The sequence below is a fragment of the Dendrobates tinctorius genome, unplaced genomic scaffold (assembly GCF_039654945.1).
Source record: "Dendrobates tinctorius isolate UK_male_01 unplaced genomic scaffold, ASM3965494v1 ptg000034l, whole genome shotgun sequence".
Taxonomy (NCBI): Eukaryota; Metazoa; Chordata; class Amphibia; order Anura; family Dendrobatidae; genus Dendrobates; species Dendrobates tinctorius.
This window is the reverse complement of record NW_027361702.1, coordinates 17,265,001-18,097,500: the sequence shown is the minus strand read 5'-3', so window position 1 is coordinate 18,097,500 and position 832,500 is coordinate 17,265,001. Positions and strand designations below refer to the sequence as shown.

Sequence of the window (832,500 nt, the reverse complement as noted above, 5' to 3'; positions counted from 1 at the left end):
TATGTCCTTAGTCACAGATGCTCTCCCAGTATGTATTTGACCGTAATCCAACCAGCAGATATATGGTACTGTATCAGAAGCGGACAGCTCTATACGTTGTATGTATGGAAAAATGAAAATCTCCGTCTATTTTTTACGGAGTCAACAGCAGATATATGATACTGTTAGAGAAGCGGACAGCTCTATTCGGTGTATGGAAAAATGGAAATGTCCGTCTATGTATTTACAGACTCACACACACACACACACACTGTAACGATGTATAGTAGGTTTCTATGAAGACAGTGGCTAGATGATAGAGTCACAGACACAGGTATACGTGAAAGTAGTTTGTATTAAACAAGCAGCACAGAACAGCACAGGTGCTGGCGGAGCCAGATAATGACAGGAGTGGTAACAGCAGCAGAACTCAGTCCAGTAGATAGCAAGTTGTACACCAGCACTATGTAGATGTAAGCAGACACAGTCTTAAGAATGCAGGCAAGGACAGTCACTTAGCCCTCTCCCTTGCGGGAGGGGAATCTTCGGGCACAGTGCAGTGGCAGAGAAAGTCACTAGGTAATAGATACTGGATGTGCAAAGGTAGCAGGGATAGTCTCTCAGGTGGAACGCACACAGCAGTCAAGATCTTCAGCGCATACCGTGAGTGCTGTAGTAGCGGTGAGCGGTGGAGGCAGGGCTGGAAGGAGCCTTCAGGCCGACACCGTCAGAAGGTCCAGGCAGCGGCAGTTAGGCAGCAGGTAATCCAGGTGGATTCAGCAGGAAGGAAGGAGGTAGCACAGCGTGCAACTCCCAGCTAGCAGATCAGGTACAGAACGAGATATACAAGCAAGGTAGTAACGTCCAGGAAAGCTATTTAAACCCGGCGGGCGGGACCAACAGGCGGTGATGTCACAGGAACCAGTATGGCCGAACGAAGCCAGGCTTAAGGGCAACAGTAAGGGCAAAGTCCGGAACACAGCAGAATAGGAACGATGCTTACATTATTCCCCCCTTAAAGAATGTCCTCCGGACAATCTTCGACCAGGCTTGTCCGGGTACCTTAGATGAAACTGCTCCAGCAGCCGCGGAGCACAGATATTCTCCACCGGTTCCCAGGAATTCTCCTCGACAGAGTATCCTTGCCACTTGACCAGGTATTGCAACTTCCTTCTGAAGATCCGTGAATCCAGAATCTTCTCCACGACATATTGTTCATGTCCATCAACGAGCACTGGAGCTGGAGGAGAGGAAGTACGCCCTGGGAAAGAATTTGGTACAACTGGCTTTAGTAGTGAAACATGGAACACCGGGTGAACCTTCCAGGCAGGGGGTAATTTCAGACGCACCGCTACCGAATTCACTAGAGCCACGATCTTGTATGGCCCTACAAACTTCTGCCCCAGCTTGACAGTCGGTGCCCTCACCCTCAGATTCTTGGTAGACAACCAGACCGTATCTCCCACCCTATACACCGGAGCCGGCCTCCTGGTACGATCTGCTGCTCTCTTATACCTTTCCTGCGCAGTCGTCAAGGTGGTCTTCAGAGCTTCCAAATTCTGCTGTAAGAAAGAAAGATGGTCAGACACAGCAGGCACTGCAGCCTCCTTGGGGAACTGCGGCAAGATGCTTGGGTGGTAACCCTGATTAGCAAAGAACGGTGACTGCTTAGTCGAGGAGTGCTGCGAGTTGTTATATGTGAACTCTGCCAGGGGAAGCAGATCTACCCAATCGTCCTGCAGATGACTTAAGTAGCAACGGAGGTACTGCTCCAGGGTCTGATTCGTACGTTCCGTCTGTCCATTAGTCTGTGGATGGTAAGCCGAAGACAGACTTACTCTAATATCCAGAGCCGCGCAGAAACACCTCCAGAACCTAGACGTGAACTGCACCCCACGATCCGAGATCACCTCATCCGGGACTCCGTGCAGACGGACCACCTCTTGAATCAACAAGTCTGCAGTCTGTTTTGCTGTGGGTAATCCAGCGCAAGGGATAAAGTGTGCTGCCTTAGTGAGGCGGTCCACGACCACTAGAATGGTGTTCTTACCCTTGGAGACCGGTAGTTCAACAATAAAGTCCATTGAGATGGATCTCCAGGGACGAGATGGTATAGGCAAGGGTTGTAACAACCCGGAAGGCGACGCACGAGGCGTCTTGAACCGAGCACATACCTCGCAGGATGACACGTATCCCTCCACATCCTTCCAGTACGAAGGCCACCAGAAGTACCGAGCCAGGAACTCTTGGGTCTTCGTTATTCCACGATGTCCCCCAATCTTAGAATCATGGATCAGTCGGAGGACTTCAATTCTTGTCACCTCTGGTACATACAGCCGATTCTCCTGTAACCACACTCCTCCATTGTAATTTAGGCTTACTTCGGGGGTAGGTTGCCTTAGCAACGGATCTGCTACGTATGCTGCTTTGATCTCAGACAGAAGATCCTGATGATGGATTGCAGAGATGAAATGAGCGGGAGACACAACAGTACTAGGAGACGACTTAATCACTTCCTCAGGAGCAGCAATCCTAGATAGCGCATCTGCCTTACCATTCCGTGCCCCCGACCTGTAGGAGATGATGAAGTTGAATTGGTTTAGAAACAAGCTCCAACGTGCCTGACGTGGGTTCAAACATCTTAGGGACTGCATGAATTCCAAGTTTCGGTGGTCGGTAAGAACTGTAATCGGAGTTGAGGACCCCAGCAGCAAGTGTCTCCACTCCTTGAATGCCGTCACAATCGCCAGTAACTCCTTGTTCCCTACGTCATAGTTCTTCTGCGCCGGGGATAGCTTCTGAGAAAGAAAGGCACAAGGATGAAGAACTGCCTTCTCACCTCCTCTCTGTGACAACACTGCGCCGATGGCGACATCCGATGCGTCCACCTCAAGAGTAAAGCTCAGGTCTGGGTCTGGATGTCTTAAGATGGGAGCCGACACAAATTTGTCCTTCAGCCGTGTGAACGCCTCCTGGGCTTGCGGAGTCCACCGGAACGGTACCCCCTTCTTGGTCAGTTGGGTGATGGGAGCCACAATCTCAGAGAAGTTACGGATGAAGCGCCTATAGAAGTTGGCGAATCCCACAAACCTCTGAACTTCTTTCACCGATCCTGGCGCTGGCCACTCCTGGATCGCTCTGGTCTTTTGATCGTCCATCTGGAGACCCTGTGGAGAGATGACATAACCGAGGAACTGCACTGTTGCCCTGTGGAACTCGCATTTCTCCAACTTGATGTAAAGATGGTTATGCAGCAGGCGTTGCAGCACTGTCCTCACGTGGAGCCGATGTTCCTCGAGATCACTGGAAAAGATTAAAATGTCATCGAGATACACAACCATAAATACATCAAGCACATCTCGGAAAATGTCATTAACAAAATGCTGAAAGGTTGCAGGAGCATTTCGTAGTCCGAACGGCATGACCCGTGATTCGAAGTGTCCATAACGGCAGCGGAAGGCCGTCTTCCACTCATCTCCAGACCGAATTCTCATGAGATTGTAGGCTCCCCGAAGATCCAGTTTGGTGAATATCTTAGCCTGCTTCACCCTCTCCAGTAGTTCAGAGATTAAGGGTAGCGGGTGCCGATTCATGACCGTTACCTTGTTTAAATCACGGTAGTCCATGCAAGGACGCAGACCCCCGTCCTTTTTCTTCACGAAGAAGATTGGTGCACCCGCAGGAGAAGTAGACGGTCGGATGAAGCCCTTGGCGAGATTCTCGTCGATGAAATCCTTCAAGGCCTTTAATTCAGGACCAGACAAAGGGTAAATACGCCCGAATGGGATCTCCGCCCCAGATATCAGTTCTATCGGGCAATCATAAGGCCGGTGGGGAGGTAACATATCTGCCCTCTTCTTATCACATACCTCTGCCAGATCCTGATACTCCATTGGTAATTGTCCCTCAGTCGTAGCTACTACCTTGGGGATAGCAGCGACCTTAGGAATAGCGGGGTTGCTGTTAGAACTTGGAGGGAACTGCACTTCCCTGGTCTCCCAGTTGATGCGAGGATTCTGAACCTGGAGCCAAGGTAACCCCAGGATAATAGGAAAGTGAGGAGAAGATATTAGTAAAAAGGACAAATGTTCCACATGGTCCTCTCCAATGCATACCTTCACCGACTCAGTCTCCATGGTTACCGGTCCCGATGTAAGTGGTGACCCGTCTACTGTCTCCATCAAGACTGACGACTCCCTCTTCACTGCCCTGATTCCATGCTTCCTAGCAAACGCGATATCCATGAAGTTTCCACTGGCCCCGGAGTCCAACATGGCGGCGCTCTCGACACACCGACCCTGGAAGCAGACCCTCAAGGATAGGTAATAGTGGGAATTCTTCTTAGTAGCGAAGGAGGAAACGACGGATGTCATCGAGATCACCACTGCGTTCAATGGAAGAGATGCCAGCGAATTCATATCGGCAAAGTCCAGGTCTCTCTGATTGTCTCTGCCCCCCGAATTGTTCAGATCTAGGACGCAGGACTCCCCCGCCTCGGAGTTACAATCAATGATAGCTGCAGCCGTCTTACGTCTCCTGACTGGACACTCGGAGATGAAGTGACCGGTCCCCCCGCAGTAGAAGCACAGGTTTTCCTTAAAGCGATGCTCCTTGCGGGCATCAGGAGGATTTCTACGTACGGCATCCACCTGCATCGGTTCGGGCTCGGGCTCGGGATTCCTCCTGCTGGTGACATCTCTGGAGGGAGAAGAGAACGGAACAGTGTTATTAAACCGTAGATCAGACCAGCGCTCCTGTCTGCGCTCAGAGAGTCGATTGTCAATGCGGATGCAGTGGTTGATGAAGTCCCCAAGAAGCACGGGCGAGTCCCCGCGTGCCAGTTCATCCTTAACTGCCGTGGACAATCCCCTGCGGAAGATGGCCTGCTTGGCTGCCCCGTTCCAGGTGGTGTCTAAAGCCCATCTACGGAAGTCCAATGCATACTCCAGCACCGAACGCTTCCCCTGCCGAAGGGTCAGCAGCGTCGTCTCAGCAGTATTAGCTCGGTTCGGGTCATCAAACATCTGCGTCATTGCGGCAATGAAATTGTCCATAGAGTTAAGCAGAGGGTCGTCGGTCTCAATCAAAGGGTTGGCCCACGCGAGCGCCTTACCAGACAGCAGCATGACTATGGTCAGAACTTTGGAGCGTTCCATAGTGAACTGTGGGGCATGAGCAGCAAAGAAGATCCGGCACTGGTTCAAAAATCCTCGGAATTTATCCCTCTCGCCAGCGAACCGGAAGGGTGGAAGCTTCGGGAAGGTCGGTGTAGTATCCCGGGCAACACCTGCTACCTGCGCGGCTGGGGCCTGTTCCAGAGCAGCAATCCGATCAAGCTGCATAGGAATCGCTTGCTCCAACGCCAGAACACGATCACCCTGAAGAGGAGCTGCTTGTTCCAGCGCCGTAATCCGATTTGCCAGTCGTTGCAACTGTGCCTCTGCTGCCCCGGCGTTGTGTTCGATACGTTGCTCCAGCGTGTCCAGCTGGGTCCTAATGCCTGCCACATCCTGCCGTATCAAAGCAAGCTGCTTGCTTACACGTTTCTCCAGGGACTCTACACCTGCGGTCTCCATATTGGTGGCTTGTATATCCTGTAACGATGTATAGTAGGTTTCTATGAAGACAGTGGCTAGATGATAGAGTCACAGACACAGGTATACGTGAAAGTAGTTTGTATTAAACAAGCAGCACAGAACAGCACAGGTGCTGGCGGAGCCAGATAATGACAGGAGTGGTAACAGCAGCAGAACTCAGTCCAGTAGATAGCAAGTTGTACACCAGCACTATGTAGATGTAAGCAGACACAGTCTTAAGAATGCAGGCAAGGACAGTCACTTAGCCCTCTCCCTTGCGGGAGGGGAATCTTCGGGCACAGTGCAGTGGCAGAGAAAGTCACTAGGTAATAGATACTGGATGTGCAAAGGTAGCAGGGATAGTCTCTCAGGTGGAACGCACACAGCAGTCAAGATCTTCAGCGCATACCGTGAGTGCTGTAGTAGCGGTGAGCGGTGGAGGCAGGGCTGGAAGGAGCCTTCAGGCCGACACCGTCAGAAGGTCCAGGCAGCGGCAGTTAGGCAGCAGGTAATCCAGGTGGATTCAGCAGGAAGGAAGGAGGTTGCACAGCGTGCAACTCCCAGCTAGCAGATCAGGTACAGAACGAGATATACAAGCAAGGTAGTAACGTCCAGGAAAGCTATTTAAACCCGGCGGGCGGGACCAACAGGCGGTGATGTCACAGGAACCAGTATGGCCGAACGAAGCCAGGCTTAAGGGCAACAGTAAGGGCAAAGTCCGGAACACAGCAGAATAGGAACGATGCTTAAACACACGCTGTCTCTGTATAGATTGCACCGTAATCCAAACAGCAGATATACAATACTGTTTGAGAAGCGGACAGCTGTATATGGTGTATGCATGGAAAATTTTAAATCTCTGTCTATTTTTTTACGGAGTCAAACACAGATAGCATGTATTTGTCCATGATACCAGCCAGTACACGGTAGTGTGTGAGGAGCATACAGCTCTATACGTTGTATGTATGGAAAAATGAAAATCTACGTCTATTTTTTTCCGTAGTCACACACAGACGCTGTCTCAGTATGGATTTTACCATAATCTAAAAAGCAGATATACGGTACTGTATCAGAAGCGAACTGCTCTATACAGTGTATGTATGGAAAAATGAAAATATCATCTATCTTTTTACGGAGTCACACACAGATGGCATGTATTTGTCCGTGATACCAGCTGGTACGCGGTAGTGTATGAGGAGCGTACAGCTCTACGGTGTATGTATGTAAATTTTTAAATCTCCGTCTAATTTTTTCTGGAGTCACACACACACACGCTGTCTCTGTATAGATTGGACTATAATCCAAACAGCAGATATACAATACTGTTTGAGAAGCGGACAGCTCTATACGGTGTATGTATGGAAAATTTTAAATCTCCGTCTAATTTTTTCTGGAGTCACACACACACACACACGCTGTCTCTGTATAGATTTGACTGTAATCAAACAGCAGATATACGATACTGTTTGACAAGTGGACAGCTCTATATGGTGTATGTAAAAACTGAAATGTCCGTATATGTATTTACGGAGTCTCACACACACACGCTGTCTCTGTATAGATTTGACCGCTATACAAACAGCAGATATACGATACTGTTTGAGAAGCCGACAGCTCTATACGGTGTATGTATGGAAAATCTATTTTTTTACGGAGTCACACACAGATAGCATGTATATGTCCATGATACCAGCCGGTACACGGTAGTGTGTGAGGAGCGCACACCTCTATACGGTTTGTGAAAAAATGAACGCTCTGTAACTGTGCAGAAAATCAGAATAAAAGTTTTTTTGCTTTGAAAAGAGCAGTCTGCACAGTAGTGTGCACACAGCAATGCAGCTATCAGGTAGCCTTATAAGGCAGCCTAATAACCACCAGCGCAGCTGCACACACAAAAATCCTCCCCTGTCACTGCACACTAACTTTACAGTTGAAATCGCTATCAGAACAAGCACAGATTTTTTTTTCTTTGTTGCCTAACGCTCTCCCTATTGAGAATCATCGGCAGCAACCTCTCCCTATGCTAAGATCGGCAGAAGTAAAATGGCGGTCGGCGGTCAGGGCTTTTGAAGCCACTGTGACGCCACACAAAGCAAGCCAATCACACGAATGCCCTTCTCTAAGATGGTGGTGGTCGCTGCCCATGTCATCGCGTTGCCTCACGCTATGGTCGGGTTTCGATTCGCAAAACCCGACTTTAGCGAAAGTCGGCGACTTATGAATTTGACTGACACGTTTCACTCAACTCTACTGTAGATAAGTCCCAAGTCCAACAGGAAAGATAACAAAACTAATTATGGGCCAACTTACCTGCAGGGGCCGGTCCAGTCAGATGGGTTTTGCAGGTCATTGTCCAGCGCCTCACCAACGCCCTCCTGCTATCTTCATCGCTCTACTGTGCAGCCGTACTTGTCTTCCTTGTTAAAGGCAGAGCAAATTCATGCATGGCGCAGGCGCTGTGAAACGTCAGAGAGTACAAGCACATGCGCACCTCAGTACTTTGCTCTATCATCAGCTGGGCAGAAAACTACGCATGCACATTAGAACAATGAAGCAAGCAGGAGGGTGTCGTCACAAGAACATAGGAGGCGCCGGACTCAGACCTGCGACACCCACCAGAGCGTACGGCCACACAGGTAAATATGATAAAAGTAATTTATCTTGGCTTGCTTGTTGGAATTGGGGGGTTAAAGAATTTATTTATACAATGCAGTAGATATGCCCGGTGTCCACATGCTATAGCGGCCTAAAAGGCTGACAGGTTGGTTTTGCACGTCATGATAATAACGGTAAAGGAAAAAACCTTACCAGAGATATCTGTGTACGTGTGTAAAACATGCCACAGACATTTAGCAACTGTGTGCCGCACATGTGATGCATTATGAACACATAGCTGGCCACTGTGGAAGAAGCGCTACAAGCGCTGTTCCGGCAGCAGGTGCAAAAGATGGCTTTCATTATATCCTGTTTGCGCCAATCGCCAGCTGAGCCGGGGAGAATAATGAGAGCATCTTCAGCACCTGCCATCGAGGAAGAGCGTAACAGGGAGGACATCCATGTGTGTTCTACGTGTGCACGTGTGTGTGACGGTTTGTGGACCGTGCTACCGCTAAAAAAAATGGACACACGTATGGTCCATGAAACCACGCTGACATGTGCATAGACCCAATCATTTGAATGGGTCTATGTGTGTCAATGTATCCAGGACATGTGAAAACTGTCACTAGACATACCGGAGACACTGACGTGTGAAAGAGGCCTTATGACATACAAACCAAAAATTAAAAAAATACCACAAGGTGATGAGCAGCCTTTCCTCAGCAGAGATGGCCTTCCTCATCACTGTGTCCACATACGTAAGCTCTGCTCCCAGTATGGTCAGAAGCCGGTCAAATGCCGGGATGGTGAGCCGGCAAAAGGACACAAATTTCTCGGGAAATCTGCCAAAAAATCAGTATGTTAGTTTGACGTCCGTCTGCGAGTCTGGGCTGCAGTAAGACAACACCCCGAGCAACCCTGATACCCTTTACCCCATACAGGGATCTGGATTTATAGCAGAGCCCAGGAGGTAGCTGTCTGAATAAGAGCAGTGCACCAGAGGAGGGCGGTCGCCAGAGAGGTGTTCCAATACGGGACCAAAAACGTAATGGGATCCGAGTCTAAACCTGTCGGGCAGCAACGGTACAAAAACAGCAGACAGTAGCAGAGTCAGAATCGGGCCAAGGTCAGAGTCATAAACCAGGAGGGCGGCAGAGGTACAAAATCGTTAGGCAGAAGCAGAGTCAGAAATCCAGGCCAAGGTCAGAGTCAAAAACCAGGAGGGCGGCAGAAGTACAAAAACGGCAGGCAATAGAAAGGTCAGAAATCCAGGCTGAGGTGAAAGTTAACTATAGCAATTCACACAGTAGAACGCAGGGGAACCAAGAATATATCCGGCGGCTTTCAAGAGCAGTCCCAAGGTATTTGAGGGATCAGGTCATCCCTCACAGGTTCCTGGACTGATGATGTCATTAGGACCGCCCCCAGGACCAGGCAAGATGGTGATGCAGTAACCACCTGAAGACTGACAGAGGGGCGGAGCCTGCGCCCACCAGATGCCTGCGCAGGAGCCCCTTCTCTGTCACCACCATAACTCACGGGCGAACCACGGCGCCTCCCAGTGACCGAGGCAGGAACAGCCGTCCCCGAGTCTGACGGTGAAGTGGCGGTCCGGTGCCTCCTAGCGGCCGTGACCGGAACAGCAGGCCCCGAATCTAAAGGCGACGTGACAGACCGGCGCCTCCTAGTGGCTTCCGGACCTTCAAAACCCAGTTTGTCAGGGTGAAGGAGGTGAAACCTTCTAATCAACCCCTTGGCATGGATGTCACTAGCAGGGACCCAGGACCTCTCCTCTGGACCGTAGCACTTCCAGTGCACCAAATATTGCACGGACCTTCCCACCAAACGGGAGTCAAGGATAAACTGGACTTCGTACTCCATGGCACCCTTGACCAAAACTGGAGGAGGAGGGGACTGGACGGGATGAATTGGGGAGCGGTACATCTTGAGGAGGGATTTGTGGAAAACACTGGGTATTTTAAAAGACTGAGGGAGCTTTAAACGAAAGGCTACTGGGTTAATTACCTCTAATATCTCATAGGGACCAATAAACCTGGGACCCAGTTTGGCAGATGGCACCTTAAGCTTAATGTTCTTGGTAGACAGCTAAACTTTGTCCCCAAATCCTAGGTGTGGCCCTGTGGACCGCCGTTTATTTGCGGCTGAAGCCTGCCTGACCTGGGACCCTTTCAAGTTTGTGTTCACCTTCAACCAGATTGTCCCCCGGGAGTTCCGACATCTTGGCCGAAAATGAACCAAAACGTGGGTGCAAACCGTGATTGCAGAAGAACGGCGTGTGTTGTGAGTTCATTTTCTGGTCCACCAGTTGTGAGTTTTCATGCCAGGCTCCCTCTGGTGGCAACAGGATGTAGTGAGGCTGATTTAATCAGTAGAGATCTGCCACCTGATAATGAGGATGACGATTGGACCTCAGGAATCTCAGACTGGATTTAAGACAGCAGACTCCCTATTCTGGTGCTGGTGATTCCTTCTGGCTTGTCAGGTCTTGGTTTTCAGCTCTATTCCAGTCATCTAAAGCTAAGTTTTTCTGCTAATGTTCACACTTGATTTTGTTGGTCTATTCAGTTTTTTGTGTGGTCAGCCAGCCCCGGCTGGGGTTGTGCTGAATTTCCACTCTTATTTACCTGTATTTGCCAATTTGCTTTTTGTCCCTTATTAGATTGGCCTCTTTTTTCTCTGTCTCAGAATATTTCAGAGTGCTGATATAGTGGGAGAAGTCTAGTGACTTCAGGGTTGATTTTGCTATCGGAAGTGTTGGACATTATTTTTGTAGGGTTTTTTGCAGATTGCAGACAGTGTCTTTCCTTTCCTATCCTTTCTAGTTAGTTTGGGCCCCATCGTTTGCTCAGCCTATTTTCCTGCCTGTGTTTGTGCTTTCATCTTGTTTCACCGTCAATACATGTGTGGGGCCTGTCTTTCCTTTGGGGTCTGCTCTGGGGGAGTTAGTTTACCCCTTTTCTTGCTTCAGGCTTGAAACGTGATCACAAAGTTAAACCTTGAGAAGAATAAAGCCCACGTAGCCTGCCTAGGATTCAGTCGTTTAGCTGACTCCAAGTAGGTCAGGTTCTTGTGATCTGTGATTACTGTAGTCTTGTGTTTAGCACCATCGAGGAAGTGGCGCCATTCCTCAAAGGCCCATTTTATGGCCAATAATTCCTGATTCCCTATATCATAATTTTTTTAAGTAGAAGGGAACTTTCGGGAAAAGAAGGCGCATGGACGGAGTTGAGTGAGGGAAGCAGTGACTTGGGAAAGCATTGCCCCTACTCCAACTTCAGAGGCATTGACCTCTACCACAAAGGGGCGGTGTGGATCAGGCTGGATTAATATCGGGTTGGCAGAAAAACAATCCTTTAAAACAGAAAATGCCTGAAGTGCTTCAGGCTTCCAATTAACCACGTCTGCCCCCTTCCTGCCTGTGTTTGTGCTTTCATCTTGTTTCACTGTTAATACATGTGTGGGGGCTGTCTTTCCTTTGGGGTCTGCTCTGGGGCAGTTAGTTTTCCCCTTTTCTTGCTTCAGGCTTATGTAGTTCTCCGGCTGTGACGAAGCGTCTAGGATCATTGTAGGTACGCTCCACGGCTGCTGCTAGTTGTGTGGTTAGGATCAGGAATCTGCAATCTGCATAGTTACGAAACTCTCTGGTTTTCTGTGACTTAGCTTGTTTTTTTCTCCTCTGTGACCCATTCATAACAGAATCACCAGCCATACCGCAGATTCTAGGGTACTCAAAAGCAGGAAAAAGTTGTTAGAAAAAAAAAAGTGTCAGAATTTTTTTTTTAATATTTTTTAATATTTTTTCCTCTTTTTCTCTGGGGCCGTAGGAGGATTTTTTTTTCCTAATGGAGATTAAGCAATTGTCTAATCGTGTGGAGCAACTTGCTGCTGAAATACAGGGAATTTCCACCTACCTCATTCAGTCACATGCTGCTGAACCTAAGATCCCTACTCCTGATGTGTTTTCTGGGGATCGGTCTAAATTTCTGAATTTTAAGAATAATTGTAAATTATTTCTTGCCTTGAAACCTAACTCATCGGGGAGCTCTGTGCAGCAGGTTAAAATTGTCATCTCCTTGCTGCGTGGCGATCCCCAGGATTGGGCTTTTTCTCTGACACCTGAAAATCCTATTCTGACTAATGTGGATGCATTTTTTCAAGCCTTGGGGTTGTTGTATGATGAACCTAATGCTGTTGATCAAGCTGAGAGAACCCTGTTGGCATTAAACCAGGGTCAGGATTCTGCAGAGTTATACTGTCAAAAATTCTGAAAGTGGGCGGTCCTAACTACATGGAATGATAGTGCATTGGCAGCTCTCTTTCGGAAGGGTTTATCAGAGACCGTAAAAGATGCTATGGTGGGATTTCCTGTTCCCTCTGGTCTGGATGATTCTATGTCATTAGCCATTCAAGTTGATCGGCGTTTACGTGAACGTAAAACTACACGGGAGGCGCTGCCACCTTTTGAACAAAGGCCTGAACCTATACAATGTGATGGGGTTTTGTCTAGGGCGCAACGTCAGGAGTTTAGAAGGCGTAATAAGCTGTGTTTTTTCTGTGGAGACGTCTCTCATACTATTTCTGTCTGCCCTAAATGAGAGAAACGTTTTGCACACACATTTGCTGTGGGCAGTGTACAACCTAAGTTTCTTTTGGCAATTACACTGATCTGCTCCTTATCCACGCTTTTGTGGATTCAGGAGCAGCGTTGAATCTGATGGATTTGGACTTTGCTAAACGTTGTGGTTTTTCCATGACGCCTCTGCGGACGCCTATTCCTTTGAGGGGTATTGATGCTACTCCTTTGGTGGAGAATAAACCTCAGTTTTGGACCCAGGTGACAATGCGAGCTGCCCCAGACCACCAAGAAAATTGTAAATTTTTGGTGCTGCATAATTTGCATGATACTATTGTTCTGGGTTTTCCTTGGTTGCAAACTCATAATCCAGTTTTGGATTGGAAATCTGTCTCTGTGGTGAGTTGGGGTTGTCAGTGTGTTCTTAGGGACGCTCCTGTTTTCTTCACCTCTCCTCAGTCTCATGATATTCCTGATTATCTGGCTGATTTCTCTGATGTATTTAGTGAGAGTAAGTCTGCTTCTTTGCCTCCTCATAGGAGTTATGAATGTGCAATTGAGTTGATGCCTGGGTGTAAATTTCCCAAGAGTCGGCTTTTCAACTTATCAGTAACCGAACATGATGCTATGCGATCCTATATTAAGGAGTCGATGGAGAAGGGTCATATTAGACCATCCTCGTCACCTTTAGGTGCTGGGGGTTTTTTTGTGGCCAAGAAAGATGGTTCATTAAGACCGAGTATTGATTATCATTCCCTTAACAAGATGACGGTTAAATATCAGTACCCGTTACCTCTGATGTCTGATTTATTCTCCAGAGTTAAGAGTGCCTACTGGTTTACTAAGCTTGACCTCAGGGGGCATATAATCTTATTCGCAACAAGCACGGGGATGAAAGGAAGACGGCGTTTAATACTCCGGAGGGACATTTTGAGTACCCGGTGATGCCTTTTGGGCTCACAAATGCCCCTTCTGTCTTCTAATCCTTTATGAAAGATATTTTCCGTGACTTTTTGGATACGTTTTTGATCATCTATCTGGATGATATTTTGTTCTTTTCTAGTGATTGGGATACTCATGTGGAACACGTCCGGACTGTGTTCCGGATTTTGAGGGAGAATTCCCTGTTTGTTAAGGGATCGAAATGCCTCTTTGGTGTACAGAGGATTTCAATTTTGGGATTTATCTTGTCTCCATCGACTATTGAAATGGACCTGGCCAAGGTACAGGCTATTTATGATTGGGTTTAGCCTACTTCTTAGAAGGCCCTCCAGAAGTTTTTGGGTTTTGCTAATTTCTATTGTAAATTTATAGGTAATTTTTCTGGTATTGTCAAACCACTAACTGATCTGGCCAAGAAGGGCGCTGATGTGCTGAATTGGTCTCCTGAGGCTGTCTCAGCATTTCAGGAGCTTAAGCAGAGATTTACTCCAGCTCCAGTTTTACGGCAACCTGATGTCTCACTTTCATTTCAGGTGGAGGTAGATGCTTCTGAGATTGGTGCAGGAGCTATTTTGTCTCAAAAAGACCCTGTGACTTCTAAGATGAATCCCTGTGCCTTCTTTTCTCGAAAGTTCTCCCCATCTCAATGCAATTATGACGTGGGGAATCAGGAATTGTTGGCCATGAAATGGGCATTTGAGGAGTATAGACATTGGTTGGAGGGAGCTAGACATCAAGTTGTGGTCCTCACCGATCAAGGGGCGGGCAAGGACTGGAGCCAGCCGGCAGGCTGATTATGGGGGGACTTGGCGCGAGCACAGATTTCGCAAGCTAGTACGTAATCCTTACAGTCCTTAACTACTGTCGGCCACCAAAAATTCCTAGTCACTAGCCTGGCGGTATTATTGACACCAGGATGGCCTGCCAGGACAGAGTCATGAGACTCCTTCAGAACTTGTTGACGAAACAGGGCTGGAATGAACAATTTCTGGGGGGGCGTTGACTCAGGGGCTGGTTCTGAGGACCTACGGATCTCCTCCAGAAGGTCCAGAGACACTGCCGACACAACGATCCCATTGGCCAGTATTTGAACTTGTTCCGAGTCCTCAGCCTATGAGGGGCAGAAACTTCGAGAGAGGGCATCAGCCCTTACATTTTTAGTCCCTGGACGAAACGTGATCACAAAGTTAAACCTTGAGAAGAATAAAGCCCACCTAGCCTGCCTAGGATTCAGTCGTTTAGCTGACTCCAAGTAGGTCAGGTTCTTGTGATCTGTGATTACTGTAGTCTTGTGTTTAGCACCATCGAGGAAGTGGCGCCATTCCTCGAAGGCCCATTTTATGGCCAATAATTCACAATTCCCTGTATCATAATTTTTTTCAGTAGAAGAGAACTTTCGGGAAAAGAAGGCGCATGGACGGAGTTGAGTGAGGGAAGCAGTGCCTTGGAAAAGCATTGCCCCTACTCCAACTTCAGAGGCATTGACCTCTACCACAAAGGGGCAGTCTAGATCAGGCTGGATTAATATCGGGTTGGCAGAAAAACAATCCTTTAAAACAGAAAATGCCTGAAGTGCTTCAGGCTTCCAATTAACCACGTCTGCCCCCTTCCGGGTCAGGTCCGTCAGCGGTTTGGCGATCTCTGAGAAGCCTTTGATAAATTTTCGGTAGTAATTTGTAAAGCCCAAAAACCGCTGCAGCGCTTTTAGAGTTTTGGGTTGCACCCATTCACTAATGGGTCGGATCTTGGCAGGATCCATGCGGAACTTCTTAGCAGAAATCATGTACCCCAAAAATTGTACCTCCTCAGCCATAAAAACACACTTTTCCAGCTTGGCAAATAGAGAATGTTCTCGAAATCTCTGGGGCACAGTACGAACATGTTGCGTGTGTGTAAGAGCATCAGCGGAGTAGATCAAGATATCATCTAAATAAACCACTACATATACCCCACAGATATCCCTGAAGATATCATTCACAAAGTTTTGGAACACGACAGGTGCGTTACTTAGCCCGAACGGCATAACCAGGTGCTCAAAATGACCAAGGGGCGTGTTAAACACGGTTTTCCACTCATCTCCTTTTCTTATGCGGACAAGATTGTAAGCTCCCCGGAGATCAAGCTTAGTAAACCAACGGGCTCCCAGTAGCTGATTAAAAAGATCAGGGATGAGTGGAAGCGGATACTGATTCTTTACAGTAATAGCGTTCAGGTCCCGATAATCAATGCAAGGTCTGAGTCCACCATCTTCTTTTTCTACAAAGAAAAACCCAGCCCCTACAGGTGAGGTGGAGGATCTAATAAAGCCTTTTCATAGGCTGTCTGCTATGTAGTCATTCATCGCTACACGCTCTTGACCAGAGAGGTTAAATATTCTCCCCTTAGGGAGACGGGAACCTGGGACCAAATCTATAGGACAATCGTACTCTCTATGAGGAGGTAATTTCTCAGACTCCACTATGGAAAAGACATCCTCATAGTCTCTGAATCAATATGGTATAAAGGGTGTTTTAATTTTAATTTGGTTTACTGACAGTGACATACAATTACTCTGACACTGTGGACTCCAGTGCACGATATCACCTAGATGCCAATCAATAATAGGATTATGCTGGTGCAACCATGGCATGCCTAACACAACTGGATGTGATAAATTGTGAATAACAAAAAATGACTTCTGTTCGGTGTGCAATGTCCCTACTGACATAGTAATTTCTGCAGTGACAAATTACACCCCACCCTGGACAATAGATGTACCATTAATCGCAATGGTTTGAATAGGGGCCTTAAGCCTTAGCAGAGGTACACCAAGACTCCTTGCAAACAAAAAATCCATAAGGTTGCCTGCACGACCTCCAGCCTTTACACACAGACGTTTCTTAGCAAACGAGAGAGAAATGGGTAACAAAAGTTTAGCCGCATTTACGGGCAATACCTGAGCCCCTGGGCAGTTTTGACAAGAGCTGCCCAGGGGCCGATGTCCAAGGAATGAGGATTTCCGACACCCAGCATTTTCCTTGAAGTCTCCAGGCTGCAGCATGCTGGTATAGGAAGATGGGAGTGTTCCTTCAGGTTGTGCACTGCAGCAGGTTTTAGGGTAGGAGATTAGCTCAGGCAGGAGAAGAAGGGAAAAAAGAAGTTCAGGAGAGTGCTTTTATATATGATAGACATATACACAAAAGCAGCTTATGTTGTGGCTGGATATAATGTGACGTCCGTCTGCGAGTCTGGGCTGCAGTAAGACAACACCCCGAGCAACCCTGATACCCTTTACCCCTATACAGGGATCTGGATTTATAGCAGAGCCCAGGAGGTAGCTGTCTGAATAAGAGCAGTGCACCAGAGCAGGGCGGTCACCAGAGAGGTGTTCCAATACGGGACCAAAAACGTAATGGGATCCGAGTCTAAACCAGTCGGGCAGCAACGGTACAAAAACAGCAGACAGTAGCAGAGTCAGATTCGGGCCAAGGTCAGAGTCATAAACCAGGAGGGCGGCAGAGGTACAAAATCGTTAGGCAGAAGCAGAATCAGAAATCCAGGCCAAGGTCAGAGTCAAAAACCAGGAGGGCAGCAGAAGTACAAAAACGGCAGACAATAGAAAGGTCAGAAATCCAGGCTGAGGTCAAAGTTAACTGTAGCAATTCACACAGTAGCACTCAGGCGAACCAAGAATATATCCGGCGGCTTTCAAGAGCAGTCCCAAGGTATTTGAGGGATCAGGTCATCCCTCACAGGTTCCTGGACTGATAATGTCATTAGGACTGCCCCCAGGACCAGGCCAGATGGTGATGCAGTAACCCCCTGATGACTGACAGAGGGGCGGAGCCTGTTCCCACCAGATGCCTGCGCAGGAGCCCCTTCTCTGTCACCACCATAACTCACGGGTGAACCATGGCGCCTCCCAGTGGCCGAGGCAGGAACAGCCGTCCCCGAGTCTGACGGTGAAGTGGCGATCCGATGCCTCCTAGTGGACGCGACCGGAACAGCAGCCCAGAATCTAACGGCGACGTGACAGACCGGCGCCTCCTAGTGGCTAAAGCCGGGACAATAGGCCCTAAGTCTGACGGCGACCTAACAGAACCACGGTGCCTCCCAGTGGCCGAGGCAGGAACAGCCGTCCCTGAGTCTGACAGCGAAGTGGCGGTCCGGCGCCTCCTAGTGGCCGCGACCGGAACAGCAGGCCCCAAGTCTGACGGCGACGAGACAGTTAGTTCATATATGGAATATTTTACAGGAACACATTTTACATAAGAAATTCTCTTTATATATGGTTAACTTACCTCCTCAAATCTTGGTATAGCATGCGAAAGTGACCCTTTCCAGTCCGTTCGGCAACAATGAGGTGGACCCACATTCTTCTTATTCCCTTTCTGGGCTGCGACTAAGATAAAAATATGGGTTAGTGCACAACACATTGAAAAAACAAAGACAAGTAAATATTATTTTACACATAGTGTAGCTTACCTGCACTCTTTGCTGATTCAGATAATCAAGCAATACTCCCAACTAGAGATGAGCGACTTTGCCTTTTTTCGGGTCAAGTCAGGTTTCATGAAATCCGACTTTCTAAAAATTCGGGTAGAACGAAAACGGCCGATCATAGGGAAAAGTCGGGGTCCGACTGAAACACGAAACCCAGTGCAAGTCAATGAGGAAGCAAAGTCGGCAGGGAGTGGAGGACAGTAAACACACCTACAGTGCCCATTTCAATGCCAACAACATCAATTCTTATTACTGAAGCTTGTCAACCTTAATTTACTTTATAATAATAGTTACGCATTGAAAACTGGGGGTTATTTGGCTAAAGTTGTGGGGGGGTAGGGCTGGCCCCAGGTTTTCGTGTGCCCAGGGTCAAACAGTGTCAGTGCGTCCTTTTAACACATACCACAATTCATAATGCTCCAATACGGCACAGTAATATAGGTATAGTACAATGAAAAATACTTCACTGCTTACATGACATGGCTGATATCTATTTTAAATTCTACAATAGCTCAAAAAACGGAGAGTATATTACTCCATACAGTATTATGGCCACCACATGGTGCGCCATACAGAATAATGAGCCCCATATATTTCTCCATACAGAATAATTGGTCCCATATAATGTTCCAAACAGTATATGATGAGCTCCACATAATGCTACAGTATATGTTGGTCCCCATGGTAGATGCTCCACTGTCTTATGGGCCCAAATAATGCTCCATAGAGTCCATATGTAATGGGCCCCATTTCTAATGCTCCAGTGTATAATGGGCCCCGTAAATGCTGCTCCAGTGTCTGATGTCCCCCATTTGGAATGCTCCAGTATATGATGGGCCAAATGGATGATGCTCCAGTGTATGATGGACCCCATATATCATTCTCCAGTGTATATTGCTCCCCCAAAAATGCTCCCAACATTTAAAAAAATTAAATTCCTCTCCTCGCTGGGCACTGCTCTACTCTGGACTCCTCAGCATTGCCATTTTAAAGATCTCTGCACTTGTACTGTTTCGGGAGAGGGCATACAAATGTGATGTCATCGCGCTCTGTAACCTGAATGTCACTGTCAGGAAAGGTGGAAGACGTCATGGCTTTGAGCAGGGAGAGGTAAGTATTGCAAGTGATGTGGCCCTGAGCAAGCATGGGGGGCCCACTCGTGGGCGACAGCACTGGCACAGGGCCCCTCATAGTACGACGGTATGTCTGACTGCGAGTGGGCCCTCCCACCAGCAGAGACACTTTTGCGTACTATGAGGGGCCCTGTGTCACTGCCTTTGCCCACGAGTAGGATCCCCCCACCTGCTCAAGGAACCGGCACTTTCATCTGCACCTTCCTCTGTGTCACCGTGTAAGGAAGTATAGTATGCGGGAAGGGGCACCTGAATTTCATCAGTGTCACATTCTGGCTCTGTAGCGTGAGAGGGGAATGTAGTGCTGTGGGTCAATGTACCAGCAGAATCATCTAGCAGTGGCTGTGCATCAGTGCACTCCATCTCCGATTCATGTTGGACTGGGGAATTCAGAATTTCACTTGGCAACACAGGCATGGCAAGTGAAAAGAGCTCCATGGAGTAATCTGAAGTGTGGGCTGCCACATCCTTCACTTTTAGCTGGGGTGAAGGAGACAAGGAATGGGGTGGTTCCTGACCAGAAGCCTGCACTGATGCTCCAGTTTTAAAAGCGGTTTACCTACTCCCAGAAAAGGGAACCTTAAAGGCCTTGTTGCACCAGATGATGACGTAGGCTCAACACCTCCTGCCTTAGCTGCTATTGTGCTTTTGGCAATACCAGCAGATGTACCACCAACACCATCAGTACCAGCTGCGCCCCACGCCCACGTCCGCAGCCTCTTCCACCAGACTTCCTCATGTTTGGGAAAATGTACCAAAAATACCAGCAGAGAAATGGTACTGTATGAGGAACGTACGGCTGTGTATAAGGTGTATGTAAAAACTGAAATCTCCGTATATATTTTGGGAGTCACAGACGCTCACCCAGTATGTATTTGACCGTAATCCAACAAGCATATATACGGTACTGTATCAGAAGTGTACAGCTGTATACATTGTTGGTGAAAATGTCAATCTCCGTATATGTCTTTACAGAGTGTCACACACATGCTGACTCTGTGTAGATGTTGCGCTGACCGTAATAAGAACACCAGATATCCAATACTGTTTGATAATCGGACAGCAGTCAATACGGTGTATGGAGAAATGGAAATGTCCGTATATGTATTTACGTAGTGTCACACACACACGCTGACTCTGTGGAGATGTGACCGTAATAACTAAGAACACCAGATATCCGATACTGTTTTTTGAATTGGACAGCAGTCAATACGGTGTATGGAGAAATGGATATGTCCGTGTATGTATTTACGGAGTGTCACACACACACGCTAACTCTGTGGAGATGTGACCGTAATAACTAAGAACACCAGATATCCGATACTGTTTTTTGAATCGGACAGCAGTCAATACGATGTATGGAGAAATGGAAATGTCCGTATATGTATTTATGGAGTGTCACACACACGCTGACTCTGTGGAGATGTGACCATAATAAAAACACCAGATATCCGAAACTGTTTGATAATCGGACACCTCTATATGGTGTATGTATGGAAAAATGTTAATCTCCATGTATTTTTTTACAGAGTCACACACATATAGCATGTATTTGTCCGTGATACCAGCCGGTACACGGTAGTGTGTGAGGAGCGTACACCTCTATACGGTGTGTGAAAAAATGTACGCTCTGTATCTACTGTGCAGAAAAAAGGAATAAAAGGATTTTTGCTTTTAAAAAAAGCAGTCTGCACAGCAGTGTGCAAACAGCAATGCAGCTACCAGGGAGCCTTATAAGGCAGCCTAATCACCAACATAGCTGCTGCACAAAAAAGTGTGAAAAAATCAACACTTGCTAACTGTGCAGAGAAAAGGGAAAAAAAAAATTTTTGCTTTTAAAAAAGCACTCTACACAGCAGTGTGCAAACAGCAATGCAGCTATCAGGGAGCCTTATAAAGCAGCCTAACAACCCACAGAGCTGCTGCACACAAATATATCCTCCCCTGTCACTGCACACTATACAGTTGTGTTTTACAGTGACATTCGCTATCAGCACAAGCAATTTTTTTTACTTTTTCCCTGCCTAAACACTCTCCCTATTGAGAATGATTAGCAGCAACCTCTCCCTATGCTAAGATCAGCAGAAGTAAGATGGCGGTTGGCGGTTACGGCCTTTTATAGGCACTGTGACGCCACACAAAGCCAGCCAATCACTTGCATGCCCTTCTCTAACATGATGGGGGCCACTGCCGACGTAACCGCGTTGCCCACAGTGTGTGTTCTTCATGATTGGCTGAAAATAGGTGCTGGAAGGATTGTGGGAAACGCGACTTTGTTGCTCATGGTCGACCTCATGCTATGGTCGGGTTTCGATCGGCGAAACCCGACTTTAGCAAAAGTGGGCGAATTCAGAATTTGGCAGACCCGTTTTGCTCAACTCTACTCCCAACATCTGGAGGCATTGTGGCCTGCATAGCCATAAATTAATTTCACCGAGCTCTTCGCCATGCTGTGGGCTCCGTTGTTCGCTCCGCTCTACATTCGCACGGTTACCACTCATGATGATGAACAAAGTGTGCTATGAGGCTCTCCAAAATGGAGATTGAGAAGAGGTTGGACTAGGAAATGACATCACCTTTCTTTTTTTCTTTTTTGAAGTTTCTTCTCTTTATCTAGCTTTACAAAAGTGCAGACAAATCTGCATGAAAAACCGCACAAAAAACGCAGTATAAACTGCAATGAAAAAACACACTAAAAATGCATAGAATCCACACAAAAAACACGACAAAACCGCACTAAAGTTTGGCAAATCCGCAGCTGCATTTTCTGCCAGGAGATGCAGATTTTGTGCAGAAAATTTTGCACACAAATCTGCAACGTGTGTACATACCCTAAGGGTCTGTTCACATGCGCATTTTTGCCATTAAAAATTCAACATTTTACTGTCCCGGAAAAAGTGAATGAGATTTCTGAAATCTTACTCACATGTTGGTTATTTTACCCTTGTAGATTTGGAGCAGTTTCGAATTTGTAGCATATTAATTCTTTCAGCGTTTTTTACAGCATTTTTGATCAATTCTTACAAATGGAAAAAACACATAAAAATCATATAAAAACACTTACAAGAGACATGTTTTTAGTGTAGAAATGTTTGCAGTAAATATTTAAAGTGTGAACATACTCTTAGACTCAGTAGCATAGCTCCCGGGGGGGGCAGATGGGATGGTGGCCCCGGGTCCCGCGCTCTGAGTGGGCCCACCCGGGCTACTCTGCTGTAACTATCTGCGGCCGAGCAAGGAGAATCAATCATCTCCCTGCTCTGCCACTATGTTCTCTTCTCTGCAATAGGACCTGTGATGAGGTCACAGGAGGGGAGGAGTCGAAGGTCACATGATCAGGGGCCTCAGTGTGTGCAGGACTCTGCCATGCTGGTTGTCATGCTACTGGATGAGGGGAAGTTTATGTGTGGGGTCAGGAGGGGTTTACAGGGTGCATGTAGCAGAGCTGTGTGTGTACGAGGTGTACGGAGCGCAGCCGCATGTGTACAAGGTGTACGGAGTAGAGATGTGTGTGTGTGTACGAGGTGTACAGAGTGGAGCCGCATGTGTACGGGGTGTATGGAGCCGTGTGTGTACGAGGTGTACGGAACCGTGTGTGCACGAGGGGTAAGGAGCGGAGCCGTGTGTGTACGAGGTGTACAGAGCGGAGCCGTGTGCGTACGAGGTGTATGGAGCAGAGCCGCATGTGTATGAGGTTTACGGAGTGAAGCCATGTGTGTACTGAATGGAGCTGTGTGTGTGCGAGGTGTACGGAGCGGAGCCATGTGTGTACGAGGCATAGAAAGCGGAACCGTGTGTGCATGAGGTGTGCAGAGCTATGCGTGTACAAGGTGTATGGTGGGGAGCATTAATACCTCCCAACCGTCTCGATTTTGAGAGAGAGTCTGCCTCGGTTGGGAGCTTACATTTCCCGAGGACACAGGAGTACACGGCAGAGCTCTGTGGAGCCCTTTAAAATTCGCAAGTAACGTTCTAGAAGCTGACCGGAAATGAGATAATTTCGGGAGGAGATTGTGGCAGAACCGTGGAAGCACTTCAGGGAATTCTTCAGATCCATTATCGTGTCTCCTCCGACAGCACAGACAGCGGGATCGCCTTGGACTCAGGGATGTTCACCATGTGAGCGGATCATGATGTGTCCTGCATCGGGAGGCTCAGGTGGACACTACAGTGGGAGTCGGGCTGCTATAGTTTCTTTATAGAATCTTTCTTGCTTTCTCTCTCTGCTTCTTTCTCTCTCTCTGTTCTTTCTTTCTCTCTCTGTTCTTTCTTTCGCTCTCTGTTCTTTCTTCCTCTCTCTAATCTTTTTTTCTTTCTCTCTCTCTGTTCTTTCTCTCTTTTTTCTTACTTTCTTTCTCCTTTCTTTCTTTCCCCTGTTCCTATCTCTCTCTCTGTTCTTTCTTTCGCTCTGTTCTTTCTTTCCCCTCTTTCTCTCTAATCTTTCTTTCTTTCTCTCTCTAATCTTTCTTTTTCTAATCTTTCTTTCTCTGTTCTTTCTTTCTCTCTCTCTGTTCTTTCTCTCTCTGTTCTTCCTTTCTCTCTCTGTTCTTTCTTTCCTTCTCTCTGTTCTTTCTTCCTTTCTCTCTGTTCTTTCTTTCCTCTCTTTCTTTCTCTCTGTTCTTTATTTCTCTCTCTGTTCTTCCTTTCTCTCTCTCTGTTCTTTCTTTCTTTCTCTATAATACAGCCCCCCAAATACTATAATGTAGCCCCTTCAGAATCTAATGCAGCCCCCCTCATAGGGTATCATGCTTCCCCCTCATGGGGTATCATGCTGCCCTCCCTTATATGGGGTATCATGCTGACCCCCCTCATGTGGGGATATCATGCTGCCCCCCATCATAGGGGGTATCATGCTGCCCCTCCTCATATGGGGTAACATGCTGCCCCCTCCTCATATGGGGTATCATACTACCCCCTCATATTGGGTATCATGCTGCCCCCTCATACAGGGTATCATGCTGCCCCCTCCTCATACGGGGTATCATACTACCCCCCTCATACGGGGTATCATGCTGCCCCCTCCTCATACGGGGTATCATACTGCCCTCCTCATACGGGGTATCATGCTGCCCCCCAACATATGGGGTATCATGCTGCCCCCTCCTCATACGGGGTATCATGCTGCCCCCTCTTCATACGAGGTATCATACTACCCCCTCACACGGGGTATCATGCTGCCCCTCCATCATACGGGGTATCATGCTGCCCCCTCCCCTTGCGGGGTATATCATGCTGCCCCCTCATACGGGTATCATGCTGCCATCCCCCCTATACGGGGTATCATAATAATGCAACCAGGACTCACTATATAAATTTAAAAAAAAACTATACTCACCTCACCTTCTCGCTCCCACGCTGATTTCGGCGGCGGCTCTGCTCTGATGTCAGGAGCTGCGCTGCAGTCAGACCGGCACACAGCAGGGACGCGATGAAGTGACGTCATCGCGCACCCGCTGTGTGTCAGAGGAAGAGGGTAATGATGGGAGAAGGAGCGACATGTGACGCTCTCTCTTCCATTATTGCGGCGTGCACTGGGGGACCACACTGACAACGCAATAATTGAATATATATATAGATTATATAGATTATTTTTGGCAAAAGAGTGGTCATCTGCTGAGGTTCTCTGGTTAGGGGCCCACTCAGAAGTTTCGCCCCCCCGAACCAAAACCCTAGCTATGCCTCTGCTTAGACTGCAAAAATCTTACCAGCGAAATCTGCTTCTTAAAAGGAAGGTTGTACCGTCATCACCAGCCACATATTTCCTGGGTTCTCGCATTATAGACTTCAGTTTATTACGTTTGTACTATATTCTATGTATATCTAGAAAATAGTTCTTTGCTTTCTATGTCATGTGTGTATAGTAAAATTCATAATTTAGTGCAACCTGGAAATGAGTAAAACACATGTCAACAAAGAAATACAGTTCTTGAAAGAGTTCTGGCTTCGAGGATTCAGTATATGATGATTAACGTATGTATGATTTCATTATAATATACTCAGTCTGTTTGTTTACCCTGATTCATGACCTAATTTGTATAATTTACCATTTGTGATGATGCAATTTGATGTAATCTATTCCAAAGCATCCACGGCTATATGTAATCTGCAGTGACATAACATGACATACACTATACTACGCAATTTCAGTAATTGTTTATTAAAATGTACATGCATATTTGTTCTTAGTTTTGGATAAATCTTAACGATTCAGTATCGTAGTATCAAGGGCAGGCAGTGAAAGAGGAAACCACAGAATATGAAACCACTTGAATATGATGCTTATTCAAGTCTGCACCGACCAGACAGAGAGCACCAGCTCAGAATAATGTGCAAATGTGGGTGACGTGATGTAAAATGTTATATAAATTAGTTAAAAATATCGTATAGGGGCTCATGCACATGGCTGTATAAAAGGTCTGCATTTTATATATTTATAATAGGATAATCATCAACAAAATGTACTTGACCCCCACTTGGAGGGCTGCCACTAGGAATTTCGGGGCCCCATACTGGAAAAATTTTGGGGGCCCCCTTGAGACTCCGCCCAGGCTCCACCCCAGCCCTGCCTCCACAGTCCCACAGGCCTCTCTTGGAAAAACTCCACTTCTGCACCACATCCTCACCAATCACACATTTACAGTTCCCATCACCACATACATAACCAGCAGCTTTTGTTTTGGCCAAAAGATTTTTTAATCCGTCACTATGACAAGGTAGACACTTTTGGCTGGACTCTAATGTAACTTGCTAAATATTTGTTAAAATAGCCAATACAATTTAGTTATATTTTTAATTATTTTTCAATTTTTAAAATGACCAAAAAAGTGGTTTGGTACCGTGTTAGCCAGTAGAAAAAAATATATAAAGTGCTCTCAGTGAGAGAAACAAAATAGGAATCTTGTGGGTATGATACCATGTAGTGGTAATATGTGGTCTAGTCATGGTGTGGTGTGGTTCCTTGTATGTGGTATTATTGGTCATTTTAAAAATATAAAGTGCTCTCAGTGAGAGAAACAAAATAGGAATCTTGTGGGTATGATACCTTTTAATGGCTAACAAATAATAGTGAATGTTGTTACAAAGCAAGCTTTCGGGACTGCTTATGTCCCTTCATCAGGCTAATAACAAAATATTTGAAGAAACCTTATTTATATTCAGTTTAAAGCAAAACATTTCAATAAACAAACAATGAGCTTGGAGAGAGAATCCTTAATTAGGTAAGATTAGATAGGTAGTGTGAAAAGTTCTGTGAGATCAAAGGGCTACTTGGAGGAGATAGCTCACAGAAATGTTTAGCCACAGGTAAATGTTTTTTTTTGTCTGTGATTGTATGATGATGAGACCTCATCCTTGCTCTCAGTCTCTGTCCTGTTTCTCCATCATAGAGGCCACCCACAGGACATATATTGCACAGAATTACATGTGAATGTCCCTGGGATCTTATAGTCCTGCTGTGTGTTGGGGATTTGGATTTTGTCTTTGGTCTCTATATGAATGCAGGTTTTGCATCTTCTCCCATTGCAAGGATATGTTCCTCTTGGTGAACACACAGCAGGACTATAAGATCCCAGGTACATTCACATGTTCCTCTTCCAATGTGGTGTATTTAATTCTGTGCAATATATGTCCTGTGGGTGGCCTCTATGATGGAGAAACAGGACAGAGACTGAGAGCAAGGATGAGGTCTCATCGTCATACAATCACAGACAAAAAAAAACATTTACCTGTGGCTAAACATTTCAGTGATCCAGGACACAACATAGGCAATATGAAAGTTGTCATTTTAAAAGACAATTTTAAATCACAGACACATCGGAGAGTGTGGGAGCACAAATTCATTACAATCTTTGATTCTGTTCACTCAGGACTCAATTTGTCAGAAGGTTTTTTGACCCATTACCATATCTGAGCTATCTCCTCCAAGTAGCCCTTTGATTTCACAGAACTTTCACACTACCTATCTAATCTTAACTAATTATGGATTCTCTCTTCAAGCTCAATGTTTGTTTATTGAAATGTTGTGCTTTAAACTGTATATAAATAAGGTTTCTTCAAATATTTTGTCATATCAGCCTGATGAAGGGACGTAAGCAGTCCCGAAAGCTTGCTTTGTAACAACATTCACTATTATTTGTTAGCCATTAAAAGGTATCATACCCACAAGATTCCTATTTTGTTTCTCTCACTGAGAGCACTTTATATTTTTAAAATGACCAATAATACCACATACAAGGAACCAATACTGACACACCATTACTAGACCACATATTACCACTACATGGTGACCAAAAAAAATCTACATACAAGGAACAAATACTGCCACACCATGCCCAGACCACATATTACCACCACATAGTGACTGAATGCTACAATACTGATCATTAATAAAACAAAACAGTACTAATATCACCATAAGTGCCATTATACACAGGAGATCTGTGCTTCGTATATGTATATAGTGTCAGTGTACAGGTAATACAGTGATCTCCAGTGACATTATACACAGGAGCTCTGTATATAGTGTCAGTGTACAGGTAATACAGTGATCACCAGTGACATTACACACAGTAGATCTGTATATAATGTCAGTGTTCAAATAATACAGTGATCACCTGTGATATTATACCCAGGAGCTCTGTATATAGTGTCAGTGTACAGCTAATACAGTGAACACCAGTGACATTATACACATGAGCTCTGTATATAGTATACAGTGTATAGTGTCAGTACAGATAACACACTGACTCACTGGTGACGTCACTAGTTGAAGTCCTTCATCTTCGCTTTTTATCTTCATCCAGCACACACTGCCATCACTTCTTCCAGCCAGGACTCATCTCTGCTGAATATAGCCATTATCTAGAGCACATTTACCAATTTTTCCCCAACCTCTACACTATGCAGGATGAAGAAAAAAAAAACAATAGTGTTGCCCAGCACAGTATCAGGACACCTCCTCCCCCACACTGAAAATAGTATCCTCAAAAATAATATCCTTTAAAGGGAACCTGTCACCTGTTTTTGCCGCTATAAGATGCAGCCACCGCCTTTCAGGGCTTATCTACAGGATTCTATAATGCTTGCTTCCTCGCTCCCAGCATCGCTAATCTGCGCAGGGGTACTTCTCTGCCCTGTTGAAGGCAGAGCAAAGTATAGCAGTGCGCAGGTGACGGGAAAGGTCAAAGAGGCCCAGTGCCTGCACACTGCAGTACTTTGTTCTGCCCTCAACAGGGCAGATAAGTATGCCTGTGCAGAAGTAAGATGCCGTGAGTGATGAAGCAAGCTGGAGGACAGCGTTGCAAGAAGATGGGAGGCGCTGGACCTGGACCTGCAACACTCATCAGACCGGACCGCATCGGACCGCCCCCGGGTGAGTAAAATAATACTTATTTTTCTTATCTTGCAGGTCAGACCGGGGGCTTATCTACAGCATTATAGAATTCTGTAGATAAGCCCTGAAAGTCAGCGGCCATATCTTATAGCAGCCAAAACAGGTGCACTTTAATTAACCACTACAGTAATAATATCCCACATCCTGGACCCCACGTGTCCTCCCGCTTGGCCTCATGTCTCTCCATACTTCCCCCATGTCTCTCCATATTGCCACCATAGTCATCCATAACAGTATAATGCACCCCCATAGCAGTATAATGCACCCCCATAGCAGTATAATGCACCCTAGAGTACTATAATGCAGCAGCCCCATAAGAGTATAATGCAGCAACCCCATAGGAGTATAATACAGCAGCCCCAGAGCAGTATAATGCAGCAGTCCCATAGGAGTATAATGCAGCAGCTCCATAGGAGTATAATGCAGCAGCCCCATAGGGGTATAATGCAGCAGCCCCATAGGAATATAATACACCAGCCCCATAGGAGTATAATGCAGCAGCCCCAGAGCAGAATAATGCAGCAGCCCCATAAGAATATAATGCAGCAGCTTCATAGGAGTATAAGGTAGCAGCCCCAGAGGAGTATAATTCAGAAGCCCCATAGTATAATACAGCAGCCCCATAGGAGTATAATGCAGCAGCCCTATAGCAGTAAAATGCAGCCCATAGTATAATGCAGCAGCCCCATAGCAGTATAATGAAGCAGCTCCATAGCAGTATAATGCATCCCATAGTATAATGCAGCAGCAGCATAGCAGTATAATGCACCCTTGAGTATACTGCAGCAGCCCCATATAAGTATAATTATCCCATAGTATAATGCAGCAGCCCCATAGCAGTATATTGCAGCAGCCCCACAGCAATATAGTGCAGCAGCCCCATAGTATAGTGCACCCCATAGAGTAATGCATCCTTTTTCTCTCCCCCCATAGTAGTATAATGCACCCGCATACTGGTATAATATGCCCCATACTGCAGATTCACAAAAAAAAAGTTTTTCCTTACCCGGCCGAGCTCCAGCGATGTCCTCACCTATGATTCGGCTGAGGCACGCAGCGTCGTTCCAGCCTATGACAGTGACGTCATACGTCGGCGACGTACGCATTGACATCAGCTGCCGGCCTGTGATTGGCTGATGGTTGTTAAATATTGTCATGCGGGAGGATGCGCGGTTAGTTACTGAAATGGCAGAATCTTGCCACTGCGGGCCGTTGCGGGCCCCCTCTGCTCATTGGGCACCATACGCCACGCCAGTAAGGGCAGTAATGCCCTGATGGCGGCCCTGCCCATGTGCCTCCAATATTTAACAAAAGCATGTTGCATTTTTTTTCTCATGGATACAATTGCAACAAAGCAGTTACAAAGCTGTAAGAGGAGAAACCAATGTCTTAAATAGAGATCTGCAGACTGATCCACACAGAATTGAATTTGAGTGGAATTTCCTGAAATTCGCAGTTTCACGCAAATTTGAACACTTTTAGATTTGATCCACAGTTCGCAAAAAGAAATTAAATTTGCCAGCAACAGTTCCTAACGCTGCTGAAGAATGAAAAGTATGAGCTTATGCTTTTGCATGGAAGTGACAGCTACCTCGTAATGCCCTGCAGCTACGACATTTTACTGCTTATCAAACATTATACAGTTGTCAGTACGGGGGCCATCACTGATTAGTGATTCTCAGTGGAGCACAGTTTGTACAGCAGAGTTGCTTTCAATCTCTAGTGTCATGTGCAAATCTATCACTACTATAGTGTGTAAGTTCGTATAGTCAACGGGGTCATCTATCTATCTAGAAAATTAATTAGGCCGGGGTCACACATGTGAGAAGCTTGGACGAGTCTCGCATGTCAATACCCGGCACTGCCGCCGGCACTCGGGAGTGTAGCGTGCGGCTGCATGTATTTCTATGCAGCTGCACGCTCTGCTCCCGAGTGCCGGCAGCAGTGCCCGGTATTGACATGCAAGACTCGTCCGGGTTTTCGTATGTGTGACCACGGCCTATCGTTAATTATCTTTCTATCTATCCGTTATATATCTATTATACATCTATCTATCTATTATTTATCTATCAATCTATCTATCTTTTATTTATCTATTATCTATCTATTACATATCTATTATCTATCTATCTATCTATCTATCTATCGTATCTACTGTATCTATCTGTCTCTCCTGTAAAGAGTAAGCTCTTATGATCAGCGGGGTCGTTTCTCTCTCCTGTAGTGTGAGCTCTTATGGTCAGCGAGGTCCTCTCTCTCCTATAGAGTGTGAGCTCTTATGATAAGCGGGGTCCTCTCTCTCCTGTAGAGTGTAAGCTCTTATGGCCAGTGGGGTCCGCTCTCTCTCCTATAGAGTGTAATCATTTATGGTCATTAGGGCTCTTCTCTCTCTCCTGTAAATTGTAAGCTCTTATGATCAGCAAGGTTCTCCCTCTCTCCTGTAGAGTGTAAGCTCTTATGGTCAGTGGGGACCTCTATCTCTCCTGTAGAGTGTAAGCAATTATGGTCAGTGGGGTCCTCTCTCTCCAGTAGAGTTTAAACTCTTATGGTTTGTGGGGTCCTCTCTCTCTCCTGTGGAGTGTAATCTTTTATGGTCATCAGGGCTCTTCTCTCTCTCCTATAGATTGTAAGCTCTTATTATCAGCGAGGTTCTCAATCTCTTCTGTAGACTGTAAGTTCTTATGGTTAGAGATTAAGCTCTTATGGTTAGCAGGGTCCTCTCTCTCCCTCTCCTGTAGAGTGTAAGCTCTTATGGTCAGTGGGGTCCTCTCTCTCCAGTAGAGTTTAAGCTCTTATGGTTAGCAGGGTCCTCTATCTCTCCTGTAGAGTGTAAGCTCTTATGTTCATCAGGGCTGTTCTCTGTCCCCTGTAGATTGTAAGCTCTTACGATCAGCGAGTTTCTCCCTCTCTCCAATAGAGTGTAAACTCTTATGGTCAGTGGGGACCTCTATCTCTCCTGTAGAGTGTAAGCTCTTATGGTCAGTGGGGCCCTCTCTTTCCAGTAGAGTTTAAACTCTTATGGTTTGTGGGGTCCTCTCTCTCCTGTAGAGTGTAATCGGGGGTGCATCTCTTGCGCCCAGAATAGATCCTCTCGGCAGCGGCCCGCTGGGCTACTTTACCCCCTGCCGGCAGCGAACCGGCCCTGGGAGATGGTCGGTATGGACTTTGTGGTGAGGCTGCCCAAGTCCAGTGGCAGCTCGGTCATTTGGGTTGTCACCGACCATTTCTCCAAGATGGTGCACCTGGTACCTCTCTCCCGGTTACCTTCTGCACGGGCCTGGGAGCGTTGTTTATTAAGCACGTTTTCCGCCTGCACAGCATGCCGGACAAGATTGTCAGTGACCGGGGTCCCCAGTTTGCGTCTCGATTCTGGAGCGAGCTCTGTAACCTGCTCAGCATTGACCTAAATCTCTCCTCGGCCTATCATCCCGAGACAAACGGGTTGGTAGAGAGAGCCAACCAGACCCTGGTCACATATCTATGACATTTTGTCTCGGCCAGGCAAGATGACTGGGCATCCTTGCTGCAGTGGGCGGAATTCGCTTTGAACAACGCTGTAGCCGACTCCACCGGTCAGACCCCATTCCTACTAAATTAAGGCCAGCATCCACGCATCCCTGTGCCCATGCCCGTGTCATCCACCGACTCTAGGGTGGCAGACTGCGTGGTGGAGGCACGTGACATTTGGGATCGCACTCAGGATGCTATCCGGGCCTCCAAGGAGAGAATGAGTGTTTCCGCTGATGCACACCGGCACCCTGCTACGACCTTTGCCCCTGGCAAATTAGTGTGGCTCTCCGCCCGTAACATCAGGTTGCGGGTTGAGCCCACTAAGTTCGCACCTCGCTACATTGGCCCCTTCAAGGTCCTTGAGCAGATCAACCCTGTGGTCTGCCGTCTGGCCCTTCCACCACACTTCGCTATCACTGACACCTTCCATGTGTCCCTCCTTAAGCCTGTCCACATGTCCCGGTTCTCCGAGTCATCTGCCGAGACATCAGACCTGTCCTCGGACGAGTTTGAGGTTAACGTCCTCGTGGGATGCAGGGTGGTACATGGAAAAAAGTTTTATTTGGTGGACTGGAAGGGTCATGGTCCAGAGGCTTGGACCTGGGAGCCAGTGGAGAACATCCACGCTTGGCTTCGCTTTGCAGCATTTGAGTGTAGCGAGACTCAGAGAGGAGGGGGGGTAATGTTAGGCATTGGGTTCCTGTTGCTGAACAGCAGGAATCCCAAGCCTTGCTTTCGGCGGTCTCCCATTCTTCTCCGGCCGCAGAGGAGGCTGCTCAGCAGACTTGTCGTTCCTGGTGCCCTGCCCAGACTAGCACTGTGGGTTTGGTTGCTGCTGCCACCTCTGGTCCAGCTATAGCAACGCATGCTGGTCAGCAGCGAGTTACTCCTGGGACTAAGTCCTCCTTTCGGTCCACTGAGCATGCCCGTGGAACGATCTCTCATTGGAGATTGGAAGTCACATGCTCAGGTCCTTCTCCAGCTCGGATTGGACCATCTAGAAGGTCCCGGAAGGATATTGCTATAAAAGGTTCGCATGGCTGCACGTCCATGCGCTAGTATACACAATAATTGGTAGAGATGTGTGTGATGATAGATGTTTGTGAACCACTGAATGACTCATTATGAAACCCCATCCCTTTGATACGCATGTTGTTAGGGTTTAGAGTTCCGTCTCAGTGCCTACAGTGCCTTGCAAAAGTATTTGGCCCCCTGGAACTTTTCAACCTTTTCCCACATATCATGCTTCAAACATAAAGATACCAAATGTAAATTTTTGGTGAAGAATCAACAACAAGTGGGACACAATTGTGAAGTTGAACGAAATGTGTTGGCTATTTTACATTTTTGTGGAAATTCAAAAACTGAAAAGTGGGGCATGCAATATTATCCGGTCTCTTTAACCTAATACTTTCTTGCACCACCTTTTGCTGCGATTACAGCTGAAAGTCACTTGGGGTTTGTCTCTATCAGTTTTGTACATCCAGTGACTGAAATTCTTGCCCATTCTTCCTTGGCAAACAGCTCGAGCTCAGTGAGGTTTGATAGAGATTGTTTGTGAACAGCAATTTTCAGCTCTTTCCACAGATTCTCAATTGGATTCTGGTCTGGACTTTGACTTGGCCATTCTAACACCTGGATATGTTTATTTTTGATCCATTCCATTGTAGATTTTGCTTTATGTTTGGGATCATTGTCTTGTTGGAAGATAAATCCCTGTCCCAGTCTCAGGTCTTTTGCAGACTCCAAAAGGTTTTCTTCAAGAATGGTCCTGTATTTGGCTCCATTCATCTTCCCATCAATTTTAACCATCTTCCCTGTCCCTACTGAAGAAAATCAGGCCCAAACCATTATGCTGGCACCATCATGTTTAACAGTGGGGATGGTGAGTTCAGGGTGATGAGCTGTGTTGCCTTTATGCCAAACATATCGTTTGGCATTGTTGCCAAAAAGTTCGATTTTGGTTTCATCTGACCAGAGCACCTTCTTCCACATGTTTGGTGTGTCTCCCAGGTGGCTTGTTGCAAACTTTAAACAACACTTTTTATGGATATCTTTGAGAAAGACTTTCTTCTTGCCACTCTTCCATAAAGGCCAGATTTGTGAAGTGTATGACTGATTGTTGTTCTATGGACAGACTGTCCCACCTCAGCTGTAGATCTCTGCAGTTCATCCAGAGTGTTCATGGGCCTCTTGGCTGCATCTCTGATCAGTCTTCTCCTTGTTTGAGATGAAAGTTTAGAGGGATGACCGGGTCTTGGTAGAATTTGCAGTGGTATGATACTCCTTCCATTTCAATACGATCGCTTGCACAGTGCTCCTTGGGATGTTTAAAGTTTTGGAAATCATTTTGTATCCAAATCAAGCTTTAAACTTCTCCACAACAGTATCACGGACCTGCCTGTTGTGTTCCTTGGTCTTCATGATGCTCTCTGTGCTTCAAACAGAACCCTGAGACTATCAAAGAGCAGGTGCATTTATACGGAGACTTGATTACACACAGGTGGATTATATTTATCATCATTAGTCATTTAGGACAACATTGGATCATTCAGAGATCCACAATGAACTTCTGGAGTGAGTTTGCTGCACTGAAAGGGTCCGAATAATATTGCACGCCCCACTTTTCAGTTTTTTTAATTTCCACAAAAATTTAAAATAAGCAATACATTTCGTTCAACTTCACAACTGTGTCCCACTTGTTGTTGATTCTTCACCAAAAATTTACAGTTTGATATCTTTATGTTTGAAGCATCATATGTGAGAAAAGGTTGAAAAGTTCCAGGGGGCTGAATACTTTCGCAAGACACTTGTGGTTGTGGAACTGCCTAGCACCTCAGTGCTCCCAGCACCTCTCACATGCTAGCGCCAGAGTGCGTCACTCTACCTTAGGCACTATACTACTGCAGGTACTGCAGCATCTCTTAGAGCAACGTCGTGCGCGTCCTATGCGCTTTCCAGTCCTGAGCTTAGGCTGATTAGTGGCATCTGCCAGAGCTGCTCAGTACACATATAGCTAAGTGCAGCTGCACCCTGTGACTGCTAACAGGGCACAGCATTCTATTAGTGTCTGTTCATGCATTGCTGCTGCGATGCTGAGCGCTAGTGGGACTAGAGGGGCTCTATACCATCTTATATTACTTGGTGCATTCCGCATCTCCTGTAGAGTGTAAGCTCTTATGGTCATCAGGGCACTTCTCTCTCTCCTGTAGATTGTAAGCTCTTATGATCAGCGAGGTTATCCCTCTCTTCTGTAGACTGTAAGTTCTTATGGTCAGTGGGGTCCTCTCTCTCCTGTAGAGTGTAAGCTCTTATGGTCAGTGGGGTACTCTCTCTCCTGTAGAGTGTAAGCTCTTATGGTCAGCGCGGTCTTCTCTCTCCTGTAGAATGTAAGCTCTTATGGTCAGTGGGGTCCGCTCTCTCTCCTGTAGAGTGTAAGCTCTTATGGTTAGCAGGGTCATCTCTCTCTACTGTAGAGTGTAAGCTCTTATGGTCATCAGGGATCTTCTCTGTCTCCTGTAGATTGTAAGCTCTTACGATCAGCAAGGTTCTCCCTTTCCCCTGTAGAATGTAAGTTCTTATGGTCACTGGGGTCCTGTCTCCTATAGAGCAGTAGAGTGTAAGTTCTTATGGTCAGTGGGGTCCTCTCTCTTCTGTAGAGTGCAAGCTCTTATGGTTAGTGGGGTCCTCTCTCTCCTGTAGATTGTAATCTTTTATGGTCATCAGGGCTGTTCTCTCTCTCCTGTAGCTTGTAAGCTCTTATGATCAGTGAGGTTCTCCCTCTCTTCTGTAGACTGTAAGTTCTTATGGTCAGTGGGGTCAGGTCTCCTGTAGAGCTGTAGAGTGTAAGCTCTTATGGTCAGTGGGGTCCTCTCTCTCCTGTAGAGTGTAAGCTCTCATGGTCAGTGGGGTCCTCTCTCTCCAGTAGAGTTTAAGCTCTTATGACCAGAGGGTCCTCTCTCTTTCCTGTAGAGTTTAAGCTACTATGGTCAGTGGGGTCCTCTGCTTCCTGTAGAGTGTAAGCTCTTATGGTCAGTCGGTCATCTCTCTTCTGTAGAATGTAAGCTCTTATGGTCAGTGGGGTCCTCACTCTCTTGTACAGCGTAAGCTTTTATGGTCAGTTGTGTCTTCTCTCTCTCCTGTTGAGTGTAAGCTCTTATGGTCAGTGGGGTCCTCTCTCTCCTGTAGAGTGTAACTTATGATCAGCAGGGTCCTCTCTCCTTTAGAGTGTAAGCTCTTATGGTCAGTGAGGTCCTCTCTCACCTGTAGAGTGTAAGCTCTTATGGTCAGTGGGGTCCTCGCTCTTCTGCAGAGTATAAACTCTTATGGTCAGTGGGGTCCTCACTCTCCAGTAGAGTTTAAGCTCTTATGGTTAACTGGGTCCTCTCTCTCTCTCTCCTGTAGAGTGTAAGCTCATATGGTCATCAGGGCTTTTCTCTCTCTCCTGTAGATTGTAAGCTCTTATGATCAGCGAGGTTCTCACTCTCTCCAGTGGGTTCCTCTCTTTCCTGTAGATTGTAAGCTCTTACAGTCAGTTGGGTCCTCTCTCTCCTCTAGAGTGCAAGCTCTTATGGTCAGTCAGTCCTCTCTCTCCTGTAGAGTATAAGCTGTTTGGTCACTAGTAGTGTTGAGCATTCCGATACCGCAAGTATCGGGTATCGGCCGATATTAGCGGTATCGGAATTCCGATACTGACTTCCGATACTTTTGTCATATCGGATTCCGGAATCGGAATCGGAAGTTCCCATCATGCTATGAGCCTGCTTGCTTTGATTCAGCCAATGGGAATCCTCCGAAGTGTGGGCACATCCTGTTAGGCATGTAGGCATGTTAACTATTGGCATGGCTGTGATTGGCTGCCGAAATGATGTCATGATGCACTATAAAAGCCACCGCAGCCGCCATTTCTGGTCACTCTGCTGTGAATTCAGTTAGGGACAGGCTGCTGTAGAAGACTGTGAGGGACAGTTAGAAATAGCGATTCCACCAAACATCTAGTGCTTTACCCAGGCCACATAAACCACCACTGTAGCCTTCTTTGCCCTAGCAGCAGTGTTCACAGCTGTCTGCAAGGGCTGTGTGAGTGCAGCTCACGCTGTGGAGTGGGTCCTGCAGCCACGTCAGGCTGTAGGCCACCCAGTGTGATCACTGCTGCCTCATACATCTTTTATTTTTTGAGCTGCATTTTTTTCATAATTTCAATCTAGTGTGCTTCCATCCGTATCCATATACGTTGGTTGCAAACACTAGTAGTAGACAGCGGAGCCTTTCTGCAGCCTTTCAGTGCTAGTGTCCACTTTGCTGCACTGTTCACGGCTGTCAGAGAGGTCTCTGACTGTGTGTGAGTGCAGCTCACGCTGAGTAGTGTGTCCTGCAGCTACGTCTGGCTGTAGGACGCTCAGCGTGCGTCAGTGCCTCACACATATTTTTATTTGAGTGCAGCTCATTTTTTCTTCTATTAGTGTGCATCCATCAGTCTCCATCTACGGTGGTTGCAAACACTATATAGGAGTACACAGCGGAGCCTTTCTGCAGCCTGTCAGTGCCAGTGCCCACTTAGCTGCACTGTTGACGGCTGTCTGAGAGGTCTCTGACTGTGTGTGAGTGCAGCTCACGCTGAGTAGAGTGTCCTGCAGCTACGTCTGGTTGTAGGACGCTCAACGTGCGTCACTGCCTCACACATATTTGTCTTTGAGTGCAGCTCATTTTTTCTTCTCCTATTAGTGTGCATCCATCCGTATCCATCAACATTGGTTGGTTGCAAACACTATATAGGAGTAGATAGAGGAGCCTTTTTTTCTGGCTTGTGCCCTGCCGGCGCAGCCAGATTAGTATTACCCAATTTTTTTGGAGCCTCATCTTTTGCATTGTAGGTTACCTGCCTGCATTGTAATAGCTCCAAAAAGTTGGTGATACTATCAGTTTCAATTCTTTGTTCACATACTTTGAGTTTGTTTCCAACAAAGAAACCACAAAAAAAGTTCACCAAACACTACATTTGGAACTTGTGTAGGCCACATCAGCTCCTATTAAAGTGTAGTCCACACACACACACACTTCATAAAATTAGTGTTTCTTGTACCTGTAACCAGCTGTTCAGGAATAAGCACACTAAGGCCCCCCTTTGTACTTTTCTGCCTATCTTAAGCAGTCTGGCAAGATGAAGAAGGCAGGGAGTAAGGCGCGTGGGCGTGGGCGTGGGCGTGGAGTTTCAGCAGGGAGAGGACGTGGGGATTCTGCAGGGAGAGGACGTGGGGATTCTGCAGGTAGAGGACGTGGGGATTCTGGGCCTGCTGCGGGCACCAGTGGATCAGCATCCCCCAGTTTTAGCAGGCAACAGTCCTTTATGCGCAGCTTTGTAGGACCTCAACGTACCCCACTGCTGCGGGAGGAACAAATTGAAGCCGTTGTCGGATGGATGGCAGCTAACGCATCGACTTCAATTACTTCCGCATCCTCTCAGGATCAGAGCACCGAAGAGCAACCATCTGTCTCTTCACCACCTGCCAAAGTGCCCAGGCAGTCAGAGAGACATGGACAGGAGCCATCACAGTCTCTACTTCTGTTCTCGGAATCTGTTGGCTTGGAAAGAGGGGGCCAGCCAAGCAGCATTCCTGAATGTGAAGAAGAGGGAGTATGCAGTGATGCGCAACTTCTTTGTCCCTCTGAATCTGAAGAGGCGAGTGGGCCAGTGCCTATGGTCAGCACACCTCAGTATGCATCAGATGATGACGAGACTCAGTTGCCACTTTCTGGTGCGTACGGTGCTGGCGAGACAACCCCGGAGAAGCAGCTGTTTGAAGAGGGGAGGGAAGATGATGAGGTCCTTGACCCATCATGGCGTGAGGAACAGAAAGGTGGTGGGAGCAGCTCGGAGGAAGAGATTCCCCTACCGGCCAAAACAGGAGGCAGAGGGAGGGGGAAGACTTGGTTGCCTGTACCCTCCACTTCGGCACCCGTTAGGAGCATTCCTCATTCCAAAGGCAAACCGGGCGCTCCCAAGAGTTGCAGTGCGTGGTCCTTTTTTGACACAGTTGCAGATGACATTTGCTTTGTCAAATGCAAGCTGTGTCATCAGATAGTCAAAAGAGGGAGAAATGTCAGCAACCTCAATACCACAAATATGTGGAAACATGTGCGCACCAAGCACGAGTTGGAGTTGCAGAGACACCCTGAAGACGTAGGCCAACGTACAGCACCACCTACCACCTCTTCAGTTCGTGTTGGGGCCTCTTCCTCCAGCTCACACACTGCTGGTTCGGCTTCCTCACAGGATCGCCAAGGAAGAACCTCTGCCACTGTTGTCCGGAGACCCTGTCAGATTCCACCCATAGCAGCACGTTCCCATCCATCACAGCCATCGGTAGCACAGGCATGGGATAAAAGGCGCCCTTACTCGGCAAACCATCCCCGAGCACAGTCTCTGAATGCTGGCATTGCCAAACTTCTGGCAGTTGAAATGCTGTCATTCAGGCTGGTGGACACTGACACCTTCCGGGACTTAATGGCATTGGCAGTCCCCCAATACAACGTGCCCAGCCGCTTTTATTTCAGCAGGCGAGCCGTCCCTGCCCTGCAGAAACATGTTGAGGGCAAAATAAAACATGCGCTACTAAACGCCGTTAGTAGCAAGGTCCACCTGACCACCGATGCGTGGACCAGTAACCATGGACAGGGACGATACCTTTCCCTCACTGCCCACTGGGTCAATGTTGTGGAGCCGGGTACAGATCTGGAGAGTGGCGCTGTACGTGTTCTTCCAACGCCACGGATTGCAGGACTCCAGTCTGTACACATAGACTCCTCCTCCTACTCAAGTTCCTCAGAAACAGCAGAGCAGGAGCCTGTTACGACCGATATGAGCACAGCCGTGGCCAAACGTCAACAGGCTGTACTCAAATTAATTTCTTTGGGGAATCGAAGCCACACAGCACAGGAGCTCTGGAATGCTATCAAGCTGGAGAGCGATGTGTGGTTTGGGCCAGCGAATCTCCAGCCGGGCTTGGTAGTGTGTGACAATGGCCGAAATCTGGTGGCAGCTCTTGGCCTAGGCAACCTCACACACATCCCATGTCTGGCACATGTGCTTAACTTGGTCGTGCCGAGCTTTCTGAGGGACTATCCGGATCTTGATGCACTGTTGCACAAGGTCCGCATAGAGTGCGCTCACTTGCGACGTTCCAGCACGGCAAGATCGCGCCTCGCTGCTCTGCAGCGACGATTTGGCCTTCCGGAACATCGCATCATATGTGACCTACCCACCCGGTGGAATTCAACGTTACATATGTTGGAGCGGTTGTGTGAGCAGCAGGCAGCAGTCATGGAGTACCAGCTGCATCAGGCGCAAACAAGTCGCACTGTGCGCCGTTCACACTTCAGCACCATTGAGTGGGCCTCTATGAAGGACATCTGCCTCGTTTTGCGTGCCTTCGATGAATCCACGCGGATGGCGAGTGCAGATGATGCACTAGTCAGCATGACTGTCCCCCTTATCTGCCTGCTTCAACAAACACTGCAAGCACTAAGGGATGAGGTTTCGGAAGAGGTGGAGGATGAGGAGTCCCAAATGCCATCTGCTTCTGGACAGTCTGCGCTACGTGTTTCCTCACAAAGGCCTAGGCAGGGGACACTTTGTGAGGAGGATGAGGAGGAGTCGATGGAGGAGGAAGACATCTCTCCAGAGGAGGGAGGTACACAAACCTCTACTCAGTATGTTCAGCGAGGGTGGGGTGATGCAGAGCAGGCCGAGGTCACACCTCAAACAGGGGACAGCGGTTCTTTGGCAGTTGGGAGTCTGCAGCACATGGTTGATTTCATGCTGCAGTGCCTGAGAAACGACCGCCGCATCGCCCACATTCTCGTCTCGGCTGATTATTGGGTGTACACCCTCCTAGATCCTCGCTACCGGGACAGCGTACAAAGGCTCATACCAACGTTGAACCGGGAGCGTAAACTGCAGGAGTACGAAGAGTCACTGGTGCAGTCCATAATGTTTTCCATTCCACCCGACAGCATTGTTGCTAGTGCTTTACAAAGCAGCTCTGTGCGTCGAGGCAGTGGAGGAAACTCTGCACAAAGAGGGAGCAGAGGCAGCGCCGCAGCACAAGGCAAGACCACTATGGCCCAAATGTGGCAAAGTTTTGTGTGTCCACCACAATTGTCTACACCATCAGCGACGCCTCGAGTCAGCAGGAGGCAACGCTTCCGTCAGATGGTGTCAGACTACATGTCTTGCCCTGTCGCTGTACTCCCAGATGGCTCTTCCCCCTTCAAGTTTTGGGTCTCTAAGCTGGATACATGGCCAGAGCTTAGCCAGTATGCATTGGAGGTGCTGGCTTGCCCTGCTGCCAGTGTATTATCGGAACGTGTCTTTAGTGCCGCAGGTGGTGTACTAACAGACTGTCGCATGCGACTATCTTCCGATAATGTTGACCGGCTGACTTTTCTGAAAATGAACAAGGCCTGGATCTCCAAAGACTTTGCCATTCCTCTTACAGACTAAATTAGTGGTTGGCAACTGTATCCAGGTCTGCTGGTGTGTTCATTTTTCTACCACCTGAACTATAATCCCTGTGCTTCAACACAGCCAGTTGTCGCTCAGATGTGTCGTCTGCACAGAGAAACACACTAGCTCCTGTGTTAGTGGGGTTCAGTAACACCAGCTGATCCCCTGCTGTGTGGACGGCAAAGTCACCAGCTCCATCAACATTCAAACCACTACTGATTTTTAACCGTGCCAAACTTAGGTCTCTGGCTCCACTGTCTCTACTATTTCCCCTGACCTCCAACCCCGCCATCTACATCTCTGAAGTGGCGTCAGCACAATCTACACTTGTTCCTGTGGCTCAGTCCCATCAGTTTATCCCCTGATGTGTGTCCGGCAAGCTCTCCTGCTCTGTCCACATTCCCATAACCAGTAGTGGGAATGAGGACAGAGCTGGCGAACTTGCCGGACAAACATTAGGGGATCAACTGACGGGACTGAGCACCAGTAACACAGGAACAAGTGTAGATTGTGCTGACGCCACTTCAGAGATGTAGCTGGTGGGGTTGGAGGCCAGGGTAAATAGTAGAGACAGTGGAGCCAGAGGCCTAAGTGGAGCATGGTTAGAATCAGTAGTAGTCAACAACCTCCATAAAAACCGCTGCCCATTGGCCTCTGCATGCGGCATGCGTAATCCTGGGCTCCAACAGTGTCAGTTGGTGTTCAGAAGTGTCGTCTCCACAGAGCCAAACACATTCGTTCAAATGTTAGTGGGGTTCAGCACTGCCAGCTGTTCCCCTGCTGTGGAGATGGCAAGTCTCCTGCTGCCTTCAGCTGCCAAAAGCAACAGGCCCCAGCCTGCTCCTCGCCTAATCCTGGGCTCCAACAGCGTCAGTTGGTGTTCAGAAGTGTCGTCTCCACAGAGCCAAACACATTCGTTCGAGTGTTAGTGGGGTTCAGCACTGCCAGCTGTTTCCCTGCTGTGGAGATGGCAAGTCTCCTGCTGCCTTCACCTGCCAAAAGCAACAGGCCCCAGCCTGCTCCTCGCCTAATCCTGGGCTCCAACAGCGTCAGTTGGTGTTCAGAAGTGTCGTCTCCACAGAGCCAAACACATTCGTTCGAGTGTTAGTGGGTTTCAGCACTGCCAGCTGTTCCCCTGCTGTGGAGATGGCAAGTCTCCTGCTGCCTACACCTGCCAAAATCCAGTAGGCCCCAGCCTGCTCTACGCCTAATCCTGGGCTCCAACAGCGTCAGTTGGTGTTCAGAAGTGACATCTCCACAGAGCCAAACACATTCGTTCGAGTGTTAGTGGGTTTCAGCACTGCCAGCTGTTCCCCTGCTGTGGAGATGGCAAGTCTCCTGCTGCCTTCACCTGCCAAAAGCAACAGGCCCCAGCCTGCTCCTCGCCTAATCCTGGGCTCCAACAGCGTCAGTTGGTGTTCAGAAGTGTCGTCTCCACAGAGCCAAACACATTCGTTCGAGTGTTAGTGGGTTTCAGCACTGCCAGCTGTTCCCCTGCTGTGGAGATGGCAAGTCTCCTGCTGCCTACACCTGCCAAAATCCAGTAGGCCCCAGCCTGCTCCACGCCTAATCCTGGGCTCCAACAGCGTCAGTTGGTGTTCAGAAGTGACATCTCCACAGAGCCAAACACATTCGTTCGAGTGTTAGTGGGTTTCAGCACTGCCAGCTGTTCCCCTGCTGTGGAGATAGCAAGTCTCCTGCTGCCTTCACCTGCCAAAAGCAACAGGCCCCAGCCTGCTCCTCGCCTAATCCTGGGCTCCAACAGCGTCAGTTGGTGTTCAGAAGTGTCGTCTCCACAGAGCCAAACACATTCGTTCGAGTGTTAGTGGGTTTCAGCACTGCCAGCTGTTCCCCTGCTGTGGAGATGGCAAGTCTCCTGCTGCCTACACCTGCCAAAATCCAGTAGGCCCCAGCCTGCTCCATGCCTAATCCTGGGCTCCAACAGCGTCAGTTGGTGTTCAGAAGTGACATCTCCACAGAGCCAAACACATTCGTTCGAGTGTTAGTGGGTTTCAGCACTGCCATCTGTTCCCCTGCTGTGGAGATGGCAAGTCTCCTGCTGCCTTCACCTGCCAAAAGCAACAGGCCCCAGCCTGCTCCTCGCCTAATCCTGGGCTCCAACAGCATCAGTTGGTGTTCAGAAGTGTCATCTCCACAGAGCCAAACACATTCGTTCAAGTGTTAGTGGGTTTCAGCACTGCCAGCTGTTCCCCTGCTGTGGAGATGGCAGTCTCTCCTGCTGTCACCTCATTCCAAATACAGTAGGCCTCTGCCTACACCCTCCTATTTCCTGGGCTTCAACACAGCCAGTTGTAGCTCGGAAGTGCCGTCCACACGGAAAGAGACACTTGCTCCCGTGTCTCAGTGGGGTTCAGTAACGTCAGCTGATCCCCTGCTGTGTGGATGGCAGTCTCTCCTGCTGTCACCTCATTCCAAATACAGTAGGCCTGTGCCTACACCCTCCTATTTCCTGGGCTTCAACACAGCCAGTTGTAGCTCGGAAGTGCCGTCCACACGGAAATAGACACTTGCTCCCGTGTCTCAGTGGGGTTCAGTAACGTCAGCTGATCCCCTGCTGTGTGGATGGCAGTCTCTCCTGCTGTCACCTCATTCCAAATACAGTAGGCCTGTGCCTACACCCTCCTATTTCCTGGGCTTCAACACAGCCAGTTGTAGCTTGGAAGTGCCGTCCACACGGAAAGAGACACTTGCTCCCGTGTCTCAGTGGGGTTCAGTAACGTCAGCTGATCCCCTGCTGTGTGGATGGCAGTCTCTCCTCTCCTGCTGTCACCACATTCCAAATACAGTAGGCCTCTGCCTACACCCTCCTATTTCCTGGGCTTCAACACAGCCAGTTGTAGCTCGGAAGTGCCGTCCACACGGAAAGAGATACTTGCTCCCGTGTCTCAGTGGGGTTCAGTAACGTCAGCTGATCCCCTGCTGTGTGGATGGCAAAGTCTCCTGCTGCCTACACAGTCGTACCACTACTGATTTTTAACCATGCTCCAATTAGGCCTGTGGCTCCACTGTCTCTCGTATTTCCCCTGTCCTCCAACCCCGCCAGTTACAGCTCCGAAGTGGCGTCTGCACAATCCACACTTGTTCCTGTGTTACAGGTGTTCAGTCCGGTCAGTTAATCCCCTGATGTGTGTCCGGCAATGTCGCCTGCTCTGTCCACATTCCCATAACTAGTTATGGGAATGTGGACAGAGCAGGCGACATTGCCGGACACACATCAGGGGATTAACTGACCGGACTGAACACCTGTTACACAGGAACAAGTGTGGATTTTGCAGACGCCACTTCGGAGCTGTAACTGGCGGGGTTGGAGGACAGGGGAAATACGAAAATCAGTGAAGCCACAGGCCTAAGTGGAGCTTGGTTAAAATTAGTAGAAGTCTACAACCGATCTTAAAATTTCTTCAATGCAGCCTCAGCCTGCTCCGTGCTTGTCCCTGGGCTTCAACACAGCCAGTTGTTGCTCGGAAGTGCCGTCTTCACAGAGTAAAACACTAGCTCCTGTGTTTGTGGGGTTCAGTAACGTCAGCTGTTCCCCTGCTGTTTTGATGGCAATCTGTCCTGCTGCCTCCCAATTGACAGCACATCAGGCCTCAGCCTGCTAAGTGCTTGTCCTGGGCTCCAACATCGCCAGTTGCTGCTCATAACTGACTTTGGCACGGGTACTCCCTCCTGCCCAGCTTGGTTCCAGCCCTGCCTGCTGTTTCCGGGAAGTGTCAATGTCAGTTTGCCACCCCAAGTTGCCATGTCGTGTTGCGGTTGGGTTAGCCGAGGCTAGGGTGCCAGCAGTTTAGGTGCTTCCTATGTGGACTGCGGGTTCTGGTAAGAAAGGCTTGTTCCGTAGTGCCAGTAGGACAAGCACCCCCTGTAGGACTGTGTGATTCGGTAACTGCGGCCAGCTTGCGGCATGCCAACTTTGCTTTTCAGGGGTAACTTCTGCTACCCCTCCGGGTTCCAGCACCGTCAGCTGGTTCTCGTCAGAGCCTTTGGCCTAGGTGCCTCCATCTCGGTATCCGAGTTCCGGCAACGTCTGCTGGTCCTTGGTAGTGCTTTGTAGCACAGGTACCTCCTGCTTAGTAACCGGGTTCCAGCACCGTCAGCTGGTCCTCGGTTGTGCCATTGGCTCTTATTCCTTCTGCTGCCCCTCCGGGTGCCAGCACTGTCAGCTGGTCCTCGCTATTTCCATTTGCTCTTGCAGCTTATGCTACCCCTCCGGGTTCCAGCACCGTCAGCTGGTTCTCGTCAGAGCCTTTGGCCTAGGTGCCTCCATCTCGGTATCCGAGTTCCGGCAACGTCTGCTGGTCCTTGGTAGTGCTTTGTAGCACAGGTACCTCCTGCTTAGTAACCGGGTTCCAGCACCGTCAGCTGGTCCTCGGTTGTGCCATTGGCTCTTATTCCTTCTGCTGCCCCTCCGGGTGCCAGCACTGTCAGCTGGTCCTCGCTATTTCCATTTGCTCTTGCAGCTTATGCTACCCCTCCGGGTTCCAGCACCGTCAGCTGGTTCTCGTCAGAGCCTTTGGCCTAGGTGCCTCCATCTCGGTATCCGAGTTCCGGCAACGTCTGCTGGTCCTTGGTAGTGCTTTGTAGCACAGGTACCTCCTGCTTAGTAACCGGGTTCCAGCACCGTCAGCTGGTCCTCGGTTGTGCCATTGGCTCTTATTCCTTCTGCTGCCCCTCCGGGTGCCAGCACTGTCAGCTGGTCCTCGCTATTTCCATTTGCTCTTGCAGCTTATGCTACCCCTCCGGGTTCCAGCACCGTCAGCTGGTTCTCGTCAGAGCCTTTGGCCTAGGTGCCTCCATCTCGGTATCCGAGTTCCGGCAACGTCTGCTGGTCCTTGGTAGTGCTTTGTAGCACAGGTACCTCCTGCTTAGTAACCGGGTTCCAGCACCGTCAGCTGGTCCTCGGTAGTGCCATTGGCTCTTGTTCCTTCTGCTGCCCCTCCGGGTGCCAGTACAGTCAGCTGGTTCAAGAGGACAAAGAACAGGAAGACAACCACCAAGATGCAGAACAACAAGAGAGAGAAGACAAAGAAGCATAAAAAAACAAAGCAGAAGAACATTAAGCATAAGACTAATACTCTGAGCTAATGATATTATCTTATTTATAAGCAGAAGAAGACTAAGCAGTGTATGGGGGTGAGTCCGTTCCTCCTCGTGGTGCCCCTGGAAAAGGCCTGCTGCTGCAGGCCAAACTGAACGCGGACAAATCCTGTTGTAAATCTTTTGTGACAGGCAGAACGGAAGGTGTAAACTTCTAACTTTTCTAGATAACAACTACAGGAATGCCTGACACAATCAAGAATATAATGAAGAAGAATAGGAAGAAGATGAAGAAGTTGAATATGTAGAATAATAATTGTTGAATAAGAAGAATATGAAGAATGTAAGAAAAGGAAGAAGAAGAAGAATGTAAAAAAGGAAGTAGAAGAATGTAAAAAAAGGAATAAGAAGAAGAATGTAAAAAAAGGAATAAGAAGAAGAATGTAAAAAAAGGAAGTAGAAGAATGTAAAAAAAGGAAGAAGAAGAAGAAGAATGTAAAAAAAGGAATAATAAGAAGAAGAAGGTAAAAAAAGGAAGAAGAATAAGAAAGAAGAAGAAAGAAGAAAGAAGAAGAAGACATACATGTCTGGCAAAATATAAATGAGGCTAACATAGTCAATATCTTTGTAACTCCTAACGTCTTTAAAAAAAAAGTTTAATTCCTGCTATTCCATTTGATTGGGCTAAACCTCTATGGCTTTAATGTCTCCTCCACCTCCCACAATACATTCTACATTATTCTTAGTTGTTTTTCTTCATGAGGAAATTAACCTACAAGGAAAGAAAGGGTTTTTTTTAATTCCGATATTTTGGCCCCATTGACTTGCATTGGTTCCCGGTATCGGAATCGGCGATACCGATACTTTTTTTTAAGATCGGCCGATCCATTCCGATCCGATATTTTCAAGTATCGGCTGGTATCGCTCAACTCTAGTCACTAGGGCTCTTCTCTCTCTCTTGTAGACTGTAAGCTCCATTGGTTAGTGGGATCCTTTCCCTCTCCTTTAGGGTGTAAGTTCTTATGATCAGTGGGATCCTCTCTCTTCTTGAGAGTGTAAGCTACTATGGTCAGTGTGGTCCTCTCTCTCTCTTGTATAGTGTAAGCTCTTATGGTCAGCTGAGTCCTCTCTCTCTTGTATAGTGTAAGCTCTTATGGTCATCTGGGTCATCTCTATCCTGTAGAGTGTAAGCTCTTATGGTCAGCAAGGTCCTCTCTCTGCTATAGAGTGTAAGCTCTTATGGTAATTAGGGTCCTCTCTTTCTCCTGTAGAGTGTAAGTGGGTCGCCCTCCCAGGGCTGTGGGGTACTCGGTACCGGGCCGGTGTCAGGGGGATGTGTCACAGCAGCGGTGACCTGGTCTATGGCCCTGGGCTCCCAAGCAATGGTGAGATGTAGTTAATGGTAGAATAGTTTGTGACGCCACCCATGGTGTTTGGCAAATGTGGTGTTAGGCCAACGCTGCATACAGATCCGCTGGGACTGATGGTATGTGCAGCTTAGATGGTAAAGCTCCCCACAGGTGGAGCTGTAGTCCCAGGGCAGTGTAGATGTAGCTGGCACGGGGATGTAGCAGTGCCAAAAGCGTAGGGAACAGACAAGACACAGCGGTTGTAGTTTCTGTACCTTTACTGAGTATATGCAGTCCAGAGTCCTGATTACAGATGGTATTGGAGCAAGTTAGCCTGGAAGCAGATCAGGATTCTCTCTCAGCAGAAGGGCTGTGCAGTCTCCTTCCTAGTGTCTTGTGGCGTGAAGCACCCCAGTACTTAGTTACTCTGAAATGCCTCTCTTCATATGTTCTTAGAACTATACTTGTATGACAGACAGCTGTAGCCTCTCTCAGGGACTCCTCTCTTCAGTCCTGGCTCTCTATTCAATTGCTGTTGTGTCCCAAGTCTTTGCTGGGAGCAGGGCATTTACAGCCTCCTACTCCTCTGGTATCTGTGGCAGGACCGTCAGCATCCGTACCACCGTGGAGACCAGGCTCCAGTTCTGTGTGCTCTCAAGCTGAGGGAGCTCGCCTTCTGCAGCTCAACCTCTCAGCTTCGTTCCTCCCGTCTGCACACTTCATCCTCTGCAGACTATCTGCCCCTTCTTCCTCCTGGCCCTCAGAGGACACTCCTCTCCAGAATCCTGGTTCAGAGTTCCCCCTGCTGGCCCGGAGTGGAACTGTGCTCCATGCATTAAGTTAACTGCTGGAGAGACCCATCACTGCTTCCAAGCCTGGCATTTACCCTCCCCTGGAGGAAGGCAAAGCCAGTGTGGTGACCATACCCCTGGGGGCGCCACATTAGCTCTTATGGTCAGCGGGGTCCTCTCTCTCTTGTAGACTGTAAGCTCTTATGGTCAGCAAGGTCCTCTCTCTCCTATAGAGTGTAAGCTCTTATGGTCAGTAGAGTCCTCTCCCTCTCCTGTAGCGTGTTAGCTCTTATGGTCAACGGGGTCCTCTCTCTCTTGTATAGTGTAAGCTCTTATGGTCAGCGAGGTCCTCTCTCTCCTGTAGAGTGTAAGCTCTTATGATCAGTGGGATCCTCTCTCTCGCGTAGAGTGTAAGCTCTCATGGTCAGCAGGGTCCTCTCTCTCCTGTAGAGCGCAAGCTCTTGTGGTCAGTGGGGTTCTCTCTCCAGTAGAGTGTAAGCTACTATGGTCAGTGGGATCCTCTCTCTCCTGTAGGGTGTAAGCTCTTATGATCAGCGGGGTCCTCTCTCTCCTGTACAATGTAAGCTTTTATGGTCCTATCTATTCTCTCCTCTCTCCTCACTCACATGTATTTTCTGAGCAATTGTAGCCTTATCAGTATGGAGAATTGAACATATTTTTGTAGCAGATCAAACTCTCGGAGAAAATCATGCAGTGCTGTTGAATTAGAATTTCAAAAGATCTTCTAATCTCTACTCTCATGAAAGTTTTATACTGTTATTCACCTGTGCTTTTCTATGTTTCAGTCTTTTGGTGGTGTGAACACTGTCCTACAGACTTGTTCACTGTGTGCATTTGCCATTTGTTTGTATTTAACTGGTTTCTTGTTTTTGCAAGATTAGGGCCCTCCCTTGTGGGCCATGCACATAAAGGCTGTCTTCTGCAGCGTGTCCATATCGGACATTACCTGTCTGTATCCTGCTGATATATAGTCATGGCCAAAAGTATTGACACTCCTGCAATTCTGTCAGATAATACTCAGTTTCTTCCTGAAAATGATTGCAAACACAAATTCTTTGGTATTATTATCTTCATTTAATTTGTCTTAAATGAAAAAAAACAAAAAGAATTGTCCTAAAGCCAAATTGGATATAATTCCACACCAAACATAACAAAGAGGGTGGACAAAAGGATTGGCACTGTTCGAAAAATCATGTGATGCTTCTCTAATTTGTGTAATTAACAGCACTTATAACTTACCTGTGGCACCTAACAGGTGTTGGCAATAACTAAATCACACTTGCAGCCAGTTGACATGGATTAAAGTTGACTCAACCTCTGTCCTGTGTCCTTGTGTGTACCACATTGAGCATGGAGAAAAGAAAGAAGACCAAAGAACTGTCTGAGGACTTGAGAAACCAAATTGTGAGGAAGCATGAGCAATATCAAGGCTACAAGTCCATCTCCAAAGACCTGAATGTTCCTGTGTCTACCGTGCGCAGTGTCATCAAGAAGTTTAAAGCCCATGGCACTGTGGCTAACCTCTCTAGATGTGGCCAAAAAAGAAAAAATTGACAAGAGATTTCAATGCAAGATTGTGCGGATGTTGGATAAAGAACCTCCACTAACATCCAAACAAGTTCAAGCTGCCCTGCAGTCCGAGGGTACAACGGTGTCAACCCGTACTATCCGTCGGCATCTGAATGAAAAGGGACTGTATGGTAGGAGACCCAGGAAGACTCCACTTCTTACCCTGAGACATAAAAAAGCCAGGCTGGAGTTTGCCAAAACTTACCTGAAAAAGCCTAAAACATTTTGGAAGAATGTTCTCTGGTCAGATGAGACAAAAGTAGAGCTTTTAGGGCAAAAGCATCAACAATAGAGTTTACAGGAGAAAAAAGAGGCATTCAAAGAAAAGTACACGGTCCCTACAGTCAAACATGGCGGAGGTTCCCTGATGTTTTGGGGTTGCTTTGCTGCCTCTGGCACTGGACTGCTTGACCGTGTGCATGGCATTATGAAGTCAGAAGACTACCAACAAATTTTGCAGCATAATTTAGGGCCCAGTGTGAGAAAGCTGGGTCTACCTCAGAGGTCATGGGTCTTCCAGCAGGACAATAACCCAAAACACACTTCAGAAAGCACTAGAAAATGGTTTGAGAGAAAGCACTGGAGACTTCTAAGGTGGCCAGCAATGAGACCAGACCTGAATCCCATAGAACACCTGTGGAGAGATCTAAAAATGGCAGTTTGGAGAAGGCACCCTTCAAATATCAGGGACCTGGAGTAGCTTGCCAAAGAAAAATGGTCTAAAATTCCAGCAGAGCATTGTAAGAAACTCATTGATGGTTACCGGAAGCAGTTGGTCGCAGTTATTTTGGCTAAAGGTTGTGCAACCAAGTATTGGGCTGAGGGTGCCAATACTTTTGTCCGGCCTATTTTTGGAGTTTTGTGTGAAATGATCAATGTTTTGCGTTTTGCTTCATTCTCTTTTGTGTTTTTTCATTTAAGACAAATTAAATGAAGATAATAATACCAAAGAATTTGTGTTTGCAATCATTTTCAGGAAGAAACTGAATATTATCTGACAGAATTGCAGGGGTGTCAATACTTTTGGCCATGACTGTAGGTACTATACACATGACCAAGTTTTTAAATACATCAGTTAAGGACTGCTCTGATATATGTTACCTTGACGTTTGGTAGAGCGGCTTAGTATACATTTTTTGCAAAAAATGTATCAACCAAATACCGTTTTTTATCATCTTTTTACTAGCACTTGCTGTTTACTGTTACTTCTTTTTACTAGCACTTGCTGTTTACTGTTACTTCTTTACAACAGAGTATTTTTTATACGTTTGTTTAACTGTGCTATGTTTCAGTCTTTTGGTGGTGTGAACACTGTCCTACAGACCTGTTCACTGTGTGCATGGCCCATGTGTTTGTATTTAACTGTTATTCACCTGTGCCCATTCCAGTGCCGAGTGCTGCCAGCCAATAAGTTTTTTCTTCCTTGTATTAGTGTTGTCATGCACTCTAATGATGTCATCAATCCAGGTCATCTCAACTTGATGCAGGAGACAGGGGATCACCTGAGTATTCAGGTAGCTGGAAGTTTACAGCTATACTTTGCTGGAGTTCTACTGTTCCAAGTGTTCTTAGATTAAACGAAAATACATTTAATGGTTTGGGCTGCACTACCCAAAATGAAGATACTTGATCCAATAATATAAAAATGCATTTTTTATTCTACATTGTGTTTCCATGCCAGATTGGCATCTTTCTCATCTGTAAAAAACTGTTTGTTTTTACACTTGAGAAATGCGCCAGTCCAGTAGAGAAATGCGGTGTGGAATATAAAATGCATTTTATATTATTGGATCGAGGATCTTCATTTCAGCTAGTGCAGCCCAAACCATGAAATGTCTTATTCTGGAACACGAACAACTACCAAATTGATTTTGAATGCTGACAATATTTAAAATACAAGGTGCTGAAACCACTTTAAAGTGGTCTCCAGTATCTTTCACATCATCCTAACTTGTCAGCAAAGACTGATCTGTGGTATTTGTTTCATTCCAGCTCAGTTGCCTCCTTACGTTTTAACCCCCTTTCGTTATGGACACCAAGTTATGAGCTCCATACCGAGTACCAATTCTGCACATGCTCTCCTATTTAGGCACAGGTCAGCATCTGACTACCTGTGAACTACAGGATGATGTCCTCCTCCTGCAAGAACTACTTGCAGCTCTGAGACTACTTCTAACAAAACTCTGCCCTTTTTTCACCTCTCTGTTTGTTTCTGCATGCAGCAGTAGGTATAATTTCTGATTTATTTATGGGCAGCAATAAAGGACATACTTTATCAATATCTATCTGTAACAACCCTACCGGCATCACTGCATGGCCTCCCATCCCCCATCTGCCCTACGCACCTACTTATTCACTACTTCGGGCCATGCTGTGAGTTCTGACTTCTGCCGGCTCCATGCTGTATGCCTCTTGCCTGCTCTCTGCATACTCTTTGGCTGTGTGCATAGGGAGATGGCGCCAGCATGCTCTGGCTCTTATTGAGTCAGTGTGCACCTTCCTAAGGTGTCCCCAGACAATTGTCAAGAGGCCTCAAGTACTTAAGGCATCCCTGCCCATAGGAAGATGCCTGAGCAACTATTTCCCTCAGTCAGTGTCTTGTTGCTGAGGTGCCAGGTCCTGTCCTGTTTACGCCTTCCCTGGGGGCTGCATACCCAGTCCTGTCTCTGTGCTTTATTGTGCCTTGTTTCCTGCCTGAGGGCTTCATACTCAGGCCTGTGTTCTTGTCTAGTATTTGTTCCCGTGTCTGTCCTTGTCTGTACTGTGACCTATTCTTTAATTATATAAACAGTAAAATGATTAATATTGATGGTGTCGGCCCTTTAAGGAACAATGAGGGTGAAATCATAGAGAGCGATGTGGGAAAAGCAAATGTTTTAAATATTTTTTTCTCAACAATGTTCACACAGTAAAAGGATTTGCCAAGGGAAATGCAGAGTGATAATGTAAACTCCCCATTAAGTATTACCTGCCTAACCCAGGAAGAAGGCAGAACCGCCTTAGTAAGATTAAAATTGACAAATCACCAGGCCCTGATGGCATTCACCCTCGGGTATTAAGGGAGTTAAGTAATGTGATAGACAGGCCTCTATTCCTTATATTTAAAGACTCTATAGAAGCAGGGTCTGTTCCTTTTCATTGGCGGCAAGCAAATGTGGTACCAATATTCAAAAAGGGGTGTAAAAGGGAACCTGGAAACTAGAGGCCGGTAAGCTTAAAATCTGTTGTGGGTAAAATTTTTGAAGGGTTTCTGAGGGATACCATAATGGAATATCTCAATGTTAATAAATGTTTAACTCCATATCAACATGGATTTATGAAGGATCGCTCCTGTCAAACTAACCTGATCAGCTTCTATGAGGATGTAAGCTCTCAAATGGACCAAGGAGAACCATTGGATGTCATTTATCTCGACTTCTCTAAAGCATTTGACACTGTCCCACATAAAAGATTGGTAAGTAAGATGAGAAAGCTTGGGCTACGGGAAAATGTGTGTAGATGGGTAGGTAGCTGGCTTAGTGATAGAAAACAAAGAGTGGTTATTAATGGTGCATACTCAGATTGGGCCAGGGTTACTAGTGGGGTACCACAGGGTTCTGTATTGGGCCCCCTTCTATTTAATATATTTATTAATGATCTAGTGGATGGCTTGTACAGTAAAATATCAGTATTTGCAGATGATACAAAACTATGTAAGGTAGTTAACACAAAGGAGGACAGTTTGCAACTACAGACAGATTTGAGTAAATTGGAGAATTGGGCTGAAAAATGGCAAAAGAGGTTTAACACAGATAAGTGTAAGGTTATGCACATGGGAAGGAGAAACAGATGCTACAATTACTTGCTAAATGGGAAACTGCTGGGGAAATCAGACATGGAAAAAGACTTAGGCATCTTAGTCAATAAGAAGCTAAATTGGAGTGCCCAGTGTCAGGCAGCTGCCACCAAAGCAAATAGGGTCATGGGATGCATTAGAAGAGGTCTGGGGACACGAGATGAAAACATAATTCTCCCTCTGTACAAATCACTCGTCAGACCACACTTGGAGTATTGTGTGCAATTTTGGACGCCGGTGCTCAAGAAAGACATTACTGAACTTGAAAGGGTTCAAAGGCGGGCTACGAAAATGATAAATGGAGTTGGTTCACTACAATACCCAGAAAGGATATCAAAATTAGGTCTATTTACGCTAGAAAAGAGAAGACTTAGGGGAGACCTAATATATATGTACAAGTATATCAGAGGGCAATACAGAGATCTCTCCAATGAACTGTTTGTACCAAGGACTGTGACAAGAACAAGGGGACATTCTCTTCGTATGGAGAAAAGACAATTTCTGCACCAGCATAGAAGAGGGTTCTTCACGGTAAGAGCAGTGAGGCTCTGGCATTCTCTTCCTGAGGAAGTGGTGATGGCCAACTCACTGAATGAATGTAAGAAAGGAATGGATGCTTTTCTTGTGAGTAACAGTATAGAAGGTTGCGAATAACAGAATATTATAGGTAGATGGTTGACCAAGCTTAGGGGAAGGAATTTTTTTCCCTATGGAGAAAATTGGCTTCTACTCTGTGGGTTTTTTGCCTTCCACCGGATCAACAATGCAGAACAGCTGCACTAAAAATAGGCTGAACTAGATGGACATAAGGTCTTGCTTCAGCCTTCAAAACTATGTTACTATGTTACTATGTCTTATCCCTTACCTGACCTTGTCTGAACTCAGTCCTAACCTATATCCCTTTGTCTCCTTTTCTGTGGCTTCCTTTCCCCTGCTGTGTGTATCCTTGTGTCCTCTCTGCCCTGCTCTCATCCCTCGCTCTGCGGTTCCGCTCTGCTCTACCTCTGCGGTCCTGCTCTGCTCTCTGCTCTGCATCCTGCGACTTTGCTCTGGACTCTGCTTTGCATCCTGCGACTTGGCTCTGCACTCTGCTCTGCATCCTGAGACTTTGCTCTGCATGCCGCACCTTGCAGTTCCGCTCCTGTTCCGCACCTTGCGGTTCTGCTCCTGTTCCGCACCTTGGTGACAGGCCAGAGCCCCTGAGTGTGGCAGAGAGACTTTTCAGTGTGTGCAGCATTGTTCCTGCGGAGGGACTGTTAGCATAACATACAGAGACTTAGAGCAGGGGAGACTCAGGTTCACAGCGTCTCCCTGCTTCCTGCTTTAACCCCGGAGTTCCCAGTTCCAAAGAGAGGAGAGACTACAGAGATTTCAAGTGCCGCTGTTGACGGTGCCAACATTGGAGTAAGAGACCCTGCAATCAAGACTTCACCGGACTGATAAGTTACAAGAATTCCTGTTTAACCATTTCTACTTTGCTTAACAGTTCTATAGCTTTACCCAGCCTTTTGTGTATTGTTTTACTGTTTTCCCTGTCACTTTTAACCCCCACTGCTTCTCCCTGCAAGGAGAGTCTATCCCCTGTAAATAAACCCTTTAACTCTTGATCTCTTTCTGATCTGTGGTGACATCATCAGTACCTGCAGATTATTACAGAGGCATCCAGAGGTATAAATTATGGGGTTGTGTTCTGGTAATCTTCTGAGTATTTTCTTCACTAATTGAGTATGTAAAACATAATGATTTTTGTATGACAGAAAAGCAAAAACTGTCCCCTCTACCAATGTGTGAATTTTCCAGAAACTTCTATCAGCGAAACACTGAATTATTGGCATCATTATATAATCCATAATTCTTAACCTAGTACTTTGTGATGGTTTATCCCTCTATACTGCTTGAGACCTCATGCTGCCAAGATGTGTTTTCAGGGACAGAACTACTAAAAAACATACATTTTATGACATAAACATTTTAGATATCTGTATTGTATCTGTGTAACTCTTAAAGAGGACCTGACACTTGTAATAAATGTTTATTTTTTTACCTGGTGTAAATGTCGCTGTTCTCCTGAATCCGGCGTTTTTTCTTTTGTCCCTGCTCCTTTCCATTCCTGAGATATGGTCCCCTCTTTCCTGTATAGAAATCCATCCTTGTTAGCCAAAGGGGTGTGATCCTCAATTCTTCTCTGTGGGCGTCTTCTAGAGGATCATACTCCCTTGACCACCAGATATGGAAGAGGGGGACCATATTTCAGGAATCGAGAAGCACAGGAACAAAAGAAGACCATCAGATTCTGGAGAAGTTGGACATTTCAGCACCTACAAAATTACATATTTATGGCAAGCGGAAGGTCCCCTTTAAAGGGTGTAAGGTGTGGCACTCACTCAGCTGTGGTTGAGGCCCAAGAAGTGGTATTGCTGAAATGTCCAGGCAGGTTTATTTAAAACTTCATAAACCACTCAGGATAGCAAACAAACAAACTAACTTTTCCGGGATAAAGTGGAAACACAAAGTAAAATGTCCATACAATTTAGCGGGTCTGCCCGCTCAGGATAGTGTCCAGTTCTTTAAGTCTTAGCACTGACCAACACACAGGAGATCCACACATCTCCAGACCCTGATTGAGACACTCGGTCTCTATTTTATCAGCCAAACCACTGAGGTTGGGATATGTGAGCAGTCATTCCCACCCATGTCTTATGACTAGAGTTGAGCGACTTTTGTTTTTTTATGGTCGAGTTTCGTTTCGTGAAACCCGAGTTTTCCAAAAGTCGGGTCGAGCAAGATCGGCCGATTATAGGGAAAAGTCGGGGTCGTCCCGAAACACGAAACCCAATGTAAGTCAATGGGGAATAAAAGTTGGCAGTGAGAGGAGGACAGGAAACACACCTACAGTGCTCATTTGAATGCCAAAAGCATCAATTCTTCTTACTTAAGCTGGTCAACCTTAATTAACTTCATAATACAAGTTACGCACTGAAAAATGGGGGTTATTTGGCTAAAGTTGTGGGGGGGTAGGGCTGGCTCCAGGTTTTCATGTGCCCTGGGCGAAAGAGCGCCCCTTTAACACATAATACCACAACTCATCATGCTCCGATACGGCAGAGAAATAGCGGTATAGTACAATGAAAAATACTTCACTTTTTACATCTCATGACGAGGCCCATCTATTTCTCCATACAGAATCATTGGTCCCATATAATGTTTGAAACAGTATATGATGAGCTCCACATAATGCTACAGTATATGTTGGTCCCCATGGATGAAGCTCCACTGTCTTATGGGCCCAAATAATGCTCCAAACATAATGGGCCCCATTTCTAATGCTCTAGTGTATAATGGGCCCTGTAAATGCTGCTCCAGTGTCTGATGTCCACCTTTGGAATGTTCCAGTGTATGGTGGGCCCCATCTATCATTCTCCAGAGTATAGTGCTCCCCAAAAATTGCTGTCCCAACATTGAAAACAATGAAATAAGTCTCCTCGCTAGGGAATCCCTGTACTAGTCTGGACTCCTCGTCGTCCCCATCTTCCATCTCACTGCACAGTATTTCAACCTTGCAAGTGCTGTGATCCTGAGCAAGCAGGGGGGGCCCACTCGTTGGCGACGGCACTGGCACAGGGCCCCTGATAGTACGGTGGTGTGTCTGATGGCGGGTGGGCCGAACCTACACTTTCATCTGCAGCTTCCTCTTTGTCACCGTGTAAGATGGAACTGTATATGGGAAGGGTAACCTGAGTTTCATCAGGGTCAGATTCAAGCCGGGTAGCGTGCAAGGGGAATGTAGTGGTCTGGGTCAATGTAACAGCAGATTCATCGAGTAGTGGCTGGGCATCAGTGCACTTGTGTCGCCCCCAGGAGTACGGTCGCCACAGTGGCATTACCTTCCTCCTAGGGAGTGTGATGTCATGCTTGGGAGCAACGAAGGATCTCTCTAGCAGGTTAACTGATTGGGCGGCATTATTCCCACGAGTCATGACCCTCCAAACAGCGTTCATGAAGGCAAAGTGTTTGTTTTACGTTGGCAGTATGGTTGCAAAGCTGAACCTTAAAGGAATGTCCAGAAGGGCACCACCAGGAGTGGAGCCTACGGCGTAATTTGACTCAACACGGGCAACCTCAACCATGCCAGCTACAGAACAGATGCACACATTGCAAGCTTAATTCCGTTAACGAACGAGACTCCGTCATGCCCCGCGGTCCGAGTCCGGCTTACTAGAGGGACACGTGAGGCTCTGGCACATGAGATTGGCCAATAACTGGTGTGTCATGCCCTTACATGTCCGTGGCTGCATGTGCGCTACACTGAAAAGGCCAGCATTTGTCGCTTACAGGTGCAGATAACCCGCTGAACAACGTTAGTGATGGGGATCACTGATTACAATTATTACTCGCGAACGATGATTTCCCAGTAAGTGCAGGTCAACCGCAGTTCCGGAATTAGGCCTAACCGTCATTCCTGAAAAAAATGAAAAACTTACGTGTGCAAACCACAGGTGCTGTAGCTTGCTTAACAGCTCGCCAGCCGTTCTCACGCCCAGTATGGGTTACACGTGATTGCACAAAGGTGAGAAAGGGTACCGTATCCCCGGATAACATGTATGGATAGCGTACACATTCAAAAGATATGTCTATACATCAGGAGGCAGGCTCAGATGGTGTTAGGCCCAGTATGGCTTGCACGTGATTGCACAAAGGTGAGAAAGGGTACCGTATCCCCGGATAACATGTATGGATAGCGTACACATTCAAAAGATATGTCTATACATCAGGAGGCAGGCTCAGACGGTGTAAGGCCCAGTATGGCTTGCAAGTGATTGCACAAAGGTGAGAAAGGGTACCGTATCCCCGGATAACATGTATAGATAGCGTACACATTCAAAAGATATGTCTATACATCAGGAGGCAGGCTCAGACGGTGTAAGGCCCAGTATGGCTTGCAAGTGATTGCACAAAGGTGAGAAAGGGTACCGTATCCCCGGATAATATGTATGGATAGCGTACACATTCAAAAGATATGTCTATACATCAGGAGGCAGGCTCAGACGGTGTTAGGCCCAGTATGGCTTGCAAGTGATTGCACAAAGGTGAGAAAGGGTACCGTATCCCCGGATAACATGTATGGATAGCGTACACATTCAAAAGATATGTCTATACATCAGGAGGCAGGCTCAGACGGTGTCAGGCACAGTATGGATTTGACGGCCCAGACTACACAGCGGAGGAGCAGGGAGAGATAAAGATTGCAAATGCTGGGGCCCTGCCCAAGCAAGGGGGGCCCACTCGTGGGCGTCGGTACTGGCACTGGGCCCCTCATAGTACGGCGGTGTGTCTGACGGCGGGTGTGCACCACCACCGTCAGAGACACTTGATTGCACTATGAGGGACCCTGTGCCAGTGCCCGCGCCCAAGAGTCGGCCTACCCACCTGTCCAGGGCAACGGCACTCGCACGGTGTCATGCGCTAGGTGGTGACCCCGGCCATGGGGGGGGGGGGCAGCACAGTTAGGGAGTTTTAGAAAGTGGCATATGTTGATGTTGGACATTCAGCTGATGCAAAAGGCGAAATAGGTCAAGTTCCAGGAAGAGGTGGACCAAAGCAAGCCATTTTTCTGTCACCCTATGTGTCATCAGGGGAAGGTGGGACAAAATCCTTGGAAACCCATGCATGGTTCATTTTAATGAAGGTTAGATCATCCACATTTTGGGTTGACAGACGGGTCCTTTTTTCTGTCAGGATTGATCCAGCTGCACTGAAGACTCTTTCCGATAGCACACTTGCAGCTGGGCAAGCGAGCTCCTGTAAGGCATATTGTGCCAATTCAGGCCAGGTGTCCAGTTTAGCAGCCCAATAGTCAAAGGGGAATGACCTGTGTGGGAGAACATCGATATGGGAGGAAAAGTAGTTTGTAACCATAGTTGACAACTGCTGTCTCCTGTCACTTTCCATCGATGCTGTATTACCAGTTGTGTGAGCGGTACTTGAAAAATCAGTCCACAACATTGTCATGAAACCCCTGTCTCCAACGCCACTTCTGCTGTGTGCACCATGAACACCTCTGCCAAGCTGCCTCCGGCCCGTACAGCTCGTGTGAGAACCATCACCGCTGCTGTGTGCTGGGAATGCCTCAAGCAACCGATTTACCAGAGTTGCTTGTTTATTAGCCAATATTAGGTCAAGGTTCTCCTGTGGCATGATATTTTGTAATTTGCCTTTATAGCGTGGATCCAGTATGCTGGCCAACCAGTAGTCGTCATCGTTCATCATTTTGGCAATGCGGGGGTCCCTTTTTAGGATCCGCAAGGCATAATCTGACATGTGGGCCAATGTTCCCGGTGTCAATGATGCACTGCGAGTGCTGGTTGGAGGAGCACTTTCTGGCAAATCCACATCCCTCCAGTCACGCACAAACCCTGTACCAGACCTTGCCACGCCAACATTTTCACTTGCCCCACGAGATGCATCCTCCTCCCCTAAGTAATCATCCCCATCATCATCCTCCTCCTCTTCTTCCTCCAACTCGTCCAGGAGAGGTCCCTGAGCAGACAATGGCTGAGTGTCATCAAGGATTCCCTCCACCTCTTCCTCCTCGTCAACATTGGCTGCAGACGCCTGCTCCTTAAGGTGCGTCAAAGTTTGCATGAGCAGACGCATAAGTGGGATGCTCATGCTTAGGATGGCGTCGTCTGCGCTTACCAGCCATGTGCATTCCTCAAAACACTGAAGGACTTTACAGAGGTCTTTCAGCTTCGACCACTGCACACCTGTCAACTCCATGTCTGCTCTCAAAGTGCCTGGCCGTGTATCCTCCCACAAATGCATTATGGCCTGCCTCTGCTCGCACAGCCGCTCCACCATGTGCAGGGTGGAGTTCCACCTTGTTGCAATGTCGATAATGAGGCGGTGGTTGGGAAGGTGGAGCAATCGCTGCAGCTTCTGCATACGAACGGAGTGTACAGGCGACCGGCGGATGTGCGCGCACAGTCTTCGCACCTTATGGAGCAGGGCTGTTAACTCCGGATAATTTTTGAGGAAGCACTGCACCACCAGGTTCAAGGTGTGAGCCAAGCAAGGTATGTGGCTGAGTTTTGAAAGGGCTATGGCTGCCACAAGATTACGGCCGTTATCACTAACTACCTTGCCTGCCTCAAGATGTACACTGCCCAGCCATGACTCAGTTTGTCGCTTCAAGTACTCGGCCAGCACCTCGGCGGTGTGTCTGTCGCCCAAACACATCATCTGCAACACAGCCTGCTGACGCTTTCCACTAGCTGCTCGATAGGGGGACACCTCGTGTGCAACAGTGGCAGCTGCAGATGGAGTGCTCGTACGACTGCGCTCTGTGGACGAGCTTTCGCTTCTGGAGGAGGAGGAGGGTGGAACGCCTGCAGCCAACTGTTTCCCATACCGTGGGCTAGGCAGCACTGTCCCACCACCGCTGTCCCCTGTGGACCCTGCATCCACCATATTAATCCAGTGCGCAGTGATGGACACGTAACGGCCCTGGCCATGCCGACTGGACCATGCATCAGTTGTGAGGTGCACCTTTACACTCACTGACTGCTTGAGTGCATGGACAATGCAGTCTTTCACATGATGGTGGAGGGCTGGGATGGCTTTGCGAGAGAAGAAGTGGCGACTGGGTAGGTCATAGCGTGGTACTGCATAGGCCATGAGTTCGCGGAAAGCTGCGCTTTCCACCAACCGATAGGGCATCATCTCAAACGAGATTAGTTTGGCAATGTGGGCGTTCAAACCCAGTGTACGCGGATGAGAGACTGAGTACTTTCTTGACCTACTCATAGTGTCTGGGAGGGTGAGCTGGACTTGAGAGCTGCATATGGTGGAAGTAGCGGTGGACAGGGCGGACTGAGAGAGGGTTGATGATGGTGATGGAGTTGGTGTTCTTTGTGATGGCCTAGATTCAGTATTTCGTTGATATAACAGTGGGATTCCCTGACTGCTGTGGCCTTGCAACGACACCTCAACATTTGCTGCTGTGCTAACCGGTGGGCTTACAGTGGGGGAAACAATGTAGCGTTGCTGACTACCTTCTTTGTGATCAGTTGCACATGTGGCACTTGAGGTTTGGTGCTGTGTCCACACTTGCAAGTGCATGCTGGTTGAATGTCTAAGCATGCAACTGGTATTCAAATTTTTCAGATTTTTCCCTCAGCTAAAGGTCTTTGCGCACTTCTTACAGATAACCTTGGCCTGATCATGAGGATTTTGTTCAAAAAAGTGCCACACTGCACTCTTCCTACTTTGGCAGACATTTTGCGGCCTAGCACGCTGTGATGTTTTGACCCTCTGGACAAGCTGTCCAGCAACTCTTTTGATTTTTGGAACCTGTCTTTGGAGTGCTCCGGGCCTGCCAGATAACAGCTGTTGCGATGTTGATGTCTGCTGTGGATGCTCCTCATTTGAGCTATTGGAAGCAGCACCCTCTTCCCCCAATGGATGCCAATCTGGGTCAACAACTGGGTCATCCATCACCTCCTCTTCAATGTCATGTGCACCTTCCTCTGTGTCACCGTGTATGGTGGTATAGTGTGCGGGAAGGGGCACCTGAGTCTCATCAGGGTCAGAATCTGGCTCTGTACACTGCGAGGACAATGTAGTGCTCTGAGTGAATGTAGCAGCAGAATCATCTATCAGCGGCTGTGCATCAGTGCACTCCATATCAGATTCATCTTGGCCTGGGTAATTCACCATTTCACTTGATAATCCAGGCATGGTATGTGAAAACAGCTCTATGGAGTAATCAGTAGTATGGCCTGCGTCATCCTTCAATCTTGGTTGTGGTGAAGGACACAAGGAAAGGTGTGGTTCATGAACATGAGCCTCCAATGACGACTCAGTGCTTTTACTTTTTACAACTTCAGAAGAGGAGGCGATAGAGCTGGAGGCTGAGTCAGCAATGTAAGACAAAACTTTTTCCTGATGCTCTGGCGTTAAAAGCGGTTTGCCAACTCCTAGAAAACTAAGCCTTCGAAGCCTTATGGAGCCAGACGATGACGCAGGCTCAACACCTCCTGCATTCGGTCCTATTTTGCTTTTGCGACTACCATCAGATCCACCACCAACACCATCATTACCAGCTGCCAACCCCCGCCCAATTCCATGGCCTCTTCCACCAGAATTCCTCATTTTTGGTAGAAATGTAGACAAAATCCTACAAACTATATAGTAATGTAAAACAAGGTACAAGGTGTCTATAGGACAGGGGAGATTTAGATTTTCTGCAGACACTTGTGGACACTGGACACTTGGATTGTGTGAGGCCCACTGAATATCACAGTGCTATGTCACAGGCTCGATGGCACAGGTGTGAAAAAAGTGACTACAGGATAAGGGAGATTTTGAATTTCTGGGAGATTTTGAATTTCTGCAGACACTTGTGGACACTGGACACTTGGATTGTGTGAGGCCCACTGAATATCACAGCGCTATGTCACAGGCTCGATGGCACAGGTGTGAAAAAAGTGACTACAGGATAAGGTAGATTTTGAATTTCTGCAGACACTTGTGGACACTGGACACTTGGATTTTGTGAGGCCCACTGAATATCACAGTGCTATGTCACAGGCTTGATGGCACAGGTGTGAAAAAAGTGACTACAGGATAAGGGAGATTTTGAATTTCTGGGAGATTTTGAATTTCTGCAGACACTTGTGGACACTGGACACTTGGATTGTGTGAGGACCACTGAATATCACAGCGCTATGTCACAGGCTCGATGGCACAGGTGTGGAAAAAGTGACTACAGGATAAGGGAGATTTTGAATTTCTGGAAGATTTTGAATTTCTGCAGACACTTGTGGACACTGGACACTTGGATTGTGTGAGGCCCACTGAATATCACAGTGCTATGTCACAGGCTCGATGGCACAGGTGTGAAAAAAGTGACTACAGGATAAGGGAGATTTTGAATTTCTGGGAGATTTTGAATTTCTGCAGACACTTGTGGACACTGGACACTTGGATTGTGTGAGGCCCACTGAATATCACAGCGCTATGTCACAGGCTCGATGGCACAGGTGTGAAAAAAGTGACTACAGGATAAGGGAGATTTTAAATTTCTGCAGACACTTGTGGACACTGGACACTTGGATTGTGTGAGGCCCACTGAATATCACAGCGCTATGTCACAGGCTCGATGGCACAGGTGTGAAAAAAGTGACTAAAGGATAAGGGAGATTTTGAATTTCTGCAGACACTTGTGGACACTGGACACTTTTGGATTGTGTGAGGCCCAATGAATATCATAGCGCTATGTCACAGGCTCGATGCAGCAGGTGTGAAAAAAGTGACTACAGGATAAGGGAGATTTTGAATTTCTGCAGACACTGGACACTTTTGGATTGTGTGAGGCCCAATGAATATCAGAGCGCTATGTCACAGGCTCGATGCAGCAGGTGTGAAAAAAGTGACTACAGGATAAGGGAGATTTTGAATTTCTGCAGACACTTGTGGACACTGGACACTTTTGGATTGTGTGAGGCCCACTGAATATCAGAGCGCTATGTCACAGGCTCGATGGCACAGGTGTGAAAAAAGTGAATTGTAGAATTGGGCAGAATAGGAATCTCCCTAGAGTGTAGGTCTGTAAGAACGGAACAAGTCCTCCACTTATCCTTCCACAGTGACACACAGATAGCTTCACTGTGGCTGTGATAACAGCCGTTACACGGTACTGTGTGAGGAGCGTACACCGCTGTATGGTGTGAATAAATGCACGCTCAGTACCTTAGCAGGACAAAAAAAAAATTGGGATTGCTTTTAAAAAAGCAGTTTGCAGAGCAGTGGGGAAACAGCAATGCAGCTGTCAGGAAGCCTTAGAAGGCAGCCTAACAACCAACACCGCTGATCCACCACAATATAGCCTCCCCTTGCACTGCACACACAGTGACTGGTGTGTTGCACAGGCAAAATCGCTAGCAGCAGAAGCAGTTTTTTTGTCTTCTTCCCTGCCTAACGCTCTCCCTACAGAATCAGCAACCTCTCCCTATGCTAAGATCGGCAGAAATAAGATGGCAGTCGGCGTGCACGCCCTTTTATAACCCCTGTGACGCCCACCAAAGCAAGCCAATCACTTGCATGCCCTTCTGAAAGATGGTGGCGACCCCTGCCTATGTCATCACGTTGCCCACAGTGTCCGTGTATCCTGATTGGCTGAAAAAGAGCGCTAAACAAACTTTTGAAACGCGACTTTGGTGCGTAAGTCGCCGACCTCGTGGCCGACCTCATCCTAGGGTCGGGTTTCGTTTCATGAAACCCGACTTTGCCAAAAGTCGGCGACTTTTGAAATTGTTCGACCCGTTTCGCTCAACTCTACTTATGACTGCTCGTAAAACCCGGTCCTGGAATGGCCTAATAAGGCTGTGTGCACACGCTGCGGAATCTGCTGCGGATTGATCCACGCGGATTTTCAAAATCTGCAGATAAATCCGCAGGTCAAAAGACCTGCAGTTTATCTGCGGATTAGCCTGCGGTTTTGCCCTGCGGTTTCACCATCTCCACAATGGAGGAGATAGGAAACCGCTGCTGAATCCGCAGAAAGAATTGACATGTCAATTCTTTCTGCGGTTTAGAAACCGCAGAAAATCCGCGCAGAAAATTCCGCAGCATCTGCACTGCGGTTTCCATTTCCCATAGGGAATAATGGTACTGTACACCGCAGCAAAAACTGCTGCGGATCCGCAGGGCCAAATCCGCTGCGGATCCGTGGCAGAATCCACAGCATGTGCACACACCCTAACTCTCTCAGCATTATATGTGCTGGAGCATGCTTCCGAGCTCCCATCATCGAAGCTACCAACCTCGATGATACTTTTCTCCCCTCAAGGACCCGTCCGGCGGCCATCTTATAAGGGTTTGTCACGTCTCGAAAACTGGATCTGTCACACACTACAGGAATAAAGATGTGGCCGCTCATGCCTGGTTGCCACTCTAAATTTCTAAGAATAGTGCAAAATTGGGGCCACAAAGTTGTGACCCAAAATTATCCAGCATTTATGGCCCATTCTATCAATATGCCCTCAATATCCCATATGGGAACATCCCTGTATGGTTTATACGTCAATGTCACAAGCTACAATCTGTGGTCAAATAAAGGAGACAGAAAAGGTGAGTGGCAAAACGTGACTGTATCGTACGTTCCAGCCATAAATATAATAAAAAGCGCGTTCATTGTCGCATTCAATGACTGCAAGCATAGTTCTTGAAAACATTGAGAAATTGACACAGACAGTACGTTACTGAATTGCATTATATAAAAATATTTCCCGCAACCTTGATACCTCTTCAAGGTCGTTCAGCAATGAATATGGAGGCATTGAGTGACCAGAGGTGATACGAATGCCCTAGAGGGGTTCTTTTGTGTACTAATGATCTGTCCTTTAATTTTAATACGTTATTTAATAAATATTATTTTTTATATTTGACATTTGGTTTTCTTCATTTTTGCCTGTTGCTAAAAGGGGTGCTTCTCCTCAATACTGAGCAAAGGGTCTGAATATTTATGACCAGGTGATATTTCAGTTTTTCATTTTTAATAATTTGCAAAAATTTCAACATTTCTGTTTTTTTCAGTCAAGATGGGGTGAAGAGTGTACATTAACGAGAAAAAAAGGAACTTTTTTGAATTTACCAAATGGCTGCAATGAAACAGTGAAAAATTTAAAGGGGTCTGAATACTTTCCGTACCCAGTGTATCGTTATCTCCTCCTAGGGCTCCTGCACTACACTGATTTTCTTGCACTAGTGTTACCCGTGGTTTTCACTCGTACCTATGACATTCTATGGGGCTGTGTGTTTTCTTTCCTCAGGCCGAGTGCTCCACATAACATTTCGAAAACACGTTGGAGGATCGGTGGTATCTTATGAACCGATGAGGGTCTGACCGCTAGGACCTGCAACGATATGCAAAATAAGGAACTTTTATCAGTGGACAAACCCCACCGTGACTCCATTCATTCTCTACGGACAATAAGTTATCACATATACTCTGGATAGTTCATAAAAATGTATGAACTGGACAACCCCTTTAATCTAATGTGAATGGGGTCTTCTGTTCACATCTGTGTTGTGACTCTATTCCAGTGGTTCCCAAACTCCAGTCCTTGCGGACCTCAACAGGTCATGTTTTCAGGATTTCCTTAGTATTTCACAGGTGATGGATGTATCATCAAAGCTTCAGGAGTTCTCTCACAAGTGTAACACTATGGAAATCCTGAAAACATGACCTGTTGGGGTCCGCGAGGACTGGAGTTGGGGAACCACTGCTCTATTCTGTGCGGGACCAGTGTCATTTGGACGTCACTGTCATCACGTGGACTCCATTGAAATTAATGAAACGTTGCCCAAGTTTGCGCTGGTTTACTAGGAAAAATAGCAACGCACGGAACATCAAGAAAGATGATGGGACCGACTGCGGAGTCTCCGGCAAAAATGTGAACGGACTTTTAAACCAACAGCGCCATAATTCTACAAAACAGTTTTCAAAGATGAACCGGACTTTAATCTTGTTCAATGTAACAAATCCCGATGTGAACGTAAATTTGTCCTTCCATTTTACGAAGAAGTCATGTGAAGTTTTACTGATCGCATTCGACAAGGCTAGGCATCCTGGCAGTCAGTTCCACGTTTGGCCATTAGGGGGAGCTGCGGAGATCACTTTAGGAGTGAAATCAGAATGCAAGCCATGACTTAAAAAGGGAGAAAAAAAAAAAGGTCCCACTCTACTTAAAAAAAAAAAAAAAAAAAGAAGAAAAAGATTTACAAAATGGCAAGCGAGGGAGATTATTACCTGTGCTGCAAACATTGGAGAGACACAGAGAGAACACGTCTCACACAGACTCAACATTATTTTTTTTTGGGGGGGTGGGGGGGGGTTAATATACTTTTTTTTTCTACCAAAACATGAAATAAAATATTTGACATATAATCACCCTGAGCCCTGATCTGCTCCAGCCAGCAGCTCTTTGGAAAAAAGGTAATCACTTTCTTCATCCCCTTTTTTTTTGGTGCAAACTCTGCCAACTGGAAGAAGAGGGGTAAAGTCAGTGAGAGGTGGTGGTGGTGGCAGTGGTGGTGGTGGTGGTGGGGGGGTTCATGGAAGTTTAAAGAACCTAAAAAAAAAGTAAAGGGGGGGAAGGAAGGATAAAGGATGTTATTTGCAGAAAAGAATCAAGTTTCAGGACTCTGGGAGAGGGCATGAGGAGTGTGCACGCATCTCCAGCAGTAGTAGTAGCTTTTCCTCCCTGCCAGGAGAAGGAAAGAGGGGGGAAGCAGAAGAACCTGGAATGTGTGCTGTGGACAGGGATGAGCATGGAAAGTGGGGAGGCAGCAGCCAAAGAGGGGACACTGCCTGCTCTCATCTCTGCTACCTGAAGGGATGTGATGTGTGAGAAGCAGGAGAAGAGGAAGAGAGCAAGAGAAGTCCTCCTCCTCCTCCTCATCAGCCTGGCACTGGATCCTCATTGATCACACATGATCCCTGCAGTTTAAGAGGAATCATTCAGTGGGGAATGGGAAGGTGGAGCACCCTTGGGTAGATTAGCATATTCTTGTTTACTCATCCTAGGAGGGGGCTTCTCTTTCATTTTGTTAGGAAGGAGAGAGGAGGGGGCTAAGGGGACAGTGTGGGCTTAAAGCTTATAAAAAATGTTCAGCTGAAGCATCCTTTTCAAGGTGGGGGGGGAAGGACTCAGCATCTCATTGTGGGATATTGGGAGGGGGGGTTGCTCTTTAATTCTATGTCTAAAGATAATAAACTGGGGTGGGGGGAAAAATAGTGGAATCTACTGGATGAGGAGGAGATCAGGACACCTTGTTTGGTGAGTCCCTGTGCAAACCAGGACAAGTGGCCAAGGCACCCAAAGCTGGCAGATCGGGAGAGAGGAGTGGGGTGCAGGGGGGGGAACAGTTGGAGATGCTGCTCGGGACTTTCCTGTTGCCTCTCGGGCTCCTCTATGCCGCCTTGGCAAGTGGCTCACACTGTGGGATGGAGGAGCGGGCGCAGCGGGCACGGAGGACAGTGCGGAAGAGCCGCAGCCTGCGCAGCGCTCAGGAGGGTTCCTGCGCTACCAGCCTGGCCCGGGGCCGCCGGTCCCTCACTAGCCTAGAACACCTGAGACTACATCACCATCGCCCTCATCATCAGCAGCAGCAGCCAGAGGGGCACCAAGGTGCTGCTGAGCCCATGCCCCCCGGGAGAGCTCTGTATTTCACCGGGCATGGGGACCAGCTGCGCCTGAAGGCGGGTAATGAGCTGCCGGGGGACTCCTTCACCCTACAAGTTTGGCTGAAAGCCGAGGGAGGGCAGAGGTCCCCAGCAATTATCGCAGGTAAGTGCCCAGTACTACTAAATCATGTCTGTGAGTGCCAGAGGGTGAAGCTTACTGTTATTTACAAATATTGTGACTCCTAACGTAAATATTATTGTTATCTGGGACTAAGAACTGTCCCACAGCCAAACATCTCACAACAAGTCCCCCTTATTAATAATCAGATAGCAAAATCTAATTGCGACCGTGCGCTCAGTTTCGGGCACCCCAACCGGATTGTTTATAACATTTACAATCAGCAGGAGATGATGTCATTGATGGAACAATCACCTTCAACCGTGACCTCAAAAACTAACATTTATCCGCATGTGCTAGGTAAAAACGATAAAAATAAAAAAAAATGTTCTCCAGTTCATTTCAATTTAGGCTAATGGTGAGGCTTTTGATGTTGTACATTTTCTGCACTCATTGAGTAAGATTGGCAAATAGGAATACGCAGCTCTCAGAAACTCGCCAAAAATGCCCCCAAAAGTATAGTAGACGTAGCAATCCTGCAGTTTATCCGATGTTTGCCTCTATCTTAGCCCCTGCAGAGAGCTGCTGCATCCTAATGTTTGTGAGAATGACAGGCTGACGTCATCCGTACACATCGGGATTCGAGCGATACGTTAAGTCAGTTGCCAATGTCCGTCCATCTCGTTGCACGTGCGACCATCTTTAGTTTACAAGGGCGAGAGAATGATGTATTGTGAAAAAAGTTTCATCCAAACCGCAAGGCAGGTGTAGGACGCTTCGTGTCAAAGCCGGAGAAAGTAACGTTCTCAAAGACATTAGTAGGGTTCACATTAGGGATGCAGGACAAAGCATCACAGACGGGCAACTTTCTAACTTGGAAACTTGATAAGACTACCTTTGCTGTAATTTGGGGGAATGTCTGGAATGCTGAACTTTTGCAGAGGGTCTGTTTTGTTGCTGTCTCCCCAGCCTGTGTGGTAATGTAGTTTGTAGTTCCGAAATAACTACAGCGCTCTTAACAAACGCAGGTGGATAAAGCGTAAAAACACCCATGCCGTGAGCCTGTGGGGACTCCAAAACTTGGCCGCGATAACCCTCTAATTTTTGATTGGCGCACAAAATTAACTAAGTGTCTCGTAAATGTGAAATATTCCAAATGATGCACGCAGCCAAGTATGTTCAGCGAGCCTTGCGACGCGCTGCCAAGTACAAGTTATCATTACGGATCACAATCTATCATTACGATTCTATAGAATCTGGAATATTGGTGCCATGGATGTATCCTTCTAATTGATATTGATCACGATCGGCACGAGTGAAGAAGCTGCAGTGAACTTTAAGCCAAACGCGCTCGACCTCCATACGAGACCCAACGGAAGACAACCGGTTATGTCGTTGATTAGTCAAACCAAAACACGATTACTTCATCTTTGATGTTCTCGGCGTTTCATGTGACCGTCAAAGAATGTGCGCAGATGATAGCGATGGGGCTGTTATTCTATTTACAGTATAAACATACAGGCGTCATGTGTACACTAGCAAACACACACCTCGGAGCGGGTTCTTGCTTAGTAGGAGGTAAGAGGAGGGAAATCCTGGACTTTACGCAAAAAAAAAAAAAATCAGCCAACATATAGCTTCCTTTGATGAGGATGGAGTTTCCAATTCGTACTCTCTCGGCGTTTCCATTGCGTTGAAGTGTTTGCCACTAAGTCAGGCAGACATAAACAATATGATTGTTTTTAGTCCTTGCCGGACTGTGACAGACGAGTGAAAGTGAATGTTATCTGCAGGGCTAGAAGACATGGATGTCATTTAGATATTATTCCTCCCATCTGGCTGAGTCAAGAGTTAAACATCAGTTGTACCATAGTACTACATACTACGTAGAACATTAGATCTGATTTCTACTACGACTACCATCACGAATAATAACAAGAGTACTAATGACCATGAATGATGCCAACCGTTCCACCAAAGCCATTATTACATTTCTGCTATTTTACTATGAGAAATAAAGTTTCATTCTTAAAACACCAAAGTTACATTTTTACAAAATATCCTAGATGTGTAAGGAGACTTTATAGTAAGACGTAGATGAATATTATTACAGTTGGGTGGCAGCTATGGGTGGTGCCCCTGTGTGGGTGGGAAAGTTATAATGTAGGGGTGGGGGACGTCTTACCTCATGAGGGTATGATGACCCACGAGTGTAATCATAGCCAGGTTTAGGAGCATGAATAAACACATGGTTTTCTTCCTAGTCTCACTTTTCAGCACTGACGATTTGCCATACCAGTGTAAATAGGGCCATGCATCTTGCTTTGGGGCACCACAATAAATATGTTGATTCTTTGCTTCTGACCATTATTATTATTATTTTCGGATAATTTGGACCATACTTAACAACGACTAAGTTACTGTGTCGAGCATGGGTTTTGTTTGGTGAAGCTGAATTCGGTAGTTGCGATAATCATAATTGTTGTCAGCTGTACTTTGGCACGGATTTGATCGGAGTGTACAAGTTGAACTCGAATGATCTCAAGTGTCTGCTATGTATTATCTGAGAAAGATTCATAATGCGAGCGTGCCTTGGGTGAAAAAGTGATTAGTCTATGGGTAATGTGCTAATTTTGTACCGCTGACAGTATACACGAAGCGCGTGGAGCTGACACCGCGTCATGGAACACTGTCAGTGCCTGTGGGACTTGGTTCCTTAAAGGGAACATGTCAGGTCCTCATTTCCTATGTAGAAAAATCAGAGCATACTAAAGGTGATAATTAGCCTCTAGATTATGTTCCTGTCGCAGGTAATCGTCATCAGTGATTGGAGAAAACAGCGTTGTAATCGCCCAGCATCCTTCTACTTTACAGTCATTGGGGCAGAGCGCAGCACGATTGGAGAAGAGCGCTGTGCTACACCCTGCCCCAAAGACTGGAAAGGAGAAGAGCGCAGCACCTGAGGCGGACATACCAATAGTGCAACCTATGCAACCGCACAGGACCTCAAGAGGTAAGCGAGTCCACTTTCACCTCCAAATTATGAGCTTTTGGGTTGCAAAGGGCCCATATATTGTTCTTGCCTGTTTTGTCTTTGTCCGCTCCTGCGCATCACAGAATAATCACGGCTGTTCTCCAATTATGCAGACTGTTGAATCCGACTGCATGTGGATAATATGGGCAGGATGCTGATAAATGGGCATGATTAGAGAGTAGCCATGATTACTTATGCTGTACAGGAGCGGACACAGACAGAAGAAGACACAGACTGCAATGATGACTGGCACGAAGCACAGACCAGTCACGGCTGTTCTTTCTTCAGTCATGCCCTCTGTTCTGTTGATTGATGTCCTACTCAGCCTGAGAATGTGCTGAGCGGGATGCCAGTCAGTTGAACAGTGGTCCTGATTGGAAAAGAACTGTAACTTTTCCGTGCTGTGCCCTGACCTGATGACTGGAAAGGAGCTGGGCACAGTATGGAGTGTCATGGGTCTTCTCCAATCATGCCCATTGTTCAATTGATTGACATCCCGCTTAGTTTATTCACAGCCTGAGCAGGACGTTAATGAGTAGGCATGATTGGAGAACAGCCATGACTGTTCTGTGCTGAACCCTGCCCAAGAAGACTGGAATGGAGTAGGGCGCAGCACAGACCAGTCAGAGTTCTTCTTTCTCCAGTCAAGCCCACTGTTCTGTTGATTGATGTCCCGCTCAATCTGTGAATACACTGAGCGGGATGTCAATCAGTTGAACAGTGGTTCATGGTTGAAGATGAACTGTAACTGCTCCGTGCTGTGCCCTGACGTGAGCACTGAAAAGGAGCTGCGCACAGCACAGAGTAGTCACAGCTCTTCTCCTATCATGCCCATTGTTCAATTGATTGACCTCCTGCTCAACTTATTCACAAGCTGATCAGAAAGTGAATGAGTGGGCATGATTGGAGAACAGCCATGACTGCTCTGTGCTGCACAATGCCCCGATGACTGGCAAGAAGAATAGCGCAGCACAGAGCAGTCACAGCTGTTCTTTCTTCAGTCATGCCCTCTGTTCTGTTGATTGACGTCCCACTAAGCCTGTGAATACACTGAGCAGGATGCCAATCAACTGAACAGCGGCCATGATTGGAGAAGAACTGTAACTGCTCCATGCTGTGCCCTGACCCAACTGACCAAATGACTGGGACGGAGCTGGGCCTAGCACAGTAAAACCTTGTGTTCTCCTTCCACCTTTCTACCTGTCACAGACATGTTCTGGAAGCTAATTATCACGTCTAAGAAACTGCTTTTTCTTAAGCCCCCGTTACACACTGCGATATCGCTAGCAATATCGCTGTAAAGTCACCGATTTTGTGACGTTGCAGCGAGATTGCTAGCGATATCGCTGCATGTGATACTTACCTCCGACCGGCTCCCCCGCCGGTTATCGCTGATCGCGCGAGAAGCTCCTGGACAGGCGGGAGGACGCAGGATCGCCGCGTCTGACAGTTAAGTAGCGATCCCCGACCACCGCTATGTCGCTGGTGAGATCTGCCTGTGTGGCAGCTCACTAGCGTCCACCTAGCGATGCACCAGCGATCCTGACCGCGTCATATCGCTAGTCGGGATCGCTGGTGCATCGCTAGGTGTAACGGTACCCTTACATAGGGAATCTGGTCCTGACATGTTGCCTTTGAGCCACATACTGAGTGTAGCCTTGCCATCCAATAAGATAAGGATTGTTGATATCTGGGATAAAATTAGGACTGTGGAAGTAGAGCAAATATTATTTTGGTTTCCCATCTGTACAAAGCTTCATTTCGGCACACATCACCACTGCCATGAGTGAAAGTTGTAGTGGTCAGATTAGTCAGTGGATATCCCTCAAGTGACTTCAATTTTGTTGGTATCGGTGTGAGCATGTTGATGGGTGGTTATTACTCCAATAAAAGAGAAGGGCTGAGGCAGTTTACAGTATCATATATTTTCAGGTTTCAACCACCACTTATTTATGTTGCCTCACATACTTGCAGTAGGATAAAAAGACACAAGTCAATCAAGTTTAACATTTCTAGATCAGTTATTCATTATATATTGCCAGATTTATTATAACTCTCAAAACTACTTGATTGGGATCAACCCTTTTTTTAAAGCACCACTCCAGCGGGATTTTTTTATTCCTTACACTTGTAATCTAAGGTCTCTTCTCCTAGTCTGATGCTTAAGTCTATGAGGGCCTTTTTCTGGCTCTCATAGACTTGCAATGAGAACTTGTGATGCAAATTATGACTTCTCGACAGTCAGACATTGTGGTCAAAAGACGTCATCATGGGACCGGTGTGGTTCCAGAAAAAGGTCAAGTGTAAGATTTAGTGCAGGGACCTTACAATAGAAGCACTACTCCAATGCTGAAATATAACAAAACACTGGAGTGGTTTTTTACAGTGGCTTGTGAAAGTATTCGCCCCTCTTGGCATTTTTTGTGTTTTGCTATCTTACAACCTGGAATTTCCCTGTTCTTTTTTTTGAGGGTTTGCATCAGTTCATGTAAAGAACATGCCTACAAATGTGAACATTTGCTTTCTTTTTATTGTGAAGCAAGTCTCAAATCTCTGACAGACTGAAACAGGTTTTGCTCAAGAATATCCCTGTATTTCGCACCATCCATCTTTCCCTTGACTCGGACCATTTTTCTTGTCCGTGCGGCTGAAAAACATCCTCAAAGTATGATGCTATCACCGCCATGTTTCACTGTTGGGATTGTGTTTTTTGTGGTAATAATGACCTGTGTTAGTTTAGCACCAGATACAGCGTTTAGCTTGGCAGCCAAAAAGTTACATTTTGGTCTCATCTGACCACAGCACCTTTCATTTGGGGAGTCTGCCACGTCTTTTGGCAAACTCAAAACAAGCCTTACAATTTTTGTGTGTAAGTAAAGGCTTTTTTCTGCCCACTCTTCCATAAAGGCCACCTCTATGGAGTGTACAGCTTATTGTGGTTGTATGAACAGATAATCCAGTCCCTGCTTGGGAACTCTGCAGCTTCTTTATGGTTACCTTTGGTCTCTGTGCTGCCTCTCTGATTAATGCCCTCCTTATCCAGGCTGAGAACTCTTGACAGGTTTTTTATGGTACCATGCTTTTTCCATTTGATGAGAATGTATTTGATGGTGCTCCAGAGAATCATCAGAGATTGGGATAGTTTTTTCATAACCCAACCTTGACTTATACTTGTACTTCTCAACAACTTTGTCTTTGACTTGTTTGGAGATCTCCTTGGCCTTCATGGTGTTGTTTGGTTAGTGGAGCCTCTTGTTAATGGTGTTTCAGCCTCTGTGGCTTTTCAGAGAAGGTAAAGTGTACATACTGACTGACACTTAGATTGCACATAGTGGGACACCCTTTTACTAAGCATGGGACTTATGAAGGTAATTGCTTGCACCAGAATTTTTTTAGACCTTTCTATCTCTCTTAATAACCATGTTGCCGCCCTTGAATCGACTTTTTGTTTCCCATATACTTTCTCAAATGTAGAACACAAAACTGAATCCCATGTCCAATATGTGCTCATACAAGTGATTTATAAAGGATTAGTAATAAATATAATACATTACGATCAGAGGTTCTTATTTATCTCTTTTACACTATAAAGTCTTGTTTGCTTTTGTTGCTTCTCCCTGACATTGAGTGATGCTGATTAGTTTACTAGTAACCAAACTACCCAAGTCCTTCTCCTGCTCTATTGCCCCCAATTTTAGATGGAAAGTGAATGGCAATGAACCAAACTAAATTTTTTTAATGTAGGGGAAAAAGCCAGAGAAAACCTACCCATAAACAAATACAGTAAAGTACAATTGTCTCATTGATTTCCCCTTGACTGAATTCTAAAAGCCAAAATACATATTAGAATAAATGGGACAAACCTGCTGATTTTATCAGGATCAACCAACCGACCATGTGTGGGAGCCTAACAACTGTCCCCTGGCAAATTATTGCCATAGTCATAAGGATTGGGCATCTGGAATTCAATCGCTCAACCTGCTGTTCGGCAAGGAGATAAGCTGGTACCAGATTATTCTGGCAGCGAATCCCTCATTGAGAGCACAGGGATCCTCGGTTTATGGAGGAGTTGGGAGAGATCGCTGTCTGATGAACTATAGTTTGACCAATAGCTATTTAATGTGTATGGTTAGGTTAACGCAGAGACCTATGTGCCAAATGGTGGCCAACATGTTTAGCAATATACCCTAGAATTTGCAAATGGCCACATTTGAATTTCTTGTCCTCTTGAATCATGGAGGATTTCAAAACAAAAGCAAATGAGCCATGGCATTTTTTTTCTCTATATAAGCACTAAATGAGGTTATCCAGGATTTTGGTATTGATGGTCCATCCTTATCGAATCGGTGTTGGTCCAACACCTGGAATCAGCTGTTAGCAGATTCCACCGCAGAAGACCACAGCTCTGTACATCGTGCAATGGCCATTCTTGGCCGTTCTGCAGCTCAGATTCTATAGAAATGAAAGGGAATGGATATTGATAATCTTTTCTTGGTTACAGCTGTAATCCTGGATTATTGCTATGTATTCACCGGCAACTGTTCTATTATCACCCCAGAATAGATTGTGTTCAGTGTAACGAGATAGTGACTATTTTAATGAATTAGAGTGATTAGCTCCTTATATAAAACATGCATGATTTGCCAACTAAAGATAATGTTTAATTAATTTGTTACAACTTTCTTTTATGTACCATTTTTTTCTATACCTGGAAAACACCTTTAAGGAGGACCTATCACCTCTCCTGACATGTCTGTTGAAGGAAACAGTTAAATTCCTCAACACAATCTTGAACTATATTTTCATATAACTCTGGACTGTGTCATCCTTTCGTTACAAATTTTGAACAAGTTGATAATTGGGTGTTGCCATAATCCTTGGAGAATGACAGATTGTGTAAATAGAGACACCTCCCACCCAATAGGAAACACCCAGTTGTCAATTTATTCATACATTTCTAATGGGGATAAAAGTGTAGTGACACAAATCAGAGTTCTAAAAAGAAATGCTCTTTAATTGTTATATTATAAGGAATGCAATTATTTACTTAACAGACATGTCCTCCATCAAGTAGAACCCTGCTAGGGCTGGCGGAACGCACCAAATAATAGGAAGGTAGTAATAAGGTGCGTTCGCAGCACGGGATCAACCGTGCAGAGATGTTACCTGCTGCCTGGTAATGGCGGACTCTATATGGTGGTATAATAGAAGAACACACGCAGGTTAACGTCACCCGGTGTACAGAGGCAGACTCTGTTGCTTCACAGAACCACACTACTGCAGAGTATAAATGCCATAGCCTGTTAAAGCTCACAGAGCCCAGCAAAGTGAGTGCTAGTGTACAGTCACAGAACTCTGCCCCAAAGACACAGGGTTAGAGTCCATCTAGACCCACTAAGCACATGGCGTCGCACCTGCGAACACCACTAATAGACGCTGGCTACCGTGGAGTGCAGACCAAGTGCACAATGGCGTACAGGCAAAGCCACTACTTGGCGCCGATGCTAGTCCCTGACTCTGCCTTCTACCTGCACTATCAGCCTAGGCAATAACTGGCAAGGCTGAACAACACATGCGTACCAAGGGTAGGGGTTTCTTAATGAGTCAGTCACCAGAGACATTTATATATGCATACAACACTCAATTCACATTGTCTATACTAGTGCACGGCTGTGCGGCCATGCGATCCTTTTATAACCGCAGCCTTCCAGGACCTTGCTGATGGCCCAATCTGAGCAGCTTGAGGACCTGAGCATGTGACCTCCGACCACCAATGAGCGGTTGTCTCATAGGCATGCTCAAATGGAGAAAAGCAGGACTTAGTCCCAGGGGCATCTGCTCGCCACTGACTAATGGTGAATGCTATAGCTGAACCTGGGGCAGCAATGGCAAACACATAGCATTAGCCTGAGCAAGATGCTGGGCCTGATGTCTCTGCTGAGCAGGAACCTCTGTGGCTGAAGAAGAATGAGAGACCGCTTAAAACATGGCTTGAGACTCCCCCTGTGCAGTGGCAGGACCTCGATGCCTAACAAACCCCTGCATATTTGTTTGCACATATAATGAATGCTACTTACCATTGGTATTATATTTTGTTAAAAATTCATTGTGGTAATGTCTTGAACCAAAATTAGAAAAATGTTGTCTCTGACCAAATATAAATGGACCTAACTGTATGTAAGTCTCAGGTGAATGACTCATTATTAAACCCCTACCCTTGGGGTGCATGTGTTGTGTAGCCTAGCCTGTTAAGCGCCCAGACTGAGGTGCAGGTAGGAGGCAGAGTCGGAGACTGGCATCAGCCCCCACTGGTGGCTTTGTCTGTACGCCACGGTGCTCGTGCTCGGCACTCCATAGTAGCTAGCGTCTATTAGAGGCGTCCGCAGGTGCGACGCCGCAAGCTTAGTAGGTCTAGAGGGACTCTGACCCCGTGTCCTTTGGGCTGAATTCTGTGACCACTTACTGAGCACTCCCTTTGCTGCGCTCTGTGAGCTTAAACAGGCTCCGGCATTTATGTTCTGCGGCAGTGCGGCTCTGTGAGGTAACAGAGTTCACCCTGTACACACCGGGTGACGTTAACCCGCGTTTGTTCTTCCTTTATACCGCCATATAGTGTCCGCCATTACCGGGCAGCAGTTTACCATCTCTGCACAGTGGACCCCGAGCTGTGAACCCACCTTATTACCATCTTTTTATTATTTGGTGCGTTCCGCCAGCCCAGGGTCTGGCTAGTAATGGCGGACAAAAAGTTGTTGCAGCGGTACATCCAGCAGCTGGAGGGCAGGTTGGCGGCTCTTGAGCGCACAACCTCAGATGTGGATGTTACCGCAGTAGCTGTTCAGGCTGCTAGCATAGCTGCAGCTACTTTGTCCACTGCCATCCCTGTTCCCGCTGCCAGATAAATTTTCTTTTGATAGCAAGTCTTGTAGGGGATTTGTGAGCCAGTGTACTATACACCTTGAGCTCCTGGCTGCATGTTTCCCCTCAGAGCAGGCCAAGGTGGGATTTATAATATCCCTCCTCTCGGACAGGGTATTGGAGTGGACCATGCTCCTGTGGGAGCGCGACGATCATGTGGTGCAGAGTGCCCCGTGGTTCCTGAGCACTCTGAAACAGGTCCTCTTGGGGCCTCGTGTCACCCATGATACGGCGCTCCAACTGCTGGCATTGACACAGGGTTCATCCATGGTCAGCCACTTCCGAACTCTAGCTTCCGAGCTGGAGTGGCCGGATAAAGTCCTCATTCCCGTGTTTTGGAGGGGGCTGGCTGACCATGTGAAGGACGCCCTGGCCACTAGGGAGATTCCCGCCACACTGGAGGAGCTAATAGCGGTGTCTACTCGCATCGACCTTCATTTTAACAAGCGAAGGTTGGAGCGAGTCCAGTGTAGGCAGAGGTTTCGGCTGGCTCCCACCTTCGCCACACCTCTGGAATCTCCGGTCCAGACGTCCGAGCCACATGAGGCCATGGAGGTGTCTCAAGCGGGATCTAACTCCCAGACCGCTCGTGCACGCCTGGTCTGTCATGTCTGCCGGCAGTCAGGACATCTTGCCTCTAGATGTCCTCAGCGAGCAAGAGAACATCTGCGCTTAGTGACCTTAGGAGCGGGTTCACTAGACGCAGCGACGCCGTTCTCTAAGCTTACCTTTAAGGGGACAATCAGTATTGGTCCATCCACTCATGTGGTAGAGCTTTGCATGGATTCCGGGGCCATCCTATTTACTCCATCCCATCAGGAGATCATCTCCCTCCTAGTCATTCCTGAGGGAATTGATGAGGTTCTCTTAGGGATGCCGTGGCTACGCTATCACTCCCCTCATATAGAGTGGTCCTCAGGGAGAATTCTGGGATGGAGTAAGTCCTGTGAGGGTAGATGTCACCGGGAGTACATTCAGGTTGCTACTACAGAGGTACCCGCAGATCTTTCCTCTCTCCCCAAACACTATTGGCCTTATGCGGACATGTTCTAGAAGAAGGCTGCAGAGACCCTTCTGCCTCACCGCCCCTATGATTGCCCTATTGACCTCTTGCCTGGTGCTGAGCCTCCCCGGGGTTCGAGTTTATCCTCTCTCTCTCCCAGAGATGGACGCAATGTCTCAATACATCCAGGAGAATCTGGCAAGAGGATTCATTAGGAAGTCGGTGTCACCTGCAGGGGCGGGGTTCTTCTTCGTACAGAAGAAAAACAGAGAGCTTCGTCCATGCATAGACTACAGGGGTCTTAGCGCTATTACCGTTAAGAACAAGTACCCTCTGCCCCTGATATCGGAGCTTTTCGATAAATTGCGGGGAGCAAGGGTATTTACTAAGTTTGATCTGCTGGGGGCCTGCAACCTGATTTGCGTCCGTGAGGGGGACGAATGGAACATGGCATTTAACACCTGGGATGGGCACTATCAATACCTGGTGATGCCCTTCAGGCTCTGTAATGCTCCTGCTGTCTCCCAAGACTTTGTGAACGACATCTTCTGGGATATGCTCATGGTTATAGTCTACCTGGATGATATTCTCATCTACTTTCCAGATATAGACTCCCATGGGAGAGATGTTTGCAAAGTCTTCGACCTCCTACAGGCAAACTCCCTCTACGCCAAGTTGAAGAAGTATGTGTTTGAGCAGGAGTCCTTGCCTTTCCTGGGCTATATCATGTCTGCCCAGGGATTGGCCATGGACTGTGAGCACAACCCCCATCTGTGGATGTCGGGTTCTCAGACCAACCTCATGGAGTCGGTTTCTAACCGTTTGTGCAGACACATGCACATTTGTGGCCTGCTGGAGGTCATTTTGCAGGGCTCTGGCAGTGCTCCTCTTGTTCCTCCTTGCACAAAGACTGAGGTAGTGGTCCTGCTGCTGGGTTGTTGCTCTCCTACGGCCCCCTCCACGTCTCCTGGTGTACTGGCCTGTCTTCTGGTAGCGCCTCCAGCCTCTGGACACTACGCTGAGATACACAGCTAACCTTCTTGCCACTGTTCACATTGATGTGTCATCCTGGATGAGCTGCACTAGATGAGCCACTTGTGTGGGTTGTAGAGTCCGTTTTATGCTACCGCGAGTGTGAAAGCACAACTAACATTCAAAAGTGACCAAAACGTCAGCCAGAAAGCATTGGTACTGAGATGTGGTCTGTGGTCCCCATCTGCATAGCCACTCCCTTATTGAGGGTGTCTTGATAATTGCCAATAATTTCCATATTTTGTCTATTCCATTTGCACAACAGCATGTGAAATTGATTGTCAATCAGTGTTGCTTCCTAAGTGGACAGTTTGATTTCGCAGAAGTTTGATGTACTTGGAGTTATATTCTGTTGTTTAAGTGTTCCATTTATTTTTTTGAGCAGTGTATATATATAAATATATATATATATATATATCCAAATTTTTTTAATAAGAAACCATAACAGGAAATAAAAAAACATGACAGGGTATTTGGATCTTCTTGAATCCTAGTATAGAACCTTGTATAAATATTATAATCGGAAGTGCTGTTTAAACACCGAAATGGATATTTTTGGATGAAAGACAATAACCTAGGACTATTGCCCATTGTACATTTTCGCTGGATAGAAATACAGGCATGTATTTTCTCATAGTAAAATCAGGAATTTCCTAACAAAACATATATTAATCTAGAAAGTATGTTATTGGCCTCGGTTTTCTATGATTTAACCTATTTCTGTGCTTAATAAATGGACATGGAGCCTCCTGGGTATAAACTATGAGCAAGATGTGCAGGGCAATTAAGCTGCAGCTGAGGGTTATCCGCAATTGTACCAAAAGGAGACATTTTATTTGTCCAGGATTTACTAAGGGTTATTAATCAAAGTCAATATAACTAGTCTAAATGTGCTTGTTTTGCAGCTGTCTTGTCTACGTTTGTCATTAACATGGCTATAATTTAATCTGAGCATGAATAGAATGAAAAAAATTGATCATGTTCATTGATTTTCTAAAAGCAAACAATTTTATTTAAAAATTCCTTTTTATTTTTTCACCATTACAGGTGGAACATTTTTTTGGGGATTTCAGAATTATGTTTTTTTATCTACTGAATGGCACTGTGTCTCCTTGACATTCAGCTGACATAGGAAGTTTGCGTACGAACAAGTTCTCCTCTATAAAGAAGAAAACCTGTAGGTACCTCAATTACGAGTTTATGTCCGACCCATAAAAGAGCTTCGAAACGTGGCTAAGGATTTTAGCCAGACCAGAATCCTATCTGTAGACACTAGTTTAAGGGTTCTTGACCCTCATCAGTAGGGAGTTGCCTTTCACTTAATTCTCAAATATTCAGCTGACACAGGAAATCTTACATGCAGTTTATTTTAGAATATGTTATGAGTCCTATTGGCATTTCCCCATGGAAAAAAAATAATGCAAATGAGCTCTCTAGAGTAAAGAAATCTCACAAGGAAACTCCCTACAAGTCAATATCTTACTCTTTGAAAAGGACCTTTCACCAGTCTTCTGAGCATGATAAACTAGTCATATCATGGAATAGTGACTGTGGAGCCGAGTAAAATGTACTTTTTATTTTTTAATATCTTGTTTCCTTTGGATAGAGTAAACTTTAAGTTATAATTTATGTTAAGTGTTAGGGGCATTACCAGAGACATTTCACTAGAGGTGTGTACTTCTTCCTCTGTATGACATTCTCTATTCCTAAGCAGGCAACAATACACAGGAGAAAACAACAAACCCTCAAAATAGCTTTGACCAGGCTTTCTCCTGTGTGAGATACTCCCTATTCTCACTGCAAAGCCATGCATGATTAGAAGTTCCCAGACTAAGCAGAGATGAGTGTGATAAACACTTTTCAGCATTCAACTCCTGGAAGTCAGTGTGGGAAGAGGAGAGGTACAGCAGATCTAAGAAATGTCACAATGTAAATACTGCAGCTCTCCTCTCACAGTCCTGTCAGCTTATTTGTAGTCCCCCACTGATTGCTGTGGGATGAAAGCTGTAAGGTGATCATAATCTCTGCTTCATTCCCGTCACTTCTAATCACTCTAAGGCAAGACCAGTGAGAAGACTAAATTGTCTGTTATTGAGTGTCTCATCCAGGAGAAAGCAAGTTCTAAGCTGTTGTGGGGCATGTTCTTTTTACCATTTTACCATGCTACCTACTTATGATTGGTCAGTGTCATACAAGGGTAAAAGTACACGCCCCCAGTGAAAATTCTTTAGTAATGCATCTTTGGACTTAACCTAGATTCTATCCTTTACAAGTTAGTATCTGCATCAGAGAGGAGAAAGTAAAAATATGAAAACTACAAACATAGCTCCATGATGTGCAAACATACCTCCATGATGTGTCCAGTTTAACATGCTCAAACCTGTGAGAGGTGAACGTTAATGAATTTTGCAACATGACTAGGAATTTTAGTTAAGCTTTAAAAATAAAAGAAATCGGCCATAATATTTTATTTTAATGAAAAATGTATTTGTATTTTTGTATTGCCTTATTTATTTTATGATTGCAATATTTGAGAACTAGACAGCGTAGAGTTCATCATTTCCATAGAAGGAAAGGTAAAATAACATTTATATGGTACCAAAGGTAAAACAAATTCTTCCTACATGGCTGAATATGATAATCGGTGGGAAGCCTGGAACAAGTATAGACATGTTCATGAGTCTGACTTATGCGCTCGCTTGCTGAACAGGCAGAAAATGTACTGCTTATGGAAAATAATGTACTTCAATGATGGAGTAGTGATCTGTGTGATGAAACACACTGGTCATAAAACCCAAACAGTTTACACTGAAAAATCTCGGCAGTTTTCATGTAAATCCAGAATGTGCAGCCAGGACACCAGACAAGGAAAGTCATGCTGATTTTACAAATACTATATTAAAGGGGATTTCCCTATCTGAACAACCCCTTTTTTAAATGAAGTAGTCCCCCCCTGCAAAATAAAATAAATCACCTCCTGAACTGGCATCATTACATTACCGGGTCTTCGCGGGTTTGCGTTGCATTGTTTTGACTTCCGCTTGACCAAAATTTGTCCAAGGGATGTAAGAGCGCAGCAGCTCAATAGTGGCTGTTGATTGGCCGCAGAGCTCACATCGTATAACAAGGCCACAAGAGCTTTGAAAGACCAGCCACGTACATTTCAGGAACCGTGGTGGCGCTGAAGGTATCTGTTAATTTTTGTTTTACAAAGGGGACTGCTTAATTTAAAAAGGGGTTGTCCAGGTAGTGTTTCATACATGTGCCAAGTCTCCAACTAGGACCCTCATGGAAAAAGGAGGACCACATGATTTTTTGGAAAAGTTGCCTTATCTCCCAGGCACCTCAGAAACCCTATGCAAGGCAGAGCTCACTGGAAGTTTTCTGTGAAAGTTGCCAGGATTGTCCATTATGAGACTCAATTTTGGCATTCAGGTGTCTATTTAGGGGATGAGGACGAGGTGTGACAAAAAGCATAGCCTGCATGTGCAAATTTATCAGTTGGGAACATGATGTGGTCTACAAAAAGGGTTCTTTTTCCCTTAAAAACTTTGGCAAAACACTTTGTGCACTACATTCCCCAGAGGACAGTTTGTTAAATTGACAAGTATGATTTTAATAAATAGATACTTTTAGAATTTGAAATGTGTACATCCTTACTAGTACCAGTTTTCACTTTTCATCCAATGTAGTTATCAGGGATCTGAGATATGTAGACCACATCTGGGAATGTGTGGTTATTATTTGGTTGCTGGAGCTATCTAATGTCCTGACTCTAGCTGTTGCTGTTGCTTGTGCTATAGTATCACCTTCTGAGTGTGGGTTCAGAAAGCATTGAAGGGAATCAGTAAACTACAGATAGTGTGAGGTTGGTGCCATTATACTGATTAAAATGATACTTTGGGTGATGAAATCTGTCTTGTGGTTGTTCTTTAATCTTTATTTTCAATTTTTTGTAATTGATATTCTTGTCCTCCGGAACGGGCATGTGGGCGCGGCTGTGTGTGACTGTAGGTGGGGCTTTATGTGGTGCTCTGCTTACATATTCATCTGGGAAATCACAAAAATACCCACTAAAATATACAGTGAGGTAAATAAATATTTGATCCCTTGCTGATTTTGTAAGTTTGCCCACTGACAGAGACATGAACAGTCTATAATTTAAAGAGCAGGTTAATTTTAACTTTGAGAGATAGAATATCAAAAATAAAATCCAGGAAATCACATTGTATAAATTATGTACATTTATTTGCATTTTGCAGTGAGAAATAAGTATTTGATTCCTCTGGCAAGCAAAACTTAATACTTGGTGGCAAATCCCTTGATATCAAGCGTATCAAGCGCAGCAGTCAGACTTTTTTGTAGTTGATGATGAGGTTTGCGCACGTCAGGAGGAATTTTGGTCTACTCTGTCACTTGGTAACTTGGAACTTCAACTCCCTCCATAAATTTTCTATGGGATTAAGGTCTGGAGACTGGCTGGGCCACTCCATGACCTTAATGTGCTTCTTTTTGAGACACTTCTTTGTTGGCCTTGGCTGTATATTTTGGATCATTGTCCTGCTGGAAGACCCAGCCATGGCCCATTTTTAATGTTCTGGCGGAGGGAAGTAGGTTGTCACTCAGGATTTTAGGGTACATGGCTCCATCCATTCTCCCATTGATGTGGTGAAGTAGTTATGTGCCCTTAGCAGAGTAAGACCCCCAAAACATAATGTTTCCACCTCCATGCTTGACAGTGTGGATGGTGTTCTTTGGATCATAGGCAGCATTTCTCTTCCTCCAAACATGGCGAGTTGAGTTAATGCCAAAGAGCTCAAATTTTGTCTCATCTAACCACAGCATCTTCTCCCAATCACTCAGAGAATCATCCAGGTATTCTTTGGCAAACTTCAGACGGGTCTGCATATGTGCCTTCTTGAGCGGGGGGACCTTGCGGGCACTGTAGGATTTTAAACCTTTACGGTGTAATGTGTTACCAATTATTTTCTTGGTGACTGTGGTCCCAGCTGCTTTGAGATCACTAACAAGTGTAGTTTTTGGGTGATCGCTCACCTTCCTCATGATCAAGGATACCTCACAAGGTGAGATTTTGCATGGTGCCTCAGGTTGATGTTGATTGACAGTCATTTTGTATTTCTTCCATTTTCTTACTATTGCACAAACAGTTGTCTCCTTCTTCAAGTAAACCAAGTAATTCTCCCAACTACACATTTTAATACAACTGCAAAAAGCAAGTTTGTGACTTGACTCATAGCTATGTACGAGGTTAGTTTAGCTTGATGGCGGATACAGGTTAGTGGAGAATCCTGCCTGTGGAGGACAGTGGGCTATAATGTTCTATGCTGCAGTAGTACATAAGTCTAGTTATATTCTATTTTTTCTTTCTAGAAGCGCACTTGTTTGATTAGAATTTGGAACATAGTAATTAAGAAAAATTTTATGTGCAGAAATGTTGAAAACCCACAAGTGTGTCTAATCCTGTATCTTATGGCTGGTTGTATGTTAGTGTTATTTGATTTTTGGAACAAATCCTTCATTAACACTTTCTAGATTTTCTGAACTTTGCATTGACCCTCAATTAGACATCCATTCTTCATGTGCAACTTTTTTCCGTGTTTTTCACGGATAGCACTTGTACCTATGACTGTCTGTAACACATCAGATTAGTTTTCCGGACCAAGTGGCCTGTAAAAAATCACAGAGACGTGTCTATTGGTCCATGAAAAAAGTTGGGCAGCATTCGGGTACCATCTGTGTGATGTCTGTTTTTCACTGACTGTTTGGAGAAGGTGAAGAAATCTTTTTTTCTCATAAGTAGAAAAAAAAAACTCATGAAACTGTGACCAAACTGACAAGAAACTCTGATGAAACTCGGATCATAATCACTGATGAAAATCAGTCTGTTTTACTCGAACGTCAAAAAAATGATACCTGAATGAGGTCTAATAGGAGAAGCTGGATAAACTTTTATTATTATTATTATTATTATTATTATTATTATTATTATTATTTTATTATCATTATTATTATTATTATCTTCTCATCCAAGACGAAATGATGATACTTGGAACAAACTCAGATGATAGTCTTTTGAAACTCGGATCAAAATCCCTAATGGGGAACTTGGTCTGCTTTTCTTGTTCATATAAAAATGAATGTCTGAATAATGCCTTACTATACTTATTGTCTTTTGTTACTTAGTATCGTCAGATTGTCCTCAACAATTGCAGCTTACAAATGCAACTTGAAAACACATCTCTGAAGAAAGCCTATGGGTCTTCTCATCCTGCGTGGGCAGTATCCTCTCAGCCCATGTGGGCAGGATCCACTCAACCTGCATGGGCAGGGTCATCTCAGCCCGTGTGGACAGGATCCTCTCTTACTTTGTGGACAGGATCCTCTCAGACCATGTGGTCAGGGTCCTCTCAGCCCACATGGGCAGAATCCTCTCATCCTGCTTGGGAAGAATCCTCTCAGCCCACGTGGGCAGGAACTTCTCATCCTGCGTGGACAGGATCTTCTCATCCTTCTAGGTCAGGATCCTCTCAATCCACGTGGGAAGAACTTCTCATCCTGTGTAGGCAGGATCTTCTCTTCCTACTTGGTCAAGATCCTCTTAGCCCATGTGGGCAGGATCCTCACATCCTCCGTCAGCAGGATCTTGACAGCCTGCATTGGGCAGGATCATCCCAGCCCACGTGGGCAGGATCCTCATCCTGCTTGGACAGAGTTCTCTCAGACCAAATGGGCAGGATCCTCTCATCCTTCTTGAGCAGGGTCCTCACAGCCCACGTGAGCATAATAATCTCATCCTGCTTGGGCAGGGTCATTTCATCTGGCTTAGGCAGGATCCTCTCAGCCTGCATGGGCAGGATCCCCTCATTCAGCATGAACAGGATCCTCTCATCTAGCATGAGCAGGATCCTCTAAGCCTGTATCGGCAGGATCCTCTCAACCTGCATGGGCAGGATCTTCTCATTCTTCTTACTCAGGATCCTCTCAGCCAGCATGGGCAGTATCCTCTCATCCTGTGTGAGCAGGATCCTCTCCCCATCTGTACCGTCTGTCACTGTTGGCTTATATTTATTATATTTATTTTTGTTTTTTATTTTATGCTATGTATGGAAAGATGTACCGAACCCTGGAGCTAATGATGATTTAATTTAAACAATATTAACAATAATTTCTTACTATTTCAAGATTCATCAAGACATCCTATAGCTAGTATTTTCCGAATGTTTACTCTACTCACACCTGTACCATTAGTATATTTTACCAATCCTTTACTGCTCCAAATTACTCCCAGTTTATGAGCAGACAAGAACTTTCAACTACCCACCAATCATAAAACTGGAGCTGAAGGGCTTTCAGTTATTCTTACTTCTTTAAAACTTTACCACAATCATAAGATTGTTCCCTCCCGAGGTTTTAGTAAGAGCTGCTAGGACAACACACATTGACCTAAGGTGACAGACGAGACAGACTAGGAGTAGCCTTAGTGCGCCCTTGAGGCAGCGGGAATGGCACGGTATGAGCCTTATTTCTAAAACTGTGACAATATCTAAGTTGTACAGAAGAGATTTCATCAGCGCTAACAGCATTCGGCTGCAAATTGAGGCTTAGTTCCCTAAGGGTATGTTCACACCATGCGATCATGCTGCAGTAAAATCATTGCAAAAATCTCAGTGCACGCGTAATGTGTGAACAGAACCTTAAATGTTATTTAATTCATATTTTATACTTTAAAAGTCAAGAGATGCACAATGCATGTTGGTAAATCCGTATAGCTTCTATAGTAAATCCCCATGTTCCTAATTATTTTCGAAGCATAAATTTGATTTAAAAACTGTTAAAAGCAAAAAACTGCCTTTTGTACGCAAACCAATCTAATATGTCAAGGAAATGTCTCCGTAAATTTCTATCAACAATTTTTAAGTGGTTTGTTCCCCTTCAGCATTCTGTCAGCACTATAGGTGTTAGAACTTTCTTTAGTTAGCAGAAATTCAACCTATGCACCTCTTAGCTGCTGTTGTGACTGCTACGGCTGCAGTTATTTACATGTTTTATATATATATATATATATATATATATATATATATATATATTGTCATAGAACTATCACATTGATGAGTAAGCTTGCACAGTTATTGTTGGAGCAAAGGAAATTAGGCTGCCAATATGCAATGTAGTAAATTCTGCCAGTTACAGTGGGGAAAAAAAGTATTTAGTCAGTCAGCAATAGTGCAAGTTCCACCACTTAAAAAGATGAGAGGCGTCTGTAATTTACATCATAGGTAGACCTCAACTATGGGAGACAAACTGAGAAAAAAAAATCCAGAAAATCACATTGTCTGGTTTTTTTTCATTTTATTTGCATATTATGGTGGAAAATAAGTATTTGGTCAGAAACAAGCAATCAAGATTTCTGGCTCTCACAGACCTGTAACTTCTTCTTTAAGAGTCTCCTCTTTCCTCCACTCATTACCTGTAGTAATGGCACCTGTTTAAACTTGTTATCAGTATAAAAAGACACCTGTGCACACCCTCAAAACAGTCTGACTCCAAACTCCACTATGGTGAAGACCAAAGAGCTGTCAAAGGACACCAGAAACAAAATTGTAGCCCTGCACCAGGCTGGGAAGACTGAATCTGCAATAGCCAACCAGCTTGGAGTGAAGAAATCAACTGTGGGAGCAATAATTAGAAAATGGAAGACATACAAGACCACTGATAATCTCCCTCGATCTGGTGCTCCACGCAAAATCCCACCCCGTGGGGTCAGAATGATCACAAGAACGGTGAGCAAAAATCCCAGAACCACGCGGGGGGACCTAGTGAATGAACTGCAGAGAGCTGTGACCAATGTAACAAGGCCTACCATAAGTAACACACTACGCCACCATGGACTCAGATCCTGCAGTGCCAGATGTGTCCCACTGCTTAAGCCTGTACATGTCCGGGCCCGTCTGAAGTTTGCTAGAGAGCATTTGGATGATCCAGAGGAGTTTTGGGAGAATGTCCTATGGTCTGATGAAACCAAACTGAAACTGTTTGGTAGAAACACAACTTGTCGTGTTTGGAGGAAAAAGAATACTGAGTTGCATCCATCAAACACCATACCTACTGTAAAGCATGGTGGTGGAAACATCATGCTTTGGGGCTGTTGCTCTGCAAAGGGGCCAGGACGACTGATCCGGGTACATGAAAGAATGAATGGGGCCATGTATCGTGAGATTTTGAGTGCAAACCTCCTTCCATCAGCAAGGGCATTGAAGATGAAACGTGGCTGGGTCTTTCAACATGACAATGATCCAAAGCACACCACCAGGGCAACGAAGGAGTGGCTTCGTAAGAAGCATTTCAAGGTCCTGGAGTGGCCTAGCCAGTCTCCAGATCTCAACCCTATAGAAAACCTTTGGAGGGAGTTGAAAGTCCATGTTGCCAAGCCAAAAGCCAAAAACATCACTGCTCTAGAGGAGATCTGCATGGAGGAATGGGCCAACATACCAACAACAGTGTGTGGCAACCTTGTGAAGACTTACAGAAAACGTTTGACCTCTGTCATTGCCAACAAAGGATATATCACAAAGTATTGAGATGAAATTTTGTTTCTGACCAAATACTTATTTTCCACCATAATATGCAAACAAAATGAAAAAAAAACAGACAATGTGATTTTCTGGATTTTTTTTTCTCAGTTTGTCTCCCATAGTTGAGGTCTACCTATGATGTAAATTACAGACGCCTCTCATCTTTTTAAGTGGTGGAACTTGCACTATTGCTGACTGACTAAATACTTTTTTGCCCCACTGTAGAAGGAATCTGTAACCAGATTTTTGCCACTCCATCTGTGAGAAATATGATGTAGGGGCAGAGAACCTGATTTTAGCACTGTATCACTTACTAGGTTGCTTGCTGCACTTTTGAAAAAAATCACAGATTTAGCTGCTGCAGATCTAGCAAAGTTCTCTAATACTGTGCCCTGTATAACTCCACCCACACCACTGATTGACAGCTTTATGTGTACACTGTGCATAGGCAGAAAGCGGCGAATCAGTGGTGGGGCCGGGGTTATGCAGGGTTCATAAATATGGAGGACTACATGGCAGCAGGTTTACTAGTCCTCTAGTAATAATCTCCACTGATATTATCAAAGCTACATCAATGAGCCCAGTAAGTGACACATCACTGGAATTAGGGTCTCTGCCCCAACATTATGCTGTTTTCAGATTGGGTGTCAAAAACCTGGTGACAGATTCCTTTTATAAGAAAAGCTTAACCGTAAGTGATGCTTATTTATTAAATCCAGCAAATAATCACAATTATTATCTGACATTTCTGCCATTCATAATCTTTATCAAAGACATCTATAGAAAAGTGTCTGATAAAGGCTGAGATGAGCCGAAATATTGGATACTTTCTGTGATTCAATGCCAGATGTAATAAATACTATAATTTAGGCACCACTCACCAGAATATAATACACGATCATGATAACAGTCTTACCATTGAAATAACAGTGAATAATGTGTAAGGATAAAGGCTCAGAAAAAGTAATATCTAGGGGTGAGCAAATCTCTTCTTAGGCTAGGGTCATATCACTGATCTTCTCATCCCAGGAAATCGGTCTGATTATTCTAATCACACTATGATCAGACTATGTGTGCGATCATAGTGTGATCTAATTTTCTTAGATGTGAAGAATGAAAAGAAAACATTCTGGATGTTCACTGATGTCATCCGGAGTGTGGTTCAATGTTTTCCACGGATCCATAGACATGAAAGGTCAAGTATCTTACAATTATCGGAGGAAAATCGTACATGTTGCCGAGCTGGTCCGAAGAAAAAATCAGGCATGTGCACGGCCCCATAGAATAACATAGGGACAAGTGGTTTCTATCAAAACGATAGATAGCATTCACTGGAGTTAAAGGGTGGTGTACGTGAGCCCTAAATCAAATTTAGAATTTCCAATATTTGTGAATTTTAGTGACTTTGAATTTTTGGAAATTTAATTAGTGCTGCAAATCCAGCAAAATGGCAGCTAATTTACTGAATTTATATTGGTCTCAACGGGGTTAAAAAATCTCTCGAACCCAAAGTTAAAATTGATTGGCCAGGAAGAGTTTAAATAAAAGCAAAATTCATAATCAACTAGCCCTTCACTTGGCTTCTTAACATTGGTGCTTCCTGTCTTCTTCACTCTTCCGCCAGCTAAGCCTTGATATGCGCATGCTGACGTCACCATGTCATAATATTTGTTGACCCACGTGGCATACATCGTGACGTTAACATGTGCTTTGAGGTTCAGCCAGCTGCAGAGGCCGATCAGAGACCAGAACACAAGCGGGAGGGAGTGCCTTACAAAGTCAGCAGAGGACCAGAGTTGAGCTGAAGTGGCAGGTTCCAGTGAGACTCGAGGTTTAGTATGATATTTTATCATTTTTTTCACCCCTTCTCAACTCATCCTTTATTATGCTTTTCAGTCGGGAAGCCTCAGAACTAGTGATGAGCGAGTATACTCGTTGCTCGGGTTTTCCCCAGCATGCTCAGATGGTCTCCAAGTATTTTGGCATGCTCTGAGATTTAGTTTTCGTTGCCTCAGCTTGATTTGCGACTGCTAGACAGCTTGAATACATGTGAGGAATGCCTGTTTGTTAGGGAATTCCCTCATGTATTCAGCCTGTCTACAAGGCGATGAGACGACGAAAAGTAAATCTCCGAGCACGCCAAAATACTCGGGAGATCACCCGAGCATGCTCGGGGAGATCCGAGCAATGATGCTACTCGCCCATCACTACTCAGAACGTAAAGAACAGCTTTTTATAGAAACAATTAGGGCTCGTTGGACATCAAATTTGTCTGCCAATATCTCACAATTCTGCCAAATTGTGAGTATTTAGTCTTCTGTATTTTTAAAGTCCGCAGTATGGTTCCAGAGTTATGGGCCTTTTGATTTACTGTTGATTCTTATGGTCTTTAACAAGAAGCATGGCACAAAGGATCCTCTGGGGTGTGTCTTTAGATTTATTTGCATAATTTCCCTCTGAGCCACACCCCCTTAATAAGGACCATAAAAATCAGCACTAAATAGAAAGGCCCATAGCTCTCGAACCGTTTGACAGTTGAAGAAACAAACCTACTCAGGGGAGCATCGAGAATAAAATGATAGTGAAAACTGGCAAATTTTGACTTGGTGACAGGTCCCCTTTTAGCACAGTATTTTTTCTTTATTATAACTGTTCTGCTATTAAAAAGCAGAGCAAGATTGAAAGAGATGAAGATCTTTGGGTAAAAAAAAAAAAATCCAGGATTTTTTTTTTCATTTTTTTTGTATGTAAAATTACTTTAAAGAATTTGTTTTCTTGGAACATAAGGACGTCATAGAGGAGAGGCCCACTATCTTACCCAAAGCTCAGAGCAGCTGCAGAGAGTGTCTTACACTCTCGAGGCCTCAGCACATCGGAGAACTCTGCACCAGTTCAGTGGAAACATAGATGAAGTAACCCCAGGAGAACTGCTAATCACCCTGGGGCTTCACTAGTTTGACCCAGATGATCAGGATGTTGCCTCTTGGGAAGAAGGTTGTCCAGATGAACAACCCCTTTGTGCCATTCAAACATTTAAAAGGTTGAATTCCAGCGTGTTCTTACTTATTTTGCTTCGACTCTTGCAGCTGTTATTACGAAACTATAAAAATGTGTATTTCTTCTTTTAGAATATTTAGACCTTAGTATTATTTTATGGCCCCAGTCGTAAATTACAGCTATTATTAGCATCTTTATCAGAAATTACAAACCCTAAAACAAGAGTTCAGAAGTGCAATTCATGCACAATTTTTGCCACCGCCTGTAACTGATGAGGATCTTTTTTTATTTCCAGTGATACATAATGTAGCTTATGATGGACTGAGCTGCAAAGATGAGATGAGTATTGGTGAAGCTAATGCGTCTCTCCGATTATGCTGTCATGGTCATATACAGTAGGCTTTTTGGTGCTTGACTACATAGCCATAATTAAGTGGATAATTGAAACAATGGCATTTTGAATGGACTTTGTCTTTAACTTCCCAGTGCATTGGGAGAATTCAGTTCTAGAGAAGTAGAATCAATCATAATGTCAAGTAATCTGCGAAAGCCATGTGTATAAATGGCAGCTATTGGGCTCTTGTCCAATAACAGCACAGCAGTCATGGCTCTTGTGGTCTGCTATGCTGTAGGATGCCTGCTGTCGTACCCTATTCCTCTTGCACAACACTGTTTTACCGTTAACACTTTAGCATTCACTTAGAACTTGATTGCATTTCTTAGATATTTTCAAAAAGTCTTTTTTCAAGTATAAATTATTTTTGGTACTTGAAGTAATTTCGAAATGGTCCATGTCAATTGGAGTAAATCCCACGATCAACGTCCCATCTTCAGAATCTAATAATGTTATTCAGCTCTGGCAAAAATTAAGAGACCACTTTCAGATGTTCAGTTTGTCTGATTTTCTCTTTATAGGTATATTTTTGAGTAAAATGTAAATTGTTCTTTTAGTCTATAAACTTCTGACAACATCTCCGAATTTCCAAGCAATAAATTTTGTATTTTTTTCCTGACAAAGAAAATTGGTCAAAATTAAAACAAACAGTGCTTTCACACCTCAAATAATGCAAAGAAAACAAGTTCATAATCATTTAGAAACAAAAATACTAATGTTTTAACTCAGGAAGAGTTCAATATTTTGTGGAATAACCATGATTTTTAAAAACAGCTTTTGTGCATCTTGGCATGCTTCCCACCAGTCTTTCACACTGCTTCTGGCGCAAAAATGTAAGGTGTTCTTCTTTGTTTGATGGCTTGTGACTATCCATCATCCTCTTGATTACATTCCAGAGGTTTTCAGTGAGGTTCAGGTCTGGAGAATGGGCTGCCCATGACAGGGTTTTGAAGTGGTGGTGGTCTCTTAATTTTTGCCAGAGCTGTAGATCTCTGTCTTTATAACCTATCTTGGGACTTTGGTCTACCCATTTCCGTAAGAACTTGGGCTACCCTTCTTTGCATTTGCTTTACCCTAGCTCTATCCTTCTGATATATTGCTGACTGCAACTGCTCTGACTAATATTTTGTATAAAAGCAAAACTATGTCCATGTCCTGAGTATCTCTACCTCTTATGTTACGTCCTATGATTGTACATGCCTTGGCGGCAGCTTCTTAGCACTGGACAAATACCCAACTACCTACTTATTACAAAACCAGTTATAAGCACCACTGATGTACAGTAGAGCAGAGATTTTTATCACCAAGTTGGGGTCACATTTTGCTTATACAGACCAGTGTTTGTATGTAGCCAAAGAGTCTCTGTTTGGTTTTGCTTTGGTTTCCAATAGAGACTCTTATGTTTTGGGGTTTATATTTGGACCTACTCTAAAATAATGAAAATTGAATTTGAACCTCATCAAGGACTGATTTGAGCCCTTACAATCATTTGAACAGTTCTGTGGAATGTATTTTGTTCCAACTAACGGAAACACTTTGAGCTTATAAATGCAGTGCAATCTATTCTCTACATAAGTGTGCTTACAGAAATAGCTGATGTCATGTCCCACGACTTAAATCATACGGTATTTTATGGTGGTATTGCTATTGCATTGCTATGCAATAAGGATTGCCTTTTAGAAGTTTCTCCTCCCTCTCTCCATGTAATCTTTCTTAGCTCTGATGTCAGTGACTCCTCCCTTTTTCCTCATTCTGAGTATATCAGTCACCTTAAGAAGCTCATATCTTCTGGTCTGGTTCTGAATAGTCTTTTTTACCTGCTGCAATTGTGCATAACTACAAGAATTCAGCTTAAAATTAAACTCTGCAGTTGAGTCAAGCTATCTAATTAAATCTCTTTGTGTGAGTACTGGTACATAGAGATAGCCAAGGAACAGTGTCCGAAGAGTCCCACACTTGCAGCCTAGTTATGGAGCCAGAATACCTGTCAGCCATGGAATATGACCATCACCCTTGATTGCTAAGCTCAATTTGAGGGGGATTTTAATAATTGAAACACTATATATATATATATATATATATATATATATATATACATTCAGCTTCTCCTGCTCTATAACATGCTTCCAATAGATTGCAATGCATCTTTACTTCTTATGTTGCTTTGTACGTTCAATTCTTACACATTATGAACAAACAAAAAACACAAAGATTGAGCTTGATTTAGGTTGCTATACATGCAGTACATAAATGCATGTTCACAGTGGCCATAATGCATATAAAACCTACAAAAAACAAAATGATCAAAAACCGTGCTGTAACTAAATAAGTCAAAAGCAAAAGTACATCTAAATAACACATCATTCTTAGTAAGGCCTGTATCACACTTCCGTTTTTTAAAATCCGTCCAAATCCGTCATTTTCCGTTAAAAAACGGATCCGCCATTTTTTGGAGGATCCGTTTTTTGGTCCCACAGACTTCCATTAACGGTTACCGCGGATCCGTCAAAAAGACTGATCCGTTTGCGGTAAAACGGAAACAGATCCGTTTTTTCACACAAAAACAGATGCAAAAAACGGATGGCGGATGCCAAAAAACGGATGTGTGAAACAGGCCTAATACTGTTTTTGATCAAAAATAGCATAAAAGCCGTCCCACCGTCGACAAGGTGACCCTGATCGGGATGGTCCTACGCTGTCTAATATTAAAAACCTTACCATGTATCAGAGTTGACCACAGTGTGTTTATGAAAGTCAGACAAAAGGACCGGTGGGACGGCTTTTATGCTCTTTTTGATCAAAAACAGTATTACTAAGAACTCTGTATTATTTAGATGCACTTTTGCTTTTTGCTTATTTTGTTACAGCAGGGTTTTTGCTCATTTTGTTTTCTGCAGGTTTTATTATGAACAAACAGTGTTCTATAAAAGTTTTCAGCATGTTAAAAATATGTGCTAAAATATAATTAAATAGTTACTAAACTTTCATGATTTTTTTCCATATTAAGCAGGCCCTCTAAGTCCAGCAGAGCAGTGGGGTCTGGGTCCTGAGCCCCTTCATCTCCCCACACCAAGTGCTTAATAAACACCCGAAGAGTACCTATGCTTTCCACTGAATCTGTATAACTAACAGTTTGCACGCTCAGATTTATGCTATGCTCCTGAATTTCCTGAGCTGCGCACTGTTCAATGGTCTTTTAAGTGATTAGTGGGTGGTCTCAGGACCTGGACCCCCACTTATATGCAGCGACTGCCAAATATGAAAAAACTTTGCGAAAGTTTACTTACTTTTTAACTCTTATCTTCAAACACTTCCAAGGTATCAGTAAGTAACTATTCGCACAGCTGTGCAATATATGGCACAGAAACTAGAGGATTGCAGAACAGGCAAAGGTATCACTTTTTAGAGTGGGGAATGTATGAAAAGGTCATTTTATTCACAGTAGTGAATAAGTTGCTCTCCTGTTTCATTTCTGCTACTGAAACCGAGATCGCTGTGTATGACATCTATCAGTGACCGGCCCCCCTGCCGGGTATCGCTGATCGTTCTTGAAAGCGCTGGACTTTTTTTGGGTCGTTGGTCTCCCGCTGGCCAGCACACATCGCTGCATGTGGCAGGCGGGAGAGCAGCGATCAGTGAGCTGGAGCTCGTATCCAAGGTAAACAGCAGGTTTCTAAGCGCCGACGGCGCTTAGAAACCCTCTGTGTACCTTAGTTACCAGCGCGCTGGTGCAGGGAGCTGGTAACCAAGGTAAACAGCAGGTTTCTAAGTGCTGCGCGGCCCTTAGAAACCCACTGTTTACCTTGGTTACCAGCTTCCTGCACAAGCGCTGGTAACTAAGGTACACAGCGACGCGCACACTCGTCATCGCTGGTGCTGATCGCTGGTGAAGCTGCCTGTTTGGCAGCTCACCAGCGATCATGTAGCGACACACCAGCGATCCTGACAAGTTCATATCATTGTCGGGATCGCTGGTGAGTCGCTATGTGTGACGGGGCCCTTAGTGTGTAGAGGGTTGTCCTTGAAAGCAGTCGCATCAGTGATTGCTCCTCAAAGTCATCAGGATCATTGTGGAACATTATAAATTATCTCTTCACTTTGTACAGGTGAGGAATATGGTTGTTTCAATATTTTAACTAATTTACATGGAAACATTGGCTTCCATGGACTGGGCAATGATGTGAGTATGGTTTAATTTAGAGTCAATAAAGGAGTCTGTATCATTTGTTAAAATAAAGGACTTTATTCTGAGAGTGTGTTTTTTTACACAATATCACTACGGTGTTAGTAATGGGGGTGTCTAATAGACCCTGCGCCATTACTAACCTCTAAGCTTGATGTCACCTAGCAATACAAAGATGACATCAGCCCCTACAGCTATCACCTCTTTTGTCACTGCACCAGGCAAATGGGAAAGAGCAAGGCTAAATGCCAGATTTGGTGCATCTTATGGATGCACCAATTCTGGGGCAACTGAGAGCTGATGTTTTTAGTGTGAGATGGGGCAAATATGCATGGTATCTTCCCAGGCTATTAATATCAACCCACCGCTATCTGCCTAGACTTTGCTGGTTATTAATTATAGGTTGAACCCTATGTCATTTTTTGGGGGGCCATTTTAATAACCAGGAAAGGCTAAGTATAAAGCTGTGAGCTGATAATAACAGCCTGGTAAGCTCCATGGGTATGACCCCCTCCCCAGGCTGTAAACATCTGCCCCCAGCTTTCCCTCTGCTGGTTAATAAAATTTCTGGGGCGCCCACGCCATTTTTTTCAGAAAATTATTTAGTAAAAAAATACATGTACAGTAAGCTACACAAGGATTGTACTAATTATATATGTGGCTGACGTCTTTATATCTATCTATCTATTCTATGTCTATATATGTATTCTATCTATTCTATTCTGTTGGGACACCCTGTGATTTTACTGTACACAGCAGATGAAATGTCTGGTTTTCAATGACATTGGTGTGTAGAAATCGGACGGCACTCGCATGGTCCCTACTTTTCCTGCTGTCTGTCCCTAATTTGAGCTGTTTTGGCAGCTTTTGAGCCCCCCGGAAAGTATTGTCCATGTGTTTAGTTTTGCTTCCCATTGAATTGAATGGGGTTTGGATAAGTTCGGTGAATGGTTCGGCGAACAATGGGAAGTTCGCAATCTTAGCTGAACCGAACCTTAAAAAATTCGCTCATCTCTAGTAATATACAATAACAAAGATACATTATACTCATCATTCTCTGCTCCGACACTAACTCGCTGATGCTGCTCTTTTCTCTATGTTTTGACTGCAGCGGTCAACAGCTCACATCACTGCTGCAGCTAATCACTGAGCTCAGTGACTCATGTCTACATCAACAGACTGGCTGAGCTCAGTGATTGCCTGCAGAGCTGATGTGAGCTGTCAATATGATGTCACCGCTTCAGCCAAAGCACAGGCATACTGTGCAAAAGTTTTAGGCAGGTGTGTAAAAAATGCTGCAAAGTAAAAATGCTTAAGAAATAGAAGAGTGAAAAGTTCACTTTTTATCAATGAAAAAAATGAAATATTTCTATAAATATACACAATTTGATTGATACAGTAGATAGATAATAGACAATAGATAGATAGATAGATAGATAGATAGATAGAAGAGATAATGTATATGTATCAATCATATTTGTATGATTTTTTGGAGCTTTGACCAGTAATCTTGAGAATAGGGATAAATGGTAAAGTACCATTCCCTTCTCACACGTCTTGAATTGGTGTCTTTTGTGTGTGATCTGAATGGTCATACGCTAGTCCGACTATTCATAAAAATGCAACAACCTCCTTCTCAGATACCAAATTTTTATCACATTTATTACTAGAAAACGTTTTCTGTATTTTTTTATTTTGGCAACTTCTTTGCAGATGATGGGTCACCGGGCCATAAAATCCCACCTCTGAAATCCCTTGTGATCAAATATCACTTTTGATGGAACTGCTGCCAGGAGTGTATGGTATCTTCCAGCAATTTATTGTCAAAGTGTATTTTTTCATAAAAAATGTATAAATATTCACTTTTGTGGTTAAGAGGGTGACAAAAAATAGATGCACATCTCCTCCTTAAAATAATTCATCAAAGGGAACCTGTCACCAGGTTTTTCCCATATAAAGTATGGCCACCATGAACCCTATTACTTCCACAGACATCATCACTATCCCCATTGAGGTCAAAAACAGTCTAGAGGGTGGATGGAAACACACCCAAACTCAGGAGGACATAAATGCTCCTTGCAGACATTGCCGTCAGTGTGATTTGAACCCAGGACCCTAGCGTTACAAAGCAACAGGGTTAACCACTGAGCCTTCCAATGGAGGTCGAGACAAGAAAACAAAAAAAGACACAAAAACCTGTGATTTGAGCGCAGCATTTCTACTGCCAAGAGAGCAGGTAGTGCAGAAAAAAAGGTGCAAAAAATGCTTGATGTGAACATAGGCTAAGGGAGTGAGAAAAGAGTAAAAGTAAGTCCAGATTACTTGTAAGGTTTTCCAAGTTTTTGTAGTGTCACCCATTATGTTTCTTTATTTAAAAGGACAATTATTTGCATTCGAGCTCTGTGTCTGCCACTGTAGCATGGCATTACAGCCGGCTTGTCAGCCTTGAAAAGGATAGACATGGTTTAAAATTGCATTTTAATTGAAACTAGCTAGATCTGCCAATTGAGAGTAGGGGAAAACTCTTCATGGCCTGGCATGATTTTCTGCACAAGGGAAAAAATATTTATTTTGGAGGAAAGTCCAAGCTTGAACATTCATGCCATGAGTTTCTTCTCAGTTTATGATAAACAAAACATTAAAATGTTACACATTTCGTAGAATCTTTGCCAGTTTTTGCTCATGCTTTCACCTCGGTACAATAACTATGTTATATGCTTAAGATAATGAAGCGGGGAGCACGTTGCATCCAGCCAAAAGAGATTGGCATGGTTTACCGAGAGGAATTGACCCAAGATCTTCTGTGTCTTGTTAAATAAGGATTTCTTTAAGATTGATATTACTTGCGGAATAAGACTTTTGTTATTTCTTATTTTCTAGGTTAGAATGATAGCGTGTCCTCCAGCCCTTGATAACAATTTTTCATCTAGGAACGAAGACTCTGTTACACTATTTCCCCCTTGACATGGCCTGTGCCACGTTGAGACCAGAGCAGCCCCAATGTGTCTAAGCGCATTACTTTCCACCTGACAGATAAAAGCTTTTCATATGGATTCTTGGAGAATATCTGCTCTCTGGAGCATTTGTCTACTGCTTTGATACTTGACAATTAAAGCCAGGAATGGCAAGGCATGCCCCTCCCGGAGCTCTGTGTGCTGTGGCTAGGGATTGACCTTGAATTCCCTCTTCTGTACGAAATCACCTCACCTGCCCCCGATTTCTGCTGTGTGCGGGAAGCACAGAGCACATACTGTATGTAGAGCTACAACCAAATCCAGGCCCTGTGGAATACAATCTGCACGGCGCGTGACGTAGAGAGTTAATTGGCATCATGCAGAATGGCACTGCTGTATGTCATATCGCTGCAGTTACAGGCTGGCGTGGGTCCCTCCTGCATTCCACTCACCCTGCACTTCCATTAATCATCTGCCAAGCTGCTTTTCAGAATTCCTCTTGGATAATAGGGATATTCTACAAGTTGGAAGGATTTTGCACAACAACGTTTTGTTTTTTCTTCTTTTGTTTGAAATGAACAGCAGATATTTTGATCTGAAATGCCAATTTTATTATTATTTTCTTTGCTATGAATTAAAACCCAGAAGATTGTGTCACTATTAGCGATGGGCGAGCGTGCTCGGCAGTGCTTGATAGTTGACCGAGCATCGGGGCGCTCGATTATCCAACAGTGCCGAGTATCGCATGGTGCTCGAGTGCTTGGGTCCCCATAAGAAGCTCATTTGAGTCATCTGAGCTGGGAGAAGAGAGAGGAGAGAGATCCATAAAAATGCTCGAATTTGCCATTCACTTCCATATTGCTCGTTGCTCGAGTAGAGCACATCGGAGCGTCCAACGTGCTGGTTTCGAGTAATCAAGCATTTCAGTGCTCGATAAATACTAATCATAATGTATCTTTGGCTTTGTAATAATGGATTTGGCTCTGATTCTAAAAATATTGCTGCTTTATTCGAATAAACTGACAAAAGCTGTTCGCAGGTCGGGTATGGTAAGGCAGCTCAGCCCTGTTCATTTATAATGGAGCTGATTAACAATGCTACATAGAAATTGGAGACTTGATTTGTAGGGCTTTGGTCCAGGGGCCATGTAAGTAATCTGTGAACATTAGCTGAGAGCTTTGAATCTCCTCATCTCCCGGCATCCCGGCCCTTCTTTTGATTAGCCAGGGTGGCACGATGTGTGTGTGATGCCGCAATGATGAAATTGATCCAAAAGAAGATCCCGCAGTGCTATTATGTGAGGAAAGTTGCAGGTCACAGGTTACAAATTCACCAGCCACTATGACCCATGATCCTAATTTTTCCCTGTGCCCCGCACTTGTTTAATGTCCGTGTTATCTCTATATGCAAATCTAGTGATAGCAATGTAGACACAACAAAGCAATGACATACCATTATTTATGTGTCACAGTAGCAGGATGAGCTCAGTCAAAGGACAACTCTATGGAATCAGAACCAGAACTGTCACTCAAGGAAGAATGCCCACCTAACACAACAACAGGGAAGTAAGGAGACCGCAAACCTGTGATCTGCTTAAGATATAACTTGATAACAGCGCTTTCAAAAATTATAAAATGTCCACAGGGATGAGCGAGCATACTCGTGAGGATTCGGTACTCGGTGAGTAATGTGGTACTCGCGGTACTCGAATCCTCGCGAGTAATTCACTACTCGCCTCGCAATATTCGCAACAGCCCGCACAGTCCCCGCACACTCCCCGCACTACCCTGCATAGTCCCGCACAGCACGACACAGTCCCCGCACAGTCACCGAATAGCCCAGCATGGCCCACCACAGTCCAGTCCCACACAGCCCAGCACAGTCCCGCACAGTCCCCGCACAGCCCTGCACAGTCCCGCACAGCACGGCACAGTCCCCGCACAGTCCCCGCACAGCCCAGCACGGCCCACCACAGTCCCACACAGCCCAGCACCGTCCCGCACAGTACCTGCAAAGCCCTGCACAGTCCCGCACAGCATGGCACAGTCTTCGCACAAGCCAGCACAGTCCCGCACAGTCTTCGCACAGGCCAGCACAGTCCCGCACAGCCTGGCACAGTCCCCGCACAGTCCAGCACAGTCCCGCATAGCCTGGCACAGTCCCTGCACAGGCTAGCACAGTCCCGCATAGCGTGGCACAGTCTTTGCACAGTCCCCGCCCAGTCCATCACAGTCCCCGCCCATTAATCGCATTTCATATAGACTTACATTGGACTCGGTACTCGTTACGAGTACCCGAGTATTAGGAGGTACTCGTAATGAGTACAGCAAGTCCGAATACTACAGTACTAGCTCATCCCTAAGTGTCCAGCTAAAAGTGCATTGACAAACCAATCAAGGTGATGTTCCCTCATTTCTTGTGGTTTCTGAACTGCTCCAAAAGCTGGGTGGACAGCTTTTATGGCCTGCCAGGTTGCACCCATACACATCAGAGAAAGTCCCATCATGAAAGGGATTTTGTAGGGCCTTATGGACTCTTCTTAGGTAGATGATTCTGAGGGAGAGAAGGGTCAGGAAACTTTAAATTCAACCTCAGATCCTTCTGTCCTCACAGAAGATAAGACCCAAGAGAGGTGGTTAGAAGGGAAAATAGCCCTATAGCAATCATTTAGTCAATATCTACCAGAGTAAGAAGATTAAGACAAATAAAGCACCAAGAATGTTGTCCCATCAGCATCGCTGCACGCCTCCCATCCTCCCTTCCCCAACAGGTATGGATCATTGTCCCGGTCCTTGTCTCGCACGTCCTCCTCCACCTGCTGCTTCCTGGGGTCTGCACACACCTGGCAGATTCCCGGGCACTGCATTTAGGGTGCACACAGGCACTGCATTTAGGGTGCGCCCATGCCCCCCTGTCTCTTAAAGAGGCAGTACTCACAGTCTAAAAGTGGGAGACACTTATTTTTTAAGTTACCTCCACGTATTGGAAGGTGCCTGAGCAACGTGTTAAGTCAGTTAGTCTGCACTCTTGCTAGTTCTCAGGTCCCCTGTCTTTTAGTACCTTCCAGTACTTGTTTGTTCCTGCTCGTTCCTCCCTGTTCCTGCTTGTGCCTTTCAGCATCTGTCTGTCTGCACACCAATCACACCTGCCTGCACATGCCGTTGCCAGTCTTTATACTAGCCATACTTGCCTACACCTGCCATGCTAGTCTGTATATCAGCTGTACCTGTCTGCACCTGCCATGCCTGACTGTACTTGTCAAGGTCCATACATTCCTACCTGCCCCTTTGAAGGTCAGCTGCCATGTGTCCGAGGTCTGTCCTGGAGTATCACCTGGCATCCTTCTGGAGCCAAGTTTAACTACACCTTCAGTGGCTCTAGCAAAGAGTCCGTTGTTTGCCTAGTAATGTCCCTCCATGCTTTTCTCAGTCCACGTCACAGTCGTTCCAATACTATACCCATTACAAATGTGTTGATTAATAAAAGTATTCAGCTCAACATTCAACATTTAACCATTTACATAAGGATTAGAAAGGGTGCCCAGTATTAGTTTACTGTTGCTGCCCCTTCAAGGTCTTTCTCTGCACATTGTCCCTCCTGGGCACTGGCGGTGCAGGTAATTGCAACACAACTCCAACTACTTGAATGTGACTTTAGCTGAGATTTCCAACTTAGCAGGAAGTAAAGGCGCAATGTTGTATATGGAAAAGCCATGGAGGATTCCCAACACTAAACTTCATTACCAGGATTGACACCTGTAGCCAGCCCCCCATCCACAACATTTAGAAAGAGATGGTATACTCTAGAAACATGCTATCGTGTTCTGAGATGGGGAAAATCTCCTTAGGCAATGGGAGCATAAAATCTGTTTGTTGAGTTTTTGGAGTGAAAACTAAGCAGAAGCGCAAAAGTTTTTGAGGTGTTTTACGATTTGTAAAAGGCATGACTAGATTCCACTCAATTACCATTCAAGTTTCTGCTCAAAAAAATCCTCGGCAAACTCTGTGTGCACAAAGCCTTAAATCTCTCAGTTTAAGAAATACATAAAAATAGCTAAAAAAACCCACTAATTTGAAGAGATCCAACTGTTTTGTGTCTACAGCTCTTATGCAAACTTATATGTTTCCATGGTTAGAGACTGCCAAATAATCATTTGTGTAGCCAATGCAAAACTACCTGCAAAGTTATTTCATTTTATATAATTTCATAATAAATTGTCAGATGTCTACCAATGGTCCCTCACCTCACAGCCCTAATCAAAATTAAATGGGTTTTGAACAAAGTACATTTTACCGTAATCAATAGATCTTTGAATAATATTAAGTTCCATAATTGGATGAAAAAAATATTCCTGTGCTGAGATAATCTTATAAATATGCCCCTGTTGTGTACTGTGTAATGGATGTGTCTTACCATACAGGAACATGGTCTGATCATACCACTGCTACAGGGCAGGGGAGACCACAAAAGAGAGTATACAGGCAGAACAGCATGGGATCACAGCTGATTTTTCTCAAGAGGTTAAGGTTTTGCTGCTTGTATTTAAACATGTTTTATCTATCAGAAAGAATCAGCTGAGATCCCGTGCTGTCCTGCCTGTATACTCTTGTTTGCTTCCTCTCCTGGTCATCTGATCAGGAGATATGGTATGATCAGACCATGTTCCTGTGTGGTGAGACACAGCCATTACACAGTACACAGCAGGTGCACATTTATAAGATTATCTCAGCACAGGAACATTTTTTTAAACACATCCAATTGTGGAACTTTTTTTATTCCAAGAACTATTGATTAAAATGTACTTTATTCAAGGGAAAAACCCACTTTAAATCAAACAGTTGGTCACCCTAACCATGCATGTTCATGTGGAATTTGGAGAATCGAACCGACAGCTATAGTATGTGTGGGGCACAGAGACATCCCTACTGACATACTTATAGGATTTCACTGCCTGTTTTTGTTACAGGAGGTCCTGAATATCAGATTAATGGGGCCATTGAGTTTTGGGCCCTCAAATGATCTCCTATTGATGACCTGTCCTAAGAATAGGTCATCAATGTCTATCTATGTATTATCAATGTGAAGAGTAGACTGGTTATCCTCTAAGTGGCCAGTATAATGTATATACCATGCATCCTGCAATTCTCCATTATTAGCCTGTAACTAAATGAATGTTTATTAACCAGTGTTACGAAGTCTGCTAATGAAATTGTGACATGTTTATTGGTCAGATCGCAGTGTACCATCAGCAGTATAATGTGTTTATAGGTCAGTTCTCCATAGACCACACTGTTCTAATGGCAGAATGACACGATTAAAGAATTGTGAGAAGTAGCTTTTGTTCTTTCTTTTTTGTTTTTGTGTTTTTCTCTTTGTTTGATTAAAACAAAACTTAGAATGGATAATATTTTCTTAAAACTAAAATAAAGTTCTGCATCTGGCCTCTGCTCCAGTATTTGGAGTCTGCAGAATACAATAATAAAATACATGAAATACTAAACATTTTAAAAGATATTATAAAATTTGGATGTTGCCTATTAACCTGTGGATAACTTCCCATTTTATGAGGTTCCGACCAATGGATCTCCCACCGATCCTGAGAACAATGGTTTTTCAAAGCCCAGTGTGTTTGGAGTGGAGATCAATCATACTTACTGCCGCTTCATTCATTTTTGTGGGCATGTCAAACAAAGACCAGCCGAGTGCAGCTCTCGGCCATCTCCAGCAGTCCTGCTAAGTATGAATGGAGTGGCAGTGCGTATGATTGACCTCTACTTCATTCACATAGGGCTATTCAGAGTCTCGATTCTAGGGATCGGTGAGTTTCCCAATAGTTGGAACACCAGCAATTGAGAAATTGTCCTCTTTCCTGTGGATAACTTCCTATTTTCTGGGAATTCAACAACAGGGACTACCACTGATCCCCAGAACCAGGACAGTGTGAATGGAGTGGAGATCAATAATGTGCACTACTGCTCCTTTAATTTTTATGGGAGTGCCAAAGAAGCAGATCTTGGCTAAGTCTGACAGTCATATTTTGAATGAATGGAGTGGGAGTATGTCTGATTGACCTCCACTGCATTCATCCATGGCTCTTCAGAGCCTAAGTTCGTGGGATTGGTGGGTGTCCCAATGGCCAGAACCACAGCAATTGGGAAGCTGTCCCCTATCCTGTGGATAACTTCCTGATTTCTGTGAATCCGACCACTGGACCCCCACCGATCTCGAGAACCAAGGTTCTTCTGAGCCTGGTGCTATTGGTGTGGAAGTCAATCATGATGTCACGTGCCCCGTCCTGTGTGACACGGCCAGGTGGCCGGTACTGATACAACAGGACACAGCACGTGTAATTGTCCAGTGTGACGCGGCCCGCAGGCCGGTAACTAATACAACCAGACATGGGGAATAGGGAAAACCTGGGTAACAATAACAATGGTGGCCCTGCGATAGGGAACAGGGATGTGGAGACCTCATGCACTCCCCTGAGTCAGTGTCTCTACACTCCTAACGTTCCCTAGACCGGTTCCGTATCGGGCGACGATCAGGAACCTAAAAACCCTGACTCGCCCTGCACCTAAAGCCTCACTAGGGAAATGGTCGGTGCGGAAACTAATCCCACCACTGCACTAAACACACATAAGGAAAAGTGACAAAACAGGGGAAACACCACTTAGCTTTGCTCTGTTGCTTACGCTCCCAGCAACAGAGCCCAACACCTGCGTGCATCTTTTCCTCCGACCGGATCCAACACCATTGTGCAGCCTTGGAGCAAACAGAGTCCACCACCTGCGTGCAGCTGTCCAGAAACAGAGTCCAGCAAATGAGTCCAGCTTTTCTGCCAAAGAGTCCAACATTTTGAGTCCAGCTTTCCAGCAACCGAATCCAGCATCCTGAGTGCAGCTCTACACCATAGCTGCCACTCCACCAAGCCATGCAAGAACTCCTTGCTGATAACATAGCTGCGACTCCACCAAGCCATGCCAGCCCTTCTTGCAGACACCATAGCTGCTACTCCAGCACTCTAACTGGGCTGCCCGTGACTCTCCTTCAGCTCCATCCTTCACCCAGGCTTGCTTGCAAATGAGGAACTATCACCAACCGTGACACCTGACACTCTTTCATAGAGAAATCACACCTGTTACATAATCACGTGCACAAACTAAGGTAACCAGAGTGCAATGACCCTAATGGCCACTGGGGGGAAAACTACAACTGAAACCACCACAGTGCAATGACTCTAATGGCCACCGGGGGCAAAACCACCTTTGGCACGCAGCCAAAGGAAAAAAAAAGGTTACTTTCTGCATTTAATCTGTTAGGTCCAACCTGGATCATGACACATGCGCACTGCTGCTCCATTCATTTTCATGGGAGTGCCAAAATGAGACCAGCTGAATACAGCACTTGGCTAACTCCAGCAGTCCCATTAAGAATGAATGGATCAGGAGTGCGCATGATTGACTTTGACTTCAATCACACAAAGCTCTTCAGGTCCCTATTCTCAGGATCGAAGTCCATTATCCTGAGGATAACTTCTTGGTTTCTGGGAATGTGACCACTGGGGACCCCTACTGATCCTGAGATCCAAGGCTCTTCAAATCCTGGCATGAATGGATTGGAGATTGACCATTCGCACTGTTGCTCCTTTAATTTTTATGGAAGCGCCAAAGAAAGACCAGCTGAGTGCAGCTCTTGACAATCTCTGGCAGTCCCGAGAATGAATGGAGTGACAATGCTCATGATTTACCTCCACTACATTCACAACAGATCATTGGGTGTCCTATCTATCGGAATCCCAGTGATTGGGAAGTCATACCCTATCACTGCATTCGCTCTCTTCTAGTAATTGGGCTGAGGTGAAGCACTGACCAGTCACAACTGTTTTCCAATCTTGCCCACTGTTTAATGTGTTGATGTCCTTTCGGCCTATGTTGGTGCATGGTTGGACATCAATCCACTGAAATGTGGACGTGAATGAAGAATAGTCATTACAGATCACTGCTGTACCCTGTCCCAATGATGGGAACGGAGTGTTGAACAGTGCCTTTATGTTGGTTCCTCCTTTTGCCAGTGACTGCTACCTATGACACGGACATGTACTGAATGCTAATTGTAAACCTTAACCTGTTCCTTCTTTCCTTAGATAGGGAATCCTGACCTGAAAGGCACAATCAACATAACTTTTTTCCCATGGCAGCTCATGAGTTAAGCAGATGTAAGAATTGAGAAAATAAGGCACAATTATGCATTATCAACTGATTGAATAATTATTACAATGACGCAATGCACATTATTTTGAGAAAACAATAACCTTGACCCTGACGTTTGCTTGTCAATGGATTGTTGTGTGATTTCTAGAATGCCCTGTTTGGACTGAGGTAATCATATGACTTAGTGTTCTAGCTAATTTATTTGAAACTCTAAAAATGATAGTATGCCAGCTGCAGTCTATATGTCCAGGGCAAGTAACTACTACAGCATGTTTAGGCTCCATTCCGTGTAGCGCTGGAACGCTTGCGATGCACAGTATGTAAAATGTTTCCATAGGGCTCCATTCAACTCTTTTTGGCATATGTTGAGCTGGGTGTACTATTTTTTTTTCTTTTTATAGAAAAGCATATTAGACTGTATGCCCTTACAGTAGCGTTGGATCCTACAGTCAGGGCTATACATCAGCAAATGCCTGTCAACATACCGTATTGCGCAAAAGTGCTAGACAGGTGTGGGAAAAATGCTGCAGAGTGACAATGCTTTAAAAAATAAAAGTTAATAGCTAATTTTTAGGAATTTGCAAAATGAATGAACGAAAGAGAAATCTAATTCACATCAATATTTGGTGTGACCGCTCTTTGCCTGCATCACTTGCACACAGTTTTTGAAGGACCTCAGCAGGGAGGTTGCACCAAACATCTTGGAGAACTGACCACAGATCTTCTGTAGATGTCGCTTGGGACATGACAAATTAAAAATGTGTTTTCACGGTCATTCTTCTGCATCCACCTACTTATGTCTGAACTAAATTTTTGGACAGTTATCTAGTGCTGGAGGTAGTGACTGCTTCCATAGCTGCCTAATCACTCCTCCCATTAATCTAAGGCAGTTTTGTAATTAGAGCTGAATCTTTCCTGCCTTTTAAAGGGAACCTGACATGTGAAAAAAGCCATTAACCTGTAGATATTGGGTTAATCTGCAGGTTAATAGTGTTCTTAACCTGCCTGGTGCCGGCACTTGGATCCCACTGCTGGGAGGAAATGAACTTTATTCTTCTTGGTAGTGTTCGGGTTTCAGTCCCGGGGGCGGTGATGACATTGTTTCAGTCACGGGGGTGGCGCCAGCACAAGTTCAGTCACCGCTCAGTGTGTAGAGAGCGGCAGCTGTAACTGAGCCCCGGTTCTGACTGACAGCCATCTCTAATGCTAAGTTGCTGTTAGTCAGTGCTGGGGGTGCAGTCACAGATGCCTCTTTGTTGCACAGAGCTGTGACTGATCCCTCACCGACGTCACCCCTTGACTGAAACCGTAGCGCTACCAGGAGGAATAAAATTAATTTCCTCTCACTAGGTGGCTCAAAGTGCAGGTGTCGGGCAGGTTCAGAGCGCTATTAACCTGCAGATTAACCCCATGAATACAGGCTGATAAAGTTTTTTCATGCGACAGGTTTCCTTTAAATTTTGGAGGCTTTTAGTCTTGGCGAGGTATATATGAAAAAAAAAAGTTAAGGACCCATCAAAGAAAGTATGCCTTCATGTGGCTAATGGGCACACCTGAATTGGTCTTGAAAGGGAATCTGTCAGAAGGCTTTTGCTATGTAATCTAGGGACAGCATAACATAGGGGCTGAGACACAGATCTTAGGGCTGTGTAACTTTTCTGGCTGTGTGCTCTAGTTTCCATACAATGAATGCTTTATCACCAGAAGATTATCACTGCCAGGACTGCTGCTAACATGAGCCATGGTCTGACCACGACCCCACGATTAGTAGCTTACTGTCAACGTACAATGTACACAGAAAGTTGTGACTCGGTGCAAGATCAGCTTTCTCAGCCCTGCTAAAAACTTTGATTGTATCACAACTGCAACACCTAGTAAACTAAGTGACACATCACTGGAATCAGGGTTTATTTCCTTACATTAGGCTGCTCTCAGATGAGGCAGTAATATCCAAGAGACAGATTTCATTTAATTAGTATTAATCTTATAAATATAGTCTATATAGCAGTAGTGTAGTGTACATTTCATATATTCAATATTTGTTTATGTTTGGGCACACCGTCTTTGGACTTTTACATAAATCTTTGGAGCTTTGAGGGGTCATGGTAAGTGTTGACTTAGCACTGAAATGCTCGAGTGCAAGGTACCCAAATTGAGCACGTGGGACACTCGGACATGCTCAAGTCATGTAGCGCATAATGGAAGTGAATGGCAAAGTCAAGCATTTTTCCGGAGGTCTCTCGTGGTTGGCTCAGATGATTCGAATGAGCATCTTACAGGGACTCGAGCACTTGAGCACCACGTGATAAACGGCACTAAGCGATACTCAACCCGATGCTCGATATACTGTCAAGCAGTGCCGATCACGCTCACCCATCACTAGTCATGGATACTGATGGATTCTCTTACCTGTTGCTCAATACAGCTGGGCATTGCGTGTTATTTAGCTAGAACATATGAATTGTGAAATGTCGATATCGTGTGTTTTATTTTTGTCACATATGTGTCATGTACGTTCATCAAAATGTGAATCAAATGTTCACAACAGCTTGCCCTTAGTAAACTCGCACGCTTTGCATATTTAGTACACAATATTACTAACATACATGCGAAAATGCAATAGGAGGCTTTGGAAGAACAAAGCTTATCTCGCCTACTTGACATCTGGCTGTTACTAGGTTGCAGTGAAACCCCATGTGTGTAGTGTAATAGCAGCTATTTGAGGCACATTCCTTCCCCACATATTTTACTAGTTTACGTTTTCTACGAGCGCCAAATATTTTGTTTATTCAATTAAACATTTTGACATCATCACCTTTCCACTCCGGTAGTAATGAGGTTTATGCCGATTGATTCTGATTGGTAAACAAGTCCACATTCATCTACATACGTTGGGGCAACTACGGGGGTGATCTGTAAATTCCGAGGTGCACCGTCAACTTGCTTTTTATTCGCATGGTCCAGAATGAGGCCAACGAGGCAGAGACACCTGGCGCAATTAAAGTGGGGAAGATATGAGAAACTTTATGTTGCCTAAAAAAATGGGGATCAATTGATAATTTGTTTGTAGATTACTTATTATATTTACTCAGTTACACTGTGAATAGGCTGGAAAGACAATACTGCAAATTGGGTCTTATACAATTAAAAATTGGGATAGGAATTAGAAAACCTACTCACCTCTCCAGGTTGTGCAACCACCACCATAGATAGCACTTGGATTCGGCTACGGCAGACCCGTGGTGATGGAGGATAGTGATTGTTGGAAAAATGGGTTTAATTCTGCCCTGCCGAACTGGAGGATTGTAAACAAATGAAGCCAAGGATCCAGGAAAATAAAGACTGTTGATCTATGGTTTGTCATGTAGAAGAAGTGTTGCTACTTCGAAACGCATAGACAATTAAACCATATCTTCATTTTCCTGGATCATTGACTTCATTTATCTATAATCCTACAATCCTCCATTCCATCAGCGCAGAATTTAACCCAGAGGAGGATTGCAGACAAATGAAGCCAAGGATCCAGGAAAATTAAGACGTTGATCTATGGTTTGTCATGAAGAAGAAGTGTTGCTACTTCGAAACACGTAGATAATTAAATGGCATCTTAATTTTCCTGGATCCTTGGCTTCATTTATCTGCAAATCTCTATTCCAGCAGTGCAGACAGTGCAGAATTTAACCCATTTTTCCAACAATCACTACTCATTTACACTGTTACAGACCTTATGAGTTGCTTGCTTGGATTTTGTGAGAAGCGTACTGACCAACTCTTCTGGAGACTCCTAAATATAGCAGAAGGTTCCCAAACTACTAGAACAGTTGGTAAATCTTCCCGGTGCCAATAACATCTCCCATATACTCCAAAAAGATGTAATTCTTGAAGGTTCCTTTTGCATACAGTCGGGATGCTCCATTATAAGATAGAGTCCTGGTATCCAAACGCACATTCAGGGATGAAAAATCAGCACAGAGAGCCCCCAAAAGTTGCAATGTCTGAACTAAAGTCCAAGCAAATCTGTATTACACACTTGTAGGCACTTTTTGCTCTATGGTATGACATCTTTGTATGGCCCAATTTTACAGCTATGTCCAAAATACCGTGCCCAATGGAGAATTATTTTTCTATCTGATTTATGCAGTAAGTGACCTTGGAGACTAGAGTCGTACGGAATTACTGTGGTATAACATAGATAGCTGTGGGCACCATATAAATATTTTGTAAAACTTATAGTTTACCATGAAGACACAATATGTCCATGTGCATCATGCCTTAGGTTGATTTTTCACAGCCGTAAAGCAGGTGTATTTTAGCATCTAAGTAATGGCGGCAACAAATTAACCTTTTACAGCTCTATGTAAGTAAACAAAGGGTTTTATACTAATATCAGGTACAGTAGGATCGGAAGGAGGTTTCCATATTGTGCCCATAACATAGAAGCTGAAATAGACAGTAGAATTTGAATGGATCAATCAAATTGTCATACAATGGGAGGAGATCTATAAATTATATTAAAAGGACTCTGTCAGCAGCATTTCATACCCTAAACTTTATATGTGCATGTAGCTCTTTCAAAGACAAGTCAAGCAATATCTTGACATGGCCGGTCCATTCCTCTATTACTGAGAAATCAGCGTCTGAATTATTATGCAAATGAGGCTATAGATCTGAAGCCTCTGTTACTCCAACTCTATTCCCTGCCAATCAGACAAAAGAGCAGTGAGTCAAGCAGGAGGAGGCAGCGTTGGGTGGGGAATAGAGCTGGAGTGACTTAAGCTTCAAATCTACAAATAGTTTTTCAGCCTCATTTACATATCAATTAAATCTCTGATTTCTCAGTAATGGAGAAATGTGCTACTGACCATGCAAGGTATTTTTGGACTTTTCTTTGAAAGAGCTACATGTTACGTATAGATACATAGGTTGAAAAAAGACCTAGGTCCATCAAGTTCAACCTATCTCCACCAATGTGCAAATAAAAAGCTTGGGGTGTGAAGTTCTGCTGACAGATTTTTTATTTAAATGCTTATATGTAGATTTTTCTGATAAGTTTTGTGGTATTTGTTTAGTGATATATGTTTCTCCTAAAGTTTGTACTACTCTTATTTATATATTTTTCTTTTCTGGGGACACTTAGGACTTTATGACAAATGTACTTATACTTCTCATGACCGTGGATGGGTACTCGGAATTGAGGCCATGAGTGACCAGGGTACAAGAGATCCACGCTATTTCTTCTCCTTAAAGACAGATCGTGCTCGCAAAATGACGACCATCACTGCTCATCGCAACTACCTCCCGAATCAGTGGATTCATCTATCTGTAACTTACAATGGTCGCATATTGAAACTCTATGTCAACGGGGCACAAGTGGCAACAAGTAGTGAACAAGTTGGCCCAGTCTTCAGCACTTTTGCTCGGAAATGTAAAACTCTAATGATTGGAGGAAATGCTCTAAATCAAAATTACAGAGGCTACATGGAACAATTTAATCTTTGGAAAATAGCTCGAACTCAGAAGGAAATATTGTTGGATATGGGCCAGGCATTTAATGGACTGAGCACTTCTCTACCTCAACTTGTTCTTCAGGATAGCTTTGAGAATGTGAACAGCAAATGGTTTCTCATAGATGGTAAATATGGTAAAATGCCACAAACGGAAAACATCTATCTCCATGTTTCATCCTTGGACACAAATTTAGATCTTCCCCAATGTGGGCAAACTCTTTGTGACAATTTGGAGGTGATATCTAGTTACAACAAAGTTGGAGGTTTCCAGCGACCCAGAGTTGTACGTTATACAGTGGTCAACGTGTTTGATGACAACCATGAAAACCCAACAGTAACCAAAGAACAAATCGAGCTTCAGCATAAGAAGCTCAATGAAGCTTTTAACCCCTACAACATCACATGGGAATTAAATGTGTTAGAAAGAAATGACTCCTTTCTACGATACCGACTCATCCTTACTAACTGTGACATTACAAAGATAGGCAGCACTGAGTGTGATCCAGAATGCAATCATAAACTTACTGGATATGATGGTGGTGATTGTCGTGGGCGCAACACTTGTTATTACTCAAGCCGGAAGGAAAACAGTGTTTGTGATATGGATTGCAACATTGAAGAATTGGATTATGATGGTGGAGCTTGTTGTAATCCCAATGTTACAGATGTCACGAAGACTTGCTTTGATCCGAAGTCACCTTACAGGTAAGCATTGGCTTTGTCATATAATATTGAATTTAGGTTGGCTAATTTATGTTCGTGTGTGTTTTGTGACTTAGTGAGGGGATACAAAATAATTTGTTCATTTTTGAATCATATTAATTATTGGAAACCTTAAGTGGGTTGTCTACTACTTGAACAACCCCTTTTCCTCCCCAATGTTGGAACCTGTTGGAACACCTATACTCACTTCCTGTGCCGGCGCCATTCCAGCAGTGTTGGTACTCTCTTTCCCCAGTGTTACGTGAGGTTGCTATGACAAGTGAGCCCTGTCCTCTCCTTCAGATGTATAAGTAATCAAGAGGAAGTGATCGGCCAGCCGCAACCCTCACTTCCCCTTGATGACTTATACATCTGTAGGCAGTGACAGTGACACCAGTGCAGGGCACCTGGGCTCTCTTGTCATAAAAACCATACCTGAGCCCCGGAACGCAAGTACCGACACCGCTGAAATGGCACCACTTTTCAAGTAATTGATGGTGGTGCCAGTAGTGGGATCCCCAAACCGTCATACATTCATGACCTATTCTCTGTAAATGTGATAAATGTTTTTGGTTGTTAAACATCTTTAATATATTAAAAACATATGTAACATGCACAAGTGTGAACAAGTCTGTAAGACAATGCTCCCACCACCCAATGGCTGAGACACAACAAGAAAATCATCTTTAATATATTAAAACGTAATTGTCAATAGAAAAAGATAAGCAAAAATTCCCCGAAAGCAGCTGGGAATGTGCAGTGCAGCCAGAAACATGCCTTACCTATATTTGAGGAAAAACCAACTGAAAGACGCCTTGTTTCTGTGTGATGCCGAGTTCAAGAGAGACAAAGTAACCAGACGATTAGAAAACGGTGACTTTACTGACAATGAGTTGCAGAGTTATTGACCTGATAGGTAACTGATGAAAAAGTAGGAACAACTCCGCAACACATTGTCAGTAAAGTCTCCGTTTTCTAATGCTCTCATTAACTTATCTCCCTTGGACTCGGCAGCATCTAGGAACAACTTCACAATGCATTGTCAGTAAAGTCTCCGTTTTCTAATGCTCTCGTTAACTTGTCTCCCTTGGACTCGGCAGAATCCAGAAACACAACTTCCTTTCGCTGTTTTTTTCTCAAGCTCTGTGCTTGACTTGGTCAGGTTCAGCAGGTGAAGCAGCAGCCAAATCCAACCAGCTCCCATACCCTATGCATTCTTGTGCTTGCATATCTGCACAACCTTGCCAGGTGCGTGCTCCTTTGAGTTTTAATTCCTCAGCCTAATCCCACCGATTTTCCACATGGAGCACCCTCACTTCTTATTCTTTCATTACCTATACTTTGTGATTTCCTTATTAACTTTAGTGCCTGTTAATTCATATTTTTTCATGTTGTGGCCAGCACTCAGATATCCCCCATTTCTGCTCCACCTTCTTAGTCTCATAAGCACACAGAGGATCTGCAGCTGCATCCCCTTCCTTCCTGAGATCTAAAAACTTTATAATTCTAGAATGATGTTTTGATGACTGAAAAGATTTATGAGCGTTTACTGAGATCTTGCAGGGTAGGGGGTGTAGTGTATAGAGAGTTGTGATGCCCTATTTTCTCCAATAACATATATTGCAATGTTTAATGTATTCATATATAGTGCTAATACTGATTTCAAGAGGTTGCCCACTAATTCATCATTGATGACTTATCCTTAGAATAGGTCATCAAAATCAGATTGGTCGGGATCCAACACCCCAGCTGATCAGCTGTGAACGGTGTTGGCTGCCGGACGGAACTACTCGATTGAGGAGCTGGTCCTTCTTCTGGTAGTGGCCGTGGCTAGGTACTGCATATCCGCCTCCTATTCAAATGAATGAAATGAATAGGAGGCAAATAATGAATAGGAGGCGGATATGCCATACACTACACTGCCGCAGCCATATCAGAAGAAGGAGGAGCTCCCCAATTGAGCAGTGCCAGCTGGTGGCTGCCGCCGACACTGAGAACATCTGATTGGCTGGGGTTCCGTGTCATCAATGAAAAAGTAGTGGCAACCTCTTTAATGATAATTCTAAAAAAATCTCAATTTATGCTAAACTGTGATGGATTTGTGCTAAAGAATTCCAATTATAAGGATGTTTTAAAGTATCGCTTACAGAATCATCCTTCTCTTTTGTTACTACTTTTTTGGCTTGTTCATTAGCGCATTGGTCCAAAATGAAAAGCCATCTTCTGGCACTGATACCTCCTGCTTGTACATGAATGGGCTTATTCTTTGACAGAACATGATATCAGTAATTTATTGCATGAATCCTGCCAACAGTCATATTAATTTTGGGATGGTGCATTTTTCAGAATTGAAGAAGAACGTATCTTTAATAAAACTGGCTTAAGTCTCATGTATGAGGGAGGTAGGGAGGTAGCATTGTGGGTCATAGTTACATTCGATTAGAACAATAATGTTATTGCTGCTTTTTCATGTGTCAAATACTGTATGCATTTACCTACTAGAGACTACTGAATAGAAGCCACCCACCATGTTTTTCACATATGAATTGCATGTTACGCAAATGCTCAATCAACTTCATAAAGTTTACTTGTTTTTTTCTAGATCTTATCTTTTATTTATGCTTCACTTTAGAGTTAGTGTGTATCATTTATTATATAGCACCATCATATTCAGCAGAGCTTCACAGACATTATCATCACTGTCCCCATTGGGGCTCACAATATAAATTCCTATCAGTATGTCTTTGGCGTATGGGTGGAAACCCGAGAACCCGGAGGAAACCTGCGCAAACACGGGGAGAACATACAAACTCCTTCAAGATGTTGTCCTTGGTGGGCTTCAAACCCAGGACCCCAGCTCTGCAAAGCAACAGTGGTATCCAATGAGCCACCGTTCTGTCACCTGGTATTTGCTATGGAAACTTGATATAGGGTCAGAAAGCCTGATTCTACTGATTTGTCACTTACTGGGATGCTCAGAGCTTTTTTCTCTGCTGTAGATGTGGCAGTGCTCAGATTTCTGAGCTGGGTATAACCACGCCCACACCACTGATTGTCAACTTCTTGTGTACACTGATAGCTAGCTGCCAATCAGTGAAGGGGGAGGGGTTACATTGATTAGCTGGACTGCCTGGCATGAGGCACCTAGTCCTGCAGTGGTAATTTCCTGCTGATAAAACACTTATTGTATTGAATCTACACCAATCTGCTGAGCAAGTGACTCATCTCTGGACTCAGACTCTCTGGCCTACATTATATGCTGTTCTCAGATTAAGTACCCAAAATCCGCTGACAGATTCCCCTTCAGGGGAATACAGATGAAAAAGTGGGAGGAGACACAGATTAGATGTTGGAAAAAACTTTTTGACAGTGAAGGTGATCAATGAGTGAAACAGGTTGCCACGAGAGGTGGTGAGTTCTCCTTCAATGGAAGTATTCAAACAGAGGCTGGACAGACATCTGTCTGGGATGATTTAGTGAATCCTGCTTTGAGCAAGGGGTTAGACCAGATGACCCAGGAGGTCCCTTCCAACTCTACCATTCTATGACTCTATAAGTCAATTACCAATAAATCCATTCCTATTGACGTGTACACAATTTCCTGCTCTTGAGGTAGAACACTCTATTTAATAGAATTGAAAATTGTTCTGGGCAATCTAGACCATGTAGTTCTATTGCACCAAGTAAGGAGACAAGCTATCATGGCCCCTTTGCCCTATAGGCATACTGCTTTTTTAAGAGACTTCCAAGCTGGATAAGGCAGACTTACAGAGCCAGCAATGCCCCAGGGTAAAAGATATGCAAAATAGCCTTTCTCCAAGAGGCACTAATTGGAAGTCTACTATGCACTCATGAGGGAATAACCCTAAAACAGCTGTCTGTAAACAAATCCTTGGGTTTGGCCATCAATATCAAATTTCAATCAATTCTTAAGCCCACCATACACATTGGTTGGCAGCCAGATGAATGATAGTTGGCCAATCGTTTGATTGGCTCTACCATACACAGGAGCGCTAGTTCTGCCAAGTACTCCTGTGTTCTCTATTAAAGAGCGTCGTCAGACATGTTTGGCGGTGGCTTATCTCAGAGAAACAATACACTCAGTAGTCTGAAATCAAACATGTTGGTTCGTTATTTCACCCAACCATAATTTGTCGAGGGCTCCCACGCACATTAGATTAGTGTGTATGTATATGGAGGGCTTTAGCACTCCTGATGGTCAACTGTTTAAAGGAGGCCCTTGCAGCCTTTATTACAATGCTCAGTCTACTTGCACAACATCCACTTAGTAGCAGCTATGGTGGTAATTGTCCTGTTCTGTTTAGACAACTGATTGATGAGAGTCAGATAGCTTATTGCAAAAAAGGCCATCAATATTATGATCCTGGTAAGCTTCATTGGGTTTTTTAGTTGCTGAAACAAATTGTATACATTAGGAGAGATGAAACCGAAAAACAAGGCAAGGCGCTCATTGGGTTAGCAAGTCATCACAAGGAAGAGCTAAATGAAAAAAGTTATACCAGGCTCACCTTGGCAGGTCGTGCAATGGATGGCCTCAGCTCTACTAAGGGGCTTATTGGATGTCACAATGACGCTGCCAGGGTCCTTCACTTCTACCTCAAATTGTCAAGCTTGATGCAGATGCGGAAAACGTGACTTAATTTGAGGTTCTAGTACCCACGTGGAATAGGGGGATCACTACATCTTATCGTCCATAAAGGCTTTTTTTTTTTACATTAGAACTGTCTGGTGTCGTCACTGCACCTGGTTTGGCCATCTAGTGGGACATATTTAGTTAATTGACTAAGTGCAGTCGGTATGATGGGAATTAATTACTAGCATCTTTGGGTGACAGACAATCATTAGGTTCTGTCATTTGCTTGGACACATAGTAACCCAGATTTCCAATTCGTTTATCCAAGCTCATTTATGAAATATGTTGTGGCTAAGAAAATTAATTTGTGGACCCATTTTTAGCAATTACATTTACACAGAACAGTTTCCTTTGCAGATGGGAGGTCCGCACAGTACATAACCTACATGATACTTCTATATTAAAATTATACTCATTGTTTAAAGGTTCCCAGTGTTAAGAAATAAAAAAAAAACAGATGTTATTTATGACTCCGTAAAGTTGTTGACTGTGAAAACGAAGTCCAGACTCAATGGCTGAAGAGCAAACCAGCCTCAATCTATTCCTTGGCACTGGATGAAACTACTGATATTGTACATCAACACTTGCAACTAAATTCTCTGCACAATACTCTAAGGTTTACAGAGACATGATCGACCAGTGGTGCTCAATGGTGAAGTTTCCATCAAAATTTTCCTTTGTTCCTGTATGATCTGGTGTATTCCGGAACTTTTCATTTGCATGGCTGTATTTATTGCAACATTTTTATGTATTGGCCACTGAGGATGAAATGTAGGTACTTTTTACATAGACAAAATTTCTTCCCAAAATATTGCAAGTCAACACAATATAGAACAACCATTAGCACTCGTTAAGCTCTTTTTTACATGGAGCTATCAGCAGCACTGGATGTAATCAGATGATCGCTAATGTGATTGTTCATCCACATACAGTTTTATTATTGTCAACAGCAGATTGCGCCGCCCAACTGATTATTTATTAAAGCTGTGATCAAATGACAAAGAAGCATCCTCTAGTTCTCTCTGGCAGATTTGTTTACATGGACCATTGGTCAGGAAGGAAAAGTTGAATGACCGTTTGTCCACAAAATCATCTGCCCATGCAAAAGAATTGTCCACTTCTGGCTAACCTCTGTGTGGAGAAACGGGGTCATTGGGTGCTCTTGTCCGCTGGCCTGGCCGCCTTTAGAAAGACTGCATGGACCAGGTCTCGTACCACTGAACGCCTGCTCTATCTCCCCGTGGGCAGCATACTACACAGACAACACATGGTTAGGATAAAACAGTGTGGCAATACTTTATTGAATTAGCAGCAATTACCCCCAACATGGTGCACATTACAGGGCCCAACCCTTCCGCTGACTCTCCTGGATAACGGTAGATGTTACGTCAGAGCTCTCAGGGTCGATATTCCACCTGTGATATACACATGGAGAAGAGATATTGACAAGCATAGGGAGATGACCGAGAACAGATCATAGAGTCCGTAGAAGGTCCAAAGCCAGTTGACACAACATCACAGCTCCCAGGGTCGCTATTCCACCTGTGATATACACACAGAGAAGAGATAACAACAAGCGTAGGGAGGTGACAGTCCATACTGTCCTTACAAGGTCCAAAGCCAGTTGACACGAGAGTCACCACCTGGCGTATCCGACCATCTCCATTGAACCAGGCAACCAGCGGGTCCCCAAACCTGGATTTCTCAAAACATATCCATGGTTGAGAGATGGTCACTGGATCAGATCTGTGTCCTTCCAGCCGGGGCTGACAACCCCTAAGTTGATTCCTATAGAATCATAGATCTGTGTACCTCATGATGGTGCCATGATGAATTGTCTGCAGTCCTCTCGTCCGTTGAGTGTTTAGCGGAAGTTACGGCTAATAGCTCTTTCTGATGAGATGAGACCTGCTCTCTCTGACTCTTGAGTCTTTTTATACCCAAGGCATGTAAGATATTTTTAGAATTACCCAGTGTCCTTCAGACAACCATTGCATTCTTTTCCCTCTTTACTTTAGAAGTCAACAAACTAGTTTCATAATACAATGCACAATTAGCATATCAGTGCACATCAATAGACAAAGATAAACACACACTATGTACAGTCACTATTACAGACTTACACAGTATGTTAAATAGCATATCAGCTTGCAAGACTTCTTGACCTACCACAATCCACACTTAAATCCCCAAGTCAAATATATAGACAAAAAGTCAATTCCTCCAGGCCTGCAAAAACATTGCCGTCTGGGCAATTAAGATATACTCTGGTTTCTTCACACCATGCTTAATCAATTCAATGTCCCAAAAAAATAGAAGTAAAGAATACTCTTCTCTCGCAAGCTGCACCATTCCAGTGATGTCAGCATTGCTGTTTTCAGCGGGTGATGTGACATTGTTGTGTTAAGTAACGGCTACAACCAATTAGTAGTTGCTAATCGGTTGCAGCCTTTACTATTTTGACGTTTGCTCTAAGGGAATATTGATGAGTTGCAGCCGATTAGCAACTTCTGATTGGGTGCAGTGTTCATGCAACAGAATAATGTCACATCACCCATAGGAAATAGCAGCGCTGACGTTACAGGAATAGCGCAGTGGCAAGAGGTGAGTATTTATAGTTTTTACTTTCTATGGGGCACTGAATTGCTTAAGCAGGGGTTGTCTAGCAGTGGACAACCCCTTCAAAACAGAAGACTTGGGTGCCAGATCTGTGTGATCATTGGCGAATTGCCAAAGTGGCTCTAATACCAAGGGGATTTTCTCATTACATTAAGACATCAATTGGTCATGACAAACAATGTTGCAGGAGAAGAGGCATCATCTAAGTGTAGTATTCAAGAAAGCAAGAATAAAGGCGATGAGGACCATGTCTCACCTTGTATCGTTGTGCAACAATTGTGTACAACTCCACTGGCAGCAGCAGAAAAACTTAAGGGCTCATACTCACATGCGAGAAACTCGTGCAAGTTTCTCGCAAATGTGACCCCAGTCTAAATGCTTCAAGCCGCCTTAATCCGACAGAAGGATGTGCCCAGCTCCAACCTCCAGACTGGATAAAATTCAATGTTTGATGATGGACTTGTGGCAATGCCCTAAGGAGACAAACTGAGGGTTCCGAAGGTGTGAAATATGCTTACTTTTTAACCAATGAAAATTCAGCGCATTTCAGATCGGCTTTGATTAGCCGAACTGCATATTTTGTGCTTTTGATCAAGCTTGGACTGGCCCACAGGAGAAGAGGAGAATCCTCCGGTGTGCCCCTGTGCAAGATTAAGCCACCACCCTTTTATATACACAGTCTTGCACTGACCCACAGGAGAACAGAAGAATTATCCGATGGGCCCTGTGCAAGCCACCACCCTCATATATGCACAGTCTTGGACTGCCCAGAGAAGAACAGAAGAATTATCCAGAGGGACCCTGTGCAAGAGTAAAAAAACAAAAGAGAAAAAAGTGGCATTCACCGTTCTTAAAATCCAGTCTTTTTAGTACAACCTTAAAAATCACACAGGCAGGGTGAGAACAAGTGGATAAGAATCAGACGACGGCCGTTTTGTGCACATGCGCTTCTATGGGTCCTCGGGCCGTCGTCCAATTCTTAATAAAAGACTGGATTTTAAGAACGACGAGTGCCACCTTTTTTCTTTTTTGTTTTGTATGGATTTCCTGGACTTTTCGCATTGGGTTGGCACCCGTAGGTTCATGTGGTAATGCTCGGAGTGAGGTGATTCAATGTTGTGGACACGGGGCTCTGGCGAGATAGCAGTGCTGATTTTTTTCTCTGTGATATACACATTTTTAAGACCCTGTACAAGAGTAAGCCACCACCCTCTTACATACACAGGCCTGGACTGACCCACAGGAGAACAGAAGAATTCTCCGGTGGGCCCCTGTGCAAGAGTGGTCCACCAGCCTCTTATATCAGCAGTACTTACACACTTGAATCACTATGTACAGACAAAGACGGCATCTTTTTAAATTACGGTGGTAACAATCTACCCAGCTCATTGTTACATAAATTTGTGATTGAGGATAATGTCACATGTGCATGGAAGTGAAAAGTGGGGCCCTGGAGTTGGTTACTAGTGGGCTTCTGGTATGGCCGTCCGACACTGCTGTTGATCACTGAATGACTAAACCACTATGTATTGGAAAAGTTTTTTTCCAACTCTTTGTATATGTTCTTCCATTTTTCTGCGAACTCTATCATTAAATCATCTGCACTACAGATGGATTACCAATAACCGGTCTCAACTCTTATGTTATTCTTTTTGCCTTTCTTGGAAGCACATTTTCTCTTAGGCTGGGGTCACACATGCGAGAAACACGGCCGAGTCTCATGTCTTAATACCCGGTACTGCCACCACCACTCGGGAGCGGAGCGTGCAGCTCCATGTATTGCTATGCGGTTGCACGCTCCGCTCCTGAGTGGTGGCAGCCGGGTATTAACATGCGAGACTCGGTCGTATTCCTCGCATGTGTGATCCCAGCCTTAGTTTCTAAATTAGCTACCTGTTAGCTATTCGGGACCATGAAGAACTTATTATTATGTTTTTTTTTAGAAACTATCTTTACACTTTTTTTACTTTATTGCCTTGTGAAATTTTGGAGTCCCATTTTAAGTATAGTGTTAGATCTTTTAATTAGAACATACAGAGGTTTAGCTAAAAGCTTATTGATCAAGTCAGAAAAAAAATATTACAGTTGTATAAAAAAATCAAGATAAAGATGTGTTGCGGAATCTGTTTGCCGTTCCTGCAAAACTCTGCTCCTTCGATTTGAGCTTTTGAGTTTTTCTTTTAGTGACAGAGCTAGCGTAAATGGAAATACCCTTTGCTTTACACTGCTCTAAGCATTTCTTTCTCCTGTCTCCAGTTACAGGGGGCCTCCTTTTTCCATTTCTTGAAACTGGCAACAGTCTTATTTAATCAGTGTGCTCAGACAGACTTCCAATAGGGGCTCTGCTGTGTGATGTCGGCTCCCGTATGGGTTCAGTGGTCCGCAGCTGTTAGCATGGTTGATTTCTAAGGACTCTTCAGCAATAAAGATAATAGTAAAATAAAATAAAAAAACATCAAATATCCTGTGAAATGATTTAAAGGAAAAAAGAAAAACAAAAAATTAAGGGAAAATCTGAGTATGAAAAAATAGAAAATGATATTGAAAATAGTTATAATAGTTATGAATTTACTTTATGTTAAGTTAGGCTGGTTTCACATTTGCGTCTGTTTGCGCAGCGTTTCATCCGGAGCAATCAGCATGCATCATGTTTCCCTATCTTTAACATGGTGTACGCTGGTGCATGCGTCAGCATACGCTTGCGTTGTTTTTCGGTGTGTGGCGGGGTCCGGCGAACGCATCAAGGACATGCATACGCACATGCTTTCTATACGCATGCGTTTCTTTAATGAGTTGGTCCAGGAAGTGATTCATCTACCTGATAATTGATAGCTCTATAAAAGGAAGTATGGACTCAGCAAGGCCATAACTCTCTGGACTCTGGATGATACCACAACCCTGGCTATGTAAGGATACAAGCTTAGAAAATGTCTGTCTCTCTCACTGCTTGTTTTACTTTCTATCAATTTTTTTTTTCTGTTTAATTTTAAACGTGCTGGTTGGCTCCAGTATGGCTCCTGTTTGGCTCCTGTGTGGCTCCTGGTACTGCTTTCTGTCGTGTTGAGGACAAGACTGCCTATGTAAGTATAGACGCTTTGGAAATGTCTGTCTCTCTGAATGCTTTTTCTGTTCCTTGTAGACTGGCCGATTCTCTGTGGCGCAGTGGGTGTCTCTCCTGGTGCAGCGATTTTCCTGTGGTCGTCTCCTGGTGCTGTGGTTGGCTTCTGTTGCTGCTGTCTGTCCCTGGCCTGTGCTGACTGCTGTGGTGTCGGACTACTGCCTGTAATGTAAGTATTGTTGTCCTTTTTTTTGGTGTAAATTGTTTTTTGATCTTTACAAGTTTATTTTTTCTTCTGTTTTTTTTTCTGTAGTGTTTCACTTGGCTGCTGCCTGCTCTTTAACCATGTCCTCCACTGAAGACCAGACTTCTTCCCAGGGTGGACTGGACAAAGATTATGTAATCACATTCGCTTTACTGATTGGTATGTATTGACTGGCAATACTCCACATGTGTTAAATCATGTAATTTCTTTACAGGTACATGGCAGTGATGAAGAACAGGAGCAGTCCAGTGGAGAGGAATCATCCCAGTGTCGTCGGGCTCATGTGTCTCAGGAGGAGAGACGGGGTGTAAGTATTTGTTTCATCAGAGTTTGAATGCAATTTTTTCAGTTTTACTTAAAAAAATTTGTTTCTCTTTTATCTATAGGTTTTACAACAGGAACCAGCCACACTGGATATAGATAACTAACAACTCATCCACCTAGTGCATGAGCGAGTACCGTTGTGGGACACCCGTGACCGTCAGCACTCCAACAATGTGGTGATTCGACGGCTCTGGGAAGAAGTGGCAACATCCCTGCTGCCTGGTTGGGACCGTGCCACGCCGAAAGCAAGAAGTGATTTTGGTAAGTATTGCAATGTGGTCTGAAACAGCAGTGAACCTGTGAATGAATGTGCATTGTTTACTAATAATTTTTTACCCCCTTCACAGTAAAGCGAATCAAAATCTGTTGGCGCTCGATGAAGGACAGCTTCAACAAGGACATGAGAGAGGAGCTTCGGGTTAAAAGTGGTTCTGGTGCAAGGTTCTGAAAATACAAGTACCACTGGGACCTTGACTTTCTGAGGCCTGCGCTTGCTCAGCGAAAGTAAGTATAGAATTTTTTTTCTTTTGACTAATGTTTAATTTTTCCCCCACACAGAACCTGGAGCAGCACAACACAAACTTTATTTTTTCACTAACATTTTTCTCTTTTTTTTTATAGAACCTGGTGCAGCACCACACAACCCAGAGCCTCCTCGGTTGAAGCGGCCCCTCATCTACCAGCCACTGAACAGACACAGTCCCAGTCATCCACCAGCGATGGAGCAACCTTGTAGGCTTCACAGACTGGGAAAGAGGCAGCCGGACCTTCAGGTTTTCCCCTCTCCCAGCTCTCTGCCTCTGCTTTTGCTGGGTCTTCTCTTCAGCGACAGAGGGCGTGAGAGAGGTCAGGCATGCCTGAGTTTCTTCAATTAAGCTTGGTCTTCCAGGATGGAGTTAGGTTGATTGCTGACAGAGTGAAGAGTGGGTTCATGGAAGTCTGCAATCGCCTAGACCACCTGGAAGCCGACCTTAATAGACCGGCTCAATATTTGTTTCCGCAATTCAGTGGAACGTGTCGCAAAACCTTACACCTCAATTCCAGCTGTCCATCATGCAGGTTGCTTACATCCATGCATTACAGCAGCAGCAGTCATAATCCTACACTCAACAGGCCGGAGGATACTACTAGCAGCAAATGTACTATCCAGCTCCCACAGCACTGAACTATCCGCCACCACCACTGCCTCCAGTTCACTGAGCGACCACGCTGCCAAGTTCTTCAACCCTGCAGCCGGCACCATCCACCATGCTCCAGAGTACAGCACCCCTGCAGCAATCAGGATCTACTATGCCGCCAAGTCCACCACCCCAGCCCAGTCCACCGCCCCTGCCCAGTCCACTGCCCCTGCCCAGTCCACCACCCCTGCCCACTACAGCACCCCTGTCCATTCCAGCACCCCTGCCCATGCCCAGTCCAGCACCCCTGCCCAGTCCAGCACCCCTTCCCAGTACAGCACCCCTGCCCATTCCAGCACCCCTGCCCACTACTGCACCCCTAATGCGGCCCACTTTAGCACACTGCCAGAGTACAACTACAGAGCCCAGCACTCCAACTAGGCCAAGAAAAGCCAAGTGCAAAAAAAAATCTCGGCCTCAGGACCATAAGGAGGAACCAAAAAATACTTCCCACCTTGAACCCACCACCTCCACTCTCACCTACCAATTTGTCAGTACCTTCCCTTTTGTCTCTGTTCCTTCTGATTCCACTTTGTCATCTGTAGACCCTTCCCCTGTAACCCCATTCCCCCAGCTCCACACCTCCAATGTCCTACCCATTACACCCTCATGTAAACCCCGTAGAAAAAATAAATCACCCCAGCCTTATCCCTTTTATTTTTGTTTAAATGTTGTAAATAAAACTTGTTGTATTTTGCTACCACTATACCTTGTTTTTTTTATCTTTCTGCGCCGACGCTGACACAAACACACTTGTTTTTTGATGTAAAATACAACACACACACATTTTTGGGGAGGGAAGGTAGTTTATATTTAAATCAGGAAACATTAGGGGTAAATTATTACATGTACATGTTAACATCACAGGTAAATTTAAACATAAAAGGTATGTAATATTTGACCTTACAGGTACATAACAGGCACAAAACATAACAAGTACATTTAACTTAAATCATTTCGTCTTGCCAGAAAACACGTCCATTATCTGAAACAAAGTAAGCTGCAAACTTATCCCTCTTCTGGGCAACTTCAACAGTGGTTCTCAGAGGATGAAATTGGTAGTCATGCAATGTAACAGGTTCCACAGGTTGTAAGCTTGGTCGCTTTTTTACCATTATGTAGTTGTGCAGAAGAAAAGAAGCTTTCACAACCTCATCAATAGTGTCAATTTTTAGGTTAATGGATGAGCACAAAATGCGCCATTTCCAACCAGCAATCCAAATGCACACTCCATGGTTCTTCGTGTCCTTGTCAGTCTGTTGTCGAAAATATTTTTGGTGTGATTTAAGTTTCTACTAGAGTATAGTTTAATGAGGTTGGCACACATTTGGAAGGCCTCATCACCACCAACAACAAAAGGCATTGGCAGTCCATCACTGTTGGGCAGAGGTTGTGACGGCGGAGAAATAAAATCATTCCCATACAGACGTTGGCCCATGTCTGAGTTTTTGAATGTCTGCGAGTCATTGCCTCGTCTGAAAAAGCCAACGTCCACGGCAACGAATTTACAATCGGCATCCGCAATAGCCATTAGAACTATGGAAAAATATTTATTATAATTGAAGTACTCTGTTCCACTTCCAGCTGGTTTCATAATCCTAATGGGTTTGCCTTCCACAGCCCCCACACAATTAGGAAAATTGCAAATTTCCTGGAATTTGGAAGCATTTTCAATCCAGACTTCACTTGTGGGTTGGGGGAGGAATTCTTGCTGCAGAATGCCAACTAAAGAACGACAAGTGTCTACAATAATCCCCAAAAGGGTGGATACCCCAATCCGGAATTGGAACTGTAACGAGGACAATGTCTCTCCATTAGCGAGCAATCTGCGGAAAAGAAAATGAAAAACAAAAATCAGTACACTGGTTAGGGATAGGGATAGGGTTAGGAATAGTGTAGGGTTAGGGTTTCACAGAGCTCAAATGTTCGCCAGAGCTGTGTGTCCTGCCTGGCAATGGATCCTTGGACATGTAGCAGCAACTCATGGAAGCTCTGTTGCAACATCCTCATGTAGTCAAAAAACTTCTCTGGGTTTTGCTGCAGCTCAGTGTATAAGGAGTGGTAGACTCCACTGCTCTATCGGAGTTCAAGGATGGGTGTTGTCAATAGCAACGACAACGTCTTCTCAGTCTTTCTCTTCTTCTGTGTTCTTGACAAACAAAAGCAAAGGCAGCAGCCAACTTCAATTGTAAATCCAGATCTTCTAGGAAGCTGCCCAGGTCAAGATCTATCTTGCAGGTAGATGCAGCAGCCAAGGATGAGGATTTCCTCAGTACAGTGTGTGTGTGTGTATATATATATATATATATATGTGTATATATATATATATATATATATATATTGTGGCAGGGCTAAGGGTCGTGTAATCGATGGGAGATATGTGTCTCATAAATGGCTTGTCTCTATAATGTAAGGCAGAAGTAAAGCATAACAGATATTGTTATTGTTTTTGTTTGAAGGACCTGTGGTGAGGTCACAGTCAGGTGACCAGTCAGCTGCTGGGAACGTGGGTGTGGCTACAGCCTTATAATGTGGCCTGCTCCTGAACCAAGGAGCTGTATGTGGGGAGGACTACACCTCCCATGTGTGCTGAGACTCCTGCTCTGAGTCTACAACTACGGACATTGTGTTATTTTGCCTGAGCTAAAAGGCTATTTGTTTGCTGTTACGTTGCCTTGTGCGTTTATGCCGTGAATAAACTGCAAGCACTGTGGAAGAACCTGTCTCACATTTGTCTCCCGCTGCACCTGAGCGAGTCACATCCCCACAATTGGTGGGACACGTGCGGGCAGCGGTCCCAGCAGAGACTTGAGACAGTTGCTGCATGTCCTGGGTGAAGTTTGCAGCGGGGCAACAAGCATTGCCTGGAATCATGGAGGACCTCATGAAACACCTGGTCCAGTCCCAGGCACTGCAGCAGGAAACCAACAAGCTGTTGTTACAGCAGATCCAGCAAAGCCAGCAGGAGCAGCGGCAGCAGTTCCAGCAAAGCCAGCAGGAACAACGGCAGCAGATGCAGCTCCTGGCAACCGCCATCCAGGAGGGCAGGACGAGCGCCCCAACCCCAGGTCGGGCTGATGCCACCGACGTCGAGAAGGCGGTAAGACGCGCATTACAAAAAATGACCCCTGAGGATGATGTCGAGGCCTTCCGGACGGTGTTTGAGAGGGTGGCTGAGAGGGAAAAACTTCAGCCAGAGCGGTGGGCGGAGGTACTGGCCCCTTACCTAACGGGGGAGCCCCAGAAGGCGTACTTTGACCTGACGGTACAAGATGCCAGAGAGTATCCCAAATTAAAAGCGGAAATTCTCGCCCGCTTGGGGGTAACAATGACTACCAGGGCACAGAGAGTGCATCGTTGGGCCTATCACCGGGACAAACCCCCGCGCTCCCAAATGTTTGACTTGTTGCACCTGGTCCAGAAATGGCTGCAGCCAGAGTCGGCTTCCCCTGCACAGATGGTAGAGCGAGTTGTGATGGATCGGTTTGTGCATTCTCTGCCGAGACCTCTACAGACTTGGGTTGCCCAGGGTGATCCCCAAAATGCTGATGAACTGGTTGGGCTGGTCGAGAGATACCAGGGGATGGAAGGTTCCTTGGGGAAGCAGCCCATTCCATATTGGGGGTCCCAGCAGGGGGCGGAGTCACAAAAAGGGGTGGTGCGTCCAAGGTCAAAAGGGGCGGGGGGAGGCGGTGCCCAAGGTCCCCTCGGGTGTTATTTGCTGGAAGTGTCATGGGCCAGGACATATAGCGGCCCGTTGTCCCCAGACCACCGAGCAGATGGACTGCAGCATGGGACGCCGTAGTTCATACTACGCATATCCAGCTTGCAGTGTGAACTCGCTACCTAACAAGGGGCCACAAGCGTGTCCCGTGAAGGTGAACGGTCGAACAGTAATGGCGCTTCTGGACTCCGGGAGCTTGGTGACACTTGTGAGGGCCAGTTTTCCTCTAAACATACTCCCGGGTAAAAAGATTGGTGTTCGGTGCATACATGGCGATGCAAAGGACTACCCTATGGCTAGGGTGAAGATTGAAACGGCGCATGGCACCGAGTCGCATGAAGTTGGCGTTGTTCGAGACTTGTTGCATCCCATAATTATTGGCCGGGATTTCTGTCTGTTTTGGGATCTGTGGGGGATGGGTTCTGAGTGTGCTAGCAAGAGCAGGGAACCAATCCACCCCACTGAGGTATCGCCACCACCAGAGGCAGACGAGTTCCCTTTATGTGTCCTTGTTGGGGATGAAGAGGAAGGGTCCCCTGTACCTGACATCCCGGAGTTAGGGGTGGCCGGGGAGAATTTTGGGACTGCCCAACATAGGGACCCCACACTAAGGGAAGCCTTTAACAATGTCACCGTCATTAATGGGGTTGCACAAGAGCCGGGAGCAGACACAAGGTTTCCCCATTTTATGTTGAGTGGGGAATTGTTGTACCGGGTCACGAAAATAAGGGAGGAGGTGGCAGAGCAGTTAATAGTACCAGGCCCCTATAGACGAAAAGTGTTGGACATGGCCCATTCACATATCTTGGGGGGACACCTGGGGGTGGAAAAAAACCAGGAACGGATTGTACAGAGGTTCTATTGGCCTGGGTGTCACCGGGAAATAGTAAACTATTGCAGGTCCTGCCCGACATGTCAGTTAACTGCCCCCACATCTCATTTTCGGAACCCTCTTGTGCCACTGCCCATTATTGAGGTGCCATTTGAGAGAATTGCCATGGACTTGGTCGGTCCCTTAGTTAAATCAGCTCGGGGCCATCAGTATATATTAGTCATCCTGGACTATGCCACACGCTATCCTGAGGCCATTCCCCTGAGAAACTCCTCTGCGAAGAGTATAGCCCGTGAGCTGGTCCATGTGTTTTCCCGGACGGGTTTGCCGAAGGAGATCCTGACCGACCAGGGGACACCTTTTATGAGCAAGGTGATGAGAGAATTGTGCAGAGTCTTGCAAATTTCCCAGCTGAGGACTTCAGTGTACCATCCACAGTCAGATGGCCTTGTTGAGAGGTTTAACAAGACCCTGAAGAGCATGCTGAGAAAAGTCATAGAGGAAGATGGTAGAGACTGGGATTGTCTCTTACCGTATTTACTGTTTTCTATCCGTGAAGTTCCCCAGGCCTCCACGGGGTTCTCCCCCTTCGAGCTTCTGTACGGCCGGCATCCGCGAGGTCTCCTAGATATAGCCAAGGAAACCTGGGAAGCCGAAGTCACGCCCCACAGAAGCGTCATTGAGCATGTGGCACTGATGCAGCAGAGGGTTGCAAAGGTGATGCCCATTGTTAAAGAACATCTCCGCCAGGCACAAGAGGCTCAGTCCAGGGTCTACAACCGGTCAGCCAGAGTGAGGCAGTTCAATCCGGGAGACCGAGTTCTCGTGCTAATCCCGACGGTGGAAAGTAAGTTCTTGGCCAAGTGGCAAGGGCCATATGAGGTGGTGGAGAAACTGGGAGACGTAAACTACAAGATCCACCAACCCGGAAGACGGAAGCCATACCAGGTTTACCATGTTAACCTTATCAAGCCGTGGCAAGATAGAGAGCCAGCGGTAACTCCGTGCTTGCTGGGCAACCTAGAAGGGGAGGTTGGAGCCGTTACCATAGCGGAGACTCTATCGAAGGCCCAGAAGCAGCAGTGCCGGGAGTTACTCCAGAAAAACCGGGACCTGTTCTCAGAGTTGCCGGGGTGCACGAAGGTGGTGGAGCACGAAATTCTGACCGAGCCACATGTGCGGGTGAACGTGAAACCATATCGTATTCCTGAGGCCCGGCGAGAGGTAATCTCCAAGGAGGTGCAGCGTATGTTGAAGCTCGGGGTCATTGAGGAATCCAAGAGCGGCTGGTCGAGCCCGATTGTCCTGGTCCCAAAACCTGATGGTGAATGGAGGTTCTGCAACGATTACCGGAAGCTGAATGAGGTCTCCAAGTTCGACGCTTATCCCATGCCACGCGTTGATGAGCTCATCGAGAGACTTGGACCTGCCAGGTACATAACCACTTTGGATTTGACCAAGGGATATTGGCAGATCCCCATGGCACAGGAAGCCAAGGAGAAGACGGCATTCTCCACACCAGACGGGTGCTTCCAGTATGTCCGGATGCCGTTTGGCCTACAGGGAGCTCCAGCAACCTTCCAGAGGGCGATGGATAGAATCCTTGCACCTCATAAGCTATACGCTGCTGCATACCTGGATGATGTCGTCATCTTTACCCCGGACTGGGAGACTCACCTGGAAAAGGTCCAAGCAGTGTTTGACGCTCTAAGAGAGGCAGGGTTTACAATAAACCCGAAGAAGTGTGCCTTGGGGAGAGAAGAAGCCAAGTACCTCGGATATGTAGTGGGGCGTGGCGAGATCAAACCCCAAATCAATAAAGTGGAGGCAATTCAAACATGGCCGAGACCTTTGTCAAAGAAGCAAGTTAAAGCCTTCCTGGGGATTGTGGGATATTACAGGAGGTTTATCCCAAACTTCGCCACAATGGCTGCACCTCTAACTGATCTGCTTAAAGGGACAAAGTCAGTGATGGTCAGCTGGTCCGAAGAAGCAGAGTCAGCCTTCCAAGAAATGAAGGGAGCGCTTTGTAAGCAACCCGTTTTGGTGGCCCCAGACTTTAAACGTGAATTTGTCCTCCAGACAGATGCCTCAGATGTCGGGGTAGGAGCTGTCCTTTCCCAAGAGATACGTGGGGAGGAGCATCCTGTTCTCTACTTGAGTAGGAAGTTGACTTCTTGTGAGAGAAATTACTCAGTTGTAGAGAAGGAGTGTTTGGCCATAAAATGGGCAGTGGACACATTACGGTACTACCTGGTGGGACGGAAGTTTAGGTTAATATCCGACCATGCCCCACTCAGGTGGATGAGGGAAACCAAGGGCAAGAATGCTAGGGTCACTCGCTGGTTCTTAGCCCTACAAGACTTCAGCTTCCATGTAGAGCATAGGGCCGGGAAGCTACATGGGAATGCCGATGCCCTCTCCAGAATCCCTTGCCTGGTAGGTGAAAGTGCCAAGCCCCACGGCTTTAGGCAGAGGGGGGAGGTATGTGGCAGGGCTAAGGGTCGTGTAATCGATGGGAGATATGTGTCTCATAAATGGCTTGTCTCTATAATGTAAGGCAGAAGTAAAGCATAACAGATATTGTTATTGTTTTTGTTTGAAGGACCTGTGGTGAGGTCACAGTCAGGTGACCAGTCAGCTGCTGGGAACGTGGGTGTGGCTACAGCCTTATAATGTGGCCTGCTCCTGAGCCAAGGAGCTGTATGTGGGGAGGACTACACCTCCCATGTGTGCTGAGACTCCTGCTCTGAGTCTACAACTACGGACATTGTGTTATTTTGCCTGAGCTAAAAGGCTATTTGTTTGCTGTTACGTTGCCTTGTGCGTTTATGCCGTGAATAAACTGCAAGCACTGTGGAAGAACCTGTCTCACATTTGTCTCCCGCTGCACCTGAGCGAGTCACATCCCCACAATATATATAAATCCCATGAGACACGCCTACCGGGTGTCTGATGTCAACGGAAAGCTACTGGAAAAAATTGGAGATTTCTAATGCATGCGCATAAAAACACAAACGCTTGCAAAAACGCATACACACGCATGTAAATGCTGCATTTTTTCCCAATCATGCGTAAGATGATTGGGAAAAAATGCATAAACATGCGTTTGCATGCGTTTTTCCATGCGTTTGGGAATGCGGATGATACACTGCGGACTCAACCGCAAATGTGAACCTAGCCTTATAAATTTATATTTTAGAAAAATACGTAACATATAAAGATGAATTGATCGATTCATGATGGATCTAGTTTGAGTCAAATTTTTAGAAATTTGTGGTTCCAAGTAGAGATGAGCGAATATGTTAGAAAAACGATCGCTGAATCCGAATGTGCCGTGATCGTGCCATTTTCGTACCATATTAAGCTAGTTTCAGACTAGCGTTCGGAGGCGCAGCCGAGGGGCCCCCGCTAAGCTCCGCCCTCGGCTGTGCCTCCTCCGGTCAGCTCCTCCTCTGATCGCATGACACTGCATGCGATCAGCGTACCCTTTAGTTAGCAATGGGTACGCTGGCCGTGCGCTGGGCTGATTTTGCCGGCGCTTGCGTCCTTTTGGCGCTGTGCCGAGCGCATAAAAATGCACTGTGTTGCATTTTTGTACGCGTTTCGACCGCTGCCGCGGTCTTTATCAAGGCGACAGCAGTCGAAACGCGTCGCTTGTCCTCCAGGGCAATATTGTGATGTCCGATGAGCCATCTATGTTTTTAATTTATACGGAATAAAGGACTAATTTTATATCTAGTGGAGCTAATGTTATTTTGCGCTGGGTTTCCCATAATACCCTGCAGTTGTGACATCTTTTGTACCATATTATAATACCTTGTAAAGTATCATCAGAGATCAGCGGTTCCCAATAGGGCACAGGACTGGCAGTTTCTCAATCGCCATTTCTGTCTCTCGATGATAGACACCAAGTATTGGAGGTGCGGACAGGAGAATAGTGAGGTGAGTATACATTGTTGTTCTGTTTTTCAGATCTTATTTTTATGCTTTGGGGTCTGGTGAGAGCTGAGAGCATAATAAAGAACATTCAATTCACTGAGAATAACTTTCTGCGAATTGAACGTTCTGGAAAAATCCACACAGTTTGGCAAATTCCAATTTTTCAGATCAGCTCATCTCTATTGACCATACAAGATAAGATTTATTTTATTTATATATTTTCCTCACTTCTATGGCTCCATTAGTTCTACAGAGCCTTCCAGACAGCATCATCACTGTCAATCTACATCCCCTATCAGTATGTCTTTGGCATGTGGGAGGAAACTCACACAAACATGGTGAGAACATACAAACTCCTCACAGATGTTGCCTTGGTGGGATTTGAACCCAAGACCCCAGCACTGTAAGACTGCAGTGCTAACCACTGATCCACCATGTTGCCTTTGTATTGTCTTTAGTCAAACAAGAGCCTAGGGAGAAATTGTGTAGGATGCGTTTAGTGACATCAATATTGAGAAAATTGATATACGACAACCAAGGTAAAATCTTTTGTGGACTGAGTAGTAGGTGTCGCTGCTCTACCCTATAATACCACTTCTCTGCAAATTAGCTTTTCAGTAGGAAGATGACTTGCTAGGGCCATCTTTTGGAATAATGTCTGACTCTCAGAAAAGGTATTCCCATCATAACCATTCATAACTGAGGTGGAAATACCTTTGTACATGTGGCACTAGTGATGAAAAGGAAAAAGCTGAGTGCTATTCTGTTTCCCTAACACTCATGGAAGTGAGTGGGAATTACAGAACCAGTGAAGCGTAGCAAGCCACACTAGTTCTTTAACATCCACATTACAGAAAAAGCATAGTTTCTTATAATTCATTGTTTCGGTGACTCCCATTTATGTCCATGGGAAATAAGGAAATCACATAGCACTCAGCTTTTCCAGATATCCTCTCCACCACATATGGACAGATATTCTGATCTCAGTCATGAATGCCCCATGACTTAGTTATCTAAACCAGAGTCCCTTTCAAAATAAAAAATTGGATAAATATCCCAAGTCATTGGGCAAGGCAAGGATCAGTAAAGGATCAGACATTAATTTATTGGGTAGTCTCATCTGATATATGGAACTTGAAAATAAGCCTTCTTTATCCTGGAGGAGACCAATTTTTTCTGTGAAACATTGCCCGATCTATAAGTATTCGTATGCCAGCTAATTATAAATGTCTACCTGTAAATACTGGAAAATGCCTGCAGAGCACATCTAGTCCAGTAGGTCGTTTGCCATTTTTTCCCCTGATGAAGCCAATGTACCTGGTGGAACATGTTGTGGTGTCTTTGTGTCTTCTTTTAAATCACTGAATCACAGTCCTTTTCTGACTTACAGTGGCTATACTAGAAGCTCAATGCAGGCATTTTCTAGTATTTATAGCTTTTTATTTAGTCTAGTCTGGTAGGTCATTATCCACTTTACCCCTGACTAAGCCAATGTATCTGGTGAAACATTTTGGGTGGGCTTTGTGTCTTCTTTTAAATAATTGAACCACAGTCCATTTCTCATACAGTAGCTATACTTGATGTGCACTGCAGGCATTTTCTAGGATTTATAAGTATAGATGAGAAAAATAGGAAAAAAACTTTTTTTTAATAAAATGGTGGTGCCTCTTATAATCCATGCGTCTTATTGCTTACTCGAGGGTGGTGGCTGCGGTGAAGTGGGACTGGAGGAGGCAAGAGTGGCACGTTGTTGCAGGCCGCAGGGTAGGCTAAGGGGGTGTTCCAATGTGTGCTGCTGCGGGTGAAAATGGCTATGATATTCTGTGGTGGTGGGGGGTTCCACCGGCATTTTGTGAAAGCCCAGAGCCCCCCACACACATCACTTACTGCGATGCAGTGGTGTCGCCAAGTTCTCAATGTGAGCATGCACCGCCCCCGGCGGCCATTTCCCCTGCTGCCATCGCATTGCAGTAATGGACATGTGGGGGGCTCCAGGTTTTCACAAAATGCCGGCAGAACCCCCCTCCCGGCACCACAGAGCACCGCAGCCGTTTTCACCTGCAGCGGCGCACATCGGAGCACCCCCTCATCCCAGCCTGCGGCCTGCAGCAACGCGCCACTCTTGCCTCCTCCAGCAGCGACCCTGGGACCCTGCTCCTCTGCGGCCAGTAAGGTAAATCCACATTATAAGACTCACCCCCATTTTCCCTCCAAATTTGGGGGAAAAAAATGCATCTTATAATCCAAAAAATACGGTAATTATTTTGTATTTCAACTTGCAAGCTCACAATGCTATAAAAGCCACTTTTTGAAGCCAGAGTTCTGCTGTAATTAATTAATTAACTATTAACTATCTCAGAAACTAGAGCCAATCTGGCAAAACCGAAGTCATATTCTTAATCAGCACTAGAGATGGGCAAACCCGAACAGTAAAGTTTGGGCTTCTTACCGAACACCTACTGTTCGGGCACGGACCTGTAACATGGACTTCACCAATAAGTCTGTGTTACTGTTTGGGTTCGGCACCCCGAACACTGGGGGAACAGTGTGGGAACTGTGGCTCTTTAATGATTTTACTGCCGATCAGAGCGCTGTCATGCACATGACAAGATGGATGTTCAGGTCCCCATTCAATTGGTTTGGGTCCAGTTGCTGTTCTGGCGCCTGAACCAAACTTTTCTTTTACAGTAAACAGTTTCGCAGAACCCACCGAACCCGAACATCCAGGGGTCTGCCCAACACTAATCAGCATCATAAACTTAATATAAAACTGTTCAGACATCGTTGGCACCGAAATCACTGTCTACCAGTGTAATTGATGGACTAGATCCAATCAATGGAATTTTAACCAGTCTTTGCTTTTTTTGTTCTGGATATACAATTATTCTAATTTTCCTTTATTCACTAGTGTGAGGCGTACATAATACTTCTGCAACAGCTGAGCAATAAATTAGGTAGCCAACTTGAATAATCCAATTTTCTAAGCAAATATTCTCATCCCGTACAAAAGTGTCCTCTATTCTGTAGCTGGTTAAGACCTTTAACGATTGGTTTCTATTGACCAAAAAGTTCATAAATTATTTAATTTATTGTTTTTGTTTCCTTTTGTAAATGGCTGACCTAATTATTGTGTCCTTTTAGTCCATTTTGAGAAGAGGCTGCTTGTTAAATAATTGAAGCAAGTGTTTTAATACCTCAAATTTTAAGTGTCGTTGCATGGTAATGAGTAACAAGCATCTTTCAAAATATTCTGTGGAGATGCAACGCACTTTGCTAATGACTCAGAGACCTTTGATATCCTTCCAGCTCGCTCCTTTGAAATGTGATTTGGCACTGCACTCTTAGACTGGAGGTCTTTCTGGGGTATTTTTTATGCGTTGGACTTTACCGCCTTAGCATTTTTTTTTCTTTTTATCTAAAGGTTTATTGAAGGTTTCAAATATTGTAGATTTATATGCAGTATAACAAACAAATAGTACAAATTAAGTTTCAAAAATGGACCCAAAAAATAAAGATCTGTCTTGTTATTTCTTCATTTTCAAAGTTTTTAGTGATTGTTGATGGCAAGAATATTAAAGTCTAGTAAAAGAAATGTAACAGACGCGTAGGTCAACGCGGTAATGCCTTTAAAGAAAACATTCCAGTATTGTTTTTCCTCTAAACACTGATAATGTTGTAATTTGCTGGGATATCGCTTTTAACCCCTTCACAACGCGGCCAATTTCCGTTTGTGCATTTTCGTTTTTTCCTCCCCTTCATCCCAGTGTTATTTTTTTTACTTTTCTCTCCACATAGACATATGAGGGCTTGTTTTTTTTTTTTTTTTTTTTGCGAGACGAGATCTACATTTGAATGACGAATGTGTACTGCAAATAGAAAAAAACATTCTGAGTGGGGAGAGATTGTAAAAAAAAAACCCGCAATTTTGACATTGTTTTTTTGGGAATTGTTTTTACTGTGTTTATTGTGTGGTTAAAACTTACTCGACAATTTGATTCTCCTAGTAAGTATAATTTGGCGATACCCAACAAGTCCAGTTTTTATATTATTGTAGTGGTGAAAAAAAACCCAGAAATTTGAAAAAAAAAAAAATTCTGGGTTGTGTCATTTTCCAAGTCTGGTAACATTTTTAATTTGAATTCGTGTGACAGTTTATTTTTTGCAGGGAGAAAACTTTTTTTTTATACCACTTTGGATTACCTATGCCATTTTGATCGCTTGATACAGCATCTTTGTGGTATTGCAGCAACCACAATTTACAGTTTTTAATTTTTTTCAATTTACAGTGTTTAATGATAGAGTTAATTATTTTTAGACTTTGATAGAGCAGACTTTTCTGTACGCAGATATACAAAATGTTCATTTTTTATGATTATTATTATTATTATATTTAGTTTTACCTTTTAACTGTAGTATTGTCTTGATTTCCTTTACTTTCTATTGTATTTGTTAATCCCCTTAGGGGGCATTAAACTTTGATCGTCCTTTTGCTTGTACTATATATAACAATACTGAAGTATTGCTGCATAAAGTAAAAATCAACAGTCTCTCTTGAATTCCGGCCACAGGCTGGGTTTCAAGGGTTTCACATTGACAATTATGACATGCGTCGGTCAAGGTATTAACTAAGGGTCTAGTGATGCATGAGGCCTATTTGGCACCAGAAGCACAGATTTGAGTGGTGTTCATAGTAGATGATGCAAAGACACTGAGTGAAGATCACAAACAGGATGTGCGGGGCATCGTACAGTGGGTGCAGCAGCAGGCCAGGCGAGTAGTGAGGTGAGGTTTTTTTTTCCATCCAATGTTTTTTATGCTCTGGGATCTGTAGAGACTTTAACTTTGCATTGAGCATTTTTTACTTGAATTTCACGGCAAAATTTAAGTGAACTGCCGAATTCAAATTTTGGCAAATTCGCTCATCGCTGTGGTGACAAGAATTAGAGGTGAAACTCTTAGATTTTAGCAGTTTAACTAACATTGCATTATCCTCTGTGCTACCATATTGCTATCGACTCGTTTTTTATTACTGCATAGTGGTAACTGGTAAGTCATTATATGAAAGTATTTTGTTACTGCTCATTTGGCACATAATAAATGCTTTGCAATGAAAACTTGGTGAATTAGGGATGTATGCAACATTAACAGCTCAATTTCCTGAACTTGTTTGTTTTCAGATTGAACCTTAAGTGTATTTGGAGAATATTAGATTAGCATTGATAGCCATCAGTAATTTGCTTTAAGTATATATTCTAATAGAAGACGGTATTTCCAGGGTCTTGTAAACTGTGGTAATTGGAACAGTATGGAAAAATGGTGTTTGGAAACACAGTCTGTCTTTGGAAGTCAAAATTTCAAGACTAGGGCCACATGGATTAAGTCTGGGGAAATATTTACTCGGTCATTGCCTTTTAGTAAAGGCTTTTACCCATCTGTATGTACAAGTTTTGCACACATCATTCAGACGTATTTTTCCTTGTACAGTTCCTTGTACACCTGATTAAGCAAGATGTTGTTACGTTATAGGTAGAGGACTAAACATGTACTGAATAGTGGGAGTAAAGCAGAGAAAGAAAAGCTTAAATTACAAATGGTTTACTTGAAGTAAAAAAATTATGCTCACCTATAAAGAGTTTTCATGGCTTTTCAAGAGTTAAGGGTCAATCTAAAATATAGAAATAAGTATTACCAGTGAAATCCCTCACCGATCTATAATCGCTTCTCAAGTGGTTTCTTATTGACGACGTCTTTTGACTTCCATTGAGCATTCACCTGACGGATGAAATCACAATCACACTGGTCACAACATCTAGGTGATGGCATCAGTTGCGGGGAATTTGAGATGTAAGTTAAAACTTTTTTCTTGTTTTGTAACAATCTCTATGCTTAACTAAAGTCCTCGAAAACTTAAAGAGAATCGATCACTAGATCTCACAATGCAAACTGTAGGCACTATTACATGGATCTCTCAGACCTGATGAGACAACTGAACTTACTTTTAAAATCCATGTTCGAATGATTATATACAACAAGCATTTTATGAGTCTATTATTAGGCCAGAAAACTTTCAAAAAGGATTATAAAGCCATCATATGGATATTTAAAGTAGTTGTACCAGTCTCATTAGGTCTAAGAGATATATTAGTTCTGTAATGTGTGGTAGCAGAGCAAATAGAAAATAAGTATTTAAAATCAACTGGTCAGTTAAAGAGGACCTGTCACCAAATTTTTCATGTAGAGCTGGAAACATGTTGTAATACAGGCTGCAGAGCAAACTAATCTCTCTTTTATTTTTAGTTACACCTCTCCGTTGCGAGGAATCTAGCAGTCAAATATTTGGCACCTAATGAGTTGACTTTAGTTACGTCAAAGTGGGTGTTTTCAGATAGTTTTGACTATGGGTGCGTACTTCTGACTCAGGTATGAAGCTGACCAATTATAAGCAAGCAGCAAAATAGAAATGCAAAAGGGACTGTGATGATGTCATCAGGGTCACATGACCAGAGTCCACAGCTCCTGCCAGCCAGAATGTGCAGCCTAAAAAAGCACTGAAGATATGTCAAACAGCACAAAAGTGTGTCACATAGTGATTAGGGACGGTGGGTACCTACTTCATCCCTCGAATTAACAGTGCACCTTATTCTGTCCCTGTTGCCAGGAAGATGAAGACACCGGGATCTAGTACCTTGCAATCCTCCTATCCTAAATGTTATCTGTTCCCTCCCCCACTAAGGGAGGTTTAAGGCTGAAGTTTATAGGATTACACAAACCAGGCATACAAGGATAGACATACAGGGATGAAAGAAAACTACAATCATACAAATATAGTAACCAACAGAGTGGAACACATGGGAGAGATAGGTAGGAGAAACCAAATTGGAGAGGATGAGGAGAAGCACGCAAACCAACTCCAAGCAGAAATCTCTTGAGCAACTCTCCAACATCTGACCAGGAAGGAGAACTATCACTGACATGTGCCAGTGGTGAGCATATATACCAGAGTAAAGTGGTTAAAACAGGACAGCTGAGGCAATTCAGGATGGAGAGCTCCAGGAGATCAACTAAACTGATTAATCCTTGCAATGACAGAGCAAGGGAAAAACTTGCACTGTTTAATAGGATGGTGAAGCAGTTCTAATCAGTGAAGGATTTCATTTGACCAGACGTTGTTATCTTCTGGCCCCTTTCTGTTAGGGTATCCCAATGATAGTGAAGCTACTGACTCCAGTTAATATTTCCATAACTTTGGTGCTCTGTAAAATATCTTCAGTGTTTATTTAGGCTGCACATTCCAGTTGGCAGAACCTGTGGACTTAGGTCATGTGAGTTTAGTAACATCATCACAGGTGCTTCTACATTTCTATGTTGCTGCTTGCTTATGATTGGTCAGTGTCATACAGGAAGCAGAAGTGCACACTCCCAGTGAAAACTTTCTAAAAACACCCACTTGGACTTAACTAAAGTCAACTCATTATGTGCCAAATATTTGATTGCTAAATTCAATGGAGAGGCGAAATAAAAAAGAAAACTAAAATGTTGTATACATTTTATTCCACTCCTCAGTGACATATACTGTACATGGTGCATCCGGTTCAACATGAAAAAAATTTGGTTCAAGGAAAGATCCTATCTAACGTGAGCGAAAAAAATACTGAAAAATACAAAAAGTAGAAAGTGAAATATGACTTGAGACTCCATGCAATACATCATGTGTGAGCAAATCTATCATATAGGCACCTGACATACAGCCGTGAAAGAAAAATATCCTTACCATTTTTACTTTATCCGTGTCAACCTAACCTATTCCTTGCTCAAAAAACACCACAGCATTAGCACACAAGAAGTAGGGATAACTTTTGCCTCCTGTAAATCAAGAGAAACGTGGGTTAGGCAATCCAGGGAGGTGGGGTTGTGACACCAGCACCAGAGGGGCAGCCTAATTTAGATATATAATATGTTGCCTATTTGGCCAATATACACTACGCTCAAGCAAGCTAGGAGGGAAGTGAGAGAATAAAACTGCTGATTTTATGATTAAAAGGTAAATGCTGAAAAATGATAAATCGATATTAAATATTTTTAAATAATTCTACATAATCATTATAGGTAGGGCTCTCATAACTGCATGCATGTTTTTTGATGATGATGATCGATCAGTCATCAAATTTTACTCCCAAGTTCACATGTGCAACAGTCTTCATCTGTTACATCATTATGTCCAACATGCTTAGCTTTGGCCTCATGTACAAGGCAAAGATGTGGACACAGAGACTGATTTGTGGCACTTAGGTGCATTACGTTGTGTGTCACCATACAGTGAGATGCCAACTTCTTCCCTACAGTAGGAGCATTGTCTCAAAGGAAGAAAAACTCTGTCATACCTTATTCATAGACATAAGTTACATATAGAGGCACACATGGTATGGATAAGGTCTAAAGATGCTGTATCTTAAATGTGACTTCATTAAAGATAATATACAAAAAAAAGTTGCAGTCTATCGTGCTAAATCATGCCAATGTAAAATATGAAATATGAATAGCAATATGGCTTTTGAATATTAGGAAAAAATGAATGAGATGCTTTGCATAAAATTTGGCCAAATAATGTCTGCCCATCAACCAACATCAAGGTGGTCTCAAAAACTGGGTCCCTTACCAATGTGAACACCTCCCTAAAGGCCCTTTTACATTTAGCGATGCACCAGCGATCCGACCCGGTCAGGATCGCTGGTGCATCGCTAAATGATCGCTAGTGAGCTTTCATACAGAAAGATCTCACAGCGATGCAGCAGCGACGCAGCGCACGATACTCACCTTTCACACACAGCGATCCTGCCGTCCTCCCGCCCGCCTCCACGCGTCGCTCGTCGTCACAGCAGGAAGTCTCAGCAGGAAGCGCCCGGCGAGAAATGGAGCCGGACATTCTCGCGCGATCAGCGATGGACAGCGGGGGAGCCGGTCGGAGGTTAGTATCACACATAGCGATATCGCTAGCAATATCGCTATAACGTCACAAAACCAGTGACGTTTTAGCGATATTGCTAGCGATATCGCTTAGTGTAAAACCCCCTTTAGGCTGATGTCTGAATTCCTGGGTGAATGTTTACATCTCGCACAGTAAAGCCTGCATTTATGGGTAGGTAGGAAACTGCTGTAATTAAAATCACCACATGGTGAGTGGCACAACCTTTTATTGTATATTGTAGATGGAGGTAGCTGCTCCTGGTTTGCCCCTATTCAGAGTAGTTTGGATGTGCCCGTCAGTTTTTTGTTGTTTCTATGTTAGCTTACTGATCGAGCACTCTGCTCTTCACATACCTACCTATAAATGCAGGCTTTACTGAGAGAAGTGTCCACATTCACCCAGGAATTCAGACATCAGCCTATGGGAAGTATTCACATTGGTTAGGGACTAGTGATGAGCGAGTATACTCGTCGCTCAGGTTTTCCCGAGCATGCTCGGGTGTCCTCCGAGTAATTTGGCGTGCTCGGAGATTTAGTTTGTGTCGACGTAGCTGCATGATTTGCGGTTGCTGGACAGCCTGAATACATGTGGGAGTTGCCTGTTTGTTAGGGAATTCCCACATGTATTCAGGCTGTCTAGCAGCTGCTAATCATGCAGCTGCGTTGACAAAAAGTAAATCTCCGAGCACGCCAAAATACTCGGAGGACACCCGAACATGCTGGGGAAAACCCGAGTAACGAGTATACTCGCTCATCACTATTAGGGACCCATCAGTTTTATGAGACCACCTTGACGATGGTTGATGGGCAGATATTATTTGGTCAAATTTTGTGCAAAGCGTCTCATTCATCTTTTCCTAATAATCAAAAGCCATATTGCTTTTCATATTTCACACATTTCACATTGACATGCTTTAACATGATAGAGTGGAACCTTTTTTTGTATATTGTATATGGATGTAACTGCTCCTAAGTTAGCACCTATTCAGACTAGTTTGGATGTGCCAGTCAGTTTTTTGCTGCTCATAAAAGATAAGCCATCAAATAGAGAAGAGCGAATCTGCCCAAATTCGAAATCAGCAGCTTGTTTGAAATTGCTTTGAGATCTATCCGTAATAAACATACCTAAAGAAAAATCCAACATTATACTCACCTGACTCTCATCTGTCCCACCACGCCTCGCTGTGGTCTGATTGTCTTCTTCTGACCGGTCTTCATCTTTTGCGTCTTCCGAATCCTTGATGTCTCCTGAGCTATCTAGGCTGCGATAATATGACATTGCATGACATTGAGACATCACAGTCTAGGAGATGTCTAAAATGCTGAGCACCAGAAGACTTTGAATATGGTCCAATGGAGACCGCAGCGGTGACTGAGACAGATGAGGGCCAGAGGAAAATTATTTTTTAACCTACTTCTGGACTTTTTGCATCCAACAAATTTATGGCCGGTTTCTGTTGAATCTGATTATTTTCTGAAATTATAGGCGAATTCAGATTGCCTCAAAGCGATTTGTTCATCTAATATCCATCACTTGTCAAGAGGATTTTAACCAGCAAAAATACTTGACTGTCACTTGAGATGTAGAGATATACTTGTTTTTTAACTTGTAAGACCAAATCATGTAAAAACGCATCATATGGTAGCGCCGAGCATAAGGAGCAGGCTCAGGAACTGAATCCGTGCCATGCTTAGAGAATGACAGCTGTGCTACACAACCAGCAACTGCCTGTAACAGCAGCGGCTGAATTACCCTTTGATTGCTGCTGATTAACAGCCTAAATGCCACTATCAATCACTGAAAGCTCCTTTTAAATGATGAAACAGCCTCTACATGTGTGCACCAACTCGCACCAGCCCCTTGCGTGACAATGGTGGGGTACCGATGGGATACTAGTGCAGGCAGGGGACTGATGGAGACCTCCATGGCTGCCATGTACCAACCTCTGAAGTTTTTCATGTGACATCAAATGAAAAAAAAACACAATTTTGTTATGTTCTGAAATGCTTTCATATTGCAGTAAGTATATAGTACAATCACGTGATTGTGAGTGCAAGTTGCCTAAACATACTAAAAAAAATTAAGTAAAAAAATGGGAAAAAAAACATACTTTATATTGCCATATCCAAACATAGGGAGGTAGAACATTTTTAACCATATGTTAACCACTTCACGACCTAAGATATATCCATACGCCCAGGTTGAGAAGGACTTCTCGACCTTGGACAGATGGATATGTCCAGGCGATTTTTGCACAAACTGGATATGTGCGCAAGTGATTGGTTGTTCACAGAAATAAGCTCTCACATGACTGTCAGCTGAAATATGGAAAAATTGTAGCTCTCAAAATATGGCAATTGAAAAATTTGTTATTGACAAAAAAAGCGTCTTTTAGTGTGTGACATATTTTTATATGGCAAATGTTATTACAGGGTTACTGGCACAGACAGTGTATAAGGGGAGATATGTGTCACTGCGTATATTGGCATCAGTGATGTGAAACCAGAATATTTGTCCTCCAGCACACTATGTGTGGACAGGGTTAATTTAAAGTTGCATACATGGGCTGGTTTTATGTGGGCACCCCTAGAGTGGGTGGGAAGGTCCTCACCATATCTCCAGCTGCAGAGCCAACACCGGCATGTGTACTGATAGGACCTTGGATGATGTCACAGTCAGGTGATCATCCCTTGGTCTGGCTTAAAAAGCTGGTCTAGGGCGTGGGTGTTGTGTCTTGGGAGAGGAGGAACTCCCACTTGGCTCCAGGAGGAGTTGAGGATGTTGTGTGCTACCTGTGAGTAAATCCTGCAGGGAAAGGACTCTTTTGGACTTTATCTTTGTTTTGTTTTACCATTACGCCAGAAAGGCTCTGTTTATTTTGCTGAACCCTGCTAAGGTTTTATGCTGTCCATAATAAACCAGCTGGTGATCTACTACCAGAACCGTTCCTGTGTCTACCTTGTAAAGCAGCTGAGCGTGCCAGTGTGTAAAATAAAAATCCATAATTTGCTTGTGTGCATCCAGTATTTAATCATAGATATCAAAAATATATATAAACTTGACATATTTTTAGTTGGCTGGAGCAGTTTTTATAATCTTTATTTTTTATATTTTATCCTTATTTTAGGTTTTATCCTTAGATTAAATTTCTTACAGTTACAACTTTTGGGAAAATTAAACATTACAAGTGCAAATGACGAAAAAAGCACAAAAAACTGTTACTTCTTAAAATACAAGAAAATAAATGAACTGCAAATCTATAAAATGAAGAAATTTAATAAGAGGTAAGATAGCAAACTTCAAAAAACTCAAAAGATATGTGTCCTGCTGCTTTAGTTTATGACGATAGATCATTATTTGAAAGCTACAGGCAATTCCTTTAAAGTGCAATGAGAAATATACTGTTTGCATACAGTTCTTCCCCAGTAAGTAGAATAATAAGGAGACCCAATAATTTTTTGACAACTTAATTGTTCCAAACTCCTAGAGGAATGTGGAAAGTGATACATTGACAGATAAGTATGTGAAAGATAGGAAAAGTCCTAGGTGGAGATGTCCTACTGACGTCAAGTAAGGCTAATTGATAACAGGCACAAACAAGAAAGAAAATAAATCTGACATTAACGTAAATGAAATGTAGCTAGTCAGATGTTGTTGAATACAAAAGGAAGCATGAACCAGTCAAGCAATATTCTGTATGTATGCTGATGACATAAACATGATGCTTACTGAACGGGAAAAATCCAGATCAGCAGAATAGGTCACCACAGACAATGAAAGCACAATGTGATGTCAAGAATTGTACAAATGTATTATATAATGGATAACTGATTATATTTCATGTGATCCATCATTATGTAATTAGTAGTGATGGATTAACACAAACTTCGAAGTTCAGGGTCCGTGCACGATCGCCGAATACTGACTTCTCGAGGAAGTCATTGTTACTGTTCGGGTTTGGCTGCCTGAGCAAACTTTGCTGAAAGGCTGATTTGACTGTGTGGGCACTTCCAGCCCCATCACAGCCATGTCAAGTATTGGCATAGCTGTGATTGGTTGGTGGTGCACTGTATTAAAAATATATACGGTAAATTAAAAAGTCGTGCTGTCCCCTTTACTCTTGATAACCAGTGCAGTTAAAGTTGACAGCTGCAGGCAAAAGACCTCAGCTGCCAGCTTTATCTTGGCTGGCTATAAAAATAGAGTCCTCATGCCTTTTTTTAATTATTTAAATAAATAATTTAAAAAAAAGGTGTGGGTTTCCCTCCAGTTTTGTTAACCAGCCAAGCTAAAGCAGACAGCTGGGGGCTAGTATTCTCAGACTGGGGAGAAGAAGTACAGGTATAAAAATATCATAAAATGTAACTTTTAAACTATCAAATGAAAATCTAGGTATGGTAAACACTCAATACATAACACATATATGTGTAGACTAAAGCAAAGTGGATTTTTCACTTAAACATTGTAACACCTTTTAGCCTGAGTGATCAGCTCACCTTCAGTTGTTTCATATAGACTATTTATCCTGCTAACTAACTGATTAATCCTATGCCCTGATATATGGAACACCATATCTTAATAAATACTGATGGTATCATACACCTGTACATTTATATTAAACCCCTATGCAACAATCTTCGTTACTAGCCATTCCATCTGAATTCCGGCTGATAAAATAACCACTTCGTTAAAAATAGGAAATGCTAGATTCTAACCACAATGGATTATCTATATTCTTCTAATAACTAAATGATCAGCAGTGCCTGCCTACAATGTATCAGTAGAGCAAGGAACTCGGTAAAAGTCACTCCCAAAATGGCCAATATCCATGGTCGTCCTTTCCTAGGCTAATAAAATCAGTCCACAGCTGTTTGTTTAGGCTTTGCTGGTTAGTAAATATAGGGGAACATCACATTATTTTCCCTATAATAGCCAGTAAAGGTTAAGCAAACAGCTGTGAGCTGATATTAATAACCTTGGAACCTATATGGCTATTGGCCCCTTCCTAAGCCCCCAGCAGTAAGCCTTCCCTCAGCTGGTTATGAAAATTAAGAGGGACCCCCACACCCTTTTTTAATCTATTTATTTATTCAAGAAATACATATAGAGTAAAATACTCATGCACTGCCCTAATTATATATCACTCTGACATCTTTATTACACTTCACAGGCACCGCTCGAGGAGAGTACTCTCATCTGCGTCGCCTGCCCTCGCTCATGTCAGCAAGACTAGGCATATACACTAATGAGAGTAGTAGTACTCTCATCAGGTGACCCCTGACCGGAGGTAATCTTTATTACCACCGATCACAGCTGCTTGCTCACACACTGTCATCTGTGTGAATATTTTGGTTAGTGTGCTGCCTAGATGGAAAACGGACTGCACACAGATTCAATCTTAAGTTATACCATATACCACTTGGGCTATTTTTCAAATTGTCCTCAAGACTGTGTGGCATGAGCTAATTTGGTTTGATTTGTGAACCAGACAATTAAATGTAAATAGCAGGCAGCTGTTAAGTCATATTTTTGTTGGTCTGATATAGCTGTAGTGGACTTTAGGATTTTTAGGGAATATCTTTAATTTACATAGGTGGCATTTCATGGAGCTGAGCCTGACCCATATGTGACAGAGGCTGGCTGTGTTACACAGTCAGTATCTGCCTGTAATTTTATCAACCAGAGCTAGCTCTTATTGCTGCTATTCGACCATTTAGAACCTGCTGTCAATTACTGACAGCAATATTTAAATTGTTTGATGGCCGGTGTGTACATGCACTTGCTCCCATTGCCTCCTTAAAATGCCTTCATAGGGTGCCGATGGGATTCTATGGTAGCCAGGGACCCTGTGAACAAGAATCTGTCAGTAGGATCATTCCTCCTGAGCAGTCTATATGGGCACACAGGTCATAGGAAGTTGAACAAAATAATACCTTGATATCTGTAATCCAATGTCTTATTCCAGAGAAATCCACATTTGTCTTAATATGTAAAAAAGCTGTTAAGATCTATAGGACGGACATAACTCTCCCTGATAATCTGCATCTAGACCTTATTTTAAATTAAAGCATGAGACATGTGGATCAGGAGAGCAGACATGTCAGTCATTACACGTCTCACTCTGGTAACGCCACCTGTCATTTACAATAATCTCTGGATCCAGATTCTCATGGAGATCTATGTCGAGCCCATAGATCTTAACACCTCTTTTACATTTTAAGAAAAATGTAGATTTCTCAGCAATAAGAAATCCGATCGCAGATATCAAGGTGTCATTTTATTCAGCCTCCTATGACCTATATGCCCATATTAGACAGCTTAGGAGTGTTAATCGTTCTGAAAAATTCTGTTAACGGTCCCATGTGGGTGAACTTTTTAGGCTAATATCATATTGACTATATACTGCAGTACTCACATATTGCAGTATATACTGAAATATTGCTCTCATTCCCGGTGAAAACCAAAAATAGTTGATATAAGTTTTATTAAAAATGTTAAAAGAGGAAAAAAATTCCAATTGCCCCTTCTTCATCAGTTAAACTTATTGAAATTAAAAATATATTCATATTTGGTATTGATAGTACATCTTTAGGATTCCTATCTATCAAAATATAAAATTGTTTAACTCGTGTAGTAATGCTGTAAAGCAAAAATATATGTAATCTAAAAATTAAAATTTCTGTTTTTCTGTCATCTTAAGAAATGCAATTAAAAGCAATGAAAACATCATATGTACCCTAAAATAATACCTATAAAACTATAGCTCGATATGCAAAAAAAGCCCCACATAGCTCCATCGATGGAAAAATTAAACAAGTTAGGGTTTTAGAAAATGGCAAAATGAACCACTTTTATGTTACAATTTTTTGCTATCTTTGTAATCAAAGTGACCTGGAGAATCACGTTCCTAGTTAATTTTTACTGCACATCAAACGCCGTAAAAAAGCACAAAAAACAGTGCTTTTTTCACAATTCTACCACACTTGGAATTTCACCCCTTTTTTTCTGTGTATAATCTGGTACGAGTAAAATGAACTTACAACTTGTCCTGTTAAGAAAAACAAGTCCTACATGTTTGTGTCAATGGACAGATTAAAAAAAGTTATGACTCTTGGAAGAAGAGGAGGAAAAAAGAAAAGCACAAAACCAAAAATTGTGGAGGTGGTAAGATATTATTTGTATAGATACGGTACATATAGCATATATAACACATATAGTACATATAGTACATATAGTATATATATACATATATATAATACAGTATATATATGATACACCTTCCCAGCATTGAAATTTTAACATTGAAGTGTTTCGAAAATTGTGTGTATCATTACCATCCTGTGATTTACATAATTCAGTAACTTTTCCTTGGTGTTGCAATTTCAAAGTTGAGGAGTGTATATATACTATATAATATATATATATACTGTATATATATATATATATATATACACTGCTCAAAAAAATAAAGGGAATACAACCCCCATCTGTGGATGTCGGACCCTCGGACCATCCTCATGGAGTCGGTTTCTAACGGTTTGTGCAGACACATGTACATTTATGGCCTGCTGGAGGTCATTTTGCAGGGCTCTGGAAGTGCTATTCCTGTTCCTCCTTGCACAAAGGCAGAGGTGTAGCGGTCCTGCTTCTGGGTTGTTGTCTTCCTACGGTCCCCTCCACCTCTCCTGGTGTACTGGCCCGTCTCCTGGTAGCACTTCCAGCCTTTGGACACTACGTTGACAGACACAGAAAACCTTCTGGCCACAGCTCACATTGATGTGCCATCCTGGATGAGCTGCACTACCTGAGCCACTTGTGTGGGTTGTAGAGTCTGTCTCATGCTACCACGAGAGAGAAAGCACAACCAACATTCAAAAGTGACCAAAACATCAGCCAGAAGCATTAGTACTGAGATGTGGTCTGTGGTGCCCACCTGCAGAACCATTCCTTTATAGAGGGTGTTTTGATAATTGCCAATAATTTCCATCTGTTGTCTATTCCATTTGCACAACAGCATGTGAAATTGATTGTCAATCAGTGTTGCTTCCTAAGTGGACAGTTTGATTTCACAGAAGTTTGATTTACCTGTAGTTATATTCTGTTGTTTAAGTGTTCCCTTTATTTTTAGAGCAATATATGTATATATACGTATATATATATATATATGTGTATATATATATATATATATACAGTGTATATATATATATATATATATATATATATATATACACACACACACTCTGGCTGTAAAATTTATTTTTATCAACTTTCAGAAAAGACAAACACATCATTTTTTATATAATCAAAGAAAAAAAATATTTCAGGTTTACCTTCGAGGTACGAAAGCCCCACATCTTCACCTCCTAATTAGGCACAAGTCATGCCCATAGGGCATCTTCCTGCATGATTCACTGTCATTTATCCAAAAGAATCAGTTCATGTGCACCCTCGATATTGTCACCAGTCGTGGACGTGGATGGCTGTCCAGCTCCTTCATGGCTGACCCTTGAGCTTCTCTAACCATTCCTACATACTTCTTCACAATAAACACTTTCTCCATACAGTGCACAAAGCTTTCAATAAATATCAACATCAGACAAAACCTTCAGACCAGAAAAAAATAACCTAATCACTGCTCGTTGCTCTTCTTTCACGCAAATCACAAGTGTTTCTCACGCTTTTACACAAAAGAACTGACATATCACAATCACACCTGCACAACAGAAGACACAGAAGTTTTAACCATAGTGCGTCAAATTTTTGGCTCACCTTGAAAAATTGAGAAGTGTTATTCTGTTGGAGTGAAGGCGATCTCCCAAAATTGATAGTAAAATCTGAATTTTGGTCTGGATAGGGGGATCTTATAGAATCATAGAATGGTAGAGTTGGAAGGGACCTCCTGGGTTATCTTCTATAGTAGTGTTACTGTATATACAGTATATATTTGTGTGAAGCCTGAGATGACTGAATAATGTTGAAGGTTCACAGAGATCGGAGTTATGAATGAATGTCAGATCCTTAGCAGACAGTAGATGGATAGCATCAGTCGCCAGAAACTACAGTTCTAGCCACCATAATGACTTTAGCCTACCTTATTTAATTAGGGTGTGTGATAATAAAGAACTCTTCTTGAAATTTCCTTTCCTGAAGTTAGTTGGAAAGTTCCAGTACTTCAGTTTCATGGAACTGTACTTCTGATGAATGGAACTGAAGCAAAAATAATGTAACGCTCAATAGCTACATCATTACAATGGACGATCATTTTATGTACTACCGTAAAATGCATTTAGGAAATACAGAAAACATCTGTTCGAAGAGGACCTGCTAGCTCTCCTGATGTCCCTGCTTTAGAAAATTCTCGAGAATGCTATTCTAATCATTTTTTTTTTCTTAGAACTGTGGTCTGTGTTCCTCTTTTATTCTTCTTGGAAATGTATGAATAGATTAAAAACTAGTTGTTATTCTCCCCCCTCTGTTGGAGGAGTTTGCCTAAATATAGTCTGACACTGTCTGGTTAGTGCTGAAAGTGTAGAAGCATTTACAGTAGGAACGCTCACAGTTTAGAGGACAGCAGCATGTCTCCGCCAGATTGGAAGGAGACTTCTGGTAGGATGGTGATGATGAAAGAAGAGATGGACGGTAGAAGAGCAGCAGCCTACTGGAAAGTTGACTGGAGAACTTTGTAAATGAGAACCAGAAGGCTGAATTGTATTCTGGAAATAGTTATCCAGCGCGATGAATAGCAGAGAACAGCAGCACTATTAAATCAGTTTGATGAAAAGATTACACCACATTCCATATATATTTTGGAGGAGCCAGTTGTCCTTAAGAATGATAATAATATACATCATTACTTTAAAAAATGATGAGAGCAGGTAGGATAGCAGAATAATGTGGTAAACATGTCTATAATGGAGGCACATTGGGTGTACAAGGAGTTGTGTTACGGTTCTCACACACATTACATAGTTTGGCCAACTACAAGACAGGAATCATCCATTCATGGATTTATTTAGGCTTCTTTTCTTTTTTGTAAAGAATTTAATCACAGAACGAAGCTCACTTTCTGTGTAGAGCCGCACTGTACTGCACTTGCCATCCTATCACTTCCGGTGCTTTCATCAGACAGAACTTCTACTGTGTCAGTTGCACATCCAATGAAGTCTTAACATGCACAGAAAAGCTCAGCTCTCAAACCTTGTACTATCACTTCTAGCTACATGCAGAAAAAAAGAATTTAATCTATGAATTCAGATGTGCTCGATCCTTCTCTTCCCCCATATCATCTATGAAGAAGGAATCAGTAGACCCCCATGCACATTGGTTAGTCATCCGATGAAATCGGTGGCTTCGGCTGGCTTTAACATAATATGTATTTGGCCTTTAGGCGTGAAAGATCTGTCAGAATTAAAGCGCAGGTGCACGTTGTAGTGCGGCCATTATGGAGAATATATAGGCATTTGGAGTCCCTGTATTCATTAAGTTTGGAGCTTCAGACATTAAATGTGACAATGTGCTGTACTCCATACTATGTGGTGGAGATATCGCATTATAATGAATCACAGAAGTGTCACGTGGACCTGTCCTGTGTGACACGGCTCGCAGGCCGGTAACTAAAACAACAGGACGCGGCACGTGATACTGTCCTGTGTGACACGGCTCACAGGCCGGTAACTAAAACAACAAGACAAGGGGTAGGGAAAACAGTTACAACGGTGGGCCCTGCTCTAACTAATCAGAGAGCAGCATAATGTAGAAATACAGACTCTGATTCCAACAATGTGTCACTTACTGGGCTGCTTGCTATAGTTTTGATAAAATCGGTGTTTTATCAGCAGGGAATTAGCAGTAAACTTCCTGCCATCTAGTCCAACCACGCCCCCACCACTGAATGGCAGCTTTCTGCCTATGCACAGTGTGCACAGAAAGCAGCCAATCAGTGGCGTGGGCGGGGTCATACAGGGCTTAGCATGTATGGAACTGCTAGATCTGCAGCTGAGGAAACAGGGATTTTATCAAAATTACAAGCAGCCCAATAAGTGATACATTACTGGAATCAGTCTGCCCCTACATCATGCTGCTCTCAAATGTGGTAGCAAAATCCTGCTTTAAAACGATATTCTATCACTATAATGTTCTACATCAGTTAGAGCCTCCATTTATGACGTTATCATGTTTATACTCAGTTATGTTTATTTATTTTGTATTTTCCCTTGCGTCTACCTACGAGCAATATGATACTTAACTGCCCCGAAGCTGATATGACAATAAAAGTTCTTGCTTTACAGCATTTCATTACAATGTAGGTCAAGGGGCCTGACTTCAGACCCTCTGCCACAATAAGAGAGGTATTTTCCTTCCCTGAGGCCATTGTCAAACGTAAGCACAGAGCAGCAATCGTCTATTATACAACACCGCTATAATCTAAAGAAAACAAAAGGGCGGTCATCTCGTAATTGTTTTACAGAAACCATGAAGCAGGACTCTGCTTCTGAAACCTCACAGGGGAAAATGTGGGTGGCGACCTGAACAGCAAAAGCAACATATCGCGTAACATATAAATATGGATACATCACCGTAGTAATAAATACTTGAATTAAAACAGTGCGATTCCATTTTTCCATTTGATTTTCTACATTTTTTCTTTTTAACAATAACAAAGTGAAAATAGTTCCCTCTTCTAATGGTGTTGTCCCAACTTAATAAGGAACATCAACCAATCTCAAGATCGGGGCTTTGAAGTCCTCCTTTTGAATGGCACAAAGACCACACAAGTGTCCAACTTCTCTATGAGACTGCTAAAGACAGTTCTGTAGATATGTGATAACTTGTTGGGACAATCACTTTAGGTGGCCGTAAAGAACCTTTTTATTCTCAAGGATGAAAGACAAGCAGACATAGTTGTGTTTTCCACCAACTTCACGATAAATATGCACACTCTGTAGATCTGTTTCGATAGGGAAAGGAAATAACAAATGATATTGTGGTAACTAGTGATGAGCGAGTATACTCGTTGCTCGGGTTTTTCCGAGCGTGCTCGGGTGTCCTCCTAGTATTTTGGCGTGCTCGGAGATTTAGTTCCTGTCACCGCAGCTGCATGATTTGCAGCTACTTGACAGCCTGCATACATGTGGAGATTGCCTGTTTGTTAGGGATTTCTCACATGTATTCAGCCTGTCTAGCAGCCGCAAATCCTGCAGCTGCATCGAGAGAAACTAAATCTCCGAGCATGCCAAAATACTCAGAGGACACCAAAGCATGCTGTGAAAAACCCAAGCAACGAGTATACTCGCTCACCACTAGTGGTAACTTGTTAGCCAAAAAAAATCGATGCAAACACTTTTGTGCCTGATGATGGCAAAAGTATTCTTGGAAGAATGGATTTTTTTCCAAGAATACTTTTGTCATCGTTGGGCACAAACGTATTTACATCAATAGGGAAAGGGATAAAGTCATTGCAAGAAATCTTTAGAAGTGGTTTCTCTCCCTTAGGAATAAATCGTTTGACATGTTAAAATCTAACATCTGCTACCCTTTTTACCCTCGACATCTGTCATTAAGGGAAGGTCAGAGAGCTCCCAAACACGTGAAATAGTCAAACTCATCCCATTGAGCTTGGTATAGTGGGATACTTCATGTGAATGCTTAAGTCTACAGCTAAGTTGAGCTGCTAAGTTGCCATCATGCGCACTATACTCCATTCTGGACCTTACAGTGTCAGGTGTAGAGAACTTTTCCTAAAATAAAAATTTCTCCAAACGTTTTTTAAAACTATAATCAGGACAAAATATTTCTATATTTTTTTATGGTATGTATGGAAGGATTTGTTCTCTGCTTCAGATTCCATTGTATTAAACAATTAGTAAAATATCTTCAAAGCATGGCTCTTGCTATGGAGAACTGTGTGTCACATGTTCCCATTAAAATAGACACTATATACTAAATCACTATATTAAAGGGAATTTGTCATTAGAAAGCAACTTGTTTAAATCCTGATGTGCTAAATGAATAAAAAACAAATGGAAATTTTTCCATATCATAAACTTTATGAAAATTAAAAATTAGTAATCTTGCAGTTTTCAGACTGGCCACTGGGACATTTTTAAACCCCATTCACGATATATGATGTATATACAGTGGGGCAAAAAAGTATTTAGTCAGTCAGCAATAGTGCAAGTTCCACCACTTAAAAAGATGAGAGGCGTCTGTAATTTACATCATAGGTAGACCTCAACTATGGGAGACAAACTGAGAAAAAAAAATCCAGAAAATCACATTGTCTGTTTTTTTTTCATTTTATTTGCATATTATGGTGGAAAATAAGTATTTGGTCACAAACAAAATTTCATCTCAATACTTTGTGATATATCCTTTGTTGGCAATGACAGAGGTTTTCTGTAAGTCTTCACAAGGTTGCCACACACTGTTGTTGGTATGTTGGCCCATTCCTCCATGCAGATCTCCTCTAGAGCAGTGATGTTTTTGGCTTTTCGCTTGGCAACACGGACTTTCAACTCCCTCCAAAGGTTTGCTATAGGGTTGAGATCTGGAGACTGGCTAGGCCACTCCAGGACCTTGAAATGCTTCTTACGAAGCCACTCCTTCGTTGCCCTGGCGGTGTGCTTTGGATCATTGTCATGTTGAAAGACCCAGCCACGTTTCATCATCAATGCCCTTGCTGATGGAAGGAGGTTTGCACTCAAAATCTCACGATACATGGCCCCATTCATTCTTTCATGTACCCGGATCAGTCGTCCTGGCCCCTTTGCAGAGAAACAGCCCCAAAGCATGATGTTTCCACCACCATGCTTTACAGTAGGTATGGTGTTTGATAGATGCAACTCAGTATTCTTTTTCCTCCAAACACGACAAGTTGTGTTTCTACCAAACAGTTCCAGTTTGGTTTCATCAGACCATAGGACATTCTCCCAAAACTCCTCTGGATCATCCAAATGCTCTCTAGCAAACTTCAGACGGGCCCGGACATATACAGGCTTAAGCAGTGGGACACGTCTGGCACTGCAGTATCTGAGTCCATGGTGGCGTAGTGTGTTACTTATGGTAGGCCTTGTTACATTGGTCCCAGCTCTCTGCAGTTCATTCACTAGGTCCCCCCGCGTGGTTCTGGGATTTGTGCTCACCGTTCTTGTGATCATTCTGACCCCACGGGGTGGGATTTTGCGTGGAGCACCAGATCGAGGGAGATTATCAGTGGTCTTGTATGTCTTCCATTTTCTAATTATTGCTCCCACAGTTGATTTCTTCACTCCAAGCTGGTTGGCTATTGCAGATTCAGTCTTCCCAGCCTGGTGCAGGGTTACAATTTTGTTTCTGGTGTCCTTTGACAGCTCTTTGGTCTTCACCATAGAGGAGTTTGGAGTCAGACTGTTTGAGGGTGTGCACAGGTGTCTTTTTATACTGATAACAAGTTTAAACAGGTGCCATTACTACAGGTAATGAGTGGAGGAAAGAGGAGACTATTAAAGAAGAAGTTACAGGTCTGTGAGAGCCAGAAATCTTGATTGCTTGTTTCTGACCAAATACTTATTTTCCACCATAATATGCAAATAAAATGAAAAAAAAACAGACAATGTGATTTTCTGGATTTTTTTTTCTCAGTTTGTCTCCCATAGTTGAGGTCTACCTATGATGTAAATTACAGACGCCTCTCATCTTTTTAAGTGGTGGAACTTGCACTATTGCTGACTGACTAAATACTTTTTTGCCCCACTGTATACACCAAAGGTTGTGAATCCCCAGTTGAAGCGGGCTGGGGCGCTGAGCCCGCATCTTTTCCGGCACAAGTCCACTGATGGTCATGCGGCCCTAACAGCCATAGGAGGAATCGCGATCTATTCACGGCTGTTAACTAATTAAATAGACAGCGGCATTTAACTTGGGCTTACCGGAATCACACCATTAATTTTGCACATCAGCGCCCCGTCACATAATTGCAAGGTGCCAATGACAATCGGGGGTCTGCAGAAGACCACCCTGTTTGTCATTTCTGATCTGCTATGTACGCTGGCCCATGGCTGAAGCCCTGGGCCAGCTTCAAGTCTCCTAAGAAGACTATTGAAGCCAGTAAAAAGTGTAAAAAATGTTTTTAAAAATATTCAAAAAATATAAAAGTTCAATGGTATTGCTGCATATTCAGAAACACCTATCAGAATCTATCAAAATATAAAAGCAAATTATCCGATTGGTAAACGGCATAAGGAGAAAAAAAAAATCTAAAGAATTACATTTCTTCAGTCCCCCCAACATTGCAATAAAATGCAATAACAGGGATCAAACATCCTATCTACCCCAAAATGGTATCAATAAAAATGTCAGCTCAGTGCGCAAAAAATAAGCCCTACAGATCTCGAAAAATGGCACCATTTTTTTTTTTTTTATAAATTTTGGAATTTTATTTTACCACATAAATAAAAAAGAATCTATAAATATAATGACCCTCAGAATCATAATGGCAGTTCTGTTGTAGCATTTATTGAACATAGTAACAAAAACACAACAAAACAATTGTGAGATTGCACTTTTTTTGCAATTTCACGTCACTTGGAATTTTTTCCTATTTCCCAGTACACTATATGGTAAAATCAATGGTGTCATTCAAAAGCACAACTCGTCCTGCTAAAAACAAGACCTCACATGGCCATATTGAAACATAAATAAAAAAGTTATGGCTCTGGGAAGAATTAAATCTTTACTTACTTTTTTTACAGGAAACAATACATGTACACAGCCGCATTAAACAGACTATTACCTTATCTTTTGTATTGAAACTGTTTCTAAAGGATTTCTTAAAAAGCCCCAGTAACAAACAAGTGTGACAATTTCAAGGTATATATATATATATATATATATATATATACTGTACATAGTGATTTATTTTTTAAATGAGAGTGGTATTAAAGACGAAAATCTTAAAAATATTTTTAAAGATACATGTAGCACAAACACCTGGTTTAAATAATCATTTACTGATAATACATTCCCTTTAAATGGTTGCTCTTTACTATTCAAGATATTATTTATCTGTAGAGGTAACTTCTAGAATCCCCACCAATCCCAAAAACTAGACTCTCAAGTGCATATGGAGGCACGCATTTGCGGTCACTGCTACATCCCAATGGAGAATTACTAAGTTCAGTACACTGGATCAATCAGGGCTCCATCCATCAGACCTCCACCTATTAGTGTCATTTGTTCCTTTGTACAACAAATACTGTCTTTCTTCTGGATAAATTCATGTATCTTCCCAAATGTTCTGGAATATTGTAAAGTTCCTATCTTGTATTAGAGAAAATTAGGCATGAATGGACCAGTGGAAGTTCGGGTTCGTGAGGTTCAGTCAAACTTTAGTCCAAAGTTCATTTTGGGTACCAGAACTGTACTCGTTCTTGAACCTGAACCCGAACGCCATAGAAATGTGGAACTGAACTTTGGTGCTGGAAAATCTCTCTCTTCCAAACTGTAAAACGGACTTCCAGGAGAAGTACGAGTTTGGCATTTAGCACCAGACACTAGCTGTTCAGTACGAACCCCGAGCTTTACAGATGGGTTTACCCATCTGTAGTGAAAATCTCATGCAGTAAATTTCAAGCGGCCCCCAACTCTGTGACTGAAAAGTAACAAAATATTCCCCACATATAGACACCCTATCTGGTGTCCTCCATTTGCCTCCCACTGCCTTCTCCATGCAGATTAGCATTCCTCTCCTGCTGTATCCAAGATGGCCAGAACAGTGGCAAAGGTAGATCAGTGGCAAGTCTTAACCATGCCTCTCCTGACTTTCCTACACCACAGCACAGGAAAAGCAAGGGAGGTATAGTTCAGGCTTGACATTGCATTCCACTGCTTTGGCCTTCTTGGAAGTAGGAAGAATGTAGCAACTAGCTGAGCAGAGGGATGTAAATGAAGGACATCAGGTAGGGTGACTACACATGAGAAGTGTATAGTCATGTAGTTAGTTGCTAATTAGTTCCAAGGAGGAGGGTCACCAAATTTTTCATGTTGAGTTGGACACACATTTTTCGAGTTGTATTATTTTATCTTTCTATTGCAGAGATGTTAGCAATCAAAGTATTTGTCACCTAATGAGTTAACGTTAGTAGGTGTTATCAGATTGATTTCACTGGGGTGTGTACTTCATCTCCCTGTATGAGGTGCTTTTTGATGACACCCACCAAAGTTAGCTCATTATATGCAAATACATGATTGCTACTACAGTATCTCCACATCGGAGAGGCAAAATACAAAAGTTTTATTCCGCTCTGCAGCCATTATTACATCACTAGATTATGGCCCGATGCTATCGCATCGGGAGGATGCGATAGCATCACACCTCTTGCCATGTTATCCCTCAACACACACACTCCTCTCACCTTTCACCATCTCCACTCACTCTTTCACTCCACATACGACCCCTTCTCTCACTCCGTCTCTCATACTCATGCCGTCATCGCCGCTGCTCCACGATCCCCGACATCTTCTTCTGCCGGCGCCATCCTGGATCCAGACGTCCTCCAGGCCGGCGACATGTTCTTGCGGCGACGCCATTTTGGATCGGCGAAATCCCGCGATAGTCAAGATGGCGTCGCTGCAAGAACATGTCGCCGACGCCTTTTTTATATCCTGACGTCCTCCACGCCGGCGACATGTTCTTGCGGCGACGCCATCTTGACTATCGCGGGATTTCGCCGATCCAAAATGGCGTCGCCGCAAGAACATGTCGCCGGCCTGGAGGACGTCTGGATCCAGGATGGCGCCGGCGGAAGAAGATGTCGGGGATCGTGGATCAGCGGCGATGACGGCGTGAGTATGAGAGACGGAGTGAGAGAAAGGGTCGTATGTGGAGTGAAAGAGTGAGTGGAGATGGTGAAAGGTGAGAGGAGTGTGTGTGTTGAGGGTTAACATGGAAAGAGGTGTGCAGTGACGTCACCGGTTACAACTGGACGGAAGTTGTTACAACCGGAAGCTGCTTAGGGCATTTATTATTATAGATGTGTCCAGTTCAACATAAAAAATTTGGGGAAAATACATTAAACTATTTGCTGCACTTTGCTGTTTTTCTACATTTAAGACTTGCACAATATTACACCAAGGAGCAAATTGAAATATTGGAGTGCAAATAGTGTTTGCACTCCCAACTCACTTCTCACAGTTCTTCATCATAAGTTTTGCCAGTGGGGAACCTTCAAAGTCCGAATTGTAGGGCCTCCCAGTATTAAAACAACATATATCAAGACAGGCTTGTGTTTTCCTTGAAATGCACAGAATAATGATAATCAGGCGGCATTTCCTGGCCATTTCCCGGATTTGAGAGGTAAGTAAAAGAAAACATTTTATCATGGAAAGCTGAATTGTATTGAGGAAGATGCATTTTATGAGCAATCAATCACTGCTCTTGATTTGTCCTAGGAAAATTCTGCTTTTCACTTTTTATTGAAATTATGCCAAATTACATTTGCAAAATACAAAAAAGTATCTATTTTTTTACTCAAATATTTGGATTATTTTCCAGTAGAACGTGCGTGTGGCATCAGGGGAATAACATTTATTTTAAGGCACACTATTCTTAGAAATGAACGCTAAAATTTAAAAGGAAATATAGTTTCCCTTATTTTTTTGTAAAGGGCTCACTGGGATGTCCGATTTTCTCGTTCTCTGAGTGCTATGTGTGATATTCTATGGAGTTGTGCACATGTTCAATTTTTTTCCTCGGATTGAGTCATCCGCAGAGTACATTAGACATGTCCGATTTTGAGCCAAGAGTTGGATCAAAATTGGCCATTCAAGTCTATGGATCTGTGAAAAAATTCGTACAGCTCTCTGATGACATCTCAGATGAAATCCTGCAGAGAACGCAGTTGTTAAAGGGAATCTGTCACCCCATTTTTGCTCTATGAGCTGCGGCCACCACCATCAGGGGCTTATCTGCAGCGTTTTGTAATGCTGTAGATAAGCCCCTGATGTAACCTCAAAGACAAGAAAAACGAGTTAGATTATACTCATCCGGGGGTCCAGTCCCATAGATGTCATTGTCCGGTCCGGTGCCTCCCATCTTCTAGCGATGACGTGCTCCTCCTTACTTCTGCAGCGGCTCCTGCACAGGCGTACTATATCTGCCCTTTTGAGGGCAGAGCAAAGTACTGCAGTGCGCAGGCGCCGGACCCGTCTGACCTTTCCTGGCGCCTGTGTAGGATAGGGGAAAGTTTAACCAACAGGGATGGGGGGGTGACCTGCTTCTTGCCACAGACAGACACGAGACTGAGACAGGGGTTGTATTCAACAGATCCGTTTTTATTTGCCGCTTCTCTGACGACCCCTGCATTCACCACAGGACTTTCACACTTCTTTTGTTAACAGACCCGGGTACCTTACTTCTTATTTTTATCGTCGTGGCGTCCTTTGTGGCTCTTCTCACTGTGGCTGCCCTAGGCCCATCCACCACAGCGCTTTACCATTCCAAGTATGCCGTGCGCTTGGTACCCCCAGACCGTCTACGTCTGCGGCTACTGTCCTCTGGGCCACCCCCCGTGACCACCTCAACTGTCAGTCCTCTCTGGAGCCTTTCTACCGTCTCTCTCTCTACAGCAGAACCTCCTTACTAGTGAGCTTCCCTGGGTGACTGGACTTTCCAGAACCTTCCCTCAGCCTCTTATACTCCCAGTCCTGGTAGCTCCACCCACTGTCACCTGACAGTTTCTTTGACCAATGGCAGTTACACAGTCCCACGCGTACACTCCCCACTGCCCTCTAATGGTCAAACTACTACACGGAACCCTTTCTCTTTATCTCAGCGCTTTTGTACCTACACTGCGCCACCCCTCTGCCTCTTACTACAGGCAGATCTGTCTGTCAGTTCAACCTCCCTACACCTGCGCACTGCAGTACTCTGCTCTGCCCTCAATAGGGCAAATATAGTATTCCTGCGCAGGAGCCGTGGCAAAAGTAAGAAGGAGGACGTCATCGCTAGAAGATGGGAGGTACCAGATTGCAACACCCACCGCACCCGACCGCGCCCCCCGGGGAGTATAATGTAACTTGTTTTTCTTATATTTCAGGTTACATCGAGGTCTTATCTACAGCATTACAGAAATGCTGTAGATAAGCCCCTGATGGCGGTGGCTGCAGCTCATAGAGCAAAAATGGGGTGATAGGTTCCCTTTAATTTCCTGCTGATCATTTCCATCTGTGTGTGGCCGGCTGCAGCCTTGCCCCATAATCAAGGTGTGGGGCACTTTAGTGAGGTTGCTGCTATGGCCAGTACAGTCTGACACAGGTCAACGAAGAGGAAGGGAACAGGGCTGGAGCTCCTGAGAAACTCAGGAAAGGCTTTTGTACATTTTTCAGTTTTTGGTTGTAATGTGAAGCAAAATAGTAACAAACAAAAGGTTGAAATTAGGGAGGAATTGCTAAGATTTTCTTCTCTTTATTTCATAATCTCTGTTTTGTTTTTTGTTTTTTTAAAGAGGACTTGTAACCAGGTCAAAAGTAGGCAATTTTTGATCTTACGTCATTCCAGCTTCTCCCCTAAATAAGTTATTTTTATCATTTTTATGGTCCTTACCAAAGAGGTGTGGTTCACAGGATTTCATGGGGGTGTATCTTTAGGCTAGTATTCTTTCTACCCTGTAGGAAACACCCCCTTAATAAAGAATGTAAAAATTAGCAATAAATAGAAGCCCACATCTGTGAGAACCATAAGGTTGATTTTAAAATAGTAAAAAATTATAGTTATGATTAAAAAAGGAGCAGAAACCAAGGCTTGTGACCTGGTACTCTAAGACCTCTTTATCCCACATACTCAGCAAGTGATGGCTGTGTGTTAGTCAGGACCTGCCTCCAAATATCGCGAGCAGAGCCAAGTACCGCCCATGATTGCTAACCTCTTAAGTGCCGTTGGTAGACTCTGACAGTGGTCCATAACATGGAGTTGCGACATTTTATGCAACCATGATGTAATCATGGGTCGCCATTGGGTTGCTATGACCGCCAGGGGTCTGTTGAAGACCCCCGTAATTGTCAATTATGGAACTCCTTTAATACTCAGCCTGTGGCTGAGCTTCAAAGAGTCTGTAATTTTTACAATATGCAGCGATGCTATGGTATTGTTATTCATAGCACAAGCAATCAGCCAATCGCAGCTTCAAGTCCCCTAAGGGGGACTAACAAAATAGTGAAAAGTAAAGAAATATGTGTTAAAAAATATGAAAAAAACCCACAATAGTTCAAATCACTTCCAGTTTACCCCATTAAAATAAAGATAATAAAAACAAACAAAAAAAAACACATACGGTGATTGGTATTGCCACATTCAAAAAAGTCTGATCTATCAAAACATAAATTAACCAAATCAGTAAACACCGCAAACAGAAGAAATTCAAGAACGCCAAAATTAAATTTTTTTGATCACTGCAATACCACAAAAAAGGCTGTAATAAGCAATCAAAACGTCACGTCAGTCCCAAAATGTTATCAATAAAAACGTCATCTAACCCCACAAAAAAAGTTGTCACTACTCCTTCGACTGAAAAATGAAAATTTTACTGATCTCGGAAAATAGTGACACAACCCCCAATTTTGTTTTCATCACTAAAATAGTAAAAATTTGGACATGTTTGGTATCGTCGTAATTTTATTGATGACCACATTCATACAGCAAGGTCAAGATGTTCACTTTGAAAACTATTCTTAAAAAACAATATAGAATTGCATTTTTTCCACAATTACTCTCCCCTTTTTTCTTATTTTCCAGTACATTATGTGGTAAAATGAATGGTGTCATTCAAAAGTACAACTCTTCCCCCAAAAAAACACAAGCCCTCATATTTCATATGTGGACAGAAAATGTTTAAAAATAATAGCTGTGGGAAGAAGGGGAAATGGAAAAGGTCCGCGTTGTGTAGGGGATAAATGGGTTATCCCATCAGGTTAACCCCTTATATACTTTCCTATTTCCGAAAGATCCTGTAGCTGTTGCCCCTCTCAATCAATTACTAGGGATATAGAGTACCATCAGTTAAGAAAACAGCACTGTAACTTTGATTATTTATTCTTTGCTTCGGTAGAGCCATCTGCAAGGAGTCAGTGTTTGGAGCTACCAGTAATATGGAGCTTAGGCAATCCATGTGCAGCCAAATTGTGTCACTGTCTGGCACTGGTTTATGGAGATTGTCTTCTAAAAGCTTCTGGGAGAAATTACCTCCATAAGGCAGCATTCTATAGAGCATGAAATCTGAGACATATGGGGAGACAATAGGACCCAGTATCGGACTGTCCTACAGCAGATTCCTCCGGTGGACCTTTGTGCAAGAGTAAGCCTCTTTACCCCAACATGAGCAATACGTGGCCAAAGCATTAATTGGCCCTTGTCACCCCAGTCCAACAATGATAGGACCCCATGCATCTATATGGGTTCTGAAAAAAGGCTCTGTCAACTGAAGGCTATGCTGGGTTACATCATGGTTGTGTGCATGTACTTAGTGGCAGATAATGGCTGGTTGGGATAGTTAAAAATGAAGTAACTGTATATTGTTGACCAGTCCACCAGGCTAGTAGAGATGACTTTGTGGACAATGCATTGTGATAGTGATTGATTATATTTGGTTTTCCAAGGTCTTCATAGAAATCTATGTAGTTATCTCAATACACAAAAGAAACGGTTAAATGATACATTCATCCCTGCTACATCTGTACAAGTATAATGGGTCGTGGAGATAAGATTGTCAGTGATTTGTCAGCCAAGGATGAAGAATGTGACAATGGACGTAGTCTTTGTTGTAGGTTAGGGGCCAATGTGCAGCATATTGTTTTTATAGCAAGCAAAGCTTCACTGGAGAAAGTCACTGGGGACTTTACGCTCAAAAATATTTGTAGGAAACTGACTAAACCAGGCAGCAGAAACACAACCAGAGAAATACAAGTATGTTTTCCATTGGGGTGTACTCAAGGGAAGGCGAGAATGATCTGGTACACGTCCAGCTCAACTCCAGCCCCCTTCTGGGAAATAAGGCCCCACAAAGTATGAAAAGGAGCATTTAGAAATGGAAATGTAACTGAATGTTAGTGAATGTAGTGTGTGAAACATACCATGGTATCGGCGAGGCAGACTATTAGCTTCAGGAGTGTCATTCCCAGCTATTCTCTCTTGGAACAGGATTTTTTTTCGGACCCCCTAGCCTGTTTGGGTCCGTGTACACGTTAAGTATTTTGTGCAAACATTTCTGCGCTATTTCTGCATCACTTGGAAGTAAAAACACAGCGGCAAAACCGTGGGGTTTTGCTGCGTTTTTTTATGCAGATTTTTAATACACAAGAAAACTGCAGCAATAACTGAAAGAACTGACATGCGGTAGATTTACATCCGCAAGTCAAAAAATAAGAAACATGTACGTGAGAAGCACACATCAGGAATCTCATTCACAGAACCTTCGGGTTTTGTTACAAATCTGCACTAAAAAAAAGCTGCAAAAATGAAACATGTGCTCGCAGTCTTGCTCTCTGTCTTTTAGGCATCTTTGAGACATCCGTGATATTTCTTGAACGTAAAAATATGGACGGTTTTTCATCAGTGTTTTTTTTTTCTAAGTTTCCTTAGTATTTGGTCAGTTTTTACAATCAATGTTTCATCAGTTATTTGCATTTAACAAAAGAAAAACATTTTGTAGCTTCTCCTATCTCCAATATTAATCACGGACAGAACACAGATTGCATGCTGATGGAATCCGTGGGCATCATAGACTTGCATCAGTGATTTTGATCCATGACCTGTGACTTTTTTGCGAATACACGGTCTGCAAAAAACTCTGACATGTGAACATCACAGATTACTACAACTACATGTGTTCTATCCATGGAGAAGGCAGATAGTACACATATGTGAAAAATGGACGTCTGAATGAGACCTTAGCCGACGAGTCAAAGGGGAGTTCCTACGTTAGCGCTAATTTTGTAAAAATATGTCAGATTATAAAACATGAGTCTTATGTTCGTATTTCCAAAAGGGAAATGTCAGCTTATTATTCTGGGTGGCATTATGCGGCTCGCTTGGCTTTAATTCCTATGAAAATCAGTAAATGCTCGTTAAGATAAGAAACAATGGCGTACGATGAGAAACAAATCCTGGCACACCCAGGGGATTACACCGGAGCTTTTCTGTTTCATCTTTAAAAGATGCTAAGAGTAAGTCAGGTTTACAATGATCATAAAACAAGATAGGAGTGGCTGGAGATTCATTATAACATTTTGAGTATGGGAATGAAAAAGTCGAGGTGTTCAGGAACTTATGGGGATACAGGCTGATAAGCCATAGTTGCAGTGTTGGACCATTGTGCCAGGAGCCCACTGGTAACATCGGTACCGGTGGCCCACTGTTCAGCTACACGCAATATTACCTGACCTTATCACATCACCTATGGTTCTAGATAATAAACTGGGTCATTTGTTAAATGAATGACGAGATGCTAGTTTCATCCTTAACCCCTTAAGCCCCAAGGGTGGTTTGCACGTTCATGACCGGGCCAATTTTTACAATTCTGACCACAGTCCCTTTATGAGGTAATAACTCTGAAATGCTTCCATGGATCCCGGTGATTCTGACATTGTTTTCTCATGACATATTGTACTTCATGTTAGTGGTAAAATTTCATTTAAATAACTTGCATTTATTTGTGAAAAAAACAGAAATTTGGCGAAAATTTTGAAAATTTTGCAATTTTCCAACTTTTAATTTTTATGCCCTTAAATCACAGAGATACGGCACACAAAAAACTTGATAATTAACATTTCCCACATGTTTACTTTACATCAGCACAATTTTGGAACCAAAATAGTTTTTTTAGGAAGTTATAAGGGTTAAAAATTGACCAGCGATTTCTCATTTTTGCAACACCATTTTATTTTTACGGACCACATCACCTTTGAAGCCACTTTGAGGGGTCTATATGATAGAAAATACCAAAAAGTGACACCATTCTAAAAACTGCACCCCTTAAGGTGCTCAAAACCACCTTCAAGAAGTTTATTAACCCTTTATGTGCGTTACAGGAATTTTTTGAATATTTAAAAAAAAATGAACATTTAACTTTTTTTCACAAAAAAAATCTTCAGGGTCATTTTTTTTATTTTACCAAGGGTAACAGGAGAAATTGGACTGCAAAATTTATTGTGCAATTTGTCCTGAGTACGCTGATACCTGATATGTGGGGGCAACCACTGTTTCGGCGCATGGCTGAGCTCAGAAGGGAAAGAGCGCCGTTTGACTTTGTCAATGCAAAATTGGCTGGAATTCAGATCGGATGCCATGTCACGTTTGGAGAGCCCCTGATGTACCTAAACAGTGGAAATCCCCCACAATTGACCCCATTTTGTAAACTAGACCTCCCAACGAACTTATCTAGATATGTGGTGAGAACTTTGAACCCACAATGGCTTCACAAAAGTTTATAACGTAGAGCAGTGCAATTAAAAAATCATATTTTTTCCAAAAAATGATCTTTTCACCCTCAATTCTTATTTTTCCAAGAGTAACAGGACCCTAAAAGTTATTGTGCAGTTTGTCCTGAGTACGCTGATACCCCATATGTGGAGGTAGACCACTATTTGGGCGCATGGCAGAGCTCGGAAGGGAAGCAGCACCATTTGATGTTTTTTGCTGGAATTGAGATCGGACACCATGTCGCGTTTGGAGAGCCCCTGATGTACCTAAACAGTGGAAACCCCCCCACAAATGACACCATTTTAGAAACTAAACCCCCCCAAGGAACTTATCTAGATGTGTGGTGAGCACTTTGACCCCTCCAGTGCTTCACAGAAGTTTATAACGCCCGGGCGTGAAAATAAAAAAATCGTATTTTTTCCACAAACATGATCTTTTAGTCACCAATTTTTTTATTTTACCAAGGGTACCAGGAGAAATTAGACCCCAAAAGTTGTTGTCCAATTTGTCCTGAGTACGCTGATACCCCATATGTGGGAGAAAACTACTGTATGGGCACACGTCGGGTCTCGGAAGGGAAGTAGTGACGTTTTTGAATGCAGACTTTGATGGAATGGTCTGCGGGTGTCATGTTGCTTTTGGAGAGCCCCTGATGTACCTAAACAGTGGAAAACCCCCACAAATGACCCCATTTTGGAAACTAGACCCCCTAAGGAACTTATCTAGATGTGTGGTGAGCACTTTGAACCCCCAAGGGCTTCACAGAAGTTTATAATGCCCGGGCATGAAAATAAAAAAAACGTATTTTTTCCACAAACATGATCAATTAGTCCCCAATTTTTTTATTTTCCCAAGGGTAACAGGAGAAATTGGACCCCAAAAGTTGTTGTCCAATTTGTCCTGAGTACGCTGATACCCCATATGTGGGAGAAAACTACTGTATGGGCACACGTCGGGTCTCGGAAGGGAAGTAGTGACGTTTTGGAATGCAGACTTTGATGGAATGGTCTGCGGGTGTCATGTGCGTTTGGAGAGCCCCTGATGTACCTAAACTATTGAAACCCCCCACAAGTGACCTCATGTTGGAAACTAGACCCCCCACGGAACTTATCTAGATGTGTGGTGAGCACTTTGAACCTCCAAGTGCTTCACAGAAGTTTGTAACGCCCGGGAGTGAAAATAAAAAAATCATTTTTTTCCACAAGAATGATATTTTTGCCCCCAATTTTTTATTTTCCTAAGGGTAACAGGAGAAATTGGCCCCAAAAGTTGTTTTGCAATGTCCTGAGTAGGCTGATACCCCATATGTGGGGGTAAAACACTGTTTGGATGCATGGCAGAGCTTGGAAGGGAAGGACCACCATTTGACTTTTTCAACTCAGAACTGGCTGGAATTGAGATCAGACGCCATGTTGCATTTGGAGAGCACCTGATGTGCCCAAACAGTGGAAACCCCCAATTCTTACTCCAACCCTAACCCCAACACACCCCTAACCCTAATCTTAGCCCTAGCCCTAGCCCTAACCCTAGCCCTGGCCCTAACCCTAGCCCTAACCCTAACCCTAATGGGAAAATGGAAATAAATACATTTTCTTTTAATTTTATTATTTTTTCCTAACTAAGGGGGTGATAACGGGGGGTTTGATTTACTATTTATGGCGGGTTTTTATCTTTGGCAGTTGTCACACGCTAAAAGACGCTTTTTATTGTAAAAATAGTTTTTGCATCATCACATATTGAGAGCTATAATTTTTCCGTAGTTTGACCCACCAAGTCATGTGAGGACTTATTTTTTGCGGGACGAGTTGATGTTTTTATTGGTACCTTTTTCGGGCACGTGACATTTTTTGATCGCTTTTTATTCCGATTTTTTGGACGCAGAATGAACAAAAACCAGCGTTTCATGAATTTCTTTTGGGGGGTGCGTTTACACCGTTCCGCGTGCTGTAAAATTGATAAAGCGGTTTTATTCTTCGGGTCAGTACGGTTACAGCGATACCTCATTTAGGGCGTTTTTTATGTTTTGTCGGTTTTATGCAATGAAAACTATTTTATATAAAAAATAATTATTTTTGCATCGCTTTATTCTGCGAGCTATAACTTTTTTATTTTTTCGCTGATGATGCTGTATGGTGGCTTGTTTTTGCAGGACAAGATGATGTTTTCAGCGGTACCATGGATATTTATATGCATCTTTTTGATCGCGTGTTATTGCACTTTTTGTTCGGCGGTATGATAATAACTCATTATTTTTTGCTTCGTTTTTTATTTTTATTTTTTAAGGGGTTCGCTAAAGGGGTTAACTAATGGGACAGTTTTATAGGGCAGGTCGTTACGGACGCGGCGATACCAAATATGTGTACTTTTATTGTTTGTTTTTTCTTATTTCCAAAAAATGAATTTATTGGGGGAATATTTTTTTTTTTTCTAATTTATTTGGCCACTTTTTTTAAAAATTATTTTAACACTTTTTTTTAACTTTATTACATTGTCCTAGGTGGGACATCACTGTCCTGTGACAGATCACTGATCTGTCACATCACAGATCACTGTGACAGATCAGCGATCTGTCACAGGCAGTGCAGCAGGCTTCCTCGTGCCTGCGCTTTGCAGGCACTGAGGAAGCCGGCTCCTTGCAGGTCCCCGAAGGTCCCCGTCACCATCTTGGATTCGGGGGCCTGCAGGGAAGGAGCCCCCCGCAGCAGCGCTGCACATTGCGCTGCCGTGGGGGGCTCAGGGAAGCACGGAGGGAGCCCCCTCCCTGCCGATGCTTCCCTTTAACCCCCGGTACACCGCGATCGTGTTTGATTGCGGTGTGCAAGGGGTTAACGTGTCGGGGGCGGTCCGTGACCGCCCCTGACACATTGTGCCGGGTGTCAGCTGTGATAATCAGCTGACACCCGGCTGCGATGAGCTGATCGCTATGACGTACTATCCCGTCCTTTGGAATTAAGTCCCAGGGCACATGGACGGGATAGTACGTTATATGGGATTAAGGGGTTAAATAATACATTAAAGGGGTATTCCCATCTCCAAGATCCTATCCCAATATGTAGTAGTTGTAATAAAAATAATATTAGCAAATACCTCCAATGAGAAATGTAGTATAGTTTTTTGATTCTCTGTCTCTGTGCAGGCATTGCAGGACCTTAGGTATTCATCTGTGATTATTCAGGTGCTGACCACCAATGTGCAGTAAAATTATATGATATTGGCCCTGGTCTATGGTACTGTATGTTACTGCTGTAGGGCATTATGGGGAAGCCAGCATGGCCACTCATAACATTAGCCCCTTCACTGATGCTTCAGAAGTGTGGAAAATGTTTGAGGGCAAGGTTTTTTTTTTGCAAATCTCAAATTAAAATGGTTGAATTCATATAGAGCCACAAATTACAGGAAATTGTACTCGTACTTGATCCGTTCATCTTTAGTTCTGATTGTAATATTGCTATTCAGTCTTGATAAACATGGTCATAGGAGCATCTACTGTAACTCCATATGCCTTTAGCTATGACATGATTCTAGGGAAGATCATCCCCCAAACAGTGCATAACGGAGTCTGTACAACATTGCATGGCTGTCTGTAGGGCTCTATAGCAAAAAGCTGTGCTGTGTGCATGAGCTCTAAACTAACCATTTTTACGGTATAAATGGTAATATCTATTAGGGCGCTGTCAGACAACGGTATAAATCAGACTGAGATTGGAATGCAGTGCATGGACTGGCCAGTTGCTTTCCCATCCCGAGCTCTTACACCTTCATGTATTTCTATGCAGCTATCAAGCTTGGTTTAGGAGAGCCGTCGGCCAGTCCGTGAACTGTGTTCCGATCTCGGTCCGATTTACATGGCCGTCTGACTGCACCCTTAGAAAAATTTGACATGTAGAGTGCTGAGTTGTAACTCCTCTTCTGTTTGTACAAATTTGCATTCCAAGGGTGTACAATCCCATAGGCCTTTTATTCTGCCTGTGCACCACTGTGCATGCACTGTTAGGCATCGAGTTCGCACCACTGCACAGGGGGAATCTCAAGCCATGTCCTCTGTCGTCTCCCATTCTTCTTTAGCCGCAGAGGTTCCTGCTCAGCTGAGACATCAATCCCAGTATCTTGCTCAGGCTAATGATATGTGTCTGGTTGCTGCTGCTACACCAGGCTCAGCTATAACACCATGCATTAGTCAGCAGCCAGCAGACGCTCCTGGGACGAAGTCCTGCTTTTCTCCATCTGAGCATGCCCGTGAGATGACCGCTCATTGGTGGTCAGAGGTCACATGCTCAGGTCATAAAGGAGCTCGGATTGGGCCATCAGCAAGGTCCTGGAAGGAAGTGGTTATTAAAGGATCGTATGGCCGTGCTCTAGTATAGACCATGTGGAGTGAGTGTTGTATGCACGTATGAATGTCTCTGGTGACTGACTCATTATGAAACCCCTACCCTTGGTACACATGTGTTGATCAGCCTTGCCAGATAGTGCCTAGGCTAATAGTGCAGGTAGTAGGCAGAGTCAGGGCCTAGCCTCAGCGCCTAGTGGCTTGCCAATACGCCACTGTGCACTTTGCACTTCACAGTAGCCAGTGTCTATCAGTGGCATTTGCAGGTGCGTCACCATGCGCTTAGTGGGTCCATAGAGGCTCCTACCCCGCGTCTTTGGGGCAGAGTCTTGTGACCGTACACTAGCGCTGACCCAGCTGTGCCCTGTGACAGTCAACAGGGTACGGCATCTGTGTTATGCGGTTCCATGGCTCTGTGAAGCAAAATAGCCCATTGCTACTACATACTGGGTGGCATTTAACCCACGTGTGTCCAGTGCGATACTGCCATTTAGTGTCCGCCATTACCAAACAGCAATTAACATCTCTGCACGGTGGACCCCGGGCTGCGAACGCACCTTATTACCGTCTTTATATTATTTTATGCATTCCGCCAGCCCTAACATGAACTCAAACATATGCCTCATTCAGGCGTCCCATTTTTCTTGTATGTGAAAATAAAAAAATAATTTAAAAAATTATATACACTCACTGGCCACTTTATTAGGTACACCATGCTAGTAACGGGTTGGACCCCCTTTTGCCTTCAGAACTGCCTCAATTCTTCGTGGCAGAGATTCAACAAGGTGCTGGAAGCATTCCTCAGAGATTTTGGACCATATTGACATGATGGCATCACACAGTTGGCGCAGATTTGTCGGCTGCACATCCCTGATGCGAATCTCCCGTTCCACCACATCCCAAAGATGCTCTATTGGATTGAGATCTGGTGACTGAGGAGGCCATTTGAGTACAGTGAACTCATTGTCATGTTCAAGAAACCAATCTGAGATGATTCGAGCTTTATGACATGGCGCATTATCCTGCTGAAAGTAGCCATCAGATGCCTGTTCTTAGCTGAGAGGAGTGGTACCCAGTGTGGTCTTCTGCTGCTGTAGCCCATCTGCCTCAAAGTTCGACGCACTGTGCGTTCAGAGATGCTCTTCTGCCTACCTTGGTTGTAACGGGTGGCAATTTGAGTCACTGTTGCCTTTCTATCAGCTCGAACCAGTATGCCCATTCTCCTCTGACCTCTGGCATCAACAAGGCATTTCCGGCCACAGAACTGCCGCTCACTGGATTTTTTTTCTTTTTCGGACCATTCTCTGTAAACCCTAGAGATGGTTGTGCGTGAAAATCCCAGTAGATCAGCAGTTTCTGAAATACTCAGACCAGCCCTTCTGGCACCAACAATCATGCCACGTTCAAAGGCACTCAAATCACCTTTCTTCCCCATACTGATGCTCGGTTTGAACTGCAGGAGATTGTCTTGACCATGTCTACATGCCTAAATGCACTGAGTTGCCGCCATGTGATTGGCTGATTAGAAATTAAGTCTTAACACACAGTTGGACAGGTGTACCTAATAAAGTGGCCAGTGAGTGTATATGTGTATATATATATATATATATATATATATATATATGTGTGTGATTTTTATCTAGGTTATTTTTTATCTGTGGCTGAGATCAAAGAAGAAGATCTCTCCATGATTTTATTTTGCAGATGCACAATCCACAAAAAACAATAGACATGTGAGCAGCTCCATAGATTATAATTGGTATATTTTCTATCTGTGAAAAAACATGGATAGAACACAGACGTGATAAGTGGATGTCTGAATAAGGCCGCAAGCTGCGGGCTTCTCCATTGATTTTAGGATTTGGTGGCGGTCTCACGACTTGATCTCGACTACTTAATGGAAGCTACAAAAGTTTACAAATTCTTTAAAGACATTTTTGTGTTATCTGAAAACTACTTCGGGTTACTTATTTCAATGGATATTTTATAGCTTGAATCCAGTAAATGTATGAATTTAATTGCATATATTTCAAATTTATTTGTTAACATATGAATAGACTTCCTATTATTATACAGTTAGGTCCAAAATATTTAGACAGTGACAAGAGTTTTAACATTTTAGTGATTTACCAAAACATATTCAAGATACAGTTATATGATTAATATGGGCTTAAAGTGCAGAGACTCAGCTTTAATTTGAGAGTTTTCACATCCTAATTGGAGTAAGGGTTTGGGAGTTTCAGCTGTTTAATATGCAGCTGCCTCTTTTTCAAGGCACCAAAAGTAATTGGACAATTATCTCACAAGCTCTTTAATGGGCTACATGAGCTTTCCCCTTGTTAATCCATTACAAATTAAGCATTTAAAATATGTGGATCTGATTCCAGGTGAGGCATTTGCATTTGGAAGCTGTTGCTGTGAACCCACAACAAGAAGTCAAAAGAGCTCTCAATGGAAGATGTGACGGCCGTCTGCGAATCTGGGCTGCAGTAGGAACAGCACCCTGAGTAACCCCGAGACCCTTAACCCCTATACAGGGATCTGGAATTGTAGCAAGGCCCAGGGGGTAGCTGTCTGGTGGAGCAGTGGACCAGAGCAGGATGGCTGCCAAGGGGTTAAAACTAAAACCCGTAATCGTTGTCAGGAGGCAGGAATCGGAGGCCGGAGGGCAGCAGAGGTGCAAAATCAGCAGGCAGAAGAAGAGTCAAAGTCTGGGCCAAGGTCAGTAAAACTAGAAGGGCAGCAAAGGTACAGAATAAGCAGGCAGCAGAAGGGACAAGAATCCAAGCGAAGGTCAGCGTCAAAAAATCGGAAGAGAGGCAGAGGTACAAATATGGCAGGCAATAGAATGGTCAGAACTCCAGGCTGAGGTCAGAGTTAACTGTAGCAATTCACACAGTAGCACACGGGAACCAAGAATATATCCGGCGGCTTCCAAGACCAGTCCCAAGGTATTTGAGGGATCAGGTCATCACTCACAGGTTCCCGGACTGATGATGTAATTCGGACCGCCTCCAGGACCAGGCCAGATGGTGATGCAGTAAGCCCTACATGACTGACAGAGGGGCAGAGCCTGTGCCCACCAGATGCCTGCGCAGGAGCCTCTTCTCTGTCACCACCCTCACACAGGGGCGAACCACAGTGCCTCCCAGTGGCCGAGGCAGGAACAGCCGTCCCCGAGTCTGACGGCGACGCGAAGGTCCGGCGCCTCCTAGTGGCCGAGACCGGAACAGCAGGCCCCGAGTCTGGCGGCAACGTGTCAGTCCGGAGCCTCCTAGTGGCCGAAGCCGGACCAGCAGGCCCCGAGTCTGGCGGCGACATGCCAGTCCGGCCCCTCCTAGTGGCCGAAGCCAGAACATCAGGCCCTGAGTCTGACAGCGACGTGACAGAAGAGAAATAGGCAAGCATTAGGCTGACAAAAAAGAAGAAATCCATTACAGAGATAGCAGAAATGTTAGAAATGGCCAAATCAACAGTTTGGTATCTTCTGCAAAAGAAAGAGCACACTGGTGAACTTGGGGACTCAAAAAGGCCTGGACGTCCACAGAAGACAACAGTTATGAATGATTGCAGAATCCTTTCCATGTTGAAGAAAAACTCATTCACAACATCCACCCAAGTGATGAACACTGCAGAAAGTAGGTGTCTCAGTATCTACCATAAAGAGAAGACTTCATGATAGCAAATACAAAGGGTTCACCACCAGGGACAAACCATTAATTAGTCCTAAAAATAGTTCTGGAAAAGTGTTCTTTGAACAGAAGAAACTAAGGCTAAGATCAACCTCTGTCAGAATGATGGGAAGAAGAATGTATGGAGAAGGCTTGAAACAGACCATGATCCAAGGCACATCCTCTGTAACATGTGGTGGCGGCAGTGTGATGGTGTGGGCATGAATGCTTCCAATAGCACCAGATCATTAGTGTTTATTGATGATGTGAATGAAGAAAGAAGCAGGCAGATGAATCCTGTGTGTACAGGACAATACTTTCTGCTCAGATGCAACCAAATGCCGCGGAGTTGATTCTACGACACTTCACAGTACAGATGGACAATGACTAAAAACATCCTGCAAAAGCAAAGAAGTGGAATATTCTGTCTAGGCAAGTCATCACCAGATCTCAGCCCCATCGAGCAGCATTTCTCAGGTTGAAGACAAAACTTAAGGCCAAAGACACACAAACAACAACTGAAGTCAATGCAGTAAAGGCAGCAAAGCATCACAAAGGAAGAGACCAAGGGTTTGGTGACAACCATGGATTCCAGATTTCAGGCCATCATTGCTTGCAAAGGATTCTCTACAAAGTATTAAAAAGTATCATTTTATTTATGGTAAAATTGATTTGTCCAATTATGTTTGAGCCCCTACACTGAGTAGAAAAATGGTTCCAAAATGGTTCACAAGAGATTTTTTCAACCCCTTTATTAAACCTGAAAGTCTACGCTTCAATTGCATCTCAGTTGTTTTATTTTAAATCCAAAATAGTGACCTGCAGAGCTGAAATCACAAAGAGACCAAATCATGGGTCATGGTATAAGAAAAATGTCAAATGACATACTATATACATATTGGCAGCCTCCATACATAATGCACTTTGGGATCTGTAGTAATAAAATTAAAATAAAACATAAAAATAAGAGAAATACTAGCTTGGCCCATGCAAAATCTTCGCACATTGGTCGTCGAGGGCGCAGGCAATTTCAGAATAAGCAAGCTGGTCAAATGTAAATGAATTTCATGAGCTGATGAACACAGACAGGTATTTATATATGTAGGTTGGTAATACAATAAATTGTTTTGATAAGTAGAGGCCAAAAAATGTTTTCTGGTTGAGGTGCCACCTGCAGGTCATTGTGTCTTTCTGCAGGTTTATGAAAATGAATGTTTAAACTGTATTTAGTGATAAAATCGTGAATGTGTGGTTTGTTTGGCTGTTTTCTTGCTGAAGGGAGCAAGTTTACCTTTCAAATGGTGTATCATGTGTGTGGGGCGAAGTAATCCCCGAAAAAGCAGTGCATGTATACAAATGTATTGATAGTGTGCTTTGGGGTACTGTGGTGCCACCTGCAGGTCATTTTGTCTTTCTGCAGGTTTATGAAAATGAATGTTTACCTTTCAAATGGTGTATCATGTGTGTGTGTGGGTGCAGTATGAACGGAGATACAAAGGAATCACCGAAAAACAGTGTTTAGAAATAATAGAATAGATGTTAACAATTTATATGAGTTGCATAATCAACAAGACAAAAAAAAAGTTTTGCACCAGAATATATCAGATGATCGAGGAGCTACAAAAGGTAGAACACTATGTCTAACGAAGGAGACACCTATGACGCCATTCGCTCTCCAGAGTGCCATATAAATGCTTGTTGTAAAAATAAAGAATCTCGGGAAGTGTTCTGCTCTCGCACAAATGTGACAAACATTTTTTTAAAAAACTACATTTATAGTTAACTGATTTATAATCTTGACACATTTTTGTTTATTGGAAAAACGTAAATCAGGACCACTTATCTCCACTGCTGCAATGAGCTGTTTTATAAGCAGCATATTGTTAACATGTGGTTCCTACTGCTGATAAATATCACCCGCTTCTACAATTTTTCCCAAATGTAAAAAGTAGCTTCCCATTCCTGTCCTTTTTTTTAACTTTATTAGTAAAACGTAGTAATATGTTTAAACTGAGCCCTGGATTTCACATATTTACAGTGTTCGTAAACTAGAATTTCAGTCACCCATACCCAGTGTTTACAGCAATGACTAGACAGGAGGAACTGAAATATTGGTACCAAGGTCACTTTAAGGGACAACTAAGCACATATTGTAAAATGCACCAATAAAAAACCTTCTTTTAAATGAGATCTGCTATGGCTGCATTTATACTGGCTGACCACTGGTATTAAACAACCACCAATCAACTACTTGCAAGTCAATCGGCTGTCATTTCAAAGCCTGTTTAGACAAGCCAACCATTCTTTCCTGCTCTTAGACTGATCATTAATGTGACTGTTTTGTGAAAATAAAATATGGATGTTCTCTCCATACACATTAGACTAAAGTCAGCTGAACCCTCTGGTATTGACGGGTTCAACCAATGGCCTAAAGTTTATGGTGGCACCAGTCAAATGATGGCCGGAAGAGATGTCAAAAGCACATGTGCAATTTAGGAAATTTAGGATCGCCGATCACATTGTTCTGCTGGAGATAAGCTGCCTGCCATCGTGTCAGTCAGCAGATTTCTCATAGAGTACACGAGCGCTCAGCCAAATAAGCGTGCCTGTGTATGGCAGAGTCGGCTGATATGGCCAAAGCAACGGCTAATAGACATCTAATATGAATGGCCAGCTTTAAACAAGCCAATTATAGGGAAACAAAAGTCCTAGAAATGTTTGTTGCTTCTTGGCCAGTGCAAATGCATCTCCATGGATGGACTGTTTGACCGGCAATGAGACAGAGAAAGCAACATTATTGTATTTGTTGTTTAAAATGGACTTATTTTTGACTTATAAATTATATATGGCTACATGAGTTAGACAAAGTCTCCTGCAAGCCTCTATCTGTCTCATATGACACCAACCTCCCATGCTCCAGCTACTATTGCCCCCCCCCCTGCAATATGGAGCACCAATGGGTTACCAAAGGCTCCCATGGCTGATATCTTTGTACTCTATTGATTAAAGGGTTAAGATGCAGTATTAACTCATAAAATATGTGTCAAAGGTCTAGTTTGTCAAAATGGAGATTTTCATGATCTGCGGGCTGTTCTCACCGGAAAAATGAGATCTAGAGGGCATAAACAAGATTTTTTATTCAGCAAAGCATTTTGGCGCCTGACCAGCACCTATCTCAAATTTTAAAATTAAGTGTCGCTTTATTTTTTACCTTGAGAAAGGCGCCGATTCAACTTCGAAACGAGTTGGTGAATAAAAAACCTTATTTACATTTTCTTGCTCTCGTCCTTCCCGTGAGTGCAGCCCACAGATCATGATAATCTTCGTCTTGCACTTGTGCGCATTTGTCCTGAAAAATTAAATTTGTAATTATACTCAAGGTATCCTAATCATTAGAAGCTGATGTAAATAAACTGTTTATACTAAATTAACAACCCTGGAAACTTGAGATTAGATGTAAATGCCTCTAAGCACATGAAAAATGTCTAGTCTGCTAATAAGTGTTTGGTAGAAGCTTGGTTGAAAAGTCCTACTTAGGTGGCAATTGGTTCCCACAACAATATTACACATGAATCCATCTTTGTCTCCATTATGTTTTTGTAAGTGTGGTCACGAGGGGACCATGTACCATGTCTAATAGAAATGCCCAAATATTCGCAGATTCGGAGTTCATTTTTGTTAGCTAATATTGTCACTTGGGGTTAACCCCATTAAAAACCTAAGCAAACTTTTTTAAAGCTTAAAATGCTAACATTGCTAAGGGTACATTCACGCAACCACATTTTCAGTTTGAGTGTTGTTTGTTGAAAAAATTGACCTCATGCGGACAGCACAGAGACCAGTCTTCTTGGTCTGTTGAGATGACAGTTTTTTTACACGTGCTGAATGAGATCGAAAAATCGCAACATGAATTACTCGTATTTCAGATGAGAATCGCCAATTCATGTTTATGGATCTGAAAAAAAAATAAGATCAAGTGTGTAGCATCTGATTAATTTTTTTTACATAACCGGTATATATATATATATATATATATATATATGCAAATATATGCAAAAAAAAGAAAAATTAGAGCAGCAGAATGCAAAAATAGAGAGTCCGGGTGCAAAAAAGCTCCCACATGCGAATACCAAACCTTGAGATGCAGGCATCCAAAGAACAGGAACAGCACACCGTTTTTAGAGTGAATAAGAGCTACTTTATTTAGCCCACGAATGCAACGTTTCGGTTCAATATATATAACGCTTGTGTGAACTTAACTAAAGCAACACATTTTTGAGGGGAGCAGCTAATAATAAAGATGTGGTGAAGAGCTGGAAACTCCCTTAGATATTGTAAAGAATAAATTGGATTGATAATGTTCAATGATGGATTGACTACTAATAGTCTTACTGATTTGATGTAGATTGACAACCATATATCAATTGTTTAAGTGGATTGTATTTATAATTATTCTGTTCCTTATCCATCTTAGGCTACTTTCACATTTCCGGATTTTAAATCCGGCAGGCTGCAGCAAAAAGTTGTCAAACCTGATCCGGTAGGAGCCGCAGTCCGCCGGATCATCTGTTTTTGCCGGATACGGTGCAGGAGAGGGAGCGGGAAAGAGAGTCTTCGCGCATGCGCTCTGCAAAAAAGCGGTCCGGTGCTGTCAAAAAAAGTTGCATGGCACTTTTTTTTGCAGACGCCAAACAGGCATTTTTTGCCGTTTCCGGCTAAAGCCAGACACGCCGCATGGCCATCAGGCGCAATGCGGCGATAATGTAAGTCTATGGGAAAAAAGCCGGATCCGGTGGCAGCAGGCGCCAGATCCGGTTTTTCCATTTTTCGCCGCATCGCGTCTGATGCTTCAAAACGGAAATGTGAAAGTAGCCTTATAAAGCTTCAAGGATCACCTTCGTTCTTTTCTTTTGTCCGTCATGATGTTTTCACATTTGGGTTTTTTGTGTTTAACCCCGGATTACAGACAGAGGTCTGGTTGTTTTTGGTTAGCCACACCACTGACATTGACCTTAGCCTTAGTCTTAAATGTAGCTGCTATTGTGGCTATAAAAGAAAAGTTGAAAATCTGCACTAGCAAGTAATATGTGAAAGTCGGGTGGTCAGCCCTCCAGGAAAAGACCAATCCTCAAAATCATGCAAAAACATGAAGATAGCACTCCTTTTAGAAAAAAGGAGTGCTATCTTCATTGTTTTACATTCTTTTGTGGCTAGTCGTTTGTTGGCTAAACATATATATTTTCATATTTGAATATGATCTGAAACATTTAATCATTATAATGTAATGCATCATTTATTTTTCACTATTTTATGCATTTTTTTTTAAAATAAGACCAAAATTTGACTGTGTTGTGCACTTAAAATAGAACGTGTATATATTGTCACAAGTATGATTGATAAAAGTAGGTCATGTCCTTCTGGGAGATCTGGGGTTACAAAATCACTACGCATTGTGAATCACAAATCTTTCATTTAGCCTGGGTGTTTGTGTTTCATATTAAATGGATTTTGTTTTCTTTGGTGCTAAAGAGGTTAACAACCCTTTCTATGCTGATTAGAAACTTGCAGCTCCATCTCACAGCTGTTCCTGACCTGGTCATTTCCTCTCCCTATAAAATCTGGCCAGACCTTCTCTTCCTCACCAGTGAAAGTTTTGCTTCCTAGTTCCATGGAGTCGCTGTTCTAAATTGGAGATTGTTGTTGCTACTGGAGATTGTTGCGTGCTGTTTTGGGGTGTATGCTTTCCTCATTGTCCTACTTCCATTTGGTTTGTACATTCCTACCCTTCCCTATATACCTCTCTACCTTTGGTGAGTATTTTGTATGTTAGTTGCTTTTTGTTATCCCTGTTTGTCTTATGTGTTTATACACTATCATTTCTATCCCGATTCTTCCTTAAGAAGGGGGAGGGGACAGCTTACGGTCTAACAGGAGAACAGTAAGGCAGGCGACTATTTAGAGGTACCTTTGGGGGCAGGGATAGTTAGGGTCCCAGCCCTAGTAGGGATAGGGCAGGGCCCCTTTTTCCTATTTACATGCAGTCAAAGCATGACATATATACAGTATATACTGAAATTTATTTAATATTTTGTACAAAAGCCTTTGTTAATGATGACAGCTTCAATATGCCTCATGGATTGAGGAACTAGTTGCAGGCATTGCTCACTTACTATTTTGACAAAACTAGAAATGGGCTTTCACTGTACTATGAATAAATATCATGGAATTATTTTGTTGGATACAAGTAGTTAATGGAGTAATGCACACCATGAAGTTTTAGTACAACTGTAATATACACTACTAAGAAACAGCATAGATATATCATTGTTTCTTAAAGTAACAGTGCAGGGATATTATAGTTAATGAAATTACAGCACAGCAATACAGCAATCATGTCTACAGTGATGTCATTGTACAAAATTAATCCACTCATAGAGATGATTCACACAGTGATGTCACAAAATAAGCATAATTAGTAACAGCACTGGAGTTATTCAAGCCGGGCTTAAAGAACACAATGTCATCACAGCACAGGAAAACACATACCATTACAGGATATAATTATAATGTACAATTACATGAAAGTGGAAAAAAGATGTATCGCAAAAGTAATAATGCTGGAAAAGAGGGTTAATGCTCACAGCAGAAGCACGACATTTAATCCGGAGCTCCAGTCAGTTTTTCAGTTCACCCCTTCATCATCTTATGTCTCCTACCTTGATGAAATGAGATGCACACTCCAATATTTGATTGGCCCCAAAAGCAGCTGTAATTCCTACTACTCTGCAGTTACATGATTGGTTAATTCTATTTAGGCTTGTTTTCCTTCATTTATATGATGTCATTGTGTTTCCTTTACTTTTTTGTTTGCTTGTTAGTTTTCTTTTATTTCTGAAAAACATGTTTTATATAAGACGTTGTAATTGGTAATGGCTTCTGTGAGTTTATTTTTGTATTCTTTATGTGTGGTTTTTGTTTGCTAGTTTACTCCAACAAAAGAGCAGCAAACTATGAAGACTCTAGAATAAATAAAGTGTATTGTCGTAGAGATGATTAATCAAATTACGATTATTATCGGGAATGGTTCTGATCTGTGTAAGATGGGTTGCATTGCCACAATGTCTACAGAACATGACTTTTGTAAACATTGTGTAATAAAGTTTATTAAAGCCAGAAAGCACAACAACAAAAGCAAAACCTCAATTCTCAGTGCAGATGTTGCATTTGCTTAACACTGTGTCTGGACACAATGATCAGCATGAGTACTGTAAGTGCCTGAAAAAGCAGGTATGGGGTTCAGTGGTTTTCCATGGTTCCAGTTTCTCTAACTCCAGGTGATCAGCTGCTATTTTGAGATGTATCTTTCTTGTCATCTGCACCTCAAAAACATTTCTAGAATTCGACCTTTTCTTACTTTTGACTCTGCAAAAACTCTTACTGTTTCTCTTATTCATTCTCGTCTCGACTATTGTAACTCTCTTCTAATCGGTCTCCCTCTTACCAAACTCTCCCCTCTCCAATCTGTCTTGAATGCTGCAGCCAGGATCATATTCCTCACCAATCGTTACACCGATGCCTCTACCTTGTGCCAGTCATTACACTGGCTACCCATCCACTCCAGAATTCAGTATAAACTTATTACCCTCACCCACAAAGCCCTCCATGGCTCAGCACCACCCTACATCTCCTCCCTTGTTTCAGTATACCACCCTACCCGCGCCCTCCGTTCTGCTGATGACCTGAGGTTAGTATCCTCAATAGTCAGAACCTCCCACTCCCGTCTCCAAGACTTTACACGTGCCGCGCCAATTCTTTGGAATGCACTTCCCAGGTCAATACGATTAGTCCCCAATCCCCACAATTTTAAGCGTGTCCTGAAAACGCATTTATTCAGACTGGCCTATCGCCTCAACACATTAACCTAACCTATCCCTGTGTGGCAGAGTCAAAAGTTTTACCATAACCAGGTTCCCAGCATCATGTTCCCACATGCTTTATGCATCCATTAGCCCTCTGTGTCTGTACTGTTACACACTTAACATTATGGCTGGTCCATACAATCAGGGCAACTGTTACCACCCACCTTTCGTGTCTACCTCTTTCCTCATAGACTGTAAGCTTGCGAGCAGGGCCCTCACTCCTCTTGGTATTTGTTATAATCTACTGTATGTGATTATTGTTATGCTGTAATGTCTATTGTCTGTACAAATCCCCTCTGAAATGTAAAGTGCTGCGGAATATGTCGGCGCTATAAAAATAAAATTTATTATTATTATTATTATTATTATTATTATGTGAATGGCTCACCATATAATTTATTTTTGCACTGGGTTCATCAAATCTGTTGGTTATTCCGGTTCACACAGGGAAGTCCCAAACTGGAGACACCCTTTAATGACATCAATATTCCTTGAGAGGACACATGGACACACATGATCTTGAGGTAGTCCCTTCAAAAGAGAAGAAGCTCGCCTGCTCCACAGCTTTGTTCATGAAAAAAAGTTTCCCACTTATCACTGCCACTTGTAGCTTCCAGAAAAAAATATTTTTTAAGACTGTGGTTTAAAACAAACTCATTTCTAACCATACTGTATGGTTTATCTGAAAATATATACAGACCACAGTGTTAGACTGGGTTGGCAAAGGCCCACCAGTAACATTGATTCTTGAGGGCACTGTTCAGCTGCGTGCAAAAATATCCTGACCCTAGTACACAAATTTACCTCTGCTTTTATGTAATATTAATTTAGGTATCTTGTTTAATGAATAATTAGAGTAATTATTGATTAACCCCTTTCTGACTGCTGACGGGATAGTACATCAGCAGGCAGACTCCCCTGCTTTGAGGTGGGCTCTGGCGGTGAGCCCACCTTAAAGCCGCAACATGTCAGCTGTTATTAACAGCTGACATGTGCCTGCAATAGGTGCGGGCGGAACCGTCATCCGCCCACGCCTATTAACTAGTTAAATCCCACTGTCAAGCACTGACAACGGGCATGTAACTAGAGCTTCCGGCCGCCGGGCCGAAGTGAGCTCATCGCCAACCCCGTCACGTGATTGGGGGTCGGAGATGCATTGCCTGTACAACCAGAGGTCTCATAGAGATCTCTATGGTTGTTGCAGGCAGATCGCTTTGAGCGCCGCCCGATGACCGGCGCTCAAAGCACTGCAGAAAATCTGCTACATATGGGCGATCTGCTCATCGCCCATATGTAGCAGAGCCGATTGGGTTGTGCACGCTTCAAGCCTCCTATGGAGGCTATTGAAACATGCCTAAATGTAAAAATAAAAAATATTTAAAAATAAAAAAACCTAAAAGTTCAGATCACCCCCCTTTCACCCCAATCAAAATAAAACTATTAAAAAAAATCACACATACACATATTAGGTATCGCCACGTTCATAATCGCCCGATCTATCAATAAAAACATCATAAACCCGATCGCTAAACGGCGTAAAAAAATTCAAAACGCCAGAATTACGTTTTTTTTGGTCACTGCGACATTGCATTAAAATGGAATAACGGGCGATCAAAAGAATGTATCTGCACAAAAGTGGTATCATTAAAAACTTCACATCGGACTGCAAAAAATAAGCCATCACTCAACCCCAGATCACGAAAAATGAAGATGCTACGGGTCCTGAAAAATTGCGCATGTTTTTTTTTTTTTTTTAGCAAACTTTGGAATTTTTTTCACCACTTAGATTAGGCTACTTTCACACATCAGGTTTTCGGCGTCAGGCGCGATCCGGCGTCGTGCCGGAACGCCGGATCCGGCAAATGTTTTGTAAAACCGGATGTGACGGATCCGGTTTTCTGCCGGATCCGTCTTGTTCTTGACAGACAAAACCGGATCCGTCTCATCCGGTTCATCCGTTTTTCTATCCGTTTTTCGACGGATTACGCCGGATCCGGTTTTTAAAAACACCCCTTGTGGCCTTCCGAACGGGATTGGCTACTGGAAAACTATATATAGCGTGTTCCTACAGCCTTCTTTGACAGGTTGTAGAGGAGAAAGTGCAGGTTGGAGAGAAGAGCAAGTTACTGGCGAAGATGGATGTTGTGATTGGAAATATTTTGAAGAATTTGGCGGATTTTATAGCGGAGGCGAATCATTTGAGGGTGATTGTTCTGGAGAAGGAGAGAGCGAGACAGCAGCGCATCAGGCATCGTAGACGACGTTTGTGGATCCACCCCATCACAGCCAAGAGAATGACGCGTGGGGTCTATTCTACACTCTGCATGGACCTTCGACGAAACCCGGATACATTTTTTGGATATGTTCGGATGAAAATGGAGAATTTTGATTACTTGGTGGAGCGCATTGCACACCTCATAAGAAAAGCGGACAATTATTGCCGCTTCTCTGTTTCACCCGCAGAGCGTCTGATGGTGACTTTAAGGTAAGCCACATTTAATGGATGTGCTCGCATCAGAGCACACTTTCACTGCAATCTTGTTGGTGGTAGTTTGTATCTCCAAGTGTTATAGCTGAGTTTTGGTATGTAATGCTGTGATTTAAAACTAATTGATTGTTTTTTAATTCCCCACAGATTTGTTGCAACTGGAGAATCCCTTTTGTCACTGCATTTCCAGTACAGACTCGGGATTTCCACCATATCTGGAATAGTGAAGTACACATGCCGTGCACTGTGGGACTCCTTAGCTGAAGAGTTTTTACCAGAGCCCACAACAGAGAGGTGGATTGAAATTGCTGACAAGTTTCAACAGATATGTCAGTTTCCCAACTGCTTGGGCGCTGTGGACGGGAAACATATCCGCATTGTAAAGCCAGCCAGATCGGGATCGGAATATTTCAATTACAAGAAATATTTTTCAATTGTCCTCATGGCCATCGCTGACGCGGAATACAAATTTATTGCTGTTGATATTGGGGCCTATGGCCGCTCCAATGACTCTCAAGTTTTCAAACTGTCTGCCATGGGGCGTAAACTGTATGGAAACACCTTCCAGTTCCCACCACCTAGACCGCTGCCGCAAACATCTGGTCCACCTATGCCATTTGTCTGTGTAGGGGATGAAGCCTTCCAGCTGTCAGAACACCTTTTGAAACCATACTCTAGCAGAGGATTGACAAGAACAAAACACATTTTTAATTACCGCCTCACAAGAGCAAGAAGAATGGTTGAATGTACCTTTGGTATTCTGACAGCCAAATGGCGGGTCCTATTGACTGCGATCAACCTCAAGACAGAAACTGTGGACGAGGTGATCAAAGCTTGCGTGGTACTCCACAATTTTGTTATCTGCAAGGAACCCATTTCTATTGAGGACACCTCTGAAGAAACCACCTTGCAAGATTACCATGACATTACCACTAGAAGTTCTGTGACGGTTTCAGTAATGAGGGACAATTTTGCACTATACTTTATGTCACCTCACGGCAGAGTACACTGGCAGGATGACAGAGTGTGAAAGATTTGTGCCCTTAACCAAACTTGTGTACCTTCTGGACCAACAGTATATACCTTTGCCAACCAAAGTTGGCTATCTTGTCATGGTCTCTATTTTTAGCTTTAGGCCACAGGTGTGTACCTGGTTGTGTTTTATGCAAAGTATTTCACCTTTTTACAAAAGTTGTGTACATTGTTAGGAAATCACCAACAATAAACACAACTTTTTAGGTGAAATACTTTGCTTCAAACACAACCAGGAACACAACTGTGGCAAAAAGCTAAATTTTACCCACAGTTATATACCTGGTTTTGAATACCTTTTTACCTTTTAAATACCCTGTATTTAACCTTTTTTTTTAAACATATTTCGCCGCAGAAAGAAATGACAGACAACCAGTGTAAACAATAATTTAACTTTTATTTAAAATATTTTTTTTTTGTAAACTGTTTTTAAAGTTCAAAAAACTTTTTTAATAAAGGGCATTTTTATTACAAAACACATCATAAATCTGTGTAGTGTGGGGTGGAAATACTGCTGGAGGGGCTGCGGGACACTTCGACACTGGGAGTGTGGAGAGAGGATTGGGATCGTGGTGGGGAAGGAACAGTTAGAGGTGAAGGTGTGGAAAAAGCTACAGAATGGGTGGACATGTGGGAGGCAGAAGAGGTGGTGGGCGGTGGAGTGGAGGGTTGGGCAGGGACTGTAGGAGCAGATGATGTTGATGGCAAGTTGTATGGGGAAGGAGTTTGGTACGGGGAAGGAGTTTGGTACAGGGAAGGAGTTTGGTACGGGGAAGGAGTTTGGTATGGGGCAGGTTGCTGGAAGTGGGGAGATGTCTGGTACTGGGGAGGTTGCTGGTACTGGGGAGGTTGCTGGTACTGGGGAGGTGGATGGTATGTAATAGGAGGGGGAGGATGGAAAGTGGCTGGAGGGGGTGCAGATGTAATAGGAGGGGGAGGATGGAAAGTGGCTGGAGGGGGTGCAGGTGGAGGAACTACTGTGGTGGGAGAAGGAGGTTGGGAGGTAACGTGCTGGAGAGCACCGTGGCATGAATGCATTACATGCATCTGCTGGGTAGGAGAGAGCGTTTCCATGCGCTCCACAACAGACCTGAAAAAGGTGTGGTTTGGCGAAGATCTTGCTTCTGAATGCATGGTTTGCAGAAGTGTCTTCACCTCCAGAATGCTGGAGTTGATCTGCTGAAAGCCTGCGGAGATTTGCTCTGACAAGACTTTTAGACAGTTCTGGAAAGATGCATTCAGATGCAAGAACTCTGGCGCATAGCTCTTTTCCTGACCCCTCTGCCGCTGCCGCCCAGTACCCGCAGGTGTACTAGAGGTGGCAGGGGCAGAAGGGTGGGGTAAAGGGAAAGCGATCTCCTCACCAGCAGCTTCATGTAATGTAGGCGGCCACGATGCTCCTGTGCTGGTGGATGGGACAGATGGGTCGAATGTGTGGGAAGGCTGGTAAGGTGCAGATGTACCGGGGCGGTCGAAGTGTCCCTCGGTGCCGGTCTCCTCAGGGATCGCCTCAGAAGGGTCCAATCGTGCAGGCTCCCGAGTGCTGCTCACCGTGCTGTGGAATAAAGAGAAAAAAAAACAATTAAAATAGTGACATGGTATGGCCCTGGCTGAAAAATAAAAGTTACATCTAAACATTTTTTTGTCACATGTGGTGTGTAATATTTACCTTCTGGTGACCATTGTATCCCGGAGGAACTCCTCCTTGAAACGATCCCTCACAGACCGCCACTGCTTCACAATTCTCTCCCCTGAAACGAGAAAGGACAAAGTGGTTAGTATACAACATCAGTGTTTTCCAAACTCCAGTCCTCATGGTCCCCAGGGGTCATGTTTTCAGGATTTCCAAAGTAAATAGAAATCCTGAACACATGATCCGTGGGTACCACGAGGACTGGAGTTCGGGAAACACTGGTTTAAATCAAGCAACCGGTACTGTATATACTTACGCTCTTTAATCTGGGCCCGAGCTTCGAGGTCCTCCCAGCGGTCCACAAGGAGCGAACAGATTTCCTCCCAGAGTCGTCGGGTAATGATAAGGTCAGCGTGGCGGCGGTCAGCCATATTCCAGAGCGGCTCCCTTTCTCTGACGAGATCGATGAGGTGGTCCACATCGATTCCTCCATCCTCACCGTCAGAGTCGGGAGCACGCTGTGAAGGCTGTTAAAGAAAAAGACAAAAATAACATAATTAGCCTCCACAAAAGAAATGAAATAAAAAGTGCAAAAAAACAAAGCAAAAATATTTATGCTTACACGCTGGTGACCGCCGCGTTGCTGTCGCCGACGACCCTGGGAGGCACTGCAAGGACCTCTTGGCCGAGCACCAGATTGGGAAGACTAGAGAAGAAAACAAAAAATGTTATGTCTTTGGATGTAGGCATTTGATTGCTGTGTGTGGTCTGCAGAACATTGTTTTCTATGTGTTGTGTGTAGTGTGATGTTGTGTTTCTGCGTTTGATGCCAAAATCTTACCAATTGTGAGCCCACTCCATGTGTCTGTCCACCCCTTCCTTCTTCTTCTGGGAGCTCCTCTTCATCTTGTGATTCCTGTTTTGAAATAAAAGGCAATGAATAGACATATATTACAGAGATGATGGATTTTGGAAATAAAAACTTACCGTCAAACGCTGACGATGCGAGGGAGGGCTCCCAGAAGAAGATGTGCTGTCTTCCTGCTGGCCAGACTCCATGGCTGTGGGTGGTGTTCCTGCTGCTGCCATTGCTGCTGCTGCTGCTGCTGCATCTCTTGGGCGGCTGTTGAATAAAGAGAAACAACGGGCCAATGAATATCTTGATATTACATAGCCCTAGTTTGGAGGAATGGGGGATTTGATAATTACCGTCTCTCATCTGCTGCTGGACTCCCCTCCCGTTGTTCAGCATGCTGCTCCATTTGGGGTGGTGCTGATGGTGCTGCTGCAGATGTCTCCTGCCTTCTCCTGCTCCTGGTTCTTGGCTTGGGTGGCATGTTGGGTGTGGCTGAGGGTCCCACTGTCTTGCTTTTATATATGTCTTGTGGGCAGAGCTACTGAGCATGCTCAGACCAAAAAAACCGGATCCGGCCACCGGATCCGGCTGTCGCCAGATCAGGCGCATTGCGGCGCTCATAGGCTTTCATTGTGTGAAAAAGCCAGACACGCCAGATCCGGCGTGTCCGGCTTTTTCGCCGGAGACAAAAAACGTTACAGTAGCCGTTTTTTCCAGACGCCGGATCGCGACACATTGCCGGATCCGGCAAAAATCGGATGAAACGCATGGCCATCCGGCTCGATCTGGCTCTAATGCAAGTCAATGGGGGGGAAACCGGATGCGGCATTGCATTTCGCCGGATCCGGTTTTTGTCAAAAGCGCCGGATCGCACCTGACGGCGAAAACCTGATGTGTGAAAGAGGCCTAACAGAGAACCTAGTCATATTTGGTGTTTATGAACTCGTAATGACCTGGAGAATCATAATGGTAGCTACGTTTTTGCCTTTATTGAACCTAGCAAAAAAGCGAAACAAAAAACTGTGCTCACCACCAGAGCCCACCTCGAAGCGGGGGATACTGCCAGCTAACGTACTATTCCATCAGCTGGCAGTAAGGGGTTAAGAAACAACAGTTTATAGTCTACATTATGACATCCGAGACACTACATAAATGTGCATCAATGTCAGTAGCAAAAGCAATTGTTCAAAAGTGTTTTTCAGAGAACTTTCGTTTATAATACATATAGATATATATCTCGAATAAGATTCCAGCAATAGTCAGCCAGCATTGACGTACTCCACTTTCCATGGTACCATCAGCACAATATCTTGGTGAAATCTATCACCATGTTCATCGCTAACGGCACCAAGATTGGCTGGGAAAAAGTCCAAGTGAGAATGTAGAAAATGCATTTTTAGTGACATATTGCATTTCAGCAAATGATATGCTGTGTCCATGAGTTGTTCAAAGTTCGGTGCCCTGCTGTTGCCAAGGAAGTTGAAGGTCACATCTTTAAAGGCTCTCCATGCCACTTGTTCAGCACCTTGCAAAAGACCATCAAATATACTGCCATTCATTATATCTCTGATCTGTGGGCCAATAAAAATAACTTCTTTAATCTTTGCATAACTTATTCTTGGAAATTTCTGTCGCAAGTAAGAAAAGGCTTCCGATTCTTTGATCATTGCTTTGACAAAATTCTTCATAAGCCCAAGTTTAATATGCAAAGGAGGGAGAAATATCTTTGCTGGATCAACAAGAGGATTATGTTTAACATTCTTCTGTCCAGCAACCAGGTTTTCGCGGAGTGGCCAGTCCTTTCTGAAATAGTGCATTTCTCGTACACGTGTCTTGCCCAGAGCGGGACACTCAGGTCGCCGGGCAGCGTTAGATTCAGGAGGTCTCAGGGGTGGTGTCCGTGCCCGGTGCCTGTGCTCCAGGGACAGTGAAATGGGGGCTGAAAAAGAAAGTAAAAATAAAAGAAAGTTGAAAAAGAGCACGTGACGCCAGTTGGAGTGTTCGACTGTAGGATAGCCGGCACTGCAGATGATCCCGGGGGGGAAGATGGTGATGGCAGTGCAGATGTTTAACCCCCTCCAACCAGGGTTGACTCCCAGAGATTGTGATGGAAGTAAATGGCACGGAGTAATAAGGCAGGAGACAAGGAAAGTCGCTTTATCATTTACTGTACTTCATTTGCAGTCCAGAGGAGATATTACAACTCTCACCAGGTTTACAGTCTGCTCTGAAAGATGGGAGTTATCCTTCTCTCTGCTAAGACTCGGTGTAACCTTCCTGCTATTCTATCCCTTCAGGGACCAAGGCATCCCGGACTTTGAAACTTCCAGTACAGCAACTACTCACTGTGTTTTCTTCCCTTGGCAACTTACAGCTTGGATCCTGTGTGAGGCACAAGTTTCTTCTTGCACAATCCTTCACTGATCCTAGTTTTCTGTAGTCTTCCTGGGGGAAAACACTCTGCTGTTCGTTGTATAAACCCACACAGTCTCTTAGCTTACCACCCTGCTCTAAAAGCATGGATGGCCTAGGGACTGATTTTTTGATTCATTTAAACTTTGCTCCTGGAGGGAGCACATGTTATGGCTTCCAGGAGCATTCTCCATTTTCTCCACCATCTTCTTCACAGAAACAACATCTCAACTCCTCCCCCTCCCAGTTAGGGTACATCTCCAAAGCTCTAAGCTTCAGGGAAGTAAGGGAGTGAGGTAAAATTGTGTGTATAGTGGTCTCTGGCAGAGAAAGCATAACTCCTATTGCTTACAAAACACATACAAAACAGTACATATTTAATCATTTTGTGGCAGCAAAGACACAGGGCGCCACACATGACTGTCACACTCACAAATAAAACAACAATACTTGGTATATCCAAGCTGCAGTCCAAGAAGAAGTGCAACAACTTTCAGATCACCACATATGTTCCAGTTATAATTTCTATAATTAATGTGGGTCAACAGTAACTCCATATTCTCGTACGTTTCTTTCATGTGTATGGATTTTCTAATAGGTATAGAAGGATAGATATTTCCGTTATGTAGTAAAACAGCCTTCTGACTTAAAACTGATGAGTCAATGAACAGTCGCCATTCCCTCGGGTCATGTTCGCATGCAAGACCACCAAACAACCCCAAGACGTCATTGCAAAAGGTTAAACTGTTGACATGGTTGAAAAATTGATTAAGGTCTTCTTGACTGCGAAAAACAGAAACTCTTGTTCCTGGTAATAAGAGATTCCTGTTGTGAACTCTCTTGATCTGACTTCTGAGTCGGGGCTCCCTCTGGTGATTGATGCGGGTAGTGGAGCTGGTCGTGTTGACAGAAGTCTATCACCTGAAGACGATGATTGGAAGTCAGGGGTTACAGACTGGGAGGATTTAAGTGAGCAAACTTCCTTCAGTTGCTGCTGGTGATTTGGTTTCTCTTCCTGTGCATTGTGAAGTCTGCCTTTTCCCTTCCTTGGTCTTGCATCATTCTGATAAGTTATTTTGCTGTAATCTTTTGCATTTGATATAGTTTTTGCCTATCTCTGCTTTCTGCTTTGCTGTGTGGGTTCAGCATTATTCCCTGCGGGGATTTGTGCTGGACCCCGCTCATATGTCACAGCTTATGTCATTCTGTTCATTATTGCTAATTCCCTGTTATATTAGTATCTTTTGCTTTGCTTCCAGTTCACACCAGAATGCTGATCTAGTGGGGGAGAGGTCGTGTGGCCTCAGTGTTTTTGTATATCAGACGTGTTAGATTTTTTAGGGTTTTTTCGTGATTGCAGACAGTATCTTTTCTGTCCTGTCCTATCTAGACAGTTTGGGCCCCATCGTTTGCTCACTCTATTTTCTGCCTGCGTTTGTGCCTCATCTTTTCTCACTGACAAATGTTTGGGGTCTATCTATTCCTTTGGGGTTCTACTCCAGGGCAGTTTAGCTTTCCCCTTTCTTGCTTTAGGCCTAGTTAACTCTTTGGCTGTGCCGAGGCTTCTAAGGCATCGTAAGCACGTCCAACGGCTAATGCTAGTTGTGTTGTTAGGTTTAGGGGTCTGCAATCTGCTAAGTTGCCAACCTTTCTGGTTTCCTGGTTGCTTAGCTAATTCCATGGTAATCCTGCTCGGTGACCGTATCATAACATATTCCATTCTTGTAGCCTTGATCCTAATAATTCTGCCTGCCTCTTTGACAATTTCAAATCTCTGACCAAGTCATCAGATCAGCTTGACTAAACAGATATGGATTAGATGTAGAAGGCTCAAAATATAGGTCTGCAGCAGTTTAGTTTTCCACTGACATTGTTAGTGTCATGATCCAGCCGGAGTTTATTTTCTGCTGTCTTCATTCTGGACTGGACATGCGGGGGTTAATCTCCTCAGCCTCGTTCTGGAGCTAGCTGGGCTATTTCAGTCTGTCACAGCCTGCTGACCAGTGTTATTGATAGCTCAAGCTTCCAGCTTAGAGCCTCTGACCCTTGTACCTTGGTGCTCCTGCCTTTGACTTTTATCCACGTGTATGACCCGGACTGATCTCTGACCCCATCTCTTGGTATTCATCTCTGCTGCTACGGTCCCTCTCTGGCATTTGATTCCCCGGCTTGTACCCCGACCACGTATTTCACCTCACGTTTTTGGACCCTATTCTCATGTTTTGGCTTTCTGATCCTCGGCATTTTGACTACGTGTATTGCTGCTGCTTTTGGTACGTCTGCTCCTGATAGTTTCTGACTCGGTTCGTCTGACCATTCTCTCTCATTACCTGTGACACGTGTGCGGTTGTTCAGTGTTGTTACCAGTAGTGTGTAACCTCTCTTCCCTCACCAGCTCCACCTGGTGGAAGTTTCACTACAGTTAGTTCATCTTCGTCATCCTCCATTGTCCATACTTTGGGCGGCTTTGGAACACGAAGACTTTCATCGTGTGGCACTGGTCTTATGGGTGATGGAAGATTAGGATATTCTATTGATTTATTGTTCTTTGCTGAATATCCTGTTACATTTGTAAGACAGAAGTAGCAATCAGTTACATGATCTCTCTGCTCTCTCCATATCGTTGGGAAAGCGAACGGCATTAAAGGTCGTGATCCACTCAGCCATGCTCTAAGTATGTCAGTATTGTCTTTTGATTCCTTCCCTGCCCAGGAGATGTGGTATGCTCCGTACACGGTCAGCCGAATGATTCACTGCGCCTGCGCGGAATTTGCATAATAAGTGCTTGCATCTGTGTAGATCAGCAATTCATGTTATTTCAGTGGAAAATTCAAAATATACTGTTTCAGAAAAAGTTCATACACGAGTTTTTAGAATTATAACAGAATATTATAATGTTTCGTATCATTTCTCAAAAACTTTACGTGATAGGAAAAATCTAAAGTCATTGCTGAAATCAAAAGTCATTTCTGAAATCAGCATGAAAAAAATCTTTCAGGAACACTCAAAATTGTCCGAGGGGCAAAACTTTGATAACACAGTGTTATCTTTTCTATTATTTCTAAACACTGTTTTTCGGTGATTCCTTTGTATCACCATTCATACTGCACCCACACACACAAATGATACACCATTTGAAAGGTAAACTTGCCCCCTTCAGCAAGAAAATAGCCAAACAAACCACACATCCACGATTTGATCACAAAATACAGTTTAAACATTAATTTTCATAAACCTGCTGTATGGAAAAATGAACAGCAGGTGGCACCACAGTACCCCAAAGCACACTACCAATACATTTGTAAACATGCACTGCTTTTTCGCTGATTACTTTGCCCCACACACACAATACACCATTTGAAAGGTAAACTTGCTCCCTTCAGCAATAAAACAGCCTAACAAACCACACATTCATGATTTTATCACTAAATACAGTTTAAACATTCATTTTCATAAACCTGCAGAAAGACACAATGACCTTCAGGTGGCACCTCAACCGGAAAATATTTTATGGCCTCTACTTATCAAAACAATTTATTGTATTACCAATCTACATATATAAATACCTGTCTGTGTTCACCAGTTCATGAAATACATTTATATTTGACCAGCTTGCTTATTCTGAAATTGCCTGTGCCCCTGACGACCAATGTGCAAAAATTTCGCATGGGCCAAGCTAGTATATAATATTATAAATTATTCTTTTTGAATAATTACCACTGATTCTTGGAGCAATCATTTTGATCTGTGTAATACGGTTTGTGTTGGCACAATGATTAGATAACTAGTTTTTGGCCACATTTGTAGCATGGGAAAAAAGTTAATTAAAGCCAGAATAGTTAGAAAACCACAGCAACATCTCACTTCCTAGGGATGATTTTGTATTACTTTTACACTGCTTAAAAGATATTGAGGGCAAAGTTTGGCAATAGTACAGTAGGTGCTTTAAAGTACATCCATTTGCCCTCAATGGGAAAATCAACAAGGTTGTCAATCCTGATACTTAGTCTTTAAGACAGAGGAGCATCTAGCTTTCTCTTCTTACTTTCTGACAGTGAATTCCAAACTTGTATCAACAATGGTATGTACTAAAGAATTAATGGAGCTATGATAAATTATCAGCCACAGGGCTGGGCTACGAAAAGTGCTGTATCAGAGTAAGCTCATGGTTTAAAAAAAAATCAATTAACAAATCAGAGGAAAAACAGTCACTTAATATTTTATGTTACCTTCCTTTGTAGACGTCAATATAACCTATTTGTTGTAAGGAATAAATAGTAACCATAGTAAGACCTCCAGGACATGGACATAGCGTACAAATCCCATACCGTAGCTAACAGGCTAACAGGATAGTTAAAAGGGTTTATCACAATAGTCCAAGGATTTAGGTGTATTTGTCATCTTGTCTCCATAATGCCTCTACCTGATAGCCAGTCATGCACAATAGGCTATGTGCACACGGTGCGGATTTTGCTGTGGATCCGCAGCATTTCAGGCTCTGTGGGTCCGCAGCAGATTTAGGTGCATTGTACAGTAACATTGTTTTCAATGGTAAACTGAAAAATGCTGTGCACATGCTGTGGATTTTTCCGTGCGGATTTGCTGCGGGTTCAGATCCGCAGCATGTCAATGCTTTGTGTGAATTCAGCTGCAGTTTCACACCTTCTCCATTGTAGAGGTGTGAAACCGCAGGGCTAAACTGCAGGCTAATCCGCAGGTAAACCGCAGGACTTTTGACCTGAGAATTTACCTGCGGATTTTTCCAAATCTGCCCAGCAAAAATCCGCAGGACATCAGACTACGTGTGCACATAGCCTTAGACAGGTGTCAGCCAAATGATTCTTCGTCCGATCGTTTGGCCGGCAGCCATCTCAGACATTTCTCAAACACACAGGAGCACTCACTGCTCTGAGTGCTCATCTGTACTTTCTGAGAAAGCCGTCAACAAACATCTCTGCTGACGGTTTATCACCGGGAGAACGAATCAATCAGCAGTCCAAAATCGGACATGCCTGATCAACATCATCAGTTGGTTGATGCCCCCATACACATTAGAGTGTTGGCCAAACCCGTTGACATCAACATTAGTCTAATGCAGTGTTCCCCACCTCAAGAGCTATATCATTTTTAGAACCGCCTTAGTGTAGCCTGTCTGATAATTCCATCATCTGTGAAAAACTAAGGATATCCTAAAAACATGATCTGATGGTGGCTCTTGAGTATTGGATTTGGAGAACACTGGTCTATAATATGTATGTGGGACTTTAGCTGGATAAATAATGTGTTTTAAAAAATTTTTCTTAGAGTGCCAAGAATGGCAACATATATTTCAGCTGAAATGTCGACTTACTTAAATCTACATTATTTTGATCTTGTTTTTTAACATTACTGAGTGTTAGGAACCTCTCTAGATTTGGGTCCGATGGAAGATATTTCATGTTAGCATTTGACAGTAATCCCTTTGATGCAAATGTTTGAGTAATGATAATGATGGCCTTCCTCAAGGTCAATGAGCAAGCTTTCTTAAAAGAGATTATTTATTTGATTATCATTATCACTGTCACATTGAAAAATTATTTCTATAGAGAAGGTCATAAAATCATAATAATGTTTATGTTGCAGGGCTTACTTGGATTTAAATGAGTTGAAGCATCGGCTCAATGTGACTGGATCAACTCAGCTAAACATTTTCTTTGCAAACTCATCAGATGAGGAGCTGGCTGGGGTCGCCACATGGCCTTGGGAGAAAGAGGTTCTTACTCATCTTGGTACGTGGTACTTTTTGTCCATTTCTATATTCTAAAGTCAAAATCTGGTTTTATAATATTTAATTTGGTTGTCTCACAAAATAGCTCTAATTGAGGTTCTCATTCTGGTGAAAAGTGGAGACATATAAATTGTTCTGCCGCAAGTGGCTAACAACCCATCCAAAACTGATAAGAACAATGATCATGGTGAAGAGAAGAATTGGACAATTTTATTTTAAACACTCAATTTTTGTTGTTGTTTTTTACGCCCCAGAGATAGGTAGGAACTTATTCTTATTGATAACACTTTAACTTATTTGTATGGTGTAGTCGGGAGAGGTAGCTGTTGAGCAAATGCTCGTTCTCTGGTCTAAGGGTACATTTAGTATTGGAATGTTCAAATTGACAATAGATAGCAAACTGAGTTGGAGAAGGAGTAAAAGAAATTGTACTGAATATTTTTCATTTTTGACTCTAGTAATTATCCATATATCCCCAAATTAAAGGTGATTTTGGCTTTCTATTGGCCAAACTGGTGGTTGGCTTACAGCCATCTCTCCCAACCAACTCATACATATCCATTTTTGACTTGTCCAAGTGTTCTCTTTGAGCCCAAATACCTTCGATAGCTGTCGGCCAAATATGTGTTTGGCTGACAGCCATCTCACCCAACCCCCCAAATGGACGTGAACATATGGCTTCGCCAAGCGTTCAGTGTTTTTAATTGGAAGAGGGAAGAACAAAAGGATCAAGTGTATAAATTCAAACAGTCCATTCCTTCTCTCCCCCAGTATTACCTCCTTGTTGAGAATCCGGAAGCCCCAATACATAATAGATGAATCCACCGAAATCGGTGCGTCCGGCTGAATTTAATGTAATGTGTTTGGGGGAAAGTACCGGTTTTGTATTCCAAAGTATATAAAATATATAGAAAGGTGATTTTGCTTCTTTTTCGTACCAGTCGCTAACATTTTCATATTAGTTGGGAAAAATTGTCCACCACAGCTATAAATTGTCCATGTTGTTGTTAGATAAATGTTCTATAAATTAGCAGTCAGTTTAATGTAGTATCATTAATACTTCTTTTCTAGATGTGACATTATTTCACAGCGTTTCAATTTTTTGAGCTCTGACTGCAACATTATCTCATAGGTGTTTTAAAATGGACTACATTATCAAGTAGCCGGAAATAACTGTACATAGCCATTTAGACAAAGGAATTTCTTTACTCTACTTTCCAAAAATGTTCTCATTTGTTTCAGTAAATCTAAGATGATTCATTTAAAAAATATATAATGTTTTTGTTACAGGGGGTATTGTTATGAATCCATCATTCTTTGGAGTTCCTGGCCACACACATACCATGATCCATGAAATCGGTCATAGCTTGGGACTGTACCATGTCTTCCGTGGTATTTCAGAGATTCTCTCTTGTAGTGACCCCTGTATGGAAACAGATCCCTCCTATGAAACAGGAGATCTCTGCCATGATACCAACCCATCCCCAAAGCATAAAACATGTGGAGACCCTGGACCGGGACCAGGAAATGACACTTGTGGCTTTCAAACTTTTCTCAACACGCCTTATAATAACTACATGAGTTACGCAGGTAGGTTACGTCATCCAGGTATATACATATATGTGTATACAAATATATTGTGATCATGAAATGAACATCCCAATTCTAGAGATGAGCAAATTAATTTGAGCTGAATTGAACTCTACTAGAATTTTACAGAAATCCACATTCGGCAAAATGTGGATTTTTTTGTAATTCGCTTTCTTGCGGATTCAGCAGAATGGCGGCGGCCACTGGCTGACATTTTTCTGAAAGCCATCAAAATGTTGAAAAATAAAAAAAATCCTTATACTCATCTTACCTCTCACCTCTCCGGCTCTTCTGCATCACCCATCCGCTCTTCGCCTCATCTTCAGATCACCACCATTCACGCTGATATCCATAGGCCTCTCACATTGGGCCAGGACTTAAAACTTTGAGGCCTGGGAGGATTCTGCACAAGCACACAAAGGGTCACGTAGTAATGACATCGCGGTGTGCGCCATGACCTTGTGCATGCAAGCACATAACCCTACTGAGTCTCATCCAAGCCTGAAGTCCCAGTCTAGTGTGAGAGATCTGGAGAGTTAAGCACTAGTGACAGGCATGTGAAGACCGGACGGGTGACTATGAAGAGTGGAGTAGACGGAGAGGGGAGTGGTGAGGTGAGTGTAAGGATTTTTTTCATTTTTTTCCATCATACTTTTATTATGTTTTGGGGTCTGGAGAGACCTCAGAGTACAGAAAAGGACATTGCATTTGTGGAGAATAAATTCTCTGTGAATCAAATAACTCATGAACAGGCAAATTCGAATTTTGCTAGATTCACTCATCTCTACACAGCTCCCATTTATAATATTGAAAATCAAAAGTTAACTTCAGCAAAGATTTAGATTTGAAAATAAGCCTGTTAATAGTTTGTAAATGATGCCTCAAAGTGAATATCCACCCTTGAATATTATTGTGTTTTTTTCTTTAATCTATTCTTATTCTATATTTATAGTGCTTGACGCTCCATTTTTCCAACACCGTTCTATTAAAATATTGTTTCTACATTAAACGCAATATGCTTTCAGAATTCACTTTACCACTCAGACGTCTATGTTGAGAAGCTGTAAACTGATCCTTCAGTGAAGCTGAAAATCCTTCTTATCTCTTCCCTTTTCATAACACAATTTGAGAATTAAAATATTGGTAAATGAATGTACCCAGCTGCAGGTTAAAATAAAGAAATAAGCCTCAGCAGTTTTTGTTGTCTTCATTACTGTGGCAATGATCATGGGCTCTACCCATTTAGACGGAACACCCATTTCTGAGCCGCTGAGGTCACTGATTGATAGCTGCACTGTTGATGTGACTGCAGCATCACAGCCCCTACTAGACATCAGGATCAGCTGCAGCTTGTTTTTTTTATAAGAACCTGCATCGGGGCCCTATTTTTACTAAAATAAAACAATCTCTTTTAATAATCAGTTCAAAAGATAGGGCTAATGTCTGATACAGATAAAGGAATTTTGTCTGGCATGTTGCGGTAGTGAAGGTGTAGGTCCAAAAGTTCAGGACGTGGTTGAAATTTCAATTTTGTTAATGCACTGTTTTTAATGTGAGCAAAGTGTCATAAAATATACATTAGGTTCTCAAAATAAAATATCCAAGAATGCTGAACACCTGTCCACATAGGGCCATGAATTAAATTCTTTCCAATATTACGATGGTTCTCCCAGTTTTATGTAGCAAGGACGTACCTAGTTTATATTTCTCACAGTAAATAAGCATTTGCAAGCCTAAAGTATCCAAGACTGAAATAATTGATTCAATCTCATGAGCAGTAAAATATTTTGAATATTGTCCTTGACTCTCCGAAACATGTCCACAACACCTGTAAAGCATGATGGAAGACCAGTGCAAATGCAAATATCTCGAGCTGGACTGATGGCATCGTAAATGGCCACCAGGAGAAACACACTTTAATACATCATAAAATATAATTTGGGTAAATTTAGATTGTTAAATAAAATCATTTCACAGCAAGATAATGCTTCAGTGTTGTGCAGATTAGGACTTGGCTAGAATGGAATAACCGCTGTGGTCGACGAGAAAAATCCAGCCTGTAGGTGCTCAGTGGAATGCAATAAGGAGCACAGGGCAAGTTCTCAATGTGGCACAATACCAGGTGCAATAACTAAAAAGTCTGGCACAAGCGTCAGGATGGCACTTGGATTGTTTACTCAGGCAACCTCTCTTTGATCAAAGACTTTGAGGGTTGTAGAACACTACGAACATTAAGAGGTGGGGGCCCTTCCTCTTCCATTTGTGCTCTCCCAGACATGGAACATACTTAAATTGAAGGCTCTCTTAGGTAATCATACACTGGTGGAACCCCCACAAAGAATTCCATGTAATGTCTGCTGGCACCATCACTACTACTCAGCTGTGTCATGAAAACAGACTTCCTTGGCATGTGGCCTTTGCTGGCCCTACCCTCAGCCGACTGCGATGACCAGACAAAATTCTCCTAGCCCACCATATCGTTCAAGCAGCCAGATCTGAAAACAACTCCTGGACTAAAATGCTATTACACAGTATTCATACTAAGTGCAATAGAACAGAAGGTATAGATTACTAAAGCAAAGCTTCCACTTCTACTCCTTACAACCCCAGACAATCTTTCAGTATGTTCCCACTGCATTTTTTTCAGTGGGAGGTCCTTCAGAAATCATTCTGTTTTCTGGTGTTTTCTTGGTATTTTGTAAGCCTGGCCATTTTTTGCTAGCGTTTTTTGGTAGTTTCATAAAGTGCTTTTTGATGTTTTAGCCCAGCATCTTCCAGGCATTGTTTAGCCTTCGTGTTGACCTCAATTGTAAAGTATGGATCGTCTTCCTAAAGGAAAATGCCTGAGGAATAGACATGTTACTTCTTTTAAATACTTGGCGTCTTTGAAAGCCTGAAGTGTTTAAGAGATGCTAAAAAGCCTGAAGATTTGAGGAACAAGTTATTTACCATTAATAAAACTGGACAACTTTGGAAATTTTTTAGCACTTTTTCCAATGTTTTAGGGGTGGAGCAAGTCAAGGAATGAAGTTAGAACCGACTAAACTTTGACAAGACCCTGTAAGAAACCTGAACAGGTAACAAAGGGACCAAAGATACCCAAGTACCAATGGTTTCCAAAACCCAAGCTGACATAGTGACAAGGTGTGAGGGGCTGCCAAAAAAAACCAGACAGCCTGTTGGCAAAATGTTATGTTGCTCATGAGATTGAATCTCCAGAGGATTTTTACAGAAGTGTTTACCGAACCTTAAAAATATCTCCATATTCCTTTGATAAACAGAAATTCTCCTGAAAAGAATAGAAGGCATAACATATGCAAGGAGCTGGCAGACTACTCAAAATGTGATGGGTTTAATTATTATTAATTTTGCTTAATTTGACTAATAAATAAATTAAAGTATAAAATAAAGCATTATTGTGCCATTACGCACAAGTTATTTCACAATAGTTGAGCAACATTTATTAGAAAATGGCCATCCTATTTAAACTACAGTTGAAAATTTAGTTTTGACTGGAATTAAAGGGGTTATGCTTTGCAAAAATAATGTTCCATGTAAATGTGTCATACATAAACTTAAAGGGGTTGTCTAGTGAAAGTAAGCTATCACCTGTCCTCAAGATATATGATAACTTGTTGATTGGTGAGGGTCCAATTGCTGGAATTTTCATTCCTGTTAGAAAGGAGCGGCAATGTGAGTGCTCAACCGCTGCTCTATTGATTTCCTATGTGACTGCAGAGTTCTTGGCTGATTTAAGCAGCCCTACAAAGAATAAATAGAGCTGCGGTTGGGTGTCCAACTGTCACAATGTGACGGTCTGAAGTAAGGAACACGGGCCTAAAACTGAAGCCCCAACTATACCTGTCCAATGAATACTCTTGATGGTAGAGAGGCCTGGGTCTCCAAACTTATTTTGCTCTTGTTAAACCCTAATCTGAGGCATGGGACAGAAATGTAAGGGAAAAAAGACACAGAGACAGACAGGGGTAACTGAAACCTACTGTCATATATACTCTTCCCCCGCTCACAATCAACAGGGCCACCTGCCTCCCCACAAAGAGAGGATGTGACACTGCCACCATCACTAGTGTCAAGAAGCCTCTCCACACTGTCCCATGGAACTGTTCATCTCTCCATCCATCAAACATTTTAGAGAAAAACTAAATTTGCCCCTAACCACCCATGCTCATCAATTTCAGCATTTCAAAATTACTCTCCATCTAAATGCTTCCATTCCGTCTGGTGGAAACGAACAGTTTAAAAAATCTGATGGCAGTGGCTGTTACACTATATGTTGTTCCCAGCCACTACTACTTCTCCTGGCGAGCCATCGCTGCCCTGCACACACATGTTCCAGATAAAATCAGGTGTGCACTGCTCAAGAGCAGTGGACTGGGATGAAAGAGCAGTCAGATGAGTGCCTGGTGGTGTGCGACAGCAAAACCTGCTAGCAGCACTTGGCCTAGCCAAAAAAAATTCCATGGAGTCTCCCCTATGTGCAAGAACCAACAAAGGCTAAACAGACATCTGTGGGCTGATATTAATAGCCTAGGAAAGGGTTATGGATATTGGTCCCCTCCCAGATTAAGAACATCAGCTCTCAGCAGCCCCAGAAATGGCGCATTCATAAGATGCACCAATTCTGGCACATAGCCTCCACTCTTCCCACTTGTACTGGTGTGATGGCAAGTGGGGTAATATTTTTGAGGTCAATGTCAGATTTTTTTTATTGTCAGATTGTAAGCTTGCGAGCAGGGCCCTCATTTCGCTTGGTATCTGTTTTGATCTATGTGTTTAATGTTATGCTGTAATGTTTATTGTCTTTACAAGTCCCCTCTAAAATGTAAAGTGCTGAGGAATATGTTGATACTATAGAAATAAAATTATTATTATTATTATTATTGTTATTATTATTATTATTATTATTATTATTATTATTAATGTCAGATGACATCAAGCCCCGAGGTTAGTAATGGAGAAGCGTCTGTAAGACACCCCCATTACTAACGCCATAGTCTTATTGTAATAAAGAAGACACATCCAGAATAAAGTCCTTTATTTGAAATTAAACTCTCCACCCTCTTTTATCCATTTATTTAAAAAAATGAAAAATAAAAAACATATTCCTCAACTGTCCGACAAGAAGATAATCCATACATGCCCTACGATGAGCTTCAACTCTGCTACATCTGGATTTCATGGCTGAGAGCTGGCATGATGTGAGTTCTTAGCCTTGAATATAGATCAGAAACACTGAGCAGAGACTGACGATGTTACTGCAGCACCGAGCAGTGACGTCAGTAAGTTGAGCAGAGTTCATAGTCGATGAACTCCGGAGACCTCACTGACATCAGTGTTAGTGAGAAAGTTCTTTTCACCACTGCTCACAGCTGCTGGCTCAGACGTTGTCATTTGTATGACAGCATGGGATCTGCAGCTCTCTGACCGGCGGTAACTTGAAAGGTTACCGCCAATTAAAGCTGATGTTTCTCATTTTGTCACATAGATGACAGCATGGGAAACACTGGATGTTGGGCCCCCCCATTCATTTGAATGGGGTCCAAATTCGGGTACAGTTCTTGTACACAAAACAAACTATTTTAAAATGCTCGGCCCAACCTGCTGAACCTGAACATCCATGGATTCACCCATCACTAGTCTTGGGTAATTTAGCTCCAGGGAGCAAGTTTACAGGGCAATCATACACACAGTGTGGAAGCAGTTCCTGGCACTCTTTTTCTGAGAGCACATCCACAAATACAGGCATTAAAAAGGGTATAGTTTTAGTGGAAACAGTACAAAAGATTGTACTCAGACAATTGTTTTTGCAGAAATCACTCCACTTGACTCTTTCTCTGGAAAGCCAGTCAATAACTAGATTATGCACAGTTAGACAGGGAAGGCCTTACAGTTGGCGACCTTACAAGATATAGCAAGAAAGGAGCACGCTGTGAAGAGCACCTATGCACAGGTTGACATTATGCACTACTTGCATAACATTTCCCTGACCGAGAGGTGCAGAGTCAATTGGAAATATGGGGATGGACTTCACCAGCATACTACAGGAAAAAAACAAGGTCCTGTGGGAACCAAGCATTCACCATATTGACTTCTGCCCCACTCTCCAAGAGGATAGATATTATCTCAGTTTTCATACCTATAACCACTAAAGCAGGTAAGATAATCTGAGGTACACATGTGGAGGTGATATAATGTGTATTGCTCCACAAAACCTGGGGTTAAAACTTTTCCAACAACTTTTTGTGCTTTTGGTAAAGAAGAAAAGAGCCCAATGAAATTACCCTTTTGACCACAGAAAACACACAAGCCCATTTTGCAACAAACCACTAGAGACCCATACAGAAGATAGGCCCACCTAACTGCATCGGTTCTACAGAGTGCACAGGTAGAACTTCAGCTTTAGGTAGTACCATAGGGGATGGAGTCTGTTGTGAGTTCATTCTCTGGTTCACCAGTTGTGAGTTCTCCTTCCAGACTCCCTCTGGTGGTAACAGGAGGTAGTGAGGCTGATTTGATCGGTGGAGATCTACCACCTGAGAATGAGGATGACGATTGGACCTCAGGAGTCTCAGATTGGATTTAAGACAGACAACGCCCTATTCTGTTGCTGGTGATTCCTTCTGGCTGGTCAGCTCTTGGTTTTCAGCTCTGTTCCAGTCATCTAAAGCTAAGTTTTTCTGCTAATGTTCACACTTGATTTTGTTGGTCTATTCAGTTTCTTGTGTGGTCAGCCAGCCCCGGCTGGGGGCTGTGCTGAATTTCCGCTCTTATTTATCTGTATTTGCCAATTTGCTTTTTGTCCCTTACTAGTTTGGCCTCTTTTTGCTCTGTCTCAGAATATTTCAGAGTGCTGATATAATGGGAGAAGTCTAGTGACTTCAGGGTTATTTTTGCTATCAGAAGTGTTGGACATTATTTTTGTAGGGTTTTTTGCAGGTTGCAGACAGTGTCTTTCCTTTCCTTTCCTCTCTGGTTAGTTTGGGCCCCATCGTTTGCTCAGCCTATTTTCCTGCCTGTGTTTGTGCTTTCATCTTGTTTCACCGTCAATACATGTGTGGGGGCTGTCTTTCCTTTAGGGTCTGCTCCGGGGCAGTTAGTTTTCCCCTTTTCTTGCTTTAGACTTATTTAGTCCTCCGGCCGTGATGAGGCGTCTAGGATCATCGTAGGTACGCTCCACGGCTGCTGCTAGTTGTGTAGTAGGATCAGGGATCTGCAATCTGCATAGTTACCAACCTCTCTGGTTTTCTGTGACTTAGCTTGTTTTGCTTTATCCTCCTCTGTGACCCATTCATAACAGGAGTCACAACAGATCTATCCCTGGGGAATCTATCTATACATATGGCCAGAGCCATGGTGGCCTTCAACGCTTCATAAGCACTAATGCGTCTTTTAATCTTTCAGATAGGCGCCGACAAATGTGGACAGTTAGGTGCATTTTCGTTGCATAACTGGGGAAAAGAAGACACCAGGATAATAGGCCAGACTTTCATGGCAATATCACTCTCTAATGTCCATGTCTTCTTCTAGCAGGATAGCATGCCCTGCAACACATTGTTTAGGAATAATTTAAGGAACATGAAAATTAAAAATCAATATTCTTAATTTTTTCAAATGCTCCATTTGCCCTGGGTGGCTAGTATCTTCTGCTGCACACCAGGTTAGTTGACAGTGGGCGATTCCCAGTTGCAGCATTTCCTGACTGAAAACTACATTTCCCAGATGTCTTTATACCGTAGTCTTCTCAGCCTGTTATCTCCCCTTGTGTCCAGACATTATACCTGGCAAGACCTGTCTCACTGCGCCATTCTCTAATGAACCTTCTTCACCTCCCTCGATCCTGTTGTGCCATCCATTATGCTGCTATTCCCACCACTATACAACCCTCTGTACAAGCAATTAGACTTTGGCATTAGGCTGGAATCACACATGCATGTCTCATGGTCCAAGTATTGTCCGCAATGCAAGGATGGGCAGCGAGATTCCTGATCTGAACTCAGCAGCCTCTTAGTCATAAATGAGACTGTTGAGTTTGGGTCAGGTAATCCGCGACTCGTCCATGCTTTGCGGTCTGTACTTGGCCTGCCACACGGATGTGTGAATCCAGCCAAAGCAGCATGCAAGCACAGTGCTGCAGGTGGCACGTACAATAACTCTTTCAGCTTTGATGGTTTGTATCAATTCCAGCCAACTCTGCTGGAGCAACATCGCTTGTGAAGTCTCATTCTCGGATGAGCAGGATCGTCTGCACATCTAACCATGCATTCTGTCAGCTTTTTAAGATCAATCTATCAAGTCAGTCTAGCATGTGACTGGTGATATGCTGATCCCACCTCTGGCCGCAGGTATTGGGCACGATGTAGGAATGTCAAATCATAGGAAATGCTGAGGACTGCATTAATGTAGCAATCGAATTGAGCTGTTTACGTGGTTAAACAGTGATAGGGACCCACTAAGAGGTTAGGACTATAGGGATCCACTAAGACGTTCGCAATGACGTGGCAGTGGGCTTCATACAGTGTGATCCGAATGTTAAACTAAGAACCTCATGTTCAGTTATATGTATTTTTGCCTAGTGGCAATAGATCAATGTATGATTTACGGAGGTGCTGTCCACTATCTTTTTCAGCATATTGAAGTGAGCTGTTTAGTTGCAAGAAGTAAATTAGAAATATATGTGACTGAGAGTACACTTAAGGTCCCCATACACATTAGACTAATGTCAGCTGAACCCGTCCTTATGATGACCATGAGACATATTGATGGCTTGTGTCTGATTTTGGACAGCTGATCGCATTGTTCTCCCAGAGATAAGCCACCGGCCAACATGTTAATCAGTGGCTTTCTCATAGAGAACACAGGAGCTCCAGGCCGAATCTCCAGTGTATGGGAGAGTCAGCTAAGATGACTGTCAGCTGAGTGATCAGCTGAAGCACCATGCAGTTGACAGCCATCTAATGTGTATGGCCAATTTTTTTTAGTGATAAAACACCCGGTCCTGGAAAACCACTGTAAAGAGCCTGCTTCTGATATCTTGGCGCCCGATACCTCAGGACACCTTCAGAGATCTTTTTGAGCCAACGACTCGACAGAGATGTTTTGAAGGCACAAGAAGGACACAATATTGTTGTTCTTCTTGTACTCCAATGTTCTATAATGCCCTAAACATTTTACTTGTGTTCATTTTAAGCTTCTCTTTCCTCTTTGAAAAAAAAGTTCTGTATGGTAACTCATTAACTTAAACACTTTTTCTCCAGTGCAGGGAGCTTTATGTCTTATTTCTGGTTTATGATGTCTATTAAAGGTTTTTAAGTGGTGCTTTTCTTGGCAAATACTTATGGCTTTTTACAGGACACTCACATAAAGCGCATCAATTATTGAGGAAATCCTGGAATGTAGTCTTAAAGCTAATGACAAAAATGTTTAACATCAATGACAGAACCTTGCAAGTAGAGTCGCTAGATGCGTCCTCACTCTACTTGTATATTTGCTTCACTATTAGTAGGCTAAAGCCATTTTACTATGTGCACTGGGAATTTATAGCTAATGAAATTAACTTTTAATGCCATGTTCTTCAGAAGATGCTTCGTATTGTACAATAGCATTAACTGGAGATTTCCACGACAGCGCAAAACACTGGGCTAGGCCAACTGCGCACATTTACAGACCTACGTAAAGTTGGAAGCTACCCTTTTCTGGGTTGACAGGAAGATCAGAGATTTAAATGTCTCTTCTGAGAAAAGCTTTGTGAATTATCACGAACCTTGATGTGACCTCTAATTTTTCAGGTTGGTTTTCTGCACTTGGAGAGGAGGGAGTAAAAGCTTTTGTTCGACTTATCCTGCAAAAGTGATGACTGAACAAACTCATTCACAGATCATTAACTTTCAACTATTTCAAAATCTGCAGGTTCTGTTTGCATTCAGGTGTTTAAGGTGGACCGTGCCACAACAGCACTTATATCTATTTCTTGGTTTTCATTTCAGATGATGACTGCACGGACTCCTTCACTCCCAACCAAGTTGCCCGAATGCACTGCTATCTAGACTTGGTATATCCGGGCTGGCAGCCATCCTTCAAACCGTCACCGGTAGCGATTGCGCCACAGATTGTGCAGCACACCTTTACCTCAGTCACCCTGGAGTGGTTTCCACCCATTGATGGATACATTTTTGAAAGGTGAACATTTATAGGAGGTTATGTAATTTAGTTTAGACTAAATTTCTTAAACTTACCCCAAATCCCTCCTCCAATTAGTACTGCTCCACTTAGTTTTTCTTTTTCTCCAGTCTCCTCCATTCCAAAGTTATGCCTCCTAGTAATGAAAGTGCACATTTTCCCACCTTCAACTAACTGAGAGAAAACCACGGTAACTTCTACGTGCATAGATGTTTTGATTGGCCATCAGCTGAGGACAAAAAGCAAATGCCCTTAAGGAATTTCTGCGGAATACGTCCAGTTGGTTGAAGGGAAAATTTGGACCTTTATCACCATGAACCATAACTGTGGAATTGAGGAACACAGAAGAAAAAGAAAAACTGTTCCAGAATCGGTGGATCAGCACAATTTGGAAGAGATTCTCAGTTTAAAGGGAACCTGTCACCAGGCTATTTCATACGAATTATGGTCACCACCACAGGGGCCTTTTTACAGCATACTATAAGACTGTAACAAAAGTCCCCAATCCTGTCAGCAGATCCAAAAAAGTGCTTATATAATAATCACAGACAGGGCTCTCAAATCCAATGGGCGTCTTTGGTCTTGATCCAGTGCGTCCTCTCTTCTTGCGATCACTGACGGTAGAGCAAAATATTATAATGCGCACACGCCGGGAATGGCCAAAGATTGCTGATGACCCAAAAGTAAAGCTTTCCTCTGCCCTCGGCAGGGCAGAGAGACGTATGCCTGTGCAGACGATGTAGGATGCGTCAGCCACACTAAGCAGGGAGGAAGGATAACAATGGCAAGAAGAAAGGAAAGCGCCAGCTCAAAACAAGAGACGCTCATCCGACTGATTCATGACATCTTTTAGTATAATAAAAGATCTGGTGGTGGCCCTACTTTATATGGGAAAACCATGTGACAAAATCTCTGTAAATTACAAACTCCAGTGAAAGGTCCTTCTTGACTCTACTGTCATCCCTATTACAAAGAGCCCTGGGAATAATTGCGTACTACACTTTGGGAAGAAGAACTTTTGAGCCACCTTTGTCTTTGTGTGTGTGCATAGTGTTTTGTTGAGTGGAGAATTTTTCGAAGAGATGTAATTTCTTACATCATGTTTATCATTTCATTTTTTTCTTTATAAGATACTGCTGAAACATTTACTGTTGGCCCACTATGCTTAATAAAAGTAGTGTGCTTTGAGCTTAGAGGCAAAATTTAAAATGGCACCCTCGTTTGGCGATGGTTAACACTGCCACACTCCTAAGCACTTGAAGGACAGGAGGACTTTATACTTGTTTGCACCCTTGTTGGTGGGAACTGTGGGGAGAGAATTCTGAACAGGATCTCAAATAAAATAACGGATGCAACCAATCAGATCTGGGGCCCCTCACGCTCGGGGCCCAATTGTAGACTTTTGGTCTATGTTAGTATGTCCTGGGTTAATATTTTGCCATGATCAGTATACCCAGTAATGTATACATATAGCCATCAGAAATTAATGTCAGTTGCGCTGTGAACATTTGTTTGGCACGGAAAAACTATGTAGAATAAATATCAATTGCACACTCCTTTTGAATGCAAGCAAGATTTCCTTTATTAAAGTTCAAGACAAAAGAGCAACCTTTGAGTGTCAACGCATTTCGGCCAAATAGGCCTTTTTCACGACACTTGCATTCAGGAGGTATTCTCTTCTAGACATGGATTTTCTCTTCCCTGGAGGTGCAGTTTTTTGAGTCTGGAGGGTATTGTTCAAGAGATATCCTTGAGTAGGTTGATGAATATGAAAAGCCTGTATTTGACATGTTCCAGACCGGGTGTGAAATACAGGCTTTTCATATTCATCAACCTACTCAAGGATATCTCTTGAACAATACCCTCCAGACTTAACAAATCACACCACCAGGGAAGTTAAAATCCCTGTCTAGAAGAGAATACCTACTGAACGTGTAGGATGTAGGAAAAGTCTAACCAACAAGGATGGGGGGGGTGACCCACTTCTTGCCGCAGACAGACACGAGACTGAGACAGAGTTTGTATTCAACAGGTCCGTTTTTATTAGCCGCCCTTCTGACGACCACCACAGCTCATCACAGCAGTTTCAGATTTCTCTGTGTGCAGGCCCGGGTACCTTCACTTCCTTTGTCTCTATAATCGTGGTGTCCTCTGTGGCTATTTTCACTGTAGTTGCCCTAGGCACATCCACCACAGCGCTTCACCAATCTGAGTACACCGTCCGTCCAATACCCACAGACGTCTTCGTCTGCGGCTACCGTCCTCTGGGTCACCCCCCGTGACTGCCTCAACTGTCAGTCCTCTCTGGAGCCTTTCTACTGTCTCAATCTCCGCAGCAGAACCTCCTCTCATGTGTGCTCCCCTCACTGACAGGACCTTCCAGAACCTTCCCTCAGTCTTTTATACTCCCAGTCCTGATAGCTCCGCCCACTATCACCTGACAGTTTCTCTGACCAATGGCAGTTATTCAGCCCCACTCGTACACTCTCCACTGCCCTCTAATGGTTAAACTAAAATACGGCACCCTTTCTTTTTATCTCGGCGCTTTCACACCTACACTGCTCTATCCCTCTGCCTCTCACTACAGGCAGATCTGTCCATCAGTCCAACTTCCCTACAAATGCAACTGTCGTGAAAAAGGCCTATTTGTCTGAAATACGTTGGCACCCAAAGGTTGCTCTTATGTCTTGAACTTTAATAAAGGAAATCTTGCTTACATTCAAAAGGAGTGTGAAGTTGATATTTATTCTATATAATCTATGAGGGATCTCACCAATCCCCTCAATTGACAGCTCCGTTAGTGAAATACCTCAGTGTGCTCGCCAAAATTTACTTTTCATGCCATGGAAAAACGTTCATACGAAAATTGCATAAGGTGGCCATTCTCTTACAAAGTTGTCCTCCTGGGTAAACTGGGTAGATAACATCACAGTATGCTATGCAGGTTTGCATAACACCTGCAAAATTTGTGTATTAAAAGATTAAATTATATAAAAATCCAATTGGAACTGTTCCAAATCATGTTGCGGCATTATTATTATTATTATTATTTATTGTTATAGCGCCATTTATTCCATGGCGCTTTACATGTGAGGAGGGGGTATACATAATAAAAACAAGTACAATAATGTTAAACAATACAAGTCATAACTGGTACAGGAGGAGAGAGGACCCTTGCCCGCGAAGGCTCACAATCTACAAGGGATGGGTGAGAATACAGTAGGCGAGGGTAGAGCTGGTCGTGCAGCGGTTTGGTGAATCGGTGGTTACTGCAGGTTATAGGCTAGCATTGACCTCGTATGCTCCAGGTAAAGGCAATCTTTCAGTATGATTTTCTAGGTGAATGGTTTTTCATCTCCTCAGTACTAAAGGATGATGTGAGTTGTAGATTTGACATTTCAACACCTTATTTAGAGGTTTTATGGAGAAAAGAGCAAAGTTGTATTTTGCTTTGACTTTGGCTCAAATGATATGCCAGAGGAAATTATTCCAAAAAAGTCATTTTGTTCTCGCTCAGCTTATAGTGCGTTTTGGGCTTGGACTGGATCCTTCTACAGTGTGTTTTTTTTATCTGAAGAAGAACCCTGTCCTGTTCCAAAATGTGTTATAAGCTGAACATGATTAAATTTAGCGTTATGGAATTATTTCCTTTGGCACATCTTTTGAAGCAGAGGCGCTGAAGCAAGATTCGACTTTACTCGCTTCTCCATTGGTTTTACCAGTATCGTTCTGGTTCATCTGGAGCCTTCCTTCATAGTGTAATAACACTAGTCTTGTCAATCTATGAGAGCAGAAAGATGAGAAACCAGGACGTTAAGCGGGAGGAGAGAGTTGAGAGGGGGTGTGGATGCTTAGTGCTGCCTGCTAATATAGTGACATGTCCCTTCCCTGCTCTATTAGAATGCAAACAAGCAGAGCTGAAGGTTGGAATTTCAAAAGACATACAGTTTATTGTATGAAAGCTTTAGGCTATGTGCCCACGTTAGCGTTTTTAAATGCTCAGGAAACTGATCCCCTTCCCAGAAAACGCGCGTTTTTGATGCACAAAAGACACGCGTTTTTGATGCACGTTTTCTGGGAACATTGGGGAAGGCTAAAAGCGCTCAGCAATGCGGGAATTAATGAGCATGCTGCGTTTTTAGCCACTAAGCGATTCCTGAGCGTTTAAAAACGCATGCATTGGCACAAAAAGCCAAAATCGCATGCAAATTAATTTGAAGCTTCTTTTAAGCGTTTCTGCAGCGTCTGAGCCGGCACAAACGCTTCGGAAACACTTAAAAAAACGCAACGTGGGCACACAGCCTAAAGCTACATGGGTAATATAAAAAAAAATTGCGTTTGGTCTGATTTTTGTTTTGTGTCGCCAGCAAGAATTGAAGTTTCTGATCACTAAATGAAACATACAAGAATTCTGTGCCTATTACTTTTATTATCTAATGGTTGAGGGTTCAAGTGCAAGTTACAGGCACATTTTGGTAAACCACTAAATGCTAAAAAGTATGTATACAAGCTCAGCTGTGGAAGTGGACAGCTTAAAGAATATCAATCAAACAAGGTCCAAATCTACTGAAAAGGGTACTTCACTCAAGTATTTTGAGCTAATCCCATAACAATTCGTATTGAACAAAGAAGAGATCCCAGATAGCATTAAAAACAATATTTATTGCAAAAATCCTTTAAAATTACAAAAGCACAATGCCGTATAGGGGACATCAGGACATCACAAACATAAAAATCAAGAAGGAGGGGCCAGACAACAGTCCATGGAAACAAAATACATGAATCTTAACGTCTCATAACCATGTGAGATGTGCCCAAATATATTACCAACAATCATTAATCAATACTCATAAAGAGTTATTGCATACAAATAGACACATCATCACATATTCTATCACAATCTGTTAACCCGCACGCCCCCGGAAGAAGCAGGCGGCGAAAGGCGCATCGGGGTGAGGGGACGCCAGGCACACTTTCATTACGCTAAGGTAATTATACCAATTAAATGGTCTTTTGGGTTGCATTTTCCATTCAACTATGACACAATATTGTTTTAATGCTATCTGGGATCTCTTCTTTGTTCCATACGAATTGTTATGGGATTAGTTTAAAAAGCTTAAAGAATATGACAAAAAAAGCATCATCAGAGTATATATATATTATATATTAAAACACATGAGCACAGTGTGACACTAGTCACTACTCACGGACAAGCTGTGAGTTGAGGAAGTCAAAGAGTCTGACATTGAAAGCTAGGAGAGTACACCATAACAGAGAGGTGAGGCAAAGGCATAGTCAGGTCACAGTCTGAGGGCAGAAATCCAAGAAGGTAGCTGATCAAGACAAAGGGGCAAGGCAAACGGATGATTACAGGTAAATTCAAGGTTAGGCAACAAAGATCAGAAAACAAGAAATTACAGCACAGAGCAGACACACACACACCACTTGAACAGAGTTACAACTGGCAGAAATTAGAGGCAGAAAGCCAGCTAAATAGCATGGGAATCACTCCTAGCAGGAGACACCTGTTGGAAACCCAGCACACAAAGGACTGTCATTCACCGCACTGATAGTTCAGAAAGCTCAAACCTCAGATTGGACTGCTGAGCTGTCTATCACGATTCGGAAAGCTCAGCATGCCCGTATCCCAGATTGGATGGATGAGCCACCACTCACCACATTAAGTGCAGGAATTGTGACACAAAGTTATTCATTAGGATCATTATTGTTTTCTGGATGTGATAGAGTAGCTGCCAGAGCACACCGCTGTTTGATTACTATGTGGTTTTTACTTCACTGATGTTACTTGCATAGTTATCTGACTTGGGATAAAACTTTTGGGATTTTACAAGACCTACATTACAATACAACTACATGTATAATAATACATAATATATACTAGTATCCTTTGTAATACTAGTTATTAAGTATATACTGTGAAGACACAGCATTGTATCTTAATAAACCAGATGGCTATTTTTAGGAAGCCAGAAAGGATAGACTGTTATTTAGACTATTGTTTGTGTAAGCCTGTAATATTGATTTGTAAGCTAATATTTCATATAACAGATTGTTCTCTTATCCTTGATAGCTAGTCATGTATATTTATATGCTAATTATGCATTGTGTTAGCCAGATAGTTTGGTGACTTCGAAAACAGACGAGGAAAAACTATGCAAATTAAATAATCAAGTAATGCTACTTGATCTCATCTCCATTCTTACCCTTTTTGTTAATACTAAATGAAGGCCACTTGTTATCTACAAAAATAGGTTACATGCCTCTGTATAGAGACAGAGAAACAGAGAGCGAGACAGCCAGAGATTCAGCAAAGACATCAAAACATCCAAAGGACCAGAGACAGGACCGCATCCAATTATATCATTGCCCCATCACAAGGGAAACAGATCTATAATTCTACAGGAAACAACCTAGGGTACCTTGGTCCTGGTTGGAAGAATGCAGATCTGCTCCATTGACCATCGCTGAACCATGGATATGTTTAGAGAAATCCAGGCTTGGGACTCGTCAGTCACCTAGCTCCGTGGATGTGTTTGGAGAAGCCAGGTTGTGACCCTCGGGTCAACTGACCTTGTATCTGAATGGACTGTCATCTTCCTTAGCTTGTCATTACTCTCTCTCTGTGTGCGTGTCACAGGTGGGATAGTTGACTCTGGGAGCTCAGAAGTAACAGCTGACATTAACCCGGGGAGTCAGCGGAAGGGTGAGACTCTGTAATGAGCACCATTTTTGTGGTATTTTGCTGGGACTGTTCTACGTGTTATCTGCCTGTTTTGTGGTTCAATAAAATATTACCACTCTGTTTTACCCTCACCCTGTTTTGTCTGAGTAGCGTTATGCCCATGTTAAAAGGAGCGCGGGCGTTCGGCCGGACAGTCCCTGGTCCATGCGGTTTCGGCTAACGGACTGAGGCCCCTGCTGACCCCCGTGTCTTCTCACATACCATAGCCAAACAAATTTATGGAGTCCTTAACATGCAATACCGATCTCAATGAGCAAAAGATTCAAATTTAATATCTTTAATCACTGACTGCTGTCTTCCAAATCATGCCAAAAATTCAAGTTAAGAATTAAATTTACAGGTAGATCCGATTTGCTTGGATTTCATCATGACAATAGTGTTCTGCACTGTCTTGCTGTATATCTCATTCCTTATTTCTGCAAATGACCTAAGACTAATCCTCCATAATCAGAACCTCGTACCTGTAACCAAGACTTCTCTTGTGCTGCACCAGTTTTCTGGAATGCACAACTCCAAATGATACAACTAATATTTAGCTCCATGTTTCTAAGCGTGCTTTAAAAAGACACCTCTTTGGAAAGACCTCATCTCACTAACCAACACTGTCCTGTTCCCTCCTACTGTAAATGTTAATCATAATCTGCTCCCTCTTATTCATCTGTCTCTAGTCCCTCCATGCACCCAATAGTTCACAGGAACTGCACTTAGATTCTGGCAGATGACCGGATCATGCAGCTTAATATGAAAACCCTTGTTTATTATAATGATGGCCGTACCGTACATAGCAGTACTTTCATAATGGAGGCTGTTTGGCACATGGTCTGTGGCTGGAGATGTGGAGACCTCCATGGTCTGTGTGCAGAGAGGGAGAAGTCTTCCTGTGTATGTGGCTCCAGACCGAGCCTGAGTGCTGGACATTACCCCAGCCTGTGTGCCCACAGGCCTGAGGGAGAAGAATCCTGCCAGGACCTGTGTGAGGTCAGGGTCATGTTACCTTACCATGTGAGTTAACGGTGGCGGGTATCTTGGGAGAGCAGTAACTCTCATAGCTCTCGGAGGAGCTAGAAATCTGTGCTATGAACGCTGATGCTTTGATTTGCCTGCTCTAAAGGCTGTTTTTCTTTTTGTTGGTGCACCCGGGTTTATGAAGCAAATAAACCGATATAGACTTTGAAAGGAACATGCCTCCTGTCTTCCTCCTGTCGCACCTGAGTGAGTACAATCCCTACACCGCTTAATTGTAAAGTGACGCGCAATATGTTGGCGCTATATAAATGAAATTATTATATTACAGAATGTTTAGCCTCCACATGCCTGAATGCATTCCAGACAATTTTTGGGCATGCTACTAATGAGATAATGGATGGTGTCTGAAGGGATCTCCTCCGAGGCCTGGATTAGGGCATCAATGAACTCCCGGGCAACCTGTGATGGTATTTGTGGTCTGTGAATGCGCTAAGATATAAGGTTCTCAATTAGTTCAGGTCTGGAGAATGTAAGGGCCAGTCACTAGCATCCATGCTTCCATCATCCAGACACTGGTTCTGCCAACATGAGGCCTAGCATTGCCCTGAACCAAGAAGAAGCCATGGCTCATAGCACCAGCATAAGTTCTAACAATGACTCTGAGTTTTTTATCCTAATAACTAGGAGCATTCAGGGTAACATCTGTTAACACTTTTTGTGTGACCCCCCCAATGATATATCTCACAAGACCATTACTAATCCACTGCCAAACCAGTCATGCTGTATCATGTTGCCGGCAGCATATTGTTCACCATGGTGTCTCCAGTTTCTTTCATTCCTGTCATGTTCAGTTTGAATCTGCTCTCTTCTGTGAAGAGAGTAGGGCATCAGTGGCGGACCTGCCAGTTCTAATGTTCTCTGGCAAATACCAATCAAGCTGCATGGTGCTGGTCTATGAGTACTGGTCCCATTGCAGAGCATTGGGTCCTTATGCCACTCTATCATGCACTCCAGGTGCCACTGGAGGTCAATTTATAGGATTTTCCTCACACAAAGGAGCAGATACTGGTCCTGCTGCTGACCTATTGCCCTTCTATGACCCTTTCCAGCTTTCCTTTTATAACAGCTTGTGGCTTGGTATCTTTGGCATGCTCTGCAGATCTTCTTGTGATGGCATGTATTGAAATACCATCTTGAAGGAGCTGAACTAGCTGTGAATTGGCTGCAGGAACCAACTCATGCTACTATTAGTGATAACATTAGTAAGAAGGACATTAGCAAAGAATAAAGCTACAGAAGACTTGGGAAAGATAAGGAAAGAATAAATGTCTGTAGACACCAGTGGCCAAAGTTTTACATGTTGTCACTCCCATTTGCACGAAAGAAATGTATTCACAATCACTTCTCCTATTGCTGATATCATTGACTTGGGGTTATACAATGGGGTGCAAGTGTTCTCTTAAACCTGTAAAAATGATTCAGGAGTGAGTGTATGGAGTTGAGCTCAAAGGCTGAGCCTGCAACATTATCCCAACAGATAATGGCTGTGTTATTCAGCTAGGAACTTCCTCTAGCACAAGCAGGTGGAGCTGTGTTTCATCCTTTGCTGTGTGAACTACAGCTGTAAATCTATGAAAGTGGCATTTATGGGAAGTGACTTGGAGGTGTGCTGTTTCACAAGCCCATTGGCTCCCTGCAACGCGTTCACAGGGTGCTTAAGACTTGCTTAGGAGAGCAGTTGAAATTAAACAAGAGCAAAAACTGGCCACTTTTCACCTGATGACAGGTCCTCTTTAAGTGAAAAAATGCCTCTCAAGGCTTCCCCATCCTTTATCTGTGCAGTCTACAGTATGTGCCTCTGTTACTCAGCAGGATGCTTACTTTACATAGCAGTGCCACCGGGAGTGTACTGGCAGACAAGGTAGAGGCTTTTCTTCAGTCCCAAAGAGGTTGTATAACTAAAAAAAAGCTCAAATGTGTTGGAAATAATAATTCATGAAAGTTAGAAATATACTAACTGCTCTGATATCGAAATATTAGCACTAGAGATGAGCGAATATGTTCGGAAACTAATGTCGAATTTGCCATATTTGAGTCATATTTGTGATGGTTACGTGTGACTGGACACACCGCCTCCAGCAGGGCAAATTTCTCTGACACACGTGACCCTGGATACACCGCGTCCAGTAGGGCGAATTTAAATAATATAACGTGCAGCCGGATACACCGCCTCCAGCAGGCGAATTACAAAATTACACGTGTATCTGGATACACCGCCTCCAGCAGGGCGAATTTAAATAACAAAGGGAAACACCAGGGAAACCGATACATGCAGGGCCCTGCGATAGGGAATGGGGACGTGGAGACCTCCTGCACTCCCCTGAGTCAGTGTCTACACTCCTAACAGTCCCTATACAGGCTTCGCACCTGTCGCCGCGCTGGAACCTAAGAACCCTAGCTCGCCCTGCACCTAGCCCTTTCTAATGAATTGGACGGTGCAGAAACTAATCCCACCACTGCACTGAAACACACAAAAGGGAAGTCACAAACAGGGATAACACCACTTAGCTTTGCTCTGTTGCTCTTGCTCCCAGCAACAGAGTCCACCACCAGAATGCAACTTTCCTCCAGAATTGCTGCTACTTCTCCAAGCTTTGTCAGAGCTGCAAGGAACACCTCTCTGTAATTCCTTCCTTCACCAGACTTTACACCAGATCTCTCCTGAGCTGCAAGGAACTCCTCTCTGTAGTTCCTTCCTCCACCAGACTTGGTTGGAAATGAGCAATATTGCCAACAGTTAGTGAGAGAACAAGACACTCCTATATAGTTAAACCAGAGCAATCACACCTGTTAATAATAATCACGTGCACTAAACCAAAGTAACCAGAGTGTAATGACCCTAACGGCCACCGGGGACAAAACTAGAACTGAAATCACCACAGTGCAATGACCCTAATGGCCACCGGGGGCAAAACTACCTTTAAGCACACAGCTTAAAGAAAAAAAAAGGTTACTTGTGCATTTATCTGTCATAATCCAACCTGGATCATGACAATATTAGGGCCGATTTTATCGTTTACGAACATATTTGCTCGTTTCCACTTCCTTTGACCCCAATGGCATTCGGCTATATTCGGCAAATATTTCAAATACGGTGATCGTAATCCGAACTGAATACTGAAAATTTCGCTCAACTCTAGTTGGCACCAGCCACGGGTCTCCGACATCTCCGATACTCACTTGCTTTTGACACAAGATGGCTTTCTCCCCTTCCCTCAGGTGGTAGCGTGTATGTAAAGGGGCCACAATACAATGTTTATATTATTTACATTACAAGACCAATAGTAGCCAAAAAGTTGCATCACATGACTGCGAACAAGTAAAATACAATATGGCTGCAAACCTTCAACAATATGCGGCACTGTTACCCTGCTTCACAGGTAAGCAGGTTGGATCCATGATGATATCTACGTTGACCAAGCCTAAATACTAGAACGGCATCATGGGCATTCATTGTCTACTTTGTGCCTCCTCTATTCTTTATGGTTGACTTTATAGAAATTATAATGGCTTCAACTGCGAGTTCTAATGAAGCTGCACTTAATATTAAGCAATAGCGTTTTGAGTTATTCTGTAATAAACATCTGTTCTCTCTAAGTGGAAGCAATTCAAGGAGATCAGCAGCGTGGTATTCCGATTCCCCATAGTGGCCCTCCTGGCACCATCAGCAGGATACAGGAGCTGTTTACATCAGTGCATTGCGTAAGCGCATTTCTTCAACCCTTCCACTTACAGAATACAGGTGCTGTCAACTTATTTCAATTACCTGCTGCTTGCTTCAAGTGCATGAATCAATTATGACTACTGTATATAGAGAGAGTGATTACACTGATATAGAGATTTCAATAATATATTAGATACTTAAAATCACCAAAAAAAGACAAGAAACTATATGAAGGGCTAGCGGTAAGAAAGGGTGTCCTGGGTGCAAAGCCCTTACATACCTGCCTGCACATCTGTTCTACCCAATTGGTGCACAGTGCAATAACTTGGTGCCACCTGCTGGGGGATAATGCATTGACATACGGCCACGTGATTGTAACTCACTTCAGATTTTCTCTATCATGCATCAACAGAAAGATGATTATTATTTTTTGTATGTTGTTTGATGGTTAATTATATGTCTTCTTAATTTCGTAGAAATTTGGGATCTGCGTGTCACTTGTGTGTGGAGAAAAGGATCCTGGTTCAGTATGGTTCAAATGCATCTTCTCCAGTTCCCTGTAACCCATCTGGTCATTGGAGCCCAAGAGAGGCTGAAGGTAAGATTAGTTTAATTAATACGTAATTATTGCTAATGTTTCATCTTACTAATATTCAGAAGAACAACTCCAAAGAAGCTAGATGGGGGAGGTGGATTTTCTAGTTCAAGTGAATTGAAACGAGACTCTAAAAGTGGAGACAGTTACTATCAATTTTATCATAGCTAAGTGTTATACAGTTGTTTCAAATATTATTACTAAAATATTAGCTGAACATTATAAAGTTATTAGCTTACATCCAAAAACCATGAAAAAAGGTCACATCCTAGGAGTCAACCTTTCTGCTTGGTTTACAGAATGGCTTGGTTGGTCTGGTCTACATTTTCTTATGGCTTAAATGAACAGTACTTTCAAGAAGCATTGCACAAATCAATAGTACAAGAGATTATAAGAAACTTTAGAATGTATCATATCAGGCAAATCTGCTTCTTTCTCCACTTATGAACCACTTCTCATTGCCTCCTGAACTTATCACCCACTCTGCGCAACTTTTTTTTTTGCCTTAGGGCTAGCAAGATCGCTGCTGAGTCACTAGTTTAGTGACGCAACAGCGATCTCACCAGCGAGATCGCTGTGTGTGACAGCGATCAGCGGCCGCCCCCCTGCCGGTATCGCTGATCGTTGATAGAAAGCCCTGGACATTTTTGAGGTCGCTGGTCTCCCGCTGTTCAGCACGCATAACTGTGTGTGACAGGCGGGAGACCAGCGACCAGCGAGCAGGAGCTGGTAACTAAGGTATACATCGGGTTTCTAAGGGGGCGCGCTGTGCCTAGAAACCCGATATGTACCTTAGTTACCAGCGCGCTGATGCAGGGAGCTGGTAACCAAGGTACACATCGGGTTTCTAAGTGATGGACGCCCCTTAGAAACCCGATGTGTACCTTAGTTACCAGCTCCCTGCATCAGCGCGCTGGTAACTAAAGTACACAGCGACGCCGCGCACTCGGCTTCGCTGGCGCTGATCGCTGGTGAAGCTGTCTGTTTGACAGCTCACCAGCGATCATGTAGCGACTCACCAGCGATCCTGACACGTTGATATCATTGTCGGGATCGCTGGTGAGTCGCTATGTGTGACGCCGAGTGAAAAAAAGTAATGTCAGCACTCACTGCTCACATTGCAATCTCTCCACTGATGAAATATATGGGTGCCACTCCGCTGCTGGCATTCTGTACATCAGAAGAAAGTGAAGAAAAGGAGCTGGTACTTCCAATCACACTCTTAATCTCCATAATTAAGTGTGTGATTACGCTGGACACGTCAGAGGTTAAAATGGAACCATACATGTAAGTTTTTACAAGTGCACCAATAAAGAAAAGTTTTTAATCTTCCTTGGAAGTGCCAGCAACTTTCCTTCAAGTTTATTAACTTATGTTTGCTTAGACAAGATGATCTGACTTCATTGTGAGGTGTTAGGTTACACTTCTTATTTTACTCTATGGAAAGGGGAGGAGGAGTGAGTTGCAAAGTGAGGAAACAGGCAAAAGAAAACATATACAGATTATGCTGAGCTTTCTCACAAGTCTTTTCCTTCATATCAGATCTTGATTCACATCCAGACAGCTCCATACTTCTGTATAATGTTCTCATGTTAATTTACAGGACAGCTTAATCTCAAAATAAGATTCCCTCTAAAATGTAAATTGCTGCGAAATATGTTGGCGCCATAGAATTATTATTATAATTATTATTATTAATACTATTATTATTATTATAAGGTTATCTTTAATATATCTAATGATGAGTGGTGCAAAACGACCAGCTTTTAAAAAAACATGATTTCGCAATACTCTGTCGGGAGTTGTGTATGTTAAATTGGTCCATGTGTGGCCAATAAGTGGTTGTGATGTAAGTTGCTATTGCTCCAGATATTTGGCATTGACCACAGTGCTGATGTCACGTTGACAGCTCGGCCGCCAATCTGTTAGGAAGGGTGAGTACAATGTAGTTTATTATGTTTTAACAAACTGATGAAAGTGGCAGAACATTGTCGGAAAGGGAACAACCTCCTTAAATTTCTGTCTTCAGATATTGGAGTCCTTCATAAAATTTGTATTTTCAAAATTCATCTTTTCTGTCATTCTTTGTAACTATTTGGAACCTTCAAGCAATAGTGTACCAACTCAGCAAATATGATAAAAGTCTATAAAATCCTAAAAGTTGATTATGAGTCAGATCTTTTTATTATATATTATAAATTATAATCTTTAGGTTACTGTCACAGATATTCACAATCCTAATTAAGAGGATTTTATTTTTTTATTTTTAAAACTCTGCCACAGCATTCTTTATGTTAAGCCATGCTGCTAAGATCACCCAAACACTAGCCATGCATTTTTGTTTTAGTTATTATTAAAATAATAAAAAAAAATGGCGTAAGAATCCCTCTATTATTGATAACCAGCCTTGCTGAAGCTGACAGCGGAGGGTTGCAGCCCCCCGCTGTGAGTTTTGTCTGGCTGGTTATCAAAAATACAGGGGAACCCATGACGATTTTTTTTAAATTATTTATGTACCGCACAGGAGCCAGCTAATGAATACACCCATAAGTCACTCCTGCTCTCGCTGTTATTAGCGGCAGCAGGTGTCGGATGATGGGAACTGTAGTCCCTTCAGCTGACACCATTGACCAGAGGTAAACTTTATACCTCCGATCACAGCTCAACGCTCACGCTCTCTTTTGACAGCGTGGGAACTGCAGCTCTCTGACCGGCGGGGATGATTACACTGCCGGTCAGAAGCAGTGTTTGCCGCGCTGCCATGCACATGACAGTGCGACTAACACCCGGTGTTCAGGCAGACGAACCTGAACAGTAGCATGGACTTCCTGGTGAAGTCCGTGTTCGGTGTCCATGCTCGAACAGTAGGTTTTCAGTACAGACGTAGAACTTTACTGTTCGGGTTTGCCTATCTGTATTAATGATGATTTCTTTGAAATATTAAATCCTATCCTTGAAAACCTTTTAATATTAAACAGCTATAAATGATACTATGGAGGACTGGATGACACCCAGCAGCACTTTAGCGTCACATATAGACTTGTTTCCATGCTGTATATTGTAGATATCTGCTTCTGTAAGACTTTTACATTTTTATATATGACACTTAAATGTTCCTTTAAATCATTTCCATCTCTTGATCTGATTAATGGTAGTCACCCCTGTGGTCAGTTTGCCTTATGTACCAGCTTTTGTACAGACATGACAACTCACTTACTGTAAAATAAAACTTTTAAATCTGCTTCTCTTTTCATCTATGAATAAAGGCTGCCATAAATTGCAGCGCATGAACAGCATGCTGCTTACAGAAATACGACTTCTCTGTATTGTTTCCCACATAGCCATTGCATATGTATAACAGTACCATAGTCTTTATACTGCTGTTTAAAAAGTGCCAGAATGACAGCACCATACATGATTAACCTAATAATGTCAACAATGGCAAAAAAATACTCCTTTACAGTGCCTTTAAAATTGTGCTCAATTTCTATAACCATAGAGTGCTCAAGAAATACTCATACATCAAACGAAAATATAATTTCTTAACTGAACCATCATGTAGTGCCCATGAAATGTGTCATGCAGTTTTTCCACTAGGCTCACTGGTAATGACTGTGCAGAGCACAAAACCATTCCCAGTCTCATCTTGGTACTATTTGGTAAATGTTAAGCTAAAATCCCAAGCATACAACTTTGTGCTGTAAATGATCATCTGGATAGCATTTTTACAAAATACAAATAGAAGAGATCATGTTGGGGCTGCCCGTATACTTACCATTAGTAATAAGAGATAAGGAATGGAAGCAGCTGTGAGCAGTGGCAGTGCCGGAGAGGCAAAGGAGGTCCATTACAATGAATGTTCTTCATGTTCTGCACACAGTGGCATTAATATCAATTTGAAAGCTAACCTATGGCATAATGTGCATAAGCTGTGTATGACACGATTGTCATATGATGTGACACTTTGCATGGCTCACTTTGGGGGGTGTTGTCTTTTGAATCATCTGTCATGATTCCATCCCTCAGTGTGTCTGGGATGCAGTTAATGATGACTCTGTTGCAGGGTCATCCTGAAGCTGTGAGTACTTTACTTGACAGCTTAGTCATCCAGTCTGATCCAGAGGTGTGCTGAGCTGTCACTGTTTTGCTTGACAGCTCGTCCGTCCAATCCGAGACTTGGAGGTGCTGGGCTGTCGACAAGTGTTCCCTGTCCCAGGTGGTTGCCCATCTGCTTAGCTGGGATATCAGTCTTAAACCTCTGCCAGACGGATATTCTTCCCTGTGTGGTTTGTCTCTCTGTGTCTTGTGTTCTGCTCATGGATCTTTGTGCTGGCCCTTGTATCTCATTCTAACTATCCGTTTTGACTGCTCCCTTTGCTCTGATCCACTTTTCTCATGGTATTCTGACCTTGTACCGTTACCTGCCAATGCCTTTGTCTCTTCCCTCTGTTTATGATGTACCCTCCTGGTTTTTGACCCCGGACTCCTTGACTGCTCTCACTCTCGGCTTGCCCGCGAGCAGTTTCTGCAATCTTCAGGGCTAATGAATAGTAGAAGATAGAAGATGATACTTCCACTCATTGACTGGCAATGACTTCAAATGCTCCTGCTACTCAGCAGTCACAGCACTGATTGCAGGCTATACATTGGAAAAAGCAGTAGGCTTGAGGTTCATGACAGTATAACAAAGCTTAAAAGTCCAGAACTGTCCTGCTGAATCTCGGATGACTAGGAGGCTTGCTCTGACTGGCACACTGGAGAACAAGAGAATCACTGGCTCCATGATCAGGAATGGGTTTAGCACAGTACAATTAACAGGTATAGACAAGAACAGCATCTCATCGTTCATTTACAAAGCTACCTATTTTATTATTTTTTTGGAATCATAGACAAATTTGTGAAGGAGGATAATGTAATGCATGCATGTATCTAAACAGTGGACCCTCAGAGTTAATATTTCTGGTGATCCCATGGCATCCCAGGCTGACATTTTAGGAGGTTTAGATAGATAAAAGACTCTTCTGGTGCTCGTAGGATGAACATCAATAGATTTTTCTGTGTGAATAAATCATTATTGTTCTCGGCAGCACAAGTCTTGTTTACATGGGATAATGTGCTGCCAAGTATGATTATTTTGAAGCAAGCTAAACAATTATTTCATCTGACAAATGAGTGTTTTGAGTTTTGCTTGTTTTTCTCGATTATTGAGTAATCTTCAGCCTGTTTGCGCTGCCCGATTATTCCCAGGAATGTTTGTTTCCCAAAAATTGGACAGTGTAAATGTAACCTTCCCCTGAAAGAAAACTGAGCTCACAAACAAATGGCAATTAGTGGGGGAAAATTGCTAAAAAACAAAAAAATATATATTTTTTCTCCAGCACTGTAATTCCTAAGTAAATTTTTTTTAGTTTAGAGGACAGTGAAGTTGTGAATGAATTAGGCTGGTTTCACATTTGCGTTTTTTAGCGCTGGAAAAAAACGCTAACCTGCACATGCGTTTTTTCCCCTATATTTAACATGGGTGCGCATACCTGCGCGCTTGTAAGCGCATGTATGCGATTTTCATGCGCTGCGTTTTTTTGGGGTGTGCGATTGGATTTTCCAGACGCATCATGTTGCATTTTTTGGCCCTGCAAAAAAGCGCATGCGCACATATGCGCACGTTTTGCGCTAAAAATGGCCATTATAGCCTATGGATGCGCATATGTGCGCACTGGCATGCTCATGTAAGCGTTTTTTTGCATATGCGTTTTTTTTTTTAACTATGGAATTTAGGGGTTTGGGTTAGAGTTAGGGTTAGTTAAGGGGGTTTAGGGTTAGGGTTAGGGTCAGGGTCAGGGTTAGGGTTGGGTTTTGGGTCAGGGTTAGGGTTAAGTATGGTTTGGTTAAGGGTTAGGGTCAGGGTTAGGGTCAGGATTAGGGTTAAGTATGGTTTTTTTAAGGGTTAGGGTCAGGGTTAGGGTTAGGGTTAGGGTTAGGGTCAGGGTTAGGGTTAGGGTTAGGGTCAGGGTTAGGGTTAGGGTCAGGGTTAGGGTTAGGGTTAGGGTCAGGGTTAGGGTTAGGGTCAGGGTTAGGGTTAAGTATGGTTTTGTTAAGGGTTAGGGTCAGGGTTAGGGTCAGGATTAGGGTTAAGTATGGTTTTGTTAAGGGTTAGGGTCAGGGTTAGGGTTAGGGTTAGGGTTAGGGTCAGGGTTAGGGTCAGGATTAGGGTTAAGTATGGTTTGGTTAAGGGTTAGGGTCAGGGTTAGGGTTAGGGTTAGGGTTAGGGTCAGGGTTAGGGTTAAGTATGGTTTTGTTAAGGGTTAGGGTCAGGGTTAGGGTTAGGGTTAGGGTCAGGGTTAGGGTTAGGGTTAGGGTCAGGGTTAGGGTTAGGGTTAGGGTTAGTTAGGGTTTAGGGTTTGGGTTAGGGTTAAGTATGATTTGGTTAAGGGTTAGGGTCAGGGTTAGGGTTAGGGTTAGGGTCAGGGTTAGGGTTAGGGTCAGGGTTAGGGTTAGTAAAGTCATGGTTTGGGTAGTGTGAGGGGCCACCTAAAAATGTTGGAAAAAAACGCAAACGCGGTAAAAACGCACTAAAAACGCATACAAACGCTTAAAAACGCTGCGTTTTTTTCATGCATGCTCATAAAAATGCTTGAAAAAATCGCAGCAGTTGTATGCTTTTGTATGCGTTTTTTCAATGCGTTTTTTTGCGGGAAAAACGCGCTGCAAAAAAAAGCAAGTGTGAAACTAGCCTTAGACACATAAATAATCTGCCACAAAATACTTTACAGAAAAATTCCTTTAGTCGGCTTCTTGATAGCTTGGTTTCAACAAAAAATAATCCAAAAGTCTGTTTTAATCTGAAATTGTATACTTATCTGGAATTTTACAGATCCAAAAAATGAAACCCAAGTGGCCAAATGTCAGGCAGAAAATCTCATGGGTTGATTGATGTCAATAATTTGAAAAATAATAATCTGGCAAATGATGGATTACTGGAATGTTCCATGTGTTTTACAGTTAGAGCTGATGACATTGTTACCAAGGTTAGAGATGTGTATTCTCAGTTCCTGGAATAAATACAGTATGGAAGCAAATATGATATCATGTTAGATCTGTAGTCTGTGGGGGGAGAGACGCATTGTATTGACTCAGACATCGGTGTTTATTGCATTGAACATATTCTGTGTGTCAGAGTTTAAATGGTCTGATGGCAAAGTCATGAACCTTTGGTTAAAATACGCATTTTCTGTCCTATGTAAAAGCCTCCATGCCGCAGCACAATGTTATCTTTAGCCTTCTCAGACGTATTGATCCATTTTATTACTCCATTGGCTGAAATCCATAAAGCAGTTCCTTGGAATTCCAAGACTCTTGTTAACAATAACTAAAGAATTTTCAGAAACAATAATATTTTGATCAAAGAAAAAGCAGCGCCCGTCATCATGCGTATGACCTAAACACACAGACCTCCCCGTAATGAGATGGGCACCATTCCAATTACACTTAATAAACACTGTATTTTGTAGATTCTTATCTTTAGTTGTAGACTCCTTGAAATTTTCCAGATTTCATATTGTGATATCACGCACTTTTAGCCGGCACTGTTTACAGATCCTCTTTTCTACCTAATGCTCCATTGTAACCTTCTAAGTTCAAGTTATTAAGAACATTTTTCTTAAAGGGATTGTCCAGGTCTGCAACACAGATATATAAATTTGGAGGGGATCGACTAGGAGGACCAAGTCAAGCAACCACGACTATGATCTCTGGCCGCTGGACAGGACCCTTGAGAACCACCTCTTCTGGATAGGAGCCTTGAGAACCACCTATTCTGTTGATTGGCCAGACTGGTTCAACATCTCATGTGTGTCACACGGGATCAATAACATCACACCAGGCCGGCTAATCAAAAGAAGAGACAAGGATGCAACAAGGTAGGAGTCAGTTCTCTGGGCTCCCATCCTGCAACCACAGATTTCTGACGTGTCCTAATCACGCTTACTCTACTGATGACTCACCCTTGGGTTATCAATATTAGATCGATGGAGGTCTGATATCTGACACTCCTACTGGTCAGATGATGTACAATATGTACATAGCAGAAGCACCACATCTCCATTCATAGTGTAGAGGCTTTTCTTGAGGACCGCAGCTCAGTTCCAATGGACATGAATTGGAGCTGAGCTGCTGTGCTCGATAATGGTCACTACACAGTGTACAGAACTGTGCAATGCATGCTCCATAACCTGTGCATCTTTGGTGACAGCGGGACCTGCTAACACCACTGATCTGATATTGATGAGTAATTTCAGGGGCATGGCATCAGTATCGTAATTCTGGCCAATTTCTGTATTAATAGGATATGCTATCGTCTAATGATTGCTGGGTGTCTATCTTCTGGAAGCCCCACCAATCTTGAGAATAAAGGGGTCAGGCAAAGTTTTTCACCTGTAGGGGTGTTCCCAACCATCCAGTACAGTGCTAAAGTGCCAACACACAGTTTTTCCTCTGTAGGGCTGTTCCCTGCTTTCCTCTATAGTGAGACTCCATTGAAGGGAATTGGGCAGACTGTAGTTCCCTCACAGCTGGTGTCTAAGAGCGCTGATGTACAGGCAAAAACTCTAAAACAGTGTTGTGGCCTCTTTATTCTCAGTATTATTGGGGTCCCAGATGTTTGAATCCCAGGGGTCATTAACTAATGGCATATCCCTAGTGATTTGCTATCTCTTACCGAAATAGGAATACCCCTTTACAATCAATTCTGGAAATGCTGAAAGAATAAGAGCAATGTCTATTTTGTCATATGCACTTTCAGGGCTGATGCATACGACCACATTAGCATGCCATACAGTCTCTTAGTATTGTATTGCTGTAAGAGAGTGCCCATAAAGATATATGGAGTCCCATTGTAGCTGGAAACCTCCTTGCTTTTTTGGGAGATATCTATTTATAACATACTCACTGCACAACATATGATGGCTGCACTAAAGTTTATCTATTGGTGATTAGATAAAATCACATCATTTGGGAACCTGGACAGACCCCAGGACTTTAACTGATTGCAGGAGGTCCTTGATGAATCTATGTAAAAATATTCACCAGGAATTCCTACAGTACAGATGAGATGTTTCAAACAAGACATTAATGTTTTTGAGTAACTTGAATCCTAAACTTTATCATAAGTAAAAAAGAACTAAAGATGACCTGGTCTTTATGAATGGGGTGTTGCTCATGGGATAATAATTGTAAGCAGCCTCAGAGAATCCTGTGAGCAACACCTCCTTGGGAAAGCCACAAAAATTAGCACCAGCTATGAAGGCCAAAATCATGGAGTTAAAAAAAAGCCAAAAATCCCTGCAATACTCAGGATTGCAACAGGAATAAAATAAGAGCAAAACGTCAACTTTAGACCCAATGACAGGACCTATTTAAATGGTGCTGAAAACGTAGAGCTCATTTACACGTCACTTTTTTGCGTATGAGTGCTATCTGTATTTTTGCACAGTGGCTGGCGTAAGATCAAGGAGACATGACTAATGTTGATCCAAGAGTCAGGTCAAACTCGGCAATGAAAGTGTATGGGTCTGTGAAAAAATAGGACCACATTCGGAGGTGGAGAAACTTTAGTTTTGTCATCAGAGAATAACTCATGAAAATCAAACTAAACTTTGATGACACTCTTTTGAAAATCTGATGAAACTCCCATCATTTTTCTCATATGCACATCTGAATGAGCCCTTATTCAGGGTTGTCCTCGCTTGACTGCAACCTCAATAACGATAGGATGTGTGAAGAGACTATAGAGTTACTTTTTCTGAGGATTCCCTATATATTGAAAACATGGAAGAAGCCAATGGACAAGGTTTGTGTCATTTTTTAAACATTTTCTAACCATTTCTGCAGTGGATTATATGGAATAATGTAGTGAATCTTTAGTCTTCTTAAGAATCATAGCTTTTAGAGCTCCTGACTTGATCCTGAGTTACTTTTTAGATAAAGACCCTAGAAACTGGCAGTAGCCACCATTACACCATTTTGTTGACACCTATTCATTCGTGATCCAGTTATTGGGCCACCTAAATGGACCACCTGGAGTCACACACCATACATGTATTTATAACATTAAGCTTTCTTAAGATTTTCTTGGCCCAATAATTTTGCTCATGATTCCTGTTAAATGAAGCAGGTGTTTCAGACTTCCTGACCTGCTGTGTAAGCACTTGACACCTTTTATATACGGAGATCATGGAAAGGTCCCAGAAAATTCCAGCACTGGAAGATGAAGAATTCTTCATGAAGTCAGGTGTAATTTGTATATATTGGAAATAGTATTTTTCTGGTATTTTACACATTTGGGGCCCAATTCATTATTGAATTTTGACATTTTTCTGGCATGAATTCCTCCTAATCAGCTACTTTTTAATGTTCGAAATTCACCAAACAATTAGCATTTTTATTAAGCTGTATTTTGTAATTAAGTTATGTGTGGTAGCGCTGTGATCTACTTAGGGGATTCTCGCTTGCAGCGAACAAAAAACAGTTCCGGCACGGATTTTCCATCAAATCATTCCGCACACGTTCATTTCCTCCAGGGAACTCTCAGGCACACATCGCCATTGCTCACAGCCCCTTCACACGTGCTGTCAGGCAGGAAGTTCCATCTCTGCAGGACCTTCCACACTGGACCAACCAGGTCCCAGCATTCACCCCATGTGACCTACCCTGGCCACATTATATGGTCTATAGCCACACCCACCAGGTCACGTGACTATGACCTCATCACAGGTCCTTCACACCCTCACATAGTCTTTTACTGCAGGCGTTTTCAGACACACCCCTGGGTGGGTTTGTAGGTAACTGGCCTGCCCAACTCCCAAGTTACCTAGAGACTTCTCCCTTATACCTTGAAATAACACCTCAGCAATACCATTGCTGATCAATACGCATAACTAAGTCTCCATCTCAAAGCCACCCCCTTTGAGATACACAACCATCCTTCAGGATTCTGCCACTCATCCTCTCCCTTGGAACCTCCACACAGCTCCCCCAAGCGGACATAGTGTTTACTAAACCACAGTTAGTATTCTCTATTTTACGTCAATGTAATATCCTTACTTTTGATGTGGGCTCACACACTGAGCCCGCATCTTTTCTGGCAGATAATGGCTGATTTAGTCAGCCATCATGTACCTTTAACAGCTTCACCCGCGGCTGTTAACCAGTTAAATCCCTCAACCTATCTTTGACAGTGGCATTTAAGAGCTGCCAGGGGGGCACGTCATTCCAAGTGACCATCAGGGGGTCCGTAATGTGATCACAAGGCACCAATGGGTTGTAACGACAGTGGTCTGCAGATGACTCCCGCACCTGACATTATGATACCCTTGTGAAAGCCAGCTTTTAACTGACATTCATAGGAGATTGTGATTTTCTATATACATAGCAGTGATGAAGCCCTGCTGTGTATGCCACAAGTGATCAGACGATTGCAGCTTCAAGTCCCCTAAGGGGACTATTAAATACAGTGAAAAGAATTTAAAAAAAAATAAAAAAATTTGAAAAAATAAAAAAACACAAATGTTCAACTCACCCCATTTTTGCTCCATTAAAAATAAAACAAAGAAAATTAAAAATACACACGTTTGGTATCACTGCCAAAATTATGGTGTATTTCCCTCTGCAACATTGCAATAAAATGCAATAAGAGGCGATCAAAACATCATATACCCCAAAATACTATCAGTAAAACATCAAATCAGGTTAAAAAAATAAGACCTTTCCTAGCCTCATATCACGAAAAATTATAATGTTACACGTCTTGGAAAATGTCGACAAAATCAAATTTTTTTTTTAGCAAATTTTTTAAAAAAAATTTCACAACTTAAAAAAAAAACACTTTAGTGCTTGCACTATTCATATCTGTTTTTTAAATTTGGTGTAACATAGTCTGAAATGCCGTCAAGTCACAGAGCGGCACACGGATGTAGAAACTTCTGGAAAATGGCCTGAAGCTTAAACTGTTTAAATATTACAAAGAAATAATCATCCTCCTCTACTCCAGCGCCTGCTTTCTTTTGATGGTATTATTCATCTAAAAATTTCTGGGGCTTGTCAAAGTCCTCTTCTGGATGTCCAGAACAACGATGGGTGTCCCAACACATAGTTTTTCAATGTTTTTTCAGCATAGGCCACGGATCCTGAATTAGACCACTTCTGCTTTGTGTTACCCCATCTATTCTACTTTTTGCTAGATAAAGAAACTTGGAGGCCAGCAAAACAGTCCTGCATTTCAACAAATTGCGTGTATGTAAACCATAGGCCACACTCTTACACAACCCTACTTCCCTCCATACTGTGGTCTCAGCCTCTTCTTGCATTGCTCTGTTAAAATGTTGAGTTTGATTGGTTGCTATGGGCAACAGAGACATTTTAACTATAAGATGGTTCTGATGAATGAGGCCCGATAAGTGTGATCCTGTACAGATCACAGGGAGGGGCCTGGTTTTGTGGCCCACCTTATGTGATTATAATTTCTTTCTCCTTACGACATTATGAGTCAAAAATTATCCAAACTCTGGCTGGCAAATTTATTTTGGACAATTTTCGGAAAAGACAAATTCATCATTTTTCGACACAATCTCCTTGCGTTTTAATATGCTTTGTCCATCTGTGTAAAAGCTTTCGACATTCCATCTTTTCAAAAATAGTTTAGACTGAGCTGCGAGCCACGAATGCACCGCTGTCTTCACCTCTTCATCAGACATGAATCTTCGTCCTTTTATGGCTTATATTCAGAAAGGTCAAGATCAGGACTACAAGGAGGATGCTCAATATTGTCATCAGTCGCGGATGTGGTCAGGCGTCCGGCTCCTTCTTCATGGCTGACAGTTGTACGACCTTCTTTGAATATTTCTATCCATTCCGAAACACTTCTTTGTGGCAAAACACTTTCTCTGTACCATGCACAGAGTCTTATATCATCACCGGACGCACCTCAGACCCCCAGAAAAAAATAAATTGCTTCTCTTCTTTCATGCAAGTCACACATAGGACAGCCATTATTTCTGGCAGTGCACTGACTTAACACAATCACACCTGCACAGCAGTGACCGGGGAGACGACGATCTCGACCGGAAAGCTCTGATAGCACATTGCGGCCAAATAAAGTTTTAATGTAATTGAATTGCAGATAATTTTTTGACTCATATATCTATCAATCAGTTTTTGTACTTTTTTTCTATTAATAGAATAATTTTATGTACAAACTCCACTACAATTTCCATGTACAGATTATCGTGTAATTTAGGAAAAATGTCTGCTATATTAAAATTTTCTGTTTGATGAAGGGAAGCAGTCAATGTCTGAGACACTTTTTCCCCATATTTATACAGCTGATATTTTGCTTGTCTGAAATATGTGCTGCGGAGGAATGAATGAGAGTAGTGTATATCGATGAAGACAAGTAAGTTGCCTAATAACAAGATTCTTGTGTTCTAGCCGCTAAATAGTGGAAATGAATAAAAAGCATGGATGTTGAAAGATTTGAACCTTGTCTTCAAATGACAAACTATAGGGAAATCTATTTCACACTGTTTCATGTCAGAATAGTCTAGTTTATAAATAATGCGAGTGATAATGGCAAGAAAAAAATGTTATGATATAGACACATATTTGTTTGTCTGTCCCAGCTTTGAAATGTAAGGGGTGTTTCACTACATGGACAACTCCTCTTGAAATTAAGTAGTCCCCCTTGCAAAATAAAAATAACCAACACCTCCCACCCTGCGTTGAACGAACAAGGCTCTCCTGATATTGTTACACCACGTCAGCCCTGCAGTCAATCAGCAACCACTAATAAGATTATATGCTCTCATTCAACCTTTTTCAATATTGGCATGTACTAATTATCCATACAAATGGCGCTCAGCCATAGCGCCCTCTCCGCGTTGATGTAGTTGGGCTCAATTTTCCTTTTCTCGTTGTTTCTTTTGGGCAATGATGTCCGCTATCCAGGAGTGGCCAGGAGTGTGGGATGAGCCCTGTGTTGCCTGCTGAACATGGGTGAGACTCGTTGCTGAAACTGCGCCCAGCGTAGGCCTAGCCTTCCACTCCTGGAGGCTGCAGGACAAATCAAGCGGCTTGCCCCTCACAACAGGGAGCCATGGGGTCGACCGACCTGACGGGGTAGTAGGTTGGGACAGAGGCCAACTCTCAGGAATCAAGGGTTGGGGAGCACTCACCGGCCCTGGTGGCGCTCTTGGTCGCATAGCACCACCCGCACCTGTTCGGCTCAGGTTGCGTCCTTCCTGTATCGACAGTCGCTGCTTGCTCAGCTGCACACTCTGGCTGGGCCTTCTCTTCCGGTCCAGGCTTCTCCAGGGTTGTCTTTACTTCCGTTCTCTGTTGCGCCTGCGAAACTGGCTCCGGGCACAATGGTTCCGCCTCCCAATGATGCTCCGGCTCCCATTCCAGTCATCACGGAAGCTGCGGCTTAGCGTCCCGTGGCTCTGGTGTGGCATGTTTCTCCAGCAGGAGTTCTGACGGGGCGATTGCTGGTTCTGGCTCCAGTGGATGTTGTTCCTGCTTTGCAAGACGTGATGGCTCAGTCTCTGACACCCGCCAGGGATCCTTCTTCGCAGGTAACAAATCTTGTTCAGCTAATTCATCCCATATTCGTGCAGGCCATGTTCTTTCCTCCTCCTGCTGCAACTTCCATTCTACTCGCCCGATGCCCTTACAGTGGAGGGTGCAGGGATGATGCATCGCTGCCGATGTCACGTTTTGTACTGGCATCAGGCAGCTGCAGACAGGACTTTCTTCTGGGCCCCACCCATTCCAGGGCAGGGTTGCTTCTGGCCCCTCCACCCATTTTCTGGTGATCTGCAAGGGGCGAGTTCTCCTTTTTCTTCGGTGCACCCACCAGGGGCGGGCACCCTGATTAGGCCACAGCCTCTGCCAGTCAGCTTCCCACGCCGACTCTCCTTTATAACACCCACGAAGGGAGAATTCAAGGTAGTTGTCCTCCATTTGCGCACCAATATCCGCCATCTTTAATGCCATCTTAGTAATCATAGTCTCAATCTCTTACGTTCTCAGTCCAATCCAGTAGTTTGGTCACATAAGGTATGTCAACGATATTCACAAAATCTTCAACCCTTTCCTTGCGGGTCACAACTGTTACGCCTAAAACATCTTCCTTTGCGGTTCCTCTGCAATGCGAGGTAGCGGCATCCTGCCGACTAACCCAAGTGTGAGGGAGGCCCAGAGCCTTAGTCATGGCTGTGCACTCTGGTACGGTTGTGCCGAGGCCTCCCATCACATAAAAGGAATGCTTCTTATTTTGCATGGCGCAATCTGTACTCACAGTGCTGGCCGAGTCCTCTCCGTCTCGCTAGTGTCCTGTAGCCACAGGTTTCGGTTGAATAAACATACAGTCCAGCGCAAATCTTAACTGAACAACTTTTATTGCTTCAGGACAGAGCACATCCAGTTCTGGCACAGTATTTCGTTCATAGTTCATGCAGCACATCCCTTCATTTTTCCCTTCTCTCTTTCCTAAGTCACTTAGCAGTTGCACAGGATGGTACGTCCCAGACGGCCACTCAGCATCCTCCCCATTCAGTGTCACCTCAGTAAAGCGCTTCCCTGGCCATTTTGCCCTGACCAGGAGAGATTCAGCCCAGGAAGTAATTTGCCACATTAGGAGCAACCTGCCCGGTCACTTTAGCTTTGACCTCTCTGTGTTTCTCTGCTTCCTCCCTTTATGATGCTGCTCTGTCTGTGGGAGCTGCTGCCATGGATCTTCTCCCTTAGCCCTGGATAGCTGGGCATGTGCTTCAATGTTGCGGGGTATCTGCACTGCTCGGGCCATAAGGCCACCCGAGCTCTCTGGGCATTCCTTCCCTTCTCCTTTCTGCCCCTGTTCAGTAAGCTCCCTTTCTCTACCCAAAGTGACCCCTCCTATCGTTAACTATTTATACTATCCTAAGCTTCTATCCTGTCTATGCTCCCTTTCTCCATCTAGTGATCTAATTACTAACTGCACTCTCCCTATTATATACATGGCATAATAAAGCTAATAAAGCACACATTACATCATAAACTATTTAAATCACGATAACACGTAACAATGACATATATACAGTTAGGTCCATATATATTTGGACAGAGACAACATTTTTCTAATTTTTGTTCTAGATATTACCACAATGAATTTTAAACAAAACAATTCAGATGCAGTTGAAGTTCAGACTTTCAGCTTTCATTTGAGGGTATCCACATTAAAATTCGATGAAGTGTTTAGGAGTTTCAGCTCCTTAACATGTGCCACCCTGTTTTTAAAGGGACTAAAAGTAATTGGACAGATTAAATAATTGTAAATAAAATGTTAATTTCTAGTACGTGGTTGAAAACCCTTTTTTCAATGACTGCCTGAAGTCTTGAACTCATGGACATCACCAGATGCTGTGTTTCCTCCTTTTTGATGCTCTGCCAGGCCTTCACTGTGGTGGTTTTCAGTTGCTGTTTGCTTGTGGGCCTTTCTGTCTGAAGTTAAGTCTTTAACAAGTGAAATGCATGCTCAATTGGGTTGAGATCAGGTGACTGACTTGGCCATTCAAGAATATTCCACTTCTTTGCGTTAATAAACTCCTGGGTTGCTTTGGCATTCTGTTTTGGGTCATTGTCCATCTGTATTATGAAACTACGACCAATCAGATTGGCTGCATTTGGCTGGATCTGAGCACACAGTATGGCTCTGAATACCTCAGGATTCTTTCGGCTGCTTCTGTCCTGTGTCACATCATCAATAAACACTAGTGACTAGAGTTGAGCGAAACGGGTCGGTCAAATTCAAAAGTCGCCGACTTTCGCTAGAGTCGAGTTTCACCGATCGAAACCTGACCATAGCGTGAGGTCGGCCATGAGGTCGCCGACTCGAGCGCCAAAGTCGCATTTCAAATAATGCTTCCAGCGACTTTTCCCAGCCAATGATCAAGGACGCACACTGTGGGCAACGCGATGACATGGGGAGCGGCCACCACCATCTTAGAGAAGGGCATTGCAGTGATTGGCTGGCTTTGTGTGGTGTCGCAGTGGCTATAAAAGCCCTGAATGCCGACCGCCATCTTACTTCTGCCGATCTTAGCCTAGGTAGAGGTTGCTGCTGCTCGTTCTCAATAGAGAGAGTGTTTAGGCAGGAAAAAACCTGTGCTTCTGCTGATAGCGATTTTCACTGTACAACACAACAGTTAGTGTGCAGTGACAGGGGAGGATATTTTTGTGTGCAGCAGCTCTGGTGGTTATTAGGCTGCCTTATAAGGCTACCTGATAGCTGCATTGCTGTTTGCACACTGCTGTGCAGACTGCTTTTATTCAAAGCAAAAATACTTTAATTATTTTTGTCTGCACAGTTACCGAGCGTTCATTTTTTCAAACTTTTGTGTGCAGCAGCGCTGGTGGTTATTAGGCTGTCTTATAAGGATACCTGATAGCTGCACTGCTGTGTGCCCACTTCTGTGCAGACTGCTTTTTTCAAAACAAAAATACTTGTATTCCTTTTGTCTGCACAGTTAGCGAGCGTTCATTTTTTCACACAACGTATAGAGGTGTACGCTCCTCACACAATACCGTGTACCGGCTGGTATCACGGACAAATATATGCAATCTGTGTGTGACTCCATAAAAAGATAGATGGAGATTTTCATTTTTCCATACATACACCGTATAGAGCTGTCCGCTTATCAAACAGTATTGTATATCTGCTGTTTGTATTGCGGTCAAATCTATACAGAGACAGCGTGTGTGAGACTCCGTAAATACATATACGGAAATTTCTATTTTTCCATACACCATATAGAGATGTCCGCTTGTCAAACAGTATACTATATCTGCTATTTGATGACGGTCAAATCTATACAGAGACAGTGTGTGTGTGACTCCGTTAAAAAATAGACGGAGATTTAAAATTTTTCCATACATACACCGTATCGAGCTGTCCGCTTATCAAACAGTATCCTATATCTGCTGTTCATCACGGTCAAATCTATACAGAGACAGCGTCTGTGTGTGACTATGGAAAAAAATAGACGTAGATTTTCATCTTTCCATACATACAACGTATAGAGCTGTATGCTCCTCACACACTACCGTGTACCAACTGGTATCATGGACAAATATATGCTATCTGTGTTTGACTCCTTTAAAAATTAGATGGAGATTTAAAATTTTTCTTACATACACCATATACAGCTGTCTGCTTCTCAAACAGTATCGTATATCTGATGTTTGGATTACGGTCCAATCTATACAGAGACAGTGCGTGTGTGTGTGAGTCCGTAAATACATAGGCGGACATTTCCATTTTTGCATACATTATATAGAGCTGTCCGCTTCTCTAACAGTATCGTATATCTGCTGTCCGCTTTACGGTCACATCTATACAGAGTCATCGTGTGTGTGTGAGACTCCGTAAATACATGTATGGACATTTCCATTTCTCCATATACCGTATTGAGCTGTCCGCTTCTCAGACAGTATCGTATATCTGCTGTTCGCTTTACGGTCACATCTATATAGAGTCATTGTGTGTGTGAGACTCCGTAAATACATATACGGACATTTCCATTTCTCCATACACCGTATTGAGCTGTCCGCTTCTCAAACATTATTGTATATCTGCTGTTCGCTTTACGGTCACATCTATACAGACACAGCGTGTGTGTGAGACTCCAGAAATACATATACGGACATTTCCATTTTTCAATACACCGTATAGAGCTGTCTGCTTCTCATACAGTACCGTATATATGCTGGTTGTATTACTGTCAAATACATACTGCCAGAGCATCTGTCTGTGACTCCGGAAACAAATATACGGAGATTAACAGTTTCACCAAAAATGTATACAGCTGTACACTTCTGATACAGTTCCTTATAACTGCTGGTTGGATTACGGTCAAATACATACTGGGAGAGCGTCTGTGAGTAATGAAATATATAGGGAGATTTAAATTTTTCCATACACCTTACAAAGCTGTACGCTCCTCATACAGTACCATATCTCTGCTGGTATTTTTGGTACATTTTCCCAAAAATGAGGAAGTTTGGTGGAAGAGGCTGCACACGTGGGCGTAGGGGCTCAGCTGGTACTGATGGTGGTGGTGCATCTGCTGCTAATGGCAAAAGCACAATAGCAGCTAAGGCAGGAGTTGTTGAGCCTGCGTAATTGTCTGGCACAAGAAGGCTTTTAAGATTCCCTTTTCTGGGAGTAGGTAAACCCGCTTTTAAAGCCAGAGCATCAGGAACAGGTTTTGGCTTACATTGCCGAAACAGCCTCCAGCTCTATTGCCTCCTCTTCTGAAGTTACAAATACTGCAAGCACAGAGTCATCAGTGCAGGCTTCTGGTCAGGAACAACACCTTTCCTTGTGTCCTTCACCCACAGCAAAAGTGAAGGATGCGGCAGCACACACTTCAGATTACTCCATGGAGCTGTTTTCACAGACCATGCCAGGGTTATCAAGTCAAATCCTGAATTCCCCAGTCCAAGATGAATCTGACATGGAGTGCACTGATGCACAGCCACTGCTAGATGATTCTGCTGGTACATTCACCCAGAGCAATACATTTGCCTCGCAGTCTAGTGAGCCTGAATCAGACCCTGATGAAACTCAGGTGCCCCTTCCCTCATACTATACCACCTTACACGGTGACACAGAGGAAGGTGCAGATGAAATTGAAGAGGAGGTGATGGATGACCCAGTTGTTGACCTTGATTGGCATCCTGTTGTGAACTCATTTTCTGGTTTAACTCTGGCTTCTGGTGAGGGTGGTGGAGATGGCTGAGTTGACAGAGGAGTCGTGAGTTCTCCATCCAGGCGCCCTCTAGTGGTGACAGTAGGTAATGAAGCTGATCTAAATGGCAGAGACCTGCCACCTGAGGAGGAGGACTGTGTGTGGACATCAGGAGTCTCTGACTGGATTTAAGACAGCCGACTCCCTAATTTTGTGCTGGTGATTTTTTCCTGCCGTGAGGTTCTGGTTTCCAGTTCTGTTCCTGCCTTCTCAAGCTAAGTGTGCTCTGCTATTTTTTCACATGAGATTTGGTCTGGTTTACTCAGTTTTTGTGGTCAGCCAGCCCCTGCTGGGGCTGTGCTGAATTTCCATTCTTATGTCTCTGTTTATGCCAGTTTGCTTTTTGTCCCTGATCAGATTGGTCTCTTTTTGCTCTGTCTTCAGAATATACCAGAGTGCTGATATAGGGAATTGAAGTCTAGCGACTTCAGGGTTTTTGTTATCAGAAAGTGGTTTTTTTTGGCAGGGTTTTGTGCGTGATTGCAGACATCATCTTTCCTTTCCTGTCCTTTCTAGTTAGTTTGGGCCCCATCGTTTGCTCAGCCTGTTTTTCTATCTGTGTTTGTGTTTTCATCTTGTCTCACCGACAATACATGTTTGGGGGCTGTCTATTGCTTTGGGGTCTGCTCTGGGGCAGTTTAGATTTCCCCTTTTCTTGCTTTAGGCTTATTTAGTTCTCCGGCTGTGACGAGGCGTCTAGGATCATCGTAGGTACGCTCCACGGCTACTGCTAGTTGTGTGGATAGGATCAGGGGTCTGCAATCCACTTAGTTACTAACCTCTCTGGTTTTCTGTGGCTTAGCTTGTTTTTTGCTTTTCCTCCTCGGTGACTCCTTCATAACAGCATCCACTGGGAGAAGAGGGTGCCACTGGCAATAGCTCAGAAGAGGAGAAGGATCCGCAGCAGGCATCAACATCGCAGCAGCGGTTATCTGGCAGGCCCGTAGCTGTACCAAAACTAGTTAAAAAACAAAAAGTGTTGCAGGACAGCTTGGCCAGACGGTCAAATTGGCACACCGTGCAAGCCCTGAAAATTTATACCATAGTAGGAAGAGTGCAGTGTGGCACTTTTTTGACTAAAATCCTATTGATGAGGCAAAAGTTATCTGTGAGAAGTGCGGAAGGACCTTCAGCCGAGGTAAAAATCTCAGGCACTTGGACTTGCACTTGGTCGTCGCAAGGCCAAAGCAGTCAGGGAATCACAATGTTTTTGCAAAAAAAGACAGAATCTAGGCCATCACCGACACCACCATCACCAACCCCCTCTCAGTCCTTAATGTCCACCGCTAGTTCCCCCCTATGCAGCTCTCAAGTACAGCTCACCCTAGTATATCGATGTTCTCCATCACAGGTCATTCCCCTTTGACTATTGGGCCTGTAAACTGGACACATGGCCTGAATTGACACAATATGCCTTACAGGAGCTCGCTTGCCCTGCTGCTAGTGTGTTATCCTAAAGAGGCTTCAGTGCTGCTGGATCAATCCTCACAGAAAAAAGGACCCGTTTGTCAACCCAAAATGTTGATGATCTAACCTTCATTAAATGAACAATGCATGGGTTTCAAAGGATTTTGTCCCACCTTCCCCTGATGACACATAGGTGGCAATAAAAATGTTTCGCTTTTGTCCTCCTCTTCCTCGTACTTCTCCACTTCCTCCATTTGCATTGGCTGAATGTACAGCCTACACATCAACATATGCCATTTTTCAACCACCTGGTGCACTTGGGTAAGTGCCGTTGCCCTGAACAGGTGGGTGGGCCCACTCTTGGGTGACAGCACTGGCACGGGGCCCCTCGTAGTACAATAAAGTGTCTCTGATGGTGGGGGGGCCCACTCGCCATCAGACACACTGGCATACTATGAGGGACCCTGTGCTAGTACCGCCGCCCACGAGTGTGCCCCTCCTGCTTGCTCAGGGCCCAAGCACTTGCAAGACTTACCTCTCCCTGCTCCACGGCTGTGTAGTCTGGCCAGTTAAATCCTTGACAGGGACGGGCACTACAACTTTGCTGAATTGATCGATGATGGTTAAAACATATCTATGGCCAGTCCTGCTGGGCTCTACCTTCAGATGATCAATGGCTACCATTTGTAGTGGATGTTGACTCACAATCGGATGCAGGGGTGCTTTATGATCAGCTTTCACAGTTTTCCTAGTCACAGACGTGTCACATTCCTGCCACCATTTTTCAATGTCTCCTCTCATGGCAATCCAATAGAATCGCCTAAGGCCTGTGGCTTCTGTCTTTTGTACTCCAAAGTAAACAGACAGATCATGATAGGCAGTGAGGACCATGTCTACATCTCTCCCTGTGATCACAATTTGATGGAGAAGAGTTACAGTGATGGGATCCATGCTACTGCGATACAGCAAACCTTTCTTCACAAAGAACCGTTTTCGCAGTCCACAGACAAATTCATTGAGGGTCACCATCGCCTCTGCGAATTCTCCCAAGAGGTGTTCCCGTGATTAGTAATTTCAAAAAATTTCTGCAATCACTCGACTTTCCTTCTGGACTTGTATCCATCTAGTTTCCTGTAGCAGAGAGTCTGGACTGGCTTACTGACACTGAAATATATACGGATATTTAAAAGTACCACAACACTGAATACTGTTGTACGCTTCTAATACATTTCCCTTTTTCTAATTTTTATATTCTGGTGTAATCCGTACTGAGCCTGTGAGAGTTTGTGTCAGACTGCAAAACTATAAGGAGATTTAAAATGACACCAACACTTTATGCAGCTGTACGCTTGTAATATATTACCCTTTTTGGACTTTTTATATTCTTGTCTAATCCATACTGAGCCTGGGAGTGTATTTTTCTGACTCCGGAAATATATTGATGGATATTTCCAATTACCCATGGACTGGATACACCTTGTAGCTGCTGATACAGTCCCTTTTTTCAACTTGTTTGAGTATGGTTAAATCCATACTGACTCTGGTTGACTCATGAAATCCGGTGGTTGGAAAAAATAATGGAGACACATGGAAACATCAGCAAAACTTGGGTTAATATGGTGTAGTTCCGCCTTTTGCGGCAATTACAGCCTCAATTATCCGAGGTATGGATTCATACAAAGTGTGAATTGTTTCCAAAGGAATTGTAGCCCATTCTTCAGTTAAAACACCATTCAGTTCTTTGAGCGACAATGGTGGCGGAAATCGACGTCTAACTCGAATCTAGAAAATCTGTCATAAATAATCAATAATGTGGAGGTCTGGGGATTGTGGGGGACAGATGAGATGCTCAACTTCATTACAGTGTTACTCGTGCCACGATTCGAGCTGAATGAATTGGTGCATTATCATCCTGAAAGATGGCGTTCCCCTCCGGGAACAGTGCTTGATCCACAGGATGCACTTGGTTGCCCAAAATGCCTAAATAATCGCGGCTGTTACTTCTTCAATTCAGGGATATCATTGGCCCGGCGTATCTCCATGAAATATCCACGCCATGTTTTACGGTTGGGAGAAGGCAGTCTGGATTGAATGCTTCTTTAGGCTATCTCCAAATGTACACTTGGCCGGAGGTCGTAAATAGGGTAAACGATGATTCGTCTGAGAATATAAAATGTTTTCACAGCTCGACAGACCTATTATGGAGGTTTCCACACCACTCTGAACGCATGGAAACATTTGTCATTGAGAGAAGCGTTTTTACAATTGCAGCGATTCCGTGGAATCCAGATTTGTGCAGCTCGCGACAAACTTTTTTCTCGGAAACTGTGTTCTGTAGGTGTTCATTGAGCTCTGCATTGTTTTTCCGAGCAGTGGTCTTGTGATCCTCTCTCCAAATTTGCTTTACAGTCTGACAGTAACTCTCTCAGTCAACTTCGACTTTCGGCCGGACCTATGCTTTGCTACGGACGTTTTTCCTTCCCTTTCAAACGCAGTCATTACTTTGGAGATGGTACCGCTTGACACGCCAAGCATCCGGTCACTTTCTGTTACACTGGCGCCTGCCATACCAGCATCAACAATTTGGGCTCTTTGAAAATCAGAGAGGTCTGCCATTGGTATAAGTTTTTCCTCAATGTTCTTAGAATTATGCAAAACAAACATTTAATTTACATACACATATCACATGACACAAATAATCAGCTACAAAACATTAACATATGTCACGGTTTGCATGTTTAGAACATGTTTGAAGATTATGATGACAACCCGTTAGGTGTTTGGTTGCATTATTTTGTCCAACCCCTGTATATACGGAGTGTGTATAAAAGCCCTTCCCGCTGACCGCCATTTTTCTTCTGCCCATCTTTACAGTAGGGAGAGGTTGCTGATGCTGTTTATGATTTGAGAGAAACTTAGGCCTGTAAACAGAAGCTGCTATGTGCTTGCTCTGAACGCAATTGTTGTGTTTTGTTAGTGTGCAGTGACAGGGGAGGATTTCTTGTGTGCAGCAGGGCTAGTTATTAGGCTGCCTGCCAGTGACAGGGACCATTTTCTTGTGTGCAGCAGTGCTGATTATTAGCCTGCCTTTTTGCTGTATTGCTGTGTGGACACGGCTGTGCAGACTGCTTTTACACAGCACTCCTACTTTTATTCTGTTTTCCTGCAATGAACGAACGTTCATTATTTCACACACCATATAGAGCTGTACGCTCCTCACACACTACCGTGTACCAGATGGTATCACGGAGAAATACATGCTGACTATCTGTATGAGACTACGGAAATATATAGGTAGATTAACATTTTCTATTACACTATATACACCTGGTATTTGATGATGCAGTACCTTTGTTTGACATTTTGTATTACAGTCAAATCCATACTGGGTGAGTGTCTGAGGGTGACTATGGAAATATACACATAGATTTAAATTTAGCCCAACACTGTATCCAGCTGTACGCTTTTGATACAGTACCCTTTTTTGCTATTTGCTTTCTGTTGTAATCCATACGCAGCCTGTGATTGTCTGTCTATTACTCCGTAAATATATTTGGAGATTTACGATTAACACAACACTTTATACAGCTTTACTGCTGTTTGTATTCCGGTCTAATGCATACAGTGCCAGTGAGAGGCTGTTTCTGACTATGGAAATATATATGGAGATTTACAATGACCCCTACACTGTATACAGCTGTTTGCTTCTGATCCATTACCCTTTATTGCTTTTAACATTGTGGTGTAATCCATAATGAGCCTGAGAGTGTCTGTGTCTGCCTCCTGAAATATACACGTAGATTTAGAATGTTAAAACTATACCATATATACCTGGTATCTGTTGTTACTGTACCCTTTCTAAACTTTCTATATTCTTGTCGAATCCATACTGGGCCTGAGAGCGTCTGTGTCTGCCTCCTGAAATGTATAGGGAGATTTAGAATGTTTTATACTCTACTATATATACCTCGGATATGTTTATACTGTGCCCTTTTTTCAACTTTGTATATTATTGCCTAATCCATACTGAGCCTGAGAGCATCTGTGTCTGCCTCCTGAAATATATACGTACATTTAGAATGTTTAAACTGTACCATATATATACCTGGTATCTGGTGTTACTGTACCCTTTCTCAACTATTTATATTACTGTCTAATCCATAATGAGGCTGTGAGCGTCTGTGTCTGACTCATGAAATATATATGTAGATTTACAATTATCCCTACACTGTATACAGCTGTACGCTTCTCATACAGTACCATATATGTGGTGGTATTTTGGTTTTTTATTTTAAACAAAAATTTGGAACTATGGTGGAAGAGACCATGGACGTGGTCGTGGGGGGCCAGCTGGTACTGATGGTGGTGGTGGTGCATCTGCTGGTATGGCCAAAAGCGCAATAGCAGCTAAGGCAGGAGGTGTTGAGACTGCGCCATGGTCTGGCTCAGGAAGGCCTGGAAGACTACCTTTTCAAGGATTCAGTAAACCGCTTTTATTTCAAAAATTTTGTATTACATTAAAAAATTTAAGAGGAAAGAAAAGAAAGGGAAGGGTTAAGATTAGGAATGAAAACCCCCTGTGAAGACAGGGAGCCCCCCAGATGGTGGATAGACAGGTAGACATACAAAGGAATGACATAATTACATAAACGCTAATGTTACACTTTTTAAATTCAGTACATTAAGTTCCCTAAGATTGTTTTTGTCCACTGCTTAGTACCTGTCATGATCTCAGGGCGGGTTTGACTCGCACATGTGGGGTTAATGTCTGGAACCAGTGCTGATGTCTGGCATTTCTGGGGTTAAAGGTTGTGATTTCGGTGCAGGCTTACCTGCACACCTGGGGCTTATGATTGTGGCCTCTCCCTGGTTCTGGGAAAGCTTCTTATAGCCTCAGGACGCTCCCATCCCCGTCAGTTATACTTTCGCCCTTGGCATAGTGTGGTGACCCCTGAGTGTGTTTGTGCTGTATTCTGGTTTACCTGATACTCTGTGTATGACTCGGTCTGTTCTCTGGATACTGCTTGTTGGATTCTGCTTGGTACCTTCTATGTCTGTTTGGCTTTGACCACTGCCTGTGCCCGTCTATCCGTTCTGTCTCATCCCTGGTACTTTATTGTTATCTCTGTGTATGACCCGGTTTGTCTGACTGAGTATTCATGTATAGTATTTTGCCTATCTCTGACAGCAGGACGCTAAGCCCCGCCCCCTTGCGGTCACATGACTGTAGCTCCTCCACCGCTCACTGACTTTAGCTTCCCTAGGTCCTGTTTGCTTGAACTATCCAGCCGTGTCTGACCCCGGGCCCCTCTGCAGTGTGGGTGAGTCCTTGCTCCGCGGTGACTGCACGCCGGGGCTGACAGGACTATGACAGTACCATCTTCTATAAATAAACAACCTGTCTCATGAGCGTGTTTGACATCCGAATACAAAGGTCACAAAGCATAAAATTTCCGCTGCTTAATACCATCAGCTATAAGTAAACAAACTGTCACCTAAGCTTTATATAGTATATACAGTTGTGGCCAAAAGTATTGAAACCCCTGCATTTCTGTCAGATAATACTCAGTTTCTTCCTGAAAATGATTGCAAACACAAATTCTTTGGTATTATTATCTTCATTTAATTTGTCTTAAATGAAAAAACACAAAAGAGAATGAAGCAAAAAAGCAAAACATTGATCATTTCACACAAAACTCCAAAAATGGGCCAGACAAAAGAATTGGCACCCTCAGCCTAATACTTGGTTGCACAACCTTTAGCCAAAATAACTGCGACCAACCGCTTCCGGTAACCATCAATGAGTTTCTTACAATGCTTTGCTGGAATTTTAGACCATTCTTCTTTGGCAAACTGCTCCAGGTCCCTGATATTTGAAGGGTGCCTTCTCCAAAGATCTCTCCACGGGTCTTCTATGGGATTCAGGTCTGGACTCATTGCTGGCCACCTTAGAAGTCTCCAGTGCTTTCTCTCAAACAATTTTCTAGTGCTTTTTGAAGTGTGTTTTGGGTCATTGTCCTGCTGGAAGACCCATGACCTCTGAGGGAGACCCAGCTTTCTCACACTGGGCCCTACATTATGCTGCAAAATTTGTTGGTAGTCTTCAGACTTCATAATGCCATGCACACGGTCAAGCAGTCCAGTGCCAGAGGCAGCAAAGCAACCCCAAAACATCAGGAAACCTCCGCCATATTTGACTGTAGGGACCATGTTCTTTTCTTTGAATGCCTCTTTTTTTCTCCTGTAAACCCTATGTTGATGCCTTTGCCCAAGAAGCTCTACTTTTGTCTCATCTGACCAGAGAACATTCTTCCAAAACATTTTAGGCTTTTTCAGGTAAACTCCAGCCTGGCTTTTTTATGTCTCGGGGTAAGAAGTGGGGTCTTCCTGGGTCTCCTACCATACAGTCCCTTTTCATTCAGACCCCGACGGATAGTACGGGTTGACACTGTTGTACCCTCGGACTGCAGGGCAGCTTGAACTTGTTTGGATGTTAGTCAAGGTTCTTTATCCAACATCCGCACAATCTTGCGTTTAAATCTCTTGTCAATTTTTCTTTTCGTCCACATCTAGGGAGGTTAGCCACAGTGCCATGGGCTTTAAACTTCTTGATGACACTGCGCACGGTAGACACAGGAACATTCAGGTCTTTGGAGATGGACTTGTAGCCTTGAGATTGCTCATGCTTCCTCACAATTTGGTTTCTCAAGTCCTCAGACAGTTCTTTGGTCTTCTTTCTTTTCTCCATGCTCAATGTGGTACACACAAGGACACAGGACAGAGGTTGAGTCAACGTTAAACCATGTCAACTGGCTGCAAGTGTGATTTAGTTATTGCCAACACCTGTTAGGTGCCACAGGTAAGTTACAGGTGCTGTTAATTACACAAATTAGAGAAGCATCACATGATTTTTCAAACAGTGCCAATACTTTTGTCCACCCTCTTTGTTATGTTTGGTGTGGAATTATATCCAATTTGGCTTTAGGACAATTCTTTTTGTGTTTTTTCATTTAAGACAAATTAAATGAAGATAATAATACCAAAGAATTTGTGTTTGCAATCATTTTCAGGAAGAAACTGAGTATTATCTGACAGAATTGCAGGGGTGTCAATACTTTTGGCCACAACTGTAAGTGGCTATATGGAGATGAAAGAAATGTTGGTTCCTTGGAGATTTTTAGAAGCGTGTTCCTGACCCAGTTGGGGTAGAATGAGACGCTAACGTCCCTGGCTACATCAGATGGAAGACAAGGGTGTCTACGAATTCTAAAAGCTTGCTCGATTAGATTTCTCTCTTCAATGTTTGGAATAGTGGGGTGAATCATAGAAGAAATGGAGCTTTTCAAGTGGAAGGACGGGACTTTTTCATGGACCATCCATAATCTTGATATTGTTTCTCCTTTTAAAATCTTCATATGCAGCCAAACTGTTTGTAAAGGAATCTATGTCCTTTTGAATTTTCCACACGGAGTCTGTAACTGAAGCTAAAATCTTAATTACCCCAGCACATAGAGACGCATATTCTGAATAAGGAGATTTAACCCTATTGTAGTCATGAGGACTGTCTGAAATTTCGATAGCATTCAAATGACAATCTTCTACAAATAGCAATAGTGTCTTTTGGAATAGCTTTTCTATTAAAGCTTTGGAGGCCTTAGCTTGCATAGAGCCTGTGTTTTTTGCTTTTAAATCAATCAGTGTTTCGGAAACATTATCTCTAATGGTTTTATTCCAAAAAAATAAACATGGATTTTAGCAAAGCTTTGAGCATTCTAGCCCTAAACCCCTCTGTAGGGTATTCATCTGAAGCAGGTATTTCATCAATTAATGATGTCTTAGAAGTATTATGCCTTCCATTGTTGTATGGCTTCTCATGATCCCAATAATCTATATCGATTTGGGTGGTATAATTTTCTCCGGACTCATAATCACATTTAGAGTTGTCATGTTTGACAATATCATCAGAGATTGAGCCTGAGGAATTAGATTCCTCATAATCTGTGTCAGCAGATATATCACTTCCCCCAGAATCAGGTGACCCCATACCCTCCATAAATTCCGCCGAATGTACAGTATGCAAATCTTCAAGTGAATTGTAGGACTTATATGAGTTATATGAGTGGTCTGATAAATTATCTGTGTTATTACGCCCTTTTAGAAGTTGAAGATTACAGCCTTCTTCTTTCTCCCCTTCCCATATCCTATTATTATTCTCCCCATTCTTCCCCGGGACAAACACTGGCGCATTGTACATGAGCCTGCCATCAGCAATCAATTTGGGTGAAAGGGATCTGCCAGGGTTTTGCCATACAGAAATTGCGTTACGATCATAATGATTTTCCTCTTTAAGCACTGCTAAGTCCAATATGTGACAATTCTCCCCTAAGCCACCAAATCTTGCCCAGTATGGAGGATCAGAACCAAGAAAAAGATGATCAAACGGCTATGTTTTTTATCAAAACACCATACAAAGTTTAATTATAGAAAATATAGAACAGTACGCCTTTAAAGTGCATATAATGACGCGCTCATCCAGCAGCAGCACAACTTCCCCCTGCATCAGCCATCACAGGTAGAGTCCGTGGTTTCTTTTGGAGCTATGTCTCCCTGCAATTTTGATGCTCACTTGAGCTGACAAGAGTGGCTGATAGGAAATTGACTTATATTCATGGGCCGCTTATACTAGGGAATTATGGAGAATATTCAAAGGGTGATAGCGGTTAAATAGGGTATATGTGCTAGAATGCTAGCCATCCATATGAATATAAGAGGTCACAAGTGAGGGAATATGTGTTTTAATATCTTTATGTAATTGTACATGCAAGCTGTATATTTGGATGAATGCGTCGTTATATGCACTTTAAAGACGTACTGTTCTATCCTTCTATTCCCCCTATTACTGTTATGTAATTTTTAAAAAAAATATATATATTCTATAAATAAACTTTGTATGGTGTTTTGTTAAAAAACATAGCCGTTTGATCATCTTTTTCTTGGTTCTGGTTTCATGTGATAATGATGATAGGCGTGGTAATCCTAATGAACACATGGAAAATATGTAATATGGAGGAATAATTTTAAAAACCATGTGTCCTTGTCATACTTGGTGTGTGTATCCAGTATGGAGGATGCAGTTTCTCCCTCCTCTGATCCACAGTGTCTCCGCCACCTTGTCTCATCTGCTGCTACGCGCTGCCTTCACTCCCCATCTCCACCGCAAACCTCAAGCCTTCTCCCTTCAGCTGTCAACGATTATTCATGCACCCCTGATGAATTTACCGCCACTTCTCCACGATTCCCAGCCGCTCCTGCAGCCGCTGATGAGTCCACCGCCGCTTCTCCTGGGCTCCTGGCTGCTCCTGCATCCTCTGAGGAGATCACCGCTGCGTCTCCTGGGTTTCCGCCTGCACCTGCTGTCACTGGCTATGGCTTTGAAGTGTATACCGCCGCCTTCCCCGGGCTACCGCCTGCTTCCTACCCCGCCATTGCAGATAACACCGCTCTTCCTGACCTGCGGCTCCATGTGTCCTGCCCAGCAGCAGGCTCACCGCCGCTCAGGACCAGCATCGACAACGATGACGTTACAGCTTTAACCAGCTGTATTCCTGGCTCGCGCCTTCCCATGGTCTCCCGACTCTGCTGCCAGCATGTCTCCTCCAGCACATTTGCTGTGGCCTGTAGACACCTCTTCGCGCCCGCAGCCCGGGGATTTCCCAGAGCCTCCTGAGCCATCGGCTTCCATCTCGCTTGTCAGATGCTGCAGCTCCAGATGGCTGGTTAAGTTGTTTTGCTCTGGGGGGGAGGAGGACTACCTTGGATCTTCTCAGTGAGCTTCTTTGGCCATCAATAAAGTTTTTCTTCATCGGATCCTGAATTTTTTCCTTCTTTCTTACTCCAGGCTTGTTCCAACAAGATTTTAAGTCCGAAATTCCTTTTTTAGTATGCTTTTGCAGGTTTAAATAGGGGAAAACCAGAAGCTCCTGATAAACAGTTCTGCTCCCTTCCCCTGCAAACCAAGCCGCATAAAACACATTTAAAGCCGGAGCATCAGGAACTGGCTTTGGTTTACATTGCCGAAGCAGCATCCAGCTCTATCGCTTCCTCTTCTGAAGTTTCAAAAACTGCAAGCACTGAGTCGTCAGTGCAGGCTTCTGGTCAGGAACAACCCCTTTCCTTGTGTCCTTCACCCCCACCAAAAGTGAAGGATGCAGCAGGCCACACTTCAGATAACTCCATGGTGCTCTTTTCACATACCATGCCGGGGTTATCAAGTCAAATCCTGAATTCCCCAGTCCAACATGAAACTGACATGGAGTGCACTGATGCACAGCCACTGCTAGATGATTCTGCTAGTACATTGACCCAGAGCAATACATTTCCCTCGATGAAACTCAGGTGCCCCTTCCCGCATACTATACCACCTTACACGGTGACACAGAGGAAGGTGCAGATGAAATTGAAGAGGAGGTGATGGATGATCCAGTTGTTGACCCTGATTGCCATCAATTGGGGGAAGAGGGTAGCGCTGGCAATAGCTCATAAGAGAAGAAGGTTCCGCAGCAGGCATCGACATTGCAGCAGCGGTTATCTGGCAGGACCGTAGCTGTACAAAAACTTGTTTACAAAAAAACAAAAATAGTTGCAGGGCAGCTTGGCCAGATGGTCAAATTAGCACAGTGTGCAAGGCCTGCAAATTTATACCATAGTACGAAGAGTGCAGTGTGGCACTTTTTTAACTATAATCCTACTGATGAGGCAAAGGTTATCTGTAAGAAGTGCGGAGGGAACTTTAGCCGAGGTAAAAATCTCAGAAATTTGAATACCAGTTGCATGCTTACACATTTAACTACCATGCACTTGCAAGCATGGACGGACTACAAAACCTCAGGTAGCACATGTGCACCTGCTCCATCTGAAAGTATCCAGCAACGCTCCATCACTTCCCCCACTGAAAGCCCACCGGTAAGCACACCACCAGCAAGAAATGTTGAGGTGTCGTCGCAATGGCAAAGCAGTCAGGGAATCAGTATGTTTTGACTGCGAAAGACTGAATCTAGACCACCACCACCATCACCATCACAAACCCCCTCTCAGTCCATTAGGCCCACCACTAGTTCCCCCATATGCAGCTCTCAAGTCCAGCTCACCCTACCAGAGACTCTGAGTAGGACAAGAAAGTACTCATCCTCTCGTCCGCGTACACTGTGTTTGAACGCCCACATTGCCAAACTAATCTCGTTGGAGATGATGCCCTACCGAAGCTTTCCGCGAGCTCATGGCCTGCGCAGTACCACGCTATGACCTACCCAGTCGGCACTTCTTTTCGCGAAAAGCCATCCCAGCGCTCCACGTGCATGTGAAAGACCGCATTGTCCATGCACTCAAGCAATCAGTGAGTGGAAAGGTGCACCTCACAACAGATGCATGGTCCAGTAGGCATGTCCAGGGCCGTTACGTGTCTATCACTGCGCACTGGGTTAATGTGGTGGATGCAGGCTCCACAGGGGACAGTGGTAGTGGAACAGTGCTGCCTAGCCCACGGTCTAGGAAACAGTTGGCTGTAGGCGTTCGACCTTCCTCCTCCTCCAGAAGTGAAAGCTCGTCGACAGAGCACAGTCACACGAGCACTCCATCCGCGGCTGCCAGTATTGCACATGAGGTGTCCCACTATCGAACAGCTAGTGGTAAGTGGCAGCAGGCTGTTTTAAAGATGATGTCTTTGGGCAACAACAGACACACCGCGGAGGTACTGGCCGACTACTTGCAGCGACAAACTGAGTCATGGCTGGGCAGTCTACATCTTGAGCCAGGCAAGGTAGCCAGTGATAACGGACGGAATTTTGTGGCAGCCATAGCACTTGCAATACCTACCTCTCCCTGCTCCACTGCTGTGTAGTCTGGGCAGTGAAATCCTTCACAGGGACGGCCTCTACAAATTTGGTGAGCTGATCGATGATGGTTAATACGTAGCTATGGCCTGTCCTTCTGGCCTCTACCTTCAAATGATCAATGGCTACCATTCGTAATGGACGTCGACTCACAATCGGATGCTGTGGTGCTTTATGATCAGCTTTCACAGTTTTCCTAGTCACAGACGTGTGACACACCATTTTACAATGTCTCCTCTCATGCCAATCCAATAGAATCGCCTAAGGCCTGTGGCTTCTGTCTTTTGCACTCCAAAGTGACCAGACAGATCATGATAGGCAGTGAAGACCATATCTACAACTCTCCCTGTGATCACAATTTGATGGAGAAGAGTTACGGTGATGGGATCCACGCTACTACGATACAGCAAGCCTTTCTTCACAAAGAACCGTTTTCACTGTCTCCACAGACAAAGTAATTGAGGGTCAGCATCGCCTCTGTGAAATCTCCCGGGAGGTTTTCCCGTGATTAGTAATTCCCAAATTTCACCAATCACTCGACTTTCCTTCTGTACTTGTAACCATCTAGTTTCCTGTAGCGGAGAGTCTGGACTGGCTTACTGATACTTGAAATATATACGAACATTTAAAAGTACCCCAACACTGTATACTGGTGTATACTTCGAATACATTTCCCTTTTTCTTCTTTTTTATATTCTGGTGTAATCCATACTGAGCCTGTGAGTGTCTGTCTCCAGAAATATAGACGGAGATTTACAATTAGCCATAGACTGGATACACCTGGTATCTGCTGATACAGTACCTTTTTTCAACATTTTGGATTACGTTTAAAAAATTTTTTATTTATTTTTTATTCATTTTATTGTGCATTCTGCGCATATATGGGTGTGACCTCCCTCTTTCTGAGCTGGGAAAACCATCCTGTCTGGCCTAAGCTTTTACTAGTGGTTCAGTCGCTCGATCCTTGTTCACATTCACTTCACTTGGCAAGTGAAAAGGTTTTAAATACTAGAGTAGGGACTGTCCCACAAGGGTTGCCGTGACGTGGTGGGATGGCTTGTACATTATTTTGATCAAAATTATGTTTACTAAAAACCCTTATTATTATTATTACCTTTATGCATTATTTGCAGTTTATTATTTACTTTTTAGTTTAGGATATTTGTGTTTTTTGCTTTTTGTTTTCTCTGGTTAATGGTCATGTGTTAATATGCACTTACATTGTGTATACAGATTAACTTACTTCCTCAGTTCAGTCTCCATTTTATTCTTTTATTTATTTATTTATTTAATTTTTAGCGCTAGTTATTAGTCTGCCTGCCAGTGACAGGGAAGATGTTCTTGTGTGCAGCAGCGGTGATTATTAGTCTGCCTTATAGCACTATTGCTGTGTGTACACTGCTGTGCAAACTGCTTTTTACACAGCACTCCTACTTTTATTCTTTTTTTCGGCACAGTGAACGAACGTTCATTATTTCCCACACCGTATAGGGCTGTACACAGTACCGTGTCCCGGCTGGTATCACGGAGAAATACATGCTGACTATCTGTATGTGACTCAGGAAATTTATAGAGAGAATTACATTTTCACTTATACTATATACACCTGCTATCTGCTGATACAGTACCTTAGTTCAAATTTTTTTCTTACGGTATAATCCATACTGGGTGAGCGTGTGTAGTTCACTCCTTCAATATATACGGAGATAAACATTTTACCCTATACTATATACACCTCCTATCTTGTGATACAGTACCTTTGTTAGACATTTTGTATTACGGTGAAATCCATACTGAGTGAGCGTCTGAGGGTGACTACGGAAATCTATAAGGAGATTTACAATGTTGAAACTGTGCTATATATACCTGGTATCTGGTGATACAGTACCCTTTCTCAACTTTCTACATTCTTGTCTAATCCATACTAGGCCTGAGACTGTCTGTGCCTGCCTCCTGAAATACATACGTAAATTTTTTTCTATTTTCACTATACTATATATCCCTGGTATCTGTTCATATAGTACCCTTTGTGCCAGAAAGTCCACCTCCACCCACCACTCTAAGTGCATCATTGACACCTTGAACATTGGCCCACATGTGTGATTATTTCTTGCAGATCTTCTTTTTATATTATGGTGTGATCTATACTGAGCCTGTGAGAATCTGTGTGTTACTCCTCAAATATATTTGCAGATTTAAAAATTACACCAACACTGTATACAGCTCTACGCTTGTGATACATTACCCATTTACTGCTTTTTATATTCTGATCTAATCCATACTGAGGCAGTGAGAATCTGTTTCTGACTCTGGAAACATATACAGATATACCTGGTATCAGGTGATACTGTACCCTTTCTCAACTTTCTATTTTCTTGTTGAATCCATACTGGGCCTGAGAGTGTCTGTGTCTGCCTCCTGAAATATATACGGATATTTAGAATGTTTAAACTAGAATATATATACCTTGTATCTGGTGTTACTGTACCCTTTTTTAACCTTTTATAATATTGTCCAATTCATACTGAGCCTGTGAGTGTCTGTGTCTGACTCATGAAATATATACGGAGACAAGCTGAAGAGCCCGGCGCTGCCCGGGCATAGTAACTAAGTGTGGTTAGTTATAGCAAATGATAATTATCCTCCATCCCATAGTCTCGTGCCCATATACCAATCATACATATCCACGATCCCATAGGCCCGTACCCATATACGCATCATACATATCCTCCATCCCATAGTCGAGTGCCCATTTACCCATCACACATCCTCCATCCCATAGTCCCATGGCCATATATCCATCATACATATTCTCCATCCCATAGTCCCATGCCCATATACCCATCATACATATTTGCCATCCCATAGTCGAGTGCCCACATGCCTATCACACATCCTTCATCTCATAGTCCCGTGCCCATATACCCATCATACATATCCGCCGTCCTATAGTCCCATGCCCATATACCCGTCATACATATCCTCCATCCCATAGTCCAGTGCCCATATACCCATAACACATTCTCCATCCCATAGTCCCGTGCCCATATACCAGTCATACATATCCTCCATCCCATAGTCCAGTGCCCATATACCCATCACACATCCTCCATCCCATAGTCAACCATTATGACATCATAATGAGCGGCAGGGCTTGCAACCTATGATGACATCAGCGTCGCCATGGCAACCATTATGACATCATAATGAGGGGCGGGGCTTGATACACACACTTTTTCCCCATTATGTAGATAAAGGCAAAATTGTTTGGTGAATTGGAATGCGCAGAGTTAAAATTTCGCCTCACAACATAGCTTAGGACACTCTCGGGGTCCAGAAGGGTAACTGTACCAAATTTTGTGGCTGTAGCTGCGACGGGGCAGATGCCAATCCCGGACATACACACATACATACATACATACATACATACATACACACACTTGAGCTTTATATATTAGATTTTCAATGACCCCTACACTGTATAAAGCTGTACGCTTCTAATACAGTACCATATATCTGCTGGTATTTTGGGTCCATTTTCACAAAAATTAGAAAGTATGGTTTAAGAGGCCGCGGACGTGGGCATGGGTGGCGAGCTGTTACGGATGGTGGTGGTGGTGCATCTGCTGGAAGTGCCCAAAGTACAATACCAGCTAAGGCAGGAGGTGTTGAGACTGCGGCATGGTCTGGCTCTGGAAGGCCTGGAAGGCTCCCTTTTCTGGGAGTAGGTAAACCGCTTTTAAAGCCGGAGCATCATGAACTGGTTTTGGCTTACATTGCTGAAACAGACTCCAGCTCTATCGCCTCCTCTTCTGAAGTTTCAAAAAATGAAAGCACTGAGTCGTCAGTGCAGGCTTCTGGTCAGGGACAACCCCTTTCCTTGTGTCCTTCACCCCCACCAAAAAGTGAAGGATGCGGCAGCCCACACTTGAGATTACTCCATGGAGCTCTTTTCACATACCATGCCTGGGTTATCAAGTCAAATCCTGAATTCCCCAGTCCAAGATGAATCTGACATGGAGTGCACTGATGCACAGCCACTGCTAGATGATTCTGCTGGTACATTCACCCACAGCACTACATTCCCCTCGCACTCTACAGAGCCAGAATCTGACTCTGATGAAACTCAGGTGCCCCTTCCCGCATACTATACCACCTTACACAGTGACACAGAGGAAGGTGCAGATGAAAGTGTCGGTTCCCTGAGCAGGTAGAGGGGGCATACTCCTGGGCGACGGCCCTGGCACCGGGCCCCTCATAGTACGCAAAAGTGTATCTGCCGGTGGGAGGGCCCACTCGCCGTCAGACACACCGGCGTACTATGAGGGGCCCTGTGCCAGTGCCGTCACCCACGAGTGGCCCCCCCGCTTGTTCATGGCCACAGCACTTGCAATACTTACCTCTCCCTGCTCCACCGCCGTGACGTCTTCCGCGTTTCCTGATAGTGACATTCAGGTCAGAGAGCGCGATAACATCACGTCTGTATGCCCTCTGCCTAAACAGTCCAAGTGCAGAGAGCTGGAAGATGTTGATGCTGATGAGTCCAGAGTAGAGCAGTGCCCAGCGAGGAGAGGTATTTAACTTTTTTAAAGGTTTGGAGCAATTTTTGGGGAGCACTATACACTGGAGAATGAGACATGGGGCCCATCATACACAGGAGCATCATCCATTTGGCCCATCATATACTGGAGCATTCCAAATGGGGACATCAGACACTGGAGCAGCATTTACGGGGCCCATTATACACTGGAGCATTAGAAATGGGGCCCATTGTATATGGAGCATTATTTGGGCCCATAAGACACTGGAGCATCATCCATGGGGCCCATCATATACTGGAGCATTTTAAATGGGGCAAATTATATATGGAGCATTATTTGGGCCCATCATATCCTGGAGCATTATCCATGAGGCCCATCATATACTGGAGCATTCCAAATGGGGGACATCAGACACTGGAGCAGCATTTACGGGGCACATTATACACTGGAGCATTAGAAATGGGGCCCATTAGATATGGAGCATTATTTGGGCCCATAAGACACTGGAGCATCATCCATGGGGCCCATCATATACTGGAACATTCTAAATGGGGCAGATTATATATGGAGCATTATTTGGACCCATCATATCCTGGAGCATTATCCATGAGGCCCATCATATACTGGAGCATTCCAAATGGGGGACATCAGACACTGGAGCAGCATTTACAGGGCACATTATACACTGGAGCATTAGAAATGTGGCCCATTAGATATGGAGCATTATTTGGGCCCATCATACACTGGAGCATCATCCATGAGACCCATCATATACTGGAGCATTCCAAATGGGGGACATCAGACACTGGAGCAGCATTTACGGGGCACATTATACACTGGATCATTAGAAATGGGACCCATTAGATATGGAGCATTATTTGGGCCCATAAGACACTGGAGCATCATCCATGGGGCCCATCATATACTGGAACATTCTAAATGGGACAGATTATAGATGGAGCATTATTTGGGCCCATCATACACTGGAGCATCATCTATGAGGCCCATCATATACTGGAACATTCCAAATGGGGCAGATCAGACACTGGAGCAGCATCTATGAGGCACATTATACACTGGAGCATTAGAAATGAGGCACATTATATATGGAGCATTATTTGGGCCCATAAGACAGTGGAGCATCATCCATGGGGACCAACATATACTGTAGCATTATGTGGAGCTTGTCATATACTGTATGGAACATTATATGGGACCAATTATTCTGTATGGAGAAATATATGGGGCTCATTATTCTGTATAGCGCACTATGTGGTGGCCTTAATACTGTATGGAGTAATATACTGTCCGTTTTTTTGAGCTATTGGAGAATTTAAAATAGATATCAGTCATGTCATGTAAGAAGTGAAGTATTTTTCATTGTACTATACCAATATTTCTCTGCCGTATCGGAGCATCATGAATTGTGGTATATGTTAAAGGGACCCACTGACACTCTTTGGCCCGGGCCACACGAAAACCTGGAGCCAGCCCTACCCCCCTACAACTTTAGCCAAATAACCCCCAGTTTTCAATGCGTAACTATTATTATAAAGTAAATTAAGGTTGACAAGCTTAAGTAATAAGAATTGATGTTGTTGGCATTGAAATGGGTACTGTAGGTGTGTTTACTGTCCTCCACTCCCTGACAACTTTGCTTCCCCATTGACTTGCATTGGGTTTCGTGTTTCAGTCGGGGCCCGTCTTTTCCCTATAGTCGGCCGATTTCTTTCGACTCGACTTTTGAGAAAGTCGGGTTTCATGAAACCCGACTCGACCCTAAAAAAGGCAAAGTCGCTCATCTCTACTAGTGATCCAGTGCCACTGGCAGCCATGCATGCCCAAGCCATCACACTGCCTCTGCCGTGTTTTACAGAAAATGTGGTATGCTTTGGATCATGAGCTGTACCACGCCTTTGCCATACTTTTCTCTTTCCTTCATTCTGGTAGAGGTTGATCTTGGTTTCATCTGTCCAAACAATGTTCTTCCAGAACTGTGCTGGCTTTTTTAGATGTTTTTTAGCAAAGTCTAGTCTAGCCCTTTTATTCTTGATGCTTATGAGTGGCTTGCACCGTGCAGTGAATCCTCTGTAATTACTTTCATGCAGTCTTCTCTTTATGGTAGATTTTGATATTGATACGCCTACCTCCTGGAGAGTGTTAGTCACTTGGTTGGCTGTTGTGAAGGGGTTTCTCTTCACCATGGAGACTATTCGGCGATCATCCACCACTGTTGTCTTCCGTGGGCGCCCAGGTCTTTTTGCATTGATGAGTTCACCAGTGCTTTCTTTCTTTCTTTCTCAGGATGTACCAAACTGTAGATTTTGACACTCCTAGTGTTGTAGCAATTTCTCGGATGGGTTTTTTCTGTTTTTGCAGCTTAAGGATGGCTTGTTTCACCTGCATGGAGAGCTCCTTTGGCCCCATGTTTCCTTCACAGCAAAACCTTCCAAATGCAAGCATCACACCTCAAATCAACTCCAGGCCTTTTATCTGCTTAATTGAGAATGACATAACGAAGGGATTGCCCACACCTGTCCATGAAATAGCCTTGGAGTCAATTGTCCAATTACTTTTGGTCCCTTTAAAAACAGGGTGGCACATGTTAAGGAGCTGAAACTCCTAAACCCTTCATCCAATTTTAATGTAGATACCCTCAAATGAAAGCTGAAAGTCTGAACTTCAACTGCATCTGAATTGTTTTGTTTAAAATTCATTGTGGTAATGTCTAAAACCAAAATTAGAAAAATGTCTCTGTCCAAATATATATGGACCTAACTGGATATGTACATTCACAGAATGGGGACTTAAAGGAGCAGGCTCTACACCCCCTACACAAACACGCCCCCAGCACTGATTAGCAGCTCTCAGGCACACCGCACTGCACTTGCTCACTGAGCCAGTGCGCGTGTCCTGAGTAAAGCGAACTGTGCTCAAAGATACCTATGGAGCAGGCAGCAGCCGAGTAGGTGTGTACTTCAGAACAACAGGACCTGAAGCACGTGGCTGCTGGGGGCGTGGCCTAAACTCCAGAGAGCTAGGAGCTGCAAGAGTACTCCTAGCAGGGTAACTGCGAGACAAAGTTACCAAGGGGCATAGACAGGGAGGATTGTCAGGACATAGCCAATGAGTCATACACAGAGATAGCTGCAAGGTACAAGAGGGGCGAGCAGAGAGTAGTCAGATCACAGGCAACGAGTCATACACAGGAAGGGTAGCAAAGTACAGAATCAACAGGCAAACTCACAACAGGGAACAGAACCGGGTCAGAACCATATAAACAAGCTATAACAACGATCAGGCACAGGCACACAGAGGTCACCACACTCGGCCAAAGGCAAAAGTATAACTGACAGGGATTGGAGCTTCCCAGGGGTTTAAAAAGCTCTCCCAGAACCAAAAAGAGGCCACAATCATTAACCCCAGCTGTGCGGGTCAAAACCTGCACTCAGCTCCAGACATTAACCCCTGACGTGCAGCTCAAAAACCTGCACTGGGATCATGACAGCAGCTTTCTGTCAATATTGAATGTATGCAGAATGCTGTCAATCAGTGGTGTGGACGGGGTTCTACAGAACACAGCATTTGAGCTCTGCTAGATCTACAGCCGATAAAAGTCTGTTTTTACTTCAAATCTTGCACCCAGTAAACTAAGTCACACATCACTGAAATCAGGGTCTCAGCCTCTACATAATGCTGCTCTCAGATTACATAGCAAAATGCTGCTGAAAGATTCACTTTAAATAATCAATTACCGACCATTTAAAACCATATCAATGTAATTATAAATGTTAATTTTGTGTTTTGAAGCAATTTAAAACATTTTGTGTTTTTCAGGGCACCCCGACGTTGAGCAACCATGTGAAACAAGCGTAAGGACATGGAGTCCTGGAGCCAACGACAACTCTGTGCCTCCAGCTTGCACTGAGCCACATGGATGCTATCTGCAGCTGGAGTTTACATACCCAGTGATTCCGCAAACGCTAACTATTTGGGTGACATATGTATCCACAGACTTAGATACAAAAGGAGCTGAGGTGGAAGTCAAAGTCCTTTACGTCAATGGGGAGAACTCATCACTAGGCATTCAAAGTATTTTTTGTGATGTCCCGCTGACCATCAAGTTAGACAATGTTAAAGTTGAGGTTTATGCCATTCAGATCTACACCAAGGACAACCAAATGGAGATTGATTCTGCTATGATCACCTCAGTGCCTAACTGTCCCTTGTGTGAAGACTGCAAACCAATCCACTACAACATTCTTCGAGACCCAACTTTTCCACCCGGTACGTCTTCTTTGACCTCCAGCCTTCAGAAAAGGTTCATAGACAGGTAGGTGATAATATCCATCGAAGTTGAATGTGATAAATATGATAAACCTTACACATGCTAACAAGAGACAAAGTGTAAATTTATACTAAATTCAAATAAATGGGAAACTCAAGAGAAATAAAAAAGTCTTAGTGTTTTTTTCCCCTAAGCCCTCCTAATTATGCAAGTAGTCTACTGCAAGTTTATTAAAATACTTATTAATCATTGTCTTTCCGAAAGAGATAGGCAAGTATTTGAATACACTTAATCTACATTACATGAATAATTAGGAAGCTTTAAGGGAAAAAATACTTTACTACTTTAAAAGAAGACATATTTATGTCAACCCAAGCTTGCTTTAATCCCCCTACACGCTTGAGAATCAGATGGCTGTAGACATGAGTTGAAGAGTCTTTAATTATTTGGTGGTTTTCATTCTGTCTTAAGTTGAAATGTTTCTATTTGAACCCATTTGACATTTTAGATTCTGTTTAGTTGATGATCTATCAGCAAAAATGTGAAATACTTTGATTTTCCAGTATTAAAAAGTACAGTATACTTATACCTTTACAATGGTGTTTTAGTTAAGTAGATCTTGAATAACTATCAGGACCCAAGGACTGTAAGGGCCCCGTCACACATAGCGATCTCACTGCTGAGTCACTAGTTTTGTGACCAAACAGCGATCTCACCAACGAGATCGCTGTGTGTGACAGCGATCAGCGACCGGCCCCCCTGCCAGTATCGCTGATCGTTGATGGTAAGCCCTGGACATATTTGGGGTCGCTGGACTCCCGCTGGTCAGCATGCATTGCTGCATGTGACAGGCGGGAGACCAGCGAGCAGGAGCTGGTAACTAAGGTATACATCTGGTTTCTAAGGGGGTGCGCTGTGCCTAGAAACCCGATGTGTACCTTAGTTACCAGTGCGTTACAGAATTCTGGAAGCACACCGTGAAGCCGTTTCCCGAGAAGTGAAGGCAATGTTAGAGTTAGGTGTCATTGAGGAATCGCACAGTGCTTGGTCCGATTGTGTTAATTCCTAAACCGGACGGCACCATCCGGTTCTGCAATGACTTCACGAAACTGTATGCGGTCTCAAAATTTGATGCCTACCCTATGCCCCAGCTCGACGAGTTAATAGATCGGTTAGGAAAAGCCCGGTATATTACGACCCTAGACCTAACAAAGGGGTATTGGCAGATCCCTCTGGCGGAGGCGGCCAGAGAAAAGACGGCATTTGCTACGCCAGAAGGTTTATTTCAGTATGTGTATATGCCGTTTGGACTGCACGGAGCACCGGCGACCTTCCAGAGACTGATGGATCGAGTCCTGAGGCCACATAGGCAGTACGCTTTGGCCTATTTGGATGACATTGTCATTTACAGCTTGGACTGGGAGACTCATCTCCAGAAAGTACAAGCTGTGATTGACGACCTGTAGGAGGCAGGTCTAACCGCGAACCCCAAGAAATGTCACATTGGGCTAGAAGAAGCCCGGTATTTGGGGTATGTAATTGGGAGAGGTGTTGTTAAACCCCAGGTCGATAAGATTCAAGCGGTTCAGGACTGGCCGCAACCTGTCAACAAGAAGCAGGTGCAAGCCTTTCTGGGGATCGCCGGCTATTATCGCCGGTTCATACCCAATTTTGCAGCCATCGCTATCCCCCTGACGGATCTTACCAAAGGGAAAGACTCCGTCATGATTAAATGGAATTTAGCGGCTGAAGAAGCCTTCCATAGCCTAAAACAGGCACTTTGCTCTCAACCCGTACTGGTGACTCCGGACTTCTGCAGTTAGTTTGTGGTACAAACGGATGCCTCAGATACCGGTATCGGGGCCGTACTGTCACAAGTGAGGGACGGAGTGAAACACCCAGTCCTCTATCTCAGCAGGAAGCTGAATAAACAAGAGCAAAAGTATGCAGTCGTAGAGAAAGAGCGCCTCAAATATTACCTGGTGGGCCGAAAGTTCAGGCTGATCACTAACCATGCCCCTCTCAAGTGGATGCACTTGCACAAGGAATGGAATAGCCGGGTGACCCGGTGGTTCCTTGCCCTGCAGGCCTACACTTTTACGGTGGAGCACCGCCCCGGGGTACAGATGGGGAATGCAGATGCCCTGTCCCGAGTGCACTGTTTGGCGGGTGTCATTGCTTGACCGGAGTGGTCTGAGCAGAGGGGGGGATATGTGAGAATCATGTGGGAATAGTGGATGAGGGCAGGTATATCTCGCCCTGATACCTTTCCTATGTGGCCTAGTCTGGTCAGTATATCACCTGGTTACTAATGAATAATGGGAGGCAGATATAAAAGGATACCAGGTGGTTGTGTGAGTGTCTCAGCCTGGGGACACAGAAAGCCTGTCTGTGTGAGAGACACATGTGAATGAAAGCAGTGCCCATGGTAACTGTGGTTTGGCTGGACGGGAGAAGTCCGCCAGTTGGTAGTTAGGTTGTACCTTGTTTAGTTAGTGCTGGACAGGCAAGGATTTGTTTTATGTTTTTATTTCCTTTATGCATTGCTTTCACCTTTAATAAACCTGACCCAATGTCAGTTATACCCGGACCCCGGCTGTGTGCCTGAGTTTCATGCTGAACGCACGTGACCTTTGACCCCAGCAAAGGCGATCCCGGAGTGTTTTATCACAGAGCATTGAAGATGGGTGGTGATTGAGTCTTCCAGCATGGCTATGACCCAAAACACACAGTCAAGGCAACCAAGAAGTGGCACTGTAAGAAGTATTTCAAGGTGCCAGTGTGGCCTAGCCAATCTCCAGAATTGAACCCAATAGAAAATATTTGGAGGGAGCTGAAATTCATTGTTTGCTCAGCTACAGCCCCGAAATCTGAAAGATCTGGAGAACATCTGTATGGTAAAGTGGGCCAAAATCCCTGCTGCAGTGTGTGCAAACTTGTTAAAAAACTACAGGGAACGTCTGACCCCATAATTGCAAACTAATGTTTCTGTATCAAATATAACGGTAAGTTTTGCTTTTCTGTTGTAACAAATACTTATTTCATGCAATAAAATGCAAAGTAATTCTGTAAAAATCACACAATTTGATTTTTCTGGATTTTTATTTAGGTTCTCTCTTTCACAGGTGAAGTGTACCTACCATAAAAATTACAGACCTCTCAATTCTCTGTAGATGGGAAAACTTGCAAAATCATCAGTGTATCTGGGTCGTCCTCCCACCCAGGGCTGTGGGGTACTCAGTAACGGGCCGGTGTCAGCGGGATTTGTCACAGCAGCAGTGACCCGGTCCATGGCCCTGGGCGCCCAAATAATTAGGGAATCGAATGGTGGAATGTAGTTAATGGAATAGTTTGTGACGCCACCTTTGGTGTTCGGCAAGTGAGATGTTGAGCCGACGCTGCATGCAGATCCACTGGGACTGACGGTGTGTTGCAGCGAAGGTGTTGAAGCTCCCCACAGGCGGAGCTGTAGTCCCAGGGCAGTGTAGATGTAGGGGCAGAGGACAGGTGCAGGCGGTGTAGAAGCTGGTACCCAGATGTAATGGCACAGGGTGTGTTGGTGCAGGAATAATTGGAGGACACCAGGGCCTGTAGTTCCAAAGCTTTACTCACAGTCTGTAGCACACACAGATGCCTGCCTCTGTGATGTGTCCTCCGGGTCAGGGACTCAGTCAACCTCCAGATCAGATGGAATGCTCCCTTCCAACACTCCGCCAACCTGTACCTTCCTGAACGTCTCCTCTTATAGCGCCTTTAAGTGAAGTACTCCTAGTACTGAGTTACACTGGAGTTCCTCCTGACAGATGTTCCCAAGAACCTTACTTGCACGGCAGACAGCTGTAGCCTGCTTCGGGGACTCCTCTCTCCTGAGTCTCGGCTCACTATCCAAGTTGCTGTTATGCCCTCAAGTCTTAGATGGGAGTAGTGCATTTACAGCCCACTACTCCACCGGTGTCTGCTGCAGGACCATTAGTATCCATACAACCTCGGGGACCAGGCCCCAGCCTTGCGCTTAGAACTCGGCAGGGTTCTCTCCTAACCCATGTCCTCTGTTCCCTTTACTCCTACGTTCCATACTTGTCTTTCCTTCTTATGGAAGATCAGGTTTCTGTTCAAAGTCTTTCTCCTTCTTTCCCTTCCCGTGCTAGCAGACTCAGATCACTGAGATCTGCTGCAGCACCTCCTTCCTCCATCCCTCTCTCTAGGGATCTTCTCACTCTCCTGACTCTGACTACTGACTCCCAAAATCCTACACCTTCCCGCTCTTTATGCATGCTAACTCCACCCACCTCCCAGCACGTTTCGTGTTCCAAGCAGGGAGCCACCAAAGGTGCTCTACTACACTCCAAGCAGGGAGCCGCAATGTGGTTTTGCTGAACTACTGTGTTGTGTGGGATGCAAGTGTTGGAGCGTGGTCAGGAGCCTCCAACCCACCTGGATGGTGGGGTACCACACCTCAGAAGAAGGTGCAGTGCCTCTATGGCAACTGAATCCGCAGGGGCGCTACATTCCCCCCCGTTAAACACAGCACGTCCGCGGGCTGCAAGTCAAACAGAGTCAACAATACAGGAACATACAAAAGTTTTATAATGCTGAATAAACATTTCTTATACTAAACTTCTCAATGTGAGAGGCACTTTCCTTGAATGTTACAAACAGTTTTAACTGGCTATCTAAATTCAAAGTTATGCTACCTAATTTAAAGTGCTATGGAAGCAACTCAATATCAATTCACATTTTCTAGCAACACAGTTTCTTTTCTGTTACATTCTTATATGACAACCGCTAGTGTCTGGTTCATCACCAGTAAACTCAATTCTTTTTCACATTCAAGACACTTGTACTTCAAAATTTCCTTAGTTTACCTTTTCTCAATTATATTCTATAAAATCTAGCATTAAAACATTATCATTTTCTAACTTTCTGTTTCAAAAATATATTAACCATTATCAATAAGTGCAAAGAGTAGACACGGATCCGACCAACATGTCTGGAAATGTCCCTATGATGAGGTAATTCTAAGTGCTGGACACCGCTCCCAGCCGGGATCTCTTGCAGTGTCCTTTAGTTGGAGCCATGCCCCAGATGAGGTAGTCCTTATCTTCAAAAGAAGGCCTATGTAAAACCAAGAGAGAGCACCTAAAGAGGTGCAAACTATTTACAATTATAGTTCTGGACCATTCAGCGTTCATGATCTCTGCAGTTCAATGTGGAAGCTGCCAATCAAAAACTGGGCAACAAAAGTAAACAGGCAAACATGATGAACAAAAACTGAAAAAAACAGGCACTACTGTGCAAATACCCTCCTAGGTAACGAGAGTTAGTTATTTTTGCTAGTGGTGGTCTCCTCCTGGGATTTCTGGAGACTAGTTTCCAGAACTGTTTCCAGGGGAGAAAAATGCATTGGCAGTCCTCAGGAGCCTCTTCCATCAGAGTCAATTTTGTAGTTGTCGGTCTTCTTGGCTGCAGGACTGGTGCTGATCCAGCTTGGAACATGGGGGTAAGCACAAACATGGTGTTGGTAATCACTGGGGACGCAGGGGTTGCGGGCGGTTTCTGCCTGCAGGACTTGATGAGATTCTCTGGGACCCTTCCAATATTCATCATCGCATACCAGCCTCTCAATCCTTCATGTCTGGTAAATGTCACATGATCTCCCGGGTGTAGGTTCCTGGCAGGGTGCCCCTTTCTCAAGTGTGACTCCACATCCCTCCAATTGAAAAACAGGTCTGAGATTCGGCTGGGGTCATGGAAGAAGCCGAACCCCCTCTCATGGTTAACATTAAAGACGTGTCCCCAACATGCTGAGTCCCGGGACCGTAACGACCGGCACGGACCTGCTCTTTCCGGTCCAAGTCAGGGCCCAGCACAGCCGACTTGCGCTGTTCCCTCGCCCGCTGCTCGGCTGCCAGCTGGCGTATGGTCACTTGGCAGTTAGCCCAATTTTCCTCCTCCTCCCGTTCTTCCCGAGACCTATCCCGGCTCATCGGGTACCGCTGCACCACCATTAGGGGTTCCGGTGTTTTCCCCGGGGGACTGGTATCCCGGTCCCAGACCAGATCTAACACAACCTGGCCATCCGTTGCGACCGCGGTACACCCAAAGGCCTTCCCAGGTGCAGGGGCATCAGACGTACCTGGAGCCTCCCGGCGGTGTGATCTCTGCTCCGGTGCAGGCATGGTGGCAGAGGGTGCTGTTTGGCGGGATGCCAGGGATGCGGTGGAGCTAATGGCGGCTTTGGGTCCGTGGAGATCTCTGGAGGGACCTGCGCAGCTGCGTCAGGTCCGGGCGGGAGCTCTTCTTCCTCCGCTTCGGCTCCCAGGGCCTGGTACAACTCCTGCAGTGGTGGCGGCAGAGAGGGAACGATATGCGCTGCCGGTGGTATGGCAGCGGTCGCAGGCTCCACTGAGTCTGCCTGGAAAGGATCTGGTGCAGGAGCGGCGGGTACCAGTGTTGCGGGTACCGCAAGTGTAGGCCCCTCCTGGGCGCGCTGCAGATTCAAAGTCCATAGCGCTTCCTGCCTCAGTTGCAGGCAGCGCGCCAGCTGGGCTATTTCATCCTCCAGCTGCTGGCGGTTCATTTCTGACACTGGGTCGGAGCCTTCAGCCATGGCGCCAGGGAGATCCAGCATAACCTCCTTGCGCTCCGCAGGCCTCCTCCCGTCCCCTTCCAAGATGGCGTTCTGGCGTTCTTCCTGCATCAGCCCCTTTCCTGCCACTGGCTTCCGCTCCTCCTTCTTGGGGCGGCGTCTTCTTCCAGCTCCTCCATACCAAGCCAGTATACGAACCCCTCGGGGGGTGGGCCATGTCACCGTTGCATAGTAATTCAGGCAGGGGAGGCCCAGGACAGTTTGCGTTCTTTTCTTAGGACCTCCCATGTTGTCACGCCCTTCTTCACTGTGCCAGAAGCCATTTTTAGCATTCATTTTACAGTCTATTAACCCCTTTCTGACATCAGACGTACTATCTCGTCCATGGGACCTGGGCCCCATGCCCATGGACGGGATAGTACGTCTAGCACGATCAGCGGCGCCCACGTGGTGAGCGCCGCTGATCGCGGCCGAGTGTCAGCTGATTATCACAGCTGACACCCGGCACAATGTGTCAGGGGAGGTCACGGACCGCCCCCGACATGTTAACCCCTTGCACACCGCGATCAAACATGATTGCGGTGTACCGGGGGTTAAAGGGGAGCATCGGCAGGGAGGGCACTCCCTCCGTGCTTCCTTGAGCCCCCCACGGCAGCGCATTGTGCAGCGCTGCTGCGGGGGAGCTCCTTCCCCGCAGGCCCCCGAATCCAAGATGGCGACAGGGGCCTGCAGGGAGCTGACTTCCTCAGTGCCTGCAAAGCGCAGGCATGAGGAAGTCTGCAGCAGTCCCTGTGACAAATCGCTGATCTGTGATGTGACAGATCAGCGATCTGTCACAGGACAGTGATGTCCCACCTGGGACAATGTAATAAAGTAAAAAAAAAAAAAAAAGTGTTAAAATAATTTTAAAAAAATCGCCAAATAAATTAGAAAAAAAAAAAATTCCCCCAATAAATCAATTTTTTGGAAATAAAAAAAAAAACAATAAAAGTACACATATTAGGTATCGCCGCGTCCGTAACGACCTGGCCTATAAAACTGTCCCATTAGTTAACCCCTTTATCGAACCCCATAAAAAATAAAAAACGAAGCAAAAAATAATGATTTATTATCATACCGCCAAACAAAAAGTGCAATAACGCGCGATCAAAAAGACGCATATAAATATCCATGATACCGCTGAAAACGTCATCTTGTCCCGCAAAAAACGAGCTGCCATACAGCATCAGCAGCGAAAAAATAAAAAAGTTATAGCTCGCTGAATAAAGTGATGCAAAAATAATTATTTTTTATATAAAATAGTTTTCATTGCATAAAACCGACAAAACATAAAAAACGACCTAAATGAGGTATCGCTGTAACCGTACTGATCAGAAGAATAAAACCGCTTTATCAATTTTACCGCACGCGGAACAGTGTAAACGCACCCCCCCAAAAGAAATTCATGAAAAGCTGGTTTTTGTTCATTTTGCGTCCCAAAAATCGGAATAAAATGCGATGAAAAAATTTCACGTGCCCGAAAGTGGTACCAATAAAAAAGTCACCTCGTCCCGCAAAAAATAAGACCTCACATGACTCGGTGGGTCAAAATACGCAAAAATTATAGCTCTCAATATGTGGTGATGCAAAAACTATTTTTACATTAAAAAGCATCTTTTAGCGTATGACAGCTGCCAAACATAAAAACCCACTATGAATAGTATATCAAACCCCCGTTATCACCTCCTTAGTTAGGGAAAAATAATAAAATTAAAAGAAAATGTATTTATGTCCATTTTCCCATTAGGGTTAGGGCTAGGGTTAGGGCTAGGACTAGGGCTAGGGCTAGGGTTAGGGCTAGGGTTAGGGCTAGGGTTAGGGTTAGGGCTAGGGTTATGGCTGAGATTAGGGTTAGGGGTGTGTTGGGGTTAGGGTTGGAGTTAGAATTGGGGGTTTCCACTGTTTGGGCACATCAGGTGCTCTCCAAATGCAACATGGCGTCTGATCTCAATTCCAGCCAATTCTGAGTTGAAAAATTCAAATGGTGTTCCTTCCCTTCCGAGCCCCGACGTGTGCCCATACAATAGTTTTCTCCCACATATGGGGTATCAGTGTACTCAGGACAAATTGGACAACAAGTTTTGGGGTCCAATTTCTCCTGTTACCCTTGGGAAAATAAAAAAATTGGGGACTAATTGATCATGTTCGTGAAAAAAATACGATTTTTTTATCTTCATGCCCGAGCATTATAAACTTCTGTGAAGCCCTTGAGGGTTCAAAGTGCTCACCACACATCTAGATAAGTTCCTTAGGGGGTCTAGTTTCCAAAATGGGGTCATATGTGGGGGGTTTCCACTGTTTAGGTACATTAGGGGCTCTCCAAAGGCAACATGACACCCGCAGACCATTCCATAAAAGTCTGCATTCCAAAACGTCACTACTTCCCTTCCGAGCCCCGACATGTGCCCATACAGTAGTTTTCTCCCACATATGGGGTATCAGCGTACTCAGGAAAAATTGGACAACAACTTTAGGGGTCCAATTTCTCCTGGTACCCTTGGGAAAATAAAAAAAATTGGTGACTAAAAGATCATGTTTGTGGAAAAAATACGAACTTTTTATTTTCACGCCCGGGCGTTGTAAACTTCTGTGAAGCACTGGGTGTTCAAAGTGCTCACCACACTTCTAGATAAGTTCCTTGGGGGGTCTAGTTTCCAAAATGGTGTCATTTGTGAGGGGTTTCCATTGTTTTGGTACATCAGGGGTTTTCCAATCGCGACCTGGTGTCTAATCTCAATTCCAGCCAAAAACGTCAAATGGCGCTGCTTCCCTTCCGAGCTCTGCCATGCGCCCAAATAGTGGTTTACCCCCACATGTGGGGTATCAGCGTACTCAGGACAAATTGCACAATAACTTTTAGGGTCCTGTTACCCTTGGAAAAATAAGAATTGAGGGTGAAAAGATCATTTTTGTGGAAAAAATATGATTTTTTAATTGTAAGGCTGTATGTTATAATCTTCTGTGAAGCCCTTGGGGGTTCAAAGTTCTCACCACACATCTAGATAAGTTCCTTGGGGGGTCTAGTTTCCAAAATGGTGTCATTTGTCGGGGGTTTCCACTGTTTTGGTACATCAGGGGTTTTCCAATCGCGACATGGTGTCCGATCTCAATTCCAGCCAAAACATCAAATGGCACTGCTTCCCTTCCGAGCTCTGCCATGCGCCCAAATAGTGGTTTACCCCCACATGTGGGGTATCAGCGTACTCAGGACAAATTGCACAATAACTTTTAGGGTCCTGTTACCCTTGGGAAAATAAAAATTGGGGGTGAAAAGATCATTTTTGTGGAAAAAATATGATTTTTTAATTGTACTGCTGTACGTTATAAACTTCTGTGAAGCCCTTGTTGGTTCAAAGTTCTCACCACATATCTAGATAAGTTCCTTAGGGGGTCTAGTTTCCAAAATGGTGTCATTTGTGGGGGGTTTCCACTGTTTTGGTACATCGGGGTTTTCCAATCGCGACATGGTGTCCGATCTCAATTCCAGCCAAAAACGTCAAATGGCGCTGCTTCCCTTCCGAGCTCTGCCATGCGCCCAAATAGTGGTTTACCCCCACATGTGGGGTATCAGCGTACTCAGGACAAATTGCACAATAACTTTTAGGGTCCTGTTACCCTTGGTAAAATAAAAATTGGGGGTGAAAAGATTTTTGTGGAAACAATATGATTTTTTAATTGTACTGCTGTACATTATAAACTTCTGTGAAGCCCTTGTGGGTTCAAAGTTCTCACCATGTATCTAGATAAGTTCCTTGGGGGGTCTAGTTTCCAAAATGGGGTCACTTGTGTGGGATTTCCACTGTTTAGGTACATCAGGGGCTCTCCAAACGTGACATGGCGTCCGATCTTAATTCCAGCCAATTTTGCATTGAAAAAGTCAAACGGCGCTCATTCCCTTCTGAGCTCTTCCATGCACCGAAAAAGTGGTTCCCCCCCCATATCAGGTATCAGCGTACTCAGGAAAAATTGCGCAATAACTTTTGCAGTCCAATTTCTCCTGTTACCCTTGGTAAAATAAAAAAAATTGAACCTGAAGTATTTTTTTGTGAAAAAAAGATGTTCATTTTTTTTAAAATGTTCAAAAAATTCCTGTGACGCACCTAAAGGGTTAATAAACTTCTTGAATGTGGTTTTGAGCACTTTAAGGGGTGCAGTTTTTAGAATGGTGTCACTTTTGGGTATTTTCTATCATATAGACCCCTCAAAGTGGCTTCAAATGTGATGTGGTCCGTAAAAATAAAATGGTGTTGCAAAAATGAGAAATCGCTGGTCAATTTTTAACCCTTATAACTTCCTAACAAAAAACAATTTTGGTTCCAAAATTGTGCTGATGTAAAGTAAACATGTGGGAAATGTTACTTATCAAGTTTTTTGTGTGCCGTATCTCTGTGATTAAAGGCATAAAAATTCAAAGTTGGAAAATTGCGAAATTTTCGCCAAATTTCCATTTTTTTCACAAATAAACCCAAGTTATTTGAATGAAATTTTACCAACATCATGAAGTACAACATGTCACAAGAAATTAGTGTCAGAATCACCGGGATCCATGGAAGCGTTCCAGAGTTATGACCTCATAAAGGGACAGTGGTCAGAATTGTAAAAATTGGCCCGGTCATGAACATGCAAACCACCCTTGGGGTGAAGGGGTTAAATTGTGTCTTCTGCACATTTTCAAAAACTTTCAGTCTTAGGCACACAGAACCCGATGGCATCGGGTCTCGTCATCCTGTTCGTGATGCCAAAATTGGGTCGCCCTCCCACCCAGGGCTGCAGGGTACTCGGTACCGGGCCGGTGTCAGCGAGATGTGTCACAGCAGCAGTGACGCGGTCCGTGGCCCTGGGCGCCCAAATAATAAGGGAATCCAATGGTGGAATGTAGTTAATGGAATAGTTCGTGACGCCACCTGTGGTGTTCGGCAAGTGAGATGTTGAGCCGACGCTGCATGCAGATCCACTGGGACTGATGGTGTGTTGCAGCCAAGATGGTGAAGCTCCCCACAGGTGGAGCTGTAGTCCCCGGGCAGTGTAAATGTAGGGGCAGAGGACAGGTGCAGGAGGTGTGGAAGCTGGTACCCAGATGTAATGGCACAGGGTGTGTTGGTGCAGGAATAATTGGAGGACACCAGGGCCTGTAGTTCCAAAGCTTTACTCACAGTCTGTAGCACACACAGATTCCTGCCTCCATGCCGTGTCCTCCGGGTCAGGGACTCAGTCAACCTCCAGATCAGATGGAATGCTCCCTTCCAGCACTCCGCCAACCTGTACCTTCCTGAACGTCTCCTCTTATAGCGCCTTTAAGTGAAGTACTCCTAGTACTGAGTTACACTGGAGTTCCTCCTGACAGATGTTCCCAAGAACCTTACTTGCACAGCAGACAGCTGTAGCCTGCTTCGGGGACTCCTTTCTCCTGAGTCCCGGCTCACTATCCAAGTTGCTGTTGTGTCCTCAAGTCTTAGATGTGAGTAGTGAATTTACAGCCCTCTACTCCACCGGTGTCTGCTGCATGACCATTAGTATCCATACAACCTCGGGGACCGGGCCCCGGCCTTGCGCTTAGAACTTCTCGGCAGGGTTCTCTCCTAACCCATGTCCTCTGTTCCCTTTTACTCCTACGTTCCGTACTTGTCTTTCCTTCTTATGGAAGATCAGGTTTCTGTTCAAAGTCTTTCTCCTTCTTTCCTTTCCCATGCCAGCAGACTCAGATCACTGAGATCTGCTGCAGCACCTCCTTCCTCCATCCCTCTCTCTAGGGATCTTCTCTCCTCACTCTCCTGACTCTAACTGACTACTGACTCCCGAAATCCTACACCTTCCCGCTCTTTATGCATTCTAACTCCACCCGCCTCCCAGTATGTTTCTTGTTCCAAGCAGGGAGCCACCAAAGGTGCTCTGCTACACTCCAAGCAGGGAGCCACAATGTGGCTTTGCTGAATTACTGTGTTGTGTGGTATGCAAGTGTTGGAGCGTGGTCAGGAGCCCCCAACCTACCTGGATGGTGGGGTACCACACCTCAGAAGAAGGTGCAGTACCTCTGTGGCAACTGAATCCGCAGGGGCGCCACATATCAAATACTGTATATTTGGGGTGGTTCTCCTACTGCAGAATAAATTATGAGTTAATTGGATGCCTCCCAGATGGTATTGCATGTTGGGTAGATATCTGCCTATATTTCTCAGTATTAAGGATACCAAGAAATGCGAATCATTGATGATTGTAGATGCAGTGGTTGGCCAAGGAAATTTAGTGCAGCAAATGAAAGACACATCATGCTTACTACCCTTCAAAATTGGGAAATGTCCAGCAGTGCCATCGGATCAAAACTGGCAGCAAATAGTAGGACCCAGTTGCATCCATCTACTGTTCAGAGAAATCTGACTAGCACTGATCTTCATTGAAGAACTTTGATCAAAAAGCCATGCTTTTAACATAGAAACAAGACCCAGTGACTCAACTATGCAAGAAAACCTTGGAACTGGAGAGCAAATAAATGGCAGTAACAGAAGGCAGTTTGTTTATTGAAGAGAGCGGTACAATAATGAGTGTCTGCAGGCAGCAGTGAAGCATGGTGGAGGTTCTTTGCCAGTTTGGGGCTGCAATTTAATTTTTGAATTTGGTCAAAATTAATGGTGTTCTCAATGCTGATAAATACAGGCAGATACTTATCCATTATGCAGTGCCATCAGGGAGGAGTCCGATTGACCCCAAATGTATTCTGCAGCAGGACAACAACCCAAAACTTACAGCCAATATCATTAAGAACTATCTTCAGAGTAAAGAAGAACAAAGAGTTCAGGAAGTGATTAGATACTTATCCATCGTGCAATGCCATCAGGGAAGAGTTCGATTGACCTGAAATATGTTCTGCAGCAGGACAACAACCCAAAACTTACAGCCAATGTCATAAAGAACTATTTTCAGGGTAAAGAAGAACACAGAGTTCTGGAAGTGATGATCTGGTCCCTGAAAACCCTCAACATCATCCAGTCTGTCTGTAACTACATGAAAAGACAAACGGATTTTTGCAAGCGACATATAGAGACTTGTGGTTAGTTCTCCAAAATGTTTGGAACAATCTCCCGCCATGTTCTTCCAAGAACTGTGTGAAAGTTTATCTAGAAAAATGATGCTTTGATGCTCTTTTAAAGCTAAAGGATATTGATTTAGATTTCTCTTTTGTTCATTTTGTTAATTGGTAAAAAAAAATAACACTTCTGTTTTTGAAAGTATTTTTACCTTGCAGCATTTTTTCCACTTTTATGGAGCTGTGCCGCAGTGTGCTGGCCTGTAGTGTCCCACTACTGAGAAAAAACTGTGCAACGCTGAATTAGTACTATAGCCCCATCATTCATAAAAAATCTATGACTTGTCCCACAAAGATCAAGGCAACATACAGATATACAGACCAAAAATAAGCTACGATCAAAGTTATGACCATCTAGATAGGAAAAATAAAAAAGAAATCTGCATGACCTCAAAGCTCAGATTATCCGGATCCCCAAGGTATTAGTTAGAAAAAAAATAAAATAAATTTACTCAAGAAATATGGGATTTAAATTATTTTTCGACAGAGATATTGCATGGAATCTCAATATTTTATACAGCAAATACATTTAAAATAATGTAGATACATTCCATATACCTGCCTGGGCAGTGAAATCTAAAAAAGGCAATAAAAAATTTCCATTCCTTATCATGTTCCAGCCAGTGATTGATTTATTATAGAGCCTCCTAGAAGATATGTCAGATCTTAGTACAGAACATTTCTAACAGTAATTGAATGATATTAAATATGTGGAGACAAGACGAGTCTCTCTGCAGGAGGCCGAATGATCGGCTTTATGTAGAGACTCTATGTGAATGTAGACGAAGGCGGAAACCTTTAGTTTGTCTGGTATGGAGTTGACTCCAGTCAATGTTATAGGAGAATGATTTTTCTGTCGTTCATATTTCCCACCGTGTTTGGCAGGATATTTTTCTCCTTCAAATTCTTTGAGGCCTCATGCAAATGGTCGAACGGTACTGAGGCACACGGAGTCCCTGTGGCTCTATACTATGGAGCTGCAGGTACTCGTGTAACAGGGATATTCTCCCTTGCAAAATATTTCAGCTTAGCGAAAGTACCTTCATAGTATCGCATTCAAAATAATGTGCTACAGCAAGAAAAAAAAGCTTAACAAGGAATCGGAAGCCTGGAGGGATGTAGTAGGGCCCCATAGAAGTCTATGTGTGCCATCATACAACTCAGATCTGGTATGGAGCATATGCTTGTGTGTATGATTAACTCTTCTCCATTCCTATCGCTGCTTCAACGTCTTCAAATATCCATGTTTTTGCAAGTTTATATCATTTAGAAAGTGATCTAGTGTGAAAAAGAGACCGGCACCCTGTCTTCCGTAAAAAAAAATAATGCTGCTTATTTCATGAATGAGTGATATAAGACAACATATGGACACAAATGTGCAGAGAACTGGCGCGTTTCACAGATTACATCTCCTTATACAAAGCTTCATAAAATGATCTAGTAAGTACATTCGAGGCACAGGTTATGATTTTATGGAATTTTTCCAGAAAGATTATGATACTTTTAAAAAGGGTATACCTGATACACGTAATTGATATATCAGTTAAGACCCTCACCAACCACCAGAAATCTCCTTTTTTCCCTAGCCACACGGCCGTATCTAACGTGAAATGAAATGAGTGGCAGATCATGTATTCGCCATGCTGTTTCCATTCAATGACACTAATGAAAGTGGCTCAAGGGTATAGAACTCTTGGGTATATTTAGTGTCATAATCTTAAAGGGAACCTGTCACCAGGTTTGGCCGATATAAGATACGGCCACCACCTTTCAGGGATTATATACAGCATTTCATAATGCTGTAGGTTAGCCCCCGATCCAACCTGCAAGAGAAGAAAAATAAGTTTTATTTTATTCACCGGTGGGGCGGTCCGGTCTGATGGGTGTCGCAGGTCCTGGTCTGGCGCCTCCCATCTTCTTGCAATGCCGCCCTCCTGCTTGCTCCATGTCTCCCTGACATTGTGCTCCTGTGCAGGCTTACTTATCTGCTCTGTTGAGGGCAGAGCAAAGCACTGCAGTGCACAGGTGCTGGGCCTCTCTGAACTTTCCTGGCAACTGCGCACTGTAGTACATTGGTCTGCCCTCTACAGGGCAGATAAGTAGGCCTGCGCAGGAGCGTGATGCCGGGGAGCCATGAAGAAACAGGAGGGTGGCATCACAAGAAAATGAGATGCGCCAGACCCGGACTTACGACACCCATCGGACCAGACCGCCCCCAAGTGATTATAATAAAACTTGTTCTTCTTCTCTTGCAGGTTGGGGCTTATCTACAGCATTATACAATGCTGTAGGTAAGCCCTGGAAGGCGGTGGTCGTAACTCATATAGGCCAAACCTGATGACAGGTTTGCTTTAAATAACCTGCACCATTCAATACCTTCTCGCAGTAGTCTTGTATGGGAACACACCAATCTATCTCCTATCCACTGGTAGGCTAGAATAATCTTCTTCAAGAAATACACACAAGGTCAAAAGCCATTTACAGTTGTGGCCAAAAGTATTGACACCCCTGCAATTTTGTCAGATAATACTCAGTTTCTTCCTGAAAATGATTGCAAACACAAATTCTTTGGTATTATTATCTTCATTTAATTTGTCTTAAATGAAAAAACACAAAAAGAATTGTCCTAAAGCCAAATTGGATATAATTCCACACCAAACATAAAAAAGAGGCCACAACTGTACATGCATGTGCCTCACCGTTATTACAGTAATGTCTAAACGTTGATATTGACGGGTTCAGCCAACAGTCAATTAATTGTCCTATGAGTTAAGGATATGGCATGTCCAATTTTGAACTACCAATCTTTTTTCTCTCATGGAGATAAGTCACCCCCAGACATGGCTCTATCAAAGAGAATACAAGAGTGCTCTAACAAGCAAGTGCTGCTGTTTATTGGAAAGGTACCCAAGATGGTTGTCAGTCAAAAAATCGGCCAAGCCATAATTCGTCTAAGGAGTTATGGATCTGGCATATTTGATTTCAGGCTGCCAATTTGTTTTTTTTCTCATGGAGATAAGCCACCACCAGACATGGCTCTATCATAGTGAATTCATGGGTTCTCTAAAAAGAGAGTGTTGCTGTTTATGGGAAATAGCTGCTGGTCAAACAATTGACCAAGCCATAATTTGACTGACAGCCTCCTAATGTGTATAACATGTTCTACCCTATTGTCTTCTTAAGTAACATATGAAATTAAGGAAAGAGAGTGCACCTAGGGTGATAAAAGTGATTTTTTTTGGTGACAAACACGGTTAGTGCACTCACCTTTAAAGGTTGTGAACAGTCGCAACCACTTGCAGAATGTGAAAGGAACCATTGGTCGCTGCAGACTCCCGTAGATACCAATGTCACAAAGGAGGAAGAAAAAGACCGGGTTTTTCAGTGTATCCGCGCTGACCAAAGAATTCTTTGGCCCCGAGGAAGTGGCAGCTCTGCCACGAAACGCGTCGGCACAATAAAGTTATGAAGAATATTTCTGTCCTTGTGTGGTCAGCGCGGATACATTGAAAAACCCGGTCTTTTTCTTCCTCCTTTGTGACATAAGTAACACATGGTAAGCACTATCCCATGACTGATATGGTTCCCTGCATACTATTGCTAATCATTGGTTTTTAGGAGATTCTTGGCTGGCAAAAGAGTTAAAGCACAGAATCCTCTTGTGAGGTTTGAATTATGAAGAATTCCTAAGAGATGACTTTACCCAAAGAAAAAAAATACAGACTGCCCCCAATATTCTCTGACATTCTTTCGCCAGGCTTCAATACATACAAACATTTTTTTTTATTGTAAATGAGTTTCAGACTTGGACTGAAGTTGAAGTAACAAAATTACATTCCTTACAAATCAAACTCTGCAGCCCCCTTTATCTTTCTGACATTTGAGTTGCAAGACCTAACCCAAATACTTGTGACTCACATTGTGCACTTTTTTCTCATAAATATTGTTGCAGTGAAATAGCACAGTTTCTTCTCATTAATGGAGGTTCTTGATGCTCATGGGCCCCAATGCAAAATCTCCAACAGGACCCCCAAGTCTTTATTAGTAATAGTCTTTTCGTATGGGTTAAAGTGACCTTTTGGGAACACTAGACTCCTGGGCTCAGGGGCAATTGCAACTCCTTCACCCAATATAGTTACACTACTGGCAGAGGGGTAGAGTTAATCTCCTGATGCTAACAAAATGTTTAAAGGTGGACGCTTCAAATGTCAGATACTGTTGCTCTCTTACATACGAAAAAGCACATCCCCATCATCTACACTCTTTGTATCTCTACAGTCTATGCTATTAGATCTTTGTTACAAGGTCAAAAGTGGACAGTTTTTGATGATAGTTTGTTTGAGCTGATCCCGATTATGATTCCAGATATGAGTCTCTTTATGTAGTACTTTATTCGTAAAATAAAGACATGGCACAAGATAATCCTACCTGTGAGCCTCACCCCCTTAGTAAAGACCCTAAAAATTACCACTTAATAAAACTGCCCAGATCTCTGGGAACATATGGCAGATTTTATAAAAGAAAATGGAATACTTGGGGGCAGCTATAATAAAAGAGATGTTAAAACTGATCCGATGACAGGTCCTCATTAATGAATTCCCATTTGTTATCCCAAACCTGACACATCGTCACTGATGTGGAAAATTTCAAGGGGTATTCCAGTTGTCATCATTTATCACCTGCCATGGGTCTCAGCTTGGATGTTGACCAATTATCAAAGTAATGAAACTCGGGTCACCTTTTTTTCCTCAGCCATAAGACCAGAATAAATTGAATGAAATGGAAGATCGCACATAGCTAAATTGTTATTGCTATATTCTATATCTTTGGGTTTAAAGATACATAGATATACACTACCATTCAAAAGTTTAGGGTCACTTAGAAATTTCCTTATTTTTGAAAGAAAAGCACAGTTTTTTTCCAATGAAGCTAACATTAAATAATTCAGAAATACACTCTATACATTGTTAATGTGGTAAATGACTATTCTAGCTGCAAATGTCTTGTTTGTAATGCAATATCTTCATAGGTGGATAGAGGCCCATTTCCAACAACCATCACTCCAGCGTTCTTATGGTACTTTGTGTTTGTTAACTGTGTAAGAAGGCTAATGGATGGTTAGTATACCCTTGAAAACCCTTGTGCAAGTATGTTAGCACAGCTGAAAACAGTTTGGCTGATTAGAGAAGCTAGAAACCTGACCTTCCTTTGAGTTAATTGAGAATCTGGAGCATTACATTTGTTGGTTCCATTAAACTCTCAAAATGGCCATAAAAAAAACTTTCATGTGAAACTCGACAGTCTATTCTTGTCCTTAGAAATGAAGGCTATTCCATGCGAGAAATTGCCAAGAAACTGAAGATTTCCTACAACGATGTGTACTACTCCCTTCAGAAGAGAGCACAAACAGGCTCTAACCAGAGTAGAAAGAGAAGTGGGAGGCCCTGCTGCACAACTGAGCAACAAGACAAGTACATTAGAGTCTGTAGTTTGAGAAATTGATGCCTCACAGGTACTCAACTGGCAGCTTAATTAAATAGTACACACAAAACACCAGTGTCAACGTCTACATTGAAGAAGCAGCTCCGGGATGCTGGCCTTCAGGGCAGAGTGGCAAAGAAAAAGCCATATGTGAGACTGGCTTATAATAGGAAAAGATTAATATGGGCAAAAGAACACAGACATTGGACAGAGCAAGATTGGTAAAAAGTGTTATGGACCGACGAATCCAAGTTTAAGGTGTTTGGATCACACAGAAGAACATTTGTGAGATGCAGAACAACTGAGAAGATGCTGGAAGAGTGCCTGACACCATCTGTCAAGCATGGTGGAGGTAATGTGATGGTCTGGGGTTGCTTTGGTGCTGGTGAAGTGGAAGATTTGTACAAGGTAAAAGGGATTTTGAATAAGGAAGGCTATCATTCCATTTTGCAGTGCCATGCCATACCCTGTGGACAGCGCTTGATTGGAGCCAATTTCATCCTGCAACAGAACAATGACCCAAAGCACACCTCCAAATTGTGCAAGAACTATTTAGGGAAGAAGCAGGCAGCTGGTATTCTATCCGTAATGGAGTGGCCAGCGCAGTCACCAGATCTCAACCCCATTGAGCTGTTGTGGGAGCAGCTTGACCGTATGGTACGCAAAAAGTGCCCATCGTGCCAAATCAACTTGTGGGAGGGGCTTCTGGAAGCATGGGGTGAAATTTCTCCAGATTACCTCAGCAAATTAACTGCTAGAATGCCAAAGGTCTACAATGCTGTAATTGCTGCAAAGGGATCATTCTTTGACGAAAGCAATGTTTGAAGGGGAAAATTATTATTTCAAATAAAAATCTTTTTTTCGAACCTTGTCAATGTCTGGACTAGATTTTAAATTCATTTAGCAACTCATTTGATTAATAAAAGTATGAGTTTTCATGGAAAACACAAAATTGTCTGAGTGACCCCAAACTTTTGAATGGCAGTGTATAAGAGCCCAGCTCTCTTCGACAGGGTGGTAGACTTATGTTGCAGTGGGAGGGTGCATTCAGGACCTGCTGCTGTTTTTAACTTCCATGGTAACGTTTTTGCATCTAATGTAGAGCTAGTCGATCAGTGACAGTCCAACACCTCTAACAATTATCACCTATAGATTAGAATACTCCTTTAATGGGTTTATGACAATTGGGAAAAGATGTGTTTTTCCAGACTTTGTGCATCACTTGTCCATGGGTTGTATTTGCTGTTGCAGCCCAGACTTACTGATTTCAATGCAGAAAAGTTGTCATTCCAGACACCACCTGTTGAAAACAAGAGGTTCTATTTCTATAAAAAATAAGAAAACTAACAATATAATTATTTTTAAGAGGCTGGGTACTAACTTTATTATACCATGTCTTGTTTGCGGGTTTATGTATCATCTATGTAAAGAATATGTTAAAAACTGTAGACTTTCATGGGCAGCTAAAGCAAGATGAAATATAAATAATGACTGAGGAAAAGCTTTATTGTGGACTTAGCATTACAGTATATGTGGAAGACACAGGCCAATAGCGCTTGTTCCATAGCAAAGATTTTCTTTACCATCTTTGACTTTTTTTATTGGTTTGGCAATAGGAGTTTGCCAGCCATCTATAGTCTATCTGTCCTCTCCAATGTCATAACAGCCAACTGGAGAAGCCACTGAGACCTCTAGAAAATCCAAAAGCGTAGTTAGGTTGCAGCCAGTTCCTTCAATGCACATTGAGAGTTTTCCACCTAACAGAAGCACAGCATCACCTTGATACCTATTACAAGTTATTAGAGATTGATTCAGTGCAAATTAAATTTGAATAAAATATTTAAGAATTAGCTGATCTTGGAAACTTTTAACAGTTTGCAATTCAATTTATCCAAATTGCATAAAATTGACGCCATTATTTTTCACATTGCAAAAGATTGTATCACCACAAATGGCACACATGACTTTGGGTGAGGCTGAACAGGCATCTCCTTAATCCTTCAGGGAGCTCTTAAATCACATGGTATAGCAAAGCCAGTTAGGGACAATCATGGCTTGGTAAAAGCAGAAGCAGGAAATGAAGCAGCCATTTTGTGGTGAATCTGTATAGTGAGATGACATCACAGCTAATAAGCTTAGCCATGGAAATAGAAAGAGACAACCATAAAACACTGAATAAACTGTACAGATAGAGTAGAACAGCAAGCAGCGAACAGCAGTTACCATCCATTTACCCATAGTCATCAGTTAAGATCACACTGACTTTACTGAGGCAGTTAAAGAGTTTGAAAGGAGTTTGAAACTGTCCTAGGAAACCGTGCTAATCACATCTTTTAGATACCGTCTTGTCCAAATGGTTTTTAACAAAGAAGATGCGTCAGGAAAATGCTAGTGGTGCCTTTGCTCATCCTAAATCATCTTTTCGGTGGGTTTGCAGCTTTTTTGGTAGGTTTGCAGCTGTTGTGATTTTTTTAAATTCTGTTTATAACTTAGTGGTGGTTTCCAAGCCACCAGAAGAGTGGCCAGGTGAATTCTTTAGCTGTGCCACGACATCGAAGCCTGACGAAGTTAAAGATGGTGGAAAATAAGTACAGCAAGTCATTTTGACTTTGCTTTGCATGTTCTTTGTGCCATTTTTAGCACTTTTTCAGGCATGTCCCAGGTGGAATCTCTTATACTCATAAGACATACTCTTATCAACATCTTTTCAGCGTAATTGGAGGTTTTTCAGTACTTTCACTTCACCACAAATTGATTTGCTGCTAATTCAATTTTTCAAAAAATGTCAGAGAAGTTGGCAAATTCAAGTTTCAAAAATTCGCTCACGTCTACATGGCAGCAATGTGTTTTTTAAATCTAAACCCTTTTAGGAACGGGATGATTTAAAAAAATTAAACATTCCATTCTATTAATTCACGGTTGGTTGGAAGATGAGTTCCACGTATGTTGCGGCGAATGTCTATAGTGACACTCGTGGCTCTGTACCATGGAGTTGTAAGAAATTTATTTAGCGTTATTCTCTTATAGGACAAACATTTCTTGAGAAGAAAAGCTCCAATATCTGGCATTCAATGGAGTGTGCATAATTTTTCTTTCAATAAGCTTGGTATGAAATTATTACCATGTTCTTCAAGGACATTTTTTTTTACTGTTTGATCAGTGCCAAGGGACTCTAAAATCGAAGGGGAACTTCTTTAGACTTCAGGTGCACTTACAAAATAAAGTGTATTAATGCCATTAATTTGTCAAAATAAAAGAAGACTGGAAAGATACAAAGTGTAAATTGGGTCTTATTTGGATAAAAAGCCAACAGAATAGTCTAATGGTGCTCACCTGGTCGGGTTGTGTGGACACAACCACTGATAACGCTTAGGCTGCTGCAGACGCACCAAAAGATGAAAGTGCAGGTAATGGGGAAATGAATGGTTTAAATCTGTGCCGCCATATGGAAAAGATAAAGGATGCCAATCCGAGTGTAAGTGGTTTATTTCTAAATGCGTTTCGAAGCATACATACTTCTTCAGGACAGCCATAGTCATGGTTGTCCTGGAAGAAGCATGTATACTTCGAAATGCATTGACAAATAAACCACTTATACTCAGATTGGCATCCTTCATCTTTTCCACATGTCAGCACAGATTTAACCCATCCATTTCTCCATTAATGTGTCAAAGGCTTGTAGCAATGCAACGTTTTGGACCAACAGATCATTCTTCAGCCTCTGTTGACATTTATATGCACATCAAAAACTCATGAAACTCATCTATTCCATGTAACTGTCTATATAAACTGAAGAATGACTCTATTACACAATGTAATGAAAAGTAAAAAGAACATCTGTATTCCTCCATGTGAAATCTGACCATAAAGATACAATAAGGGTCCCGTCACATTTAGCAATGCACCAGCGATCCCGACCACGATACGACCCGGTCAGAATCACTGGTGCATCGCTAAATGGTCGCTAGTGAGCTGCCACACAGGCAGATCTCACCAGCGACGTAGCAGTGGTCGGCGGTCGTTACCTGTCAGATGCGGCGTTGAAGACGTCCTCCCACCCGCGTCCATGAGTCGCTCGTCGGCACCAGCAGGAAGCCGCTGACAAGAAACGGCCCAGGACGTTCTCGCACGATCAGCGATAGACAGCGGGGGAGCAGGTCGGAGGTAAGTATCAGACATAGCGATATCACTAGCAATATCGCTGCTGCGTCAAAAAAATCGGTGACGCTTAAGCGATATCGCTAGCGATCTCGCTTAGTGTGATGGGGCCTTAAGGGTTCAACAATTGTGTTAAGGCTCTTTAATTAGTAGACTAGTGAAGATATACTGTAGCATAAACCTGATGATTACAGAGTTTTTCAAATAATGCCTTTTAGAATATGAAATAACAATATCAAATGTCAATATAAATTCTTTATATATTGGATTAATAGACTCGATAGTACTGAATACATCCGCATTATTAGCAGCTTCGCTTCTGTATTTTCCTTTTCCAGCACTTCAAGAATCACATTTCTGACATGCTTTACAGCACTGCTCAATATAATCCACCAAATTGCATCATCCTATAGGTTTTATTGGTTGCAGGAATGCATGATGGATGGCCAACACCATCCTCTCCCATGAATATGTCAAATAACTTGCAAGATTGGGCTGCTGAGCAGTAAAAATAAAGTATGATGTCACCACTACGTCTGGATAGGTGCCCATTGTCATTAGAATACAAGTAGAAATATTCAGTAATGATTCTGCTGAGAGTGCAGAGCCCGCGAACATTCCAGGAGTTAAGTTACAATGCAGCACTTCTTCCAGTCAGTAAATCTAAGTGCAGATATTTTTATGGACACTTTCACAAGACTCACACCATCCTGTTCGGTTTACAGTGCATCCGTTTTTAGTTTTTATTTCTGCAGAATTTTTATATGTAAAAAAATATAACAATAGAGACATATGCAAGATATGCAAGCAGTTTGTATGTTCTCCCCATGTTTGCTTGGGTTTCCTCCGGGTTCTTCGGTTTCCTCCCACACTCCAAAGACATACTGAGAGGGAATTTAGATTGTCCGCTCAGTTGGGGACAGTGATGATAATGTCTGTAAAGCTATGTGGACTATGATGGCCCTATATAAGTAAAATAAGCAGACTTTACAGAATACCAATCATAATATATTCACATTAAAGCAACTTGACTAGAAAACAATCTATGATCAGTATAGTCTTTAGCTCAAGTCCTCTGTAAGTCAAGTTTCTTAGCGCCAATGATGTGGTATCGCACTGCTACTGCCACCTAGAAATTATTCACCAGGCAGCAGCTCTTCCCTTTGAGCTATTTCAGCTCGCTGGACAGTTCCTGTTAACCCAGATACCCAGATGCTAGTACCTGTGTAATTCTTGATTGGCTTCACCCTGTAAGCTCTCGATTGGCTCCACCTTGTAAATCTCATGATTGAATATCCTATTTAAACCTGGCATTGCACTTCCTTCCTTTCAAGATTATTGAGTTCCCAGCCTTTAGTCAAACTTTCCTTTCACCTGCTGCTTCATCCAAGACTGCTGCTACCATGTACTTACCTCTGGCTATTCCTGACTACACATCCTGCTGATCTTTCAACTATACTGCTGCTCTCATGTGCAGACCTTTGGCTATTCCTGACTACACAACTTGCTGATGATCCTTCAACTATACTGCTGCTCCTGTGTAACAACCTCTGGCTATTCCTGACTACAGTAGCTGCCCTTACTGCCTCTAGTAGTTGCAATACCACTACTCCAACCCAGGTCAGTCCATAACATCTGTGTTGACCACTGTATGGTAGATATGCTCACCACTGGCACTTGGGAGTTGCCAGTGATAGTTGTTCTACTTCCTGGTTTGGAGTTGAAGTAGAAGTTCAGTGTTTGGAGTAGGTGGTTGGAGAGTTTTTCAAGAGATTTCTGCATGGAGTTGGTTTGCGTGTTTATCCTTTTCCTCTCCCATTTGATTTGTGCCTCCTATTCCTCCCTTGTTTTTGTATGGTGAGTGTATTTGTATGATTGTAATTTTCTTTTATCCCTGTATATTAACCCCTGTTTGTCTGGTTAGTGATTTCCAATACACTTCAGCCTCACACCTCCCTAGGTGGGGGAAGGAACAGATAAGGGTTAAGATAGGAACATAGCATGGTACAAGACCCTGGCGTCTCCTTGATCTGGGGTAATCCAGAGGACAGGGATAGCCTAAGGTACCCCTAGTTCAAGGGTTCGGGTAGCTGCCCACAGTCCCTTGTCACTATGTAACAGGTGTGTAACAGAATGTATAAGAGATTATTTCTTACCATAATGAGCACTGATCAACCAAATAGCGAGCCAATCGGCAGTGTTCCTTTAGCATGGGTATATGAAGGCTGTTTGGGGAAGAATGACCATTAATACAATTATTTGGCCCCAATACAGTTTTCATATTGTTGTCAGCACACCATATGTTTACACAGGGAGATATGTTGCCAAAAATTATATTTTTTAAGCTAAATAAAACATGCAACCAGACAACAATCTAGTTTGCTTGTAGACTAATTACTGCCATGTGTACCCAGGCCGATGAACGTAAATGATTTGTTTTTACAAATGCTCATCATCGGCATGATTAAAAGGGCCTTGAAGAGGTTTTCCAGTGAAAACAAGTTATCAACTATCAATGGAATAGATGAAAACTTGCCAATTGATGGGTGTCCAATTGCTGGGACCCAAAGTGATTAGCAGACTGGGGTTATTTTGTCTCCATTAGAATGGAGTGGCCATTCTCATGTTGGAACACTGCACCATTACTTCTCTATAGAGCTACCCAGTGCTGCACTCAGCTTTTACTTGTAGCCCCAGGAGGAAATGAATGAAGCAGTGGCAGGGCGTTGAACTTGCTGCGCCATCTTGATAAGGGGATGCAAGTTCCAGATCTGCCTATGAGGGTGGGTCACAGTGGTTGGAGCCCCACCAATCAGCAAGTTTTCACCTATCCTATATATCCTATAACATGTTTTAACCAGACAACTTTTTTAAGAACAGTTATGAGGGCCCTATGTTCTCCAGATAGAGATCACTTTAGTGAAAGCCTCATTGTAGCACTAAGTACAATTGGTGTTGAGGTTAAGCCTCCTTTGTGTTTGTAATCTTGGTTTCACATCTCTGTTTACGAAATTCCATTTTTCTGCTTGATTCTAAGATGAGAAAAACTGAATTAAGGCAGAAGATTGATCTGTCAAGTGAAGGACTCGTATCGGGAACGCCCGATTAACTATCAGTTCCGTCATGGTGTCGTAGAATGCAATAGATAAATTGAATGCGCTTACAAGGAGTAAAGCCCAAGCTAAAGCTCTGCTGACATTCTATCAAATTTGATAGTTTGGTTCATCGAGTGCTGTGTTTATATGTCATGTAGTGGATCCAACGGAGTATTGTGGCTCCCATTACAAATGGAGGCCACGATGAGATGTGCAAAATGCCTTAATGTAGCACTCAACACTTCACTATGAAGGCTTCCGAATGATATCTATACTAAGGAACTATTTACTGCTGTGTGAAGAGAAAGATGGAATTTCTCTCTTAACCCACAGATTCCCATTGAGTGGGGTTGTTTTGGACCATGCCATCTTTTTTTAGGTTGATCTGTGAAAACATTTCTTCTAGTGTAGTTTGTTTGTATGGAAGTGAAGGGAAATTAAATAAATTATAATAAAAAGAGTTTAACAAAACTAAGAAAAATAAAAATTAAAAATGTTAAAAAGAAAATAAGAATACACTTAAGAACCTCAAAATAGGTCCTTCAGACCAAAGTCTTAATACCACCCTTGAGGATGAGCTAGATTGGAGTGGCATTCTAAAGAAAAGACTAGAGGGATTTTCTAGTAAATATAATGACTCCTGAGATCCAGGAAAGGAGAAACCCCACTAGTAGATCACCTACTGCTCGGGTTAATTGATAGAAACTTTATAATGCATTTGAAGGACTCATATTGGAACAGATCTACCAAGCAAAACAAATCTGATTTCTCACCTTGAATGACAAATGACATAAATGCTAGATTTATAATGTGTTTTAAACAATTTTTCACATTTACCAGAAAGTTTGAAAAAGTATTGGGATTAGAAAGCTTGGCTGTGGAGTCATAAGATTTACCAAATTTAAAGGTAACCTATCTGAAACTTAAACCCACTAAACCATTAATATGGCCCTTTAAAAGACAAACCCCAAAAGTTCATTGAGGTGTGGATAGAAACTTATAGCTCCTTAACCCCCAATGTATTCCCAAACTAACAGCACACTACCATGGCTGATTGACAGGTCACTGACCATTGTACCAGAGCAAACAAACTATTAATCAGTCAGTAAACCCTGAAGAAGACAGAAGTAGCACTGGAAACTAGGGATTATTATAGGGTGGGCTATTTATATGGATATACCTGGGTGATCCATGGATATGGATACACCTAAATAAAATGGGAATGGTTGGTGATATCAACTTCCTGTTTGTGGCACATTAGTATATGGGAGGGGGAAAACTTTTCAAGATGGGTGGTCACCATGACGGCCATTTTGAAGTCGGTCATTTTGAATCCAACTTTATAAATGGCCCACCCAGGTGTATCCATATAAATGGCACACCCTGTACAATCGATCAACATTATAGGTATATTTAGAAAGGTTTAGGGGATAACAATTTTGTTGGGACTTGGGAGTGCAGGTTTAATAATTTCATATCTTTTCTAGGTCCTTTTGCCTTGGTGATCTTTGGTTTTTGTTTGTTTTTCTGGCTGCCTTCACTGGCTTGAGAAGCCTCAGAACATAATAATCAATAATTGATGGGTTTACATTGTTTTTGGAGCAGCTTCTATTTCAGCTGCCATCTGCCAGAAGATCTATGTTGGAGATCATCAGATTGCTGCCAGATAGTCTGCAGATGATTGATCAGTTTATATTTGCATATTTTGAAAATATATTTTGTACTTTTTAGAAATCTTTAAAACACATTCTTTTGATTTCTCCAGTCTTTCGATAGTTACCCTTCAATTTTTAAAGAGAATTTGTCCCCAGGATTTCTTACCCCCAAGCTCTTTATATGTGCATGTAGCTCTTTTATAGACAAGTCCAGAAATACCTTTACATGGCTAGTCTGTTCCTCCGCTACTGAGAAATCAGTGTTTGAATCGATATGCAAATGAGCCTGAAGGACTATGGTAGATCTGAAGCCTCTGTCACACCAGCTCTACTCCTAACCCAACACCACCTCTTCCCGCTTCACTGACGGCCTATGTTGGGTAACTTCAGGCCAAGGAGACTCCAGATCTACCACAATCTTTCAGCTTCATTTGAATATTAATCCAAACGATGATTTTTCGGTAATGCAGGAATGGACCGGCCATGTAAAGGTATTGCTGGACTTGTCTTTAAGAGAGCTACATGCTCATATAAATAGTTTGAGGTCTAAAATCCTCCCTACAGATTTTCTATACAAATCTTCTTACATGTTATATGTGTGGGCCCCCAATGGCCACAAAACCCATATAGATTTCTTGGAAGGTCACCCTAATGTTCTTGCTGGTCTTGATGAGGGGGTCTGTTGAAGTCAGGCACATGCCTGTTAATGAATTAGAAGCTTCTGACAAGTGCAAATCTCACTCCAGTTGGGAACTGGAGTAAGATTTCTGACATGAGGTACACCACAGCTGGTCATGAATTAGATGTGCTACAGTGTTACTCCCCATCACACCCCAATCCTGCTCCAGCTTCACCCATATTGGTAGAGCTATGAGAAACTAGCGTGAAAACGTCAAAATGTGCCATTTTTTTCCCAACTGTGCAATTTAAGCCAGAATTAGTATAATCCCCTTCATGAATCTGGGCCTATAACTGTAACTATGAGCTAATACTAACAATGGAGCTTACAAAGTATGTAAGATACCTGTGTGTATATGTGAATAAGGCCACCATAATCTATTATTTATCTATAATAATAAATTTAATAATAAATTTTATTTCTATAGCGCCGACATATTCCGCAGCACTTTACATTTCAGAGGGGACTTGTACAGACGATAGACATTACAGCATAACAATAATCACATAGATCAAAACAGATACCAAGAGGAATGAGGGCCCTGCTCACAAGCTTACAATCTATGAGGAAAAATGGGAGACACGAAAGGTGGGTGGTAACAATTGCCCTGATTGTATGGACCAGCCATAATGTTAAGTGTGTAACAGTACAGACACAGAGGGCTGATAGACGCATAAAGCATGTGGGAACATGATGCGGAGAACCTGGTTTTGGTAAAACTTTTGACTGTGCCACACAGGGATAGATTAGGTTAATGTGTTGAGGTGGTAGACCAGTCTGATCAAATGCGTTTACAATAATCGTATTGACCTGGGAAGTGCATTCCAAAGAATTGGCACAGCACGTGTATAGTCTTGGAGAAGGGAGTGGGAGGTTCTGATTATTGAGGATGCTAACCTCAGGTCATCAGCAGAACGGAGGGCGCGGGTAGGGTGGTATACTGAAACAAGGGAGTAGATGTAGGGTGGTGCTGAGCCATGGAGGGCTTTGTGGGTGAGGGTGATAAGTTTGTACTGAATTCTGGAGTGGATGGGTAGCCAGTGTAATGACTGGCACAAGGTAGAGGCATCAGTGTAACGATTGGCGAGGAATATGATCCTGGCTGCAGCATTCAAGACAGATTGGAGGGGGGAGAGTTTGGTAAGAGGGAGACCGATTAGAAGAGAGTTACAAAAGTTGAGACGATAATGAATAAGAGAAACATTAACAATTTTTGCGGAGTCAAAAGTAAGAAGAGGTCGAATTCTAGAAATGCTTTTGAGATGCAGATAACAAGAGCGAGCCAGTGATCGGATGTGGGGGGCAAAGGAAAGCTCGGAGTCAAGTATGACCCCAAGACAGCGGGCATGTTGCTGGGGAGTAGTAGTGGAACCACACACGGAAATGGCAATGTCGGGTATAGGTGCATTAGTAGAGGGAGGAAACACAAGGAGTTCAGTCTTTGACAGGTTCAGTTTCAGATATAGTGAGGACATGATGTTAGACACAGCGTTTAGACAATCGATGGTGTTTTCTATCTATCTATTATCTATCTGTCTATTATCTATCTATCTATCTATCTATCTATTATCTATCTATCTGTTGCCTATGTGTCTATTATCTATCTATTATCTATCTATTTATCTGTCTGTCTATCTATTTATCTATTATCTATCTATCATCTATCTATCTCTCTATTATCTATCTATTATCTATCCATATATCTATTATATATCTGTTATGCATCTATTATCTGTCTATATAAAATATATATATTATCTATCTATCATCTATCTATCATCTATCTATCTCTCTATCTATTACCTATATATTATCTATCCATATATCTATTATATATCTGTTAAGCATCTATTATCTGTCTATATATATTATCTATCATATATCTATCTATCTATCTATCTATCCATCTATCTATTTATTATCTATCTAGCTATCATCTATTATCTATCTATCTATCTATTATCCATCTATATGTTATCTATCTATCTATCTGTCTATCTATCTATCTATTAAAAAAATTCCCAGCAAAAAAATGGGGTATAAAATATATTATATAAATCCAATTTATTTATGGACAATAATATTAACCCCACAGTGTATCAACAGAACTACAATTGTATACTCCAGATAATACTACAATTTAACAAGAATTGGAGTTCCATACAAAAAATAATAATAATAAAAATATTTTTATTATATGCAATATTTAACACATGTAATAAATAGACAAGTAAAAAACCCTAAAAAGATCCTTTTTAAAATTACATAATTCCAGGGCATATAAGAGTAATTAGTTATATCAAAGCATATAAGTCACCAATACAAAAGATATATAAAATATCCAAAAAAGTGCGTCTTTAGTAAAGCCTCAGGCATATAGTTAAATACACAGGGAATCCACCCTCACTTATGTGAACTGCCCAGCGCTATCCGCAAAGAAAACATACATTATCATCAAAGGTGCTTATTAATGCCTACCCATAAGTAATGTTGCTGTAGTGCCCGGGAGTCAAGTAACATCCCTTGACGCGTGTTTTGCGTTAGCTTTATCAAAAAGAGATCTTATATGCCCTGGAATTATGTAATTTTAAAAAGGATCGTTTTAGGTTTTTTTTACTTGTCTATTACATGTGTTAAATATTGCATATAATAAAAATATTTTTATTATTATTATTTTTTGTATGGAACTCCAGTTCTTGTTAAATTGTAGTATTATCTGGAGTATACAATTGTAGTTCTGTTTTATTATTATTTTTTGTATGGAACTCCAATTCTATCTATCTATCTATCTATCTATCTATCTATCTATCTATCTATCATCTATTATCCATCTATTATCTATCTATCTATCTATCTATCTATCTATCTTATCTATCTATTATCCATCTATATATTATCTATCTATTATCTATCTAGCTATCATTTATTATCCAAGTATTATCTATTTTCTATCTATTACGTATCTATCTACAGTCCAATAGCTGTGCGAGATGTGAGGATCCAGAGGTTCACAGACACATAGATTGACTGCAGAAATGAGACCCAAGCCTGGACAACCCCTTTAACACTGGCCTTGCAGCACTAAGGTCCCTGGGCTCATTTCTAACCAAGGCAAAGCTACATGGAATCTGTATGGTTTTCCAAAAACATACAAATATTGTCCCTGGAGTGTGTGTCTAAGGGCTCGTTCAGACAAGTGTATATGGAAATGTCCTGACGATGCTACAATCGGACGGCACCCTCCCAACGTGATGGAATAGGGCTGTTTAGATTACAAATTATTCACTCGGAACAAGTGCCCATGTGAAAATATTGCAGCATTCGCCATTCTCTTACATATTTCAGATGAGACTTCCCTGTACAAGTCTATGATTGCGCAAAAATTTGGATCCCTTATGAAGTATCTGATTTTTACGGATACATTACTGTTCATAACGTAGGGAACTGTATTTTTGTACTTTTTTTTAAATGTTGATGTAAAATTCGGATATAGGGATGACACACTGATGGTATAAGGATGGAGTACGGAGGGCAGTACGGATAAAAATTATCCCATTTTTCTTGACTATTCTTCATACACTCATCTGACCTTGGCCTAGAAAGTAGATTGTTGAGCCCCATTGGCGCTGGGAAGGATGTAAATGGTGACAATATTTGTACAACACTGTGGAATATGTTGGTGCTATGTATGGATGCATGACAGCAAATAGAGATTTTTAGAAAATAATGAAAAGGTGTAGCGGCTCTGTTTACAAAAAAGACGAAACATCCATGAATTATTTTCCTCCGGTCTCTGTGCTCCTCGCGTTCCAGCTGTGATATTCAGATTTTTGTTTTTATTTGTAGGTGAAGATTGAATATTGCACACCATCTACAATAGGCAAATTTTCAGAAGATTTCCCTTATCTTTTTTTTCAGGGACATCGAGGAGATAGACAAACATCATATCTTGCACCTGTTCTGTAAACAGCGTAGAATAAACATCTCATCAGCTAATTATTATTTGGTCTCGTTATGAAAGCAAGAGACAAAAAAAAAAAAAGTAATGAAAACCATTCTGATGGGAAGGCAGAGCTCGAAGGGGAGGGGAGAAAATGTTGGACCGTGTCCTAAACTGACCTCAGCAGAGCTGTAATAAGAGATTCTGGTAAACGTAGAATGAAAAATCCCAGGGGAGCCCAAGAGTAAGAGAGGGAAAGAAAAGGAGGAAAGAGAAGCAGATAGATCTTCAGGAGTATAATATCCTGTGAAATTGAAAGCAGCCGCTATTATCACTTCAGAGTAGAAAGAAAGCGGGAACGTGATGTTGTAACACAATGCTTTTATCAATCAGCTCTGCTGTGCAAATAGATATGACATTTTCAATGAGAACATTCTATTTCAGTCCGATGGAAATCTCTACTACAGAACCAAAATACTGGATTCGATTACCGCGCCTACAGTGTAGTAATACTGGAAGCTGTTGTTTACAACAGGAACAGAGCACACGACAAAGGAATCGAAAAATTGCAAATGATCCGCAATGACAGACTCGGACCGTGGACAAGGGCGGCGCTGTTTGTGGAAACAGCTAGAATTATAATATAAAGAAGAAAAATCCTTTTTAATTTAAATAGTATACTCGATTACCGCAGCTAAAGTATAGCAGATACGGGAAGTAATTGTTTACACCAGGAAGTGAACATAAGAAAAAAGGAATTGAATGGCACTGTAAAAATTGCAAATTATCAGCAGGGACAGACTCAGACTACGGACATGGGTGGCGCTGTTTGTGGAAATGGCTAGAATTATAATCTACAGAAGAAAAATCCTTTTTTTTTTTAAATAGTGTATTCGATTACCACAGCTAAAATATAGCAGAAACGGGAAGTTATTGTTTACAAAAGGAAAGTGAACACTAGAAAAAAGGAATTGTTAAAAATTGCAAATTATCTCTGTGGACAAGGGTGACGCTGTTCCTGGAAACCATTATAGTTCTGATTTTAAAGATAAATTTACTTTTTAAAGACAAAAAATACTGCGTTCGAATAAAACTAAAGTATAGTAGATACGGGAAGTTATTGTTTATAGCACGAGCATAAGAAAAATTAATTGCATGGGATTAGAAAAATTGAAAATTATCTGTAATGGTAGACTCAGGCTACGGGCAAGGGTGACGCTGTTTCTTGATAAACTTCTAGCTTAAAGAAAAATATATATTTTTTTAAATAAAAAAAATGCTGCATTCGTTTACCTCAGCTAAAGTATAGTAGATACGGGAAGTTACTGTTTACAGCTGGAAGTGAACACAAGAAAAGAAGAATTGAATGGCATTAGAAAAAATGCAAATTTTCATCAATGGTGGACTCAGACTATGGACAAGGGTGACACTGTTTAAATGTCCATTTTAAAAAAAAAATTAAAAATAAAAAAAAAATACAACAGCTTAAGTATAGTAGATACCAGAAGTGAATTGTTTATTTATAGTAGGAACTGAATAGGGTATGTGTACACGTAGTTTTAGGAGCTGCGGATTTTTCGGCTCGGATTTGGAAAAATCCGCAGGTAAATTCTCAGTTCAAAAGACCTTCGGTTTACCTATGGATTAGCCTGCGGTTTCACACCTCTACAATGGAGAAGGTGTGAACCACAGCGGATTCCGCACAAAGAACTGACATGCTGCGGATTTGAACCCGCAGCAAATCCGCGTGGAAAAATCAGCAGCATGTGCACAGCGTTTTTCAGTTTACCATTGAAAACAATGGTACTGTACAATGCACCTAAATCTGCTGCGGACCCGCAGAGCCTGAAATGCTGCGGATCCGCAGCAGAATCCGCACCGTGTGCACATAGCCTAAGGATACAGATATCCTTGACCCTTCATTAATCTATACTGTAATTTGTTATACTTTTAAGGGTTAAAAAGTGAGAAATTAGTGACTACAACTAAATATCTGATTATCACGTTCATATGTGCTGGGTGAATGTCTCACGCTGGAGTAGTTTGTTGTTTTTTACAACCTGTAGTCGTGTAGAGGTAGTAAAATGTGACTGCTGGGACCCTCCTATTTAGTCACTGGACTATTCGAGAGGTGGTTGAGCGCCATTTGCATTCCAATTCGCTCCACAGTTGTATGATTTTATGTCCAGACATTTTCTACAGCAACCTCAGCAAAGCCCTTTTTATGGATCTTCTTTTGTTAACAAGTTCATTGTCGTTGCTCAATGAGGAAATTGTCTACTTCGAGTTGTTGCCAGACAATTGGGTTGTCACTGCATGTATCCCAACACCATGAATGACTGCCCAGACCATGACACCCATTAAATTCTGGCTTCTCACCGTCACATGATGTTCCACTGATGCAAAGAACCTTAGGCCATTCCAGATGCTTGACATTGCCCATGGTGATCATAAGCCTACGTAAATTTACTCGGCTAACAAAAACTAATCTAGGATGTTCCGTAAATAACGGTGGTGGACAAGAGGAGATTTGAACCTGAATCTAGGGTGTGGTGCCAGGCAGGGTCATAGACACCACTATTATATAATATATACTATTTCTTGGAGGTTCCGAGAAGCCTTTGCAGTGGCTAACAGATTTTCTATATCTTCTAGGAGTCCTGGAGGCTCTCCTTTTTCTGGGAGTTTCCAGGACTTTCTGGGAGAATTGGAAAGTATGGGTTATGCCTCTGCCTACAAATATATCTTTTCATGGTTTCTTTAGTTGTAAAGGCTGTACTGATTGTTGTACTGAAGGGCTGTTGTTACACGCTGTGCTCTTCAGCACCGGGTGGTCCTATTCTGTCAGCTTATGTTGCCGACCACTTTGCAGCTGTAGTGTTGTTGCTCCTCGATGTCTCTTCCTCGTAGAATTTGATGAATGGGCCTCATTAAAATGAAGGCATCCTGTGACAATCCATTACACATCTATAGAAGTTGTACAGCTACACAGCTGTTTGCTTTATTTTATGCAGCTGTTGGCTGCAGTGGTTGAACCCATGAGTTAGATGGGGTGCCAAAACTTTGTGGACTCGTAATATGGCTGCTCTCCTTCTGGGGTATCTTCTTGTGTTTTGCTGGATATTCGACGTTCACAAGGTTGTGAACATAACGCGATCAATAATAAAACATGATCTGTATACCTAAACATTTACAAAGGCTGTAAAATGGACAATATATATGGTCTAAATAAGTAATTTAGGGCTTTTCACTGTGAATTTGGTTGGATCGGCACATGTCAAATTACCGTATATCACATTTATGTTTTGCAGAGATCTGAAACATGGACGAGTCTACAAATACCAAATTGTGACTGTGACTGACAATGGAGAGAGCAAGCCGTCACCAGAGCTGGTTTATCATCATGGCGATGGATACTGCGGAGATGGAATAATCCAAAAGTAAGAGGCCCTTAAAGGATGGGACATGTTTCAGAGGTAGCCATTTATCTTGTCTGATAGCCAATGGATAGAGGACCTCTTTGAACAGGAATGTTCTTCTCAAAACCTTCTTTATTAACCAAAAGCATGGTCCAATGCTTCTCACAGACAGTGACACTTCTAGATCATAAGCTTGCTTTACACTTTTTGTAAAAGTTTTGTGAAATGGAACCACCACCAGAGTCACATGGACACACGGACAACACCTCAACAGAACATGATACACCTAGCAGCTGAAAAATCCTAAAATACCAGTTGATTCTCCATAGTTTGCATATTCAGACCCATCTGTGCACAAGGGGAAAAATGTAATGTTATATTACATGGCACGTAATCAATATAGAAATGGTCTCTTCAGAGAGGAAGAGGACTAGAATGCTAACACCACCTATTGAAAGTAGCAATCCTAAATGTCAATATCTACTCTATAACGAGCCTTGCCACATGACTTAGGATAAAAGCCAAACTAGAATCTCAATTTGCAGACATAGTTGACTTTTCTGATCACTGCTTCAAATAGTGTTCTAGGCCTCTTCCCCTCTGAAGAGATAATTTTGCATACTCAATTTCCCAAAGGAGCTTGCATGGCTTATAAGTCTACTCACTCTGACATAAAAGGCTTAGCTCATCACTATAAACAAAAAGGCACGTTATCACTTAGGTCCCAATCCAGTGCCTCTCACCTAACCAAATGAGATCTCATATTTTGCATTGATGAGGGGCATCTCCCTCAAAACACTGTGTCTGCAAATTCTTAGGCTTTTATCCTAAGTCATATTGCAAGACTCGATAAATAATCAACGCTTCTAATAGGTGGAACTAGAGATCTAGTCCTCTTCTTCTCTGAAGAGACAATTTGCATATTTAATTTCCCATACAAGCATGTAAGTCTCCTCACGCTTACATGCCAGGACTGGCTTTTCACTCTCCTCAAGAACAAACATTACCCCTTAATCCTCATGATGCAAATTCGAAAGAATGGCAGAGTTCTCGAATGTGAAGCAAATATTTTCTTTCGCTCTCCACACCAGATAATAAAAGGGGTTTTCTTAGGTTCTTCCGGTGAGGTGGATCTTCCAAGCCTCAGGTCCTGGTGGGAACACGGAGCCCCAGGCGTTGATGCAGCAAGAAGGATGGAAAGCAGACAGTGAGAACTTGGCAAACTCAGGAATCACAGGCGCCACCGGGTGGATGAAGTGGAATCCAGCAGGGATGAATCCAAATTAAAGTACAGTGTGGACAGAAGATGGATCTCACCAAGCATAGTCTAAAGTCTCAATGCCAAGACGCAGATATGTGTCTTGGTTTACTTTAAACAGGCAAAGGCAGATGATGTCATGGAGCCAGTCCAGGCTACTTGTATAACCTGACGTGGAGCACAACAGAGGGCAACAGCCATAGAGAAAGGTGTTGGAGTCCTGCCAAGCCAAGGAGTCAAGTAACAAGACTTGAGCAAAGAACCTCCTTCTATGATGCCTATATACCCTAAGAATGCATAAGGACAGGAGCGGCCTAATGGACTACCCCTTTAAATAAAGCAATTTAAAGAGTATCTGTCATTTTATTTTTTCATAAATCAATAGAACTCATATAGTAATATATCTTTTTAGAGGAATCTGCTTCTTTCTCTTCCTGGACTGATTATTCAATCTCAAAATTCTCAGTTCATGGATAAAATGTGTCTTTAATGAATACAGATTTTCCCATGACAGTGATACGAGATGACAGTTGGTGCTTATAAAGTTCTATGGAGAACTGTAACTCATTTCAGGTAAACTTGCTGCAGAATGTCTGTGTCCACATCAAGCACCTCCCACCTCAATAGAGCTTGCTGCAGAATGTCTGCGTCTGCCTCTTGCTCCTCCCACCTCAAGATAACTTGCTGCAGAATGTCTGCGTCTGCCTCTAGCTCCCCCCACTTCAGGAGAACATACAGCAGAATGTCTGTGTCTGCCTCTAGCTCCTCCCACCTCAGGAGAACATGCAGCAGAATGTCTGCATCTGCCTCTAGCTCCTTCCACCTCAGGAGAACATGCAGCAGAATGTCTGCGTCTGCCTCTAGCTCCTCCCACCTCAAGATAACTTGCTGCAGAATGTCTGCGTCTGCCTCTAGCTCTTCCCACTTCAGGAGAACATACAGCAGAATGTCTGTGTCTGCCTCTAGGTCCTCCCACCTCAGGAGAACATGCAGAAGAATGTCTGCATCTGCCTCTAGCTCCTTCCACCTCAGGAGAACATGTAGCAGAATGTCTGTGTCTGCCTCTAGCTCCTCCCATCTCAGGATGACTTGCTGCAAAATGTCTGTGTCTGCCTTCTAGCTCCTCCCACCTCAGAAGAACTTGCTACAGAATGTCTGTCTGCCTCTAGCTCCTCCCACCTCAGGATAACTTGCTGCAGAATGTTCGTGTTTGACTAACTCCTCCCAGTTCCTCCATAGAATTTAAAAAAACAACAATTGTCTCCTCCTATCTCAGTCATGTGAGCATCTATCTTCACTGAATACAGATTTTATCTGTAAAGTAAGAGTGATGATCAGTCCAAGAGTAGAAAGAAGCGGATTTCTCCGATAAGATATATTACAAAGTTTCTTATTTTTATGTGCACTATTGATTTATGAAACAAAAATTTTACATAATAGTCACTCGTTAAGTATGTGAAAAACAACTAGACCTTGTGTAGACAGTGATTAACCAGTGCTCTGGATCTGAATTGCTTCTTTAAATCCTGACGAAAGAGAAAAAGTACATTAAGCTTCTATAAAGTGATGATTTACAGAAAGGTTGTCACATTGAAGTCAGGGGAATGCGGAGTCGGGAGAATCTACCAAGTGTGAAAAAATTAATGTTACAAGGAAAAATATTGCTGGAGTTAGATGTACTTACTTTACTGAACAAATACTGCCGGATCAAAGTGCTGCACATAAATATATTAATGGACCTCGAAGAAGGAAAAGTAAACGAATACTTTGCAGAATGTGACTAATGTCGTATCAGCAAAACTGTATGTAGAGAATTGCTTGTGTCGATGATGATGATGACAATACACAACGTTCATAAACTCCTCCATTGCCTCTAAGTGGCGCTACTCTCATAAGATCTCGGTTTAGATCGCATTGGTCCTCCTTGCTGAAAATGAGTTTTACACTGTATCGCTTCATGGAACAAATAAGTAAATAGAAAGAAATCGGAAAAGTTAATAACAATATTCAATAATTGCAAAATTCAGTATGTCCTCATCCTAGTCACCTAAGAAGGGGATTGTGTAACTTTTGGGACTTTTTTCTCTTTACTTAAAAATATGTATTTTCTGCAAAAATCCTTTATGTAATTGGGTTTCATTAAAAATTTTGCATCGATCCCATCTACAAACTCCATATTGCTCTATTGATGGCTGAGGATGAGTTAACTGAGAATCAATCAGCGAGCTCATTCTGATGGACTAATGAGAGAGCTTCTGTCTTGTTATTAGCTCCGCTCAGCTGACATATGACTACAGATCAGATGAAAATTGAATGTGTAGGGAAAAAAAGAAGCCTATAAAGCAAAACAATGCAACATTTTTAATGAAACTAAATTGCAAAATTGATTATGAGGCCCTAATACATATTTTCAAGTAAGAAAAAAACCTGTCCCCAGAGATGGACTCCTTTAAGGTGATGTAACTGATCTGTTTTTATTATTAGATATGTGATTGGTTGCTATAGGTCTCTCCTCCAATAGTTTCTAACATAAGTCTCATTGAGGCATCATGTTCATTTTTTTGCTTCTTTGACCTTGTTCATACTGTGCAGTTTTTATGTTAGCTTTGCTCACACATACATTATTTAGTGAAAAGTAGGAATGCAATTGATTATTATTTATCTGTTTATTATCTATCTATCTATCATCTATCTACTGTATTTTTCGGACTATAAGACGCACCGGACCATAAGACGCACCCCAAATTTTCAGAAGGAAAATGGGTACAAAAATTAATGCGTCAAAAGGGGGTCCATGTTACAGTCCTGTATTCAGCTTACCCAGAGGGGGATTGGCAGCACTGGTGGCAGTAGGAGTCGGGCAAATCTTCCAGTGGTCCGACGCTGCAGGGCCATAATCTCTCTTCCATCCCTGACTGGTGCAGCTGGTTTGGCGGTGCTCAGTGGTGTGGGGGGCTCCGGTGACATTTTCTGAAAGCCTGGAGCCCTCAGACTTCTTTTGCCTTGATGCTGTGGCCTCCAGGAAAATGGGCGCCGGAGGCGGTGCATGTGCAGATTGAGATCTCGGGAGACGAGATCTCGGAGCCAAGATCTCAGTCCGTGAATGCGCCGCCTCCAGCGGCCATTTTCCCGGAGGCCACAGCATCAAGGCAAAAGAAGTCTGAGGGCTCCAGGCTTTCAGAAAATGTCACCGGAGCCCTCGGCACCAATGAGCACTACCACACCATCATCGCCCTGGAGCGTCGGACCAGGACCACCGAATGAATCGCCCGACTCCTGTTGCCACCACGCTAAGTGTAAGTACGTACATTCTGACTATAAGACGTACTCCCGTTTTCCCAATTTTGGTGGAAAAAAAGTGCGTCTTATAGTCTATATACATATATATATATATATATATAATCTATCTATCTATTATCTATCTATCTACTATCTATCTATCTATTATCTACCATCTATCTATTATCTATTTATTATCTATATATCTATTGTCTAGCTATCCATCTATTTATCTATCATGTGTATATTATCTATCTAATATCTATCTATCTATTATCTATCTATTATCTATCATCTATCTATTTTGAATCTATTATCATTCTCTTATCTATCCACCATATTTTTCAGACTATAAGACGCACCTAGGTTTTAGATGTTGAAAAGAGCAAAAAATGTTTTGAAGCAAATAATGGGGTAAAATATTTAATATCATAAATAACATAATTTTTCACCAATGCAAATGTAAACAGAACTCAGCAGCAGCATTAACAACCATTATTGATTTAAGTACGGAAACTCCACAGTCATCATGGAACCCCCCAAGAACTCCTCGTCACTACTGTCCATATTTATGAAGCTCGGTTCCTCGGAATCACTAGCATTGCTGTCTAGTGAGTAGTGCTGACATCCAACCATCAAAGCGAACCAACCAAGACACCGGCATGATACCGTAGTTGCCAGTCATGCATCTGTCCATGTGTGAATGGCGCTTACCTCCCAATGCGGAAGTACCGTGAACACTATGAAGGGGACCTGACAGCTGATAAATGCTACCGTAATCCACGGACAGCATGTATCAGACACTGGCTGTATGATCTAAGCCAGGTACGGTAGGCTTCACTCTGAAATGCTACGGTGTTTCAGAGAAAACACACCGTACCTTGGCTTTTCCCCTCCTGCTGCCCATCACTGACAGGTCTCTTCCTGTACGCGCACGCAGAAAGAAAACTGTCACGCAATAGGAGCGGATGGGGAGAAGCTGCTGGGGACCCACATGTCTGACTAGTCTCCAGGTGGCTTTTAAAGTACGGACTGTCCAGTGCATAGGCAGCGTGTATTAGTGTAACAATGGGCTGTATGACTTTAGCCACTTTTTTTTTCTCTGAACTGCTGTGGCATTTCAGAGAAAAAAAGTGGCTAAAGTCATACAGCTTGTTCCTATGCTAATACACGCTGCCGGTGCATTGGACAGCCTGTATCAGCACACAGGTCACCTTTAAGGTGCCATTTATGGTATGTCAAGCGCTTTGGAGAACTATAACTCCCAACATATCCTGCAGCTCCCGTAGCATGCAGGGAGTTATAGTTCATCACACTTTTTTTTTTTCGCTTTTAATATAAATTACCGTACACCATTTCTGTGGCCACGCTAGACAGGAAGTAGGCATTCTCCCATCCAGATCACGAGCCGCAGTGACTACAGTAAAATGTGTCCCTCAGTATATGAGATTACTATTGATTTGGAAAATGATTAAGTTGTTGTCAATAATTTTTTTCTATGATATTTTTGAGAAGTTTGTGTGGAATCTGTCCATTTCCCTCATGTGAAAATTTAGTGGTACGGACAGATTTTCATGTTAACTAAGTGACACAACAGTACTTTTTGGGATAACTTTTTGGCTTGACATAATAGTAAATGAAGAGGCAGGGCCAATGGAACTGCACTGTGTACAGTTCTGTGCTTCTCCGGGCCTCTGTAGTATGTCACTGCAGTGCGTGACCGGATGGGAGAGCTCCTACTTCCTGTCTAGCATGGCCGCAGTATATTCATAGCAGCGGCGTTGACAGACCTGCTGCGATGCAACTCCGTGACTCCACTACTGGCGGCTCCCGCAGTGCCGTTCAACCACTGGCGGCACCAGCAGTGCCACTCCATCACCAGCGGCTCCCGCAGTGTTACTCGACCGCCGGCAGCTCTCGCAGTGCCATTCCACCGCCGGCGGCTCCCAGCTCCTCCATTGCTGCCCGGCTCCCAGCTCCTGCGATGCTGCTTAACCTAATCTACAGGTACATTCCGACTATAAGACGCACCCTCATTTTCCTCCCAAATTTTTGGGGAAAAAAATTCGTCTTACAGTCCGAAAAATATGGTATCTATTATAATTTATCTATCGATCTATTATCTATCTATTATCTATCTTCTGTCTATCATCTATCCATCTATTATATATCTATCTATGATTTATCTATCTATTATCTGTTACCTATCTTACAATACATACATGAAGCTCATACACAGTTTGAAGATACATGGGCATACTGTAGTTGGGTTTCATAGCAATCACAAAACATCCTTTCAGCTGACAGGTTCCTATACTGTATGAGGTGTAGCATCATTACTTTTATATAAACGCTTCTTCTATTTCAGAAACTTGGGTGAAAGTTGTGATGATATGAATAAGATGAACGGTGACGGCTGCTCTCTCTTCTGTCGTGAGGAGGCCTCTTTCCACTGCCTGGGTGAGTAACTATAGCACAATCCTTACCTGCGATAGGGAGTTAGGAGTTTTCAACTAATATTAAATCCACAAAGATTTAAGTTAATATTTCATTTAGGGTTTTGTATAGTAAATAAGTAAATTAGTAATAATATTATTTGGCGCCTAGAATTCGGGACGCTTGCTCCACTCCCTAAAGATTTCTAATAATTTAGACATTAAGTGGACTTTCCTCAGTAGTTGACCTTCTTCACCCTCACTTAATCCTACTGTTATTCTGCCACGCTGTCCTCTGTGTACGGTGTTGGTTAGGAACAGCAGAGTGGTACATGTGGCAGTAAAGTTGGTGTCACTTTTTGTGAAACTTTTTCCTGATAGGGCATCACATAATGGACCACATATGAGGAACATTTACTTTCACTCTTCCTTTGTGTCAGCTGTTGGACCCAGTATCACTTAAGTTGTCTCATTAATGTCCTCCTCACCTTAGATACCATTTTCCAGATTAGTCAGCACATAACTTAATCTTTGAGAAGTAATTTCTTAAGCCCTCTCCTTCCCATTTTAAATAGATTGTTCCATCTGGGATATACAGTCATGGCCAAAAGTATTGACACCCCTGCAATTCTGTCAGATAATACTCAGTTTCTTCCTGAAAATGATTGCAAACACAAATTCTTTGGTATTATTATCTTCATTTAATTTGTCTTAAATGAAAAAACACAAAAACAATTGTCCTAAAGCCAAATTGGATATAATTCCACACCAAACATAACAAAGAGGGTGGACAAAAGTATTGGCACTGTTCGAAAAATCATGTGATGCTTCTCTAATTTGTGTAATTAACAGCACCTATAACTTACCTGTGGCACCTAACAGGTGTTGGCAATAACTAAATCACACTTGCAGCCAGTTGACATGGATTACAGTTTACTCAACCTCTGTCTTGTGTCCTTGTGTGTACCACATTGAGCATGGAGAAAAGAAAGAAGACCAAAGAACTGTCTGAGGACTTGAGAAACCAAATTGTGAGGAAGCATGAGCAATCTCAAGGCTACAAGTCCATCTCAAAGACCTGAATGTTCTTGTGTCTACCGTGTGCAGTGTCATCAAGAAGTTTAAAGCCCATGGCACTGTGGCTAACCTCCCTAGATGTGGCCGGAAAAGAAAAGTTGACAAGAGATTTCAACGCAAGATTGTGCGGATGTTTGATAAAGAACCTCCACTAACATCCAAACAAGTTCAAGCTGCCCTGCAGTCCGAGGGTACAATGGTGTCAACCCGTACTATCCGTCGGCATCTGAATGAAAAGGGACTGTATGGTAGGAGACCCAGGAAGACTCCACTTCTTACCCCGAGACATAAAAAAGCCAGGCTGGAGTTTGCCAAAACTTACCTGAAAAAGCCTAAAACATTTTGGAAGAATGTTCTTTAGTCAGATGAGACAAAAGTAGAGCTTTTAGGGCAAAAGCATCAACATAGAGTTTACAGGAGAAAAAAAGAGGCATTCAAAGAAAAGTACATGGTCCCTACAGTCAAACATGGCGGAGGTTCCCTGATGTTTTGGGGTTGCTTTGCTGCCTCTGGCACTGGACTGCTTGACCGTATGCATGGCATTATGAACAAGAAGAACAAATTTTGCAGCATAATTTAGGGCCCAGTGTGAGAAAGCTGGGTCTACCTCAGAGGTCATGGGTCTTCCAGCAGGACAATAACCCAAAACACATTTCAAAAAGCACTAGAAAATGGTTTGAGAGAAAGCACTGGAGACTTCTAAGGTGGCCAGCAATGAGTCCAGACCTGAATCCCATAGAACACCTGTGGAGAGATCTAAAAATGGCAGTTTGGAGAAGGCACCCTTCAAATATCAGGGACCTGGAGTAGTTTGCCAAAGAAGAATGGTCTAAAATTCCAGCAGAGCATTGTAAGAAACTCATTGATGGTTACCGGAAGCGGTTGGTCGCAGTTATTTTGGCTAAAGGTTGTACAACCAAGTATTAGGCTGAGGGTGCCAATACTTTTGTCCGGCCCATTTTTGGAGTTTTGTGTGAAATGATCAATGTTTTGCTTTTTGCTTCATTCTCTTTTGTGTTTTTTCATTTAAGACAAATTAAATGAAGATAATAATACCAAAGAATTTGTGTTTACAATCATTTTCAGGAAGAAACTGAATATTATCTGACAGAATTGCAGGGGTGTCAATACTTTTGGCCATGACTGTATGTCCGATAGCTGAGATCTCACGAATATCTCGAGAATGGGGTCCTCTTTTAAATGGAGGACTGGTCACACATGTGTGGCTCTCATTATAAATTTCTATGGGGCTCTAAAAAATTCCAGTTGAGCACAGGAGTCACATCTACGGGAAGTTAGTTGGTGTGATTTGTACGTTCCATTGCATAACTCACAACAGTGTGACCGCTGGACAAGAAAAGGAGGAACGACCCTTGTGTAGTGACGGCAGCTCTTATTTTCAATAGTGTTCTTGCGTGACATCATAGTCATGGCATGACACACATGTGACGTTGTGCTAGGGCATCTAATCAAAAGTTGAGCCATGGATACTGCCAGGTAAGAGTCAGTATTCCCTCTCCTGCCGGCGGGCACACTGTTGTTACCGATGGGATAGGACTTGGGAATAAATTCGCACCAACAGAAATTGATAGCACAGGTTATCGATTTACTAAAATTGTCCTGAAGAAGGAGACCACCTCTTCCAGGCTACGTTCCCAACACCATATTCTTGGTCTGTGGAAAAAGCTGAAAAATGATATTCAATAGGGCTGTTCAGATGACTGTTTTTTCTTTCACAATTTTACGGAATGTTCACATGAAAAAAAAATCACAGCAAAAAAAAAAAATCTCTCCATATTTCGACTGTCTGCTCATACTTAGAAATTAAAGTCTGTGGGTGCACCCAAAAAAAGAATCAAATCTCATGCGGATCAACTGAATAGCATTTGAAGATTAAGGATACATTGCAGTTCTTAACATAGGAAACTGTATTTGGCCTTGGAATTTTTTTTCACGGCGAATGTATAAAAACAGACAGCAGATGGATGACAATACAGTCGAAAAATCATCCATATAGGCTCGTGTGAACTTAACCAAAGGTCGGGATCACTTGAGCGTATGGTCTCTAATGCGAGAGAATCGGATCGATTTATTTAAATGACACTCGGATCAAACTCTGATCCTGGTGTCATCTTACTGTGATCTCATTCTCTCGGATGTGAAAATCGTAGCATGGGTGCTGGGAAGATGGAGAACAAGATTTCTTCATGTTTTCCATCCAATGAGTCCACGGAAATCAGACTGTTATCCAAGTGGAGTCCAATATTTTCTACACACCCTAAAACTCGAATGGGTGCGTGCCGTCCAATTTGTGCAGCTGGCTGAAATTTTTTTCTCATGCTGGATCAGCATGGAAATAAAAACTCTCATCAGCACCGCCCCACAGAATAACACTGGGTCGAGTGCTATCCGATAAAACATCCGATGATCGCACTCGTCCAATGTATGCGCTCGTGTGATCCAGCCCCTAATATGTATTCACAGTGTTTTACAGCTTTCTTGTAGTATTTTCATTGGCATCATCGCCAACATTTCTCTGCCAAAATCGCTTCAGCCAGATGTTAATTTAACGCCTATATCAAATTATTGTGGCGGTTTTAGGTCTGCAGAATATTTTCGTAACCTCGAGTGCTTTGGGTATGCTATTTTTTCCAATGTTCTTCCCATTAAAAAAAAGGCAAATTACAAGAGTGACAATAAAAATGGCACGAAAAATTGTTGAAAATGGTTTGGAAAAATTCTTGAAATTCATGGAATTTTTTTTTTCTGTACAAATGTTTAAAAACTGAATAAGTTGTGTACGTTAAGGAGGTGGGGTTTTTTTTGCTGTCCGAAACATTAGCAAAGCGAGTAAAGTGTGTAGACGAGGAAGACTACGCTTGACAGAATGAGTGAGCTGCCATTTGCTTTAACGAAGGCGGACAGATAGCAGGAGGGGGATTGCATTGGTGGTCTTTTTAATTGTGGGAAATCCTGAGGAAAAGAGAAAAGAGGAGCAATAAATTCCAGGCACTTACACTGTGCATAGCTCCCGAGTGATGCAACTGCTGAAGTGAGAATGACAAGGTGAATTAGCAAAATAATAGGTTCATGAACTGTACTTAGTTTAACAACACTATTTGTACATTATTTTGTTCCAATTTTTGCATTTGTTTTTGCACATTTGCAATCCCGCAGGTCGCTACTATAAATCATTCACCAACATATAGTGCTTCCTAGCAGCATCTACAATTCAGGGCAGAAAAAAAAATAGAAAATCATGGGAAACCACTGGATATTTTATGATTGTAAAAAAAAAAAATAGATTTTTTTGGGGATTGCACACTTGAAGGATTGATGGAGCTTATGTGATCTGCTCATCCATATGAGTGAAAATAAGACGATAATCCCGCCATGTGATCTAAAGTTCAAGAGGGAAAATTGTCTCATGTTTGCTTAGCTGCAGATTTGATTATCAGTCCAAATACCCAGAACTGAAACAATCATCCAAAACAAGCACCTTCAATTGTTCCTCAAGCCTGAGGCCTGGTGCATCAAGCAGAGACATGGGAACCGATGCCGTGCAGAATCACCAGAAGTTTCCGCCGCTCCCGGGTAGTTGCGCTTTCATATGGTGCCTCCAAAGGATGCAATACAGTAGCCAATGGAAGAGAGGACAACTACAATCTAAACATGTATGATGGCTTCAGTGTACTCCGAAGTTACACAGTGTGGTAATGTGATTCTGCGCATCATGGGGTATTTGTTCCATCCAATGTCTTTGCAGCTCCACTTTCATTCCCGAGCTCAAGTTTCGTATGTCAGCGTGTGGCCTGAGCAGTTTGTGTGAATGGGCCTGCTTGCTGCTTACTTCATCAGCTAAGCCAGCTAATCCATGGCACAGCAAATGCCGAAATAGAAAAAGGTTGACTTAGCTACTCTTAAGTGCTTGGAACAAAAATCCGTAGTTGTATAAAGTGCAAGCGGGAGGTCAAGTGACCGCTTGTATTCAAGTTGAATACTTGTGGTCACATGCCAACTAGACTTGTCTGGCTTCGCTTCTTCATCATTGCATTTGTGCCTTCTTTTTGTAGTGTTTTTGATGCTTTTGTGCCTTTTTCTGGTTGCACCAAATTCAGTTTTCCGTTAGCGCCTTCCTTATTGCTTGCACCAAATTCTTTTGATTTGCACCTTTTTTTAAATTTATTTTATGAGTTCGCCTGTTCTGTTTTATTGTACACCCCTTTAAGTCGACTCCTTTGCAGGGTGTCTGGTGGCTCTGACCTCAATATGGCGCAGTGCCTACACCCAAATCTACAATATGGGTGCATGAGGTCTTTGCAGTAGTCCTGAATGTTTATGATTACACTTTCCCTTTAAATGACAGTAGACACAATTCTAACTAATCACACATAACCTGCAAATGGCTGCAGCAATGCAAATAATATACTCCAACATTGGGGCCCAGTTGCCGGGCTTACAAGATCCGTTGGTGCACTGAATTATACAATTAGGACAAAATCCCCTTCCCTGATGATTCTATTATAAACTCTTCATGTATGGAACCACCAGTCCCAGCAATTCTCCAGTACAAATAGGTGTGGTATAATTCCCCAATAGTGGAACCATGATTCCCAGCAGTATCTACCCATTCCTTGATGTAGCAGATCTGTAGTCACATGGGGTTACAGATTGGGGCTGCAGAATCCATGTGCTTGATAATACACCGAGTGGATGGCAAGATTATTTTATGAAATAAGCTGGACGACAGTGGACAGTTCCTGGTAACCTGGCTCATCTGTAGTTGTGGTGCAGTTTAGAGTTCACTCTCCTCTCACATTGGACTGCAGAACTTTCAGTACTCACCATGGGCTCCTGTCCTGGGTCATTATCCACCCTCTCCAGCAATGAATAACAGCCCATTCTTGCTCCAGTGCAATTAGCTCCTCCCTTCTTCTCGAGCTTGCTCAGAACATCAGTCCTTTACTCTGCTGCTCCTCCTCTTCCAGATTTGAAAGAAGAGCCAAGGTTTCTGAGAGCTGTGGTCCAAGGCAATGCAGCAAAATAGGCATTAATATCTGTAATAGTGAAGCACTGTCTGCTCCTAGCTGCAGCAGTTTCTGTACACCATTCTGCCCCTACAGGGATTACATTATGTTTACCAGTGTGGGCTGAGTTTAGTTTAGGGTACCCAGATGTTTTCACTTATTTCATCTTCTGTGGCTTTTCAAAAAGTGATTTTATGTACACCAGAAATTTTTGAGCAATTGTTGCAACTATGGATGAGCAAGTAGTGAAATACTCGGACTCGCTGTACTCATTACGAGTAGCTCCTAATACTTGGGTATTCGTAACAAGTAGCGAGTCCAATGTAAGTCTATGGGAAATGCGAGTAATGGGCAGAGAATGTGTATAAGAGGAGAATGTGTGTGGGCAGAAAATGTGTGTGGGCGGAGACTATGTGTGCACTGAAAATATGTGTGGGAGTCTGTGGGGCTGTGTGTGTGTGCAGGGCCTGTGCGGGGCTCTTCCTGGCTCTGTGGGCTCTGTCGGGCCTGTGTGGGGCTGTGCCAGCCTGTGCTGGGCTCTGCAGGCTGTGCCGACCTCTGCCGGGGCTGTGCCAGGCCTGTGCGGGGCTGTGCCGTGCTCTGTCGGTGCTGTGCGGGGCTGTGCCAGCCTCTGCTGTGGCTGTGCGGGGCTCTGCCGGGCTCAGGCTCTGCTGGCTGTGCGGGCATTGTCCAATGGGACTACTTGTCTCATCCGGCTATGCCTGCTACAGTGACAGCATTAACGGATGATGGGAAAGTAGTATTCCCATTATCCGGCTAATGTGAATGTAAAAAAAAAAGACATACAGAACATACAACATATAACATACAGTACATACACATAAAATACAACACATAACATAGAGTACATACTCACCGCACACACCTAATTCCCCGAAGCCCTCGTCTCCTGCAAATATTATTTTTGTATTTTAATTTTTTTATTTTTTATATACGGTATATACAATGGGCAAAAAAAGTATTTGATACACTGCCGATTTTGCAAGTTTCCCTTGCTAAAAAGAATGGAGAGGTCTGTAATTTTTATTATACATACACTTCAACTGTGAGAGACAGAATCTAAAAATAATCCAGAAAATCACACTGTATGATTTTTACATAATTAATTTGCATTTTATTGCTTGAAATAAGTATTTGATACAGTAGAAAAACAGAACTTAATAATTGGTCCAGAAACCTTTGTTTTCAATTTCAGAGGTTAAACGTTTCCTGTAGTTTTTGACCAAGTTTGCACACACTGCAGCAGAGATTTTTGTCCCACTCCTCCATACAGATCTTCTCCACAGCTTTCAGATTTCAGGGCTGTCACTGGGCAACACTGAGTTTCATCTTCTTCCAAAGATTTTCTCTTGTGTTCAGATATGGAGACTGTCTGAGTCAATCCATGACCTAATTTAAATGCTTCTTACAGAGCCACTTCTTAGCTACACTGGCTGTGTTTTTGGGTTATTGTCTTGCTGGAAGGCTCAGGCATGACCTATCTTCAATGCTCTTGAGTGAAGGACTTTTTTTTGGCCAAAATCTCTTGATACATCCATCCTCCCTTCAATACGGTGCATTCGTCCTGTCCACCTTGCAGAAAAGAACCCCTAAAGTATGATATTTCCCCCACTATGCTTCACGGTTGGAACGGTATTTTCAGATTGTCATTGTCGAACTTCAAATGGGCCTAGACTTGTGCTGGTGTGAGCCAGGGGACCTTGCGTTTTCTGCAGAATTTTAATTCATGACAGCATAGTGTGTTACTTATGGTAATGTTTGAGACTGTTGTCCCAGCTCTCTTTAGGTCATTGACCTGGTCATCCTGTGTAGTTCTGGGCTAATTTCTGACCTTTCTCAGAATCATCCTTACCTCACGAGGTGAGATTTTGCATGGAGCCCCAGACCGAGGAAGATAGACAGTCATCTTGTGTTTCTTCCATTTTCTAATAACTACAATATGTAGTTATCTTGACTAAAAAAAAAACAGAATCATGAAAATCATGAGGTCAAAGTAACTGGTCAAGGAGCTCAGAGACAGAATTGTGGCAAGGCTCACATCTGGCCAAGGTTGCAAAAGAATTTCTGCAGTACTCAAGGTTCCTAGGAGCACAGTGGCCTCCATAATCCTTAAATGGAAGAAGTTTGGGACCACCAGAAGTCTTTCTAGACCGTCCAACCAAACTGAGCAATCATGGGAGAAGAGCCTTGGTGAGAGACGTAAAGAAGAACCCCAAGATCACTGTAGTTGAGATCAACAGATGCAGTAGGGCGATGGAAGAAAGTTCCACAAAGTCTACTATCACTGCAGCCCTCCACCAGTCAGACCTTTATGGCAGAGTGGCCCGACGGAAGCCTCTCCTCAGTGCAAGACATATGAAAGCCCACATAGAGTTTGCTAAAAACACATGAAGGACTCCCAGACTATGAGAAATAAGATTCTCTGGTCTGATGAGATGAAGATAGAACTTTTTGGTGATAATTCTAAGCGGTATGTGGGGAGAAAACCATGCACCTACCTAATACAATCCCAACAGTGAAATATGGTGGCAGCATCATGCTGTTTTTCAGCTGGAGGGAGACATTGCAATTGAAGGAAACATGAATGCGGCCAAGTACAGAGATATCCCGGATAAAAACCGCTTCCAGATTGCTCTGGACCTCAGACTTGGCCGAAGATTCACCTTCCAACAAGATAATGACCCTAAGCACACAGCTAAAATAACAAAGGAGTGGATTCGGAACAACTCTGTGACCATTCTTGACTGGCCCAGCCAGAGCCCTGACCTAAACCTAATTGAGCATCTCTGTAGAGAATGGCTGTCCACCAACATTCACCATCCAACCTGACAGAACTGGAGAGGATCTGAAAGGAAGACTGGCAGAGGATCCCCAAATCCAGGTGTGAAAAACTTGTTGCATCTTTCCCAAGAAGACTCATGGCTGTACTAGCTCAAAAGGGTGCTTCTACACAATACTGAGCAAAGGGTCTGAATACTTATGACCATATGGTATTTCAGATTTAATTTTTGTAATAAATTTGCAAAAATTTCCACATTTCTGTTTTTTTCAGTCAAGATGGGTTGCAGAGTGTACATTAATGAGAAAAAAAATAACTTTTTTGAATTTACCAAATGACTGCAATGAAACAAAGAGTGAAAAATTTAAAGGGGGCTGAATACTTTCCATACCCACTTTATGACAACAGTTTTTGTCTTCTCACCAAGCTACTTGCCTGTTGTTTACCCTCAAGAAGGCTCACACATAGAGCCAAAACATCGCATGATAGGCTGTTAAAACTACATCTATTTGCACCATGATGGTATGCTGCTTCCATTTTTTCTTTATATTAGGACTGGTATGTATTATATGTATATATATATATATATATATTTGTTATTCCCTGTGACCTCCACGTAATGTCCTCTTTTACCACTCACTCTGCACAGTCAGACCGCACTGTAAGAGTAAAATTCACATGTCTGGACTTTTCTTCCTGTCTTTTTCCGAAATCTGCTATTGAACCTTAGTAGTTTTAACCTGTATCAATTGTTTTAATGTTATGTTTAAATTTTATGAAATAGTCACTTTTTAAGGCCAAAATACCTCTTTCCTTTACTGGATGCTGGCATTGATGATGGACTGGAGGGCCCATTACCAGTAGCCAATTTTCTCACATTCTTTTAACTCAAATATTCATTTTTTTTGCAACGGTAAAAGGAGATAAAACAGGATACATGTCTCAACAGGTTCATATTTTTCAGCAGAAAATTTGTCTACTTTTTCCTTTCAGTAACTAGTATAGTGACTCCATCAGATTTACTATTGTCTTTCCACACATATCTTGCTGAATTCTCTATCATCGACCAGCATCACTTAACATAAGATCGTGGATGACTTTCCATGATTAGTTCTTGTATGTCACCAATGTCTTACCTACAGCATATCTACCGAAAAAGACGTGCCCATACTACATTAAGATGCACAAGATTTAGTTGTGTATTTAAGGACCACTAAACACAAAGAATGCACAAGAAATAAAAAAAATCCCATAATCTCTTCTCTAAATAGTCCTACCTGATCTTTGATCCTGAGAAATAAATATTTTCTGTATATCAGGAGGTTAGTCCTGTCCCATCCTCCTCCTCCTCCCTCTCCTTTGTCTGGTTGTAAGATGATTGGCTGCAGCACAAGCCTCCCCCCACTGCTCTATTTCTAGTAGGATAAAAGACGGTTAAGCACTACCCCTTTTTCTTGGGGGGGGGACAGGGCTTTAGTTGGCCGTCAAACAAAGATGGAACTGACCAGCTGGAAATTTGCATCTTTATTCTCTGCACGATTTCCTGAAGATTGACCCTCTTCACTATCACTCATAAAATGCTGTAGACTTGTAAGCAGCAAGAGCAATGGATTTCGTGTTTAATTTAAAGAAGACCTGTTATTTAGTCCAAATCATTGGGTTAATACCTTCTAAAACTCCCTGAGTTCCACTGATTCTGCAGCTTTTTTACGCTTTGAGTTGTGTCGTTCCATTGCAGAAATATTCACATTTATTGTTTTTTTGAGCATAGTATGTGAAATCTCTGCTTGTAGTGCAGCAGGGTGTTACTTCACAGATTTCTGTGATGGGTGTGTGATTTCACTCGTCCATCCCAGAAGCTGTCAGTCACAGCTTGGTAACTTCTGAGATTGATAGCTTGCCATATCATCTGATGAACTGTGATTAGCACCTGGAAGGGAGGAGTGAAAGCAAACGCCCCCAGAAAAAACTAAATAAATGACCATTTGCAGTACAAGCAGAGATTTCACATACGGCGCTCCAAAAGTAACAAATATGAATATCTCTGCAATCGAGTGCAATAGCACAAAATGGAAAAAAGCTTCAGAATCAGTAGAGCTCAGAAATTTGTACAAGGTATTTAACTCAATTTTTTGGTCAAGTTATCTTTAAACTTACATTTCTGGGTTAAGTGATCCTTTAAACTAAAGCAAATTTCAAGTAGATATATTATAATTAAGTTCCAAATCTGCATTTTTTTCTCCATGGAGTGAGGTATTATAGACACAACCTCGCTTTATCATTGTTTTTTCTCCAGTTTTCTGTAGTAGTTTGCTCTGCATTAGTGGATTTAGTATCTTATTATCTATAAGTTTTATGTCAAGTTTTTCTTAATTGGTTATGCAAATGTTTTCAGATTCATGAAATAGGACTTTTCCAACCGTTGCTTTTGTTTGTTTTTTTACATATCTCACTCCATTTCTTCTTGGGATAAGGTTTTCAGTGGATTTTTTATTTTGGCGCAGGTGTACAATATTTTTTAAAGGGATTTTACAACTTTTTGTAATAAGAAGTCGCAGAAATGTGTAAAGACAAAAATAAAGAGCATTTTTGATTTTTCGCCAAATTCATGAACTGAGTGTGCCATCCTGATGAATTTGACTCAACTAATAATAGCAAATTCCACAACACATGTGGATTACAGATAGGATGATCTATTCATAAGACTCTGGTTCATCGGCCTGTCAGTAATTTGGGACCACCAGATGGGACACTTGAAATCTCCTTAGCTCTTGGCATTCTCTTCTTTTGAAACATCCAGGTTTTTGACTGCTGTTTTGCAGACAACTTTTAACTCCCTTCAAAAATGAAGAAACGGTCTTTGACGCAAAACAACTGAGAGAACACTCAAAAAAGTGTCTTCCAGGCATCTTTTTGAGCCTTTCCATTGACTTGTCTTGTAAAGTATAGAGCATTGTCAAAACATAAGATACCTGAAGCAGTGTCAGGTCACTTTTTTAACCAGTTGATGTCTTTGGAAACCAGAAGTGGTTAAAAGGCACTCAAGAGCCTGAACAGCAAGTTGTTCTTACATAAAAATTAAAATGTTCATCCTTTTGAGTGTTTTCAGAGCATTTTTTCAGGCAGAAAGATGTGTGAATGAAAAGTGTCAAAATATTATGCTTAAAGGGTTGTCACTCCTAGGACAACTTCTTCTCAAACTGAATGTTTGCCCCTGTTAATTAACATCACATATACTCACCTCCTGTCCAGCGGTATAGGCACTCACGCTTCTGGGGCTCACTCTAGCATCATTGTTTGAGCGTTCGGACATATAAGCAATGATGATGAAGATATCGACCAGTAGAGATGAGCGAATTTGTTCGGATTCAGTTCTGAATACGATTGGAATCGAATATTGTTTTTGCAATATTCGTTGAACACAGCTGATCGTCACTAAAGTAAGTGGGAGTAGAAATTACCGAATATGTTTGAAACCGAACATAAGACATACATTCAGCACGAATATTGTTCGAATATGGCACAAATATGTCAAAATCAGATTCGGAGCCAAATTCCGAACAAATTTGCTCATCTCTACCAACCAGCTGCAGTTCTAAATTCCTCTTGATTACTTATATGTTCTAAGGCAGGACAGAGAAGCCAGCTCTGATGGAGCACAGTGCTCGAGTGACATGTGACCCTTGGGAACACGATTGTCTTCACCGTTTGAACGGCACCGGTACCAGAGGTGAATATAGGTCTTCTCATTCAGATTATGAAGGGGTTGTACTAACAGTGGACAACTCCTCGAACTCTTGTTTGTGTCTAACATAAAGGCTGTATGGGCAAAACTAAAATCTACACAACTCTTCTTCTTACTTGAAATAATCCATATTCCATACAGTATACAGTGACGAACAAAAAGGTAGAAATGTTTTGAACTTTTGAATTTCTGGCTCCATATTTCACCATCCGCTACTGCTTCTGCTTCTAACGTGAGACTACCATCATTTTATAAACAATCATCTTGGCTATCTCATAAAAAAATTTGACTTGAAACTTTTTGGCATATGATTAGTTATGCAGTTTCTTGCCATGTCAACATATTGTTACCCTTTTTTCTCATCACTATATGTCCATGGAAAAGGATCACATGAGCTCAGATAAATGTAGAGATCAGTTTATTCAATTTTGTTGAGGTCATCAACTCAGAATCAGATGATGGCTGAGTTAAGAGTCACCCAGCGCGGTCTTCCCCCACTATTACCCCTCCCAGTACTTCCCTGTCTCTATTGTTGACAGGTACATTTCGTCTTATGCCTTGGCTGTATTCTGTGGATAGTTTGCAGACCTTAGTGACTGTAAATTAATTAGGGCCTTTTGTGTTTTCTCTCAGTCCTACTTTAATCAGATAATGCTGCTACAAACTATCCAAGAAGAAGTATATTGACTCAGTCAGGCTGCCCTGGCCTTTTGAGAACATGGAGCTAAGGAAGAGGAAATAAAAGAACTGAGATTGATCATCTTTATTTTAATTCCACTTAAGTAAACTAGCGGTAAAACATTGCATAGTAATTATAAGAATTGATGCCATGGGTCGGTAAATGGATGAAATTAAATTAATGTAATAGTCATAATCAGTAAATAGTATCTCAAGCCTGAGGATCAATATGGAGTAATGTTCTTTATATTGGCATTAGTTTTTTTTTTCTATGTCCACTTTTCAAACCAATTGCAATTTGCAATGTTTTTACTGACTGTACGTTATCAAGAAAAGTAGGTAGAGGGAGAAGATTAACTCATGACTGCAGGATCGGACTAGTGATCAGAATAGTAGAAATGTGCACACGCCCTTCAAAGGCAAATTGTTTGTAACTTATCACAAACTATCTTTGCCTCGCTCCAGCACCGATCCTCTCTGCTAGACATGACCCAACTCTCGACTTTTCTGCAAAATCATAAACCATATGTTCCTGCTTTTGTCCTCACCATTCTCCTGATTAATGAATGGATACAAACTTTACTAACACATTTCGAGTCAATCGGACACTTAGCCATAGATAAATTAAACATACAAAGTGTAACACACTATTTAAAAGCGTTATGTCTAACAGTCAAACTAACATCACATGTTAAACACACGATTGTCCTGATTAATGAATAGATACTTTTACTGGTTCACTGCTTGGACAATCACTTTCTGTTCTCTTTGGAGTCTTCACAATTAAGCTTAGGATCCAACACCAGATTAACAAATTTACAAAAAAGTCTTTATTAAAGCTTCTTTAAAAATATATTATGGACGATCCATTTAGACCCCCACCGATTCAGAGAACTGGGACTCGTGTGAATGGTGCTGTGGTTAATCATGTGACAGCCTGTACCTTAATTCTTCATGGGAACTCTCAAGATAGCCAAGCACTGCTCTTGGCCTGTCTTTGGAACTGCCATAAGAATGAATGGAGCGGCAGTGCGCATGATTGACGAACGTTGCAATGGCCTTCACGATTGGCTAACACACTACAGCTTCTTTCTTTGGATTGACATCATGGCTGGAGGGGCAGATACACTGATAATCTGAATAACCTGAGACAGCGCATTACTGAAACAATGGAGTCCAAATTTTAGGATATGTTGGCACACATTTGGATAGAACTAGACTACCGCCTGGTTATCTGCCGTTTCTCCCAATGGACATCACTGAACATTTATAGTGAACAGGATGGGTCATTTATATGGATACACCTAAATAAAATGGGAATGGTTGGTGATATCATCTTCCTGTTTGTGGCACATTAGTATTTTGGAGGGGGGAAACTTTTCAAGATGGGTGGTGACCATGGTGGCCATTTTGAAGGTGGCCATTTTGGATCCAACTTTATTTTTTTCAATGGGAAGAGGGTCATGTGACACATCAAACTTCTTGAGTATTTCACAAGAAAAACAATGGTGTGCTTGGTTTTAGCATAACTTTATTCTTTTATGAGTTATTTACAAGTTTATAAAATGTGTTAAAAGTGCTGCCCATTGTGTTGGATTGTCAATGTAACCCTCTTCTCCCACTCTTGACACACTGATATCAACACTGCAGTAGAAATGCTAGCACAGGCTTCCAGTATCCGTTGTTTCAGATGCTGCACATCTCGTATTTTCACTACATAGGCAATTGTCTTCAGATGACCCCAAAGATAAAAGTCTAAGGGGGTCAGATCGGGAGACCTTGGTGGCCATTCAACTGGCCCATGATGACCAATCCACTTTCCAGGAAACTGTTCATGTAGGAATGCTTGGACCTGACTCATAATTGATGGTATGGTGTGGTATATGGAGTACAAAGATAGTGGGGCCATTCTTCATCAATGGAAGCCTCAATGCCACTGGATATCTGAAATTGCTACATGATGATGTGTTGCCCTTTTTATGCACTGAAGATGGCATGTTCCCTGAGTTTCTCCAGTAAGATGGTGCACCACCACCACTTTATGGGTGTCAGGTCCGAGCATTCCTACAAGAAATTTGACCCCCTTAGACTAGCATTTCTTCTGCGTTGTTGCTATCAGTATGTCAAGAGTGAGAGAAGAGGGTTGCATTGACAATCCAACACAATGGGCAGCACTTTGTAAAATAAATTGGATTGCTCCTGATTAGGCTAGGTTCACATTGCGTTAGGGGCATACATTTAACGGATCCGTTAAATGGATGCTCTAACGCAGATGTCATTTTTTACATAATTTGTGACCTAGCGCTATTGCATGGTAGCAGCTCATTACCATGCACTACCATGCGTTAACCCATACAGGTCTATGCACAGCGAACACGTTCGTTCCCTGTGCGCTAGACCAGATGCACCCTTGAACGCTGCAGACCGCATCCTAGGGTGCGTCATGAAATAACGCATCCTTGCTAATGCATGCCGATTTTGACATGCGTTAGGATGTGCTACTGTTATTGCGGGCAATGACGGCATTAACGCATCCATTACATAGTGCTAGTGCCGCTATGTAACGGATGCCGTCATCGCATTGCCCGCAACGCCATATGAACCCAGCCTTAGGTATAATCTGAGTAGATGTTTGGACTCCAGAGGACCAGTAAAGTAGTGAGCGATGCTGTTTATCTTGATGTGAAGTCAGATAAATTGATATTTGCCAGATAAACGTGGGTTAATACCACGGCTCTTCAGGAGTGCTGTCCCAGCCGGTGACACGCTCCAGGCCTGATGAAGGAAACTGTTTTTTCCGAAACTAGTCGGAGAGAAATTGTTCCACTGCGCTCCCTGTAATCTATCACATGACCGGTGACATCATGAAGGTCCTGTTGGCTCATCCCATGCCACAGCTTCACATCGTGCACACTGTACGCCGGTATGCCGCTGGAAGAGGGGAGCGTGGAGTGTCTGTCACCGGCCGGAAGGAGCACTCCTGAAGAGCTGTGGTATTAACCCACGTTTATCTGGCAAATATCAATTTATCTGACTTCACATAAAGATATACAGCATCGCTCACTACTTTACTGGTCCTCTGGAGTCCAGACATCTACTCAGATTACACCTTAAGGTAATAACTACTTAATCAGGAGCAATCCAATTTACTTGTGTGTATTTTATAGTTCACTACAAGCTAAAGGGGTTCATTATTAAGCACAAATTTTAATTATTTATTTATATTTTATTGATCACATTGGTGGTGTGTTCCTAATTTGCAGCAAGTGTTCCTCTCATTTTCTACAGCTACTAGCGCCACCTACAGTTCATACTAGATTTCTATATTATTTTTGAACTAAGATTTTTTTTTTTAAAAATGGTGAATTTTTTTATAACCTGGCACTGGATTCAAAACTTATTTCCTATGGTTCTCCAAAGTACAGCTTGAAGCCCCACAACCATGCACCGGAGTGTGAATCGCCTAAAGACTTGATGGCAAATACACATCAAAGACGTTTGAGTGGTTTCATAAAAGTATTTTCTCCTTTATTTATGCTGTCTGATCTGGACTCTTACACAACCATCCCTTACTACCAATTGGCTCTCATTCAGCCCCTTTTTTTTGCTTTTCTGGCATTAACTTATTTAGATATTCTCTCAGATCTTCCCAATGAAGAGCAGCTACTCTACGGTTGCAACCTACAGCCCCAGCAGGGAAGGACAGATCACTGTTATAGGGGTTAAAAGGTGAAAGCTATGGACCCCACAAAGAATTATGCTAAGTCTTACTAGGAAAAACCCTTATGACTTGCTTCCATTTTCGAGTTTCGACATTATATATTTTTAGGGAGATTCATCACCACAAGATACAATCCTGATAAAGAACTGGCTGTTGGGGTTTGAGCTTTGCTGAATGTTGAGGTTTATTATATTCTAAACCTGTAAATGTTTTTTTTATTTAATATTTTTAGTTTATTTAAATATCAAAGAGCCCCAGAAAACTTGCTAGTAATACAACAACAAGTCTGTAGATGGTTGTTTGTGTACATAAGAAGGAAAATGATGCCGGTAGGCTGGGTAGGAATGTAAAGTATGCACCAGTAGAAATGAAACAGATTAAGAAGACCCTTTTGGAAGAAAGTTCCTCTGGGGTACATTGTAGAGTCTGTAATTCTCTAGAGCACATTTTTTGAATAGAGAAAAAGACTTTGTCAAGAACTTGTCCAAATAATTCTGCCAAAAACTTAGCATGAAAACAATATCACAAATTGCCATCTGGATATATGCAAGTGTTATTCTTTGAGGTTTAGGTATGCTCTAAGAATTCAAATACCTAAAACAATGTTTATACATATTTGTCCTGTCTTTTTAGTGGATGCTAGTGATGCGGCATGAAAATTGTTGCCAGATTCCTTGCTTCAAAAACAGACATGCTCAACAATAATGTGTTTTTTCCATGCCGCACAGTACTTTGATTCTGCATGCTCATATCTTCTACTTATTTCCATATTTAATAAAAGATAACAGGAACTGGTTTTCATCACAATGCCGGGGCAAACAGTTGTAATTGATATCTGGTCCACGTATGTCAGCCTTGTGTTCTGTATGGAAATATGCCCATTTCTCCTAGGTTGATATCCTCAATATCTGGTTCTTGTAGCTTAATCTTTCTTTTGGTAACTATGTATTTTTAAAGCTGTACTTATTAATATAGGCTGAATGTGTGTTCGTAGTGAAATGGCAGGTAAAAAAATATTTATTGAAAATATTTCTTAGAAATACTGTATAACACTAGTTACAAATGGTTTAGAGTTAAACTAGTTAGATAAAGTCTAAGGCATGTTGTGATTTTTAACTCAAAATGCTTTCACATAGGCTTGACTTTTGCACAATGAATGCCCTGGCTGCATCACATAGCAGTCCAGACAGGGAATCTGTCACCACATTTGACCTATGTAAACTATTAATATGGGCATACTGTTCATAGACTGCTGAAAAAGCTGTGCCTGTGTGCCTCATATTAGATTTCTTTTTGTTAAGAAATCATCTTTTATCACTTTATGTAAATGACCTCTTCCATGCTATGGGTCGGACTCTGCCCGAAACATAACTGCTTCCAGAGCTTATTTTACGTGAAGGTGGAGTTACCAGTGTGAGACATGTAACAGTAGCACAGCCAATCAACAAACTTTTAGGCTGTGGGCACTTCTTGAGCCACCACAGCCATGCAAAGTATTAGCATGGATTTGATTGACCAGCACAACATGTGACCTGGCTTGTATAAATGCCAGATCATGGATGGCACCGCCATTGCACTCTGGTTAGCATAGGGACAGTGTAAAATAATTAATTTTAAAAAACAACGTGGGGTTCAGTTGCATTTTTAATAACCAGCCAAGGGAAAGAAGACAGCTATGAGCTGGCCTTATTTTGCTGGGAAAGCTGTCTGCTTTTCCTTTGCTGTTTATTAAAAATGGGGGGCCAAAAAAATGATGTGGTGTCACCCTATTTTTAATAACCAGCTAAGGCAAATCAGACAGCTGGGGGCTGATATAAATAGGTTTGGACTGTCCATGGTTGTTGGAACCTTGCCAGCCTAATAAAACCAGGCCTCTGCAACCCCAGAAATGGTGTATCCATTAAATGCACCAATTCTGGTGCTTAGCCTCTGCTCTTCCCGATTCCCCTGGTGCCGTGGCAATCTGGTTAATAGTTTTATTGGGTTGATGTCAGTTGCGTAATGCCAGCTGGCATCAAGTCCAGGGTTGATAATGGATAGACAACACCATACTAACCAAGTTAAAAGAAAAAAAAACACACAGGAAAAAAAAGTTTCTTTGATTTGAAAAAAGACTCCCTCACATATTCTCGTTTACCCATTCATTATTAAAAAATAAACCCAGCAGTTCTGACATAACCCTTAGTGTTCCCACAACATCCAGTGATTCTTTCCTGCAAAGTATGGAGTATCATTCTGAGACCGACACTTCATAGGTTACTCACGGTTATGTCTCACGAGTGATGATGTCACTGCGTGTAACCTATGGAGCCTTGTTACTGACATCATCATTCGTGACACATGACTGCAAGTAGCCCATGGAGCATCGTTCTTAGAACAATGCTCCATACGTTGCAAGAGAGAATCGCTGAACGGTGTGGGATCTCGATAGATTACGTCAGAATGGGGTTACTTTTTGAAACTAAATTGGTAAAGCAGGGAGTGTGTGTGTGGGGTCTTTATTCAAATAAACTTTTTTTCCTGTATGTGTTTTTCAATATGGGTTTAGTAGTGGGGGTGTCTGATAGATTCTTCTCCATTACTAACCCATTGCCTTGATTCCATCTGACATTACAAAGATGACATCAACCTTACAAACCATGGACCTTCCCAGTTTATTAATATCAGCCTCCTAGCTGTCTGCTTTGCCTTAGCTGGTTATTAAAAAGGGGGGACCTCTCATCATTATTTGGGGGGTCTCCCCATTTTTAATAAGCAGCAAAGGCAAAGAAGACAGCTAGGGGATTATATTAATAGGCTGGGAAGATCCTTGGATGTTGGCCTTTCCAGCTTTCCCTTGTCTGCTTATTAAAAATAGGGGGCACCCCCCATTTTTATTTATTTATTAACAAGTAATGTAAACTACACATGCAACCCACTGCTCCACTCCTCCAATTGGATTATTTTTTATATTTTTTACTCTATATTTTTTACTTTGTTTTTAAATAATTTCCCTATCTACATTTGTTTACAGGGCAGTTGTCGTGCTCTTACCCCCATTTTGCTTCCTTTTGCAGCCCCATAACCCTTATTACAACCATTTTATAGACATTTTACAGCACCAAAGTTCGGGTCCCCATTGACTTATATGAGGTTCCGGTCCGGGGTTAAGTTCGGGTCAATTTCTGGTACCCGAACCAAATTTTGGACTAAAGTTCGAAATACTACCCTGCTGCATAGCTAGGCACAGTGGGGTTCACCCCATGATCTAGCAAACAGTGATTCATACCAATCCTATTGTAATGATCCCAGTGCAGGTTTTGACCTGCACGTCAGGGGTTAATGTCTGGAGCCCAGTGCAGGCTTTGACCTGCACGCCTGGGATTAATTATTGTGGCCTCTCTTTGATTCAGGGAGAGCTTCTTATACCCCTGAGAAACTCCCATCCCCGTCAGTTATACTTTTGCCTTTGGCCGAGTGTGTTGACCCCTGTGTGCCTGTGCCTGTTCGTTGTCTTATAGCTTGCTTATATGGTTCTGACCCGGTTCTGTTCCCCGTTGTGAGTTTGCCTGTTGATTCAGTACTGCGCTACCCTCTCTGTGTATGATTCATTGCCTGTGACCTGACTACTCTCTGCTCGCCCCTCTGGTACTTTGCAGCTATCTCTGTGTATGACTCATTGGCTCCGTCCTGACTATCCTTCCTGTCTAATCCTCTGGTTTTGTCATGCTATCTCATGCTTTGACCCCGGCTTGATCTGTTTTCTCCCCTGTCTATGCCACTTGGTAACTTTGTCCCGTAGTTACCCTGCTAAGAGTTTTCCTGCAGCTCCTAGCTCTCTGAGGTTTAGGCCATGCCCCCAGCAGTCATGTGCTTCAGGTCCTGCTGTTCTGAAGTACGCACCTTTTCTGCTGCTGCCCGCTTCACAGGTATCTCTGAGCACAGTTTGTTTTACTCAGGACACGCGCACTGGCTCAGTGAGCAAGTTCAGTGCGGTGTTCCTGACACCTATTAGGAGACTTGCTGTAAAAGTAAGGATTTTTTTTACACAGACTAAATAATTTTGAGGATGGAAACTACACTTTGACTGTATCATAGACTAAAGATTCAGGTTGTCCACACTTTACTCTGCACTGACATTCTAAAACATCAATGCAGAGTGAGCAATTTGCAGGAGATTGTGCATTTGTGAGTCTGGGAAGCCACCTTTCAGACACAAACAGACTACCCACAGAGAGAGCAAACATGATTTATGGTTGTTTTCTTGATTACTGTAAACATAATGCATAACCACTGTTTGTATATTCAGATTATGAAGTACTGACAGTGCTTCCTCCTCCGGACCCAGTGATCATGTGTTCACTGGTTGTAGAACAGGAGCTGGATCTACTAGGTCTAAGGAAAGCCAGTCAGCTCTGCTATACAGGCAGAAGGCTGAATTTCCCCAATAACTGGGGCTTAGGTACCATCCAGGTTACAGAGAAATCAGCAATGAAAAGAATATATTAATATATTGAATTGCTCTTAAAAGATTTTAAGACCTTATGGGGGGCAATATGTGTGAAATAAATGAAAAAAGTGAATAAATTAACAAATTAAAAATATAATATGGCAGAATAAAAAAGATAGACACTGCCAGTCGGTATTTCTTTTTCCATCCCCACCCCTTCAAAAAATAATGTATTTATTTCTGTCATATATAAAATAACTTCAAAGGAAAGGGAAAAGCAATTTAAAATGTTTTTAGTAGTCCTTTGTGGTTGTGAAAAAAATGTAGAACAAAAGAATATGTAAAAAATAGACACGTATTTCCTATTTTATTCTTTTATTTTCCATTGATATTAAAGTATCTGGATGAGAACATTTTTAGAGTCACAAAAAGCACATGTATGATAAAATCTGAAAATTTAGCTGGTCGAGAGCGGGGGAGAATGTCCACATTTCGGTTGTGAGCTGACTACTTATATATTTTTGCTATTTCATTTTTCTCTGTGTATGAGCTCCTCTGAAGCATCCTGTTCTTAGAATATTAAGTACACTAATCTATTCCTAAAGAGGAAACCCAAAAACATAATGCAGTAAGCCAAGTACTTGGATGATCTCTGTCTGTATTTATCCTCCCTAACACTTTACGAATCTTGGCAGGCATGTTTATTGGGGTCTTAGGCAAAATTAGGAACAAATTAGCCTCCGTAGAGATCAAATTGTAGTTTACACTGTACTATTTTGTTAGTTTGAAAAAAATATATATAAACGAATTGATGTTTTTCTAGGTCAGCATTAAAAAAAATTAAATTATGTTTTTACCATTTTATTTTAATGTTAATTCTTTTTTCTGAAGTTTTTCTGTTATTATGTATGAAATAGGTAAAAGACAGTAGGACTGAATCTTAGGCAAAGTGTTTTTTTACTAAATATTTTTATTGGGTTTTAACAACATTGATATGAAAAACAGAACGTTTCAATTATGGTCAACAATAACAATGAAAACGTTGATGGTTATTGATAATAAGTTATCGTTAAACATTAGGCTATAAGTATAATCATCTTTATGAGATATTAATATACAGTAAGCTCTTGTATGATCCAAATAATTATGAGTGTGTTAGAGAAATATGAAGAAGATCCTTTCTTCTTTATATTCCTCTAGCACACTCATGAAGAAGAAAGGAAGGTGGAAAGAGAGAGAATGGGAAGGAAAAAGATGTGGGAGAGGAAAGAACAAATAAAACCATGATTTGTTGAAACCAGGACTTCAGAGGAGACCACATCTACCACTACATTCTATATTAAGAATTACCGTATATACTCGAGTATAAGCCAACCCGAGTATAAGCCGAAACCCCTAATTTTGCCACAGAAAACTGGGTAAGCTTATTGACTCGAGTATAAGCCGGGCCTGAATTGTCCCCTCATCTCTGTCCTGGTTTGTGTGGCTCTCTCCCCTCCCAGTATGTATGGCGTGGCTCCCTGTCCTCCTCTGTGCATCTCCGTCCTGCTCTGTGCACCCCCGTCCTCAGTGCACCCCCTGTCCTCCTCAGTGCACCCCCATCCTCCTCAGTGCACCCCGTCCTCCTCTGTACTCCCCCATCCTGCTCCATCATACTCACCCTCCTGTGCAATCGCTGAATGTCCCCTGCATCCTCTGTTGTCCCATGGCTGGCAGCTTCTTCCTGCATTGAGTGGTCAGGTGGTACTGCACATGGTACCATGTGGCCGCTCAATGCAAGAAGAAGCTGTCAGCCCTGGGACAACAGAGGATGCAGGGGACGTTCAGTGATTGCACAGGAGGGTGAGTATGACATCCTAGCCACCTACTCCTGCCGCTGCTCCCCTCCCCTGCTTTTTTCTGCACAATGACTCTTGTATAAGCCGAGGGAGCATTTTCAGCACAAAAAAGTTTGCTGAAAATCTCGGCTTATACACGAGTATATACAGTATTTTCTGACAACCAGATTGCCAGGTCATTCCACTCACTGAATAATATTCAACATGTCCATTGGTGATTAAAAGCTTGGAGATGATTGTTATCATGTGAAATCATATTTTCCATATCTTTGATAAAGTTAATTATATTTATTAGTCAGGTTAACTAATTGGAAAGTGTCACAATAGCAATTCCATAGTCATACCTAAGGCTAATACAAATAGTCAACTATTGGACTCTGTTTTCACTTAGGTCTTTATGCCAGGAGTTCTGATTTCAGGTTCTCTTTACATCCCTATGAGTGTTAGAGAGAACCTTTCACTTAATCAAAAAATTGTAAATTCTTAGTAAAAATCTCTGAGTTCCCCTGATTCTGCTACTTTTTAATTTACTTTTACTCTGCAGAGATAGTCAAATTGATTTCTAGATCAGCTGCTGAGCTGTGATTGGCAGCATCTAGGATAGAGGGGTGAATGCACACGCCCCCAGAGAAAACTCTGGAGAAGCACTTGGTTGGACTGCAAAGTAGAGATTTTTCACACTGCGCTCCAAAAGTAACAAATGTGAATATCTCTGCAATGGAGTGAGTGATACAGCTTAAAATGTAAAAGAGTGGCATAATCAGGGGAGCTCAGTGATTTTTACAAAGTATTTGACTAAAATTTTGAGATTGTGACAGGTTCTCTTTAAATTGCAGCTTTTACAGGAGTGCATAAACAGACTCAGGGTAAGTTCACAAGAGAGTATAAAAAATGATTCAGAGTTTCATCCAGGAAAAACTGACAATTTTTTTCTCACTTGTAAATCCATGTGCAAATTGTTTTTTTTTTTTTTTTTTATAGCAGTAGCTGTTAATAATTTACTATCTGATATGGATTAATAATTCTGCAATCTTTGAAGAATATACTTACATCCTGCAGCTTTGCATATGCTAATAAGGGAGTACTTCTCCATGGTGGCAGCATCTCTCTCACTCCAGACTAGTCTTGCCTCAGTATCACCTTGCTGGGCGTGATTGACAAATACTCGATATGGTATTATGCAGATGTCATGTGTCTGAGTTTGAACCCTTGAGCCTGTACTTTGTCCTCGGCTTCTCTGTCCGCCGAGTCATAACAGATTCACCTTTTTGCCGGGTTTTTAGTTTCTGTTATCCTTGCTTCAGTTTTTTACATCTCTCTGCTGTTTATGTTGTTTACCCTGCACCTATCTTCTTTTTAGGAAGTAGGTGACACATTTTCTAATAGTATGTACTTAATCTTTTATTTTCTATTTCATGGTTTGTTTAACTCACTCTAGAATCTCTTTCTGTTTCAGCACATTTAGCCTTCTGCAAGTAATTTGCACTCTGTTCTGCCCTCCAGTTCTTTAGGAGGAATGTGAAGCGCTCGATGGCCTTTCAGGCAGCATAGGTTTGAGTTGCCATCACCTAGTCTGTGGTAGGGCTATCTCAGCTCACGCAGGAACCAGTAGGGAGTGCGGGGTCAGAATAACTACACTGTACAGGAACTGGCAGAGTCAGTTGCAGTTTTTCTTTTTAGTGTGTTACCAATTTTCCCAAGTTAGCTGCCACACTATCATAACAAAAAACTGGAGTCTGAACTGAGAAAGTAACTTAACGTGTATGCGCAATGTAAGTGCATATTAACACATGACCATTAACCAGAGAAAACAAAAAGCACAAATATCCTGAAATAAAAAGTAAAAAATATACTGCAAATAATGCATAAAAGTAATAATAATAATAATAAGGCTATTTAGTAAACAGAATTTTGATCAAAACACTATCATAACAGCAGGATATTAATGATGACCAGGGAGGCATGATGGAAAATCCCAGACAAGACTAGTCCACAGGAAGAGACACCCCCACCGGACTAGTCCTGTCTTGTTAGAATATGCAAAGCCGCAGAAAAAGAGTGCATTACTTAAAGATTGCAGCATGAGCGACTACATCAATTGCCCTACCAAATTATAGAAATCTAGATGAATATCATTATAAGAGCTTATCGGACAGTCCGGGGACCTGACTGCTTCATTTTAAAGCAGATTTTGAATGTTTTGTTAATAAGGAGTCAAAACTGAATTCAAGTCAGTTTATAGTTTTTGCAGGCATTAAAATACCATCTTACGTTATTCTGAAACTTTCACCCTTCAAAAATGTTTGCAGATCTGTGTTTACACCACTGATGGAGGGTCCTGTTATCCAAAGTGGAGAGCTACTAAGAGCAGTTCCCACATTGGAAGCTCAATGTGACATTTATTACTTGTTTTTACATTCAATTACAGTACAAATAATCAACCACTATCAGTCGCCACATCTTTTAAATGCAGAGCATATGATGATCAACTGATCGCCAGCAGGTTCTCATAAAGAAAATGTAATTCTTTCTAAAAAAAATTTTTTCCCCAGTGATGCTATTTTATTTGTTACCTTTTTCTCTGTCACACAGATGAACCCAGCCGCTGTTATTTCCATGATGGTGATGGTGTCTGTGAGGATTTTGAAAAGATGACAAGTATTAAAGATTGTGGGGTATACACTCCTAACGGATTCCAAGATCAATGGGCCTCAAATGTCACCGTGTCACATCATAGCGATCAAGAGTGTCCAGGATGGGTAGTTATTGGACAGCCTGCAGCTACTCAGGTAAGCAATTAAAAATCGCTGTCCCCATTGGGGCTCACAATGTAGATTCCCTATCAGTTTGTCTTTGGAGTCTGGGAGGAAACCGGAAAACCTGGAGGAAACCCACGCAAACAGGGAGAACATACAGACTCTTAGCAGATGTCTTTGGTGGGATCTGAACCCAAGACCCCGGCGCTATAGTGTTCCCTACTGAGCCACTCTGCTGCCCAAACACCACAGATTAATTATATATACCAAATAGATTAATTATGGTATACTTGAAAACCTGTAGAACTTTGAATTTTTTTCAGAATTTTTTTAAATTATTTTTTGGTACAAAAATATTATCAATAAATGTAAACACATTATACTTTGTAGCGTGTCTTGGACCCTTGATTTTTATGATCTGAAGAGTTGTGTATTGGGACAGATAGTATTATACTCTCTGTATATACTGTACTGTATTTTGCCAAATATTTTTTATGCCCCTAACTGATTCCTTTTCTAATGAGTAAACTTTAATTAATAAGATTTTTCCGATTTTAAAAACATTGCACAATCAGTCCATGAATTGTCAGGTGATGGCACGGTAAGAACGTGAGCTAGGAGAGGGTATCCTACCAGCAAGGTAACAGAGCAAAATGTATGCAAATCAGCTTTCCTCCAAAGGAAAGAGATTGTCCTCTTTAGTTTCACCTTCCCTGTAAGTCAATGTCCTAAAATTACAACCGGATCAAAATACAATCTCCTCTTAAAAGCTGCTCTTGCAGTACATAGAAGGGTGTTGATTGGCTGAATGAGAAGTTTTGTAAAAGGGAGTATGTCATCAATTTTCTAAACCCCCACCACCCAACAGGATACAAGGCTGTGTAGTAGAGACCAGTGTATCGATCCTCGGCGGATTGAGTTTGAGTCAAATTTTGTGAAATTTGTCATTTCATGTGCGTTTGAACACTTTAAGATTCCATCCAAAGTTCATAAGAAAACTTGCCCCACACCATTTCCCACACTGCTAAAGCATCAGAGAGCAGGCTAACATGATTTTGCGCTTCGCGGGCTATGACACCTTATGGATTTTCACACCTTGTACAGTGGTGGTCTCCTGTAGAGTGTAAGCTTTTATGGTCAGCAGGATCCTCTCTCTCCTGTAGAGTTTAAGCTCTTATGGTCAGCGAGGTCCTCTCCTGTAGAGTGTAAGCTTTTATGGTCAGTAGGGTCCTCTCTCTTGTAGAGTGTAAGCTCTTATGGTCAGCGGTGTTCTCTTTCTCCTGTAGAATGTAAGCTCTTATGGTCAAGGGGGTCCTCTCTCCTGTAGAGTATAAACTCTTATGGTTAGTGGGGTTCTCTCTCTTGTAGATTGTAAGCTCTTATGGTCAGTGGGGTCCTCTCTCCCATAGAGCGTAAGCTCTTATGGTCACCGGGGTTCTCTCTATCCTGTAGAGTGTAAGCTCTTATGGTCACCGGGGTTCTCTCTATCCTGTAGAGTGTAAGCTCTTATGGTCAGTGGGGTCATCTCTCACCTGTAGAGTGTAAGCACTCATAGTCAGTGGGGTCCTCTGTCTTTCACTCCTCTAGAGTGTAAGCACTCATGGTGAGTGGGGTCCTCTCTCTCTCTTGTAGAGTGTCAGCTTTTATGATCAGTGGAATCCTCTCTATCTCTCCTGTTTAGTGTAAGCTCTTATGGTCAGCAGGATGCTCTCTATCTCTCCTCTAGAGTGTAAGCTCTTATGGTCAGTGGGGTCCTCTCCTATAGAGTGTAAGCTCTTATGGTCAGCAGGGTCCTCTCTATCCTTTAGAGTGTAACCTCTTATGGTCAGCGGGGTCCTCTCTCTCCTGTAGAGTGTAAGCTCTTATGGTCACCGGGGTTCTCTCTCTCCTGTGGAGTGTAGCTCTTGTGGTCAGTGGGGTCCTCTCACTCTCGTAGAGTGTAAGCTCTCATGGTTAGCAGGGTCCTCTCTATCTCTCCTGTAGAGTGTAAGTTCTTATGGTCAGCAGAGTCCTCTCTATCTCCTGTAGACTGTAAGCACTCATGGTCAGTGGAGTGCTCTTTCTCTCTCTTCTGTGGAGTGTAAGCACTCATGGTCAGTGGAGTTCTGTATCTCTTCTCCCCCACATGTAGTTTCTGAGTAATTACAAGCTTTCCTGTACTGAAATAACATACAAATCTGTACACTGCCAATCTAATTTTTTGACAAAATTTGGCAAAGTCTGTAAACTAAAATATCAAAAGATCCGCTCATCTCTACTAATGGGATTTTGAAAATACAAGGTAATGGATAACTGTTTGGCTGTATATTTATTCTTGATAGGGTATTCAATTATTTTGGTGTTAGATTTGTGTATAACCCCGGCACCACCTTGCATTCTTTGATTGACCGTCAAACACCTACGGCAGCAGATGGTGGAGCTGTCAATCAAGGAGAGGGAGGGTGTGACTCTTAAGACTGTACTTTTTCATCAGTGGAGCAGCACTTCAGGACAACACAGAAATCCATCACCCTGTATTTCCGAGACCAACACGACTATATATTCAGTTGGGGGGTTTAGAGTAGATGACAGATTCCCGTTAGTAGGTAGACGTTCACTCAAGATGATCCATGTTCCTGCCAGTAACCAGTTGCATGTGAATATTCAATCCCGTGTCCTTATTTATAAGGCTTCATGCTTTCCCGCTTTCTTTGCTTTGTTTTAGTGCATTGTCAATAATGAATAAATCTTAGTAGTGTTTTATTCAATTTTCTGTCCTGACTGGCACCTTCATCCTATCGTAATACACGCTTATTCTTTGGACCTTGTGTTCTGGAATGACTGTCTCCTAGACTAAACATTAAATTGACGGCTCACCTTTACTTTCAGATTGGGATTTGCATTTACAACCTCTCTCCAATATGTAGCTATTATCTGAATTGCTTCCTTTAAAAGTGGCAACAGTTCCAGTAAGAAAATAGGTGTAGGTAAATCAAATTCTCTGAGGCTACGCTCCCCGGTGCCGCCTTATGGCACTCGCATTTGGCCAATGAGGAATCAAAGGGACTTCATGATGACAACATTCTGTTGATAATGTTCTGGGAAGTAGCTGTGGAATATTTGATTTACCTAATTGTTTGCGGAAATTTAATGAAATGTATCAAAGTTCTAAAAACAACCAATTGGACAGTAGATACTTTCTAATATAGAAGCTCCGTGAACTTTCCCTTTTAATATTCATCTTGTTCTTCTTCCAATAATAATTTCACATTTCTGGAATGATCCAGCACTTCCACTTACCCCTCCCCAGATTAATCTCTGAACTATTGCAGTGCTGTACATGGCTACATTTCTTGTTAAGAGATTCTCGTCATGGAATAAACACCTTCGAGGCCAGATGGTTGTGTTGTTAGTTTCTCTCCACTGGTGACCTCACAAGCAGTAGAGAAGGCTCCAAAATGGTTGAAGACAATGGAAATGACATCTGTCGTCCAGCTGCGAATTTGTGTATTTGCAACACGGACATATGTTTCTTGAGATTTCTAGTATGGAACAAACAAGGTATTAAATATTGCAAGGGTTTAAACTCTACAAATATCATTTTTGAAAACTTTTATCATTTTACGCCTACTAGAAAAGCAAATGGTACCAACAAAAATGCTAACCTTAAAAGCGTGGAATACAATCAAGTAGATGTTTCATGTAATGGGTTGTCTACTTCAAGATTTCTTAATGGTTAAGAATAGGTTAAAGAGAATCCGTCAACAGATATTTGTTCTGAAAGTAACATGATGTAGGGGCAGAGATGCTGATTCCAGTGATGTATCACTTACTGGGTTGCTTGTTGTTCCAATAAAAATATACTGTATTTTTCAGGAGACCATCACTAGAAAACAAATTGCCTCGTGCCATGTAGTCCTCCTTCTCTGTATACCCCACTCCCACCACTGAATCATAACTTTCTGCCTATGCACAGAATACACATAAAGCCAATCAGTCACGTGGGCACGGTTATTCAGAGAACTGGAAGATCTGCAGCAGATTAAACTGTGATATTATTAAAATTGCTCCAAGCTGTCCAGTAGGTGACACATCACTGCATTCAGGATCTCTAATACTACATTTTGCTGTTGCTACATAACATTGCAAAAACCTGAGACACCTTCCCTTTATTAAAATGAAAAGGAACCGTACTTTTTGTTTGCTAAACCGGATTCCACCTACTGCTGCAGTGATTATGTCCAAAAAAATGGTCATGTGACCTACACAACCAATCAATGGCTGAGCCGGGTCTTTGACAATAATTAGCAGAGCAGTTATTCTTGAGTCCTAAAGGGACTAGAAAGCATAGACCAGTAGTGGATCTGGAAAGCTCTGAATTGAGATCAGTCGTGATCAGTGAGGTAAGCATTTCTTCTTTTTTTTTGTTTTTTTAAGCCTTTCTAGACCTTAAACATATTTATTAAAATGGATAACCCCTCTAAGGCCGGGGTCACACAGCCGTAGAGAATCAGGCCGATTATGCAAATGACACTCTGATCTATCTCTAATTAGAGTGTCAGATGAGAGAATCGCAGCATTAGTGAGAAGATGGAGAAAAAAGTTCTCCATCTTTTCCATTGTGTCAGTCCACCGAAATCAGACTGCAATCAGATGTCATCCAAGTGCCGTCCTATGATTTCCATGCACTCATTGACTTGCATGGCAGAGCACAATCCGAACTGAACATCAACAGATCTTTAAAAGGGGTTACCTTATTGGCAAATCCTTTTTTTATACTTAAACTTGCCTGGAGATCAAGAGATTGTCATGGTTCCTGCAGTAAGAGCTGTTACCACTGGAGGAAGCTCCAGCCGGCCATAGGTTTTATAATGGCTGAGTGAGTGACACACTAATAGGTCAAATGGGCAGGGATTGTCATGATGAGACCATCCCCTTTCGTCCATTTTATTGACATTTTCAGGGAGAGCAGTCATAGGGACATTTATTTTTCTTGTAGACAAATCTAACAGTTGTTTTACTACAGAATAGTAGTTTGTGCAGTTTCATGTCACATACGCAACATTTCACCATCCATAATCATTCGTTTCAATACTCTACCAAAGAAATAGTTAATTCAGCTCTCTTTCATTGCTCTTAGAAATACGACAAATGATTGACTGAATGTAAATAAATGAAATGTTCCCTTCCTGCATCGGAGACCTCCTTCTATACATGCATACCCTTTCCCCTTGTTCATTTTGATTATTTTTTTTCTCTCTTCTGTCTATCTTTAGCAGCTAGGGAGGCAAAAATCAATGTTTTCATTTTCGCAAGACAATCAAGTGTTGTGAGATGAAACAGAAGTGTCCTAAGATAACCCTGGATGGAGACAATGCATACCATAAGTTTTTCCCATGTAATTAAAAAAACGATGCTGTTTCCCCACTGAGAAGACAGGAATCGTTGTCATTGTTTAAACTATGGCTCCATACAACTTCACTACTTATTTGATCCTGTTTATTTGGTCCTCTTTCATTTAACTCTATGGAATGTGATATCTTATCCATATAGAGATTTGGCTCCTGAATATTATACTTTTATAAAGAAATGAATACTCTACCAGTATTTTTTGTTGCATCAATATCAGACTAAACGAAGAATCACTAATAAAGAAATCCATACTGTATGCTCAACCTCTGGTTGGTTCATGTAAAGCAACACTCTTTGAAATTAAGTGAGATTAAGAAGAGCAAACATTGTGTCTAAATATTGATATTAGAGATAAGCAGATCGTTTGAGATTTGAATTTGCCAGGTTTGCCAAATTTTTCCCAAAAATTCACGAAGCGTCAATTCACGGCAAAGTTCTCCAGTTGCAGAGAAAAGACATATATAATACTCTAATATCTTCTAGGAGTGTATACAATAAATTTGAAGCTCATTAAAGGGAAGCTGTCACCCTATTTTTCGCCTATCAGCTGCTGGCATCTCCATCAGGTGCTTATCTGCAGCATTCTTTTCTCAGCTGAAATCGGACTGAGAAAAAAAATTGCAGCATGCTGCGATTTGCTGCGTATCTCGGACGAGACTCGCCAATGCAAGTCAATGGGTGTGAGAAAAAAAAAATTGCACGGCATACTGTCCATCTGTATGCCATCCGTTTTTTTTACAGATGCCTTACCATTCTGTGGCATAGAGCACTGTAAATGGTCCTGTAAATGATTGTAGAAAAATAGTTGCAGAGAAAAAAAACGCATTGCATACGCATGTCATACAGATGCTATGTGAGAAAAATCGTATTGTACTCGCATGACACTCATCCGTCTTTTCGGTCCTGATATTGGAACTTTTTTTTCTCACATATGGGTATGTACCCTATCAATCAGTTTCCGTTATCGTGACTCGATTGTCCATTTCTCTCTCAGAGTCTGATGGCTATCTGGCTGCCGGCTGAGGCCAGTGCTGAGTCTTCCAGCTTCCCCGCCTAACAAATGGTCCTACTTCTGGTGGCAGCAGGCGGTCACCAGTTTTTCCTGCTGAGCCCCTAGTCCTAGTCCATTCAGCTGCCATACAATAGAGTGTAGTCCTCCACAACCCTCCACTCGACGTGCGTTTCTTGAGAGGTCTCGCCGCACTTGTCCAGGATCTCTACTCTGCGGTCTATCTCTCCCCACAGTCCAGTCTCTGGCAGGAAGCCCCTCTCTTTTCCCACTCAAACCCCCTTATATTCCCCTGGCCCACCACGCCCCTTCTCTGCAGGTCATGGGTCCCCTCCATCCTCAATTTCCTTCCCTTCTGCAACAAGAGGCGCGGTCCCAGCAATTTCGGACCCGGCGCTCTGTCAGCACCCACAGGTCTTCTTTCTTACAAAGGTACCGGCCTTGCATGAACAGACTGAAAGATGTAGCTCACAAAAGGGAATAGAAGAAAGAATTCTGAGAACCAGATGGTGGGAAGCAGACAACGATCAGATAGCTAGCTAGCTAGCAGTTGGCTGAATCAACACAAAGCAACATTTCCAAGACCGGTTTTGTCAAAAATGCTGATTTTTTTTGCATATTTCAGTAAAATTCAATTCCATTGGAGGAATAAGTTTGCACTTTTGTAATCATCTCTAATCTATCTCAATACAACATGAGGATGAAAATGACAATTTATAAACCTATTTTCTTGCCTACAAAAGAGGTGTCTGTGTCCTGGCGACATTTGAAGGCATCACTGTCACCAGAACTGACTGCTTACGGCTTATGGACCCATTCATTCCTACATATCTGTCTCAGACTTAGACAGAAAGAATTTCAATGTATGATGTATGATTTAGAAATCTCATTCTCTGGATGGTTGAGAATCTAAAAATTCCATTTGATGTGCTGTTTGCTTGTAAAACAAGATCTCCAGAGATTCACGTCCACCTAAGTCTAATATTTTATTATAACGTGAAGCAACCTTGATTTTAAAAGCTACGCTTGATCTCTTCTGTCTTATTTTCCCTGGATAAATCATAGATAATATTCTTCTATTAACGGTTGCGCATTCCTTAATAAATATTAACTCCAGGAAAAATATATCTTTGTACCGTTTTAACCAGTAGATTAAAATAATGTTGAAAATCGAGGATACTCAGTGATTGATACCTATTAATGGCTAAATAATAAGATAACTAGTGATGAGCAAACGTGCTCTGATAAGGCGTTATTGGCGCATGCGCGTGTGCTAACCGAGTGTCTTCGACCTGCTCAAAAAGCATGTTCGAATCCACGCAGATGCATGTTTCACGACTGTTAGACAGCTGTAACACATGCAGGGATTGCCTGCTTGTAGCCGCGTTGTCTCGAACATATTTTTCGAGTAAGACAGCCTGTTAGCACACAAGCATGCTTGAATAACGCCTTATCCAAGCACGTTCGCTCATCACTAATGATAACAAATAGCATTCTTACGAGACTGCCCAGGTTTCTTCATCAGTCATAATATACAACTCAATACCTCAAATATTTGACTCTTTGGATATTGGGTTATACCATAGCTGATAAAGAGATCTAAGTAGTAATGAAAGCTTGCTATTTGTCATACCTTTTCAATTAGCCTCTAAAAGGTATCTATCGCTTAGAATTATCAATTTTTATTCTTTCTTAAAGAGTCACCGTCATTTTAATTTTTATTCCATAATTCAATAATACACGTGAAAATAAAATAAAACCTTTGCAATATATGTTCTTAGGCTGGTTTCACACTTGAGTTTTTTTGCGCTGTATTTTAGCGCTAAAAAACGCATGCGCTTTTTTCCCTATATTTTGCATGGGATGCACTTATGTGCGCATACACATGCGTTTGTATGCGTTTTTACGTGCATGCGTCTTTTGTGGTGTGCGCTCGGGCGCACAAAATGCATCCTGTTGCATTTTTTGGGCGTCCGACTTGCCTCAAAAAAATGCATGCGCGCGCAAAGCGTTTTTTTTTACAGCAACACACCCATTGTAAGTCTATGGGGGCGCATACGTGCGCATTGGCATGCTCATGTATGCGTTTTTTTGCGCATGCGTTTTTTTGTTGACCATTGGTTAGACAATGGAAATTAGGGGTTTGGGTTAGAGTTAGGGTTAGTTAAGGGGGTTTAGGGTTAGGGTTAGTATGGTTTGGTTAAAGGTTAGGGTTAGGGTTAGTAAAGTCAAGGTTTGGGTTAGTGTTAATCCTAATCCTATCTTGATTTTTTTGGTGAGGCCAACTAATGTTGGAAAAAACCGCAAACGCGGTAAAATCGCACTAAAAACGCATACAAACGCATAAAAACGCTGCGTTTTTTTCATACATGTGCATAAAAATGCTTGAAAAAAAACGCAGCATTTGTATGCGTTTTTTCCATGCGTTTTTTTGTGGGAAAAACGCGCTGAAAAAAAAAGCAAGTGTTAAAGTAGCCTTAGAGAAATCAGAAGTGATCATTCATTTCCAAAGTTCTCACTTGCTGGGTAAAATCTGTATTCAGTGTCATTACTGAGATAGATGATGGCGGTTAGTACTGATAAGATTCTATGAAGAGGAGGGAGGACCTACAGGCTGAACTCCTCCCCTTCCTTTCTACATACAGTCTTATAAAAATCAACTGTCATCTCCCATGTCAGTAATGTAAAAATCGGTGTTCACTGAATAGATTTTACCCTGGAATTCAGAATTTTGAAAATGAATAATAAATTCAGATGGAGAAAGAGGCTGATTTCTCAGACAAGATATATTACAAAGTCTCTAATTTCCACTTGTATTATTGATTAATGGGGAAAAAAAAATTAAAGCAACAATTACTCTTTAAATACCTACTGATGAATTCTCAGGATTTTATGAATTTTTATAAATGTCAAATCTCTTCTCTTCAGAGGTGTCAACACTGGTAATTAAATATATAATATATGCCAACATAGCAATTAACCTAATTAGTTTAAGTAGAGAAAACCTGATTTTCCAGATGTCATAGGGTTGAGAAGAGACATTCATATGTTATGATGCAGAATAGTTTATTACTATGATACTTCATTACCTAATTAAAACAAAGTACGATAATTACGAGTTATCACATCTATCACAAATACCCAAACCAATATTTCATCTAAGGATAGTTGGGGAGACATGTAAATTTTTCTGTTTTGTGATTTGCTATGCATCCAGAACCAGTCGTGTATAGAAAAGATACAAAATATAACAATACAAACAACAATACAGATACAAAAAACATAACAACGGAGACAACTGAAAAAATATAGATTAAAAATAAACTTCCATATACTTTACAGACTTAAACTTGCTCACATACGAATTTACATAAATGTACGAATTCCAATGGTTGCGGTAAAGGGCGACACAACAACAGGCAAAAGTCAAATTTGTGAAACAATGACCAAAGGAAGAAGGGCACGAAGCAAAATCACTGCTGTAAAGCTTTACATTGTCCAAAATGGGAAAAAGTGGGAATTTAGTCTAAATATATTAATGAAACCTCAGAATTGTATTTTTTTAGGCATCTCATATCCTATTGTACTAAGTGTTTTTTATTATTTATTTTATTAATTTTTTGAGTCTTTCTCTATATAAGACCTTAAACTTTTCAAACCAGCCACTGATCCTCGAAATAGGCTGAAAATCTCTATACTATAGAGACTTTTCACTTGTCATCTCATCATAATCCCAAGAATGATTACAATAAAGGTAAATACAGTACCTGCAATATATATGGACTATTCACAATAGGCAATGGTCACAGCTCACCTCCTCCCCCTCCCTTCAAAATGTTCTTTGTACAGGTCACAGTATATGCCTAGACGATTTTCTCATAGAAGTCAATGAATATCTTTGTCTTGAGTTTTCTACAGTCCATGTGGCTGCTTTAAATCATATTTCGAAATGCTGATAAGAGCAGCTCAGGCTAGATGTAATAATCATGTACAGAAAAGAAAGACATCAAAGAAACAGAAAATATTTCAGTATCTGATTTTAGTATAATATAATATAGGTGATGAATTCCTTTTAAGTAGTAAAGCACATTGTAAAGAATGCCTATCCTACAGGCTATTTCTATGAAGATTGGAAACATCAGTTGTTTTAAAGTACTAAAGGGCTTCTCCGGGAACAAAAAAAAACCCTAAATAACTAAAGAAAATGTCATTATATATAAGTTCCTAAATACATTTAATTATGAAATCACTTTTTTTGTTTAGAAAGGTCATCACTATAGAATTAAAATGGTTCTCACCTTGTAACATTGACAGAAACCTATCCTAGAATGTTAGGATAGGAGCCTGTGAGCATGTGCAGTGGAAGCTCTGCCCTTCTTCATATGTAGGAAGATGTGCTCCAGAATACTACTGGAGATACCAAGGGTGCTGAGGTAAGAAAAGGCTGCTCACACTGCTGCCCACCCTGTGGATCTTAGTTTAGTGCTGGAGATACAAGAAGTACTGTGGTAAGAAGAGGCTGCTCACACTACTGTCCACCGAGACTATACGATCTAATACTGTAGATAACAGGAATGCTGAGGTAAGGAGAGGCTGCTCACACTGCTGTCCACCCTGTCTATCTAATCTAATACTGGAAATAACAGGTGCTAAGGTAAGAAGATGCTACTCACACTGCTGTCCACTCCGTCTATCTGATCTAATACTGGAGAGACCAGGAGTGCTGAAGTAAGAAGAGGCTGCTCACACTGCTGTCCACCCTTTCTATCTGATCTAATACTGGAGATAACAGGGGTGCTGAGGTGAGAAGAGGCTGCCCAAACTGCTGTCTACCCTATCTGATCTAATACTGGAGATACCAGAACTGCTGAGTTAAGAAGAGATCACTTACACTGCTGTCCACACTGTCTATCTGATCTAATAATGGAGATGCCAGGGGTGCTGAAATAAGAAAACGTTGCTCAGGCTTCTGAACACCCTGTCTACCTGATCTAACACTAGAGACACCATGGTTGCTTAGATAAGAAGAGGATTCTCACACTGCTGTCCAAACTGTCTACCTGATCTAATACTGGAGATACCAGGGGTGCTAAGGTAAGAAGAGGCTGCTCACACTGCCGTGTGCCTTGTCTTTATGAAAAACAATGCAAGTACTGTATCTCAGGTTTCTGTCAGTTTTATAAGGTGACTGTCAATATAATTCTAAAGTGATTACATCTCAATACAAAACAATTTTAATTTGAAAAATTAAACCCTTCATCCCCCCGGGTGATTGTCCTTTTTTTTTTTTTTTTTTTTCGTTTTTTCCTCCTCGTCTTCTCAGAGCCATATTATTTTATTATTATTATTATTATTATTATTATTATTATTTTTATTTTTTATTTTTATTATTATTTTTATTTTTGTTATACAGAACAAAGCAGTGTGGGAACATTGCTAAGTATAGTGAAAATCATGATCTGCTATGAATGCTGGCCACGGGCTAGCTTTCACAGGATGATTGTAATGACTGCTATGGCACCTGGCTGTCATGGCAACCCATTTGAGCTATGTGATCACATCACGGGTTTGTCGATGGGAGCATGGAGTCCCCCTTTGGGGATGTGTTACCTGCCACTATCAGAGATTGACAGTGGCATTTGACTGGTTAACAGCTGTGGGTGAATCTCCACTCCACTCGACACTTTTAAAGGCACATGATAGCTAATTAAATGAGCCATCATCTTCCGGGAAAGATGTGGACTCGTCATGCAAGCTAGCGTGAAAGGCAGGGACATGACTTTTGACATACACATACGTGTTAAATGTCAAGAAGTAGTTAAATATATACTGCTAAGAAAAATAAAGGGAACACTATATCAGGATCCTATGTTATAGTGTTTCCTTTATTTTTTTGAACAGTATATTTAGTCATTTGTTTATATGACATTTCCTTCCATTATTTTTTTTCTATTCCCGGAGAACACCTTCAAGGCCATTCATTGGTGAAACTGGCTCATGTTTCAAGCATATTTTCTGTTGAAATATTGTTGCAAAGAACTGCACCCTAGCTCGCAACAAAATAAGGGCTCCCAACAAACTTTCCTCAACTCCCTGGTCCAGAAGGTCCCAGCAAGAGTCAGAGATTGATGGTCTCTTGTGCATAAAGCTTAGACCCTTCTTGCTTCCGATTTCCACCCGAGCTCTTACCCCAGTGTTCTTCAATATTAAAAAAGTCTAGGTTTAGTTCTCCCCTATAAGGGTAAACAAAGTTTTATAAAAAAAGAAATTCTCATATCACCCAGATAGAAGGGCTAAGCAAATAGAGGTTAATGTACTTTCCTCAACCCTCCCGTCCAGAAGGTCCCAACAAGGGTCAGAGATTGATGGCCTCTCATGCATAGTGCATAAAGCTTAGACACTTCTTGCTTCAGACTTCCACCAAAGCTGTCACCCCAGTGTCCCTCAGGATTGAAAAAGTCTAGGTATAATTCTCCTCTGAAAGGGCAACCCAAGGTTTCTAAAAAGAAATGTAAAAAATTCTCATATCACCCAGACAGAAGGGCTAGGCAAATAGAGGTGAATGTTCTTTCCTCAACCCTCCAGAAAGTCCCAGCAATTGTCAGTGATTGATTATCTCTCTTGGATGCAGCTTAGACACATCTGGCTTCCAACTTCCATCCGAACTGTCACCCCAGTGTCCCTCAGGATTGAAAAAGTCTAGGTTTATTTCTCCTCTGAAAGGGCAATCCAAAGTTTATAAAAAAAATTAAAAAATTCTCATATCACCCAGACAGAAAGACATAGCTGAAATGGAGCAGGTGCAGAGAAGAGCGACCAAGGTTATTAGAGAACTAGGGGGTCTGCAATACCAAGACAGGTTATTACACTTGGGGTTATTTAGTTTGGAGAATCGAAGGCTTAGTGGTGATCTTATTACAATGTATAAATATATGTGGGGACAATACAAAGACCTTTCTAATGATCTTTTTACTCTTAGACCTGTGACGGGGACAAGGGGGCATCCTCTATGTCTGGAGGAAAGAAGGTTTAAGCATACTCACAGACGCGGATTCTTTACTGTACGAGCAGTGAGACTATGGAACTCTCTGCCATATGATGTTGTAATGAGTGATTCCCTACTAAAATTTAAGAAGGGACTGGATGCCCTATCTTGAAAAGTATAATATTACAGGGTACATACACTAGTTTCCTTAATATTGCGTTGATCCAGGGAGCTAGTCTGATTGCCGTATGTGGAGTCGGGAAGGAATTTTTTTCCCCAATGTGAAGCTTACTGTTTGCCACATGGGTTTTTTTGCCTTCCTCTGGATCAACATGTTAGGGCAAGTTAGGATAGGATATGGGTTGAACTAGATGGACTTAAAGTCTCCCTTCAACCTTAATAACTATGTTACTATGTTACTCCAATGAGTGAAAGTGATGTAATGCCATTTGACATCATTCAGTGACGTTCCCACACCCAGTGAGATGATGAGTAGTTGTAGTAGATACATTTTAATACCATTTTACTTTATGGTATAGAAAAACCCAGATGTTCCCTCCTGAAACCCATCGTTTCCCTTTAGATCAGATGTGACATGTTTTTGTTCATATTTGTGTATCTTTCAGTCCTTTACCAGTGGGATCTTTAAAAAACCTTGACGAAAATATTAGCTCTGACCTTTTCCGAACGTATTATGTTAAATGAGAGTAAAACATTAACACAGAATAAGCCCCTACATACTTCAGTAGCTTTATTGTAAATGTCATCCATTTATTCGACAGGTGTGCCAAACTAAAGTGATGAAATTAGATCCTAGAGTGTCCCAATACGCTTGGCATCCATGCAAAGCAGCCCAAGATGTTGTGAACTTCTGGTTGAAGGTTAGTCATTTTACTCAAACTCATGATATAATAAATTCTGCATGTAATGTATTTTATGAGAAATTTTTTACTTTGATGAGTGTAGTAAGAGAAAAAATAAAAGAAGCTTTCTCATGTCAAGCATTATTTACCCCCATATTTATTGACTTCATAGAAGCAAGGTTTGTAAGTCTTAATGGCAATTAGAAAACAGTTGTATTCGATCAGACAACCCTTTTAAATACATTGTGCCTTTTCCTTGATGTTTACTCCCTCTCTGCGGTTACCGAAAAGAAAAGCCGTTGACAGTTTTGTACTTAGATGAGAGAAAACCCTTAGAGGAAATGAAAATAGGACCTCTTTTGGGTGTGATTAAAGAAGAACTCTGATTGCTGCTCTTTTTCGTTTTGCACTGCGTCGCTCCATTACAGAAATATCCACATTTGTTTCTTTTGGAGCACAATATGTGAAATCGCTGCTTGCATTTAAACTGGGGATTTCTTCTGAGTTTTCTCCAAGGCCATGGGCTGTCATACCTTTTAGATGCTGACAATCAAGGCTTGGTAGGGTCTGACACTGATAGATCAGCTGCTGAGATATGGCAGCTTCCGGAGGGGTAAGTTCACACATTCCAGAAAAGACTTGGAAGAAACACCCCGTTGATTTGCAAGCAGAGATTTCACATACAGTACTCCGAATGTAAAAAATGTGAATATTTTTGCAGTGGAGCGATACAAAGGGAAATGAAAAAGAGAGGCAAAATCGGGGGAGCTCATGGATATTTACAAGATATTTAGCTAATTTTAAAAAAAAATTAATGATATGCCTTCTTTAAGTTTTCTTAGTTTCCTAACACCTTGTGTAACTGTCAAAAATTCTGAATTTGCTGGGAGAGACCTAACTGCCTGATGAAAGAGGGGTGAAGGTTTACGCAAACTTCACCTGTTAGTGGGCATTCCTTGTAGGGGATGTAAATGTCCCGGTCTGAGCATTTCAATGTTGGTCAGTTGGTATTGGTTTGTTTGTAATTATGGTCTTGTTCAATAATGTCTATGAAAAGGGAACTTGATGCAAGCTTAAGAGCATTCTTAATTTACCTGAATTATTCTGTCATCTGATAATGGCAGATTAATGAATAATATGATACTAGCAAAAGTATGACCACCAGAGCTAAATCTATGATATTGTTAGTTTGGGTGAACCGGTCCACAGTCCGGCTGGGATTTGTGACCTGAGCAGAAAAGTTCCAAGGATGTTAATTCATTCAAATGTTTATAATAAAGATTCACTACCAACCAATTCAACAAATATGTGAATGAAATCTAAAGTTTTCTTATGGAAGACATCTGAGATTACTCACTCTAAGGGCTCATGAACGTGACCAATTTTTTCACACTAGTGCTATCTGTGGCTTTCACAAATAGCACCCAGACCCATGATATTCTATGGGGCTTTACAAATGTCCGATTTTTTCCTCGGGCCGACCGAGTGTCGGATCAAAATCAGTAATGCAAGTCTATGGGTCCGTAAAAAAAATCTGGCTGTGTTTGGGTGACAGTTGAGTGTGGTCCGATTTTCCCTGACTGTCAGAAAGAAGTCTGATAAGAATAATCAGACCATTTTTCTCAGATGTGGAGAAATCAGTCTTGTGACTCAACCCCAAATATAACAGAAAAATCCCTTCAAGCTATGAACTTCAAACTTTAAATTCTTAAAATCATTTAACTAGTGGCTCAACTTGATAAGGGGTCTCTAGAATGTAGAGAACTCTAGGAGTCTCTCTCATTGCATATTTAACAAAATTATCCTTTGCATGCAAAGTAGCATGACCTTCTCAATGTTGGCCCACACTGACAGGTCACTTAGTCCCGTTAAGACACTGTGACTGGCTTAACTAACCTAGCACTAGACTCAGTCCTAAAAGGGGTTTTCTGCTTTGGACCATCACTACTTATTAGTAGAGTTGAGCGACTTTTGGTTTTTTAGGGTCGCGTTTCGTTTCGTGAAACCCGACTTTTCCAAAAGTCGGGTCGAGCAAGATCGTCCGATTATAGGGAAAAGTCGGGGTCGTCCCGAAACACGAAACCCAATGTAAGTCAATGGGGAATAAAAGTCGGCAGTGAGAGGAGGACAGAAAACACACCTACAGTGCCCATTTGAATGCCAAAAGCATCAATTCTTCTTTCTTAAGCTTGTCAACCTTAATTAACTTCATAATACAAGTTACGCACTGAAAAATGGGGGTTATTTGGCTACAAACTGTGGGGGGGGAGGGCTGGCTCCAGGTTTTCATGTGCCCTGGGCGAAAGAGCGCCCCTTTAACACATACCACAACTCATCATGCTCCGATACGGCAGAGAAATAGCGGTATAGTACAATGAAAAATACCTCACTTTTTACATCTCATGACGAGGCCCATCTATTTCTCCATACAGAATCATTGGTCCCATATAATGTTTGAAACAGTATATGATGAGCTCCACATAATGCTACAGTATATGTTGGTCCCCATGGATGAAGCTCCACTGTCTTATGGGCCCAAATAATGCTCCAAACATAATGGGCCCCATTTCTAATGCTCTAGTGTATAATGGGCCCTGTAAATGCTGCTCCAGTGTCTGATGTCCACCTTTGGAATGTTCCAGTGTATGGTGGGCCCCATCTATCATTCTCCAGAGTATAGTGCCCCCCAAAAATTGCTGTCCCAACATTGAAAACAATCAAATAAGTCTCCTCGCTAGGGAATCCCTGTACTTGTCTGGACAGGTGCTGTAGCTTGCTTAACAGCTCGCCAGCCGTTCTCACGCCCAGTATGGATTACACGTGATTGCACAAAGGTGAGAAAGGGTACCGTATCCCTGGATAACATGTATGGACAGCGTACACATTCAAAATATATGTCTCAGGAGGCAGGCTCAGACGGTGTTAGGCCCAGTATGGATTGCACGTGATTGCACAAAGGTTAGAAAGGGTACCGTATCCCCGGATAACATGTATGGATAGCGTACACATTCAAAATATATGTCTATACAGCATGAGGCAGGCTCAGACGGTGTTAGGCCCAGTATGGATTGCACGTGATTGCACAAAGGTTAGAAAGGGTACCGTATCCCTGGATAACATGTATGAATAGCGTACACATTCAAAATATATGTCTATACAGCATGAGGCAGGCTCAGACGGTGTTAGGCCCAGTATGGATTGCACGTGATTGCACAAAGGTTCGAAAGGGTACCGTATCCCTGGATAACATGTATGGATAGCGTACACATTCAAAACATATGTCTATACAGCATGAGGCAGGCTCAGACGGTGTTAGGCCCAGTATGGATTGCACGTGATTGCACAAAGGTTATAAAGGGTACCGTATCCCTGGATAACATGTATGGATAGCGTACACATTCAAAATATATGTCTCAGGAGGCAGGCTCAGACGGTGTTAGGCCCAGTATGGATTGCACGTGATTGCACAACGGTTAGAAAGGGTACCGTATCCCTGGATAACATGTATGGATAGCGTACACATTCAAAATATATGTCTCAGGAGGCAGGCTCAGACGGTGTCAGGCACAGTATGGATTTGACGGCCCAGATTACACAGCGGAGGAGCAGGGAGAAGTAAAGATTGCAAATGCTGGGGCCCTGCCCAAGCAAGGGGGGCCCACTCATGGGCGTCGGTACTGGCACTGGGCCCCTCATAGTACAGCGGTGTGTCTGACGGCGGGTGTGCACCACCACCGTCAGAGACACTTGATTGCACTATGAGGGACCCTGTGCCAGTGCCCGCGCCCAAGAGTCGGCCTACCCACCTGTCCAGGGCAACGGCACTCGCATGGTGTCGTGCGGTAGGTGGTGACCCCGGCCATGGGGGGGAGGCAGCACAGTTAGGGAGTTTTAGAAAGTGGCATATGTTGATGTTGGACATTCAGCTGATGCAAAAGGCGAAATAGGTGAAGTACCAGGAAGAGGTGGACCAAAGCAAGCCATTTTTCTGTCACCCTATGTGTCATCAGGGGAAGGTGGGACAAAATCCTTGGAAACCCATGCGTGGTTCATTTTAATGAAGGTTAGATCATCCACATTTTGGGTTGACAGACGGGTCTTGTTTTCTGTCAGGATTGATCCAGCTGCACTGAAGACTCTTTCCGATAGCACACTTGCAGCTGGGCAAGTGAGCTCCTGTAAGGCATATTGGGCCAATTCAGGCCAGGTGTCCAGTTTAGCGGCCCAATAGTCAAAGGGGAATGACCTGTGTGGGAGAACATCGATATGGGAGGAAAAGTAGTTTGTTACCATAGTTGACAACTGCTGTCTCCTGTCACTTTCCATCGATGCAGTATTACCAGTTGTGTGAGCGGTATTTGAAAAATCAGTCCACAACATTGTCATGAAACCCCTGTCTCCAACGCCACTTCTGCTGTGTGCACCACGAACACCTCTGCCAAGCTGCCCCCGGCCCGTACGGCTCGTGTGAGAACCATCACCGCTGCTGTGTGCTGGGAATGCCTCAAGCAACCGATTTACCAGAGTTGCTTGTTTATTAGCCAATATTAGGTCAAGGTTCTCCTGTGGCATGATGTTTTGTAATTTGCCTTTATAGCGTGGATCCAGGATGCTGGCCAACCAGTAGTCGTCATCGTTCATCATTTTGGCAATGCGGGGGTCCCTTTTTAGGATCCGCAAGGCATAATCTGACATGTGGGCCAATGTTCCCGGTGTCAATGATGCACTGCGAGTGCTGGGTGGAGGAGCACTTTCTGGCAAATCCACATCCCTCCAGTCACGCACAAACCCTGTACCAGACCTTGCCACGCCAACATTTTCACTTGCCCCACGAGATGCATCCTCCTCCCCTAAGTAATCATCCCCATCATCCTCCTCCTCCTCCTCTTCTTCCTCCACCTCGTCCAGGAGAGGTCCCTGAGCAGACAATGGCTGAATGTCATCAAGGATTCCCTCCTCCTCTTCCTCCTCATCAACATTGGCTGCAGACGCCTGCTCCTTAAGGTGCGTCAAAGTTTGCATGAGCAGACGCATAAGTGGGATGCTCATGCTTATGATGGCGTCGTCTGCGCTTACCAGCCGTGTGCATTCCTCAAAACACTGAAGGACTTTACAAAGGTCTTTCAGCTTCGACCACTGCACACCTGTCAACTCCATGTCTGCTCTCAAAGTGCCTGGCCGTGTATCCTCCCACAAATGCATTATGGCCTGCCTCTGCTCGCACAGCCGCTCCACCATGTGCAGGGTGGAGTTCCACCTTGTTGCAATGTCGATAATGAGGCGGTGGTTGGGAAGGTGGAGCAATCGCTGCAGCTTCTGCATACGAACGGAGTGTACAGGCGACCGGCGGATGTGCGCGCACAGTCTTCGCACCTTCTGGAGCAGGGCTGTTAACTCCGGATAATTTTTGAGGAAGCACTGCACCACCAGGTTCAAGATGTGAGCCAAGCAAGGTATGTGGCTGAGTTTTGAAAGGGCTATGGCTGCCACAAAATTACGGCCGTTATCACTAACTACCTTGCCTGCCTCAAGATGTACACTGCCCAGCCATGACTCAGTTTGTCGCTTCAAGTACTCGGCCAGCACCTCGGCGGTGTGTCTGTCGCCCAAACACATCATCTGCAACACAGCCTGCTGACGCTTTCCACTAGCTGCTCGATAGGGGGACACATCGTGTGCAACAGTGGCAGCTGCAGATGGAGTGCTCGTACGACTGCGCTCTGTGGACGAGCTTTCGCTTCTGGAGGAGGTGGAGGAGGAGGAGGGTCGAACGCCTACAGCCAACTGTTTCCTATACCGTGGGCTAGGCAGCACTGTCCCACCACCGCTGTCCCCTGTGGACCCTGCATCCACCACATTAACCCAGTGCGCAGTGATGGACACGTAACGGCCCTGGCCATGCCGACTGGACCATGCATCAGTTGTGAGGTGCACCTTTCCGCTCACTGACTGCTTGAGTGCATGGACAATGCGGTCTTTCACATGATGGTGGAGGGCTGGGATGGCTTTGCGAGAGAAGAAGTGGCGACTGGGTAGGTCATAGCGTGGTACTGCATAGGCCATGAGTTCGCGGAAAGCTGTTCTTTCCACCAACCGAAAGGGCATCATCTCAAACGAGATTAGTTTGGCAATGTGGGCGTTCAAACCCAGTGTACGCGGATGAGAGACTGAGTACTTTCTTGACCTACTCATAGTGTCTGGGAGGGTGAGCTGGACTTGAGAGCTGCATATGGTGGAAGTAGCGGTGGACAGGGCGGACTGAGAGAGGGTTGATGATGGTGATGGAGTTGGTGTTCTTTCTGATGGCCTAGAATCAGTATTTCGTTGATATAACAGTGGGATTCCCTGACTGCTGTGGTCTTGCAACGACACCTCAACATTTGCTGCTGTGCTAACCGGTGGGCTTACAGTGGGGGAAACAATGTAGCGTTGCTGACTACCTTCGTTGTGATCAGTTGCACATGTGGCACTTGAGGTTTGGTGTTGTGTCCACGCTTGCAAGTGCATGCTGGTTAAATGTCTAAGCATGCAACTGGTATTCAAATTTTTCAGTTTTTTCCCTCGGCTAAAGGTCTTTGCGCACTTCTTACAGATAACCTTGGCCTGATCATGAGGATTTTGTTCAAAAAAGTGCCACACTGCACTCTTCCTACTTTGGCAGACATTTTGCGGCCTAGCACGCTGTGATCTTTTGACCCTCTGGACAAGCTGTCCAGCAACTCTTTTGATGTTTGGAACCTGTCTTTGGAGTGCTCCGGGCCTGCCAGATAACAGCTGTTGCGATGTCGATGTCTGCTGTGGATGCTCCTCATCTGAGCTATTGGAAGCAGCACCCTCTTCCCCCAATGGATGCCAATCTGGGTCAACAACTGGGTCATCCATCACCTCCTCTTCTATGTCATGTGCACCTTCCTCTGTGTCACCGTGTATGGTGGTATAGTGTGCGGGAAGGGGCACCTGAGTCTCATCAGGGTCAGAATCTGGCTCTGTACACTGCGAGGACAATGTAGTGCTCTGAGTGAATGTACCAGCAGAATCATCCATCAGCGGCTGTGCATCAGTGCACTCCATGTCAGATTCATCTTGGCCTGGGTAATTCACCATTTGACTTGATAATCCAGGCATGGTATGTGAAAACAGCTCCATGGAGTAATCAGTAGTATGGCCTGCGTCATCCTTCAATCTTGGTTGGGGTGAAGGACACAAGGAAAGGTGTGATTCATGAACATGAGCCTCCAATGACGACTCAGTGCTTTTACTTTTTACAACTGAAGAAGAGGAGGCGATAGAGCTGGAGGCTGAGTCAGCAATGTAAGACAAAACTTTTTCCTGATGCTCTGGCTTTAAAAGCGGTTTGCTAACTCCTAGAAAACTAAGCGTTCGAGGCCTTATGTAGCCAGACGATGACGCAGGGTCAGCACCTCCTGCATTCGGCCCTATTTTGCTCTTGCCACTACCATCAGATCCACCACCAACACCATCATTACCAGCTGCCAACCCCCGCCCAATTCCACGGCCTCTTCCACGACCCTTCCTCATTTTTGGTAGAAATGTAGACAAAATCCAACAAACTATAGAGTAATGTAAAACAAGGTACAAGGTGTCTATAGGGCAGGGGAGATTTTGAATTTCTGCACACACTTGTGGACAGTGGACACTTTTGGATTGTGTGAGGCCCACTGATATCTGAGCGCTATGTGACAGGCTCGATGGCACTGCTGTGACAAAAGTGACTAGAGGATAAGGGAGATTTTGAATATCTGCACACACTTTTGGACACTGGACACTTTTGGATTGTGTGAGGCCCACTGATATCTGAGCGCTATGTGACAGGCTCGATGGCACTGCTGTGACAAAAGTGACTAGAGGATAAGGGAGATTTTGAATATCTGCACACACTTTTGGACACTGGACACTTTTGGATTGTGTGAGGCCCACTGATATCTGAGCGCTATGTGACAGGCTCGATGGCACAGCTGTGACAAAAGTGACTAGAGGATAAGGGAGATTTTGAATTTCTGCACACACTTGTGGACAGTGGACACTTTTGGATTGTGTGAGGCCCACTGATATCTGAGCGCTATGTGACAGGCTCGATGGCACTGCTGTGACAAAAGTGACTAGAGGATAAGGGAGATTTTGAATATCTGCACACACTTTTGGACACTGGACACTTTTGGATTGTGTGAGGCCCACTGATATCTGAGCGCTATGTGACAGGCTCGATGGCACTGCTGTGACAAAAGTGACTAGAGGATAAGGGAGATTTTGAATATCTGCACACACTTTTGGACACTGGACACTTTTGGATTGTGTGAGGCCCACTGATATCTGAGCGCTATGTGACAGGCTCGATGGCACTGCTGTGACAAAAGTGACTAGAGGATAAGGGAGATTTTGAATATCTGCACACACTTTTGGACACTGGACACTTTTGGATTGTGTGAGGCCCACTGATATCTGAGCGCTATGTGACAGGCTCGATGGCACAGCTGTGACAAAAGTGACTAGAGGATAAGGGAGATTTTGAATTTCTGCACACACTTGTGGACAGTGGACACTTTTGGATTGTGTGAGGCCCACTGATATCTGAGCGCTATGTGACAGGCTCGATGGCACTGCTGTGACCAAAGTGACTAGAGGATAAGGGAGATTTTGAATATCTGCACACACTTTTGGACACTGGACACTTTTGGATTGTGTGAGGCCCACTGATATCTGAGCGCTATGTGACAGGCTCGATGGCACTGCTGTGACAAAAGTGACTAGAGGATAAGAGAGATTTTGAATATCTGCACACACTTTTGGACACTGGACACTTTTGGATTGTGTGAGGCCCACTGATATCTGAGCGCTATGTGACAGGCTCGATGGCACTGCTGTGACAAAAGTGACTAGAGGATAAGGGAGATTTTGAATCTCTGCACACACTTTTGGACACTGGACACTTTTGGATTGTGTGAGGCCCAATGAATATCTGAGCGCTATGTGACAGGCTCGATGGCACAGCTGTGACAAAAGTGACTAAAGGATAAGGGAGATTGGATTGCTTTTAAAAAAGCAGTTTGCGGAGCAGTGGGTAAACAGCAATGCCAGCCTGTCAGGAAGCCTTAGAAGGCAGCCCAACAACCAACACCACTGATACACCACTATATAGCCTCCCCTTGCACTGCACACACAGTGACTGGTGTGTTGTGCAGGCCAAATTGCTAGCAGCAGAAGCAGTTTTTTTTTCTTCTCAGCAGGACAAAAAAAAAAAATTGGGATTGCTTTTAAAAAAGCAGTTTGCGGAGCAGTGGGTAAACAGCAATGCCAGCCTGTCAGGAAGCCTTAAAAGGCAGCCCAACAACCAACACCACTGATACACCACTATATAGCCTCCCCTTGCACTGCACACACAGTGACTGGTGTTTTGTGCAGGCCAAAGCGCTAGCAGCAGAAGCAGTTTTTTTGTCTTCTTCCCTGCCTAACGCTCTCCCTACAGAATCAGCAGCAACCTCTCCCTATACTAAGATCGGCAGAAGTAAGATGGCGGTCGGCGTGCACGCCCTTTTATACCCCCTGTGACGCCCACCAAAGCAAGCCAATCACTTGCATGCCCTTCTGAAAGATGGTGGTGACCCGTGCCTATTTCATCACGTTGCCCACAGTGTCCGTGGATCCTGATTGGCTGAAAAAGAGCGCAAAACAAACTTTTGAAACGCGACTTTGGCGCGTAAGTCGCCGACCTCGTGGCCGACCTCATCCTAGGGTCGGGTTTCGTTTCATGAAACCCGCCTTTGGCTAAAGTCGGCGACTTTTGAATTTTTTCGACCCGTTTCGCTCAACTCTACTTATTAGAATTAAGGTACATTAGAATAAGCGTCCATTGATGAAAACATTATTATACCTTTTATTGCTCTCATTGTTTCAATTTCTGAGCCTTTTCACTCTTTTAATTTTAATGGCCTCCTGCTCAATCTCAAGCTATAGCAAATTGATGAATGAATGATCTGTAGGAAGTTCGATCTTGTGCAAGCCTAGATAGGTCCATCAGGCCTTCTCCACCATTATCTTGATAGTATCAAGTCATCGGGTTATTGGTCTTCCTCTTTGCCTTGTTCCTTCTAATCTTCTGACCAAAATGTCCTTCTCCAATGATAGCTCTATTTGTATGATGTGTCCAAACTAGGCAAGTCGTAGCTTTGTGATCCTTGCTTCAAGTGACATGTCAAGCATGATTTGTTCCAAAATTGATTTGTTTGCTCTTCTTGCCATCCATGGTATTGATAACATCCTTCTCCAGCACCACATTTTGAAAATGTCAATTCTTCTTCTGTCTTGAAAAATATTCAGGATTGAGAGTCCTCAGTAGTTGATACCTTTTAATGGCTAACTGAAAAGATGGTAATACATTGCAAGCTTTCGAGACTACTCAGGTCTCTTCATCAGGCTAGACTAATACAAAATCTGAAGTCACATATTTATGCACAATACAGCCTAGAAAAAATGCAATAGATAAGACAAGTGACGTGAAGCAGAACTATCAATATGGGAGAGGGAGAAACATAAATATAAACATTGGACCAGTTCATAGATAAGGAGTCTGGATGTTTTATGGTCCTCTGATTGGGGTCTAGCTCTGTGTTGCCCCGCAAGGTTTTAAAAGGAAATTCCTTAATTGATGTAAAAAGACATAAATCCATGGATTTATGTCTTTTTACATCAATTAAGGAATTTCCTTTTAAAACCTTGCGGGGCAACACAGAGCTAGACCCCAATCAGAGGACCATAAAACATCCAGACTCCTTATCTATGAACTGGTCCAATGTTTATATTTATGTTTCTCCCTCTCCCATATTGATAGTTCTGCTTCACGTCACTTGTCTTATCTATTGCATTTTTTCTAGGCTGTATTGTGCATAAATATGTGACTTCAGATTTTGTATTAGTCTAGCCTGATGAAGAGACCTGAGTAGTCTCGAAAGCTTGCAATGTATTACCATCTTTTCAGTTAGCCATTAAAAGGTATCAACTACTGAGGACTCTCAATCCTGAATATTTTTCTATCTACTGGCTAACACGGTACAAAGATATACATCTTTCCTGTATCTTCTGTCTTGTTCATTTATCATCTAGATTTGGCATACTGTAGATGTTACCACAGAAAAGACCAAACAAACTTATATTGATAAACCCAATACCAATGAGTATGGTGGAAGATGATGCAGACAGAGTGCCAAATGAAAATAATATATACAGCAACACGTAAAAATAAAAACACCTTTATTGAAATATAAATGGGTGTACACTTAAAATAAATAAAAGGGCATCCCAAATAAATACGTAATGTTGAATTATAATAAACTTCAACATAGGGTAAAATATATACCCATAGAAAACAGGCTCAATGCTATACAGTAGAAGAAATGACTGTACACTTATTAAAGCCCCCCAAAAAATATGCATGCAATGCACAATATAATAATAAATGAACAAAAAGTATATGTATACAGTGTGCAAATAATAACAACTGCCGTGCATACAAAGTGCAATGGAATAAGAAGTGCAATGAAAAATAGATGAATGATATGCAGTGCACGAATAGAAGGGTGACACTGCTAAGGCACCATCCACTGGCTCATTAGGTATTACTCTGACAATTCCTAGCTCCCATTTCTTCTTTTCTCACATTGTGTGGCACCTTAGCAGTGTCACCCTTCTATTCGTGCACTGCATATCATTCATCTATTTTTCATTGCACTTCTTATTCCATTGCACTTTGTATGCACGGCAGTTGTTATTATTTGCACACTGTATACATATACTTTTTGGTCATTTATTATTATATTGTGCATTGCATGCATATTTTTTGGGGGGCTTTAATAAGTGTACAGTCATTTCTTCTACTGTATAGCATTGAGCCTGTTTTCTATGGGTATATATTTTACCCTATGTTGAAGTTTATTATAATTCAACATTACGTATTTATTTGGGATGCCCTTTTATTTATTTTAATTGTACACCCATTTATATTTCAATAAAGGTGTTTTTATTTTTACGTGTTGCTGTATATATTATTTTCATTTGGCACTCTGTCTGCATCATCTTCCACCATACTCATTGGTATTGGGTTCTTCTACCGGATGGTCTGCCATCCACATTTCTAGAGGGGTTGTGGACTTTTATTATTATTTTATTATCAGTATTAGCATATTACCCTCATTGTTCTAAGTAAAACTTATATTGATGAATAATTAAGCCAAATGATGTATAATAATATTATCTAAAAGGATTAGTCTAAACATGACTAATGGTTTGAATAGCAAAGTGCATGTAAAAGCAGTCAGCTTTGCAATTTCCTTGTTACTGAAAATCTTCTCTGTTTGTAAGAATGAAGGAACTTTTATTTCCATTGCGAATACTCAGTGCCTAGGTTCGTGGCCATCGATACAGTCTAGTATCAGTGATTGCCTCTGCAATCAAATTTTATTTTTACATTAGCATTGTTCTCTTCCCTTCTTCTAAGATAAGGGATTGTTTATTGCAGGAAAGGTAGTAGAATTCAATGACACCATCCATTTTACCATATTATGTGCCAAAAAAAATTAAAAATAAAAATGGAGTGAAGTGGTCTAAAAAATGTAATTCTGCCATTGTATTTTGGGTTTTGTTTGTACATCATTCATCATATAGTAAACATGTTGCAAGGCTTATTAAAGGGCCGATATTGACTTTTAGGATCGTTGCTTCCAATAGGTGGCAGTAGAGTTCAAGTCCTCTTCTTCTCTTAACAGAAAATGTGCATATTTAATTTCCCAAAGGAGCATGCATGACATTTAACTCTCTTCATACTGGCGTGCCACTCTCCACAAGGAGAAGCCTTACTCCTAAGATCACTTTCTTAGCCTCTCACCTAGCCAAATTAGATCTCATACTTTGCACTGATGAGGGGCAATACCCAGAAACACCGTGCCTGAAAATTTGAATTCTGGTTTGTCTTTTATCCTAAGTTATATTGCAAGGCTCGTTAAAGGGTCGATATTGACTTGTAGGATCACTGCCTCCAATAGGTGGCACTAGAGTTTAAGTCCTCATTCTCTCTGATGAGACAATTTGCATATTATGTGGTAAAATGACTTGGAAGTATAATTCTCCATGTCAGTAGGATTATGATACTGATCTTGCATTAAAAAAATGTTCACTTAAGTAATGAAAAAAAAATTCTAACGTTTAACCCCTTCACGACCAATGATGCCACATAGGTGTCATGAAAACTGGTGCCAATCTGACCAGTGACGCCTATGTGGCGTCATGACTTTAAAGCCCCCCTGCAGGTCGGGTGACCTAGGTCACTGAAAGGTCACCTGACCCGCAGATACAGGGGGCTTTGTTCTTCACCATAGGGGGCGTGGCTTCACCCCCACGTGACTACGATCACTCTGATTGGCTGTTTAAAGTGAAACAGCCAATCAGAGCGATAGTAATATTTCATCAATGAAAATTGATGAAATATTACAATCCAGCCATGTCCGACGCTGCTGTAGCATCAGACATGGCTGGTGACAGCGATCCGACCCCCCCACCTGTTAACGGGGGCAATCTGCCCCCCGCTACTGAATGACAGCGGCGATGTGCCGCCGCTGTCATCATCCCCCCGCCTTCCCTCCGCTCCCCCGGCTTCCGATCGCCCCACATCCCACCACCCGGTACTCACCGAGTGCCGTTATGGCTCCCGGTGTCCCGCGGTCCCGGACCATGGGTGCCGCCATATTGGAAAATGGCGGGCGCATGCGCAGTGCGCCCGCCGGCTGCAATTTCCATTCATTCATTTTGATCACTGTGATAAACTCTCACAGTGATCAAAATAGAATGAAAAGTAAATAAACCCCCCGTTTATCACCCCCATAGGCAGTATCAACTAATAAAATAAAGAAATTATTTTTATTTTTCCATTAGGGCTAGGGATAGGGTTGGAAAGAGGGTTAGGGTTAGGGTTGGAACGAGGGTTAGGGTTGGAAAGAGGGTTAGGGTTGGAAAGGGGTTTAGGGTTAGGGTTGGAAAGAGGGTTAGGGTTGGAAAGAGGGTTAGGGTTAGGGTTGGAATTAGGGTTAGGGTTGGAAATAGGGTTAGAATTAGGGTTAGGGTTGGAATTAGGGTTAGGCTTGTTGTTAGGGTTGAGATTAGGGTTAGGGGTGTATTGGGGTTAGGGTTATGGTTAGGGTTGAGATTAGGGTTAGGGATGTGTTGGGGTTAGGGCTGTGGTTAGGGGTGTGTTGGGGTTAGGGTTGAAGTTAGAATTGTGGGGTTTCCACTGTTTAGGCACATCAGGGGTTCTCCAAACGCGACATGGTGCAACCATTGATTCCAGCCAATTTTGTGTTCAAAAAGTTAAAAGGTGCTCCCTCCCTTCCAAGCCCCGACGTGTGCCCAAACAGTGGTTTACCCCAACATATGGGGTATCAGCGTACTCAGGAAAAATTGCACAACAACTGTGGGGGTCTAATTTCTCCTGGTACCCTTGGGAAAATAAAAAATTGAAGGCTAAAAAAATAATTTTGTGGAATTTTTTTTTTTTATTTTCACGTCTCTGCGTTATAAACTTCTGTGAAGCATTTGGGGGTTGAAAGTGCTCACCAGGCATCTAGATAAGTTCCTTGGAAGGTCTAGTTTCCAAAACGGGGTCACTTGTGGGGGGTTTCCACTGTTTAGGCACATCAGGGGCTCTGCAAACGTAACGACGACCGCAGACTATTCCATCAAAGTCTGCATTTCAAAACGTCACTACTTCCATTCCGAGCCCTTAAGTGTGCCCAAACAATGGTTCCCCCCCATATATGGGGCACGAGCATACTCAGGAAAAACTGTACAACAACTTTTGGGGTCAAATTTATCCTGCTACCCTTGTGAAAATAAAAAATTGCTGGCTGAAAATCATTTTTTTGAGGAAAAAAAATTATTTTTTATTTTCACGGCTCTGCGTTAACTTCTGTGACGCGCTTGATGGTTCAAGGTGCTCACCACACATCTAGATAAGTTCCTTGGGGGGGTCTAGTTTCCAAAATGAGGACACTTGTGGGGGGTTCCACAGTTTAGGTACATCAGGGGCTCTGCAAATGTAACATGATGCCCGCAGACCATTCCATCAAAGTCAGCATTTCATAATGTCACTACTTCCCTTCCGAGCCCCGACATGTGCCCAAACAGTGGTTCCCCCCCACACATGGGGTACCAGCGTACTCAGGACAAACTGGACAACAACTTTTGGGGTCTAATTTATCCTGGTATCCATTGGAAAATAAAAAATTGCGCACTAAAAAATAATTTTTTGAGGAAAAAAAATATTTTTTTATTTTCATGGCTCTGCGTTATAAACTTTTGTGATGCACTTGGGGGTCCAAAGTGCTCACTATGCATCTAGATAAGTTCCTTAGGGGGTCTAGTCTCCAAAATAGGGTCAATTGTGGGGGAGCTCCAATGTTTAGGCACACAGGGGCTCTCCAAACACGACATGGTGTCCGCTAACGATTAGAAGTAATTTGCATTTCAAAAAGTCAAATGGCTCTCCTTCCCTTCTGAGCCCTGCCGTGTGCCCAAACAGTGGTTCCCCCCCACATATGGGGTACCAGCGTACTCAGGACAAACTGGACAACAACTTTTGTTGTCCAATTTCTCCTGTTAGCCTTGTGAAAATTAAAAATAGTGTGCTAAAAATCATTTTTGAGGAAAAAAAATTATTTTTTATTTTCACTGATCTGTGTTATAAACTTTTGTGAGGCACTTGGGGGTTCAAAGTGCTCACTACACATCTAGATAAGTTCCTTAGGGGGTCTAGTTTCCAAGATGGGGTCACTTGTGGGGGAACTCCAATGTTTAGGTGCACAGGGGCTCTCCAAACGCGACATGGTGTCCGCTAACGATTGGAGCTAATTTTCCATTCAAAAAGTCAAATGGTGCTCCTTCCCTTCCGGACCCTGCCGTGCGCACAAACAGTGGTTTATGACCACATATGAGGTATCGGTGTACTCAGGAGAAATTGCTCAACAAATTTTAGGATCCATTTTATCCTGTTGCCGATGTGAAAATGCAAAAACTGAGGCTAAAATAAAATTTTTGTGAAAAAAAAGTACTTTTTTTTTTTACAGATCAATTTGTGAAGTACCTGGGGGTTCAAAGTGATTACTATGCATCTAGATAAGTTCCTTGGGGGGTCTAGTTTCCAAAATGGGGTCACTTGTGGGGTGCGCAATGTTTATGCACACAGGGGCTCTCCAAACGTGACATGGCAACTGCTAAATATTCCAGCATATTTTCCATTCAAAAAGTCAAATGGTGCTCCTTCCCTTCTGAGCCCTGCCATGCGCCCAAACAGTGGTTTATGACCACATATGAGGTATTGGTGTACTCAGGAAAAATTGCCCAACAAATTTTATGATCCATTTTATCCTGTTGCCCATGTGAAAATGAAAAAATTGATGCTAAAAGAAAATTTTTGTTGGAAAAATTAAAATGTCCATTTTTTCTTTCCACGTTGCTTTAGTTCCTATGAAACACCTGAAGGGTTAATAATCTTCTTGAATGTAGTTTTGAGTAGCTTGAGGGGTGCAGTTTTTAGAATGGTGTCACTTTTGGGTATTTTCTGCCATATAGACCCCTCAAAGTGACTTCAAATGTGAGGTGGTCCCTAAAAAAAAATGGTTTTGTAAATTATATTGTAAAAATGAGAAATCGCTGGTGAATTTTAACCCTTATAACTTCCTAACAAAAAAATATTTTGTTTCAAAAATTGTGCTGATGTAAAGTAGACATGTGGGAAATATTATTTAGTAACTATTTTGTGTCACATAACTCTCTGGTTTAACAGAATAAAAATTCAAAATTTGAAAATTGCGAAATTTTCTAAATTTTCGCCAAATTTCTGATTTTTTCACAAATAAATGCAAAAATTATCGACCTAAATTAGCTACTATCATGAAGCCCAATATGTCACGAAAAAATAGTCTCAGAATCGCTAGGATCCGTTGAAGCATTTCTGAGTTATTACCTCATAAAGGGACACTGGTCAGAATTGCAAAAAACGGCCTGGTCATTAAGGTCAAAATAGGCTTGGTCATGAAGGGGTTTAAAAAAAAAAGATTTGTGTCATGATCCAGGTTGGATATGACAGAGAAAATGCACAAGTAACCTTTTTTATTACTTTAGCTGTGTGCGAAAGTTTGGTTTTTGCCCCCGGAGGCCATTAGGGTCATTGCACTGTGGTGGTTTCACTTCTAGTTTCCCCCGGTGGCCATTAGGGTCATTGCACTTTGGTTACTTTAGTTTTGTGCACATAATTATAAAACAGGTGTGATTGCCCTATTAAAGAGTGTCAGGTGTGGTAATCACTGTTGGTGATAGTCCTCAGTTACAAGCAAGCCTGGGTGAAGGATGGAGCTGAAGGAGAGTCCCAGGCAGCTCAGTGAGAGTCCTGGAGTGGCAGCTATGGTGTCTGCGAGGAGGGCTGGCATGGCTTGGTAGAGTGGCAGCTATGGTGTAGAGCTGCACTCATGATGCTGGACTTGGTTGCTGGAAAGCTGGACTCAAGATGCTGGACTCTTTTGCTGGAAAGCTGGACTCATATTCTGGACTCTGTTTCTGGACAGCTGCATGCAGGTGGTGGACTCTTTTTGCTACAAGGCTGCACTATGGTGTTGGATCCGGTTGGAAGAAAAGATGCACGCAGGTGGTGGGCTCTGTTGCTGAGAGCGTAAGCAACGGAGCAAAGCTAAGTGGTGTTTCCCTGTTTTGTCTCTTTTCCTTATGTGTGTTTTAGTGCAGTGGTGGGATTAGTTTCTGCACTGGGCATTACACTAGAAAGGGGTAGGTGGAGGGCGAGCTAGGGTTTAAAGGTATCCTGAGTGGCGCCCAGTGCGGAACTGGCCTAGGGAACGCTAGGAGTGTAGAGACACTGACTCAGGGGAGTGCAGGAGGTCTCCACTTCCCCGTTCCCTATCGCAGGGCCACCATTGTTATTGTTACCCAGGTTTTCCCTTTTATTGTTTAAATTCGCCTTACTGGAGGCGGGGTTTCCAGACATACGTGTATTTCCGAAATTCGCCTGTTGGAGGCGGCGTATCCAGCTGCACGTTTTATTATTTAAATTCGCCCAACTGGAGGCGGTGTATCCAGGGTCATCCGTGTCATCTAAATCCGCCCTGCTGGAGGCGCTGTGTCCAGCCACGCGTGACCGTGACAATTTGTCACCATTTTCCAGCAAAAGAGCTGTATACGAGATTGTTTTTGCGTTGTGAGCTGACAGTTTTAATTTGACCAATTTTGAGTACATACAGTTCTTTGATCGCTTTTATTACATTTTTTCAGGGAGATGTGTTGATAAAAAAACATTATAACATCTGGGTTAATTAGTTTTATATTTGGAAAGACTGGACTTTTTCAGATGTGGTGATGTTACAGTTCTGTGATTCTTAATTGAGGAAAGAGGGAACAATTCAATTTTTTGTATATTTTCTAAAAAACTTTTTTTGCCATTTTTACTGCCCCTAGAGGACTTGAACCTGCGATAATCTGATACTGTAATCCTGCTGTATTACAGTATATGGTGTAAATTCTAAATTCTGGTCTCCAATAAAGCTCAGCCTGTTTCTGAGCTTCACATGAGTACCAAGATTGTAGCCACATGGTCCTTCAGGAGCATTATAACACATGGCTCTTCGATCATGTTGCGACTGGGCGATGGTAGCCAGTACATTTACATCTGTCCCATTTCAATGCTGATGTCAGACATTGACAGTGTCATCTAAATGGTTAACAGCTGCCATCTGAGCTTAGCTTCCTCCCTATCCCCCGCATACAGGAAGTTGGAAGTTGGGAGGCAGGGGAACGGTGAGCTCCTGAAGAGGAAACATGAGAACAATCCTTAAAGTAACAGTTATATTGTTACATAAAAGTAATTCTGCATTTTTTTTACAGGCACATTTTTCTCAATACGTGGTGGTTGCTGCAGTTGTTGTGCACCTGGTGACAGATGGGACATCCTACAGTTATCAAAAGCCGGAGACGATCAGTGTTCACCTGATCGATGTCAAGGAGCAAATGCATGATCTTGGTAAAATCTTTGTTTTGTTAGTGAAATTTCAAAGAGTTAAGGATTGCGGTACATATTATTATTATTCTTTTACCCAATATCTAATCTGTTTGGTATTTTTGCAACCTTTAGATGACATATAGTGGTCTTTTCAGTGTTATTGAGACAAAGGCAGTGCAGACTCTACGTTTTGTAGACCTTTCAATGTTCTACATCTTCAGCAATGTCAATGGTATGGTATACATCCTGATAATACTGGAAGGCAGGAGGGTAGATGCCTACAACTTCACCATAGAATTGACTGAGATAGAAGACAGTGAAATCTGCACAAAAAGAGAGAATATGACAACATAAGTCATAACACTGGATTTTCTACAATATAAGGGTTTGGAGACTTTTTGCTAAGAATGCTTAGGAATAGGATATGACCTGTGATGATGGTTAAGCCTATGTTCACGTTACATTATATCATTATATTTATTCCTAAGTGTCTATATCAGGGCGTATATCTAAAGCCAAGAAAATCTGGATTTGGATCTTTCCAAACAAAGATAAGAAGTATGCAAATACAGGGATCATATAATAAATTGATTTTTATTTAATATATAGCAATATATATATATATAGCATCTTGTTCAGACAAGATGAAAACCAGTTGAAAAGTCCATGACTATAAGACCAAACCAAGCCATCCATAATGGGGTTGTGTTAATCCATCGTTAACCAAAAATATGTATAATATATTTAAACACAGAGGTAAAGTATTTAATTACCATTCAAGAAGTCCCTCTATTTATGCATAGAACTAATAGCATCTATAATACCATGTAAGATTTAAGTAGAGACCACCATATTTCAGAAAATGTTGTCCAAGCATGTTCGCTCATCACTAGTGGGGACCAGTTAGAACTTCTGCTATGGTGCCCAATAATTTCTATGTCCACCCCTGGGCTTCACACTTATCCACAATGGAGCCACTGACAACTGAATAAAATGTGATGTGACTATAGGTTAATGGTGCAATGATGACAACAAACTGTACAATGAAAGTGAATTAATGGTAATTTTTGCCTTTCACCCTACGGCAGGTGTTCATATTATTAGCTGTCGTAACAATCCTTTGGTGGTTCCTGTGAGGCATGATCTCAGTCAGCCCTTTTACCACAGTAAGGCTGTTCTTATTAGCTTTTCTTCCAATTTGGTGGCAATATCGGGAGTGGCTTTGAGGTCTTTTCACGATTTTGACCCAATCAAAATTAGCAGCTGCCAAAGAGGAGAGATTTACAGTGCCTCTGAGCAGAGGTGAGTGGGCTATCAACTTTAATGTATCTATATCAATGAAATTTACTAAGGAGTTAATGTAAAATGACAAGATTTGTGACCTATTTAATTACATTACTAATGTCATATTTTAATTTATGCTATAGCATAAAAGCCTCCATAAACATTAGATGGCTGTCAGCTGAACATTGCTTTGGCCAATCGTTTGGCTGATGGACATTTTGGTCGGCTCTCTCATACACATGAGTCATTGTTCAGCTGAGCACTCCTGTGTTATCTATGAGAAAGCTGTCAACAGACATCTCTGCCAATGACTTATCTCAAGAGACTGGCAGTTTGAGATCGGGAATGCCTGATCAATATCTCCCTCGACAATCAGTTGGTCGGTGCCCCCATAGACATTAAAGTATTGGCTGGACCTGTTGATATCAGCCACTGCAGCTGTCATTAGTCTAGTGGGTATAGGGTGCTTTACTCCACTCAAAATCTGGAAAATACACAAGGAACTGCAGTTAAATCTAATATTACACCCCACACATGTCACATAGATTCCCACAAATTGAAATATGTAGTTTCGGGGTGTTGTCCTCTTTAGAGCTTTCTTGCATGAAAAAATTAAATTTCAGCTTCCTGGACCCATAGAGTAGGAGGTGAGTGAAGAAAAATATTGGTGTTAATTGTAACCTGACCTAAATTTTCAGTGAACTCTTTACGTTACACATATTGATGTTTCCTCCAGGTATTCATTTACTGTAAGATACTCTTTTCACACTTTTCCATGTGGTTTCTCACTACGAAGTCCTCCTTGTGGTAAACCTCTCATTAGCCTTAAAGGGGGTCTCTCACTAGATTTCACAATGCAAAAAAAATATCATTAGACCTCTTGAGGCTGATGTGTTGATTTTTGAAATTTCTGGCTTGATTTAAAATTTGCCATTGGCTTTAGGATTTAGCTAGATTTATGTAATACTTATTTCAATATCAGTATTGAAGCAGTACATCAGCCTCATCAGGTGTAAGAAATCTCTTTAAAATATAGCAAAACACACAATAGAATATCAATGACCATAAGTCCTGAATGAGTAGCAAGGTCTCCCTGTCAACCCACTTATTCATACTGTCAAGCAGCCTTCTGATTAAATTAAAACTTAACCTATATTATCTATTTAAAATATGTACAATATCATATGCTTAAAATGAACACCTCTGTATTCACATATTGACTAAAAAGCCTCAGAGGTAGGCAGCACATCAATGAAGAAATCCAGACTCATTAAACTCCACACACAGCTCAAATGATAGTGGTCATAAATTAAAATGTATGAGAGGTTTTCTTTTGATGACTCTTCCATGAAGGTCATATTTGTGCAGGTTTTTCTGAACAGTAGAACAATGTACCACAACTCCAGAGTCTTCTAAATCTTCCTGAAGGTCTTTTGCAGCCAAATAGGTGTTCTGATTTGCCTCTATAGCAATCCTATGAGCAGCTCTCATTGAAATTTTGCTTGGTCTTCCAGAGCTTATCTTGACCTCCACTGTTTCTGTTAACTGCCGTTTCTTAATTATATATTGAACGGAGGAAAGGGCAACTTCAAAAGCTTTGCTATCTTCTTATAGCCATCTCCTGCTTTGTGGGCCTCCACAATTTTCATTTTCAGAGTGCTAGGCAGCTGCTTAGAAGAACCCATGGCTGCTGGTTTTTGGCACAAGGTTAGAGGAGGCTGAGATTTTATAAAGCTGGGAAATTTGCATCACCTGGCCTTTCCTAACGATGGTAGAGAACAAGCCATAACCCTAACCGGCTACTTAAGGTTTGAAACCTTGGTCAGAGTTATCTGAGCAGACAAATCTCCAAGGATTCCCAAACTTCTGCATTGGCCCATTTTACCTTTTGTAATTTTTAAAATGTAAAAAATAGCAATATATCCTTTTTTGCCTATACAAAGGAAATGTGTAATCTTTAGCGTTAGTCCTTTTAGAGATCACTTTGTTGTCAACTTGCTTAACTGCTCACAATAACAGTAATTTTCACCAGGCGTGCCCAATCTTTTATATGCAACTGTAAACATGTGTGTGTATATATATATATATATATATATATATATATATATATACAAGAGCCAATTACTTTACAAAGAAAGTAAGGTTTAGTAATAACCCCTACAGGACATGGAGACTTTCCATTTATTCGCTTTTGTTGTTTCTTTCCCTTATTCTAAGAACCATAACCTATTTATATTTTTATCCACACAGCCATGGGAGGTTTTGTTTTATGCGGGACGATTTGTACTTTTGAATTATATCATTCATTTTATCATGTGATTCACTGGAAAAGAGGGAAAAAAAAGTGCATTGAAATTGTAAAACAATTGCAATCCCCAAATTGTTTTTTGTTTTTTTTTTAGGGGGAGAAATTTGTAAAAAAAAATTAAAAAAAATGTTGCTAATGTCTCCATCTTTTTAGATCCATAGCGTTTTCATTTTTCAGGATATAGTGCTAAATAATAGCTTATTTTTTTGCACCCTAAGATGATGTTTTTACTGTTACCATTTTCCGGTAGATACGATGTTTTGATCGCCTCTTATTGCATTTTATTACAATACTAGCTGAAGAGCTCGGCGTTGCCTGGGCATAGTAACCAACTGTGATTAGTTATAAAAAATTATAATGATTGTATTGCACATAAAAACCTTGTATCTAATCCTATCCTGTGTGATACTGACTGCTGGGCTGTGTATCTAATCCTATCCTGTGTGATACTGCCTGCTGAGCCATGTGTCTAATCCTCTCCTGTATGATACTGACTGCTGAGCTGTGTATCTAATCCTATCCTGTGTGATACTGACTGCTGAGCTGTATATCTAATCCTATTCTGTGTGATACTGACTGCTGAGCTGTGTATCTAATCCTATCATGTGTGATACTGACTGCTGAGCCATGTATCTAATCCTATCCAGTGTGATACTGACTGCTGAGCTGTGTATCTATTCCTATCCTGTGTGATACTGACTGCTGAGCTGTGTATCTAATCCTATCCTGTGTGACACTGTCTGCTGAGCCATGTGTCTAATCCTCTCCTGTGTGATACTGACTGCTGAGCTGTGTATCTAATCCTATCCTGTGTGATACTGACTGCTGAGCCATGTTTCTAATCCTATCCTGTGTGATACTGGGCTCCCCCTGCAGTCTGTGTCAGAGGGTGGTCTGTGTTGGCACTGTAATAAATTGTGTTATTTCCAGCTTTACAGAAGGATGATAACACCATAGAAATGATAAGAATATTAGGCCTCAGTTACCACAACTGTCTACAAAGAAAACTGTTGCTGATAGCAACCAATCACAGCTCATTTTTCATCTTTTAAACAGCTCTGGGACAGCGTGGCGAGTTTTGAGTGGCGACTTTTGTGTTTCGACTTTTATGTGGCCAGGTTGGTGTATGTGTGGTGAAATGTGTGCAGAGGGTGGTATATGTGTTGAAGCACGTGGTAGTGTGTGGCGCATTTTGTGTGTTCATATCCCTGTGTGTGGTGAGTATCCCCTGTCAGGGCCCCACCTTAGCAACTGTATGGTATATACTGTTTGGCGCCGTCGCTCTCATTCTTTAAGTCCCCCTTGTTCACATCTGACAGCTGTCAATTTGCCTCCAACACTTTTCCTTTCACTTTTTCCCCATTATGTAGATAGGGGCAAAATTGTTTGGTGAATTGGAACACGTGGGGTTAAACTTTCACCGCACAACATAGCCTATGACGCTCTCGGGGTCCAGACGTGTGACTGTGCAAAATTTTGTGGCTGTAGCTACGACGGTGCAGATGCCAATACATACATACACTTTTTCCCCATTATGTAGATAGGGGCAAAATTGTTTGGTGAATTGGAATGCTTGGGGTTAAAATTTTGCCTCACAACATAGCCTATGACGCTCTCGGGGTCCAGACGTGTGACTGTGCAAAATTTTGTGGCTGTAGCTGCGACGGTGCAGATGCCAATCCCGGACATACATACATACACACACACCCACATTGAGCTTTATATATTAGATTGCAGCAGACTAAATTTTGGCCTTTTCATTTTTTTTTTCGTTACGCCATTTACCAATTGGATTAATTTATTTTATAGTTTTATAGATCAGAGTTTTTTGAACACAGTTATACCAAATATGTGTGTTTTTAATTTTTTTTTAATTGTTTAATTTTTAATAGGGCAAAAGGGGGGTGATTTGTACTTTAATGTTCTTTTTATTTTTTTCATATTTTATAAAACTTTTTTATTTCACTTTTTACTGTATTTAATAGTCCTCTTAGGAGACTTACAAGCTGGCACTCACAGGAGAATCATAATGACAGGCACAGGGGTTATCAGCAGACCTCCGGCTGATATGACAACACATGGGTGCCGCATGATCACTCCGATGAGAGCATGGAACAACATACTTTCCTGCCAGTGCATGTTAAATGCCACTGTCAGAAATTGACAGCAGGATTTATAATGCTAACAACCACAGAGCTAGATCTGCGTCTGTATAATGCACATGATGGCTGCTGAGAAAGATGCGGACTCGGCATGCAAGCTTGCATGAAAGGCAGGGACATATCATATGACATGAGTCATATGTCGTTAAGGAGTTAAAAGTCAAAACCTTCCCATCTCTAGGTAGGCAAATTAGGCACATGGACTCTCACCTTTTTACTGGCACAGGCCCTGCTCCTTTCTCCATTGGATCAGCAACCAGACTGACTACCTCTCCAACACCACACACTGCTGAGCCAATTTAGCAGTCTTTTATAGGAGCTGCAAAAGCTGGATTGGAGGTATGCGTGCAACCATTCCCACCCAGGCTCTTTGGCTGTTCCTAAATCCTGGACCCAAAATCCTGTCCAATAAAAAAAACTCTCAGTAACTTGCTGATAGTGGAGCCTTCATTTTGGGACCTACATCACCTTAGCCAGCCACCTCAGAGTAACATAGCTTCCCAGCTTTTACCAGCTGCCTTCCAGCAATATTTTAATATTAGAAAGGCAAGAGCTTTATTGAGGGTATCTTGCGGATAAGAAGTAACAGTATATATGGACACTGGTATACCTGGTGTACGAAGGTGAGGAGACATTAAAAAAATTATGTTTTTTTACTGTGCAGCAATAAAATATAACTTTTGATATATTTTATTGTAAAATATTATTTTAACATGTTATCTAGAATGATCAGTGTTGCTAGATGTGGGAATTCCATTCACGAGGATATGACTTTCATAATGAATTACAGGATTTTTTGTTAGTGGTTTGCCATATTTTTCAGTTGTAGACCCTTTTTAATAAGTTTATTAGCATGCATATCCATGTTGACGCTGTGTTCTGTACTTTGTGTCTTAAAAAATGTACATATGGCCTGTCCTTTGAAAACAATTTCCTCAATGAAAATTCATCCAAGTCCTTGGCAGGTTTTCAGAGAATGAGTTCAATTCTTACCGTCACTATTGCGCCCTTCCATACCAGACAGGAATATTATCATGTCAGGAATTTCACGATTTCAAGGTTTGAATTTGGATATCAGCTAGTTCTAAATATTAAATGTATTCTCATTATAAAATCAGTTTAAGTTGCTTAAGGGAGAGGATACATCCATAACTCTCATATCTGTGCGAACCTAAGTTCCACGCAACTCATTGCTATAAAGCCTGTCTATTTGGACATTTCATGTAGAAACCTACTCCCCTCAACTTCCCGTTAAAGGGGTTTCAGACTATAAACAAATATAGGTAAATAGGCTTTGAATATTAAGTTATGTAATTTACTAATATCGTTGAGTTAGATCAGGTGTCTTGATAGCTTGCGGCATAACCGGAAGCAGTTTGTGAAAGTGGGTCAGTCAATTGCTTATGCCAATAGTTAAGCTAGCCCCTTCTCTGTCACAGTCGATACAGACACAGAGAAATTGCATTTAAATTAACCTGTTCAGCACTGTGCCATTTTTACATCTTCTGGACAAGGCATTTTTTCAAATTTTATCACACATTCGCTTTTAACAGCAATAAAAAAAATTCTTCTTCAGCTATTCTAATAATTATTTACTCTATTTTTCACAATACATGGGGCTTAATTTTTACATCATGTTTCTATTGCTGAAAAAGGGGGAAAGGTATGTAAAAATAGGAAATACATTATGTGTGCATTTTTACATTTTTTAATTTTTTTTTCTGACCACAAAGAACTGCTAAGAAAATTTAATTATGTTCCCCTTTCCATAGAAATTATTTTTTATCTATTGGACTTTCTTTATGGGGATGGGGCTTTGAAGCAATTCAAATTGGCAGTGTTTTGTTTTTGTTTTGTTTTTTTAGCTTTTTTTTATCTATTACACGCATTATGTGTGTCCCCTATAAGATCTTGAAAGACCTTTAGTGGGCATTTTAGTACATTCCTTTTATTGCTGATATTCTCTGTATCTCTGGCTGGTATGTTAGTCACAGTTAAACTGTAAATTCAGCCTCCTGACTCTAAGGCAGAGCTGACAGGGTCTCCTAGGAGTCAGCAGTTTTTGCTCCCTTCCTACACCCAGCCATTACATGATCACTGGGTCCAGAGGAGGACGCACTATCAGTATTTACTAATCTGTATACACAATGCTTGTTCAGAGATATGTATTTTATAATTAGGAAAGCATAGAAGGTAATAAACCATCTTTACCTTCACTATGAAGAGTCTGAATATTTTTGATAGCTAGCTCTCTACCTCTACAGTTGCATGATTTTGTGCAGAGGCATTGACATTTTAGAATATCAGGACTTTCTTCAATTAAACATATTAAGTTAAAATGTCTAAGCCTTAATTGTAATTTGTCATTTAAAAACTCATAACCTATATTTTATTGTCGACTAATTAGTCCAGTATGGGGAGGGGATATAGGACTTATACTATGGCCTTGGGCCATGCTTTCATCATGGCAGACACAATCTGCCGCAAAGTATTTTTCTAGAACCTCCTCCTGTGTTGAGAAGCCTCTAGTTGACCAGTCGCCGTAACCTCCTTCCACAGATAACCACTAAAACATGTGGTGCTTAACCACCACCATAATAGAGGCACTATATCTTGACTATATCTTGAACGTCTGTTAGAGAACTATGACTGTCTTATGCAATATTTTACCTTAAAAATACTCGTTCTTTCACATATAATTTGGAGAAAAACATAGTCTTGTTGCCAACAGGATAGATGATAAATGTATGATTGATGGGAACACAGCTGCTGAACACCCCACTGATCCAAAGAACATTCCCTTGAGTGAAGAGAGTTGAGGTGAGTATGTGTGACCACTGTTCTATTCACACCAGAATATAGGTGTGGTGGTCAAACATGGTTACTACTGCTTCAATTACACTTGGGACTAGTGATGGGCAAGCACTAAAATGCTCGGGTGCTTGTTGCTTGGGTTGAGCATATTGAAATGCTTGGGTGCTCAATCCGATCAACGAGCCGAATGTAAGTCCATGGGAAACTTGAGCATTGGTGCCGCGCCACCCCGGGGGTCTTTTTAGGGTCAAATGACATGGGAACATCATGGGGAAGACCCCTGGAAGCATTTCTGACTCCAAGGTCACTGCTGTGAACAATTTTGTCAGAGTCTTACGACACTTTTACAGGCGCACAATAAAGCATACAAAAACAAAACCAAAATGCATTTTCCTGGGAAATATGTTAAGCAACATCCTTTCCAGGGTAATGATTTGTATATAAGGCAAAATAAATAACCCAACACAAAAATGCTCCTCCATCACTTGGGCTATGTTCACACGTAGTGGTTTTGATGAGTTTTTCAACTTCAGCCTTCAGCATTGCTTTCAACCAATACAAATGCATTCACTGGGAAATGTCATTTTAACATTTTACAACCTTATCTGGCCATGTGGTGTGTGACACATCATCTGACACATCCTGTTTAATTTATGAAGGAGGGACTCTGAAAGTCACAAAGCCTATTTTTATATGGTCATCAGGCAGCCTTTACTATTCTTAAAGGTACAGCAGTCGGTCCTCACTATTCTTATAGAGCCATTAGCCAGCTATGCTTTGTTATTCCCATTATTAAACAGTGGGTCTCCTATACTGTTATTGCCTGTGCATTGAATGCAAGGCCTGCCCCAAATTTGGATGCACCCCAATAACCCTTTGACGAGACTTACAGGAGGGCCACCTGAAAGCAATGTTCTCATTATTAGGTAGTTGGTACTCCCATACTGTTTGCCTATGCATTGCATGTAAGGCATGCCCTGCTTCAAATTTAGATGCACCCCAATACCCCTTTAAAATGTACGTACAGGATGGCCATCTAAAAGCAATGTTCCCATTATTAGGAAGTTGGTACTCCCACACTGTTTGCCTATGCATTGAATGCAAAGCTTTCCCTGGCACAAAGTTACATGCACCCCAATAACTCATTTGAACAGACGTCCTGGATGTCAACATGAAAACAAAGTACCCATTATTATTAATTTGGTACTCTCATACTGTTTGCCCATGAAGTGAATGCAAGGCCTGCTCCAAATTTGGACGCACCCCAATAACCCTTTGAACAGACGTCCTGGATGGCCACATGAAGCCAAAGTTTCCATTATTACTCATTTGGTACTCCCATACTGTTTGCCTATGCATTGAATGCAAGGCCTGCCTTGGCCCAACGTTACATGGACCCCAATAACCCATTTGAAAAAATGTCCTGGATGTCCACATGAAACCAAAGTTTCCATTATTATTAATTTGGTACTACCATACTGTTTGCCTATGCAATGAATGCAAGGCCTGCCCTGGCCCAAAGTAGTTACATGCACCCCAGTAACCCATTTGAACCAACGTTCTGAATGTCCAAATGAAGCCAAAGTTCCCATTATTATCAGTACAGCCTGTTGCTACTTGGCTGAGGCAGTGCTGCAGTGCTTCCAGCTTGTGACTGATGTGGTCATTTCGGAGATGGAGGCTGAAGAGGATGAGGGGGTGGAGGAGGTACAGGAGCTGTGGACTGTGGGGGCAACCCTGACTGACGTATGGCCCGCAATCCTCGGTGTTGGGAGGACGTGTTCCATCCCAAGGTCCTGACTGGATCCGGCTTCCACTATGTTAACTCAGTGTGCCGTCAGCGATATGTACCATCCCTGCCCACAAGCACTTGTCCACATGTCCGTAGTTAGTTGGACTTTCTTAGTAACTGCATTGTTGAGGGCACGGCTAATGTTGTGGGACACGTGCTTGTGTAATGCCGGGACAGCACACCTTGAGAAATAGTGGCGGCTATAGACTGAGTACCGAGGGACAGCTGCCTCCATCAGGTCGTGGAAAGCTACCGTCTCCATGAGCCTAAAAGGCAACATTTCGAGCGCAAGCAGTCAAGAAATTTGTGAATTTAGTAGTGTGGCCTGTGGGGCGTTGGCTGCGTATTTGCGCTTGTGTTCCAAGTACTGGGGTATGGACAACTGAACGCTGCGCTGGGACAAGGATGTGGACGTGCTTGATGATGGTGCTAGTTGAGTTTGTGCAGCGACAGGTGCAGGGCAGGAGGCATCTTCGCATGCACCATGATCAGGGGATTGGCTTTCATGTACAACAGTGGAGGAAGCAGTGGTGTCACCCGCAGACACTGTTCGTGGACCCTGGGGTTCAGCCCACAAAGTTGGATGCTTTGCTGCCATGTGCCTGATCATGCTGGTGGTGGTGAAGCTGGTAGTTTTGCTACCCCTGCTGATGCTGGCATGGCAGGTGGTGCAAATTGTCTTTTTGGGGTTATTGGCAGAGTCTTTAAAAAACAACCAGACTTGAGAAGACCTAACAGTTGGACTGGCAACTTCCGTGGCACAGTTTTGAGTGCCCTGATATGTGAGGCCTGTGATGGAGATACCCCACTTTCAAATATCTGGCCTGTAGTTTTTTTTGCAGCAAACAGGTGTCAATAACTAGTCTAAGACTCAGTAAAAAAATGCAGTGGAGACCTGAAATGGCACAATTTTGAGCGCACTGTTCTGTGAGGCCTCTGATGGAGATACTCCACTTTCAAATATCTGGCCTATATTTTTTGCGCAGAAACTGGGTGTCAATAACTAGTCTAAGACTCAGCAAAAAAAATGCTATGGAGACCTGAAATGGCACAATTTTGAGTGCACTGATATACGACCCATGTGGCGGACAAAACCAAGTGTAAAATATCTGCCCTATAGGCAACTATTTTTTTCTGCAAACTGGTGTCAATAACTTGGATAAGATGCTCCAACAAAATTTTGCAGTAGCGCAGATAAGGCAGAATTTTCTGCGTACTCAGATGTGATCGCTGTGATGGCCAAACCCGTTTCAAATAAATGCCTGTAGGTAACTATTTTTTTTCAGCAATCTGTTGTCAATAAATTGTATCACACACTCCAACAAAATTTTACAGTAGCCCAGAAATGGCAGAATTTTCTGCGCACTCAAATGTCCGGCGCACTACAGAGCATGCTCGCTCATCACTACTTGGGACGTAAAACCCTTTGTTCTCGGAATCAGTGGCTATATCAGCAGTTGCGCTCCCAATGATAAAACATTTATCATCTACCCTTTGTATAGGTGATAAATGTTGTTCATGAAAAAGCCCATTAAAAATGACTATTTCTGCACTTACCAGGTTGTTCCAACATGTTCCTTCTATCATGGTTAAAAATGAGTTTATAACTCAAGGGCAGATGCTACATTATCTGCCTGTCCAGCAACTTTAGCATGTCTGGAGGGCAGAAGCCTGCCACTGAAGCATTCACATGAAACTGGCAAGGCGTTTACTCATGGACGTTCAGCTGCCACAGCTAGTTTTTTTTTATGTACCGTATTTCCCATTTATTTGGCTGCGCTTTGCTAATGCTGTATTTTTCCTACAAATATTATTTTTGTTGGAAATTATTCTTTCATACACCAGTAAATAAGGACAGAAATGGCTTGATTTGGAGTCAGTTAGCACAAGATTGTGTATTTTAAACCTGCCTGTAGTTTGTTTTGTAAAGGTTGTGCTATAATTTCCTTTCTAGATTAACAACTACTAAATGCTTCTAAAAAAATTAAATTAAATAAAGAACCAAATAAATACAAAACATATACCCTATAATAGATTCTAGAAAAGTGAGGGTAAAAAATAAATTGGCCACAATTACACATGGTTTGTCACCAACTTCCAGAGTCTTCAATAGAGATTAGCGGATCAATTCGCGCAGGATCGAGTTTGAGTCAAATTTCCTGAAATTCTCAGTTTCACGCAAATTCGAACATCTTGAGATTCGATTCATGGTTCACAAAAAAAAGCCTTGTCTGCCACCAGTCGCCACTATGCTGGAACATCAGAGACAAGACAAACATCACTTTGCACTGTCACACAGGCCTCCCCGCAATGCCCTGCAGCTATGACATCTTATGGATTATCATACTTTGTACAGTGGTGGTCAGTACCGGGGCCATCACAGATCAATGATTCCCAGTAGGGCACAGTTTGTATGGCAAAATCATTTTCCATCTACAGAGTCACTGGATAAGTCTTTTCTCTTCTATAGAGTATAAGCTCTTATGGTCAGTGGGATCCTCTCTCATCAGTGGAGTGTAAGCTCTTATGATCAGTGGGATCCTCTCTCTCTCTCATCTGTAGAGTGTAAGCTGTTATGGTCAGTGGGATCCTCTCTCTCTTCTGTAGAGTGTAAGCTCTTAAGGTCAGCAGGGTCCTATTTCTCCTGTGGAGTGTAAGCTCTTATGGTCAGTAGGGTCCTCTCTCTCTTCTGTAGAGTGTAAGCTCTTAAGGTCAGCAAGGTCCTCTCTCTCCTGTAGAGTGTAAGGTCTTATGGTCAGTGGGGTCCTCTCTCTCCTATAGAGTGTAAGCTCTTATGGTCAGAGGATCCTCTCTCTCCTGTAGAGTGTAAGCTCTTATGGTGAGGGGGGTCATCTCTCTCTCACATGTTGAGTGTAAGCTCTTATGGTCAGCAGGGTCCTCTCTGCTATAGAGTGTAAACTCTTATGGTCAGCGGGGTTCTGTTGCTCACCTGTAGAGTGTAAGGTCTTATGGTCAGCGGATCCTCTCTCTCCTCTAGAGTGTAAGCTCTTATAGTCAGCAGGGTCCTCTCTGCTGTAGAGTGTAAGCTCTTATGATCAGTGGGGTCCTCACTCTCTCCTATAGAGTGTAAGCTCTTATGGTGAGCAGGGTCATCTCTCTCACACATGTTGAGTGTAAGCCCTTATGGTCAGCAGGGTCCTCTACTGTAGAGTGTAAGCTCTTATGGTCAGCAGGGTCCTCTCTCGCTCTCCTGTAGAGTGTAAGCTCATATGGTCAGCGGGGTCCTCTCTCTCCTGTAGGCTGTAAGCTCTTATGGTCAGTGGGGTCCTCTCTCTCTCCTATAGAGTGTAAGCTCTTATGGTGAGCAGGGTCATCTCTCTCTCACATGTTGAGTGTAAGCTCTTACGGTCAGCGGGGTCCTCTCTCTTCTGTAGAGTGTAAGCTCTTATGGTCAGCAGGGTCCTCTCTCTACTGTAGAGTGTAAGCTCTTATGGTCAGAGGGGTCCTCTCTCTCTCCTGTAGGGAGTAAGCTCTTATGGTCAGCGGGGTCCTCTCTCTCTCCTGTAGAGTGTAAGCTCTTATGGTCAGCGGCGTCCTCGCTTTCTTCCTCACCTTTGAAGTGTAAGCTCTTAGGGTATGCTTCCACGGTCAGGATTGCATCAGGATTTGCTCAGGATTTGACGCATGCATTTTTGATACGTTTTTGGTGCATTTTTTTCATGCAGATTTGTATGCGTTTTTTTGTAAGCTAAATAAAGATATATTATTTAATAAAAAAAAGATTTGTGATGTTTGGTCAAACCTCCTCTTTAAGATTTGTCCAACCCACACACCATTACACACATAGATAGATAGATAGATAGATAGATTTATAGATAGATTTATAGATAGATCTATAGATAGATAAATAGATCTATCTATATCTATAGATATCTCTGTGTATCTATAGCTATATCTATAGATAGTTATATCTATAGATACATAGATATATCTATAGATATGTAGATATATCTATAGATAGATACATAGACATAGCTATAGATATATCTATGTATCTATCTATAAATATATCTATATATCTATCTATAGATAAATCTATGTATCTATAGATATATCTATCTATCTGGCTATTAAAATAGGGTGGCCCCCCCAAAAAATGACATGGGCTCTCGCGCAATTTTCTGCACCAGAGAGGGAAAGCCGACGGCTGGGGGCAAATATTTGTAGCCTGGGAAGGAGGTAATACCCATGGATCTTCCCAGGCTATGAATATCAGCCAGCAGCTGTCTGCATAGCCTTTGAAAATAAAATAGGGGGGCCCAAAAAAAATGACATGGGGTCCCCCTATATTTTATAGCCAGAAAGGCTCTGCAGACAGCTGCGGGCTGATATTTATAGCCTAGAGAGGGTCCATGCATATTGGGCCCCCCCTGGCTACAAACACCAGCCCACAGTCACCCTCTGTACGATGCCCCAATTCTGGCACTTAGCCTCTCTCTTCCCACTGCCGTGTAGCAGTGGCATATGGAGTAATAATGTCACATTTGATTGTAAGGTGAAATTAAGCCTGGTTAATAATGGAGAGGTGTCAATAAGACACCTATCCATTATTAATCCAATAGTTAAAGGGTTAAAAAAATGACACAGCCAGAAAAAAGTATTTTAATGAAATAAAACACTACACAGTTTTCCATATTTTTATTATATGCCCAAATCCAAGTGAAGCCATCGATCACCTGAAAAAAAAATAAAATAACAAACCAACCGTATACTCCCTGTTCTGACGTAGTCCTGATAACGATTGTCATCCAGACAATTGCATGACATCCAGATATATCAGAGCTTGTAGATGCCTGCCGGAGATCCCACCTGGTCACACAGAACCTGCCTAACTCCCACATATTTGGGAGCGCCAGTGTGTGGATTGTATGCACCTGTTCACACCTGTTTTCTGTTTGGCTGTTCCAGTCAGTCTTTTGATATTTGCCCCACGTTTATGTCATAAAATTTTTTTAAGAATAGGGGGCCATCATTTCCTATCTTCTTTACTCACCATTTATGGAGAGCAAATGCTTTGCCCATTGTAATAAATGGCCAACCATGCGTTGTCTGGAAAGACTCAAGCAGAGCCATGACTAGTTGAAGGGCACAATGCTTTTCTTTTGTAGAGGTCACTTCTTTCTATCCATCAGTGGTCAGAACCTCATTGATCCATGAGATAGCCCCTTTAAACGGTCGGCTTGCCACCAAATAAGAAGGTCAAAATGAAATGGCGATAACAGCCTTATATCTTATAAGATTCTAGACTATTCTACTTAGTCAAAGTCTTGCATATCGTAGACTGGGTTATGTCTGTATAATGTACTGTTTCCTTAGTTCACCAAAGCTCTAATCAGGATTGTGATTACCTTTTGTCTTGTACATTATGTCTGTGATCCAGGTGGTGTCAGTAACATTTTTCTTACATCATCTGAAGACATCTGTGTGTGCTTTGTAGGAGTCTGAGGACAGCACAAATTGTCTCCTTATGTAGTCTTTTTCCCCAAAGTATTCGTGTTCTTCTCAAGATCATTATTACTTCTAGTCTTCTTTCATTCACATTCAGCTTTTTTAAACTATGTCTTATCCTGTGATCAGCCTTGATCTCTGTCCTAAAGGAATGAATTAATGAAAAGATGAAATGGAGTCAAATCGTATTTCTGCTCTCACCAACATCAATGTTCATGTCCTTAAAATACATATTTGTATAATGGTTTTCCATTTTTCTCTGTTTTTCTCTATTGCTATTGCGTTTTGCTGTCACATATCTTGTATTGTTGTGGGTTACGTACTGTAGCATGGCTGAATGCTACACTTGCAGATGGTAAGACTTCAGAGCTCAAATCGCCCTGGGTTCCTTGGTAGCCCAATCTCTGCACAATGCTTGCTTAACCTTCCATGGCTGCTATGCGGTGGGGCATTCTTTCGGTCATATGAGCAAGAGCCAATTCCTGGTCCTAGTTGTGACTTCCCAAATGTCAACACAGATGCAGCCAGAGATCGGGAAAAGTGAATGTGATTGAGAGACATGATGCTAAAGTAACTACGAGCTCATAGTAGACTTTAAATGGCCACAGGGGCGGGTGGAAATTTTAAAGGTGAACATAGTGTAGACACCCCAGTGGCTGAGTGGGTTAGCACTGTTGCTTTCCTCACTGAGAACCTGGGTTCAAATCCCAGTCCTTTCACACAGTCTCATTGTGCGTCTGTTTTCATAGTGACTACTGTTACTCTCCCAGTGCATGTAACTAATGCGGGAAGCCATGTCAACCAGTGCCAAACATGCATACGTCACTTCCAATACGTTTACCGGAAGTGACGCAACGTCACTATCAGTGAGGCCATTTAAATGGACTATGTCAGTACAGAATGACTGTTCAACCTAAGTCCAGCCGCTCGGTGCTTCACAGCGAAGCCAATCATTTAAATACACCTTCCCGCCTGCTTGTTTTGCCTCTATCTCCACCACCTACTTATTGGATTGACAGATCTGACTTCATAAAGCCAGAAAAGGTTGGAGATAGGGGAAAACAAGCAGGTGGCAAGGTGTATATAAATGATTGACCCCGCCTTGAAGCACCGAGCGCCTGTACTTGGTTTGCACAGTGACTGTGTGCTGACAGAGTCCCTTTAAGCGAACGCCATACTATCGGACATTGTAGTCACTTCACATAGTGACGGGAGTAGGCCTCTCTCCTTCCGCTATTTTCCTTACAGGCACCTAGAGTGAATTTTGACATTTTTCATATGACTCAAGAAAGCTCCCTATTCAGGTTTCATGTCCTACATAGAATTTCTTATTGTGTTTGGAGTTGATATATGAATTGGCACCTGGGGATATAATTTGATACATTTTGTCTATGTATTTTATCTGGTGTCCTTCAAGATATTATCCATTTTGCACATTGCATCTAGACATTTTATACGTGTCATATCACATGCCCAATTGTCCACTGTTTATTACCTATTCTTTCTTCATTGTATACCTTTTGGATTGTTCCCTTGCTTATGATATGATTTAGTTTATGGCTGTATATTTAATTTCAAACTCTATCATATTTTGATGTGCATATTTCAACATTGACTTACGGAACATTGTTATCATTCACATCCGGTGTTTGATAGAGGTCATTCTGACCGAAATGTCACGTTAACACACCAAGATGGACCATATGTAATCAAATTAATGTTCATTCACTTTATTCTGGAGTGCTGTATTTCTATATATTTTACAAATCCCATGAAGAACGACATATTTAAGGGTTTTATATGTTCTCCCCGTGTTTGCGTGGGTTTCCACCAGGTTCTAGTGATAGGAGATTTAGATTGTGAGCCCCAATGGGGACAGTGATGAAAATATCTGTAAAGTGCTGTGGAATATGATGGCGCTATATAAGCAAGCATAAAAATACCCTTTGCTATTTTAAAGAGGTTTGACACCCTTGAGAAATTTTCTGACCAAAAAACACTTAAAATGCTTAAAAATACGCTCTACTAATGCTGCCCAGAAATGTCTAGCAATTTGCTGCATTGGTCACATGCTGGCGGGGAACCAGTGCAGCATACAATGAGGAGCAGTGGGGGATCGGTAAGCTAAGTATACTTTTTTTAAAGCACAACTCCAGCATTATTTTTATTGAAGTGGTGCTACTGACATAAGATCCCTGCAACTAATGGTATACTTACCAGCCACTGTCTTCAGCTGTTCGCAGTGTCACTCCAGTCCCTAGCTGACATATTGCGACCGCAACTTCTGACTGACCGGAAGTCAGAGGTAATGGTCTCAAGCCCTCAGTTCAAGTTTATGAGAGCCAGAATCAGGGTTTCATAGACTTGCATTGAAAAATGACCTCCAACTCATGACTTATGGATATGGGATGGACCCCTACTACTCCATCTTAAAACCACCATAACTACAGTAAACCTAGGCACTAGAATAAATACACAACATATTATTTTGGTTGTCAAACTGGCCACAGCTTTATTTAAATCACAGGATTAAAACAATCACAGTAGGAGTCAGGTGAAGTGCTAGTACATTGGGATTCACAAGTACTGTCTGACATACAGAACCAGGACAGACAGCCATAAAGGGGCGGCACGCACTGGCTTGCCATTCAAGCAGAGCCAGTAAACTTTCAGGGCACCAATGACCCTATTATCCTCACTTCTGTGCTTAACCACTGTGTCCGCCTCTGATTGTCATTACCATTACAACGTCCTTGAGGCTGGCCACCAAAGCCGAGCCTGTTCACCACCATGAGGTTTTACATCCTCTATTAGTTAAAATGAGTCCACCTTAACTTGTCTGCAACTTCCACCTGACTCCTAAACCGTCACCAGAGAGGCCATTTGACACCTTAAATGGACTCAACCCCCATCAACCATGCCTAATAAAGCCATCAACCATTTCTACATGCTATGGAAAGACTGTGCATCCAAGTAAAGAAATAAAATTAGAGCTCCGACAGATTAATTTTATCAATGCCATGCTACCAAGTTATGATCGATAATACTGTAACTACAGCAAAATAGCTGTTGCTAAACATCCTGCAATGAGGATCCCATAATGGGGAATGTGGAAAGTAAGCCATAATTAAGGTCATAGCTACAATCTGAATACCTGTATAATGACATCTGCCATGCCTCAAAAACTATTATACCGCATGTATTGTAGCCAGCTCTAATTCACCAATTCACAAATTTTAGTTCTAGAAACCACCATTATTTACAGTAGCTGTGCAGTAAAATTTCTTAAACCCACTTACTATCACTACCTGAAAAGTGATGAACATATCAATAGAAAGATATTATAAATAGGGAGTAATAAAAACTATACACAATATAACATCAACATTATAACCGACAATAAAATAACATTCAGAGTATCTGGAAGTAGTAATTTAAATAAACCTATAGCAGAAAAAGTCTACAAAGGCATTATATTAACCCTGCCACGCCATGGTTAATTGTTTTTCATGCACTTGATAACATTTACTGTTGACCTCACCAACTGGGTCAAAGGCATTGGGAATAGGCATATTGCCCTTCGTGTTAACGCAATTGATTACTTTACCCTTAGCCGCTCCCATTGGCTCAAGGGCATCAGGAATAGGCATACTGCCCTTTGTGTTAATGCACTAGATTATACCCTTAGCCGCTCCCACCAGCTCAAGGGTATCGGGAATAGGCATATTGCCCTTCATGTCAATGCATTTGATTACTTTACCCTTAGTCACTCCCACTGACTCAAGGGCACACAGATTAGGTACATTGCTCTTCAGTTTTATGCACTAGATCACTGCATTGTCCAGACGACAACCTTGAAAGAAACATGGTTTGGTCAATATAAAGTCAAAAACCGTGCCTTAAGTCACATGAAAAAAGAGAGGGTCCTTGAAGCTATAGATTGTATTGAAAAGCATGTCTACCTTCTTCTCTTCTCCCCTCCAGCCGCTGTTCCCGGCTCAGAGGAGCCAATTTATTCTGTAGGCATGCAAAATATGATTGCCATGACCCCAGGGACTTTACCATAACAGGGTCCTATAAAATATAAATGCTTCTGGAGACCAGGGTGAATCCAAAGGGAGTTTGTAGCTATATTCCGCGCTGCCGCTTTAGACAAATTCCAGGAGAATGCTGTATGATTGCAGTGGTTTTATTCTACGCGTTTCAGGGGTCTCATGCCCCCTTCATCAGGAAATACCACAAATACATACAGGTATCACAGACATAAATAGGTTTGAAAGGACTCTGGATTTCAAAAAAATGAGTGCCAGCAAGTCAGATGGTGCAGTGTCAAAGTTCAATGACACCACATGATTAACAGTTAACCTAAGATATATTACAAAAGAATACGTGTTTTAAAAGATTTTTTGATTAAATTTTCGTTTACAAAACAGATGATAAAGTCAAATTTACGATTTAAACAAAAAAAAAAAGGAAGGGGGGAGTTTATTCCTGTTTAGAGGTGGATACCTTACAAGTGGACTATCGTATGGAAACAGCAGACCGCTTTTTTTTATTGAAAGCATTGCAATATTTATACAAAAAGGGGAAAAAAGTAAAAACATAATTTTAATTCTTTACCAATAAAAAATATATAATTTTAGTTAAATTCTAAAAAATTAAATATAAAATTATTTTTTAGTATAGAGGAAATGGGTTAAAAAATAATAAAGGATGCTAAAAGCAGCAACACACGAGAAGCTGCACAGCAGTCAGCGCTGCTCAGAATGAGAACGCAAACAGCATGGATTCATTACTTCACTGATACAAAGATCATGGGCAAATTTTAGATTTAACATGAAGCACATAAAAAAAGGGGGTTAATATCAGATGCAGCAACACACAGGACGCTGTGCAGGAGCCAACTACTGCTCAAAGAAAAAACGCAGGATAAAGTGGCAGAGTGAATGGGTGGCTTCATTAATAGATAAGATCGCAGGCAGTTTTTGTGTTCAACACGTGACACATAAGTCTTTACACTGTGAAGGAGTGGCACTAACATTCTTGCACTGTTCACTAATCTCTATGACTAGGCAATATATGCATGGAAGCTGAGTTAAAGGAGAAATAAGATACTATTATCAGCCGGGGTCATTCTTTCATGTATATTAGTCCTGTGTCCTGTGTGTTGCTGCATCTGATATTAACCCCCTTTTTTTATGTGCTTCATGTTAAATCTAAAATTTGCCCATGATCTTTGTATCAGTGAAGTAATGAATCCATGCTGTTTGCGTTCTCATTCTGAGCAGCGCTGACTGCTGTGCAGCTTCTCGTGTGTTGCTGCTTTTAGCATCCTTTATTATTTTTTAACCCATTTCCTCTATACTAAAAAATAATTTTATATTTAATTTTTTAGAATTTAACTAAAATTATATATTTTTTATTGGTAAAGAATTAAAATTATGTTTTTACTTTTTTCCCCTTTTTGTATAAATATTGCAATGCTTTCAATGAAAAAAAAGCGGTCTGCTGTTTCCATACGATAGTCCACTTGTAAGGTATCCACCTCTAAACAGGAATAAACTCCCCCCTCCCTTTTTTTTTTTTTTTTTTTGTTTAAATCGTAAATTTGACTTTATCATCTGTTTTGTAAACGAAAATTTAATCAAAAAATCTTTTAAAACACGTATTCTTTTGTAATATATCTTAGGTTAACTGTTAATCATGTGGTGTCATTGAACTTTGACACTGCACCATCTGACTTGCTGGCACTCATTTTTTTGAAATCCAGAGTCCTTTCAAACCTATTTATGTCTGTGATACCTGTATGTATTTGTGGTATTTCCTGATGAAGGGGGCATGAGACCCCTGAAACGCGTAGAATAAAACCACTGCAATCATACAGCATTCTCCTGGAATTTGTCTAAAGCGGCAGCGCGGAATATAGCTACAAACTCCCTTTGGATTCATCATTTCTTTGGTCACTGAAGACCTGTGGATCTGCAGCAGCCGCTACCTACACGCTCTTATCTCATCCTAACCAGGTGAGCATATTTCATGATATACTGTCTTTTGTAACGTGGATAAGACCCTATTGCGCTTTTTTGTCTCCCCCCTTTTTTTGCAATAGTCTGGAGACCAGGGGGCATACCGTGATGGTCACCCCTCCATACCAGGGGGCCATACCCGAGATGGTTACCCCCTCAACACCAGAGGGCCATACACGAGATGGTTACCCTCCACACCAGGGGGCCATACCTGAGATGATTACCCCTCAAATCCAGGGTGCCATACCTGAAATGGTTACCCTTCCAAACCCAGGGGGGGTCATACTGTGATGAACACCCCCCAAACCAGAGGTCCATACTTGATATGGTTACCCCTACTGACCAATTTATAAATAACTTCAAGGACCGACTAAAAGGAAAACAAATAACTGTTTTTTTTGTTTGTTTTTTACTTTTTTAATTCATGTTCTTATTAAAAAAAATTAAAATAAACATCAAAGCATAAATAACATTAACACGCTGGGGGAGTCCTTGAAGTTCCCAAATCTGGTGATTACCAAACATAAAATGTACCAACAATTACTCCCAGCCATTACCCCACTGGCTCGGGAGCACCATAACCACAAGGGTTCCAATGTTCACTTGAATTTCCTGGGGATCCGACAAACTCTTGCCGAAACTCCCCTCCACATTTCACCAGGTCCAGAACCATATTAACTTCCAAAAAGAGGAATCCATATCCCAATGGATCCCCCAGACCAATTTCTAACCAACTTCAAGGACCCCCCCAACCACCAGGCTCCAGGTAATCCACTCAGGCCTGTGCTATCCGCCATCTTAAGTAATATAAAATAAGCACTTGGTGGGTATACACCGATCCCTTTTTTTTATTATTATTCACGCCTTTATTACAACAAACATACAATAAAACATCAAAGCATAAATAATATTAACACGTTGGTAGGAGTCCTTGAAGCTCCCAAAATCTGGTGATTACCAAACATAAAGTGAACATAAAATGTACCAACAATTACTCCCAGCCGTTACCCCACTGGCTCAGGAGCACCATAACCACAAGGGTTCCAATGTTCACTTGAATTTCCTGGGGATCCGACAAACCCTTGCCGAAATTCCCCTCCATCTTTCACCAGATCCAGAACCATATTAAATTCCAAAAGGAGGAAAACAAATCCCAATGGATCCCCCAGACCATATTTAATCAACTTCAAGGACCCCTCCAACCGCACAAGATATGGGATAAGTGAGGGTGAAAACCATGCAGATTTACAACCAAGGTATACAACAGGTTAATAATGGAAAATATCCCATCGTAAGGTCCAGAAATAGACCGAGATGGGCAATGCTGTGTTATATGCTGTCACAATAAATGAGAAGCCGCCTGCTCCTCTACAGCAGTTAGACTCTAATCACCAGCTGCGCATAAATGGTAAGAAATATGTAGGTCTAATATAAGCTGCCTGCAGCCATAGGTGTGTGAGCAGAAAACTGCAAGTTCTGTATCCCAGTCAGTCACTCTACTACATACAATAGATGAGAGACAGGGCTGAAAACTGGGCCCATGAGGTGTTTTCCAGAGCAATGTGCAGCATCACACTAGGAGTGCCCCCTCACCGCCTGCCATGTGCTGAGTTATTAGTGCCCACTCACTGCCCGCCATGTGCTGAGTTATTAGTGCCCACTCACTGCCCGCCATGTGCTGAGTTATTAGAGCCCACTCAAATGTGCCGAGTTACTCACCGATTATTTATTTTACACATGATAAAACATAATCAATTCAGGCCTGTGCTATCCACCATCTTAGGTAATATACAATAAGCTCTTGGTAGGTATACTCTGATCATGCAACATACGAGGGAGACAATATACACAGGATGGATATATCCGGCAGGCCAGCATGTAACATAAGAGGACTAAAGGCAGCAATAGCTACAGAAATTAAGCACTAAGCTGGAAGTCATGTCCAGTTTATATGTACAGCCAGGAAAATGACCTGGAGACACTGGATGTCTATACCCAGCGTGATCCGTATATAGCAGAGTGAGGCGTGATATCAGGTATACAGAACTGTGGTACAGGTTAAGTATACAGCACAGGAATAGAGCCTTTACACATATACCACATATAGTGAGTAACCTGGTTACACTGGATCTGCACACCCAGCCTCACAGTATGTAACAGAGATGAGGTCACATACAGATCATCAGACTCCATAACTGGGAAGGGGGGATAATCAGCACACAGCAAGGTCTTACAGTGCACTGACACGAAGTGCAGCCTTTCATCATCATACATATACCATCCCCCGACTGCTCCTCTCACCAGTGTCTCTAATACATGTGACTGCCCAGCTCCACCATAGTAATGGCAAACACTGTATATGTCCCAGCTCTAGAATCATAGAATCATAGAATCGTAGAGTTGGAAGGGACCTCCTGGGCCATCTGGTCCAACCCCCTGCTCAAAGCAGGATTCGCTAAATCATCCCAGTCAGATGTCTGTCCAGCCTCTGTTTGAAGACTTCCATTGAAGGAGAACTCACCACTTCTCATGGCAGCTTGTTCCACTCATTGATCACTCTAACTGTCAAAAAGTTTTTTCTAATATCTAATCTGTGTCTCCTCCCATTCAGTTTCATCCCATTGCTTCTAGTCTTTCCTTGTGCAAATGAGAATAAAGTTGATCCTTCTACAATGTGACAGCCCTTTAGATATTTGTAGACAGCTATTAAGTCTCCTCTCAGTCTTCTCTTTTGCAAACTAAACATTCCCAAATCCTGCAACCTTTCCTCATAAGACAGGGTTTGCAGACCGGTCACCATTCTGGTCGCTCTTTTCTGAACTTGCTCCAGTTTGTTGATGTCTTTTTTAAAATGTGGTGCCCAAAACTGGACACAATATTCCACATGAGGTCTGACCAAAGAGGAGTAGAGGGAAATAATAACTTCACGTGATCTAGACTGTATGCTTCTGTTAATACATCCTAGAATTGCATTTGCCTTTTTTGCTGCTGCATCACACTGTTGACTCATATTCAGTCTGTGATCTATTAGTATACCCAAGTCTTTTTCACATGTGCTGTTGCTTAGCCCTATTCCTCCCATTCTGTATATGCTTTTTTCATTTTTATTGCCCAGATGTAGTACTTTGCATTTTTCCCTGTTAAAAACCAGTCTGTTAGTTGCTGCCCACTTCTCCAGTTTATTTATATCTTTTTGAATCCTCTCTCTCTCTTCTCTAGTATTAGCTATCCCTCCTAGCTTTGTGTCATCAGCAAATGTAATCAGTTTACCCTCAATTCCTTCATCTAAATCATTGATAGAGATGTTGAACAATACAGGGCCCAGGACAGAGCCCTGTGGTACCCCACTTGAGACATTCTTCCAACTGGATGTGCAGCCATTTACGACCACTCTTTGGGTCCGATCACTAAGCCAGTTATGAATCCACCTAACAGTTGCCTTGTCCATTCCATACTTAGTCTTTTTTTCAATAAGGATTGTATGAGATTCTTTGTCAAATGCTTTGCTGAAGTCAAGATATACGATATCTACAGCATTTCCTTGATCCAGCCAATCAGTGATTCCATCATAGAAGGAAATTAAGTTAGTCTGACATGACTTATTAGTTACAAACCCATGCTGACTCTGTTTAATCACTTCATTCTTATCCAGGTACTGACATACATGTTGTTTAATAATTTGTTCAAAGATCTTTCCTGGTATAGAAGTCAGACTCACCGGCCTATAGTTGCCTGGGTCCACCTTCTTCCCCTTTTTGAAGATAGGAACAACATTTGCTCTTCTCCAGTCTTCTGGGACTTCTCCTGTTCTCCAAGAATTTTCAATGATTATGGAGAGGGGTTCAAAAATTTCATTTGCTATCTCCTTCAGTACTCTGGGTTGTAATTCATCTGGACCTGGAGACTTGAATTAATTTAGGTTAGCTAAGTGTTTCCTCACTATCTTTCTGTTTATAGATATCCTGGATTCTTCTATTCCCTTAATAGGACAGTGAAGAACAGTTGATGTTACATTTCCTTTCTGAGAGAAAACAGATGCAAAATAGGAATTTAAAAGTTCGGCCTTCTCAACATCCTGTCTTACCATTTCATCATTTTCATCCTGTAAAAATCCTATAGCATCTTTGACTTTTCTTTTACTTTTGACATATCCCCAAAATCCTTTATTATTGCTTTTGACATCTCTTGCAAGCCTCAATTCATTTTCAGCTTTAGATAATCTGATTTGTGCCCTGCAGGTTCTGCAGACAGCATTATATTCTTCTTAAGATATGCCTCCCTCTTTCCATTTTATAAACATTTTTTTCTTCCTTTTTAGCATGTGCTTAAGTTCTGTGTTCATCCATCCTGGTTTCCTTAAATGCTTCCTATTCTTCCCTCTTTTCGGAATTGTTAACAATTGTGCTTTGAGATTTTCATTTTTCAAGATTTCCCATCCTTCCTGGACATTTTTTCTTTAAGGATATCCAGCCATTGGATCCCTCCAATTCTCTTTCTGAATCCCTTAAAATCTGCCTTTCTGAAATCTAACCTTGACATCTGAGTCTTCACAGGTCTTCCGCCTCTAGTTATCCAAAATTCTAAAATAGCATAGTCGCTACCTCCTAGGGTCCCAGCCACTTTTACCTCCTCAACCATTTCCTCCCTGTTTATAAGGATTAGATCCAAGGTAGCAGTTCCCCTTGTTTTCTCCCTTACCTTTTGGAAGATAAAGTTGTCAGCAAGAGAGGATAAGAATTTCCTTGACCTGTTAGTTTTGCCTGAGAGAGATTCCCAACAAATGTCTGGATAGTTGAAATCTCCTATGACAACTATGTAATATTTTTTGGAAAACTTGGCCATTTGATGCATGAAGAGTTCATCCATATCTTCAGCTTGCACAGGCGGCCTGTAGTAAATGCCGCCTGTGCAAGCTGTCCTATCATACATAAACTCAGAACTCATGAAGACTCTGTATAATACAGCAGTAATGTGGTATATCAGAAATGTCTGCAGGGAGGTCACACAAAAGCTGCCTCTGCAATAAGTGAGGGAACATGGCAGCTACATGAATTTCTGAGGTAATCTTGTTCCCATATATGACGTAGGAGCTGATACTACCCTAGTACACACTACACAATGTCTGAGGTGAATGCAGAGTAGTATATCAAACATGTCTGCAGGGAGGTCACACAGAAGTTGTCTCACAGTCTGTGAGGAAAATGTAGCATGCACATGAGGGATATGGCAGCTGCATGAATTGCTGAGGTAATAATGATCCCATACATAATGTAGGAGCTAATACTACACTAGTACATGATGTCTGAGGTGAATGTGCTCCTATCATCTGTCATGTGAGGTGATAACCCCAGTATTATACTCCCTGAAACTGCAGACATGCTTCCTCCTGTTGATCCTGTGTAAGAAAGAGGGAGAGACACAGATTTCCTGCTCTATATAATCCCCACCCTCCTCACAGTAACCCCCAGGCACAGACATACTGTGCTTCTTACTCTGAAAGCAACATCACGCTTGCTTAAAATCTATACCACTATACCAAAAAGCTGCAGGAGTAAAGGTCCACCCATCCCCAAGTAATGTCCTCCTCCGCCTATGGCTCCAGTGGTTTCTGCAAGCAAACATTGGAGTCATCCAGCATGTCACAAACTGCTGGAGACCAACCTGAGCGACGCAGATAACAGCAGAAGATGGCAAATGGTAAGTATAAGACTAAGCACAGGGGCCTTACATTGGAAACACCACTCCAGTGCTGCAATAAAAAAGTTGAAGTGGTGCTTTAAAGTGAACCTGTCTTCAGGATTTTGCTCAGTAAAGACACTGCAAGTTTGGTGCCGTTATACTGATTAAAATGATACCTGGGGTGAAGAAATCCATCTTGTGATTGATGTTTAACCTTTGTTTTCAGTTACGGAGCTTCTTGTTCTTCAGGGCGAGGTTATAGGTGGGGCTTTATTTGATGCTCTCTGGCTTCATTTCATTATTGTGGCTTAAATGACAGGTCACTGATCCTTCAGTGACCTGCCTCCTATTTTAAATATTGCAGTTTATATTGGGGGCTTTGAAAAAAAATTACCTCCAGCAAAATGGCGCCGGCAGCAGCACATGCTCAGTAACATTTATCTGCAAGCAATGCTCAAAATCTGTGCAAGCCCTTGAGCAGATTTCTTTAACTGAAAACTGAAAACAAAGATTAAACAACAACCAAAAGATGGATTTCTTCAGGTGTCATTATAATCAGTATAATGGTGCCGACCTGACACTGTCTGTAGTTTACCTGATAACAGGTTTGCTTTAAGTAAAAAATTCAGGGGTGGACAACCCTTTTGTTATAAATGACATAAAAAAGATTAAACTATGACTATTTCATACTAAGCTAAATATTTTTAGGTGACTTAGATTTCAACTAAATTGTTTTCTGTTCCTTATCTAGATGAACCATTTTGCTATAACTCGAAATTACTCTGAAGCTTCTATCATAGTTGGACATAAATGAAAAGCATTTGCTTTCTCAGGCTCTCATTAGCCTGATTTTATAACCTCGTTGTAAACAGCAAGGGAGAAAATTTGCTGGAGTTGTGTTGTTTCTTGCGGATCTATGTGTACATATCCATTACTCTTCACATGCTGATGTCTGTTAAACGAGGGTACAAAGTTTTCATGCAAAGTTCCTATTTCGAACAGTTTAGAACAGATGTGAACTTTAAGCAAATTCATTACATTCTGTGCAAGAACGCGCTGAGATCCCATGAAGCATGATAACTGCAAGCACCTTCCTGCTCATTTAACTTCTGTGCTTCTTCCAACAATGTCTGTGAGCCAGAATCAACACAATTCTGCTTTTTTTCCTACTTTGTATGGTCTGTTCTGGTTACAGCAATATGGATTTGTTTAGCTAAATCTGTCCAGTATGCTGCCGCTTCTTTCATTTGCAAAAAAAAAGGACATTTAAAGAAAGTTGGGTAGCGGCATGGTACAATTTTCACATTTTAAAGCCAAGTCTTATGAAATTGGTTGATTGACTCTTAAGATGACTATTTTTTTGGTGTATATACAGTGGGGCAAAAAAGTATTTAGTCAGTCAGCAATAGTGCAAGTTCCACCACTTAAAAAGATGAGAGGCGTCTGTAATTTACATCATAGGTAGACCTCAACTATGGGAGACAAACTGAGAAAAAAAAATCCAGAAAATCACATTGTCTGTTTTTTTTCATTTTATTTGCATATTATGGTGGAAAATAAGTATTTGGTCAGAAACAAAATTTCATCTCAATACTTTGTGATATATCCTTTGTTGGCAATGACAGAGGTCAAACGTTTTCTGTAAGTCTTCACAAGGTTGCCACACACTGTTGTTGGTATGTTGGCCCATTCCTCCATGCAGATCTCCTCTAGAGCAGTGATGTTTTTGGCTTTTTGCTTGGCAACACAGACTTTCAACTCCCTCCAAAGGTTTTCTATAGGGTTGAGATCTGGAGACTGGCTAGGCCACTCCAGGACCTTGAAATGCTTCTTACGAAGCCACTCCTTCGTTGCCCTGGCGGTGTGCTTTGGATCATTGTCATGTTGAAAGACCCAGCCACGTTTCATCATCAATGCCCTTGCTGATGGAAGGAGGTTTGCACTCAAAATCTCACGATACATGGCCCCATTCATTCTTTCATGTACCCGGATCAGTCGTCCTGGCCCCTTTGCAGAGAAACAGCCCCAAAGCATGATGTTTCCACCACCATGCTTTACAGTAGTTATGGTGTTTGATGGATGCAACTCAGTATTCTTTTTCCTCCAAACACGACAAGTTGTGTTTCTACCAAACAGTTCCAGTTTGGTTTCATCAGACCATAGGACATTCTCCCAAAACTCCTCTGGATCATCCAAATGCTCTCTAGCAAACTTCAGACGGGCCCGGACATGTACAGGCTTAAGCAGTGGGACACGTCTGGCACTGCAGGATCTGAGTCCATGGTGGCGTAGTGTGTTACTTATGGTAGGCCTTGTTACATTGGTCCGAGCTCTCTGCAGTTCATTCACTAGGTCCCCCCGCGTGGTTCTGGGATTTTTGCTCACCGTTCTTGTGATCATTCTGACCCCACGGGGTGGGATTTTGCATGGAGCACCAGATCGAGGGAGATTATCAGTGGTATTGTATGTCTTCCGTTTTCTAATTATTGCTCCCACAGTTGATTTCTTCACTCCAAGCTGGTTGGCTATTGCAGATTCACTCTTCCCAGCCTGGTGCAGGGCTACAATTTTGTTTCTGGTGTCCTTTGACAGCTCTTTGGTCTTCACCATAGTGGAGTTTGGAGTCAGACTGTTTGAGGGTGTGCACAGGTGTCTTTTTATACTGATAACACGTTTAAACAGGTGCCATTACTACAGGTAATGAGTGGAGGAAAGAGGAGACTCTTAAAGAAGAAGTTACAGGTCTGTGAGAGCCAGAAATCTTGATTGCTTGTTTCTGACCAAATACTTATTTTCCACCATAATATGCAAATAAAATGAAAAAAAAACAGACAATGTGATTTTCTGGATTTTTTTTTCTCAGTTTGTCTCCCATAGTTGAGGTCTACCTATGATGTAAATTACAGACGCCTCTCATCTTTTTAAGTGGTGGAACTTGCACTATTGCTGACTGACTAAATACTTTTTTGCCCCACTGTATAAGCAGTTAGGTATAGGACAAGATCAATTAGAGGAATAAGTTGAAACTGCTGATGCCAATACACTAATGGAAATGGAGGCCACACACCTACCAAATGCCGCTTTTAATACTGGTCTTATTTTTATTGTCTTTTGGCTACCTAAGGCACCAGGGTCAGAGTAATACTGCTGTGTCTACACTCCTTATAACTGCAAAATTATGTAACCGCCATTGCAAATTACATTGGCATGCAAAAGTTTAGGCACCCCTGGTCAAAATTACTGTTATTGTGAACAGTTAAGCAAGTTGAAGATAAAATGATCTCTAAAAGGCCTAAAGATGACACATTTGTTTTGTATTTTAGGCTAAAAAGTAATACACATTGTCATTTTTTCACATTTTAAAAATTACAAAAAGAAAAATGGTCCGATGCTAAAGTTTGGGTACCTTTGGAGATTTGTGTGCTCAGATAACTTTGACCAAGGTTTCAGACCTTAATTAGCCTGTAAGGGATATGGCTTGTTCACCCTCAATGTTAGGAAAGGCCAGCTGATGCAGATTCCACAGGTTTAGAAACACATAGCCTCCTCTAACCTTGTGCGAAAAAACAGCCACCATGGGTTATTTTAAGCAGCTGCCTAGCACACTGAAAATGAAAATGGTGGAGGCCCACAAAGCAGGAGAAGGCTATAAGAAGATAGCAAAGCGTTTTCAAGTTGTCCTTTCCTCAGTTCAATATGTAATTCAGAAATAGCAGTTTACAGGAACAGTGGAGGTCAAGATAAGGTCTGGAAGGCCAAGCAAAATTTCAGAGAGAGCTGCTTGTAGGATTGCTAGAAAGGCATATCAGAACCCCCACTTGACTGCAAAAGACCTTCAGAAAGATTTAGCATATTCTGGAGTTGTGGTAATTGTTCTACTGTTCAGAGACACCTTATCAAATATGGCCTTCATGGAAGAGTCATCAGAAGAAAACCTCTACTGCACCCTCACCATAAAATTCAGCATCAGAGGTATGCAAAAGAACATGTAAACAAGCCCAATGCATTTTAGAAACAAGTCCTGTGAATCGTTGAAGTTAAAATAAAACTCTTTCGTCACAATGATCAAAAGTATGTGCAGAGAAAAAATTGCATAGAATTTCAGGAAAAGAACATCTCTCCAACCATTAAGCATGGGGATGGATCAATCATGCTTTGGAGTTGTGTTGCATACAATGGCACAGGGAACATTTCACAGGTAGAGGGAAGAATGGAGTCAATGAAATTTCAACAAATTCTGGATGCAAACATAACACCATGTGTAAAAAAGCTGAATTTGAAAACAGGATGGCTTCTACAAATGGATAATGATCACACACACATCAAAATCCACAATAGACCTCAAAAGGCAATAGCTAGAGGTTTTTCAATGGCCCTCACAGTCCCCCGTTTCGATCATCATTGAAAATCTGTGGCTAGCCCTCAAAATAGCAGGCATGCAAGACGACCCAGGAATCTCACAGAAATGGAAGAATTTTCCAAGGAAGAATGGATGAAAATCCATCAAACAAGAATTGAAAGACATAAATATCACCGCAATACACCGGCGCTCCCAGCAGTGACTGCCCCTCACAGCTACCGTCTTTTCATCCTGAGTTTCCCGGTCTAGGTGACGTCACCCAGTCGACGCCCCCTCCATTCTCCGACACTGTAAGCGGCGTTCTTCGGCCGGCACAAGCCGCGTGTACTCAGATTTTGGGGAGGGTAGGTGGGTGCCAGCCAGGGGAGGACGCTCTCCGGTCTCCAGCCTCCTTCCATCTGGTACACTTTACTCTTTCCACGTGTCGACACGATCCTGTGTGATCACCGGTGTCCAGTTAGGTCACGTCTTCCTGCTCCTGCGCTCAAGACTCCCTGTTATCAAAGCACCGCTCTGACTGAAGGTAGGCAGGGCATCATTTGTAAGCCGCTCTTTTTCTATTTCCAATCATTGACATTCATTTATCTATACAGCAGCAGCTTTAGCACAGTGCACTATTTGTTATAGTTAAGAATTGAAAGACTCTTGGCTGGCTACTAAAAGCGTTTACAAGCTGTGATATTTTTAAAAGGGAGTGCTACTAGGTACTAAATATGCAGGGTGCCCAAACTTTTGCATTGGCCTATTTTCCTTATTGTAATTTTTAAAATGACAATATATAATTTTTTTGGCCTAAAATACAGAGAAAATGTGTCATCTTTAACTTTATCCCTTTTAGAGATCATTCCATCTTCTTCTTGCTCAACTGGTCACAATAACAGTAATTTTTACCAGGGGTGCCCAAACTTTTCTATGCCACTGTAGGTATATTAACAAATAGTAAAGTAACTAGAGTCCAATGGGCCCCATTGGAAAATTTGGACATACCCCCTTCCTCCGCATGTTGGTCAGATTTATGGGCCCTTGAAGTGTTCTAAATTCTATAAGGACATACATGTTTGCCCACCCTTCTCCATTATGTAGTAATGTCCCCCTCTTGAGCCCATCTTGGGATATAAACTGAAGAGCAAAAGGGTAATATAACATTGAACTTTTGATTTTCAGGCTCCATATCTCACCACCACCAGAGTATGTCCCTTATCCTGGTATGTATGTCCCTCATCCAGGTATAAACGTCCTCCCTCCTGGGCCCCTTCCTGGTATATATGTCTCCAGTCATGGACCCATCCTGGTATATATATTCCTCATCCTGGCCCCATCCTGGTATACAAGTCCCCCATCCTGGGCTGCTACCTGGTATATATGTCTCCAATCCTGAGCCCATTCTGGCATACATGTCCTTCATCCTGGGTTCCTTCCTGGCATATATGCCCCCAGTGCCATTATATATGTCCCTCATACTGCCATTGTTCTTTAACCCTTTAAAAAATAAGCAATTCTACTCATCTTGCCTCCGCTCCCATGCAGCATGGTGTCCTCTTCTGTAGCCGACAGCTAACTTCAGCGTGCAAGCGATGGACAGCATATGACGTCACTGCTATGTGCCCCCAGTCATGGACAGCCGACGTCAGCTGCAGGTCTGTTTAGCTGGCTACATGTATTGCAGTGCAGGGACTTGGTAGATCTCTGTGCCACAATGCATTTCAGCTAAATGTGATCTATCGGAGGCGCACCAAGCTAAAATAGGTGCTGGCGTGGTGGGCCCCCCTCCAGAATGTGCCCGACTGCACCCTCTGCGACCACAATTGTTACACCTCTGTAAAGTTTAGAAAGTTCCCAGTCTAGAATTTTTCAACCCCTTCATGATAAGAGTCTTTAATACTTAGTAGAACACTTGAGGCTGTTGTGACCTGCTCCAGACTTGATGTGTGGCCAGATACCAGCCTCTAGCAGAGATACTGTGGCATCTTATCCCATTTATCATGGGTTGTGGCCTCTCTTTCATTAATATGCTTGGGTTTCTGTGCTGAACCCACCTACTTTAAAGTCCACTAAAGATTTTTTTATGGTGTTCACTGTCCTGTCGGAAGGTCCTATGATGCCCAAAATTCATCTTCCTCAGAAAAACCATGATGTTTTATTTTATGATTTTCTGATATTTACGGTAATTGATCCGTAAATCCCCTCCTCATCCTGAAGGTTTCTATTGCCTGAGGATCACCAAGCCACTACCATGTTTAGTTCTAAGCATTGCTTTCAAGGGATGCTTGAAGGAGCATTCTGGTGATTATTCCCCCTTTTTAGCAATTGTGTGTGTATGTGTAATAAGTGCAGTCACATAATTACCATCTTCTGCCTTTTTCAGCTTCATTTCAGGTGACTGCATTTCTGACCTGCCGAATCATACATTGTCTTCTTTGTGGAGCAAAGGACAATTACTCAATTTCAGTCTTTGAGACTCAGAACCAGAACAAGACAAGAGAACCTCATTCTGAGCATCAAAGAATACCTTGAGAAGATTCAAAAAGTGACATCTGCTCCACCCAGAAGAAAGCAGAAATCTGCAAATACAGTCATGGCCAAATGTATTGACACCCCTGCAATTCTGTCAGATAATACTCAGTTTCTTCCTGAAAATGATTGCAAACACAAATTCTTTGGTATTATTATCTTCATTTAATTTGTCTTAAATGAAAAAACACAAAAAGAATTGTCCTAAAGCCAAATTGGACATAATTCCACACCAAACATAAAAAAGAGGGTGGACAAAAGTATTGGCACTGTTCGAAAAATCATGTGATGCTTCTCTAATTTGTGTAATTAACAGCACCTATAACTTATCTGTGGTACCTAACAGGTGTTGGCAATAACTAAATCACACTTGCAGCCAGTTGACATGGATTAAAGTTGACTCAACCTCTGTCCTGTGTCCTTGTGCGTACCACATTGAGCATGGAGAAAAGAAAGAAGACCAAAGAACTGTCTGAGGACTTGAGAAACCAAATTGTGAGGAAGCATGAGCAATCTCAAGGCTACAAGTCCATCTCCAAAGACCAGAATGTTCCTGTGTCTACCGTGCGCAGTGTCATCAAGAAGTTTAAAGCCCATGGCACTGTGGCTAACCTCCCTAGATGTGGACGGAAAAGAAAAATTGACAAGAGATTTCAACACAAGATTGTGCGGATGTTGGATAAAGAACCTCCACTAACATCCAAACAAGTTCAAGCTGCCCTGCAGTCCGAGAGTACAATGGTGTCAACCCGTACTATCCGTCGGCATCTGAATGAAAAGGGACTGTATGGTAGGAGACCCAGGAAGACTTCACTTCTTACCCCGAGACATAAAAAAGCCAGGCTGGAGTTTGCCAAAACTTACCTGAAAAAGCCTAAAACATTTTGAAAGAATCAAAATCATGGTCAGATGAGACAAAAGTAGAGCTTTTAGGGCAAAAGCATCAACATAGAGTTTACAGGAGAAAAAAGAGGCATTCAAAGAAAAGTACACGGTCCCTACAGTCAAACATGGCGGAGGTTCCCTGATGTTTTGGGGTTGCTTTGCTGCCTCTGGCACTGGACTGCTTGACCGTGTGCATGGCATTATGAAGTCAGAAGACTACCAACAAATTTTGCAGAATAATTTAAGGCCCAGTGTGAGAAAGCTGGGTCTACCTCAGAGGTCATGGGTCTTCCAGCAGGACAATAACCCAAAACACACTTCAAAAAGCAAAAATGGTTTGAGAGAAAGCACTGGAGACTTCTAAGGTGGCCAGCAATGAGTCCAGACCTGAATCCTATAGAACACCTGTGGAGAGATCTAAAAATGGCAGTTTGGAGAAGGCACCCTTCAAATATCAGGGACCTGGAGTAGTTTGCCAAAGAAGAATGGTCTAAAATTCCAGCAGAGCATTGTAAGAAACTCATTGATGGTTACCGGAAGCAGTTGGTCGCAGTTATTTTGGCTAAAGGTTGTGCAACCAAGTATTAGGCTGAGGGTGCCAATACTTTTGTCCGGCCCATTTTTGGAGTTTTGTGTGAAATGATCAATGTTTTGCTTTTTGCTTCATTCTCTTTTGTGTTTTTTCATTTAAGACAAATTAATTGAAGATAATAATACCAAAGAATTTGTGTTTGCAATCATTTTCAGGAAGAAACTGAATATTATCTGACAGAATTGCAGGGGTGTCAATACTTTTGGCCATGACTGTATATTTAAGTGCCATGCACATCGACACTCCCATAGACATTGAATTGAGTGTCAGCAAACGTGCACCTAACCAGTCCATTCAGACCCTTTTGGCTTTGTCCAGAAGTGGGTCACCGACAGGATGAATGTTAACTGATGGAGGCATGTTGGCAATTTATATCATTTACTATTCTATGGGAATATATTTTCTTTAAGGGTACATATTCCTCAGCGCCACTTTTTAACGGCGCTGAGAAATAAGTGTAGAGCACCCCCAGTGTCGTAAAATCTGACCCCGGAGAACATGATTTGGGTCAGTTTTTACCGTCCCCAGTGTTGTGATCACCGCTATTCACAGAATACCGGCGACCACAAAAAAAGTCAGATTTCCCATTTATTTTTCTCTCCTCTGATATGATCTAGCATACCAGAGAAGAGACAAATGGGGTCTCTTGAGACCCTCCCACTACCTCCGTTTTACCTGTCCACCGGCCCTCAGCATCTTCTTCTGGGAAGAAAATGGCGGGCACATGCACTGTGCACCCGCCGAGATCTGCTGGCCGGCACAGGGCAACAATAGGAAATTTTTCCTATTGGTTCATTTTGATCACTGAGATAGACCCTATCACAGTGATAAAGATTAAAAAAAAAAGTAAATCAACCCCCCTTTATCATGCCCTTAGTTAGGTAAAAATAATAAAATAAAAAATGTATTTTTTTCCATTTTTCCATTAGGGTTAGGGTGGGGGCTAGGGTTAGAGTTGGGGTTAGAGCTAGGGTTAATGTTGGGCTAGGGTTAGAGCTAGGGTTAGGGTTGGGGTTAGGGTTGTGTTGGGGTTCAGGTTGTGGTGTTGGAGTTAGGGTTGTGGTTGTACTTATGGTTGGGATTACGGTTGGGGTTGGGTTTAGGGTTAGGAGTGTGTTGAGGTTAGGGTTGTGGTTAGGGTTATTGTTAGGGTTGGGATTAGGGGTGTGTTGGGGTTATGGTGGGGTTAGGGCTGTGTTAGGGTTGAAGTTAGAATTGGGGGGTTTCCACTGTTTAGGTACATCGGGGGCTCTCCAAATGCTACATGGTGCCCACCATTGTTTCCAGACAATTTTGTGTTCAAAAAGTCAAACGATGCTCCCTCCCTTTTGAGCCCTGCCATGCGCCCAAGTAGTGGCTTTCCCCCACATGTGGGGTATCAGCGCACTCAGGAGAAATTGCACAACAATTTTTTTCATCCATTTTCTCCCGTCACCCTTGTGAAAATAAAAAAGTTTGGGTCTAAAGAAATTTTTTTGGGAAAAAAGTAAAATGTTCATTTTTTCCTTTCACATTGCTTTAGTTTTCATGAAGCACCTGAAGGGTTAATAAACTTCTTGAGTGTGGTTTTGAGCACCTTGAGGGGCGCAGTTTTCAGAATGGTGTCAATTTGGGGTATTTTCTGTCATATTCACCCCCCAAACTCACTTAAAATGTGATTTGTTCCCTAAAAAATGGTTTTGTAAATTTTATTGGAAAAATTTGAAACTTTTAACCCTTATAACGTCCTAGCAAAAAAAAAAATGAATATCTTTCCAAAACTGTGCTTATGTAAAGTAGACATGTGGGAAATGTTATTTATTAACTATTTTGTGTGACACCATTCTCTGATTTAAGGGTACAGAAATTAAAAGTCTTTTTTTAATGTTTGCCAAATTTCCATTTCTTCATAAATAAACACAAGTCATATCAAAGAAATTTTACCACTGTCATGAAGTACAATATGTCATGAAAAAACATTCTCAGAATCAGTGGGATCCGTTGAAGCATTCCAGAGCTATAACCTCATAAAGTGATAGTGGTCAGAATTGTAAAAATTGGCTTGGGCAATAAGTACAAAATTGGCTCGGTCACTAAGGGGCTAACTAAACAGCCCTTTATAATAATAATAATAATAATAATAATGATTTCATAGCAATATTATTATTATTACTGTTATTATTACCTACAGTATTTGGCGTTCAGCTATTTCTTATCCTTATCAATATTTAATAGTATAGAATTAAAGACGATGTTTGGCGAAAAGTTATCGCCTGTTCATTCATATTAACGTATTGATCACTGGAGGAGGAGCACCTTTCACCGATCAAAAAAATTGGGATTTCTGACCCCCGACAAGGCACTTTTTAGAAGGAAGCATTGCGCATGCCTGACTGCGGCTCCATTCCTTCTCTATGGGTCGACCAGAAATAGTTGAGCGCAGCTCCGGGGAATTAATGGAGTAGAGGTCGAGCATACACACTGCTCCATTCTAAGTCGTGCAAAAGTTCCCAATTCTCCTGATCGATGCAGGTCCCAGCAGTTGAACATCCAGCAAATCCACAATTCATCACATACACTGTGCATAGGTGATACTTTTTTTCACCGGAGAAGGATTTTAAGTCTAAAATGTAAGAAATGGCTAATAATGTTCTGTGTGTGGTTGGACGTCATTCTGCTCTGGCACACTGTCATTAGCAAGGTACACGCTGCCGCCATAAGCAGGAACATTTTGCAGCTCTGCATATCCAGACAGTATATAAAAAAGCAGGTGGAGTGAAGCCTTGTAAAAGTCTTTTCTTGGGAGCACTGGAGGGTTAAAGTAAAAAAATGATTTTTTTTAAATAGTAAAGATTTCTGGGTACCCCACAGAGGAAAAACTAACAGTGCTTACACCCCACTTTAAAAAATGCAATTATATTACAGCACAAGGGTGCATGTTGTGAAACTGAGAGTCTGCATTTGCTTAAAGGGAATCTGTCACCAGGTTTATGACACCTAATCTGAGAGCAGTATGATTTAGGGGCTGATTCCAGTGATGTGTCACCTATCAGGCTGCTTACTGTAGTTTTGATAAAATCAGTGTTTTATCAGAAGGGGATTATTACTAGAGGACTAGTAAACTTACTGCCATATAATCCAGCCATGCCCCCACCACTGATTGGCACCTTTTGTGCCCATGTATAGTCTACACATAAAGCAGCCAATCAGTGGTGTGGGGTGGGGTTATACACAGCTCAGCATTCACAGAACTAGTAGATTTACAGCAAATAAAACTATGATTATATTAAAACTACAGCAAGAAGCCCAGTAAGTGATACATCTCTGGAATCAAGATCTCATCCTCAGCATCATGCTGCTCTCAGATGGAACAGCAAAAATGTGGTGACAAATTCCCTTTAAATAGTAGAAAAACTGTCTGGAAACAAAATCACACAAGTCCATAGGGTCATACTCTTTTATCTGCAAAGGAAAGTAAAAGGAAGGTGCTCACCTGAGCTGGTTGTGTGCATCACTAGTCCTATGAACACCTGATGATATCAGCTGCTGCCACCTTGTGGCTGGGGATGATCTCAGGATAGTTGACCAGTTTGGACATGATAACCAACTGCACTGTTGTATTGAAGAATCCTTGGGACCAAGATCAGTTGACCGGTTTTTATCTCCACAACGTGTTTCAAGGGAAAAAAACAATTGCATGCAACTGTTCAACTCATCTTAGTCCTAAGATTTCAGTATATTGTATGAGGGTTTTTTATGACAAATTATGTCAATATATAAAATAAGCATATAAATGATGTAACTGGCAAATGTACAACAAAAGGGACCGAATGGGGTCTTTACTTTCAAGCATTTGTTCGTTGTTGGCAGCTAGAAAATAACATGACAGAGATGCAAGAAATTCCATCCTTTTTGATCTGCATCCCGTTGTTCCCTTGTTTTCTTTTTGATTTAATTTCTAGCAGCCAAAGAGATGGGGGATCTTGGCAGGAGGCGTGGGGATGCAAGTGCCAGCCAGACTACATGTGCTGCCAGCCCTTACTTTCACCCCCTAGTTTCTCCCTCCTCGTCCCTGGCACTGTGCTATGGCCAGATCTCCTACAACTGTAGTCTGTCCATGAGCTGCAAAAAAAAGAAACTGACCTGTTATCTTCAGATATCATCTCTTAATCAGAGCAGACGATAGCGGAGGACAGAACAGAAGAAAAAAATTGTTTCCATATTTGTTATCTATTCTTCAGTTATTATGTCCATTTTAAGTCATATCTGCCCGGCATTAAAAAAACCCCTTAAATCTGAAACTGTGCTAGAATGCTTCACAGCCTTGCCATGCTAACCTCTGCAAAAAAAAACTGGCACATGAAAGAGAAAGCTTTTATGTTGTCTTTACAAAAGCTGCAATGTTCATGGTCCCCGGATGCAGAGCATAATTGATGATGATGACTCATGCAATCGTACTACCTCATATGTGACCTTCATAGTAACGTATGGCAGTACCGAGGTAAACAACTAAATAGCCGGTAAACAAGCCTTCTTTGTATGGGAACGTTCTCTTCAAAGGTTCAGCACAGGAATGAATATGGCTCATTCTTTTATGAAAAACAATGCAAAGCAGATGTCCGTCTCTACACTGTCAAATAATTTATCAGCCACATAGATGAAAGTGTACGCCAGTCCCTCATACCGAGAATGGAGAACCTCAGCAGTTCGTACCAGGTGAAAGCTGATTGAAATATTCCCTTGAAATGCAGCCCGGGTGTGGAACCACATTAAATCCCAAATAAATATATTTCCTAATTTTATGTCATCAGAAGTGTGATAGGTACAAGCTGTATTGTTGATTTAGAATCATACAGCAACTATAAGGGTTAAAATGATTATAGCAGACAGGGAGTTGTTAGCGAGATCCTAGAGTAAGGTGTTTGCTAGATAGTCTCCTGTCAGACTGAAATCAGACATACTGTATAGACCAGTTCTTCCTAGGAAGCGATTGCTGTTATCATAGAAGCAGTCAGGACAGCCAGAAGCATCTCTATTACCTCAAGATAGAAGTGAGAGAGCTACAGCACCGGACTCATCCCCTTACCCCCGCCTCACTGCATGAGGAAGGTACAGTTCTGCTTAGGTTAAGACACTGTGTGTTATCTGTGAAGAGAATCATAGAATCATAGAATGGTAGAGTTGGAAGGGACCTCCTGGGCCATCTGGTCCAACCCCCTGCTCAAAGCAGGATTCGCTAAATCATCCCAGTCAGATGTCTGTCCAGCCTCTGTTTGAAGACTTCCATTGAAGGAGAACTCACCACTTCTCGTGGCAGCTTGTTCCACTCATTGATCACTCTAACTGTCAAAAAGTTTTTTCTAATATCTAATCTGTGTCTCCTCCCATTCAGTTTCATCCCATTGCTTCTAGTCTTTCCTTGTGCAAATGAGAATAAAGTTGATCCTTCTACAATGTGACAGCCCTTTAGATATTTGTAGACAGCTATTAAGTCTCCTCTCAGTCTTCTCTTTTGCAAACTAAACATTCCCAAATCCTGCAACCTTTCCTCATAAGACAGGGTTTGCAGACCGGTCACCATTCTGGTCGCTCTTTTCTGAACTTGCTCCAGTTTGTTGATGTCTTTTTTAAAATGTGGTGCCCAAAACTGGACACAATATTCCAGATGAGGTCTGACCAAAGAGGAGTAGAGGGAAATAATGACTTCACGTGATCTAGACTGTATGCTTCTGTTAATACATCCTAGAATTGCATTTGCCTTTTTTGCTGCTGCATCACACTGTTGACTCATATTCAGTCTGTGATCTATTAGTATACCCAAGTCTTTTTCACATGTGCTGTCACTTAGCCCTATTCCTCCCATTCTATAAATGCTTTTTTCATTTTTATTGCCCAGATGTAGTACTTTGCATTTCTCCCTGTTAAAAACCATTCTGTTAGTTGCTGCCCACTTCTCCAGTTTATTTATATCTTTTTGAATCCTCTCTCTCTCTTCTCTAGTATTAGCTATCCCTCCTAGCTTTGTGTCATCAGCAAATTTAATCAGTTTACCCTCAATTCCTTCATCTAAATCGTTGATAAAGATGTTGAACAATACAGGGCCCAGGACAGAGCCCTGTGGTACCCCACTTGAGACATTCTTCCAACTGGATTTGCAGCCATTTACGACCACTCTTTGGGTCCGATCACTAAGCCAGTTATGAATCCACCTAACAGTTGCCTTGTCCATTCCAGAAGAAGTGAAAAGTTTTCATATATGTTGATGAAGCATTGCATGAAGATGAGTGATTCTGTGTGATGAAAAAAGCTTGAATAAAACTCATCTAATCAACCCCAGCTCAGAACTGCGTCACAGCTGTGTGCCTCTAAACCTTTACCTTCCCTCTACTTGAAAAATTATAAGTAATGGTGGCCCTGAGTAAGATTTCACCAGGATTTAAAAAATAACTCATGTTTCCTTTGTATTGCCCCCTTATCCCAAATGGCGTGCATGCAACATAAGCATATACAATCTCAGTCTGTCATACATGCGTCCGACGTACACATTTTCTGACATCACTGAATTCGGCTGGGCAACAAAAAACGACTGGGCACGAATGTAAATCTGAAACATGACCCCCAAGCATTACTGGTTAATTCAATGGTTTCTTTCTAATATCAGGCCCAGCATGGTCTGAAAATATTGAAAAAAAGACAATTTACTCTCATTTACCAATCCCCTGCCTCCACCCAGTAGACCTCCTCGGCCAGAGGGACAAACGTGCACATAGCATCCAATCACTGGCGATAGCGGTGAAGATTTCGACTTGATGGGAGTCTGTCAACCTCAAAACTGAAATTAAACCATTTTTATATTCCTATAGGGGACTTAGCCCCTGTAAATATCATAATGGTGGTACAGATTTTACTTATTTTGTTTTATGTAAATGAGGGGGCTTTGGTGTGCCCTTGGCATGCACCATTCAGCCCACTCAATTACCAATAGTCACGCCTCTCCTCATGATTGACAGTTTTCTAAGCAGTGCTGGCTGTATTGAATCCTCAGCTGGAGGATTTCATTTTCCTTTTCAGAATAAATAATATGCCACTATCTCCCATTCATGTCGTCATTTGCTGCAAGTCAGATTTATTCTTTTAGACTGTAGATCGTAACACTTTTTGTGTAAAGCGTACATATTGTAATGATCCGCCAGATGAAACAGGTTTTTGTGGTCAGGATTGGGAATGTCCACTATGTTGGGTAAAGCCTACTGCCCGCCATACACATTACATGATTGACAGGCCAAATTACATGGGCATTTACGCGTTTCAACTCAACAGAGTCTTACTCATTATGACTAAGACTCTGTTGAGTTGAAACGCGTAAATGCCTGTCTTTACCATGGTTTTTTAACTTGTATCCTGCTTTTGGATTTTTAATGAAGATTTCTCAGTAAAGATTCTATTTTTAAGTAAGAAGATGTGCTGGAATATTTGGATCTTTGCATTTATGTCAGCTTGTGACATTTCCTAGCACCTTCATCAAAGAACTGCCTCCAACGTGACAAGTAAAAAAAGGTGAGCTGAATATATTCATCTTTGGCCACTGACGAGAGGAGTGAGCTGAGGGGAAAAAAACAGAGGGGGAATAGCAATGACAGAACCAGATACGCAAACATAGTCAGGGATAACCATCTCGGATTCCAGGAGGATAGACAGAAGTGATGGGCATAGAGTAGTCAGGGGGGCCTAAGTTAGGTCAGAGTGGGAATCCAGTGCTTAAAGATTGCTAATACTGTAATACTTTCTCATCTAACCATCCAGCAGCGACCCTTCAGCAGAGCTCCCGGTCTCTGTTTCCATGAGAACTAAACATGACCAATGCAAAAACTTAGTGGTGACAGTAATCATGTGCCATACTATTCACATCAAGGGTGCCATTATTAAGCAGTGATGCCAGTAGTATGGCTCATGACCACTTTGCTGACTGATTGGATCCAGTTGGATGAACACATACAGTAGGTGGGATTCTCTTCTGGAGTAAATCAATTCTTCAGAAATGATGATGAGAATAAAGTTTTTCATTCACAACGCGTTTCAACATCTTTAGCAAGTGAAAAAAATATTGACTGATTGTCTGCAGCAGTCACAAGATGTCTGCATGAAAACAAATATAGAGAGCTCTGCAGGGGAATCCACACTGAATCACTGCCAAAGAGAGAAAGTATTGATAAGTTCCTTAATTTACAGTATTGGAAATTTATTTTTCATGGTTTGTACTAGTTGGATAAGGCCTTGAATCCAGAACAATGGTTAAGGGACAAGCCATGTCAGAACCCAAGTGGACATGTTAGTATAAGTCCATGAGCCGGGCCAGATATCGGTACTACCCGGAGTGACTAATTCTCTTTGGTGTTTTTAGGTAGATGCATGTCTGTAGTTTATGTTTTGATATGATAGCCCTTGCACATCAGTAGCTTAACCCCTTCAGGCCTATTTGTACCCAAATGCCTAGGCCATTTTTTGTAAATCTGACCTGTCACTTCATGCGGTAATAACTTTGGGACGCTATCACCTACCCACGCCATTCTGAGACTGTTTTCTCGTGACATATTGTACTTCATGGTAGTGCTAATTGTGAGTCAATAGATTTTACCTTTCTGCATAAAAAATTACAAAATACACGAAAATTTGGGAAAAATTCGCTATTTTTGAACTTTGAAATTCTCTACTTTTTACAAAAATGCTGATACCCCCCATAACAGCTATTAGTTTACATTCTCCACTTGTCTACTTCACATTGGCATCATTGTGGAAATGAAATTTTATATTTTTCGGATGTGATAAGGCTCATAGTTTTATACGCAATTTTTAAAGTTTACGACTAAATTTCCCAAACCCATTTTTCCAAGGACCAAGTCAGTTCGGACGTCACTTTATGGGTCTTGTATAACAGAACCCACCCATACATTACCCCATTTTGCAAACTACACCCCTCAAGGTGTCCAAAACGGATTTTCAAAACTTTGTTAACCCCTTAGGTGTTGCACAGGAATTCAAGCAAAATGACAGTGAAATATCAAAATTTCAATTTTTTGGCAGATATTCCATTGTAATCCAATTTTACCTGCAACCCAGCAAGGGTTAACAGCAAACCCAAACCCAAAATTGGTTACCCCAATTCCGCAGTTTATAAAAACACCCCACATGTACACGTAAACTAAATTATGGGCGCGCAAGAGGGCTCAGCACAGAAGGAGAGCTAGGCGGTTTTTGGGATAATAGATTACACTGGAAGAAATCCAGTGGGCCATGTCGTATTGGAGAGACCCTGAGGTACCCCCAGAGTGGAAACCCCCAAAAGGTTACCGCATTTTGGAAACTACACCCCCTAAGGAATGTTTTAGGGGGTATAGTAACCACTTTGACCCAACAAGCGCTCCATTGGAGTTTCATGCACTTGGTTGAGGAAATTGAAAAGTACGTTTTTTACAGAAAAATGTCGCTTTAGGCCCACATTTTTCATTTTGAAAAGGGGGACCAGGAAAAAGTACACCCCACTTTTTATTCCCCATTGTCTCCCGAACACGGCAATACCACAAGTGTTGTCTAAAACCACAGTATTGGCGCACGGCAGGCTTTGTAAGCGAAGCTGCGGCAAAATTCACTGTAAGAAATCTATGGGGCCATGTCACATTAGGAGACACCCTGAGGTCCCGCTCAGTGGTCGATTTAGGGGAAATGCCAAAATGTCAATACAATGCATGTAGTATTTGTAAAAAAATTTAATCCAAGTTATGTAAATACACACTGAACATGTCATGGGCTTGTCCATACTAATGTGTGTGTGTGTGTGTGTGTGTGTGTGTGTGTGTGTGTGTGTGTGTGTGTAGGTGTGTGTGTGTGTGTGTGCCAAGGGTTTTAATGTTTTTCTTTGTGTTTGCAGGTGTTTACTGACATATCTAATGGCATGATGGAAGTACCAGCGAGGAAGAAATCACGGATCGACTGTATCATACACTGCTCTAATGATGACAGTGATGATCTGGCGTCCCTACAGGATTTGGACTCCTGGAAAACATTGCTTAGGGCTGCAGAGATCAGACAGCATGAATCCGTCCTGGAAGCAGCTAAGGGCCTTGAAGAACGAGAAATACCACACATACAATATCACCGTAAATGTCGTAGTCTCTTTACAATGAAGAAGTCACTGGATTCTATCCTTGCCAAGGGTGTCAATGTCAAAACAGCAAGCGAAATCCCCAGGAGGAGGCTACCGAGGTGTACCCCCAGTGATAGCAGGGTGTATGCCAAAGTATGTATGTTCTGCGAGAAGTCAAGCAAGTATCTCAAAGGAGAAAAAACAAGGGAGCCAATCGTCCAGTGTGTTGCGCTACGAGCAGATGAGACGATCCGCAGAGCAGCGATAAGGAAAGGCACACAGAGAATCCTTGGTTTACTTAGCAGAGACCTTGTTGCTTCAGAGGGGAACTACCACAAGTCGTGCTACAAACTATTCACAAAAGATGATTCCCAAGTGGCCTGCAGGTCTGGTGCAGCAGAAAATCAGGAAGAAATCAAGGAAGTACGCTACGGAGAGGCAGAGAGAGAAGCCCTTGAGGAACTCTTCTTGTATATAAGGACTGAATTGTTCCCAAACCCAGAAGTACTGCCTATGATAAACCTCACATCTAGGCTTCAGAGATGCATGATGTCCCGTGGTATCATCAAACTGAAACCATCGACAAAGAAACATGTTCGCCGAAAACTTGAAACAGAGTTTGGTGAATCACTCCGCTTTCTCTCCGATGAGAAAGGTAAGCTTCTAGTCTATCCATATAGCCTATCAATGGACGACCTTGCCCAGCAAGCACACAGCATGACAAAAGATCTGCAAGAAGCAAGAGCCGCTAACTCTGGAGATGTCGTAACCAAAGCAGCAATGCAGCTGAGGAATGAGATCAAGAAGCAAGATGTGAGTCAGCCATGGCCTCCCGATACAAATCAGAATGTCGTTCCTGCATTAGTCACTCAATTCCTGCAAACCCTGCTTACAGGAGATTGTGAGTGCCAAACTCCCTCTGAAAGAGCTCAACGTCTTGCCACATCCTTCAGCAGTGACTTGGTTTTTGCTGTTACCAATGGAAAGACAAAGCCACCCAAGCACGTACTGCTGTCCTTTGCAATTAAGTCTTTGACCGGCAATACAGAACTGGTTCGAACTCTGAATCGTCTTGGCCACTGTGTGTCATATTCAACAGCTGAGGAGATCGATACAGCCCTTTGTATCCAGAAGTTGGAATGTTCAACGGATGACAACCCAATGCCAGCAAATATCTACCCTGGTGTGTTCACAACCTTGGCCTGGGATATCATTGACAGACTTGAGCAGACACTAAGTGGAGCAGGTACATCTCATAGAGTCAATGGCATCGCTGTTCAGTCCAATGTTGCATGCTCTGTGACAAAAGTCCTGCCAGATGTAACCAAGTTGAAGAAAAGAAGCATAATTCCGACAGAATTAATGCTACCAATATACAATGTTGGGCGGCGGGGAGGGCCACCCAGGATTGAGACTGCGAATGTTAACACTACCGAGGAGGTCCAGGATTCAAAAACCAAGAACCATATCTGGCTTCTGGCTAGAATGTCAGACCATGAGGATCAGACCATTAGCAGTTGGACTGGGTTCAACATCCAAATCCGCAGCGACATTGTAGTGGCCCAGGACACTGTAAGCTACCTGCCCACTATCAATGCTCCTGCAACAGCCATGTCCACTGTGAATGAAGTCTTGGAGCAAACACATGCCATCATGCAGACCCTGAAGCTTAACAGAATTGTGTGCGTGTTTGATCAAGCACTCTATGCCAAAGCTGCCGAGGTTATCTGGAAACAGGAGAAGTTCAAGAACATTATAATTAGAATGGGTGTCTTCCACACAATCTGTAATCTCCTCTCCATCATAGGTAAGAGATTTCAGGATGCAGGCCTTAGAGATCTGTGTGTTGAATCCGGTGTCATCGCTGAAGTATCAGTGTCTGGAGTGATGGACGGCCGGAGGTACAGCAGAGCAGTGAGACTACACAAGCTGGTCTATGAAGCACTTATGAGGCTTGCATGGAAAAACTTCCTTCCATGGCTAGAAGAAAACCATGCAAGGGACCTTCACCATCTGGATGAAACACTGAAGAACATCACAAACTTTCGCATCAGTGTGTCGCAGGGATCCTTCGAAAAGTTCTTGGATAATGAATCTTGCACGCTTACCCTGAAGCTCTTTCAAGTTTATCTTGAGACCTTCAGAAATGAACAACTCTCAGCATTCTGGATGTCATACTTGGACATGGTTGAGACCATGCTAGCCCTGGTTCGAGCTTCAAGAGAAGGCAACTGGATGCTTCACCTAGGAGCAATCCGACAGATGATACCGTGGTGTTTTGCCTATGACAAGGTCAACTATGCCCGATACCTAACCTATTACTATGCTACGATGTCTCGGCTGCCCATAGACCACCCAGAGGTCCATGAATACTTCATGAAAGGTGGCTTTTCGGTCCAGATCGGTAGCAAGAATCCTTTTGGACGGATTCCTGTGGACCAGACCATCGAAGAAACAATCAACAAAGACACCCAGACACCAGGGGGCACAAAAGGCTTCAGCCTCAAAGTTGGAGCTGTCGCCAGATTCTACCTGACATCGGAGTACCACAGCATGTACTTGAGGCAGCTGAGGGCCCTAGTAGGCCAACAATATACTGACTTCAGTCATTCAGACCTACAGGTGTCCAGGATTAGAAGAGATGAAGCCGATGTCTGATCTTTTGTTGAACTGCTGGAGACTGGTTGGTTGAACCCCTTCAACAAAGAGCATAATGGTGAACTTATCAGTTTATCAACAGCGACTGCAGCACCACCAGATGTAGCCAAAGACCTTCTAGGGGCATACAGTATAGGAGAGGATGCATATCACACATTCAAGGATGAGCGTTTGGGTACCGATACGCCAACTACACTGTTTCATGACAAGATGACGAAGAACAATCTTAAAACGTTCTCTAACAACAGAATGAAGACACACAGACAAGGCCTTGGCAAGGAGGTAATTTTGAAGGCTGACAGGAACCTATTTGGCCAGATGATACTTGTAGCTGAGAACAGAAAGCTACAAATGAGTGATGTCTTGACTCATCCCCTGGGGCCATTGCCATGGGCACTTGCCAACGGTGATGGGTCTATCCGCAAGACCAACAAGGCTGCCCTAGCAAGGGAGTTGGAGAGGAATGCTCCTCCTGCAGAGGTGATCCCTGAGCCCTCTGCAACCATTATTGATGGGATGAGCCTGGTTCAGAAACTGAAGGGAAACGATGCAACATTTGCCCAGCTAGCAGGCACAGCAATGAGTCGCGCTATCCATGAGGGTGCTAAGAGCAAGCGCATTGATATTGTCTTTGACGTCTACAAGGAGACATCCATCAAAGATACAGAAAGAGTCAACAGATATGAAGGCACAGGGATCCATTTCAAGAACATTCAACATGGGCACAACATCCAGCAGTGGAGAAAGCTACTAAGTAATTCCTCCAACAAGGCAAGTCTCATAAAGTTTCTGGTAGAAGAATGGAAGGCGAAACACCACAGGGAGAAGCTTGAGGAGAAGGAGATGTATGTCACATGTGAGCAGCTCTGCTTTAAGATCACCAAAGAACAGTGGGAAGAGGCTGCTGACCTTAAGTCAAGTCAAGTCAAGAAGAAGCAGACACACGCCTCCTTCTCCATGCTCTTCATGCAGCAGAATCTGGTTACAAGTCTGTCATCATCACTTCAGAGGATACTGATGTCATGGTCCTGTGTCTGGGCATGTGCCACAAAATCCTATCCCACCTGTTCCAGAAATGCGGTACACAGAACCGGACAAGATTCCTGGATATCACCACTCTGAGCAGAACATTGGGAGGCAGCGTGTGTGATTCATTGATTGGTATGCATGCATTTACAGGCTGTGACACAGTCAGTGCATTCGCTGGCCGTGGGAAGATGACGACACTCAAGCAGTTGAAGATGAACAAGACATACCAGGATGCCTTTCAGGAAGTTGGTCGTTCATGGGAAGTGTCTCCCGAACTCTTTGAGAAGTTACAGGAAATCACCTGCCACATGTACCTGCCAACTACCCAAACAACTGAGGTAAACAGGCTCCGGTATCAGCTGTTCTGTGCCAGATGTGGAGTGGTAGAGTCAAGTCAACTCCCTCCTTGCCAAGACTGCCTTTTCATGCATGCACTGCGTGCAAACTACCAGGCTGCGATCTGGAGGAGAAGTCTGCAGAGCCAGCCATTTGTTGCAAACCCAACAGACTGCGGTTGGATGATAGATAATGACGGAAAGCTTGTTGTCAAGTGGATGCGAGGGGCACCAGCACCAGAACTATTATCCAGCTACTGTCCTGCAAGTGTGTGCGGTCATGCGAACTTCCTCAGTGTACTTGCCTCAGCAATGGCCTGAAGTGCACAGACATGTGCAGGTTACAGACATGCCAGAACAAGGGTATTGAAGACGAGCCAGTAGAACAACAGTCAGATTCAGAGTCTGATGTTGAAGATATTATGGAGTAACGTTATATAATTATACATACACACACAATATATATATATATACACACACACACACCTACACACACACACATTAGTATGGACAAGCCCATGACATGTTCAGTGTGTATTTACATAACTTGGATTAAATTTTGTTACAAATACTACATGCATTGTATTGACATTTTGGCATTTCCCCTAAATCGACCTTTAATCATTATTTTTTGGAAATATAGGTAGGATCTATTCAAAAGGTGAAAAATACCACTAACCCCTTCGCGCCGGCCGCCGTAGCGGTACGGCGAATCGTACCCGGATCATATGCCGGGCGATCGCCGCGGGTCGGGAGCCGGTTCCCGGTGCAAAGTGGTTATTGTACCTCCTAAAACATTCCTTAGGGGGTGTAGTTTCAAAAATGGGGTCACTTTTTTGGGATTTCCACTGTGCGGGACCTCAGGGTGTCTCCAAATGTGACATGGCCCCATAGATTTCTTACAGTGAATTTTGCCGCAGCTTCGCTTACGAAGCCTGCCGTGCGCCAATACTGTGGTTTTAGACAACACTTGTGGTATTTCCGTGTTCGGGAGACAATGGGGAATAAAAAGTGGGGTGTACTTTTTCCTGGTCCCCCTTTTCAAAATGAAAAATGTGGGCCTAAAGCGACATTTTTCTGTAAAAAACGTACTTTTCAATTTCCTCAACCAAGTGCATGAAACTCCAATGGAGCGCTTGTTGGGTCAAAGTGGTTACTATACTCCCTAAAACATTCCTTAGGGGGTGTAGTTTCCAAAATGCGGTAACCTTTTGGGGGTTTCCATTCTGGGGGTACCTCAGGGTCTCTCCAATACGACATGGCCCACTGGATTTCTTCCAGTGTAATCTATTATCCCAAAAACCGCCTAGCTCTCCTTCTGTGCTGAGCCCTCTTGCGCGCCCATAATTTAGTTTACGTGTACATGTGGGGTGTTTCTATAAACTGCGGAATTGGGGTAACCAATTTTGGGTTTGGGTTTGCTGTTAACCCTTGCTGGGTTGCAGGTAAAATTGGATTACAATGGAATATCTGCCAAAAAATTTAAATTTTGATATTTCACTGTCATTTTGCTTGAATTCCTGTGCAACACCTAAGGGGTTAACAAAGTTTTGAAAATCCGTTTTGGACACCTTGAGGGGTGTAGTTTGCAAAATGGGGTAATGTATGGGTGGGTTCTGTTATACAAGACCCATAAAGTGACGTCCGAACTGACTTGGTCCTTGGAAAAATGGGTTTGGGAAATTTAGTCGTAAACTTTAAAAATTGCGTGTAAAACTATGAGCCTTATCACATCCGAAAAATATAAAATTTCATTTCCAAAATGATGCCAATGTGAAGTAGACATGTGGAGAATGTAAACTAATAACTGTTATGGGGGGTATCAGCATTTTTGTAAAAAGTAGAGAATTTCAAAGTTCAAAAATAGCGAATTTTTCCCAAATTTTCGTGTATTTTGTAATTTTTTATGCAGAAAGGTAAAATCTATTGACTCACAATTAGCACTACCATGAAGTACAATATGTCATGAGAAAACAATCTCAGAATGGCGTGGGTAGGTGATAGCGTCCCAAAGTTATTACCGCATGAAGTGACAGGTCAGATTTACAAAAAATGGCCTAGGCATTTGGGTACAAATAGGCCTGAAGGGGTTAAGCTACTGATGTGCAAGGGCTATCATATCAAAACATAAACTACAGACATGCATCTACCTAAAAACACCAAAGAGAATTAGTCACTCCGGGTGGTACCGATATCATCAAAATTGGCTCTTGGCTCATGGACTATATGGATCAAACAGCTGAGAACCTAGAACCAAAACATTTTTCAAGATATTAAAAGTAGGATTTTTTTGTCATTCTATTTTCTTTTACAATTTAATTATTTTAATATTTTCAATGAGAGCTCTACTTTCTTTTCTTAGTCAAAAGATTGTCCAAATTTAGAAACGGATTTGCCCAAGACTTACGGTATATATTTATTGAAATAGGAATGAGTTGTCCCCACCCAAGGGCAAGAATGCTGCTATGTTTGTGTAGGGAAGGTGACCTGACGGACGGACAGACTTGTCAGAATAGAGAAAGGAAGGTTTGCACAGTTTAGACAGGTGTCAGTTACTACAGTAGGGAAACAGCTGAGAAAGTGTAGTGGACGTGCAGTACCTTGGGTTGACCATTAGAGGGCAGGGAGGAGTGTGAGCAAAGGACTAGCCATCAGCTTAGGGCTTAGGAAACCGTTGGTCATGGGGGCGGAGTTACAGGGAACCGGGAATGATATAAATTTGACAGGAGGGTTCCAGAAAGTTCCAGTCCTCAGGGGGAGCTCCAGTGACAGGAGGACTACGACAGTTTGTGCACTGTGAGGAAAACCAGACCAGGGGGACTGAGGTGAAAGGAAGTCAGGGGGGTGGTCCTGACAGGAAGAACCGCAGTATAGACGAGGCTCTGGGTGTAGGACACCGTATTTGGAACAACAAAACTGACCAGTAAAGTGCTGATGGTGTACGGGCCCAAGACGGCCACAGTGACTGAGCTGACAGGATCGTCACAGAGTGAAAAAGGGGCGGTACGTATAAATACGTCCCTGGTGTAAAGTACGGTGTGTGAAGTGGCCCTGGACACGGAGGGCCGTGAGAAAGATATTGCGGTGTGCTGTCAGGGCCGTCAGACGGATGGTGGAAAATAAACTTGGACCTGTTGCACCCAAAACTTGCCTCTATCTTGTGTCTGTACGTCACTGCGCGGTATATAGAGGGACCACCCCCCAGCCCGGCCCACGACTCTACATTTGAACAAGAGCAAACTCATTTTTTAATCATAAACTACCACTTTAAAATTTCAGATAAAACCCAATAAACTAGCATAAATGCAAAATTATTGTAGAAAGAAGGAATGAAATTGCCTCACTCATAAAAGTTGCGAAGACTTTATTCCAAATTAGTAGTCTAAGGGGTAACGTTTCTTCTTGTGGAGAGCAACAAGCCAAGCCTGGCGTGTCAGGGTGAGGCGACTTAAAAGCCATGCATGCTCCTCTGACAAATTAATTATGCAAATTGTCCCTTCAGAGAGAAAGCAGACAATAACTCTAGCACTACCTTTTGAAAACAGAAATTCTAAAGGCCAATATTGATTCTCTAAAGAGCCTTGCAATATGACTTATAAAAGCCTAACCAGAATCTCAATTTGAAGACGTGCTTCAGGGTTTTCCCCCCTCATCAGTGCAAAGTATGAGATTCTAGCTTGGTTTTTGTCCTAAGTCACATTGCAAGACTCGTTAAAGAGTCTATATTGGCTTTTAGGATCACTGCTTCCAATAGTTGATGCTTAAGTTCTAGATCTTTTCCTCTCTGAAGAGACAATTTGTATATTCCAAATTAGTAAAATGACAGTGGGGTAGCATATGGCATGCTTCAGTGTGTGGACAACAGACATTTCAACCTAAGCTGGTGCTTCTTCCTGGTCCCAACAGGACCAGGTTGGGACCAGGAAGAAACGACACATGGTCCAAAATGGCTGTTGTCCACACATTTAAGCATGCCATATTCTACCCCACTGTCATTTTACTAATTTGGAATAAAGTCTTCTGAACTTATTTACACTGGTTCATGACTTCATTCTACAATAATTCTAAACTCTGCATAAATTGGCTGAGCCCCATCCTTATGTATGCAGAATAATGTTTCTGTTGAGTGCCGGTATTAACCCTTCAACTTGAACTAATATAAATGCAACAAACTATTTAAAGCTTAACATTAAATATGATGTAAATATTATTTTGAATATCAAGTTCTCTTTTAGGAAGATCTTAGATAAAGAAAAAGATGTTTTCTAGGAAAGGAAATCTTATGTTCACAGTGGACGTACAAGAATGTTTCATCCTTAGAAATGAGAGGAACATACCTGAGAAACATCTGGATGCGTTCTGAGGGCATCTGAGAAAGCTAATTGGCAATGGTTTTCTTTCAGCCTTGAACTTCCACCTGTACTACACTTTCTTATGAGGAAGACTGCAACTGGGAATTCAGTGAAATCACCTAGAACCACTAGCTTAAGCAAAATTCAGTTCCTTCTTTGGCCAAATAGGTTTTCCTTTATTAGACAGTGTTCTTCATATTCCTCATAGATGTGCTCTGACCCAGGGAGCATTTCAGCTTAGTCAGCATTACCGTCTGTACAGCTGACATTCCAGATGTAGAAACAGTTCCAGGATAGCAAAAACACAAAGTAATAACAAAGGAAAAATGCAATGTGCTCAAATGACAGATATTATAGTGATCGACCCTGGAGAATCTTTACGTCTGTTGCCTTAAAGTAAATCAAGTAGGAAACGCAAAGAAACATATGGTGCACATGAGATATTATATTTATTTATTTTACTCACTTAAATATCACCAACATATTCCACAGCCTTTTACAGATATTATTATCACTGTCCCCATTGGGGCTCACAATATAAGTTCCCTATCAGTAGGTTTTCGGACTGTGGGAGGAAACTGGAGAACCCAGAGGAAACTCACGCAAACACCGGGAGAACATACAATGTTATACAATGCTGACCTTGGGGTTGGATTTGAACACAGGACCTTAGGGCAGTATATAGACATATATATATATACATACACAGTGAGCGAAATAAGTATTGAACACGTCACCATTTCTAAGTAAATATATTTCTAAAGCTGCTATTCCCATGAAATTCTCTCCAGATGTTGGTAACAACCCATCCAATCCACATAGGGAAAGAAATCAAACCATAGCTGTCCATAAATTAAGTTATGTGTAATAATGAGAAGGTATTGAACACATGAAAAAGGGAGGTGATAAAAGCCATGCAAAGTCTTGACAACAGCCGAAATTCATCAGTAATTAGAAAGCAATCCTGACACTTAGTGAAAAATAATATCAGCTGGTTCAAATGATGGTTTATAAAAAAGTGTCTCAATACCAAGGAGCCATCCAACATCTCATGATGAGTAAAACCAGTGAACTGTTTCAAGACGTTTGCAACCTTATTGTTGCAAAACATACTGGAGTCATTGGTTACAGAAAGATAACAATGTCCCTGCATGGATTGGATGGGTTGTTGCAGACATTTGGTGAGAATTTCATGTCAATAGCACCATTGGAAATGTGTTACTTAGAAAATTGGTGACGTATTCAATACGTATTTCACCCACTGTTTATGTATATGTGCATTGTCATGAACATCTCTGCCGGTTTTAATGCATCCCATGATTTTATTTACTTTGGCAGCAGTTGCCTGTCACTGGTCACTAAAGTTGAGTTAGTTGTCCACCCGTACTCCCAAGTCTTTTTTAGCTACAGTTTTACATAGTGTTTTGCCATTTAGTTCATAATTATACATTTTATTTCTTCAGTTCCAGTGCATAACCTAACATTTATCTACACCCAACTTCAATTGCCATTTCTCAGTCCAAGCCTCCAGATTCCAAAAATCTTTGTGTAGCATTAAATTATCCTCCACTGCATTTATTACCTTGGAAAGTTTAGTATCATCTGCAAATATTGAAATTCTACTATATATGAATTCTACAAGTTCATTAATAAATACAGTGGGGAAAAAAAGTATTTAGTCAGTCAGCAATAGTGCAAGTTCCACCACTTAAAAAGATGAGAGGCGTCTGTAATTTACATCATAGGTAGACCTCAACTATGGGAGACAAACTGAGAAAAAAAAATCCAGAAAATCACATTGTCTGTTTTTTTTTCATTTTATTTGCATATTATGGTGGAAAATAAGTATTTGGTCAGAAACAAGCAATCAAGATTTCTGGCTCTCACAGACCTGTAACTTCTTCTTTAAGAGTCTCCTCTTTCCTCCACTCATTACCAGTAGTAATGGCACCTGTTTAAACTTGTTATCAGTATAAAAAGACACCTGTGCACACCCTCAAACAGTCTGACTCCAAACTCCACTATGGTGAAGACCAAAGAGCTGTCAAAGGACACCAGAAACAAAATTGTAGCCCTGCACCAGGCTGGGAAGACTGAATCTGCAATAGCCAACCAGCTTGGAGTGAAGAAATCAACTGTGGGAGCAATAATTAGAAAATGGAAGACATACAAGACCACTGATAATCTCCCTCGATCTGGTGCTCCACGCAAAATCCCACCCCGTGGGGTCAGAATGATCACAAGAACGGTGAGCAAAAATCCCAGAACCACACGGGGGGACCTAGTGAATGAACTGCAGAGAGCTGGGACCAATGTAACAAGGCCTACCATAAGTAACACACTACGCCACCATGGACTCAGATCCTGCAGTGCCAGACGTGTCCCACTGCTTAAGCCTGTACATGTCCGGGCCCGTCTGAAGTTTGCTAGAGAGCATTTGGATGATCCAGAGGAGTTTTGGGAGAATGTCCTATGGTCTGATGAAACCAAACTGGAACTGTTTGGTAGAAACACAACTTGTCGTGTTTGGAGGAAAAAGAATACTGAGTTGCATCCATCAAACACCATACCTACTGTAAAGCATGGTGGTGGAAACATCATGCTTTGGGGCTGTTTCTCTGCAAAGGGGCCAGGACGACTGATCCAGGTACATGAAAGAATGAATGGGGCCATGTATCGTGAGATTTTGAGTGCAAACCTCCTTCCATCAGCAAGGGCATTGAAGATGAAACGTGGCTGGGTCTTTCAACATGACAATGATCCAAAGCACACCGCCAGGGCAACGAAGGAGTGGCTTCGTAAGAAGCATTTCAAGGTCCTGGAGTGGCCTAGCCAGTCTCCAGATCTCAACCCTATAGAAAACCTTTGGAGGGAGTTGAAAGTCCGTGTTGCCAAGCGAAAAGCCAAAAACATCACTGCTCTAGAGGAGATCTGCATGGAGGAATGGGCCAACATACCAACAACAGTGTGTGGCAACCTTGTGAAGACTTACAGAAAACGTTTGACCTCTGTCATTGCCAACAAAGGATATATCACAAAGTATTGAGATGAAATTTTGTTTCTGACCAAATACTTATTTTCCACCATAATATGCAAATAAAATGAAAAAAAAACAGACAATGTGATTTTCTGGATTTTTTTTTCTCAGTTTGTCTCCCATAGTTGAGGTCTACCTATGATGTAAATTACAGACGCCTCTCATCTTTTTAAGTGGTGGAACTTGCACTATTGCTGACTGACTAAATACTTTTTTTCCCCACTGTATGTTAAAAAAAAAGAAAGACCAATATTGACCCCTGTGTTACCCCATTGTTAACTGTGACCCAATCTTTGTGTTGTGTTCCATTAATAACCACCTTCTGTTTCCTATCACTGAGCCGATTCCCCTAGTCCCGTTGCTCTAATTTTATGTAATAATAAACTTCTATGTGGCCCAGTATTATTATGGTCTAGTCTGGAACTTACCTACCTCCTCATAAAAACTGATCAGATTAATTTGACAGGACAAGTCATTTTTTCATCCTCTTCTTCCAAGATCTATAACTTTCTTATCTTTTGACTTCTATAGATATCCAAAGGTTTGTTTTTTGGTGAGATGAGTTGTAACTTTAAAGGGCCTCAGCTGGCCCTTTACTGCCATTGGTAACCCATTGGTGCCTCACATACTAGGTGTCTGGTGGAAGCTGGTGCTCACTTCTACCATCAATGATGTCATGAAGTGCCACCCCCAGAAATTGACAGCTTCATCTAATTTGTTAATAGCAGTGATCATAGCTTCATATACTGTTGCTAGACACAAATGTAACATATCTGGTATCTGTCACATATGGAGGGGAATGAGCTCCTGACCTACCTAAAAAATTGTGGACCCCAGTGCAGGGCATAACGTTATGCTGATATGCTCAAAGGCATTATTAAAGAAATACACAGATAACTGTTGGATAACAGCTATCTCTTCCATCTCCTCCATATACACATAGGCGCAGCTGAGCAGTGCTGTGTTCCATATTGGAAGAGTGGAGCAAGCCATTTCCAGAATCCTGTGGCAGTGGCTTATCTGCCAGCAGAAAAAAAGGATTGGGCAATTAATTTCCAATGCCCGATCCTTATATCCCCGATTTATTCTGTAACACAGCTATCTTGGGAACAAGGACTCTTGTAAATGGAGATGCAGCTGTTAATGCACAAGTCTTTACGTTCACTTGAATGGCATTTCTGAAAATGGACGAACAAGTATTCTTAGCTATTTATGGGGCTCCCTGTTTTGTAACGGATTCAAATGGATTGTAATGAATAAGAAAATGCTCACACAAGAATTGAATTTACTTAAATTGATTTACTTATTAAATGATAAGATTAAATAATAGACAGTATAAACAATAAATATGCACGTGAATTTAACATACATTACATTATTCAGGTAGAATTCAATCTGTGTCCTTCTCTCATCTCTGTGTCCTCTCTCGTCTGTCACATCTCTCCTCTGCCCTCTGTGTGTCCCCTCCCTGTATATCTGTGTGCTCTTTTATGTGTATAAACGTCTTTGATGTATGTGTACTGGACAAGACTGCCTCCAATTAGGATAAACATCTACTGGGCAAAGGTCCTTTTGTTAAGGCCCCGTCACACACAGCAGTATCGCCAGCGAGATCGCTGATTTTGTGACGCCACAGCGATCTCGCCAGCGATATCGCTGTGTGTGACATGGATCAGCGACCGGCCCCCCTGCCGGGTATTGCTGATCGTGCAGGATCGTTCTTGGCCGTTTTTTGATCGTTGGTCTCCCGCTGGCCAGCACGCATCACTGCATGTGGCAGCGGGAGAGCAACGACCAGCAATGCTGCACGCTGGTTTCCAATGTAAACAGCGGATATCTGGAAGCCGCGCGGCTATTAAGGCCCTGTTACACACAGCGATCTCGCTGGCGAGATCGCTGATTTTGTGACACATCAGCGATCTCTCCAGCGATATCGCTGTGTGTGACATCCAGCAGCGACCGCCCCCCCCACCAGGTATCGCTGATCGTGCTGGATCGTCCTGGGCCATTTTTCATCGCTGGTCTCCCGCTGGCCAGCACGCATCGCTGCATGTGGCAGCGGGAGCCAGCGATCAGCGACGCTGCACGCTGGTATCCAACGTAAACATCGGGTTTCTAAGAGCCGCGCGGCTCTTAGAAACCCGATGTTTACCTTGGAAACCAGCATCATGCTGGTATCCAACGTAAACAGCGGGTTTCTAAGAGCCGCGCGGCTCTTAGAAATCCACTGTTTATGTTGGATACCAGCGTGACGCCATGCGGCTCTTAGAAACCCGATGTTTACGTTGGATACCAGCTTGCTCGCTGGTCCTGATCGCTGGAGAAGCTGTCTATGTGACAGGCTGATTGCTGGTGAGCTAACGATGTCCCAGCGATCCCATCATGTCGGATCGTTGGTGGGATCGCTGGGACATCGTTATGTGTAACGGGGCCCTAAGAAGATGAATATAAATGACCTGATAATTTGCATTCCTTTGGAAGATAAGTGTTAAGGTAATAAAAACAGTTATTTGCCTTCTTTGGACTGTTTGACCATATGTTTGAACAAGTTTCAATGAACCTCTGGGAACTTCCATGGAAGTGAGAATATATATATATGTTCAGTATAACTGATTGAAACCATATCAAAAATTAGTAAAATAATTAATTGGAGTGTTGAAACCATTAAAATTAACTCGTACTATACACTACCATGGAAGCAAACACATAGAAATGTGCATGTGTAGGCTCCTCTCCATTTATGTGGATGCCGGATGAACATCATTCTCAAAATCTATTGGGCATCCATTGGACATTTTTAAAATATCCATGTAATATCTTGTAGGTATGCAATAAATTTTCATGATGAGAATCCCCCTTTAACTTTATGCAAGCCTCGTCATAGCCATTAATAAGTACATTTCCTACTTTCAAGTGTCTCACCACAGTATTTGCAGTACAGGCTTCAACTGCTGCATAGTCCAACTTTAAGAATTTGTATCTAAGACGTTGGCCAAGGACTTAATTTCTAAAATGTTGCCCAGAGTCACCCTTTAAATTTGTCAGGGAGTCAATGTATTTCTTGATTGTTCTCTAGGATCACTTTGTCTTCTGCTAAATTCAAGAGATATCCTTCTTGAGCATTATTAGCACCTGTCACCACCAGTTGTACCACTTTTTTCTTTTTAACCAATTACCCCTACATTGATTTCCTTTGATGTCTTTGCCGCCTAATATAGCGCTATATGCCGTTGTATTTGTGGAAAAGTTCTGTTGCACAATCCATCTTATGTGATATTTCATTACTAAGGTCACTATCTTCTACGCAATCAGATTGATGGTTGGAGATACATTGGAATAATTTTCTGCTTCCTCTTCTTGGCAGTTGCGTTCATTATTCTTGCGAGGATACTGACTGTCAAGAGTTAAAGATCGAAAATGCCATGCTGAACTATACAAATGGACTCTACAATGGGGCACAGTGTGAGGTGACCTGTCACATTGGTCATAGGCTGAAAATACACCGGAATCACCGGCAAGACGCCATCCTAAAATCTCAGGTTCGTAGAGAAGCTTTTTTTATGTGCATATTAGATAGATTTTATGTTTTTATCAATTGTGGTGCTGTAATTTGCTCAAAACATTTTTTCGGCTTCAGAGTGGCATAACATGGGTGCATTTTTGGTGCGTATATTCTGGCCATAAATTTCAGTTCAACCTCACGTCTATTGACTGAAACCAAGAGCACCACCATCATAGGTCAATATCGAGCTGCTAGTTCGATTAATAGGCTTCATGTAATACTGCATGTACAGTATGATGTTAATGAATATCTCTACTTTGTTGTAGAAGGGTCATGTAGTCATGTATGGCTCTATAGTCAGGAGGACACAAGAGAGCTGACATAATTCTAGGAAGACAACACATGCATGCTATGGTCTGCTGCCTTGTATGCTATGACCAGTTTAAACAAACACACGACATCAGGCTTGTAGACCATAACCTTGTCAGCTACTGCCTGTGGTAGAGAATTTGTATTCCAATTGAAACACCAGAAGTTGACCTGAAATATTCTGGGCTTCTGAGAGCCTTAACCTTCCTCAGTATCTACATATACTTTGGTAATTTCTGCCACCCCATCCCTAATTTAAGTTTGACTTACCGTAGTGAAGTCTTGTTGACTCATTTATTTTACAACCTGTCTCTTGTCAGTCCATTTTTTTGTGGCATCCAGATATTATATGCTGCCCTGGTCCACCATATACTCCGATCCCCCTCAGCAGCCAGTCTTCATTTCTGTTCTTGGCAATCTTGGCAAAGGCATTCTGGCTGCCCCTGGCACTTTACAAGGTGACGTTGTGGCACCACACGTCATGACACCTCATGAGTCCTAGTGACTAACGCTCGCGGGATGTTGGTGAGACTCGTATGTGGCTTTGTAGACACTACTATTGCTACAGTATCCATCTATGCTAAAGTAAAAATTCACTTATACCCATTGTAGTGCAGTAACACCACCTCTAGTAGGTCAATGATTTAACCATTTTTAATAGTCTAAAAATCCAAAACGAAATAAGCCTGTGAACCAAGCTTGTGAAATCCATGGCTAAGGGGTGAAGCACACATGTTCTCCAAATCATTCTAATAAAAGCACTGCTAGTCACATACAGTTTAGCTTATTACAGTTTTGAACAAAAATCTTGGAACAAACTTTTTAAAATTTTGCTAAAGAGAACCTCTTATCATGATGTTACACCCCCAAACTATTGGCATGTGTACAAAGGAGCTTTAAATCCTTAAATTTCTTGTAGAAATCTGTTTTTATATTTTAGAGAAATCCTTTGTTGAAACTACAATGAGCTGCAAGTGCAGTGGGCGGGCACAATGCACTGGCAGCTCTTTTGCCTTACTCCCACTTTCCCACACACTGACTTTCTCCTTTCTCTGACTGACAGGTCGCTAAAACCATGCCATAAGTTTGGGGTATAAAATTCTGATGACAGGTTCCCCTTTAAGGAAATCTATCATCAGATTTTGTTATGTAATCGGAAAGTGGCATGATTTAGTGGTTGAGATCCTGATTCCAGCGATGTATCACTTAGTTGGTAGGTGCAGCAGTTGTGATACAGTCACAGTTTTCTCTGCTGCAAATCTAGCTGAGCTCAGAATACTGAGCTATGTATAACCCCGCCCACATCACTGATTGGCAGATTTCTGTACACATTGACAGAAAACTGCTAATCAGTGCTGGGGGCTTGGTTGGACCAGGAGGCACATGACACTTAGTCCTGTAGTGATAATCTCCTGCTGCTAAAACACTGATTTTATTGAAACAGCAAAACACAGCCTAGTAAGTGACACATTGCTGGAACCAGGGTCTTTGCCCCTTCATTATGGAGGCTCTCAGATTACATATAAAAAAAGCTGATGAGAGATTCCCTTTAAACATGCTATCACCTATGATTTTAACATGGAGCTTTATCTATAATATTCCCTCTGACCAGAAAGCACTATTGTATTTGGCAAGGATTATTCTGAAAACAGTGCTTAGTAAATTAGGTACTGTGTGGTTATACATATTTTTTATTCCATTCACTTGTGATCAAGGTTTATCTGTATATATTAATCATGTAACCAAAATTTGTTGTTCCTTGGGGTTTTTTTCTTCCCACAATTCAGAGAAACCTGTTTCCAATGGCCAAAAAACTTATTTTCTAGTCAGTCTTTGTAGAACAACCTATACTGTTCTTAGTTTGTCACAGTTGTCGACCCATGTACCTATTCTGCTCTCTACTCTTGAGCCATGAAAACAAATGTTGTCAGTGGTGTTGTCCGGACGCTTATTTTATTTTTTTTAAACACTCCACATCGCATAGTGTAAAATAGTAAAAAAAAAATTCATGCTACCGATTCTTTACTGCTCCTGTCCACTTCCATGGTCTTCGTCAGATTTTTTTGTACTTCCTGCTCCATCTATACAGTCATGTGACAACAGAGAGGTTAGAGATTGGTCGCTAAAATGGACAGCAATTGACTGCTGTGATCACATGTCATTCCAATAGCAGAAGGAAGTACCGAGACCGGCAGAGAAGTCAAAAAGTGTTGGACCTGGAGCACCTGGGAACTCTTAGGCTAAGTTCACACGTAGCGAAACTCTCGCGGAAATTACCGCGAGAGTTCCGGAATTCCATTCCGCGGGAAAATCGCATTTTAAATTCACGCGGAAAAACTAGCATTTTGCAAGCGTAATTAGCTTGCAAAATGCTAGCGTTTTCCAAGCGATCTGTAGCATCGCTTGGAGAACTGATTGACAGGTTGGTCACACTCGTCAAACATAGTGTTTGACAAGTGTGACCAACTTTTTACTACTGAGGCCGCCTATGCAGCATCAGTAGTAAAAGATAAAATGTAAAAAATAATAAAAAAATAAAAAAAATGGTGTTATTCTTACCTTCCAACGTCCCGCACAGCCTTCCCGCCTCTCTCCACGCTCTCGTTCCCAGTAATCCTTTGCGAAAATGCCCGCGATGACGTCCGTTCTCGCGGGATCACGATGTCTCGCGGTAATTCGCGATGACGTTGCGTGAATGACCGCGAGACTTCGCGATCCCGCGAGAACGGACGTCATCGCGGGCATTTTCGCAAAGGATTACTGGGAACGAGAGCGAGGAGAGAGGCGGGAAGGCTGCGCGGGACGTCGGAAGGTAAGAATAACACCATTTTTTATTTTAAATTCTATTTTTTACAGGGATATGGTACCCAAAGCCCGGAGGACAGTCTCCTCTCCTCCGGACCGTGGGTACCATCCGCAATTGTTCTGCTTACTTTTCGCATGGTGTGCACAGCCACATGCGGGAAGTAAGTGGAACAATGCATTCCTATGGGTGCGGGATCGCCGCGATTCCGCAAAATTAATGAGCATGCTGCGTTTCTTACCACGAAGCAATTCCGCCGCGGAAAAAACCGCAGCATTAGCACAGCATTGCGGAATCCCATAGGAATGCATGAGATGCTTATTTTTTGCGTTTTCGTGGCAAAATCGCACGGTTAAAACCGCCGCGGAAACGTGAAAAAAACGCCACGTGTGTGAACTCAGCCTTAAGGAGGGAAGCAGGGCAATCTATTTATTTTATCATTTTACACATCTTTGACGGTTGCTATTTTTTTTAAGTGATTTCCTTTCAAAATCATGTTTGGGACTAAGTGCCTAAAGTACCTGCCAGACCATCAGGATTTCCAGACAACTGTATTCTGGACTAGAGGAATTTGGCAGATTTTACAGAAAATAAAAATTCTAATATCATTTGGAAAAATAAATCGAATAAAGTATTTGATCACTTGGAAAGGCCTTATAGGCTAAATTAAATTTGGCTTAATGAAATCATGAGAGTAATGATCTGCACAAGCTAAAAATATTTTTTTTTCCTATCTTACGATAGACATTTCTGTAGGTTACGCTATATAATAAATAATTTTCTTGTAACAGATGATTAATAGAAAGTCTTTCTTTTTTTTTTTTATAATTTATGACGCAGTCATAGTGTTCCAAACGAAATCTCGAATTTAATAAAATTACAAAAGATTTCTGTTAATTTAAAGATTAAAAATATTATATATAATAAAAATGGAAAGTCATGTATAATATTCCATGTCTAAGGTAAAGGTAAAGGAGTAGTCCCACCAGGACATTAGGTCATATGGATGTAAGAGCAAGGATACCCTTGTAAAGATCCCAGTTAAAGGGAATCTATCACTAGGGTTTTGCTTTCTCATTTTAGAGCAGTATAATATAGGGGCAGAGACACTGATTCCAGAGATGTATCTCTTAGTTTACTGAGTGCAGTAGTTGTGACACAATCAGAGTTCTTAGGTGTAGCATGTAGCAGAGTTCATAAAGCTAACTCCACCCACAACCAGGCTTTCTATGTACATTGTATATTGACAGTGAGCTGCTAATCAGTGATCGGATCAGGAGGCATGAGGGCAGCTAGTTCATCAGTGATAATCTCCTGCTGCTAAAACACTGATTGTGTTGAAACTAAAGCACCAAGCCTAATAAGTGACACATCGCTCAAATCAGTGTCTCGGCCCCTACCTCATTCTGCCCTCAGATTACATAGCAAAAACCTGCTGACAGATTCCTTTTAATAAAACCCCACAAACTTTCACACCCTCGCAGGAATCTTAAACACCTTGACCTACACTCATTCTCCGAATCCCTCCTCCCTCTTACAGATATAAGTTCCTTACACAATGCGGATGACGCTGCCGCTCTATATAACACCACAATAGCTGTAGCTTTGGAATCCGCTGCCCCACTTACACATACCAAAACTCGCAAAATCAACAGACAGCCCTGGCACACCAGCCTGACCTAAGAGCTGAGGCGAGCTTCCAGGGCTGCTGAGCACAGATGGAAAAGATCCCACTCCAACGAGCATTTCATCGCATTCAAACAGTCCCTCACTACTTTCAAGACCACACTCGCCACAGCTAAACAAACCTACTTCTCATCTCTCATATCCTCCCTGTCTCACAACCCTAAACAGTTATTCAACACCTTCAATTCTCTCCTCCGCCCCCCAGCACCTCCTCCCTCCCCACTCATCTCAGCTGAAGACTTTGCCTCATTTTTCAAGCAGAAAATTGATAACATCAGGGACAGTTTTGGTCAACAACCCCCAGAGCCCTTCCTCCCGACTTCCCAGCCCTCCACCTTCAAAACCAACTTCTCCACCATTACAGAAGATCGACTCTCCACTCTACTCTCAAGATCACATCTCACCACCTGTGCACTCGACCCGATCCCATCCCACTTCATCCCAAACCTCACCACAGTCTTCATCCCAACCCTAACCCATCTCTTCAACCTATCACTAACAACTGGTGTTTTCCCCTCAAGCTTTAAACATGCCTCCATCACACCTATCCTCAAAAAGCCCTCTCTTGACCCATCCTCTGTATCTAGCTATCGCCCTATATCACTTCTCCCATACGCCTCCAAGCTACTGGAACAACACGTCTACCTTGAACTGTCCTCCCATCTCTCTTCTTGCTCCCTCTTCGACCGCTTACAATCTGGCTTCCGGTCACACCACTCCACTGAAACTGCCCTTACTAAGGTCACCAATGACCTCTTAACTGCCAAGAGCAAGCGACACTACTCTGTCCTCCTCCTCCTGGACCTGTCGGCTGCCTTTGACACAGTGGACCATTCCCTATTATTACAGACCCTCTCATCCCTCGGCATCACAGACTTGGCCCTCTCCTGGATCTCATCATACCTAACAGACCGGACATTCAGCGTCTCCCACTCACACACCACCTCCTCACCTCGCCCCCTATCTGTCGGAGTCCCACAAGGTTCAGTCCTAGGGCCCCTGCTGTTCTCTATTTACACCTTTGGCCTGGGACAGCTCATAGAATCTCATGGCTTTCAGTATCATCTTTATGCTGATGACACACAGATCTACATCTCTGGACCAGATATCACCTCCCTACTAACCAGAATCCCTCAATGTCTGTCCACTATTTCATCCTTCTTCTCCACTAGATATCTGAAACTCAACATGGACAAAACAGAATTCATCATCTTTCCCCCATCTCACGTGACCCCCCCTACGAACCTATCAATTACAGTAAATGACTGCCCACTCTCCCCAGTCCCACAAGCTCGCTGCCTCGGAGTAATCCTTGATGCTGATCTCTCCTTCAAACCACATATCCAAACCCTTTCCACTTCCTGCCGACTTCAACTCAAAAATATTTCACGCATCCGTTCATTCCTCACCCAAGAATCTGCAAAAACCCTAGTCCATGCCCTCATCATCTCTCGCCTTGACTACTGCAACCTCATGCTCTGCGGCCTCCCCTCAAACACTCTCGCACCCCTCCAATCTATTCTAAACTCTGCTGCCCGACTAATCCACCTGTCCCCCCGCTATTCCCCAGCTTCTCCCCTCTGTCAATCCCTTCACTGGCTCCCAATTGCCCAGAGACTCCATTACAAAACCCTAACCATGACATACAAAGCCATCCACAACTTGTCTCCTCCATACATCTGTGACTTCGTCTCCCGGTACTTTCCTGCACGCAACCTCCGATCCTCACAAGATCTCCTTCTCTACTCCCCTCTTATCTCCTCTTCCCACAATCGCATACAAGATTTCTCTCGCGCATCACCCCTACTCTGGAACTCTCTACCACAACATATCAGACTCTCACCTACCATCGAAACCTTCAAAAAGAGCCTGAAGACCCACCTCTTCCGACAAGCCTATAACCTGCAGTAACCACCGATCGACCAAACCGCTGCACGACCAGCTCTACCCTCGCCTACTGTATTATCACCCATCCCTTGAAGATTGTGAGCCCTCGCGGGCAGGGTCCTCTCTCCTCCTGTACCAGTTATGACTTGTATTGTTTAAGATTATTGTACTTGTTTTTATGTATACCCCCCTCACATGTAAAGCGCCATGGAATAAATGGCGCTATAACAATAAATAATAATAATAATAATAATAATCTTCTGCAAAGCATCTATGTATTTTATGGGCATTTAGATGTTTTAGTTGTAGATGGAGTGTAAAAGTTTAACTTTAAGTTTTCTTTTAAAAACATTGTAAATACTCTTCCTCTGTACAGTATGTGTAATCCTCCTCCCTGAGGATTAGGTGACTCATACATATGCAGAACATTCAAAGAATGCTGTTTGGATCGATGAAATTCTTCTTGTTCAGCCATAATTGCCTTTAAACACAATGTGACTTTTGACAGCTATTGTTTGGAAATGTTGTGCTTGACACAGTTTGTAATAAGCGGCAACTGTCCCTTTCACCCTATTCCTGGTATGTCTGTATTTTCAAAACGGTTAGTGTGGAAATACTCTTTCAGGCGTGGAATGTTGGTTAGGACTGAAAGACATTTCAATTATATTTCATTTGATGCCTGTTTATCTGCATTTCGGTTAAAATCCAAAAACTTTCCATATGTTGAATAAGTGTATGGAATTCCCAGTCATCATAGAAATAAAGATTGTATGTCTCAAAAAAATAACTTACTCTTTTCAGTTTTATTATCTCTGGAAAACTAAAGTTATGGAGGCAATAACAAAAAAGTGAAAGCGTAGTAGATATTCCACCCTTTGTTCCTAGTCGATAAAAAATGACTAATTTACTTGGTAGCAAACTCCTCCAAAGTATATGTATAAGTGACAGGGCTGCCCAACATTTGGACGCATCCAATACCCCTTTGAAGATACGTACAGGAGGGCCTCCTGAAAAAAATGTTCCCATTATTAGGAAGTTGGTATTCCCATACTGACTGCCTATGCAGTGAATGCAAGGCTTGCCCAAAATTTAGACACACCCCAATACCCCTTTGAAGAAACGATCAGGAGGGCCTCCTGAAAACAAAGTTCCCATTTGTCACGGAGTGACTGACCAGTACAACACGACCCAACGAGTGGTCGGTCACCAAACAGTTAAAACAAAAAACACACTAGGAAACACCAGGGGAAACTTTAACAATGGTGGGCCCTGTCGGCAGGGAACAGAGAAAATGGACACCTCCTGTACTCACCTGAGGAAGTGCCCTGATCTTACTAGTATCCCTACACAGGTTCTTTCAACCTGTCGCCGAGCAGGATACCTTAGCCCTCGCTTGCCCTGCACCTATCCCTAAGTAGGGAATTGGCAAGTGAGGACACTGGTCCCACCGCTGCACTAAGACAACACAAGGTAAGGTTAGACAGACAGCAAAAGGAACAGGATGACAAAAATACAACATTTAGCTCTCTGCTGTAAAGCACCACACAGCAGGATCACGACACCAGATACACCATAAACAACTGAGGCACCACTGCTCCCAGCAAGCTTTTTCCTCCATCTAGGTCGCTGTAGCATGAACTCTAACACCGACAGTCAGCTGGTGCATCAGGTGACCTCTTGAAGGATGGTGGGAGTGGTCATCACCCACATAAGCTAACCCAGCAGAAATGCAGTTACACCAGCAGACCAGCGGGGGAAAACTGCATTAACCCCCGATGGCCTGAAAGAAAAAAAGTTTATTTGTGAGAATCCAGATCTGCCACAGATCCAAAAATGGATTGTGACACCATTATTAGGAAGTGGGTCTCCAATACTGTTTGCCTATGCAGTGAATGCAAGAACTGCCAAAAAATTTAGATGTTCCCCAATACCCCTTAGAAGAGACATATAGAGGGCCTCTTGAAAACAGTGTTTCCATTATTAGGAAATGGGTCTCCCATACTGTTTACCTATGCAGTGAATGCAAGGCCTGCCCAAAATTTAGATGCACCCCAATACCCCTTTGAAGAGACATACAGGAGGGCCTCCTGAAAACAATGTTCCCATTATTAGGAAGTGGGTCTCCCATACTGTTTGCCTATGCAGTGAATGCAAGAGCTGACAAAAATTTGGAGTCACTACAGTGCCCCATGGAAGAGACATGGAGGAGGGCCTCATAAAAGAATGTTCCCATTTGAATGGTTCGGGTCTCCCATAGTGTATGCCTATGCAGTGAATGCAAGGGCTGCCAAAAATTTTAAGTCACTACAATGCCCCTTGGAGGAGATATGGAGAAGGGCCTCATAAAAGAATGTTCCCATTAGAAAGGAGCTGGTCTCCCATAGTGTTTGCCTATGCAGTGAATGCAAGGGCTGCCAACAATTTTGAGTCACTACAGTGCACCTTGGTGGAGACGTGGAGGAGGGCCTCATAAAAGAATGTTCCCATTAGAAAGGAGTGGGTCTCCTATAGTGTTTGCCTATGCACTGAATGCAAGGGCTGCCAAAAATTTTGAGTCAATACATGCCCCTTGGAAGAGACGTAGAGGAGGGCCTCATAAAAGAATGTTCCCATTAGAAAAGAGTGTGTCTCCCATAGTGTTTGCCTATGCAGTGAATGCAAGGGCTACCAAAAATTTGGAGGAACTACAATGCTCCTTGGAAGAAAACGTGGATGAGGGCCTCATAAGAAATGTTCCCAATAGAAAGGAGCAGGTTTCCCATAGTGTTTGCTTATGCAGTGAATACAAGGACTGCCAAAAATTTTGAGTCACTACAGTGCCCCTTGGAGGAGACGTGGAGGAGGGCCTCATAAAAGAATGTTCCCATTAGGAAGAAGCTGGTCTCCCATAGTGTTTGCCTATGCAGTGAATGCAAGGGCTGAAAACAAATTGGAGGCACTACAATGCCCCTTGGAAGAGACGTGGAGGAGGGCCTCATAAAAAAATGTTCCCATTGGAAAGGAGTGGGTTTCCCATAGTGTTTGCCTATGCAGTGAATACAAGGGCTGGCAAAAATATTGAGTCAATACAATGCTGCTTGGAGGAGACGTGGAGGAGGGCCTCATAAAAGAATGTTCCCATTAGAAAGTGGGTTTCCAATAGTGATTGCCTATGCAGTGAATGCAAGGACTGCCAACAATTTTGAGACACTACAATGCACCTTGGAGAAGACTTTTTGTGAACATGTATTCCCATAAAAATTTAAATTTTAATGATAAAATTAAAAACACCTATTGCCGTGGACAATAGATAAAAAAGACAAAAAATTGAAGACAAAAAAAGCCCTATTAAAAGCTACAGTAAACTATCTGTACCCTACCTTGCCATGGAGGTTGGCACCCTAATAGATACGATTGTTTGGCGCCCCCACTCAACGTTGACTGACCCTGTCTCCCCTAACTCACCCTATAAAAACAGGTGGGAAAACAATGTTCAATAGATAAGAAATGAAGGAAGGGAAAAAAGGGAAGCCGGCAGCTCCGGGTAGATTTTGAGAAACCGCTGAACCATGAGGTTAAACTCATGGGCCAGACAAAAGGTTCCGGCCATTGTCACACGACCATGCCTGGTTGTAGGTTCAGCCATGTCAGTCACAGATATGCCTGCTCTTTCAGAGCTGTCCACAACTCTTCACCATTGTGAGGTTTGTCAGAAAAAATAGTAAATTGTTCAGCTCACCCCTTGTTGTTCTCAGTGGAACGTGGAAAACTCAAGCAAGGACACGTCTCTGCCAAACGTCATATAGATGCTTTAGAAGGAAAGGAAGTCCAGCTCCGAGAGTAAAATCGACAAATCTTTATTATTTTCAATAAAGCAGTGACATAGCTGCTATATTCATCATGACGGTATACCCAACCGGGATTACCAAACAGAAATTGCCCAAGGAGGACACACTCAACATGGACCAGAGGAAGTGAAGGAAAGAGTTGTGTCAGGAAAATTGTAGACAAACATGTTAAAGGTAAAAGTTATAAGACCATCTCCAAGCAGCTTGATGTTCCTGTGAATACAGTTGCACATATTATTCAGAAATGTAAGCTCCATGGGACTGTAGCCAACCTCCCTGGATGTGATAAAAGAAATAATAAATAAAAAAAACTATGAAAATGAACAAATGAAAGTCAGACATTGCTTTTCAACCATGCTTCCACAGAATCCAATAGCATGATTTTGTTGTATTCTTCAACAACAAGATTGACAAAATCAGGCAAGTCTTTACTACTCAACCACAATAACCACTATGTATATCAGACCACTGCATTCCTTCACTAACCTTCTTCCCCACAATCACTGAAGGAGAGCTTACTCATCTCCTCTCCAAATCACACCTCACCACGTGTGCACCTGACCACATCCCATCCCAACCTCACTACCATGCTTATCCTAGCCCTAACTCATCTCTTCAACTTATCATTAACTACTGGCACCTTTCCTTCTGCTTTTAAACATGTCACAATTACACCTATCCTGAAGACACCATCCCTAGACCCGACTAATACATCCAGCTATCAGCCCATATCATTGCTCCCATTCGCCTCTAAACTCCTCAAAAAGCATGCCCACACTGTACTTTCCTCCCACCTCTCATCTAGCTTACTCTTTGACAACCTTCAATCTGGCTTCCACCCCCATCGTTCCACCAACACTGCCCTAACCAAAATCACAAATCACTTACTGCCAAAGCAAGCAGACATTTCTCTATACTCCTCCTTCTAGATCTGTCCTCTGCCTTTGTCACAGTTGACCATTCCCTTCTACTACAGATCCTTTCTCCCCTTGGTATCACAGACCTTGCCATCTCCTGGATCTCCTCATACCTTTATAACATCACATTTAGTGTTTCCCACTCCTACACTACCTCTTCATCTTGTCCTCTCTCTGTCTAAGTCCCTCAAGTCTCAGTCTTGTGAACCTTTCTCTTCTCCATCTATACATTTGGATTGGGACAACACATAAGTTCCATGACTTCAGTTACCACGTATACGCTGATGACACTCAGATCTACCTCTCTTGCCCAAACGTCACTTCTCTGCTGGCCAGAATCCCAGAATGTCTATCAACTATATCCTCTTTCTTCTCATCTGGCTTCCTAAGGCTATGTGCCCACGTAGCGTTTAAAACCTGACACCTGAAACCGGACTCCTTCTCAGAAAATGCACATTTTTTTCTGCGTGTTTTCTGCGCGATTTTTGCGCAATTTTTTTCGTGTTTATTATCGAGTTTTTCCCACGATTTTCGCGTGCGGAATTCAAGCACTTTCCTAGCGATTTGAAGCATCGTCCCGCGCAGCCTTCCTGGGCTTCCGCGATGCTCCTGTTCCCAGTAATGCCTTGCGAGACCATTGAGGTCTCGCGTTACTGTAGCGGTCTCACAAGGAATAGGGACCGCTACAGTATCGCGGGACCGTGACATCATCAAAGGACTCGCAAGGCATTACGGGGAAACGCGAGCATCGCTGAGGCCCGGGAAGGCTGCGCGGGACGCCGGAAGGTGAATATAAAACGATTTTTTATTTTTAATTCTTTTTTTTACAGGGATATGGTACCCAGGGCCTGGAGGACAGTTTCCTCTCCTCCCGGCCGTGGGTACCATCCGCACATGAGCCGCTCACTTTGCGCATGGTGGGCATAGCCACATGCGGGAAGTAAGCGGATCTCATGCATTCCTATGGGTGCGGAATCGCGGCAATTCTTTGCAGAATCGCGGCGATTCCGCAAAAAGAATGAGCATGCTGCGTTTTTTTCCTCAATGCGATTCCGCCGCGGGAAAAAAACACATCATTAGCACAGCATGTGCGGAATGCCATAGGAATGCATGGGGTGCATTCGGTATGAGTTTTTTAAGCGTTTTCACAGCGTTTTCGCGCTGAAAATCGCGGCAAAAATGCTTAAAAAACGCAACGTGGGCACACAGCCTCAAGCTAAATATCGCCATAACTGAACTCATCATCATTCCTCCATCTCACCTACCTTCCCTACCTTATCTATCTGTCACAATAAATTACATCCAAATCCCTGTACCTGAAGTTCGTTGCTTTGGAGAAACCCTCGACTCTGCCTTGTCCTTCAAACCACATATTCATCCTCTCACCACCTCCTACCACCTCCAACTCAAAAATATTTCCAGAATCAGTTCTTTCCCCAACTCTCAATCTACTAATATAATAGTGTATGCCCTCAGCATTTTCCACCTTGACTACTGCAATATCCTTCTCTGTGGCTTTCCTGCTAACACTGATGCACTTCACCAGTCTGTCCTTAACTCTACTGCATGACTTTATCCATCTCTATCCTCATTATTCCTCTGCTTCTTCCTTTTGCAAATCCCTTTACTGGCTTCCAATCCAATTCCCCAACTTAGCCACTTCAAACTGCTAACGCTGACCTACAAAGCCATCCATAATCTGTCTCCTCCATATATCTCTGAACTAATATGCCGATATCTTCCTAAACTTAATCTCCACTCCTTCCATGACTTTCTTCTCTCTTCCACAATCATATGTTTATCACCCAATTGCCTGCAAGACTTCTTGGTAGTATCGCTCATCCTCTGGAATTCTGCGCCCAAACATGCCCGACTATCACCTACATTTGGAATTTTCAAGAGGAACTTGAAAACCCATGTCTTCAGAACATCTTACAGCCTACAGTGACCCTTCTGCCACCTCGCCTTTACCAGAGCCACCACTTCAATAACACTGGAGCTGTCGAAAACCCCCGATCTTATCCTGAAGATTGTAAACCCAGAAGTGCAGGATCCTCTTCCCTCTGTATCTGTCACTATTAGTTTGTTCATTGTTCACCTTGTGTTTTGCATATATCCCCTCCTCATGTAAAGCACCATGGAATAAATAGTGCTATAAAACTAAACAATAATAATAATCTAGATGGGGACTTTGGCTTGACCTTTCAAGAATCTTCATTTCTTTTTTCTTCGACCATTCCTTTGTAATATGCTCCTACACTTAAAATTATTAGTGTTACAAAATTCACAAAAATAATCATTCTCCCTGATCTGATCCACCTACAACTAATTTAAGTCATTAACATAGTGATAAATGTAGAAATGTATTTAATATGTGAATATGCTCAACCTAATTAAATCTGTCATTTGCCTGAGATCTACCATTTAAACATTGCTAACTTGAGTCTGACACCTAAGTATTATTTAATGTGTGGAATATGTAGTAACATATGGTTCACAGTGTAAAACAAATGAGCATTCAGGATTTTGGTATAGATACAACTGTTGTCCTCTTATGGGGCTGTTAATCAAATAGACACTATGCGTTAAACGATCAAAAATGTAACTGGTACATGATACAGTACCACACATCCAGGAAAGAGCATACATATGCAATTCAACTGCACAGCCATAGAAAGCAACACGCAGAATCAATCATTAGTGAGAACGTTCTCCGACATAAAAATTGGAGATAAGAGAAAACATGGAGACACAATGTGCTGTGCTGCTTGATACTTGTGGGCCATCGTGTGCGGAATGTGTGGCATATGTAGTGAAATTTATGAATAATTACAAACATTTAGAACACCAACGTTGTAACACTTAAAGGATTACTGGGCTTAAAAGAATGAGCTGTTGTATGATTGTGGAAATTCATAAATCTATGACAGCAATATCACAGACAAAGAAGAGATCTATGAGTTCACATTTTTATTTAGATTACATTAAAAAAATTACAGCAAAAAATAATGATACCTCATGAAATGTACAAACCATTTGATGTGAACTGTAATATATTTAAGTATGTATGTGGATGGAATAAATTATAAAGCATTCTAAATAATAATGTTAGTGCAATCAATTATTCCTATGTATCCATCATTTGACTGCAATTAGTATGTCACATAAAATTCTCTATTGATCCACTCCACCTGTAATGTCATAGTTAATGCACCTCATACAGTACTAATCAAGTAAACCTATTTCTGTTGAATAAATTTAAGGAATAGTGAGTCTTTATGCTATTTTTTAACCTGGATGTATAGAAAATAGTGCTTAATATGTAGTTGATGTGGTCTGGTCTGTCGCTGTGTTACCTCGACGCGCGTTTCACTGCTGTAGCTTCTTCCTTGGGGTGTATATGGTTGTATATGTAATGAATAGCAACTGCATGAAAGATATTCCACAGTAGTACTGAACTGTACTGATGTACTTGCCACACCATTAGAGCACCTTGTTGCAGTTGCTTGGTTTTTTTATGTGTAGCTATCTAGCATTTTTTTTAATCATTAATTGAGGTTGAAAATATGGTCAAAAGTCAATTGTAATATTGTACAAAATGTTTGTTAAAAGAAAAAGTGGAAGCCGCAATAGACGGGTCAGTGGAGAGGGAAAAAAAACCACCATGGTTAAGAATGTGGTAACTGCTAGCAGCAATAGATGCGCCACCTCTAATACTGGTGCCATCTGTCCAGCAGTAATACTAGCAAATGCGGGTAATAACTGGCCTCATTAGCCTCTGTCAAGTGTATTAGTGGGGAGGAGTCAGAATGGAATACATGGCATATCACAAGTCTTTATCACAGCAGGATTAAATTACCTCTGACAGCGATGCCATCAGTTTGAATTAGTTTTGTGCAAAGAAGGTTTCTTATTGATCACAAATAACTAAGCAGGATAATTTTTGACTCAATTTTTTATTATTTAAAAAAAAAGAAAAGTCATTCATTGCACTGTGTTTTTAAATAGGCTGGTGGTTACTGTCAAGTTACCATCCATTTCTACTGTGAAATCATTTTGACAGAGTTTGTAAGAGTTTGGGAGATTTCTCAGTGTTACACCTACTTTTCAAGGCAATTTGAGGTTTTGCAGTATTGTGATTAACTGCAAGCAGATTTTTTTTGTAAAAATTCATCTAACCTGGCAAATTCAAATTTTAACAGATTTTCTCATCTGTAATACTGACATATAATAAGCTAATGAGTTGTTACAACAGCTACAATTGATTTTCAGTTGTTGTATCACCCATCCAACAGTAATACTACCAAATGCAGATCACAGCTGGCCTTATTTTGTCTCTGTTAAATGTTTTAGTGGGGAGTAGTGATGAGCGAGTATGCTTGTTGCTCGACATTTCCGAGCATGCTCGGGTGATCTCCGAGTATTTTGTGCGTGCTCAGAGATTTAGTTTGTGTCTCCACAGCTGCATGATTTGATTAGGAAATCCCCACATGTATTCAGGCTGTCTAGCAGCCACAAATCTTGCAGCTATGGCGACACAAACTAATTCTCCGAGCACGCACAAAATACTTGGAGATCACCCGAGCATGCTCAGAAATCTCGAGTAACAAGCATGCTCGCTAATCACTAGTGGGGAGGTGTCAGAATAGAATATATGGCGCATCACACGTCTTAATAACTGAAGGATGAAATTGACTCAAACTGATAGTGTCGCTGTTAGAGGCAGTGTTCTGCAAATAAGGATTCTTCTTGATAACAAATGACCAAGAAGGATAATTTTTGGACTGTTTTTTATTATTGTTAAAAAACATGAGAAGTCTGTCAGTGTTGTCTGTTTTTAAATGGGCTGGTGGTTGCTGCTCGATTAAAATTTTTACACATTTACACATTTTACTCAATTTTCTCAGGGTAATACAAGGCTTTGCAGTATTATGATTCACTGCAAGCAAATTGAAATGAGAAGATAATCCAGCTTCATGATAAAGTGAAAAGACAGTTCTTTATTGCTCAAAAATTTACATAATAGAGGATAAAATATCAGCATAGCTAGCACCAGGTATTGCGTTATCAATGCTTTTTAGGTGTCCCACCACCCTTAGTCATAACTAAGTCATAACTAAGGTTGCTGCGACACCTGAAACGCGTTGATAACGCAATACCTAGTGCTAGCTATGCTGATATTTTATCCTCTATTATGTAAATTTTTGAGTGAACAAAGAACTGTTTTTTCACTTTATCGTGGAGCTGGATTATCCTCTCATTTGAAACTTCCTACGCCTTGAGAGGAAGGTTCCGTGCTCCAAATTCAATGATGTCTTAACCGGTGAGCTGGACTTTATTTTATTTTAAGCAGATTTAACCCCTTTCCAACATCGGACGTAATGGTACGCCGTTGTCGAACACCCTCCCTATGAATGCTGACAGCAGCATTTAACATACGTTTGTGGTAATCGTGCCGGAAATCCGCCCATCTGTGACCTCTGTCATGCGATCGCAGGTCACCGATAGGTTGGCATAACAACTAGAGGTCTCCTGGAGACCTCTATGGTTGTTACTGCTGACTTACTATGAGCGCCACCCAGTGGTCGGCGCTCATAGCAAGTGAGTAGAGTTGAGCGACTTTTGGTTTTTTAGGGTCGCGTTTCGTTTCGTGAAACCCGACTTTTCCAAAAGTCGGGTCGAGCAAGATCGTCCGATTATAGGGAAAAGTCGGGGTCGTACTGAAACACGAAACCCAATGTAAATCAATGGGGAATAAAAGTCGGCAGTGAGAGGAGGACAGGAAACACACCAACAGTGCCCATTTGAATGCCAAAAGCATCAATTCTTCTTACTTAAGCTTGTCAACCTTAATTAACTTCATAATACAAGTTACGCACTGAAAAATGGGGGTTATTTGGCTACAGATGTGGGGGGGGAGGGCTGGCTTCAGGTTTTCATGTGCCCTGGGCGAAAGAGCGCCCCTTTAACACATACCACAATTCATCATGCTCCGATACGGCAGAGAAATAGCGGTATAGTACAATGAAAAATACTTCACTTTTTACATCTCATGACGAGGCCCATCTATTTCTCCATACAGAATCATTGGTCCCATATAATGTTTGAAACAGTATATGATGAGCTCCAAATAATGCTACAGTATATGTTGGTCCCCATGGATGAAGCTCCACTGTCTTATGGGCCCAAATAATGCTCCAAACATAATGGGCCCCATTTCTAATGCTCTAGTGTATAATGGGCCCTGTAAATGCTGCTCCAGTGTCTGATGTCCACCTTTGGAATGTTCCAGTGTATAGTGGGCCCCATCTATCATTCTCCAGAGTATAGTGCTTCCCAAAAATTGCTGTCCCAACATTGAAAACAATCAAATAAGTCTCCTCACTAGGGAATCCCTGTACTTGTCTGGACTCCTCGTCGTCCCCATCTTCCATCTCACTACACAGTATTTCAACTTTGCAAGTGCTGTGATTCTGAGCAAGCAGGGGGGGCCCACTCGTTGGCGACGGCACTGGCACAGGGCCCCTGATAGTACGGTGGTGTGTCTGATGGCGGGTGGGCCGAACCTGCACTTTCATCTGCAGCTTCCTCTTTGTCACCGTGTAAGATGGAACTGTATATGGGAAGGGTAACCTGAGTTTCATCAGGGTCAGATTCAGGCCGTGTAGCGTGCGAGGGGAATGTAGTGGTCTGGGTCAATGTACCAGCAGATTCATCGAGCAGTGGCTGGGCATCAGTGCACTTGTGTCGCCCCCAGGAGTACGGTCGCCACAGTGGCATTACCTTCTTCCTAGGGAGTGTGATGTCATGCTTGGGAGCAACGAACGATCTCTCTAGCAGGTTAACTGATTGGGCGGCGTTATTCCCACGAGTCATGACCCTCCAAACAGTGTTCATGAAGGCAAAGTGTTTGTTTTACGTGGGCAGTATGGTTGCAAAGCTGAACCTTAAAGGAATGTCCAGAAGGGCACCACCAGGAGTGGAGCCTACGGTTAAATTCGACTCCACCTGGGAAACCTCAACCATGCCAGCTACAGAACAGATGCACACATTGCAAGCTTAATTCCGTTAACGAACGAGACTCCGTCATGCCCCGCGGTCCGAGTCCGGCTTACTAGAAGGACACGTGAGGCTCTGGCACATGAGATTGGCCAATAACTGGTGTGTCATGCCCTTACATGTCCGTGGCTGCATGTGCGCTACACTGAAAAGGCCAGCGTTTGTCGCTTACAGGTGCAGATAACCCGCTGAACAACGTTAGTGATGGGGATCACTGATTACAATTATTACCCGCGAACAATGATTTCCCAGTAAGTGCAGGTCAACCGCAGTTCCGGAATTAGGCCTAACCGTCATTCCTGAAAAAATGAAAAACTTACGTATGCAAACCACAGGTGCTGTAGCTTGCTTAACAGCTCGCCAGCCGTTCTCACGCCCAGTATGGATTACACGTGATTGCACAAAGGTGAGAAAGGGTACCGTATCCCCAGATAACATGTATGGATAGCGTACACATTCAAAATATATGTCTATGCATCAGGAGGCAGGCTCAGACGGTGTTAGGCCCAGTATGGATTGCACGTGATTGCACAAAGGTTAGAAAGGGTACCGTATCCCCAGATAACATGTATGGATAGCGTACACATTCAAAATATATGTCTATACATCAGGAGGCAGGCTCAGACGGTGTTAGGCCCAGTATGGATTGCACGTGATTGCACAAAGGTTAGAAAGGGTACCGTATCCCCAGATAACATGTATGGATAGCGTACACATTCAAAATATATGTCTATACATCAGGAGGCAGGCTCAGACGGTGTTAGGCCCAGTATGGATTGCACGTGATTGCACAAAGGTTAGAAAGGGTACCGTATCCCCAGATAACATGTATGGATAGCGTACACATTCAAAATATATGTCTATACATCAGGAGGCAGGCTCAGACGGTGTTAGGCCCAGTACGGATTGCACGTGATTGCACAAAGGTGAGAAAGGGTACCGTATCCCCAGATAACATGTATGGATAGTGTACACATTCAAAATATATGTCTATACATCAGGAGGCAGGCTCAGATGGTGTTAGGCCCAGTATGGATTGCACATGATTGCACAAAGGTGAGAAAGGGTACCGTATCCCCAGATAACATGTATGGATAGCGTACACATTCAAAATATATGTCTATACATCAGGAGGCAGGCTCAAACGGTGTCAAGCACAGTGTGGATTTGACGGCCCAGACTACACAACGGAGGAGCAGGGAGAGGTAAAGATTGCAAATGCTGGGGCCCTGCCCAAGCAAGGGGGGCCCACTCGTGGGCGTTGGTACTGGCACTGGGCCCCTCATAGTACGGCGGTGTGTCTGACGGCGGGTGTGCACCACCACCGTCAGAGACACTTGATTGCACTATGAGGGACCCTGTGCCAGTGCCCGCGCCCAAGAGTCGGCCTACCCACCTGTCCAGGGCAACGGCAGTCGCACGGTGTTGTGCGCTAGGTGGTGACCCCGGCCATGGGGGGGGGAGGCAGCACAGTTAGGGAGTTTTAGAAAGTGGCATATGTTGATGTTGGACATTCAGCTGATGCAAAAGGTGAAATAGGTCAAGTCCCAGGAAGAGGTGGACCAAATCAAGCCATTTTTCTGTCACCCTATGTGTCATCAGGGGAAGGTGGGACAACATCCTTGGAAACGCATGCGTGGTTCATTTTAATGAAGGTTAGATCATCCACATTTCGGGTTGACAGACGGGTCCTTTTTTCTGTCAGGTTTGATCCAGCTGCACTGAAGACTCTTTCCGATAGCACACTTGCAGCTGGGCAAGCGAGCTCCTGTAAGGCACATTGTGCCAATTCAGGCCAGGTGTCCAGTTTAGCGGCCCAATAGTCAAAGGGGAATGACCTGTGTGGGAGAACATCGATATGGGAGGAAAAGTAGTTTGTAACCATAGTTGACAACTGCTGTCTCCTGTCACTTTCCATCGATGCAGTATTACCAGTTGTGTGAGCGGTACTTGAAAAATCAGTCCACAACATTGTCATGAAACCCCTGTCTCCAACGCCACTTCTGCTGTGTGCACCACGAACACCTCTGCCAAGCTGACCCCGGCCCGTACGGCTCGTGTGAGAACCATCACCGCTGCTGTCTGCTGGGAATGCCTCAAGCAACCGATTTACCAGAGTTGCTTGTTTATTAGCCAATATTAGGTCAAGGTTCTCCTGTGGCATGATGTTTTGTAATTTGCCTTTATAGCGTGGATCCAGGATGCTGGCCAACCAGTAGTCGTCATCGTTCATCATTTTGGCAATGCGGGGGTCCCTTTTTAGGATCCGCAAGGCATAATCTGACATGTGGGCCAATGTTCCCGGTGTCAATGATGCACTGCGAGTGCTGGTTGGAGGAGCACTTTCTGGCAAATCCACATCCCTCCAGTCATGCACAAACCCTGTACCAGACCTTGCCACGCCAACATTTTCACTTGCCCCACGAGATGCATCCTCCTCCCCTAAGTAATCATCCCCATCATCCTCCTCCTCCTCTTCTTCCTCCACCTCGTCCAGGAGAGGTCCCTGAGCAGACAATGGCTGCATGTCATCAAGGATTCCCTCCTCCTCTTCCTCCTCATCAACATTGGCTGCAGAAGCCTGCTCCTTAAGGTGCGTCAAAGTTTGCATGAGCAGACGCATAAGTGGGATGCTCATGCTTAGGATGGCGTCGTCTGCGCTTACCAGCCGTGTGCATTCCTCAAAACACTGAAGGACTTTACAGAGGTTTTTCAGCTTCGACCACTGCACACCTGTCAACTCCATGTCTGCTCTCAAAGTGCCTGGCCGTGTATCCTCCCACAAATGCATTATGGGCTGCCTCTGCTCGCACAGCCGCTCCACCATGTGCAGGGTGGAGTTCCACCTTGTTGCAATGTCGATAATGAGGCGGTGGTTGGGAAGGTGGAGCAATCGCTGCAGCTTCTGCATACGAACGGAGTGTACAGGCGACCGGCGGATGTGCGCGCACAGTCTTCTCACCTTCTGGAGCAGGGCTGTTAACTCCGGATAATTTTTGAGGAAGCACTGCACCACCAGGTTCAAGGTGTGAGCCAAGCAAGTTATGTGGCTGAGTTTTGAAAGGGCTATGGCTGCCACAAAATTACGGCCGTTATCACTAACTACCTTGCCTGCCTCAAGATGTACACTGCCCAGCCATGACTCAGTTTGTCGCTTCAAGTACTCGGCCAGCACCTCGGCGGTGTGTCTGTCGCCCAAACACATCATCTGCAACACAGCCTGCTGACGCTTTCCACTAGCTGCTCGATAGGGGGACACCTCGTGTGCAACAGTGTCAGCTGCAGATGGAGTGCTCGTACGACTGCGCTCTGTGGACGAGCTTTCGCTTCTGGAGGAGGAGGAGGAGGAGGAGGGTCGAACGCCTACAGCCAACTGTTTCCTATACCGTGGGCTAGGCAGCACTGTCCCACCACCGCTGTCCCCTGTGGACCCTGCATCCACCACATTAACCCAGTGCGCAGTGATGGACACGTAACGGCCCTGGCCATGCCGACTGGACCATGCATCAGTTGTGAGGTGCACCTTTCCGCTCACTGACTGCTTGAGTGCATGGACAATGCGGTCTTTCACATGATGGTGGAGGGCTGGGATGGCTTTGCGAGAGAAGAAGTGGCGACTGGGTAGGTCATAGCGTGGTACTGCATAGGCCATGAGTTCGCAGAAAGCTGCGCTTTCCACCAACCGAAAGGGCATCATCTCAAACGAGATTAGTTTAGCAATGTGGGCGTTCAAACCCAGTGTACGCGGATGAGAGACTGAGTACTTTCTTGACCTACTCATAGTGTCTGGGAGGGTGAGCTGGACTTGAGAGCTGCATATGGTGGAAGTAGCGGTGGACAGGGCGGACTGAGAGAGGGTTGATGATGGTGATGGAGTTGGTGTTCTTTCTGATGGCCTAGAATCAGTCTTTCGTTGATATAACAGTGGGATTCCCTGACTGCTGTGGCCTTGCAACGACACCTCAACATTTGCTGCTGTGCTAACCGGTGGGCTTACAGTGGGGGAAACAATGTAGCTTTGCTGACTACCTTCGTTGTGATCAGTTGCACATGTGGCACTTGAGGTTTGGTGTTGTGTCCACCCTTTCAAGTGCATGGTGTTTAAATGTCTAAGCATGCAACTGGTATTCAAATTTTTCAGATTTTTCCCTCGGCTAAAGGTCTTTGCGCACTTCTTACAGATAACCTTGGCCTGATCATGAGGATTTTGTTCAAAAAAGTGCCACACTGCACTCTTCCTACTTGGGCAGACATTTTGCGGCCTAGCACGCTGTGATGTTTTGACCCTCTGGACAAGCTGTCCAGCAACTCTTTTGATTTTTGGAACCTGTCTTTGGAGTGCTCCGGGCCTGCCAGATAACAGCTGTTGCGATGTCGATGTCTGCTGTGGATGCTCCTCATCTGAGCTATTGGAAGCAGCACCCTCTTCCCCCAATGGATGCCAATCTGGGTCAACAAATGGGTAATCCATCACCTCCTCTTCAATGTCATGTGCACCTTCCTCTGTGTCACCGTGTATGGTGGTATAGTGTGCGGGAAGGGGCACCTGAGTCTCATCAGGGTCAGAATCTGGCTCTGTACACTGCGAGGACAATGTAGTGCTCTGAGTGAATGTACCAGCAGAATCATCCATCAGCGGCTGTGCATCAGTGCACTCCATGTCAGATTCATCTTGGCCTGGGTAATTCACCATTTGACTTGATAATCCAGGCATGGTATGTGAAAACAGCTCCATGGAGTAATCAGTAGTATGGCCTGCGTCATCCTTCAATCTTGGTTGGGGTGAAGGACACAAGGAAAGGTGTGGTTCATGAACATGAGCCTCCAATGACGACTCAGTGCTTTTACTTTTTACAACTGAAGAAGAGGAGGCGATAGAGCTGGAGGCTGAGTCAGCAATGTAAGACAAAACTTTTTCCTGATGCTCTGGCTTTAAAAGCGGTTTGCCAACTCCTAGAAAACTAAGCCTTCGAAGCCTTATGGAGCCAGACGATGACGCAGGCTCAACACCTCCTGCATTCGGTCCTATTTTGCTCTTGCCACTACCATCAGATCCACCACCAACAACATCATTACCAGCTGCCAACCCCCGCCCAATTCCACGGCCTCTTCCACCAGCCTTCCTCATTTTTGGTAGAAATGTAGACAAAATCCAACAAACTATATAGTAATGTAAAACAAGGTACAAGGTGTCTAAAGGAAAGGGGAGATTTTGAATTTCTGCTCACACTAGTGGACACTGGACACTTTTGGATTGTGTGAGGCCCACTGAATATCTGAGCGCTATGTCACAGGCTCGATGGCACAGCTGTGACCAAAGTGACTAGAGGATAAGTGAGATTTTGAATTTCTGCAGACACTTGTGGACACTGGACACTTTTGGATTGTGTGAGGCCCACTGAATATCTGAGCGCTATGTCACAGGCTCGATGGCACAGCTGTGACCAAAGTGACTAGAGGATAAGTGAGATTTTGAATTTCTGCTCACACTAGTGGACACTGGACACTTTTGGATTGTGTGAGGCCCACTGAATATCTGAGCGCTATGTCACTGGCTCGATGGCACAGCTGTGACCAAAGTGACTAGAGGATAAGTGAGATTTTGAATTTCTGCAGACACTTGTGGACACTGGACACTTTTGGATTGTGTGAGGCCCACTGAATATCTGAGCGCTATGTCACAGGCTCGATGGCACAGCTGTGACCAAAGTGACTAGAGGATAAGTGAGATTTTGAATTTCTGCAGATGCTTGTGGACACTGGACACTTTTGGATTGTTTGAGGCCCATTGAATATCTGAGCGCTATGTCAAAGGCTCGATGGCACAGCTGTGACCAAAGTGACTAGAGAATAAGTGAGATTTTGAATTTCTGCAGACACTTGTGGACACTGGACACTTTTGGATTGTGTGAGGCCCACTGAATATCTGAGCGCTATGTCACAGGCTCGATGGCACAGCTGTGACCAAAGTGACTAGAGGATAAGTGAGATTTTGAATTTCTGCTCACACTAGTGGACACTGGACACTTTTGGATTGTGTGAGGCCCACTGAATATCTGAGCGCTATGTCACAGGCTCGATGGCACAGCTGTGACCAAAGTGACTACAGGATAAGTGAGATTTTGAATTTCTGCAGACACTGGACTCTTTTGGATTGTGTGAGGCCCACTGAATATCTGAGCGCTATGTCACAGGCTCGATGGCACAGAGTGACACAGATAGCTTCACTGTGGCTGTGATAACAGCTGTTACACGGTACTGTGTGAGGAGCGTACACCGCTGTATGGTGTGAAAAAATGCACGCTCAGTACCTCAGCAGGACAAAAAAAAAAAATTGGGATTGCTTTTAAAAAAGCAGTTTGCAGCTCAGTACCTCAGCAGGACAAAAAAAAAAATTGGGATTGCTTTTAAAAAAGCAGTTTGCAGAGCAGTGGGTAAACAGCAATGCAGCTGTCAGGAAGCCTTAGAAGGCAGCCCAACAACCAACACCACTGATACACCACAATATAGCCTCCCCTTGCACTGCACACACAGTGACTGGTGTGTTGTACAGGCACAATCGCTAGCAGCAGAAGCAGTTTTTTATCTTCTTCCCTGCCTAACACTCTCCCTACAGAATCAGCAGCAACATCTCCCTATGCTAAGATCGGCAGAAGTAAGATGGCGGTCGGCGTGCACGCCCTTTTATACCCCCTGTGACGCCCACCAAAGCAAGCCAATCACTTGCATGCCCTTCTGAAAGATGGTAGTGACCCGTGCCTATGTCATCACGTTGCCCACAGTGTCCGTGGATCCTGATTGGCTGAAAAAGAGCACAAAACAAACTTTTCAAACGCGACTTTGGCGCGTAAGTCGCCGACCTCGTGGCCGACCTCATCCTAGGGTCGGGTTTCGTTTCATGAAACCCGACTTTGCCAAAAGTCGGCGACCTTTGAAATTTTTCGACCCGTTTCGCTCAACTCTACAAGTGAGTAATTGAGCTACATACAGGCGAACTGATCATCTCCTGTATGTAGTGGCGCCGATCAGGTTATCGCAGCTTCTAGTCTCCCATGGAGACTATAGAAGAATGACTAAAGAAAAAAAAGTTTTAAAAATATAAAAAAATTAAAAAAAATATAAAAAAGTTCAAATCACCCCCCTTTCGACCCATTCAAAACAAAACAATAAAAAAATCAAACCCACACATATTTGGTATCGCCGTTTTCAGAGTCGCCCATTCTATCAATAAAAAATGGATTAGCCTGATCGCTAAACGGCGTAGCGAGAAAAAGAGTAAAAATGCCAGAATTACGTTTTTTTGGTCACAGCAACATTGAAGTAAAATGCAATAACGGGCGAACAAAAGATCATATCTTTACTGAAATGGTATCATTAAAAACATTAACCCTGCGCGCAAGAAATGAGACCTCACCGAACCTGAAATCATGAAAAATGGAGATGCTACGGGTCTTGGAAAATGGCGCAATTTTTTTTTAACATAGTTTGGATTTTTTTTTTCACCACTTAGATAAAAAAGAACCTAGACATGTTTGGTGTCTATGATCTCGTACAGGAAAGATGTATATCTTTGTACCGTGTTAGCCAGTAGATAGAAAAATATTCAGGATTGAGAGTCCTCAGTAGTTGATACCTTTTAATGGCTAACTGAAAAGATGGTAATACATTGCAAGCTTTCGAGACTACTCAGGTCTCTTCATCAGGCTAGACTAATACAAAATCTGAAGTCACATATTTATGCACAATACAGCCTAGAAAAAATGCAATAGATAAGACAAGTGACGTGAAGCAGAACTATCAATATGGGAGAGGGAGAAACATAAATATAAACATTGGACCAGTTCATAGATAAGGAGTCTGGATGTTTTATGGTCCTCTGATTGGGGTCTAGCTCTGTGTTGCCCCGCAAGGTTTTAAAAGGAAATTCCTTAATTGATGTAAAAAGACATAAATCCATGCGACACATTCATTCCAGCACTGAGAGTGTCAAAGTTCGTCATAAACTTGTACTCCCAAACTCGTCTCTCTCTCTGAGATGTGAAGTTACCTTTCAATACCAGTAATTTCATATCCATGCTGCTGTGATCAGGGATACAGAAATGTTTTGCCACAGGTAGATCCATTCTTTTTTCTCTTATTGTGTGACGATGAGCATTCATCCTTGTTCTAAGCTTTTGCCCTGTCTCCCCCACATACAGACCTCCAGTTGGACATTTAGTACAAATAATTAAGTACACCACATTAGATGTAATGCAGGTGAAAGTACCTGGGATCTTGTAGTCCTGATGCTAAAGACGTTCCACGAACAGTTTAATCAATTTCATCCCACCATCAATTTAACACTCAACTACTCCAGTACCGAGATTAATTTTTTGGACACCATCATTAAGCTAAAAAACAATGAAATAGAGACATCCCTGTATCAGAAGCCAATCGACCGTCCAACATACCTTAAATGGGACAGTTTCCATCCAAAACACATAAAGAACTCTATTATCTATAGCCAAGCCATCAGATACAATCGTATATGTTCCAACCCCATGGATAGAGACAAACACCTTGGTCGCCTCAAAAAAACCTTTTTGAATCAGGGTTACCATCCAAGAACAATTGAAAACCAAATTACAAGAGCCACCAGATTGTCAAGGAATCACCTGCTACATTACAAAGCTAAAGAAGAAAATAACCGAGTGCCTCTAGTAGTCACATACAACCCAAATCTGGAGGTGCTAAGGGGAGCTGCACGGAAATTACAACCTTTACTACAAAAAGATGCCCGATTAAAATCCATTTTTCCAGACCCCCCACTGCTGTGTTTTAGGCAGCCCCCAAATTTAAGAAGCATCATTGTCAGAAGCTCCCTGTCCTCTCCAACAGCTGCAGGAACCTTTCCTTGCAACCAGAAAAAATGTAAAACCTGTCCATTTATAATGACCACGGACAAGATAAAGATCCCCAACTCACATCAGGACTACAAGATCCCAGGTACTTTCACCTGCATTACATCTAATGTGGTGTACTTAATTATTTGTACTAAATGTCCAACTGGAGGTCTGTATGTGGGGGAGACAGGGCAAAAGCTTAGAACAAGGATGAATGCTCATCGTCACACAATAAGAGAAAAAAGAATGGATCTACCTGTGGCAAAACATTTCTGTATCCCTGATCACAGCAGCATGGATATGAAATTACTGGTATTGAAAGGTAACTTCACATCTCAGAGAGAGAGACGAGTTTGGGAGTACAAGTTTATGACGAACTTTGACACTCTCAGTGCTGGAATGAATGTGTCGCATGGATTTATGTCTTTTTACATCAATTAAGGAATTTCCTTTTAAAACCTTGCGGGGCAACACAGAGGTAGACCCCAATCAGAGGACCATAAAACATCCAGACTCCTTATCTATGAACTGGTCCAATGTTTATATTTATGTTTCTCCCTCTCCCATATTGATAGTTCTGCTTCACGTCACTTGTCTTATCTATTGCATTTTTTCTAGGCTGTATTGTGCATAAATATGTGACTTCAGATTTTGTATTAGTCTAGCCTGATGAAGAGACCTGAGTAGTCTCGAAAGCTTGCAATGTATTACCATCTTTTCAGTTAGCCATTAAAAGGTATCAACTACTGAGGACTCTCAATCCTGAATATTTTTCTATGATCTCGTAATGACCTGGAGAATCATAATAGCAGGTTAGTTTTAGCATTTAGTGAACCTAGTAAAAAAGCAAAACAAAAACAAGTGTGGGATTGCACTTTTTTGCAATTTCATCACACTTGGATTTTTTTTCCCATTTTCTTGTACACAACATGGTAAAACCAATGGTGTCGCTCAAAAGTACAGCTCATCCCGCAAAAAACAAGCCCTCACAGGGCCATTTTGACCAAAAAAAAAAAGTTATAGCTCTGGGAAGAAGGGGAGCAAGAAATAAAAATGTAAAACCAAAAATAGCTCTGGTTGTTAAGGGGCTAAAAAATCATGAAACCTGACAAATTCAAATTTTAAAAGAAATTGATCATTTCTAATACTGACCTATAACAAGCTAACAAGTTGCTATTCACAACAGTTACAATTGATTCTCAATTGACTGATTTTTTTAAATTATAGATATGAATAGACAATTGAAGAAGAACTCATGGTATACTGTTTACAGCACTATTAGTGCCTCTATATGCTCAGTTAGGCATGTAATCAACAATGAGGTGTAAACTTGTGCACTTATTTCGTTTTCAGCATCTTTGGAAGCTATGGCATTTCTAAGAACCCATAGATCATCTTACAACATTTTAGTAATACTACATTAAAATCATCTAAAGGAAAGATTGACAGTGGAATAGGGGAATGGGAAATATAGCTAGATATATAAACTATGTTTGGGACATAGTAGCAAAACATGACCAAGCATACCAGAACTGTTAGAGATCTGAAACATAAATCATTATAAACTATTATTAATACCTATGAAATTTACTGATTTAAAAGGGTATTTTCTAGTCTTCCCAGGCTATTATTTTCAGCCCACATCTGTCTGTTTAGCCTTTGCTGGTTAGAATTTATAGGGTGAACCTAACCTTTTTTCTTCACCCCCCTCCCATAAATTCACCAGAAAAGACAAAGACAAAGCTGTTATTAATAGCCTGGGAACCTTATGCGGTATTATCCCTTGTCCCAGGTTATTAACATGAGCCCCCAGCTGTGGGCTTTTCCTCTGCTGGTTATGAAACTATTTTATTTAATTATTTTACACAGGAGGGACACAATGGGGGCTGAATACAACTCCCATCATTGTTTCCTGGTCACGCTGATCAGGAGACAATGATGAGAACTGCCTTCAGCAGCCATCGGCACCTGGAATCAGTGTTAACTCTACCGCTTCTCCCCAGGCACCAGCGGCTGAAGACAACTCCTATTACTGTTTCTTTGTCGTGCTGTTCTCAGAACAAGCAGGAGACAATGATGAGAGCTGCCTTCAGCACCCAACCGTACTGCTTGTTGCCACACATTTTGTCCGGACTGCACAAAAAAACTGACGTGTCTGTGGGTTTTTTCACACGGACACGTGGAAAAACCTTACATGTGTGCCCCACTATTGAATACAACGGGCGTGCGTATGTCCGTATTTGTGGTCCTTAAAAAACTAACCGCATGCGGACTTGCAAAACGGACATGTGAAGAAGGCCTTGTACTATAAAATATCACTGCAGTTAGAGTTCTTAGGAAACTCACTTTATTATAATGAGTGCTTGCAGATAATAATATAAGAGGAAACATGAGTTTATTTGCTTTGCCGACTTTTGTATTTTAGTCGCGTGTCTGTGTTGCTCTGCAGCAGTGTGTCAGTGGTATTACTCTGATGTCATATGCCTAATTATGCACAATGTGATACAATATTATGAGCCTCTTCAGTACCTTATAGAGTACTAGTGTCAACCCGTTTTAGTATAGTTTGTTTTTTTCTTAAGTGCACCATTTCAAGACTGCCATCTGCTGCACTTTACAGTTCCTGCAACTGTAATTGTTAGTGTACTTCTCAGAAAGATGGAGAATATTCTCTCTCAGTGAGGAAAGTGAGATACAGTTATATGTTCACATATTAGACTAAAATAATGTGGCGCCTCGGTCTGCTGTAGCTAAAACTCCAACATGAACAGTACCTTATTTATTCGGAACCATTGGATGCAATAGCGATTCCATTATTAGGTTTGACTATTTAAAATTAAATGTCAATTTTCAGATTTTAGATTAGAGGGATTTTATTGGCTCCCTTTTATTGAAAAATAAAATTACTTTTCAATTGCATGTTTTAAAAAATTCACTATGCAACTCCCTCCTTATGGCACCCGCTGACATGTGAACATCCATCATAGTTTGTGACCCAAGAGCAGTGGGGGTGCACTCTCCCTGCAATGTAATGGACACCCGTAAATTTTCATACATGCTGTGAGAGAAGCCCAATTGTGGACATCAGTGTGGGTTTTATAAAAAAATGAATATTTTTTTTACAGGTATTTCAAAATGTTTTTATTTTATGTCACTAATCGACCACTCAAGGGACACATGACTCAAATGTAGAGGGTCACTTCACTTCTCATGCTCACCCTTCTATTCTATCACAAAGGCTAAAAATGAGCTAAGATGACAGTTCCCACTCACACCAATCCTACTTTCACCACTTGCCATTTTGTTAGGAAAGTGAGATATATACATTGGCTAACATGCCAGTAAACATTCACAGGGTAACACAGCTAGGAGATACTTTCCTTCTTTGAGATTGTGGGTACGTTTAGAGCAGCAAGGAAAAAATGTAGTGATTCTTAGATTTATTATATAAAGGTCAAAACAGTACTAGGGTTAAATAAAGAAACCTCTTACTAATGAGATTGGTGAGTGCTGAAATTCAGGCAGATCTACAGTCCTTGTTGCATCACCTGAGTCTAACCCTCTTGATGAGAGATTTTAAAGGGTCCGAACTCCCAATTGGACTGCTCAATCTTCCTTGTGGTCAACTGAGAGGAGGATGGCTGATTATATGCAAGGAAAGAAGGTGGTAGGACTTGTATAATTGTAACATATGTCATATTTTCCATTAGTATCCTAGTGGAATATTATAACTGTTCCATGCATTTTTTAGCTACCTAAACATACCAAACTTGAGTGTGAATTCAGGTCGATATTACATTTCTACAGGTTTTCCAAGGCCAAAAATCCCAACACTTGACACCTAAGAAGCAATTATATTCCTTAGTCACAGATGTCTTGGTAGATTGTTTTGATCATGGATTATGACAGAGATACTTTTGAAATTACGTTTTCATTGTAAAAATTGTGATATATACCTGGTGTGGCCTGGAACAGCCATTCTGCATAGGTACAGTCAACTCTACCTCCTCGTTAGCATTTCTTTGATAAAGATGAAGCACACAAAGAGGACAACTGGTTTTCTGTAGACTGTTGACTGCCAGACAAATATAGTTATTTTAATGCTATTGATTATGCAAAAAGGACTCCATACATAATAGATACCTGTCAGCCAAACAATGGTTCAGCTGATTGTTTCGTCTAGTAACAAGTTCTTCTGACTCATCTATACACAAGAATACTCCATGCTCTCTACGAAAGAACCGCTCTGAGAATCCTCCTCAGGAAGAAATGGATTGGCAGATCCTTACTGCCCCTGACATCATCTGCTGGAGAAGAGTGGGGACAAAGATTAGAATGCCGTCCAAGCCCACCAACAGGCTAATGTTTGGGGGGGTCTTCACAGTTGTTAAGTGATATATCATTAAGATTTTAATTCTTATAACTCAACATTCCAGACAACCCCATATACCCCAATAGCTGTATATCTACAGTATTTTGTTTAGTAAATCATGCACAGGAACGCACTGGTAACTGATGTCGATTAGATTGGGTTTGTGCACGAGACATAGCGGGACACCTATGGAGAAGGTGTGGGTAGTGAAGCCCTTGTACCTATACCATTGTTACTGTTAGGCGTCAAGTTTCTGCATCTGCTCTGCAGGAATCCAGAGCCTCACATTCTGTGGTCTCCTGCTGTCTATCTACCGCAGAGGAGATTACTTTGCAGCAGATCGCTCCAGAGACTAAGTCCCTCTGTTCTCCTACTGGGCATGCTCACAAGACGATCTCCCATTGGAGATCGGGAGTCATGTGCCCAGGTCCTGCTCCAGATCTCATTGGTCCATCTCGGAGATCTGGAAGCTTCCAGAAGGTCCCGGCTATAAAAAGCGCGCATGACCGTTCGGCCATGCGCTAGTATAGTCTCTAGTTGCTACTTTGTGAATGATGATGGATGTATGAACCTGCGAATGACTCATTAAGATCCCCTCCCTCTGATATTACGAATGTGTACAGGGACTTAGATTAGAGTCAGCGCCAGCACGTGGCAAGCCTCTTGCCACGACAGCATCATCCACAGTGCTAGTGACTCGCCCCCAGAGGCCGTGGGGTACTCGGTGCCGGGCCCGTTGATTACAATTGGAGATATCACAGTGGCAATGACCCGGTCCGTGGCCTCAGGCGGTAAATGTAAAAAAAGGGATTAAGTGGTGGAATAAAGTTTATGAATGAATGATTTGTGACGCCACCTGTGGTGTTCGGCAATGGAGATGTTAAGCCGACGCTGCAAGCAGATCCTCTGGGACAGATGATGTAGTGCAGCAAAGATGGTGTGGCCCTCCACAGGTAGGGCTGTAGTCCCAGGGCAGAGTAGATAAAGTGGCAGCGAGGGGAGAGACTTGAATGGTACAGGGTTGGGCACAAAGATGTAGCAGTGCTGAGTGGATTGGCGCAGGAATAAGCAGAGGACACCAGGGCATGTAGTTCAAAAGCTTTACTCACAGTCTGTGTGGTGCATACAGGTGCCCGCATCCATGCTGTGTCCTCCAGGTATGGGGCTCAGCCAACTTCCAGGCAAGATGAAGTACTCCCTTCCAACACTCCGCCAACATATGTGCCTTTTCTAAACGTCTCCCTTTTGCGCTTATAATGAAGTACTCTCAGTACTGAATTACACTGGATTCCTCCTGTCAGATGTTCCTATGAACTCTACTTGTATGGCAGACAGCTGTAGCCTGCTTCGGGGACACCTTGCTATTAAGTCCCGGCTCTCTCTCGTTGCTGTTGTGCCCCCAAGTCTGGTGTGGGAATAAAGTGGTGACAACTTCTATTCCTCCGGTGTCTGCTGCAGGATCATTAGTATCCATTCAACCTCGGGGACCGGACCCCGGCCTTGCGATGTGAACTTGGGAAGGGTTCTGCTCTAACCCTAATCCTAAGTCCTCCTCTCCTCACATTCCGTACTAATCCTTCCTTCTTATGGAGAGAGTCAGGCTTTCCATCAATGTTTCTCTCCTGTGCCAGCGGACCCAGGTCACTGAGGTCGGCTGCAGCACTTCCCTCATCCATCCCACTCAGGGGATCTTCACTTTTCCACTGACTCTGTCAGACTGACTAAATCCTAAACTCTTCCAGCTCTTTTGGTGCCAACTAAACTCCACCCACCTCCCAGCACTCTTCGTGTTCCAAGCAGGGAGCCACCAAAGGGTGCTTTGCTACACTACTGTGTTGTGTGGGATGTAGGTGTTGGAGTGTGGTCAGGTGTCTCCACCTTACCTGAATGGTGGGGCACCACATCTCAGGAGGAGGTGCAGTACCTCTGTGGCGACTGAACCATCAGGGGTGCCACACTAGTGTCCGACATTATGTCTGCTTCCTTGCTTTGTCGACTAGTGGCAGTGTCCTATGCCGCGCTGCAGTTGCAGCCCTCTTTGGCGTCTGCAGTAGCGACGCCGCACGCACGGTAGGTCAAGACGGACGCAGCTCCTCTGTCTTGGGTCCTGCTCCTGTGACCAGATACCGTGTGTGCATTTACCTGAGACCTGTGACATTAACAGGTTCAGCCTTTTGTGTTTACCTCTGCTGACATCTCTGTGAGCAAACAGATTGCTTACCACACTTGGGTGACGTTCAACCCGCGTGTGCATTTCCGCCATATTGCTCGTCTGTCACTACTTAGCAGCAGTGTTCACATTTACTGCACGGTGGACCCCGAGCGGCAAACACACTTTTATTATTTATTTTCATTAAGTGCGTTCCGCCATTCCTAACAGTTACTGGGTGGAAAGCTCCTGTGTAGTACTCCGAACTCCCCTCTCTAACAGAACTGTACTATTCCTAAGTAATGAAGTAAAGAATTGGTGAAAGGGTCATAGAGGGAAATCGGTAAAAGTGTCAAGTGGTGGAGATGGCAATTTGTTCCAGGCTTGTAGATACGACATGAACCTAACAATGGTCCTTAAGTCGTATGATCATCTGGTTTTCAAAAAGAACAATTTATTGTTGCATAAATTATCTCACAAACCCAATGGAAATAAGAAAAGCATAGCCATAGGAATTCTCAAAAGCAACAAAATAAGAAACACTAAAAATGAATCTTACATTTGCATTGTGGTTCCTATCCTAAAGGGCAAGCCATTACATTGTGCCAAGTCTGATGAACCACAGATATCACTGATGACGTCTAATTCGTTGTAGTGCCGGACTATATTTTCTATAAAAATGAAGAATTTCCAATGGAGCTTCCAGCTTAAATAGAAAATAAACACAAATTTTTATTGAAAAATGTAATGTGATATTCCCACGTTGTGTTTTTGCCGTGATTGTTTTTCTGCAGGCAAAATCTGCTCTATTAGCAGTAAAAAAAAAAGCTGCTTACAAAAAGGTTTTGCTGTGTTTTGGTGCATTTTATGCTGCCTTTTTATGTGCCATTTTTCTACAGTTCATGTTTACTAAAGGACGTTTTAGTCACCAAAAATGCAGCAGACGTGAATGGTTGTGTTTTTTGCAGTTTTTGCACTTACATAAACGTCGCAAGACAGCTGAAAGAATTGACATGTTGCAATTTTTTTTAAAAAAACCTGCAATTTTCCAAGCATGTACAGGAGATTTCTGCAACCTCATAGTTTTTGTTGGCACTTTAAAGAGCAGGTTTTAATTTCCATAGAAAATACTAGACAAAAATGCTGCAAAAACCCAACTTGTGAACATAGCCTTACACTTTTCAAAAGCTGCTTTTTAATGTACAATATTAGCTTATAGAGATATGGAGATCTCTAATTCTAGACGTTGAAGTAACTGATGGGCTCTCTCTGTGATCTTTACTGAATTAGGAAAAAAATCCCAATTCATAAATAGTGTTTATACATTACAAGTAAGAAAATATTTATTCAAAACAAAAAGAAATTCAGTCATAAACCTTCTAACCTGCCAGATATGGATTATTGGACCTGGAAACATGGCATAAAACCCTATAATAAGGTCAACCTCAAACCTTCTCAGGACCCCCCCATAAGCCCAACACAACAACAATATAGTATACAAAAAGCAGGAGCAGTATATTAACTTTTTAGGTAGGTCTTTCTGCCCTTAGCTAGGACTAGGATGCCTCCTTAGCCGGCAGGGATGCCTTAACACAGGAAAAAAGCTGTTGTAATGAAGCAATGAAAGAAGCACTCCTACTCCTCTTCCTCCTACTTCTCTTCCTCCTCCTCCTCCTCCATTTCCACCACCTTCTCCTCCTTTCAAAATTGCTAACCTCAATATATTGCAGTCATCGTATTATATAGCACTGTGCACTTACAATTGCTCATTTTGTCTTTTCACCCAGCTGATTCTTCTCGTTTCCTTTAGGTCTATGACCTCACGTGATTAAAAACTGATGACTTGAATCTTTCTAAGCTCTATGTAGAAACAGGAAACAATTTTCACTTCAGAAGTCATCAGTCGCTATAAAAGTCACTGGGAGAGGGCGGAGGAGCAGCTGGGTCAGGAGTTGAGGGGAATGATAAATTCAGGGACAAGAGACTTCCTGTTTCTACGTAGAGCTGAGAAAAGAGTAGAATTATCTGGGTAGAAAGGCAAAATGAACAATTGTAAGTACACAGCGCTATATAATATGATTACAATGTATCCAGGGGATAAAAACTTTAATGGGAGGAGGAGGAAGAGGAGGAGGGGGAAGAGGAGGAGCTCTTCTTTAAGAAGGAGGAAGAAGATATGTTGTGAGATTGAGACATGCTGGTCAAGATAAAAAGGGCTGGTGTTTCCAGTACTTAATCGGGCACAGTGTGCTTTGGATCTGGGTGGCTATGCCAGGTGCTGCAGCCAGTCCTGGAGAGTTGCATGATGGCATTTTCATATTGAGTAACTACTTTAGGAAGGGGTGGAGGTTGCCTACCTTTAATAAACATCACAGTTATTGTTACCATTTTTTAAGTGAGAAAATTAAAATTGACTTTGGCCATGTTGTGCAGACCCCATCAAACAGCTTCTCATATCTTTGCTTAAAAGATCCCTTTAAAATGATATTGCGGAATTTTAGCTTTATTGCAATGGAGAATGGCTTTATAAAGTAACCGTCATTTAAAATGTATTTTATAAGTCTATGCCACATCAAAATAAATAACTTTGCAATATATATCAGGGAAATCTGCTTCTCTTCCCCCCTGGATTGATATTTCCCTCTCAATTCAGGGGTAAAATCTGTATTCTGTGAAGTTTGAAATAGGAGGTGACAGTTGGTGCTTTTCAAATTGTATGGGTTGGGGGAGGAGCTAAAGGCAGACATAAACATTCTGCTGCAAATTCCATAGAACTTTATGAGCACCAGCTGTCATCTATCTCAGTAATGGGAACATTTATGTTCACAGAATACAATTTTTGATTGTATTCTGTGTATAATTGAGAGTTCTGAGAATGTAAGATCAGTCCAGGAGGAAAAAGAAGCGGATTCCTGTGATAAGATATATTACAAAGTTTCTTATTTTCATGTGCACTATTGATTTAAGGAATATAAATAATAAAACAATGATGCAGGGTGAAACTGTATATTATGTCCATCTTTTTGGATGCAGTAGCAGCCTGACTGTAGATCAGTGATATAAGTCTTGTTATGTTCCCTCATAAACATTTTCACACTTGTCACAAACGCAACTTCGCTACTTGTGAAACTTCTTTTATAATAAACCCCAGAGTTCATTTGTTCCATAAACATAGTGGCCTCCATGTGTAAGTGATCAGTGCGTTGTGTTTGTGTGTGGCACATCTTACAGCTAAGGACGGCCATTACTCTTCCTAAAATAATCCTTTATCAAAGCCAGACAGGTCAGAACTTCCGTGGTGGAAGCCATTGAGGTGTTCTGGCAGTGAAGCTACCAAGGCCTTTGATCTGAGCTGAGAAAAACTCTCTGAAGCCTTGAAGACACATATGGTAGAAGAGGGAAATGTTGTGCCACATTGTCACTTCCCTAGAATACTCCTCGGGGAATTAAACCCTGGTGACAGCTCGGAGAGCACAGCTCCGTCCTGCACTTATTACATCTCTGTTCTTCATGAGTTCAATCATGAAAACGTTCTGCTTTCTGTTTTTCTCAGGCCACCAGCGTGACACATAACTGAAAATGACTATTTGTACCTACGACTGGACATACAAACGGGGGAAGGCAATTTAAAAATGAGTGCAAGAAAAAAATAGAATAGTTGCCCTTAGCAATCAAATACATTCCACTGTTCATTTTGGAGGCACATGGATTCTCCTTGCATTTAGGGGGCACAACTATAGTAGGAACGCAGCTTTACCTGGTTTCTATATTGGAAGAGTTCCCAACAGTCCCAAAATACCAGTGCGGAATCTCAATATTGTAACATCACTGTGTGCAGTAATCAGTCAATGTGAAATCGCTGTCTTCATTATCTTTTAGGTGTATCATGTGTGCGTTCCTGCTTTTTTCCACTTTTTTTCCTCCAGTGTGACATAAGTTATTCTTTATTCTAAAGTGTCTATTGCACATGTGCTATGACATCACTGTTTTTATTATTCTTGTTTTTTATATTACTTTGTGTATTAGGCCTGTACAGTGATATAACTTGATATGGTCACTGTGAGGATCATCCCTGCTCTGTGCCATCATTGGGATTATTTTTCTTATGTTATTATGTCACATTGTTCATTATTCATGTGCAGACAGGGAGATTTCTTCATTATTACTGTGAGACGTCAAATTGTATATTATCTCTGTGTTGTGAAATCACTGTTTATTATCCCTGTACTGTGACATCACTGTGTTTATTATCCCTGTACTGTGACATCACAGTGTTTATTATTCCTGCAATGTGACATCACAGTGTTTATTATCCCTGAACTGTGACATCACTATCTGTATTACCTGTACTGTGACATCACTGTGTTTATTATCCCTGTACTGTGACATCGCTGTGTTTATTATCCCTGTACTGTGACATCACAGTGTGTATTATCCCAGTACTTTGACATCACAGTGTTTATTCTGTTCTGTGACATCACTGTGTGTATTATCTCTGTACTGTGACATCCCTGTGTGTATTATCCCTGTACTGTGACATCACTGTGTTTATTATCCCTGTCCTGTGACATCACAGTGTGTATTATCCCTTTACTGTGACATCACTGTCTTTATTATCCTTGTACTGTGGCATCACTGTGTGTATTATCCCTGTACTGTGACATTACAGTGTGTTCCCTGTACTGTGACATCACTGTGTGTATCCCTGTACTGTGACATCACTGTGTATTATTCCTGTACTGTGACATCACAATGTGTTCCCTGTACTGTGACATCACTGTGTGTATCCCTGTACTGTGACATCACTGTATATTATTCCTGTACTGTGACATCACAGTGTGTTCCCTGTACTGTGACATCACTGTGTGTATCCCTGTACTGTGACATCACTGTGTATTGTCCCTGTACTGTGACATCACTGTCTTTATTATCCTCATATTGTGACATAATGTGACATCACTGTACTGTGACATCACTATGTGTATTATCCTGTACTGTGACATCACAGAAGTGGAGAATTGCCTGGCCTCCTAAAAATGTTTTCCCTGTTTAAAGGAGTGGGTCTCCTATACTTAAACATGCCAAACATTTCCCAATGGAGGGGTACACATGAACCTAATGTGTAAAAAAAATTTTCTGGGCATCAAAAACACCCTTTAACACAATATCTTGGCTGTTGCCTCACGGATCACGATCACAATGGTGATCTAGTGGTGGTGGCTGATGATGATATGGAGGAGGATAACAGCAAATAGGCAAAATCAGGAAGCGTATACCCATGTGTGAGTGAAAAAGAGGTGCATGGGACTATACCTCCCAAAAAATGACACTGGATTTGAGGTTATGTTTCACTGTTATCATTCGGTGGTGTAGAGAAGTCTGGCCCAATCTGGCCCATGTTCATTTTTATAAGAGTCAGCCTGTGAGCATTTTCAGTTGACAGGCGGATGCGCTTATCAGGTATAATTCCACCAGTGGCACTAAAAACCCGCTCTGACAAAACGCTAGAGGCAGGGCAGGCCAGGACTTCCAAGGCATAGAGAACCAGTTCATGCCACATGTCCAGCTTGGATGCTCAATAATTAAAAGGCACAGAGGAATCACGGTGGACGTTGGTACGGTCAGCAAGGTACTCCCTCAGCATTTTCCAAAACTTTTCACTGGCAGGGCCAGTGCCATGGGAGGGTCTGGGTAAACTCTCCCAGAACTTTGGCTGTGTTCCCCTGCCTCTGCTGGATTAGAGTTGTGTCTCTCTTGCCTGTATTCCTTGGTTGTCCAACGAACTGTGACCTCTACTGCCAGCGTTTTCAGATGGGAATTTTTTAATTCTTCTGCAACAATGGCCTTCTGGTACTGCACCATTTTATTACACCTGTCTGCCTCTGGAAGAAGAGATTGAAAGTTCTCCTTGTAGCATCAGTCTAGAAGGGTCACCAAGCAGTAATGACTGTCACCCAAAAATTGGAGAATACAAGGGTCACGGGAAAGGCAGTGCAACATAAAGTCAGCCATGCGTGCCAGACTGCTAACAGGCAAGACTTCCGTGTCGTCACCAAGAGGATGACTGACCATGCTCGCCTTCTCCTCCTCCCTGTCCTCAGGCCATCCATGCCGAACAGATGGTATGACAGTTGTGCTTGTAGTCCCGTTGCATCATGGATAGGATGACATGAGGCTGGGCTGAATGTAATCACCCTATATGGTTCCTTGCTCCATCTAATCGTACTCCGCCTGCATTGCATCCTCTATGATTGTGAGCAGAGAGCTTTTCAGAATACAGAGAAGTGGGATGGTGACGCTAATTATGGTGTTATCACCGCTCACCATCTTGATGGACTCCTCAAAGTTTTGTAGGATGGTACATAAGTCTGACATCCATGTCCACTCTTGAGGTCTTATGTGTGGAGTCTGAACTGAATACTGATGGCCTTTTTGATGCTGGTAGTCAACAACTGCCCTCTTCTGCTCACAAATCCTTTGCAACATATGCAGTGTAGAGTTCCAATGCGTGGGGACATCACACACCAGTCGATGAGACGGAAGCTGAAAATGCTGCTGAAGCAATGCAAGGGTGACGGAAGCTGTACCTGACTTTCTAAAATGGGCACACAGGCGGCGTCCTTTCACAAGCAGATCTGACACCTCCGGGTAGCTTTTGAGAAACCGTTGAACAACGAGGTTAAGCACATAGACCAGGCATGGTACGTATGCGAGCTTGCCTTTCCTCAGAGCCACCACCAGGTTCCGACCATTGTCATACCTGCCCATGAATGGCTGTAGGTTCAGCGGTGTCAGCCACAGATCTGCCTGCTCTTTCAGAGCTGTCCATAACTCTTCAGCATTGTACGGCTTGTCGCCTAAGCAATATTAGCTTCAGCCCAGCCTGTTGCCACTTGGCTGAGGCAGTGCTGCAGTGCTTCCAGCTTGTGATTGATGTGATCATTTTGAAGATGGAGGCAGAAGAGGAGGAGGATGAGATGCAGGAGCTGTAGACTGTGGGGGCAACCATGATAGACATAGGGTTCGCAATCCTCGGCGTCGGGATGACATGTTCCATCCCAAGGTCCGACTTGGTCCTGGCTTCCACTATGTTAACCCAGTGTGCCGTCAGCGAGATGTACCGTTCCTGCCCACAGGCACTTGTCCATGTGTCCGTGGTTAGATGGACTTTCCCAGTCACAGCATTGCTGAAAGCACGGGTAATGTTGTGGGACACGTGCTTGTGTAATGCCGGGACAGCACACCAGGAGAAATAGTGACGGCTGGGGACCAAGTACCTTGGGATGGCCGCCGCCATCAGGTTGCGGAACCTAAAAGGCAACATTTCGAGCACAAGCAGACAATAAATGTGTTAATTTTGTACTGTGGCCTGTGGGACGTTGAGTGCATATTTACGCTTGCATTCCAAGGACTGGGGTATGTTCAACTGAATGCTGCGCTGGGACAAGGATGTGGATGTGCTTGATGATGGTGGCAGTTGAGTGTGTGCAACGACAGGTGCAGGGCAGGAGGCATCTTCGCAGGCACCATGGACAGGAGATTGGCTTCCATGCACAGCAGAAGAAGCAGTGGTGTCTCTCGCAGACAGTGCTCCTGGACCGTGGGGTTCAGCCCACAAAATCGGGTGCTTTTCTGCCCTGTGCCTGATCATGCCGGTGGTGGTCAGGCTGGTAGTTTTGCTACCCATGCTGATGCGGGCATGGCAGGTGGTGCAAATGGCATGTTTGGGGTTATCAGCAGAGTCTTTTAACAGCTAGACTCGGGAAGACCTAACAGTTGTACTGCCAACTTCCGTCGTGTTGGTGTTACGAGGAAGTCCTGTCTGCGGCCACCACACTGCTTCTTCCTGCCTGTTGGGGTGCTACTCCTCCCTCCCCCTGTGTGCTGCTGTCCTTGCTCTGCGTGTCCTCCTGCCAGGTTAGGTCAGTTACTATATCATCCACCACCTCGGATTCCACTTCTGCACCCTGGCCCTCCTTCTGACTTTCTGGCAATTGTGTCTCATCATCGTCCACCTCTTGTGACATGTTCCCACCTTTGCCTTCATGTTACTGTGGCTGCTCAGATATTTGGACATCGCTACATGCAATCTCATCTTGCACCGCTTCAAGTGGATCGGGCGAGAGGCCCAAATCTATAAATCGTAAAGTGAACAGCTCTTCGGAGTGTCCAAGTTTTGGATCAGTTGTCTCCAGGCACTCGGCATGGCGGGAGAATGGAAGATTAGGGTGAGAAATACACGGTCCAGACTCACGGCTACTCAGACTTGACCATGCGGAAGGCAGGGTGGTGGTGGTGGTGACAAAGCGACTGGAAGCATTATCCGCTATCCAACCAACAACCTTTTGACACTGCTCTTGGTTCAATAGTGATGTTCTGCGGTCACCTAGTAACTTGGACAAGAAAGTCGGGTGAGAAGGTGTGGGTGTTTGCTGCGGCACAATTTCAGCTTGCCCATGGCCTCGGCCTCTGCATGCGCCATCACCATCACGTCCACTTCCCCATCCCTTGCTGCACGCCTTGCCCATTTTAAATGGACTACAATATTTTCCATGTTCACTACAAATGGCTGAATTTGGAGCGAACTTATATGTGATCCATGTGTGGGAAAACCACGGTTTAAAATATCTGGCCTGTAGGTAACAATATTTTTTCAGCAAACTGGTGTCAATAACTAGGCTAAATATTTAAAGATAAACGGGGTGCTCACTGTAATATTAGGTGCCCAGAGGTAAAATCCAATGCTGAGTTTAATATCAAAAAACCTCAGCACTCACACTTCAAAAAACTCAAATAAGTATGAATAAAGAGTTTATTATTATTGTTTCCAAAGTATCATCAAAATCAATATTAATATTCCACAGAAAAAAATTCGACGTTTCGGCTAAAGTGCCTTTTTCAAGAATTTATCTGCAGAGTAAACAATATATGCACTCATTATACATGAAAAATTCACATAAAAATAAAAATAAAAAACCAATACGTAGAGCATCATATTCATTTAAATGATCAACATAGACCCAGAGTAATACCTGTGGAAATAATAATCATCCATGGACATCAGAGTAAGATTCATCATACATGTCACATAGGTGTAGAATGCCTTATGAAGAGAAAGCCAAAAAATTCTTTAGTACAAAAAAGAATAATGCGTCACCAAAAGAAATTGCCCAGATATACAACATATGAACATAATATGCTCCACCTAAATAATTACAGAGGATTACAATAGAGCCAAGAGCATCCTAATGAAAATGCATAGTGCGTTCTATGAATATATGATATATAGAAATTCATAGTGCGTTCTATGAATATATGATATATAGAAAAATACTTGGCTCCATAAGAATAATAACAAATGAAGAAAAAGTGGAAAAACAAGATCCAGGTACATGGTGCGCTCACTACCCATATCCAGACATAACTCGGTCTAGAAATACCTAATAAAGTCCGTGGATTGCATACATGTGCTCCCGGGTGACCTGTGCGAATCCGTGCAGTGTGGCCCATCTCTGCCATGAGAGAACGCGGCTCTCATATACTGGAAAAGCTGAAAACTTCCGGGGTAAGAGTCAGCGTCCCACAGGGTGGACTGCGCATGCGTCATCCGCATATGCCGGAAAAAGCCGAAGTGAAAGGCCAAATGGCTGTAAAAATCCGAATGCCTGTGAGATGACGTAAGCAGGCTTACAGGAAAATGCCGAACTAGAACCGGAGACCAATACTGAAGAGAGGGAGAGTTTAAAGCCACCACCACCGTCCGACATATCAGGATAAGGGATCATTTCCCACGTGTACTATCAAACTAAGAAAAAGAAAAATAAGAAAAACAAGAAAAATTAGAATAAATCAGGTCATATGAAAATGTACAAATATATAATAATTATTTCCACCAATGTTTAATTACAAGAAAAATAAGCAAAAAAGCATGCTATACATGGCAAACACTGGAGAAGAACCACAGGTTACAAAAACCTCCATATAATGTGATATAAAACAATACATGAAAGTAATTTATATACATAAAAATATTTATATATAACTAAATAATAGACAGAGCAGAGTGGTCATGGGTGATCTAAAATATGGCCAAGATAAAAGTAACCAGACTAACACCCGATTTCATAATCTCTATTTAACCCCAACGGTGTTAGGGTCTGCAAAGTATGAATCCAAAAGGATTCTCGCTCCTTCAATCTTTTAATCCTATTGCCACCTCTACTAATTTTTGGCACCCAGTCTATGACTTGGTACCTTAATTGTGCCACCGAATGCCCACATGATACAAAGTGGGCCGGAATAGGTAACAATATTTTTCCACATCTAATGGTGGATTTATGTTGAGAAATGCGGTCGCAGATATGTTGGGTAGTCTCCCCAACATATCCGAGACCGCATGGACACTTGATCAAGTATACGACAAAGGAAGAATCACATGTGAAGTATCCGTTAATGGAAAAACGTTGTCCAGTACGGGGATGAGTAAAAGTATCACCTTTCATTATGTTTGAGCACTGTAGACATCCCAAACAGGGAAAAGTCCCATTACGTGATGTAATCAAAGTTTTCTGGACCATCTCCTTCTTACCAGAGCCAACGTCAGCCCTCACCAAAAGATTCCTAATATTATTGGACCTTTTATAACACATAAGGGGTCTAGACATAAACTCAGGGATACTGGGATATGAATTTTTCAATACATCCCAATGGCGTAATATGCAGCCTTTGATAAGAGTACTGTAGGGATGAAAAGTGCTGACAAATGCTAATTTAGAGGTCTTCTTTCTTTGAGGAGAAGATAACCTCGATTGTTCTAAAATCCGAATCGGAAAACCCCTTTTTTGAAAACGTGTCTCCATCTCTTGATGTCTCAATATTCTAGTGAATGGATCAGAAACGATCCTATCAATCCATACATGTTGTGATTTTGGTAACGCATGCTTCACATGTGGTGGATGACTGCTATCAAAATGAAGTAAGCTATTCTTATCAGTGGGTTTTCTGTACAAATCCGTTCCGATTGAACCATCAGAATTAATGAATACAAGAGTATCTAGGAAATTAATCGAATGGTAATCATGGTAAAGAGAAAAAGTGAGACCCTTAATGTGTGAATTGAGTTTATTAAAAAACTCCAATAGAGTATCTTCACCTCCCATCCAAATCATGAAAACGTCATCGATATAATGTTTCCAATATGAAGCATAAGCTATAAACAGAGGATCTCCGTATACGAAGAATTCCTCAAATGCGACATAAAGATGTTGGCATAGGGGGGTGCCACATTTGACCCCATGGCCGTTCCTCTGCTCTGAATATAGAATTGATCCTCAAAAAGAAAATAATTTTTTGTCAAAATCAAAGTAAGGAGATCCTTGCAGAATTCAATCTGATCAACTGAAAAAGTTGTTTTAACAGACAGGAATGAAACCACAGCTGCAATGCCTTCATTATGTGTAATGCTAGTATACAAACTATTCACGTCAAGTGTGACCAAAATAGTATTGGAGGTCAGAAGACCCACAGATTGAATACTCAGAAGAAATTCTGAAGTATCCTTAATATAAGATTTAATAGAGGGTACAAAAGGTGTAAGAATTTTTTCTAAAACAATAGACAAAGGTGAAAGCACTGAATCAGTAGAGGCGACTATAGGTCGTCCTGGTGGTTTCATTAGATTCTTATGAACCTTAGGTAAGGTATAGAAAACCGGTATAGTGGGATTGTGATTCACCAAAAATTCTCCCAATTTTAAATCTATAGTTCCCACTTGACAATAAAAGTCAACAAGATTTTTGATCATTTTTGCAATCTCAAAGGAAGGATTATGAGAAATGGGAGTATACATCTCAGAATCACTCAACTGAGGTAAAATCTCCTTAATATAATATGAACGATCCATTATCACAATCGCACCACCTTTATCAGCAGGCTTTATTATTAAACTCTTATTGTCTTTTAAGTTATTAATCGCTCTCTTCTCCTCAAGTGTAAGATTATGTTTAACATGCACAGTGCCTCTATTAACCATTTTAACCACTTCATTAATATCCCTCTGTACTAAGTCAATATATGTTTCTATCGGATGATAAGTCCGTGGAGGTATAAAATTACTAGTGAGTCGTAAATCTAATGACCGTAACGAGAATTTATTAGAAGGGCAATCAGCACTTATTTTCGTCTCTGTGATATTACTAGAAAAATGGGCCTTGAGTCGTAATAATCTATAGAACCTATGAAGCTCCTGCTCTAAGCGAAATGAGTTAAATGTAGGAGTAGGACAAAACGACAACCCTTTTTGTAAGAGAGTCATTTCAGCGGGGGAGAGTCATACGGATGAAATATTGTATACTATACTCTCTTCAGGGTCCGTACCTGAGATCTCGTGGTCATTCTCTGTTGATCTGTTGCTCCGCCGTTTCCCCCTCCGCGTCTTACTCTGAAAGTCCGTTCTTGTCGCCTTCCTAAAAAAGTTGAAGTATGGGGGCGTGTAGCTCCATCGCTGTCTGAATTCAAGAGTTTCGTACCAATCTACAGACAAGGAAAAAGAGTAAATTTCTTCGTGATACTGACGATTACCACAATAATAAGGTCTATAAATGGCGTTTTACTAACATCTACAGAACACCTCGATCATCTGGACGAGGATACAGCTCATTTTCTACTAGTTCAGACAGCGATGGAGCTACACGCCCCCATACTTCAACTTTTTTAGGAAGGCGACAAGAACGGACTTTCAGAGGAAGACGCGGAGGGGGAAACGGCGGAGCAACAGATCAACAGAGAATGACCACGAGATCTCAGGTACGGACCCTGAAGAGAGTATAGTATACAATATTTCATCCGTATGCCTCTCCCCGCTGAAATGACTCTCTTACAAAAAGGGTTGTCGTTTTGTCCTACTCCTACATTTAACTCATTTCGCTTAGAGCAGGAGCTTCATAGGTTCTATAGATTATTACGACTCAAGGCCCATTTTTCTAGTAATATCACAGAGACGAAAATAAGTGCTGATTGCCCTTCTAATAAATTCTCATTACGGTCATTAGATTTACGACTCACTAGTAATTTTATACCTCCACGGACTTATCATCCGATAGAAACATATATTGACTTAGTACAGAGGGATATTAATGAAGTGGTTAAAATGGTTAATAGAGGCACTGTGCATGTTAAACATAATCTTACACTTGAGGAGAAGAGAGCGATTAATAACTTAAAAGACAATAAGAGTTTAATAATAAAGCCTGCTGATAAAGGTGGTGCGATTGTGATAATGGATCGTTCATATTATATTAAGGAGATTTTATCTCAGTTGAGTGATTCTGAGACGTATACTCCCATTTCTCATAATCCTTCCTTTGAGATTGCAAAAATGATCAAAAATCTTGTTGACTTTTATTGTCAAGTGGGAACTATAGATTTAAAATTGGGAGAATTTTTGGTGAATCACAATCCCACTATACCGGTTTTCTATACCTTACCTAAGGTTCATAAGAATCTAGTGAAACCACCAGGACGACCTATAGTCGCCTCTACTGATTCAGTGCTTTCACCTTTGTCTATTGTTTTAGAAAAAATTCTTACACCTTTTGTACCCTCTATTAAATCTTATATTAAGGATACTTCAGAATTTCTTCTGAGTATTCAATCTGTGGGTCTTCTGACCTCCAATACTATTTTGGTCACACTTGACGTGAATAGTTTGTATACTAGCATTACACATAATGAAGGCATTGCAGCTGTGGTTTCATTCCTGTCTGTTAAAACAACTTTTTCAGTTGATCAGATTGAATTCTGCAAGGATCTCCTTACTTTGATTTTGACAAAAAATTATTTTCTTTTTGAGGATCAATTCTATATTCAGAGCAGAGGAACGGCCATGGGGTCAAATGTGGCACCCCCTATGCCAACATCTTTATGTCGCATTTCGAGGAATTCTTCGTATATGGAGATCCTCTGTTTATAGCTTATGCTTCATATTGGAAACGTTATATCGATGATGTTTTCATGATTTGGATGGGAGGTGAAGATACTCTATTGGAGTTTTTTAATAAACGCAATTCACACATTAAGCGTCTCACTTTTTCTCTTCACCATGATTACCATTCGATTAATTTCCTAGATACTCTTGTATTCATTAATTCTGATGGTTCAATCGGAACGGATTTGTACAGAATACCCACTGATAAGAATAGCTTACTTCATTTTGATAGCAGTCATCCACCACATGTGAAGCATGCGTTACCAAAATCACAACATGTAAGGATTGATAGGATCGTTTCTGATCCAATCACTAGAATATTGAGACATCAAGAGATGGAGACACGTTTTCAAAAAAGGGGTTTTCCGATTCGGATTTTAGAACAATCGAGGTTATCTTCTCCTCAAAGAAAGAAGACCTCTAAATTAGCATTTGTCAGCACTTTTCATCCCTACAGTACTCTTATCAAAGGCTGCATATTACGCCATTGGGATGTATTGAAAAATTCATATCCCAGTATCCCTGAGTTTATGTCTAGACCCCTTATGTGTTATAAAAGGTCCAAAAATATTAGGAATCTTTTGGTGAGGGCTGACGTTGGCTCTGGTAAGAAGGAGATGGTCCAGAAAACTTTGATTACATCACGTAATGGGACTTTTCCCTGTTTGGGATGTCTACAGTGCTCAAACATAATGAAAGGTGATACTTTTACTCATCCCCGTACTGGACAACGTTTTTCCATTAACGGATACTTCACATGTGATTCTTCCTTTGTCGTATACTTGATCAAGTGTCCATGCGGTCTCGGATATGTTGGGGAGACTACCCAACATATCTGCGACCGCATTTCTCAACATAAATCCACCATTAGATGTGGAAAAATATTGTTACCTATTCCGGCCCACTTTGTATCATGTGGGCATTCGGTGGCACAATTAAGGTACCAAGTCATAGACTGGGTGCCAAAAATTAGAAGAGGTGGCAATAGGATTAAAAGATTGAAGGAGCGAGAATCCTTTTGGCTTCATACTTTGCAGACCCTAACACCGTTGGGGTTAAATAGAGAATATGAAATCGGGTGTTAGTCTGGTTACTTTTATCTTGGCCATATTTTAGATCACCCATGACCACTCTGCTCTGTCTATTATTTATTTATATATAAATATTTTTATGTATATAAATTACTTTCATGTATTGTTTTATATCACATTATATGGAGGTTTTTGTAACCTGTGGTTCTTCTCCAGTGTTTGCCATGTATAGCATGCTTTTTTGCTTATTTTTCTTGTAATTAAACATTGTTGGAAATAATTATTATATATTTGTACATTTTCATATGACCTGATTTATTCTAATTTTTCTTGTTTTTTCTTATTTTTCTTTTTCTTTCTTATTTTTCTTTTTCTTAGTTTGATAGTACACGTGGGAAATGATCCCTTATCCTGATATGTCGGACGGTGGTGGTGGCTTTAAACTCTCCCTCTCTTCAGTATTGGTCTCCGGTTCTAGTTCGGCATTTTCCTGTAAGCCTGCTTACGTCATCTCACAGGCATTCGGATTTTCACAGCCATTTGGCCTTTCACTTCGGCTTTTTCCGGCATATGCGGATGACGCATGCGCAGTCCACCCTGTGGGACGCTGACTCTTACCCCGGAAGTTTTCAGCTTTTCCGGTATATGAGAGCCGCGTTCTCTCATGGCAGAGATGGGCCACACTGCACGGATTCGCACAGGTCACCCGGGAGCACATGTATGCAATCCACGGACTTTATTAGGTATTTCTAGACCGAGTTATGTCTGGATATGGGTAGTGAGCGCACCATGTACCTGGATCTTGTTTTTCCACTTTTTCTTCATTTGTTATTATTCTTATGGAGCCAAGTATTTTTCTATATATCATATATTCATAGAACGCACTATGAATTTCTATATATCATATATTCATAGAACGCACTATGCATTTTCATTAGGATGCTCTTGGCTCTATTGTAATCCTCTGTAATTATTTAGGTGGAGCATATTATGTTCATATGTTGTATATCTGGGCAATTTCTTTTGGTGACGCATTATTCTTTTTTGTACTAAATAATTTTTTGTCTTTCTCTTCATAAGGCATTCTACACCTATGTGACATGTATGATGAATTTGACTCTGATGTCCATGGATGATTATTATTTCCACAGGTATTACTCTGGGTCTATGTTGATAATTTAAATGAATATGATGCCCTACGTATTGGTTTTTTATTTTTATTTTTATTTTTATGTGAATTTTTCATGTATAATGAGTGCATATATTGTTTACTCTGCAGATAAATTCTTGAAAAAGGCACTTTAGCCGAAACGTCGAATTTTTTTCTGTGGAATATTGATATTGATTTTGATGATACTTTGAAAACAATAATAATAGACTCTTTATTCATACTTATTTGAGTTTCTTGAAGTGTAATAACTAGGCTAAGACACAGGAAAAAAAATGGAATGGAGGCCTCAAATTCCTCAATTTGTAGCCCACATGTAGATGAGGCATGTGAAAGAGATACCTTACTATGTGGCCTGTATTTTAATTTTTTTACAGAAAAATAGTTTCAAGAACTAGGCTAACACACAGCAAAAAACAGTTGATTGGAGGCCTCAAATGCCACAATTTGTAGCCTACAGATATAGGAGGTGTGTGACAGAGATACCATACTGTAAAATATGTAGCCTGTATTTTTATTTTTTTTACAGGAAAATAGTTTCAAGAGCTAGGGTAACACACAGCAAAAAACAGTTGAATGGAGGCCTGAAATGCCACAATTTATGGCCCACAGATAGATGAGGCGTGTGATGGAGATACCACACTGCAAGATATGTGGCCTGTATTTTCATTTTTATTACAGCAAAACAGTGTCACTAACTAGGGTAGCACACAGCAAAAACAGTTCAATGCAGGACTAAAATACTACAATTTGTTGCCCACAGATAGATAAGGCATGTGACGGAGATATCACACTTTCAAATATCTGGCCTGTATTTCTTGGCCAGTAAAATTGTGTCAATAAGTAGGCTAAACACAACAAAAACAATTCTATGGAGGCCTGAAAAGGCACAATTTTAAACGCAATGATCTGGAATCCGTGTGGCGGACAAAACCCCATGGAAAATATCTGCCCTGTAGCTAAATATTTTTTGGCAGCAAAATGATGTCAATAAATTGTATAAGACACTCCAAAAAATTTTTACAGTACCACAAAAATGGCAGAATTTTCTATGCACTTAGATGTAATTGCTGGGACGGGCAAACCCTTCTAAAATAGCTGGATTTTCACGCTGTACTATGAAAAGGATCTGGCTGTATTCTGCAGTGTCAACAATCAAATGCAGAAAAAAAATGTGTGCTCTGGATTGCTTTTCAATAAAATAATCAGGAGTAAGATGCCAAAAAAATTATTCCTGGCCAATGATACCTGGGACTATGTATATATGGTCAATATCTGTAATAGGCAGCAGCAGCAGACAGTAATGGAATGGACCCTCTTGCTGTAAGCAATAAAGTATGCCACATACAATGCCTGCCTGCATAGATAGCACTGATATATATATATATACATACATATATATAGCCAAATACACTGCCTGCCTACCTATCACTGATATCTATATACCCAGCCATAATTATTGCTTAGAAGGACTGTTGGTTTAGCTGGATTTGTGGATTCAACAAAGGTATACCCATAGTAACCGATTCCCCATCTATTCTGTCCCTATCGCTGCAGCAAGGCTCCCTACACTGGTGATTCCAGAGCTGACTGGGACGAGCAGGGCGGTGACAGATCTGATATAGACCTGATGATGCCGTGCGACCAGCCAATCACTGTAATACCACAACAAGATGGCTGCGGCATTACAGTACATGGCAGAAAATCCCTGCATGTTTGGTGCTCTTTAGAGCTCCCGCCGAATAATCCCGGAAATGCTCGGTGCTCGCTGAGTACCGTGATTACAGCGATGCTTGGGCGAGTACCGAGCATTACCGTGTATGCTCGCTCATCACTATTTATTAAGTGTAGACACATCACGTGTCCATCCATATTAATTGATATGTAGACAGCTGCATAGAAATTGCATGAATATTTGGGGGACCCGGTAATATATTTTACATCAGGTCTGTTCTCTTTATTCATATTTGTTGTTTTTTTGGAGCTCAGTATGTGACATCTCTGCTTGCACTTAAACAGGGTGTTTCTTTAGTGTCTTCTCTGGGAGAGCGTGTTCACCCCTGCCAATCATGGCAAAGCAGCCTCTGATACTTCTAGACTCTTTGATCAGCTGCCAAGCCATTATTGGCAGCACCTGGGAGTGGTGAAAAAGGGTAAAAGTAAGAAAAAATGCCCAGTTGGACTGTAGACAGAGATTTCACATAATGTGCACCAGAAGAAAGAAATATGAATATCTCTGCTATGGAGTAATCCAGCACAAAATGGAAAAGAAAGGCAGAATCAGGAGAACACAGGTAGTTTTACAAGTTATTTATCTTAATTGAGCAAGTGACAGGTCCTCTTTAAAAATTGGATTTAAACAAGTGAAAGCAAGCCTCTTCATTACTTGTGGTGTAAGGGCTCATACTCACTTGCGAGAGACTCGCATGATTCTCGTGTGAATCTCTCGCATGAAAACCTGGCACTGCCGCCGGCACTGAGACTGGAGCGTGCAGCTACATGTGTTTCTATGCAGCCGCGTGCACCGTCCCAGTGCCGGTGGCAGTGTCGGGTTTTCATGCGAGAGACTCGAACAAGAATCATGCGAGTCTCTCGAAATTAAGTATGAGCCCTAATGAGTTTAAACAAAAAATAAAGAGGATGTCCTCGACGTGAAACTGTACCTTAAATCCTGCTTTCAATTCACAGAGATTTAGTGTGGAGAGCCGGGGAAGTAAATGCTCAGAATTGAAGGGGAAAACTCTATAATACTAAAATATATTCTGTAAACAGCTTTCTTTGCTATTGCAATATATTTACTCATTTTTTCCTCTTTTTGCTTCTTTAGATTGATTCTCAAATTGTTATAACATGCAGAGATGGAAAATGGAGCAAACAAGTGACCTGTGAACCAGTTGACTGTGGCCTACCTGATAAGAATCACATCTACCATGCGTCATTTTATTGTCCGTTTGGTACCAGCTATACAAAACAATGTACCTTTCAGTGCTATCATCCTGCTCAAATGAGAGGTAGTGTTCATTATTAAACATAGGGAATAAAGTTCAGCTTGAATTTCTAGAGATTCAAAGTATTATGCCCTTTTGACTTTAAAAGGACTATTTTGTTTTATGTTTTTTTTATATACAGTAAATGCATGTATTTTGGCCTAAAATTCGTTTTTGCAACTGAGTTGTATTAAACATTTTGCAGCATTTGGCTTTTACAGCCTCTTTGTTTCCCTGTACATTTAACTTTAATGTGGTCTGTTGACATAAATCAGCTAAAAGAAGCTTAAAAAAGACATAAAAGAGTTACAGGAAAGATGTACAGTATATCTTTGTACCGTGTTAGCCAGTAGATAGAAAAATATTCAGAATTGAGAGTCCCTCAGTGGTTGATACCCTTTAATGGCTAACTGAAAAGATGGTAATACATTGCAAGCTTTCGAGACTACTCAGGTCTCTTCATCAGGCATAGACTAATACAAAATCTGAAGAGTCACATATTTATGCACAATACAGCACAGAAAAAATGCAATAGATGAGACTAGTGACGTGAAGCAGAATTATGATTATGGGAGAGGGAGAAACATAAATATTGGACCAGTTCATAGATAAGGATTCCGGATGTTTTATTGTCCTCTGATTGGGGTCTCCTAATGTGTTCTGATGCCCCCACAAGGACTTAGGAGCAAATTCCTTAATTGATGTAAAAAGACATAAATCCATGCGACACATTCATTCCAGCATTGAGAGTGTCAAAGGTCATCATAAATTTATACTCACGGACTCTTCTCTCTCTCTGAGATGTGGTTACCTTTCAATACCAGTAATTTCATATCCCTGGTGTTGTGGTCCATCATACAAAAATGTTTTGCCACAGGTAGATCCATTCTTTTTTCTCTTATTGTGTGACGATGAGCATTCATCCTTGTTCTAAGCTTTTGCGCTGTCTCCCCCACATACAGACCCCCAGTTGGACATTTAGTACAAATAATTAAGTACACCACATTAGATGTAATGCAGCTGAAAGTACCTGGGATCTTGTAGTCCTGATGTGAATTGGGGATCTTTATCTTGTCCGTGGTCATTATAGATGGACAGGTTTTACATTTTTTTTGGTTGCAAGGAAAGGTTCCTCCAGCTGTTGGAGAGGACAGGGAGCTTCTGACAATGATGCTTCTTAGATTTGGGGGCTGCCTAAAGCACAGTAGTGGGACGTCTGGAAAAATGGATTGTAATCGGGCATCTTTTTGTAGTAAAGGTTGTAATTTCCATGCAGCTCCCCTTAGCACTTCCAGATATGGGTTGTAGGTGACTACTAGAGGCACCCATTTATTTTCTCCTTTAGTTTTGTAATGTAGCAGGTGATTCCTTGACATTCTGGTGGCTCTTGTAATTTGGTTTTCAATTGTTCTTGGATGGTAGCCCTGATTCAAAAAGGTCTTTTTGAGGCGACCAAGGTGTTTGTCTCTATCCATGGGGTTGGAACATGTACGATTGTATCTGATGGCTTGGCTATAGATAATTGAGTTCTTTATGTGTTTTGGATGGAAACTGTCCCATTTAAGGTATAAAATTCATCCTCACCCACAATTACTTTGAATTTGACAACAAGATCTATCTTCAGGTGACTGGCACAGCTATGGGAAGTAAAATGGCTCCACAGTATGCAAATCTTTTCATGGCCAAGCTTGAAAGCGACTTTTTGTCCTCATGCCCCATCAGGCCCCTGGCCTACTACCGCTTCATTGATGATATTTTAATCATCTGGATAGAGTCTGAGCAATAGCTAAAGACGTTCCACGAACAGTTTAATCAATTTCATCCCACCATCAATTTAACACTCAACTACTCCAGCACTGAGATTAACTTTTTGCACACCATCATTAAGCTAAAAAACAATGAAATAGAGACATCCCTATATCAGAAGCCAATCGACCGTCCAACATACCTTAAATGGGACAGTTTCCATCCAAAACACATAAAGAACTCTATTATCTATAGCCTAGCCATCAGATACAATCGTACATGTTCCAACCCCATGGATAGAGACAAACACCTTGGTCGCCTCAAAAAGACCTTTTTGAATCAGGGCTACCATCCAAGAACAATTGAAAACCAAATTACAAGAGCCACCAGAATGTCAAGGAATCACCTGCTACATTACAAAACTAAAGGAGAAAATAAATGGGTGCCTCTAGTAGTCACCTACAACCAAAATCTGGAAGTGCTAAGGGGAGCTGCACGGAAATTACAACCTTTACTACAAAAAGATGCCCGATTACAATCCATTTTTCCAGACCCCCCACTACTGTGCTTTAGGCAGCCCCCAAATCTAAGAAGCATCATTGTCAGAAGCTCCCTGTCCTCTCCAACAGCTGGAGGAACCTTTCCTTGCAACCAGAAAAAATGTAAAACCTGTCCATCTATAATGACAACGGACAAGATAAAGATCCCCAATTCACATCAGAACTACAAGATCCCAGGTACTTTCAGCTGCATTACATCTAATGTGGTGTGCTTAATTATTTGAACTAAATGTCCAACTGGGGGTCTGTATGTGGGGGAGACAGGGCAAAAGCTTAGAACAAGGATGAATGCTCATCGTCACACAATAAGAGAAAAAAGAATGGATCTACCTGTGGCAAAACATTTTTGTATGATTGACCACAACTCCAGGGATATGAAATTACTGGTATTGAAAGGTAACTTCACATCTCAGAGAGAGAGAAGAGTCTGTGAGTATAAATTTATGCCGACCTTTGAAACTCTCAATGCTGGAATGAATGTGTCGCATGGATTTGTGTCTTTTTACATCAATTAAGGAATTTGCTCCTAAGACCTTGTGGGGGCATCACAACACATTAGGAGACCCCAATCAGAGGACAATAAAACATCCGGACTCTTTATCTATGAACTGGTCCAATATTTATGTTTCTCCCTCTCCCATAATCATAATTCTGCTTCACATTACTTGTCTCATCTATTGCATTTTTTCTGTGCTGTATTGTGCATAAATACAGTGGGGAAAAAAAGTATTTAGTCAGTCAGCAATAGTGCAAGTTCCACCACTTAAAAAGATGAGAGGCGTCTGTAATTTACATCATAGGTAGACCTCAACTATGGGAGACAAACTGAGAAAAAAAAATCCAGAAAATCACATTGTCTGTTTTTTTTCATTTTATTTGCATATTATGGTGGAAAATAAGTATTTGGTCAGAAACAAGCAATCAAGATTTCTGGCTCTCACAGACCTGTAACTTCTTCTTTAAGAGTCTCCTCTTTCCTCCACTCATTACCTGTAGTAATGGCACCTGTTTAAACTTGTTATCAGTCTAAAAAGACACCTGTGCACACCCTCAAACAGTCTGACTCCAAACTCCACTATGGTGAAGACCAAAGAGCTGTCAAAGGACACCAGAAACAAAATTGTATCCCTGCACCAGGCTGGGAAGACTGAATCTGCAATAGCCAACCAGCTTGGAGTGAAGAAATCAACTGTGGGAGCAATAATTAGAAAATGGAAGACATACAAGACCACTGATAATCTCCCTCGATCTGGTGCTCCACGCAAAATCCCACCCCGTGGGGTCAGAATGATCACAAGAACGGTGAACAAAAATCCCAGAACCACGCGGGGGGACCTAGTGAATGAACTGCAGAGAGCTGGGACCAATGTAACAAGGCCTACCATAAGTAACACACTACGCCACCATGGACTCAGATCCTGCAGTGCCAGACGTGTCCCAATGCTTAAGCCTGTACATGTCCGGGCCCGTCTGAAGTTTGCTAGAGAGCATTTGGATGATCCAGAGGAGTTTTGGGAGAATGTCCTATGGTCTGATGAAACCAAACTGGAACTGTTTGGTAGAAACACAACTTGTCGTGTTTGGAGGAAAAAGAATACTGAGTTGCATCCATCAAACACCATACCTACTGTAAAGCATTGTGGTGGAAACATCATGCTTTGGGGCTGTTTCACTGCAAAGGGGCCAGGACGACTGATCCGGGTACATGAAAGAATGAATGGGGCCATGTATCGTGAGATTTTGAGTGCAAACCTCCTTCCATCAGCAAGGGCATTGAAGATGAAACGTGGCTGGGTCTTTCAACATGACAATGATCCAAAGCACACCGCCAGGGCAACGAAGGAGTGGCTTCGTAAGAAGCATTTCAAGGTCCTGGAGTGGCCTAGCCAGTCTCCAGATCTCAACCCTATAGAAAACCTTTGGAGGGAGTTGAAAGTCCGTGTTGCCAAGCGAAAAGCCAAAAACATCACTGCTCTAGAGGAAATCTGCATGGAGGAATGGGCCAACATACCAACAACAGTGTGTGGCAACCTTGTGAAGACTTACAGAAAACGTTTGACCTCTGTCATTGCCAACAAAGGATATATCACAAAGTATTGAGATGAAATTTTGTTTCTGACCAAATACTTATTTTCCACCATAATATGCAAATAAAATGAAAAAAAAACAGACAATGTGATTTTCTGGATTTTTTTTTCTCAGTTTGTCTCCCATAGTTGAGGTCTACCTATGATGTAAATTACAGACGCCTCTCATCTTTTTAAGTGGTGGAACTTGCACTATTGCTGACTGACTAAATACTTTTTTTCCCCACTGTATGTGACTCTTCAGATTTTGTATTAGTCTATGCCTGATGAAGAGACCTGAGTAGTCTCGAAAGCTTGCAATGTGTTACCATCTTTTCAGTTAGCCATTAAAAGGTATCAACCACTGAGGGACTCTCAATTCTGAATATAAAAGAGTTACAAATTCTCCTGTCAGAAGTGAGAATGAGCTCATTGATGGATTCTCAGTTAACACATTCTGCAGTCACCAGTAGACAGTGCAACACAGAGGCTGTCGAAGGCAAATGGTGAAAAATTTTAATGAAGCCTGATTGCAAAAATATTTTTACCCCAAAATTATTGCTTTTAAGTGAAAAACACCTTTAAGCTCAACAATTCCAAGTGTACATTCCTTTAATTGATGGAGTTGAGATGCATTTTGGAAGCAAAATCTGAAGGTGAACAAGTGGCTTTGCCTGGGAAAACTTTTATGATATGCCGGTGCCTAGATTACCCCTAAATCTGCTAACGGTTTCTTCATTGTTGAATTGAGGTAAAGAAAAAAGTCTGGAAAATGCCTGTACAAAAATGGAAAAATTCTCAAAAAACCAACTGGCAGTCAAAAATGTCAGAAAATTTGCTCAGGAAATGTGTCACGCTCGGACATAGGTAAGTCTGGCGGACGACACAGCATACAACTACGGATGGAGACGGGGATAGGAAAGCCCTAAATGTAGTCAGCAAGGCATGGGACACCTCCTTACACCAACCTTTGCCTGTCTCTAAACTCCTCTAATGCCCTATGCTAGTCCTTCCCCTCACCACCGTGTGCCTAGTCCCTGATTGTCACCTCAATATACCCTGGCTAGTTCACTGTCAAGAAGTACGCTAGCCTCGCCACTGCAGATGGTGCAAACACAGGTGAAGTGACAAACACGGGACAGACAAAGAAAGAGACAAAATACTGAGCTTCAGGCTCTGCTGCCAAGCTCCACAGCATCATAGAAAAAAGCACCCAGTATCTGAACTCCAATAGCGGCAGAAACACCACCATTACAATAGTGCTCCTCACTCCAGGCTGGGCTGCATAGAAAGACTGTAGTACTGACAATCAACTGATGGGTCATGTGACTATTTAAAGGATGATGGGAGTGGTTACCGACCAACATCAGCTGACCAGCCCAAAAGCAGCTGCTAGCAAGAGACTCTTGTTGGACCAAAGGGAAAAAACAGCATTTAAATTACGTCAGAACCAGAGCTGCCACGAATCCCATAATAAGTCATGACAAAATGCTAAAAAAGAAGCTTTAGGAAAAAAACTCAGATGCGTTCTGAAAAATCTTCCTCTAAAAAACTTGGCTGGCTTGCACACCTGAGAAAGACATCATGTGAACATACCATAAGGCAACAAGATGTTTGAAATTGGAGTAAGATATTAGAGCCTGGACGAGTATTGTAGTGGTGGAATCGGGTGCTGAGCATTGGATTTGCTTGGGTTGTAGTATGTTCAGGTAAAATAATAATTGTATCCATCATTGTGTATTTTCAGGTAATAACAATGTGTTAACTTGCTTAGAGGACGGTCTGTGGTCATTTCCAGAAGCCATCTGTGAGCTTATGTGCATGGCACCACCACCTTTGCCTAATGCTGACCTGCTGACAGATCGTTGCCTTTCTAATGGCCACAAAGTGGGCTCTTTCTGCAAGTACAGGTGTAAGGTGGGATATCACGTGCCAGAATCGGCAAAGAAGATAAGAAAGTAAGTCTTTCTTGATATAACCCTGCGTGTTTCAAAGACCGCTCATGTTCCAAGCAAGTACTCACATTTGCTTATGTCTTGATTTTCCTTTGGGGAAGGAAGGCATTCAAAATTCAATGCACTAAGGATGGGGCCTGGCAATTTGGAGAATGTGTCCCTGTAATGTGTGAACCTCCTCATATTATGTTCATGGGGCTCTACCAGTGTACCAATGGATTTCAGTACAGCAGTGAATGTAGACTGCCATGCAATGACAGCAACAACCAGTCGGTGAGTCAACAAAGCCTATTACCGAAGATTTCAACTTATTATTGCCCATATTAATGATGGACATCCTTTGCTGTTAGTATGAGAAATTGTTTAACTTTACAGCCATAGATATTTTTCTAGCATGACATATAGCTGAAAGGAGTAGATAACAGCAAGCTGCTTCCAGCTCCAAGAACTGAAAGTGCGAGAGGTCTAGGGAGCAAAAAGCTAGACAAACTCAACAAGAGAGAGATGACCATGAAGGTCAGATGCACAGTCAAGGTTTTATTTGTGGCTAGAAGAATACTTTTTTATGTTACCCCATTATGATGTCCTTTTTTTATGCACTCCCGTGTTTTTCTTCCCCTTCTTCCAAGAACGATAACTTATTTCGGATTTTGTTTTATACGTTGTTCCATGAAAAGTAAAATAACCTGAAAATATTATTTCCCAGGTCAACAGATGAAAGTGATATCAAATATGTAGAGCTTTTTTTGTTTCTAATTTAAGTGTTAAAAAAAGTATATAAAAAATTTTAAAATTCAAAATTTGGTTTATGTTGCTATTTTCTCAAACCCTTTAGCTTTGATATTTTTCCATCTATTGAGCAGTGAAACAGCTTGATTTTTTATTTGGCTACCTGATGTTTTTGTTGATGCCATTTTGATCACTTTTATTGCATTTTTTAGGAAGATGTGGTGGCCAAAGATTCACATTTATTCTTCCTTAACTTTGCTTTCTCTGTACGGCATTTTTGTTTTTGATTAATTGTCATTATATTTTCAAAGATCTGACATTTACAAATAAAATGTTACAAAATATATTTATTTTTTATTTCTTTATTAACAGAAAAGGGAAGGAGTGATTCAAATTTTTATATATTTTTTTACTGTTTCTACAAAAAAATTCTTATTTTTAATGTCCTTTGCTGGCCTTGAATCTATGATCATTTGATCACCTTTTATAACAGTTTTTGAGATTCTCCTACTGTAAGAATCCTAGCAAGGGTTAGGCTTCATAGGAGGATTAAGATGACAACCACAGGGGCTTTCAACAGATCCTCAGCTGGCATGAATGCACATAAGACCCTGCGATCTCATCATTAAAAGAGCCAATGGGATTCAGTGTACACAAAAATGTGCTATTTAAAGTGGACCTATCACCTGGTTAAAAGTGGATCGTTTTTCTTATTTTGTTTCTGCTTCTACCTAGAGTATTCCAGTTTTTTTTATTTTTTATAAGACTCCAGAGATACAGACCTTTTGTCTTTGCCAAAAGGGCATTGCTGAACTTAAAGTCAGCTCCTAGAGAATCCTGTGAGCCTAAAGTCAGCCCCTAGAGAATCCTGTGAGCCTAAAGTCAGCCCCTAGAAAATCCTGTGATCCTAAAGACAGCCCCTAGAAAATCCTGTGAGCCTAAAGGCAGCCCCTAGAAAATCATGTGATCCTAAAGACAGCCCCTAGAGAATCCTGTGAGCCTAAAGTCAGTCACTAGAGAATCCTGTAAGCCTAAAGTCAGCCCCTAGAGAATCCTTTGAGCTTAAAGTCAGCCCCTAGAGAATCCTGTGAGCCTAAAGTCAGCCCCTAGAGAATCCTGTGAGCCTAAAGTCAGCCCCTAGAAAATCCTGTGATGATAAAGACATTCCCTAGAGAATCCTGTGAGCCTAAAGGTAGCCCCTAGAAAATCCTGTGATCCTAAAGTCAGCCACTAGGAAATCCTGTGAGCGTAAAGTCAGCCCCTAAAGAATCCTGTGAGCCTAAACTCAGCCCCTAGAAAATACTGTTAGCCTAAAGTCAGCCTCTAGAGAATCCTGTGAGCCTAAACTCAGCCCCTAGAAAATACTGTGAGCCTAAAGTCAGCCTCTAGAGAATACTGTGAGCCTAAAGTCAGCCCCTAGAGAATCCTGTGAGCCTAAAGTCAGCCACTAGAGAATCCTGTGAGCCTTGCTTCCTTGATATAGCAATGAATAAAAAAAGCCCATATTTCCAGTACTGTGTTAGATTTAATAAGAAATAAATAAGAAATTAAAAAGCTTAATGTTCACTAGAACTGTGGAGATAAATCACGACCAAAAACTGGCCACTTTTTATGTCTTCTTTAAATGCCGCTATTACTGATTGACAGCGGCATTTAAATGGATAAAAAGCAGTGATCTGAGAAAGCTCTTGTCGCTGCTGTGTCAGGAAAATGCTTCATACAGCAGCAACCGATGTGTCAAAAAGGGGTTAAAATTCTTCAAAATTCTTTAAAAGTATTCAAGTTTAGCCTATTAGGGAGCTTTCAATTAAAAGAAAGGGTCATCTTCGTTCATGCTTTGCTTTCCGCGGGAGATATGAAAAGCATCGTACTATGAAAGTTCTGGTGACCTATACGATAACTGAAAGTTATTTCTATTGTTTATTAATGACATATATTTATATGTCGCAATGCAGGACTTTGGACATAATGTTATCCGCTGTCAGAAGGACGGGACTTGGAGTGGCAGTTTTCAGTTGTGTGACTCCATGAAAGGGCCTTGTGAACCCCCCCATCTTTCTGCTGTCGATCCTTTGGTGATTGAGTGTGCAGAGGGATATGGAATAGGTAAGTGCAAGTGCAATGTACAAGGAGGCTTAGGGAATTACTTGTACCATTCATCATGCAGTTTATATCCTTCCACAAAATCTGCCTGCTGTACCCCCATATATAATAACAATGTCCCCGAATCACCTTATATAGAGTAATAATATTTCTTGATTCCCCATTTATATTTATATGTAGTGATAATGCCGCCTAATTGCCCCAAATAAAGCCCCCTAATTGCCCTTAACAGTTATAATGACTCCTGATTCCTCCATATATGGTAAAATGCCACCTGAGCCCCCAAAAAGTGTAATAATGCCCCCTGATTTTCAACAGAGTAATGTCTCCTCATCTCCTATATATAGTAATAGTGCCCCTGATTCCCTCACATATAGTTGTAATGCCCTTTAAATTTCCCCAAATAGAGTAATAAAGTCTCCTGATCATCCCTCTATGAGTACATACAGAGCCTTGTGAAAGTATTTGGCCCCCTGGAACTTTTCAACCTTTTCCCACATATCATGCTTCAAACATAAAGATACCAAATGTAAATTTTTGGTGAAGAATCAGCAACAAGTGGGACACAATTGTGAAGTTGAACAAAATTTATTGGTTATTTTAAATTTTTGTGGAAATTCAAAAACTGAAAAGTGGGGCGTGCAATATTATTCGGCCCCTTTTCTTTCAGTTCAGCAAACTCACTCCAGATGTTCATTGTGGATCTGTGAATGATCCAATGTTGTCCTAAATGACTAATGATGATAAATATAATCCACCTGTGTGTAATCAAGTCTCTGTATAAATGCACCTGCTCTGTGATAGTCTCAGGGTTCTGTTTGAAGCACAGAGAGCATCATGAAGACCAAGGAACACAACATGCAGGTCCGTGATACTGTTGTGGAGAAGTCGGATTCCTTACAGTGGCATGTAAAAATTTGGGTACAAAATTACTGAACAGTTAAGCAAGTTGAAGATGAAATGATCTCTAAAAAGTCTAAAGTTAAATATGACACATTTCCTTTGTATTTTAGCCAAAAACAAGATAGATATGTTTTTATATTTTAAAAATTAACAAAAGGAAAATGGCATGATGTAAAAGTTTGGGCACCCTGCATGGTTAGTACCTACTAGCACCCCCATTTGAAATGATCACAGCTTGTAATTTGTAAACACTTTTTGTAGCCAGACAAGTCTTTCAATTCTTGTTTGAGGGATTTTCATCCATGGAAAATTATTCCAGTGCTGTGAGTTTCTTGGCTCGTCTTGCATCCTCTGCTATTTTGAGGTCTAGCCATAGATTCTCAATGATGTTCAGATCAGGGGACTGTTAGGGCCATTGTAAAACCTACAGCTTCCGCCTTTTGAGGTCGTCTATTGTGGATTTTGATGTGTGTTTAGGATCATTATCCATTTGTAGAAGCCATCTTCTTTTCAACTTCAGTTTTTTACAGATGCTGATATGTTTGCATCAAGAATTTGTTGAAATTTCATTTAATTAATTCTTCCCTGTACCCTTGAAATGTTCCCAGTGCCATTGGCTGCAACACAACCCCAAAACATGATTGATCCCACCCCATGCTTAATGGTTGTCGAGATGTTCTTTTCCTGAAATTCTGTGCCCCTTATTCTGCATGCATACATTTGATCATTGTAGCCAAAGAGTTCTATTTTAACCTCATTGACCCATGGGACTTTTTTGAAAGTGCATTGTTTAGGTGTTCTTTTACATACAGTGGGGAAAAAAGTATTTAGTCAGTCAGCAATAGTGCAAGTTCCACCACTTAAAAAGATGAGAGGTGTCTGTAATTTACATCATAGGTAGACCTCAACTATGGGAGACAAACTGAGAAAAAAAAATCCAGAAAATCACATTGTCTGTTTTTTTTTCATTTTATTTGCATATTATGGTGGAAAATAAGTATTTGGTCAGAAACAAAATTTCATCTCAATACTTTGTGATATATCCTTTGTTGGCAATGACAGAGGTCAAACGTTTTCTGTAAGTCTTCACAAGGTTGCCACACACTGTTGTTGGTATGTTGGCCCATTCCTCCATGCAGATTTCCTCTAGAGCAGTGATGTTTTTGGCTTTTCGGTTGGCAACACGGACTTTCAACTCCTTCCAAAGGTTTTCTATAGGGTTGAGATCTGGAGACTGGCTAGGCCACTCCAGGACCTTGAAATGCTTCTTACGAAGCCACTCCTTCGTTGCCCTGGTGGTGTGCTTTGGATCATTGTCATGTTGAAAGACCCAGCCACGTTTCATCTTCTATGCCCTTTCTGATGGAAGGAGGTTTGCACTCAAAATCTCATGATACATGGCCCCATTCATTCTTTCATGTACCCGGATCAGTCGTCCTGGCCCCTTTGCAGAGAATCAGCCCCAAAGCATGATGTTTCCACCACCATGCTTTACAGTAGGTATGGTGTTTGATGGATGCAACTCTATTCTTTTTCCTCCAAACACGACAAGTTGTGTTTCTACCAAACAGTTCCAGTTTGGTTTCATCAGACCATAGGACATTCTCTCAAAACTCCTCTGGATCATCCAAATGCTCTCTAGCAAACTTCAGACGGGCCCGGACATGTACAGGCTTAAGCAGTGGGACACGTCTGGCACTGCAGGATCTGAGTCCATGGTGGCGTAGTGTGTTACTTATGGTAGGCCTTGTTACATTGGTCCCAGCTCTCTGCAGTTCATTCACTAGGTCCCCCCGCGTGGTTCTGGGATTTTTGCTCACCGTTCTTGTGATCATTCTGACCTCACGGGGTGGGATTTTGCGTGGAGCACCAGATCGAGGGAGATTATCGGTGGTCTTGTATGTCTTCCATTTTCTAATTATTGCTCCCACAGTTGATTTCTTCACTCCAAGCTGGTTGGCTATTGCAGATTCAGTCTTCCCAGCCTGGTGCAGGGCTACAATTTTATTTCTGGTGTCCTTTGACAACTCTTTGGTCTTCACCATAGTGGAGTTTGGAGTCAGACTGTTTGAGGGTGTGCACAGGTGTCTTTTTATACTGATAACAAGTTTAAACAGGTGCCATTACTACAGGTAATGAGTGGAGGAAAGAGGAGACTCTTAAAGAAGAAGTTACAGGTCTGTGAGAGCCAGAAATCTTGATTGCTTGTTTCTGACCAAATACTTATTTTCCACCATAATATGCAAATAAAATGAAAAAAAAACAGACAATGTGATTTTCTGGATTTTTTTTTCTCAGTTTGTCTCCCATAGTTGAGGTCTACCTATGATGTAAATTACAGACGCCTCTCATCTTTTTAAGTGGTGGAACTTGCACTATTGCTGACTGACTAAATACTTTTTTTCCCCACTGTACCTTGAACACCGAATGTTATGGTGAGGATGCAGAAGAGGTTTTCTTCTCATGACTCTTCCATGAAGGCTATATTTGTGCAGGTGTCTCTGAACAGTAGAACAATGTACCACAACTCTAGAGTCTGTTAAATCTTTCTGAAGGTCTTTTGAAGTCAAGTAGTGGGTTCTGATCTGCCTCTCTAGCATTCCTTTGAGCAGCTTTGTCTGACATTTGCTTGGTCTTCCAGACCTTATCTTGACCTCCACTGTTTCTGGTAACTGACATTTCTTAATGGGCAGCACAGTGGCTCAGTGGTTAGCGGTCCTGGGTTCGAATCCCACCAAGGACAACATCTGCAAGGAGTTTGTATGTTCTCCCCGTGTTTGCGTGGGTTTCCTCCGGGCACTCCGGTTTCCTCCCACATTCTAAAGACATACTGATAGGGAATTTAGATTGTGAGCCCCATCGGGGACAGTGATGATAATATGTGCAAATTGTAAAGCACTGCGGAATATGTTAGCGCTATATAAAAATAAAGATTATTATTATTATTAATTACAATTTGAACTGAGGAAAGGTCAACTTGAAAACTCTTTGTTATCTTCTTTTAGCCTTCTCCTGCTTTGTGGTCTTCCATCAATTTAATTTTCATTGTGCTAGGCAGCTGACTAGAAGAATTCTTGGTTGCTGTTTTTGGTACAAGGTTAGAGGAGGCTGGGTTTTAATAAAGTTGGGAAATATTAATCACCTGGCCTTTCCTAACGATGATGGTGAACAAACCATAACCCTAACAGACTAATTAAGGTCTGAAACCTTGGTCAAAGTTTTCTGAGCACAGAAATTCTGTAAGGGTGCCAATACTTTTGCATAGGCCCATTTTCTTTTTTGCAATTTTTAAAATGTAAAATATGAAAATATATATGCATTTTTTGGCCTGAAATACATAGCAAATGTGTCATCTTTAACTTTAGGTCTTTTAGAGCTCATTACATCTTTAACTTGCTTAACTGCTCACAATAACAGTAATTTTGACCAGGGGTGCTCAAACTTTTACATGCCACTGTATATATTAATATTGCATTCCTGATTCCCCTTATGTATCTTGTAATAATGCCACTTGATAATTATCCCAAGAGTAATAATTTCACCTGATCCCCTCATACAGTAATAATGCCCCTGATCCCACTAAAGTATATATAGTAAGTAGCTGAAGAGCCCGGCGTTGCCTGGGCATAGTAACCAACTGTGGTTAGTTATAACAAATTATAATGATTATATTGCACATAAAAACCGTGCATCTAATCCTCTCCTGTGTGATACTGACTGCTGAGCCGTGTATCTAATCCTATTCTGTGTGATACTGCCTGCTGAGCCGTGTATCTTATACTATTCTATGTGATACTGTGTGCTGAGCCGTGTATCTATTCCTATCCTGTGTGATACTGACTGCTGAGCAGTGTATCTAATCCTATCCTGTATGATACTGACTGCTGAGCCATGTATCTAATCCTATCCTGTGTGATACTGACTGCTGAGCTGTGTGTCTAATCCTCTCCTGTGTGACACTGTCTGCTGAGCTATGTTTCTAATCCTATCCTGTGTGATACTGACTGCTGAGCCATGTATCTAATCCTCTCCTGTGTGATACTGACTGCTGAGCTGTGTATCTAATGCTATCCTGTGTGATACTGACTGCTGAGCCGTGTATCTAATCCTATCCTGTGTGATACTGTCTGCTGAGCTGTGTATCTAATCCTATCCTGTGTGGTACTGACTGCTGAGCTGTGTATCTAATCCTATCCTGTGTGATACTGACTGCTGAGCTGTGTATCTAATCCTATACTGTGTGATACTGACTGCTGAGCCATGTATCTAATCCTCTCCTGTGTGATACTGACTGCTGAGCTGTGTATCTAATCCTATCCTGTGTGATACTGACTGCTGAGCCGTGTATCTAATCCTATCCTGTGTGATACTGGGCTCCCCCTGCAGTCTGTGTCAGAGGGTGGTCTGTGTTGGCACGGTAATAAATTGTGTTATTTCCAGCTTTACAGAAGGACGATAACACCATAGAAATGATAAGAATAATAGGCCTCAGTTACCACAACTGTCTACAGAGAAAACTGTTGCTGATAGCAACCAATCACAGCTCATTTTTCATCTTTTAAACAGCTCTGGGACAGCGTGGCGAGTTTTGAGTGGCGACTTTTATGTGGCGAGGTTGGTGTATGTGTGGTGAAATGTGTGCTGAGGGTGGTATATGTGTTGAAGCACGTGGTAGTGTGTGGCGCATTTTGTGTGTGTGTTCATATCCCCGTGTGCGGTGAGTATCCCATGTCAGGGCCCCACCTTAGTAACTGTACGGTATATACTCTTCGGCACCATCGCTCTCATTCTTTCAGTCTCCCTTGTTCACATCTGGCAGCTGTCAATTTGCCTCCAACACTTTTCCTTTCACTTTTTCCCCATTATGTAGATAGGGGCAAAATTGTTTGGTGAATTGGAACGCGCGGGGTTAAAATTTCACCTCACAACATAGCCTATGATGCTCTCGGGGTCCAGACGTGTGACTGTGCCAAATTTTCTGGCTGTAGCTATGACGGTGCGGATGCCAGTCCCGGACATACATACATACACACACACACATTGAGCTTTATATATTAGATGATGCTCCCTTATCCCCCATATATGGAAATGATGCCCACTTATCCCCCATATATAGTAATATTGCACTCTAATTGTCCTAGATAGAGTAATAATTTCACCTGATCTCCCCATATATAGTAATAATGCATCCTGATCTCCGCATACATATAATAAAGCCCCCTTATCCCCATATATAGTATTAATCCCTCTGATCCCCCATATAGAGTAATAATGCCTAGTTATCCCCCAGATGTAGTAATTATGCCATCTAATTGCAAATAGAGTAATAATTGCACCAGATCACCCCACATATCATAATAATTCCCCCCTGATTCTCACATATATAGTAATGATGCTCCTTTATTCCCCCAGGTATAGTTATAATGTCCCCTGGTCCTCCTTGTATAGTTATAATGCCCCCTGATCAAACCATATATAGTAATTATGCCCCCTTATACCTCATGTATTGAAATAAAGCCCCCTGATCCACCTATATAGGAGGACCAGAGGGATATAATATGTATTGCTAACGCGACCTGCGGCCTACAAAGCGAAGCGTGGCAGGACAGATGACTATATTTTTCGGCAGGGCATCTTTGTATCAGTGTCTTATGCACACTGATACAGTTTAGAGTGGCAGTCGCCTCCAGTTGGGCTCCACCATATGAGTTGTTCCGAGGCGACATCCTACCTTGTCCCCATGGTAGTTACGTGACTGTATCAAGGGTATATGTGGGGAATATTTCCATCATAAATAGAAATGTGGAAGGAGACCTATAGTTGTGATTTCATTTTTCTATTTTTCAGAATCCTAAGTATGCTATAAAGTAATGTCCTGATTTTTTTTTTTATGGTTCCTTCGAATGTGAAACTCGGTAATAACACTTCTTATATAAGCGGATAATTAAATTATAAAATGAAATGGAAATCTTCATAAAACATAATTCACTTCCGAAAATGACATTTTGGACTTTTGTGTGTGGCAAATGCAAGAAATATATTTAGATGTACAATGACTTAAATAGGAATTTTTGATTGAAAGCAGGTGGAATTAACAATGAAGAAGAAATGCTATTTGTATCTGGGTTTTGCCAAGTAAAAGGCATATTGTGCCTCAGAGCACAGCTAGTTCTTAGCCATTATTATTTCTATGCTGTAAATGCACGGCTCACAAATTCAATTCTAGACCTCTCTGGAGGGCAGTAGCCGAAACCTAGATGAGCTAAGCATGCAGTAATAAAATGGTGAGTCACAGGCGTGTAGCCTGGTCCTTCCATTTGTGCAGCACCTATACAGAATACACCAGATTTTTCCTTTTTCTGAATGACACAGTATTCATATATCAGGGATCATAACTAATGAGCCAGCAACGAAAAAATGGCTCCCTGTAGCATCACTGGTGATGCTTATAATCTGAGTGTACTGAATTCCAGGGCGCTAAAGATTAATAAATAATATATACGGTACCATGCAAATGTTTTCGGCAGGTGAAAAATGAATGCTACAAAGTAAGAATGCTTTGAAAATCATGTGTTAATTTAGTTTTATCGATTAGCAAAATACAAAATGACTGAAAAAAAAAGAAAAGAAAAACCATTATTTGTTGTGACCCTCCCTTTACCTTCAGAACAGCATACATTTATATAGATAGTCTTGTGCACAGTTTTTGAAGAAACTTAGCAAGAGGTTGTTCCAAACATCTTGGTGAACGAACCACAGATCTTCTGTGGATGTCACTAATGTAAATCCTTCTCTCTCGTCATGTGATCCCAGAAAGACTGGATGGTGTGAGAACAGGGCTCTGCGAGGGCCAGATCATCACTCCTAGGACTCCTCGTTCTTCTGATGATATTTTATGATTACATTGGTTGTATGTTTAGAGTTGTTAACCTGCTGCAGAATACTTTTGGCGCCAATCAAATGCCTCCCTGATGGTATTACATGATGGATAAGTATCTACCTGGATTACTCAGCGCCAAGGACACCATTAAATCTAACAAAATCCACAGCTACATTTGCTGAAATGCAGCCCCAGACTTGCAAAGAACCTCCACCATGCTTCACTGTTGCCTGCAGACATACATTATTGTGTGGCTCTCCAGTCGTTACGCAAACTGCCCCCTTACAGCAAAGTGTTTCACATTTTAACTAACCAGAGCATCTGCTGCCATTTTTCTGTATCCCAGATCCTATGTTTTCATGCATAGTTGAGTTACTTTGCCTCATTTCCATGTTGAAGGTATGACTTTGCCTCAATTCTTTCATGAAGACCACTTTTGGCCAGACTGAGTTTCATTGGTTGCTGCCAGTTCTGAGCAGATGGCACTGCTGGACATCTTCCGATTTCAAAGGCATGAAAGCAAGATGAGTCTTTCATCTGCTGCACTTAGTTTCCTTGGCCGATCATTGCACCTACAGTCCTCAATGTTGCCCTTTTCTTGGTGTTCTTAATGTGGAGAAATACAGGGAGATACTTTTCCAGCATGCAATACCATCGATGAGGCATCTGAATGGTTCCAAATTCATTCTGCAGCAGGACAACGGCAACAAACATACAGCATTGTCATTAAAGGGAATCTGTCACCCCTTTTTTGAGATATCATATAATGATATCATTCAATTGTGTGTCACATAAGGATTCTCTTAGTACTTTTGCCTCCCTCTGACCCCGCACCTTTCATGCATAAATACCTTTTTTATATCGGTTCAGATGTTATGTAAACTGCCACGGTCCAGTCCGATGGGTGGGGCTTATTCAACTGCTCCCCCCTCCCTGTCTTGCTCTACACAAGAAGAAATGCGTAGAGCAAGACAGGGAGGGGGGGAGCAGTTGAATAAGCCCCGTCCAGCAGACCGGACAGCGGCAGTTTACATACATCTGAACCGATATAAACAAGGTATTTATGCATGAAAGATGCGGGGTCAGAGGGAGGCAAAAGTACTAAGAGAATCCTTATGTGACACACAATTGAATGATATCATTATATGATATCTCAAAAAAGGGGTGACAGATTCCCTTTAAGAACAATCTAGAGCTTAAAGAAGAACAAGAAGTCCGAAAGGTGATGATTCGACCCCCACAGAACCCTGATCTCAAGATCACTGAGTCTATGTGTGATTACATGAAGAGACAGAAGGATTTTCACCAGCAACAAAAATACCTAAGTCTGTGAGGTTAGATGGACAGTTTTCAGAAAATACAATCTGAAAATTACCATGACTCAGGCTAGCTTCACACTAGCGTTTTGGGCCGCAGTGCACGGTCGCCACTAAGCCCCGCTCCCTGCCCGCCCCCTCCGGTCATCTCCGCTTAGTATCGCACATCGGCTTCATGCGATCTGCACACCCTATCTTTAGCATAGGGTGCGCAGACCGTGCGCTGACCGTGCCCTAGTAGAATTTTGCGTGCGCTGCGCCATTTTGACGGTGCTCCGAGTGCACCAAAATGCAACATGGTGCGTTCGGTGCACACCGGCGCACCATCAAAAGGGCGCAGCGCATGCAAAATTCTACTAACGCACGGTCAGCGCACGGTCTGCGCACCCTATGCTAAAGATAGGGTGTGCAGATCGCATGCAGCCGTGTGCGATACTAGGCGGAGATGACCGGAGGGGGCGGGCAGGGGGCGGGGCTTAGCGGCGGCCGTGCACTGCGGCCCAAAACGCTAGTGTGAAGCTAGCCTTAGATAAGAACTTACAGTTGTGTTGAAAAGTTTACATGCCACGGGAGAATTTTTACTTTCTTGACCTTTTTTCAGAGAATTTGAATGATAACTCCAAAACTTGTTCTCCACTCATGATTAGTGGTTTGGTGAAGCCATTTATTGTAAAACTACTGTGTTTTCTCTTTTTAAAGTATAATGACAACCCAAAACATCCAAATGACCCTGATCAAAAGTTCACATACCCCATTTCTTAATATTGTACATTGCCCCCTCTAACATCAATGACAGATTGAAGTCTTTTGTGGTAGTTGTGGATGAGGTTCTTTATTTTGTCACATGGTAAAGCTGCCCACTCCATCTGAGAAAATAAAGAACTTCAAGCACAACTGCCACAACAGACTTCAAGCTGTCACTGATTTTAGAGGGGGCAATGCACGGTATTAAGAAATGAGGTATGTGAACTTTTGATCAGGGTCATTTGGATGTTTTGGGTTGTAATTGTGATTTAAAAAGAGAAAACACAGTAGTTTGACAATAAATGGCTTCACCCAATCACTAACCATGAGTGGAGAAAAAGTTTTGATGTTATCATTCATATTCTCTGAGAAAAGGCCAAGAAAGCAAAAATTCTGCCGGGGTATGTGAATTTTTGGGCACAACTGTATATTATATACAAAATAGTGGCTCATTCTATGTTTTGTCTACTTAACAGGAGCCGAATGCAATGTCAGTTGTTTGGAGGATGAGAAGAAGGAAGTCGTCATAATGCCTCCAAATGTGACAGAAAGAAACTTACAGCATTGGATGAATCCAAAAAGGGTGCAGGTAAAGTTCATTTATTGATCACATATTGATATAAGAAAGGTTAGCTTTTATTTTGAATGCTCTGCCAACAAAAGATGGTGTCGTGGTTGGGATAATGGTTCAAATTCTGCATATTTCTACAAGGTAAAATTGAAAAATTAATCAATATCTTGGAGATTTTCCAACATGTTAACAAGTGGCAATGTATGGTCCTCTGTAGTCCCAGGTTAGAGCCATTTTTCTTACCTATAAGGCTATGTGCACACGGTGCGGATTCTCCTGTGTATCCGCAGCATTTCAGGATTTAGGTGCGTTGTACAGTACCATTGTTTTCAATGGCAAACTGAAAAACGCTGTGCACATGGTGCGGATTTTTCCGCGTGGATTTGCTGCGGGTTCAAATCCGCAGCATGTCAGTTCTTTGTGCGGAATCCACAGCGGTTTTACACCTTCTCCATTGTAGAGGTGTGAAACCGCAAGGCTAAACCGCAGGCTAATCCTCAGGTAAACCACAAGTCTTTTGACCTGAGAATTTACCTGCGGATTTTTCCAAATCCGCGCGGAAAAATCCGCAGGACCTAAATCTACATGTGCACATAGCCTTACCGTTTTACTTTGGAGCCATCTGGTATCATAGTGTATTTCATTGACAGCTTATTAGTCCATTAAATGACAGCCATATGGTGTATTTTGAGAAGATGGTCCTGGAAGAATTGATCCACAGCACAGTAAGGTGCAAAATTTTCACCAATAAGGCCAATTTTTGTCCTTTAACTATACTCAGGCATAGAAATATAGAAGGGCTATTCCAGCCCCAGGGCATACAATTTATTGTAAATTGCATTAACGAGTTGTCCCAGGATTACATCTTATCACTTTGTCACAGGATAGGTGATAAGTATTTATTTGCTGAGGATCCCACTGCTAGGTCCCCACCGATCATAAGAATAGTAGTCTTGTGTCTCTGCTTGAAAAGAGCGTCCCTCACAAGTGAATACTGAGGTTCTATTCATTAGGTATGATCTAATGGAGATAACAGAGTATGACACATGGCTATCTTCATCAGTACAGTCCTAGTAGACAAAATATGGGACTGCAGTGTTCATTACAACAGCAGTTCTATTCACACGTGGCTATCTTCATCAATCCTATAGACAGAAAATGGGACTTGCAGTCTTCATGTACAACAGCCGCTCCATTCACACAGGGAACTCAGGACCCCCATTTTGGTGATCAGAGAAGGACCTTCTTGTGGGATCCCCAGTGATCAAACATTTAACATAAGACTAAATTTTTGCAAACCGGTCCCCATCATTCCATGTGTTGATTTTTTTATGTGATCATCAATTAAACGTCAACTTAGTCTAGAGGCAATGAATTATTCACACACATGAATTTATGTCACTATAAGACCAACATTCATGGTCCGAGTACGGGCGACAATATACCGGCCGATCGCATCTCGTTTCTCGTGAACCAAACTCCACAGCCTCAAAACCTTACATGTGAGTTTAGGTCATTTGGACATAGTGGTCCATATTGGATCTTGAGTTTCGAACTTGTGATACTAATCTGTTGCAATGTCTCTTATGGGAGCAAGCTAACTCATCACACTCAACACTGGAAAATATATACAGCAGATACATTGATCAAGTTATTGTCTGAACAAAAGCAAAGAATATATTGCTAACTTTCTTTCTGTAACCCATAGCTTGGCCAGAGATGACGTAGTGGCGTATTTAGAAGATACAAAATTGTCATAAATCTCTGTGGCACCTGGCATAGTTTTAAATCTAATGATAGAATTAGATTGTTTTACAATGCTGATGTCATCTTATAACAGGATCTGAGGTCTATTACTTTCAGACATAGGACAGTTTGAGTGGCTGCATGAAAATAAATGAGGTGCAACTTGCTGTGTCGCGAAGGGAATTATAATGCATCACGAGCCGTCTGGAGACACCCTCTTCGCTGACCTTACTTGTTCTCATTTATTCTATTCTCTTCCAGAGAATTAGTGATGTGGTAGTGTGTCTGACTCATAAAGGGCATATCAATTTCAGTGATTAAGTAACAAATATAATCCACTGCAGTATCTACCACTGAGACTTAAGAGCTAAATAGTCAACGTTTGTGTATATATCCGAGTATCATCAGAACAAATGCCAGAAAAGATACATAAGATGCACAACTTCTGCCCCGGAGTGGAGTTTAAAATCCACATTTCTAGTAATATGGAGACATTTATTCTTATTATCTGTCATAGGGTCTATTAATTTTTTTGTTGACATCTCTGAAAGAAGCCGGAGTCTGAAAGCTAGTCTTACATTAACATCTCCTACAGAATTGTTATCTGGAACACCGAGCTGCAAGACACTTTAGTAGGGAGCCGTTCACGCTTTTATTAAGCATTTTTAGTGCTCTTCTATATTTTTTCCCAGTTATTAAATATAAATGATTTTTTTGTCTAAATTAAAGTCCAGAAGAAATATAAATGTATCTACAGGTGCTTCTCACAAAATTAGAATATCAAAAAAATAATTTATTTCACTTCTTCAATACAAAAAGTGAAACTAATATATTATATATAGTCATTACAAACAGAGTGATCTATTGCAAGTGTTTATTTCTGTTAATGTTGATGATTATGGCTTACAGCCAATTAATACCCAAAAGTCATTATCTCAGAAGATTACAGTACTTTACAAGAGCTTGAAAAATGATTTTAAAATCCGAAATGTTGGCCTACTGAAATGTATGTTCAGTAACTGCACTCATTACTTCATCGGGGCTCCAATTTGCATCAATTACTGCATGAAATCGGCATGGCATAGAGGCGATCAGCCTATGGCACTGCTGAGGGGTTATGGAAGCCCAGGTTGCTTTGATAGCAGCCTTCAACTCTTCTACATTGTTGGGTCTGGTGTCTCTTATCTTCTCTTGACAATACCCTCTATGGGGTTAAGGTCAGGTGAGTTTGCTGACCAATCAAGCACAGTGATACTGTTGTTTGTAAACCAGGTATTGGTACTTTTGGCAGTGTGGACAGGTGCCAAGTTCTGCTGGAGAATGAAATTTCCATCTCCAAAAAGCTTTTCAGCAGAGGGAAGCATGAAGTGCTCTAAAATTCCCTGGTAGATGCCTGCAATGACTTTGGCCTTGATAAAACACAGTGGACCTACACCAGCAGATGACATGGCTCCCCAAACCATCACAGATTGTGGAAATTTCACAATAGACCTCAAACAGCTTGGATTGTGGCCTCTCCACTCTTCCTCCAGACTCTGGGGCCTTGCTTTCCAAATGAAATGCAAAATTTACTTTAATCTGAAAACAACACCTTGGACCACTGAGCAACAGTCCAGTTCTTTTTCTCCTTGGCCCTGGTAAGACGCTTCTGGTGTTGTCTATTGGTCATGAGTGGCTTGACACAAAGAATGCGACACTTGTTGCCCATGTCCTGGACACGTCTGTGTGTGGTGGCTCTTGAAGCCATGACTCCAACAGCAGTCCACTTCTTGTAAATCTCCCCCAAATTTCTGAATGGCCTTTTCTTAACAATCCTTTCAAGGCTGCGGTTATCTTGGTTGCTTGTAAACCTTTTTCTAACACACTTTTTCCTTCCACTCAGCTTTCCATTAATATGCTTGGATACAACACTCTGTGAACAGCAAGCTTCTTTAGCAATGACCTTTTGTGGCTTACCCTCCTTGTGGAGTGTGTCAATGACTGCCTTCTGAACACTTGTCAAGCCAGCAGTCTTCCTCATGATTGTGGAGCCTACTGAAACAGACTAAGGGACCTTTTTAAATGCTTAGGAAGCCTTTGCAGGTGCTCTTGTTAATTATTCTAATTTACTGAGATGATGACTTTTGGGTTTTCATTGGATGTAAGCCATAATCATCAACATTAACAGAAATAAACACTTGAGATAGATCACTCTGTTTGTAGTGACTCTATATATTATATGAGTTTCACTTTTTGGATTGAAGAACTTAAATAAATTTTTGATGATATTCTAATTTTGTAAGAAGCACTCGTATATGCTTGCTCACCCACTGTCTTCTGCATCGCCTCATCTTCTTGCTTTCTCTTAGAGCAGATGATGATCACGGTCCATTATTTCTTAAGCCATTATCACATATTGATGGTTTTTCTTTGTGGGGTAGGTGTTTAACATTATACTCTATGGTCCTTTGGTCAAATTATAGCACTGGTTGTTCACTGGTTATATCCCTAATATCCCTTTAAGTCTTCAGGTTGATAGTCTCCTTGGTAATCTAAGTGAAATGCTAGACTTGTGCAATAATAGACTTAAGCCCCTCCATACACATTAGACTAATGTCATCTGAACATGTCGAAAATAGGTTCAATCAACAGTCTAATGTGTATGGAATCCCCAGACAATTGATTGTTGGAGAAGTTAAGGATTCAGCATGTCCAATATCTGCCAGTCATGTAGTTCTACTTGAACATGTCTAAGAATTATTCTTTCATAGAGAACACAGAAGTGTCCGACCAAGTAAGTGTTTCTGTGCTGTGGAGAACCAGCCATGATGTCTGCCAGACGAACAATTGGGCAAACCATCATTCAGCCAACAATCTGATAATGTTTATGGATAGCTGAAAGAGGCCCTCCCATGAAATTATTTCCCTAAGTCTCTATAAAAATGTAGAATAGTATCAGTGTGTTAATATACTCACCTACTGCCATCTTCTCGGGTATACAGTGCCGTTTATCTCCTTCTTTGAGTGACATCACCGCTCTTCACCGCTCTTCAGACTCTGCGGCTCAATCTATGCTCTATACAAAAGCCAGCAGTCTCTATTACAATACAAGCCATGGGACCTTATTCTGATACTCCATAGCCATACATTGTAAAATCTGCAGATAACAGCATGACCCGGAGTGTCTGCAGAACGGTAGCATCACTGAGAAGAGGAGAAGAACGGCACTAAACAGCAAGCAAAGTGGCAGTAGGTGAGTGCATTACTACATATACACTACACCACATTCACTTATGTACAGATTAGTGAATAGAAACCTTCATGGAATTACTTCTTTAAAAAGGAACATAGTAACATAGTAACATAGTTTTGAAGGCTGAAGGAAGACCTTATGTCCATCTAGTTCAGCCTATTTTTAGTGCAGCTGTTCTGCATTGTTGATCCTGGGGAAGACAAAAAACCCACAGAGTAGAAGCCAATTTTCTCCATAGGGAAAAAAATTCCTTCCCCTAAGCTGGGTCAACCATCTACCTATAATATTCTGTTATTCATAACCTTCTATACTGTTACTCACAAGAAAAGCATCCTTTCCTTTCTTAAATTCATTCAGTGAGTTGGCCATCACCACTTCCTCAGGAAGAGAATTCCAGAGCCTCACTGCTCTTACCGTGAAGAACCCTCTTCTACATGATATTTTCTGGTGATTAATACCATGTATATGTTAAAGATTCCTTCTATGAGCATTACTGCCTCATTACTGGTGGTCTGTTGGTTAATCCTTCTTTAATAATACCTCTGTATCTTCACCCACGATCAGGAATTGCCGCAGTTTTGACTCTGCACAGTCAAAACTGCAGCAGCCATATGTTACAGCATAGTGGATGGGATTTCTAGAAGTCCCCTATCCACTATGTGTGTATGTGCGCCAGCAGAAACTTTCAGATCTGCAGCATGTCAATTTCTCTTGCGGAGATGCTAGTATCCGCATAAGAAATTTCATCAATAGTCAAAGACTATGTGCCCACAATCCAAAAGTAGCAATGTTTTGGATGCAGCGTATTTTATTGATTGCAAGAAAATCTGCATGTGTTTACTGAACCGTACGAATATACCGAATCCAATACATTCTACTGATGAAATTTATGTTAAAGTCGCTAGCGGGAAGGGTGTAATAAACATGGAGTTTCCAGGCTATTAATATGAGCTCACAGCTGTCTACTTAGCCTTTACTTGTTATTACTTATTAACAATGGGTGACCAAAAAAAAGAAAGATGTGAGGTCCCACTATAATTAATAGCCTGCAAAGGCTAGGAAGACAGCTGCAGACTGATATTAATAGCCTAGGAAGGGGCCATGGATATTGGACCGCTCCTAGACTAAGAACATCATCCCTCAGCTTCCCCAGAAATAGTGCATCCATTTGATGCTCCAATGCTGGCGCATAGCCTCTGCTCTTCCCATTTGCCCTGGTTGGTTGGCAAGTGGGGTAACAGTGGGGTTGACATCAGCTTTGAAATGTCAGCTGACATCAAGCCCCATGGTTTAGTAAAGGAGAAGTGTTTATAAGACACTCCCATTACTAACCCCATAGTAAAATGGAATAAATTGAAACAGAGTAGTCCTTTATTTGAAACAAACACACAAAGTCCTTTATTTGAAACAAAAACTTCCCGACCCTCTTTTTTTCCCATTTACTAATATTCAAAGAAAAAAAAAAAGAAATCCTCACCTGTACGCCAATAATCCATTTGTCTTGCGACAAGCCAAACTCTACTACATCTGGATGCTTTGCTGAGAAGCTGCATAAAATGTGACCACTCAGTTCACGATCCAGGAGACACTGAACTGCGTGTGAAAAATGCAGCATCAGTGCAGAGCGCTGACATCAGAAAGATGACTGGAGATCATAGCCCAAGAACTCCGGTCACCTTACGGACATCAACACTCACTGCATGTGAAATTGATGTTCTTAGGCTCGGAGGGGACCAATTTCCATGAACCCTTTCTAGGCTGTTAGTATCTGCCCTCCACTGTCTGCCTAGCCTTTGCTGGTATTAATTATAAGAGGGACTCCATGTCATTTTTTGGGGGGGGTAACCCCTTTTTAATAACCATTAAAGTCTAAGTAGAGATCTGTGAGCTGATATTAATAGCCCAGGAAGCTCCATGTTTAATAATTAACCCCTTCCCAGACTATAAACATCAGCCCCCATCTGTCAGCTTTTTCTCAGCTGGTTATGAATAATATAGGGGACCCATGCCATGTTTTTCAAATTCTATCTATAAATCCCTTCTATTGTATTTTGATGGTTCACGCTGTTAGTTTTTGGCTGATAAAATGTTGGGTTTCCTATGTGATGGGTGCGTAAAAATCACACTGCACTCGCATGGTCAGTGTGTAGTGCGATTTTTTTCTTGCATATATTGACTTTCATTGGTGGGCATACTGTAATTTTTTCCTCACTCCAATTCCAGCTGAGGAAATACTAGTAGATGAGAACTGCCTATTTCACTAACATTGTATCCAGTGCAATGCAAAGTTTTCTCACATTGCACTCGCCGAGTTAAAACACTGATGTGAGTGCACCCTAATAATGTCTCTTGTACGGGATTAGCTACTCCAACTCCTAGAATGTTGGAGAAGCCATAATCCCATAATCTGCAAGGTGCTGAGATACATTCAGAGATAGCAGGAGAACATCATGCCACAATATGTAGGGTACTGACAGAGGGAAAAAACATGTTACCCTGATTACACATTATTAAATGCAGTGACAAATTACCTTTTACCATTTATTTATTTGATTAAAAAAAACGTTATTACTAAAGTAAAGTCCTAATAAATGGAGGGAAAAGAAGACAAGCTAAGGTCTACATTGGGCGTTACTCCACATGTACAGTATAAATACAGGCATGAATTGTGTGCTACATGCGTAGTATAAACCATCCATATCACCCCATAAATCAAAAAAATCACAGATGCATTCCCAAAATTCTTACAGGCTTAGAGATTTGTATTAGCATTCAAATACCTAAATTCAATTTTTGCAACAAAAAAAAAAGAGGAAAGAGAGATTGTCTTATGGTCAGATGCAAACAGAAAGCCAAGGGAAATATTCTTACAGCACTGAATTCACCATTTACCAGTGAAAGTTAATGATAATGATGTGGTACAAGGAGACGTGCAACGAGCTGTGCCCATGTGAGCAGGTTAAATGAAAATTGTGGAGTACATTATGTGCATGGGACCAAAAGAATCTCAATTAGTCACATGGCAGAGTATATAAAACCAGTACACATGCACATGAAGGACAAATAGTCTGGACAACTGCAATCACAAGGAATCAAAAATAGATAAAACGGCCAGCAGTCAAAAATGTCACATAAAATCAATACTTTATTAATGATCTATAATTGGACAAAGGTACATGAGAGGGGGGAAAAAGGAATCACCAAAGGCTAGACAAAAGGCCTAGTATGTCACCCACATCAAACAGGATAACAACCCCGTATGGTCACAATAATCAGGAGTTCATGCAAAGTAACCCCATAATTGGTAAAATAAAATATACAGTAGCATGATAACCAGGGGCATCAGGAACTCTCTGACAGTAACGAATATATATAATATAGAGAACAACTGTTCAAATAGTATGGACCTACATAGGGTCTATAATATTACCTGGACGAAGTGAAAATGACACATACAGCGGCCAAGACCCCGACGCGCGTTTCGGAGCGTCCTGCTCCTTCCTCAGGGGGCGCCTATAGGAGATTGTAAGAGAATGAAAGCTGGACATAGCGGTTGGGTCGAGGGTTGGCTTTTTAAGGATAGGCGTGATTGTGGCATGTTTGAAAGCAGAAGGGAAGGTACCAGAAGTTAGTGATAGGTTGAAGAGGTGGGTTAGGGATGGGATAAGAGTGGCGGTGATGTTGGGGAGGAAGCGGAATGGGATAGGGTCAAGTGCAAAAGTGGTGAATAGTGCTAAGCGATACCACCCGATATTGAAAAATATTGGATCAGATTGGATCGGCCGATATCCCAAAAGTATCGATTCCGATCCCGGAAGTCCCATTCAAGTCAATGGGACAGAAATATCGGAATTAAAAAAAAACCTTTCTTTCCTTGTAGGTTAATTCTACATGAAGAAAAACAACTAATAATAATGTAGAATGAATTGTGGGAGGTGTAGGAGACATTAAAGCCATAGAGGTTTAGCCCAATCAAATGGAATAGCAGGAATTATTTTTTTATTTTAAAGACGTTCGGAGTTACAAAGATATTAACTATGTTAACCTCTTTTATATTTTGTCAGATATGTATGTTTCACTACTTCCATGCTCTTCACCTTCTTTTTTACTTCTCTCACACTTTCTCCTTTATCATCCTCAGCAGCAGCATCTTTTTCATCAACTTCTTCACCTTATTCATATTCTTCTTCTTCACCTTCTTCCTATTATTCTTTTTTTTTACATTCTTCATATTCTTCTTATTCAACTATTATTCTTCTTCATATTCTACTTCTTCATCTTCTTCCTATTCTTCTTCTTCTTCTTCTTCTTCTTCATCATTTTCTTATTTGTGACAGGCATTCCTGTTGTTGTTATCTATAAAAGTTTGAAGATTACACCTTCCGTTCTGCCTGTCACAAAAGATTTACAACAGGATTTGTCCGCGTTCAGTTTGGCCTGCAGCAGCAGGCATTTTCCAGGGGCACCACGAAGAGGAACGGACTCACCCCCATACACTGCTTAGTCTTCTTCTTTAAATTAAGATAATATCATTTGCTCTGATTTATGCTTAATGTTATTCTGCTTTTGGTTTTTCTGCTTCTTGGTCTTCTGTCTCTTGTTGTTATGCATCTTGGTGGTTGTCTTCATATTATTTGTCCTCTTGGTCATCTTCTTCATGGTCATCTTTTTGGCCTTCTTCAGTGTGGTCTTCAGTGTCGTCGTCTTCAGGGTCGTCGTCAGGGAGATCCAGAGTGAGAACCAAAAACCATTTCCACAAGCTCGAACTTGGAAAAGTAGCAGAAGGTACAAGAAGGCTGAGGAACTGCTGAGAACCAGCTGACGGTACTGGAACCCGGATGGTTAGTAGAAGGAACAAGAGCAAATGGAACTAGCGAGGACCAGCTGACGGTGCTGGAACCCGGAGGGGCAGCAGAAGGAACAAGAGCCAATGGCACAATTGTGGACCAGCTGACGGTGCAGGAACACGGTTACTAAGCAGGAGGTACCTGTGCTAGAAAGCACTACCAAGGACCAGCAGACGTTGCTGGAACTCGGATACCGAGAAGGAGGCACCTAGGCCAAAGGCTCTGTGTGGAACCAGCTGACGGTGCTGGAACCCGGATGGGTAGCAGAAGCTGCAAGAGCAAATGGAACTAGCGAGGACCACCTGACGGTGCTGGAACCCGGAGGGGCAGCAGAAGGAACAAGAGCCAATGGCACAACCGTGGACCAGCTGACAGTGCTGGAAAACGGTTACTAAGCAGGAGGTACCTGTGCTAGAAAGCACTACCAAGGACCAGCAGACGTTGCTGGAACTCGGATACCAAGAAGGAGGCACCTCGGCCAAAGGCACTGCCGAGAACCAGCTGATGGTGCTGGAACCCGGATGGGTAGCAGAAGGTACCCATGATAAACAAAGTTGCAAGGCCGCGAGCAGGCCGCAGTTACCGAAACCCACAGTCCTACAGGGGGTGCTTGTCCTATTGACACTACAGAACCAGCCTTTATTACCAGAACCCGCAGCCCACATAGGAAGCACCTAAACTGCAGGCACCATAGACTCAGCTAACCCGACCGCAACATGACAGGACAACGTATTGGTGGCAAAGTGACGTTGACGCTACCCAGAAGCAGCAGTTGTGCTGGAACCAGGCTGGGCAGGAGGGAGTACCCGTGCCAAAGACACTGCCGAGAACCAGCTGACGGTGCTGGAACCCGGAGGGGCAACAAAAGGAACAAGAGCCAATGGCACAACCGTGGACCAGCTGACGGTGCTGGAAAACGGTTACTAAGCAGGAGGTACCTATGCTAGAAAGCACTACCAAGGACCAGCAGACGTTGCTGGAACTCAGATACCGAGAAGGAGGCACCTCAGCCAAAGGCACTGCCAAGAACCAGCTGACGGTGCTGGAACCCTGATGGGTAGCAGAAGGAACCCATGATAAACAAAGTTGCAAGGCCGCAAGCAGGCCGCAGTTACCGAATCCCACAGTCCTACAGGGGGTGCTTGTCCTATTGGCACTACGGAACCAGCCTTTATTACCAGAACCCGCAGCCCACATAGGAAGCACCTAAACTGCAGGCACCATAGACTCGGCTAACCCGACCGCAACACGGCAGGACAACGTATTGGTGGCAAAGTGACGTTGACAGTCCCCAGAAACAGCAGGCATGCTGGAACCAGGCTGGGCAAGAGGGAGTACCCGTGCCAAAGACACTGCCGAGAACCAGCTGACGGTGCTGGAACCTGGATGGGTAGCAGAAGCTGCAAAAGCCAATGGAACTAGCGAGGACCAGCTGACGGTGCTGGAACCCGGAGGGGCAGCAGAAGGAACAAGAGCCAATGGCACAACCGTGGACCAGCTGACGGTGCTGGAGCACGGTTTCTAAGCAGGAGGTACCTGTGCTACAAAGCACTACCAAGAACCAGCAGACGTTGTTGGAACTCGGATACCGAAAAGGAGGCACCTCAGCCAAAGGCACTGCCGAGAACCAGCTGACGATGCTGGAACCCGGATGGGTAGCAGAAGCTCCAAGAGTCAATGGAACTACCGAGAACCAGCTGACGGTGCTGGAACCCAGAGTGGCAGCAGAAGGAACGAGAGCCAGTGGCACAACCGTGGACCAGCTGACAGTGCTGGAACACGGTTTCTAAGCGGGAGGTACCTGTGCTGCAAAGCACTACCAAGAACCAGCAGACGTTGCTGGAACTCGGATACCGAGAATGAGGCACCTCAGCCAAAGGCACTGCCGAGAACCAGCTGACGGTGCTGGAACCCGGATGGGTAGCAGAAGCTGCAAGAGGTAATGGAACTAGCGAGGACCAACTGACGGTGCTGGAACCGGCAGGGGCAGCAGAAGGAACAAGAACCAATGGCACAACCGTGGACCAGCTGACGGTGCTGGAACACGGTTTCTAAGCAGGAGGTACCTGTGCTGCAAAGCACTTCCAAGAACCAGCAGAGGTTGCTGGAACTCGGATACCGAGAAGGAGGCACCTCGGCCAAAGGCACTGCCGAGATCCAGCTGACGGTGCGGGAGCCCAGATGGGTAGCAGAAGGTACCCATGATAAACAAAGTTGCAAGGCCGCGAGCAGGCCGCAGTTACCGAAACCCACAGTCCTACAGGGGGTGCTTGTCCTATTGGCACTACGGAACCAGCCTTTATTACCAGAACCCACAGCCCACATAGGATGCACCTAAACTGCAGGCACCATAGACTCGGCTAACCCGACCGCAGCACGACCGGACAACAAGTCGGTGGCAAAGTGACGTTGACACTACCCGAAAACAGCAGGCATGCTGGAACCAGGATGAGCAGGAGGGAGTACCCGTGCCAAAGACACTTCTGAGCAGCAACTGGCAATGCTGGAGCCCAGGGTCAATCAGGGTGTAGGCTGAGACCTAATTTCATCAAGTTTAATATTTGTTGTAGACTACTACTTATTTTAAACGTGCTGCAACTAGGCCTCTGGCTACTACTAGTAGTGGGAATGTGGACAGAGCAGGAGACATTGCCAGACACACATCAGGGGAACAGCTGACGTTACTGAACCCCAGTAACACAGGAACAAGTGTGGATTGTGCAGACGCCACTTCTGATCAGCAACTGGTGGGGTTGGAGGCCAAGGGAAATACTAGAGACAGAGTGGAGCCAGAGGCCTAGTTGGAGCACATTTAAAATCAGTAGTATTGTGAATGTGGAGGCAGCAGGAGATATTGCCGTCCACACAGCAGGGGAGCAGCTAGCATTACTGAACCCCACTAACACTGGAGCATGTGTTTCTCTCTGTGCAGACGGCACTTCCAAGCAACAACTGGCTGTGTTGAAGCCCAGGATCAGTCATGGAGCAGGCTGAGGCCTAATTGCAGCAAGTTTTATAGGTGATGTAGTTTGAATGTGGAGGCAGCAGGAGATATTATCGTCCACACAGCAGGGGACCAGCTGGCATTACTGAACCACGCTAACACAGGAGCATGTGTTTCTCTCTGTGCAGACGGCACTTCCAAGCAACAACTGTCTGTGTTGAAGCCCAAGATCAGTCATGGAGCAGGCTAAGGCCTAATTGCAGCAAGTTTTATAGGTGATGTAGTTTGAATGTGGAGGCAGCAGGAGATATTGCCATCCACACAGCAGGGGAGCAGCTGGCATTACTGAACCCCACTAACACTGGAGCATGTGTTTCTCTCTGTGCAGATGGCACTTCCAAGCAACAACTGGCTGTGTTGTAGCCCAGGATCAGTCATGGAGCAGGCTGAGGCCTAATTGCAGCAAGTTTTATAGGTGATGTAGTTTGAATGTGGAGGCAGCAGGAGATATTGCCGTCCACACAGCAGGGGAGCAGCTGGCATTACTGAACCCCACTAACACAGGAGCTAGTGTTTTTCTCTGTGCAGACGGCACTTCTGAGCGACAACTGGCTGTGTTGAAGCCCAGGATCAATCATGCAGCAGACTGAGGCCTACTTGAAACAAGTAGAAAATCGGATGTTGTGTCAATGTGGAGGGAGCAGGAGACTTTGCCGTCCACACAACAGGGAAGCAGCTAGCATTACTGAACTCCACTAACACTGTAGCATGTGTTTCTCTCTGTGCAGACGGCACTTCCAAGCAGCAACTGGCTGTGTTGTAGCCCAGGATCAGTCATGGAGCAGGCTGAGGCCTAATTGCAGCAAGTTTTATAGGAGATGTAGTTTGAATGTGGAGGCAGCAGGAGATATTGCCGTCCACACAGCAGGGGAGCAGCTGACGTTACTGAACCCCACTAACACAGGAGCTAGTGTTTTTCTCTGTGCGGATGGCACTTCCGAGCGACAGCTGGCTGTGTTGAAGCCCAGGATCAATCATGCAGCAGGCAGAGGCCTACTTGCAGCAAGTTTTATATAGGTTGTAGACTACTACTGATTGTAACTGTGCTCCAATTAGGCCTCTGGCTCCACTGTCTCTAGTATTTCCCTTGGCCTCCAACCACACCAGTTTCTGCTCAGAAGTGGCGTCTGCACAATCCACACTTGTTCCTGTGTTACTGGGGCTCAGTCACGTCAGTTGATCCCCTGATGTGTGTCCGGCAATGTCTCCTGCTCTGTCCACATTCCCACTACTAGTAACTAGAGGCCCACTCAGTGGTGCTGAAGTGTGACCGGCGCACAGTGCGACTTGTTTGCGCCTGATGCAGCTGGTACTCCGTTACTGCTGCCTGCTGCTTACACAACCGCTCCAACATATGTAACGTTGAATTCCACCTGGTGGGTAGGTCACATATGATGCGATGTTCCTGAAGGCGTAATCAGCGCTGCAGAGCAGCAAGGCGCGATCTTGCCGTGCTGGAACGCAGCAAGTGAGCGCACTCTATGCGGACCTTGCGCAGCAGTGCATCAAGATCCGGATAGTCCCTCAGAAAGCTCTGCACGACCAAGTTCAGCACATGTGCAAGACATGGGATGTGAGTGAGGTTGCCTAGACCCAGAGCTGCCACCAGATTTCAGTCATTGTCACACACTACCAAGCCTGGCTGGAGATTCGCTGGCAGAAACCACACGTCGCTCTCCTGCTTGATGGCATTCCAGAGCTCCTGCGCTGTGTGGCTTCGATTCCCCAAAGAAATTAATTACAGTACGGCCTGTTGACATTTGGCCATGGCTGTGCTCATATCGGTCGTAACAGGGTCCTGCAGCGCTGTTTCTGAGGAACTTGAGTTGGAGGAGGAGTCAATGTGTACAGACTGGATTCCTGCAATCCGTGGAGTTGGCAGAACACGTACAGCGCCACTCTCCAGATTTGTACCCGGCTCCACAACATTGACCCAATGGGCAGTGAGAGAAAGGTATCGTCCCTGTCCATGGTTACTGGTCCACGCATCGCTGGTCAGGTGGACCTTGCTACTGACGGCGTTTAGTAGCGAATGTTTAATTTTTCCCTCCACATGCTTTTGCAGGGCAGGGACGGCTTGCCTGCTGAAATAAAAGCGGCTGGGCACGGTGTATCGTGGGACTGCCAATGCCATGAAGTTCCGGAAGGTGTCAGTCTCCTCCAGCCTGAATGAGAGCATTTCAAGGGCCAGTAGTTTGGCAATGCCATCATTCAGAGCCTGTGCTCGGGGATGATTTGCTGAGTATGGCCGCCTTTTATCCCATGCCTTTGCTACCGATGGCTGTAGAGTGGCCTGGGAGTGTGAGGATGACTGGGAACGTGGTGCTGTGGGTGAAATGTCACTGGGTCTCCGGACAACAGTGCCAGAGGTTCTTCCTTTGCGATCCTGTGAGGAAGCCGAACCAGCTGTGTGTGAGCTGGAGGAAGAGGCCCCAACACGAGCTGAAGAGGTGGTAGGTGGTGCTGTACGTTGGCCTATGTCTTCAGTGTGTCTGTGTAACTCCAGCTCGTGCTTGGTCCGCACATGTTTCCACATATTTGTGGTATTGAGGTTGCTGACATTTTTCTCTCTTTTGACTTTCTGATGACACAGCTTGCATTTGACAAAGCAAATGTCATCTGCAACTGTGTCAAAAAGGACCATGCACTGCAAGTCTTGGGAGCGCCCATTTTGGCTTTTGGAAGAGGAATGCTCCTAACGGGTGCCGAAGTGGAGGCTACAGGCAACCAAGTCTGCCCCCTCCCTCTCCATCCTGTTTTGGCCGTTCGGGGAATCTCTTCCTCAGAGCTGCTCCCACCACCTTCCTGTTCCTCACGCCATGATAGGTCAAGGACCTCATCATTTACACTCCCCTCTTCAAACACCTGCTTCTCCTGGGTTGTCTCACCAGCACCGTACGCACCAGAAAGTGGCACCTGAGTCTCATCATCATCTGATGCATACTGAGGTGTGCTGACCATAGGCACTGGCCCACCCGCCTCTTCAGATTCAGAGGGACAAAGAAGTTGCGCATCACTACATACTCCCTCTTCTTCACATTCTTGAATGCTGCTTGGCTGGCCCCCTCTTTCCAAGCCAACAGATTCATAGAACAGAAGTAGAGACTGTGATGGCTCCTGTCCAGGGCTCTCTGACTGCCTGGGCACTTTGGCAGGTGGTGAAGAGACAGATGGTTGCTCTTCAGTGCTCTGGCCCTGAGAGGACATGGAAGTCATTGAAGTTGATGCATTAGCTGCCATCCATCCAACAACGGCTTCAATTTGTTCCTCCGGCAGCAGTGGCTTACGGCGAGGTCCTACAAAGCTGCGCATAAAGGACTGTTGCCTGCTAAAACTGGGGGATGCTGACTCACTGGTGCCCGCAGCAGGCACAGAATCCCCACGTCCTCTCCCTGCAGAATCCCCACGTCCTCTCCCTGCTGAAACTCCATGCTCACGCCCACGTGCCTTACTCCCTGCCTTCTTCATCTTGGTAGACTGATAAAGATAGGCAGAAAAGTACAAAGGGGGGGCTTAGTGTGCTTATTCCTGAACAGCTGGTAACAGGTATAAGAAACACTAATTTTATGAAGTGTGTGTGTGGACTACACTTTAATATGAGCTAATGTGGCCTACACAACTGTCAAATGGAGTGTTTGGTGAACTTTATTTTGTTTTTTCAAAAAAACAAAAAGGATGTGACCAAAGATTTGAAAGCGATAGTATCACAAACTTTTTGGAGCTATTAGGCTAAGTGCACACGTACCGGAACTCTTGCGGAAATTACTGCGAGAATTCCGGAATTCCAGTCCGCGGGAAAACCGCATTTTAAAGTCCCGCAATTTTCCTGCGGAAAAACTAGCATTTTGCAAGCGTATTTAGCTTGCAAAATGCTAGCGTTCTCCAAGCGATCTGTAGCATCGCTGGGAGAACTGATTGACAGATTGGTCACACTCGTCAAACATAGTGTTTGACGAGTGTGACCAACTTTTTACTACTGAGGCCGCCTATGCAGCATCAGTAGTAAAAGATAAAATGTAAAAAAAAATAAAAAATGGTGTTATTCTTACCCTCCGACGTCCCGCGCAGCCGTTCCCAGTAATCCTTTGCGAAAATGCCCGCGATGGCGTCCGTTCTCGCGGGATCGCGATGTCTCGCGGTAATTCGCAATGACGTCGCGCGAATGACCGCGAGACTTCGCGATCCCGCGAGAACGGACGCCATCGCGGGCATTTTCGCAAAGGACTACTGGGAACGGGAGCGTGAAGAGAAGCGGAAAGACTGCGCGGGACGTCGGAGGGTGAGAATAACAATATTTTTTATTTTTAAATTCTATTTTTTACAGGGATATGGTACCCAAAGCCCGGAGGACAGTCTCCTCTCCTCCGGACCGTGGGTACCATCCGCAAATGTTCTGCTTACTTTCCGCATGGTGTGCATTGCCACATGCGGGAAGCAAGCGGAACAATGCATTCCTATGGGTGCGGGATCGCCGCGATTCCGCAAATTAATGAGCATGCTGCGGTTTTTACCACGAAGCGATTCCGCCGCGGTAAAAACCGCAGCATTAGCACAGCATTGCGGAATCCCATAGGAATGCATGGGATGCTTATTTTTCGCGTTTTCGCGGCAAAATCGCGCGGTTAAAACAGCCGCGGAAACGCGAGAAAAACGCCACGTGTGAACTCAGCCTTACAATGCAGGAAGGTAACCTACAATGCAAAAGATGAGGCTCCAAAAATTAGGGTAATACTAATCTGGCTGCAGCTGAAGGGCACAAGCCAGAAAAAAAGGCTCCTCTATCTACTCCTATATAGTGTTTGCAACCAACCAATGTAGATGGATACGGATGGGTGCACACTAATAGGAGAATGAAAAATGAGCTGCTATAAAAGAAAAATATGTGTGAGGCAGTGACGCACGCTGAGCGGCCTACAACCAGATGTAGCTGTAGGACACACTACAGCGTGAGCTGCACTCACACACAGAGACCTCTCAGACAGCCGTGAACAGTGCAGATAAGTGGGCACTAGCACTGAAAGGTTGCAGAGAGGCTCCGCTGTCTACTATAGTGTTTGCAACCAACTTATATGGATACGGATGGATGCACACTAATAGGAGAATAAAAAGTGAGCTGCAATATAAGAAAAATATGTGTGAGGCAGTGATGCATGCTGAGCGGCCTACAACCAGACGTAGCTGCAGGACACACTACTCAGCGTGAGCTGCACTCACACACAGAGACCTCTCAGACAGCCATGAACAGTTCAGCAAACTGGGCACTAGCACTGAAAGGCTGCAGAGAGGCTCCGCTGTTTACTCCTATAGTGTTTGCAACCAACGTATATGGATACGGATGGATGCACACTAATAGGAGAATGAAAAATGAGCAGCAAAAAAAAGAAAAATATGTATGAGGCAGTGACACATGCTGAGCGGCCTACAACCAGACATGGCTGCAGGACACACAACTCAGCGTGAGCTGCTCTCACACAGACCTTGCAGACAGCTATGAACACTGCCGCAAGGCAAAAGAAAGCTACAGTGGTGGATTATGTAGCCTTGGTAAAGCACACTATGATTGTGAAAATCGCTATCTCTAACTGTCCCTCACAGTCTTGAACAGCAGCCTGTCCCTAACTGAATTCACAGCAGAGTGAACCCGAAATGGCGGCGGCGGCTTTTATAGTGCATCATGACATCATTTCAGCAGCCAATCACAGCCATGCCATTAGTTAACATGCCTACATGCCTAACAGGATGTGCCCACACTTCTGAGGATTGTCATTGACTGAATCAAATCAAACTGGCTCATAGCATTATGGGAACTTCTGATTCCGGTATTCGATATGCTAAAAGTATCGGAACTCAGTATCGGAATTCCGATACAGTGAATATCGGCCGATACCCGATACTTGCGGTATCGGAATGTTCAACACTAGTGGTGAGGTGTGATTTGGAGAGAAGATGAGCAAGCTCCCCTTCAGTGATGTTGGATAAGGAGGTTAAGGGGTTTGGGCATTGGTCTGGTATACAAAGGGGTTGTGGTGGTTGAACAATAAAGACTTGCCATGTTTGGTCTATCTTGTTTATGAAGTGAGTGGCAAAGTCCTCGGCAGGGATTAGGGAAGTCGGAGGGGGCAGTGGTGGGTGGAGGAGGGAGTTAAATGTATTGGACTACTGTTTAGGGTTGTGGTATAAGGAAGATACAAGGGATGTAAAGTAGGACTGTTTATCAGAGGTGAGGGCAGATTTGAATGCGAGTGCTGCTTGTTTGAGTGCAGTGAAGTCGTTTTGCAAATGCGTTTTCTTCCAGAGCCTTTCTGCAGTTGTTGCCGAAGCTTTTTAGTGATGTTATTGTGCCAGGGTTGTCTATTGATTTGTCCCACTCTGTTATGCATGACAGGGGCGACCGAGTCGATGGCTGATGTAAGAGTGGCATTGTAGAAACTAGTGGCAGTGTCATGGAGTGAAGATATTGAGGACAGTGGTAGAATAGAGTCAGAGAGTGTGCGAGTGTCTAGATGTGCGAGGTTTCTGTCGGGGTGCGCATGTTGCTGGACTTGGGTGACAGGTGAGGAGGACAGGGATAAGAAAGTGAGTAGATGGTGGTCAGATAGAGGGAGAGGGGAGGTTGTGAAGTTAGATAGGGAGCAGAGACAGGTGAAGACCAGGTCTAATGTGTGCCCGTCTGTGTGGGTGGCTGAGGGGGACCACTGGGTAAGTCCAAAAGATGATGTAAGGAACAGGAGTTTGGAGGCTGCCGACTGGTGGGTGTCAATGGGGATGTTGAAGTCACCCATGATGATGTTGGGAATGTCAGCAGAGAGAAAGTGAAGGAGCCAGGTGGAGAATTGGTCAATAAAGGCAGTAGTCGGGCCCGGAGGTCGGTATATGACAGCCACTTGGAGGGAGAGTAGATGCGGACAGAGTGGACTTCAAAAGAGGGGAGAATAAGGGAGGAAAGAGGTGGGATTGGGTTGAAGGTGCAGTTGGAAGAAATGAGAAGTCCTACTTCTCCACCATGTCTGTTGCCAGGCCGAGGAGTGTGGGTGAAGTGGAGGTCACCGTAGCATAACACAGCAGGGGAGGCGGTGTCGGAGGGTGTCAGCCATGTTTTGGTGAGTCCAAGGAAGGAAAAATTACGAGAGGTAAAGAGGTTGTGAATCACATGGAGTTTATTGCGGATGGAGCAGGTATTCCAGAATAATCCAAACAGTGGGAGCAGGGTAGTGGGCGTCAAGGGCATGGATTTGATGTGGGAAAGAGTTTAGATGCTTATATTGGGTTTGGAGCGATTGAAGGGGGTAATAATGGGAGGTATGAGCTGTGGGGGTCCAGGGTTGGGAGATATGTCGCCAGCAGTGAGAAGAAGCAGAGAGAGACAGAGCATGTGGGAGAAGGAGGGTGGACGGCTTGTTTTGTGTTTTATTAGGAGAGATCTGAGGTTGAGGAGCAGGTCAGCAGAGGAGGTCAGGTGGGGAGGCAAGAGGGAAGAGAGATTATTACTTGGTTAGAGGGTGCTGTGGTTTGTGGATAGCAAAGGAGAGTGAGGGGTAATGGAGCCAAAAATTAAGTTAATACTTCTATTCACTATATAACACTTAGTAAGTACTATGTAGTCAGCAACGGAGAAGATAGAAGGGGTAATAAACTGCTTCTGCCTTCTCACCAAAGACCCTGACTTTGTCTGGCAGTCGGAGATCCAACCTGCTCCTTCTTCTGCAATGTATTGACTCAACTGTAGTTCAAGGCTCAGCCATTGTTGAGACTGATCAGAAGCAGGCCCAAGGGTTTAGACAATCCTATAAATGTCCATCACATACAAACTTATTAAACTTGTTATACTTTCCAGTTACACATGAACTTATTTGCCATTAGGTGCTAAATTTGTTTCTGATCAAACAAGCACCTGAATAGCTGCAGCCCTGAAAATGCCGGCCAACACCTTCCATTGTAATTACTGTCAAGTAGCATAATATTTATACTCAGTGATTAAGCTCTTAGCTCTTTTTTATGTTAATATTACAGTGAAATGTTCTGTATACTAATTGGTAATGCATTTTCCTTCCCATTATTAATGTTTGGACTATAAGGGATAGCTGGATCTCTTTTATCTATGCCTCTGACTGTTTCATAATAAATGTTATATTTTTTTATATAGAAAATTATATGCACGGGAAGAAAGGAATGGTATCCACTCCCAGAAGATCTTCACTGTATCAAGAGGTGTGAGGTAAGAAGACGGACACCTGTTTGCTATGACAGATGGATAAAATATTTGTAACACACTCTGAAGACTAAGGACTCGTTCACATTAGCGTGCAAATAATCGATCTCATTCTCATCCAGGATTTTTTCTCACTTGTCATCCGTGTACAATTCGTTTTTAACTTAGCAGATATTAACCATTTACAGTTTCCTATACTAGAGAATTGAAATGTATCTGTAAAAATCGGATGCCACTCTGATGCTACATATGACACCTGATTTTTCTATTTCACCCATCAGATTTCGGAGTGAAATCGCAGCACATTGATTGCAGTTGAGAAAAAACTGCGCAGCCTTACTGAATAACATTGGTCCGAGTGCAGTCCCTTTTTTTTCTCATTGCACTCGTCCGAGTTGTACACTCGTGTGAGCGAGCCCTCAAATTTGCAGTGTTATTAGGAGATTTCTGCGACTGCATCAATGCATCGCATCCAAATGTATACATGTTAAGTCTGTTAAATATCTGTGGTGTGTACAAACCCAATAAAATAAATGAGGGAATGAGGTGGGGACATGCAGAACCAGGAGGAGGAAGGGTGCATTGAGCAGCATAATTTATTAAAGGGAACATGTCACTACAAAAACTACTATTTACCTATTAATATAGGGTTAATCTGCGGGTAAATAGCATTCCAATGCTGCCCAGCCGCCATATTGAAAGTGCTGTTACCAGGAGAATAAACTTATTTCTTACCAGGAGACTAAGGCTTTCAGTCATATGCTAGAAATTGCAAACTGTCAATGAAAGTGTCTCTTAGTGCTTATAGTCGCCACTCACAGTACAGTGAATGGTGCTGTGAACGATGACTGTGGCCACTCAGTGCACATCCCCATGATGGAAAGTTGGCGCTCCTAGGAAGCATTGTAACCCTATTTACAGTACTTGAAAGCTAAACCTAAATTCGCAGATAAGCAGAATTTTCCGAGGTGGCAGAGTCCCTTTAATTTGGTGAAAATTCACTTTCTGCAGAATGAAGGCAGTGATTCGATCACTAAGGGATCAATCACTAGAGATGAGCAAATTTGTTTGGAAAATAATCGCCAAACATAAATTCAGCACGAATATGGCACATTGGGATCCGTGATCATAAATCCGAGCAAAATTTCATAAAATCGGTAAAAAATCGGTAATATTTAGTGTTGAGCGATACCTTCCGATATCGGGAAATATCGGATCGGATTGGATCGGACCGATACCGAAAAAGTATCGGATATCGCCGATTCCGATACCGGAAACCAATGCACGTCAATGGGACAGAAATATCGGAATTAAAATAAACCCTTTCTTTCCTTGTAAGTTAATTCTACATGAAGGAAAACAACTAAGAATAATGTAGAATGTATTGGGGGAGGTGGAGGAGACATTAAAGGCATAGAGATTTAGCCCAATCAAATGGAATAGCAGGAATATTTTTTTTTTTTAAACGTTCGGAGTTACAAAGATATTGACTATGTTAACCTTTTTTATATTTTGTCAGATATGTATGTTTCACTACTTCCATGCTCTTCACCTTCTTTTTTACTTATCCCACATTTTCTCCTTCATGATCCTCAGCAGCAGCAGAATCTTTTTCATCAACTTCTTCTTCACCTTATTCATCTTCTTCTTCTTCACCTTCTTCCTATTATTCTTTTTTTTTACATTCTTCATATTCTTCTTATTCAACTATTATTCTTCTTCATATTCTACTTCTTCATCTTCTTCCTATTCTTCTTCTTCATCATATTCTTATTTGTGACAGGCATTCCTGTAGTTGTTATCTATAAAAATTTGAAGATTACACCTTCCGTTCTGCCTGTCACAAAAGATTTACAACAGGATTTGTCCGCATTCAGTTTGGCCTGCAGCAGCAGGCATTTTCCAGGGGCACCACGAGAAGGAACTGACTCACCCCCATACACTGCTTAATCTTCTTCTGCTTATAATTTAGATAATATCTTTTGCTCTGATTTTTAGTCTTATGCTTAATTTTCTTCTGCTTTTTGTTCTTCTGCTTCTTGGTCTTCTGTCTCTTGTTGTTCTGTATCTTGGTGGTTGTCTTCATGTTCTTTGTCCTCTTGGTCATCTTCTTCAGGGTCATCTTTTTGGTCTTCTTTGGGGTGGTCTTCAGGGTCGTTGTCTTCAGGTTCATCGTCTTCGGGGTCGTCGTCTTCCTCGGGGTGGTCTTCAGGGTCGTCGTCTTCAGGGTCATCGTCTTCGGGGTTGTCGTCTTCTTCGGAGTGGTCTTCAGGGTCGTCGCCTGCAGGGTCGTCGTCAGGGAGATCCAGAGTGATTACCAAAAACCATTTCAAAAAGCTTGAATTTGGAAATGTAGCAGAAGGTACAAGAAGGCTGAGGAACTGCCGAGCACCAGCGCTGACAGTACTGGAACCTGGATGGGTAGCAGAAGGAACAAGAGCCAATGGCACTACCGAGGACCAGCTGATTGTACTGGAACCCGGTTACTAAGCAGGAGGTACCTGTGCTAGAAAGCACTACCAAGGACCAGCAGACGTTGCTGGAACTCGGATACCAAGAAAGAGGCACCTAAGCCAAAGGCACTGCCGAGAACCAGCTGACGGTACTGGAACCCGGATGGGTAGCAGAAGGTACCCATGAAAAACAAAGTTGCAAGGCCGCAAGCCGGCCACAGTTACCGAAACCCACAGTCTTACAGGGGGTGCTTGTCCTATTGGCACTACGGAACCAGCCTTTATTGCCAGATCCCGCAGCCCACATAGGAATCACCTAAACTGCAGGCACCATAGAGTCGGCTAACTCGACCGCAACATGACAGGACAACGTATTGGTGGCAAAGTGACGTTGACACTACCCGGAAACAGCTGGCGTGCTGGAGCCAGGCTGGGCAGGAGGGAGTACCCGTGCCAAAGACACTGCCGAGAACCAGCTGATGGTGCTGGAACCCGGATGGGTAGCAGAAGCTACAAGAGTCAATGGAACTACCGAGGACCAGCTGACGATGCTGGAACCCGGAGGGGAAGCAGAAGGAACAAGAGCCAATGGCACTGCCGAGGACCAGCTGATGGTACTGGAAACCGGTTACTAAGCAGGAGGTACCTGTGCTAGAAAGCACTACCAAGGACCAGCAGATGTTGCTGGAACTCGGATACCGAAAAGGTGTCACCTAAGCCAACTGCCGAGAACCAGCTGCCGGTACTGGAACCCGGATGGGTAGCAGAAGGAACAAGAGCCAATGGAACTACCGAGGACCAGCTGACTGTGCTGGAACCCAGAGGGGTAGCAGAAGGAACAAGAGCCAATGGCATTACCGAGGACCAGCTGATGGTACTGGAACCCGGTTACTAAGCAGGAGGTACCTGTGCTAGAAAGCACTACCAAGGACCAGCAGACGTTGCTGGAACTCGGATACCGAGAAAGAGGCACCTAAGCCAAAGGCAGTGCCGAGAACCAGCTGACGGTACTGGAACCCGGATGGGTAGCAGAAGGTACCCATGAAAAACAAAGTTGCAAGGCCGCGAGCTGGCCGCAGTTACCAAAACCCACAGTCCTATAGGGGGTGCTTGTCCTATTGGCACTACGGAACCAGCCTTTATTGCCAGATCCCGCAGCCCACATAGGAAGCACCTAAACTGCAGGCACCATAGAGTCGGCTAACCCGACCGCAACACGATAGGACAACGTATTGGTGGCAAAGTGACGTTGACACTACCCGGAAACAGCTGGCGTGCTGGAACCAGGCTGGGCAGGAGGGAGTACCCGTGCCAAAGACACTGCCGGGAACCAGCTGGCGGTGTTGGAGCCCAGGGTCAATAGTACAAACAGAGTGGAGGCAGAGGCCTAAATGGAGCAAGTTTAAAATCAGTAGTAGTGTGAATGTGGACACAGCAGGAGACATTGCCGAACACACAGCAGGGGAGCAGCTGACGTTACGGAACCCCACTAACACAGGAGCTACTGTTTTTCTCTGTGCAGACAGCACTTCTGAGCAGCAACTGGCGGTGTTGGAGCCCAGGGTCACCAGGATGTAGGCTGAGGCCTAATTGGAGCAAGTTTAATATCTGATGTTGTGTGAATGTGGAGGGAGCAGGAGACATTGCCGGACACACAGCAAGGGAGCAGCTGGCGTTACTGAACCCCACTAGCACAGGAGCTAGTGTTTTTCTCTGTGCAGACGGCACTTCTGAGCAGAAACTGGCGGTGTTGGAGCCCAGGGTCAATCAGGGTGTAGACTGAGGCCTAATTGGAGCAAGTTTAATATCTGATGTAGTGTGAATGTGGAGGGAGCAGGAGACATTGCCGGACACACAGCAGGGGAGCAGCTGGTGTTACTGAACCCCACTAACACAGAAGCTAGTGTTTTTCTCTGTGCAGACAGCACTTCTGAGCAGCAACTGGCAGTGTTGGAGCCCAGGGTCAATCAGGGTGTAGGCTGAGGCCTAATTGGAGCAAGTTTAATATCTGATGTAGAGTGAATGAGAAGGGAGCAGGAGACATTGCCGGACACACAGCAGGGGAGCAGCTGGCGTTACTGAACCCCACTAGCACAGGAGCTAGTGTTTTTCTCTGTGCAGACGGCACTTCTGAGCAGAAACTGGCGGTGTTGGAGCCCAGGGTCAATCAGGGTATAGACTGAGGCCTAATTGGAGCAAGTTTAATATCTGATGTAGTGTGAATGTGGAGGGAGCAGGAGACATTGCCGGACACACAGCAGGGGAGCAGCTGACGTTACTGAACCCCAGTAACACAGGAGCTGGTGTTTTTCTGTGCAGACGGCACTTCTGAGCAGCAACTGGTGCTGTTGGAGCCCAGGGATTACAGTTCAGGTGGTAGAAACATGAACACAACAAGAGACCTGGATACTGTTGCCAACCAATTATTTAATCTGGAAGAGGACTGGCAAATTGCGGTGAGATCCAGGCCCTGTTCATTTTCAGAAAAGTAAGCCGGTTAACGTTATCGGAGGATAATCGCTTGCGACTGTCTGTTAGTACACCACCTGCAGCACTAAAGACGCTTTCCAATAATACACTAGCAGCAGGGCAAGCCAGCACCTCCAATGCATACTGGCTAAGCTCTGGCCATGTATCCAGCTTAGAGACCCAAAACTTGAAGGGGGAAGAGCCTTCTGGGAGCACAGCCATCGGTAGCACAGGCATGGGAGAAAAGGCGGCCATACTCGGCAAACCATCCCCGAGCACAGGCTCTGAAAGCTGGCATTGCAAAACTACTGTCCTTTGAAATGCTCTCATTCAGGCTGATGGAGACTGACACCTTCCGTAACTTCATGGTATTGGCAGTCCTACAATACAACGTGCCCAGCCACTTTTATTTCAGCAGGCAAGCCATCTCTGCCCTGAAAAAGCATGTGGAGGGAAAAAATAAACATGCGCTACTAAACGCCGTCAGTAGCAAGGTCCGCCTGACCACCGATGTGTGGACCTGTAACCATGGACAGGGACGATACCTTTCCCTCACTGCCCATTGGGTAAATGTTGTGGAGCTGAGTACAGATCTTGAGAGTGGCTCTGTACATGTTCTGCCAACTCCAAGGATTGCAGGAATCCAGTCTGTACACATTGACTCCTCCTCATACTCCAGTTCCTCTGAATCAGCACTGCAGGACCCATCAAGGTCTACCTCCACATGGACCCATAAAAGCTTACCTGTTACGACCAATATGAGCACAGCCGTGGCCAAATGTCAACAGGCCGTACTGAAATTAATTTCTTTGGGGAATCGAAGCCACACAGCGCAGGAGCTCTGGAATGCCATCAAGCAGGAGAGCAACGTGTGGTTTGTGCCAGCGAATCTACAGCCAGGCTTGGTAGTGTGTGACAATGGACGAAATCTGGTGGCAGCTCTGGGCCTAGGCAACCTCACTCACATCCCATGTCTGGCACATGTGCTCAACTTGGTCGTGCAGAGTTTTTTGAGGGACTATCCGGATCTTGATGCACTGCTGCACAAGGTCCGCATAGAATGCGCTCACTTGCGGCGTTCCAGCATGGCAAGATTGCGCATTGCAGCTCTGCAGCGCCGATTCCGCCTTCCGGAACATCGCATCATATGTGACCTACCCACCAGGTGGAATTCAGCGTTACATATGTTGGAACGGTTGTGTGAGCAGCACGCAGCAGTAATGGAGTACCAGCTGCATCAGGTGCAAACAAGTCGCACTGTGTGCCGTTCACACTTCACCACCACTGAGTGGGCCTCTATGAAGGACATCTGCCACGTTTTGCGTGCCTTCGATGATTCCATGCGGATGGCGAGTGCAGATGATGCACTAGTCAGCATGACTGTCCCCCTTATCTGCCTGCTTCAAAAAACACTGCAAGCACTAAGGGAGGAGGTTTTGGAAGAGGTGGAGGATGAGGAGTCACAAAAGCCATCTGCTTCTGCATCTGCGCAACGTGGTTCCTCACAAAGTCCTAGGCAGGGGACACTTTGTGAGGAGGATGAGGAGGAGTCAATGGAGGAGGAAGACATCTCTCCAGAGGAGGGAGGTACATAATGCTCTAGTAGTCAGTATGTAGAGCGAGGGTGGGGTGATGCAGAGCAGGCAGAGATGACGCCTCAAGCAGGGGACAGCGTTTCTTGGCCAGTTGGGAGTCTGCAGCACATGGTTGATTTCATGCTGCAGTGCCTGAGAAACGACCGCCGCATCGCCCACATTCTCAACACGGCTGATTATTGGGTGTACACCCTCCTAGATCCTCGCTACCGGGACAACTTACAAAGCCTCATAACTAGTATTGAGCATTCCGATACTGCAAATATCGGGTGTCGGCCGATATTCGCTGTATCGGAATTCCGATACCGAGTACCGATATTTTTACAATATCGAATACCGGAATCAGAAGATCCCATAATGCAATGAGCCAGTGTTGTGGCTGTGATTGGCTGCTGAAATGATGTCATCATGATGCGCGGTCTGTGCGCATCATGATGCGCGTTCTGAGCGGGCCTGCCGGGGGTCTGTGCGGGCCTGCCGGGGGTCTGTGCGGGCCTGCCGGGGGTCTGTGCGGGCTGCCGGGACTCTGTGTGGGCCTGCCGGGGGTCTGTGCGGGCCTGCCGGGAGTCTGTGCGGGCTGCCGGGGGTCTGTGCGGGCCTGCCAGAGGTCTGTGCGGGCTGCTGGGGTCTGTGCGGGCCTGCCGGGGGTCTGTGCGGGCTGCCGGGGGTCTGTGCGGGCCTGCCGGGGGTCTGTGCGGGCCTGCCGGGGGTTGTGTGTGTGTGCAGGCATTGTCCGATGGGACTACAAGTCCCATCGGGCTATGGCTGCTACAATGACAGTGATTGACACATTAGCCAATGATGGGACAGTAGTAGTCCCATCATTCGGCTAATGTGTTGAATGTAAAAAAAAAAATACATACTACATACATACCACATATATACAACATACATACATACTTCATATATATTACATTCATACAACATACATACATACTACATTCATACAGCATACATACTACATAATACATACATACTACATATATACTACATTCATACAACATACATACATACTACATATTACATACATACTACATATATACTACATTCATACAACATGCATACATACTACATACATGCTACATATATACTACATTGATACAATATACATACATGCATACTACATATATACTACATTCATACAACATACATACATACTTCATATATACTACATTCATACAACATACATACATACTACATACATGCTACATATATACTACATTCATACAACATACATACATACATATTACATACATACTACATATATACTACATTCATACAGCATACATACTACATACATGCTACATATATACTACATTCATACAACATACATACATACTACATACATACTACATATATACTACATTCATACAACATACATACATACTACATACTGCATACTTACTGCATACATACAACATACATATAACATGCTACATACATACAACATACATACTGCATACATACTGCGTACAATACATTCATACAATACATACATGTAGACATACAGTACATATAACATAGAGTACATACTCACCATCACTTGTCACTTTGATCCCCGAAGCCAGTGTCATCTCACTGTAAAAAATATTAAAATAACAAACAACCAATATACTCCCTGATCCGCAGAAATCCACGAGTGTCCCACGACGATCTCGTGCAGTGCATCACTGAGAGGTTACTATAGTTCACTGGTCTCACTTTATGGCAAAAGCTGCGTGGGAACTTTCTCACACAGCAATGCCAAAAGTGAGACTAGGGACTATTTTTTTACAGTGGTGGAGGAATACAGTGCGGAAGGATACCTACCTCCCGTCATTGTATTCCTGGTGCCCCTAGAGAGCAGTCGCATCAGCTGATGCTGCTGTTCTCCACAGGAGATCGTCATGGGCGTTAGTTGCTCAGCCTGGGGAACACAGAGCATGTCTGTGTGAGCGACACTTGTGAGTGAAAGCAGTGCTCATGGTAACCGTGGTTTGGCTGGACGGGAGAAGCCCTCCAGTTGGTAGTTAGATCGGACCCTGTTTAGTTAGTGCCGGACAGGCAAGGTTTCTGTTTAATGCTTTATTTTTATGTATGTTTTGCTTTCACCTGAAATAAACCTGACCCAGTGTCAGTTATGTCCGGATCCCGGCTGTGCATCTGAGTTTCATGCTAAACCCACGTGGCCTTTGACCCCAGCAAAGGCGATCCCGGAGAGTTTTATCTCAATATATATATATATATATATATATATATATATATATATGGCTCACCCGCCAGGGCAAGTGATGAATACTCGATACTGGGCTGCTTCTTAAAGGGGCAGTGTTACAACGGCAGTGACCCGGTCCGTGGCCCTGGGCATCCAATGAAAAGGGTGTATTTACAGGGGAATGAGAATTAAAGAGTTTTTGTAATAAGTGTTCGTGACGCCACCTGTGGTATCTGATCATGAGTGACCAGCGCTGCAATGCAGATCCTCTGGGACTGATGGTGTGATGCAGCAGTGTTGGAATAGCTCTCCACAGGCAGAGCTGTTGTCCCAGGGCAGTTGGGGTTGGTTGAAGAAGAAATGTTCGCTGATGTTAGATATAGCAGTGCTGAATGAGTGTAGAGGTAAGAATTCAAAGTACACAGTGGAGTGCAGTTCCAAAGCTTTACTCACAGTTTCTGGTGCACACAGATGCCCGCTTCAGTACTGTGTTCTTCAGGTGAGGGGCTCAGTCAACTCCTAGATCAATGAAGTACACCTTTCCAGTGCTCCCTTCAATAGGTGCCTTCCCTGGCCGTCTCCACAGTGTTTCTTTCCACTTGCCTTCTTTTCCAGCACCTTCTCTTCCACCTGTCAGACAACATGACCCACTATGTTTCCTCGACCTTTTCTGGCTGCCTTTCCTGAGAAGATAACTGTGGTCTTTGGCTGTGGCCCCTAAAGTTGCCACAGCTGTCGGCTTACTAGCTGAATCCTGATGTCCACTTCACTAGTCTAGGGGCCGAGACCCTTCTGCAACCTGGATTCTCCCCCACCTGATGTCCGTCAGTGTGGAATGAGCCCCACAAGGATTACTCTCCACCCATGCCTCTGGGAGAACCCCTTTTCCCTCTCAGGGAACTTCCTTTCCAAGCTATTCCGTCCAGCATCTCCTGACTAGGAGCTGCTGCAGACACGTCCTCTCACTTTCTCCCCCTAAGGGGAACTGTCCTAATTTCCTACAGTTCTCCGGCTCTAAACCTAAGCTCCACCATCCTCCCAACACCCTTCATGAACCAACCAGGGGTCATATTGGGTACCCTGCTGTTCTAAGTGTGTGTGGGATGCAGGTGTGTGAGTGTGGTCAGCTGTCTCCATCTTACCTGTATAGTGGGATACTACACCTCTGGCTGAGGTGCAGTGCCTCTGTGGCGACTGAACCCTCAGGGGCGCCACATATATATATACACTGTGGGGAAAAAAGTATTTAGTCATTTAGTCAAAATGAGAAAACAAATCCAGAAAATCACCATGTCTGATTTGGCAAGATTTATTTTTCAAATTATGGTGGAAAATAAGTATTTGGTCACCTAAAAACACGCAAGATTTCAGCCTCTCACAGACCTGTAAGTTCTTCTTTACGAGGCTCCTCTGTTCTCCACGCATTACCTGTAGTAATGGCACCTGTTTGAACTTGTTATCAGTATAAAGGACACCTGTCCACAACCTCAAACAGTCACACTCCAAACTCCACTATGATGAAGACCAAAGAGCTGTCGAAGGACACCAGAAACAAAATTGTAGCCCTGCACCAGGCTGGGAAGACTGATTCTGCACTAGGCAAGGAGCTTGGTGTGATAAAATCAACTGTGGGTGCAATAGTAAGAAAATAGAGGACATACAAGGCCACTGATAATTTCCCTTGATCTGGGGCTCCATGCAAGATCTCATCCCGTGCGGTCAAAATGATCCCAAGAACGGTGAGCAAAAATACCAAAACCACATGGGGTACCTAGTGAATGACCTGCATAGAGCTGGGACCATCGTAACAAAGGCTACCATCAGTAACACACTAAGCTGCCAGGGACTCAGATCCTGCAGTGCCAGACGTGTCCCCCTTCTTAAGCCAGTACATGTCCAGGTCCATCTGAAGTTTACTAGAGAGCATGTGGATTATCCAGAAGAGTATTGGAATAATGTCATATGGTCTGATGAAACCAAAGTAGAACTGTTTGGTAGAAACAAAACTCGTTGTGTTTGGAGGAGACAGAATGCTCAGTTGCATCCAAGGAACACCATACCTTTTGTAAAGCATGGGGATGGCAACTTCATGCTTTGGAGCTGTTTCTCTGCAAATGGAACCAGGACGACTAATCCATATGCAAAAAAGAATGAATGGGGCCATGTATCGTGAGATTTTGAGTGCAAACCTCCTTCCATCAGCAAAGGCATAATGTCAGAGACACCGCACTACACTTACTCATAGAGCCAGTGCGCGTGTCCTGAGTACAGAAGCAGTGCTAAACGAGGTACAGGAGGAATAAACAGACGGGAGGTCAGACAAAGCCAAAGGTCATACACAGGATCACAGTACAGTACCAGGGATGAGACAGAGCGGATAATCAGGGCCAAGCAGAGATCAAAACCAAACAGACATAGGAGGTACCAGGCAGAATCCAAAGCGATATCCAAAGAACAGACCGAGTCATACACAGAGAATCAAGTAACCAGAACACAGCACAAACACACTCAGGGGTCACCACACAAATGCCAAGGGCAAGAGTATAACTGACAGGGATGGGAGCGTCCTGAGGCTATAAGAAGCCTCCCCCAGAACCAGGGAGAGGCCACAATCATAGCCCCAGGTGTGCAGGTAAGCCTGCATCGGGATCACAACCTTTAACCCCAGAAATGCCAGTCATCAGCACTGGTTCCAAACATTAACCCCACGTGTGCGAGTCAAACCCGCACTGAGATCATGACACATTGAGGATGAAATGTGAATGGGTCTTTCAGCATGATAATGATCCCAAGCACACCACCAGAGCAACGAAGAAGTGGCTTCGTAAGAAGCATATGAAGGTCATGGAGTGGCCTAGCCAGTCTCCAGATCTCAACCCCATAGAAAACATTTGGAGGGATTTGAAAATGCATGTTGCCCAGAGATAGGCCAAAAACATCAGTGCTCTAGAGGAGATCTGCATGGAGGAATGGGCCAACATACCAACAACAGTGTGTGCCAACCTTGTGAAGACTTACAGATAATGTTTGACCTCCGTCATTGCCAACAAAGGATATATCACAAAATATAGAGATGAACATTTGTTAATGACCAAATATTTATTTTCCACCATAATTTGCAAAATAAATCTTGCCCAATCAGACAAGGTGATTTTCTGAATTTGTTTTCTCATTTAGACTCTCACTTGCACAATTAGTGGCTGACTAAATACTTTTTCTCCCCACTGTGTATATATACTGCTCAAAGAAATAAAGAGAACACAAACAGCCTGTTGCAACTGGAATAGTGTTCCCTTTTTTGAGCAGTATATATACATATGCTAAGTGTATATCTCTATTCTTTTCTAACCTGTCAGTGTGATTTTACTGTGCAACGCATGTGAATTACCGGCTTTTCTTCTATCTTTCTATCTATCTGTCTATCTACCTAACTATCTATCTATGTATATGTGTGTGTCACTGACATGAGTATATATATATATATATATATATATATTCTATGTGATAATCTATTCTATCTATTGTTTTCTAACCTGTCAGTGTGATTTTACCGTAGCCGCACATGAATTGCCGACTTTTCAAAGGACAGTGGTGCGTAAAAAATTTTTTCTCGTATCCACTGACTTGCATTGGTGAGTCTCATCCAAGATACGCAGCAAATCACAGCATGCTGCAATTTTTTTCTCAGTCTGATTTCAGCTGAGAAAAAAATTACAGATGAGATGTCACCCACTGAATAACATTGCTCTGAGTGCAATTTCGATTTTTTTCTTGAATTGCACTCATCCGTATTTCTCGCAAATGGGTATGAGCCGTAAATAATATTATATCAGTAGCTAAATGTGGAAAAGCCTGCTGTATCCCACATTGTAGCTAGTTAGATAGGTGGTTGCATATCAGTCAGACACTGTAGGTAGCTAGTGTCCAGTGTGTCTGTTAAATTTACCTTCCAGCCCTTTTTTTTCTTTTTTAGCCATACTGAGGTGCACAAACAAATCCAGCAGGGCACGTGCTGTGCTCTGCTTCTATTGTACGCCATGCACGCGTATAGCATTCTAATTCACATGTAGCTAGTGAAAAGATATTAAACATCCTGCTGCATTCCACCTTGTCATTTAGTGCTGTGGTGAAATAAAACTGTCTGCAGACCAAAGGCACATAAAAAAGGTTATAATTTTTTCTCTTGCTAAATGTGAAACAGCCTGCTGTATCCCATCTTGTCATTTTGTGGTGGTGATAGTAACCTGTCTGCAGACCTAAGGCACATTAAAACAAAATAATAATTTTTCAGTTGCAAAAAGTTAGACAACCCGCTGTATCACACTTTGTCAATTGTTTAGGTTGAAATTAAGCTGTAGAGGCCTGATCCAGAGGCCACAAACAAATTCTTCTGTTATTAACATTATACAGTAAGGCAGGGTTCCCCAACTCCAGTCCTCAAGGCCCACCAACAGATCATGTTTCCAGGATTTCCTTTGTATTGTACAGGTGAAACAATTATCACCTGAGCAATACTAAGGAAATCCTGAAAACATGATCTGTTGGTGGGCCTTGAGGCCCGGAGTTGGGGAACCCTGCAGTAAGGGACCTGACTTGAAAAATAGTTTGTGGCATCTAGTGTGTTATAGAGGCCTGATCCTTGGTCCCCCAAAAAATTCTTCTGTTATTAACGTCATACAGTAAGTGACCAGATTTTAGAAATAGTTTATAGCATCTACTGTGCTATAGAGGCCTGATACATAGGCCATAAACACATTTTTCTGTTATTACTGTCATACAGTAAGGGACCTGACTTGAAAAATAGTTTGTAGCATCTAGTGTGTTATAGAGGTCTGATCCTTGGTCCCCCCAAAAATTCTGTTATTAACATCAAACAGTAAGGGACCTGACTTGAAAAATAGCTTTGTAGCATCTAGTGTGTTATAGAGGCCTTACCCTTGGTCCACTAAAAAAAATTCTTCTGTTATTAACGTCATACAGTAAGGGATCAGAGTTTAAAAATAGTTTGTAGCACCTACTGTGCTATTGAGGCCTAATACATAGGCCACAATTTTTCTTTTGTTATTAATGTCATACAGTAAGGGACCTGATTGGAAAAATAGTTTGTAGCACCTAGTGTGTTATAGAGGCCGGATCCTTGGTCCCCCCAAAAATTCTTCTGTTATTGTCATACAGTAAGGGACCTACCTTTAAAAAGAGTTTGCTGCATCTAGTGTGTTATAGAGGCCTGATACATAGGCCGCAAAAAAAATTCTTCTGTTATTAACGTCATACAGTAAGGGACCTACCTTTAAAAAGAGTTTGTAGCATCTAGTGTGTTATAGAGGTCTGATGCATAGGCCGCAAAAACATTATTTTGTTATTAACATTCTACAGTAAGGGACCAGAGTTTAAAAATAGTTGGTAGGGTAGCATCTACTGTGTTCTAGAGGCCTGATCCTTGGTCCCAAAAAAATCCTTCTGTTGTTAATGTCATACAGTAAGGGACCTGAGTTTAAAAAGAATTTGTAGCAACTGGTGTTCTAGAGGCCTGATACATAGGCCAGAAGCAAATTCTTCTGTTATTATTGCCATTTATTAAAGTCATACAGCAAGCGACCTGACTTGAAAGATAGTTTTTAGCATCTAGTGTGTTAAAGAGGCCTGATCCTTGGTCCAAAGAAAAAATCTTTTTTCTGTGGCTAACATAATACAGAACGCCATATTTCAACTTTGAATTTACTGTCGCTGAAAGTCAGCTGTTTGCAGAGGTGGTGCAGAGTGTAATATCTAGTTTTTGGTTGTTAATACTATTCTCTTACCACACCATCTGAGCAACATGACTGGGAAAAAGCAAGGCCATGGTGGAAGGGAAATTAGGCTTGGTGTTCAAGGTATACGTGGGGTAGGTGGTAATGTTGGTAAAAGCACTAATGAAGCAACGTCACATCCTATGCAAAGACGACTGACAACTTATTTTACTGGACAGGCTACACCACTACCTTTCTTTGGCAGCCGCATAGCGGTATGCCTTGTCGATGATGCCCAGAAAGAGCAAATACTCAAGTGGATGGCAAGTGCAGCTTCAAGTGGCCTCTTCTCCTCTTCCTCCACCTCAACATCACACCCAGTACAGTCCACAGATGTGGCACCCAAATTCCCCTTGTGTCCCCCCGGGTCCAAACTATCCAAACGTTCAACTGACTGCACAGAACAAGAGATGAGTGATTCTGAAGAGCTGTTCACACATTCTGTGCTATGTTCATCAGAAGTGTACTTAAAAGCATTGCAAGTCAAGATGAGGAAATCTGCACCGATGCCCAAAATTTTTTTAGCTTGGATCCAGGGCAGGAAGAAGTATGGTTCCAACAGCATCCTGACCCTCATCATCAGATGTTAAACCCTAGTGGGGGGAGATCCTGATGAGACTCAGATATCTGAGGCTTATGCAGACTGTACTGTGCTGTCAGGGCATGAAGAGGAGAGTGATTCCAATGGCCAAGAATGTGATAACACAGAGGATGATGATGAGGTGTTAGACCCCAGTTGGCGTGAACATAGAGACACACAGCTGAGTAGGTCATCTGAGTAGGAAGATGAAGAGGTTACATTGCGCCGTCCATCACAGACACGTAGTGATGCAGCCATGACGAGCGATGCATCTTCAACCACAACTGTGCCTCTGACCAGCAACATCTGCGGGTCTGCAGCTCACAGGGGTGGCAAGGGTTGCCTAGCCTGGGCATCTTTTGACACTGCAAAGGATGAGCCAACTCACGTAATCTGCCAACTTTGCAAAAAAAACAGTCGAGGTAAAAACTGCAATAATTTGACTACTACTTGTATGAACCTTCACATGCGCAATCAACATGCTTTAGTGTGGGAATCCCACTGCGCAAAAAAGCGAACCAGCGGACATCTACTACCATCAGCTTCCCCATCAATCGCATCTGCTGCTTCTTCCTCCTCCTCTGTTACCTTGCCAACTATTGAGACACAAGTCTTTGACCATAGAACCTCGGGTTCTTTACCTGATCGGTTCATGTTAACTGAGAGGCCACCTTCAACTGTAATTGAAGCGGACATGCCTGCTGTTTTTGACCGATCTCAGAGAAAGATCACACCACAAGCTTCTCAATCAATAGTAACATCTCCGCCTGCACCTCTCTCACGGTCCACCAGTTTGTCCGGTTCACCGTACTCCTCCCTCTCAGCACTGCAGCCAGCCCACGGTTCCACAGTTGTGGTCACGGAAAAGATTGTTTACTCCTACGCATGACAAAGCTAAGAGGTTGAACTCCACCATCTCCAATTTGTTGGCCACGGAAATGCTGCCTTTCTGCCTGGTGGATACTGATGGTTTCCGAAAGCTGATGGCTGTCGCAGTCCCCCAGTACCAATTATCCAGTCGCCATTATTTTTCCAAGAAAACTGTGCCTGTGCTACACCAGCATGTAGCAGACAACATAACCCGCCGTTCCTTGACAAAATCTCTGTCTGCCAGGGTGCATTTCACCACAGACACTTGGACGAGTAAGTATGGCCAAGGGCGTTACATCTCACTGACTGGGCACTGGGTGACTCTGGTGGCTGTGGGAACAAGTGATGCTCCACAAGTCTTGGAATCCCCAAGGCTTGCAGGCCAAACCTCTACATTTAACATTTCCTCAACTGCTTCTGCCTCCTCTATCTCCTCTAGGGCCTCCATCTGCACCCTCAACCTCTGCCTTCATGAGACACACGTTCCAACAGTGAATAGCAAACCCCCACCACCTCCATACTGGGCAGCCAGGGCTCACCGCAATCAGGCAATCTTAAAATTGATATGCCTTGGAGATCGCAGTCATACAGCTGAAGAGTTGTGGACAGTTCTCCAGGCTGAATTTGATCAATGGCTGTCTCTGCTGAACCTACATCCAGGGAAGGCCGTGTCCAATAATGGAGCAAACCTGGTGGCGGCCCTATGGCGAGGCAAGCTCACACACATGCCTTGCATGGCTCACGTCCTCAACCTGGTAGTGCAGTGTTTTCTCAGCCACTATCCTGGCCTGGGTGACCTGCTCCAGAAAGCACGTAAGCTGTGTTTTCATTTCCACCGTTTTCACCCCTCTGCTCATTGACTTGCATCGATACAGAGGTCTTTATCCATGCCAGTTAACAGATTGATATGTGATGTGCCGACACGGTGGAATTCCACTCTGCACACAGCGTCTGTGGCAGCAGCAACGAGCCCTGACACAGTATGTCATGTCATATAGCCTGGTCCAACACAGTAGGGAGGCGGTGCATATCACGTTTACAGAGTGGACACAGATTAAGGACCTCTGCACCCTTCTGCACAGTTTTGAAATGGCTACTAAGATGGTTAGCGCTGACGACGCCATCATCAGCATCACAATTACGGTCATTTATATGCTGGAGGAGACTTTGAATAGCCTGCGAGAGAACATGGTGGTCCCAGAAGAAGAGGAGGAGGCTGCGGAAAGGATAACATTGTCTCGAAGTTCAAGACTGTCATCACACAGGCCGATGCCAAGGGAGGGTGGAGTACTGCAATCGAGTGGGGCTGGTGATCATAACAGACAAACTGTTATTGAAGGTGCAAGATCCAAGGAATAAATGGAGGAGGAAGAGGTGATGGGCGAGCAACTGTTGGATGAAGAGAATAATCCTCCCCTCTCTGTTGGTTGGGGCTGGCGGGAGGGGATGGAGAAAATGAGCCTCATTGTTACCCAGCCACCAACACAGCTTGGACCTCATGGTAGAGCCCAATATATGAGTGCCTTCTTACTGCACTACTTGCAGCATGATCTACGTATAGTAATGAATAGGATTAATGCTGACTACTGGGTTACCACTTTATTAAATCCACGTTATAAAACCAAATTTTGCCAGATGATTCCCACTGTAGAAAGGGACCCGCAAATGCTGTAGTATTGAAACACGTTTTTATACAGCTTTTCCCCAAGACAGCAGTGAAGCACACAGTTCACGTCGCAGCTGTAGACTTCCAACCTCTGGCCCGTCAATTCGTCAACACCAAAACATTAGCCGCAGCAGTTGTGGAAGTGGAAGAAGCAATTTCTGTGAGTCCTTTGACATTTTTTTTACACCAACTTGTGCACCAGCACAACAGAGTCCAAGTCTTACATGTCGTAAACGAATGGAGAGGATGGTGCAGGAGTATCTAGAACTAACTATCAATACCATCAGGGAGGGTTTGGACCCTTTCACATTTTGGTCTTCCAAAATGGAGGAGTGGCCTGAGCTCGCCTCACATGCCTTGGAGGTTTTATCATGCCGTCAGTCAGCATTCTCTGAGAATGTGTCTTCAGCGCTGCTGGTGGTGTCCTGGTGGGTGTGCGCATCTGGCTGTCCCCTGAAAGTGTTGACCGCTTAACTTTCATTAAGATAAACAAGTCATGGATCACCAAGGAATTTTGCACCCCAATCGCAGACTGTACAGACTATGTGATATTGCATTTTTTAGTGTGATGCATTAATATCATGTAACTGCACTCTGTGATATCTTTAGTGTCCCTTCTGTGTCTGCTGCTGCTATTGCTGATGTTAACGCAAAATTGTGGAAATGTGAACAGTCATGTTTGATCTACATCTGCTTTGTTAGCTGTAGTGGAAGACTTGTCAATTATACTATTTCTATTCTCGTGAAAGTTATTCCACTTCAGTGGTGCCAGGCCCTCATTTTTTAAAATGTGAACACTCCAAGTTTGGTGTCCATCTGCTGGATTTGGTGTAGTGAAAGACCTGTCGGTCCCTATTAGACAATTTCTGTTATGGAGCAATTGATGCCACTTTGGTGGTATGTGCAAATAATTTTTGGAAATGTGAAAACTCATGGTTGAGTGTTCATCTGCTGGATTGGGTGTAGAGAAAGACCTGTTGGTCCCTATTAGACTATTTCTACTGAGGTGAAATTGATGCCACTTCTGTGGCACTAATGCTGCATTCTGTCAATGTGGCTCTTTTACTTAGCATCCCTTCCACTTCTTTTGAAATCGTGGCGCCTGCGCTGTACTATATCTTCTTGGGCATGCGCAGTTAGCGCTGCCCGTGCTCTCACATCACATCCCGGCCTTCCTATCGCGCGGCCAGAGATACCGCCCCGCAGTCACTTATGATTTATTCACACTGAGGGGCTGGGAATCTTGGGCATGTGTAGTAGTTCTCTGTGTCTCTCATGCCCAAGATGACTGATGGATGCGAGGCGTCTGTCAGAGGGGGAAAGACCTGCCCCCCTGTCAAAATTCAGGTATTTTTGACCAATTTTAAAAACAATTATTTCTGAGGTGGAAGGGATGCTAAGTAAAAGAGCCACATTGATAGAATGCAGCATTAGTGCTGCAAAAGGTGGCTCTTTTACTTAAAAATGTCTGGGGGGGTGACAATTTCCCTTTAAATGTGAACACACCTTGTAGTGTGTTCATCTGCTGGATTGGGTGTAGTGAAAGACCTGTCAGTCCCTATTCTGCTATTTCTACTGTAGTGAAATTGATGCCACTTCTGTGGTGTAAGGCCCTCATTTCTTTAAATGTGAGCACTCCTTGTAGGGTGTCAATCTACTGGATTGGGAGTAGTGAAAGACCTGTCGGACCCTATTCTACTCTTTCTACTGTGGTGAAATTGATACCACTTTGGTGGTATCTGCAAATTATTTTTGGAAATGTGAACACTCATGATTGAGTGTCCATCTGCTGGATTGGGTGTAGAGAAAGACCTATTGATCCCTATTAGACTATTTCTACTGTAGTGAAATTGATGCCACTTCTGTGGTGTAAGGCCCTCATTTCTTTAAATGTGAACACTCCTTGTAGGGTGTCCATCTGCTGGATTGGGTGTAGTGAAAGACCAGTTGGTCCCTATTAGACTATTTCTACTGTCGTGAAATTTATGTCATTTTGGTGGTATCTGCAAATCATTTTTGGAAACATGAAAACTCCTGGTTGAGTGTTCATCTGCTGGATTGGGTATAGAGAAAGACCTGTTGGTCCCTATTAAGCTATTTCTACTGTGGTGAAATTGATGTCACTTTTGTGGTGTCTGCCAATAATTTTTGGAAATGTGAACACTGCTGGTTAGGTCTTCTTCATACATTTTTGCCTGTAGCAGTAGGCCTCTGAGACCATCAGGCCTCCACTTCTTTGCACTCAACTACCCGTGTTACTATCCTTAAATTTTTCTGACAATGGTAGTCTACAATACTGATATTTGTGCCACCTGAGTGTGGCTCAGCATGAAAGCAGGTAGAGTTGTTGCATGTGTTATCAGGGCTCCCAGCAAAGGGGCCCTACACTGATCCCTCACCCACCTTGTCTTACTGTGACATTCATTGGAAAGCTGTAAATGCTGCCCCAGACCCCAATACATCATGCCTGGCTGATTGCTGCAGTTCCATGAAGCATTTTGTATTGTGGGTGAATTGAGGCCATTTTCCTGGTGTCTGTCCCTCATTTGATGTGTTTTGGCCAAATTTTGGGGCCGTTCTAAGGTGTTGTGCATGCATTTGGTTTTGCCTCCCATTGCCTCCCATTGGCTATAATGGTGTTTGGTAATGTTCAGCGAATATTCAACGAATTAATCAGTGAATAGTGAATATTGCAAATTCGGCGAACGTATTCCGAATTGAATATTGAAATATTCGCTCATCTCTATCAATCACACGAATGTATAAATCGGACCAGTGCAGTCCGTTAATAAAAAATGACTGCACACGGATGACAAGTGAGAAAAAATCAACCCACTTTTTTGGATGAAAATTGGACTGTTTTATTTTTATATCCTCGTGTGACCCCAAGCCATAGGGTGCAAGTATTACAAGGACTACATCCCCCCAAGGCTATCTGCTTAGTCCATACTATCAGTTTGGCCTGATCCACTCCATTTTCAGTATTTCAATAATAAAATAATAAAGTAATGGCAGTATAGGTAACGATTCTTTTTAATACATTTGTTTTATTTCAGTCGTTTATTGCCGACAATTATTGTGATGGTGGAAACAACTGGGCTTTCTGTGACTATGATGGAGGAGATTGCTGTTCGTCTACCGTTAAGACAAAAATGGTAAAATTCAACTTTTTATCATTGCTAATTCTATATATTTTCATTTATTAATTGTATTTCTGTGCACATTTATGTAATCACTGATCTGTCCCTAAGGCCGGCTTTACACGCTTGACATTCATGGCCTGAATACAGACATTATCTATAACGCTGTGCAGATGGGATCAGGAGAATACTGATCAGTTCTTACATCGATATAAGATTATGAATGTCAGATATGAATGTCGACCCTAGGGACAGACCAATGATTTTGAAGCCGGCCTTATTTTTGTATGAACGGGAATCTGCCAGTAGGATCAACCCTCCTAAGCCGTCTTTATGAACATGTAGATCATAGAAAGTTGAGTAAAATGATACTTTGATATCTGTGATCTGATCTCTTATCAAAGAGAAACCCATATTTTTCTTAGTATGTAAATGAGATGTTAAGATCTATGGGCGGGATGTAGCTCTCCCTGAGAATCCGCCTCCATAAATTATTGTAATTGAAAGGAGGCATTACCAGTGTGAGACATGTAGATCAGGAGAGTAAAGAAATGTAAGCGCGCAATCCACATTAAAAGGTTGATAATTAAATGTAGAACTGCTCACCTTATGTGATTGTGTGAGACACAACACTTATAGAGCCTAAAAACAAGATGCAGCAGCATGCCATGAAGCGGTAGATTTAAGTACCCGGATTGGAAATGTTTCTGCGCACTTCGTAATACGACATTTATGTATGCCTGTTCTGAAGAAGGAGTTGGTGGACTCTGAAACGCATTAACAATAAACCTACAATTTTATTATACTAATAATTGTGTTGTATTCTGGAGAGTGCAGAAACACTTCCAATCCTGCTACTTAAATGTAGATCAGGAGGGCAGACTGTCAGTCATTACATGTCTCACATTGGTAAACACCCCCAATTATATTATTACTCACACTTTACATGGACAGAAAACCTGGCTTTCTCCAAACTTTAAAGTAACACTGCACCTGTTTGTTTTTAATTCATCTTGTCACTAGTTCCCACTATACATAATTCATATAGTATTACCTTATCTCTTTCTTATTTTCTGTCTGGAAATGCATAATATATTTCACTTCAGTTAGGTCATGTGATCACAAGGGGGTCACCATCTGAGTCAATAGAACGGCCTGTATGATGCAATTGCATGAATTGTATCACTGAAGTTCTGTATGGTGGGGAAGAATGTAGAAGCCTATATCACAGATAATGATGATAACTGCACAGTGCCTGTCACACATATATAAAGTGGATCACAGTCCCTCTTCCCTTGCTGTATAGTTACAAACTATTAGTTTGTTCAGTAGAATAGAGAACAAAGGATAATCCCAGTGCATTCCCAAAAGAGAAATATGATACAGGCTCTAGCTGATTATGGGATATGTATGCTGTTGCAATGGGATTTATTGAAGAACATAGTGAATTAACTTGCAGGATGAAAGGTAGAAATCAAAATGGAAGCAGAAGGTAAGAAAACAGGAGATTGAACTACATAAAAAGTATACTGTATAAAAGAGTAGTGCAGACTGTAACAGACAATAGATAGGTGAGTGGTGCAGCTATTTAAGAATAAAAAACTGGGAGTGCATCTTTAAGTCCTAATTGTCCTGAGCACTAGCCTCCCGAGTTGGCTACCAAAATAGAACCATGTAGGCATTCAGGCCACATAGAGCCCAGCATGCCTTTGATGTTTTATACCAGGTCTCCTCATCAACGCAACAGGCCATGTTATAAGCTCCATGCCTCCTGATTGCCATCAGAACCATCTGTGCTACAGAATGGCAAGATTAGTGCCCCTTCGGATTAATTATTTCACTCCCATCAATATTATTTATTATTTAATGGCCTTCAGCTTGGTCTCGAACCATGGCAACTTGATGGATGAATGCTCTGTAGGAAGATCAATCTTCTGCAAGCCTAGATAGGTCCACCATGGTCTTGATAGTATCAAGGTTGCTGGTCTTCCTTTTTGCCTTTTTCCTTCTATTTTTTCTGACCATGATGTCCTTCTTCAGTGATTGCTCTCTTTGTATGATGTGTCCACCGATAGCTGCATGGAAAGAGGCAGTTTCAGCAGAAACAGAAAGCGAGAGGTCACATTGCGGATACCACCAATGTATGTCTGGAATCATCAGGCGCTAGATCACAAAAACTCCTTGGAAGGTTGTAGCAATTTTCCATGTACAGTGGGGCAAAAAAGTATTTAGTCAGTCAGCAATAGTGCAAGTTCCACCACTTAAAAAGATGAGAGGCGTCTGTAATTTACATCATAGGTAGACCTCAACTATGGGAGACAAACTGAGAAAAAAAAATCCAGAAAATCACATTGTCTGTTTTTTTTTCATTTTATTTGCACATCATGGTGGAAAATAAGTATTTGGTCAGAAACAAAATTTCATCTCAATACTTTGTGATATATCCTTTGTTGGCAATGACAGAGGTCAAACGTTTTCTGTAAGTCTTCACAAGGTTGCCACACACTGTTGTTGGTATGTTGGCCCATTCCTCCATGCAGATCTCCTCTAGAGCAGTGATGTTTTTGGCTTTTCGCTTGGCAACACGGACTTTCAACTCCCTCCAAAGGTTTTCTATAGGGTTGAGATCTGGAGACTGGCTAGGCCACTCCAGGACCTTGAAATGCTTCTTACGAAGCCACTCCTTCATTGCCCTGGCGGTGTGCTTTGGATCATTGTCATGTTGAAAGACCCAGCCACGTTTCATCTTCAATGCCCTTGCTGATGGAAGGAGGTTTGCACTCAAAATCTCACGATACATGGCCCCATTCATTCTTTCATGTACCCGGATCAGTCGTCCTGGCCCCTTTGCAGAGAAACAGCCCCAAAGCATGATGTTTCCACCACCATGCTTTACAGTAGGTATGGTGTTTGATGGATGCAACTCAGTATTCTTTTTCCTCCAAACACGACAAGTTGTGTTTCTACCAAACAGTTCCAGTTTGGTTTCATCGGACCATAGGACATTCTCCCAAAACTCCTCTGGATCATCCAAATGCTCTCTAGCAAACTTCAGACGGGCCCGGACATGTACAGGCTTAAGCAGTGGGACACGTCTGGCACTGCAGGATCTGAGTCCCTGGTGGCGTAGTGTGTTACTTATGGTAGGCCTTGTTACATTGGTCCCAGCTCTCTGCAGTTCATTCACTAGGTCCCCCCGCGTGGTTCTGGGATTTTTGCTCACCGTTCTTGTGATCATTCTGACCCCACGGGGTGGGATTTTGCGTGGAGCACCAGATCGAGGGAGATTATCAGTGGTCTTGTATGTCTTCCATTTTCTAATTATTGCTCCCACAGTTGATTTCTTCACTCCAAGCTGGTTGGCTATTGCAGATTCAGTCTTCCCAGCCTGGTGCAGGGCTACAATTTTGTTTCTGGTGTCCTTTGACAGCTCTTTGGTCTTCACCATAGTGGAGTTTGGAGTCAGACTGTTTGAGGGTGTGCACAGGTGTCTTTTTATACTGATAACAAGTTTAAACAGGTGCCATTACTACAGGTAATGAGTGGAGGAAAGAGGAGACTCTTAAAGAAGAAGTTACAGGTCTGTGAGAGCCAGAAATCTTGATTGCTTGTTTCTGACCAAATACTTATTTTCCACCATAATATGCAAATAAAATGAAAAAAAAACAGACAATGTGATTTTCTGGATTTTTTTTTCTCAGTTTGTCTCCCATAGTTGAGGTCTACCTATGATGTAAATTACAGATGCCTCTCATCTTTTTAAGTGGTGGAACTTGCACTATTGCTGACTGACTAAATACTTTTTTGCCCCACTGTATATCTCCCTCAAGAAGGGTCTTCTGCATTCATCTCATGCTAAACTTTTTTTTATCAACTTCACATTCTGCAACCAATTAACTTTTATTTGTAATTGGAATTTTATGTATCTTACTAAATAGAAGCAAGAAAATTGTGAATGTCAATAGAATTGCTGCCAGTTGGCACTGTTATAAAGCACCTGCATCTGTAACCATTCTGTCAGCTTCCAGGCAGCCCAGAGCTGCTTCTTTCTTTGGAAGAGGATGGATTAAAGTATGGTCATTTTTACTTGGACCAAATATCAGTGTTTACTACCAGCTCCGCATGTTTTCTATTAAACTTCTTTCTGTAAGGGCGTATCTGCTGGAGCGTTCTTGTTTGCAGAGGGATTCCTTATAGACAAAGATAAATGAGAAACAGAATACTGTCTTCTGCTCCAGAAATTTTAGTTTTTCGAGACCACACAGTAATCTGCAGATTTGTACTGAGGAACGTGCGAAAGGACATGATAGAGACATGTTTTATAATACAAGATGTGCTCATATACGTATGTCGGGAATGTGTTATAGAAATGGAATGATCATCAGACTTTTCCTGACAGGTGGGGGAAGATTACGGTGATATCTTGAATTCGAGAAATGTAATGGTTTGTAGCTGTGAACGGAAAATGAGTAAAAAAATTCTCAGTAAATGAAAAAGAGTAATTTTTGAACAATGTGGGAAATGACTTAAAATGATGACATCACTGAAACAATCAATTGTAGCTACTTTGAGTTGGTGTTTCCATCTTAATGAGGTTGTCTCAAGCTCGTAACTTCACAATTACTGGTTGACAATTGGCACCCCCACTGATCCCAAGAACTGGGGTCATTAGAGTGGAGCACTGGTAGAGTATGCCCACTGCCACTTCATTCACTTTTAATGGCACTGACAGAGACAGCTAAGTGCTATGTTCAACTGGTCTTTGACATTCATATAAGAATTAATGAAGCGGCTGTAAGGATAATTGACCACCACTTCATTCAGGAGAGCCCTGGTTCTTGAAATTGGTGTGAATCCCAGCAATCAAACCTCCAATGAGTTTCTCCAATCTCCAATGAGATTCCTTGTCTCATGGTTAGGTGATAACTTCCATACTTGAAAATACCTCTTTAAGCATTCAAGATATATAGACTGGATAAGGCATACATGACTCATAAGCGAATGTGTTCCGATAAGGTGGTATGTGAGCATGCTCGTGTGCTAACCGAGTGTCTTCAACATGCTCAAAAAATATATATTCGTGCCCCCAAGGCTGCATGTTTTGCAGCTGTTCGACACATGTAGAGATTGTCTACCAAACAGGCAATCCCTGCATTTGTTGCAGCTGTCGTAACAGCTACGAGACATGCACCCGCAGGGACTCAAACATGTTTTTTGAGCACACAGAAGACACTCAGTTAGCACCCAAGCTTGCTTGGATAACTCCTTATCCACGCACGGTCACTTATCACTACTCTTATGTTTAGGTTCCATGCCTGGTCATTTGACTCCTTGTTCACTGATTCCTGGTCACTTCAGTGTCCACAAAGTTGGATGAAATGATGATTACACTTGCAAACATCACTCTATGGGAGTTATAGAAAGAGTCAAACAAGCCGAAATGCTTATGTCATAGATGCTTAAGATGTGAATTCCACTACATTTAACAAGAAGAAAAGAAACCTGACTCTAGACTTTGGTTGCAGCTATAAATATGAGCATTAATCAGGTCATCATTGTGTCAACATTGTAGCTTTATAATATTTTAAGCCTTTGAAGGTCCTACTTTAGCTTCTTCATGTAAGTATAAGGCAGAGTGGAGACTCATGGGTCATGAATTTCAACTCTGACACCATAACTGCTTACAGAGCATAAAGCAGGACCCTAACAGGTCCAAAATGTAAAGCTAAGGTGCCGTTTCAGACCCTGATGACCTAAGTAATGCTCATTTCTTTAATTGCATCTGAAGTGTTGTTCCTTCTGCTATTGATTGTTGCTGTTGGATGATCCCTTAGAAATTACTCTTCCATTGAAGCAAGTCTACAATTGGTTACAATACTACTATTTGTTGTATAGTTGAAAATTACAGATCTCATTCATTCCTTATTCCTATTGCTTCAATAAAATAAGTGTCACCTAACCTTTGTATGTCCTATTCTTGACAGGTAATTCCATTTCCTGCTGGCTGTGATATACAGGAGAAGTGTGCATGCCTGGACCCCAACGCAAAGGAAAACAATCCAAATACTCAAAGTCCAAACCATGGATAGTGTTCTGTCCAGTTTGCATGACCACAACTGATGGCAGACTGGAAAACACATCACATTCCCTCTGTTATTTTTATATTAGCTGCTGAACTGGATTGCGTTTCTCCATAAGGAACCATCACATCCTGACCAGTCTGACATTTTTCTATATGAATGAAGAGCTGCAATTGATGCATTATGATTCAAATGCCATAAAGAACAAACACAAAAATCATAGTGTTAAGCTGTGGTATGGCCAGAAGAAGACAAAAAAAATAAAACAAGCCATAAACACATTAATTTTTGGACAGCTAGACTGGACATTGTAGTCCTCCTTTTCCCATGCAGATGGTAGACTGTGAAAATTTGAAGGCGAAACGGGAGCGACAGATGAAACTAAATGATGTTTAGGTTTGCAGTTGATGCAAGCTTTAGAGTTTCTTCATCAAACCTTGAGCTGTGCACTTTTCTTGGTCTGTTAGGGATGACATCTAACTGCCTTATAACAGACATACATCATTTATCCCTTTGCCACCAAAACCCAACACTAGTTATTTGAGCATAACTGTTGCTGCTATTCCTGCTGCTATGTCCCATACAGCCATTCTCCTTACTGTGTCAGGTCAAGTTGAAATCAACCGAAACAACCAGTCTGCCTTAAATCTCGTCTTTAGCCTGCCATGAAACCCTCAGGCCTCGTCCTTACAAATGATTGACAGGGACCAAATGATCAGCTACTTTGAGATGGGTTAGAACCTCCTGGAAACATCTAGCATGAAGATGTTTGTAGTTTTAGTGTTGATGCTAGGTTCACAGTAGAAATCTCCGAACAGCTGCTCATAACTTGGGTCGTAGATGGTCTCTAAAATTAAGTGGGTTTTATCAGTATTATGTCTAGGTTGAATCCATGAAGAGTTTGGTTTTTTTTTTCTGGATTTTTTCTTTCCTAGAGAACACTGCCCTTACTCATTTCTGCAAAGTTTTTTTTCATGCTATTGTTTTATATCAGCATGTTTACTTTTTTTTACTGTCTCATTTGTTAATTACATGTGCTAGCTATTATCATTTTACAGTAAGTCCATACATTTGCTTCGTGAAATCTAAAACATGTACATCGAGAGCTCACAACTCTTGAGTAGACCAGTGGTGGATCAGGCTGGGATTACAACCGTGTATTTTTGTTTCTTTTTTGTTTGTTTTTTTATGTTTTATAATAGCCCGAACAGTGCTGTTATGAAATAGTATCCGAGGGCCAGTTTATTACGATGATGCTTACTGTATGCTGCTGAGAAGTCTCCGTTGAGTTTGGGGTACAAGTTAATTTTCGAGCTGCTGCTGAACGATGAGCGTCCATTTTGTTAAAGCACTGTGTAGGCAAGAAACATGTTCTGAGGTCTTGTGGCAAAAGAGATAGGATTGTCCTGGTTCAAGATCTATTTAAGATGGCAGCTTTATACCTCTTTAATCCCTGAAGGATTAGGGCATTCCCTGAGGGTGTTTTCAGAGCAGGTTTCAGCTACCTCCTTTCTGGTTTCAATTTCACTAGCTTGAACTGTCAAATTTGTTTAGTTCCTCTTTTTTTCCTGTGTTTAGAAGAAAAAAAAAAGCAAAAGAAAAAATATAACATTTTTGCAACTCTATTTTTTAACTGCATGGTCAAAAAATAAGATGCAAAGTATATGTTTTTAAAGGGACGTAATGTAGGTAGCTGCAAAGCAGAGAGCTATCCCCACCCTGCCTGCGTGGCGATGGCTAAGAGCATGTTTATTGACCTTGTGTATCTTTCACAGTGTGTGAGGTTCATTTTTGTTCTAAAATATTACATGTGCTTTTTTTTGCTTTTTTTGAACCAGTAATCTACTAAACCCCATTTACTGGACTCCACCTCAATAGCTGATATTCTTTATGGCTGCTGCTAGCATTTTCAAGAACATGCTTTATTGGGCCATTCCACACACACTGCTATAACCTGATATGCCATATTGAGCAATGTATGTAATTATATATATATATACATATATATATATATATATATATATATATATATATATATATATATATATACAGTGGGGAAAAAAAGTATTTAGTCAGTCAGCAATAGTGCAAGTTCCACCACTTAAAAAGATGAGAGGCGTCTGTAATTTACATCATAGGTAGACCTCAACTATGGGAGACAAACTGAGAAAAAAAAATCCAGAAAATCACATTGTCTGTTTTTTTTTCATTTTATTTGCATATTATGGTGAAAAATAAGTATTTGGTCAGAAACAAAATTTCATCTCAATACTTTGTGATATATCCTTTGTTGGCAATGACAGAGGTCAAAGGTTTTCTGTAAGTCTTCACAAGGTTGCCACACACTGTTGTTGGTATGTTGGCCCATTCCGCCATGCAGATCTCCTCTAGAGCAGTGATGTTTTTGGCTTTTCGCTTGGCAACACGGACTTTCAACTCCCTCCAAAGGTTTTCTATAGGGTTGAGATCTCGAGACTGGCTAGGCCACTCCAGGACCTTGAAATGCTTCTTACGAAGCCACTCCTTCGTTGCCCTGGCGGTGTGCTTTGGATCATTGTCATGTTGAAAGACCCAGCCACGTTTCATCTTCAATGCCCTTGCTGATGGAAGGAGGTTTGCACTCAAAATCTCACGATACATGGCCCCATTCATTCTTTCATGTACCCGGATCAGTCGTCCTGGCCCCTTTGCAGAGAAACAGCCCCAAAGCATGATGTTTCCACCACCATGCTTTACAGTAGGTATGGTGTTTGATGGATGCAACTCAGTATTCTTTTTCCTCCAAACACGACAAGTTGTGTTTCTACCAAACAGTTCCAGTTTGGTTTCATCAGACCATAGGACATTCTCCCAAAACTCCTCTGGATCATCCAAATGCTCTCTAGCAAACTTCAGATGGGCCCGGACATGTACAGGCTTAAGCAGTGGGACACGTCTGGCACTGCAGGATCTGAGTCCTTGGTAGTGTGTTACTTATGGTAGGCCTTGTTACATTGGTCCCAGCTCTCTGCAGTTCATTCACTAGGTCCCCCCGCGTGGTTCTGGGATTTTTGCTCACCGTCCTTGTGATCATTCTGACCCCACGGGGTGGGATTTTGCATGGAGCACCAGATCGAGGGAGATTATCAGTGGTCTTGTATGTCTTCCATTTTCTAATTATTGCTCCCACAGTTGATTTCCTCACTCCAAGCTGGTTGGCTATTGCAGATTCAGTCTTCCCAGCCTGGTGCAGGGCTACAATTTTGTTTCCGGTGTCCTTTGACAGCTCTTTGGTCTTCACCATAGTGGAGTTTGGAGTCAGACTGTTTGAGGGTGTGCACAGGTGTCTTTTTATACTGATAACAAGTTTAAACAGGTGCCATTACTACAGGTAATGAGTGGAGGAAAGAGGAGACTCTTAAAGAAGAAGTTACAGGTCTGTGAGAGCCAGAAATCTTGATTGCTTGTTTCTGACCAAATACTTATTTTCCACCATAATATGCAAATAAAATGAAAAAAAAACAGACAATGTGATTTTCTGGATTTTTTTTTCTCAGTTTGTCTCCCATAGTTGAGGTCTACCTATGATGTAAATTACAGACGCCTCTCATCTTTTTAAGTGGTGGAACTTGCACTATTGCTGACTGACTAAATACTTTTTTTCCCCACTGTATATATATATATATATATATATATATATATATAGTAGCAGTCAAAACTTCGGACATACCCATTCATGCACTGGTTTTACTTCTTCTTATTGGAATGTACACTATGAACATTCAGACTGTAGGCAGCAAGACCACAAATGGGCATATATGGGAAAAAGAAGTAAAGAAAACTGTGTGAAATAAACCAAAATAAGTGTTAAACATTTCATTACTCAAATTACCCACCTTTAACTCTGAAGACAGTTTTACACACCCTTGGCATTCTCTCAAGCAGCAGCATCAGGTAATCACCTGGAATACCTTTCCTATGGGCCCAAAGATGTACCCAGAAATGTTGAGCATTTGCTGTCTGCTTTGTCTTGACTTTGTGGTCCAACTCATTCCAAACCATCTCTATTGGTTTGAGGTTAATTGATTGTGGAGACCGTATCATCTGATACCTCACTCTATCCTTATCCAACTTGGTCATGTAGTCCTTACATAGCCTGGAGGTGTATTTTCAGTAATTAACCAGTTGCAACATTAATTATGGTCCCACTAAATGCAAGTCCAACCAGCTGTTGTTACAGAATGTTGTGGCCTTCCTGGGTAAGTCATCAACAGTGCCACCAGCAAAGCACCATCACAATATCATCTCCTTCCATACTTCAACAGTTGGATCACCCATGTAGAAACCATTTGCTCACCTTTTCTGCATTTCACAGACATGGTAACTCTCATGAACTTATCCTCTGCAGCAGAAGTAAATTTTGTACTACCTTTCCTGGGGCGGTCCTTATTAGAGCCAATTTCATTGATGGTTTCCATGACTGCTCTTGAGGATACTTTCAAGATTCTTTCAATTTTCTGGACTAATTGACCATCATGGCTTAAAGAAATGATGGACTATCATTTCTCTTTATTTAGTTGAGTTATACTTGCCCTAGTCTGGCTTAAAGTAGTTGAGTAATAGAGCTCACTACTGTATAGCACTGTGTACCCACACTGCCTCTGCAAAACACAACTGATGGTCACAAACATTTTCTGAAGGCCGGTGATTCTATAAATGAACTTCACACGAGGCATATTGGTTCAATGGAAGCCATTCCAGGTGATGACCTGATGAAGTTGTTTGAGAGAATGCCAAAGCTGTCATCAGAGTAAAAGGAGGTTACTTTGAGTAATCTAAGATTTAGTAAGTATTCTGGTTGGTTATAAATGTATTTCTTTGATCCTTGTTTCCATATAGTTCCTTCATGGTTTTGCTATCTTCAGTGTGAATCTGCAATATGCACATAAGAAAGAAAATAAGTGCACGAATAGATGTGTCCAAACTTTTGACTAGTACTTGGTATATATATATATATATATATATATATATGTGTGTGTGTGTGTGTTTCTGTATGTATGTTGGCATTAGCTCCATTTCACATCTAATAACAAATGAGTGGTCATTTCAAATGAACACAGGAGTAATATGAATGGATAAACAAACAGACCTCAAGAATCAACAGGTAGAAGCTGGTTATATGGTTGGAAATACCAGTTAATAAGAAAAGCTAACAAAAACTTAAAATACCTGCATTGATAAAGGGGATGTCTTATGAAAACATCCCTTTCCATATGCCTTTCCTGGACACCCCTTTTACTACTAAGAGCAACGAGAAAATTAAAAAAAATTGTCTCTCGCTCTAGTGGACTTTGCCCATCTTTGTCTTGCATGGTTGTCTACGTATTTGAGAGATAGATCCATGGACATCTGTTGATAGTAACTACTACACAATGTAAAATGTAGAGATATTATCAGTTCATAAAGGGATTTTATACAACTACGAGACAAAATGCCGTGATAAGATATTTTTGATATTCATAGTTTCTGTGTAACCCAAGCCTTACTCTAAATAGGTCCATTATTCAGTTACCAATACAGACCTCCAAATCCCCCTCCTCCTTTTATGCAGTCAAAGAGTTGAAAATCTTGCTGACGTCAATTGCCATTGACATCTATCAAGCTTCTAATAAATTCAGCTTTCAAGCAATAAAAGTCTGTGTCCCGAAAACACAGTCTGTAGGTCTCAATTTAAGAAGGTGTATCAGCTAGAAAACTTGCACATAACACTTTCAGATGTCCATATGAAGTTGCGCCAAAAAATGGAACTTTTGACATTTTCACTCCAGTTTTGGCCAGATCCACCAAAGTGGGATGAGCTGGTGTGAGACCAGGTGTAACAAAGCCCTCCCGATAAATTTGTCAAATGTTGTGGCATGGCTTATAAAAGTTCCAATCCCTTACTGGAGTATCACTTCTGGCGAGGCGTTACACCAGTGAAGATGCTCCTAGTTCATTCAGTAGCGCTCATGTCTTACAGAATTAGGCATATCTTAATCATACATGCCCCTCATGAAGATTGGGGAATGAAACACCAATCTTAATGAATTGTGCACATAATTAGCTAAACAAAAAAAAATCATTCCCTCTTAATGCTCTGAACTAATCTACACTGCTGTCTCTATTCAATGGAAGTTGTGCATTTTGGTTTAAGAAATAGAAATGATGTGACCAAAGAGACCCTTCTTTTTATATATCTGATTCATGATTAGCTAGAATTCATAGATTCATCGTTGATCCTCATTTTAAAATTTACATTATTTATCTGATACTGATTTTGAGTTACAGATTTATTGCAGTCCAGAGCTGCATTCACAATTCTGCCGGTTGCAACTGTCAACAATCACATCAGTTCATCGGTAAATAATATTTTCTTTAGAATCTACGGCAGAATAAGGTTTAGAAGAACTGGTAGATCTGTGTGCAGGAGTCAATATTTTACCCCAAAGACCCTCTTTCATCTAAGTGTTAATGACAGAATACCAGTGTAAATCGCTTTGAAAAGTTATAGTTTTTTTGTGCAATGTGGAATTGTGGAAAAAATGTGCGACTTTTGGTGTTTTCATGCCAGGTTTTCCCAGCTATACCGAAATAGGTGACACCACAGATCTTCTAATTCATGGAGAGCTGTGCCGTTTCTTACACCAGATATCTTACTCCAGTCACTGACTGGAGAAGCGCACACCATAATTAATGAATCAGGAGAATATAACTCCGGGACTCCTCCTTATCAAGGCCGACATGAAAATCACCTGTCGGGATGAATCCAGGCCATAGAGTTAGATGCTATACCTTGTTCCATGAAGTGCTGTTTGTTGGACATATTCTCATTAGAGAGAATCTGTCAGCAGGATTTCACCCCCCAAACTATTTACATGCACATGTAGCTCTTTAAAGCACAAGTCCAGCAGTACTGTTACATGACTGGTTCATTCCTCCATCACTGAGAAATCAAGGTTTTAAGGCCCTTTTACATTTAGCGATGCACCAGCGATCAGACCAGCGATCCGACCCGGTCAGGATCGCTGGTGCATCGCTAAATGATCGCTAGTGAGCTTTCATACAGAAAGATCTCACAGCGATGCAGCAGCGACGCAGCGCACGATACTTACCATTCACACACAGCGATCCTGCGTCCTCCCACCCGCCTCCACGCGTCGCTGGACGTCACAGCAGGAAGTCTCAGCAGGAAGCGCCCGACGAGAAATGGAGCCGGACATTCTCGCGCGATCAGCGATGGACAGCGGGGGAGCCGGTCGCTGGTAAGTATCACACATAGCGATATCGCTAGCAATATCGCTATAACGTCACAAAACCAGTGACGTTTTAGCGATATTGCTAGCGATATCGCTTAGTGTAAAACCCCCTTTAGTTTATATGTAAATGAGGCTGAAGGACTATTGTAGATCTCAATTCTCTGTCAAGGCAGCTTTATTCCCCGCCCAGTGCAACCTCCTTCTGCTTATCTAATAGCCTTTATGTTATGTGACTTCAGACAAAGAAGCCATCATTCAAGTTGGAAGGGGTGGTGCTGGGCGAGAAAAAAAGCTGAAATGACATAGGCTTCATCAGATCTACCAAAACCAATTGCATATCAATTCACACCCTGATTTCTCAGTAATGGAGGAATAGACTGACCATATAAAGGTATTGCTGGACTTGTATTTATATAGAGGTGGCGCCGAAAGAAGAATAGAGCTGGAGTGACAGTCTTCATCAGATCGACCAAAACCATTTGCATATCAATTCTAACCCTGATTTCACAGTAACAGAGGAAAAGACTGACCAAATAAAGGTATTGCTGGACATGTCTTTATATAGAGGTGATGCTGGGTTGGGAATAGAGCTAGAGTGACAGAGGCTTTTGCTCTACCATTGCTATTAAAATATCAATTCAAACCTTGATTTCTCAGTAACAGATGAATGGATTGGCCATGTGAAGGTATTGGTGGACTTGCCTTTGAAAGAGCTACAAAGAGCGGAAATCCTGCTGACAGATTCCTTTTAATGTGCCATTTGACGGGACATGTCTTTTCAAGAAATTGAATACATTGTTTGAGAACTGTAGGAGTAGAGGTCACCCAGGTAAACATGGAAGGCTTGAGTCCACTAGAGCAAAAGCTGCCGTTCTCTACTTTGGTTTTTAGAATGTCGGTCCTGAGCCAAGACACTCCCCTACGATGAACCCTTAACTTCCTAGATTGTCTCAAAGGGTGAACCAAAGCAGGAGAAGCCGAAAGTCTGAGATTAGGCCGCGTAGACTGAACAGGTGATCAGAATAATGAGACATTAATCTAGCTTTGAAGGCAGGCAAATTCTAGTTTCTACCAGCAGATGGTAAATCATATTCACTACATGACAAATTTTATGAAATGAAGAGTATATACATGTGAGCGTGTGTGAGTGCGTGGATGACCTCGTGTAAGTAGCCAGGCCCACTCTCTGTATATTACATGCTAAGGCTCCCTATCCAAACTGTGATCTCCTCAGAAGAAATGAAATATACGTCTATTATTGAAACTGCTCTTCCTTATTTATGTCTTTGAATGAAACTTTTATTTGTGATGTTATGAAATCAGTTAAACGTCTTTTTTGATCACGAACAAAAACTTAAGTACCGACCTTCTCTCGAGAAACTGTCTCCATAACCTACTGTAGTAACATTCACCCCTCTCCTTCCTCATCCTCTCCCTTCCACACCTCATGTGTACTTGTGCTGCTCCGTATTGTCGTAATTTAGAATTATTTTTGTTTGTTTTTTTAAAGGGAATCTGTCGCCTATTTTTTTGCATATAAGATGCGGCCACTGCCATCAGGGACTTATATACAGCATTCTGTAATGCTGTAGATAAGCCCCCGATGTAACCGGAAAGATAAGAAAAACAAGTTATATTATACTCACCGGATGAGCGGTCCGGTCCAGGTCCGATGGGTGTCGCGGTCTGGGTCCGGCGCTTCCTATCTAGCGATGACAGCCTCCTCCGCAGGTGCCGGGAAAGGTCAGAGAGGTCCGGCGCTTGCGCACTGAAGTACTCTGGTATGCCCTCAACAGGGCAGATAAAGTACTCCTGTGCTGGAGCTGCGACGAGAAGCAAGGAGTAGGACGTCATCGCTAGAAGATGAGAGGCGCCTGACCGGACCACGACACCCATCGGAATCGACCGTACCGACCCCCCTGGTTAGTATAATATAACTCATTTTTCTTATCTTTAAGGTTACATCAGGAGCTTATCTACAGCATTACAGAATGCTGTAGATAAGCCCCTGATGGCGGAGGCCGCATCTTATATGCGAAAAAATAGGTGACAGATTCCCTTTAATGTTCGAGAAAAAAAATTATAACTGAAAACCTTCAAGCAATATATAAAGATGTAAATAGTAGAGCTTATTTATTAAGAATGTCATACATTTAATTTATATCTACACAATGTTATTTTTAAGTTATTTTTACTTCCTTCAATACAGTTTTTAAATATTATTTTGTCATTATGTCATGAGATTTTTTTTTTTATTACTCACATACTGGACACAGGTCAAAATTTTAAAAAAATGTAAAAAAAAAATTCATATTTTTCTGTTCAAATACTCTGTATGGTAATGTATATTACTTTGTAATTCTATTATTTAACTATTGAGATTACCTAATTGTTACGAGAGGTAAAGGTTTTATGGAATGATCCAGGTTTTTTTTTTCCCATTATAGTGGTGTTAAACTTTGGCGGATTTACAAGACAATCTCCCACCAATAGCTTTCAGATTAGTATCTGCTCATATGCAATGTGGTATTGCATGGTAAAGCTAACATTTGGAATCAGCCATTAGTGTATAATACTTCATTTACATGCAATGCTGATATGTTCTTAAAGGGACACTACCACCAAAAAATAATATAAATAAAGTTATGTTTATTAATTTTATGTCTTTCAATTTAGAGTGCACATTTATGTTGAGGCAGCTTCATTTTTTGTTATAGTTCACAAAGATCTCATATCAAGTGTCGCCATCAAAATCACAGAAAAACCTAAGTTCACGTGATGTATTCTTTGCATGTGTCTCCACTAGAGATGAGCGACTTTGCCTTTTTTAGGGTCGAGTCGGGTTTCATGAAACCCTACTTTCTAAAAAGTCGAGTCGAACGAAACCGGCCAACTAATGGGAAAAGTCGGAGGCCGACTGAAACACGAAACCCAATCCAAGTCAATGGGGAAGCAAAGTCGGCAGGGAGAGGAGGATAGTAAACACACCTACATGCCGGACCGCTTTTTTAAAGTGTGCGAGATCTCTCTCTCCCCGGACGCTGCACATGTCATCTCGTTGGCCACAGTGTACGTCCTTGCTCAGTGGCTGAAAAAAGTCACATGCAAGTCGGAAATCCGACTTTGGCGCTCATTTTGCCGATCGCATGGCTGACTTCACGCTGTGGTCGGGTTTCCCGACTTTGCCATAAGTCGGCGACTTATGAATCTGGCCGACCTGTTTTGCTCAACTCTAGTCTCCACATTTTCAGTTATGAAATGGGTCATTTACTAAACAAGGTACTAAGAGGAATAAATAAGAATCTGCAACAAAAGACACACACAAACAAAATGTTGAATCACATGGGAATAAATTTGCAAAAATAAGTTCACTTGTATGTAAAGGTGGCTGCACACATGAGAGAATTGTTGGATGAACATCTAATGGGTAACACAATGGCCCAACTTTTCTGTACAGTTGATATTGACATTTTTATTCTTACCGCTGCAATTAGAGGTGTCTGGCAATAGCCGCCATACAGTCAAATTGTCTCCCAAATTGGTTACATACAGAAGTAATGTCCCTTAATTGTCCATATAAAGTAATATTGCCCCCCATAATGTAGGTCTTTTTTATTATTGTAAAATACTTCACATGACATTACAAAATAAAACACAACAGACACAAAACACAAAGAAATAAAACAGAAATGGAAACAATAGTTAGGAACGTTCTCAACCTACAAAACATGAAAAAATGAAAATAAAATTAAAGAAACCAGAAAATAAAACTAAAAAGGGAAAAAACGAAATTACCATAATTACAAGAGTACCCCCCTAAAATAATAAATAAATATAAAATCGTGTAAAACCCCCAGCCCAGCTTCATTCATACTATTATACACAACCCCAAACTACATTCACACCATCCTATATACAATATTATATACACTATATACAATTTAAAGCATTACACTAACCCGAATATTATACATGACACCAAAACACAACAAATACCCACTGGTTCCACCGCCTTACCTCACAGCCTCCCCCTTACACCACCACATTCACACTACAACAAACCTAATTACAAACACAATATACAAAAATTAACAAATTTTTTTTTACTATATATAAACACACATCTACACTAAATATCCCACCATCCCTGATCCAGCTCTGACCACAAAGTTCAGGAATTCTCCGAGCTAGGATCTGGCCCCAAAGTTTTTCCCCAGGTGGGGCCTGGCTCAGGCCAGATCAGTCTCTTATCACTGCTGTTGAATTCCCCCACCCAACCTAACTAAGACCCTCTATTATATACACTATATACAATACATACAATGCACTATATACAATATATACATAAACCAACATTACAGAACACAACCTACGTACTCACCACCTAAGGCTCAAGTTCTATGCCTGCAAACCTTCTATTCAGGAGACAGAAATTCAAAACAAAAATCTAGAGTAAAAAGATATCAGCCCACCACCAGGATATAGGAGTACTAACAGACTAAGGCACCCCGAAAGAGAAACCCCTCCAGAGATGGGCCGCCCTCCAGGCATCCAGTCTTTCATACTCCAGAGAACGTACTGTTATGGATGAGTCACCGAAGGAGGAAAAAACAAAAATAATAGCTAAGTCCAGAAAACCAGAGAAGTTGGAAGCTATCAGATTGCAGACCCTTGAACAACTAGCAGTAGCCATTGGGGGTTCCTACAGTGCCCTAGACCCCTCGATCACAGCCGGAGAACTAAATTAGCCTAAAAACAGAAAGGGGAAATCTAAACTGCCCCAGAGCAGACCCCAAAGCAATAGGCAGCCCCCAACATATAATGACTGTGAAGCAAGATGAAAAACACCAACACAGATAGAAAGATAGGTTGAGAAAATGATGGGGCCCAAGCTAACTAAATAGGACAGGATAGAAAAGCTGCTGTCTGCAATCCGCAAAAACCCTATCCAAAAATGAACCAACAGACTGATAGGAAAAACAGGCCCTGAAGTCGCTAGGCTTCAAAAAGACTATATCAGCACTCAGGTATTTTCTGAAGAGAGAGCCAGAGATCAACAGATCAGAGACAAAAATGGAATTCAGCTCACCCCCGAACGGGGATGGCTGAACTCCAAAAAACAAGGCAAACAAAACCAGAACTAAAGTGTACAAAAGGCAGAGCAAAACTTAGCTTTGAGGAGCAGAAATCAGACTGGTCTCCAAGAATCCAGCAGGAAAATCACCGGATTGGTTCTTGCACGGTGACGTCACCACCCACTATTCACGCCCCCCGCTAGTCACGCCCCCTGCTCACCACGCTACTGTTCGGCGGCGCCATCGGCCGTGGCTGTCTGCCGCCCAGGGGGACGCGCTCTCCTGCGGGGAGCTGTGTCTTTTTTGCAAACGGGAGGACGCTCCCTGCTTTTGCTTCAGTTCAGAGATTTTCCTTTCCAACAATTGTGAATACAAGAGCGATATGATCAGCCATAATTAGCCTTCGCAACAGTGAGTAATGCCTGTTTTTAAAGTTTGACTGCTATTTTCAGTTTGGGTGATACATTTATTACACAGCGTTATAAGCGCGGCCACCTTCAGTTTTGTTGTAGTTTTTTTCCAGTGGCAGATAGCACACTCAATTTGCCAGGTGTGCCAGCAGCTTATCCATTGACTGTGCATTTGCAGCGCCGGTGTGTTTTTTGTCTTTTTTACAGATAGAAAGATAGGTTGAGAAAATGACGGGGCCCAAGCTAACTAAATAGGACAGGATAGAAAAGCTGCTGTCTGCAATCCGCAAAAACCCTATCCAAAAATGAACCAACAGACTGATAGGAAAAACAGGCCCTGAAGTCGCTAGGCTTCAAAAAGACTATATCAGCACTCAGGTATTTTCTGAAGACAGAGCCATAGATCAACAGATCAGAGACAAAAATGGAATTCAGCTCACCCCCGACCGGGGATGGCTGAACTCCAAAAAACAAGGCAAACAAAACCAGAACTAAAGTGTACAAAAGGCAGAGCAAAACTTAGCTTTGAGGAGCAGAAATCAGACTGGTCTCCAAGAATCCAGCAGGAAAATCACCGGCAAGGCAGCAGGTCGTCGGCTGCCTTTTATCCAGTCATCAGTTCCTGTGACCCAGTCATCATCTACCTGCTCAGCTGTTTGGTAATCAGCCTCACTACCTTCCTTCGCCAGAAGAGGGAGTTCATCAGACCTCACTGGTGAAGGGAAAAATGAACTCACAACAACGTACCTTCACCAGGGCACCTAGGATGCTGCTACAAACTTTGTCTACACGGAGGATTTTACTCTGCATCGAAACTAAAACTCGTGCGTTCCACGTGAAGTTCCAGGCCATTGCGCTGACTATAAATAAAGTGACTCAGTCCCTTCTCCCGAGGTCGCCGAACGCTCCATAGGCCTACTCGGGATAGGACAGAGTAGCCAGCTGTGGCCAACTAATGGAAGCTCCCACCCTGTTGTACACCTCTGCATTAAAGGGACAGTGAAGCAGGAGGTGTTTCTTGCTTTCCAGCATGTTAGCACAAGCCTCACAGGGGCAATTCCTGTCCTCAGTGCTCCTGTACTTCAGATTGTCCCTCACATACAACTTACCTTTGAAGCAGCGCCAAGTCAAGTCCCAGTATTTTTTGGGGATCCTCTTAGAATTTAACAAACTCAACCCAACCTCTAGATCCTGACTTGGTCAGTCCTTGAGGACCAATGGTGTCTGAAAATGCGAAAGCAAGACCTCTGCATTAAAGGGACAGTGAAGCAGGAGGTGCTCCATGCTTTCCAGCATGTTAGCACAAGCCTCACAGGGGCAATTCCTGTCCTCAGAGCTCCTGTACTTCAGATTGTCCCTCACATACAACTTACCTTTGAAGCAGCGCCAAGTCAAGTCCCAGTATTTCTTGGGGATCCTGTTAGAATTTAACAAACTCACCAGGGCGATCAGGGTGAGCCCGATGAAAGGCACGCACCAATCTTTCGGCATGAATATCAGAGGCAGAGACCCAGGAATTATCCTCCTGACCATAACCCTTCCACTTAACCAAATACTGGAGTCTCTGTCTAGCCAGACGGGAATCCAGTATCTTCTCTAACTCATACTCCATGTTACCTTCAACCAATACAGGGTCAGGAGGTGCCACCCCAGGAACTACTGGTTCAGCAAACCTCTTCAACAAGGACTTATGGAACACATTATGAATCTTAAACGTGACAGGAAGAGCCAACCGAAAAGAAACCGGATTAATAATCTCCAAAATCTTGTAAGGTCGAATAAATCTAGGCTTAAACTTAGGAGAAGCCACCTTCATAGCGATATTTTTGATGATAACCAAACCATATCACCCACCTTAAACTGGGGACCAATGGTCCTATGCCGGTTGGAAAACCGCTGGGCCTTTTCCTGGGAGAGAGACAACTTATCCACCACTTGGTCCCAGATCTGGTGCATTCTCTCCACCACAGTGTCAACACCTGGGCAGGCAGAAGGCTCCACCTGCCCTGAAGAAAATCGAGGATGAAACCCAAAGTTACAAAAAAAGGTGACATCAAAGTGGCAGAACTAGCTCTGTTATTTAAAGCAAATTCGGCCAAGGGCAAAAATGAAACCCAATCATCCTGATCAGCCGAAATAAAACATCTCAAATACGACTCCAAAGTCTGGTTTGTTCTCTCCGTCTGCCCGTTGGTCTGAGGGTGAAACGCAGAGGAGAAGGACAACTGAACTCCCAGCTTGGAACAGAAAGTCCTCCAAAATCTAGACACAAACTGAACTCCTCTGTCAGACACAATGTTCTCAGGAATCCCATGCAAGTGAACTACCTGTTGCAAAAACAAGGGCACCAACTCAGAGGAAGATGGCAACTTAGGGAGTGGTACAAGATGGACCATCTTAGAGAATCTATCACAAATCACCCAAATAACGGTCATTCTCTGAGAGACAGGCATATCAGAGATAAAATCCATTGAAATATGGGTCCATGGCCTGTTGGGCACCGGCAAAGGCATCAACAACCCACTAGAGCGAGAACAAGGTTTAGACCGGGAGCAAGTCCCTCAGGACTGCACAAAATTCCTGACATCACGAGACAAGGCGGGCCACCAAAAAGACCGACTCACCAGATCTCTAGTACCAAAAATACCTGGATATCCAGCCAATGCCGAGCAATGAACTTCAGACATCACTCTCTTCCTCCACTGGTCAGGAACATACAACGTTCCACTGGGACAACGCTCAGGTTTGTCCTCCTGAAACTCTTCCAGAGCATGTCTCAAATCGGGCGAGATGGCAGAAAGAACTACTCCCTCGCCTAAGATGGTAGCAGGCTTGGTCACAACAGGAGAATCAGCAAAGAAACTCCTAGAGAGGGCGTCTGCCTTGACATTCTTAGTGCCAGGAAGAAAAGAGACCACAAAATCTAAACGTGTGAAAAACAAGGCCCACCTAGGCTGTCTAGGATTCAAGCGTTTGGCCGACTCCAGGTAAATCAAATTCTTGTGGTCAGTAAGGACCACGACCTGGTGTTTAGCTCCCGCCAACCAATGTCTCCACTCCTCCAATGCCCATTTCATGGCCAACAGTTCCCGATTCCCCACATCATAGTTACGTTCGGATGGGGAGAACTTTCGGGAAAAGAAAGCACAGGGATTCATTTTAGATGTCACAGGATCTTTTTGGGACAAAACAGCTCCTGCACCAATCTCAGAGGCGTCCACTTCTACCTGAAACGGGAGTGAGACATCAGGTTGCCGCAGAACCGGAGCAGAAGTGAATCTTCGCTTCAGCTCCTGAAAGGAAGAAACAGTCTCCGGAGACCAATTCAGCACATCAGCACCCTTCTTAGTCAAATCAGTCAATGGCTTGGCAATACTAGAAAAATTAGTTATAAATTTCCAATAAAAATTAGTAAAACCCAAAAACTTCTGGAGGGCCTTCAAAGAAGTGGGCTGAACCCAATCATAAATGGTCTGTACCTTGGCCGGGTCCATTTCAATAGTTGACGGAGACAAAATGAATCCCAACAATGAAATCCTCTGTACTGTACCCCAAAAAGGCATTTCGATCCCTTGACATACAGGGAATTCTCCCTCAAAATCTGGAACACAGTCCTAACATGTTCCACATGAGAGTCCCAATCCTTGGAAAAGATCAAAATATCATCCAGATAGATAATCAAAATTTTATCCACAAAGTCTCAGAAAATATCGTTCATGAAGGATTGGAAGACAGAAGGGGCATTAGTGAGCCCAAAAGGCATCACCAGGTACTCAAAATGTCCCTCCGGAGTATTAAACGCCGTCTTCCATTCATCCCCATGCTTAATTCGAATAAGATTATACGCCTCCCTGAGGTCAAGCTTGGTAAACCAGCAAGCACCTTTAACTCTGGAAAATAGATCAGAAAACAGGGGTAGCGGATACTGATATTTAACAGTAATTTTGTTGAGGGCACAATAGTTAATACAAGGCCTTAACGAATCATCTTTTTTAGCCACAAAAAAAAAACCAGCACCTAAGGGTGAAGAGGATGGTCTAATATGACCCTTCTCCAACGACTCCTTAATATAGGATCGCATAGCCTCGTGCTCGGGTACAGATAAATTGAAAAGCCGACCCTTGGGAAATTTACACCCCGGGCTCAGCTCAATTGCACAGTCATAACTCCTATGAGGAGGCAAAGACGCAGACTCATTCTCACTAAATACATCATAAAAGTCAGCCAAACAGTCAGGAACATCATGCGACTGGGGAGGGGTGGAGAAAACAGGAGCATCACTAAGGGCACACCGACAAACCCAACTCACCACAGACACAGATTTCCAATCCAAAACTGGATTATGGATTTGCAACCACGGAAACCCCAGAACAATGGTATCATGCAAATTATGCAACACCAAAAATCTGCAATTTTCTTGATGGTCTGGGGCGACCCGCATTACCACCTGGGTCCAAAACTGAGGTTTATTTTTCGCCAAAGGAGTCGCATTAATACCCCTCAAAGGGATAGGTGTCCGCAAAGGCGTCATAGGAAATCCACAACGTTTAGCAAGATCCAAGTCCATCAGGTTCAGAGCTGCTCCCGAATCCACAAAAGCCTTGGCGGAAAATGTGGACAGGGAGCAGATCAGAGTTATTGCCAGAAGAAACTTAGGTTGAGCACCACCCACAGAAAACGTGTGAGCACAACGTTTCTCTCGTTTAGGGCAGACAGAAATAATATGCGAGGCATCTCCACAAAAAAACACAGCTTATTATGCCTTCTGAACTCCTGACGTTGCGCCCTGGACAAAACTCTATCACATTGCATAGGTTCAGACATTTGTTCAACAGGTGGCATCACCTCTCGTGCGGTCTTGCATTCACGCAAACGCCGATCAACCTGAATGGCTAATGACATAGAATCGTCAAGACCAGAGGGAACAGGAAATCCCACCATAGTATCTTTTACGGTTTCTGACAAACCTTTCCGAAAGAGAGCTGCCAAGGCATCATCATTCCAGGTAGTAAGGACCGCCCACTTTTGGAATTTTTGACAGTACAACTCTGCAGAATCCCGACCCTGGCTCAATGCCAACAGGGCCTTTTCAGCCTGATCAATAGCATTAGGTTCATCATACAACAACCCCAAGGCTTGAAAAAATGCATCCACATTTTTTAGGATAGGATCATCAGGTTTCAAAGAAAACACCCAATCCTGGGGATCGCTGCGCAGCAAAGAGATGACAATTTTAACCCGCTGCGTGGAGCTCCCCGACGAGTTAGGCTTCAAGGCAAAAAATAATTTACAATTATTCTTGAAATTCAAAAATTTAGATCGATCCCCAAAAAACACATCAGGAGTGGGGATCTTTGGTTCAGCAGCATGTGAATGAGTAAGATAGGCGGAAATGCCCCGCACTTCCGCAGCGAGCTGCTCCACACGATCAGACAATTGCTTCATCTCCATTGAGAGAAAAAAATTCCCCCTACGGCCTCAGAGATATAGAGGAAAAAATATACACAAAGAAATTCTGACACCTTTTTTTTTTTTTACAATTCTTTCCTGCTATAGAGTACCCTAGGATCTGCAGTATGGCCGGTGATTCTGTTATGGATGAGTCACCGAAGGAGGAAAAAACAAAAATAATAGCTAAGTCCAGAAAACCAGAGACGTTGGAAGCTATCGGATTGCAGACCCCTGAACCTATCCACAACAACTAGCAGTAGCCGTGGGGGGGGTTCCAACGGTGCCCTAGAACCCTCGATCACGGCCGGAGAACTAAATTAGCCTAAAGACAGAAAGGGGAAATCTAAACTGCCCCAGAGCAGACCCCAAAGCAATAGGCAGCCCCCAACATATAATGACTGTGAAGCAAGATGAAAAACACCAACACAGATAGAAAGATAGGTTGAGAAAATGATGGGGCCCAAGCTAACTAAATAGGACAGGATAGAAAAGCTGCTGTCTGCAATCCGCAAAAACCCTATCCAAAAATGAACCAACAGACTGATAGGAAAAACAGGCCCTGAAGTTGCTAGGCTTCGAAAAGACTATATCAGCACTCAGGTATTTTCTGGAGACAGAGCCAGAGATCAACAGATCAGAGACAAAAATGGAATTCAGCTCACCCCCGACCGGGGATGGCTGAACTCCAAAAAACAAGGCAAACAAAACCAGAACTAAAGTGGACAAAAGGCAGAGCAAAACTTAGCTTTGAGGAGCAGAAATCAGACTGGTCTCCAAGAATCCAGCAGGAAAATCACCGGCAAGGCAGCAGGTCGTCGGCTGCCTTTTATCCAGTCATCAGTTCCTGTGACCCAGTCATCATCTACCTGCTCAGCTGTTTGGTAATCAGCCTCACTACCTTCCTTCGCCAGAAGAGGGAGTTCATCAGACCTCACTGGTGAAGGGAAAAATGAACTCACAACAACGTACCTTCACCAGGGCACCTAGGATGCTGCTACAAACTTTGTCTACACGGAGGATTTTACTCTGCATCGAAACTAAAACTCGTGCGTTCCACGTGAAGTTCCAGGCCATTGCACTGACTATAAATAAAGTGACTCAGTCCCTTCTCCCGAGGTCGCCGAACGCTCCATAGGCCTACTCGGGATAGGACAGAGTAGCCAGCTGCGGCCAACTAATGGAAGCTCCCACCCTGTTGTACACCTCTGCATTAAAGGGACAGTGAAGCAGGAGGTGTTCCATGCTTTCCAGCATGTTAGCACAAGCCTCACAGGGGCAATTCCTGTCCTCAGTGCTCCTGTACTTCAGATTGTCTCTCACATACAACTTACCTTTGAAGCAGCGCCAAGTCAAGTCCCAGTATTTCTTGGGGATCCTGTTAGAATTTAACAAACTCAACCCAACCTCTAGATCCTGACTTGGTCAGTCCTTGAGGACCAATGGTGTCTGAAAATGCGAAAGCAAGACCTCTGCATTAAAGGGACAGTGAAGCAGGAGGTGCTCCATGCTTTCCAGCATGTTAGCACAAGCCTCACAGGGGCAATTCCTGTCCTCAGAGCTCCTGTACTTCAGATTGTCCCTCACATACAACTTACCTTTGAAGCAGCGCCAAGTCAAGTCCCAGTATTTCTTGGGGATCCTGTTAGAATTTAACAAACTCACCAGGGCGATCAGGGTGAGCCCGATGAAAGGCACGCACCAATCTTTCGGCATGAATATCAGAGGCAGAGACCCAGGAATTATCCTCCTGACAATAACCCTTCCACTTAACCAAATACTGGAGTCTCTGTCTAGCCAGACGGGAATCCAGTATCTTCTCTAACTCATACTCCATGTTACCTTCAACCAATACAGGGTCAGGAGGTGCCACCCCAGGAACTACTGGTTCAACAAACCTCTTCAACAAGGACTTATGGAGCACATTATGAATCTTAAACGTGACAGGAAGAGCCAACCGAAAAGAAACCGGATTAATAATCTCCAAAATCTTGTAAGGTCGAATAAATCTAGGCTTAAACTTAGGAGAAGCCACCTTCATAGCGATATTTTTGATGATAACCAAACCATATCACCCACCTTAAACTGGGGACCAATGGTCCTATGCCGGTTGGAAAACCGCTGGGCCTTTTCCTGGGAGAGAGACAACTTATCCACCACTTGGTCCCAGATCTGGTGCATTCTCTCCACCACAGTGTCAACACCTGGGCAGGCAGAAGGCTCCACCTGCCCTGAAGAAAATCGAGGATGAAACCCAAAGTTACAAAAAAAGGTGACATCAAAGTGGCAGAACTAGCTCTGTTATTTAAAGCAAATTCGGCCAAGGGCAAAAATGAAACCCAATCATCCTGATCAGCCGAAATAAAACATCTCAAATACGACTCCAAAGTCTGGTTTGTTCTCTCCGTCTGCCCGTTGGTCTGAGGGTGAAACGCAGAGGAGAAGGACAACTGAATTCCCAGCTTGGAACAGAAAGTCCTCCAAAATCTAGACACAAACTGAACTCCTCTGTCAGACACAATGTTCTCAGGAATCCCATGCAAGTGAACTACCTGTTGCAAAAACAAGGGCACCAACTCAGAGGAAGATGGCAACTTAGGGAGTGGTACAAGATGGACCATCTTAGAGAATCTATCACAAATCACCCAAATAACGGTCATTCTCTGAGAGACAGGCATATCAGAGATAAAATCCATTGAAATATGGGTCCATGGCCTGTTGGGCACCGGCAAAGGCATCAACAACCCACTAGAGCGAGAACAAGGTTTAGACCGGGAGCAAGTCCCTCAGGACTGCACAAAATTCCTGACATCACGAGACAAGGCGGGCCACCAAAAAGACCGACTCACCAGATCTCTAGTACCAAAAATACCTGGATGACCAGCCAATGCCGAGCAATGAACTTCAGACATCACTCTCTTCCTCCACTGGTCAGGAACATACAACGTTCCACTGGGACAACGCTCAGGTTTGTCCTCCTGAAACTCTTCCAGAGCATGTCTCAAATCGGGCGAGATGGCAGAAAGAACTACTCCCTCGCCTAAGATGGCAGCAGGCTTGGTCACAACAGGAGAATCAGCAAAGAAACTCCTAGAGAGGGCGTCTGCCTTGACATTCTTAGTGCCAGGAAGAAAAGAGACCACAAAATCTAAACGTGTGAAAAACAAGGCCCACCTAGGCTGTCTAGGATTCAAGCGTTTGGCCGACTCCAGGTAAATCAAATTCTTGTGGTCAGTAAGGACCACGACCTGGTGTTTAGCTCCCGCCAACCAATGTCTCCACTCCTCCAATGCCCATTTCATGGCCAACAGTTCCCGATTCCCCACATCATAGTTACGTTCGGATGGGGAGAACTTTCGGGAAAAGAAAGCACAGGGATTCATTTTAGATGTCACAGGATCTTTTTGGGACAAAACAGCTCCTGCACCAATCTCAGAGGCGTCCACTTCTACCTGAAACGGGAGTGAGACATCAGGTTGCCGCAGAACCGGAGCAGAAGTGAATCTTCGCTTCAGCTCCTGAAAGGAAGAAACAGTCTCCGGAGACCAATTCAGCACATCAGCACCCTTCTTAGTCAAATCAGTCAATGGCTTGGCAATACTAGAAAAATTAGCTATAAATTTCCAATAAAAATTAGTAAAACCCAAAAACTTCTGGAGGGCCTTCAAAGAAGTGGGCTGAACCCAATCATAAATGGTCTGTACCTTGGCCGGGTCCATTTCAATAGTTGACGGAGACAAAATGAATCCCAACAATGAAATCCTCTGTACTGTACCCCAAAAAGGCATTTCGATCCCTTGACATACAGCGAATTCTCCCTCAAAATCTGGAACACAGTCCTAACATGTTCCACATGAGAGTCCCAATCCTTGGAAAAGATCAAAATATCATCCAGATAGATAATCAAAATTTTATCCACAAAGTCTCAGAAAATATCGTTCATGAAGGATTGGAAGACAGAAGGGGCATTAGTGAGCCCAAAAGGCATCACCAGGTACTCAAAATGTCCCTCCGGAGTATTAAACGCCGTCTTCCATTCATCCCCATGCTTAATTCGAATAAGATTATACGCCTCCCTGAGGTCAAGCTTGGTAAACCAGCAAGCACCTTTAACTCTGGAAAATAGATCAGAAAACAGGGGTAGCGGATACTGATATTTAACAGTAATTTTGTTGAGGGCACAATAGTTAATACAAGGCCTTAACGAATCATCTTTTTTAGCCACAAAAAAAAAACCAGCACCTAAGGGTGAAGAGGATGGTCTAATATGACCCTTCTCCAACGACTCCTTAATATAGGATCGCATAGCCTCGTGCTCGGGTACAGATAAATTGAAAAGCCGACCCTTGGGAAATTTACACCCCGGGCTCAGCTCAATTGCACAGTCATAACTCCTATGAGGAGGCAAAGACGCAGACTCATTCTCACTAAATACATCATAAAAGTCAGCCAAACAGTCAGGAACATCATGCGACTGGGGAGGGGTGGAGAAAACAGGAGCATCACTAAGGGCACACCGACAAACCCAACTCACCACAGACACAGATTTCCAATTCAAAACTGGATTATGGATTTGCAACCACGGAAACCCCAGAACAATGGTATCATGCAAATTATGCAACACCAAAAATCTGCAATTTTCTTGATGGTCTGGGGCGACCCGCATTACCACCTGGGTCCAAAACTGAGGTTTATTTTTCGCCAAAGGAGTCGCATTAATACCCCTCAAAGGGATAGGTGTCCGCAAAGGCGTCATAGGAAATCCACAACGTTTAGCAAGATCCAAGTCCATCAGGTTCAGAGCTGCTCCCGAATCCACAAAAGCCTTGGCGGAAAATGTGGACAGGGAGCAGATCAGAGTAATTGCCAGAAGAAACTTAGGTTGAGCACCACCCACAGAAAACGTGTGAGCACAACGTTTCTCTCGTTTAGGGCAGACAGAAATAATATGCGAGGCATCTCCACAAAAAAACACAGCTTATTATGCCTTCTGAACTCCTGACGTTGCGCCCTGGACAAAACTCTATCACATTGCATAGGTTCAGACATTTGTTCAACAGGTGGCATCACCTCTCGTGCGGTCTTGCATTCACGCAAACGCCGATCAACCTGAATGGCTAATGACATAGAATCGTCAAGACCAGAGGGAACAGGAAATCCCACCATAGTATCTTTTACGGTTTCTGACAAACCTTTCCGAAAGAGAGCTGCCAAGGCATCATCATTCCAGGTAGTAAGGACCGCCCACTTTTGGAATTTTTGACAGTACAACTCTGCAGAATCCCGACCCTGGCTCAATGCCAACAGGGCCTTTTCAGCCTGATCAATAGCATTAGGTTCATCATACAACAACCCCAAGGCTTGAAAAAATGCATCCACATTTTTTAGGATAGGATCATCAGGTTTCAAAGAAAACGCCCAATCCTGGGGATCGCTGCGCAGCAAAGAGATGACAATTTTAACCCGCTGCGTGGAGCTCCCCGACGAGTTAGGCTTCAAGGCAAAAAATAATTTACAATTATTCTTGAAATTCAAAAATTTAGATCGATCCCAAAAAACACATCAGGAGTGGGGATCTTTGGTTCAGCAGCATGTGAATGAGTAAGATAGGCGGAAATGCCCCGCACTTCCGCAGCGAGCTGCTCCACATGATCAGACAATTGCTTCATCTCCATTGAGAGAAAAAAATTCCCCCTACGGCCTCAGAGATATAGAGGAAAAAATATACACAAAGAAATTCTGACACCTTTTTTTTTTTTACAATTCTTTCCTGCTATAGAGTACCCTAGGATCTGCAGTATGGCCGGTGATTCTGTTATGGATGAGTCACCGAAGGAGGAAAAAACAAAAATAATAGCTAAGTCCAGAAAACCAGAGACGTTGGAAGCTATCGGATTGCAGACCCCTGAACCTATCCACAACAACTAGCAGTAGCCGTGGGGGGGGTTCCAACGGTGCCCTAGAACCCTCGATCACAGCCGGAGAACTAAATTAGCCTAAAGACAGAAAGGGGAAATCTAAACTGCCCCAGAGCAGACCCCAAAGCAATAGGCAGCCCCCAACATATAATGACTGTGAAGCAAGATGAAAAACACCAACACAGATAGAAAGATAGGTTGAGAAAATGATGGGGCCCAAGCTAACTAAATAGGACAGGATAGAAAAGCTGCTGTCTGCAATCCGCAAAAACCCTATCCAAAAATGAACCAACAGACTGATAGGAAAAACAGGCCCTGAAGTCGCTAGGCTTCGAAAAGACTATATCAGCACTCAGGTATTTTCTGGAGACAGAGCCAGAGATCAACAGATCAGAGACAAAAATGGAATTCAGCTCACCCCCGACCGGGGATGGCTGAACTCCAAAAAACAAGGCAAACAAAACCAGAACTAAAGTGGACAAAAGGCAGAGCAAAACTTAGCTTTGAGGAGCAGAAATCAGACTGGTCTCCAAGAATCCAGCAGGAAAATCACCGGCAAGGCAGCAGGTCGTCGGCTGCCTTTTATCCAGTCATCAGTTCCTGTGACCCAGTCATCATCTACCTGCTCAGCTGTTTGGTAATCAGCCTCACTACCTTCCTTCGCCAGAAGAGGGAGTTCATCAGACCTCACTGGTGAAGGGAAAAATGAACTCACAACAACGTACCTTCACCAGGGCACCTAGGATGCTGCTACAAACTTTGTCTACACGGAGGATTTTACTCTGCATCGAAACTAAAACTCGTGCGTTCCACGTGAAGTTCCAGGCCATTGCACTGACTATAAATAAAGTGACTCAGTCCCTTCTCCCGAGGTCGCCGAACGCTCCATAGGCCTACTCGGGATAGGACAGAGTAGCCAGCTGCGGCCAACTAATGGAAGCTCCCACCCTGTTGTACACCTCTGCATTAAAGGGACAGTGAAGCAGGAGGTGTTCCATGCTTTCCAGCATGTTAGCACAAGCCTCACAGGGGCAATTCCTGTCCTCAGTGCTCCTGTACTTCAGATTGTCTCTCACATACAACTTACCTTTGAAGCAGCGCCAAGTCAAGTCCCAGTATTTCTTGGGGATCCTGTTAGAATTTAACAAACTCAACCCAACCTCTAGATCCTGACTTGGTCAGTCCTTGAGGACCAATGGTGTCTGAAAATGCGAAAGCAAGACCTCTGCATTAAAGGGACAGTGAAGCAGGAGGTGCTCCATGCTTTCCAGCATGTTAGCACAAGCCTCACAGGGGCAATTCCTGTCCTCAGAGCTCCTGTACTTCAGATTGTCCCTCACATACAATTTACCTTTGAAGCAGCGCCAAGTCAAGTCCCAGTATTTCTTGGGGATCCTGTTAGAATTTAACAAACTCACCAGGGCGATCAGGGCCAATGGTGTCTGAAAATGCGAAAGCAAGACCCGCATGTCGAAGAGTTTCCTCGGGAGGGACCTCACCTCCCATATTCCCAGACCCCACCGGCGTATCATTTTCAGAACCGGGGTGAAATAAGCCGGGAGATGCAGTGTGCAAAGATCCTTCAATCTTCCCCGTCTCCCATTCCTGAAAGAAAGGATGAAACCATCCCTTGCAGGAGAATACCCATGTAGGAGTCCTCTCTTTCCAGAGGTTTGCCACGTTGACCTTCAAAAAGGTGTTCACTAGGAACACCAAGGGGTTCACCATATGCAACCCCTTGTAGTCTCCTTGTATGGTAAATGACCTCCCGCTTGACTAGGTTCAGTCTATTCCCCCATAACATCTAAAAGAACAGACTGTAGACCCGAGTCCAGAGAAGTTCTGTCACCTTAGCAAGGGGAGCAGGAAACCTTTGCACAGGCCAACCCTTTCCCTCAGGGTCAAAGACCAACCCTTCCATTGGTCCACTCTTTGGGCGACACCTTTGATTCTGCCTTCCCAGTTTTTCACGGGGTAATCACCCTAGCCAAATTCGATGCCTAGGACTTTGGCATGTTCTTGGGGTTTGGGGAGGGTGTCCGGAAGATCAAACCCGGGATCCCCGCCTCCCAGCCAGAGACTCTCACACTTGTCCTAGTTGACCTTGGACCCAGAAGCCTCCGAGTAGCTCTCCACTTCTAGGAGAGAGCAATTAGTTCCAGCTGCGTGTAAAAATCGTTCTTTATTTCTTCAATAAAATGCATAAATCTTCATAATGTGTGCCACAACATGGACAACGGCAACGCGTTTCGATCTGTAAGATCTTTGTCAAAGCCATAAAGACACATTGATCTTGTCTGCTTTATATAATACATGTAGTCCAATGGCATTCATAGAATACAATCATGTGACAATCTATAAAACTACAAATCACAATTTTAAATGTATAAATTAAAACATATTTTGAAAAGACAATATTTTGCTCTTTAACAGTAATGGAGCATTAGGTCATTTCGTTTGTTCAGACCTTGCGGAGATCGAGTATTAAGGTGATAAATCCAAAAAGCCTCTCTTGTTAAGAGACGTCGCTTGGAGTCTCCACCACGGAAAGGAATTTTAACCTGTTCTATTCCCTGCACTCTGAAACCAGAGATATTGCGGGCATGGTGTGTGATGAAGTGCTGGGATACAGCTGACAGATTGCGATTTAGATTATTCATGTTATAAATGTCAGATAAATGTTCCCTAATGCGCACCTTCATTTTTCTAGAGGTGCAACCTATATATGACAATTTACATATTGTGCAATCTATTTTATATATTATATTAGTAGAATTACAGTTTATATATTGTTTTATATTGTAATACACTGTCTCCCCAGCATTAGAAAAATTCTTAGTAACGTTTGCATATCTACATGTCTTGCAATTAGTTGTTCCACATCTAAAAAACCCTTATATGTCAACCATGTTTTATCTGATTTTTTATTATTATTTTCAGAGAATAAATTGGGCGATAATTTGTCGCCCAGTGTAGGAGCTCTCCTCGATACTATATTTATACCCGGCGCCAAAATTTCTGCTAGTTGGTGTCCTCATATAGAATAGGTAAATATTTGTTAATGATTTTTTTAATATGTGAAAATTGTCGGCTAAACTGAAAACAAATGTAAGGTTTTTTGCCTATAATAGACTCGTTAATGTTTCTGTTAGTAGAAATCATGTCAATTCGATTTTTGCTTTCTATTATTTTTCGTGCTCGATTTAAGGACCAATCTGGATACATGCGATTTTTAAGTTTTTTACTCATATGTACCAATTCACCATTTAAATTACTTTCTTCACTGCAATTACGTTTAACCCTCGTATATTCCCCCACCGGTATTGCTTTGAGGGTATGCTTATCATGTCCACTAGTCGCATGAAGGATGGTATTCCCACTATAGGGTTTATGATGCGTTTTGGTGGAAATTATTCGGCCTTCAATACCTGCCAAATCCAAATCCAAGAAAGATATATGATCCAGATTGGATTCATATGTGAATTTAATGTTATACTCGTTAGAATTTAGATAATGAATAAAGTGTGGTATGGCAGATACATCTCCACCCCAAATTATTAGGGTATCATCGATATATCTACCATACCATACCATTTGACTATAAAAAGGATTAGAACTGGAAAAAATAAATTCATATTCCCAATAAGACATAACCAAATCAGCAAGAGATGGTGAAAATTTGGCTCCCATCGCCACTCCTTTTAACTGTAAATAATAACGCTGGTTAAACGAGAAAAAATTGTGTGACATTAGAAATATGACTGCTTGCAAGACATAATTAATCAAATCTGAAGAATAGTTGCTAAATTTTTCCAAATGAAATTGTAGCGCCCTCATCGCTAGTGTGTGAGGAATGCATGTATATAGTGATACTACGTCACAGCTCAACCAAGAATATGAAGACAACCAAATTTTATCAGAAAAAATTTGTAAAACCTGCTTAGAGTCCCTAATATAGCCAGGCATCCTTTGTACAAGGGGTTGCAATAATGTATCCACCCATTGTGATAAATGCTCATGAGCTGAACCAATGCCCGAAACAATTGGACGCATAGGAGGAATGCCAGCATATTTATGTATCTTGGGTACTCCATAAATAATTGGGAGCACCGGTTTATCAACTTGCAGAAAATCTGCTTGTTTTTTGGTAATAACTCCCAATTCTAGACCCTCTGCTATAATTTTATTAGTTTTCTCACTGAACTTCTGAAGAGGATTATAGTGTAATTCTTTATATGTTTGTTGATCTGATAACATCTCTTTCATTTTATCACAATAATCTTTAGAATCTAAGACCACCACCACCCCACCTTTGTCTGACATCTTTATGACTACATCTGTCATCAATTTAAGTTCTCTCACGGCTACAGATTGTTTCATAGATAGATTTTTAAATTTATCTGATTTACTATTATTCTGGTTAAATAGAGCCTGCAATTCTTTTTCCACTATATCCTGAAAGCGATTCATACATTCAGATCTCGTCTGGACCGGATAAAAATAAGGATTTTTTGTAAGAAAGTTTGATGACTGATTTGTATATTCCATATCCCTATCTTTTTCCGTGTCCAAATCTTGTAAATATACTAGAGAAACCTGCTCCTGAAAATTCATGTGCAGGAATTCATTTGACACTTGCTGAGTGGAATGATTAAATTCTTCTTCCTCAGTCATGTTTGTTGATGGATCATTCATAAAGTGTTTTTTAACAGTCAAGTTGCGCATAAATTTGTTCACATCTAATATAGTTGTAAAGAGGTCAAAGTCTTGATCTGGAGCAAAGTTCAATCCCAGAGATAAGACTTGTATTTGTTCCGTAGATAAATTTCTAGATGACAGATTTAACACATTTTTGTTCAGAGTTCCGAGGTCTGCGGTGGAAGTGTGGTGAGCTGGCTTATGTTGCTTTTGATGAGCTCTCCACTTCTGACATCACCATCATCACCTCCTCTCGTGAAGAAATAAAGACGGTGACATCGTCCGCATAGGCTACTATCCTCAGGATCGCCTCTGGTGCCACCCTGCCCATCCATGTGCAAATGTGTAAAGCAAAGGGCTAAGAGGGCAGCCCTGGCGGACACCAGATCCTTCCATGAAAGGTTGTCCAATCCACCCTTTTACCAGAGGGAAAGTCTCAGCCCCTGTATACAAGGTCTTAAGCCAGTCCACAAACCCTCCAGGCAGACCGTACCTCAACAGAGTGGACCAGAGGTACTCGTGGTCGACCCAATCAAAGGCTTTTGCCAGAACCAGAGTCAGCAGGAACCCCTTTCAAAGGCCAGCCCTGCCTTGCTCCACGGCCTCTTGGACACCTAGAATAGCACTGAAAGTGTTACGGCTAGAAATGCAACAGTGCTGAGACTCTGAAAGGAGCCGTGGTGCAAACTTCACTAGCCTGTTGAAAAGTATCTTAGCCAAAACCTTCCTGTCCACATTGAGAAGTGCTATGGGACACCAATTCTTAATGCGTGACAGATCCTTACCCTTTTACAAAATGATCAAACTTGACCTCCTTAATGATCTCAGCAGAGTGCTCGAGGAGAGACACTTATTAAACACTTGAGTTAAGAGGGGGACCAAGGAGTCTCTAAAGGTCCTAAAGAACACGAATGATAAGCCATGCGGACCTGGCGATTTTTTGGGCCTGAGCCCATCGATCGCCAGTCTCACTTCCTCTTCTTTGATCGCTTCTGCCAAAACGTCTAGCGAGAGGTCAGTCACTGGCTCAGGAACAACTTCAGCCAGGAAAGCCGACATCCTGTCATGATCCAGTTCCCTCCATCTCAAGAGGTACGAGTAGTAAGAACTGACAACCTCCAAGATCCCTGATCTGGACCTTCTCAAGTATCCCGTACTGTCCATCAGCCTTGTCACTATCTTACTATTCACTGACATCTTGCAGCTTCTGTAAGGATCGGGCGAGTAGTACTTCCTAGGGATGAGCGACTTTTCCTTTTTTCGGGTCGAGTCGGGTTTCATGAAACCCGACCTTCTAAAAAGTCGGGTCGAACGAAATTGGCCGACTATAAGGAAAAGTCGGGGTCCGACTGAAACACGAAACCCAATGCAAGTCAATGGGGAAGCAAAGTCAGCAGGGAGTGGAGGACAGTAAACACACCTATAGTGCCCATTTCAATGCCAACGACATCAATTCTTATTACTTAAGCTTGGCAACCTTAATTTACTTTATAATAATAGTTATGCATTGAAAACTGGGGGTTATTTGGCTAAAGTTGTGGGGGGGTAGGGCTGGCGGCAGGTTTTCGTGTGCCCTGGGCCAAAGAGTGTCAGTGCGCCCTTTTAACACATACCACAATTCATAATTCTCCGATACGGCACAGAAATATAGGTATAGTACAATGAAAAATACTTCACTGCTTACATGACATGACTGATATCTATTTTAAATTCTACAATAGCTAAAAAAACAGACAGTATATTACTCCATACAGTATTATGGCCACCACCTAGTGCGCCATACAGAATAATGAGCCCCATATATTTCTCCATACAGAATAAATGGTCCCATATAATGTTCCATACAGTATATGATGAGCTCCACATAATGCTACAGTATATGTTGGTCCCCATGGATGATGCTCCACTGTCTTATGGGCCCAAATAATGCTATAATGGGCCCAATTTCTAATGCTCCAGTGTATAATGGGCCCCGTAAATGCTGCTCCAGTGTCTGATGTCCCCCATTTGGAATGCTCCAGGATATGTTGGTCCCCATGGATGATGCTCCAGTGTGTTATGGGCCTAAATAAAGCTCCATGTATAATGGGCCCCATTTCTAATGCTCCAGTGTATAATGGGCCCCGTAAATGCTGCTCCATTGTCTGATGTCCCCCATTTGGAATGCTCCAGTATTTGATGGGCCAAATGGATGATGCTCTAATGTATGATGAGCCCCATATATCATTCTCCAGTGTATATTGCTCCCCAAAAAATGCTCCCAACATTTAAAAAAATTAAACACCTCTCCTCACTGGACACTGCTCTACTCTGGACTCCTCAGCATTGCCATTTTAAAGCTCTCTGCACTGTTTCGGTAGAAGGCATACAGACATGATGTCATCGCGCTCTGTAACCTGAATTTCACTGTCAGGAGAGGCGGAAGATGTCATGGTGGTGGAGCAGGGAGAGGTAAGTATTGCAAGTGCTGTGGCCCTGAGCAAGCATGGAGGCCCACTCGTGGGCGACGGCACTGGCACAGGGCCCCTCATACTACGACGGTATGTCTGACAGCGAGTGGGCCCTCCCACCGGCAGAGACACTTTTGCGTACTATGAGGGGCCCTGTGCCACTGCCGTCGCCCACGAGTAGGACCCCCCCACCTGCTCAGGGAACCGGCACTTTCATCTGCACCTTCCTCTGTGTCACCGTGTAAGGTGGTATAGTATGCGGGAAGGGGCACCTGAGTTTCATCAGTGTCACATTCTGGCTCTGTAGAGTGCGAGGGGAATGTAGCACTGTGGGTCAATGTACCAGCAGAATCATCTAGAAGTGGCTGTGCATCAGTGCACTCCATGTCCAATTCATGTTGGACTGGGGAATTCAGATTTTCACTTGATAACACAGGCATAGTCTGTGAAAAGAGCTCCATGGAGTGATCTGAAGTGTGGTCTGCCGCATCCTTCACTTTTAGTGGGGGGTGAAGGAGACAAGGAAAGGGGTGGTTCCTGACCAGAAGCCTGCACTGACGACTCAGTGCTTGCATTTTTTTAAACTTCAGAAGAGGAGGCGATAGAGCTGGAGGCGTTTTTGGTAATGTAAGGCAAAACCAGTTCCTGATGCTCCGGCTTTAAAAGCAGTTTACCTACTCCCAGAAAAGGGAGCCTTAAAGGCCTTCTTGTGCCAGCTGATGACGCAGGCTCAACACCTCCTGCCTTAGCTGCTATTGTGCTTTTGGCAATACCAGCAGATGCACCACCACCACCATCAGTACCAGCTGACCCCCCCACACCCACGTCAGCGGTCTCTTCCACCATACGTAATAATTTTTGTGAAAATGGACTAAAAATACCAGCAGATATATGGTACTGTTTCAGAAGCGGACAGCTCTATACAGTCTAGGGATAATTGTAAATCTCCGTACATATTTCATGAGTCAGACACAGATGGTCACAGGCTCAGTATAGATTAGACAATAATATAAAAATTTGCAAGAGGGTACAGTATCACTAGATGCAAAGTATATATAGTATAGTTTAAACATACTGAATCTCCGTATACATTTCAGGAGGCAAACACAGACGCTCTCAGGCCCAGTATGGATCCGACAACAATATAGAAAGTTGAGAAAGGGTACGGTCACCGCAGAGGTACTGCACCTCATCCAATGATGTGGTATCCCACCCTCAGGTAAGGAGGAATCACCACTTAGGATTCCTAACCACGCACTCAACACACACATGTTAGTCAGTGCTTTCTGGGTGTACCCGGCGGGAGGATGGCCTCATCCCAGACTGACTAGGAAAGGGTGTTGGGGGTTAGTGTGGAAGGTAGGTACAGTAGGAGGAGCTTAGGTAGTGGAGTGATTGTGGGCATCCAATCAGAGAGAGCAAGCTGACAGTTGATGGGTGGAGCTTGTCTGAGGTAAATGGATCTTTCTAGAGTTGTCAGTCAGTGACAGGACAGAGTAAAAGCAGGATTGCTGTGAGAGGGCTGAGGGTCACAGAAGAGAGAAAAATCTTGTCCAAGCTCCTAGACTGGAAGGAAGGGGCCCTTGGGGCATGGGAAGTGCAATAAGCCACCTGTGAAGCCCGTTTCTGGAGAAGGAAGGACCAGGCCTCATTGGGGAAGGTGGCTCATGAAGGTAGTGGAGAAATACAGGGCTCAGCTAGAAAGACGGAGGCTGAGGTAACTTTAAGTGCCTCAGTCGCAGCTGCAATCAATACTCAAAAAGGCAGCAGTTGGAATAAAGGAGCCCGGAGCATGACCCACGTTGCCCGTTGTGATCCGTGGTTGCCGACTTGGGACACTGTTTGCGAAGGCCCACAGTAGGAAGGAAGGGAGAGATCAGCACAGAGACACGGCCTAGAAAGGGTACACAAGAAGGAGTCTTGAACAGGTGTTCCTGATCTACCTGTGAGTTTGCCGGACCCCTCTCTCGGATGACACAGTACCAATCGGGTCATCTTGTGCTCAAAACTTTTGAGGAAAACTCAGAAACTGCACCCAACTGCATCCTTGGTGGCTTTTACAACTCACCTGCTACACACACTACACTCACCATCACCGTCAACGGCTCACAAACGCCATCTCAACTGCCCTGGGATACAGCTCTGCTCATGGAGAGCTTCATCATCTTGTCTGCTTGAACACCGGCACAGAGGATCTGCATTGCAGCGTCGGCTACCCTAGCCGAGTACCACGGGTGGCGTCACGATCCCCCTTTTCCAAATTAATTATCATACCATCTTCCCCCTCATCTGAACTGTCATTTTCCTTATTGGACACCCAGGGCCACGGACCGGGTCCCAATCACCACTGTGACATACTTCCCCCTTAAAAGAGCCTGAAATGCCCGGTACTGAGTAACCCCCGGCCCTGCGTGGCGTTTCATTTTAACACCTGATAACAGGGATATATTGTATAGTTTCAACATTATAAATCATAAAAGGGGAATGGATCCCAAGTGTACTGCTGTATACAGTGTTGGGGTCACTTGGCGATCTACATATATATTTCAAGAGTAACACAGCCTCTCATAGGCTCAGTATGGATCACACAAGTATAAAAAGGTTACTGTATCACCAGATACAAGGTACATATAGTATTGTTTAAACATTATAAATCTCCTGATTTTTTTCAGGAGGCAGACACAGACGCTCTCAGGGTCAGTATGGATTACACAATATAAAAAGCAGTAAAAGGGTAATGGATCAGAAGCGTACAGCTGCATACAGTGTTGGGGTAATTGTAAATCTCAGTAGATATTTCCAGAGTCAGAAACTCTCACTGGCCCAGTATGGATTAGACCACTATATAAAAAGCAGTAAATGGGTAAGGTATCACAAGCATACAGCTCTATACAGTGTTGGGTTAATCATAAATCTACAAATATATTTCTGGAGTTACAGACAGACTTTCACAGGCTCAGTATGGATTACACAAGAGTATGCAAACTTGAAAAAGGGTAATGTTTTACAATCGGTCAGCTGCATACAGTGTTGGTGTCATTTTAAATCTCCTTATATTTTACCAGAGTAAGACATAAACTCTCATAGGCTCAGTATGGATTACACCTGAAAATAAAAATGAGAAACAGGGAAATGTATTCGAAACGTACACCAGTGTACAGTGTTGGAGTACTTTGAAATCTTTGTTTATATTTCAGTGTCAGTCTGCCAGTCCAGACTCTACACTAGAGGAAGGTAAATGGATAAAAGTACAGACGTAAAGTCGAGTGATTTTAGATGTTTTTGAATTTGTAATCACGGGAAAACCTCCCGGGAGAATTGGCAGAAGCGATGCTGACCCTCAATAACTTTAACTGTGGATACAGCTAAAATGCAAATTAGTGAAGAAAGGGTAGCTGTATCGCAGTTGCGTCGATCCATTCACCGTAACTCGTCTCCATCAAATTGTGATCACAGGGAGAGCTGTAGACATGGTCCTCACTGCCTATCATGATCTGGCTGGTCACTTTGGAGTGCAAAACACACAAGCCACAGGCTGTAGGGGAATCTATTGGCTTGCCATGACAGGCCACATTTAAAAATGGTGGCAGGAATGTCACACATCTGTGACTATGAAAAATGTGAAAGGTGATCATAAAGCACCATTGCATCCGATTGGGAGTTGACATTCATTACAAATGGTAGCCATTGGTAATCTGAAGGTAGAGGTCAGCAGGACAGGACATAGCTACATCTTAACCATCATCGATCAGTACACCAAATTTGTAGTGGCCGTCCCTGTGACGGATTTAACTGACCAGACTACACAGTGGTGGAGCAGGGAGAGGTAAGTATTGCAAGTGCTGTGTCCCTGAGCAATCAGGGGGGCCCACTCGTGGGCGCCGGTACTGGCACAGGGCCCCTCATAGTATGCAAGTGTGTCTGACGGCGAGTGGGCCCCCCCACCATCAGAGACACTTTATCGTACTATGAGAGGCCCTGTGCCAGTGCCGTCGCCCAAGGGTTGGGCCACACACACCTGTTCAGGGCAACAGCACTTGCCCGGGTGTGGCAGGTGTTGACCCCGGGCCTGGGGTGGGGGGGCAGCCCATTTAAAAATGGCATATGTTGATGTGCAGGCTGGACTTTCAGCTGCTGCAAATGGAGGAATTGGAGAAGTCAGAGGAAGAGGAGGACAAAAGCGAGCCTTTTTCTGGCAACCTTTGTGTTATCAGGGGAGGGTGGGACAAAATCTTTTGAAACCCATGCCTGGTTCATTTTAATGAATGTTAGATCATCAACATTTTGGGTCGACAGACGGGTCCTTTTTTCTGTCAGGATTGATCCAGCAGCACTGAAGACTCTTTCAGATAGCACACTAGCAGCAGGGCAAGCGAGCTCCTGTAAGGCATATAGTGCCAATTCAGGCCATGTGTCCAGTTTTGAGGCCCAATAATCAAAGGGGAATGACCTGTGAGGGAGAACCTCGATATGGGAGGAGAAGTAGTTTGTAACCATAGTTGACAACTGCTGTCTCCTGTCACTTGCAATCGATTCTATATTAGCTGTCGTGTGCACGGGACTTGAGAAATCAGACCACAACATGGTCAGTAAACCACTGTCTCCAACGCCAGTTCGGCTGTGTGCACCAGGAACACCTCTTCCATTTTGCCCACTATGGCTCATGGGAGAACCAGCTCCACTGCTGTGTGCTGGGAATGCCTCAAATAACCTGTTTATCAGAGTTGCTTGTTTGTTAGCCAATATTAGCTCTAGGTTCTCCTATGGCATGATGTTGTGTAATTTGCCTTTATAGCGTGGATCGAGGATGCTGGCCAACCAGTAGTCGTCATCCCTCATCATTTTGGCAATGCGGGGGTCCCTTTTTAGGATCCGCAAGGCATAGTCACACATGTGGGCCAATGTTCCAGGTGTCAATGCTGCGCTGCCACTGCTGGGTGGAGGAGCACTTTCTTTCAAATCCACATCCCTACAGTCATGCACAAACCCTGTACCTGACCTTGGCACGCCCACATGTTCTCTTGCCCCCTGAGAAGCATCCTCCTCCTCAAAATAATCATCCACCTCATCCTCCTCCTCATCTTTCTCTTCTTCCTCCACCTCGTCCACGACAGTTCCCTGACCAGACAATGGCTGACTGTCATCAAGGCTTCCCTCCTCCTCCTCCTCCTCCTGTTGCTCCTCAGCTGCAGACGCCTGATCCTTGATGTGCATCAAAGTTTGCATGAGCAGATGCATAAGTGGAATGCTCATGCTTATGATGGCTTCGTCTGCGCTTACCAGCCGTGTGCATTCCTCAAAACACTGAAGGCCTTTACAGAGGTCTTTCAGCTTTGACCACTGCACACCCGACAATTTCATGTCTGCCCTCAAACTTCCTGCCTGTGTATCCTCCCACAAATGCATTACAGCCTGCCTCTGTTCACACAGCCTCTCAACCTTGTGCATGGTGGAGTTCCATCTTGTAGCAACGTCTATGATTAGGCGGTGCTTGGGGAGGTTGAGTGATTGCTGCAGCTTCTGCATACGACTGGAGTGGACGTGTGAGCGACGGATGTGCGAGCACAGTCTTTGCACCTTATGGAGCAGGGCTGTTAACTCCGGATAATTATTTAGGAAGCACTGCACCACCAGCTTCAAGATTTGAGCCAGGAAAGGTATGTGTGTGAGTTTTGAAAGGGCTATGGCTGCCACAAAATTCTGCCCATTATCACTGAATACCTTGCCTGGCTCAAGATGTAGACTGCCCAGCCATGAGTCAGTTTGTCGATGCAAGTACTCGGCCAGTACCTCCACGGTGTGTCTACTGTCGCCCAAACACATCATTTTTAAACAGCCTGCTGCCGCTTACCACTAGCTGTTCGATAGTGGGACACCTCGTGTGCAACACTGATGTGGATGGAGTGCTCGTGCGACTGCGCTCTGTCGACGAGCTTTCGTTTCTGGCGGAGGAGGAGGAGGGTCGAACGCCTACACCCAACTGTTTCCTATACCGTGGGCTAGGCAGCACTGTTCCACCGCTGCTGTCCCCTGTGGAGCCTGCATCCACCACATTAACCCAGTGCACAGTAATGGACACGTAAGGGCCCTGGCCATGCCTACTGGTCCATGCATCTGTTGTGAGGTGCACCTTTAAACTCACTGATTATTTTAGAGCATGGACAATGTGGTCTTTCACATGCTGGTGGAGGGCAGGGATGGCTTTTCGAGAAAAGAAGTGCCGACTGGGTAGGTCATAGCATGGGACAGCGTAGGCCATGAGCTCTCAGAAAGCTTTGCTTTCTACCAAACGGAAGGGCATCATCTGTAATGAGATCAGTTTGGCAATGTGGACGTTCAAAGCCAGTGTACACGGATGAGAGGATGAGTACTTTCTTGTCCTACTCAGAGTGTCTGGTAGGGTGAGCTGGACTTGAGAGCTGCATATGGGGGAACTAGCATTGGGCATGACGGACTGAGAAGGGGTTGGTGATGGTGAGGGTGTTGATGGCCTAGATTCAGTGTTTCCTCACGAAAATATTGTGTTTGCGTGACTGGTTTAGCTTAGTGACGACACCTCAACATTTCTTGATGGTGGTGTGCATAGCGGTGGCCTTACGGTGGGGGAAGCAATGGAGCGTTGCCGGCTAACTTGAGTCGGAGCAGGTGCACATGTGCTACCTGAGCTTTTGTAGCCGTCCACGCTTGCAAGTGCATGTTCGTTAAATGTCTAAGCATGCAACTGGTATTCAAATTTCTTAGATTTTTCCCTCTGCTAAAGGTCCTTCGGCACTTCTTACAGATAACCTTTGCGTCATCAGTAGGATTTTGTTCCAAAAAGTGCCACATCTTCCTACTATGGTATGAATTTTCAGGGCTTGCACACTGTGCTAATTTTACCGTCTGGCCAAGCTGTCCTGCAACTCTTTTAGCTTTCTTGCCAAGTTTTTTGACAGCTACGGGCCTGCCGGATAACCGCTGCTGCGATGACGATGCCTGCTGGGGATCCTTCTCCTGTTCTGACCTATTGTCACCAGCACCCTCTTCCCCCAATGGATGCCAATCCGGGTCAACAACTGAGTAATCCATGACCTCGTCTTCAATGTCATCTGCACTTTCCTCTGTACCTTCCTCTGTGTCACCGTGTAAGGTGGTATAGTATGCGGGAAGGGGCACCTGAGTTTCATCAGGGTCTGATTCGGGCTCAGTAGACTGCGAGGGCAATGTAGTGCTGTGGGTGAATGTACCAGCAGATTCGTCTAGCAGTGGCTGTGCATCAGTGCACTCCATGTCAGATTCATCTTGGACTGAGGAATTTTGGATTTGACTTGAAAACCCAGGAATGGTATGTGAAAAGAGCTCAATGGAGTAATCTGAAGTGTGTGCTGCAGCATCCTTCACTTTTGGTGTGGGTGAAGGACACAATGAAAGGTTTTGTTCCTGACCAGAGGCCTGCACTGACGAATCTGTGCTTGCAGTGTTTGTAACTTCAGAAGAGGAGGCAATAGAGCTGGAGGCTGTTTCGGCAATGTAAGCCAAAACCTGTTACTGATGCACCGGCTTTAAAAGCGGTTTACCTACTCACAGAAAAGGGAACCTTAAAGGCCTTCTTGTGCCAGACGATGACGGAGGCTCAACACCTCCTGCCTTAGCTGCTATTGTGCTTTTGCCAGAACCAGCCAATGCACCACCACCACCATCAGTACCAGCTGCGCCCCCCCTGCCCATGTCCGCGGCCTCTTCCACCAGACTTCCTCATATTTGGGAAAATGTACCAAAAATACCAGCAGAGAAATGGTACTGTATGAATAGCGTACAGCTGTGTAAGGTGTATGTAAGAAGTGAAATCTCCGTATATATTTTGTGAGTCACAGACGCTCACCCAGTATGTATTTCACTGTAATCCAACAAGCAGATATACGGTAGTGTATCAGAGGTGTACAGCTGTATATGTTGTTGGTGAAACTGTCAATCTCCGTATATGTATTTACGGAATGTCACACACACACACACGCTGACTCTGTGTAGATGTGACCATAATAAGAACACCAGATATCTGATACTGTTTGACAATGGGACTGCTCAATACGGTGTATAGATAAATGGAAATGTCCGTATATGTATTTATTGAGTGTCACACACACACGCTGACTCTGTGTAGATGTGACAGTAATAAGAACACTAGATATCCGATACTGTTTGACAATCGGACTGCTCAATACGGTGTATAAAGAAATGGAAATGTCCGTATATGTATTTATGGAGTGTCACACACACTGACTCTGTGTAGATGTGACAGTAATAAGATCATCAGATATCCGATACTGTTTGATAATCGGACACCTCTATATGGTGTATGTATAGAAAATGTTAATCTCCGTGTATTTTTTTACGGAGTCACGCACATATAGCATGTATTTGTCCGTGATACCAGCCGGTACACGGTAGTGTGTGAGGAGCGTACACCTCTATACGATGTGTGAAAAAATTTACGCTCAGTATCTACTGTGCAGAAAAAAAGGAATAAAAGGATTTTTGCTTTTAAAAAAGCTGTCTGCACAGCAGTGTGCAAACAGCAATGCAGCTATCAGGGAGCCTGTAAGCCAGCCTAATCACCAACAGAGCTGCTGCACAAAAAAGTGAGAAAAAATGAAGGATTGGTAACTGTGCAGAAAAAAGGAATACAAATATTTTTGCTTTTAAAAAAGCACTCTGCACAGCAGTGTGCAAACAGCAATGCAGCTATCAGGGAGCCTTATAAGGCAGCCTAATCACCAACAGAGCAGCTGCACAAAAAAGTGTGAAAAATGAAGGATTGGTAACTGTGCAGAAAAAAGGAATACTAATATTTTTGCTTTTAAAAAAGCACTCTGCACAGCAGTGTGCAAACAGCAATGCAGCTATCAGGGAGCCTTATAAGGCAGCCTAATAACCAACAGAGCTGCTGCACACAAATATATCCTCCCCTGTCACTGCACACTATACAGTTGTGTTTTACAGTGACATTCCCTATCAGCACAATCAATTTTTTTGACTTTTTCCCTGCCTAAACACTCTCCCTATTGAGAACGATCAGCAGCAACCTCTCCCTATGCTAAGATCGGCAGAAGTAAGATGGGGGTTGGTGGTCACGGCCTTTTATAGGCACTGTGACGCCACACAAAGCCAGCCAATCACTTGCATGCCCTTCTCTAACATGGTGGGGGCCGCTGCCGACATAATCGCGTTGCCCACAGTGTGCGTTCTTCATGATTGGCTGAAAATAGGCACTGGAAGGATTGTGGGAAACGCGACTTTGGAGCTCAAGTCGGCAACCTCATGGCCGACCTCACGCTATGGTCAGGTTTCAATCGGCGAAACCCGACTTTAGCAAAAGTCGGCGGATTCTGAATTTGGCCGACCCGTTTCGCTCAACTCTAGTACTTCCCGTAGTCCCTCTCAAAAGCCAAAGATACGTACCTATCGTACTGACACCTCTTCAGCAAGGACTTCAAACTAAAGATGCTCGAGTCTCCTCCTCAGGCTCTGATACAGATGATCCCTATTCAGGCTTCTGAGGTTCGAGAGTTGCCAGAAGAACCTTGCCACCCAATGTTTGAACATCTCCCATAACTCTGACTTAGTGTTACTTAGGCCCAGCAGCGGTACTTGGCTCTAAAGAAAATCCTCAAAGGACCATCTTACAGCTTCTTTCTCCAGGAGTGACGAATTCAGCTTCCAATAACCTCTTCCCATCCTAGAAGTCTCTGTAATGTTCAGACAAAACATAATCAAACAGTGATCGGAGAACTCCACTTCCACAACGGTGAGAAGATCGCCTCCTCCTTCAAATAAAACCTATCTATCCTAGACCTGCACTCACTACCTCTAAAAAACGTGAGTCCCGTGCTGCCTGTGTTGTGCCGGATGTGGACATCCACCAGGCGTGCCACACTTACTATCCTGTTTAGCGCAGCACAATTGTAAGCCAGCCAGTCCCCGGAACCTCCACTATCACAGAGTCTTGTGACGTTGTTGAAATCCCCTCCAAATACCACCTGCCGACTCGAAAATAAGAATGGTTTGATCATCATGAAGAGACATTTTCAGTCCCACTTGGATTGGGGACCGTAGATATTAATGAGTCGAAGCTCCTGTCCCCCCATGGAGACATCTAGGATCAAGCATCTCCCCATTTCTTTATTCTGACAACATTAATGTTTGCCAGCGTCAACAGGGAGGATGCGGTCATCATGATTGATAGCCTTTTTCTTCCCCCCCACAACAGTTTCACCCTCTTCCGACAATGATGAGCTTTTAGTTTAACCCCTTCCTGACATCAGACGTACTATCCCGTCCATGGGACCCGGGCCCCTATGCCCATGGATGGGATAGTACGTCTCAGCGATAAGCGGCGCCCACGTGGTGAGCGCCACTGATCGCGGCCGGGTGTCAGCTAATTATCACAGCTGACACCTGGCACAATGTGTCAGGGGAGGTCACGCACATTAACCCCTTGCACACCGCGATCAAACAAGTCTGCAGCAGTGCCTGTGACAGATCGCTGATCTGTCACAATGATCTGTGATGTGACAGATCAGCGATCATTCACAGGACAGTGATGTCCCTCCTGGGACTATGTAATAAAGTTAAAAAAAAAAAGTTAAAATAATTTTAAAAAAATCGCCAAATAAATTAGAAAAAAAAAATTCCCCCAATAAATCCATTTTTTGGAAATAAAAAAACTCAAAAACAATAAAAGTACACATATTAGGTATTGCCGCGTCCGTAACGACCTGCCCTATAAAACTGTCCCATTAGTTAACCCCTTTAGCGAACCCCTTCAAAAATAAAAAACGAAGCAAAAAATAATGATTTATTATCATACCACCAAACATAAAGTGCAATAACGCGCGATCAAAATGACGAATATAAATATCCATGATACCACTGAAAACGTCATCTTGTCCCGCAAAAAACGAGCCACCACACAGCATCATCAGCGAAAAAATAAAAAAGTTATCGCTTGCAGAATAAAGCGATGCAAAAATAATTATTTTTTATATAAAATAGTTTTCATTGCATAAAACCGACAAAACATAAAAAAAGACCTAAATGAGGTATCGCTGTAACCATACTGACCCAAAGAATAAAACCGCTTTATCAATTTTACCGCACGCGGAGCGGTGTAAACGCACCCCCCATAAAGAAATTCATGAAACGCTGTTTTTTGTTCATTCTGCGTCCCAAAAATCGGAATAAAAAGCGATCAAAAAATGTCACATGCCCAAGAATGGTACCAATAAAAACGTCTACTCGTCCTGCAAAAAATATGACCTCACATGACTCGGTGGGTCAAAATACGGAAAAATTATAGCTCTCAATATGTGGTGATGCAAAAACTATTTTTACAATAAAAAGCGTCTTTTAGCGTATGACAGCTGCCAAATATAAAAACCGCCATAAATAGTATATCAAACCCCCTTTGTTAGGGAAAAATAATAAAATTAAAAGAAAATGTATTTATTTCCATTTTCCCATTAGGGCTAGGGTTAGGGCTGAGATTAGGGTTAGGGGTGTGTTGGCGTTAGGGTTGGAGTTAGAATTGGGGGTTTCCACTGTTTGGGCACATCAGGTGCTCTCCAAATGCAACATGGCGTCTGATCTCAATTCCAGCCAATTCTGAGTTGAAAAAGTCAAATGGTGCTCCTTCCCTTCCAAGCTCTGCCATGCGCACAAACAGTGGTTTAACCCCACATGTAGGGTATCATCCTACTCAGGACAAATTGCAAAACAACTTTTGGGGTCCAATTTCTCTTGTTACTGTTAGGAAAATAAAAAATTGGGGGCAAAAATATCATTTTTGTGGAAAAAAATGATTTTTTATTTTCACGCCCGGGCTTTATAAACTTCTGTGAAGCACTTGGGGGTTCAAAGTGCTCACCACACATCTAGATAAGTTCTGTGGGGGGTCTAGTGTCCAAAATGGGGTCACTTGTGGGGAGTTTCAATAGTTTAGGTACATCAGGGGCTCTCCAAACGCACATGACACCCGCAGACCATTCCATCAAAGTCTGCATTCCAAAACGACACTACTTCCCTTCCGAGCCCCGACGTGTGCCCATACAATAGTTTTCTCCCACATATGGGGTATCAGTGTACTCAGGACAAATTGGACAACAACTTTTGGGGTCCAATTTCTCCTGTTACCCTTGGGAAAATAAAAAAAATGGTGACTAAAAGATCATGTTTGTGGAAAAAATACGAATTTTTTATTTTCACACCCGGGCGTTATAAACTTCTGTGAATCCCTTGGGGGTTCAAAGTGCTCACCACACATCTAGATAAGTTCCTTAGGGGGTCTAGTTTCCAAAATGGGGTCATTTGTGGGGTGTTTCCACTGTTTAGGGGCAGCATGGTGGCTCAGTGGATAGCACTGCAGCCTTGCAGCGCTGGAGTCCTGGGTTCAAATCCCACCAAGGACAACAACTGCAAAAAGTTTGTATGTTCTCCCCGTGTTTGTGTGGGTTTCCTCCCACATTCCAAAGAATTTAGATTGTGAGCCCCATCGGGGACAGTGATGATAATGTGTGCAAACAGAATATGTTAGTGCTATATAAAAATAAAGATTATTATTATTTAGGTACATTAGGGGCTCTCCAAAGGCAACATGACACCCGCAGACCATTCCATCAAAGTCTGCATTCCAAAATGTCACTACTTCCCTTCCGAGCCCCGACATGTGCCCATACAGTAGTTTTCTCCCACATATGGGGTATCAGCATACTCAGGACAAATTGGACAACAACTTTTGGGGTCCAATTTCTCCTGGTACCCTTGGGAAAATAAAAAAAATGGTGACTAAAAGATCATGTTTGTGGAAAAAATACGAATTTTTTATTTTCACACCCGGGCGTTATAAACTTCTGTGAAGCACTGGAGGGGTCAATGTGCTCACCACACATCTAGATAAGTTTCTTGGGGGGTCTAGTTTCCAAAATGGTGTCATTTGTGGGGGTTTCCACTGTTTTGGTACATTAGGGGCTTTCCAAACGCGACATGGTGTCAGATCTCAATTCCAGCCAAAAGCGTCAAATGGCGCTGCTTCCCTTCCGAGCTCTGCCATGCGCCCAAATAGTGGTTTACCCCCACATGTGGGGTATCAGCGTACTCAGGACAAATTGCACAATAACTTTTAGGGTCCTGTTACCCTTGGAAAAGTAAGAATTGAGGATAAAAAGATCATTTTTGTGGAAAAAATATGATTTTTTAATTTTACGGCTGTATGTCATAAACTTCTATGAAGCCCTTGTGGGTTCAAAGTTCTCACCATCACATATCTAGATAAGTTTCTTGGGGGGTATAATTTCCAAAATGGGGTCACTTGTGGGGGGTTTCCACTGTTTAGGTACATCAGGGGCTCTCCAAACGTGACATGGCGTCCGAACTGAATTCCAGCCAATTTTGCATTGAAAAAAATCAAACGGCGCTCCTTCCCTTCTGAGCTCTGCCATGCGCCAAAACAGTGGTTCCCCTCCACATATCAGGTATCAGCATGCTCAGGACAAATTGCACAATAACTTTTGCAGTCCAATTTCTCCTGTTACCCTTGGTAAAATTAAAAAAAATTGAACCTGAATTACTTTTTTTGTGAAAAAAGTTAGATGTTCATTTTTTTTTAAATATTCAAAAAATTCCTGTGATGCACCTAAAGGGTTAATAAACTTCTTGAATGGGTGCAGTTTTTAGAATGGCGTCACTTTTGGGTATTTTCTATCATATAGACCCCTCAAAGTGGCTTCAAATGTGATGTGGTCCAAAAAAATAAAATGGTGTTGCAAAATCGCTGGTCAATTTTTAACCCTTATAACTTCCTAACAAAAAAAAAATTTGGTTCCAAAATTGTGCTGATGTAAGGTAAACATGTGGGAAATGTTACTTATCAAGTTTTGGGGGGCCGTATCTCTGTGATTTAAGGGCATAAAAATTCAAAGATGGAAAATTGCGAAAATTTTCGCCAAATTTCCATTTAAATAAACGCAAGTTATTTGAATGAAATTTTACCACTAACATGAAGTACAATATGTCACGAGAAAACAATGCCAGAATCACTGGGATCCATGGAAGTGTTTCAAAGTTATTACCTCATAAAGGGACAGTGGTCAGAATTGTAAAAATTGGCCCGTCATGAACGTGCAAACCACCCTTGGGGTGAAGGCGTTAAGACACACAGACTCACCCATTCTCTCCTTACATACACTCTGGCCCTTGTCTGGTGGTCCTGAGGTAGTACCCCCCAGAGGACCCTTTATTTGCTCCCTGAGAAGACCCGGCAACCTCCTGAGCACCAATAACTTTGTCCGCAACCTCCGGCTTTGGGTTCCCGTCCTCCCCCTCTGGAGTGGAGTCCTGGAGGGCCTGGATACGGTTGGAGAGATCCACCAGAAGGCCCCCCCATAATGTACTCCATCTTGACCCCATCCTGTAATAATGCCCTCCATCCTGACCCCTGTCCTGTAATAATGTCCTCCATCCTGATGCCTATCATGTAATAATGTCCCCTGTCCTGACCTCTAGCTTGTAATGATGTCCCACGTCCTGACCCCTATCCTGTAATAATGTCTTCCATCCTGAAACCTATCTTGTAATAATGTCCTCTGCTCTCACCCCTATCCTGTAAATGTCCTCTGACCTGACCCCTATCCTGCAATAACGTCCTCCATTCTGAACAATATCTGGCAATTATGTCCTTCATCCTTACCCATATCCTATAATGTCCTCATCCCGACACCTTTCTTGTAATAATGTCCTCTGTCCTAACCCCTATCATGTAATAATGCCCTCCATCCTGATACATATCTTGTAATAATGTCCTCCATCATGACCCCTATCCTGTAATAATGTCCTGCATCCTGACCTCTGTTTTGTAATAATGTCCGGCATCCTGACCTCTATCTTAAAATAATATCCTCCATCTTGACCTCTATCCTGTAATACTGCCCTCTGTCCTGACCCCTATCCTGTAATAATGTCCTCATCCAGACCCCGAACTTGTAATAATGTCTTCTGTCCTGACCCCTATCCTGTATTAATGTCCTCCATCCTGACCCCTATCTTTTAAAAATGTCCTCTTTCCTGACATCTATCCTGTAATAATATCCACTGTCCTGACCCCTATCCTGTAATAATGTCCTCTGACCTGAGCCCCTATTTTGTAGTAATGTCCTCCTACCTGACCTATATCTTGTAATAATGTCTTCTATACTAACCCCTATCCTGTAATAATGTCCTCTGTCCTGATCTGTATCCTGTAATAATGTCCTCATCCCGACCATTAACTTGTAATAATGTCTTCTGTCCTGACCCTCATCCTGTAATAATGCCCTCTGTCCTGACCCCTATCCTGTAATAATGTCTTCTGTCCTGATCTCCATCCTGTAATAATTTCCTCCTTCTTGACCCCTATCCTCTAATTATGTCCTCCCTCCTGACCCCTATCCTGTAATAATTTCCTCCATCCTGATCCTTATCCTGTAATAATGTCCTCCTTCCAGACCACCAATCCTCTTATAATGTCATCCCTCCTGACCCCTATCCTGTAATAATGTCCTCCAACCTGACCCATATCCTGTAATAATGTCCTCCACCCTGACCTCTATCTAGTAATAATGTCCTCTTACCTGACCTCTATCCTGTAATAAAGTCCTCCATCCTGACCCCTATCCTGTAATAATGTTCTGCATCCTGACCTCTATCTTGTAATAATATCATCTGTCTTGACCTCTATCCTGTAATTATTTGCTCCGTCCTGACCCCTATTCTGTAATAATTTCCTCCATCCTGATCTCTATACTATATAATAATAATGTCCTCCCTCCTGACCTCTATCCTGTAACAATGTCCTCATCCCGACCCCTATCTTTAAATAATGTCCTCTGTCCTGACCTCTGTTATGTAATAATGTCCTGGGCCCTGACCTCTACACTGTAATAATGTCCCACACCCTGACCCCTCTCCTGTAATAATGTCCTCATCCTGACTCCAATCTTGTAATAATGTACTCCGTCCTGAACCCTATCATGTAATAATATCCTCCATCCTGACTTTATTCTATAATAATGTCCTCACTCCTAACCACTATCCTGTAATAATGTCTTTCGTCCTGACCCCTATTCTGTAATAATGTCCTCCAACCTGACCCTATCCTGTGATAATGTCCTCTGTCCTGACCTTGACCACTATACTATATTGTAATAATATCCTCCATACTGACCCCTGTCCTGTAATAATGTCCTCCTTTCTGACCCTATTCTGTAATAATGTCCTCATCCTGACCCCTCCTGTAATATTGTCCCCATCTTGACCTCTATCCTGTAATAATGTCCTCTCTCCTCACCCCTCTCTTGTAATAATTTCCTCCACCCTGACCCCTATCCAGTAGTATTGTCATCCTTCCTGACCCCTATCCTCTAATAATATCCTCCCTTCTGACCCCTATCCTGTAATAATGTCCTCCGTCCTGATCCTTATCCTGTAAAAATGTCCTCCTTCCTGACCTCTATCGTCTAATAATGTCCTCCCTCCTGACCCCTATCTTGTAATAATGTCCTCCATCCTGAACTCTATCCCCTAATCATGTCCTCCGTCCTGACCTCTATCCTGTAATAATGTCCTCCTTACTGACCCCTTTCCTGTAACAATGTCCTCCTTCCTGACCCTTATCTTGTAATAATGTCCTCTATTTTGACCTCTATCCTGTAATAATGTCCTCTGTCCTGACCCCTTTCCTGTAATAATGTTTCTGTCTTGACCCCTCTTCTGTAATAATGTCCTCCTTCTTGGCACTATTCTGTAATAATGTACTCATCCTGAACACTCCTGTAATATTGTCCCTCATCCTGACCTCTATCTTGTAATAATGTCTTCCATCCTGACCCTTTTCCTTTATTAATGTCCTCCATCCTGACCCCTATCCTGTAATAATATTGTCGCGTCCTGACCCTTATCCTGTAATAGTGCCCCCCTTCCTGACCTCTGTCCTCTAATAATGTTCTCCCTCCTTACCCCTATCTTGTAATAATGTCCTCCGTCTTAACCCCTGTAACTCCTGTAGTAATGTCCTCCTTTCTGACTACTATCCTCTAATAATGTCCTCCCTCCTGACCTCTATCCTGCAATAATGTCCCCTATCCTGACCTCTATACGGTAATAATGTCTTCCCTCCTGACCCCTATCCTGTAATAATGTCCTCCGTCCTGAACCTTATCCTGTAATAATGTCCTCCTTCCTGACGTCTATCCTGTAATAATGTCCTCCGTCCTGACACCTATCCTGTAATAATGTCCTCATCCTGACCCCTATCCTCTAATAATGTCCTCACTCCTGACCCCTATCTTGTAATAATATTTGCCATCCTGATTTCAATCCTGTAATAATGTCTTCCATCCTGAACCCTATCCTCTAATCATGTCCTCCATCCTGACCCCTATCCTGTAATAATGTCCTCCGTCCTGACACCTATCCTGTAATAATGTGCTCCATCCTAACCCCTATGCTATAATAATGTCCTCCTTCCTGACACCTATCCTGTAATAATGTGCTCCATCCTGACCCCTATGCTATAATAATGTCCTCCCTCCTGACCCCTATCCTGTAATAATGTCCTCCGTCCTGACCCCTTTCCTGTAATAATGTCTTCCGTCCTTGCGCCTTTCCTGTAATGATGTCCCCAACCTATAATGTAAAGTGCTGCGGAAAATGTTGGCGCTATATAAATAAAATGAATTATTATTATATTATTATTATCCTGACCCCTATCCTGTAATAATGTCCTCCTTCCTGACGCCTATTCTGTAATAATGAATCGGGGCCATGTCCCATTCAATATCGCTTTTTCTGCTGAATGGTACATAATTTTGTTTTGCAGAGTCAATTTCTACACACATTGACCAGTAATACCCTCTTAGAATTGTGCATGAAAGGAATCCATTGGACAGGATGTCCTCTCTGTGGCACATTTTATCTACTATAAATAATATCGATTAACGCTCTAGATTGCTGCACCATTGGAACACTTTTTAATACAGATATTAGCACATTGATCCCTTTTTCTGCTATGATATGGTGATTCAGAAGCATTTCTGGACTTTTTAATAAGCTAAAGAAAAATAATATAGCCCTACCCCAATCCCTGCCAATGGCGTCTAGCTTCCTATTATTTGACAGTAATAATGTACCTTTTTATGCTGATTCAGATGGGCCATCATGACGGGTCCTCAGATGTACACCACTCCAGGATGGTAGCAATGCAGCCGCCATTTTTTGCACACTTTCTTGGATCTTTGCTATCTTGGGTGGAAGCCCCTCGTCTTGTTTTTCTCAATTCTCTCCACTCACTACATGTTGGAACTAGTGATGAGCGAACGTGTTTGGATAAGGTGGTCTCCGAGCATGCTGGTGTGCTAACAGAAAATCTTCGGCGTGCTCTAACACAATCTATGCATGTGTTGTGGCTGCGAGACATGCAGCCATGGGAATTTTAACATATTTTTCAAGTACGGCGGTTAGTACCCAAGCATACTCGGAGAACACCTTATCCAAAAACGTTTGCTTTTCGCTGGTTGGAAGCCTTTTAAGAAATTGTCCACGGTGACCACGCTGGCAGTGAACCACCATCAGGGATCATTAACGTTATTTCGTTCTTCCCAGAGTCATGCCTGGACACGAAGGGATGAGGGGAAGGAAGCCCAGACACTAGGGAAAGGGAGAGTGGAGACCCCTAGGCAGATCTGATAATATCCTATCTGCGCTACCATCCATAAATTGGTTCCTCACCAATCGCTAAGCAGGAACAAAAGTCCTGTATCTCTCTAGAGCTAGTTCCTGGATAGGGATAGGATGAGCACTGGTCAATCCCCACTGTAAATTAAAGACAAAAAGGTAGACAGGCAAGGGGAATTAACTTAGCTTGAGCAGACTCAGAGGTAACACCAAACATCCTCAAACATCTCCAGAGAGGAAGATAGCTGACTGCTATAGCTCCAAGCCTTCACAAGGGAAAAATGTGAATATTATTGGCGATTCTCTGCAGCAGCCTGGGGATTTATAAACCCCCAGGTCCAGGTGTGTCAACTAGAGCCGGAAGGAGGTTGCCGTTGGTTCCAAGAGTCAGAAGGATTAAGGAGGCGTCTGTAATGCCAAACGTGGAGACCTTCTGCAGCCAGACGCAGAGCAACAGTCTGTTGCATCTGAGGTGAGAAAAACCATTTCTCACCTTTTTCTGGTTTTTAATTGACCTACTATGCTTGAATAGCACTCCTGTATTTCCCCTTTCTTTCCAGGTTACAACTAGAGATGAGCACATTTTTAAATATTCGTTTCAGATTACGATGAATATTGTATTTGCTGAACATAGCTGAACGCCATTGGAGTCAATGGTAGTAGATGGTAAATGTAAATTCTGCACAAACTAGGTACTAATATGGCAAAGCTGGATTCGGCGACTGGTTTCCGAACATATTCGCTCATGGTCTAGTTACAACCCATTATTCAATGTAGCTTTTTTAGGTTATTTGGAGAAAGAAGGAGACCCTTGAACAGCAAAGAATAATTAACAAATTAATACATTGTTTAATGGATTATCTGGAAAACATTCAAGGGAAAGACTTACCAGAATTTCCGAGGACATCTTGACTTTCCACCCATCGTAAAATACATATAACAAGAGTCATTTGGCAATGAAACACTTTTTTCAGTTGCAATGGACGTTAATAGTACACATACTATGAATTATGGAATATATTTTACCCTGCTGCATGATTTTATTCCATCCAGGCCGATCCATTATTAGAAACATATTTCATAAATATAAAATGTACAATCTGAGACATCCTTTGTAGGACGATCATTTTGCCAGCAGTAAAAGACGCGAAGAAACATAGTCAATCATATATGCAGTAGGAGTGATACATCATGATATTTGCTTCACACTGGTGAATAAAGTATTTCTAGTGTTGATAATCTATCTCTGAGTTCTCATGGGTTTTTTTTTGGTTTTTTTCATAAATGGGTTCAAATTCCATTACATGGAAGAATGAAAATAAGTTACATAATTTTACAAGTACAGCAAAAAAAATCCCCATTATTAACAGTTTGAATTAAAGGAGTTGTCCAGGTGTGGGACAAAAGTCTGCAGTCCCATAGGGCGTGATTCATTAAAGTGCTTACTTCCAGAAATCTGGCGCAAACACCTACTGCCTAATCAATGGTCGTCATGTATCCGACACGGGCTGTCGGATCTCAGCCAGGTTTGCTTAATCCACGCATATGTAGGCAGAGACCTGTCAGTCACTGTCAGCGGGCAGGACGAAGACACCAGGGACCCGCCTGTGTGGAGTAATCTGCCGCGCAGCTACTAAAAGTGCAGAGTTCAATATACCTGGTAGCCATTGCATATCCAGTGTCTGACGTCTGGTTCTTTTTAATAAGTTGCTATGTTTTTGCACAAAAATATTGCGACTTTTGGATTTTACACCCCAGTTATGCGAAAATGGGTGTCGCTTGGGCAGGACAGGGTGTGAGCACACCCGCCTATCAAATGTATCATGTTACTTAAATTTCTTACTACGTTACTTAAGTAACTAACTCCAAAAATGTAAGCAAGTCCCCGGCTGCAGACTTTTGACCCAAGCCTTGACCACCCCTTTAAGAAAAGCTGATCACAGCTGGGAAATCCAAAATCAGTTTTTATCACCTGAAAATCTTTTTCTCAAGGGTATATTTTAAATGGTGAATTCTTCCAAGTTAAGGGACAAACTTACAGATTTTTACACCAAACATAACACAATTATTGCAAAAAAGAGGTGTGTAGGTTAAAAGAAACTGCTTTATGTTAAGAATCAATGCTACTCTTGGAATTATTAGGGCTGAGTTGCAATACCTGACATAACCTGTAAATAAAAGTGGTGCTGTTTCTGAAAAAAAGCAGATCTATATTAAAATTATTTTAAAAAAATCTTTTAATAATTTTGTCCAGCATAGAAAGTTATGAAACTTTACAAATTACTTTATTATGGGATTTGTCTTCATTCATTTAAAAGAAAAAAAAAATGCATGTAAGTGTCTTGCAAATCCCTGCTTCCCCGTCTAATTCTTTCAGCTGTATTGATATCAGCTCAATAGGAGTACAGATGATGGCAGTGATGGGTCAACTCCTGTCGCCTCCTCTTGGTGTTGTGCTTATCAGAACAATCTACTGCAGCAGCTGATCCCCAGAGTTAGTGACACAGGCACTGAACTGACCAATCACTGTCATCATCTGTACTCGAAATGAGTACATCCTGCTAGAAATGTATCTGCAGGCAGGCAAATAGACTGGGAAAAGGCAAGGGTTTGGAAGCCACTTATGTGCAATTATTGTACAGGAATGAAAGCCAATCCCCTAATAAAGTGATTTGCAAAGTTTCAAGGCTTTCCCTGCTGGAAAAAAATATAAAAAAATGAAAGATTTAGCTACTCTCTAATATTCAGTTGGAAATGAAAGAGGACCTATCGGTTCTGAGAAAAACTCAGGAAGTTACAGTAGATGAAAATATAAGACTTTTTTGAACAACATGTGACATGTCATTAACAAATCACATGATTTCTCTCAGTATTCCGGCAAAGTCAGTTTTAGCTTCACTTTACCACCATCAGCTCCAAATCTGGTGATATACTCAACTCAGGGATGTACCAATTGTACCAACTGAGAGAGGGGGAGATGATTCTGTAAAGCATTTGAATGGTAAATTGAGCCTTCAGCATAGGACTTTGGGTGGCCTCATCAATTCGCCTGTTTTGGCAAGTCTCAAGTCTGTTGAGTAAAATTTTCTCAAAACTCTCCTAAACAGATTTAGAAATGTGACAGGTCATTTCACCAGTGCATCCAGATGAACAATGAGGCAGTGACATGCAAGCAAGGTGATAACTTTCCTTTCAATCAGAAGCCTAACTTTACTCATGCTGAATATTCTTATATATCAAACATGTTATAAAATGTCTCTGAATGTTATATAGGGAAAAGAATATACCGTAGCTGATTCTAAAGGGGTTAATATGTTGAAAGGGGACACAACTGCTGTTAAAGGGTTAATCTGCTAAAATGAGGACCCAACTGCTGGTTAAGGGATAATCTGTTAAAAAGAGGACACAACTGCTAGTTAAGGGTTAATCTGCTAAAAGTAGGACACAAATGTAAGTAAATGATTAATCTGCTAAAAGGAGGACACAACTGCTGGTAAAAAGTTAATCTGCTAAAAGGAGGGTGCAACTGCTGATAAAAGGATAATCTGCTAAAAGGAGGACATAACTGCTAGTTAAGGGTTTGTTTGCTAATGCTAAGTCACAACTGCTGGTAAAGGGTTATTCTGCTCAAAGGAGAACACAATTGCTGGTTAAGGGTTATTCTGCTAAAATGAAGACCCAACTGCTGGTAAATGGTTAATCTGAGTTTTTACTACATGATGCATAGAGCCAGCAGTGGCAAAAACCACACAGAGCAGAAGGCTGTGGGATTAAAAATTATCTATACTGTTGCTTCTATCTTCCTCATCCTATGGCTCCATAATTCACAGGGTTCCATCTTAGATATATAACTACATTCAGCATGAAGAATCTCTCCTGCCATACCTACATGCAGCACCATCCCAGCCTCCTCCTACACAGTGGCACAGTATCTCTCAACTCAGAAGCAGGAAGTCTCACAGATATCAAAATAGTGAGATATCGGAGAGCCCAAGTTGAGCTGACTTTGGTCTCCTTTTCTTAAAGAGCCAGAGCTTTTATCAATAAATTAATGAGGAAATGTTTTAATTTCCCTAATTAAATCATATGTATGAGAAAGTTTTACATCTTATCTTATGTTACTTTATGAGGTTTTCCAATAAGTGATAGATCCTCTTTAAGCATAACCTTTAAATCTTTGACCATCATAAGATTCTGATTCATGTGTAGATTCTCATGAATTATACTGTATCTCCTTGTTTTACAAAAGAACTTCATTGAAATCGATTTTTTTTTATTCTGAATTGATATAGCCTTTTCATTATTTTGCACGGCAGCAAATATTTGTAAGTTAAAAAAAAAAGTTAATGTCAAAAACCCATATAATTTCACCAGATTGCTTTCCATAAACCAATACTATCAGTTGACATTCATTAATTTTACTCTTTATTCAATGGATATAGTTTTTAAACAATGGTTTGCTTTCTTCAGAAATCAGTTTAAAGTTTTTGCATCCTGATTTCCATCTTCTTCTGTCCCTCATAATTATCCAATTCTTTATTAGTCCATCATCTTAGTTTCCGTGATATCTGGAACACGTAACACAATGAAGTGAATACAGTTATATGATCACTGTGACAGTGTACACAAAGTACGTACCGTAATAAGAAGTTTGATGCATACAGATTGTTGGACAATACGCACAAAAAATGAGCAGGTTAAGTGACCTATAAAAGCAAGAAAAATATAAAAGTCCCTGCATCATTTCCACATTAATTGGAAAACTAAAAGGGAAACTAAAAAGATTAGACTGGGAACATCTCCAAGGAGCGAGTTGTAGAGCAGTGCGTTGCTGGTACTCTTCTTGGGTTTCCAAACAAAAAATGTATTAAAAAAAACCTTTGTCTTTGCCTAGGAACGCTTTTTTTAAAAAATGGATATGAGTTTTCATAGCACCTTTTTGTCCTTAGTTTTTAAAAGTTGCTATGATTGATTTCTTGGCTGCTCGTGACATGACCATTAATTCTCTTCCGAAAATATCTCGAAGAAGTTTGAGATTCTTCAGCGCGCTCATCGTCCTTTCGAATCTCCGTACATATTGCGAGGCATGGTCACCATTTTCTCTTCGCAGGTAAATTTGTTGTCCCTCAAAATGTTATACAAAACTAAACTTGATGTTCGAAGGTCTTCGCTGTGACAGATTAGGTATGGAATGTTGTCTATCCTGCGTTGGATATGTGCACTTCGCAGTAGTCCAGAACAATGGCTGCTTACTTTTTCTAGTCTTCTAAGAACCAAGTGGGCTTTGCTAAAAAAAAAAAAAAAAGAAGACAAGAAGCGCATAGAATTTTATCAATCTGATTTTAAATTCAAAAGTACAAAAATATAGTTCCCTAATAGGTGCGTCAGATAAGTGTCTTATATTAATTCTTTGTATTTTCAACTTCAGGTTTTTATTATTTGCGGCACACTATCAACTCTCCTGATGTAGATCTCAGTCAGCCTTTGCCGCTGTACGAAGTCCTACCAACTTCCTCATGGCATGGAAAATAAACTCCCTCGCTCTCAATTTTTGTTTCCAATTTATTAACATAGACATAGATGTCCCTCACTATGGTTCAGGCTTTGCAACTTTGGACAGAAGGTCTTTGTTTCCCAATTCCCACCTTTGTGTGAATAACCCTTGGGTCAATTCCTTATTCAATCTGAGCAATAATCTTCTGATTGAAGAAGTCCACTATTCATTTTTCCACCCACTATCAAAATTCGAGTCCCTCTCTCGAAAATTTCAATGGTATGTACACCTTTGGTGAGAAAATAACGTAAGTCTTACAACTCTGCTAAAGGGGTTCATAATGGTCGGAAACCCAAAGAAGATATCTAGATTTATATAGGAAAAGCCAGGGATATCAAAGATCACCCCGCAGGATGTAGAGAATAAAGGCACTTAATTCTAGCTGAAAATGATTGTTTAGAGAAGCATTTCCATTAGGTTTTTTATTCATTAAATATGTGTTTGCATGCAGGTAATGTAGTGTATTAATATACTCGCCTACCGCTGCTCTCTCTGGGATCCAGAGCTGTTCTTCCAGTCTTCTCAGTGATGTCACCGCTCTGCAGACTCTCCTGGTCTCACTTCACTCTGCATGACCCGGAAGTGGCTTTTACAATGTAATTCTATGGAGCATCAGAACAAGGCACCATAGACTTACATTGTAAAAGAGATTTCCAGCTCACTCATAGAGTTAATCAGAGAGTCTTTAGAACAGTGATGTCACTGAGAAAAGAAGAACAGCTCTAGATCCTGGAGAGAGATGCGCTTCATGAGTACATTAATACACTCACATAACATTACATGCACACACATACATTTAATGAATAAAAAAATTAATGGGAGTGTTTCTTTAATTATATATGAACATAAAAGAAATATACAGAAATAAAAAGAAAAATAAACTGTTTCATGGTGGTTTAAAATATGAAAAAATAATGTTTCTAAAATGCAATGTGTTTCAGGGAGACCAAGTCCCCTTAATCAAGCTAAAAAGAGGTAATCTGATAATCTATATTTAGGCATCCTCTATCTTTTTCTTGTACCATAACACCATTTTTGCGAATTTTTGGATTTTTTTGTAACTAATTTATACTGAATGTGGCTTAAAGAGGTTGTCTGAGACTTTTATATTTATGGATTAATTTTAGGATAGGTGATCAATATCATTGGGAGCTGAGTCCTGGTACCCCTGCCGGTCAGCTTTTCTGGTGCCATCCGGAAGTGCTCAGTTGCAGAGCCGAACAGCAGAGCTCCATCAACTGTGTAGTGGACAAAACTATAGGAGGAATATGTGTAGTACCCGGCTGAGACCACTATAAAGTTGATAGGGCTCTGATAGGCAGCACTGCAACTGGTCACTTCTGACTGTCACACTGGTAAACGCTGATAGGAAGGAGTGCCAGGTGACGCACCCCCACCAATCAGATGTTGATGGCCTATACTAAAGACAGGCCATCAATGAAAAAAATGAGCATTCTATTTAAGGTAGGTAACTATTTTTGTTTCTAAACTTTTATCAATCTTTAAAGCAGTGTTTCATGGTGAGGCTAGTCTAGGCAGTTAGGCACACACTAGTATGGATGAGAGGACACGTGGATTTTCGTGTTCGTTGGGTTCAGCCGAACTTTAAAAGTTTGTTTCAGTTTCCAGAATGGTACCTGAAGTTGATCCCGAACCCCATTGAAGTCAAAGGGGGGCCTGAATATTTGGCGGAAACAGCAGCTCTGAATGGCGGCAATCATACTGAAGTCACTGCTGGTGACAGCCATTTAGTATCACGATTCCCACGTTGTCACACATAGGACAGCGTGCAAACCAGCGGGTGTGACCAACGGTGACAAGGATAGAGATGAGCGACTTTGCCTTTTTTAGGGTCGAGTCAGGTTTCATGAAACCCGACTTTCTCGAAAGTCGGGTCGAACGAAACCGGCCGACTATAAGGAAAAGTCAGGGGTCTGACTGAAACACGAAACCCAATGCAAGTCAATGGGGAAGCAAAGTCGGCAGGGAGTGGAGGACAGTAAACACACAAACAGTGCCCATTTCAATGCCAAAAACATCAATTCTTATTACTGAAGCTTGTCAACCTTAATTTACTTTATAATAATAGTTACGCACTGAAAACTGGGGGTTATTTGGATGAAGTTGTGGGGTGGGTAGGGCTGGCTCCAGGTTTTCATGTGCCCTGGGCCAAAGAGCGCCCCTTTAACACATACCACTACTCATGATGCTCCGATATGGCACAGAAATATAGGTATAGTACAATGACAAATACTCTACTTCTTACATGACATGACTGATCTATTTTAAATTCTACAATAGCTCAAAAAAGGACAGTACATTACTCCATACAGTATTATGGCCTGCACATACAGAATAATGAGCCCCATATATTTCTCCATACAGAATAATTGGTCACATATAATGTTCCATACAGTATATGATGAGCTCCACATAATGATATAGTATATGATGGTCCCCATGGATGATGCTCCAGTGTCTTATGGGCCCAAATAATGCTCCATATATAATGGGTCCCATTTCTAATGCTCCAGTGTATAATGGGCCCCATTAATGCTGCTCCAGTGTCTGATGTCCCCCCATTTGGAATGCTCCAGTATATGATGGGCCTCATGGATGATGCTCCAGTGTCTTATGGGCCCTAATAATGCTCCATATATAATGGGCCCCATTTCTAATGCTCCAGTGTATCATGTGCCCCATAGATGCTGCTCCAGTGTCTGATCTGCCCCATTTGGAATGCTCCGGTATATGATGGGCCTCATGGATGATGCTCCAGTGTCAGATGTACCCCATTTAGAATGCTCCAGTATATGATGGGCCTCATGGATGATGCTCCAGTGTCAGACGTCCCCCATTTGGAATGCTCCAGTATATGATGGGCCCCATAGATGCTGCTCCAGTGTCTGATCTGCCCCATTTAGAATGCTCCAGTATATGATGGACCTCATGGATGATGCTCCAGTGTCAGATGTCCCACATTTTGAATGCTCCAGTATATGATGGGCCCCATTTTTAATTAACCCAGGCATGGTATGTGAAAAGAGCTCCATGGAGTAATCTGAAGTGTGTGCTGCCACATCCTTCACTTTTGGTGTTGGTGAAGGACACAAGGAAAGTGATTGCTCCTGACCAGAAGCCTGCACTTACGACTCAGTGCTTGCATTTTTTTTAACTTAAGAAGAGGAGGCGATAGAGCTGGATGCTGTTTCAGCAATGTAAGCCAAAAACAGTTCCTGATGCTCCGGCTTTAAAAGCAGTCTACCTACTCCCATAAAATGGAGCCTTAAAGGCCTTCCAGAGGTACACCATGATGCAGGCTCAACACCTCCTGCCTTAGCTGCTATTGTGTTTTTGGCACTACCAGCAGATGCACCACCACCACCATCAGTACCAGGTGGCCCCTCATGCCCACGTCCATGTCCTCTTCCACCATGCTTCCTCATGTTTTAGAAAATTGACCCAAAATACCAGCAGATATATGGTACTGTATCAGAAGTGTACCGCTCTATACAGTCTAGGGATAACAGTAAATCTACATATATACAGTATTTCATGACTCATACACAGACGCTCACAGGCACAGTATGGATTACCCAATAAAATAAAAAGGTGAAAAAGGTACAGTATCACCAGATACAAGGTATATATAGTATAGTGTAAACATTCTGAATCTCTGTATATATTTCAGGAGTCACCATCAGACGCTCACTCAGTCTGGGTTTGACCATAATAAAAAATGTTGTAAAAAAGGCACTGATAACAAGATAGAAAGTATATATATTATAGGGTACAATTGAAATCTCCGTAAACATAGTCCCGTAGTCAGTCTCAGACGCTTACTCAGTATGGATTTGACCGTAATACTAAATGTCGAACAAAGGTACTGTATAACAAGATACAAGCTGTATCGAGTATAGGGTAAAAATGGGTATCTCTGATTCACCGTATATATAGAAGGCGTAAACCACACACGCTCACTCACTATGGATGATACCGTTATACAAAATTTGGAACAAAGGTACTGTATCAGCACATACCAGGTGTATCCAGTCTAGGGGTAATTGTAAATTTTCATCTATACTTCTGGAGTCAGACACAGACACTCACAGGCTCAGTATGTATAGATAAGTAGAAAAAGCTACTGACCAAAAAAGAAGCAGGGATCACCACACTAAATGCAAATTTTATTAGTTACAGAAAGACACCATAAAAAAATTAAAATGTCATAAAATGAGAGGTACAAAGAACAAAAACGATCATAATAGAGCCAAACAAGACTCACCCCGAATAGTGGGAACTACTAGGTAGGATCAAAGGTGAATATTAGTACACAGTGATTAGGCAGTAATATCTGTGGAAAAATCATGTCACACAGAAACCCCCCATCAGCTCATAATGGCATATAATCCGTGATGGTAGACGGGCCAAAGCGATCAGAAAGTCTTAATATAGATCAATATCTAAGAAAAATATGCCCAGTATAACACAGGAAATGGAAGGGCAGTAAAAATACCAGGGGGAAATCAAACAAATAGACAGAAACAAGATAAACAAAATATGCCACTGGACTGTGAAAGAGCCACATACATAATCTGGGACACAGCGCGACAAGTGATACAAAGGAATTCAACAACCTGCGAAATGAATAACAGCCATGGTGGAGCCAAAAAGGCTCAAGAAGTACCAAGCACACAGATTGGATCCAGCCAGCGCTGTCCCAGAATAGTACCGCTCACATGGGGGGAGCTTGTGGAGTGCCCGACGCGTCGCCCCTGACGAAGCCACCTTGTGGTGGCGACACGCATCGGGCACTTATCTACGGTCATATGTTAAAGTTTGGGCACCACAATTAATGTTAACCTTTTTTCTTTATAACAATTTTGGTTTTTGCAACAGCTATTTCAGTTTCATATATCTAATAACTGATGGACTCAGTTATATTTCTGGATTCAAATGAGGTTTATTGTACTAACAGAAAATGTGCAATCTGCATTTTAACAAAATTTGACCGGTGCAAAAGTATGGGCACCTCAACATAAAAGTGACATTAATATTTCGTAGATCCTTCTTTTGCAAAAATAACAGCCTCTAGTCGCTTCCTGTAGCTATTAATGAGTTCCTGGATCCTGGATGAAGGTATTTGTGACCATTCCTGTTTACAAAACAATTCCAGATCAGTTAAGTTTGATGGTCGCCGAGCATGGACAGCCCGCTTCAAATCATCCCACAGATGTTCAATGATATTCAGGTCTGGGGACTGGGATGGCCATTCCAGAACATTGTAATTGTTCCTCTGCATGAATGCCTGAGTAGATTTGGAGAAGTGTTTTGGATCATTGTCTTGCTGAAATATCCATCCCCTGCGTAACTTCAACTTCATCACTGATTCTTGCACATTATTGTCAAGAATCTGCTGATACTGAGTTGAATCCATGCGACCCTCAACTTTAACAAGATTCCCGGTGCCGGCATTGGCCACACAGCCCCAAAGCATGATGGAACCTCCACCAAATTTTACTGTGGGTAGCAAGTGTTTTTCTTGGAATGCTGTGTTTTTTAGCCTCCATGCATAACGCCTTTTTGTATGACCAAACAACTCAATCTTTGTTTCATCAGTCCACAGGACCTTCTTCCAAAATGTAACTGGCTTGTTCAAATGTGCTTTTGTATACCTCAGGTGACTCTGTTTGTGGCGTGCTTGCAGAAACGACTTCTTTCGCATCACTCTCCCATACAGCTTCTCCTTGTGTAAAGTGCGCTTTATTGTTGACCGATGCACAGTGACACCATCTGCAGCAAGATGATGCTGCAGGTCTTTGGAGGTGGTCTGTGGATTATCCTTGACTGTTCTCACGATTCTTCTCCTCTGCCTTTCTGATATTTTTTTTGGCCTGCCACTTCTGGGCTTAACAAGAACTGTACCTGTGTTCTTCCATTTCCTTACTATGTTCCTCACAGTGGAAACTGACAGGTTAAATCTCTGAGACAACTTTTTGTATCCTTCCCCTGAAAAGCTATGTTGAATAATCTTTGTTTTCAGATCATTTGAGAGTTGTTTTGAGGAGCCCATGATGCCACTCTTCATAGGAGAATCAAATAGGAGAACTACTTGCAAGTGGCCACCTTAAATACCTTTTCTCATGATTTGATACACCTGGCTATGAAGTTCAAAGCTTAATGAGGTTACAAAACCAATTTAGTGCTTCAGGAAGTCATTAAAAAGTAGTTAGGAGTGTTCAAATCAAGAAAATGATAAGGAGCCCATACTTTTGCACCGGTCAAATTTTGTTTAAATGCAGATTGCTCATTTTCTGTTAATACAATAAACCTCATTTGAATCCAGAAATATAACTGAGTCCATCAGTTATTAGATATATGAAACTTAAACAGCTGTTGCAAAAAACAAAATTGTTATAAAGAAAAAAGGTTAACATTAATAGGGGTGCCCAAACTTTAACATATGACTGTATATTGCTTATGTTTACACTGTCTGCAGGTGTATCCCCATTCTTTAATTAGTGGTGCCCTCCTGTTCTCTATTTCTTATAGGCTTAGTATGTATTACACCATAATTTAACAAGTAGAAAAAGGGAAAGGTAGTCGAAGCTTGCAACAGTATACAGTGTTGTGGTACTTTTAAATCTTTGTATATATTTCAATCTCAGTAAGCCAGTCCAGACTCTCCGCTACTGGAAACTACATGGATACAAGTAGAGACGGAAATTCGAGTGTTATCAGAAATTTGGGAAGTACTCATCGCGGGAAAACCTCCCGGTAGATGTTGCAGAGGCGATGCAGACCCTCAATTACTGTGTCTGTGGAGACAGCGAAAACGGTTCTTTGTGAAGAAAGGATTGCTTTATCTCAGTAGCGTGGATTACATCACCGTTACTCGTCTCCATCAAAACTGTGATCACAGGGAGAGATGTACACATGGTCCTCACTGCCTATCATGATGTGTCTGGTCATTTTGGAGTGTCAAAGACAGAAGCCACAGGCCGTAGGTGATTCTATTGGATTGGCATGAGAGGAGACATTGAAAAATGGTGGCAGGAATGTCACACATCTGTGACTATGAAAAATGTGAAAGGTGATCATAAAGCACCATTGCATCCGATTGGGAGTTGACATCCATTACAAATGGTAGCCATTGGTAATCTGAAGGTAGAGGTCAGCAGGACAGGACATAGCTACATCTTAACCATCATCGATCAGTACACAAAATTTCTAGTGGCCGTCCCTGTGACGGATTTAACTGGCCAGACTACACAGCGGTGGAGCAGGGAGAGGTAAGTATTGCAACTTGCAAGTGCTGTGGGCATGACCAAGCGGGGGGGCACACTCTTGATTGACGGTACTGGCACAGGCCCCTCATAGCACGCTGGTGTGTCTGACGGTGAGTGGGCCCCCCCACCATCAGAGACAGTGTATTGTACAATGAGGGGCCCTGTGCCAGTGCCGTCGGCCATCTGTGGGCCCAGCCACCTGTTCAGAGCAACGCCACTTGCCCAGGTGCACCAGGTGTTGACCCCAGCCATTGGGGGGGTGGGCAGCCCAGTTAGGGAGGTTTAAAAAATGGCATATGTTGAAGTGTTGACTGGACATTCAGCTGCTGCAAAGGGCGAAATTGGGCAAGTCCGAGGAAGAGGAGGACAAAAGCAAGGCAGTTTTCTGGGAACTTATGTGTCATCAGGGGAAGGTGCGACAAAATCCTTTGCAACCCTTGCATGGTTCATTTTAATGAAGGTTAGATCATCAACATTTTGGGTAGACAGACGGATCCTTTTTTCTGTCAGGATTGATCCAGCAGCACTGAAGACTCTTTCAGATAACACACTAGCAGCAGGGCAAGCGAGCTCCTGTAAGGCATATTATGCCAATTCAGGCCAGGCATCCAGTTTAGAGGCCCAATAGTCAAAGGGGAATGACTTGTGAGGGAGAACATCGATATGGGAGGAGTAGTTTGTAACCATAGTTGACAACTGCTGTCTCCTGTCACTTTGAATCGATGCAGCATTAGCAGTCGTGTGAGCAGTACTTGAGAAATCATTCCATAACATGGTCATTAAACCTGTGTCCAACGCCACTTCAGCTGTGTGCACCACGAATACCTCTTCCATTGTGCCCACTACGGCTCGTGGGAGAAACAGCACCACAGCTGTGTGCTGGGAAAGCCTAAAACAACCTGCTTACCAGAGTTGCTTGTTTGTTAGCCAATATTATCTCTAGGTTCTCCTGTGGCATGATGTTGTGTAATTTGCCTTTGTAGCGTGGATCGAGGATGCTGGCCAGCCAGTAGTCGTCATCTCTCATCATTTTGGAAATGCGGGGGTCCCTTTTTAGGATCCGCAAGGCATAATCGCACATGTGGGCCAATGTTCCAGGTGTCAATGATGCACTGCCAGTGGTGGGTGGAGGAGCACTTTCTGGCAAATCCACATCCCTACAGTCACGCACAAACACTGTACCTGACCTTGGAACGCCAACATTTTCTCTTGCCCCCTGCGAAACATCCTCCTGCCCAAAATAATCATCCCCCTCATCCTCCTCCTCCTCCTCTTCTTCCTCCACCTCGTCCAGGACAGTTCCCTGACCAGACAATGGCTGACTGTTATCAAGGCTTCCCTCCTCCTCTGCAGATGCCTGATCCTTAATGTGCATCAAACTTTGCATGAGCAGACGCATAAGTGGGCTGCTCATGCTTATGATGGCGTTGTCTGCACTTACCAGCCGTGTGCATTCCTCAAAATACTGAAGGACTTTACAGAGGTCTTTCAGCTTTGACCACTGCACACCTGACAATTCCATGTCTTCCCTCAAACTGCCTGCCCATGTATCCTCCCACAAATAGATTACAGCCTGCCTCTGTTCACACAGCCTCTCAACCATGTGCAGGGTGGAGTTCCACCTTGTTGCAACGTCTATGATTAGGCAGTGTTTGGGGAGGTGGAGCAATCGCTGTAGCTTCTGCAAACGACTGGAGTGTACAGCCGAGCGACGGATGTGCGAGTACAGTCTTCTCACCTTATGGAGCAGGGATGTTAACTCCGGACAATTATTAAGGAATCACTGCACCACCAGGTTCAAGGTGTGAGCCAGGCAAGGTATGTGTGTGAGTTTTGCATGGGCTATGGCTGCCACAAAATTACGGCCGTTATCACTGACTACGTTGCCTGCCTCAAGATGTAGACTGCCCAGCCATGACTCTGTTCGTCGCTGCAAGTAGTCGGCCAGTACCTCCGCGGTGTGTCTGTTGTCGCCCAAAGACATCATCTTTAACACAGCCTGCTGACGCTTAGCACTAGCTGTTCCATAGTGGGACACCTCATGTGTAACACTGCCAGCTGCGGATGGAGTGCTCTGTGCTCTGTGGATGAGCCTTCGCTGATAGAGGGGGAGAAGGAGGAGGATCGAAAGCCTGCAGCCAACTGTTTCCTATACCATGGGCTAGGCAGCACTGTTCCACCGCCGCTGTCCCCAGTGGAGCCTGCATCCACCACATTAACCAAGGGCACAGTGATGGACACGTAACGGCCCTGGCCATGCCTAATGGTCCATGCATCTGTTGTGAGGTGCACCTTTCCACTCACTGACTGTTTTAGTGCATGGACAATGCAGTCTTTCACATGCCGGTGGAGGGCAGGGATGGCTTTTCGAGAAAAGAAGTGCCAAATGGGTAGGTCATAGCGTGAGACAGTGTAGGCCATGAGGTCGTGGAAAGCTTCGCTTTCAACCAAACGGTAGGGCATCATCTCGAATGAGATTAGTCTGGCAATGTAGGCATTCAAACAAAAAGTACGCGGATGAGAGGATGAGTACTTTCTTGTCCTACTCAGAGTGTCTGGTAGGGTGAGCTGGACTGGAGAGCTGCATATGGGGGAAGTAGCGGTGGACCGGACAGAGTGAGGGGGGTTGGTGATGGTATTGGTGGTGATGGCCTAGATTCAGTGTTGTGTTGCAAAACCATTGTGATTCCCTGAGTGCTTTGGCCTTGCGACAACACCTCCACATTTAGTGCTGGTGGTGTGCTTAATGGTGGCAGTGGTCTTACAGTGGGGGAAACGATGGAGCGTTTCTGGCTACCTTCAGTCGGAGCAGGTGCACACGTTCTACCTGAGGTTTTGTAGTCCGTCCACGCTTGCAAGTGCATGTTGATTAAATTTCTAAGCATGCAACTGGTATTCAAATTTCTGAGTTGTTTACCTCAGCTAAAGGTCCTTCCGCACTACTTACAGGTGTTAGGAGTCAGGTTCATGCGTCTGCTCTGCAGGAATCCAGACCCTTACATTCTGTTGCCTCTTGCTCTTTATCTACCGCAGAGGAGATTGCCTTGCAGCAAATCTCTTCAGGGGATAAGTCTCTCTGTCCTCCTACTGAGCATGCTCATGAGACGGTTTCCCATTGAGATCGGGAGTCATGTGCTCAGGTCCGGCTCCAGATCACATTGGTCCATCTCGGAGATCTGGAAGCTTCCGGAAGGTCCCGGCTGCTATAAAAAGCGCGCATGGCCGTTCCGCCATGCGCTAGTATTGACTATTCTGCTATGTGTGAATGGTTACAGATGTATGATTCTGGTGACTGACTTATTATGAAACCCCTTCCCTCTGATATTACGCATGTGGTTAGGGAATTGGTTCAGTAGCCTGCGCCAGTCTTTGGCAAGCCTTATGCCACTGTGCACACCGCACCTCTGTGCTAGCGTCTGACAAAAGCGCCTGCTTTGTAGCTGTGTCGTCCAGCGGCAGTGTCCTGCGCCGCGCTGCAGTTGCAGCCCTTCTTGGCGTTCGCAGTAGCGACGCCGCACACACAGTAGGTCTAGATGGACACAGCCCCTCTGTCTTAGTTCCTGCTCCTGTGACCTTATACTGTGTGTGCATTTACCTGAGGCCTGTGATTCTAACAGGCTCAGCCTTTTGTATGTTTTTGTTGCGGCGCCTCTGTGTGTGAACAGAGCCCGCCCTGTGCACTTCGGGTGAAGTTGCACCCGTGCGCATTATATCGCCATATTGCTCGTCTGTCATTACTCAGCAGCGGTTGTAACACCTACTGCACGGTGGACCCCGAGCGGCAAACGCACTTTATTATTATTTTTATTTAGTGCGTTCCGCTGTTCCTAACAACAGGTAACCTTTGCCTCATCAGTAGGATTTTGGCAAAGAAGTGCCACACTGCATTCTTCCTACTATGGTATACATTTTCTGGCCTTGCACGCTGTGCTAAGGTGACCGTCTGGCCAAGCTGTCTTGTAACTCTTTTAGTTTTTGGTCCACGTTTTTGGACAGCTACGGGCCTGCCAGATAACTGCTGCTGCAATGTCAATGCCTGCTGCGGATCCTTCTCCTTATCTGAACTACTGCCAGTGCCAACCTCCTCACCCAATGGATGCCAACCTGGGTCAAGAAATGGGTCATCCATCACCTCCTCTTCAAAGTCATCTGCAACTTTCTCTTTACCTTCCTCTGTATCACCGTATAAGTGTCACGTGGACCCGTCCCGTGTGACACGGCTCGCAGGCCGGTAACTAAAACAACAAGACAAGGGGTAGGGAAACAGTTACAACAGTGGGCCCTGCGATAGGGAAAGGGGACGTGGAGACCTCCTGCACTCCAATGAGTCAGTGTCCCTAACGCTCCTAACGTTCCCTATGCCGGTTCCGCTACGGGCGCCGATCAGGAACCTATCGCCCTAGGACACCCTACACCAATCCCTTGCTAAGGAGCTGGGTGGCACAGGCACTGGCCCAACCCCTGTACTAATACACACTAAGGAGAAAACACAAACGGGGAAACACAACTTAGCTTTACTCTGTTGCACTTGCTCCTGGCAACAGAGTCCACCACCAGCATGCAGCTCTCCTCCTGAATCGCTGCCACCAAGCTCTGACAGAGCTACCAGGAAATTCCCTATGACTCCTTTCACACCAGGGCTCTGACTGAGCTGCCAGGACCTCTCTCCAGATCCTTCTTCCACCAAGTATGGTTGAAATGAACACTATCACCAAACCTGATTGCAACACCTGTGACTCTTTTATAGCAGAGCCAGCAATCACACCTGCATTATAATCATGTGCACTAAACAAAAGAAACTAGAGTGCAATGACGCTCACCACCACCGGGGAAAACTTAGAACAAACGACACCACAGTGCAATAATCCTAATGGCCACCGGGGGCAAAAACACCTTAAGCACAGCTTAGGAAAAAAAAGGTTACCTGTACTTTATATCAGTCATGAACCAGACAGGTGTTTTTCCTGACCAGAACCCTGCACTGACGACTCCGTGCTTGCAGGTTTCGAACGTTCAGAAGAGGAGGCAATAGAGCTGGTGGCTGTTTCGGCAATGTACGACAAAACCTGTTCCTGCGGTTTTCCTACTCCAAGAAAAGGCAACCTTACAGGCCTTCTTGGGCCAGAGGATAATGCCAGAGGCCAGCCGATGCACCACCACCATCAGTACCAGCTGCGCCCCCCTGCCCACGTCCGCAGACTCTTCCACCATACTTCCTCATGTTTGGGAAAATGTGCAAAAAATACCAGCAGAGAGATGGTACTGTATGAGAAGCATCCAGCTGTGTAAGGTGTATTAAAAAAATTAAATCTACGTATATATTTTGTTAGTCACAGATACTCTCACAGTATGTATTGGACCGTAATCCAACAAGCAGATATACGGAACTGTATCAGAAGTATACAGCTGTATACATTTTTTGTGTAACTAACAATATCCTTATATGTATTTACGGAGTGTCACACACACACGTTGACTCTGTATAGATGTGACTGTAATGCGAACGGCAGATATATAATACTGTTTGAGAATCAGACAGCTCTATACGGTGTGTGTTTTGAAAATTGTCAATCTCCGTCTATTTGTATAGGGACTGACACACGCTGTCTCTGTCTAGTTTTGACCGTTATCAAACAGCAGATATACGAAACTGTTTGAAAAGCGGACAGCACTCACTCTAAAGTGTAGGTCTGGAGAAACGGAAGAACTCCTCGGCTTTTTTTTCCAGAGTAACACATAGATAGCTTAAATTTGTCCGTGATATCAGCCAGTACACGGTAGTGTGTGAGGATCGTACACCGCTATACGGTGTCTGTATGGAAAATTGTCAATCTCCGTCTATTTCTATAGGGACTGACACACGCTGTCTCTGTCTAGTTTTCACCCTAATCAAACAGCAGATATACGAAACTGTTTGAAAAGCGGACAGGACTCTAAGGTGTAGGTCTGGAAAAACAGAAAAACTCCTCGGCTTTTTTTTCCAGAGTAACACACAGATAGCTTCTATTTGTCTGTGATACCAGCTGGTGGTACACAGTAGTGTGTGAGGATCGTACACCGCTCTACGGTGTCTGTATGGAAAATTGTCAATCTCCGTCTATTTGTATAGGGACTGACACACGCTGTCTCTGTCTAGTTTTCACCCTAATCAAACAGCAGATATATGAAACTGAAAAGCGGACAGAACTCTAAGGTGTAGGTCAGGAAAAACAGAAAAACTCCTCGGCTTTTTCTTCCAGAGTCACACACAGATAGCTTCTATTTGTCCGTGATACCAGCCGGTACATGATAGTGTGTGAGGATCGTACACTTCTATACGGTGTCTGTACGGAAAATTGTCAATCTCCGTCTATTTCTATAGGGTTGACACACACTGTCTCTGTCTAGTTTTCACCGTAGTCAAACAGCAGATATACAAAACTGTTTGAAAAGCGGACAGCACTCTAAGGTGTAGGTCTGGAAAAACGGACAAACTCCTCAGCTTTTTCTTCCAGAGTCACACCCAGATAGCTGCTATTTATCCGTGATACCAGCTGGTACACGGTAGTGTGTGAGGAGCATACACTGCTATACGGTCTGTGAAAAAATGAATGCTCAGTAACTCACCAGGACAAAATAATAAAAGTTGGGAGTGCTTTGAAAAAAGCAGTTTGAATACCAGTGTGCACACAGCAATGCAGCTAGCAGGTAGCCTTACAATGCAGCCTAATCACCACCAGCGCTGCTGCACAAGCGCAAAAATCCTCCCGTTTCACTGCACACTAACTGTACAGTGAAAAGCGCTATCAGCAGAAGCAGTTTTTTTTTCTTCTTCCCTGCCTAACGCTCTCCCTATTCAGAATCAGCAGCAGCACCTCTCCCTATGCTAAGATCGGCAGAAGTAAGATGGCGGTCGGCGGTCACAGCCTTTTATACCCACTGTGACCCCACATAAAGCCAGCCAATCACTTCAATGCCCTTCTCTAAAATGGTGGTGGCCGCTGTCTATGTAATCGCGTTGCCCACAGTGTGCGTCATCCATCATTGGCTGAAAAAAGGCGCTGGAAGCATCATTTGAAACGCGACTTTGGCGCTCGGGTCGCCAACATCATGGCCGACCTCACGCTATGGTCGGGTTTCGTTTCATGAAACCCGACTTTGGCGAAAGTCGGCGATTTTTGAAATTGACCGACCCATTTCGCTCAACTCTAGACAAGGATACCATTAGTCAGGCGCCAGCTGATGACAACTCCTGTGATTAGCGTCTCCTGCACTCGCTAATAGCAGCATCTCTGCATAATGGTAGCTTTACTGCTATCCACAGGCGACAGAGACAAAGAAGATAAATGTGGATAAATTCATGGGATCATTTTATTAATAAACTAGCTGAAGAGCCCAGCGTTGCCTGGGCATAGTGACTAACTGTGGCTAATTATAAGAAATTATAATAATTATCCTCCATCCCATAGTCCAGTGCCCATATACCAATCATACATATCCTCCATCCCATAGTCCTGTGCCCACATACTCATCATACATATCCTCCATCCCATAGTCCTGTGCCCATATGCCCATCATACATATTCTCCATCCCATAGTCCCGTGCCCATATACCCATCATACATATCCTCCATCCCATAGTACCGTGCCCATATACCCATCACACATCCTCCATCCCATAGTTCCATGCCCATATACCCATTATGACATCATCTTCGCCATGGCTACCATTTTGACATCATCGTCCCCATAGCAACCTATTATGACATCATCACCATGGCAACCATATGACATAACCGTCACCATTACAACATATTATGACATCATCGTTGCCATGGCAAACATTGTGACATCATCTTTGCCATGGCAACCATTATGACGTCATCGTTGATGCACACACATACATACACTCATTGTTGTATATAGATAGAAGAATGACCTAGAAGTATGGTTCTCCAGGTCAGTTTGACCAAACATGCAGAGGTTGTTTTTTCAATTCAAGTGATAAAAATTAATTTGGAAATTTGCAAATTCTGGCAAAAATGTGTTGCTATTTTTCAAGACCCATAGCTTTTTCATTTTCTGGTTCGTGGAGCTGTGTGAGGACTTATTTGTTGCGTGATGATGCTTTCAGTGATAAAATTTTGGTGTGGATACAACATTTTGATTGCTTCTTATTGCATTTTTAGTTGCGGCAGATGCAAAAAAAACCCACTCAATTTTAATGTTTTGAGTTTTTTATCATTAAACTGTTTACCGATCTGACTTTTAAGGACGATGTGTTATCACTAGTGTTGAGCATTCCGATACCGCAAGTATCGGGTATCGGCCGATATCAGCGGTATCGGAATTCCGATACTTAATTCCGATACTTTTTTCATATCGGATTCCGGGATCGGAATCGGAATAGGAAGTTCCCATCATGCTATGAGCCTGCTTGCTTTGATTAAGCCAATGGGAATCCTCCGAAGTGTGGGCACATCCTGTTAGGCATGTAGGCATGTTAACTATTGGCATGGCTGTGATTGGCTGCCGAAATGATGTCATGATGCACTATAAAAGCCACCGCAGCCGCCATTTCTGGTCACTCTGCTGTGAATTCAGTTAGGGACAGGCTGCTGTAGAAGACTGTGAGGGACAGTTAGAAATAGCGATTCTAAAAACAATATTGTGCTTTATCCAGGCTACATAAACCACCACTGTAGCTTGCTTTTCCCTAGCAGCGCTGTTTTCACAGCTGTCTGCAAGGGCTGTGTGAGTGCAGCTCACGCTGTGGAGTGGGTCCTGCAGCCACGTCAGGCTGTAGGCCACCCAGTGTGATCACTGCTGCCTCATACATCTTTTATTTTTTGAGCTGCATTTTTTAAATAATTTCAATCTAGTGTGCTTCCATCCGTATCCATATACGTTGGTTGCAAACACTAGTAGTAGACAGCGGAGCCTTTCTGCAGCCTTTCAGTGCTAGTGTCCACTTTGCTGCACTGTTCACGGCTGTCTGAGAGGTCTCTGACTGTGTGTGAGTGCAGCTCACGCTGAGTAGTGTGTCCTGCAGCTACGTCTGGCTGTAGGACGCTCAGCGTGCGTCACTGCCTCACACATATTTTTATTTGAGTGCAGCTCATTTTTTCTTCTATTAGTGTGCATCCATCCGTCTCCATCTACGGTGGTTGCAAACACTATATAGGAGTACACAGCGGAGCCTTTCTGCAGCCTGTCAGTGCCAGTGCCCACTTAGCTGCACTGTTGACGGCTGTCTGAGAGGTCTCTGACTGTGTGTGAGTGCAGCTCACGCTGAGTAGAGTGTCCTGCAGCTACGTCTGGTTGTAGGACGCTCAACGTGCGTCACTGCCTCACACATATTTGTCTCTGAGTGCAGCTCATTTTTTCTTCTCCTATTAGTGTGCATCCATCCGTATCCATCAACATTGGTTGGTTGCAAACACTATATAGGAGTAGATAGAGGAGCCTTTTTTTCTGGCTTGTGCCCTGCCGGCGCAGCCAGATTAGTATTACCCAATTTTTTTGGAGCCTCATCTTTTGCATTGTAGGTTACCTGCCTGCATTGTAATAGCTCCAAAAAGTTGGTGATACTATCAGTTTCAATTCTTTGTTCTCATACTTTGAGTTTGTTTCAAACAAAGAAACCACATAAAAAGTTCACCAAACACTACATTTTGAACTTGTGTAGGCCACATCAGCTCCTATTAAAGTCTAGTCCACACACACACACTTCATAAAATTAGTGTTTCTTGTACCTGTAACCAGCTGTTCAGGAATAAGCACACTAAGGCCCCCCTTTGTCCTTTTTTGCCTATCTTAAGCAGTCTTGCAAGATGAAGAAGGCAGGGAGTAAGGCGCGGGGGCGTGGGCGTGGGCGTGGAGTTTCAGCAGGGAGAGGACGTGGGGATTCTGCAGGGAGAGGACGTGGGGATTCTACAGGTAGAGGACGTGGGGATTCTGGGCCTGCTGCGGGCACCAGTGGATCAGCATCCCCCAGTTTTAGCAGGCAACAGTCCTTTATGCGCAGCTTTGTAGGACCTCAACGTACCCCACTGCTGCGGGAGGAACAAATTGAAGCCGTTGTCGGATGGATGGCAGCTAACGCATCGACTTCAATTACTTCCGCATCCTCTCAGGGTCAGAGCACCGAAGAGCAACCATCTGTCTCTTCACCACCTGCCAAAGTGCCCAGGCAGTCAGAGAGACATGGACAGGAGCCATCACAATCTCTACTTCTGTTCTCGGAATCTGTTGGCTTGGAAAGAGGGGGCCAGCCAAGCAGCATTCCTGAATGTGAAGAAGAGGGAGTATGCAGTGATGCGCAACTTCTTTGTCCCTCTGAATCTGAAGAGGCGAGTGGGCCAGTGCCTATGGTCAGCACACCTCAGTACGCATCAGATGATGACGAGACTCAGTTGCCACTTTCTGGTGCGTACGGTGCTGGCGAGACAACCCCGGAGAAGCAGCTGTTTGAAGAGGGGAGGGAAGATGATGAGGTCCTTGACCCATCATGGCGTGAGCAACAGGAAGGTGGTGGGAGCAGCTCGGAGGAAGAGATTCCCCTACCGGCCAAAACAGGAGGCAGAGGGAGGGGGAAGACTTGGTTGCCTGTACCCTCCACTTCGGCACCCGTTAGGAGCATTCCTCCTTCCAAAGGCAAACCGGGCGCTCACAAGAGTTGCAGTGCGTGGTCCTTTTTTGACACAGTTGCAGATGACATTTGCTTTGTCAAATGCAAGCTGTGTCATCAGAGAGTCAAAAGAGGGAGAAATGTCAGCAACCTCAATACCACAAATATGTGGAAACATGTGCGCACCAAGCACGAGTTGGAGTTGCAGAGACACCCTCAAGACGTAGGCCAACGTACAGCACCACCTACCACCTCTTCAGTTCGTGTTGGGCCCTCTTCCTCCAGCTCACACACTGCTGGTTCGGCTTCCTCACAGGATCGCCAAGGAAGAACCTCTGCCACTGTTGTCCGGAGACCCTGTCAGATTCCACCCATAACAGCACGTTCCCATCCATCACAGCCATCGGTAGCACAGGCATGGGATAAAAGGCGCCCTTACTCGGCAAACCATCCCAGAGCACAGTCTCTGAATGCTGGCATTGCCAAACTTCTGGCAGTTGAAATGCTGTCATTCAGGCTGGTGGACACTGACACCTTCCGGGACTTAATGGCATTGGCAGTCCCCCAATACAACGTGCCCAGCCGCTTTTATTTCAGCAGGCGAGCCGTCCCTGCCCTGCAGAAACATGTTGAGGGCAAAATAAAACATGCGCTACTAAACGCCGTTAGTAGCAAGGTCCACCTGACCACCGATGCGTGGACCAGTAACCATGGACAGGGACGATACCTTTCCCTCACTGCCCACTGGGTCAATGTTGTGGAGCCGGGTACGGATCTGGAGAGTGGCGCTGTACGTGTTCTTCCAACGCCACGGATTGCAGGACTCCAGTCTGTACACATAGACTCCTCCTCCTACTCAAGTTCCTCAGAAACAGCAGAGCAGGAGCCTGTTACGACCGATATGAGCACAGCCGTGGCCAAACGTCAACAGGCTGTACTCAAATTAATTTCTTTGGGGAATCGAAGCCACACAGCGCAGGAGCTCTGGAATGCTATCAAGCTGGAGAGCGATGTGTGGTTTGGGCCAGCGAATCTCCAGCCGGGCTTGGTAGTGTGTGACAATGGCCGAAATCTGGTGGCAGCTCTTGGCCTAGGCAACCTCACACACATCCCATGTCTGGCACATGTTCTTAACTTGGTCGTGCAGAGCTTTCTGAGGGACTATCCGGATCTTGATGCACTGTTGCACAAGGTCCGCATAGAGTGCGCTCACTTGCGACGTTCCAGCACGGCAAGATCGCGCCTCGCTGCTCTGCAGCGACGATTTGGCCTTCCAGAACATCGCATCATATGTGACCTACCCACCCCGTGGAATTCAACGTTACATATGTTGGAGCGGTTGTGTGAGCAGCAGGCAGCAGTCATGGAGTACCAGCTGCATCAGGCGCAAACAAGTCGCACTGTGCGCCGTTCACACTTCAGCACCATTGAGTGGGCCTCTATGAAGGACATCTGCCTCGTTTTGCGTGCCTTCGATGAATCCACGCGGATGGCGAGTGCAGATGATGCACTAGTCAGCATAACTGTCCCCCTTATCTGCCTGCTTCAACAAACACTGCAAGCACTAAGGGATGAGGTTTCAGAAGAGGTGGAGGATGAGGAGTCCCAAATGCCATCTGCTTCTGGACAGTCTGCGCTACGTGTTTCCTCACAAAGGCCTAGGCAGGGGACACTTTGTGAGGAGGATGAGGAGGAGTCGATGGAGGAGGAAGACATCTCTCCAGAGGAGGGAGGTACACAAACCTCTACTCAGTATGTACAGCGAGGGTGGGGTGATGCAGAGCAGGTCGAGGTCACGCCTCAAACAGGGGACAGCGGTTCTTTGGCAGTTGGGAGTCTGCAGCACATGGTTGATTTCATGCTGCAGTGCCTGAGAAACGACCGCCGCATCGCCCACATTCTCGTCTCGGCTGATTATTGGGTGTACACCCTCCTAGATCCTCGCTACCGGGACAGCGTACAAAGGCTCATACCAACGTTGAACCGGGAGCGTAAAATGCGGGAGTACGAAGAGTCACTGGTGCAGTCCATAATGTTTTCCATTCCACCCGACAGCATTGTTGCAAGTGCTTTACAAAGCAGCTCTGTGCGTCGAGGCAGTGGAGGAAACTCTGCACAAAGAGGGAGCAGAGGCAGTGCCGCAGCACAAGGCAAGACCACTATGGCCCAAATGTGGCAAAGTTTTGTGTGTCCACCACAATTGTCTACACCATCAGCGACGCCTCGAGTCAGCAGGAGGCAACGCTTCCGTCAGATGGTGTCAGACTACATGTCTTGCCCTGTCGCTGTACTCCCAGATGGCTCTTCCCCCTTCAAGTTTTGGGTCTCTAAGCTGGATACATGGCCAGAGCTTAGCCAGTATGCATTGGAGGTGCTGGCTTGCCCTGCTGCCAGTGTATTATCGGAACGTGTCTTTAGTGCCGCAGGTGGTGTACTAACAGACCGTCGCACGCGACTATCTTCCGATAATGTTGACCGGCTGACTTTTCTGAAAATGAACAAGGCCTGGATCTCCAAAGACTTTGCCATTCCTCTTACAGACTAAATTAGTGGTTGGCAACTGTATCCAGGTCTGCTGGTGTGTTCATTTTTCTACCACCTGAACTATAATCCCTGTGCTTCAACACAGCCAGTTGTCGCTCAGATGTGTCGTCTGCACAGAGAAACACACTAGCTCCTGTGTTACTGGGGTTCAGTAATGCCAGCTGATCCCCTGCTGTGTGGACGGCAGAGTCACCAGCTCCATCAACATTCAAACCACTACTGATTTTTAACCGTGCCCAACTTAGGTCTCTGGCTCCACTGTCTCTACTATTTCCCCTGACCTCCAACCCCGCCATCTACATCTCTGAAGTGGCGTCAGCACAATCTACACTTGTTCCTGTGTTCCTGTGGCTCAGTCCCATCAGTTTATCCCCTGATGTGTGTCCGGCAAGGTCTCCTGCTCTGTCCACATTCCCATAACCAGTAGTGGGAATGAGGACAGAGCTGGCGAACTTGCCGGACAAACATCAGGGGATCAACTGATGGGACTGAGCACCAGTAACACAGGAACAAGTGTAGATTGTGCTGACGCCACTTCAGAGATGTAGCTGGCGGGGTTGGAGGCCAGGGTAAATAGTAGAGACAGTGGAGCCAGAGGCCTAAGTGGAGCATGGTTAGAATCAGTAGTAGTCCACAACCTCCATAAAAACCGCTGCCCATTGGCCTCTGCATGCGGCATGCGTAATCCTGGGCACCAACAGCGTCAGTTGGTGTTCAGAAGTGTCGTCTCCACAGAGCCAAACACATTCGTTCAAGTGTTAGTGGGGTTCAGCACTGCCAGCTGTTCCCCTGCTGTGGAGATGGCAAGTCTCCTGCTGCATTCACCTGCCAAAATCCAGTAGGCCCCAGCCTGCTCCTCGCCTAATCCTGGGCTCCAACAGCGTCAGTTGGTGTTCAGAAGTGTCGTCTCCACAGAGCCAAACACATTCGTTCAAGTGTTAGTGGGGTTCAGCACTGCCAGCTGTTCCCCTGCTGTGGAGATGGCAAGTCTCCTGCTGCCTTCACCTGCCAAAATCCAGTAGGCCCCAGCCTGCTCCTCGCCTAATCCTGGGCTCCAACAGCGTCAGTTGGTGTTCAGAAGTGTCGTCTCCACAGAGCCAAACACGTTCGTTCAAGTGTTAGTGGGGTTCAGCACTGCCAGCTGTTCCCCTGCTGTGGAGATGGCAAGTCTCCTGCTGCATTCACCTGCCAAAATCCAGTAGGCCCCAGCCTGCTCCTCGCCTAATCCTGGGCTCCAACAGCGTCAGTTGGTGTTCAGAAGTGTCGTCTCCACAGAACCAAACACATTCGTTCAAGTGTTAGTGGGGTTCAGCACTGCCAGCTGTTCCCCTGCTGTGGAGATGGCAAGTCTCCTGCTGCCTTCACCTGCCAAAATCCAGTAGGCCCCAGCCTGCTCCTCGCCTAATCCTGGGCTCCAACAGCGTCAGTTGGTGTTCAGAAGTGTCGTCTCCACAGAGCCAAACACGTTCGTTCAAGTGTTAGTGGGGTTCAGCACTGCCAGCTGTTCCCCTGCTGTGGAGATGGCAAGTCTCCTGCTGCATTCACCTGCCAAAATCCAGTAGGCCCCAGCCTGCTCCTCGCCTAATCCTGGGCTCCAACAGCGTCAGTTGGTGTTCAGAAGTGTCGTCTCCACAGAACCAAACACATTCGTTCAAGTGTTAGTGGGGTTCAGCACTGCCAGCTGTTCCCCTGCTGTGGAGATGGCAGTCTCTCCTGCTGTCTCCGCATTACAAAGACAGTAGGCCTCTGCCTACACCCTCCTATTTCCTGGGCTTCAACACAGCCAGTTGTAGTTCGGAAGTGCCGTCCACACGGAAAGAGACACTTGCTCCCGTGTCTCAGTGGGGTTCAGTAACGTCAGCTGATCCCCTGCTGTGTGGATGGCAGTCTCTCCTGCTGTCACCTCATTCCAAATACAGTAGGCCTGTGCCTACACCCTCCTATTTCCTGGGCTTCAACACAGCCAGTTGTAGTTCGGAAGTGCCGTCCACACGGAAAGAGATACTTGCTCCCGTGTCTCAGTGGGGTTCAGTAACGTCAGCTGATCCCCTGCTGTGTGGATGGCAGTCTCTCCTGCTGTAAACTCATTCAAAATACAGTAGGCCTCTGCCTACACCCTCCTATTTCCTGGGCTTCAACACAGCCAGTTGTAGTTCGGAAGTGCCGTCCACACGGAAAGAGACACTTGCTCCCGTGTCTCAGTGGGGTTCAGTAACGTCAGCTGATCCCCTGCTGTGTGGATGGCAGTCTCTCCTGCTGTCACCTCATTCAAAATTCAGTAGGCCTCTGCCTACACCCTCCTATTTCCTGGGCTTCAACACAGCCAGTTGTAGTTCGGAAGTGCCGTCCACACGGAAAGAGATACTTGCTCCCGTGTCTCAGTGGGGTTCAGTAACGTCAGCTGATCCCCTGCTGTGTGGATGGCAGTCTCTCCTGCTGTCACCTCATTCAAAATTCAGTAGGCCTCTGCCTACACCCTCCTATTTCCTGGGCTTCAACACAGCCAGTTGTAGTTCGGAAGTGCCGTCCACACGGAAAGAGATACTTGCTCCCGTGTCTCAGTGGGGTTCAGTAACGTCAGCTGATCCCCTGCTGTGTGGATGGCAGTCTCTCCTGCTGTCAACTCATTCAAAATACAGTAGGCCTCTGCCTACACCCTCCTATTTCCTGGGCTTCAACACAGCCAGTTGTAGTTCGGAAGTGCCGTCCACACGGAAAGAGATACTTGCTCCCGTGTCTCAGTGGGGTTCAGTAACGTCAGCTGATCCCCTGCTGTGTGGATGGCAGTCTCTCCTGCTGTAAACTCATTCAAAATACAGTAGGCCTCTGCCTACACCCTCCTATTTCCTGGGCTTCAACACAGCCAGTTGTAGTTCGGAAGTGCCGTCCACACGGAAAGAGACACTTGCTCCCGTGTCTCAGTGGGGTTCAGTAACGTCAGCTGATCCCCTGCTGTGTGGATGGCAGTCTCTCCTGCTGTCACCTCATTCAAAATTCAGTAGGCCTCTGCCTACACCCTCCTATTTCCTGGGCTTCAACACAGCCAGTTGTAGTTCGGAAGTGCCGTCCACACGGAAAGAGATACTTGCTCCCGTGTCTCAGTGGGGTTCAGTAACGTCAGCTGATCCCCTGCTGTGTGGATGGCAGTCTCTCCTGCTGTCACCTCATTCAAAATTCAGTAGGCCTCTGCCTACACCCTCCTATTTCCTGGGCTTCAACACAGCCAGTTGTAGTTCGGAAGTGCCGTCCACACGGAAAGAGATACTTGCTCCCGTGTCTCAGTGGGGTTCAGTAACGTCAGCTGATCCCCTGCTGTGTGGATGGCAGTCTCTCCTGCTGTAAACTCATTCAAAATACAGTAGGCCTCTGCCTACACCCTCCTATTTCCTGGGCTTCAACACAGCCAGTTGTAGTTCGGAAGTGCCGTCCACACGGAAAGAGATACTTGCTCCCGTGTCTCAGTGGGGTTCAGTAACGTCAGCTGATCCCCTGCTGTGTGGATGGCAGTCTCTCCTGCTGTAAACTCATTCAAAATACAGTAGGCCTCTGCCTACACCCTCCTATTTCCTGGGCTTCAACACAGCCAGTTGTAGTTCGGAAGTGCCGTCCACACGGAAAGAGACACTTGCTCCCGTGTCTCAGTGGGGTTCAGTAACGTCAGCTGATCCCCTGCTGTGTGGATGGCAGTCTCTCCTGCTGTCACCTCATTCAAAATTCAGTAGGCCTCTGCCTACACCCTCCTATTTCCTGGGCTTCAACACAGCCAGTTGTAGTTCGGAAGTGCCGTCCACACGGAAAGAGATACTTGCTCCCGTGTCTCAGTGGGGTTCAGTAACGTCAGCTGATCCCCTGCTGTGTGGATGGCAGTCTCTCCTGCTGTAAACTCATTCAAAATACAGTAGGCCTCTGCCTACACCCTCCTATTTCCTGGGCTTCAACACAGCCAGTTGTAGTTCGGAAGTGCCGTCCACACGGAAAGAGATACTTGCTCCCGTGTCTCAGTGGGGTTCAGTAACGTCAGCTGATCCCCTGCTGTGTGGATGGCAGTCTCTCCTGCTGTAAACTCATTCAAAATACAGTAGGCCTCTGCCTACACCCTCCTATTTCCTGGGCTTCAACACAGCCAGTTGTAGTTCGGAAGTGCCGTCCACACGGAAAGAGATACTTGCTCCCGTGTCTCAGTGGGGTTCAGTAATGTCAGCTGATCCCCTGCTGTGTGGATGGCAAAGTCTCCTGCTGCCTACACAGTCGTACCACTACTGATTTTTAACCGTGCTCCAATTAGGCCTGTGGCTCCACTGTCTCTCGTATTTCCCCTGTCCTCCAACCCTGCCAGTTACAGCTCCGAAGTGGCGTCTGCACAATCCACACTTGTTCCTGTGTTACAGGTGTTCAGTCCGATCAGTTAATCCCCTGATGTGTGTCCGGCAATGTCGCCTGCTCTGTCCACATTCCCATTATCGGAATGTGGACAGAGCAGGCGACATTGCCGGACACACATCAGGGGATTAACTGACCGGACTGAACACCTGTAACACAGGAACAAGTGTGGATTGTGCAGACGCCACTTCGGAGCTGTAACTGGCGGGGTTGGAGGACAGGGGAAATACGAAAATCAGTGAATCCACAGGCCTAAGAGGAGCTTGGTTCAAATTAGTAGTCTACAACCGATCTTAAAATTTCTTCAATGCAGCCTAAGCCTGCTCCGTGCTTGTCCCTGGGCTTCAACACAGCCAGTTGTTGCTCGGAAGTGCCGTCTTCACAGAGTAAAACACTAGCTCCTGTGTTTGTGGGGTTCAGTAACGTCAGCTGTTCCCCTGCTGTTTTGATGGCAATCTGTCCTGCTGCCTCCCAATTGACAGCACATCAGGCCTCAGCCTGCTAAGTGCTTGTCCTGGGCTCCAACATCGCCAGTTGCTGCTCATAACTGACTTTGGCACGGGTACTCCCTCCTGCCCAGCTTGGTTCCAGCCCTGCCTGCTGTTTCCGGGAAGTGTCAATGTCAGTTTGCCACCCCAAGTTGCCATGTCGTGTTGCGGTTGGGTTAGCCGAGGCTAGGGTGAAAGCAGTTTAGGTGCTTCCTATGTGGACTGCGGGTTCTGGTAAGAAAGGTTTGTTCCATAGTGCCAGTAGGACAAGCACCCCCTGTAGGACTGTGTGATTCGGTAACTGCGGCCAGCTTGCGGCATGCCAACTTTGCTTTTCAGGGGTAACTTCTGATACCCCTCCGGGTTCCAGCACCGTCAGCTGGTTCTCATCAGAGCCTTTGGCCTAGGTGCCTCCATCTCGGTATCCGAGTTCCAGCAACGTCTGCTGGTCCTTGGTAGTGCTTTGTAGCACAGGTACCTCCTGCTTAGTAACCGGGTTCCAGCACCGTCAGCTGGTCCTCGGTTGTGCCATTGGCTCTTATTCCTTCTGCTGCCCCTCCGGGTGCCAGCACTGTCAGCTGGTCCTCGCTATTTCCATTTGCTCTTGCAGCTTATGCTACCCCTCCGGGTTCCAGCACCGTCAGCTGGTTCTCGTCAGAGCCTTTGGCCTAGGTGCCTCCATCTCGGTATCCGAGTTCCGGCAACGTCTGCTGGTCCTTGGTAGTGCTTTGTAGCACAGGTACCTCCTGCTTAGTAACCGGGTTCCAGCACCGTCAGCTGGTCCTCGGTTGTGCCATTGGCTCTTATTCCTTCTGCTGCCCCTCCGGGTGCCAGCACTGTCAGCTGGTCCTCGCTATTTCCATTTGCTCTTGCAGCTTATGCTACCCCTCCGGGTTCCAGCACCGTCAGCTGGTTCTCGTCAGAGCGTTTGGCCTAGGTGCCTCCATCTCGGTATCCGAGTTCCGGCAACGTCTGCTGGTCCTTGGTAGTGCTTTGTAGCACAGGTACCTCCTGCTTAGTAACCGGGTTCCAGCACCGTCAGCTGGTCCTCGGTAGTGCCATTGGCTCTTGTTCCTTCTGCTGCCCCTCCGGGTGCCAGTACCGTCAGCTGGTTCAAGAGGACAAAGAACAGGAAGACAACCACCAAGATGCAGAACAACAAGAGAGAGAAGACAAAGAAGCATAAAAAAAACAAAGCAGAAGAACATTAAGCATAAGACTAATACTCTGAGCAAATGATATTATCTTATTTATAAGCAGAAGAAGACTAAGCAGTGTATGGGGGTGAGTCCGTTCCTCCTCGTGGTGCCCCTGGAAAAGGCCTGCTTCTGCAGGCCAAACTGAACGCGGACAAATCCTGTTGTAAATCTTTTGTGACAGGCAGAACGGAAGGTGTAAACTTCTAACTTTTCTAGATAACAACTACAGGAATGCCTGACACAAACAAGAATATGATGAAGAAGAATAGGAAGAAGATGAAGAAGCTGAATATGTAGAATAATAATTGTTGAATAAGAAGAATATGAAGAATGTAAGAAAAGGAAGAAGAAGAAGAAGAAGAAGAAGAAGAAGAAGAAGAATGTAAAAAAAGGAAGTAGAAGAAGAAGAAGAAGAATGTAAAAAAAGGAATAAGAAGAAGAATGTAAAAAAAGGAAGTAGAAGAAGAAGAAGAAGAATGTAAAAAAAGGAAGTAGAAGAAGAAGAAGAAGAATGTAAAAAAAGGAAGTAGAAGAAGAAGACATACATGTCTGGCAAAATATAAATGAGGCTAACATAGTCAATATCTTTGTAACTCCTAACATCTTTAAAAAAAAAAGTTTAATTCCTGCTATTCCATTTGATTGGGCTAAACCTCTATGGCTTTAATGTCTCCTCCACCTCCCACAATACATTCTACATTATTCTTAGTTGTTTTTCTTCATGTAGAATTAACCTACAAGGAAAGAAAGGGTTTTTTTTAATTCCGATATTTTGGCCCCATTGACTTGCATTGGTTCCCGGTATCGGAATCGGCGATACCGATACTTTTTTTTAAGATCGGCCGATCCATTCCGATCCGATATTTTCAAGTATCGGCTGGTATCGCTCAACTCTAGTTATCACATGTGTATTTGTTTTTTCAATTTTTTTTTTATTTGTAATGGGGATAAAGAGATTAATTCGAAATTCTACATATTTTTTCATCTTTTTAAAAACATTTTATTTTTATTTTTACTGTATTTCATAGTATAAACTGTGTGTAAGATTGCTTGTACCTTGTACTGTTATACCTTTGTATTATGCTGTACAGTGAAAATAATGGTCTCCAAAAATGGGAGCCACAGGTTGGTCTTCATAGAAGAACCATAATGACAGACACGGAGGTCTTCAGCAGTTCCTCGGCTGTAATGACATCACATTGGCACCCCGCAATCATGCTGCGGGGGGGATTATGGGAGCTTAGAATGGCGCGTCCCCAGGGTGATGTGCTGTTAATGTCACTCTCACAGATTGACAGCGGCATTTAATAGGTTAACAACTGGAGGCGGAGCTCTGCTTCACCCACACCTATTGTAGGAAGGGTGACCAGAGAAATGCCCACAGGAAAATTGTCCACAGGAAAAATGCCCACACTGAAAATTGCCCACACGGAAAATTGCCCACACGGAAAATTGCCCACATGGAATATTGCCCACAGAGAAAATTGCCAATTGCATCATCACAAAGTTTCAGATCTATGATAATTGAGGTGCAAGGTGAGGATGTTCACATGATATGTGAAAAATGCCCACAGAAAATTGCCCACAGGAAAACAGTAGCGAGTTATAGGTGAGATGCTCTGCAGGACAGAGAATAATCTAGAATTATAGGTGAGATGCTCTGCAGGACAGGGGGATAGTATACAGGTATAGGTGAGATGCTCTGCAGGGCAGGGGAATAATATAGAATTATAGGTGAGATACTCTGCAGGACAGAGAATAGTATAGAATTATAGGTTAAATGCTCTGCAGGACAGGGGGATAGTATACAGGTATAGGTGAGATGCTCTGCAGGACAGAGAGTAGTATAGAATTATAGGTGAGATGCTCTGCAGGACAGAGAGTAGTATAGAATTCTAGGTGAGATGCTCTGCATGACATAGAATAGTATAGAATTCTAGGTGAGATGCTCTGCAGGACAGGGGGATAGTATACAGGTATAGGTGAGATGCTCTGCAGGACAGAGAATAGTATAGAATTATAGGTTAAATACTCTGCAGGACAGGGGGATAGTATACAGGTATAGGTGAGATGCTCTGCAGGACATGGGGATAGTATACAGGTATAGGTGAGATGCTCTGCTGGACGGGGGATAGTATACAGGTATAGGTGAGATGCTCTGCAGGACAGGGGGATAGTATACAGGTATAGGTGAGATGCTCTGCAGGACAGGGGGATAGTACACAGGTATAGGTGAGATGCTCTGCAGGACATGGGGATAGTATACAGGTATAGGTGAGATGCTTTGCAGGACAGGGGGATAGTATACAGGTAGAGGTGAGATGCTCTGCAGGACAGGGGGATAGTATACAGGTATAGGTGAGATGCTCTGCAGGACAGGGGGATAGTATACAGGTATAGGTGGGATGCTCTGCAGGGCAGGAGAATAATATAGAATTCTAGGTGAGATGCTCTGCAGGACAGGGGGATAGTATACAGGTATAGGTGAGATGCTTTGCAGGACAGGGGGATAGTATACAGGTATAGGTGAGATGCTCTGCAGGACAGGGGGATAGTACACAGGTATAGGTGAGATGCTCTGCAGGACATGGGGATAGTATACAGGTATAGGTGAGATGCTTTGCAGGACAGGGGGATAGTATACAGGTAGAGGTGAGATGCTCTGCAGGACAGGGGGATAGTACACAGGTATAGGTGAGATGCTCTGCAGGACAGGGGGATAGTATACAGGTACAGGTGAGATGCTTTGCAGGACGGGGGATAGTATACAGGTATAGGTGAGATGCTCTGCAGGACAGGGGGATAGTATACAGGTATAGGTGAGATGCTCTGCAGTACAGGGGGATAGTATACAGGTATAGGTGAGATGCTCTGCAGGACAGTGGGATAGTATACAGGTATAGGTGAGATGCTCTGCAGGACGGGGGATAGTATATAGGTATAGGTGAGATGCTCTGCAGTACAGGGGGATAGTATACAGGTATAGGTGAGATGCTTTGCAGGACAGGGGGATAGTATACAGGTATAGGTGAGATGCTCTTCAGGACAGGGGGATAGTATACAGGTATAGGTGGGATGCTCTGCAGGGCAGGAGAATAATATAGAATTCTAGGTGAGATGCTCTGCAGCGCATTTGCTTCTGCTTTTTGAGGGCAGGAGTCATGATAATGTTCTGTTGGTTCTTGAACTAGGTTGTCATCTTTTGTTTTGAGAACTGAATGGCACTCTGAAGAGCGATGCAGTCGGCATCTCCAAGTCACCACTGCATTAATAGCATGAAATGCAAGATATTCAAACCCCAAGTAAATCATAACTTTGTTGTTCCTCTGGCTAGAATACTTTAGATGAACTCAAAATACACTTTTATTGAAAAGAAATTAACAAATATGGAGATAGATCCATTAAACTACATGCTTTATCTAACTATAACCCAATTGGCTGGCACAGCAGGAAAGCCATTGTTCACTGGGGTTGTACCAAAAGGAATGACAGGATTGCCAATTGGAAACAATGGGGGTGGGGGAGCGCTGGAAGGAACATGTGAAATAATGTCAGCAAGGAAAGCCTGGTGACTTCCATGGGCTCCATTGAAATACAATACAGCACAACACAGGCAGCAAAAAAAACACAGAATGGATTCACCACAGGTCTCTGGGCCCAGCTTACTGCCCCGGGTTCTACAGGTTCGGGTCACTCATACCTAGTCCCAGAGTACAGATCCTGTTCTTGCGAGCTGTCAGTCCACTGTGCTAAAAATAATTCCACTCTCAGTGTGGTGTGTATGGGCCTAGAGACCCTTATTCAAATCCATTCTGCATTTTCTTTCATCCTATGCCTGCCTACACCTGCAGTATATGTGTATGATACATAACTACGCAGGCTCTGTTCACTCTTAGGGTGTGTGTACACGCTGCAGGTTTTTTTTTCAGAAAAATCTGCATCGCTTGGCAGAAACCGCAGGGTAAAACACATGCAGTTTTCCCTGCCGATTCCTATACTTTGTCCAGCGGAATGGATGCAGATTCTATTGCAGTTTGGACTGAAGAGAGAGAGAGGGAATTTTGTATGTTCGTTCTTCCCGGAATGAAATTGCAGCTGCGGTTCCGCAAAAAAGAAGTGACATGCTGCGGAAAATAAACCGCAGCAAATCTGCGCGGAAATTTCCGCAGCATGTGCACAGCGGATTTGGTTTTCCATAGGTTTACATGGTACTGTAAGCCACATGGAAAACTGCTGCGGATCCGCAGGACCAAAAGCGCTGCGTATCTGCAGCAAAAACCGCAACGTGTGCACACACCCTTACTCTTGGTAGTCATAAGTGGACAGGGAAGGAAGTGCAGGCGCCAGATTCACTGCCACTGAAATCAATGGGAGAGCGGCGCTGCTCTGGCACTTCCGGCTCCTGTGTTGGTCAGTGACATCACTATGGAGACACATGGGTCAGTGGGTGCTCTTGTCTGCTGACCTGGCGGTCTTTCGAGAGCCCGCAAAAACCAGGGCTCATCCGACTGAACGCCCACACTCGATCCCCACAGGTAGAACACCACAGACAACACAGGGTGAGGGGAACACACATTGGTAAGACCATTGGTTCACCAACAGAAAAAAACACAGAGGTGCACTGACTGTGATCGCAGCGATGAAGGCCACGAGCAGGCATGGAGGTACAGATGCCTGCTTCTGCTGGATCTCCGTCCTCACTGAAGACGCAGACCCAGATGACATGCATGGTGTTGCAGAGACCCGTCGGGTCCCTGCACTGCGATACATGCTGCACTGCGACACATGCAGTGGCTGTGAGCTGATGTCGGAGGTGCAGCCACAGGGAGCAGCGCATGACAATGGTGCACACTCCGATGTCAGCTGTCGGGCTGTGCGGTGGATACAAAAGACACTGGGCGACGTGGGAGCCGAGGAAAGGTGAGTAGAATGTTCTTGTTTTTAATTATGCATTAGGGGCAGAACGGGGACACATACACTAGGATTGGGGACCATGTAAACCAGGATGGGGACATATATACCAGGATGGAGACCATTTGGACCATACATACCAGGATGGGGACCATATATACCAGCATTGGGACATATACTGTATAACTGGATGCGGACATATTCACCAGGATGATGGGCACATATACCAGGATGGGGGACATTTCACTACATAATGAAAGTGGCAATTCATAAGTCTTTATAGAATTTAGAACACTATAGGGTCCCATACATCTGACCAACGTGTGTGTGGGGGGGCAGACCCAATTTGGCACTGGGGCCCATCGGACTTCAGTTACACTACTGCAAAAACATACATTCTCAGCAAGTATACAAGGTGGTACAAGTGGCAGAATTTCACCTTTCTGCTGTGCCTTCTGGGCTTCCAGGAACAACTATTTCTGCCAGCAGCACCCTGCTTTTGATGGGCTCCCACTGAGATGATAATGTATTAGATGTGACCTGCAGTCCCATGTAACTCCACAGATAATACAGTGATACTTTTGTGAGTACTGATAGCTGTTCTGGATCACAATGCTGCTGGTTCTGCATGTGCTGCTGTTTTGGGCTGGTGGGAGGAGTAGGGCAGAATCAGTGAGAAATGAGAGCAGACTATATCTATTGCTGATAATGACAGACTGCTACAAGCACAGATCTTCATTTTTGCAGCTTTGCACTAGATCAACTGTAAATCACAAGTTAATCACATATCATGTGAACATTCTCACCTTGCACCTCAAAAATCATAGATCTTAAACTTTGTGATGCTGCAATTGGCAATTTTCTGTGTGGGCAATTTTCCATGTGGACAATTTTCCATGTGGGCAATTTTCCATGTGGGCATTTTCCATTTGGGCAATTTTCCGTGTGGGAAATTTTCCGTGTGGGCAATTTTCCATGTGGGCATTTTTCCGTGTGGGCAATTTTCCACGTGGGCAATTTTCTGTGTGGGCAATTTTCCTGTGGGCATTTTTCCTGTGGGCATTTTTCAGGGAACTGTAGGAAGATGATGGCTGAAAAACACAGCCATCATCTGCTGGGAAAGATGCAAGCTCAGCTCCTGAGCCTGCATCAAAGAAGCAAACCTGACATGAGAAGTAATAGTATATGTATATTTTAATGTTACATTGGATCCAGCTGACAAAAATAGGAAAGTGTCGAAATATTTTCAATATGGGTAAGGAAGTGCATTTCACATGCTGAGAGTTAGACGTCAGCCTGGTCTTTCTTACAAGGCCCGGGTATTTTCTTCATATCATACTCTGCCTAATGAGGCTCCAGGAGTTTAATTTGAAGCCCTACTATAGAGTATTTTCACATTTCTGCTGAATGCAAGACGGAGTGAAATTTTGCACAAAACTGATGGCTAGACACCAGTTTGCCTGGCAATCAATGCTTCTTTATGGAAAATGAACTAATGTTTCATTTAATGCCTTCAAAATACTTTTTTTTTAATTAATATGTATGAAAATGAACATTTACCAAATATGATAATATGGCCTAGGAACTAACAAAACCACACTAATTAAGGATCAGTAAGTGACATGATAATCTCCACTGATAATTATTATAATCAGTCACCAAAGCCATGGAGATTTATAGTTGTGTTGTTCCTCATTTGCTACCATTTGACATAAAATTACAGTATTGAATAAATTAATACTTTCTGTCTGTAAGTCAAACAATTAGCAACTCGGCTGATTAATTACTTGTGTTATAAACCTCTAATAGATCGCCACTAGTACAAACCATAGAAAATGGGCATAGAAGTGTGATATATGATACGGATAATCATTAAAGGGTTATTCCCAAGATAGGAAGTTATACCTTATCCTCTGTAGAGGGTATAACTTACTGGTCAAGCTGGTCTGACCAGTGTGGTCAAGAGAGATCACAAAAAATGGGGCTCCAGTCCAGGAACCAAGCTCTACAGAGTTCTGTCCAGGATGGAGAGCATGCTCGATCTCAGTTTCATTCATTGTCCATGGGATTAAGGGTTCCCGGCGTCAGACTCCCAACCATTAGTAAGTTACCCCCTATCCTATGAATGAAGAATATCTTGCAATCTTGGGAACAGTACTTTAACCCTTTTGTGCAAAATAATGTACCTGATCACAAAGGTGATCACGCATGGTGAAGGTTTAGGAGCTGAGGTCATCTCAATAAAAGGCAAATACCGGCTATATAAAACAGCCAGCATCTGTCTCTAAAAGCCATGACCGGAGATGTTAACGATTTAAACTCTGCTGTCAATCTTGTATAAATAGAAAGTGCACCAGTGCTTGTGCATACCCGTGATCGCGGAGCGTCGATGGTTTAGTATGACAATCAGTGGTCATTTGGAATGCCCCTTTCACCACTATTATGACCATCTGCAGGAACTCAGCTATGCGCTGAGCTTCAAAGAAGGCTTAGATTTTCACTATATAATACTTTAGTATTGCAGTATATACAGATGTGTGACAAAGTGTTTGCCCTCTTCCTGATTTCCTATTTGTTTGCATGTTTGTCACACTTAAATGTTTCAGAACACCAAACAAATATAAATATTAGACAAAGATAACACAAGTAATCACAAAATGCAGTTTATAAATGAAGGTCTTTATTATTAAGGGAAAAAGAAATGAAAAACCTACAGGGCCCTGTGTGAAAAAGTGATTGCCCCCTAAACCTAATAAGTGGATGGGCCACTCTTAGCAGCAAGAACTGTAAACAAGTGCTTGCAATAACTAGCAATGAGTCTTTTACAACGCTCTGGAGGAATTTGGACCCACTTGTAATTCAGCCACATTGGAGGGTTTCCAAGCATGAACCAACTTTTTAAAGTCATGCCGCAGCATCTCAATCGGATTAAGCTCAGGACCTCGACTAGGCCACTCCAAAGTCTTAATTTTGTTTTTCTTAAGCCATTCAGATGTGGACATGCTGAGGTATTTTGGATCATTGTCCTGCTGCATTACCCAAGTGTGCTTTAGCTTGAGGTCAAAGTATAGCTGTCCAGACATTATCCATTAGGAATTTTTGGAAGACATCAGAATTCAAGGTTCCTTTCACTACAGCAAGTCTTCCAGGTCCTGAAGCAGCAAACAAGCCCCAGACCATCACGCTACCACCACATTTTATTGTTGATTTGATGTTCCTTTTCTGAAATGCTGTGTTACTATGTTACTGCCCTGATGAAGTGAGCTGGGACTGGCTCAGGAAACGCGTTGGCAATAAAGATATCTTGAATTCTACCACAGCAGCGCAGTCTCTTATTGCACTACCAGCCTTCTCTTTACACTGTATACAAAGCTGCTAATCATTGATGGGGGAGTGGTTGGACTAGTAGGCACAAGACACCTAGTTCTGTAGTGATAAAACATTGATTTTATTGAAACAGATAAACACAGCTCAGTAAATGACAAATCATTGGAATCAGGGTCTCAGCCCCTATATCAGGCTGCTCTCAGATTAAATAGGAAAAACCTGCTGACAGATTCCCTTTAATATCTAAAGGCTAAAAGCCAATACAAACCTGGTACTTTTCACAACCAAAAGTAAATATAGATAAAATTGATTCAATCTAGATTATAGGCTATGAGACCACATGGCTGCTTCTATGGCACTTTACCATATTAGGTGCCATGAATGTGACCACGTTTTCCTACTTGGGTTCTCTACTGACCATAGAGGGCATCTTGTCTGGAAATCATTTAGACTCATCTGCTGGATTATTTTTCCGGACATCTGTTAAAAGCTTAAATGAAAAGAGTCTGTCCTGCTGAAATATTCCTAATATTCTGCATTCTTTCATTTAAACAACAGCAATTGTTCAAAGTTAAAAGTTCTGTAAATGTAGAAATTGGTAATAAATATTCTCCTTTCATTATGTTGTCCTGGAATTGCTTCTGAAACAATAATTTTAGTTTTTATGGTAAGTAAAAGATTTGTGGTTTCTTGAAGTGGGAGGTGTTTCTTCTTGGCATCCAGCTTAGGTACAAAAAATTGTGCAGTTTCTTTGTAAGAGGGACAGTTCTGTGACAAACAAGCATATAACGGTACAGACAAGGTGATCATGAAAGAATGAACTGCATCAGCCTCTATTAGTCAGTTCAGAAAAAGTAGTCATGAAGAAAATCACTATTTCTAGCCATTATATGACTTGTATCCTTAATTTTTCATGAGTTTCCCCATCTGTAGGCTCCATCTCTAAATTTCTGTTGTCTACGAGCTAGTGGGTGGTGACTAGATGATATTACCGTATATACTCGTGTATAAGTCGAGTTTTTCAGCACATTTTTTTGTGCTGAAAACTCCCCTCGACTTATACACGAGTCTATTGTCCCAGAGGGCTGGAGGGGGAGGGGGAGCGGCGGAGCAGCGGGTTACAGGAAGCAGCAGCCGGCGGCTGTGGCTGTAACTGTGCCAGCCACTAAAGAGAAATGAATATTGATTTCTCTTATAGCACGTACTGTGACACCCGCAGCCGCCGGTTTCCAGAAGACATCCTACTCACCTTCCTGCGAGCCCTTGCTGCATCTCGTTCGTTCCGGCGCCAGCAGCATTTCCGACCTAGCAATCACGTGATCCTGCTCACTAAGGTAATGAATATTCAAGCCTCTCCACTCCCATAGGCGTGGAGTGAATATTCATTTCCTTAATGAGCGGGGCCACATGATTGGTCTGCCGGAAGAGCTCCTGGCACCGGAACGAGATGCAGCGAGGGTGCGCAGGTAGGTAAGTAAGATGTTTGCTTTTTTTTAATAGGAGACATGCATACAAGGATATGGGCTAAAGAGCCATGCATAGAAGAATATGGGCTAAAGAGCCATGCATACAAGGACAGCGATGGGGGAGCCATGCGTACATGGACAGGGACGGGGGAGCCATGCATTCCAGAACAGCGATGGGGGAGCCATGCGTACATGGACAGGGACGGGGGAGCCATGCATTCCAGAACAGCGATGGGGGAGCCATGCATACAAGGATAGGGGATAAGGAGCCATGCATACAAGGACAAGGACAGGGGAGCCATGCATACAGGGACGGGGGAGCCATGCATACCAGGACTGGGATGAGGGGACAATGCACACCCCGCTTATACTTGAGTCAATAAGCTTACCCAGTTTTTCTTGGCAAAATTAGGTGCCTCGGCTTATACTCAGGTCTGCTTATATTCGAGTAAATATGGTATGCCTCCCATACATAGTCCACTCAGAGATGAGGGATTCCTGCTCTCTTGTCAATGGTCTGAAGCAGCAGCAGCATGCAGAACAATACACAAGAGTACTGAGAAGTGTATCTGTGAATTTAGCAATGGGGTGAGATAAACACCTACAAGAAGGCAGCAACACAAGTCTGTGCATGTGTGGGCATTACTCTTTAAGGCTGTGTGCACATGTTGCGATTTTTAAGCGTTTTTGCCACGAAAACGCGGCGAAAACACTTAAAAAACAAATGCAGAACGCACTCCATGCATTCCTATGGCACTCCGCACATGCTGTGCTAATGCTGCGATTTTTTCCGCGGCGGAATCACATCGCGGAAAAAAAACGCAGCATGCTCATTCTTTTTGCAGAATTGTGGCAATTCCAAAAAGAACTGCCGAAATTCCGCACCCATAGGAATACATGAAATTTGCTTACTTCCCGCATGTGGCTATGCCCACCATGCACAAAGCGAGCGGCTCATGTGCGGATGGTACCCACGGTGTGGAGGAGAGGAGACTGTCCTCCAGGCCCTGGGTACCATATCCCTGTAAAAAAAAGAATAAAAAATAAAAAATCGGGTTATATTCACCTTCCGTCGTCGAGCACAGCCTTCCCAGGCCTCAGCGATGCTCCCGTTTGCAGTAATGCCTTGCGGCAAGGACCTGTGATGACGTAGCGGTCTCGCGATAATGTAGCGGTCCCTATTCCTCGCGAGATGGCTACAGCATCGCGAGACCGCGATGTCATCAAAGGTCTCGCAAGGCATTACTGGGAACGGGAGCATCGCTGAGGCCCGGGAAGGTTGGGAGGGATACCGGAAGGTGAATATAACCCCATTTTTTACTTTTTTTTTATTTTTAACATTCTATCTTTTACTATTGATGCCGCATAGGGGGCCTGAATAGTAAAAAGTTGGTCACACACTATGTTTGTCGAGTGTGACCAACCTGTCAATCACATTTCAAGCGATGCTTCAAATCGCTTGGAAAGTGCTTGAATTTTGCACGCGAAAATCGCAGGAAAAACGCGCAAAAAACGTGCAAAAATCGGGCAAAAACGCGGAAAATGATGCAAAAAAAACCCACGTTTTTTTCTGCATATGTGGGCACATAGCCTTACTTTTACTTTTCTCCTTCCCTCTTGATAGAGTTTAATAGGCAGCTGTAGTCTGATAATTTAGTGAGCTGACGTTCCATTTTGTTTTGTACCCGATGGTTTGTAGCAGTTTTTCAGAGTGAATGATGCATTCAGAAAGCAGCAAGAGGGAGAAGAAGTGGCTTAAAAGTGAAGAAGGAAGCATATTTCTCTAATAACATATTCACTTGTGTTGTTTTTATTAAATAAAACTACCTAACTATTAAATTGTTAATATGAAGTTGGGATTTATACAAAACTTTTACAAAACTTTGACAGGACCATTAACCCACTCAAAAAATATATTAACAAAAATAACGGAAAACGAAAAAAATGGGGAGAAAAAAAAAAGAGTCTAGTGCTGGACAGGAGGAATATACAAAGCCTGGTATTCATCATGGTACAATATAACAAATTGCGTATCCCTTAATGGAAGCAATGCATTGCCTATAAGTCTCCTTACACTGACATGTCCCTCTCTACAAGGAACTAGAGATGAGCGACTTTGCCTTTTTTAGGGTCGAGTCGGGTTTCATGAAACCCGACTTTCACAAATGTCGGGTCGAACGAAATCGGCTGACTATAGGGAAAAGTCGGAGGCCGACTGAAACACAAAACCCAATGGAAGTCAATGGGGATGCAAAGTCGGCAGGGAGTGGAGGACAGTAAACACACCTACAGTGCCCAATTTCAATGCCAAAAACATCAATTCTTATCACTGAAGCTTGTCAACCTTAATTTACTTCATAATAATAGTTACGCATTGAAAACTGGGGTTATTTGGCTAAAGTTGTGGGGGTGTAGGGCTGGCTCCAGGTTTTCGTGTGCCCTGGGCCAAAGTGTGTCAGTGCGCCCCTTTAACACATACCACAACTCATGATGCTCCGATACGGCACAGAAATATAGGTATAGTACAAAGACAAATACTTCATTGCTTACATGAAATGACTGATATCTATTGCAAATTGTACAATAGCTCAAAAAAAGGACAGTACATTACTCCATACAGTATTATGGCCACCGCATTGTGCGCCATACAGAATAATGAGCCCCATATATTCCTCCATACAGAATAATTGGTCAAATATAATGTTCCATATAGTATATGATGAGCTCCACATAATGCTACAGTATATGACAGGCCCCATGGACGATGCTCCAGTGTGTTATGGGCCCAAATAATGCTCCATATATAATGGGCCCCATTTCTAATGCTCCAGTGTATAATGTGCTCCATAGATGCTGCTCCAGTTTCTGATCTGCCCCATTTAGAATGCTCCAGTATATGATGGGCCCCATGGATGATGCTGCAGTGTCTTATAGGCCCAAATAATGCTCCATATATAATGGGCTCCATTTCTAATGCTCCAGTGTATAATGGGCCCTATAGATGCTGCTCCAGTGACTGATCTGCCCCATTTAGAATGCTCCAGTATGTGATGGGCCCCATGGATGATGCTCCAGTGTCTTATGGGCCCAAATAATGCTTCATATATTTGCTCCATTTCTAATGCTCCAGTGTATAATGGGCCCCGTAAATGCTGCTCCAGTGTCTGATGTCCCCCATTTGGAAAGCTCCAGTATATAATGGGCCCCATTTTTAATGAACCCAGGCATGGTGTGCGGAAAAAGCTCCATGGAGTAATCTGAAGTGTGTACTGCCGCATCCTTCACTTTTGGTGTGGGTGAAGGACACAAGGAAAGGGGTTGCTCCTGACCAGAAGCCTGCACTGATGACTGAGTGCTTGCATTTTTTGAAACTTCAGAAGAGGAGGCGATAGAGCTGGAGGCTGTTTCAGCAATGTAAGCCACAAACAGTTCCTGATGCTCCGGCTTTAAAAGCAGTCTACCTACGCCCAGAAAAGGGAGCCTTACAGGCCTTCCAGAGCTACACAATGATGCAGGCTCAAAACCTCCTGCCTTAGCTGCTATTGTGTTTTTGGCACTACCAGCAGATGCACCACCACCATCAGTACCAGGTGGCCCCCCACGCCCACATCCTCTTCAACCATACTTCCTCATGTTTTGGAAAATGGACCCAAAATACCAGCAGATATATGGTACTGTATCAGAAGCGTACAGCTCTATACAGTCTAGGGATAACAGTAAATCTCTGTATATATTTCATGAGTCATACACAGATGCTCACAGGCTCAGTATGGATTATACAATAAAATAAAAAGTTGAAAAAGGGTACAGTATCACCAGATACAAGGTATATATAGTATAGTGTAAACATTCTGAATCTCTGTATATATTTCAGGAGTCACCCTCAGACGCTCACTCAGTCTGGGTTTGACCATAATAAAAAATGTTGTAAAAAAGGTACTGGATAACAAGATAGCAAGTATATATATTATAGGGTACAATTGAAATCTCCGTATACATAGTCCTGTAGTCACTCTCAGATGCTTACCCAGTATGGATTTGACCGTAATACTAAATGTCGAACAAAGGTACTGTATAACAAGATACAAGCTGTATCGAGTATAGGGTAAAAATTGGTATCTCCAATTCACTGTATATATAGAAGGCGTAAACCACACATGCTCACTCACTATGGATGATACCGTAATAAAAAATTTAGAACAAAGGTACTGTATCAGCACATACCAGGTGTATCCAGTCTAGGGGGTAATTGTAAATTTCCGTCTATACTTCCGGAGTCAGACACAGACACTCACAGGCTCAGTATGTATTACACCAGAATTTAAAAAGTAGAAAAAGGGAAAGGTATTCGAAGCGTACACCAGTACACAGTGTTGTGGTACTTTTAAATCTTTGTATATATTTCAATCTCAGTAAGCCAGTCCAGACTCTCCGCTACTGGAAACTACATGGATACAAGTACAGATGGAAAGTCGAGTGTTAGCAGAAATTTGAGAATTACTCATCGCGGGAAAACCTCCTGGTAGATGTTGCAGAGGCGATGCAGACCCTCAATTACTGTGTCTGTGGAGACAGCGAAAACTGTTCTTTGTGAAGAAAGGATTGCTTTATCGCAGTAGCGTGGATCACATCACCGTTACTCGTCTCCATCAAATTGTGATCACAGGGAGAGATGTAGACATGGTCCTCACTGCCTATCATGATGTGTCTGGTCATTTTGGAGTGCAAAAGACAGAAGCCACAGGCCGTAGGCAATTCTATTGGTTTGGCATGAGAGGAGACATTGAAAAATGGTGGCAGGAATGTCACACATCTGTGACTATCACAACTGTGAAAGGTGACCATAAAGCACCACTGCATCCGCTTGTAAGTTGACGTCCATTACAAATGGTAGCCATTGATCATCTGAAGGTAGAGGCCAGCAGGACAGGCCATAGCTACATCTTAACCATCATCGATCCATACACCAAATTTCTAGTTGCCGTCCCTGTGAAGGATTTAACTGCCCAGACTACACAGCGGTGGCGCAGGGAGAGGTAAATATTGCAACTTGCAAGTGCTGTGGCCCTGGCCAAGCAGGGGAGACACACTCGTGGGCGACGGTACTGGCACAGGGCCCCTCATAGTACGCTGGTGTGTCTGACGGTGAGTGGGCCCCCCACCATCAGAGACACTGTATTGTACTACGAGGAGCCCTGTGCCTGTGCCGTCGGTCATCAGTGGGCCCATCCACCTGTTCAGAGCAACGGCACTTTCCCGGGTGCACCAGGTGTTGTCCCCAGCCCTTGGGGGGGTGGGCAGCCCAGTTAGGGAGGTTTAAAAAATGGCATATGTTGATGTGTAGGCTGGACATTCAGCAGCTGCAAATGGCGGAATTGGGCAAGTCCGAGAAAGACGAGGACAAAAGCGAGGCAGTTTTCTGGCAACCTATGTGTCATCAGGGGAAGGTGGGACAAAATCCTTTGAAACCCAATCATGGTTCATTTTAATGAAGGTTAGATCATCAACATTTTGGGTCGACAGATGGGTCCTTCTTTCTGTCAGGATTGATCCAGCAGCACTGAAGACTCTTTCAGATAACACACTAGCAGCAGGGCAAGCGAGCTCCTGTAAGGCATATTGTGCCAATTCAGGCCAGGTGTCCAGTTTAGAGGCCCAATAGTCAAAGGGGAATGACCTGTGAGGGAGAACATTGATATGGGAGAAGTAGTTTGTAACCATAGTTGACAACTGCTGTCTCCTGTCACTTTGAATCGATGCAGTATTAGCAGTCGTGTGAGCGGTACTTGAGAAGTCAGTCCACAACATGGTCATGAAACCCCTGTCTCCAACGCCACTTCGGCTGTGTGCACCATGAACACCTCTTCCATTGTGCCCACTATGGCTCGTGGGAGAAACAGCACCGCTGCTGTGTGCTGGGAAAGCCTCAAACAAACGGTTTACCAGAGTTGCTTGTTTGTTAGCCAATATTATCTCTAGGGTCTCCTGTGGCATGATGTTGTGTAATTTGCCTTTATAGCGTGGATCGAGGATGCTGGCCAACCAGTAGTCGTCATCCCTCATCATTTTGGCAATGCGGGGGTCCCTTATTAGGATACCCAAGGCATAGTCACACATGTGGGCCAATGTTCCAGGTGTCAATGCTGCACTGCCAGTGGTGGGTGGAGGAGCACTTTCTGGCAAATCCACATCCCTCCAGTCACGCACAAACCCTGGACCTGACCTTGGAATGCCAACATTTTCTCTTGCCCCCTGAGAAGCATCCTCCTGCCCAAAATAATCATCCCCCTCCTCCTCCTCTTCCTCTTCTTCCTCCACCTCGTCCAGGACAGTTCCCTGACCAGACAATGTCTGACTGTCAGCAAGGCATCCCTCCTCCTCCTCCTGTTCCTCCTCCTCTGCTGCAGATGCCAGATCCTTAATGTGCGTCAAACTTTGCATGAGCAGACGCATAAGTGGGATGCTCATACTTATGATGGCTTCGTCTGCGCTTACCAGCCATGTGCATTCCTCAAAACACTGAAGGACTTTACAGAGGTCTTTCAGCTTTGACCACTGCACACCCGACAATTCCTTGTCTTCCCTCAAACTGCCTGCCCATGTATCCTCCCACAAATGCATTACAGCCTGCCTCTGCCTGCACAGCCTCTCAACCATATGCATGGTGGAGCTCCACCTTGTTGCAACGTCTATGATTAGGCTGTGCTTGGGGAGGTAGAGCAATCACTGCAGCTTCTGCATACGACTGGAGTGTACGGGCGAGCGACGGATGTGCGAGCACAGTCTTCGCACCTTATGGAGCAGGTACGTTAACTCCGGATAATTATTAAGGAAGCACTGCACCACCACGTTCAAACTGTGAGCCAGGCAAGGTATGTGTGTGAGATTTGCAAGGGCTATGGCTGCCACAAAATTACGGCTGTTATCACTGACTACCTTGCCTGGCTCAAGATGTAGACTGCCAAGCCATAACTCAGTTTGTCGCTGCAAGTAGTCGGCCAGTACCTCAGCGGTGTGTCTGTTGTCGCCCAAAGACATAATCTTTAACACAGCCTGCTGATGCTTAGCACTAGCTGTTCGATAGTGGGACACCTCGTATGCAACACTGCCAGCTGCAGACGGAGTGCTCGTGCTACTGCGCTCTGTGGTCGAGCTTTTGCTTATGGAGGAGGAGGAGGGTCGAAAGCCTACAGCCAACTGTTTCCTATACCGTGGGCTAGGCTGCACTGTTCCACTGCCGCTGTCCCCTGTGGAGCCTGCATCCACTACATTAACTCAGTGCGCAGTGATGGACACGTAACGGCCCTGGCCATGCCTACTGGACCATGCATCTGTTGTGAGGTGCACCTTTCCACTCACTGATTGTTATAGTGCATGGACAATGCGGTCTTTCACATGCCAGTGGAGGGCAGGAATGGCTTTTCAAGAAAAGAAGTGCTGACTGGGCAGGTCATAGCGTGGGACAGCATAGGCCATAAGCTCTCAGAAAGCTTCGCTTTCTACCAAACAGAAGGGCATCATCTCTAATGAGATCAGTTTGGCAATGTGGGCATTCAAAGCCAGTGTACGTGGATGAGAGGATGAGTACTTTCTTGTCCTACTCAGAGTGTCTGGTAGGGTGAGCTGGACTTGAGAGCTGCATTTAAGGGAACTAGCATTGGACATGACGGACTGAGAAGGGGTTGGTGATGGTGAGGGTGTTGATGGCCTAGATTCAGTGTTTCCTCGCAAAATATTGTGATTGCCTGACTGCTTTGCCCTAGCGACGACACCTCAACATTTCTTGATGGTGGTGTGCTTAGCGGTGGCCTTACAGTGGGGGAAGCGATGGAGCATTGCCAGCTAACTTGAGTCGGAGCAGGTACACATGTGGTGCTACCTGAGGTATTGTAGTCCGTCCACGCTTGCAAGTGCATGCTGGTTAAATGTCTAAGCATGCAACTGGTACTCAAATTTCTGAGTTGTTTACCTCGGCTAAAGGTCCTTCCGCACTTCTTACAGGTAACCTTTGCCTCATCAGTAGGATTTTGGACAAAGAAGTACCACACTGCATTCTTCCTACTATGGTATACATTTTTTGGCCTTGCACGCTGTGCTAAGTTGACCATCTGGCCAAGCTGTCGTGAAACTCTTTTAGCTTTTGGTCCACATTTTTGGACAGCTATGGGCCTACCAGATAACCGCTGCTGTGATGTCAATGCCAGCTGCGGATCCTTCTCCTTATCTGAACTATTGCCAGCGCCACCCTCCTCCCCCAATGGATGCCAATCCGGGTCAAATACTGGGTCATCCATCACCTCCTCTTCAAAGTCATCTTCACCTTCCTCTTTACCTTCCTCTGTGTCACCATGTAAGGTGGTATAGTATGTGGGAAGGGGCACCTGAGTTTCATCAGGGTCAGATTCTGGCTCAGTAGACTGCGAGGGCAATGTAGTGCTTTGGGTCAATGTTACCAGCAGAATCATCTAGCAGTGGCTGTGCATCAGTGCACTCCATGTCAGATTCATCTTGGACTGGGGAATTCAGGATTTGACTGGATAACCCAGGCATGGTAGGTGAAAAGAGCTCCATAGAGTAATCTGAAGTGTGGGCTGCCGCATCCTTAACTTTTGGTGGGGGTGAAGGACACAAGGAAAGGTGTTTTTCCTGACCAGAACCCTGTACTAATGACTCCGTGCTTGCAGGTTTCGAACGTCCAGAAGAGGAGGCAATAGAGCTGGTAGCTGTTTCGGCAATGTATGACAAAACCTGTTCCTGGTGCTCCGGCTTAAAAAGCGGTTTTCCTACTCCAAGAAAAGGCAACCTTACAGGCCTTCTTGGGCCAGACGATGACGCAGGCTCAACACCTCCTGCCTTAGCTGCTATTGTGCTTTTGCCAGAAGCAGCCGATGCACCACCACCATCAGTACCAGCTGCGCCCCCATGCCCACATCCGCGGCCTCTTCCACCATACTTCCTCATGTTTGGGAAAATGTACCAAAAATACCAGCAGAGAGATGGTACTGTATGAGGAGCGTCCAGCTGTGTAAGGTGTATTAAAAAAATTAAACCTACATATATATTTTGTTAGTCACAGACGCTCTCCCAATATGTATTTGACCATAATCCAACAAGCAGATATACGTACTGTATCAGAAGTGTACAGCTGTATACGTTTTTTGTGTAACTAACAATCTCCGTATATGTATTTACGGAGTGTCACACACACACGCTGACTCTGATAGATGTGACTGTCATGCGAACAGCAGATATACAATACTGTTTGAGAATCGGACAGCTCAATACGGTGTATGGAGAAATGGAAATGTCCGTATATGTATTTACGGAGTGTTACACACACACGCTGACTCTGTATAGATGTGGCTGTAATGTGAATAGCAGATATACAATACTGTTTGAGAATCGGACAGCTCAATACGGTGTATGGATAAATTGAAATGTCCGTATATGTATTTTGGGAGTGTCACACACACATGCTGACTCTGTATAGATGTGACTGTAATGCGAACAGCAGATATACAATACTGTTTGAGAATCGGACTGCTCAATACGGTGTATGGAGAAATGGAAAAATGTCTGTATATGTATTTACAGAGTGTCACACACAAACGCTGACTCTGTATAGATGTGACCGTAATGCAAACGGCAGATATACAATACTGTTTGAGAATCGGACAGCTCTACACGGTGTCTGTATGGAAAATTGCAAATCGCCGTCTATTTTAATACGGAGTGACACACGCTGTCTCTGTATAGGTTTGACCGTTATCAAACAGCAGCTATACAAAACTGTTTGAAAAGCGGACAGCTCTATACAGTATAGGCCTGGAAAAATGGAAAATCTCCTTGGTTTGTTTTTCTAGAGTCACACACAGATAGCTTGTATTTGTCCGTGATACCAGCCGGTAGTGTTTGAGGAGCCTACACCGTTATACGGTGTCTGTATGGAAAATTTTAAATCTCTGACTATTTTTATATGGAGTGACACCCGCTGTCTCTGTATAGTTTGGATCGTCATCAAACAGCAGATATATGAAACTGTTTGAGAAGCGGACAGCTCTATACGGTGTAGGTCTCCTCGGTTTGTTTTTCCAGAGTCACACAGATAGCTTGTATTTGTCCGTGATACCAACCGGTACATGGTAGTGTGTAAGGAGCGTACACCGCTATACGGTGTGTGAAAAAATGAACGCTCGATAACTGACCAGAACAAAATAATAAAAAAGCAGTTTGAACAGCAGAGTGCACACAGCAATGCAGCTATCAGGTAGCCTTAAAAGGCAGCCTAATCACCACCAGCGCTGCTGCACACAACAACAATCCTCCCCTTTCACTGCACACTAACTGTACAGTGAAAAGCGCTATCAGCAGAAGCTATTTTTTTTTCTTCTTCCCTGCCTAACGCTCTCCCTATTCAGAATCAGCAGCAGCACCTCTCCCTATTCTAAGATCGTCAGAAGTAAGATGGCGGTCGGCGGTCACAGCCTTTTATAGCCACTGTGACGCCACACAAAGCCATCCAATCACTTCAATGCCCTTCTCTAAAATGGTGGTGGCCTCTGCCCATGTCATCGCGTTGCCCACAGTGTGCGTCCTCCATCATTGTCTGAGAAAAGGCGCTGGAAGCATTATTTGAAACGCGACTTTGGCGCGCGGGTCGGCGACCTCATGGCCGACCTCACGCTATGGTCGGGTTTCGATCGGCGAAACCCGACTTTAGCTAAAGTCAGCGACTTTTGAATTTGACCGACCCGTTTCGCTCAACTCTATAAGGCACTACTCCTTAAACCCTAAAACATACATTCAACATAAAAATTTTCATGAAATATGCCTTCCCTTTTAGTCTTATAGCTTGACTTGAACAATGAGTGAGAAGTTCGAACACCACATACAAGCAATGAATAAATTACGTCAGGGCAAATGAACCATTATTGTCTGGAGAAAGAAAGGTATGATGCAAATCTTGCGGGGAATCTGACGGTGCAAATTTTATAATGAGACCGAAGCTTTATGACAGTTAAGTTTCCAAATAAATATTTTTTAACCCCACTTCAAAAATGGGTATGTTACTCACGGTGGTGAGCTAGACCGGTGAACATGTATTGCTAAGCACCATTGTTGTACAGAAATACCTACTTCTACCCCTACTTTGCATGAGATACGTTAAAGACTCCAACTTCTCACAAAAATATATTCAGTACAATATTGTAGCATGCTTGCACAATCCACAACAGGCTACAGCATGGCCTTTGGGTAGCCACACAAAAACACAAATAGCATAAAAGTCTCGTGGCAGAGCATCATGACATTTTATTTTTTTAAAGATGGCCATCTCAGGATATGTTGGGCCAAGTCAAAAGGTAAAGAAGAACTCATCTGTAATCTGATCTGTGGTGCCAAAAAAATTAGGTCAATAATTCCCAGGACTGCACTGTCCCCTTTTTTATTTTCTTTACGAAGGAGTTTGGCTAAAAGCCAGTAAGGCTGATTAAAGCTATGTTATACATATTTCTTCGTCATTTGTGTATGAGGAAACACTATTCAAATATCGTAAATGTGTACAAAGTGCTATAACCTTCAGCTTTTAGGATTCTGTCGGAATTATGAAGTCTGAAATACGTGTTGTATATTCTAGATACAAAAATGAGTCAGATGTACATAAAAGAAAAGGTGTGACCTGAATGTAAGAAAATGACCTATGAAATCATTGAATGGACTGCATGTCAAACTATGGATGAGACGGTCATGGCAGGACAGAGAAATTAGGGAGTTTGGGAAGAGGAGACTTACTGCTTTGTAACTCTTTCCAGCTCACTGTTATGATAGGAAAAGGAGGGCCACATGGAAAGTAAAGAAAAGCCCATTCAAGCCCAAACATCTGGAAACACTTTCTCTCTTTGTGAATAACATATACGCAGTCATTTTGCAGGTTTCCCAGACCCCAGTGTTTGTATTTAGCAAAAGTGTAGATGAAAAAAAAAAATTGGTGGCAGTAAGAAGGCGCATATCTCCAGAATTAGGTTCTCCGGCTAAAATAGCAAAACAATAACGTGCCTATAGGCAATACAATGTAGCTTCTACCAATCTGACAATCTAGAGGAGAGAACATTAAAAACGTCACAAAAGGTAACATCACTAAACATTATAGTATAAAGTATTATATCTCCACTAATTCGTGCATTGTGGTCTGCATTAAGTAATAATAGACAGAATGATTGGGAACCTGTCATGGTGAAAATGGTCTTTGACCTGCAGGAAGAAGGTTATAGAGCGGGAGGAGCTGAGCAGATTATTATACAGGATTGTGGGACACGTTTCAGTAAATTTGTATTCTGCTCATTAAAATCCATGGTGTCTAGTGGGGTGGTCCTACAGTGACCTTGAAAAGTATTCACCCCTAGAGTTGAGCGAAACGGGTCGAAAAAATTCAAAAGTTGCCGACTTTTGGCAAAGTCGGGTTTCATGAAACGAAACCCGACCCTAGGATGAGGTCGGCCACGAGGTCGGTGACTTACGCGCCAAAGTCGCGTTTCAAAAGTTTGTTTTGCGCTCTTTTTCAGCCAATCAGGATCCACGGACACTGTGGGCAACGTGATGACATAGGCACGGGTCACCACCATCTTTCAGAAGGGCATGCAAGTGATTGGCTTACTTTGGTGGGCGTCACAGGGGGTATAAAAGGGCGTGCACGCCGACCGCCATCTTACTTCTGCCGATCTTAGTATAGGGAGAGGTTGCTGCTGATTCTGTAGGGAGAGCGTTAGGCAGGGAAGAAGACAAAAAAACTGCTTCTGCTGCTAGCGATTTGGCCTGCAGAACACACCAGTCACTGTGTGTGCAGTGCAAGGGGAGGCTATATAGTGGTGTATCAGTGGTGTTGGTTGTTGGGCTGCCTTTTAAGGCTTCCTGACAGGCTGGCATTGCTGTTTACCCACTGCTCCGCAAACTGCTTTTTTAAAAGCAATCCCAATTTTTTTTTTTTGTCCTGCTGAGAAGAAAAAAAAACTGCTTCTGCTGCTAGCAATTTGGCCTGCACAACACACCAGTCACTGTGTGTGCAGTGCAAGGGGAGGCTATATAGTGGTGTATCAGTGGTGTTGGTTGTTGGGCTGCCTTCTAAGGCTTCCTGACAGGCTGGCATTGCTGTTTACCCACTGCTCCGCAAACTGCTTTTTTAAAAGCAATCCAATCTCCTTTATCCTCTAGTCACTTTTGTCACAGCTGTGCCATCGAGCCTGTCACATAGCGCTCAGATATTCATTGGGCCTGACACAATCCAAAAGTGTCCAGTGTCCAAAAGTGTGTGCAGAGATTCAAAATCTCCCTTATCCTCTAGTCACTTTTGTCACAGCAGTGCCATCGAGCCTGTCACATAGCGCTCAGATATCAGTGGGCCTCACACAATCCAAAAGTGTCCAGTGTCCAAAAGTGTGTGCAGATATTCAAAATCTCCCTTATCCTCTAGTCACTTTTGTCACAGCAGTGCCATCGAGCCTGTCACATAGCGCTCAGATATCAGTGGGCCTCACACAATCAAAAAGTGTCCACTGTCCACAAGTGTGTGCAGAAATTCAAAATCTCCTTTATCCTCTAGTCACTTTTGTCACAGCTGTGCCATCGAGCCTGTCACATAGCGCTCAGATATCAGTGGGCCTCACACAATCCAAAAGTGTCCAGTGTCCAAAAGTGTGTGCAGATATTCAAAATCTCCCTTATCCTCTAGTCACTTTTGTCACAGCAGTGCCATCGAGCCTGTCACATAGCGCTCAGATATCAGTGGGCCTCACACAATCCAAAAGTGTCCAGTGTCCAAAAGTGTGTGCAGAGATTCAAAATCTCCCTTATCCTCTAGTCACTTTTGTCACAGCAGTGCCATCGAGCCTGTCACATAGCGCTCAGATATCAGTGGGCCTCACACAATCCAAAAGTGTCTAGTGTCCAAAAGTGTGTGCAGATATTCAAAATCTCCCTTATCCTCTAGTCACTTTTGTCACAGCAGTGCCATCGAGCCTGTCACAAAGCACTCAGATATCAGTGGGCCTCACACAATCCAAAAGTGTCCACTGTCCACAAGTGTGTGCAGAAATTCAAAATCTCCCTTATCCTCTAGTCACTTTTGTCACAGCTGTGCCATCGAGCCTGTCACATAGCGCTCAGATATCAGTGGGCCTCACACAATCCAAAAGTGTCCAGTGTACAAAAGTGTGTGCAGAGATTCAAAATCTCCCTTATCCTCTAGTCACTTTTGTCACAGCAGTGCCATCGAGCCTGTCACATAGCGCTCAGATATCAGTGGGCCTCACACAATCCAAAAGTGTCCAGTGTCCAAAAGTGTGTGCAGATATTCAAAATCTCCCTTATCCTCTAGTCACTTTTGTCACAGCAGTGCCATCGAGCCTGTCACATAGCGCTCAGATATCAGTGGGCCTCACACAATCCAAAAGTGTCCACTGTCCACAAGTGTGTGCAGAAATTCAAAATCTCCCTTATCCTCTAGTCACTTTTGTCACAGCTGTGCCATCGAGCCTGTCACATAGCGCTCAGATATCAGTGGGCCTCACACAATCCAAAAGTGTCCAGTGTCCAAAAGTGTGTGCAGATATTCAAAATCTCCCTTATCCTCTAGTCACTTTTGTCACAGCAGTGCCATCGAGCCTGTCACATAGCGCTCAGATATCAGTGGGCCTCACACAATCCAAAAGTGTCCAGTGTCCAAAAGTGTGTGCAGATATTCAAAATCTCCCTTATCCTCTAGTCACTTTTGTCACAGCAGTGCCATCGAGCCTGTCACATAGCGCTCAGATATCAGTGGGCCTCACACAATCCAAAAGTGTCCACTGTCCACAAGTGTGTGCAGAAATTCAAAATCTCCCTTATCCTCTAGTCACTTTTGTCACAGCTGTGCCATCGAGCCTGTCACATAGCGCTCAGATATCAGTGGGCCTCACACAATCCAAAAGTGTCCAGTGTCCAAAAGTGTGTGCAGATATTCAAAATCTCCCTTATCCTCTAGTCACTTTTGTCACAGCAGTGCCATCGAGCCTGTCACATAGCGCTCAGATATCAGTGGGCCTCACACAATCCAAAAGTGTCCACTGTCCACAAGTGTGTGCAGAAATTCAAAATCTCCCTTATCCTCTAATCACTTTTGTCACAGCAGTGCCATCGAGCCTGTCACATAGCGCTCAGATATCAGTGGTCCTCACACAATCCAAAAGTGTCCGGTGTCCAAAAGTGTGTGCAGATATTCAAAATCTCCCTTATCCTCTAGTCACTTTTGTCACAGCAGTGCTATCGAGCCTGTCACATAGCGCTCAGATATCAGTGGGCCTCACACAATCCAAAAGTGTCCACTGTCCACAAGTGTGTGCAGAAATTCAAAATCTCCCTTATCCTCTAGTCACTTTTGTCACAGCTGTGCCATCGAGCCTGTCACATAGCGCTCAGATATCAGTGGGCCTCACACAATCCAAAAGTGTCCAGTGTCCAAAAGTGTGTGCAGATATTCAAAATCTCCCTTATCCTCTAGTCAATTTTGTCACAGCTGTGCCATCGAGCCTGTCACATAGCGCTCAGATATCAGTGGGCCTCACACAATCCAAAAGTGTCCAGTGTCCAAAAGTGTGTGCAGATATTCAAAATCTCCCTTATCCTCTAGTCACTTTTGTCACAGCAGTGCCATCGAGCCTGTCACATAGCGCTCAGATATCAGTGGGCCTCACACAATCCAAAAGTGTCCAGTGTCCAAAAGTGTGTGCAGAGATTCAAAATCTCCCTTATCCTCTAGTCACTTTTGTCACAGCAGTGCCATCGAGCCTGTCACATAGCGCTCAGATATCAGTGGGCCTCACACAATCCAAAAGTGTCCACTGTCCACAAGTGTGTGCAGAAATTCAAAATCTCCCCTGCCCTATAGACACCTTGTACCTTGTTTTACATTACTATATAGTTTGTTGGATTTTGTCTACATTTCTACCAAAAATGAGGAAGGCTGGTGGAAGAGGCCGTGGAATTGGGCGGGGGTTGGCAGCTGGTAATGATGGTGTTGGTGGTGGATCTGATGGTAGTGGCAAGAGCAAAATAGGACCGAATGCAGGAGGTGCTGACCCTGCGTCATCGTCTGGCTACATAAGGCCTCGAACGCTTAGTTTTCTAGGAGTTGGCAAACCGCTTTTAAAGCCAGAGCATCAGGAAAAAGTTTTGTCTTACATTGCTGACTCAGCCTCCAGCTCTATCGCCTCCTCTTCTTCAGTTGTAAAAAGTAAAAGCACTGAGTCGTCATTGGAGGCTCATGTTCATGAACCACACCTTTCCACGGTGTTAGGCCCAGTATGGATTGCACGTGATTGCACAAAGGTTAGAAAGGGTACCGTATCCCTGGATAAAATGTATGGATAGCGTACACATTCAAAATATATGTCTCAGGAGGCAGGCTCAGACGGTGTTAGGCCAAGTATGGATTGCACGTGATTGCACAAAGGTTAGAAAGGGTACCGTATCCCCGGATAACATGTATGGATAGCATACACATTCAAAATATATGTCTATACAGCATGAGGCAGGCTCAGACGGTGTTAGGCCCAGTATGGATTGCACGTGATTGCACAAAGGTTAGAAAGGGTACCGTATCCCCAGATAACATGTATGGATAGCGTACACATTCAAAATATATGTCTTAGGAGGCAGGCTCAGACGGTGTTAGGCCCAGTATGGATTGCACGTGATTGCACAAAGGTTAGAAAGGGTACCGTATCCCTGGATAACATGTATGGATAGCGTACACATTCAAAATATATGTCTCAGGAGGCAGGCTCAGACGGTGTCAGGCACAGTATGGATTTGACGGCCCAGACTACACAGCGGAGGAGCAGGGAGAGGTAAAGATTGCAAATGCTGGGGCCCTGCCCAAGCAAGGGGGGCCCACTCGTGGGCGTCGGTACTGGCACTGAGCCCCTCATAGTACAGCGGTGTGTCTGACGGCGGGTGTGCACCACCACCGTCAGAGACACTTGATTGCACTATGAGGGACCCTGTGCCAGTGCCCGCGCCCAAGAGTCGGCCTACCCACCTGTCCAGGGCAACGGCACTCGCACGGTGTCGTGCGCTAGGTGGTGACCCCGGCCATGGGGGGGGGCAGCACAGTTAGGGAGTTTTAGAAAGTGGCATATGTTGATGTTGGACATTCAGCTGATGCAAAAGGCGAAATAGGTGAAGTACCAGGAAGAGGTGGACCAAAGCAAGCCATTTTTCTGTCACCCTATGTGTCATCAGGGGAAGGTGGGACAAAATCCTTGGAAACCCATGCGTGGTTCATTTTAATGAAGGTTAGATCATCCACATTTTGGGTTGACAGACGGGTCCTTTTTTCTGTCAGGATTGATCCAGCTGCACTGAAGACTCTTTCCGATAGCACACTTGCAGCTGGGCAAGCGAGCTCCTGTAAGGCATATTGGGCCAATTCAGGCCAGGTGTCCAGTTTAGCAGCCCAATAGTCAAAGGGGAATGACCTGTGTGGGAAAACATCGATATGGGAGGAAAAGTAGTTTGTAACCATAGTTGACAACTGCTGTCTCCTGTCACTTTCCATCGATGCAGTATTACCAGTTGTGTGAGCGGTATTTGAAAAATCAGTCCACAACATTGTCATGAAACCCCTGTCTCCAACGCCACTTCTGCTGTGTGCACCACGAACAACTCTGCCAAGCTGCCCCCCGGCCCGTACGGCTCGTGTGAGAACCATCACCGCTGCTGTGTGCTGGGAATGCCTCAAGCAATCGATTTACCAGAGTTGCTTGTTTATTAGCCAATATTAGGTCAAGGTTCTCCTGTGGCATGATGTTTTGTAATTTGCCTTTATAGCGTGGATCCAGGATGCTGGCCAACCAGTAGTCGTCATCGTTCATCATTTTGGCAATGCGGGGGTCCCTTTTTAGGATCCGCAAGGCATAATCTGACATGTGGGCCAATGTTCCCGGTGTCAATGATGCACTGCGAGTGCTGGGTGGAGGAGCACTTTCTGGCAAATCCACATCCCTCCAGTCACGCACAAACCCTGTACCAGACCTTGCCACGCCAACATTTTCACTTGCCCCACGAGATGCATCCTCCTCCCCTAAGTAATCATCCCCATCATCATCCTCCTCCTCCTCTTCTTCCTCCACCTCGTCCAGGAGAGGTCCCTGAGCAGACAATGGCTGAATGTCATCAAGGATTCCCTCCTCCTCTTCCTCCTCATCAACATTGGCTGCAGACGCCTGCTCCTTAAGGTGCGTCAAAGTTTGCATGAGCAGACGCATAAGTGGGATGCTCATGCTTAGGATGGCGTCGTCTGCGCTTACCAGCCGTGTGCATTCCTCAAAACACTGAAGGACTTTACAAAGGTCTTTCAGCTTCGACCACTGCACACCTGTCAACTCCATGTCTGCTCTCAAAGTGCCTGGCCGTGTATCCTCCCACAAATGCATTATGGCCTGCCTCTGCTCGCACAGCCGCTCCACCATGTGCAGGGTGGAGTTCCACCTTGTTGCAATGTCGATAATGAGGCGGTGGTTGGGAAGGTGGAGCAATCGCTGCAGCTTCTGCATACGAACGGAGTGTACAGGCGACCTGCGGATGTGCGCGCACAGTCTTCGCACCTTCTGGAGCAGGGCTGTTAACTCCGGATAATTTTTGAGGAAGCACTGCACCACCAGGTTCAAGGTGTGAGCCAAGCAAGGTATGTGGCTGAGTTTTGAAAGGGCTATGGCTGCCACAAAATTACGGCTGTTATCACTAACTACCTTGCCTGCCTCAAGATGTACACTGCCCAGCCATGGCTCAGTTTGTCGCTTCAAGTACTCGGCCAGCACCTCGGCGGTGTGTCTGTTGCCCAAACACATCATCTGCAACACAGCCTGCTGACGCTTTCCACTAGCTGCTCGATAGGGGGACACATCGTGTGCAACAGTGGCAGCTGCAGATGGAGTGCTCGTACGACTGCGCTCTGTGGACGAGCTTTCGCTTCTGGAGGAGGAGGAGGAGGAGGGTCGAACGCCTACAGCCAACTGTTTCCTATACCGTGGGCTAGGCAGCACTGTCCCACCACCGCTGTCCCCTGTGGACCCTGCATCCACCACATTAACCCAGTGCGCAGTGATGGACACGTAACAGCCCTGGCCATGCCGACTGGACCATGCATCAGTTGTGAGGTGCACCTTTCCGCTCACTGACTGCTTGAGTGCATGGACAATGAGTTCGCGGAAAGCTGTGCTTTCCACCAACCGAAAGGGCATCATCTCAAACGAGATTAGTTTGGCAATGTGGGCGTTCAAACCCAGTGTACGCGGATGAGAGACTGAGTACTTTCTTGACCTACTCATAGTGTCTGGGAGGGTGAGCTGGACTTGAGAGCTGCATATGGTGGAAGTAGCGGTGGACAGGGCGGACTGAGAGAGGGTTGATGATGGTGATGGAGTTGGTGTTCTTTCTGATGGCCTAGAATCAGTCTTTCGTTGATATAACAGTGGGATTCCCTGACTGCTGTGGTCTTGCAACGACACCTCAACATTTGCTGCTGTGCTAACCGGTGGGCTTACAGTGGGGGAAACAATGTAGCGTTGCTGACTTCCTTCGTTGTGATCAGTTGCACATGTGGCACTTGAGGTTTGGTGTTGTGTCCACGCTTGCAAGTGCATGCTGGTTAAATGTCTAAGCATGCAACTGGTATTCAAATTTTTCAGATTTTTCCCTCGGCTAAAGGTCTTTGCGCACTTCTTACAGATAACCTTGGCCTGATTATGAGGATTTTGGTCAAAAAAGTGCCACACTGCACTCTTCCTACTTTGGCAGACATTTTGCGGCCTAGCACGCTGTGATCTTTTGACCCTCTGGACAAGCTGTCCAGCAACTCTTTTGATGTTTGGAACCTGTCTTTGGAGTGCTCCGGGCCCGCCAGATAACCGCTGTTGCGATGTCGATGTCTGCTGTGGATGCTCCTCATCTGAGCTATTGGAAGCAGCACCCTCCTCCCCCAATGGATGCCAATCTGGGTCAACAACTGGGTCATCCATCACCTCCTCTTCTATGTCATGTGCACCTTCCTCTGTGTCACCATGTATGGTGGTATAGTGTGCGGGAAAGGGCACCTGAGTCTCATCAGGGTCAGAATCTGGCTCTGTACACTGCGAGGACAATGTAGTGCTCTGAGTGAATGTACCAGCAGAATCATCCATCAGCGGCTGTGCATCAGTGCACTCCATGTCAGATTCATCTTGGCCTGGGTAATTCACCATTTCACTTGATAATCCAGGCATGGTATGTGAAAACAGCTCCATGGAGTAATCAGTAGTATGGCCTGCATCATCCTTCAATCTTGGTTGGGGTGAAGGACACAAGGAAAGGTGTGGTTCATGAACATGAGCCTCCAATGACGACTCAGTGCTTTTACTTTTTACAACTGAAGAAGAGGAGGCGATAGAGCTGGAGGCTGAGTCAGCAATGTAAGACAAAACTTTTTCCTGATGCTCTGGCTTTAAAAGCGGTTTGCCAACTCCTAGAAAACTAAGCGTTCGAGGCCTTATGTAGCCAGACGATGACGCAGGGTCAGCACCTCCTGCATTCGGTCCTATTTTGCTCTTGCCACTACCATCAGATCCACCACCAACACCATCATTACCAGCTGCCAACCCCCGCCCAATTCCATGGCCTCTTCCACCAGCCTTCCTCATTTTTGGTAGAAATGTAGACAAAATCCAACAAACTATATAGTAATGTAAAACAAGGTACAAGGTGTCTATAGGACAGGGGAGATTTTGAATTTCTGCAGACACTTGTGGACACTGGACACTTTTGGATTGTGTGAGGCCCACTGATATCTGAGCGCTATGTGACAGGCTCGATGGCACAGCTGTGACCAAAGTGACTAGAGGATAAGGGAGATTTTGAATCTCTGCACACACTTTTGGACAATGGACACTTTTGGATTGTGTGAGGCCCAATGAATATCTGAGCGCTATGTGACAGGCTCGATGGCACAGCTGTGACAAAAGTGACTAGAGGATAAGGGAGATTTTGAATCTCTGCACACACTTTTGGACACTGGACACTTTTGGATTGTGTGAGGCCCACTGATATCTGAGCACTATGTGACAGGCTCGATGGCACAGCTGTGACCAAAGTGACTAGAGGATAAGGGAGATTTTGAATCTCTGCACACACTTTTGGACACTGGACACTTTTGGATTGTGTGAGGCCCACTGATATCTGAGCGCTATGTGACAGGCTCGATGGCACAGCTGTGACCAAAGTGACTAGAGGATAAGGGAGATTTTGAATCTCTGCACACACTTTTGGACACTGGACACTTTTGGATTGTGTGAGGCCCACTGATATCTGAGCGCTATGTGACAGGCTCGATGGCACAGCTGTGACCAAAGTGACTAGAGGATAAGGGAGATTTTGAATCTCTGCACACACTTTTGGACACTGGATGGACACATTTGGATTGTGTGAGGCCCACTGATATCTGAGCGCTATGTGACAGGCTCGATGGCACAGCTGTGACCAAAGTGACTAGAGGATAAGGGAGATGTGAATTTCTGCACACACTTTTGGACACTGGACACTTTTGGATTGTGTGAGGCCCACTGATATCTGAGCGCTATGTGACAGGCTCGATGGCACAGCTGTGACCAAAGTGACTAGAGGATAAGGGAGATTTTGAATCTCTGCACACACTTTTGGACACTGGACACTTTTGGATTGTGTGAGGCCCAATGAATATCTGAGCGCTATGTGACAGGCTCGATGGCACAGCTGTGACAAAAGTGACTAGAGGATAAGGGAGATTGGATTGCTTTTAAAAAAGCAGTTTGCGGAGCAGTGGGTAAACAGCAATGCAGGAATGTCAGGAAGCCTTAAAAGGCAGCCCAACAACCAACACCACTGATACACCACTATATAGCCTCCCCTTGCACTGCACACACAGTGACTGGTGTGTTCTGCAGGCCAAATCGCTAGCAGCAGAAGCAGTTTTTTTGTCTTCTTCCCTGCCTAACGCTCTCCCTACAGAATCAGCAGCAACCTCTCCCTATACTAAGATCGGCAGAAGTAAGATGGCGGTCGGCATGCACGCCCTTTTATACCCCCTGTGACGCCCACCAAAGCAAGCCAATCACTTGCATGCCCTTCTGAAAGATGGTGGTGACCCGTGCCTATGTCATCACGTTGCCCACAGTGTCCGTGGATCCTGATTGGCTGAAAAAGAGCGCAAAACAAACTTTTGAAACGCGACTTTGGCGCGTAAGTCGCCGACCTCGTGGCCGACCTCATCCTAGGGTCGGGTTTCGTTTCATGAAACCCGACTTTGCCAAAAGTCGGTGACTTTTGAATTTTTTCGACCCGTTTCGCTCAACTCTAGTCATGAGCTTTATTGATTTGGCGCCAGACATAGTGTTTACCTTGGTGGTCAAAAAGTTCAATTTTGGACTCATCTGACTACAGCGCCTTCCTCCATACATTTGGGAAGTCCCCCACATGTATTTTGGCAAACTAAAAATGAGTCTTACCGTTTTTGAGTGTAAATAAAGGCTTTTTTCTTGCCACTCTTCCATAAAGGCCACCTATATGGATTGTATGGCTTACTGTGGTCATATGGAAAGATTCTCCAGTCTTTACTTGGGAACTCTGCAGCTCCTTCAGGGTTACCATTGTTTCTTTGCTGCCTCTCTGATTAATGCCCTCCTTATGCAGGCTGAGAGTTTGGGCAGGTGGCCCTATCTTGGCAGGTTTGTTGTGGTACATGTTCTTTCCATTTGATGACAATGGATTTGATGGCGCTCCGGGTGATCATCAAAGATTGGGCTTTTTTTGTATTGAAACTATAATACACAGCCTAGCAAGTGATATATCACTGGAATCATGGACCTTGCCCCTACCTCATGCTGCTCTCAAATTAAATAGCAACAATCTGCTGACAGATTCCCTTTGACATACATTTTCATTACTTTCAGAGTATTTACAGCAGCTCAGAATCAAAGCCGAATTTATACCGGGCAGATGCTGTTTTTACCTCTCCTTCTTCTGAGAGACATAGCTCTTTCATCCATCTGTCAACATTGCCATACGAGGGCTTGGTTTTATGCAAGAAGAGCTGAAATGTTAAATGATACCATTCATTTTACCATACAATAAGGATAAGCAAACCAGAACTGGAAAGTTTGGGTTCATACCAGACTTCTAGTGTCCGTACCGGAAACAGAACACAGATTTTTTACTGTATGCCCAGCCAAACTTTAAGGCTGTGGGCACTTCCGGCCCCTTCATAGCCATGTCAAGTAATGGTATGCTGTGACTGACCTGACAATTAAAATAAATAAATAATAATAAAGAAATAATGTGTGGCCCCCTTCCTTTTTAAAACCAGCTGAGGGAAAACAGACAGCTGGGGGATGGAGATGCTATCAGCCGGAAGCTGTCAAATTTGCCTTAGCTGGTTATTAAAAATATGGTAAACCCTAAAAAAAATGATGTGGGTCCCCCCTATTTATAAGAACCAGTTAAGGCAAAAAAAAGCTGCAGGCTGATATTAACAGGTTACTATATTGGTCACTTTTCAGCCTAATCTCACCAGCCCTCAGATGCCCCATAAATTAGTCAATGAACGACGGTGAGTCTGGCTCTAGGCACTCCGGCACTCAACAATCCAGCACTTGAGCTACCATGAGACCCGGTGGTTGTGAACTCAGGTAAAGGCTACCAGAGTTCACAGCCACCATGTCTCCCAGCAGCTGTAAGGCCTGGAAACTTCATGGGAAACTTTGAAGGACACTTTAAAACTATAACACCTGGAGACTTTTTTTAAATTTTTCACTTTGTTTTTAGTCCATCCAGGGGATTTGAAGACAGGACAGATAGACAAATATGGCAGCCAAGGGGCCTTCAGCATGCGCCTAGCTGCGATGTGTGCTCATCAGAGCCCAGCGATCACATCATGGAGGTGATTTTGGGGGAGGGGTCATTGTGAGCCTTCATGCACTATTTGAATTCCACTGTCATCAATTGACACCAGCATTTAAATGGTTAACCAGCAGCATTTAGAGTGCGCTATGGACGATGCTGTTACAGGAGGATGGACGCTGTGTGGCAGAGCTGGAATCTGCCCAGAATGATGTGGGCTTAGATTTATTCAAGTGGGTCATGACATATGACATACCAGGAGGGAGTTAATCAACACATGAATTTAGACCTAAAATTACACGTTAAAAGGTAGAAATTAATTTTAATGGGGTCTTATACTAAATGGCACCCTTGTCTCGTAGACCAATAATTTGAATGGAAAGTAAGTGTGTTGTGAGTGTTTTTGGACGCTCCCATTCTTTACACCAAAGACGTTCTCCATTAAAATGGAAAGTAAATGGATTAGGTGCCTCTGGAGGAAGGGAGATACTTCCTGGAAAGGATGGAGAGAAATTGGTTACCCAGTTATTTCAGCACCGCCTCATATTTTCCACAAAGGTGGATTTTATAAAGCTTTAAAAAGTTGCAACTCGTCCAGATTTCAGCCTATAAGGCTATATTAGTAATTTATAGTAACCTTTTAAATGACTGAAAAACTTCCATTTATCATCTGAAAATAAAGCAAATAGTATAGAAATCAATATCTAGCATTAGTAAAATTATTGATGATGTAATTAATATTAGAGTTATTGTTTACCGACACTCGTCAGACGATCCTGAGTCATTACCTTCAGCAGGAACCCTAATGAAGACCAACGTGAACATCGCCGGCCTTGTTGAATCAAGTCCCCATTGTTCACAGATGCACTAATATACTTTGTAAATGACATGGGAGAATCCCTTTTAAGTTATTTTTCACTAATATGTTATTAGAATTGTATTAATACTTTATCATTATTAACCCCTTACAACATATGACATAAAGTTAGGTCACATGCCGGTCCCTGAGTTTGATGCCTGCTTATTTCCTGAGTACACATCTTTCCCAGCAGATGATGGCTGTATATTCAGCCATCATCTGCTTCTAACAGCCATGTGTGGAGCGGAGCTCCGACCACAGTTGTTAACTTGTCAATCTCTCACAGTGGCAAATACAACACAGTGGAAGGTGGTCACATCATTCCATGTGCACATCGGTGTCCCTATGTCGCAAACGCAGGGTGCCGATGAGTTACCATGACAGCCTGGGGTTTGCTGAAGATCTCCATGCTTGTCATGATGTTTCCCATGTGAACGCCAGCTTCTGACCGGCGTTCATAGGAGACCATAACTTTTGCTATATGCAGCAATACTTTGCGACACAAGCAAATTTTATTTTTTGTTTGTTTTACAAATTTCTGAATTTTCTTTTCCCCACTTAAATAAAAAAAAAAGATAATGCATGTTTGGTATCTGCGCAATCGTACAGACCTGGAGAATCATACTGCCCAATCATTTTACTGTATAATGACCATTGTAGATGAAAAAAAAATTGTAGAATTGTACTTTTCACAATTTTGCCACACACTTTGATTTTGTTTTCCACTTTCCAGTACATTGCATGATAAAATCGATGGTATTATTGAAAAACAAGCCCTAACATGGTTAGGTGGACAGAAAAGTAAAAAAGTTATGGCTCTGACAAGGAGAGGAAAAATTGAAGATGTGAAAAACAAAAATAGGGGTTAATTAACTAATGATGAAATAATAAAAATAAGTAGGAATAGAAGCTAAAGATGAACACTTTACATGTAAATGATTGCAGATACACTGAATTAGGAAGCCGGGCTATTTATTATGTGGCTTCATGAGAGATGGTCATCATGGGAATGAAACATTCCAATTAGCACATGTGTTAAACAAAGGGAATCTAATAAATCTAAGCTAGATCGCCTAATCTGGGCCTTCATGGCTGGCCCCAAAGCATGAAAACATGATCACTGTCCTCAAATGCCATAATTACCGCAGCTTTTCCATTGTGACTCATATGGAGAGTCTTGTCATATGTTAATGTGTTAATTCCCGCTCTGTGTACTCTGCTATATTATTTTGTTTGATGCTGAAATTTGAATTTCGGAAAATCCCTTAAATCCCTAAATCTTAAATAATATAATGCCAATAATATGAGAGGTTTCAATGTGTCGTGAATCACCTCTATTCAAAAACAGTAGTTACATTGACATAATTCTTTCTACAAACAGGGTATCCATCAAAGCTTTGTACAAAAGGAAAGAATGAGCTTAAAAGGGAAAAAATGCAATGTCTTCCTAAATGAGAAGGAATTAGAAGGCAAACTATGACCTGCTTCACAGAAAACGGGTTCTAATCCTCCACAATATGGAATTCTTATTGTAATTTTTTAATGAATACATACAGTAGTTCATTTCTTACATCTATTGTTTTGTTGTAAGTATTGATGTAAGTACTTTTTAACCTACAGTATTATTTAAAATTGAAGCTGTCATAAATCTGCGCTTTTGGAAAGGATGCTGATTACATTACTTAGAAATACTTATTTTCTTAAAGGGAACCTGTCACCACGTTTGGCCGATATAAGATGCGGCCGCCGCCTTTCAGGGCTTATCTGCAACATTCTAGAATGCTGCAGATAAGCCCCTGATCTCATCTGAAAGATAAGAAAAATAAGTTTTATTATACTCACCCAGGGGGCAGTCCAGTCCGATGGGTGTTGCAGGTCCTGGTCCGGCGCCTCCCATCTTCTTGCTATGCCGCCCTCCTGCTTGCTTCATCAATCCCTGGCATTGCGCTCCTGTTGAGGGCAGAGCAAAGTCCTGCAGTGTGCAGGCGTTGGGCCTCTCTGACCTTTCCCAAAGCCTGTGCACTGCAGGACTTTGCTCTGCCCTCAACAGGAGCGCAATGCCAGGGATTGATGAAGCAAGCAGGAGGGCAGCATAGCAAGAAGATGGGAGTATAATAAAACTTGTTTTTCTTATCTTGCAGGTTGGATCAGGGGCTTATCTACAGCATTATAGAATGCTGTAGATAAGCTCTGAAAGGTGGTAGCCATATCTTATATCGGCCAAACCTGGTGACAGGTACACTTTAATAATTCATACTTGCTGATAATAGAGAAGTGGTAAAAAAGAAGCTGGGAGGTCACTACTATTCAGGGATTATGTGTCTCATGAGAAAAATGATAATGATTGCTATATGCACTATATGTACAAATGAATTGGGACAACTACACATTACACCTATAGGAGGTTTTACAGGCACTCATTTTACATCCATTGTAAGAAAGCAGAAGGTAAGATCCTGGATAGCAGATACAGGAAAGATATATATCTTTGTACCATGTTATCCAGTAAATAGAAGAATATTTAGAATTGAGAGTCCTCAGTGGTTGATACCTTTTAATAGCTAACTGAAAAGATGGTAACACATTGCAAGCTTTCGAGACTACTCAGGTCTCTTCACCAGGCTAGACTAATACAACATCTGAAGAGTCACATATTTATACACAAGACAGCACAGAAATAATGCAATAGATAAGACAAGTGACGTGAAGCAAAATAGTCATTGTGGGAGAGAGATAAGCATAAATATTGGAGCAGTTCATAGATAAGCAGTGTGAAGGTTTTATTGCCCTCTGATTGCGGTCTGGTTCTGTGTTGTGATGACCCCAGAAGGTCTGAGGAGCAAATTCCTTAATTGATGTAAAAAGACATAAATCCATGCGACACATTCATACCTGCACTGAATGTTCGAAAGTTTTCATAAATTTGTGCTCAGAGATTCTTCTCTCTCTCTGAGACTTGAAGTTACCTTTTAATACAAGTAATTTAATGTCCATCATGCTATGACCAGGGATACAAAAATGTTTTGCCACAGGTAGATCCATTCTTTTTTCTCTTATTGTGTGACGATGAGAATTCATCCTTGGTCTCTATACAAGTAATTTAATGTCCATCATGCTATGACCAGGGATATAAAAAAGATCCCCAACTCACATCAGGACTACAAGATCCCAGGTACATTCAGCTGCATCACATCTAATGTGGTGTACTTAATTATTTGTAATAAATGTCCAACTGGGGGTCTGTATGTGGGGGAGACAGGGCAAAAACTGATAACAAGGATGAATTCTCATCTCCACACAATAAGAGAAAAAAGAATGGATGTACCTGGTCATAGCATGATGGACATTAAATTACTTGTATTAAAAGGTAACTTCAAATCTCAGAGAGAAAGAAGAATCTATGAGTACAAATTTATGAAAACTTTCGACACATTCAGTGCAGGTATGACTGTGTCGCATGGATTTATGTCTTTTTACATCAATTAAGGAATTTGCTCCTCAGACCTTCTGGGGTCATCACAACACAGAACCAGACCGCAATCAGAGGGCAATAAAACCTTCACACTGCTTATCTATGAACTGCTCCAATATTTATGCTTATCCCTCTCCCATAATGACTATTCCACTTCACATCACTTGTCTTAGCTATTGCATTTTTTTCTGTGCTGTCTTTTGTATAATTATGTGATTCTTCAGATTTTGTATTAGTCTAGCCTGATGAAGAGACCTGCATAGTCTTGAAAGCTTGCAATTTGTTACCATCATTTCAGTTAGCCATTAAAAGGTATCAACCACTGAGGACTCTCAATTCTAAATATTCTTCTGGATAGCAGATATATGTCACCGAGGTCACTGACCTCAGCAATGTAAATCCTGGGAGAAAGTGCACCAATATACCTTTAGCTGGTTATATTTTTGACTGGATTTGGGGTCTGGGATTTAGGAGCGGCCAAAACAGCCTGGGTGGGAATGGCAACTCCTGGTCTTAGAGGTCTAATAACAGCAGCTAGGATTCATCAGCAGTGTTTGCTGTGCTGAAGCTGGAGAAAGATAGTTAATGGTGGATAGACTTTGCTAGAGACTGAGAAGTGCATGCAAGTTAGTAAGACAATTTTGATTTACTTTGCATTACATAAAGAATGGAGTGTTTCGTTGTTCTTTTGTGCTGAAGAAAGGATGTTTTTATATTGGAGCTGTAAACTTTATGAAGGACAAAAAAAATGTATTCAGCTTTGATACACGCGGCTACTATACAGCTGAAACCTCTACACCATCCATAGACATAAAGGCTAAGTGCACACGTACCGGAACTCTCGCGGAAATTACCGCGAGAATTCCGGAATTCCATTCCGCGGGAAAATCGCATTTTAAATTCCCGCGATTTTCCCGCTGAAAAACTAGCATTTTGCAAGCGTATTTAGCTTGCAGAATGCTAGCGTTCTCCAAGCGATCTGTAGCATCGCTTGGAGAACTGATTGACAGGTTGGTCACACTCGTCAAACATAGTGTTTGACAAGTGTGACCAACTTTTTACTAATGAGGCCGCCTATGCAGCATCAGTAGTAAAAGATAAAATGTAAAAAAAAATAAAAAATGGTGTTATTCTTACCTTCCGGCGTCCCGCGCAGGCGTTCCCAGTAATCCTTTGCGAAAATGCCCGCGATGACGTCCGTTCTCGCGGGATCGCGACGTCACGCGGTAATTCGCGATGACGTCGCGCGAATGACCGCGAGACTTCGCGATCCCGCGAGAACGAACGCCATCGCGGGCATTTTCGCAAAGGACTACTGGGAACGGGAGCGTGGAGAGAGGCGGGAAGGCTGCGCGGGACGTCGGAGGGTGAGAATAACAATATTTTTTATTTTAAAATTCTATTTTTTACAGGGATATGGTACCCAGAGCCCAGAGGACAGTCTCCTCTCCTCCGGACCGTGGGTACCATCCGCAATTGTTCTGCTTACTTTCCGCATGGTGTGCACAGCCATATGCGAGAAGTAAGCGGAACAATGCATTCCTATGGGTGCGGGATCGCCGCAATTCTGCAAATTAATGAGCATGCTGCGTTTTTTACCGCGAAGCGATTCCGCCGCGGTAAAAACCGCAGCATTAGCACAGCATTGCGGAATCCCATAGGAATGCATGGGATGCTTATTTTTCGCGTTTTTGCGGCAAAATCACGCGGTTAAAACCGCCGCGGAAACGCGAAAAAAAACGCCACGTGTGAACTCAGCCTAAATGGAAGATATCACCAGAAAATGTCCTATTTTTTAAATTAAGTTTATGTCTTACATGTGGTTTTTTTTATATGTTTGTCAATGTTTTTATTTTTTTTCATTTTCCAATTTGTTAAAAAAAAGAGTAATCTTCCAATTCTCACACGTGCCACACAAGCTATTTAGACTCATACTTATTACCCTTAAGGGGGTTTTACACTAAGCGATATCGCTAGCAATATCGCTAAAACGTCACTGATTTTGTGACGTTATAGCGATATTGCTAGCGATATCGCTATGTGTGATACTTACCAACGACCGGCTCCCCGCTGTCCATCGCTGATCGCGCGAGAATGTCCGGCTCCATTTCTCGTCGGGCGCTTCCTGCTGAGACTTCCTGCTGTGACGACGAGCGACGCTGGACACGGGCGGTAGGACGCAGGATCGCTGTGTGTGAATGGTAAGTATCATGCGCTGCGTCGCTGCTGCATCGCTGTGAGATCTTTCTGTATGAAAGCTCACTAGCGATCATTTAGCGATGCACCAGCGATCCTGACCGGGTCGGATCGCTGGTTGGATCGCTGGTGCATCGCTAAATGTAAAAGGGCCTTTACAGCAAGGCTCCATTTTATTCAAACCGAGGATTGCAATGACTGATAACACCTACGCACAGCTGATAACACATAATCCACAATTGGTGATGATACAGCTGACCCTGTTCCCCTCTCTTCACAATGACCTTTTCATTAGACACTTTGATACATAATATAGGGTTTGGAATCTTAACAATGTAGCTTTGTACATGTGTTATTTCCTGAAACAGTAGGAAGTTAAAGTCTATAAAAACCCTAATGGACAGTGTGAAAATTACTAGATTTCAACTTTTTATTTTGAATAAGGGTCATAATATGTAAAAGAAAAAGAAAAATATTTAAAAAATATATATTTAAAAAATACATTTAACACAAAATTCTTATTTAAATTATAGGTAATTTTTTGATGATAGCTACCCTTTAATATTGTTTGCTCTTCTCTTTGTAGCTAAAACATGTTTGCTTTCTAGATGATTTTTTAGGTTTTGGGAATTTTTTCCCATTTCATTCAGAAGAGCATTTGTGAGGTCAGACACTGACATTGATGTTTAGGAAAGGTCAGGCTTAAAATCTCCATTCTAGTACATCATTAAGATGTTCAATGGTTTTGAAGTCGGGGCTCTGTGTGGGCCATTACAGTTCTTCCACACCAAACTCCTCTAACCATGCCTTTATGGACCTTTTTTTATGCACTGGAGCACAATTATGGGGAACAGGAAAGGGACGCAACCAAGCTGTTCATAGAAAGTTGGAAGCATACAATTTTCTCAAGGGTCTTAGTATGCTGGTTATGCAAATAACACAGGATCCACCACAGCTAGATTTTATAGAAAAGAAAACCCTCAAAGAGAGAATAAAAATAAATAATGACAAATAATATGTTACAGAATCTGATTTTTTTTCTTAATTCATTTTCTTACCGGGGTCCCAGCTCATCTTCACTGCGCCACACAAAATCTCCAAACTTCTCATAGAGAGTATTGTAATGATGCTGGACTCGAAGAAGCATTGAAGCTGATACTTCCATCAGGGTGTTGTAGGCAATCTGCTGCTCCTTACCACTGGTGTATCCATTGTATAATGTATAAATTCTATCAGCAATTTCTGTAATGCAAATTACTTATTAGCTCAGGAAGCTTACCTTTACATTGTGGACAGAATGAATCACTGATGCACAAAGGTTAAACCATTCTGTTCTACTAAAATAGTCTACAATGTTATAGCAGAAGTGTAAGTGAGGCCAATAAAAGGCCACTAAGGAAATAATTTATCGCACAATTCCAGACAATCTCATATTTTACTATGATAACATAAAGATTATACAGTACATATATACAGCATGTGAAATAAGTATTGAACATGTCATCAATTGTCTAAGTAAATCTATTTCTAAAGGTGCTATTGACTTGTAATTCTCACCAGATGTTGGTGACAACTAGTGATGAGCGAGCACTAAAATGCTCGGGTGCTCGTTGCTCGGGTTGAGCAAATTGGAATTTGACAAGCATTTCCCCTGTGGGGTACACCTCAACCTTTTTCTGAACAAGAATTTTACGCCCAGCATAACCACGACCTTTGTTAATAATTTGACACTGGCTGTAGCAGCACGGAACACGTTAAACCTAGAGGTGATCTAGTGGCAGTGGATGATGAGACGTGGAAGAAGGTCTCATTATAAAATAGGCCCAATGTAAAGGAGTGGGTCTCCTAGACTTGGAATGCCCATACACTAAGTGTATGGGCTGGCAAACATTTCCCCTGTGGGTATATCTAAACCTTTTTCTGAACAAGAATTTTACGCCCAGCATAACCAACGACCCTTGTTAATAATTTGACACTGGCTGTAGCAGCACGAAACACATTAAACCTAGTGGTGATCTAGTGGCAGTGGATGATGAGACGTGGAAGAAGGCCTCATTAAAAAATAGGCCCAATGTAAAGGAGTGGGTCTCCTAGACTTGGAATGACACTAACTGTATGGGCTGGTAAACATTTACCCTTGGGGGGGGGGGTACATATTTTTTTAAATTTGGTGATGGGCATCATAACACCCTTGCCAAAAAATAGAGTGGCTGGAGCATGGCGGAATCCGTTCACCCTGGTGTTCGAGTGGTGGTGGACGGTGAGGATGAGGAGAAGGAGGAGGACACCAAATAGCCAAAATCAGGAAGCGTATACCGATGTTTGGTTGTGAAGAAGTGCATGGGAATACACATCTCAAAACGACCCTACATTGCAGTTTTTGTTTAGCTGTCATCATTTGGTGGTGTTGAGAAGTCTGGCCCAATCCATCCGTTGTTCATTTTATAAGAGTCAGCCTGTCTGCATTTTCTGCTGAAAGGCGAATGTGCTTATCTGTGATAATTCCACCAGCGGCACAAAAAACCCGCTGACAAAACGCTAGCGGTAGGGCAGGCCAGGACCTCCAAGGCGTAGAGAGCCAGTTCATGCCATGTGTCCAGCTTGGATACTCAATAATTTAAAGGCACTGAGTAATCACAGAGTATGTTGGTACGGTCAGTAAGGTACTCCCTCGGCATCTTAGAAAACATTGCATTCCTTGTGAAATTATCCCACGCCTCAGGGCAAGGGCGATGGGAGGGTTGGAGAAAACTGTCCCAAAACTTTGCCAGCGTTCCCCTGGCTCTGCTGTATTGGAGTTGTGTCTCTCACTCCTGTCCTCCTTTGTTTGGCAGCAAACTGTTATCTCTGCCGCCAGTGTTTTGAGATGGAATTCTTTTTAATAATTCTGCAACAATGGCCCTCTGGTACTGCACCATTTTAGTACACCTGTCTGCCTCTGGAACAGGAGATTGAAAGTTCTCCTTGCAGCATTGGTCTAAAAGTGTCACTACCCAGTAATGACTGTTACCCAATATTTTTACAATACGAGGGTCACGGGAAAGGCAGCGCAACATAAAGTCAGCCATGTGTGCCAGACTGGTAACAGGCAAGCCTTCCGTGTCCTCACCAACAGGACGACTGACCAAGGTGTCCTCCTCCTCTTTCTCTTCCTTCCTGTCCTCAGGCCATCCACGCTGAACAGACGGTATGGCAGTTGTGCTTGTAGTACCGTCTACAGAGCATGAAAGTAGCTCCTGTTCTTCCTCCTCCTCTTCCTCATTGTCAACAAAACCACGTAGGGATGACATGAAGCTGGGCTGTGTGTAATCACCCTGTATGGTTCCTTGATCCATGTCCTCATGCTCCACTTGCAATGCATCCTCTTTCATTGTGAGCAGAGAGGTTTTCAGAATGAAGATGAGCGGGATGTTACTTATGTCTGACATCCATGTCCACTCCTGAGGTCTTATGTGTGGAGTCAAACCTGAATAACGACAGCCTTGCTGATGCTGGTATTCAACAACTGCCCTCTTCTACTCACAAATCCTTTCCAACATACGCAGTGTAGAGTTCCAACACGTTTAGACATCACACAACAGTCGGTGAGCCGGAATCAGCAATCACTGCTGAAGCACGGCAAGGGCAGCTGAAGCTGTACCTGACTTTCTAAAATGTGCACACAGGCGGCGTACGTTAACCAGCAGATCCGGCAGCTCCAGATAGCTTTTTAGAAAACGTTGAACAACGAAGTTCAGCACATGGGCCAGGCATGGTACGTGTGTCAGTTCGGGTTGCCTCAGAGCCACCAACAGGTTCCTGCCATTGTTACACACAACCATGCCTGGCTGGAAATTCAGCGGCGTCAGCCACAAATCTGCCTGCTCTTTCATAGCTGTCAACAACTCTTCAGCAACGTGCGGTTTGTCACCTAAGCAAATAAGCTTCAGCACAGCTTGTTGCCGCTTTGCTTTGGCAGTGCTGCAGTGCTTCCAGCTTGTGACTGATGTGCTCATTTTGGAGGCTGAAGAGGAGGAGGAGGTACAGGAGCTGTACACAGTGGGGGCAACCCTGATTGACGTAGGGCCTGTAATCCTTGGCATCGGGAGGACGTGTTCCAGCCCAAGGTCTGGCTGGGTCCCAGCTTCCACTATGTTAACCCAGTGTGCCGTCAGTGAGATGTACCATCTCTGGCCACAAGCACTTGTCCATGTGTCCGGGGTTAGGTGTACTTTCCCAGTAACTGCATTGTTGAGGGCATGGGTAATGTTGTGGGACACGTGCTTGTGTAATGTAGGTATGGCACAGCAGGAGAAATAGTGGTGGCTTGGGACCAAGTACCTTGGGATGGCAACCGCCATCAGGTTGTGGAAAGCTTCCATCTCCACAAGCCTAAAAGGCAACATTTTGAGCGCAAGCAGATGAGAAATATGTGAATTTAGTACTGTGGCCTGTGCGGCGTTGGCTGGTAATTTACACTTACGTTCCAAAGACTGGGGTATGGACAACTGAAGGCTACGCTGGGACAAGGACGTGGATGTGCTTGATGATGGTGCTATTTGACTGTGGGCAATGGCAGGTGCAGGGCAGGAGGCATCTTCGCATGCATCGTGGACAGGGGATTGGCTTTCACGCAAAACAGTGGAAGAAGCTGTGGTGTCACCCGCAGACACTGTTCCTGCAGCATGGGGTTGGGCCCACAAAGTTGGGTGCTTTGCTGCCTTGTGCCTGATCATGCTGGTGGTGGTAAGGCTGGTAGTTTTGCTATCCCTGCTGATTCTGGCATGTTAGGTGTTGCAAATGACCTGTTTGAGGTTATCAGCAGAGTCTTTAAAAAATAACCAGACTCGGGAAGACGTAACAGTTGGACTGGCAACTTCCGTCATGTTGGTGTTACGGGGAATAGTTGCACGCCTTCTATCTGCAGCCACCACACTGCTTCTTCCTGCCTGAAGTGGGGCTCTGCCTACCTCCCCCTGTGTGCTGCAGTCCTCGCTCTGCATGTCCTCCTGCCAGGTTGGGTCTGTTTCTATATCATCCACCACCTCATCTTACACTTCCCCACCCTGGGCCTCCTCCTGACTTTCCGGCAATTGTGTCTCGTCATCATCCACCTCTTGTGACCGTGGCTGCTCAAATATTTATGCATCGCTACATGGAATATCATCTTGCCCTGCTTCAAGTGGACCAGGCGAGAGGCACGAATCTCCAAATGGAAAACTGAACAGCTCTTCGGAGTGTCCGAGTGTGGGATCAGTTGTCTCAGGGCACTCAGCATGGTGGGAGAAAAGAGGATCAGGGTATGGAATATGCGGTCCAGATTCATGGCTACTCTGACTTGATCGCGTGGAAGACAGGGTGATGGTGGTGGTGGATAATTAACTGAAAGAATTATCCGGTCTCCAACCAACAACCTTTTCACACTGCTCGGGCTTCAATAGTGCTGTCTTGCCGCGGTCCCCTAGGATTTCGGACACTAAGGTCCAGCAAGAAGATATGGGTGTTTTTGGTGGCCCAATTTCAGCTTGGCCATGGCCTCGGCCTCGTCATGCCCCATCACGTCCACTTCCTCGTCCCTTGCCACGTGCCTTGCCCATTGTAAATGGACTAGAATAGTATACACGTTCACTACAAATGGCTTATTTGGGAGCCAACTTGTATGTGATACCTGTGCAGGAAAACCACACTTTTACCTTTCTGGTCGGTAGGTAAAAATGATTTTTGGCTTACAGATTTTTCTCAATAAGTACTGTAACAGACTGCAAAAACACTACAATATGTAGGCCTAAAATGGCCACATTTTTGGCACAGATAAATGAGGCCTGTTAGGGAGATACCACACTGACAATTCAGTGGCCTGTATTTTTTGCTTTTTTGCCTAAATGGTGCTGTATATAATTGCAGTGACAAACAGGACAAAAATGGAAAACTGGCCTAAACTGGCCAAACTTGAAGTATGCAAAGATATGAGCTGGCAGTGAGATACAACACTGCGAAATCTGTGGTCTGTATTTTTTTTATTTTTTTTTGCTAAATAGTGCTGTATATAAGTACAGTAGCACACAGAACAAAAATAGAAAACCAATTTCAAAAAGCTGACTGGATATAACAATCAGTTTTTTTTAATTTGTATTCATTAACCTTCTGACTGAGCACTCCACCTGTTAGCCGCAGGCGGTTTCAATCATAGCAGGGCCACCACCCCTCCACAGAGATATAGATTTCAGTCTAAGGAGAGGATTTACATAGGTTCCCATACAGATAGAGACTTTAGTCTAAGTGAGGATTGGCATTAGGTTAGGATCCTGGAATACGAGAAACGCCTTACTGTGGCTTTCAGGTACACATAAATCGGCCATTTTATGTGCTAAGCTTTCTCAATTTTTCATATTTTTAATGCAATAATGCAATTCATTTTTCATATTTCATGTTTGCATGCTATGGCGCTACAGTGTGCTTCCTTTTTTGTTTGAAAAATGGAAAACCGGCTTAAACTCGACAAATTTGGAGCATGCACAGATATGAGCTGGCACGGAGATACCACACTGAGAAATCTGTGGCCTGTATATTTTGCTTTTTTTGGCTAAATAGTTCTGTACATAAGTAAAGTGACACACAGGACAAAAATGGAAAACCGGACTAAATTGCCCAAACTAGGAGCATGCACAGATATGAGCTGCCACGGAGATACCACACTGAGAAATCTGTGGCCTGTATTTTTTGCTTTTTTTGGCTAAATAGTGCTGTATATAAGTAAAGTGACACACAGGACAAAAATAGAAAACCGGACTAAATTGCCCAAACTAGGAGCACGCACAGATATGAGCTGGCACAGAGATACCACACTGAGAAATCTGTGGCCTGTATTTTTGGCTTTTTTTGGCTAAATAGTGCTGTATATAAGTAAAGTGACGCACAGGACAAAAATGGAAAACCGGACTAAATTGCCCAAACTAGGAGCATGCACAGATATGAGCTGCCACGGAGATACCACACTGAGAAATCTGTGGCCTGTATTTTTGGCTTTTTTTTGGCTAAATAGTGCTGTATATAACTACAGTGACAGACAGCAAAAAAAAAATTGAATTTAGGCTAAAATGACCAAAATTTTTAGCAGACGGATAGATGAGGCATGTCACAGATTTACTGCACTGTGAAATATGTGGCCTGTATGTATTTTTTGGGGGGTTCAGCAAAATGGTGTCAAGACATTGTGTAAGACACACAAAAAAATTGACTCTACCATACCACATAAATATTTCTCTGCGCTCTCAAAAGTGATTTTTGGGACCCCTGTAAAATTGCAGGATTTTCACGTTGTGCTAGGAAAAGGATCTGGCTGTATTGTGCACTGTCAAAAAGCAAATGCAGAGAAAAAAGGGCTCTGGATTGCTTTGCAATAAAAAAAGCTCTATTAGCCTTGGCCAAAAATTTTTTCCAAGCCAATTAGACCTGGGGCTAGGTATATACGGTCAATATATCCTACAGGCAGCAGCAGCAGCACCATCACACAGGAAGGGAATGGACACTCTTGATGTATGCAATGATATGTATACACACATACAGTGCCTGCAGGCCTTGCACTGATATGTATAGAGCGAGGTAAAATCCCCTGCCTGCCTAACACTGCAACCTATATACTCCGGAATTAGTCCTTAGAAGGACTATTGGTTTAGCTGGATGTGAGTATTTAAGATGTAGACCCCACACTGACTAATAAATCCCCAAATCTGATCTTACCTTGGCAGCTGCTCTCCCTACATTTTCTAAATCCGGAGCTGAATGTGCCGAGCAGGGCGGCGTCCGGTCTCTTATACCCCTGATGATGCTGTGCGGCCAGCCAATCACTGCACGACCACAACAAAGATGGCTATGGCGTTTCATTCCCTGGCAGACAATCCCTGCATCGTGATTTGGTTTCTAATGTCCACCAAAAACGCTGGGTGGAGACTCAAGTTCCCGCTGAATAATCCCGGAAATGCTCGGTGTTCGCTGAGTACACCGAGTACCGTGATACTCAGATGAGTAACGATTAGTGGCGAGCACGTTTGCTCATCACTAGTGACAACCCATCCAATCCACACAGACAAATAAATCACCATAAATGTCCATAAATGACCATATTTTTCTGACTATAAGATGCACTTTTTTCCTCTCACAATTTGGAGGAAAATGAGAGGAGCATCTTATAGTCCGTATGTACCTGCCGAGGCTGTGGATGGGGGGAGGGGGAGTAGCAGTGCTGGATGAGCGGGTGTAAAGTACAAATTATTTTTAATGGTTTCAACACTCCAATTAATTATTTTACTAATTATATATCTATATATAATTCCCACACATGTGCTCAGAAGCCCCTCCTCTAGCTTGCTGTATTCTGCCATGTGTTCCACATGAGGCCCCCTTCTCCAGCTTCTTGTCTTCTGCCATGTGCTGGTAAAACAGGTTTCATTCAGGATTGAGGGGATGTACTTTTGGCCAGTGGACAATAGACTTGTGACATCATTCCCCAAACAGTGGGGCTGGACACACTTCTTTTAGCTGGACATAAAGAACTAGGAGACATGTGCTTCCTGGAGGATCAGTGGTGGACATCTACCTATACTGTAATGTATGAATAATGCTTGTTTCTGATTGATATGTATTTATTGTTTATATTGTTTATTATTTAGTCTTATCATTTATTAAGTAAATCAATTTAAGTAAATTCAATTCTTGTGTGAGCATTTTCTTATTCATTGCAACCCTTTGAGTCCGTTACAAAACAGCAGCTCACAGAAAGCAGGAGCAGCTGCTGTAGCTAACACGTGTGCTCGCTATTACAGAAAAAAAATCTTCACTGTTCCCCACATCCATAATCGCGCAATGCAATGAAGCCGACGCCAAGTGGTGGGAGGGACTATGGGCATGGAAAGCAGTGAATATTCATTCTCTTTAATAGCAGGCACACGTGAGCGCCTGGCGGCTCCTGCTTACAGTGTGCCTGTAATTAAGGATGATGAATATTCACTGTTCTAAACGCCCATAGCCCCGGGCGTGGGGAGCAGTGAGTATTCCGGCAGCTGATCTTGGCTTGTATGCAGTGCATTATATCACTGCCATGCACTGCTTACAAGCTGAAATCAGCTGCCAGCAACAGAACAGTACTCTGTGAGGGAGCGGAAGGAAGGCAAGTGGAATGGTTTATGTGTGCAGCATGATGGGGGCTATGTACACCAAGAGACAATGACCACTTTTGGAGAGATACAGATAGACCTGGAATCAGCAGGTACTATTGTTTCAAAGAAACTATAAGTAATCTACTCAGCCTCCATGGCCTGTATGCATGCTCACCATGCAATCTCCATGGCCTGTATGAACGCTCACGACAAAAAACTCTATTGCTGAACAAACAACTTGATCCAGAGCGTTTAAAGTTTTCGCCTTAACATTTAGACAAGCCTATGAAATCATGGGAGAATATAGTCTGGTTAGATCAGACTAAAATTGGACTCTTTGGATGCCATAATACACACCATGTTTGGAGGCCAAAAGGCACTGCATATCACCCCCAAAACACCATACCAATGGTGAAGTTTGGATGTGAGAAAATCATGGTGTGGGGCTGTTTTTCAGGATATGGCACTGGCAAACTTCATATAGTTGAAAGAAGAATGAACAGACAAATGTACTGAGACATTCCTGAAAAAAATCTGCTGCCATCTACCAGAATTAGGAAGATAAAATGAGAGTGGACATATCAGCAAGGCAACGAACCCAAACACACAGCCAAGAAAACTTTCAATTGGTTTCAGAGAAAGAAAATAAAGCTGCTAGAATGGAAGAGCCAGTCACCTAACGTGAATCCAATAGAAAATATATGGAAGGAACTAAAGATCAGGGTTCATGGAAGGAGCCCACAGAGGCTTCAGGATATGAAGAGTATCTGTGTGGAACAATGGGCCAGAATTACACCTGAGCAATGCATGGGACTAGTTTCTCCAAACAGTTAGCATCTTGAAGCTTCATCACCAAAAAAGGCTTTTGTACGAAGTATTAATTAGACTTCAGTAAGCGCGGTCAATAGTATTTCCCTGTGTCATTACTCATTATTACAGAATAACCTAATTCATGGATATCTATGGTTTGATTTCTCTGCCTGTGTGGATTGGATCTTTTGTTACCGACATCTGCTGAAAATTTCATATTAATAGCACCTTTAGAAATATATTTACTTAGAAAATTGGTGTATATATACACTCTTCGACATTGAAACTGCATCACCAAGGAAATGTTGTGGAATTATGGAAATCACCATATGGATTGACTTATTATTGATCTGCAAATTATGAAAGAAAGGGAAATAAAATTTTAAAAACATCTCGATTTTTTTAGTATCAAGTATGAGCACCACATGCAGAAATCCTCACACTTCTCTCCATCATATTAGGCTATTAATAGTTGTTTGATGAATGTTCTGCCACACTGAATGCAATTGGGCAAATTATCAAGAACCACTGTTGGCAACTCCTTTGCAATTGCTAATGTAATGCTATTGCCAGCGCCCCTGCATGGTTCCCCTTAACCCTCCATGCAGGGACGCTGCCATGATCACTACTCTGGCCCTGCGGCACGGTCCCCTTCTGCTGGCATATCTCCTGCTTGTCCTATGTGTGCAGCCAGTTCCTGAACCTGCTCTCCTGGTCCGTGTGTGGCCAGTCCCTGCACCTGATTCCCTGGTCCGTGTGTGACCAGTGAATGAAACTTTGTCCCTCGGTCCGTTTCTAGCTGGTCTGCTAAAACCAGTCCATGTCAGTAGCTGTTCTGTAGACTAGACAAAACGTATTAGTCTGAATTAAGCCCTAGTCCTTAATCAGTGTCAGCGAACTTGAATCTTGGGTCAGCAGCTGCAGTACCAGGTTTTGACTAGGAGTGTTACCTGGCGACAACCTGCAGCCCAGCCTGTTTCCACCTTCTGGAGCTCCAGTGAAAACCAGGCAGCCGCTTAGCTATGCCCCTTCCTAGGCAGGCCCAACCCTATAGCACACTGGGTCCATGAACAACCTGCGCCACCTGTGGGTACGTCAGCTGACCAATGATGTTCTATATATGCTCAAAAACAGACAAGTCCAGAGATGCAGCAGGCCATGGTAGCAACTTTAGGTCATACTGCTGCTCCTGTGACATTTAGGAGAAATGGCCGTACCACTGTTTCCATGACCAAATCATTGAAACGCCAAGATCATAGTGGCCCTGGAATGAACAATAAAGTGGTTCAGTTACCATACATTATGCCACCTTGCACCATAATCCCAGGTGTAGCAATGCTATGATGTTCTCTCTTGAAGACATCTTCATTGCATTGTCCAGTTGATCTCCAGGCCAATCTTCAACTCTCATTGCGTTCAAGACAAAAGTGGGACTCATCACTGAAGATATCTCTATTCAAGGAGCAATTTTTCAACACAAAAACACCAGGTTGCATGTTGCTTGTGCTACAATGAGCAGCTTGTGTGGCGTAAACATGCTACGATGGCTGCAGCGTCTCCGGACTTGTGTGTCATTGAGCACATCTAGGACATCATTAGTCCATTACAAACAAGAGAATACAACAGTACTCTGTAACCTTCATTTTTGTAACTATATTTTACATTGCAGCTATGTATTTTAATCTCATATTTTCAGTGTTTGCATACATCTTAACTCTTACACAGTACTACAGTAGTCTCTTGTCTTATTGTGTAGTCATGGCAGCTTACACCTGTTCACACTAGGTTTGTTCTGAATGATGGTGATGGTCAGTTTTTTTTTATCATTAGTTCATTAGTCGGTAATTGCACTGAAAGCTGACAGCAGTGGATCTTGATGATTTGCCCAAGTCAGGCTGTGGCAGAACAGTCATCAGACAATCATTAATAGCCAGCATTAATTTCAGCTAAGGCATTTAAAGAGGACCTGTACTCAAGTCAAAAGTTTGCAGTTTTTGCTCCAAATATACTCTCACTGCTCACCTGATTATTCCATTTTTTGCTTTATAAAAATCCACCGTATGGTTACAGATTAATGGGCACTTTTGTTTAGTGCTAATTTTTATGGTCTTCATAAGAGGGCATGTCACACAGGATCCTCTAGGGATCTTTACGTTGCTCTGCATAATTATCTTGTGAGCCACATCCTTTTGTAAAGACCATAAAAATTAGCACTAAATGGAAAGGCCAATATCTCTGAAACCTTATAGTGGATTTGCAAAAAAACAAAAAACACAATACTCAGCAGGAATGAAACAAAGACAAAACCTGACCACATTTGACCTGGTGACAGATTCTCTTTAAAAGCATGTATTTCTATTTATCGACTCTGGGATTTTCTTGATATCATGGCTTTGCCTTCTTGGTAACACACAATATATATGTACTGTATTCATTTAGCAAGATACAAATTGTGATTTTGACAACTGTATCAGTACAGAAGGACTTGATGGGGTTGTCAGAATGCAGTGGTTTATACCAACCAAAAGTGGTTTAAGGAAGGAAAACAAGTAAAAAGGCCACAGGGTCACGATAACATATAAAGAAAAGGTCAGCCTGGCTGGTCTGATCTCACATAAGAGCTAGTGGAGGAAATAATGTTGAAAAAAGTAATGCTGGTCATGATAAAAAAGTGTCACACAGGGCATCACAGCTTGCAATGTATTAGGTTGCATGCCTTTCCCAGTATCTGCACCTATTATGGGCAGCACATCATCATCAGAATGGGACCACAGGGTGTATAGAAGAAAGAGGTTTGAACTAGTAGACATGTTTTTGAGTAACTAAACCCCAGATATATGGTGTATAGATGTAAATATGAGGACTATACAGCACGGATGACCCGCGTCAGGCATCAAGCACTACTACTGCAAGTTATTGGTAATAGTGGATTTTCTAATCCAGCAGGAGATTTAAAGAGGAAAAATATATATTGTGATTACATCAAAAGATGTATTATAGGTATATAAAAAATACTTTCTGGCGCGTTTCTACAGCGAAGAGTCGGGCAGGCTCGAAACGCATCAAAAAGTAATTTTTATACGCCTATATAATAATAAAGATTTTTCAGCTTTTAATCTCAGGAAACAATTTACATAGACATTTAATATACTTAATAGGCTTTTCTACTTAAATCAAATTAATAAGTTATTAATTGAGCAGAATAAATTTAAAGCTGAATTTTCTGATGCCTCCAGAAGTGATAATATCAGCTGTCTGTTTGGAATATAACATATAGTAGTATCAGATAAGAATGAACCATTCCTTTTCTTACAGACACTGCCCCTTTGTTCCTATAAGGGTTGGGCATGGCAATATAGCTCAGCCCAATTCACTAAAATAGAGCTGAGATGCAGCACAGTCCAGGGCAAGTAAAAAATGTACTCATCTGTTATGTTCAACCGGCCCCGAGATACAGGTCATCCATATCAAAAGAACCATTCATGGTGAAGGATGGTAATTTCAGAAGAGACGTAGGCCTTGATTTTGCAGCCTCATACATTCCCTTTAAACTTTAGTTGACTGACTCAGTCCATCATTGTGCTTTTCTACAAAAGGCTACATTTAGGAAGCCAAAAATAGGATAATTTCATGTAATAATGAAGCTTCCTGATGCTTTTTTTATATAACCAGATGCCTACCTTCTGCTTTACTGTCATCCACTAAAGAGCAAGCGGTCCGTAGTGTGACTAGACTTTGAGCTGAGTGCCGCCCATGAGTATCCACAGCAAAAAGGCTGAACCTGTAGAGCAGAAAGATAGCAGATTGAGGGCAAACATTCAATAGCGCTCACATTAAGAATCAATTGGTACATGGACCTGTGGTATTAATGACTGAAAAACAAAGAACATTAAAGAAAGACAATAATCCCAGAGAGTCTGTCATTGAGCATGGGGTTGGACACAATGACCCTGGAGGACCCTTCCAACTCTAACATTCTATGATTCTATCATCTCCAAAACTCAAATTAAACCATACAGTGGGTACGGAAAGTATTCAGACCCCTTTAAATTTTTCACTCTTTGTTTCATTGTAGCCGTTTGGTAAAATCAAAAAAGTTCATTTTTTTCTCATTAATGTACACTCTGCACCCCATCTTGACTGAAAAAAAGCAAATGTTTTCAAATTTATTAAAAAAGAAAAACTGAAATATCACATGGTCATAAGTATTCAGACCCTTTGCTCAGACACTCATATTTAAGTCACATGCTGTCCATTTCCTTGTGATCCTCCTTGAGATGGTTCTACTCCTTCATTGGAGTCCAGCTGTGTTTAATTAAAGTGACAGCACTCCATTTGTAAAGGCACACACCTGTCTATATAAGACCTCACAGCTCACAGTGCATGGTGGACCAAATGAGAATCATGAGGTCAAAGGAACTGGCCAAGGAGTTCAGAGACAGAATTGTGGCAAGGCACAGATCTGGCCAAGGTTATAAAAGAATTTCTGCAGTAAAAGGTTCCTAACAGCACAGTGGCCTCCATAATCCTTAAATAGAAGAAGTTTGGGACCACCAGAAGTCTTCCTAGACCTGGCCGTCCAGCCAAACTGAGCAATCATGGGAGAAGAACCTTGGTGAGAGAGGTAAAGAAGAACTCCAAGATCACTGTGGCTGAGCTCCGCAGATGCAGTAGGGAGATGGGAGAAAGTTTCACAAAGTCAACTATCACTGCAGCCCTCCACCAGTCGGACCTTTATGGCAAAGTGGCCCGATGGAAGCCTCTCCTCAGTGCTAGACATATGAAAGCCCGCATAGAGTTTGCTAAAAAAATACATGAAGGACTCCCAGACTATGAGAAATAAGATTCTCTGGTCTGATGAAATGTAGATAGAACTTTTTGGTGATAATTCTAAGTGGTATGTGTGGAGAAAACCAGGCACTGCTCACCACCTGCCCAATACAATCCCAACAGTGAAACATGGTGGTGGCAGCATCATGCTATGGGGGTGTTCTTCAGCTGCAGGGACAGGACTACTGGTTGCAATTAAAGGAAACATGAATGCGGTCAAGTACAGAGATATCCTGGATGAAAACCTCTTCCAGAGTCCTCTGGACCTCAGACTTGGCCGAAGGTTCACCTTCCAACAAGACAATGACCCTAAGCACACAGCTAAAATAACAATTGACTGGCTCCAGAAAAACTCTGTGACCATTCTTGACTGGCCCAGCCCGAACCCTGACCTAACCCCAATTGAGCATCTCTGGAGAGACCTGAAAATGGCTGTCCACCAACATTAACATCCAACCTGAAGGAACTGGAGAGGATCTGCAAGGAAGAATGGCAGAGGATCCCCAAATCCAGGTGTGAAAAACTTGTTGCATCATTCCCAAGAAGACTCATGGCTGTACTAGCTCAAAAGAGTGCTTCTACTCAATACTGAGACAAGGGTCTCAATACTTATGACCATATGATATTTTAGTTTTTCTTTTTTGATAAATTTGCAAAAATTTCTACATTTCTGTTTTTTTTTTTCAGTTAAGATGGGGTGCAGAGTTTACATTAATGAGTAAAAAAGGAACTTTTTGAATTTACCAAATGGCTGAAATGAAGCAAAAAGTGACAAATTTAAAGGGGTCTGAATACTTTCCATACCCACTGTATATACAGTCATATAGGAGACTTAGCCCATATAAAATCATACTTATGGTGCTCCCCCTGTGTGGCCAAGTGCTCGAGTGTATCGTTCTGTCCCATTAATTACCATCCTTCGCCCCTTCCCTTATGATGGTTGACAGCACTCATTTTTGGAGTGCTGCCCGTATTGTATTTTCAGCCATTACACACACTAACACTGCAGAAGCAAGAGCGCACACATTTTCAGTGTGCGCGGGCGCTCTCCAATCCCCCTGTTCTATCTGCAGTGGTGATTCGCTGCACACTGGATCGCACAGTAGCAGGAGACCGATGCTTACAGTAGAGAGTATATTCCCAATAAATGTGACGTTTTAATACTTATTTCTTTGGTGGATTCCTTCCCTTTTTTACACAGGAAAGATGTATATCTTTGTACTGTGTTAGCCAGTAGATAGAAAAATATTCAGAATTGAAAGTCCTCAGTGGTTGGTACCTTTTAATGGTTGAAAAGATGGTAACACATTGCAAGCAAGACCCGAAGAGACCTGAGTAGTCTCGAAAGCTTGCAATGTGTTACCAACTTTTCAGTTAGCCATTAAAAGGTACCAACCACTGAGGACTTTCAATTCGGAATATTTTTCTTTCTTTTTTTAAACACTTTAAAATACAGTATGTGTAAAAAAAATGAACAATAGGATATTTTCTGAAGACACATTCCCTTTACAAAGTTATATGAGCTCTGACAAAGTCACTGGTAAAGTGCTGGAGGGGAGATATGCTTCACTACGCCTAGTGGTGACAGTGATATAAAACCCAGACTTTCTCCTCCAGCACACTAAGTGTTGTGGGGATTAAGCAAAGTTGCATAATGGGCTGGCTTTTATGTGCCCATGCATAGAGTGGGTGGGAGGATGACCACCTTATCTCCACCTGCATCGCCGTGTGCTGACAGGACCTGTGTGATGCACAGTCGTGTGATCGGTCACATGAGGGAGGAGTCACACTGTCTGGGGCTTAAGTAGCTGGCCTCCATAGGCAGCAGGGTGGAGTGTTTGGTGAGGAACCCTTCAGAGCATTGGTTTGTGCTTTTGTTTATGCCTGAAACATGGTTCTTGCTAACCCTCATTGGGCTGATACCTACTAAATCAAGGATTTTATATAGTGCTACCATTTTGTTTTGTTTTGCTGTTTTGCCCAGAGGGCCATGTTAATTTTGTGCTTAAACTTGGTTTTCTAATAAACCAAGTCCATCCTTAAACCCGCAGTGTTCCTGTGACTACATCTGTGTGCAGCCGAGTGAGCCGATCTACCACAGAGCCTAGATAATAGTTATTTTTAAGAACCATTCTTCTCAAACCCATAGGACCTGCTTTAGTCTCAAAAGAAAAATAGGTTGTAATCTTTTAGCCCCCTCATCGTTTTAGGTCCCTAAAACCACTGGAAAATCTAAATAAAGCAACTATGAAAAAAACTTTTAACTAAACATTTTAACTAGTCTACATGGACAGCATCTAAAGGATATTTCTAAAGGGATATTATTCTCTTGAGTACATTAACAGTGCTGAGTCTTTTTGTAGACATAAGGGAACCCCCATCTTTTATTTCTACATCAAAGAAGAAGTCCAAAAATGTTGGCCGGAACTATGTTTTGGCTGAGACTTGTCAACTGCCTCAATGTTAAGCATCTTAGAAAAAGCTGAAATAAGTTTTCAATCCCTACTGTGAAAGTGACAGCTCTTAAACACGTAGCCAGCTAGAATAAAACACCAGTTTTTGATGGCTTATTATGAAACATGTAAGGTTTTACAATATTTTAATCAATTCAAATCATTCACATTTTGGGCCAAATCTCAGAACAAATAACACTGAATGTTTGTTAAAGAACAGGAAAGAACAATATAATAAAACACAATTAAAATTGGAAACAAAAGCAAAAGTGTCTGTAAATAAAAGTATGGGAAGCAAGGATTTTGCAGACTGCCCAAGATGTTTAGTTACTACTGAGATGGTCCTACAAATGTTTTGGGAATGTAGAGTTCTTCAAGAGGTATTGACATGATGTTCTTGAGTTTATGGTGTCATATCTAAGCGCTCCAAGAATTCTGCATCCCATTTTTTTCTGTGTGTGTTTGTACATGATATTCCCATAAATTTAGCTACTCAAACCAGATAAAAACCTTTATTTTTCTTCACTAAAAAAGTAGTTTTACAAAGCTGGAACCACCCTAAAAAAGCCCTCATTAGAGGCACATATCTTTCAATTTAATAATATACTATAAGACAACATATACAGACTGCTGTTGTCCTAAAGAATTTCTTATATTTAAGAGTTCAAAAGTTCATTGGTTCAAAGCCTTCAAATGTTTATTTGTGACCATCAGGCATGTTTAGCAGAAGCAGTGTCAGTACACAGCTCCATACAGTGCTAAGTCCTATTCCATAACTGTTCTAGGACAGAAAATTACAAACGCTACTCAACTAAGTAACTAAGTAAGGTGAAATGACAGTTCATTATTTTAACACAGGAACGTCAATTAATCCTGAAGCTTGCTAGAACTTTGAGGATATCCTCAAGTGCAGCCATGAAAACCATGAAATCCTATAAGGAAATTGGCTCTCATAACAACCAACTCAGGAAAGCAAGAGCAAGAATAATTTCTGCTGCAGAGGATAAGTTCACCAGAGTTTCCAGCCTCAGAAAATGAAAATTGACAGCACCTCAGATAACAGACTCATAAATGATACACAGACATCATGTAGACATCTCAACATCAACTGTCCAGTGGATACTACGTCAAGCAGACCTTTATGGTAAAATTGCTGAAAAAAGTGATTGCTGAGAACTGCATACAAAAAGAGACTTGCATGGATCAAGTGACACAAGGACTGGTCATTAGATTGGTGTAAATCTGTACTGTGATATAATGAGTCAAAATTTGAAACTTTTGGTACCAGTTGCCATGTCTTTGTGAGACATAGAAAAAGTAAGCGGATAGTTTATACATAGAGTATGTGGTACCCACTATGAAGCATGGAGGGGGTGGTGTGATGATGTGGAGGTGATTTGCTGGTGACCCTGCTGGTGATTTATTCCAAATTCAAGTCACACTTACCTAGAATGGCTACTAAAGCATTCTGCAAAAAAATGCCATGCAATCTCATCAGGTTCGCACTTAATGAGACTATCATTTGTGTTGCAACAGGACAAGGAAGAGGGATGGAGTGCTGCGTCAAGTGTCATGGTCTCCACAATCACCTGAGCTAAACCCAATTGAGATGGTTTGGGGTGAGTTTAGCTGCCGAGTCAAAACAAGACCACCAACAAGTGTACAGTTCCTCTGGGAACTTCTTCAAGACTGCTGGAAAGCCATTCTTGGTGACTACCTGAAAAAACTCTTTGAGAGAATGCCAAAGTGTCCTTAAAGCTGTCATCAGAGTAAAAGATTTGACACATATTCTGCTTTGTTTCTTTACTCCATTTTTCATTATCTGCTTGTTCGTAGCTTTGCAGCCTTCGGTCTCAAACTACAATGTGCACATTCCAAAAAGAACAAAGGAAAACCACTGCATGAACAGGTCTGTCTACACTTTTCACTGGTACTGTATATAGATTCATAGTGTAAAGGTTGAAAGACAACATAAGTCCACCGAGTTCAGTCTATAACCTTGTTGTTGCAGAGAAATGCGAAAGCTCCATGCTTATTGCCTCATGTTAATAAAAAGAGAAAAATTCCTTTCCGACTGCACATTAAAATGGATGTCTTGATCAATGTCCCATTTCCAAAATCTAGTACCCATAACCTACTTGCTTAGCGTATCGGCCATTACAACATCATGTGGCAACGATTTGTATAGTCTCACTTTCTGGACAGTAAAAAAATCACTCTCTGTGAAATTGGGGAATAGGGCTAAGTGACAGCACATGTGAAAAAGACTTGGGTATACTAATAGATCACAGACTGAATATGAGTCAACAGTGTGATGCAGCAGCAAAAAAGGCAAATGCAATTCTAGGATGTATTAACAGAAGCATACAGTCTAGATCACGTGAAGTCATTATTTCCCTCTACTCCTCTTTGGTCAGACCTCATCTGGAATATTGTGTCCAGTTTTGGGCACCACATTTTAAAAAAGACATCAACAAACTGGAGCAAGTTCAGAAAAGAGCGACCAGAATGGTGACCGGTCTGCAAACCCTGTCTTATGAGGAAAGGTTGCAGGATTTGGGAATGTTTAGTTTGCAAAAGAGAAGACTGAGAGGAGACTTAATAGCTGTCTACAAATATCTAAAGGGCTGTCACATTGTAGAAGGATCAACTTTATTCTCATTTGCACAAGGAAAGACTAGAAGCAATGGGATGAAACTGAATGGGAGGAGACACAGATTAGATATTAGAAAAAACTTTTTGACAGTTAGAGTGATCAATGAGTGGAACAGGCTGCCACGAGTAGTGGTGAGTTCTCCTTCAATGGAAGTCTTCAAACAGAGGCTGGACAGACATCTGACTGGGATGATTTAGCGAATCCTGCTTTGAGCAGGGGGTTGGACCAGATGGCCCAGGAGGTCCCTTCCAACTCTACGATTCTATGATTCTATGATTCTATGATCTTTCCTCTAGAGCAGTGTTTCTCAACTCCAGGCCTCAAGACCCACCAACAGGTCATGTTTTTAGGATTTCCTTAGTATTGCACAGGTGATGCTGTTAATGCTTGAGCAGTTGATGAAATTATCACCTGTTATTGATGAGTCACCGAAGGAGGAAAAAACAAAAATAATAGCTAAGTCCAGAAAACCTTTGAAGTTGGAAGCTATCGGATTGCAGACCCCTGAACCTATCCACAACAACTAGCAGTAGCCATGGGGGGTTCCTACGGTGCCCTAGACCCCTCGATCACAGCCGGAGAACTAAATTAGCCTAAAGACAGAAAGGGGAAATCTAAACTGCCCCAGAGCAGACCCCAAAGGAATAGGCAGCCCCCAACATATAATGACTGTGAAGCAAGATGAAAAACACAGATAGAAAGATAGGTTGAGCAAATGATGGGGCCCAAGCAAACTAAATAGGACAGGATAGAAAAGCTGCTGTCTGCAATCCGCAAAAAACCCTATCCAAAAATGAACAAACAGACTGATAGGAAAAACAGGCCCTGAAGTCGCTAGGCTTCAAAAAGACTATATCAGCACTCAGGTATATTCTGAAGACAGAGCCAGAGATCAAAAGATCAGAGACAAAAATGGAATTCAGCTCACCCCCGGCCGGGGATGGCTGAACTCCAAAAAAACAAGGCAAACAAAACCAGAACTAAAGTGTACAAAAGGCAGAGCAAAACTTAGCTTTGAGAAGGAGAAATCAGACTGGTCTCCAAGAATCCAGCAGGAAAATCACCGTCAAGGCAGCAGGGCGTCGGCTGCCTTATATCCAGTCATCAGTTCCTGTGACCCAGTCATCACCTACCTGCTCAGCTGTTTGGTAATCAGCCTCACTACCTTCCTTCGCCAGAAGAGGGAGTTCATCAGACCTAACTGGTGAAGGGAAAAATGAACTCACAACAGGACCTCCCTCTTGAGGAGGGGTCACCGAACCCTCATCCATGACACCAGGGCGATCAGGGTGAGCCCGATGAAAGGCACGCACCAATCTTTCGGCATGAATATCAGAGGCAGAGACCCAGGAATTATCTTCCTGACCATAACTCTTCCACTTAACCAAATACTGGATTCTCCGTCTAGCCAGACGGGAATCCAGTATCTTCTCTACCTCATACTCCATGTTACCTTCAACCAATACAGGGTCAGGAGGTGCCACCCCAGGAACTACTGGTTCAACAAACCTCTTCAACAAGGACATATGGAACACATTATGAATCTTAAACGTGACAGGAAGAGCCAACCGAAAGAGACTGGATTAATAATCTCCAAAATCTTGTAAGGTCCAATAAATCTAGGCTTAAACTTAGGAGAAGCCACCTTCATAGCGATATTTTTTGATGACAACCAAACCATATCACCCACCTTAAACTGGGGACCAATGGTCCTATGCCGGTTGGAAAACCGCTGGGCCTTTTCCTGGGAGAGAGACAACTTATCCACCACTTGGTCCCAGATCTGGTGCATTCTCTCCACCACAGTGTCAACACCTGGGCAGGCAGAAAGCTCCACCTGCCCTGAAGAAAATCGAGGATGAAACCCAAAGTTACAAAAAAAAGGTGACAACAAAGTGGCAGAACTAGCTCTATTATTTAAAGCAAATTCGGCCAAGGGCAAAAATGAAACCAAATCATCCTGATCAGCTGAAATAAAACATCTCAATAACGACTCCAAAGTCTGGTTTGTTCTCTCCATCTGCCCGTTGGTCTGAGGGCGAAACGCAGAGGAGAAGGACAACTGAATTCCCAGCTTGGAACAGAAAGTCCTCCAAAATCTAGACACAAACTGAACTCATCTGTCAGACACAATGTTTTCAGGAATCCCGTGCAAGCGAACTACCTGTTGCAAAAACAAGGGCACCAACTCAGAGGAAGATGGCAACTTAGGGAGTGGTACAAGATGGACCATCTTAGAGAATCTATCACAAATCACCCAAATAACGGTCATTCTCTGAGAGACAGGCATATCAGAGATAAAATCCATTGAAATATGGGTCCATGGCCTCTTGGGCACCGGCAAAGGCATCAACAACCCAATAGAGCGAGAACAAGGTTTAGACCGGGAACAAGTCCCACAGGACTGCACAAAATTCCTGACATCACGAGACAAGGCGGGCCACCAAAAAGACCGACTCACCAGATCTCTAGTACCAAAAACACCTGGATGACCAGCCAATGCAGAGCAATGAACTTCAGACATCACTCTCTTCCTCCACTGGTCAGGAACATACAACTTTCCACTGGGACAATGCTCAGGTTTGTCCTCCTGAAACTCTTCCAGAGCACATCTCAAATCGGGCGAGATGGCAGAAAGAACTACTCCCTCGCATAAGATGGTAGCAGGCTTGGTCACAACAGGAGAACCAACAAAGAAACTCCTAGAGAGGGCGTCTGCCTTGACATTCTTAGTGCCAGGAAGAAAAGAGACCACAAAATCAAAACGTGTGAAAAACAAGGCCCACCTAGCCTGTCTAGGATTCAAGCGTTTGGCCGACTCCAGGTAAATCAAATTCTTGTGGTCAGTAACGACCACGACCTGGTGTTTAGCTCCCTCCAACCAATGTCTCCACTCCTCAAATGCCCATTTCATGGCCAACAGTTCCCGATTCCCCACATCATAGTTATGTTCGGATGGGGAGAACTTTCGGGAAAAGAAAGCACAGGGATTTATTTTAGATGTCACAGGATCTTTTTGGGCCAAAACAGCTCCTGCACCAATCTCAGAGGCGTCCACTTCTACCTGAAACGGGAGTGAGACATCAGGTTGCCGCAGAACCGGAGCAGAAGTGAATCTTCGCTTCAGCTCCTGAAAGGAAGAAACAGCCTCCGGAGACCAATTCAGCACATCAGCACCCTTCTTAGTCAAATCAGTCAATGGCTTGGCAATACTAGAAAAATTAGCTATAAATTTCCGATAAAAATTAGCAAAACCCAAAAACTTCTGGAGGGCCTTCAAAGAAGTGGGCTGAACCCAATCATAAATGGCCTGTACCTTGGCCGGGTCCATTTCAATAGTTGACGGAGACAAAATGAATCCCAAAAATGAAATCCTCTGAACCCCAAAAAGGCATTTCGATCCCTTGACATACAGGGAATTCTCACTCAAAATCCGGAACACAGTCCGAACATGTTCCACATGAGAGTCCCAATCCATGGAAAAGATCAAAATATTATCCAGATAGATAATCAAAAATGTATCCACAAAGTCTCGGAAAATATCGTTCATGAAGGATTGGAAGACAGAAGGGGCATTAGTGAGCCCAAAAGGCATCACCAGGTACTCAAAATGTCCCTCCGGAGTATTAAACGCCGTCTTCCATTCATCCCCATGCTTAATGCGAATAAGATTATATGCCCCCCTGAGGTCAAGCTTGGCAAACCAGCAAGCACCTTTAACTCAGGAGAATAGATCAGAAATCAGGGGTAACGGATACTGATATTTAACAGTAATTTTGTTGAGGGCATGATAGTCAATACAAGGCCTTAATGAACCATCTTTTTTAGCCACGAAAAAAAACCCAGCACCTAAGGGTGAAGAGGATGGTCTAATATGACCCTTCTCCAACGACTCCTTAATATAGGATCGCATAGCCTCGTGCTCGGGTACAGATAAATTGAAAAGCCGACCCTTGGGAAATTTACACCCCGGGCTCAGCTCAATTGCACAGTCATAACTCCTATGAGGAGGCAAAGACGCAGACTCATTCTCACTAAATACATCATAAAAGTCAGCCAAATAGTCAGGAACATCATGCGACTGGGGAGAGGTGGAGAAAACAGGAGCATCACTAAGGGCACACCGACAGCCCCAACTCACCACAGACACAGATTTCCAATCCAAAACTGGATTATGGATTTGCAACCAGGGAATCCCCAGAACAATGGTATCATGCAAATTAAGCAACACCAAAAATCTGCAATTTTCTTGATGGTCTGGGGCGACCCGCATTACCACCTGGGTCCAAAACTGAGGTTTATTTTTCGCCAAAGGAGTCACATCAATACCCCTCAAAGGGATAGGCATCCGCAAAGGCGTCATAGGAAATCCACAACGTTTAGCAAAATCCAAGTCCATCAGGTTCAGAGCTGCTCCCGAATCCACAAAAGCCTTGGCGGAAAATGTTGACAGGGAGCAGATCAGAGTAATTGCCAGAAGAAACTTAGGTTGAACACCACCCACAGAAAACGTGTGAGCACAACGTTTCTCTCCTTTAGGGCAGACAGAAATAATATGCGAGGCATCTCCACAAAAAAACACAGCTTATTATGCCTTCTGAACTCCTGATGTTGCGCCCTGGACAAAACTCTATCGCATTGCATAGGTTCAGACATTTGTTCAACAGGTGGAAACACCTCTCGTGCGGTCTTGCGTTCACGCAAACGCCGATCAACCTGAATGGCTAATGACATAGAATCGTCAAGACCAGAGGGAACGGGAAATCCCACCATAGTATCTTTTACGGTTTCTGACAAACCTTTCCGAAAGAGCGCTGCCAAGGCATCATCATTCCAGGTAGTAAGGACCGCCCACTTTCGGAATTTTTGACAGTACAACTCTGCAGAATCCCGACCCTGGCTCAATGCCAACAGGGCCTTTTCAGCCTGATCAATAGCATTAGGTTCATAATACAACAACCCCAAGGCTTGAAAAAATGCATCCACATTATTTAGAATAGGATCATCAGGTTTCAAAGAAAACGTCTAATCCTGGGGATCGCCGCGCAGCATAGAGATGACAATTTTAACCCGCTGCGCGGAGCTCCCCGACGAGTTAGGCTTCAATGCAAAAAATAATTTACAATTATTCTTGAAATTCAAAAATTTAGAACGATCTCCAAAAAACACATCAGGAGAGGGGATCATTGGTTCAGCAGCATGTGAATGAGTGAGATAGGTGGAAATTCCCCGCACTTCCGCAGCGAGCTGCTCCACACTATCAGACAATTGCTTCATCTCCATTGAGAGAAGAAAAAAATTCCCCCTACGGCCTTAGAGATATAGAGGAAAAAATATACACAAAGAAATTCTGACACCTTTTTTTTTACAATTCTTTCCTGCTATTGAGCACCCTAGGATCTGCGGTATGGCCGGTGATTCTGTTATGGATGAGTCACCAAAGGAGGAAAAAACAAAAATAATAGCTAAGTCCAGAAAACCAGAGAAGTTGGAAGCTATCGGATTGCAGACCCCTGAACCTATCCACAACAACTAGCAGTAGCCGTGGGGAGTTCCTACGGTGCCCTAGACCCCTCGATCACAGCCGGAGAACTAAATTAGCCTAAAGACAGAAAGGGGAAATCTAAACTGCCCCAGAGCAGACCCCAAAGCAATAGGCAGCCCCCAACATATAATGACTGTGAAGCAAGATGAAAAACACACAGATAGAAAGATAGGTTGAGCAAATGATGGGGCCCAAGCTAACTAAATAGGACAGGATAGAAAAGCTGCTGTCTGCAATCCGCAAAAAACCCTATCCAAAAATGAACAAACAGACTGATAGGAAAAACAGGCCCTGAAGTCGCTAGGCTTCAAAAAGACTACATCAGCACTCAGGTATATTCTGAAGACAGAGCCAGAGATCAAAAGATCAGAGACAAAAATGGAATTCAGCTCACCCCCGGCCGGGGATGGCTGAACTCCAAAAAAACAAGGCAAACAAAACCAGAACTAAAGTGTACAAAAGGCAGAGCAAAACTTAGCTTTGAGAAGCAGAAATCAGACTGGTCTCCAAGAATCCAGCAGGAAAATCACCGGCAAGGCAGCAGGGCATCGGCTGCCTTATATCCAGTCATCAGTTCCTATGACCCAGTCATCATCTACCTGCTCAGCTGTTTGGTAATCAGCCTCACTATCTTCCTTCGCCAGAAGAGGGAGTTCATCAGAGCTCACTGGTGAAGGGAAAAATGAACTTACAATAATCACCTGTGCAATACTAAGGAAACCCTGAAAACTTGACCTGTTGGTGGGTCTTGAGGCCTGGATTTGAGAAACACTGCTTTAGACATAAAGGATGTCACATGATCATTGTTGCAGGCCAAGGTGTAAAAATATTAATAAAAGCATCTGTGTATTGTATTTTACTGTCCATTCATATTCTTGAACATTGTACTAAGCTCGCCTCCTAAACCCAAGTTTAATAACCTGTCATCATACTGCAGTCCTTTGATTCCCTTAATAGCCCTGGTATCTCTTTCTTTTGCCCCAGATCTAGTTCAGCTATATCCTTCATATAAATGTAAGTGACACAAAATATGTTTGCTTTCTTGAATTAGTCCTGCCATTTTTATACAAATGTATGCCAAATAATTCCAGATAACAGTTTTTTCCTTCTGACACATGATGTAAATGTACATTGTTTCTTAGGGCACAGGTTTTGTCGCCTCCTTGAGTTTTTAGTTGCAGAGATATTAGCTTGTAATCTTCCTCTGACAATGTCCACTAGAACCAAGGGGGTGTTAGCAGAGATTCTTCTCTTGAGGCATGTTTTTTGCCCCTGCATAATGTTCACAAATTATAAGCCAGAGGTATCCTGCAAGGGAAAGAGAAAACGCCCCCAAAGAACGTCACAACAGGCTTTCTCTGAAAGATATAGTAAGACTCATGTCTAATGAGGTCATACAGATCTAACTGGTGACAATTACTGTTCAGGGGAAGAAGAGCAGACGTGTGTTCATTCCAAACAACTCTCTACATCTATGCAAGTATTGGGATAGACAAAAAGAGTAGCACACAACAGTACGAGTATTAAATGGGATATTATGAATAGTGACATACCATACGGATCATAAATAATATCCCATATAAATGAAGTTACCATGGACTGTAAGGAGACCAATTGTCAAAATTCACAAAGAAGGGGGAGGAAGAAAACACTTCCAGAACAACAATTTAAGGTCATAATATAAAATTGCTTTATTGGATACAGGGCAAGGAACAATAAAACATGCTAAACTGCTGATAGCTTGTCAAAAGACATGAGGCCACAATGGACCATATTTGCTGCTTATAAACACATTGAAAAGGACACAGAAAAATAAACGGTAAACTGCCATACCATTGACCAAATAATTAAATCAGTACCCAAAAGCTCCAAATAAGTCACGGCACAAATGTCTGGGGCGGAAACCTGGACCCTCTACTTGCTTGCTTGCACTTGCGCTTATCAGGTAATTTAAGACACATGGTGTTCAGTGTGTGGGTATTTGTGCCGTGACCTATTTGGAGCTTTTGGGTACTGATTTAATTATTTGGTCAGTGATATGGCGGTTTACCGTTTATTTTTCTGTGTCCTTTTCAATGTGTTTATAAGCAGCAAATATGGTCCATTGTGGCCTCATGTCTTTTGACAAGCTATCAGCATTTTAGCATGTTTTATTGTTCCTTGCCCTGTATCCAATAAAGCAATTTTATATTATGACCTTAAATTGTTGTTCTGGAAGTGTTTTCTTCCTCCCCCTTCTTTATCTATGCAAGTATTGGGGAATAATGCACTAATACCGGAATTGATGTAGAGCGCTGTATGTGACAAGATCTGAACATACACTACAGCTCTTATCTCACAGCATGACAGCTGTAGTGTATGAACAATGTGTACATCTATTGTAGAACTGGTGCATTATTTACTGATACCTGGGATAGATGAAGCGTGTTGCTCATGCACTACAGCTCTCATCTAACAGCATGACAGCAATGTGAGATGAGAGCTGTACTAAAGTCCAGACAAACAGAAGCCAGTACTATCTCTTCCACATGAAGGTGGCTGTAAGTTAATATTATGTGTTAAAAATCATTCCACTCAAGCAACTAGTGTTTTAATCATCTGTAGGGTAATTAGCAGACTTTTTAGACAGGGTGATTAGCAGGAAATAAGTGATCCATACAGACAATCCATCAATGAGCTCTTTCTGATGGAACTTTGTAACGCTTTTTTTTTTACTTAGTTCCTATCAGTTCATTTACAATTACAAACCACGTCAAAGAAGAACTGAGAATCTTAGATAAAAGAAAGATTAAAAAATTCCAAACTCTCATTCAGAACTAAGTTATTAACAGTTTCTTAGTTAACCCATTCTGCTGGCAACAATGTGCAGGGAAACAAAGAGCGTGTAAAAGTCAAATGCTGTAAAATTGTTTGTGAAAGCCAAATATAAAAGCATATTTGTCAGGACTCAAATGTCAGGACCCTGTCAGCGTCGGCAAACTGCCACGCCGAGCAGGGTGACTTACCCCCACTATGGGAGAGCACGGGGTACAATACAGTAGTGACGGTTCAAGCAGACAGGACCTGCAGCACTGAAAATAGTAAGGAGTCCCAGGACCTAGATCATGTGACTGCAGGGGGCGGGGATTAGTGTCCTACTGCTGCAGATGATGTAATGTACCTACTGCAGGAATACTGTAGTAGAGGAAAACGCAGGTCAGACAAGCGAGGGTTCGTACACGGAGAGGGCTGTGCAGTACCAGAGGGATGAGCAGAGAATAGTCAAGTCACAGGCAGAGGGTCATACACAGAGAGGTAGCACAGTACAAGAGGGACAGGCAGAACTCGTAACAGGGACAGAACCGGATCAAAAGCAAACAAGCAAGCAAGATATCATGCACAAGGCACACAAACGCACGAGGTCAACTAACTCAGCAGAGGGCAGGAGTATAACTGATACCGGACCTAGGTCAAGTGAGCATTAAATAGCCTCCCTCTGCCAGAGAGAGGCAGAAACAATTAACCCCTGTCTGACCAGGATGGGCCAAAGACAAAGCCGATCTTGGATCATGACAATATTTTAGCTTAAAATAAATGCAATTATGTAAGAAGTAACACCTTTCCCCAAAAATCCAAAATTGCATGTGTTTTAGTTTAAAAAAAATCTAATCTTTCTATCCAAATTGCTAATAAAATAGTAAAGTGGGTTGTCATTTTACCGTAGTCAATTACCTTACTGCCAAATACTGATTAGACTTGTCATATTTTTAATAAAAGCCGTACTGATTTTCAATTAACTTATAAGCGAGGGAGAAATCAGATGGTGCCTTTTGTGTAATGGTAGATGGAATGATTTTAGTACAAAAACTAGTAACAAAATGTTAATGGAGTACAAGTATTCTAATTTTAGGATTTTGAAGTGATGATAACAAACAAATGTTAACATTGTGTTTCTACATCTAATCAAAATGAATCTGTTTGAAGCGGATATATCACCAGGCCAAACCTAGCCAGAATTTGCTTTTTTTTCATTCCTGCTGACTTTATGAATATTACGCTTTTTTACATTAAATTCACCACACAATTCCAGAGATATGGACATTTTTAGAGTAGCTTTTTATGGTTTTTCAAAGAAAGGCGTGGCTCACATGGTAATTATACAAAGCAGCCTAAAGGCACACCTCCAAAGAATCTGTGAGCCATGCCCACAAGGATGAATTTTAATTAAATTAAAAAAAATTACTCAGGGGAGAAGCAAGAACAATGAAAGCCAAAAGTGTCCACTTTTAACTTGGTCACAGGTCTTTAAAGAAGTTGGATAATGATTTGCTACGGAAAATGATTTTTAATAAACAAGCTTAATTTTATATAAGGTTAAATAAGTTCTCAATGTTAACATCCCTTGTGGCCTAGTAAGGTGAAGGAATTAAACAAAGAGTTTGCATGCTGTCCCTGTGTTTGCATGGGTTTCCTCCAGTTTTCTCTCTCACACCGCAAGACATACTGATAGGGTATATAGATTGTGAGTACCATGGGGACAGTGATTATAATGTCTGTAAAGTGCTGTGGAATTAATGGCGCTATATAAGTGAGTAAAATAATAAATAAACATAATTGCTTGGTTAAGATACAAAGTTGGTATCCAGTGAGTCAATCTACTCTACGGGTTCAAATGAAGCTTTAAAAGGAAGCTGAACATGAACAGTCTAAATCAGAATCAGAGGAGAGGAAGGTTTTCGGCTCCACTATGAGCTTACAACTGGGATTTTCATCTGTATTGGTCCCTGAAATAATTAAGGTCCAAGACGTTTGCCCAATCTGCTGCCCACTTCAACCTTTTTTCGGCAGACATTTAATTCAAGATGCAAATTATCAAAGTTTATAGACTCCAGTGGTAATAGAGGCATATAAAATGCTTATCTGGAAACCTCACATCAATCTGATACAGGTAAATGATATTGTGCTCATACATCATTGCAAAAAAAATTACACCTTTCAACTAAAAACAGATAAATTAAAAGGTAATTCACTGCTAAATGGTTAAATACTGTAGTTATCTCCAAAGTTAAATGACAAAGTTTCACTGACTAATGTAATTGGCGTGATATAAACAAAATGTAACTTCTTTTATTGTGTAGTCTTAAAATTAACACTAATCAGTATTTTAACAATTTTATCTCCTTTAAAATCAATCCACTATGGAATGATTGCGGTTGCAAGTGTGGTGTCAGGGATATCATCAATATCCACTGTCTGAAATTTTGGTACTCGGGATATTGTTCAATATCCAGAAGCCTTGCTATTCACTACACTGACTGTATACTCTTGTCAGTGATCTCATAAGGTGGGTTGATAACAAAGTGCCCTTGTCATTCCTATTTCCAGTGCCTTGGTTAAACGGCTCTGGATCATATAAACAGTTAGGTTGTCGGCAGATTGACGATAAAGTGCTCTAGTGTCTTCCTGTTCCCAACACTCTTAGTGATCAGCCCTGAGTTGTATTGGCATCTGGGCTAATCTCCTTCACTGCATTTAGTAGTTCCCTAAACCCTTCGCGTTTCATTATCAGTGGTGACTGCCATGGTCATCAGGGGCTATCAGTATTTAAAGATGGTAAAACTTCAGTTAACTCTGATGGTCATCAGTTGGGCATATTGGCATGGTTGCAAGCCGCGTTCGTTTGCCAAACCAGCATGTATTTATGGGGAGGATTGTCCTTCCTATTCTTCCCCTACCTGATAAAGAGCCAATCACTCAGCAGGGATATAGTTTGTATTTTTAATTCCCAACCTATCTCGTTCTTCTCTTTGCCGGAGGCTCGTCCTCTTCAACCAATGAGCAAAGAAGACGTTTCCTCCCATCACCTCCTATCATCGCTGGTTACATACAGTAAGTCATGGCTCAACCCTTGGTGGTATGTCTCGCTCTCTGTGTATGGAGGCTGTAACTGGATTTGGGAGGGGTTAGTCATCTTCTTCCAATCAGTGCGAGCGACGGCACCTCCTTCCCTTCCCTCCTTTCTTCGTTAACTGCTTGTGTCAGGTTTCCACTTGCAGCGGTACATCCTGCCCTCCCTATCCGGAGGTTGCTGCTGCCGTACATGGAGGCTCGTCTTATTCCTCCAATCAAAATGAGCCATTTCTCTAATGTAGCGAGTGCTAGGTAATCTGCCTGTTACATGATTCTAGTAATCCTTTTGTTGCGGTTTGAATCTATAAAAATCCGACTGGTATGAGCCTCTGATAATCCTTTTGTTGTAATGTGATTCTGTAACGATCATTGATTTTGATTGTTCTATTCCATGCTATTCAGTATGATCATTATCGAATTCTTAATTCACCTTTCTGTGTCATGGTGACGCTAAATGAGAAAATGGAAAACGGTATTAGGAGTGCAGGAAAGAGACTCAGACAAGAGATGGGTTTAAAACACAACGCGTTTCGAAGGAGGATTCGTCTTCATCAGGTGGAAGTTTATTAATGACATAGGGGATGGGGTATATAAATGGGAAGCAGCCAATCACAACTGTCAAAACTGTCATATGCTATGACAGTCATATGTTACGACAAGATGACATCATATATTATAAAAAAAGAAGATATAAACAACTTATAAAAAGCGTGAGATAAAACAGCATGCGTTAAACAAGTTTTAAATATATAAAATGTGCAAAAAGGAGCAATAAAATAATATAGATAAAAATGAATAAAATTATTAACAGGTTAGTAGACCAGTAAAAAGACTAGTAAAAAAGCGAGAACCCATATTAATAATAAAAGCATGTAAACAATAGCATCTAAGTACAACACACTGATGATAAAAAGGCAAATAAAGTTATCTGGTCACTTTATCAATAGTTAAATTCAGATCTTCAGGTGCAAGTGTGCCAAGCTTGAATATCCAAAAGCTTTCTCTATTGATTAAACTGTTGAAGCGATCAGTCACGGTATCAGGTATGTGGTCAATAATTGCTAGTTTCAAAGTTTTTGGATTTTTTTGATGCACAGTTAAAAAATGTTTAGAAAGGCTGTGTAGGAGAAAGCCATTTCGGATATTCTGTCAATGCTTGTTCAATCTAGCATGCATCGTTTGTATGGTTCGACCTACGTACTGTAGGCCGCAACCACATTCAATCAAGTATACCACAAAAATGGATTGACAGTTAACATGAAAATTAATTTTATATGAGGTACCTGTAGTGTGGGATTTAAATTCATGTACCCCATTTAAAATGGAGGTGCAGCAAAGAAATTTGGGGGCTCTACATGCATAGCAACCAGGGTTCAGAGAAATTGGGAGAAAGGATAGGGAGCGTGAACTCAAGGTGATGTTGCTTGGTGCAACAAGGTTCCGTAACGTGCGGTTTCTGCAGAATACCATTCTAGGTCGGGGGGGGGGAATATGCTGGGTCAAAACTGGGTCCCCTTTCAGGATGAACCAATACTTGGTAAGGAGCTTCTTAATCAACCCATAGGATTGGTTGAAAGTGGTAACGAAACTCCATCTACCTAGATCCGTACCAGAAGAACAAGCAGTTTTATTACTCAGAATCTTGCTTATACAGTCTTTCTGTGTGAAAATTTTGGCTCTCAGGAATGCATCTCGGACCAATTTTTTAGGGTACCCTTTCTGCTGAAACCGCTGTTTCAAAACTTTTGCCTCCTCAATAAAGTCTGTATCCTCTGTGCAATTTTTTCGTATATGTCAATATTGCCTGTATGGAATGTTCTGAATCCACTTGGGTAGATGACCACTGCTGAAACTAAGGTAGCTGTTCACATCTACTTCTTTAAAATGTGTGGTGGTGAAAAACCGTCCCAATTTGTCAACATGTACCAACAGGTCCAGGAATTGGATGGACATAGTGGAGGTATTAGCTGTGAAGCAAAGGCCCCAGGCATTCAAATTTAGATTGCGGATGAATTCAAGAGCTTCCTCCTCTGTGCCAGTCCAGATAATGAACAGATCATCTATAAAGCGTCGATAAAATACTATTTTGCCCAATGCCAGGTCGGACTGCATGATGAAGAGAGATTCAAATGCCCCCATGAAGATATTTGCATAACTGGGGGCGAATCTCGTCCCCATCATGCAGCCCTTGACCTGGCGAAAGAAGGAATGTTCAAAAGAAAATACATTATTAAGCACAAAACGAATAGCATTTTTTAGAAATTCCCTTTGAAGAGGGGGCAATAATGTATCAGTGGAAATGAATTGGTCTATAGTCTCTTTGCCTCGATCATGAGATATATTCGTATAGAGTGCTTGAACATCCATTGTGACAAGAAGGCAATTAGGAATAGGTGGTAATCTTTGAAGGGAATCAATGAGGTGGGAGTAATCTTTAAGATACGAGTCTAAACCCATAACATACTTCTGAAGGAAGAGATCTACATAATGGGATAGATTACTCGTAATTGAGCCAATGCAGGAAATGATAGGGTGTCCAGGAGGGTTAGGCGGGTTCTTATTGATTTTTGGTAGAAAATAAAAGAATGAAGTTTTGAAACGGGGGATGTTGAGGAATTTAAATTCTTTTTTATTCAAGATACCTGAAGCGTGGGCTCCCTTTATGAATGCAGTGTATTCAAGAAAAATATCGATGGAGGTATCATGGTTCAGCTTAGAAATCCGGATCATTGAGTAATCTGAACCCTTCCGGATATAGGATCCCCTATTCATTATAACCACCCCACCCCCTTCATCAGAATTTTTTATGATAATATTGCTGTTCTCACGAAGGGACTTGATGGCTGCCTTTTCACCAGTGCACAGGTTATTAATTAATTTCTTGCCAGGGGATAGTGAGCGAACTTCCTTAAAGATGAGATGTTGGAATGTTTCTATATGTGACCATTTGTGGTGAAGATGGGCGTTTCTTGGGGCCACTTTTACAACAGGGCCTATCGTTTTGTCCAGATTCACTGCTGAATGTTTTTAACCTCTATCTTGATCTGAATGATTTCATTCAGAAACTTACTATACAACGTCACTTTTAATTGAAAGCAATAAGGTTGACAATGGTTCTGCAGCGGATATTCCCTCCACCTAAACAGATCCATTTTTGCATGTGGCCCCAAGAAACGCCCATAGTCAGTTCTATCCTCTTCACCACAAAGGGTCACATATAGAAACATTCCAACAGCTCATCTTTAAGAAAGTTCGCTCGCTATCCCCTGACAAGAAGTTAATTACTAACCTGAGCACTGGTGAAAAGACAGCCATCAAGTCCCTTCGTGAGAACAGCAATATTATCATAAAAACTGCTGATAAAGGAGGCAGGGTGGTTATAATGAATAGGGGATCCTGTATCCAGGAAGGGTTCTGATTACTCAATCATCTGGATTTCTATTCTAGACTGGACCATGATACCTCCATCGATATTTTTCTTGAATACATTGCATTCATTAAGGAAGCCCACTCTATCCCATTATGTAGATCTCTTCCTTCAGAAGTATGTTATGGGTTTAGACTCGTATCTTAAAGATTACTCCCACCTCATTGATTCCCTTCAAAGAATACCACCTATTCCTAATTGCCTTCTTGTCACAATGGATGTTCAAGCACTCTATACGAATATATCTCATGATCGAGGCATAGAGGCTGTAGACCAATTCCTTTCCACTGATGCATTATTGCCACCTCTTCAAAGGGAATTTCTAAAAAATGTTATTCATTTTGTGCTTAATAATAATGTATTTTCTTTTGAACATTCCTTCTTTCGGCAGGTCAAGGGCTGCGCGGTGGGGACGAGATTCGCCCCCAGTTATGCAAATATCTTCATAGGGCATTTGAATCTCTTTTCATCGCGCAGTCCGACCTGGCATTGGGCAAAATAGCCTTTTATTGACGCTTTATAGATGATCTGTTCATTATCTGGACCGGTACAGAGGGGGAAGCTCTTGAATTCATCCGCAATCTAAATTTGAATGCCTGGGGCCTTCGCTTCACAGCTAATACCTCCACTACGTCCATCCAATTCCTGGACCTGTTGGTACATGTTGACAAATTTGGATGGTTTTTCACCACCACACATTTTAAAGAAGTAGATGTGAACAGCTACCTTAGTTTCAGCAGTGGTCATCTACCCAAGTGGATTCAGAACATTCCATACGGGCAATATTGGCGTATACGAAAAAATTGCACAGAGGATACTGACTTTATTAAGGAGGCAAAAGTTTTGAAACAGCGGTTTCAGCAGAAAGGGTACCCTAAAAAATTGGTCCAAGATGCATTCCTGAGAGCCAAAATTTTCACACAGAAAGACTGTATAAGCAAGATTATGAGTAATAAAACTGCTTGTTCTTCTGGTACGGATCTAGGTAGATGGAGTTTCGTTATCACTTTCAACCAATCCTATGGGTTGATTAAGAAGCTGCTTACATAGTAACATAGTAACATAGTTATTAAGGTTGAAGGAAGACTTTAAGTCCATCTAGTTCAACCCATATCCTATCCTAACTTGACCTAACATGTTGATCCAGAGGAAGGCAGAAAAAGTACTTGTTCATCCTGAAAGGGGACCCAGTTTTGACCAAGCATATCCCCCCCAACCTAGAATGGTATTCCGGAGAAACCGCACATTACAGAATCTCGTTGCACCAAGCAACATCACCTTGAGTTCAGGCTCCCTATCCTTTCTCCCAATTTCTCTGAACCCTGGTTGCTATGCATGTAGAGCCCCCAAATTTCTTTGCTGAACCTCCATTTTAAATGGGGTACATGAATTTAAATCCAAGACTACAGGTACCTCATATAAAATTAATTTTCATGTTAACTGTCAATCCATTTTTGTGGTATACTTGATTGAATGTGGTTGCGGCCTACAGTACGTAGGTCGAACCATACAAACGATGCATGCTAGATTGAACAAGCATCGACAGAATATCCGAAATGGCTTTCTCCTGCACAGCCTTTCTAAACATTTTTTAACTGTGCATTAAAAAAAATCCAAAAACTTTGAAACCAACGATTATTGACCACATACTGGATACCGTGGCTGATCGCTTCAACAGTTTAATCAATAAAGAAAGCTTTTGGATATTCAAGCTTGGCACACTTGCCCCTGAAGGTCTGAATTTAACTATTGATAAAGTGACCAGATAACTTTATTTGCCTTTTTATCATCAGTGCGTTTTACTTAGATGCTATTGTTTAATAATTTGGGTTCTCGCTTTTTTATTGGTCTTTTTACTGGTCTACTAACCTGTTAATAATTTTATTCATTTTTATGTATATTATTTTATTGCTCCTTTTTGCACATTTTATACATTTAAAACTTGTCTAACTCATGCTGTTTTATCTCACATTTTATATAGGTTGGTTTTATCTCCTTTTTTTATAATACTGTATACGATGTCACCTTGTCGTAACATGTGACTATCATAACATGTGACTGTTTTGACTGTTGTGATGGGCTGCTTCCCATTTAATTACCCCATCCCCTATGTCATTAATAATCTTCCACCTGATGAAGACAATGCGATCCTCCGTCGAAACGCGTTGTGGTTTAAACCCATCTCTTTTCAGAGTCTCTTTCCTGCGCTCCTAAGACCGTTTTCCATTTTCTCATTGCTCCTATCCTCCATTAGAGGTTTTCGAGCTGGAGCTGCGGTGGAGACCTGACATCCTTGTCTGCCCCTGGGTTGCTTCCTAAGCGCTCCTTTATGACCGCTTATCACTGACTCTTATGGTGACGCTATATGTAATTTATGAAAAGGGATTCATTTATCCCTTTGGGGCAATCGATCGTAGCCTCTGTGTTTATTTGCATTCTTTTTGGAGGAGCAACTGATCGCAGTTGTCTCCTCTTAGGGCAGGAAGCACAACCTCGATGACCTGGAACTGTAAGGCAAATGGATTATCAGGGTGTGCTTCAAGCACATCTCAATGTGTGGGTCATGGAGCTATATAATGCCTCCACATCAAGGCTGGCAAGAAAGGTGTTTAGTGGTAATTCAATTCCATTTAATTTCTGCAGAATGTCCATGGTGTCTCTCACATGTGAGGGTAGGCCAGCAAGATTTTCTCAAGCTAGATGCTGATATTCTGAGACACACTCCTGATCCATGATACTATAGAGTGCCCTTTGAGGTTTTTAATTCCTTTATGCCTGTGGGTGGTCCATAAAGAGAAAATCATGTTTATTTTTGTCAAGGAGACCTTTCATTCTGGCCTCTCTTAAGAAGACTTTTAGCTCTTCTTGGAATTTTGAAAGTGGGTTACAATTTAGTGTTTTGTAATATTTATGATCTTTCAAGATGTTCAAGCGCATTTCCTTGTATTTCTCGTTATCCATAATAACGAGATTCCCCCCTTTGTATGCCTGCATAATTGTGATATTAAAGTCAGATGTCAAAGATTGAATTGCTCGGGAGACATTAGGGTCCAAATTTCTCTGCCAGTCAGTATCATATTTCTGTTTTTCCAAGACCTCCAACCTTTGGGTTGCTAATTCTACAAAGAAGACAATATGGGTTGCATCTCCTGGAGTCAGATTTTTTGTACTCCTCTACTCCAGTCCTTACACTGGTTACCCATCTACTCCAGAATTCAGTATAAACTTATTACCCTCACCCACAGAGCACTCCATGGCGAAGCAACATCCTACATCTCCTCCCTCGTCTCAGCCTACCACCCTACCCATGCCCTCCGTTCTGCTAATGACCTGAGGTTAACATCCTCAATAATCAGAACCTCCCACTCCGGTCTCCAAGACTTTTCACGTGCTGCGCCAATTCTTTGGAATGCACTACCCAGGATAATACAATTAATCCCCATTCCCCACAGTTTTTAGCATGCCCTAAAAACGCATTTGTTCAGACTGGCCTATCACCTCAATGCATTAACCTAACTATCCCTGTGTGGCTCATTCAAAATTTTTTACCATAACCAGGTTCCTCACATCCTGTTCTCACATGCTTTATTCATTTACTAGCCCTTGGTGTCTGTACTGTTACATATTTATACTGTTAACTGGTTCATGCAGCAACAGAAACACCCGATTCTTACACTATGGCTGGTCCAAACAATAAAAGCAACTGTTACCATCCACTTTTCGTGTCTCCCCTTTTTCCTTATAGATTGTAAGATTGCGAGCAGGGCCCTCATTCCTCTTGGTATCTGTTTTGATCTATGTGTTTATTGGTATGCTGTAATGTTTATTGTCTGTAGTAGTTCCCTCTATAATGTAAAATGCTGTGGAATATGTTGGCGCTATAGAAATAAAATTATTTTTATTATTATTTTAAAGTCGGTAAAGGGACCTTTTCCTTCCACTCATTGTCCCTCTCGACAGTTGTAATAAGGTGGAAAAGATAGGGAGATAATATTCTTGGATCACAAATTCATTACATTGTTGTTTATCACAGTTCTTATAAAATTTTCTCCATTTAAATATTTGTGCTTATAGATTTAAATCCTTGATCCATTCAAAGGCATTAAAATGTGTAAAATGATAGACCTTTTAATAAGAGGGTTTCCTCTTTGATTGTGAGGTGGTGGGAGGACATATTAATGATACTATTTGAGATATCATATTCCATGTCTACCGTTTTGTGTGTCTGGTCGGAATATTATATTCTGTCCGAACTGGATGTTCCCATTCTAAAAAAAGTTATTGATACCCTGTTGATTCCTAGACCTCTGATATCTGCCTCGATTTGGTGGCTTATATGCTCCTCTTAGTTGGTAAGGGAAGTATTTGGCCTATTATATTGAGGGTTAAGAGCTCCTCCATCACTTTCTGAGAGTTCTCAGAAGATGATATTTCTGATAGAGTTTCTCTTGTTGGATTAACCACAAAATTGTAGGCTATTTTCTCTCAGAACTCAGTAAGGTCTCATGTGAACTGATTGTGCTTTTGTTCTTTTATAGAGAACTGTTACTTCTATATTGTCTGTTGCAGATTAGACTCTAATTTTTCGAAGTCTTCTCGATCAGGAGAAAAAATATTTAGAATCAACAAATTCAAGCTCTGAAAGAACAGATTGAGGTTATTAAAAAATTTAAGAACGATAAAAACTTAGAGGCTAATCTACAACTATATATACAATATAGAAGTTACAGTGCTCTATAAAAGAATGAAAGCACAATCAGTTCACATGGGACCTTGCTGAGTTTCAAGAGAAAATAGCCTACAATAGCCTGTGGTTAATCCATCAAGACAAACTTTATCAGAAATGTCATCTTCTGAAGGAGAATACTCAAAAGTTATTGAGGAGCTTGTAACCCTAAATAAAATAGACCAAATACTTCTCATTACCAACTAAGAGGAGCATATAAGCCACCAAATCAAGGGAGATATCAGAGGTCTAGAAATCATCGGGGTCCCAATAGGTTTTTTTTTTGAACAGGAATATCCAATTCAGAGAGAATACAAAATTCAGACCAGACACACAAAACGGTAGACATGTAAAATGATATCTCAAATAGTATCATTAATATGTCCTCCCACCACCTCACAAACAAAGAGAAAATGCTTTTAGTAAAGGGTCTATCATTTGTCCCCACTTCATGTTTTAATGCCTTTGAGTAGATCAAGGACTTAAATCTATATGCACGAAAACTTAGAACCTGCAAAAGACAAAATGAGCAAATACCCTGCTGTAACTAAATAAGTAAAAGCAAAAGTGCATCTAAATAATACAGTTTTTAATAATACTGTTTTTGATCAAAAGTAGCATGAAAGCCATACCACCACGACACAGTAACTCTGTTCGGGTTAGTCCTACACTGTCTTAGGCCGGGGTCACACTAGAGAGGAATACGGACGAGTGAGAGGCGTTAAAAGCACGCATTAGACAAGGACAAATGATTCTCTATGGGGTACCTCGCACCAGCCGTATATTTCTCATCAGTATTCTATGGTCCGTGCCAATCGCAGCATGCTGCGACTGTCAGCGTACTATGGCCGTAGTATGCCAATGCAAGTCTATGGGTGCGCAAAAAATACGGGTTACACACGGACCACACGTGTGACCTGCGAGAAATACGCAGGTCTTTTGGCTGCTGCCAGGAAATGGCCCAATCCATCATCAGGAAGCTGATACATGCAAATCACCTCAAATAGCGCTCCAGACATCCAGAAAGTCAGCTTCCACGGAGTACAGCAGCGTCATGGCGACATTTTATCTGAATGTGGAAATGCTAATTGTCCTGGTGCAGGAGCGTCCCAAACTATGGGACCAACGTGATGCCCATTATGCCAACCGGGCAATAAAGGCGGCGTCATGGAGGCGCATATGTAGGCAGATGTTCCATGACTTTGGTGATCGGCCACGTGATGAGCACCAGAAACTGAGTAAGTACAAGTCAAAAAATTAGTAAAATTACCGCTACTGGTAGCAAATGTGACCTATCAAATATGTGAATTTGACAATATTTCCTGTGACATTGCAGTGGAAGATGTGATGAGACGCTGGCGAAGCATCCGGGACCAATACCGCCGGGACCAATACCGCCGGGACCAATACCGCCGGGAACGTCAGCAGCGGTCCAGGAGTGGGGATGCGGGCTACGTAAAGAGAAAGTACATATACTATGACCGCCTCTCCTTCGCCCCAATTCTGGATCTCAGACCGTAAGTAGATACCTCACACCACATTACACAGATACTTTGCAGGGCCAAAAATATTTAGTTATTTTTGGCTCTGTTCTATTTCATAACAGAACTCAGTCCAACCTTACGGACAGAGGAACTGGCTCTGAAACCGGGTCGGTTTCAGTCTCCTCTGGGTGTACAGTAGACAGTTGACAGATCAGTCTCCTCTGAGTGTACATTAGACAGATCAATCTCCTATGAGAATACAGTAGACAGGTGACAGATCAGTCTCCTCTGGGTGTACAGTATACAGGTGACAGATCAATCTGCTCTGAATGTACAGTATACAGGTGACAGATCAATCTGCTCTGAATGTACAGTATACAGGTGACAGATCAATCTTCTTTGAATGTACAGTATACAGGTGACAGATCAGTCTCCTCTGAGTGTACGGTAGACAGCTGACAGATCAGTCTCCTCATCGATCCTGTGTCTGCAGGGGAAGAGATGGCTGGCCCATCTTCTCCACCTACTAGGAGCATGGCTGAAGATTCTAGTCAGGAAGTGCCATTGCCTGCGCCCCAAAGCCCACCACCAGGACCATCTGGTGCTGTTGCAGCATCAGCAAGAGCAGAGGAGCAGGGCAACATCAGCAGCAGCCCAACTGGCCACATCCAGGGCTGCCCACAGCCTGCTGCCACATCCCGGCGAGGAAGAAGCGAAGGCGGCAAATACCTGCCACTGATACCCGCACTAATGTGGACACTGGGGTCTTAAATTATTTATCCAGTGTAAATAGTGATGATGGGGAGGAGGCATACTCACGCAGCCTGGCCCTTTATCTCCGTGCCCTTTCCCGTGAGGTCAGGCTCCGTATTCGAGGATGTTTTCAGATCCTGCTTGATGCGTGCACATACCCCTTACGAATTATTTGAATATATTGAGAGGTGGCAGCTTTCCCCAAGAAATCTCATGCGCCTTAGGCACCCCCCACAAATGCATGCTCAAGCAGGTTCTGAGGATCCTCAAATACGTGGGCCTACACCTCACCCCCTTCCTCCCACTACCCAACCTTCAATACAGCAGCCACAAATATCTGCCTCTAGCCAACCACACCAATATGGCCACTTGTTCCCACCCAGTGTTGGAGGCTGGTCCCAACCTGGTTGGGGACCATATGGCTATCTTGGTGGGTATGAGACACTTGCCTACCACAGCCAACAAGATGCCCCTCCTCATTATTACTCTGGCCTGTACCACCAACAATCACAGGAGGCAGGACACTACCCACATCATGGGCAACTGTATGGCCCCACACAGGGCGATGTTGGGCAGGGTAGCCAGCAGCAACCACAGGCTGCTCTTCCCCCTTCTCCATCCCCAACGTATGAGAATTTATAATTCTGTGTCCACAATCAGTCTGATGCCAGGAGATGTCCAGTGCGGTTTCACTGGTGATACAAATACCAATCCAAAGGAAAAAACAGGTGGTCTCCATCACTAAACTTTGTGAAAAAAGTGAAAACTCACATTTTTTCAGAATGTTTTCCAATCATATTAATAAACCACCATGACAGGCAAGGCTACCTTACGCCTTTCAGACAGATATTACATGTCTGTACAAAAGAGAATATTTCACCATGCTATACTGGTCAACTGAAAGGATGAAAATACACTACTCACTTGTTAAGACATAGAGAGACCATGATGTTCTTAAGGCTGGTCGCCTTGATTTGTGACTATAGATAGCTGGCAAAAAAATTACTATTTCACTAAAGCCAGCACGCCTTTTCTAGGCATTAGCAAGTGAGTAGTGTATTTTCATCCTTTGACTTTACAGTATAGCACGGTGAAATATTCTCTTTTGTACAGAAATGTAATATCTGTCTGAAAGGCGTAAGGTAGCCTTGCCTGTCATGGTGGATTATTAATATTATTGGAAAACATTCAGAAGAAATTTGAGTGTTATATTTTATCAATAATTTTGGTGCTGGAGACCACCTCTTTTTTCCTTTGGATTGAAAATTTCTAATGTAGCAATGTTGTTATTGCATAATGTTATTTTGTGTTCTGTTTGAAAATGCTACTTTTCAAAAAAGTTTTCTTATGCAAAAAGGGCAATTTGGCCCATTGCCACAGTTTTACTATGGCAATAATATGTTTGCCTTTAAGAAAACAAACAAAAAAAGGCAAAAGTAAAAATTTGTCTACTACAGTTTACGTATCTGTGTGATTTCTCAAAAACAGTGTCAGCATACTAACATACGCTTAGCAATGCAATGAAACAGTCATAGAATCAGAAGGGGTATAAATATATATATATTTAGACACACAAAAAAACAAAAATTATAGCATAGACACAGCATGCTCTTGCCAAGAAGTTTCCCCCTCAGGTGAGATAAAGTAATTATTGACAATATCACGCACTTTCAGCCCAGAGAGCGGTCTACGTTGAGGGTTGATATGTGGTCTCACCCTACGCACATTGTCCGGCCTACGCACAACACCAGCCGAGGAGGAACAATCATGTATCCTGGTGAAGTTATGAAGAACCACACAGGCTTTTACAACTTCATTAACATTTCTTTCACTCAGCTGAATGGCAGACTGGAGTACCCGCCATTTGGCACAAAGAATGCCAAAGGAACACTCCACCAGTCGCCTAGCACGTGATAGGCGCAAGTTAAAAATTCTGCGCCTGTGGTCAAGGTTGCGCCGGGGATATGGCCTCATGACATTGCGCGTTAACTGAAACGCCTCATCTGCCACAAGGACATAAGGGACTGATTCTTGAGTGAAGCCTGGTAGCTGGCATGGTGGTGGTAGATCCAACTGGTTTCTGCGTAGCCGCCGAGCCATTATGGAAGTATTGAAGACTCTAGAATTGGGAGCCAGAGTTCGGCGGGTTACGCACCCGGATATGTTTGCCATCAAGGGCCCCAATACAATTAGGAAACTGGCATTCCTCCTCAAAGTCCCTTGATATCCTCAACCAGTCTTCCATCCTGGGCTCGGGCATGATGACTTGATGGAGTCTTGTCCAGATTTCTATACATGTTGACATGACTATGCCAGAAATGGTAGATCTTCCAATGAGAAACACATGGTGGAGGGCGGCATAAGACAGGCCAGTGGACAGGAAGCTGAAGAACAACAGAAATGGATAATTTTAGAATGCAGAAAGTCCAAAAAAATCAGTTACATGCCGACAAAACTTGGTAGGAATTGAGATAGACTAACACACATATTTGGTTGCACAGTGACTAAGTGATATTCTGTACATATTAGACCTAACATTCTGGTCTGTAAGTTTAAACATATGTGGACTAAGATGAGGGCATTAAACTTAGTCCAATAAGCCAAAAATACATACTTTGGCCCACACATTATGAACATAGAGATTGTGGTTTTGTAGTACATACCGTATTGTGAGTAGAAGTCGCTCCTCTGCAGATATAGCTTTGCGCATCCTTGTGTCCTGAAAAGTTATCCCAGGGCGCACTGTCTCCAAGAGTCGATCAAATGTGGCAATGCTCATGCGACAGTATTGGTGAAATTTAACAGGATGCTCCTGCAGAGAAGAATAGAGGCGGTGGAAATGACCTCTTGTGAGTCGTTCCCTCAAAAGTGGATGTACCCACATGCGTCTCCTCCTCCACGGATCCACTATCACTGGGTATGGTTGGCCAAAGCGGCGTGACAAAAGCCAGTTGAAGAGAACCTGCTCAGTTGTGTTGAAAGTCAGACCCTCTGCCATGTTGCACATACAACACCAACACACATAGTGAAGGCAAGTTCACAAATGGACAGAATGGAGGCAGCCACCTGTTCCTGAGGCAATAAATAGGGTGCAGGCTAATTATTTAAATAGTTAGCAGACCTCAAAACCGTTAAATGTCCATTTTGCAAGGCTGCGAGAAAATCTCAGCATACGGATTGCATACGGATGTCATACGGATTACATACGGATGCTGACATGCGCAAAATACGCAACCACACCTTGCTTACGGATGACATACGGAGCACTATTTAGGGGTCATTCATCCGTATTATGCCTGTAAACTACGGACCGTATTTTGCCTCGGTTAGTGTGACCCCGGCTTTATATTAAAAATCTTGTTGACCTCAATGTGTGAACAAGGGCAGACAAAAGGAGTGGGTCCCAAACAGTAGACACCAGTCTGGGGAGCCTTATATACAATTTCCTGCTCAGGAGAGGGAGGCTACACCCCAGCTTGCACAGAAGGCAAAAATACAAAGAAAAAACCCAAAATTTGAACTTGGTTTGAGTTGATACACATGCAGTATATAAATGCATGTGTATCAACTCAAAACCAAGTTCAATTTCTGTGGGGGTTTTTTTACGAAAACTTAGAAGTAGAAAATTTTATAAGAACTGTGATAAACAACAATGTGATGAATATGTTATCCAAGAAGATTATCTCCCTACCTTTTCCACCTTATTAAAACAGTCAAGAGAGAGACAACGAGCGGAAGGTAAAGGTTCCTTTAAAGACATTAAAAAAGGAGATACAACCCATACTGACCTCTTTGTAGAATTAGCAACCCAAAGCTTCAACTGATTGAAAAAACAGATATATGATACTGAGTGGCAGAGAAATTTGGACCCTAATGTCTCCCAAGCAATTCAATCTTTAATAACTGACTTTGATATCACAATTAGGCAGGCGGACAAAGGGGGGAATCTCGTTATTATGGATAATGAGAAGTACAAGGAAATGTGCTTGAACGTCATAGAAATAGGAAGTCACAAGGGCACTTTGTTATCAACCCACCTTATGAGATCAATGACAAGACTATACAGTCAGTGTAGTGAATAGCAAGGCTTCTGGATATTGAATAATATCTCAAGTACCAAAATTGCAGTATGTGGATATTGATAACCTCCCTGACACCACACTCGCAACCACAATCATTCCTTAGTGGATTGATTTTAAAGGAGATAAAAATGTTAAAATAGCGATTAGTATTAATTTTAAGATTACATAATAAAAGTTACATTTTATTTTTATCACTCCAATTGGATTAGTCAGTAAAACCAAATTGAAAGGTAATATATTAACAAATTTCAAACAATATGAAAGTTGAGGCACATACCATCTAAGTAAATTATCACTTGATGGGAGTGTATAATAATTATTAAGGACGTTAGATAATAATAAAATATTGCTGCTTGAGACAGCAAGAGAATAATAACAAGCAAATAAAAAAGATCAATTATGATAGAAAGTGCAAGCAGCCATGAAGTGCATGTAAAGTTATTTCAAGGTGATATACAAATGAAACGTCAATGTACAATCCAAGGCTAAGTCACAAAAATTCATTTAATAAACAATTCAAGCTGGCAAATTTCAATTAAGGGGTTTGCCTAATTTGGGACGTTAAAGAAGTACCCCAGAATTTTTTTTTAATTCATCCTTTCACTAGACATACAGTATATATGACCTAACTAGTCCTACCTTATTTAGTTACCCTTCTCTATCAGCGCTTTCACAGTGTAGTTTGCTTCAGATAGATCATGTCATTTGGTTGTGAATGATTGAAAATTACATGGCTTCATGCTCCATGAAGTGGGTCCCCATCTCAGTCAATAAAAGGTGTATGATATAATTACATTGAAAGTACCAAAAAAGTTATATACAGGCACAGGGAGAAACTTCTATCACAGTTAATGATGATGATCATGGTAAAAGATATTGCTACTTTTTTTTCAAGTTGTAAAGTACAGCTGTTGTGCTTATTGTTAGGCAATCTAAAAATGTGATATTTCAGTCAGATTGACTAAACTTTCTCAAATATTGGATTTCAGAAACTAATTGGAATGCAAAAGAGAAGCTTTGTGAGTGGCGGAATGACTATTGCCTTTGCAAAATGAAAAGGAGAGCCAGGTAGACATGAGTGGATTAATTCATGGGATTATGGTCCAGTGTCCAGATCAGTGGCAACTGGCATCTAGATGGGAGGTTTCTTACCTTCCGGCATCCCCGACGCGGCTTTTGATTAGCCATGGCTGTCACACAGATGATGTTGCGCCAGCTCTGACAAATCAAATGCTGTGACTGGAACTCCTGAAAGTGAGACTTTTGTGGGCATTTTGTCTAGCCACCAGTTATCATTGACCTAGACACTGGATCCCTGTGAATCGATCTGCTCATCTTTAATTGCCAAGAACTTTTGACTACGGTATAATTGGTAGAACCCTACTTGAGCAATTTACATTCAGATTAGATTGGCATATGCCCTCTTCTGCTTAATGATGATAACTAGACAACTTCTTCCACACAGATGTAATGGAGGCAATCCCAGTTAGGCTTCCTAACTGTACATTTACTTATAAAATATTTCCCTATTCAGATCACCATAAGAGGCGGAATAACCACAGTGTCAATCTAGCAGACAGAGATGGTACTGGCACTAGCTGGTCTAGTGATACTGTACTGATCACAGGATTTACCGCATAGAGGAATAACTTACAGGATTAGAGACAGGAATTAGTGATGGGCGAGAATTAAAATGTTTGGGTGCTCGTTGCTCAGGTCGAGCAAATTGGAATGCCCAGATGCTCGGCCCGATCAACAAGCTCAATGTAAGTCTATGGGAAATGCGAGCATTTTTCCAGCGGCCCCCCAGCGGTCTGCAGAGGGACAAGAATTTGCGGAAATCAATGGGAACAGTGCTCAAATGACATGGTAACAGCATGGGGAAGACCCCTGGAAGCATTTCTGACTCCCAGGTCATTGCTGTGAACAATGTTGTCAGAGTTTTACGCCACTTTTACAGACTCACAATATAACATACAAAAACGAAACCAAAATGGATTTTCCTGGGAAATATATTAAGGAACATCCTTTCCAGGGTATTGACTTGTATTTGAAAATATATAAACAAAAACCAAAAATTCTCCTCCACACCTTGGGCTGTGTTCAGACGTAGCATTTTTGATGCATTTTTGAACTTTAGCATTACTTTCCACTAAGACAAATGCATTCACTGGGAAATGTCATATTAACATTTTACAACCTTATCTGGCCATGTGGTGTGTGACACATCATCAGACACATCCTGTTTCATTTATGAAGGAGGGACTCTGATAGTCACAAAGCCTATTTTTATAGGGCCATTAGGCTGTGTGCACACGCTGCGGATTCCGCTGCGGACCCGCAGCAGTTTTAGCTGCGGTGTACAGTACCATTCAAATGAATGGTAAAAAAAAACCGCTGTGCCGACGCTGCGGAAAAATCCGCGCGGATTTGCTGCGGTTTTGAATCCGCAGAAAGAATTGCATGTCAATTCTTTCTGCGGAAACCGCTGCGGGTTCCTATCTCCACCATTGTGGAGATAGTGAATCCGCAGGACCAAACCGCAGGCAAAACCGCAGATAATCCGCAGGTCTTTTGACCTGCGGATTATCTGCGGTCTTTGCAAAATCCCTGCGGATTAATCCGCAGCGGATTCCGCAGCGTGTGCACACAGCCTTAGGCGGCCTTTACTATTCTTAAAGGGCCAGCAGTCAGCCCTCACTATTCTTAGAAAGCCTTCAGCCGGCTATGCTTTGTTGTTCCCATTATTAAACAGTGGTTTTCCTATAATGTTATTGCGTACACAGTGAGTGGCAGGGCTGCCCAAAATTAGGATGCACCACAGGGCCCTCATTCCTCTTGGTATCTGTTTTGATCTATGTGATTATTGTTATGCTGTAATGTCTATCGTCTGTACAAGTCCCCTCTGAAATGTAAAGTGCTGCGGAATTTGTTGGCGCTATAGAAATACAATTTATTATTATTATTATTATTATTATTATTAATAACCCTTTGAAGAGACATACAGGAGAGCCTCCTGAAAACAATGTTCCCATTATTAGGAAATGGGTGTCCCATACTGTTTGCCTATGCAGTGAATGGAAGGGCTGCCAAAAATTTAGAGGCACTCCAATGCCCCTTTGAAGAGACGTAGAGGAGGGCCTCATGAAAAAATGTTCCCTTTAGAAAGGAGCGGGTCTCCTATACTTGCAATGCCCATGCACTAAGTGTATGGGCTGACAAATATTTACCACTGGTGAGTATACATGAACATACTGTATAACCATATTTTTTACAGGCATCATAAACATCCTTTAAAAAAATTATGTGGGTGTTGCATCATGGACCACGGTCACCCTGATGATATGGTGGTAGAGGAGGAGGATGAGGAGGACAACTGTAAATAGCCAAAATCAGGAAGCGTATACCCATGTGTGGGTGTGAAGTGGTGCATAGGAATAGACCTCCAAAAAGACACTGGATTTGAGTTTATGTTAAACTGCTAGCATTCAGTGGTGTTGAGAAGTCTGGCCCAGTCTAGCCCTCGTTCATTTTTATAAGAGTCAGCCTGTCAGCATTTTCAGTTGACAGGCGGATGCGCTTATAAGTTATAATTCCACCAGCTGCACTAAAAACCCACTCTGACAAAATGCTAGTGGCAGGGCAAGGGCAGGCCAGGACTTCCAAGGCATAGAGAGCCAGTTCATACCATGTGTCCAGCTTGGATACCCAATAATTATACAGCACAGAGGAATCACGGAGGACGTTGGTACGGTTAGCAAGGTACTCCCTCAGCATCTTCCCAAACTTTGCACTCCCTGTGAGAGTGCAACGCGCCTCAGGACCTGTGGGATGGGAGGGTCTCAGAAAACTCTCCCAGAACTTTGCCAGTGTTCCCCTGCCTCTGCTGGATTGGAGTTATGTCTCTCTCGCCTGTATTCCATGGTTGTCCAGTGAACTGTGACCTCTGCCGCCAGCGTTTTCAGATGGGAATATTTTTAATAATTCCACAACAAGGGCCTTCTGGTACTGCCCCATATTAGTAGACTTGTCCGCCACAGGAATAAGAGATAGAAAGTTCTCCTTGTAGTGTGGGTCTAGAAGTGTCACTAACCAGTAATGACTGGCACTCAAAATTTTGAGAACGCGAGGGTCACGGGAAAGTCAGTGTAACATAAACTCAGTCATGCATACCAGACTGCTAACAGGCAAGACTTCTGTGTCCCCACCAAAAAGATAACTGACCATGCTCCCATGCTCTCCTCCTTCTCCCTGTCCTCAGGCCATCCACGCTGAACAGACGGTATGACAGTTGTGCAGGCAATACCGTCTATAGCGCATGAAACAAGCTCCTGTTCCTCCTCCTCTTCCTCATTGTCATCTAATCCACATTGGGATAAGATGAGGCTGGGCTGTGTGTAATCTCCAACTCATCATGCTCCGCCTGCAATGCATCCTCTTTGATTGTGAGCAGAGAGTGCTTCAGAACACAGAGAAGCGGGAAGGTGATGCTAATTATGGTGTCATCGCCACTCACCATCTTGGTGAAGTCCTCAAAGTTTTGGAGGATGGTACATAATGTATATCTGACATCCATGTCCACTCCTGAGGCCTTATGTGTGGAGTCTAAACTGAATACCGACGGCCTTGTTGATGCTGGTAGTCAGCAGCTGCCCTCTTTTGCTCACAAATCCTTTCCAACATCTCCAGTGTAGAGTGCGAGGGGAATGTAGTGGTCTGGGTCAATGTACCAGCAGAATCATCTAGCAGTGGCTGGGCATCAGTGCACTTGTGGCGCCCCCAGGAGTACTGTCGCCACAGTGGCATTGCCTTCCTCCTAGGGAGTGTGATGCCATGCTTGGGAGCAACGAAGGATCTCTCTAAACCAACACACAACACAGTTCCCACTCCAGGCCAGCAGGGCGACCTCTGAACCTGACTGCTGAGGAGCTGCTCTCTGTGGTCGGGAGGAGGTAAGTTAGGGCAGTCTGTGAAGGGAAGGGAAAGTGTGTGGATGTGAGAAGGGGTGCTGGAGGATGAGCAGAGTTAAGGCTCACTTCTAGCTGGAACGCATGGTCGGGATTCCGATCTCCGAGTTTGTAGGGACACTGATGGTCCTGCAGCAGAAACCGGAGGAAGTAGCAGCTGTAAATGCTCTGTTCCCAACTAAGGCTCGGAGGCCCCAGCAGCGACATGTGTGAGCCAGAAGGAAAAGGCTATGGCTGCCTGCCATACGAGAAAGTTCCAAAAGAGAGTCAACAGGGGGAACTTCAGTGAACTCAGTACTGCGAGTATCTCAGATAAGCGCTAGAACGGAGGCCACACTACCTATCTGCAGAGAGAGAATTTCAAATTTGCTTCTAGGCTGATCAACTCCTTCTCCATCTGTACTCTGGGTCCTGGACGCACTTACCAAGTACAGGTAAAGGAACTGCACGACTGTGTCTGTCATCTTTCTCCAGTGCCTGGTGCACGGATCTGCTACATCCTGCGCTGCACACCATCTACCAACTCTTTCATCTGCCCTGCGACTATGGCCCTACCTGTGCAGGGCTTCTACATCTTAGCTGCACCACAACATCTTTCCCAGAGAAGCGACACTGCAGCGCGGGTCAATCTGATCAGAAACCACAGGTGGCGTCACGTATCATTTACCTATAAACGTAATTCACCCCTTTGCATGGACGCCCAGGACCACGGAACGGGTCATCACCACCAACGTGACACATCCCTCTGAGACACCGGCCCGGTACCGATTAACCCCACTGCCCTGGCTGGCCACCCACACTCCATGTCAGATTCATCTTGGACTGGGGAATTCACGATTTGACTTGATAGCCCAGGCATGGTATGATAGAAAGAGCTACATGGACTAATGTGAAGTGTGGCCTGCTGCATCATTCACTTTTGGTGGGGGTGAAGGACACAAGGAAAGGGGTTCTTCCTGACCAGGAGCCAGCACTTGACGACTCAGTGCTTGCATTTTTTTAAACTTCAGAAGAGGAGGGCATATTTGCTGGAGTCTGTTTCGGAAATGTAAGCCAAAACCTGTTCCTGATGCTCCGGCTTTAAAAGCGGTTAACCTACTCCCAGAAAAGGTAGCCTTCCAGGTGTTCCGGAGCCAGACCATGACACCTCCTGCCTTAGCTGCTATTGTGCTTTTGCCACTACCAGCAGATGCACCACCACTATCAGCAGCAGCTAGCCCCACGTCCACGTCCGCGGCCTCTTCCACCAAACTTCAAAATGTTGCAGAAAATGAAATATGGTACGGTATCAGAAGCGTACAACTCTATACAGTCAAAGGATGATTGTCAATCTCCCTATATATACCATCAGTCACACAGAGACGTTCACAGGCTCAGTATGGATTATAAAAAGTAGAAAAAGTGTACAGTATCATCAGATAGCAGGTATATATAGTATAGTTTAAACATTCTAAATCTCCGTAGATATTTCAGGAGGCAGACACAGACGCTCTCAGGCTCAGTATGGATTACAACACAATATAAAAAGCCGTAAAACGGTAATAGATCTGAAGAGTACAGCTGTACACAGTGTAGAGGTCCTTGTTGTCAATCTCAGTATTTATTTCCACAGTCAGAAAATAACTCTCACTTGGTCAGTTTGGATTAGACCAGAATATAAAAAGCAGTAAATGGGTAAAGTATCACAGGCGTAGAGCTCTATATACTAGGGGTAATTTTTAAATGTACATCTAAATGGCAGGAGTAACCCATAGACTGTCACACGCTCAGGATGGATCACACCACAATATAACAGGAAGATCCGTATGAAATAATCACACATGTGGGACAATGTTCCAGGTGTCAATGATACACTTAGAGTGGTGGGTGGAGGAGGACTTCCTGGCAGAAAGGGTACAGTATCACCAGATGCCAGGTATATATAGCATAGTTTAAACATTAAAAATATACGTCTATATATTCAGGAGTAGTGTTGAGCCACCCCGCTAGTGTTCCAGTTCGTTTTGGTTCGTCGAACACGAGGCAAGTTCATCGAATGTTTGTCGAACAACATCGAACACCATTGAAAACAATGGCAGGCAAACACAAACACATACAAACACATAGAAAACAATTACAAAACACCTTAAAAGGTGTCCCTAAGCAGACAAAATGCTCAGAATACAAAAATAACATATGGAAAACGGCAACTACATATAGAAAAGAGGTGGAGGAGTAAAAGGAGGAGGAGGAGACACAGATATAGGCATGTCATGCCCTTATGAAGTCAAGAAAGGCTGGAATAAAAATGTAAAATTCCAAAAAACAGTAAAAATCTGAAATCGAAGACGATCATATACCGTCGGACTTCCCACCATAAATTAGGCCAACTGCCGATCGGGCGGCGTTATTCCCACGAACCTCCGAACAGCGTCCATGAAGGCAAAGTGTTTGGTTTCCGGGGGCAGTATGGTTGCAAAGCTGAACCTTAAAGGAATGTCCAGAAGGGCACCACCAGGAGTGGAGCCTGCGGCTTAATTCGACTCCACCCGGGAAGCCTCAACCATGCCAGCTACAGAAAAGAATGACAGATTGCAAGCTTTGTTGATTCTGTGGGTGGTGGTGGATGTCTGTTTTTAGTTGTGCTAGCGATTCGTCAGCTTAATTCCGTTAACGAACGAGATTCCGGCATGCCCCCGCGGTACGCGTCAAGCTTACTAGAGGGACACGCGAGGCTCTGGCACGCGAGATCGATCAATAACAGGTCTGTCATGCCCTTACATGTCCGGGGCTGCATGCGCGCTACATTGAAAGGTCCAGCGTGTGTCGCTTACAGGTGCAGATAACCTGCTGAACCCCATTAGTGATGGGGATCTGGGATTCCAATTCTTCCCCGCGAACGAGGATTTCCCAGTAAGTGCAGGTCAACCGGAATTCCGGAATTAGGCCTAACCAGTATTTCAGAAAAAATGAAAAAATTAAGTGTCCAAACCACAGGTGCTGTAGCTTGCTTAACAGCTGGGCTCCTACGCTGAGTAGCACGCAGTTCTTACATAAACAGGCATAAACATAGCTTGGTTCACTGGTGGGCTCCTCTGCTGAGTAGCAGACAGTGCAACAAGGCCCAAAAGGATTTTCTGGACAAGATGCGGTAAAAAATAATTAGAAACACACACGGTGTAGCTCCTTGACAGGTGTACTACACCGCTTGCTACCACACACCGCTACTATGCCATGAAACAGTCTATTAACATTGAAAACCATTATTAATGTGAAAATGAAGTTACGCTTTTGGTGAAAGAACCGTTCTCGAACGGAACCTCGAACAGCCGAATTTTAAGCAAAGTGTTCGAGTTCGACAAACGGCTCGAACACCGCCCAAAACAGCTGGAATTTTAACTTGGCAAACAGGTCGACTCGAACACCGCTCATCTCTAATCAGGAGGCAGACTGTTATGAACTCATTTTCTGCTCCACCAGTTGAGAGTTCCCCTTCCGTTCTCCCTCTGGTGGTGACAGGGGGTAGAGCGGTTGGTTTAAGTGGTAGTGATCTGCCACCTGATGAGGATGATAACGATTGGATCTCTGGAGTATCAGACTGGATATAAGACAGCCGATGCCCTATCCGGGTGCTGGTGATTCAGTCTGCTTCTCAGGTCCTGGACTTCAGCTCTCTTCCAGTCTTCTCAAGTTAAGTTTGTTTTTTGCTAATGTTCACACTTGCGCTTGTTGGTCAATTCAGTTTTTTGTGTAATCAGCCTGCCCCTGCTGGGGCTATGCTGAAATTCCACTCCTATTGATCAGTATTTGCCAATCTGCTTTTTGTCCCTTATTAGATTGGCCTCTTTTTGCTCTGTCTCAGAATATTTCAGAGTGCTGATATAGGTTTAGAAGTCTAGTGACATCAGGGTTAATTTTGCTATCAGAAGTGTTGGACAATATTTTTGTAGGTTTTTTTGGCAGATTGCAGACAGTGTCTTTCCTTTTCTGTCCTTTTTAGTTAGCCGGGCCCCATCGTTTGCTCAGCCTTTTTTCCTGCCTTTGCTTGTATTTTCAGCTTGTTTCACTGTCAATACATGTGGGGGGCTGTCTTTCTTTTGGGGTCTGCTCTGGGGCAGTTAGTTTTCCTCTTTTCCTGCTTTAGGCTTATGTAGTTCTCCAGTTGTGACGAGGCGTCTATGACCAACGTAGGAACGCTCCATGACTGCTGCTAGTTGTTCTGGTAAGATCAGGGATCTGCAATCTGCATAGTTACCAACTTCTCTGGTTTTCTGAGACTTAGCTTGTTGTCTTTTTTTCCTCCTAGGTTTCCCATTCATAACAGCAGACTCAGACGTTCTCAGGCCCAGTATGGATTCGACAAGATTGTAGAAAGTTGAGAAAGGGTACAGTATCACCCGATAACAGGTATATATGTAGCATAGTTTACACATGAAAAACCTATGTCTATATATCAGGAGGCAGACTCAGAGGGTCTCAGGCCCAGTATGGATTTGACGTGATTGTACAAAGTTGAGAAAGGGTACAGTATCACCGGATAACAGGTATATATGTAGCATAGTGTACACCTGAAAAACCTATGTCTATATATCAGGAGGCAGACTCAGAGGATCTCAGGCCCAGTATGGATTTGATGTGATTGTACAAAGTTGAGAAAGGGTACAGTATCACTGGATAGCAGGTATATATAGCATAGTTTAAACATTAAAAATCTGCGTGTATATTTCCGGAGTCCGACAAAGACACTCACAGCCTCAGTATGGATTAGACAAGAATCTAAAAAGTAGAAAAATGTATTCGAAGCGTACACCAGTATACACTGTTGGGGTATTTTACAATCTTCATATATATTTCAGTCTCAGTAAGACAGTCCAGACTTTCCGCAAGAGGAAACGAGATGGATACAAGTACAGACGGAAAGTGGACTGATTGCAGAAATTTTGGAATTACTAATCACGGTAAAAACTCCCGGGAGAATTCTCAGAGGCGATGCTGACCCTCAATTACTTTGTCTGTGGAGACAGCGAAAACAGTTCTTGTGAAGAAAGGTTTGCTGTATCGCAGTACCGTGGAACCCATCACCGTTACTCATTCTCCATCAAATTGTGATCACAGGGACAGATGTACACTTTTTCCTCACTGCCTATCATGATCTGTCAGGTAACTTTGGAGTGCAAAAGACAGAAGCCACAGGCCGTAGGCGATTCTATTGGATTGGCATGAGAGGCCACATTTAAAAATGTGGGCAGGAATGTCACACGTCTGTGAGTCGGAAAACCGTGAAAGCTGATGATAAACCACCATTGCATCTAATTGTGAGTCGACGTCCATAACAAATGGAAGCCATTGATCATCTGAAGATAGAGCCCAGCAGGATAGGGCATAGCTACATCTTAACTATCATCTATCATTTCACCAAATTTGTATTGGCAGTCCCAGTGAAGTATTTAACAGGCCAGACTACAAAGTGGTGGAGCAGGGAGAGTTAAATATTGCAAGTGCTGGTGCCCTGAGCAAGCAGGGGAGACCCACTCATGGGCAGCGGTACTGGCACAGGGCCCCTCATAGTACGCCGGTGTGTCTGACGGTGGGTGTGCACCCCCACCATCAGAGACACTTGATTCTACTATGAGGGACCTTGTGCCAGTGCCGTTGCCAAAGAGTGTGCCCACCCACCTGTACAGGGCAACTCACAAGGGTGCGTGCGCCAGGTGGTGACCCCGGCCCTGTGGGGGGAGGCAGCCCAGTTAGGGAGGTGGAAAAAATGGCATATGTTTATGTTGGACATTCAGCAGCTGCAAATGGAGTAATTGGAGAAGTCGGCGGAAGAGGCGGACAAAAGCAAGCCATTTTTCTGGCAACCTACGTGTCAGCAGGGGAGGGTGGGACAAAATTCTTTGAAACCCATGCATGGTTCATTTTAATCAAGGTTAGATCATCAACATTTTGGGTCGACAGACGGGTCCTTTTTTCTGTCAGGATTGATCCAGCAGCACTGAAGACTCGTTCAGATAACACACTAGCAGCAGGGCAAGCTAGCTCCTGTAAGGCATATTGTGCCAATTCAGGCCAGGTGTCAAGTTTACTGGCCCAATAGTCAAAGGGGAATGAACGGTGAGGGAGAACATCGATATGGGAGGAGAAGTAGCTTGTTACCATAGTTGACAACTGCTGTCTCCTATCACTTTCGATCGATGCAGTATTACCAGTCGTGTGAGCGGTACTTGAAAAATCAGTCCACAATATGGTCATGAAACCCCTGCATCCAACGCCACTTCGGCTGTGTGCACCACAAACACCTCTTCCATGTTGCCCACTATGGCTCGTGGGAGAACCATCACTGCCGCTGTGTGCTGGGAATGCCTCAAACAAATGGTTTACCAGAGTTGCTTGTTTGTTAGCCAATATTAGCTCTAGGTTCTCCTGTGGCATGATGTTTTGGAATTTGCCTTTATAGCGTGGATCCAGGGTGCTGGCCAACCAGTAGTCGTCATCGTTCATCATTTTGGCAATGTGGGGGTACCATTTTAGGATCTGCAAGGCATAATCACACATGTGGGCCAATGGTCCAGGTGTCAATGATGCACTGCGAGTGCTGGGTGGAGGAGCACTTTCTTGCAAATCAACATCCCTCCAGTCACGCACAAACCCTGTACCTGACCTTGCCACGCCAACATTTTTTCTTGCCCCCTGAGAAGCATCCTCCTCCCCAAAATAATCATCCCCATCATCCTCCTCCTCCTCCTCTTCCTCTTCTTCCTCCACCTCATCCACGAGACTTCTCTGAGCAGACAATGGCTGACTGTCATCAAGGCTTCCCTCCTCCTCTTCCTCCTTGGCTGCAGACGCCTGCTCCTTAATGTGCATCAAAGTTTGCATGAGCAGACGCATAAGTGGGATGCTCATGCTTATGATGGTGTCGTCTGCACTTACCAGCCGTGTGCATTCCTCAAAACACTGAAGGATTTTACAGAGGTCTTTCAGCTTCGACCACCGCACACCAGACAACTACATGTTTGCCTGCAAACTGCCTGCCCGTGTATCCTCCCACAAATGAATTATAGCCTGCCTCTGTTCGCACAGCCTCTGAACCATGTGCAGGGTGGAGTTCCACCTTGTTGCAACGTCGATAATTAGGCGGTGCTTGGGAAGGTGGAGCAATCACTGCAGCTTCTGCATACGACTGGAGTGTACGGGCGACTGGCGGATGTGCGAGCACAGTCTTCGCACCTTATGGAGCAGAGGTGTTAACTCCGGATAATTATTGAGGAAGCACTGCACCACCAGGTTCAAGGTGTGAGCCAGGGAAGGTATGTGTCTGAGTTTTGAAAGGGCTATGGCTGCCACAAAATTCCATCTGTTATCACTAACTACCTTGCCTGCCTCAAGCTGTAGACTGCCCAGCCATGACTCAGTTTGTCACTGCAAGTAGTCGGCCAGTACCTCCGCGGTGTGTCTGATGTCGCCCAAACACATCATCTTCAACACAGCCTGCTGACGCTTATCACTAGCTGTTCGATAGTGGGACACCTCGTGTGCAACCCTGGCAGCTGCGGATAGAGTGCTTGTGCGACTGCGCTCTGTAGACGAGCTTTCGCTTCTGGAGGAGGAGGAAGGTCAAACGCCTACAGCCAACTGTTTCCTATACTGTGGGCTAGGCAGCACTGTCCCACCGCCGCTGTCCCTGTGGACCCTGCATCCACCACATTAACCCAGTGCGCAGTGATGGACACGTAACAGCCCTGGCCATGCCTACTGGACCATGCATCTGTTGTGAGGTGCACCTTTCCACTCACTGATTGCTTGAGTGCATGGACAATGCGGTCTTTCACATGTACGTGGAGGGCTGGGATGGCTTTTCGCAAAAAGATGTGCCGACTGGGTAGGTCATAGCGTGGTACTGTGTAGGCCATGAGCTCGTGGAAAGCTTTGCTTTCAACCAACCGGTAGGGCATCATCTCTAACGAGATTAGTTTGGCAATGTGGGCGTTCAAAGCCAGTGTACGCGGATGAGAGGATGAGTACTTTCTTGTCCTACTCATAGTCTCCGGTAGGGTGAGCTTGACTTGAGAGCTGCATATGGTGGAACCAGCGGTGGACATGGTGGACTGAGAGAGGGTTGGTGATGGTGTTGGTGGTGTTGCTGATGGCCTAGATTCAGTCTTTCGTAGCAATAACATTGTGATTCCATGACTGCTCTGCCCTTGCGACGACACCTCGACATTTGTTGCTGGTTGTGTGCTAACCGGTGGGCTTACAGTGAGGGAAGTGATGTAGCGTTGCTGACTACCTTCATTCGGAGCAGGTGCACATGTGGTACGTGAGGTTTGGTAGTCCATCCACGCTTGCAAGTGCATGGTGGTTAAATGTCTAAGCATGCAACTGGTATTCAAATTTCTCAGATTTTTCCCTCGGCTGAAGGTCTTTGCGTACTTCTTACAGATAACGTTTGCCTGATCATTAGGATTTTGTTCAAAAAAGTGCCACACTGCACTCTACCTACTATGGAAGACATTTTGAGACCTTGCACGCTGTGCTAATTTGACCGTCTGGCCAAGTTGTCCTGCAACTCTTTTGGTTTTTGTAACACGTTTTTGGACTGCTACGGTCCTGCCAGATAACAGCTGTTGCAATGTTGTTGCCTGTTGCGGATCCTCCTCATCCTCTTCTGAGCTATTGGCAGCGGCACCCTCTTCCCCCAATGGATGCCAATCTGGGTCAACAACTGGGTCATCCATCACCTCCTCTTCAATTTCATGTGCACCTTCCTCTGTGTCACCGTGTAAGGTGGTATAGTATGCGGGAAGGGGCACCTGAGTTTCATCAGGGTCTGATTCTGCCTCAGTACACTGTGAGGACAATGTAGTGCTCTGAGTGACTGTACCAGCAGAAAAATCTAGCAGTGGCTGTGCATCAGTGCACTCCATGTCAGATTCATCTTGGACTGGGGAATTCACAAATTGACTTGCTAACCCTGGCATGGTATGTGAAAAGAGCTCCATGGAGTAATCGGTAGAGTGGCCTGCCACATCCTTCACTTTTGGTAGGGGTGAAGGACACAAGGAAAGGTGTTGTTCCTGACCAGGAGCCTACACTGATGACTCAGTGCTTTTATTTTTTGAAACTTCAGAAGAGGAGGCGAGAGAGCTGGAGGCTGTGTCAGCAATGTAAGCCAAAACTTGTTCCTGAAGCTCCGGCTTTAAAAGTGGTTTACCTACTCCCAGAAAAGAGAGCCTTCGAGGCCTTGTGGAGCCAGATGATGACGCAGGCTCAACACCTCCTGCCTTAGGTGCTATTGTGCTTTTGCCACTTCCAACAGATGCAACACCACCACCATCGGGACCAGCTGGCAACCCCAGCCCACTTCCATGGCGTCTTCCACCATACTTCCTCATTTTTGTGAAAATGTACCCAAAATACCACCAGCTATATGGTACTGTAAAACAAGGTAGAAGGTGTATCTACTATTGGTGAGAATTTGAATCTCACTATAGATTTGAGGACGCAGAACTATTGTCTCAGGCCCAGGAGAGATTACACCTCAATGTAACAGGCTGAAATTGGATGGTGTATGACAAGGTGGAGGGTGTCTATAGGATTGGTGAGAATTTGAATCTCACTTTAGATTTGAGGATGCTGAACTATTGTCTCAGGCCCAGGAGAGATTACACCTCAATTTAGCAGGCTGAAATTGGATGGTGTATGACAAGGTGGAGGGTGTCTATAGGATTGGTGAGAATTTGAATCTCACTATAGATTTGAGGACACAGAACTATTGTCTCAGGCCCAGGAGAGATTACACCTCAATGTAACAGGCTGAAATTGGATGGTGTATGACAAGGTGGAGGGTGTCTATAGGATTGGTGACAATTTGGATCTCACTAGAGATTTGAAGACGCTGAACAATTGTCTCTGGCCCAGGAGAGACTACACCTCAATGTAACAGGCTGAAATTGGATGGTGTATAACAAGGTGGAGGGTGTCTATAGAATTGGTGAGAATTTGGATCTCACTAGAGATTGGAGGACGCTGACAATGATGCTCTCAGTCCAAGTATGGACGCAGGCAGCCTAATAAGCAGGACTGCTGCACACACAAAAGGGTGGAAAAATGAACGCTTGGTAGCTGTGCAGAAAAGAGGAAGAAAAGTATTTTTGCTTTTAAAAAAGCAGTTTGCACAGCAGTGTGCAAACAGCAATGCAGCTATCAGGGAGCCTTATAAGGCAGCCTAATAACCAACAGAGCTGATGCACAAAAATTGAGCCTCCCCTGTCACTGCACACAAAGTATTGTGTTGTAAGTGGAAATTGCTAACAGCAGAAGCAGTTTTTTGGTTCTTCTTCACTGCCTAACGCTCTCCCTTATTCTGAATCAGCAGCAGCAACCTCTCCCTAATGCTAAGATTGGCAGAAGTAAGATGGCGGTCGGCATTCACGCCCTTTTATAGCCCCTGTGATGCCACACAAAGCCAGCCAATAACTTGCATGCCCTTCTCAAAGATAGTGGTGACCGATGCCTATGTCATCGCGTTGCCCACAGTGTGCGTCCTCCATCATTGGCTGAAAAAGGGCGCTGGAAGTATCTTTTGAAACGCGACTTTGGCGCTCTGGTCGCCGACCTCGTGGCCGACCTTTCATGAAACCCGACTTCAGCGAAAGTCGCCGACTTTTGAATATGACCGACCCGTTTCGCTCAACTCTACTCCAGCATTGTGCGGCTTGTCACCTAAGCATATTAGCTTCAGCACAGCCTGCTGACGCTTGGCTGAGGGAGTGCGGCAGGGCTTCCAGCTTGTGACTGATGTGCTCATTTCGGAGATGAAGGTTGAAGAGGAGGAGGAGGTGAAGGAGCTGTAGACTTTGGGGGAAACCCTGATTGACCTAGGGCCCACAATCATCGGCATTGGGAGGGCATGTTCCATCCCAAGGTCTGACTGGGTCCCGGCTTCCACTATGTTAACCCAGTGTGCCGTCAGTGAGATGTACCGTCCCTGCCCACAAGCACTTGTCCATGTGTTTGTGGTTAAGTGGACTTTCCCAGTAACTGCATTGTTGAGGGAACGGCTAATGTTGTGGGAGACGTGCTTGTGTATGGTGGGGACGGCATAGCGGGAGAAATAGTGGCAGCTGAGGACATGCCAGCACAGCAGCTAGGCTCGGGAGCACGACTACAAGCATCTACAACACAAGACCTCTATCACCGTTCCGTGGTGATACAGCACAAGCACTGGGATGATTTCTAGCTAGCCTCTGCTTTTTGGCATTACAGGGATCTTATATCTTCACACTGCATCCTTTCCCTTTACTTGGCATTGGACTAAGCGATTATGTGATTAAGGCTTCGGCGGAGCCGAAACGTCTCTATAATTATCGCTTCCACTGCATATTTCTGTTACGCCCCCTATGATTTTTCACATAATAAATCTTATACTATTGTAAAAGATAATCCAAAAGAGTGTGCGGTGAACTTTAATTAATCTCGAGTACCGAGGGACGGCCGCCGCCATCAGGTTGCGGAAAGCTTCCGTCTCCACGTGCCTAAAAGGCAACATTTAGAGTGCAAGCAGTCGCGAAATGTATGAATTTAGTAGTGTGGCCTGTGGGTCGTTGGCTCTGTATTTGCGCTTGCGTTTCAAAGACTGGGGTATGGACAACTGAACACTGCACTGGGACAAGGACGCAGATGTACTTGCTGATGGTGCTAGTTAAGTGTGTGCAACGACAGGTGCAGTGCAGAAGGCATCTTCGCATGCACCATGGACAGGGGATTGGCTTGCATGCACAACAGCGGAAGAAGCAGTGGTGTCACCCGCAGACATTGTTTCTTCGCCCTGGGGTTTGGCCCACAAAGTCGGGTGCTTTGCTGCCATGTGCCTGATCATGCTGGTGGTGGTCAGGCTGGTAGTTTTGCTACCCCCTCTGATGCCGGCCTGGCAGGTGGTGCAAATGGCCTTTTTGGAGTTATTGGCAGACTCTTTAAAAAACAACCAGACTCAGAAAGATCTAACAGTTGGACTGGCAACTTCTGTCATTTTGGTGTTACTGGGAACGGTTGCCCGCCTTTTGCCTGTGGCCACCACACTGCTTCTTCCTGCCTCTTGGGGTGCTACGCCTCCCTCCTCCTGTGTGCTGCTATCCTCGCTCTCCATGTCCTCCTGCCAGGTTGAGTCAGTTACTATATCATCCACACCCTTGTCTTCCACTTGCACACCCTGGTACTCCTACTGACTTTCTGGCAATTGTGTCTCATCACCGTCCACCTCTTGTGACACTTTCCCACTGTCGACTTTGTGTGACCGTGGCTGCTCAAATATTTGGGCATCGCTACATGTGGTCTCCTCTTGCCCGCTTCAAGTGGACTGGGCTAGAGGCCCGAATCTGTAAATGGAAAAGTGAACAGCTCTTCGGAGTGTCCAAGTGTGGGATCAGTTGTCTCTGGGCACTCGGCATGGTGGAAGGAAGGAGGATCAGAGTGAGGAATATGCGGTCCAGACTCACGTCTACTGAGTGGTGGTGATTGTGGTGGTGGCAAAGTGACTGTAAGCATTATCTGCTATACAACCAACAACCTTTTGACACTGCTCTGGGTTCAATAGTGGTGTGCTGAGGTCCCCTAGTAATTAGGACAGGAAAGTCGGGCGAGAAGATGTGGGTGTTTGTTGTGACACAATTTCAGCTTGCCCTCGGCCTCTGCACGTACCATCACCATGACATCCAGTTCCCCATCCCTTGCCACGCGCATTGCCCATTTTGGAGGACAATATTTCCACGTTCACTACAAATGGCTGAATTTGGAGCGAACTTATATGTGATCCATGAGACGGATAAATCACAGTTTTAAATAGCTGGCCTGTAGGCAACTATTTTGATCAGGAAACTGGTGTCAATAACGTTGCTAACACACTGCAACAAAATTTAAATGGAGGTCAGAAAGGGCAGAATTTTGAGTGCACGTTCATGTGATTCGTGCGACAGACAAACCACAGTTTTAAATAGCTGGCCTCTAGGTAACTATTTAGAACACCAAACTGGTGTCAATAACTTTGCTAACACACTGCAACAAAATTTAAATGGAGGCCAGAAATGGCAGAATTTTGAGTGCACGTTTATGTGATCCGTGTGACGGACAAACCAGTGTTAAATAGCTGGATTTTTAGCGCTGTAATATGGAAAGGATCTGGTTGTATTCTGCAGTGCCAACAACCAAATGGAGCAGAAAAATGGTGTTCCCTGGATTGCTTTTTAAGCAAATAATCAGGATTAAGATCCAAAAAAAAATATTCCTGGCCCCTGATACATGGGGCTATGTCTAGAAATATCTGTAAAAGCAGCAGCAGTAGACAGAACTGGAATGGACCCTCTTGCTAAATGCACTGCAGTCTGCCACATAGACTACCTGTCCAGCACTGATATCTATGCAGCTGGATTAGTCCTCAGAAGGACTGTTAGTTGAGATGAATATGTGTCTAATATATTGTGATATACTGTACCTACACTAACTAACACACAAGCAAATCTCTCCCTAGCTCAGCAGCAACTCTCCCTGATTCCAGAGTAGACAGTGATGAGCATGGCGGTGCCAGGTCTGATATAGACCTGATGACACTGTGTGGCCAGCCAGTCACTGTAATGCCACAACCAACGTGGCTGCAGCATTACAGTGTGTGGAAGACAATCCCTGCATGTTCATTAACATAGTTTTGAAGGCTGAAGGAAGACCTTATGTCCATCTAGTTCAGCCTATTTTTAGTGCAGCTGTTCTGCATTGTTGTTCCTGGGGAAGGCAAAAAACCCACAGAGTAGAAGCCAATTTTCTCCATAGGGAAAAAAATTCCTTCCCCTAAGCTGGGTCAACCATCTACCTACAGTTGTGGCCAAAAGTATTGACACCCCTGCAATTCTGTCTGATAATACTCAGTTTCTTCCTGAAAATGATTGCAAACACAAATTCTTTGGTATTATTATCTTCATTTAATTTGTCTTAAATGAAAAAACACAAAAAGAATTGTCCTAATGCCAAATTGGATATAATTCCACACCAAACATAAAAAGAGGGTGGACAAAAGTATTGGCACTGTTCGAAAAATCATGTGATGCTTCTCTAAGTTGTGTAATTAACAGCACCTGTAACTTACCTGTGGCACCTAACAGGTGTTGGCAATAACTAAATCACACTTGCAGCCAGCTGACATGGATTAAAGTTGACTCAACCTCTGTTCTGTGTCCTTGTGTGTACCACATTGAGCATGGAGAAAAGAAAGAAGACCAAAGAACTGTCTGAGGACTTGAGAAACCAAATTGTGAGGAAGCATGAGCAATCTCAAGGCTACAAGTCCATCTCCAAAGACCTGAATGTTCCTGTGTCTACCGTGCGCAGTCATCAAGAAGTTTAAAGCCCATGGCACTGTGGTTAAACTTCCTAGATGTGGACGGAAAAGAAAAATTGACAAGAGATTTCAATGCAAGATTGTGCGGATGTTGGATAAAGAACCTCGACTACCATCCAAACAAGTTCAAGCTGCCCTGCAGTCCGAGGGTACAACAGTGTCAACTCGTACTATCCGTCGGCATCTGAATGAAAAGGGACTGTATGGTAGGAGACCCAGGAAGACTCCACTTCTTACACGGAGACATAAAAAAGCCAGGCTGGAGTTTGCCAAAACTTACCTGAAAAAGCCTAAAACGTTTTGAAAGAATGTTCTCTGGTCAGATGAGACATAAGTAGAGCTTTTTGGGCAAAGGGATCAACATAGAGTTTACAGGAGAAAAAAAGAGGCATTTAAAGAAAAGAACACGGTCCCTACAGTCAAACATGGCGGAGGTTCCCTGATGTTTTGGGGTTGCTTTGCTGCCTCTGGCACTGGACTGCTTGACCGTGTGCATGGCATTATGAAGTCAGAAGACTACCAACAAATTTTGCAGCATAATGTAGGGCCCAGTGTGAGAAATCTGGGTGTCCCTCAGAGGTCATGGGTCTTCCAGCAGGACAATGACCCAAAACACACTTCAAAAAGCACTAGAAAATGGTTTGAGAGAAAGCACTGGAGACTTCTAAGGTGGCCAGCAATGAGTCCAGACCTGAATCCCATAGAACACCTGTGGAGAGATCTAAAAATGATAGTTTGGAGAAGGCACCCTTCAAACATCAGGGACCTGGAGTAGTTTGCCAAAGAAGAATAGTCAAAAATTCCAGCAGAGCATGTAAGAAACTCATTGATGGTTACCGGAAGCGGTTGGTTGCAGTTATTTTGGCTAAAGGTTGTGCAACCAAGTATTAGGCTGAGGGTGCCAATACTTTTGTCTGGCCCATTTTTGGAGTTTTGTGTGAAATGATCAATGTTTTGCTTTTTGCTTCATTCTTTTTTGTGTTTTTTCATTTAAGACAAATTAAATGAAGATAATAATACCAAAGAATTTGTGTTTGCAATCATTTTCAGGAAGAAACTGAGTATTATCTGACAGAATTGCAGGGGTGTCAATACTTTTGGCCACAACTGTATAATATTATGTTATTCGTAACCTTCATTGGCTCTCTAAAGAGTACCAAACATGCAGGGTGGGGACCTGAGCTCCCGCCGAGCAACCCTGAAAATACTCAGCGAGCTCCGAGCATCTCGAGCACTGAGATGCTCAGGCAAGTACCGAGTAGTGGCGAGCATACTCACTCATCACTAAAAGGAATCAATATGAAGGCTGAAAGGAAGGAGACAGGAGGTGGAATAGCATGGACTTAAGTACACTAGAGATATAAGGAAGGCAGAATGTGACAATCAGGTGCGGTGCAGTTATAGAAAAAAATGAGTGTGCATTGATTCGTATATTACCTCATTTTAACGGGAACATGTGTGAAAGTTATTACATATAAAAGAAGTGGTATGGCTATAGACACTTGTCCGCTAGTAAAAATAATAACTTTTATGTGGAGTTCTGTTAGGAAACATTAGTGTAGGAGCCATATGAAAATCAGGCTGGCAAGTGCAGTGGTGTTGCGTCAATCCAATTGGTGGTGCATTAATTAAATTTTGATTGCTTCTTCCAAATGCACTGACATATCCCTATTACATGATTACACTTTGCTTTGGATTGCATACATAGGTTCACATACACATAAAATAAATGTACCGTAATCTGCAGCAAGTCTTTAGTGTAATCACTTCACTTGTGCGCAGAGTCCAATCCGCAATGGCAACCTGCAGCTCTGCATTGTCAAATAATGGTGCTGTGTTGCACAACTGTGATTACCACCTCCCACAGGCACGGCCCAGAACAGTATATTGGGTTGTGATGTATCCTTGATTGCTTACACATGCCAATGGAGAGGCCCCAATTATTATGAACTGATTCAGACGGATGCGCAATAGGAGCAGAGAGATGCCAGTTCATGCACATGGAGTGTGGCTCTCACTATTCTTCTATGAAGTGACTTGAATACTGTGTAATACGAGGGGCGATCCAAAAGTAATGATAATCGGTTATTTCTATTGCACACAGAAATTAAAATAAAATGTTTTCTTCTCTCTTACAGTTGTGGCCAAAAGTATTGACACCCCTGCAATTCTTCCTGAAAATGATTGCAAACACAAATTCTTTGGTATTATTATCTTCATTTAATTTGTCTTAAATGAAAAAACACAAAAGAGAATGAAGCAAAAAGCAAAACATTGATCATTTAACACAAAACTCCAAAAATGGGCCAGACAAAAGTATTGGCACCCTCAGCCTAATACTTGGTTGCACAACCTTTAGCCAAAAAACTGCGACCAACCGCTTCCGGTAACCATCAATGAGTTTCTTACAATGCTCTGCTGGAATTTTAGACCATTCTTCTTTGGCAAATTGCTCCAGGTCCCTGATATTTGAAGGGTGCCTTCTCCAAACTGCCATTTTTAGATCTCTCCACAGGTGTTCTATGGGATTCAGGTCTGGACTCATTGCTGGCCACCTTAGAAGTCTCTAGTGCTTTCTCTCAAACCATTTTCTAGTGCTTTTTGAAGTGTGTTTTGGGTCATTGTCCTGCTGGAAGACCCATGACCTCTGAGGGAGACCCAGCTTTCTCACACTGGGCCCTATATTATGCTGCAAAATTTGTTGGTAGTCTTCTGACTTCATAATGCCATGCACACGGTCAAGCTGTCCAGTGCCAGAGGCAGCAAAGCAACCTCAAAACATCAGGGAACCTCCGCCATGTTTGACTGTACGGACCGTGTTCTTTTCTTTGAATGCCTCTTTTTTTTCTCCTGTAAATTCTGTGTTGATGCCTTTGCCCAAAAAGCTCTATTTTTGTCTCATCTGACCAGAGAACATTCTTCCAAAACGTTTTAGGCTTTTTCAGGTAAGTTTTGGCAAACTCCAGCCTGGCTCTTTTATGTCTCGGGGTAAGAAGTGGGGTCTTCCTGGGTCTCCTACCATACAGTCCCTTTTCATTCAGACGCCAACGGATAGTACGGGTTGACACTGTTGTACCCTCGGACTGCAGGGCAGCTTGAACTTGTTTGGATGTTAGTCGAGGTTCTTTATCCAACATCCGCACAATCTTGCGTTGAAATCTCTTGTCAATTTTTCTTTTCCGTCCACATCTAGAGAGGTTAGCCACAGTGCCATGGGCTTTAAACTTCTTGATGACACTGCGCACGGTAGACACAGGAACATTCAGGTCTTTGGAGATGGACTTGTAGCCTTGAGATTGCTCATGCTTCCTCACAATTTGGTTTTTCAAGTCCTCAGAGAGTTCTTTGGTCTTCTTTCTTTTCTCCATGCTCAATGTGGTACACACAAGGACACAGGACAGAGGTTGAGTCAACTTTAATCCATGTCAACTGGCTGCAAGTGTGATTTAGTTATTGCCAACACCTGCTAGGTGCCACAGGTAAGTTACACGTGCTGTTAATTACACAAATTAGAGAAGCATCACATGATTTTTCAAACAGTGCCAATACTTTTGTCCACCCTCTTTTTTATGTTTGGTGTGGAATTATATACAATTTGGCTTTAGGACAATTCTTTTTGTGTTTTTTCATTTAAGACAAATTAAATGAAGATAATAATACTAAAGAAATTGTGTTTGCAATCACTTTCAGGAAAAAACTGAGTATTATCTGACAGAATTGCAGGGGTGTCAATACTTTTGGCCACAACTGTAGGTACCCACTAGTCCAGGAAAAAAAATCACTTAAATAGGCCACGATTCCCGGGAGCTACATTCATTTGAATATGAACTGCCAAGGAGTGAACATCAAAATGGAAAAAAACGAGCTCAGAGCTGTCATCAAATATCTCTGCTTGAAAAAAATGTCTACCAAAGACATACACAGCGACTTGGTGGAAACATTGGGGGACTCTTCTCCTCCATATTCCACAGTTGCACGCTGGGCCAAGGAATTTAAGCTGGGAAGAGCATCGACGGAAGATGAACATCGCGAAGGACGCCCATCCACGTCCCTCAGTGAAGAAAACGTGAAAAAAGTTGAAGAAGTTGTGTTGGCAGATCGAAGAGTGACTATCAGGCATGTAGCTGAGGTCACAGGGATCTCATATGGCAGTATTCAAAGAATCCTTGCAAAAGAATTGCATATGAGAAAGGTCTCCGTGCGTTGGGTGCCAAAAATGTTAACCGACGAGCAAAAGAAGAAACGAGTTGACATTTCAATAGCAAATCTCGAAAAGTTCCAAGCAGACAAGGAGAATTTTTGTCACGTTTTTTGACCATGGATGAGACCTGGATCCACCACTTTGATCCCGAAACTAAACAACAATCGATGACATGGAAACGAGCCGACGAACCGACGCCGAAGAAATTCAAAGTGTCAAGCTCAGCAGGGAAGGTTATGGCGTCCGTTTTTTGGGACGCTGAAGGAATTATTATGGTGGACTATTTGGAGAAGCGAGCCACTATTACGGGCTCCTACTACGCAGAACAAATAAGAAGATTGCGGGAGGCTATCAAGGAGAAAAGGCGCGGCAAACTGTGGGCTGGAGTGCTGTTTCACCAAGATAACGCACCGGCTCACAAAGCTGCAGTTGCCATGGCTACCATTCAAGAAGCGGGCTTTGAACTGGTGGAACACCCCCCCTATTCGCCAGATCTAGCCCCCAGTGACTTCTTTCTCTTTCCTTCGGCTCAAGGAACACCTCCGGGGCAAGAAATTTGACGACAATAGCGACGTGATAACCGCTGTTGGGGAGTTTTTTGAGGGTCAAGATCAAGAATTTTTTTCGAAGGGAATTCTAAGTTTAGAAAAGAGATGGACTAAATGTATAGACTTGTTAGGAGACTATGTAGCAAAATAAATTTTTTTTTTTACTATATTCATTGTGCTTATTATTGATTATCATTACTTTTGGATCGCCCCTCGTATAATAGACATGGAAACATGCAGCAGATTGTATGAATTATTCAAAGGTTAATTTTTACACTAATTACTATATGGTAATAATGTGGGTGACCCTCCCAGGGCTGTGGGGTACTCGGTACCGGGCCGGTGTCAGCGGGATGTGTCACAGCAGCGGTCCGTGGCCCTGGGCGCCCAATTAATAGGGGAGACTGGAAATGTTAGAATGTAAATGAATAGTTCGTGACGCCACCTGTGGTGTTCGGCAAGTGAGATGTTGAGCCGATGCTGCATGCAGATCCTCTGGGGCTGGTGGTGTGTTGCAGCCAAGATGGTGAAGCTCCCCACAGGTGGAGCTGTAGCCCCAGGGCAGTGTAGATGTAGGGGGAGAAGAGAGGCACAATCAGTGTAGAAGCTGGTACCCAGATGTAGTGGTGCTGGGTGCGTTGGCGCAAGAATGAATGGAGGACACCAGGGCTTGTAGTTCCAAAGCTTTACTCACAGTCTGTAGTACACACAGGTGCCTGCCTCCGTGCAGTGTCCTCCGGGTCAGGGACTCAATCAACCTCCAGGCCAGATGGAATGCTCCCTTCCAACACTCCGCCAACATGTGCCTTTCTGAATGTCTCCTCTTATAGCGCCTTTAAGTGTGAAGTACTCCTAGTACTGAGTTACACTGGAATGCCTCCTGACAGATGTTCCCAAGAACTCTACTTGTATGGCAGACAGCTGTAGCCTGTTTCGGGGACTCCTTACTCCTGAGTCCCAGCTCACTATCAATGTTGCTGTTGTGACCCCAAGTCTTAGATGGGAGTAGTGCATTTACAGCCCACTACTCCACCGGTGTCTGCTGCAGAACCACTAGTGGCCATACAACCTCGGGGACCGGGCCCCGGCCTTGCGCTTAGAACTTCTAGGCAGGGTTCTCTTCTAACCCACGTCCTCTGTTCCCTTTTACTCCTACGTTCTGTACTAGTCTTTCCTTCTTATGGAAGATCAGGTTTCGGTTCAATGTCTTTCTCCTTCTTTCCTTTCCCGTGCCAGCAGACCCAGGTCACTGAGATCTGCTGCAGCACCTCTTTCCTCCGTCCCTCTCCCAGGGATCTTCACTCCTCACACTCCGACTGACTGACTGACCTCCAATCCTAAACCCTCCCACTCTTTTATGTATTCTAACTCCACCCGCCTCCCAGCACATTTCGTGTTCCAAGCAGGGAGCCACCAAAGGTGCTCTGCTACACTCCAAGCAGGGAGCCGCAATGTGGCTTTGCTGAACTACTGTGTTGTGTGAGATGCAGGTGTTGGAGCGTGGTCAGGAGCCTCCAACTTACCTGGATGGTGGGGCACCAAACCTCAGGAGGAGGTGCAGTACCTCTGTGGCGACTGAGCCTCAGGAGTGCCACAAATGCATCAGGATTCTTAATAGGCCAAGCAGAAAAAATCATCAACATACTCGAAAGACACTGTCATGCTGTGACGGTCTTCAGTAAGGAAGGGGGTCCTCAAATTGTCCCTGAACTGGAACCCTAACTAGAAGGTAGAGAGGCCAGAGTCTCTGACTTACTATGCCCTGTTAAACCCTGACCTGACCCCACCCCAACCCCATGAGGCATGGGAAAGAAATGCGAAGTAAACAAGACACAAAGACAAAACAGGCATAACAGAAAACGTCTATCATACAGAAGCACAAATCAACAATAGGGAGGAGGATAGGGTCAGGGAGGAATTAACTAAATGGGAATAGGGACCAGGGGATAAGCTCACACACATACTACAGCAAACCACAGAACACTACTACAGCTCCACTCCAACTACTTAGCTTTAGCACACAGCACAGGAAGACAAATCTTTCACCGGCAGGGACAAGAAGGTCTGGACCGTTTTTATAGGAAGAAATAATGGCCAGATCAGAAGTAGCTGAAATGAAGCTGCTTGTTTCTGACTAGCATAGAAAGGGTAGTTAATCTCTTCCGCAGCAGAGGAAACTAAATCCGTTCAATATGGGACACAAATCACACCACCTTTAAAGAAGACCTGTGATTCATTACCCGAGGTAACTGTCTAACTCCAGGTCTTCCAGGGAGAAGTGACACCCTTATGACAGACACATAAAACATGCAAGCCCAACCTTACTATGGCTCGTCTGATACCTATGGTATAACGGGTGCAGCTGTTTTCGCAATATGATTTGCTTATTGATTTCCTTTTAGAATTCGTCTCAGCTTACTTGTAAATACTGTCTGCTTCCAAGCACTTGAAAATGACAGAGTAAAGATTACTGTCTGATGTCCCACCGTGGCTTCTCCCAGCTGCAATGCACGCCGAACCCAAACCAGACAATAAGTCATCGGTGAGGCTGAGCGACTCTCCTGGCAAGAGATGAAAGAAACAAAAAAATATATAATACAACTCATTATGTAATAATGATCATGGTCTAATATTGTTAGAATCACAACTGTAAGACATGTAGGATATTTGAAAGGGAAGGAGGACTGAATTTACCAGAAAAGTACTGCTGAAAAAGGACAGCCATTAGGATATAACATAAACAGAATAATTCACCTCACCAATCTATGTCATGTATATCTGATCTACATGTGTGCAAAAAAAAGCTTTCAATGGACCTCTTAGGCCATGTGCACATGTTGTGGATTCTGCAGCTCTGCGGGTCCACAGCAGATTTAGGTGCGTAAACTGGTAAAATGGTAAACTGAAAAACGCTGTGCACATGCTGCGGATTTTTCCGCGCGGATTTGCTACGGGTTCAAATTGGCAGCATGTCAATTCTTTGTGCGGAATCCGAAGCGGCTTCACACCTTCTCCATTGTAGAGGTGTGAAACCGCAGGGCTAAACCGCAGGTTAATCCGCAGATCTTTTGACCTGAGAATTTACCTGCGGATTTCTCCAAATCCAAGCGTAAAAATCCGCAGCACCTAAAACTTCGTGTGCACATAGCCTTATATGCTCACTTTCGACTACCCCTTAAAGATGTCTTGTGCAGATATCCTTTCAGGCAGATTCTACTTGGAACCTACCTGAAAAAGTGATAAAAATGCAATGTGAAAATGATATGCGTATGTTTTGTCTTTTATTAGCAGTGGCTAAATGAAGGGATCGGTCCATTCTTTTGGTGGCTTCTGAAGTTTTCCTGCAGCATCTTCTGGAATATTATTTCAGGGGCCTACCTTATAGCTCCAATACACAGAAATGATAAAAGCCCATCTGGGAGGCTGATCCATCTTTATCTTGGATTCCACCGAGTCCAGATTCACAACATCCTTGTTAATAACAAACTTTTAGTCAAAGTAAAACTTGCAGAAATATCTGAAGTATGGAGCTTTCAAGTCATGCTGCAAGTTGTAGTATCCAAAATAGAGGAGAAGTTTTTTTCATACTGTCTTCACCAAACCCACCTGGCAAAGCCACCTAAATCCAGAGCACACTGAGCCCGACTAATCACTGGAAACATCAGACATTTTTTATCTTGTCCAGCATGTCTTAATCTCACACCATGTCTTCTTTCCCTACTTCTCCTCCCATCAAGATTTTGTTCCTCTAGTCTTAACATATTGAAGTCATCATATTATATAGCACTGTGTACTTACAATTACTTATTATGCCTTTCTACCCAGATAATCCATCTCTTTTCCATTAGGTCTATGACATCACGTGATGAATAACTGATCAGCTGAATCCTTCTAAGCTCTATGAAGCAATAGGACATATCTTTTCATGACATGGGTCATCACTGCAAAGTCCCTGGCAGTGGCGGAGGAGCAGAGCAGCTAAGTCAGGACTTGAAGAGAGGGATGACTCATGCAGGGAAAAGAGACCTCCTGTTTCTACCTAGAGCTTAGAAGGATTCAGCTCCACAATAATGTCATAGACCTAATGGAAAAGAGAAGAATTATCTGGGTAGAAAGGGAAAATGAGCAATTGTAAGTGCTCAGTGCTATATAATATAATGACTGCAATATATTAAGAAGATAAAAACATTTTTGAGGACGCCACTTTAAGTGGATCCCTATTAGTATGTAAACTAAGATTTACAAACTGTTAGAGAAGTACAACTACTTTCTGAAGTCCAGTAGTTCTCAAATTTGTTGTCTATTAATTTGGTGTTAAGTACAATTCCCAGCATACACAGAGACCTTGAGACCTACAAGATATGCTGGGAACTACAAGTATGCTGCTGTCAGGGTGTGCTGGGTGTTGTGGTTGCTGCAGTGTTTACACAAGATTAGACACTGACCTGATGGCATCATTCTCTCTAGAGTATGGACTGAGCAGCGGCAACATTTACACTGGTGACAGCACTGACACAAGACAATGGAGTAACTGGCAACATTGTTGGCACTGGGCTATGGAATGACCCAACGGCAGCATTTACACTATACTATGTTGTGACCTTGTGTTGAGTGCAGAATTATTAGGCAATGAGTATTTTGACCACACCATCTTTTTATGCAGATTTTCCTACTCTGAGATGTATAAATGTGAATGCTTATTGGATGAAGCAGAGCAGATTATGTGTATTTGTGTAATGAGCGAGGATGTGTGCTAAGGAACTGTTCAACCTTGATAAAAGGTGATGAGAATTATTAAGCAGCTTGTTTTCTTCAGGCATAACAGGCCAAAACAGAGATTTAACTGATTCTAAAAAGTTAAAAATTGTTGAAAGTTTCCCATGGCCAAGGTAGAAAACTCTGTAACTAAATCCCACTGAAGAAGCTCAGTATCTGGGGCTGTGGTTGATGCAGCTGTGGCAGGGGCTGGGCTTGGGGGGTGGACCACTGCTTACCCTGTTCGGACGCCGCAGATACCAGGCGACTCAAGGACGAGGCGAAGACAGATTTCACGTGTAACAGTTCCGAGTTTATTCGTCATCCTCCCAACGACCCCCAAACACGCACCGCAGCTTCTTCACACTGTCTCCAGGCCCGGGTACCTGCACCTTCATTCCAGTCGCAGTAACGCACCTCGCGGACCTTTCACTGGGGGCTGTCCTAGACCAATCTACCCCCAGCGCTTCACCTGTCCGAGGTCGTCGTCCAATTGGTACCCCCGGGGCCTCGTCTGTCCTGCGGTCCGTCGAGTCAGGGCCACTCCCCCGACTGTCTCTTCTCTGTCCGTCCCCTGGCCAAGCTCTTCTCTCTTCCCTGTCTTCTTCTGAGCTCCTCCCTGGACTAATCTAATCTCGAGCCCCGCCTACTTCTATTTATCCCCTCTCCCACAGGGAAATTCCCCTCCCGGGCTCCTATTTTCCCGCCCCCCATGACTAAGCATATCCTGAGCCATAAGCTGATGTATAGTCCTGCACTACTCTCCCCTGCCATCTTGTGGTCACTTCTCAGTACTACACCCTCCTATCCTGCCTTTCCTAGCTGTCACCCTTCTATCCTGTCAGTCTCTGTCTCTGGTGTACAAACCGTCCCCTCCTACTGCCAGTCATATCTGTCCACCAAGTCACCTTTCCCACACTCCCTCTCCCTTTGTCCATTGTCGTCCCGACAATCATCCTACCTACGTCGTTCTAAAGCTTATCCACAGTCTGTTGTTGGACCGGTCGTTGGCCGCGCCCGTCACCCACGGGGGCCGAACTAAACCGGGAGCACCATGCTCTGAGCAGCCTACCGCTACTCGCCAGCGCGCACGCCACGTGACAACTTCTTTCGGGTTGGCGAGGCCCACCTGGACTACTCTACGGCATGAACCTCCCACTGCTCTCCCCTTCCACTACCTTCAGTTGTCCGGAACGCCATGACCGAGGCCTTTCGCCTACCAGGTCATCGACGCCCGCTCGTCCTTTTGGGGTGTCCGTGGTGTTGGGGACCTGACTGGCGGACCACTGTCTGGCTCAATGTTCCTCGTTTCTTCGTCTGCCACTTGAAAGAGTCATGGTCGGCGTATTCGTCACCTCTACCTCGTACCCGGAACCTGTTACATATACATTTTTGCCAAACACATTATTCACTAAATCAACTCTTAACAGACTATTACTCTTACTTTATTAACATAAGGATTTACTTAACTGGGGTAACCCCTTTTTCTTTTCTCTTTTTTTTGTGCTTTTTTTCCTCTTTTTTTCCAAATACATTAACATATTTTCCAAAATATTTTCCATATAGCATTCTTAAAATAAAGACTCCCCCTCCCTTTAACGTTAGTACTCCCTTTTACGCATTCCCGCTATGTCAGGAAAAATAAACTTAGCCATATAAAAAACATTTTCTTTCAACCTGGATGAACACTATCCTCGTGGTCCGCACAATGGTGCAGCGAAATCCCGACAGTCCAAGCCATCTCCTGGTGGCCGGTAGCAAGGGGCCCCACAGCCGTGGAGCTCCCAGGATGCAGGGAGTGTCTTTATGGGTCCTTTCTACGGGGGCTCGTGAGCTTCGGTTTCAGCGATTATGGCTACTGCGTAGTAGCCGCGGGGACAGTATTCCTTGTAGTATGACACCAAGTCCCCCTCTCGCAACACCCGGCCGTGACAAATGGAGGTCACATTGTTGTACACCTTCTGTCTGGTTGTGAGGTCTCAGATGAACCCGTAACCTTTCTGCAAGTCAGTATACATGAGCCGTCCCCTAGATAGTGCAGCCGCCATGCCAGCCTCCCCTCTCTCATGGAGCAGGTTCCAAACCTTCTGCTCCCTGGCCTCTTTCTTCCGGATGACCTCCGCGACCCAAACGGACAGTCCGGTGTAGGCCCCAGAGTCAGATGGGCGGGACACCGCTGGGGTTGAGAGCGGGGCAGAGGCGGCGGTAGATGTCCGCGGCCCGGCAGCCGCTGGGGCCGGGCGGCGGGTAGGGGCAACCGTAGTTCCTGATGAATAGGCCACAGAGCCTGACAAGCAGGCCGTGGCGGACTCCGGTGATGACACAGATGCGGCCACGGGGCGGGCCCCAACCGGAGTTACAGACGGGGCCGGAGTAGCGACCGGCTTCAGGGACGGGGCCGCCGCTGCCAGGTGGAATGCAGCAGCGCCGGCCGCGGGCTGGCTCCGCACCAGCGACACTGGACATGGCGCCGCCGGGCCTCCAGGAGCACAGGAGGCCGCGCGCTGCGGCCGAGTGGTGGTGGCCGCTTGCGGAGCTGCCGGCAGAGCCGGGGGAACTCTCACCTTCCCCGGCGCCGCGGCCTCCGACACGTCATCCCACGGCTCCTCTTGCAGCCTCCGCTCTTCACCCTTCCATCTGGCAGGGCTAGCCTCCATGCTCGGGGATCCCGCAGGGGGGCTCCCCAGTGGTGTCTTCGGCGGCCGCTCCCGCGGGGCCCGCTGTCGCTCCTCTTCTCCGCCCGAAGTCTGGAGGGCTGTCCGTGACTCCAAGAAGCTGGTCTCCCAGCGAGACTCGATCTCCCGACGCCATTGCCACTCCTGGCATCTGAGGCCACGGCAGCTGCAGCGTCACATCCCGTCCGGTGGGTAACAGTCGATTGGCGCCAAGCAGCCGCAGCCAGCCTTCTCTCCCTGGCCCCTCCCGCTCCTGGGTGGGACGGTGGCTGACTTCTCCACCCAGTTGCCCGGGTCCAGTATGGGGGGGCAGCCTCCAGACACACACCGCTCCCCCCAGGGGTACATTGGAGGGGGCCCAAGTCCGTCCAGAACGACTGAAAATGCCCGGGACTCTTCCCAGCGCTGGAGTACCACCGACATCTTGGACGGAATCTGGTGCTGCCCCGGATCCTCTGATGGCAGCGATATTCCGGAACAACGTCCCCAATTTATAATCCACAGGTGTTTGTAATCCACAAGTATTTGTAATCCACAGTTATTTGTAATCCACAGGAGGGCAGTCCAAGTCCTTCTAGGTTCTTCAAACGCAGGCCTGCCATGGAAGGTGTCATATTAGTGGCGGCGATACAGCCGACTGCGCCAAATGTGGTATGAGCCGGGCTTGGGCGGTGGACCACTGCTTACCCTGTTCGGACGCCGCAGACACCAGGCGACTCAAGGACGAGGCGGAGACAGATTTCACATGTAACAGTTCCGAGTTTATTCGTCGTCCTCCTGACGACCCCCGAACACGCACCGCAGCTTCTTCACACTGTCTCCAGGCCCGGGTACCTGCACCTTCGTTCCAGTCACAGTAACGCACCTCGTGGATCTTTCACTGGGGGCTGTCATAGACCAATCTACCCCCAGCGCTTCACTTGTCCGAGGTCGTTGTCCAATCGGTACCCCCGGGGCCTCGTCTGTCCTGCGGTCCGTCGGGTCAGGGCCACCCCCCCGACTGTCTCTTCTCTGTCCATCCCCTGGCTGAGTTCTACTCTCTTCCCTGTCTTCTTCTGAGCTCCTCCTGGGACTAATCTAATCTCGAGCCCCGCCTACTTCTATTTATCCCCTCTCCCACAGGGGAATTCCCCTCCCAGGTTCCTATCTCCCTGCCCCCCATGACTAAGCATATCGTGAGCCATAAGCTGATGTATAGTCCTACACTACTCTCCCCTGCCATCTTGTGGTCACTTCTCAGTACTACACCCTCCTATCCTGCCTTTCCTAGCTGTCACCCTTCTATCCTGTCAGTCTCCGTCTCTGGTGTACAAACCGTCCCCTCCTACTGCTTGTCACGTCTGTCCATCAAGTCACCTTCCCCACACCGCCAAAATTGATCATCAACAGATTAAGAAACTGAAAAACTCCATGGATGAAGCTTATGACTGTTATTGAAGGACGGGTGTATTGGAAACTGATTTATTTTTAATTTATTTTGTACATTTTGAATAGTGGCTATTATTCTCCCTTTTATTCTCACAGATAATACACAATTAAGGTGGAAAATGTACCTTGTTTATTTACCGGTAGTTGGATAATAATTCTGCACACATAGATATTCTCCTAAGAGACACAACCTCACCTTTCCTTTCTTAAACAGTCAAGTTTCAGGTTAATTAACCTTTTAGATTCACTGAAAGAATTGGAGTTGTTTCATAATAAAGTGGAGTGATTGGCGGCAGGGTTTATACTAGATGATGGACTGACTAGTGGCAGTGTTTACATAAGACTGTGGAGAGACTGGTGGCATTTATATAAGACTATGGACTTACCATGGTGGAGGGGTTTATAATAGAATATGAACTGACCTGGTGGCATCATTTACACTAGACTATGGACTGACCGGAAGCAGTATTTACACTAGGCTATGGACTGACCAATGGCAGTGTTTACTAGCCCATGGAGAGACTAGTAGCATTATTTATATAAGACTATGGACTGACCTGGTGGTAACATTTTCACTAGACTTTTGTCTGATTAACAGCATTGTTCACAGTAGACTATGTAATGACAGGCAGCAGTGTTTACACTAAACAATGAACTGACAGGTGGCAGTGTTTACACTAGACTATGGACTGATTGGCGGAGGTGTTTACACTAGACTATGGACTGACTGGCGGAGGTGTTTACACTAGACTATGGACTGACTGGCGGAGGTGTTTACCCTAGGCTATGGACTGATTGGTGGCAGCGTTTACACTAGTGTATGGACTGACTGGTGGCAGTGTTTTCACTAGTGTATGGACTGACTGGTGGCAGCATTTAAAGTGATACTTTTCATTTAGTCACCAGTATGTGTAAAGCATAAACACTACCCTGCCATTTAGTGCACAGAATTATTATGAGGAAACTTCCCCCCACCCCAGACTCACCAAGAAGTTCTTTATTACCAGATAGAAACTATTCTCCACTGGTCTCCCACAAGTGTTGACTGATACCATGTTCATTTTCAGGTGGAACTACTGAATGATGTAAATAGGTTTTTCTTGTTGTAGCTTTCAGACGTCAGTGGCTGCCCAACAACCCTTTGAAAGCAGTGCACATGTCTATCTGATCCTGGCCATAATGTGGACGGTCGACAGGTCATGTTGGCTGCCTGCTGCTTGAGCAGAATGACGCGCTCATACAGCGGCAGGTGGCAAGAAACTGAAAGCTAATAGATTGTGGAGGTGGACGGGCCCCTGGAGGCAGGTGATGGGCCCCACCACACTGTGTCTTATACAATATAATATGTGCTGGGGAGAGATTATTATAATCTACTGCCTATATGGTTCCACAGCCCACTGGAGATATCACCTGGTCTCTGATGGACCAGTCCGAGCCTGGTCTGGACAGATGTCCCTCCATCTGTAGGTCAGGTTTCCAACCAAATAGTCAAATAATAAGGGAGCGCCAATTTTAAAGTAAGGACATCGGCAATGTTCTAATATTTATATTAGAATAATAATTTATGTCAATAAATATTTTCTCTATTTTGGTAAAAAAGAATTAGACAGCGGCTAACAATTTTAAGTTACGTTTCGCAATAACGCCTATAAAAAATATAATGAAAATAAAGAAATATTTGTACACAAGAATAAATATTACATGTTTATACATACTGTATATATATCTATAATATATGTGCACAATATATATACAGACACACTTCCAGAGGAACTGATACTTTGTATCAAACTGTAGACCTGTATACTTATGTTCTCCTCCATAAAGTGGACACTTCTTCATCCCCAGCGGTTCCTAATTCTCTTACCAGAAGCCAAACATTTTCCATATAAATTATATTATCTCATTGGTGACAGGGCTGTATTCTTTTCAATGGCTTATTTTCATGATTACCATTAGAATTTCTCCATTAACTTATTAGTTTATTGATTTATGCATGTGGCTTTTCCAAGCAGATCACTGTGGCGCCAGCTACACTGTGACATTATGTATCCTGAAAAGATATATTCCGCATGCAATTCTTGTTCTCATACATCAAAATGATCCCTCGCCTGTTCTGTCACTTTCTTTTGTGTTTTATGCTACATATTGTATTTTGCAACAGAAATATTTAAAGGGGTATTTTTACGCATTTTAGAAATCTTTCTTTAATGTAGTGGAATCTTTATTAGAATTCACTAACTTCAACTAACTTTCATAAAGAGACATAATTCCGCCCAAAATGTATCAACAAAATAGATGTATTAATACTAGACATTAGAGCAGCATGACGAGTATGACAATAAAGCTTTATTGCATTTTTTTGTACTTTGCTTTAGCGGAAATTTCTCTATTTGCAATTATATTGGTTTTCCCTAAATGGTTAACCCCTTCATGACCGGAGCAAGGATTTTGCGTTTTCGTTTTTTGCTCACCTTCTTCCCAGAGCAATATTTTTTATTTTATTTTTCGGTCAATACGGCCATGTGAGGGCTTGTATTTTGCGGGATGAGTTGTACTTTTGAACAACACCATTGTTTTTAACATATAGTGTACTGGAAAATGGGAAAACAATTGAAAGTGCGTTGAAATTTCAAAACAAGTGCAATCCCTCACTTGTTTATTGTTTTTTTTTAATAGGTTCACTAAATTCTAATACTGACCTGCCATTATGATTCTCGAGGTCATTATGAGTCCATAGACTCCAAACACATCTAGGTTCTTTATTATCTAATTGCGCCATTTTCCAATACCTGTGGTGTCTCCATTTTTAGTGATCTCAGGTCGGGTGAGGGCTTATTTTTTGCGCGCCGAGCTGACGTTTTTAATCATACAGTCTTGATGCAGATACGATCTTTTGATCGCCCGTTATTGCATTTTAATGTAATGTCGCAGCAACCAAAAAAACGTAATTCTGCCGTTTTAATTTTTCTTCTCGCTACACCATTCAGCAATCAGGTTAATCCTTTTTTTATTGATAGATCGGGCAGTTCTGAATGCAGTGATACCAAATTTGTGTATGTTTGATTTTTTTATTGTTTTATTTTGAATGGGGCAAAAGGGGGGCGATTTTAACATATATTTTTTATTTTTTATATATTTTAGAAACTTTTTTTTAACTTTTGGCATGCTTCAATTGTCTCCATGGGAGACTAGAGGCTGCCATAACTCGATCGGCTGTGCTTCATACAGGCGACGATCAAATCACCTGCATGTAACAGAGCTGCTGACTTGCTATGAGCGCCGACCACTGGGTGGTGCCCATAGCAATCCGGCAGTGACAACCATAGAGGTCTCCAGGAGACCTCTCGTTGTCATGCCAAACTATCAGTGATCTGCGATCACGTGACGGAGGTCAACGATGGGCGGATTTCCGGCTCCATGGCCGGAAGCGAGAGTTAAATGCCGCTGTCAGAGTTTGACAGCGGCATTTAACGGGTTAATGGCCGCAGGTGGATTGCTATACTACCCGCGGCTATTCTGGGCACATGACAGCTGTTCAAAACTGCTCCCGGGAAAGATGTGGACTCACCGCCACGTCAAAGGGAGGGAGTCCGATATCGGCATAATTTTATGCCAATGTCGGAAAGGGGTTAATAATCAAAGTAAAACACATATGGTTTCAAGAATTTTTTCACGTGTATCTATATGCTACAGATGTTTGTCATTTGCAAATTTGCATAAAAATCATTTAAATATCAACAGTTGTAGAGTTCAAAAACAGTAAATCAAAGGCAACATGTGCAATTGGAGGGTAGCAGATTTCAAAGCAGGAGAAGACGATAAGAATGATATACAGGTTTGTAGAAAAAAATATAGAATCACATGTATTTTGCTCCAGAAAATTGCTGTTTTTTATGCACTTAAGAGTCCAGTGGGTGGTTCTACCATCTTTGTATGTATAGTCATAAAGGAAAGCTTGCCAATCACTGAACAGGACAGCCCAATGGACTTTTAGGGTGCGTGCACACGTTGCGGATTTGGCTGCGGATCCGCAGCGGATTTGACCCTGCGGATCCGCAGCAGTTTTCCATGCTGTGTACAGTACCATGTAAACCTATGGAAAACCAAATCGGCTGTGGACATGCTGTGGAAAATTCCGCGCAGATTTGCTGGTGTTTATTTTCCACAGCATGTCAATTCTTTGTGCGTAATCCGCAGAATTTTAGCATTTTTACACCTCTTCGATAACAGGAATCCGCAGGTGTAAAAGCGCTGGCGAAATCCGCACACAATATGCATAAAATCCTCAGAAAACCCACAGAATCCCAGCGGAAAAATCCGCAATGGAATCCGCATCGTGTGCACATACCCTTAGACTAAAAAAAGAGGGATGTAAATAATTAAAATACAACTTATGCCACATTAACACACTGTCACAGTCCGAGCATGGACTGTGATGCTCTGACTGTCCATGGATCTCCTTGTGACGCTAGTCACTATTCATGGATAAGCCATGCGGCTGGCTAGTCAACAGATCTGAGGTCAAAAGCCAAGAGAGTACATCATAGACAGAGTGGTGAGATAAAAGCATAGTAAGGAAATAGTCTGAAGTCAATATTCCCAGAAGGTAGCAGATCACAACAAATGGGGCTAGGCAAGAGATGGTCAAGACTAATCTGAGGTAGAGCAACAAAGATCAGAATACCAGACAAGGAGCACAGAGCAGGCACACACCTCACAAGCAAAGCTACAACTGGCAGCAATCTAAGGCAGAGGGCTGAATAAATAGCCAAGTAAATGTCCTGTCACATTTAGCGATGCACCAGCGATCCCGACAACGATGCGACCTGGTCAGGATCGCTGGTGCATCGCTAAATGGTCGCTAGTGAGCTGCCAAACAGGCAGAACTCACCAGCGATGCAGCAGCAGTCAGCGGTCGTTACTTACCTGTCAGACGGCAGCTCAGATGACGACTTCCTCCCGCGTCCATGGAGTTGCTCGTCGGCGCCAGCAGGAAGCTGACGACAAGAAATGGACCAGGACGATCTCGCGCGATCAACGATATCCAGCGGGGGGCCGGTCGGAGGTAAGTGTCACATGTAGCGAGATCGCTAGCGATATCGCTATTGCGTCACAAAATCGGTGACACTTTAGCGATATCGCTAGCGATATCACTATGTATAAAAGGCCCTTAAGAGACACATGGATGAAGCCCCGATGCACCATGGTCCTGAATGGATGGTTAAACTGTCACTCCAGTCACTAAAAGCTCAGCACGCCCCATTCCTAGATCGGACTGCATCCAGACACTCAGACAGGAGGAATCGTGACTCTCCTGACTCGAACCTGATAACCTTATATATTTCTATGTGGTTGTCATGTTGAGGTCAGGAGACCTGAGCACAGTCAGTGCATAGGTTCCTTGCTTGGACTGTAACATACAGTTGTGTGAATCTGTCATTATCCTGATTTTTTTTTCCCCACAAACCAATATACAACATCAATCTGCTCTTCTGTCCGGTCAAACACCATGGGTGAAATCAGTTTTGCTTGTCCCAGACAATGTTTGATACATTTTTTTCTCCAACTAATGTTTTTCTTTTTTTACCACCATGTTTCCCAGTAGAGTGAGTTTGCAACTTTTTAGAAAGACCCAGTCAAAGTAGAGGCTTAAACCTTATTTGCATAGCTTAAACGCCCAGAGTACACCAGCCACTTACGGAAATGTTCAGAGCCATGTAGAATAGGAAAAAGTTTCAAATTTCTGCGAATACAAGCATTGCGAAAAAAAATTTGCAACATTTTTAAGACAAAAAACTTGTGCTAAACCTTTCATGAATCCTTCTCCCATGGTCACTGTGATGGTATTCCCTGAATGCTGAAAAAATTGGGGTGTAATATGCAGTTAAGAACCACTGAGATGCTTTCTGGAGCAACATAGGTTATAACCTATCCTATTTAGTAAATGTAATGGGAGTCTCGGTAGGGCATTATTTAAAAAGCCTACTTCTCCATATTTTTGCTATTTAATCTGAGAGCAGTGTAATCTACGGGCATAGACCCTGATTTCAGTGATGTGTCACTTACTGGGCTACTTGCTGTAGTTTGGATAACATCACAGTTTTATCAGCAGGAGATTATCACTAGAGGGCTAGTAAACCTGCTTCCTTATTGTCTTCCATATTAATGAGCTCTGTATAACCCCGCCTCCACCACGGATTAGCTGCTTTCTGTCTATGCACAGTGTACACATAAAGCAGCCAATCAGTGGTGTGGGCGGGGTTATACATTGCTCAGCATTCAGAGAACTGCTAGATCTGCAGCAGATAGTGATTTTATCAAAACTTCAGCAAGCCTCCCAGTAAGTGACACATCATTGGAATCAGGGTGTCTGCCCCTACATTATGCTTTTCTCATAAAAAACCTGGTAATGGATTCCCTTTAAGTACACACTTGGTTCTACCCTGCATAAATTAGAGTTATGAATTGTGGTGATAATGTCGGTAGTGTGCACATGTCGTGATTCCATATAGAGGGGAGCTTTAAACAACTTATTAGATGATGATGAGTGGAGGAGATGACTTCATTCTTCTTTAAAAAGAAATGTTCAGCCTGGCAGTGGGTAGATGACGAATGTACATTGTTTTGGATGGGAACTGAAATGCTAAAAAGAATATACCGTACTAGTAACAAGGCTGCTGAGTCATCATCAGAGGAGATGATGACTCACGTTGCTTTTGATACAAAGATGTGACATTGTTAGTAAGGATAAGAAAAGATGTTCATTTAGCTCAATACTGTGGCCCCTTAATTCTCAGGATCAGTGGGGGTCCAAGGTGTCAGACCCCAGTGATCATAAAATGATGGCACATCCTAGCGACATGCCATCAGGAGGAAAAGACTTAATGAGTGGTAAATCTTATATTCTACAAATTAAATCAAATTGTGCAATTTTTCAGGATTCTGAAAGCACAGCATTTACTTCCCACTTTGCTCATCAGCCTCAGCTGCCGGTGTCCACTATTTTACCAGTTAGTGATTTATATTGCATCTGAGTAAGATCGCTCTGCCGAGAAGACTGTTTTATGCGCCAGAAAATAACATCTACCCCCTTATAAACAGTAAGTAGTGCTCCGGCCCTGAAACAGTCCACTCAAGTGTATGTCAATCCATCCGACAAGTGAATGAGCTAATACTATCCACTTAATGTTCCCATCAATATGATCTTTATTAAGGGTACCTGAATCTGTTTAAAGTTGGCATCTGAGGCTTTAGAGCAGGGGTCCCCAACCTGTAGCTCGGGAGGCACATGTGGCTCACGGTCCCAGGAATTGTGGCTCGTGACTGTCTGCCAACTTGGTGCATTAGCTCAAGGTCTAGCAAACAGGCATGAAGAGTATATCTCAAAATGGTTAATTTTGTGAGTAGCCCTGCACAGAAGAGAAGATCTGGATGACCATATCCTGGTCTTAGGGTTTAGAGATGTTTTAGGTATGGTACGCTGGAGGATGGTACTACCTGTTAGAGGAGGTGCTCAAAGCTGGATGTGACAGTGTGTTGGGAGTCCTTGATGGGAGAATACTGAATGGGGGTATGGTGGGAACCCCTGGATCTCAGTGTACTGCTTTGGAGTAATTTATGTAGAAATGATTTGGTTATGATTATACCTGTAATGGGGGCTTTGGTTGACACTACTTTGAAGGAGATGGGAGCTAGATGTGGCTTGCAACCCTCTCTCAGTGCTGAATGTGGCTCGCGACCCTCTCTCTAAGGTGAATGTGGCTCTCAAGGTCAGAAAGATTGGGGGCCAGTGCTCTAGAGTGTTAGTAGTTGCACAGCATCACTAGTTAGAGGTCATCATCATGAACTTCTAGAACCTTTTTCAATGCAGGTGTCTATTCTGTAACTGAATAGCAAGAAACAGAGATATTTTCAGGGTTTAAAGGGGTTGTCCAGCCTTAAGCGACTCGATGTGACTGCAGACTTATGGATCCTCACAACACACTGACTGTAAGGCTTCTCCGGTGTTGGTGCCGGGAGCAGAGGGCGCATGATCGCAAGTATGTGATTTGCATAAATGCGGTTTCATGCTGACTAGACTTGTGCGGTCTCGCTCAATGCAGGTGTATTGATCAGTGGCTGAAAGTATGTATATCACATTCTTGTGGTCACATGACTGACCACTCTTGACCCCAGCACTCTGTGTGCGACGTGAGAACTCACAAGTCTGCAGTCACGTAGAGTAACTGCAGACTTGTATATTAAGACTGGACAACCCTTTTAATGACATATTCACAGGACTCTCACCTATCGGGAGAACGTGGTGTCTTTTCATGAGAGGTCCATTAAGATGTTATTTTTAAATTATGTCCCAATAATCACCTACTTCAGCAGTATTGGTAAATTGCAGGATATTGTAATGATGGGTTGCTTTTGTCCACACTGCATTAATGTGAACTCATCCCTGAAAATAGGCTTATCCTAGATTGCCCCCCTTTTGGGACAACCAGTATTCTGCTGCATCGTGCTCGTTAGGTTCTTCAGCAGGTGTTTGATTCCCATTCAGCTTCATTATAGGAAAAATAAAGTATTGTATGATGTCCATTTAAGTCTTTGCCTGTGTAGCGAGTGCCAGGCCCTCTTTAGAGTGAGAAATAATATTCTTATTAGGACCTCCATCGATTAGCTAGAGCAGAGACTCCCAGAGCAAAGACTCGAGAGCAGAGAAACCCAGAGCAGAGACTCCCACAGCAGAGACTCCCTTCCAATACTTCATTTAGTCCACAATAAAGTTTTGTATATAGGTCTTACAAAAAGTACAAGCACTTTAAAGAGAACCTGACATCACCAAAAATGCTATTTACCTGCAGATATTGACTTAATCTGCAGGTAAATAGCGGTGGAACCTCATGTAACCGGCTGACTTGAAATGTGGCTACATATAGAAAATGTAAGCTTTTTATCACGGTGCAATCTTCGCGTAACGGCTTTATCCGGGTCACCCAGGCGTTGTAAGGGAGTATTTACATCACTGCTCAGCATACTTGGAGTGTGGCTGTATTCATGCCCCAACACTTTGAGTGACAGCCTGCCTTCAGTGTGTGTGCAGAGTAAGCTGTCACTCAAAGTGACATATATAAAGTGATATATACTTTGTGTTAAGTGTGGTTCCCAAAATAGCACTTAGCTGTCCTTATCACCTGCCGACACAGGAACCTAATTCTTCAAGTGACTGTAAGAAGAGGCGATGGTACTCCTGAAAAGCCCCTGCGTGATGTGGCTTTAGTGCAGAAAGGCTGCCACCTACTGGCTAGATGGGTACCATTCGGAACCAACCGGCACAGGAAGAGTTGCAGGGGGAATGAGTTTATATGCGGGACCGAGTCAGGTGCCTAGGATTACGAAGCTCAGAGATATAAAGATCCTAGGAGAGGAGCGATGTGGACGTGAGCCAGAGGCAATGCTGAAGCCAGTTTGACAGGACTCAGCGAAGACTGTGCACCAGCAGGGTGCTGGTTGCTGTCAGACAGAGGTAGCAGCAATCTCCAATGATCCTGGTTGACTTTAAAACAGTGCTTACAAACTGATTAGAAAAAAGCTTGTAAGTAGAGATGGGGAAACCCGAACTTAAAAGTTTGGGGTTCATACAGGACAGTTAGCGTCCAGTGCTAAACACTGAACATAGACTTCTCCAGGAAGTCCGTTGCAATGTTCGGAGTTCTGTGAGAACCACGTAAGTAAGGAGAGAGTGATTTATTTCCAACTCCAAAGTTCGGGTTCCCATTGTTTTCAATGGAATTCGGGCTCTGCTTGAAGTTTAGGTACAGTTCTGGCACCCAAACTGAACTTTGGACTAAAGTTAGGTTGGGTACCCAAACTTCCGCAGGTCTGCTTATCCCTTCTTGTAAGCACTGTGCAAACTCTAACCTAGCACTCACTCTCCAAGGCAACAAGGTGTAAAAAATGTGAATATTTTAAAAATTTTAAAAAGCTGAAAATTGCTAAATTACTTGTATTTTCAAGCATTTTCTGACAATTAGCATTTATGAAGATGGGAAAAACACTTTAAGAGGGGGAGGAGATTGCTAGAAAAAGTATCAACAGTAGAGATGGGCGGACACCTGGATGTTCGGGTCCGGCGGATTCGGCTGAACAGTTACAAAAAGTTCAGGTACCAGAACAGTGCCCAGACCTGAACCCAGACCTCATTCACTTGAATGGGGGCCCTGAATATCCAGTCAGGTGCATGACAGCGTGCAAACACAGCTTCTGATTGGCAGTAAAATGATAATCGCTGGTCAGAGAGCCGTGGTTCCCACGCTGTCAAAAGACAGCATGAGCCCTTAGCTGTGATCAGAGGTATAAAGTTTACCTCCTGTCATTGGTGTCAGCTGATGGGACTACAGCTCCCATCATCCAACAACTGCTGCCGCTAATAACAGTGAGAGCAGGATCGGCTGATGGGAGAATTTATCAGCCACTCCTGCGCTGTAAATAAATAATTTAAAAAAATGATGTGGGTTCTCTTGTGTTTTGGATACTTTTAGGATCGCTGCTTCCAATAAATGGCGCTAGAGTTCTAGTCCTCTTCCTCTCTGATGAGACAATTTGCATATTTAATTTCCCAGAGGAGCATGAAAGGCTTATAAGTCTCCTCACTCTGACATATCAGGTTCGGCTTCCCACTTACCAGAAGGAGAAATATTACCCCTTAGACTCCAGTCCAGAGCTTCTCTCCTAGCCAAATCAGATCTCATACTTTACACTGGTGAGAATCATTACTCCGGAGTCACACAATGTAAGACAGTGGTTGGGAATAATACCAATAAAGACCCCTAAACACATTTGATAGCTGTTGGCCAACAGATATGTTATAATAAACTACATATAAATTTGCTGAGCATAAAACGTATACCGTAACTTAACCCAAAACAAGCCCCCACTACCCAAAAAAGGTAATGCAGAATAAACTGATTAATATAACGTATAGCTTTAGAGCTAGTATTGGCAAGTATATTAATTAGTGTTAAGTACCATAGTATACATTTTCTCCCGCAGCAAAAGCCTTTGTTTTCTCTCCCCAGTTGTTCTCATCGGTCCTTGTTGGGAACTGTTCTTTTACCTTTACCTTGGTTTCTTCATCTCTCCACGCTGTTTTAAGCTACAAATAATACTTCCTTCCCTCCTAGTCTAACCTGGCACCATCAGATGGATACACGCTTGTCTCCAATCCACTTCTACAGAAGCTCCTTTGATTCAAAAGACGTCAGCTCTCAAAGCTAAACTGAAACGATCCTTTTCTGAAGAATTACCGAGCCTTCTTTTTGTATAGCGGTGGATTATGAGGAGACCATACTAGGCATAGGGAAGAAAGAAAGAAGCGCCATGTGGAGAGCAGAGATAATGATTAAAATTTACTTCTCCACATTTGAAGTGTTATACTTACAGAAAATATAGTTAAAAACCATCCCTTAAAATTAGACATCAATTGCACATAACCCGATCGGTTTCACCTCATCAGGCTCTCTCAAGGGTTCATCTCCTTTAGCTCCCCCACAAATAGGAACATTCGACTTGGCAAAAACACACGTGTTTTTTAAAGAGAAGAGTGGAGATCGAGATTTTCTCAAGTATAACAAAGTGCTCGGGAGACAATTGGGAGGGACAATTGTTGGGGGGACAATTGGGGGCCACCATACACATGAGACTGTTTGCCGATGACGCCAATATAGGCAGGTTCAGCCGACTTTAGTCTAGTGTATTTTTGGGCCTTAACAGTATTCATGAAGGGCTCATACGAATCAATGGTAGGTTCGAAAAGTCAAAGATTAATTTACATAATCAATAGCTTCAAGCAAAAATCCGATATCTGAAATCTCTCTGCTCCTGTATAGCATTTCTGGTAATAAATAATAGAAGGCTCATCATATAACCATAAATGTCAGCATAAAATTATGCAATTTTAAACTATTTTCTACAAAATTATCATTATAACACAATGGTGTAAAATCTATGTATTTTAACATAGTAAGAGCGTCTTCTCAAAAAAGAATAAAACCCCTGGTGCACAAACAACTACAAACACAATAAAAACATTATCAAGTTAAGAAAAACAAATATCTACTCCTAGAGTGCTAAGATAATTCTGATTTTATCTAAATCTCTTACACCAAAATTGTGGGGAAAGTGAAGTATTTAATAATGGTCATTGAAATCATTATACTGTCTGGGTAATGCATGAATAAGTCCTAGAATTGAGACAAACTCTCTCCATTTATCAAAAATTTGTGCTTTATTAGTTATATTTAAAAAAAAGAAAAGAAATTAAAAGCTGAATAAAAATAGTAGAAGGAAACATTATGCATTACAGTGCAGGATAGGTCAAGTCCTCCAATTAGGTGTGGCTAATATAGCTAAATTTAAGCTATATTACATGGCTGGAATTTGTATCTAACAGCAAGAGTAGCAGCTGGAGCTTTGCTCCAATCACTGCTATTAACCATTTAGATGCTGCTGTATATCTCTGTCAGCAAGTTTTTGCTAGATCATCTGAGAGCAGCATCATGTAGGTAAAGAAACTCTGAATCCAACTATGTGACACTTATTTAGTGGGTGCAGCGGTTCTGACACAACCAGAGTTTTTAGATTTAGCAAAGCAGCAGAGCTGAGAAAGCTAACCCCTCCCACACCACAGCTAACCCCACCCTCACCTGGACCTCTGTGTACATATTTATAATCATTGAGATGTTTATCACAGGAGGGGGCAGAGTCAGGTGATAAGACCTTCAGTGTAAGTAAACACTAGCAGGCAGCTTGACATGTGACACATCATTAAATTCTTTGTTTTAAGCCTTCCCTCATTCTGTGCTCCTAATACGTAGCAAAAACCTGCTGACAGATTCCCTATAATTCGAACATGTGCAGGTGCTCGCATGCAAAGGCTTCCATCGATCACATGGTGCTGTTGGGTAACTATGACAGCCATCTTGGTACTCCAGTGAAGATCGTCCTTCAAGTTCCCTTAGAGGACTAAATAATAAAGTTAAAAAAAAGTAAAAAAAAAGCATAAAAATTTTAATCACTCTCTTTTTCTATTATTAAAACTAAAATCTAAAAACTAATTTTAATTAGTGCTGGATATTAACTGCCCTTTAAATTTGTAGGCTTCCAGCCCGGGAGAGGCATGTTTGATAAATATTAGATTTAGGGTCCCACCAAGGAAAGGTACTGTGTCATAGTTGGTAGGCACACATGAATTGGCCAATTTGTGTATTAAGTACCAACATGTTACAAGTAAAGTATATTCTACATAACAGTAATGTAGTGTAAATGGTATATACCATATTAAATGCTTGCATGCATCTTAGCGCATAGAGTGTTGCTGAATTCTTTTGCTTAGATACTATCCTTTTTGTTCAAATAAGTAAGCTGTGTATATGTGCTATAATTCTTTAAGATCTTATAAATATAATAGATGCTTTTCCTACAAGGTATCTTTCTGGTGACAAACACTTCAAGTGTATTTATAATGAAAAATAACAGTTCAGTACGCTCATGTACTGTACTATAATGGAGCTGATCTGCGTGTGCTGCAAACCCCTAATCATTGTCCATCTCGTTAATAATAAAGTCACATTACACTTGCCGCAGAGCTGTAATCAAAGGACTTTATTAATTAGCAGATTTTCTCTCCAGACACAGAGACAATCCACCATTCTCTGTTTAAATAATAAATTCAAGTCCTTTTAGATATCTCGTTTTGCTTTTTTGATCCTGACAGCAGGGAGGAAGTAAAGGACCGTACTTGTAAAAGACTGCATTGTATTACTCCCTTTTTTTTCTTTTACAAATACAAACTAAACTACCCATTTTTGAACCTACATATATATATATATATATATATATATATACACTGCTCAAAGAAACAAGGGGAACACAAACAGCCTGTTGCAAATGGAATAGTGTACCCTTTATTTTTTTGAGCAGTATGCGGTATATAGGTTGAAAAATGGGATGTTTCATCTGTTTTATTGTGTTTGTTAATGGGAATGTCTGTTTTGTGTTTTTCCCGTCTAATAAGAGGAAGGAAGTTAGTGAAAATGATAAAAACATATTGAGCTATAATGCTGTTTGTATGGTATAATGAGCAGCTAGCGTCCATGCAGAATATTAACAGTTCGTGCAATCAAGGAAACAAAGAGCAGTGATCATTTGTCTGTGTTGGCTTTGGCCTATGACATCAGTGGTTTGCAAGGGCTTGGGTTAGAGCAAAAGAGGATTCAATGACACTTCGGTTTTTGGAGTTTTGTTACTGGACTAAATATCAAACATCGTGTTTCCTAATAAACTACCAGTTGTTGGGAGATAATAAACTTTTATTATCTCATAAAATGAGAGTGGGTCATCCGGTTTCTCTATCACAATCTCTAGATGCCACCCAGGGCCAGTTTTAGGCAAAGTGGGGCCCTAGGCAAAGTTTAAAATGGGGCACCAAATGCTAACATATTGCACATCACACAGAAGCATTTCTGTTCTATTTACATGCGCTGAGTTCAGGACACTAAATGAGTGTGATCAACAATATTTATGTCATTCAACACTTGTTTCCCGGCCTCTTTCCACCATCTGAGAAAGAGTGATGGGGACAGAACTATCACTATAAGATCAACCTGTCCCCATACAGTATCATGCTATCAGCAGCACATCTACAGTTTACACCCCATAGTCTTCCATATAATATAATGTGCCCCATAGTCCTCCATATATTAAAATACACTCCTCAGTCCTCCATATAGTATAATACACTCCTCATAGTGCTCCATATAATACACTCCTCATAGCCCTCCATATATTAAAATACACTGCTCAGTCCTCCATATAGTATAATACACTCCTCATAGTGCTCCATATAGTATAATACACCGCAAGTCATCCATGTAGTACAATTCATTTCCCATAGTATAATGCACCCCATAGTTCTTCACATAGCATAATGTATTCCCCATAGTCCTCGATACAGTATAATGCAGCCCACATATAGTATAATGCAGCCACCACATAGAGCATAATGCAACCACCCCACAGAGTACAATGCAGCCCCACCATACAATATAATGTAACCCCCCCATAGAATATAATGCAGCCCCCCTCTTATAATATAATGCAGCCACCCCTTAGAGCATAATGCAGCCACCCCACAGAATATAATGTAACACCCCATAAAATATAATGCAGCCCCTCCATAGAATATATGGCAGCCCCCTCATAGAGTATAATGCAGCCCCACATAGAATATAATGCAGCCCCTTAAATAGTATAATGTAGCCCCTCCATAGAATACAACATAGCCCTCCTCATATAGTATAATGCAGCCCTAATAGAATATAATGTAGCCCCCTCAAATTATAATGAAGCCCCCATACAATATAATCTAGCTCCCCAAAGAATACAATGTAGCCTCCTCATATAGTATAATGTAGCTCCCTCATAGAGTATGATGCAATAACCCCCCATAGAATATAATAAATATAATACAGCCCCCCATTGAATATAATGTAGCCCCAAATAGAATATAATACAGCCCACCTCCTCATAGAATATAATGTAGCCCCCCATATTATATAACACAGCCTCCTCCATAGAATATAATGTACCCCCCATGGTATATAACACAGCCACATAGTATATAGCACAGCCCACATAGTATATAGCACAGCCGCATAGTATATAGCGCAGCACCACATGGTAGATAGCACAGCATCACATGGTATACAACACAGCATCACATGGTATATAGCACAGCACCACATGGTATACAGCACAGCACCATGGTATACAGCACAGCCCCACATGGTATACAGCACAGCCCCACATGGTATACAGCACAAGCCCACATGGTATACAGCACAGTCCCACACGGTATATAGCACAGCACCATGGTATACAGCACAGCCCCACACAGTATACAGCACAGCCCCCCTCCCCCAGTACAGCACCACATGGTATACAGCACAGCCACTCCCCCCAGCACAGCACCATGGTATACAGATCAGCCCCACATGGTATACAGCACAGCCCCCCTCCCCAGCACAGCATCATGGTATACAGCACAGCCCCCCAGCACCACACCATAGTATACAGCACAGCCCACCAGCACAGCACCATGATATACAGCCCCACCTCCCCCCAGCACAGCACCATGGTATACAGCCCTCGTCTCCCCAGCTCAGCACCATGGTATACATCCCCCCTCCCCCCAGCACAGCACCATGGTATACAGCACAGCCCCCCAGCACAGCACCATGGTATACAGCACAGCCCCCCAGCACAGCACCATGGTATACAGCACAGCCCCCCAGCACAGCACCATGGTATAGAGCCCGCCTCCCCCCAGAACAGCACCATGGTATACAGCCCCCCACCAGAACAGCACCATGGTATACAGACTCCCTCCCCCCAGCACAGTACCATGGTACACAGCCCCCTCCCCCAGCACAGCACCATGGTATAAAGTCCCCCTCCCTCCAGCACAGCACCATGGCATACAGCCCCCCTCCAGCACAGCACCATGGTATACAGCCTCCCCTCCCCCCAGCACAGCACCACACCGCACCATGGTATACACCACAGCACCATGGTATACAGCCCTCCCAGCACAGCACCATAGTATACAGCTCACCCAGCACAGCACAGCACCATGGTATACAGCCCCCCCCTCCCCCCAGCACAGCAACACACCATGGCATACAGCCCCCCCAGCACAGCACCATGGTATACAGCCCTCCCTCCCCAGCACAGCACAGCTCCATGGTATATAGCCCCCCACCCCCCAGCACAGCACCACACCACACCATGGTATACAGCCCCCCAGCCCAGCACAGCACCATGGTATACACCACCATGGTATACAGCCCCCCTCCCCCCAGCACAGCACAGCACCATGGTATACAGCCCCCCAGCACAGCACCATGGTATACAGCTCCCCTCAGCACAGCACCATGGCATACAGCCCCCCTCCAGCACAGCACCATGGTATACAGCCTCCCCTCCCCCCCAGCACAGCACCACACCGCACCATGGTATACACCCCAGCACAGCACCATGGTATACAGCCCTCCCAGCACAGCACCATAGTATACAGCTCCCCCAGCACAGCACCATGGTATACAGCCCCCCCTCCCCCCAGCACAGCAACACACCATGGCATACAGCCCCCCAGCCCAGCACAGCACCATGGTATACAGCCCTTCCTCCCCCCAGCACAGCACAGCTCCATGGTATACAGCCCCCCACCCCCCAGCACAGCACCACACCACACCATGGTATACAGCCCCCCAGCCCAGCACAGCACCATGGTATACACCACCATGGTATACAGCCCCCCTCCCCCCAGCACAGCACCATGGTATACAGCCCCCCAGCACAGCACCATGGTATACAGCTCCCCTCAGCACAGCACAGCGGTATACAGCCCCTCCAGCACAGCACAGCACAGCGGTGTGCAGCCCCCTCCAGCACAGCACCATGGTACAGTACTCACTGTTGCATTAAAAAAAAAACACTCCTCATCTTCTCCTCATGCCCACGCTGCTCCCGGCTCCTGTCTCCTGCTCTGCCTGGTACACACTACACAATGAGTGCGCGATGACCTCATCGCACACCCGCTGACTCAGAGGCAGAGCGGGGAATGATGGGAGAGGGAGCGTTGGCTGACGCTCTCTCCTCCATCATTGCTGTGAACTCTATCGGCATCTATGAAGCCAGTACAGTTCAATGCGGCGGGGGAGTCGGTGCTGGGGCAGGCGGGCCCCCCTGCCTCACAGGGGCCCCACAGCAGCTGCATGATGTGCTGCTAGCTGGAGGCCCCTGGGGGAGCGGGGGCCCTAGGCAGCTGCCTGGTCTGCCTGCCCCTAATGCCGGCTCTGACACCACCGCCAATACAAAAGGGCACTGCATCTTGGCATCAAGGAGTGTAAGCTGATAACATATTAGTATTCATATCTTTATGGCTATGTTCACATATTGCGTTTTTGCTGCTTTTTTAGGCAAATTACAGTACCAGAAAAAGCTATGAGATTTTAGAAACCTCATGCACACTTCTTTTTTAATAACTGAATTGGAAAACTACAACTTTTTTTTAATTCTGCAGCTTGTTTCTTCTTTGGAAGTTTTTGCAGTGTTTTTTTCAGTATAAAAATCAATGAGAAAATGCTGGAAAAAATGCAACCCTGCTTTTAGCTAACTTTAGTAAACATGTACTGTAGACACATAAAACATAAGCACCAAACAAGATGGCAAAAATGCATCAAAACTTTCTTTTTGTGAGCGGATTCTTTATTTCCCAGAGAGCAGGTTTTGCCCGCAGAAAAAATGCAGCAAATTGCAACATGTGAACAAATCCTTAACGGGAACTTGATAGTCGTATCATGCTGCCCAAACATTGGGCACCATGATTCAGAGCCTAGCAAGATTGCAGCCAGGTACGTTTTTCCCTGAAACACTCCGTCGTTTCAAAGAAAATGTTGTTTGAACAGGCATAGGCAAAGGCGAGACTAGTTTGTGGCGGTCCTTGGTTGGCTTCTCCCTGAACCGCTCTAGATGATTGACAGGCCTCTCCCATGTGTGTACTTGATGAGAGACCTATTATTCAACTGCATTTGCACTGGGAAGGGCTCGTCAAACAAAGGACCCGATTCATCAAAGCTTTTACTCCAGAAATTTGGAGTTAAAAGCTTAGCGACTTTTGGCGTTTTCACGACATGTTTGCCCAGCTCCAACAAAGTGGACAAAGATTAGGTGGGAAGGGGCGTGGTGGCCATTACTCATAAAATTCATGACGAGTAGTGGTATACGTTACACCAAAAATCTTACTCCTCTCTTTGACTGGAGTAGAATTTGTGGCAATGCATATATCTTGTAATGAATCAGACATGGCTCCAAATGGCATGTGCCTCGCCACAAGTCTTACTCAAGTCTTAATGAATCAGTAGCCTCACACTCCACCCAACCTCATCATGAAGACCAGCATGAAAAACTCTTGATGACTCAGGGCCAATGTGTTCTTTGAAACGCCAGAGAGTTTCAGAGAAAAATATACCTAGCTGGATTAATGTAGCCAGTCTCTGATTCATACTCCATATGGCTTGGATATTATGAATTGAGTGACAGATTCTGTTTATCCACTACTTGGATAATCCTTTTTTATCCCTCATGTTTGGCGCCGTTAAAATAAAAACACATATACTCACCACAGGTGCCTGCGCTATTTCAGTGGTGTCTGTAGTCGCATTCCCGGGGCTCGCATGAGGTTGTTATGTCATGGCTGCTCTCTGACTTCCTCTTGATGATCAATTTGTTTCAAGGCAGAGAGAGAGAAGTTAGCACTGATTGGGCGCAGGGCTCATGTGACATATAAACCTTCACATGAGCCCCAGGAATGTGAGTCCCAGCACCGCTGGAAAGGCATCGCCACCGGAGATGAGTATAGGTGTCTTTATCTTAATGGAGCCAAACATGAAGAATGAGATGGGGTTGACTAAATAGTACAATCTGCAAATATTAGCATATAACAGAAAAAAAAATTTAAAAAATCATAAACACTGACTCCTTAATATACAGCTCTGGCAAAAATTAAGAGTCCACTGCACAGTTTTATAAAACTCAGCTCCTCTACATGTCTGACAGCCATTCCATTCCAGGGTCAGTTGAATTCCAACCAGAGTACACCTCATTCTACTTAATGTGCTTCTGATTAGGTGATCATCTGAATCAAATCTTATTTAACGAGGGAAAGAATAAAAAGCCCTGCTGTGGTGTTCACAATCCTCTTGCAATAGGACAAGCTGGATGGCAAAACAAGGGCAAGTATCATTCCAAAAGTAATAGGAATGAAAAAATAACTTTAACCATGCCAAAGGAATTGAAAAGAAAAGTCTTGAGTGAGGAAAAGAAGGGCTCGATTCTGGCTTTACGAGCAGAGGGATACAGCGAGCATCATGTTGCCACCATCCTTAAAATATCTAAGATGGCAGTCCATTACAACAAGGTCAAGCAGCAGACATTGGGGACAACAAAGCTAACAGACCGGCAGAGTGTGAAAACTACTCTCCCCTGACCGAGATGACCATCATTTTATTCGAATTTGACTCAGCAACCGCAGGATGATATAAAGTGACCTACAAAAGGAATGGCAAATGGCAGCAGGGGTGAAGTACACAGCAAGAACAGTTCATAACAGGCTCCTAGAGGCAGGTCTCAAGTCATGTAAAACTAGAAAAAAGACTTTCATCAATGAGAAGCAATGGAGAGCCAGGCTGAAGTCTGCCAAAGACCATAAGGATTGGACCATAGAGGACTGGAGTAAGGTAATTTTCTCTGATGAGTCTAGTTTTCAGCTTTGTCCAACACCTGGTTGTCTAATGGTTAGACAGAGAACTGGACAGGTGTAAAAGCAACAGTGTCTTGCACCCACTGTGAAATTTGGTGGAGGAGCGGTGATGATCTGGGGATGATCAAGCAAGGCTGGAATTGGGCAGGTTAATCTTTGCGATGTTCCCCAACTCTGAGGACTGTTTTTTTCCAGCATGACAATGTGCCATGCCACACAGTTAGGTCAATCAATGTGTGGATGAAGGACCACCACATCAAATCCCTGTCATGGCCAGCCCAATCTCCAGACCTGAACCCCATTGGAAACCTCTGGAATGTTATCAAGAAAAAGATGGATAGTCACAAGCCATCAAACAAAGAAGAGCTGCTTACATTTTTGTACCAGGAGTGGCATAAGGTCACCCAAAAGCAGTGTGAAAGACTGGTGGAAAGCATGCCAAGAAGCATGAAAGCTGTGAATAAAAATCATGGTTATTCCACAAAATATTGATTTCTGAACTCTTCGGCATGTTTCACACTTGCTTTTTTTTGCAGCGCGTTTTTCCCGCAAAAAAACGCATTGAAAAACGCATACAAAAGCATACAACTGCTGCGTTTTTTTCAAGCATTTTTATGAGCATGCATGAAAAAAACGCAGCGTTTTTATGCATTTGTATGCGTTTTTAGTGCGTTTTTACCGCGTTTGCGTTTTTTTCCAACATTAGGTGGCCCCTCACACTAACCCAAACCATGACTTTACTAACCCTAACCCTGACCCTGACCCTAACCCTAACCCTAACCCTGACCCTAACCCTAACCCTAACCCTTAACCAAACCATACTTAACCCTAACCCTGACCCTAACCCTTAACCAAACCATACTTAACCCTAACCCAAACCCTAACTAACCTTAACCCTAACCCTAACCCTGACCCTAACCCTAACCCTAACCCTGACCCTAACCCTTAACCAAACCATACTTAACCCTAACCCTGACCCTAACCCTTAACCAAACCATACTTAACCCTAACCCTGACCCTAACCCTGACCCTAACCCTAACCCTAACCCTGACCCTAACCCTTAACCAAACCATACTTAACCCTAACCCTAACCCTGACCCTAACCCTTAACCAAACCATACTTAACCCTAACCCTGACCCTAACCCTAACCCTGACCCTAACCCTTAACCAAACCATACTTAACCCTAACCCTGACCCTGACCCTAACCCTAACCCTAACCCTGACCCTAACCCTAACCCTAAACCCCCTTAACTAACCCTAACTTTACCCAAACCCCTAAATTCCATTGTCTAAACTAATGGTAAAAAAAAAACGCATGTGCAAAAAAACGCATACATAAGCATGCCAATGCGCACATATGCTCACCATAGACTTATAATGGGTGTCTTGCTGTAAAAAAACGCATTGCGCGCGCATGCGTTTTTTTGAGGCAAATCGGACGCACAAAAAATGCAACAAGTTGCATTTTGTGCGCCTGAGCGCATACCGCAAAAAAACGCATGCGCGGTAAAACGCGTACAAACGCATGTGTATGCGCACATAAGCGCATCCCATGCAAAGTATAGGAAAAAAAAACGCATGCGCTATTTAGCGCTAAATTACCGCGAAAAAAAATGCAAATGTGAAACCAGCCATACTGAGTTAAAACATTAGTATTGTTGTTTCTAAATGATTATGAACTTGTTTTCTTAGCATTATTTGAGGTCTGGAAGCACTGCATTTTTTGTTATTTTGACCATTTATCATTTTCTGAAAATAAATACAAAATTTAGTGCTTAGAAATTCGAAGACATGTTGTCAGTAGTTTATAGAATAAAAGAACAATTTACATTTGACTCAAAAATATACCTATAAAGAGAAAAATCAGACAAACTGAAAATTTTGAGAACAAGAAGTCAAAATAAGCATATAATGTCTATAGTAAGTAGTGAAGCAATAGCTTCAATCCAAAGACAGAGGCATAATGCTGGTCAAGAAGGGATAAAAAGATGGAGAAGCTCCCCCTAATGAAGTATACAAACCAAGAAAAAGATTGGAGCAAAAAAGAAACCATCAAATATAAAAGACAAATACAATCTTTATTAATCCACATGAAAAAATTACATGCCAACAATGTGGGCCTATGGAGGAGAACAGACAGAGAAAAAGCACCTCATGCAAAACGCGCATCAGGGGGTCTGCAGGGAGGCACACAGATACATCAGCGGCCATGGGTAAGCGGCATTTATTGTATTAATGGGCATGTTAATCTGGACATTACGTTGAACATTGTTTTGTATCGGCACATTTTTTACTGGCCCATTTTGGTATATATATATTGTATTGCCTTATACTTACCCTTGATTTCTCCATTTATGAGATTTGTATATTCATGATCGTCGGCTGCAATGTTTTTATGTGCACTCCTGCAATTATCCGCAGTATTCTCTGTCTGTTCTTCTCCATAGGCCCACATTGTTGGCATGTAATTTTTTCAAGTGGATTAATAAAGATTGTATTTGTCTTTTATATTTGATGGTTTCTTTTTTGCTCCAATCTTTTTCTTGGTTTGTAAACTTAAAATTTTGCAGTGGTCTCTTAATTTTTGCCATTACTGTATTATTAAACTATTAATAGAGGTAAAGTAACTAAAAAAAGACCTGCATCCAGAGAAACAGCATTGGACCCCTTAATCCATACATGTCAAACTTAGGCCCATGGGCCAGATTTGGCCCTCGGGGTTATTATATTTTGCCTGTGATACTGGCACTGCCCCCATTATACTGTATGGAGGACTATGTGGGGCCCATTATAATGTATGGAGGACTATGTGAGGCCCTTTATTCTGTATGGAGGACTATGTGAGGCCATTATACTGTAGGGAAGATTATGTGGAGCCCATTATACTGTATGGAGGGAGGACTATGTGGAGCCCATTATACTCTATGGAGAACTGTGTGAGGCCTCTTTTCTATATGGAGGACAATGTGGAGCCCATTATTCTGTATGGAGGACTATGCAAAACTATTATACTGTACAAAGGACTATGTGGGGCTCATTGTACTGTATGGAGGGCTGTTAATAGATATCAAGGTTGGCCCACGACTTTGTCCACGTTTTTTATTTTAGCCCTAGACAGCATAAAGAAATATATATCAAATAGAGAAGATGAGAGCAGCAGTCAGTAAAGAAACAATGATGATTATAATAATTTAAATATATACAATATATAAGTTATAACCTAAAGGAGGGGGTAAAGGATAATGAAGCTTAAAAAGACCCACAGGAGACTGCACATGTGCCACACCTGAACAGACAGTCCATCTGATGTAGATCCAGATTCAGGCCAGGGAGCTCCAGCCTGTGGGGTTCCTGAAGGGAATTCTGGAGAGAGGATTGCAAGCGGAGTCTGGCGTCACAAGGTCTGTAATTACATGAGCCAAAATGGACGTACTTCCTTACATATTACGGAAAGCACTGTTTCCTTCATCAGAGGAGGAAACAGGGTTTTCCAAACCGCGCAAGGAAGTACGCCCACTTGAGAAACAAGTATCCATGTCATGATTCTGCCTATCGGTGTGTCTGTAACCAGTGACTTTTAGGATTGCTACTTATATAGGTGTCACTAGAGTTCTAGTCCTCTTCCTCTCTGAATAGACAATTTGGAAGCAGTGAGTGACAGTTCAGCCGTTCAATCTAGGATGAGAGCATGTGGAGCTGTCAGTATGTTGAGCTGTCTAATAAGAGTCGGACGGTGTGGGGCTTCCTCCATGTGTCTGCTGTTCGAGTGATTATATCTCTATTTAGCTGGCTCTCTGCCTCAAATTAGTGCCAGTTGTAGCTTAGCTCAAGTGGTGTGCCCTCGCTTTGTTCTCTGTCTTCCCGTATTTGATCTTTGCAGGATGACTTTAGACCTTGCCTTTGACCATCTGTTAACCTTGCCCTTTTATCTTGATCCGCTACCTTCCCAGATTTCTGACCTTGAACTGTGACTTGACTGTGCCGTTGCCTTACCCCTTTGTATATCATGAGCCCTCTTGGTGTTTGATCCCGGACCTCTACATTACCCAAGCTCTATGGCTTGTCCGTAAGTAGTAAGTGATGTCACAATGCCCACTTGATTCTGTACACAGGTGTGTCCATTACACCTGCTGCTCTTGTTGCTTGTGCATATTTCCTCTGTACACCATTCATTAAGGGTGCTATAATCAGTATATTTCTACTGATTCTTTTTAAATCATTCTATATTATCTGTCTTCAATGATAACTCACAGCCCAAAGTCTGTGTTGCGGGCTACCCAAAACTAGTTACTATCCTCCTGCTGCTAGACTGCCTACTTCAGTGCAGTCATAAAATTTGAAAGCACTTGCTCCCGCACTGGAGATCATAGCTATGAGCAAGAAGGAGGATGCTGCTTGGTTCGGGGTATCCCGCAGCACAGACTTTGGGAGGGCAATGCTTCTGGTTATCAGCACAAACATTAATAATGTAATATAGAAAAATGATTATACTGCAGAGTCCTGTACTATAATCATTTTCTTGTGAAAGCGGATGTAGTATTTAAAGCACAAAGGTTATTTGAGGTGAAGTAGAAGCAGGACATCTGTGTCCGCTTCTAGCCCTCCCACCTCTCCATAGAGTTTTATGAACAGCAGCCATCATCTTATCCCTCAGTGAGATGAAAACCTATATACAGGTGCTTATCAAAAATTTAGAATATCATCAAAATGTTAATTTTTTTCAGTTCTTCAATACAAAACATGAAACTCATATATTATATAGAGTCATTACAAACAGAGTGATCTATTTCACGTGTTTATTTCTGTTAATGTTGATGATTTTGATGATATTCTAATTTTGGGGGAAGCACCTGTATTTACCGAAGACAGATTTTATCGAGTCAATTGAGAGTGACTTAATGGTCTAGAAAGTGAAGGATGCTTTTTTTTGTACTAATATATCACACTTATGTACACTTGTACTATTGGTTAAACCTTTCACCCCAAAACCTGCTTTAACCATACTGACCAGGGCAATTTTTTCAATTGACTGAGAAAGAAGTAACGGCATCAGGAAACTTGCAGTATTTGTGCGAGGAAGAGGGGGGTGACTACCTTCACATATGGTGGACTTGCCCTGTCCTCCGACCCTTTTGGGCAGCAACAGAGAAATTCATCGGAGATATCACAGAGTCCTCAGTGTCGCTGACACCCGAGACGGCTCTGCTGAACCTCCCTATATACTTCAAACAAAAGAAGACTCCCACCTTAGTCCACAATATTATAGCTGCTGCCAAACTCCTAATCCTGACTTACTGGGGTACAACCCAGATACCCACTTCTCATCAACTGCTGACAAAAATTGACCAACCATATTGTATGGCTGAGATTGTTGCCTTGGTGAACCATTCACAGTTATCTTTTGAAGAGAACTGGCGCTCCTGTATTAAGTATAGATCTACCCTCAAGCCTCTACAAGTATGAATATTTGATTAATTCAAAACTCTGTGATGTTTCGGAACACTTACCCTCTATCTATCTCTCCTCTACTTTCCCTCCCCCCTGCCTCTCTCTTTCCTTCTCTCTTTCCCCCATTTTCTTTACGGCTCTCTTCCCCCATCATCTCTATTGTTAGTTCTTACTCTTTCATAAATGAAAATATTTTGCATTTGCTAAATGTTTTTCATCATTACAATCCATGTTACCTTAAATTGGTTATTTCTATGTGGTGTTATCATCTTTTGATTAATCAATAGAAAGATCATTGAAAAGAAAAGGAAACTTGCAGTATTTGAAGCAGTGTTGTGACCAGATATTGGAGCTTAAGCGGTATATAGAATGATAACAGGTGCTCGACAAAAAAAGAAAGGCTTAAAATATGCAACAGTAGTGTAAAGATTATGTGTCACTCATCAAATTGATAATAAAATATTGTTCCTTTATTCCATGCTTCGGGAGATGAATAAGATGTGCAGGTTTTAGAGGAATGCCGGGAGAGAAAGACACAGGACAACGGTTGTTTCACGTTAGTCCAATGCTTCAACGGGTCAAAGTGCCGGCAGCTGGACCCGTAGAAGGGTTGGACTAACACGAAACGGCCATCGTCCATTTTATCAATTCTGACCAGTGTCCCTTTCTGAGGTAATAACTCAGAAAGGCATTTATTTATTTGTGAAAATATAGGACATTTGGCGAAAATTTTGAAATTTTCATTTTTATTCCCTATATTTTTTGTTCGGAAATTAGAAGGGTTAAAAGTTGACCAGCCAATTCTCATTTTTACAACAAAATTTACCAAAACATATTTTTAGGGATCATAACACTGTTGAAGTGACTTTCAAGGATCTATATGACAAAAATAAAATTACCCCACTCTAAAAACTGCACCCCTCAAGGTGCTCAAAACCACATTCAAGAAGTTCATTAACCCTTCAGGTACTTCATAGGAATTAATGGAATGTGGAAGGAAAAAATGAACATTTGATTTTTTTCCACAACAAGTTTTATTTTAGACCCAATTTTTTTTATTTTTACAAGGGTGACAGGAGAAAATAGACCCCAAAATTTCTTGTACAATATCTCCTGTGCACACTGATACCCTATATGTGGGGGAAAACTACTGCTTGTGCACATAGCAGGGCTCGGAAGGTAAGGAGCGCCATTTTGAAGAATCATGCAGCAGTGGATGTTCCTGAGTGAAAACTGCAATCCATTGTATTGCCAAGTAAATTGTATTCAGTATGTTCTGGTGCACAGCTCATGTTTCTGGAGACATGCACTTATAAATTAGGCGGGCTGTCATCGCTACAAAAATGCCAAACATGTGGATGCTAAATGTGGTTTAGGCACATTGGGGCTCAGAAGGGAGGAGGCATTGGATTTGGAAGTGCAGAATTTGCTGAATTTCATTTGGAGGGTGAGGAGCTATAGTGCTTTTCCATAGCCTTTGTACTACTAGTAATGTAGAAGCCCCCTATATTTCTGTTAACAGATGATGGACCTGAGTGGGGACTTGCTTTTTTGTGGATTGAGGTGAAGCTTTTGTTGAAAACATTTTGCATAATATTTGGGATCACATTTATCCGGCGCTCTACGTTAAGCACTTATATCGGGATTTCAGCTAAATCACCGAGTGACATAATTGAGATGAAACCCAAGTGGGAGCCACTCATTATAATGAGGCAGCAGAGTTACTCTGGACTCCATCTAGCCTCTATTCAGTGGTCTTCTTCTTTTCAGAAGTGCACAAAACCGTGGCGGATCGCACTTTTATGCAATCCTAAAAAGACAGACACCGTCAGATCACAGGTGAGACGGCTTCCACAGTGACTCCATCTGCCTCATTATAAGGAATCTTACACAGGGGGTTCCACCTGAACACGGCCAGCTCCAAGTTTTCGTGGGCCCGGGGTGAAAGAGTCTCAGTGGGTGTCTTTAACACATGTCATGATTCATGATGCACAGATACGGCAGAGAAATACAAGTATAGTAGAATGCCAAAGATTTCACTTACTTCTTAAATTACATGAGTGATATCTATTGTAAATTCTACAATAGCTCAGAAACCAGACAGTATAGTCTTTCTTACAGTATTATGGGCACCACATAGTCCTCTGCTTAGTATAATGAGACCCATATATTACACCATACAGAATAATGGGCCCAATATATTGCTCCATACAGTATAATGAGCCCCATATATTGCTCCATACAGAATAATGAGCCCCATATATTGCACAATACAGAATAATGAGCCCCATATATGTCTCCATACAGTATATTGAGCCTCATATATTGCACCATACAGTATAAAGTAATGGTCCAAATATAATGCTCCATAAAGAATAATGAGCCCTATATATTGCTCCATATAGTATAATGAGCCCCATATAATGCTCCAAACTGTATAATTAGCTCCATATAATGCTCCATACAGTATAATGAGCCCTATACATTGTTCCACACATAATGGGTCCCATCTAATGTTCCATACAGTATATGATGGCACCATATAAAGCTCCATATGATGGTTCATTTATAATGGGCTCCATATAATGCTCCATATACAATAAGCCTCATATGATGCTCCATATATGATCATCCAGTATATGATGGTCCACATATATTGCTTCAAACATAAAAAAATACTCATCTCTCCTCACTGGTAGTGGCACTGCTCCGGACTCCTCAGCATCAGTGTTTCTGAGCTCTCTGCTCTGTGACTGCTCAGGCAGAGGACAGATGCTGCAGCGGTGGAGCGGGCAGAGGTAGGTATTGCAAGTGCCAGGGCCCCGACACTTACCTCAGTGCACCAAGTACTGATGCCGACCCTGTGTCTAAATCATATACATTGGAGAAAAAAAGTATTTAGTCAGCCACCAATTGTGCAAGTTTTCCCACTTAAAAAGATGAGAGAGGCCTGTAATTGACATCATAGGTAGACCACAGCTATGAGAGTAAAAATGAGAAAACAAATCCAGAAAATCACCTTGCCTGATTTGGCAACAATTATTTTGGAAATTATGGTGGAAAATAAGTATTTGATCATTAACAAAGGTTCATCTCAATATTTTGTTATATATCCTTTGGCAATGACAGAGGTAAAACGTTTTCTGTAAGTCTTCACAAGGTTGACCCACACTGTTGGTGGTATGTTGGCCCATTCCTCCATGCAGATCTCCTCTAGAGCAGTGATGTTTTGAGTCTATCACTGGGCAACATGGACTGTTATGTCCCATGAATGAGACATTTTACAAACTGTCCTGTGCATTTTACATGCTGTATTGCAGTCTCTCATATTGTTTACTGTTGCTATGTTTCCTGTGTTTTGCATAGCTGAATTCCTCCCTTTCCATCAAGTTTGTACCTTCTGTCTCCCTGTCTCCCTCTTCTGGGTGTGATGTCACTTCCTTCTTCTTCCCCTTGTGTCTCATTCTCCATCTTGGCTTCATTAGAAGCACATGTGTTTTCAGCCTGTATGAAGAAAGTCTTTTGTACCTGCTGCTGTTTGTATGCATTCAACAAGAATTCTTAAAGAAATCAAAGTCTCTTCTGGATTCTTCATAACATGTGTGCCGGCAGCTGAGTTGAGCAATCTGTGACCGTCGCCAATTGTAAGTAAGGTGAAGAGATTCAGCATCTCACAGAGCCATATTTGCAGCCACAGGCCCCGTGGACAGAATATGGACTTTTAAATCCATCCAAAGATTTTCTGTGGGGTTGAGATCTGGAGACTGGCTAGTCCACTCAGGACCTTTATATGCTTCTTACGAAGCCACTCCTTTGTTGCCCTGGTGGTGTGCTTGGGATCATTATCATGCTGAGAGATCCCTCCACATTTCATCTTCAATGCCCTTGCTGATGGAAGGAGATTTGCACTCAAAATCTCACAATACATAGCCTCATTCATTCTTTCATGTACACAGATCAGTTTTCCTGGTCCCTTTGCAGAGAAACAACCTCAACACATGATGTTTACACCCCAATGCTTCACACTAGGTATGTTATTCTTTGGATGCAACTCTGCATTCTGTCTCCTCCAGATACGACAAGTTTTGTTTTTTATCAATCATTTCTACTTTGGTTTCATCAGACCATATGATATTCTCCCAAAACTCTTCTGGATAATCCAAATGCTCTCTAGAAAACTTCAGATGGGCCCAGACATGTACTGGCTTAAGCAAGGGGACACGACTGGCACTGCAGGATCTGAGTCCCTGGCGGCATAGTGTGTTAATGATGGTAGCCTTTGTTATGGTGGACCCAGCTCTATAGAGGTCATCCACTAAATCCCCCCGGGTGTTTCTGGGACTTTTGCTCACTGTTCTTGTGATCATTTTGACCCCACGGGGTGAGATCTTGCATGGAGCACCAGATCAAGGGAGATTATCAGTGTTCTTGTATGTCTTCCATTTTCTTATTATTGCTCCCACGGTTCATTTCATCACACCAAGCTGTTTGCCTATTGCAGATTCAGTCGCCTCAGACTGGTGCGGGGCTACAATTTTGTTTCTGGTGTCCTTCAACAGCTCTCTGGTCTTCACCATAGTGAAGTTTGGAGTGTGACTGCTTGAGGTTGTGGATATAAAACTTAGCACTCAACTTAAGTGTAATTGAAAGGAGATTTATTGCAGTACTACAATAAATCTCCTTTCAATTACACTTAAGTTGAGTGCCAAGTTTTATATCTATTATCTATATGGTTTGGGAAGCTAACTTTAGCACCATCTTGTAGTTGTGCTCACGGTGTTTTGATTTATGTTTGAGGTTGTGGACAGGTGTCTTTTATGCTAATAACAAGTTCAAACAGGTGCCATTACTACAGGTAATGAGTGGAGGACAGAGGAGCCTCTTAAAGAAGAAGTTACAGGTCTGTGGAAGTCAGAAATCTTGCATGTTGTTTTTAGGTGACCAAATACTTATTTTCCACCATAAGTTGCTAAATAAATCTTGCCAAATCAGACAAGATGATTTTCTGGATTTATTATCTCATTTTAACTCTCACAGTTGTGGTCTACCTATGATGTCAATTACAGGCCCCTCTCATCTTTGTAAGTGAGAGAACATGCACAATTGGAGGATGACTAAATACTTTTTTTCTCCACTGTATTTCATAGATTTACGTGGAAACCTCGGTGTAAGTGCTCAGTGCAGAGCACAGGGTAAGGCTGGGTTCACACGTAGCATTTTTTTTGCGTTTTCGCGGCGATTTTAAATGCGAAAACGCAAAAAAACAGCATCCCATGCAATCCTATGGGATTCCGCAATGCTGTGCTAATGCTGCGGATTTTCCTGTGGCGGAATCGCATCGCAGTAAAATACGCAGCATGCTCATTAATTTTACGGAATCGGGGCGATTCCGCCCACATAGGAATGCATTGTTCTGCTTATTTTCCACATGTGGCTGTGCCCACCATACGAAAAGTAAGCAGAATAATTGCGGATGGTACCCACGGTCTGGAGGAGAGGAGACTGTCCTCCGGGCTCTGGGTGCCATATCCCTGTACAAAATAGAATTAAAAAAATATATATTGCTATTCTCACCTTCCGACGGCCGGCAATCTTCTTCCCATCTCTCTCCACGCTCCCGGCATCTTCCGGTCCCAGTAATCCTTTGCGAGAATGACTGCGATGACGTCGCGGTCTCGCAGGACCGTGACGTCACGGGAGCGCAACGTCTAGCGATCATTCGCACAAAGGACCGGAAGATGCCAGGAGCGTGGAGAGAGGCGGGAAGGCTGCGCGGGATGCCAGAAGGTGAGAATAACAATATATATATATTTTTTTTTTTACATTCTATCTTTTACTACTGATGCTGCATAGGCAGCATCAGTAGTAAAAAGTAGGTCACACTAGTCAATCACTATGTTTGACTAGTGTGACCAACCTGTCAATCAGTTTTCCAAGCGATGCTCCAGATCGCTTGGAAAACGCTAGCATTCTGCAAGCTAATTACGCTTGCAAATCGCTAGTTTTTCTGCGGGAAAATTGCGGGAATTTAAAATGCGATTTTCCAGCGGAATGGAATTCCGGAATTCTTGCGGTAACTTCCGCGGGAATTCCGCTACGTGTGAACTTAGCCTAAATGTGCGCCGAGCCTTACTGGGATCTTTTGGGAACAAATCAACAGCAGGTGAAGAATTGCTTTTATTAATTTTAATGCTGTTTGTCGTGTGGTATAAGTGATTAGACAACTTTATTCTTCAGGTCGGTGCGATTACAGTGATACCAGATTTATATCGGGCGTTTTTATTTGGCTGCTAAAAGAACATTTTTATTGCAAAAACAAGTTTTTGCATCCCCATATTTAGATAGTCAAAATATGGAAAAATTATAGCTAACAGAGTCATGTGAGGGCTTGTTTTTAGCAAGACAAGTAGATGGTTTTATTGGTACCATTTTCGGGGACATGACATTTTTTGATCGCTTTCTATTCCAATTTTTGGGAGGCAGAATGAGGATTTTTTTTTATTTCCATTCTGAGTGTGGTAAAATTGATAAAGCAGTTTTATTATTCGGGCCAGTACGATTACAGCGATACCCAATTTATATAATTTTTTAATCTTTTGCTGCTCTTACACAATAAAAACTATTTTATAGAAAAAAATGTTTGCATCGATTTATTTTGAGAGCTATAACTTTTTTATTTTTTATTTTTCAGTAGACGCCGCTGTATAGCAGCTTGTTTTTCGCGAGACAAGATGACGTTTTCAGCAGTACCATTTTTATTTACATGCTTATTTTTGATCGCGTTGTATTCCACTTTTTGTTCGGCGGTATGATGATAAAGCATAATTTTTTTGTCATGCTTTTTATTTATTTTTTTCAATAGTGTTCACTGAAGAGGTTAACTAGTTGAACAGTTTTATAGGTCGGGTCGCTCTAGACGTGGCGATACCAAGCAAGTGTACTTTTTTGTTTCTTTGTTTTTACATAAATAAATGCATTTATTGGACTAATATTTTTTTTGTTATTTATTCTGTTATTTTTTTTCTATATTTTTCCAATTTTTAATATCTTTTTTTTTTTAACTTTTTTACAAAAAAAATCCTTTTGTCCCAGGATGGGACATCGACTTTCCCTGCCCTAATCACTGATCTAATACTCTGCAATGCTTTTTCATTGCAGCACAGCGTCTCTCACACAGGGAGGAGGCATGTCAGCTCTTGTTCTGAGCTGGAGCTTACAAGCCACCATCCCTTGGTGACCCCTTTTAGCCCTGGATTGCAATCTCATTGTGCTGATGGAAGCAGACAGGGCGCTCCCTCCCTCTGTGATGCCCCTCAATGTCACTGTCACTATTGACAGCGGCATCAGAGGGGTTAAACTCCCGCAGTTGATGCTAGTATAGCGCTGACACCCGCATTTGATCGCGGTGGCGCTCAGTATGAACACGCGCAATCATCACGCCGTACATATACTGCGGTTTGTCATGAACGGGTTAAGAAACAAAATTAAAAGGATGGTCACACTTTTTAAACTATACTTTATATTTAATGGACTGACCTTTTATTCAGCACTGTCGCTTCTATTCTATTGTCGACGCTGTAATCAGGCAATGCTCAAAATAGTTAAATGGGTTTTCCAGAATTAAAACCATTGTCCAATTGTCCAACCAAAAGTCTTATTTGTCAATTCCTTGTATGGTTAAATTGCAGATTTAGGATTAGGCTAAATTCACAAGTCCGTACATTATCTGTCTCTAATAATAATAATAATAATAATAATAATAATGAATATAATTAAAAAAGGATCAGTTGCATTAATGAAGCAAACAGAAGCAGAGGGGTCTTATTGAGTATTATGGGGTCCAATTGGGTTTCGTTTTGAAAATGGAAAAAAAAGTTCTGCATTCAGAACTTTTTCTTCGGTTGTAAAAACTGGCAAAAAAACATGACTCAAATGAACCTCGTAATAATCAGTAGGGTCTCTTTGCTTGCATAACTGATGCAAATGGACACTTTTGCACATGAATTCCATGTGTTCCACTCAACAAAACAGACAAACGGAATGTACGAAATATGAACTTAGCCTTACTTTAATTACGTCAGTATTTTCTGAAACTACGATATATGTGGTTGGGGAATAAGGGATTCAGTATTGGATTAGTGGAATGGATTAAGGGAATGTAACAATCTAAGGTTTAGGGGGCACATAATTATTACCCAAGGTGCTGGCAATATACTCTACGCCTCTGCCGCCAATGGTGTATTGTATTACGGTCATTCTTACGGTACAACATTACCACCTCACATCTCCTACAGTCCCACTAACACTGCCCTTACGGCAGTCATCATCAATAAGGCCTCATTCAGATGTCCGATATTCTTGTACAACTGCTGTCCATGGTTTTCTCGTACCCGTGATAGTCTATGGGTCCATTCACATATCCGTGATTTTCTGCGGACCAAGCAGAGACATGATCCAAGGTTAGAATCAAAATCAGCGATGCAAATCTATGGGTACATGAAAAGACTGGACTGCACTCAGAGATGACACGCAAGAACTTGCAGAAGACAGGAGGCAGGTGAACCTGGAGGTGAAAGGGTGAATAGAGCGTGATTACACATTAGCCAGATGTATACTGGGAAATGTAGTTGCATCTTAAGGCTGACATTCTCCGACACAGGGAGCTGGATATCGACTGGAACACATTTTTGGTTGCAAATGACATTAATGCAAATGCTATTGTTTACAATAAATATATACAGTTACGGTAGGTCCAGAAATATTTGGATAGTGACCATATCTCCGTGATTTCAGCTCTGCAGGCCACTATTTTAAAAAAAAACCACTGAGATGTACTTGAAGAGGAGGCTTTCAGGTTTAATAAAAATGGTTTAATGGAAATCTTTAGTAATTGCAAGCATTTTTCTTTCAAACCTTCTCATTTCAGGGGCTCAAAAGTAATTGGACAAAACAAGTTTACTGTAAATAAAATGTTCATTTTTAATACTTTGTAGAGAATCCCTTGAAGCCATGATGGCCTGAAGTCTAGAGGCCAAAGATGTTTTTCTGGGTTCTCTCCTTTGTTAGGCTTTGCCGCCTTAACTGCAGTGCAGTGAATTCAGTTGTTACTAGTTTGTGGGCCTTTCTGCCTTAAATTGAGTCTAAAGCCTGTGAAATGTTGCTCGAAGGGGCTGAGATTTGGTGATGTCTCGGTCATTGCAGAATATTCCACTTCTTTGCTTTCGCAGGATGTTTTGGGTGATTGTCCATCTGTCCTGTGAAGTGTCGTTCAACCGACTTGCTGTATTTGGTTGAATCTGAGCAGAAATTATCACCCTGTAAACTTCAGAATTCATGCAGCTGCTTCTGTCTTCAATAACCACTAGTGCCATTGGAAGCCATGCATGCCCGCATCATCACACCACCTCCACCATGTGTTACAGAGGATGTGGGGTGCTTTGGACCATGAGCCATTCCAAGCCTTCTCCATACTTTCTTCTTCCCTTCATTCTGGTACAGATTGATTTTAGTTTTGTTTTTCCAGAACCGTGCGGCTTCTTTAGATGTTTTTTGGGCAAAACGTAATCTGGCCTTTCTAATTTTTACAGCTGATTAATGGATTTCACCTTGTGGTGAACCCTCAGAATTTTCTTTCATCAAGTCTTCTCTTTATGGTAAACTTAGATACTGAAGCACTGACTTCCTGGAGAGCGTTCTTCACTTAGAGGGTGCTGTGAAGGTTAGTAAACATCATAAATAGCTGTAACAGACCTTCAAATACCTACATATAACCCATTATAATTCATATTTATTAATATACTAGCTGAAGACCCCTGCGTTGCCTGGGCATAGTAACCAACTGTGGTTAGTTATAACAAATTATAATGATTATATTGCACATAAAAACCGGGCATCTAATCCTATCCTGTGTGATACTGAATGCTGAGGCTGTGTATCTAATCCTATTCTGTGTGATACTGTCTGCTGAGCCATGTATCTAATACTATTCTGTGTGATACTGTGTGCTGAGCTGCGTATTTAATCCTATCCTGTGTGATACTGTCTGCTGAGCCGTGTATCTAATCCCATCCTGTGTGATACTGCCTGCTGAGCCATGTGTCTAATCCTTTCCTGTGTGATACTGACTGCTGAGCTGTGTATCTAATCCTATCCTGTGTGATACTGACTGCTGAGCCGTGTGTCTTATCCTTTCCTGTGTGATACTGACTGCTGAGCTGTGTATCTAATCCTATTCTGTGTGATACTGACTGCTGAGCCGTGTATCTAACCCTATCCTGTGTGATACTGACTGCTGAGCCGTGTGTCTAATCCTTTCATGTGTGATACTGACTGCTGAGCTGTGTATCTAATCCTATCCTGTGTGATACTGACTGCTGAGCCGTGTGTCTAATCCTTTCCTCTGTGATACTGACTGCTGAGCTGTGTATCTAAACCTATCCTGTGTGATATTGACTGCTGAGCCGTGTATCTAATCCTATCCTGTGTGATATGCCTGCTGAGCCGTGTATCTAATCCTATCCTGTGTGATACTGACTGCTGAGCTGTGTATCTAATCCTATTCTGTGTGATACTGACTGCTGAGCTGTGTATCTAATACTATTCTGTGTGATACTGTGTGCTGAGCTGCGTATCTAATCCTATCCTGTGTGATACTGTCTGCTGAGCCGTGTATCTAATCCTATCCTGTGTGATACTGACTGCTGGGCTGTGCATCTAATCCTATCCTGTGTGATACTGACTGCTGAGCTGTGTATCTAATCCTATTCTGTGTGATGCTGTCTGCTGAGCCGTGTATCTAATACTATTCTGTGTGATACTGTGTGCTGAGCTGCATATCTAATCCTATCCTGTGTGATACTGACTGCTGAGCTGTGTATCTAATCCTATCCTGTGTGTTACTGACTGCTCAGCCGTGTATCTAATCCTATCCTGTGTGATACTGACTGCTGAGCTGTGTGTCTAATCCTCTCCTGTGTGATACTGACTGCTGCGCTGTGTATCTAATCCTATTCTGTGTGATGCTGTCTGCTGAGCCGTGTATCTAATACTATTCTGTGTGATACTGTGTGCTGAGCTGCATATCTAATCCTATCCTGTGTGATACTGACTGCTGAGCTGTGTATCTAATCCTATCCTGTGTGTTACTGACTGCTCAGCCGTGTATCTAATCCTATCCTGTGTGATACTGACTGCTGAGCCGTGTGTCTAATCCTCTCCTGTGTGATACTGACTGCTGAGCAGTGTATCTAATCCTATCCTGTGTGATACTGACTGCTGAGCCGTGTATCTAATCCTATCCTGTGTGATACTGACTGCTGAGCAGTGTATCTAATCCTATCCTGTGTGATATTGACTGCTGAGCCGTGTATCTAATCCTATCCTGTGTGATATGCCTGCTGAGCCGTGTATCTAATCCTATCCTGTGTGATACTGACTGCTGAGCTGTGTATCTAATCCTATTCTGTGTGATACTGACTGCTGAGCTGTGTATCTAATACTATTCTGTGTGATACTGTGTGCTGAGCTGCGTATCTAATCCTATCCTGTGTGATACTGTCTGCTGAGCCGTGTATCTAATCCTATCCTGTGTGATACTGACTGCTGGGCTGTGCATCTAATCCTATCCTGTGTGATACTGACTGCTGAGCTGTGTATCTAATCCTATTCTGTGTGATGCTGTCTGCTGAGCCGTGTATCTAATACTATTCTGTGTGATACTGTGTGCTGAGCTGAATATCTAATCCTATCCTGTGTGATACTGACTGCTGAGCTGTGTATCTAATCCTATCCTGTGTGTTACTGACTGCTCAGCCGTGTATCTAATCCTATCCTGTGTGATACTGACTGCTGAGCTGTGTGTCTAATCCTCTCCTGTGTGATACTGACTGCTGCGCTGTGTATCTAATCCTATTCTGTGTGATGCTGTCTGCTGAGCCGTGTATCTAATACTATTCTGTGTGATACTGTGTGCTGAGCTTCATATCTAATCCTATCCTGTGTGATACTGACTGCTGAGCTGTGTATCTAATCCTATCCTGTGTGTTACTGACTGCTCAGCCGTGTATCTAATCCTATCCTGTGTGATGCTGACTGCTGAGCCGTGTCTAATCCTCTCCTGTGTGATACTGACTGCTGAGCAGTGTATCTAATCCTATCCTGTGTGATACTGACTGCTGAGCCGTGTATCTAATCCTATCCTGTGTGATACTGACTGCTGAGCAGTGTATCTAATCCTATCCTGTGTGATACTGGGCAATCTGTGTCAGAGGGTGGTCTGTGTTGGCACGGTAATAAATTGTGTTGTTTCCAGCTTTACAGAAGGACGATAACACCATAGAAATGATAAGAATAATAGGCCTCAGTTACCACAACTGTCTACAAAGAAAACTGTTGCTGATAGCAACCAATCACATCTAATTTTTCATCTTTTAAACAGCTCTGGGACAGCGTGGCGAGTTTTGAGTGGCGACTTTTATGTGGCGTGGTTGGTGTATGTGTGGTGAAATGTGTGCTGAGGGTGGTATATGTGTTGAAGCACGTGGTAGTGTGTGGCGCATTTTGTGTGTGTATCTAATCCTATCCTGTGTGATATTGACTGCTGAGCCGTGTATCTAATCCTATCCTGTGTGATATGCCTGCTGAGCCGTGTATCTAATCCTATCCTGTGTGATACTGACTGCTGAGCTGTGTATCTAATCCTATTCTGTGTGATACTGACTGCTGAGCTGTGTATCTAATACTATTCTGTGTGATACTGTGTGCTGAGCTGCGTATCTAATCCTATCCTGTGTGATACTGTGTGCTGAGCTGAATATCTAATCCTATCCTGTGTGATACTGACTGCTGAGCTGTGTATCTAATCCTATCCTGTGTGTTACTGACTGCTCAGCCGTGTATCTAATCCTATCCTGTGTGATACTGACTGCTGAGCTGTGTGTCTAATCCTCTCCTGTGTGATACTGACTGCTGCGCTGTGTATCTAATCCTATTCTGTGTGATGCTGTCTGCTGAGCCGTGTATCTAATACTATTCTGTGTGATACTGTGTGCTGAGCTGCATATCTAATCCTATCCTGTGTGATACTGACTGCTGAGCTGTGTATCTAATCCTATCCTGTGTGTTACTGACTGCTCAGCCGTGTATCTAATCCTATCCTGTGTGATACTGACTGCTGAGCCGTGTGTCTAATCCTCTCCTGTGTGATACTGACTGCTGAGCAGTGTATCTAATCCTATCCTGTGTGATACTGACTGCTGAGCCGTGTATCTAATCCTATCCTGTGTGATACTGACTGCTGAGCAGTGTATCTAATCCTATCCTGTGTGATACTGGGCAATCTGTGTCAGAGGGTGGTCTGTGTTGGCACGGTAATAAATTGTGTTGTTTCCAGCTTTACAGAAGGACGATAACACCATAGAAATGATAAGAATAATAGGCCTCAGTTACCACAACTGTCTACAAAGAAAACTGTTGCTGATAGCAACCAATCACATCTAATTTTTCATCTTTTAAACAGCTCTGGGACAGCGTGGCGAGTTTTGAGTGGCGACTTTTATGTGGCGTGGTTGGTGTATGTGTGGTGAAATGTGTGCTGAGGGTGGTATATGTGTTGAAGCACGTGGTAGTGTGTGGCGCATTTTGTGTGTGTGTTCATATCCCCGTGTGTGGTGAGTATTCCATGTCAGGGCCCCACCTTAGCAACAGTACGGTATATACTGTTTGGCGCCATCACTCTCATTCTTTAAGTCTCCCTTGTTCACATGTGGCAGCTGTCAATTTGCCTCCAATACTTTTCCTTTCACTTTTTCCCCATTATGTAGATAGGGGCAAAATTTTTTGGTGAATTGGAATGCGCGGGGTTATAATTTCGCCTCACAACATAGCCTATGACGCTCTCGGGGTCCAGACGTGTGACTTTGCAAAATTTTGTGGCTGTAGCTACGACGGTGCAGATGCCAATACATACACTTTTTCCCATTATGTAGATAGGGGGAAAATTGTTTGGTGAATTGGAACGCTTGGGGTTAAAATTTCGCCTCACAACATAGCCTATGACGCTCTCGGGGTCCAGTCGTGTGACTGTGCCAAATTTTGTGGCTGTAGCTGCGACGGTGCGGATGCCAATCCCGGACATACACACACACACATACACACCCACATTGAGATTTATATATTAGATTTTGTTAAAACACATCTAGAAAAAAAAATTCTTGTGCACGAAAATTATACAAAAACACTGAGAAGTCTGAGAGACCAGACAGGTCTGAGACATTCAGATCATCATAATCTACAAATCCAATAAACCAAAACCTAGTATGATAAGTAAGTCTTCTCATTTTGCATGATTTACAATATACAATGCTAAGAAGGACAAATGTACCAAGCTAGGTTATGGAACAGTATAAAATCCCAGGTCATACCACAGGGGGCCTATGCAGCCCTGAGATATCCACTGCACTTGTCCTGCCTGGCTGCTGAGGCTGGCACCCTAATTGATCAGGTCTTGGCACCCCCGCTCCACGACGGCTCTTCCTCATTTTCCCTGTATATCCCTGGTTAGACAGTAATACTTAGGGAACCCAAACTAGACAATCATATACTGTCTACTGAGGGGAGTTTCTCAAAGCAGGCCAACACATAATATCATATAAAGCGTAAACCACTTATCATTTTGATGCTTGTAGAAAAAAATTGCTCTTTTAATGGTTGATCAGGAGGCCAGAATTTGTATTCATAGGAGGTACAGATGCTGAAGGATGATCATAATCCCATTGTGGTATACCTGGGCAGAGCATGCTGTGCTTTTAAATATGGCCTCACAGCTAGGGTCTCTCCCACTCTGAGGCCTGATAGGTTCTCTAGTACGTCTCCATTATCCACCACTATAAGTTGTTGATGTCTGGAGAGGGTGGGATTAGAGTGTTATCCTTCGCTCCATAGTGTGCTGCTCCACTCCCCTCCCCTCTTCTACCTGCCAATAGGTGAGCATTTTGGCATTCCCCTGTAGTGCGCTCCACAGTAGACCACTTCTGTCATGTGTGCAGGTGCACAGCATTGATGCCGGGAACCAAAAGCATTTGCACTCCAAGCTGGAACGCACACATGTCGAACGTTCAGACGCTTTTCCTAAAAGTTGACAAGTTGTATTGGACCTACCTATGGAGTGTGGGATGCCGACGCAGTGTGGGGTGCAGCACGCACGCATTCCTTAAGCAAAGCATCACAGAAGCTAAGCATCAAGAAAACGGCAGTTATCCATGGCAAGGAATTAACATTCATCTTCTCTCTTCACACAGGTAATCAACTGATCCACCCTGCATGTATTCACTCCATTCACTGATAGCAAGCAGCCTGAATGGTACAACTCCCCACCTCTGCTGGCTGTCATTTCGGCTGCAAAATATCCAAATGGTAATCAACTGATCCACCCCGCATGTATTCACTCCATTTACCAATAGCAAGCAGCCTGAATGGTACAACTCCCAACCTCTGCTGGCTGTCATGTCGGCTGCAATATATCCAAATGGTAATCAACTGATCCACCCTGCATGTATTCACTCCATTCACTGATAGCAAGCAGCCTGAATGGTACAAGTCCATACTTCTGCTTGCTGTCTGTCTTCTGCTGCTTTACCATTTTGCAACATATTTTAATGTGCCTGCTAAAGCTCTGGTATAATTCATTTGTTGTACTGTATTTAATACTTACTGCTTTATATCCGTGATTGGGGTCTCTCTAAATCTTATCAGGTGAAAGGTGCTATAGCATATAGATGCAGCCTGGTATAGTGCCTTTGATCATCTAACCATCCCCTGGTGTGCTGGCCTCAGCTGCCAAATTATCCCAAACCAGCTCCCACAATCCCTCTCTCCTGACCCTGTAGTGTGGCCTATATATGTAGTAGTTCCTAAGGGGAAGCACGCAGTGTGGGGTGCAGCATGCAAGCAGCCCATAAGCAAAGCATCACAGAAGCTAAGCATCAAGAAAACGGCAGTTATCCATGGCAGTTAATCAGGGCCGGAATCAGGTAACCCACACTTTGGTTTCCCCTTTAACCATGTGCTTATTAGCTATCCTCCTGTGCTCCCTTGCCATCCACATTGACCACCCCATCCCCCCTCCATCACCACTCATACACATCGGCCCCTCTATACTTCCTTCTCCCATGTACAGCTCCCATGCACTCCTCACCTTCCTAAGAAACCTCAGACCATCTTGCCCAAACACATCGCAGAAAAAAAATACTTACAATTCCAACAACTATTTGCTCTTTATCTTCCTACTCCTACTGATTTCAGGGGACATCTCCCCCAACCCTGGTCCACCATCCCCCAACCTCAACCCCTACCCTACCTCATATCGAAACCATAATAATCTTATTAATATTACTTGCACTCCCTCATCCCCATCCTTTAATTGTGCCCTCTGGAATCCACGGTCTGTTTGTAACAAGCTTCCTTTCCTGCACAACTTCTTTCTGAACAACTCTCTTAATCTGTTGGCCCTCACTGAAACCTGGATTCAGGATTCTGACACTGTCTCTCCTGCTGACATTTCCTATGGTGGCTTACAATTCTCTCATTCCCCGAGACCCACAAATAGACATGGTGGTGGAGTCAGTACTGTTATGATTGAGTCACCGAGGAGGAAAAAACAAAACACAAGCTCAGCCCAGAAAATCAGAGAGGTTGGAAACTAGCGGATTGCAGACCCCTAATCCTATCACACAACTAGCAGTAGCCGTGGAGTGTTCCTACGGTGATCCTAGACACCTCATCACAGCCGGAGATCTACATAAGCCTAAAGAGAGAAAAGGGAAAAACTGACTGCCCCAGAGCAGACCCCAAAGCAAAAGGCAGCCCCCAACATATAATGACGGTGAAGAAAGATGAAAACACTAACACAGATAGAACGATAGATTGAGCAAACAAGCTAACTAAAAAGGACAGGACAGAAAAGCTGCTGTCTGCAATCCAAGAAAACCCTGCTAAAAAATATTACCAACACAACTGATAAGCAAAAGGACCCTGAAGTCACTAGACTTCAAACCCTATATCAGCACTCAGAATATTCTGGAAGCAGAGCAAAAGAGAACACTGATCAAGGAAAAAGAATCCAGCACACCCCCGGCTGGGGATGGCTGAACTCCAAAAAACAAAGTAAACAAAACCAAAACTAATAAGTTCAAGAGCAGAGCAAAAATTTATCTTTGGGAAGCAGGAATCAGACTGGTCTCCAAGAATCCAGCAGAGAAATCACCAGCGACTCAGAAGGGCTTCGGCTGCCTTATATCCAGTCTGAAGTTCCCGTTACCCAGTCATCATCTACCTGATCAGGTGTTTGGTTTCTTTCATCTAAATCAGCCTCACTACCTTCCTTCACCAGAAGAGGGAGATCCTCAGACACAAAAGATGAATGAACAGATGAACTCACAACACAGTACACTCCTGTCCCAACAATGCACTTTCCAGGTCATTCTCCCAGTTCCATCACTCATATTCCCTTCTTTTGAGGTCCACACCATCAGGCTCTTCCGTCCCCTCTCCCTCAGAGTAGCGGTCATATATCGGCCCCCAGGCTCACCCACCCACTTCCTTGACCACTTTTCAGCCTGGCTGCCGCACTTCATGTCCTCAGAACTACCAACTCTTATCCTGGGAGACTTCAACATCACTATTAACAGCCCTACTTCCACATCTGCATTCCAGCTTCTATCACTAACCACCTCTCTAGGCCTCTCGCAGCTTTCAACCTCTGAGACACACAAGGACGGTAACACCCTTGATCTGGTCTTTGTCCGGCTCTGTTCAATCTCCCACCTAAATAACTCACCACTTCCACTCTCTGACCACAACATTCTCTCCTTCATGCTCACAAATCCTCGCCCAACCAAGCTCACTCCTACCTACCACACAGTCAGAAATTTACAAGCCATTAACCCTCAGACACTTTCGGACCCCGTACACTCATCACTGTCCCCAATCTCCTCTTTTTCCTGTACTTTTCTGGCTGTTCATAACTACAATGACACTCTTAGAAGCACCCTTGACCAAGTAGCTCCCCTCACCCTCAGAACCTCCAAGCACAGAGTAAAACAGCCCTGGCTCACATCGCAAACTCAACTTCTCCAGCGATGCTCTGGGAGTGCTGAACGCCTATGGAGAAAAACCCGCACACCAAAAGACTTCATCCACTTCAAATTTATGTTAAGAACCTACAACGCTGCCCTTCACCTTGCCAAACAGACCTACTTCACCACCCTGATCTCCTCACTAGCCAACAACCCCAAGAAACTTTTTGACACCTTTCACTCTCTCCTCAGGCCGAAAGCACAAGCCCCTATCACTGACATTTGTGCTGATGACCTGGCCTCCCACTTTACAGAAAAAATAGATAATATCCGTCAGGAAATCTGCTCCCAACCACCAAGTGCTGTGACTCCCATCCCTTTCTGCATCTCCCCTGGCTCACTCTCCACATTTGATCCCATCACTGAAGAAGTCTCCAGACTCCTCTCGTCCGACCACATGCACTACCGACCCCATTCCCTCACATCTCCTCCAGTCTCTCTCTCCAGCCGTCACAACTCACCTAACTGCAATCTTTAATCTCTCCCTCTCCTCAGGCATTTTCCCAATCCTCCTTCAAACATGCCATCATTACTCCATTACTAAATAAACTCGCTCTCGACCCATCCTGCACAAACAACTACAGACCACTCTGCAATCTCCCCTTCATCTCTAAACTTTTGGAGTGCCTAGTTTACTCCCGCCTTTCCCGTTACCTCTCCACTCACTCCCTTCTAGACCCTTCACAGTCCGGCTTCTGCCCCCTACATTCGACTGAAACTGCACTCATCAAAGTGACCAATGGCCTTCTGACAGCAAAACGTAACGGTGACCACTCTCTTCTCATTCTTCTCGACCTATCTGTAGCTTTCAACACTGTTGACCACCATCTCCTAATCTCTAGGCACCAGTCACTAGGCATTAAAGGCCACTACTCTCTCCTGGTTCTCTTCCTATCTTTCTGACCGCTCCTTCAGTGTTTTGTTCTCTGGCTCCTCCCCCTGTCGGGGTACCTCAGGACTCAGTTCTTGGCCCCTTTCTCTTCTCTCTCTACGCAGCCCAATTGGACAGACCATCAGCAGATTTGGCTTTCAGTATCATCTTTATGCTGATGATACACAACTATATACGTCATTCACCGACCTTACTCCCGCTGTACTACAGAACGCCAGTGATTATCTGTCCGCAGTCTCCAACATCATGTCCGCTCTCTATCTGAAACTCAACCTCTCCAAAACTGAACTGAACTTCTTATGCTCCCGCCATCTACTAACCTCACTAAATCTGACATTTCCCTCTCCATGGGTAGCACCACAATAACACCCCGGCAGCAGGCGCGCTGTCTGGGTGTTATGTTTGACACCAATCTCTCCTTCACATCCCATATACAATCTCTTGCACGCTCTTGCCACTTACACCTAAAGAACATCTCTAAAATCCGCCCTTTTCTCATCATGGAAACAACAAAAACCCTCACTGTAGCATTGATTCACTCCCGCCTGGATTACTGCAAAGCTCTATTAATTGGCCTCCCCGTTACTCGACTATCCCCTCTCCAGTCCATACTTAATGGAGCAGCCTGGGTCATCTGTCTGGCTAATAGGTACTCGGACACGTCCGCTCTTCGCCAGTCCTTACATTGGCTACCCATTCATTATAGGATACAATTTAAAGTAGTTGTTCTCACCCACAAAGCTCTCCACAGTGCAGCACCCCCCCTACATCTCCTCCCTCATTTCTGTGTATCGGCCTAACCGACCGCTGCGCTCTGCAAACGACTTTCGTCTAACCTCTGCACTAATCCGTACCTCCCACTCCCAACTCCAAGATTTCTCACGTGCTGCGCCAATCCTTTGGAATGCTCTACCCCAAGAAATTTGGACTATCCACAATTTGCATAGTTTCAGGTGCTCCCTCAAAACACATTTGTTCAGAGCGGCCTATCACGTTCACTAATCAAAGTCATTCTATGTGTAAGTGTGCGTGTGTAGCCTATTCACTATCTCCATCCATCCCTCACTCCCTCAAGATGTCTGGACCATCATTGTAATTACACCATTGTAAATACACTCCTGTACTTTGTATCTCCCTCACCTCATTGTAGATTGTAAGCTCTCACGAGCAGGGTCGTCTTATTTTGCTTTAATTATTGTATTGTTAACAATGTTACTTATGACTTGTGTTTTGAAACTGTTAAACTGTAAAGCGCTGCGGAATATGTTGGCGCTATATAAAGTATAAAGTTTATTATTATTTTTATCTACTTATATAATGAATTGTTTATAACAGCATTTTTGTAGATGTATTTTGAGCAGATTGGAAATTCAGTTGGATTAAATATTTGAAAACTTTTCTATTTATTACTACCAGGGATCCAATCAACTTGGCACCATATAAAATTTGCTCATACTAAATGGTCAATGTCCAGCCCTAGCCCTTGAGATGAAGCAGGATGACCGTCTACATTTAGCAATCTATTGCCATAATTCAGACCACTTGAAAGTCCTTCAATTTTTATCATTTGACGCTTTATTTGTATAGGTTTTCCTATCACACCAACTGATGACATAACTAGTGTTGAGCATTCCGATACTGCAAATATCGGGTATCGGCCGATATTCGCGGGATCGGAATACCGATACTGAGTTCCGATACTTTTTGCATATCAAATACCGGAATCGGAAGTTCCCATAATGCTATGAGCCAGTTTGATTTGGTTCAGCCAATGAGGAATCCTAAGAAGTGTGGGCACATCCTTTTAGGCATGTAGGCATGTTAACTAATGGCATGGCTGTGATTGGCTGTGAGCAGACCACCCAGCTGCTCCTCCCCCAGACACACGCTGAACAGTGATCTATGGAAAGTGAAACTAGTGAGGGAGGAGGAAGTGACCAGTTCTCATTTCAGTGCCAGAACACCCCCGTGGACGTTTATCTTAGAAGCAAGAGATGATATCTTGGAAACCGTGCAGACTAGCCTCAGAAGGTAAATTACTTATTGTCAGCATTCTGCAGCCTAGATATGCACTGAGATTATGTGAAAAGCCCGGACAACCTGTTCTATTATGTATTTCTGCCAAGTTGGATCGCCCGCCAGGGCTGGTGGGGTACTCGGTACCGGGCCCGTTGGTTTCAATGGGAGATGTCACTGTAGCTGTGACCCGGTCCATGGCCCTGGGCGTCCATTGTAAAAGGGAAATGTTGAACGTGTGGATGATGATTAAAGTTTATGAGTGAATGATTCGTGACGCCACCTGTGGTGTTCGGCAATGAAGATGTTAAGGCGACGCTGCAGACAGATCCTCTGGGACAGATGGTGTGGTGCAGCAATGATGTTGTGTCCCTCCACAGGTAGGGCTGTAGTCCCAGGGCAGTGTAGATGGAGAGGTAGTGAAGAGACGTAGATGGTGCAGTGCCAGGCACAGAGATGTAGCAGTGCTGAGTGTGTAGGCACAGGAATAACTGGAGGACACCAGGGCATGTAGTTCCAAAGCTTTACTCACAGTCTGTTGTGCATACAGGTGCCCGCATCCGTGCCGTGTCCTCTGAGTCAGGGGCTCAGTCAACCTCCAAGCTAGATGAAGCACTCCGTTCCAACACTCCGCCAACATGTGCCTTTTCTGAACGTCTCCCTCTATTGCTACACAACCCCTTTAACATAGTCAATATCTTTGTAACTCCGAACGTCTTAAAAAAAAAATTAATTCCTGCTATTCCATTTGATTGGGCTAAACCTCTATGCCTTTAATGTCTCCTCCACCTCCCCCAATACATTCTATATAATTCTTAGTTGTTTTCCTTCATGTAGAATTAACCTACAAGGAAAGAAAGGGTTTATTTTAATTCCGATATTTCTGTCCCATTGACTTGCATTGGTTTCCGGTATCGGAATCGGCGATATCCGATACTTTTTGGGTATTGATCCAATCTGATCCGATATTTCCCGATATCGGAAGGTATCGCTCAACACTAGACATAACTTATGTTATACTACTACCTAATGGGGCTCCAGTTTAGGTCTCATTAAGACACAAAAAAATCTGATGGGGAAATGTGATGGGGATGAAGAGCAAAACTAGAGAAAGGCACCAATTTTTGTGCAAATGTGCTGTGCTCCATAACGTGTAACTTTTGCTTTTTACACCATAAAAATGTTGTCCGGCCCTTAAAAAATTCCCCCAAAAATCTCTACGATAACACCAATCATGACAATAGGAAGCGGTGTGATGAAATAAAGCTTTACATCTATAAAGCTGGGTTCACATTTATCCTGTTCTTTAGGCTCAGCACTGTTTCAGGGTTTTGATCTGAATTCCCTCCAAAAATGGGATTGAGATGCAACCCCTATTGAGCCATTCAGTATAATGAGTCAGACTGCATCACTTTGGCTCTGAAGGGATTCCCAGGCGCAGTGCTCAGCATACGGAACTGTATGAAAGTGAATAGAACCCAGGTTGGCCATACTTATGGGCCTACGTTTGCAACCAAACAGGAACCCAAGGGGTAAGGGGGCTGACCTATAACTCCAAAGTTGAAAGCAGCTTCTCTCATGGACACATAAAGTGCTGAATTAGGATGAACTAATGGTTGCAATGGTCCATATACTGTTCTTCCTTCTGTTCGTGTCTACCCCTAAACTGACCCAGTTCAAATGATTGATTTCTTGACGTACAGTCGAAAGAAGCGTAAAAAAAAAATTGATTTTGTACAGATTCTGCTCACGGATTGCACAGTGCAATCAGTGTCAGACTGGTTTACCAAGGGCCCACCAATAACCACTCCAGAATCTCACTTTTCAGCCTCATAGAAATGTTACATTATCCTCAATCACAAATTTTTAAAACAGTGAACTGGGTATATTATAAATAAATAATATGCCACCTTTGCACATAATGATTTAACAATATTGTGCCAAGTACTGCTCATATAAGAGGGGCCCACCAGAGGATTCTCCTGCTCTCATGTGGGCCAGTCCAAGCCTGTGTATATAAGAGGGTGGTGGCCCACTCTTGCACAGGGGCCCACTGGAGGATTCTCCTGTTCTCCTGTGGGCCAGTCTAAGCTTGTGTATATATGAGGGTGGTAGCCCGCTCTTGCACAGGTACCCACCGGAGGATTCTCCTGCTCTCATGTGGGCCAGTCCAAGCCTGTGTATATAAGAGGGTGGTGGCCCACTCTTGCACAGGGGCCCACCGGAGGATTCTCCTGTTCTCCTGTGGGCCAGTCCAAGCTTGAGTGTAATCCACACAGACAGTTAAAAAGAGCTCTTAAGAAAACGTTAAACCTCAGTTTAACTCCTAATCAAATTTTCAAAGTGATTCAAACTATTAATAAAAAAACAACAAAATAATGTAAAGAAGTATAAACTGTGCTTCAATAAGAAGTCATAAGAATAGTCAAGCAAATGGAACAACGCACCTATTTCTTTTCTGATGTTTTGAACTACTCAGTTCCTTTCTTATAATTACACCACCAGAGAATTTGAGGAGACTCCAGGAAGAGAACATATCCATATGTATGTTTTTTATTTGACTCATAATTGTTACCTTTCTTGAATTCTACTTTGCGGAACATTTGCCCCCTGATACGACGTTACAGTTTATTTGTGAAATGCGCTGTTAAACCTGCAATGCAATGCGAGCTCGCGTTTTATTTATTGCAGAGCAAAAAAATATTTTGATGTCAAATTTATGGGACGAGAACGGCCTTCTCCGCTTGTTCGCCTTCATTAGAAGCGAGCACATGTGTGCAAATAAATAGATGTGTGCCTTCTGCATACTGAGCGGTGCGAAGAACAGTTCACAGAGGGGCTGAATGTATGCTCTGCATCAGACGTGTTTGGCCATTATTGCAGGACCCCCGCCTCCCCTCCCCCTTCTGGTACTAATTCTCTCTGGCTCTGGTTTCACTTGGTGTCCTTAAGTGACTTTCTCCTTTAGTAAAACCCCCAGCCCTATGTTTGCTTTTTAAAGCAGGGATGGAATGAGTCCCCTTAGACTGCGCCTGGCCTGAAAAGCCAAGAATGAAAGCTAGTCAGCAATTCTGTGTGTAACGTGACCCCTCTCCACAGCTCTATCTCACAGGGGAGGTCCCGGTAATCTAAAATGGGGAAGGGGGGCATGAATTGTGCCATATTACAGTAGGCATTAATAATGCAGTACGGAGCAAGATATGCACCATGTAACAATACCAGCCATTCCAAACTGTCAAGAAATGCCTAAAACGCGTCGGTCATTCCAAAGTCCCCCCCCCCCCCCCCGCAGACCAAGCATTTCCTTTTATGTATGGTATTTTTTTGCTTCACATTTTTTACACCTTGCAGCTATGAGCGCAGCTTTTCTCCCCTTTCCAGGTGCCTCCTCTTCTCTCCATGGCTAATATCTCAGCTGCTTTGGAAACACATAAATTGTAGAATAGAGATCAGATGGCAAGGACAAAGTGCGACAGAATATCTGATGCAGGAGCCCCCTCTGTTGGCCACAAGTTTAACTGTGGGACATAAACACCAGCAACTAAAGGCACAAGCCACGATTACCTACTTATGGCAATTGAAACATTGTTGTTTTTAGTTACAAATATACATACATTAAAAACAAAAATTGTATAAAAAAACCCCAAAGGTTCCCCCATCATTCACATTTTTTTTAAGTGGCTTTTCTTTTTTCTTTCTTTTTTTATGTCTTGTGGTGCTCGTTGACATATATTGCACCAAATTCTTCCAAAAAGGCACACGCAAATTTTACACAAAATCAAAGATTTGTTTACTTGGCTTTTAGAATGCTGCATGATCCTTTACGTTGCACATTAAATTTTCAGCTGCGAAAAAATCAAACTAGACAGATTTTGTACTCCACTGGGGTACCGGAGTGCAATTGCGCTAAAATTTCATGACATTTTGAAAAGTTGCAAATGACGACGTCTGGATTAGAAAAACCATAAAAAACAGACATAACCAAGTAAATTTTGGCTTTAAAAAAGGGGCAAATTAGATAATGAATATAGCACAAACATAAAAATCACAATTGGAACTATTTTTACTCCATAAAAAAAGGCTATCGGCTAGGAGACATGGTAATTATTACAGGTGATTATTTAAATAAACTCTCCTAGCTGTCAGCTGAGGGCATTTTACCATGTACGTGCATTGCCCATCTAAGAGCAGGTGAGAGAGCGAATGCACGTACTAGGTGTGCCCCCGGGAACTGCTATCCGCACACAGACCAGGAAAAAGGAACATGCCGGGTACCACGCAGGGGCTGGCACAGTGAGTAAGCCGACGTCTCTGCATGGAGGGAGAAGAGGACACCATGTGGGGACGCCGGCCATGCCGCTACAATCCAAAACATGAAACAGGTGGAAATCTTTCCATTAGGGGTTGTGCACATGACTGATTTTCTCATACAAGTGTTATTTGTAGATTTCCTGGATTGGACTCACAACCATGACATTCTATAGGGCTGTGAACATATCGAACTTCTTCATCAGACCAGGTGGGCCACCGAAAAACTCGAGACATTCGATTTTGATCCGAGAGTCAGATCAAAATCAGCACTGGATTTCTATAGGTCTGTGAAAAAAAATCCAACCTTTTTTTGCATGTGGAGAAAACGGTGGTGTGATCCTATCCTAAGACTTTTCTCTCTCTGGAAGTATACGGAGTGCCTATGACGATGCAGGGACTTAGTGTGCTTCCATAGTACCTGATGTTGTCAATAATCAGTGAAGAATCTAATTTTAATATTCCGGGTTGTATATTACCTGGACAACCCCTTTTATTTGAAATAATTTCCGTTGATAAATAAAAATAACAGATAATCACCTCCCGCTTTGGAACCGTGACAGCAATGTCGGCGTCAGGTCTGCCGGGGTTCGCATGGTATTGCTATGACAAGAGTCCTGAAGCTAGTCAGCGGCTGTTCTTGAGTTGCTGATCTCTCACTTCTCTCAAATGAAAGTCGGACACACGGAAGAAGTGAGAGTTTAGCCACACAATGGTGACCGCTGATTTCCTGCAGGGCTCACATGACATAACAACGCACTGCAAACCCCGGCAGGTCCGACGTCAACTTTGGTGGAAGGCTTCTGCTGTGGGACAAGAGTTATTTTACTTTAAAAGGGGGACTACATCATTTATAAATGGATTGCAAGTATTGGACAACTTGTTTAAGTGCTCGCACAAATCAACGTGTAAATCGGACGAGCGCTATTAGTTTTTTATCGGATCGCAATTGGGGCATTGCTGATGACCCATTTTTTTTCCCTGACAGAAATAAGTTTTGAAATCAGATGGGTCTGATAAAAAAAATCAGATACTATATGGAGCCACAGTGTAGCATCCAATTTTTTTGGCACGATATTACAATTCTGTAGCATAGGAAACTGTAAATGGTCGTATAAATGATTGATAGCTTCTGCTGTAAAAAATGGATTGCATACGGATGACAAGTGAGAAAAAAATCCTCCCACTTTTCGGGAATAAAATCAGACCAATTTTTAAGTACGCTTGTGTGACCCAATCCTAAAAGCAATTGAAGGAGCAGATGTCATCCAGGTTTAGGTATAATTTATCTCTAATTATTTATTTTTTTAGTGCCAGTATATTAAGCTATCCAAAAACACACACTCAAGGGTCAATTCAATGGTAACGCAAGTGACCTATTAATTCAAGCAAATGGAGAATATTCAAACTTTATGTAGGTATATTGCCCAAGGTCTGGCTCAAATCTATGACTCCAGATGTGCCAATGCCAACAAAGAAATGGCTATGCTGGGCTTCTCTTTTTAGTAAATTGTAAGGACAGCTGCAGAACTGAACTACTACTATCGGACATTATCGATACTCTGATTAAAATAATTTATGGAGCAGTCAACTTAGGGAGGAATAAGCAAAAGAGCTATTGTGTGGCCAAATCATCTTGGAATACAGGGAAGTGGGTTCCATATTTGTTATATTATGCCTTGTTTGTACTACAATGAAGTGGGTTTCATGTGCTATATTTAACCTAGATTGGACTACAGGGAAGTGGGTTCCATTTGTTATATTTCGCCTTGGTTGGAATACAGAGAAGTGGGTTCTAGTTGTTATATTCCGCCTTGGTTGGACTACAGGGAAGTGGGTTTTATTTGTTATATTCCGCCTTGGTTGGACTACAGGGAAGTGGGTTCCATTTGTTATATTTCGCCTTGGCTGGAATACAGAGAAGTGGGTTCTATTTATTATATTCCGCCTGGGTTTGAATACAGGGAAGTGGGTTTTATTTGTTATATTTTGCCTTGATTGGACTACTGGGAACTAGGTTCCATTTGTTATATTTAGCCTTGGTTGGACTACAGGGAAGTGGGTTCCATATTTGTTATATTTAGCCTTGGTTGGACTACAGGGAAGTGGGTTCCATATTTGTTATATTTAGCCTTGGTTGCACGACAGGGAAGTGGGTTCCATGTTTGTTATATTTAGCCTTGGTTGGACTACAGGGAAGTGGGTTCGATATTTGTTATATTTAGCCTTGGTTGGACTACAGGGAAGTGGGTTCCATATTTGTTATATTTAGCCTTGGCTGGACTACAGGGAAGTGGGTTCCATATTTGTTATATTTAGCCTTGGTTGGACTACAGGGAAGTGGGTTCTATATTTGTTATATTTAGCCTTGGCTGGACCACAGGGAAATGGGTTCCATATTTGTTATATTTAGCCTTGGTTGGACTACAGGGAAGTGGGTTCCATATTTGTTATATTTAGCCTTGGTTGGACTACAGGGAAGTGGGTTCCATATTTGTTATATTTAACCTTGGTTGGACTACAGGGAAGTGGGTTCTATATTTGTTATATTTAGCCTTGGTTGGACTACAGGGAAGTGGGTTCCATATTTGTTATATTTAGCCTTGGTTGGACTACAGGGAAGTGGGTTCTATATTTGTTATATTTAGCCTTGGTTGGACTACAGGGAAGTGGGTTCCATATTTGTTATATTTAGCCTTGGTTGGACTACAGGGAAGTGGGTTCCATATTTGTTATATTTATCCTTGGTTGGACTACAGGGAAGTGGGTTCCATATTTGTTATATTTAACCTTGGCTGGACTATAGGGAAGTGGGTTCCATATTTGTTATATTTAGCCTTGGTTGGACTACAGGGAAATGGGTTTAATTTGTTATATTTCACCTTGGTCTAGCCACTTGACACAAATTGACCTAGATACACATCTTCGGCAAGAATTAGTCCCAGCCATATTCTGCACAAGTCGAATTCAGCAGTGGCAGAATGGATTGTGCTCCCCCACAAATGAATACAATTTTTGGAGGGACATCATCTATAAAACAATTCAAGGGACAGTAAACTGAATGATGATCCCTCTTCTTGGTTTCAGAGAATATTCACATCAATATTCTCACCAATGCCAATGTAGTAAATGTCATCATGTAAACCCAACATTTTTATGTTGAGAATTTATTTTTGATTCATATGTATATTATGTGGAGCACCTAATGTACAGTAAAGGAATCTGTCAGTAAAAGCGCAGTGAGGGGTGTTGGTAAAAGGGTATCCACCATATTGACAGTCTCCTTACTTTCAATAACTTACAGATGCTCTAGATAAAGTTACACAGAAATCATCTGGGGAGAGAAAATAATTCTGATTGCTTCACACCACTGCCACACAAATTAGTTTTATGGACTGTTTCTAATGTAGACTGTCCAGGCAGTAGGTTAACCTTGAAGAAAATACGAGCCCATAGAGTCCGGTGTATGAGTGCTAAATGGATTTAATAGGAAAAGTCCTTTGAAGAGGCTATTCATGATGAGAAAAACATAGACATTCTCTTTAAAGGGCTTTTTGCTTTCCCAAAAGGGGGGTGCAGAGACCCAGAGATTTTATCAAAACTGCAGCAAGCAGCCCAGTACGTGATATGTGTATCATTATTATAGCAATGTGCCGAGTAGGAATAAGTGGGTCCTCTGCGCTGCTGCTGAAGATCCAAATAAAGATTCCAGGACACAGGATTGGTAGTAATGCGATTTATTATCAACGCATTTCGAAGTCATCCAACTTCTTCACAGGGAAGTGGTTTTATGATATTTCCTTAAGAAGAAGTTGGAGGACTTTGAAATGCGTTGATAATAAATTGCGTCGCTACCAATCATGCATTCTAGAATCTTTATTTGGATCTTCATCAGCAGCGCAGTCGACCCATTTATTCCTGCTTGGCACTTAACCAGTTTTTCGACCCTTAAGACTATGTGCACACCCTGCGGTTTTTGCTGCGGATCTGCTGCGGTTTTGGCTGCGGTTTTGGCCGCTGTGGATCTGAAGCAGTTCTGCAGACAGTGTACAGTAGCATGTTAGTCTATGGGATTTACAATCTGCTGTGCACATGCTGCAGATTTTTAACTGCGGAAAAGCTGCGGTTTTGAATCCGCAGAAAGAAATGACATGTCACTTCTTTTCTGCGGATTCTGCTGCGGTTTACCATCTTCTCCATTGTAGAGGTGATAAACCGCAGGGGAAAACCGCAGGCCAATCCGCAGGTAAAACCACAGGTCATTTTACCTGCAGTTCCGCAGATACAAAACCGCAGACCAATCTGCAGCATGTGCACATAGCCTAACGCTGCAGCAGCTGACATTTCTGAGCTCCTTCTATTGCTGTGTATTACATAACTGAACCAGGCGAGCGTTTCCTTTCCCAATACTGTCTCTGATTATTGGATGATACCCTATTGCGCAATTTTGTTCCCTAATTTCTTCAGCATAATTACATCAATGTGTCCCTTACTGGGCTGCTTGCTGCAGCTTTGAAAAAAATCACTGTTATATCTACGGCAGATCTACCAGTTCTCTGATTGCTGATCTCTGGATAACCCTGGCTACACCACTGATTGGCAGCTTTCTGTGTACACTAGTGCACAGGCAGAAAGCAGCCAGTCAGCATGGCAGAAGGTCTACTAGTCCTCTAGTGATAATCTCCTGCTAATAAAACTGTGATTTTATCAAAACTACAGCAAGCAGCCCAGTAAGTGACGCATCACTGAAATTATGGTCCCTGTCTCTACATTATGCTGCTCTCAGATTAGGTGGCAAAAATCTGGTGAGAGAAAACAACAAATACAGACAATGAAACCTTAGCATTAAAAAAAATTAAAAACTGACAACTTTCCCCCCCAAATTGTTATACTTGACCCCTTTACGACATACCTATACATCATAGGTCACCTCCTCCTGTTTGATAAGGGCTCCGAAGATGAGCCACAACTTTTCATCTGCTGACATGTGCCCCTGACTGCCATGGGTGGAATCACAATCCACCAGTGGCTATTAACATATTAAATGCCATTGTCAATCTCTGACAGTGTCATTCAACATGGTTGTGTCGGAAGCGTGTCACGTGACCACGAGTCACCAATGGGTTGGCATGACAACCAGGGGTCTTCAGGAGACTCTAGAAGGGGGCTGGGGAGGACACAGCCTAAAGGAAGCCCCCCATGACTGCAATTGTCGGGCAAGTTTTAAATTTGTTATGGCCGGTTCGAAATGATTGGCTGGGATGGGCCAGGGGAGGAGTTCGGGGTGGGGGCAGCCTAGATAGTGGGAAAAAGTGCGGGAAAAGCCACACTTCATCAATGGTAGCAGAGGAGAGAAGACCCACCTGTCAGCTCACAGGAAGATGGAGACCGTGGAGCAGCTGTTTTCCAGACTCCAAGATGCGGCCCGTTCCAGGAGAGGAGGTTGGCTCCAAACACAGCTGTCCTCCCTCCTCAGGGCGGCGGATCCACCAGGAACCAGCCGGCGTGGAAGAAGGACCCGGCCCCCTGAAGGCAGTCACCGGAGGTGACAGCGTGCAGCAGGCGACGGCTGCGTAGCCCCTCCAGGAACCCTGCGGGCAGTACAAGCGCCGGGGCTGCTTCCCCTCTCGGCACCCGTCCCGGCAGGAATCCGCCCAGCCGGCCTGTGAGCGCTTGTAGCCTAAAACCGGGAGCCGCACAGGAACAGCAGGCCAGACAGGATGTGACGTCGCGGGCGGGAGCCGAAGCATCGCGGGGCACAGCGGTGCCTAGCCGGCCCCTGGGAGAAGGAGCAGGCCGCGGCAGATCTTCACAGGATGGCAGCGGGCGGCGCCAGGAAGGACGGCGGCAGCGGGTGATGCAGCAGGTGCCCCCTGTGAAGAGGATTGCTCCGGGGTGCCCTCCAGTTGGGGTGCCAGACGGAGTGGTGCGACGGGCAGGAGGGGGCAGTGTGAAGATGCCCTGCCTGGCCCCAACGCAGCATGGAGAGCAGAGGGAATGGGGGGCGGGAGGGAGCAGCGTGAGGACTCCCTGCCTGGCCCTAGTACAGCAGGGAGGGGAGAGAGAGCGGCGGGCGGGAGGGGTCAGTGTGAGGATGCCCTGCCTGGTCCCAGCACATCATGGAGAACAGAGGGAGCGGCGGGCAGCCACGAGCTGTTGTCCGGCAGTCGGCCGGAGGATGCTACGGACCGGTCAGGCTGGTCCGGGTCCAGGGACCGTCGCAGGTCCCGCTCAGGCGGGAGTTCCAGAGAGCACCGGGATTCACGAGCTTGGGTCTCCCCTGGTGACGAGGAGGCCAGGGGCGCGGGCCTTGAGCAGCGGAGCGTGCATCAGGATCACAGAGGACGTCAGGATTCTGGATATCCAGCTGGTGGGGACACAGCACCCGCGCAGCTATGTGAGTATGGCTCTATGTCTTGTCTGTCGCCCGCAGGGGCTGTATTGCAGGATGTTGGGGGTAGGATGGGAGATGCTAGGGAGCAGGGGGGCTTAGTGGGCAGTTGTGAGTTCATTTTTCCCTTCACCATTGAAGTCTGATGAACTCCCTCCTCTGGTGAAGGAAGGTAGTGAGGCTGATTACCAAACACCTGGGAAGCTAGATGATGACTGGGTGGCTGGAATTGAGGACTGGATATAAGGCTGCTGACGCCTTTCTTCCTGGCTGGTGATTTTCCTGCTGGATTCTTGGAGACCAGTCTGATTCCTACATCTCAAAGCTAAGTTTTTCTGCTCTGCTTTTTACTCTTCAGTTTTGTTTTTGTTTTGCCTTGTTTTTTGGGAGTTCTGCCATCCCCGGCCGGGGGTGAGCTGAATTCCATTTTTGTCTCTGATCTGTTGATCTTTTGCTCTGTCTTCAGAATATACCTGAGTGCTGATATAGTCTTTTGAAGCCTAGCGACTTCAGGGCCTGTTTTTCCTATCAGTCAGTTGGCTCTTTTTGGATAGGGTTTTTTGTGGATGGCAGACAGCAGCTTTCCTATCCTGTCCTATGTAGTTAGCTTGGGCCCCATCATTTGCTCAACCTATCTTTCTATCTGTGTTAGTGTTTTCATCTTGCTTCACCATCATTATATGTTGGGGGCTGCCTATTGCTTTGGGGTCTGCTCTGGGGCAGTTTAGTTTTTCCCCTTTCTGTCTTTAGGCTATGTAGCTCTCCGGCTGTGATCGAGGGGTCTAGGGCACCGTAGGAACCCCCCACGGCTACTGCTAGTTGTTGTGGATAGGTTCAGGGGTCTGCAATCCGATAGCTGCCAACCTCTCTGGTTTTTATGGACTTAGCTAGTATTTTGTTTTTTCCTTCTTCGGTGACTCATCATAATAGAATCACCCGCCATACCGCAGATCCTAGGGTACTCAATAGCAGGAGAGAATTGTAAAAAAAAAAGGAAAAAAAGTGTTAGAATATTTTTTTTTTTGTGTGTGCATATTTTTTCCTCTATATCTCTGAGGCCGTAGGGGGAATTTTTCTCTCAATGGAGATGAAGCAATTGTCTGATCGCGTGGAGCAGCTCACTGCTGAAGTGCGGGGAATTTCCGCCTATCTTGCTCATTCACATGCTGCTGAACCAAAGATTCCTACTCCTGATGTGTTTTTGGGGATCGGTCTAAATTCTTGAATTTCAAGAATAATTGTAAATTATTATTTGCCTTGAAGCCTAACTCGTCGGGGAACTCCGTGCAGCAGGTTAAAATTGTCATCTCTTTGCTGCACGGCGATCCCCAGGATTGGGCGTTTTCTTTGAAACCTGATGATCCTATTCTGAATAATGTGAACGCATTTTTTCAAGCCTTGGGGTTGTTGTATGATGAACCTAATGCTATTGATCAGGCTGAAAAGACCCTGTTGGCATTAAGCCAGGGTCGGGATTCGGCAGAGTTGTACTGTCAAAAATTTGGAAAGTGGGCGGTCCTTACTACCTGGAATGATGGTGCCTTGGCAGCCCTCTTTCGGAAGGGTTTGTCAGAAACTGTAAAAGATACTATGGTGGGATTTCCTGTTCCCTCTGGTCTTGACGATTCTATGTCATTAGCCATTCAGGTAGATCAGCGTTTACGTGAACGCAAAACTACACGAGAGATGTTGCCACCTGTTGAACAAATGTCTGAACCTATGCAATGTGATAGAGTTTTGTCTAGGGCGCAATGTCAGGAGTTCAGAAGGCGTAATAAGCTGTGATTTTTTTGTGGAGATGCCTCGCATATTATTTCTGTCTGCCCTAAATGAGAGAAATGTTGTCCACACACGTTTTCTGTGGGTGGTGTTCAACCTAAGTTTCTTCTGGCTATTACTCTGATCTGCTCCCTGTCCACATTTTCCACCAAGGCTTTTGTGGATTCAGGAGCAGCTCTGAACCTGATGGACTTGGATTTTGCTAAACGTTGTGGATTTCCTATGACACCTCTGCGGACGCCTATCCCTTTGAGGGGTATTGATGCTACTCCTTTGGCGAAGAATAAACCTCAGTTTTGGACCCAGGTGGTAATGCGGGTCGCCCCAGACCATCAAGAAAATTGCAGATTTTTGGTGTTGCATAATTTGCATGATACCATTGTTCTGGGGTTTCCCTGGTTGCAAATCCATAATCCAGTTCTGGATTGGAAATCTTTGTCTGTGGTGAGTTGGGGCTGTCGGTGTGCCCTTAGTGATGCTCCTGTTTTCTCCACCTCTCCCCAGTCGCATGATGTTCCTGACTATTTGGCTGACTTTTATGATGTATTTAGTGAGAATGAGTCTGCGTCTTTGCCTCCTCATAGGAGTTATGACTGTGCAATTGAGCTGAACCCGGGGTGTAAATTCCCCAAGGGTTGGCTTTTCAATTTATCTGTACCCAAGCACGAGGCTATGCGATCCTATATTAAGGAGGCATTGGAGAAGGGTCATATTAGACCATCCTCTTCACCCTTAGGTGCTGGGTTTTTTTTCATGGCTAAAAAGGATGGTTCATTAAGGCCTTGTATTGACTATCGTGCCCTCAACAAAATTACTGTTAAATATCAGTATCCGTTACCCCTGATTTCTGATCTATTCTCCAGAGTTAAAGGTGCTTGCTGGTTTACCAAGCATGACCTCAGGGGGGCGTATAATCTTATTAAGCATGGGGATGAATGGAAGACGGCGTTTAATACTCCGGAGGGACATTTTGAGTACCTGGTGATGCCTTTTGGGCTCACTAATGCCCCTTCTGTCTTCCAGTGCTTCATGAACGATATATTCCGAGACTTTGTGGATAAATTTTTGATTATCTATCTGGATGATATTTTGATCTTCTCCAAGAATTGGGACTCTCATGTGGAACATGTTCGGACTGTGTTCCTCTTTTCTTCCAGGCACTAAGAATGTCAAGGCAGACGCCCTCTCTAGGAGTTTCCTTGCTGATTCTTCTGTTGTGACTAAGCCTGTTACCATCTTAGGCGAGGGGGTAGTTCTTTCTGCCATCTCGCCCGATTTGAGACGTGCCATGGAAGAGTTTCAGGAGGACAAACCTGAGCGTTGTCCCAGTGGAAAGTTGTATGTTCCTGACCAGTGGAGGAAGAGAGTGATGTCTGAAGTTCATTGCTCTGCATTGCCTGGTCATCCAGGTATTTTTGGTACTAGAGATCTGGTGAGTCGGTCTTTTTGGTGGCCCGCCTTGTCTCACGATGTCAGGAATTTTGTGCAGTCCTGTGGGACTTGCTCCCGGTCAAAACCTTGTTCTCGCTCTAGTGGCTTGTTGATGCCTTTGCCGGTGCCCAGGAGGCCATGGACCCATATTTCAATGGATTTTATCTCTGATATGCCTGTCTCTCAGAGAATGACTGTTATTTGGGTGATTTGTGATAGATTCTCTAAGATGGTCCATCTTGTACCACTCCCTAAGTTGCCATCTTCCTCTAAGTTGGTGCCCTTGTTTTTGCAACAGGTGGTTCGCTTGCACGGGATTCCTGAGAACATTGTATCTGACAGAGGAGTTCAGTTTGTGTCTAGATTTTGGAGGACTTTCTGTTCCAAGCTGGGAATTCAGTTGTCCTTCTCCTCTACGTTTCACCCTCAGACCAATGGGCAGACGGAGAGAACAAACCAGACTTTGGAGTCGTATTTGAGATGTTTTATTTCTGCCGATCAGGATGATTGGGTTTCATTTTTGCCCTTGGCCGAATTTGCTTTAAATAATAGAGCTAGTTCTGCCACTTTGATGTCACTTTTTTTTGTAACTTTGGTTTTCACCCTCGATTTTCTTCAGGGCAGGTGGAGCCTTCTGCCTGCCCAGGTGTTGACACTGTGGTGGAGAGAATGCACCAGATCTGGGACCAAGTAGTGAATAATTTGTCTCTCTCCCAGGAAAAGGCCCAGCGGTTTTCCAACCGGCGTAGGACCATTGGTCCCCAGTTTAAGGTGGGTGATATGGTTTGGTTGTCATCAAAAAATATCGCTATGAAGGTGGCTTCTCCTAAGTTTAAGCCTAGATTTATTGGACCTTACAATATTTTGGAGATTATTAATCCGGTCTCTTTTCAGTTGGCTCTTCCTGTCACATTTAAAATTCATAATGTGTTTCATAAGTCCTTGTTGAAGAGGTTTGTTGAACCAGTAGTTCCTGTGGTGGCACCTCCTGACCCTATATTGGTTGAAGGTAACATGGAATATGAGGTAGAGAAGATACTGGATTCCCGTCTGGCTAGACGGAGACTCCAGTATTCGGTTAAGTGGAAGGGTTATGGTCAGGAGGATAATTCCTGGGTCTCTGCCTCTGATATTCATGCCGAAAGATTGGTGCGTGCCTTTCATCGGGCTCACCCGGATCGCCCTGGTGGCATGGATGAGGGTTCGGTGACCCCTCCTCAAGGGGGAGGTACTGTTGTGAGTTCATTTTTCCCTTCACCATTGAGGTCTGATGAACTCCCTCCTCTGGTGAAGGAAGGTATTGAGGCTGATTACCAAACAGCTAGATGATGACTGGGTGGCTGGAATTGAGGACTGGATATAAGGCTGCCGACGCCTTTCTTCCTGGCTGGTGATTTTCCTGCTGGATTCTTGGAGACCAGTCTGATTCCTGCATCTCAAAGCTAAGTTTTTCTGCTCTGCTTTTTACTCTTCAGTTTTGTTTTTGTTTTGCCTTGTTTTTTGTGAGTTCTGCCATCCCCGGCTGGGGGTGAGCTGAATTCCATTTTTGTCTCTGATCTGTTGATCTTTTGCTCTGTCTTCAGAATATACCTGAGTGCTGATATAGTCTTTTGAAGCCTAGCGACTTCAGGGCCTGTTTTTCCTATCAGTCGGTTGGCTCTTTTTGGATAGGGTTTTTTGTGGATGGCAGACAGCAGCTTTCCTATCCTGTCCTATGTAGTTAGCTTGGGCCCCATCATTTGCTCAACCTATCTTTCTATCTGTGTTAGTGTTTTCATCTTGCTTCACCGTCATTATATGTTGGGGGCTGCCTATTGCTTTGGGGTCTGCTCTGGGGCAGTTTAGTTTTTCCCCTTTCTGTCTTTAGGCTATGTAGCTCTCCGGCTGTGATCGAGGGGTCTAGGGCACCGTAGGAACCCCCCACGGCTACTGCTAGTTGTTGTGGGTAGGTTCAGGGGTCTGCAATCCGATAGCTGCCAACCTCTCTGGTTTTTCTGGACTTAGCTAGTATTTTGTTTTTTCCTCCTTCGGTGACTCATCATAACAGTGGGCCTACCGGGGCTGAAGTGCCCTGGCTGAGGGATACTTTGGACAATATGTCACAAATATTGAGGAGACTGGAGGGGGGGTAATTGGGGAAGCAGCTCCATCCCCGGCAGGGGCATGGTTAGTGGGTCGCGGTTCCGGCAACCAGTCAGTAGGTGAGGCGCTACGCTCAGTCGAATGCGACGCGGGGGCATCGGCAGGGGTATCTGTCTCGGTGCAGACGGAGACAGATAAGGGTGATAAGATAAAACTGGACGATAGGGCTAAGGGGGAGGTTTATGTGTGTTTTGAGGGGCCTTTGGGTGCCCATTTAAAGAAAGAAGTGAAAGAAAAGATATGGCGGGATGAGTACGTGGAGATATTTTCCCTTCTTCCGTTGGAGAAATTTAACCTGGATAAGGGGAAGAAGGATGATAGTAAGAAGGAAGAGGAGGAAAAGAGGAGGCGGCGACTGATTCCACAGACTTTTGTGAACAAGATGCAGACATTCGCTATTTTGGCAAGTGTCATAGGTGAACAGTCTCCGGACAATTGTTCTGGTTTGTTTTGTTATTTAGATGCTATTGGGGAGGCACATCGTATTTATAGGGGGCAGGCGTGACTGCGATATGACGAGCAGTTTAGACAGAGGAAGGCGGTAAGGCCAGAGATAAAGTGGGATCAGAAGGATATCGGGCTATGGCTGAAGGTGATGGCTCCGGTGAGGTATGGGCAATCCTTTCACGGGAGCGAGGGCAGTGGCAGTCAGCAAGCAGGTCTCGGAAGCGGTGGTCAGGCAACCCAGGGAGGAAGAGAAAAGTCGGGTACATGCTGGCAATTTAATGATGGGCAGTGTAAGTACGGGAACAGCTGCAAGTTCAAGCATGTGTGCTCACACTGCAATGGCAGCTCGCACGGGGCTTCAAAATGTTTTAAAAGAGGAAAAGGTAAGCCGAACATGGGTGCCAGTCAAGGGGGAGAGTCCGGTGAGAGTTCAAGAGATGGCCCCCTTTCTAAATAGGTACCCAGCTCGGGCGGAGGCAAGTGTTCTTTGGAACGGTTTTGTTGAGGGCTTCAAGATTCCACCTCCCGGCCACGTGGTTCCTGTTTCGTTCAAAAATTTGCATTCGGCAATGATGCATGCTGAGGTGGTGGATGAGAAGTTAAAAAAAGAAGTGGAATTGGGTAGGATGGCTGGTCCGTTCCCCACGGCTCCGGTAGCGGGTGTAGTTGTTTCCCCTTTGGGGGTAGTTCCAAAGAAGGAGCCGAACAAGTTTCGTTTGATTCAGCATTTGTCATACCCAAAAGGTTTGTCAGTTAATGACGGTATTGATAGAGAGTTGTGTTCCGTGGAGTATACCTCCTTTGATACGGCGGTGCTTTGGGTGCGTCGGTATGGTTCAGGGGCTCTGTTGGCAAAGACAGACATTTAGTCCGCGTTTCAGTTACTGCCGGTTCATGCAGAAAGTATCCCGTTGTTGGGTTATTTTTGGAACAGGAGTTTCTATCTCGATAGGTGTTTGCCGATGGGTTGCGCGATTTCGTGTTCATTGTTTGAGATGTTTAGTACTTTTTTGGAATGGGTGGTAAGGGATGTTGCAGGCATACAATCTATCATTCATTATCTGGATGATTTTCTTTTTATCGGTCCCCCGGATTCACCGTTGTGTAGGAACGCGTTGGCAGCCATGGTTTGGGTGGCAGAGCACTTTGAGGTGCCGCTGGCATCAGAGAAGACTGAAGGCCCTAAGACCATTATAAGTTTTTTGGGCATAATCATCGATTCGGAAAGGATGGAGTGTCATTTGCCAGAGGACAAGTTGCCGTTGTTGAAACAGGAGGTTGACAGGATTGCGAAGTTGCGGAAGGTGACCCTGAAGGAATTGCAATCTTTATTGGGGAGATTGAACTTTGCCTGTAGGATCATGCCTATGGGTCGAATTTTTTCTCGTCGCCTGGCTGGTGCGACGGCGGGAGGGAAGGCTCCGCACCATTATGTTCATTTGACTAAGGAGCATAGGGAGGATTTGATGGTTTGGCAGTGTTTTTTGCGGAATTACAACGGTCGGTCGTTGATGCAGGAGGAGACGTTGAGCAATTTTGATTTTGAGATTTATACTTATGCAGTGGGCGGCTTTGATTACGGCGCCTACTGCAAGGGAAAGTGGAGCGCGGGGCGGTGGCCTCTGGCATGGAAGTTGTTGGGCCTTACAAAAAACTTGGCGTTGTTGGAACTGTTTCCCATTGTGGTAGCTGTTTTGGTGTGGGGTCCCATGTTCGCGAATCGGAGAGTGCGTTTTCATTGCGACAACGCAAGTGTAGTGGCGGTGATTAACAGTTTGTCTGCCTCTTCTCCCCCTGTAATCAGGTTGGTTAGGGTTTTGGTGCTTCGTTGTTTGGAGCTGAATGCAGGGATTTCTGCAGTGCATGTGCCCGGTGTTACGAATTCAATAGCAGACTCTTTGTCTCGTTTTCAGTGGGGGCGTTTTCGAGAGCTGGCGCCAGGAGCGGATGCCATGGGCGTGGAATGCCCTTCTCCTCTGTGGAAGGTGATTATGGAAGAGCGGGAAGACTGATTCGGGAATCGTTATCGCATCAGACATGGTCAGCCTACGAATCTTCGTGGCGAGTATGGCAGAGTTGGATGGCGGAATGGGGCGCGGTTAGTAGCGAGGAGGATAGGATGTTAGCGGTATTGTTTTTAATTGGGAGGGCGGCTGACAGCGGTTGGTCCGCTGCTAAGGTAAACAAGTTTGTAGCGGGTTTGGCTTTCGGTTTCAAATTACAGGGAATGACGGATGTGACCAAAACTTTTTTGATAAGACAGGCTTTGAGGGGGTTTCGCAGTAGTATAAAAGCTTGTGACAAGAGAAGGCCTATTTCGTTTAGTATTTTGGAAAGTTTAGGCAGAGTCCTGGAGGGTATTTGTACTTCTGGATTCGAATTGGCGCTTTTTAGGTTGGCTTTTTCTTTGGCCTTTTTTGGAGCGATGCGCATTGGTGAGGTGGTGTCAGGCAGCAAGGTTTCAGCCGGTGGGGTGCTGGCAGAAGACGTGGAATTTTGGTCGGGGGCATTGTTTTTTGGATTCGGCGTTCAAAAATTGATCAATTGGGTAAGGGCAGATGAGTAGTTTTGGGGCGAGTCGAAGGGGCAGTAATGTGCCCACGCAGTTGTTTGAAATCATATTGGGATGTGTGGGCATGTAGGGTGGGTCCTCTTTTGTGCCATGCAGATGGCACCTATTTGTCTCGCTTCCAGTTCATTGCGGTCTTGAAGAAGGGATTGTTAGAATTGGGCCTTCCCCTGAACAGGTACGGGTCCCATTCTTTTAGGATCGGGGCTGCAACTGAAGCGGACAGTCTTGGCCTGGGGGCGGAGGCGATCAAAGGAATTGGCAGGTAGCAGTCGGATCGCTATTTACTTTATGGTCGACCTTAATTGTGGTGGTAGTATGTCCAGGACTGTGTTTTCCATAATCTGTTATGTCGGATCGCTATTTACTTTATGTTCGACGTTAATTGTGGTGGTTGTATGTCCAGGACTGTGTTTTCCATAATCTATTATGTTTTTTCAGGTGGCGACCCCTTTCTTGCCTGGATATTTGGACACTCGTATGTGTATTGGGGTGCGCTACGGGCTGACGCAAGGCCAGATGGTAGGCAATTGGGCTTTAGGAGGGAGCAGGTTCTGGTCCGTTGGTTGGGTTTCCGAGGTATGGTGTGGAGCAGGGTGCTACCGGAATTAGCCAAGTCCGCACGCCTGGACAGAACCCCCGATGTTATTGTCATACACGCGGGGGGTAACGATTTAGGGGTCAGGCCGGTGAGGGAATTAATTAGGGACATACATTCCGATTTTTTAAGATTGTGGACGTCTTTCCCGAACGTGGTGACTGTATGGTCGGACGTGGTACCTAGGAAGAGGTAGAGGCAAGTGAGGTCTTTAAATGGGATTAACCGGGCTAGGGTAAAACTGAATCGGGCAGTGTCGGGGTTTGTGTCTAGAAATGGGGGAATTAGCGTTAGGCACTTTGAGTTGGAGGCAGGTGTCGGTAATTTTTGGCTGGACGATGGGGTTCATTTAAATTCTATTGGTGTCGATTTGTGGGCATTGGCAATCCAGGAGGGGATTGAGAGGGCCTTGGTGGTTTTGGGGCACTCACGAGCCTGAGGTGGTCAGGGCTGTTCGTGGTTGGCGGGGGGTGGGGTTCTTGGAGTTGGCAGTGATTGGTCGGGGAAGGAGTTGGAAGTAATATTCCCGACAGTTTTAAAATGGTATGGGGGATCTGGCTTTTTGGTTATGGGCTCTGGACGGGGTTTTTACCTCGGGAGCTCTGGTGGTTAGTCTCCCGGAACGGGAGTTACGGTGCCCTCGAGCTGGGCTGGACGGCTGAGGGTAACATATTGGTCGAGTTTTTACATTGGTTTTTGGGCCAAAAAGGTTTTATAGCCAGATCTTTTTAGCTCCAAGAACCCTCCCCTCATATTATTTGCATTATGATCAATATTTTGATGTTTATTGTTAATGTTATTGTTCGTTAATAAAATCGGCCGCTGTGGCCAAAATTATCCAAAGAATTTAAATTGTGGTGTGTGTTATTTTAGGAGTGGGGGGGATACTAGGAGCTGGGTAGGTATTGGGGAAAAAAGGGAAAAACTGTAGTCGCCATATGCGGTCATGTGTTTGTCATTTCTGAACAGCTATGAGCACGGCCCTCTGGCTGGCGCTCATAGCAGATGAGGATCTTAACTACACATAGCAAGGCTCAAGATGATCGCAGCATCTAGTCTACCATGGAGACTATTGAAGCCAGTAAAATCTAAAAAAAAGTTTGTTTTTTTTAAATTTAAAAATATAAAAGTTCAAATCACTCCCCTTTTGCCCCATTCAAAATAAAACTTATAAAAATACACATATTTTGTATCACCATGGTCAGAATCGCCCAATCAATCAATATATAAAAACAGTTAATCTGAATGGTAAATGGCATCACGAGAAAAAAATTGTGTTTTTTGGGTTATTGCAACATCACATTAAAATGCAATAACAGGCGATCAAAATATTGTATCTACACCTAAATGGTATCAATAAAAACATCACCTCAGCACGCAAAAAATAAGTCCTCACCCAGACCCAGGTCATGAAAAGTGGAGACGCTATGGGTCTCGAAAAATGGCAACCTTGTGGAATTGCACTTTTTTTTGCAATTTCACCGCACTTGGAATTTTTTTTCCCATTTTCCATTACACTATTTGGAGAATCCAATTGTGTCGTTCAAAAGTACAACTCCTCCAGCAAAAAGCAAGCCCTCACACGGCCATATTGACGGAAAAATAAAAAAGTTATGGCTCTGGGAAGAAGGGGAGCAAAAAATGAAAATGGAAAAACGGAAAAACTCAAGGTGATGAAGGCCTTGTTCTCTATTCTTGGGATTGGTGGGAGTCTCAATGGTCATGCCCTCAGGAAACATACATCTGTCACCTATCATTTCAATAGATGATATATGTATTAAGTGGGAAAACACCTTTGAATATTTTGTTTGTGGTTAAAAAAAACACGGGAACTTTATGTCCAAACCAGCGCCACACTGTCCATTGATTGTGTCTAGAGATGGGAGAATTGCTTTGCGAGACTTTGGTCTAGCATCCATGTCAGTAGTACCTGGCCGCTAGATGGGATGGTAACGAATCTCTGGGCAACGTCATCTGTTCGATGTGATGCATAGAAGACGTTGCACCTGCCCCTGCTAATTAGAAGCTGTGCTAGGGACACCAAAATGAAAGAGATTCATGGGACAACTAATTAGCAGCCAGTTACAACTGACCACTGATCTGGACGCTAGCCCAGAGTCCTGAAGATTGATTCAATCTTCTCTAGTTGTGTCTAGCATTACTAGTACTAGTACTAGTATGGATCAATCAGTAGTTTCATCTGAATCATGTCACTCAGAGATTTAGAGGGAACCCTCAAATTAAGTGGTCAGCGAAGAGCGCCGGATAACTGTGACCCAAAAATTTATGGAAAATGTTCCAAATAAAAGCTTCAACTCAATCCACAAAAAAGCAAGTCCCCACTCAGGTCCATCATCTGTTAACGGAAATATAGGGGGCTTCCATGTTACTGGTAGCACAAAGGCTCTGGAAAAACTAAATGGCACCTCACCCGCCAAAAGAAATTCAGCAAATTCTGCGCTCTCAAATCCAAATGCCCCCCCCTACTGTCTTAGCCCCACAGTGTACCTAAACCACATAGAGCATCCACGTTTGGCAATTTTGAAGCGATGAGAGCCCGCCTAACTTACGGGTGCATGCCTCCCGATGCACAGGCTGGGCATAACTTACTGGTAACTGCAACATACTGTTCACTACAGCGTACTGGTCACTACAATGGCAGATTGCAATTTTCACTCAGCAACATTCATTGCTGCTTGTTTCTGGAAAATACCCATGTAGTCAAAATCGTCACTACACCCGTAGATAAATTCCCAAAAGGGTATAGTTTCCAAAATGGGGTCACTTGAGAGGGAATTCTGCTCTTTTAGCAATTAGGGGCTTTGTATATGGAGCATGCAACTGTTCTAGGAAAATCTGCGCTCCAGGAGGCAAATAGCGCTCCATTCCTCCTGAGTCTCTCCGTACGGTTAAGTAGTACTGTACAGCCACATATGGGGTATTAAGAAAATGGAAAACAGTCTTAGGAGCGCAGGAAAGAGACTCAGACAAGAGATGGGGTTAAACCACAATACGTTTCGACGGAGGATCCGTCCTCATCAGGTGGAAGAAAACTACCACCTGATGAAGACAGATCCTCCATCGAAACGTGTTGTGGTTTAACCCCATAACTTGACTGAGTCTCTTTCCTGCGCTCCTAAGACCGTTTTCTATTTTCTCATTGCTCTTATCCTCCATTGGAGGTTTTCGGCTTGAGCTGCGGTGGAGACCTGACATCCTTGTCTGCCCCTGGGTTGCTTTCTAAGCGCTCCTTTATGACCGCTTATCACTGACTCTTACATATGGCGTATTGTCACATGCAGTAGAAATTGTGGGACAAATTTTAGTGTCATTTTTACCCTCTTCTTGTGTTAAAGTGTAAATTATGGGGTTGAAACAAAATTTTGGTGGTAAAAATGTAGTTATTTTTTCTTCACTGCCCAATGGTATAAAATTCTCATCACTGCATGCTTAGATGAATTCATTGAGAGGTGTAGTTTGTAAAATGGGTTCACTTTCGGGGAGCTCTGCTGTTCTGGCACCTCATGGGCTCTCCCAGTCGGTCATGGCACCTTCAAACTACAGCAGTAAAATCTGGCGCGCCTTGCCTTCTGGGCTTTGCACTGTGCCTGAAAAATATTTCCTGACTACTAGAGATGAGCGACTTTGCATTTTTTAGGGTCGAGTCGGGTTTCATGAAACCCGACTTTCTCAAAAGTCGAGTCGAACGAAATCGGCCGACTTGTGAAAAGTCGAAGGTTTGACTGAAACACGAAACCCAATGCAAGTCAATGTGGAAGAAAAGTCGGCAGGGAGTGGAGGACAGTAAAGACGCCAGACCGCTTTTTTAAAGTGCGCGAAAACTCTCTTTCTCTCCTCGGACGCTGCACATGTCATCTCATTGCCACAGTGTACGTCCTTGCTCATTGGCTGAAAAAAAGTCACGTGCAGGCATTCTGGGAAAACCGACTTTGGCGCTCGGGTCGACGACCGCATGGCCGACTCCACGCTGTGATCTGGTTTCGATCGGTGAAACCCGACTTTGCCATAAGTTGGCGACTTATGAATCTGGCCGACCTGTTTCGCTCAACTCTACTGACTACAAGTAGGGTATCGGCGCACTCAGCAAAACATGGACCTCAGTTTGTTGTAAAAAAAAAATTCCAATTGCCCTTAGAAAAATTAAAAACTTGAGGCTAAAACAACACTTTAATGGTAAAAAATGTTATTTATTCTTTCTTCACCGCTCAGTGGTTTAAACTTCTGTGAGACACATGTGGTGTCAATGTGGGGAGGCTGACCTGACAGGGACACTCAGATCGATGAAAAAGGGTGTCATAATGAGAGTGACCATTAAAGGGCAGTGAGGACTTGCAAAGGGTGGTTATGTAACTGTCAAGAGAGTGTTACATAACTGCCAGAGGTCAAGGTCACTCTCATTGGTCAGAGGTGCCTGTCAGGTGACAGTGGGCAGGGCAACCTGGGCTGAGAGTATAAATCCTGAGGTAAGCTTCTAGAAGCTTCAGTCAGCCCAGGGAGCTCACTAGAGAGGAGGACCTGCTGTAGGGAGGAAAGTGGAATACCCCTACAGAGAGTAACTGACGGTGGAGATGGTCACGGGGGGTGACCCATAGTGTGGTGGCAGCAGACAGTTACACTTGGAGAGTGAAGACTATGGTGTACTCTGGTCAGTGAAGTGCTGTGGTGAAGGTGCTTAGAGCAGCCACAGCAAAGAGAACCGCAGGGGACACCACGACGTTGACACACAGACAGAAAAAGAAGGTACCCGGGTCTGTTTGAAGAACAATTCCCAAGGAGTCCTGTCATGGTCTGTGGAAGTTGTTGAGGAAGTTGGCGAATAAAACAAAGACCTGTTGAATATGCTTCCCTGGCTCAGTCTCCAGTCTGTCTGCGCCGAGAGGTGGGTCACCCCCCCTTGCCCTGTAGCATCATTATCACCCCAGCATCACAGCACACCTTCCCGCCTTCCATCTTCAGCAATACCTGAAGGCCAGCTGCGGTCCCTGCCTCAGCCACCGACCCTACATTAACATGATCACTGCACCCCTAGATGAATTAATTGGGGAGCGTAGTTTGTAAAATGAGTTCACTTATAGGGGGTTTCTGTTGTTCTGGCACCTCAGGGGCTCTGCCAATGTGACATGGCACCCTTAAACAATTACAGCAAAAGCTGCACTCCAATATGGTGCCTTTTCCTTTCTGAGCTTCGCACTATGCCTCAAAAGTAGTATTCCCCTACATATGTGGTATCGGCGTACTCAGGAGAAATTGCACAACAAACTGTATAGTGCAAATTCTCTTGTTACCCTTATGAAGATGCAAAATTTGGGTCCAAAATAACATTTTTGTAGGGAAAATGTGATTTTTTAACTTTCACGGCTCAACGTTATAAACTTCTATGAAGCACCTGATGGATCAACGTACTCATCACGCATCAAAATACATTCCTTGAGGGGTCTAGTTTCCAAATTGAGGTCACTTGTGGGGGGTTTTCACTGTTTAGATACATCAGGGGCTCTCCAAATGGAATATGACATCCGCTAATGATTCCAGGAAATTTTACATTCAAAAAGTGAGATGACGCTCCATCCCTTCCGAACCCTGCCGTGTGCCTAAACTGTCATTTTCTCCCTCATATTGGCTATCGGCATACTCAGGAGAAATTGCTTAACAAATTGTATGGTGCAATTTCTCCTGTTACACTTATGAAAATGCAATATTTTGTGCTAAAACAAGTTTGTGGGGAAAATTTGAGTTTTTTTCTATTTTTACAGCTCAACGTTATAAACTTCTGCAAAGCACCTGAGGGTTCAATGTGCTCACCACACATCTAGATCAGTTCCCTGAGGGGTCTAGTTTCTAAAATAGTGTCACTTGTTGGTTTTTTTCACTGTTTAAGCACATCAGGGGCTCTTCAAACGTGACATGGCATCCGCCAATTGTTCTAGCAAATTCTGCATTAAAAAAGTCAAATTGCGCTCCTTTCCTTCCAAGCTCTGCTGTGCACCCAAACAGTGTTTTTCTCCCTCATATGGTGTATCGGCATGCTCAGGAGAAATTATGCAACTAATTTTGTGGTCCATTTTTTCCTGTTACCCTCTTCAAAATAAAAAAAAAATTGGATCTGAAGACAATTTTTTGTAAAAAATAGTTAAATGTTAATTAAAAGAAAAAAATTCCTGTGAAGCACTTAAAGGGTTAATTAACTTCTTGAATGTGGTTTTGCGCACCTCGAGGGGTGCAGTTTTTAGAATGGTGTCACTTTTGGGTATCTTCTATCATATAGACCCCTCAAAGAGACTTCAAATGTGAGGTGGTCCCTAAAAGAAGTGGTTTTGTAAGTTTTGCTGAAAATATGAAAAATCGCTCGTCAACTTTTAACCCTTATAACTTCCTAACAAAAAAAGTTGGTTCCAAATTTGTGCCAATGTAAAGTAGACATGAGGGAAATGATATTTATTAACTATTTTGTGTGACATATCTCTGTGACTTAATGGCATACAAATTCAAAGTTAAAAAATTGCGAAATTTTCCAAAGCGTTTCAGAGTTATTACCTCATAAAGTGACAGTGGTCAGAATTGTAAAAATTGGCCCAGTCACTTACATGCAAACCATCCTCAGGGGGTAAAAGGGTTAAATCAGGTTTTTGTGATACATGTATTTAAAAAAGGCAATGTTTTTCTTTTCATATCATGATCTTTGTTTAAAAATAAAATTAGTCATCTTGCAATTTTCTACCATACCTGTGTTTTCAGCAAGTTTCTTAGAGGTACTTCACACATAGAGAAATCGTTAGCGAGATTGCTAAAATGTCACAGGTTTTGTGACGCAACAGCGACCTCGCCAGCAATCTCACTATGTGTGTGTGACACATAATGGCGATCGGCCCCCGCTGCGATCTCGCTGATCGTGCTCGAATGTCCTAGGCCATTTTTTGATCGTTGGTGTCTCGCTGGCCAGCATGCATCGCTGTGTTTGACGACTCAGAACTCAGGGACGCAGCAGGCGTGATTTTATTTTGTCTTTCCAATGCCCCCTCAGCTCCGATTGGTGGTCTCAAATTAGGATCTTTGTATCGTTTCCTTTTATATGTCAGCTATCAATTATATGCAGCCATAACATTTAACATGTACAGTTATAATAATCTCGTCTCCACGTGTCAGTGACTGTGGATCCACGAATAAATAGCGCACTAGCGACTCAGACAGGGACGCTGAAGCAACCCGCGTAGTGATAGCGCAGTAGTGGCAACCAATCGGAGCAGAGGGGCGTGGAAAAGGCAACACTGAAGCAAGCCTATCGAGGTCTGAGTCGTCAGAATCGCTGCTGTGTGACAAGGTCCCAACGACCGCCGAGGTCGTTATACGGATCGCCGTATTGTTGCTGCATCGTTGAGTAGATCTGCTTGTTTGACAGCTTACTAGCGGCCATGTAGCGACGTACCAGCGATCCTTACCAGGTCGTATCGTTGTCAGGATCACTGGAGCGTCGCTATGTGTAACGGGATACTTATCATCAGAGGCAGGATTACACTGACAAATAACACCTATGTCAGTCTGGTTTCACACTTGCGTTTTTTTGCGCTTTTTTCTTGCGCAAAAAACGCATGCGGTTTTTTTTCCTATTCTTTACATGGGTGCGCATACACATGCGTTTGTACGCGTTTGTATGTGCATGCTTTTTTTGTAGTGTGCGCTCGGGCACGCAAAATGCACTCTTGCATCTTTTGAGCGTCCGACTTGCCCCAAAAAAACGCATGCGCACGCAATGCGTTTTTTTTACCCAACCACCCATTAAAGTCTATGGGTGCGCTGACATGCGCATGGTAATGCACACGTCAGCGCAAAAAACGCCCACAAAACCGCAAAAAAGCGCACAAAAACACATGATGCATTTTTTATGTGCGTTTGCACTGCGCATGGTGCACAGCGCAAAAAAACGCAAGTGTGAAAGTAGCCTCAAGCAGTCAATACAAGAGAAGATAGTATTCTGCTACAGATGGATCTGGATAAGTTGGGAACTTGGGCCGAAAGGTGGCAGATGCAGTTTAACAATGATAAATGTAAGGTTATACACATGGGAAGAAGGAATCAATATCACCATTACACACTGAACGGTAAACCACTGGGTAAATCTGACATGGAGAAGGACATGGGGATCCTAGTTAACCCCTTCACACTCGAGCCTGTTTTTGCCTTCGTGACCGGGCCAATTTTTTAAATTCTGACCAGTGTCACTTTATGAGGTCATAACTCTAGAACGCTTCAACGGATCCTACTGATTCTGACATTGTTTTCTCATGACATATTGTAATGCATGATGGTGGTAAAATTTTTTAGATATAAGCTGCGCTTATTTGTTAAAAAAAATCAAAATTTGGCGAAAATTTAGAAAATTTTGCAATTTTCAAACTTTTAATTTTTATGCCCTTAAATCAGAGAGTGATATCGCACAAAATAGTTAATAAATAACATTTCCCACATGTCTACTTTACATCTGCACAATTTTGGAAACATTTTTTTTTTTTAGGAAGTTATAAGGGTTAAAAGTTGACCAGCGATTTCTCATTTTTACAACAAAATTTGCAACACCATTTTTTTTAGGGACCACCTCACATTTGAAGTGAGTTTGGGGGGTCAATATGACAGAAAATACCCAAAAGTGACACCATTCTGAAAACTGCACCTCTCAATGTACTCAAAACCACATTCAAGAAGTTTATTAACCCTTCAGGTGCTTCACATGAATGAATGGAATATGGAAGGAAAAAATAAACATTTAACTTTTTTCACAAACATTTTACTTCAAAACCATTTTTTTTTATTTTCACAAGTGTAAAAAGAGAAAATGAACCACAAAATTTTTTGTGCAATTTCTCCCGAATACGCAGATACCCCGTATGTGGGGCTAAACCATTGTTTGAGCACACGGCAGAGCTCAGAACGGAAGGAGCGCCGTTTGACTTTTTCAATGCACAATTGGCAGGAATTGAGATCGGATGCCATGTCGCATTTGGAGAGCCCCTGATGTACCTAAACAGTGGAAACCCCCAACAAGTGACCCCATTTTGGAAACTAGACCCCTTAAAGAACTTATCTAGATGTGTTGTGAACACGTTGAACCCCCAAGTGCTTCATAGAAGTTTATAACGTAGAGCCATGAAAATAAAAAATCATTTTTTTTCCACAAAATGACCTTTTAGCCCCCAATTTTTATTTTCACAAGGGTAACAGGAGAAATTGGACCCCAAAAGTTGTTGTCCAATTTGTCCTGAGTACGCTGATACCCCATATGTGGAAGAAAACTACTGTTTGGGCACACGGTGGGGCTTGGAAGGGAAGTAGTGACGTTCTGGAATGCAGACTTTGATGGAATGGTCTGCAGGTGTCATGTGCGTTTGCAGAGCCCCTGATGTACCTAAATAGTGGAAATCCCCCACAAGTGACCCCATTTTGGAAACTAGACCCCCCAAGGAACTTATCTAGATGTGTGGTGAGCACTTTGAACCCCCAAGTGTTTCAGTAAAGTTTATAATGTAGAGGCGTGAAAATAAAAAAATCATTTTTTTTCCACAAAAATGATCTTTTAGCCCCCAATTTTTATTTTCACAGGGATAACAGGAGAAATTGGACCCTAAGAGTTGTTGTCCAATTTGCCCTGAGTACGCTGGTACCCCATATGTGGGAGAAAACTACTGTTGGGGCACACGGTGGGGCTCGGAAGGGAAGTAGTGATGTTCTGAAATGCAGACTTTGATGGAATGGTCTGCGGGCGTCATATTGAATTTACAGAGCCCCTGATGTACCTAAACAGTGGAAACCCCCAATTCTAATTCCAACCCTAACCCCAACACACCCCTAACCCTAATCTCAGCCCTAACCATAACCCTAACCACAAACCTAACACCAACACACTCATAACCTTAATCCCAGCCCTAGCCCTAACCCTAACCCTAGCCCTAACCCTAGCCCTAACCCTAGCCCTAACCCTAACCCTAGCCCTTGCCCTAACCTGTGTACCTGCTTTTTTCTTTTTTTTTCTTTACTTTTTTTTATTTTTGTGACAAGATCGCTGCGCTGCGATCTGACTCATAGTAACGCCACTTCTCCTCTGATCTCACACTGACAGATGATCAGAGGAGAAGCAGCGTTACTATGTGACAATATCGCTGCCTGGCACACAGTAACGTGACTTCTCCTCTGATCTAACACTGACAGATGATCAGAGGTGAAGCAGCGTTACTGTGTGACAAGATCGCTGCCTGGCACAGCTGTGCCAGGCAGCGATCAGCTGTGCCAGGCAGCGATCTAGTCACACAGTAATGCTGCTTCACCTCTGATCATCTGTCAGTGTTAGATCAGAGGAGAAGCCGCGTTACAATGAGTGAGATCGCCGGGAAACAAGCAGCTTTCCCAGCGATCGCTCCCATTGGCTGTTGTGACGCTGACGTCATCAGGACCTGAACCAATCAGGTCTCGATGACGTCGGGGGTCCCAGCATGCATTGTGCACCGGGATCCCCGCGTTGTAAGGTATGTGGGGGTCCCGGGGGGCACAAAACCGCCGGCAGTAGATAAACGTCGGTGCTGCACAAAGCCCAGCAAGCGCCAACGTTTATCTACAGTGGGCGGTCGTGAAGAGGTTAATGATAAACTTACCTGGAGCAGCTGGTGCCAGGCAGCGGCTAAGAAGGCAAGCAGGATCATGGGGTGCATTAAAAGAGGTCTGGATACACATGAAGAGAGCATTATACTGCCTCTGTACAAATCTCTGGTTAGACCGCACATGGAGTACTGTGTGCTGTTTTGGGCACCGGTGCTCAGGAAGGATATAATGGAACTAGAGTGAGTACAAAGGAGGGCAACAAAATTAATAAAGGGGGTGGGGGAACTACAATACCCAGAGAGATTAGCAAAATTAGGATTATTTAGTCTGAAAAAAGACAACTGAGGGGCGATCTAATAACCATGTATAAGTATATAAGGGAACAATACAAATATCTCTCCGAGGATCTGTTTATACCAAGGAAGGTGACGGTCACAAGGGGGCATTCTCTGCGTCTGGAGGAGAAAAGGTTTTCCACCAACATAGAAGAGGATTCTTTACTGTTAGGGCAGTGAGAATCTGGAATTCCCTGCATGAGGAGGTGGTGATGGCGAGCTCAGTCGAGGGGTTCAAGAGAGGCCTGGATGTCTTCCTGGAGCGTAACAATATTGTATCTTACAGTTATTGTTAGGATCTTTAGAATGACGTAGATCTGGGGATTTATTCTGACAGAATTTTATAGGCTGAACTGGATGGACTAATGTCTTTTTTCGGCCTTACTAACTATGTTACTATGTTACACCTGTAAACACAGCTGATAACACAGGGTCCACCAATCACAATAGGAGGTGTCACAGCTCTCCTGCTTCCCTTCCTTTCACAATGACCTTTACACACTTTCATTAGACATGTCAATACAAAAGAGAGAGTTAGAATTTTACAACTGTGGCTTTGTACATGTGCTGTTTCTTGAAACAATAGGAAGCACAAGTCTGAAAACGTTCCAGTGGTTAGTGTGAAGATTACAAGATTTTTATATGTTTATATTTTATTTTTATTACACTTTTTGATATGTAAAAAAAAAAATTGCAACTTTTTTAAACTTCATGTAACACAAAAATTTTTATTTAAACATAAGGTAATTTTCTGATGATGGCTTCCCTTTAACCCCTTCATGAGAGGGCCAATATTTGCTTTTACCTCCCCTTCTTCCCAGAGCCATAACTCTTTTATTTTTCCGTCCACATAGACATATGTGGGCTTGTTTTTTTTTCAGGACAAGTTGTACTTTTGAATTTTATTTTTTCACATAGTGTACTGGAAAATGTGAAAAAAGTTCCAAGACTTTTTTTGTGGAATTACGACAACCAAAAAAACAGAATTGTGGCATTCTTGATTTTTTTTTGTTTGTTTACGGTGTTTACCGATAGGGTTAATTGTTTTTGTACTTTGATAGATCGTATTTTTCTGAAAGTAGCGATGTGTATTTTTTAAATTTTTGTAACCCCTTCACGCCGCAGCCAATCTCTATTTTTGCATTTTCGTTTCTTCATTTCCTTTTTTCCAGAGCCATAACGCTTTTACTTTTCTGTCCACATGGACATATGAGGGGATGTTTTTGCTGAATGAGTTGTTCTTTTGGATGACACCATTCATTTTACCGCATATTGTACTGAAAAATGGTAAAAAAAAAAATTCCAAGTGGGAGGAAATTGTGAAAAAACTCAAATCCTAACATAGTATTAACTTTTGGGAATTGTTTTTACAATGTATATTTTGTGGTAAAAATAACCATGCTATATGATTCTCCTCATCAAAACAATTATGGCGATATCATAAATGTCCAGTTTTTTTTTATTATTTTAGTGGTAAAAAAATCAGAAGTTTGCAAAAAAAATCAGCTGCTTTTGGAACCCAGATACCTGGTGTGCTCCCGATAATCAGCTGCTCGGTGCAGCAGCTGCATGTGTCGTGGCTGTGTGACAGTCACAACACACAGGCTTTCCATGCATGTGCTGTGACACATGCAGCTGCAGCACCGAGCAGCTGATTATCGGGAGCATCCAGGTATCCGGGTTCCCAATGCAGCTTCTTCGGTAAATGCTATAGCTTGCTGAATAAGTAGGGAGGCAACAATCTTTGCTCATCTCTCTAGTCATCAGTAATGACGGACACTGAACATGGACTTCTCCCTTAGGTCCTTGTTACTGTTCAGGTTCGGCAGCCCGAATAAAGCTTGTTGAAAGGCAGCTCAGCCAGTCAACAAAATTTTCCAAAGTGGGCACTTATGGCCCCATCACAGGCATTCCAAGTATTTGCATGGCTGTGATTGGATTTTATTTTTTAAAGACATTAAATGGGTAAAAGAGGGTCAGGGAATTGCAATGATTAAGAACCGCAAGCTTTGAAACGCGTATGCTACTATATACAGTTAGGTCCATATATATATGGACAGAGACAACATTTTTCTAATTTTGGTTCTAGACATTACCACAATGAATTTTAAACAAAACAATTCAGATGCAGTTGAAGTTCAGACTTTCAGCTTTCATTTGAGGGTATCCACATTAAAACTGGATGAAGGGTTTAGGAGTTTCAGGTCCTTAACATGTGCCACCCTGTTTTAAAGGGACCAAAAGTAATTGGACAGATTACATAACTGTAAATAAAATGTTCATTTCTAGTACTTGGCTGAAAACCCTTTGTTGGCAATGACTGCCTGAAGTCTTGAACTCATGGACATCACCAGACGCTGTGTTTCCATCTTTTTGATGCTTTGCCAGGCCTTCACTGCGGTGGTTTTCAGTTGCTGTTTGTTTGTGGGCCTTTCTGTCTGAAGTTTAGTCTTTAACAAGTGAAATGCATGCTCAATTGGGTTGAGATCAGGTGACTGACTTGGCCATTCAAGAATATTCCACTTCTTTGCTTTAATAAACTCCTGGGCTGCTTTGGCTTTCTGTTTTGCGTCATTGTCCATTTGTAGTATGAAAAGATGACCAATCAGTTTGGCTGCATTTGGCTGGATCTGAGCACACAGTATGGCTCTGAATACCTCAGAATTCATTCAGCTGCTTCTGTCCTGTGTCACATCTTCAATAAACACTAGTGACCCAGTGCCACTGGCAGCCATGCATGCCCAAGCCATCACACTGCCTCCGCCGTGTTTTACAGATGATGTGGTATGCTTTGGATCATGAGCTGTACCATGCCTTCGCCATACTTCTCTTTCCATCTTTCTGGTAGAGGTTGATCTTAGTTTCATCTGTCCAAAGAATGTTCTTCCAGAACTGTGCTGGCTTTTTTAGATGTTTTTTTAGCAAAGTCCAGTCTAGCCTTTTGATTCTTGATGCTTATGAGTGGCTTTCACCGTGCAGTGAATCCTCTGTATTTACTTTTATGCAGTCTTCTCTTTATGGT

The 832,500-nt window shown here is 43.3% G+C and overlaps 2 protein-coding genes across 7 annotated transcripts in view; one reads left to right on the top strand and one right to left on the bottom strand.

Annotated features, from left to right (window-relative positions):
- Nucleotides 1-69,140: 69,140 nt before the first annotated feature.
- PAPPA (pappalysin 1) lies at nucleotides 69,141-551,290 on the top strand. Its single transcript, XM_073573135.1, has 22 exons — nucleotides 69,141-69,683; nucleotides 115,094-116,168; nucleotides 201,137-201,282; nucleotides 202,572-202,871; nucleotides 212,876-213,068; nucleotides 224,998-225,119; nucleotides 266,625-267,120; nucleotides 303,104-303,232; nucleotides 310,117-310,208; nucleotides 336,091-336,287; nucleotides 350,422-350,520; nucleotides 369,451-369,586; nucleotides 370,654-370,867; nucleotides 430,343-430,517; nucleotides 483,442-483,625; nucleotides 489,721-489,931; nucleotides 490,030-490,201; nucleotides 492,613-492,763; nucleotides 503,080-503,192; nucleotides 524,147-524,218; nucleotides 544,885-544,983; nucleotides 550,953-551,290. Exons 1-22 carry the CDS (start codon nucleotides 69,269-69,271, stop codon nucleotides 551,055-551,057), a joined length of 4,896 nt encoding a protein of 1,631 aa, XP_073429236.1. The 5' UTR covers nucleotides 69,141-69,268; the 3' UTR covers nucleotides 551,058-551,290.
- Nucleotides 551,291-601,883: 50,593 nt separating this feature from the next.
- The window catches only part of ASTN2 (astrotactin 2), a 1,339,273-nt gene continuing 1,108,656 nt past the window's right edge, over nucleotides 601,884-832,500 (bottom strand). For 5 of the 6 annotated variants that reach the window (XM_073573126.1, XM_073573131.1, XM_073573130.1 and 2 more), the window contains 4 exons: nucleotides 745,577-745,718; nucleotides 686,912-687,012; nucleotides 674,346-674,529; nucleotides 601,884-606,346 (listed from right to left, as the gene is read on the bottom strand). In XM_073573126.1, coding sequence (XP_073429227.1) covers nucleotides 606,109-606,346; nucleotides 674,346-674,529; nucleotides 686,912-687,012; nucleotides 745,577-745,718 — 665 coding nt within the window. In that variant the 3' untranslated portion in view covers nucleotides 601,884-606,108. Of the gene's footprint in view, nucleotides 606,347-674,345; nucleotides 674,530-686,911; nucleotides 687,013-745,576; nucleotides 745,719-785,336; nucleotides 786,265-832,500 lie in introns of those variants that run through there. The other variant, XM_073573127.1, reaches the window with a different exon arrangement.

Excerpts from the sequence above, each read along its gene's own strand:
- PAPPA (XM_073573135.1), top strand. The coding sequence starts at position 69,269 with ATGCTGCTCGGGACTTTCCTGTTGCCTCTCGGGCTCCTCTATGCCGCC. Across the intron at positions 303,233-310,116 it reads GGAGATGGAATAATCCAAAA|AAACTTGGGTGAAAGTTGTG; the intron begins GTAAGAGGCCCT and ends CTTCTATTTCAG. Across the intron at positions 492,764-503,079 it reads TGCAGAGGGATATGGAATAG|GAGCCGAATGCAATGTCAGT; the intron begins GTAAGTGCAAGT and ends TCTACTTAACAG.